Source organism: Rhinatrema bivittatum, chromosome 3 (assembly GCF_901001135.1).
Source record: "Rhinatrema bivittatum chromosome 3, aRhiBiv1.1, whole genome shotgun sequence".
NCBI classification, from domain to species: domain Eukaryota; kingdom Metazoa; phylum Chordata; class Amphibia; order Gymnophiona; family Rhinatrematidae; genus Rhinatrema; species Rhinatrema bivittatum.
The window spans coordinates 319,288,374-320,174,439 of NC_042617.1; the positions used below are offsets into that span (position 1 = coordinate 319,288,374).

The following is an 886,066-nucleotide window of genomic DNA, read 5'->3' on the forward strand; positions in this document are numbered from 1 at the left end:
ACCTTCGGAGAGGTGGAAGGAGGTCTGCCTTTTGCTTGGAGAACACATCCTCAAAGGCTGCATACGGAGCATGTATGCCAGAGGATGTAGTAGCCAGAGGGACCACAGGTGGCAGTATCACTTTCTGGAGACAGGACTGGTGGCAGGTGGGACCCCACTCCACCAGTTGCAACGAACCCCAGTTGAATTGGGGAGAATGCTTCTGTAGCCAAGGGAGTCCAAGAACTATGGGATGGTTGGATTTCTCCAACACTAGTAATTCGAGTTCCTCAGTGTGTAAGGCTCCAGTGCGTAACTGGACAGGTTCTGTAGTCAAGGAAATTTGGCCAGGCAACTGTTCTCAGTAGATGGAAGCTATTCATAGCGACATTTCAAGCGAGCGGGTCTTTATGCCCAAAAGCTGAACAAGATCCTTGAGAATGAAATTCTGTCCTGCTCTGGAGTCTACCAGAGCAAGAACCAGAAAGGACTGGGAATCCCAGATCAGGGTAACTGGTACAGATAACTGAGGGCCGGAGAAGTTGCACCCAAGTTCAGGACCCCTACTGAACTTGGGCCAAGGAGTTTCCCGGACGGATTGGACAAGTCTGTAGATAGTGGCCAGGTGCTCCGCAATACAGACACAGACTGGTTTGTCTCCACCGGAGGCACTCTTCCAGTGTCAGCCGCCCACGAACCAACTGCATAGGCTCTTCAGTCTTGACCACCTTGGTGTCACTGCTGAGAGCAGGGTTGGAAATAGGTGGTGAACGAGAACGGACCCGCAAAGGCTTCTTGGGCATCTGACTCTCCCGGTGGCACTCTTGAAGACGATGGTTGATTCGGCCTGCCAAGTCTATAAGGTCTTCCAGAGAGGAAAGGAGCTCCCGTGCAGCCAGCTCATCTTTCAGCTGCGGGGAGAGTCCATTCAGGTAGATAGCTTGGAGGCAGTCTTCCTGCCAAGCGAGCTTAGTAGCCAAAGTTCGAAACTCAATGGTATAGTCGAAAAGACTTCTTTGACCTTGACGAAGATGTAGTAAGCTGGAGCTTGCCATGGCATGTCGCCCAGGATCATCGAAAGTCCATCTGAATAAAGCCACAAACTGAGCCAGTTCGTTCAACAAGGAATCTGAGCGTTCCCACAGGAGGGAAGCCCAGGCCAGCGCTTTTCCTTCAAGGCGGGATAAGATAAAGGTGACGTTCATCAACTCGTCCTGGAAGACTTAAGGATGTAGAGCGAATTGCATATAACATTGGTTAATAAACCCTCTACAGAGTCTGGAGTCACCATTGAAACGTGGAGGCACTGGAAGTGAAAAAGGCTCAAGGCATCGATGGAATTGGCTGTAGATGAGGAGGAGCCGGAAGAGGAACCAGATTATTAGTAAGGGCATCAAGCCAGGCATGAAGACGATCCATGGAGGAGGCCAGTGCCGCAAGAAACTGCTGCTGTTCTTGTACCTTGGAGGCCAGGCCTGGGTTGGCCTGGAGGGCACGCAGTTCCACAGAGTCCATGGTCTTTGCAACCTTTTGCATCGGAGGTGGACCCTTGGGCCGAGGTGGGGTTGACGCAACCCGTAGGTGAGGACCTACGGGTCCCCACCATTGGCAGGTGGAGTGGGCTGAAGGTAGAGGCCGCTGGAGCTTCATCTATACCAGCCCTCGTTCCCCGCGGGTTGAGCCTTTGGGTGCCGGGGCCGGCAGGACTTAGGTGGGCCTCGAGATAGGTTTGTAAGAGAAGTTGGTTCAGCCCAGAGACAGCAGTCAATAGTTGGTGTAGTCCTACCCTGGACTGGGTATGGTAGTGGAACTCGGGTGCCAATGGAATGGAGAGTAGCTGGAGGCGCTCGAGCAATGATAGGCTGAAGCCTGATAAGTGCACGTCCAGGGAGTAGGCTAGGAGAGGCATCAATGACAGGCTTGGATCAGGGCCGGCGGGAAGTGGAGGTCTTGGCAAGCAATGTAGAATTCTGAACACGGAGAAGTCTATAGCGTAGTCATCAAGGTGATGGTCTGATCATGGAGAAGTCAAGCGTAGTCGAACGTAGCAGAGGTCTGGGTCTGGAGATAGGCAGTAGAGTATTCAGGTGTAGCAGAGGTCCAGGTCTGGAGATAGGCTGAAGCGTATTCAAACAAAGCAAAGTTGATATCTGTAGAGTCCGTCCAACACATAGACAGGGCAGGAACGATGAAGACAGGAATCGGGAACAATGAAGGTCAGGAACACGGAATAGAGAGGATTCTCTATCAGCAAAGAGTACTTGGAGTACAAGGAGACCTGTTGCAAAGGCAACGCTATGGAGCGAGGCCTGAGCTTAAATACACTGGAGAGTCTGACGTCATCATCCGGGGCTGCGGCCAGGTTCCCGCCGCAGACCCTTCAAAAAGATTAGCGATGTGCGCCGCGTGCCTAGGGAGAGGTGCGGCGTGAGTGGCGGCGTCTCTCCGCGGACCACGCGGAGAGGCCCGACGAGCAATGGCATCTTGACTGGCAACACTGGGGACTATGGCAGAGCCAGAGGTACCGGGGGCGGCCCAAGGTCGGAGTCGACAGCCTACCGCCGCTAGCGAGGAGGAAGCAGGAGCTGGAGTTCGTGTAAGAAGGTGAGGGGGCCGTGCCGCGGGTCTGTTGTGGACGGCACGTGTAACACCTGTATTGAATTCCAGCTGCCATTCAGATGTCCACATCTCAAAAAAGGCATCGCAGAACTAGAAAAAGTGCAGGGTAACAAAAGCAACTGTGGAACAGCTTCCCTATGAGGAAAGGCTACAGAAGTTAGGGCTGTTCAGGTTGGAGAAGAGACGGCTGAGGGGGGATATGAGAGAGGTCTATAAAACTTTGGGGGGGGGGGTGATAAAACTTGGGGGGGGGGGCAAATAGGGAACGGTTATTTACCCTTTCCAATAATACCAGGACTAGGCAGCACTCCATAAAACTTACTGGTATTCTTTCAGTCAGCACACAGTTAAGCCTTGGAATTTGCTTCCTCAGGATGTGGGCAAGGTTAGTAGAATAATTGGTTAACAAAAAGGTTTGCACACATTTCTGGAGTACAGGTCCATTAACAAGTTTGAGTCAGAGAGACTTGGGTTCCTTTGTTCCTTACTTCTGGGAGCAAGCAGTAGAAACTGGGGTCTGCTGGATGTGTCAAGTGAGCTGGACTGGTCACTGTCAGAGAGAGGAGGCTGGGCTCGCTGGATCCCCAGTCTGACCCAGCATTGACACCTTTTTTGTTCATAAGCACTAGTGAGGGCATTACAGATATTTGTTAGGAAATGCGTACATGGTGGTGCAGGCACCTGCTAGTCTTGCGTTCTTCTCTTGCAGATCGACATGTTTGAGGACACCGTGCGGGGCATTGACATCATCAAATGGATGGAACACTACCTGAGTGACGTGAGTACAGCACAGCACCTTCATACCCTGGGGAAATGTTTAATGTTTTTATGGTGCTGTGCCCTGGGCATTATGGTAAGGGCAAGACAAATGATGAATTAGAGATCCCTCAGGCCAGCCACAGAGGACTCAGAACTTCAGAGTTAACAGATGAGCCTCATAAGAACATAAGAAGTGCCATGCTGGGTCACCCCACAATATCCTCTCTCCAATCCAGGTCAAATGTCCCGGTGGATCCTAATAAGTGGAGCTATTTCTTGTTGCTCTCTCCCAAGGTTAACAATGGCCCTTCCTAGCCTCTGTGGATCTCTGCTGATATGTTTATAGCAAGAGTGAGAAGTTTCCCTGAAAAGATGAATTACCAGGATGAGAAACCATGCTGTGCTTTAACGGGGTATGGAGTAGTGTGAAGCACGTCCCCCATGTTCTCACTAATGGGTGAAATGTGACCGAAAAGAATGCTTCAAATGCGCGAGTTCCAATCCCAGTCTGGTCACAGTCTCTGGGAAAGCCCTTTCTTTCCCTCTGCCCTATGGTCTTCTGTTGTGCACTGTCCTGTGACTCTTTGCATCTCTTAACCCAGTAACATAGGGGTCGATTTCCAAAGAGTTTGGTTGGGCTCCTAACTTTCGGAGTTAGGCTCCTAAATTGGCCCTTTTGAAAATTTACTAGGGCTGAGTGCCTAACTTTAGGCTCCTAGTTTCATTAGACTCCCAAATTTAGGAGCCTAAAACGTAGATGGCTACGGGGGTGGAGTTAAGGCGGGAAGCACAGTTAGGAGCTTAGAACTGATTTTCAGAACTGGATGCCTAATGTAGGAGCCTAAATCTAGGCAAAGGAATAGCAGGCCTGAATGCAGGAGCCTAACATGGTCTGAAATTTCAGCCGAAAACAGACACCTAATTTAGGGGCTTAAATGTAGGGGATCAGATTTTGTTAAATATCGGCCCCAGTGTGGTTGTTCCATGTCCTGTTTGGGCTTCCTCTGAACACCGAGCGGCAAACCTGTCTCCTCACACAGGGTTAACCTGTGTGCTTGCATTCTGAAATTTCAGAGAATAAACAACATAAGTTTAGTGTAATAAGCTCAATATAAACCTATTATGTATCTGGGGCCAGAGGAATTCTTAGCTGGTGTCCTTTTCCCAGGTTCTCGTATATCTGAGTTTCTTTTATTCAGCGGTTTCCCTCATCCTCTTGGACACTTGAAGAGTCCTCTCGCATAACATTTCAAAGGCTGTCAACTTTCTGCTCTGCAGCTCCGCTAGTTTTTTCCTGCTAGAATATCCTTTAAGCTGAATAAGCTTGCACATGGTGACAGAAGTCTTATTCCATCAATTCTATGCATAACTCAACAGACACATGCATAAGTTGGCGCAGCTCAGGCTACTCCTGGATTTTATAAACTGTGCAGCGAGAGCCACCAATCACTGCCGCGAAAGTGCACGTGTAGATTTCAGTACAAGTATACTTTTTAATGCAGGGATCCGCTTAACTTGTGCACCAGTTCTAGAAAAATGCTTGCATATATTTTACACATCATTCTATTTATTTATTGAAAAATCTTTTATGTACCACTTACACAATGGAGATGGATCTAAGCGGTAATTGTAATATGTGCCTATAACCTTCAGTTTATGTGTGAAGAGTAGATATTTTCTAAAGTTGGCTGATGTATAAAATACAGGAGATCACAGAAAGGGGAAGACAGGCGACAATATCTGGAAAAGCTAAGAGAAGCTGGGAAGGTAGTCAGGAATGCAAAAATTAAAATAGAAGAAAAATAACAAACACAGTAAAACGGGGGACAAGACTTATTTTAGATTTGTTAGGGATAGAAGGAAGTGCAAAAGTGGCATTGTGAGACTCAGAGGTGAAAGGGAGGAATATGTAGAGGTTAATGAGGAAAAAAACATTGCTTAACAAATATTTCTGTTGGGTTTCACTGTGGAAGTGCCTGGAGCAAGACCACATAAAATGAGCCCAAATAAGATTGGCGATGAGGTAAACCTCCATCGATTCTCAGAGCAGTGTGTTCATGAGGAGCTAACTAAATTTAAAGTAGATAAGGCGATGGGGGCCGGATAGGACATACCCGTGGGTACTAAAGGAGCTCAGAGATGTCCTGGCAGCTCCGCTGATAACATAGTAACATAGTAATGACGGCAGAAAAAGACCAAAATGGTCTATCTAGTCTGCCCAGCAAGCTTCCCAAGGTAGTAACCGCCGCTCCGTGCAGGTTATCCCCATGTTTCTCTTAAGGATAGTAACTGTTGCTCCATGCTGGTTAAGCTTTTTTATTTATTCCCATCCTCTAGCCTTTTAGGGATCCACAGTAGGGATGTGAATCGTTTTTCTGACAGATGAAAATATTGTACGATATTTTCTCATCCGTCAGATATCGGGGGTCCCCGAAAGCGATAGGAAAACCCCACGAAATTTTCGTGTGGTTTTCTTATCGTTTTGGGGGGGCAGAAGAAAGGGCACACAGAAAAACAACCCCCAAACCCACCCCAACCCTTTAAATCGAATTATTTAGAATCCCCCACCCTCCTGACCCCCCCTCCAAAACCTTTACAAAGTACCTGGTAGTCTAGCGGGGGTCCCGGGAGCAATCTCCTGCTCTCAGGCCGTCGGCTGCTACTAATCAAAATGGCGCCGATGGCCCTTTGCCCTTACCATGTGACAGGGGCTATCAGTGCCATTGGCTGTCCCCTGTCACATGGTGGTAGCAATGGATGGCCCGTGCCATTTTTTAAGATGGCCGTCCATTGCTCCTATCATGTGACAGGGGCCGGCCAATGGCACCGATAGCCCCTGTCACATGGTAAGGGCAAAGGGCTACCGGCGCCATTTTGTTTACTGGCAGCCGATGGCCCGAGAACAGGAGATCGCTCCCAGGACCCCCGCTGGACCACCAGGTAATATAGAAAAGATTTTGGGGGGTCGGGAGGGTGGGGGATTCTAAATAATTAAATTTAAAGGGTCGGGATGGGGTTTTTCTTCTTTGGCTCGGGACAGCCGAACAAAAGCGCTCAGAACCGCGGGCAACGAAGGTTTCCCGCCTTGGTTCTACGAACACGATACCAGAAACAAGTCCAGTACCGATTCACATCCCTAATCCACAGTGTTTATTCCATGCCCTTTTGAAATCCTTCACAGTTTTAATTTTCACTACTTCCTCCAGAAGGGCAGTCGTGGTGACCTTTGCAATGCTTTTCTAGAGTCTGGAGTAGTTCCAGAGGACTGGAAAAGGGCGGATATGGTTCCTATTCATAAAAGGGGAAGTGAGGAGGAGGCTGGGACCTACAGGCCAGTTAGTCTGACCTCTGTGGTGAGCAAACTAATGGAGTCGCTGATAAAACAAAGGATAGTGCAGCTTCTGGAATCCAGTGGATTGCAAGATCCGAGGCAGCAGGGTTTTACCAGAGGTAAATCTTGTCAGACGAATCTGATCAATTTCTTTGATTGGGTAACCAAGGAGTTAGATCAGTGGAGAGCGCCAGATGTCGTGTACTTGGATTTCAGCAAAGCCATTGACACAGATCCGCACAGGAGACATAAATAAATTGTGTGCCCTTGGTATAGATCCTAGAGTGACTGACTGGGTTAGAAACTGGCTGAGTGGGAGGCCACAAAGGGTAGTGGTAAATGGAGTTTTCTCTGAGGAAGGGGGTTGTTACTAGCGGTGTGCCTCAAGGATCGGCCCTTGATCCTGTTCTTTTCAAATTTTTGTGAGTGACATAACGGAAGGATTGTCGGGAAAGATTTGTTTTTTGTTGATCATACCAAAATCTGTAACAGGATGGATAGCAAGGTGTTGCACTGTAGGTGGACCCTTGGCCTGGTGCAGGATTGGTACGGTCCTCTGGTCAGACCCAGAGAGCGCCTGCCATCAGGAGGCAGAGCACACAAGGAGACAGAGGCTAGCTGGAGCTTTGCCAGTAACAGTCCGGGGTTTCTGCAGGTTGAGCCCTTGGGTACCCGGACCGCCTGGACTTAGGTGGGCCTCAGATGGTCTCCCGGAGAGGTAGTGGAGGGGTATGTCCACCATGAGCAAGGGTGCACGGCTGATGCAGAGAGAATGGGCCAGACCTGAACTGGAAGCTCCGGAGACCTCAGGGAGGTAACAGTTCAGGAAGGTTCTCCGGGCAAGGCAGGCAGCACCTGCGGGTCTAGTCAGGTGAAGGCCGCAGGTGGATTCCAAGCAGGTTGGTCTGGTAGCCACAGTAGGCCAGAAGAGAGTGTCCGAGTGAAGCACAAGGGTCAGAGCCAGAGTATCAGTCCAGAAGTGGTCAGCCAAAGCAGGGGTCGAATACCAAGGTCAGTCCGAGCATAGTCAAGGCAAGTGAGGGTTGGTTCCAGGCAGCAGATGAAGAGAATGGTCAGGCAGGCAGAGGTCAGTTCCAGGCAGCAGATAAGAGAATGGTCAGGCAGGCAGAGGTCAGTACCAGAGATCAGTCCGAGGAGGTAGTACCTGAGTAAGGATACAGGAACACACGGAGACTTAGGAACAAGGGAACGCTGGAACGAGGAGACACTTGGAACACAGGCAAGATTACTATACCAGGTGTCGACCTGATTGCCAAGGCGGGGTCCTGGGGGACAGGGCCTCACTTTTATACTAAAGTCAGGTGACATCATCAGGCTGCGCCGCTGAGCTGGTTCCCGCCCTTGGCCCTTTAAAGCGTGGAGCTAGGCCTGATGTGGAGGGCTTAGGAGACGCCAACACAGAATGCCATGGACGGGAGGTGCTGGCGGCGGAAGAGGATGGCCCAGGACCCGCTAGTGCAGGAGCAAGGTGAGCAGACCTGGGCACAGGCCTAGTGCGGACAGGACGCTCAACACGAGGAAGGAGTGGAAAATATGAGAAGGGATGTAGCAAAGCTTGAGGAATGATCTAAGGTCTGGCAGCTAAGATTTAATGCAATAAAATGCAGAGTAATGCATTTAGGGTGCAAAACCCAAGGGAGAGGTACAGATTTGGAAGTGAAATTCTTCTAAGCACAAAGGAAGAGTGCGATTAGGGGTGACCATATCTGATGATCTTAAGATGACCAAACAGGTGGATAAAGCGATGGTAAAAGCCAGAAAAATGCCTGGCTGCATAAGGAGAGGAATAGTCAGCAGAAGAAGGGAGGTGATATTGTCCCTGTATAGGTCCCTGGTGAGACCTCACTTGGAATACTGTGTTCAGTTCTGGAGACTGCACCTTCAAAAGGATATAAACAGGATAGAGTAAGGTCCAGAGGGAGGCTAATAAAGTGGTCAGTGGTCTTCATTCTAAAGCATATGGGGACAGACTTAAAGATCTAAACATGTATACCCCAGAGGAAAGGCGAGATAGGGGAAATAGGATAGAGATATTCAAATATCTCAAAGGTTTCCATGCACAGGAAGCAAGCCTCTTTTAATAGAAAGGATGCTCTAGAATAAGAGATCAAGGGATGAGGTTGAAAAGGGGGTAGACTCAGGAGTAATCTTAGGAAATAGTTCTCTACAGAGAGGGTGGTGGATGTGTGGAACAGCTTCCCAGTGGAGGTGATAGAGACAAGGACAGCATCTGAATTCAAGAAATGCATGGCATAAGCACAGGAGATCTCTAAGAAAATGATGAGAATTATAATGCTAAATGAATTGGATGGTTGGGCAGACTGGATGGGCCACACATTCTTTTTCAACCGCCATGTTTCTGTGCGCATATCTCACTTATGGAAATACTTGTTTGAGCACGTCCCTGCACCAGTCAAGGCCTTCACCAGTCGGCCCACACCTTCCACCACTTCCTGTAGACTCCCCACCCAAAACCTGTAAGCAAAGGAGATTTCTGCAACTTGATGAGCACCTGTAAAAGGATGCACGCTTATTTGATGATCTATGCGCGTACTCCGTTTATAAAATAGTTCCAAACCACACACCAAATCGCCTTCAAAACACCATCTTTGAAGATGCAGATTTTTGAAAATTCACTTACCACACACAGAGGCCACTGGGTTTCCATGCACAAAACCCCACACACGTGTTTGAAAATGAATCCCCGAAAGTCTTCCACCCTGAGGAATGCTCCCTGATCAGAGAGCTGCACCCTCCAAGCATTAAAATTTTTTATAACTACTACTTAACATAAGGTTTCAAAGCAGCAAAAGAAAATAACAGAGAGAAAAAAATTCAGAATCCACATCAAGGGTTGCCATACGACATTAAGAAAGAAACTATATAAGCCGATAAATGTATAGATACTCCAACAAGCCCTCCAGAAGGAAAGAGCCAAGTCATAAAAAAAAAGAAAAATCAGTGCACCAAGCAACACAATTATACTTAAGCTGGTTTCTTATCCAGCTGAGACCGCTCTCCGGGGTCAAGCTCCTCACGTGGTATTTCTTCTTCTCTACTAGTTCCAGACTGACAGACGGCTGCAATCTGCTGCTCACTCACAACTCCCAGGCTTCTCTCCTTTCTCCGCTGCACGTCTCAGGGAGCTGTTCCACTTCTTCAACTCGCTCTCCACCCGCTGGAGCATTCCCCTGATCACACTCGCAAGGCTATGAAAGCGCGCCTGCAATGAGCAGCCTGTGACCAGGGGCGGCTCCACCGACATGCAGAGGGACCTGGGTCTCATGCTCAGCTCAGGCTGGCCAGGGAAGGGGATGCTATAGAGGAAAAAGCATTCACGGCACCTTGGAGGGAGGGAGGGAGTCATGGTCATCGTGCAATGGCCACACCCGTTGACTGAATTTAAAGCCAGTATTACTTCCTCTTTAATGTTTGCATTCTCATAATTATGTATATGTGTGTGTGTGTGTGTGTGCACGCAGATAGATAGATATAGGTTCAAACATGTGAAAAGAAAAAAATAAAATGTTCTAGGGAATCCCATATATCTCGAAGAACACCATCCAATCTCTCGTGTATAAAAATATTAATTATAGCTCAACCAGCAGGCATTTTCTTGGACCTCTCACCTCCGCAAATCCAACAAGTCACGTCTTACCTCACTCCAGCTTATCTTTGATACCTGTGCTGACAGAAAAGAAAGGAAGAGAAGCAAATACAAAGAGGCCCCACATACAATAAAGGGTGCTCTGGGTCCCACATCTTCCCTGATTAGAGTAGGGCTGAGTCAAATCTTGGGATATCTATTCAGCTGTTCCCAGCCATTAACTGTCTATGTTCATCCCACCATGCAGAATCTTCCCATTCCAGCTGTTTGCTGAAAAGCGTCGTCCGATTCTCTCCTTGCCACTTTCTGCATCCTGGAGAGTCCACGCACTTGCGATCTGCACTGGGCTAGCTCTTCTTGAGCTCTGTCAGAAGAAATGTCCGTGGGGATAGCTTCCCACACTTTCCATGCCTGAGCATGTAGTACTGTAGAACAGCCACTGGAGGGCTTTCAGCAGAGTGCTAGGAATTGGATTGGATTGTTTGTCGGGATGTTTAGCCTGAAGTTAACAAAGGGGATGTGGTGAGGATTTCTGCTTAAGAGAGATAGGGGAGATAGTTTTGAGGAGTGGCCTAGGACAGTATAAAACCTGGGTCCTTTTTTGGCAGGATGGGTCCTCTCTACTGAGTTTTGGATTTGAGAAGTGGGACCTCCAGGATGTAGGGGGGTCTTGAGAGGCCGGCCTGTGGGCTGGTGGGCCCAGGGACCCCTCCACTTTGGAGTGGGTCCTATAGGGGCTGTTCCCCCTCAAAGGGAGAGGTCTTGAAGCCAGGGAAAGGAAGAGGTATTTCCTCCTTCTGAGGAAATGAGCAGGAGTTGAAAACGATGAGGTTTTTCCGATCGGAGGGATGCCTTGAGGAAGTCCAGGTATCCTGCATACTGCTGGAAGGAGGGACACAGTAACTGGTTGATTTTAAAACCCCTACACGCATGACTTGGCCCAGTGTGCTCTGCGCAGATTTTAAAACCTGTGTGGGTAGGCGCGTATCTCCCACTATGCACACATATCCATTCATGTTTATTCTCCAGTTTTTTCCTGTCCTTTATTTCCTGGCTATTCTAGCCTCCAAGTTCATTCCCCCTGTTATTTGTACCTGCGCTTCGGCCTTCTTGTTATATGGTTTTTTGTTAAGTTAACCCCCAAGTTTGATGTAAACCGGCCTGATATGAAGCTTGTCATGAAGTTCGGTATAGAAAAATGTTAAATAAATAAACAAATAAATAAATAAATAAATAACTATCCAAAGTAGGGTGTGGGCGGATCATGAGCGGGCCGAGTCTGTAAAATGAAGTCAGCACGTAAGTATTTATGTGCATGAGGGCGCACCGTGGTCCCCTACTGCGTAATTTTACTTCTGCTATGGACACCATGGGTAATAAAAAAAAAAAACTAGGCAAGTCAGTGGTGTTTTAAGGGTCTGGGCTAATAGGGTAAAAGGGAGGCAAGTTAGCTGGGGGGTTTAGGAAACCCTCTCCTTTACTGAGGCAAACTGGGAATGGCGTGCATGTCTACTAAAACTCCCCCCACTTACACCCATGAGCTTCCATTTGTGCGCAGATGCGCACATCAATGTAAAATCGTGTTCACATGTATGCGCGCATAGCCGATTTTATAACACACGCACATATACATGTGTGTGTTATAAAATTGCCGCATCCACGTGCACGCGCCTGTGTCTTAAAATTTACCTCTAACTGCGAGGAAAGGTGCCTCGATGTGGGGGAGCTGTGAGTGGAAGATGGAGATGGAATTTGAAAGGAGTGTAGGTCTCTCTTTATGCGTATCTGTGTGATGCCTGCATGGGGCTTGGATGAAGATCCGCTCGTCAGCTGTCCGTGCTATGTTATCGCTTTCCATGCATCAGTGTGACACCTGCCTGGGGCTCTCACGAGGACGGGAACAGCTGCTGCACCAGTTTTCTTAGCTTCATAATAGTGAGTGAGGCTAGGAAGGAGGAGCCTTCAGAATCTTTAAGCACTAATACCTGCAATGACGAAGCTCCTAGTGATTTCGTTTGTTATAATTACCGGCTTTTTCTCAGTGGTGACCACTTTTTTCCCTAACCAATGCTCTTCTCTCTGTTACGAACAGAAGACAGTGATGATCATCATAGCCATCAGCCCAAAATACCTGCAGGATGTTGACGGGGACGACTCCCTCCTGATGAAGGACAAGCATGGTCTGCACACCAAGTACATTCACAGAATGGTGAGGGAGGGGTGGCAGCGACTTTCTATTCACTCTGCTTGGAGGAACGGGCTACTGGGTAGAGCAGTGGACTAAGAAGCAAGGCAACCATTGTTCAAATCCGGTTTCTCCCACTGACACTCTTTGTGACTTTCACACATTGCATCAGATGCTCACTTAGACTGCCAGCTCTGTGGGGCAGGTACATATCACCATTGTATAGTGCTGCACAAATGCAGGAGCACTGTATGTTTCTTGATGAATCACAGCTTATTACATTAGTAGAACTTTTTAAAAACGCAGAAAGTGTAACCTTCTAGATAACCTTGGTTGAACCCCCAGACATTTCTCATGCTCTCAGATTGACAATTTTGCCCTCCGTTCTACACCTTCATCCCCCCCCCCCCCACACACACACACACACACAAATCAGTCAACACCTTTCCAAACTGGAAAAGTGTCCTGTCTTCCCAAGCATCTAACTCCACGCAACGTATGGTGCCGATAGGTCTACCCATTTTAAACTTAGAAGTGTGGGGATTGGGATGGGGAACGCGCAGATTTCTTATTTGAAAAACAATTGCTAATTTCACCCATTTCCCACACCTCCCCAGAGCACTCACCAACTTTCAAAGCTGCACAGGTCTGTCTCTTCCCTTCCCCCACCCTAGAGCCTGACTTCCTATGCAGTCTGGTGGGGTTAGGCACAGCGGTTTCAAAGTTATGAGCGCAGAAACCCACATGCACCACGCAAACCTTCGCTGGGATTTCATAAGCCTCTTTTTCCTAAGCAACCAGTCGGTGTCACAGAATAATATTTCTTGCCCTCTCTGTCTTGCAGCTGAAGATTTTAGTGGAAGTGATAACATTGTTTTTTTCACTCACGTCCTGGTGTCACTAAGGCACGATGATTCCAGTTTTGAGGGGGAAGCTGTGTAGGATTGCAGGACAATGCTTGATTTTCCAAGCCGGTATAATACATGTAAAAGAGGCTGGGGCCATGTGTGCATAGAAGTACATGTGTACCTTTACGTAAATTGCAGGGAGGCATTCCGGGGGGGGGGGCAGGACCAGAGCTGGAACTCACGTGCATACGTTTTTATTTTAACAGGTTTGCCTGTAAATTAATCTGCATAAATTACAGCCACTGAAGAGGAAGAGTAGCTTTATGCAAGTTAATGTTACCTGAATGTATGCACAGAACTTTGCTCTGAAATGCTGGCTAACTCCGTGTGTATAAGTTACATGCAGAATTTTTTCCTATGATTCCCTGCTGTGTGGGAGGGGGTGTGGGGAGGTGAGGTTACATGGGATGTACATATGGGGGGGCTGTAGGTAGATGTGTGGTGTGTGTTTGTGAGCTTGGAGAGGGTTCTATGTGGGTAGGTGAAGTCCTCCCTGTCTTCGCTCCCCATCACCTCATCCTGTCTTACTCCCAGAATCCTTTCTTTCCCTTGCCAGGCTGCTCCTGCAGTTGAATAGGCTCGGCCAGACCACTCCTTCAGCAGTCGGTTTGCTGAGCGCTGCTGGGTTGCTCTGGTGCCAGTCTTCAGTGGCATGGCAGAAGAGGATTCAGTGACAGACTGGGGGCTGGAGGGCTGCGCTCCATCGGGCCACTCTGCGGGCAGTGTTCAGCTATGCCATGTGAATCTTCTGAATTAAATAAACTCCATTGTTTGTGGTTGTAGATGCAGATTGAGTTCATTGAGCAAGGAAGCATGAACTTCAGATTCATCCCGGTGCTCTTCCCCAACGCAAAACAGGTGGGTATCAGCTCCGCTGAGATGGGAGAGCTGCAGCCACCTGCCTCTCGCACCAGACATGACTTACTGCTTCAGAAGCACCCACTGAATGCAGACAGGTGACCTGACTGGGACTAGCAGAAAGGATCTGGTGGAAGAATCCCGATGCAGCCAGGCATCGGGATCTGAACCCCTGGGTATTACGTGCATGTAGGATGTCTGTGTAAACCATGCAGGAGACTCCCCTAGGCCTTCCACACAGATGCAGTGTCATAACATAACCTATCTGGGCTATTAAATTGCATTCCTCTTCCCGTTCAGTGCTCTCTGCTCCTGCCATTCAGAGCCATTCTGGTGAACACTTATCTCAACGTCCTGCTTCTCTTCAGTAGAGCCCCATGGCTGCCCTTCAGATGAGATTGATAACCCCCAAGGGGGAAGAGAAAGGAAGCCACATCCCCCTGCATGTGTGGCAGAAGTGACACCAGGGAGTGGCCTGCCCAGAGATTTTCTCCTGCTCAGCTTTTTTTTTCCCATATTGTCCTCTCGTTTTCCTGACGAGCTGTTTTACATATTGTGCTGCTTTTTCTAAATCGTACATTTCTTTTTTTATTCAGTTTATTCTGTTGTGGCTTGATAGATCTGCTGTTTGGAAACTGAACTTTAGTTTTTACTTGGCCCCTGCTTAGTAGGAGCTTCTCCCCACAGGGAAACGCAGAACATTTTCAGCAGTGACACAGCAGAAGGGTTGTCAGGAAAGGTTTGCCTTCTCGCGGATGATATCAAAATCTGCAACAGGGTGGACACTCAGAAAGGGGTGGAAAACATGAGGGAGGGATATAGCAAAGCTCGAGGAATGGTCGAGGGTCTGGCAGCTAAGGTTTAATGCTAAAAAATACAGAGTAATGCATTTAGGATGCCAAAAACCCAAGGGAAAGGAACAGTATTGGAGGAGAAATTCTTCTAAGCACAAAGGAAGAGTGGGATCTGGGGGTGACTGTATCTGATGATCTTAAGGTGGCCAAATAGGTGCATAAAGTGATAGTAAAAGCCAGAAAAATGCTTGGCTGCATAGGGAGAGGAATGGTCAGCAGAAAAAGGGAGGTGATATTGCCCCTGTATAGGACACTGGTGAGACCTCACTTGGAATACTGTGTTCAGTTCTGGAGACCGCACCTTCAAAAGGATATAAACAGGATAGAGTAAGGTCCAGAGGGAGGCTACTAAAATGGTCAGTGGTCTTTGTTCTAAAGCATGTGGGGACAGACTTGAAGATCTAAACATGAAAACTGATGGAGATTCTTCTGAAGGAAAGGATAGTGGACTCTCTACAATCCATTGGATTGCAGGATCTGAGGCAGCATAGTTTTACCATTGATTTCTTTGATTGTGTGACTAGAGAATTAGATTAAAGACATGCGCTGGATTTGGTTTACTTGGATTTCAGCAAAGTTTAAGAGGCTCATTAATAAATTAAGTAGCCTGGATTAGAAACTGGGTGAATTATCGCTCTGAGGTGAGAGGGGTAATTAGTGGAGTGCCTCAGGGATCGGTCCTAGGGCCAGTTCTGTTCAATATCTTTGTTAGTGATATTGTGGAGACATTGAGGGGAAAGTTTGCTTTTTTGCGGATGACACTAAGATCTGCAACAGAGTGGAACTCCTGAAGGAGTTTAAGAAAGCTTGAGGAGTGGTCTAACACTTGGCAGTTAAGATTCGATCTTGCTATTCTTCGTTCTTAATAAACAATATATCACAACAATTCCTGAAAAAAGGACCACCATCCTGTGCACATATGTGTCAGTCCTATTTCTATTCACTGGTTCAGAAATATCATTAGTACTTACAAAAAAAGAAAGACTTTTGCCAGCATATCAATAGCTCATTATTTAAATGAAGATAACAATGAAAAAAAGAAAGATAATTGGGAACAATGATTAGAAATAGGACTGGCATATATGTGTGCAGTGCTTAGATGAAGGCCAGTGTAATGGTTCTTTCTTCAGATATTGCTGTGAAACAGTGTTTGTTAAGAATGAGGAATAGCAGGATTGACTTATTTATTTAGATTTTTTTTTTATATTCCACTTTTTGCACTTTTTTCAGCACTTCAAAGTGGATTACAATGTGTTGATTGAAAATCTTTGCTTGAGAGACTTAATTTTTTTTAAAGATTCGGTGCCAAAAAGGGCAGAATCCCGGACTTGGGTGAGCAGAAATCACTGGGAGCAGTATGGGATAGGTGGTGAAGAGCTGAGGTGCACCAGCCAGGGGAGGGAGCTTAAGATGATAGTCTCAGAAGATGTCAAGGAGGTGAAACCGTGTGATAACGTGGTGGCCATAGCCAGGAGGCTACTAGCATGCATAGAGAGAGGCATTACCAGCAGAAAAAGAGGCCATTGGTGAAGCCTCTCCTGGAGTACTGCTTCAGTTCTGGAGGCCGTATCTCAGAAAGGATATAGAGAGGCTAGAGAGACGGTCCAGAGAGAAGCAAACAAAAGGGTGCAGGGTTTGCAGCAAAAGCCCTAGGAGATGAGACTTAAGGACTCTAAAGGAGAGGAGAGACAGGGAGGATACGATACCGACATCTGAAAACATGAAAGGGATTAATAAACAGGAGGGCAAGCTTTTCCAATGGAAAGGAAGCTGCAGAACTAGGGACCACAATATGAAGCTCCAAGGGCATAGATTCAGAAACAATGAGGCATTTTTTCACAAAGGGTGGTGGACGCCTGGAACACCCTCCCGGAGGAGGTGGTGACAACTGGGACAGCAATGAACTTCAAATAAATTCATGAGATAAACACATGGGAACCCTAGTAGCACGAGAATAGTAATGCAGCCCAAGGCAGTGGTGATATAGGACAGAGTACAGCAGCCCCACCTCATCTGGCAGCCTCTGTGCTGCTTTGGAGGATCAAGGACACCAGGAAGCAGAGCATCACCTTTGAGAGGCAGATTTTTATATTACGCTTTTCGGCACTTCAAAGTGTACATCAAAGCAGATTACATTCAGGTACTGTAGGTATTTCCCTTTCCCCACAGGGCTTACAATCTAATTTTGTACCAGTGATGTGTTGTTCTCTCGCACTCACTACGTATCACCAAGGCTGTATGCGCAGGAGAGTAGGGATAGAAATGCTATTGATATTGGTGAATCGTTTTCTAGGAATATAGATAGCTGGGTGGCATGTGGCTGTGAGGCTCGCTTGGTAACTTGCCTGCCTGGTGCAAAGGTGGCGGAACTCACCCATCACCTTTGTCACAAGGGCTGGGGTCAGGAAATACTCTCTCAAGAGCAAGGCAGGACCATAGGGCCGGAGCTGGATCTGTCTTCTGCCTAGCCAGCCCCCTTCCCCCAGGTTGAGCCCTTGGGTTCTGAGGGCCAGCAGGACTTAACTGATCAGCCTGGATAAGTTGGCCAGGAAAGGGCAGACATAGGCTGGAGGTTGTAAGCAGAGACAAACTGGAACAGGTAAAGAACTATGGACTGGATACTAAAACAGTCAGCGAGCTGTGGACTGGAGACTGGAACAGGCAAGGACTAGATACTGGTGACTGGACTGTGCAGTACATGACAAGACCAGACAAGGACAGGACCAAGGCAGACTAGGGTAGGCCCAGACAAGGGCAACAGAGAACACAGAAGCCTGAGGGCACAATGCTGGAGGCCCAAAGGCTGGTAAGCAAGGTAAGGCCTAAATAGGCCATAGAGCAAGGTCTAGGGTAATACCAGGTCAGAAGGCCACAAGGCAAGGTAAGGTCTTGATAGGCCACAGAGTAGGGTATAAGGGATCAGAAGACCTAGAGGCCACAAGGCAAATTAAGGCCTAGATAGACCACCCAGCAAGGAACTATGAACAGGAGGGACTGGAAGCCACAAGGCATAAAGCAAAGCAAGAGAGGCCAGGTCAGAGAGCTAAGGGTGACTCAATGAAACAGCAGCTGGGTTCTGGCAAGGCAGGATTAAATGGGGCTGGAACTTGGGTGTCGTGCAGACAGTAAGGCAGAGCTTGGCAAGGCTGAAGATGAAGCTTGCTGAGGACCCCTGGTGGAGAGGAGGCTGCGTCAGGTGGCCAGTGAGTAGATAGCTCAGAACAGAGCTCACTGGAGGCATCTGCTGGTGAGGAGGAGTAACAGCAGGCTGTATCAGGATATAATGAGGCTGCAAGACAGGCAAAACCATGACAGCCTAGATATGATTTTACAGAGTGTTGGGGAGAAGCCAGCTGTTGTGGTCTATTTGGGTACCAATGACATAGGAGAGTGCAAGAGGGAAGGTCCAGAGGCTACATTTAGGCTTCTAGATAGTAAACTAAAATCCAGAATCAGCAGGGTGCTCCCAGTTTGACTTGCAAGACCCCAAGAACAGGTAGAGCACTGAGGTCTCCATGCAGTTAATGGCCTAACGCAGGGATAACGCGAGGTATTTCAAACACATTGTGTTTTTCAGCTGCTGGCACAGTGCTTATTAATAAATATTTATTTATTTATTTATTTATTTATTTAAAATTTTTATATACCGACATTCATCCAGGATATCATATCGGTTCACATTGTAACGCAAAAACAAACGCACGGCATGGCGCTTTACATTGAACAGTAAAAAACATGATAACAAGGCATTAACGAGAGGGGGGAACAATAATATGGGAAGTTTTGCAATAAAATTATATACAAGAATTGCAAATATGGGCTGACTAGAATGCAAATGCATGCTAATCAGCTCATTAATAGCCTAAACCAGGGGTTCTCAACCCAGTCCTCAAACACATCTAGCCAGTCAGGTTTTCAAGATATCCACAATGTATATGCATGAGATAGATTTGCGTACACAGTCTCCATTATATGCAGGTCTATCTCATGCATATTCATTGTGGCTATCCTGAAACCTGACTGGCTAGTGTGTCTTGAGGATTGGGTTGAGAATCCCTGGCCTATATAATGCAAATCAAATAATGCGGTTTGCCTCAAAAGGGGCAAGGCCTGTTATTTGATTTGAAGTTAACAACAACTCAAGAATTTTAGCTATCTTCCTCCAGGAGCATCAGGAAGCTAACACATGTCCCTATGCTCCCGGGTGCCTAAGCTTAAGGGGGGGCCGCATGGGCCCAAGTAAGCTCCCACCCCCCAGAAACTAAGAAACATCTCTCAGGTCTCCATAGAGACACTGTCCCATCACCTCTCGCTGCCCCTGGAGGTGCCCATAGTAAAAAATATAAGTAATAAAAAGTTTTAAGATCCCCAATCCCTCTCCATCAAGTACAAACTCTGGCCCCTGAAGGCCAGGCTGCCCACCCTCTGGACGCCTCCAGAATTGATCATTGTAGCCCTGGTGATGTAGTGAGGTCCCAGAGCACCCCCTAAGCTCTGGGCCTAGTGGCAGCCATTTTTCAATATGGCGTCGGCTGGCCCTATCACGTAAAGGGGCAAAGGCTGGATTCGGCCGGCACCAATTTTGAAAAATAGGCGACATCAGGCCAAGAGCCTAGGAAGCACTGCAAGCCCCCGCTACCCCACCAGGACTCAAATTGTACGTTATGGTCGGGTAGCGGGACGGTGGATTAGGATGGGAGGTAAGGGTCCCAGCTTCTGGGTTCAGAATTTGTGCTTGAAGGGAAAGGGATTGGGGGTGGGGGCTGACCAGGATCTTTATAAAATGTTTTAACTTTTTTTTCTTACTGTGCCCACTTCCAGGGGCAGCGGTGGGGGGTGGGACAGGTGCTATATGGAGATCCCCAGAGGTTTTTTCTTAACTTTCGGTGGGGGGGGGGGGGGGATTATTCGGGACTGAGCAGTGGTGGCCTCACAGTCCCAGGGCTGTTATTGGGTGTATTTTGGAGGGCCATTTACTACCACAAGGGAAAATACAGCAGGATTCACAAAACGGCAGTGCCAGGTACCACCAGTTTGTGAATCCCACAGTATTATTCCCTCTGGGATCAGTACTGTGGCTTAGTAAATGAGCCACTTGGACTGAAAGTCCTCTAGGATAGGGAAATACCTATTATGCCTGAAATAATTTATCCTGGGTTCTGGTTTGGAAAGGCGAGTAATCAAATCCAAAATCAACAAAGTCGTCCCACTCGACATGGTCCATATTTTCACTGTTAGTCTGCTTTAGGGTGAGAAATTCAAAACGTTGTCATCATCCCTGGAAAACAAACCATACAAAATTTTGGTTGCCGAGAGCATGGACAAAGCTACACGAGGCAGGACTACTTTTGGAGAGTGAACCTTCCCAAAAACTTCCCAATGTGGATAGAGGTTGGGGCAATGTTGGCCACCACTCCGACCCAAGAGCCCTACGGCCCTCCCCACTCCAACCTCCTGCTGCCACCACAAGCAGCTTGGCCTAGAGCCAGGAGGGCAGAGAGGGACAGAACAAGCTGACAAAGGATGGGGCACAGACGCTCCACAATCTGCACCCTGCATCCCCCCCCCCCCCCCGCTCCATCTTCCAAAACACCTTATGAACATGGGTGATGTTATGGGGAGGTTTGCCTCTCTGAAGATGACAATATCAGTATAGAGGTATGACCCAGACAGAGTTATCGAGTGTGCGTTGTTTCCCTGTTTACAGGAACATGTGCCGACCTGGCTCCGGAACACTCACATTTACAGGTGGCCGATTAACAAAAAACAGATCCTGCTGCGCTTACTGAGAGAGGAAGAATATATCGCACCTCGCATTGGACCTCCACCTACCATCCAGGTGATGCCCCTCTGAGCAGGACCTGCTGTACTAGGATGAAACTTCTGCTTCTGGGCAGCGGGAACACTTTCTGACGGGACTTCATTTGTATTGTGTTGGAAAACCTGTGTGTTGCCATGCAGGGAACTCGCACCCGTCAAAGCTTCCCCTCAACGTCAGAGACACCTCAGTCTGCAGTGAAGCTCCCAGCTTTCTTCACTTTTGTGACCAGCAAGAACCTCCACTCACTATGACCTCTGTACCCTCCTTTCATGAGCTTTTTACTGACCAAGTTCAGCATGAATATTAAGATATTTTACTGTTCCTGGTTTTAATGTCTCTATTGTTCAGTTAAGTTCTAGAGCAAAATTTAATTATATGTGGTTAGATAAGAGATGGGTGGGGTGTTGGGGGATCAACTAAATCGGGCATCTGGTATGCTGACCTGCCTAATGGGCCGATACAGAAAAACCCGCGGGAGAGCCGGCAAGCTCCCGATCTCCCGACGCACGCCCAGGCCACATTCCTGGGTGCGCGATTCAGTAAAAAAAAAAATATGCTAATGAGGGCCCGCGGTAAAATGAGGTGCTAGGGACACTAGCTCATCTCTAGCACCTCCTTTTTGACAGAAGCAACGGCTGTCAGCGGGTTTGACAGCCGACGCTCAATTTTACCGGTGTCAGTTCTCAAACCCGCTGACAGCCATGAGTTCGGAAAACGGACGCCGGCAGATTTTTTATTACTTTTTTTTAATTTTTTACTTTTTTTTATTTTTGGGGCCTCCGACTTAATATCGCTACGATATTAAGACGGAGGGTGTACAGAAAAGCAGTTTTCTCTGCTTTTCTATACACTTTCCCGGTGCCGGCCACACATTTTACTTTCTGTATCGCGCGGGAATGACTAATAGGCCCATCAACATGAGTTTGCATGTTGCGGGCGCTATTAGTTTCGGGGGGGGGGGGGTTGGCCGCATGTTTTCCACGCACTATTACCCCTTACTGTATAAGGGGTAAAAATAGCGCATCATAAACACGTGGCCAAACGGGGGCTAACAGTGCGCTCAGCCTGAGCACACTTTACTGCATCTGCCTGTAAGATGGTAGCATAATGAGGAGGAGGGTGGTAAAAACTCTTCTGCACAAGGAGAGATACCTCACAAGTGGTCAGGCTGTATGGCTGGCAGCTGGGATGTAGCCTTGCAGTGTTGACAGGGCCGGCAGAAGCACTGGGCCTAGGGTGCCAACCATTAGGAGGCACAAGCAGTGGCATACTGAGGGGGGGGGCCCAATGTCCACAGGCGCAGGGCCATAGGGGAGCACTGATGGCCAACATGTAGGCCCATGCAGCCACCGGTGGACCTCATCCCACCGGCGGCTGAGCAGGGAACTACTGCTGTGTTGTGTGCTGGACACACACAGCAGGAAGTTCGGTGGGACCGAGGTGGAGCTCATCTCACCACGGCCCGAAGAAAAAGGTCACGCCCAAACCTGCGGGTGCTCCTCCTCCTTCCTGCCTGTGCGGCCCCAGAAGAAAAATGTTGCCATAGCCTCACAGGCAGGAAGGAGGAGGAGCAGAAGCCGCGTGCAGAAGATGAGCAACATTTATGGGCCGCCGTGAATCCCAGGTCGTGGCAGCTCAAGAAGAAGAGGAGGCCCTGTAGCGGGTCTGCTGCGGATCCTTCGTCATGGGTGGCCCGAGAAGATCGGGGCGCTGCAGAGCCCATCCTGCAGTGACCTGCAAAGAGGAGGCCCAAAAGCAAGAGAGAGGCTGAGGGCCTGTAGAGTGTGTGAGTGTATGAGATGAGTTGAGAGTTTGTGTGTGTGTGAAAGTTACTTGAGAGACTGTGTGTGGGAGTGAGAGTTTGAGTGTTTGGAGAGACAGCGTGTGAGAGAGAGACAGCATGTGACAGTGAGAGCCTGTGTTTGAGCAAGACAGCATGTGGGAGTGAGAGAGCCTGTGTGTGTGAGAGTGAGAAAGCATGTGCAAGAGAGAGACATAGAAATGACAGCAAAACTTAGTGAATTTGGGTGATGGGGTATGTAGAGATGCTAGGTATTGTTTTCTGGTGGGTCTGTCAGTGTTACGGAAGGTGAGATGTTCTTTAAACCAGTACATGTTTTGGTTATGAAGAGATTTGTGGATGAGAGTGAGGGTTTTGTAAGTGATTCTTGATTTAACGGGTAACCAGTGCAGGTGTTTGAGGACAGGGGTAATGTGGTCATTTTTGTGGGTGTTGGTGAGGATACGAGCTGCTGCATTTTGGAGTAATTGTTAGGGGTTGGATCGAGCTTTTGGGTAAGCCCAAGAGTAAAGCATTGCAGTAATCAATTTTCAATAGATTAAAGGCTTGGAGTATTGTACGAAAGTCATTAAGGTGTAGAAGGGGTTTAAGTTTTTTTTAGGGTGTGCAATTTGAAGAAACAGTCTTTTAGTGTGGCGCTTATGAATTTTTTGAGGTTAAAATGATTATCAAGGGAAATGCCGAGGCTGTGCATGTGTTGGGGGAAGGTAATGCTGGAAGGGGGTGTGTTGACCAACAGTAGGGGTGTTTTGATGTTGTGGGGTGAGATCAGGAGGAGCTCTGTTTTTGCGGTATTGAGCGCGAGGAAGTTGTTTGCTAGCAGGGTGCTGATGCTAGCGAGGGCGGATTTCCAGGTCTCGATGGCTTTGTGCAGTGTGTCAGTTACAGGTGTCAGGATCTGAACATCATCCACATATATAAAATGCGGAAGGCCTAGCTTGGAGAGGAGATGGAGGAGGGGAAGGAGGTATATATTGAAAAGTGTAGAGGAGAGGGAGGAGCCTAGTGGGACACCTTGGGTTAGTGTGGTAGGTTTAGATATAGTTTCCAATTTGGACGCTATATTGCCTATTGTGCAGGTAAGATTGGAACCATTGTAGTGCAGAACCTGAAATGCTGATGTCGGTGAGGCGTTCTATTAACAAGTTGTGGGAATAAAATTGATGGGAACAGGTGATATATGATCTCGAATTTGAGAACCAGTCAGTATACGTGCTGTGGCATTTTGCACCAGTTAGAGAGGGTGCAAAAAACAGGTTGGCAATCCGACATAAAGTGCATTACAGTAGCCCAGTCCAGATACTAACGAAGCCTGTGCCACAGTCCTAAAATCATAAGGTGTCAGGAACAGGCGCAGGTACCTCAGCATTCGTAGTTTAAAGAATGAAGATTTTACTATAGCTTTTATAGGTGGAACCAGGGAGCAGCTAGAGTTAATAATCACTCCCCCAACTGCAAACTTGCAAAAATGGGAGACTGGGCATGCAAATGAAAATTGAAATTTAATGTGGGCAAGTGCAAGGTGATGCACTTAGGGAAGAGTAACCCACATTATAGCTACACAATGCAAGCCTCCACATTAGGAGTCACCACTCAGGAAAAGGATCTTGGTGTCATCGTTGAAAATACATTGAAAGTTTCTGCTCAGTGTGCAGCAGCAGCCAAGACAGCAAATACAATGCTAGGGATTATTAGGAAGGAATGGAGAATAAAACAGAGAATATCATCATGCCTCTGCATTGCTCCATGGTGCGACCTCATCTTGAGTATTGTGTGCAGTTCTGGTCACCACATCTCAAGAAAGATATAGAGAATTAAAAAAAGGTACAGAGAAGGGCAACCAAAATGATAAAGGAGATGGAACAATTCCCAATGAGGAAAGGCTAAAGCTTCAGCTTGGAGAAGGGATGGCTGAGGGGGGATATGATAGAGGTCTATAAAATAATGAATGGAATGGAACGAGGAAATGTTAATCAGTTGTTTACTCTTTCAAAAAGTACAAAGACCAGGAGACACACAATGAAGTTACTGGGTAACACATTTAAAACTCATAAGAGAAAATAGTTTTCTACTCAATGCACAATTAAGCTCTGGAATTTGTTGCCAGAGGATATGGTTAAAGCTATTAGTGCAGCTGCGTTTAAAAATGGTGTGGACAAGTTCCTGGAGGAAAGGTCCATTAACTATTATGAAAGCAGAGTTGCAGAAATCCCCTGCTTATTCTTGGAATAAGCACCTTGGAATCTATTTATCCCTTGGGATCCTGCCAGGTACCTCTGACCTGGCTTGGCCACTGTTGGAAACAGGATACTAGGCTTGATGGACCTTTGGTCTGACCCAGTATGGCGAGTCCTTTGTTCTTATGATAGGAATGATGTGATTCTGGAAATGAAAAGAAAGGGGAACATCACAGAAAGAACATTTACTAAGAATGGTTACTCGTGCATTTTTTCCATACCTGTTGTCTCTCAGCAAAATATTAATATGAAATAAGAGGCGACAGGCTGCAGTATCACCTTCCAGACTAATGTGTTTCTATGGCAACAGCTGGAAATGTGAGTGGTTGCTGCTTTGTGTCTTCCGTGGTTATCAGGTAATCAGCACAGAGCTAGTGAGAGGCCAGCTCTGCTTTGTCTTTATAGAATAAGCCTGTTATCATTCTCGACTTATGGCGGAAATAGAGCAGAGGTACAGGGTATCAAAACAGAGAACAGGAACACCCCCCCCCCGTGCTCCCTCTGTTCTATTACACTAATCCTACCTCCCCACTTTTTCCTTTCCCACTATGCCCTACGTCTCTTCCATGTGTAGGAATGCATCTGTGCCAGTGATGCTGCAACTCATACGGGAGAGATTTGTCATGTCCAAGCTGTCCTTTCACTGTTCATTGTCACCTTGGTTCTGCTAGACATCTCCTTAGCTCCACTTCTTCTCCACTGTTGAGGTCCTTCCCCCTCTTGGGGCTACAAAAGCCCCACCGCCACTCCACTGCTGGGTCCATACCCTTCCTGGGAAGACTAGAACACCACTTCCTTACCACTGGGTCTGCACCTGTCCTGGGGGGACCAGACTCTGCCTCTGATCTGCTGCTAACTCTACATCCTCTTGAGGGACCAAACTCCACTTCCAATCAGTCACTGGGTCTACCCCTCCTGGGGGACCAAACTCCACCTCAGATGCTGGATCCATGACTCGGACCCAAGTGCCATTGCCCTAGCAATAATGTGGTGCTTCTTCCTCATTGGCAAGGGTTTGTATTGCCAGGGATTATAGCTTTGCCAAAGAAGGCAGTACAGGGGAGACAGGGGTAGGTGCAAGAGCAAGACAACACAGAGACAAACTGGGATCAAGCAAGATCACGCAGTAAAATGAGAGGGAACAAGGCAGGAACACTGAAGCAACTAGCACTGCTGGAATGCAGGAGACCCATTGCAAAGGCATCTGTGAGATGAGCAGCTGGTGATCACATGCCAAGCTAGGGTAATGTCATCATGTGGTGCCATGGCAAGATTTCCCATCACAGAGCCTTTAAGATGCTGTAGTGCTTGCGCAAATGCACCTAAGGAGGTCATGGCCACGTTGGCTGCGTCCGGAGGGTGAGTGAGGCTGGCAGGGCTGGTGCTAGCTATTGTGCTGCCCCATGCAAACAATTTCCGTGCTGCCCCACTCTCCCCTGCGCCCCCAGTTCAAGGCCGATGCAAAGAACTCAGCCGCCCTAGGCAAGCCATCATGCTGAGCGTCCTTCTCCTGCCCCCCTCCCCCCTTTCTCTCACGGGCCTTCCTGATTGGGGGGAGAGTGGAAGCTGGCGCACTCGCATGCACACACAAACGGAAACAGACCTCTCCGACAGCCGCTGGCAGCTTGAGTGCCAGTGGCTTACACCTTTCTCCTTCTTTGGCTGCCAGTAGTCCCGCGGCCTCTTCTGCTGCCGCTGGCTCGCTGCCTCCCCCGTGTGTGCCGCCCAGTGCAAATGCACGGTATGCACACCCGGTTGCGCCGGGCCTGGAGGCTAGCTGCATCTTGGCTTCCGTGACCGGTCCATCGTTACACAGTTAATGAAGTTAAAATATCAAGGCTGTCTTCTTCTTCTGTGTGTGTTTCCTACCCAGGTGACTATGATCACAGCCACCCTCCACTATGTTAACTGATCAAGTGCAGTTTTCTTGTTTGAGCCGCAGACCTCAATATCCTATTCAACAGTATTGATCCACTATGCACCAAGATTGTGGTGACTGAAAAGTTAGGGAGGCAGTCCAGAAGACCCATAGCAGAATTGTAGAGTAGTTGTACCAGACAGAGGAGGACAGAATTGCTGTAATCCAGACATCAGAAGAGCAGATCCTACAGGAGTATGTACTAGGCTAGAAGGAAGAGATTAAGGAGATAAAACAGGATCTACAGAACAGGTCAAAGTGATGGTCTGCTGAATGAGTGGTAGGAGTCTGAAGTAGCATAAAATAATAACAGGGATGGCAGAGATAAGTGTGAATTGGCAAAGTTGGAAACGTCGATGTGGATATTAAAGGCACAGAGGCTAAGAGCAGGGAGAGAGAAGTCAGAAACTGAGGCAAGGCCGTAGTAAATTTATCAAACAGTAGATGAGTGGGACTTTGCAAGCTCATTTTCAAAAGGAAACTCCTTGCAGCATGTGGAACAAAGGTATGTTGTGCCTGCACTGAAGCAGTGTGCACCGGAATTCACACGCACACACGGATTGCCGAATTTCCCTCCCCTAACCTAATGCCGCCTCTTTCTTGGCAGGTAAACGGGATGCAATAATTAGGCCATGTTTTTATGTGGTAAATTTAAGTTTGCCCACATTAAAACATCAGATTCTAGCCCTCCCTTGAAACTTGCTCCAAAAACAGAGAGAGAAACCCAAAATGTGTGTAACCTCCACCTTCTTCCCATCCCTGGAGAGCACTGGACTGCTCAACCAGGGTGGGGGAAAAGTTCTTGGGTGGGGGCAGGACACTGAGAGAAAGTTACCTCCAGAAAAAGCACAGTCCACACACACAGTTACACTCCAAACAGAAGGAAAGTTTACTAAAAAGAAAAAAAATTTGCCAACTTAGAGTAAGTACCAATAGAACACAATCCAGAGACAAATGGAGAAATTACTTACCTGAACCTTTTGTTTTCCTTAGTGTAGACAGATGGACTCAGGACCAATCGGTATAGTGTACTGCTGATAGCAGTTGGAGACGGTTCAGATTTCAATCTGACGTCAGCCCTAGTACATATACCCCTGCAGGAAGTGCAGCTCTTCAGTATTCTCCTCAAAAAGCATTGTGGATATATGTGTGACTGACTAATTTGAATAACTTGATTAACTTTATAACTTGGTTAACTTGATTAATTTGAACTGGTTGAATTGGCTACAGCTGGAGACCGCCAGTGCCCTCAACTGAGAAACGTCGACACCCGGTAGGATGGGTGTCCTAGATGAAGAAAAGCATGGCTTACCCTTGAATCACTCGCTCCCGGGGAGGTCCCCCGAGAATTCCATGAGTAACAGCAGCTGTGGGTGGGATGCTGAGTCCATCTGTCTACACTAAGGAAAACAAAATTATCAGGTAAGTAATTTCTCCATTTCCTAGTATGTAGCAGATGGACTCAGGACCAATCGGATGTATAAAAGCTACTCCCAAACCGGGTGGGAGGCTGCCCGTTACCCACTTAGTACTGCCCTTGCAAATGCTGTGTCCTCCCGAGCCTGAACATCCAGGCTGTAAAACCTGGAGAAGGTGTGGATGGAGGACCATGTCGCCGCCCTGCAGATCTCGGCGGGTGACAGCATCTTGGTTTCCGCCCAGGACACTACCTGGGCTCTAGTAGAATGGGCCTTGACTTGTAAAGGCGGTGGCTTGCCTGCTTCCACGTAGGCTGCCTTGATGACTTCTTTGATCCAGTGGGCTATGGTTGCTCGCGAGGCCGCTTCCCCCTGCTTCTTCCCGCTGTGAAGGACGAATAGATGGTCCGATTTCGTACGGATTCCGACCTTTCCAGGTATCGGACTAGGAGCCTGCCGACGTTGAGATGTCATAGACTTCAAGCCTCTTCCAAATTCTTATGCTCATCTGGTGATGGTAGAGAGATGGTTTGGTTGAGTTGGAAGTGAGACACCACTTTGAGGAGGAACGACAGAACTGTGTATAACTGGATGGTTCCCGGGGTGAGTCTGAGGAATGGCTCCCGGCAGGACAGTGCTTGTAGCTCGGATATACGACAAGCTGAACAGACTGCCAGCAGGAAGGCTGTCTTCAATGTTAATAGGCGGAGAGACAGGTCGCGGAGAGGTATGAAGGAGGTTCCTGCTTGGAAATCTAGGACCAGATTGAGGTTCCAAAGAGGCACCGGCCACTTTAGGGGTGGTCGGATGTGCTTGACTCCATTCAGGAAGCGGAAGACATCCGGGTGAGAGGCTAGGCTGCCGCTCTCGCTCTTGGTTCCGTAGCATGACAAGGCCGCCACCTGTACCTTGATGGAGTTGAGGAACAATCCCTTCTGTAGTCCATTCTGTGGGAATTCCAAAATCGCAGGAATTTTGACTGAGTGTGGTATGATGCCGTGGTTCTCACACCAGGATTCGAATACTCTCCAAATCCTTATGTATGTTAGGGATGTGGAGAACTTGCGTGCTCGGAGTAGGGTGTCAATTACTGCCCCCAAGTATCCTCTCCTCCTTAGGCGGGTCCTCTCAATGGCCAGACCGTAAGAGAGAATCGAGCTGGGTCCTCATGGAGGATTGGTCCCTGTTGGAGCAGGTCTCTGTGTGGAGGTAGTGGCAGGGGGTTCCCTGCCAGCAGTCTTCACATGTCTGTGTACCATGGTATTTTTGGCCAGTCCGGGGCCACTAGAAGTACTGGCCCCCTGTGGTGTTCTATCTTGTGGATGATCGCGCCCAATAGGGACCACGGCGGGAAGACGTATAACAGAGTCTCCTGTGGCCAGGTCTGTACCAGGGCATCAATTCCCTGGGACTGGGGTTCCCGCCTGCAACTGAAGAAACTTGGGTACCTGGGCGTTGGACCGGCTTGCCAGGAGGTCCATGGTTGGTGTTCCCCAGCGGTTTACTATCAATTGGAATGCTGTGGTTGAAAGTTTCCATTCTCCTGGATCTAGACTCTCTCTGCTGAGGTAGTCCGCTGCGACATTGTCTTTCCCGGCAATGTGGACGGCCAAGATCTCGTGAAGATTCACTTCCGCCCATGACATTAGGGGGTCTATTTCCAGAGACACCTGTTGGCTTATGGTTCCTCCCTGACGGTTGATGTAGGCCACTGTTATGGTGTTGTCCGACATTGCTCTGACCGCTTTGCCCCGGAGTCTGTGACCAAACCTTAGGCAGGCTAGTCTGACTGCCTGGGCTTCTAGGCGATTGATATTCCATCCCGACTCTTCTTTGTTCCATTGCCCTTGGGCGGTTAGGATGTGCTCCCCATCCTCATAGGCTGGCATCTGTGGTGAGTAGGATCCAGGTTGGGGAGGATAGTCTCGTTCCCTGGCTCAGATGGGCTTCTTGTAGCCACCATCTGAGCCCGAACTCTGTCCAGGAGCTGAAGCTGTACGGTGTAGTTCTGGGACAGTGGATTCCATCGTGATAGTAGTGAGTGTTGTAGGGGTCTCATGTGAACCCGTGCCCATGGGACTACTTCCAGTGTGGATGCCATGAGGCCAAGAACTTGTAGGTAAGCCCATGCTGTGGGGCGAAGTTCGCTCAACAAGGTTCGTAACTGGGTCATCAGTTTTAATCTCCTTGTCAGTGTCAGAATGACCTTGTCTTGTTTGGTGTCGAACCGGACTCCCAGGTATTCTAGAGATTGGGAAGGTTGCAGGCAGCTCTTGATTGTGTTGACCACCCACCCGAGGCTCTCCAGTAGAGTTTTGATTCTGTTGGTTGCCTGGTGGCTTTCCTCTGGGGATTTCGCTCTGATCAGCCAATCATCTAGATAAGGGTGCACGCAGATTCCTTCCTTCCTCAGTGTTGCTGCCACCACCACTATGATCTTGGTGAACATCCTGGGTACAGTGGTTAACCCGAAAGGTAATGCCCGGAACTGGTAGTGACGGTCCAGGATTGAGAAGCGTAGACGCTGATGCTCTTGATGGATCAGAATGTGTAGGTAGGCTTCCGACAGATCCAGGGAGGTAAGGAACTCTCCCAGTTGTATCGCCCTTATTACCGAGCATAGGGTTTCCATGTGGAAGCGGGGAATCTTCAGGTAACAGTTGACCACCTTGAGGTCCAGGATAGGTCTGATCGTTCCTTCCTTCTTGGGAACGATAAAATAGAAGGAATAATGGCCAGTATTTATTTGTTGTGGAGACACCGGTGTTATAGCCTCTAAGGCTAGTAATCTGGTGAGTGTAGCTTCCACTGCCATTCTCTTGGAAGGGTCGTAGCAGGGAGATTCCTCAAACTTGTCCGGAGGGAGGTGGTGGAAATCCAGGTAATATCCCTCTTGCATGATGGATAGGACCCACTTGTCCGAAGTTATCTCGACCCATCTTTGGTAGAATAGGGCCAGTCTGCACCCTATGGCTTCTTCCTTTGGATGGGTCGGTTGATCTTCATTGTGGGGTGCGGCTTGTTCCTGGGCCTGAGCTGGCTCCCCTTTTATTGTGCTTGTTCCGAAAGGACTGGCTCCGGCCTGCGGGGTAGGCCGCTTGATATGAGCTTCTATATGGGTTGAAGCGCTGTGAACCTCTGACCCTGGAGGATCATTGGTTTCTCTTATTCCTGCCCTCCGGTAGCCGGGGCAGTGGGGACTCACCTCACTTGTTGGCTAGTTTCTCTAGTTCGCTTCCGAACAGGAGTATTCCCTTGAAAGGCATCCTTGTGAGTCTCGTTTTGGAGGATGCGTCGGCCGACCAGTTTCGGAGCCAGATTTGTCTTCTGGCTGCCACGGCGGATGAGACTCGTCTAGCTGCTGTGCGTACCAGATCCGAAGCGGCGTCCGTGAGGAATGATACGGTTGGTTCCAGGGCTTCCCCAGGAGTGTTGTTCCTGGTCTGTGCTAAGCAGGCATGTGTCACCATGGCATAGCAGGCCGCGATCTGTAAAGACATAGCGGAGACGTCAAAGGACTGTTTGAGGATAGATTCCAGACGTCTGTCTTGAGCATCCTTGAGTGCTGCTCCTCCCTCCACTGGGATAGTAGTGTGCTTCGAGACCGCGCAGACCATGGCATCCACTTTCAGACATGCTAGGAGATCTTTGGCGGCAGGGTCCAGAGGGTACATGGCTGTCAGAGCCCGGCCCCCTTTGAACGTGGTTTCTGGGGCATCCCATTCCAGGTCAATTAATTGCTGGACGGCTTGTAATAGAGGGAAATGGCGGGAGGTCTGATGGAGTCCCTCTAGTAGTGGGTTCGTCTTAGGTTCCCCGGAGGCACTAGTGCCTGGGATGGCAAACTCTTTTAAGCTGTGCGTGACTAGGTCTGGAAGTTCGTCCTTGGTGAAGAAACGTCTCATGGTTTGATGGGGTTCTGTCCCCGGAGGGAGTTCCCCTTCCTCCAGGGGTTCTGACTCCACATCTGAGATGTCTGTGTCCCCGTAGGTGGGGCTTCTGGGCAGTGGGATCACTTCCCTGGGCATAGAGGGTCTGGCATGTTGAGGTCCTCTGGTGGTGCCTGTGACCACATTGTAGGAGGCACTGGTTGCAGATGGTATGCAGACCTTTGAAGAATTCCACCCAGGAGATAGAAGCTGGGTCTAGGCTAGGGGGCGCTGTGTCCCTGGGGAGCCCCGTTTGAGGGGGTCCCCGCTGAGTGATGCTAGGTCCGGCGTACCGTTCAAGGGACTGGGGTCCGGTAACGGCTGGGGAGGGCCATGGGTTGGGTCCCCTAAGGCCTCTTTGCACTGTATACACAGGGCCGTGGCCCCCTCATGCTGTGCAGCTCTAATGTGGCATGGTGGGCAAAGGCCCTGAGCTTTGAGCTTATTTTCAGGTGGTGCCATAGTTTGTGCGCTCCGAGGTGTGTCTAAGATGCGCGCATAGGTATGGTGCGCGTGTGTAGAGCGATGTGCGCACAGGTCGAAGTTATGCGCCCAGCACAGTGAGCGCATGGCTATGCGCTTCGTTTATGCACCCAGCACTTGTGCGCTCAACGTTGTGCGCACAAGATATTTGTGCGCACGGCTCGCCTCTCTGCGCACGGATCGAGACGGCGGCAGAGCCAAAATGGTGAAGGCGACCACGCGGACAATATGGCGACCTCCTCGGAGGGTCTCCATGTGGGAGGACCCCTCGGATCTGACCGGGGTCTAGCCCTGCTAGGGCCGATCAACCCGATCAACCCGGCTGCGGGGGGAGAGGGAAAATACCTTCACCGCTGCGCTCGAGGTTGCACCCGCTGCCTGTCAGCCTCACCCGATGTCGGGGGTTAGGTCCCTGCCGAGGGTCGGCCACCGGTCCGAGGCTCACCTCCGAGGGATCACGGAAATCACCTCGGGAATCTCGACTGGGGAGGGACCCAACGGGTGTCACCGCAGGAGAGCGGGGCTCATCTGTAGAGGTAAGATTTCTTCTTAATTTGGTTTTTTTTGGTAAAATTACTCTAACGCTGTGCTAGCGTGCATAGAATCCCTAACTGTTATGGAGTCGGAAAATACTGAAGAGCTGCTCTTCCTGCAGGTGTATATGTACTAGGGCTGATGTCAGATTGAAATCTGATCCGTCTCCAACTGCTATCAGGAGTACACTATACCCATTGGTCCTGAGTCCATCTGCTACACGCTAGGAAAGTACAGATATTCAAAAACTTAAAAAAGATTACTTCCTTACTCAGTTTTAGGAAAAATAAGTCTTTTCCAGAACTGAAACCCTGCTCCTTCTTCTACAGGCATTACTGTTGCATTCATAGGGAAAAGTTACAGAATTCCTCTTGAAATTGCTCACAGTATTCACATGCAGTAAGTGGCTCAGAGAAAATCTTTCCACTGGCTTCTAGTGGATGGACCTTCCTGGTACAACTTCTTGACCATACACAGAAGTATCTTCTTCCTTCCACAGAAAAATCCCAGAAATGGAAAGTGTCACGAGGTGCCAGGCTGGAGTCAGGATACATCTCCACAGGGGCAGTGTAGGTCTGCAGGGCTGGCAAGGGCTGGTCTTCTGCCTAGCCAGCCCCCTCCCCTGCAGGTTGAACCCTTGGGTTCTGGAGGCTGGTAGGTCTTGGCATCGGTGGCTGGAAAACATGATGTGAGTCTGGGCAGGTTGAACAAGGCTAAGCAGGCTTGACAAGGCTTGGACAAACTGAATGAGGCTGGAAGAGGCAGCACAGTCTGAGCAAGGGAAGACAGACACAAGCTGAAACTGAGGTCAGGCACAGATTGGACATTGTGGGTAGAGACAGACTGAAAGCAAAGATCTGGGTACTGGAACAGGCCGGACAAGGTGGGACAGACTGAACAGGATACAGACACAAGCTGGGCAGGATACAGACACAGTCTGGGGCAAGGCAAGGCAAGAAATTAATACCAGGAACTGGACTAGGCAGGACAGGACAAGACAAGACAAGGACAGAGCTAGACAAAACAGTCCAGGACTGGATCAGATAAAGATTAGGAAAGACAACACAGAACAAAGAACACTGAGGCTGAAGGCAGCAATACAGAAGGCCTGTAGGCCACTAAGCAAGAAGAAGCCTAGATAGGCCGCAAGGCAAGGCACAAGGTAAGAGGAGGCCGGAAGCCATAAGGCAAGGTAAGGCCTGAGTAGGCCACAGAGCAAGTACAAGGTAATGGAAGGCCTGGAGACCACAAGGCAAGGAGAGGCCTAGATAGGCCGCAAAGCAGGGTGCTAGGCATGAGCAGGCCTGGAGGCCACAAGGCATGGAAAAAGACAAGAATGCCCAGGTCAGAGACTCCATGAAAAGGCATCAAGGTACTGGTAAGGCTGGCTTAAGTAGTTCAGGAACTGCTGAGGAGGTGGTTCAGGTAACTGGGAGCAGAGCTTGCTGGAGGCCTCTGCTGATGGGGAGGTGTCATAGCAGGCAGAATAAGGGCATGGTGAGGCTGCATGGCAGGCAAAACCTTAACAGGAGGTCAAGGAAGCACAACTTCACCTTGTTGTTCCTCTCTGCCTTTCAACTCTTTCAACACTTAAAACAAACAGCTTCTCTCTCACAGCACAACTACCTACAAACTTTTCAGTCACACCAGCTCCAACTCCAGCTCCGACTCTAAATCCCAATAACTCTCCAGCAACTCTGCCCTGTGCTGCGTGTGAGGCATTTTTATAGACCTCCCACTTATCCATCACTGATGGATCTTCACTGGCTACCTATACAATCCCAAATCCATTACAAAGTCTTAACTTTAATACATTCCTTCCTCCATTCTGACATCACTGGGCTGGTAGGGGTAGCACACAAGCATACAAGCCACAGAGATCATTAAGATTTCAAAACAAAGGATTACTAGCTGTGCCATCACTATAGAATACTCATCTAACAACAGTAAGAGACCGTGTGTTCTCCATAGCAGGCCCTATACTATGGAACTCTCTACCGGAGACTCTATGACTGACTCCAGAAACAAAGAAACTCAAATGTAACCTAAACACATCGTTATTTCAAAATGCCTATAATCTAACTTAGACTTTTCTGAACTCAGTGCTTCCCCCTACATGGACAAATTTCATTAAGAATGTAACTTTTGATCTCAATCCCTCTTCACTTTCCATCCCTCCCAAATAAATAAAACTGAAACATGTTCTTTCTATCACCAATATAATATCCCTCTGCTACCTTACATTAAAAGTGATACCTCTTTCCTGCATATCTTTTCACCCCTTATCACATTAGTGATCATCTCCAAAATGTATGCTTTATGAACACATCAAGTGGAAGTATTTGTCAATCTATAATATGTATGTCATGTTGTAAACCGTTGTGATCTTCATTTGGATCTATGGTATAGAACAGGGGTCAGGAACCTATGGCTCGGGAGCCAGATATGGCTCTTTTGATGGCTGCATCTGGCTCGCAGACAAATCTTTAATAAAAATGTAAAAATCTAACAAAATCCCCCACCCTCCTGACGCCCCCCAAGACCTCCAAAATTAATTTACTACAACCCCCACCCTCCTGACCCCTCCCCCCCAAGACCTGCCAAAAGTCCCTGGTGGTTCAGCGGGGGTCCAGGAGCGGTCCGGGAGCGATCTCCTGGACTTGGGCTGTCGGCTGCCAGTAGTCAAAATGGCGCCGATGGCCCTTTGCCCTCACTATGTCACTGGGGTTGACCAATGGCGGCGGTAGCCCCTGTGACATAGTAAGGGCAAAGGGCAGCTGACGGCCCTTTGCCCTTACTATGTCACAGGGGCTACCGCCACCATTGGTCGACCCCAGTGACATAGTGAGGGCAAAGGGCCATCGGCGCCATTTTGACTACTGGCAGCCGACAGCCCAAGTCCAGGAGATCGCTCCCGGACCCCCGCTGGACCACCAGGGACTTTTGGCAGGTCTTGGGGGGGGGGTCAGGAGGGTGGGAGTTGTAGTAAATTAATTTTGGAGGTCTTGGGGGGGGGGCGTCAGAAGGGTGGGGGGTTTTGTTAGATTTTTACTTTTTTATTAAAGATTTGTCTGCGAGCCCTGGACCCCCGCTGGATCACCAGGGACTTTTGGCAGGTCTTGGGGGGGGGGGTTAGGAGGATGGGGAGTTGTAGTAAATTAATTTGGCAGGTCTTGGGGGCATCAGGAGAGTAGGGGGTTGTAGTAAATTAATTTGGTAGGTCTTGGGGGAGTCAGGAGGGTGGGGGGTTGTAGTTAGTATGGCTCTCACGGAATTACATTTTAAAATATGTGGCGTTCATGGCTCTCTCAGCCAAAAAGGTTCCCGACCCCTGGTATAGAAAATGGCTAAATACATAAATCCCCTTGGGGGGAAAAAACTATCACATTACTCACCAAAATTCACTCATCCTCTACACTCCTGGTGAACTCTCCAGTGCTAGAAGATTCTCGCTACTACTCTTTATACACCATTAAACCTCCCTTGTAACAAACTGATTCCATCAGCAAAGGTTAATCCTCTCAAGTTTGTTACCAAGAAGGAGAGCAGAGGAACAGCATCGTTCCAAACACCAACTCCCCAATTGCTGGAGTGCTCTCAGTTACCCAGCAGATAGATTACTCGCCACCAGACGATTAACTGCAACACATACCTCTATATCCCAAGTACACTCAGTGCACGTGGGGGGAGGGGGGAGTTAGAATATTTACCACAACTGTTCCCAATCAGGGAAAGATAGCACCTGTACAGGAATGGGCATGAAGCAACATGAACAGCCGCAGAGCCACTCCTAACAGGGAATAGAATCACAGCTGAACCTCCAACATTGCATTAATGCGCCCCCCCCCCCCCCCACCCCAAGACTCCGAAACGTCCGGTATAGAGGTATTCAAGAGCTGAAAACCACAGCACAGCCTCCATCAACATGGCACCAGAGACCCAGCAATGCCCAGCACAGTGGGTACTGGGAAAACAGGTGGACAAGGACTGGACCCAGAGCCCATGAACTGAACAACATAAAAGCAATGCCAAATATTCTGTGTCAGACAATCAGAAAAACTGAACTAAAAAAAAAAAAAATTCAATTCATAAACATCTCACCAGCTGGTTACTATCACCAACGCTTGAAAATAAGCTGCTTGCATTTCATGGCCTAAGACGCTGGAAATGTGGCACACTTTACCTTATCAGTGGCAGGTACTTTATTTCCCTTTGAAAATCCCATGCCACAGGGATTATTCACCTGAATAACCTTGCAGGTGCAAAGTGAAGAGCAGGGATTTGAAAAGGAAATTCTCGTGCTTGCTTTTCCTGGCCTGCCCTGGCCTCAAACTCAGCATCGCCTCTTTCCCCCGCTGAGGGCCAAGGGCAAATTTTAGAGGGTCTTTTTCTGTGAGTGAACACCCATTTACCCGTGAAAATCCCTGTGAAAACTGAACCCATTAAATGCTATTTTATACAGAGCAGCTCATCACAAAGCTGGGAATAAAATGCCCGATCAAACAGATAAAAACCAATCATGTGAAAACCTAAGACTGAATGTGAGAAAATTCCCTAGGATGAAGTACAGAGAGCTGCTCAGGGAAGACTGGTGAAGCGGCAACTTCGAAATGGAACAAAAACCTAAATACGTGAAATAAAGGGGGCATGTGGAAGGGACTTAAACCCCCAAACCAAGCCTGATTTAGAAATCCAGATTGATAACAATTGCATCAAGCACTGCCAGCAGATCTACAAAGAAATCAAACCTGCCGATCTCACTCAAGAGAAAGCAAACCTGTTGGAAAATGTAATACAAGGCTATTAAACCACCATCAGACATTATACCTATAAAGAAAGCAGGAACCTGAGGAGCGCCTATCAGCCTGCATGGAGGGACCATGGTTAAAATTCATATTTCAGTGAGCACAGGGAAACAGGTTTTGGTTTTTTTTGGACAACAGCCTCTGTAATTTTGATGGTTGTGAGGATTACTACCTAGCTTAGTAATAAGTTATGGGCTACCCCTGGCTGAGGTCCATACTGGGGTTGAAGCTATCCCCTTTACTGTGCAGACTATTATCCTAGGTCCTGGTCGCTTATACCATCTCTGTAGCAAATAGCAATAATCAAACTGTTCTCATGAGGAGGTTCCCACATAACTTTACTAACTGGTGGTTTCTAAAGTGAAATATCTAACTGCCTATCAGTCCTTTCTGAATACAGGACATTACACCAACTCATTCCTGGCAAATCCGTGACTCTGCAGTTCCTCTCCACAATGGAATTTCCCAAACAGATCCCTTCCTGCTTAGGGGAAGTTTTATGAATTAAAATAGAAGATGGCAAGGCCTGAAATGACCTGCCAGCAGAGGGTGGTGGAGGCTAGCATAGGTTTAGGGCATGCTTGGGAAAGATATGGGAGATAACAATAGCTAAAGGGTTGAGAGTTGACATAAAATCAAGATGGGAATGCAGGCAGAACGCATTGATGTATTACACATATCCAGGAAAGTGGCTAAAGACTATGGCAAGCTTGGAAAAGCTTTTATTTTTCTCTGCCTTTTAGGATGAGAGAAAGATTGTAAGGTCTGCATTACTCCATCAAGTGGACTGAACAGTTAAGCCATTACTTCTGTGTGCAGCCTTGATTAGCGTGTACGGTAGAGTGAGCCAGTGTCTTTGTGTTTATCTGTGGTTACTTTGGTTTATTGCCTCAGTGTCTGCCATACTTATTGTACCATGTATTGGACATGAACTGCTATTGAATTGGTTATGCAATATGCCATTTCCATAAATGTGGCAGGCTCTCCCAGTCTGGCCACCAGATGTCACTGTCCCTGCATTAGAACGCACTTTGCAAGAAGCCATCCGTCCCCTCAGTCTCTCCCACCTGGAGGGTCTACATTGGATGCCTCAGTACTATTTAGCCCAGGCAGGTTAATACACCGTGGGGATCAGTTTGAGGGAGCAGTCAGAGTAAAGATGTATTTTTTTCCACACACTGGTGGGGCTTCCCAGCTTCAACAAAGCAGTTTATTTTAGAAGGGTCAACTCCCAGGGCACTCCCTGCTTGAGGGTCCTTCTAATTTACAGACAGGCCGATACAGTAAGGAGTGGTAGGAAGAGCTGCGTTAGTGCCGGGCGCACCCGCAGTTGCCGCACGCACAGTCCGGCTCACCTACCGCTCGATACTGTATTTAAATTGCTTGCAAATGCAAGCCGCGTCCAAGAAGCGTCCGTGAAGCATTAGGCCCGCACAACCCATTTTACTGTATAAAGCGCTATACAGTATCCTGGGTGCGCTGGCCTAACGCTTCACGGACACGCTGCTATCTGTCATTTCAAATGACATTTGAAATGACAGGTACCAGGAAGTGGACGGTTCTCCTACGCTCAAGATTGCCAGTCCTCTCTCCCCTCCTCCCGAAGCAAGGTGCAAAAAGCAGCCTTGCTTCGGGAGGAGGGGAGAGAGGACTGGCAGTGTAAAGCAATGACTTACTTTTTTCGCAGCCCTCCTCTGGAGACGGACATCGGCGGAGACGGACCGCGGCTCCCCTGCCTCCCGGCGAAGATGGAAGCCTGCACGGCGAAAGCGGCCCCTGTGCATGCAATTGGGCCGCTCAATACGTGATGTCACATGTCGTGACGCCAAACGTCGTGATGTCACACCTTGAGCGGCCCAATTGCATGCACAGGGGCCGCTTTCGCCGTGCAGGCTTCCATCTTCGCCTCCGGGAGGCAGGGGAGCCGCGGTCCATCTCTGCCGATGTCCGTCTCCGGAGGAGGGCTGCGAAAAAAGTAAGTCGTTGCTTTACACTGCCAGTCCTCTCTCCCCTCCTCCCGAAGCAAGCTGCTTTATGCGCCTTGCTTCGGGAGGAGGGGAGAGAGGACTGGCAATCCCGAGCATAGGAGAACCGTCCACTTCGTTGCTACTTTTTTTTTTTTTTCTCTTTTTTTTGGATTTTTTCCACTTTCGTTGTTTTTGGAGGAGGGGGGAGAGGACTGGGGCTGCCCCGGAGACCAGCACCCATTGACGCGGCCAGGGCAGGTGAGCGGGGGCTGGGGGAAAGTTTGCTGCCTACCCTTACCCCTGCCTCTAACGCAGGGGTAAGGGTAGGCGGTAAGTTAGCAGGTTAAAAGCACGGCAAAACAGCAGGGTAAAAAAGCGATAGTCGGGGCACACATTACTGTATGGGAGGGAATAGCTAATTCGATCGTTTACATCTAATATACATGCCGCGGGCGGAAGGGGTTACCCGGTGATTTAAAGAGGCGGTAAGAATCGGTTAAAGGGGATTGTGTATCGCAGGAAGGGCTAATGCGGCCGGAAAGTGAGTAGAAAGCGGGTTAGGAGCAGGGTAACCGCGGCCGCACTTTACTGTATTGACCTGAGAGAGAGAGAGAGAGAGCGAGAGATCTTCAAGCCTGATACCCTTTAGGGACAAAAGGGCTCTCAGCAGGGGACGAAAGACCTGTGAGCCTCTCTACTCCCTAGGTAGGAAAGCACCAGTGATGGATCCTGCCGCGAAAGGCATTGAGGGCAGATGAGATATCCAGTTTAGTTAAACATGTGGGGAGGTTTTTGGATCACCTTTCCCTACTGGATTTCAGTGCAGGGGTAAAAGCCTGACCCACAGACTTTTCCTCAAGAAAAGTGTCCCCAGAAATATCAGTAAAAGCAGAATTAAAAATCATTAAGGAAGGAAGAGTAAAAGCAGAAGATCCCATCCGGATCTCTACAACCAAAGGAGCAGGACGGGCTGGGTGTCTGAGGAGAAGATGACTAAAGGTAGGATTTTTCAGTAAAGTTGGGGAACCCCTCCACTAGGATTCCCCCACAGATGCTGGGAGAGTTTGCACATATAAAATCACCATGGGCTCTACCCAGAGGTCTGGTAAAAGCACACCTACCTACATAAGAAACCCCCCCAATGTACTACCAGTCAGATATAAACTCACACTTCTGGATAATGGGCTTTAAACACCCAGACCTGATATAGGCCTAGCACTCAGCTGAGCAGCCTTAGGAGAGCCAAAGTGCTGCAACGAAACCTGAGAGCCCCTTCCCCCACCACATACTGCTGGATGCATCCTTTGCTTTAACTTTCCCACTGGCATAAAACACCATAACAGGCCAAGGGGAGAAAGGATCTGTGACAGCCAGGGTAAGTATATCCCAAGAGTCTCCTCTTAAGGCCACATGAGAGCAATCCTGGCATTTCCTCCTGATTTTTTCTACTTTGTCTCCCGTGGCAGTCATCCTCCCTTCGGAGTAGCTGGAAGCCAGCGGAAGCAATGCTCCAATCCTCCTAGATGACACAGCCGTCCAAGCACATGCATGGTCAGACCCAGAATCAGGAGAAGATTTTCTCTACATCTTCTAATAATGGTCCTGCAAACCAGATCCCAGTCCCCAACAGAGGATGAAAATTATCTGGATTCCTACAGTAGCAAGTACATTGGGGGGGGGGGGGGGGGGGGTGTTTGGAGAAAAAGTGGTGTGAGGGCCAGCAGCTGAAACAAAATCTGCACCGGGAAAAGAATGGCCCCTGGCTGAGGAGTCTTCCCGTTTCCAGGCTACAAGCTAGTCAGCATCCAAGAGAAAACAGCATACTGCTTGGCAGGCGCTGAATGATGGAGAGCTTCCAGCACAGGGTTCAGGCAGTCTGGGAAAGCAGACAGCAGCATAGTAGCAGTGGAAATACCAGAAGAGGAGTGGAGGGCAGCCCAGGCACTTCACCCAGCAACCTCTGAGCAAGAAACCCAAGAGGGAGAAGTGGTGAATGACCTATTCTGTAGGACTCTTTCAAGGTCCGAGAGGGTTAATTGCAATTCAAGAGAAAGATAGGTGAAATGCAGAAGATGGAATAGGCAGCGTGTAAACTATTCTGATAGGGAAAACTGTCATGGACTTGCTCTATGAGATTGGGATGAGTTACCACACCTGGACAAGAAGCATGCTGGAGCAGGCAGTCTTCACCGATCCCTGGGGGCTGCAAGCAGCCTCCAGGGCTTAGCAGCCTAGAAGCAGAAGTCAGCACAATGCAGGGACCAAGCAGGAAGCAGGAATGAAATGCAGAGCAGAAATCAAGCAGCATGAACAGACAGAGATCAGAAAAGCCCCATCTACACTCTCAGTGGTTGACTCTCAAAGCCTCCTAAGAGACTTAATCTGTAGGACATTATACAGGGTGGCCCATGGAAAAGTAGCCTGCCTCCGGCACTGGTATTGGAGGCGGGCTACTTTTCCATGGACCACCCTGTACAATAAAACTTGTGCATATTTTGAACAAAGAAAGGCAGATGTTACTGATGTTAACCTACAAGCTTGATGCTACCTTGTGGCTGATTGTTATATTTCTCTATTTCCTGTCTTTGTTTTTACTATAACCTTGTGTGCTGCTTGCTGGGTAAAACAGCATGGCAGCCCTTCACTAGCAGCTGTAAATTGTCTACTTATGAAACATGAGGCATTTCCAGGGCTGCAGCTTGCACTGTGTGTTTTTCTTGGGAAAACTACGTACACAATATGTGTGCGAAGATTCCCTGAGATAATCTGCAGTGTTAAAGTATGCTTAATATCACTTTAAAGATTGGGGCAAAGTCTGCAGACTTTGCACTAATAAGGACAGTTCCAAATTTACTCTCAAAGTAGTTAAAGGAAAAATAGAAAAAAATATGCGATGGCGATGATAACAGTAAGATCAAATTACAGGGTTCAGGAAGGAAAATAATGAGAACCATTGTGGTGTGGGTCCGTATTGTCTCTGGCCAGATCAGGTTGTCCGGTCTGGTGGCAAGATACAACATAATTTAGCTGTTTCTCCTCTTTCCCTCAGGATTATCCAATGTTTTTCCTGCTCATTCTTTTGTGGGAAGCCTTGGATTTCCTCTGCTAGTTTTGAGAAATGTGCATCTCTGATATCTTTGTGCTGTGGAATTTTCTTCCGAGATAAGACTGACTAGCATCTGCTTTCCTTCACTTTAGGAAATCAATCAAAACTTGGTTATTTACATTAGCTTTTAACAGAGGGCTTTTTGTTGGCTGTTTGCATGAAGGTCTGTCTGTTTCTTTCTCATTTTCTTCTCAATGTTGTTGTTGTGTTTTAACTGTTTAGAGGACCCCTGGGCCGGCCTACCGGAGACTAGGGTAAGGTGGACTATTGTCTCTGTATGAGAGGGAGCAGGCCAGGAGGCGGACACCAGGCCGGGTGAAGGAGCTGGCCTTCACACAGGGAGCCCGTACTCCCCAGGAGGAGCCTGTGGGAGTCGAGGGATAGGGCTAGGAGAACAGAAGAGGTGTCTTCACCCTGGAAGCCGAGACTCCCCCGGGAGGAGCCCGTAGGAGCCCGGCCACTGGGACTTAGGCGAGTGAGGACACTGTGAAGATGAACCAGGATCAAGCAGGTATCTTGGCTGGAACTGAGGCAAGGCACAGAAGCAGGAACCAGGCTGGGATTGAAGCAAGACACAGAAGCAGGAACCAGGCTGGGACTGAAGCAAGACACGGCAGCAGGAACCAGGCTGGAACGGAAGCAGGCTACAAGCGAGAAGTTAGCAAACTCCGGGGCACACAGCAACTAGGAACCGCAAGATAACCTCGTTGCAAGGCATCTGATAGAGGCAGGTGCCGACCTTACATACCCGCCAGCGTCTGACATCACAGGAGCGGGTGGAGCATTGAGTGGCGGGAAAGGGCCTATATCTTCAGCCTCTTTGCGCGCACGCCTAGGAGGAGGGCGGCTGGCTTGGGCGTCCCGATGGCGTCGCCTCCACGGGGACGCCTCCGACAGGCCCGGAACCCAGCGAAGCCCTCCAACGAGATTGGACCCGATGCCAGGAGCCAAGAGGTAAGGCCCCGGTCGCGAGTGCCGCGACCGGGACCTCAGCAGTTGTATCAGGATTTTTAGTCTTAGCTGTTTTGTCTCAGTGAATATTGAGTTTGGAAGGCAAATGTAGTGGTATGCATTTTGGGATTTTGGACAAGGGCTTTAGATGTTTAAGGAGAGTTTTGATTTGCTTCCTTTTAAATGCTCTTAATGTTTTATTGTAAATACTCATATTTTCTCCTTAGGGTTTGATAATAGAATTTTATGTGTTTTGTTTTAGGTGATTTTCTAATTGATTTTTATCATTGTAACATTTTGAATAAGGGTAATTTATGAGGTTATTCTTGTTGTAATCTGCCTTCAGCTCATTCTGGAAAGGTGGACAGTACATTTCCAATGAGATTTTATTTATATTTATATTGTGCCTTTCAGCTAATGCAAAGCAGATCACATTTAGGTATTCTAGATAACCTGTAGATTTTGAAGGTAAAACTGTATTTCTTGTGCAGATGTGGCCATACCTGGGAACTCTTTGGATGTGGCCGAGACTCCAGAATTCTGAAAGAATTGCCAGGTACCCGGGTCAACATCAGAAAACTCCAGCAGAGCCCAATAAAAAGTCACCTGAGCTGGGCTGGAAGGAAGAGCAGCTTTGGGCCTGCACAAAGAAGAAGAAATAGTTGCATGCTGCAGGAAAAGAAAAAGGCCCGGAGAAAGAGGAGGCTGCTGGGTTTAGGGTGAGAAGAAAGAATGAGTGAACATGAGTTTGAAAGTTATATAAGAACATAAGATATGCCATACTGGGTCAGACCAAGGGTCCATCAAGCCCAGTATCCTGTTTCCAACAGTGGCCAATTTAGGTCACAAGTACCTGGCAAGTAACCAAACATTAAATAGATCCCAAGTGATTATTCCTTATTGATTAATAGCAGTTTATGGCTTCTCCTCTAGGAACTTATCCAAACCTTTTTAAAACCCAGCTACACTAACCGCTGTAAACACATCCTCTGGCAATTAATTCCATAGCTTTACTATGACCTGAATGAATAAGAATTTTCTTAGATTTGTTTTAAATGTGCTACTTGCTAACTTCATGGAGTGCCCCTAGTCCTTCTTTTATCTGAGAGAGTAAATTATATGTGAGTGTATATATGTGAGTGAATGAGAGGCAAGAGAGAGAGCATGCATGTGTAGGAGTGTGAAAGAGAGTATGAGAGCTAACATGGAAGTGAAATAATTTGTGTGTGTGGGACAGAAAGTTTGTACGCATGCTGTTGCACTGTTTCTCCCCTCCATCCACCCCCTGCTAATCTGCAACAAACTCAAGAGTGAGTGGAAATCAAAGTTCCCAGATATGGAAGTGGCTTTTAACAAAATCAACTATCCGACCTGGGGATGTGGGAAAGGGGTAAGTGGTGGTGGGTCTATGGAATGCGCACTCTCTCGGGACCGGTGCAAGGGTAGTAGATGCTCTAGGTGAACCATATAGCTATGTTTCCCTGCCCCAGGCCCTTCCCACCCACAATTAAAAATTATACATTTATAAAAACAGATTTTACATTAGAAAATAAATGCCATGCTGACTGAAGGCTCTCTGCTAATTAAACCCATCTTGAAAAAAACTGTCTCTGACTCAAAAATGGTTGACAACTAATGTCCAGTCTCCAGCCTGTCCTGTCTGAAAGTAGAAAAAGTGGTCTACTTCCAAGTCCTGGACTTCCTGTTCCCTCCAGCTACTTTTATCTCATTACCTCATGGTGTCTTCACTGCATCCTTTTACCATATTCTCTTCTGCTCTTTTGTGTGTTTTCATTGATGGACCCTGGACTTCTGAACAAGTTTCCCCAACATCTGAACTGTTTCATCTATTTAAATGAAAAATAAAACCTCTATTCTCTAATTTCATCTTCTTCTCTTTCTCCATTTCAAGCTGTACTATTACTATGGGCCAAATGTAGTGAAGAGTTTTTCCTATTTTGTTTATGTAAGAAAAATGCTTAGTACATATATCCTTATATCCTTATATCCATATTTTTAACCTTATCATTTGAGTGACTTTGTCATAAAAGTGTCTGCCAAGAATTGCAATAATTATAATAATACTTTTCTGTTCAGAGCAGGTTGGGGAGATGGTTTAGGGCATCCATTAGAGACCTGAAACCTGCAGTAATTTGTGTTTCCACGCCAGGCTGGATTTAGGCATGGGTAACATAGGCATGTGCCTCTGTGCAATACAGGATTTAAAGCTCTGAGGCAGGATTTATTTAGGTGCAGGCTAATCTGAAACTGAGATAGCCATGCCTGGGGAACTACATTTCCCAGGATTCTGAAGGCCAGCCTGTAGGATGAAGTTGCCAGTGAACATCTGATCAGGGAGGAGCCAGCACCCCCCCCCCCCCCCCCCCCTCCCAGCTATAGGCTGCTAGGTTCCATAAAGAGGCAGCAAAGCCATGAAGCAGCTCTCACAGGATGAGGAGTCTGAGCCAGATGAACTTTTCAACTGTTGGGATAAGCTATCTTTGACTTTATTAAGTAACAAACCTGTAGCTGTACTAGAGCAGTGCTCCTGTGAAAAGGAAAGCATGGAGCCTGGAGTGTTTGTTAATTGCAGCAGGGCTCCTGTATGAACTAAAGCATTAAACCCAATATGTTAATTGAATGGAAACTGAGTTTAACTGGGGAAAAATGCAGCAATGCTTCTGTAGAAACTAAGAAATTAAACCACTGTGCTTGCTAATTGAAGCTGGGTTTGGCTGGGTAAAATGCAGCAGTGCTAAAGAATTAAACCCAGGGTGTTTAAGTGAAGCTCAGTTTTGCTGTGTAAAAATGCAACCATGTTCCTGCAAAAGCTAAAGAATTAAACTGTGGGTGTTTGAACCTAAGCTGGGCTGGGTAGCAGTAGCAAATCCATTCCCAAGGCACTTTAAAATGCTAGATTTCAAATATTCTTATAGTATGATTTGTATGGTAGGGACCAATCAAGGTCTTTGATTATAAGTCTAATGGCTGGTGCAGAGATTTACTGGGGCTAAGGTTATGCATTCTAATAAGCAGAGTATTCTAGTATACAGATGACACTGCTGGTGAAACAGAAGCTAGCCCTAAGTGCTGTGCTGTCAACTGTGAGCTGTTAAAGGGAAAAGGTTATGTTATAGTCTTCTGGAAAGTACCCTGTATGATTTATGTCTAGGGAAAACTGGTGATTTTGGAGTTCCTGCAAAGCTGCCTAGAATAATGTAATAAAAAGGTGTTTAAAACTCTTAACTTGTGAGTCAGTGAGACTTATTGGAGCTGAAGGGAACAAGGAAGGTATCCCATGGGTCCAGGCCTCATATATATATATATGGTCAGGCAGTTGATCCGAAAGCCAGAGACAGAGCTAAAGTATTCCATTTCCCACACCATAGCGGTCAGAATTGGTGAGTGTAAAAGGAACATCGACCGCAAATAAAGATAATTTGGATGAAAAAGCCCCAATCATGTTGCCCAAGATGTCAGGATTGGCACGTATCTTGGAGGCAAACAGCTCTAAAAAAAACCAGCAAAAGATGAGGGGATAAAAGACAACCTTGACGCGCGCCTCTTCCCACTGAAAAAAAATCCGAGTAGTCCCCGTTAATCTTAATGCAGGCTTTAGAGTTAGCATACAACTGCCTAAGCCAATTAAGAAAAAACCCCCCCAACCCTAGAGTTTTAAATTAAAAAAGGCCAATGAACTAAATCAAATGCTTTCCCTGCATCTACAGGGAGAAATAGCAAAGGGATGTTCTGAGATTTTACCCACCACATTATGTTCACTATCTTGAGGACATTATCAACCACCATACAACCCACTATAAAACTGGCTTGGTTTTAGTGGACAATATTAGCAATAAAACCATTCAACCAGTTGGCTAAAATCTTCGCCAATATCTTCAGTTTAAGGTTTAGGCTTCCAAATGGCAGATGAAATTTAACGTGGACAAGTGCAAAATGATGCATATAGGGAAAAATAACCCTTGCTGTAGTTACACAATGTTAGGTTCTATTTTAGGAGTTACTACCCAGGAAAGAGATCTAGGCATCATAGTGGATAATGCACTGAAATTGTCGGCCCAGTGTGCTGTGGAGATCAAAAAAGCAAACAGAATGTTAGGAATTATTAGGAACATAAGAACATGCCATACTGGGTCAGACCAAGGGTCCATCAAGCCCAGCATCCTGTTTCCAACAGTGGCCAATCCAGGTCATAAGAACCTGGCAAGTACCCAAAAACTAAGTCTATTCCATGTTACCGTTGCTAGTAATAGCAGTGGCAATTTTCTAAGTCAACTTAATTAATAGCAGGTAATGGACTTCTCCTCCAAGAACTTATCCAATCCTTTTTTAAACATAGCTATACTAACTGCACTAACCACATCCTCTGGCAACAAATTCCAGAGTTTAATTGTGCATTGAGTAAAAAAGAACTTTCTCCAATTAGTTTTAAATGTGCCACATGCTAACTTCATGGAGTGCCCCCTAGTCTTTCTGTTATCGGGAATGGTGAATAAAATGGAGGATGTCATAATGCCTCTGTATCACTCCATGATGAGACTGCACCTTGAATACTGTGTGCAGTTCTGGTTGCCGCATCTCAAAAAGGATATAATTGCGATGGAGAAGGTACAGAGAAGGACGACCACAATGATAAGGGGCATGGAGCGGCTGCCCTTTGAGGAAAGACTAAAGAAGTTAGAGCTGTTCAGTTTGGAGAAGAGAAGACTGAGGGAGGATATGATAGAAGTCTACGAAATCATGAAAGGACTTGAACAAGTTAATGTAAATAGGTTATTTACTCTCTCAAATAATAGAAGGACCAGGGGACACGCCATGAAGTTTGTAAGTAGCTCATTTAAAACAAATCGTAGAAAATTATTTTTTACTCAGTGCACGGTTAAGCTCTGGAATTAATTGCAAGAGGATGTGGTTACAGCAATTAGTGTAAATGAGTTTAAAAAAGGTTTGGATAAGTTCCTAGAGGAATCCTGCCGGGTACTTGTGACTTGGTTGGCCAGTGTTGAAAATAGGATACTGGGCTTCATGGATCCTTGGACTGGCCCAGTATGGCATATCTTAGATTCTTATGTTCTGTAAGTGTGTCAGTTGTTTGTCTCTCAGGCAGTGTGTCTGTCAGTCTGTTGGTTGGGGTCTCTCTGGCAGTGTGTCTGTCAGTCTGTTTATTAGGCTGTGTGTTAATTCTCTCTGGCAGTGTCTGTCTGTCTGTTGTTTATTGGGCTTTTGTGTGTCAGTTGTCTATTGGTTATCGGACTGTCTGGTTGGCAGTTGTTGTCTCTCTGACATTGTCAGTTGTTTATCAGGATGTGTGTGTGTTGGTTGTTTGTCTCTCTGGCAGTGTCTGTCAGTCTGTTGGTTGTTTATTGGGCAGCGTGTTAGTGTGTCGGTTGGCAGTGTGTCTGTTGGTTGTTTATCGGGCTGTGTGTGTCAGTTGTCTCTCTGGCAGTGTGTCTGTATGTCAGTCTGTCTCTCTGGCAATTTGTCTGTCAGTTGTTTATCGGGCTATAAGTGTTGGTTGTTTGTCTCTCTGGCAGTGTGTAAGTATGTCAGTTGTTTGTCTCTCTGGCAGTGTGTGTATCAGTCTGTCAGTGTGTCTGTAGGGTGTTTGTCGGGCTGTGTCGTCTCTCTGGCAGTGTGTGTGTATGTTAGTCTGTCTCTCATGGCATTGTGTAAGTGGGTTGGTTGGTTGTCTCTCTAGCAGTGTGTGTGTATGTCAGTCTGTCTCTCTGGTAGTGTGTCTGTTGGGTGTTTATCGGGCTGTGTGTGTGTGTCTCTCTGGCAGTGAGTCTGTCAGGTGTTTATCGGGCAGTGTGTAAGTGTGTCGGTTATTTGTCTTTCTGGCAGTGTGTGTGTATATGTCAGACTGTCTCTCTGTCAGTTTGTCGGTTGTTTATCGGGCTATAAGTGTTGGTTGTTTGGCTCTCTGGCAGTGTGTATGTCAGTCTGTCTCTCTAGCAGTTTGTCTGTCAGTTGTTTAGCGGGCTATAAGTGTTGGTTGTTTGGCTCTCTGGCAGTGTGTAAGTGTGTTGGTTGTTTGGCTCTCTGGCAGTGTGACTGTCAGGTGTTTATCGGGCAGTGTGTAAGTGTGTCAGTTGTTTGTCTCTCTGGTAATGTGTGTGTATGTCAGTCTGTCTGTCTGGCAATGTGTAAGTGTATCGGTTGTTTGTCTCTCTGGCAGTGTGTGTGTAATGTCAGACTGTCTCTCTGGCAGTGTGTCTGTCTGTTGTTTATTGGGCTGTGTCGGTTGTTTGTCTCTCTGGCAGTATGTGTGTACGTCAGTCTGTCTCTCTGGCAGGTTGTCTTTCAGTTGTTTATCGGCCTGGGTGTAAGTGTGTCAGTTATTTGTCTCTGGCAGTTTATAAGTGTGTAGGACTGTCTCTCTAGCAGTGTGTCTGTCAGGTGTTTATCGGGCTGTGTGTGTGTGTGTCGGTTGTTTGTCTCTCTGGCAGTGTGTCTGTCGGGTGTTTCTCAGGCTGTATGTGTGTCAGTTGTTTGTCTCTCTGGCAGTGTGTGTGTATGTCAGTCTGTCTGGCAGTGTGTGTGTATGTTATTCTGTCTCTGGCAGTGTGTTTCTCGGGCTGTAAGTGTGCCGGTTGTTTGTCTCTCTGGCAGTTTGTGTGTATGTCAGTCTGTCTCTTTGGCAGTGTGTCTGTCGGGTGTTTATCAGGCAGTGTGTAAGTGTGTCAGTTATTTGTCTCTCTGGCAGTGTGTTTGTCAGGTGTTTCTCAGGCTGTATGTGTGTCAGTTGTTTGTCTCTCTGGCAGTGTGTGTATACCAGTCTGTCTCTCTGGCTGTGTGTATGTCAATCTTGTTGCGTGCCCTGTTCATGGTAGGCCCGCGACTGGGCCTACTCACCCTTGCAGTGCTGTTCCCAGATCCGAACCATCCTCGCTTGCGGCTGTGGGCAGCTGCCTACGCCGAGCATTTACTGCCTCCTCGGCTGTTCCTGATTCCTCCGTGGACCTCCTCAGCTGTGGGGAGACACCATTGTACAGCCTCCTGCAGGCCTTGGCTTAAAAGGGGCCATGGAGGGAAACTAGCCCACGGCCCTGGATGATGACATCATCGGGTCCTGGTATATAAAGCAGGGCCCCGCCACTAGTTCCTTGCCTTGGCAATAGGTCTCCACATTTGTTCATGTGCTAGTTGCCCATCGTTCCTGGTTCCTGATCCTTACCCGTAACTTGGTCCCTTCTTTGTCTCTTTGGATTGACTCTCTGGCTTTGACCTTTGCTACGTTGGACCACGCTCAGGATTGCTTCTTTGGCTTTGACACTTGCTACGTTGGACCACGTTCAGGACTTATTCTCTGGCTTTGACCTTTGCTATGTTGGACTACGCTCTAGACTGTCTCTCTGGCTTTGACCCTTGCTCTGCACGGTCTCAGTACCTTGTCTTCCTCAGCTGCCTGCCCTGACCTCAGCTTGCCTTGACTACGTCTTTGGTATCTACTTGGACTTGGCCTCTAGGCTTCGGCCTCTTTTCCTTGGGCGCTTTCTATCAATGCCCTGTTCCTGTTGGCACCCAGGTGCCTCGTCCGGACCTACATCTGTCCCATGATACCTCTGCTGGTTCCCGGCAACCCTTGCACCACTACTACTGGGAGTCATCACACGGAGGCCGCATAAGACCAGCCGGCCCCGGCACCCAAAGGCTCAACCTGCAGGGAACAAGGGCTGGTATTGGCAAAGCTCCAGTTGGCCTCCGTTTCATAGTCAGCTCTGCCTCCCAATGGTGGGGACCCTACGGGTCCCCACCATTGGGAGGCATCTGGCAGTGTGTTTGTATGTCAGTCTGTCTCTCTGGCAGTGTGTGTGTGTTAGTCAGTGTGTAAGTATGTCAGTTGTTTGTATCTCTGCAGTGTGTAAGTATGTCAGTTGTTTGACTCTGCAGTGTGCATGTATGTCAGTCTGTCTCTCTGGCAGTGTGTAAGTGTGTTGGTCTGTCTCTCTGCAGTGTGTATGTATATGGGGCTGCTCTCTGGCAGTGCGAAAGTGTGTCGTCCTGTCTCTCTTGCAGTATGTGTTTATGTCAGTCTGTCTCTCTGGCAGTGTGTGTGTATGTCAGTCTGTCTCTCTGGTAGTTTGTAAGTGTGTCGGTTGTTTGCCTCTCTGGCAGTGTGTAAATGTGTGTCAGTCTGTCTCTCTGGCAGTGTGTGTGTCGGTTGTCTCTCTATCAGTGTGTGTGTATATGTCTGTCTGTCTCTCTGGCAGGGTGTGTGTGTATATGGGTCTGTCTCTCTGGCAGTGTGTCACTGTGTCGGTCATTTGTCTCTCTGGCAGTGTGTGTGTATGTCAGTCTGTCTCTCTGGCAGTGTGTCACTGTGTCGGTCGTTTGTCTCTCTGGCAGTGTGTGTGTGTATGTCAGTCTGTCTCTCTGGCAGTGTGTCACTGTGTTGGTCGTTTGTCTCTCTGGCAGTGTGTGTGTGTATGTCGGTCTGTCTCTCTGGCAGTATGTATGTCGGTCTGTCTCTTTGGCAGTGTGTAAGCGTGTCGGTCTGTCTCTCTGGCAGTCTGTTAGTGTGTCAGTCTGTCTCTCTGGCAGTGCGTAAGTATGTCAGTCTATCTCCCTGGCATTGTGTGTGTATGTCAGTCAGATCTCTGGCACTGTGTGTGTCAGTCTGCCTCCCTGGCATTGTCTGTGTATGTCAGTCTGTCTCTCTGGCAGTGCGTAAGTGTGTAGGTCTGTCTCTCATTCAGTGTGTGTGTCAGTCTGTCTCTCTTGCAGTGTGTGTATGTCAGCTGTCTCTCTGGAAGTGCATAATGTGTCAGTCTTTCTCTCTGGCAGTGCGTATATATGTCAGTTTGTCTCTCTGGCAGTGCGTAAATGTGTCGGTCTGTCTTTCTGGCAGTGCGTGTGTATGTCAGTTTGTCTCTCTGGCAGTGCGTAAATGTGTCGGTCTGTCTTTCTGGCAGTGTGTGTGTTTGTCAGTCTGTCTCTCTGGCAATGCGTGTGATTGTCAGTCTGTTTCTCTGGCAGTGTGTAAGTGTGTCGGTCTGTCTCTCTGCAGTGTTTGTGTATATGGGTCTGTCTCTCTGGCAGTGCGTGTGTGTGTGTCAGTCAGTTGTTTGTCTCTCTGGAAGTGTGTGTGTGTGTGTGTGTGTATGTCAGTCTGTCTCTCTGGCAAGCGTGTGTCGGTTGTTTATGTGTCGCGCGCCAGTCGCGCGGACGCTCTGTCTGCTCCGTGTCCCAGCCTCACCTCCCCCCCCCTCTTCCCCCCTTTCCTCGCGCGGTGGAACGTTCCCCTCCCCCTGGCCCCGCCCCTCGCTGGAAGCGCCCGTGACATCAGCATCATGGCAACAGCAGCTGCGGCGGCCGGAGCGGGTGCGCGAGCCGGGGACGGGCGGGAGCGGCTCAGCGCTGGCCCGAGGCTGCGGGGGCCGCGCCGCTGACGGGCCCGCCGGAGTGAGGAGGCCGCGCGCGCCGCAGAGAGGGCCCCCTGGGGCCCCGCCCTGTCTCAACTCGTTGGTGTGGCGGCCCGGACATGTTTTCCCTGCGTATCGTGACTGCGGATTATTATTTGGCCGCCCCGCTGCCGGGGCTCGATGTCTGCCATGCGCCCTTCCGAGACGCCGAGGTCAAGAGGGTGCCCGTGGTGCGGATCTTCGGGGCCACCCCGGCAGGTAGGGAGAGAAGTGTGAGGGGGAGTCCCGGCAGGAAGGAAACAAGAGAAAGAGGGGCGACGGGGGGGAGGGTGGAACAGCGGCAAGAGCCTCCAGAGATAAGGGAAGGGAGGGTAGAGCAGAGCCGGGGAGGGGGGTAAGAGAGCGGGGAAAGACGGGAGGTGAGAGAAGAAGGAAGAGCGGGGGTGGTGGGGAAAGATAGGAGGTGAGAAAAATAGAAGAGCGAGGGACGGGGCTAGATTGGAGTAGAGAAAATATGCAAAAATGGAGCTGAAGGGAGAGATGGGAGGTGAGAAAAGAGGGCAGGGAAAAATGGGAGGTGGGAATTGGGAGGTGAGAAAAGAGGGAAATGCAGGAGTGGAGGCAGGGATAGATGGGAGGTGAGAAAAGAGAGACAAATGAGGGTTTAGGGAGAGGTGGAGAGAAATGGGAGGTGAGAAAAGAGGGGAGTTGGAATGGGAGGTGAGAAAAGGGGAGAGATGGGAGGTAAGAAAAGAGGGAAGAATGATGGTGTGGGGAGGGAGATGGAGAGATAGAGTGAGCAGGTGTTGGCAGAAATGGGTGAGATGGGGCAGTCAGGGTAGAGTGGGGGGGCAGGGAGAGATGGGAGGTGAGAGAACAGGGTGAGGTGGGTAGAGAGATGGGAGGTGACAGGACAGAGCAGGGAGAGATGGGAGGTTAGAAAAGAGGGAAGAATGGTGGTGTGGGGGGAGAGGAGAGGTAAGGAGAGAGCAGGGGTGGGGGAAGATGGGGAGGGGAGGGAAGAGTAAGACCCAGGCAAAGATGGGAGGGCATAAAAAAGGGAAGAATGGGGGCATGGGGAGAGATGAGAGTTGAGGTAAGTGGGGTAGGGAGGGAAAGTTGAGGGAAGATCTGGGCGGGGGCAGGGAGGGTTTTGGGAGAATTAGTGTCTGGCAGTGGTTGAAGAGAACCGCCTGGGGAGGGGAGGAAAGGAAATGCATTTAGGGAAGGGGGAGCAGCTTTGGGAGGTAAAAAAAGATGGGACAAGAAAGGTGAACTATGTGAGGTGGGATGGGAAATCTCAGGAGATGAAAGAATGGAGGGAAGGGGATAAATCTCTTGGAGGGGAGGATAGTGGCTTGGGGAGTGGGAAGGAGGAGAGCAGCCCCAAGCAGTAAGGAAACAGCGGGAGGGGAAGAAACATTTTCAGGACAGGAAGGGTGAGCAGCTCCAGGAGGTAAGGAAAAAGTAGAGGATAGGGGAAGTTTGCAGGAGAGCAGCTTGGGGAGGAGAGAAAAATGAAACTCGGGAAAAGAGAGAAGGAAAAGAAATGGAGGAGCAGAGAGAGCAGCCTGGGGAAGAGCAGAGAAACAAGGAATTTGGATTGTGAATGGGGGCTGTGAGACAGAGCAGCTGGTGGTGGGAAGGAAAGGAAGTATATTAGGGTGGGTGGAAGAGCAGCCTGTGATGGAAAGGAAGGGGTGTGTGTGTGTAGAAACAGAGAGCAGTCCAGGATGGTAGGATGTGGAGGGAGAAGGAAAGAGCAGAAGAGAGCAGCCTTCTGAAGTTCTTTTGGGAGTTCTGTGGGTGGTAATAGGTATTGATGTGGAGGGAGGATTGGGGACGGTAAAGAGATTTGGGGAGATGGAGAGGGAGACCTATTCTGCCTCTTCCAACCCCCAGTCTTCATTCCCTCTCTCCCAAGTGCCCAGACACCCCCCCCTTCACCCCCACATGCTGCTGCTTCTTTCACACAAATCACCAAACTCCTTTCACATTCATCCTATCCTTCCCCTTGTTTCACCTGCCCCCACGCCCAGCTGTAGCTCTTCTTTGACATACTATCCCCTCTTTAGTCTCCAATCCTCCTCTCTCTGTTGCTGATCCAGGTTGCAGGAGTTAAGCATCAGCAAACCAGCCCACAGCCATTTGGGGCCCAGTTGCGGAGGGGGAGGCCACAGCCCGAATTGCTGCTGCTACCCTCCTCCTCCTGCAAGCCAGACCAGCGTGTTGGCTGAGAGAATGTACGGCAAAGAGGTTAATATGAAATGTTAGAAATCCTAGCACACGGGTGTCTGACACTGGTCCTCCAGAGCTGCAAACAGGCCAGGTTTTCAGGAAATCCGCAATGAATATATATGAGATTTGCATGCACTGCCGCTATTGTATGCAAATCTTTCTCATGTATATTCATTGCGGATATCCTGTGAACCTGGTTGGTTTGTGGCTCTCGAAGACTGGAGTTAGCCATCCCCTGGATTAGCAGTACCAAGGCATCCTTATAGCCAGGTTATCTGACAGGCTACAATGGTAGAATGGATTAATGACTGGGTCTGTCTGGCAGGCTACATGTTCTGATGGAAACGCAGACGTTCATGTAGCCAGGTCAGTCTGGCAGGCTGTGTAGGGGACCTATGTCTGAGCAAGAACCACACACGTATTGCTGGCTACTGAGATTATTATAGAGCTTTGTGGTTAGGCATGGGAAAGGAGGGAGCTGGAGGGAACTAAGTGGGATTTTGTATGCTCTTCTAATCAAGATGTAGAGTACAAAGGAGGAAGACAACACTATCCTGGAAAAAAGAGAAATCTTGCAAGAGGTCCCATTTGGGTTAGAATTTAGATGGTCTTTCTGCCATTATTTACTATGTATAAACAAATGCAAACAATACAATACAAAGTAATAACTTTTTTATTGTACTAACTTGATAGTAACTATTTATTAACTTTCGGGAATTACACTGTCTTCATTAGGACTAAACAAAAGCTTGGAAAATCCCAGAGCATCAACACTTTGGGATTTGGAGGTTTCATTTTTACAGGCACACATTTGGATTTATAAAATGTGTAACTTCTTTTTTCAGTTTTTGGTGTTTGTTTCTTCTTTCTGTTCTTTGGGATCCAAAATCTGGCCCTTACGAATCCATGAGCCTCATTTGCAATTACCCAGCTCTTTTCATAGTACCATAAATTAGTTTTTTTTTGCTTGGTTTTTTTTTTTTTTTTTTTACAGAGTCTGCCTGGCAGTCTCCATTTTAGATAAGCATATCGGCCAGCTCTGTTAATGTCCAGTAGTGTTCTAGAAATGTTAACAGGCCGAATCAGTACAGTGCGCGATTAGACGCGCGTTTTGGACACGCTAGCTTTACCCCTTATTCAGTAAGGGGTAATAGCGCATCCAAAACGCGCTTCCAACCCCCCCCCCGAACCTAATAGCGCCCGCAACATGCAAATGCATGTTGATGGCCCTATTAGGTATTCCTGCGCGATACAGAAAGTAAAATGTGCAACCAAGCCGCACATTTTTACTTTTCAGAAATTAGCGCCTACCCAAAAGTAGGCGCTGATTTCTCCGGGCACTGGGAACATGCACAGAAAAGCAGTAAAAACTGCTTTTCTGTGCACCCTCCGACTTAATTTCATGGCGATATTAAGTCGGAGGTCCTGAAAGTTAAAAAAAAAAGTAAAAAAAATAGAGAAAAAAAATTTGAAATAGGCTCGCGGGTCGAAAACCAGACGCTCAGTTTTGCTGCATCTGGTTTCTGAACCCGTGGCTGTCAGTGGGCTCGAGAACCGATGCCGGCAAAATTGAGCGTCAGCTGTCAAACCCGCTGACAGCCGCCACTCCTGTCAAAAAAGAGGCGCTAGGGACACACTAGTGTCCCTAGCGCCTCTTTTTACCGCCGGCCCTAATTTTAATAAATTAAAAATACTATATCGCGCGCACAGGAGAGCGGGCACTCGCTCTCCTGTGCGCGCGATTGCACTCGCCCGCTCTCCCGCGATTTTACTGTATCGGCCCGTAAGTAATTGTCCCATGTTACTATTCATAGAAACATAGAAATGACGGCAGAAAAGGACCAAACGGTCCATCCAGTCTGCCCAGCAAGCTTATGGCCGTATCTGCCATGCAGTACAGGTCACCCCCCATATTATTTATCAGTTTCCCAGACCGTTACAAGTCAGAGCCCTTGTTGGTTGCTGTTTGAGTTCAGTTCCCCATCACCTTTTGGCATTGAAGCAGAGAGCAATGTTGGCGTTGCATCAGAAGTTTGACTTATTGGTTAAGAGTAGTAACAGCCGCATCAGCAAGTTATCCCCATGCTTATTTGTTTTCCCAGACCATAAAATTGTGTCTTTGTTGGTTGTTGTCTGAATCCTTAGCACAATTTAATTTAACGTAATTTTGTATTTTTATTCCGCCATTTGTAGCTGGATAGCCACTTCAAAACAGATTACATGAGAGGTTATAAGGGGCCCCTTCCAAGAGTCAACCCTCCTAGCTTGAATGCCTGCATGATATTGCACCTCTCAGGTTTTTGGGTGTCTCCTCTGATCCTCTACCATTCTGGTAGATGAGATACCTGAATTGTCACACCTGTGTGTTTTCTCCTCTTTCTGAGATCCCAGAGAGACCTCTTCCTCTGTAATCTGAGACAAGTGTGCCCTTGAGTCAGCCCACAGGTGAGATGGTTAGGCCTCCCTGTCTCAGTATCTCCAGGTGACTGACTGGTGCCTCAGGTCTGGGCCTGGAACCACCATTTCCTGATAAGCCATAGTATTTTTCTATATCACTTTTTCTTTTTTATGCTTCATCATGGATTGTACAGTATGTCTTCTTTGTTTCTTCATTGACTTTCTCCAGTTGTTAGCCTAGGAGATTTCCTTAGAAGCAGAAAGCAATGGGTGGGTTGCATTCATTCAGACACCAATGATATTTTCACCTGTTCAGAATAGATAGGGAGAATGTTTTAATATTTTCTTCTGCTGAAAAATACAGTGAGAAAACATCAGAACACATTTGTGCATTATCCCAAGAAATGAAGCTTGACACCAAAGACCCTATCAGTTGGTATTTAAGTCAGAGCACTGGCAGATGTAGTTTTTCTTTTGAATTGCATAATGCATTGGCTTAATGACATGCAGTTTTAGCTAAATCTATTTTAAAATGGTACTGAAAAAATGTTTAATGTGTATGGTGTTGATAGAATTTTTTTTAACAGTTCCTTTACCCCCAGTTCACTATTTAGGCAGCTGTGGATTCAGAGGAAATGTTAAGAGCAAGCAATGCCCTTATCTGGTTAGCAAAGAAAGAAGTAAAAAATATAAAACATTGAATTTTATTTGTATCATAATTAATATTTATATTTCAACATTTTATTTATTTCAGCTTGACTTCTGCTTACCCAAACACCACTCATAAGAACTTCTATGCTGGGTCAGACCAAGAGTCCCTCAAGCCCAGTATCCTGTTTCCTAACAGTGGCCAATCCATGACACAGTGGTTAAGTAAAAAATATTTACGCAGGATGAAAACTATAATCCTAATTTTGTTTAGTTTGGGATCTGCAGAGTATTTTTAATGTGAACTGGCCACTGTCGGAGACAGGATGCTGAGCTTGATGGACCATTGATTTTACCTAGCATGGCATATATCTTATGCTCTTATATTCTTAAAATATGCTGTAGTACTGTACATTTTCTGAAGAACAATCTGTTAGCTGTAAAATGCTTTGGAGAATGTGAGCCTGATTAGCTTAGCACAGGCTCTGCCCTGCTCTTCGATTACTGCTTTCTATACTGTGTTTTACCTTGTTTAAGCAAAAGGTAATTGTGCACCTCTATGGGACAGGCAGTGTGGGTTCCCTGGCCACCTCTAGTCCTTTGGAGACCCCTTCCTAGCACTCTATTCTGATCAGCACAAGCCCTAGTGATTACTTGTTTTTGTTTCATGGACTCCAGTATTCATCTTTTGCTCCCTGGTTAGAATTTTTACCTTTTGTGGCTCCCCCAGTAGATAACTGGCAAATTGCCTTGTAACAGCAGCCAGGGATGTCCCGGTAGATGCAGGTGTTCGGAAATGGGATAAAAATGTGTACAGAAGTGTCCTGCCATTCAGCACTTTTGTTAGGAAGCTTTCTGAATGTGTTACAGTCTGGATTATAATGCGCTTGAAGTGTGGAGCCTGAGACTCGTCACTAAGAAGAGTGTTTGTGTTTGGATGATAGGTCAGGCTTCTTTCTCTTCTGATTTTCTGATCCCAGTCTTCACACTACTGCTACAGCTCAGCATATTATGTATGTAATGAATTCTCTGCAGTCAGATTTTTGATCATTTTTTATGCCTTCCAAAGAATTATGTAAAAGGGATCCTTGTTTCTAGGAACAGAACCTCTCTGAAAAGGGACAGAGGTTACCAGATTTGGTATACAGAAAAAAATTGGGAATGTCTTGGATGAGGTTGAAAACTAGAAACACTGGGTCAGTATTTTTTGAGAACTGAGCCTTCCACACCCAGCACCCCATTACTTTATATGAGAAATTGTAAGAGCTGTCAGAATGTGGACCAGCATCCCGTTCCAAAAGCCGCACCCCCTCCCAGACTCTCCCAGCACTTTAACGCAACGCAACACAGACAGAGAGACTGGCAAGAGAACAGAAGCACCCGGCTAAGGATGGCTCCAAAAGGCAGCTTCAAAACTGCTTATTTGCCCACACATCGAAACACTCCATCCCCTTATTACCCAAAATGCGCTCCTCACAAATCTCAGTTCTCCCAACACAGTTGAGGGCTTGAGGCAAATGTCCAAGACAATGAATTTGATCTTCAGTAAAATGTATTATTTTGAAACGGCCATCTCCCTTTACCACTGCCTTATTTATTCTGTTTTTAAGACATTAAAGATTAAACCTGTTGAAATAACTAGAAAAAGCATAATGAGGTATAACATGTACAAAATAATGTGAGAAACCCAGCACTCTAATACAATTGTATGTTCTGAAATAAAGGTCAACGAAAACAAAAATATATATTTATTTGAAGAATTTACCTACCTTTTTGAATAAACCACCCAAAGCAAGATACAATAAATTAGAATAGCAGCCGGAAGTCATCAGGATATAAGATAGGATTACAGCAAAAAATGTTAGCTTTTTATTTGATGAACTTATTTTAAATCTGTGTTATTGCATTTTAATACATAACATCTCAGTGACAGTGAGCTCTTATCCATCGCCAAGTGAACACAAAATAACCCATTGACAACTATTAAAACCCCAAAACCTTAGCTACTTTTACAAGATGGCCTTTTTTGCTAATAGTATCTTAAGAACATAAGAGCAAAAGATATGACATAGTGAGTCAGGTCAAGGGTCCATCAAGCCCAGTACCTTCTCAGGTACTTGTCACTTGGTTAAGTGACAAGTACCTGAGAAGAACCCAAATATTAAGTGAATATATCCCAGGCTACTAATCTTTGTTGATTAATAGCTCTAGGAATTTATCCAAACCTTTTTTTAAACCCGGCTACACTAACTGCTGTAACCATATCCTCTAGAAGTGAATTCCAGAGCTTAATTATGCGCTGAGTGATTATTATGATTTTTTTATATTCTGCTTTTCAGTATTCTACTGTACTTATTTCTCTGTCCCCAGAGGGCTCACAATCTAAGTTTATACCTGAGGCAATGGAGGGTAAAGTGACTTGCCCAAGGTCAGAAGGAGAAGCAATGGGATTTGAACCCTGGTCTCCCTGGTTCAAAGCCTGCTGCTCTAACCACTAAGCTACTCCTCCACTCTCTATCATATTCCTCCCCCAGCTGTCTCGTCTCCAAGCTGAACAGCCCTAATCTCTTTAGCCTTTCCTCGGAGCCATTCTATGCCCTTTATCATTTTGGTTGCCTTTCTCTGTACGTTCTCACTTTCTCTAGTGCAACTATATCTTTATTTGAGATGTGGCAACCAGAATTGAACACAGTATTCAAGGTGTGGTCTCACCATAGAGCGATACAGAGGCATTATGACATCCACCATTTTATTCGCCATTCCTTTCCTAATAATTCCTAACATTGTTTGCTTTTTTGACCGCCACAGCACATGACGATTTCAATGTGTTATCCACTATGACACCTAAATCTCTTTCCTGGGTGGTTCCTGGGTGGTTATTTTTCCTATATGCATCCTATATGCATCACCTTGCACTTTTCCATATTAAATTTCTTCTGCATTTGGACACCCAGTCTTCCAGTCTCACAAGATCCTCCTGCAATTTATCACAATCCGCTTGAGATTTAACTACTCTGCATAATTTTGTGTTATCTGCAAATTTAAGCACCTCACTCATTGTGCTCCTTTCCAGATCATTTATAAATATATTAAAAAGCACCAGTCCTAGTACAGATCCTTGAGGCACTCCACTGTTTACTTTCCATTGTGAAAACAGGCCATTTAATCCTGCTCTGTTTCCTGTCTTTTCACCAGTTTGTATACCTATCCCATGACTCTTTAGTTTTCTTAGAAGCCTCTCATGAGATTTATTTATTTATTTATTTAACAACTTTTAATATACCGACGTTCGTATGGCACATCACGCCGGTTTACAAGTAACTTAAAATAAGGAGGAATTACAATGAACAGGGGGAAGGGGATGGGAGCAGGCCAGAAAGAGGAGAGGGGTAAGGGAGACAGGAGAAGAGAGGGAAAAAATAGGTAGCATGAAATAGAGGATAAAAAACAACCGTCAAGATAGAAATACCGTCAAGATAACCGTCAAGATAGAGATACTTTGTCGAATGCCTTCTGAAAATCCAAATACACCATTTCTACCAGTTCCTTTGTCCATATGCTTATTTACCCCTTCTTAAAAATGTAGGAGATTAAGAACATAAGAACATGCCATACTGGGTCAGACCAAGGGTCCATCAAGCCCAGTATCCTGTTTCCAACAGTGGCAAGACTTCCCTTGGGTAAATCCATGCTGGCTGTGTTCCATTAAACCATGTCTATCTGAAGTCTATAGTTTCCTGGATCTCCCCTGGAGCTCTTTTTAAATATTAGGGTTACACTGGCCAACTTCCAGTCTTCAGGTATAATGGACGATTTAATGATATGTTACAAATTTTTACTAATAGGGCTGAAATTTCATTTTTTTTTAGTTCTTTCACAACCCTGGGGTGTATACTATCAGGTCCAGGCGATTTACTACTCTTCAGTTTGTCAATCTGACCTACTACATCTTCCAGGTTCACCATAATTTCGTTCAGTTCATCTGAAATATCACCCTTGAAAACCATCTCCTGAACAGGTATCTCCTCAACATCCTCTTCTGTAAATACTGAAGCAAAGAACTCATTTAGTCTTTCCACAAAGACCTTATCTTCTCTAAGTGCCCCTTTAACCCCTTGATCATCTAATGGTCCATCCGACTCCCTCACAGGCTTTCTGCTTTGGATATATTCTAAAAAGTTTTTATTATGAATTTTTGCCTCTATAGCCATCTTCTTTTCAAATTCTCTCTTAGCCTGTCTTATCAATGCCTTAGATTGATCCTATTTTCCTCTGATGGATCCTTCTTCCAATTTTGGAATGACAATCTTTTCGCTAAAATAGCCTCTTTCACCTCACTTTTTAACCATGCTGGCAATAGTTTGGCCTTCCTTCCACCTTTCCTAATGCGTGGAATACATCTGGACCGCACTTCTAAGATGGTATTTTTAAACAATGTCCAACAACGTGCCTGTTGCTCACTTTTTACCTTTGCATTTGCATCATTTTGACAAAGTTTCCCTTTTGAAAGTTTAGTGCTAGAGCCATGGACTTACTGTCCCCCCCTTCCTGTCATTAATTCAAACTTGATCTTATGATCACTATTGCCAAGTGGCCCCACCACTATTATCTCTCTCACCAGATCCTGGTCTCCATTGAGATTTAGATCTAAAATTGCTCCCTCTCTTGTCTGTTCCTGAACCAATTGCTCCATAAAATTGTCATTTATTTCCTCCAGGAACTTTATCTTCAAGTATGTTCTGATGTTACATTTACCCAGTCAATATTGGGGTAATTGAAATCTCCCATTATTACTGCACTACCAATTTGGTTAGCTTCCCTAATTTGTCTTAGCATTTCACTGTCCGTTCATCGTTTTGTTCAGGTGGACAGTAGTATACGCCTGTTGCTATACTCTTCCCCAACACACAAGGGATTTCTACCCACATAGATTTGAATGTGCCTTTAGTCTCTTGCAGGATCTTTATCCTGTTGGACTCTATGCCATCCCAGATATAAAGCACCACCCTGCCTGCCACCAAGTTGCTCCTTTCTATCATTGCGATATAATTTGTACCCCGGTATAGCACTATCCCATTGGTTATCCTCCTTCCACCATGTCTCTGAGATGCCAATTAAGTCTGTCATCATTCACTGCATACATTCTAACTCTCCCATCTTACTTCTTAGACTTCTGGCATTAGCATACAAACATTTTAAAGTGTGTTTTTTGTTTGTATTAACATTCTGCTTTTCAGTTGTCAGGCATTGCCTGCCTCTGGGGACCTGCATATGGAACAGGGAGTATTTCAGAGAATGCTACCGTGGAGGTTCTGGTTTTCAGCTTTCTACCTAAGAGCCTAAATTTGGCTTCCAGAAGCTCCCTCCCCATTTTCCCATGTCGTTGGTGCCCACACATGCCACGACAGCTGGTTCCTTCCCAGCACTGTTTAAAATCCTATCTAGGTGATGTGTGAGGTCTGCCACCTTTGCACCAGGCAGGCAAGTTACCAGGCAGTCTTCACATCCACCAGCCACCCTGTTATCTACATTCCTAATAACCAAATCACTAACTATGATGGCCGATAACCCTTCCATCGTGGTCAGTAGCCCTGGGAGACACATCCTCAGTGCGAGAAGACAGTGCATCACCTGGAGAGCAGTTCCTTGTTATACGATCATTTCCTGCTGCACCAGTTTGATGCTCTCTGATCAGGAAACCTTCCTCCAAGGCCAGCACCAGGGCTGCCAGACTGGAGTTGGGACTTGGCTATCTCCCTTGATGGTCTCATCTATATTCCTTTCTGTCTACCTCAGCTCCTCCAGGTCTTCCATTCTAGCCACCAGAGATCAGACTCATTCTCTGAGAGACAGGAGCTATTTGCACTGTGTGCATGCATGCAACCTCTCACCGGTGGGTGCAAAAGATTGGGAGGCCTCCCTTTTGCTGCTGGACTACTGCCTTCATCTTAATTTGGTTCAGTTCCTAGTTAAGTTTTAAGTTGTGGTGGGAGTAGGGATGCATACAATTTGAGTCCTTTAAATTTATTAGTGTATTCACTATATTTATCTAGTAGTGACCTACAAGGGGATGATTAAACACCTGGGGCAATCCTGTGTTTAAGTTAAAAGGCTGATTATTTTTTATTTATGTGAAAATGTCTTGGAGGGAGGGAAATCAAAACACCCAAACTCCTGACTTCTACCTGCCTTCTGACTAGCTATTTAATACAGACACACAAACACATTAAAGAATATGCCCCAGTAGTTTACTTCTCCCCAAAACTTTTTAAGTTCTAAAATTTTCCAAAGTAGTACGTACCGATTTTCTTCAGCCACCAGCAAGATGATCCTCTCCTCTCAGTGCTCCTATAAGATCTAATATGATGCTATCAATCAGCTCACGGGAAATGTACTTAATTTGTTCTATTTGCAGAAAACATAGAACGAGGTAATTCACTTGTTCTCACTCCTTTTTCTGGTACCAACCAGTATTTTTCTCTTAGCCTGAAAATTAATTACCTGAAATATTACTAATCTCTGCCTGAAACTTAACTTGATTCCAAGATAATTAGTTATCTAATTTGCTTCCTTGTGATACTCTGCCAACCATTGTCCACCGCCCAAATTAGTGGGTTAGTCTATAAATTAGAAGTGAAGTTAAGAGTCGGTGGGAGTTTGGGGGGAGGGTGCTCTTTCCTTCTACTCTTTCCTTTCTAAAACTAAGTAGAAAGAATACCTCAGAAACAAAAAAAAGCAATGCAAAACAGAACAAAAATTTATTAAAAATTATCCCCTTTCAAAGTAAGGTCTCCACAATTTAATTTAGCCAGAAAAACTTACCTGTTGTAGTTTAACTCCTCCTTCCTTCACCATAGACGAACATATTTCCTATGGAAGGATGTATTCGTTTAATCATCAAAAGGTATTATTTTCCCATGAAGTGGTATTTGTGTCCTGGTGACAGAAAATAAAATAAATCCCAAAACCTTATGCCAGAAAGTTACAAGTTTACTGCAGGATCAGAATTGGTGTCCAAAGGTGCCTATCACCGTTCCATGTTTCTTACATAAATCTCAGGTAGTTAATCTGAGAGCATACTCTTGTTTCTATGGGATGTAAAAACTTAGCAAAAATTTATACCAGGTTTTTCGCAGATCCATATTGCTCATGAGTTGCCAAAATATATTCCAGCTGTTTATGCATTGATTTAAAGTATTTTTAAAATTTAGATGAACTTAATACATTTTTTGGCTAGCTTTTGGAGGCAGATATTCCCTTCCTTAGATTAGAATAGAATGAGGAGAAGGTGACATTACCAGAAATGTCTGTTCCTCCTCTGTGTAGTGTATGTTATTCAGTGCAGAAAGTGGGACGAGGCATGCTACAGTGGTGAGACAGGCCAGACATTAGAGGCAAGAGTCAATTCAAACCGACCCAGGAACAAACGCCACAGAAAAGACCAAGGCAACCCCTCCAGACCACCGTATCAATGACCTTATGATCAGGATAATTAGAGGAAAATTTAAAACATGCTTTTTACATTAAATTGATCAGAGGCTTCAGATCTGACGAGAGGATTCAATAAAGAGCTGGATTTCTTAAAATGCAAGTGCCTGTCACCTTATGATCAGACATCAAACCCTGCACTCCCCGCCATCTTCTGTGTTGCCCTATCATTGGAATGCCTTAATGATTCAATTGTGTTTCCTGGTAATGTCATCCATTACTCATTACTCCTGGGGTAAGTCTGCACCAAAAACTAAGCATTCTGCACATTGCTAATCATCGTCCTCCATTTTAGTACAATTCACTATATTCAGTCCAGAGGGTGCCTACTGAAATGGTCAGTGATCTTTGTTGTAAAGCATACGCAGACAGACTTAGATCTAAACATGTATATTCCAGAGGAAAGACAGGAGAGGGGAGATGATATACAGACAATTTTATATGTTTTGCATTTAACTTTTTATTTCTGTGCATTCAAGTGGACTAACATACGATAGCAGCCAAACGATCCACAAATCTGTTGTAGGGCATTCCCACAGCCATCCTTTTGCATGCTTTCTCTTGTTTTTATATTTTCATCCCTCAGATTTAACAAGTGAATTGCTATCAGAACATTTAATAGCAGTGTTTTGAGAGAAGTACATTTACAGATTATTGGCTGCTGTTTTATGTAGGTTTAGAGGATGACCACATACTAGTAACGGACTCACCATGTTTATATGGCTATTTAGGGCGCTTCTTGATGCACTTCACATGTTGCTGAGCTGTCTCTTTTGAAAGAGTAAAAGCCAAAAAAGTGTTCTCAAACTCTTTGACCCCCACGTTTTCCCTGTGGCAGTAGTTACAGCAGCTGCTTAGGAGTGCAGACAGGTTGCTGTTGCATACAGTGAGAGTGCAGAATCAGGATTCCCCCTCCAGTCCCAGGAGAAGCGAGCTGTCTGTGCAGGCCCAGGGATCTCTTGTGCAGTCTTTCACAGGTTATCACTTGTCTACATATACTAAAAGCCCATGCATCCCTTTTTTCTCCCAGCACTTCTTATTGCCCTAGGGAGGAGGTTCAGGTGTACTTTTCAAGAATAAATACCATTAGTTTTCAGAAGAATGATGGTATTCCCTTTAAAAAAAAAAATGGCAGTTCTTGCTATTGCTGCTGTGAAAATGGCTACCATAGTTAATGGCATCTGATCTGCAGGAGACCCAGTGGAGGCTGCGACTGCCTGACTGAGGGTAGAGGGAGGTGGGTGGGTGGATGCCTGTGCAGTTCCATTACTCTTCTTTATTTGTGTGGCTTAACTCCCCAGGTTTCCCCCATGTCTCAAAGGGTGGTCTGATGTGGAGACAAGGTATCTCAATTCATGAAAGCACGGCACAAGCACAGGGGATCTTTGAGGGAGATTGTAAAACTGAGCACTTGGTGTGGATGGGCAGACTGGATAGCTTGCATGGTCTTTTTCCACCATTCGTTTTCTGTGTTTCTCTGATGCCCCAGGCTGAAGCACATGAACTACTCTACTGCACAAGTTTGTGTCATCAGTTTGAGCATGCCATGCAATGGAGAGGAGTTGGCATGGTTTCAGTAGTGCTGCTTTTTCCCACCAGCAAATTTAGTGGATCAGGCCACATGGCTGGAGGTTAGTGAGGAATGGACTATGAGGGAAGAAAGAGGGATCTTGCCATGGAGGCAGGATGCAGGGTGGATTCCGTGGGGGAAAGGAAGAAACAAGCCATAGGGAAAAGGGTCAGGAACTCTGCACATTTCCCCCCCAACTGTGATAGTGTTCATAGGCTTCAGCTTCCAATTACATATTAAGAGGGCAGTAAACAAAGCAGTTTCAGTGGATAAAACAGTGTTAGGTTGGGGGAGGCAACATTTGTACATAGTTTCTGTGGGAACATTTTCCGGATGAAAGAGGCACAAATCTCTGCGGGTACTTTCCCACAACAATAATCAAAGCAAAACTATGCACATACTTTCGATTAGTGGCGCAAACCCTATGTGCAAAAACTTCCATGGCATTTGCACCAGTGTGAGCAGTTTAATTATTTCCCTGCTTTGTGCACACAGTGCTGAGGAAGATGGTTACTCCCCACCCGACACCTAACACACACCACACAAAACAGTTGAGCATTGTTATGTGAGTGGTGGATGTAGGAACTAAACTGGTGTCTTCAGGGTTGCACTGTAGCCATTTTAATATCCTGCCCTGCAAGACTTTTGAAGGAGACATCCTAGTGTTTCTCTTTCCTAGCACTGGTCTGACCCTGCTGTTTTTTTTTTTTTTCAGACAGGACTATGTAATTGTAAATAGTAGAATAGAAACATGATGGCAGAAAAAGATCATATGGCCTGTCTTGTCTGCCCATCCCCAACAACTGCTTGGTTCTACAGTCCGTACCACTCCTTCAGAGATGCCCTGTGCTCGTGTGCTTGTCCCATGCTTTCTTGAATTCAGATGCTATTCTTGCCTCCGCTACCTCCACTAGGAAGCTGTTCCATGTATCTTCCACTTTTTCTGTGAAAAAAAAAAAAAATCCTCATCCCATGACCCTTCATTGCAGAACCTTCTTTCTGTTGAAACCCACTTCCTGTGTATTGATACCGCTGAGGTATTTACATGTCATTGTCAGATCTCCCCTATCCTGCCTTTCCTCTAGGGCAGTGTTTCCCAACCAGTGTGCCCTCACACCTAATAGGTGTGCCCCAGAAAAAAATGTCACCACGATCTGATATTCAGATCCAGATCAGCGTGTGTTCCTTTCTGAGAACATGTGTAATCGTGCATGCCTTTTCTTCCTAGCTATAGCATTTGCACTGAAATGTGGGAATTATTGGGCAGCATGCAGGGCACGGATAGCTGGCCTACACTCTGTTCAGCTCATACATTGCACTCAACAACTTATTCTCCCCCCCCCCCCCCCGAGCCTTCACCTTTCAGTGCTTCCAGCCTCTTTCTTAACTCCAGGCTGAGTGAGACAGGGAGAGCATGCATTGAGCACTGAATGTGATTCATTCTGAGTACTGGGTGCAATATAGTGGAGGAGATCTGGTAGTCACAGCAGTCAAGATAACTAACCGATGTCACCAGGGGCAGCTCCGACCGTTGAAAGGGCCCTCCCCTTTGTGCAACCTGTAGTGCAAATGCCAGTTAATATCTTTGCAATTGAATATCTCTCCTTTGTTTACTTCCTGTTATCCCTTTTGCTCAATTGTTAAAAATCCTGCATTTTGAGCTTTTGTAAACCGTTATGATGGCTTTACCGAATGACGGTATATAAAACTCATTAAATAAATAAATAAATAATGACTTATGCCGTCTCCTGCACTTGTATATAGCGGGACATGTGTGTTTCTGCCCCCTTTCTCCCTTTGTTTTAAAATTTGGAAGAGACTGGCAAGGCTTTCAGTATTTCCCAACTCTGTACTGGAGGCTCACCATCCTTTTTGGGTTTTCAGGATATCTATAATGAGTATGCATGAGATAGATTTACATACACTGGAGACCCAGTATATGCAAATCTATCTCATGCATATTCATTGTGGCATTCCTGAAAACCAGACTGGTTAGGTGTGCCTGCAGGAGAGGGCTGGGGAAATTCTGCCCTAGTTCTTCTTTTGGCCATATGAATCCTTGCCTAGTCCACATTGCCTGCAAGGTGGAGTTTTGTGTGCCACATACATTTTTATATACATTTTGTGTTTGGAAGTTGTGGATTATAAGTCATTTAAATAAATAAAATGTAGCTGTGCCCTAGGCATGAAGAAGTTGGGAAATGCTACCCTAGGTCAGGGGTTGGCGAGGCACGCAAGAACATTTTTATTGGCACGCTGCAGCATAATAACAGCAGCACAATGATGATGTTCCCATGGGGTTTCCAACGGAAGAATCTGGGGACTCTCAAAATAAAAATATTATTGGTGGCTGTGGTCCTTAAACAAAAAGCATTGCTGGCAGTAGGACAGCTCCCCCCTTCTATGGATTCCTTAACTCACCCGCTTCTATTCTAATATAGGAAGAGGGGAACGGGGTCTTGCAGCTGCTCAGGTGCTTCCTTCTTCCTCCCCTGCCAGGATCTGATTGGTTCAAAGCTCGTTATTGGAACCCTGCAGGGGAGGAGGGAGGAGGAACCAGCTGCAAGGCCCTGTTCTCCTTTTTGTTTTAGGATGGCAGTGGGCAAGTGAATGAATCGGGGTTCATCAGAGAGGGGGAGCAAATAAACCAGTGAACGCAGTGGGGGGAGAGTTAATGAGCAGCGGATCACCTTTGGGGGAAGGAGTGAATGGACCGGGGATCACTGGGGAGAGGAGTGAATGGACCGGGAATCACTGGGGGGAGGGGGGAAGAATGAATGGACTGGGGATTGCTGGAAAGGAAGGAGTGAATGAATTGGGCTTTGCGTAGGGGGGGAGGGGGACACTTGGTGTCTCTATCAATCTCAAGTCCACTTCGCCTCACATGAGACCAGTGTTCTCCTCGCCTGAGCTGTACAGCACCTGCTGTTGTGCGCACGTGTGAATGCATGTGAAAGAGAGAGAGAATGTGTGTGTATGATTGCATATGAGAGAGCATGTGTGTGATTGCATGTAAAAGAGAGTATGTATGTGATTTCATATGGGAGAGAGAGATAGCAGGAGAACACTTGTGTGCATGTGTGATTGCACGTGGAAGAGAGAGTGCATCTGTGATTGTATGTGGGGGAGAGAGAGAGAGAGTGTGTGTGTATGTATATGAGTGAGCGATAAGAGAGTTTGTGTGCACCCTCTCCCACCCCAACTAATTTGACAATCTCAGGGTGACTGGAAATCAAAATTTACCAGGTATGGAGAGTAGATTTTTTTTTTTTAGCATTATAAGTTTTAATTATTAGGGGGCCAAAGCAATAAATGAGCGCAGAAAATGGGTGCTCAGTGTTGAGCACCCGCTTTCCTAATGCGCACCAGTCACCTCTCCTGGGTGTGCGATTCAGTGTTTAAATGAGGGGTCGCGCTGCTAAGGAGGCTCTAGGGACAAATGTGCACCCCTAGCACCTCCTTGGCAGCAGGTACCCAGGAGATCTGGCTGTCAGCGGGTTAGGAAAACGGACGCTTAATTTTACGTGTCTGTTTTCCTAACCTGTGCACATCCATGGGTTAGGAATATGGACGCTCATTAATTGAGCGTCCATTTCCTTAACCTGACTGCCAGCACTTTAAAAAAAAAAATAATTTTTTTTTTTAACCTTTTTGTTCCTCCGACTTAATGCACCCGACCTTTTTGTTCCTCCGACTTAATGCACCAGACCCACACTTTTTTGGGCTACTCTGAAATAACGCCTGCTCTGGGTAGGCATTAATTTCTGAGCGTAAAAATGTGTCGGGTGCATTTTTGTTTGTTTTTTTTGATCTGGGGAGAATGACTAATAGTCCTCTCAACATGCATTTGCATATGAGTGCTATTAGTTTTGCGGGGGGTTGGACATGCTAATCCCCTTATAGCATAAGGAGCTGTGGATGCGCGTCCAAATCTCGCGTCCAACCACGGTTTAAAACAGTGTACTCGGCTGTGTAGGGATCTATAGTAACCTGGCCTGTTCTGTTTTCCTAATAGGGTTGTATTTAGCAAGGAGGGGGAAGAGAGTGAGAGACATTTTTCTGTGCTCCATTTTATAATTGTTTTTATGTGAGGAAGCAAAATTGTTTCAATTGTATTTTTTATATAATTCTCTTGAATAATTTTAACTAAAAATGTCAAATTTAATATTCAAGAATTGTGTGAGAGCAATCTGGAGGATCAGGGTGCCAACCAGCTTGTGGCACTTGAGGACCACTGTTACCTCCTCCCAATTTACATCTTAGCACAACACTTCAAAAAGGTTGCTCTAGGTTTTACCTATAATAGATCTTTAAAATCTGTCCCCATATTCTTATTCTTATTCTTTTCTTCTTCTTTTTCTTTTCTTTTTTTCTTTCTTCTTTTTCTTCTTCCATATAATAAAGCCATAGTTAAAAATCAGTTAAGGAGACTAAGAGCAGACAAGGCTTAAGTTTTAAAAGCTGCCTCAGAAAGGTGGGTTTTTACATGGGGTTTAAGCTTGGTCACAGAGGGAGCATGGCACAGCAGCTCATGAAGACTATTCCGAACACACACTGCAGCCAAGTGGAAAGCACAGAGTCTGGAAGTGATGGTAGAGAAGGGCACAGATAGGAAGGATTTGACTGATGGGCAAAGTGCAAGAGGAGAGGTGATGAGGAGCTGCAGAGTGGTAGATTCATCAAAATGTGTTACTAACGCATTGATATCGCCCGCAATAAGAAAAAGGGGCTTGCTTAGGGAAATTTTAGAATTACCGCACCATGCAATAATATACTGCTTCGCATCGGTAGTATTGTGTGGTGTGGTAAACTTATCACACCCTGTGGTAATTCCTATTTTTGCATCTTGGGGGGAGAGAGAGAGCGAGCGAGCCCATCTACCAGAGGACTTCATAGTAGTGAAGTACCGTATTTTTCGCTCCATAAGACGCACTTTTTTTCCCCCAAAGGTGGGGGGAAAATGTATGTGCGTCTTATGGAGCGAATATAAAAAAAAAACCAAACAAAAATCTAACAAACACCCCCCCCCCCCGACTCCCCCAAGACCTGCCGACTTAATTTCCTACAACCCCCCCCCCCAAGACCTGACAAATTAATTTCCTGCAACCCCCACCCTCCTGACCCCCCCAAGACCTGCCAAACGTCCCTGGTGGTCCAGCGGGGGTCCGGGAATGATCTCCTGGGCGTGGGCCGTCGGCTGCCAGTAAACAAAATGGCGCCGACGGCCCTATGCCCTCACTATGTCACTGAGACCGACCGCTGCTATTGGTCGGTCTCAGTGACATAGTGAGGGCATAGGGCCGTTGGCGCCATTTTGTTTACTGGCAGCCGACGGCCCTATGCCCTCACTATGTCACTGAGACCGACCGCTGCTATTGGTCGGTCTCAGTGACATAGTGAGGGCATAGGGCCGTTGGCGCCATTTTGTTTACTGGCAGCCGACGGCCCTATGCCCTCACTATGTCACTGAGACCGATCGCTGCTATTGGTCGGTCTCAGTGACATAGTGAGGGCATAGGGCCGTCGGCTGCCAGTAAACAAAATGGCGCCGACGGCCCTATGCCCTCACTATGTCACTGAGACCGACCAATAGCAGCGGTCGGTCTCAGTGACATAGTGAGGGCATAGGGCCGTCGGCGCCATTTTGTTTACTGGCAGCCGACGGCTCACGCCCAGGAGATCGTTCCCGGACCGCTCCTGGACCCCCGCTGGACCACCAGGGACGTTTGGCAGGTCTTGGGGGGGTCAGGAGGGTGGGGGGTTGCAGGAAATTAATTCGGCAGGTCTTGGGGGGGTCAGGGGGGTAGAGGTTGTTAATTTAAAGGGTTGGGATGGGGGGGGGGGTTTTGGGGGTTCCCACAGAAAGAAACATTTTCTGATCTGGGGAGTGGACCGAAATGGCCCTCCCCAGACCCAAAAACAAAATGGGGAGAAAAAAAAAACTATGCACTCCCCTAATTTGCTCCATAAGACGCCCAGACGCAGAGCCGGTTTAGCACAATTTTTTTTTTTTTTAATTTTCCCCCTCTGAATCCTAGGTGCGTCTTATGGTCAGGTGCGTCTTATGGAGCGAAAAATACGGTATTTATATCTGTATAGGAGGGCCATCTAATAGCTTGAGGTGAGGTGTTGGTGGTGGTTTAGGGGCCATTTCTACTATGTTCTCTCACCCTAGCCATCTGATGGACTCTATAACAGGCTCCCATCAAGCTAGGGCGAGAACATGGTACAAAATTTAATCTTTGTGAGACTTTCCTCACTCCAAATGATGTCAGATCTTCACCAAGGTGTACTGTGCTGTTTGTACATCTCACTCTACATGAGAAACTGGCCCCTAAACCCTAAAGCACCATCAACACCTCACCTCAACCTATTGCATGGCCCTCTTTTTGAGATATATAACGCCATAATGCATTTTGATGAATGGTCCAGTAAATGATGTCTCAACAGAGACATTCAGAGCAATATCGCCTCCTTTTTTCCTGCTGATCATACCTATCTCTGTGCAATCGGGCATTCTTTTTGTTTTTGCTGTTGCCTTATCCACCTTGAAATCAATAGATGCAATCACCCCAGATCCTGCTCTTGTTTTGTGCATAGATGAATTTTACTCTGTATACTGTACTGCTGCCTTGGGTTTTTGCAGCCCAAATGCATGACCCTGCATTTTTTAAAATTAAATCTTAGCTGCTAGACTCTAGACCAGTGTTGTCAAACCTTTTGGTTCGGGAGGGCTACATGAGCAATTGTTGAACAGCTCGCGGGCTGGATTAACAATTTCGCTATTATTAAAAACACAAAATTAAGGACAACTAAGACTCAGCCCACGGTTAACCCATTCACACAGGTGACACTGCGGCTATGGCAGAAGTCTAGAGTGCGCCTAACTGGGTCGTTCCTGGTCTCCCCTCTGTTGCCAATTGGTTTATACAAGTCTAATCATTGGGTACCTGGTGCGGGTGGACCGGTTGATCGCTGGGGGAAATGGGGACTCTGGTATTTTGGACAATTGATAAAGGACAAACAACTGAGACCTTTTCGGGACTTACAAATCCAATATGGACTACCTGAGACAGAGTCTTATTATTATTTACAATTAAGGCATAGTATGTTGGCCTTACCCCAGTTGGACGACGTGCTTAGAGAAAAAACGTCCTTTGAAGCTATGTGCTGTGCATCTGCGGGCCTGAAGGGGAATATTTCCAATATCTACATTTGGTTGGGGTCTTCCGAGGGCTCGACAGCTCGCTATCAGCGGGAATGGGAAGGGGAGTTGCAACTCAATTGGTCTGCTACGCAATGGAAGCAATGTTTTGGATTTTTGCTACAACATTCCATTTCGGCGAATATACTGGAAACCAATTATAAAGTGCTGACCAGATGGTATCTCACACCGGTTAAGTTACATAAAATATACCCCACTCAAGGGGCGCAGTGCTGGAGGCAATGTGGACATGAGGGGACTTTTATTCATGTATGGTGGAGCTGTCCCAAGCTTGTGCCTTTTTGGAGACAGGTACAGGCTATGATACATCAGATGCTGAATATACGCTTGGTACTGCTACCAGCAGTATGTCTGCTGTCCGCATACCCGGACTCATGGACTGTGTTGAAACGGACTTTAATTCATCATATCCTTTGTGCGGCACGACAGGAGGTGGCGGCTTGGTGGCGGTCCACTGGGGTACCGACGGTGAACACTATGTCATATAGACTTTGGCAGATGCACTGCTGGCATTATCTTCGGGCACAACAACTCGATAAGATGGAGAAACATGTGTTGATTTGGGAACCCTATCTCCGTTGGTATAAAGACTTGTGAGTGTGATGTATCACTGGGACTGAGGAGATGTACCTTACAGCTAATGGAGGACTGACCCAGGTCTGGTGTTGTCTGAGGTAGTTCTGAGTAGATCTCAGGGGACTAGGGGATAAAAGATAGGTTGTGCTGAGTATTGGGTTTGGTAGTGTCGATCCGCACTGTAAATGTAGCGATCTTATTTAGCAGGGGAGGGAGGGGATGGGAGTACTAGGGAATAAGGGGGGGAGGAATGGGGGTATAAGAAAATTGCGGCACTCAGGTATTCTCTTTATAGTTTATTGTTCAGTGTTTAATTGTTTCAACACCAATTGCTGATACTGTATTGTTTATTATACAATGTGCCAATAAAAATTAAAAAAAAAAAAAAACAAAAAAAAAAAAAAAACTCGGACTGTGTTGGGGAACCAAAATTTTCCTGTATGCTATGAATACAAATTTGGAAATGCTTGAAAAAAAAAAAAAAACCCACAAAATTAAAACTTGAGAGAGTTTTTAGACCAGTGTAGTCCATCAGTCTACTCTAAAATTTAGATCTAAAAAGTTAACCAAAGTGTCTCATAACATAAGGACGCAACGTCAGAAGATAATCACGTTCAGTGGAAAATCTGACACTGCTTTTGTTTACACAAGTCTGTCAGCTCCAACTGTAGAGCCTGCAATGCGCAATATTGTTGTTAAATGTTCATCTGTAAGCAGAGACCGTGACTTTGTTTTTGCGTTTTTCATTCTTGAAAACAACTGTTCGCAGCAGTAGGTGCTACCAAACAAAGCAATTAACTTCTTGGCATCTTGTGACAGATTGGGGAACCTGTGCGGTGAAACATAAGAACTGTAGAATCTCAGAAGATCATGTTCAGTAAAAGTTCTCTTCAAGTCACTGTCATTCTTAATGTCAATGAGTTCCATTTGGTATTTATCAGCACAGTCTTTTTTTTGATCAGTTTGAAACAGATTACTCAGTAGCTTCATCGTGAACCTATCCCTCACAGAAGGAAACTACCCCAACTGCCTAAAATCAGCAATTATCAAACCCATACTGAAAAAGACCAACCTTGATCCAGACAACCCACTAAACTACCGACCCATATCAAACCTACCATTCATTGCCAAAATTATTGAAAAAATCGTCCACTCCCAACTCAGTGACCACCTGGAAAGGAACAACATCCTACTTCCCACGCAATTCGGCTTCAGGAAACAACTAAACACCGAATCACTACTCCTATCATTAAACGACACCGTGCTCAAAGGATTTGACAACGGCCACAGCTACTTTCTAGTCCTACTAGACCTATCAGCAGCCTTCGACACGGTAAACCATTCAATACCGATTGACCGTCTCTCCGAAATTGGTGTAAATGAAAAAACCCTACAATGGTTCTCTTCCTATCTATCACAAAGGACCTACAAGGTGTCAATCAATGACACCCTCTCAAAGAAAATAAACCTTGACACTGGAGTTCCCCAAGGCTCCGCACTATCGGCGACACTCTTCAACATTTATCTTCTCTCGATATGCCCCTTCCTCTCAAACCTTAAATTGACTCACTTCATATATGCTGATGACATCCAAACACTTATCCCAATACACAACTCTCTGGAAGACACCTACAAAAAAACAGCCAACTACCACACCTACAAAAAAACAGCCAACTACCTCACCAAAATAAAGCAACTACTAACCAATATGAGACTTATCATAAACATTGATAAGACAGAAATAATCATACTAGATAGAAAGAACAACCACTCAACATAATGAATCAAAAGACGGCAATCTCCCTCGTCACCCATGCCTGCAACCTAGGAGTCATAATTGACAAGGAATTATCCTTCAAGAACCACATCTCCACAAAAATCAAAGACTGATATCACAAACTCCTAACCCTATGACACCTAAAACCTTTCCTTTCCCCCAACGACTTCAGAACGGTCCTCCAACTACTCATCTTCTCCATCCTGGATTACTGCAACTCCCTGCTATTCAATTTACCTCTCACCACCATCCGACCTCTCCAAATCCTTCAAAATACAGCCGCCAGAATACTCACAGAAACGAAAAAATATGATAACATTACTCCAACTCTCATCTCATTACAGTGGCTCCCAATAAAATACAGGATAGACTACAAAATACTATCCATAATACACAAAATAATATATGAAAAACAAATTGGCTAAGTGCATCCAAAACTCACTCTCCAAACCGAAATCTCCGCTCAGCTAACAAATGTCTATTAAAAATTCCACGTGCTCGTCGCAAACTTACCTCAGCTCGGAAGAGAGCCATATCCCTAGGAAGCCCTGAACTTTGGAACTTCCTCCCAACCGAACTGAGAACACAACAAAATCTAAAAGCCTTCAAAAAAGAACTATAAACTTGGATGTTCACCAAAGCCTACCAAAACACCCTGTTAACTCTGTGCTACAACTTCCCTCCCTACCGGCCCATATAAACATGCAAAACAATCCAAAGCACGTAATTTAACCTGTACAATTTAACAACCAAACTATGTTTATAACGAATAAGACAAATATGTTAACAAGCATATGAATTTTTGAACACTCTGTTAAACATCGAAACTTTGTAAACTGTTGTGATGGCGAAACCGAATGTCGGTATATAAAACTCGATAAATAAATAAATGTCGTCAGTATGTTTTCTGAAATCCTCGAACCTTTGTTTGAAGTCATCAATCAGTAAGACAACTAATAGAGTACTTCTCATGGTGCACTGTGTCAGTAGGTCTCGTGGAAAGGACTGTCAAGTGTACAACTTTCTTCAGAATCAACTGTGAATGAATAAGCTCCAATTTCTCAATGAATGTAATGACATGTTCGTACAATTTGTGTGCCACCTGATTCTTTCCTTGAAGTTTCATATTCAAGTCTGCCATATATTTGGTCATATCGACGAGAAATGCCAAGTCACTCACCCACGAAGTATCATCTAGGAAACTTATATCCTTCCCTTTGTTGGCCATGAATGTCTTTATTTCATCACATAAACTCCAGAATCTGGATAGTGTGCTTGACCTGCTGAGCCATTGAACTTGGCTGAATTAAATCACATCATCCTAATCGGAGCCCACTTCTCCAGAAAAGATTTAAACTCCCTGTGATTCAGACCTCTGGATCATATGAAGCTGACACTTGATACAACTTTTTCCATCACATTCTTCATTTCTAGTTTGGCACACAAGTTTTCCTGGTGAATGATGCAGTGGTGTATGATGACTTCCTGTGGCACAGATTTCTCTAACAAGGTCGCAAATCTGTTCCACTTCCCTGCCATGGCTGGCGCTCCATCTGTTATGTCAATCCACTTGTTCTCACACAGATTGAACTTATTTATTGATTTTCTCTACCGTCAATCTGTAAAAATATACAATCTTAATGGTTTACAATACAATAAATATGCAATAAAACAAAATACAAAGTAAAAAGTAAAAATAAGATAAAATAAGATACATTCAATTATATATCTAAAATGTTGATCAAATGAAAATAAAAATTTAAAACTTAGATTGTCCATTTGTGAAGCTGTTCTCTATTCATAATTACCATTTAATTCTCACTTATTATAAGCTCTTTTAAAAGCCAGGTTTTAAGGTCTTTTTTAAACTTTGGGTATTCTTTTTGTAATCTCAATTCTGCTGGGTTTATATTCCATAGTTTTGGACCTGCTATCGATAAAACTCTTTCCCTTACCTCAGATATGTGTGCAGTTCGACTTGACGGGACATTAAGAAGGCCTTCTCCATTACCTGCTTGACTTTATCAAAGATCTCCTTTATTGTTGTGGTGCCCTTCATAGGACAGATTTCAAGCAGTTCCTTGACAAAGGAAAACATTTCTGTAACTCCTCTTACAAATATTGCCAGTTGAACTGTCACTTATGTCTGTGTTCTCAATAACTGCTAAGCTGTAAAACTCGCAAGCATCAAGACTCTTGATCAAAGTCCCTTGAATGTTTGTTGCCAGGTCATCAACTCTTCTAGCAATAGTCTAAGGCTGAGATTTTGCACCACAGACTTGTTATCTGGGCAAATCACATCCGTAAACAGTTCCAAGCATTCCTTTACCAAATTCCCGTCTGCAAACGGTTTTCCTCTCTTGGCTATGGTTGCTGCTATTAAAAAGCTGACCTTTTTTTCTGCTTCAGAACTCTGGCTACTTTAAACAAAGACTGTTGGCTGACGATGCTTTATTTTTTCAACAAGTTGATGCAATCGGTTTGTGGTTGACCAACGAGGCTATCGAATTTACTTGCATGCTTTGTAGTGTAATGTCGCTTTATGTTGTACTCCTTTTGAACAGCAATTGATTTTTGACAAATCAAGCACAAACCTTTACCTACATGTTCCACCACAAAAAAGTCACCTGTCCACGAACTTTTGAATACGTGGTTTTCAACATCAACTTTACGTTTTTTACTCATCCTTCTTCCACTCGCAGATGGCGCCGTTTTTGCTGTCAATATTTATAACGGGAGTCTGTAAAAGCTGGAATGGACCGAAACAGACTTTAACTCGCTCCCTCTGCCCTCCTCTTCAGGCAACTTCTGTGTCCCCTCCTTATGCAGCTCTCCCACACCCCATCGTCAGGTCCAATACATCTCCAGCTCTCCCACACCCCCCCCCTCAGATCCAGCACATCAGCTCGCTCACACCCACATTGTCCTCTCCCCTCGTACTCCACACCCTCAGATCCCTGATTCTACCCCCTCACCTGGGTCTTGGGTCGATCGGCTGCAAAGGCGATTAAAGGTTTCTTTCACAACCTTCTGCCGGCGTCTGGGCCTTTTCTGCTACATAGCGTCTTGTCCGCGCGACAACAGGAAGTTGCATCAGAGAGGGGCGGGACACAGTGTAGTAGAAAGGCCCTGACGCCGGCAGAGGAAGGCAAAGAAAACCTTTAATCGTCTTTGTTGCTGGCGCCGATGGACCCGGCGGGCAGGATGTGAGGGGGTAGTATGGGACATGGGAGGACGAGATGTTGCCTGAGTGCTCCGTCCGCCCCTGTTGCAGCACGTGGCTCAGAATGCGCGGGCTTGTTTTCCCGGAAGTGGGTTTTTTTTTTTTTTCCCCAATCAGAAGGCAGCCATGACCCCAAATGAGAATTCTGTGACCCCATTTGGGGTCGCGACCCACCATTTGGGAACTGTTGCTTTAATGGCTGCTAGATATGAAAGGGAATTTTCCCTCGCATATGATCCAAGTGCCAGATAGGCTTGTGGGCTGTGCATTGGACAACCCTGCTCTAGACCATTTCTCAAGTTTCAGTAGATCCCTCCTCATGTTTTCCATACTTTCCTGGGTTGTCTGCCCTGTTGCAGATTTTAGTATCAGCTGCAACAGGGCAAACCTTTCCTAATTAGTCCTGCAATATCACTTAAGAAAATGTCGAAAAGAACCAGTCCAAGGACTGATCCCTATGGCACACCATTAGTAATGCCCTTTCCTCAGAGTGATCTCCATTCTATACTGCCCTTTTGTCATTCTCACTCAACCAGTTTCTAACTCAGTCAACCACTTTAGGGCTCAGTTTATTTATAAATTACCTATGCGGATCTGTGTCAAAGGACTTACTGAAATCCAAGTACACTACATCTGGCGCTCTCCTCTGATCTAACCCCTTGGTTACCCAATCAAAGAAATGGATCATATTTGTCTGATAAGATTTACCTTTGGTAAAACCCTGCTGCCTCAGATCTTGCAACCCATTGGATTCCAGAAGCTGCACTATACTCTTTTTAGTAGCGATTTCATAAGTTTGCTCACTACAGAGGTCAGACTAACTGGCCTGTAGTTCCCAGCCTTCTCCTTACTTCCACTCTTATGAATAGGAACCACATCCATCCTTTTCCAGACCTCTGGGACTATACCAGACTCTAAGGAAACATTGAAAATGTCAGCCAGCGGAGCTGCCAGGACATCTCGAAGTTCCCTTAGTACCCTCCGATGTGTCCCATCCAGCCCTATCACTTAGGTACTTTGAGTTTAGCTAATTCCTCATAAACAGAGGGTTTAGTTTGTGCTACTTGGTTGGGATGTGCATTTGTTTTTTTTTTTTTACTTTCATTTAGTGTGCACAAAAAAACAAAATGAAAACAAATAATGAAAATGGAAAACAAAACAAAAATACCCCCAGGTTTTTGGTTGCACATTCTTACTGCATGGAGGCAGAGCTGTACTGCATACTCTCCTTCCATTGCTGGTTGCCATGTGTACCTTATGCTGGAAATATTGCCATGTCGTTTGCATGTTCCACTCCCCCAGGACCTGATATAATAAAGTACCCTGGGCCATGTGCACACTTTATCCTGCAGTTGTGTGTGTGTTGTTTTTTTTTGCACAGACTTTTTACTTCGTTACAGCAAGAGTTTTACATGCAAAAAAATGTGTACACAAAGCAATATAAAATGTTGCGCAGAAATGAACACATCTCCATTTAAATCCCATGTTAATGAAGGCATTAATCTATTACTCTCCAGTGCAGGGAGGCATGCATGCTTATCGCAGGTATACCTAATGCTGGAAATGTAAATCCTGATCAGAGCTGGAGTAAGGATACTTAGGCTTGGGCCAGAGTTCATGATATGGGGGTCCTGTACTCTGAATTTATGTGCACTAAATACAATTTGTGCTTTATGCCCAGTGAAAATTCCTTGTGCATGCATTTTATTTTATGAGCATACATTTTGTGTGCATAAAATAGTCTTTAGAACAAGAGTGGTGCAGGATCAAAAGAAAAAAATATGTAGTTGCTCACTAGCAGCACCCAAACAGCTTGCTTGTGGAGGATGCAGAGCTCAGTTTTTTCTTATGCTGTGAAGGCTGAGAGCTTTCCCTACAGGGCCTCCAAGTCTAGAACTTGCATAACTAAGAAGTTGTGTAGGTCTTTTTCAGATTTTAAATAATTACTAGAACTGAAGCTCATAACTAATTTTATTTTTTGTTCTTTCTTAGACAATCATCATATTGGGGTCATCTTACAATACTTTCTCTCTCTCTTCCTCTACACACATTCAAAATGGTGTTATAATGTGTCATTTCTTTCTTTATAACATAACCAAAATTCATCCTTTCTTTTCTGAACGCACTGCCAAAATCCTTATCTTCTCTCATCACCTCCCACTTGGACTACTGTCTCACTATAGCCTATTTAGAATTCAGCTGCATGACTTATTGTTATGTTTTAACTTGGTTTGTAGGCCCTTGGGTCATGGAGAGAGCTGACTCCACCCATGAGGAGGAGCCCTGTGGGAACTCTTCACGACAGGTGGGGTCTCAGCAGTGATGGACAGGAGTCAGAGAATATTTATTATACCGCAAGAGAAAACCCGAGGAGCGGGTTTGTAACTCAGTCCAGAAATAAGAAGACCTGGGATGGATTCTCTGGTAGTGGTCCGCAAGGCGGGGTAACCCGGGGAATCCTTGCTTCTTTGATGAGCCTCGTGCATGGTAGCTCTGGTAGTGGTCCGCAGCGCGGGGTAGGCCAGAGGCAGATGTGGGTAACTGGTACAAGACAGCGTGAATCTTGTAGTGGTCTGCAGAGTGGGGTAACGTGGAAAGTACTTGCTTCTGGTAGACCTTGTGTGTGGTAGCTCTGGTAGTGGGCCTCAGTGCGGGGTAGGCCGGAGTAGGTGTTGGCAACTGGCACCAGACAGTGTGGATCCAGTAGTGGTCCACAGAGTGGGGATAACCCGAGGATCCACACAGCAAGTCAGACGTTGTAATGTAGAGTAGGTCTTGTACTCACTGTGCAGTAGAGAAATCGTAGTAGCAGCAGCGGAGATCCGATGCAGGAGAACTCACTTAGCTGGAGAAGGTGAGACAGGCAGAAGAGGCTCTCCGAGGAGCGGATAGCCCTGAGTGCAGCAAGGCCCTTGAGGAGCGGGTAAGAGTCACTCAGCCTGGAACGCAGGAACAGCGATGCGAAGTGTCTCAGAGCAAAGGAATAAGTAAGATGGAATCCTTGCTAACTCGTAGGTAGGAAAGTCTGGTAGGTTTAAATACACGTCAGCAGTGATGTCATGCGGAGGGTCGCCCTCTAGGTTCCCGCCATAACGTGCATAAGGAGGAGGCAAGCGCGCGTGCCCTAGGTCACAGCAGTATCAAGATGGCGACCGGGATCGCCCTCGCCGTCCCGGGAATGCCAGGGAGGTTGGCCTGCAGAGGCGGCCATCTTATCCAGGATCGGAGCAAGTGGGCAAAATGAGGTGAGCAGCAAAGGTTGCAGCAGTCTGCGACCAATGAGCGCAACACTTATCTTCTGTCAGTATTACTATGACCACGTAAACTCTTAGGTTCACTATGTTGGCTCCCCAGTTGCTTCCACCATTCAGACTTCTCTCTAACTCACCTCCTCTCTTTTGATATCTCCAAATACCCCTTTTTATGAATGCCACTCATTGGACAAGTCTCTTATCTATGCCTTTCTTCTCTGATGCCAACTCCTGACTCTGCGGTTTCCACCTGGCCACGCCATATACTTGGAATAGATTCCTGAGCTGGTGCGTTATGCTTCCTTTCTAGCAATATTTAAATCTAGCCTAAAATCCCATCTTTTTCAGGCCTCTTTTAAATCGTAGCCACTGGTTATAGCTTTGTAGATTTTTTTTTTCAACATATCTTTATTCAGTTTTTCACATAGAGCTCAACATTACATGCACTATTACTGACATATGTAATATATAGTATAATCCCTCCAACTCTCTTCCCTTCCCATTTCTTAAAAAAAAAAAAGAAAAGAAATAGTCAACATCATATTTGCTATGATCAAACTCCTATAGAGGAGTAAGTTGGACGATATCCAAATAAAGTGAAATTTTAGATGTTAAATGTTTTTGTGTGGCTTATTTTTTTTTTCCACAAATCCTAATAAATGGTACAACCAGTAAATCTAGAACTAGTATCCAAATCTTTCACCAGATATTTGTAGGCCCCTTATTCCAAGGGTCTGTATAATGTCACAGACTCTGTTTCGGTCCAGGGTCACCTTGCTTTAATTTATAACATCATTTTTTTGTTTTTGTGTTTATAATAAAATCTCCAAAGTCTCAATGTACTCTTATTAATTTTCTCACGCTTATTTTTTCAAAACATGCACACTATCCACAGATATAAGAGGAGCTCTAATACTCCTCCATTAGTTGGTCATCCGACATGATCATGTTTCGGACAAAAAAGTCCTGCTTCAGGGGTTGCCCTTCAAAATTCCCATTGTACGAGAATCGTCCCGTATTCACTACTCCAACTCGAGCCTTCTTATCTTCTGTTTCAATAGATGCAAGAATAAACCGGTGCGAAATGAGCCTTATTTTCTTCCATGTTGACTAATGCAACTTGAGCCTGGCTTACGTATCCGTCTTTTATTCACAGCAGCCCTAGAGCTGCGTGTCCTCCTGACAATGGGAATTTTGAAGGGCAACCCCTGAAGCAGGACTTTTTTGTCCGAAACATGATCATGTCGGGTGACCAACTAATGGATGAGTATTAGAGCTCCTCTTATATCTGTGGATAGTGTGCATGTTTTGAAAAAATAAGCGTGAGAAAATTAATAAGAGTACATTGAGACTTTGGAGATTTTATTATAAACACAAAAACAAAAAAATGTTATAAATTAAAGCAAGGTGACCCTGGACCGAAACAGAGTCTGTGACATTATACAGACCCTTGGAATAAGGGGCCTACAAATATCTGGTGAAAGATTTGGATACTAGTTCTAGATTTACTGGTTGTACCATTTATTTGGATTTGTGGACACACATTACGGTACACTAGAATACAGTGGTTCTTGTGGGGAAGAGGTTGTGATTGTTATTTTTTTTTTCTTCATTTTCATTGTTGCTCTCTTATGAACTGAAAACAAAGTTCCCTGCAGAGCCGGAAAGAGATACCATATAAAGCATTCCAAATGCTTAAAATTTCTCCGTATACTTTTCTGGCTTATTTTTTACTGTCATATATTCAAATACCAAATGTTTATGAAGTCTTAATTGCCATTGCATTTTAGTCTGTCTATCAGGTATAATCCAATTTGTCAAAATAGATTGAATAGCCAGAATATATGATTTCCTGAGAAATAGTTTCTGGTTATCCAGCATAAAATCCATAGAATTGTCAAGCTTAAAAGGCATAGGAAAGGTTGTTTAGGTTTATTTCTGCATAACAACTTGCTAAGGACCGCTAATATTTCTAACTAAAGCTCAGCAATCTTATAGCAATTCCTAAAGCAATGTCTTTTTCTAAGACATTTAATGCATTTGTCATTGTCACATAACTTAGCAGAAAAAAGCCAAGAATGTGACGCATACACACAATGCATAAATTTATAACTAGTTTTCTTATAACAGTATTTTCTGAAATACTAGTAAAGTTATGTAGTATTAATTTGACTTCCAAACTATCTAATGTAATTTCCGCATGTGCTTTCCATTTACTGTATTTATAATACTATCTATTATCATTTTGTTGCTAAATGTTTTGAATTGCCTTATTCAAGGAAGCACAAGAATTGGTCTTACCCCCTTTCCATAAGAATATTTGTTTGACATCTTTATAACTGTCAAATGAAGTATTATTTTGACACACAGAATGTATATAGTGTTTTGCCTGTAAATAAGCATAAACATCTCTTTTCTCTATTCCCTCTTTATCTTGGAACCTTCGTACGATATTTCTATCTCTAATAAAGAATTGTTGTATACAGTCTGGGCTCTTCTCTCTCCATTTTTTTAAATAAGATATTTAAGCCTGATGAGAATTGAGGGTTCCCACATTATGTAAGAAAAGGAGTAAAACAGTGTGATTTTATTAAATTTCTGCCTACATAAAAAGTACCAAGCCCTTCTGCAAGATGCAATCACTAGTCTGTTCCTATATTGTGAAGAGATCTCTTCTTTTTTACTTGCAGAATAATTTTCAAAAGATATGGAGAGATCCATTCTTGCAGGAAGGTATCCGGAGTTAAATGACTAGATTCAAATATCCAATCTTTCACATGTCTTAATAGATATGCCAAGTTATAATCTCACCAATTTGGACAAGCAAATCCCCCTTGAGTTTTTTGTAGCCACTAACATATTTAAATGTACCCTAGTTTTATGTTTACCCCATAAGAATTTTCTAAAAATTTGGTGTATCAATACAAATTCTTTCTTAACCAAATTGGAATCAGGTGTAATATGTATAACCGCTTTGGTAATTCCATCATCTTTACCAAATTAATTTTTCCCATCAAAGACAAAGGCAAGGAAGTCCAATCCCCAAGTTTTCATCTCATATATTTTTTAGCATTGGTTTAATATTTGGCCTCATGAAGCTGGTCAGTGTTTGTAGGGATCATAATCCCTAAATATCTCATTTCTCGCTCTACCAGTTTTAGTGGGAAATGGCCAATCCAATCGTGTCTCATATTCTCTGATATAACAAATGTCTCCAATTTGTCTTCATTTATTTTTAGCCCCAAGGGGGGATATGATAGAGGTCTTTAAAATCATGAGCGGTCTTGAACGAGTAGATGTGAATCTGTTATTTACACTTTTGGATAATAGAAGGACTAGGGGGTACTCCTTGAAGTTAGCAAGTAGCACATTTAAGACTAATCAGATAAAATTCTTTTTCATTCAGTGCACAATTAAGCTCTGGAATTTGTTGCCAGAGGATGTGGTTAGTGCAGTTAGTGTAGCTGGATTTAAAAAAAGGTTTGGATAAGTTCTTGGTGGAGAAGTCTGTTAACTGCTATTAATCAAGTTGACTGAGGGAATGGCCTCTACTACTACTGGCATCAGTAGCATGGGATCTTCTTAGTGTTTGGGTACTTGTCAGGTTCTTGTAGCCTGGTTTGGCAACTGTTGGAAACAGGGTGCTGGGCTTGATGGATCCTTGGTCTGACCCAGCATGGCATAAACTCTGAAATATTCTACGTATAAGCAAAACAATAAAGACATTTGCCTTTCTTTTACTTTCTTTCCATTTCCATCAACTTGAATGTCATTCTAACATATCCTTTTTATAATGCATAAAGAATTTTAAACTTTGAACATGTTAACCCTGAAAGTCTGAAATTAATTTAGATATAAAAGACTCTTAAATTAATCCAATAAACCCTAACTTTTGATAGTGCTTTATCCTGATATTTCACCGTTGCTTGTAAACTTTGACATCCGAAAAAGAAAGCAATCTGCAGACATCCTTAATGGTTTTTGAAGAAAAATTACTGTTTGAACATGGCAGTATAATGCAAGACAAATTTAAACTTATGCTTTTTCTTTTTCCAAAGCACTTGGAATGTGCAGCCAACTGAATTGAAAACCAACTTCATCATCCTTTGTCTAAAAAAAAAAAAAGTTAGTGATATAAAGAAATAACAGCTTATCTTTTTGAACTTTCCATCTTTAACCTTGTAAAATGAACAAGTTAACTCAGTCAAGATCATGGCAGCTCGCTTATATTGGCTTCTCCAATCTTTCTTCAGCCTGCTAGCATTTTCTTAACTTGTGTAGGCAAGTCAAAAGACATAACTTTTCCATATTTTCACACTCTTAATTTTGCTAGGAATATCATAGAGCTCCCAAGCCCCAGTCAGCTTTTCTGTTAATGAGGGGGATGGGGTTTTGACGGAGCCATAGAGAGCATAAGTCAGTTGCCCATACCCAGGGTGATGGACCCCCTGGGTGGGGACAGGCTGCGATTCTTTGCAGACCAGTGGCCCAGTGTAATCTTGGATCAGTGGGTTCTATCCATCGTCCGCCGGGGTACCAATTGTATGTATTCGGTGTCCTGCTAAATTGCCCTCTGTGTCTGTTTTGGGGGCTGGTAGTGCATCAGGAAGAACTACAAATGGAGCTCTCCTCTCTCTTAATGGCCAAAGCAGTCGAACCTGTACCACCAGGGCAAAGAGGGCAGGGATTCTACTCCAGGGACTTGCTGATTCCAAAGAGAACATGAGGACTCTGTACCATCCTAAAACTGAGGTCCTTGAACAAGTTTCTAAAAAAAGAAAAGTTCAAGATGGTTTCCTTGGGCATCTTGATCCCCCTTCTGCAAAAAAGAAGACTGGCTATGATCCCTTGACATAAAAGATGCTTACACCTATATCGAGATCTTCCCTAGTCACAGGAAGTATCTCCGATTTGTGGTGAGAACACAGCACTTCCAGTAATGGGTGTTGCAGTTCAGGCTCGCATCTGCCCCATGGGTCTTCAGAAAATGCCTGGCCATGGTGGCAGCTTACCTCTGCAGACTAGGAGTGCTTGTTTTCCTGGATCTTGATGATTGGCTGGTCAAGAGCACATCTCAAGCAGTGGCCACCAGGTCCATGCACTTGACCATTCGGGGGTTGGATTCATTAGTATTTGTTCTCAACTACTCAAAGTCCCATCTCAGTCTGTCACCTCAGTTGAACGTCATCGGAGTCCTGCTAGACACGGCTCAGGCCCTGGCCTTTCTGTCATGCCAGAGGACTGTTGCTTTAGTGTCCATTGCAGTGGAAGTTCAACAGAGCCAACAGGGATCAGTCTGACATGGTGAGGCTGTTGGGCCACTTGGCTGTGACTGTCCATGTCACTCCCTTGGCACGTTTACATATGCGTAGAGCCCAATGGACCCTGAGGTCACAGTGGTGCCAAGCCACTCAGAACCTCCAGGATTGCATCCGGGTCACTCTATCTCTCAGGGATTCTTTGTCCTTGTGGCAGGTACTTTCCAATCTGGAACGGAGGATTTCCTTTTTAGAGTCTCCCTGCTCCAATTGTATTAAGCATGGATGTGTCCACCCTGGGGTGGGGAGCTCATGTGGATGGGCTCAGCACCTAGGGTCTGTGGTCTGCTCAGGAATGTTCTTGTCAAATCAACTTCCTGGAGCTCTGGGCAATCAGGTGCGCGCTATGGGCTTTCAAAGATCGGCTGTCCAACAAAGTTGTCCTGATCCTGATTGATAACCAAGTAGCCATGTGGTATGTTGACAAGCAGGGAGCTACGGGTTCATACCTCATGTGTCAGGAAGCAGTCCAGATTTAATCACGGGCCCTGACTCATGGGATGGTGCTGAGGTCCATGTACCTGGCCGGGACAGAGAATGTGGTAGCGGACAGGTTGAGTTGAACCTTCAGACCCCACAAGCGATTTGCTACTTCCTGGTCCAGAGACCAGATATTCTGCCTCTGGAGGAGCCCAGATGTATATCTCTTTGCGTCCCCCCTGCAACAGAAAAGTATGTCTGTTATACTCCCTGTCCAGGTCAGACGGGCCTCAAGATGCCCTGACCCATCATTGGGGCAAGGGATCTTCTCTACACATATCCACCGATTCCCTTAGTGGTGAAGCTTCGTGAGGACAGAGGGACTATGATCCTCATAGCCACTCATTGGCCAAGACAGGTCTAGTTTCTGCTCCTGCAGGAGTTGTCCATCCGGAAACCAATCAGCTTGGAGACTTCCCCAGATCTCATCATGTAAGATCAGGGCAGGGTGTGGCATCCTAACCTTCAGACCCTGTCACTCACAGCCTGGATGTTGAGAGGTTAATTCTGCAGCCTCTTGATATTTCTGAGGATGTGTTTCGGGTCCTGGTGGCTTCTAGAAAGCCTTCCACTAGAAAGTCCTTTGGACCAAAGTGGAGAAGGTTATCCTGTGTTGTTTGCAGAAGGTCCTAGATCCATTCTCCTGCTCCACACAAATACTGCTTGATTGCATTCTACAACTTTCGGAGGCTGGCTTAAAAACCAACTTTGTCAGAGTTCATCTTACACTCAAAATAAAGACCCAAAAAAACCGCAAGTGAAAAAACACAAGTATATATAAGACTTGCTAAATGGAATTTCTCTATAAGTAAGTTAGTCAACCTTCATACGATACCAAGTGTGAATGGTTATCGTGCAGATAAGCTCTTATAATTCGAGAGCTTTGTAAATCATTAGGTGACTGAATATTGTGCTGATTTCAGTCCAGGAAATTTAATCCTTGGATGTGGTGCTGATGGTACTTATCTTTAAATCCACTTTCAATGATGGTGAATACCATCATCCGGAAACCAATCAGCTTGGGGACTGATGGCGAATACCATCATTGAAAGTGGATTTAAAGATAAGTACCATCAGCACCACATCCAAGGATTAAATTTCCTGGACTGAAATCAGCACAATATCCAGTCACCTAATGATTTACAAAGCTCTCGAATTATAAGAGCTTATCTGCACGATAACCATTCACACTTGGTATCGTATGAAGGTTGACTAACTTACTTATAGAAAAATTCCATTTAGCAAGTCTTGTATATACTAGAGTTCATCTTAGTGCAGTTGGCACATACCACCATGGTGTAGATGATACACTTGTCTTTGTACAATCTATAGTTGTACGTTTCATGTGGGGCCTGCTTCAATTGAAGCCTCCCTTAAGGTTGTGCCTTAAGACCTCAACGTGGTTTTACCTCTGCTGATGAAAGCTCCTTTTGACATCCAGCAGCTTGCATTAAAGTCAGTGGTGGTTATTCAACACCCTTTCCAGTTCAGAGAGGCACTAGACAGGGTTGTCCGCTGTCACCACTACTCTTTGCCTTGGCGATGGAACCATTTTCTGCTAGGATTTGCGCTTATGGTACAGGACACACTGTACAGAATATCCATGTTTGCTGATATTCCTTTCACCATAAGTAATCCTTTGTATTCATTGCAAGCATTACTGTCAGAGCTGAAAACATATGGGCAGGTTTCTGGATTTAAAATAAATGTTCATAAATCGGAACTCATTTCTAAATTGTTGCCAGAAGACTAACAAGTACAATTACTATAGGATACTTTTCCGTTTAAATGGGCTCATACTTCAATCAAATATTTGGGAGTCAAAATGAGCAGTGAACATGCAGATTTATTTTCTTTAAACTACAAACTTCAGACTGACAGGGTATTTCATGATTTAGGTATGTGGGAAAGACATAATCTTTCATGTTTTGGTAGGATAGCTTCTATAAAGATGAATGTATTTCCCAGGTTTTTATATCTGTTTCAGACCTTACCTATAGGCGTTATCTGAGGCCTTTTTAAAAACTGTCCAGGCTCGGATATTTAGTTTTATCTGGAAAAGAAGACCACCGTGAGTAGCATGTCAGGTTTTATATCAACCAAAGGCACTGGAGAGTCTTGGAGTCCCTATCATTAAGAATCATTATGTTGCAGCACAATTAAGGATGGTTGTGGATTGGATCAGGATGGAAAACAAACTATGGGCTGTTATTAAACAAGTACAAGCTCGTAATGTGCCTATCTGGGGTCAACTTTGGTTACCTAGACATTGTAGAACATTGCCTGCTCAACTGTCACCTTACACTACACACACTATATAATTATGGGATTGGTAGAAAGGGCATTTTATAGTCTATTTCTTTTCCGTAGGAATGCAGATTTGTGGCGATAATGGTTTTTCACCAGGGTTAACATTTAGTATATATCAAAGGTGGAGGCGATTAGGGTTTCAGACTATTGGTCAAGTTTGGGATGCAAGTGGGCAGTGAATTTCGTAAAAATTTGCGCAAGGTTTCTTTTGTCTAGAAAGGATTACTATGCATACATGCAGTTAATCCATTGTGATTTCAAGTCCCATTACACAACATCTTCAAGGGCGGCAATCTCTCTTTGAAGGCTTGTGTTTTTCCTCCCAGCCTGGTACTAAATTGATATCTAAAATATATGTGCAATTGCTGGGAGATTTAAGGTCTAAACCCACACATTCAGGCATGGGAGACTGATATGAGTAGGTCTTTTGAAGAGGGGGAATGGGACATTTGTTACAGCTCATTCAAGCGAAGCTCCACTTCAGCCCTCTTGGTTGAAAATGGTTATAAATTGCTTTACCGTTGGTACCTGACTCTAAGGTTAAAAAAGATTTTCCCAAATATGTCTGGTAAACGTTGGATGGATTGTGGACAGGTAGGCACCATGTTACATGTTTGGAGCTGTATGTAAATATCTCTCTTTTGGGATACAAAGGGGAAAGCCGACAGTCGCTCAGCAGCGCATGGTTCGGAGAGAGGTATCTTCAAAGGATACTAATGATGCATTAGAATTAGGGCATCCCGACAGTGAGGTTCCAATAATTTAGAAAAGTAGTCCAAGTGCCTGTAACTAAAAACTCACCTGAGCTAAAAAATTCTAACTTATCCCTATCAATTAAAAAGCAGAATGAAAATACAAACAAAAAACAAACTTTGAAATGTTTGTATGCTAATGCCAGAAGTCTAAAAAGTAAGATGGGAGAATTAGAATGTATAGCAGTGAATGATGACATAGACTTAATTGGCATCTCAGAGACATAGTGGAAAGAGGATAACCAGTGGGACAGTGCTATACCAGGGTACAAATTATATCGCAATGACAGAGAGGAGCACTCGGGAGGAGGTGTGGCGCTTTATGTCCGGGTTGGCATAGAGTCCAACAGGATAAACATCCTGCATGAGACTAAATACAAAATTGAATCGTTATGGGTAGAAATCCCTTGTGTGTCGGGGAAGACTATAGTGATAGGGGCATATTACCGTCCACCTGGTCAAGATGGTGAGACGGACAGTGAAATGCTAAGAGAAATTAGGGAAGCTAACCAAATTGGTAGTGCAGTAATAATGGGAGACTTCAATTACCCCAATATTGACTGGGTAAATGTATCATCTGGTCACGCTAGAGAGATAACATTTCTGGATGGAATAAATGATAGCTTTATGGAGCAATTGGTTCAGGAACCAACGAGAGAGGGAGCAATTTTAGATCTAATTCTCAGTGGAGCACAGGACTTGGTGAGAGAGGTAACGGTGGTGGGGCCGCTTGGCAATAGTGATCATAATATGATCAAATTTGATTTAATGACTGGAAGAGGAACAGTGTGCAAATCCAAGGCTCTCGTGCTAAACTTTCAAAAGGGAAACTTTGATAAAATGAGAAAAATTGTTAGAAAACAACTGAAAGGAGCAGCTACAAAAGTAAAAAATGTCCAAGAGGAATGGTCATTGTTAAATACCATTCTAGAAGCACAGTCCAGATGTATTCCACACATTAAGAAAGGTGGAAAGAAGGCAAAACAATTACCGGCATGGTTAAAAGGGGAGGTGAAAGAAGCTATTTTAGCCAAAAGATCTTCATTCAAAAATTGGAAGAAGGATCCAACAGAAGAAAATAGGATAAAGCATAAACATTGGCAAGCTAAATGTAAGACATTGATAAGACAGGCTAAGAGAGAATTTGAAAAGAAGTTGGCTGTAGAGGCAAAAACTCACAGTAAAAATGTTTTAAAATATATCCGAAGCAGCCTGTGAGGGAGTCAGTTGGACTGTTAGATGATCGAGGGGTTAAAGGGGCACTTAGAGAAGATAAGGCCATCGTGGAAAGATTAAATGATTTCTTTGCTTCGGTGTTTACTGAAGAGGATGTTGGGGAGGTACCCGTAATGGAGAAGGTTTTCATGGGTAATGATTCAGATGGACTGAATCAAATCACGGTGAACCTAGAAGATGTGGTAGGCCTGATTGACAAACTGAAGAGTAGTATATCACCCAGATTGGATGGTATACACCCCAGAGTTCTGAAGGAACTAAAAAATTAAATTTCAGACCTATTAGTAAAAATTTGTAACTTATCATTAAAATCATCCATTGTACCTGAAGACTGGAGGGTGGCCAATGTAACCCCAATATTTAAAAAGGGCCCTTTTAAATATTGGGGTTACATTGGCCACCCTCCAGTCTTCAGGTACAATGGATGATTTTAATGATAAGTTACAAATTTTTACTAATAGGTCTGAAATTTAATTTTTTAGTTCCTTCAGAACTCTGGGGTGTATACCATCCAATCTGGGTGATATACTACTCTTCAGTTTGTCAATCAGGCCTACCACATCTTCTAGGTTCACCGTGATTTGATTCAGTCCATCTGAATCATTACCCATGAAAACCTTCTCCATTACGGGTACCTCCCCAACATCCTCTTCAGTAAACACCGAAGCAAAGAAATCATTTAATCTTTCCGGGAAACTACAGACCGGTTAGCCTGACTTCAGTGCCAGGAAAAATAGTGGAAAGTGTTCTAAACATCAAAATCACAGAACATATAGAAAGACATGGTTTAATGGAACAAAGTCAGCATGGCTTTACCCAAGGCAAGTCTTGCCTCACAAATCTGCTTCACTTTTTTGAAGGAGTTAATAAACATGTGGATAAAGGTGAACCAGTAGATGTAGTGTACTTGGATTTTCAGAAGGCGTTTGACAAAGTTCCTCATGAGAGGCTTCTAGGAAAAGTAAAAAGTGATAGGATAGGTGGCGATGTCCTTTCATGGATTGCAAACTGGCTAAAAGACAGGAAACAGAGAGTAGGATTAAATGGACAATTTTCTCAATGGAAGGGAGTGGACAGTGGAGTGCCTCAGGGATCTGTATTGGGACCCTTACTTTTCAATATATTTATAAATGATCTGGAAAGAAATAGGACGAGTGAGATAATCAAATGTGTAGATGACACAAAATTGTTCAGAGTAGTTAAATCACAAGCAGATTGTGATAAATTGCAGGAAGACCTTGTGAGACTGGAAAATTGGGCATCCAAATGGCAGATGAAATTCAATGTGGATAAGTGCAAGGTGATGCATATAGGGAAAAATAACCCATGCTATAATTACACAATGTTGGGTTCCATATTAGGTGCTATAACCCAAGAAAGAGATCTAGGTGTCATAGTGGATAACACATTGAAATCGTTGGTTCAATGTGTGCTGCGGCAGTCAAAAAAGCAAACAGAATGTTGGGAATTATTAGAAAGGGAATGGTGAATAAAACGGAAAATGTCATAATGCCTCTGTATCGCTCCATGGTGAGACCGCACCTTGAATACTGTGTACAATTCTGGTCGCCGCATCTCAAAAAAGATATAATTGTGATGGAGAAGGTACAGAGAAGGGCTACCATAATGATAAGGGGAATGGAACAACTCCCCTATGAGGAAAGACTAAAGAGGTTAGGACTTTTCAGCTTGGCGAAGAGACGACTGAGGGGGGATATGATAGAGATGTTTAAAATCATGAGAGGTCTAGAACGGGTAGATGTGAGTCGGTTATTTACTCTTTCGGATAGTAGAAAGACTAGGGGACACTCCATGAAGTTAGCATGGGGCACATTTAAAACTAATCGGAGAAAGTTCTTTTTTACTCAACGCACAATTAAACTCTGGAATTTGTTGCCAGAGGATGTGGTTAGTGCAGTTAGTACAGCTGTGTTTAAAAAAGGATTGGATAAGTTCTTGGAGGAGAAGTCCATTACCTGCTATTAAGTTCACCTAGAGAATAGCCACTGCCATTAGCAATGGTAACATGGAATAGACTTAGTTTTTGGGTACTTGCCAGGTTCTTGTGGCCTGGATTGGCCACTATTGGAAACAGGATGCTGGGCTTGATGGACCGTTGGTCTGACCCAGTATGGCATTTTCTTATTTTCTTATGTTCTTATAGAGTTTGGCATTTGTTATAATATTACAATGTCATGTGCCTAAAGATTTGCGATATTAATTGTTGTCTTTGCTCCCTTTGGAACTGAATAAATATCAACAAGTACTGTTTTTGCAAGTAATATTAGCTGCACGTTTGGTAATCACTGCATAATGGAGGCAGGTGGATTACCCATCTGTTTCCATGGTGGAGCGAAAGTTATTTTCAATATACTACCTTAGCAAACTGACTGCAACTTGTATGGGTACTCGGGATAATTTTTTTTACAGTTTGGCATCCTTATGTTATATGGTTGCAAACAGATGGTTTGGCACATAATTAATGTGATTGCTAGAGAAGAAACTAGTTTTTATTTTTTTTCTTTGTACTACAAAATGTTCGAGTCTAGGGGGTGGGAGAATTCACAGGGAGGGAAAAACTGTATTGCTTTCTTAACCACTTTATTGTCTTATGAATGCTGTATTGTTTCTATTGCTGTTGCTTTTGGAATCAATAAAATATTGAATTATAAAAAAAAAAAAAAAGAAAGCTCCTTTTGAGCCACTGTGCACCTGTGACTTGAAGTACCTAACCTGGAAGGTCATATTTTTAGTGGCGGTCACTTCTGCGCTAGGGTCAGCGAGCTCCAGGCCTTAGTGACTTATCCATCTTACACTAAGTTTTTATCATGACAGGATGGTCTTGCATACGCACCCTAAGTTCCTGCCTAAGGTGGTGATGGATTTCCATTTTGACCAATTTTTTTCCCAGGCCCCATTCGCACTAAGGCGAACAAGCACTGTACAGTTCGGACTACAAGCGAGCCTTAGCCTTCTGTCTGGAGTGGACAGAAGCCCAAAGACAGTTTACTCAACCTTTTGTTTCGTTTAATAAAGATAGGTTGGGTTTTGCTGTTGCCAAGCACTATCCAGTTGGCTAGCAGATTGCATCTCCTTCAGTTATACCCAGGCAGGATTGCATCTTGGGGGTCATGTCAAAGCTCATTCTGTCAGAGCCATGGCAGTGTTGGCGGCCCACTTGCAAGCAGTTCCCATGGAGATCTGGAAGGTTGCCAAGTGGACTTCTCTCCACCCATTTGCATCATATTACTGTCTGGATAGGGATGGCCAATGTGACAGTAGGTTCAGTCAGTCCTCTACAGTGTATTTGAGGTGTAGAACCTAACTCTCCCAATCTAGGGCCCGTTGTTTGGGTTCAGGCTGTCTTCCCCTCTGTTACCAACAGCACTGTTGTTGTGTCTGTTGGCACCTGGTTAGGTGTCTATTTGTCCCCTTTTTTGTGTTGGGGAGCAGCCTGTAGCTAGGGATTTTTCTATGTGTGAGGACTACCATCCTACTTGCCCTCTGAGAAAGCAGAGTTGCTTACCTGTAACAGGTGTTCTCCAAAGTTAGCAGGATGTTAGTCCTCACAAAACCTGCCTGCCACCCCATGGAGTTGGGTTTCTCCTATTTTTTATTTTATCGTAATTCTATGTTTCGAAATTGGAGAAGGGACCCCGCCTGGACGCGTGGTATAGGGCATGCTGGGCATGAAGGGGGGTTCCTGATACAGAAGGCAGAGAAAGCAAATAGGTCGCACACTGGTCAAATGCAAATACTGAAGCAGGGGCTTTGGTCTGTCCACGATCTGCTTCAGTATTTACATTTGACCAGTGTGCGACCTTATTCAGTCCTTCAACACTGAATGCCACCTATTTGCGGATGATAGCTTTGCATCAGGATAGTATCTGACCAAGCCTCTTCCATTGCTAATCTTAATAACTGTCTTACTGCTGTAGCCCATTGGATCAGTAATCACAAACTCAACCTAAATCAGAACTCCTATGGCTAAGCCCTCATTATCCCCTGCTTTCTCTGCCTCAGGAGCCCCCCTTCATTCCAAGGAATCAGTATGAAGTCTCAGGGTTTAACATAACCAAAATCTAATGCCTCTGTATTGCTCCATGGTGAGACCGCACCTTGAATACTGTGTAGAATTCTGGTCGCTGCATCTCAAAAAAGATATAATTGCAATGGAGAAGGTACAGAAAAGGGCGACCAAAATGATAAAGGGGATGGAACAGCTCCCCTGTGAGGAAAGGTTGAAGAGGTTAGGGCTGTTCAGCTTGGAGAAGAGACGGCTGAGGGGGGGGATATGATAGAGGTCTTTAAAATCATGAGAGATATTGAACAAAGTCAGCATGGCTTTACCCAGGGCAAGTCTTGCCTCATAAATCTGCTTCACTTTTGGATAATAGAAGGACTAGGGGGCACTCCATGAAATTAGCAAGTAGCACATTTAAGACTAATCAGAGAAAATTCTTTTTCACTCAATGCACAAGTAAGCTCTGGAATTTGTTGCCAGAGGATGTGGTTAGTGCAGTTATTGTAGATGGGTTTAAAAAGGTTTGGATAAGTTCTTGGAGGAGAAGTCCATTAACTGCTATTAACCAAGCTGACTTAGGGAATGGCCTCTGCTATTACTGGCATCAGTAACTTGGGGTCTTCTTGGTGTTTGGGTACTTGCCAGGTTCTTGTGGCCTGGTTTTGCCTCTGTTGGAAACAGGATGCTGGGCTTGATGGTCCCTTGGTCTGACCCAGCATGGCAATTTCTTATGTTCTTATCTACACCAGATCTACCAATTATACAACTACCTTTATCAACACAACCTAGCTACTGTAGTTCATGCACTAATCAGCCGGATTGAGTATTTTAACTTTCAGCTGAATGGCATTTCCCAAATCAGTATGATACTCTTCAACCGTTGCAAAATACTGTGGCCAGAATCTTAGTAGCAGCCAGTGCAACAGACCACATAAGACGTATTTTACCTAAACTGCACTGGCTCCAGATAAAAACAGGATTAAACTAAAAAAAAACCCTTTGCTTCATCTTTAAATGTGTGAATAAACAGGTCCCAGAGAACTTCTTCCTTCTTGCCTCTACTCCTCTGCCAGAGAACACTGATCCTCCCAAAAAGCCCTTCTTTCCTCTCCCCCTCCCACACAACTTCCATGAAACTGGCCTGCACAAGACTGTGAGCTTTCAGCTGCTATGCATCCAAAATCTGGACTGAGGTACCCCTCCCCCTTCATCTTGAACGTACCTCACTTTCAAGAATAAGAAAAGGCTTACCAGTTCATTAGCCAAAAAGAAATATCCAGTATGTCTGGAAATTGATTCAATGATAACTGCCCATGACCCTTCAACTAATGTTATCACTTGTGTGCCTGTTAGTCTGTTCTTATTTGTTTGTAATCTGCTTTGAGGTCATATTGGAAAAAGACAGAATATCAAATGTTTGGAAATAAATTGCAGTTGTTTGGCTTTTTTCAGTTGGCAGCCAATTGTTTCCTCTACTGTGAAATGGGCAGTAAGGATGAGGAGCTAGCTAGCCATGCTGCAGAGAAGAAAGCCTTGCAGCAATTAGTGGAAAAAAGGACAGAAAACTTTTTTTGGTGGATGTTTGCTGGAGATGCTGCAGCTTTGTAGCATTCCTTGATGTATGTGTGGTAATAGAAACAAGGATTTTTTGATTAGTTCATGCACATCCCTACTATCTCATGCCTCACGATCACCAACTATGTAGCAGACACTGTTAACCCCCCCATCACAAAAACAACAAAAAATGTTTCACATCAGAACTAATGATACAATGCCAACATCAGATCCACCAAACGAGAGCTCAGAAAGAAAAGACATGGCGTAAAAAATAAATCAGACTCATCTCTAACCGCCTACCGTAACTACCTATCTTACTACAAGAACCTCATAAATAACACAAAAAAGAATTCTTCACGATCAAAATCAATAAATTCCAACACAACCCCAGAATGTTATTCACCATCGTACAAAACCTTACCAAAGCACCCAACGAGCACAAACTAACACCACCCAAAAACAAAAGCAATGAATTTGCAGAATTTTTCAAAGACAAAATAAAGAACCTAATGAAAAACAACCTCACTGACAACATTCAAAGCATCAAGATGCAAATCAAAGAATGCCCAAACTGGTTAAACTTCGATCCAGCCTCTACACTTTGAAATCAAAACAATCATAAAAAAAATGAACCCAGCAAAACACCCTCTAAACAGCATCCCCATACATATGATCAAAGCCATAGAAAACACCATAACAGAAGACATAACAACATCATAAACCTATCACTCACAGAAGGACACTACCCAAACTGCCTAAAGTCTGCCATGATTAAACCCATTCTAAAAAAGAATAACCTGGATCCAGACAACTTACAAAACTACAGACCTATCTCAAACATACTGTTCATCACCAAAATCATTGAAAAAGTCGTGCACACCCAACTAACAGACCACCTCAAAATCAACAACTTACTATATACCGCACAGTTTGGGTTCAGGAAACATCTCAACACTGAAACCCTACTTCTGTCCCTAAATGACACTGTTCTCCGAGGCTTCGATAACGGCCAAAGCTACTTACTAATCCTATTAGACCTGTCTGCTGCTTTAGACATGGTAAACCACACAATTGTCATTGAACGCCTAACTGAAATAAGGTTAACCGACAAAAGCCTACTCTGGTTCTCATCCTACTTATCCAACAGAACCTACCAAGTTACAACCAACAACGACCTCTCTGAAAAAATACAACTAAACACAGGAGTCCCCCAAGGCTCTGCCCTTTTCGCAACCCTCTTCAACATCTACCTACTCCTAATCTGTCAGCATCTAGCCAGCCTTAACATAACACACTTTCTGTATGCAGATGACATCCAAATACTCATCCCGATTCAAAACTCCCTGGACGAAACATACAAGAAAACAGTGACCTATCTCACGACAATCAAACAATTGTTAACCGAATTGAAACTCGTAATAAACATCGAAAAAAGAGATAATTCTTGACAGAAAAACCAAACCAACACCCCTACCACCCCTAATAACAGAGAATCAAATAACTGCAATCTCCCCGATCTCACATGCACGCAATCTTGGAGTCATCATAGATAGCGAATTCTCATTCAAAAATCACATCACATCAAAAATAAAAGGATACCTAAAACTACTAACCCTGAGACGTATAAAAACCCCTCCTATCCCAAGAGGACTTCAGAACAGTATTACAACTTCTCATTCTCTCCATCCTCGACTACTGCAACGCTCTACTACTCGGTCTACCTCTATCCACAATCCGCCCCTTCCAAATTCTACAAAATTCAGCAGCCAGACTATTCACCAGAACCAAAAAACACGAGCACATAACCCCAATTCTTACATCCCTACACTGGCTTCCAATCAAATACCGAATTGACTACAAAATATTAACCATTGTACACAAACACATACATGAAGAACGAAATGACTGGCTAAGCGAAGCGATTGAACCACACAAAAACCTCCACTCTGCCGACAAAGGACTCCTGGCAACCCCCCCGCAGAGCCACACAACTGATATCAGTATATGAACGCGCTATCTCCCTCGCAAGCCCCCAACTATGGAATACACTACCGACTGAACTAAGATTACAACCTAGCCAAAAAACCTTAAAAAAAACAAACAAACCCCTGAAAACATGGCTGTTCACCAAAGCCTACCAAAACGCACACGACCACTAACCTATCCCACATCACTCTGAAAGATCACAAACACCCATGCTACTTGTCTAAACTCATAATAGATACCTTGCTCTATCCTGATAACTTGGTTACCCTTGACTATTTAACGTTGTACTGTATTTCCTACTATTCCCTACTAATTGTTCTATATTTAGACCTTTGTTACCTTTTAAAAAAAAAAATTAGCATTAGAATGTACGTCCTATGAAAAATTGCTAAACATGTTAACAAAATATTAGAATTGTAAACTGTTGTGATGGCAATACCGAACGACGGTATATAAAATAAATAAATACATCTTGTGGTCTCTTCCCCTCAGTTTTAAATGTACTGGGTAGCTAAAACTCACTATTTAGAAACATCGCTTTATTGAAGCAAAAATAAAGGTCCGAGACTTCTATTGGTGCTTCTGGTAAGGAATTATTTCCTGATTTTTCTCCCTTTGTCATGTCAGTATTACTGCTTAATAATAATACTATAATAATATAGGGCTGGTGCACATCACAATCAGTGCACTTTTTGTACTGGTACTGGTACCCAGGCTTTGTAGTGCTCCAAGCCTCTGCAGCTTAGGAAATTAGATTCACGTTTTCTGTGGGTGAACTCCACACTACTGCACTGTCAACACAACATGAGCAAAATGATTTGGTCCATATAACCCCAAATAGAGATTTTAGTCCAAAAGCTGTTGTCATACAGGAAGGACTTCAGGTGCACAGGCTTTCAGTGCGCATAAAAAGAACACCTGCATCCTTGCCTTCATGCACCGTTCTTTCTTGATTGGATTTCCTTGATTCTCTCCATACTCAAATGCTGGCATAGCTGACAGAAGGATGGTAGCAAACTGGCCTCCTGGTTTTTTGTTTTTTTTGCTTGTGTTAGGAAGCTGTCACAAGGAAATTGCAGTCACTCTCCATCTGTCCCCATCAGCTAACCTGGCTGGCAGAAATTGCCATTAGCCAACTGCAAAAGGCTTGTGCCATCACCTCCCAATTAAATAGGCACCTTAACCTTGACATACTCAAAATGTTTAGTATGGGGCTTCTCTGGTTTTCATAACATGCAGGGAAAATGCATGACCCTATTTTTGAGAATAACTATAGGAGGGAATGGAGGTGTGTAGGGGTCGCGTGAGATGGCTCTTTCAGGGTTTCTTTACCACAGATTTCTTGCCTTTGGGTGCATGTTCTGGCCAAAGATAAAGGACAATCACACATGCTTAAAGGTTTTGCTTGTTTTCTTTCCCAGCTGCAGCTGCAGTTGACCTGCCTCAAGATCAGCATTCCCACGCTGTCCTGCCAATTACTGCCTGCTTACCCCTATGGGAGCCCCTTCTCCACAGGGCAGATTTTAGCTCTGTCTCTCTGCCACCTCTGATCTAAGTTTCCCCAGAGCACAGACTGCCAATTGTATTTAATTAGGCCAAATTATGTGTGTGATGTGCACTCCTGTCCAGCGGGGATTGAGTAGGAGGCTCATTACAGATTTACTTTCCTTTTGTGTAAACTAAATGATGCAGAGATGCTTTGCTTACAGTCAAAATTTAAGATCCTGTACTGATATTACAAAAGTCAACAGCAGCCATCAAATCACATTCATTTAGCTTTTTAATTTATAGTTCTCATAAAACTGCAAGAAACCATCTTGAAGAAATAGAAATATACAGAATTAGAATAAAAAGAAAGAGAAACACATTATTCATCATTTAAAAAAATATAAAGTACAGGAAAACAAAAAAAAAACTCTTGGTCTTTATCTCATATTCATAAGTCCACAGGAAAAATATAAGGGGTGCATTTAAAAACCAAAATATTACTATTATCATATTAACAAATGCTAAGTATGACTGATTTAATCTAGGGGCACTCCATGAAGTTAGCGTGGGGCACATTTAAAACTAATCGGAGAAAGTTATTTTTTACTCAACGCACAATTAAACTCTGGAATTTGTTGCCAGAGGATGTGGTTAGTACAGTTATTATAGCTGTGTTTAAAAAAGGATTGGATAAGTTCTTGGAGGAGAAGTCCATTACCTGCTATTAAGTTCACTTAGAGAATAGCCACTGCCATTAGCAATGGTAACATGGAATAGACTTAGTTTTTGGATACTTGCCAGGTTCTTATGGCCTGGATTGGCCACTATTGGAAACAGGATGCTGGGCTTGATGGACCCTTGGTCTGACCCAGTATGGCATTTTCTTATGTTTTTATGTTCTTATTGCCTAATGTATGGAAAATTAAGTATTGAAGCTTAACTTAACATCAAGTTTCTTAAAAAAAAAAATTTGCAATTTTGGTCATAAGACATACTAGTTACCCCTATATTTTTAAAACAAATTCTGCTCCTGGTCTTGGGTGAGGGCCCATAAACCTTTGCCTAACTTGATTTGTATGCCCTAGGAATATGACATCTTTATGTGAAAAAACAACCTTAATATCCAGTTACGTTCTAACTCATTAAAACACCAGTAAAGTAGCCACCTCCATTATGTTCTTTGGCTTGATCAATCTCTTGGGTCATGTTCAGACTATATGACTATTGTTGCCTGGAAACTAGTAAATTGTTGATAGGAAGGGGGGATAGCCTCTTGTGGAACTTAGTTTTTCGGTTAAATACTGCTTGAACAAATCATTTGAGAATGCATTATAAACTTCAAGAACATTGATAAAATCCAGATTCTTCCCCTGAGAATCATTCTGAATTTTTGTTGAAGAGAAATTTTCTTTAATAATGGCAACATTCACTTCTCCAGGGAAGAAACCTTCCCATTAGAGTTCAAACTTCTTTCATGAACCAATTTATTCTCTTGACCTCAGTTACAGTTGTGGAAAATTAACAGAAAATAAATATGGGGGGGGGGGGGGGGGAATCATGGAAATTCCAATTTTCTATTAGCTTTCAAATGTCCTCTCAAGTAATCACTTAAGGAGTATTCAGTACCCTTTTCTCATTTTTTCCTGTGGCCAAAACTGTACTCGTAATTGGTTTGAAAGTCCCTGAAGACACTGGAATAGGAGACAGCATGAAGGATCTACCATCAGCAGTTCTCAAGCCTACAACTCCACTTTGCTTTGATCCTTCAAGGGGACACTAAGTAGCCTCTGAAGGTAGGAGGAAGCAATAACTGTTTCCTACCTCCAACAATGAAGGAGCAACCGAATTTGGTAGTTCCATGGGGGCCTAAAGAGGAAAAAAGCGAACCTTCAAGCAAGACAACGGATGGTGATGCTGGTGGTGTATCAGTTGATGGTGATGGTAAAAAATGCACCTCTGGCTTAGTGAGATCTTTCAGCAAGATAGATGCTGACATAGAGCTCTCTGCCTGCAAGGGCTGCCCAAAGTCTGCTGTTGAGCTCACTGTAAACGATCCAAGGGTCAGGTGAAACAGTAGGATAAGTCCTTGGCTTCCCCTTTCTTTTACCTCTCAGAAGAAGAAAAAAAGTACAAGCAAAATATCAGCAACGAAAGCCTTCAGAGAGAGTTCACATGGAGTGTCTCCGGGTGCAGTGGCTTCTGACTTCTGGTTCCCATCATTCAGTCTAATTCTATAATATTTAATTTTAGATTGCAGGTTTAGTCAAATTTCTACTGCATGATTGCTTTTGAGGGGGTTAGGAGTTGTATGCACCTGTTGAGAGAGTGTGAGGGAGAAAACACATATCCTTCTTTATTTGTAAGGTTGCTCCTTTGGCATTTCCTGTCTTTGCAAGCTGTGGTCTTTCAGTGTTACTCTTTCTATAGTTTTTAATGAATATTTATAGCGGATAGGCTGTGAGGTGCAGAGGCTTATTTACAATAGTGGCTTTATAAGCTCAGAAAACACATACATCCCGTGCTGTCTGTAGTCGGAAAGCAAAGGGGGTTATTTCCTGAAGCTGAGCTTCATGAATATGTAATATATTTCTTCTTCAAACTTCTCAGCTGCCACAGTGCCAGAGATAAACTAAGAACCATCCAGCACAATGTAAGGACAGCACTGTAGTGTTCTATGATTTTAAGATGGAAGGTTAGCTTTGTAGAAACAGAGAACATGATCGTAGATTTGCCCATTTTCCTTTCCTGTTGTAATACTACAGACCCTATTTCCTCTCAGCTTTACCTTTACTTCCTGACAGCTTAAAATCCTGTTATTCACAGGCTTTCTTCAATTCTCTTACTGGGTTTGCCACCATCACCTCATCAGAAGACTGTTCCATACATTAATTACCTCTCATGAAGATACATGAGCCTCATATCCTGGGATGCAGGCATCCAAGGAAACAGTACATGATGGGGGAGGAGGGGCGGTGAGATACCGCTGAGCACCAAACAAAAAAGATTTCAGGGTGGTTATATCTGATGAAACCAAGGTTGCAAAACAGTGTGACAAGGTAATGGCCAGAGCCAGAAGAATGTTAGTTTATATAAGGAGAGGCATAACCAGCAGAGGAGGTGATAATGCCTCTGTACAAGTTATTGGTGAGATCTTACCTGGAGTATTGTCTATTTCTAGATGAAGACAAGAATGGAGCAACATTTCTCAAATGTGGTCGTCAAATTTTTTTTTTCTTTTTAATTTGTATTTATTTATTTTGAGGCCTAAAAGGAGAGGGGAAATAGGATAGATATTTAAATACCTCATAGGTATAAATGCACAAGAAGCAAACCTTTTTCAGTGGAAAGGAATTTCTAGAATAAAGGGGTCATAATAGGAGGCTCCTTTAGCCAGTTACCAAGCCACAGTAAGACAATGTCTCTTCTCCCATGATGCTTTAATTTCTTGATGCACCTCTCATGAGGGACTTCGTCAAATGTCTTTTGAAAATCCAGATATCAACCAGCCATGTTCCAGTTTTCAGGTACTATAGTTGATTTGAATGAAAAGAGATTTTCTGAGGACAAATAGGATGTCAGTCCTCTCCTAAAGGTGACATCATCCGATGGATCCCAGCACAGATTTAAAAAACTTCTAGAAGCTTTTTGAGCATGTGCAGCTATAGCCATCTCCTTGCTTCCTCAGTCTCCTTTTTTTTCCACTGAGCCTGCAAGTTATGGTGGTTCTCTCTCTCTCTCCCCCACATTGAAAGTTTCTGAAGCTGCAGAAGTTCTTTTTTTCTTGTAGGACCCTGCTGGTTTTGTTTTCTCCTTTACATACCTTTAATTTTTGTTTGTTTCGGTTTTTCTTCTTAATATTTTCTCTCTGCCTGCCGCATGGTGAGTGGGCCTAGTGCCCAGTGGAGCCTGGTTGGAGGTTTGTTTTACATGAATAAATAATGCTGCCCCGGCAGCTCATGAGGTTTATTTTTAACCTCCGTCTTTGTCTGGTTTTTTTTTGCCTTTGTCTATGCTTGCAGTCTGCAGGATCCTGTGTGGTCAGGGTAGGTCTCTAGCCTGGGGACTTGTGTTCTCATCCAGGCAGAAGTTCCATGAAATTTCATCTGACTTCTGGACATTGACAGAGGCTCAGACAGTGAAGGATTCTAGAACAGGAGCATTCCCATGGGGAAGAGATCTCATCCTTCACATGCACCTGGGAGCCTCACTAGTCTCCATGGACCCAAGTTAATCTTCACCTCTGATGCCCTGGATGACATAGCCTCCCCTCCTGTCTGTTAGCATGCTCTGGCAGTGCTCACTCCAAGAAAGAGAGGGTAAGTATGAGCATGGGCAATCAGCTCTGCTGAGGCACTGATAGTCGCCCATGCAGATCCATGTGGAGACCAGTGATAGTAGGTACTGTCCAGCATTGGCACTGCGCACCATCCAGCACCGAGTGCCATAGGGCTGTGTTGGTGCCATTGACACCATAGGCGTCAGTGCCAGGAGTGCTGTGAACGATATTGACTGTAGTAAGCGCCGTTGGATGCCACTGAATGCTGTCAAAACACCATGGATGCGGTCACCGCTGTTGAGTGCCATTGACATCAGGGGTGCCATCGACCTTGAGCTCCATGGGCTCTGGAAATGTCGTAGCGTGCCTCAGACACTGCAGATCATGGGTGCATTGGATACTGTTGATGCAGTCAAGTGCCATGGGTGTGGTCATCAAAATCAAGCTCAGTAGGGTGCCTTTGCTCAATGTTGGGCCATCAAGGCCACTTATGGTTGGGTTCCATAGAGCAACACCAGTCCTAGAGGCCACAGAGTGGTGCCGCATGCCATCAAGTGCCATTGACTGGGGGTGCCACCATGCACTATTCAGTAACGCTGAGTGCCTGAAACCGTTGGGTGCCAGGAAGCACTGAGCGCCAATGGGATTAATGCAGTTGAACTCTGCAGTGGGCACTGGGTGATGACAGTTTCTTTGCAGAGCACTGTCGCAGGCACCAGCAGAATTGTTTGATGGCTAATGCCATGGTATGGAGCACGACACAGCATGGACATATGTGGCAGTACTAATGCTGAACCAGTGTATGGTGCTGTGATGTCAGGCACATCTCTGTCAACAACAGCAAGTTCGAGCACAGCTGCACTAATGCAAGGTGATGCAGACACTATGCTGCTGATGTACACTGCTGTGCCACTGTCGCTCACTGTCATATGCTGTATGTTACTGGATGACAGGGGGTGTTGCATGCTGATACACTGAAATCGCTGGTGTTTAGAGGTGTCTCTGGTCCTTACATGCATAAGTGAGTTCTTTACTCACGCATGGTTGGACCACCCAGTTGGGGGGGGGAAGGTATCTGGAGAGTAGAAATGCTTTAGCAGTTTCTTGGTGTTGCCTGCCATGTCAAACAACTTACATCACTGGTAGGGGAAAGAAGTCTAGTCGCATATATGCTGCTTAATCTGTAAAAGTTGGGAACTTAGTCCCATCCTGGAAATAAGTGCATAGCTTTAGGTTCGGTAAGGGAAAATTTAGTATGTATTCTTTTTAGCGCCTTGCTTCTTTCTTAGGGAAGGGGAGGTCTTTATTCTCCCGTCTTCTGGAGGTTTTGCTTCCCGGTAGCTGCTTTATTCCTCAACCATCCTCAGTATCCTACTGGATTCAGGGACCTTTCTGGGGAGGAGAACTCACACCGCCACTTGGCACTGCCATGCAGCCTAGACATGCTGGAGGGGAGGGGGGACGGGGCTGTGGACCATTGTAAAGTGTGGTATCTCATAGGATTGGCAACATATTTCCTCTAGTAGGAATCTGCTCCCCAGCAGTACGTAAAGATTTTCTCCTACGTAAGGGGAGTGGTTTTCAAATACCTGCTGTGCAGAACATGCATGTGTCACTTTGTAGCTGTTCCAGACAAGTCGTCCTGTTTGAGTTGTTCCATGACCGGGGGTGGGGTGGGGGTGGATAGCATTGAGCCATGAGAGAGTCACTGTCTTGGTGGCTGATTTATTCTGAAGTTGTCTAGCACAGCTTACCCTAACCATGGCTGTGTGCATCCTGGGTTTGGAGTCTTACATAAGAGGCTCTGCACCCAAAGTGAGGTTGCTTTGGGAATTTTACCTTCTTTCCATGTAAAGCAGTAAGTGTAAAGTAGTGAGGGTAAATTGGCCGACATGATTGTTCTTGTCCATAAGATATTAATTTTATCTTATATAATAAGAAGTTGTTCTATTCAAGGACGAGGCTTTCTTTAGCATTAGGATTTAAAGTCCTTTGCAGAGTGGGCAAGGGGTCTGTCCTGATGTTCAACCTGGTCTAGAACCCTCATTTTTCCTTGGTCAGGGCGGAGACCAGATTCCCACAAGTGCAAATTCCTGTGGTATTCCTGTTTCCATCTCCTTCCTAAGGATATTCTTTCCCTAGACTGGAGTCTAGGGTTTGTTTTAAATTTTCTTTGAATCTCTTAGTTTACATGAACATATGTCTACTGAGAAGATGGACTCTTTATCAGTCAAGGCATTCTGTAGAAGCTTCCTCTTGCTGGAACTCTTGGCCTTATATGTATTTTATATGGGACAGGCCTCATCCTAAGCTCACATTTGAACCTTCCACTGTGTTGCAGGATTTCAACTTTGTGCTTCCAATGGTTGGTAACTCTCTTTCGTGCCTTGGCAGTTTTGTTACCATAATATCTCTCCTGAGTGGTCAGGTTTTTATTAGTGTTCACTCAGGTGAGGGTCTGCCACAGACCCTGGTGCCTTTCTCAACCTCTTCAAAGTTTTTCCCATGTACTTTGGTTCTATGCATGTTGCTTGTCACTGACTAACATCATGCATAAGTCTGTACAGGCAATCTGTTGCAAATCTTTGGATACTAGTAATCTGTAGCTTTCTTCTGGGGGGCTCTATACTCTATATAGTCTACTTGCGTTTCTTCTCAACATCAAAAAGCCTGTAAGGTCTTTTGCCAAGAACTCTTTCCTTCACCTAGGAGGTCTGGTGGGGCAGGTCTGTGCTGGAGCTCTGATTGGATTTGTTTCGAAGCAGCAAAGTAGGCTTTTTGCCACGCATTCACAGTACACCCCTGTTTTGGATAGGGGCTCCTGCTGCAAAACTATATTTTAAATCACTGTCCTATGGAGAATCTTTGAGATCTAGAATCCAACTCCTTTCCTTCCAGAGCCCATTATTGGTCAGACTGCCTAAACAAACCAGGGGAAAAAGTTTATATAAGGTTGGCCTATTGCCAACCCAAACATTTGATGCTGTTATGTTTTTCCCCTTTTTTAAATCTGAGGCAACTTGTAGCTTGGAAAACTCCCCATAAGTGAGGACTGCCATTTTGCTTGTCCTCAGAGAAAACATGTTTCATCAGTGGACAGCAGGATGTCAGTCCTCACAATTCCCTCCTACCTCCCCTGGGTGTTGGTTTCTCCATGCCTTAACTTTATCATGGACTAAGGGGCTCTGCCTGGGATGCAGAGAGGTAGCTACAGCTGCAAATGTTCAGTAGAGCTTGCTAAAAGCTTCTAGTTATCTTTGAAATCAAAATTCCATACAGGGCTCTGTTGGATGGCATCACCCATATGTGAGGACTAACATCCTGCTGTCCATCAGAGAACTGTTTACAGGTAAGCAACTTCATTTTACTAGTAATAAGTCTGCAATTTCATTTGAGTTCTTTTAGAACTCTGGTGTATATTCTATTAGGTTCTGGCGACAATCTTTAATTTATTAGTTTGCTGTTTTCATCTTCATGGATCACCATGATTTGCTTAATCTTCTCTTAATCATCAGCCTCAAAGAATGTTTCAGGCATAGATATCTCCCTTATACCCTTCTCAGTAAAGATGAAAGCAAAGAACTCATTTATTTTTTCTGCTATGGCCTTGTCTTTCTTGAGTGCCCCTTTTAGCCTTTGGTCGTCTAGCAATCTGACAACTCCCTTGCAGGCTTCTTTGAATATAATTGAAAGTTTTTTATTTTTATTTTGGGTTTTTGCCTTTTTTGGGGGGGTTTGCAAGCTTTTGCAAGCTTTTTTTTTTCAAATTCTCTTTTGATTGGCATTATTAATGCTTTACATGGGACATTCATTCCATGTCAAGTGGACCAATTTAGAAAATCATCCATGCTCAACTTCCTTAAAACTGAATACAAATTTGTGTAGATGTTTGCTAGGGCCTCAAACAAAACTATGCACAATTTTTTGGCTGGATCTCTATTGGTTCAGGAGCCTAAAGGCAGCTGAATGAAGGTCACTCTTAGAGTACTGTGCTCCATGCAACACAAAATGACCACATTGTTAGGGCACTGCAGCCAAACAACCCCTATTAAGGGCCTGAAATTTTGTAGAAAAAAAGATGCTCTTTCAAATGACATAAAAAAAGAAAAGAATTGAAAACTACACAGTAGAGATTTGTACCTGAGAATTGGCAAGACTTTGCATAAAAAAGTGACTTTGTGTGTCTGTCTAATTATATCTTTGTTTCCAGTTGCCTGTAAAGCCTCTTAGTGCAAATCTTATATGTATATAGCATGGGCCATAACTACTGGTCCAGTCAAGGCCTGAATCAAAGTATAGGTCAGGAGCAATGAGAGGAGTTAAAGGAGGCCTTATATTTCTTTTGTAACATTTTTCACCTACTTTGCTGGCCCATAAAAAGGGAGACAAGATCACGTTATGTTTCAAACTTTGCACTGGTACTTATCACAAGGGGTTGTATTAATCCACAAAATTTCAGGCCCCTGAGAGGTGTTATCGGACTGTAGCAACTGGACAAAATGGCCATTTTAGGTTGCGCAGAGCATGGTATTCGGAAGTAACCTGTATTCAACTGACTCTAGCTCTCCAACCAACGCAGATCCAGGTGAAACATTTAGTACAGTTTTGTTAGAGACACTAGTGAACATCTGTGCAAAGTTTTGTTTGATTTGGAGGAGGTTGAGCGTGGACCTCTGGTCCACTTGATATGGAATGATCCACATCTAACTTGCAAGTGTTATGTGCTTTCCTATTTTCTTCATTTGGATCCACTTTCCAGTTTTTGAAAGAGGTCCTTTTGGTTTTGATAGCCTCTTTCACCTCACCATTTAACCATGCTGATAGTTGCTTGTTCTTTCTCTCTTTTCTAATGCATGGGATACATCTGTTCTGGGCTTCCAAGATGATATTTTTTAAACAGCATCCATGCCTTATGTAAACTTTTAACCTTTGCAACCATTTCTATTAGTGTTTTTCTAACTAATTTGCTCATTTTATCATAGTCTTCTGTTTTAAATTAAATGTTACTGCAGTAGTTTTCCTTGATGCCCCCTTCAGTGATCATATTAAATTTTGAATTTTATGATCACTATTGTCAAGTGAGCCCATCATTATCTCATGGGGTAGATCCTGCATCATAGTGAGGATTAAGTCTAGGGTATTCTCCCCTCTCGTCTATTCCTGGACCATCTACTACAAGAAGCAGTCAATTATAGTAAGCAGAAAATTTACTTCCCTAGCATATCCCGATGACATAGTTACCCATTCAGTTTTGTTAATTTAAATCTTCTATTATTGTGTTGCCTAATTTTAGTTTTTCTTGTCTTTTTGGGATTTTGTCTGTCTCTTCATCCGGCCAGGATGGTATTATGCCTCCATAGATGTGCTTTTTCCAATTACGCAGGGGATTTCAATCTATAGAGAACCTAGAGTGCATTTTGTTTCCTGCAGGATTTTGACACTCTGGCATGCCATCATTAATGTATAGTTCCACCCCTCCACCAATTTGACCTGCCTACTGTTTCGATATAATTAGTACATTGATATCACAATGTCCCATTGGTTATCTTCTTTCTACTTGTTCTCTGAGATGCCCATTTTATTTACATCTTCATTCAGTGCCATACATTTTAACTCTCCATTCTTAATTTTTTAGACTACTGGTATTTACATACAGACAATTCAAAGTATGATTTTTAATTCACAGCGTGCTTAGCAGTTGAGTTGAGTAGTTTGGAATCATTTATCTCTCTCTCCTCGTTACTTAGATGCACTTGGGATACATCCTGGGATACATCTGCCTTTAACGCAACTTCTCTATTGGGATATTCCCATTATACCAGTATCCTTTGAAGATACCTCACTCTGAATCATGTGCTCCTGAGTGACTATCAACTGCCAAAATTGTTGCATCATGCTGAGAGACAGAGTAGGCTTGGAGGGTTGCAGCTGCCTTGGCTTGGATGTCTAAGGATCCTGTAACTTAGCTGGGGCTTTGTCTTGCCACCCAAGTGGGCTGGGTACTGGGGAGGTTGCAGCTCATCTGTGTACTTCTCCCAGCTAGTGGACACTTGAGGCACCACAAACCATAGTGCCATAGTAAATGATGGCAGAAAGAATAAATTGGCCTATTCTTCACTTTGGGTAGGTAAGTATGTAAATTCCCATGCTCAACCCAACACTAGTGCCCTATACCCCCATGTCTTTTATCTGAACTTTCAACCCCTTTTCCTCACTTCTCTTCATCTTTGTCTCCAGCATGCTCAAAAATGATATAATAGAATTAGAAAAAGCACAGATAAGGGCAACAAAAATGATAATGTGGATGAATGGCTCCCTTATGAAGCACGGCTAAACAGGTTAGGGCTCTTCATCTAAGAGAAGAGACAAATTAGGGCAGTATGTTAGAGGTTTATTAAATTGAATGGTGTGGAACAGGTACATAGGGAATTGTTATTTACCCTTTCAAGTTGTAGAAGGACTAGGGGACAAGCCATAAAACTAACTGGTAGCACAATTAAAAAAAAAAAAAAAAGTAGAATATTTTTTCAGTCAAAGCCCAAACTGGAATTTGTTGCTGAGGATATGGTCAAAGCTAGAAGAGCTGATTTAAAAAAAAAAAGTTTGAACAAGTTTCTGGAGAAATAGTCCATTAACATTTATTAGCTAGGAAACAGAAACAAAAAAATAAGTTGGTATCTTCTTATTGGACTAACTTAATACATTTATTGACTAGCTTTCAAAATCTATTAAGCTAGTTAAACAAAAAAAAATGTATCTTTTTATTTGTTTATTTAACTTTTATTTCCATGCAATCAAGTGGACTAACATGGCAACAACACTACTTTATCCTTTTATTAGTTAGGCACTATGGGTATCACCGGATTGGCCACTGATGGAGAGAGGATGATCAATGGATCATTGGTCTGACCCAGCATAGCACGCCTTATGTTTTAGAATGTGTGCAAATACATATCTGGCCTTGTCTTCCTCTATGATTCTTACATTAAATCCAACATGCTTCCATTTATTTATGTATTTATTTATTAGAAATTACTTGTTTCACAACATATATAAATAAGACAAACAATAGCATAAAATAATATGACAGCAGGACCATAGAACAATGATGGAATAATGACGCAGATAAATGATTTAAGATTTAGAGGCTTCAGTGAAAAGACCCTCTTAAATTCCTTTTTGTAATGGATGTTACGTATCTGCAATGGAAGCAAATTCCAAAGGCTTGAGCCGGCAATGGAGAATGCGCTTTCTCTGGTGGTTGCAAGGCACACTTGTCTTAGAGAGGGTATTTCAAGAAAGTGCTGAGTAGATGATTGTAGTTTACAGTGCCGTGGGGATGTGATGTTTAAGAGATTGTATATTACTACTGTAGTTTTGTTCTAGATCCGCCATCGTGTTGGTAAATCAGTGTAGGGAGTGAAGGACCGAAGTGATTTGTTTGTGAAGAAACAAGCCTTGGAGTTTTGCACAGGTTGGAGAAATCTAATAGTATTTTGTGGAATACCTATCTATAAGGAATTACAGTAGTCTAATGATGAGAATACTAATGATTGTAGAAAGTGTCAAGGAAAGGCTTGAGGTGGTTGAGCATTTTGAGTTTGGCAAAGGACTGTGACTGCATGGATAATGTTGGGTTGACTATGACACCCAAATTGCATACTTTGAAATGTTCAGAGTCTGATTTTCAAAATTGAAGGAAGTTGGAACAGGATCAGTAAAGGAGAGGCCTAGTAATATGATGTCTGTTTTCCTAATAAACCCACTCAGCTACCAAAACTATCAAAGCCATTCTAAGCATCTGGTTTCCCCATAGTCAAGCACCCTTGCTGCTGCTGTGGAGGTCATAACCACTGATCTGTGCACACTACTCTGATTCAGTCTTAGAAGCCTGATGTAGTCTTGCAGCTGCTGTTCAGGTGATAATCTGTGCATGTTACCTCAGTGCTACCTTGTAAGCATAAATTTAGGTTTATTTTGACTTGTGCTAACCCATACTCCTGTGACCAGCTGGCAACTAGTTGCATGCAATAAGACCATATAAACTCATCAACAAGAGTATGATATGATTTGTCATTCTAGTTGTATCTTGTTCATAGCAGGAATTTGTTTCTCTTCCATCTTTTTTTTTTTTTGTCTGTTTCTTTGGATTGACACTTTATTTACCCTTTTGGTTCTGTTGGTAACCTAGACATTTCCCTATCCATCAGGAAATATATTTCGTAGATAGTTTTCCCCCTCACTCCCCAAGTTTGTGAGGGTGGAGGTTCTCAGCCCAGTCTTTGGGATACATGCAGCCAGTTGGATTTTCTAGAGTGGTGTGAGGAGTGGCCTAGTAGTTAGAGCAGCAGGCTGTGAACCAGGGTTTGAATTCTGCTTCTTCCACTGATGCTCCTTGTTACCTTGGGCAAGCAGGGGCGGATTGGCCTATTGGGGCTTCGGGCATGCCCTGGTGGGCTGGTCACCCCAATCACGTGATAGGTGTTGGTCGCGGCAACCTGTGCCTGGGCGCCTAGACTTAGGGGGCGCCGCGGCAGAATTTTGAAAGGGCAAAAAGTGGTTCGGCGGAGGGCTCGGGAGTGATCTGACGCTCCCGGGGCCTCGGCTGCCACTAAGTAAAATGGCGCCGGTGACCTTTAGCCCCACCATGTGACAGGGGCCAACCAATGGCACCGGTAGCTCCTGTCACATGGTAGGGGCTGAAGGCCACCGGTGCCATGTTGGTTAGTGGCAGCCGAGGCTCCAGGAGCGGCAGATCGGTCCCTCTGCTGGACCACCAGGGGGGCATCGGGAGGGTGGCATTGAGGGAGGGGGAGGCAGGGTGAGTCGAGGGCTGGCTGCCTGCCGCGGCGCCCCCTAAGTCTCTGTGCCTGGTCTCCAGCTGCGCCGATCTTCCTTTCTTCAGCCACGTGATCAGTTAGACCGGCTGCGCTGATCTTCTTTCTGTGTGTATGTGAGATGTGGTGAGTATGTGAGAAAGGAATGGTGCTTCTGTGTGTGTGTATGTGATATGTATGTGAGAGAGGAATCTGCCAGTTTAAAAAAAAAAGAAATGTGATAATACATATACCTCAACTTTTGTACTGGTAGCGCAACTTTTGAAAAGTTGGATGAAAGATGAAATTACTGAATTTTAAGCATCCCTCTTCTGGAAAATAAAATTTAACAAAGTAGGTAGAGACAAATACTAAAGCAAAAAAATAATTAAAGTATTTAAAATGTTCATCTCAGCAAAATCACAAATTTAAGATACTGATGCCAGGTGGGGTTTTTTTTTTTTAAAGCATAATTTAAGCATGAAGACTAGAATAGCTCCAATCTGAAACGGTTTTGCTTTTTTTTTTTTTTTAAGCCTTTAGAAAATGTATATTTTTAAATGACTAAGATTGGAATCTTCCCATTTAAAAGGGAAGCTGACTAAGGATGTCTTTCTGTTCCATATCTCCCATATGAATAATCATACAACTGATAGTTTGAAGAAAGATACTTGCTTTATTGCCTGAAAGTGTAAAACAAGAGAAGCTATACAGTGTGGGTGGCTGTCCCTTGGGAGGACAGAACCTGAAGGAAGGGTGTCATTTCGCCTTCTGATAGGAATGTGGTTTTCTTATTTAATGGTTGGGAGCATCACTTTCACTTTTAGTAAAAGTGAAAAATACTGCAAGTCTGAAAGCAAGGTGCTTCTGTGAAAGTGTAATGTGTATGTGAGACAGGGAGGATGCTTCTGTATGTGTGTGGTGTGTATGTGAGACAGGGAGGATGCTTGTGTGTGTCAGTGTGTGTGCGTGAGAGAGATAGAACATGTTTTTGGCTGGCTTGTGGCTGTGAGAGAGGGCATGTGTGTGATTGAGAGCTTGTGTGTAAGAGAGAGCGAGAGCATTGTGTGATTGAGAAAGACTGGCCAGAGAGGTGACGTGTGTATGTGTGTGAGAGACTGATCAGGGAGATGATTGGTATGTATGTGTTTGTGTGTGTGTGAGAGAAAGAGACTGGTTGGGGAGATGATTGGTGTGTGAGAGACAGAAAAGTGGTCCTGAGGGTGTGACTGGTGTGTGTGTGAGAGAGAAGAGACTGGTTGTGGTCCCTAAGGAAGAGGACTGTGAGGACAGCTTTAGCAGCTACTGCTTCTAGTGTGGCCTGCAAGGGAAAGGAGTAGGAGAACTGCTGGAGAAGGTAAGTAAAGGTGGCTTTTTACGTTCATTTTTCTTGATTGACTACCATTTTAATTATTGGGTAGTATGTGATGTGTCTGCTGTTTGAAATATTTTATTGGTGTTTAGAGAATTTTAAATACATTTTATGAGTTTTTAATTGTTGGATATTATTCTGTTCATAGTTGTTGCGAAACATTTATTCTGCTTATTAGTATAGTTATACATCTATTTCTGTGTTGGGATCTATAGCTGCTTGGCTAGTTCTGTTTTCCTAATAGGAGGTGTATTGGTGTTTAGGGCCTGATTTAATATTTGTAGTGTTGCCTTTTCATAGGTAGGGTTGTTACTGTTTGGGTGCATTCCATAATGCAAGTGTAACTGTGTGCGGATTAGTTTATGTGCATTACTGCAGATCCTGGTAGTATGTTAGGTCAGTTCTGTGTATGTGACCGAGGTGAGGTATTTTACTGTATCAGTCTTATTTGTTGTATTTTCTCAAGAGGACATGCAATAGTGATAAACTGCTGTCTTTTCATAAGTAGGGCTATTGAGCCCTGGTAGTTGGAGTTTGTGTTGCTATTACTGAGATGACACTAGAACCAGAATATATTTTTTGTAAGGTGAGTTGTACGGGGCATGTCATAATTCTGCTTTACATCCATAATTGTGGGTAGGGGGGTTCCTGTGGATACAAACTGTACTTTTACTTTTAGCCCTATGATGGTCATGTGTTCAGTGTGTCACGTATGTAAGAGCCATCAGTCAGGTGTGTCCCGACAGAAAAAAGATTGAAAACCACTGTGCTAGAGAACAACTAATTCATGACCATCTCAAGGTGACTGGAATTAAAAGTTCCCAGGTATGGAGAACTGGGGATTTTTTTCTATCCTTATTAATTGTAATTATTGATTATTATTTGATGTCTGCCGTTTTTGAAATATTTTATTGGTGTTAGGGAAATTTTCAAAAATTTGTATATGAGTTAAATTACTGGAGGTTCTATTCATCAGCAGTTTTGAAATATATATATTTAGTATGATTTTCCTATTGTGATTGATGTTTTATAGCTCTTGATTTTATAGTTTGATGTTTTATGAGGAATGATGGTATTTTTTCTGTTTTTCCATTGCTGCATTACATACAGTCTAACTTTGTCTGTGCATTTCTGTATTTATTTTATGGTCCCTTTATTCTGTATTTGGTGACTCACCAAATTGTATGTGTAATTGGGTACCCATGGGCCAGTATGGAGAAAAATCCCCCGGGCCACTATTTTCCCACAATCCGCCCCTGTGGGCAAGTCATGTCATCTTCCATTGCCTCAGGTAAGTGTAAGTGCACTTGGGCAGGGAAATAACTACAGTACCTGAAATAACGTGCCTTGAGCTCAGATTTGAAAAGGTGAATAAATCAAAATTAGAAGTATACATGAGATAGATTGGCATGCATCCTTTGTTTCATTCTGTACACTTCATATGTATCCCTCAGAAAGCTTTTTGTATTTATTACATAGCTATTCAGTTCATATTAGTAATCCTGACAAAACACAACTTGGGGTGGTGATGGTGGTGCTGATACTCTAACTTCCCTTTTATCTGTATATTGAATATTCCTTCCCCCCACCACCACATTCATTTGATTAACATAGAAAGGCCAGTATCTTATACATCTAGTAGCCTTATAGAAATGATAATAGCGGTGTTTACAAGAGAAAAAAAAGACCTTGGAGCAAACTGGTATCAACCAGTTTTGAGCCTTTATTGTGAACTATATAAATGTTTATCATAGCCAAGATTAAATGCTTTTATATTTCATTTCTTCATCACAGTTATGTTTGGTTTAAGATTTTCTTCTGGTTTTGCAACATTTTATTAAAAAAGAAGAATGGTTAATGACCCATAACTTTCCCACTCCCTGAAAAGCTGCCTTTTCTAGTTGGTAAAAGTATTCATTTTTAACTGTAAACAGTTACATTCTGTCACAGTTCTTACAGAAACAGAGAAAATGACCGCAAGGTCAATCTAGTCTGAACATTTCTGATTTACGATTGCAGAGCTGAAACTACATGTGCCGCAGCCATAGCTAGAGGTCTGTGTTCAGCTGGGTTTGCTAATTGCATTGTTTTTTTCCATGGCTGTGCGGAAGGATGCCACTTGGATGAAATGTGATCTTTGGGGGTTTTCCCAGGTGAGGTGTCTGAGGTAATTGCCTCCTTACAGATGCTCAAGCATAAGCACTTGCCCAGGTTTAGCTTATATTCAGCTAGTTTCCCAGCACAGAAAGTGAGATCTGGTGCCTGTGCTTACTTTTTGAGAGCAATTTTTCTTATGAGGTGGTAAGTCCTTTCTGAATGGACAGTTTAAAATTAGAATAAATAAAGTCTTCTGTTCCTCTTTATGCTGTGCTTTAAAAAAAAAAAAATCAGTGACTGAGGAGGGCTAATATGCAGCTTATTCTGTGAAGCCTTGGTTCTTTTCCTTCTCCTCCCGAGGGCGAGTGTCTGTCTGAGTGAGCCTAGCTCCTTCGCTGAGAGGTAACCCTGCCCTGCCCTTTGTGGACATGTAGAAGTCTCATCTGCCTCTTATTGGGTCTGACTGTATTGTGTATAATACATCAGTGTTTCCTAACCAGTGTACCATTGCACCTGAAGATATGCCACGGAAAAGTCACCATCACCTGGTGCTCAGTTCCAGGCTGGCACATGGGCTCTGCTCTCAGCATCTCACTGCAACAAGAGGCACCAGCATCGTCTCTTCAACATGCAGGAGCTCCTTTCTGAGCAAATGTGTACTCATGTATGTCTCCCCTTTCTACTTATAGCATGAGCCCTGGACTGTGGGAATTAACAGGTAGCATGCAGGGCATGGATAGCTGGGTCTTGCTTTGTGCAGAACACACATTGCATGCACCACTGCCTCCTTGGTCCTTCCAGCCTCTGTCTTTTTATCAGACTGAGTGAGAAGGGAAGTGTGCACTGAACACTGGATGCGACTCTTGAGTTTTAGAAGAAGCAGCAGTTGAGGAGCTGTGGCAGCCATATTGCATGGATTTCTGCTTTCTCCTGCAAGTAGAGGGAGCTAGAATTAGGGAGTGGGGAGGTCTGTTTGCAGAAAGGATCTGAGAAGATGGCGTGTAAAGGAATCCATGCATGGTGAGGAGTTGAGGGTAGGGAAGGAGCAGGAGTCCATAGACGATGAAGAGTAGATGAAGGAGATGCATCTGCAGGCAGAGCTGCTGTGGCAGGCGGATGATGTGCCCATTCTAAAACAGTTGAGAGTGGAGATAGTGAAGTGCAGATCAGCAGAAGAAGAGGGGGCCCCAGAGCAAGAGTCCTCTATGAACAGCAGGGCCAATTGTGATTATAGCTCCAGGAAGTGTTAATGAAAATCATGCTAAAACTGTGGCTAATCCACAAATGCAACTTGTACATTATCTTCTGGAGCCATGGAGATGGTGGGAGAGATTCACGGTGTGAAGGTTTATACCATCATCGGTCTAGAAAAACCAGGAAATAAATAGTGATTGGGGGAACTAAACCAGCAGCAGTTATCTGCCCGCTGTGTGTGTGAGAGAGGAAAATTTGTGTGCAACAATCCCTCTCTCCTTGCTAATCCATGATAATCTTGGGCATCTGGAAATCAAGAATTCCTGGTAAGGAGTGCAGGATATTAAAAAAACAAAAAACAACCCCCCCCCCCAAAAAAACAAAACAACTTACTAGTTTTAATTTTTGGGTGTTACTTGATGTGGCTGCTGTTTTGAAATACTTTATTGGTGTTTGAAAATTTGTGTGTATTTAATTATTGGATTTTAATTTATTTTATTTATATTCTGCCTTTCACGTACTTCAAAGCAGATTACATGCAGGTACTGTAATTATTTCTCTGTCCCCAGAGGGCTCTCAAAAGTTTGTACCTGTTGGCAATGGAGGGTGAGGTGACTGGCACAAGGTCACAAGGAGCAGCAGTGGAATTTGAAACCTGGCTTCTGGATATTCTATTTGTCAGCTGTTTCGAAATATTTATTGTTTTTATTAGTATGGTTTTACTATTATTGATTTATATTTTTTTATTTTTGGAATTAAAACTTTGATTTATAAAATTCAAAGAATAACCATTACAATAGTAATACTCCAAGAAGATTACAATGAAGAAAATAGGATTCAAGTCGCCATAACACTAAAGGAGGGATATATATATATATATATACTGTCTTCCAAAGGAAGAAAATACATTTAAACTTAAAATTTGCTCATTAATAAATAAGAAAAATTTTAAAGAAAAAAAAATGATCCTGTTACTTATCTCTCAGGAACACTTCCAGTTAGAGAGTGTCATTAATCACAAATTTGTTCTTCTGGTACATGGAAATCTGATCATCCTTCCTTTCCTCTTCTTCCCTCTTCTTCCCTATTGGAAATGAAGCAATGCAGCATGTAGAAAGAATAGAGAAAAAGAGAAGAGAAAAAAAAATTCCATAAGGTGTGCCCCTTAGACGCACCACAAGACCGCTGTTTAAGAAGGTCCTGCTAGCCCCAGATGATAAAGTGAGTCTGGTTGCTGAATGTGTTGCTGCTGCTTACAGGCACCACAGTGTTTCTCCTGGCAGTGCAGGAAGAAGAGCTATGAGTTCCAACCCCACTTCCCTTTATGTAATACCTGTTTACCAGCGACTCTCCTGTTCGTTGCATAGCAAAATTGCCCAACTAACTGAATAAAAACAAAACTCCTTTATAAGTTTTACCAGGCTAAACTTCACTTAGTCAGGCAACACACAAGCAGTTAGGAACACAGATTATAATAAAAGCAATAGTTACAAAAGTATATTTGACATTTAGTGCCTATCAGATTTAAATTAATCAATTAATGCCAGTCCCTCCTCTTTCTAGTCGTGTCTTGCAAATTTAGAATGCTAATGTGCACTAGCTTCCTGCCCCATAGACTAGGGGGATCTGCAGCTGAACCCTGTCTCTGGATCTTCAGCAGGCTGGTCTCTCCATGAGACCAGCGGCAGGCGCCTATTCCCTAGACTAGGATGTCCCAAGCTGAGAAGGGCTTCACGTTTTCCACTTTTTAGCAGCAAGGTGTGCTCAGCTCGTCTACTCGGAGACATCTGGGAGGAGACTGGTGTTTTCTCTTTTTGCGGTTGGTGCAAGAAGCTCGGCCAGGGTGGAGGCAACAGCACTTGGATGGACCGCCTCCTTCTCTTTGATGGGTAACAGTTGGATAACGGATGGCCAAGAGTGCTGTTAGCTGAATCTTTTTCAAGGGCTCACCTATGCATAATTCAGCAGCTTATGTATAGTCAGGTGAATGCATAAGTAAGGCTTTTAACTAGCAGATTTTCCCACTCTTTTGCCAGTTCTTTGTTTGCTGGCACAGTTCAACAGGCATTCAATTCTGATGAGTGACAGTTGCTCAGGATTGACAGGGTTCTGATAAACTCTGATTCCAGATGGGGAATGAGGATCATAAAGAGAGGCCCCAATGTTGTTTCAGAACCGATTCACAGCACTAGATGGTCTTAATGTTGCTTTTGGCCTCTTAGGTGCCACCTAGGCTAGAAAGGGGCAATAAATCAATCAGCTTAGTCACGTATATAGTACTGAAGAATCCCTTGTTTTCTCTGCATAGCTGTACATAGCCCACATAGGCCAATGTCCATTTTTGCTGACAGTGGGTCATTTTAGCTTGTTAACAAGAAGTGGGATTTTTCCTATAGCAGGATTCCTCGATTTATATTTCTTGATTTTATTTGGTGTTTTTCAAGGAATGGTAAAACTTCTGTTTTTCATATCCAAAAGATCTTCTATTATTTCATATTGATTATCTTAAATAGAGCCATCATAATAGGCTTGTGAGACCAAAATTTTAATTATAGGTCCTAATAATATCCCTTTCTGACCAAAGTATTTATATGTATTTTTTATGCATTTAAAATGGCACTCATCTTGATATGGGACCATGTTTCGAATGATTCTAATTCAGGGAGGAAGGCACTTAATGTTGTATATGTGCAACATTAAGTACCTTTCTTCTGTATAGGTCCCTGGTGAGATCTCACTTGGAATACTGTGTATAATTCTAGAGACCACACCTTCAAAAGGATATAAGCAGGATAGAGTTGGTCCAGAGGGTGACTACTAAAATGGTCAGTAGTCTTCATTCTAATGCATATGGAGATAGACTTAAAGATCTAAACATGTATACTCTAGAGTGAAGGCTAGATAGGGGAGATATGATAGAGACATTCAAATATCTCAAAGGGTTCCATGCACAGGAGGGTGAGCCTTTTTCCAATGGAAAGGAAGCTCTAGAACGAGGGGGTCATGTGATGAGGTTGAAAGGGGATAGACTCAGGAGTAATCTTAGGAAATAGTTCTTTATAGAGAGGGTGATGGATGTGTGGAACAGCTTCCAGTGGAAATAATGGATACAAAACCAGTATCTGAATTCAAGAAAGCATGGGATAAATACAGGGGATCTCTAAGAAAATTATGAGAATTATGATAAATTAATTGGACTGATGGGCAGACTGGATGGGCCATATGGTCTTTTTCTGCCATCATGTTTCTATGATTCTATTAAAGTGTCTTCAACATCTTTAAATTTAGATATCTAAAAAATAAAAACACAATGTAAGTGTTGATGGAAGAAATATCTTGAGGCTAATATTGAAACGCTTCTTAGCCGGATAAGTAAGACTTATCTGGCTATGTTCAGTGGCTGTCAGTTATCCAGCTAAGTAGATAGCCGAATAGTCAGTCAGCAGGGAATGAGCTGATTGGGGTGGCACTACTTATCCGATTAACTTAACTGGTTAAGTGCCAATATTTAGATGTATCCAATTTAAGTTAATTGGGTATGTTAGACCTGCTCTAGCAGATCTAACTTACCCCTAGATTTATCAAGCCACGATATTTTTTTCACAGGAGAGGTCCCACTATTGTGGGGGATTTGTTGTCATGATAGTGGTGCCCCTCCCTTAAAAACCCAACACGGCTGTATGGCATGTTCTTTTGTATTGTGGGCAAACGCCTGTCGGGGGCATACTATAAAAAATTAGCCTCTACTTTGGCGGAGCCCTTAGCTCATTTTTTTAATAGCCTTTGAAATGAAGGCTGTATAGGACCCCAAGCTAATGTTGTAATCACGGTACTAGCTAAACCAGGACAAGACCCAACACAATGTGGCTCATATAGGCCCACATCACTCATTAATGTCTATCTCAAGATCTTAGCGAGGGCCTTAGCCTTAAGGCTCAATAAATTGCTCCTGGGCTAGAACACTCTGACCAAGTGGGGTTTGTCCCACAATGTATGGCGGCTGATAACATCCGGAAAGTGATTGACCTTATGTGGTGGGTACGTAAAGAGCAGATTCCGGCAGTTCTTTTATCAGTTGACGCAGAAAAAGCGTTTGACCTGGTTCACTGGCCCTTTTTATTTTCCACACTACAGAAAATGGAGTTTGGACCCTACTTCCTTCAATGGGTTCGGAAACTGTATGATAAACCCAAAGCATGGGTCAAAGCCAATAATGGCTACGGGCAGGTTTTTGATATAAAAAGGGGCATCCGGCAGGAGTGCCCATTAACCCCACTGCTGTTTGCCTTTTATTTGGAGCCCTTTACAACTGGTATACGACGGTCGCAGGATATTACGGGTGTCACTATCGGACCCAATGCCTATAAAATCTCACTTTTTGCAGACTACATTCTTTTGACTCTAACAGATATCCTGTTCATTCCTTAGAGGGTGTGATGCGTCAAAGATGCTCATCTAACAACAAGAGAGAGAGCCTTCTCCATCGCCTCCCCTAATCTTTGGAACACTCTACCTGAAGACCTAAGATCTCAACACAATATAAAAACCTTCAAAAAAGACCTAAAAACTTTACTGTTTTGTAAATTCTTCATGGATTCACAATCATCTACACAGACCAACTCTCAAATGAACTCATAACCTTAATTCTCAACCTAACTAACCTCCCTCCACATTCAACCTTATATCTTCAGAGACTTACTTGGTTATGCTTATTATTGTAATTACAACATGTTATGATATCTCAAAACCTTTTTGTTAAAATTTATTCACTTTGTAAACAGTTATGATGGCTTTCCGAATAACGGTATATAAAACTCTTCAAATAAATAAATACATAAATAAATTGACTAGATTTTGTACCGTGGCTGGGCTTAACCTTAATCTTGAGAAGTCAGAACTGCTCAATATTAATCTGAACCAAAGCGATATTCTGACAATTGGGGGGAAATTTCCATTTAAATGGACTAAATCCTCACATCAAGTATCTGGGCATTTTATTATCAGCTAGGCAAACTGATTTATATAGATTGTAGATTGTAAAGCTTGTTGCTGATTTATTGTTTATTGTAAACCGAGGTGATGTGCTTAATGTGCCGCGCTATATAAAAATCTCTAAATAAATAAATATAACCTTATCAACCATTAATTCACAAACTTACATTAGATATGAGCAGATGGAACCAGGGTACCTTCTCCTGGCTTGGAAGAATTGCAATTGTCAAAATGAATGTTTTGCTGAAACTTTTGTACTTCTTTGCCTCCCTGCCTGTATATATCCAAGCGCCAATCCTTCGCAGCTGGCAAAAAAAAGATTTTTGAATTCATTTGGCAGAGGCGCCCACCAAGACTGGCACGCACAGTACTGTACTTGTCCTGATTACAAGGGGGATTGGGAATGCCCCAAATAGCGTGGTATTATATCTCATCTCAACTGCGAGCTCTAATAGATTTTAATCGACAGAGGGAACCCAAACAGTGGGTACAAATTGAACAAGCCTTATTGGGTCCCATGGCGATAACAGCTCTGCCGTGGCAGCCACCAATACATGGCGACCCGGCAAGGATATTTCCTGGTCCTTGGAAGTCACCTTGCGAATTTGGCAGCAGAACCAGAAGCGATTGGTGGGGGATCACAAGTATTATTACCAAACTTCCCTTTTGCATAATGTACAATTGCCTGTTGGCTTCCAAACTCAGCAACTCCGGTCATGGCCGGAGAAGGGGATTACAACTATTGGCCACATGATGTCTCAGGGTAATCTTCTTTCCCTGGCAGGGATGTCCGACATTTATCATTTTGATGATTGAGATTTTTTAGCCTATGGGCTGGTAGCTCATTTTATACGCTCCATACAGAGACCTAGCTTTATCCCAGGACAAGCAGGATGCTAGTCCTCACATATGGGTGACGTCACCGAACGGAGCCCAGGCGGGAAAGCTTTCTGTCAAAGTTTCTAGAAACTTTTGACTGGCCCTGTGAGGCCACTGAGCATGCCCAGCATGCTATGATATTCTCTGCCACAGGTGTCTCTCTTCAGTCTTCACTTTTCTGCGCTGCCGTTCACACCGCGGACCGATAGCCCTACCGTTGGGAATCTCTCTTTTTGACTGAAAAGTCATTTTTTCTAAATATTCTCTGTCATGGGAAGGTCTCTGCCTTGCCGGCTGGTGAGTACTGTCTGTTTAACAATTTTCGGCTGAAAATTTTTCACACACACACACACACACACACATGTTCGTTTCATCGACGGCCGTCGATCGAAAATGGCGACCGGTTTTAAAAAATGCCCAGTCTGCAACCGAAATATGTCCATTACTGATCCCATTCGGAGTGTGTAATGTGCCTCGGGGAACAACATGATGTCAATTCCTGCGAAAAATGTGCAGAAATGACAGTCAAGGGACGAAAGGCCAGGCAAGAGAAGATGGAACACCTTTTTTCTCTTCAGCTAATTCTTTCTCCCTCAAAACCGAGGTCGTCTCCGGTTGGAGCAACAAAGAAAGTGTTACTTAAAAAACCGCGTCCGAATGGATCAGGAGACCGTTCATCCTCACCATCTTCTGTACTCTCTACAAAGTCAACAGAACGATCCAAAACTAAACATCGCCATTGACATCGGTCATCCTCCGAAACGGTGTCCCAGGACGAGTCGATGCCGAAGCGGTCTAAAAACCAAGACATGCCGGTGATTGGGCCTTCGCTGTCACCGACACCGACAACGTCATCGATGGTCATTGCACTACCATCGCATACGCCATCTGAGCCCTCGTTCACACCACAGCTTGAATTGTCTACAATTATTAGACAAGCTGATTTCCAAGCTCTACAAGAGCAGCAACTTCCGACAGGCCTGTCGATGCCGACCTCCAGGTCGATGCCGATACCCTCGATATCGATGCAGATACCCTCAGTATCGATGCCGATGTCTTCAACATCGATGCCGATGGCTATGCCATCGATGCCGATACCTTCACCGTCAGTATCGATGCCGATGCTTCTGCCTACAACATCGATGCCGGTGATAACAGTGATGACAACAACGTCTTTTCCTTCAAGATCCTCGGCGGATACTATAACCACTACTCCGAGGCTACTGACTCAATCTACATCGATGATTTTTCAAATTCCATCAACAACTCAAACCACTGCATCCCTGCAGCAACCTATTCCATCGGAGGAGGTACACGATGAGGCATTTTATCATCGCCTCCTACAAAGATACCAAAAAGTCATCGACAAATTACCACCTATTACAAAAAGGCAGGTATCTGCTGATTTTTTTCCTCGATGATCCACAACCTGGACCTTCCGGGCTGCAAGCCCCTCCAGTTCCCACAACTCAAACAACTTATAGAGAAGAATCAGAAGACTCCTGGGATGATGAACCCTCTCAATTTTCCTCAGAGGAGTTCATGTCCAATCCTTCTTCTCCTGACCGAAGAAAGAAGTCACCTCCAGAAGATCTTTCCTTCTCATCCTTCATACAAACTATGTCTGATTCCATTCCATTTAAATTGGCTGCTGAGGAGGATACCAGAGCACAAACTCTCGAAGTATTAGAGTTTGTGGATCCACCCAAACAGGTACTAGCAATACCTGTACATGAGGTGTTATTGGAACTTCAAAAAAGAATCTGGGAACACCCAGCTTCCATACCTGCAGTGAACAAAAGAGTAGAAACTACTTACATTGTTCAACCAGCTCCTGGGTACCATAAACAACAATTGCCCCATCAATCTGTCGTTGTGGAATCAGCACAGAAGAAATCTAAACGTGTGCGCCCACACTCCTCCATCCCACCAGGCAGGGAGCACAGGTTCCTGGACACATTGGGTAAGAAGATTTACCAGAGTTCCATGCTGAGTACTAAAATCTCTGCATATCAACTCTATATAACTCAACATCAAAGAAATCTCTGGAAAGAGATTGAACAATTCATCACTTCCTTACCAACTCAATTCCAAGAGCCTGCTCAAGCAATTATATCAAAAGGTCTTGAAGCAGGAAAACATGAAGTGAGAGCAGTTTATGACAACTTCGAAACTGCTTCAAGAACAGCAGCAGCAGGAATCACTGCTTGCCGGTGGGCCTGGCTAAAGGCATCTGACCTCAGGCTTGAGGTTCAAGATAAGCTTGTTGACCTTCCCTGTCTTGGTGACAATCTCTTTGGAGATAAAATTCAAGAAGCGGTTCAACAGCTCAAGGATCACACGGAGACACTAAAACAACTGTCTCAGACCCCACAAGAACCTGTTGGTCAACTTCTCGTCGTCCTCCACGAAGAGATGTGAGACGCTCTTACTACAGGCCACGCAAGTACTACCAAACAACAAATAGGGGTAGATCCACCAGGCCAACTCAGCGTTCTCAAGCCAGACAACCCAGGCCTACCCGTCCACAACCGCCTGCCCAAACTGGGCCTGCAACAGGCTTTTGAGGATTACACCAGAGAACAGATTCAACCTTGCAATCCCAAACCAAACATTCCAGCTGGAGGCAGAATATCCCTTTTTCACGAAAATTGGCAAGACATAACCTCAGATCAATGGGTTCTTTCAATAGTTGCCCGAGGTTACAAACTAAATTTCACTTCAATTCCTCCAGAATTTCCACCAACATCATGCCAACAACAAAAATCTCAACTTCATCAATTACAAACAGAATTATCCACCCTTCTGAGATCCAAGGCCATTCAATCAGTGCCTCGGACGCAGAAGGGCAGGGGATTCTACTCCAAATATTTCCTCATTCCAAAGAAAACCGGAGGCCTACATCCCATCCTAGACCTCAGAAATCTCAACAAATTTCTAAAGAAAGAAAAGTTCAGGATGGTTTCTCTAGGCACCATGCTTCCACTTCTTCAGGCAAAGGATTGGCTTTGTTCTCTGGATCTTCAAGATGCTTATGCTCACATTCCAATATACCCTCCTCATCGCAAATACCTGCGCTTCACAGTGGGCCTTCGACATTACCAATATAGAGTTCTCCCATTTGGACTGGCATCTGCTCCCAGAGTCTTCACCAAATGTCTAGCAGTAATAGCAGGACACCTACACAAAGAAGGTGTCCATGTCTTCCCATATCTAGACGACTGGCTCATAAAGAGTCCATCTCAACAAGGAGCAATAACTTCTCTCAACCGAACAATTGCTCTGCTTCACTCCCTGGGATTTCTCATCAATTATCAAAAATCCCATCTCACTCCAACTCATCTACTTCAATTCATAGGAGCAGATTTGAACACAAACCAAGCAAAGGCCATTCTACCTATGGAACGGGCAGAAACCCTCATTCAGTTAGCAAAGTCCATTTCCTTACGGACACAAACCACAGCTCATCAGTTTCTGATTCTGCTAGGTCACATGGCATCAACAGTTCATGTTACTCCTATGGCAAGGCTAGCCATGAGAGTAACTCAATGGACTCTAAGGTCACAATGGATCCAAGCAATTCAACCATTACACTATCCAATTCAAGTGACCCACCAACTAAGATCATCTCTACTTTGGTGGACCAACATGGACAATTTGTGCAAGGGCCTACCTTTCCAACACCCAGTACCACAGATTACTTTAACTACAGATGCATCCACCTTGGGATGGGGAGCTCATATAGACAATCTCCACACACAAGGGACTTGGACAAAACTCGAAGCAACATATCAAATCAATTTTCTGGAGCTCCGAGCTATACGTTATGCACTACATGCGTTCCAGGACTGCCTTTCACACAAGACTGTTCTCATTCAGACAGACAACACAGTAGCCATGTGGTACATCAACAAACAAGGAGGTACGGGCTCCTATCTCCTTTGTCAAGAAGCAGCACAGATTTGGGGCTGGGCCTTGCATCACTCAATGTCCCTACGAGCCACTTATCTGGCAGGCATTCACAATGTAGTGGCGGACCGACTCAGCCGTCAATTCCAACCACACGAATGGTCCCTGGATCCTGCAATAGCAACCAGGATATTTCAACGCTGGGGTCAACCAACCATAGACCTCTTTGCATCACATCTGAATCACAAAGTGGACAACTTCTATTCTTTACACATACAGAAGAACCAGCCAGCCAAGGACGCCTTTGCTCGCCCTTGGAACTCAGGCCTGCTATATGCGTATCCTCCAATACCGCTCATAACCAAAACTCTAGTGAAGCTACAACAGGACAGGGGGGCCATGATTCTCATAGCCCCGTATTGGCCTCGACAAGTATGGTTTCCCACACTGCTGGACCTCTCAGTCAGAGATCCAATTCGTCTAGGAGTAGCTCCCACTCTCATTGCTCAAGATCAGGGTCGGTTGAGACATCCCAACCTTCAGTCCCTGTCCCTGACAGCATGGATGTTGAAAGCTTGATTTTACAACCATTCAATCTTTCATCTCATATATCTCAAGTGCTTATAGCTTCACGTAAACCTTCCACACGAAAAAACTATTCTTCTAAATGGAAGAGATTCACTTTGTGGTGCTCAGCAAAGGATATAAATCCTTTCACTTGCCCCACAACTTCTCTACTAGAATACTTATACCATCTTTCGGAATCTGGTCTCCAGACTTCATCTGTAAGAGTACATTTAAGTGCAATCTCTGCTTACCATAACAAGATAGCAGATACACCTATATCTACACAACCTCTCATAAGTAGATTTATGAGAGGTTTAACTCACCTTAAACCACCAATTCGAAAACCCGTCCCAAGCTGGGACCTGAATTTGGTACTAACAAGACTCATGCGCTCCCCTTTCGAACCCATCGACTCTTGTAATCTAAAATTTCTCACATGGAAGACTATCTTCCTCATAGCCATTACTTCAGCTAGAAGGGTTAGTGAGTTACAAGCACTTGTCACATACGAACCTTATACAAAGTTTTTACATGACAGAGTGGTTCTCCGTACACATCCAAAATTCCTTCCCAAAGTAGTTACGGAATTCCACTTGAACCAATCCATAAATTTACCCACATTCTTTCCAAGGCCTCATTCCCATCCAGGGGAAACAGCATTGCACACCCTGGACTGTAAGCGTACACTTGCCTTCTATCTAAACTGTACTGCAGTCCATAGGAAATCCACTCAACTTTTTGTTTCTTATGATCCAAATAAGCCAGGTAAGGCAGTGGGTAAACATACCTTATCCAATTGGATAGCAAACTGCATAGAGTTCTGCTATGAACAAGTAGGCCTTCCTCTTCAAGGGCGAGTAAAGGCACATTCAGTAAGAGCAATGTCAACTTCAGTAGCACATTTTCGTTCAGTGCCAATCTTAGACATATGCAAAGCAGCAACATGGAGTTCTCTTCACACCTTTGCAGCTCACTACTGCTTGGACAAAGAAGGAAGACAAGATTCAGCCTACGGACAATCTGTCTTAAAGAACTTGTTTCCTGTTTAATCCCAACTCCTCCTACATCCAATGTTCTGGGATCTTCAGCTGACTCATTCAACAACAATCCTTCACTGTTGCTTCAATACAACATGACTCAGCCTCTAGCTTGCTATTCACCCATATGTGAGGACTAGCATCCTGCTTGTCCTGGGATAAAGCAAAATTGCTTACCTTGTAATAGGTGTTATCCCAGGACAGCAGGATGTAGTCCTCACAGAACCCACCCGCAACCCCGCGGAGTTGGGTCTCATACCTTTTATTATTTTATTTTTTGCTATCGCTTTATGCTATATACCAGACTGAAGAGAGACACCTGTGGCAGAGAATATCATAGCATGCTGGGCATGCTCAGTGGCCTCACAGGGCCAGTCAAAATTTCTAGAAACTTTGACAGAAAGCTTTCCCGCCTGGGCTCCGTTCGGTGACGTCACCCATATGTGAGGACTACATCCTGCTGTCCTGGGATAACACCTATTACAAGGTAAGCAATTTTGCTTTTGTTAAAAACCTTGAAACTTACACCGCCTGGTTTCCTCCCCAGAGATAGCCAGTGATGAAACAGACTTTCAGTTTGAAAACATAACATTTATTAAGTAGGTTAGCGATCTTATAAGAGCTGGCAGGATTTGTTTATTTCATGCATGCATACAAAGTTAAGACAGCGGAAACGATAAGGAATCAAGATTGTGTTTCCTTATGGGAGTAGAGGAGCTAAGTATCACAGAATTTAACTGTTCACCTAGCCATGCCAATCTACTCGTCGTTTTAAATTTGTCTTTGTCTTTTAAGCACTGGTAACAAGGCTTGCACGTCCCTCCCCTTTCTCATCTCTACATTTGCTGGTAATTTTCCTTCATGTGCCCCTCAGATGTTACATATCATGCTTATTCAGTAGTTCATTGTTCTTGTAGTTTCTCAGGCACTTTAGACACTTTCTTATCGCAGACTCATTCTTTTCCACACTATTGCACAGCTTCTGCTTCTCTGTCTCTGGGCTGGCCATGACCTTGTATTTCAGTTACTAGTCAACATGGGGCAGTTTTTCTTAAAGCAGCAATTAACAACTAACTTAAATCCTCATTTCTTTTTTCGGCCAGGTAGGTTTCTATTGGAATCCTTTTTCTTAAACAGCGACACAATAAAGGGGTCTATATCCAAAATTTACCAAATATTCTTCCAGGAAGAGCTGGAAACTTGCAACTTTATTGTCCAGTGGGAGACTGATCTGGGTAAACCTCTTTGTGCAAAAACATGGGGAGAGATTATGTGCAATGCCAGATGGCGCTCGATATCTGCTCGGCTACAAGAGAACTGTTACAAAATGATCTATAGATGGTATCTTACTCCGGATAAATTGTAAAGGATCTACCCCCAGGTACCCGACACGTGCTGGCGTAACTGTGGGGCCCGGGGTACATATTTCCATATTTGGTGGGATTGCCCTAAACTTATACCCTTCTGGAGGACACTTTTTACGTGGCTTAGCGAGCTCCTAGACATTGCATTGTTACCCAATGCTGATATAGCGCTGCTGCAGGCTTATCCTGACACTATAAATCCTGCGCGGCAGCAATTTTGCTCCCAGTTTTTTATTGCTGCTTGTCGTTTCATAGCATGTCGCTGGAAATCAGATGAATTGCCCCGGTTATCGGAAGATAAGGAAAAATTACATTCTTATTATCGGTTGGCCTCTTTAACCGCTACCAAATATAATCAAGTCTTCTTTTTTGAAAACCTGGAAACCTTTCGCAGATTATATAACACAACTATAAAATGTGAATGATGTTGCTTCTCTGTACTACTGGCCTGGAATTTGGAGGAATTTCTATACACTATTATGTATCTCGGTGGGTAACTTTTGTTCAGGTTTTTTGATTATGTGACTTGGAATTCGAGACATGGGATATGTGCTTTGTTTTGTATATTGGCTATTATTTTTAATCTTCAAGTGTAATTTAGACAGACTGCAAGCAATTTAGCTGAGACTCCACATGAGGGATTTTTTTTGGGGGGGGGGGGGGGTATTTATATCCAGTTTGTTTCATGTTTGGTTTACATAAGGAAACTTTCTGTATACTTATTACAAAATTTAATAAAAAACTTAAATTAAAAAAAAAGAAAAGCATTGGTTAAAGGTAGTAATCCTATTCCTTCTGTTAAGGGTAGTAACTGCTGCTCTCTGCAGGTTACCCCCATGCTTAGCAGTTCCCCATAACATTAAAGTTGGAACCCTCAGTTGTTGTCTGAATCCAGTTCCCCTTTTCCCCTTGCTGTTGAGGTGGAGAGCAATGTTGCAGTTGCATCAAAAGCATCAAGACTTATTGGTTAAGGGTAGTAATCCCCAAGCCTTCTGTTAACTTGATGCTATGATTATTTCTTCCAGGACAAGCAGGATGGTAGTCCTCACATATGGGTGACGTCATTAGGCGGATCCCTATTATGGACCACTTTTGTCAAAGTTTCTAGAAACTTTGACTGGCACACTGAGCATGCCCAGCATGCCATGATCCCTGTGTCCACAGGGATCTCCCTCCAGTCTCTTTTTTTTCCACGCTTCAGTTTGTCTCGCGTGAGATTTTTTCTCATAACTTTTCCTCACGGGAAAAACTTGAAGTTTTACTTCACAAATAATTTCCTTACACGGGTCTCCCTTCACGTACATTTTCATCGACGCTCAGTGAGTACTATTCTGTGTTCTCAGGTCGGTTCCTGTCACCTCACTGTCTGTTCCCCCAGGTTACCTACCGTTTGTGGCCCTCTTTTTTTTTTTTTTTTCTCTCCCTATGTCTATCACACTCTGTCTGCCCCACGATGCCCGCAGGTGTCTTTGCTGCGATCTTCCACCGGGTCCATCTGGGCTTAGAGGGATCGGGGCGTCCACGGTTCCCATCGATGCCGTGGAGGCCACCATCGATGCCTTCGAGATCGCCTTTAATTCCATCGAGGCCCCCATCGATCCATTGGGGCTGCCGTCAATACCTCCATCGATGCCTCAGTGCCCTCGACTAACAAAAACGCTCCATATTTCGGGATCTCAACCAGAGCCCCCGTGTAATCCTTAGCCGAAAAACAACGCCAAGAGTAGTAGAGGCACGGTGATCATCCGACACCGATGCCATCCAGGACAGCGGTAGCATCTTCCTCTGTGCTGGAGAATGACCGGACCGAGCACCGAGGGAAACATAGTCACCTCCATGGTAACCGTCAGTCACAGACACCATCCTGGACATCAGTGGCAGCTTCCTCTGTGCTGGAGAATGACCGGGCCGAGCACCAAGGGAAACATCGGCACCGACAGGGTTCCGCATTTGGTGCTGGCACAGATACCGCATCGGCATCAATGTCCATCGAGCCAGTTGCGAAGCGGGCCCGGGTACAAGAGTCTCCTTGCTCCTCTGCACCCGAGGTGCTCCCCACAGACACCGGTGCTGCGTACTGAGCCACCACAGATCCATGTGGAAGTGCCAGTAATGCCTAGCCTGCCTCCCCCTGTAGTTGTGTTACCTGTACCAACTTCCAGGGAGGAGCTGGACGTCCTCGTCCACCAGGCTGTCCTCTATGCCTTCCGGGAGTCTACAACCTCAATTGATGCCGGCCCCATACCGGCACCAACAACGGAGCCATCGATATTCGCACCTTTGTGACACCGCCTCGCTGCCCTTATCGGTACCCTACCAACGACAGCCTAAGTCATCGACGCCGACTCGTCCTTTTGAGCCTCCACGGGCCCCTATACCTATCCTGGGATCCTCAAAGGGCAATGGGGATGCTAATCCCGCTTCGGCACTGATCCCATCGAGACCTAAACTAACCTCCTTTCTGAGCCTTCTCCACCAGAAGAATGGAAACGATCCCTCCAAATGACATCTCCTTTGCCACTTTTGTAAAGGAAATGTCTGAAACCAACCCTTTCGACCTGGTCACTAAAGAGGACCAGAAGTTTTCGGGAGGGTCTAGGTTGTAAAATCTTCTGGGGATCCATGTTGGTGTCACATATTGCTGTTTACCAGCTATGTTTGACAACACAGAGGGAACCTCACTGCCATCCACATGAAGTTCGAACAACATGTGATTGCTTCGAAATGTCCTCCCGTTGCCAGCAACAGGACTCAGTGCTAGATGGTGAACCTGGCTTACAGCCCCTGATTTACGGCCTGAAGTCCAAGATAAACTAGCTGATCTGCCATGCACCACAGATCATCTTTGTGCACAAGGTCCAGCAGACAGTGGCTCAATTGCAAGACCCTGCAAGAGCTTTCTACGTTTCTTGCAAATCTTCCCTCCTCAGCTAGAAAACCAACGAAGAGGAATGCTAGAAGGACCTTTTACTGCTCACAGGAGTATTATCCAGCTCTCGCGAGAGACCAACCAGTCCACTTCAAAAAGCACGTACACGTCATCAACTGATACCCAGATCACACCAGCTCCGCCAGTCGGGCAGGCTTCTGGATTTTGAAACCTTGTCAGAGAACAGAACGGTCCATCCTACTGAGGACCAGGGCTTGAGACACCGTTCCCCGGACACAGCAAGGCAGAGGATCTTAATCCCGCTATTTCCTACTTCCAAGGAAAACAGACGACATCCACCCATCCTGGACCTCAGAAATCTCAACAAATTTCTTCAGAAAGAAAAGTATGGTGTCTCTCGGCACCATGCTTCCCTTACTACAACAAGGAGGTTGACTCTATTCTCTGGACCTTCAATACACTTCATAGTGAGTCAACAGCATTTTCAATACCAAGTTCTGCCTTTCGAACTAGCTTCGACACCTCGTGTATTACACCAAATGCCTAGTAGTGATTGCCGCTCATCTATGAAAAAACAGCATTCACTTGTTTCCTTACCTGGATGACAGCCTGATAAGGAGTCAATCCAAACAAGGAGCTCTAAATTCTCTAAGACTCACTATAAATCTACTAAATTTGCTGGGATTTCTGATCAACTACCATAAATCCCATATGAATCTGTCTCATCTCCTTGCTTCCATCGGACCAGATCTGGGCACTACAATCCAAAAGGCCTTTCTGCCCAACAACCACGCAGACATCCTATCAAACTGTCCACATCTCTGCGCGCATGCAACATAGCCTCAGCCCATCAATTCTTCCCATTGCTGGGCTATATGGCTTCCATGGTCCACGTCACTCTTATGGCCAGACTAGCCATGGAAGAAACTCAGTGGACTTTAAATTTTCAGTGGCTCTAAGCCGTTTAACTGCTTTTGTCCCTGATCCATGTCACCGATCCAGTAACCAATTCCTCAGATGACCTTGGTCACGGTCGCATCCATCTTGGGTTGGGGAGCTCGTATTAACAAACTCCAAATCCAAGATGTGTAGACTCTGCTCGATGAACAGTTTCAGATCAACTTCCTGGAGCTTAGAGCCATACGATATGCCCTTTTTCCTTCAAACACTGCCTCTCACACAAAACTGTGTGGATATAAACAGACAACATAGTGGCAATGTGGTACTCGAACAAGCAGGGATGCACAGGCTCTTATCGGCTCTACTAGCAAGCTGCGCAGATCTGGGCCTGGGCCCTTGCACACTCCTTGCATCTCCGGGCCAGTTATCCAACAGGCATGCCGAACGTACTAGCAAACCATCTCATTTGATGTCTCCATACCCACGAGTGGTCTCTGAACCCATGTGTAGCGAGCAAAATCTTCTAGCGCTGAGGTTAACAAACCATTGACCTCTTTGCGTCCGAATTGAACCACAAAGTGGACAGATTCTGCTCCCTACACAAGCAATGAAACGCATTAGCCATGGATGCCTTTGCTCTCCCCTGGAACAATGGCCTCCTATATATGTCTCCTCCGATACCGCTCATAGCCAAAACACTCTCGTGAAGCTACAGCAGGACAGGGGTTTAATGATTCTCATACCCCCGTACTGGCCTCGACAAGTATGCTTCCCCATACTTCTCAACCTATCACTCCAGGAACCAATTCGCCTGCCCACAGCTCAATCTCGTAACACAGACTCACTGATATTCTCAGGTACTTGTAGCTTCACGACAGCCTTTCACATGTAAATCTTACCATTCGAAATGGGCAAGATTTACCAAATGACGTGCACAAGAAGGTATTGGCCCCTTTTTCCTGCCCCACTCCATCTCTATTAGGCTATCTAGGATACTTTTCGGATTCTGGTCCCCAGACATCCTCTGCACAGGTACACCTCAGTTCCATCTCAGCGTACCACCAGGGAGTAGGGGATACCATATTAACGGCTCAACCCTTTATGAGTTTGCTTATCGTGGGTTTTCTACAACTTAAGCCTCCTCTACGGTCACCAGTTACAGAATGGGGCCTAAATGTAGTGCTTACAAGACTCAGGCGTTCCCCGTTTAAGCTTTTGCATTCCTATAACATTAAAATTCTAACTTGGAAAATTATTTTCCTCGTATCCATCATCTCTGTTAAAAGGGTCAGTCAGTTACAAGCCCTTGTTGCATACTCACTCGACTCTAGGTTCCTCCGTGACTGACTGGTCCTCCATACTCATCCTAAATTTCTTCTTAAGGTGGACACAGCCTCTCACCTTACTCAGTCTATAGTCTGCCCAGCCTTTCCCAATGCCTCACTCTCACCAGGATGAGAAGGTGTTGCACACCTTGGACTGTAAGCGTGCACTTGCATTCTACCCAGACCGCACTGCACTCCATAGGAAATCCACCCAACTCTTTTTGCTTCTTTGACAAAGACAAGCTACAAGTTCCAGTGGGCAAACAAACTCTTTCCAACTAGCTAGCAGACTGTATCCAATTCTGCTATGAGAAAGCAGGCCTTCCTCACCAGGGGTGAGTGCAGGCACATTTTGTAAGGGCCATGGCAACATCGGTAGCACACTATCGTTCAGTACCAATTGCCGACATCTGCTAGGCTGCGACATGGAGCTCTCTTCACACATTTGCAGCCCTCTACTGCTTAGATAAGGAAGTCTGTCAAGAATCTGCCTTTGGCTAATCTGTCTTGCAAAGCTTTGTTCCAGTATAATCCCCAACTCCTTCCACAACCACCTGCTGTGATTTCAGGCTGCCTCATCATTGCCAATAACACCCCAATTATTGTGCCTGCTGCACAAGTTATCTGCTATTGACCTGTTGTAATATGAGTCAGCCTGTAGCTTGCTAATCACCCATATGTGAGGACTACCATCCTGCTTGTCCTGGGAGAAAGCAGAGTTGCTTACCTGTAACAGGTGTTCTCCCCGGACAGCAGGATGTAGTCCTCACGAAACCCACCCGCCACCCCGCGGGAGTTGGGTCCGCTTATATTTTATTTTATTTTTCGCTTGCACTTTTTTGCTACAGACGAGACTGAAGGGAGACCCCTGTGGACACAGGGATCTGTGTGCCAGTCAAAGTTTTTCGTGATGGGGCTTCGTCCAGTGACATCATCCATATGTGAGGACTACATCCTGCTGTTCTGGGAGAACACCTGTTACAGGTAAGCAACTCTGATTTGTCTCCCTCAGTTTTAACAGATATTTTATCCTGTGTTCCCTTTTTTGGGATCCTTTTTACTTCTTGAACGCTGTTAGTTTTGCCTTTATTTTTCAGCCACCTCCTTTGAGAACCAGATTGGTTTCTTTTTCCTCTTACTCTAGTTTCTTTTTCTACTATATAGATTTGTTGCCTTTGCAATAGCTCTTTTTAATTTGGCTGACCGTTGTTCCACCTCACCTAGTTTCTCCCAGTCTTCCAGTTCTTCCTCCAGGTACATTTCCACTTTGACAAAGTCCTTATTTGCGAAATTCAAAACTTGGGTCTTTGTGTGACTTCTCAGTATCCTATTCGATACTCTTTCATCAACATGCCTCTTTTCTCACATATGCTGTTTTACACACCCCATCTCCCAACCCCCCTCACTCACCTACCTTCTCTTTCATTCACTCACTGCTGCTACCAGCTGTGGCTCGGGGTCTTCCCTTGTCTCCTTGGAGAGGGCAGTCTAACCTCTGACCCCATTCCCTTGACTCTGCTTACTGAGTATTTGCTGTTATTCACAAGGCTCTTTGCTGTAGCTGCACTATACCTGGCTCCTCTCCTGAGAATCGCATTTGAAGTTTCTGAGCCTGGCTTGCCTCCTTTCCCTGAGATACTCTCCACCTCTTCTCTCCAGCCTAAATCTGCATTCCAGCACTTCATGACAATAGGGCAAAAGGTTGGTGGCAGTTCCTGCTTTCTGGCCAAGGGCATTTTTTTTTTTTATATTGTCATTAAAGAGGAAACATCTCCATAATATACAAGAAAAATGAAAGTAAAAGAACAATAACAAAACAAGCGCTTGGTGCCAACAATAGGTTTACAGATTATAACCCCCTCCCCCCAGTCTTTCTGCCCATCTACAACATACAAGATCCTATTTAGCAATACATAGTAAATATAAACAATAAAGTGTAGGATTGATCTAGCAGATAAACTAATGTTAAACATGTTTCTTCCACGACATACAAGGACCTCAAAATAAATCAAATTCCTGAAGATTATGCTGTTTAGCTGTAATTTAGCTCAGTGTACACACTGTATTTAACCTGGATAATGCCCCTTTCAAAGATGGAGCAGTCCTCTGTTTCCAGTACCTCGCGATTTGAATCCTGGCCACTATATAAAACTGTTGATTCAGAAACAAGAAAACAGGACACATTTTCAACAGAACAGAACAGTTCAGGAGTGCAATTTCCGCTGACAAGTTAACTGTGTCAAAGAGAATCTCTGAAAGAAGAGTCACTCCAAAACAAATGAAGAACAGGACAATCCTACCAAATGTGAAAAAAGGAACCGCAGAAACACAATCCCTCCAGCAAAGATTTTTTTTAACAGTGGGGGTAAAACCTGTGCAATTTATCAGGAGTATAATACCATCAGTACAACAGTTTATAACTATTTTCCAGAATTAGAGAAGAAATGGAAGATTTGCTGATTCTAAGGAAAATAAGATCCCATGCCGCCTCCTCTGAAAGTGATTGACCCAAATCCTTCTCCCAAGCATGAATATGTAATGGTTTAACATTCTGTTTAGAATTCAGCAACATCTAAATTTTAGAGATCAATCTCTTCATTGTGCCCCCCCCTGTGTAAGGAAGCCTTCAAACAGAGACTTCCCAGGCAGTAAATGAAAATTGATTTTGACACTGCTTAAGAAATAAGACAATTGTTGGGCCAAGGACATTCTGTCTGGCACAGGACCCAGGAACAGAGAACACCAATGGGCCCCTCCCAATTGTGCTGTGATTTGTTCACCTGAAGCTGCCAAATAGATGATCACTTCTTGCTCAATTGCTGGTGGGATAGGCTCTACTGGCAGTCTCAGGATCGGATCTTGGAGTGGGCTGGATCCTATGGTAAATGCATGTGTAACTGGGCTGGAAGGATGGGGGGAGACAGGCCAGTCCTGGCCCTCTGGCTGTAGTTTGCCCATTCCTGGGTTAAAGGCTAGGAAATAAAGGACTAAATAATAAGTTTTCTCAGTGGAGAGAGAGAAATAAATGGAGTACTCCAGGGATCTATGCTAGGACCAATGATCTGGAAAAGAGAGCAATGAGTGTGGTGATCATATTTGAAAATGGCACAAAATTATTCAAAGTAATAAAAACATGAAGAGACTGAGTAATTGCATGGAAATGGCAGATTAAATTTAATGTGGACAAGTGCAAACCAATGTACATAGAGAAAAATAAACCTAAGTTTACAGTGTTGGACCCCACATTAGGGCTCACCACCCAGGATAACGATCTTGGTGTCATTATGGACAATACGTTGAAATCCTCAACTCAGTGTGTGGCGGTGGTTAAAAAACAAAACAAAACTAAAAAAACAAAACACATAGAAATATTGGGAATTTCTCAAAAAGAAACATAGAATAGAACTGAGAATATCATCATTCTTTTGTATTAATCCATGATGCAATTGCACCTTGAGCTTTGTGTGCAGTTCTGTTTGCCAAATCTCAAATGATAGCTACAGTAGAACTAGAGAAGGTACAGAGAAGGACAGCAAAATTGATAAAAGGCTCCCCTATGCTGAGAGGCTAAACAGGTTAGGGCTCTTCAGTTTGCAGAAGAGATGACTGAGAAGGAATATGGTAGTGTTTTATAAAATGTATGGTGTGGGTCAAGTTAATATAAACTAGTATTCACCCTTTCAAACAGTATAGGACAAGAGGACATTCCATGAAGCCAACTGGTAGCACAATTACATTTTGAAATTTTGTTTCTGGAGGATGTGGTCAAGATTAGTAGTATAGATGGTTTTGTAAATAGTTTGGACAAGTTTCTGGAGGATGAATCAATTAACAACTAATAGCTAAATAGACTTTGGGATTGCCATTTCTCACTCTGGGAGTGAATAACAGGGAATGCAGTAGGATCTTTTGGTTATTTTCCATTAACCTGAACTGGGCACTGTTGGAGACAGGATGCTGGGCTCATGGATCATTGGTCTGACCTAGCATGGCACTTCTTATGTTTAGACTTAGGAGTAAAATCAGCAAATTTGTCTTCATAGAAAGATAGGTGAATAGAATGGCCGTCAGTGGGGATGATGGAGGAGAACACTATCAGGCCAATGCAATATTGGTGCGCGTTAAATGGATGCTCATGATTGAGCACTGATCCACTTCTCCCGGGCGCCCGATTTAAAATTTAAATCTGCTGCTGTGGTAAAAAGGAGGTGCTAGGGAAAATGTTGTGTCCCTAGCGCTGCCTTGGTATCTGGGCGCCCAGGAGAGGTGGCTGTCAACGGGCTAGGAAAATGGATGCTCATTAATTAAGCATCCCTTTCTCTAACCTGTCTGCACACTTTTTTATTTTTTTTTTTTTTAGGGTTCTCCTTTTTCAGTTCCTCTGCCTTAATATCGCCATGATATTAAGTCTGAGGAACTACAGAAAAGCAGTGTTTTCTGCTTTTCTGTAAACTTTTTGGGCTCCTCAAGGCAAGTGTTAATTTTTGAGGGTAAAAATGTGTGTGTTGGGCGCACATTTTTTTTTTTTTTCATCAGGGGAAAGCAGCTCATAGCCTTATCAACATGAATTTACATGTGATGAGCATTATTTGCTATGTGCTCGGTTGGATGCCCTGACCCCCATTTTGTTTCAGTGGTTATGGACATGTGTCCAGTCGCGTGTTGAGCCATGTGCTGCAGCCAGCACACGGTATTACATTGACCTGAATGACCATGTCAAGAAAAACGGGAATAAGCACAAAAGATTTCTAATTGCCAAGAAACCAGGGATCCCACTGCAAGTGGAAGGAAGCTGGGCTGAATAGATGAGACTTAAGGTCTTTACCTGGCACTGCTTTCTGTTTCTGTGTAGGCTCCAGGATGAAACTGGGTTGCTCAGGGATACGCTTTTATTTAATTGAATGAAAAGGGCTAAAATAGAGAGCATTAGTATAGTACTTGCATGAAAGTTGTGACTTGGACTGAAATGTGTAAGACTTGCAGAATGGAATGTTTTGCATAACAATAACTTTCATCTAATACTATACAATAATTTCCAGATTTGAACAAAGCATGTGTTCTGCATAAAACAGATTTTGTCAGATAATTGATTCCATCTCAGATTTCTTACATAAGAGCTCTATGATACCATATTTTCCAGATGCGTTATAATGCAGGCCCTTGCTGAAATGGCCCCCAGATTCATTGAAATCTCTAGTTCTGCATTGTTCTCATGCTATATTGTACAGTGCAATGATCGTTTTGTAATTTTATGCAAATTAGGTCTTCACTTCTAGGTTCTGCATCCAGGAGCTTGCCTTTTTCTGTCTTTACTAAGAAAGACAGAAACTCTGCAAACGCAGATGTCAGCACTGTACAATCTGCACATCTGTAGCCAGCGGTCATGCCTTTGTGTCTGTGCCAAGATTTGAAAGTCAGTATACCAGTTATGGCACTTTTCATCCATCTTCCCCTAATGACAATATAATGTGCTGATTGGATTGAAACAGGAGATTGAAAAACTATCCATTCCTTACAGTGTCCCCAAATGGTAATGTGTGACCCCATTCTGTACTTTCTCTTGTTCTTCCAAAATGAGGTGCAAAGCAGTTGAATATGGCTAAACATAGGACCTTGATGCAATAAATTCGATCCCCCCCCCTTGCCTGTTGTGACCGTTTTATTTTGATTACTTATAGACCAGCATTCCAAAAGTGTCCCTTCGCCTTCCAGTTAGGCTATGATAAGAGTACAACCAAAGTAATAGAAAATCAAGAAAAATATGCAGACAACACACACACAGCCAACATAAAGGACAACTCCCTTCTGCCCCACAGAACAAGCACTAATATATTTCTGTGTGGCTGCTGGAACTTGCTCGTTGAGTATTGTGGGGCTGCCTATACACTGCTTGTGACCCTGGCATTCCCTGCTGTCTGTGTTCTCTCTCCTCCATAAAGTCATTTTTGGAATTGGAGAAAATGTTGGCCCTTTTTTAAAACAACTGTGGAAGGAAAAATATCTTTGGTATACAGAAAATGTCTTTTATGAAGTGAAAATTAATGCTTTCTTTCCCTGGTAAATGCATTTCCAACGTTGAAAGAAATATATATCAGAATGCCAGGGCAGTAAAAGAAGGCCTGGGGGCTCTGAGCTGTGATGCTTTGCTCTGTTTTGACCAAACACAAAAGAAATATGAAGGTGTAAGGCCAAGGGGCGGCTTGATACTCTTTGCTGAGCTGCATATTGGCTTCCTGTCACCTTGCTATTCCTTGGAAATAGCTGTGTGCACTGCTATCCTTCCACCACAGTCTGTCTGCCTCTACAGCTTTATTTTTATTTGGATTTAGGACTTGCCTAACAGAATACTATACATGTTAATACTTTGAAAGGAGGCGTATACTTTGTCTATTTACATAAACTTGTCAAGCCTAGAATCATAGCTTATGTTTTTTCCTGTTGCACAACAGTCTAAAGCAACATTGCTTAAAAATGTAGAACTAAGGAGGTTTCTGCTCATAATCCATACCACAATTTGCATTTTTGCTAATTATGATTATTATTTGTAGATTGTGATTTTTGTTTATTTTATCCCTTCACATGGATACTTCATCTAGAATTTCATTATTCCAGTTGTCAGTAGTTTTGAAATATTTATTCTTTTATTAGTATGGTTTTACTGTTATAATTGATGTTTTATGTTTCTTGATTTTATTTGTTTTATGAGGAATGGTGGTTCTGTTTTTCCATTGTTACACACAGAAACTGGCTTCTTGAGGTTTCCATTTCAGTTTTTGTCTAACTTGTGATCCTTTATTTTGTATTTGGTGAGGGTCTATCTCTGTTCTGTGCGTGTGATCAAGGTGAGAGATTCTGCTAGCGTATAGTGTCTGTATAGAGATCTTTAACAATCAGATTTGTTTTGTTTCCCCAGTATGTAATGTATTGGTATTCTGGGACCCAGTGTAATATTTACAGTGCTGCTTTTTGACAGGTAGGGTTTTTGTTTCAGTTCTTGATGTTACTACCGTTATGTTATGATAGGTTTGCTGTATAGATTGTGTGTCTTTTTTGTGGGGTTTTGTATTCACAATGTGGAAGGAGTTTGTGCTACGATTACTGTGAGGTGCCTGTCTGGATGTGGTGTGGTTATCTCTCTTTGGGTGTGTGTGTATCTGATTGCTCCTATCAGCAACCTGATGAGAATCAAAACTGGAATTTTGAGTTTCTGGCTGGCAGTGGTTCAACAGCTGATTGGTTGGTAAGAGACTTTAACACCAGGCCAGGAATCCAGGATACCAGGATACCATTTTGTGTGTGTGTGTCTCTATCTATATCTATCTATATCATAATATATATGAATTCATATTTATGTATGAAATTCACATTTATGTATGAAATTCATATTTATATATATCTGTGATTATAAACAAACTTTGGTAGGTGAGGTAGGGAGCCCAACAAATTGTATGGATGGAAGGGGGAGCCGTGGCTCAAAACATTTGCTCAGCCCTGCTCTAGTCTACAGCTGATCTCAAGCTCTTCCCTTTCCAACTAAGGGTTTTATGTGCTTATTCCAGGGCTTCTGTTACTGTATTTACCTTCACCTCCCTCTGGAGGTTGTTCCCTGCATCCACCATCTTTTCCATGAAGAAATATTATGGAATATTAATGTTTTTATATTATCTGTTCACCGCCTCGAGCTTGAATTTGGATAGCTGGCTAAAAATATGAATAAATAGTCTGTTCCCTTTGAACTTTATCTGACTGCTTATTCTAGAATTTCGATGAAAAGGTTCAATCATTGGGCTATATTTACTAAGCTGCGATGAGGGAACAATGTTTATCACATGATATATCCTTATCGCAGCAATGTTGCCTGATAGTAGCGATAATGCACGATATTTTGGCCAAAAATCTGCCTCATATTGAAATGAGCTGCATCGCAAGCATAACATTTTCAAATGCATGCAAAGCAGCTCATCCATACCTAATTTTATGCAAATCAAATAACGTGGCTTGCCAAAAAGTTACATACAACTCTGAAGTTGTATATAACGTTTTGCAGAGGCATCTGGACAGGCACCACCACTGGATCACAAGGGTGACTTTTTAATGTAAGAGGAGGTCTTGGGTGAGGGATCCACTAGACCACCAGGGAATCTCTATGTAAGGGGGTCCAGGGAGTGGAGGCTGCTACTAGGAGAGTGGGGGGTTTACTTTGGTTGAAAGGGGAGGAGTTTGGGAAGGGAGGATGAGGTGTTACATGACGATAAAATTTTTTTTTTTTTTTTTTTTTTTTTACTAACTTTTTCCCCTGTTGGGTAGCCTTGACAGATAATTGGAGTGGGTGAGACCCAGGGGGGATTTATCACAGTGGGAGGGGGGTAATGTTTGACTGTTGGTGACCCTTTAAGATGATGGTGGCCCCTTGTAAAGGGGGCTACCATTGTGCTTTTTTTCCTGTTTCCCTGCAATATTTTTTTTTCTTGCGGAGTGTTTTTGCGAGAGAAAATATCACAGGGAAGCAGCTGCAATATGTTTTCATGGGAAGGGAAAAATACTGCAGGGATATCCCTCCCTGTGGTATTTGTCCCCTCCCACAATAAAATATCATGGTATAGTAAACAACCCTACATCTGCGCTGTTTATACCTTGAGTCCCATCTCACAGGACTTTTAGTATAAGAACATAAGATCCACCATACTGGGTCAGACCAAGTGTCCATCAATCCCAATATCCTGTTCCCAACAGTGGCCAATCCAAGTCGCAAGTACCTGGCAAGTACCCAAACATTAAATACATTTCAAGCTACTATTGTTTATTAATTAATAGCAGTTTATGGATTTTTCCTCTAGGAACTTATCCAAACCTTTCTTAAACCCAGTTACACTAACTACCGTATCCAACATTTTGGTATCTCTTTCTCTGCACCGTCTTTAGTCGCTTTGTATTCTTTTAGAGGTATGGACTCCAGAATTGGGCACACTACTTCGTTAAGTTTCATCAGTGACCTGCACAGAGGTATTATCACCTCTTCTTTTTTTACATTTTTTAAAAATTTGTTATATTTCTGCCTGTGCATCCCTTTGGTTTTCACCACTGCCCCATCACACTGTTTCACCAGTTTGAGAGCATCAGTTTGATAACTCAAGGTCTTTCTCTTGCTAGGCGCACATTAGTATCTCACTCTCCATTGCATACTTTGCTTCTTTCCCTTCCTATTCCTGACTTCAGCATGTGTCCATTTCCCTTAGAGAGACGCACTGGTTCAGATAAATTTGTGGCTTTTGTTCCATACTGAAAGGTTTTATTGGAAAACCACAATTATGTGGTGAGGCTTCAGGGAAAGTTTTGAATAGATATATTTTATATGATTATTAAATAGTGTCTTAGAAAGTTTTATTTGATATTGCATGTGCATCGATTTATGTTTTTAATTGCAAACTGCTGTGAATTTTTTCTTAATGAATGGCAGCATATGAAATATCTTTAAACTTAAATTTATGAGAGGTGCAGAGATCTCACCTTGCCCTTTAGAACCACATCACTTTCAGAAATCAAAGTGGAGGATGGGCCTCAGAGGATCCCACATTATTTTTCTATAAAACCTTTGGCATTCTCAGAGGGAGTATCTGATTCTTCTGTCCCTCATTAGAAAGTGTAATAGCACCAGAAAAGACAAAAACTAAGGGAAGGTAAATTAATAGCAACCCATGTAATTTTATGCCTTGCCAAATGGCCAAAACGTATGCTTGTAAGGTCACTTTGAAAATTATCCAAAGTAACTCTCTCAAACTAACCTGCACATTCACACCTGCTTTTTGCAGCATGTGTCTGTTGAAGGTTAATTTATACACATTTCTTAAAACAAAAAGTGTGCATGCAAATCCCAGATCTGCTCCAGGAAGGCCTAATTTGTTTGTGCACGTTAAAGTATGTGTAAATTTGGAATACGCACACATCTTTATATAGACAGAAATCCTAAGCAATTTTGTAACAAGCCATTTGCCACATAAACCCGCGTTTATGCTTGTAAGTCACTTTGAAAATTACCCTCTTCAGTGTATATAATGGTTGGAGCACAGATCTACATCGTGAGAAAATCACGTATTTTCCTGTAGATAAGCAGCATGAATTAGCCATGCTGTTTGGGACATCCTCCGTACCACTAGGTGACAGAGCTCTCAAAGATCACTGAATTTTGTCAGTGAGGCGTTCCTGCTTGTATCTTCCCATGTTTCCCCGAGTCTCCTCATTCCATTTTTTTCCGCACGACTGAGTGCATGCGGAGCTCTTCTTCTCTCTGAGAGAAAGTGTTTCTGTGAGGGAAAAAAAAAAAAGCTAGAAACACCGACTAACTTAGGATGCCTCGACCACCAGGCTTCAAGTTCTGTGAATGTGGCAAGATCATGTCTGCCACCGATGGGCACAATTGATGTTATATTTGTCTTGGTCCAGATCATGACCAGTCAAATTGTAGGGACTGTGGCTGCATGTCCCCTCAGGCCCAGCAACAGAGGGCTGCCCAACTCTGAGGAGCGGTGTCTGATTCTTATGCCCCCTCAGAGGTGTCCACCAGAATCCTCTCCAGGTCCACACTGAAAATCAAAAGCGCCCTCACATCATAGGGCCACCTCCGTGGACTCTCCTGGCCCATCGGAACTGGCGCCGAAGCAAACCCTCGTCTGATCGAAGCACAGCGCGGGAGATGTGCTATCGGCATCGGTGAAACAATCAGCGTCAAAAGTATCGATGCACAGACATGTCAAAGGAGCACCGATGCTTCGAAAGCACACCGACACCGGCATCAAAAACAAGGCTCACAGATGCCCAGAAGACTTCAGCACGTCCCCCTGTGACTCATCACGTCCCGGCAGCCTCAACACCGATGAAGACAACTTCCAGGCCACCGAAAAAGCACATCTCGGGGCACAAGCAACCCTGGGAGACTTCACCACTTCTAGTGGTCAATTTGGAAGGAGACCTCTTCTCCCAGGATCTCCGACAGTCCCTCGTCTGACTTGTTTTCTGGCCTCTCTATGGCCTCATGCCACCGAAGTGGATCAGGCTTGCAAGATCCACTATTTAAGGACAGACACCCCCCCCAGTGGACATCTCTCAACCCAGGGGCCTTAAAGAGATATCCTGAGGGCAGCAATACCTCCCAGAGGAGTCCCAGCTCTACCACGGCCACACCCTTTGGCAGGATTAACCTCCCAGGCCATGTCACAAATCACCTTGATCCTTAATTCCTCACTTCAATTGAACACCAAGGTCAGCAGCCACCGGAGATGCCTGTTGAAACTCCACTTTCACAAAGGGGCAGCCCAGACCTGGGAACTTCTCCCGTTGACGAACCTCAGCAGCCATCTCCTAATGCAGAGGGCTCCCCTCAGCCATTCTCCTCTCCGGGCTTCTCTACAGGATACCCTTCAGATCCTGCGGAAATTCCACCTGAGCCATTTCTCCCCCAGAGGATCTCTCCTATTCAAAATTCTTTGAGAAAGTGGGCCAACACCTGAATATAGACACCAGAAAAGTACTGGGCCGTAGGCAAGAGATGATGGGAATATTGAAGATCTTTGACACTCCTGCCAAACCTACGGCGCTGCCATCCTACGCGGTCTTAGATTCCGTGATGACAAAAGCATTGGAATCCCCCTTCTCGGGGCAACCAACTTCCAGAAAAATGGATCTAAAATACCGCATGCGGGAGTCATCTTTTTATTCAATGGCTCAGCTCCCTCATGCGTCCGTGGTCATGGAATCTGCAGTACAGCGGGTGAAAAAATCTGGGCTGCACTCAAATATCCCCCTGGGTAAGGACTGTATATACCTAGACAACTTCGACAAGAAAACATTTCAGTCTGGAATGTTAAACGCGAAGATACAACACCATCAGTTTTACGTGTCGCAGTACCTAGACAGTCTTCGGACCCGCATCCCCCCAAAACCTTCGCAAGATTTTTAGGAGCTATGTCCCCACTGCTACCACCACCTGTAGTAGGGGGCAGACTGTCCCAGTTTCTGCCAGCCTGGGACAGCATCACGTCCGACCACTGAGTCCTTAACACAATATGGAATGGATATTCCCTCAACTTCCTCTCTATCCCAACCCTACGGCACCTGGTCTGCCAGAAACACCACCATACACACCGCAGACCTCTGCTCCAGGAGATAAGCCACCTTCTCCAACAATGGTGCATTCTGGAGCTGCCCCCCTCGCAGCTCCAACAGGGTTTCTATTCTCAATACTTCCTCATTCCCAAGAAATACGGCGGCCTCCGGCCCATTCTAGACCTCCACTCTCTCAACAGACACCTACAGAGGGAAAACTTCAAGATGACATCCCTCAAATCCATCCTTCCCTTTCTTCGACCCAGAGATTGAATGTGCTCACTGGCTCTGAAGGATGCATATGCTCACATACCAATGCACCCTACATCCTGGCAATTCCTCTGTTTCATCGCAGACGGCCAACACTTCCAGTACAAGGTTCTCCCATTCGGCCTCTCCTCTGCCCCCAGAGTATTCACAAAGTGCCTAGCAGTAGCGATGGTGTACCTCCGTCGACGGGGCATCCAGATATTTTCTTACCTAGACAACTGGCTGATTGTGGCCCCCAACCAGTCCACTCTCTGAGACAGCCTTATCCAAACAATATCAAGCCTGGACAATCTAGGCCTCCTCGTAAACTACGAAAAATCAAGTCTGCAACCTACTCAAATCTTGCAGTTCATAGGGGCTCATAGCGACACAATTCAGGACAAAGCCTTCCTTCCAAAGCCCTGGGCGTTTGCTCAGACAACAATTGCTGCTCTCCTCCACAAAAGCACAACTGCCCCAGCCCACCAAATCCTCAACATCCTAGGACACATGGCAGCATCCATCTATGTCTTACCTTACTCGTGACTCCAAACCCTGAATAAAACCTTCACGCAACAGCACAACTGGATCTAAATTCTGTGTTATATTTATTCATATTCTCTGTCATACTTAGCCTTCTAGATACATAGGTTCCATCTCACTGTGATATACCGCCACATTTATTCGCATAGTCTTATTTACTCATCTTGTTACTCTTCTACATTAATTGGCTGAAATGTAAATATTGCTCTGTTCCTTTATCTCCCCTCTTCCAGTTCCAAGTTAATTTTCCCTGTTTTTTGTAACTTTCTCACATCCTTTTCTGATTCCCTGTATTTAAAGTTCAAGGTTTTATTGAGAATATTGTTATTACGCTACGCTATGCCTTTCACACTTTGTTAATTGTAAACCGGGTTGATGTGATGCCTATCATGAAACTCGGTATAACAAAAACAATAAATAAATAAATAAATAAAATAAATATGTGACGATTGCAATGGGGCCTGAAAACCCAATAGAATCAATTCTTCAGCCCCCTCTCCACCCTGATCATACTGACATCCAGCATGAAAAGAGACCTACAGTGGTGGCTGACACCATCAGCGCTAGAGCAGGATTGCCTCTTTGCCCCCTATGTCATCATACGGTCCTCACCACGGATGCTTCTACCACAGGTTGGGGAGCCTATCTTACCCACCTTCAGACCCAAGGGCTGTGGTCCAGTGGGAACGATCGCAACAAATAAATCTCCTGGAACTCCAAGCCATCCGAAATGCCCTCCGGTTTTTCAAACAGACCCTCCGTGGACAGACTGTCATGATCCACACAGACAACAAAGTCGCCATGTTATACATAAACAAGGAAGGAGGGTCAGGTTCATTGAGGCTCTGCAGGGAAGCTGCACAAATACTGGAATGGGCGAACAGCAGAGCAATCGCCCTACAGGCCACCTGCCTGCCTGGCATCCACAACTCCAGAGCAGACAAATTAAGCAGAATATTTCGCCCCCACGAGTGGTAACTTCATGAGGATGTGGCCAATCAATCTTTCTCCATGTGGAGTCTTCCCCAGATCGACCTCTTCGCAATGGAACTCAACACGAAGGTCGATCTTTTTTGCTTGGTGTACCCCAGTGCACACAGACTAGCACAGGACGTGTCCCACATGTCGGGTGAAGGGCTTGCTTTACGCTTCCTCCCCATACCTCTCATCTCCTGCACAATCCAGAGGTGTATAGCAGATGACGCGGACTTGATACTCATCGCCCCAGTGTGGGGACGGCAGCCGTGGTACAGCTTTCTAGTCCAACTGTCTGTACACAAACCGATTCCCCTGGGCAACAGCCCACATCTGCTCACCCAAGAAGGGGATCTCTTCTATACCTGCTTCATTCATCTCTGAATCTCACTTTGTGGAGTTTGAAAGGTTACGCTGCAAACGCATCACAACTTCCTACCAAAGGTGGTTTCTGCTTTTCACATAAACCAAACCATCTCTCTCCCGACCTTCTACCCAAAACCTCATGCAAACGAGCTAAGACTCCACATATTAGATTGCAATCGAGCACTCGCTTATTATAAGCAGCGCACTCATGCTGAGCACAGAGCCTCTCAGCTTTTTATCTTTTTCAACCCGAATGCCCCATAACTCCCTGTATCCAAGAGAACATTATCGTTCTGGATTTCCAACTGCATTCAGTTTTGCTACCAAAAACGTTCAGAGACCCTGTCCGCCACACCCAAGGCGCACCAGGTCCGTGTTATGGCTGCTTCAATAGCCTATCTCCACAAAGTACCTCTTCTGGACATTTGTAAGGCAGCCACCTGGTCCTCACTGCATACCTTCATGTCCCACTACTGCTTAGACAGACAAACTCTGGACGATATCACATGGGGCGGACTATCCTCAAGTCGGACATGTTTTGACCACGAAGACAATAAACCATAATAACTGTTCGCCCTCTGTTTTACCATATTGAGCACACTTCCTTATGTACCTCATGGACACATGATAGCGAACTGTGCGCTCAGTACTCAGCTGGGGACTCCCAGACAGCATGGCTAATTCATGCTACTTATCAATGGGAAAAGAGCAAGTTTGCTTACCGTAAATGGTGTTTTCCGTAGATAGCAGATGAATTAGCCATGCCGACCCACCCGCCTCCCTAGACAGTTCCAGAATTGCATCTCGTCTTGCTTGGTTATGGCCTGAGGAGACTCGGGAAGATACAAGCAGGAACGCCTCACTGACAAAGTTCAGTGATCTTTGAGAGCTCTGCCATCTAGTGACATGGAGGACGTCCCAGACAGCATGGCTAATTCATCTGCTATCTACGGAAAACACAATTTATGGTAAGCAAATTTGCTCGTATTTCTCTTTGGAGCCTGGGATATTGTGTCCCTGTAAATATGTTGATGTATGTTACTGTTTGGGTGTGGCACCCATGTTTACTAAGATGTGTGTGTGACCACTCTTATTTAGACATATGATGGAACACTGACTCCTTTCCATGCTGGACTGCTTTACATGGTCAAGGGCTTTGAGGAGTGGCATTGGAAGGTTCCCTTGACTTGTGCAACACTGCACAGTTTGATCTGAGATTTTTCTGAGGCTGAAACGAACTGCACAGTTGTTGTATGTTAAGTTTGGGAATATTTAATTCAGAAAATTTTATTTATTTATTTAGTGTTTTTATTATACCGGCATTCATGACAGGTATCACATCATGCCGGTTTACATTTAACAGTGTGATATATATAGAGAATTAAAAAACTATAACAAGTGCATGGTTAGAAATTGCAGTTACAATTTTTGTTAATTGGACAGTGAGATGGTTCTACGGCTGTTTCTAACTTCATTGAATTTCCGTAGAATGTTATGTTGTTTTGGCACAGAATTGGCTTGAGGATTAGTACAGAGTATAGAATTTATCTTCCCAAACAAACCCCTAGATTTATAATTTTGCATACAAAATTACAAAAAATAGTGCCCCTAAAAAAAAAAAAAAAAGGCATGGTTAGGGTAATTTCCTGATGGTGCATCGCATAGCTATTTTACCACAAGGCACATTAAATTTATTGCACCTGTGATATTTTTACAGCACAAGCTGGGAAGTTCCTAGACAAGCTTTTATTGCATTTGGGCTGACGAGAGAGAGAGAGACTGACTCTCTCTATGAGGCTCTCATATAAGTAAACTATCTATACCAATGTAAGAGGCTCAACTAGTAACTCTTGGTGAGGTTATGGTGGTGGGGGGAAGTTTTACATACACAGTAAGAGGTACGAACAGCACCTCTGTGCTTGTAAAACTGCCCCCCAAATCCTAGGCTACCACCAAAACTCACCCTGAGTTCAGAATAGCCCCTCTTACAGTGGTATAAAAAGTTTGACTTCTATGTGTGCCTCCCCAGAGGCGCTCTCTTTCTGCCCGAAACAGGATTTGCGATATTTATTGCAAATCCCGTTTCAGCCGTAACACACAGCATATAACGCCAGATAAAAAGGTATAGTTAGTTCTGGCATTAAATTCCACGATAGAGTGCATTACGCTATCGTATGTAATGTTAAGCACCTCTCATTTTCATTTACTCTGCCCAAACTTCTCCCACTTGACTAAATTTTTAAAGTTTGCATACGCATCTCATGATGCGTATTGGCGTTATCGTGGGCGTTGGGGCCCTAATGTGATTTGAGAAATGACCACCTTTGTGCAGTAACATTCTTTATATGAACAGCTTCTTGAAAATATAAGAACTGCACTTCTGTGCATGGAAAATGAATGTATCTGGTGTACCTATCTGGATATGTATCAAAGCTATCAAATTAATTTCAATAAAGATGGGTTTTGAAAAATGCTAAATTAGATTTATGTAGTATCTGTCATCCAGACAGGATCCCTGTGTGCACATGCAGTCATCTCTTGAGCAGATGACCTGGACTGCTGCAGTATATGGGGAGAAGGAATAATGTTATTACCTGGTTTATAATTCAACTGATATATGATTATTGTAGTTGGTGAAAATACTTTTACATGTGTCTTGAACTGTAAAGACCGAGATGACTCTGTGCTATTTTAAACCCAGTAAACAAGTATCACCTACAACTTATATGTTGACTTTAAATTCCATGTAGCTAAATTGACTAACACAGCAAGCACAATTCTTCGTTCTCTCTTGAAATTTCTGCATGCATGTTTTGGTGTGCTCCCTTTTGCCATCCATTTGTATATGGTAGAACATTATTATAAACTTCCAATGGATCATTGCTCGTTTTGTTTGTAGGAGTCTGCTGTGATGTTTTCTCGTTTAGTTGCTGCTGCCACTTTAGTTAATTCTGCTGATTAGCATTCAGCCTTTCAAGAGCTACAGATGAAGAAAGATGTTTTTCCTACTCTGACAAGAGAGAGTTAATATATCATGAAGAGAAGCACTGGTTCCTGACCTACATGGAGGAAAAGGAATGTTAGGGACGCATGCGGAACTTCCCTCCCCCATTGACAGTATGACTTTGGGCAAGTCCAGCAGTCTCCCTGTCTCATTACTTCTGCAGCTTTAACTGAATAAGAGCAATATTTTTATATTTCTTAGTGTCCAGTCAGATGAATCCAGAACAGATGGAGACTGAGCATGCTGACATTACAGTACATATACCCCTGCAGTGACACCAGCCTGCTAGTATTCTCCATCTCCAGCAGATGGTGGACGTGCATCTCTCCTCTGGGGATTGCTTCATTTTAAAGAGAGGAGAATACAGGAATTAAATTTGCCCCACTCTTCTGTGGCGATATCACTTGGTCCCTCCCACAATTGAGAATTCCTGAGGTGATTTCCATGGTCCCTCAGATGAATGCCTTGGTCTGGTAGTTAGTTTTCAGCCTGCGGGACTTAGCTGCTTTAGCAGCTGAAAGGCAGCGGGTGCAGGAAGCCGAACGTAGTGGTGATGACTTTTGCCCTCTCCCCCCACAGCCGGAGACCATCTCTGTGCTCAGCCAGGTATGGCTGAGTTCCGGTAAGTTTAAAAAAAAAACCCAAAACATATAAACTTACAGGGACTTGGAAGGAGGTTTTTGGTTGTTTAGGGCTTTCTCCTACCTCTGTCTCCGGGCTCAGTGCACAGGTCTGACCTTCGTCCTGCTCCAAGGAAGGATGAGGGACATGGGCAGCCTGGCGGATTAAGCAGTCTCCTTAGGCTAGGCCCCGCTCCGAAACTTTTTGCTGCGCACGGTGTGGTAGGCCGCAAAGACTTTTCGTGCACTTACTAAAGCTGCCCTCTACGGGATTGTCTGTCTGATGTGTGCATCTAGCTGTGTGTCCAGCTTGTGCGCTCTGTTTTTGGGAGCATGGTTGGGCCTTGCAGTCTGTGCGCCCATGTTAAGCGCATTTTCCTTGGTGCACAAGTGATATTGTGTATTTAACTTTTTTGTGTGCTTAACTTTTTGGCCACCTAGGTAAGCGCCTAGATATGTGCACCTAAGTGTTTTGGGCGCATGCATTTTTTGAGCGCCTAGTTGAGCGCGTAAAACAAAACAAAACAAAAAAAAACAGACGCATGCCTCTGGCTGCCGCTCAGTACACCGTTGGCCATATTTGCGCCTGTGACTAAGAAGACTTAAACGTCTTTCTCTTTGCAGATTTGTGCCGGCACTGTTTGGAGACTCAGGGAGAATTGACGTCTTCTGATTTCACTGAGCCTGGTTCTTCCCAGCTGGCTATGGGTTTGGGTAAAGACATCTCAGGTGGGGCACCTGAGTTTTGACCTCCCCTATCTGGTTCCTCAGCAGGGGAAGGTGGCTAAGTGAGTATTCCTCTACACCTTCATGAGTAGAATTTTCCAGGGGCTGCAATCCTTTTCTTCAGGTGCAGTCCTCGGCCTTGTTCAATGCTCCTTGGGTAGAGACTTGATATGAACCTTGCCTGGACTTTCTGTTCAGTGCCGGTTTACTCCAGAGCGGCAGCAGAACCTCTGGATTTAGATCTGGATGACATGGATGATAACACTGATCCTGCCTCTCTTGTGGATGTTGAGGTTTCTCCTGGATTAGAGCTGTCTAGAATCCGTTATGGTTCTTTCATAGATTTGAACTGCCAGCTCTGATTTCCCAGTCCTTGAAAGTGCTTGGAGTTCCTAGGTCTTTTTCAGTGCTTGAGCTAAAGAGCAATTACATTTTGGTTTCTTTGCATAAAGCCTCTTGTTTTTTCCCCGTGATGGAGGCCATTCAAGCATTGATTGATTGAGTGGGGTGCCCCAGAGGCTAATTTCAAAGGGAGTTGGATTTTGGAAGGCCTGTACCCTCTGGATCCAGAGGTAAGAGAGCACTTGCATTTTCCAAAGGTAGATGCTCTTATGTGTTCAGTCTTCAAGCGGACTGATATTCCTGTGGAAAGCAGAGTGGCCTTGAAAGATGGTCATGATTAAAAGAGTGAGACTATCCTTATGCAAGCCTTTGAAGCTGTAGCAATGACCTTGCAGATCGCTTCTTCTTGTTCCTTCTTGGCTCACTCCCAGGAGGTCGATGACTCTGGGGTAAATTCCAGGGCGGTTATGGAACCAGCTGCTGCCTTCTTGGCAGATGCAGGCTGTGTTTTGGTCTGCACTTCAGCCAGAAGGTTGGCTTCGATAGTAACGGCCAGGAGTCAGTTATGGTTGAGAAATTGGTCAGCCAATGTAACCTCCACAACTACTTTCACCAAATTGCCCTTCATGACTCGTTTTAGTTTGGCAGCGAGTTGGAGAAACAGGTCAGTATGTGAGGCGAATCTCTGGTTTCTTGTTTACCGGAAGATAAGAAGCAGGTGCAATGCTCCCTTATCAGGAGAAGTCTCAGTCTTTTCGTTCCCGACAACCCACAAGAAATCCAGGCTTGGGTAGTGGAACCTTCTGAACCTCCCAATGAAGTTTTTCCGACTTACCCCCGGGAACAGGAGATAGGGGGATGCCTGTCTTTTTTATTATTTTTTTTTATCAGAGGTAGGTCGAAATCACATCAGATCACTGGGTCCTAGAGGTGATAAGAGAAGGATATGTGATGGAGTCTCGCAGTGTTCTTAGGGACATATTCATGGAGTCTCCCTGACGCTTCCTGCAGAAGAAGCAGGCAGTGGAGAGTGCATTGGCAGGGCACCTCAGTCTGAGGTCTGTGGTTCCAGTGCCCACGTCTCAAGAAAATACGGGACGATATTCCATTTATTTTGTTGTGCCAAAGAAGGAGGACTCTTTTCGTCCCATCCTGGACCTCAAAGGTGTCAACCATCATATGCAAGTGGAGCATTTTCGCATGGAAACTTTGTACTTGGTGAAAATGGCCATGCAGTCGGGGGAGTTTCTGACCTCTCTGGATCTGTCTGAGGCGTATCTTCTCATTCTCATCCGACCAGAACATCAATGTTTCCTGTGAGTCGCAGTTCTGGGATGCCACTTTCAGTTTTGGCGCTGCCCTTTGGTCTGGCCACCGCTCCCAGAATCTTTTCCAAGGTAGTATTTGTTTATTTAGACATTTTATATACCATCGTTCCAAATGAAGATCACAACGGCTTTCAAAAGTTACATTCATACTATAGATCAACACAATAGGTACTTATCTAAATCTACTTTGATGTTCTGATACATATTAACTAAAGGTCTAGGGCATCAGGCTAGTAGGACAGAAATTCTATTTCAACAATTTTCACATAAACATCAGTAAGTTGTCTTAATATACTTATAACCTGTCATTACTTATTATCTTTGCCCTTTTATTGTAGTCTCCGCATTCATGTTTTTTAGGTTAGGATATTTGCATTTTTGAATAACCAATTTTTCCACTCGCATATGAATCTCATTCTGGTATTAAATGTGTGGTATTAAATGTATCTCAGGTAGAGAATTCCACAGTTTTGGGCCCGCTCTAGAAAACACATGATCTCTTATTTGCGTCAGATATGTACTCCGTATTGTAGGCACAGTCAATAGTCCTTTATTTTTAGATCTTAGTGTTTGCTGTGGTGTGCATGGTTGTAATGTCACGCTTATCAGACCAAGGTTATCGGTGTGGCTGATTTTAAATATTAATGTTAATACTTTATAATAGATTTGGGATCGTACTGGAAGCCGGTGGTGGTTGCAGCAGAGTTGGCAGAGGATGGAATCCTAGTACACCTGTATTTGGATGTCTGGCTGATTTGCACAAGTCGCTGGAGGAGAGCCGCCTGCTGCCTCTCAAGGTGATTTCCCTGTTGCGGGAGCTCAGCTGGGTGAAGCACCTAGTCAAGAGCAGTCTTCATCCTACTCAGTCGCTGGCATACCTGGGGGTTCGGTTTGACACAAAGTAGGACAAAGTGTTCTTGCTGGAAGCTCTAATTCAGAAGTCACTAGCTCAACTCTGTCTGTTGTTGAACACTCCCTACTGTATGGTCTTACTTGCAGGCCCTTGGCTTATGGCGGCGACTCTGGAAGTAGTACTGTGGGCGAGGGCACAGATGCTTCTTCTTCAGCACTCCCTGCTTTCTTGGTGGAATCCGCAGTTTCAGGACTGTTCGATTTGGCTCCACCTGCCGATTGAGGTCTCCTCCCACCTGCAGTGGTGGCTGCAGGCCGATCATCTTTGGATGGGAGTTTCCCTATCCCCACCAGACTGGCTAGCACTGACAAGAGATGCGAGTCTCCTTGGTTGGAGAGCTCACTGTTAGGAGTTGTAGCGCAAGGGTACTGGAGTGCAGGACAGTCTCTCTGGAACATTAATCGCCCGGAAGCCAGAACGGTCCGGTTGGCAAGTTTACAGTTCGGTGATAGGCTGCAGGGTTGATTGGTCCGAATAATGTCGAACAACGCAATGACTGTGGCTTACATCAATTAGCAGGGAGGTACCAAGTACCAACAAGTGTCGCAGGAAATAGGTCAACTTATACAAGGGGCAGAGGTGCATAGCAAGATGTTCTCAGCTTCACTCACTGCAGGCAAAGCAACGTAAGAGCAGACCTTCTCGGCAGGGGGAGTCTGGACCCAGGAGAGTGGGCGTTGTCAGACGAGGTGTTTCAGCTGATTCAGATCGCTGGGGTCTCCTGTTCCTAGACCTGTTGGCGCCTTTGTGCATTGCGAACATCTTGAGTTTCTTCAACTGCAGAAAGGGTCTGAAGGCATTGAGGTTTGATGCCCTAGTGTAGGAGTGGCCAGAAGACAAGTTGCTGTATACCTATCCTCCATAGCCCAGGTTGGGCAGATTGATTCGGCGGATCGAATGCTCTTGGTCGCTCCAGATTAGCCCAGGAGTCCGTGGTATGCAGATCTGCGTAGACTCCTGGTGTATTAGCCTCTTTGACTTCTAGCGCACAGGAACTTGTTCCAGCAGGGATCTGTTCTTCATGAAAATTTGACTCGATTTTGAAAGGGCTTGCTTGCTGAACTGTGGATACCCTGTGGCAGTGATCTCCTCCTTGTTAAAAGCTAGAAAGTTCTCCACTTCCTTGGCCTATGTGTGGGTTTGCAGAATGTTTGAGGCCTGGTGTGCAGATCAAGGTACTCTTCCTTCTTTGGTCAAGATTTCACTCATTTAGGGATTTTTGCAGGATGGCTAGAATAAAGGCTTGGCTCTTAATTCCTTAAAGGTACAAGTAGCAGTTCTCTCCTTTTTCGGTGGTCCGGTAATTGATGTACCCTTGTCGGTTCATCCTGATGTGGCCCGTTTTCTGACAGGAGTGAAACCTTCTCAACATTCATTGCGGTTTTCCCTGTGGAGTCTTAATTTGGTTTTGGAGTTTTTGGCAGACCTATATTTTGACTGTTGTGTACTCTGTGCTTGCAGTTGCTGACCTTGAAAACATTTTCCTTGTGGCAATTTGTTCGGTGCATGGGGTTCCAAACTTCAGGCCTTGTCTTGCCAGGAGCCAGGTGACTCCAGGGGTGGTAAAGCTGCGTACTGTTCCTTCCTTTTTACCGAAGGTGGTCTCTGAGTTTCACTTGCTTCAGTGCATTTTTCTGCTGTCTCTGAAAAGAGAGAGAGATGTAGAGGAGTGTCATTTGTTGCGACCCTTGGATATCAAGAGGCATATGATCAGGTATCTGGAAGTTACAGAGCCTTTGCGGAAGTCAGATCGCCTGTTAGTCCTTCATGGCAGTACTAGACAAGGAGAGCCAGTCTCGTGAGCTATGATAGCTCGCTGGATTAAGGAGTTAGTCACAGCTGCATTCGTGGATGCTGGGAAGCTGTTATCTGTTCAGGTTAGGGCTCATTCCACTAGGACTCAGACAGTTTCTGAAGTTAGATTGTTGTCTCCTGTCGAATTTGCTGAGCTGCAAAGTGGTCCCCCTTACACACCTTTTCCAGGTATTGTTGTCTGGATGTTCAGGCCCGGGAGGATGCGGCAAGTGCGTGTGGTTTTGACTGGACCGTGGGCAGCCTCCTGCCCTATTTGGGAGTAGTTTGGGTACATCTCACTTGTTATGAATTCATCTGACTGGACACTAAGAAATGAGAAATTATTACTTGCCTGATAATTTCCTTTTCTTTAGGACAGTCAGATGAATCCAGCTTCTCTCCCTTGGCTGCCGAATGACTGCATAATGATCCTCCTGTGTGCCTACGTGTTTCAGGGATTACTGGTAAGTGTTACTCTAGTCCCTGGATTAGTGTTGTTGCCTTCTTATCTGAGCTCAGTTTTGCCTGTTGGCTGAATATTGAAATACTTATCTGTTTTTAATCAAGTTTTTCGCTAGTCTTTCCACAGTTGCTTTTGAAGAGAATACTGGCGGGCTGGTGTCATTACAGGTGTATATGTACTGTGACATCAGCTTGCGCCATTTCCATCTGTTGGTAGAGGTCCATAACCTACCTTTTTTTTGGATTCATTTGACTGTCCTAAAGAAAAGGAAATTATCAGGTAAGTAGTAATTTCTCATTCTGCCTTTCATGACACGTTAGAGAGGATCATCTTCAGGTATTTCCCTGCTCCAGATGGTTTACAGTCTAAGGGCCTCATATACTAAGCATTTTTCACGTAGATACAGAATGGGAGAAAATCCTTAGTAAATCAGGCCCTTGGTTTTGTATCTAATGCAATGGAGGGTGAGGTGACTTGTTCAAGGTCACAAGGAGTGTGAGTAGGATTTGAACCCTGGCTTTCCTGGTTCTTAGCCTGGTGCTCTAACCATTAGGCTACTCCTCCACTCTATCCTATAACAATATTTTACTTCTCCTGCCATTCTATCCCAGAACTTTTCTGACAGGTCATTCTCTCGAGCGGTTTCAAAAAATACAAAGACTAGGGGATAATCCATGACGTGAGTAAGTATCACATTTAAAATACATTGGAAAAAAAATCTTTTTCATTCAACGCACAATTAAGTTTGGAATTAATTGCCAGAGGATGTGGTAAAAGCAGTTATTGTAGCTGAATTTAAAAAAGGTTTGGACAAGTTCCTGGAAGAGAAGTCCATAAACTGTTATTAACCAGGTAGACTTGGGGAAAGTCACTACTTATCTCTGGACATTAGCAGCATGGGATCTATTTCCTGTCTGGGATCTTGCCAGGTACTTGTGACTTGGATTGGCCATAGGTTATTGGGCTTGATGGATCCTTGCTCTGACTCAGTGTGGTAATTCTTGTGTTTATGTATGTCTGTGCTATAAGCCATCTTGAGATTCTTTTGTGACTAAAAGGTGCTATTTAGATCTGCATGCATTTGGTATTATAGATTTATTGACTGATCAGCCCTTGCATTTGAAAGGAGCTGAGGGAAAAATTGCATCTATAGATGACTGTAACCTGCCGAACCCTCTGGTCATAATACATTACATTCTTGCATACAGTGAAGTATTATGTAGTAATCGATTTCATGTTTTCAGGAGCTGCCAGCATTTTGAGACGGGAAATCTCAAAGTTGATATTGGAGAGTAGCCAGATGAGAGGAAAAGGAGCCAACAGCATGAAGTGTTTGGTTTTTCTGGCAGCAGGCCCTTATCTCAACTTTGTAACAACAGTAACTAAATTGGAGCTGGGGTGGTATATTGTACACCAGATCCTTGGCGGAAGCCCAGACTTGTACCAGCGGCTGGAAGGTAGTAAGAGCCACAGGGGAAACTAGATTCTAGATGTGCATCTTGCGGTTTTATGGAGGAGGGAGGGAAGGAAGAAGACCTGTAGTAAACTGAGACTGACTGGATAGTACTGTCCAGTACTCCAGCAACTAAAAGAAATGTGGAGTTTGAATTCTCATCTCTACTAGAATTTTCTTTATCATTTCTATCAGTTTTTAATATCATGACCAGATACAGTGAGTGGAACCAAATGTCTGTCCATGATAAAAGCATGCTCTTTATAACATTCAGTATTTAATGCTTGTGAGAGATACTGGGCTGAGAGCACTGTATTTACAGTATCTAGCAGTAGCAGCATATTTCAGACCCCTCTAGTCGGACCACCTATAAGAGGGTGAGAAGGTAATTGTTTCAATGCCAGTTTAATTTGTGTTCTGAGTCCTTCAGTTATGATGTCTGCTGGTAACTGGAGCAAGGCCAGTAACTAACTTCTCATGGGTCACTGAAGATCTGAGTACAAATGTGAGCCTGACTTCAGTGCTGGGAAAAATAATGGAAACTATTCTAAACATCAAAATCACAGAGCATATAGAAACACATGGTTTAATGGAACAAAGTCAGCATGGCTTTACCCAAGGGGAAGTCTTGCCTCCCAAATCTGCTTCATTTTTTTGAAGGGGTTAATAAACATGTGAACAAAGGTGAACCAGTAGATGTAGTGTATTTGGCTATTCAGAAGGCGTTTGACAAAGTCCCTCATGAGAGGCTTCTAAGGAAACTAAAAAGTCATGGGATAAGAGGCAGTATCCTTTCATGGATTACAAATTGGTTAAAAGTCAGGAAATAGAGTAGGATTAAATGGCCAATTTTCTCAGTGGAAAAGGGTAAACAGTGGAATGCCTCAGGGATTTGTACTTGGACCGGTGCTTTTCAATATATATATAAATGATCTGGAAAGAAATACGATGAGTGAGGTAATCAAATTTGCAGATGATACAAAATTATTCAGAGTAGTTAAATCACAAGCGGATTGTGATAAATTGTGAGATTGGAAGATTGGACATCCAAATGGCAGATGAAATGTATTGTGGACATGTGCAAGGTGTGTTGTGTGTGTATATAGGGAAAAATAACCCATGCTGTAGTTACACGATGTTAGGTTCCATATTAGGAGTTACCACCCAGGAAAAAGATCTAGGCCGCATAGTGTATATTACATTGAACTTGTCAGCTCAGTGTGCTCCGGCAGTCAAAAAAACAAACAGAATATTACAAATTATTGGGAAGGGAAAGGTGAATAAAACATAAAATGTCATAATGCCTCTGTATCGCACCATGATGGGACCACACCTTGAGTACTGTGTACAATTCTGGTTGCCGCATCTCAAAAAAGATATAGTTGCGATGGAGATGGTTTAGAGAAGGGCGACCAAAATGATAAAGGGGATGGAACATCTCCCCTATGAAGAAAGGCTAAAGAGGTTAGGGGTGTTCAGTTTGGAGAAGAGACGGCTGAGGGGGTATATGATAGTCTTTAAAATCATGAGAGGTCTAGAATGGGTATATCTGAATCTGTTATTTACTTTTTCGGATAATAGAAGAACTAGGGGGCACTCCATGAAGTTAGCAAGTAGAACATTTAAAACTAATCAGAGAAATTTATTTTTCACTTTGTGCACAATTAAGCTCTGGAATTCGTTGCGGGAGGATGTGGTTAGTGCAGTTAGTATAACTGGATTTAGAGGAGAAGTCCATTAACTGTTGTTAATCAAATTGACATAGGGATTAGCCATGGTTATTACTGGCATCAGTGGCATGGGATCTTGTGTTTGGGTACTTGTAGCCTGGATTGACCACTGTTGGAAACAGGATGCTGAGCTTGATGGACCCTTGGTCTGACCCAGTATGGCAATTTCTTATGTTCTTATGTGTATGTTAAAGGGTCAATAATACTGTAAAACTTTTGCTGAGAATGTCTATTGTATCCTTCATAATAAAGAGGTGTCCTTAAAACACTATTTGAGTTCAAAATCCAGTCGTCCTCTGCAGCTCAGAACAGGGCTGAATTCAGTCTGTTTCATGTGAACATGTCATTTCTATTGTGCTGTTAGATGTACAGAGAGCTATGCAAATACTCATAAGAGACAGTCCCCTCCACCCTAGAGCTTACAATCTATTCAAGGGAGACAAAGACAAATAACAGACTTGAGGAGTTTACTTCATTATGGAAAATGATTCAGACTAGCATGGATATGGTCAGCAGAACCAGAGGTTAAGATTTAAAAACAGTGTCAATAAGGTGGGTTTTTAGGCTGGATTTGAATAAAGCCAGAGAGGGAGCATGTCACTTCGGACTCGGGAAGTCTCTTTCAGGCATACAGAGCTACAAGATGGAAACCATGTACAAGGTGAAAGGATCCTACTGTACTCCAGTATGAAGAAAACACGAGTGGGGTCTCACTTTTGTGCAAAATACTGAGATCCTAGCTTGCGTACTGTATTCAGTTCTGGTGGTCACATCTTCATAAGAACATTTCTTTTCTTTTATTATTTATATATCATCTTCCCAGAGACGAGCCTGCCCAGAAAGAGTTAAAAAAAAAAAAATTCTGAAGGGAGTGGGGGAGGAGTCAAGATGTCTGCCTGAGCGGCCATTTTCTCGTTTTCCTTTGCTGTTTTTCTGTTTCTTTAATCTGCAAGACTTCATGCTGTCCAAACAGAAGGGTCGAGTCCTGGACTTTCCGCCAGACCCTAGCTTCCCCTTGAGGCAAATGACCTTTGTAGAGTGTGTCTCTTCTAACCCTGAAGCTTTGCAGGTTAACAACCCCATTGCAGTGGAAGGAGCAGGTGATCCCTCGGTCGGGGAAGAAGCATCTCTCAGCCCACTGGATTGCCATCTGCCCCCCTGGTGAGCGGGTTCGCAGCTGCACCGATGTCTTCGAGGCTCCCACTGACGATCTTGCTGGAAGCGCTTCGATGGAGGAAATTGCTGGTGTGGGAAATCTTGATGCAAACGGAGAGAGCCATGAAGGAGACTCTCAATTTTTCAGTTCAGTGGAGCAGGCACTCTCAAGTCTTGGATCCTCTCCGGGGATGGAAAGCTTCAATGTAGAGCTGGTTTCTAGTGGTTTAACAGCTTTTGATGAGTCAGCTAGGGGTAAGAAGTTTCTTACCACCTAAACCAGCCGTTGTTACCTTGGGCGCTTTGTGGGATTTGATTGTTAGTTTTTCTTCCCTTTCCTCTGAATGCAATGCTAAGGTGTACTCCTTGTCTCAGGAATTGGAGTCCCTTGTTCAAATTCAGCAGAGAACAGCCTCAGAACATTCAGAGAAAATTGATGTCCTGGATCAGAGTTATGGAACCCTCTTACGGTAAACAGAAGTTCTTGCTTCTGACCTTGGAGGAACCTGAAATAAAGCCCTCTAGGCTGAATCAAAGGTGTGTTTTGTCCACTCTGGGCCTTTGTCTCATATCACCCAAAATATTATAGTCATGATCTTAAATTTGTTGCCAGAGGATATGGTTAGTGCAGTTAGTGTAGCTGGGTTCAAAAAAGGTTTGGATAAGTTCTTGGAGGAGAAGTCCATTAACTACTATTAATCAAGTTTACTTAGGGAGTTGCCACTGCTATTAATTGCATCAGTAGCATGGGATCTTCTTGGTGTTTGGGTACTTGCCAGGTTCTTGTGGCCTGGTTTGGCCTCTGTTGGAAACAGGATACTGGGCTTGACGGACCCTTGGTCTGACCCAGCATGGCAATTTCTTATATTCTTATGGTCTTAAATTTCATGTGCACTTTCACAGGTAATCAGTGAAGGGAATATAATAATGGGACAAGAAATTATTAAGCACTAAAACCCTTATGGTATCCTTGATTGACAAACTTAGGAGGGGTCTTGATAATGGTATTAGATATGTCTTCATTTCCCTTCACATTTCCTCAGCCTTCGACACAGTGGACAATAACATTTTTTTACATTGTCTTAGAGAAAATGGTATTTCTGGGGTTATTCAGGCATGGTTCACATCCTATTTATCAGAGTGTTCCCAACAGATTAATATTGTTGACAAACTATCATAATGAGCTTCCATGAGCACAGGGGTTCCCCAAAGCTCTGCATTGTTATGTGTTATTTAATATTTACCTTACAGCCATCTGTAGGGTTTTAGCTTCTCTTTCCAATGGTTACAAAATTTATCCCAGGACAAGCAGGATGCTAGTCCTCACATATGGGTGACATCGGTAATGGAGCCCAGAGTGCCTACTGAGCATGCCCAGCATGCCATGATATTCCTGGCCACAGGGGTCTCCCTTCAGTCTTCTTTTTTCCACGGAGCCGTTAGCCTCGCGGTTAATTTGGAGTCCTGTGGTAATTTTCTCCACACCTCAAAACTTTTCAAAAAGTTGGGAAAAACTTTTAGCCGCAAGGGTCTCCCTTTATATTACCATCGCGGTAAGTTTTTTTTCCTTTACTTCGCCGGTTCCATACCGATTTTTGATCTTTTTTTCCCGTTTCATGGTCGTCGATGGCTGTCCGACCTAAAATGGCTTCGGGATTCAAAAAGTGCCCTAAGTGCACCAGAAATATGTCCATAACGGACCCCCACCAAGACTGTGTTCTCTGCCTTGGTGAGAACCACGACATCAGATCCTGCCCTCAGTGTGCCGGCATGACATCGAAGGGACGTAGACTCTGGATGGAGAAGATGGAACAGCTCTTCAAAATTCAGCTGTTACCCGCAGCATCGTCCTCCACGCAATCGTCTCCGGCTGGATCGATTCGCAAGGTGGTGCTGAAGAAACGAGTCCCAGGTGAGTCGGGAGACGCTTTTATTTCCTCCCCCTCTCCATCGTCAAAGGCATCGACGTCGGGCAGCGAAAAGTCCAAAGAAAAAGAGAAGCATCGACATTGCCATCGAAGGCCGCACACATTGACCATCGATCCGATACCCGCAGTGCCATCGATGGATACGGAATCGAAGGCTAAGAAACCTTGGTTGGACGTGCAGGCTCCGGAGCCTTCGATACCAGGGCGATCCCCACCGGCACCGGTGCAGGGAACCGTACCTCCTCAGGGCTCTGAGGAGGTACCGGCATCGCCACTACCGCCTCCCCCCATGGCTGCTCTGATCTCATCATCCATGTGGGCGGAACTTGACGTTTATATTCGTCAAGTGGTACAAGATGCACTCCTCGATGTGATACCGAGGCCACAACCATCGACACCAGCGATGCCATTGACGCCGATTCCGGTACCGATGGATATTTTGCCCTCGATACCGATGTCACTGGCCATTCCGGCACCGATGCCATCCATGCCGATTCCGACGCCAGCACCGATTCCTCTCAGGAAACCATCGATGCCGATTCCAGAGGTTTCTATTTTTCAACCTCTGATGGAAAAGTTGGATACCTTAATCGAGGCTGTGTCCAAGAAGCCTCAAGACACCGATGAAGGCACCATTCCAGAACCAATTCCTGGACCCTCAGGTATTACTCAACCTCTACACCCACAATCTCCGAGGTTTCCTTCCATGACATCGATGCCTTTCAGACCATCAGGTCATCTAAGAGACACTGGAACTGATTCAGATACAGATGTCTCTACAGATGAGGAGATGCTTTCTGAGCCTTCACCTCCAGAAGATAGGCGAAAGTCATCTCCAGAGGATCTCTCTTTCTCCAATTTTGTAAAAGACATGTCAGAGACTATACCATTTCAACTTCTCTCTGAACTTGATTCCAGACAGAAGACACTAGAGGTCCTACAATTTGTAGATCCACCCAAAGAAATACTGGCCGTACCAGTACATGAGGTGCTTCAAGAACTCATGTACAGATTGTGGGAGCATCCTGGTTCAGTAGCATCAGTTAATAAAAGATCAGATGCTACATACCTGGTCCAACCAATCCCTGGATTTCAAAAGGCTCAACTACCTCACCAGTCGGTGGTAGTTGAGTCAGCTCAGAAAAAGGCAAAAAGAGTCAAGATTCATTCTTCCACACCACCAGGGAAAGATAATCGGTTCCTTGATAATTTAGGACAGAAAATCTTTCAAGGAGCTATGTTGGTTTCAAGAATTGCTGCTTATCAGCTATTCATGAATCAATATCAACGCAACCTATGGAAGCAGGTCGAAGGCCTTACCCCCACACTCTTCCTGAGCAATTCCAGGAAGTATTCTTACAACTGGTGCATAAGGACCTAGATGCAGGCAAGCACGAGGTCAGGGCGACATACGACAGCTTTGAAACCGCGTCTCGACTGTCAGCCTCAGGGATTACAGCTCGTAGGTGGGCTTGGCTTAAGGCATCAGACTTAAGACCAGAGGTGCAAGAGAGATTGGCCGACCTTACTTGTTTGGGAGATAACCTGTTTGGAGACAAGGTTAAGGAAGCAGTAGCCACCTTAAAGGAACACACTGAGACTCTCAAACAACTCTCATTAATACCTCAAGAGTCACAACCTCCTTCTAGGAGACTCCCTAGACGGGATACACGGCGTCCTTACTACCGTCAATGACGCTACTATCCCCCAACAAGCCGTGCAAGACCATCTCGCCCAACTCAGCGTCCTCAGTCTCGGCAAAGGCCTGCTAGGCCTCAACCCCCTGCTCAGACTGCATCAACATCAGGTTTTTGAAACAGACTCAGAGAGCAGCAGCCCATTCAACAATCCACTCCCACACTTACCAGTGTCGCATAACCTTTTTTTCATCACAACTGGATCTCCATAACCACAGACCAATGGGTACTTTCCAATTTAGCTCAAGGGTACCGATTGGATTTTCTCACTGTACCAGAAGAAACTCCATCAACCTCCTCTTGGACAGTGAACTACCATTCCCATCTTCTAAAAACAGAATTATCCACCCTTCTGAGAGCCAGGGCCATAGAACCAGTTCCCGGGCCTCAGCAGGGCAGAGGATTCTACTCCCGCTATTTCCTCATGCCAAAGAAAACAGGAGGCCTACGTCCTATCCTGGATCTCAGAAATCTAAACAAATTTCTCAGAAAAGAAAAATTCAGGATGATATCATTAGGCACCATGCTACCTCTTCTTCAAAAAGGAGATTGGCTCTGCTCTCTGGATCTTCAAGACGCATACGCTCACATACCCATCTTTCCTCCTCATCACCAATACTTGCAATTTCTGGTCGAAGGGCAACATTTTCAATACAGAGTGCTCCCCTTCGGCCTAGCCTCAGTACCTCGAGTATTCCAAAGTGTCTAGTGGTGGCTGTGGCGCACCTCCACAAGCAAAAGGTGCATGTATTCCCTTATCTAGACGATTGGCTCATCAGGAGTTAGACGAAAGAAGGAGCTCTCAATTCCCTCAAGCTCACAGTCAACCTGCTTCACTCCTTGGGGTTTCTAATCAATTATCAGAAATCCCATTTCACACCATCTCACCTTCTACAATTCATCGGTGCAGATTTAAACACAATCATAGCAAGAGCATTTCTTCCAAAAGACCGTGCCCATACACTCATTCTCCTGGCACAATCTCTCCGAAGCCAATCTCAAGGCACAGCTCACCAGTGCCTCACACTACTCTGTCACATGGCCTCCACAGTTCATGTCACTCCCATGGCCAGATTGACCATGAGACTAATGCAATGGACACTCAAAACACAATGGATTCAGGCCATTCAACCGTTGTCCTCTCACATCCAAATAACTCAGGAACTGTGTTCTTCCCTCCTCTGGTGGACAACAATGAACAATTTGCTCAAAGGTCTACCTTTCCAGCAACCAGTTCAACAAATAACATTAACTACAGATGCGTCCACTTTAGGTTGGGGAGCGCACATTGATAATCTGAAGACCCAGGGGACATGGACAAAAACCGAAGCCTCTTTTCAGATAAACTTCCTAGAGCTTCGAGCTATACGTTATGCACTACATGCGTTCAAGGACTGCCTTTCACACAAGACTGTTCTGATACAAACAGACAACACAGTAGCCATGTGGTACATCAACAAACAAGGGGGAACAGGTTCCTACCTCCTTTGCCAAGAAGCAGCTCAGATTTGGGACTGGGCCCTAGCACATTCAATTCTTCTATGGGCCACTTACCTAGCAGGCATCCACAACATAATAGCTGATCGCCGCAGTCGTCAGTTCCAACCACACGAGTGGTCCTTGAATCCAACGATAGCAACCAAGATCTTTCAACGTTGGGGTCAACCTTATACCTCCTCTAGACCTATTAGGAGTGCATTCCAAGACACACTATTCGCTCCCCAAGCCAAAACTTCTATCAGAAAACGTGCCATCTCTACAGCTGGCCCACACCACTGGAACGCTCTGCCACACGATCTAAGGCGAGAATCCTGCCCGACTGTCTTCAAAAAGAGACTAAAAACATGGCTATTTAGCCAAGCCTTTCAGGACAATTAACTTGTCTTCCTTTCAACATTCTCTCTACTTGCTTTTCTTCAGACTATCCCTCTCACCCATCCCTCTCTCTGCCTCTTACCCCCTACACTTTCCTCATCATTTTCTTCATTTATTTAACCTTACTCTCATTCCTCTAAGATGAATATCTCAATTCCTCTGATTCTTTGATGTGCTTGTTTATGTATAAATAATTTCCAATGATCTTATAAGGCAATGTTCAGATCAGAATGTTACATCTCTTTTTACTGTTAAAATTGTTGAAACTTGTTTTACTGTATCGCTTTAAGGCGAAATTGAAGTTAAATGTAAACCGGTATGATTTGTATCTCTACAAGAATATCGGTATAGAAAAAATAAAAATAAATAAATCTCTTTGCCTCCCATCTGAACTACAAAGTGAACAATGATTGCTCCCTATTAAGACAGGAGAACAGCCTGCCAAAGGACGCCTTTGCTCGCCATTGGAACTCAGGCCTGTTATACGAGTATCCACCGATACCGCTCATAACCAAAACTCTAGTGAAGCTGCAACAGGACAAAGGGACCATGATACTCATAGCCCCATACTGGCCTCGACAAGTATGGTTTCCCACACTGCTAGACCTCTCAATCAGGAATCCCATTCACCTGGGAGTAGCTCCCAATCTCATAACTCAGGAACAGGGTCGGTTGCGGCATCCCAACCTTCAATCCCTATCCCTGACAGCATGGATGTTGAAAGCTTGATTTTACAACCACTCAACCTTCCAACCACTATATCTCAAGTACTTATAGCGTCACGTAAACCTTCCACTAGACAGAATTATTCCTACAAATGGAAATGGTTTACTCTGTGGTGCACTCAGAAATCTATTGATCCTTTCACTTGCCCCACTACTTCACTACTAGATTACCTATGCCATCTTTCAGACTCTGGTCTTCAGACTTCATCTGTAAGAGTACATTTGAGTGCAATCTCAGCTTACCATAACAAGCTGGGAGACGCACCTATCTCTACACAGCCTCTCGTCAGTAGATTTATGAAAGGTTTAACTCACCTTAAACCATTTCATCCCCCAAGCATACAATGGGACTTAAACGTAGTATTAACCAGGGTCATGCGTTCCCCATTCGAACCCATAGACACCTGTGACCTTAAATTTCTTACATGGAAAACTGTCTTCCTCGTAGCCAATACATCAGCTAGAAGAATCAGTGAACTACTTGTCACATACGAACCTTTTACAAAGTTCCTACGTGACGGGTGGTCCTCTGTACTCATCCCAAATTCCTTCCTAAGGTAGTCACGGAATTCCACTTGAACCAATCTATAGTTTTACCAACATTCTTTCCAAGGCCTCATTCCCACCAGGGAGAAAGAGCCTTACATACCTTGGACTGTAAGCGTGCACTGTCTTTCTACTTAAACCGCACTGCAGTCCACAGGAAATCCACTCAACTCTTTGTTTCTTATGATCCAAACAAACCTGGTAAAGCAGTGGGTAAACATACTTTGTCAAACTGGATAGCAGATTGCATACAGTTTTGTTATGAGAAGGCAGGCCTTACTCTCCAAGGGCGAGTAAAGGCACATTCAGTCAGAGCAATGTCAACCTCAGTAGCACACCTTCGCTCTGTACCTATTCTTGACATATGTAAAGCAGCAACATGGAGTTCTCTTCACACCTTTGCAGCTCACTACTGTTTAGACAAAGAAGGAAGACAAGATTCAGCCTATGGACAATCTGTCTTAAAGAACTTGTTTCCAGTTTAAACCCAACTCCTTCTACATCCATCCTGCTGTGATCTTCGGCTGACTCATTTCCATCAACAAGACTGCAAGTTTGCTTCACTACAAAATGACTCAGCCTCTAGCTTGCTAATCACCCATATGTGAGGACTAGCATCCTGCTTGTCCTGGGATTAAGCAAAATTGCTTACCTTGTAATAGGTGTTATCCCAGGACAGCAGGATGTAGTCCTCACGAAACCCACCCGCCTCCCCGCGGAGTTGGGTATGATACGTTTTATTATTTTATTTTTTTGCTAACGCTAATTGCTACAAAACAGACTGAAGGGAGACCCCTGTGGCCAGGAATATCATGGCATGCTGGGCATGCTCAGTAGGCACTCTGGGTGCCAGTCAAAAGTTTCATAGAAACTTTGACAGAAGTTTTTCCGTATAGGGCTCCATTACCGATGTCACCCATATGTGAGGACTACATCCTGCTGCCTGGGATAACACCTATTACAAGGTAAGCAATTTTGCTTTATGTTCAATGACATCCAGCTTCTCATTCGTGTCCAACCTAAGCAGTCTGAAACAAATGAGATGATTGGTATCTGTCTAGCCACCATTAAATAACGGCTGTGTCATAATAAATTGTCTTAGAATTTGGATATAACTGTATTCATTCTTATTCAGCAACTATACACAAAAATCATCTCATCTGTTACCATTGATGATTCATTTTCTCCCCCACATAAGGAGTCTTGGAGTTTGGATTGACTCCAATTTAACTTTCAAACACCATATCAAGTGTGAGGTTCACATTGGTTGCGTGTTATCTATGGTCTTAAGCATTTCCTTGAATATTATAATGTTTGTCTTGTTATCCAGGCCTCAGTTTTACCATTGCTGGATTATTGTAATGTCATCTATGTTGGTCTCCCTGATTGTTCCCTGAAACCCTTGCAATTGCTACAAAACTCGGCTGCACATCTGATTGCTGGCATATGTCATTGTGAAGGTATTACTCTAGTATTTCTCGATCTGCATTGGCTAATGATGCACTGTAGAATCGAGTTCACAGTCTGCATGATGGTGTATAAACTGATTAACTGATTCTTCTTGGGTGAACACACTTTTAAGACTGTATTAACCCACGCAGTCTCTGAGGGCATCTCAGAGGCATTTGTTGGGCATTCCATCCATGAAGTAGGCACATCATATAGAGACTCAGGACTGGGCTTTTTCAAGATCTATTCCTACATTCTGGAACTCGTTGCCTGAAGCTCGGTGCTATCTAAATATTAGACTTTCATAAGACGCTTGTCAGCACTTTTTTAAACAAAGATATGACTCAGAATTTTAGTTAGAACAAGTATAAATTTAATGTTTCATATCTTTGGAAGCACAGGAGCCATCCTTCAAGATGGGCATAGCAACACTGTGCTCACAGAGTGCCTGAAGACATTTAAATGCAGCTCAAAATAGTATTGTTCAAATTAACTTTTGATCTGTAATTTGAACTTGTTTCCTGCGTGCAGTAGCTTTGGTTATGTTTGTTTAGTGTCACTGTATTTTTATGTTTTTGAATTATGAATGTTGAAATTGTACATCACCTAGTGCTTTGGCTGTAGGTGATTATAAAGTTATAATAATAATAGATGATGGAGGCTTGCAACACAGACCTTACGCTGAGGCTTAAGGAGCTTAAAACGGAGCGGGGTGGATAAAAATCAACTTTTTTTTTTTAAATAAAAAAAATGTGAATCCAATTTTTAAATTTAAATCAGATTTTTATTTTTTTCAAATCATTAGTAAATTACTATATTTCTCACTTTGTAAAAATAGATGCAATTAAATTTCATTGCAAACATGCAAAACCTGCCCTTACAATCTCATAAAAATGAATTAATGACCTAAATCCTTTCATCTTTTTACAGCTGACCAGCTGACTCCGGATATCTGTATGTAGACATTTTGATTGCATTTTCTATACACTAATATTGTCTGGCAGCCTTTCATTTTCATGCAGTTAGCTCTTTCATACCAAGGACAGAATGAGATGCCGAAAACTCCCAGGATTCTGCTCTGCACCATGATCTAGTTCTGTGCTCGATGTGTACGAAGACTGGATTGGTCAAATGCAAATATAAATGTCTGTCTTTCTCTCTCTCTCCCTCTTTATCTAGCTATATTTCTTTTGTATTCTTATCGATACATAAACCAAACTGCAGATGTACGCGTCACTGTATTGCTCATATATCAGGTTTGGTTTTTATATTGGGAGAATGTTTTGTATACCATCTTGTTTTCCTTTATGATGTACTTTGCTTTATCTTGCCTAATGTTCTTTGATTCTTTTGATATTTTATTCTTTGTTGTATTTTATTATGTACTGCGCATTACCTTGAATGCACAACAGAAAAGGCAGTTTATAATATGACTAAATAGTATGAGATACAGAGATGGGCTTTCAATTTTTGTTTACAGTCTTCAGATTTAAAGAGATATTTCATATTAAAATGCTATAAGAATACTACCCTTAGAAGAATTAAAAGTATAAATGAAGAAAAAAAATAGGAAAGGTGGTACATGGTGGCTAAAGAGCTTGCCTGTCTCTCCTGCTCAGTGTATATCTTTGTGCCTTGTTCGCTGCTGGAGCAGTCTCTCTCACAACCCTGTCTGCCTCTACTGCTCAGAGTGTGTCTTTGCGCCTTGTTCTGCTGCTGGAGCAGTCTCATTCATGGCCCTGCCTGACTTGCCACATTTTGGGGCCGATGCAATACAAGGCATTTATTAATTTATTCACGCCTTCACTTATTGCCGATTGGTCCATTTACTGTCACATGTCAGTGAAAGGACCAATCACCTTTCAGAAGGCTGTCCTGAAAGGGGATCGATCCTATCACTGACAAATGTCACTGAAAAGGACCAATCGGGGACACCTCTGCTGGAGGAGGTTCTCCGGCAGGGGTTCCCGGTCCTCGGGAGGGAGAAGATTTGAAGTTTTCAAAGGGCTTTCCTAAGGACCTCCATTCAGGGACTGACCCCCCCGGATCTGACCCGGACCTCTTGGCCTTTTGGGCCAGACATGGGGGAGAGAGCTTAGGGCAGGTCAGACATGGTTACCCAGCCATGTCTCCTAGGCACCTGATGTCACTGATGTACTAGGGGCACACAGTTTTCCCTAGCGCATCCTTTTTAGCATGGCAGATCATTTAAATATGACATTGTGTCCTCAGGAGAGATGGTTGAGCACGTGTTAAGAAAGCAGACGCTAAGCATTGAGCGCCCGCTTTGTACCTGCCGATATTGCATTGGCCTCTTTATTGTCAAATGCCATGTTTGCAAGTGGGTCCCAAAGGCATAGGAAGATAGTGACTACCCAAAGCTCAGTGGCAAAAGTGAACCTTTAACTCTCATCCCAGGACTTCTAAATGATAAAGAAAGCATATATAAGGGGCTATTCTTTTATTGGACTGACTGAAAACATCTCGGTGAGAATTTTCAGAGCCCGTTCCAGAGTAAATAGCTGTTTACTTGTGTGTATTGCCTCTTTCAGTTGGGTGTCCACAATGCACATACCTTTAGCCACATATGAGAGGAAGCATTTCCAGAGGTGGGAGTGTGGGGGCCTATAATGTGTAGATTTTATTTCCAATTCTACATGCGTTAGAAATACAAAAAGAACTGCACTGGCTTCTCACGATCTATCGGATGCAGTTCTAAATACTGCTTCTGATTTATAAACGTCTGAATGTATTTGAAAAGTTCGGTAGCATATTATGTGGTACAATAGATCACAAGTATACAAAATTCAAAGAAATAATAAACCCAAATAAATCCCACATAAGCCACCTAAATGTTGCACCATTCATCAGAAAAAATGCATACAATGTCATATTAATATTATTAATTTATACAAATATCTAAACAGTTTAAAACCACCTGAAAACAAGTAAGCCTTATCTTAAATGACTCCCTCTAACTCCTGAAGCATGCCTTACAATATACCACAGCGAAGCCAACTTTATCTTTAATTTTAAAAAAATCAGCTACCAAAGGCTTGAATAAACACTTTTCGAATTTTAAAAGATTTAGTTGGAGTCTAATTTTCCTAGCTAGGGAATGCCATAATTTTGGAGCTGCTATGGAACATGCCCCGTCCCTAGCACTCACCTGAAATATACCGAAGTATAATTCGGAGTTGCTGGCACACAGTACCTGAGGGCAGATAAAGACCCAAATGGTCCATCCAGTCTGCCCAGCAAATTCTTTAAGGTGGTAACTGCTGCTTCGTGCAAGTTGCTCCAGTACATGAATGTTGCACCTTGTCTCATTTCCATCCTCTGTGTTTATCCCATGCCCTTTTGAATTCTAATATCCTTCTTGTCTTCACCTCCTCTGTATGAGCATTCCATGCATCCATGCCCTTTCTGTGAAGAAATATTTCCCAATATTGCTCTCAAGTCTGCTTTCCCTGGAGTCTCATATCATGACAACCTAGTGCTATAGCTTCCTTTCCATCATAAGAGGCTTAATTCATGTGCATATGAACAGAAGAAGTTGGGGTCCATTAAGCCCAATCCTGACTGCAAACACCCAAACATTAAATAGATCTCATTCTACTAATGCTAGTAATAAGCAGTGGCTGATCCCTAAGTCCACTTGACTTGAATTACCAGCACCGCAGGAATCAAACTTCTTCACAGCTCCAAAATGATGACACCTGAGGAGAATCTTTAACTTAGGGAGGCAAGACATATGCTTAGCTCTTTCTTCTCCCTCTTTCAATAAAACACACACTTTATGGCATTACAAAAAGGCCGCAGTTTATTCCTCATAACCCGAGCCCGCACAACTACATTTTTTACGATTGTAACAATTATAACAATGCCCCTCCCCCCCTCCTCCTTCCTTCCGCGCCTCTACCACCATGTCCCAGTGGTAAGGCATACAATCCATCCCCTTCCTTTTTTACCCCGCCTCGTCCCAGCGAGGGTAATCTGTGGCCTTGAGCTTCAGCCCCCTTGCTCGCTGGCCGTCTCGTGTAACAGCCCCCCAACTACATGAGATTCCCCCCCCCCCCCAAGGCCCTTTTAACAATGCATTATTGACAAATACAACTTGGGCTCGGATTTCCGCCACCCACAAGGACGACCCAGATCTCCTTGTTCCCCCACTGCGGCCCTTTATTGTCCTACAATCACTTTTTCCAATCCTTCCTGCAAGGCATTGTTGAACAGATCCATGTGTACCTCTGACAGGTGCATTCAGTCTCCCTAACAGCCCTTCCTCCACATCCCACGCCCACATCGTGCCTAACCCAAAACCCCCCTTGCGTAAGCACCAACCTACCTATCTGTCTGCTTAATTTCTTTACACCCCTCCTCCACAAGGGCTCTTCCCTGCATTTCAAGCGAACAATTATGTCCGACCAGCCAACCCTGATGCTAGGCCACTTAATCATGACCCTCGCTAAGTCCTTCCTAATACATGCTACTAATTCTCTGCATGAGCCCCTCCCTATATCATTGCCCCCCTAAATGTATTAATATAATTTTTGGCATCCCCCAAACTTCCACCAGCTCCTGCAGGAGGGATAACAACTTGGCCCATCTCATTTCCCATTTGCCAAACCATAAAATCCTCCAATTCAACCGATCCAGGTGCAGATGCTCCCCGTAAGGTCTTTGCACTGCCCGTCGTGCCCAGTGGATAAAGGAGTGAACCACGACCCAAGCACAGTCCTGCACTCTAAGAACTCCCCTCCGCTCTGTAAAAGAAGAAAATCCAATTAGTAACCCGAATAGCCCAATCGTACCCCCACACCTGGTTGCTTATTTCCTAACGTAGGATATGAAAGCTTTTGATTTCCATCTACCTATAGCTTTGATCGCCGCCTCTGATGTACCGCTTTCCGCCACCATAGTCGCCACCCCTATATGAAAGGAATGAGAACTGGTAACATTCCACATCCCAACCCAGTCTGCCCACTACCACTTTCAAAACTTTTGCAAATTGAAAGCTGGTTAACGGAGCACCATCTTCATGTACTAGGAAGGAGCCCGACACTCTGGGGCGCGCCTTTGCATAATCGTATATGGTCCGCACCGGGCACACCAATGTATTCTTAGCCGGGATTAACTTGATAAATTGCCCTTTTCCTCTTTGGTCAGTCTTCGATTTTTGCACATAAACAGTAACCATGCCCTCCTGTACCCGCACCTGATTGACTTTTAGCCCTGCTCCTGCTGCATTGGTCTTGGAGCTGACCATCAACTCACTGTTTCTTGTTGCCCCAAAGAAGGCCAATGAAAAGGCCACCCTGAATAACAAAGCCTCATAACTCGACCAACATACCAAGGCCAGCTGTTCTGCAATGCGAATTAAGTCTGGATACCTGATGGGTCGTCTCTTATCCCCATCTCCTCCCCGATCCCGCTGCCATCCCCATAGTACCTGCTTAACAATGAAGCTTACAGCCGGGTTCCCCCAACCTCTTAGCTTCTGGAAAAATGAAAAACCCGCCACTTGCGATTTGATCAAAGACAAAGAATAAATTGCACCACCAACTCCTTTCTAACCTGTCGTCCTCTCCATCCTGTCGACTATAGGAAACGAGCCACCACGCCTCTTCCCGCCACATATGCCGCCCAAGTGGCTGGGGCCACGGACTTCCTTATTAATCTCCAGTCTTTTTCCGACCTAGCCTCCAGAGGTGCTCCAGAAAATGCTCTGCCTTCAATTTTGCTTGTGGGGCCAAGACCTTCCATTTGAAATGAGAGGGCATCAGCGATCACATTTTGAACTCCTGGGACATGCCTAGCTTTAATGCTAACATTCCCCTGCAAACACATACTTACTAACTCCCGTAACAGTGCAGAAACCTTCAAGCACTTTGCTGACAAACGGTTAATCACTTGTACCACCCCTAGATTATCGTACCAGAAGACAACTCGCTTGTTACTTAGCTTGTCTCCCCAAATCGCTAATGCCGCTACAATGGGGAATAACTCCAAAAACGTAATATTCTTGGTAATACCCTCTGACACCCAGTCCTCTGGCCACTGCTCGGCACACCACTGTCCCTGAAAATACACTCCGAAACAGGTGGACCCTGCTGCATCAGAGAACAGCTCAATATCCTGATTCGATATCTTGCTTTCCGGTATCATACAGACCTCGTTGAAAGACTGCAAGAATACCTCCCAAACCCCTAGTTCGTCCTTAATCTTGCACGTCACCCTTATAAAATGATGCACTGCATGAATTCCCACTGTAGACGCTGATAACCTCCTTATGAAAGCCCTCCCCATTGGAATGACCCGGCAGGCAAAATTTAGTGACCCGATTGAGGACTGCATCCATCGCAAGGTTACCTTGGTTGCCCTTCTCGCCTCCTGCACTAGTTCCCTCAACTTTTGCACTTTATCCCCCGGCAATCGCGACACCATTGCCTCCGGGTTCAACTCTATGCCTGAAAAGGTAATTTGCGTGATAGCCCTTCCGTTTTGTCTGGCGCAGTCGGCACACCTAACCATCTTGCCACCTCCATAAAATCTTTTAACTGCTCCCGGCACTGATTAGACTGACTGGCCCCCACAAACAAAAAATCATCCAGTTAATGCAACATGCGGTCACAGTGTGTATATTGCTCTGTGACCCATTGCAAAAAGGAGCTGAAGGCTTTGAAGTAAGCACACGATACTGCGCAACCCATGGGTAAACAGCGATCTAGGAAGTACTGCCCTTCGAAGGAAAACCCCACTAACGGCATGCTCGCCGGATGTATGGGCAACAGCCGAAATGCGGACTCAATATCCACCTTTACCATCAGTGCACCCCGTCCCGCCTTTCGGACCAGGTCTAGCGTGGCATCGAATGAGGCATTCAGCACCGAACATTTGCTCTTGGGAATTAAATGGTTAACCGACACACCTCGCGGGTAAGAAAGATTAAGGATTAGCCTGTATTTACCCGGTGTCTTCTTTGGGATGAAAGCTAATGGAGAGAGATGCATCCTGCGAAATGGTGGCTCATCGAACGGCCCCGCTATTCGTCCTAAGCTCAGCTCCTCCTGTAATTTTGCCCTTGCTACGTCCGCTAGCCTTACCACTGACCTTGCATTTTTTACACTACCCCCCCCCCGGCCCCATGTACGGGATCCTGAAGCCCTCCCAAAAACCGTAATACAGTAAAATTGCTGCCCTCTTAACCGGATAATGCATTAACTACGCCCGCAACTCCGATGCCACCACTGGGGAATCTGCCTTCGTCAACCAAACCTCACTGCTTGCCCCCTCTATGGGGGCCTGCACTCTTGACTTTGGATGTACTTGGATGGTGGATGGGCTCCGCCACATGTGGCGCACGCGTGTTGGAACTTGCAATCTGGGAACAAGCAAGTGGCCATGTTAAATCTCCAGCATACATCCAACCCTCCAACCTCCTCTTTGTCCCCCATCCCTGCTTTAATGTTACTCCCTGCAGCCCGAAAGGAGCTTGTCCTTTTTCCCCCACTCCCCGCATTTGTCACCCCGATGAGACCTCCACCGCCGCTCCCTACACCCTTTATGCTACTTGTGCTCTTGTTGGTCATCTGAGTAAGCCACAGATGAATGTCTTGGGGTAGGCACGACATATGGCGATTACCCGCCATTTTATCCCTGAACTTCTCATCATAGTTGAGCCAAGCACAACCTTCATAGTCCTTAAATGCTCCCAGTATGCTATCAGCGTATGCCAATAACTGCCCATACTGTGCTGGCTCAGTGACCTTACGCAAGAACCCCCTGATCCAATTCAGAATATTCTTTTCCCCTTTTCTTACCTTTCTTTTTCTTTCCTTCCTCCCAGTCTACCCTGCAATAATTTGAAAATTTTAACGTACTTGCGCTTTTGAATACACCTCCGCATCTTCCTAGATACTTCCTCCCATAGTTCCATCAACGATGCTAGCACAGGATGCCCCATGTCCTGCCTAGGGCCTTTTCCTAACCCTACTCGCCTATCTACCTCTGATTCGCTTGAGGTGGATGATGATGACTGTACTGAGCTGGTATCAGTCTCCGAACTAGGCCGACGTGCTTTTTCTCTTTTTCTCCTTACCCGCCCTCCTCTGCTCCCCAGTAAGCTCCCACTCACCAGCTCCTGCTTCCGAAAAGCTACTGCCTGCCGTCTCTGGTGCTCTGTCCAAAGCTGGCAAACCTCTATGTCCCATTTTTCTGCGGGGCGCAAGAACGCCCTTACTCTCCAGGCCTCCTGCTGGGATGTGCCGGGATAAACTATACCCGCCGGATCTGTAGAAAAAGAAACACAGCCTGCAGAACTACCTCTGGACCTGTATTCTGGGTGTCCTCTCGCACCCCGCCCTCTGACACCGGCCGCTGAAACCCCAGCTGGGGCCTCTGCACCTTACACCTCTCCGCCCCACCAGCCCTGGCAGTGTGCGCCTGGTCGAGCACTGCTCTCATAGAAACCATCTCCGTGCTACGTTGGCCAACCTCCAAAACCTCCCCATCCCCAGTAACCCCTGCCCGCCATCGGGAAAGGAGGGCTACCTCCTGGCTGCGTACCTGGAAAACCGAAAGAATCCCCTATTGGCAGTGCAGGGAATCCTCTCAACCTTCTCTGTGGCGCCCTGCTGTGTGTAGCGCTATCTCCCTCTCCACCGCCTCCTGCTGAGTGGCTGGGCACACTACCTGCCGGCCCCGACGTCCGCCTTTTGCTTTTTTTGGGCAGCACTACGTGCACCGTTTCCTAGGTAAGGAGTGTTACCACGAGGGGGGATGTGTCCTGGTTTATAACCTGGGGCCTGCCCTTCAGCTGCAGAGGCAGCCTGTCCTCTAATGCTTTTTCTGGGCACTGGAGCTTTTCCCTTGCTCCTATCCCGGCTAGGCACCACAGAGGCCTAGCCGGGATAGGAACGGGGGAGGACGGGGGCGCAGGAAAGCAAAGATCCACCCCCAGAGGCATCCAGGGAAAAGTCTGGATAGTCGTCTTCCCCCAGGCCGAGGGATGGGGGTGGGAGGGGGTCGACTTCTGGGCCGATCTCCCCCGAACTGGAAGGAGGGGGGGGAGGGGTGGTACTATAATTGCCTTCGCTAAGGAGAGGTCTGCTGTGGCTGGAGGGGGCAGGTACCTGCCCAGAGCTACGGGCTTGCAGCTGCCTGAGGGAGGTTGAGACGAGCGGGCTGGGTCGGAAGTGGCCTCCGCGGTCACGTCCGCGCCGCTGCATCCTCCAGGTGAGCTTAATTATAATTTAGCTGCTTCTTTTTTTTTTTTTTTTAAATTGGCCTAACCCACGGGAGGGACAGAAATCGTGAGTGCAGCCTGCTACTGCAGTTAGCTGGATCCATTTGGCAGAGAACCTGCCACGTCACCGGCTAGCTGCCTGAATCAACCAATAGCGGCGCATCGATTCGAATCGCTGCACTCGCTGGCCGTTACAGGCCTCCCCTTCGCTCCCTCACTCCTCACCCCCTCTATGCCGCCACGCGCTTTTCCCTAGTTATATTTGGTGGCGCAAGACGAGCCTGTTCTGCCGTTCGTTTAATATTTAGAAAGAGCTTACAAGCCTGGAGTTTTAGTGAAGTTTTTGCCACCTGTTTTATGTTTTAATGAAGGATAAGGTTGGTTCTGCTGTGGCTTATTGTAAAGAATATTTTAGAAGTTAGGAGTCATTTAGGATAAGCTTACTACTAATTTTCAGGTGGTTTTAATCTTTTTAGATACTTCTATAAATTAATATTGATTTAGAATGAAATCAAGGTGCATTTTTTCCTATGAATAATGCAACATTTAGGTGTATTTTATATAACTTTGGTCTATTGGTTTATATATCTAAATTGTTTAATGGCTTCTTTGGGGTTATTTATATATTTAAATGATTACCTGTGTTCTGTCAAAATACTCTTTTTATACCTCACTTTGAACAATATTTTTTGAAAAAAGTGGGTAATAGGTTAATAAAAATAAGGTATTTTCAGTGAGAAGAAACACCTTCCTAAAAAGCAGGTGCAAATGTATGCAGGTCCTTTGTGTGGCTGTGGCAGGTTTTAAAGCGTGTGTGTGTGTGTGTTTGTGGAGAGTTGTAAGATTGTTCTGATCCTACATAAAATGATTTGACAGACTTGAATTGTGCAAGAGTCATCTGTCATGTTCTTATCACTCTTAACACAGCAGTCCCCTGTCTCTCCCTTCCTACTCACTCTAAATTCCGGGTTAGTTTTCTGAAAATACAGTATGAGGCTTGGTGCTGTAATCAATTCCCCCCCCCCCCCCCCCCCAATATATAATAACATTGTTCTTATGAGACAATCTGTTTTGAGTTACATTTTAAAATAAGCTGCAGTCTTCAGAACCAGTTGGCTTTAGTCTGGGAACTGCCTGTACGAAACAGATATTTTTAGATGAATAAACAGTGTGGGATTTTATTCGAGGTAAAGAGCTTTCTAAGATTCAAACTTTTGTATGTTGAGATTAATATTTAAAAATGAGGAGCTGGAGACTACTACCCATCCCTTTCAAATTCCTGATTGTTTGCGATCTCAAAAGAGATCATTTGAGATCTCCAGGTGTGGTTTGTTGGTAGATTCAGATAACTTGATTGGCATGATAATTTTTACACTCACCAAAGTATGATTGGTATACAAAAGTGTGATAACAGTAACACATAGGGTAGAAAAGGGACAATAATGAGGAATCTCAGGTTCTGGTGCTAGTCCATATTGTCCCTGGTCAGGTTTTATTTCTGGCCTGGTGGCAGGATCCCACATATTTAGCTGCTCTGGCTGTTGTTTCTCCTCCTCCTTTCAGGATTATATAGAATTTTTCCTGCTCATTCTTTTGTGGGAAGTTTATTTTCCCTGTCAACTTTGGGAAACATGCATCTACCTCTTCTGGCTTACTCCTTGCTGGATTTCTTCTTCAGATTCTGTGTGTCTGTGTATTACATCACAGCTTCCAGTAGTTCCAGGGCTGTGCTGCTGATCCTCCTTTTCTATATTAGTACTTCCCAACCTTGTTAAGCCCAGGGCATGCCTACTTTAACAAAAATGTTGTGTGGCACCCCAGCCTCCATGCAAGAGTAGAACCTGGTGTGATGCTGGCAGCTGGCTCAGTTACCTTGGCTGCCACATGTCGCATGCTCTCCTGTTGCACTCAACTTGGGGAGAAGACAGAAGCTGGAAAGACTTAGAAGAGGAGGAGGCTTGGAAGGAGAGGAAGAAGAGGAGGTGGTACATGTAATGTATGTGCTGCACAAAGTGGAGCCCTGTTATCTGTGTTCTGCTTGCTGTTCATTAATTCCCGCACTTCAGAGCTCATGCTGTAGCTAATAAGAGACATGCATGATTGCACATGTTCTCAGAAAGGAGCTCCTACATGTTTAAGAGTCACTGGTGATGCTTATTGTCGCTGTGAGTTGCTAAGAGAAGAGCCCAGCTGCTGGTTTGGTTCAAATTGTCAGGCAGTGGTGACTTTTCTGTAGCACATCTGATCAGGTCTAAAGGCACTGCACTATTTCAGCCATCACTGAACCAGTTTATGCTCCCAGGCTGTCAGACTGAGACAGTCCTCTGTGCATAGGGATGTTAAAGGGATTATGCAAATCTAACTCTGCCTCTTCCTGGTTTTTCCCTTTCCCTCCTTCTCTCAATCCCACACCTGCACTTCTTACATCTGATGTAAGTGAGGCAGGGGGCAGCCAGGAAGGTATGTGCTGAAGAGAAGTGGTCTGGCCCGCTCTGTGGTGAGGACATGAAGATGGAAATGACTAGTTGGATTGATTCTAGCAGGAACAGCGCTGCTTTCTGTATTGGTCTTTCATTTTTATGGTTTTTATTGCTGTACCTTAGACTGACTTATTGTGCATTTTGAGAATTATTCTAAATTAATTGGGCAAATTGGGCAGACTAGATGGGCTCTACGATCTTTTGGTGCCATCACGTTTCTGGTTTTTTTTTTTTTTTTATGGGTTATCATATGGCTTGGGGATAACTGCACGTATGGCAGTTACTACCATAAGAAACTTTCTGGGCAGACTTGATGGAGCATTTGGTCCTTTTCTGCTGTCATTACCATATGTTATGTAAACTGCCTAGGTCTGAGTGGCATATCAATACAAATAAAATAAATGTGAGCAAAAACCATATTTGATCAGTCTTTGGCTAGAGGATTAATAGTTGCATTTGGCATGATCCCCTGTGCTTGTGGAAGCGTGAAGAAGTTGTATAAAAGTGAAAAAGACGAGGCATGGGTTGGAATATGAGTAGAGTCTCCTTATATAGTCCTGTTTCCAGCACGTAGTCTGTATGCTATAAATAGAAAATGTATTAGAAATGGGTTTGTTCCATCTGGGAAGCACTGCCAGACGTACCAATGTCCAGAGAGTTCAGAATGTGAAACCTGAGAAAGCAACAAGGAAAGGAAATGCTAATTGTATTGATTCTGTGTCCTCTCATGTAATTCTCCTCCTCAATGAGGAAACGTAAAGTCATTAAATCCTCTTTGGTCTCTTCTGAGTGGCCTGGGGGTAGAAAAACAAACATTCCCTCTATTATTTAGTAAAATATGCACTAGGTGAATTACATCAAAACAGAAATCATGGCACTGGAAGTCCGTTTCAGCGCAGGTGTGAGCAGGCTAAGTACCAGGAAGATCTGATATTAACAGTGCATAAATGGTAGGAAACCCATGCAGCAAGCAGTCCACAGAGGCTTCTTATCTGAAGGTGGACTCTACTTTAGGTGTCCTCAGGCAATCATTATCTTAATTAATTCTCTCCAGTGATGACAACAGGAACACACAGACAGCCAGCGTCTGTAATCACCAGCAGAGCACAGTGTAAGGCTGTCTGTTGGAACTCTTGGTGTCCTTTCAGAAATTCATAGGTGTAAACCTCCCTGGCCTCAGAAAACCATATCTGGCTTCATTACCTTGACCTGATTGTCACTGTATTGATAGCATCCCAAAGCGTCTTCAGCCACTTTCAGTTCCTGACAGCTTGATTTAAAGTGTCAAGATTCAAGTTTTGCAAAATTGCCAGGGCCATCTGCAGAGAACATACAGTATTGGGTGTGCAGGGCAGGCCATTTGATGGATGGTCATGCTTCAGAAATCCTGTGTTTCTTCCATAAATAGTTAAAAGCCGCTTAGGCAAGCTCTGCTTTGATCAATAAATTGCTGCCAGCTTGCTGGTGGTGGGAGATGTGGGTTTGTTTCCTGGATTCAGCTTCTGTGCCCTGACTTGGGGATGGTTCAGGAAGGGGGTCCAGGCCATTGCTCAGAAGCAGCGTCTTCTGGCAGATTAAGGGTACAGGTCTACCTGTTCTAGGAGGAGGTGTAGTTTGTGGCCCTTGGCCAAAGGCTGTTGCTGCCATGGCAGGACTAGATTGGAGAATGTTGGGGGAGGGGAGAATTATGAAATGGGGAGATGTGATGCAGTACAAATGCAGGCTTATGCTCATGTAGCCTAGTTCCAAGTTGAGCTGAAAGTCCAAAGGAGTTGGAGGAAAATTTCCATTCAAAAATGTAAAAAATGGTCACTGCACAAGGAGGAGGCAATGAGAGAGGGGTTTGGAAAGGAGCCAAAAGACAATTAGGTTTTGCATTTTAAAAGCCTTTTCCTTCTGCTCATGTGCCCTCAATACAAAGAATATCTGTAGGACCAAGGAAAGACTTCTGTAGCTTGTCTCCATTCCTCCCTTTCTTGGGGTTAATTTTAGTCCTCTTCTCTGCATTTGGGTGTAGAATTACTACATTATTGTGTTTGTATTTGTATAGCTTTTTAAAATAAATGATGCTTAGGCCTTTGCTTCTTTTTTTTTTTTTTTTTAAATGTTCCTGTAGAAGATCTTTCTCTTTAAATTTTTGGTATCTCCTGTATTTCCCTCCCTCTTTTTCTAAGGGTTGAAAGGTCTAAATTTAGTTTCTGTTAAACTCTCACAGTTTTCTTTTTTTTTTTTTTTAATTTATATTTTATTATGTTGAAATAAAGACAAGCAAATGTGAACAACAGAACAGCAAATGGCAAACCTAATGTCCTTCAACAGTTTCAAACGTAATAAACATCCTTCATCCCCATTCCCCGCCCAACCCCCCACCCCGTTCCCAAAGCCGTCCACCCCCCCACCATGAGTTCCAGTATAATGGCATATACGGTAAGTAATTTCCACATGAAGCATACCGCTGCTGATGAATGTACAAATACTCTATTAGATCTCTGATGTCTGAGAGGGAAGACATCACAAGTTGACAAGATTAATCAGTAGCCAATTTTTCCCAGTCCAAAAAGGGTGTCCAAATATCCCGAAATAGGGGTAAAGTTCTATGCAGTTCCGCTGTGATTGCCGCCATCCGGCATAGATAATGAACCTTTTGCTGTACACGTGTAAGTTCAGGAAGCACTGGCTGCTTCCAATGTTGTGCGATAACCATCCGTGTAGCAATAAAAACCTGTTGATATAATAAAGCCTGGTGCTTGGTCAATTCTTTGTGCTGTAAACTAATTAGCATGAACCCGGCATTTAAGTGATCAGGGACTTGTAGAACCTGTTCCAACCAATGTGCCACCTGGGACCACAGAGAATGCACCAGGGGACAGGACCACCACATATGCATATACGTGCCAGAGCTGCCACAATTTCGCCAACACATGTCACTGAGGGTGGGGTAGCGTTTATGGAGGATATGAGGAGTCAAATACCACCTGGTAAGCATCTTGTAACAATTCTCCTGCATATTCACTGAAACAGAGCACTTTTTTACTACAGTGTACAATTGTAACCATTCCTCATCTGTAATGGCCCGCTCCAAATCCTGCTCCCAAGCTTTAGTATGGGGGAAGCTCTCACCTGCACCCTCGGACAAGAGGACATATAATTTAGAAACCATTCCCCGCTTCTTGTCTGCATCATCACAGTAGTGTTCAAATAATGTTTTACCCTGTGCTATGGAAGAATATACAGATGCACTTTTGAGAAAGTGGGAAATTTGACATCCTGTAAGAAAGTCTGTGGCAGGCAGCTGGTATGCACTCTGAAGTTGAGGCCAAGTCATAGCGGAGCCGCCCCCCAAGAATTGCTCAATTTTGAGTAGACCTCTAGCTTGCCAACCCCTGAAAGAGGGATTATGATGCCCGGCAGAGAAATTGTTTAAATGGGTAATGTGAGTAGAATAGAAATACAGGCGGGTGCCTATAATTTGCTTCTTCCACTTATCCCATAATCGCATAGTAGTGTTAATGGATGGAGATAAGGCATCCACAGAAACCCAAGTATCACGTGGCTGCCAGGCCAATGCTGCTAGTGGCATATTCCCCAATATACGGTCGGCAAAGGCAACCCATTGTTTGGCTGTAGTTACCCTATGGCAATCTGTAATCACCAGTAACTCAGCCGCCACATAGTATTTTGCTAGATGAGGCACTCCGAGACCTCCCCTGTCCCTTGGTAAATACAACAAACGACGTGATATTCTTGGGGGTCGCCTGTGCCAAATGAAGTCAAATAAAATCTTCTGCCATGACTTCAGCAGGGCAGAGCTGAGATGAATAGACAGTGTAATAAACAGATATAAAAATCGGGGTAAGATGTTCATTTTTACAATGGCTATGCGCCCCATCCACGAATGCTGACCCCGATCCCAATTCTGTAAGTCTTTCCTTATTTTACCTAGAAGAGGCGTGTAATTGAGGTTGTATAAATCATCAATGTCAGCCCCAATATGCACCCCAAGATATTTAATAGCGCTTTTTGCTATCTTAAATGGGTATAGCCGTTGCAAGTCCTGGAGAGTGCTAAGGTCAACTGATACATTAAGGATCTCGGATTTATCTAGGTTAATTTTAAAACCAGAAACTGCACTAAAAGATGCGATCTCCGAAGTAATTTCCCGTAGGGAGGTGTTAGGATTGGTGATAGTCATGAGAATATCATCCGCAAAGAGAGACAATTTCATGTGCAGATCCCCTAGTCTGACACCTGTAATTTTAGCAGAGTTACGGACCCGCGTTGTAAAAGGCTCCAAAAAGAGAGCAAACAATAAGGGCGATAGCGGGCACCCCTGTCGAGTCCCGCGCTGTACCAGGAACTCATTCCCATATCCCCCATTAACCTTTATGCGCGCTGTGGGAAGATGGTAGAGTACACGAAGCCACTGCAGATAAATGGGCAAAAAATTCATTTTTTCCAGAGTGGCAAACAAGAACTCCCAGTGCACAAGATCAAATGCCTTTTCTGCGTCAATTGCCAGAAGCAACAATGGCATGTTCTGCTTCTTGGCCCACCACAGGATATCAGTGACCTTGCGCACATTATCTGCCGCCATTCTTTGAGGTATAAACCCTACTTGATCCCGGTGGACCATCCCTGGGAGGACTAAATTAAGACGTGCTGCTAGCACCCTCGCCAGTATCTTCAGGTCAAGGTTAATGAGGGATATCGGTCTATAGGAACTGCATTGATTGGGGTCCCTGCCAGGTTTTGCTAGCACAGTTATACCGGCTGTGTTCGTGTGCGGGGGTAGGAAATCCCCCTCCCGCAGACTATTAAAGTAAGTCACTAAGGGCGTCAGGAGGGATGCGCTGCACTTCTTATAATACGCACTAGAGAAGCCGTCGAGACCCGGGGCTTTGCCAGCCTTCAGGTCTCGAATGGCCGCCTGAATCTCCGCCAAGTTGATCGGCTCGTCAAGAGCACCCTGCTGTGCTAATGTAAGGCCTGGTAATAGTAAGTCCTTAAGATACTGCCCAATGGACTGTGCAGAGATAGTGTCATCTTTTTTATAGAGGGTCTCGTAAAATTTGGTGAAACACTCCCTAATCTCTGCGGAAGAAGTGACATACCTCCCCTCTGGATTCTTTATCTTGGCAATATTATTCTGTATAGTACGCTGTTTCAGCTGGCGGGCCAAGATGCAACCTGCTTTATTGGATCCCTCAAAGAATTTTTGATTAGTGCGCTCCAGGGCGTGTGCAACCCAGGCTGCATCCAGCATATGCAGTTCTGTGCGTACTGCACTCAACTGTCTTAACAAATCAGGATTTAGGGAGCATGCATGCTGACGAGCCAGCTCACTCAGCTTACCGAGGAGTTCTGTTCTGCGCTGCTCTCTTTTTTTTTTCCCCGCAGTGGCAAGTGCTATGAGCTTCCCTCGGATAACTAATTTAGAGCATTCCCACAGAGACCCCGCCGCTGTTACGGAGCCCGTGTTATGCTGAAAATACTCTTGAAGGTATTCATTAACTACCCGCCACTGTTCCTCATCCCCCAGTAGCTCCTCTCTCAACCTCCAATAGCGGATGCCCATATCCACCGTTGATAGTGTCAGCGTCACCCAGACCGGGGCGTGGTCTGACCACGTGATGTCTCCAATCCCCACATCCAGGACCTGGTTTTGCAACCCCTTATCTACTAGAAAAAAGTCACTCTCACAGTTTTCTGTGCAAAGATTTTTCTTTGTAATTTTGGAAAATTATAAATAAGTTTAAAAAAATATTTTTTTTCCTGTTCAGTTCTCTATTCTTGTAGTATTCATACTTTGAGTGTATCAGGGTACTGTCAGCTCCAACCCGGAAGTCTCTGTATTTTATTTCTTTTCGTCCTCCATCCTCCCTATGCCTGGGTGACTGGGTGACTCATGTCTTTGCTGGCCAAGAGGCTTGGATGGAAATTTACTCAGACACTTAACATCCAGGCCGCTCATTGGACTGGCAGTGGTCCCGCAACCCGCTTGGACCCTTCTGGTCCTGTCAGGTAGGACGCTCAAACAGAAGGCTTCTGTTCTACCACACAGGGCACTGCTGCCTGGATAGAAGGGCTTGTCCCTTGAAGTCACTGGTTAGGACAAATGGTTATGTATTCTGAAGGTGCTGCTAACACAGTTTGATAACAAAAATATAAACAGTACTTCCAGTATTACGTTTGAAATGGTAGAAGTTGCTATATAGGAAGAGATTTTCAAATTAGCAAGTGCTTATTTGTACATTTGATTACAATAAAAGCAGAAATGCAAGAGGGAAGTTTCAGGGTTTTTTTTTTTTTGTTTGTTTATATTCTGCTTTTTGGCACTTCAAAGTGTATTACTTTCAGGTACTATAGGTATGTCTCTATTCCCAAAGGGCTTACAGTCTAAACTTGTTTTGCTTTAATTGCCAAGTGAATCCTAGTGAAAACTTTGGTACAGTAGTGTTTATTGTTTTCTGCCCGTTCATTCTTTGGAATAGCTTCTCAGTCTGCTGCAACCTGTAAAAATGCATGCAGCACATGCTCTGAAGAGGCCTCACCTGCTATAATTGCAGATCTTTCTCCCCAGTATGTGTTCTGACTGATAGACTTGCTTGGTTTTCACAAATCCCTCTGCATGCTCTATTACCATTTCCTCTTTTCTCTTGTCTTTAAGAGACCTCCATTCAGTAGAAAGTATTCTGAATAAAATAGATTCCTGTCATAAGCCCAGGTGGACTAAATTTTTTTTTTTTTTTTTTTATAGAAAGAGAATCTGACAGTAGAAAAGATCATGAGGTCCATCCAGTCTACCTGCTTTCATTCATTTTGCGATGCCCATAGACCTCAGTTGACAGGAAATATTTGTTGGGTGCTGGAAAGTTGTTGTGCATGTTTTCAAATGAAATTATATTTATAAGCAATGCATATGAAGCTATTCAGACTATTGTACACATTTTTTCTCAGTTCAAGGCATTTAAGGGAATTCAAAATAAATTTTGATACATTGGAGGCTATGGCATAAGCAAGTTAGAGGGATCACTTTCCTTTTAGATGGTCAACGTGTGTGGATCCCAAGGGACTTGGCTGACTTGTATAATATAAATTTAAAAAAATTGCAGACACAGTCATAGAAACATAGAAATGATGGCAGAAAAGGACCAAATTGTCCTTCTAGTCTGCCCAGTAAGCTTCTTAAGGTAGTAAATGCTACTCTGTGCAGGTTACTCCCATATTTTTCTTAAGGGTAGTAACTGTCGCTCTGTGCAGTTATCCCCAAGCCTAATGATACCCATAAAAATTTCTGCTAGCAACATTTTTTTACTGGCTGATGACCTTTCTTGAAAATTTAGTGCTGCTTGACCTGCTTTGCTTATTGACTTGTCTGTAGAAGCAATTCTGTTCTTTTTCCATCATGTCTGCTTATCAGTACCTCAGACTGTAGTAGTCAGGCCCTCTTGGTTATTGTCTGTATCCTATTCCCCTTTTCCCCTGCCATTGAAATGGGGAGTAGTGTTGCAGTTGCATTAGAATCATCAAGGTATATTGATTAAGGGTAGGCATCTCCATGCCTTCTGTTAAGGGTAGTAACCGCCACACCAGCAAGTTACCCCTCTGCATGCTTTTCTCATTTTGGTCCTCTAGCCTTTAGATATCCATAGTGGTTATCCATGCCCCTTTGAATTCTTTGACTGTTTTCATCTTCACCACCTCTGGAGGAAGGGCATGCTAGGTATCCACCACCCTCTCTGTGAAGAAATATTTCCTAACGTTGGTTATGAGTCATCCCAACTGGCGTTTCAATTCATGACCCTTAGTTCTATTGTTTTCTTTCCAACTGAAAAGGTTTGAAGTCTGTGCATCATTAAAACCTTTCAGGTATCTGAAGGTCTGTATCATATCACCCATGTACCCCCCCTCTTCCATGGTGTACATATTTAAATCCTTTAGCTTCTCCTCATAGGTCTTCCAATACAGACCTCACACCATTTTGGTCGCCCTCTGCCTCCAGATATCTTATTTAGATGTGAATTGAGTGTGCCTTCATACAATGCGAGCTTAATAAGTTCCGCTATCGTGTATATGAGCCTTATTATGGCTTCTAAATCATTAGGCACCTCAATGTTGGTTGTTGATTTATGTTAATGTCCACGAGTTTGTGTACTCTTCAAAATAATTTTTATAACTTTGAATGTTATAACGCATTGGCCTTAGCCGCCACTTATCTTGTGCTTGCTCGGGTAGTCAGTCTTGTGCCGCCGACACCGGGGTGTTTCGGAGCGAGGCTCCTTCTTCACTCGCTCCGAAACACCCCGGTGTCGGCGGCACAAGACTGACTACCCGAGCAAGCACAAGATAAGTGGCGGCTAAGGCCAATGCGTTATAACATTCAAAGTTATAAAAATTATTTTGAAGAGTACGCAAACTCGTGGACATTAACATAAATCAACAACCAACATTGAGGTGCCTAATGATTTAGAAGCCATAATAAGGCTCATATACACGATAGCGGAACTTATTAAGCTCGCATCGTATGAAGGCACACTCAATTCACATCTAAATATAACAGGTCTTTATTTAATGTATTTAGTTACATGTTATGAGAGATTGGGTCTAGTATTACTGTTCCAGATATCTTATAGCATAGTCCAGTATGACAAGAATGTATTTATGCAACCAAGTGACCTTGTTTTCTCCCTTGTTGCATGTGCAGGACTAGGCTAGATGCCTGGTCCACCTTAAAAACCACAGAGGGGAGAGAGCTCTGTGGGTAGGACCCTGCTGGGGCAGGGAGAGGCCTGAGGGCGAGACCAGCTGAGGAGCATAAGATTGTAAGCCCAGCTGGATTTAGGAGGCCCCTGTGTCTCCAGAAGAGGCAGCTCTTGTAACTCTACCCTACCCAAAACAGAGGGAGTGAGTGTACAGTGTCCAGAGGGAAGGCAGTCTATAAATCCTGTATGTGTTTAACCTGAATACTGCTAAGGTAGGCAATCCACTGTCAAAGTGCTGTGTTTGATAAATAAAGTGAAAATTGCATTAGAAAAAGCTGATGTCCATGTGGCTTTGTGCCTCCAGCCTGGGAAACACCGCTCGGTTTCCCACAACTTTATTTCCTTGAGTCGATCTCTCTATTGGCCCCACAAGATCCATGCCCACTCTTTTAAAAGGAGTTTCGATTATAGGCATTGGTATGAGATGTGCCACCCTTACTCCGGCAGGCTTTGTGAGCTGGTAGGTAGGGCAGGACCAGCAATACAACTGAACCTATTTATGAAGACCCGGCCAATAGAATTGTGCCAGTATCTTTTTCCGGGTCTTTTCCTCCCCTAGGTAACCCCATAGAAGGTGACTGTGTGCTAACTGTATGACCTCAAGATAGGGTTCGAGAACCAGGAGGAGTTCTGTCACTCCCCTTCCACATTTCCATTTGTAATTCAGTAACTTAAATCACTTTGCAACTTAAAATAGGGAGGAACAGAGTCTGTAAGTTTCATCCCAGGGACTATCTTTCTAGCCACCCATTGTATATGCTCCTGGGCCCTCTTGAAGGATTCAATCTCCCTCTGAGCTTGCCTAAAGTTTCCCAGACCACCCTGTGTGTCCCACTCCAAGGGGCCAGGTAAGACATAAAAACATAAGAAATTGCCATTCTGGGTCAGACCAAGGGTCCATCAAGCCCAGTACCCTGTTTCCAACAGTGGCCAATCCAAGTCACAAGTACCTGGCAAGTACCCAAACATTAGATAAATCACAAGTTACTATTGCTTATTAATTACCGTAATAGCAATTTGGGGATTTTACCTCTAGGAACTTATCCAAATCTTTTTTAAACCCAGTTACACTAACTGCTGTAACCACATCCTCTGGCAATGAATTCCAGGGCTTATCTATGCGCTGAATGAAAGAAATGTCTTCGATTTGTTTTAAATTAGCTACTTACATAGAAACATAGAAATGATGGCAGAAAAAGACCAATTGGCCCATCCAGTCTGCCCAGCAAGCTTCCACACTTATTTTCCCATACTTATCTGTTTCACCAACCACCAACTTCAGGGCTCTTGTTGGTAACTGATTCAAATTTCCTGCCATCCCCTGTCATTGATGCAAAGAGTAATGTTGGAGTTGCATCAAAGTTGAGCATAAGGCTTATGGTTGAGGGTTGTAACCGCCGCATCAAGCAAGTTACCCCGATGCTTGTTTACCCAGATTGCACAGATCGATGCCTTGTTGGATGATGTCTGAATGTAAATCCTGTTTTCCTCACTTCCCCCTACCGTTGAAGCAGATAGAAACACTGTATATGCTGGTGGTCCTATTATCTGAGAGATTAAATAACTGATTTACATTAACTTGTTCAAGTCCTTTAATGATTTTGTAGACTTCTATCATATCCCCTCCTCAGTCATCTCTTTTCCAAACTGAATAGCCCTAACTTCTTTAACCTTTTCTCATAGGGCAGCTGTTCTATGCCCCTTGTCATTTGGTCGCCCTTCTCTGCACTTTCTCCAGTACAGCTATATCCTTTTTGAGATGCGGTGACCAGAACTGCACACAGTATTTCTGGTCACCCACCTATTCTGGGTGGGTGGTGGTTCTCCCTCCAACTCTGACCCCTCCTTCCCGGCTGCCTGTAAATCAGTAGCGAGGTGTATTTGTCCTGTCGGCGTTGTCTTCGGGACTTAGGAGTCTTAGAGTCTTTATGGAAAAGATCAGAGTCATCCAGTGGAAAGATTCTAGAAACTCCAGTTCTTCCTGGTGGTAGCTGAATGAACCTGTTGTAAACTGGTTCCAGAGACACTTGAACTTTGGACAGCCCCATCCAATGATCATGGAGTATGGTGACTAAGGCAGTACTCCCACCTCAACCATATCTTGACTGGCCAGAGTCTTCAGTTGTACCTAGCTTGTGGGATATTGTCGATTACTTTTATTTATTTATTTATTTGTCGAGTTTGCGAAACCGAACGACGGTATATAAATCACAACGGTTTACAAAGTTTCAAAGTTTAACAGAGTTTTTTCAAAAAGGTTCATTTAAATGGTTAACATAGAATTATAATTTTACAGAGTTATTAAAGTTTTATGAACTTAATTTGTAGGATAGATTTACATTTCAGTTAATTGTTATGTTGTTTTTCCCTCATTGGTTCCAATATTTTTGCATATTGTCAATGGGAGGGTGTGGTGATTTAGAGTCCATTGGGTGAATTGGTAGGCTTTAGTAAACATCCAGGTTTTCAGATCTTTTTTGAAATGTTTTAAATTATCTTGTGTTCATAGTTCAGTTGGGAGTGTGTTCCAGAGTTTTGGGCTTCCTAATGAGATTGCTCTCTTTTGAGTTGAGGAGTGTTGTTTAGAGCGAGCAGGAGGAATCTTTAGTAGTCCTTTATTTGCTGATCTGAGGTTTCTGTTTGGAGAATGTAGAATCTTTATAGAAAAGATCTGAGTTATCCAGTGGAAAGATTCTAGAAACTCCAGTTCTTCCTGGTGGTAGCTGAATGAATCTATCGTAAACTGGTTCCAGAGACACTTAAACTTTGGACAGCCCCCTCCAATGATCATGGAGTATGGTGACTAAGGCAGTACTCCCACCTCAACCATATCTTGACTGGCCAGAGTCTTCAGTTGTACCTGGCTTGTGGGATATTGTCAATTAGTCTCCATAAACGCTTGCCAGGTTCATTACCTTGTAGTTAATTTGGACACGCTTCACCAAGTCTCTCCAAATAAGTGTTTTCACATTCCCAGAGACCACTAATACTTGTGTTGGGATACCATCTAGCTCAAGCAATATCATGAATGTAGAAATTCCCGACTAGAGACATCCACAAAGTTACAAAAGTGTGGGATTGCAGCATGTCCATCGCTTCATCTTCCCTGAGGGGACAGTCCTTGGTGAAATGGCCCCTTTCTCCACAACTGAAACATTGCGGTCCAACTGAGGATTGCAGGTGCAGTAAAATGTCTGGTTGGACCTGCCCTGCTGACAGTCAAGCCCTCTGAGTCTTAGGACTCTGCTGTCCTCTATCTGCATTGAGGATTTTCTCTTGGAAATGTGCAATTTGGACATGGTCTGGGCCTGATGATAGGTCTCCGCTACTTCTAGGGATTTTTTAACTGCAAGGTTTGGGTGCCTGCAAACTCACTGCCACATGGGCAGGTTGAGGCTGACTTGGAATTGTTCCAGCAGAATTGCCTTGGCTACCTGTACTCCAATTTTCCCTTTTGGGTGCAGCCATTTCCAGGCGGCAACTTTAAGCCTGTGTAATAGGTTCCTCCAGCCTGTAGAATTTCCCACTGAAATTGCTGTCGGTAGGCTTCTCGGGCTTGAGCCCCACTCTCCCTAGAATTGTTGCCTTGACTTTCGGGTAGGTGGCCTTCCCTTCCTGATTAGCTGTTTGGTAGACATCTTGACTATCCCCGGTGAGTAGATTCTCCACATAGGTAGCCCATCTGTCCTCTGGCCACCCTGCCAGTTGTGCTGTGTGCTCACAGTTTTTCAACAAGCCATCTGGATCTTCTCCTGGATTCATCTTAAGGAGTGTCTGTGATGCTAAAGGTGGACTGGTTATGGCAGTTTGCACAGCTTGGGCTATCTGCATTAGAACCGTATTCTGCTATGTTACTTGCCCTCACAATGCCTGCTGCTGGTTAATTAATTAGCATTTGCAGGGCTTTTTGTAAATGCTGCTGGCTGGTAGCAAGGACCTGAATCACCTGCTCCATCTTCCTTGCTTACTGAGCTACCTCCAAGTTACGTACCTCTCTGAGGATAGGGAACGGGAAAACAAACAAACAAAAAAAAAACAAAGCAAAATGCTGGCCTATCCGGCCTTTACTTACTTCTTAACCCCTGAATATGCAAGTGGGTATATCCCCTTGGCCTGTGGTGCAAAAGCTAGGTGAGTGGAATTGGGAGGCCCCAGGAAAAAGAAAAAAAAACATTTTTTTTCTTGTTGCTGCAGCTGTGGACTCTTGTCTGTGCTTCCTGCTTAGGCAAGGGATCCCACTACTAATACCATATGTGGCTTGAGTGGTAGGCGGATTGATAACAACCAGAGGAAACAGGATGCAGACTCTGACTGTTACTTAAATGCACCTTATTTCAGTCCTGTCTTCAGATGTTCCAGTCTCCAGAGATCCTTGATGTCCTCGTCTTTGGAGGTCCCAGATGTCCAGATGCCCTGGTGTCCAGTGCTCCCAGTGTCCTGATGTTCCTGATGTCCAATGTTCCAGTCCTAATCCTGATGTCTTCTTTGCCAGCTCTTCATCCAGGTTCCTCTCATCCATCTTTCCTGGCGTGCCTCTGTCGTGATTCGTGACCAGCCCATGGGGTGCTTCGTGGCACAAGGCCTACCTTCACTCTGCAGCACAAACCTCCGGAAGACTCTTGTTTTTAATGTTCCTGAATCCGAGTTCCAAGTTACGAGTCTTGAATCCTGAGTCTTGTATCCTGTTCCCGGTCTTTGGAGTACCACGTGCTTGCTTCTGTCCATGACCTAGACTCAAGCCGGAACTGCTTCGCCTCAGCGTGGTCCGTGACCAGCCATGGGCGGCTGTGTAGGGCACGTCTCAGTGCAGGCTTCTCCTGAATCTCTGCCATGTTTCCAGATCCAAGTCTTCACTTCCTCGCTGGAGTCTGCTTCGTTTCCGGCATGATCCGCGACCAGCCATGGGTGGCTGTGTAGGGCGCGCTGCGGTGCAGTACTCAACCCATACTACTACCAGTAACCTGAGTCCTTGTCTTCGCCTGAGTATCCTGAGTCTTTATCCACAACTGCGCATCCTGTACCTTAATTTACATCTGAGCATCCTAAATCCTTATCCAAATATCCTCGTCTCGTCCAAGTCTCCTTGTCTTGTCCAAGTCTCCAAGTACTCATGTTTTGTTCCTGTTCCAGTACCATCGCCTGTCCTCGACCTCTGTCCATCCTGTCGCATCTGCTGTTTCCAGGCGGCAGGTCCAAAAGGGCTATCAAGTGGCCGGAGGGCTACCCCAGAGACCAGCATTGCTTTGTTGGGTCTCTTCCGGTGCGTTCAAGTTCGGCAGAGGTCAGGGCCCCTGGCCTCAGTCTGTCCGCCCATGCTTGCACACGTCTTGCCTGCCTCGATGCTTCCTTGGAGCTCCTCTGCAGTCGCGCTGTGGTCCAAAGGCACACCAATCTCCCCGGAATCGGGACTGATACCTACTGCTCCCGCAGCATTGCCAACTTATGTTAGACTAAAGGGAGCCTCCCTGGACCCAGAATCCCTTGCAGGGCTGATCCTTAAGGAAGACCTGGTTAGATCTCTGTAGCTGGTCCCTTAAGGTAGTTTGAGGGAGTTTCCAGTATACTCTCTCATAAGTCCATATGAGAGATTTGTATGATATTTGTCCATTTGAGAAGTCTATATGGTAAGACAATATAGAACATCATGCCAGGAGTTTCCCCTAATTCCCTAACTTATCCTAATTATATTTATTTCTACACCCCAGCTCTCATTGTAACAACCATATTTGTAATTTTTTCTACCATTTGCATCTTTACTCTCCTGAGTGCTTTTCCAGCTTCTTTTAGGTCCTATTGATTATACATGACCCGGTTTGCAGTAAAAATGCTGATGTTCTAAGACAACTGCTTGGGAGTTATGATGATCCAAATTTAAAAAAGAAAATTATGTTCTCATTGATTTAAATGTGATGCCTTTCAACATATCTCAAAGGGAGTATTAAGAAAAGTTAAAACATTTATCAGATGTTTTTTCATTAGTTGCTATTACTATCCACTATTTGTGGATATTGGACTTTTTTTGGTAACCATTAATAAGCACCATGGTAATCCAAGATTGCCTGCCTTTCTCAGTTAAAAAGAGTTTGATCAAACCCATCTTGAAGAAACCAAGCTCTGATCCCAGTATAGTTTATTTATTTATTTATTTATTAAGGCTTTTATATACCGAATTTCTTGATACAAATCAAATCAATTCCGTTTACAATGAACTAAGTAGAATATACAATTAACCAATCAACAAGAGATACAGAGCATACAGTTACATTATAACAAGGAAGCCTTAACTTGGAGTAGGAAAATAAAGAAGGGGTGAACGGAGCAATAAATATATAAAGTGCAATAAAATAGAATAAATACTATATACAGTGGAGGGGGCTAGGAGCCAACCTCCACTGTATAGTTGAGGCAAAGAGTATGTAAACGTTTGAACAGGACCATTTTATTTCATTTATTGCTATGGTTTGTTTGATTGTGCTATTTTGAGATGCATAAAATATTTTTAATTTTTATATTACACATTTCACACTTTTTTCAGCACTTCAGAGTGGATTACATTCAGGTACTGTAGGTATTTCCCTATCCCCAGAGGGCTTACAATCTAAGGCCTAGATTTATCAAAATATCACATGCGATAGGAAAAGGGGCGTGTTTTTATGGTAACGCACATTGCGATAAATAGGCTATCTTAGCGTTTCACATAGGTATTACCACAGAATGAGAGAGAGAGAGAGAGATATTTATAGATATAGATATATATACAGTCTCCAGAGCTGAACACAGTACTCCAGGTGAGGCCTCACCAATGACCTGTACAAGGTCATCATCTCCTCTCTCAATGCAGCCCAGCATCCTTCTGTCCTTAGTCACTGCCTTGTCACTTTGCTATGCTGCTTTCACATCAGACACTATCACCCCAAGGTCTCTTTCCCAGTCCATGCACATCAGTCTCTCGCCCCCCCCATCACATAGAGTTCCCTTAGATTTCTGCACTCCAAATGCATGACTCTGCACTTCTTGGCATTGACCACCAGCTGCCAAACCTTCGGCCACTCCTCAACCTTTCTTAGATCACTTTTCAGTCTCTCTACTCCTTCAGGCGTGTCCACTCTGTTTCAGATCTTAGTGTCATCCCCAAAATGACAAACTTTTCTTTCTAGCCCTTCTGCTATATTGCTCACAAAGATATTGAACAGAGCCGATCCATGAGGCACTCATTATCATTCTTCTCTCCTCAGATTAGGTTCCATTTACCACTACTACCTGTTGCCTCTTAGTCAACTAATTTGTAATCCATTCCACCACCTTGGAACCCACTCTCATGCTTATCATTTTGTTTATAACCTTCAATGCAGGACAGTATCAGCTTCGCTGAAATCCAGGTAAATCACATTGAGTGCTCTTCCTTTGATCTAATTTTCTTTTCACCCAATCAAAAAAATCTATGATTCGTTTGAATCAACATTTCTGTGGTAAAAACCATGTTGCCTCGGATCCTGCAATCCATTAGATTGTAGATTGTTGACTATCATTTCCTTTAGCAGTGTTTCCATTAATTTTTCCCACTACCAAGATAAGATTAACTGGCCTGTAATTTCCATAAGAACATAAGAAATTGCCATGCTGGGTCAGACCAAGGGTCCATCAAGCCCAGCATCTTGTTTCCAACAGAGGCCAAACCGGCCACAAGAACCTGGCAATTACCCAAACACTAAGAAAGATCCCATGCTACTGATGCAATTAATAGCAGTGGCTATTCCCTAGGTAAACTTGATTAATAGCCGTTAATGGACTTCTCCTCTAAGAACTTATCCAAACATTTTTTGAACCCAGCTACACTAACTGCACTAACCACATCCTCTGGCAACAAATTCCAGAGCTTTTTGAGTGAAAAAGAATTTTCTCCGATTAGTCTTAAATGTGCTAATTGCTAGTTCTTCTATTATTCGAAAGTGTAAATAACTGAGTCACATCTACTCGTTCAAGACCTCTCATGATCTTAAAGATCTCTATCATATCCCCCCTCAGCCGTCTCTTCTCCAAGCTGAACAGCCCCAACCTCTTCAGCCTTTCCTCATAGGGATGCTGTTCCATCCCCTTTATCATTTTGGTTGCCCTTCTCTGTACCTTTTCCATCGCAACTATATCTTTTCTGAGATGCGGCGACCAGAATTGTACACAGTATTCAAGGTGCGGTCGCACCATGGAGCGATATAGAGGCATTATGACATTTTCTGTTTTATTAACCATTCCCTTCCTAATAATTCCTAACATTCTGTTTGCTTTTTTTTGACTGCTGCAGCACACTGAGCTGACGATTTTCAAGTTTTATCCACTATGATGCCTAGATCTTTTTCCTGGGTGGTAGTTCCTAATATGGAACCTAACATCGTGTAACTATATCAAGGGTTATTTTTCCCTATATGCAACACCTTGCACTTGTCTACATTAAATTTCATCTGCCATTTGGATGCCCAATCTTCTAGTCTTGCAAGGTCCTCCTGTAATGTATCACAGTCCGCTTGCGATTTAACTACTCTGAATAATTTTGTATCATCCGCAAATTTGATAACCTCACTCGTCGTATTCCTTTCCAGATCATTTATATATATGTATTGAAAAGCATCGGTCTTAAGTACAGATCCCTGAGGCACTCCACTGTTTATCCTTTCCTACTGTGAAAGTTGACCATTTAATCATACTGTTTCCTGTCTATTAACCAGTTTGTACTCCACGAAAGGACATCGCCTCCTATCCCATGACTTTTTAGTTTTCGTAGAAGCCTCTCATGAGCGACTTTGTCAAATGCCTTCTGAAAATCCAAATACACTACATCTACCGGTTCACCTTTATCCACACGTTTATTACCCTTTAAAAAAAAAGAAAAAAAAGAAACATATTTGTTAGGCAAGACTTCCCTTGGGTAAATCCATGCTGACTGTGTTCCATTAAACCATGTCTTTCTATATGCTGTCTGCTCCCACCTTTGTGAAGTTGGACCACTTCCACTCTTCTCCAGTCTTGGAGCACCATTCCCATTTCCAAGGATCTATTAAACAGGTCTTTCAGCAGACAAGCCAGCACCTCTCTGAGCTTCCTTAGTATCCTGGTATGTAGTTCATCTAGTGCCATGGCCTTGTCCACTTGCCTGTTCCACCCAAACACCCTCTTCTGCAAATGGGATTGTATCTATTCTATTCTTATCCTTAGTCTTGTCTGCCGGCAATGGTTCTTCTCCAGGGTCATCTTTAGTGAACACTGAACTGAAATATTTGTTTCATATTTCTGCTTTTTCCAAATACTGACCCTTGCTTCCTTTCAGTCTTTAAATACCACCTCTGGTCTTTCTCCTTTCTCTGATAGACCTGAAAAATGCTTTGTCACCTGGCTTTACCTCTTTGGCGATCCTTTTTTCCACTTAAGCTTTTGCTATCCTGAATTCTTTCTTTGTCTCTCTCAGCTTCACCAGATATTCTTCCCTGTCTTCTTTTTAGTTTCTTTGTACTTTGAATGCTGATCTTTTTGCCTTTATTTTTTCAGCCACCTTTTTGGAGAACAGTAATAGTCCTTTTCATCTTCCTTTTATTTACTTAGTGGCTTGCCTTATGTAGAACAGTGTAGATTGGAGCTGCTGTCTGTATGTTACTTTGGTCCTTGTATAGGGGATATACTGTGCATTAGCTGGAAGAAGTGTGTTTTTGATTCAAAAGTATGAGTAGAACTGAGCTGGAAGGCACAGAGCAGCCATGTACTGGTATTTCTGAACAATATTATTTCTACACAGTGACTTTAAGTACTGGGGGATGTTTTAGGTAACCCTTGGCAGCCTGGTATTTAATCCTAGACGAGGCTGCGGATTAATGCAGTTGGGTGTTGCCTGGTGATTAATGCCAGCCGCATGGCGTGTTGGAGTAGCGTGCTTGGCCACTTTGTATTCATGGCAGCATTAATGCGCTGCGCTGTACTTCAGCTCTGTCTGCGTTGTACTTGCTGTGAATGTTTTATTACATTTCGGCTCCATTCTCTGATGTCTGTGATTTGAGTTTCGAAATCTCCTTGGCACATAGCTGTTCTAGAAAGAGCCTGTCAGTATTAATAATTCTATTACCGAGCACTGATTATACCAGTGTGAGTGTTTGTTCAAATGAAATTTACATTCAGCTGGAAGTAGGTAAATCCCATGGATGGCTGCTCTCCCTTTTTTTAACCAGTGAAGATTATTATAAGGTTTGAATAGGGAGGATGCAGCATTCAGGAAAGTGTAAATTGCTTTCTTCCCCATTTGAGAGAAAAATTTAGGAATCTGCTTTTCTCCATTAATAGGGAACCAGAGCTTATAACTTGCCTAACTTTGCAGTATCTGGTTGCTCCAAAGTGGTGATGCGTGTATTACACCAAAATCCCGCTAACGACATCTCAGGCTTTACTAGCAGGTGAGGTCCTCCCCTTCACAGCACTCTCTGACCCGCTCTTCTTTTCCTTTTGTGTACATGTATATTTTTTTTATCCCTTTCCTTCCTTTTTCCAGCCTCTTCTTACATCTCCCTCTTTCCCCTCTTCCCAGAGCCAGTACAAAAGTATTAGGTGCCCTATCTGTACCTTCAGTAGCCCTGCCTTCACAATTAACTTTCAGGCTCATACCCTTATTTCCTCCCCATCCCCCAATTTGAATAATTCAAATCAACAATCATGATACCACCCCTGCCCCCCCCCCCCCCCAGAACAATCCATAAAAGTGCATATATACAAATGTTACAGTGTCTGATGAATGTGACATCTGAATTTTAGGGGTCGACTGTAAACAAAATCATAATTACATATTATATATAATTGTTTTATTTGCACACCCTTCTGAGTCTGACTGGGCAGTATAAAAATGTAAGACCAAATTAATTTAGAAATTAAAAGAAACCCATTCCCTGAAGACAATTTCTGAAATGTATTGTCTGAGCTATACTTCTAACTATACAAAAAAATTCAAAATCTGTTATCACCTCAGTAATAGTGACTCCCTTCATTACCAGGCACTTTGTGAAGTATACAAATTATACAAAAAAAGACACTCAGAAGCTATATAGCAACTATGCCATTCCAAAACAGCACTATCTGAACTCAAACAGCAACAAATCTATCTATGATAAGGCAGCATTGCATATATTACACCAGACTCTAGAACACCAACACATCCTCCTATTGAGTGGTGCAGACTGGAAAACAGAACAAGATTGACTGATACAGACCCCTATAAAGAAACTATACATAAGCAGAATACTTCATCTTAGTCACATAAGGAGAATAAAACTTGAAATCTTCTTTGCTGTCCACTCTACTCTTCCCTTCATGGTTCCTGTATACAGGAGAGGAATGGTAGGAGGGAAGTTGGATTAGAGAGTAGAGTGGTTCTTTACTTGTTCTGTGTATTTCAGACTAACACCTTCCCCTTCTGTTTCCTGCATAGGAGATGGAGTAGGTGGTGAACAACAGGAAGGAAGGGGCTGTATTAGGGAACAGAATAGTTCTCCTTGGCTGTACTAAATTCACTTAAGCCTCACCCCCTCCCCTCTTATTTTTTAATTTTATTTTTATTTGATTTATATTCCACTTTTTCCTAGTGTTTTAGACAGATGGACTCAGGACCAATGGGTTTATGCTCCCCTGCCAGCAGATGGAGATGGAGCAAGCTGATGTCACAATATACACATAACCTTGCAGTGACCCCAGCCTGCCAGTATTCTCTGTCTCTAGCAGATGGTGGACGTGCATCTCCCTGTGGGGATTGCTTTGAACTTTTTGAAAGGAGAAATTTGAAATTCTAAATTCAGGAAAAGAAAGCCCCGCTCTCCTGCGGTGATACCTAAAAGTCCCTTCCCCAGCTTAGAATTCCTGAGGTGAGTTCCGTGGTCCCTCAGAAGTGTGCCTTGGTCCAGTAGCTGGGTTTCACGTCGTGGACTTAGTTGCTAGTTCAGTTGAAAGGCAGTGGGTGCAGGAGGCAGAGTACGGTGGTGATAGCAGATGCCCTCTCCCCTGGCAGCCGGAGACCATTTCTATACATAGCCGGTAAGCGCTGAGCTCAGGTAAGGTTTAAAAAAAAAAAAAAAAAGTTTTACCTGAATCAGAGACCAGAGGGGTTTTAGGACTTCCTCTTGTCTCCATTCTCAGTACACCATTCTAACGTTCGTTCCCGCTTCTGTTGGGGTCGGGAAAACTGGGTAGCCCGGTGGGTTGAGCGGCCCCTGGTGGGCTAGGCCCCATACTTAGGCTTTTTTCTTGCACGCCGTGTGGCAGGCTGCGGTGGCAGCAGCTGCTTTTGCTTGCTCTTGTGCGTGTTCTGCTGCCCACTATAGACTGTCAGTTTGTGCAGTGTGTTGGCTCTGTGCACGCATTGTGCGCTTGGTTTTTGGGCGTGCTTTTTACCACACAAACTTTATGCGCTGTGCGTGTACCTTGCCGCGCTTTCTTCTAGGCACTTATTTTTTGGACGTGTTTCATTTTTGAGCGCGAGCCATTCCAATGCATGTTTACCGCGGCGATGGTGCCGGTAAGCAAGAAGCCTAAGCGTCTTCCTATTTGTGTTGCCTGTCATAGTAGGGCTTCTCGGCCTGAGCTTCTAACCTGTGTCAGCGCTGCTCAGACGCTCAGTTATCTTCCTTGGATTTTGCTAAGCCTGGCTCTTCCCATTCTGATGATGGGTTGGTCACGGCCTTGACTGGGGGGGACGCCAGATCTTGGTTCTCCCTTGACTAGCTCCTCTGCTGGCGAGGGCAGTTCTGTGGGACCAATTCCTTCTGAGCTTGGTTTGGATCCGGCTGTTTTTCTTGAGTGGAATTTTGGCTTACAAGCCTTTCTTCAGGCGCAGCCCTCCGCTTCCCTCATTTCTTTCCGGTCAGACCCTTAACCAGTGGCTCCTCCCTCTTCCAGTCCTATGCTTAAGCGCCGGGGCTCACCCTGGCTCCCTGCAGGTATTCCCGACAGGAATCCGGATGGCACTGATGACTAGGTTGATCCAGATTCCCTGAAAGATGGGGAAATTCCTGCAGGGCTGGAACTGTATCGAGCCATGTTATGGTTCTGCCGGCCTTCATTTCCCAGACCTTGAAACAGCTGGGTGTTCCTGGTTTGGATGCTGTGTCAGAGCTGAGGAAGAATCCCATTTTGGTTTCCTTATGTAAAGCCTCTTGTTTTTTTCCCCAGTGATGGATGCCATCCAGGAATTGATTGATCTATAATTGAAGGCAAATTTTAAAGGGGGTTGGACATTAGAAAGTCTTTACCCCCTGGATCCAGTTGTGAGAGAATGCTTGGGTTTTCCCAAAGTGGATTCTCTGGTATGTGCCATGTCTAAGCAGACGACTATCCCCGTAGAGGGAGGAACAGCCTTACAGTGAGGCTATTCTTAAGCAAACCTTTGAGGCAGTGGCGATGGATTTCCAGATTTCCTCCTGTTGTGCCCTAGTGGTGAGATCTTGTCTGCTTCTTTCTCAGGAAGTTGATGAGTCTGAAGGGAATTCCAGAGCGGTTATGGAGCCTGCTGCTGCCTTTTTAGCAGACACAGGCTGTGATTTGGTCCGGACCTCGGCCAGAGGAGTGGCTTCGGTGATAGCAGCCAGGCGTCAAATCTGGTTGCAAAATTGGTCAGCTGACACAGCTTCTAAAGCCAATCTTATCAAGATGCCCTTTAAAGGCTTGCTCTTGTTTGGGAGCGAATTTGAGAAACTGTCCAGTAAGTGGGGCGAGTCTCCAGTGCCTCGGTTGCCGGAGGAGAAGAAACAGTTACAGCGCCCCCTCTGATATAAGGGATCGTTTCTGAGGTTCCAGGCATTTTCGTCCCTACACAGGGACAACCTTTCTGCAAACTCGGCCTTTCGGTAGGTCTCAGTCCTTTCATCCCCGGCAGCCCAAGAGAGGAGCGAGCTCGAGTGACGGACATTCCCGAGTTTCCCAATGAAGGTGTGCTGATCCACCTTCCGGAACAGGAAATAGGGAGACGTGCCTCTTTTATCTGAGGTAGGTCGAGATCACGTCAGACCAGTGAGTCCTGGAGGTGATATGCGAAGAGTATGCACTGGAATTTCGTAGTATTCCTCGGGATGTGTTCATGGTGTCCCCTTGCCACTCCCCATAGAAGAAGCAGGCAGTGGAGTTCACGTTTCAAAGGCTCCTCAGACTGAGGGCTGTGGTTCCGGTGCCCACGTCTCCAGAAAGTATGGGGCGATATTCCATTAACTTTGTTGTGCCCAAGAAGGAGAGCTCCTTTCATCCCATCTTGGATCTCAAGAGGGTCAACCATCACTTGAAGGTAACTCATTTTTGAAGGAAACCTTATGCTCTGTAATAATGGTGGTGAAGTCAGGGGAATTTCTGACCTCCTTGGATCTGTCCGAGGCTTACCTTCATATTCCCATCCGATTGGAACACCAACACTTACTACGCTTTGCAGTGTTGGGGCGCCATTATCGGTTTCGGGCGCTGCCTTTTGGTCTAGCCACCGTTCCCAGAACATTTTCCAAAATTATGGTGGTGGTAGCGGCAGCCTTGTGAAAAGAAGGAATCCTGGTGCACCCGTATTTGGGCAACTGACTGATTGAGCCAAGTCTCAGGAAGAGAGCCGTCTGGTGACACACAAGGTGATCTCCTTATTGCAGGAGCTTGGTTGGGTGGTGAACCTGACCAAGATCAATCTTCAACCAATCCCATTCATTGGAGTATCTGGGGATCTGGTTCGACATGGGACAAGACAGAATTTTTCTACCGGAAGTTCGGATCCAGAGATTGATGACTCAAGTGTGTCAGTTGATGAACACCATATGCCCGATTAGTGTGGTCCTACCTACAGGTACTCAGCTTGATGGCAGCTACCCTGGAAGTAGTGCTGCGGGCAAGGGAGCATATGCGTTGTGTTCAGCGCTATCTATCATCTCGTTGGAACCTGCAGTCTCAGGATTATGCGGTTTGGCTCCACTTACCGATGGAAATCTGCTCCCGCCTCCAGTGGTGGTTTCAGGAGGATCATCGGAGAAAGGGAGTCCCCTTGTCCTCTCTGGCCTGGTTAGTACTCATGACAGATGCGAGTCTCCATGATTGGGGGGGCTCACTGTCTGGAGTTAATGGCCCAGGGGTGCTGGAAAGCCGAAGAGTCCCGCCGGGACATTAATTTCCTGGAGGCCCAGGCAGTACAGCTAGCATGCTTGCAATTCAGCCACAGGCTGCAGGATGTCTGACAATGCGACGACGGTGGCCTATATTAATCACCAGGAAGGAGACGAGCCAGCAAGGTCACAGGAAATAGACCAGCTGATGGAATGGATGGAAGGTCATCTGCAGATGATCTCAGCATCTCACATTGCAGGAAAAGAGAACATAAAAGGTGGACATTCTCAGCAGGGAGAGTCTGGACCCAGGAGAGTAGGCGTTGTCAGCCGAGGCATTTCAGCTGATTGTAGATTGCTGGGTCCTTCCGTTCCTAGATCTGCTGGTGACTTCTCGAAATGTGAAGGTTCCTTGCTTCTACAGTCACAGGAGAGATCTGTAGTCCCTGGGAATAGACGCTCTCATATAGATCTGGCTGGAAGACAGATTGCTTTATTCCTTTCCTCTGTCAACCTTGCTAGGCAGGATAATTCACAAGATTGAAGGCCACAGGGGGCTAGTACTCCTGGTGGCACCGGACTGGCCCATGCATTTGTGGTATGCGGATTTGTGATGACTCCTGGTGGAAGCCCCCTTTGTCTTCCGCCGCACATGGATCTGCTTCATCAGGGACCGGTTCTTCACGAGAATCCAACTTGATTCTGTCTTACGGTGGAGTGAAGCACCTTAGGCTTCTCTTGAGGTTACCAGTTCCATTGTGGAGTCTTAATTTGGTGCTGGACTTTTTGGCGGGCCTGTGTTCAGACTACTGCGTAGATTTTCCTTATGTTGACTTTGAAGACTATGCTCCTGGTGGCTATATGTTCTGCGCGTTGGATTTCTGAGCTGCAGGCATTGTCTTGCCAGGAGCCATTCCCTCGGGTGGCTCTGGGGGTGTTACAGCTGTGTACTGTTCCATCCTTCTTGCCCAAGGTAATTTCGGGCTTTCATTTGAATCAGTCCATCTCCTTGCCATCCCTGGATAAGGTCAGGGATGCAGAGGAGTTTTGTATTTTGCGTTCCTTGTTTGTTAGGCATCTTGTCGTGCGGTATCTGGAGGTCTCTGAGTCTTTTCGAAAGATGATGTTCTCCATGGCGGGAGTAAGCAGGGTGCTCCGGCGTCGTGGGCTGCCATAGCTCATTGGATTAAGGTGGTGGTCACGGCTGCATATGTGGATGCTAGAAAGTTGTTGCCTACTCAGGTTAGGACTCATTCCACTAAGGCTCAGGCAGTGTCATGGGCGGAGGTTAGTCTGTTGTCTCCTGTTGATATCTGCCGAGCTGCGACGTGATCCTTCTTACACATTTTTTTTCTAGGTTTTATCGTCTGGATGTGTAGGCCAGGGAGGATGCAGCCTTTGCATGTGTGGTGTTGAGTGGACCTCGAGCAGCCTTTGACTCTGTTGGAGACTAGCTTTGGTACATCCCACTGGTCCTGAGTCCATCTGCCTACACACTAGGAAATAGAGAAATTACGTACCTGATAATTTTGTTTTTGTTAGTGTAGACAAATGGACTCAGCTTCCCGCCCTCGGCTGCCACATGAATGTGTCAATAGTCTTCCTGTGGGGCTCTGTGTCCCAGGGGATTACAGGTAAGTGTTCATCCAGGCCCTAGCTTGGGGTACCTAGAATCTTATGCGAGTTCAGTGTTTATGGTTGGTTGAGTACAGTTCTGGTTACCTGTTTTTAATCATGTTTTTATTTTAAGTTTCCACAGTTGCTTTTGAAGAGACTACTGCAGGCTGGGGTCACTGCAGGGTTATATATACTGTAACATCAGCTTGCTTCATCTCCATCCACTGGCAGGGGAGCATAAACCCACTGGTCCTGAGTCCATCTATCTACACTAAGGAAAATGAAATGTAACAGGTAAGTAATTTCTAAGTTCTCTTCAAAGCAGATTACATTCAGGTACTGTAGGTATTTCCCTATCTCCAAAGGGCTTACAATCTAACAGGGTCATTCTTTATTTTGTGATGTGCTGGTATTGCGGCGGTATTATTCTAATTAGGGGAAGGGGAGGAGTGTGGGCGGAGTTATCTCCCGGCAGCGCTGCAGGCGATAATGTTTTTCACATTATTGCTGAATCAAACAGTCACCAACAAGAGCCCTGAAGTTGGTGGTTGGTGAAACACATACGTATGGGAAAATATGTGTGGAAGCTTGCTGGGCAGACTGGATGAGCCGATTGGTCTTTTTCTGCCGTCATTTCAATGTTTCTATGGGAAATAACTATACCCTTTCTCGTGGCACTACGGGGGCAATAGTGTGCATGGTGAAACCGCCCCACCGCGATGCGGCCGGCTGCCCACTATCTCCCCCCTGCCCCCTTTTTTTTTTACGCCTCATCATTCTGCTATAAATGCTATATAAATATAGCAGAATGATGAATCTAGGGGTAAGTTTCTATCTGAGGCAATGGAGGGTGAAGTGACTTGTCCAAGGTCATGAGGAGCAGCAGTAGGATTTGAACCCTGGTTTCCACTGTTCTGATTACTAGGCTACTCCTCCACTCCTGTTCCCTGCATGCTGCCTGGGGAACGGGAGCAGTAAATACAATGTGTTCTGCTCCTCCTAATGCTTTCAGAATTGTAGAGCAGTATGTGGTTGCCTAGTTTGCCTGATGGAAGAACTGACCCTGCCTTTTCCCCTTTCTCGTCATCTGACCTATTTCTTTTCTTTCCCTTTCCCTTTCCTTTTCCTTCTTCCAGCCTCTTCACCGTTTTCTCTTTGCCCTTCTTTTTACTGTCTCCCTCCTCGTCCTTTCCTTTTCACTATAGCCTGGTGGCAGGGGCCAACCCAAGACTACTGCAGCAGCTCTCACAGTGGCCTGATAGCAAGGCAAACCTCAGGCCACAGCAGCGGTTCTCTCCACCATGACCTGATTGTAAAGGCATTTTAATATTTCACCTTTATTTTGTGCTGAAATTGTTTACGCTGAAGTCCATAAGTAGTGCCAGCTCCTTACCTTATCCTGAGGCTCCTCTCATTATAAGGTACGCTTTTTACTGGTCTCCAGTGATTGAACACAGCTGCTTTTTACCAGCTAACATCCTTGGATCCATAGCAGAGTTAGTTTGTCCTGGACTGTATCACCTGTCATGTTACATTCTTGGTTTGCAGCAGCTCCAGTAGACTTGTAGAAATACAAATGCTTCTCTGCAGGCAATACAGATATATCATTTCTGACTTGAGGGTTTTTCCTTAAGGCCATGCAATGGTCGGGGCTAGATTTAGGAATAGGCAATGTAGGCATTTGCCAAGGGTGCCAAATTCTGAAGGTGTCCAAAAGCTGGAACATCTCCTGTTGCTCTCAAATTTCTAGAAACAAAACCCCCTGTCCTCAATTTTCTGCCTGTTTGGCATAATTTTAAATCTAGCCCTGCTAATGGTTGGAAGGGAGGTAGAAGCTGCAGGCAAAGCTTCTGGAAAAGTACTAGTTTCAGGCACCAGTAAGCTTGTCCTGAGCTTGGAAGGGAGCTATCATCTGTACTCTTGAGTGGAGGAATGATGCAGGGGAGCATGAACTGGCAAGTGGAGATGTGGATGTAGTAAAGACACAAAAATCCTAGCGGGCATTGACTGTATTTGTACATCTCCTTGTGCTGTATTGGAAAGATTCATAAATCTAATAAACAGAATAAACACAGGGAGTCTGGTACCTTTTGAGCTTAGTAGTATATAAAACATTAGAACAGGAGAAAGAGGGAGGATGCTTTCCAATTTCCACAACCCAAACCTCTTTAAAGGTTGTTAGACAAAAAAAAATTAAGGCCTATGATTAAAAAATCAAGAAGAAATAGCAGTCTGGCAGCCTCCCCTCCCCCAGAGAACAACTGAACCCTCCTGGCCCTGATCAGAACCGGGCAGGTGCCAAGAGTATTAGGTCTCCTAGGCAAACCTTCAGCCTTGTGCCCCCTCTTTCCTTCCTCTGTCACTCCCTAGACATTCACTCATTTATCTCTTATTTCCCCCAAGGAAAATGTGCATACCAAAAATACATAACAGTTTTAATTATTTAGTAGTAGCAGAGAACAGGCAGTTTATAGAGAGACCAGAGAAAAATGTGCAATATACTCTCAAAATAGGCTTTTCCTGATACCTATAAAACACATTTTGTTAGGACCCAGTGCACACTCAGGAATGAGGATTAATTGTGTGCCAGACAGAGCCAAATCAACCAATTCATCAGTTTCCTACTTGTAAATTCTGTCTGTGTAGGTGATTCATCCAGGTTCTGACACTTTGAATTGGATCCCAGAATGTTTTACATTGATTAGTTAGATTCTCGTTCAAGTAACAAGCAAAGAATCGTGGTTGCCGTGTTAGTCCACATGGAATTCAGGGTCAACAAACAAGTTTTACATCAGAAGTAGGTAGGCAACTCCAGTCCTCAAGCACCACAATCTGGTCAGGTTTTCAGGATATCCACAATAAATATGCTTGAGATGTATTTGCATACAGTGGAGGCAGTGCATGAAAATCTCTCTTTCATATTCATCTTGAAAACTAGACTGGCTTGTGGCACTCAAGGACTGGTGTTACCCAGTTACACTGTGTTTAAATACTACAGACTCTGTACTGTTTAAACCCAATGTAACTGCTGTTTCTTCAGTGATCTTATGGAGAGGATATCATCACATATGTATTAAGTTAGTCCAATAACTACAACTGTTAATTCCATGTTTTCAAATGGTAGAAAGTTTCCAGTCTTTGCATACCCTGGCTTGAATTTCTGGCTCTGCATGCCTCTGTCCCTTTTTCAGTTTTTTTTTTTTAGTGTTCTCCTTGCATTTTCTTTTTTTGTTTTGTGTTTCTACCTGTCTGCAGGTGGCTACAGTGGTGTGGAGAGGGGGAGGAATTGGGACGGTGCAGGAGACAGCATTTCGGGTGGTGGGCATGTGACTGGATTAGAAGGGAGTGAGAAAAAGGGAGCGTGGAAAAGTATCAGCAGTTAAGAGGTTTGAGGGAGGCTAGTTTTAGCGAGTCCGGTACTAATTCTTGCGTTAGTGAGCAATTGATGATCTCTGCTAATGGCTTAGCGATGGTGTTTGGGATGGTGAGCAGTAGTTTAGATGGAATGGAGTCCAATGGATGCGTGGAGGATTTCATCTTTTTGAGAATAGATTCAATTTCGAACGAGGTGGTGGGTTCGAAGGATTCTAGGTTTCCTTTCTGGCTGAAGGGGGGAATATATTGTGATGAAGGTTCTATGTTTGAGGCTGCCAGTGGAGCTATTAGTTTGTGGATTTTGTTTTCAAAAAACTGTGCAAGTTCTAAGCATCTGGATTGAGCTTGATCGTCAGGGATGACTGAAGAAGTGGGTTTCGTGAGCTCTGAGACATACGAGAACAGAGCTTTGACATCGAAGGAGAAGTTGTGAATTTTGTGGGCATAGAAATCTTTTTGTGCGAAGGATGATGTTTCTGTAACTGTGCATGAGGGTTTTGTACTCAGTTAATGTAGCATTGGAGGGTCTCTTTCGCCATGTGTGTTCTTTGTGTCTCAATTCAAGTTTGAGGACTCTTTAGCTTAGAAAAGAGACCACTGAGGGGATCTGACTGAGACTTATAAAATCATGAGTGGTGTGGAATGGGTAAATAATGAATGGTTATTTACTCCTTCAAACAACACTAGGACTGGGACACTCCAGAAAACTAAGAAAAGACAAAGAAATGAAAACTGAAGAAAATAAATGAATCAGACTTGCTCAATAGATTGGAAAAAGTTTATCTTAAAACATTTTAAAAACTGGATTGATTTTTAAAGAAACATATGCAAATATATTGAAATGTGCCCTGGAATTGCTGTTGAATTTTCTAATTCTTGCTGCAGATTTGTTCCTGAGATGATGCAGAAGGACAGGAGCCTTGGGGAGTCTGCATGAGGGAAATTGGGGCTGCAGCTATGTCTGAAAGAGAGAGTGTGGAAAATAAAATAAACATTGAACGTGACTGAAATGTGGAGATGACATGTAGAAAAAATATGAAGCAAAGAGAGAAGGTTGTTGCAGTATGGTGGAAATATGATAAATGAAGTCAGAAAACTGTTTAGGAGCAGGTGGATTTATTAAATAAATCCACGTTGAAAATTCATGGTTGTGCATGGAACCCTGAACAATATGCATATGCAAAATCATAGCTCTTCATGAGCAGGTGAATTTATTGCATAAATCCACTTTGAAAATGCATGGGTGTGCGCGGAACCTTGAACAGTATACATAAGCTAAATCACAGTTGTTCAGGAGCAGGTGGATTTATGTGCATACTTCGAAAACCGAAGGTCTGTGCATAAATTTTGAATCTGCCCCAACTCTGTCCCCCGAGAACACCTATCTAGTATGTGTGAAATCATATTCTCCGTGTACTCACTGGGTTCGTTTTCAAAGAGCCACTTACACACATGAAACTAGGTTTTATACATATAAGTGATTCTGAAAATTACCCCCATACTGCTAAGAGATGCTTCTCAGTCGATGAGGAGGGCTGAATTAGCTATGATATGTGGGTGACATGATCTGGTGGCACTGAATGGACTCATTTCTTCTAACTTGTAGAGCTTTTAGTTCTCTGAGCATATGCGGGATTTCCTGCGCAGGCATTGCCTTGTGAGCCTACTCGGTCTTTTTTTCGTCTGAGCACAGCAGACATACTCTCTGTGTTTTTTTTTTCAGTTCTCTTCATTTTTTTGTACACTTTGTGTGTTTTTCACTATAAAAGTTGTCTCGGTGCCTCAGCAGTATGCCCAACAACACTTTTTAGTGCTACCAAAGAAAAAGTAAAAGTACTTGCCACTTCAAGCTCAATGTTCCTTCTAAGGATTGGCTTGCTGTGTGCAAAAATTTTTGCTCGTGTAAAACTTTTTGGTTTCATTACCCTGTGAGCACTACTTTCTTTGGTGCAAAAAGATACAATTTTATGCCCACAGAAATCCAGTCCTTAGAGGGAACTTTGAAAGCAGCATCCACACAAACTTTCTCAAGTGTACACACACACACACACTAACACACTTGTATATTGACTCTCATATTTTTTCTCACATATACATGTACACACTCTCTCATTCCTTTCATTCATTCCCCAGACTCGAATGCACATGCACACTCAGTTCTTCTATTTTACACTCACACTTATCTTAGTAACTGCAAACCTTTCAATGCCAAACACTTTGAGAAGTTACACAAAACCCTGCAAAAAAAAAGACGCCATACCAGCACTATCTCAGGACTCAAACAGCAGCAGCCTTATCTATGACACGACAGAAATGCAAATATTATACCATGCCCAAGAATACTAATACACCACCTACTGGGATTAATAGAACAAGCCATACTGCCACAAAGCCCTACAGAAAAACTACCTGCCAGCAGAAATAGTGCACCACAGTTACGCATGCAAAACACAGACCCTTACTTGATCCAAAATAAGGTATTACAAATTAGAAACAGAAACATGCAGACAAAAATAATATAGAAATCCCGAGAAACTAGACTCAACGTTGGAATATTGAAGAAAGAACAAAATATAAATATGTAATGCAAATTCCCAAAGATAACACATCCAATCACTAAAAATTCAAAATCCATTTTTTTTACCTTTGTTGTTTGATCTTATTTTTCTAATTGTTTGGTCCCACCCATGCTTTTTTTTCCCATGTTCCCTTTCTTGGACTTTTCCCAACTCCTTTTACAGGGTCTCTCTTTTTTTTCCCCTGTTTCTTCTCTCTCCACCTGTCCTCTTCCCTTCCTCCCTCAAATACACACTCAGGATGTCATTCTCACATGCTGTCTCTCTCTCTCACATACACAAACAAATGCTCTCACTATCATATGCACTCTTTCACACACAGGCTCTTGCATGCTCTCTCTCACACACATACCCTGGTTCCCTCTCTCACATGCTGAATCTCTGATACACATGGCTCTCACTTTCATATGCTGTCTCACACACATAGCTCTGTTTCACATTGACTCTCACTCACACACACACACACACACTCACACACACACACAGGCTTTCATTCTCACATGCTGTGTCTCTCATACACACACACAGAATCTCTCAACTCACACTCACTCTCTCTCTCTGTCTGTACAGGGCCTCAGCCTCCCTCTCCCCTCTGAGCCTCCTTTTCTTGGGGTACTGTGAGATGTGATCTGTGGTGGCCCTGCCACAGACACTGCTCCTTTTCTGCATGTGGGCCGACGCTTCTCTTCCTCCCTTCCTGTGTACCTCTGGCAACTTTTTTCTTCCAGGCCGCACAGGCAGGAAGAAGGAGGAGCACCTGAAGTTTTAGGGCCTCCTCTTTTCTTTGTGCCATAGTGGGATGGATTCCACTATGGCCCTGCCAGCCTCCTCACTTTGGGCTGTGGTGAAATGGGCTCCATCTTGGCCCCGACTGTCATCCTGCATGGAGGGGGAGGTTGTAAAAGCTGTGTGCAGCTGCGAGAAAAGTTGTGCGTGGTTGCACCCTGCTAAGCTTAGAGGGAACAGTGCTCAAGATGTCTGGCAAAAAGAAGACCACAGTAAGTGAATTCAAGAACTGTATTTGTGATAAAGAAATGTCCATTACAGATGGACACAAACTCTGCTACCGTTGCCTGGGACTGGAGCATGATGTAAGGGTCGGAATATAAAAAAACCACAACTCTGTGGCCATGTTGTTCGCTGAGATTACATGAGAGAGACAAAAAGTCCAAAACATAACGTGTTCCCTGGCTTACAACTGCAGGAGAAAGCAATCAGTATTAATCAAGATGTAATTCCCCTTACCAAGGAAAGAGATCCAACACAGATTAATATGGTCCAGCACAGCCCTGTATAAACTCCAGCTCTACATTTGAAAAAAAATTGTGCCAGTAGAGAACTCCTTGCTGGCTAGCATTTAAAAACAGCTGAATAACCAGGATGGATCTACCTTTGACCAATGAGTACCTGGGAAGATAAGTGTTAGCTGTTTCCCTAGCTCTCCACAGACAGAATAGCTCTACATGCAGACCTTCCACCCACCATGGCCAGCGGTTCAAATCCTCAGCCGCCTCACACATGACCAGGCCAACTGCTATAATTATGGACAGATGTCTCTGCATACATAACAGGCCAGAGCTTATAAAATGAGGAACTGCATAAGTCTCTTAGAAGTTGCAGTTGCTCCTCCTCCCATGGTGCAGCATTGTCTGCCTCAACAAGAAAAGAGTTGAGCTGAAGCTCCTCAAAAACACCCCCTTCAGCAAGATAGGCTAAAACCTTGAGGTTGAATAGTGCTGACCAACCTGCATCGAAGAAAAAGCAGTGTCACCCGAGACCAGCTAACTGAACCCTTGACTACCAAAGTACAAATCTCAAAGAATATGAAGACCCTAGTGTTCTTCAAGAAGGAGCTCCACATCATCTGTTCCCTCATCAAATAACCTTAGTGATGGACTCCCTCACAAAACGTTGGGGCACCCGCAATGGACCTTTTTGAATCCAGGGGTCTTGGTCTCTCATAGAAAAACATTTTCAGATCAACCTATTAGAAGTGAGAGTGATCAGGTACACACTGTATCCTTTCACTCATTCTCTCCAACGGAGAAGCATTCTAATTCAAACTGACAACCAAGTGGCCATGTTTTATGTGAACAAGCAGGGAGGCACAGCTTCATGGACTTTCTGCCAAGCCAAGGCTCTCCAACACGTTAGTGGATCATTTCAGCGGAGTTTTCTGTTCTCATGAGTGGTTTCTGCAACAATCAACAGCTGACAAACTATTCAGCTTATGGGATCTTCCAGCAGTTGCTCTGTTTGCATCAGAACAGAAGACTGGAGAAGTTTTGCTCCATTCTACCTAGCAAATTCAAATCAGCTCAGGACACTTTCCTCTTCAACTGGAATGCAGATCTCATGTGCACTTTTTCAGCAATTCCACTGATAGCCAGAACAGTTCAAAAAGTACCAAATGATGAAGCTCAGCTGATCCTTAGCTCTTGTGTGGCCCAGGCAGATTTGGTTTGCATATTTCATTCAGCCTTTCAGCAGTCTTCCAGTTCTTCTGGGAACAGACCCAACCTTATTAAATCAAGAAGCAGGAAGTCTATTCTATTCAGATTTCTCTTCCCTCAACCTGATGATTTGGATGTGCAATACTCGGTAATTGCAGATATCTCTTTACCTAGATAGACTGAAGACATAATATTGTCTGCCAGTAAGCCATTGACTAGAAGAGTCGGTGGCTTTAAATGGAACAGTTTCTCTATATGGTGTCTGCCTAATGCCTTGGACCCATTCTCATGTGATCCCAAACATTTACGAATCTACTTTTCTCTCTCGTTCAGAGTTAGAGTACATCATAGTGCCATATCATATTTAAGTTGATAGTAAGTCTCTATCATCTCATCTGCTGGTATGAAGATTTATGAAAGGCTTATGGCAAATTAAACCTCTGGTTCAGAAACCACCTGTTCCTTGGGATTTGAATGTTTTATCTCAATGAAGTCGCCCTTTGACCCATTAGTTGGCTTCTTTTAAGATTTTAAGGTGGACAGTAGTGTTTCATGTAGCAGTATCAGAGAGTTGGCAAATACTGAACTATATAACTCTTAAAAGAGCAAGAAACACAAATGCATAATTGCCAATTATACCTCTAAGTGGACATGCTGCCTCCATTGGCCATTTAGGTATAAAGAAATGCATCTCAAAACGGCTCAGTGAAAAATCTTTTCCAAAACCCTGCCCAGTGTCAAATGATAAATGCAACAAATTGCAACAAAGGGCTTTAACTTTTCAATGCTTGGTCCATAAATCTAGTCAATCAAGAAACTAGATCTCTGTTTCATGTCATAGATAAGTTGGTTTTTTTTTTGTTTTTTTTAAATCAGAAAAAAGTTAAGAAAAATGAATCAAAAGCATTTGAAAAAAATGTTCTATTGAATTGCTAAATTTAATCCAAAAGGATGCAGAGTTTAAAATGAAAAATCTCTTTTCAATTTTTGCCAACATCTTTACAATAGAATGGAATGCAGCCAGAGAATCCTGCCTGAAGACAGGGGGATGGATTTGATGGCCTCTTGAGATCTTCCCCCCTGTCTTTCTTGCTTTCTTTGGTTAGGTTGTGATTCAGTGCTCAGGTGTACGCTCTACTAAGATGGTTTAAATGTTATACAAGTATTGTGGTTGTATAACACTGGTATAACTTTGTGGTTGTAGTTGAACAAATCCCACTGTTGCTTCTTGTGATCTTAGGCCATTCACTTTACTCTCCATTGACTCAGTTACAAACTTAGATTGTGAGCCCTCTGGGGACAGGGAAATACCTGCAGTACCTGAATGTAACTTGCCTTGAGCTACCAATGAAAAGGTATGAGCTAAATAATAATTAAAAAAAATACTTCTTATTGCAGGGAAATGTTTTAAGAACCCAATTTGTAGTCAATTTGTAACAGATACTCTGCAGAGCAAAAGTCTTCATTAATGGTGCATCATCAGTGATGGGCAATGTCGGTCAGATCAAAATAAATGGTGATATGAGGTTGCAAGCAGGCAGTCTAAGAAATAATGAAATATGTCTTCACAGAAAGGGTGGTGGATGCATGGAACACCATTGCTGGTGAGGTGGTGGAGGCACAGACTATATCAGAATTTAAGAGAGCATGAAATAAGCATACTAGATCTTTAGTTGTTGGAAAGTAAAGATAAACTTGCAGATCAAGTAGACTATAGTGGAGAGACCAGCAGGCTGAAAACCAGGGAAGTCAGGGTTCAAATCTGCTGCTGTTCTTGTACTCTCCATTCCCTCAGGTACAAACTAATCTAAGCCTTCAGGGAATGGGGAAAGACCTATATCACTTGAATGTAATCCGTTTGAAATGGCTGACCAGTCATGAAAAGCAGAATATAAATCTAAAAATTAAATTAAAATCAGTATTCGATAGCAAGGGAAATAGGCAGACTAGATGTTCCTTACAAGTTTTATCAGCCATTACATTATGTTTTTATGCTGCATATCACAGGAATGCATCTTTATAGTGCTAGAAAGTTGAATTGCCTAAACCCATAAAATTTGTTTATTGTAAATTGCATTCTGATTTAATTTTAGTTATTAAACTGTCTCCTTTTTTTCTAATAAGAGGATTTTCTGTATTGCACTACATCTCAGGTAAAGCTGCCTGTGGAACATAGTACATTCTATTACATTTCCCAGCGGTTACAATCTGGTGATAAAGGAAGGGCTGTCCCATGTGCAGACTTCCTTTAGTGCAGTCCCATGGGTGCTATTGGAGCTGAGTAAAGTCCACAGAGGCCTAGGATTATTAATGGGAATCTAGAGGAGGGGTGGGCTAGTGCCAATGGACTGGGAACCAGGCAATCCAGGATTTGAATCCTGTTTCTCCCAGTGATGCTCACTGTGAACTTTATTTATTTATATATTTAGCATTTTTATATACCGACTTTCCAATAACAGAATTACTGATCAATTCGGTTTACATTCTAAACAATAACATTGACAAGTAAATGTCTTACAATGAACAGGTCGATATAACTTGGATTAGTACATATGGGGTTAATAACATAAGTAAAAGATACGGTGCCTAATGTAGGCTAAATGAACAGTTGATAGTTATAAGACTGGTTTTGATATTAGACTGCCAAAGTTCAAGTGAGTTCTAGAGGTGATCTAAATAGTTCTCTAGTGGATTACCACCGAAGGGATCATTGGCAGGGATATTCCGCAGGTTGATGTTATGGGAAAGCTTGGTTGAATAACCAAGTCTTGAGTCTTTTTTTAAAAGTAGTGGAGCATTGCACTGATCTGAGTTCTGGCGGGAGAGTGTTCCAGAGTTTGGGACCAGCTGTGGAGAAAGCTCTTTTGCTTAATGCTGACTTCATCGGTGGGATATGAAGGTAGTTTCTATAGGCTTGTCTCACTGGTCTGGTAGAGGTGTGGAATTGGAGAGGGATTTTGAGCTCGAGTGGTGCCAAGTTGTGTAGTGCCTTGTGGGTTACTGAGAGCACTTTGAAAAGTATTCTGAATTTGACGGGAAGCCAGTGTAGGCTTTTTAAGATGGGTGAGATGTGGTCTCTTTTGTTGGACTTGGTTAAGATCCTTGCTGCAGCGTTTTGTACAATCAACCTTATCTCCCATAACCTCAGGTACCCACTTAAATGGTAAGTCAGGGGTAGGCAACTCCTGTCCTCACATGCCGCAAACAAGTTGAGTTTTCAAGTTAGCAACAATCCCATATCTTGGGCGACTTCCCCTCATGTAATAATAGTATTATCAAATTGCAAACAAAAAGGGAGCTTAAAATTTTCTGCACGGACAATAGGTAAAAATTCAGTTTTAGCCACATTAAGTAATAAACCATTCTGTTTCGTCCATGTCCTCATCTTTTCAATGGATTGGGAGACATATTGTAGCAATGCTTCCAGGGAATTAATAACCAGAAATAATACCTGTAGATCATCTGCATACATTCGGAATTCAGTTACGTCTTTAACTAACAATGTGCAAAGGGTACACACATATAAATTGAACAGCACTGCTGATAGACAGGAAACCTTGAACTCCAGAGCGCAAAGGCGTCCAATCTGAACTATCACCTATCTTTACTTTTTATACATGCTCAGTTAAAAATGATCGAAATAAAGACCTAAAAATATCGCAAGTGAAAAAACACAAATATATATAAGACTTGTTAAATGGAATTTCTCTATAAATAAGTTAGTCAACCTTACGATGGTTATCGTGCAGATAAGCTCTTATAGTTCAAGGGCTTTGTAAATCATTAGGTGACTAAATATTGTGCAATTTCAGTCCAGGAAAACTAATCCTTGGATGTGGTACTCGTGGTACTTATCTTTAAATCCACTTTCAGTGATGGTTATCGCCGTCCGACATCGTGAGGTTTCAGGGGTGAATAACCCCTTCTTCAAGGACACAGCGTTAGATAAAGTGGTCAGTGGATGTAAAGTTTAAAGTAGTCATGGTGTCCGGAGTGAGACCGTTTGCTGACAGCCACGAAGAGGCGATGCAAAAAGCTATCGCTTTTGGATTTGCAGGAGTGGTGGTGTCCGGGCACCATGACTCCTGCAAGTACTTGAAATCCAAAAGCGATAGCTTTTTGCATCGCCTCTTTATGGCTGTCAGCAAACGGTCTCACTCCGGACACCATGACTACTTTAAACTTTACATCAACTGACCACTTTATCTAACGCTGTGTCCTTGAAGGGGTTATTCACCCCCGAAACCTCACGATGTCGGACGGCGATAACCATCACTGAAAGTGGATTTAAAGATAAGTACCACGAGTACCACATCCAAGGATTAGTTTTCCTGGACTGAAATTGCACAGTATTTAGTCATCTAATGATTTACAAAGCCCTTGAACTATAAGAGCTTATCTGCACGATAACCATTTGGTATCGTATGAAGGTTGACTAACTTATTTATAGAGAAATTCCATTTAGCAAGTCTTATATATATTTCAGTTAAAAATGATGACACCCACTTCCCCACTACATCACCAATCCCGATATCAGAAAGTCACTGAAGCAAAATAGAATGGGATAAGGAATTAAATGCCGCAGAGTCATCTAAAAAAAACATTACCGAATGTTTCTGATCCAATTCACAAAGGATGCGATCTGACATTGACAATAGTAATAACTAGTACTATGCCCAATGCGGAATCTGCTCTGAAAATCACTAAGAATATTATTTTCATCTAAGAACAATGTTAGTTGTTCTAAGACTGTTTTTCAGTGACTTTACCAATCAATGGTAAGATCGACCAGGCCGATAATTCGATGGATCCAAGCATGGCTTAGAGGGTGACTTCTGGATTTTGCAAACTGTAGCCCTCTTAAACTGATGAGGAAAAATACCTTCTCACATCGAAAGATTCACTAATTTAGTCAAAAGGTCTATAAACTTGTCAATCAGATTATAAATTAGCCAAAAAGTACAAGCATCTAACTGACTGCGTGATGCTTTTAATTTTGCAATTGTCACTTTAACCTCTATAGTAGCTGCAAAATCAAACAAATACCGTTTAGCATCAGCAGTATTTTCAAAATTAGGAGCTGATTGAATATACAATTATGTTGCAGTAGGGGACACAATTTTTTAAATTTTGTCTTCACAGTGTTGGGCAAAATCATTGGAATCAACCATTTCTTGGTTCTGATTTGATGGGAGTGATGTCTGAGTAACTAATTCAAACAATTTCCCAGGGTAATTTAAAGACCTTTTAAGTTGTGCGGTAAAATACTGATCGAGCAAACACCTGTCTATAATTCATTCTAGATTAATCAAAAGTGCCCTGGCCAGAAGAGTGGAATACTTCCTCCAAGCCCTTTCAGCCTGTTTCATTTTTTAGATGCTGCAATGTTTCACGCTACCAAGACTGGATCTTGTCTGCTGTATGTGAAAAATATTTAGGATGGGAAGTATTGAGAAGCACTTCCAGGACATCAAAGGTGTAGAAGCAGAGCTTGAGACCCTGGGACCTTCCAGAGTACTTGAACTGATGCTACTGAATCAGAAAGTGATGTGATTGCTCAATGTGTAATGCATAAGAACAATACTAAAAATAAGAGGTGCTAGGTTGGTTGAGAATGATTCATTGTGTAGTATTCTGTCTCTAGCAGTGGCCAACAAACAAGGTGGACGTACCCAGCAGATCTTCATAGGGGGATTCATTCCTTGATGCCCTGATCCCAAAGTCTGCTTGGCTAATAGTTGCTAATGGATGTGTCTTCTAGATACAAACCTTTTTAAAATCTATCTGTACTAATGACCCTGACCACATCCTCTGGCAACAAATTCCACACCTTAATTGTATGAAAAAAGCCTTCCTTTAATTTGTTTTAAATCTGCTACCAGTAAGTTCCATGGAGTGCCTCCTAGCACAATTTGAAAGGGTTAATAACTGTTCCTTATTTACCCTTCCACCCCACTCATGATTTTATAGACCTCTATCATATCTCCCCTCAGCTGTATCTTCTCCAGGCTGAAGAGCCCTGACCTGTTAAGCCTTTCTCCGTAGGAGAGCAGTTCCATACTGTTTATAATTTTTCCCCCTTCTTTGTACCTTTTATGTATTTTATTAGTTTTCTTCCTTGTACAGTAACCAAGGAAGCTGACTGACAGGCTGATGCAGAAAAGGTGCGTTCTGGCCAACACACAGGTCTGGGTGGTGAGGGGTGTGTGTGTGCAGTGATTTGATTATTAGAAGTGTAGATAGCTGGGTGGCTGGTGGGCATGAGGATCTCTTGGTAACATGCCTACCTGGTGCGAAGGTGGCGGACCTCACGCATCACCTAGATAGGATTTTAGGCAGCGCTGGGGAAGAGCTGGCTGTCGTGATACATGTGGGCACCAACAACATAGGAAAATATGGGAAGGAGGTTCTAGAAGCCAAATTTAGGCTCTTAAGTAGAAAGCTGAAAACCAGAATCTCCAGGGTAGCATTCTCTGAAATGCTTCCTGTTCTATGCACAGGTCCCCAGAGGCAGGCAGAGCAATGGAGTCTTAATGCGTGGATGAGTCTATGGTGCAAGGAAGAGGGATTCAGTTTTGTAAGGAACTAGGGAACCTTTTGGGGAAGGGGGGAGTCTTTTCCAAAGAAATGGGCTCCACCTTAACCAGGGTGGAACCAGACTGCTGGCACTAACCTTTAAAAAGGAGACAGAGCAGCTTTTAAACTAGAACAAAGGGGAAAACGGACAGTTGTCCTGCAGTGCATGGTTTGCAGGGAGATATCTTTTAAAGATACTATTGAAGCATTAAAGTTAGGGCATCCCACCAGGTAGGTTCCAATAATAAGAAAAGTAGTCCATTTTCCTATAAGTAAAGAACCACCTGAGCTAAAATATTCAAAATTATCCCTGACAACTGAAAAGCAGAATGTTAATACAAACAAAAAACACACTTTGAAATGTTTGTATGCTAATACCAGAAGTCTAAGAAGTAAGATGGGAGAGTTAGAGTGTATAGCAATGAATGATGACATAGACTTGGCATCTGAGACATGGTGGAAGGAAGATAATCAAGGGGATAGTGCTATACCAAGGTACAAATTTATATCGCAGTGATAGAGAGGAGCAATTTGCTGGCGAGGTGGCGCTTTATATCTGGGATGGCATAGAGTCCAACAGGATAAAGATCATGCAAGAGACTAAATGCACAATCAAATCTTTATAGGTAGGAATCCCTTGTGTGCTGGCCAAAATGATGAAATGGACAGTGAAATGCTAAGAGAAGGAAGCTAACCAAAGTGGTAGTACAGTAATGATGGGAGAATTCAATTACCAAAAAATAGTGGAAACCAAAAAGTAATTTTATAATATAGCCTAGAAGGTGTCAGCAAGCCAGGCATTGTGAAACTTAAAAAGTAACCAACCAGTCTGCTAATCATCCACCTTCAAAAAAATCTTTTCAATGAAAACGTATTTTTTTAGGGTATTTTAAATTTTCTTAAAATGTCCTCAATTTTTCAAGACAAGAATACAGTGAGAGGGTGAATATACATTGTGTGGTTTACCACTGACTCTTTTTGATTTAGCAGAATTCAATTACCCTAATATTGACTGGGTAAATATAACATCAGGCCATGCTAGAGAGATAAAGTTCCTGAATGGAATAAATGACAGTTTTATGGAGCAATTGGTTCAGGAACCAACAAGAGAGAGGGAGCAATTTTAGATCTAATTCTCAATGGAGGGACAGGATTTGGTGAGAGATACTGTGGTGGGGCTGCTTGGCAATAGTGATCATAACAAGATCAAATTTGAATTAATGACAAGAAGGGGGGGCAGTAAGTAAATCTATGGCTCTAGCACTAAACTTTCGAAAGGGAAACTTTGACAAAATGAGGAAAATAGTTTAAAAAACAAAACAAAACCCCAAAACAAAAACAAAAAACTGAAAAGTACAGCTATAACGGTAAAGAGTGTGTAACAGACATGGACATTGTGCTTCTAAGATAGCATTTTTAAACAGTCCAGATGTATTCCATGCAGTAAGAAAGGTGAAAGGGAAGTCCAAATGATTGCTGGCAAGGTTAAAAAGTGAGGTGAAAGAAGCTATTTTAGCCAAAAGATCTTCATTCAAAAATTGGAAGAAGGATCCATCAGAGGAAAATAGGATAAAGCATAAGCATTGGCAAGTTAAATGTAAGACACTGATAAGACAGGCTAAGAGAGAATTTGAAAATAAGTTGGCCGTAGAAACAAAAACTCATAATAACATTTTTTAAATATATCCAAAGCAGAAAGCATGCGAGGGCTTCGGTTGGACCATTAGATGATTGAGGGGTTAAAGGGGTAAGAACATAAGAAAATGCCATACTGGGTCAGACCAAGGGTCCATCAAGCCCAGCATCCTGTTTCCAACAGTGGCCAATCCAGGCCATAAGAACCTGGCAAGTACCCAAAAACTAAGTCTATTCCATGTTACCATTGCTAATGGCAGTGGCTATTCTCTAAGTGAACTTAATAGCAGGTAATGGACTTCTCCTCCAAGAACTTATCCAATCCTTTTTTAAATACAGCTATACTAACTGCACTAACCACATCCTCTGGCAACAAATTCCAGAGTTTAATTGTGTGTTGAGTAAAAAAGAACTTTCTCCGGTATTTAGGGAAGATAAGGCCATTGAGGAAAGACTAAAATTCTTTGCTTCGGTGTTTACTGAAAAGGATATTGGGGAAATACCCATTTTGGAGATGGTTTTCAAGGGTGATGATTCAGATGAACTGAACCAAATTACGATGAATCTGGAAGATGTAGTAGGCCAGATTGACAAACTGAAGAGTAGTAAATTGCCTGGACCTCATGGCCTACACCCCAGGGCTCTGAAAGAACTCAAAAATGAAATTTCAGACCTATTAGTAAAATTGGTAACCTATCATTAAAATCGTTCATTATACCTGAAGACTGGAGGATGGCCAATGTAACCCAGATATTTAAGAAGGGCTCCAGGGTAGATCTGGGAAACTATAGACTGGTGAACCTTACTTTAGTGCCGGGAAAAATTGTGGAAACTGTTATAAAAAATAAAATTACAGAACATTTAGATAGACATGGTTTAATGGGACATAGCCAGCATCGATTTACCCAAGGGAAGTCGTATCTCACAAATCTCCACCATTTTTAAGAAGGGGTGAATAAACGTGGACAAAGGTGAACCGGTTGATGCGATGTATTTGGATTTTCAGAAGGCATTTGACAACATCCTGCATGAGGCTTCTAAGAAAATTAAAAAGTCATGGGATAGGAGGTGATGTCCTTTTGTGAACTGCAAGTTGATTAAAAGACAGGAAACAGAGAGTAGGATTAAATGATCAATTTTCTCAGTGGAAAAAGGTAAACAGTGGAGTGCCTCAGGGATCTGTCCTAGGGCCAGAGCTTTTTAATCTACCATATAAATGGGCTTGGACCGACGTGCTGTAAATGCACAGTAGAGCAGCTCTACTGCGCATGCGCAAGAGCACGGCGGTCAGAGGGCAGCAACATGGTGCTGGGAAGAAATGGAGCAGCGGAGGGCTGCTTGGAAGCGGTGGGGAGGAGCAGCGATGGCAGCAGCACAGAAGGTCTCCGTGGGAGAAGCAGCGACACAGAAATGGGAGGTCTCCGGGAGTGTCTCTCGCGCGTGCCTCATCACAGAGCGTCGGGCAGGCCAGCAACGAGCCCGGTGGAGAGGCGCGTGCGAGAGAGAGACCCCCGGAGATCTTCCATGGAGCAGCGGAGGCGGTATCTAAGAGTCAGGTGGGCCAGCAACGAGCCCGGTGGTGAGGCATGCGTTCTGGATAAGAGAAGAAGAGGGAGTGGAGGAGGGCTGAGGGAGAGGGAAGGGGTTGAGGTGGGAGGAGAAGGAAAGGGAAGATGAGAAGGGATGGAAGGAAGAGGATGTGAGTAAGTGGGAAGGGTGGAGTGGAGGAGGGCTGAGGGAGAAGGGGAAGGAAAGGGAAGGTGAGAGGGGAAGGAAAAGGGAAGAGGATATGATTGAATAAGTGGGAAGGGTAAGAAGTTTTGGAGAAGAGAAAAAAGAGTGGAGGAGGGCTGGGAGAGGGAAGGGGTTGTAGATGAGGTGAGAGGGGATGGAAGGAAAAGGGAAGTTGTGGAGAACAGAGCGGCTCCAACCGTGCCGGTCTGACCGATGGAATCTCGTCCGTTTTAATGGGCTTAACGGCTAGTATATTTATAAATGATCTAGAAAGGGGTACAATGAGTGAGGTGATCAAAATTTGTAGATTACACAAAATTATGCAGAGTAGTTAAATCTCAAGTAGATTGTGATAAATTGCAGGAGGACCTTGTGAGACTGGAAGATTGGGCATCCAAATGGCATTTAATGTGGACAAGTGCACGGTGACACACATAAGGAAAAATAACCCTTGCTGTGGTTACACGATGTTAGGTTCCACATTAGGAGTTACTACCCAAGAAAGAGATCTAGGTGTTATAGTGGATAACACATTGAAATTGTTGGCTCAGTGTTCTGTGGTGGTCAAAAAAGCAAATAGAATGTTAGAAATTATTAGGAAGGGAATAGCGAATAAAATGATAGGTGTCATATTGCCTGTATCGCTCCATGGTGACACCGCACCTTGAATACTCTGTGCAGTTCTGGTCGCAGCATCTCAAAAAAGATATAGTTGCAGTAGAGAAAGTACAGAGAAGGGTGACAAAAATGATAAAGGGGATGGAATGGCTCCCCTTTGAGGAAAGGCGAAAGAGGTCAGGACTGTTCAGCTTGGAGAAGAGATATGATAGAAGTCTACAAAATCATGAGAGGCTTAGAACGCGTAAATGTGAATCTGTTATTTACTCTTTCGGATAATAGAAGGACTAAGGGACACTTTATGAAGTTAGCATGTAACACATTTAAAACTAATCAAAGAAAGTTCTTTTTTACTCAACACACAATTAAACTCTGGAATTTTTGTCAGGGGATGTGGTTAGTGCAGTTTGTGTAGCTGAGTTTAAAAAAGGTTTGGATAAGTTCTTGGAGGAGAAGTCCATTACCTGCTATTAATCAAATTGTCTTAGAAAATAGCCACTGCTATTACTAGCATCAGTAGCATGGGATAGACTTAGTTTTTGGGTACTTGCCAGGTACTTATAACCTGGATTGGCCACTGTTGGAAACAGGATGCTAGGCTTGATGGACCTTTGGTCTGATCCAGTATGGCATGTCCTTATGGATAATGCAAGGACCAGGGGGCACTCCATGAAGTTAGCAGGTAACTCATTTAAAAGAAATCGGAGAAAAATATTTTTCATTCAGTGCATAATTATGCTCTGCAATTCGTTGCCAGAGGGTGTGGTTACGGCAGTTAGTGTACCTGGGTTTAAAAAAGGTTTGTATTAGTTCCTAGAGCAGAAGTCCATAAACTGCTATTAATCAATAAGGATTATTAATAGCCTGGGATCTATTCATTTAATGTTTGGGTACTTGCCAAGTATTTATAACTTGTTTGGCCACTGTTGGACACAGGAGGGCTTAATGGACCTTTGGTCTGACCCAGTATGGCATATTTTATGTTCTTATGTAACCTAGTATCGTGTACCTGTTGTTGGGATTATTTTTCACTATGTGCATCACATACTACTACCCTTAACAGAAACATGGAGGTAACTAACATGGAGTAGCAGTTACTAAACTTAAGAACATAAGAAATTGCCATGCTGGGTCAGACCAAAGGTCCATCAAGCCCAGCATCCTGTTTCAAACAGAGACCAAACCAGGCCACAAGAGTCTGGCAAGTACCCAAACACTAAGAAGATCCCATGCTACTGATGCCTGGAATAGTAGAGGCCATTCCCTAAGACAACTTGATTAATAGCAGTTAATGGACTTCTCCAAGAACTTATCCAAACCTTTTTTAAGCCCAGCTACACTAACCGCACTAACCACATCCTCTATCAACAAATTCAGAGCTTAACTGTGCATTGAGTGAAAAAGAATTTTCTCTGATTAATCTTAAATGTGCCACTTCCTAACCTCCTGGAGTGCCCCATAGTCCTTTTATTATCTGAAAGTGTAAATAACAGATTCACATCTACTCATTCAAGAACTCTTATTATTTTAAAGACCCATCGTATCCCCCCTCAACCTTCTCTTCTCCAAGCTGAACAACCCTAACCTCTTCAGCCTTTCCTCAGAGGAGCTGTTCCATCCCCTTTATCATTTTGGTTGCCCTTCTCTGTACCATCTCCATCGCAACTATATCTTTTTTGAGATGCAGCAACCAGAATTGTACACAGTATTCAAGGTGCGGTCTCACCATGGAACTATACAGAGACATTGACATTTTCTATTTTGTTAACCATTCCCTTCTTAATAATTCCTAACATTCTGTTTGCTTTTTTGACTGCTGCAGCAACCGAGCCGACAATTTCAAAGTATTATCCACTATGATGCTTAGATCTTTTTCCTGGGTGGTAGCTCCTAATATGGAACCTAACATCGTGTAACTATAGCATGGGTTATTTTTCCCTATATGCAACACCTTGCACTTGTCCACATTAAATTTCATCTGCCATTTGGATGCCTAAAAGTATGAAAAGTGGAATATAAATCTAAATAAAATAAATCTTCCAGTCTCGCATGGTCCTTCTGCAATGTACCACAATCCGCTTGTGATTTAACTACTGTGAATAATTTTGTATCATCTGCAAATTTGATATAACCTCACTCATCATATTCCTTTCCAGATTATTTATAAATATATTGAAAAACACTGGTCCAAGTATAGATCACTGAGGTACTCCATTGTTTACCCTTTTCCACTGAGAAAATTGACCATTTAATCCTGCTCTGTTTCCTGTCTTTTAACCAGTTTGTAATCCATGAAAGGACACAACCTCCTATCCCCTGACTTTTAGTTTTCTTAAAAGCCTCTCATGAGGGACTTTGTCAAACACCTTCTGAAAATCCAAATACACTACATCTACCGGTTCACCTTATCCACATGTTTATTAACCCCTTCAAAAAAAAATTAAGCAGATTTGTGAGGCAAGACTTCCCTTGGGTACATCCATATTGACTGTGTTACATGAAACCACATCTTTCTGTATTCTCTGTGATTTTGAACTCTAGAATAGTTTCCACTATTTATCCCGGCACTGAAGTCAGGTTCACTGGTCTATAGTTTCCTGGATCGCCCCTGGAATCCTTTTTAAATATTGGTGTTACATTGGCCACGCTCCAGTCTTCAGATACAATGGATGATTTTAATGAAAGGTTACAAATTTCAACTAATAGATCTGAAATTTCATTTTTGAGTTCCTTCAGAACCCTAGGATGCATACCATCCGGTCTAGGTGATTTGCTACTCTTTAGTTTGTCAATCTAGCCTACTATATCTTCTAGGTTCACAGTGATTTGGTTCAGTTCATTTGACTCATCACCCTTGAAAACCATCTCCGGAAATGGTATCTCCCCAACATCCTTATTAGTAAACACAGAAGCAAAGAATTCATTTATTCTGCAATGGCCTTATCTTCCCTAAGAGCCCCTTTAACCCCTCGGTCGTCTAACTTTCCAACAGACTCCCTCTCAGGTTGCTTGCTTTGGATATGTTTTAAAAAGTTTTTATTATGAGTTTTTGCCTCTACAGCCAACTTCATTTCAAATTCTCTCTTCGCCTGTCTTATCAATGTTTTACACTTAACTTGACAATGCTTATGTTTTATCCTATTTTCTTCAGATGATCCTTCTTCCAAATTTTGTAGGATGTTTTTTGTGCTAAAATAGCCTCTTTCACCTCACCTTTTAACCATGCCGGTAATCATTTTGCCTTCCTTCCACCTTTCTTAATGCAAAAGGTGGAAAGAAGGCATGTGGATAGCCTACACAGAGCGGCAGTTACTAACCTTAACAGAAACATGGGGGTAACCTGTATGGGAGCGGCAGTTACTACCATAAGCAAATTGCTAGGCAGACTGGATGGACCATTTGTTCTTTTTCTGCCATCAATATTATGTTACTTTGTTAGTTTGCACTTGACAGCACTGAATTTCATCTGACATTTAGATGCTCAGTTTACCAGTCTTGCAAAGTCTTTCTGCAATTGTTCACTTCTGCTCATGTTTTAACCCTTTGAATAATTATTTTGCAGATTTATCGCATTCATTGCTCACTTTTCCAGATCATTAATGAATGTAAAATGGCACAGGTCCCAGTACAGATCCTTGTGCGACTCCACTATTCACTTATCTCTATTGGGAAAACTGTCCATTTAGTCTTCTTCTGTTTTCTATCCTTTAATCAGTTACAAATGCACAATAGGACTTTGCCTGCTTTCCTATGACTTCTTTAGAAATGCAAGAACAGAATAAAGTCCATATAGCCTATCTGAGGCACTTAGGAGGCATTTCACAAAAAATCCAGATACATTATATAGACTGGCTCACCTTTATCCACACCTTTAATTCATAGTATTTTCAGGAAGCAAGAGTCCCAAGTGAGAAGCTGTTGCTGGTCCTTCCTGAGCTCTGGCATCAGAGGCGTTGAGGAGCAGGCCTGCTTCTTTTTATGGGAATATACTATAGACTCACATACAGGCCTATCCTGTAAAGTGCGGCCGCGTTTACCCTGCTCCTAAGCCGCTTTTAACTCACGTTCCGGCCGCGTTAGCCCTTCCTGCGATCCCGAATCCCCTTTAACCTACTCCTACCGCGTCCTAAATTCCCCGGGTAACCCCTTCCGCCCGCGGCATGTATATTGCATGCAAACGAGCGAATTAGCTCGATATTGCATGCAAACGAGCCAATTAGCTATTCCCCTAGCATCCCGTAACCCGCGGCCCGACTAACGCTACCTTTCCCTGCCGTTTTGTCACGCGTTTAACCTGCAAACTTACCGCCTACCCTGACCCAGGCGGTAGAGGCATGGGTAAGGGTAGGTGGTAAGCTTTCCCCCAGCCCCCGCTCACCTGCCCCGGCCGCGATCATGGGTGCCGGTCTCCGTGGCAGCCCCAGTCCTCTCCCCTCCTCCCGAAGCCAAAAAAAAAAAAGCTTTTTTTTTTTTTTTGGCTTCGGGAGGAGGGGAGAGGACTGGGGCTGCCACGGAGACTGCTTTCCCCCGTGCAAGTAAGTTGTTTCGCCGCTTGTCTCTTCTCCCCCCTCCCGGAGCAGGGCGCGAAAAGCTGCCTTGCTCCGGGAGGGGAGGGGGGGGGGAGAGATGACAGCGGCGAATCCAAAAAATAAGCGAAAAAAAACTTAAAAGCTAAAAGTAAGTTGCTTCGCCACTGTCATCTCTTCTCCCCCCCTCCCGGAGCAGGGCGCGAAAAGCAGCCTTGCTCCGGGAGGGGGGGAGAGAGATGACAGCGGCGAAGCTTTCCCCCAGCCCGGACGCCGGCAAAAAACTTACTTTTTTGCAGCCAGCCATGAGCAGGAACACGATCTGGCCTGCCTTAGCTCCTCCCGACAAGATGGCCACCTGCATGGGGAAAGCGTGCAATTGGCCGCTGAAGACGTGACGTCACGACATCACGTCTTGAGCGGCCAATTGCACGCTTTCCCCGTGCAGGCGGCCATCTTGTCGGGAGGAGCTAAGGCAGGCCAGATCGTGTTCCTGCTCATGGCTGGCTGCAAAAAAGTAAGTTTTTTGCCGGCGTCTGGGCTGGGGGAAAGCTTCACCCGTTGCTAGTGTCCCCCCTCCTCCCGGAGCAAGGAGGCTTTTCCGCCCTGCTCCGAGAGGAGGGGGGACACTGAAAAGTCGTTTCACCGCTGTCTTCGCCGTTGCTTCGCCGCTGTCAGTGTCCCTCCTCCTCCCGGAGCAAGGCGGCTTTTCGCGCCCTGCTCCGAGAGGAGGGGGGACACTGACAAGTCGTTTCGCCGTTGCTTCTGCGCTGTCGCCGCCGTTGCTTCCTGGTATCTGTCATTTCAAATGACATTTGAAATGACAGATACCAGCGTGGAGTGAAGCCTTAGGCCCGCGCACCCAGGATCCTGTATAGGCGCTCTATCCAGTATCCTGGGTTGCGCGGGCCTAAGGCTTTTCGGACGCGGCTTACATTTACATATAATTAGGCTTCAGGATCGAGCGGTAGGTGAGCTGCACTGTGCGGGCGGTAACCGCGGGTGCCGTAGGCACTAACGCAGCTCTTCCTACCGCTCGGTACTGGATAGGCCTGATAATGAATTGGTGTAGCCATACACAGCAAGGGCTTGCCTATTTATTTAAAATATTTATATTTCGCCTGTATTAACTCTTGTCATACTAAGCAGATTGATTTTTCATTGCTGTGCATGAGATCTCAGAGAATATGTTGTCAGCTAATGGCTACAAGGCTAATATAGCATGCTAATTTCCTTTCCTGATGCAATTTCCGAGCATACCCAACATCTAGCTTTAACATCATTTCCTCACAACCAAGAATGCTTGGTGCTATGCCTTCTTGCATTCCAATAGATTTTGCTCCCACTTAAGGTCTGTTCAAACATTGTTGCATTACTGCACTCGCTCACCACCGTTTGCTCTTTCAAGGAAAGTCACTGTTTTCCTGGAGATTAGAGATGGGGACTTGGTACCAAGGAGCCTTTGCTTAGAACATAAGTGAAGGGCAACAAAGTATTGCCAGCAAAACCCATCTGTAAAAGGATTCATTAAGAAAGATTGGGCTGGATTGACTGCATGCTGTAATGGGGAGGCCTAGGCTTGGTTTCCAAGCCGGGGTTCTGTTTTTTCAGACTGGCTGATGATGCTGCAGATGTCATTTACAGCCCTCTTAGTGAAGGCAGTCCCATTCATCACACACATATCCAGTGGTAAGATTCAGAGTGCATGCTTGCTTATTTCCAGACAGTCCTTGACAGTCCCTGACCCCAGGGATGGTCTCAGAGAGCTGCATTAGAGGGGAGTGGATTAAAAATGGGGGCAAACCCTGCATAGTTAGGAATGAAGGTAAGGCTTATAGTAGAGGCGAGTTTGAATTTGAGCCGGAAGCTTGATGGAGCAGGCAGAAACTGGCAAAAATATGAAAAAGGTTGGGTCTGACTGGATATTAAGACTGCTGTTCCCAAAGCCATAGACCAAGGTGAACAGGCTACCTAAGAATGAGATGGACTTGGGGATTAAGATTGGTGCTGCTGAAATAGCTCATACAGTTCTTGTAGAATACGCCAGAAAGAGAGTGGAGATAGTCCCAGAAAGTGTCTGCGAGACTAATGGCCTCTCTTTGCAGTCTACTCTAGGTTCCTTGCATATGTGGATTGGGAGCCCGCTGGGGAGAGGGAAATAACTACAGTACCTGAATGTAATCCACTTTGAAGTGCCAAAAAGGGCACTATAAATAAATGTCTATTCTAGGGCCATCATCAAGTGGAACATCCAAAGGCCATTAGTAAAGTTAGGCTGGCTATAGCTGGCCTACTGCTGGCAGATGTAGTCTGTGACATACACTTTTCCATGGCTGTTGTGTATGAAGTAGCTGCTAGCAGAAACTTGTGGCTGAAAAGTTGATCAGCTGGGTCCAGCATATGTGGCAATTAATACTTCTTGCTAACAGAGCTCCTGCTAGGGAACAGAAAGCAAGTTAAAGAATGTGATTAAATCAATTTATCCAGAGTATTACTACTTTCCCTGTGTGCCTCTTGAAGTATTGTATAGTACACGGTAAGTACCAGCTTTATTTTCATGTTTACATAGTGCTGCCTTAGTAACATAGTAAATGGTGGCAGAAAAAAGAACCAAGTGGCCCATCCAAACTGCCCAGCAAGCTTCTTATGATAGTAACTCCCACTCCGTGAGGGTTACCCCCATGTTTCTGTTAACGGTAGTAACTGCCGCTCTGTGCAGGTTACCCTATTGTTTCTGTTAAGGGTACTGTCTGCCGCTCCATGCAGGTTATCCCATGTTTCTTTTAAGGGTAGTAACTGCTGCTCTGTGCAGGTTTCTCTTCGTTTCTGTTAAGGGTAGTAATGGCCACTTCCTGCAGGTTACTCACATGTTTCTGTTAACGGTAGTAGCTGCCGCTCTGTGCAGGTTACCCCCATGTTTCTGTTAAGGGTAGTAACTGCCGCTCCGTGCAGGTTACCCCCATGTTTCTGTTAAGGGTAGTAACTGCCGCTCCTTGCAGGTTACCCCCCATGTTTCTGTTAAGGGTTGTAACTGCCGCTCCTTGCAGGTTACCCCCCATGTTTCTGTTAAGGGTAGTAACTGCCGCTCTGTGCAGGTTACCCCCCATGTTTCTGTTAAGGGTAGTAACTGCCGCTCTGTGCAGGTTACCCCCCATATTTCTGTTAAGGGTAGTAACTGCCGCTCCTTGCAGGTTACCCCCCATGTTTCTGTTAAGGGTAGTAACTGCCGCTCTGTGCAGGTTACCCCCCATGTTTCTGTTAAGGGTAGCAACTGCCGCTCCTTGCAGGTTACCCCCCATATTTCTGTTAAGGGTTACAAATGCTGCTCAGTTCAGTTAATCCAGTTAACACAGGTTACCCTGTTTTTCAATCCTATTCTTTAGCCACTAGGGATCCTTTGTGTTTGTCTCATGTCTTTCTTGATGGAAGTGTATCTTTACTGTGTCTGTTCTAGTTATAGCATGATATGGAAGAGTGGCACTGTCCTTAAAGAGCTGAGTCTGGCTCCTGGGGGCAGAGTACAGTCATGGAGTAGTATTGATCTACTTTTCTTACTAAGAGAAAGGAATGGTCTCGTTTCCTGGCAGACAGCCGCTCCAGGCCAGCTCCCAAGGCCTATTAACAAAAGAAGTTTGGCTGCCTACCCAGTTTTTTTCCCTAGCTTTCAGCGCCTTTCATGCTGGAATTTTTCCTTAGGAGGAGACTTTGTGTACAGAAGAAATTGTTCTGAATCTGGCTGCTGCCTTTTATTGTGTTTGGATTCTTTCATCTTCCCTGTCATATTAGTGCATGTCACAGCTATATAATACCCGCATGCTGATAACTTTGTCCTCTCTGCCTCCTCTCCCTGTTTTGAAGCTTTTGTGCAGAGTAGATGCCAGATACAATATGTGCTGTCAGACATCCATCCTGGAGGTGGCTGCATGAATGTTTCTGAAATTGTAAACAGATTGATATTGAATGAAAGGCACCCTGTAAATCCAAATTACCATTAATTTTTTCCATGGTCTGATTTATCCATGAAAAAAAAGGAAAATAATTCAATTGCGTCATAACTGTAGAGTCTAATATAGCCATGTGTTGTTCTCTGCAGCTTGCATTGATTACAGGAGTTAGTGGGGGAACTGTTCTTTCTCTTGCTTGCTGACTTGTGCATGAAATGCCATGCACTATGTGCCGGCCACTTGTGCCCTTATCCATCCAAAATTTGAATTGATTTTACCCTTTTAGACCCTAGTGGGTGCTGTAAGGGCAGCCAGCAATACAGGACCCAGACAAGGCTAGAAAATGTGAAGGAAATAACTTTTCAAATGGCTCTCTTCTCATCTGAAGGAACTTTTTTGTTGCATAAGAGCTCTGTATGCCTGTAGCTGAGTTTTTCATCAGGTGGACTAAAAAGCCTCTTTAAAGTGCTGCTTGGGGAATAAATAGAAATAAGGGTCAACAACCAAGCTGTAGATAAAACCTTTTTATTGGACTAAATGAATATATTTGTGAGTAGCTTTCAAGGCCTATGTTCCCTTTATCAGGTCAGTGCAGAATGAGTTCAAGATGTTTTCCAAATATAGAAGAGAATTACAGATTGCATTACAGTGATGGTGTTTCTTGGAACAAGTTACTGATCTTTAGCTGGCCTGTGAATTCTGTTCATGTATGTATGGCTCTCTCTCTTTATCTGAGATGTAGGTGGAAGGATATTGAGAAGATAATAAAAGAAAATCTTTTACAGTATGTTTAATGTGAGCCTGGGATAGGCAAACTATGGACCATGGGCCAGAACTGGCCTGTCTCCCCCATATTTCCAGCCCACCTACTTCCTATGCATTAGTATAGGATATGGCCTGCCGCCATCCTCCAGCACCCTGCCCAGGTATTGTCATATCAGCAGCAATGGCCTGTAATGAAGTGTTGATGCATGTCACATGGGCCATTGCTGATGACAGGCTGCGCCACTGGCAGGCTGTTTGAGGAAGGTGGCATGGGAGCTCGCCTGATGAAAAGAGCCAGCGAAACCTAGAGCAGGCCTTGTGGTATGGGAGCAAATCTTTGGTGGTGCAGAAGCTTTCTGCCACTGATGCAGAGAACTGTTTGTGGTCTGAGCCATCCCCAACATCACTGTCCACTACCTCAGCACTCTCTTCACAGCACAAAGCTGAGGATGTCCAGGGATGAAGAGTGGGGGGACTGGCAAAGTCCTGAAGAAACTGCAGCCAAATTGGAACAATGCCAGAAATGTTGTCATGCCCTGAACGAGACTGCCAGAGCCAGTGCAGGGGATGAGTCCTTACTGGTGAAAATCCCAGTGAGCCCCAGAGCTAGAGGTGAAGGGGCCCTATGATGTTTAGCTATTGAGGAACTGGGAAGCTTGCTGGTGAGAAAGCTGGGTAGTCTCCACAGAAAGGAAGGAAAAAAGAGATGGGGCCATATGGCACCTATTTTATTCAGAGAAATCTTTGCCAGGGTTTGAAGCCTCAACAGCAATTTACCAAGAACAATTAGAGCTCAACGGAGAAAACTGACACAGGCCCAACCACGGCTGGAGGTGGGAAGGGCCCAGCCTGCTCTGATGAAGAGTGAGCCTATGAGTGAGAGCGAGAACTTTAGGGGGGCCCAAAGAAATTCAAAGGTAACCTCCTGATAGAAATGGGAGCCAGTAATGTGGCCCCGGTCAAAAAGAGTTTGCCCACCCCTGGGTCTAAACAGTCATGTACAAGTCCGAGCAGAAGGGTTTGTGGTGCATTCTTCATGTACATACTGGGACCTAGCTTACTCAACACTAAAGAACATATATATTCCTAGACTTCCCCCAGCAGTTACATCAGAAAGCAGATAACACCACACGTCAGCAGTGGCTTTCTAATGCTAAAATATAGTACTGTCTTTAAAAGAAAAGCCCTTTTTTTGCCTGTTGACTGGAAGCTACTTCCTGGTCCTTTGTAGTACCAGTTCAACCAGAACCAGGGCTGAGATCTGGCGCTGCCAGCCTACATTCACAACTGCTTTGGGATAGTTCCCTTGGTTTTGTATTCTCTGCTCCCTAACATTAGTCTTAGTGCAGTAATGGGCCAGGGGCTATAACCCAGGGCTCCTTCTGGAACCCTGCAATTGTTTATTTATTTACTTTATATTCTGCTTTTTTCAGGTACTTCAAAGCAAATAGCCTTTATTTTATTTATTTATTTTTATATCTGCCTTTCGGCACTTCCAAGCCAATTACGTTTGGGTACTGTAGATATTTCCCTGTCCCCAGAGGACTTACAATCCAAACTTGCACCTGAGGCAATGGAGAATAAAGTGACTTGCCCAAGGTCACAAGGAATGGCAACGGGATTTGAACTCTGGCTTCTCTGGTTCATAGCCCAGTCCTCTAAACTAGCGCTTCTCAACCGGTGTGTCGCATCTCCCAGTGTCCCATTGCCCCGTTGTACTTTCCTTCTCCCTTTTCCAGCCCCCGCAGGCCAATTGGAAGCCTCCTTTCTTCCTACCTCCACTGCCCAATGGGAAGCCTCCTTCCTTCTGCCTCCCCCCGCACAGGCCAATCGGAAGCCTTCTCCCTTCTACCTGCCAGAGAGAGTAGGAAAAAGGGAGGCATCGCCTAGCCCGGGGGTGGGAGGAATAGCGGTGTCGAACTCTGATGAAGCAAGGCCGCCACGAGAGCCCATTCCCCATGGCGGTGAAGAGGAAAACCCAACCCTGACGAAGCAAGGAGGCCACAGGACCGTGGCAGCGAAGAGGAAACCCGACCCCGATCGAGGCCATCACGGGAGCCCATTCCCGTAGCGGTGAAAAAAGCAGGCCCGCTGGAGTAAAGCCGCGGCGGAACTGGAAATCATCCCTGCAGTGAAAAAAGAAGTTGTTTTTGGTGACAGCTGGTGAGTCTGTGTGTGAATGAGTGCCTGGGTGAGAGCTGGTGTGAATGGGTGCGAGAGCATTTGTGTGTGATTGAGAGAGAGACTGGTCAGGGAGGTGATGTGTTTCTGTGTGAGAGAGAGAGACTGGTCAGGAAGATGACTGGTGTGAGAGAGACCGAGACTGGTTGTGGGGTCTAATTGGGGGTGTGTGTGTGTGAGTGACTGGTTGTGGGCGCTAAGGAAGAGGACTGTGAGGACAGAGCTTCAGCAGCCCTTGCTGCTTCTGGTGAGTGCTATTGACCTGGAAGGGGAAAGGAGTAGGAGAGTTGCTGGGGAGGGTAAGAAAAGGTGGCTTTTTAAATTTATTTTTCTTGATTGACTGCCATTTTAATTATTGGGTATTATGCAATGTCTGCTGTTTTGAAATATTTTATTGATATTTGGACTTTTTAATAATTATGAGTTTTTAATTGTTGGATATTATTCTGTTCAGCAGCTGTTATGTAACATTTTTAGTATAGCTTTACAATTATTTGTGTGTGAGGCTCTATAGCAGCTTGGCTTATTCTGTTTTCCCAATAGGAAATGTATTAGTGTTTAGGGCCTGGTTTAATAGTTGTATTTCTTAGATAGGGTTGTTACTGTTTGAGTGTGTTCCATAATACAGATGTAACTTTGTGCGGGTTAGTTTCTGTGCATTATAGCAGATCCTGGGACTGTGTTAGGTGCTATATTTCTCTTTCCATTTCTCCGGGTTCGCATTATATGCAGAGTGGCTTTTTTGGTTTTCCATTCCAGTTTGTCTCCATATTTATAATTTGAGTTTTTTCTGTACTTGGTGAAGGGTGTGTGACCGAGGTGAGGTATTTTACTAGCATGTAGGCATTTATATCAATCTTATTTGTTGTGTTTTCTCAATAGGATATGCATTAGTGGTAAATTACTGTCTTTTCATAAGGAAGGCCATTGTGCCTGGTAGTAAAGGGAGTTTGTTTTGCTTTTACTGAGATATGATCAGAACCAGAATATCTTTTTCATATGGCGAGTTGTACAGGGTAATGCCCTAGATCTGCTCTGCGCTCATTGCTGGGGGTGAGGGGATTCCTGTGGATGCAGAGTGCATGGTTTACATTTAGCCCCGTGATGGTCACATGTTCAGTGTGTCACGCATGTGAGAACCATCTGAAAGGTATGTCCCGGCCAAAAAAAGGTTGAGAACCACTGCTGTAAACCACTAGGTTACTCCTCCACTCCACTAGGTGTCACCCTTAAAAAATGACCATGACACCCCCACTACTTCCAGGGACTGTAAACACTGCCTCAGCAGCTTCCCAAGCCAAACCAAGGAGTGGCAGACCCAATTCTGAGATCAAACTGGGGATCTTCACCATGGCAGTGCATAGCTGGCCTGCCACTGAACCACCACACTAGCTCAAAACTTTTAAAAATGGAGTTATATTTTGTGATTTGGAGTAAACGTCTTTAGAGTTGGGAGTAGTTTCAGAGGACTGAGGAGGCTGTGAACCTCAAGCCGGTTAGTTTAACCTCAGTCATGAATAAGTTAATGCAGTTGCTGCTGGCAGAGAATGGTGTAATTCCTGGAATCCAATGGATTATAAGATTCGAGGCAGCCATGGTTTTACCAGATATAGTTCTTGTCAAATGAGTCTGATAAATTTCTTTGATTGGGTTTCTAGATAGTTGGACTGAGGAGTGTGTTAGATGTAGTGTAGTTGGATTTCAGTAAGGCCTTTGACACGGTTCCACATAGGCAATTTTTAAATAGGGACCTTCAGTTTTTCCTGGGAATTTTAATGTTATAACAAAAGATCAGTGGAAAAATCATTTTTCCATTGATTTTTTTTATTACAGGCAATGAAACAGAAACTGAAGGACACCAACAAGGTGGACCCCTTCCCATCTCTTTCAGCGGAGGCCCCTATCTGTTGTATACCCCAGAAAATGTCAGGTGACTGTCCTTCCCCCATCCCCATTGCTACTATGCTAATCTTGGGGTGAGGAGGCCTGGTGCATGTACATTCTGTATTGACATGCAGTTGGAAATTTTGTGCCCCTAATCACTCGAGTAGGAGACTAGGAATTAACGACTATTTGTGGCGTGAGAAAAGCCTGCAAGACTGCTGCTGAGGGATAAGGATTGATGATGATGACTTTCTGAATTCTTTTCCTATCACCTTTGCTTGGTGCCTGCTTTTTGGTTTTGGTTGTGCTGTGATTTCAGAGGAAGCTGCAGTCTGCTGAAACTACTTTTCCTCTTTGAGAGTGGTACATAATTCATTAAATGAAACAAGAAATCTCTCTTTCCTGAAGCATTCCTCACTGCCTGTCTCTCTCCCTAGCCCTTCCTCTTTAAGTTCATTCATCGGGCATACCACTCCTTATCTATGTCCTCCTCCTGCTCTGGCAACTCCAGATGGTCACATTCAGATCCAGTCTAAAAACTCACCTTTTTCAGGCTGCTTTTAAAGCCTGGGCACTTCTCTACACTAAAGTACACCTCCCACACACTCTTGTTTGCCCTGTATTTTTGTCCCTACTAGATTGCAAGCTCCAGGGAGCCGGGGCTGTCTCCTGTGTATCTGTGCAGTGCTGCATATGCTTAGAGTGAATTGGAAATTATAAATAGTAATAATAGAAATGTGATAAATCAAAATAATCAAACTAACTAACAAGTTACAAGAACTCAGAGGCACCCCAGGTAACCTTTCTCCCTCAGGGTCTCTGGTTTTCTGTGTTATATGTATTACGTTCCACATTGGGCTTTTATTTATTTTATCTTTAATTTATATTCTGCCTTTCAGAGTGCATTACATTCAGGTACGAAAAAAACAAAACCAGACCTTTGTTTGTTTTTTTTCACACTTGTGGCTATGCTTGTCCGATTTCCGCTTTGTTTCTTTGGACCTTACATTCAGGTACGGCAGGTATTTCCCTGCCCCCAGAGGGCTCACATTCTAAGGTTGTACCTGAGCCAATGGAGGATAAAGTTACTTGCCCAAGGTCAAACGGAGCGGCAGTGGGTTTTGTGCTCAATTTTCTCTGATCTAACCACTAGGCTACTACTCATAAATGTAATAAATAAATATAAAATAGTAAACTACCCCATGTCAGGTTTTTGTACAACCTATTTCTAAAAATGTTTCAGCATGCTTGTGGTTCTGTGAAGGTCCTTGTGTTAGTGTTTATTTTTAAAACTGTTTCCTTAAGAAATATTCAGGAGGAGAAAACCGATTAGAAACCAGCAATTAGTTAAATTCTAGAGGGAGTTTTAGTATAGAGAAACAAATTGCATTGAGGTATTAGAGCGAGTGACTTTGTGGCCTTTGCTTTCCCCTGTGGTTCTGCTGCTGCTGTACGATCTGCCAGCTTGATGGCAGACATTACAGATAGACATATGTCTAGATAGCACGTTCTGCAGAATGCAGTGGGAACATGCGATAGATGTACTGCTTTCACCTAACAGCATTCTGAAAACCCTTTTTCTTTTCCATCCTCTGTTGCTGCTGCTTCTTTTCCTTTTTCTTTCTATTGGGAAGCAGGGCAGAATGCACGTGGAGGAAAACTCCTAAATAAAGCAGCACATTCAAATGCTAACAGTGTAGTGAGGATAGAAATAGAGTTGACAGGAAGTTGCAGATTGAGATGTGCCCTCTTTGATGGACCACATGATTTCGAATAGATGACTTAAACCTTTGTGTACTTGTTTTTGGATCAAGGCTCTGGAGGGATTATAACCAGCGAGCAGGTGTATTGCCAGCTAACTACGACAAAAGAGAGGGGAACTCCTGGTCAGACTGCAGTTGCTCCAGACATAAGAAGTGCCAGGCTGAATAAGACCAAGGTCCTGTCTCCGACAGTGGCCAATCCGGGTCACAGGCACCTGGCAGATCCCAAAAAGAGTACATCCCTTTATTATTGATTACTTCTAGATTTAAACAATAGCTTCACAAATGTTCCTGACTAGTAATGGGTTACAGTCATTTCCTCTTTTAAAGCCTGCAAGGCTGGTCACTTTGACCATATCCTTTGGCAGTAAATTGCACAGCTTGATTGTGCCTTGAGTGATTTGTTTTAAATGTGCTACCCATTGGTTTTATGGAGTACCCCCTAGTCTTATTACTATTTGAAAACTAAATAACCATTCCATTTTAACCTGTTCTACCCTACCCATGATTTTATAAACCTCTGTCGTATTCCCTTTCAGCCTCTTCAGACTGAAGAGCCCTGACCTGTTTAACCTTTCTTGCCGTTCCATCCCCTTTATCATTTTTGTTGCCCCCTCCTGCATCTTTTCAGCATTCGCACCATGACTCAAACCAGAGGTATTATGATATTCTCTGTTTTATTTTCCATTCCTTTATGAATCATTCTTCACATTCTATTTGCTTTTTTACTTCTCTGCCCATTGAGCCTGAGGATTTCGATATATACAGTGCCTTGTAAAAGTTTTCACACCTTTGTACATTTTTCACATTCTGTTGCCTAAAAAAATACAAATTAAAATGCAGTTAAGGAGTTTTTCACTGATCTGCACAACATATTCTCCCCTTTTCATCATAAAAAAAATAGAAATATCCCAAAAGTAATTAAGAATAAAAAAACCCCCAAAAGTCTGGACTACATAAGTTTTCACATCCTTTGCCATAGCAAACCCTAATTTAAAAAAAAATGCCTTACAAGTCCCATAACAAGATAGCTAGAGCAGACCTGTGTCCAGTCAAGGTAGTTTAGTTGATTTGAATACTCCTGGATGAAGTTTTGAACTGTTTATTTTGTATGAAGTGAATTTGAAGCAAAGATAAAAAACATGCTGAACAAGGAGCTTCCAAAAGAACATTACTCAAAGGTACAGATTGGGTTATGGCCACAAAAAAATTTCAATGTGTGAATATTCCTCGGGGCATTGTCAGACTCATATTTATAAAATGGAAACTGTTTAGTATTACTGAGCACTGGTGTAATAAAGCCATCTGTTCAAAGTCATTAGCCATGGGCTTAAGAAACTGCTGCGGAAGTTACTTTAAAAGAACTACAGAGGTTCCTGGCTGAGATTGGGGAAAATGTTGACTGTTCAACAGTTTCAAAATTGCTCCACAAATATAGCCTGTAAGGGAAGGTGGCAAGAAGAAAGTCACAGCTGAAGAAAGGCCATATCATGTGCTGCAAAGAAACACTTAGGGGACACTGCATGCATGGGGAGGTGGTTTTGTGCTCTGAAACCAGAGTGGAACTTTCTGGGCTCAATGTTAAATGATATGTGTGACATAACTCACCCTGCTAACACCAACCCTACAGTAAAGCATGGTACTGGCAGCATTGTGTTGTACGGATGCTTTGCAACAGCAGGGACAGGGAGATTTGTGAAGATTAAGGAAAGGATGGATGGACTTACAATATGGGTGTGTTGACAACTCATGGCTTCCGAGCCTTCACACCATCAGCGATGTTCACAAGCTAAGTTATATGAATTGCACGAATTATACGCATTGCAAATAAAAATATTATAAAAAATTGATCCACTACTTGGGGCTTTGACCGATTGATTAAAAATAAGGCAAATCATCTAGCAATTGTGCTCATACGATGAAGCCTATTATGATTGGTCAATATTCACAATAAGCGTCTATCCCATAATCTTACAGTACTTTTGGTATTCTATTCTGTCTTACAATATGATATACATGTTGTAAATTATAGTTTTTACCTCAGAAGATTGTACTTTGAATGTCCTTTTTCATGTAAAAACTATTATAAATGCATAATTTGTATTTGTGCATAGGGAGGGCATGCCTGGGGGAGGGGGACAAAAGGCTGTAAAATTCACCTAGAGAGCTGCTCTGCTCCTGAGCAACTGTGTGCTTCCCCCATGAATTAGTTCTGGCCCTGTTAACTAGGATGGAACTCAACTGTTAACACTTAAAAAGGACATAGAACAGTTTGTTTTTTATTTATTTTGATTTGACTCGCACCGTTTCATTGGTAGCTCAAGACAAGCTACTGTATCTGAATATAATTCATCTTGTGCTACCAATGTAAAGGTGTAAACGAAATCAGAATAGAACAGTTTTTAAACCCATATTTTAAGCCTATGGTGCCTATGGTAAGGTATGTTGGTATATGGACTTGACCTTTAAAGCCATGAGTAAATTGAAATTACAATTACAATATAGTAAATCTCCCATAACAAAATAACATTAACTAACAGTACTCAAACAGTAACAACTCTACCCATGAAAAGACAAGATTGCAAATAATACACCAGGCCCTAAAACATCAATACACTTCTTATTAGGAGACAAGCCAGGCTGCTATAGATTCTTACACAGAAAACTACATGGCAGAATAGCTCACCTTGGTCACACATGCAGAACACAGAGATCCTCACCAAATTCAGAGTAAAGAGACCATAACATATAAATAGAAATGTGTAGGGAAAAACAGAATTGGAAACTGCAACAAACCAGACTCTGTATATAGTGCAACAGTGGAAAAACAGAAACATCACCATTTCACATAAAACATCAAGAAAATTAGAACATCAATCATAATAGTAAAGCCATACTAATAAATATATATCAAAAGAGCTGACGAATGGACATCCAATAATTTAAAACCTATATAAAATTTTTTTTAACATTTCCTAAATACCAGTAAAATATTTCAAAATAGTACATACCAAATAATTAAAATTAAGGATTTTAAAAAATCCCCACACTTTATATGTGAAAAAAAACTTTTTTGAAATCTTTATTTATAACATTATTGTTATACAGGAAAACCAACTTGACATGGCAGTTATCAACATTGCACAGTTACAGCAAATACAAGAAACAGGTTTCCCTCACCTCCCCTAATCCTGTAATGGCTAAACCTAAACCTTCACGCTAGATTTTGTCCATTTCCATTGTGGTATATCCTTCCGTGGGTTATTTACTGGTATCCTCTAACTGCTTGGTCCAAGCTCTTCGAGGGGAGTATGGCTGTTGTTTCAGGTCTCCCTTGGATGGTCAGCGCGTTGCCGGCCTGCATCGTGGTGGGCTACTCATCCTGCCTCCAGTAGGGTGCTGCGGGCTTTGGCATTTAAGGACATGATGTAAGGTTTCCAAATGGTGAGAAACATATTATACTTCTGGGTTGACTAGGACTGTTTGGCGGACATGTGCTCAAACACTGCTAGTTTGTGGAGATTTAGCCGCCAGAGAGTGAAAGAAGGTTTTATGTGTGTCGTCCATTGGGCCAGAATTGCTTGTTTGGCAAGTAGTAATGCTTTCATCAGGAACATGCGTTGGGGCCATGCTGCCCAGGATATCTTGTCCTTGGGAAAGTCAAATATACACAGTGATGACAGAGTTACCCATTAGCTTCTGCAGGCTATTCTCAATAATCATCCAGAACCGCTGTATGATTGCACAGGACCAGAAGCAGTGAATGTATGAGGCCCTACTTGCCGCACACTTCTGACATATGTCAGTTGGTACCAGTTTATATCGGAAGGTTATGACTTGAGGAATGTAGAGACGATGCAAGAATTTAAATTGAATTTCACGAAGTTGAACGGTCTCTGTAACTTTGGCCAAGGTCTTATAGCAGGCCAGCAGGGAAGGTGCAGTCAGTTGAAAATAGAGATCCTTGTTCCAGCATCCGGCCACGTAGTCAGTGACATCTAGTAACAGCAGCTTTTTTCTCATGCTAGCACAAGTCACTCGTTGTTTATATCCCGTAAAAAAATTGGAAAACTCTGGAACTCTCTGTGAGCAGTGGGTCCTTAGGTAGATCCTTAGTGATGAAGTGTCGTACGTGAGGTAGGCGTAGAAATCTTTGTTGGATAGCGGATATTCCTCTTGCAGCTCTGTATAAGATCGTATATGGCCACTGTCAGTGAAAAAAAACTGCCGGAAGATAGTCAGCCCTTTTTGATGCCATGTTAGGAAAATTGGGTTGTCAAGTCCAGGCTGAAAATTGGGGTGACCATTGATGGACATAAAGGGCGATATATCCCATGGCATTTGCAATTTGCCACACACGTGCCTCCAAGACTTGTGACAAGTTTCAAAGAAGGGGAAAGTCCGCATGTGGTTGGGTAGGACCGGCGCTCGAGCATGCAAAAGATTCACTAATTTATATGGCTTGCACCAACCTTGCAGGATGTCCACTGGTGAGTAAATTGCAGCCCCAGTTATCCAGTCAAATACATGTCTGAGAAGATAAGCAATATTGTATTCCTGTACATTCAGGCAGGCTAAGCCTCCTTTAAACAGTGGCAGCATCAGTTTACGCAAACTTAATTGCACTCTTTTGTGTCCCCAAAGAAATCCCCCCAAAGCCCTATTCAACTCATTAATATGCTTCTTTTAAAGCCATATTGGCAACACTTGCAAAATATACAACCATCGGGATAGTTCCATCATCTTAAACAACTGTACTCTGCCCGCGAGAATGAGAGGTAAAGCATTCCATTTCTTTAACTTTTGTTTTGTTTGGCCAACTGGGGGAGGATATTGGAATTATAAATATTGTATATGTCAACTGGTATCTCAATACCGAGATATTTCATTTCTGTTTGTGCCCACCGTAGTGGGAAAGTGCCCAGCCACATCGTTCTAAGGGTCCCTGTGACATCTATCGCTTCCGATTTAGCTCTATTTATTTTGAGCCCTGAGAAAGTTCCAAATTGCGCTTGCAAATCTAATACAAGAGGCAATGATCGAACTGGGTCTGAGAGAAAAACGAGTTCATCATCGGCAAAGGCCGCCGACGGGAACTGGGTATGGCCGAACCGGATCCCAGTAATAGCTGGGTGGCTTTCATAGGCCTGTTGTAAAGGGTCTAGAGATAAGATGTATAAGAGTCGAGAGAGCGGGCATCCCTGCCTCACCCCCCTCTGGAGCTCTAACCTTTCTGACATAAATCCATTGGCCAAAACAATGGAACTTGGCTGCTGATATAGCAGTGCAATATTCTCCAGAATCGCTCCCCCAAACCCAAATCTGGTCATTACGGAAAAGAGGTATTCCAATGACACGCAGTCGAGCGCCTTCTCCGCATCGAACCCCACCTCTATTGCAGGTATCTTGACAGTCTTGCAATGGAACATCGCTAGCCACAGGCGAACTATGTGCTTGCTGGCAGTTCTACCTTTTACGAAGCCTACTTGGCTCTCTGAAATCAATGAGGGGAGAATAGTACTTATCCAATTAGCTAAAACTTTTGCAAACAGCTTCAAATCAAAATTTAATAAGGAAATTGGTCTATGGGACGCTGGTGACAGCGGGTCTTTGCCACCTTTCGGAAGGACGGTGAGAATCCTTCTTGAGATGCCCCCTGAAAAGCCAATAGTGTATCCCCCAGCTCGGCCTCTAGAATTTTATAGAAATTTGCATGTAGCCTGTCGGGTCCGGGCGCCTTATGCAGTGGACTTGAGTTAATGCCCTCTAGGACCTCCCACGTCTGCAAGAGCGCGTTCAGCCACTGAAGTGGGGCTGAAGTTAGTCTGGGGATTTTAAGATTTTGGAAAAAGGTATTTCCCACAGCCACAGCGGAGGTCGAGCCATCTTTGGAATATAACTTGGCATAAAAGTCTCGTAAGATTTTACAGATTTCTATAGCTGCCTTTGTCTTTTCCCTGTGTGATCCTTTAGCGCTTCTATAAAAGTGTTTCCCCGGCTAACTTTAGCTAAGTTGGCCAATAGTTTGCCCACTTTGTTACCGAATTTGTATAGTTTATGTGCTGAAGACAGCAAACTTTGTTGAGTTTTCCGATGAATATGGCTATTTAAGGAATAGAGAATATCCTTGTAATTTTTTGTTGTTACAGAGGGGTGAGCTATTAACTGGGTCTTAGCTCTTTGCAAAGCTTTCTCAAGCTCCAGGATCTGTTGATTGGTCAGTTTTTGTTGGCGGATAAGATAGGAAGTGATCTCGTCCTGCATAGTAGCTTTCCCTGCCTCCCAAAACAGGATGGGATTATGTTTATGCTGGCCATTATGCATTGCATATTCTTTCCATTTAATTTTTAAAAACTTTTGAAAATCAATATTTTGGGACAGGTGAGAAGGGAACCGCCAGCGTCTTGAGTTCTGTTTTGGGGCCCCCCAGTTTTATATCTACCCATACCATAGAGAGGTCTGAGAACTCTGAGGGTCCTATTTCTGCTGCTGCTATTTTAGGGAAACAATCACTGGAGGTAAGGATATAATTGATGCGTAATATCGATAAATGAGCCCTGGCTATGTGGGTATAGTCTCGTAATTCCAGATGTAAGATCTGCCACGGGTCCACGAGCTGAAGCTGTTTGCACAGTAGGGAATTCCTTTGCATTTTCTCAATCCAGGAATTAGTCCTGGGGATGTTCTATCCACCTTTGGATCTGCCACACAGTTCAAATCTCCTGCCAGTATTTTCGGTCCCTGAGCATATAGGAGTATCGCCTGTACTAGATTCTCAAAAAAATTGTGACTGTATGTGTTGGGGGCATATACATTACATAGTTATTAGGACGCCAAATAATTTCCCCCGCATAATGATATATCTACCTTCCACATCCGCAAAGGTCTGCTCCATTGCAAAAGCTACTTGTTTCTCTAACAGGATTGCCACCCCTGCTTTCCAGTTCACCGCTTGTGAGTAAAAAGTTTGTCCCACCTAATCCTTATTCAGTTTCCCCGTCTCTGAGGCAGATTGGTGTGTTTCTTGCAGGAAGGCTATTTTGGCCTTCTGCCGGCATAGTGATTGCAACATTTTAGCTCGCTTGACCAGAGAGCCTAGGCCAACGATGTTCCACGATACAATACATATTGTTTGTCATATTTTTGCCAAAAGTACCAAACATTTAGCATTGCATGCATAGTCATCATCACATATTCACCGCCCCTCTCCCAGCCTAGAGCCGCCGCGATACCAACCCCATTGTCCACCTTCAGTGCCCCTCGAGTGACCATCAGAAGTACCTGATAAATATACCCAACGTGGAAATGGTTGAAACTACTACATATGTTGGAAGTCCCCGTCCCCTCCCCCAATCCCCCCGTGCCCCTTGGCTGAACCAGCCTGATGTTAGGCCTCCTAGGAGACATAGAGACCACTTGATTCATCTGTGTCTGTTCCCCTTCCCCACTCCTAAGTAATTCTCACTAATATTTCACAAAGGCAAACATGAGGTTAATGCATAGAAAATATTATGTCCAGTTACTTGTCCATGCGCCTGGTTCGGCCCATGAGTGACCTGCAGAGTTGAATTGAGCCCGCGGCTTTAACGACAGTCATGTCTCTGACAAGTCTGTTAGGAATTGTTTTGCGTCCTCCGTGGTTTCAGAGATTTTCCAACTCCCTTGATCTTCTATGCGCAATCGAGCGGGGTATTGTAGCGTGAATCTTAATTTGTGATTAAACAGCTCGGCACAGATTGGTGAAAAGGTTTTTGTTTCTGTGATATTGCAGCCAAGTAGTCTTGGAAGATTCTGATTTTGCTTCCCTCATAATCTAGGCTCGTGGCTTTCCTGTATGTCTGCAGTATGGCAGTTTTGTGGGTCGAATTTAAGAATCGCGCTATTGCCAAGCGTAGTCGGGTGGTTCCAAGGCCCCTTGCACCCAGTCTGTGCGCCCGCTCTATCATGTTTCATCTAGGCCCAGTGTCGTTGGTAACCAATTCTCTAGTACGTCCATTTAAATCTTTATCCGACAGCGATTCTGGGAAACCCATGAACTTTAAATTATTTCTGCGCGACCTATTTTCCAGGTCATCAACTTTGGCTTCTAGCGTTAGAATCTGTTTGGTGAAATTATCTTTGGCAAGTAGAAGGACCTGGGTTTCCATTTCAATATCTGCTATCCGCAGTTGAGTATCCTCAACCTGTGTCTTGATAGCATTTAAGGTCTCATTACCTGTTGTTGTTTGTCGAGAGAGTTCCTGAAAACAGGCATCCAGGGCCTGCACAACCGCCTTTGTTACCTCTTCCACGAGCGGTGCATTTGTTGATATGGAACGTGTCCATATGAAAAAAATGATCTATGTGTGGTTGAAGTGATCCGGTGATAGTTTGAGCCACCACGATGATTAATGCTGCCTCAAGTTTGCCTTTAATGGAGATGGGGAACCGGGGGCGAGAGCCGCTGCTGCTTACCTGCTCATCGGATTACGTGGTCTCCTATGTGAGAATTTTGATTTCCAGTTACTCTGTGCAGTGCTGGTGCCAGCCTTTGGGTAGAGTGCACTGGATGGTTGCCCAGGATGCCATTTGCTGAAGGGTACACTGGGTGCTGCTGGCATTACCTATTATGCTGGTATAAAAATTGTAAAGGCTGTCCGCTGGCGTTGCACCAGTTTTCCGCTCCTTCTGGTCTCAGGATGCCTCTCCTGTAAGTCACTCCTCTTTCTCTAGACAGGCCTGCAGTCAGCAAAGCTTCTTAGTCCTTGGCTCTGACCGGCACTGCCCTATCTGGGCTTGAGGGTTCTCTTAGTGAGAGCAGGGGGCCCAGCCCCTTCACTCCCAAGTAGTACAAAACAAAGTTTTATAAAAGTTTGTAATGCAGTTCCAACAGTGCTGCTCCTTTATCCTCACATTAACATCCAGCAGTTCCCAAGAACAATGGTCACAAGCAGTCTAGCCAGCAAGCAGTCTAGCCAGCTACTACCGCTCCCACTTGGGGAAAACACAACACTCCCCAACTCCCCTCTTGTTGTGAAACTGTTAGGGCCTTCCCACGCCAAACAGCTAGTGCTTAACTAGTTTCACAGTGTAAGCCCAAAACATTCTTTTAAACTAATATTCCCTTACCATTCCCCATTCTGGTTACTCACTCTGTATCCATAGCAGAACTGGAGGAGCTCTCCGTCTGCCAGTCAATCTCCATCTCATCCTCCTCTCGCTCTGAGGAGCTAGATTTTTCTGGCCACTGCCACCAAGCCGGGACGCCCTCCTCTTCTATTTCCATTGATTCATCTGTATCGGAATCGTTACCCCTTGATTCCGACACCTGTTCCAGCTCTGGCTCAGCCCACAGGTCAGGTGGTGGTTCTAAAAACCTGGGAGTTGTAGTCCTCTCTATCTTCCGTATCGCCCTCTGCTGTTTACCCCGGGTACTGCTTGGCTTTCTCTTACCATGCCCAGGCTTTTTCCGTCCCTGGCTGGGTTGTGCTGCATCACACAATGAAGAGCCGGCGGGGAGAAATTATCTCCCAAAGTGCCATTTGCCCTAGAGCCATCCCTGACCTTGAGATCATCATGGACTAGTGGTTGGAGGGGTGTTTTTTGCACACAAACTTTGTCCTCTCTCTCATCTGCATATACTTACTCATATTCTCTCTCTCTCTCCAACTCACACACAAGTTCTCCCCTGTCTCCTTTGCACATGCTTACACAGACCTGCCTCACTCATCTATGTGCTCTCCCTCTCTCATGCACAAATGTGCACACTGTCACTCACATCCTTGCTCTCATCTCTCTCACATACACACTTTCACTCTGTCACTTGTGTATGTTCTCTCTGTCACACACATGGACTCTTTCTTTTCACATAGACACATACAGAATATGCTAGAGACATAAAGTTTTGGGATGGAATAAATGACTGCTTTATGGAGCAATGGGTTCAGGAACCAACAGGAGAGGAAGCTATTTTAGATTTAATTCTTAGTGGAACGCAGGATTTGGTGAGATAGGTAATGGTGGTGGGGCCACTTGGCAATAGTGATCATAACATGAACAAATTTTAACTAATGACTGGAAGGGGGGACAATATGTAAATCTATAGCTCTAACACTAAATTTTCAAAAGGGAAACTTTGATAAAAAGAGAAAAATAGTTAGAAAAAAACTGAAAGATGCAGCTGCAAAGGTTACAACAGGCGTGGATATTGTTTAAAAATACAATCTTAGAAGCGCAGTCCAGATGTATTCCACGCATTAAGAAAGGTGGAAGGAAGGCAAAATGATTACTGGCATGGTTAAAAGGTGAGGTGAAAGAGCCTATTTTAGACAAAAGAAAAATCCTTCAAAAATTGGAAGAAGGATCTATCTGAAGAAAATAGGAAAAAGCATAAGCATTGTCAAGTTAAATGTAAAATATTGATAAGCCAGGCTAAGAAATGAAGTTGTCTATAGAGGCAACAACTCATAATAAAAACTTTTAAAAATAAATCCAAAGCAAGAAACCTGTGAGGGAGTCGGTTGGAAGGTTAGATGACAGAGTGGTTAAAGGGGCTCTTAGGGAAGATAAGGCCATTGCAGAAAGACTAAATTAATTCTTTGCTTCTATGTTTACTAATGAGGATGTTGGAGAGATACCGGTTCTGGATATGGTTTTCAAGGGTGATGAGTCAGATGAACTGAACCAAATCACTGTGAACCTGGAAGATATAGTAGGCCATATTAACAAATTAAAGAGTAGCAAATCACCTGGAACGGATGATATGCAAATGGATGGTATGCAAATGGAACGGATGGTATGAAAATGAAATTTCAGATCTATTAGTTAAAATTTGTAACCTATCATTAAAATCATCCATTGTACCTGAAGACTGGAGGGTGGCCAATATAACCCCAATATTTAAAAAGGGCTCCAGGAACGATCCGTGAAACTATAGACCAGTGAGCCTGACTTCAGTGCCGGGAAAAATAGTGGAAACTATTCTAAAGATCAAAATCACAGAACATATAGAAAGACATGATTTAATGGAACACAGTCAGCATAGATTTACCCAAGGGGCGTTTTGCATCACAAATCTGCTTCATTTTTTGAAGGGATTAATAAATGTGGATAAAGGTCACCGGTGGATGCAGTGTATTTGGATTTTCTGAAGGCATCTGACAAAGTCCCTCATGAGAGGCTTTTAAGAAAACTAAAAGTCATGGGATAGGAGGTGATGTCCTTTCGTGGATTACAAACTGGTTAAAAGACAGGAAACAGAGCAGGATTAAATGGTCAATTTTCTCAGTGGAAAAGGGTAAACAATGGAGTACTTCAGTGATCTATACTTGGCCCGGTGTTTTTCAATGTATTTATAAATGATCTGGAAAGGAATATGATGAGTGAGGTAATCAGATTTTCAGATGATTCAAAATTATTCAGAGTAGTTAAATCACAAGCAGATTGTGATGCATTGCAGGAGGACCTTGTGAGAATGGAAGATTGGGCATCCAAATGGCAGATGAAATTTAATGTGGACAAGTGCAAGGTGTTGCATATAGGGAAAAGTAACCCTTGCTGTAGTTACACAAAGTTAGGTTCCATATTAGGATCTACCACCCAGGAAAAAGATCTAGGCATCATAGTGGATAATACATTGAAATCGGCAGCTCAGTATACTTCTGCAGTCAAAAAAGCAAACACATTATTAGGAAGGGCATGATAAATAAAACGGAAAATGTTATAATGCTCCATGGTGAGACTGTACCTTGAGTACTGTATACAATTCTGGTTGCCACATCTCAAAAAAGATATAGTTGCAGTAGAGAAGGTGCAGATAAAGGTGACAAAAATGATAAAGGGGATGGAACAGCTCCCCTTTGAGGAAAGACTAAAGAGGTTAGGGCTGTTCAGCTTAGAGGAAGGATATGATAGAAGTCTTTAAAATCATGAGAGGTCTAGAATGGGTAAATGTGAATCTATTATTTACTCTTTCGGATAATAGGGTGACTAGGAGGCACTCCATGACGTTAGCATGTAGCACATTTAAATCTAATTGAAGAAAATTCTTTTTCATTCAGTGCCCAATTAAGCTCTGGAATTTATTGCCAGATGATGTGGTTAGTGCAGTTAGTGTAGCTGGGTTTAAAAAAAGTTTGGATAAGTTCTTGGAGAAGTCCATTAATTGCTATTAATCAAAATGACTTAGGGAATAGCTACTGCTATTACTGGCATTAGTAGCATGGGATCTACTTAGTGTTTGTGTACTTGTCAGGTACTCGCGGCCTGGATTGGCCACTGTTGGAAACAGGATGCTGGGCTTGATGGACCCTTGGTCTGACCCTGTATGGCATGATCGTATGTTCTCTCTCTCAAACGTTTTCTCTCACTTTCTCTCACACACATGGGCTCTGTTTCTTTCACTCATTCTCACTCACTGGACCTCTAGTCTCTTCTTTGGTGCCAGCTGGGGGGACCCTCTGATCACTAGACGGATAGGATCTACAGTGGCTCTGTAGCCCTCTTCACTTTGGCTGCAGGCAGAATGGGCTCCCCTGGTGGCCCCGAGAAGCCCTTTTTCTTCTCTTTTGTCTCTGCCTGGAAGATTTCTGCTATTCCATCAACTTAACTTGGGGAAATCATGGACAAAGTAAACAGACTGGGGAACTTCATAGAACTACAGTGCTTGTGTTTTAGGAAGCAAAAAAAATGATCCTTTCAAATATGCTTACCAATTTATTGAATGCTCCTAGTTTTGTTTTCTTTTTCCTTATTTTTGGTTTGCAGTGTTTTTGCTTGTGTTTTTGCTTTTTCTTCCTACCCTGTAGCATCTTGTGTGAGGGGGAAGAAGGCAGGGAGCATACTCAGCAGTGCAGCCCCTTCTGTAAAGCTGGGCCAGAAGCAGGCATCAGATGTCACATTTCCACACTCAGGAATTTTCCAGCTCTGGAGTACATTATTGGAAGCAGAGTTAGGCTAATAAACTTTGTCTCATGTCTTGTTAGAAACTGAAGTCAGAGAGTGCAGCAGAATTCACTGGTTTGACAGACGCTGCAGTGTGAACATTTCTGCTGTTGCCCCTGAAACCAGACAGGGATCACCAACTCATTTCACCTAGTCCACCTATGTAGGTCTCTTTCAGCCTGAGCGTAATTTGAATCCATGGTTTAGCAGTGAAAGGCACTCTAAAACGAACAATTTCCTAGAGCCGTCTAGTCCCCATAGCTAATAAACTGAGCTATTTTTTTAAATGAAGAAAAAATTGGGGGTTAATGTGCATGTCAAAAGCATCCCTCCAGAGCCTGTGACATGTTGACTCATGAATCTGTGGTCTCTGGGGCTGAAGAGACTGAAAACATATTTAAGCTGTTTGGGGATAGGAGCAGTGCATATATAATCTTGTCCTTTGCTTATCTCTCTATTTTGTGCCTAAAATGTGATGCATATTATTTAACAGAATATCTAGCTAGGAATTGGTAATGGTTGCCCTTGTTGAAAGGTCAAGAACTGAAAAAAGATTATAAAGTAGTTCCCCTCCTTACAATATATTTGTAGCTTATCACAAATGGAGATCTCCCAGATCTCGCCAGAATTGGGGATAAGTGGCATATTAATCCAACCCAAAGCTCTGAACATTAACATACTACTTTTAAGAGATGAATAAAGCCTAGAGCACTGTTTCCCAACCCTCTCCTGGAGGCATACCTAACCAGTTGGGTTTTCAGGATATTCATAATGACTATGCATGAGATAGATATGCATACATTTTGGAGGCCCTGGATTAGGTGCGCCTCCAAGATAGGGCTGGGAAACATTGATCTAGAGGGTGCATTGTATCATGTGAGTGTGGGTGAGTGCATATCTAGGGATTTCACATTTGGCAGATCAACTGGACCTTATGGAATACACCCCAAGGTTCTGAAAGAACCCAAAAATAAAATTTCAGATCTGTTAGTAAAAATCTGTAACCCATCATTAAAATTGTCCATTGTACTTGAAGATTGGAGGGTGGCAAATGTAACCTCGATATTTAAAAAGGGCTCCAGGGGTGATCCAGGAAACTGTAGACTGGTGAGCTTGAATTCAATCCTGGGAAAAATAGTGGAAACAATTCTAAAGAACAAAATCACAGCACTTATAGATAGACATGGATTAATGGGAAACAACCATCATGAATTTACCCAGGGGAAGTCTTGCCTTACAAATCTGCTACATTTTTTTATAAGAGGTGAATAAATGTGGTCAAAAGTGAACCTGTGGTATATTTGGATTTTCAAAAGGCGTTTGACAAAGCCCCTCACGAGACGCTACTAAGAAAACTAAAAAGTCATGGGATAGTAGACAAGATGTAATTTTGTGGATTGCAAACTGGTTAAAAGATAGTAAAAGGAGAGTAGAATTAAATGGTTGGTTTTCTCGGTGGAAAAAGGTAAACAGTGGAGTGCCTCAGAGATCTTGGACTGTGCTTTTCAATATATTTATAAATGATCTGGAAAAAGTTATGACAAATGAGGTAATCAAATTTGCAGATGACACAAAATTATTCAGAGTAGTTAAATCACAAGTGGATTGTGATAAATGGCAGGAGGACCTTGCAAGACTGAAAGATTGGGCGACCAAATGGCAGATGAAATTTAATGTGGACAAGTGCAAGGTGTTGCATATAAGGAAAAATAACCCTTGCTGTAGTTAGACAATGTTAGGTTCCATATTAGGAGCTATCACCCAGGAAAGAGATCTAGGCATCATAGTGGATAATACATAGAAATCATCGGCTCAGTGTGCTGCGGCAGTCAAAAAAGCAAACAGAATCAGGCTGATACAGTACAGTGTGCTCCGACGGAGCGCACTGTTAGCCGGCATTTGGACGCGTGTTTTGGACGCTCTAGCTTTATCCCTTATTCAGTAAGGGGTAATAGCGTGTCCAAAACACGCGTCCAACCCCCCAGAACCTAATAGCGCCCGCAACATGCAAATGCATGTTGATGGCCCTATTAGGTATTCCCGCGTGATTCAGTAAGTAAAATGTGCAGCCAAGCCGCACATTTTACTTTCAGAAATTAGCGCCTACCCAAAGGTAGGCGCTAATTTCTGCGGGCACCGGGAAAGTGCACAGAAAAGCACTGATGTTTTGTGCACCCTCTGACTTAATATCATGGTGATATCAAGTCGGAGGTCCCGAAAGTTTAAAAAAGAAAAAAAAAAAAAAATTTTAAATAGGCCCGTGGCTCGCGGGTTGAAAACCGGACGCTCAATTTTGCTGGCGTCTGGTTTCCGAAGCCGTGGCTGTCAGCGGGCTCGAGAACCGACGCCAGCAAAATTGAGCGTCGGCTGTCAAACCCGCTGACAGCCACCGCTCCTGTCCGAAAAGAGGTGTTAGGGACGCGCTAGTGTCCCTAGCGCCTCTTTTTTTACCGCTGGGCCTAATTTAAATAAATCGTTTTACTGTATCGCGCGCACAGGAGAGTGGGCACTCTCCCGCGTTTTTTTTACTGTATTGGCCCGAATGTTAGGAATTATTAGGAAGGGAATGGTTAATAAAATGGAAAATGTCATAATGCTTCTTTATAGCTCCATGGTGAGATCGCACCTAGGAGGACTATGTGCAATTCTGGTCACCGCATCTCAAAAAAGATAGAGAGTGACGAAAATGATAAAGAGGATGGAACAGCTCCCCTATGAGGAAAGACTAAAGAGGTTAGGACTGTTCTGTTTGGGGAAGAGACAACTGAGGGGAGGATATGATAGAGGTTAAAATCCTGAGAGGACTAGAATGGGTAAATGTGAATCAGTTATTTACTCTTTCAGATAACAGAAGGACTAGAAGGCACTCCATGAATTAGCAAGTAGCACATTTAAAACAAATTGAAGAAAATTCTTTTTTACCTAATGCACAGTTAAGCTGTGGAATTTGTTGCTGGAGGATGTGGTTAGGGCAGTTAGTGTAGCTGGTTTTAAAAAAGGTTTGGATAAGTTCCTGGAGAAGTCCATTAACTGCTATTAATAGCATGGGATGTATTTAATGTTTGGGTACTTGCCAGGCAGTGACGGATTAAGGATTTTGCCACCCCTAGGCACTGTTGGTGCTGTCATGACACCTCCCCACTCCCCACTCCCCCCCCCCCCCCCCCAAACAAGGGACAACAGAGCAGAAGGCTTATGGCACAGGGTTCTTTGCCCTGTCTGCTCCCGCTCACCTACTCCCCTCATGTCCCTGAATGACAAGAGGAGAGGGGGCTGGAATAGGGAGCAGGACTTTTCTTTTGCTCTGTGCTGTGTTCCAGCCTTAACCCTCTCCTTCTGCTCCCAGCACAGGATGGTGGAGGATGTGTGGTGGGGGGTGGGGGTGTGTGCTGTAATAGGGAACAGAGCTGTTTTTCTTTGCTCTGTCCATTTTAACCTCACCCCTCCCCCTCTTGTTCTTTGCACTAGGAGGGGAAAGGCTGGAGAAGGAAGCAGAGGGCTGTTCTCTGCTGAATGAGATTCAGCACAGCTGAGAAGCAGCGATTCTTCAGCTGGCCCTACAGTACCCGAATGTAATCCACTTTGAAGTGCTTAAAAAGCGGAATATAAAAATTTAAATAAAAATAAAAATAAATAAATATTGCTCCCCCCCCCCCCACTGAATTTTGCCGCCCTGGGCATAGACCTAGTGTGCATATTGCAAATCCAGGTCTGTTGCCAGGTACTTTTAGCCTGGATTGGCCACTGTTGGAAACAGGATGCTGGACTTGATGGACCCTTGGTCTGACCCAGTATGGCAATTTCTTATGTTCTTATTTTCTTATAAGCCTTCTCCAATTCATACCTTATTTAATGAGTTGTCTAATTTTTATTTATTTTGGCTTATGACTCACCTTTCTAAAGTCTGCCTAATAAGCAGTCTCAGCCTCATGCATTGGAACATATTTGGATAATTCTTTGTGGATTCAGTGGGCTAATGTAATAAGACCTGTAGCGAAATAGGTGCTAGTTGTGAGTGTGGATTTTGATCACTGTGCGCGGCTGAAGCTGGCACCTCCGTGGGATGTAAAAACAAATATGCAAATGATTTGCACGCACAAATCCACACATTCATGAAGAAATGCGCATACAGATGCGTGGTAAGGCGCTGTGTAATCGGCTACATCTGCGCTGAGCATCTGTGCACACTTGGGAATAAAAGCAAATGTGGTGAAATTATTTTTATTGACATTATGACCCTGGAATAGGAATGCATATATTTCTAATAAATGTGGGCTGCAGAAAACAAGGCAAATATAATAATGGGTGATAATTCACGCTGCAGTGCTCGACCTCTGTCACCTGCCAACACTTGTGCTGCTGTCATCCTTTCGGGAAGTTTTAGGATATAACACAGCATCAGGAGCAGTTGGACATAATCAGAAATCTCCATACTAGTAACACCAAAGCTGCATGGACACACAACCTCACTGCACCAATGCAAGTAATGGAATAAAATGGCTCCTGAGTCAGCGCTGTCACTTAATTTGTGCCCTGACTGTGACGCCAAAAAACCCTCACAAGCATTTCTGTCCTCCAGCGTGGCTCCCTGCATTGCCCGTGAATAGATAATCACCTCCGTTGCATGCCATTAGCATACACTTGCACAGAAAAATCCACGGGTTAGTAATCTCATTTGTATGCTTTTACCCCATGCTCAAAACCCTTATTACATACTCCTATAGGGCTTTGCGTGGGTAAACGCGCATAAACCCGCAGCAGCTTCAGTGCACCTTATTACATTGGCCCCTAATAAAAGGTGTCTTAGCCTGTATAGAATCATTCTGTGCAGGACCCATGCCACTACTGGAATGGTGCAGTGTCGTGGATGAAAGACTACACAAAATAAAAGGTAATATGTATGTCAGGCAATTAATTGCTCGGCTTGGGATATAGTCTCTTGATTCTTTATTGGAAAGCATCCAGGTTGCTGCCTTTTATTGAGTTTACCATTGTGTGAGGGGGAATTAGTGATAACTGTGCTAACAATGACAAAAGAAGTAAGACTTTCTAGAAGAATGGCAGTTTAGGGGAAATATGGTGGAGACATTGAACTACCTCCAAGGTATCAGTGCACAGGAGGCTCTGGAGCATGGGGTCATCGGATGAGGGTGGAAGTGGGAGTAGACTGGAATGGAGGAGAAATCTAGTCGTTAGAGCAGCAGGTTGAGAACACAGGAAGCCAGGATTCAAATACCTCCTTGTTTATTTTTACTTTTTATTTATTGTATTAATTTGTATTTTGCGTTTCAGGCACTTCAAAGTTGATTACATTCAGGTACTATAGGTATTTCCCTGTCCCCAGAGGGCTCACAATCCAGCAGGCCAATGCAGTAATCTGCACATTAGGAACCCATGTGCCAAATTTCAGCACACTTTCAATGTTCAGATTAAAACTTTTTTTTTTTTAACTCTCGATGTAGTAGGCTAATCTTATGCTAATGCATCGGGCATTAAAAAAAACAAACAAAAAACCAGTCAAGTGTAAAATGTGTATTTGGCACAGGCCGAATGCATACTTTAACTTAGCGGGAGCGTCCCTGACAAGTCGATGCAGTACCATTAGCCGCTGCTGCCACTTATCTGGATAAGCCAACATTTATCTAGCTAAGTGGCGGCAGTGGTAAGCCTGATAAGTTCAGACCTTTTTTGTTTACTTTTTCTTTTTTTTTACATTTTTCCGCTTTTAGAAGGTTTTAAGTGCCAGCGCAGTAGCATTTGATCAGCATATCTCTTTGCATCGGAGAATACTGCTATATATCCTCATTTGCATGAGATTTCCATGCGAGGGTGCTAAGCAGTACTTCCATTTAGGAATGCACATTTTTTGTGCGAAAAACTCCTTGCTGCATTGGCAGAAAGTCTTGTGCACAGAAAATGTGCGTTGAAGTGCAGACAGAAAGGTGCATTCAGCTGAACGTACCTTTCTGCATCGGCCTGTAAATTTTTACCTGAGGCAGTGGATTGTGAACTTACCTGCCCAAGGTCACAAAAAGCAACAATGGGATTTGAACCTTGTTTTCCCTTGTTCATAGCCCATTGCTCTAAATAGTATGTTACTCCTCCACTTGGCTTGGACAAGTCACTTCACCCTCCACTACCTCAGGTACAAACTTAGGAGGTAATTTTCAAAGGAGATATGCACATAAATGTAACTGTTATCAAAGCAATTTTCAAAAGCCCATTTATGCGCTTAAAGCACATATACACATGTAATATCTATTGACAATTCAATGACATATAGCAATTTTTAAAAGCCCATTTATAGGGGTAAAGTGCATTTACACGTGTAAAATCCAGTTTTAAGCGTGCAAATCCTTTTGAAAATTACCCCTTAAGACTGTAAGCCCACTGGGGACAGCAAAAATACCTATAGTACCCGAATGTAACTGAGCTACCAGTGGAAAAAGTGGTGAGCCAAATGGGGGGGGGGGGGGCCTCAACAGTCCTGAAGGGGAGCACACTGGCTGCCCAGGCAAGGAAGTAAAAAATGGCTATACTGTCAGGTCTTGATGTCATAGAGGCACTGCAAGCTCAGGAGGGAGGGAACTGCCAGAACATAGAGATGACATTGTAAGCATGCCACGGCTTAGCCATTCATTTCTTTCAGTGAGCAAGGTACAGGAGCTGCTTACTCTGTGGCAGAACTGGACATTGAAAGAGCCACTGTGATTTCACAACCTGTTAAGAGCTACTACCCTCAGGTCTCAGCCCAGGAAGAGTTCCAACCCAAGGAGAGAGATCACAACTGTTGCTTGTCCGGCAGAAAAGAAGTGAGGTAGAGGAAGAGAACGGTCAGACACCCATGAGAATGAGGCAGAGGGGAGAGAGGGAGGAGTTGGGGAAGGGAGAATAAAGGCAAAAAGTATATTAAAAAGTTAAATAAGCAAATCAAAGCATGAGAAATTAAAACAGATGAGCAAGTTAAGAAAATATAAAACTAGAGTGAAAAATTAGTGAAAAAAGGAAAACAAAAGTTGGGCAGGGTGAAATGGAGTTTTTCTCAGCTTCTAAAAAATTTAGACTGGCAGTTAAGTTTTTTTCAAAAATTTTCTAGCCCTTGCCATTGTGGTAAGTAGCCTTTGTGACTGGGTGTGATACATCTGTCTGGGTCTGTCTGGTTGTGGAATGTGTGCCTCTGTTGGTGTGTGTGGTCTGTCTGCCTGAGTGTCTGGGTGTGCTGTGTCTGCCTTTGTTTGTCTGGGTGTGCTGTGTCTGTCAGTCTGGACTTTTCTGGCTAGGGTATAGTATGCCTGTCTGGATCTTGTGTTTCTGTCTCTGTGGGATGTCTGAGTGTGGGGTATGTTTGTGTCTGTATCTGCCTGTGATTGGGTTAACCGTGTCTGGATGTTTCTCGCTCTATTGGTCTGGGTGTGGGATGTCTGCCTCTTTGTGCTCGAGTGAGCTTATTTTTTTCAGGCAACTTGAAGAGAAACAAAATGGGACTTTGAACCACTGGCTGGCAGTGTGGTTGCCTGGTGGGTACCCTTTAAATATATATATATTTAAAATGGGAAATAGCCCATCTTTGGGGGCCCCCAACCTATTGCATGAATGGAAGAGGAGCCATGCTCGAAATGTTTGCTTACCTTAGCATTAAATAAATAAAATGAATGACTAAAAATAGATAAACTCGAGTAATTTAAGGAAATATTTCTTTACAGAAAAGATGATGGATGCATGTAACAGCCTCCCAGTGGAGGTGGTGGAGACTAGGACAGTGACTGACTTCATGAAAGCATGGGACAAACCCAGGGGATCTCTGAGGGAGTGGTAGGGATTGTAGAGATGGGCAGACTAGATAGGCCATGTGGTCGTTTTCTGTGGTCATGTTTCTATGTAAATAAAACCAAATAATTCTTGGTGACCAGAAAGATGCCCAAATAAACTACTAATAACTTATGACTACAATTCCAAAATCAATCAGATTATAGCATATATGTATTGTGATGCAAGAATTCTCTAGATTTCCTCCAATAGGAGCCTTTGAAAGAATTAGAAACAGTATGTCTGAGTTATGGGTGATGCCACTCTGGACAGAGTCACTGTGACTTTCTACTTAAAAGTTATGTCTTCACCGGCAAACATATCTCCTGTTTTGGTAAAGCAGGAGAGTAGATTTGCAGTGTCTGCATGCACACTGGAGCTATAGATAGTTCTCAGCAGTTTCAGCAAATATGTTGGTCTTGGCTTTTTTGCTAGCATCATTTTTTTATATTCCATCTTGATTAGCATGAGTTGTGTCAGAAATTACCATGAGTTTTGTCTTTGGCCTGTAGAATTGTACTTGGAATCTTGCCTAATGTATTAGGTAATTTAGCAGAATCAAGACTGCTACAAATTCACCATCAGGGCTCACATAACAGAAATGGATTTGTGAAAAGGGGGGATTCTTGGTATCTTCATCATTTTATTGATGCTTCATAGCTTTTTTTCCTTAATTTTGTTAATTGATTTTGATGTAAAATTTAGAAAGGAGCAAGAATGCCATTAGCCTGTCAAGAATTAAATTAACTAAAAGAAAATCAACAGAATTGTTGGGTACAAAAGATGCAGCTTTCAGGACTTTTAAAGACCCTGCCTTAGGCAGTGACATTTCTTGAGAAGAAAGACCTCAGCAGTCCCAGAAGTTAAATTATGTTAAATACATCAGATTAAATCTGTAGTAATTGTTTCTTAAAGAGAGTTATTCAAGCTTTCCCAATGCTACATGAGTTGTCTTTTTTTTTTTTTTTTGGCTGTATGTTCTGCTACATCCATTCATTTATTTGCACCTGAGGGAATCTGCTGCTGTTTTTTGTCAGATTATTGTCAACAGGGCTCAGTTACTTTTCCTTGTATGAGCCTGAGATGCCTGGTTGCCATACTGGATCAGACCAAAGGTCAATCAAGCCCAGTATTCTGTTTCCAGCATGGCCAATCCAGGTCACAAGTACCTGACAGAATCCCAAATAGTAGATAGATTCCATATTGCTTTCACCCAGAGATAAGCAGTAGTTTTGCTCAAGTCTGGTTAATATTGGTTTATGGACTTTTCCTTTAAGAACTTGTCCAAACCTTTTTTAAACCCAGCTACATTAACAGCCTTTACCACATTTTCTGGAAATTAATTCCAGAGCTTACACACAAATATCCAATTGCTATCTTACCTCTGGAACTTTACAACAACTTTGGGAATCACTTCAGTTCTAAAATTACCAACATTGTCAAATCTTTCCCTTCTTATACCTTCCCCATCCCATAAGTATCTGATGTGACATCTACTTCTATTTGGGACACCACTGAAAATGTTTTCATAACCAAAACTCTCCAAATCTAAAATAATGAAGTCTTCCATGTGCCCATTAAGTCCCTGTTCCACTACCCTGTTAAAACTGATCAGGGATTATATCTCTGAACCTATCACACATGCTGTAAATGCTTCTTTTTCTTCTGGAATCCTTTCCTTCCCCTTAAAAATTGCCTCAGTTTTGCTGATATTAAATCTGCCGACAGTACTAACTTCAATAATTTCCATCCAATATCCTCCCTCTTGTTTCTCTCTAAAATAATTGAATCAGTGATTCTCAAACAGTTAACACAACATCTCAATGACCATTCAATATTGGATCAATTTCAATTTTGCTTCAGACCTCATGGCACAGAAACATTACTCCTATCCAGCACTGATACACTCCATCGCAGATTTGATTCTGGAACCTCTTACACCTTAATTTTCCTAGATCTCACTGCTGCGTTTGACACCATTAACCATGATGTATTTCACTTATTTCTTGCCGAGATCGGCCTGGCTGGAACAGTATGTCTGGTTTAAATCATACCTTCAAGTTCGCTTCCAACAGATCAACCTGCATTCATCCACTTCACATTGGTTTCCTGTTAGCACTAGTGTCCCCCAAGGTTCCGCATTATCTGAGGCCTTATTTAATATTTAAATTGCCCCCATCTGCACTTCTTTTCATTTTAGGTCTTTCGTACCATTTACATTTATTAAATTTATAGATCGCCTAACACAAAATAAGTCTAGGCAGTTATCAAAAGAAACAAGCATAAAATCAACTTTATGCTGATGACATTCAGTTCTTCTTTCCAATCAAACATAACTGTCAATGTACTGCTCAATGTATAACTCTTTCTATCATCCATCAATGTATGGCTATCTCATAATCTTTATTTAAACCTGTCAAAAACAGAGATCATGGTATTGGGCAATTCTGCCCCCCTCAGATATGCCACGTACATTTTCCTTCTATAATACTACTCTCCAAATCTCTCACACTGTTCGGAACCTGGGAGTTATCTTTGACACCAGGTTAGACATGAAATTCCATATTGTCTATTCTCCAAACATTTTATAATCTGTCTCCTCCGACATATTAAACCTCTTCTCAAGCCATACAATTTTCATACAGATCTTCAAGCCTTAGTACTCACAGGAATTGATTACTGTAATTCTTTATATGTTGGCCTTCCCTAGAACACTGTGAGACCACTTCACTCCATCCAAAACTGTGCAGCTTGATTACTTACAAACGCTAAGCCAGGGGAACACATCACCCCAGTTTTGCACTCATTGCATTGGCTATCAGTCTAATGGCGAATCACATATAAAATACTGTCAATCACTTTTAACCTAGTGTACAATATCACTAGTCCTTGTTTCCTCTCAACACTACATTTTCATGTCCCTTCCCGAAATTTAAGATCATTAGGGCAATGCTTGCTTGAAGTACCATCTCCAAGACATAACAGATTGGCAGTCACACAAGACTGAACTTTCTTGATTGCAGGCCTGACTATCTGGAATTCGATCCCTCTGTCCATTAGACTAATGTCCAGTGCTATGGACGTCATGAAAGCTTTGAAAAGCTATCTGTTCAGACAGGCATATCAAGATATCTCTAGCACATGACATCAGTTATGCCCTGCCAGTTCCCTGGTCCTGTCCAGTAATTGTTTATTACAATGTGCAGCAGATAGAAATGAGTTTTCTATGTCTCTTTTTAGTTTGCCTTTTCACGATTAATATGTTTCTCTTTTATTATGAAGGTTTTATTGTAACCCGCCCTGAACATTGGAGGGTGCAGGCAACAAGTTCTTTTAATTAAATAAATAAACAAATAAACAAATAAATAAATAAAACAAATTGTGCACTGAGTGAAAAAATATTTTATCCAATTTGTTTTAAATGTGCTACTTAGTAATTTCATGGAGTGTGACCTAGTCTTTTTAATTTTTGAGAGAGTAAACAACTGATTTGCTCCACTCCTCATGATTTTATAGATCTCTATCATATTTCACCTCAGCTGTCTCTTCTCCAAGCTGAATAGCCTTAACTTCTCTAGCTTTTTCTCATAGGGAAACTATTCCATTCCCTTTATCTTGGTTGCAATTCCCTTTATCATTTTGGTTGCCTTTTTCCAGATATGCTGTATCTTTTTTGAGAAGTGGCAATAAGAATTGCATATGGTACTCTTATTTATATATTTATTTTAAACTTCTATTCCACTTAGATGCAGTTGTACCATGGAGCAATGCAAAGGTATTATGATAGTTTATTTTATTCTCCATTCCTTTTGCTAATAATTGTTTGACCATTGCCATACGCTGAGCCAAGGATGTCAATGTATTGTCCACAATGATATCTAGATCCTTTTCTTGGGTGGTGACTCTTAGTATGGAACCTAACACCATTCAACTTCAGTTTAGATTATTTTTCCATGTGTCCACATTAAATATCTGCCATTTTTATGCCCGGTCTTGTAAGATCCTCCTGCAATGTCTTATAATCCACTTGTGATTTAGCAACTCAACATAATTCTGTGTCCTCTGCAAATTGATAACCTCACTTGTTGCCTTTTCCAAATCATTTCTAAATATATTAAAAAGCTCCAGTCCCAGTACGGATCCCTGGGGCACTCCACTATTTACATTCCTCTACTGAGAAAACTGACCCATTTTGTCCTACTTTCTGCTTTCTTTCTTTTAACCAATTTGCAGTCCGCAAATTGTTGCCTTCTATCCCATGAATTTCATTTTCTCAGGAATCTCTCATGAGAGACTTGGTCAAATGCCTTTTGAAAATCCAAATACACTATATATTAACTGGCTCACCATCGTCCACATGTTTATTAACCAGTTCATAAAGTGTAGCAACTTGGTGAGGCAAGACTTCCCTTGGGTAAATTCATATCGGCTATGTCCCATGAATCATGTTTGTCTATATGTTCTGTAATTTTGTACTTTCTAAGAGTTTCTATGACTTAACCCGGCACTACTGGTCTGTAGTTTCCTGGATCACTCCAGAACCCTTTTTAGAAATTGGCGTTACATTGGCTATCCTCCAGTCTTTAGGGACAATAGATGATTTTAATGATAGATTGAGAGATCACTTGATGCCTTGAGCGAGGTGAGATGTGATTCCCATCGCTCCGAACACCTTTCTGCCAAATCCGTCTCCACCCTCCTCCCCAAGCCTTTTCTTAGCTGAGGGGCTGAGCTTATTAAAAGCATCGTTGGCAATACTGAGTGGTGTTCATGGTGTGTTAGATTGCCTAGCTAACAAGGAAAAGGAAAAAGAAAATTCCAAGCTGGGAAAATGGCAGAAGTCCAGCAGAATTTGAAAAAGTCGGCACTGCATGAAACTGCGATAGCAGAGCTAAAAGTGGTGGTCGTTGCTATTTTTGAATTGGAATTTAAGAAAATTGTGGATAAATTGGAGGAGGTGAACGCACATCTAGATCCTTTTCCCTAGGTGGTGACTCTTATTATGGAACCTAACACCATTCAACTTCAGTTTAGATTATTTTCCATGTGTCCATATCAAATGGAACTCGCCGCCCTCCTTGTAGCGGGTGCAGTGGAACCTGTCTCATGCAAGCCAAGGGTTCTACTCAAGGTAGTTCCTCATCTTGAAAAGGAATAGCGGCTTGCACTCCATTCTTGACTTCAGGGCACTGAACAAATTTCTCGTAAAGGAAAAGTTCAAGATGGTCTCTCTGGGTATGCTGATCCCCCCCTCCTCTGAAGAGGAAACTGGCTTTGCTCTCTAGACCTGAAGGAGGCATACGCACACATTGCGATTGTCCCCAACCACAGGAAGTACCTCTGCTTTGAGGTGGGGAATGCACATTTTCGATACAAAGTGCTCACCAAATGCTTGGCAGAGGTGGCTGCCTACCTCAGGCATCGCTCAGTCCATGTGTTCCCATACCTGGATGACTGGCTGGTCAGGAGCGACTCCCACTCCGGGGCCTTGCAAGCTCTGGCCCTGACTGTTCAGACCCTGCAGACTGTGGGGTTTGTTATCACATTTTCCAAGTCGCACCTCTGTCCATCCCTGCAACTAGACTTCATAGGCGCCAGGTTGGACACGGCACAAGTGAAAGCTTTCCTGCCCAAGGACCGAGCGATTGCTCTCGCCTCGCTGGACACCCTCATCTGCAATAGCAGGAGGGTGTCAGCCCTTCTCCTACTCCGCCTGCTGGGCCACATGGCGGCCTCCATCCATGTGACTCCCTTAGCTCACCCCTCCGCATGAGGAGCCCTCAGTGGGCCTTGCGGTTCCAGTGTCATCAGGATCCTAGGATCTAGAGACTCCGGTCACGGACCCTCTCAAGCTATCCTTGACCTGGTGGGAAGCCCTCCCCAATCTAGAACGCAGACTTCCCTTCCAGCCTGCGCTGCCCCAGGTGACCCTCACCACCGATGCTTCTCCTCAGGGGTGGGGAGCCCATATGAACAGCCTACAAACTCAAGGCCTTTGGACCGCCGCTGAATCACATTGCTTGATAAACTTTCACTCCAGGTGATATGGTATGCCTTGTGGGCATTCCGGGATCAGTTGTCATCCAAGGAAATTCTGATCAGGGTGGACAACCAGATTGCAATGTGGTACATCAACAAGCTGGGCGGCACGGGCTTGTTCCTTCTCTGCCAAGAGGCAGTGCAGGTCTGGAACTGGGCCTTCTCCCAAGGTATGTATCTATGGGCGACCTACCTGTCAGGTCACCTCAACATGCTGGCAGATTGCCTCAGCTGGTCCTTCACACGAGTGGTCCCTCAATCCTGTGGTAGCGGCTAAATTATTCCACTGCTGGGGTACACCAGATGTGGACCTGTTCACCTCCCCTCTCAATCACAAGTTGAGCAGATTCTGCTCCCTAGTAGCAGGGAACGGCCATCCGGCCTGCGATGCCTTCTCCCTTTACTGGGGGCAGGGCCTCCTGTATGCGTATCTACCTCTCCCGCTCCTCTCGAAGACTCTGTCAAAGCTTCAGGAGGACAGAGGGACCAATGATTCTCATGGCACCCTCCTGGCCTCAGCAGGTTTGGTTTCCACTTCTCCAGGACCTGTTGGTGCATGCGCCCATCCCGCTGGGGATAGTGCTCAACCTCATATCAGAGAACCAGGGCACTCTGCGCCACCCCGAACCTCCGGGCATTGGCCCTCATGGCTTGGATGTTGAGTGCAAGAGCTGTAAGGGCGGGAGGATTATGAACAGTGTTTCTCGAGTCCTGATTGAATCCTGGAAACATTCGATTAGGAAGTCCTACAGCTCAAAATGGAAACACTTTTCCAACTGGTGTGGAGGGCATGGGTTGGACCCTTTCTCGTGCCCTCTCACCCGGCTGCTGGACTACCTGTGGCCCTTGTCAGAGTCTGGCCTCCAGACCAGTTCCGTCAGAGTGCATCTCAGCGCTATCAGTGCATATCACCGAGGTGTTGCTGGTGTGCCCGTTTCAGTCCAGCCCCTCGTTGGCTGTTTCATGCGGGATCTCCTCCAACTGATGCCCCCCTCATCGGGCTCCGGCAGCGTCCTGGGACCTTAACGTTGTCCTGGCAAGACTGATGCAGCCTCCCTTTGAGCCCCTGCAGTCCTGTGACCTGATGTTCCTCACCTGGAAAGTTATATTCCTGGTGGAGATCACTTCCGCTCGCAGGGTCAGTGAGCTTCAGGCCCTGGTTACATATGCACCATACACGAAGTACTTTCACGACCATGTGGTCCTGTGTACGCATCCTAAGTTCCTGCCCAAGGTGGTGATCGATTTCCACATCAATCAGTCAGTTGTTTTATCCACCTTCTTTCCGAGGCCACATTCCCACCTGGGGGAACGAGCTCCCCACACCCTGGTCTGTAAACGGGCGTTGGCCTTCTACCTAGGTCGCACATCCTCCCATCTCTTCATTTTACATAACTATTGTATATATATCCATTGTATACTGCCTTAATATAGAATCCATTGTATATAAGCCATAGTTTAGGAACCACTGGATTCCAGTGGTCACACTTCCAACTTCCCAGTTAGTCAAATTATGCTCTATCTAGTTACCACTTTAATTTCTAAGTTTTCTTTCCCCTTCTAGGTTAGGCCCCCCCCCCCCCCCCCCCCCGTTCATTGTAACTTTGGCTCTTTGTTGTGTTAACCAAGTTCTTTGTAAACCGATGTGATATTGTATATGAATGTCGGTATAGAAAAGTTCTTAAATAAAATAAAATAAAATAAATGTCTTTTTTTTTTTTTTATTATACTTTATTCAATTTTCATTTAAATCTTAAACAAAATTAAAGAAGTAAGACAGATGTACATCACTTCACAATATATCCAAATGTTACTATATTAATTTCCATCTTCATTACTAAAACTATAACATGGGGGAGACTATTTCAAAATTATATTAACATAATTGGCTTCACAGTCTATTAAAGGAGAGAGAGACTAATTGGCTTTATGGAACTTCGCTACTTCTCCCTACTATATCTTTATCCAATATAAATGTCTCCAAATGTAAGGGGTCAGAAAAGCTGTATTTCTTTCCCTGATAGGTTACTAAACATATGCTAGGATATTTTAAAAAGAAACTTGCTCCTATAGCAAGTAATTTCACCTTTAGGGATAGAAAATGTTTCCTCTTTGCCTGCGTAACCCGCGAGACATCAGGGAACATTAAGATTTTCTGACCACAGAAATTAAGGTCTTTGTGTTTTAGGAAGTCCTTAAACACCTTGTCCTTGTCTGCCTCTACCTGCATAGAGACAAATAAGGTAGCCCTCTTATGGATTATGTCTATTGATTCTTCAAGAAAGGTCGAAACTCCAATACTTGAAGTTTCTACAATTTCTTCTACTTTTTCCCCAATTTTACTTGAAAAATAGAAAATTTTTGACACCTCCGGGATTTCTTTATCTTCATAGAGTAAAACCTCCTTCAAATATTTCTTAAACATTTCCCGGGGTGACAAAAGCCTCGTTAATGGGAAATTAATTAGTCGTAAGTTTTTATATCTAATTATATTCTCCATATTTTCTATCTCTCTATGGATAGATATACTATCCTTAATATGGGCAGATTCGGTGTTTTCTAATAATCTGATCTTATTTGTTATTTTCCCCACATCTTCCTTTAAGCTGGTCACCTCCTTTGTAAGTTCCTCTATTTTTACTTTATTTGCATTCACTATGGCAGTCAAGGACTCTTTCATTTGAGATACATTATTATTAAGAGCAGACATCAAATTCCAAATATCCTTCAGGGAAATGTTATCAGGAGGATCACCAGGCCATTGTTGTGGCCTATTAGATTCCTCCTTACCTTGCCCTGAACTCGAATCTAATGAAACATTAGCTATCTTAGTTTCTCCTGAAACAGCACCTACTTCCTCTTTTGGAGAGGTTTCTGGTTCTAGAGTCAAAAAGTCCCTTGATAATAATGTCTGCGGTTGTGGAGGATGCGCTGGTCCTTCACCAGGACTAAAGGAGGCCGAAAAATGGTCTCCTATATTGTCCTCATTTGGTGACTCAATCCGTCTGAAAACGTGATTGTCCATTGGTCCCCTCGATGGTATAGGGGAAATTGGGAAGCTCTTTACTTTTCTTTTCCTCCCCATATAGCCTGGGGATGAGTAGATAGTACAGCTTCACAAATTTCTTACCTCGAATGACTTGTGGTCCTGCCTTCCCGTCCTTCTCCGGACTAAGCCGGACAAAGCCGCGCGCCCCTTACGGAGTGCGCGGCTTAGGTAGTGCGCCGGCGGCGGTGGTGCGCCGCTTGCCGTTTGATTTTATGCAGCAGGCGCCGGGTGATGATGTCACAGTCCTGCCTCTCTCTCTCTCGGTTCGTCGGTCGTTCCTCCGAGGCTCCAGGCAAGGCACAGGTACCACAGGTGTCACGGGGCAGTCTGGGGACGTCTCTCTCACCTCCAACGCTCCCCAAATTATCCCACGCCTGCCGCTCGATTTTATGCAGCAGGCGCCGGGTGATGATGTCACAGTCCCGCCTCTCTCTCTCTCGGGTTCGTCGGCGTTCCTCCGAGGCTCCAGGCAAGGCACAGGTACCACAGGTGTCACGGGCAGTCTGGGGACGTCTCTCTCACCTCCCAACGCTCCCCAAATTATCCCACGCCTGCCGCTCGATTTTATGCAGCAGGCGCCGGGTGATGATGTCACAGTCCCGCCTCTCTCTCTCTCGGGTTCGTCGGCGTTCCTCCGAGGCTCCAGGCAAGGCACAGGTACCACAGGTGTCATGGGCAGTCTGGGGACGTCTCTCTCACCTCCCAGCGCTCCCCCAAAATAAATGTCTTTTGACCCCAACAGGCTGGGTGCAGCAGTAGGTAAACAAACCCTATCGAACTGGCTGACGGATTGCATTGCCTTCTGCAATGCGCAAGCAGGCCTTCAGCTAGCTGGTAGAGTGAAGGCTCACCCTGTGCGGGCCATGGCAGCGTCAGTGGCTAATCTGCGTGCAGTCCCTATTGCAGGGACTTGACGGGCTGCAACCTGGAGTTCTCTCCACACGTTCGCAGCTCACTACTGCCTTGACAGGGATAGCTGTCAGGACAGTGCCTTTGATCAGTCTGTCCTGCGCAACCTGTTCCAGACCTGAACCCAACTCTTTCTACTCATTCTCCTTGTGGGACCAAAGTGCTCCCTGTTTTTCCCACAGCGCCGCAGTTGTGTTGTGCCCGTTGGCACTTTGTTGGGCTGATGATGGATTGGTGGTGTTGGAGCCAAGGTAGTCCCAGGATGATGGGACTGCCCTGGGTATTATATGGAAGGAGGGAGTCTGCTTATGGGAGAAGACCTGTCTGAAATGTGAGTGGCAAAGTGACCTCAGTGAGTTGGCTGGGAAGAAGATCCCCGTAGACAGAGGAGATGGTGACTGCATTATCCAGGCAGATTGTGGGTATGCCATGCTGGTGGACCAGTGATTTCTCTTTAAAGTTTCCACCTGCCTCTTGAGTTGAGGAAAGCTTCAGTGTAGATCTTCGAGTTCTCCATGAACAGGCACTCTGGTATCAGCATTTGCAGCGAGGAGGATATCCGATCTGGGGTTGCCTCTCCAACACTGCCAAATACAAAGGAGCTCTGCTGCCTGGCATGGCCCCCACCCAAAATTAGGGCTTACATAGGAAATACTATTTATTTATTTAACATTTTTATATACCGGGCTTCATGCAGGATTGCATATCAGCTCGGTTTACATTGTAACTGAAAAAAGACATGCATAAAGAACGCAATTTACATAGAACAGGGACTAAAAAACTTGGAACGAATACATGGGTAAAATTAACTTAACATAGTATAAAAAATGTGAAAACTGGAAATTATGTGCAGCTAGTTATCATAGCCAAGCTGTGATAACTAGCTATCACCTGAAACTGGGTCAGAACTGTGATTTTCCTCAGCTGCTTCCCATTGAAACAATTACACCACAAAGATTTTGTGGAATAGATGAAGGTACACACACCCAATAGAAACTGTGTGCCTGATATATTGAAATACACAGGGCAATACAATTTCTTAAGAAATAGTGTGTTGCTGAAATAAGGTTCTGTTTCTTATGGGAAAAAAAACAGGTATAAATAAAAGCGAAAGTCAAAATATAAAACATACAGGCTTATATTAGACAGGCATAGACAACTGAAAAATCTCGGTGTCATCGGACAGGGCTAGCTAGGCCCTTGAAGAATTGAACCACCGACTGAGCTGTATAAATAATGACTATATACATTCAGGATTTGTTAATCCTTTGGTTTCTCTTTTTTGCTAAATTCTCTATCTTCTCTGAAAAGTAAACCACTGAATTGTGTGTACTAGTGGTGCATCTCTGAGGCCCTCAGGAAACCTATAGGTCACATTCTGTTGACCTTTTTGAGCCACAATATGAGAATTCAGCTGTGAAAAGAGACTCTTTGAAAAGTGTATGGCACAATCATCATAAATAGCCTCAGAATGCTTGTGGCTTATATTATGAAGCCCATGATGCTCGGGGCTTGTCTAATCATAGGTTGCGAGAACACTTGTTGTGCATCAAATGGGGCTACGTGTAGTGCAGACACTGTAAAAATTTAGTGTGTGCACTTATCTTGATCCACGTGAAGTTAGATGGCAAACAGTCCTGAAGTGCTTCCTCCCGACACCACAGTGTTTCGGAGTCTATTACTCCTTCTTCAGGGACCTTCAGGGGAAAATGAGCCGTCTGTATAATTTCGATGTTATTCGGTCAGTCCTTTGATTAGATGAACAGCATTTGCTTGTGCGGTGCACTGTCAAAAATGCAGCCTGCCAGCGTTCTGTTTACCAACTGACCTTTTTGAGCCAGCACCCGGCAGGACCCCTCTTCCCTAGGTCTAGAATGCATGAGAGAGGAAAAGGGTATGCAGCATGATTTATGACTGAGTATTGGCTGGAAAAATCAGACAAAGAACAAGATACTCTATATAAACCACCTCACAAGATAAATGCCTTTGTATTGGTGGTAATGAACATGCCATGTTCAGCACGGAGTCCTTAGAATTGCTGACTGTTCTACAGCTGAGATTTATGGGACGATCTCAGGGAAGTGAGCAGATTTGGTTTCATGTTCTAACTATATGAATATATTCTCTGATTTAGATTTACTTGTTCCATGCATATACTTTTTTGTATCTTATCTTCAATTACATTTGTATTTTTCCTTTGTTTACATTATGCCTTATTCTTATGTGTATTGTAGTTTTTATTAGTTCTAGATTATTATATATATACTCAATTTACTGGGACAATAAATATGAAACTCAGCTAAGTACATTGTGAAGATATTTTCTGTTTGCATCTAAGGGAATGCAGAAAGAGCGACCTAGTGACCTTAGCCACTTTCCGGCCATTACAGGGCTTCTGATGATGAGTTCATCATCCACACATGCCTTGCTTTCCTAATACCTATGATAAACCTTCTGGTTATGGGATAGCTGCAGACTCCATGTCATCAGGGAAAGTCAGTTCTGGTCCAGGTGTTAGCCATATCGAAATCTATAGGGATAAACACTGGACAGGATCTAAAAATCGATGAAGACTAGGAACCTGCTGCCGTCCTATTAATAGACCAACTCTGCACACATCTAAGTGGAAAAAGTATGCATGTACTACATTATTACACTAGTTGTATGCGCAAAATATAACATAAATGCGTACATTTGCTCTGTTTTTAAAATTATACGTGTGTAAATTTCATATGTATTAAACAACATAACTTGCTTGCATATAACCTCCAGTTATGTGTGGAAGGTGGTATATTTTCAAATGTATGTAAATGAAAGTACCAGTTTTTGGATTCCTCCACTAGTTTGCCCAGTCTTTCTCCAGGCCATCGATACCCTACTGGTTCTTTAACCTGAACTCCCCCAATTCACCCACACCTATAACCAACCAAATTCTAGAAAATAAACCAGATTTATATCACTTACACAAAATAATTACCAGGTGTAAAATTACGTGAATAAGTTGCCTAATGTACATGCATAGATCATTTTTAAAATAGCAACCTCCACATGTGGATATAAGCCCGTAACACACCCACTTTTTTCACACGTGCAAAGCTGCATATATGCATGAATGTAACCAGTTTATAAAATATGGAATGCACGTGGATGCTTCATATACGTGCATGTTTGCTCATTTTTCTGTGTATAGCTTTTTGAAAATTCACCCCTAAGAATTTACCTGGCTTTCTTTATTAAATCTAACATTCAAAATATCAATTTACTCCACAATATCTTTTCTGCCCCAAGCTTTAAGTCACAAATTTTCTCACAGGACAAGCAGGATGGTTGTCCTCACAAATGGGTGACATCGAGGATGGAGCCCACCACGGAAAACTTCTGTCAAAGTTTAAACAGAACTTTGACTGGCCCCTACTGGGCATGCCCAGCAAGGCACTGACCCTGCAGCCAGCAGGGGTCTCCCTTCAGTCTTCTTTTTTCCGCGCAGCAGTTGCCACGCGGTGAAAGGAGCTCTCTAACCACGTTCCTGACAGGAATTTGGAAATTAATTTCCTAAGAAAATTTGCCCCTCAGGGGTCTCCCTTCGACAAATGTTTTAGTCATCTTACGCAACCCGGTAAGTTTTTTGCCTTCTTCCATCGACTGCCGTCGATTTTGGCCCTCGAGGCCTGTGGGCACTTACCGATCCCCAGCCTAAATTTTGGCTTTCAGCCATGGCAACGGGGGTTCCGTCGTTGTCCGGATTGTACCCGGACTATGTCCATCACAGACCCCCACAGGGTTTGTGTAATGTGTTTGGGTAGTGGGCATGATGTCCTGACTTGCACCAAATGTGCCTTAATGACACCCAAGGGTCGCAAAGCCAGGATGGAGAAGATGGGGCTCCTCTTCCATGCACCAACCCCAACGCCATCGATAGCATCGACGTCATCGGAACCGGCACCGTCGAAGTTGTACCATCATCGTCAACCCTCCGGTGACCGTCCGCCATCGATCGCTTCTCGGCCGTCGACTCCCGTCCCTTCCCCGGATGGGCGAGGGGATCGGAAAGAAAAGCACCGCCATCGACGGCATAAGTCTCGGCCTGTCGAGGATCCACAGCCATCGACCTCTGCTCAAGCCGAGCCACCGACAAAGAAGCCGCGAACAGACCGGATGCCCTCCACGTCTCGTTCGCTGGCATCGAGGAAACCCTCACCCTCTCGGGGTGTGGGGGCCGTGATCCCACCGGTTACGGTGGTCCCTCCGGCCCTGCCTCAGCCTCCCTCTCCCGTCGAGCTGGGTATGGTTACCCCTGGTCTCCGGGCAGAACTGGACCGGCTGGTCCAGGAGGGCCATCGAGAAAGCGATGAAGAAATTACAACCTCCATCGGCACCGTCTCCGGCACCGGTTCCAGTGCCGCCCCCGGCACCGACACCGGCACCGGCTTCGCCACCGAGGAGGGAACCGACCACCGAGCCGTTGATACAAGCACTAGCACCGCTACTGAGCCGCATGGAGGCACTTGTGACGGCCCTTCCATCGGTGATTCCAGTGCCATCGACAACACCACCGTCTCCGACTGGTTTCTCATCGGCAGGAGAAACACCGTTTCGAATTCCCCCTTCCGGGGTAGTTCCATCGGTACCTTCTGGTATATCTCCACCGATTTATCCTTCGGCTCCATCGATTCCGCGCCAGGCACCGATTCCATCGGCAGCACCGAAGCCATCGATGCCATTTCTGGTTCCACCTACTGCACCGATTCCACCTCGGTTTCCATCGATGCCTTCAGAGCCTCAGCCAGGTCCATCAGGGCTACAAGCCACACATGATCCCTACGATACCTGGGGTGATGATGATGATACCTCTTCTGACACAGATCTGCCTTCGCCACCATCTCCTACAGAGAGTAGAAAAAGATCTCCTCCTGAGGATCTATCTTTCATTAATTTTGTGAAAGAAATGTCAGAAGTTGTACCTTTTCAACTACAATCTGAAGCTGATGATAGACACCAGATGATGGAACTACTTCAATTTCTGGATGCTTCAAAAATCATCGCTTCCATCCCTATACACCAGGTGTTTTTGGATCTGCTCAAGAAAAACTGGGAATCTCCTTCATCGGTGTCACCAGTTAACAAGAAAGCTGACTCCACATACCTTGTCCAGTCAGCACCAGGTTTCCAAAAGCCTCAACTGGATCATCGCTCTGTTGTGGTTGAGTCTGCGCAGAAGAAGGCCAAGCGTCTTAAGCCGCACTCTTCTACCCCACCTACCAGGGACAACAAGTTCCTGGATAGTGTAGGACGGAAAGTGTATCATGGAGCTACGTTGATTTCACGCATAGCTTCATATCAACTTTACATGACTCAATACAACAGAGCCATCTTTAAGCAGATGCAAGACTATGCTGACAAGTTGCCGGACCAATACCAACCACAGCTTCAAGCCCTTCTTCACAAGGGATTTGAGGCTGGGAAGCACGAGATTAGGACTGCCTATGACATATTCGATGCTTCCACGAAGGTTTCAGCCACAGCCATCTCAGCCAGACGTTGGGCTTGGTTAAAGTCATCCAACCTTCGCCCAGAAGTCCAAGATCGTCTTGCTGATTTGCCCTGCTTAGGCGACAATTTGTTTGGAGAGCAAATTCAACAGATTGTGGCGGAGTTAAAAGACCACCATGAGACGTTGAAACAACTCTCATCTGTCCCACCTGAGGTGACCTCCAAGCAACCGCAAAAGAAGGACTCTAAGAAGTCATTCTTTCGACCACGTCGCTACTACCCTCCGTCAACTAGGGCTCGTCCTGCACGGTCCTCTAACAGGCCTCAGCCTCGTCAGCCAAGAAAGCAAAGACCTACTGTAGCCCCACCTCCTGGGCCTATGGCGGGCCTTTGACTTCCCTGTATTGAGCACATGCCATCTCCCTCTTCCACACATCCCTGTGGGGGGTCGACTGTTCCACTTCTTACACCGTTGGAAACAGATCACCTCAGATCAGTGGGTGCTAGCAATTATCGCACAGGGTTACCACCTCAACTTCATAACACTTCCGCCAGACTCCCCGCCCCTTCAGGCATGGAGTCTAACCAGCCATTTCACTCAATTACATCAAGAAGTATCCCTTCTTCTACAATCAAATGCTATAGAACCCGTCCCTCCTTGTCAACAAGGGAAAGGATTCTATTCCAGATACTTCCTAATACCAAAGAAATCAGGGGAGCTACGTCCAATTCTGGACCTTCGGGCCCTCAACAAGTATCTGCAAAAAGAAAAGTTCAAGATGGTAACCCTGGGCGCCTTGCTCCCTCTGTTGCAAAAGGGGGATTGGCTGTGCTCTCTCGACCTCAAGGACGCTTATACCCACATTGCGATCACACAATCCCATCGCAAATATCTGCGGTTTCTTGTAGGCCACGACCATTATCAATACCGTGTCCTACCTTTCGGTCTGGCTTCTGCCCCACGAGTCTTTACCAAATGTCTCGTAGTGGTAGCAGCATTCCTAAGGAAGGAAGGTGTCCACGTCTACCCCTACCTGGACGATTGGCTAATCAGGGCCTCCTCCCAACACATAGCTCAATCCTCCCTAAAATTGACAATTCAAACACTCCTTTCCTTAGGGTTTCTTGTCAATTACGAGAAATCTTGCTTAGTCCCGTCTCAAACCTTATCCTTCATTGGAGCAGACTTGGACACCTTGCAGGCAAAGGCTTACCTTCCTCTTCAGAGGGTTCATACCCTAATATCCCTGGCTCGCCAGCTCCAGTCTCAAAACACTGCCACGGCTCGCCAGTTCCTCATTCTCCTAGGACACATGGCATCCTCGGTTCAAGTCACTCCCATGACCCGACTAGCCATGAGAGTAACACAATGGACTCTACGACACCAATGGATTCAAGCTTTTCAGCCTCTGTCCTCCATAGTCACAGTCACACAGGCCCTGCGCCTATCCTTAACCTGGTGGACAACTCAGGTCAACCTCCTTCAGGGCTTACCTTTTCTTCCACTGGATCCGCAAGTAATCCTAACCACCGACGCTTCTCACATCGGTTGGGGAGCCCATGTGGACGAATTACAAACCCAAGGGTTATGGTCCAAAGAGGAAGCCGAACACCAGATAAATTTCCTGGAACTTCGCGCAATCCGCTATGCACTCCGAACTTTCAAAGATCATCTATTCCATCAGATAATCTTAATCCAGACGGACAACCAAGTGGCCATGTGGTACATAAACAAGCAGGGAGGCACAGGCTCCTTCCTTCTGTGTCAGGAAGCTGCGCAGATCTGGGCGGAAGCCCTCTCCCACTCTATGTACCTCAGGGCCACTTACCTGCCGGGAGTAGACAATGTATTGGCAGACCAGCTGAGCCGTGTCTTCAAGCCACACGAGTGGTCACTCGATCCTCTGGTAGTGACCTCTCTGTTTCACAAGTGGGGTTTTCCCCGCATAGACCTCTTTGTGTCCCCTCAGAACCACAAAGTGGACGATTACTGCTCTCTCATTCGGAGCCAACACTTTCAGCCGAGAGATGCCTTCTCCCTCAAGTGGACGACAGGTCTGCTTTATGCATTCCCTCCACTTCCTCTTCTGTCAAGGACTCTCGTGAAGCTACGCCAGGACGGAGGAACCATGATCCTGATAGCACCCCACTGGCCACGCCAAGTGTGGTTTCCCATACTCCAGGATCTCTCCATCCGCAGGCACATCCCTCTGGGAACGGATCCGCATCTGCTCACTCAAAACGACGGATGCCTCCTCCATCCCAACCTCCAAGCCTTGTCCCTGACGGCATGGATGTTGAAAGGTTAGTCCTTCAGCCTTTTAACCTTTCGGATTCGGTTTCTCGTGTCCTGATAGCTTCACGAAAGCCCTCTACCAGAAAATCCTATTCATATAAATGGAAAAGGTACACATCATGGTGCACTTCTCAGTCCCTTGATCCCCTTTCCTGTCCAATCTCTAAGTTCTTGGACTATTTATGGCACCTATCAGAATCCGGTCTAAAGACCTCTTCCATTAGGATGCATGTCAGTGCGGTAGCCGCCTTCCATAAAGGTGTACAGGGTGTCCCTATTTCAGTACAACCCCTGGTAACACGTTTTCTTAAAGGCTTGCTCCATCTGAAGCCACCCTTACGTCCTCCGGCCCCATCTTGGGACCTTAACCTGGTTCTTGGTCGTCTAATGAAACCTCCTTTCGAACCTCTGCACTCCTGTGAATTAAAGTATCTCACATGGAAAGTGTTATTCCTTTTGGCTATCACTTCAGCTCGCAGGGTAGTGAATTGCAGGCCCTAGTTACCTATCCGCCTTACACTAAGCTCCTGCAGGACCGGGCGGTACTCCGCACTCACCCTAAATTTTTACCTAAGGTAGTTTCTGAGTTTCATATTAATCAATCCATCATACTACCTATCTTTTTTCCCAGGCCCCACTCCAACTCCGGGGAACAGACTCTGCATACCCTAGACTGCAAACGAGCTCTAGCTTTTTATCTAGACCGTACAGTTGCTCACAGGAAGAGCACTCAATTATTTGTCTCTTTCCATCCTAACAAGTTAGGACATCCTGTGGGTAAGCAGGCTCTTTCCTCCTGGTTGGCGGACTGCATTTCTTTTTGCTATCAGCAAGCTGGCATTCCTTTTCAAGACCGTGTGAAAGCACACTCTGTGAGGGCCATGGCGACGTCAGTGGCACACCTTCGATCGGTGCCGCTTCCTGACATCTGCAAAGCTGCAACCTGGAGTTCTCTCCATACCTTTGCAGCCCACTATTGTTTGGACAAAGCTGGAAGACAGGACTCCATCTTCGGCCAATCTGTCTTGCGTAACCTTTTTCCAACGTGATGTACCAACACCCTTTCCACCTTCCTGGTAGGGTGCGGATGCCCTTTACCAAATTCCACCCCAGTTGTTGTGCCTGTTGCACGTCATTGGGTGCATTTGGTGCAAGTCAGGACATCCTCAGCTCGGTACTCACCCATTTGTGAGGACAACCATCCTGCTTGTCCTGTGAGAAAGCAATGTTGCTTACCTGATGTAACAGGTGTTCTCACAGGACAGCAGGATGTTAGTCCTCACGAAACCCGCCCGCCACCCCGCGGTGTTGGGTTTGTTTTGTTTTTACTTTTTAGGCACTGCCTGTAGCTTTGAAAATCAGACTGAAGGGAGACCCCTGCTGGCTGCAGGGTCAGTGCCTTGCTGGGCATGCCCAGTAGGGGCCAGTCAAAGTTCTGTTTAAACTTTGACAGAAGTTTTCCGTGGTGGGCTCCATCCTCGATGTCACCCATTTGTGAGGACTAACATCCTGCTGTCCTGTGAGAACACCTGTTACATCAGGTAAGCAACATTTGCTATCCCTGCAAACCAATACAAATCCTCTTAAGTCACCAGCAAAATCACCTTTTGCTCTCACTTCATTTGTCTTTCTTTGTTGGGCAACCCTGCAAACTATGTTGTACAGACTATTATGGCAAATATGTGGCATTCATTTATTGGTGCTTCAGTGTATACTCTAAGCAAGCTAGGTATTGCTATCAGGTTGTGTGAGCTGTTTCCGCTCTCTTGGAGCAATGCTTCCCTGCTGTTATTTTATCAACAAGATTCCTGTCTGATATAATAAATTCATTGTTAGTATGTCAGTGGAGTATGATTTGGGAAGTGAAAAGAAGAGCTCTGTGAAAGGGAAAGTTGCTTTTGTAGGTCAGTGGTAAAGTTTCTGGCTTTGAATATGAGCAATGGAATCTCAGATCCTGAGATCGCTGTTAAAAAGAGGCCATATCACCACTTTTGCTATGATGCGTGGGGAACCTCTGTTAGCTTTGTTGACTTAAGAGTTTGAGATGTTAACCTCCTGTAAATAAAGGCATTTGTCTTTGAATTACAGCAGTAACTTGCCTTTGCTCTTACTAGTTCTCAGAACCTAATGCCAGTATCTCCTCTCTTAACCTATAAGCTAAGCATTCAGTATTTATCTCAAGCTCTTATCTGTGCCATTGTTTTCCCACTGGGCTGAACTTGCAAAATGATGTGACTGTGAAACAGAGCCAATGGACCAAGTGCAAAGAAGCTTTTTGCAACCACTTACTTCTTCAACCCAATAGCCCAGCAAACAAAAGATGAAGGTGAAAAATAGAGATGAATCAGTAATAGTCTAGTGCTCAGCTTGAATCATGTTGGACCAGAACATTATTATTATTATTATTTATTTCTTTTATATACCGACATTCAATCGAGATATCACATCGGTTTCCAGATAACCAAGGGAATAGGGCGTGGTCCGCCCTATTTTACAAAAAACAATTATAACATATTATAACAGTGGTACATGGAACAAAAGGTTATAGGATATAACAAAAGGTTATAGAAAATAACATATGTACATGAATGTGTTGTTGATAAAATAAAAATGGGATAAGGGGCTTGTTGGGTAGGTAATTAAGGAATAGAGGTGGGGGGGATGAGGGGAGGGGGGAAGGTGGGGTGGGAGGAAGTAGCGGAGTGAGGGATTCAGGGGGGTGAGAAGACTTGAGTATGGGATGAAGTGGGTTGCGTTCGGGCAGGTTAAGGGTCGGGTGGGAAGGCTTTTAAAAACAGCCATGTTTTTAGGTGTTTTTTGAAGGTTTGCAGTGATGGTTCATTTCTGAGACAGGTGGGGAGGGTGTTCCATAGGGTGGGTCCCGCTATTGTTATGGCTCGTTTGCGGGTTGCGTTGAGGTGTGCAGATTTGAGATTGGGGATGGCTAGGAGGCCAGTGTTGGTGGATCTGAGGGTTCTTTGTGTGGGGTGTGGATGTATTGCGTTGTTTAGCCAGTTCATTTTGTTGTTGTGTATTTTTTTGTGCATGAGGGTGAGTGTTTTGTAATGGATTCTTTGTGTGATGGGTAGCCAGTGGAGTTCTTTGAGGGTAGGTGTGATGTGGGAGGATTTTTTGTTGTTGGTGATGATTCTGGCGGCGGCATTTTGTAGAACTTGGAGGGGTCTGATGTGGATTTCTGGTAGGCCGATGAGAAGGGAGTTGCAGTAGTCGAGTTTTGAGAGGATAATTGATTGAAGGACTGTTCGGAAGTCGTGCGCTTGGAGAAGGGGTTTAAGTTTTTTCAGGGTTTGGAGTTTGAAGAATCCATCCTTAATTGTATTGGAGATGTGTCGTTGAAAGTTGAGTTGGCTGTCAATTGTTACTCCTAGGTTTCTTGTGGATGGAGTGAGTGAGATTTGTGAGATCTGTGGCACTCCCGTGTTGATTGAGGTTCCTGGGTGGTTGGAGGGGGTGCACTTGAGGGGATAAGAGGGACGGTCATCGTGGATGTGAAGAATTTCTGTTTTGGCTTGGTTGAGGCATAGTGATAGTTGGGATAGTAATTGGGACAGATTTGAGCTGAGGTTGTTCCATTTTTCCATGGTGAGTTGGATGGACTTGTTTATGGGGAGAAGTATTTGTATGTCGTCTGCATAGACGAAGTAGGTGAGGTTTGCATCTGAAAGGTATTTGCATAGTGGGAGGAGGTAAATGTTAAAGAGGGTTGAGGAAAGGGAAGAACCCTGTGGGACCCCATGTGTGAGGGGCACTTGAGAGGATTCGGATGAGTTTATCTTGACGATGTAGGATCTGTTTGAGAGGTAGGATTTGAACCATTTGATTGTGGTGTCTTGAAGACCAATTTCTTTAAGTCTGGCGAGGAGTGTTCTGTGATTGATGGTGTCAAAGGCGGCTGATATGTCAAGGAGTATCAGGAGGAACGATTTGCCTTTGTCACGGCCTCTGAGGATGGTATCAGTAAGGGAGAGGAGGAGGGTTTCAGTGCTGAGGAATTTTCTGAAACCGTGCTGTGCTGGCTGAAGAACATTATGGGTTTCAAGGTGGTCTGTGAGTTGGTTGTTGACTGTTTTTTCTATGATTTTTGCTAGGAATGGGAGGTTAGAGACTGGTCTGTAGTTTGCTGGGTCTGATTTGTCGAGTTGAGGTTTTTTGATGATTGGTTTGATGATGGCATTTTTGAGTTTTTCTGGGAAGATTCCTTGTTCGAGGGATAAGTTTGCTTTAGCAAAAACCTCTGCAACACAATGTGAGGGTCTGAGAGTCAATTCAAGTTTAGAAATACAGGTACCTATGAATGCAGTATAGAAGTCAGACCATCAATTCATGTTTACGAGAGAACCTACAAATTTTAAGTCGGACCTCAAAGTTGAGATTGATACTAAGCTTGTCATTCTGCTTCTGTATAAGTGAAGCAGAAGTATTGGACCCAGACTTGGTATCAAGTAGATTTCAGTAAAAAAAAATAAAAAAAAAATAAAAAAATTTTTGGAACCTTCCTGGGGCTAGCAAGCAAACAACATCATTGGGTTACTTAGAGACCATTCCCTATCAATCAGTCAATCAAAGGCCCTGTGTGTCTGTGAACAAAGAAAGTGTGTACTAAATTAAGCAAGATCAAATTTCTTTCCAAACATTTTGAAGGATTATATGGAAGTGTCACATCAAAGCTGCCAGAGAACCCCAAAACACATTTTCACCAGGCCCTCTTTGATGTAAAAAATGTACATGACAAAATAAACAAGGCTGGAGCTGAGAGCTGCAATAGATGATATATCTTTATGAGAACCCAGAAATCTATGCATGAATCCCAAATCGTGTGTGCTAGAATTGGGCTGACTCTGCACAGCTGCTGGCACTGAATGAAAGGGAAAGAAAGGAAAGCAATGTCAATAGGTCCGTGTCTCCAGCCTAGAAAGATTCCAAGGTTAAGCCAAACCATCCAGTGCAACCAACCAATCTGGCTGGTCAAAAATAAATCCTGTCCTATCCCCCCACCACCTGTTTGTTTCATGTAGTAATGTAGCCTTTCATGGTTGGTTTGCCCACATCAGGGAGGATTACATAATCAATGGTTGTTTTATCTATCTATTTATTTATTTATTTGATCGCTCTTATATTCTGCTTCTTCCATAAAATGTCTTCAGTACATACTCCATACAAACATGCATAAAACACAATAAAACATGAACAAAACAATCAATTCCTAGTCATTTATATGCCTGCATAAAGAAACCATGCCGTTACCCTTTTTCTGAACAGCTTAATATCCCTTTCAGCTCTCAGATCTGCTGGTAATGCATTCCATAATTTGGAACCAAAATAATAAAATGCTCAGGCTTTTGTGCTTTGCAATTTATAATTTGTGGCAGTGGGCAACTGTAATAAATTTGTGCCAGAAGACGGGAAGGTTTATACCAATGTAAGTTATCAGCTAAAATGCAATTATTCTCTGTCTATAACAATTTATGTATTATAACCACTATTCTAAATGTATACCTCCATCTTACTGGCAAGCAATGCAAAGGATACAATGTTGGTGTAATATGGTCATTTTTCTGGATACCGCTGATCAATCTTGCTGTAGCATGTTGCACCAATTGGCACGCAACAATGTAGTGGGATGTCCTACTAACAAACTGTTACAATAATCCAAATTACTCAACACCAAAGCTTGTGTAAGTGTTCTAAATACATTTGGCTTAAGAAAATATTCAAGTGGTCTTCTGATCTTAAGTTTAAAAAAATAGACCTTAACTAAATGATGAATATGATACTTAAATCCAATTGAGTATCCAAATATATGGCCAGATTCTGTACCTGAGTAAGTAGTGGAAGCAAAGCCCCTTTATAACACACACTTATCAGCCACTGGAGATCATTTATCCACTAATAAAACCTTAGTTTTTAAAACATTCAGATAAAGGCCATTAACAGCAAGCCAGATTCTGATCGCATCCAAACTGTGACAAATCTCTACTAATGGCAAAACTCCATCCTCTACTCTGGGGATATACAATTGTATGTCATTGATGTATATAAAATATACTGCTCCTATTGATTTAATTAGTGCTCCCAGTGGAGGCAAATAAATGTTAAACACTGACGAGAGTGTTGAACCCTGCGGAACAGCCACTGGAAAAGTTTCTAAGTCGCATGAACTGCTACCCATCTGTATTGCTGTTGCCTATCTTATATAAATGATTGAACCCAATCAAAAACTGTGCCTTCTAGGCCAACATTTATTTATTTATTTAGAATTTTTCTATACCCGGCGTTCATGTGGCAGACATATCACGTTGGTTTACATTGAAACAGTTGTTGGATAATAGCATTACATGGAACAAGGGATTTGCAACTGGGGTAATAACTGGGGGTGCAAGCATCTGAAACATTAACATTCACGAAACGCAACAAACATTAACTTGAGTTGAGATTACATAAAACTAAAAATAAAGATCATATCTCCTCAGGAATTAAATAGGACAACAAAAATGGAGGCTCTTAATTCTTTTCTTATTTTATTTGAAAACTGAAATATCTAGAAACAAAGTTTACTAATATAACAACTATGAACAAAACTTATGTTACTATTGTTTTTAATCTATTGACATTCCATCATGAACTGCTTTCTGGAAAGGCAGTAAATATTTTAAACAATTAAATTAAACTTAAGATACCATGCTATAATTGCACTAAAGAGCTTTTACATTCCTGCATGTATTTGCATTAAAAATCTATGCAACGACCTTTTCTCTCCCAGTCTCCATAACGAGTAGGTTCAAGGTCTCTGGGTCCACCTCTCTCCTTGGTCACAGGATTGATGTCATCTGGAAACCTCTGCAGAGGGTCTGTCTCTGTACTCGGCTGCTCCACTTCATCAAAACGTCCTTGAGGTGTCTTAGGTTTCTTAAGAGGCTGCTTATCAGGTTTCAATTTTTCTTCTGAACTAGAACTAACCTCTCTCCCAGCGCTATACAGTCTACCACACACTGACGCCTTCCGAAAGCATGCAAAGGAAGCCCCGAGCCACAGTCCCGAGCCAGGGCCGCCATGATCAGCCGCAAAAATATCAAGCAGTCAAGTAAATAAGATCTTATGATTTAAAATATTGAAGGCAGATACAGCATTTAGATGTATTAAAACACCAGACTGACCTCGATCTAACTGCCACTATAATGCATCTGTTAGAGAAAGTAATTGTAAATCAGTATTGTGATAAAATCTAAACTGATTTTCATCCAATACATTATTCTCCTCAAGATAATCTTCCAACTGGCGCAATACTCAATAACCTTTGCAAGGGTTGGGAGATTTGAAATGGGCCTATAGGTTTAGGTGCGAATAGAAACATTACATTTAATTATATTACAGGCAAGTCTGCATATTTTGTGGTGTGTTGATACAATAGATGAGAACATAAACTGCCAATCATAAAGTGTTAAGCTTGATTGTAGGGGCCTTCTTTTTGGCAACTAACTAGAAACGAGCTCCTGCAATTCAGAAAAAGTTTACCAAGGACATGTTGGGAAAAATATGAAGAACTATGGTAAGATATTCATCTTTAACACATTCACTCTGGCTATACCTCCCCATCCCCTTCAGGAAATGTGCAGATCATTAGCCCCAATCATGTGGCTTAATCTTGTGTATAATTGGTCTTGTGTATAATTGGTAAATGTCTCTAAAGTTCAGAACAATCCTGATCCCTAAATATCGAAGGCCATCATTCACTTTATTAAATTGCAACATACATCTTGGGACAGCGCACCTCTGTTTAATAGACAAAAAGGAAGACTTGGTAAAATGAACTTGGTAAGTGGAAATGATATTGTAACTAGCCAAAAGATCCAACAGCACCAAAACTTACTTGTGGCCATCTCCTAAAAAGAAAATCAAAATGTTTTTGGAATAAGGAGAAATCTTGTGGTCCCTCCTGTGTAAATCCTCAAACTGCTTCAGAATTCTGGACAACATAAACCAGAGACTCAATGTGAGAACAAATAAGGAAGGTAAAAGGTAATGAAACCATTACTGAGGTAATATAAAGTGTCCTTACCCAAGCAGTGTACCTGTCAGGGAACCAGAAGTATCTCGACACTCAAGACCAGCAGGCCAATTCTTTAGAAACATCTCCATATCTGTCTGCTGTGAGTTTCCTGTTAGCCAAATGCACTATATGGAATAATGTTCTGGTATTGCCTGTGGGACTGATGAAACCCATTTGGGCTGGAGACGGGCAGTGGCATTTTGGCCAAGTTGTAAAGGACATACGGAGGATTTGGGGAGGCTTAAGAATAAGGCATTGCAGTAATCAAAATCAGTGAATATTAAGGACTGAAGAAACATTCTGAAATCATTCTGAAATAATGGTGTTAAGTTTTTCAAGTGGCACAGTTTATAGAAAGAGGACTTTACTACATTGGCGATATGACTAGACATGGATAATTCATGCACTTCATGTATACTTGAGGAGGGTCCTGCCAGTTTGTGCACCACTGGCCTAATGGACTGCCACCATCTAGTACAAGTATTTTGCTTTTCACAGATGTATCAGTGAGTTTGGAAAGCCAGTGTAAATAAAAGTGGGTTTGCTGTTTTATGACACTTCATGTTACTAATTCACTGTTCTGCTCTGCTGTTTTTCTCTGAATTAGAAATCTGCCCCTTTCTAAGGAGAGATTTTACTCCAACAACATCTTTTGTGTACTTTTTCTGTGTTTTGGAAAAAGGGTAACTGTTTTTCGAGGATGGTGACAGACATCTGCCTGATGCAGTAGTTTTCATTCTTTCCATTTCAGATGGACTTGAAACCTGCTCGGTGTTTTTTTTTTAATCCCTTGTTTTTCATCATTGAGGATGATTTTCAAAGGATTTAGGTGTTTAACTTGGGAATTGGATCCCAGTCTGGCTCTTTTGAAAATATACTAGGGCAGAGTGCCTAAATTTCCTTAGACTGTGGGGCAATGGGAGCATGGAAAGAAAGTTAGGGGTTTAGCGCTGATTTTCAGTGCCAGGCATCTAATTCTTGCCCTGCTTGACATCTCATTGGCCTTTGACACTGTCAGCCATCAAATCCTCCTTACTCGCCTAACAGACAGGCCGATACAGTAAAGCGTGGCCGCGGTTACCCTGTTTCTAACCCGCTTTGTACACACAATTTGGCCGTGTAAGTCTAACCCGCGATTCACTATCCGTTTTTACCAATCCTTACCGCTTCTTGAAATTGAGTATCCCTTTCCACCCGCAGCATGTATATGATATGTAAACGATCGGATTAGCTATTCCCTCTAATACAGTAACGTACGCCCCGATTATCGCCTTTTTAACCAGCTGTTTTGCTGCGTCTTTAACCTGCTAATTTAACGCCTACTCTGACCCTGGCGTTAGTGTGGTGAACTTAGCCGCCCAGTCCCAAACCAACCCAATCCACAAAAAAAAAATGCTTCTCTCACAAGGGGGAAAAATTTTTACAAAAAATAAAGCAAGGCGCAGGGCGAAAATCATTTCTGGATTATGCTTGGGCATCGGGAATTGCCAGCTTGAAAAGCGTCAGGCAAGCCCCAGCATTTCACGGGCAAACTTTCCCCCAGCCCCCGCTCACCTGCCCTGGCCGCGGCCACACAAGCCCCCAGCAGCAGCAGCAGAAGGGCGTCCATGGGTGCCGGTCTCCCGTGCGGGCGCGCTGACAGCTCCGGAGCAGCCCCAGTCCTCTCTCCCCTCCTCCCGAGGCGCGCACCGCGGCTCCCCTGCCTCCCGGGGGCAGCCGGCGGCGAGAGCGGCTTCAGCAGCCCAAGGCGGATCAGGCGCTCCCTATGCAAGGCAGCTCCCAGCAGCTCCCGCCGGCGAAAGTGCATGAACACACGCCTGTACACCCAATTTGGGCGCTCAAGGCAGCAGGCGCATGAACGTGCGCCGTGACTTCGGACGTCCAGCCGGGCGCTCAGGTCACGGTGCGCGTTCATGCGCCTGCTGCCTTGAGCGCCCAAATTGGGCGTACAGGCATGCGTTCATGCACTTTCACCGGCGGAGGCTGCTGGGAGCTGCCTTGCGTAGGGAGCGCCTGATCCGCCCCGGGCAGCTGAAGCCGCTCTCGCCGCCGGCTGCCCCCGGGAGGCAGGGGAGCCGCGGTGCGCACCTCGGGAGGAGGGGAGAGAGGACTGGGGCTGCTCCGGAGCTGTCAGCGCGCCCGCACGGGAGACCGGCACCCATGGACGCCCTTCTGCTGCTGCTGCTGGGGGCTTGCGTGGCCACGGCCAGAGCGGGTGAGCGGGGGCTGGGGGAAAGTTTGCCCGTGAAATTTCGTCTCTTGCCCATCCGAAGGAGAGTGCTTTGTTGCGCTCCCTGCCTCTGATCGCCGGCTGCTGGGGCTTGCTGGTGCCTTGGGCTCAAGGCAGCGGGGTCTGTAGGAGAACCATCCACTTCCTGGTACCTGTCATTTCAAATGTCATTTGAAATGACAGGTACCAGCGCACCCAGGATACTGTATAGGCTCTGTATAGTGCTCTATGTAGTAAAAGGGATTGCGCACGCCTACCGCTTCATGGACGCGCTTTGGACGTGGCTTGCATTTGCGTCTCATTTAAATACTGTATCTAGCGGTATGTGATCCAAACTGTGCATGCAGCAAACGAGGGTGCGCCCTGCACTGCCGCACTCTTTCTTACGCGTCCTTACTGTATCGGCCTGAGAGATAGGTATCTCAGGCACAGCCCTCCTCTGGTTCTCCTCCTATCTCAATGATAGAGAGTTCACTGTAAGAATTGCTAACTCTGAATCCTCTCACATTCCCCTTACTCAAGGCGTTCCTCAGGGATCTTCCCTCTCCTCCACACTCTTTAATATCTACCTATTGCCACTTTGCCGCCTTCTCTCTGACCTTGGCCTAAATTTCTTCTTATATGCAGATGACGTCCAAATCCTCATCCCTATTCAAGAATCACTCACCAAATCCCTCCAGTTCTGGGAATCATGCCTTGCATCCATCAACACCCTCTCCAACCTCCACCTTGCTTTAAATGCCTCCAAAACAGAACTCCTCTTAATCTCAAATCACCCAGACAGTACACTCCATTCATCTTCTGACAACACCCCCTTCACAAATGCCTTCCCCCAAACCGTGAGAGATCTTGGTGTTTCCTTAGACCAACAACTAAATTCCAAACACCACATCAACACAATGATAAAGGGGAGGTTTCTTCAAACTCCATATCCTTAAAAAAACTCAAACCCCTTCTCCATATTCAAGACTTCCGCACAGTTTTTCAGACGACCATATTATCAAAATTGGATTATTGCAACTCCTTATTTCTTGGCCTCCCCTTTTCCACCATTAAACCCCTTCAAATGTTGCAGAACGCCATGGCCAGGATTATAACAAATACCCGTAAAGGTGACCACTTCACCCCATCCTAAAGGACCTTCATTGGTTACCCATCTCCTCCCGCATAAAATACAAAACTTTCACCATCCTTCATATCTCCCTGTACAAGCACAATAACTCTTGGCTCGAGGAATCGCCATGCCTCCGCTCATCCAATCGTCCCACTAGAACCACCCTCGCAGGAACTCTCTATACCCCCACCCTTAAAACCTCACACCATGCTTTCACCAGAGAAAGAGCCCTCACTACTGCCGGCCCCTCCCTCTGGAACCCCCTGCTCACAGATCTCCGATTAGATCCATGTCTGCGCAAATTCAAAAAAAGGAGTTAAGACCTGGCTCTTCAAACTGACTTACCCAGACCCAGACCAAACTTCGCCTGTTCTCCTAAATCTGTACTCTTCTGCAACGTCGTTCATCTTTTATAATGTATAATTTCTCACCTCCTTTCCTATCCCCTAGTCTATACCTCGCTTTTTTGTCCTTGCTCTTACTATCCCCATCCCCCCCTTTTCACTCTTTTTCCCCCTGCAATTTTTTTAAACTTGTTTGTATAATCCTCAGCTTATGATCCCCTAGCGCCCTCAGAGTGTACAGTCTGTAAAGTTTTTTTTTATTGTATTATTGTGAAACTTATTCTACTTATAATACGGTCCTCTATTGTTTATATTATTAGGATATCCCTAGCTGTACCTCCTCCTAGGTATTCCCCCTAGCTATAGTCTGTAAAGTTGTTATTGTACATTTTATACAGTCTGCTATTGCTTATATAATAGGGTTATCACTACCTGTACCTCCCCCCAGGTACTGTTCCTATCTCGCCTTCCTCCTTACTGCTTTCCTCTCTGTTGCCGCTTTTTCTCCTCTCTTCTCGCCTGCTCCCCCTCCCTGTTTTTTGTATTTTCCATCCTGTCAATTATTTTGTAAACCAGCGTGATGTTTCCCACGAATGTCGGTATAAAAAAGTTCATAAATAAATAAAATCTAGTCAAAGGCATGTCAATTCTAAGTTTGACTTCTAAAGTTAGGTGAATTTTCAGAAGGAAAGTAATGCTCCCAATATTGGCTGTGGGGCTGGGCGAGAGGGCATTAACCCCCCAATATTGTACAGGTTTTCAGTCTCTGCCAAAAGGCCACAAAGGGGCCCATCTTCAGCACCTAAAAGCGATTCTCACCTTTCAGATTCCATGAGGTCATATTCAGAAGCATTTATCCACATAAACGAATATTTGGGCATTTATCTGGCTAAATTCTAGGTGGATAACTTATTATCTGACTGAAATTTGGCCAGATAAATTAGAGGCATTCTGAGGGTGTAACTGGGAACAGTTACACCCTCAGATGTTATCTTGTTCATATGCCATTTAATTCAAACAATCCCCCAAATCCGCTCCCCATAATAGGACACAAATCATAATACCACCCTAATCCCATTAAAATAACTTTTAAAAATGAAAAAAGTAAGTTCTGTAAGGGCTGTGTCTCCATGATACAGGTATCAGCTTCATTTTGCTTCTGTCTGAGCCCTGAGCTGAAGATGGTCCCTCCTTGACCCTTTAGCTGAGATTAAGAACCTGTGCAATATGGAGGAGGAGGGGTAGCACCATGCCACGTGATCCCCATAGGGAACACAAGACTGTTAAGATCCTGCACAAGCCAAACCCTAGTACTGACCTGCAGCACCCCACATAGAGTTTTCACTCTTTGCTCCCTCACCAGTTCCTCAGATGTCTGGATCTTAGAAACCTGCCAGCACACTTCCTTCCAGCCTGAGATCCTTCCCCATCCCCAGCTTTCCTTTGCTGTGTTGAACACGCTTCCCAAAGAAGGGTCCTTTCACTGCAGCTTGTAACTGCGCCATTAAGGAAGTGCCGTGGGAAGCTTTCCAATTACTGGTACTTTTTGTGACACTTAAGCATTGAAAACGCTGTTGAATAGAATTAAAAGATTTGTTAATGACTGGGAGAGTGATTCTTTGTCCCAGTTAGAATGCGTTAGGCACAAACTTCATCCTGTACTAAGAATAGCATTGAAGTCGTTCCAAGAGTAGGAGCAGCTGCATTTCTGCATGTCTGGATGGAGAGTTCATGTCAGGACACTGCAGAGGAGAGAGAGCACACAAGCTCTTTGCCTTGTTTCCTGAGAAACTGCTGCACTGCATAGCTGATCTGTTGGCAGAATACTTAACTCCCCTTGGTGTCTGTGCTTGTAATATTCGACTCTCTTTCCCCCTTAGTAACAGGGAGTTGTCAAGGCTTTTTCTGTAAAGTACATACTGTGTGCTGGAACATACAGTGTACCACAAGTTTCAGGCTATGCACATGCATCTATATTGTATCTTGCCATAAATCATTTTGTGAGCTGAGGCAGACTTCGTTCTGAGTCACAAGATGAAGCTCCTGTGACAGGTTCTTAGAGGGATGGACCACGGGAAGTCATATCTTCTGATTTTATTAGATTTATCCGTGGCTTTTGATAGCGTTAATCATCAATTTTTATTACAGAGGCTATCCGAGATTGGAATAACAGGGACGATGTTAAATTGGTTTAAATCTTTTTTTATCAAACTTGCTTTTTTTTTTTTAAGTGAATAATACCTGTTCTAACAAAATTGATCTTACTACTGGAGTTCCGCAGGGTTCTTCACTTTCCGCGTCCCTGTTCAACATTTACATGTTGCCATTATGTCATCTGCTGCCGAGTCTTGGGTTAACCTAATTTTTATATGCAGATGACATCCAGATTTTGTTGCCAATAGAAGATTCAGTCGATAACGCATATAAGCTGTTGTCAATATATTTGAAGGCCATAAAACAAGTACTTACTTAGATGAGACTAGTGTTGAACATCGAAAAAACTGAGGGAATCTTTCTTGAGAGGAAATCTTCCCTTAAAAGCTCTAATCAAATAGTCTTGCAAGATCAAACTACTCTAAAACTTGCTGAAAATATTAGAGATTTGGGAGTGATTATTGATCCGGAATTCAATTTTAAAAAACACATTGCCTTTAAAGTAAGAGATGGGTATGCAAAGTTACTTGTGTTAAGACTGCTGAAACCCTTATTGGATCAGAATGATTTTCGTACAGTTCTCCAGGCACTTTTATTTGGTAATTTGGACTACTGTAATTCACTCCTATTAGGTTTACCCGCTTCCACCACTCGACCACTGCAAGTTTTGCAGAATATGGCTGCAAGAATTTTAACTGGTGTAAAGAAAACTGAACATATTACCTCCATATTAATTAACCTACACTGGCTACCAATTGAATACCGGGTTAAATTTAAATCAATCTGTATTTTGCATAAATTAATTTATAGTAAACAGGTTGATTGGCTGAATGCTGCCATTAAACTACACGTGCCCCAAAGAAATTTGCGATCTGCGAACAAAGGTTTATTGACCTTACCATCAGTGCAATCAGCCTACTTGAATCAGGTGAGAGACAGAGCTCTGTCTTTGGCAGGGCCCAAAATTTGGAATTTGTTACTGACAGCAATTAGGCTAGAGTCCAACTATAAGCAGTTTAAGAGAGACCTCAAAACTTGGCTCTTTAGTGAGGCTTACACAAGCCAATCTTAGAGTGATTTTTGTTTTAATTCCCTGTCCCTGCCAATTTGATAACAGCGTCCTTGTTTGAGGCTAAAGTGATGAAATTAACTGTTTTAGCTTGTCTTAAACCATTACTTTCTGTTGAGTAGTTGCTAATAGTTTTAAGATCATGTATGTTTTAGATCTGATCTTAACTAAATGCTTTTAGATTAACTATACTATACTTTTAGTCATTTTAGTTTTTATTATGAAAGTATTTTTAGGATTATTTAAGATGTATTTTAGCTTAATTATGATATTTTTTAGATTTATTAATGATGTATTTTAGGTTGTATTTTGATAATGATATTTTATTTTGTTGTGAACCGTTACGATGGGTCCTTAGTGACGGTATATAAAACCTAATAAATCTAAATCTGTAAATTGCATCCTTTCAGGATGACACTTGCTGCTTTTTGAATCCTTGCTGAGTTAAAGTAACTTTGTGTTTATAGATTCATTTACTGTTCTGTGAAGGTCTAAAAGTGCAGCAATAATTGACTGATGTAACTACACAATGACTATCCTGAGCACATACTGAGCTTTTCAGACCCCTTTCACTGTGCAGGAAAGCAACTGTATCCGATGAGCTGAACATTGCAGAATAGCCACATAGAAAATATTTTATACAGTGATTTACTTCTTTCACCTAGGGTGTGCTACTGTGCACTGAACAACTTTTGGGAATGTTTTAAAATCTCATCATGTTCAGAGGTCATCTGAAAATGCAACACACACTTCAAGCTGCCTGCTGAGAGTGTTCTCCATGTGTAGGAGTTATGTGGGTGAGCAACTGGAAGCCTCATTCAGAACTTGTTCTTTCCTCCTCAGGTCAGAAGACTTGCCTGCACTTGCATGGGATCTTTCCTTACCTCTTCGTGCCATGTGATGGATACGGGCAGGAAGCAGAAAGATATCTGCACCAGGTGGCATTCAGCATCGACAGAGCACTTAACGTGGCTTTAGGCAGTCCGTCTTCTGCTGTCCAGCACGTCTTTAAAATATCGTTGGTTTCTGGAATGTAAGTATTTACTGCATTTCTCTTTGTGTTAGAGAGGAGGCGGTTTTTATTCTGCTACAAGCTATTGTCATTCATACCAACTACAGACACTTTCTGCCTTCTTGGCATTGTGCAGGCATTAGAGTCCCAACTTCTTCCCATTAATCTACAATTTGTAAAGAGTTCTTTCTGGACCTTTGCCACAATGGAATTGTTTCTCAGGAAAGCACACTGCTTTTCTTCTGTAGAGTTTATATTTGAGGGGGGAGTGTGAGCTGATGCTCTGTACAGTGCTGAGAACCTTCCTACCTCTAATCTGAGTGGCAGGATCGATTTTCTATCGATAAGCAGGCTGAATTAGTCGTCATGTGGGTGACATCATCCGGCAACACCAAATGGATTTGTCTCTCCAAGCTAGTAGAGCCTTTATTAACAAAAAGACTAGGAAAGGTAGGTAATTTTGTTTAATTTGGGTCTATGCCTTGATTAAAAAAAATAAATTATGACCAGGAAAGATGGATAATTTCTTTTAGTGTCTTTCTTTCCCTCCCACCCACCTCTAAGCTCATTCTTTGATTCATAAACTTTTATTTCTTGGCGTGTAGCCAGATGGACTCAGAACAAATGGGTATAGTGTGCTCGTGCTAGCAGTTGGAGACGGATCTGACGTCAGCACGGGTACATATACCCCCACAGGAAGTGTAGCAACTCAGTAATTTCCGTCTCCAAAGCAGTTTGGAGTGCCTGCAAGCTCGCAGAGCATGTTTTCCAATACTACTTTCTATTTTCTACTTTCTATATTCTACTTACTAAATTTCTACAGGAACATCGAGCCCCGCACTCCTGCGGTGATACCCTCGGGTCCCTCCCCCAGTTGAGTTTCCTGGGGTGATTTCCGCGATCCCTCGGAGGTCTAGGCCTCGGTCCGGTGGCCGAAACTCGGCAGGGATCTAGCCCCCGAGTGAGAAGGGCTCGGGTCGAGCTGAGAGACGCCTCGGTCCCGGCGTGGACTTAGCCCCGAGCGAGATGAGTTTGGCGGCTTAGAGGCAGCGGGTGCATTTCCTCAAACGCGGCGATGAAGGTATTTCCCCTCTCCCCCCCCGCAGCTGGAGACCGCCCGGGTTCCAACCGGGAAGCGCTGAGGATCAGGTAAGATGTATATCTCTTACTTTTGGTCTCCGAGGGACGAGGATCGGAGGCGTTGCCTGTATGCGGCACGCCGTGGAGGTCGCCATTTTGTCGGCCTTGTTCAGGTATTGAGCGCCCATGATAGGCGCCTGTATATCACATACTGTTGAGCGCATATTGTACGTCATTGAGCGTATATTGCTAACTGCATATTATTGAGCGCATATTGGATATCATTGAGCATATATTGCTGACCGCATATTATTGAGCGCATATTGGATATCATTGAGCGTATATTGCTGACCGCATATTATTGAGCGCATATTGGATATCATTGAGCGTATATTGCTGACCGAATATTATTGAGCGCATATTGTATTGAGCGCATATTGCTGCCGCATATTATTGAGCGACTGTTGTATTAAGCGCATATTGCTGTTGCATATTCTTGAGCGCATATTGTATTAAGCACATATTCTTCAACGCTACATTCGCAAGCCGCGATGGAACATCCGAACGCCTCCTGATTCCGGCATTAAAGCTCTCGGCCTCTGCTCAGCATGCCAGCTTAGGGCCACGCACAGCGAGGAGCCAGACTCCCTTTGTGCCCAATGTGAGGAGGCAGTGGGAGCATCAGGCCAGGACCAGTCTCAACCAAGGTTTGCTGACAGTTCCCCAGGAGCCACCCCGGATCTAGCGGGCAGTCTTGAACAACCTGGAATCCCGGGGGACCTGGTACCCCGATGACTAGAGACCGCTTCCATTTCCTGGGTAGATCTCTTTAAGGGGATCCATGCCTTTGTACAGATGCAATCAGCTTCCCGTCCAGGCCCTGCTGCTGCTGCTTCAGCTGATCCTGCCCCTGGACCTTCGCGCCCTTATTGTGGGCACCCGCCTCCGAGCAGTCCGGTTCAGGCGGACCCTGATGTCTCTGAGGACAAGTCCGAACCCCCCGAGGAGGGGGAACTTCCCTCGGGGATTGAGCCATATTGAACCATGAGGCGGTTCTTTCCCAAGGAGGATCTCTCCGACCTGGTATCTCAGTGCCTGGCGGAGTTGGCTATTACAGGTTCCAGCACTACGGTGCTCTCTACGCAGAACCCTCTGCTGGAAGGTCTTCGTCCTACAGCCCGCCATTTTCCCTTCTTGCAAGCAGCACAGCAACCGATAGATTTGGAATGGGCTGCACCAGCGGCCTCATTCAAAGGGGGTCGGGCCCTGACGGGCATGTACCCCCTGGAACCGGCAATCAAGGAGATGCTGGCGTGCCCTCAGGTGGACGCCTTTGTTAGCGCTGTGGTCAAGCGCACTACCATTCCAGTTGAAGGGGGGGCGGCCCTCAAGGAGCCTCATGACCGGCGACTGGACGCCATTCTGAAACAGACCTTTGAGGTGGCAGCTCTATCTTTGCGGATCGCAACCTGCTGCACAGTGATGACGCGTTCCTGTTTGTCACAGGTCAGGAACAATGCTCCGGCAGCAGACATGGAGTCAGCTCTCTCGTTCCTCACGGATGCCGCATCCGACCTAGTCCATACGACAGCAACGAGGTCTCATCCTCCGTAGCTGCCAGGAGGCAGCTCTGGATACGGAATTGGTCAGCCGATGCTCCTTTGAAGACGCGCCTCACCAGAATGCCCTTTAGGGGTTCTTTCCTGTTCGGCAGCGACCTTGATAAACTGGCCAGCACATGGGGCGCCTCTCCAGTACCTCGACTGCCGGAAGATAGGTTCAAAAGGAACCAGCGCGCCTTTCCGAGGCCCTCCAGAGGTAGGAGCTCCCAGCGCTTCACTTCCTATAGGAGTCGCTACCAGGCACCTCGTCCTCAGGCCAGGAACCAGTCCTTTCGGACCACGCAGCATAAGAGGGGAGCCGGCTTGGGTTCACGGCCCGGCCGCGCCTCCCAATGAGAATCAGCCGATCCATCCGGGGGACGGAGCCATAGGGGGCAGGTTAACCCTCTTCTACCCCAGATGGGTCGAGATTATGTCGGATCAGTGGGTCCTCGCCATCATCCGAGAGGGGTATTATCTGGACTTCCATCACCTCCCTCCGGACAGGTTTGTGGAATCTTCGTGTCCAATACACAAGAAGGCAGCATTGGAAACTACCCTGCCGCGGCTCCTGTCCTTGAAAGCCATAATCCCAGTACCTGCATGGGAAATGGATTCTGGGCACTATTCCATTTATTTTATGGTACCCAAGAAAGAGGGCACGTTCCGGCCCGTACTGGACCTCAAGTCAGTCAATCGATACTTAAGGGTCCCAAGGTTTCGCATGGAAACTCTGCGCTCAGTCAAGACCACAGTACAGCCAGGAGAATTCCTCACGGCCTTAGACTTGTCAGAAGCCTACCTGCATATCCCGATCCATCCGGATCATCAGCGCTATCTACGCTTCAAGGTTCTGGGACGCCACTTCCAATTCCGGGCTTTGCCCTTCGGGTTAGCCACGGCGCCGCGGACCTTCACCAAGGTGGTCGTAGTGGTAGCAGCGGCGCTCAGACGGCAAGGAATCCTTGTCCATCCCTACCTAGACGATTGGCTGATCAGGGCGAAATCACAAGTGGAAAGCCATCGGGCAACCAACAGAGTGATCGCCCTTCTGGAAAGCCTGGGATGGGTAGTCAACCTCAACAAGAGTTGGCTACAGCCTTCCCAATCACTGGAATACCTGGGAGTCCAGTTCGACACCCAGGCAGACAAAGTCAGTCTCACTACCAAGAGAAGGTTAAAACTTCAGACGCGTCTACGGTCCTTGATGGGAGCCAGCCGGCCCATAGCTTGGGACTATCTGCAGGTTCTCAGCCTCATGGCATCCACCCTGGAAGTGGTACCCTGGGCAAGGGCCCATATGAGACCTCTACAACGCTCCCTGCTCTCTCGCTGGAGCCCCCGCTTCCGGAATTATTCCGTGCATCTACCTCTGCCAGCCAGAGTGCGGACCCAGTTACGGTGGTGGTTGCAGTCCAACCACACGAGCAGGGGGTCGAAGATGTCTTCCCCCACGTGGATTCTGCTCACCACAGATGCCAGCCTGAGCGGATGGGGAGCACGCTGCGAAGAACTCACCGCACAAGGGCGGTGGGACAGAGAAGAGTCAGGGTGGAACATCAACCGTCTAGAGGCACGGGCAGTCCGGTTGGCCTGCCTGCAATTTGCTCACAGACTGCGGAACCGGGCAGTCAGAGTGATGTCCGACAACGCCACCAGGGTGGCATACATCAACCGTCAGGGCGGAACCAGAAGCCGACAGGTATCCCTAGAGATAGCCCCGCTGATGGCTTGGGCAGAGGCGAATCTTCAGGACATCTCCGCCGTCCACATTGCCGGGAAGGACAACACCACGGCAGACTTCCTCAGCAGAGAAAGCCTAAATCTGGGGGAATGGCAGCTGTCGCCCACAGCCTTCCAGATGATTGTGGATCAGTGGGGGATTCCGGACATGGACTTACTAGCGGACAGGTCCAATGCTCAAGTACTCAGATACTTCAGCCGCAAACGAGATCAGTTCGCTCACGGGATCGACGCCCTGGTTCAGCCATGGCCTCCCGGGACCCTGCTATACGCTTTTCCTCCGTGGCCTCTGCTGGGTGCCCTTATCCACAAGATTCAGAAGCACCGGGGCCTAGTTCTTCTAGTGGCACCAGACTGGCCAAGAAGACCCTGGTACGCGGACATGAGAAGACTACTGGCAGGGGAGCCCCTTCCCCTGCCTCCTCTCAGGGACCTGCTTCGTCAAGGTCCCATCCTCCACGAGGATCCGGCTCAATTCTCTCTTACAGTCTGGTCATTGAGAGGGCTAGACTAAAGAAAAGAGGTTACTCGGAGCCGGTGATAAATACACTCCTCCGAGCGCGCAAGTTTTCCACATCCCTCACCTACATAAGGATCTGGAGGGTATTTGAAGCCTGGTGCGACACTCATGGCACCAATCCACATGCGACTACTATCCCTATTGTCCTGGATTTCCTGCAGGATGGGCTTCAGAAGGGTCTCTCCCTAAGCTCCATCAAGATGTTCAGGTGGCTGCGCTGTCTTGCTACGGTCCCCGGAGGGAAGGCAAGACTATTGCCACGCACCCAGATGTTTCCCGCTTCTTGAAAGGAGTCAAGCACATTCGTCCGCCACTGAAGTGGCCAGTGCCCTTGTGGAACCTCAACCTTGTTTTGGATTTCCTCGCGGGATCCACCTTCAGACCCCTTCGGGGCCTGTCTCTCCGTTCGCTAACTTTGAAGATGGTGTTCCTGCTGGCAGTGTGTTCAGCACGCCGCATCTCAGAGCTACAAGCACTGTCCTGCCATGATCCCTTTCTCAGAATCACTCCTGAGGCTATCCATCTTCGCACAGTTCCCTCCTTTCTACCTAAAGTAGTCTCACAATTTCACCTCAACCAAACCATATCCTTGCCTACCACGGCGGGTTTGAAGAAATCAGAAGAAGGGCGTTTACTACGCCATCTCGACATCGGCAGATTGCTGCCCAGATATCTGGAAATGACAGAAGAAGTACGAAAGACGGACCATCTGTTCGTCCTGCACAGCGGGAAGAAACAAGGAGAAGCGGCCTCTCGGCCCACCATCGCCCGCTGGATTAAAGACGTTATCAGAGCGGCCTACGTAGAGGCCGGGAAGTCACCGCCTCTACAAGTCAAGGCTCATTCTACCAGAGCCCAAGCAGCATCTTGGGCAGAATCTAGGATGCTGTCGCCTGCAGAAATATGTAGAGCGGCAACATGGTCCCCTCCATACCTTTTTCAGATTTTACCGTCTGGATGTCCAGGCCAGTGAGGACACAGCGTTTGCGAGGGCGGTCCTACGCGGTCCTAAGGCAGCCTCCCGCCCAGGCTGGGAGTAAAGCTTTTGTACATCCCATTTGTTCTGAGTCCATCTGGCTACATGCTAGGAAATGTTGAGGTTACTTACCTGATAATCTCCTTTTCCTTAGTGTAGACAGATGGACTCAGCATCCCGCCCGGCTGCCGGTATACATGGGTTTCACCAATTCAAGGTAGGCCATGTCATTTTCTTACATACGAGCGTCCCCTTTGCCAGGTGTCGACGCCTTCCGGTTGTGAATGCTGGTGGTCTCCAGCTACTATCAATCGGTCAGGGGAATCCTGTTTCACTATTTCATTGATCGTCAGTACACATATATCCATAACAGCTTTTGCAAGGAAGATTACTGATTTGCTACACTTCCTGTGGGGGTATATGTACCCGTGCTGACGTCAGATCCGTCCCCAACTGCTAGCACGAGCACACTATACCCATTTGTTCTGAGTCCATCTGTCTACACTAAGGAAAAGGAGATTATCAGGTAAGTAATCTCAACATTCTTGCACATTCACAAAGATTACATGTGCCAATCACTAAAGTAATTTTTTTTTTTTTTGCCTTTGCTGTCTGATCTTGGTTTTCTAATTGGTTGGTCACAGGCTTTTTTTTTACCATCTTCCCTTTCTTATTTTTTTTTTTGCCAATTCCTTTTATATTGTCTTTTTTTCTGTTTCTTTTCTCTCCATCTTCTTCCCTCAAACACACAGTCAGGTTCTCATTCTCACATGCATTTCTCTCTCTCACACACACACACAGGCTCTCACTGTCACATGCTGTCTGACTCTCACACACACAGACTCTCTCTCACTCTCACATGTTGTCTTGCTGAAGCACATGCTGTCTCTGCAAACATTCAGGTCCTCACTCTCAAACACAATCTCTCAACTCATCTCATACACGCATACACACACACCCTCTACAGACACTCAGCCTCTCTCTCACCTCTGGGCCTCCTCTTCGCGGGTCGCCGCAGATGGGCTCTGCAGCGGCCCTGATCTTCTCGGGCCATGGCGGCCCTGCTACCGGGCCTCTTCCTCTTCTCGGGCCGCTGCAACTTGGAATTCGCGGCGGCCCATAAGCGCAAGTGCTGCTCCTCTTCTGCACGCGCTGATGCTTCTCCTCCTTCCTGCCCATGCGGCTCCGGCAACGTTTACTTCCGGGGCCGCACAGGCAGGAAGAAGGAGGAGCATCAGCGTGTTTAAATGCGATCTTTTTCTTCGGGCCGTGGTGACGTGAGCCTCACCACGGCCCTGCCTATCGCTGCGCCGCGTGAGCCTCCCTGCGCCCGGGGGCATTGGGGTGGGGGGGGGGAGGGGTCCGGAGGGTGGGGGAATACTAAAAAATAAATTTTAAAGGCTCTGCGCAGCCAATTGGGGGAAAAAAAAAATTCCCGATAGTCCATGAAAAGCTGCACGTGTCACCTCTGACACGCGTGTCATAGGTTAGCCATCACTGACTTAGATAATAACCACTGCTATTACTAGCAACGGTAACATGGAATAGACTTAGTTTTTGGGTATTTGCCAGGTTCTTATGGCCTGGATTGGCCACTGTTGGAAACAGGATGCTGGGCTTGATGGACCCTTGGTCTGACCCAGTATGGCATGTTCTTATGTTCCAGCGGAATGGGATCTGTTTCTTCCCTTCCTTTCTCTCTGACCCACTCCCAGCTACCCATCCATTCCCCCTACTACTGCTCTTCTGAGTAGTCTCCCCGGCCGCACTCTCTATTTTGTCTAGCAATCGCTTGCCTTCCTCCACCCTTCTCAGTTTCCTACCTTCCCCTCACCACCTCCTTCCTCCCACTAACCCTTAAACTCTACCTCTACTCTCAGCCTTCCAGACTCACTATCACTATGGTGCTTCTCATCCTCCCCAGCCTGCTTTCGGTCCACCCTCCTTTCCTGTCCTCCCTATCTGCACTCAACCCGCTCATATGCCTTTCACGCCCACTTGCTCCCCTGCCACTCACCATCCTCACTTCTAGCACATACACATAGGTAGTCCTTTCACACACTAAAGAAAAAAGACACACACGCTTCTTTCACTCACAGATAAACGTTTCAAGACAGTGGAAAAGGCAGTAACAATTGGAACACAAAAAGACAAGAGACAGCACTCAGATAATAGTAAGAACATAAGAAATTGCCATGCTGGTCAGACCAAGGGTCCATCAAGCCCAGCATCCTGTTTGCAGCAGAGGCCAAACCAGGCCACAAGAACCTGGCAAGTAAGTACCCAAACACTAAGAAGATCCCATGCTACTGATGCCAGTAGTAGCAGAGGCCATTCCCTAAGTCAACTTGATTAATAGCAGTTAATAAACTTATCCAAACCTTTTCTAAACGCAGCTACACTAACTGTACTAACCACATCCTCTGGCAACAAATTCCAGAGCTTAATTGTGTGTTGAGGGAAAAATAATTTTCTACGATTAGTTTTAAATGTGCCACATGCTAACTTCATGGAGTGCCAGAGAAAGTTCATTTTTGTAATCTGAAAGGTGAACAATATTTATTTATTTTATTTATATTCCCTTTTTCAGGTATTTCAGAGTGGACTAAATTCAGGTACTAGGTATTTCCCTATCTCCAGAGGGTTTATAATCTAAATCTGTACCCAGTGAAGTGACTTGCCCAAGATCACAAAGAGCAACAGCAGTGGGATTTGAACCATGGCTTCCCTGATTTTGCAGCCTGCTGCTCTAATTATTAGGCCACTCTTCCTCTCTACATATTACTACCTACCATCACTTTTCCATAGCCTCCCCTCATACTTCTCCAAGGCTTACCAGCCTCTTCATCTTGTTCTGTGTCCAGATCTTGTGCCCCTCCTGCGAAATGATCTGGCTTCAATCAGTTTCTTAGCCGCCATTCCACTGCTGTGAGGATTAAGGTGCACTGGATCCATGCTTCCTCTAGTACCACCTAACTATCTTGGTCACCCTCACTTTTAGGTTAGCGTTGAGGTCTCAGACGTGGTGGGACAACTAGTCACTGGTACTTCTTCCTCCACCCTCCCTGGCAAGCCTGTTGGCAGTCCTGCTCCAAATGAGGGTCGTCTTGGATGTTTTTGCTGTCTGATGAGCTGGTCATAGTTGCCAGGACTCCTTAGATGAGCAGATCATTCTCCTCTGCAGAGAAATTGCGAGCACGAATTGCTGCCTACCCTCACTGCTGTTGCTACCAGATTGGGTTGGTGAAATCACACTAAGAAACAAAGCGATAACTTAAGAAAATCACTTTTATTTATTTTTTAAAAGCTGAATAAAATGTCCCTGCTGTATGAGAGGGGAGTAAGAAAGGCAGAGGAAATGAGCACAATTGTGGTTACCCAAAGAAGGTTGGACAATCGTGGAGGAGGGGGGGCCTGGGAGCGATCTCCAGCTCCGGGTCCATCGGCTGCCAGTAGTCAAAATGGTGCCAGCAGCACTTTTTCCTTACCATGTGTTAGGGCTACCAGTACCATTGGCCAGCCTCTGTCACGTGGTAGGGGCCGGCCAATGGCACCGGTAGCCCCTGTCACATGGTAAGGGCAAAGGGTCACTGGTATCATTTTGATTACTGGCAGCCGACTGCCCCGGAACTGGAGATCGTTCTCGCCGCCCCCTGCCGCTGGACCACCAGGGACTTCCGGTGAGTCTGGGGGGTTCAGGCGGGAAGGATTGATTGAACAGGGAGGGCAGCCATGGGGGGAGGGAGGGATTTACTGGCAGCCGATGGCCCAGGAGCAGGAGATTGCTCCTGGGCACCCCGCTGGACCACCACAGACTTTCAGTGAGTCGGGGGGGGGGGGGTGTGTTCGGGATGGAGGGAGGGTTTGAACAGACAGGGCTACCATGGGGGGAGGGAGGGATTTACTGGAAGCAGAAGGCCCAGGAGTGGGAAATCACTCCCGGGCCCCCCCGCTGGATCACGACGTACTTCTGGTGAATTTTGGGAGGGTTGGGAAGGTGGGGGGGACTGTGCACAACATACATTATAGCACGCATGTATAAGTCAAGCCAGCTAATTTATGCCATTTTTTGGCATAAATTTCTCGACTTATACACAAGTATATATGGTATGTCAAAGTTTCTAGAACTTTGACTTGGCACACTGAGCATGCCCAGCATTCCCTAAACCACACGTCTATGTGGGCTCCCTCTACAGTCTTATAAATAGAATTATATATAACTGAAAATTAGGAGAAACTCATCTCTGCGGGGTGGCGTGCGGGTTTCTTGAGGACTAACATCCTACTGTCCTCGGAGAACACCTGTTACAAGTAAGCAACTCTGCTTTCTCTGAGGACAAGCAGGATGGCTTTCCTCACACATGGTTGAATCCCTAGCTACAGGCTGCTCCCCAACACGAAAGGGGACCAACAGACACCCAACCAGGTGCCAACAGGCACAACAAACAGTGCTGTTGGTAACAGAGGGGGAAGACAGCCTGAACTCAAACAGGCCTTAAGCGAGGAGAATTGAGTTCTAAAACCTCAAACAGGTTCCGAAGGATAGACTGGCTGAACCTACTATCTCATCTGCCATCCCTACTGAGACAATAGTAAAATATTAATGTGTGGAGAGAACTCTACGTCGCAGATCTTCTCCATGGGCACTGCTTGCAGTTGGGCCATCGATGCTGCCATGCTCTGACAGAATGAGCCTGCCTGCCTTTATTTATTTATTTATCTATTTGTTTGTTTGTTTGTTTATCTATTATTTTTATATACCGACATTCGATCTGAGATATCACATCGGTTTACATTCAAGATGCAGTCTCACCTGGGCATAACAGAAGGAGATGCAATCTGCTAGCCAATTGGATAGTGTCTGTTTGGCAATGGCCACACCCAATCTATTCGTATCAAAAGTTGAGTGCACTCTCTATGGGCTTCTGCCTGCTCCAGATAGAAGGCTAAGACTCGTTTGCATTCCAAACTGTTCAGTGCCTGTTCACCTTGGTACAAATGGGCCTGGGAAAGAATGTTGGCAGGATGATGGACTGGTTAAGATGGAAGTCCGTCACTACCTTAGGCAGAGACTTAGGGTACATATGCAAGACTACCCTATCTTGATAAAACTTGGTGTAAGGTGGGTAAGTCACTGAGGCATGGAGCTCGCTGACCCTGCGTGCTGAGGTGACCGCCACCAAAAGTAAGACCTTCTAGGTAAGACCACTTCAGATGCTGCAAAATGCCGCAGCAAGGATCCTTACTAACTCTCGGCGCAAAGACCACATCACACCAATCCTAAAAAACCTACATTGGCTACCTATCAACCACAGAATAATGTTCAAGACCTTATCATCATCCACAAAAACATATATCACCGATCCACTCTACAACTCAAAATTCCTCTCAAACTTCATGTTTCCTCAAGACCGATCAGATCAACTTACAAAGGATCGCTCCATGCCCAACCAAATAAATCCACCACTCATACTTCCATCCTGAAACGAACCTTGTCCACGGCCGGACCGTATTATTGGAATCTTCTTCCCCCGGAACTTCGACAGGAACAATGCCCGCTTTCTTTCAGAAAGAAATTAAAAACGTGGCTGTTCACCCAAGCCTTCCCTTAATGGACACCATACGAACAGCACAGCTATGCAATCCATTCTCACAGATCCCCCTCCCTCCCCCTCCCTCACTCGCACCGGCAACTTTATAGACCTAAAGACTAATCTATTGTCTAAGCCTGCTACATTCGTTTATATGTTAAACTCCGTTATTTTAAACTTAGTTATGTATAACTTATTATACTAATTGTTTGCTTTCGCTCTCTACTCTCCCATCCTGTAAACCCCTTGTTCTTTGTAACTTTATTTTCATAGTTAATTGGTTACCCCTTGTTTCAATGTAAACCGGTACGATAAGACACCAGTCTTGAGTATCGGTATATCAAAAAGTATTTAAATAAATAAATAAAATAAATAAATAGGTCAGGTACTTCAGGACACAGGTGGCAGCAGCTCAAAAGTAGCTTTCATCAGCTGAGCTAACACCACATTGAGGTCCCAAAACAACGGGAAGCCTTAGGGTAGGTTTCAATTGAAGCAGGCCTCGCCCAAAATGTACAACTATAGGCTGTACAGAGATGGGCATACCCTTTACACCAGAGCTTCCCAAACTATGGGTCGGGACCCCACATGGGGTCACAAAACCGCCAGCCGGGGTCACAAATGCCTCAAAGGGCAGTCCTCTCCAGACATCACCTGCAGCAAAAGTAGTGGAAATCAGCATGGGATCTTTGAGCTAGCATGTACTCTCAGGTCCTGCAGTGGTCCCACCCTCACTTGAGTTTCCATGTTAACAAGAAGCCATGTGTGAGGAGGAACTGGGGCCACTACAGGGCATGTGAGCTTTTACTGGCTCACATATCCTGTGCTGACTTTCATTACTAATGCTGCTGCCAGTTGCAGATCAACATCAGGCATTGGACTAGCCATTGGGGAAGAATGGGCAGAGCATGCACAGGTCTGTGCAGGTTGTCACTTCTTCTCTATTCTCTCCCATCACTGAACTTACCTAAGAGAAAAACGTTGCCCCTGTTATCAGCCTGCCCTCTTTTCCTACTACCTGTCATCCACTTATCGCCTGAGGCCAAAAGGAAAATGTTGCTGCTGATCCTAATCAAGGGGTTATTTGGATGGGGGCTGTTTGAAGGGAGGGATCAGATACAGGAAGGGTTTGAGGGTTGGATCAGTGGGAGAGGGATTGGGGGGGATGCAAGAGAGGAACTAGGGGTCAGAGTATCAACTGGGGGAGGGGATGTGAGAGAGGAAGAGGATGACAGATGATCAATTGGGGTTACAAAAATGGCTTGGAGGTGAAAGAGGTTCAGTGGGGAGGATGTAAAAAGCTGGAGTGGGTGAGCGAGATGCTAGGTTGGGAAGGGGAGAGGAACTGGGGGATGTAAGAGGGGATCGAGGGGCAGAGGTTGAGAGGCCCTCTGGAGGAGGATGGAGGTTGAGAGAGGGTATCAGTTGGAGTGCAGGAATTGACTGGAGGGATTGTTGGTGGCAAACTACACCCCCGCTACTTAGGTTTGGTTGTCCTCTGGGGTCGTGTGAATTTTCAAGTGCTAAAATTGGGGTCACATTGGCTAAAAATTTGGGAAGCCCAGCTTTACAGCTTGGTTGTAGATGCAGTTGCACTGAGATGAACTCTTAACGAGTTGGTTTTTAAGCCAGCTTCTGATAGGTGTAGAAGGTAATCAAGCAGTATTTTTGTGGGGCAGGAGAATGGATCTAGGGCAATCTGCTCACACCACACGGAAAACCTACTCACTTAAGTCCATAGGACTTTCTAGTGGAAGGCTTCCCAGAAACCACCAGGGCCTGAGATACATCCTCTGAGAGCTCGAGCGTTTGCAGAATTAACCTCTCAACATATAGGCTGTGAGTGACCGGGCCTGGAGGTTAGGATGCCACAACCTGCCTTGATCTTGCGTGATGAGATCTGGGGAAGTGATAAGACTGATCGGTCTCCAGATGGACAACTCCCGTAGGAGTGAAACCAGACATGTCTCGGCCAATAAGGGGCTGCGAGGATCATAGTCCCTCTGTTCTCGCGAAGCTTCAAGAGAGTCTTCGCCACTAAGGGAATCGAAAGATATATGTACAGAAGACCCTTGCCCAGTGATGGGCAAGGGCATCCAAGGCTGATTTACTGCCTAACCTCTACAGGGAGCAGAAAAGAGACACCTTACTGTTGCAGTGGGACGTGAATAGATTTACATCTAGGTTTCCCCAGAGGCAGAATATCCAATTTCCCGTCCTCTGGTCAGGAATCACTCTTGGGGTCTGAAGGCTTGATTCAGCCTGTCCGCTACCACATTCTCTGTCCTAGCCAGATACATGGCCCTGAGCACCATCCTGTGGGACAGGGCCCATGACCAGATCTGGACCGCTTCCTAACACAGGAGTACAAACCTGTGCCTCCCTGCTTGTTTGACATACCGCATAGCTACCTGTTTGGATCAGGAAAACTTTGTTTGACAGCCTATCTCTGAAAGCCCATAGTGTGTTCCTGATCTCCCGGAATTCCAGGAAATTGATTTGGCAACAGCTTTCCTGGGCAGACTAGAGACCCTGGGTACTAAACGCATCTACATGAGCTCCCCAGCCCAGGGTGGACGCATCCGTATTTAGGACAATTTGGGTAGGAAGACTTTGAAAAGAGATTCCCCCCCTCCCCCATTCCAGATTTGATAGTACCTGCCACCAGGACAACGAGTCCTGGAGAGGCGGGGTGACTTGGATGCCATCCTTGGAGGTTCTGCGTCACCTGGCACCACTGTGACCTCAGGGTCCATTGGGATCTGCGAATGTGTAATCGTGCCAAGGGAGTGACATGGATGGTTGCGGCTATGTGGCCCAACAGCCTCAATATGTGCTGGCTCTGCTGAATCTCTGTCACAATGGTCATCAAAGTGATGGCCCTTTGACGAGGCAGGAAGGCCTTGTCCTGAGCCGTGTCTAGCAGGGTTCCTATGAAGTCAAATTGAGGTGACAGGCCGAGATGGGACTTTGGGTTGATGATGACTAACCCTAGCGACTCCAACACTCAAATGGTCAAGCGCATATATCTGACTGCTCCTGCCTGAGATGTGCTCTTGACCAGCCAACTGTCCAGATAGTGCAAAACATGCACCCTCAGCTTGCGGAACATAAGAACATAAGAAATGCCATACTGGGTCAAACCAAGGGTCCATCAAGCCCAGTATCCTGTTTCCAACAGTGGCCAATCCAAGTCACATGTACCTGGCAAGTACCCAAACACAAGCTACTATTGCTTATTAATTACTGTAATAAGCAGTTTATGGATTTAACCTCTAGGAACTTATCCAAACCTTTTTTAAACCCAGTAACACTAACTGCTGAAACCACATTCCCTGGCAATGAATTCCAGAGTTTGTGCTGAGTGAAAAAGAATTTTCTTCGATTTGTTTTAAATGAACTACTAGCTAACTTCATGGAATGTCCCCTGGTCCTTCTATTATCTGAGAGTAAGTAACCGATTTACATTAACTTGTTCAAGTCCTTTCATGATTTTGTAGACTTCTAATATATGCGCCCCCCCCCCCCCCCCACCATGGCCAGGCATTTTGTGACAACTCGTGGGGATGATGCTAGCCTGAACAGCAACACCCGGTGCTGTTTTCCCACCACAAATCTGAGATACTTCCTTTGATTGGGGAAGATCTCAGTGTGAGTGTATACGTGCTTTAGCTCGAGGGAGCATAGCCAGTCCTCTTTTTGCAAGAGTGGGGATCAACGTGGCCAGGGAAATCTTGAACTTTTCTTTTTTTAGAAATTTGTTCAAGGCCCTTAGGTCTAGGATGGGACGAAGTCCTCCTGTTCTCTTTGGAATCAGGAGGTACCTGGAGTAGAATCCCCGCCCTCTTTGCCCTGGTGGGACAGGCTCAAATGCTCTGGCCGTTAAGAGGGAGGAGAGCTATGCTAGCTCTCACGATGCACCTTCAGCCCCCAAAACGGGCTCAGAGGCCAATTTGGCAGGACAACCAATAGATTCAATTGGTACTCTTGATGGACAATGGAAAGAACCCACTAGTCAGAGGTTATACTCGGCCCCTGGTTTGCGAAGAACCATAGCCTGCCCCCTACCGGGGTCCAACATCCTGGGTACTGACTGGCCAACATTCCCTATGATCCAGTCAAAACCCTGTCCCAGAAATTGACTGAGGTGCCAGCTGGGGCTTGGTGGCTCTCTGCTGCCTGGGACGACCCCAGGAACCCTGATGGTGTTAACGGGAGCGAGGGGGCAGGTAATAGTACTTCCTCTGGTGAAAGAGAGACTTCCTCTGTCCTGTTCTCACCAGCCTTCTAGAAGAGGACGATGGGTCCGGAGTGCTGGTTGGAGAGATGTAGGGTTTCATGGTGGTTCTGGAGCAGGGCCACCATGCCCCTCACCCCCTATCTCTGAAGAGATTCTCCCCAGTACACATCAGCGAGTCATTCCTGTATGGTTGGAAATCCGAGGCCCGCAGCCATTCATTCTGCGGGCACCGATTCCCAATGCCATCTCTAAAACATCGTAGATCGCTAAGGCCTCGTGTTTTCCGCACTCCAGGCCCTTGTGCACCAGCGACATGAGGGTATTCTGCTGCTGTTGAGGCAGCTGCTCAGCCACTTCCTGCACCTACTTCCAGATGTCACTCAAGTAACCCCCCGTCAGCTTTCTTGTTAAGGAGGGGCATTGTGAGGGGGTGTACCCATATCTCAGCAGCAGCTCCTTAAGGATCTCATGTATCAGGGCTGCCATAATTTTGCTAGGAGACTCCACAAACTGGAGGATCTCATGCATTTTGTGCCTGGCATCCTCCTCAGTCAGCAACTGAAATGGGATGGCTTCTGTCATCACCTTCACAAACCTTGCAAAGGCTAAGTCCTCAGGCGGAGGCTTCCTTCGCTCTTCTGGAGGAAATGGGTCTGAGGGGAAGAACCTCAGAGCCCTCTGAGGAGGACTCTTAGGTATCCTCCCCCCCAGGAGTCATAGGGACCATTATCCTCACTGTAAGCTACAGGGGTGGAGCGCTGGATGCTCAGCCTTCTTCCAGAGGTGCAGGCTTCAGAAAAGCTGGACATAGGGTCTGTCGGCCTAGGTGGAGCTTCCTCAGAAGAGGAACTGGCAGTGACCACCATATCAGCTGAGTCAGTAATGTACCGATGAGCACATTGAGCTTCTCCAGCAGCGGTTCCAGGATGGACAGTGCCAGCTCCGGTGCCGATGGTGCCACAAGACCGATGCCCTGCAGCACCCATTCCACTGCCAACTGGACTTGATGCCCTAGCTCCTCCTCGAACACTGCTGATGCCAACACTGACTGGGAGGAAGGAGGGGTGGCCAGATTTTCTTCAGACCTGTGAGATGGATTGGTGACTGACAGGACTGGTGGAGACTGTCGTGGGCCCCTGGCATCGATGGAGGACTGGTGCTCCTTGCCACAGGGTCGCTTCAGGGGAATTGCTGCATGAGCCGATGCATCTCTGTGCCCAGCATCGTGCATCGATGGGTACCAATTTCGATGCTTTGGCATCCCTTGATGCTCAAGCCCAGTCCTTCCCTGGTGCTGATGCCGATGACAAGGAACCAGACATCCTCTGCCTGGAGAAGATCGCTGGTGGTTGGTCTCAGGTGCCCATATCCTCTGATGGCAATGACGGTCCCACTGATGTTGATGGTGCGGTTCTGAGATCCATCAATGCCAATGGCTCAGTCTTCTTCAGCCAGAAGAGCTACTCCATCTTGTTGAGCCGAAGACTACGTCACTTCAGGGTCATTTGTGCGCATAAGCAGCAACCCTGAACATCATGTGATGCCCCCAACAGAGGAAACATATCCCATGTGGGTCCATAGTGGACACGGTCCTCTGGCACCAGGGGCATCAACGAAAATCAGTCCTGGCCATGAGGGGACAAAATAAAAGGGCCACAAAATCAAAATCAATGGCGGTCGCCGATGGCTAGCGGGCATTGAAGCACCGCCGCTGCAGGGGAATCGGCTGCGAAAGGAAATTTATCAGAAATGTCAAAAACTCTGACTAGGAACTCTATGGAGAATATACCGAGAGGGACCCTGGCGTTTTATACTGCAAATAAATACCCACGGAAAGTGAGAAATATTAAGAAAAAGATATTTTCCAAAAAGGACAAAAAGCCACATTTATCTCACACACCGCAATGCTTATAGCTCCATGGAAAAAGAGAGACTGGAGAGGGACTCGTGCGTGGACGTGTGGTTTAGGGCATGCTCAGTGTGCCAAGTCAAAGTTCTAGAAACTTTGACATAAGTTTCTCCTGTCGGGGCTCCATCTGATGATGTTACCCATGTGTGAGGACTAACATCCTGCATGTCCTCAGAGAATTAAGACCCCAGCAATGTGTACTTGTACTTTGGATTAGTCTTCCCTACATACATCATTTTGCACTTCTCCATATTTCACCCAATCCCCCAGTCTTGCAAGATCCTCTTGTAGTTTCTCACAATCGACTCTTGAACTAACAACGGAATAATTTTGTGTCATGTGAAAATGCGATCACCTTACTTATCGCTCCAGATCATTTATAAATATATTAAAAAGCACTGGGCCCAGTATCGATCTCTGGGTATTCCATTGCTTACTTTTCTCCATTGAGAGAAATTGCCATTCAGTCCCACTCTGTCTCCTATCCTTCAGCCAGTTGCCAATCCACAATAGATCACTGTCTCTTATCCCATGACTTTTTAATTTCCTGATGAGTCTCTTAGGAGGGACTTTATCAGATGCCTTTTTGAAAATCTGGAGACACTATATCAACTGACTCACCTTTATCTACATGTTTGTTAACTCCTTCAAGAAAATCTAAAAGATTTGTTAGGTAAGACTTTTCTTAGCTGGTAATATTTTTACAGGTCACCTTTCTAAAGTAGAAGATACTGTCTTAGCAAACCTTCCATTTATTTATTTTTTTTTACTTTAATTCATTGTTTATAAAGGCAATTCAACTTTACTGAATGTTTTGAGTTCCCCAGCTTCTGAATTCATCTGTTCGTGCTAAGATCAGGAGTGAGACTGAAGGAACTCAAAAATGAAATTTCAGATCTAATAGTAAAAATTTGTAAGCTATCATTAAAATCATCCATTGTATCTGAAGACAGGAGGGTAGCTAATGTAACCCCAATATTTAAAAAGGGCTCCAGGGGTGATCCGGGAAACTACAGACCAGTTAGCCTGACTTCAGTGCCAGGAAAAATAGTGGAAAGTGTTCTAAAGATCAAAATTACCAATTAAATACCGGATTCATTATAAGGTACTAAATATTATACGTGCGCTAATCTACAATACAAACTCAACATGGCTTTGTTCAAATTTACGTATTTATAAACCTGCTAGACAGCTTAGGTCTCTCTCAAAAAATTTACTAGACATACTCACTATTAAATCGGCTAGACTGGAACTAACCAGGAAAAGGGCCTTTTCAGTTGCCGGCCCTAATCTTTGGAATGGTCTCCCTGATTCTCTTCATCTCACATCCTCTGTTCCACAATTCAAAAAAAAAAAAATGTTAAAAATGTATCTATTTCAGAAAGCTTATAGTTCATTAACCAGTTCATAACCCTGGTATCATCTCATTTTGTTGTACTCCTTACCATTATAAAATTAGTTTTTTTTTCACCTTTTCACATTTCAATATTTTACTGATTTGATGCATTTTTATAGTTTTTATTATTTGTTTTAAGTGTTTATGTCGTATATTAATTTTTATCGAATGTTTTGGCAGCTTAATTTATGGAAATTTGTGTATGTTTTCTGTAAACCGTTTTGATTAATTCTTTGAATTGTAAAGGCGGTATATAACACATTAAAACATAAAACATAAACATAAAACATCACAGAACATATAGAAAGACATGGTTTAATGGAACAAAGTCAGCATGGCTTTACCCAAGGCAAGTCTTGCTTCACAAATCTGCTTCACTTTTTTTAAGGGGTTAATAAAGATGTAAATAAAGGTGAACCAATAGATATAGTGTATTTGGATTTTCAGAAGGCATTTGACAAAGTTCCTCATGAGAGACTTCTAAGAAATGTAAAAAGTCATGGGATAGGTGATGTCCTTTTGTGGATTACAAACTTGTTAAAAGGCAGGAAACAGAGAGTAGGATTAAATGGTCAATTTTCTCAGTGGAAAAGGGTAAACAGTGGAGTGCCTCAAGGATCTGTACTAGGACCCGTGCTTTTCAATATATTTATAAATGATCTGGAAAAGAATATGATGAATGAGGTTATCAAATTTGCAGATGATACAAAATTATTCAGAGTAGTTAAATCACAAGCAGATTGTGATAATTGCAGGAGGACCTTGTGAGACTGGAAAATTGGGCAACCAAAAGGCAGATGAAATTTAATGTGAATAAGTACAAGGTGATGCATATAGGGAAAAATAACCAGTGCAATAGTTACATGATGTTATGTTCCATATTAGGAGCTGCCACCCAGGAAAGAGATCTAGGCGTCATAGTGGATAATACATTGAAATCGTCAGCTCAGTGTGCTGCGGCAGTCAAAAAAGCAAACAATATTAGGAATTATTAGGAAGGGAATGGTGAATAAAATGGAAAATGTCATAATGCCTCTGTATCCCTCCATGGTGAGACCACACCTTGAATACTGTGTAGAATTCTGGTCGCCGCATCTCAAAAAAGATATATTGCAATGGAGAAGGTACAGAGAAGGGCGACCAAAAGGATAAAGGGGATGGAACAGCTCCCCTGTGAGGAAAGACTAAAGAGGTTAGGACTATTCAACTTGGAGAAGAGACTGCTGAGGGGGGATATGATAGAGGTGTTTAAAATCATGAAAGGTCTAGAACAGGTAAATGTGAATCAGTTATTTAGTCTTTCGGATAATAGAAGGGCTAGGGGGCACTCCATTAAGTTAGTATGTAGCACATTTAAAACTAATTGGAGAAAGTTCTTTTTCACTCAGTGCAAAATTAAACTCTGGAATTTGTTGCCAGGGAATGTGGTTAGTGCAGCTGGGTTAAAAAAAAAAAAAGTTTGGATAAATTCTTGGAGGAGAAGTCCATTACCTGCTATTAATCAAGTTGACTTAGAATATAGCCACTGCTATTACTAGCATCAGTAGCATGGGAAAGACTTAGTTTTTGGATACCTGCCAGGTACTTGTAGCCTGGATTGGCCACTGTTGGAAACAGGATGCTGGGCTTGATGGACCCTTGGTCTGACCCAGTATGGCAATTTCTTAGGTTCTTATGTTATGTTCTTATGTCTCTCTGCTGAAAGTTTTCTCCTTGATGACTTTCTGCAAGATAGAGACCCTTGGTGAGGTTTTATCGTGTTGAGCCATTATCTTTCTTCCTTTGCATTTTAAATGCTAGCTTGTATTCTGCTCTGCACGGAGAGCTCTGGGGAGCCACAATTGACTTCCCAAAAAGGCCATTAGTAGCTCTGGCTTCCACATTTATGGAGCACTGTGAGTAGGGTGAGGAGAAAGAATTGTGTATTTATTTCTGCTTGTGTCTCTGGTGCAATTTTTACATTGTTACCTGCCTATCTGCTTTTTACTGTACAGGATAGACATGAAAGGCTGTATAAGCTGTGCATGGAAATGATTAAATTTATGACCTGTGAGGATGGACAGACTCCTGTCTGGTGCCCATTTGGTAACCAAGAGGTCCATAGTCAGAGGCATTTAACCAAATAACTCACAAGTTATCTGGCTAAATGTCTATTTTTTAATATCTTAGGTACTTATCCTGCTAAACCTTAGCTAGATATCTCATTATCTGGCTAAAATTTAGGGGCATTGTGGAAGCATTTCTGGGAGAAGTTAGGTTAGCCAAGTAGGTTATCTATCAGATGTGTTATTCAGAGCTGAATAACACATCTGGCTAACTCTGATCATGCCGCTCAGCTGTCCTAAATTTAGCCAAATAAACGTATCTTGCTATTGGTAAGATAGCCAACTATATTCACTAGTGCATCTGCACTATAAAGTTAGCTGGCAGAATATACACTGTGTAAAGATTTAGAAGGCTTTCAGTGCATTACAGAATGTAAACCTGCTTAGATGCTTTTGTTTCCTGTTACAGGCCTTTCTATGGGTATCATGAGAAGGAGAAGCAGTTTATGAAGATCTACCTTTACAACCCCTCCATGGTCAAAAGGTATGGCGGTAGCACATGGCGAGTTTAGCTCTGCATAGACCCTGCATGACACCTTAAATAGAAGGGGTAGGGCTGTCCCAGTGCATCACACTACCATGCAGAGACTTGGGTTCCTGTGCTTGGCTGCTCCACTGGGCATTGGCAGCCCCAGTGGTGGGAGGGGCTGGGCTGGTTCCCATCGGGGAGTGACAGGTGTTTAATTCAAAGGAGGGAAGCAGATGTAATAAGGATTCAGTTTCCACAAAATTCAAAATAATTACCGTGTAGAGGCACTTTGATTGGACAGATTCAGAAGTTAACCAGCTTGAGAGTTCCCCCTCCTTCCGTGGAGGTGTTTAATAACTAATGTAAAATTATAAAGAAGGTAGTGCCTGTGACTGCTCTCTAATTTGCTACTAAGCAGCCAGCTCCATGGCATGTGCCCCAGATCACCCTGAAAAGAACATTGGAAGAAATAGTTTTTGAGAGTGTGTAGCACTATAGTTTTATTCTGTATGTTTGTGGGGTTTGGGGGAAGACGTTTCAGTTTGGCACATTTAAAGTTGGTTATGTTGAAATGCTTTTATAGATCTCCATGTTTTGTGTGTGATTTTTTAAAAAATACTTTTAAATTCACTAACTGTATGTGAAATATGTGCAGGAAAAATAAAGTAAACACATGATAGTAAACAGTGCCATGTAAAAAGAAAATTTTTTGTGAGCTGATACTGTTGTATTGGAAGCTGTTTTATGCACACGGGCCTTAAGGTTTTTCCTTTTAGATTTTGGACAGAAAACTGAAATTAGTCAATAGTAGGAATTGCTAAGAAGGTATCCATGCTTTGAAGCTCTTGGTATTCATAAGAAAGCAAATGCTTAATTTTGTCTCTTATTTTTGAAAGAGTATGTGAACTGCTGCAGGGAGGAGCCATAATGAATAAGTCTTACCAGCCGCACGAAGGCCATGTGCCCTACCTCCTCCAGCTCTTCATGGACTACAACCTCTATGGGATGAATTTAATAAACCTGGCTGCAGTGAAGTTTAGAAAGACTCGGAGAAAAGGTAAGGCATGCCATCATGAACTCAAATGCTAGAGTCCCACTGTGCATTTCTTACAGAGCACCATCTAGGTATACTGCACTGTCTGAGGTAGTGAGGGAGAGAGTACACCACATACACACACATCATGCACAAAACGTGGACATTACCGAACATTTATAGACATTTATTTATTTATAACATTTATATACTGCATAATCAGTAAAAGCAACAAAAGCAGTGTACAATCATACATCATAATTAAAATACACATAAGACAAAACTTAGACACCATTGCTGCTGCCCCTTTGATCTTAATTCTTCAGAAATATACCCCTAGACCTTAATCAGCTTCAAGATCTTAAACCCAGGTTGTTTTTAATACATAGGACCCTCCCTTTCCACCCATATTGCCAAACCTCACCAAGAAACAAATGGGCCTTAACCAGCTTCTGGAACTTCAAATAGTTCAACTGTGCTGCTGCAAATACAAACATTAATAGTTTCATGCGATCTAAAGGATTTTTTGAAGTATAGTGTAGGGCAGGGTTGCTCGGACCTCCTGTGTTTGCAAATATTTCTCATGCATATTTCATCCTGAAAACCTGACTAGCTGGAGGGGACCCGTAGGACTGTTTTGAACACCCCTGATGTAGGGAATGAATAACCTACATTTCCTAGCGTGTAGCAGATGGACTTAGGACCAATGGGTATAATGTACTCCTGATAGCAGTTGGAGACAGATCAGATTTCAATCTGACGTCAGTCCTAGTATATGTGGATAAAGGTGAACCGGTAGATGTAGTATACTTGGATTTTCAGAAGGCGTTTGACAAAGTTCCTCGTGAGAGGCTTCTAGGAAAAGTAAAAAGTCATGGGATAGGTGGCGATGTCCTTTTGTGGATTGCAAACTGGCTAAAAGACAGGAAACAGAGAGTAGAATTAAATGGACAATTTTCTCAGTGGAAGGGAGTGGGCAGTGGAGTGTCTCAGGGATCTGTATCGGGACCCTTACTTTTCAATATATTTATAAATGATCTGGAAAGAAATAAGACGAGTGAGATAATCAAATTTGCAGATGACACAAAATTGTTCAGAGTAGTTAAATCACAAGCAGATTGTGATAAATTGCAGGAAGACCTTGTGAGACTGGAAAATTGGGCATCCAAATGGCAGATGAAATTTAATGTGGATACGTGCAAGGTGATGCATATAGGCAAAAATAACCCATGCTATAATTACACAATGTTGGGTTCCATATTAGGTGCTATAACCCAAGAAAGAGATCTAGGTTTCATAGTGGATAACACATTGAAATCGTCAGTTCAGTGTGCTGCGGCAGTCAAAAAAAGCAAACAGAATGTTGGGAATTATTAGAAAGGGAATGGTGAATAAAACGGAAAATGTCATAATGCCTCTGTATCGCTCCATGATGAGACCGCACCTTGAATACTGTGTACAATTCTGGTTGCTGCATCTCAAAAAATATATAATTGCGATGGAGAAGGTACAGAGAAGGGCTACCAAATGATAAGGGGACTGGAACAGCTCTCCTATGAGGAAAGACTAAAGAGGTTAGGACTTTTCAGCTTGGAGAAGAGACAGCTGAGGGGGATATGATAGAGATGTTTAAAATCATGAGAGGTCTAGAACGGGTAGATGTGAATCGGTTATTTACTCTTTTGGATAGTAGAAAGACTAGGGGGCACTCCATGAAGTTAGCATGGGGCACATTTAAAACTAATCTGAGAAAGTTCTTTTTTTACTCAACGCACAATTAAACTCTGGAATTCGTTGCCAGAGGATGTGGTTACTGCAGTTAGTATAGCTGTGTTTAAAAAAGGATTGGATAGGACGAGTCAAGATGGCGCCATAAGGAGAGGTCGGTGTAAGACGGCTCTCTGATATACTCTTATTACCTCGATTTTTCATGCCGTATATGAAAAGGAAGGCATGGATTCGTCTGGAATCCACTGCACCAGCCTTACCTGTGCCTATCCAGACAACAATCGAGGGCTTCTTTTCACCGACTCATGTATCGACCCCGGAGGGGAAGTCCGCTGAGCAGCCGAATAGAGAACATACTTTGGCAACTCTGGACACGCAGACATCGTTGAGCCCCGGCGCTCCTGAGACCCCTCCCCCACTGACCCACACTAACTTTCCGACACAAGGGTGGCCTCCAAGCCAGGAAAGGACTGTAGGAGGTGTCCATCCTGTCGAATGGTCTTCGACATGTGTAGCGAGGAAAATCTTTTAGCGCGCAGGTCAACCAAACCTGTCCTTTGCTTCCGAATCAAACCATAGGTGCACAGATTCTACTACCTACACATGTTTCCAGTGCGTTCCCATAGACGCCTTTCTTCCATCAAGGGCCTCCTAAATGTGTATCTTCCACTACCTCTCATAGCCAGCATTCTTATAATGCTGAACCGTGACTGAGATCACTGTTCCTCAGGCCCACGTCCTGCCCGACACCAGTATGCTTCCCATGCTTCATACCCAAAACTCTTGTGAACCTACAACGGGACAGAGGAACAATAGTCCTCTTAGCCCTATACTGGCCTTGACAAGTATGGTTTCCCATATTCTTCGACCTCTCAATCACAGACCAATTCGTCTGGGCACAGCGCCCACTCTCGTAACTCCGAATCAGGACAAGTTGTGTCATCCCAAACTGACAGCTTGAATGTTGCAATTCTACAAACACTTAATCTTTCAACACAAGTCTTAAAGTTCTCGTAGCTTCCTGAAAGCCTTCCGCACGTAAACCTTACCACTTTAAGTGGTCTAGATTTACCAAGTGGTGCACACAAACAGGTTTTCACCTTTTTTCTTGCCCCACTCCTCCTGTACTAGATTACCTATATCACCTTTCGGATTCTGGTCTCCAGTCATCCTCTGTAGGGGTACACCTAAATGCCATAGTGACATACCACAAGGAAAAAGGGTATACGCCAATAACAGCGTAACCCCTAGTATGTCGGGTTATGAGAGGCTTACTTCACCTTAAGCCTCCCATTTGACCACTAGCCATTAAATGGGACCTAAGTGTAATACATTCCTGCGACAAGAAATTTCTTACATAAAAAGTATTTTTCTTAGTAGCCATGACATCGACTAGGAGGGTCACTGAGTTGCAACTTCTCATCACATACTCACCCCACATAAGGTTCCTGCATGACAGAGTAGTCATTTGCACTCACCCCAATTCCTTCCAAAAGTGGTCACAGATTTTCACTTAATCAGTCAATACTCTTGCTTACTTTCTTTTCAAGACCTCTCTCTAGCCAAGGAGAGAGAGTCTTATACACCGTAGACTGAGAGCGTGCACTAGCTTTTATCTGAACCGCACGGCGGTCCATAGGACATCCAACCAACTCTTTTTTGTTTCTTTTCACAAAAAATGAACCAAGAGTCGTGGTAGTACAACGGACTCTCTCCGACTGACTAACAGACTGTATCGAAATCTGTTGTGAAAAAGCAAATGTTCCTACAGAAGCATATATCAAGTGGCTCGCCCTGCAGGCAGGAGCCAGTCCTTTCAGAACAAGCACAACAAAAGGGGAGCCGGCTCGGGCCCAGGCCCCCAGCCGCACCCCACAATGAAAATCAGCTGACCCGTTCAAAGGAAGAAGCCATAGGGAGCAGACTTGCCCTATTCTACCAAAGATGGGTCGAAATAACTTCGGATAAGTGGGTCCTATCCATCATTCAAGAGGGATATTACCTGGATTTCCACCACCTCCCTCCGGACAAGTTTGTGGAATCCCTCTACCACGACCCTTCCAAGAGGATGGCATTGGAAGCTACACTGTCCAGATTGCTAGCCTTAGAGGCTATAACACCGGTACCCACACAACAAATAAATACTGGACATTATTCCATCTATTTTATCGTTCCCAAGAAAGAAGGAACGTTCCGGCCCATCCTGGACCTCAAGTCGGTCAACCGCATGGAAACCCTATGCTTGGTAATAAGGGCGATACAACCGGGAGAAATCCTTACATCCCTGGATCTGTCAGAAGCCTACCTAGACATCCCGATCCATCAAGAGCATCAGCGTTTCCTACGCTTCACGATCCTGGACCGGCATTACCATTCGGGTTAGCCACTGCACCCCAAACTTTCACCAAGATCATGGCGGTAGTAGCAGCAACACTGAGGAAGGAAGGAATCCTCGGACACCCGTATCTAGAAGATTGGCTGATCAGGGCGAAATCCCCAGAGGAAAGCGACCAACAGAGTCAAAACTCCACTGGAGAGCCTCGGATGGGTGGTCAACACAAACCAGAGCTGTCTACAACCCTCCCAATCGCTAGAATACTTGGGAGTCCGGTTCGACACCAGACAAGACAAGGTCATCCTGACACAGACAAGGAGATCAAAACTGATGATCCAGTTGCGAACCCTGTTGAGCGAGCTTCACCCCACGGCATGGGACTACATCCAAGTCCTCGGCCTCATGGGATCCACACTGGAAGTAGTGCCATGGGCAAGAGCTCATATGAGACCCCTACAGCGCTCACTCCTATCACAATGGAATCCGCTATCCCAGAACTACACCGTACGTCTTCAGCTCCCGGACAAAGTTTGGACCCAACTACGATGGTGGCTACAAGAAGGCCATCTGAGCCAGGGAGTAAGACTATCCTCACCAACCTGGATCCTGCTCACCACGGACGCCAGCCTACGAGGATGGGGAGCACACTGCCAGGAGCTAACCGCCCAGGGGCAATGGAACAAAGAAGAGTCGGCATGGAACATCAATCGCCTAGAAGCCCGGGCAGTCAGACTAGCCTGCCTAGGGTTCGGACACAGACTCTGAGACAAATCAGTCAGAGTAATGTCAGACAACGCCACAACAGCGGCATACATCAACCGTCAGGGAGGAACCAGAAGCCAACAGGTATCTCTGGAAATAGATCCCCTAATGTCATGGGCGGAAGCGAACCTTCAAGAGATCTCGGCCGTCCACATCGTGGGGAAAGACAATGTCGCTGCAGATTACCTCAGCAGAGAAAGTCTAGATCCAGGAGAATGGAGGCTGTCGACAACAGCGTTCCAATTGATAGTAAACCATTGGGGAACACCAACCATGGACCTCCTGGCAAACCGGTCCAACGCCGAAGTGCCTGACTTCTTCAGCCGCAGGCAGGAATCTCAGTCCCAGGGAATCGATGCCCTGGTACAGACCTGGCCACAGGAAACTCTATTATACGTATTCCCACCGTGGCCCCTATTGGGCGCAACCATCCAAAAGATAGACCACCACAGGGACAGTACTTCTAGTGGCTCCGGAGTGGCCAAGAAGACCGTGGTACGCAGACATGCGAAGGCTGCTGACAGGGAGCCCCCTCCCGCTACCTCCACACAGAGACCTGCTCCAACAAGGACTGATCCTCCACGAGGATCCAGCTCAATTCTCTCTTACAGCTTGGCCATTGAGAGGACTCGCCTGAGGAAGAGCAGATACTCGGGGGCAGTAATTGACACCCTACTCCGAGCACGCAAGTTCTCCACATCCCTGACATATATAAGGATTTGGAGAGTATTCGAAGCCTGGTGTGAGGACCGCGACATCGTTCCATGCTCAGTCAAAATTCCTGCAATTCTGGAATTCCTGCATAACGGACTACAGAAGGGGTTGTCTCTCAACTCCATCAAGGTACAGGTGGCCGCATTGTCATGCTAAGGAACCAAGAGCGAGAGCGGCAGCCTAGCCTCTCACCTGGATGTCTCCCGCTTTCTGAAAGGAGTCAAGCAGATCCGACCACCCCTAAGGTGGCCGGTGCCTCTTTGGAACCTCAACCCGGTCCTAGATTTTTTAGCAGGAGCCTCCTTCAGACCTCTTCGCAGCCTGTTGCTCTGGCTATTAACATTGAAGACAGCCTTCCTGATGGCAGTCTGTTCGGCCCGTCGTATCTCCGAGCTACAAGCACTGTCCTGCCGGGAACCGTTCCTCAGACTCACCCCGGGAACCATCCAGTTACGCACGGTCCCGTCCTTCCTCCCCAAAGTGGTTTCTCACTTCCATCTCAACCAAACCATCTCGCTACCATCGCCAGTTGAGCATAAGGATTCGGAAGAGTCTCGCAGTCTACGCTACTTCAATATTGGCAGACTCCTAGTCTGGTACCTGGAAAGGTCAGAACCCGTACGAAAGATGGACCATCTATTCGTCCTTCACAGCGGGAAGAAGCAAGGGGAAGTGGCCTCTCGAGCAACCATAGCCCGCTGGATCAAAGAAGTCATCAAGGCGGCCTACTTAGAAGCAGGCAAGCCACCGCCTTTACAAGTCAAGGCCCATTCCACTAGAGCCCAGGCAGTGTCCTGGGCGGAAATCAAGATGCTGTCACCCGCCGAGATCTGTCGGGCGGTGACATGGTCTTTCATCCACACCTTCTCCAGGTTTTACCTCTTGGATGTTCAGGCTCGAGAGGACACAGCATTTGCAAGGGCATTACTAAGTGGGCCACGGGCAGCCTCCCACCCGGTTTGGAGTAGCTTTTATACATCCCATTGGTCCTGAGTCCATCTGCTACACTTTAGGAAATGGAGAAATTACTTATCTCATAATTTCGTTTTCCTTAGTGTAGACAGATGGACTCAGCATCCCACCCACGGCTGCCGTTATTCATGCAACTCTCGAGAGAAATCCCAGAGAGTGAGTGATTCATGGGTAAGCCATGCTTTCCTCCAACTAGGACACCCATCCTACCGGGTGTCGACGTTTCTCGGTTGAGTGCACTGGCGGTCTCCAGCTATAACCAATTTAACCAGTTCAAATTAATCAAGTTATCCAAGTTATAAAGTTAATCAAGTTATCCAAGTTATTCAAATTATTCAGTCACACATATATCCACAATTGCTTTTCGAGGAGAATACTGAAGAGCTGCACTTCCTGCAGGGGTATATGTACTAGGACTGACGTCAGATTGAAATCTGATCCGTCTCCAATTGCTATCAGGAGTACACTATACCCATTGGTCCTGAGTCCATCTGTCTACACTAAGGAAAACAAAATTATCAAGTAAGTATTTTCTCCATTGAGTTCTGCCACAGAAGTAAGAAGTAAAGTAAGATGGGAGAGTGTATAGCAGTAAATGATGATTGACATAATTGGCATCACGGAGACCTGGTGGAAGGAGGATAACCAATGGGACAGTGCTATATCAGGGTACAAATTACATCACAATGATAGGGAGGATCAACTTGGTGTGGGTGTGGCCTGGTTCAGATCATATCTAAGCAACAGATATTATCAAGTTCAAATAAAAAACACATTGTCAGAGAAAATAAATCTAGTAACTGGAGTACCACAAGGATCAGCACTATCCGCCACACTCTTTAATATATCTACCTACTGCCACTGTGCCATCTTCTAGGAGGCCTGGGTATCATACACTACATATACGCCGATGATATTCAAATATTACTACCAATCGAAGACTCACTGGAAAAAACACTAAACCTAGCAATCATGTACCTTGACATCATTAAACTACTACTAAACCAAATGGAGCTAGTCATTAACATAGAAAAAACCGAATTCCTCCATCTTGAACGAAAAAACATGACAGTCATCCAATCTCCTATACTACTAAAAAAACAATCAGAAAATTGAAATAGCCGAGAAAGTACGGAACCTCGGTGTAATATTAGACACAGAACTCAGCCTCAAACAACACATATCATTAAAAGTCAAAGAAGGATATGCCAAACTAATGGTCCTCCGAAAACTTAAACCATTACTAAATCAAACGAACTTCCGAACTGTCCTACAAGCCCTAATATTTGCTAGCACTGACTACTGTAATGCCCTACTATTAGGATTACCATACACGACAATAAGACCACTCCAAATACTCCAAAACTCGGTCGCAAGAATCTTTACAGGCAAAGGAAAAAGAGATCATATCACTGAAACGCTAGCTGAACTACACTGGCTGCCAATTGAATACAGAGTAAAATATAAAACTCTTTGCACTATACATAAACTAATCCATGACGAAAAAGCTGAATGGCTAAACACAGCACTCCGCGTCCATGTCCCACACAGAAACCTGAGATCTGCCAACAAAGCCCTACTAACCATCCCCTCAGTCAAAACTAACACAAGTCAGAGAAAGAGCACTATCATTGGCCGGACCGATACTATGGAACACCATGCCCACAGAGGTAAGACTACAGAGAGATTTCAAAACTTTCAAAAAGAGCTTAAAGACATGGCTCTTTAGAGAAGCTTTTTTTACAAAGAGAGTGAGAAAGAGAAAAACGCTGAAAGCTGTACAAACAAAATCTATACACAGCACTAGCACTGTATATGTATGTACGTCATGGTTTTGTTTACTACACCTCTTAATTGAATATATAATCTATTAGTCTGTATTGTAATCACAGGTCAGATTAGACATCACTGAACATATAGCCATTATTATGAAACTATGTAACCGAGCTTATCAGGCACCTCCATTAACAACAATATCAACAGATACATGTACAATTTTCTATATATGCCCCTATGTCAACCGTTGTGACGGTAATATACTGAACGACGGTATAGAAAAGATTTTAAATAAATAATGTCTGGGATGGCATAGAGTCCAACAGGATAAAGATTATACAAGAGACTAAATGCTCAGTAGAATTTATATGGGTAGAAATCCCAAGTGTGTTGGGCAGGAGTATAGTGATAGATGTATACTACCGTCCACCTGGAAAAAATGCTTCCATCCGCGGGCCTTTAAAAATGGCCTCCCTGTTAGCCAGTTTTTCAGGGTCCGTAGGCTTTGCTCAACCGATAATGAATTTAAAATACAAGCACTCTCATTAGCAAAGAGATTCTTCGATCGCGGTTATCCTTATTCAGCAGTGTACAAAGCCTACAAACGAGCTTATTATTCTCCACGCACGGCATTGTTACAGTATCAATCAAAACAACCTGTCACTGCGAGTATTTGTGTACCTCAACATACAGATAAATCGTACTTGATTGCCCAAAGTATCAAAAAACATTGGCACATACTACAACTACATCCTACATTTGCAGAGTTACCTTGATTTCTTACCAAGGAAGTAAGAATATTCTTGACCATGTTGAACACGCATCTCTTTCTCATGTAGGTCAATCTCTGTTTGAAGGCACACAAAAGCAGTGCGGCAAATGTGACGTGCACTTTCACCATTGAAGGCAACTCTTGTCATCACCCGGCCACTGGAAGAATATATAGAAAGAAACACAACACGATATGGGAATCAACACAAGTAGTTTATTTAATTCAATGTCCTTGCCCATTGTTATATGTTGGCCGCACTAGTAGGCAAATTTAAACGCGTCTACGTGAACACAGGAGCCGTTTAAATACAGGTAATATCGAGGCTCCAGTTGTCAAACATTGTATTCAGGCTCAACACGTGTTTGAAAATCTCAAAAAGACCGTTTTAGAGAAAGTGTTAAAGAGTGATTGCGGCGGAGATCTCAGCTGTCAACTGAACTATCGCAAGCAGTGGTGGATTTTCACCCTCGCGTCACAATCCCTGGATGGTTTAAATAACAGTGTTGAATGGACTACATTACTCTAAATTCTCATTGGTTGCTAGACCCTGTTTCAGTTTTTGATTGACTAGTTTTGAAGCTGTCAGTTTAAAAAGTCTGTTGGAAAAAATGTGGGATCCCAGTTAAGTTAAAGCTGTGACCGAGTAGCACATAGACCACACGGCAGTAATAGCTATCAGCTTGTGGGTATGATGTTTTCTTAATAGATCATACTTAATATGGAACATATGCTGTAAATCAGGGTTTTGTAAATCTTTGCCAGGTTGGATTTTTATCAGCTACTGAATATATGGACTAGCTTTACTGTGTTTTGGTCTTATAGGCCTGTGAGGGCTATCTCTAGATCAGGAGTGAGCAAACCACAGCCTGAAGCTGTAACTAGCCCATGTGACCATTTTAGCTGGCTCGCTCTTCATTTTGTTAAAAATAATGCTTCTTAATTGTTTTACTGGCTCACCAGTGTGGTAGCATTCTTTTGTTTACCAGATGTGTTTTTTTTTTTTTATGGCATAGAGAGCAAGGAATGGATGCCATAGCTGCTTGTTTATTTTATTTTTTTATTTTGATTTATATTCCACTTTTTGCACTTTTTTCAGTGCTTCAAAGTGGATTACATTCAGGTACTGTGTAGGTATTTCCCTATCCCCAGGCAATGGAGGGTAAAGTGACTTGCCCAAGGTGACTTGCCCAAGATCGACAGCAGGGCTTGAACCCTGGTCTCCTGGTTTGTAGCCCACTGCTTCTAACCACTAGGCTACTCCTCCACTCCAATATTGTGTGTGCAAGGGCACTGTATTGTGTATGCTGTTAAGGCTTTTGACAATTTATTTTATTTATTTATTTTGGTTTTTTATATATCGGTCTTCTTGCATTAGATGCAAATCAAATCGGTTTACATTGAACAATTAAACTTGCTTGAAAGCATTACATGTAACAGAGAACATCTAACATAAAAACCTTTAGGAACAATAATAAAAACATGGAGTTTGAAGTATTCATCTTAAACAGATGCCTTGCAGAAAACCAATGAGGAATTAAAAGTTAAAAATTAAATAAAAGATGGATGTATCGAGAGAAATAGGGCTTGGGAGCAATGAGCAGATAATTATAAGGGAGGATGTGGGGATGAGAGGGAAGGGGGAAAAAGAAAAACAGAGGGACTAGAAAGGTGGATAAAAAAGGAGGGATTAGAGGGAGGAATTATACAAAAAGAACAAACAAATCATATTTGCCATGGTAAGTCTACTGTAAGTAATCAAGGAAATGCTAGACTAAATAGCCAAGTTTTCAGTTTTTTCTTGAAGGATTGCTGGCAGGGATCCTGTCTAAGGTCTGGTGGAAGTGAGTTCCAATGAGAAGGACCTGCCGTGGAAAGAGCCCTATTTCTTAGTGGAGTTTTGGCTTGAGGGACAAAAAGGGAGCCTTGATAAGCTTTTCTTATTGGTCTCTTTGATTTGTTGTGCGAAACTGAAAGGTAAGATCAATTGGAGCTAAGTTGTTTAAGGATTTGTGTATGATGGTCATGGCTTTGTAGAGGACTCTGTATTTAATCGGAAGCCAGTGAAGCTTGTAGGGAATGGGTGTGATGTGATCTCTCTTATTCAAGTTGGTCAGGATCCTGGCTGCTGAATAACATTTGTAACATTTGTAGAGGCTTGATGGAGTTGGCTGGAAGACCAAGTAGCAAAGCGTTACAATAGTCAACTTTGGAGAGGATGATTGATTGAAGGACAAGGCGGAAATCGTGTGAGTGCAAAAGGGGTTTTAGCCTTTTCAGAACTTGTAATTTGAAAAAGCATTCTTTAGTTGTGTTATTTACAAATCTTTTGAGGTTCAGATGATTGTCCAAAAGCACGCCTAGATCTCTTACGTGGGAAGTGTTTTTGAGGTTGTCCAGGATAGTTGCAAAAGGATTAAGATTAGAGGAAATGTCTTTTTGTGTTTGACCAATTATAATGGTAGATGTCTCTCTAGGAATGAAGTTGTCATCCTGGGAGATGATGAGGTATTCTGTTTTTTGCTTGTTGATGACAAGGTTAAGTTTGTTAAGGAGCGAGCTGATTTCCTGAAAGCAATATTCCCAGAAAATTAAAGTGTTTTGAAGGGACTTCCTTATAGGGATGAGGATTTGTATGTCATCCGCATATACAAAATGTTTGATTTTTAGCTTAGATAGCAGGAAGCAGAGGGGTAGAAGATAAATGTTGAAGAGGGTTGGGGAGAGGGAGGAACCTTGTGGAACTCCCAGGTTTGAATTGATTGGCTTAGATTCTTTGTTATTAATTTTGACCTTGAATGATCTGTTGCTGAGAAATGAACGAAACCAATCTAGGGCAGTGCCTGAAATACCAATGTCGGCTAGTCGGTCTAGAAGGATTGAATGATTGACCATATCAAAGGCCGCCGAGAGGTCGAGGAGAATGAGCAGGTGAGGTTGTCTTTTATCTGAACTAAGGAAGACTGAATCCAAGAGAGAGATCAGAAGGGATTCTGTGTTGAGGGATTTCCGAAAACCATATTGAGATGGAGCCAGAATCTTGAAATCTTCCAAGTAGTCTGTAAGCTGTTTATTGACTATTTTCTCCATGACCTTAGCAATGAAGGGTAGGTTAGCAATGGGGCGAAAATTAGCTGGTTCATCTGTTGAAAGGTTAGGTTTTTTTAGGAGAGGTTTCAAGATGGCTTGCTTGAGAGAATCTGGAACTTTACCTTGAGTTAATGAACAGTTAATGATTTCTGCGATGGGTTCGCAATGGTGTTTGGTATTGACATGAGAAGGTTTGAAGGGATGGTATCTAAAGGATGTGAAGAGGGTTTGAGTTTTTTTAGAATATTCATAATTTCAAGTGATGAGGTGGTTTCGAATGATTCGAATGATGAGGTGGTCTTGAAGGATTCTAACCTGGCGTTTTGATGTGATGCTGAGGTCTGTGAGAGGTGGGTAGTAGGAGTAGAGGTGTGAAAAAGATTGGTGAGCTTGATAATTTTCTCTTCAAAAAAGGAGGTGAGTTCAGTAGCTTTGGCGAACGCTTGATCATCTGGAATGGATGGAGGGGGGGGGTTTGGTTAGAGCTGAGACGTATGAAAAAAGAGCTTTGGAGTCAAATATGAAATGATGGATTTTTTTCGCGTAGAAATCTTTCTTTGTTTTAAAGATAGTGTTCCTATACTTATTGAGTGTGGCTTTGTAGATTGCTTGATTCGTGGTAGAGGGATTTCTGCGCCAGGTATGTTCTTTGTTTCTAAGGTCTACTTTGATAGCCTTCAGTTCGGGTGTAAACCAGGGTTTCCTGTTATCTTATGCTTTGTGAATCACCTTGGTTAGTGACAATGATGTTAGCGGGGACCCATGTGGTGATGTGGCAGGCTCTCTATGCTACAGAAAAATTTGCTGGCAAAGAAATGCTGCTGTTGCCAGTTCACCTGGTCTTTTTGCTGTAGCTGAGACTGTGTTACCCCTGCAGGTCTGTTTTGTAGAAGGGGGTGGTGAGGGGCAGGTTCTGCAGTAAAAAGACTATTTTCTCCCTTCTCCTTTGGTCTCCCTCACTACTCAGTTTGCCAGACTTCTGGTCCTGCATAATTAAATTTGATTTTAAGTTAATATTTTTCCTTTCTGCATATTGTTTTTTAACTTAAGGCATGTGATGGTTTTATTTTTTCAGTTGGCTTAGAATGTTTTTTGCTCAAAAAACATTTCAAGAATCCCCACCAGTGCCTCCGAGTGGGACTAATGCCGCCTGCTCCTCAACTGGAGCTTCAAAGGATAACTCCTTCCTCTCCTTGCCTCTGCCCTAAACACATGGGATGAGCAGGTTTAAGGAGTATTACCATAGGTGCCAGCTCTGTGGATTCTCTGCGGTTTTGAGTCTCCCATGTCTGGAGACTAAAGAGCAGACATGGGATGTAGAATCGATATTGGAGATGGCGCTTAGGAGTATGGCTAAATTAACCACTTTTCTCCTGTTTTCTCTTTGCAGATGATGTAGTATGTACAACTCAAAGTAATAAAGATCAGCTTCTAGAGAATTCGTTTGCCTGCACCTTTTTTCGATGGGAAGAGAATGAAATACCAAGGTTAGTGTGGTGCTGGGGATGTGAAGAGCTCCTGCGGCTTGAAACAATCTTCTCTACCAAACTAATTTGTTGTATTTTTTAACTTTTGTAGCACTTATGTTTATTTTAGTGGTATTTAATCAATTTCTTTCCTAGTTTAATATCTTTAACTTCCATATTGGTCCGTGGACTTTGATAATTGGCACATAGCAAACTCTGTTTGATTGCTAATAAATCCATCTATAGCATTGGTGACTCCTGCCAGAAGTGAGAGAATGTGTCATGTGTTCTTTCCTGCTCATTACTCATTAAATCCAAAGATAAGTTGCTCTGTCTGTAGACAGATTAATAATAGCTGGAGTGAATTTGCCCTATGTGTTTGGCTCTGGAATTATTCCGAGGGAGTGCCAGTGCCTCTTGCTTTATTCATTGGGAGTTTGGATTCCCCGGCCTTAGGCAGGAGAAGTGAAAAGGAGAGCTTGGAAATGTTTACATTACTCCTGAGCCCCATGCAGTGACCTTCAGAAGAAAATCAGCATTTTGAAGGGCATCACCTGCCCTTCTGGCAGAGATTGGACTGTGCTTTCTGATTATTGCCAAGGCCTCCAATTTCCCGCAGCTGCTTCTGAGAACATTCTGCAGCAAGAGTTACTAAATTGTGGCATAATTGCATACATTTTGCATACATGTATTTAAAGATTTTCATTTAAAACAGAAAACATAGTTTTTAAAACTGTGTGTGCATAGATTATTCTTTTTCCATGTATTTGTTCTTTCCTCTCCTCCTTCTATACCTTCCCTCATTGCACTTGTTCCCATTTCTCCATCTCTTCTTTTGGGCTGGCTCATCATTGCAGACTCTTCCTGTATTCCTCGTCCTGACACATTCTCTCCTTCCCTTGAGTCTCTACTCCTCTGTTCCCCACTTTCTTCTACCCAAATCCTCTGTTTCCTCTCATCTCTGACCCATTTTCTCTGTCTTCATTCTACCTTTTCCCTTCCAGTCCTATGCTGTTTTCCTCTAGCCCTCCCTCTCTACTGGCAGTGCTTTGTGGCACTGCTTGCTAAGTCAGCCACATAGCTCTGTTGTACTATAAGCAGCCAGGGGACCAGGCTGTCATAGTGACTGTGGTGGAGAGAAGGCAGCTGTGTGGGAAGGGGTTCAGGAGAGAGAGGCAGGGCGAATAGATGGTGGCAGCTATGGGGAGCAGAAAAGAGTGCACAACAGCAACTGTTGTACATTAGTGGTGGTGATGGAGGGAACATGCAAGACAGCTGTCAGATATGCTGGAGCGGAGCAGGATAGAACAGGATGGTTGTGAAGGGAGACCGAAAGGAAGTTTTGTCATAACTGCAGGAAAGAAGCAAGAAGCAGTCTGGGAGAGGTGCAGCTCCTGAAATCTTGCCTTGATTCTGTGACCAAAGATACATTCCACAGCAACTGGCCCATCCTTGGAATTACAGCAAATGGGGGGCCCTAATTAATAGTGGTAGATGGGAGGGAGAATTGTAAATTCATTTAGAAGTTATGCTTAAATTCCAGATGAGTTTATAACTGCAGACCAGGCAATGTCCTAGTCCATATTTAAAAGTTTCATATTAATTTTATTGGCCACCATCTTCAACTCCCTTCTGCTAGGTCTACCCACCAACACCATCAAACCATTACAGATGGTACAGAATTCCGCTGCCAGAATCCTCACAAGTTCTAACAGAAAAGACCATATCACCCCTATCCTTCGTAACTTACATTGGCTTCCTATCAAACACAGGATACTCTATAAGATACTCACAATTGTCCACAAAGCAACATACAAACTGGCTCCTATCATGCTAAGCTCTCAACTTCAACCGCATACATCTTCCAGACCAATTAGAAGCGCATACAAAGGAACACTGCATGTCCCACAAGTAAAATCAGCATTGAGCAAGCGAGCACTATCTTCAGCAGGCCCCCACCAGTGGAACGCGCTCCCCCCAGATCTAAGACTAGAACCCAGTCATCAAGAGTTCAAAAAAAGACTGAAGACCTGGCTTTTCCAACAAGCCTTCCCAGACTCTCAATGCTACTTAGACGGGAGGACTTTCTAAATATTAGGTATCCCCAAATTATGGACACCTCACCAAGTCCTACTATCAGGACTCTGCAACTGTTCTATCAATCTTTTAGTCCAAAAGTTCACCATATTTTTATTGTATTTATATTATAGCTTTAACATGTCACTATTTCTATGTTAAATAGTTTAATTGTATATATTAAATTATATTTATTTATTACTATGTTAAGTTGACATCCGGTTATATTGTTCCATCTGTTCTATGGTTCCATGTAAAGCCCCCTTTCTCGGTTGGGCAGTTCATCGTTTTTATGTAAACCGGAGTGATTTGTAATTCTCACAAGAACTTCGGTATATAAAAATTAAAAATAAATAAATAAATAAAAGACTTTCACATTGCGTGAGCCCAAATGTTGAACTGGGAAAAATTGGAATATTCTTTCTCTTATTGAGTCTTCTCATCTTTCTTACCCCCTTCCCTTTTCACTTTTCCTCTATTTTCTCTTCACCTCTCATCACCTGTTCATGTCTTTTCTTCCATATCCTCCCTCTCTACACTTGTTCCCCCCTGCAGTAGCCAGTGGAGACAGTGCGCGAGTGTGTGTGCTCAGTCCTCCTAACAGCTTTTCCTCCCTTGTACCCTTCTGTTTAGAAAGAGAAGTATTCAGGGGAGGAGCCACAAGGTCTGAGAGCATGTGCTGTGTCTTGTAGACTTTCTGTCCTAATATGTAAATATATTCAACAAAGCTTTTTATTACAAATTTACAATATTTAAATATATATTTCAAAAAGGTGTATTAATGCATGCTTTTATATACAATTGAACCCTGAGACGTGCTCCAAAAACACTTTTTTGCTCAATCACATCAAAAGAGGGAAGCAGCAAACCATATCAGTTTGGGGGCTGTCTTTTTGGTGACTAGCCAGAAGAAATCTGCTGACCTCATTTGTCTATTTTCATCTGCTCATGCCAAAGTAGGGTAGAAACATGTTGGTGAAAATTGCTCCATGGTGGGCTCTGTTTGAGCCCACTGAATGGTTAACATTATATATCGTTTCTTACTTTGCTGTACATCTTACATTTATAGCTTCTTGCTGTGCTCACTCTCCTGTTTTTTTTTTCACCTGCTGTTTTAGTGAGCTTATATAGAGATTTAATGTTTGTCATTATCAACATTACCTTCTAAAATTAAAAATTGATTAAATAGGTCTCTCCAGGTGTAGTGAATTAGAAAGTAGATTACTGTGAAAACATGAGAAAAGATGGTAAATTGATTGCCTACTTCTGTTACTTTTGTATTACACTAAGATCGGTATAAGATGAGGGGTTGAGACAAGCTATTCTATTATACTAGGAGAACTATTATCCTATTTTAACCATCTTGTAATATACTGACTTCTGCTTTCTATTCAGCTCTTTAGTGCTGGAGGGGGTTGAGCGCCAGAGTACCTGTGAGCTGGAAGTAGATGCTGTAGCAGCCGACGTTTTGAATCGTCAGGAAGTAGAAGGTAATCTGTTATTTCCCTTCCCACCTTCAGTTTTACAATCCCTCCCAATCTGCTTTAGACCTAAGCCAAGGACTCTACACTAGGTCTCCTTACAGAACCCTTAATCTGGCCACAAGGTATTCACAATGCACGATGACTGCTTCCACCCCAGGAGTTGTAAATGCGGCCTTTACAGTATCCCCAGCTCTGGACAGCCTAATCTGGGACTGGAACCATCTTTAGTCCTGTGCATTGCCATTAAACACCTGGCTGGCTCTGCAGGTAACTTGGTAGCTAAGACCTGAGGATGGTCCATGCTTGGCCAGTTGAGAACTTGTACATTATGGCTTCTTAATGCCCTATCATTTGACCTCATTAGGTACTTGCATCCTGGCCAAAGTAAAAGAATTAAATCTCACATAAAAATGTAAAGAAACAAAAAAAGCCTAGCAGCAGTAATATCTGGAAAAGTAAAGTGATTGCAAATGTTTGCTTGAAAATGCAAATGATAAACAAATTTAAGAGACTTGAAAGGGTATGGAGCTGTGGTGTAAAAAGGACATCACTGCAGCAGATTTTGGGCATTGAGATGTCAGGTAGAAGACACGGGGATGGTGGGAGTTGGTGTTGGGTTGCATATGGGATTCAGTGAGCATTTACCCAGCATGGATGAATCTCCGTGGGCAGAGATTGTTGTCATTACTTTCTTACTATGGAAAGAGCAAACAGCAATCATTGTACTTTTTACCAAAAATATTTTGTACTCCCACCCACCTCAAGGGTCTTTTCTTTCTCTCTGTCCCTACCCCTGGTCCTTTTTTCCTCACACCTCTTTTTCTCTTCCTACCCTCAACACCCACCAAGGATCATTTCCTCCTTTTTCTTTTTCTCTTTCTCCACAGGGTCCTCTTCTCTTCTTTGTCTCTTTCCTCTCCCTCTCTCTTCTCTTCTCTTTCCAACCCTAACAGCCTGCCCTTACTCCTTCCTCTTTTCTGTTCCCTCCTCCCTGCAGAGAACAAGACCTGTTTTACCACGTGCAGTCTCTATTCCCACCACAAGTACATTGGACATTCAGGACAAATGCAGTCACACAAGTAGGTGATGTCATCTGATGGCACCAATCTGGACATGCTCTCTGAGTTCAGAAAGGGCATGCAGCCTCCTAAGGAGTCCCAATGCATGAGATCCTTATGGAGTTACTGTTGAGAATGTGGGAGAATTCCCTTTTAGTGGCTCCCATGAATAGGAAGGCGGATGTGATCTATCTTGTCCAGAAGGCTCCCGGATTTGACAGGCTTCAGCTGCCACACCTATCAGTTGTGGTCAAATCCACTCTCGAGAAGGTCAAGTGCCTTTGGATCCATTCCTCTCTGCCCCTGGAGAATGCTTTTGGGATGAAAGTGTTTCAGGGAGCTATGCCAATATATGTGGGACATCCTGAAACAGGTGTAGAAGTTGACCAAGCAGCTGCCTAAGCAGCAGCAAGACACCCTCCAATTGCTGCTACAGAATGTTTTGGAGGGCAAAAACACAGGGTCTGTTCCACCTACAAAGTTTTTGAGGCGGCATTGAGAGTCTCTGCTGCAGGGATCAGTGCCCACAGGCTCGCCTGACTGGGGCGTTGGATCTCTGTCAAAAATTGCAGGAGAGACTCGCTGATGTGGCATGTGCCCAAGAGAATCTCTTCAGAGTTAAGGTGAAGGACGCAGTGGCCCAGATTAGGGACCACAGTTTGACACTTCATCAGCTCTCTGCAAGTGTTCGGATCCTGTCCTTCTCATCCAGGAAGCCTTCAAGATCAGGCCCCAGGAAGTCTTTCTTCCTACTGCGGAGACACGATCTTTCGCCACCTCAGTATCAGCAGCAATAGCAAGCCCCTCATAGTTGTTCCAGGCAACAGAGGGCCCCAAATCCCTAGCCAGCATCTCAGTCAACTCCGGGGTCACAGAGAATATAACCAAGTCCATAGTACCCATGGCGATGGACCTTCTGGTCAGTTGCAGACTGTGGTTCTACACGAACAAGTGGCCTAGTATAATCTTGGATCAGTGGGTCCGTGCCATCATTCATAGAGGATAAAAATTAAATCTAATGAATGCCACCAAATTACCCAACAAGTCCATTTTGAGGACCGATAGCATATGAGAACGTTCTTCAGGTGGAGCTTTCCTCCCTCTTAACGGTCAGAGCGGTTGAGCCCATTCCACCAGGGCAGAAAGGCTGGAGATTCTACTCTCATAATTTCCTTATTCCAAAGAAATCAGGGGGCTTTGTCCCATCCTAGGCCTAAGGTCCTTGAGCAAGTTTCTAAAAAGAGAAAAGTTCAAGATGGTTTCCCTGGAGACCTTGATCCCTTTCCTGCAAAATGGGGATTGTTTACTCTTTCTCAATCTGAAAGATGCATTTACTCACATCGAGATCTTCCCCAGTCACCAGAAGTATCTCCAATTCATGATGGGAAAGTAGCACTTCCAGTAACCGTTTGGGCTAGCATCTTCACTTTGGGTCTTTACAATATGCCTGGCCATGGTGGCAGCACATCTTCGCAGACTGGGAGTTCGTTTTCCTATATCTGGACGATTGGCTGGCCAACAGCACCTCTTGGTCAGGGGCTAAGGAGTCCGTGCACTCAACCATCGGTGTGTTGGAGTCACTAGAGTTCGTCATCAACTACCCCAAGTCCATCTCAGCCCATCACCTCAATTAGACTTCTTCAGAGCCCTGCCTGACACACAGCTCCAGCGAAGGCATTCTTGGGCTATCGCACTGATGACTATTACAATGGAGATTCAGCAGAGCCAGCAGGTATCAAAATATGCATGTTGAGACTGATGGGCCACATGGCCACTACAGTGCATATTACTCCCTTGGCATGGGCAAAGAGCCCCATGGACCTTACGATCTCAGTGACTTCAGACCACTCAGCATCTGTGGGACTGCATCTCTGGGACTCCTTGTCCTGGTGGCAGGAAATTTTCAACCTGAAATGGGGGGTACCTTTCCAAATTCCTCAGGTTCAAATTGTCTTCTTCATGGATACATCCACTCTGGGCTGCAGAGCCCATGTAGCTAGGCTCAGCACCCAGGGGCAGTGATTCATCCAGGAATGTCTTTGTCAGGTCAGTTTCCTGGAGCTCTGAGTGAAGGCTTTGTTGAAGCTCAGGGAGGACAGAGGGACTATGATATTCTTGGACCAGAAGGGCTACCAAAATGATAAGGGGAATGGAACAGCTCCCCTATGAGGAAAGACTAAAGAGGTTAAGACTTTTCAGCTTGGAGAAGAGACGGCTGAGGGGGGATATGATAGAGGTGTTTAAAATCAGGAGAGGTCTAGAACGGGTAGATGTGAATCGGTTATTTACTCTTTCGGATAATAGAAAGACTAGGGGGCACTCCATGAAGTTAGCATGTGGTACATTTAAAACTAATCGGAGAAAGTTCTTTTTTACTCAACACAATTAAACTCTTGAATTCGTTGCCAGAGGATGTGGTTAGTGCAGTTAGTATAGGTGTGTTTAAAAAAGGATTGGATAAGTTCTTGGAGGAGAAGTCCATTACCTGCTATTAATTAAGTTGACCTAGAAAATAGCCACTGCTATTACTAGCAACGGTAATATGGAATAGACTTAGTTTTTGGGTTCTTGCCAGGTTCTTATGGCCTGGATTGGCCACTATTGGAAACAGGATGCTGGGCTTGATGGACCCTTGGTCTGACCCTGTATGGCATGTTCTTATGTTCTTGTTGGCTGAGTCAGATCACTCCTTTAGGAGATGTCCATTCAGAAACCGATCAGACTGGGGACTTTCCCAGATCTTATCACCCAGGATCTGGGCAGGTTGTGACATCTGAACCTTCAAACCCTGTTGGTCATTAATCCTTTCTCCTGCTCAACACAAATCTGCTTGACTACATTCTAAACCTCTCTGATGCTGGTCTCAAGTCCAAATCAGGGTTCATCTGAGTGTGATTGGTGCATATCACCATGGTGTAGAGGTTAAGCCTATAGTTGAACGTTTCATGCAGGATTTGCTTCAGTTGAAGCCTCTCTAAGGCCTCTCGTTATGTCATGGGACCTCAGTGTGGTTTTAGCTCAGCTGATAAAAGCTCCTTTTGAGCGACTGCACTCCTCTGTGGCCTGAAGTACCTGACCTGGAAGATTGTATTTTTAGTGGTGGTCACTTCAGCGTGCAGGGTCAGTGAGCTCCAGGCCTTAGTGACTTATCCACCTTACACTAAGTTTTTCATGATAAGGTGGTCTTGCGCACCCACCCTAATTTCCTGCCTAAGGTGATATCACGTCGGACTTCTATCTTAATCAGTCCAACATCCTGCCAACATTTTTCCACTAGGCCCCATTCGCACCAAAGCGAACAAACAAGCGTTAAGTCTTCTATATGGAGCGAACAGAAGCTCATAGACAGTCCACCCAGCTTTTTGTTTGTTTTGGTCAGAATAGGCTGCGGATCATCGTTTCCAAGCAAATGCGTTCCAATTGGCTAGCAGACTGCATCTCCCTCTGTTATGCCCAGGCAGGATTGCATCTTGGGGGGGCCATTTCAAGTCTCACTCTGTCAGTCATGGCAGCATTAGTGGCCCACTTGCAAGCAGTTCCCACGGAGGAGATCTGCAAGGCTGTGATGTGGAGTTCCATACACTAAGTCACATCAAATTACTGTTTGGATAGGGATGGCCAATGCGACAGCAAGTTTGATCAATCTGTCATTCAGAACTTGTTTGAGATTTAGAACGCAACTCTGTTCCCACCTAGGACCTGTTATTTCTGTTCAGGCTGCCCCACCTCCTGTTACCAACAAAATGTTGTTGTGCTCATTGGCACTGTTTTGTTGGTCCCTGTTTTTATTGGGGGGGGGCTGCCTATAGCTAATGATTCCTCCATGTGCGAGAACTGCCATCATGATTGTCCTTGGAGAAAGCAGAATTGCTTACCTGTAACAGGTATTCTCTGAGGACAGCAGGATGTTAGGCCTCACGAGACCTGTTTGCCTCCACATGGAGCTGGGTCTCCACATTGTGGGTTTTGTTTCTTTATTATTTCTTCTTAATTCTCACTTATAAGACTGAGGGGACACCACATGGATGCTTGGTATAATGCATGTCACCCATGTGTGAAGACTGACTACTTGCTGTCCTCTGAGAACACCTGTTATAGGTTGGTAACTCTGCTTTGGCAATTTATTTAAAATACGTTACTTAGTAACTCCATGGAGTGTCTCCCTATTCTTTTTATTTTTTGAAAGAGTAAACAACTGATGTGCATTTACTCATCTCATGCCATCCATTCTTGTAGCATTAATAGTTAATCTTCTTTTCTTACAAATATTTAAAAACAAAGTGATGTTATAAACTCACCTGTAATTTATGTCAAAAGTGGGTTCTCAATTCTGTTTAAATTAATCTATAGCGCCAATTTCTCAAAACCTCACTCCTGCAAAGCACAACAAATGCTCCATATATTAGACTGTAGGAGAGTTTTACTTTTTTTTCTGGAAACAAAATCACTCAAGGAAACTCAGTTATTCATCTCACATGATTCAAATAAACAAGGCCAACCTGTAGGAAGGCAAAACTATCCTGGTTGTGGTACCATATACCATTCTGCTATGAATCAATTGGAGTACAGCTCTCAAAAATAGTTAAGGCTTATCAGATGTGAGCATATGTCGCTTCAGTGACTTTTCTCCAATCAGTTTGTTCAAGGTATCTGTAAAGCAACAGTGTGATCTTCATTTCACACCGTTATCAAATATTGTCTTGAACAAGAATCCCAAAGAAATGGTATCTTTGACCAGGCAGTTTTAAAAATCTATTTAAATAAATACTTCAGTTCTCCCACCTTCGATTATTTCCTGAGTTGCTGACATCTCTCTCTATATTATTATATGTATATATAATTCAACATGTCAATGGTAAGCAACCCTCACTAGGATTCCCTATTTGTCTGGCTGCTTTTTGACCTGCTTGACCATGGAGAAAGTGAAGTTGCTTACTTGTAAGTAACAGATGTTCTCTGTAAACAGCAGACTAATTGGCCATACAATCCCACCCTCCTTCCCGTAGCTTTGAAGCTTAGCTAGTGAAGAGACTGAGGAGACTCACACGGGGCTGGTGTGTGGAAATTCCCACACATGCTCAGAAAGGTTTTTTTTTTCTGAGCTCTGAGAGACCACATCTGGACTGACTCCGTGAAATGACATCTGTGTGGCTGATCTGTTCTGCTGTCTATGGAGAACATTTGTTTCAGGTAAACAACTTTGCTTTTCCTCCCATCCCTCTGTGCTCTAACCTCTTCTCTTCTCTTCCTACCCTTACCTCAGCTTCCTAACCCAGAGATCAGTGATTGAAAGATGTAAGAAGAGGTTTGCTGCTTGGTTCATTTGCTATCTATAGAATTGCTGAGATGAAACTGAGTTCTTTCTCTTATCACTGGTTGTAAGGTTTCTGATTTATAACCTGGCATAGAAACATAGATGTCATCAGCAGGAAAACACCAGTTGGTCCACCCGTATACCCATTTGTGCTGTCACAAGTCTTACTTGGACTGTGGACTTCTCTCTTCCTCTATCTGTAACAGCTTGTTGAGCTGCAGGGCATTAATGTCAAGAGTATTCAAAATTTTCTCCTATTTGCTAATAAAATTTTATAAAATGCAAGGTGCATAAGAGAAGAAGAGCATATTTTTAAGTCCAGTGCGTGTCAGATGATGATTGACCAGCAGTGAGATATAAAGACATGTTGTGCAAATTAAATGAGTGAGATGTATTGATAAATGGATAATCAACAGGAATTAGAATTTGGATTAATGTAGCTATTTTTTCTAAAGAAATATTCTGACTTGCTTTACAATTTAATGCTAACTCCCTGCTGGCACCTTTGGGGAGATGGCTTAGTGATATTTTGTCTCCCAGACTGCATGACAGTTTCTAAAGGAGAAACATAATTTATAGGCATTACCTGATTACAAATGAGTGAAGTGAGGCACAGGGAAATGAATGCGGACCCAGTTCAAACAGAGTTAGTGACAGAACTGGAGTTAAAACCCTGGCACAGGGAGATAAATGCACCCCTAGTTTACACACATACATGCATAGTCCATGACAGAGCAGGGATTAGAGTTGAGAATAAAATGGTAGTAACTTTTCTAGGGTCACATAGTCTAGGGTAGAGCAGGGCCCAAGAGTTCTCCTGGTATGAAAATGTGCTTTGATTACTAGACTGCACCACCTCCCACAATTTCCAAATATAATAAATAGCTCTAGCATTGTCTTTTGCAGCTTTATTATTGCCCTGCTGTAGTGGGAAGCGTTATGCAAACCTGAAAATGTGATAAAGAAAAGCATTTCATCACTGAGAAATGTTTGGGTAGATATTCAAAAGACATTTAGATGGGTAACCCAGAAGCTATCTGTCTAAATGGCTTAAATGGCAAATTAAGCCTCTTATCCAGCTAAATTATAGCTGGATATGTTGTTATCCAGCTATAATTTAGCTGGATAAAAAAGGGGCGTTTTGGGGGCATTCTGGGGAGAGGTCCCGTTATCTGACTAACTTGGCCGAATATCTGGTATATCCGGCTAAGTTAGCTGCATAATTTTAGATGTGCTTGGAAACAGTTCCAAAGTTATCCGGCCTCGTGGGACCGTATAACTTTAGACTTGACCGGATATATTAAAAAAAAAAAAAAAGAATATAGCAGGTTAAGTTAAAAAAAAACAAAACAAACACTGCGACCTGTTCCCCCACCTCCCTCCCATCCCAGTTACAAAGACCCTACTGGGCCGAACTGTCACCTCCCCAAAACGGCCCATTTAAAGTAAATAAAAATGTATGTGTTCCGGGAGTCCCTCCTTCCCTTCCCCCACGCCTGTACCTTTATTTCCAGTTGGGTCTCCAGGGTTGTGACAGCCTGCTACCATGATCTGGGACCAGCGCTTCTGCCATTGCTAGGCTACTATAATGGAAGCATACGCTGTGAATTTTACCATTTCCACATATAAGGGGAAGTTGGAGCAGGGGGTTGGGGAGAACAGGGGGGACTCCCAGCACAAATAAAATTTTATTTACATTAAATGGGCCATTTTGGGGAGGTGGCTAGTTTGGCCCCGTAGGGCCTTTGCAACTGGGATGGGAGGGAGGAGAGGGACAAGCCATGATAGTTTGTTTTATTTATTTATTTATTTTTTTATTTTTTTATTTTTTTAAAGGAAACTAACTTAACTGGATATATTCTTTTTGGAATATATCTGGTTGTCTAAAGTTATATGGCTAACCATAGCCAAATAACTTTAGACATAATCGGGGATATTCAGAAGAATATCCTGTTATGTTTAAAGTTATCCGGCTATAGTTAGTTGGAGATCCAAGGTATACTACGGAAAATGAAACCATCTTCTCACCCTTCGGACCACATCCCCTCGAAATTGCTTCTATCAATTCCTGACTCCATCTCCAAATCCCTGTCAGACATCATAAATTGCTCATTAACGCAAGGATCTTTCCCAGATGACCTAAAATTGGCCTCTCTCAAACCACTACTCAAGAAACCTAATCTAGATCCTAATGACCCAAACAACTACCGTCCGATCGCCAACCTCCCCTTCATAGCCAAGATTATGGAGAAATTGGTGAACACCCGACTCTCAAACTACATTGAAGAAAACAACCTCCTTCTCCCATCACAATACGGTTTCCGCAAAACACTAAGCACGGAGTCCCTCCTCATTTCCTTAACAGATCACCTCATCCTGGGCCTCGATAAAGGTCAAGCCTTCTTACTGATCCTACTGGACCTTTCTTCAGCCTTTGACACCGTTAATCATTCATTACTCATTAACCAGTTAGCCTCCATAGGTATCTCAGGCACAGCTCTATCTTGGTTCATATCATTTCTCAGCAATAGAGGATACAAGGTCAAGATACAGAACAAAGAATCCTCTCAACACCCGTCGTCAGTAGGAGTCCCACAGGGGTCCTCCCTGTCTCCTACTTTATTTAACATTTACCTTATACCGTTATGCCAACTTCTCACCGACCTCAACCTCAAACACTTCCTTTACGCGGACGATATCCAGGTCCTGATACCCATTAAGGATTCCTTCGCAAAAACTCTGGCTTACTGGGATAAATGCCTTCAAAAAATTAAACTCCTCCTCACCAGCCTGAACCTGGTATTAAATTCCGGCAAAACTGAACTCCTGCTCATCGCCTCAGAAAACAGCACCATCACCTCTGCACAACAAGCCACGCCAACAATCACACAAGTGAGAGACCTAGGAGTCTTAATTGATAATCGCCTGAATTTCAAAGCCACTATTAACAAAACCACCAAAGACTGTTTCTACCAACTACAAGTGCTGAAAAGAATTAGACCACTTTTCCATGCCCAAGATTTCAGAACCATTCTACAAGCAATCATTTTTTCAAAATTAGACTATTGTAACACCATCCTACTTGGCCTTCCCGCTTCATACACCAAACCGCTTCAGATGGTGCAAAATGCAGCTGCACGAATTCTGACAAATACCAGGAGAAGGGACCACATAACCCCCATTCTAAAGAGCCTCCATTGGCTACCTATACACTTTAGAATAATATACAAGGCCATTCTTACCACATACAAAAACATCAACCAACTGGCTCCCATTGACCTACAGATCCCTCTCCAACTACACAATTCGTCAAGACCGACAAGAGATGCATACAGGGGATCGCTACAGGTACCACCGTCCAAATCCACTAGACACTGCACACTAAGAGACCGGGCTTTCTCTACTGCCATTCCACCGTTATGGAACTCCATCCCCTCAAATCTAAGAATAGAACCATGCATCTCAACTTTCAAAAAAAGACTAAAGACCTGGATATTCACACAAGCTTTCCCGGACACCAATTGATAGAACACCGCCAAGCTACCCCTAATCTCCAACTATACCATGGTTAACTAATCTCCAACATGGTTAACTAATCTCCAACTCGGTTAACTAATCTCCAAATACACCATGGTCATCCTTATCTTCTATCGTTTACCTGTGTGAATTTTAATAACCTTTCCTTTCTCTTCCTTCTCAGCCAAGTTCTTATCACCCTGTTATATGTAACTGCCTTTTCAACACCATTGTTATAGTTATGTTTACTATGCACCCCTGTTTTATGTGAACCAGCACGATGTGACTGCTGTCTCGAATGCCGGTATATAAAAATCTGAAATAAATAAAATAAATAAATAAATATCTTTAATTTCCTAGCGTGTAGTAGATGGACTCAGGACCAATGAGTATAGTGTACTCCTGATAGCAGTTGGAGACGGATCAGATTTCAATCTGACGTCAGCCCTAGTACATATTACCCTGCAGGAAGTGCAACTCTCCAGTATTTTCCGTCTCCATAGCAGTTAGGGACTCTATGCACGCTCACACAGCGTTAGAGTAATTTTACCAAAGAAAACCAAAATAAGAAGAAATATTACCTCTACAGACTAGCCCCGCTCTCCTGCGGTGAAACCCATTGGGTCCCTCCCCCAGTTGAGAATTCCCGAGGTGATTTCCGCGATCCCTCGGAGGTAAGCCTCGGTCCAGCGGCCAACCCTAGCCCCCGACATCGGGTGAGGCTGAGAGGCAGCGGGTGCAACTTCGAGCGTGGCAGTGAAGGTATTTTCCCTCTCCCCTCGCAGCCAGAGACCACCCGGAACGAGACCGGGAAGCGCCGAGACAAGGTAGAAATCTATTTAAAAGTCTCTGGTCTCTGAAGCTTGAGGAGTCGCACAGGTCGCAGCTGGCACCAGTGCCACTGGGTTGATCTGCCCTGGCAGGGCTAGACCCCGGTCAGATCCGAGGGGCCTCCCACGTGGAGACCTTCCGAGGTGGTCGCCTTATTGTCCGCGTGGTCACAGTTACCATTTTGATCTGTTCGCCGCCGATCCGATCCGTGCGCACAACGTTGCACGCCCAAGTACCGTGAGTACAAGCGGCGCGCATAGCCACACACTTACCATGCCGGGCGCATATCTTCGATCTGTGCGCACAACAGCGTGCGCCAAACCTACGCGCACAACTTCGCACCGGAGCGCACAACTATATTTTATCCCAGGACAAGCAGAATGCTAGTCCTCACATATGGGTGACGTCACTGATGAGCCCTATCACGGAAAACTTTCTATCAAAGTTTCTAGAAACTTTTGACATGCATCCTGAGCCCACTGAGCATGCCCAGCATGCCATGATCCCTCGGGCTACAGGGGTCTCCCTTCAGTCTTCTTTTTTCCGCGCTGCTGTTAGCCTTGCGGATAAGGAGCCCTGTGTGGTGAATATTCACTACAAAAAAATAATTTCAAAAATTTCGGAAAAAAGTTATCCCACTGTAGGGGTCTCCCTCTTTTTCACCATCGGTGAGTGATTTCAGTTTTTCGGTCGATTCCTTTATAGTTAAACCTAGTCAGAAGGTCTTCGGCTACCGGTTTTAAAAAGTGCCCGAAATGCTCTTGCACTATGTCCATAACGGACCCACACATTGAGTGTGTACTCTGTCTCGGCGAGAGACATGATGTGTCGACATGCCCGAGATGCGCCAAAATGATGCTGAAAGGCAGGCGAGCTCACATGGAAAAGATGGAACATCTTTTTCATCTTCAACTGATGCCGTCAACTTCAACTTCGACACAATCGTCTCCGGCTGGAGCGATTAGAAAGGTTGTTCTGAAAACTCGATGTCGCCCGGATGAAGCAGGTGATGGGCCTTCACCGACCCCTTCCCGGTCATCAATAAAGTCTACATCCATAATCAAAAAGGGTGTTGAACATCAACAGAAGCACCAACATCGACATCGGAGGCCTCAGGATCCGGAATTGGACCCGATAACCGGAGTTCCCTCGATAATCATAGAACCAACTCCTAAGAAACCTCAGAGAGAGGAGTCTCTACTGCCCTCGAGGCTTTCGACTCCTAGGCGATCCCCACCGATATCTGTGCCAGGAACCGTACCTCCACAGGGACCTGTGGAAATACCGGTTTCGCCTTCACTGCCTCCCCCTATAGCTGCTCTGACTTCACCAGCTATGAGGGCAGAACTGGATGGTTATATCCGCCAGAAAGTTCGAGACGCTCTCTGAGACATGCCTTCAATGCCAGCACCGACAACGATTCCATCCTCTATGCCACTTCCATCGCCAGCATCGATTCCAACCCCGTCACCGGTGTCGATTCCGATACCGTCACCAAGTCCATCGCCGGCCCTGGCTCAACCACTGAGACCGACACCCTCACCGGCACCAATGCCTATACCAACGCCGGTGCCAGATATGTCCTTCTTAGCACCAATACTAGTGAAGTTGGACACTTATCGGTGCCATTCCGGTGCAACCACCCGATGCTCCGACGCCAAGATCGAAAGGAGAAGAGATAAAAGATTGACCGATGCCTGAGCCTATGCCAGGTCCATTGGGAATCTCTCGTCCAAGACCATCTTTTTCTCCATTGTTTCCATCGAGACCACCGATGAAACCCTCGATGCCTTTGATGCCATCCTTTCCTCTTCCATCGACGACTCCTCGTCCACATTCCCCGGATACTTGGGATGATCCAGATACCGACTCTTCCTCGGAGGAAGTCCTCTCAGATCCTTCTCCTCCGGAGTAAAGAAGGAAGTCCCTTCCAGAGGACCTCTTTCTCTACTTTCATTAAAGAGATGGCTGACACTATCCCTTTTCAGCTAGTATCTGAAGAAGATACTAGACAGAAAACACTGGAGGTATTGCAGTTTGTGGATCCATCTAAAGAAGTCCTGGCAATACCAGTTCATGAAGTTCTTGTGGAATTACAACACAGGTTATAGGAGCGACACACCGGAGCGCACAATTGTATTTTACGCGCACAAGCCATGGCACCACCGGAAAAGAAACTCAAGGCTCAGGGCCTTTGCCCAGCATGCCACATTAGAGCTACACAGCATGAGGAGACCACGGCCCTGTGTACACAGTGCGAAGAGGCTCTAGGGGATCCAACTCATGGCCCTCCCCAGCCGGTACCGGGTTCCAGCCTCTCGAGCAGTACGCCGGACCTAGCATTGCACAGTGGGACCCCCCCTCAAACGGGGCTCTCCAGGGGCATGGCGCCCCTTAGTCTAGACCCAGAATCTATCTCCTGGGTGGAATTCTTCAAAGGTCTGCATACCTTCGTCCACATGCAACCGGGGCCTCCTTTAATATGGCCACTGGCTCCACCAGATGACCTCAACATCCCGGGACCCTCTACGCCAAGGGAAGTGATCCCACCGCCCAGAAGCCCCACCTTCTGGGACACGGACAACTCGGATAAGGATTCAGAACCCTTGGAGGAAGGGGAACTCCTGGGTACAGAGCCCCACCGAACCATGAGACGCTTCTTCACTAAGGACGAGTTTCCAGACCTGGTCACACACAGCTTAAAAGAGCTTGCTATCCCGGGCACAAGTACCCTCAGGGGAATCTAAGACGAATCCCCTTCTAGAGGGACTCCGTCAGACCTCCCTCCATTTCCCACTATTACAAGCCGTCCAGCAACTAATTGACCTGGAATGGGATGCCCCGGAAACTGCATTCAAAGGGGGGCGGGCTCTGGCAGCCATGCACCCACTGGTTCCAGCCGCCAAAGATCTCCTGGCATGTCCGAAAGTGGATGCCATGGTCTGCACGGTCTCGAAGCGCACTACTATCCCGGTGGAGGGAGGAGCAGCACTCAAGGATGCTCAAGACAGACGTCTGGAATCTATCCTCAAACAGTCCTTTGACGTCTCCGCTGTGTCTTTACAAATCGCGGCCTGCTGTGCCGTGTTGTCACGCGCCTGCTTATCACAGACCAGGAACAACACTCCTGGGGAGGCCCTGGAACCAGCAGTATCATTCCTCGCTGACACCGCCTCTGATCTGGTGCGCACCGCAGCTAGAGGAGCGTCATCCACCGTGGCAGCCAGAAGACAACTCTGGCTCCGAAACTAGTCGGCCGACGCATCCTCCAAAACGAGACTCACAAGGATGCCTTTCAAAGGAACACTCCCGTTCGGAAGCGAACTAGAGAAACTAGCCAACAAATGGGGCGAGTCCCCACTGCCGCGGCTACTGGAGGACAGGAATAAGATAAACCAGCGATCCTTTCCCCGAACCTCCAGGGGCAGAGGATCACAGCGCTTCAACCCATATAGAAGCACATATCAAGCGGGCTGCCCCGCAGGCCGGAGCAGGACCTTTCGGAACAAGCACAACAAAAGGGGAGCCAGCTCGGGCTCAGGCCCCAGCCGTACCCCACAATGAAAATCAGCCGACCCGTCCAAAGGAAAAAGCCATAGGGGGCAGACTTGCTCTATTCTACTAAAGATGGGTCGAGATAACTTCGGACAAGTGGGTCCTATCCATCATTTGAAAGGGATATTACCTGGATTTCCACCACCTCCCTCCGGACAAGTTTGTGGAATCCCCCTGCCATGACCCTTCCAAGAGGAAGGCAGTGGAAGCTACACTGACCAGATTGCTAGCCTTAGAGGCTATAACACTGGTGCCTCCACAACAAATAAATACTGGACATTATTCCATCTATTTTATCGTCCCCAAGAAGGAAGGAAGGAACATTCAGGCCCATCCTGGACCTGAAAGCGGTCAACCATCACCTGAAGATTCCTCGCTTCCGCATGGAAACCCTACGCTCTGTAATAAAGGCGATGCAACCAGGAGAGTTCCTTACATCCCTGGATCTGTTGGAAGCCTACCTACACATTCCGATCCATCAAGAGCATCGGCATTTTCTATGCTTCTCGATCCTGGACCGTCACTACCAGTTCCGGGCACTACCATTCGGGTTAGCCACTGCACCCCGGACATTCACCAAGATCATAGTGGTGGTTGCGGCAGCAACACTGAGGAAGGAAGGAATCTGCGTGCACCCTTATCTAGACGATTGGCTGATCAGGGCGAAATCCCCAGAGGAAAGCAACCAGCAACCAACAGAGTCAAAACTCTACTGGAGAGCCTTGCTTGGGTGGTCAACACAAACAAGAGAGGCCTGCAGCCCTCCCAATCTCTAGAATACTTGGGAGTCCGGTTCGACACCAAACAGGACAAGGTCATCCTGACACCGACAAGGAGATCAAAACTGAATACCCAGTTACGAACCCTGTTGAGCGAACTTCGCCCCACAGCATGGGATTACCTACAAGTCCTCGGCCTCATGGTATCCACACTGGAAGTAGTGCTATGGGCACGAGCTCACATGAGACCACTACAACGCTCACTCCTATCACGATGGAATCCACTGTCCCAGAACTACACTGTATGTCTTCAGCTCCCGGACAGAGTTCAGGCCCAACTATGATGATGGCTACAAGAAGGCCATCTGAGCCAGGGAATGAGACTGTCCTCACCAACCTGGATCCTGCTCACCACGGATTCCAGCCTACGAGGATGGGGAGCACACTGCCAGGAGCTAACCGCCCAAGGACAATGGAACAAAGAAGAGTCGGGATGGAACATCAATCGCCTAGAAGCCCAGGCAGTCAGACTAGCCTGCCTACGGTTCAGTCACAGACTCCGAGACAAAGCGGTCAGAGTAATGTCGGACAATGCCACAACAGTGGCCTTTATCAACAGTCAGGGAGGAACCAGAAGCCAACAGGTGTCTCTGGAAATAGACCTTCTAATCTCATGGGCGGAAGCGAACCTTCAAGAGATTTCGGCCGTCCACATCGCCGGGAAAGACAACGTTGATGCGGATTACCTCAGCAGAGAAAGTCTAGCCCCAGGAGAATGGAAGCTGTCGACCACAGCATTCCAATTGATAGTAAACCGTTGGGGAACACCAACCATAGACCTCCTGGCAAACCGGTCCAACGCCCAAGTGCCTAGTTTCTTCAGCCGCAGGCGGAAACCCCAGTCCCAGGGAATCGATACCCTGGTACAGACCTGGCCACAGGAGACTCTTATACGCCTTCCCACCGTGGCCTCTATTGGGCGCAATCATCCACAAGATAGAACACCACAGGGGACCAGTACTTCTAGTGGCCCCGGACTGGCCAAGAAGACCATGGTACGCAGACATGCGAAGATTGCTGACAGGGAGCCCCCTTCCGCTGCCTCCACACAGGGACCGATCCTCCATGAGGATCCAGATCGATTCTGTCTTATGGTCTGGCACACAAGTTCTCCACATCCCTAACATAATAAAGATTTGGAGAGTATTCAAAGCCTGGTGCGAGGACCGGGACATCATACGACGCTCAGTCAAAATTCCTGCGATTTTGGAATTCCTGCAGAACGACCTACAGAAGGGATTGTCTCTCAACTCCATTAAGGTACAGGTGGCTGCATTGGCATGCTACGGAACCAAGAGCGAGAGCGGCAGCATAGCCTCTCACCCGGATGTCTCCCGCTTTCTGAAAGGAGTCAAGCAGATCCGACCACCCCTAAAGTGGCCGGTGCCTCTTTGGAACCTCAACCTGGTCCTAGATTTCCTAGCAGGAATCTTCTTCAGACCTCTCCGTGGCCTGTCTCTTCGACTATTAACATTGAAGACAGCCTTCCTGCTGGCAGTCTGTTCGGCCCATCGTATATCCAAGCTACAAGCACTGTCCTGCTGAGAGCTGTTCCGCAGACTCACCCCGGGAACCATCCAGTTACGCACAGTTCCGTCGTTCCTTCCCAAAGTGGTGTCTCACTTCCATCTCAACCAAACCATCTCGCTACCATCGCCAAATGAGCATAAAAATTCGGAAGAGGCTCGAAGTCTATGCCATCTCAATGTCGGCAGACTCCTAGTCCGATACCTGGAAAGGTCGGAATCCGTACGAAAGACGGACCGTCTATTCATCCTTCACAGCGGGAAGAAGCAAGGGGAAGCAGCCTCGCGAGCAACTGTAGCCCACTGGATCAAAGAAGTCATCAAGGCGGCTTACGTAGAAGCAGGCAAGCCACCGCCTTTACAAGTCAAGGCCCATTCTACTAGAGCCCAGGTAGTGTCCTGGGCGGAAACCAAGATGCTGTCACCCGCCGAGATCTGCAGGGTGGCGACATGGTCCTCCATCCACACCTTCTGCAGGTTTTACCTCCTGGATGTTCAGGCTCGGGAGGACACAGCATTTGCAAGGGCAGTACTAAGTGGGTCACGGGCAGCCTCCCACCCGGTTCGGGAGTAGCTTTTATACATCCCACTGGTCCTGAGTCCATCTGCTACACGCTAGGAAATGGAGAAATTACTTACCTGCTAATTTCGTTTTCCTTAGTGTAGACAGATGGACTCAGCATCCCACCCACGGCTGTCGTTACTCATGGAATTCTCGGGTGACATCCCCTAGAGCGAGTGATTCACGGGTAAGCCATGCTTCCTTCATCTAGGACACTCATCCTACCGGGTATCGACGTTTCTCGGTTGAGGGCACTGGCGGTCTCCAGCTATAACCAATTCAATCGGTTCAAATTAATGAAGTTAACCAAATTATTAAGTTAATCAAGTTTATCCACGTTATAAAGTTAATCAAGTTATTGAAATTATTCAGTCATACATATATCCACAATGCTTTTCGAGGAGAATACTGAAGAGCTGCACTTCCTGCAGGGGTATATATACCCCTGCAAGATGTGCTGACGTCAGATTGAAATCTGTTCCGTTTCCAACTGCTATCAGGAGTACACTATACCCATTGGTCCTGAGTCCATCTGTCTACACTAAGGAAAACGAAATTATCAGGTAAGTAATTTCTCCATTGGGGATATTCAGTGAGTCCTTTATCCTACTGAATATCCAGGACAAGTTATCAGGCTAATGTTAGCCAGATAACTTTTCCATTAAATGTCCTACTGAATATGGACCCCATTATCCCTACTACATTATTCTCTTCATTTGCAGCTCAGATAGGAAGGAATCCTGGCTTACAAGCTATATGGGAGGATGAGAAGCAACGGCGTCGAGAGAAGAATGAATCTTCTCAGATCAGCCCACTTAATTCCCAAGGTGCGTATAGAATATACTGTATACCTGGGACAGAGACTTACCAACAGTATTACTTCTGGGAGGATTTCCTTTCATGCACTGATAATATAGTGCCCTGCTGCAGTGCTTCAATCTGGTATTGTAAATTTTGAGCAGCATGAGTGACTCGTGCAGCACTGAGATTTTCCCCATAGGACTCCACCTTGCAAGAACCTTTGTAGTCTTATTTTAGTTTTACAAGTTATAGATTGTATGCACTCTGAGCCAAGCCAGTAGGTGGTGGTGTACAATGGCTAGGACTCCCCTCCATCCTGGAAGCTGTGAATGCTACTGCTCTAATCCTTCCATCTTCTGCCAAGGGCAGTGTTTAAGATTTAGATCTGAGTGCCCTATATAGCCATGCGCAGCCCTACCAGGGCCATCAGGTTGGCCTTTGTTCAGCTTTCTTTTAACACTTTACTTTTTCTTGCCATGTTTTCAGCCAGAATATTTTTTGTATGCCTGCTCTTCATGGTCTAAAATCACTTTCATAATGCAGTGTTACTTAGATTACTCACAGCTTTTAGATTTCTCTATTTTAGGATAAATCTAAATCTGCTTCCTGCATTTGAACATTTTTTTAACTGTTTTTACTGCAGTGCTTCAATCTGGTATTGTATTGGTTGTGTTTATATGCATATTTTTATATGCTTTTTTTGTCTTTAAAGATCGTGGTTTTGTGCCAGTGACAGAGAGTGAAAAGGCCTTTCAGAAGAGACTTAAAGAAATTCTGAATCAGAATGATTTCTCTGTGTAAGTGCCTCCTGCTGTATGAGAATGTGTAGAGAAACTTGGGAAAGAACTATGTATAAGTATTTCTCCTTTCCTTTGGCAGAACACTCTCGGGCTCTGTGGATTACAGCGTCACCTCAGAGGAGTTCTCTGCAGAATTGACATTACATTCATCGGTGCCGACCCCTGAAGCTGTTCCTTGCACACCAGCCAACATGCTGGAAGTGCACAAAGACCAGGAGCCCAATAGAGGTGAGCTTATTAGAACATAAGATGTCATGCTGGTCCATTGAGTCCAGAATCCTGTCTCCAGAAGTGGCAAGTCTGCATCTCTTGAAAGTAGCCAACAGATCCTAATGGGGAGATTGATTCCCTATTGCTCACTCCCAGACTAATAATTGTTAATGGACCTGTCCTCAAGAAGTTTGTCCAAACCTTTTTTTAAAACAAGTTGTAATACTAGCTTTGACCACATCTTGCAGCAAACAAACTGTATAGCACAGCAGTCTTTCTCAGAGGAGAACCAGGATGTTACTTTCTCACCAGTGGGTGACATCATCTGACAGAGCCTAATGAAGAAAGGAAGATTTTCTCAAAAGCTTCTATTTTATTTATTTATTTATTTATTTATTAAAATAGCTTCGATTCCACCTTGTCCAAAAAAAGATTCTGTTCAGTGCGGATAACAATCTTACATAAAACAAATACAACACAATAAAATCAACAAAATTTATCAAATTCTAAAAGGTTGTCTGAATAACATTGCCTTAATCTGTTGTCTGAATTCATTTTTATCACTTTATTTTCTCAGCTTTCTAGAAGCATATTCCATAACATGGGGGGCAACGAATGGAAAGGCCCTAGCCCTTCTTTGCTCGTACCTATAACATTGTCAGTTAGGTACTTGCAATAAACAAGCTCCTAAATATCGCTGTCCTTTTTGAAACATACCAATGCAAACTTTTTTTTCTAGAAGCTTTTGGCATGCTGGATTGAACATGTTCAGCACAATTCGCATAATCATGTCTCATGGGGCCACCCCAATCTTTATTTTTCATGGAGCCTTTGTCATGATTTTTCTTTCTCATTACTTTCTTGAGGAAAAGTGGTTTTTTTTTAATCTTTATTCTCACATAGGGCCTCGTGGTTCTCTCGATTTCATCTCTCGGACTCAATAGATAGGTTTTGTCAACCACACGGTGTGCTGGTATCTGTGTATTAAACAGTATCAGTCACTGTTTGTTTTTGGGTTGTTTTTTTTTGTTAAAATTCAGTTTTTTGATTGTTTGTTTTTCGGCCTATGTCCCAGAATGTGAGGAAGGTCAGAGGCTTCAGTAAGTGTCCCTGGTGCAAACACATCATTTCTATCACATGTGGTGCATTGATATTTGGATGGCATCGAGTTGCCATAGGATTTAGGGAGATAGGCCATCATCCAGTTTCTCCCACCTGAAAAAAACAAAGGGTTCCACTTCTTCAGTTCTGGTATTGATGAGCTTCGATGACATGCATCAAGTGAAGGCCAAGAAATATCAGCATCTGTCTCTGTTGGTGCAGAGTGATGGTAGAGTGGGAATTCTGGCTGCTGTCTTGAATCCTCTGAAGAATTCCTGTAGAGAAGACAGTTCATCTTCACACCATTCTCTGGAATTGCAGCAGCTTCCAAGAGTCCAAATGCCTGCTACTGATCTTTTTCAAGTGACATAGGAGGATGTAGTCTTTTCTCTTTCTTCCCATGCAGTATTGGCATGGGAAGAAAGTATCAGCCTATTAGATGTTTCATCTCCCTGAGCCGCATGTTTACACACCAGTCAAGAATGTTCCTTCTCTTCGTTTACAGATTTGCCAGTATGACTCAGTCAAGACCTTCAAGGGGCTTGTTTAAAATGTATTATTAACTTAATGCTTTATTTTAACTTTATTTTATTTCTATATTTTATTTGTTTTGTTTTGTTTTATTTTTGCATTCATCTTGTTTTTAATTTTGTGGTTTTAGTTTGCTTTTATAATTGTTATTCATTTTAATATGTATGTTTTATCATGTTCATCGCCCAGGACTGTTTTGAGTTTGGTGATTCACAAATTTAATAAATGTAAATGTCTGTTTTTGAGAAGGAACTTGACAGAAGAATCCAGAAGGCGCTGGACTGAAAGATGGCAGCATTCAATGCATTGGCATCTACAGCATTAGTAGCCTTATAGACTGAAGTCCAGCCATGAGCTGGAGACTCTAAGAACCACACTAATATTAATTTCCAGTACATAAGGTGAGGAAGCTGCTCCGATGCACAGAAATTCATCAGAGTCTAGCCCCCTACAGACAAGTGCTGCCTTGGCTGTCCACACCACCGACCTACCATTCTGGTTCAGTCTGAGGATCTGGGGTCTTGGTATGAATCTGGGAATGTCTCTTATCAAGAGGGGTCAACAGGTCCCCTTGAGCCCTCTCTTCCACAGAAAAGGAGACGGTATCTCCAGAGGACCTCTACTTCATTGACTTTGTAAAGAGAATGGTAGAGGCCATTCTATTTAATTTGTAGAAGAAGAGTCCAGGCCAAGATTCTTGATATCTTTCAGTTCATGTATCCCCCCAAAGATGTTATGGCAATGCCCCTCCATGAGATCCTTCAGAAGACTCACAGATAAAGGGAAAACCCCTTCTCTGTGTGTCCAGTGAATAAGAAGGTGGACGCAATATATTGCATCCAAAAGACTCCCAGATTCAAGAAGCAGGAACTGCCTCATCAGTCTATTGTGGTCTAATCTAGTGTTCATAAGGCCTAAAGATCTAGAACTCATTCTTCATTACCCCCTGGGAAGGATTCCCATACTCTTGACCTTATTGAGAGAGAGGTTTACCAGAGAGCTAGCTCCCTACCATCACTTTATGAGCTAGTAGGGAGCATGCCAAACATTCTGAAAGATATGAGGAGTTGGTCAAAGCATCTTGCACAGAAGCAGCTTGACAGACTGGAGTGTGAAAAACACATGGTCCAGCTGACCTGTTTGTCCTTAGAGAAAGTGAAAGTTGCTTACCTGTAACAAGTGTTCTTTGAAGATAGGATGCAACCCAATTACCGGCCAATCTCTTTCTTACCATTCATGACTAAACCACTTGAGCAGGTGGTTCTACAGCAACTGAGCATATTCCTTGATGACCATCAGATTTTGGACCCTTATCAATTTGGGTTTAGGAAGTCCTTGAGTCCAGAAATACTTTGTTTCTTTACTAGATACCTTTAGAAGGAGCCTTGACAGTGGTAAGAGTTTAGTTCTTGCTTGATTAGATATATTGTCAGCTTTTAACATGTTGGATCACCACATTCTCTTATACTGTGGTGATCTGAATTGGTTTCATTCATTTCTTTGAGTGCTGTCATCTGATTAGGATTGGCAGTAGATAATCTTAATGGTTCTTGTTTCCACCAGAGTCCCTCATGGCTTTGTCCTCTCTGCCTTATTTTTCAATATTATTTTGGCATCGATTTGTAAGATTTTGGCTTGGCAGGGCTTTGTGAGGGATATTGGATGTATGCAGAGGATATACAATTTTTCATTTGTGTTCAATCTAATTGGGCCAATACGGTAAAGCTAATTGAGCTTTGTCTGTTCACTGTTAAGTGATGGCTATTTTACAACAAATTAGTACCAAACATTGCTAAATCAGTTAATTGTTATACAATGTCTGCATACCAGTCTTCCTTCATCATCAGTTACTATTGAGAATGCCACTATCAGAATCATTCCCTATGTAAAGAGTCTGAGAGTATGAATTGACTGAATTTGGCATTTCATCATCATATTAAATCTGTTCAGTTTGGATTTTTAAAATTTCATGTTCTCTATGGTTTGTGACAGTTATTAGATCATTCTGATTTTTGGATGGTGGTGCAATCCTCAATTCTCCCTTTAATTGATTATTACACTGCTATCTATATTGGATTTCCAGCATCTTCTTTGAAGGCTTTGCAACTACTAACCTCATACCTAATTTCCTAAAATCCCTTTACTTTCCAGCTCTGTTTAACTCAGCTCAGTTAATCCTAAATGATAGTTCTGTTTTAAAAGATTCTATTTGTTTTATGTTCAAATATATATATTCTTACTTTTGTTAAATGTATAATGCTTATTTAATCCTGTTAAATGTATAACGCTCCGGCGTAAGTTCCTATTCATTGTACACCGACGTGATATCTTTGATGAGCGGCGGTATATAAAAAACTATAAATAAAATAAAATAAATAAATAAATACTACAGAACTTGGCTGCATAACTGATTTCAGGGAGAAATCTCAGAGATCATATACTGTAACTCTAGTCTTGGTTGATTTTCATTGGCATCTGGTTGAATATTGTGTTCAATACAAAATTGCAATGATTGTCTTTAGGCAGGTAAACTCCTTATCATTGCCTTGGGCAAATCACTTTTACAGTTGTGTAATCCCACTAAGACCTTTAGGTTGACGCAGAAATGTTTTGCAGAGCAAGATAAGAGAGGGGGCTTTCTTCATCACCATCCCTGAGCCTCTCCCAGAATCTTTGCATCTTTTGGAATGTTTAAAAATCTTTAAGACCATGTTAAAAACATTTTTTTTCTGTAAGCTTGGCCTATATGTAATTATTTCTTGGTGGTTCAGAAGGTTGAAGCATTGTGGCATATTTTGTTACTTTGGCAGAAAACTTTTCTTTATGGCTAAAAGATTGACGTAGCTGTATTATATGTGTGTATTTTGGGGCAGAACATTTGTGCTGATTGTCACATTATACTTGTATGTTTTATTGTTATGTATATGTTCGTTTTTAGATCTGCATATTGCTTAGTTGCCTCAGCTTTAACGATTAATAAATCCCAATGAAGATAAATTTCTCACAAGACCCACCCTTCACCTCTTAGATCTTCATATTAGTGCATAAATAGCTGTGGACGAACTGAGGTGGCCCTACGCAACTTGGTGATGCAGGTCGGGTTGCATATGCTCAGTTGAGCATGTTGAAATTTTTAGAAGCTTTTGAGGAAATCTTTTGCACCAGGTTCTGTCATATGGCATCACTCCACTGGTGAGCTTTTATATTCTGCTGACCTTGGAGAACACCTATTACAGATAAGCAACTTTGGTTTTCTCTCACTACTCCTGAGTTCAATCCGGGCTTTGATACCTTTATTATTGTATCAACATAAGAATCTTCCAAAGATGGTATAGTAAATGAACTTTTGATATCACTCAAGGTTCATTCTTTAGAAAGCTAATGTCATCATTTTTGGATAAATCTTATTGATCTAAGAAAAGATATCACTAGCTGCAAGGACTCCAGTTTTTTTCAGGAGCAGTATATGACTGCCAGACCTCTGCACCACAGAATGGAGGATACCACTGGCTGTAAATGTCACAGAGATGCTGTTTTGTCTCTGTGTGCTTTCTATATTAGATGAACACAAGATTTTAGCCTTCCTAGCTGTAAACTTTTGGATGTTTGTTGCAGAAGTTGTTAGTAGTCCCAGGGTTTTTGTGTTCAATTTTAGAGACCGAATTTCGACACTCAGCCTGCTGACTCTCAGGGCTTTTATGTCCATCTCAGTTGGGAGGAAAGGATTCTGGCAGGCTACAGTAGTGTGGGAGACTACCCATGTCCATGTGTCCTTCCAACAGAATTTACTATTCCCTGTGAAACTAGCAACCCCACTGCTTCCGCCGCCTGAAGTTATATTATAGGGGGAACCCATGTTAGCAGAAATGGAGCACAGGGAGATGGCGGGCATCACATATAGGAATAGTCAGTAATCTACCCATGAATGAGTCCCAGCACTTTTCTTTCTAAAACTCTAGATCTTGCCTAATTCTATTTGCATTTTAGATCATCCAGTATCTGTTAAAATACATTTTTGATTACTCACAGCCAAGTGAGTAGCCCATTCTTTGATCTATTCAGAGAGTTTGTTTAGTAAATATTCTAAATATGCCAGCTATGATTACATAGACAAGTGTACTGTTTATTGCCAAACATCTGATATTCCACCTTTTTCCAAAAGAGCCTCAAAGTGGATTGCAAAAATGGTACAGATAGCTCAGGTTTGACAAGCACAGGGGTGTTACTTTTTGCTAATTCATTTCTGTATGAATGGATGGTATATACAGAAGTTGAGAGGCAGAAAGGACTATTTAAGAGGGTAAAGAGGCTCTTTGTGAGCCTGTATGACTGCAGTTAGGTTGAAAATTAGTGCTTAATGATTTAGCATATGCCCCTCTCTGTTACTTGGAATGCTTTATCTTCCTCATCACAATATGTGAAAGGCCCATCATTTATTTTTGGATATGCAAAGTCACCCTGAAGACATGAGTCCCCTATAGAAAAGGGTGAAAGAAACCTACTAAGCACCATCTAAGGGCAAGCAGCCAGAAATGCTTGCCTATGTTTTAATTGCAGCTTTACTTTTAACACACTGCAGTCTCGTATGTCATAGTGGGGAAGAAAACAGCAACAAGACACTTGGAAAATGCCTGAGTGTCTACAAAAATATGCATAAAAACATAGTAAAGTGTAAAGTATGAAAAACTGCAGTCTTGAATTAACATATATCCAACACTCTAAAATATAAACCTTTTTCTTATCTACACTTTACCACCTTCTAAATTAAATACTCTCTCTCCTGTCTATAAAGCAGAGGCCAAAGCACACCTTTCTTTTACTCCAGAGAAGCAGATTGCCACACTTCCAATGTTAGACTCACCTGTCAGCTCAGGTAAAAGCAATGTAAATGTATTTATTTATTTTATTTACATATTTTATATACCATCATTCTAAAAAGATCACAACAGTTAACAAAATAACATATCTAATATAAAATAAAATTGATACAATAGATATGCTAAAAAGTAACAAAATAAAACAAAATCATATAATTAATCATAACATAAATCTTTCAAAAATCAAAGATAAATATAATCAAGATAAATATAATCAAAGATAAAAATAAAAGGCCAGTGTTGCCCCTTTGATCTGCACCAGCCACTAACACGCCTTACGCCCCAATTTTGAAGCCACGTCCAACTGACGCCATGGAGGCGGACCCTTAGCACCTTTGTTCCTTAACACCACCACAAGCAACTACAATACAACGGAGGCATCTAATGCAAGCATCGCCACCCAAACCATCCTCACCGATTCTACTCAACAACTCTTGTCACAATCAAGAACAAGGATCACTACAACAGCTCTACAACCTTGCGAAACACTCCACTCGCCCCCAACAATCTCGTCAATATATGTAATTAACCCACCGGTCTCTAATTTTTCCACTTTAAATTTTCTGTTTCCCATTACCCAGCCTCTACCACCTTTTATAACAACTACATAAGCTGAATTTTTTACCCACTTGTGCTACTGTGACTCCCTATCCTTCCTTGCTACAGAACCCCCCCTACTAAAACACACATGTGTCTATTCACCATACCCAGGCGTCACTGCCCTGCACTACGCAAACCCCACTCAACACACCTTCACTCCTCTAACCAACGCAAATCCCTAGTCCCCATCATGATATCTCCACTCACTCAATTCCTGGACCTAACAACAATAGCTATCACCCTTTTCAACTCGCAATCTATTAAAAAAAAAAAAGGGCCACATACTATTTGACCTGCTCACGCAAACCAACCCCGACATATGTGCAATCACGGAAACATGGTTAAAAAACACAGACCATGTCTTTCTAAACCAGCTTCCAACAAAAACCTACGACATCCTATCTATACCAAGGCCAAAGAAGAGAGGTGGAGGTCTACTCCTTGCAGCCAAGAAAAGCCTCAGCCTCAAACTTCTACCTCTACAATCCCCCCCCCCAAATTAGAAATAGCACTTTTTAAATCCAAATCACTACAGATCTGCCTAGTCTATGCCTCCCCAGGTATAATTGATCACGACCCTTCCCCCATCATTGAATATCTCACGGACAACATCAAAACCAAACTCCCCACAATCATATTAGGAGATTTCAATCTCCACGTAGACGACTACCCTACCAACTCAGCCTGCGAAGTCCTGCTGGATACCCTCAAAGCCCTAGGTTTCAGTCAGATCATCAATGAACCCACACACAAAGCAGGTCACACGCTTGACCTCATTTTTGTTAATTCACAACTCTCTATACTCAACCCACCTGTAATCACACCGGTACCATGGTCTGACCACTCCTTGATCATTGTCAGTCTCACGTCCAACACCCCAACTCCCTCCCCGCAGAATCACAGCAAGACCATCTCTTTCCACAAACCTTGTAACACAGAAGATATTGCTCTAGCATTTGACAAAACAACCAACAATCTCGACCTTAAAGACCCTGACTCTGCATTGCTCTCCTGGAACAATCTCACCACCACCATTGCTAATGAGCTATGCCCTATCATCCACAAGGAAATTCCCCTTATGCAAAGTGAAAAAAGAAAACCATGGTACACGAAGGATTTAAAGATGATCAAAAACAACCTATGATCCAAAGAACGTGCATGGCGTAAACAACCATCTGCTACTCTCAAAGCCGCATACATCAACGCTTCTCATAACTACCGACAAGCCATCACTCAAGCCAAACGGGACTACTACGCCAAAAAAGTCCATGCCTATCAATTCAATGCAAACGCACTGTTCACTTTTGTCACAGACCTCACTAACCCCGCTACAACCCCTCTTTACGAGGACAATTCGAGTAACAGATGCCAGGAACTAGCAGCGTTCTTCAAGAATAAAATTGACAACATCCTCACTCGCTTACCCACCAAGCCCTCCCCTGTATCACCGCCATGCTTTGACAACAAGAGCAAACTCAGAAACTTCGACCCCATAACAAATGCCGAAATTGAAACCATTCTAAAGAAGATGAAACCAGCATACCACTTCCTAGACACCATTCCCTAAAAAACTCTCCTCGCTATCCCATCCACTATTGCAAAACTCATTGCTGAACTCAACTGCTCCATCACACATGGTAGCATCCCAGACCCATTCAAACTTGCTGTAGTAAGACCCCTCCTTAAAAAACCAAACCGTGACCCTTCAGACCTATCTAACTACAGACCCATTTCCAACCTGCCTTTCATCTCAAAAATTTTGGAAAGAGTTGTTAACAAACAACTCTCCGATTTCCTAGAAGACTACAACATCCTCCACCCCTCACAATTTGGATTCCGTAAAGCCCGCAATACAGAAACCCTACTACTATCAATGACAGATACCATCCTCAAAGGTATGGACCATGGAACCTCATACTTGCTCGCCCTCCTAGATATCTCGGCAGCGTTCGACACTGTCAATCATCAAATCCTATTGACCCGCCTGGCTGAAATAGGCATTGCTGACACTGCACTATCATGGTTCTCCTCTTAACCACAGAGAATACGTAGTAAAAATGGACAGACACCAATCCTCACACATCCCAATCACACAAGGTGTCCCCCAAGGTTCATCTTTATCTTCAACCCTATTTAATATATACCTCTTACCCCTCTGCCAATTACTATCTGACTTAGGCCTCAAATTTTTCCTTTACGCAGACGATGTGCAGATTCTTATCCCAATCCAAAAATCCATTGAAGAATCCATGCACTTCTGGGAATCTTGCCTCACCTCAATAACATCAATGCTATCCAACCTACACCTAGCTCTAAACTCAGCAAAAACAGAACTACTCATCATCTCCACCATTCTTGACTGCTCTCCACACAACACACCACAGAACACAACTGCTCCACAATACAAATTACAGGCTGTAAGAGACCTAGGTGTCCTTATCGACCATCAACTGAACTTTAAACCTTACATCAAATTCCTCATAAAAGGAGGTTTCTACAAATTAAATGTCCTCAGGAAACTCAAACCTCTGCTCCACACCAACGACTTCCGAACTGTAGTCCAGACTACTATGCTTTCAAAACTGGACTACTGTAACGCTCTACTACTCTGCCTCCCTGCTACCACAATCAAGCCACTCCAGATTCTCCAAAACTCCATGGCCAGAATCATAACTAACACCCCGCAAAACAGAACACATTACTCCAATTTTAAAAGACCTGCACTGGCTGCCTATCTCCTTCCGCTCACAATACAAAACACTGACCATTATTCACAGCTCATTATACAAACTCAATCACACCTGGCTGGAAGAAATGCCTCGCTTCCGCACTTTCAACCGCCCCACAAGAAGTGCTCATGCAGGTACCCTACACATTCCTTCCCTGAAGGCTGCGCAACTCTCCCTCACCAGAGAAAGGGCCTTCTCCATAGCTAGCACCTACCTCTGGAACTCCCTCCCCCCCTCCCTCTGAATAGAGCCGTCACTCAACAAATTTAAAAAAGGAGTCAAAACATGGCTCTTTAAGCAGGCATACCCCGAGTCAATTGCTACGTAGACCTCTCCTAAATGGACCTCCCTAAGACTTTCACTGCCAGCCCTTCCCCGCCGCCCCTCTCCTCATGTGCCCTCATGTGCCCTCACCCCCTCCGCTTTTCCCCTCATTTGTGCCCCTTACCCTCGCCCCCTGAAATTCTCTACACCTTTGTAACCCCTGTTTTACGTATTCAATGATGAAGATTAAGTTGTTTTAGTTTTGTACAAAGTTTTCCTCTTTCTTTCTACCTCACCACCCTCTCTATTCAGTTCTCTTGATGTTACTATATAATCATATTGTTGATTTTGCTCTTAATTTGCACCATTTGCTTTAAATATGATGTTATTCTGTTCATTGTATTTCCTCCTTTTTTCAGTTCTATGTAAGCCGGCATGATGTGCCTTACGAATGTCGGCAAAGAAAAGCCTATAAATAAATAAATAAATAACATAAGCATCCTATAAGAACTTACTCATTTAAAATCATAAACATTCTTAAATAGCCAAGTTTTAAGTTCACATTTGAATTTTTTTCCTTCAGTTAAAATATGCAAGGCTTGCTATAGAAAAGGCATAGTCTCTCACTTGGCATAAGTGAGCACATTGAATTGAGGGAGATTTTAGTCCCTTTATTTTCTGATCCGTGTGATGATTGAGGGGTGTAAAAATGTAAAGCAGCCCAATCCAAACAGAATCTTTAGAATGTATAATTTTGAAAATTAATGTAAGAATTTTATAGTGATTAAAGCTTATTGGCAGGCAATGTAATGCTATCGATATTGGGGTAATATGGTCAAATTTTTTTTACAACCAGTTAAAAGTCTAGCCATTGCATTCTCTAACATTTGAAATGATCTTAAAGTGGAAATGGGGAGACCAAACTGAAGAGAATTGCAATAATCTAAATTTGAAAAGATTAAGGTCTGTAGCATGGTGCGAAAATCATCTAAAGTTAATAATGGTTTCAACCATTGTAATAATCGCGATATATCACAGCTTGATTTAATCATACTTTTGACATGTTTACTCAGAGAGAGCTTTTCATCTATCAGTACTCCAAGATCATGCCCATGATCTGATAGAGCAATTTTACTGGAACCTATATTAATAAAGGCTTATTAGAAGAAGTATTTCTATTTAGTCAAATAATTTCAGTCTTGACAGAATTTCATATTAATCTGATATGAAATAACACTTGTTAGATCACATCCATGTAAATGTTTAAAGCGTTGATAGTATGGTCAATTGAATTAGATATGGGAATATAAAATTGAACATCATCAGCATACAGATAAAAAGGACGTCCAAGACTTGCTAATAGCTTGCACAAAGGAAGCCAGTATATATTGAATAAGGGTGGTCAATAGTGCAGAGCCCTGTGGCACAACTGTTTCAATATTGAAAACATCGGAAAAGTGATTACCAATTTTCACTTAGAATGATCTATCATAAAAAAAAGGGTAATCATTTAAGGACATTGTCTACTAATCTGTGGAGGAGAATTGCATGATCACTGTATCAAACGTTGCAGTTAGATCAGTTAAGACAAGTATATATGTTGATTCACCAGAGTTGAACCCATACAAAACAGAATATATAATAGACATAAGCAAAATTTCAGTAGAATGTTTTCTAAATCCAAATTGGTCTAAATGTCTAGCTAGCTGATAGAAAAGATAAATTGGAGATAGGCCTATAATTATTCCAATCATTATTAATTTCGGAATTGGCTTTTAAGATCGGTTTAATCATTACTTTTTAAGTTAGCAGGAAGAATGCTTTTTTTTTTTTTATTTAAAGGAAGAATGCTTTTAGAGAGAGAAAGAGATTAACCAGTTTAGAAATATTAAGCATTATAAAATTCTGAACCTCTTTCAAGGATTTCAGCAGTATTGGATCTAGCGGATGAGCAGCAGGTTTTATCGTAGCCAAGATTTGTTCTATTTCTAAAGAAGAAATGAGTTCAAAGATGTCCCAGACTAATGAACCATACAAATGTTCAGGAGTATTTGATAAAGTAGTCTGAGAGAAGTTTCTAGTCAGATTGTTAATTTTAAGAAAGAAGTTGGCACATTAATTACAGTGAAGAGGCGAAGACAAAGCATCATAGAAAGAGATAAAGATTGATCTCTTATTAAATGCTTGACAGTTACATAAAGTAGTTTAGGATTGAATTTTATATCATGAATCTCTTTTGCATAGTATTCTTTTTTGGCATTATTAAAGATCTATATTTGCATGGTAGTGATCTATATTTACCTGAAGTTTGAGAGATGAACGTTTCTTCCACTGCTTTTCAAATTTTCTGTGATTCCTCTTAGTTTAATAACATCACTAAACTAGGGAGAATTTTTTTTAATTTAGTTTATGATCATTAATTACAGTCTTTGTTATAGCAGGGCTAAGGTCATTTGCCACAGACGTGACAATCTGATCCCAGGAGGAACAAGCAGTATGGATATTAGCCAAGTTTAAATCATCAAGTTCTACTATTAATTTTCTTTTAGATTATCAGGATTTATATTTATACGATATGTGAAAGAGGATTTAATTGGGTAAACAGCAGCTTTGTTTAGAAAAGAAATATTAGCACTAATCAGTTTGTGATCAGACCAAAGTATTGCAGATGGAGAAACATTTGGTGAAAAAACATCCTTATTAGCAAATACTATAATAAGTCTAGGGTGTGACCTGCTTTATGAGTTGGTTCAAAAATGTTCCCATCCAAGAGCACTCATGGATTCTAAAAAAATTTACAAGCATTTAATCTAGGCTCTCTAGCCACGTGCAAATTAAAATCGCCAACAATCGTGATTCAGGAAATAATGACTGATTAGCAAAAAGTTCAATCAAAGATGAAGTATTGTGTTCTAGCAACCCAGGAGGACAATAAACAAGGCCTAAACTCAAAAGGGGGGAACAGTATTAAACTTCATAGGTATCAGATTATGTTTAAATATCTTTATTGATTTTCACAACATAATACAATCAAAGACTGAAATGCTAAAGACAAATTGATAAACATAGGCACTAAACCCCCAACTGGTCCCCAACCCCCCTCAACCCTGGAGCATGGGCAATGTATAATTATACATCACACACACAGAGCAGCTGGTGGAACCTTCACAGTCACCCTCTGAAAAAGGCGCCCGATGCTTCCCCCCCACAGTCACCCTCTGAAAAAGGCGCCCGATGCTTCCCCTCCCCCACCTCCCCCAGGGCCTAACAAAACACAGAGGGCTTAGAAACATAGCAACAGGAGAAATTAAACCGGGTTAGTGGGCATAGGACAAGGAGAAATTATTAAGAATGGAGCTACGAGCTCTATGGGGCAAGGATTGGATATAAATATCCCAAATAAGCAAGAACGATCGGGACCTCTCTTTTTTCATGCTGGTTATTCCTCTCTCTATGCAGCCCAGCAATCTTCTGGCTTTAGCTATTGCCTTGTCACATTGCTTCGCCACCTTCAGATCATCAGACACTATCACACCAAGGTCCTCTCCCAGTCTGTGCATTAGTCTTTCACCACCCATCACATGAAGCTCTTCTGGATTGCCGCACCCCAGATGCATGATTCTACACTTCTTGGCATTGAATCCCAGCTGCCAAATCTTCGACCACTCTTCAAGCTTTCTTAAATCACTTTTCATTCTCTCTACTCCTTCAGGCATGTCCACTCTGTTGCAGATCTTAGTATCATCCACAAATAGATGAACTTTATCTTCTATCCTTTCCGCCAGGTTGCTCACAAAGATAGTGAACAGAACTGGTTTTTCCATCTCGTGGGGAGAAGTAATTTGCCCTTCTATATCCACCATTTGTGTAATATGACTTAACCCTTTCCATACCTAGTCCAGAAAAGCTTTAGTGTGTGAACTCGGCAAAAAATCCCCATAACCCTGTATGGGCATGTAAATAGATTCCCTGTCTATCTCAAAGAAATCGCCATGCATGCTTGAGAGCCGAAATAATACAATGCATCTTAAGATAAGCTGGTGAGGCTGTGTTATTTGCGTGCAGAACAAAACAAAGCGCAAAAGGTGATATCCAGCTCTATTGCCACGTGCGAGGAGTATTTATTTTATTTATTTTTATTTATTTAAAATCTTTTCTATACCGTCGTTAAGCAGGTGCCATCACAACGGTTCACAATAGGGCACAAAAACTATATGTTGTATAAAGTGTCTGGAATTCTAACTCTTAAACAGGTGCCATCAATATACTGTAACATAATTTCACAATAAATATTATTTGGTGGGTGTTATAAGCCATGTCCAGTTTTTTTCTTACTCCGCTATAAGATATAGTACTACTTAATTCTAGTTCTTTGTTTGAAAATAAAAAGGAAGAATTTAGAATATAAAAAATGAGAAACACACGCTTTAAGAAAAAAGGGGTGTGTGTGTGAGTTTGACTGACCGCTACCAACATTTCCCTGGGTTCTCCTCTCAATTCTCTTTGTGGTATGCTTGCTTAAATAGCCATGTTTTTAAACTTTTTCTGAAGGTTTTGATGTTTCTTTGCAGTCTGATTTCTAAAGGCATATTGTTCCATATTGGGGGTCCTGCTAGGGATAGGGCCCTATCCCTTACTTGGGTTAGTCTGGCTGTTTTGACTGAGGGAATAGTTTGCAGTGCTTTGCTGATCTCAGGTTTCTGTGGGGGGTATGTACGTGGAGGGCTGTGTTCAGCCACTCTGCTTTTTCGTCGTGTATTAATTTGTGTATGGTACATAAAGTCTTGTATTGTATTCTTTGTTCAATGGGTAACCAGTGTAATTCTATTAAGGTTTCGGTGATATGGTCTCTTTTACTTTTCCCAGTTAAAATTCTTGCCACTGTGTTTTGTAGTATCTGTAGTGGTCTTATTGTGGTGTATGGTAGGCCCAGTAGGAGGGCATTACAGTAGTCAGTACTGGAAAAAATTAGGGCTTGTAAGACTGAGCGGAAGTTGTTGGGTGTTAGTAGTGGTTTTAGTCTTCTAAGAGTCATAAGTTTGGCATATCCTTCTCTTACTTTTTGAGATATGTGTTGTTTCATACTTAGTTCTGAATCGATTATCACTCCCAGGTTTCGTACTTTCTCAGCTAGTTGTATTTTTTGGTTGTTGTTGAGTGTAATTGGGTTCTGAATGATCGCTATGTTTTTTCGTTCGAGGTGTAAGAATTCAGTTTTCTCTATATTGGTCACTAGTTCCATTTGGTTTAGAAGTTGTTTTATTATATCTAGGTACATGTTTGCTAAGTTTAATGTTTTCTCAGTTGTGTCGTCAATTGGGAGTATTAACTGAATGTCATCGGCGTAGATATAGTGCGAAATTCCTAAACCTGCTAACAGGAGACATAAAGGGCAGCATGTATATGTTTGAATAGTATGGCAGATAGGGCAGATCCCTGTGGAACTCCTGTTTGCAGGTTTATTTTCTCTGACATTACTTCTTTGATTTGCACTTGGAAGTATCTGTTATTTAGGTACGATTTAAACCACTTGATTGTCATGTTGCTTAATCCTATTTCTTCTAATCTATTTATCAATATGTCATGGTTTACTGTGTCGAATGCCGCTGATAGGTCAAGCATTACTAAAATGTACTGTTTACTGTGTCAAACCCTCTCATGATGTTGTCTGTTAGTGCAAGTAGTAGTGTTTCAGTGCTGAAGTTTTTGCGGAAGCCATGTTGTGATGGGTACAGTATATTATTGCTCTCTAAGTGTTCTGCTAATTGTTTTTGTATGGTTTTTTCTATTAATTTTGCAATTAAGGGCAGGTTTGATACTAGTCTATAATTGCTCAGGATTAGATGGTTGCTGTTTTTTTTCTTTAGGATTGGTTTGACTATTGCTCCTTTTAGTGAGTCTGGCATGCTTCCTTCTTTTAGTAAGAACATAAGAAATTGCCATGCTGGGTCAGACCAAGGGTCCATCAAGCCCAGCATCCTGTTTCCAACAGAGGCCAAAAACCAGGCCACAAGAACCTGGCAATTACCCAAACACTAAGAAGAACCCATGCTACTGATGCAATTAATAGCAGTGGCTATTCCCCAAGTATAATTGATTAATAGCCATTAATGGACTTCTCCTCCAAGAACTTATCCAAACCTTTTTTGAACCCAGCTACACTAACTGCACTAACTACCTTCTCTGGCAACAAATTCCAGAGCTTTATTCTGCGTTGAGTGAAAAAGAATTTTCTCCGATTAGTCTTAAATGTGTTACTTGCTAACTTCATGGAATGCCCCCTAGTCCTTCTATTATTCGAAAGTGTAAATAACCGAGTCACATCTACTCGTCCAAGACCTCTCATGATCTTAAAGACCTCTATCATATCCCCCCTCAGCCGTCTCTTCTCCAAGCTGAACAGCCCTAACCTCTTCAGCCTTTCCTCATAGGGGAGCTGTTCCATATTGGACCCCCAATATGGAACAATATGCCTTTAGAAATCAGACTGCAAAGAAACATCAAAACCTTCAGAAAAAGTTTAAAAACATGGCTATTTAGTGATAGGTTAATGATTTTTGTTAGAGTTGGAGAGACTATGTTGGCTACTTTTTTTAAGTCTATGGTTGGAATTGTGTCTTGTGCATGTGGGGACTGGGTTTAGTTTTTTTTTAGCATCGATTCAACTTCTATTTCGGATATTTCGTTGAATGTTTCCCATTGTTTAACATCGCTTTTTTGCATGTTGATTTTTTGTTTGTTTATTTTAGGAATCTTTGCTTTTAGATTCATGATTTTGTCTTTAAAAAAGGTAGCTATTTCATTACATTTAGTTATTGATAGGCTCTGTGATTTGTCAGTTTTGTCAGTTGTGAGATTTTTTACTATGGTTAACAGGGCTCTTGGATTATTTGCGAATTTCTCTATCTTAGTGCTGTAATATTGTTTCTTTGCGTTGAGAATTACTTATTTATAGTAGGCTAGCTGTTTCCTGTATTTAGTCAGGTTGTCCGTTGTTTTATTATTTTTCCATTCCTTCTCTTTTTTCCTTAGGTTTCTTTTGACTACCTTTATCTTTTCATTATGCCAGGGGTTTGTTTCTTTAGGTTCTTTTATGCTGATCTGTTTTATTGGGTTTATCTCGTTGGCTAAGTTTTTGGTTGTTTGTGTCCACGTTGTCGTGGCAGAGTCAGTCTGTGCAGTCTATTTCGGTTAGTTTCTCTTCTAGTTTGTCTTTCAGGGAGTCTATGTTATATGGAGGGCGGTATTTAAATTCGATGGGTTCTCTGTTTTGTATCGTTTGTTTTTCCGTAAATTTGATTGAGGATTCTATTAGGAAGTGGTCTGACCAGGGTATCTGTGTATATTCCAATTTGATTTGTTCTAAGTGGCCGTGATTGATAAATGTTAAATCAAGGGAGTGTCCTGCTTTGAGAGTGGGTTTATCAGTGGTTAGGATGAAGCCTAGTGCTGTCATGAAATCTATTAGTGTTTGTCATGTGTTAGATAAGGGGTGCGTGGCCATGTGTAGGTTGAAGTCACCTAGTACAATTGTGGGTTTGGAGTGTTTAGGTGTGTTGTTAGGAATTCAATTATTGGGGAGATGTTTAGTTCTAGTAGGGTGGGGGGGGCAGTATATAAGGCAAATTTGTAAGTTATTAGTTTCAAACAGAACGATTTCATGTTTTTTTGGAGGTATTGTCGGTATTAGTTTACATTTTAGACTTTTCTCGATTATTAGTAGTAGTCCCCTCCTCTCTTATTTGATCTTGGGATTGAGAAGACATCATAGTTTTTATGTGCGATTTGGTTCTTTAAAACAGTGTCTGATTTTTTTTTTTTTTATCCATGATTCGGTAATTGCTATGAAGCTTGGTTTTTTGTCATATAACATGTCAGTGATTATAGGGAATTTCTTTGTAATAGATTGCGCGTTTACTAGTAAGAAGGTTATCATTAGTAGTTTGTTTGTGATGGTGTTGTTAGTTATTTTGGCCCTTCTTATTTGTATGAGGTTGGTTGATGGGGTTTTCTTGGTATTGTTTGTTTTGTATCTATTTTTGTTTTTGTGTGAGAGAGTATTTCCATAAATACCTCTGTTTAGGCAAGTTTTGATGTTCTGTATTCCTGGTCCTGTTCTTTCGTTGTCCATGATTGGTGTTGTCCGTTGTGGGTTTTCTCAGGGGTGAACAAAGGGGCGTGCCCCTTTGTTGCGCCTCTTTGTTGTGCGACGCCGGCGCGCAACACTTCTGGGTCCGGCTCTGTTTAAATCCCCTCCTCTTGGCGCGCTTTTGCCGACGTCTGTGACGTCAGCAGCAGCGTCGACCAAGAGAGATGGGCACGGGTCGGACGTCCAGGGTCCCGTGCAGCAGCGTCTGTGAAGAGAGGAAGAGAAAAAAAATCAGGACTTGGGCAGTGCCTGTGAAGAAAGAAAGGGAGAGAAACAAAAAAGCAGGGAACTCAAGCAGCGCCTGTGGAGAGAGAGAGGGAGAGAAAAACCAGATTAGTGTGAGCCTTTGATGTCTTTTAGGCAGGGTGTAGTCGTGCTTCCTCCTCTAGGTCCGGCTCCATTTAAAAATCCAATCTCTCACATGCCATAATATGCAAGTCACATTATTTTGCTCAATTCTAGGAACCCCCAAATGCCTTCCCACCAGCCCCCAATAAATGACTAATTGAACTTCGAGCCTATCTTCCTCCCGAAAAACTTGAAGTCATGGCATAGCCCAGTTGCTGATCCCTTTTTTGCAAATAAATTGGTAATACCTGCAACATGTAGAACCATTATGGCCACACCATGATTCTAAAAAGATTAATACACCCAGTTTATGACAACGACAGAGAATTCCGCAATAAATATTTCTTTAATATTTTTCAGCAGAGATAGAGCATTAAGATCATACATTTGAGACAATCCAAAGTAAGCACTATAACCAAATACTGAAAAGAACCATCTGCCCAACTCAGAGGGAAATCTATCCTCCACATAGACTTCACCTGCTGGGAGGTTGCTGATGCCTCCGACTTATCCATATTAAGCTTAAAACCCGAAAATGATCCATAGAAAGAAATCACTCTAAGCAGGTCCGTCAAAGACTCTCACGGCCTAGAAAGATGGACTAAGAAATCATCAGCAAAGGCTACAATTTTGAATACCTGCTGTCCAAAAGGAATTTTTGCTATCTTCTCGTTCACCTGAATTGACCTCAATAGAAGTTCCAAAGTCAGGAGAAAGAGCAGTGGGGATAGAGGGCAGCCTTGTCATGTTCCACATTGTATCTTGAATTTCTTCATCAGGTGCCTATTAAGCAAAATTTGCGCTCTTGGAGTAGAATATAGTAGCTTCATAACATCACAGAAAAACCCTGAGAACTCAAATTTCTCCAACTCAAAAAGCAAATATTCCCAATCCACCCTGTCGAACACTTTTTCAGTGTCAAAACTGACCAGGAGAGGAGGGACATTCGCCTATATTCCCTGGGATATGGCGACCAGCACTTTCCGAACATTATGGGCTGAATATTGCCCCTTTACAAAACCCACTTGAATTTCTGCTATAAAAGTAGGCAAATGAATAGCTAAGTGATCTGCAGAAATCTTAGCCAATAATTTAATATCGTAATTAAGCAATAAGATTGGGTGATAGGATTCTGGGAGCAGTATATCCTTCCCCTTTTTGGGAAGAATCATAATCAGTGGCGTATTTGTTAAAAGGAAATCATTTTGCCATAATCAACTGAGTAAACATGGCTTGCAGGTGTCACGCAACCATATCTTTCAAGATCTTATAAAATCCCCCCCCCCCCCAAATCCCCCCCTGACCCCAGTGCTTTATAAAGAGCAGTTTGGTCTATTTGCACCTGTATTTCCATAACTGATATCGGCACGTTTAATGTTTCCAATTGAGAGGTAGTTAACTGGGGTAAAGAAATGTTAGCAGAAAAATCCGCTCTTTTCCCTACTTCTACTTTATCTTTAGCATACAAAGAGTGAAAGAATTTCCAAAAAATTTTGCAAACTTATTCAGTAGAATTTACCACCTTATCCCGTTTATCCTTAATAGCAGAATGTCGAGCCCCCTCCCTACGCTTGACTAACAATGCTAACATTTTACCAGACTTATTGCAAACTTAAACAATTGATATTGGGCTGGATTTTAAGACGTACGCGCGGGCGTACATTTGTGCATGCAACCCAGAGCACACGCATGTTATAAAATCTGGGGTCGGCGCGCACAAGGAGGTGCACTCTAGTGCACCTTGCGTGCGCCGAGCCCTAGGGGAGCCCTGATGGCTTCCCCGATTTCGGAGCAGCCTTGGAAGGAACTTTCCTTCCCCCCCCCCCCCCCCCCCACCTTCCCCTACCTAACCCGCCCCCCAGCCCTACCAAAAACTCCCCATACCTTTATATTATAAGTTGCGCCTGCCTCCAGGCAGGCGTAGGTTGCGCACACCGGCCAATGGCCGGCCCGCGATCCTGGGCCCCACCCCTAGACTGCCCCGCCCACACCCCACCCTTTTTCAAGCCCCAGGACTTACACGCATCCCGGGGCTTTACGCTCGCTGCTGGGCCTTTTGAAAATAGGTGTGCGTAACCCCCCTACGGGCGTAAGGCTTTGACAATCTGCCCCATTTATAATAAAACATCAATTTTTGAGCCCTTTGACGAGGTAGAGAATTTAGAGCTGCTTTGGAAGATTATATAAGCTGATCTGTTTTTGGGGGTGGGAGAAGCAGCAAATAACTTATCTCACTTCGTCAACTTCTCCAATGCAAGGATTCTTTTATCTATCATTTTCTGTCTCCAGCTCAGATAAATAATGATATCCCCCTCTATCACATTGCAATAGAGAACAGGATTATTAACATGCCCTTTGTTATTATATTCATGAAACTCTTTCCATTTCTGTTGCAGGAACACTTGAAAACCCTGATCCTCATATAGCTGCGCGGGAAACTGCCATTTCCCCGTTCCTCTCGACTGTTTCCCCCAATGCAAGTCCACCCAAATAATGGCATGGTCAGAAATTTCTAGAGGCCCAATAATGGCCTGCATGACCTGAGAAAACAATGATGCCGAGGTCAACAGATAGTCAATCCGAGATTGCGTAGCATATGCATGAGAAACATGCGTGCAATCTCGTTCAATAGGATGTAAAATCCTCCATGCAGCTAAAAGGTCTAATCATTCGCACAGCCACGGGACCCCTTTGTGTTTTACCAATCGTTCCCCAGCAGGGCACTGAGACTTGTCAAGGGTAGGATTGAAAACCATACTCAAATCTCCCCCCAATAGAATAGGACCCCCACCCAGTTTCTGTAATTTTTGGAAGACTTCATTGGAGAAATTTTTATCATAAACATTTGGTGCATACATGTTACATAGCACTATAGACTCCCCATTCAAAAACCCATGAAGTATTAAATATCTGCCTCCCAGGTCTTTGATTTGCTCCTGGACTTGAAATGTCAATGTTTTGTGGATCAGGATAACCACTCCCGCTTTCTTTGAACCTAAGGAAACCCAATAAGCGTTCCCCACTCACCATCTAGCCAATTTGCCATACTCCTTGTCATTTAAATGTGTTTCTTGCATCATTGCGATATCTGATTTATGTTTTAATAGAGCTTTCAATATCTTGTGTGTCTTAATCATGGAGCCGACTCCCGCTACATTCCAGGATACCACTCGAACTCTCTCTTTAGTCATTCATCAATGAAAACCAATTCTTGCTTACAGAACTACATCCCAAGTATTCTGAACTCCTTCAGGAAGAAACCTATAGAATCCCTTCACTTCTGCCAATTCACATCTGTCTTTCTCCATTTCCCACCTCCCTTCCCCATCCCCCACTCCGCTGCTCACTCATCCTCTACCCCTCCATAACCCACACATCTCCAAAGAGAAGGAAACCACTTGAAAAAATGCCATGGAGCTCATCCACCATCCACCCTAAGCCTAGGCTATTACTATACAGTGAGAAAACACATGTAACAATAGATAAAAAAATAAACATTTGTGTGTTTCAAAGACTCTTCTGTCCTTGTCTCTTCAAGGAAAGTAAACCAGATCTTTATTTATTTATTTAGAACTTTTCTATACCGACGTTCATGAATAGACATATCACATTGGTTTACTTCGAACCAAGGTTAAAAATATTATTACATCGAACAAGGATAACATCAAACAGGGATATAGTTAACATCCATCACCTATTGCATAACTGGGAACAAATAATAGCAGATAGCAAGGAGACAATGTATGCGGGTCAGTTAAATTACCCGGTCAGTGAATATATACACACCAGGGGCACCTTATGGCATGAGGCTGAGGGTGATTAACATGAGAGAGTTAACAGGGTAGAACCATGCTAAAGATCAATTAGAACATGAAGCTTAGGATCAAAAGACATAATGCTTAATATCCAGAACAAGCTGGCCTGAGTCTGGCCGAAAAATAGAGTCAGCGAGAGGGTGTCTGTTCTTTAGGTGAATGCTTGTTTGAACAACCACGTCTTTAGTCTTTTCCTGAAGGTCAGTGGGCAAGGTTCCTGATGGCAGAGCATTCCATTGGGAGGGACCAGCTATGGAGAAGGCCCGTTTCCTTAGAGAGGAGTTGGCGGGCGGAGCATACAGAGTGCCTTTGTAGGCTGTTCTGATTGGTCTGGAGGAAGTATGGTGGCATAGGGGGATATTGAGCTGTAGAGAGGTCTGGTTGGAGGAACAGTAGTGATCGGTGTAAACAGGGATACTTTATTGGTATTAGCCCGACTCTGGCCGAGTTTCGCTTGAGGTCTGGTTGTGAATGGTCTTGTGTATCATGGTGAGGACTTTGTGAAGGATTCTGAATTTGATGGGGAGCCAGTGTAGGGTCTTAAGAATGGGTGTAATATGCTCTCCTCTGCTGGTATTGGTCAGGATCCTTGCGGCGGTGTTCTGTAGCATCTGTAACGGTCTAGTGGTGTTTACGGGGAGGCCGAGGAGGAGGGAGTTGCAGTAATCGATTTTAGAGAACATGGTGGCTTGGAGCACCGTCCGGAAGTTATGTATGTGTAGTAGGGGTCTCAGCTTTTTTAGGATTTGTAGTTTGTAGAAACATTCTTTTGTGGTGGTGTTGACAAATTTTTTTAGGTTCAGTCGGTTGTCCAGAATTACACCAAGGTCTCTCGCGTGGGTGATGGGGGACATTAGGATCGTGGGGAGATGGTTGATTGCTAGGTTGTTCTCATCCTGAGTGATGAGCAGGAGCTCAGTTTTGGCAGTGTTGAGAATTAATTTGAGGCTGAAAAGAAGGAGGTTGATGGACTGGAGGCAATTGTTCCAGAAGGTGAGGGATTTGGAGATAGATTCCGTGACCGGAATGAGAATCAGCACATCGTCTGCGTAAATGAAATGGGTTATCTTTAGATTTACGAGAAGTTGGCAAAGGGGGAGGAGATAAATGTTGAATAGCGTAGGGGAGAGTGAAGATCCTTGTGGGACGCCAAGTATTGATCTGAATGGGTGAGATTCTTTGTTGTTTGTTTTTACCTTGGAGTTCCTGTTGCATAGGAATGACTTGAACCAACTGCGAGCTGTTCCAGAGATGCCAATGTCAGACAGCCGGTTGATTAGAATGGAGCGATTCACGGTGTTGAACTCTGCTGAGATATCAAGCAGTGCCAGAAGATATGGTTGTCTTTTTTCAAGGCCAATGAGGATGTTATCCATGAGCGAAATTAGGAGGGATTCTGCGTTGAGCGATTTACGGAATCCAAACTGATTTATGCATTGTCAGAATACTTGGCAGTGCAAGTGAGTCATCAAAACAAGAAAAGGGTGCCTGAACTTCTTCACGCATCCTGTGCATTCAAAACAATGTGAACATAGAAATCAGACTGCTTATCATTTTTAAACTCCTATTGTTATATCCCTCTCTCTCACTTAGGTCTGCCATCGTAATGATGGTACTCAGTGGGGTACATATCCCCCTGGCTGTCTAGAGCATGGGTGTCCAACTCCAGTCCTGGTTTGTGGCCCTTGTTGACCGGAGTTGGACAACCCTGATCTAGAGCGTGTAACCTTGATTCCTTTCTCTAGCCACTAGTTATCAGTGTTGAGTAATTGTTGAGGCTTCCTTCCATCAGGAGGTTGGGAATGCTACCTTCACATCATCCTCAGCCTTGGTCTACACAAGTTGCAGAGTTCTGGCTTAGAAATTGATCCCAAATCCTCTGCATGTTTGTGCATTGCACTGCCACTGAGCCACTGGGTCAGCCCTATTTTCTGCTTCTTTCATAATCGCCACTGGTAATTCTGAAAAAATTAGAATAGATAGTATTTTAGGTGTTTCAAATAAGAAAAACATAATTCATTTTAATTAGGTCTGATGTGCTGCTCTTGTGGTAGTCCTGCACTGTATAAAACTGTTAGGCTCAGGTGCTCCTGCTCATTACCTGACTGAGAGAGGGCCCCCATCAGATAATCTTCTGCCTACTCCTTCTAGCTGGTCCTGCTGGACCAAGATGGGAGAAATGCTGCAGGAAAAGTGCTTGTCGTTGTCCTAATCAGGTGTGCCAGTTCTCTCTGTACTCAGCTTTCTTTTTGTTTTGCCTCTGTTTCATTGTTTTTAATGTTAAGTAAAAACATAATTTCTTAGCATCCAGTCAGATGAATTCAGAACAAGAGGGTTGTACACCTCTACTAGCAGATGGAGATGGAGCAAACTGACGTCACAGTATATATACCCCTGCAGTGACATTAGCCTGCAAGTATTCTCTGTCTCCAGCAGTTGGTGGACGTGCATCTCCCTTTTGGGGTTTGCTTCATTTTGAAAAAGGAGAATTAAGGATATTACATTTGCTCCGCTCTCCTGTGGTGATACCAAAATGTCCCTCCCCCAGTTGAAAATTCCTGAGGTGATTTCCATGGTCCCTCAGATGAGTGCCTTGGTCCGGTAGCTGTTTATTTTTTAGCTGGCGTGGACTTAGCTGCTTAAGCGGCTGAAAGGCAGCAGGTGCAGGAAGCGAGCACGGCGGTGACTGCATATATCCTCTCCTCCCCGCAGCCGGAGACTGTCTCTGTGCTCAGCCAGATAAGGATGAGCTCTGGTTAGTGTTAAGAAAAATTAAATTTCCTAGCTTGTAGCCAGATGGACTCAGAACAAGTGGGTATAGTGTGCTCGTGCTAGCAGTTGGAGACTGATCTGACGTCAGCACGGGTACATATACCCCCACAGGAAGTGAGGCAATTCAGTAATTTCTGTCTCCAAAGCAGTTTGGAGAGCCTGCACCCTCGCTGAGCGTGTTTTCCAATACTACTTTCTACTTTCTATATTCTACTTACCAAATTTCTACAGACGAGCCCCGCACTCCTGCGGTGATACCCTCGGGTCCCTCCCCCAGTTGAGTTTCCCGGGGTGATTTCCGCGATCCCTCGGAGGTCTACGCCTCGGTCCGGTGGCCGAATCACGGCAGGGATCTAGCCCCCGAGCGAGAAGGGCTTGGGCCTGGCTGAGAGGCGCCTCGGTCCCGGCGTGGACCTAGAGGCAGCGGGTGCATTTCCTCAAGCGCGGCGGTGAAGGTATTTCCCCTCTCCCCCCGCAGCCGGAGACCGCCCGGGTTCCAGCCGGGAAGCGCCGAGGATCAGGTAAGGCGTAATCTCTTACTTTTGGTCTCCAAGGTACGAGGATCGGCGGCGTTGCCTGTATGCGGCACGCCGCAGGGGTCGTCATTTTGTCGGCCTTGTTCAGGTATTGAGCGCCCATGATAGGCGCCTGTATATCATATTGCTGACCGCATATTATTGAGCGCGTATTATATATCATTGAGCGTATATTGCTGACCGCATATTATTGAGCGCGTATTGTATATCATTGAGCGCATATTGCTGACCGCATATTATTGAGCGCGTATTGTATATTATTAAGCGTATATTGCTGACCGCATATTATTGAGCGCATATTGTATATCATTGAGCGTATATTGCTGACCGCATATTATTGAGCGCATATGGTATATTATTGAGCGCATATTGCTGACCACATATTATTGAGCGCGTATTGTATATTATTGAGCGCATATTGCTGCTCGCATATTATTGGGCGCATATTGTATATTAAGCGCATATTGTTCAGCGCATATTATCATTGAGCGTATATTGCTGACCGCATATTATTGAGCGCATATTGTATATCATTGAGCGCATATTGCTGACCGCATATTATTGAGCGCGTATTGTATATCATTGAGCGCATATTGCTGACCGCATATTATTGAGCGCGTATTGTATATTATTAAGCGTATATTGCTGACCGCATATTATTGAGTGCATATCGTATATCATTGAGCGCGTATTGCTGACCGCATATTATTGAGCGCGTATTGTATATTGCTGACCGCATATTATTGAGCGCATATTGTATATCATTGAGCGTATATTGCTGACCGCATATTATTGAGCGCATATGGTATATTATTGAGCGCATATTGCTGACCGCATATTATTGAGCGCGTATTGTATATTATTGAGTGTATATTGCTGACCGCATATTGTTGAGCGCGTATTGTATATTATTGAGCACATATTGCTGCTCGCATATTATTGGGCGCATATTGTATATTAAGCGCATAATGTTCAGCGCATATTATTATTGAGTGATATTATTGGCGGCATAAGCACCGGCGCCCTGCATTTGCAAGCCGCGATGGAACATTTGAACGCCCTGGCGTCTCCTGCGGCGGCGCCTCCTGAATCCGGCGTGAAAGCTCTCGGCCTCTGCTCAGCATGCCAGCTTAGAGCCACGCAGAGCGAGGAGCCAGACTCACTTTGTGCCCAATGTGAGGAGGGAGTGGGAGCCTCGGGCCAGGACCAGTCTCAACGAGGTTTGCCGACAGTTCCCCAGGGGCCACCCCGGATCTAGTGGGCAGTCTCGAACAACCTGGGATCCCGGGGGACCTGGTACCCCGACGGCTAGAGACCGCTTCCATTTCCTGGGTGGATCTCTTTAAGGGGATCCATGCCTTTGTACAGATGCAGTCAGCTTCTCATCCAGGCCCTGCTGCTGCTCCAGCTGATCTGCCCCTGGACCTTCGCGCCCTTATTGTGGGCACCCGCCTCCGGGCAGTCCGGCTCATGCGGACCCTGATGTCTCGGAGGACGAGTCCGAACCCCCCGAGGAGGGGGAACTTCCCTCGGGGATCGAGCCATATCGAACCATGAGGCGGTTCTTTCCCAAGGAAGATCTCTCCGACCTGGTTTCTCAGTGCCTCTCGGAGTTGGCTATTACAGGCCCCAGCGCTACGGTGCCATCCACGCAGAATCCCCTGCTGGAAGGTCTTCGTCCTACTGCCCGCCATTTTCCCTTCCTGCAAGCAGCACAACAACTGATAGATTTGGAGTGGAATGCGCCAGCGGCCTTATTCAAAGGGGGTCAGGCCCTGATGGGCATGTACCCCCTGGACCCGGCAATCAAGGATATGCTGGCGTGCCCTCAGGTGGACGCCTTGGTTGGTGCTGTGGTCAAGCGCACTACCATTCCAGTTGAGGGGGGGGGGGGCGGCCCTCAAGGAGCCTCATGACCGGCGACTGGACGCCATCCTGAAACAGACCTTTGAGGTGGCAGCTCTATCTTTGCTGATTGCAACCTGCTGCACAGTGGTGACGCGTTCCTGTTTGTCACAGGTCAGGAACAATGCTCCGGCAGCGGACATGGAGTCAGCTCTCTCGTTCCTTACGGATGCCGCATCCGACCTAGTCCGTACGACAGCCTAGGGGGTCTCATCCTCCGTAGCAGCCAGGAGGCAGCTCTGGATACGGAATTGGTCAGCCGATGCTCCTTCTAAGACACGCCTCACCAGAATGCCCTTTAGGGGTTCTCTCCTGTTCGGCAGTGACCTTGATAAACTGGCCAGCACATGGGGCGCCTCTCCAGTACCTCGACTGCCGGAAGACAGGTTCAAAAGGAACCAGCGCGCCTTTCCGAGGCCCTCCAGAGGCAGAAGCTCCCAACGCTTCACTCCCTATAGGAGTCGCTACCAGGCACCTCGTCCTCAGGCCAGGAACCAGTCCTTTCGGACCAAGCAGCACAAAAGGGGAGCCGGCTCGGGTTCAGGGCCCGGCCGTGCCTCCCAATGAGAATCAGGGACGGAGCCATAGGGGGCAGGTTAACCCTCTTCTACCCCAGATGGGTCGAGATTACGTCTGACCAGTGGGTCCTCGCCATCATCCGAGAGGGGTATTATCTGGACTTCCATCATATCCCTCAGGACAGGTTTGTGGAATCATTGTGTCCAATACACAAGAAGGCAGCATTGGAAGCTACCCTGGCGAGGCTCCTGTCTTTGAAAGCCATAATCCCAGTACCTGCATGGGAAATGGATTCTGGGCATTATTCCATTTATTTCATGGTACCCAAGAAAGAGGGCACTTTCCGGCCCGTATTGGACCTCAAGTCAGTCAACCGATACTTAAGGGTCCCGAGGTTTCGTATGGAAACTCTGTGCTCAGTCAAGACCGCAGTACAGCCAGGGGAATTCCTCACGGCTTTAGACTTGTCAGAAGCATACCTGCATATCCCGATCCATCGGGATCATCAGCTCTACCTACGCTTCAAGGTTCTGGGACGACACTTTCAATTCCGGGTTTTGCCCTTCGGGTTAGCCACAGCGCCGTGGACCTTCACCAAGGTGATCGTAGTGGTAGTAGCGCCGCTCAGACGGGAAGGAATCCTTGTCCATCCTTACCTAGACGATTGGCTGATCAGGGCGAAATCACGAGAGGAGAGCCATCGGGCAGCCAACAGAGTGATCGCCCTTCTGGAAAGCCTGGGATGGGTAGTCAACCTAAACAAGAGTTGCCTACAGCCTTCCCAATCACTGGAATACCTGGAAGTCCAGTTCGACACCCAGTCAGTCTCACCGCCAAGAGAAGGTTAAAACTTCAGACGCGTCTACGGTCCTTGATGGGAGCCAGCCGGCCCATAGCTTGGGATTATCTGCAGGTTCTCGGCCTCATGGCATCCACCCTGGAAGTGGTACCCTGGGCAAGGGCCCATATGAGACCTCTACAAAGCTCCCTGCTCTCTCGCTGGAGCCCCCACTTCCGGAATTACTCCGTGCATCTACCTCTACCAGCCAGAGTGCGGACCCAGTTACGGTGGTGGTTGCAGTCCAACCACACGAGCAGGGGGTCGAAGATGTCCTCCCCCACGTGGATTCTGCTCACCACAGATGCCAGCCTGAGCGGATGGGGAGCACACTGCGAAGAACTCACCGCCCAAGGGCAGTGGAACAGAGAAAAATCAGGGTGGAACATCAACCGTCTAGAAGCACGGGCAGTCCGGTTAGCCTGCCTGCAATTTGCTCACAGACTGCGGAACAGGGCAGGCAGAGTGATGTCCGACAATGTCACCACGGTGGCATACATCAACCGTCAGGGCGGAACCAGAAGCCGACAGGTGTCCCTAGAGATAGCCCCGCTGATGGCTTGGGCAGAGGCGAATCTCCAGGACATCTCCGCCGTCCACATTGCCGGAAGGGACAACACCGTGGCAGACTTCCTCAGCAGGGAAAGCCTAAATCCGGGAGAATGGCAGCTGTCCCCCACAGCCTTCCAGATGATTGTGGATCAGTGGGGGACTCCGGACATGGACCTACTAGCGGACAGGTCCAATGCTCAAGTACCCAGATACTTCAGCCGCAAGCGAGATCCGTTCTTTCACGGGATCGATGCCCTGGTTCAGCTATGTCCTCCAGGGACTCTGCTATCTGCCTTTCCGCCGTGGCCCCTGCTGGGCGTCCTTATACACAAGATTCAGAAGCACAAGGGCCTAGTTCTTCTAGTGGCACCAGACTGGCCAAGAAGACCCTGGTACGCGGACATGAGAAGACTACTGGCAGGGGAGCCCCTTCCCCGGCCTCCTCTCAGGGACCTGCTACCAGGGTCCCATCCTCCATGAGGATCCGGCTCAATTCTCTCTTACGGTCTGGCCATTGAGAGGGCTAGACTGAAGAAAAGAGGTTACTCGGAGCCGGTGATAGATACACTCCTCCGAGCTCGCAAGTTTTCCACATCCCTTACCTACGTAAGAATCTGGAGAGTATTTGAAGCTTGGTGCGACACTGATGGCACCAACCCACAGGCGACCACAATCCCTATTGTTCTGGATTTCCTGCAGGATGGGCTTCAGAAGGGTCTCTCCCTCAGCTCCATCAAGGTTCAGGTGGCTGCGCTGTCTTGCTACGGTCCCAGGAGGGACGGCAAGACCATTGCCACGCACCCAGATGTTTCCCGCTTCCTGAAAGGAGTCAAGCACATCCGTCCGCCACTGAAGTGGCCAGTGCCTCTGTGGAACCTCAACATAGTTTTGGATTTCCTCGCGGGATCCACCTTCAGACCCCTCCGGGGCCTGTCACTCCGTTCTCTAACTTTGAAGATGGTGTTCTTGCTGGCAGTGCGTTCCGCACGCCGCATTTCGGAACTACTAGCATTGTCCTGCCGTGATCCCTTTCTTAGAATCACTCCAGAGGCTATCCATCTTCGCACGGTTCCATCCTTCTTGCCTAAGGTAGTCTCACAATTTCACCTCAACCAGACCATATCCTTGCCAACCACGGCGGGTCTGAGGAAATCAGAAGAAGGGCGTTTGCTACGCCATCTCGACATCGGCAGATTGCTGCCCAGATATCTGGAAATGACAGAAGCCCTACGAAAGACAGACCATCTGTTCGTCCTGCACAGCGGGAAGAAACAAGGAGAAGCGGCCTCTCGGCCCACCATCGCCCGCTGGATTAAAGAAGTTATCAGAGTGGCCTACGTAGAGGCCGGGAAGTCACCGCCTCTACAAGTCAAGGCTCATTCTACCAGAGCCCAAGCAGCATCTTGGGCAGAATCTAGGATGCTGTCGCCTGCAGAAATATGTAAAGCGGCGACATGGTCCTCCCTCCATACCTTCTCCAGGTTTTACCGTCTGGATGTCCAGGCCAGGGAGGACACAGCATTTGCGAGGGCGGTCCTACGCGGTCCTCAGGCAGCCTCCCACCCAGTCCGGGAGTAACGTTTGTACATCCCACTTGTTCTGAGTCCATCTGGCTACACGCTAGGAAATGTTGAGATTACTTACCTGATAATCTCGTTTTCCTTAGTGTAGACAGATGGACTTGGCATCCCGCCCGGCTGCCGGTATACATGGGTTTCACCGATTCAAGGTAAGCCATGTCATTTTCTTACATAAGAGCGTCCCCTTTGCCAGGTGTTGACGCCTTCCGGTTGGGAACGCTGGCGGTCTCCAGCTACTATCAATCGGTCAGGGGAATCCTGTTTCACTATTTCATTGATCGTCAGTATACATATATCCATAACAGCTTTTGCAAGGAAGATTACTGAATTGCCTCACTTCCTGTGGGGGTATATGTACCCGTGCTGACTTCAGATCCGTCTCCAACTGCTAGCACGAGCACACTATACCCACTTGTTCTGAGTCCATCTGTCTACACTAAGGAAAATGAGATTATCAGGTAAGTAATCTCAACATTAAATTAAAAAAAAAAAGTATATATATCTATATATATATTCAAAGAGAGAAAAAAGGAGGTTTTTGTAGCATAGGGCTTCCTCCTTCTGGTTTCCATGCTCGGCTCGCTGTTCCAACATTTTTCCTGCTCCGTGGGAGGTTGAGGGACATGGGCAGCCTGGCGGGTTGAGCAGACTCTCTAGGATTGGCCCCACTCTAAGGCTTTTCACTAGTGAGCCACTTGGTAGGCCGCAATGGCGTTTCACGTGCTTTCTAAGGCTGCCCTCTACAGGCTTGTCGGTTCGGCGTGTGAGTCTAGCTGTGCATCCAGTTTTTGGATGCTTGGTCGGGCCTTGTATTTGGTATGCCTAAGTTAAGCGGCACCTTAAGTGGCCACATGCTTACCTGTGCACACAAGTTTTCTTGTGCATTTTTGGGATGCTTAAGTTTTTACACCTAGGCGTTGTACACCTAAATTTTTGGACACCTAGGTTTTTTCAATATAAAAAAAAAATTAGATGCACATCTCTAGCTGCTGCTTAGGCGCTTTGTCAGCCATAATAGTACCTATGCCTAAGAAACCTAAGCGCCTTTCTGTTTGCAGTGCCTGTCATATTCAGGCATCTCAGCCAGGAGTGTCTGCTAACTTGTGTCAGCGCTGTTTGGAGGCTCAGGGAGAATTGTCCTCTGATTTCACTAAGCCTGATTCTTCCAAGCCGGATATAGGCCTGGGTCAAGATTGCTCAGGTGGGGTGCCTGAATTTGGAACTCCCCTAACTGGTTCCTGAGCAGGGGATGGTTGCTCAGTGAGTATGCATCCAGTGCCTCTGGGATTGGATGCTCCTATTTTTTCACGGGTAGAGCTATTCCAGGGTTTGCAATCCTTTATTCAGGTGCGATCTTCAGCCCTTTCTAACTCTCCTAGAGCAGATTTGCAAGTAGGATCCTTGCTGGGACCTATTGTTAAGTGCCGGAGTACTCCTAGAGCAGCAGTGGGACTTCCCGATGAAGGTCCGGATGGCACAGATGACGCCGATCCTGACTTTCTTGAGGCTGTTGAAATTCCATCAGGATTAGAACAATATGGAACTATGTTACAGTTCTTTCATAGAGATGAACTGCCAGCTCTGATTTTCCAGACCATGAAAATGCTTGAAGTTACCTGGGGCAGATGCTATGTCTGAGCCGAAGAGAGGAGGCTATTCAGGAATTGATTGATGTTGAGTGGGGTGTCCCAGAGGCTAAATTCAAAAGAGGTCGGGTTTTGGAAGGGCTGTACCCAATGGCAACAGAATGTTTGTTTTCCGAAGGTAGCTGCACTTGTGTGTGCAGACTCCAAGTACACCGTTATTCCTGTAGAAGGAGAAGCAGCCTTGAAAGATGCACATGATAGAAGGATTGAGACTATCCTCAAGCAAGCATTGATGCAGTGGCAATGACCTTGCAGATTGCTTCTTGTTGTTCCCTGGTGGCTCGCTCTTGTTTGCTTTCCTCCTAGGAAGTCAATGGCTCTGGGGTGAACTCCAGGGCAGTTATGGAGCCGGCGACAGCCTGTTTGGCAGATGTGACCTGTGATTTGGTCTGATCTTCAGTCAGAGTGGGTTCCATAGTAGCAGCCAGGAGTCAGTTATGTCTGAGGAATTGATCGGCTGATGCAACCTCCAAGGCTAATTTCACCAAATTGCCCTTTAAAGGCTCATTCTTATTTGGAAGTGAGTTAGAGAAACTGGCCAGAAAGTGGAGCAGATCTCCAGTTCCTTGTTTGCCATAGGATAAGAAGCAGATGCCATGCTCTTTTATCATGAGAGGTCATACTAGAGCAGTGATGGCGAACTCCAGTCCTCGAGTGCCACAAACAGGGCAGGTTTTCAGGATATCCGCAATGAATATCATGAGATAGATTTGAACACAATGGAGGCAGTGCATGCAAATCTTTCTCATGCATATTCATTGTGGATATCCTGAAAACCTGGCCTGTTTGTGGCACTCGAGGACTGGAGTTTGCCTCACTGTACTAGAAGACCCAGGCGTTTTCTTGCCTATAGATTAATGAACCTTCAGAGGACTCAGTCTTTTGTAGGTCTCAGTCCTTTCATCCCCAACAGTTAAGAAGGGGCACAGGTTCAGGTAGTAGAACCTCTTGACCCTCCTAATGAAGGTTTGCCGACCCACCTCTGGAAACAGGAGATAGGGTGACACCTATCTCTCTTCTATCAGAGGTGGGTTGAGATCACATCATGTCAATGGGTCCTGGAAGTGATACGAGAAGGATATGAGTTGGAGTTTCACAGTGTTCCTCGGGATGTGATCATGGTATCTCCCTGCCGCTCACCACAGAAGAAGCAGGCAGTGGAAACTGCTCTGGTAAGGCTTTTTAGTCTGAGGGCTGTTGATCCAGTGCCCTCGTTTCAAGAGAATACGGGTCGATATTCCATTTATTTCATTGTGCCCAAGAAGGAGGGCTCCTTTCGTCCCATCCTGGATCTCAAAGGTGTCAACACTCATCTGAGAGTGAAGTATTTTCGCATGGAATCTTTGCAATTAGTAATAATGGTTGTACAATCAGGGGAATTTTTTACCTCTTTGGATCTGTCTGTGGCATATCTTCATATTCCCATCCGACTAGAGCAGAGCTTCCAAACTTTTCATGTTGGTGACACACTTTTTAGACAAACATAATTTCACGACACAGTAATTCAGTCTTTTAACAAACCAGAGGTTAAAGGTTAAATGAACAAAACGTATTTCGACAATTTATGTAGGTTTCCTTAAATATATACATAAACTTTTGTGGATTACATAATGCTACACCCACACTGACCACCAGGCAGCTCCCATTCATTTTCACACCACTCCCTCTCCACCCCCCAGGCATGCACACATTCATTCTCACACACACCACACACAGACAGGCACCTATTCTCACACAGACAAACCCCAGGAAGATACCCATTCGTTCTCATACACAGATACAGCCTCAGGCAGGCACCCATGCATTCACACATATACACACCCCCAGGCAGACTCCTATTCATACACTTGCACACACTGAAGCAGACCCCCCTCTCTTTCTTTTGCCAGCAACCTCAGAGCCTCTCTCATTCCTCTGCTATTGCTGTCACTGCTGCCATGTGGATATTTGGGGAGGTGCTGATTGCTGCTACTGGCACTGAAGCCCGTTCTGCTGCCTCCTATTAGGAAAACAGAAAAAGCCAAGCTGCCACAGATCCCTACACAGAACCTCCACACTAGCAGAATATGTAAACACAGTCACAGATGCAAAATACAAACAGACCCTCACAAAAATGCAGAATAAAGTAACCATAAAGTATTATTACAAACATTCAGACAAAAATTGAACTGTTAACCGCAACAGGTCAGACTATTATGCAGTGCAACAACAGAAAAACCGAAATATTACAATACTTGAAAAACATCAAAATCAGTAAATATAAAGGATAAATAGAAGTAACACCATATTAATAAAAATAATATTTTGAAATAGCTGACAAATAGAACATCATCTAATAATTGAAAACTCGTATACATTTTCCAGACCAATAAAATATTTCAAACACTATGCAATACTTAAAACTTTAAAAGGATAAAAAATCCCTGGTTGTTTATACCTGGAATCTTTTGATTTCCAGATGCCCTGAGATTGTTGTGGATTAGCAGGGGAGAGGTGAGGGGTTGTTCCTCCCAATCTCTCTCTCATAAACACACATGCTCTCACACACACAGACACAAACATGCTCTCAGACACTGCAACACACACACATATAATCTCACAGACACACACACACATATAATCTCACAGACACACACACAGACATGCTGTCTCAGACATGCAGTCATACACAGTCATGCATGCTCTCACACACACACACATGCACAAACACATGCACATGCTCTCACAGACAGGTATGCTCTTTCACCCACACATACCCTCACCAAGACATACACACACACACACACACACACATGCTCTCACTCATTCACTTCCTCCCCCCTCCCCAGTAGAAGTACAGCAGCAGCCTCTCTTTCAGCCCCCATGGCAGAGGACCTCTTTGTTTTTCTTGAGGCCGTGGGGGCTGATACTGCACTGTTTTCTGCAGGGGGGGAGGGAGGTGACACTGTTGATTTTCCTCTGGCCCTTGATGCCTCTTCCTGCGATAGTCCGAGGAATTGCATTTGCGTGGAGGCTGAGGCGGGAGAGGTGTTACTGATGCTTCTTGGAAGCTGCGCAAATTTGGAGCCAATGCCTGCAACGGCCAGTGCTCTTCTTTTTCCTGCATGGCCGCCTCTTCTTCCCATCCATGCAGACCCTCCACTTCCTCTTCCGGGCCGTGTGGACAGGAAGGAGAAGTCATGCCATCGCCGCCCCCAGACTGGTGGCGCACCGGCCCTGCACGCAGGTCCTCTTCAGCAGCCCCGCAGATCTCTCTTCACGCCGCGGCAGGATGGGCTCTGCTGCAGTTCGCAGGTCCTCTTCAGGCACAGCAGAATGAGCTTTGATGCAGCCCACAGGCCTCACTTCAAGCGCGGCCTCATCGGTTCTACTGCGACCTTGTAGGTCTTTTTTTGGGCCGCAGCAACCCTTCTCATTTTCTTTGGTGGGAATCCTTGTTAAAAAAAAAAAAAAAAAAAATGACGTGATGGGAGTGACCGGCTCACTGGGGGAAGCCCGATCCCCCGATAGGCCAATCCGCCCCTGTCCTCCTCCTTCCTGGAAGGAGGAGGAGGAGTGAACGTGACCCTCGAATTCAGAAGTTGATGACAGAGCTGCATCTGCTGTTGAACACTCTGTGCCTGACCATATGGTCTTAAACTGCAAGTACTTGGCTTAATAGTGGCAACCCTGGAAGTGTTTCCATGGGTGAGGGCACATATGCGTCCTCTTCAGCGCTCCCTACTTTCTCAGTGGAAACTGCAATATCTGGACTATTCAATTCGGCTCCTCCTGCCAGTGGAAGTCTCCTCACAACTGCAGTGGTAGTGCAGGTGAATCATCTAAGGAAAGGAGTTTCCCTAGTGCTACTGGACTGGCTAGTACTGACCACAGATGTGAGCCTCCTTTGGTTGGGGTGCACTCTGTCAGGAGCTGATGGTGCAAGGGCGCTGGAATGGAGAGGAGTCTCTCTGGAATATCAATCGGCTGGAAGCTAGGGCAGTCTGATTGGCATGTTTGCAGTTTAGACTGAAGGTTCAGTTGGTCTGGATAATATTGGACAATGCAACGACTGTGGCTTACATCAATCGGCAGGGAGATACCAAGAGCCAACAAGTGTCACTGGAAATAGATCAACTTATGGAATGGGTGGAAGTACATCTCCAGATGATCTCAGCCTCACACATAGCAGGAAGAGACAACATAAGGGCAGACTTTCTCTGCAGGGAGAGTCTGGACTCAGGAGAATAGGCATTGTTAGTTAATACATTTCAGCTAATTCTGGATTGCTGAGGTCTCCCATTTCTAGACCTGCTGGTGACTTCTCGCAGAGTGAAAGTTCTGCAATTCTTCAATTGTAGGAGAGATCCAAAGTCATTGAGGATCGAAGCTCTGGTGCAGGAGTAGCTGGAAGACAAGTTGCTGCTCAGGCAGAGACATGGACGGAAGTTAGTTTTTGTCTCCTGTCGACATTTGCCAAGTTGCGAGGTGGTCCTCCTCCTTACACACCTTTTCCAGATGTTATCATCTGGATGTGCAGGCCCGGGAGTACGCAGCCTTTGCATGTGCGGTTTTGACAGGACAATGGGTAGCCTCCTGCCCTATTTGGGAATAGCTTAGGTACATCCCACTTGTTCTGGATTTATCTGACTGGACGCTAAGAAATGAGAAATTACTACTTACCTGATAATTTCCTTTTCTTTAGGATAGTGAGATGAATCCAGCTTCCCTCCCTTGGCTGCTGCATGATTGTACCATGGTCCTCTTGTGTGACTGTGTTACAGGTATTACTAGTAAGTGTCAATCCAGTCCCTAGACATGTTTCTGCATTCTTGTCTGTTGGCTAAGTATTGAACTGTTTAATCAAGTTTTGCTAGTCTGTCCACAGTTGCTTTTGAAGAAAATCCTGGCAGACTGTCACTGCATGGAGTATATATACTGTGATGTCAGTTTGCTTCATCTCCATCTGCTGGTAGAGATGCATGACCCACTTGTTCTGGATTCATCTGACTGTCCTAAAGGAAAGGAAATTATCTGGTAAGTAGTAATTTCTCAATCAAACGCTGGGTCAGATTAAGGTCTGTTGAGCTGAGCATTCCATCTCCAATGGTGGCCACTTCTGCTCCCAAGTACATGGTAGATCTGTTTCTTGTTGCTCACTCTTAACGGATGAGCGATGGATAATGCCTGGCTTACAAATGTTTGTCCTTTCCTTCAGGAACTTGTCCAAACCTCATTTAAATTCCACTATGCTCATCATCTTGATCACATCCTCTAACAGAATTCACAGCTTGATCGTGCGTGGAGTGGAAAAGTACTGTCTATGATTTGTTTTAAATTTCCTGGTTATTGGTTTCATGTATAACTATTTGAAAGGATAAATGAGCATTTCCTAGCGTGTAGCAGATGGACTCAAAACAAATGGGTATAGTGTGCTCGTGCTAGCAGTTGGAGACGGATCTGACATTAGCACGGGTATATATACCCCCACAGGAAGTGAAGCAATTCAGTAATTTCCGTCTCCAAAGCAGTTTGGAGCTACCCACGCTCGCTGAGCATGTTTTCCAAATTCTATCGACTAAATTCCATTTATTTCATAGTACCCAAGAAGGAGGGCACCTTCAGGCCCGTCCTGGACCTCAAGTCAGTCAATCGACACCTACGGGTCCCCAGCTTTCGCATGGAAACTCTACGGTCGGTCAAGAATTCGGTACAGCCATGGGAGTTTCTCACCTCCCTAGATCTGCCGGAAGCCAGAAGCGCTGGTGATCCCAATCCATCGGGATCACCAGCGCTATTTACGCTTCAAAGTCCTAAATCAGCACTTCCAGTTCCGGGCTTTACCCTTCGGGCTAGCCACCGCGCCGCGGATCTTTACCAAGGTAATAGTAGTTGCAGTGGCACTCAGGAAGGAAGGAATCCTCGTCCATCCCTACCTGGACGATTGGCTGATCAGGGCAAAGTCACCGGAGGAGAGTCACCAGGCAACCAACAGAGTTATAGCTCTTCTGGAAAGCCTAGGATGGGTAGTCAACATAAAGAAGAGTTCCCTACAGCCGTCCCAGTTGCTGGAATACCTAGGGGTCCAATTTGACACCCAAGCAGACAAGGTCAGCCTGACCTCCAAGAACAGGCTAGCGTGCCTGCGATTTGCCCACAGACTTCGCAACAGAGCGGTCAGAGTGATGTCATACAACGCCACCACAGTGGCATACATCAGTCGACAGGGCGGCACCAGAAGCCAACAAGTGTCCCTGGAAATAACTCCCCTGATGATTTGGGCAGAAGCCAATCTTCAGGACATCTCCGCCGTACACATCGCCGGGAAGGACAACACTGCGGCAGACTTCCTCAGCAGAGAAAGCCTAAACCCGGGAGAATGGCAGCTGTCACCCACAGCCTTTCAGATGATTGTGGATCACTGGGGGACGCCAGCCATGGACCTATTAGCAGACAGGTCCAATGCTCAAGTTCCCAGATATTTCAGCCGCAGGCGGGGGATCCTCGAGCTCAGGGGATCGATGCCCTGGTACAGCCGTGGCCTCAGGGGATCCTGCTATATGCATTTCCTCCATGGCCCCTGTTGGGCGCCATTGTTCACAGGATTCAGCAACACAGAGGTCTAGTTCTTCTAGTGGCCCCGGACTGGCCAAGAAGACCCTGGTACGCAGACATGAGAAGACTACTGGCAGGGAATCTTCTACCTCTGCCTCCATACCGGGACCTGCTACGGCAGGGCCCCATTCTCCACGAGGATCCAGCTCAATTCTCTCTTACGGTCTGGCCATTGAGAGGGCTAGACTGAAGAAAAGAGGATACTCTGAGCCGGTGATAGATACACTCCTCCGGGCACGCAAGTTCTCCACATCACTAACTTATATCAGGATCTGGAGGATTTTTGAAGACTGGTGTGATTCTCACAGCACCAATTCACATACCGCAACAATTCCTATCATTTTGGACTTCCTGCAGGATGGACTTCAGAAGGGTTTGTCCCTCAGCTCCATCAAGGTTCAGGTAGCAGCACTGTCTTGCTACGGTCCCAGGAGTGATGGCACTACCATTGCCAAGCACCCAGACGTTTCACGTTTCCTGAAAGGAGTCAAGCACATTCGCCCGCCACTGAAATGGCCAGTGCCCTTGTGGGACCTCAACCTAGTGTTGGAATTTCTAGCAGGATCAGCCTTCAGGCCCCTTCGAGGCCTGTCTCTCTGTCTATTGACCTTGAAGATGGTGTTCTTGCTGGCTGTGTGTTCAGCACACCGCATCTCAGAGCTACAAGCACTATCCTGTCGTGATCCATTCCTCAGAATTACTCCAGAGGCCATCCATCTTCGTACAGTTCCTTCCTTTTTACCCAAAGTGGTCTCACACTTTCACCTCAACCAAACCATATCCTTGCCTACCACGGAAGGTTTGAAGAAATCGGAAGAAGGTCGAATACTTTGTCATCTCGACATCGGCAGACTACTGTCCAGATACCTGGAAATGTCAGAAGCAGTACGAAAGACGGACCACCTGTTCATCCTGCGCAAGGGGAAGCGGCCTCACGGCCGACCATCGCCCGCTGAATTAAAGAAGTTATCAAGGCAGCCTACGTAGAGGCAGGAAAACCACCAACTCTACAGGTCAAAGCTCATTCTACCAGAGCACAATCAGCCTCTTGGGCAGAAGCTAAGCTGCTGTCGCCTGCAGAGATATGCAAAGCGGCGACGTGGTCCTCCCTCCATACCTTCTCCAGATTCTACCGTCTGGACGTTCAGGCCAGGGAGGACACCACATTTGCGAGGGCGATCCTACACGGTCCTCGGGCAGCCTCCCGCCCAGTCCGGGAGTAGCTTTTGTACATCCCATTTGTTTTGAGTCCATCTGCTACACGCTAGGAAATGTTAAGATTACTTACCTGGTAATCTCCTTTTCCTTAGTGTATGCAGATGGACACAGCATCCCGCCCGGCTGCCGGTATACATGGGGATTCGCTGACTCACGGTAAGCCATGTTTTGCTTATGATAGGGCTTCCACCCTGCCGGGTGTCGATGCCTTCCGGTTGAGAACACTGGCGGTCTCCAGCTACCATCAATTGGTCAGGGTAATCCTGTTGATTAATCAATCGGTCAGTACACATATGGCTATAACAGCTTTGCAAGGAAGATTACTGAATTGCTTCACTTCCTGTGGGGGTATATGTACCCGTGCTGACGTCAGATCCGTCTCCAACTGCTAGCACGAGCACACTATACCCATTTGTTTTGAGTCCATCTGCATACACTAAGGAGAAAAGAAGATTACCAGGTAAGTAATCTTAACATTTCTTCCCTATGTATCCATTCCCCCTCACTCATGATTTTATAGACCTCTGTCATATCCCCTCTCAATTGTCCTTTAACAGCACAGATCTTGACACTGATCCCTGTGGTGCTCCACTAATGATCTTTCTCCATTTGGAAAACTGTTGACCAGTTCCCAGTCCACAATAGGATACTGTCTCTTATCCCATGACTTCGTAATTTCCTGAGGAGTCTCTCATGGGGGACTTTGTCAAATGCCTTCTGAAAATCCAAGTTACACAATAAGGGTCATTTTGAACAGCCCGTGTAAGGGTAACGTCTCTGGGGACTTGTGTGCTTTGAACATGTGCAGGTGCCACTTTGTACATGTGCATAAATCCTTCCCTTCCCCCAAAACACCTGCTTACTATGCGCATAAAAGTGTCCATCAAATTGCCTTTCCTTTGTATATTTACAGGGGTATATCCTGAATTGATTCTGAAATGGCGATTTATTCTGAGAAAATTGCTTTTGAAAATCAGGCCATGTATGAAATAGCTCACTTGGTCAGAGTGCTCTGCCTTCTTTTCTTGTTCTTGAATACTAGATAGAGCCTGTGAATATGGGACCAGCAAACCTCACCCTCTTCTGGCAGGGGTCTTCCATCTCCCATTACTCATGCACTCTTCCATTTGTGATTGTGTTCTAACTAATCTCAAATGACTTAATTTTCTTTATGATCTCTTCCTATCCTACCACTGAGAAAAGATGTACATACCCAGTAGCCCTTAAAAACACTGAGAGGAATGCGGAGTGTGAGGTTCGGCTGTTTAGCAAAATACAAATTTCACTAGTGCCAGGCCTGGGGCTGTTGGGCTACCAGCAAGATGTGAAGGCAAACGTAAATGGTCAGGACAGAGCACTGATTAAGCACTGTATATATGTAGCACAACACACTATGACATTGGTGTGGAAAGGTATTCCCAACATTTATCAGTGGTAGGCACAGTGACCGAGATTGCACTGATAGAAAAGATTACACATTCATTACTGGGAAATTTGGATAAATATAATACAATTTGGAGAAAATACTGGGACTATTTGAAGCAATAATTGTCAGCCCTGGGGGGGAGGTTTAGGATTAAGGGGACGAGTTAAAGTACTGATTGATTGGGATTGCCCCATAGGTTTTGAAATGTGAACTATTGGCTGTCTAGTTGACATTAATTGTATTGATTATTCTGGTGTGTACTGTCTGTTAAAGAGTTTAAGAAAAAAAACCATAGAGAGAGTACTGAATCTCTCTTCTGATGCTACATTTACCTGGAATTCAAAAGAATAAAAGGACAGGAGGGTCTAGCCTGGCTTGCATGATTTTCCATTACAAGAAAAGAAAAGAAAATGAATTTGACCGGCTTCCTCCCTTAGATGGTAACAGGAACTGCACAGAAGAAAAGGAAGCCCAGCCAGATTGACCTCGGAGGGGAACTGCCAGGAGGCAAAAACAAGCTGCAGAGGTGTATATAGGCAAATAACCTTTTGGGGGCAGGTTCCAGAATGGAGTGGAGATTTTGTAATGGCTTCTCCTCCTGTTTGCCCCAAATACCGGTTTTTGGTTTTTGTTTTTTTTTAATAAGCGGTGGTGAATGTGTTTCTCTATCGCAACTATCTGAAAATCCAACTATCTGGTATTCGTTAATGGTGGAGCTGAATTCACCCAATAGTGAACTGAAATGCACAACTGAAATCATATGTGATGGGTTTTGAAAAAGAGCATAGAAAATGTTGGATGTGTTTTATTATGTTTAAGGATTGCACTACGGTTGTTTTTTAAACTATGGGGGAAATTAAGGTATAGGGTGCGAGCGTACCGCAGTTAAAGCAGTACTATAGTACATAGGTGGATAAGTGTTTCACCTGTTCTCCACAGTAGGTCAAATCTAGTAGTAATACGTGAGGGTGGTACTGGAAAATGTCTGTATCAAATGGATTTTTTTGTTTTCTCTTTTTTGGAATGTACACAAATTTTGAGTCCTGGTGTGTGATTTTCTTGTGTTTTTGTATACAATTGTATTTTGGTTCAATCAAATCTAAATTGGAAAAAAAGAAAATATTGGAAGTGATGGTGCTGAAACAAAGCCCCACAGGGGCCAGTGGAGTTGTACTTAAAATTATTGGTGTTTTTGTTCAGGGAACACCCGGAGGAATCCCATGGAACAGGAGGAAGCAGTAATCAATGAAGAAGCAATTTTGAGCATCATGGAAAGCAGCCAGAATTTCCAGCCTTTATCTCAGAAACTGAGTCAGTCTCCAGTTTTCAGTAAGTGATGTGGTTTTGCACCTTCAGCGGATGTGCACGTTAATTTAAATACTGCTTTCAATGCTAAGAGTCTGGGAGAAATTGTCATGTAGCGTACCACAGTGCATTCCTACTGCAAGTCCATGTGTGTGATGGCCAACGACTGTCACTGTGTAAATATCTTTGTGTAGTAATAGTCTGAGCTAGTAAGTGTCACTGGCATTAACATGTATTATCTTTTAGGTGTTTTCTAATACATGCTTTAAATACCACAAGCATCAATTCCCATGTGGGCTTATTCAGCTGTCATTCCTCTGCACAGCATTTGAGGCAGGTGGGAGTGTCAGCTGATTGAGTGGTCTGCTTTGGGTTATGAACTAATCACAGAGAGAGAGCCTTGAACCCCACAGCATGGTGATCATGTGTTGATGTGTTGATCATGTGAAGGATTTGTTAGTGAACTGTATATGTGCTTTACATTAGAGGGTCAGTGATTTGCAAAATATAAAGATTCAATAATATGACCACTGAGGAAATGAACTAATCACAACTGAGGGTTATGAACTAATCACAGAGAGAGAGAGGAGCCTTGAACCCCACAGCATGGTGATCATGTGTTGATGTGTTGATCATGTGAAGGATTTGTTAGTGAACTGTATATGTGCTTTACATTAGAGGGTCAGTGATTTGCAAAATATAAAGATTCAATAATATGACCACTGAGGAAATACTGAAGTATTTAGCTTTGTTGATCCTAAAGATTACACTGAAGATTTTGCACTTATGTCCGATCATAAGCAGTTTGGTATTACAGACACTCCCATGGTGTTCATTTTTACTCTTGCTGCTTAGGTGCTTGAAGAAAGGACTGTTTTTACTGTTTAGAATTCTTAGATATTTATATTGAGACAGTGAAAGTGGTGGATTGTTGTTAGGAGATTTCTATGTAGTTATAAAATGTATAGCCCGCTGATCCACAGAGCTCAGAGATGTGATATTGGCTAGGATTTAGGCCTGTATGTTGGCTCTGCTGTCACATGGAGGAAGCAGTGAGAATACTGAACATCAAACAGCAGTTTGACGCCCAGGATGGTGAAGGTTCAGACATGAAGTATGCAGAGCAGTAACAGGTGCATAGTGAAGATGTTCTTTGGAAGACAAAGCCTTTAGCAAAGTGCAGTCAGCAGAATATTGCCCTGGGATGCAAACAAAAATGTACCTGCTTTTAAAGTAAATGTTAAGCTTGTGTATAGATTTGTGACCTTAGAGCTGGATTTCCCTCTCATATACACCTAGCTGCAGAATTCTCAGCACCTTCTTCCCCCAATCCCCCATAGCTTACTTTTATGCTTTTTATGGAAAAAAAATGGTGGATTCTATCCCCCCTCCTTCCTGCTGGCAGGAGGAAAGCATTTCTTCTTAGGACAGCCTCCTCTGCCAGCTTCACTCTGAAATGTAAATATGGTGTAGAAAAGGAAGGGGGGGGGGGGTCCTTTGTGGTTCAGACTTTCAGATCTGACTTAAACTGGCAGAGGAGGCAGATGTAGGTAAGAAGCACTACAGGAAGGAGAGGAGGTGGGTAAAGATCATGTCTGCCCCCTTCCCTCACCACCAGATTTAGCACAGATTCCTGTTTAATATGTTTATAATTTTAAAAATTTTACTTCTCCACTTTAAACCTACAACCCCCCTGCATTGTGTGAATGCCCCTAGGTATGAGTTTACAAATGAGAAATCAGCTCTGTGTGCCACTTACAGAGCTTTCAGTGGTGTTTTTCTTAGCATTTGGATAGGTGGATCCACGACCAGTGGTTTATGTTCCTCTACCAGCAGATGGAGACAAAGCAAACTGACATCACAGTTATATACTCCTGCAGTGACAGCCCGATAGTATTCTTTGTCTCCAGCAGATGGTGGACGTGCATCTCTCTACTGGGGATTGTGTTAAACATTTTTTCTAGAAGGAGAAAAGAAGAAAGGTTTATTGCCCCGCTCTTCTGTGGTGTTACCTTATGATCCCTCCCTCAGTCGAGTTTCCTGAGGTGATTTCTTCAGATCCTTCCCTCAGATGAGTGCCTTGGTCTGGTAGCTGTTTTTTTTGCCTGTTTGGACTTAGCTGTAAAAAAAAACAACCCCCAAACAAACAGCTGAAAGGCAAGTGGGTGCAAGAAGCCGAGCGCAGCGGTGAAGGTATATACCCTCTCCTCCCACACCCGGAGACCGACTCTGTACTCAACCGGGATGGGCTGAGCTCAGGTAAAGAGTATTTTAAAAAAAAAATTTAAATAAAAAAAAAGAGGAGTTGATTTTAGGGGTTTCTCTTCCCTCCAGTCTCCGTGCTCAGCATGCCAATCCGACATCTGTTCCCACCAACGGAGGAGCTTGGTGGACTCGGGCAATTTGGAGGTTTGAGCAGTCTTCTGGGCTAGACTCTACTATCAGGCTTAGATTTTTTGCCATGTGGTAGGCTGTTGCAGCGTTCACGCGCTTTTTCTCTGCACATAAGGCTGCCCTCTTCAAATACATTGGTTCACGCTTGCACGCCTGGCTATGCGCCTAACTGGGCGCATAGGAGCGCCTACCTGGGGGCTCTGTTGTGCATGTAAGGGTGTTTAGTTGAATGCACAGTGGTGTGCTTCAGGGCACCTAAACGGGCGCTCAAGTTGGGTGTTTACCGTCTAATTTTTGGGCGCCTATTTTTTTTTTTTTTTTTACAAGCGCCTATTGCAAGCACAGCTAGGCACACACATCTCAGACACCTTTTTAGAGCATCTTGTCAAATGACTATTGTGCCAATAGCAAAGAAGCCTTAGCGCCTTACAATTTGTGCTGCTTGCCATATTCGGGCATCTCAGCCTGGCATTCCCTCTAACTTGTGTCAGCACTGTTTGGAGGCTCAGGGAGACTTGTCTCTGTCTGATTTTGCTAAGCCCAGTCTTTCCTAGCATGATGTGGGAATGGAAAAAGAGTTGCCAGAGGTTTAACCTGGAATTGGGGCTCCCCTAACTGGTTCGTCAGCAGAGGAAGGTAGTTCAGTGGGATTAGGACTGATGCAGCCTGGTTTTGGCATGGACCTCTCTGCCTTTTCTTAGGTAGAATGTTTTCAAGGGCTGCAGTCCTTTCTTCAGGCACAGTTGTTAGCCCTGGCCAATCTTAACAATTCAGTATCACAGGCTGTGGATTCCCTCGCACCTGGTGCTGTGGGTAAACGTCTGAGTATGTCTAGACCCGCTGCGGGTCACGCCAATAGGAACCTGGAAAGTACGGATAATGGAGCTAATCCTTACTCCTTGGATAATGGGGAAATTCCTCTGGGGCTGGAGCCATTTAGAATTCTGTTGCGTTTCTCTCATAGAGATGAGTTACCGGCTCCGATTTCCCAGACATTGAAGCTGCTGGGGGTACCGGGGGCTGATTCCATATCTGAACCAAAGAAAGATCCCATTTTGATTGTTTTGTAAAAAACCTCGTATTTCTTCCCTATTGTGGAGGCTATTCAAGAATTGATTAATCTTGAATGGAGCACCCCGGAAGCTAACTTTAAAGGGGGACGAACCTCGGAAGGACTATACCCTCTGGATTCGGCTGCGAGAGAGTAATTGCACTTTCCGAAAGTGGATGCGCTTGTGTGTGCAGTCACCAAGTGGATGACTATCCCCATAGAAGGGGGAGCGGCAATCTTTAAGCAGATCTTTGAAGCGATGGCAATGAATTTACAGATAGCTTCTTGTTGCTTTCTGATGGCTCGCTCGTATTTAGTTCTCTCTCAGGAAATTGATGCATCTGGTGCAAATTTCAGAACAGTGATGAACAGTGTGATAGTTCATGGCCCTCTACTGCTTAGGCAAAGATGGTCGACAGGACAGTGTCTTTGCCTAGTCCGTCCTCTGCAATCTCTTCCAGACCTGAACCCAACTCTTCCTGCCTAGAACCCCTGGTTGGAGCCAGGCAGTCCCCTGCTGACCAACAGCACCGCAGTTGTTGTTGTGTCCATTGGCACTTTGTTCAGTAACTGTTGGTCTCACCTGCTAAAGGGGACAGCCTGCAGCTTGGTATTCATTAGAGATGTGAATCGGAACCAGAATCGGTTCACATCTCTAGTATTCATCCACATGTGAGGACTACCATCCTGCTTGTTCTAGGAGAAAGCGCAGTTGCTTACCTGTAACAGGTGTTCTCCTAGGACAGCAGGATGTTAGTCCTCAGGAATCCCGCCCACCTCCCCATGAGCTTGGGTTCACCTCCGGCTTCTTGTTTTCATTTTTCGCTAGTATTTTTGCTATGTTATGAGACTGAAGGGGGACCTCGTGTGGATGCACGGATAGTGAGTAGCATGCTGGGCATGCTCCGTGTACCGGTCAAAGCTTTTAGAAATTTTGACAAAAGTTTTCCATGCCAGGCTCCATCGGATGATGTCACCTCACATGAAGACTAACATCCTACTGTCCTAGGAGAACACCTGTAACAGGTAAGCAACTATGCTTTCTCCTTATACTACCCAAGTTGAAATCCTTATGGAGTTACTGTACATTGTGATGTCAACAAGTTGTGATTATTAAAGCTGTCTTGTTATCGGTTAATCTTTAAGTGATGCTTAAATTTGTGCTAAAGGGTTTATGATGCATGATTGCATGATTCATTTGACCAATTTCAGTGCTTGAGTTTTCTCTGCCATTTTACAAATTGTTCCTACTCCAATGCCTCCTGTGGCCAGGCAGTTATTGAACTATTTTGGCTGGGAAAGGTAAGATTGAAAGCAAGGTCAAAAGTCCTGGCTTTTTCCTCAGGTTGGAAAAATACGGCTCGGTAAATCTAGGAAATGTAGGCAGAGTTTTCTTAGCTTTTCGCTAGGTGTGCAGTGCTTCTAGAAGACTGATGAATTTGTGGGTCTGTTGGGATAGGCTTTTTGAAAGTGTGATGGTGTGGTGAAATCGGATTATTCTTTTTGACATTTATTGTCTTGATTTGTGTTAGTTTTGTAATTTTTATATTGTATACCATGTGGGCATTTTTTTTTCACATTAGGAAGGTGGTTTTGTCATTTGTCATTCTGTAAATGCATTGTCATTCTGTAAATGCTAAGTCTTTTAAAGATAGATTCTGTTTCTGTTTGTCTTTACTCAGTGGTAAACAGTCAGGATCAGGCCATGATAAACCTGCTGGCTGGTCTGGAGGAGGAGGGGTATGGGCGGGAAGGACCCAGGCTGTTGTCGCAACATGGTTTCTCTGTGAACTGCAGTAATTTGCAGAACAGTGATGACGAGGAGAATGAGCCACAGATTGAGAAGGAAGAGATGGAGCTCAGCCTACTCATGTCCCAGAGGTGGGATGCCAATCCTGAGGAGCATGAAGCCAAAAGAAGGTATGTTTCAAGCCTTTTCCAAGTTTAATTTTATTTATCAGCTATTTTTGATACCTCAAAACTTGCATTTCCTGTTCAGAAACCTGAAGTATGGCAGATCAGGTTAGTCTCACTGGGTGAACGTGTCCTTTTTTTCCCTTCAGTTTGAATGCCAATCTAGAGCCCAGAGTGTGCAGTAAGAGTCTGTGAACCCAATGCATTTTTTCAGAGCAAGAGATTTAATCCTCCTGCTTTGGCAATGATCATAAAGTACCCATGTCCCTTAGGTGAAGGGGAATCAAGAGCTCCTATGTTTGGACTCTTAAAGTACTTTAATGTTTCTAAAGATACCATGGCAGTTTCAGTTTATCAAATTCTACAAGGAGAATTAGCTCAAATGGTAGAATGCTCGATTTGCAAGCAAGAGGCTGTGGGATCGATGCCTACATTCTCATGTGGATAAAAGTGAACCAGTAGATGTAGTGTATTTGGATTTTCAGAAGGCGTTTGACAAAGTCCCTTATGAGAGGCTTCTAAGAAAACTAAAAAGTCATGGGATAGGAGGCGATGTCCTTTTGTGGATTACAAACTGGTTAAAAGACAGGAAACAGAGAGTAGGATTAAATGGTCAGTTTTCTCCATGGAAAAGGGTAAACAGTGGAGTGCCTCAGAGATCTGTACTTGGACAGGTGCTTTCCAATATATTTATAAATGTTCTGGAAAGGAATACGACGAGTGAGGTAATCAAATTTGCAGATAATACAAAATTATTCAGAGTAATTAAATGAGGTGGATTGTGATAAATTGCAGGAGGACCTTGCGAGACTGGAAGATTGGGCTTCCAAATTGCAGATGAAACTTAATGAGGACAACTGCAAAGTGATGCATATAGTGAAAAATACCCCTTGCTGCAGTTACACAATGTTAGGTTCTATTTTAGGAGTTACCACCCAGGAAAGAGATGAAGGTGTCATAGTGGATAAAGCAGAGTTGCTTACATTAACAGGTGTTATCCCAGGACAGCAGGAAGTTAGTCCTCACATGTGGGTGACATCATCAAGATGGAGCCCAATCATGGAACACTTTTGTCAAAGTTTCTAGAACTTTGACTGGTACACTGAGCATGCCCAGCATGCCACCAACCCTGCATCCAGCAGGGGTCCCCCTTCAGTCTCGTTTGTAGCAAACGTACGAGCGAAAAATAAAATAAAACGTAAGCGAACCTAACTCCACAGGTTGGCGGTCGGGTTTCGTGAGGACTACCATCCTGCTGTCCTGGGAGAACACCTGTTACAGGTAAGCAACTCTGCTTTCTCCAAGGACAAGCAGGATGGTAGTCCTCACATGTGGGTGATTAGCAAGCTACAGGATGTCCTGATAGAATGAGCCAAAAACACCCAACGACGTGCAACAGGCACAACAACTGGGGTGGTTTTGGGTAGGAGGGCAGCCTGAATTTCACAGTGGGTCATAGGAAGGAAGTTAGGTTATTAAACTGGAAACAAATTACATAGGACAGACTGGCCATTGATAGAATCTTGCCTGCCAGCCTTGTCGAGACAATAATGAGCTGCAAATGTGTGGAGGGAGCTCCATGTGGCAGCTTTGCAGATTGTCAGTAAGAGGTACTGAATGGAGGTGTGCCACCAACGTTGCCATAGTCCTTACTAAATGCGCTTTTACGCGTTCCTGTAGTGGAAGGCCTGCCTGCTGGTAGCAGAAAGAAATGCAGTCCGCCAGACAGGTGATAGGGTCTGCTTGTCCACTGGAACTCCTAATTTGTTTTTATCGAAGGAGACAAACAGTTGGGTGGACTTCCTATGGGCTGCAATGCGGTCTAAATAGAAGGCAAGCACATGTTTACAGTCCAAAGAATGCAGAGCCCGCTCACCTGGTTGTGAGTGAGGCCTTGGAAAAAAGTTTGGAAGTATTATGGTCTGAAATAAGTGGAAATCAGAGACTACCTTTGGTAGGAATTTAGGGTGAGTGTGGAGTACCACACGATAATGAAGAAATTTGGTATATGATGGGTTTGTTACCAGTGCATGTAGCTCACTGACTCTGCAAGCTGATGTTATGGCAACTAGAAAAATCACTTTCCAAGTGAGATATCAAAGCTCGCAGGAGTGCAGGTGCTCGAACGGATGTTTCATGAGCCGTGCTAGGACAACGTTAAGGTCCCATGCTGGAATCAGAGGATGCTGTGGAGGCTTCAGTTGTAGCAAGCCTCTCATAAAGCGAGCTACAAGAGGTTACGCCGAGATCGGGCATCTCCTACACCTTTGTGGTAAGGAGCTATGGCGCTGATATGTACTCGGATGGAGGAAGTTTGTAGGCCAGATTCTGAGAGGTGCCAGAGATAGTCCAGGAACCTTGTTGTGGGACAGGAAAAAGGATCTATTTCTTTTGTGGTGGACCACAAGGAGAATCGTTTCCATTTGGAACGATACGATCTCCTAGTAGAAGGCTTTTTTGAAGCTACGAGGACCTGGGACACACTGTCAGAGAGGTCAAATGATTGCAGTATTAACCTTTCAACATCCAAGCTGTCAGAGACAGGGGAGTGAGGGTTCGGATGACACAATAGCCCGTTGTTCTGCGTTATCAGAGTTGGATCTGTGCCCAGGCGAATTGGTTGCTGGATTGAGAGGTCGCGTAGGATGGGAAACCAAGCTTGACATGGCCAGTGAGGGGCTATGAGAATCATTGTGCCCCTATCTTGTCTTAACTTCACGAGAGTCTTGCTGATGAGTGGAAGTGGAGGATAGGCATAGAGAAGACCCGTTGACCACGAGTGGGCAAAGGCATCTCGTGGAGGTATGCTGTAGCTGCGGTGTAGAGAGTAGAAATTGTTCACTTTGCAGTTGTGAATTGATGCAAAGAGGTCTATGTACAGGTGGCTCTACTGGTGAAAAACTTGGGTTGCTACAGTGGTTTCTAGGGACCATTCGTGGGGATGAAAGGTCTGACTGAGTTTGTCCGCCATCACATTGTCCACGCCTGCCAGATAGGTTGCTCTCAGTAGCATGGAATGGGAGAGAGCCCAGGCCCATATCTGTGCTGCCTCCTGGCATAGCAGGTAAGAGCCTGTGCCCCCTTGCTTGTTGAGGTAACACATCGCTACCTGGTTGTCTGTTTGAATCAGGATTACCTTGTTGGCGAAGCAATCCCGAAATGCGAAGAAGGCATATCGAATTGCCCAGAGCTCCAGAAAATTTATCTGGTGCTTTGCTTCCGCAGTTATCCAGGTTCCCTGGGTTTGGAAGTTGTTGACATGGCGCCCCCCCCTCCCCAACCCAGGTTGGATGCATCTGTTGTCAAAGTAATTTGAGGCTGTGGAGGTTGGAAGGGTAGTCCTATTTGTAAATTGGACTCCTGTATCCACCAAGCCAGGGAGAGATGAAGCTGGTTGGTGACATGGACAATGTGGGACATGTGTTGAGTTGATTGGGACCACTGGGACCTTGAAGTCCATTTTGTTACTCTCATGCCTAGTTGCACCATTGGAATTGCATGAACCATGGACGCCATGTGACCTAGTAAGGTTAATAGATGACGAGCTGTAGTGGTTCGGTGAGTCTGTACTGCCTTGGCTAAGGTTGATAGCGTGCGTGCCCGGTCCTTTGGGAGAAAGGCTTTGGCGGGGACTGTGTTTAGATTTGCCCCGATGAATGAGAGGGTATGTGATGGAGTCAGATGTGACTTGGGATAGTTTATTAGAAATCCCAAGGACTGTAGCAGGCTGATGGTAAAATGGAGGGAGTGAAGCACTACTTTCTGGGATGGACCTCTTAGGAGCCAATCGTCTAGATACGGATAGACGTGGATGTTGTTTTGTCGCAAGTGAGCTGCGACTACTGCCAGGCATTTGGTAAATCCCCGAGGTGCTGATGCCAGACCGAATGGAAGCACTCGGTATTAAAAATGATTGTGGCCGACTATAAATCCGAGGTATTTTCGATGAGGAGGGTATATGGCAATGTGTGCATAAGCCTCCTGAAGAGATAGAGAGCAGAGCCAATCTCCCTATTGTAGGAGAGGGATCATGGTGCCCAGGGTTACCATTCTGAACTTTTCATTGCGAAGATTTTCAGCGCGCGCAAGTCCAATATAGGACGAATGCCGTCTGACTTTTTTGGAATTAGAAAATACTGAGAGTAGAATCCTTGACCCCACTGCAATCGAGGTACCGGTTCCACGGTGCTGGACTGCAGAAGGATCGAGAACTCTGCCTCGAGAAGCGGACAGCGGTCGACTAGACCCCACGCCAGACATGGTGAAGTGTTCGGTGGTAGCGTGAGGACGTTTAGATGGTAACCCTGTTTGACCACAGACAAGACCCATTGGTCTGTAGTAATTGTGTGCCATATGTTGGCAAAATGGTACAAGCGGCCTCCAATGGGTGTGGCAGGCGGGGGTTGACGTCTGCTCTCTAGAAAGGAGTCAAAACCCCGATGCTGGACCAGTCTGCGGAGTTGGTTGGGCTTTTGGGGCCCTGGGTTGTCAAGGCTGGCGTCTTTAGGGAGGTCTTGGTTGCCGAGTACAGGATGGAGGTGGATAATACCTACGTGGCTTATAGGAAAACCTCCTAGGATCCCGTCTAAAAGACCTCAGCAGTAGTTGGGAAGTCCGAGGGGAAAGAGGACAGCTGACGCAAGGTGTCATGATGATCTTTTAATTGCGCAACTGTTCCTGAATTTTGTCACCAAATAAAGTATTCCCTATACATGGAAGATCTGCTAGTCTTTCTTGGACTTCCTGGCATAGGTCAGAAGACTTGAGCCATGCCCAGCGTCTGGCGCTTATGCCTGCTCATGATACTCTTGAGGCAGTTTCAAAGATAGCATATGCTGCTCTCACTTCGTGCTTTCCAGCATCGAGTTCTTTTTAACGGATTGTATTAAGCTCTTCTTGATATTCATCTGGTAGGGTCTCGGAGAACTCTTGGACTTTCTTCCAAAGATTCTTTGAGTACTGAGTTATGTATAGTTGATCAGCTGCTATACATGCCATCAGCATAGAGCCATGGAAGACCCTCTGTCCAAAGGCATCCAAGGATTTTTGTTCTTTACTTGGAGGGGCAGAAGAATGAAGCCGGGATCTTTTGGCCTCCTTCTGAGCAGACTCAACGACCACAGATTGATGGGGCAGTTGGCTTTTATGAAACCCAGGAGCTGACTGGACCAGGTAGGTAGCATCGATTTTTCTGTTCACTGGTGGAACTGTGCCAGGGTGCTCCCAGGTGAGTTGTAGCAAATCAAGGAGCACCTCATGAACTGGAACTGCCATCACTTCCTTAGGAACAAATTGTAATACCTGAAGCATCTTGTGCCTGGCATCCTCCTCCGTTTGTAAATTGAATGGGATGGTTTCAGACATCACTTTAATGAAGTTGGCAAATGTGAGGCCTTCAGGAGGGGAGCATCGGCGTTCTTCTGGAGGTGAAGGCTCTGAGAAGTTCATCCGAGTCTTGAGTGTCAGAAGAATCATCACCCCAGGGATCATATGGTGCATCCCCAGGACCTTGAGGATGTTCAGATCAAGGTATGGTTCCAAATCCGGCCGGATCTGGAGGTGACACCGATGGGAAGGATGGAGGCACCGATTGAGGCATGAGGACAGTAATATGACATCCATGGAATAGGTGCTTTTGATGGACGTCTGGGTGGCATTAGACCCGATGGTCCTGGAACCGGCTCCGGCATCGGTAAATTTTGTTCCTCATCCAAGGACAATGGGATAGGTATCTGTCTTGGCGGTGCCGATGGCAATGCACTGATTAAGGTATCCAGGCACTCGAGAAGTGGAGCCAGCATGGTAAGCATCAGGTTGGGCGACGGCATGGGAGCCAGTGCCAGTGGACATTGGAATCCCCGAAGTGTCTGGAGTACTGCCTCTTGGACCATCAGGTCCAATTCCTCCCAGAAGGCTGGCATTGGTAGCACAGCCACCGGGGGGTGGAGGCTCGGAGGGTGTTGCCGGAGGATCCACATGTATTAGTGGAGTCTCGGCTCCCAGTACTGTTGCCGGTGGGGAATGCCTCGGTGTCCCGGGTCCAGAGGGGGATGGGGCCACTTCTCCCCAGGACTTCTTGGCCGGTGGTTCTGCGATGTCGATGGCTTGCCGATGGCGACATCGGAAGAAGTATCCCATCGATGGCGATGACTGTGTTTTTCCTGATGCTCGGTCCGGTCCTTCTCCGGCACCGAGAAAGAAGATGTCGTTGCCTTTGAATGTGAAGAGGCTGGTGAAGGACGGTCACCGGTGCTTCGATGGTGCTGTGACTTCGGTGGCAACGGAATCGTTGAAGAGGAAGGCTTTCGACTGTGTCGCCTTGGCTGGAGTAAATGGAGACACTCATTTAAAGAGGTGTTCCATCTTTTGCAAGCGGGCCCTGCGGCCTTTCGGCATCATTTGGGCACAGCTAGTGCACTGTTGGATGTCGTGAGCGGGGCCCAAGCACAGGATACACACTTCGAGAGGGTCCGTAATGGACATGGTCCTCGGGCACTCGGGGCACTTACGGAACTCAGTCGCCATCTTTCTAGAAAAAAATAAAGGCCGCATGTGGTCGGTGGCCATCTGGCACTGATGGAAAAACACCGCCGGGAACTGAATGCGAAGGACGAGGTAAACTTACTGGCATCAATGAAGGTCGGTGGTCAATGGGGGACCCCAGGATGGGGGAAAATTTTGTTTTTGAAATAAATTTCCGTGAGGAAAAAGTTGTGAGGAATTCTCACAGAGCTCCAGAAATCCGCGAGGCTTCTGCTGCGCAGAAAAAAAGATACTGAAGGGGGGACCCCTGCTGGATGCAGGGTTGGTGGCATGCTGGGCATGCTCATTATGCCAGTCAGAGTTCTAGAAACTTTGACAAAAGTGTTCCATGATTGGGCTCCATCCTGATGTCACCCACATGTGAGGACTACCATCCTGCTTGTCCTGGGAGAATATATTGAAATCATTGGCTCTGTGTGCTGCAGCAGTCAAAAAAGCAAACAGAATGTTGGGAATTATTAGAAAGTGAATGGTGAATAAAACGATGGATGTCAAAATGCTTCTGTATTGCTCCATGGTGAGACTGCACCTTGAGTACTGTGTACAATTCTGGTCGCCGCATCTCAAAAAAGATAGCTGCACTGGAGAAGGTATAGAGAAGGGTCACCAAAATGATAAAGGGGATGGAATGGCTCCCCTGTGAGGAAAGACTAAAGAGGTTAGGGCTGTTCAGCTTGGAGAAGAGACGCTGAGGGTGGATATGATAGAGGTCTACAAAATCATGAGAGGTCTTGAACAGGTAAATATGAATCAGTTATTTACTCATTCGGATAATAGGACGACTAGAGGGCACTCCCTGAAGTTAACAAGTAGCATATATAAAACTAATCGGAGAAAATTCTTTTCCACTCAACGCACAATTAAGCTCTGGAATTCATTGCCAGAGGATGTGGTTAGTGCAGTTAGTGTAGCTGGGTTTAAAAAAGGTTTGGACAAGAACATAAGAACATGCCATACTGGGTCAGACCAAGGGTCCATCAAGCCCAGCATCCTGTTTCCAACAGTGGCCAATCCAGGCCATAAGAACCTGGCAAGTACCCAAAAACTAAGTCTATTCCATGTTACTGTTGCTAGTATTAGCAGTGGCTATTTTCTAAGTCAACTTAATTAATAGCAGGTAATGGACTTCTCCTCCAAGAACTTATCCAACCCTTTTTTAAACACAGCTATACTAACTGCACTAACCACATCCTCTGGCAACAAATTCCAGAGTTTAATTGTGCGTTGAGTGAAAAAGAATTGTCTCAGATTAGTTTTAAATGTGCCACATTCTAACTTCATGGAGTGTCCCATAGTCTTTCTATTATCTGAAAGAGTAAAAAACCGATTCACATCTACCCATTCTAGACCTCTCATGATTTTAAACACCTTTATCATATCCCCCCCTCAGCCGTCTCTTCTCCAAGCTGAAAAGTCCTGACCGCCTTAGTCTTTCCTCATAGGGGAGCTGTTCCATTCCCCTTATCATTTTGGTCGCCCTTCTCTGTACCATCTCCATCACAACTATATCTTTTTTGAGATGCGGCGACCAGAATTGTACACAGTATTCAAGGTGCGGTCTCACCATGGAGTGATACAGAGGCATTATGACATTTTCCATTTTATTCATCATTCCCTTTCTAATAATTTCTAACATTCTGTTTGCTTTTTTGACTGCCGCAGCACACTGAACCGACTATTTCAATGTGTTATCCACTATGACACCTAGATCTCTTTCTTGGGTGGGAGCACCTAATATGGAACCTAACATTGTGTAACTATAGCATGGGTTATTTTTCCCTATATGCATCACCTTGCACTTATTCACATTAAATTTCATCTGCCATTTTGATGCCCAATTTTCCAGTCTCACAAGGTCTTCCTGCAATTTATCACAATCTGCTTGTGATTTAACTACTCTGAACAGTTTTGTATCATCTGCAAATTTGATTACCTCACTCGTATTTCTTTCCAGATCATTTATAAATATATTGAAAAGTAAGGGTCCCAATACAGATCCCTGAGGCACTCCACTGCCCACTCCCTTCCACTGAGAAAATTGTCCATTTAATCCTACTCTCTGTTTCCGGTCTTTTAGCCAGTTTGTAATCCATGTAACATGATCTTAACCTTCTTGTTTATTTGAAAAACCCAAAACAAATATTTAAAAAAAAAGAGTTGTTCAAAGCGGAAAGTATGTTTTGTATACATAAATCATGTTTTGCTGCTTGCTAAGCCTTTTCCTTGTGCGCATTTTCCAGTTTGTGGGCATTTTTAAACTCCTGAATCATTAGCATATTATCAGTTTATTGCATCGGGAGTTAAAAAAAAAATTAGCTTGTGCACTGAATATTATTGCACAGTTTTATTTCTCAGCTTTTTGCATTGGTCCCCATGTTTGCAGGAGTTTCTACTGTGCTCTGTGAATTTGTGCACTGAGAATGAGAGATTGAAAAGCTGTGCACTCTCCAGAATAGCCAACTCTTTTTGGACTGTGATGATAGACTTAATTAGGTGCTGGTTCTGTCTAGCAGGCTTGCAGATACAGTAATAACTAGAAGTCCTAGTGGAAATGCAGGCATTCATGTAGCTGAACTGGTCTGGCAAACTACACATTGCTCAACTTGACTGGATCAGTGCAACAGGTTGGTGGGGCAGAGTACTACATGGAAAGACTACTTGGGCCTAGGAAACCCAATATTTGGGCATCTGCTACACTAGTGTTGGTAGTTGTTTAGATTATTACTACTTCTCAGTATTTTTATAGGACTACTCAACGTAGTACAAAAAATATGTAAGAGAGAGAGTGTCTGCTCTATGCAAAGCTTTGTGGTTAGAAAGATGTAAGGAGGCATGCTGGGTGTGAATTAAACAGATGATCTTGTATGTTCAGCTACCCAAGAGAATGCAGTGCAAAGGAGGAAGACGACAAAAGCTGTCTTTGGTAAAGAGTGATTGATATTCTACAAGCATCATACTGTATAGCAGGCAGGTGTAACTGTGGACTCTGACATCCAGGGGACTTGGGTCTGATCAGCAATTTCTTACTTTTGCCTAGTCTGCCAGGAAACAATCCAAATGAAACTTGGAGTGAGGAAGATGATGAGTCTTCAGAAGATGAGATGGAGTGGAGTGATGCAAATTTGCATTTGGCTAATCTCTCCATACCACAGTTAGACGGCACTGCCGATGAAAATAGTGGTAAGTCAAATAGATGTTTGCTTTGCTAGCCTGTGACCCTGTGTAAGAATGGACAATCATTCATTTATTTAGTACACAATCTTACAGCAGATGAGATCAAATTGTGTTACAAAGCTGCAGAAGAGGGTTTGCATTGCTAACAGCAAACTAAAGCATTACACACAAAATGTGGAAATTACCATAGATTCAATAGATACACACCTAGATGTGTAATGCATAGGGATAGTAGCTAGTGCCCTATGTAAAATGGATGCTTTCAATTAATATATATATATGAATCTGCTATGCTTAAAAGAGAATAGTATAATTGCATGCATGAGAACATTTCTTAGTATATAGTGAAGAAAATGATAGCCATAATAAAGCTTAGACATACAATAAAAGAAATAATTATAATTACATATACAAAACTGCTTTTACTTAAATACATAGCAGAGAGACAGTTGAAGTGCTGAATATTGTTCTTAGAAACAATTGCAGTATGCAAAGCTAGTTTTTGCCTAGGTAAACTGAAGAGACAGTATGATGGGCAGATAAGGAAATCTTACTAGCAAGCAGCAATAATGCCAATGTATGTAAGTGCCTTCTAACAGGATGCTACTGTGCACCCTTTGCATAGTCCCTGCAGCATACAGATAAGAAAATGCCTTGAACTCTCTTAGTTAAATAACAGAAAACGTCTTTTAAGTATTACTTTGAAACACTTGTGTAGAAATGCTTTCTTTTAGTATGTCGAAACTTTGTAATCCAGAAAATAAGTAACTAGCAGGAACTGCATTTTGCTTTAGTAAAAGCAAAGACTCTTACATACAGCCCCTGGGCCCCTTGTACTTCCGGATTGGGGTGCTTTCTGAGTTGCAGTGGATAAAGAAGAAAGGACTGTGCCTGAGCCAGTAAGATCACTTTTACACATTATAAAGGGAAGCCAACAACATAGGAAAATGGAACAGATTACAAAGATCCCAGTGCTGAGTCCTCATCTTCCCAGAGGAGCTGATGCCCTATTTCCAGCAGGGACTACCGGAATTGTTGTATTTGCTTGAAGGGGACCAAGTGGTAGAAGCAATCAACAAAGATAGATCCTTATAAATACTTTCTTTTTGTTTTGTTTTTCTCTTTGCGTCTACTCATAAGTGGTCCTGTATAGACCAAATGCTTATCAGAATATTGCTGTAGCATATATTGCATTTATTATAACCATTGCTTTTACAAGAATATGTGTGTGTGTATGTATATATATATGTATGTATATACACACTATTGTATGAGTCTTATTTCTGCTGAGCAACAAGCAGCACCAACACTTACCCGTCCCCATGAAAATTTAAAATGTATGTTAGACTATAAAGGGATCTCTGCTTCTGCATGTCCTTGTCTGCAGCAGCAATCTTGGTATTTGCAGAGATGATTGCTGGACATGACTCTGATGTCATCCATTTGAGGCAGTGGCTTCAAAAATCAAGTGCAACAGCATTCTAGAATTCTTGTTGTGATGTTGCTGTTCTCTGTGGACAAGTAGGATGGCAGTCATTATGCATGGGTGACATCGTCAGATGGAGCCTGCCACAGAAATTTGATTTGATTCTGCCACATATCCAAGCAGGGACCCCTTCAGTCTCATCTTTTCTGCAGGGCCCAAGGTCACGGTTCTTTGTGTCTCCTGCTGTTACGGAACCTTCTTCTTGAACATGCAGGATTTGCCTTTCGTGGGGCCCTCGAACTTGGTCTGTTTCCCTTTAGTCACCTAAGTAGGTTTTTCATTAAATTTTCTTAATTTATTTGTTGGCAGCTGCTTGGTGCACTGGCATCAGTGCATAGAGGTGGCACTGGTTGAGTTTTTGTCTGTCACTGAGTCATTTGATTTCAATGCATTGATTTTTTTTTTGTCTGATGCCCTTTGAAGAGATGGTCAGAGGCTTCAACAAGTGACTCTTTTATAAGAGATTCATGTCTATCATGGATCCCCTCTCTGTGTGACTGACTCCTAGGGCATGTCTTTCACAGCTTGTCTTCATGGAAAATCTCTTCTAGATTCGTAAGTATGGCCTATCAGCCTCAGTGGCATCCGCATCGAGGGACCTGCAATGATCGTTAGCTGTGAATCATCATTGGGAGGACATCGAATGCCATGCAGGACTATATGGATGGACCATCATCTATCTCCTCCCAATCAAAGAGAGCGAAGAGTTCAGTCTCTTGGGTTGCAGCATCACAGAGATCTGATGACATGCATTGGGTTAGGGCCAAGAAGCATCTGCATCTGTATCCATTGATGCAAGATGTTGGGAACGGGGATGTTTTGGCAGCAGCCTTGAAGCTCTTGAAATGTTCCCATGGTGAGGAGAGTTCATCCTCACTGCAGTCTGGGAAATGTCAGTTCCCTGTACGTACAAGGATCAGTCCAGACGGTGGGGTTATGTCCCCTGTCCAGCAGATGGAGTCAGAACAAAAGCTCGAGGGGGGAGGTCCTATATGACCTCACAGCTGAAGCTAGAATCCTCAGTATCTTCTGACTCCAGCAGATGTGAGCAGGGGACTGGCTAGTCCCCAGCACAGGTTATTAGGTTTTAGGCCTTCCTGTTTTCTGAGGAATCAAGAAAAAAAATTTAAAAAAAAAAAAAAAAGGTTATATATTATTTAAAGAATAATTAGAGAAATTTTTTCTCTGGCAAGATAAGTGACTGCTACTTTGTAATGGTCCTTTAAGGGGAGGGACTTGCTTTCGGTCTTTACTCTCCTTTTTTGTGTTTCTCTTCTCGAAGGTCCGTTTTTGGGGGTAAGTGTTCTTTTCTCCTCAATTTTTTTATTTCAGGACCTCACCTCTTGCCGTTTCTGACTGGCACTGGAGGGCAGCATTTTTGTTTCTGTCAGGGGTAACCATCAGTGACACTGATAGAGTTTCTCCCCCCCCCCCCCCCCCCCCCCCCCCCCCCCCCCCCCCCGCTCCTGGTTAGCTTCGACGACTTACAGCCCCGCGAAGACATTTCCCCGGGGCTGCTAGCTGCCGGGAGGTTCATTCCCCGGCGGCTCTTTCGTTTTTTTACAGGGAGCGGGGAAGTATTCAAGGCGCCTTTCAGGGGGTTTTGTTTTTATTTTTGGCGCGCCGCTCGTTCCTGCCTCCCCTCACAGCTATGCCGCGCGCGTCGGCTTGTGCCTCCTGCAGTCGGCAGACGAGTCGGCTCTCCTCTGAGGGACTTTGTTCATCCTGTATTCCGGCTGAGGGAATCGCAGAGCAAGCTGGGGACGGCACAGGAACTCTCTCTGAGGAGAGCGCTTTTCAGAAGCGGCAAGCCCCGTTCCCGTTGAGCGCGGGAACGGCGGCCATTTTATTTTCTGACGAGGAAGCCGACGGTTCAGAAGAGGATGCAGGGGGATCGCGTTTGCCGCCTCCCTCCGTTTTGGCTCCCATGACTGAGAGAATTGACAGTCAGTCGGCAACTAATGTTCCAGGAGGTTTTCCTCCGGGACTCCCCGGTTTTTCTCCGGAGTTTGTGGTACTTATGCACCGGGCTTTCCTGCAAAGCAGTCAGCCTCTGGGACCCTTTTTGCAACCTACCCCAGCTAAACTTCCACGTTTGGATGTTTCCTTAGGGGGACCTTCGACCCTAGGACCGCCTCAGCAGTTAGGAGTGTCACAGGCACCCTCCAAGGTTCCCGCGGGACCGACAAGCGGTGCTCCTTTAAGTCCACAGGTGGACCCCTCTCAGGATCCAACTGGGATTGATCCCAGTGTGTCTGTTCAAATGGAGGGCGACGATCCACGGGTCCTTAGGATATTTCAGGCGGAAGAGTTGGAAGGACTCATTCCTCATATTCTTCAAGAGATGGACATTGATCCTCCCCCGGAACCGTCTGCTCCGGATCCTAAGGTGAAACAGGGGGATCCCCTCCTTGCAGGTCTTCGGCCGCTTGCCAAGGCTTTTCCCACCCATCCCAGTTTCCTGCAGTTGATTTCTAGGGAATGGGATGCTCCGGAGGCATCTCTCAAGGTCAGCAGAGCTATGAATAAGCTCTATCCTCTACCTATGGAGTTTCTTGAATTGCTTAAGGTCCCAGCGGTGGATTCCGCGGTTTCAGCAGTAACTAAGAGTACTACCATTCCAGTTACTGGTGGTACTGCCTTGAAGGATCTTCAAGATAGGAAGCTGGAGGTCTATCTAAAAAGAATCTTTGAAGTTTCCGCACTTGGGGTCCGAGCGTCTATTTGCACTGCCTTGGCTCAGAGAGCAGGACTGCGTTGGGTACAACAACTGCTCACCTCGCAGGATCTCCCGGATTCCGAGGCTCAGCAGGCGGACAGGTTAGAATCGGTGCTGGCTTATGGGGCAGATGCCCTATATGACCTTCTCCGGGTCTTGTCTCGCTCTATGGTAGCAGCGGTCTCGGCCCGTCGTCTTCTCTGGCTCCGCAACTGGTCGGCTGATTCTTCTTCCAAAGCACGACTGGGATCCCTGCCTTTCAAAGGCAAGTTCCTTTTTGGGGAAGATTTGGACCAAATTATTAAGTCTCTCAATGAGAATGCGGTACATAAACTTCCAGAGGACAGACCCCGCTCTACCAGGTCTTTCAGCTTCTCTAGAAATCGAACTCGTAACCAGCGTCGAGCAAGAACTACCAGACAGCAACAAGCTCCTCGGTATCCCTCCTCGCGCTCTCAGACTTGGAACCGGTCCTTTCGTGGGCGTAGATCTGGTAAGGAACCAGCTGGATCTCGCTCTGCCACCAAACCAGCCCAATGATGCCAGATGGACCCACGAGCCGATCCCAAGGGTAGGGGGTCGTCTCGCTCTTTTCTACAAGGAGTGGGTCCGCATCACATCGGATCAGTGGGTCCTGGACATTCTAAAGAACGGTTACGCATTGGATTTTGTCCGCGTTCCCAGGGACAGGTTCCTCTTCTCCCCTTGCGGGTCGTTCCACAAACAAGAAGTTGTTCGGCAGACCCTCGATCGACTACTAACCTTAGGAGCAATAAAGCCAGTATCCGCCTCCAATCTGGGACGAGGTCATTACTCAATATATTTTGTAGTGCCCAAGAAGGAGGGCAATTTCCGTCCCATTTTGGACCTCAAGACCATCAACAGAGCTCTACGGGTCCCGCGTTTTCGTATGGAAACCCTACGCTCGGTCTTAGCTGCGGTTCATCAAGGGGAATTCCTTGCATCTCTAGATCTGATGGAGGCATATCTTCATATTCCTATTCATCCAGATTTCCAGAAGTATCTTCGCTTCAAGATTCTAGGTCAGCACTTTCAGTTCCAGGCTTTACCTTTCGGCCTCTCCACGGCACCACGTGTCTTCACGAAGGTAATGGTGGTAGTCGCGGCTGCTCTTCGCAGAGAAGGAATCTTAGTTCACCCATATCTGGACGACTGGCTCATTCGGTCAAAGTCTCAACTGCAGGGTGTACAAGCCGTGAACCGTGTGGTTTCTCTTCTACGATCACTAGGCTGGATCATCAATCTCGACAAGAGTCATCTCACACCCTCACAGACGCTGAACTTTCTGGGAGCTCACTTCAACACAAAGGTGGGCAAGGTGTTTCTGAAACCGGAACGGGCACAGTCGTTGCGTGCGCTGATTCGGCGATTCTCATCCCTCCCAGAACCCACAGCCTGGGATTATCTTCAGGTGCTAGGGACTATGGCGTCCACAATCGACCTAGTTCCATGGGCCTTCGCTCATCTTCGGCCTCTTCAGTGGGCTTTGCTGTCTCGTTGGAAACCGGCTTCAGGGGATTACCGAACAGTACTTCCACTCCCAGCGGTGACTCGTCTCAGTTTCCATTGGTGGTTAGACCCTCGACACTTAGCTCGGGGAGTGTCCCTGGAAACTCCGGACTGGGTAGTAATAACCACGGACGCCAGCCTCACCGGTTGGGGGGCGGTCTGCCACTTAAGTTCCATCCAAGGAATTTGGACAGAAGAACAAAGGAAGTGGTCCATCAATCGTCTGGAGACCAGGGCAGTTCGTCTTGCTCTCCAGGGTTTCTTCCCGATGGTTCGTCAAAGGGCGGTCCGGATTCTATCCGACAATGCAACAACAGTGTCTTACATCAATCGCCAGGGAGGCACAAAGAGTCGCCTTGTAGCTTGGGAAGCGGAGAAGTTGATGCGTTGGGCAGAGCTCAACTTACTCCGCCTATCAGCCTCTCACATAGCAGGCGTCGACAACGTACAGGCGGACTTTCTCAGCCGTCAGCGACTGGATCCCGGGGAGTGGGAACTCTCCATGGCTGCGATGTCCCTGATAGAACATCGTTGGGGCAAGCCTCGCTTGGATCTCATGGCCACAGCGGCAAACGCAAAGGCACCACGCTTCTTCAGTCGCAGAAGGGAACACGGCGCAGAAGGGGTCGATGCGCTAGTCCTGCCATGGCCACACCGGATTCTTCTTTATGTCTTCCCACCGTGGCCTCTGGTGGGGAAGGTGTTAAGGCGGATCGAGACCCATCCGGGTCCGGTGATCCTGGTAGCTCCGGAATGGCCTCGTCGTCCGTGGTTCGGGGATCTTCTACACCTCGCTCACGACGGTCCGATCCGGCTCGGTCATCTCCCACGGCTTCTCAGGCAGGGGCCCATATTTTTCGAAGCGGCGGATCGCTTCTGTCTTGCGGCCTGGCTTTTGAGAGGCGTAGATTCAGGCGTCGGGGATACCCGGAGGCTGTGATTTCCACTCTTCTACGAGCTCGTAAGTCTTCTACTTCGGTTACTTATGTAAGAGTCTGGAAGGTTTTTGAGGATTGGTGCGTTTCACGCTCTCTTATTCCGAGTAAAGCTTCGGTCGCACAGATTCTTGACTTTTTGCAGTCAGGTTTGGAGATGGGTCTCGCCTACAACTCCATTAGGGTACAGGTGGCTGCCTTGGGAGCGCTTCTCCATAATGGAAAGGACTCGCTTCTCTCGGCGCATCCGGATGTTGTACGCTTCCTTCGGGGAGTACGACAGTTGAAACCTCCGATCAGACCACTCTGTCCTTCATGGAGTCTCAACTTGGTACTCAAGGTACTGGGTGATCCACCATTCGAGCCTCTACGGTCGTCCACCATAAAGGATCTTACGCTTAAGTCTATTTTCCTGGTGGCTATTACTTCAGCGCGTCGCATTTCAGAACTCCAGGCGCTGTCCTGTAGGGAACCGTATCTCCGTTTCACGGACTGCGGAGTATCCTTACGCACGGTGCCTTCCTTTCTTCCAAAGGTAGTCTCTCCTTTTCATCTCAACCAGTCGGTCGAATTGCCTTCTTTCTCGTCGGAGGATTCTAGACAACTGCGTTCTTTGGATGTCAAGAGGTGTCTTTTGCAGTATCTGGCATCTACAAATGAGTTTCGGCTCTCAGACCACTTGTTTGTCCTTTGGTCAGGGCCTAGGAAAGGTTGTATGGCTTCCAAGGCTACTATCGCCCGTTGGTTGAAGGGTGCGATAGTCTCAGCGTACATTACGGCTGGAAGACATCCACCGTTGGCTGTTAAGGCTCATTCTGTAAGGGCTCAAGCTGCCTCTTGGGCGGAGAGTATGTCAGTATCTGCGCAAGAGATTTGTAGAGCGGCCACCTGGAAGTCACTGCATACCTTTTCCAAGCACTATCGTCTGGATGTACGGGCTCCCGTGTTCGGATCTTTCGGAGATAGTGTCATTCGAGCAGGGCTTTCCAAGGCCCACCCGTAGTAGGGAAGCTTTGGTACATCCCACCGTCTGGACTGATCCTTGTACGTACAGGGAAAAGAAAATTATTCCTCACCTGCTAATTTTCGTTCCTGTAGTACAAAGGATCAGTCCAGACACCCTCCCTAATGTCTGGGGGGAATTCTTTTTTGGGGAATGCCTCTGCTCGTCCTTACTACTCTTTTCTGTCTCTAACTCTGACATTCCCTGGTTCTCTAGGGAATGGTCGAGTTTTTGTGTGTTTGTTTTTGCAAGTTCCATGTTTGTAATGGGTTTAAAACAGTTCAATTGTTAATTACACTTTTTTGAACAGTTGTGTTTCTTGATTCCTCCAATGTTTTTTCCTCTTTTTGGCTCTGAAAGTATTGTTACTGAGGATTCTAGCTTCAGCTGTGAGGTCATATAGGACCTCCCCCCTCGAGCTTTTGTTCTGACTCCATCTGCTGGACAGGGGACATAACCCCACCGTCTGGACTGATCCTTTGTACTACAGGAACGAAAATTAGCAGGTGAGGAATAATTTTCTTTTTTCAGGTTTCAGCCACTGATAGACCTCTCCTGCCTTCTAGGCTGTGTTGGCATGGGAATCTTTTGAGGAGGATCTGGATAGGAAAGTCCAGGAGGCCTTGTATCATAAGATGCAGAGCATTGGTGCCCTGGCATTAATAGCTTTGTGTCCCTGCGGTTGTTTGTCTAGCCAATGCCGGAATCCCAGTTGGTACCTGGTAGATTGCCACTGACGCTGGTTCCCAGAGAAGATTCAACATCAATTGCCACCACACCAATTGTGATTTCCAGGCCATCAGGGAAGGAAATTTCCTCAAGGTACAGGAGCTCAATGGGGTCTAGGATGCAGTACCCAAGTGCTCTCTTCTCTGAGGCCTTATCTTCTAGCTGGGCGAGATCCAGGTCCGTGCCCCTGAACTGCCAGTCAGGCTCAGATTCAGAATATTCCTGGGGATATGGCTATGGATTTGAGGACTTCTCTGATCAGGAGAGATCAATAGGACTTCCCTCCAACTTCCTTCCTTCACAGGAAAAGTTTTCTCCCAAGAACTGCTCCTTTACTGGCATTGTTCAGAGAATGGTGAATACCAAATAATTGGAATGATTTGTCAGGCATAGTAGGATTGATTAGTTGTGTATATAAATGGATTTAAAGGCCCATTATGTTGGTAACTTTTAAACAGCTGCGCAGGCATACATGTATGCACGTATGGCGGTTCGCACAATTGGATGTGGCCATTTAATAATATTCGTGCATAGATGCAAGTATATTAAATTGGCTAATGTGCAATTTTGTATAGATATATGCTTTTGTGCGCAAATGCCGGCTCTGCCGCATAAATGGGGGCATTTTATTAGATATGTGCACCAACACAATTACCAGTTTCCCCAGATTGTTCCCAGTTCGCCCAGATAAAGGCTTCCGACTTCCTAACCCCAATAGCTAGATAGCCTCCTTTTAACCTATTAGCTCCAACCCTTCAAACCCTGCTGACTAGCCCTGACTTTTTAATTTTAAAATGTACACACCATCCATAGCAGAAGTAAAGTTATGGAGTAGGAGACCTCTGGGTGTGCTTGTGCGTGTAAATATTTATGCACATACTTCAGGTTATAGACCCGGAACACCCAAGTCCCCTTCATTCCCCGCCCAGACTCCATCCACAACCCCAACCCTTTTTTGACTTCCTGATTTGTGCGCATACCGGGAGATACGCACATACTTGCACACCTTTGAAAATCTGCGCGGAATCTTCTGGCTTGGTGCATAGGGCTTGTAAAATCTACCTGTATGTGTGCTATGACTTATTAAAGGGATAAGCAATATGTGATGTGTACTAGCCTATATTAGTTAAGGGATTGACTTGTTTGTGCCATATGGCCTTGCTGTTTGAATGCTGACTGAGGTTAGCTTTCCATGTTTTAAAGTATTTGTATAGAAGCAAGATGGCATCCTAGAGACAGTCATGCATGGGAGGAATTCTGCTGGCCCAACTATTGTTGTTTGAATTTGACACGTTTTCCTAATCCTTTATGGGTAAAAATAAGGGAAGACTTTGGACCTACCTTGCAGTCCCTGTACATCCCGGATCAGGCACTATGGATTCCTTCAACTTGCACTCTTCATCATAGTCTGAGAGCCTCTGGTGCGTGTGGTTGCTGGAAGCTGCGGAGGGTGGGGATGGGGAGAGAGATGTGCCTTCACTCTTCTTTGTCCCAAACAACACTCTCCGCCCTGACGCGAGATAGCCCCCTGGTGATCCAGTGGAGGGGATAGTGTTTCCTTCTCCCTTACCTTTGGTGCCATCTGATGATGCAAGTTCAGAGATGCCGGCAGGGAAAGTACAGGAAAGAGGCCCTGCGACTGTTGCAGCATTGACTCTGGAAGAGGGCAGAAGTTCTTGGGACATGGCTTTTTCCATCTTCAGCACCTGCAATGATTTTAACAGGTACCTGAGTCTCCAGTTGGGCAACATATTCCTGGGTTTGGCTTCCAATTAGCGCAACCCTCTCAATTTATGCTTGAGGAGATGTGGAAGGGCCATTATGTGGTTAGTAAAGACCCTGACTACACAGATGTTTATGATAGTGGACAGAAGTAAATTATTGGAGGCAAGTATTAATGCACAAAAGGATTGGATTGTTAATTTTCAAAATTGCTTGGAAATTGCAGATCACGTTAAACAATATTCTGAAAATAAGAACCTTATTATTAAAGATTCTGTTTTTCTCCAAGCTTGAAAATATGGAAAATCTGTTAAGATGCCAGAACTTGCATTTGATTAATTTTCCCAAGATCCAATCTATTTCTGCTGTAGAGACTTTTAAATGTTATTTAGCAGAGTATTGAAGATTCCATCTCATACAATGCCTCCGGTTATAAGACATTATTTACTTCTGTCTGATTAAAAAAAAAAAAGTTCAAGTTGAGTAGTTGGAATTGTCATCTGTATCAGAAAATAATATGAATGTGATCTAATTTTCTCATTAGAAGACTCTAGTATGAGTCTTCTAATGAGAAAATTACACCAGCATGTTTGTTTCTTTAGTTCTAGAAGCTAAGGAATGGATTTTCTTTTCTTTAAGCATCATGAAGAGCTTTTCCTAAATCTTAAAATTAGGATTTTTCCAGACGTTGCAAAAGTTTCCCAGAAAAAAAAACGTAGGCAGTTTCTTTCATTGAGCCCTAAAGTACTTCAACTAAGTTCATTGTTTGTACTGAAATTTCTTTATAAATGTTGTATTAAGTTTCAAAATTCTTATTTGTTTTTTGAGCCTGGTCAATTAAACCTCCTCTTTAGTGACAAGATTGTGCAGCCATTGGTCGCCGGGTCTTCCAGGGCTCAATGCTCATCTCGCGAATCGACTCTTATCAGCTCTATATGACCCAATATAACAGGGTCTTATTTAAGCAGATACAAGACTTGACAGACTCCCTGCCTCAGCAATTTCAAGATAAGCTCCAAACCCTAGTAAACAAGGGTTTTGAGGTGGGCAAGCATATGAGATAAGATCATCTTACGATATCTTTGACACTGCTACCAGGATATCTGCAGCTGCTATCTCCGCAAGAAGATGGGCCTGGCTCAAGTCTTCGGACCTTCGCCCTGAAGTGCAAGACAGATTATCCGACCTGCCCTGTGTAGGAGACAATCTGTTCGGCTAGCAGATTCAATGAACGGTGGCAGAACTCAAGGACCATCATGAGACCCTGAGACAGCTCTCTCTGATGCTTTCTAAGTACTCCTCAAAACAGCCTTTCCGAAAAGACACTAAGAAGTCCTTCTTCCGTCCAAAAAAATCCTACCCGCCACGGCTAGAACTCGCTCTACGAGACCATTTCAAAAAACCCAGTCTCGTCAGATACGAAAACAAAAGCCGCAAGCAGCTCCTCAGCCGGGCCCTGCTTCCGGTTTTTGACTCCTGCATAGAGAGCAGCAGCCAGCTTCCACTGCCTCACATACCAGTGGGAGGTCAATTGTGCCATTTCAACGACAGGTGGCACTCTCAATGACCTCAGACCAGTGGGTCCTAGTGATAATCGCTCAAGGTTATCATCTCAACTTTCTCTCCATCCCACTGGACTCCCCACCTCTACTGACGTGGAGAACATCCGATCACTCCATCTTTCTGGAACAGGAGGTCTCCCTCCTTCTCCAGTCCAAGGCAATAGAACCAGTACCCTACTCTCAGAACAGCCTAGGGTTCTATTCCCAGTACTTCCTAATCCCCAAAAAATCGGGAGGCGTTCGTCCAATTCTGGATCTACGTGCCCTCAACAAGTACCTCCATCAAGAAAAGTTCAAAATGGTAACCTTGGGTTCTCTTCTTCCTCTTCTACAAAGAGGAGACTGGCTCTGCTCTCTAGACCTCCAGGACGCATACACTCATATTGCAATAACGCCATCTCATCGCAAATACCTGAGATTTCTGGTAGGCCCCAAGCACTATCAGTACCGAGTGCTTCCATTCGGCCTCGTGTCTGCACCACGAGTCTTCGCAGAATGTCTAGTAGTAGATGCAGCCTTCCTCAGGACTCAAGGTGTTCATGTCTACCCCTATCTAGACGATTGGTTGATCAGGGCTCCCCACTCAGCAAACTGCTCTGTTGTCCCTACATCTTACCTTACACACTCTGATTTTGCTAGGATTTCTCGTCAACTACGACAAATCCTATTTAGTCCCATCTCAAACCTTATCATTCATAGGGGCAGACTTGGACACCTTGCAGGCAAAAGCTTTTCTACCTTGACAACAAGCTCTCACTCTCGTCTCTCTCGCACACCAGCTGCAGTCTCAGCGCTACACGACCGCATGCTGCTTTCTCATCCTACTGGGACACATGGCGTCCTCAGTTCAGGTCACCCCAATGGCCTGCCTAGCCATGAGAGTCATGCAGTGGACTCTAAGGTCACAATGGACTCAATGCATTCAGCCCCTGTCGACCATTGTCCACATCACAGACTCACTCCATCAGTCTCTCGCCTGGTGGAAAAATCAGATCAATCTCCTCCAAGGCTTGCCCTTCCAGGCTCCAGACCCTCAAATAACTCTCACCACTGATGCTTCCAACCTCGGCTGGGGAGCCTATGTGGCCAATCTGCTGACACAAGGAACTTGGTCTCTAGAGGAAGCCAAACATCAAATCAATTTCCTGGAGCTTTGTGCAATCAGATATGCTCTCAGAATATTTCAGGATTGCCTCTCCAACCAAGTCATCCTGATTCAGACGGACAACCAGGTGGCCATGTGGTACATCAACAAACAGGGAGGCACGGGCTCCTACCTCCTGTGTCAGGAAGCTGCGCAGATATGGGCGGAGATCCTCTCCCACTCAATATACCTCAGGGCCACCTACTTGCCGGGAGTGGACAATGTGTTGGCAGAATAGCTAAGTCGCACCTTTCAACTGCACGAGTGGTCTCTCAACCCCTCAATAGCGGACTCAATCTTCCAGCAATGGGGTTACCCTCAAATAGACCTCTTTGCATCACCTCAAAACCGCAAAGTAGAGAACTTCTGCTCTCTCAATCGCAGCCAACACTATCAGCCAAGAGATGTGTTCTCCCTCTCATAGGCAACCGGTCTCCTATATGCATTTTCTCTACTTCCACTTCTCTCAAAGACTCTCATGAAGTTACGTCAAGACAAGGGAACCATGATCCTTATAGCACCTCACTGGCCACGCCAAGTGTGGTTTCCAATACTTCAGGATCTCGCCATTCGCAGACACATTCCCTTGGGAAAGGATCCGCTTCTGATTACGCAAAATGACGGGTGCCTGTGCCATCCCAATCTTCAAGCCTTGTCCCTGAAGGCATGGATGTTGAAAGGTTAATCCTTCAGCCACTTAACCTTTCTGAATCAGTTTCTCATGTCCTGATTGCTTCACGGAAACCTTCCACAAGAAAATCTTATTCTTACAAATGGAACAGGTTTCAGTCATAGTGCTCTTCTCAATCCCTTGACCCCTTTACCTGTCCAATCATGAAGTTTCTGGACTATCTCTGGCACTTGTAGGAGTCAGGTCCAAACATTTCCTCCATCAGAATGCATGTTAGTGCGGTGGCCGCCTTCCATAAAGGTGTCGGATGTTCCCATATCATTACAACCCCTTGTAACATGTTTTCTGAAGGGCTTGCTTCACCTCAAGCCTCCACTGCATCCTCCGGCCCTTTCTTGGGACCTCAACCTGGTTTTGGGTCGGCTCATGAAACCACCATTCGAGCCTCTCCAATCCTGTGAACCTCGCTATCTCACATGGAAAGTGATTTTCCTTTTGGCAATCACTTCGGCTCACAGAGTTAGTGAGTTACAGGCCCTAGTTACCTATCCGCCTTACACTAAACTTCTGCAGGACCCGGCAGTACTCCGCACTCACCCTAAGTTCCTACCTAAGGTAGTATCGGAGTTTCACATTAATCAATCCATTATACTGCCTACCTTCTTTCCCAGGCCTCACTCCAATCCAGGAGATCAGGCTCTGCATACCCTTGACTGTAAACGGGCTCTAGCATTCTACCTAGACCGTATAGCTGCTCACAGGAAAAGCACTCAATTGTTTGTCTCTTTCCATTCCATCAAATTGGAGCAGCCTGTGGGTAAGCAGACTCTCTCCTCCTGGTTAGCGGACTGCATATCCTTTTGCTATCAGCAAGCAGGCATTCCACTTCAAGACCGTGTTAAAGCACACTCTGTGAGGGCCATGGCGACTTCGGTAGCACACCTACGCTCGATGCCGCTTCTTGACATTTGCAGGGCTGCCACCTATTTTATTTATTTATTTATTTATTTATTTATTTAAAGTCTCTTCTATACCGATAACCGTTCGCACATCGTATCGGTTTACATCAAACAATTAACTTTGGGCGTGGCCCTTACAAGTAACCTAGAGTTCTCTCCTTACCTTTACAGCCCACTATTGCTTGGACAAGGCCGGAAGACAAGATTCCATCTTCGGACAATCTGTCCTGCGTAACCTATTCACAACTTGACGTACCATCACCCTTCCGCCTGCCTGGTAGTGTTCAGGATGCTCTCGGCCAAATTTCACCCCAGTCCTAGTGCCTTGCACACCTGGGTACATTTGGTGCATACATGGATATCCTCAACTCGGTACTCACCCATATGTGAGGACTACCATCCTGCTTGTCCTATGAGAAAGCAAATGTTGCTTACCTGTAACAGGTGTTCTCACAGGACAGCAGGATGTTAGTCCTCATGAAACCCGCCCGCCACCTCGCGGTGTTGGGTTCCTTACGTTTCTTATTTTATTTTTCGGCACTTCCTGTAGCTTTTTAAACAAGACTGAAGTGGGACCCCTGCTGGCTGCAGGGTTGGTGCCATGCTGCGCATGCCCAGTAGGGGCCAGTCAAAGTTCTAGAAACTTTGACAAAAGTGTTTGGTGATTGGGCTCCATCCTATGATGTCACCCATATGTGAGGACTAACATCCTGCTGTCCTGTGAGAACACCTGTTACAGGTAAGCAACATTTGCTATCTGGTAGAGAGAGAGGAGAGGGAATGTGTATCTGGGAGAGAGAGAAGAGAGGGAATGTGTGTCTGGGAGAGAGAGAGAGAAGAGATGGAATGTGTATCTGGGAGAGAGAGAGAGAAGAGAGGGAATGTGTATCTGGGAGAGAGAATGTGTATCTGGGAGAGAGAGAGGAGAGGAAATGTGTATCTGGGAGAGAGAGAGGAGAAGAAGAGGAAATGTGTATCTGGGGGAGAGAGAAAGAGGAGAAGAAGAGGAAATGTGTATCTGGGGGAGAGAGAGAGGGAATGTGTATCTGGGAGAGAGGAGGAGAGCGGGAATGTGTATCTGGGAGAGAGAGGAGGAGAGCGGGAATGTGTATCTGGGAGGGAGAAGAAGGGAGGGTTTTTGTGTTTGAAAGATAGAGGATAGAGGGAAGGATTAAGTATCTGGGAGAGAGGCACGGGGTATCTGAGTCTGTATTTCTGCCTGGGAGAGAGATAGTTGGTCTTTTCTTTCAAAACAAAAGGGGTCTGCCCCCAAAACACAGGCCTACCAAATTTTCGGGTATATACCTAATTTATGATTTTTGGGAGACTGGTGCAACCACTCCTCGTCGTATACTGATGGGGATTTGATTGTCAATATTTGTGCTCATCTTGATCCTTGTCTCATACTTCATGTCCCAACACGGGATTTATTACCGCAGCACATGCAATATACTTTAATACACTCTGTGCGAAAAGTGTGGGCCATTACTAGAAAAACTATGCTGCTTCCGGTTCACATATCGATGTATTACCCTTTACAGGGAGCGTCTCCAGCTTCCCTGGCAGTACTACCCAAACACCATGTTTTAAATGTCTCTCCCAACTGGAGGCTGAAAGATGTTGTAAATTGGCAGACTAACAAGGTCTATACTTTTGCACAGTGTCAAACGTTCCTGGGACTTACCCCATCTCAATTTCTTTTATATGGGCATATACGTGAAAGCTGTAATACTATGTTTAAAACGATCAATGGGCCTATTGATAATTGTACCAGTCGAGCCTTGTTTACTGTTTTGGAGGCCAACAAAGGTACCCTGTCCTCCTTATATAAATTTTATATGACAGTGATTCCGCAATTTATATATCTCAAAGTGGGGATTAAATGGTCTAGGGATTGCAGGGAGGACCTTACTGACCGTATGCTTGCTTCTTGTTATTTAGCCATTCCAACTTTGATGAATAATGTTATCTATCGGGAATTACAAGAACATATTTTTCACCAAACCATTATTTCCTCGGCCAGGGCGCATCTTTTGCGTATAGTATCCACGGATACATGCTTGAAATGTGGCAGGGCTGGTGCCAATTTTATGCACTGTCTTTGGGAATGTTCTTTTATTCAAGGGTTCTGGGAGGAAGTACGACACTGGTTATCGATCCTGTTTGATGTCGAAATTCACTGGTCTGTCTCCTTTTGCTTATTACACAATGATGTGGGGGATTTGAATTTGAATCATGATAATGTGCTCTTTTTTTCTAAGGCTTGTTTAGTAGTGAAAAAATGTATTATGGCACGCTGGCTTGAGCGAACTCCCCCAACACTCGAGATGTGGAAGGCCGTGCTGCTGGAACTTTATCAATTGGAATATGGTTCTCTTTACAAATGCTTTTCTGTGAAAAAGAAGTTGTTCAAAGATATTTGGTATACCTTTTATGGTACTCTTTCCCAGGGAATGCGGGGTCTTTCCCCATTAGATGTTCCCTAATTCCCATCGTACTTTTATACGACAAACGTACCTGGAGGAGGAGAGTGACAATTTTCACCCTTGTACTGCACACCAGGAGGACATACTAAGAAACCTTTACAGTTGGCGGGGGATGGATAGAGGGAGTGTTGGGAGGTGGGGGGGGGGGGGGGGGGGGACGGACTGATGGAAAAGCAAAAATTATGGAACTCCGCCTCATTTTCAGTTGTCTTTGATTGTTAATGTTGCTCCTTGATTGGATGGTTCCTAATAAAACAATATTGGGGGAAAAAAACAAAAGGAGTCTGCTCCAAGCTTCCCCCCCGCTCCCCCCACTCGTGAAAGGTATGGCAGCCGTCTTCTACTGTGAATTCTCATTTTGTGGCTCTTGATACATGAAAGGTTGACCACCCCTCGTGTAGTTACGAAGTGAAAATATACTTTCTACAGTTTTTTAATCTGCTGGTTGTTAGTTTCATGGAGTATTCCATTGTTTTAGTATTATTTGAAAGGATAAATTAACATCCTTTATTTACCCATCCCATTCATAATGTTATAACTTCTATCCTGTTCCCTCTCAGCCATCTCTTTTCTGAGCTGAAGAGCCCAAACCTACTCAGCCTCTCATCATAGGACAGATGTTCCATCCCTTTTATCATTTTTGTCACACCACTGCACCTTTTCTAGTTCTGCTGTGGCTTTCTTGAAATGGGTGACCAGAACCACACACACTACTCCAGTTATGGTTGCACCATGGCTTAATAAAGAGACAATATGATATTTTCTGTTTTATTTTCCATTCCTTATCTGATCATTCCTAAGATTCTAGTAGCTTTTTTGATCACTGCCACACACTGAGCCTTAGATTTCATGTTCTCAAGGACTCTATGGTCCTTTTCCTGGGTGGTGACTCTCAAAACAGACCCCAGCATCGTGTACCTGTAGTTGGGATTGTTTTTCCCTGTGTTCATCACGTTGCACTTTTCCACATTAAATTTCATCTGCCCTTCAGATTTTCTCCTCTTGTTTCCTTTTCCAGATCATTTATGAATATGTTAAAGAACACAGGTCCCAGTGCCGTTCCCTGTGGTACTTCACGAATGACCTTTCTCCATTTGGAAAACTGACCATTTCCTGGCGTGTAGCCAGATGGACTCAGAACGAATGGGATAGTATCCGCGTGCTAGCAGTTGGAGACGGATCTGACGTCAGCACGGGGTATATATATCCCCACAGGAAGCGTAGCAACTCAGTAATTTCCGTCTCCAAAGCAGTTTGGAGTGCCTGCACGCTGAGCGTGCTTTCCAAGACTACTTTAATTTTTCTTATCATTCTAGATTCTACTTTGTGTTTCCGGTCTATTCAACTTTAGAGCCCCGCGCTCCTGCGGTAGATACCCCAGGGTTCCTTCCCCAGTTGAGCTCCCGGGGTGATTGCCGTGCTCCCCCGGCGGTGGAAGTCCTCGGTCCTGCCGAAGCGCGGCAGTGACACAGCCCCCGGGCGAGTTCGGGTGAGGCATACGAGGCCCTCGGTCCCGGCGTGGACGAGGTAGCGGGTGCATATCCTCAATTGCGGTGGTGAGGTGGTCCCTTCCCCCGCAGCCGGAGACCGCCTGTGTTCCAGCCGGGAAGCACCGAAGCTGGTAAGGAGTACATCTCTTCCTACGGGTCTCCGAAGCACGGAGGATCGGCGGCGTGGCACGCCGTGGAGGACGCCATTTTGAGGCCTTGCTCAGGTACTCCGCGCCCGTAATAGGTGTGGCTTTCTTCCTCCTTGTGCGTATATGGCTTTGTTTCTGTGAATTGCTGAGCGCCTATTGAATGCCACTGAGCGTCTATCGCTAGCCGCATATTGCTGACGGCCTATTGAATGCAAATTGTGCGTATATGGCTAACTGCTTATTACTGAAAGCCTATTGAATGCAAATTGTGCGTTTATTGCTGCCCGCTTATTACTGACAGCCTATTGAAGGCCGTAGAGCGTCTATTGCTAACTGCATATTGATGAGTGCCTATTGCATACCATTGAGCTGATTTTTTGGCCGCCTATTGCTGTGCACACGTTGAGCGCCGGTTGTGTTAAGCACCTATTGCTGCCGCATATTGTTGCTGTGCGCCTATTGTCTTCAGCGCCTTTTGCTGCCGCATACTATTATTGAGCGCCTATTGTCTTCAGCGCCTTTTGCTGCCGCATACTATTATTGAGCGCCTGTTGTATTAAGCACCTCTTGCTGCCGCATACTATTATTGAGCGCCTGTTGTGTTAAGCGCCTCTTGCTGCCGCATACTATTATTGAGCGCCTGTTGTGTTAAGCGCCTCTTGCTGCCGCATATTATTATTGAGCGCCTGTTGTATCGAGCGCCTCTTGCTGCCGCATACTATTCTTGAGCGCCTGTTGTCTTAAGCGTCTCTTGCTGCCGCATACTATTCTTGAGCGCCTGTTGTCTTAAGCGCCTCTTGCTGCCGCATACTATTATTGAGCGCCTGTTGTATTAAGCGCCTTTTGCTGCCGCATACTATTATTGAGTGCCTGTTGTATTAAGCGCCTCTTGCTGCCGCATTCTATTATTGAGCGCCTGTTGTCTTCAGCGCCTCTTGCTACCGCATATTCTTATTGAGCGCCTGTTGTATTACGCGCCTCTTGTTGCCGCATACTATTATTCAGCGCATATTGTTCAATGGATCAGAAAACAGCAGAGTCTTCAGTGATGGCGCCGCCTGCTTCAGACATTGCAGCCCTTGGCCTCTGCTCTGCTTGCCAACTTAGGGCCACGTGCAGTGATGAGCCAGACTCTCTATGTGCCCAATGTGAGGGGGCCGTGCGACCCTCGGGCCAGGACCGGTCTCAGCCACGATTTGTGGACAGTTCCCCAGGGGCTACCCCGGAGTTAGGGGGCAGTCTCGACCAATCAGGAATCCCGGGGGAGCTTGTACCCCGGCGATTAGAGGCTGCTTCAATTTCCTGGGTGGATCTCTTTAAGGGGATTCATGCCATCGTACAGATGCAAACGGCTTCCCGTCCAGGCCCTGCTGTTCCTGTGGTTCCTGCGGTCTCTGCGCCTGCGGCGGCTGCTGCGACTGCTGCTGCGGTGGCGGCTCCTACGGATCCGATTCCTGGACCCTCACGCCCTTATCGCGAGCGGGACTTCCCACCGCTGGACAGTCCGGATCAGTCAGACCAGGAGGTCTCACAGGACGAGTCCAAACTCCCGGACGAGGGGGACCTTCCCCCAGGGACTGAGCCATATAGAACCATGAGGCGGTTCTTCCCTAAAGAGGATCTCTCCGACCTGATGTCTCAGTGCTTGGCGGAATTGGATATTACAGGTCCCAGCGCTTCGGTACCCTCTGCGCAGAACCCCCTGCTGGAAGGTCTTCGTCCTACAGCCCGCCATTTTCCATTCTTACAAGCGGCACAACAACTGATAGATTTAGAATGGGCGGCACCAGCGGCTTCCTTCAAAGGGGGTCGGGCTCTGAAGAGCATGTACCCATTGGCACCGGCTATCCAGGACCTGCTGGCATGCCCTCAGGTGGATGCCTTGATTAGCGCTGTGGTCAAGCGCACTACCATTCCAGTTGAAGGGGGGGACGGCCCTCAGGGAGCCTCATGACCGGCGACTGGACGCCATTCTGAGACAGGCCTTTGAGGTAGCAGCTTTATCTTTGCGGATCGCCACCTGCTGCACGGTGGTGACGCGTGCCTGTTTGTCACAGGTTAGAAACAACGCTCCAGCGGCGGACATGGAATCCGCGCTTTCGTTCCTTACAGATGTGGCATCTGACCTGGTCCGGACAACAGCTAAAGGGATTTCATCCTCCGTAGCTGCCAGGAGGCAGCTCTGGATCCGGAGATGGTCAGCTGATGCGCCTTCTAAGACACGCCTCACCAGATTGCCCTTCAAGGGCTCTTTTCTATTTGGCAGCGACCTTGATAAACTGGCCAGTGCATGGGGTGCCTCTCCAGTGCCCAGATTGCCGGAAGATCGGTTCAGAAGGGGCCAGCGCGCCTTTCCAAGGCCCTCCAGGGGCAGGAGTTCCCAGCGTTTCGTTCCTTACAGGGGTCGCTACCAGGCACCACGTCCTCCGGCCAGGATTCAGTCCTTTCGGACCAAGCAGCGTAAGAGGGGAGCGGGCCCGGGCTCGGGTCCCGGCCGCGCCTCCCAATGAGAATCCGCCGACTCATCTGGGGGACGGAGCCATAGGGGGCAGGTTAACCCTCTTCTACCCCAGGTGGGTCGAGATTACGTCGGACCAGTGGGTCCTCGCTGTTATCCGGGAGGGATATTATCTGGACTTTCATCATCTCCCTCCGGACAGGTTTGTGGAATCTTCATGTCCCATACACAAGACGGCAGCATTGGAAGCTACCCTGGCGAGGCTCCTGTCCTTGAAAGCCATCATCCCAGTACCTGCTTGGGAAGTGAATTCTGGACACTATTCCATTTATTTCATGGTACCCAAGAAAGGGGGTACTTTTCGGCCTGTCCTGGACCTCAAGTCAGTCAATCAATACTTACGGGTACCGAGGTTTCGCATGGAAACTCTACGCTCCGTCAAGGCCGCAGTACAGCCCGGAGAATTCCTCACGGCATTAGACCTGTCAGAGGCATACCTGCATATCCCGATCCATCCGGATCATCAGCGCTACCTACGCTTCAAGGTTCTAGGCTGCCACTTCCAGTTTCGGGCTCCGCCCTTCGGGTTGGCAACGTCACCACGGACATTTACCAAGGTGGTAGTAGTGGTAGCGGCGGCACTCAGGCGGGAAGGAATTCTGGTCCATCCCTACCTAGATGACTGGCTGATCAGGGCGAAATCTCGAGAGGAGAGCCTTCGGACGACCGACAGAGTAATCGCCCTTCTGGAAAGCTTGGGCTGGGTAATCAACCTCAGCAAGAGCTGCCTACAGCCTTCCCAGTCACTGGAATACCTGGGAGTACAGTTCGACACCCGGGCAGACACAGTCAGTCTCACAACCAAGAGAAAGATGAAACTTCAGCAGTGTATCCAGTATTTGATGGCAGCCAGTCGGCCCATAGCCTGGGATTATCTGCAGTTCTTGGTCTCATGGCATCCACCCTGGAAGTGGTACCTTGGGCGAGGGCCCATATGAGACCTCTACAACACGCCCTGCTCTCTCGCTGGAGCCCCCGTCTACGGAAATATTCTACGCACCTACCTCTGCCAGCCAGAGTGCGGACCCAGTTGCGGTGGTGGTTGCAGTCCAACCACATGAGCAGGGGTCGAAGATGTCCTCACCCACGTGGATCTTGCTCACCACAGATGCCAGCCTGAGCGGCTGGGGAGCATACTGCGAAGAACTCACCGCACAAGGGCGGTGGAACAGAGAAGAGTCAGCGTGGAACATCAACCGTCTGGAGGCCCGGGCAGTCCAATTGGCATGCCTTCAATTTGCTCACAGACTGAAGAACAGAGCAGTCAGAGTGATGTCTGACAACGCTACCACGGTGGCATACATCAACCGTCAGGGCGGAACCAGAAGCCGACAGGTATCTCTGGAGATCGCCCCTCTGATGACTTGGGCAGAGGTGAATCTTCAGGACATCTCCGCCATCCACATTGCCGGGAAGGACAATACCACAGCGGACTTCCTCAGCAGAGAAAGCCTAAATCCGGGAGAGTGGCAGCTCTCACCCACAGCCTTCCAGATGATTGTGGATCATTGGGGGATTCCGGACATGGATTTACTGGCGGACAAGTCCAACGCTCAAGTACCCAGATACTTCAGTCGCAAGCGCGACCCGTTCTCACACGGAAAACGATGCCCTGGTTCAGCCATGGCCTCCAGGGACTCTACTGTACGCCTTTCCTCCATGGCCTCTGCTGGGCGCTGTCATCCGCAAGATTCAGAGACACCGGGGCCTAGTTCTTCTAGTGGCGCCAGACTGGCCAAGAAGACCCTGGTACGCGGACATGAGAAGACTACTGGCAGGGGAGCCTCTTCCCCTGCCTCCTCTCCGGGACCTTCTACATCAAGGTCCCATTCTTCACGAGGATCCGGCTCAATTCTCTCTTACAGTATGGCCCTTGAGAGGGCTAGATTGAAGAAGAGGGGTTACTCGGAGCCCGTGATTGATACCCTCCTCCGAGCTCGCAAGTTTTCCACATCCCTCACATACATCCGGATCTGGAGAGTATTTGAAGCATGGTGCGACGCTCACGGCACCAATCCACATGCACCCACAATCCCTATTGTGTTGGATTTCCTGCAGGATGGACTTCAGAAGGGTCTGTCCCTCAGCTCCATCAAGGTTCAGGTGGCTGCACTGTCTTGCTATGGTCCCAGGAGGGATGGCAAGACCATCGCCAAGCACCCAGATGTTTCTCGCTTCCTGCAAGGAGTCAAGCATATTCGTCCGCCACTGAAATGGCCTGTGCCTTTGTGGAACCTCAACCTTGTTTTGGATTTCCTCGCAGGATCCACCTTCAGACCCCTTCGGGGCCTGTCTCTTCGTTCTCTAACCTTGAAGATGGTGTTCTTGCTGGCTGTATGTTCAGCCTGCCGCATCTCAGAGCTACAAGCATTGTCCTGCCGTGATCCCTTTCTCAGAATCACTCCGGAGGCTATCCATCTTCGTACGGTTCCCTCCTTTCTACCTAAGGTGGTTTCACAGTTTCATCTTAACCAAACCATATCCTTGCCTACCACGGCGGGTTTGAAGAAATCTGAAGAAGGGCGTTTCTTACGCCATCTCGACATTGGCAGAATGCTGGCCAGATATTTGGAAGTGACACAACAACTACGAAAGACGGACCATCTGTTCGTCTTGCACAGCGGGAAGAAGCAAGGTGAAGCGGCCTACCATCGCCCGCTGGATTAAAGAAGTTGTCAGAGCAGCTTACGTAGAAGCCGGGAAGTCTCCGCCTCTACAAGTCAAGGCTCATTCTACCAGAGCACAAGCGACATCCTGGGCTGAATCCCGGATGCTGTCGTCTGCAGAAATCTGTAAAGCGGCGACATGGTCCTCCCTCCATACCTTCTCCAGGTTCTACCGTCTGGATGTCCAGGCCAGGGAGGACTCAGCATTTGCGAGGGCGGTACTACATGGTCCTCAGGCAGCCTCCCGCCCAGGCTGGGAGTAAAGCTTTTGTACATCCCATTCGTTCTGAGTCCATCTGGCTGCACACCAGGAAATGTTGAGATTACTACCTGATAATCTCCTTTTCCTTAGTGTAGACAGATGGACTCAGCATCCCACCCAGCTGCCTGTGTACATGGGTTTCACCGATTCAAGGTAAGCCATGTCATCTATTTCCATAAGAGCGTATACTCTACCAGGTGTCAACGCCTTCCGGTTGTGAATGCTGGTGGTCTCCAGCTACTATCAATCGGTCAGGGGAATCCTGTTTCACTTTTCACTGAGCGTCAGTACACACATCCATAACAGCGTTTGCAAGGAAGATTACTGAGTTGCTACACTTCCTGTGGGGATATATATACCCCGTGCTGACGTCAGATCCGTCTCCAACTGCTAGCACGCGGATACTATCCCATTCGTTCTGAGTCCATCTGTCTACACTAAGGAAAAGGAGTTTATCAGGTAGTAATCTCAACATTTAGACCTATCCTCTGTTTCCAGCTTTCAACCAGTTACCAGTCTGCAATAGAACACTACCGCCTTCCCTATGACTGTAAAATTGTGAGGAGTCTCTCATGGGGAACTTTAACAAATGCCTTCTAAAATTCCAAATACACGATATCAACTGGTTCATCTCTATTAACTTCTTTATTTACACCCTTGGAAAATTCTTAAAATTGGTAAGACAAGACTTCCATTTGTTAAAACAATGCTGACTTTTCCTCATTAAGCCATGTCATTCTCTATGGCCAGTGTTTTTGTTTTTAAAAATAGCTACTAACATTTTGCCTGGCACTGACATCAGGCTCGCTGATCTGTAGATTCCTGAATTACCTTTGGAGCCCCTTTTAAAAATCCGTGTTACATTCATAATTCGGTCATCTTAAAAATGCAAGAGAGTTTCTCTAACATGAGCAGGACTGGTGCAAGCATATTTGGTGCATCTGGTTGAGTTGGCCTTGCCTCACTTAGATGTGGGGCTACTGTGTTGCTAATTTTATTGGACCTGTCGAGTTCATTTGATTTGGGTGGACCATGAAATCGTACTCGCTGTCAGTCATTGGGAATTGGGGGGGGGGGGGGGGTGCAGGGGCGGATTGTGGGAAAATAGTGGCCCGGGGGATTTTTCTCCATACTGGCCCATGGGTAACCAATTACATATACAATATAATTTACATATAATTTACATATATATGTACACACCCCTATATTTCGGTATGGTCCTCTCATATCAACACAGTACTATTTGCCAACACTCAAAGAATAACAACCCCACCTATGAAAAAGAATACCACAAATATTACACCAGAATCTAAAATATCAATACACCTCCTATCAGGAAAACAGAACAGGCCAAGCTACTACAGATCCCTACAGAGAAACCACATGTTAAAAGAATGCTTCATCTCAGTCTTTGCATGCAGAACACAAACTCTCACCAAATACAGAATACAAAAGGAAGGAGCACAAATGACAAAAACTGAAATGGAAACTCCAAGAAGTCAGACTCCATATTTTAACAATAGAAAAATAGAACCACCATTCCTCATAAAACAAATAAAATCAAGAAACATAAAGCATCAGTTATAATAGTAAAACCAAAATAAAATAATATTTTAAAACTACTGATAAATAGAATTTCTATTAATTAAAATCATATACATTTTTTACAATGTCCCAAACACTAATAAAATATTTCAAAACAGCACATATATCAAATAACATTCAATAATTAAAACTAATAAGGATTTTTAAAAGCCCCTGCTGCCCCCTTCTGTGGGAGCTCTTTATTTCCAGTCACCCTGATATTGTCGAGGATTAGGAGGTTATCCTCTCTCTTTCACACATACTCACATGTCCATTCTCTCTCACACATATACTGTCACATACATACACATTCATGCTCTTATACCCACCATAACCTCTCGCTCTTACTGACAGTGACACACTTTCAGGCTCTAAGACACTCTCCCTCCACAAACACACACACACACACACACACACACACAAAAACTCTTACTCCCTTGGATTTTCTCATACACACTCATGCTCTCACACACACACACACACACACACACACACACACTGACCCCCAGGCAGGCTCCCATTCATTTTCACACCACTCCCTCCCCATCCCCCAGGCATGCACACATTCATTCTCACACACATAGACCCCCAGGCAGGCACCTATGCATTCACACACATACACAGGCAGAGTCCCATTCAAAGACATGCACACACTAAAGGCAGACCCCCCTCTCTTTCTTTTGCCAACAACCTTGGAACCTCTCTCATTCCTCTGCTGCCACTGTCACTGCTGCCGCATGGCTATTGGGGAGGCGCCGATTGCTGCTACTGACACTGAAGCCCATTCTGCTGCCTCCTCTGTGCAGGCCCCGTGGTCTTCCACTTTCTCCATGCTGATCTCGTACATTGTGAGATCTGCATAGAGAAAGTGCTATTCTTGCACATTCCCAAAGATTACATGTGCCAATCACTAAAAAGTAATTTATTTTTTTTTTACCTTTGCTGGCTGATCTTAGTTTTCTAATCGGTTGGTCACAGGCTTTTTTTTTCCAGCTTCCCTTTCTAATTTTTTTGCTAATTCCTTTTATATTGTCTTTTGTTCTATTTCTTTTCTCTCCATCTTCTTCCCTCAAACACACACTCAGGTTCTCATTCTCACATGCTTTCTCTCTCTTCTCACACACACACACACACACAGCCTCTCACTGTCACATGCTGTCTCTCATACAATCATTCATACACACAGGCTCTCACTGTCACATGCTCTCTCTCATACAATCATTCATACACACAGGCTCTCACTGGCACATGCTGTCTGACTCAAGCACAGGCTCTCACTCTCACATGCTGTCTCTCTCACACACACACAGAGGCTCTCACATGCTGTCTCTGCAAACATTCAGGTCCTCACTCCCACACACAATTTCTCAACTCATCTCATACACGCACACACACACTCTACAGACCCTCAGCCTCTCTCTCACCTCTGGGCCTCCTCTTCGCGGGTCGCCGCAGGATGGGCTCTGCAGCGGCCCTGCTACCGGGCCTCTTCCTCTTCTCGGGCTGCGGCAGCCCTGCTACCGGGCCTCTTCCTCTTCTCTGGCCGCTGCGATGATTCGCGGCAGCCCGTAAGCGCTGCTCTTCTGCACGTGCTGATGCCCCTCCTCCTTCCTACCCACACGGCTCCAGCAACGTTTACTTTCGGGGCCGCACAGGCAGGAAGGAGGAGGAGCATCAGCACGTTTAAACGCGATCTTTTTCTTCGGGCCGTGGTGACATGATCCTCACCATGGCCCTGCCGATCTGCCTGCTATATACGTGTTGCTGCTCAGCGGTCGCATGAGCCTCCCTGCGCCCGCGGGCATTGGCTCCCCTCGGGATACCACTGCTCGCAGCGCCCCTAATACTTTGTTTGGAAATTTTATAATACAAAAAAAAAATCACGTGACAGGAGTGACCGGCCCACCGGGGGAAGCCCGATCCCCCGATAGGTCAATCCGCCCCTGGGGGGGGTCAGTTTTGAAGTGGATTAGTAGTTTTTTTAGTGGATAGGAGTCAAGTGTTGTATTTTCAGGGCCACTATTCTTCCCCATGTCCAGTAAAGTGGGGAGTTCCTCAGGATTCTTCTTTATTCCCCCTTCTGTTCAACATTTATTTATCTCTGTTAGGTGCACTCATCCGCTCCTTTGGGTTTATCCCGTTTATCTATACTGATGACGTTGAAATTGTGGCCCCGTTAGGAAAGAACCCACAACAGACTTTCTCTATGCTCAGTGATTGTTTGAAAACAGTGAGCAAATGGTTGGGTGATAATTTTTTAGTATTGAATGCTAGTAAGACCGAGATACTACAGGGTGCTAGGCAGTATAAACTTCAAGTGGAGTTTGAAGGGCAGTTAATTTCCACCATTACTGATGTAAAATCGCTTAGGGTTATGTTGAATTCAGATTGGTCCATGGAAAGCCAAATCAATGTAGTATTCCATTCTGCATATAGTAGTTTGAGATTGGTACTGCAATTGAAAATTTTTTTTAAATGTAAAGGCATTGAAGTCTATAGTTTATGCACTAGTGATAGCGGTAATTGATTATTGTAATCTTATATATTGGGGGCTACCAGGCAGCTTAATTCAGAAGCTGCAGGTAATCCAGAATATGACGGTTAGGCTGATGTTGGGATGGTCCAGGCGAGAATCAGTGGCTCCACTACTTGTCAAAGTGAGATGCAAGTTTAAAGTCTTGATCCTAACATTTAAGATCTTGCAAGGACAGGGCCCCCCCCCCCCCCCCCATTTGCGGAATAAGATCTTTTGGAAATGTACACTGAGAGTTACTCGCTCTCAGTATGGTGCACTGCTGCAACTTCCCCTGGCTAAGAGTTTCTGTCATGTAAGACTCCAAAATCAGTCTTTTTCTATGTCGGTTCCCAAATTATGGAATAGTCTTCCATTGGACATCAGGGAAGAAATGGACCTAATGAGATTTTGGTGTAAAATAAAAACATGATTGATGTCAGAACTTCCAAATTAAATCTGGGAATGCTCCTTAGGTTTAAAGGGGTTAGGGATGAGGGCTGAGTCGGCAGGTATATTTACGGTGGCTACAGAAAGTTGGTAACATGATAGGTTATTTTATTTGTTTTAATAGATGTATATTTTTTTATTATTTGTATGATTTAATGTGATAATTAAACAAGTACATCGCTTTGGAAATTTTTATCATAAAATTAGAAAGCGATTAATAAATTTAAAAAATAAATAGATTTGGCGTCCTAAATGAACCTTTGGTCATTTGCCCCATCCACACCCCCCCCCCCCCCCAAACTTAATTATTGGCAGCAGCTCCACTACTCCTACTGGTAGCAGTGGTTATAGCACAATGCTCCTTTCTTTAATTGGTATTGGCTCTGGTGCAGTACCCCTCTGGACCTCATACAGGCAGGATTTTGCTGTCCCCAAAATTTTGGCTCTCTAGGCGATTGCCTAGTTTGCCTAATGGAAGCACTGGCCCTGAACGTGAGGGTACATGTCATATTCACTTCTCATGTTTGGATCTGAAAGACATATTATTTTGGTTGTGAATTTTGATAGTTATGTAACTATCAATGGGAGAAGAGATTTGTAGGAATTTATTTATTTATTTAGCGTTTTTCTATACCGGCATTCAAGATTAGAATCACATCATGCTGGTTTACATTAAACAAGGGGGTGTAAATTAAAATAAATAACTGAACAGAACTGTAACAAGTGTAATGAAAAAACTCTGAAGTTACAATAAAACAGGATGCTAAAACTGGGTGGAGGAAAGTCTGAAGGAACTTAACAGGAAGTTCTGTTAAGTTCTAAAGTAAGAACTTAACAGGAATGTGTGGTTGTCTAGCAAGGGGACAGAGTATGAGGGCTAGGAGAGAGGAAATTTTTTTAAGTGGCTGGGGCACGGACTTGTGAAAGTGAAAATCACAGAAAATAGCAAGAATCATACATTGCAACCGATCCGATCACAGTTCTCACCCTCTTCCTGTATATGTTCCAAAGCTTTTCCAATTCTATATATGCTTTTAGACTGTCCAGTTAGATTAAAAAGCACATTTCCTGGTATTCTCACAGCCAGTGGCAGTGTTTAGCAGATATTAGTTAGGAAAAGTCCAACAAATACATGACTGCTGTTTGATAGATTCTCAAATTATCTCGTGGTGAACTTTTCAAGTTTGTCTTTTTCATAATTTTTTTTTAAGTCAGTGCTATCTTTTTTTTTTTTTTTTGCAGCTGCTGAAAGTAAGGGTGAAACATGATATATCTATCTAGAAAAGACATGCAAAAAGGCAGATGACCGTAGTGTTTTATCAGTCGTATGTTGCCAGTGGCCACTCTAGTATCACTGTGTTCAGTGTGAATGACTGGTTGGACCATCTGCAATAAAAATAATCTTTGTTTTCTTCTATTTTAGACAATCCTTTGAACAATGAAGGGTCTCGAACTCACTCCTCTGCAATTGCAACAAGCAAAACATCAGTGAAGACCTCAATTTTGCACAAAGATGCTGCTACCTTGGAACCCCAGTCCTCTGCAAAAACTGCCTTGCAGTGTCAACACATCACAACAGCCCTTTCCTCCCAGGTTTTAGATAAGGAGGACTTAATGAAAGAGCCAAATTTAGAGAAAGGGTCCAAACACATTGTCCATTCTCTTTCAAACGAAAGCACGTACAACTTAAAATACCCTGCACCTTTCAACAACACTGCTCATTTGGAGAACTCCCATTTAGAAAGCAGCCAGAAAGACACCTTGCCAGTTCCAGCGGCTGACGAGAAGCTTTTTGACTTTGAAGAAGAGATCTTGTCAGTCACTAGGCACGTTCAGTGCCGTAAGTACACCAGCATCAGAAAAACTGAAAAGGACACCTTGCGTATTCACCTTAATCAGCATGTTGGCGACAGCCCCTGCAACATTCCAGATTTAAGCACCAAAAATAAACTGCCCTCTGAAGGAAATGAAAATGGCAGTAGCATGTCAAAAAATAGTTTTTTTTCTGCAAATGAAAGTTGTGACTCTTTGTCTTGCTCAGTGGGGAACAGAAGTATGGTGCATTCTGTTGCAGCTGGCACCAGTGAAGGGGGCATCAACAAACTGAAAATTAGGTATGAAGAGTTTCAGGAACATAAAGCAGAAATTGCAAGCATTACCCATCAGGCAGCACATTACATGTTTTTCCCTAGTGTGGTACTTTCTAATTGTCTTAACCGACCCCAAAAATTAGCCCCAGTAACTTATAAGTTACAGCAGGATACAAAACCATCCAGATTAAAGCTGAGTAGAAAGAAGCTTGGGATTGTCAATCACCAGGAGCCTGCAAATATCAGCAACCAGCAGAATCTAAGCAGTTTGGAGCCCATAAATGTAAATGACAAGCATAGTCTCACCACTTGGGAGCATACAGAAGTTAGTAAGAAGCTAGAGCAAGCTAATCAAGAGCATGCAAGTGTAAACAAGCTGGATCCAGCTAATTGGGGGCCTAAATATGTGCCCGAAAAGCAGGAGCCCACTAATGGGGAGCCTAGGACTATGCCCAGAGAACAAGACCCTGTTAATGGGGGGCCTACGGATGTGCCCAACAAGATGGATCCTGCTAATTTGGGGCCTAGACGTATGCCAGATAAGCTGGATTCTACTAATGGAAGGCCTGGGAGTATGCACGACAAGGTGGATTCTACTAATGGAAGGCCTGGGAGTGTGCACGACAAGGTGGATTCTACCAATGGGAGGTCTGGAGGTATGCACAACAAGCTGGGTCCCACTAATGGGAGGCCTGCGGATCTGCCTGACAAATTGGGTCCCACTAATGGGAGGCCTGGGTGTGTATTCAACAAACTGGGTCCCACTAATGGGAGGCCTGGGGATCTGCCTGACAAGCTAGGTCCCACTAATGGGAGGCCTGAGTGTGTTCTCGACAAGCTGGGTCCCACTAATGGGAGGCCCGAGGATCTGCCTGATAAGCTGGGTTCCACTAATGGGATGTCTGGGTGTATACTTGACAAGCTGGGTCCCACCAATAGGAAGCATGGGGATCTGCCTGACAAGCTTGGTCCCACTATTGGGAGGCCTGGGTGTGTACTTGACAAGCTGGGTCCCACTAATGGGAGGTCTGGGGATCTGCCTGACAAGCTGGGTTCCACTAATGGGAGGCCTGGGGATCTGCCTGACAAGATGGGTCCGTCTAATTGGAGGCCTGGGGATCTGCCTGACAAGCTGGGTCCCACTAATGGGAGGCCTGGGGGTGTGCCCGATAAGCTAGGTCCAACTAATGGGAAGCCTGGGGATCTGCCTGACAAGCTGGGTCTCACTAATTGGGGGCCAAGGAGTGTTCCAAATGATCTGGATCCCATTGATTGGGGGCTTAGGGCTGTGCCTAGTAAGCTGGATCCCACTAAGAGGTCTATGACTGTGACAAGCAAGCTAAATCCTGTTAATCGGGGATCTGTGGTTTTACCTGGCAAGCTGGATCCCACACGTTGGGGACCTGTGTGTGTGAGCAACAAACTGGAATCTGTTAAATTTGGACCTGTGGCTATTACAGATGAGATGGATCCCACCAGTTGTAGGCCCACGGGTTTGATCAGCAAGCCAGATCATGCCAGTTGGGGATCTGTGGATATGATTGATAAGATGGACCCCTCTAATCGAGGCTCTGCGCATGTGCAAGACCAGCTGCAGTCTGCAAATCAGGACACTCTGAGTGTGACTGACAAGGTGGATCTCGCCATTCGGGGGTTTCTGGATGTGACTGAGAAGGTAAATTCTGCCAGTTGGGGCCTTATGGATTTGACCAGCAAGGTGGATCCAGCCACTCAGTCTCTGGATTCTTCCATTCAAGGCTCTGTAGATGTTAAAGACAAACTGGACTCCCCATTCAGGGACCTGAAGGTAGACGGAAAAAAAATGGGTCCAACTAATCGAGGGCTTGCAGTTCGAAACAAGAAGCTGGGGCTTGCTAATAGGGGACCTACAAGTCGACGTAAGAAGCTGAATCTTGCCAGTTGGGAACCTGTAATTGTAAACAAGCTGGATCTTTCCAGTCAGGATCTTGAAAATATAAAGAACACATTTACAAAGGAAATCTCCTATGCATCAGGCAGCATTTTCAGCAATAGGTCTCTAGACCTAGACCATGATGTAGCTCAAATTGAGAGTGGCATTATTGATAGTAAATTGCCTGACAGCAATAGCTATGACTTTCCTATTGATGAGGGTTTCTTAGAATCAGAGCAGTCTTTTGGGTTATGTGGAAATAAATATGCACTTAGAGTCAAACGTAAAATAAATTATGAGAATGAAGACGGTGAGTCAAATTTAGGTATGCAAACCTCAAAAATAAGCCTACCTCAGACTACAGACATAGGTGAAAGTTTAGATGGCTCTCAGAAGTCTCGGAAACGCAGGAAACTTTCTAACAAACTGCCACCAATCATTATCAAATATATCATAATTAATAGATTTAAAGGTAGAAAAAATATGCTTATTAAAATAGGTAAAGTAGACTCAAGTGAAGAGCAAGTAAGACTTACAGAGGATAAAATGAAACTATACAAAAAGCTTGCACCTTTAAAGGAGTTTTGGCCCAAAGTTCCCGATTCCCCTGCAACCAAATATCCTGTGTATCCATTAATGCCAAAGAAGATCCAGAAAAGGAAAGTGAAACACAGGTCAGTAAAGAAAAAAACTGGAAAGCTGCCAAAGGCAGAATGTAAAATCATTAAAAGAACAATACCTGTCCGCAGGAAAAGAACACATGCTTTTCTTTCTCCCCCTTCGCCATCCTATAATGCAGAAGCAGGAGACTGTGACTTGGAGTATACCGATGTCATGTCAAAACTTGGTTTTCTTTCTGAGAGAAGCCAGAGTCCAGTACATGCATCTCCTCCTCGCTGCTGGTCTCCCACTGGCCCAAGAACGGAAGAAACTGAGGTGAATCCACATGAGCAGGCTTCACTTTTTAGAGGCTTAAATGTCTATAACAGAACAATCAAGTCGAAAATCAGTAGTAGTACAGTGACACCTAGAAAGAAACCGCTCAATCCCACACTAGCAACAAGGAAAAGAAGCAAAGTCTACACAGCTGATGCAACAAAAGAGAGAGAGAAAAATACAGGCATAAAACAAAGGCAAAAACCAAATGGGAAAGGAACAAAAAGAAAGTATGTTACAGTTAAAGGCAAGAAAGGAAATGATCACTGTGGTGGTGAAATCCAGGCTATGTCAGAACAGCAGGATCTGCCTGTAGCTTCCATAGGCGGTACAAGTTTACAGCCACCTGTTACCCAGATGGGTATTGATCTAACAGGATATTCAACAGGCCACCTACCATCAACACAACCTCCATTTACAACAAATACACAAGAGGCACTTGGCTATTTTCGTTCTTTACTGGGAACAGATATTTCTACAGATTTCCAACACACGTCTGTTCTAGTAAAAGACATTACTCCTCCAACAGTTTCATCTGTGATGGGGTGCGAAAGAGAAACTCCCCAAAAAAATAATTCACAAAGGCCTTACAGTCAAAGCATTATGTTTAAGATGAAGGGGTCAAGTTTGTTTCCAAATAACACCTGTCACTTCTCTAACTTCTCATCTCAGGTAATGCAGGGTGTACAATTATCTGTAGGTAACAGCAGCATCAAGTCAGAAGATATCCCAGACTTGAAAAGTAGGTGCTTGTCCTCTTTTGGAAGGTTTAATGACTTTCATGGTTCTTTAAACACAAATCCTGATCACATATGCAAAGCTAATGCATTGCTCTGTAATGACAGTAGTCAGCAACAAGTTGTGTGTTTACAGAAATCATCAAAACCATGTGATCTTTATTCTTCTATCCCTGTGTCATCTGAGGAAAAGCATGGGTCATGTCATTTATCTAAAAACTCCTTTGTGAAATCTTTGAAAAGTCCAGTGAAACTTGTAGGATGGGAGCAAAAACAAACTGGAGATATTGATATGTCAAATTTCCCCCCTCAAAGAATTAAACAGACATGTATATCAGAAATCACCTCATGTTCAAAAATAATTTCCGATCCTACAAACAAAATTGTGGGAACTTCACCAGCAGCTGTTGAAGGACAGTCAGGAATAGCTGTTCTAAAAGAATTGCTCCACAAAAGACAGCAAAAAGTACATACAAGTGCTGTGCAGGAACTATTGGATAGACCTCAAGTGAACAGAAATATTTGTTGTCTTCCTGAACAGAATACTGCAAACAAGAGGACTCGATGTGTTACATCACCAAGAAGACCAAGGACTCCTCGAAAACCTAAAGAAAAAATGGCTAAAGGTTTGCAAGCAGACTTACTGAGTCAACAGAACGCTAATAGTCAGGTGCGCAACTCTATATCTGATGGTAGTCCTGTTATTTTTTCAGACCCAGGTTTTGAAAGTTGTTATTCTCTTGAAGACAGCTTATCGCCAGAGCATAACTACAATTTTGATATCAATGCCATAGGGCAGACTGGATTTTGCAGTTTGTACTCAGGGAGTCAGTTTGTCCCAGCAGATCAGAATTTACCACAAAAGTTTTTGAGTGATGCAGTTCATGATCATTTTCCTGCACAAATATCTGAGAAACATGAGCATTTGAGCCATGATGGCCAAAAAGCTGCAGAAGAAAGAGCCCATCCCTCAGATCAAACTGGATGGACAAGATCCATTTCCATTAGTCCTGACCTTTTTGACAAATCAGCTGTAGATATCAAAACAAATACCTGTGGTCTGTGGAAAACCAGTGGACATCTTCAGAGTTCTCAACTGGCTTTATCAGTTGATGGTTTTGGTGTCTCAAAACCTGAGAACTGCGTGAATATGTTAAAGTTATGTAGAAAATCAGTAAATAAGGAACAATCCAGTAGCCTTCCTCCAGCAAATATGTCAGACTGGATGCAGATAGGAGTGGATTATAACAGGAAGGAAGCTGCATTTGCAGCAAGTCAGCCCTTGGGTTCAATAAGTGCTTCCTTTACTGGACTGTCATCTTCTCCAGAGGGAGAGCTTATGGATATGGCTGCTGACGACTTAGAGTTATATATTTCCAGAACTACTGAAGGATTAACTCCTACTCCTGACAGCTCCCCAAGATCTATTAGTTCTCCCTCACAGTCAAAAAATGGCAGCCTTACACCTCGCACAACTTACATTTTGAAACCGCTGATGTCTCCACCAAGCCGTGATGAAATCATGGCAACTTTGCTTGATCATGAACTTATGGAGACAATTTATCAAGAACCATTCTTCAGCAATCCTTCGGATGCCCCTGAGAAACCAAGGTAATTGGAATCTATTTCAGTTTTATGTTTCAAAGCTAGGCATTGTGATTTGTTTTTTTTAATCATGATAAACACCACATTTGTATATTTAGCAAATGCAGATCTGCAAAGGCAACCAATAGCTCCTCATTAAGAATTCAAAGTTATTAACTCACCTCTTGGTTTGTAGAAGGAACACATCTCTACAGTGCGCATCATAGCTTGCATCTCTCCACAATAGGTTGAATCTGAGCGGTGAAATTTGGCTGTGAATTGGCTTTTGCCTGTTCTATTTAGTAAAGACCATTCTCAGCATGTTAATTCAAAGCCTCTTGATTGTGATTTTCTGTGATTCCCACTCCTTGATCCAAAGGATCTGCTGGTAAAGGAGTTTGCTCCAATAGGGGCTTCGTAAAGAAAGGCGAAGTAAACAGGTCATTGTAGAATGGTAGATAAGGTATTGCATGAATGGTTTTAACTAGCTTGTGGGTCCTTAGCTGATGATTGTGTGGTGGAGTGATATTTTTATGAATAGAAGACCAGGGGAGGATAGTTTCATGAAGTGTTCTAGTTTGGAAAGGCATGGTTGCGTTTAGCTTGGTGTCAGCATGATGTGTATGTGATGACTTTGTTCTTGAGTACAATAGAGCAGGAGCTGAGGTCCAAAGTGTTATGTTTATTATGTATTTATTTGATTTATATTCTGCCTATATTGATAATTATCATGTTAAGCGATTACCAAAGTAAAAAACACACATCACCACATAAAATATAGGTGTTACAGCTACAGCTTCTCATGTTGCTCTAGCACGCTAGGCTAGCAGGTTGTTTTGGGATTTGATCTTTGCTGCTGTTTGCTTTGAATGTTCCCAGAAGGTCAGAGTTCCATCTGAAAACATTCACAGGTATTTTGGGAAAGGACCTCAGGCCCAATGTGCCACTTCTGTAAAGCTCTGATGCCTAGACTTAGTTCTGGCCCCAGTTTGTTGGTAAGACATGGCGAGGGCTGGATGTTGGATTAAGCATGGAAATTTACCACCAGTGCTTTTTAAATTCCTTTTATTTTTATGATATTTTTCTTTTCTTCTTCTGCTAGAGTACACAATAAATTACAGATAGACTTGTTTAGTCAATATCCCAAAGATGTGCTAGAGCCAGAGGAATGCTAGGGAGAGACATAACCAGCTGAAAAAAGGTGATGTGTTTGTACAACTCATTGGTGAGACTTCAGCTAGAATATTGTATCCAATTCTGTAGGCTTTACCTCTTGAAAAGATATAGACAGACTGGAGGCATTTGAGAGAGAGGCCAAACTGGAGTAGGGTCTAAACCAAAAGCCATATGACATGAGAGTTAAGGACCTAAATATGTATAGCGTAGGCAAGAGGAGAGGTGGGAGTTATGATAGTGACATTTAAAGATCTCACAAGTATAAATCAGACATAGGAAGCTAATCTTTTACAAAGGAAATTATGATGTAAAACAACAGATCACAATATCACAATCCAAGGGAGTAAAATGCCTTCATGAAAATGAGTGTGACACAGTGGACATAAAAATGTTATCAGAATTTGAAAACTATGGTATAAACACAAAGGACCCCTAGTGGGTAAAGAAGTGTGAAGAAATCCAGAGATCAACTTGAACCAACCAGGAATTAAATTTATCAAATGAGATGGTGTTAGTGGTTATATTCTCTGCAAGGAGCAGGGATGTGGGGAGGGGAGGTAGTGGTATTTGGATTTTAGAGTATTCCAAATCCAAGCTCAAGACAATTAAGAAAATGTAGTTAGAATATATAAGAATATAAGAACATGCCATACTGGGTCAGACCAAGGGTCCATCAAGCCCAGCATCCTGTTTCCAATAGTAGCCACTCCAGGCCATAAGAACCTGGCAAGTACCCAAAAACTAAGTCTATCCCATGCTACTGTTGCTAGTAATAGCAGTGGCTATTTTCTAAGTCAACTTAATTAATAGCAGGCAATGGACTTCTCTTCCAAGAACTTATCTAATCCTTTTTTAAACCCAGCTACACTAACTGCACTAATCAGTTAGTTCCTTGTCTTAAGGGTCTCACAACCTGAATTGTACCTGCGGCAGTGGAGGGTGATGTGACTTGCCCACAGTTACGAGAAACAGGATTCAAACCCTGGCTTCCTTGGTTCTCAGCCTATGCTCTAACCACTAGACTACTACTCAACTCTATTTGCAGGCAAACTATCTTTATTCTCTCAAGAGCAGAGGTGAACATAAGAAATGCCATGCAAGATCAGACCAAGGTCTATCGAGCCCAACATCCTGTCTCTGACAGTGGGCAGTCTAGGTCACAAGTACCCGGAAGATCACAAATAGTTAATCTATTTTACTCCCAGGTATAAGCGCTGGCTTTGCCAAGTCTGCCTGGCTAATAACTGTTTATGGACTTTTCCTTCAGGAACTTATCCAACCCTCTTTTGAACCCTAATATGTTAGTTGCCTTGACCAAATCCTCTGGCAACAGATTCCATAGCTTGATTGTGCACTAAGTGAATAAAATACTTCCTGTGATTTGTTTTAAATCTGCCATTGCTAATTTCATGGAGTGCCCCCTGGTCCTAGTGTTTGAAAAAGTAAATAACTGTTCCCTATTTACCAGGTTTACCCCACTCATGTTTTTATAAATCTCAATCATATCTTCTCTGCCATCTCTTCCCCATGCTAAAGAGCCCTAATCTGTTTAGCATTTCTCCATTATTGAGCTTTTCCATCTCCTTTATCATTTTTGTCACCCTTCTCTGTACCTTTTCTATGTCTGCTATGTCTTTTATGAGTTAGGGCTACTAGAAATGCACACAGTACTCAAGGTGCGGTTGCACCATGGAACTATTCAAAGGCATTGGGATATTCTCATTTTTGTTCTGTATTCCTTTACAAATAATTCCTAACACTTTATTTTCTTTTTTGACTGCTGCCGCCGCTCACGGAACCAAAGATTTCAAGATGATATCCGTAAAGTCTCTAAGATTCTTTTCCTGTGTGGTGACTCCTATGGAATCAAGCATCGTATACCTATAGTTGGGATTATCTCCCCTTATGTGCATTACTTTGCAGTTGTCAATGTTAAATTATATCTGCAGTAGGACCAGGAGACTGGGCATAAGTCTGTTAGGACTAGGAGACTTTCTGCAGTTACTCACAATCTGCTGCTGATTTAATGACCTGCCATCCGCAATTTGGTCACTTCACTCTCTGTTCCTTTTTCCAGATCATTTATGAATATGCCAAATAGCATAGGTTCCAGTACAGACCCCTGGAAATTGACCATTTAGTCCTACCCTTTGTTACCAATCCACAATAGGACATTGCTTCATATCCCATTATCTCCCAATTTCCTTAGGAGTCTTTCATGAGGGATTTTGTCACATGCCTTCTGAAAATCCAAATACACCATATCAATCAGCTCACCTTTATCTACATATTTATTTACACCTTCAAAAAAAGTCTAGTAAATTAGTAAGTTGAGGGGAAAAGATAAGGACAGAACAAAGGATAGAAAAAGAAAGCACAACTTAGTGATACTGCAGGCCATAGATTGGCCTGGTTCAATAAAAGCTACAATGCTTCAGAGGCCAATAGAGAGATGGTGTTGGCAGGTTGGTGGTGCTCAGATCCTGCCAAGCAAGGTTTAAAGGGACCTAAAAGGCCAGATGTGGCAGCAGCCTCTCTAGTTGTTTAGATTATTACAAAGCTTTGTGGTAAGACATGGCAGGGACTGAATGTTAGATTAAGCATAGGATCTGGTATATTCATCTACTCTGGATGGTAGATAACCAATAAGGAAGAAAAAAAAGGTCTTGGATAAGCAGTTACATCCTATCAGTGATCAAGCCACTATGGATGTCAGCTTGGATATATCTGTGCAGCATGGACAGGAATAACGGAGTGGAAGCAATAGGCCAATTGATCTATTTCTGCCATCTACTATTCAAGAGGAATTCACTCTATATGTAAGAGGTGTTAAGGTTTGTGGGTATGTGGACCCTTGGCCCGAGGTGTGAGTTGTCACCACCTGTGGGGAGGAGCCCCACAGGCCTACACCGTCGGGAGGCGAGGTCAGGTACAGCAGGGTGCTCTGGGTGAGGCTGTGGAGAGGTCCCGAGGAGTCAGGAGGAATTCCCTAGTAGACAAGCAGGCTGAAGATAATACCTGGACTGAGACCTCCAAGGGGGAAGGCGCCAGGCAGGCCGCAGAGCGGGAAGGCTTGAGACTGATGTGCAGGAGGTATAGCAGAGAGACACCCCCAAGAGGCAGAGCTGCGGAGCGAAGGAGGCACAGCTGTAGTGACGTAGGCCAACTCGCGGAGCAGGGAAGCCCGAGTCAGGTCTCCGAAGATAGCGTATGTTGAAACATGAGGAGCGGGAGCACAGACAGTCTCTGTATGATAGAGAAGCACAGCTCCGAGGAGCGGGGAAGTGCAGGCAGTCTTAGTAGCATGTAAGCGCGACCCAGAGAAGCAGGGAGACGCGGACAGTTGCAGTGTAGCAGGAGAGCACTGCCCCAAGGAACGGGACGGTGCTGAGAGTCTCTTGTATAGTACGAAGAGACAGCCCTGAGGAGTGGGGAAGCGCAGACAGTCCAACACAGCACGTAAGCACAACCCCAAGGAGCAGGGAAGCACTAGAGTAAACTCCTGAGTGGTAAAGGTGTTCCAGGGGGCAGCCCCGAGGAGCGGGGAGCCTTACAGAGTAGGACTTAGGAAGCGCAGGGCCAGCCCGAGGAGCGGGGAAGGCCAGGAGGCAAGGTCCCCGAGAGAGCGCCCACTGGCCCCCGAGGAGTGGGTACCAAAGTCCAACGGAGTCCAATAGTGTAGCCACAGGAACACGGAGCAGGAGCTAGAAGAGACGTACATAACTTGTTGCCAAGGGCGAAGATGGAGCTTATGTACCTTGATCCGATGACATCATCAAACAGGGACGCCCCCGAGATTCCCGCCGAGGCTTCAAAAGAGGGCCCGGTGGCGCGCGCGCCTAGGAAGGCCCAGAGACGATGTGGGTGGCGGTGGCATCTCGGCCACCACGAGGAGCCACAGAGAACACAGCAGTGGAGATTGGCCTGGGCCGTGAGCAGGCTCAGGGACGGCTGGAGAATGGTGCAGGATGTAAGTAAGCGCGGTCACAGCCGCCTGCGACCAACGGGCATAACATAAGAGGAATTCACTCTATTTACTGTAAGCTCAAAATAAATAAAATGTATATCACAATACTAGAGTTACAGGGGTCAATATTCAAATCATATTAGTCAGCCAGATAAGTCACTTACCCAGCTACCTCTTAGCTAGAGAACATTGTGGCCAGATCAGAGCAGCACTACTCTGATCTGAAGCGGCTACTACTCAGACAGATAAGTCACTTATCCAGCTACCTCTTAGCCAGAGAACTTTGTGAGCGGATCAGAGCAGCTCTACTTAGCCAGATCACTTATCTGGCTAAATAGCAATGTTGATTCTTAGCCGGATAAGTTGTTCATTGAAGTTAGACCTCCTCAGTAGCAAATATATACACATGGATATTCAGCAGCATAGCCATGTTGCTGAATATCCTTGTAACTTAGCTGGATAAGTGTTATCTGGCTAAGTTACTTAGCCAGCCAGAATTTGAATATTGACCCCTGTAATTCTAGTATTGTGATATACTACACTATTTTATTTATTTTGAGGTTACTTGAGATCATAATATTTAATGTTCTCTGAAGACGAGGTTCACTGTCACACAGGTGGGTCATATGACCAAGCGTGATGCCAAGCAATGAAATTTCCAGAGCTTTATGGTAAAGACTTTCTCCATTGAAACACAGGATGAAATCAGCCACGCTAGCAAAGGTATTATCATTCAATGGTGCTGAGATAGACCAGCTTTCTCAGTTTAGAGAAACCTAGAAGTTCTGTCTGAGCATGTTGGGTCCCTCTTAGCTGCTCCCGCGCAAATCTCCTCAGTTTGTTTTCAGTCTACATTTTGTTCAGAGGCATTGTAAGCTATCCTGTGTTTTCAGTAATACCCATAGGACTTTGTGTTTCTTTTTGTTATTCATTTATTTTTCTAACTTGTTTACCCCCATGAGTCTCCTCTCTCTCACTGAGAGTGTAAAACAAATCTTTTAGAGTATTTCTTTCCCTTATTCCTTTCAGTTAACATAAGAACATAAGGCTTGCCATACTGGGTCCAGACCAAGGATCCATCAAACCCAATATCCTGTTTCCAACAGTGGCCACGCTAGGTCACAAGTACCTGGCATGATCCCAAGGAGTAGAGAGATTCCAAACTACTTACCCTAAGAATAAGCAGTGGATTTCTGAAACTCATTGTTAATGGAATGCAAAAAACCGTGAAGAAAACAGGGGAAAAGTGTTTTTCTTGTTGATAGCAGGACTGAATTAGCCATGCTGTCATGGGAACTGTCCATCAGGGCCTAGGGAGGCGGAGCTTTCTAGTAGAAACAAAGCTTTGTTCTGTGCGGCTGCGCGAGCCTTCCCGCGCAGAAAAACAGTCTCTCCTCAGTCTGTTTTTCGGTGCGCGGGAGCGCATGCGGGGCTGGACTTCTCCTCAGCAAAAAATTAAAAACAGAAAAAAAATTTCTAAAAAGCCAAATCCAAGGCCCTCCGGGTTCAAGCCCTGCACTTGTGGCAAGATCATGTCCATCACAGATGGACATTTATTTATTTAATTATTTTTAATTTATTTATTTAGAACTTTTCTATACCGTCGTTTAGTAGTGCACCATCACAACGGTTTACAGGTAGGCACAAATATGTGGTTTCTAAATTATCCACAGGGTGCCATTATTACACGGTTACATAGTTCAATAATATACTCTAAATGGGGAATGGGTGTGGTTACCATTTATGATTAAACTGTCTTTCTAATTTAATACTTAAATGTGAGAAAATAAAAATAAGCAATTCTGCTTTTTCTTGGTGACTTTCTGCTTTGTGTATGTGTTGTTATTCCGCTACCTCACTGTGAAATGCTTTTTTGAAAAGCCATGTTTTTAAGCCTTTTTTGAAGAGTTTTAATTCTTTCATTAGTCTTAATTCCAGTGGTAGTGTGTTCCACAATAATGGTCCTGCCAAAGATAGTGCTCTCTCTCTAACTTGGGTCAACTTTGCTGTTTTGACTGAGGGTATGGTTAGCAGAGCTTTATTGACCGATCTGAGACTTCTTTGAGGGACATGTAATCGTATTGCGGTGTTTAGCCAGTCAGAATTTTCATCATTTATTAGTTTATGAACTGTGCATAGTGTTTTAAATTGAACTCTCTGTTCTGTTGGGAGCCAGTGTAAATCTGCCATTGTTTGGGTGATATGATCTCTTCTGTCTTTACCAGTAAGTATTCTGGCAGCCGAGTTCTGTAGTATTTGCAGTGGTCTGATAGTAGTGTATGGTAATCCTAGGAAAAGTGTGTTACAGTAGTCCGTGCTGGCAAATATTAATGCTTGTAGTACTGTACGAAAGTGTTCCTGATTTAATAAGGGTTTTAGTCTTCTAAGGACCATTAGTTTGGCGTAGCCTTCTCTTGCTTTTATTGATATGTGTTGCTTAAGGCTCAGTTCCGTGTCTATAATTACTCCTAGGTTTCTAGCTTTATCAGTTAACTCGACTGATTTGTCATTTTTAAGTCGGATGCGATTTTGAATTCTTTCAATGTTTTTACGTTCAAGATGTATAAATTCTGTTTTTTCAATGTTGATTACTAGTTCCATTTGGTTTAATAGTTGTTTAAAAATGTCTAGGTATAACATTGCAAAATTCAGTGTTTTTTCAATTGATTCTTCAACTGGTAGAATTAATTGAATGTCGTCAGCATATATGTAGTGTATGATACCTAGCCTAGCCAGTAGGTGGCAGAGGGGGAGCATGTAAATGTTAGAGTTGCTGAGAGTGCTGAACCCTGGCGGACTCCTGTCTTTAGTTTGATTTTGTCTGATATTGAGTTTTTTATCTGTACCTGATAAGATCTATTGTTAAGGTAGGATATGAACCATTTAATTGTTTTGTAATCCAATTTCTTCCAGTCTTTTCAATAGTATGTCATGGTTTACTGTGTCAAATGCTGCGGACAGATCTAGCAGTATCATGATGTAGTGTTTTCCACTGTCAAATCCGCGAAGTACGGTATCTGTTAGAGAGATTAGTAATGTTTCAGTGCTATAGTGTTTTCTGAAGCCATGTTGTGATGGGAAGAGTATGTTATTGTTGTCTAGATGTAGTCTACAGTCCATAAACTCACTCCTCTCCAGCCTTAACCTAATACTTAACACCTCAAAAACGGAACTTCTGCTAATCACTCCAGATGAGAACCTTCAGCCTACCAACAACCTAACCACACATCCAATGATCAGCTCCACTCAAGTAAGAGACCTTGGAGTTACCTTAGACAATAGACTTAACCTCAAAGAATTTGTCAAGAACACCACGAAAGAATGCTATTACAAACTACACATTCTGAAAACGTTGAAACCGCTCCTACATTTTCAGGACTTTAGAACAGTCCTCCAAACAATTCTATTTTCTAAAATCGATTACTGCAACTCTCTGCTTATAGGCCTCCCTGCCATCACCACCAAACCTCTACAAATGTTGCAGTACTCCGCGGCCAGGATTCTTACTAACACCAGCAAAGGTGAACACATAACACCCATACTAAAAAACTTACACTGGCTCCCTATCAGATCCAGAATCATTTTCAAAGTGCTAACTATAACACACAAGACCATCCATTCCCAAACATCGCTACATCTAAGCTGTCCACTCCGTCCACATGTATCATCAAGACCAATCAGAACCAGTTACTTAGGCACCTTATACGTACCTTCAGCCAAGTCCTCACTCATGAAACGTGCATTCTCGACTGCCAGCCCCTTCCATTGGAATGCCCTCCCCACGGACATTAGTCTTGAAACCTGTACTCAAACATTCAAAAAGAAACTCAAAACCTGGCTCTTTACAAAAGCCTTCACTTGAAGTTCTCGCTCAGAGCCGCGTCCCAGAACTAGTCTCTTTCATGCAATTCATAACCACATTAACCAGATGTCTTATGCTGCAACTCGTAATGTTTCTTGGTCTCATATTCCTAATCGTTAAATTTACAGCATGCTACACCAATACCTTTTAAGACAGATATAACCTCAGATTTGAAGTATACAACCCTTGAAAATGTAACCGTTAGTTCTTGTAGACTTAAACCTTTATTCTGAAGATGTAAACTTAGATTTTGAAAACTTTAAAACTTTAATCTGTAAGCATTTGTATTTATTGTAAGAATTTGTATTTATTTTTACATTGATCTGTTACCACTTGGGCCTGTGCGCTTCTTTACCTCTAATTCTAAGTTCCTTCAAAGTTAGCCTTGTTATTTTTACCCACTTGTTATTTATACCCTCTTGTTATTTATACCCACTTGTTCGATGTAATTCATACCCTCTTGTTATTTATACCCACTTGTTCGATGTAATTTTCCAATTTTGGTTCTGTGTAAACCGAAGTGGTATGTACTAGTACATGAACTCCGGTATATAAAAGCCTTTAAATAAATAAATAAATAGATGTTCTGCTAGTTGCTTTTGTACTGCTTTTTCTATTAATTTTGCGATCATGGGCAAGTTTGAAACTGGTCTATAGTTACTTAAGACGGTTGGGTCACTGTTTTTATTTTTCAGAATCTGTTTTATTATTGCATTTTTTAGTGAGACTGGCATAATTCCTTCACTGAGTGATAGGTTAATTATTTTGGTTAATGTGTATGAGGTTAAATCAGTTAGCTTTTTTATATCTGTGGTGGGAATTTTATGTGGTGCGGGATTCAGTTTTTTTTATCATGCATTCAACTTCGGTCTGGGATACCTCGTCGAATGTGGAGAATTGTCACATCTCTTTTTTTGCATCTTGATTTCCTGTTTTGTTAGGAATGGAATCTTTGCTTTAAGGTTTGTGATTTTGTCTGAGAAATAGTGTGCTAGGTCAATGCATTTGTTCTCTTGTGGGGCTTGGGGCATATCTGCTTTATCATTAGTCAGATTTTTAACTATGTTGAATAGTGTTTGTGGGTTGTTTGAAAATTTTTCAATTTTTGAATTAAAGAATTGTTTTTTTGCTTCAAGAATTATTTTTTTATAAAAGGCTAGTTGTTTCCTAAATTTGGTTAAATTTTCTGCTGATTTGTCTTTTTTCCACCTTTTTTCTTTTTTTCTCAGATTTTGTTTAATTTCCTTTAATTTTTCATTAAACCAAGGGTTTTTCTGTTTTGGTTCATGGATTTGTATTGTTCTAGTGGGGTTAATGTCGTCTGCCAATTTACTTGTTTTCGTTATCCATTCTGTTGTTGCGTCTATACAGTTTTGGTGGTTGAGGTTTATTAAAGTTTCTTCTAATTTATTTTTTAGAATGTCATGGTTAAAGGGGGGACAATATTTAAATTCTAAGGGCTCATTTTTCTGTATTTCTTTTGGTTTTATGAATTTGATGGCGGATTGGATTAAGAAGTGATCCGACCATGGAATTTGATTATAGCTAGTATTTCAGTGTTCTGTGAAGTTATGATTAATGTATGTCAGGCCGAGGGAGTGGCCAGCTTTGTGTGTGGGTTTATCTGTAATTAATGTGAACCCCAGTGCTTCCATCGTATTGTTTAGTGTCTGGCATGTATTTGATAGTGGAAACACGTCCATGTGAAGGTTAAAATCACCCATTATGATGGTAGGTTTTGATGTGTTTAGGTTAATTGTTAAATATTCTATTAAAGGAGATAGGTTTAGGTCAAGCAAGCTGGATGGGCAGTATATAATGCATATTTGTGTGTGTTTTGTATCAAATACTGCAATTTCGTGGTTGGGGGGGGTGTTGGAATCAGTTTACATTTAAATTTTTTTTCAATAATTTTATTTAGACTTAGTTCGGTTGGACTTTTGGTTTTCTTTACTTTGATGAGATTGTCGGATGGTATTTTTGTGATCATGTGATTTGTAACTTTCTTTTTGTGTTTGTACATATTTGTGTTTGTTGCTGTACTTACCTTTGTTGGTGCATGTTTCTATGGGATGTGTTGTCGATCCACCTCCTCCTTTTAGTAATTCCATCAAGTTTTGATTTTGGTGTGTGTTTCGATGTTCAGTTTCCTTGGGTTTTACTTTAGGCGTACAAAGGGGCATGCCCCTTTGCCACGGCGCCTCGGGTCCCGGGCCCATTTTTAAATCCCTCCTGGGGAGCTTCCGGTGTCGTCAGTGTCAGCAGGGGGAGGGGTCTTGATGCTTCTTCCGGGTCCAGCGGCAGCGTCTGTGAGAAGAGAGAGAGAGTGAAAACCTGGGAAAAGAAAAAAACAATTTTTTATTATTTAGACAGCGATTTGCCAGTGAGTGAGCTGCTACAGGTGCCTGGGGCCGGATCACCAGGAAGGCCGCCTGTAAACACTGCAGCAGGATGTTGCCGCGGGCCCGCCGACAGAGGGCCCAGAAGATTCATGCACTCCGTCTGGGAAACTAGGGTTATGCCCCACCATTGGAGGCACACACCTCGCCCGGGCCGGAACATCAGAGGGCCCCAATGGTAAAGAGAGCGGCCTCAGTCGAGCCCTCCACCTCCAGGACTGGAGGCCTGGAAGGAAGCCATCGTGCCTGGAGTCAGAGCCGGGAATGGCGTGACTCACAGCGGCAGCGTCGGGCATGGAAACCACAGCAGACGGCGAAGGAGACTCGCACCGGCCTGTGCTGAAAAGCTACGCAAGTGCGTCGACAGTGTCGACACCGAAGCACAAAGCGAAGGCGCCAAGTCGCAGTGCTTCGGTGCCAGAATCGGCGCAGATTACGGCGCATACGCCAAGGACCAACGCATAAGGGGGGCGGACGCTTCCAGCGGCGCCGGAAGAGCAAATTATGATGCAAGTAGTGCCGCTACCGATGCAAACTGTGTCGAAGGAATCGCACGAAGCTCCTCGACCAAAGCCCGCGACGCAAGTTTTGGTGCCGGACCTACATAGGTCGACGCATTCGAAGCAGAAACGAAGAATTACTGGGACAGAGCACCCGAAACGACCTACTGTCTCGGCATAAATGCTCGGGCTAAGACCAGCAACAACTGCCCCACCGTCATTGCGACGAAGCTCCTCTCCACATAACCCCGGACGTCCAAGGAGGAAAGTGGAAACACAAAAGGCAAGATACACCAAAACAGAAGGAAAGTCATCGACATGGGGCTAAGTCCTTACCGGGCAGATCCGACGAAGCCTTTCCACGTCAGTCTCACCCTAGTCCTAGGGCAGGGGTGGGCAATTAATTTTCCCATGGGGCCGCATGAGAAATTGGGATGGTTTTAGAGGGCCGGACTAATATAATTAACTCAGTTCTACCCAATACTGTATATAGTATATATACTATCCCTTCATAAACAAACAGTAAGTTAAATACAAAGATTCAATGAAAATATGGAGGACCTAATTACATCATTATTTAATGATGAGATGATGAACTTTAATGAACTTGTGATTGTTCACTTTAGAAAATTGTCAACTTTTACAGTGTTTAAAAAACTAACATCACATCTTGAATGTTTCCCTTACAGCTCATCCTACTAAAAGATATTTTCAAATTCTGGTGTCACCTCACAGTAATAGCAGCACAAACACCTTTCATTGTCAGATACATTGTGAACTAACACAAAACCCCGCAAAAAAGACACTCAAAATCTATACTGCAATCCCATCATAACATAACAGTAATAACACCAAGGACTCAAACAACAATAACCCTACCAGTGAATAAGCAAGGGTAAATATTACACTGGGTCCTAGAATACCAATACACCACCTACTGAGGAAACAAACAAACCCGATTGCTATAGATCCCTATGCTAGCAGAATCTCTCATCATGGTCACACACACAGAGCAGAAACAGACTCTCACCAAATACAGAATACAAAATAAAGGAGCACAAATTAGAAAAAACTGAAATGGAAACCCCAAGAAGCCAGACTCTGTGTATTAATAATGGAAAAACAGAGCCACCATTCCTCATAAAACAATAAAATCAAGAAACATAAAGCATCAGTTATAATAGTAAAACCATACTAATAAAAGAATATTTTAAAACTACTGATAAATAGAATTTCTATTAATTAAAATCATATACATTTTTTACAATTTCCCAAACACCAATAAAATATTTCAAAACAGCACATATATCAAATAACACCCAATAATTAAAACTAATAAGGATTTTAAAAAAGGCATGGAAGCTCTTGATTTCCAGTCACCCTGATATTGTTGAGGATTAGGAGGTTATCCTCTCTCTCTCACACATACTCACATGTCCATTCTCTCTCACACATACACTGTCACATACATACACATTCATGCTCTTATACCCACCATAACCTCTCGCTCTCACAGACACTGACACACTCTCAAGTGTAAGACACTCTTTCCCCCAACACACACTCCCCCCCACACACTCTTACTCCCCTGGATTTTCTCATACACACTCATGCTCTCACTCTCACTGGCTCCCTCACATACACACAAACACATACACCCAGGCAAGCTCCCAATCATTCTCACACTGACCCTCAGGCAGGCTCCCATTCATTTTCACACCACTCCTTCACCATCCCCCAGGCATGCACACATTCATTCTCACACACACAGACCCCCAGGCAGGCACCAATTCATTTACACACACACATGCATCACACACAGGCAGGCACCTATTCTCACACATACAAACCCCAGGAAGACACCCATTCATTCTCATACACAGACAAACCCTCAGGCAGGCACACATGCATTCACAGACGTACACCCCCAGGCAGAATCCCATTCATACACATGCACACACTAAAGGCAGACCCCCTCTCTTTCTTTTGCCAGCAACCTCGGAACCTCTCTCATTCCTCTGCTGCCACTGTCACTGATGCCGCATGGCTATTGGGGAGGCACTGATTGCTGCTACTGGCACTGAAGCCCATTCTGCTGCCTCCTCTCTGCAGGCCCCGTGGGCTTCCACTTCCTCCATGCTGATCTCCTACATTGTGAGATCTGCATAGAGAAGGTGCTACTCTTGCACATTCCCAAAGATTACATGTGCCAATCAGTAAAAAGTAATTTTTTTTTTTTTTACTTTGCTGTCTGATCTTAGTTTTCTAATCGGTTGGTCACAGGATTTTTTTTTTCCACCTTTCCTTTCTTATTTTTTTTGCCAATTTCTTTTATATTGTCTTTTTTTCTATTTCTTTTCTCTCCATCTATCTTCTTCCCTCAAAATCACAGTCAGGTTCTCATTCTCACATGCCTTCTCTCTCTCTCACACAGACACACAGGCTCTCACTCTCACATGTTCTCTCTCATACAATCATTCATACACACAGTCTCTCACTGGCACATGCTGTCTGACTCACACACACAGGCTTTCTCTCACTCCCACATGCTGTCTGTCTCTCACACACACACAGAGGCTCTCACATGCTGTCTCTGCAAACATTCAGGTCCTCACTCCCACACACAGTCTCTCAACTCATCTCATACACGCGCACACACACACCCTCAGCCTCTCTCTCACCTCTGGGCCTCTTCACGGGTCGCCGCAGGATGGGCTCTGCAGTGGCCCTGGTCTTCTCGGGCCGGCGGCCTGTAAGCGCTGCTCCTCTTCTGCACGTGGCGATGCTCCTCCTCCTTCCGGCACGTGGCTGATGCTCCTCTTCCTTCCGGCACGCGGCTGATGCTCCTCTTCCTTCCGGCACGCGGCTGATGCTCCTCTTCCTTCCGGCACGCGGCTGATGCTCCGCCCCCTTCCTGCCCGCGCGGCTCCGGCAACATTTTTCTTCTGGGGCGCGGGGGCAGGAAGGAGGAGGAGTATTTGCAGGCTTAGAGCGACCTTTTTTTTCTGGCCGTGGCCGATCTTCGGCAGCTGTATGAGCCTTCTTATCGGCCACCAGCGGCTCGGCGCCCCCTAATGCTAGGCGCCAGTGCTTCCACCGGCCCTGGTCTCAGCTCCTGTCCGATTGGCCTGTGCTGGGCAAGCCTTGCCCAGCACCGGCCAATCGGGCAGCGTGCCTTCGCTCGAGTCGCTCCCTTCCCCCCACCTCGATTGGCTGTTGCTGGCCAATCGGGGAGCGAGAGAGCGGAGAATGAACTTTTTTTTTTACAGTCTCCGGTGGGGGGGAGGGCGTGTCTCGAGCGAAGGCATGCTGTCCGATTGGCCGGTGCTGGCCCAGCACCGGCCAATCAGACAGCGTGCCTTCGCTCGAGTCACGCCCTCCCCCCCACCGGACGCTCGCTCTGCAAGGGAAGGCAGCGTGCCTCATTCTCCGTCTGCTCTCAGCAGTGGGCGGGCCGGTCACAGACAGTAGGCGGGCCGGATTTGGCCCGCGGGCCGCCCCTTGCCCAGGTCTGGTCTATAGGAACCATGGTTATAAGCAACTCATTTCAACTATAGCAGAAGCAAACTGTCCTTCCTACATCGCCTCCATGAACCCTCACCCACCTCTCTGACTATCTCCCTTAGACTTTAAAAGGTAAAGATCTCAGACCCACTATTGTATCCTGACCTAAGAGTATGCTTGTCCTCAATGTCTATCAATTAGATTGCAAGTATCATGGTGCAGGGATTGTCTTTTCTATGTGTTTGTACAATGCTGCATACATATTATAGCACAATATAAATCTTTAATCCTAGTACAGGCCAACCATCCATTTCAGATATTACATTTAGGCAAGGAGTTATGGATTTCTTTTAAACTATCCATTTCTTAATTATTTTTTTTTGTAGTCTACCCTCAAAAATCAAATGACATGATTTCTTAAATATATATAAAGCAAAAGTTAGTGTTTAAAAGAAGGATGCCCAATTATATGTTATTTTTAGAGGATTGTTCTGGATGGGAAAGTGACAGTGTCATCATGATTGTTGATCAAAATCTCGTATCCCCAATCCACGGTAATCCGCTTCTTTTTAGGTTTTCCTTTCTCACCAGTATTTAGGGACTGGAAGGAGAAGGGGGTTAGTGAGTATATTGCAACTTTTGGAGGATGGATCTTTTCGCACCTTTGCCTCTCTGAAGGAAGAATTTGAACTGACTCCTATTACACATGACCAATACTTACAGTTGTGTAATGCAGTGGTTGATAGGTATTCCCTCTCTATTATAAGGCAGCCTTCTAGTGGGTTTGAAGCCTATATTGGCGATCCTGAAACTCACGCGAAAGGAATCACTGCCTGGTATTGGGGAATCCTGCTAGGGAGATTTGGATCTGACACATCACATCTATCTTCTATATAAATTAAAATGTTAAATAGTTTGGACAAAATCGCTAATCTCAGAAACCACTGAACCGATTGCTTTCAAATTTGGACACAACCTTCATTTCGCATACAGGAAATCTGTACTTACATTACAGATATGTCACACCTGTGACAGGTAAAATAGGTTTAAAGATTTTTTCCAGAAAACAGCGACATCTGCTGGACGTAAGCGCCATCTGTTACACCTTACACTAACACACGCTACACTAATCATTTCGCCAGCCCAGGTCCACGTTTCACTTCCATTTTAACACATTCGCGCACTTTTTTTGCCGGAAGATAACTATTTCCTTTACAGATAAAATACACCCACCACACTCCTCACACCCCCCAAACACATGCCAAATTGATTTACTTCCCACAGCCTCCCAACACACACAAAACCACCCTCCTCACACTCCCCACACACATGCCAAATTTATTTACTTCCCAGGCCCTCACAACACACACAAAACCTGACAGACGTCCGGGAGGCTTCAGCGGGGGGCCAGGACCGGTCCGGGACACATCTCCTGCTCTACGGCCGTTGGCTGCCAGCAATCAACATGGCGCCGACGGCCCTTTCCCTTACTATGCCACTCGGGGACACCAATGGCGGCAGTAGCCCATGTGACATAGTAAGGGCGAGGGCCCCTCTGCGCCATTTTCACGACTGGCAACCGGCGGTCCTTTGCCCTTACTATGTCAGAAGACCTACCGCTGCCATTGCTCCACCCCATTGACATAGTAAGGGCAAAGGGCCGTCGGAACCCGTTTCAGTGCTCGCAGCCAACGGACCAACGCCAATACTTCGCTCCCGGACCGCTCCTGAATGCCCGCTCCACCGACTGACATTTTTATCAGGTCTCGGGGGGGTCTGGAGGGTGGGGGGTGGTAATGAATTTATTGCAAACATCTTGGGGAGGTGTCATGGGGGCACAGGTTTCATTCATTCGGCAACTCTGGGGGGGGCAGAGGGGGCTACTGTTTTTCGCAGGGCTGGGGGAGGGGGGGCAGGAGAGTGTGGGGTGGTTAGTTTAAGAGAACGTTTCTCATGCGGTTGTTTTTTGGGGGAAGGGGGAGGTTCACACAGAAATACATACACTAAACTTGCACGATCTCAGGAACGCACCAAAATAGCCCTCCCCAGACCACAAAACAAATTTGGGAGTGCAAATTTGGTTAGGCACTCCCCTATTTGGCTACATAACGCGCACAGAAGCCCAGGGACAGACCACACTTAGCACCAACAATTTTAATTTCCCAGGTCTTTGGGGGGGGGGCAGGAGGGGTGGGGGGTTATTTGATTTAAAGGGTTGGGATTGGGGGGGGTTTGGGGGGGGGGAGTTCCCACAGAAATAGAAAGACAAAAGTTTTTTGATCTGAAGGGTAGGCAGTAGGCGGGGGGAGGTGACAGTGAGGGGAGGGAGAATGAGGGGGGAGGTGAGTGTCAGGGGAGGGAGCGTGAGGGGAGAGAGTTGGAATGGGGACAGGGAAGGGGGGGTGAGTGACCAAGGGGGAGGAGGATGAGTGACTGAGGTAAATGAGCAAGGGGAAGGGGAGGGAGGGAAAAGAACCTGACTCTGCCACTGCAACGTGTGGCCGGGTACCACTAGTAATAGATAAATGGAATGATGATCTTAGCTTGTCTCTTAATGCAAAGGATTGGTGGAAAATTTGGAAGGCGGCGCACTGCAGTTCTGTTTGTCTTAGATGAGTAGAGCTAATGGTTAAGTTGCTGTATAGGACCTATTATACCCCAATTTATTCACGAATTTTCCCTGGGGCTGACGATACCTGTTGGAGGGGATGTGAGGAGACAGGCACTTATCTACATATGGGCTGTCTGTGCCCAGGGTTGTGATAGCAAATATATTTGGATCTCCTATTCATATTTCTGTACAGGTTGGGTTATTGGGCAGATGTCTGGGTCTGGTATACCTGGAAAATATCATGAGTTACTGAGTCAACTTCTGCTTGCTGCTTGACTCATGATAGCCACCTTCTGAAAAAGGCAACCCTGTCTGGATTATTGGAGGGCTCAGGTACGGGAGCTGGCTCTTAGGGAGCAGTTACGATATGCTTTAAAGCAGTGGTTCTCATCCCTGTCCTGGGGACCCCCCCAGCCAGTCGGGTTTTCAGGATATCCACAATGAATATGCATGAGAGAAAATTTGCATGTTATGGAGGCCGTGTAGGCAAATTTTCTCTCATGCATATTCATTGTGGATATCCTGAAAACCCGACTGGCTAGGGGGGTCCCCAGGACAGGGTTGAGAACCACTGCTTTAAAGCATGAACAGTTCAAATATGATCATGTTTGGGGTATGTTCCTTGATTATTGTTGGTCTCAGAGGAATGCTTGAAGTTATTATTTTTGATTGTCTGCCAAGAGTCCATATTATCTATGTCCACTCAGTGATGTTTTGCCTACTGAAATATATTGTATTTAATGGAGAACTCTGTGCCTGATGTTTCGTGTATTTTGTTTCATGTATGCTTTGAAAAGTTACAAATAGAGTTTAAAAAAAAATCTCAGACAGGGGCAGCCTGTGGGTGGCATGAAGGTGTGCAGTGGGGGAGGCTGAAGGTTCACCTTGGATGCCTAATACCTTTGTCTATATCTGTTTTTCCCACTGTTTGACACATTATCTTTATAATCCCATGTTGAGATGTGTATAGTGCTTTTTTTCTGGGGAAAAAGGTGCTGGTACTCATGCATGGCCCTTCTTGGGGTGGGATGGGAAAAAGCAGCCACCCAGGGCCCCACCTCCACCATCTGGCCACAGAGGCTATGAAATGACAGCATTGTCACTATTGCATGGAACTCTAGAATACACCTCAAAAATTCCTTCCACATTTTATATAGCTAACATTAAGGGGGTCATTGTGTAACATTCTACATAGTTACCTAGCAAATATGTACATAAATTACACCCATTTTCAAAGGCAAAGTTTGTGCATATTTTCCCTTTGAAAATTATCCCACTGCAATTACACTTCCTAAAACATCCACAAAATCATCTGAGAAAATTTACACACCTACTTTTCAAAATATGTGCGTAAATGCAAACATCTCCCTAACTCTGTCCACGGGAATACTTCCACTCAGTCCTAGAGAACTCACACATGAACAGGACATTCTCATGTACATTTACCTGTATATTGGATAGCCATTACTTTGAGTAAACCACTGGATTTACCCTCACAAATGTCTTTGAAAATGACCCTCCCTTATCAGTAACTTTAGGCTTGGATTACAAATGTAAGCTTTGAAAATTTAGCCCTGTATAGATGTTTCCCCATTTTGGCAGTGAAATCTTTCTAGATTTTTGAATCCTGCTTGGAAGAAAAGTCTCTCCTTTATGGGCTATCGTGCAAACTGGTAGGGTCTATTGCATATGGGCTTTAAATCTTGTGGTTTGAGCTTGGGGATATTTTTAAGTCGTCTTTGGTTTTTGGGTTTATTTGGATTACAATTTCAGCACCATATATTTTTTCACGGAGTATGACATTTCTGTTTCTTGCTGGGTTCACGTCCAGATAATTTTCTGAGTTTTTCAGAACTTTCTGTAAGTTTTCTGATCTCTAATTAGTCTGATTTCATGGAAAATACTTATCTTTGAAGAAAATGTACTATCTTTGAAGACCAAGAAATTATGGTCATGGATTCATTCAAACTTGTTGATTGATTACCTGAAGATTGGAGGGTGGCCAATGTAACCCCAATATTTAAAAAAGGCTCCAGGAGCGATCCGGGTAACTATAGACCAGTGAGTCTGACTTCAGTGCTGGGAAAAATAGTGGAAACGATTCTCAAGATAAAAATCGTAGAGCATATAGAAAGACATGATTTAATGGAACACAGTCAACATGGATTTACCCAAGGGAAGTCTTGCCTAACACATCTGCTTCATTTTTTGAAGGGGTTAATAAACGTGGATAAAGGTGAACCAGTAGATGTAGTGTATTTGAATTTTCAGAAGGCGTTTGACAAAGTCCCTCATGAGAGGCTTCTACGAAAACTAAAAAGTCATGGGATAGGAGGCGATGTCCTTTCATGGATTACAAACTAGTTTAAAGATAGGAAACAGAGAGTAGGATTAAAGGGTCAATTTTCTCAGTGGAAAAGAGTAAACAGTGGAGTGCCTCAGGGATCTGTACTTTTACCGATGCTTTTCAATATATATATAAATGATCTGGAAAGGAATACGATGAGTGAGGTTATCAAATTTGCGGATGATACAAAATTATTCAGAGTAGTTAAATCACAAGCAGACTGTGATACATTACAGGAGGACCTTGCAAGACTGGAAGATTGGGCATCCAAATGGCAGATGAAATTTAATGTGGACAAGTGCAAGGTGTTACATATAGGGAAAAATAACCCTTGCTGTAGTTACACGATGTTAGGTTCCTTATTAGGAGCTATCACCCAGGAAAAAGATCTAGACGACATAGTGGATAATACTTTAAAATCGTCTGCTCAGTGTGCTGCAGCAGTCAAAAAAGCAAACAGAATGTTAGGAATTATTAGGAAGGGAATGGTTAATAGAACGGAAAATGTCATAATGCCTCTATATCGATCTATGGTGAGACCGCACCTTGAATACTGTGTACAATTCTGGTCGCCGCATCTCAAAAAAGATATAGTTGGGATGGAGAAGGTACAGAGAAGGCAACCAAAATGATAAAAGGGATGGAACAGCTCCCCTTTGAGGAAAGGCTGAAGAGGTTAGGGCTGTTCAGCTTGGAGAAGAGACGGCTGAGGGGGGATATGATAGAGGTCTTTAACATCATGAGAGGTCTTGAACAAGTAGATGTGACTTGGTTATTTACACTTTCGAATAATAGGACTAGGGGGCATTCCAAGAAGTTAGCAAGTAGCACATTTAAGACTAATCGGAGAAAATTATTTTTCACTCAACACACAATAAAGCTCTGGAATTTGTTGCCAGAGGATGTTGTTAGTGCAGTTAGTGTAGCTGGGTTCAAAAAAAGTTTGGATAAGTTCTTGGAGGAGAAGTCCATTAACGGCTATTAATCAAGTTTACTTGGGGATAGCCACCGCTATTAATTGCATCAGTAGCATAGGATCTTCTTAGTGTTTGGGTAATTGCCAGGTTCTTGTGGCCTGGTTTGGCCTCTGTTCGAAACAGGATGCTGGGCTTAATGGACCCTTGGTCTCGCCCAGCATGGCAATTTCTTATGTTCGTTTGATACAGTGGGCAGTTACACATTTAGGGATAGATTTACTATGCCTCAGTATTTTTTATGGAGAGAAAAAATACCAAGGGGGAGAGGCTTCCCCTTGGTGTTTTTCCACAGCCCATGGTATTTTTCCCGTCTGTGGAGAAAAATAGCATGGGAGCTTCCTCGCGATATTTATTTCTGCAGGGAAAAAGTGTAAAAAAAATTCTTACAATGGCGGCCAGTTTGCCTAGAGCTGCCATCTTCTTAAAAGGCCCATGCTTGCATTAAAGCACACCTCTCAATGGGTAAAAGACTCCCCCAAGAGTCTGGAGAGACTCTCACCCTCCCCCTTCCGCCTTCTGCCTCTCAAAGTGAACCAAAAGTAAAAAAAAAAAAAAATTTGAGAAATTAATTTTCAAGTCACATGGCAACACTACATCCCCTACCCAAACACCACCCTTTTCCAAAAATGTCACCTTCTCCCTCTCCTCCCTTGATCCAAATACCCTCCCCCCATTAGAAGCCATTCAATCCTCCTAAAACCCTACCCACATAGCCCCCCCCCCCCACCTCCCCCCAGCCAGATTTGGTAGACTAGAGGGGCCTGGAGTGTCTCCTAGACTCCAGGCAGCCACCACTATTTTCCAAAATGGCCTTCCTCAGCCTTTGCTCCTATTACATAGATTTGGGAAACCCTGTTCTAAACCTCTTAAGCATGGAAAGATCAGGCAGTTACAGGTCACATAGACTTCTGGTCTGAATCTATGAAAGTATCACCTTTAGAGAACAATTATAGCTAAGTAGTTATTCTTTCTTACATTCATGAAGAACCACTCAAACAAAACTTATTCTATTGTCTTCCTAAAAAAACATCTTTAGTAGGGAGCAGATCAAACCTTAGAAATCTTGATTTTGAGTCCTTTGACAATGTAGTAGTAGTCTTTATCTACAGCAAGCCATGTAAACCAACCTGTGCATAATGATTTCTTCCTTAGTTAAATGACCCAAGTATTAAAAAATTTCAGATTTCTTGGCATATCTTATTTTTGTATATTGAGATGCATGATGTGTGGCTATATTGTAGAGTGGACATTGTCGTATCCTGAATTAGTTATAAAACTAAGATTAAACAAAATTATTGTAGTGACTTGCATCATCCAGTCACTGTAAGCCTAGAAGTATTTTTATTTATTGATAAAACTTATTAACCGCAATATATCAAATAAATAGTGCTATTCTATGTCATGGATAAATTAATATTTGTATTTTAAAACTAAGCCCACTTTCTCCTCTTCTACACACAAATATGAGAAATCTACCTTGTAATGTGAAAGGAACACTTCTTAAACTCTTTCTTTACAGAGAGATTGGAGGACGGCTTCTCACAGTGGAAACACGCCTGCCAAAGGACCTGCCGGAGTTTGAAGGGGATTTCTCATTGGAAGGATTGCGGCTCTGGAAGACCGCTTTCTCTGCAATGACACAAAATCCACGACTACCATCACCTATTCCTATCGGCCAGTTCACTGCTGAACGAGGGAAATATAGCAATCATAAAATCACCGATGATAAAAAATTAGTGATCATGCCTTGCAAGAATGCACCAACTTGTCAACGGATTCAATTATGGCTTCAAGCTAAAGAAGAGTATGAACGTGGTAAAGTACAAGATAAAGAGCCATCCATTCAGACAGCAAAAGCAAGCCTTCCCATCCTAGCAGTGCTTCCCAAAGAGATTAGAGTTTCTCCTAAACAACCTTCTAAAGCACCTATGAGAGAATGTGGCATTAAGCCCCTCATCACTCTACAGCCCGTAACCTCTAAGTCTGAGTCTAGTCAAATGTTTGTAGAAGACAAGCCATCAGAACTAGTTGGTGATGTTGACAGTGAAAATTATGATTATCAAAATTATAGTTCACCAGATTCCCCAGTGCTTCCTCCATGGCAAAAGGCAGTATCCCCAGAGTCTCAACACTGTAATCAAAGTGGGGAAGACTGGAGACATCAGCACTTGATCTCATCACCTGCCAAAGAATTCAAGTCAGCAGTCAGCAGGGGCACCCAGGTGTATGTCAAGGATGAAGTGCTAGAAGCCTTGGATTCATCTCCCCCTTCATCTAGGACTGGCAGTGGGAAATCTGAACCTCTTTGCTTGCACAGTACACCCATCACGCAAAAGCAGTGTCATGAAAGAAAACCAGAGGTGCTGGGCTTCACTCCCATATCAGGTAGGATCATGAAAGTACTTGCAAACTACTTAATAACTACCGCAGAGAAAAAAAAACACAAGCAGAGCTCAATGGTGTGTGCAATAGAACAGAAATATAAATTCTAAAGTACCGTATTTTTCGCTCCATAAGACGCACCTGACCATAAGACGCACCTAGGATTCAGAGGGGGAAAATTAAAAAAAAAAAAAATTGTGCTAAACCGGCTCTGCGTCTGGGCGTCTTATGGAGCAAATTAGGGGAGTGCATAGTTTTTTTTTTTCTCCCCATTTTGTTTTCGGGTCTGGGGAGGGCCATTTCGGTCCACTCCCCAGATCAGAAAATTTTTCTTTCTGTGGGAACCCCCAAAACCCCCCCCCCCATCCCAACCCTTTAAATTAACAACCTCCACCCCCCTGACCCCCCCAAGACCTGCCGAATTAATTTCCTGCAACCCCCCACCCTCCTGACCCCCCCAAGACCTGCCAAACGTCCCTGGTGGTCCAGCGGGGGTCCAGGAGCGGTCCGGGAACGATCTCCTGGGCGTGAGCCGTCGGCTGCCAGTAAACAAAATGGCGCCGACGGCCCTATGCCCTCACTATGTCACTGAGACCGACCGCTGCTATTGGTCGGGCTCGGTGACAGAGTGAGGGCATAGGGCTGTCGGCGCCATTTTGTTTACTGGCAGCCGACGGCCCTATGCCCTCTCTATGTCACTGAGACCGACCAATAGCAGCGATCGGTCTCAGTGACATAGTGAGGGCATAGGGCCGTCGGCTGCCAGTAAACAAAATGGCGCCGACGGCCCTATGCCCTCACTATGTCACTGAGACCGACCAATAGCAGCGGTCGGTCTCAGTGACATAGTGAGGGCATAGGGCCGTCGGCGCCATTTTGTTTACTGGCAGCCGACGGCCCACGCCCAGGAGATCATTCCCGGACCCCCGCTGGACCACCAGGGACGTTTGGCAGGTCTTGGGGGGGTCAGGAGGGTGGGGGGTTGCAGGAAATTAATTTGTCAGGTCTTGGGGGGGGGGGGGGGTGTAGGAAATTAAGTCGGCAGGTCTTGGGGGAGTCGGGGGGGGGGGGGGGGTGTTTGTTAGATTTTTGTTTGGTTTTTTTTTTATATTCGCTCCATAAGACGCACATACATTTTCCCCCCACCTTTGGGGGAAAAAAAGTGCGTCTTATGGAGCGAAAAATACGGTAAGTTATCGGAAACCAGCTGAAAAAGTCTTTAGTTTTTATTTTATAAAAGCAATAGTACTGTCTAGATTGCTGAAAATTATGTCCTCATTTGATTATACTCCTAGGTCTGCTTTTGTTTTTGACCTAATCTACTGTATTTAATTTTCTTTTGAGTTTGGAAGAGTAAAACCTTTACTTTGCCCACACTTGAGGGGTTTGAAAATCTCCTGCTTTCACTCATAGGGCAGTTCCTTCCATTTGTAATTTCAATAGTTTTATGGTGCTTGCACTTAGTTTTCATCATGACCAACATAACAGCACAGCCATTTACCTATCAGTAGTGCCTAGCAAATATACATTACTGATACTGAAATCTCTATAAGGCTGGAACTAAAACAACACACTCAAATTTACTGTGACAATCTGCCATCCTAAAAGAGGACAGTAAATTTCACACCAAGGTTCTGTGTCTGCCCTCCAAGTAGATACATCTCGCTTATACACAGGATCTCTTTTTTTTCTGTTTTTAAACATTTCAAAACTTAGGAAATTGATGAGAAGGAGCAATGGAAAGACTCCAAAGAAGGTACTGCATAGGAGCCTACTAGAAAGCATGATAATTCTTCATTTTTACTGAGTGTTTAGGATGTCCAGTCTGCATGTAATGGAACTTCCATGGTCACCACAGGACTGCTTCTTGGCTAGCTGCATTTCCAGATCTTTACTTTCTTACCTTTCAAAAGTGACCTTCCATGATCAGCTGTATTTTCAACCATACTTCACTGTTGCTTGCTGGGTCCATAGTTTTCCCTTATCTGTAACCCTGGCCTAAAAAAGATGTGGATGAAGGTTGTCAGTGGAGTGATTATAACTGTGGAGGATTGTAATGAGAATTTTTAAATATAACACAGTTCCACCTGCATATATATATAGGAAGCAGAGTTACAGTGTTTATAAATTGACACCCGTTATCCAACTTACAACACTTGCCTAAGCATCTCTCAACAGGTGCATATTGGTGTGCTGAAGACCATTGCTGAGGAGATGCCAGGAAGAACACCAAGGACTTCTTCTCCTCAAAGCAGTATTGGTGCAGTGTCCTGTAGGCATGCCTTGACTATTTCCAATTCGGATAAACAAAAGTAATGTTTTAAAATATCTGTGCTTTTTACAGTACAATATATTAAAATTCAGATCATTTTGGTATTTTGTTGGAAACAATCCCCCATTTATAACATTGCTCTTATGAGGCAATCTGTTTCAACTTACATTTTGACTTAAAACACGGTTTTCAGGAACCAATTGTGTCTTAAGTCTTCCTGTTTTGATTGACTGAAGTGTGCTTAGTTAAGGGAAGAAGTATTGTTTTGAGGTGAAAAAGTCTCCACTAAGTAAGTACTTGAAATAATCAACTTCAAGAAAGTGCAGTGTACAGGTCAGTAGCTTCCATTATATTCGTCATCTACTCTTCTTTTGTCCCCAGAACCTAGATGCCAGAAAATCAGTCAAAGGCGAGAAAATAAAGCTGACACTCTTCGGAAAGTTCTTTTAACAACTCAAATAAAGGTAAATGTTCAGCTGTTAAATCTTAACCTTGATTGTCCTGCTTACAACCTCATTAAATTTTAACCAGTATCTTAATAAATAAAATTAGCAAAATCTCTTTTGCCCTATATGTTTGTCTTGATTAGATTGTACACTCTACTGAGAAGGGACTGCAACACTCCTTACTTCCAGACACTCTCAAGCTTCCTGCAGTGTGCTGCAACCTAGGGCCTGGTTGAAGCCACCTGCACTTCCTGTAGCCCTTTTATAAACCATACAGCCAGCATTTTCTTGGGTGCTGATTGATGATGTCATCTCAGCTCTGATATATAAGGAAGCTCAGTTCCACCACCCACTGCCTCAGCAATAGGTCCCCTGCCATGCTTGCAGTACATGTTCATTGTTCTCCTCGTGCCTTGTTTCTTCATGGCCTGCCTTTAATCCAGTTCCTACTTGCCCTGCCTTTTGCCTCGTTCCTGCTTCTCCAGCCTTTGCCTTGCTCAAGCCCTTCCTGCCTTCACCTCGTTCTAGCTCGCCCTGCCTTTGCTCCATTCCTATTCCTGTCTGCCCTCCAGATTGCTTTCTTGTGCTTGAACATAGCCTGAATGCTGATGCCGCTTGATTTCCGCCTGCCCTAATCTCTGCCTGGACCTCTGACCACTTGCTCTTCTTGGAACTGTCGCCTAAGTCCTGCTGGCCTCAGAAGCCAAATTGTGGAGGAGGCTGATACAGATGAAGGCTAAGACCTTGTCCCAGTCAGAGCAAGTCTGCCTGCTGTCGATGTGGGCTTAATGGGTTCGCCTGCTAGGGTGTGTCAACCATGCCATAGTCAAGGGCTCGAACTCCATGTCAGATTGCTGAGGCCATGAGCTTGGTGGATTCACCCTTAGCTCAGGCCATATCCAGATTGGCTCATCGAGTCCAGCAGCAGCAAGAGCAGCTAAATGGGATAGCTGATTTGCTTCAAAGTCTTGCCGTTCACATGGACACCATGCAGGCCCAACAACCATCACTTCCACCTGCCGTACCAGTCCATGTTCTCTGTACAAACCAGGATCAGTCCAGACCGTGGGTTATGTCCCCCTTCCAGCAGATGGAGTCAGAGCAAAAACTGAGAAGGCGGTCCCTCATAACTGGGGCGCCCTCTGTAAACCTTCAGTATTTCTCTGACTCTAGCAGTTGGCAGTTGCACCTTTGGTTCCCCAGTTCATTGAGAGGATATTTTACAGAATTTCTTTATTCTTTGTTTTCCTCTAATTCTTTTCTTGGATGGATCATAGTTATAAAGTTTAAAAAAAAAAAAAAAAGCCTGTGTTCAGCTTCTCTGGAGATTTGCAGGCAGAACTTTGTTTTCAGTGACAGATCCGTCTTGTACATTCCGTCTTATGTTATTCTGTTGTTTTTGGGATAAGTGTTTACTTATTTCTTACAGCCATATTTCAGCTGCCTTATGGGTGAATGTTGGTGGTCCAACCTCTCCCCCATGACCTCATGCTGCCCTGAGATGCCGTTTCTTACTCGGGGCAGCCTAACAGTTGCAGAGATGCGCCATTCCTCTGACTGAACGAGAGAGCGGGTCATTTCTGACAGGTAGCAGCGCTGAATTTCTTGTTCCTGTGAGGAGCTGGGTGCAGGGGGAGGGATGGTCCAGTCCCTTCCCCATGGAGACCCCTGAGAAGCTTCATACCTCAGGTCTCTCATCAGAGAAGTAAAATCCCTCTGTCACTTTAACATTCCTGAGAAGCCTCATACCTCAGGGGTCTCGTCAGAGAAGTAAAATCCCTCTGTCACTTTAACATCCCTGAGAAGTCTCTGGTCTCTTGTTGTCAGAGAAGTAAAATTCCTCTGTCACTTTAGGCTGTCTGGAGGGGAAAAGATATGGCAGCTAGGATTCAATGCCAAGAATTACAGAGTATTGCATCTGGGGTGTGGTAATCCAAAAGAGCTATATGTGATGAGGGGTGAAGGGCTGTTGTTCACGGAACAAAAGAGGGACCTTGGGGTGATAATGATCTGAAGACAGTGAAGCAAAAGCCATAAGAATGCTGGGCTGCATAGAGAGAGGAATAACTAGTAAGAAAAAGATGATAATCCCCTTGTACAGGTCCTTGGTCAGGCCTCACCTGGAGTACTGTGTTCAGTTCTGGAGACCGTATCTCAAAAGGGATAGAGACAGAATGGAGGCTGTCCAGAGAAGGGCATCCAAAATGGTGGGTGGTCTCTGTCAAATAACTTATGAGGAGATGTTGAAGGATCTAAATATGGATACCCTGGAAGAAAGGAGGTGCAGGGGAGATATGATACAGACCTTCAGATATCTGAAAGGTTTTAATGATGCACAATCAGCAAGAAACCTTTTCTGTTGGAAAAAAAATCAGTAGAACTAGGGGTCCTGCAATGAAACTCCAGGGAGGAAGACTTAGATCCAACAACAGGAAATATTCCTTCACGGAGAGCATGGTGAATTCCTGGAATGCCCTTTCCGAGGAGTGGTGAACACAAAAACAGCGAAAGATTCCAAAGGACATGGGATAAACACTGTGGATCCCTAAAGGCTAGAGGACAGAAATGAAGAAATGAATACAAGGGGTAACTTGCTTGCTCCAATAAGCCTTCATACTGTTGATGCAACTCCATCATTGCTCTCCTCTTCAACAGCAGGGGGGAAAAAAGGGAAAGAGGAGTTAGATTCAGACAGCAACCAACAAGGACATTGAATTTTGCGGTCTGGGAAAGCAAATAAGAATAGAAGTAACTTGCTGATGTGGCGGTTACTACCCTTAACCAATAAGCTTGTAACTCTTGATGGAACTTCAGCATTGCTCTCTGCTTCACAACAAGAGGTAATGGGGAATTTGGACTCAAACAGCAAGGCAAAAGGTATCTGGGAATTTGAGATCAAACAGCAACCAACAAGGGCCCTGACTTTGACAGTCTGTGAAACTTGTATGGCGTGGCAGAAAGTAACCTAGACTTGCTGGGCAGTCTGGATGGGCTGTTGGTCCTTTTCTGCCATCATTTCTATGTTTCTATTTTTCTATATATGTGTATTAGTACCCTGGACCATAAAAGTCAGGGCCCTGACTTTTTCCTCTGACATTGAAGCAGAGAGCAATGTTGCATCAAAATCATGAAAGCTAATTGGTTAAGGGTAGTAATCCCCATACCTCTGTTAGGGGTAGTCACTGCCACTCCATGCAGGTTACCCCCATGCACCCTTTTCTTCATTTCCACCTTTAGCCTTTAAGGATCTGCAGTACTTATCCCAGCAGATAACAAACATGAGGATGCTCTCTCCCGATCTTTTGAGGTCTTAAATTCTCAAGAACCACCTCATCACATTATTGATTCAGCCCAGATCGTGGCAGCTGCTGCAACGCTCTTACCACCCAGCAAGAAAGTTAGTCCCAAGCAATTTAGGTAGAAAGTTCTCCTGCCTAGCCAGTCGTCCTGGTGCCAAGAAGACTTTGGAAATGCTTACTCGCCACTGCTGGTGACCCCACATATCTCAGTTCATCTGCTAATATGTCAGATCCTGCCCTAACTGCACATTTAATAAACCTTCTCACATCTGCCCATGGGGACTTTTACAGCCATTACCAATCTCCGACAAACCCTAAACCCACATTGCCATGGATTTCATTACTGACCTCCATCTTTCCAACGGTTGAAAAATTATCTGGGTAGTCGTGGACCAGTTCTCTAAAATGGATCGCTTTGAGATTCTTGCTGGACTACCGCCGGCTGCAGAGTTGGCCTTACCTCTTTTTTTCACCATGTGTTCTGCCTCTGAGGCCTACCGGAGCACATACTCTCAGAACGTGGAGTCCAGGTCACTGCCAAGTTTTGGAGAAACCTCTGCCAGAAATTTAAGATCTCCCTAGACCAATGGACAAATAGAGGACTAATCAAATTCTCAAAGCCTTCTTAAAGGCACATGTCACCGAATGACAAGATGACTGGGCCTCATTACTGCCATGGGACGAATTTTACCACTATAACCACGCTGATGAATCCACAGGTTCATCACCATTTTACATAGTCTGTGGGCGGCACCCAAGAATTCCACTCCCAACGCCCCCCCTGTTCCTTATCCGTCAGCCAACTCTCTATCCCAAGATGTCGAGGAGCTTTGACAGAAGACCAGGCAGCATCTTGTTTCTGCTAAGAAGAGGTACAAAAAACATGCAGATAAGAAATGCCATCTGGCATCATGCTTCAAACCAGGTGACAAGGTGTGGCTCAATACATGGCATCTCCATCTGAAGATGCTAGCCATGAAGTTCTCTCCCAGATTCATTAGATCTTTTTCAGTCATCTGCCAAGTTGGGCCGCTCAATTACCGTCTACAGTTGCCTCTCATTCTGAGTCCATGATGTCTTCTACATTTCCTTATTGAAGCCACAACTACTGTCCTGGCCATCACATTCGGTACCTAAACACACCGAGGCAGTCTCTGAGACGGACACCAAATATGAAGTATAGGACATTCTGCATTCTAAACACATCAGAGGGAAGCTTTTCTATCTCATTTCATAGAAGAACTTTGAACTTGAGAATGGCTGGGAACCTGCTTCACACATTCAAGCCTCCCACCTCACTGCAAATTTTCACTGACTCTTCCCCCACAAGCCCAGAACCTAGGGGCCTGAGAAGGGGGCTTAGATTTATTTATTTATTTATTTAACATTTTTTATATACCGAGGTTCTAGAGATAAAATCACTAAGCACTTCGGTTTACAGACAACAGATGAAATGACTGACGAGAGTCTTACAAAGAACAGGAGATAAGAACTGGGATATAAACAATAAATTTGTAATGACTTAAAATCCTTAAGTAACAGAGTTAGTATAAATTGGTAGTCAATACATGTAACAGGCGATTAAATGAGACTAGAATATTATGAGTTTAAGTCTATGGTTGTGCAACAGGTATGTAGGAATGATTACGTCTGTATTAGGCATAGGCTAGGGTGAAGAGCCAAGTCTTTAGTCTTTTTTTGAAAGTAATTGGACAATGCTCAAGTCTAAGTTCTGAAGGGAGAGAGTTCCAATGATTCGGGCCGACTGTAGAGAAGGCTCTTTTATTTGAGAATGCTTTGATTGGAGGTGTTTTAAGAGAGCCTTTTTGGGCAGCTCTCATCGGACGGGAAGATGAAAATAATTGTAAAGGGAATCTGAGGTCGAGGGGGGAGGATTTGTAGATGGATTTGTGTATGATAGAACAAGATTTATAGATGAGGAGATACTCTAACTCCCCTTACTTCCAGACACTCCCAGCATAGCTTCCTGCAGCATGCTGCATCTTAGTCTGGTTGAAACCACCTGCACTTCCTGTAGAACGTTTATAGACTATGCAGCCAGCATTTCCTGTGGGCACTTACTGATGATGTCATCACAGCTCTGGTATATAAGGAAGCTCAGTTCGACCACCCAGCGCCTCAGCAACAAGTCTCCTTCATGCTTGCAGTACATGTGTATTGTCCTGGTGCCTTGCTCCTGTGCTTGTCCTGGCTTAGTCCTGTTCCTTCTTTTCCTGCCTTTTGCCTCATTCCTGCTTCTCCGGCCTCTGCCTTCCTACAGCCCTTCCTACTTTCACTTTGTTCCAGCCCGCTCTGTCTTTGCTCCATTCCTGTTCCTGTCTGTCCTTCAGATTGCCCTCTTGTGCCTGACCATAGCCTGGATACTGACATTATCTATTCTCCGCCAGCCCTGACCATTGCTTGTACACCAACACCACTTGATCTCCACCTGCCCTCACCTCTGCCTGAACCATGACTTTGACTACTTGCTCTTCTTGGGACTGTCTCCTAAGTCCTACCGGCCTTAGAACACAAGAGCTCAAACTGCAGGGGAAGAGACTGGTACAGGTGAAGCCTAATACCTTGTCCCAATCAGTGCAAGTCCACCTGCTGTCTGTGTGGGTTTAGTGGATTCGCCTGCTAGGCTGTGTCAACCATGCCACAGTGAAGAGCTCACACTCCATGACATGGACTGTCTCTTATGTGTTTTTGGACAATAGTGTGTATGTCAAGTAATTGAATGGAAGTGTTAAGTACTAGTACTAGAAATAAATGTTAGTCTGTCTGTATTGTGCCCAATAAGGGTCTTTTGTCTTAATTGTACTTTCTCTTTCTATCTGCTTTGGTGCTGGGTATGATTCTGGCCAACAACAGACTTGCTTTTCCTGGGAGTGCATAACAAGAATTAAATCTACTTTATGGGATTTGCCAGGTACTTTAAACCTGGAGTGGCCACTGTTGAAGACAGGATGCTGGGTTCGATGGACCTTGGTCTAACCCAGGAAAGCATTTCTTATGTTCTTATGCCAAAGAAAAGGACAACGTAAGCAATGTTTAAAGTAACAGTAATTTCAAAATGAAATTAGTTTATATTTATTCCTTACCTTTCATGCAGAGAATCAGTGAGCTCTGCAGCTTTATGGAATGAAATCTTTTAAGAAGTAAAAAATCCATCATTGTCTCTGGCTGTGGCCCAGTAAACAGCTGTGTTTGTATGTTCTATGGACAATCCACTGATGTATCAAAATGTTATCAAGGATGGTTTATAAGTAATGCTTAAGAAAAATGACTTGAGTCTTATTTAATCTAGAGCCACCTTTTCTTCATGAAGCTGCTAAGTTCACTGTTCTTTCCTCTGCCAATTTATCAAGGAAAGTGAAATGTCATCCCCAAGCAATAAAAGCTATAAAAGATGTAGAAGGAGATAAAGTCAATCAGCTAAAAAAAATGGAACAGGTTTCTAAGAAGCAAAACAAATCAAGGGGAAGAAAGTGGAAAGCTATGACTACAAATGCTCATAGTTTGGACAACAAAATCCCTGACCTGCAGGCTCTAATGGTGGAGGTGGACTTGGACATTGGTGCTGTCACAGAGATATGGTTTACAGAGTTTCACGATTGGGATGTGGCCATCCCAGGCTATAACTTAAGAAAGGACAGAGAGGAGAGAAAAGGGGGCAGAGTAGCTCTTTATATCAAAAACAATATCCAAGCAACTGAACTGCAAGGAATGAGGGGTAGAGAAGAAGCATTATGGTCCATCCTAAAAAAAAAGATGATGGTGCATCTTTTTTTCCTGGAGTGGTATACAGGCCTCCAATTCAATCGGAAGAACTTGACAGAAGACATCCAGAAGGTGGGAAAAAAAAGGGATTGTTTGAAATTTTAATCTGCTGGACGTAGACTGGAGAATCCTTTCTGCGGAATCTACCAGAAATAGAGAGATAGTGGATGCCCTGCAAGGGGCTTTGTTCAAACAAATGGTAATAGAACCCATGAGGGAAAATGCATTGCTCGACTTGGTGCTCACTAATGGGGAAAATGTCTCTGAGATGGGAGCCTACCTCAGCACTAGTGATCATCAAACTGTATGGTTTGATATCACAAACAGGATGCAAAGAAGTCACACAAAAGCCCAGGTTTTGAATTTAAAAAATACGGACTTTGTCGAAATGGGGACGTACCTGGATATGGAATTAGAAGATTGAGAAAAAAATGGTTGAGGTGGAACAACAGTGGACCAAACTAAAAGGAGCAATTACAAAGGCAACAAATCTATATGTTAGAAGAGTAACAAAAGTAAGAGAAATAAGAAACCAATCTGGTTCTCAAAGGAGGTGGCTGATAAAATAAAAGCAAAAAGAGCAGCGTTCAAGAAATATAAAGTATCCCAAAATGAGGAACACAGGGAAGAATATCGCTTGAAACTGAGGAAGACAAAGAAGGAAATCAAGAAAGCTAAAAGTCAGGTGAAAGAAAGGATTGCCAAAGAGGTAAAGAGAGTAGACAAAACATTTTTCAGATATATCAGAGAAAGGTCCAAAGTGGTATGAAATTGAAAGGTGACAATGATCAATGTGTGGAGAGAGATGAAGAAAGGGCAAAAATATTAATCAAATTCTTCAGTTTGGTGTTCACAAAAGAAGACCCTGGAGAAGGTTCTTTGCTGGTTGACAAAAGAGAATGTATGGGAAGAGTTAGGAAAACTGAAAGTGGACAAGGCCATGGGGCCAAATGAGGTTCATCCCAGGATACTGAGGGAGCTCAGAGATGTGCTGGTAGGTCCACTGCGTGACCTGTTCAATAGATCTCTGGAAACGGAAGTGGTACCAAGTGATTGGAGAAGAGCCGGTGATGGTCCTATTCCACGAGAGTGGGAGCAGAGAGGAAGCAGGAAACTATAGGCTGGTTAGCCTCACCTCGGTGGTGGGAAAATTAATGGAGAATCTGCTGAAGGAAAGGATAGTGAACTATCTACAGTCAGGAGGGTTGCTGGACCCCAGGCAGCATGGATTCACTAGGGGAAGGTCCTGTCAGACAAATCTGATTGATTTTTTTGATTGGGTGACTAAAGAACTGGATCAAGGAAGAGTGTTCAATGTGGTGTACCTGGATTTCTGCAAAGCTTTTGATACAGTCCCCCATAGGAGGCTTGTAAATAAGCTTGGGAATGAGCGCCAAGGTGGTGGCCTGGATTACAAACTGGTTATCGGACAGGAGCAGGAGCGGCGGCGGCGGCAGCAGCAACGAGCAGGAGTGGGAGGAGCAGTACCCGCGGCGGCGGCCGCAACAAGCAGGAGCAGCGGCGGCAACGCGTGGGAGGGAGGGAGGAGCAGCGGCGGCGGCGGCGCACGCGCGAGGGACACCCCCCTGTCTGCCGGGTGTGGATGAGCTGAAAGGGGAGGGGATTGAGAGAGGGGGAGTGAGTGAGGGGGAGGAAGGAGAGAGTGGGGAAGGGGAGGGAGGGAGGTGAGTGAGGTGGAGGGAGGGAGGTATAAGAGGTGAGGTGGGAGGGAGGGAGGTGTGAGGTGGGGGGAGGAGAGGTGGGGAGGGAGGTGAGTGTGAGGTGGGAGGAGAAGTGGGGAGGGAGGTGAGAGTGAGGTGGGGGGAGGAGAGGGAGGTGAGAGTGAGGTGGGGGGAGGAGAGGGGGAGGCAGGTGAGAGTGAGGTGGGAGGAGAGGGAGGCAGGTGAGAGTGAGGTGGGAGGAGAGGGAGGCAGGTGAGGGAGGAGAGTGTGGGGGGAGGGGGAGGAGGGGGAGGGAGGAGAGAGGGAAGTGGGGGGAGGGAGGGAGGAGAGAGTGAGGGGAGGGGGGGAGGGAGACTAGAGGGGGGAGGAAATGGGAAGGAAATGGACCGAAAAAAATTTTAAATGTAGCCCGTTGTTACGGGCTTAACGGCTAGTTTATTTATAAATGATCTGGAAAGGAATACGACGAGTGAGGTAATCAAAGTTGGAGATGATACAAAATTATTCAGATTAGTTAAATCACAGGCAGATTGTGATAAATTGCAGTAAGACCTTGGTAGACTGGAAAATTGGGCATCCAAAAGGCAGATGAAATTTAATGTGGATAAGTGCAAGGTGATGCATATAGGGAAAAATAACCTATGCTATAGTTACCCAATGTTAGGTTCCATATTAGGAGCTACCACCCAAGAAAGAGATCTAGGTGTCATAGTGGATAACACATTGAAATCGTCGGTTCAGTGTGCTGCGGCAATCAAAAAAGCAAACAGAATGTTGGGAATTGTTAGAAAGGGAACGGTGAATAAAACGGAAAATGTCATAATGCCTCTGTATCGCTCCATGGTGAGACCGCACCTTGAATACTGTGTACAATTCTGGTCGCCGCATCTCACAAAAGATATAGTTGCGATGGAGAAGGTATAGAGAAGGGCGACCAAAATGATAAAGGGGATGGAACAGCTCCCCTTTGAGGAAAGACTAAAGAGGTTAGGACTGTTCAGCTTGGAGAAGAGACGACTGAGGGGTGGGGGGGGGGGGGGGGATATGATAGAGGTGTTTATAAACATGAGAGGTCTAGAAGGGGTAAATGAATCGGATATTTACTCTTTCAGATAATAGGATGACTAGGGGGCACTCCATGAAGTTAGCATGTGGCACATTTAAAACTAATTGGAGAAAGATCTTTTTCACTCAACGCACAATTAAACTCTGGAATTTGTTGCCAGGGGATGTGGTTAGTGCAGTTAGTGTAGCTGGGTTTAAAAAGGTTGGGATAGACTTAGTTTTTGGGTACTTGCCAAGTTCTTGTGGCCTGGATTGTGGCCACTGTTGGAAACAGGATGCTGGGCTTGATGGACCCTTGGTTTGATCCAGTGTGGCATGTTCTTATATTCTTATGTATGAGTGCTAATACTGGAGTATCAGTTCCTTGAGAACCATAGAAATTGGGTCTGCTACAGACACACCTGTTGCTCTTATTCCTACATCCATACTGGGAAACATGACTCTCCCTCAAAATACGTCCTCCTGGGTGCTGTCTTATACCATGATAGGAATGAATCTCCCACTTACAGCAAGCCACATTTCTGTGAGACAGGATCTCGTTCTGTACTTCATGACCATCCTTGATAATGAACTTACTTAGAATCAACTAAGCAAAGTAGCATTTTTCCTTTATTACTCTTTCAGATTTTCTTTGCTTTTTGAGAGTCTGTTGCAGGCAATGTTTGACTGAAGCCATTTTCTACCTTTTAATCACATTGAGGCCCATACTCAAAGATATTTAGCTGGATAATTTAGCACTTTCGGGATAGATTTTAAGCAGATAAGTTATCATATGGCTAAAAGAGGCATTCCAGGTGCATTTTGGGACAGAGCAAACGTAACTAACATTTAAGTGCATCCAGGTAAGTGAGCCAGATAACACTAGGGCTGCCTCAGGACAGTCATGAATTTATCCAGTTGTGTGTGGCTGGATAACTTAAGGCTTAACTGGCTGTATTCAAGATCATATAGCTAGTTAAGTGGTGATAGTGTTAAAAATAAATAGATAGATTGCTGTGTGGGTCTGGTGGCCCAATTCCCAACCCGTACCCAGTAATTGAAAAATGAGCCCTGTCATGCTGACAGTGCAACATCCCCCATTTCTAACCATTCCAAGTAAACTTTCAAATTGAAACGGTCTGGGTCTGCTTGCTGGCCCCCCCCCCCCCCCCCTGCCTTTCTTTTCATTTTGGCAAAATAAGATAGCAAAAATCTCTCCTCCTCCCTCCCCGCCACCATAACGTTTACTCTGCCACCTGACCAGTGCCTTACCAAAGCCCTTTTTGGAGCAGTTAAGCCTCAAGTTATCTGGTTGCAATTACCTGGATCACTTTAAACCTAATCAGGGACATTCATGGATAACCAGTTAGGTTTAAAGAATTGCTATATTAATAAAAGAAATGCCATAATGGGTCAGATCAAAGATTCATGAAGCCCAGTATCTTTTCGCTGACAGTGGCCAGTCCAAGTCACAAGTACCCAGTAAGATCCAAAGAGTAGATCCAATCCTTTTTATTCATAACCAGGGATAAGCTGTGGCTTTTTCAGGTCTACCTGGCTACTAATGCTTTATTTATTTATTTATTTATTTGTTTATTTATTTATTTAAAATAATTTATATATCACCTAACAAAGTATCTTCCTAAGCGATTTACAACATAATTCAAAATATTATATATAGAATTAAAAAGCACATAAAACCAAAACACGTAACAGCATCCTCAATACTTCTGGGCAAAATGTTTTATGGACTTTTCCTCCAGGAACTTGTCCAAACCACTAGAGGTAGCCAGATAACTTTATTCAGCAGAACGTTTATCTCTCTGAATATCCAGGATAACTTATCTAACTTTAGCCAGATGGCTTAGCTGTTTTAGATGTGTTTAAATATTGGCCCGACTGTCTCTAGCACTCTCTCTCTCATGGACCAGTTATTTATCTGACTGGTAAGTTCAACGCTTCAACTTTCCAGTAAAATAAAGCTTTGCTTTTGTGTAATAAATGAGTTCAGAGACATTGGCCAGGTCATGCCTGTCTGTAAAAGCCACTTTTATGTTGCAGGCGCTGTGTGTTCTTCATTTTCTCATGTTTTGAGTGCTTTCCTGAGAACAGGAAAGTGGTGTTTTTACCACTTTCCTGGAACTAATGTTTTCTAAAAATGACTCTGTTACACTGTATATATATATATATGTCCATTTTTTGTACCAAGGTCCACATAACATTTACTATTTTATCTAAAATATCACAGTTTAGGTGTGCTATTATTGCCAAGACACATACAAGGTAAACAATCTCAAGAAGCATCCGGCTGTATTTTTACAGCTGTGCTCTGCTAGTGATTCACTGAACTGTGTGTTACACTCCTTCTTTTTACTGTTTAAGCCAGGAGCTGTACACACGGCAGAGTGCTCTTGGACTTCACACTAATCAAAAAAACATGTTTTACTCTGTTCCTGCGGTGCACAGACTGTTCATTTTATCTGTCCTCGAGTGTGGGGGTCTAAGGATTGTGTTCCTTCCATGGTCGGTAAGGTGAACAGGGACCTGTTAGTCCTTGATCAGAGCTGGCCCAAAGTTTCAATGGGAAACCTCGAAGCACATCTGCTAAAACCATGTGCTGCTTTTGTGCATGCGACTGAGATGGGGAAAATAGTTTGTGCCCTCCCCTGACCTAAATACGTCCAAACAACTGTCAGGTGGTTAAAAGGGCACATGTTGTGAAGCCTACACATCCTTCAAGCTGCAGTGAAAGAGGGCAAGTTTAAGACAAGCCAGTTTACCTGGAGAAATCATTCTTTACCCTCAAATCTGCCCTGGGGTCTCAGGGCTCTGCTGAAAGTAGCAGCATTAATCCCAGTGTCTGTACGTGCTTCAGTCTCCAGCATGTATGTCTTCAGAAGAAAGTGACATACAAATCATCTGGGTCGCTATATTTATAGAAAATAGTGGGAAATGTGATTGCTGCAGCACCGTCATGAAATAGTGAACCTAAAGACATTTTAAACTCATGCATCTCCCAGCATAACTTCCAGAGGTGGGGGGATAATCTAGCAAGCAAATTGGTATCTAAATACCGTATTCTGCATGGCTTGTCTTTAAACAGAATCAGTTTGCTGCCATAAACTGCGTAAAGAAGGAAACATCTCAGATTGAAGGATCATCTCTAAACAACACCTATGGGTTCAAAGTCAGTGTCCAGAACCTGCAGGAGGCCAAAGCGCTGCATGAGGTAATGTGCATAGCTGAATCAAACACTGCATCACTAGGATGAAATAGAAAGCTCATTTATTTCATGTATTTCTGGTCTCACCATCTTTGCCTGCTGCTCGCCTTCCTTTTAGAGATTATTTTATATATTTTTTGTTGGAGTACCTCAGGATGAATAATTCATTCTTCATTTGTGTGGTTGGGCCTTACTCAGAGAGAGACTATATAGTACTGTAGAGACAAAGGGGACGCTTCATCCCCCTTCATAAATTTATAGGTTCCCCCTGTCCTCCCTTCTCAATCCCCATAACCCAACCTTGACCTTCAATCAATTTGTTCCCAACAAAAAGTGACCCAGACCACAATTAATCTCTTTCTCCAAGATATGCTACAGTATTAATATAGTGACCCAATCTCAGCCAGCCTATCCATCCTAGGCATGTTACCATACAGACACAGTGACCCAAGTCCCAACCAGCTTGTTCCTGCCAGGTATTCACTTCTAGTCCTCAAAGGCCACAAAGGGGTCAGGTTTTCAGGACATCTAATGAATATGCATGATTTATAGTCCTTGAAGACCGGAAGTGAATACCACTGGACTAAAGATGCAGTGTTGCAGATCCCAACCAGCCTATTCCTTCCAAGCATGTTACTATACCGATGAAATGATTGAGGCCCCAATTTTTCAACTATATTCAAAAATAAGAAACCTGTGAGGTAGTCTGTAGGACCATTAGATGACCGGGTGTGAAAAAGGCACTCAGAGAGGATAAAAACCATTGTAGCAAAACTAAATTAATTCTTTGTTTCTGGTCATTTTCAAAGGAACATCTGCAAGTGAAGTAGTGCTTTACTCACAGAAATGGTCCATCACAAAATTGCACAACCACTACTAGTATGCGCATACTTTTACGCACATAGGAGTGAATTTTCAAAGGAGTTAGATGCATTAAATTACCTCCACAGGAGAGAGGCATTCCAGGGGGTGGAGTCTAGGAAGGGTAGGGACTTGTGTGGGAGCCTCTGCTCTCAGAAACATTTTTTGGGGGTGTCGAGAATGGCCCAACAGGGCCTTCATGTGCACAGTTTTGCCAGGATATTTTTCAAAACAGACTTATGCGTAAGTCAACTTAAAAAATTGGTGCAACTTATGCTCATATTTGCCAGCTAACTTATGTGCAATGTTATACAATTAGCTCTATAGTAGACCCATGGTTACAAATGCTAAAAGGGGCTGAATTAACAAAAGTTTGAAACTCTATACAAACAAGAAACTGCACATCAGAAGCAGAACAACTGTGACACAATGGACTCTGAGACTAACTGCTACTGCTGACCCTGCCACGAGACTCAAAAGCTTCTAACTTTAGGTGGAATAGGGAGATGAGAGAGAGAGCAAGGAGGCAGTGAAGGTCAAATTAACCCTTAGTGGTCCCCTACCCAGCTCGTGCCTCCTGCACAAAAATAGCTTGAAGACATAACAATAATCCCTCAAGTGGCAAAACTCTTTAAAAATAAATAAATAAATAAATTGGAGGAAAAGATCTCATAAACAAATTCCATGTAAAGATGATGCAAGCTCACAGACTTAAGAGCAGATTTTAAATGCCCTGCATGCGTGGCCAGGCCTTATGTGCGCTGGGCAAATCTACCAAGAGGCTTAAGTGCCGGGCCTCTTGGAAGGGGCGTGCCGGAGGGCGTGTTTTGGGCAGGGTGGGGGCGGACCGGGACAGCGCCATTTTTCGGTGGGTCCTGAAGTAACTTGAAAAAAAAAGGGTAAAAAAAATCTAAATTTGATTTTTAGAGGGTGGAGAGGAGAGGGGAAGGAGAAGGGAGGTTAGGGTAGGGGGTAGGAAAGCTCCCTCCCTGTCCACTCTTAAATTGGAGTGGACTGGGAAGGACCTGGGGAAGGCCCTGATGTGTCGCCGCGTGAATGTGTACATAACGACCCCCCCTTGCGTGCAGTGCTGCCAATTTTATAGCATGTGTGCACCAGCGCGTGCACATTATAAAATTGCACGTCCATGTGTGCGCTGTGGGTAGCGCACGCACATGGACGCGCGTGCTTAGATTTAAAAAATCTACCCCTTAGTGAGGTTGATATTCAAAAGCCATATAGATGGATTATTCAAATGGGCTACGCTGAAAGCGTTAGCTTACAGAAGTGGGACAGATGGTCCCTTGCTCCAGGCAAAGAAAAAGAAGATGGGGAGGGTTGGGGAAGGGGAGGTATGCATGGCTATTTCTCGTTAGCAGGAGGGTGGGATGGAAGGGAGGGGGCAGGCTATTCATAATAATAGGGGAAAAAAACAGCACAGGGAGCCTCTGCTCTCAGAAACATTTTTTGGGGGTGACGAGAATGACCCAACAGAGCCTTCATAAGATATTGCGGGGGGAGGAAGGAGATTGCCCTAGATCCCCCTAGATTTAAAAGTTTTTCCATTTTCCTTGTTATGATAGCACTACTGGTTGGGGGGGGGGGGGGGGGGGCTCTTGAGCAGTGACCAAGATGGCTGCTTGATTCAACTGCTCTTCAAATTCCACGCTATTTTTTATCTTTTTCCCCGCCCTGCTCGCGAGTCTGTCTTCTGACCTTTGTTGTCTTAAGTTCAGGGATGTCCAGCACAAAGACTGGCAAGATTGAAGCCGCTTTTGCAGCAATTACTGGCGCTAAATGATCAAAGCAGGACCCCCCCCTTCTGACAAAGCGACACAAGCTAAACCTTGACATCTGCTGATCTGGTCCTCGTGGAGCTGAAGCAACTTAAGAATATGCTTCAAGTAAATATGGACAACATGGTGGTGATTCGATCTGATCTCTCAATGATGGGTCAGCAACTTTCTTCTTTTCAAATACAGCTGGAAGCTGTTGAATCCCAAACTGAGTCACTCTTGTTGACGACGTCCCCACTCAAAAAGTGGACCGTTTGCAAAAGGATCTCAAGGATCTCGCAAACCGCAGTAATGTGCAAATTCTGGGCGTACTGGAAGGTATGAAAGGATCTGATATGATTATATTCCTAACTACAATGGTTCCGGAGTGTCTCCTGCTGAATTTTCACTCACCCTTTGAAATAGAGCGGGCCCATCAGAGTCCCTTCAGGCCCTTAAAGAACTCCTGGTTTCCGCGGCCCATAATTTTCAAGTTGTTGCGATATATCCCCAATTTCTGGAGGTGCCGCATTTCAAAAAGGATATAGTTGTGACGGAGAAGGTACAGAGAAGGGCAACCAAAATGATAAAGGGGATGGAACAGCTCCCCTATGAGGAAAGGCTGAAGAGGTTAGGGCTGTTCAGCAAGGAGAAGACGGCTGAGGGGGGATATGATAGAGGTCTTTAAGATCATGAGAGGTCTTGAATGAGTAGATGTGACTCGGTTATTTACACTTTCGAATAATAGAAGGACTAGGGGGCATTCCATGAAGTTAGCAAGTAACACTTTTTTTTTTTTTTTAATATTTTTCAAATTATAACATTCACAATAAATGATATAATCAAGTATAACATATTTTTTACATCTCTCATTAGTACAAGAAAAAACAAATTTATTCTAGCCCACATAATTTGGAGGGGGAAAGAGTCATTAACACTGCGACATTGACAATTTTCTTGTACAATCATAAATCCCCTTCACTACCCTTTCATAAAGGTTGGGATTTATCTAAAATAAAGCGTTGCAGGTGGGATGGATCTATAAAAATAAACTTGTTGTTTTGAAACAATACTTGGCATTTACACGGAAATTAAAAAAAAAAAACTAGCCCCAATATTTAACACAGATTGTTTCATTGATAGGAAAAGTTTCCTCCGTGCTTGCGTTGCACGGGAAACGTCCGGGAAGACCTGTATTTTCTGTCCACAAAAGACTCGGTCTTTATTCTGAAAGTATTTTTGAAAAAACAGGTCTTTATCCCGTCTCAAGGAAAAAGAAATGAGCAAAGTTGCTCTAGAATTTATCAAGTCCAGGGAGTCTTCCAGAAAGGTAGAAACCCCTGGACTTTCTAAATTATCTACTCCACCCTCCTGATTCTGCTCTATCTTTCTAATAGGTAAATAATACAATCTAGAGAGCATCGGTATTTTCTCTATTTCAAACTGCAATATTTCTATTACATATTTTTTATATAACTCCTCTGCTGACATCAGTCTAGAAATAGGAAAGTTTAGCAATCTTAGATTGCCAGATCTTAATTCGTTCTCTAGACTCTCTACTCTACTATGTAACATCATGTTATCTTTAATAGAGGCAACATTTACAGCCTGCAACTTATTTACCGCAGGGTTCAATTTTGCAACTTCCTGTTCTAGTCTCTCAGTTCTTTTATCCAAATCAACAAATTTTTCCTTCGCCTCTACTGAAAAAGATTGTACATTGGACATAAATCCTGACATTTTCTTTTCAATCTTGGCAGACAATTTCCAAACATCTAACAATGTTACCTTATCTGGTACATCAATATTGTCTTCTCCTTCACTTCTTAATACAGAAATGATAGAGGGACATTTGACCTTGACACAAACATCAGTTGCCTCGCCACCCAAAATTAAATCAGTATGTATGGTCCGTTCAGCTGGTGATCCCCTACCACTTTGGGTTTGTATCACTCCTCCCGTGTGGGCCATATCTTCATTGCCTGCATTTGTTGTCTCTCGTGCGGGGGATGGGGAAGATTGTAAGGCCGAGGGGGCATGAGAGGTTCCTGGAAGGGATTCCTTCTCATATATTCCCCCAACAGCAGACTCACCAGCAAACACCACATGGGAGTCCATTGGGCCTGCTCTTTTCGTCATGGGCGTGATGGTAGGAGAGGAGGCGTATGTCTTCGATTTTCTCTTTCTCCCCATAATTTCCTCCAGGGGCGCGCCCCTTTGGCGCGCGGCTTCGGCAGCACGCCGCTGTGCCCTTCTTTTGTAGCTGTCCCGGGGCACCAATGACGTCAAAAGGGGCGGGGTTCCGCCTCCCTCTCGTCCAGGGAAAAAGTTCTTTTTTTTTTCTCCTCCGTTTCTCCGGATCTCAAATAGACCGGGCGAGGTCCCGGCACGCAGGTCTCACTCTTTCCGCCTCACCTGCGCGCCGCTGTGCCCTTCTTTTGTAGCTGTCCCGGGGCACCAATGACGTCAAAAGGGGCGGGGTTCCGCCTCCCTCTCGTCCGGGGAAAAAGTTCTTTTTTTTTCTCCTCCGGATCTCAAATAGACCGGGCGAGGTCCCGGCACGCAGGTCTCACTCTTTCCGCCTCCCAAGTAACACATTTAAGACTAATCGGAGAAAATTATTTTTCACTCAACGCACAATAAAGCTCTGGAATTTGTTGCCAGAGGATGTGGTTAGTGCAGTTAGTGTAGCTGGGTTCAAAAAAGGTTTGTATAAGTTCTTGGAGGAGAAGTCCATTAATGGCTATTAATCAATTTTACTTAGGGAATAGCCACTGCTATTAATTGCATCAGTAGCATGGGATCATCTTAGTGTTTGGGTAATTGCCAGGTTCTTGTGGCTTGGTTTTGGCCTCTGTTGGAAACAGGATGCTGGGCTTGATGGACCCTTGGTCTGACCCAGCATGGCAATTTCTTATGTTCTTATGTTTCTTATGCTTTCAGCTGCTCGCACCAAGTTGCCCATTCTGTTTCAGGGGTATACACTTCTTTTCGTGCCGGATTTAGCCAAAACAACTGCAGCAAAGCGTAAAACTTTTGGCTCTTCATCTCTGCCTGCAGGCCCTGGGGGGTTGATATGGCCTCCTGTACCAGCACGGATGAGAGTGATGTGCCATAACCACACAAAGACCTTTGAGGCCCCCGATAACTTGGTCTCCTTCCTCTCAACTATGGAATCGGCGCAGGAAATGGCGACCTGAAGATTGCTACACTTTTCAGCTGTTCCCTGTATTTCTTTGTCCCTTTTCACTATAGCACTCTTGGACTTTTTCTCTACTCTCTTTTGAACTGAGTTTGCTAGCTTTCGGAATGCATGCATTTTTGTGATCTACTTTTTCCACCAAGTTGCGCAGGAACAGATTAGTGCCTTCATCGATGGACTCTTTTTACAGCACTTTTTATGTGCTTTCTCGTTTCTCAAGATATACTTGGGTGAGGTTTTTTCTCATTCTTTTTCAAGTTGGATCTTGTTCAGCCACTGGTTCTGCCCTGAGGCTCATTTTGTATATTTTGTCAGGTTTTTTGTCTATGGTTTAACTCCATAATTTTGTTTTTGTGTCCATTATGGCTTCTACTTCCACCCTGCAGGTAGTTGCTTTAAATGTTAATGGTCTCTCACACCCTATTAAATGGAAGTAGATATTGTCATATCTTCACTCACTGCAATCTGATGTAGCCATGCTCCAGGAGACTCATATCTTCTCTTTGGAATCTCTCAAGTTAAAGCAGTCATGGGTTGGGGAGGTTTTCTTTGGTCCTGCTATTCACAAGAAGCGAGGGGTTGCTCTTTTGTTCCATAAAAGGTTGGGAATCCAGGTCTTTCATCAGTCAGCTGACCCTGATGGTCAGTGGGTAGGAATTGGGCCAGAGCAATTTACATTTTTTAACCTGTATGCTCCTAAATGGATGATCTAGCTTTCTTCCAAGATGTTTTTTCTCAGCTGCTAAACACTAGATCATCCCAATTGATCCTTGAGGGTGATTTTAACCAACCTTTTGATCTGGTTCTGGACAAACAATCCCATGACACGATGTTCTGTGCTAAGGCGCATAAGGTTTTGCTGAATTTCATAGACTCCTCTGGCCTTGTAGATCCTTGGCGGTTATCACACCCTACGGATAAAGATTTTACCTTATTTTCTCCCCCTCACTCCACTTACTCCTGGATAGATTAATTTTTTATCTCTAGCCCACTGGTCCCCAATGTTCATTCTGCTACTATTCACCCCATACTAGTTTCTGATCACTCTTTCAATTTCTCTGACATCTCCTCCTCAGGAAGACTGCCTATGGAGGTTTAATTCGGCTCTCTTGGAGGATTCTGCTTTTCTTGAATTTCTCTGCACTAAAATTGATGACTCTCTTTCTCATAATGACACCCCATATGTTTCCTCACCCATGGTTTGGGCAGCATTTAAAGCCACCATCAGGAGGGATATCATTAGTTACCGTATTCGGTCTCATAAGAATCAGAAAGTAGAGCTTTCTCTTCTGCAAGCTGAGGTAGCTCAATTAAAATAGGAACATATTTCTCGCCCATTCCCTACTACTCTGCTTGCTTTGCACAAAGCACGCTATGCTTACAATAAGCTTTTAAGCTTGCATGCTGAGAAATCCTTCTTCATACAAAGCACAGTACTATGCAGAAAACAACAAGTGTGGCCATCTTTTAACAAACTACCTTATAAAGCAAAGGGAGAAAAATGTATTCATGCCCTTAAATCTCGATATGGCACCATGCTGTTATCACATAGCGATATTTTACAAGAGTTTTGTGACTTTTATCATAATTTATCTAGCTCTGAGTTGTTTTCTTCTACTTCTGCTATTAATCAGTTTCTCAGTTGTCATATCCCATCCTTAGTGCAGAACAACAAACAGGATTGGATCGTCCTATTTCTCCTAGGACAAACAGTATGGTAGTCCTCACGTGTGGGTGACATCATCTGATGGAGCCCAGCACGAAAAACTTTTGTCACGGTTTCTAGAAACTTTGACCAACGCACTGAGCATGCCCAGCATGCTGCTAGCCGCATGTCCACATGAGATCCCCCTTCACTCTCTTTTCCGCAGTGCCATTGCCTCACAGTTCATGGAGTTCCTCTATTTTCTTATTTTTTCTTGACAGTATTGGTCTTTTTCCCAGTTTTTCCTTGTTGGACCCCTTCACGGTCAGTGTTTCCTTGGTGTAGTAGGTTTTTATTGCCTTTTTCAACTTTGCAGTCGATTTCCGACTCCTCACCTCACAGTGACCACCAGTCATCGACCGCACGCTGGGTGTTTTTACATGGCGTCGACCGGTTTTCAGCGGTGCCCCTAGTGCCTGCGGACCATGTCCATCATGGATCCGCATAAGGTTTGCATCCTCTGCTTGAGGGCCTTGCACAACGTCCGTGGATGTCGTCTGTGTGACCAGATGACTACAAAAGGCTGTTGGGCACGCCTTGATAAGATGGATAAACTTTATGGTTCTTCAAAGTCTGCTCCTTCCACTTCTGCGTCGGAACCCTCGATGCCGAGAGGTCGTGGGGAGCCTCTCTCGCTAGCTCTTCAAAGGATTGCAGGAATGGTGACAGATCCTTGGTGATTTCACCACTCTCCCGGACAATCGGGGTCCTCCACCTCCTCGGCACCAGGGAAAGACCAGGCCGAGCACTGTGGGAGATCCTGCAAGCATTGCAACTATCTTCCGATGCTCCTGGGAGTCCCAGGCATTCCCCATCGATATCAGTGCCAGGCATCATGCCACCTCGGAGACCTGAGAAAGAGCCGGTGACGCCTCGTCCCCCTCTCTCAGTCCTGGCCATACTGAACTTTCAGGAGGAGTTGGGCTGCAGGGTGCAGTCCGCGGTGCTCAAGGCACTTCAGAGCCTTGAACTGCCAGTGCCACCAGCCCCCATACTGGTGCCTGAGGCTCTGCCGTTGATTTTAGTACCTCTGCTAGAGCATCTAGACATTCTTTTAGGTGCCCTGCCGACATCCAGTTCCCGAGGGGCCTTCGGTTCCCCAATGGCCACCGATGCCCTCCACCGTAGCGATCCTAATCCTCGGCTCCTCCGAGGAGAAAGATATGGCTGGTACCATGTTTCCCAGACCTCGGTTCCCCTAGCCCCTGCTGGGTCCTTCTGGCCTCCAGTCCCCTCGATGCCAGGGGAACTGTTGATTCCCGCGGTACCCTCGAGGCCTCTGAAGCCATCGCAGCCCAGGGCTGATGCCTCTCATGGGCCTCACCCGCATCAAGCTGGCCCTAGTGAGAAGGAAGGGTCTTTTGACCCTTGGGGAGATGATTCCACGGAGTTGTCCTCTGATTATTCGGACTACCCCCTCTCGGAGCCCTTCCCGCCGGAGGAACAGCGCCGGTCACCTCCCGAGGATCTGTCCTTTGTGGGGTTTGTCAGGGTCATGACTGAAGCCGTTCCCTTTCAGTTGCTCACACTGGAAGTACTCCAGTTTGTCTACGCACCTAAGGAGATCGTGGCGGTTCCCATCCATAACATCTTCAAGGACCTCTTCCTCCGGATGTGGGAGCACCCTATTTCTATCTCCCCTGTCAACAGAAAGGCTGATGCCATCTATTGGTGCAGCAAGCCATGGGTTTTGAGAAACGGCACCTCCCCCACCAGTTGGTGGCCATGCAGTCTGCTCTGAAGAAGGCCCGGCGCTCCTGCTCACACGCCTCTACCCCCATGGGGCAAGAGATTAAGGAGCATGATGCTTTGGGCATGAAGTTCTTTCAGGGGGCTATGCTGGTCGCCTGTATTGCCGCCTACCAGCTATACATGACCCAGTACAACTGAAACCTCTGGAAACGAGTCCAGGACCTCGCAGAGGGCTTGCCTCCACAGCAACAAGAGGCACTCTGCCATTGTCCTACTGGGTCCAGAAGCTGGCAAGCATGAGGTACGTTCCACCTATGATGTCTTTGAGACAGTGGCCCGCGTGGTCGTAGTAGGTGTCGGCGCCCGGAGAGTGGCCTGGCTCAGAGCTTCTGACCTCCGTCCGGAGGTGCAGGAAAGGCTAGCTGACCTCTCCTGCACAGGTGTGAAAACCTCTTTGGGGATAAGCTTTGGGATGCAGTAGCGCAATTGAAGGACCACCATGACACCCTTCAACAGCTTTCTACCAGCACCTCCGACGACCCATCCTCGACCAGGAAATCCTCTAGGCCGGGATCCAGGAAGCCCTTCTACAGGCAGAGAAAGTATTAGCCCCCCACCTCCTGGGCTCGTCCGCCATGCACCAGCTCCAGGGTCCGCCCTCGCCAGCAGCGAATGCCTAGACCTCAGTCTGTGTCCCAGCAAGCCCTGGCTATGGGCTTTTAACTGGCAGTGAGAGAGCGAAAGTCAGTCGAGCATACCCCGATGCTGGATACCCCAATGGGAGGCAAGCTCCTAAGCTTTGCCCATCGCCGGGAAGATGTTACGTCGGACCATCGGGTACTTACCATCATTCGTCGGGTATCGTCTCAACTTCAGTTGGCTCCCAGAGACCTCTCTCCCATGTCCATCATGGGGTTCATGTGCCCAGCAGGTCATACTTCAAACAGAACTCTCTGCTCTTGTAGCAGGCGCGGTAGAGCCGGTCCCTCACCTCCAGCAGGGCCGAGAGTTCTATTCGAGGTACTTCCTCATTCCGGAAAGGAATGGTGGCTTGCGCCCCATCCTCGACCTCGGGGCATTGATCAAGTTTCTCGCAAGAGAAAACTTTGATGGCCTCTCTGGGCACTCTGATTCCCCTCCTCAAAAGAGGAGACTGGCTTTGCTCCCTCAACATCGAGGCTTACATAGCCATTTTCCCTGACCACAGAAAGTAACTCCGCTTTGTGGTGGGGAACGCTCATTACCAGTACAGGGTGCTGCCTTTTGGGTTGGCCTCAGCCCCCCAAGTCTTCACCAAATGCCTGGCGGTGGTGGCGGCCTATCTCAGACGTCGGGTGATGCATGTTTTCCCATACCTATTTTGCTGATGGGGTATGCCGGATGTGGACCTTTTTGCCTCCCCACACAACTACAAGGTGAGCAGTTTCTGCTCCCTGTGGTCGGGGGGAAGGACATCTGGCCTGCGATGCCTTCTACCTCCACTGGGGGAGAGCCTGCTGTATGCGTACCCTCCTCCACCACTCCTCTTGAAGACACTGCTGAAAATTCAACAGGACAGTGGGACCATGATCCTTGTGGCGCCCTTTTGGCTCCAACAGGTCTGGTTTCCGTTTCTGCAGGACCTGTCTGTGTAGCCCCCATCTGGCTGGGGACAGTGCCTGATCTCATCTCACAGAATCAGGGTGCCCTGCTCCATTCGAACCTCCGAGCGTTGGCTGTAACGGCTTGGATGTTGAGCACTTAGTCTTTCAGCACTTAGCGCTCTCGGACTGTCTCTCCCAGGTACAGGTGGCGTCTCGGAAGCCGGAAAAGATTTTCCATCTGGTGTGCGGGGCGTGACCTGGATCCTTTCTCATGTCCCCTTCCCCAGTTGTTGGACTACCTGTGGCACCTCTTCAAGTCTAGGCTTCAGCACTTCTTCACAGCACAGCAAATAATATTTAACTAAAATCCATTCAAAACTGAAACAGTAAATATCAGTATTAGATTGTTAACTTTGAATGTGTTGATTATTCAATAGTATTAAAATAGATACAATTACTTTAAATAAGAACCTGTTAATACAATATTATACAATATAATTGAATGCAATTTATGTGAACTGTTGAGATCTTCTGTTGGAACGACAGTATATAAAAAGCATAAATTTAAAATTAAATTTAAAAAAAAAAGCTCAGTCAGGGTTCACCTTAGCACTGTCAGTGCATACCATCTGGGTGTCGCTGGCACTCCCGTTTTGGTGCAGCCTTTAGTAGGCCATTTCATGCGGGGCCTCCTCTACCTAATGCCCCCTCTTCGACCTCCTTTGCATCCTGGGACCTCAACATTGTCCTGGCATGGCACGGCTCATGTGACCTCCCTTTGAGCCGCTGCAATCCTGCGACCTGAAATTCCTCACCTGGAAAGTTATATTCCTGGTGGTGATTACTTCGGCTCGTAGAATCAGTGAGCTTCAGGTTCTGGTTATGTACCCACCGTACTCGAGGTTCTTCCAAGATCGTGTGGTCTTGCATATAGGCATCCTAAGTTTCTACCCAAGGTTGTGACTGATTTCCACCTCAATCATTTATTTGCATATAGAAAAATAAGATTTCTAGAGGTCTTTTCCTCCAATATTTTGAGAATTTTGCCACTTGAGGGATTATTGTCATATGTGAATACTTCTCAAGGGATTTTTGTGCATTATCTTTAAGATTTTCTCGTGTTGTCTTATGTTTTTGATTATGTGAATTGGCCCTATAGGGCCATTTTTAAACTAGCTCAGTGTGTCTGCTATAGGGCCTGGAACAATCTAGTGCTCAAAAGCTCATTACATATTAAGGAGGTTATTTACTAAAGCTTTTCTCCCATTTTGTGTCTATGGGAAAAATGTTTAATAAATAGAGCCCTAAGTTAGTCCTATAAAAAGGTATCATCTACAACTTGTTTCTTGACATTTATTTTTATGAATTTCTAAAAAAATATATATTTTTGGCATACTTTCTGCTGTTTAGAAAATATTTATTTGAAAATATAGAGGTCGGTATTCAAAAGCTATTTAGACGGATAACTGGTGATATTAAAAGCTGTATGCAGCTAGAATTTAGCTGCATAAGTCGGGGCATTCTGAGGGTGGGCGGGAGGAGGAACGACTAACTCTGGTCATGCCGTAGGGCTGCCCTAAAGTTAGCGACGTAAACTTTAAGGTAGCAGGTATGTTCAGTGGCACGACCGATATGTTTATCCGGCTAACTAGCCGAGCCGCTTAGCAGCTGAATATTGCCCTCTACACGTGCAAATTACAAATGTATTTTTCATCTGTGCTCAAAGTTAGGAATTTAAATATCAGTTGCCCTGGCTGATTTGAGTGGCACATGGTCTGTAGCTGTTTCCAGAGCTTGCTGATTGTTTTGTCTGTGTTTGGATGTAGGTCCAGCACCTAACGCTCATTAGCATGGAGCTACATGCTCGGACTAGACGAGATCTGCAGCCAGACCCAGAGTTTGACCCTATCTGTGCTCTTTTCTACTGCATCTCCTCTGACACCGTACTGCCAAACTCTGAGAAAACCCAGAGCACTGGTGCCATAGTGATTGATAAAGAGCGTCTGAGCACCAACCAAGGTTTTTCTTACTTTTCATTCATAGCTACTAAGCTTAAGCTATTACTTATCATCTAGCAATGCTATACCTGTGAATTTGGATTTATTCAGTTTGTCAATATGGATTTATTCCAGTCACTTTTTTGAAATCAGAATGGATTTTTTTTTGTTACCTGGAAAACAACTGACTGAAGTTGCCTTCCTCTCTGCCATACCAGCACCTAATAATTGCCAAAAAGTCATTTGAAGAAGGTAAAATTTGATGGACTACATTATCGCCACAAAAATCTGTAACTATTTAGAGATGCTGCATGGGTAAATGGTCTCTTTTTTTTTTTTTTCCAAGTCTGCCAATAACTGAAATGTCAAGCATTATTCTTGGATGCTGGGCTCCTTTCCAGATGAAGTGAATTATAAACTGGTTGAGTGACAGATAACAGAAAGTGGTGGTGGTGTTCACTCCAGGAAGAGGAGTAGAGTGCCACATGGATCTGTCATGTGGCCAGTTTTATTATTATTTTTATTTATTTTATTTATATTCTGCTTTTCTTCAATACAAAGTGGAGTACACTCAGATACTGTAGCATTAAGGCATGCATGTGGCTCTGGAAAAAAGAACTATAGAAAAAATGATCACTATATGAGAGCAGGAGAAATATAAAAATGAGTTTCTTCACTGAAAGGTATGGTGGATGCATGAAACCGCATTCAGTTATGGGGTGATCCGGGTAAAACCATTATGAGAATGCAGGAAAAACTATCCTTAGTGACGGGAAAGCAAAGGTAAACCCAGAGATCAAATAAGCTATGTGGATTTCAATAGGTAGAGAAATCAAGCAGGACTTTATCTGTCATCATGTTCTGTGCTTCTCTGCAATACACTTAAGGGATCTTTTTTGTGGTCCAGAATTTCAGAGATTGTAAACATGAGCATCGCATCCATAGTGCATAGTGGTTCACATGCACCACCAACTCAAAAAGATGTGTGACGTGTGCCATCAACCAGGGGCGTTGTTACTAGGGCCTGGGCAGCTTCAAATTAATAGTTTGTAGCTCTCATGGTAATCCTCTGTCGGCTCAGCTCACCCACAAATGTATTTGCTCTCCCTCCACAGTGGCAGCCTTGCCTTTGGCCTTCCTACCTGTGGAAAGATAATTTTAGACAGTTAACTTGATCCCCGGAAGACTTTGTATTGCGAATAGACAGCTATGGATCAGAACAGGCTCTAATGATTGATGAGTATAAGTCAATATATTGCATGTGATTTGAGTGCAGAGATTATATCCATTAGTTATCCCACGACAAGCAGGATGCTAGTTCTCACATATGGGTGACGTCACTGACGGAGCCCTATTGCGGGAAACCTTTCTGTCAAAGTTTCTAGAAACTTTTGACTGGCCCTGTGAGGCCACTGAGCATGCCCAGCATGCCATGATATTCTCTGCCACAGGGGTCTCTCTTCAGTCTTCGTTTTTCCGCGCTGCTGTAAGTATCGCGGAGCAAGGAGCCTTGTGAGTTTTCCTCACATTATTGTCTGACTGAAAAAGTCAATTATTTCTTCAGAAATTTTCTCCCATAAGGGATCTCGCTCAGATTTCCACCAGCCGGTGAGTAATCGCAGTCTTGTTTTTACTTTTAGTAAAAACTTTTCTCATTTTCTTTTCCCCCTTTTTCATCGACGGCTGTCGGCAGAAAATGGCATCGGGTTTTAAAAAATGTCCGGTTTGTAATAGGACAATGTCCATAACAGATCCACACCTTGAGTGTGTTCTCTGTTTGGGAGATAAACACGATGTCTTATCCTGCCCTCAATGTGCAGAGATGACTCCCAAAGGAAGAAAACTTAGACAGGAGAAGATGGAACATCTCTTTCACCTTCAGCTTCTTCCTTCTCCTTCAACATCAACAAAATCGTCTCCGGTAGGGGTGTCAAAGCGAATTTTGTTGAAAAAACGTCATCTGGAGGGATCGGGAGATCACACATCGACGGCATCGACAAGGTTGGTAGTCGAACATCGACCAAAACATCGCCACCGACATCGACATGCACTGACTTTAGCGACGCCCCTCTCTCCGGAGGAACCAACCGCTAAATGACCAAAACCTCAGGAAACTCTGCTACCCTCGGCGCCGGGGCCTATACTTCCATCGATCGAACCTCCACAGGGATCTGCGAAGGTAATATCGACGCCTACACCGCTGTTTCGCAGGAATTGTCAGAATTTATCAGACAAGCGTTGCTCCAGGCCCTTAAAGAACAGACACCTACTCCGGCGACTTCACCGATGCCGGTGCCGTCACCGATGCCAGTTCTTGAACCGATGCCGGTACCATTGCCGATGCCGGTGATTCCACCGAGATCGGTGACCATACCGATGCCAAAGACCCCATCGATGCCGGTACTGATACCGATACCAACTGTTCCATCGATGCTGGTACTTACGTCGATTCCAACTAAGTTGACGTCGATGTGACCACCGAAGGTGCCAATGCCATCTTTGATTCCGGCACCGTCACCATCAATGCCAATCTCACCTGGGGACCCAGGACGTCCAGAATTGGCACTTTACCAACTTTTAATGAAGAAATTTGAGGAGGTGGTCGGTACTCTTCCTTCCAAACCCCAGAAAGAACACCCTGAGGAGTCACCCATAGATGACCCACTACCAGGACCTTCAGGGATTCCTTGACCACCTAGAACTTCCACAATTTCTCTGCCTGAGCAAGATCCATATGATACTTGGAGTGATACACACTCAGATATCTCATCTGAAACTTTCATGTCGGATCCTTCCCCACCGGATCCAAGGAAGAAATCTTCACCAGAAGATTTCTCATTCACAACCTTTATCCAGGAAATGGCTGACACTATACCATTCACCTTGGTCACAGAGCATGATGTACGACAGCAAACATTGGAGATTCTGCAATTTGTAGACCCTCCGAAGCAGTGGTAGCTATACCAATCTATGATGTTCTGCTAGAATTACAACATCGGATTTGGGAACATCCATTCTCAGTGCCAGCTGTTAACAAAAGAATGGACACTACATATTTGGTGCAGTCTGCTCCTGGCTACCAAAAATTGCAGCTTCCTCACCAGTCAGTAGTGGTAGAGTCTGCGCAAAAGAAGTCCAAGATGATTAGACCACATTCCTCAAATCCCCCAGGTAAAGATCACAGATTTTTAGATTCCCTGGGTAAGTTAAATTCTAGGATATCTTCGTATAGATTATATATGACCCAGTAACCAAAGAAATTTGTGGAAGCAAATACAGGACTTTATTCCATCACTTCCATCACAATATCAGGAAGCAGCCCAAGTGATCATCCACAAAGGGCTAGAGGCAGGCAAAAGCGAGGTCCTTGCGGCCTATGATGGTTTCGAGACAGCTTCCAGTGTGGCTGCATCGGGTATAAGTGCCAGATGTTGGGCATGGCTTAAAGCCTCGGACCTCAGGCCTGAAGTCCAGGACAAGTTAGTAGACCTCCCTCCCATGTCTTGGAGATAACCTCTTCGGGTCCAAAGTACAAGATGCAGTTGCTCAATTAAAAGAGCATACAGAGACCCTGAGACAGCTTTCATCGCTCCCGCAGGATCCACCTACGCAGCCAACTCGTAGGTCTCAAAGAAAGGATCCCAGAAGACCCTTCTATAGACAGAGGTGATATTACCCCCCTACATCTAGGAGCAGGTCTTCTAGGCCACAACAAAGACCTCAGCCCAGACAACCTAGGGTGACTAGGCCTCAACCTCCACCACAGACGGGACCGGCTGCTGGATTTTGAGGCCATTCCCAGAGAACACAGCCTTCTCTCCAATCCTCATCCACAGCTTCCGGTAGGAGGTCGGGTATCCTCCTTTTACAACCATTGGGTTCAAATAACAACAGACCAATGGGTACTTACAATAATATCTCGAGGTTACCAACTCAATTTCCTCTCAATTCCAACAGATTCCGAGACCCCTTTCTCTCAGCGAAAATCACATAATCCAATTGCAAGTAGAATTATCCACCCTTCTGAGAGCCAGGGCTATAGAGCCGGTGCCCCGGACTCAGCAGGGCAAAGGATTCTATTCCCGTTATTTCCTCATTCCAAAGAAAACCAGAGGCCTACGTCCCATCCTAGACCTCAGAAATCTCAACAAATTTCTGAAAAAAGAAAAATTCAGGATGGTGTCTCTAGGCACCATGCTTCCACTTCTTCAAGCAGGAGATTGGCTTTGTTCTCTGGATCTTCAAGACGCTTACGCTCACATTCCAATATTCCCTCCTCATCGCAAGTTTCTGCGCTTCATGGTGGGTCATCAACATTTCCAATACAGAGTACTACCATTCGGGCTTGCCTCTGCTCCCAGAGTATTCACCAAATGTCTGGCAGTAATAGCAGCACACTTGCACAAGGAAAGTGTCTGTTTTTCCCTATTTAAATGACTGGCTCATCAGAAGTCAACCTCAACAGGGAGCTCTGGCTTCTCTCAGTCGAACAATTACTCTACTTCACTCCATGGGCTTTCTCATCAGTTATCAAAAGTCCCATCTCACTCCGTCTCACCTGCTTCAATTTATAGGAGCAGAATTGAACACCATCCTCTCAATGGCCTTTCTACCCGGGGATCGGGCGGAGACACTTTCCCTTTTGGTGAACTCGATTCACTCAAAGAAACAAGCAACAGCTCATCAGCTTCTAACCTTACTAGGCCACATGGCCTCCACAGTTCATGTCACTCCTATGGCACGGCTCGCCATGAAAGTTAACCCAATGGACATTAAGATCACAATGGATCCAAGCCATTCAACCACTGTATTCTCCAATTCAAGTAACCCACCAGCCACGTACATCCCTACTTTGGTGGGCAAACAAGGACAATTTGCGCAAGGGCCTACCCTTCCGACAACCAGTCCCACAGATAACATTAACTACAGATGCATCCACCTTGGGTTGGGGAGCTCACATAAACAATCTCCAAACCCAAGGTATTTGGACAAAACTCGAAGCAACATTTCAAATCAATTTCCTGGAACTTCGAGCTATACATTATGCGCTGCATGCATTCAAGGACTGCCTTTCACACAAGACTGTTCTCATCCAAACGGACAATACAGTAGCCATGTGGTACATCAACAAACAGGAAGGTACGGGCTCGTTTCTCCTTTGTCAAGAAGCTGCACAGATGTGGGACTGGGCCCTGACACACTCGATGTTCTTCCGGGCCACTTATCTGGCAGGCATTCACAATGTAGTAGCGGATCGACTCAGTCGTCAGTTCCAACCACACGAGTGGTCCCTGGATCCCTCAGTAGCGACCAAGATATTTCAGTGTTGGGGACAACCAACAATAGACCTCTTTGCGTCACACCTGAATCACAAAGTGGACAAATTCTGTTCTCTACACAAACAGAAAAACCAGCCAGCCAAGGACGCATTTGCTCGCCCTTGGAACTCAGGCCTTCTATACGCGTATCCTCCGATACCGCTCATAACCAAAACTCTAGTGAAGCTACAACAGGACAAGGGGTCCATGATACTAATAGCCCCATATTGGCCTCGACAAGTATGGTTTCCCACACTTCTAGACCTCTCGATCAGGGATCCCATTCTCCTGGGTGTAGCTCCTACTCTCATAACTCAGGATCAGGGTCGGTTGCGCCATCCCAACCTTCAATCCCTATCCCAGACAGCATGGATGTTGAAAGCTTGATTTTACAACCACTCAATCTTTCAACCAATGTATCTCAAGTGCTTATAGCTTCACGTAAACCTTCCACACGGAAGAACTATTCTTCAAAATGGAAAAGATTTACTTTGTGGTGCAGTCAAGAGTATTGACCCTTTCTTCTGCCCCACAATTTCTCTACTAGACTACTTATGTCATCTTTCAGACTCTGGCCTCCAGACTTCATCTGTAAGAGTACATTTAAGTGCAATCTCAGCATACCATAACAAGATGGGAGATGCACCAATATCCATACAACCTCTTGTCAGCAGGTTTATGAGAGGTTTAACTCAACTTAAACCACCAATTTGGCTGCCAGTCACAGAATGGGACCTGAATCTGGTCTTAACAAGACTCATGCGTTCTCCTTTTGAACCCATGAATTCCTGTGATCTTAAATTTCTCACATGGAAGACTATGTTCCTCATAGCCATTATATTGGCTAGAAGGGTTAGTGAGTTACAAGCACTTGTCACGTACTCACCATATACCAAATTCCTACATGACAGAGTGGTTCTCCGTACACATCCAAAATTCCTTCCCAAGGTAGTTACGGAATTCCACATGAACCAATCCATAGTTTTACCCACATTCTTTCCAAGGCCTCATTCTCACTAAGGAGAACGGGCCTTACATACCTTGGACTGTAAACGTGCGCTAGCTTTTTACATAAACCGCACTGCAATCCACAGGAAATCCAATCAACTCTTTGTGTCTTATGATCCAAACAAACCGGGGAAAGCAGTGGGTAAACATACTCTGTCCAACTGGTTAGCAGATTGCATACAATTTTGCTATGAAAAACCGGGCCTTTCTCTCCAAGGGCAAGTAAAGGCGCATTCAGTAAGAGCGATGTCAACCTCAGTAGCACACTTTCGTTCAGTGCCAATCCTTGACATATGTAAAGCAGCAACATGGAGTTCTCTTCACACCTTTGCAGCTCATTACTGTTTGGACAAAAAAGGACGACAAGATGCAGCCTACGGACAATCTGTCTTAAAGAACTTGTTTCCAGTTTAATCCCAACTCCTTCTACATCCAACCTGCTGTGATCTTCTGCTGCCTCATTTTCACCAGCAATACTTCAGTGTTGCTTCACTACAAAATAACTCAGCCTTTAGCTAGCTAATCACCCATATGTGAGGACTAGCATCCTGCTTGTCCTGGGATAAAGCAAAATTGCTTACCTTGTAATAGGTGTTATCCCAGGACAGCAGGATGTAGTCCTCACGAAACCCACCCGCCACCCCGCGGAGTTGGGTATCATATATTTTATTATTTTATTTTTGCTAAAGCTTATTGCTACATACAAGACTGAAGGGAGACCCCTGTGGCTGAGAATATCATAGCATACTGGGCATGCTCAGTGGCCTCATTGGGCCAGTCAAAAGTTTCTAGAAACTTTGACAGAGAGGTTTCCTGCAATAGGGCTCAGTCAGTGACGTCACCCATATGTGAGGACTATATCCTGCTATCCTGGGATAACACCTATTACAGGTAAGCAATTTTGCTTTCCCTGCATTCCTGAGCATTCTGGCAACAATGAACTGATAAATAGCTGGGATGGCCCCACGGAACATCTGGTATCTTGGGGGGGGGCGGCAGCCTCAAAGACTAAGACATTTGGTATTTCTTATCACCTGGGAAGATCAAATGCTAAAGACTAGTACCCTTACCAGTGAGCTGATAATAAGTTAAACAACTGATGTCTTTTACCAAATGGGAGATCAAAGGACTGGCACCTAAATTGCTTATTTTAGTTGGATGAGCTGAACAAACCAGAGGTGTCTTCTTCAGAGTCCCCAGGCCCGTAAAAGTCCTCCGGATTTCCTAAGAATGCTGGCTTATATGAGGAGGGCATATAAGGGAGGTGTTCTGTTCTTATGTTCTTTATTATTGTTTGATTAATGTTCTCTCTTTATTTCTGTCTGTCTCCTATTTACTTGTATTGATTTATGTACAGCTTACTGTGATACTGTATTCAATGTTATCACTTTGCTGATTTATTATCCATATGTTTACAACCTTTAGTAAACTAAGTTTTGTTTTTGCAATATTTGTTTCTACGTGTTCTATGACATAATATATCTCTCATGCCCACTGTGCACCCTACCTCCAGGATAAGCACAGGGCCTTGGCGACGTTGATCTGCGTCACTGCATCTTAGGCAGAAGTACCTTCTGCAAGTGGAAACAGCATGCACACTGTAGCACAGGAGCCAGTCACTGCAGCACAGTCCATCCCACTAAAGGAGGAACAAGAGCAGCTCTGTCAAAGGACTCGCTATCATTGAAGGGGGGGGGGGGGGGCCAGCTGCAGAAGGCAGAAACCATAGCAATGAGAGAAAAAGCTCTTATGGCCAGAGTATCTACAGCATCAAGAGGGGAGAAAGTTGTGCAGGAGGCACTAATATCAGGGGTGTTGTTAGGTCTGGGCTCACGGAGCCCGTGCCCCGAATCTGAGAGTCAGTGCTCTGAGTCTCAGGAGCCGGTAAAAAAAATAAATAAAAAGTTTCTATGATATCACAATGGCAAAATCCCACCCCCCACCCCCCCAATTCCAAATCATGGCTTGTCACCTCAAACTCCCATGTGGGGCGATTGACCCGACAGGCACTAGTCACTGCTCTCTGTGCTGCCGGCTTCTTGGCTATCTTGGCAGGAAAACATTGTGCCGTGGGGATTCAGAGCATGTGCAGTGCTGTCTGTCCCTCTGCCCCTCCTCCTCCTCACGCGTTTCAAGGGGGCAAAGAGAGTAGAGCAATAGGAGGGAGGGGAAAGTGGTAGAAAGAGATCGGAATGGGAGGAAAGAAATGCAAAGAAGATGGTAGTGTGGGGGATGAAAGAGGAAGTGTGATGAGAAAGACGGTGAGAGGAGAGAGGGAGGATGAGAAAGGGATTGGGTGGGAGAGCCTGTGTCTTAGTTACTCTCAGTGGTGTGCAGTCAGGGCTTTCAAGGGATTCAGCGAATCCCCAGTCCATAGGCGTTGCAGCAAGGTGGCAAATGCCATCTGATCAGTGGCAATTCACCTCCCTACCTCCCATCCCCCCCCCCCTCTCAAAAGCTGGCAGCAAGAGTCATGTTTAACTGAACGTCATCTCCTACTGCTGCAGGAACAGTCTCCAGCTCTTACCACGAGATTGGCCCCACAGCAGCAGAAGATGGCATTCAGTTAAATGTGACTCCTGCTGCCATCCACCTCATGACCTGGTAGGCCACCTTGGAGCCTATCCCATAATGGCTGATGAGAGGTGGACCCAATGCCCGCTAGCAGACCTGCATCCCTCTGGCAGTTGAAGATTGAGAGGCTCAGCATGCCACTGCAGAGCTCATCCCACAGCAGTGGACCCCATCCCACTGGAGGCTGAAGAATAGATTCAGGCCCTGAGAACCTATGCGTGTGTCTGTGTGTGGGAGCCTGAGAGAATGAGTCTGTGAGTGTGTGCGTGTGAGAGCCAATGTGTGTGCAGAGTGAGAGAGAGAACCTATGTGTGTGTGCTTGCGTATGAGAGAGAGAGAATAATGTGTGTGTGTGAAAGAATAAAGTTTGTGCAACCCGCCCACTACAATCCACAATAATCTGAGTGTGGCTGGAAATCCCAAAATCCCAAGTATGGAGAGTGGGAGATTTTTTAAATTCTTATTAGGTTCATTGTTGGATGTTACAGTTGTGCTCATAAGTTTACATATCCCTGGTATAATTTATAAGATGTGTAGCATTTTAAGAAACATGAGAGATCAGACAAAACACGTCTTATTTTTAATGTTTCAAATTAAAACTAGATTCCTGATCTGGCTCTTGAACCAGTTGCAATTAATGACACTGCCAGCCAATATCAGACACACACACACACTCAAACAGATTTTTAGATTGCAGAAACGTTATTGGTACATACACACTGAAACACACAGAGAGACACCCACAAAGTGTGTCTGGGTCTGTCTCTGTCACTCTGACACACATACACACACACACACACACACACACACACACACACATAGATATATATATAGATATATATATATATACAGATATGTTACTGTCATGCTGCTGCTTATGTGCTCACACAGTGAGTGCCCCCAGTCCAGCACTGCTGCATCTTGGTGTAAAGTGCTTGCTGCCAGCCCTTCCTCATTCTTCAAAATACAACCAAACGGGGAATTATGTTAATGTAATGTGTACTAGTGTCCGGTAGCACTCGTGAAAGTAATAACCATATTTCAGTTATAACAGTTGTGATAGTGTGTACCATTTTTAATTTCAAAATACAAAATGTGGTGTGTCTCAAAAAAAATCTTTTTTTTTAAATTTATTTTTCTATTTTATTATAATCCATAGTCTTTGACTTGTGTATTACTTTGTTTAGAAAAAAAAAATATTGTAAATACTCTTCTCGTTGCTGCTCTCCTTAACGATCAACCCAACTCACTTGTATAAAAATTTATGAAAGTCTCTGTACTATGTAATTAATTAATTTAATTGTTATTGACTAAATCGTTTCAGCTACTCCTCTTCTTCTCCAAGTTCTAATTTCCCTTGTTTTATTGTAACTTTCTTATCTACCTATCAACACCAGTTTTCGTTCAATGTTATCACTCCCCTGTTTCCTGTAAACCGGCATGATATGATTTTATCATGAATGCCGGTATAAAAAAAGCTTTAAATAAATAAATAAATACTTATCTTGGTAAGATGCAGTAGAAAACTGTCTCTCATAGTGGGGCAGATTTTATAAAACTACGCACGCGCGTACTTTTGTTCACGCACCAGGCAAATCTGCCATTTGAAAACAACTCGCAGGATTAAAAAAGCAACAAACTTGTCCAGGAAAGAGCAGCATGGCAAATATTACAACAAGCCCTACAACCTCAATACACCTCCTATTGAAAGCAGAGCAAAACGGACCTATAGACCAATATATTGAAACTATACACCAGCAGGATCCTTCATCTCAGTCATACATACAGAATACAGACAGACCCTTATCAAAGACAGAATAAGGGACCAACAAACAATAAAATAAAAAAATTTAAAACATCAATCATAACAGTAAAACCATACTAATAAAAATAAACATTTCAAAACATATATAGAACATTTATATATTCTGCGCCGAGCCTATCTTGCATAGGCTGCCGGCGCACGCAAAGCCCCGGGACGTGCATAAGTCCCAGGGCTTTCCTGGGGGGGGGGGTCGTGGCTGGCGTGTCATTGGGGGGGTGTCGGGGGGGGAGGTTGTCGGAGGGCGTGTCGCGGCCGGCGCGTAATCGGGGGCGTGGCCGAGGTCCCCGGACCTTGGTGCGCCGGCGGCCGGCCTGGTGCGTGCAAGTTATGCCTGCCTTGGGCAGGTGTAACTTGGGCAACAAAGGTAGGGAGGGTTTAGATAGGGCTGGGGGGGTGGGTTAGGTAGGGGAAGGGAGGGGAAGCTGCGGGGGGGGGGGGAGGTGGAAGGAAAGTTCAGTCCAAGGCCGCTCCGATTTCGGAGCAGCCTTGAAGGGAGCGGAGGCAGGCTGCATGGCTCGGCGCGCGCAGGCTGCCGATTTTGGGCAGTCTTGCGTGCGCCAGCCCGGATTTTAACAGATACGCGCGGCTACGCCCGTATCTTGGGGCAAACTGTATGCTTGGTAGGTTGTGATTAGCTTTTATTGGATTTATATAAGTATTATTCAAACATACTGTACATTAGTTATTGAAACAATATAGGACCTGTTTTTAAATGTGAATGTCTCTCATTTATCCAGGCATCAAGGGAAATGCAGAAATGTGAAATCAGTCCGAAACTTCAAGTTTCATAAGAGAGATTTTTTTTAATTCATTATCACGGCAAACTCCATAGCTCAGAAGACACAAATGTTCATAAACCAAGGAGACCCCCGACACGGACCCGTGTTTTGCCAAACGCGGCTGCGTCGGGAGGGACAGTAATTTTTAGCGGTATTCAAAGCTTTAAATCTTAGCATCTTGATAAAATGTTTAGCAAGGAGAGCTTAGCAAGGAGAGCTAAGATTTAAAGCTTTGAATACCGCTAAAAATTACTGTCCCTCCCGATGCAGCCGCGTTTGGCGAAACACGGGTCCGTGTCGGGGGACTCCTTGGTTTATGAACATTTGTGTCTTCTGAGCAATGGAGTTTGCCGTGATAATGAATTAAAAAAAATCTCTCTTATGAAACTTGAAGTTTGGGACTGATTTCACATTTCTGCATTTCCCTTGATGCTTGGATAATTTAATTGGAGTGCAGCACTTGCTCGTTTACTGTGCTTGTGAATGTCTCTGATTTGACATCTGAAGAAATTACTTATTTGGTTTTGAAAACTTTTATACAATATTTTTAGGTACATGTATTTTTAGGAATCCTGGTTTGTTGTTTTCCAAATAGGAGGTGTATTGGTGTTTTAGAGCCTGTTGTAATATTTGTAGTGTTGCCTTTTCATAAGTAGTCATGGTTACTGTTTGAGTGCTGGCAATTAGTGTTGTTTTGGTATGAGCGATTTACTTATATTGTTTATTCATGGCTTTCTGAATAGCCCACACCCACTACTTGTTACAATAGGCCTAATGCCATATATATTCCAAATGTCTTTTTTGTCTTACGGAGAGGGGGGCTGAGGAAGTGAGACTACTGGGGAGGAGAGAGGGAACTGAGGGAGCAAGACTAAATCCCCTGCTATAAATGTCAACCCATGCTTCTGGTTACCTTTTTATCTTCAGGCTAATTATCACTATCTGGCGGGAGGGAGAGTGATATTGGTGGAAAGGACCTAGCAATGCCCCTGACTAAAACATCTTGGGCTGTTCAGAAAACTTAAAACCTGGCTGTTCACACAAGCCTACCGTTGAAGGAATCCATTTTAACCAACTCTCTCACCCTTCAACCCACCCTTTATCCCTCCCCTCACTCCCAACCTTTTTCCCTTTCCCCTCTCTACCTCAACCCACCTTTTTTCCCACCCCCCCGCCACCCCCCATCTGACATACCAAGTATATATCCGCTGATTATAATCCATGTTTCTGTATTACTAATTTATTGTTTTATGTTAATTTATAGTTTGTAATTTTGTTAACTTATTGGTTGATTCTTGATCTCCCATTTCTGTTATTGTTTAATTCTGTCCTATCTTCCGACATCCATGTTATTACTCTCCCTGTTTTAATGTAACTTCTCATTTCTACTTATACGTTAATTGGTTTCCCCATGTTTTAATGTAAACCGGTACGATAAGACCTGGTCTTGAGTGTCGGTATAGTAAAAGAAGTTAAATAAATAAATAAAATAAATAAATAAATTCCCCCCCCTAGAGGAAGTGTAGGATTGGTATGTGGAGGAAGACATTTAAATGGCACAAATATTAAACAAAACTTTCAGTTCAGTGTTCACCAAAGAAAACCCAAGAGATGGACCACCGCTGGTTAACAAGGACGTAGATGGAAGTGTATTAGACAAGCCATTTACTGAAGAAAATGTTTGGGAAGAGCTAGGAACAATAAAAGTGGAGAAAGCCATGGGGCCGGCCGAAATTCACCCCAAGGTGATGAAGGAGCTCAGAGATTTGCTGGCGAGTCCACTAAGTGTCCTATTCAATAGATCACTAGATACAGGTGTGGTGCCAGGTGACTGGAGAAGAGCCGTGGTTGTACCGCTACACAAGAGTAAGAGCAGAGAGGAGGCTGGAAACTACAGCCGGTTAGCCTCATCTTGATGGTGGGAAAATTAATGGAGAAGCTATTGAAGGAAAGGATAGTAAACTATCTAGATTCCATGAGGTTGCTTGATCCAAGACAGCATGGATTCACCAGGAGGAGGTCCTGTCTGAAATATTTGATAGATTTCTTTGACTGTGTGACAAGAGAATTGAACCAGGGAAGCATGCTGGATGTTATCTACTTGGACTTTAGCAAAGCCTTTGATACAGTCCCACACAGAAGACTTGTAAACAAAATGAGAAGTTTAGAGCTGAGTGATAAGGTGGTGACGTGGATTGCAAACTGGCTGACGGATAGAAGACAGAGTGTGATGGTAAATGAAACCTACTCTGAAGAGAGAAAAGTGTTATGGCGTGCTGCAGGGATTGGTGTTGGGACCGGTGCTATTCAATATCTTTGTGAGCAATATAACAGAAGAGATGGAGGGTGAGGTCTGTCTGTTTGCAGTTGTACTAAAATCTGCAACGGGATAGACACTCCGGAAGGGGTGGAGAGAATGAGACTAGATTTAAGAAAGCTCGATGAGTGGTCCGAAACTTGGCAGCTGAAATTCAATACCAAAAGGTTCAGTCATGCATCTGGGTTGCGGCAACCCAAAGGAACTGTATGTGCTGGGGGGTGGGGGAGGGGGGCCTGATGTGTACGGAGCAGGAGAGGGACCTTGGGGTCATGGTGTCTAGTGATATGAATATCGGAAAACAGTGTGACAAGGTGATAGCTAAAGCCAGACGAGTGCCTGGGCTGCAAAGAAAAAGGAATATCTAGCAGGAAAAAAGAGGTGATCATTCCCTTGTGCAGGTCCATAGTGAGGTCCAACCTAGAGTACTGTGTTCAGTTCTAGAGTCCGTATCTCAAGGAAGACAGAGATAGGATGGAGGCGGTTCAGAAAAAGGCAACCAGAATGGTGGGAGGTCTCCATCAATTGACCTACGAGGACAATCTGAAGGCCCTAAATATGTATACCATGGAAGAGAGGAGGTACAGAGGGGGCATGATACAGACCTTCAGATACATGAAAGATATAAACAATGTACAATTAAAAATAAACCTCTTCTACTTGAAAGATATAAGGAGAATGAGGAGTCATGATATGAAACTTCAGGGAGTAAAACTCAAATTGATTGTCAGGAAACATTTCTTCATAGAGCGGGTGGTAGATGTGTGGAATGCACTACTGGAGGAATTGGTGAAGAAGAAGACAGTGAAGGACTTTAGTAGGGCATGGGATAGACTCTATGGATCCCTAATGTGCTAAATCTAAAAGTCTTGGGGGTTAATAGTAACAATTGAGAGCTAAATATAAGAGTCAAGGGGGTTAGCAGTAACAATTACAGTCTGGGAAAACATAAAACACAAACTGCTGAATAACATACAACCCTAAGGGGCAGTCTTGGTATTCACACACACATGATGGAGTCTTGCTGATGCTAGGCTTACCATTGAAGTAATTTCATTGAGAAATTCCTAGCAATACTATCTGCTTCAACAAAGTAGGGAGACAGGAATTGAAACCCTAATGACAAAGAAAGAGCCCAGACTATGGTCTGTGAATCAAATTCAAAATTAAGATTGCTAGGCAGACTGGATGGGCCATTTGGGCTTTTTCTGCCGTCAGTTCTATATTTCTATGTAAGTTGTCACTAAGCCCTAGTATCAAGTGTGCTGCCTGCTTCCAGCTATATCTAGAAAGGGGCTACATAATTCTGTTGAACCATTTCAAAATTCTTGTTTTTGTCACATGTCAGCAGCAAATTTTCTGGTGCACCACCAAATTAAGCAGTCACCCTACACCCCTGATTGTATGTTTAAACGTTTTTATTGGTTTTTATGACGCAAACAGTACTATACAGGAGAGAGTAGACTCAGATCTCCCAACATGGTACAACTGTTTCCCCCCCCCTGCACAGAACTCCCACTCCCCCCCTCCCCCCGAGGGCGTTACAGTAACAATAATAGTAATGGGAAGTCGTATAAGAAGGCCTCAGTTGTACGGTCCACAACAGAGGGGTGATCAGTCATTCAGCACCATGCTCCTGGCTCGGTGTGGTAATTGTTGAAGATACGGACCCCAAATACTAGCAAAGCGACGTCGACGGCCAGGGGAACCTCGGGCCTCCAAGCTTTCCATGGTCATCATAGCATGAAGTTGATTTCTCCAAGTCCAAAAAGAGGGAGCTGCCGGAGATCGCCATGTCAGTAGAATTGTCTTCTTTCCCACCAAGCTCGCCTTTTGTAGCAACATGCGATAGCCAGGATCTCTAACCCTAATAGGTGAGACGCAACCAAATAAAAACCACAAGGGGGATATAGGCAGTGCCACATCTATCAGATCTGCTAAATAGTCCGCAATCCGGCGCCAAAACTCTCGTATCCCAGGACACGTCCAAAAACCATGAGACAAGTTGCCCACCACTCCGTGACAACGGACACAAAACGGTGTGGAAGCTACGGTCAGTTGATGGGCTCTCTGGGGAGATATATAGGCCCGAGTTAAAAACTTGTATTGCATCTCCCTATAATACATGTTGGTAGAGATCCTGGCTATGCGCCGAAAACAAACACGTAAAATAAAACCAGTGAGTTGAAACTCACCATCAGCATGCCAGCGCGTAACCAGGGTAGAGCAGACATCTACCTGGGCCCGTTGTTGAAGGGCCCTATAGTAGCGTGACAGGGAGGGTGTAGCTGTTACCCCAAAATGAAATATATCATCGAGAGACTTATAAGTGGCTATGTCCTTTGTAGCCTGAGGTAAGGACTTAAGATAGTGATGGGCTTGTAAAAAGGGAAACACATGAGAGGGGCCCAAATCATAAAGAATTTGAAAATCATGAAACTGCATTAACGCCTCCTCTGGTGTCCATAAGTGGCCCAAATAGGTCACCCCCTTGGCTTCCCATATCCGGAACATGGTAGACTGGGAACCCGGCTGAAACTCAACATTGCCCCTAAGGGGCAGGAAATAAGCACAAATGTTGGGAATCTTCAAAAGCCGAGTGAGACGGCTCCAAGATTGTCGGAGCGGCCGAGCGGTCGCCAAATGCTTTATAACAAAAGGGAGACAACACGCTCTGGCCTGCAACACGTAAGCAGGAGTCAGTGGATATAGCAGGGTCCGATCCAAGGACAGGGGAGCATAATGGGAGGTGCCCTGTAACCAATTGCGTAGAATCCGCATATTACAGGCAAGATTATAATGGGCGAGGTCAGGCACCCCCAGCCCACCACCCCCCCAAGCATTTTGTAGCCACCGGAGGGGAAGCCTAGACCGGCCACCCCTCCACAGGAAACGGCGCAGGACTCCCTCTATACGGGCAATGTCTCGTTTATGCAAAAATAACGGTAAGTTCTGCAATAAGTAAAGCCACTTGGGGAGCAGTACCATTTTAAACAAGGCAACTCGTCCCGTTAATGAGAGAGGGAGAGACCTCCATGTGGTAAGCGTGGTTTGTGTGAGATGAAGGAGTCGGGGTACATTAGCATGGTAGACTAAGTCTGGGTTCGAGGGAAGGTATACCCCCAGATAACGAATAGTATCTCCAGCCCATTGGAACGGAAACCCAGCCCCCCAAGTGTCTCTCAATGTGGGCAGATAGGCCAAGGCAAAGGATTTGGCCTCATTAAGCCGAAACCCAGAAAAGGTCCCGAAGGTCCCTAACAACTGTAAGAGTGGCGGCAGGGATGTGCGGGGATGGGTGAGGAAAATAAGTAAGTCGTCTGCAAAGGCCACATATTTAAAAATCCCAGATTCCATATAAAGACCCCGGACCTCCCGAGTGTCATCGATCTTGTGTAGCAGGGGCTCCAATTGCAGCAGGAAGAGGAGAGGAGAAAGCGGGCATCCCTGTCTGGTCCCCCTTTCTACCACAAACTCCTCCGATTGCGAGCCATTAGCCACGATGCGAGCTCGAGGGGCTGTATATAAAAGCTGAATGGCCCGCAAAAAGAAACCCTCAAAACCCATGTGTTGCAAAACATAAAACAAATACCTCCATTCCACCCTGTCGAACGCTTTTTCAGCGTCAAAACTGATAGCAAGGGTAAGGGCAGGACATTCGTTGGCTCAGAGTCATAGCCGCTAGGATCTTACGGATGTTAGACAAGGCATATCTTTGGCGTACAAAACCCGCCTGATTTTCCCCAACTAAAGAAGACATGCAGGTAGCCAATCTCTCCGCCAAAATCCTAGCCAGTAATTTATGATCATAATTTAACAGGGATATGGGGCGATACGAGGCAGTCAGTAAGGGGTCCCCTCCAGGCTTGGGTATCAGGATAATATGGGCCAAGTTATCATGGGCATGAAAGGAGCCCCGACCCACCAACTCTGTAAAAGCCAGCGCTAATGATTGGGACACAGACTCCCGTAATAATTTAAAGAATTCCGCGGAGAACCCATCGGGGCCTGGGGCCTTGAAAGCCTTAGAACTGTGGATGGCCGCGGAAACTTCTATCTGGGAAATAGGAGCGTTAAGCATCTCCTTCCGTGCAAGGGTCAGCTGGGGGAGGGACAAGCCCTCACAAAACCTTTGACAATCACCCGGGTCCCCCCCCTCAGAGGAATACAGCGAGGAGTAAAAATCCCTAAAACTCTTTAAAATAGTGGGGGTATCCCGAACCACCGTCCCAGATGATGTGCGGAGTGCCGGAATATAGCGGCTGCGCCTGGTGGATTTTATTAGATTAGACATCAGTTTTCCTGCCTTATTACTGTACTGATATAATTTGTATTGATAATATAGATAACTTTTCTTCGCACGTTGATGTAGCAGAGCATTGAGAGCGTGCTGGCTAGTCAGATATATAGCCTTGTCTGCCGCCAAATGGGAACGGATCCAAGTGACCCTGGCCCGCCGCGCCTGTGCGCTCAGGTCCAGAATGCGGCGGTCCAGGACCCTACGCCGCTGGGCAGTATAAGATATAATTTTGCCGCGTAAAACCGCTTTAGCGGTATTCCAAAATAAAATGGGTTGAGTTTCATGAATATGGTTATTGGCCACATTTTTTTTATTTTATTTTATTTTATTTAAAGGAATTTATATACCACTTTATAAAATTAGATTTTGTCAAAGTGGTTTACATTGGAGAAAAATAATAAAATAAAAGAATAAAAAGAAAAAGGTAATAATTAAATAAAATTAAAAATACATAAAATTGCTTAATAGCCGGAACGAATTCCGGCTAAAAATAAACACGTGTTTAATAAAATAAATAAAAATATAAAAACTGTTGCCGAGGGACTTTTCTAATAATATAGGGGGGGGGGGGAAGGGAAGGGGGTAGAGAAATGACAGAGTGTGTCCAAAAAGTAGGGAACGGTTGGGAAGCAAAGGAAGGGAGGGGAAATGAAATGAAAACGAGTTGAGAAGTATGATGGTGACTGTAAATGAAGGGGTGAATGCGACTTTATGTTTATTCTGGAGTGGGTGTTTTAAATGCTAATTGAAAAAGATAAGTTTTGAGTGATTTTTTGAAATGGGAAGGATTTGAAATTGAACGAAGAGGGTTGGGAAGGGAATTCCATAAAATGGGTCCTGCAACTGAGAAGGCTCGTTTTCGGGTGACTTCTAGCCTTGCCACTTAAGTATGAGAAATTCCTTGAACTTCTCATCCCGGGCTAGGTAATAGGGATAGCGCCAGTGTCGTTGCGACGCGGCGGGTGGCTGAAACCTCACCTCCATCCACACCGGGGCATGGTCTGAAACAACTATGCTCTCAATGCCCGCCTCCTGTATACGATGGAAAGCGTGCGTACTCATAAGGAAATAGTCAAGTCTAGCAAAGGAACCATGTGCCCTCGAGAGATGCGTAAAGTCACGCTCCATCGGGTGCAACGTCCTCCAAACATCAAGGAGTTGTAATTGGGATTCCAACAATGTGGGACCCCTCCCGGCACCCGAATCCCATCCCCGGCTCCGGGAGGCATCCACCTGAGGGTCTCGGACTGTGTTAAAGTCCCCTCCAACAATCAAGATGTCTGATAGGTAGGGTAATAGATGCGTAAACAGACCCCTATAAAAACGGGGATCATAGGTATTGGGCGCATAAACATTACAAAATACCACCGTGCAGTTAAACAGGTCTGTGACCAAAATGATATAACGCCCTAGGGGGTCCTTAATTTCCGTGCGGATGGTAATGGGGAGCTGTTTGTGGAATAGAATAGCCACCCCCGCTGATTTGGAGGAGGCCGAGGCATACCGTACCTCTCCCACCCAGGTCCTACGAAGCTTTGCATGCTCGTCATCCGTTAAGTGGGTCTCCTGTAAGAAAGCCACCTCCGCGGATTGTCTTTTAAGCAAGGAGAGCACTTTCATGCGCTTGATGGGCGAGTGAAGACCGCACACATTCCAAGAGAGTAACTTTGTGGGTTTACTCATGATAGACAACTACAGGTATAGAAACCATAAAGTGTGATATAATTAGAACGGAGAGGGCCCTCCCAGCCGAGGCCCCCCCGTACTGCAACTGGGCGCTCAAGAGCAAGCCAGACACCCTCCCCATCCATAGGCCTCCCTGAGTCAATACAAAAAATACATTCACCTCCATTACACAAAACCCCCACATTTGTACATGGTCGCCCCGTCCCTCCCCTTCCAAACCCCCCACCCCACTACGACCCTTCCCCGCACCCTCCTCCCTTCCGCCCCCCTACCCTTCCCCCCCCCTGACACCTGTGGTGCCCCAGTTCCCTGTCCCCACGTTCCCACCACCCGTGCCTTCATAAAGAAGGCTAGAGATCCGTAGAGATGTGTACAGGTCCACCCCAGTTGGAAATTAACATGAACAACTCTTAATTGCAAACAACATACAATAAAAGCTAACTCTGCGTCAACTGGACGCCCACTCACAGGTCCACAACCAAAGGAATTGTACACTGTAGGCCTGTAGGACCACAGCCAGCAGTCAGGTGCAGTGTAACCAGACCCCAGAAAAACGCACAAACATACTGCAGCCCAGGCCTGGTACAGCAAAAAGTCAGTTTAAAAAAAAAAAAACTCCTCGATTGTGGACAGTAGAAGCACCACCACTCCATGGGTGTGTTGGATAGCACACGGCCTGCTCCGGGCTCTCTCAAGGCAGCTTGTCAACAAATTGCTGAGCTTGATCCGGAGAGTCAAAGGTGTGAGCAGCGTTGTCGTGCCACAGCCGAAGGCGAGCCGGGTACAGGAGGGAAAACTTTACCCCTCGGTTGTGAAGCGCAGTGCAGAGAGGCGAGAAACGCCGCCGGGCCTCAGAGACTGCAGAGGAGAAGTCCTGGAAAATCCGTATAGTTTTGCCTTGATATGTGAGCGGCGATTTATTACGGGACGCCCGCCAGATCTCAGCTTTATGGGCTGAGTTTAAGATTTTAGCGATAATTAAGCGTGGCTGGCCCGGAGCAGCAGGACGGGAGCCTAGCCGGTGTGCTCTCTCTACCACCAATTTCCCGCTGAGCGCAGGCAGCTCTAGGGCCTCCGGTAACCAGGCCTCAAGTAAGGGGCAAAGTGTTGTTTCAGCAATATCTTCTGCAAAGCCCAGGAACCTCAAATTGTCCCGACGGGCACGGTTCTCCAAGTCCTCCACCTTTTGTGTGAGCGCCGTAAGTAGTTTCGCGTGATTCGCCACGTTGCTCGACACTGCCCCGGCGCCATCTTCCACCCCCGACACCCGCGCCTCAAGCTGATCAAGACGGGGCTGCAGTGCCGCAATAGAGTCCCGGACCTCCCCCAGCTCCGCGTGTAGCAAGGACCATTTTTCATCGAGTGCCTCTTTGATAGCGGCCTTAATGTCCATGAGAGTTAGGGCCGGGGGGGTCCGGGGCCGACTCACCCGCGCCGTTGTTCGCCATTTTAGCTTCGGGAGCCCGCAGTTTGTCTTTTTCTCTCCTCCCTCCTTTGGTGGTCATTACCGGCGAGTGCTTGCACCAGGTGCGGATGGAGGACATGCAATTAGGACCGGGTAAAGCTCAAAAGAAGGACGAAAAGCAATTTTCGCGCTGCGATGGGCCGCGATGGGTGGGGGGGCCTGAGAGCCTGAGGTCCGCACGTCCTCACGGCTCAGCACATCACGTGATCCCCTGATTGTAAAATAGAAGAAATTCATAATAGAGCGTTATCTGATGCAGGGGCAGCGATGTGGAATGTTTGTATCAAATGAAATGCAAAATGGCATGCATTACCTAAAATTCAGAAAGAAATTAAAAGCAGGGATGGTAACTTTCAAATTGGCACGCGGGTGCACATGTGCGCACGTTCTTCGACCCATGACCAGGAACTCAGCCATTTTATAACATACATGCATATATGCACGCATGTTATAAAAGAGCCTGACAGTGCACACACTGTCAGGATTTTAAAAGGCACGTACCGCCGCATTGCTGGTTTTCCCAGTTCATTCCCAGTTCACCCAGTTGAGGGATAGTTTATTTAATACCCTTCTTTCCCCCCCAGTAGGACTTGACCCTTACAACCCCTCTGAGCTGTCTAGATTTTTTTGTTTTATAAGTTACACATCATCCATAGCAGAAGTAAAGTTACATGGCAGAGGACCTCGTGCACACCAGTTCACGTGAGTAGTTACGTGCTAATTTCAGTTTTAAATCCAGGGACATTCATACCCTGCCCAGATCATGCCCTGCTCTTTTTTTTCGAACTTTTCATTTGTGCATGCAGCGACAAGTACGTGCGTATCCAGCCAGCTTTTAAAATCTGCTTGGTGCGCATACCCTAGTTTCGGCACACAGCTTTTAAAATTCACCTTTAAGTTCTTCCAGCAAGCGTATGGTTAGATTGGATTTTAATTGTTCTCTACAAGTTTTTTAAAAGTTTTAGTTTAATTGATGTCCTATTTTTGTAAGCCATTTTGTTGGGTTGCATAGATTGAATGCTTGTTATACATGTATATTATCCACATTGAACTGCGCTGCTGGAAATTACAGAATTCACGTTTTTGAAATAAATGCTGCTCAAATGGATGGAAAGAAGTAGGGGAAGATACTGGGATGGGAGGAAAGTCTGGAAGCTGGGGCAGAAGGAAGAGAGATTTGGAGAGATGGGAAAAGGCATTTTAAAGATAAAAATTGATGTGGAATAAGAAAAGATGGTGGAGGAATGGGAAGAAAAAAGAATGGAAGGGTAGGAGAGAAGAAAATGGAGTGAAAAGATTAGGTGAGACCTGAAAGAAGTGTGAAAAAACTACAGAGGAGTGAGAAGGAATGGTAATGAAGAGAAAGATGGAAAAAATAGGGAGAAGGCCGGAGTGTGGGTACCAGGTGGCAGCACTAAAATAGAAACAGCATGCTGACGGCGGGGTATAGACACATGATGGTCGATCCCCCTCTCCTTACGTGTACTTACATGTACAATAGTAGGGTACCCCACACTTACACCCCATCCCACCTAGGAGATACAGTATGTAAATTAGAGTGAACATTGGCTATAGGTCATATTGGTACTTTCATCTAGACCAGAGTAATCTACAGATCTCTGGCACTGGTGGAAGAGCTGGCTAGAGATCTAATCAATGACATATATAAGATTTGCAGTGAAAGGAGTGATGTTGCTGGTGGGGTTTTTAATCTTCAAATGTGGATTGGAGTATCCCATTTGTGAACTTGGCTAGAAGTAGAAAGATCTGGAGTCCCTTCAAGTGTACTCTTTAGACAAATGGTAACAGAAGCTACAAGGAAGATGGCAATATTAGACCCTGGTATCTATGAGTGGGGAACGTGTCCAGATAGGTGTTCATCTGAGCTCCAGCGATTACCAGAAAAGAATCAAAGTGGAACAGAGTTGCACAAAAGACAGTGGCCTGGACTTCCAGAATACTGACTTTGTTAAAATTTGGGATTACCTTGAGGAAATGCTGGCAAAGAGGAAAATCTTTCTATAATAGTAGAACAGTGGGATAAATTGGGAGGAGTTATATTTAGGGCTACAAATCTTTGGATCTCATTTACAATGCATTTTTCCTGCACATTGGGAGAAAAGCCTTAGGAAATCAGGCTCAATGTTAGGAAAATAAATAAAACTAAGAGGAAAAGGAAACTGGAATTGCAGAGATGGGCTTGTAAGACTGACAGGAGAAAAAGAGAAATGTGTGGAGAACAACAAGAAAAAAGTAGAAACACTAAAATACTTTTGTATAGTGTTCATTGTAGGGAGACAAAGCGGACCACATGGCTTACAGTAAAGGGTTTGTACAGAGCTGAAAGCAGACATACCTTTGGAGGAAATTGGGATACATTTGAGGATATTAAGATAGCTCATCATTGTTCTGTTGTGTCTATTGATGGATCTGTTCAATGGAGACTGGAATAGGTTTCTGGGACTTTAGGGCAAATGGTGTCCGTCTTCATAAGATTGATAATGAGGAGGTGGTGGAAAATGACATGCCGGTTAGCCAGTGGTGGGTAAATTGGTAGAATCTCTACTAAATGAAAAGATTGTGAAGTGTGTTGAATCCCAACAGGATGGGAGGATCCAGAGGCACTATGGTTTTGTCAAAGGGAGATGGTCAGACCAATCAGATTTTATATTTTGGCATATATTCTAGATATTATAGGCCAGATCTTGGTCATTGATTTTATCATTTTGATCTTATGTATTTTTGGAGTGGCTTTTTATGCTTGTGCTAAGTCAGGACATTATTATATACTTACAAGTAAATTTTCAAAGGGCTACACACACAAAAACTGGTTGTGCGCAATGAACCGCGCGGACTTTTTAAAATCGACCCCTTAGTTCTTTAGCACATTTTGTTTTATATTGTATTTATATTTTCTGTTTTTATTGTACATTTCCTTGAGCAACCTTTGGAAGAGTGATTATAGAATAAATACAGTTTTTTGATATGGTGTACTTATATTTTAGCAAGGCTTTGATACTGTTCCACAAAGGAGGCTAATGAATAAACTGAGCAGCCTCAGGGTGGGGTCAAAGGTGGTTGGCTAGATTAGAAACTGAGTAATAATCAATATAAGATGCTGGGAAATGACTTCACTCTGACACACTTAGGAAAGAATGGTGATTAGTGGAGGACCTCAAGGATCTCTCTTGGAGCTGGTTCTGTTTCATTTCTTTAGAGTAACATTGCGGAGGAGTTAGAAAGAAAAGTTTGCCCTTCTGCTGGACAGCCTGGACACCTCTGAGGGAATAGATAGAATGAGACATGATCTGACAAAACCTGAGGACTGATTGAGAACTTGACAGTTAAGATTACGTGCAAAAAAGTGTAGAGTCCTGCATTTGGGAAGCAGGAATCTCAGGGAGAAAAGTACGTGATTGGGAGTAGGACACTGATGTACACCAACCAGGAGAGACACTTCAATGTGATCATATCTGTTGACCTCAAATTAGCGAAACTGAATGATAAGCTGATGGCTAGAGCATGCTTGGGTGCATAATTAGCAGAAATAAAGGGAGGCGTTAATGCCTCTATATAGATCTTTGGTGAGACTTCATCTAGAGTATTGTGGCCAGTTCTGGAGGCCATACTTCCAAACAGATCTAAAAGCATAGAGTTAGTTCAAAGCGGCTACTAGAAAAGTGCAGGTCTAAACAAAATCCCTATGAAAAGAGACCTAAGTACCTTATCTATTATTACCCTGGAGAGGAGAAGAGATGGAGGGAAATGGTAGACATTCAGATGCATGAAAGGTAGAGACAGTGTACATGAAACATTGGAAAGTACTCTCTAGAGTAAGAGCTCATGGTATGAAGCTCCAAGATGCTAAGACTTGAGAGCAACTTCAGAAAATACTTCTTTGGAAGGGTGTGAAATCATTTCTCAGTGGAGCTGTTGGAGGCAAAAATGGTAACAGGATTCAAAAAAACCTGGAATAACCATGTTTGTGATTTTATGAGGGTCTATTTGTAAGCCACTCTGGTCAATTTTATATTGGATTTGTGAATTTTAAAAATACATAAATACATAAAATAGTCATGGTGACGCAAGAGATGAACCAAAGATCAACCAATAATGAAATTGGGCAGACAAGATGGGTCTTAAAGTCCTTATCTGCTGTCATATTCTCTGTTTCTGTTACAACAGTAGCAATAGATTAAGCCCTAGCTGTGTTCTTTTTACGCATAACATTAGGCACTGAGCTGGTAAAGGTTCGATCCGAAACAAGGAAACCAAGTCTGAGCTAAGCAAACAAGAAATCACAAATCTTAAAGTGATCTGCACAAAATAAAATACTTTCAGAATGCAAAGCAGTTCACAGCTTTAAATGCACTTTGCAAGCTGCTGTTCTGTTTCACTGCTTGAGTGATCAGGTTGGAGCTTTGTCATAACCCATCAGTATCTTCCAGGAACCAGCTATGCAGTTTGGGAGCCCCTAAGAGTTTTACTCTTTTATTTTTTGTATTTATCTCCTAGGCAGCAGAGAGCAGGCTCCATTACTGGTTAGATCCGGGCTTACAGGGCTGGACATCACCTACGCTGCTGACGAGAAGCACTTCTTCAAAGAACTGGCAAATATTGTGAAAAGGTAAGATCTTTTTTGTTGTTTGGGATGAGCAGTCCTCAGAGTCTCTATTGATTTCTTCCCACTTCCCTGCGCTCGTTGGTTCTGCTGCTATACATGTCTCTTGCATTCAGAGGACACCATTAGGACCATTTTCAAACCTTTTTACATGGGAAAACAGCTGTATACCTGCATTAAAAGGGCTGCAGTGCAGGGGGGGGAGGGGCAGTCCTGGAGAAGGACTGGGCAAACTGCAGAACTAATTTGTAAACTACTTAATTTTCTCAAAGCTGGCACATTTTAAAATTGGCCGACTTATGCGTGTAAGCCCTGGTTTACTTGCACGCATATATCTCAAATAGGTAGCAAAAGTATGAGTTCAGTCCATTGATATGTGTGGCTTCAGTGCATTGCATGTATTTGTGTGGAGTCCTACGTGCAGGTGAATGTTTTGTGGTAGAATTACGCACATATAGCATATGCGTGTATTATAAAATACTATAGCAAATATACACCTGGCCACAAACATGCATATATGCCGCCATGCACAGTTGTTTGAAAGTTATCCTACTTAAGTGGAACTTGAGAATACATTCTTCCAGTTTGTTTCAGAGTTGTACATTGGAAGATTCAATCAGATCTGTAGGGATTCAAAGCAGCACTCTCTCATATTAGTACAAATTTCAGCTATTGACATGCTCCATAGACTTGCTTGCATCTCTGAAAAGCTTTCGGTCTGCAGAAATACCAAATTGCCATGACTGTCTACAAACTCCTTAGTCCCAATTCTCCTCCCTGGACTAATGCCCTACTAAGAATATATCAGCCAACCCGTCAATTAAGGTCATCTCAGCTTGGTTTACTTGATATACCTTCTGTTCGTTATACCCATCTTTCTTCAACACGAGAAACTGCTTTTTCTGTAGCTGCTCCCTCTACCTGTAACTCCTTACCCTATGAGGTTCATGTACAGGAAAATCTGAAGAAATTTAGGTGTTCACTCAAAAGCTTCCTCCTACACCATGCCTATAGCTAATTCTGAATATGCGATGATGGTAATGTTACTCTATATTATGTTCTTGATATTTTCTGTTTAATACAGACTCCCTTTTTGTATTTTTTTTCTCTTATTATTATTTTATTGTTCTTGAAGAATTTGTCATTATTTTGTTTGTATCTGATGTAATTATATTATTTTATGTATGTTTTATTGTAAATCACTTAGACCAATTTTTTTGTGTTAAGCGATTAATATATTTTAATAAATGAAAATGAAATGACAGTTTTTTGACAGTGCTTTCAAAGGTTGAACTGATTCTAAATTTCAAGAGCTGCATTTTACACCACTGTTATAGATTAAGTGAAAGCATATAAATGGAGAATAATGGTTATGTTTATTTTTACTAGAAATTATGATTGTCTTTTTTATTGTAAGGCCTCTTGGATAACGCATTTATCCAGCAGGTTATTAAGTTTTAATACATGAAATGAAACAGCTTTATGTGCTAAATGTCATATGGAAAATGGCCCATTGTGCATAAAACAAAATTACATACCAAAGTTACTCAGTTTCCTGGAAAACATTCTATCCTTTTTTGAAAGAATGGTTTTGGTCTTGGTTGAACCACCATTTAGTGGTGAGCTTTTATTTTTATCCTTTCTTTATTGGATGACTGTTATCACAGGATATATGAAGCTTGTTGAAATTGCTATTTTAGTGGCTAAATTTTGTATTTTTAAGTTTTGGATCAAAGATTCTCCTTCTCCTATGTTGACTTGGTATCAAGAAATGATTGACTGCTTTCAAGATGAGTGATTAGATGTTCCGTATGAGAAGAGGAAAGCAGCCAAGGATTAGTTAAGAACCTGTCAGAGTTTTATAAAATACTGGTTTTGATCTATAATTGGTGGGTTCCAGGGCCGGTGGAATCACTAGGCCTGGGCCTAGGGCACCGACCATTAGGGGGTGCAAGCCTTGGGGGGGGCCACGAGCAACAGCAAGGAGGAGGAGTAGAGTTTCAGCGGCCGTGAGCAGCAGCCAACCTGCTCGCGACCCAGCTCAATCAGGGCCGAGATCGGGTAGCAGCGTGGCGGGGAGAGCAGGTGCAAGGCAGAAGGCGCTTGGGATGCCTAATCCCCTTGCACCGGCCCTGGTGGGTTCTGGAAACAAGTAATTGTGTATGATGAGTAGGTGAGATGTTCTGTGTTTGTTGCTGTCATGGCAATATTTATGTGTAACTATAAAACCTAATATGGTATATCTTTTGGCAATTGTTTAAGATTATATTCTCAAGCCATATTTGCTAGTTGTAATTGTGATATTGTTTTGTGGTTATATGATATGTTTGCTTATGGGCACTTAATTGATAAACTTATGGAAAAGAAACAAGAGACTCAAGATAGTTCCTGAACTTGTTTCCTATTTGGATATAATGGTGAGTTCTGTTCCATCATGGTTGCCAAGATCATCTCTGGGCTTTCCTCAAGATTCCTTCCCCTTAGCCACAAAGTTGCCGCTCTGTTTGCAGTTCCATTTTTGTAAAACCCTTTGCCAATGGCAACCTGATTAGAAACTGATTTTCTTCTGATCAGGAAACTGTTAAACCATAGCTTTTATCAGTAGATTCACTGCATTCTTACTGATTTTAAAGTTAGTATAGTTTGTTTAATTTATCCAAATTAGTTAATTATGTTTCAGGGTTTTTAGTCTAGGAGTATCATCTCTGGCCCTAACTGGTGCCAAGGCTTTGGTTTTATTTGGTTCTCTGATTGTAGCTCCTCTTCTCACAGGACAAGCAGGATGGTAGTCCTCACATATGGGTGACATCACAGGATGGAGCCCAATCACCGAACACTTCTGTCAGAGTTTCCAGAACTTTGACTGGCCCCTACTGGGCATGCCCAGCATGACACTAACCCTGCAGGCAGCAGGGGCCCCCCCCTTCAGTCTTTTTTTTTCCGCGCAGCAGTAGCCACGGGGTTAAGGAGCTCTGCAGAGATTCCTGACAGGAATTTTCCTCACAGAATTACTAAAATTTAATTTACCCCACAGGGGTCCCTCCTTCAACTTTTTCAAGCCGCGGTACTCCGGTAAGTTTTTTACCTATTTTCCGTCTATTACCGTCGAGTTTGGCCCTCGCGGCCTACTGGCCGTCGACCGTACCGCAGCTCAATTTTTTCATGGCCATGGCGTCGGGGTTCCACCGGTGCCCGGACTGTTATCGCACCATGTCCATCACAGACCCCCACAAAGTCTGTGTAATGTGTCTCGAATGTGAGCACGATGTCCTAACCTGCACCAAATGTGCCCTAATGACACCAAAAGGTCGCAAGGCCAGAATGGAGAAGATGGAACTTCTCTTCCGTTTTCAAACCCCGACACCATCTATTGCATCGACGTCGTCAGAACCGGCACAGTCAACTTCGTGCCAGTATCGACCTCCGGCCGGTGACCATCTGGCATCAACATATTCTCGGCCTTTAACACCCTCTACTCCCCCTCAGGACCGTGGGGATCGTAGAGATAAACATCGCCACCGGCATCGAAATCTCGGACCATGGAGGGAGCAAAATCATCGACCTCGCCATCATCCGAGCCACCGTCGAAGAAATCCCGTCCAGAAAAGGCACCGATCTTTTCGGCGACTGGGTCACCGAGGCAACCCTCATCCGATAGGGTATCGGGAGCCGCGACTCCGCTTTTAATGGTGGTCTCTCTGGCTATGCCTCTGCCTCCTCCTTCTGTTCCGGAGCCGGGGCTGCGCGCTCCAGGTCTCTGAGAAGAACTGGACCGGATGGTTCAGGAGGCCATCGACTCCAAGTTCCTCTGGCACCAACACCGGTACCAATTGCGGAACCGCGATTCCAGCAGCGTTGGCACCGCTGCTCTCGAGGATGGAAGCGCTCATGGCCGCTTTTCCACCGATGGACCCTAGGTCACTGATGGCTCCGGTGCCCTCCCCACTTACTTTGTCATCGGGAGGAGAAACACCGTTCCGCATCCCTCCATCGGGAGTTCTGCCGATGCCTCAGCCATCGATGCCGATAAGTCCGTCGGAGCCACCGATCCATCCATCGATGCCTGCACCGGTGCCTTCGATGCCTTCATCGGTGCCTCCGGTTATTCCTTCGAGTCCTTTGGAGCCTAGACCAGGACCTTCAGGGATCCCACCGCCCCGTCCTCCTCTAGTACCTAGAGGAGCAGATGCTGATCCCTATGATACCTGGACTGATGATTCTTCACTAGACACTGATGATTTGCCTTCACCACCTTCACCTACGGAAGGCAGAAAGCGTTCTCCTCCAGAGGACCTTTCCTTTATAAATTTTGTGAAGGAGATATCTGAATTGGTTCCCTTCCAATTACAGATAGACAGGATGATAGGCATCAAATGATGGAGTTGCTACAATTCCTGGATGCTCCCAAGGAAATAACCTCCAACCCTATCCACCAGGTTCTTCTGGATCTCCTCAAAAAGAACTGGGAATATCCTGGCTCTGTTGCTCCAGTCAAGAAAGCTGACACCACCTATCTCGTACAGTCTGCTTCAGGCTTTCACAAACCTCAATTGGATCACCAATCTGTGGTTGTAGAATCTGCCCAGAAAAGAGCAAGGAGATGAAAACCTCACACTTCCTTTCCCCCAGGCAAGGAACAGAAATTTCTAGATGTCATTGGTCGCCGTGTCTTCCAGGGATAAATGCTCATCTCCAGAATTGCCTCTTATCAGCTCTGTAAGACCCAATATAATAGGGTCTTATTTAAGCAGATACAAGCCTTGACAGACTCCCTGCCTCAGCAATTTCAAGATCAACTCCAAACCCTAGTAAACAAGGGTTTTGAGGCAGGCAAGCATGAGATCAGATCATCTTACGATATCTTTGACACTGCTGCCAGGGTATCTGCAGCTGCTTTCTCAGCAAGACGATGGGCCTGGCTCAAGCCTTCGGACCTTCGCCCTAAAGTACAAGACAGAATATCCGACCTGCCTTGTGTAGGAGATAATCTGTTTGGCGAGCAGATTCAACGAATGTTGGCGGAACTCAAGGACCATCATGATACCCTAAGACAGCTCTCTCTGATGCCTTCTGAGTACTCTTCAAAACAGCCCTTTCGAAAGGATTCTAAGAAGTCATTCTTCTGCCCAAAGAAATCTTACCCACCACCAGCTAGAAACCCGTTCTACGAGACCATTTCAAAAAACCCAGTCTCGTCAGACACAAAAACAAAAACCGCAAACAGCTCCTCAACCAGGTCCTGCTTCCTGTTTTTGACTCCTGCATAGAGAGCAGCAGCCAGCTTCCATTGCCCCACATACCAGTGGGAGGTCGATAGTGCCATTTCAACAACAGGTAGCACTCGATCACCTCAGACCAGTGGGTCCTGGCGATAATTGCTCAGGGTTATCATCCAAATTTTCTCTCCATTCCACCGGACTGCCCACCTCTACCGACGTGGAGAACATCCGATCACTCCATCCTTCTGGAACAGGAGGTCTCCCTCCTCCTCCAGTCTAAGGCAATAGAACCAGTACCCTACTCTCAGCACGGCCTAGGGTTCTATTCCCGGTACTTTCTAATCCCAAAAAAATCGGGGGGGTGCCCTCAACAAGTACCTCCAGCGAGAGAAGTTCAAAATGGTAACCTTGGGCTCTCTTCTTCCTCTTCTACAAAGAGGAGACTGGCTCTGCTCTCTAGACCTCCAGGAAGCGTACACTCATATCGCGATAATTCCATACCATCGCAAATACCTGAGGTTTCTAGTAGGCCCCAAGCACTATCAGTACCGAATGCTTTCATTTGGCCTTGCGTCTGCATCACGAGTCTTCACAAAATGCCTCATCGTAGTTGCAGCCTTCCTCAGGACTCAAGGTGTTCACGTCTACCCCTATCTAGACGATTGGTTAATCAGGGCTCCCACTCAGCAAGCTGCTCTGTCGTCCCTACATCTTACCTTACACACTCTAATTTCGCTCGGATTTCTCGTCAACTACAACAAATCCTACTTAGTCCCATCTCAAACCTTATCGTTCATTGGGGCAGACTTGGACGCCTTGCAGGCAAAGGCTTTTCTGCCTCGACAGCGAGCTCTCACTCTCGTGTCTCTTGCACACCAGCTGCAGTCTCAGCACTCCACGACTGCACACCACTTTCTCATCCTCCTGGGACACATGGCGTCCTCAGTTCAGGTCACCCCAATGGCTCGCTTGGCCATGAGAGTCATGCAGTGGACTCTAAGGTCACAGTGGACTCAATCCATTCAGCCCCTGTCGACCATTGTCCACGTAACTGACTCACTCCGTCAGTCTCTCGCCTGGTGAAGAAATCAGGTCAATCTCCTCCAAGGCTTGCCCTTCCAGGCTCCAGACCCTCAAATAACTCTCACCACTGATGCTTCCAACCTCGGCTAGGGAGCCCACGTGGCCGATCTGCAGACACAGGATCTTGGTCTCCAGAGGAAACCAAACACCAAATAAATTTCCTGGAGCTTCGAGCAATCAGATATGCTCTCAGGGTATTTCAGGATCGCCTCTCCAATCAAGTCATCCTGATCCAGGTGGACAACCAGGTGGCCATTTGGTACATCAACAAACAGGGAGGGACGGGCTCCTACCTTCTGTGTCAGGAAGCTGCGCAAATATGGGCGGAGGCCCTCTCCCACTCAATGTACCTCAGGGCCACCTACTTGCCGGGAGTGGACAATGTGTTGGCAGACAAGCTGAGTCGCACCTTTCAACCACACGAGTGGTCTCTCAACCCCTCAGTAGCGAACTCGATCTTCCAATAATGGGGTTATCTCAAATAGACCTCTTTGCATCACCTCAAAATCGCAAAGTAGACAATGTCTGCTCTCTCACTCGCAGCCAACACTATCAGCTAAGAGATGCGTCCTCCCTCTCATGGACAACCAGTTTCCTATATGCATTCCCTCCACTTCCACTTCTCTCGAAGACTCTCGTGAAATTACGACAGGACAAGGGAACCATGATTTTTTATTTTTTTTTTCCCCATACTGGGTCAGACCAAGGGTCCATCAAGCCCAGTATCCTGTTTCCAACAGTGGCCAATCCAGACCATAAGAACCTGGCAAGTACCCAAAAACTAAGTCTATTCCATGTTACCGTTGCTAGTAATAGCGGTGGTTATTATCTAAGACACCTCACTGGCCGCGCCAAGTGTGGTTTCCAATACTTCATGATCTCTCCATTCGCAGGCACATTCCCTTGGGAAAGGACCCGCTTCTAATCACTCAAAACGGCGGGTGCCCATGCCACCCCAGTCTTCAAGCCTTGTCCCTGACGGCATGGATGTTGAAAGGTTAATCCTTCAGCCACTTAACCTTTCTGAACCAGTTTCCCATGTCCTGATTGCTTCATGGAAGCCTTCCATGAGAAAATCGTATTCTTACAAATGGACCAGGTTTACATCATGGTGCTCTTCTCAGTCCCTTGACCCCTTTACCTGTCCAATCACGAAGTTTCTGGACTATCTCTGGCACTTGTCAGAGTCAGGTCTAAAAGCTTCCTCCATCAGTATGCATGTCAGTGCAGTAGCCACCTTCCATAAAGGTGTCAGGGGTTTTCCTATTTCAGTACAACCCCTTGTAACACGTTTTCTGAAGAGCTTGCTTCACCTCAAGCCTCCACTGCGCCCTCCAGCCCCTTCTTGGGACCTCAACCTGGTTTTGGGTCGGCTCATGAAACCACCATTCAAGCCTCTTTAATCCTGTGAACTTTGCTATCTCACATGGAAAGTGATATTCCTTTTGGCAATCACTTCAGCTTGCAGAGTTAGTGAATTACAGGCTCTAGTTACCTATCCGCCTTACATTAAACTTCTGAAAGACCGGGCAGTACTCCGCACTCACCCTAAATTCTTGCCTAAGGTAGTTTCGGAGTTTAATCTCAGTCAATCCATTATACTACCTACCTTTTCTCCCAGGCCCCATTCCTATCCAGGAGAGCAGGCTCTGCATACCCTTGACTGCAAACTGGCTCTAGCATTCTACCTAGACCGTACAGCTGCCCACAGGAAAAGCACTCAATTGTTTGTCTCTTTTCATCCTATCAAATTGGGGCAGCCTGTGGGTAAACAGACTCTCTCCTCCTGGTTGGCGGACTGCATATCCTTTTGCTATCAGCAAGCGGACATTCCACTTCAAGACCGTGTTAAAGCACATTCTGTGAGGGCCATGGCGACTTCAGTAGCACACCTACGCTTGGTGTCCTTCCTGACATTTGCAGGGCTACCACCTGGAGTTCTCTCCATACCTTTACAGCCCATTATTGCTTAGACAAAGCCGGAAGACAAGATTCCATCTTTGGCCAGTCTGTCTTGCGCAACCTATTTACAACATGACATAGCAACACCCTTCCGCCTGCCCGGTGGGGTTCAGGATGCCCTCGGCCAAATTTCATCCCAGGCCTAGTGCCTTGCACGCCTGAGTACATTTGGTGCATACTCGGACATCCTCAGCTCGGTACTCACCCATATGTGAGGACTACCATCCTGCTTGTCCTGTGAGAAAGCAAATGTTGCTTACCTGTAACAGGTGTTCTCACAGGACAGCAGGATGTTAGTCCTCTCGAAACCCGCCCGCCGCCCCGCGGTGTTGGGTTCGTAACGTTTTCTTATTTTATTTTCGGCACTACCTATAGCTTTTTAACAAGACTGAAGGGGGATCCCTGCTGGGTGCAGGGTTAGTGCCATGCTGGGCATGCCCAATAGGGGCCAGTCAAAGTTCTGGAAACTTTGACAGAAGTGTTCCGTGATTGGGCTCCATCCTGTGATGTCACCCATATGTGAGAACTAACATCCTGCTGTCCTGTGAGAACACCTGTTACAGGTAAGCAACATTTGCTATCCTCAGGATTGTAATGAGCTGTTCTAGATTTCAGATTCTGTAAGAAGTTTGTTTGTTTTCTCTGGTTATCTCTATTACAAGATTGTGAGTTTGCTTTTGGAAGATAATTTTCAAAGTCATTTGCACACATAAAATACAGGTTTATGCACTGGAGTTGTGCATATTAAAGCATGTCTTTAGTCTGATTTTGCATATTTATTTATTTAGATTTTTATATTCTACTTTTCACACTTTTTTCAGCACTTCAAAGCGGATTACATTCAGGTACTGTAGGTATTTCCCTATCCCAAGAGGGTTACAATCTAGGTTTGTATCTGAAGCAATACTTTTATGTGCACAGAACATAGGAGTTGCCAGGGGAGAACTGGGATTTATATGCACACTTTTGGTTTTAAATAGGATGCACATAAATTAACATATACATGTTCCACTCTGCCAAAAGGAGTTTTAACTTTTTGTGTGAGTTGGTGTATATTCTGGATAATTTTCAAAGCAAGCTTAAGTGCATAAGGTCATTTTGAAGTTTGGCAAAACTGATGCATTTTTGAAATGTGTAAGTTAAGTGAGTTGTTATTAAATGAGCTTCTTGATGTTTGGATGCTTTCTTTTAATTCTCTGCTTTAGACTGTGAGTTGGTCATGAGGAGGGTAATTTTCAATAAATCAGTGCACCTAAGGTTAAGGCTACATTTTATAACCTGTATGGCGGAAGTCACACAGCTTATTAAATATCGGGTATTTCTGCTCTGAAAGCGTACAAGTTTTTAAATGTAGGCACCTGTTTTATAAAAGTCCACACATATGTTTTATGTGGGAAATAATTTTGCCCTGTGCATGTAATTACCCTCAGATTATGTGTGGACACAGAAATTTATAAAATGTGCACATACGCCACATCTGAAAGAACTTACAGTACTTGTTTCATCAGTTTGCTGACAATTCCCCCAGTTCACATAGACTCTCCACTTAACCTAGACCTCTCACCCAAAAGCTGCAGATGGAAGACAAGTGCAATTTCATTTTTGTGACTCAGTAGATGCAAAAGCCTGAATGTAAGTTTTGTAATGTATGTGTGCATACCGCTTACAAAATATCAACCTGTGCGTGAACTTACAAACCTTGTCCTGTGCCGTTTGCTTCCGACTTTCTGAAAACTTGCTTACCACACACAAAGGCTCATATGTATGTAGATCCCGATTTTACACATACGACCCCTTTATGATGATGCCATGAAATGTAATAAAAATAAACAGCACGAACCAGTGAACATTATGACAAATCCCATCCCGATGAAAGGGAGTAGTCTGGAAGCTTTCTATGACACCACAGTGTGGCTGCTCTCAGAAGAGAGTGGGGAAATCAGACCAGATGCTGTAGAACTATCTTCCCTTCATTTCTGAATAAATGGCAGGAATTCTCTTTTGGGCTTAGGTACCCAAAAGAGACCACCTCCTCTTCCGGAACAGATGGTGAAGATGAAAAAGGTAAACAAATTCAGATAGGCATGGGATAAACATTGTGGATCCCTAAAGGCTAGAGGTGGAAATGAAGAAAATGATGCATGGGGTAACCTGCATTGAGCGGCAGCTGTTATCCCTAATTGGCCTTAAATTATCTTTCATGATTTTGACACAACTGCAACATCACTCTCCACTTCAATGGTTGGGGGAGGGGGAAAAGTCAGGGCCCTGACTTTTACAGTCTGGGGTACTGATAACGCAGATGTTGAGGAAAAAGTGCAGGAATGTTTCTACAGCCAAGTCCAAAAGCAAAGCACATTCAAACAGCAATATCTGAATTATCAAGAAGGCTGCTCACCCTTTAAAAAGGTTGATAGCAGTAATTTTGATATGGGCTAAACCACTGGTTCTCAACCTTTTTTTCTGTCGGGACACACATGACACTCACAAGGCTAAATGTAAATGTACACTTTGTATTCCCAGGAACCCCACCCCTCAACAATGGGTATAAAGCAGAACTAGAACATTCCCCGTACAACTCACCATACAAGAAAGATATTCTGGTGTTATCGCCAGTAACAGCAACACAAACTCCCTCTACTTCCAGGCACAATAGCCCTGCTTACAAAAAGACATCAGTTCACCACCTATTGTGAAAACACAGCAAATAAGCGGGCCGATACAGTACAGTGCGCTCCGACGGAGTGCACTGTTAACCCGCAATTGGACGCGCGTTTTTGACGCGCTAGCATTACCCCTTATTCAGTAAGGGGCTGAAAACACGCGTCCAACCCCCTCGAACCTAATAGCGCCCGCAACATGCAAATGCATGTTGATGACCCTATTAGGTATTCCCGCGCGATTCAGAAAGGAAAATGTGCAGTCAAGCCGCACATTTTACTTTCAGAAATTAGCGCCTACCTTTGGGCACCGGGAAAGTGCACAGAAAAGCAGTAAAAACTGCTTTTCTGTGCACCCTCCGACTTAATATCATGGCGATATTAAGTCGGAGGTCCCGAAAGTTACCAAAAGTGAAAAAAAAAATTTGAAATCGGCTTGCGGGTCGAAAACCGGATGCTCAATTTTGCCGGCGTCCAGTTTCCGAACCCATGGCTGTCAGCGGGCTCGAGAACCGACACCGGCAAAATTGAGCATCGGCTGTCAAACCCGCTGACAGCTGCTGCTCCGGTCCAAAAGCAGGCGCTAGGGACGCGCTAGTGTCCCTAGCGCCTCCTTTTACCTGTTTTTACCGCTGGGCCTAATTTGCATGCTGAATCGCGCGCACAGGAGAGCGGGCGTTTGCCCGCTCTCCCGCGGACTTTACTGTATCGGCCCGAAGGTGAGGTATTTTACTAGTCCAAATGCTAGTTACATACCTCATCTCGGTCATACACACAAAAATCGACCTTCACCAAGTACAGAAAGACCACAAATTACAACTATGGAGACAGAAATTGGAATGGAAACCCAAAAAAGCCCCTCTGCGTGCAGTGCAAACCTGGAGAAATGGAAACAGAGAGATAGCACCTAACATAGTACCAGGATCTGCAATAATGCACACAAACTAATCCACACAAAGTTACACCTACATTATGCATACACTCAAATAGAACAAACACTATCATTTTCTGCAAGCCTTCCATGACTTATGTTCGTCTTGACTTGTTTTATTCTTTTACATTTTTATGTTGATAATTTTTAACTTTATTTAAATCTGTTTGTTATTTTAAGACTTATTTTTATGTTATAAACATTATGTATGTGTTGTTATAACCCGCCTCGAACTTTGGAGGGTGCAGGATATAAATACTTTCAAATAAATAAATAAAATAGAAACTCTGCCTATAAAAAGGCAACACTACAAATATTAAACCAGGCCCTAAACACTAATACACCACCAATTAGGAAAACAGAAAAAGCCAAGTTGCCATATATAGATCCCCACACAGAAATAATTGTAAAACTATATGAATAAATGTTCTCACAGGACAAGCAGGATGGTAGTCCTCACATATGGGTGACATCATCAGGATGGAGCCCTATCACGGAACACTTTTGTCAAGTTTCTAGAACTGTGACTTGGCACACTGAGCAGCCCTGCATGCCACCAACCCTTCATCCAGCAGGGGTCCCCCTTCAGTCTCTCTTTTTCCACGCAGCAGTTGCCACGCAGATTCAGGAGCTCTTACTTATATTCCTGACAGGAAATTTTTCCTCACGGAATTTCAAAAAGTTAAAAAAAAATTTCCCCATCCAGGGTCCCCCTTTCGTCCGTCGATACCCATGACCGCAAGGTAAGCTTACCTCGTCGTTTTCGGTCAGTTACCGATGGTTCTCTTTCTAAGGCCAAACAGTCACCAACCGCACCGCGGCCTAAATCTTTCTCTCTCACAATGGCGACGGGTTTTCGGAGGTGCCCCGACTGTCCTCGGACAATGTCCATCACCAACCCTCATCAGGTCTTTGTGTTATATTTGGGGCCTTGCCACGATGTCGAGGCATGTACCGAGTGTGCCCAAATGACCCCTAAGGGCCGCCGGGCCCGTTTGGAGAAGATGGTTCTTCTTTTTCACTCCAAACAGCTTTTGCCATCTAAGGCCTCCACGCCTTCGGCACCGATGCCTTCCAAGTCTCAACACTGTTCGGACACCGATGACTCTCTGTCAGAGTCGAAGACATCTGCCTCTTCGTCCTCGGCACAGGACAAGGAGCTCCACCGAGCTAAACTTGCCCCTCCTTATCTTAAACACATCAAACACATTGCCACAAGAGACCGCTCTTTCACCATAGCCGGAACCAACATCTGGAACAAAATGCCCACGGACCTGTGTCTCGAACCCTGCCATAAGAAATTCAAACAAAACCTCAAAACCTGGCTGTTTGAACAAGCTTATACGTTATGAACACCTCTTATTCTGAAATGCCGTTTACATGTTCCCTGTCTACCTGGACCTATTCCTCTCCCCAATTTATTTTTCTCTCTGCTAATTTCTCTCTGCTTATTTCGCCTCTTCACCCTCCCACCCCCCGTTTATGATTTTTGACTTGCCATTAACTAATGGAATATGACTCTCAACAATTCAATTGCTTATTGTTCTTAACTGGTTTCGTTCTTGATTTATATTATGTTTTTTGTTCTTAAATTGTTCTTAATTGATTCTTATTATGTCCACCTTATGTCATATTGTCTGTAAAGCCTGTTGCTAATTTATTGTTTATTGTAAACCGAGGTGATGTTTTTTTACGTGCCGCGGTATATAAAAAAATCACTAAATAAATAAATAAGGACAAGGCAGACCACCGAGAAAAGCATCGTCATCGCCATCGGAAGACTCTGCCCTCCAATCCAGGCGCACTGGTGGCCTCAACTTCAGCATCGACGGAGCCACTGAGGAAGAAATCCCACATGGTGGAGCCTCCCCACCTTCCATGGCGTTCCCCCACCTTCCATCGTGCTTGGAGCCAAGACTCCACATATTACAGCCTCCAACTCCGGAACTGGTCTTCCAAACACCAGCTTTCCATGAGGAATTGAACCGGATGGTTCAAGAGGCAGTGGTACAAGCCCTCCAAGGAGTTCCAGTTCCATCGGCACCGAGCGCTGATCTGGAACCGATGCCCGCAATGCTCGCTCCATTGCTGGATAGATTAGATGTACTCATCGGTGCACTTCCGCCAGTGCCGGGGAAAACACAGATTCGTCACATCCATCGACACCGATCCATCTCTCCTCGGAGGAGGAGGATTCAAAGAGGCCTGACCCAATTCCAGGACCATCAGGGGTTTTTCCACCGAGGTGTCCACCGCGGTCACCGATCCCATCGGTGCCTTCACTGCCTTCGATGCAGCATCGGCCCTCGTCGGTACCGCCTTTGATGCCACTGGTGCCTCGACCTGCTCCGGCCGGACTAGGCCCATCCGATGCAGGTGATCAACATTACCAGCCCTGGACCGATGATTCTTCAGACACTCAAGACACTGATGATATACCATTGGAACCAAGTCCTCTGGAAGAGAGGAGAAGATCCCCTCCAGAAGATCTCTCTTTCATCAGTTTTATAAAGGAAATGGCAAATACCATCCTCTTTAAACTTCAAACTGAAGAGGACTCCAGACATAAAATGCTAGAAATCCTCCAATTTGTCGATGCACATAAGGTGGTTTTGTCCATCCCAGTACATGATGTTCTCCTTGTGCTTCTCCAGTGCACTTGGGAGCATCCTGGTGCGGTTCCCCCTGTAAACCAGAAAACTGTTGCAACTTACTTAGTGCAGTCAGCACCAGGGTTCCAGAAGACTCAGCTATCTTACCACTCTGTGGTAGTCGAATCTGGCCAGAAAAAGGCAAGAAGACCACTGCCCCATTCTTCCACGCCTCCTGGGAAGGACCAGAAATTCCTGGACGCTTTTGGATGCCGGGTCTACCATGGCTCCATGCTCATTTCCTGTATTGCAGCCTACCAATTATATATGATGCAATAATCTAGGAATATCTGTAAACAGCTGGTGTATAATAATGATTTAATTTAGTAATGACTGCATCGAGCTATATATTTTTTTGTTTGTAGAGGAAAAGACCTCAGCACTGGTATTGTATCTGAATAATCATATCAGAATATGAACCAGTTGGTGCAATCATGGGTCTAAAAACCTCTTTCAATTGTATCCTTTTATTGAAAATCTATTTATTGATTTTTAATTTTTCTTTTTATAAAATAATTATGTTGAACAAACATTATGCAAGCTCTAATATTATATTTAGCATGTGAAATTATATGTTTTGAGCTCACTCCATAGGCTCTGATGTTTTATTGAGCAATTCCAAAAAAATTCTTATCTGGCAATTAAGCCAAGCTGGCACTTGGTAAAGCTGCCTAAAGACGCCAAAAGAGACAAGAAACGCCAACGTTGTCAACGTTTTGCAGATTGCTGCATCAGGGCAGTGTCGTGTCAAGATAAAGATTTAATTTATCTCATGCCATGCTTTCTGCTCATCGGGCTTTGTATCAATCCGGTGTACTTTTGTTCGCGCGCGCGTACATTTATAAAATCTACCCCTATGTGTTCAACATAAGGAGGTAGATTTTATAAACTTACGCGCGTGCGTACTTTTGTTCGCGCAAGTACGCCGGATTTTATAAGATACGCGCGTAGCCGCGCGTATCTTATAAAATCTGGGGTCGGCGCGCGCAAGGGGGTGCACATTTGTGCAACCTGCGCGCGCCAGGCCCGGCACACGCTGCCCGTTCCCTCCGCCTCCCCTCACCTTCCCCTCCCTTCCCCTACCTAACCCACCCCCCCGGCCCTATCTAAACCCCCCCTACTGTTGTCGGCAGATTTACGCCTACCCGAGGCAGGCGTAAATCTGCGTGCGCCAGCGGACTGCTGGCGCGCCATCTCCCGACCCGGGGGCTGGTCCGGAGGCCTCGGCCACGCCCCCGGACCCGCCCTGACCTGCCCCCGGACACGCCCCTCCCGCCCCTTTTACGAAGCCCCGGGGCTTCGTAAAAGGCTATGCGCACGCCGGCGGCCTATGCAAAATAGGCGCCCTGCGCGCGTAAATCCGGCCGGATTTACGCGTGCAGGGCTTCTAAAATCCGGCCCATTTATTTTATAAAAAAAAAAATTTAAAAATCAAAAAATAGATTTTCAATAAAAGGATACAATTGAGAGGTTTTTAGACCCATGATTGCACCAACTGGTTCATATTCTGATACGATTATTCAGATACAATACCAGTGCTGAGGTCTTTTCCTCTACAAACAAAAAAATATATATCTTGATGCATTCATTACTAAATTAAAACAGAATTATTATACACCAGCTATTTTTTGTTTTTTCAGTTTGAATATATACTGGTGGATCCTTGAGTAATTTTTTTGAATATCTTTAAGCAGCTACAGGATTTTTCTGAATCCCTTCCAGATCAGTTCCAGGACCAGCTAAACTCCATTCTCAAGAAAGGCCTTGATGCTGGCAAATTTGAAGTCAGAGCTGCTTATGAAATATTCGACATGGCCTCCAGAGTTTCAGCCACTGGTATAAGTGCCAGGAGGTGGGCAGGCTGAAGTCGTCTGATCTCCATCCCGAGGTGCAGGAGAGATTAGCTGACCTCCCCTGTACAGGGGATAACATATTTGGTGATAAGATACAGGAGACTGTTGCACAACTCAAGGATCACCATGAGACATTGCGACAACCCTCTTCTGTACCCTCGGATTTTCCCTCAACTTCTAAATGGCCGTTCAGAAGAGAGGCAAAGAGGACCACATTAAAAACCCATAAATATTAACCTCCTCCATCCTGGGCTCGTCCAACCAGACCGTATCAAAAAAGTCAAGCCCGCCAAGCCAGACCTAAAAAAGCACAGCCAGCTCTGCAGCCTGGCCCTGCCTCTGGTTTTTGATTCCCCAGTAGAGAGCAATTCTCATCTTCCGCTTCTACCATCACTACCAGTAGGCGGCCGCCTCTGCCACTTTATAAACATGTGGCGCACCATCACCACGGATCAGTGGGTCTTATCGGTGGTGGCTCAAGGTTACCATCTAAACTTCCTTTCAATATCATTGGACTCTCCACCTTGGCCGGGGTGGAGTTTCTCTGACCTCGGCCGGGGTGGAGTAAAATCCCTCCTTTGAGCCAATGCCATAGAACCAGTTCCCACTCTACAAAGGGGAAAGGGATTCTACTCCCGATATTTCCTGATACCAAAAAAATCAGGAGGCGTTCAGCCAATCTTAGGTATTCGGGCACTGAACAAGCATCTAAGAAAGGAAAAGTTCAGGATGGTAACCTTAGGCTCCCTACCCCCTCTATTCCAGCAGAGAGATTGGCTTTGCTCTGTAGATCTGCAAGACGCGTATACGCACATAGCGATAACTCCATCCCACAGAAACTACCTTCGGTTCCCGGTCAGACACCGGCACTTCCAGTACTGGATGCTTCCGTTCGGGCTAGCTTCGGCGCCCCGTGCCTTCACAAAATGCCTGGCAGTAGTAGCAGCATACTTAAGGCGCCTCGGCAATCACGTCTGCCCTTATCTAGACGATTGGTTGCTTCGTGCCCCATCGGCGGAGACAGTTTCTCACTCCCTCCGTGTAACTCTGCGGCTACTACTGTCATTCAGATTTCTGGTCAATTATCCCAAATCCAATCTCACTCCATCCCAGATCCTCTCCTTCATCGGAGCAGACCTCAACATTATCCAGGAAAAAGCTTGTCTTCCAAGGGATAGTGCTCACACTCTCGCAGTCCTTGCAAGCGCTGTCCAGACGCAGCAAGTTACAATGGCTCGTCATCTTCTCACTTTGTTGGGTCACATGGCGGTCTCTGTCCATGTTATGCCAATGGCTCACCTCGCCATGAGAGTAACATAGTGGACGTTGAGATCCCATTGGTCTCAAGCCCACCATCTGATGTCCAACATTGTCCACATCACCAGACAGCTTCATCTCTCACTGGCTTGGTGGGTTCAGGAGTCCAATCTCATTAGAGGACTATCCTTTCAACTTCCGGAACCGCAGGTCACGCTGACAACCGATGCCTCCACTCTCAGTTGGGGAGCCCACATCAATAGCCAGCAAACTCGGGGAACCTGGTCTGCAACAGAATCACAACACCAGATACATTTTCTGGAGCTCAGGGCGATCAGATATCCCCTTATAGCCTTCCAAGATTGCCTATTCAACAAGTCATTCCTAATCCAGACAGACAACCAGGTAGCGATGTTATACATCAACAAGCAGGAAGGGGACCGGCTCTTACCTGCTGTGTCAGGAAGTAGTGCAAATCTGGGCTTGGGTTCTCTCGCACTCCATGCTACTGAGAGTAACCTACCTGGCTGGCGTGGACAATGTGATTGTGGACAAACTCAGTCGCACCTTTCATCCCCACGAGTGGCCCCTAAACCCCACTGTAGCAAACAAAATATTCCATCAGTGGGGGTATCCACGCATAGATCTCTTTGCGTCAATTCACAATCTCAAAATAAACAACTCTTCTGCTCACTACACCACAGTTACAGGACACCACCAACAGATGCCTTCAACCTCTCATGGTCAAGGGGTCTCCTGTATGCGTACCCTCCACTTCCACTCATCAGCAAGACTCTCGTGAAGTTGCGGCAGGACAAGGGCCACATGATTCTCATAGCCCCTTACTGGCTGCGCCAGGTGTAGTTCCCCATCCTTCGCAACCTCTCAGTCTGTCTGCAGATTCGCCAGGGTGTAAATCCGTCTCTGACATCTCAGAACAACGGCCAGCTGCATCATCCGAACCTCCAGACCCTGTCCCTGACAGCTTGGATGTTGAAAGGTTAATTCTGCAATCATTAAACCTCTCGGACGATGTCTTCAAAGTCCTTGTAGCTTCATGAAAGCCTTCCACCAGGAAATCTTATTGTTCCAAATGGAAAAGGTTTTCCTTGTGGTGCATGTCAAAGGAAATAGATCCTTTTACCTGCCCTACAACGAAGTTCCTCGACTACCTCTTCTCCTTGTCGGAGTCTGGTCTACAAACCATCCATTCGAGTCCATATTAGCGCCATAGCCGCTTACCATAAAGACACAGGGGAGGCTTCGATTTCGACACAACCCCTCTTAGCACGCTTTATGAGAGGCTTACTACACCTAAAGCCCCCACTGTGTCCTCTGGCCCCTAGTTGGGACCTCAATGTAGTGTTAGCTCGGCTCATGAAACCTCCGTTTGAGCCTCTACATTCCTGCGAGCTGCGTCATCTTACTTGGAAAGAACTCTTTCTCCTTGCTATAACGTCAGCTCGCAGAGTAAGTGAGCTACAGGCGCTTGAACATACCCACCTTACATGAAATTTCTCCATGACCGTGTGGTGCTTCGCACTCATCCAAAATTTTTACCAAAGGTATTATCTGAGTTTCATTTAAATCAATCCATTATACTACCTACTTTATTTCCAAGACACCCCACCTTTACTTACCCTCTCCAGCAGTTCTCCTATTCCTTTCCCTTGCAGGCCACACCAGAAGCAGCAGGGGCTGCTGAAACTGTCCTCACGGTCCTCTTCCTTAGGGACCACAACCAATCTGTATCTCTATCTCTCTCTCACACACACACGTCACATACACACACACACACATCACTCACACACATCACACACACATGTCATACAAACAGGACCAGTTTCTGTCTCTCATACACCATCTCCCCGACCAGACTCTCTCTCTCTCTCTCACATATACCAATCACCTCCCTGATCACTTTCTCACACATACATATGTCACCTCTCTAACTAGTCTCTGTCACACAACATTTTTTCTCTCTTACTTACACACAAGCTCTCAATCACATACATATGCTCTCAATCACACATATATGCCCCCTCACTATCAGCCACAGTCAACCAGAAAGTTATATATATACTGTGATGTCAGTTTACTCTGTCTCCATCTGCTGGTAGAGGTACATAACACACTTGTTCTGGATTCATCTGATTGTCCTAAAGTAAAGGCATTTATCAGGTAAGTAGTAATTTCTCATTAAAAAGCACCAGTCCAAGTACAGATCCCTGAGGCACTCCACCGTATACCTTTTTCCACTATGAAAACAGACCATTTAATCCTACTCTCTATTTTCTGTCTTTTAACCAATTTGTAATCCAGAAAAAGACATTGCCTCCTATCCCATAACTTTTTAGTTTTCTTAGAAGCCTCTCATGAGGGACTTTGTCAAATGCCTTCTGAAATTTCAAATACACCACATCTACCGGTTCACCTTTGCCCACATGTTTATTGACCCCCTTTAAAAAAAAAATGTAGATTTGTGAGGCAAGACTTTCCTTGGGTAAATCCATACTAGCTGTGTTCCATTAAACCATGTCTTTCTATATGCTCTGGGATTTTATTCTTTATAACAGTTTTCACCATTTTTCCCGGCACTGAAGTCAGGCTCACTGGTCTATAGTTTTCTGGATCACCCTTGGGGCCCTTTTTAAATGTCGGGGTTACATTGGCTATCTTCCAGTCGTTAGGTACAACGGATGATTTTAATGATAGGTTACAGATTAATTGTAATAGGTCTGAAATTTCATTTTTGAGTTCTTTCAGAACCCTGAGGTGTATTCCATTTGGTCCAGGTGATTTATTACTCTTCAGTTTGTCAGTCTGGCCTACTACATCTTCCAGGCTGACTGTGACTTGGTTCAGTTTATCTGAATCGTCACCCTTGAAAACCAGCTCCGGAACTGGTATCACCTCAACATCCTCTTCAGTAAACACAGAAGCAAAGAATTCTTTCAGCCTTTCTGCGATGGCCTTATCTTCCTTAAGTGTCCCTTTAACCCCTCTATCATCTGACAGTCCAACTGGCTCCCTTACAGGCTTTCTGCTTCGGATATATTTTTTAAAGTTTTTATTATGAGTTTTTGCCTGTATGGCCAACTTATTTTCAAATTCTCTCTTAGCCTGTCTTATCAGTGTCTTACATTTAACTTGCCAATGTTATCCTTTATCTTATTTTCTTGTGATGGATCCTTCCTTCAATTTTTGAATGAAGATCTTTTGGCTAAAATAGCCTCTTTCACCTCACTTTTTAACCATGCCGGCAATCGTTTGGCCTGCCTTCCACCTTTTTTAATGCATGGAATACATCTGGACTGCGCTTCTAAAATGGTATTTTTTAACCATGTCCATGCCTATTGCATACTTAACCTTTTTAGCTGCACCTTTCTTTCTTCTTTTTTTTAAACTATTTTTCTCATTTTATCAAAGTTTCCCTTTTGAAAGATTAGTGCTAGAGCCGTGATTTACTTACTGTCTCCCTGCCAGTCAGTAATTCAAATTCAATCATATTATGATCACTATTGCTAAGCAGACTCACCACCGTTACTTCTGTCACCAAATCCTGTGCTCCACTGAGAAATAGTTCTAAAATTGCTCCCTCTGTTGTCAGTTCCTGAACCAATGGCTGCATAAAACTTTCATTTATTCCATCCAGAAACTTTATCTCTCTAACATGCCCCAATGTTACATTTACCCAGTCAATATTGGGGTAATTGAAATCTCCCATTATTACTACACTACCAATTTGATTAGCTTCCCTAATTTCTCTTACCATTTCACTGTCCGTCTCATCATTTTGGCCAGGTGGATGGTAGTATACTCCTATCGCTATCCTCTTCCCCAACATACAAGGGAATTCTACCCATAAAGATTCAATTGTACATTTAGTCTCTTGCAGGATCTTTATCCTGTTAGACTCTTTGCCATCCCGGACATAAAGTGCCAACCCGCCACTAAGTTGCTCCTCTCTATCATTGCGATATAATTTGTACCCACTTATAGCACTGTCCCATTGTTAATACTCCTTCCACCAGGTCTCTGAGATGCCAGTTAAGTGTATCTCATCATTCACTGCTATACATTCTAACTCTCCCATCTTACTACTTAGACTTCTGGCATTAGCATACAGACATTTCAAAATGTGTGTTTTGTTTGTTTTAACATTCTGCTTTTCAGTTGTGGGATAATTTGGAATCTTTTAGCTCAGGTGATTCTTTTCTTATATTTTATTTATTTATTTTATTTAGTGATTTTTATATACCGCGGCACGTAAAGATATACATCACCTCGGTTTACAGTAAACAATAAATTAGCAACAGGCTTTACATACAACAGTCTTTACAGGAAGTAAACAAATGACAGCAACAGGCTTTACATAAATAACGGAATTCAGGAGTGCCTAATAAAACTACTTTAACTATTAAGAACAAATGCATATTCTAATTCAATGACGATGCAGGGGAGCAATATATGCAATTAACCTGCTACAGGCCTATTCCAATAGTTAATGTCAAGTCACAAATATTGCAGATAGGGATAGCAGGCGTAAAAGGAGAACAGATAAATTAGCAGATTGAATCAAACATAAGGGAGAGAATAGGAACAGGAAACTAGTGAAACGTAAACAAGTAAACGACATTTCAGATTAATCGATGATCATAGTGTGAAAGCTTGTTCGAACAACCAAGTTTTGAGGTTTTTTTTGAATGTTTTATGGCAGGATTCGAGACGCAAGTCCATGGGCATTTTATTCCAGATGTTGATACCAGCTATGGAGAAAGAACGGTCTCTTGTGGTCACGTGTTTGATGTGTTTAAGAGGAAGAGAGGCAAGTTTAGCTTGGTGGATATTTCTTATAGGTCTATTAGATGTACGGAATATAAACTGATCAGAAAACCATTGCATCTCTTGGTTATGTATTGATTTATGAATGAGGGAGAGAACTTTAAATGTAATCCTGTATGCTACAGGAAGCCAGTGCAGGAACATGAGAGCTGGAGTGATGTGTTCGTGTCGGCGAATATTGGTGAGTAAACGAGCAGCAGAGTTTTGTAGCATCTGCAATGGTTGAATAGCGTTTTTCGGGAGACCTAGTAGTAAGGCGTTACAGTAGTCTAGTTTCGGCAGAATTGTGGCTTGTAACACAGTCCGGAAGTCCTGTGGGTGTAAGAGAGGTTTAATTCTTTTTAGCGTATGTAGCTTGAAGAAACCATTTTTGATTGTGGCCGAGATGAAATTCTTTAAGGAAAAGTGATTATCAATCATAACGCCAAGGCTGCGGACTTGCTGCAAATAGGGACGGTCTGATGTTGATATAGGTGTGGTGATAGCGGAGGTGTTCTTGTGTGGCGTGATGATGAGTAGTTCTGTCTTGGTAGTGTTTATAGCAAGACAGTTTTCTGTGAGTAGATGTTTTATTTCAGCAAGGGCCGAATCCCAGGTTTTCATGGCATTAGCGAGTGAATCATAGATGGGGATGAGGATCTGTACATCATCGGCGTATATGAAATGACGGAGATCCAGTTTCACCAGAAGTCGACAAAGAGGAGATAGGTAAACGTTGAATAGAGTTGATGATAGAGAGGAACCTTGCGGGACACCTTGAGATAGATTTCTGGGTTTCGAGGTTTGGTGTCCCATCTTGACACTGTATGTCCTGTCTTTCAGGAAAGATTGGATCCAGCATAAGGCGGTGCCAGTGATGCCAATTTGTGAGAGGAGAGAAAGCAGGGTATTGTGGTTGACAGTGTCAAACGCAGAAGAAATATCAAGTAGCGCCAGTAAACAAGAGTGACCAGTATCTAGGGTTTTTAGTATAGAGTCTGAGAGGGACACAAGCAGAGTTTCAGTGCTATGGTTCTTCCGGAAACCATATTGTGAAGGGAAGAGTAATCGGTTTTCGTCTAGAAAGTCTGTGAGTTGTTTGTTAATGACTTTCTCTAATATTTTAGACAATAACTGGAGGTTCGAGACTGGCCGATAGTTGGCAGGTTTGGAAGGATCCAGGTCAGATTTTTTGAGTGTGGGCTTTATTATTGCGTGTTTGAGTTGTGTAGGAAAAACACCATCCGTTATGGATTTGTTGATGATGTTAGAGATAGAAGGGGCAATCCTAGTAGGAATGGCAAGGAGTGTTTTTGTTGGCATGATATCAATGGGGTGCAATGCAGGTTTGATTTTTTTTAGAATTGCTTCAATTTCTGATGCCATTGAGGTTTCAAAATTTGAGAGTGTGGGTGATGAGCTCATGGAGCTTGTGGGCAATAAGGATACCGGCTGAGAAGGAGAGGTAAAGCGAGCCATGATATTAGCAATCTTGTGGAAATAGGAGGCTAGTTTCTCACATTTATTTTTATCTTCATTATCAGGGTTGATGTTTATTGGAGGGGAAATTATGTTAGAAACATATTGGAAGAGTGCGCGCGGATTGAACTGGTATTGATGAATTTTTGCTGTGTAGAAGTTTTTTTTGGCTTCATCAGTTGTTTTCCGATACTTGTGGAGTAGGGATTTGTATTTTTGTGGATGTGTTGAGTCTTGGTTTCTACGCCACCTCTTTTCCAGTTTACGGAGTTCGCATTTCATATTTCTAAGGTCCGTGGTGTACCATGGTTTTTTATCTTTCTTATCTGTGCTGATCTCTTTTGTTAGTAGAGGGCAGAGTCTATTTGCAATGCAGCTGGTGAGTTGATGCCAAGTGAGACAGACTGAGTTGGCATCAGTGAGATCTAATTTCTGGAGATCTTCTGTGAGCGCCTCAATGATGTCTTCCATTTGGCATTTTTTTCTGAATTCTATAATTCTTTTTTTAGGGTGTGTCGCATGGTGATTACAGTTGAATGTGCAGCGAGTGTCTACTCGGTAGTGGTCTGACCATGGTATGGGGGTGCATTGGAGGTGGTCAGAGAGGATTAGAGAGTTCGTGAAAATCACATCCAGGGTATGGCCTGCATTGTGAGTTGGGCCTGAAACAATGGGGCGGATTTTCAGAGCCCTGCTCGCCGGGAAGCCTATTTTACATAGGCCTCCCGGCGCGCGCACGTCCCGGGGTTCTCGGAGGGGGGCGTGTCGGGGGGCGGGGCCGGAGCGCGCGGCGTTGCGGGGGCGTGTCGGCAGCGTTTTGGGGGCGGGTACGGGGCGTGGCCACGGCCCGGGGGCGTGGCCGCGCCCTCCGTACCCGCCCCCAGGTCGCGGCCCGGCGCGCAGCAGGCCCGCTGGCGCGCGGGGATTTACGTCTCCCTCCGGGAGGCGTAAATCCCCCGACAAAGGTAAGGGGGGGGTGTAGACAGGGCCGGGTGGGTGGGTTAGGTAGGGGAAGGGAGGGTAAGGTGAGGGGAGGGCAAAGGAAAGTTCCCTCCGAGGCCGCTCCGATTTCGGAGCGGCCTTGGAGGGAACGGGGGGAGGCAGCGCGGCTCGGCGCGCGCAGGCTATACAAAATCGATAGCCTTGCGCGCGCCGATCCAGGATTTTAGTGGATACGCGCGCCTCCGCGCGTATCTACTAAAATCCAGCGTACTTTTGCTTGAGTCTGATGCGCAAGCAAAAGTAGGCTGTTCGCGCGCCTCTTAAAATCTACCCCAATTTGTTTAAATCCGATGGCATTAAGAGTAGAGCGTATGGCTTCACATGCTGGTGTTAGAGGGGAGCAGTCAAAATGGAGGTTTAGATCTCCTAGGATGATGGCGGGTATGTTGATGTCAATGTGTTTTGTAATATAGGCACATGGACTACTTTTCTTATTATTGGAACCTCTCTGTTGGGATGCCTAACTATGCTTCATTAGTATCCTTCAAAGATACTTTTCTTCAAACCATGTGCTGCTGAGCAACTGTCTGCTTTCCCCTTTGATTTAGTTTAAAAGCTGCTGTGTCTCTTTTCTAAAGGTTAGCACCAGCAGCCTGGTTCCACCCTGGTTAAGGTGGAGCCCGTCCTTTCAGAAAAGACTCCCCTTTTCCGAAAAGGTTCCCCAGTTACTTACAAATCTGAATTTCTCTTCCCAGGGAGTGGTCAGGCAAGCTAAGGTCAGGGCAGGTGGCAAACAGTAGTGACAAATCCAGGCATGGGTCAGAGCTAGCAGAGAACAAGCAGCATCAAGGTCTAGGCAATGGTCAGGGCAGGCGAAGATCAAGCAACATCAAAGTCCAGGCAATGGTCAGAGCACAAGAAATCAGTCCAAGAAGAGGCAGGGCAGAAGAGAGAAAAGACAGAGAAACACAGGAAAAGGGCAAGGCAGAGGCAGGAATGAGTCAAGGAAGAGCAAGGCACTGGACTAGAGAGAAGGTAAGCTAAGGAACAAGTTAGGAGGGCAAGGGAAGACAACCAGTACTACGGCTAGGAAGCATGGCAGGAACACCCAGTGTGAAGGCTGGGAGCGAGGCAGGGGTTTAAATACCCTTTTGCGTTAAAGTCATCCAGAGGTGCCGCTTTGGTTTCCTTCTGCAGGGCCCTCATAGGACGACGCACTCCCTGGGAGAATGCAGGGAGTAGCATTAGGGTAGTGTCTGTACCACTAGAATTGAGCTTGGTATCCCGGGGTGAGTAAGGTGGTCACGGGGCTGTCCCGCAACCGTCTCGTCATTACATTGTGATTTACAGTTTAAGAGAACTCACTACCCGGTAACCCCAGATTGTGGATAGAGTTGTAGATTGCTGTCACTGTTTGGTCTCACGAACCATAGTCTACGAGACATGTAGCAAAGCACATCCTTGGTCTTATTGGTTGAGTAAAGTAAGCATTTTGAAGGAGAATTTTGAATTATTGCCATGATTTAGAATGCCTGTAATTCTCTAGAACAGAACTTTGATTAGTAGCTCTGTAATCTATTCAGATAAGTGCAATGAAGATATGGAGCTACATAGTTACTGGGAAGTTTCAAATTTATTTATTTGAATTCTTTAGGTACGATCCAGATATTTTATTGGGCTATGAGGTCCAAATGCATTCCTGGGGATACCTGTTAGAGAGGGCAGCTGCTCTGGATGTTGATCTGTGCCAGATGATCTCTCGCATACCAGGTAGGTTTGTATTTGTTGTGGATTAGCATAAATGCCTGTCAAAATGATGGGTTTTAATTAATTCATTGAAACGTCAGTTAATATTTTTATTCTAATTTATAATATATTCCATAATTCAATTATTAAAATTGTACAATCACAGCAATATATCATCACATTTATTTTATCCTACAAATATTTCATGTTAGGCAACATTTCTCATGAACACATTTTCACCATTCAGTAAGCTTCCTTGATTCTCATTCTTGGAAGCTAACATTTTCGTATTATCTTCTGATCTTGTTTTTGTCCATGCAACTTAATATGCTTACATTATGCAAAGTCTGTTCATATGATGGAGGAAGGAAGGAGGGCACCAGGAATACTTCTCCAGCCATGTAATGGGATGGAAGCAGTGCTGGCTCAGCCTGTCCTCCTCCCTATCTGTTTGGCTCCTGTGATGCTGATTTGAATTGTCTCTTTTGGTTAGATCTGGTACTGGCCGTTACAGATAAAAAGACTAAAGACAGGAACTGACTTTTATTATGAGTAAAATCCTTGTGACAGCTTAAGAGTTCTTGTATATTTATTAAAGAACAGGCTCAGTGGTAGTGTTACGTTCTGCTATTCAGGGTACCTGAGTTTAATTCATGAGTCTGGCTAGGGCTGAGATGCTGTAGAGGTAGCATTCACAGCCCTGGTCGGAGTGGGAGGGATGGGTCTCAGCCCTGGAAGTGATACGAGAAGGATATGCTATGGAGTTTCACGGTGTTCCTCGGGACATGTTTATGGAGTCTCCCTGCAGAAGAAGCAGGCAGTGGAGAGTACATTGGCAAGGCTCTTCAGTCTGAAGGCTGTGGTGCCAATGCCCATGTCTCAACAAAATATGGTACAACTATTTTGGCTACTCAAATATATATCACAAAATTATTAATACCAAACCACAAATAGTGACATATGTAAGATTACAATCTTTATTTATTTCAAACAAGAAGTTCCCAAGGACTCAATGCTTAAATCTTCACATCACCCCCCCCCCCTCAAGGAATATTCATCTAAAAATCCCAACCTATAATCCCTCATTACTCACACACATTCATACTACACACACTCATTTTTTATCTATTATCTCCCAACATTAAAAATTCCTCCATATTCAAAACAAATTGTTTACATACAAATGAAAATCCTCATTACAATACAGTACTAATCTTTCAAAATCAATTTGTTCATAAGCAGAAAGAATACTGTTGCACGATTTTTTCCTCATTCCTAGAACGAAATTCTTTTATTGCCTCTTCATCCTCGCAACATGTTTCGCCTTGCCACAGGCTTCTTCAGGAGAGCTTCAAAGAATATCCTACTGCTTAGACATTTCCAACATATTCTCGTACAGGTTTCTTCTATAAGAATTCCAATTAATTTTGATTAAAAATACTTTACATCAAATCTTTTAAATAAACGATTTTTCTTTCAAACCACATAGTTTTTTCTGGACGCATAGGTAAAAAATGATAATGTGGTTATCCTCAAAGGTGTCAACCTTCAGCTGTGGGTGAAACATTTCCACATGGAAACCTTGCGCTTGGTGATAATGGCCGTGCAGCCGGGGGAATTTCTGACATCCCTGGATCTGGCCAGAGCGTATCTTCACATTCCCAACTGACTAGAACAACAGTGCTTTTTGCAGTTCGCAATTCTGGGGTGCCACTTTTAGTTTGGGGTGATGCGCTTTGATGTGGCCACTACTCCCCAGTACCTTTTCCAAGATAATGGTAGTAGATGCGGCAGAGTTGAGAGAGGAATGGAATCCTAGTACACCCGTACGTGGATGACTGGCTGATTCAAGCCAAGTCACCAGAAGAGAGCTTCCTGGTGACTCACAAGGTGATTTCCCTGTTGCAGGAGCTTGGCTGGGTGGTTAACCTAGCCAAGAGCAGTCTTCAGCCTATTCAGTTGTTGGAATACCTCAGGGTTTGGTTTGACACAAAGCAGGACAAAGTGTTCCTGCCAGAAGCTCTAATTCAGAAGTTTATTTATTTATTTATTTAAAAATGTTTATATACCGCAAACAATAAGACATTTGCATGTCCGTCTAGGCGGTTTACAAATATACATACATAAGTTAAAAAGTAAAGCACAGCAAGCTCAACTCCATCTGTTGTTGAACACTCTGTGCCCGACCGTATTGTCTTACCTGCAGGTACTTAGCTTACTGGTGGTGACCTCTTCAGCACTCCCTGCAGTCTCGGTGGAACCCGTGGTCTCAGGACTATTTGATTTGGCTCCACCTGCCAATAGAGGTCTCCTCCAACTGGAGTGGTGGCTGTAGGCGAATCATCTTCAGAAGGAAGTTTCCCTAACCCCACCGGACTGGCTAGTACTGACGATAGATGCAAGTCTCCTTGTTTGGGGAGCTCACTGTCAGGAGCTGACAGCGCAGGGGCGCTGGAGTGCAGAAGAGTCTCACTGGAACGTCAATCGGCTGGAAGCCAGGGCGATCTGGTTGGCATGTTCACGGTTTGGCGACAGGCTGCAGAGTCAATTGGTCTAAATAATGTCGGACAATGCAATGACTGTGGTTTACATCAGTCGGCAGGGAGGTACCAAGAGCCAGCAAGTGTCGCAGGAAATAGATCAGCTTATGGAATGGGCAGAATTACATCTCCAGATGATCTTGGCCTCGCACGTTGCAGCCAAAGACAACATAAGAGCAGACTTTCTCAGCAGGGAGAGTCTGGACCCAGGAGACTGGGTGTTGTCAGATGAAGTGTTTCAGCTGATTCGGGATCGCTGGGGTCTCCCATTTCTAGACCTGTTGGCGACTTTGCGCAGTGCAAAAGTTACATGATTCTTCAACCGCAGGAGAGATCTGAAGTTACTGGGGGATCGATGCTCTAGTGCAAGACTGGCCAGAAGACAAATTGCTGTATGCCTTTCCTCTATGGCCCATGTTGGGCAGATTGATTCAAAGGATAGAACACCACAGAGGGATGGTGCTCTTGGTTGCTCCAGATTGGTCCAGAAGACCGTGGTTTGCAGATCTGCGGAGGCTCCTGGTGGATTTGCCTCTGACTTCCAGCACACAGGAACCTGTTGCAGCAGGGACCTGTTTTTCTCAAAGATCCAACTTGATTTTGTGTTACAATATGGCCCTTGAAAGGGCTCGCTTGCTGAAAGGTGGATACTCTGCGGCACTGATTTCCACCTTGCTAAGAGCTAGAAAGTTCTCCTCTTCCTTGACGTATGTGTGGGTTTGGAAATTGTTTAAGGCCTGATGTGCAGATTGAGGTACTCTTCCTTCCTTGGTCAAGATTCCTCTCATTTTGGAATTTTTGCAGGATGGCTTGAATAAAGACTTGGCTCTCAGTTTCTTAAGGTTTAAGGTGGATCCTTATTGGCTCATCCTGTTGTGGCCCGTTTTCTGAAAGGACTGAAACATCTTTGTCCTCCTTTGCGGTTTTCCGTGCCCCTATGGAGTCTTAATTTGGTTTTGGATTTTTTGGCAGGCCATACGTTTAGACCACTAAGTAGTCTGTCCTTGCTGTTGCTGACCTTGAAAACTGTATTCCTTGTGGCAATTTGTTCTGAGCATAGGGTTTCCGAACTGCAGGCCTTGTCTTGCTGGAGCCATTTCTCCAGGTGACTCCAGGGGCAATACAGCTGCATACTGTTCTTTCCTTTTTACCAAAGATGGTCACTGAGTTTCACTTGAATCAGTCCATCACCCTGCCATTTCTGGACAGAGAAGAGAGATGTAGAGGAGTATCGTCTGTTACGTCTTGGATGTCAAGAGACATATTGTCAGGTATCTAGAGGTTACTGAACCTTTGGGGAAGTCGGATCACCTGTTTGTCCTTCACAGTGGTACTAGACAGGGAGAGCAATCCTCGCGGGTTACCATAGCTCGCTGGATTAAGGACGTAGTCATGGCTGCATACTTGGATGCTGGGAAGCCGTTACCTAGTCAGGTTAGGGCTCATTCCACTAGGGCTCAGGCAGTGTCATGGGAAGAAGTTAGATTGTTGTCTCCTGTCTACATTTGCCAAGCTGTGACATGGTCCTCCTTACACACCTTTTCCAGGTATTATCATCTGGATGTGCAGGCCCGGGGGCAACATGGCCTATACACGTTTTGACTGGACCACAGGCAGCCCTCCCATTCCACATGTTCTGGATTCATCTGACTGGACACTAAGAAATGGGAAATTACTATTTACCTGATAATTTCCTTTTCTTTAGGGCAGTTAGATGTATCCAACTTCTCTTCCTTGGCTGCCGAAAGATTGCATAATGATCCTCCTGTGAGCCTATATGTTACAGGGATTACTGGTAAGTGCTACTCCAGTCCCTAGACTAGTGTTATTACATTCTTGGCTGAGCTCAGTGTTGTCTGTTAGCTGAGTATTGCAGTGGTTATCTGTTTTTTTAATCAAGTTTTTTGCTAGTCTGTCCACAATTGCTTTTGAAGAGAATACTGGCAGATTGTCACTGCATGGGGTGTATATATACTGTGACGTCAGTTTGCTCCGTCTCCATCTGCTAGTAAAGGTGCATAACCCACTTGTTCTGGATTCATCTTACTGTCCTAATGGAAAGGAAATTATCAGGCAAGTAGTAATTTCTCAGTAATCAGGTAAAAGATGAAACATGCTTAAATATAATCTAATGTTTAGAACCATAAATAAACAGCAAGACATTTCTACATAAGAAAAAAACTTAGAACAGCAAAATATAAAGCATTAATATTAATATCATAATAATGCTTAAAGTCAAAGTGCATTTTAATAAATTGAATAACTATATAAAGACTTAAACTCCTGCCGGTAGGACTAAGAAGAAGAGGAGAAAGAAAGGACAATGGTAGTTTGCTTGCCCGCCAAGCTTTTTCTGTTTCGTGTGTTGGACTGTGGAGTTCATTCTCACTTCACTGCGACTTATCCTCCCAACTCATCCCATGCTTTTCTCTTGTAGAAGGCACTACCTGCTGGGCATGGGCTAGTTTTCAGCTTTTAATCCTTACACACCTTTGCATTGCAGTTAGTAGTGGTGCTGGAGTTCAGCTGAGGATGTAATGTTTTCTTCTGTGCTAGTGAACTGATGTGCGCTGTCTTGTTCCATGTTGCAGATGATAAGAAGGAGAATAGGTTTGCCACTGAGAGAGATGAGTATGGAGCAGACACAATGAGTGAGATCAATATAGTCGGACGAATAGTGCTAAACGTTTGGCGAATGATGAGAAGTGAGGTAAAGTAACATGCTTTGACTGTATGATGCAGAAAGGTAATGTGCTGTACATAAGAGCATTATTAACATTGTGGGGCTCAGTTCCTCTGATACGCAGAACAGCCATGAGATCAGTAGTTTTCAGACATCTCGGTTCCTTGTCGGCTGTGATGCCTGTTATTGAATTGCAATAAGACTTATCCAAAGATTTTGCAAATGAGCTGTTAAGACCATGTAGGTCCTTTCTTCAAAGTGTCATAGACTTGGATGCAGCCTTATCCAGACACGGCTTTCATAGAAAAACAGATAGTGGGTACTAGATTGCCTGGGGCCCTGTGAAAACCGTGTCTGCCTCAAATTATATTTCCTGAAAGTAGACAAAATGATGGTTTCAAGAATGGGTCCCAGTTCTAACTGCCTGCAGCTTTTTTTTGTTGTTTTAAGCAATACAACCACTTCATTCTCTGAAGGCAAGCAGTTCACCCATCACAACTGGCTGATGCCATCCTGATGGCACAGAGCTGGATATTCTTTTCCAGAGCTGTCTAAGAGATTCTTAAGCTCCTTTCGGCATGCACAGCTTCAGTCTTGTGTTTTGTATGGTTTCTGCCAGATAGGGTTCTTTCTCACAGAGCAGCCCCCTCAGAGAAAGTCAGCAGTGTTATGGCTGCCGGCCGCAGCCGCCCATGGCCAGCTCAACTCACGTCACGTCATGCTTGGCTCTCTACTCCCGGTACACTCGCAGCTGTGGTCAGTCGCTGCCGCCTCGTTCCTCCTGGCTCCCTGTGCTCCACATGTCCTCCCTTTAAAGGGCCAATGGCGGGAACTTCAAGCTCGCCCATGGCTGATGACATCACTGGCCCGGGACTACCTCCAGCCGGGACTACCTCCAGCCACCACTAACCGACTTGACAACGAGTTCCCTGGTTCTTTTCTGGTGCTTGCTCCAGTAGTCCGGACCTGTTGTTCCTGCTCTTCAAATACCTGCGCTTCTCATCAGTATCCTGTCTTGGCGCTTCCCGCTCCTTGGGGTCTGGCTCAGCGCTTTCACACCTGGGACCCTGTCTCTGTGCTTCCCGCTCCTCAGGGCCTGGCTCAGCACCTCTATACTTGGGACCCTGCCGTGGCGCTTCCCGCTCCGCGGGACCAGCCTCAGCGCTTTTACATCGGAGATCCTGCTTCAGTGCTTTCACTCTTCAAGACCTGGCTCAGCGCTGCTACATCAAGAGATCCTGTCACAGGGCTTCCGCCCCTCGGGGTCTGGGTCAGAGCTTCTACGTCACAAGACGCTTCCTCTATGCTTCTGCTCTAGACCCGTCTCAGCGCTTCGACAATACCGAACTGTCTCTGTGCCCCCACTCCTCGGGGCACCTCTCCGCGCTTCTGCATCACAAGGCACTGTTAACTGCACTGTTGTTTCCCAGGCAGTCTCTCTGCGCTACTACTCTACTCGTACCGGCTACAGCGGATCCCCTGCTCTAGCCCTGCTTCAGCATACCACTATACAAGCCTCAGCTTCTGCACTTCTTCTCCTCAGGGCCTCTCCCACATGGCCCTGCTCTATTGTCTTCGGAACTGTGGTGGCCTTTCACCCCCTTGAGGCTTTCTCTCCCTCTCACTCCGAGAGTACCTCGGTCTTGGTCTGTACCTAACCTCACTGACACTCTCTGCTTTCAGCTGCTTACTCTCTTCTGGACCAGCCACACAGAGGTGCTAAGACCAGCCGGCCCCAGCACCCAAGAGGGCAACCTGCAGGGAACGAGGGCCAGTACTGGCGAAATTCCTGTTTGCCTCTGTTCCCGGCCAGCCTCACCTCCCAACGGTGGGGATCTGCGGGGCCCAACCCCTCAGGTAGCGTCAACCCCACCTCTGGCCAAGGGTCCACAAATCCTAACAGATTGCCAAGTCCATGGACCCGGGGAGGCCTCAGCAATACAGGCCATTCCTGGCCTGGCACAAAAGATCATCGAACAAAAGATCCTGGAAACTCTGGCGGCTGCAGTAGAGAATTTGAGCACCTGATTGGACGCCGCCATAGCGGTAACCACATCGTCTCCCAGGCCCAAACCTCGGCTTCCATGCTAGTCTCACAGCTGACCGTTCCATTGCCTGCACTTCCACGTTTCTCTGAGAACTCCCTGTTGTGCAGGGGTTTTCTGAACCAATGTAACTTCTGCCTGCAACCAGCTTATTTCCCCAGACGTGATTACTAAAACCACCTACATCCTTTCTCTCCTGGATGGCAAGGCCTTGGCCTGGGCCTCACCTCTCTGGAAGTGTGCGGACCCGGTCCTCCGAGACCTGCCCGGGTTTCTTGCCTTGTTCCGCTCTGTCTTCGATTTCCCAGGCAGACAATCCGCATCCGGATCCACGCTCCTTCACCTCTGGTAGGACACCAGGTCCCTGGCAGACTATGTCATAGAGTTTCAGACCCTGGCTTCAGAGCTACACTGAGACCTTGATTGTCTTCGATCCATCTTTCTCGAGGGAATGAGCTCTCGATTCAAAGACGAGTTGGTGGCCCGCAAACTGCCTGCATCCCTGGACTCTCTTATTGATCTCACTGGGCAGATTGATCGGCATCTCCAGGAGCGTTCGCAGGAATTACAGGCTTCCAAGAAATTTATGGCGAGCTTGCGCCGCATCCAAGGCTCTTCTTCTCCCAAGGTGGACTCTGCCCCCAATGCAAGACTGGAGATGAGCGCATGCAAATGGGTTGAGGTAAGCTCTCTCCCGAAGAATGATGCCAACGTCAGCTATCTGGTAAATCCGGACATGCTCTGGCCGCCTGCCCTGGGCGTCCAGGAAACTCCCGGGCCTAGGTTCGGCAGGAGGACTGCTCCTAGGCCTGACTTCTCCATCTCCTCCATTAACAGTTCCGGTTTCGGTCAAGGTGGACAATCAAGAGTTCCATACCTTGGCTCTTGTGGACTCAGGAGCTGGTGGTAACTTTATTTTGAAGCAGTTGACAGAGCACCTTCGGATTCCCACCATCCGCACCCCAGTGCCTCTGCTCCTTTCGTCTATCCACAGTGAATACTTGCCTGGATGGGTCACCCATACTACGACTCCACTTCATCTCCGTACTGGGTCCCTGCATGTGCAGTCCATCACTTTTCATGTTCTGGATAAGACCATACACCCGGTGGTCTTGGGCTTGCCGTGGCTACTACAGCATAACCCCCAGTTTGACTGGGCCATCTTGCAACTCTCCCGCTGGGAACCCTCCTGCCATTCCAACTATTTGGAGCCTGTCTCGCCCTGGCTTTGTCTTAGTACTGCGCTCCTTCTTCCTGGCCTTCCTCCTCAATATTTGGCCTTTGCAGATGTGTTCTCCAAAAAGGCCGCTGACATTCTGCCTCCGCATCGAGCCTACGATTGTGCTATCAACTTGCTGCCCAATACTGAATCCCCTCGGGGCAGAATTTACCCGCTGTCGCTCACCGAAATTCAGGCCATGTCGGAGTACATCCGTGAGAACCTGGCCAAAGGGTTCATCCGACCCTCCAAGTCTCCCGCCGAAGCAGGTTTTTTCTTTGTGGGGAAAAAAGGTGGTTCCCTCTGTCCCTCCATTGACTACTGAGGTTTGAATGAGATCACCCAGAAGGACCGTTATCCTCTTCCCTTCATTGCCGAACTTTTAGATAGGCTCCAAGAGGCCAAAACTTTTTCCAAACTGGATCTCAGGGGAGACTATAACCTGGTTCGCATCCGTGAGGGAGATGAATGGAAGACAGCTTTTAATACTAGGGACGTCCACTATGAATATCTCGTGATGCCATTTGGCCTTTGCAACGCCCTGGCTGTGTTCCAGAACTTAATGAATGAGGTCTTCAGGAATATGATACACCACGACACATTGGTATATCTCGACGACATTTTAGTGTTTTCCAAAGATCTACAAAGCCACCGCCAAGACGTCTCCCGCGTCCTCCAGTGCCTCCGAGACAATCAACTATACGTTAAATTGGAAAAATGTTCATTTGAGCAGGAGACTGTCCCTTTTCTTGGATACATCGTCTCGAGTCAAGGCTTCAGAATGGACCCTAAGAAGCTAAAAAGCAATCGAGACTGGCCTCAGCCCACGGGCCTTCGGTCTCTACAAAGATTTCTTGGCTTTGCCAATTATTATCAGTTCTTCATCCATCACTACTCTACTCTGACTGCACCCCTTATGGCCATGACCCGCAAGGGGGCTAATCCATCTCACTGGTCACCAGAGGCCGTGACTGCTTTCCAGGACCTCAAAGCCGCCTTTCTCCGTGAGCCTTGTCTCCGACATCTTGATCCCAGATGCCCATTTATTGTCGAGGTCGACGCCTCTGCCAAGGGAATTGGGGCGGTTTTAAGCCAGTACTCTGCTAATCACACCTTACATCCATGCTCCTTTTTTTCCAAATGCTTTTCTCCAGCTGAGCGGAACTATGCTATAGGAGATAAGGAGCTCCTGGTGATTGTTAGCCTTCGAGGAGTGGCGCCCCTGGCTCGAGGGAGCTCAGCATCAAATCACTGTATACACCGGCCACAATAACCTTGAGTACCTGCACCGGACCCAGCCCTTGAATCACTGTCAGGCCCGCTGAGCCCTTTTTTTCACCCGATTTAATTTCCTGCTGCGCTACCAACCAGCCGACAAGAACCGCCGGGCTGATGCCCTCTCAAGGTCCTTTGTCCCGGAGGATGTTCCAGACCCTCCACGGCACATTATTGACCCTGCTAAGGTCATCTTGGCAGCCACATACCCGGTCCAAGCTGGGAAGACGGTGGTCCCGCACCAGCTGCGCCGGAGGGTTCTCCACTGGGCTCATAATTCCCTTATCACAGAGCACCCCGGGCAGTCCAGGACCTTGGCCACCCTCCAGTGGTTTTATTGGTGGCCGACCATGAGGAAGGATGCACAGGCCTATGTGGAGTCTTGCCCTACTTGCGCTCGCCACAAGCCTCCGGTGGAACGCCCGTGGGGTCTTTTGCAACCTCTGCCTATCCCTAGTGAGCCGTGGACCCACATTGCGATGGATTTTATTGTTGACCTTCCACCTTCCGGTGGCAACAACACCATCTGGGTCATTGTGGACCGCTTTTCTAAAATGGCCCACTTTGTTGCTCTGCCTGGCCTTCCATCAGCTCCGCAACTCATTCAGTTATTTATTCGTCATGTGTTCCGGCTCCATGGACTCCCTAAGCACATTCTTTCTGACCGCGGAGTTCAGTTTACAGCCCGATTCTGGAGGTCTCTCTGTAAAAAAAAATTCAACGTCTCCCCGGATTTCACTCTGCATATCACCCCCAAGCCAATGGGCAAGTGGAGAGAACCAACAGGACACTCAAGCAATTTCTTCGTGCTTATGTTAACCTCTGGCAAAACAACTGGGCAGATCTCCTTCTTTGGGTGGAGTTGGCTTTAAGCTCTCATCCATTTTCATCCACCAGCTCCTCACCTTTTCAGGTAGTCTATGGATGTCAACCTCTTGCTCAGTTACTGCTTCCCTTGTCTGTTCCATCACCAGCGGCTCAGTCAACCACCCAGGAATTACATCAGCTCTGGAACAGTACAAAGCAGTTACTACATAAAGCAGCCCAAAAGGCCAAGAAGTTCTTCCATGCTCATCACCGTGTAGGCCCTCAGTTCAAACCGGGTGACAAGTTGTGGCTCAGCACCCGATTTATCCATCTCAAGCTCCCATTTTCATGCTTCGCACCCCAATACATCGGCCCCTTCTCAGTGTCCACTGTTTGGTTTTGGTTACCTACAAGTTCTGGCTTCCACCTTCACTTAAGATCCACAACGCCTTCCATGTATCTTTGCTAAAACCCTTGGTATTATCCAGATTCTCCAAGAAGCTGCCCGAGCCACAACCACTGTCATCTGAAGCAGATGTGATATACCAAGTACAGGATGTTCTTGATGTACGGAAACGCAGCAAGAAATGGGAATACCTTCTTTCATGGGAAGGCTTCAGACCGGAGGAAAATAATTGGGAACCAGCCACCAATATTCTAGATAAGAATCTCATCAAGCAATTCCATGCCACCCATCCTTTGAAACCGAAACCCCCGGGAGAAGGGTTTAGGAGGGGGGGTACTGTTATGGCCACTGGCCGCATCCACCCACAGCCGGCTCAACTCACATCATGTCATGCTTGGCTCTCTACTCCCGGGACACTCACGGCTGTGGCCAGTTGCTGCCGCGCGCATTCCTCCTGGCTCCCTGTGCTCCACGTGGCGGCAGGAATGCTGCTGACCAGCGTTCCGACCCTGGGCCTCCCTAGGCGCGCACGCACCAACTGTCCTCCCTTTAAAGGGCCAATGGTGGGGAACTTCAGGCTCGTCTCTGGCTGATGACATCACTGGCCCGGGATATTTAAGGACTACCTCCAGCCACCACTAACCGACTTGGCAACGAGTTCCCTGGTTATCTTCTGGTGCTTGCTCCAATACTCCGGACCTGTTGTTCCAACTCTTCGGATACCTGCGCTTCTCGTCCGTATCCTGTCTCAGCACATCCCACTCCCCGGGGTCTGGCTCAGTGCTTCCAAACCTGGGACCCTGTCTCGGTGCTTCCCGCTCCTCAGGGCCTGGCTCAGCGCCTCTACACTTCAGTCCCTGCCACGGCGCTTCCCGCTCCGCGGGACCAGCTTCACCACTTTTACATCGGAGATCCTGCTTCAGTGCTTTCACTCTTCAAGACCTGGCTCAGCGCTGCTACATCAAGAGATCCTATCACGGCGCTTCTGCCCCTCGGGGCCTGGGTCAGAGCTTCTATGTCACAAGAAGCTGCCTCTACACTTCTGCTCTAGACCCGTCTCAGCACTTCAACATTACTGAACTGTGTCTCTCTGCCCCCGCTCATTGGGGCACCTCTCAGCGCTTCTACATCACAAGGCACTGTTACTGTACTGCTGTTTCCCAGGCAGTCCCTCTGCACTACTACTCTACTCGTACAGGCTACAGCATATCTCCCGCTCTAGCAGTGCTTCAGCATACCACTATACAAGCCTCGGCTTCTGCACTTCCTCTCCTCAGGGTCTCTCCCACGTGGTCCTGCTCTACGGTCTTCGGAACTATGGTGGCCTTTCACCCCTTGAGGCTTTCTCTCACTCTCCCTCTGAGAGTACCTTGGTCTTGGACTATACCTAACCTCATTGACACTCTCTGCTTCCAGCCGCCTACTCTCTCCGAGACCAGCCACACAGAGGTGCTCCTAAGACCAGCCGGCCCCAGCGCCCAAGGGCTCAACCTGCGGGGAACGAGGGCTAGTACTGGCAAAGTTCCTGTTTGCCTCTGTTCCTGGCCAGCCTTGTCTCCCGAGGGTGGGACCTGCGGGGCCCAACCCCTCAGGTAGCATCAACCCCACCTCGGGCCAAGGGTCCACAAATCCTAAGAAGCAGTTTTCTCCATTTGCATGAAAGAGAAGTTCAAGATGATTTCCTTAGACACCTTACTGCTCCTAATAAACAAAGGGAACTGGCTGTGTTCTCTGGAGATGAAGGAAGCATAAATTCAATCACAGGAAGTATCTCAATATATTGCTCTGCCATTTGGCTTAGCATCAGCTCCCCAAGTATTCATGGCATAAGGCCAGGACCCCTATCAATTAAGTATCAGTTATGATAAAGTAGCTGCAAAACAAGAGTTCCTCGAAAGGAAATTAAAACAAGCTGACATACATTCTCATCAACTTTTTAGGGTTATGGTCTGAATAGGCCAGATTTTCCTAATGATATGGGACTCCCTACTGCAGAGACCTTTGCTGTCTATTTTACTCAAAAGATTGATGATAGGCCATCTTGTAAAATTCCTTTTGGATATCATTTGAACCTGTTCTTGAGAGCATTGAGACTGCTAGTAATAGTACTAAGGCCCTTAGTAGCTCATTTACGCAGTTTAATAAGATTTCTCAGGTTGGTTTATAATGCTTGCCTTGATCAAGGCAAAGTTCCTCCCATGTTAAAGTAGGCGCTAATTAGGCCTGTTCTAAAGGATGGTAGACTTGATCATAGTTATTTACAAAACTATAGACCTATCTCCAAATTACCTTTTCTTTCTAAGATCATAGAAAAAGTTGTGCATAACCAGTTATCTAATTTTCTGACCAAGGTGAATGCTCTTCAACCCATATAATCTGGCTTTAGGCTGCTGAATAACCCAGCTATCTAAAAGCCGGATAAGTTTATCTAGTTAACTTTAGGGCAGGTCTCCAGCACAACCTGGCCTAAAGATTTCCCATGTTCAGTACATGGGAGAATAGAAGCACAAAGGAACAGGAAGTAAAACTTATCTTGGCAGCTTCCCCCTGCTCTCTTTGGCTGCTGGCTCAATAATAATCGACCTCTACATAAGAACATAAGATGTGCCATACTGGGTCAGACCAAGGGTCATAAGCCCAGTATCCTGTGTCCAGCAGTGGTCAATCCAAGTCGCAAGTACCCAAAACATTAGATCGCAAGCTACTAATCCTTATTGATTAATAGCAGTTTAGGAACTTATCCAAAAGTTTTTTAAACCCAGTTACACTAATTGCCATAACCACATCCTCTGGCAATGAATTCCAAAGCTTAATTATGCGTTGAGTAAAAAAGATTTTTCTCCAGTTTGTTTTAAATGAGCTACTTGCTAACTTCATGGATGGCCCCCTAATCCTTATATTATCCAACAGAGTAAATAACAGATTCACATTTACCTGTTCAAGACCTTTAATGATTTTTAGACCTCCTATCATATTCCTCTTCAGCAGTCTCTTCTCCAAGCTGAACAGCCCTAACTTCTTCAGCCTTTCCTCTTAGGGGAGCTCATTCCATCCCTTTGATCATTTTGGTCGCCCTTCTCTGTACTTTCTCCAGTGCAACTATATATTTTTTTAAGATGTGGCGACCAGAACTGCACACAGTATTCAAGGTGCGGTCTCACCATGGAGTGACACAGAGGCATTATGACAAACACCATTTTATTCACCATTCCCTTCCTAATAATTTCTAACATTGTTTGCTTTTTTGAATGCCACAGTACACTGAGCTGACGATTTCAATGTATTATCCACTATGACACCTAGATCTCTTTCCTGGGTGGTAACTCCTAATGTGGAACCTAACATCATGTAACTGCAGCAAGGGTTATTTTTCCCTATATGCATCACCTTGCATTTATCCACATTAAATTTCATCTGCCATTTGGACGTTCAGTCTTCCAATCTCACAGGGTCCTCCTGTAATTTATCACAATCCACTTGAGATTTAACTAATCTGCATACTTTTGTGTCATTCGCAAATTTAAGTACCTCACTCATCATGCCCCTTTCCAGATCATTTATACATATATTAAAAAGCACCGGTCCTAGTTCAGATCCCTGAGGCACTCCACCGTTTAGGTTTTTCCACTCTGAAAACTGATCATTTAACCCTACTCTCTGTTTCCTGTCTTTTAACCAGTTTGCAGTCCACAAATGGATATCGCCTCCTATCCCATGACTTTTTAGTTTTCTTAGAAGACTCTCATGAGGGACTTTGTCGAACGCCTTCTGAAATTCCAAATACACCACATCTACTGGTTCACCTTTGACCACATGTTTATTCACCTCTTCATAAAAATGTAGGAGATTTGTGAGGCAAGACTTCCCTTGGGTAAATCCATGCTGGTTGTGTCCCATTAAACCATGTCTGTCTAAACGTTTTGTGATTTTTTTCTTTATAATAGTTTCCACAATTTTTCCCGGCACTGAAGTCAGTCTCACCAGTCTATGGATTACCCCTGGAGCCCTTTTTAAATAGCAGGGGTTTCACTGGCTACTCTTCAGTCTTCAGGTACAATGGATGATTTTAATTATAGGTTACAAATTTTTACTAATAGATCTGGAATTTCATTTTTGAGTTCTTTCAGAGCCCCGGCGTGTCAACCATCCGGTCCAGGTGATTTACTACTCTTCAGTTTGGTCTACTACATCTTCCAGGTTCACCATAATTTGGTTCAGTTCATCTGAATCATCACCCTTGAAAACCATCTCTAGAACCGGTATCTCCCCAACATCCTCTTAAGTAAACACCGAAGCAAAGAACTTGTTTAATCTTTCTGCGATGGCCTTATCTTTCTTAAGTGCCCCTTTAACCCCTCGATCATCCAACAGTCCAACAGACTCCCTCACAGGCTTTCTGCTTCAGATATATTTTTAAAAGATTTTATGATGAATTTTTGCCTCTCCTGCTAACTTCTTTTCAAATTCTTTCTTAATCTGTCTTATCAATGTCTTAGATTGAACTTGCCATTGCTTATACTTTATCCTATTTTCTTCTGATGGATCCTTCTTCTGATTTTTGAAGGAAGATCTTTTGGCTAAAATAGCCTCTTTCACCTCACACTTTAACCATGCTGGCAATCATTTGACCTGCCTTCCACCTTTCTTAATATGTGGAATACATCTGGACTGTGCTTCTGCCTGATTCGTGGTGCCATGAACCTTCATTTGCAACTTCCCAGGTTTCCCCTTCACCCATTCATCTAGTGATAATCTTCAGCCACATTCCCTCCAAAATCTAGTAAGCAAAGTTGCTTACCTGTAAAAGTTGCTCTCTGTAGACAACAGGACAAATCAGCCACACAATTGGGGATGTCATCGGATGATGCTGAAATGGAAAAATTCTCTCAGAGCATGCATGGGGTTTCCTGTCCTACCACCGCTGTGCAAGTCTAATTTTCAGCTTCACAGGGAGAAGGGTGGGATTGTGCAGCTGATTTGTCCTGCTGTCTACGGAGAACACCTGTTACAGGTAAATAACTTTGCTTACTAGATTTTGGAGGGAATGTGGCTGAAGATTATCACTGGCTGAATGGGTGAAGGGAGATCCCTGGGAAGTTGCAAATGAAGGCTCATGGCAGCACAGCTCAGGTAGAGGTCGGGTATTATTGAGCCAGCAGGCAAAGAGAGCAGGGGAACGCTGCCAAGAAAAGTTTTACTTCCCTGTACGTACCAGGATCAGTCCAGACTGCTGGGTTATGCCTCCCCTCCAGCAGATGGAGTCAGAGAGAAAACTGAAACACCCCCTAGATATACTAGTGTACCACCTGCGATCCGTCAGTATTTTCTCTGACTCTAGCAGATTGAGAGGCATAACCTGCGGTCCTTTCCTGGTCAGGTTGTTTGTAATGGGAATTGCTCTTTTGACTGGAACAAATAGTTACTTACCTCCAGGTCTCTGTTGGTCAGGTTTGTCTGTTTAGTTTGGCGCAGCGCAAAGCTCAGTTGCGGGGCAGGCACAGAGGGCATTGCCCTCCTTGAATTTCCTGGATTAGTGCGTCCCAGTAGGTTGGGGGAGAGTTTACCGGTGGGCCGGACACCCTCCCCCCCAATGTCCCAGGGTCCATTACCCTGAAGGGGGTTTTAAAAAATAAATAAATAAAAAAAATAAAAGATTAAAGTTTTTGCTTTTAGTGCTCCAGAGCCACTTAAGACCTGTTGGTGACAGGCAGTGAGCTCTCCTTTTACAGCCCCGGCCTGCCGTGCCTCTGTGGACTCCGGAGGGGGTGGCTGTGTCACCCGGCGCGTGTTAGGAGGCAGACTTACCTGCCTGCTGCGTTTTGGCGCACTTTCATTGACTGCTCCGTTTTCAGCCCGGGATGCCGCGATCTTCGGCCTGCATTGCCTGCGGGGGGGCGGGGGCGCGACTCTCCCGAGAGGGTCTCTGTTCCCAATGTCTCCCCGGGGGCGAGGGACCCTCTCGGGGGCCGAGTGCTGCCCGCAGCGGCTCCTCTCCGACTTCTTCATCGCGGCAGGGCAGGCCACCGAGCACTTGATCTTCGGCCCCTCCTTCCTCGGGGAGGAGGGCGGCGGCCATCTTGGCCACGCGGCAGTCGGAGCTATCAGCGTCGGAGGAGGGTTCCTCCCCTCCACCTTCTCCTCCCGACTTAAGCCCGCGAACTCCGTCCGTTTCGGAGGACCCTCAATCCCCTCCCCCTTCTGGTGCAATTAAGCAAAATTTAAAGAAGTCGGTGCCTTTTTCGTCTGAATTTGTGCTTTTAATGCACAAAGCTTTCTTGCAGGCAGAGGCAGGATGGGAGGCTGAAGGCCCTCCCCGCCCCAAGATTCCCAGGATCGTGGTGGATCAGGGGAGCACGGGGGCTAGTGACCCTCGCCCGCCAGATCAGGGAAGCGCAGGGGGTTGTGGCCCTGCCTGCGGGGGGGGGGGGCTACCGGTCAAGGGGACCAAGATTTCATGACGGATCCTCCAGGGGCACCGGATTCGTTAGTAGGGGGCGATCAGGGATCAGTTGAGGGGGACGACCCCCAGGTACTCCGGTTATTCGGAAAGGAGGAGTTGAGCTTCTTGATTCTTCATGTCCTGAAGGAGTTGGAGCTTACGGCCCCGCATCAGGAAGGCAGACACTTCTACGGGGGATGTGGCTATGGCGGGCCTGAAGGCCCCCCCTCAATCTTTTCCCTTCCATCCTAAGGTTTTACAGCTTGTATCCAAGGAATGGGAGCTCCCAGAAGCCTCGTTGCGAGTGAGCAGGGCCATGGAGAAGCTGTATCCCCTACCAGCGGAATCCCTGGATCTCCTGAAGACCCCCTCGGTGGATTCGGCGGTTACGGCCGTAGTTAAGCATACAACCATCCCCGTCACGGGGGGGATAGTCCTCAAAGATCTCCAGGATCGCAAGTTGGAGATATTGTTAAAGCGCATTTTTGAGGTGGCAGCCTTAGGTGTCTGGGCGGCGGCGTGCAGCAGTCTTGTGCAGAGGGCCAACCTGCGCTGGGTTCAGCAACTACTTACTACGCAGGAGCTTCCACTGGCCGAGGCGGAGCAGGCCAACTGTGTGGAGGCTGCAGTCGCATATATGGCGGATGCCTTATATGATTTGTTGCGGACTTCGGCTCGTATTATGTCCTCTGCAGTTTCCGCGAGACGGTTACTGTGGCTACGTCGTTGGTCGGCGGACGCTTCCTCCATGGCACGGCTAGGTTCTTTTCCCTTTAAGGGTAAGCTGTTGTTCGGCGACGAGTTAGATCAGCTCATTAAGGACCTGGGAGATAATAAGGTTTACAAGTTGCCGGAGGATAAGCCGCGTCAATCTCGGTCTTTCGGGAATGCCAGAGCTCGTTTTCGGGGTCAACAGCGGTTCCGTATGGGAAGGGGTGGCTCCTTTTCCCAGAAGCAGCAGGCGACGAGGTCCCAGTCTTGGTCTCCTTCCTTTCATGCAGGAGGCCTCCGCGCGTGGGATCCTTGCAGAGTTTCGCTTCCAACAAGCCAGCTCTATGAAGGCGCGCAGGCCCATTCCTCCGTCCAGTTCATCGGGGGTCGGCTGTCCCGGTTTTGGGAGGAGTGGGTCAAGATAACTTTGGATCAATGGGTCCTCGACGTTGTTCGGCACGGTTACGAGTTGGATTTTGCGCGTCCCCTCCGGGATCTTTTTATGATATCGCCATGCGGTCCTCCGGAAAAGCGGCTGGCTGTCGCTCAAACCGTTGACCGTTTGCGAACTCTGGGGGCGGTAGTGCCGGTTCCGCCGGCCCAGCACAGGACTGGTCGGTATTCCATATACTTCCTGGTTCCGAAAAAGGAGGGCACGTTCCGACCAATCCTGGATCTCAAGGGAGTGAACAAGGCGTTACGTGTTCCTCTATTCCGTATGGAGACGCTAAGGTCTGTTATTGCGGCCGTCCACAAGGGAGAGTATTTGGCTTCTTTGGATCAGACCGAGGCGTATCTTCACATTGGAATCCGAGAACGTCATCAGAAATACTGTGGTTCATGGTGTTGGGAAACCATTACCAGTTTTGTGCCCTTCCGTTCAGATTGGCGACCGCTCCACGAGTGTTCACCAAGGTTCTCGTAGTGGTGGCAGCTTCTCTACGTCGTCAAGGAATCCTGGTACATCCCTATCTCGACGACTGGCTCATTCGGGCAAAGTCGGAAGCATCGTGCATACGGGCGGTTTGCTTGGTAGTGCAGCAACTCCAGTCGTTGGGTTGGGTAGTCAACTTTGCGAAGAGCCGACTGGAACCGACCCATCAGTTGGAATTTTTGGGCGCCCGCTTCGATACCTTGACGGGCAGGGTTTTTCTGCCACATCAGCGCATGGTCAATCTAATGACACAAGTGCGGAACCTGATGGATCTTCAGAAGATATCTACGGCATGGGATTATTTACAGGTCATTGGTCATGTGGTGTCTACTCTAGAGATGGTACCGTGGGCTTTTGTGCATATGCGACCATTACAAAGAGCTCTTCTTTCTCGCTGGGATCCCAGATCCGAGGATTACGGGCTGGAGTTACCTTTGCTGGAACCGTCCCGTTCCAGTCTCTCTTGGTGGCTAACCCTGGATCATCTTCTGCAAGGAGTGGACCTGGAGCCTCCGTCTTGGATAGTGGTGACGACGGACGCCAGCCTCTCCGGCTAGGGGGCAGTGTGCCAGTCCCAAGCGGTTCAAGGGACATGGTCTGCGCTCCAGTCCTCCTGGTCCATCAATCGCTTGGAGACCAGAGTGGTACGTGTGGCCTTGCGTCTCCTCCTCCCGATTTTGCGCGGTCGAGCAGTACGCATTGTGTCAGACAACGCGACCACAGTGGCGCACATAAATCGGCAAGGCGGAACAAAAAGTCGGGCGGTGGCGACAGAGGCAGCGTTGCTGATGGCCTGGGCGGAACGTCATTTATCACGCATCGCGGCCACCCACATAGCAGGAGTGGACAATGTTCAGGCAGATTACCTCAGTCGGCAGCATCTAGATCCAGGAGAGTGGGAGCTGTCGGCAGAGGCGATGGATCTCATCACCCAGCGTTGGGGGGTTCCGCGATTGGACTTGATGGCGACTCGGCTAAATGCAAAAGCGGCATGTTTCTTCAGCCGCAGGCGGGAACACGGCTCGGAAGGCGTAGATGCATTGGTGCTTCCGTGGCCTCGTCGCATACTTCTTTATGTGTTCCCTTCGTGGCCCCTAGTGGGGAAGATGTTACGGCGCATAGAGTACCATCGAGGTCTGGTGATTCTCGTGGCACCGGAGTGGCTGCGTCGCCCGTGGTTTGCGGATCTCGTCAATATGGCAGTGGACGGTCCACTGCGGCTGGGCCATCTTCCAAATCTCCTCCGTCAGGGTCTGGTATTTTTCGATCTGGCGTATCGCTTTTGTCTGGCGGCTTGGCTTATGAGCGGAGGCAGCTAAGGAAGAAAGGTTATTCGGACGCGGTGATTGCCACTCTCCTGCGGGCGCGCAGATCTTCCACTACGCTTACTTATGCTAGGGTTTGGAAAGTTTTTCACTCCTGGTGTGGTGCTCTAGCTATTTCATCCCAACATTCGTCAGTGGGGCATATCCTTACGTTCCTCCAAGACGGCCTGAAGAAAGGTTTGGCATACAACTCGCTTAGGGTTCAAGTGGCAGCTCTGGGGTGCTTCAGAGGTAAGGTCGAGGGGTTCTCCCTTGCATGTCATCCAGATGTTGCCTGGTTTTTAAGTGGTGTTCAGAACTTGCGTCGTCCGGTGAGGATTCCCTGTCCTTTCTGGAACTTGAACCTGGTTCTCCGTGGTCTGTGCGCGGCTCCTTTTGAGCCTATTAAGACGGCCTCACTGAAGGACCTAACTCTTAAGACGGTATTCCTGGTGGCCATTACGTCAGCTCTTCGTGTTTCGGAACTGCAGGCTCTTTCTTGCAGGGAACCGTTCTTGCGTATTTCGGCATTAGGAGTCTCCTTACGCACCGTTCCATCCTTCTTGCCAAAGATGGTTTCGGTGTTTCATGTTAATCAGACAGTGGAATTACCTTCCTTTTTGGAGGAGGAGCTGCAGTCTTCTCAAGGTTGGGAATTGAGGCGTTTGGATGTCTGTCGGGTTCTCCTGCGGTATTTGGAGATTACCAACGAGTTTCGGAGGTCAGATCATCTCTTTGTGTTGTGGAATGGTCCCAAGAAGGGTCTTCAGGCATCCAAGACTACTATCGCACGCTGGTTGAAGGGCGCAATAGCGTCCACGTATATTGGCTGTGGTAAGCCTGTTCCTGATGGGCTTAAGGCTCATTCGTTGCGTTCCCAAGCGGCTTCGTGGGCAGAAAACCAGTTGGTGTCTTGCCAAGAGATATGCAGGGCGGCCACTTGGAAATCCTGGCATACGTTTGCCAGGCATTATCGCTTGGATGTTCATGGTCCACCTGCGGAGTCTTTTGGGAGCAGCGTGATTCGAGCAGGACTCTCAGGGTCCCACCCCAGTTAAGGCGGCTTGGGTACATCCCAGCAGTCTGGACTGATCCTGGTACGTACAGGGAAAGGAAAATTAGTTTCTTACCTGATAATGTTCGTTCCTGTAGTACCAAGGATCAGTCCAGACGCCCGCCCACGTTTTCTGGGAGTCCGCTCGTGTTCAAGAATTCTCAATGATAGATTATATTTACAGCTGTTTCGACGGTAAGTTCTCGTTGTGTTGTGTGGTACTGCACATTTTATGTTGTCTTTGTTGTTTCTTGTTTGTCAAGGAAGTTACTGCTTGATCTGGTCAATGAGTATAAAGAAAATTTAAAAAGATTGGGGGCAGTGGCTACAGTGGTCCTGTCGTTACTTCTGCTTTGATATCACATATACTGAGGGATCGCAGGTGGTACACTAGTATATCTAGGGGGTGTTTCAGTTTTCTCTCTGACTCCATCTGCTGGAGGGGAGGCATAACCCAGCAGTCTGGACTGATCCTTGGTACTACAGGAACGAAAATTATCAGGTAAGAAACTAATTTTCCTTTCCTGTTCTCCCAGGTACTGAACAGCAAGTCTCAACTCAGGAAAAGCCTTCAGTAACTCTTCATTAAAAGAAATCGCAGGACTTGTGTGTTTGTATAGTTTGTAAAGGGTGTGACATAACTATTCTTTCTGCAGAAGAGGTTGCAGTACTGCTGTGTTGTAAGTTATTGCTACTTTGCTATTTTGTAGGTTGCTCTGACTAACTATTCCTTTGAGAACGTGGCCTTTCATATTCTTCACCAGCGCTTCCCTCTCTTCTCCTACCGCACCTTGTCAGATTGGTTTGATAACAGGACAGATCTCTACAGGTAATGCTTCAGCCCTATATCCACACTGCTGTACTTTCTACTTAGAAATTATTGTAAATGGAGCTGCCCACAGAATGCTGCAAAAATGTAGCATGTACGGGCCTTTCTCTCCCCCAACCTCAGTTGTAGTATGCAGTGCAGCCCTGCATTTCCTAGAGGGACTAAAAATCCATACATAAAATCAGGGCCGTTTTAGCCTGTCCCTTATAGCATGGACTTCGATGGTAATGCATCATCTGTTGTTGGGCACAGAAAATTTGGGGCTAAGACTGGATAAGTTTTTCACAGTCTGTTGTACATTCATCTGCAGAGCCTGAAGGTGTTCCTAGCAGATAGATAGAGCAAAGGAAATGTCCATAATGAAATTTACTCTGAGGAAAGAAGGCTGATTACTAGAATATCTCAGATGTGTTATGGAGCCAATATCTTTGTGAGAGATATTGTGGAGGGGTTAGAATGAAAAGCTTGTCTTTTTGTAGATAACACTAAGATCTGTACCACAGTGGACATGCTTGAGCGAGTAAATAGAATGGGAAAATGATGGATGAGTGCTTGAGGAGTGGCTGAGTATTGACAGTTAAGACAGAATCCTGCATTTGGGTTACAGAAATCTGAGGAAGCAGTACATGATGGAGGATGAGATGCCGAAGGCACTCAACAGGACAGAGACCTTAGAGTGATCGCATCTGATGAGCTTCAGTTAGGGAAAGTGTGTGATACGGAAGTGGTCAGTGCCAGAGGTATGTTAGGGTACATAAGGAGAAGTATAGCCAGCGGAATAAAGCAGGTAATAATGCCTCTGTACAGGTCATTGGTGAGACCTTCCTTAAGATATTGTGTTCATTTCTGGAGCTATAGACAAGAGTGAGGCAATCCAGAAGCTATCAAAGTGATGAGCTATATGAAATGAGACTTTAAAGACCTAAATATGTATAAACTTATAGTGAAGAGGAGAAGAGTTGGGGGATATGATTGAGACATTCAAAAACAGTGACAGAATTCAGGAAAGCCTAGGACAAGCCCAGAGGATCCCTAACTGTGAAAAAAGCGAGGACAAAGCCAGAGATCAACTGGGGTCAGTAGCATTGCATCAGGAATGACTTTGGGCAGATGGACTAGCACCCTTATTTGTTTCTCTGGTGTCCTATGATCCGCAGCCATTTAAAGATCGAAAAATACTAAATCAGTAACCATTAACAGCTATTCCTTGAGTGCAAATCTTGGCTTTCGAGGGTTCATCACTGTGCTTTTTGGCTGCAGAAGAGATTCCTAGAAATGTATTGCGCATGAAAGCTCTGCACTTCATGTTTCTGCAAGCAAGACACACTGGGTTTTTAGTAGCCACAGAGATAACACATTCTGCCATTGCTAAGCATTGTGTTCTGCTTTGTGCAGATGGAAAATGGTGGATTATTACGTCAGCCGCGTGCGTGGGACTCTCCAGATCTTAGAGCACCTGGACCTTATTGGCAGAACCAGTGAACTGGCACGGCTCTTTGGCATTCAGTTTTTACACGTCCTCACAAGAGGCTCCCAGGTAAGGATGAGGTTCAGCTGATCACCTGTATCTTAAAAATTGGTTGTTGCAGGTTTTCTACGTTTTCACATGATTTTGGTGAATTTGTTTTGATATCTTTCAGCTGTGCATCCAGGCTTTAACTTCCCTGAAAATGTTTACTGTGTTCTGGGTTATTAACTCGCTGCATCCTAAGGATATCAGGATGGCATCGGACAACTTGTCTGGGCCCAGTTCTTCCAGCTCTCTTTTCAGCTCAGTATCCTGAATCAAACTGCCATCTTTTATTTAATTGTAATGATTTCTTTCCTTTTTATGACCTTTGCCAGCCCCAAGGCTGGAGGAGTGCCTGCTCCAAGGTGTACACCATGTTCCTTTCCTCCCCAGGCCTGTGTGTACCATTGCTTTTGCAGCACGCCTATACATGACCTAGCCAGTGCCATCAGATAGGGAATTTGAACTGAGGCATGCGGTATTCTTATTTTTGCCATTAACTTTTTCCTATATCAAGGCCACCGTTTTCTGCTAAATCTCTGCTGCAGGCCAAAAATCACTCACTATATTCATCATCCAAAGTAGAGACAAAGACTTGGAATTTAAATTGACCAGAAATTGAATAGCAAGATATGGGGGGTGGGTAGGTTTGGTGTTTGGATTAAGCCTGGCAATTTATATGTTCATCCACTCAGGATGGGAAAGAGATGCCAAAAATTGACATGACTAAGAAGTGAGAACCAACAAGCAGTCGAGCTTCTAAGGCTGGCAGTGTGAGAGGAATATCTGGGCAGACTGGATGGACCCATTGTCTGCTATTATCTGCTGCTATTACTGAATAGTCTCTGTTTAGAGGGATGGAGGTTGTATGTTGGAAAGCTCCTTCACGGCATTACATAGGGACAATAAAGGTCCCCGCTTAAGAACTCCACTGAGCAGTATGATGTTACCGTATGATCTATGGCAAATATAGACCACTAATGAGGGCAGGAAGGAAACTGTTGATCCTGTAGGAGGGAATAGTGACAAGACAAGATTATATTACTCAAAGATGTTGCCTCTGAGGAATCTCTCATACTTCCCAAAAAGGCAACATTCTTCCCTTGAATAAATTGTGGTATCATAAATTGTGGTATATTGCTGTGGTTGCTTTCCTATTAACATGACTTTTCACTCGTCATCGTAATTTGAGTTATTTTTTTGTTGGATAGTACCGCGTGGAGTCGATGATGCTGCGTGTTGCTAAACCAATGAATTACATCGCGGTGACACCGAGCGTCCAGCAGCGAGCTCAGATGAGAACCTCTCAGTGTATACCTCTGGTGATGGAGCCCGAGTCCCGCTTCTACAGTAACTCCATTCTCGTTCTGGATTTCCAGTCCTTGTACCCTTCCATCATCATTGCTTACAACTACTGTTTCTCCACCTGTTTGGGACATGTGGAAAACTTGGGAAAGTAAGACTCCAGTGCATAGTTAGTAACTGTATGATTCCAAGCTCCTTAAAACTGCTTCCACTAATTCCCAAACCTTGGCCATTAGTGAGTCGTAGAAGACTAATAGCTCACAAACACACTGTAAGCCATGCAGCTGATGAGAGCAACTCCTCGTACTGTGTCAGAGCTGTTGTGTAGGCCAGCCTGAGGACTGTTAGAGGAATGCTGGTGGATGGAGGAGCGCTCTTGCTTGTTAGGAGAATGCACTCTGACTGTTGGGGGGTTGCTGTCAAATTTGTGGCGGACAAAAAGCCCATTAACTACTATTACCAGGTAGACCTGGAGCTCACCATTTCTGGGATGAACAGGATCTCTCCCCACTACTTCCTAGTGTCTTGACCTGGCCACAGTTAGATGCAGGGTGTTGGGCTTGATGGATTATGCTCTAATTCAGCATGGCATTTGTGTGCATATGCTGTCATACTGTTGGGGATATGTTGTCAGACTATGAGGAGCGAATGTTCTGACTTTTGGGGGTGCTGTGAGCCTATTCAGGGAGCACTATTGGGTTTTTGGGGGGATGCTGTGGAACTCAGAAGGATCACTGTTGAGTGGTTTGGGATATGCCATGAGACGCAGTGATGCGGTCTTGGGTTGTTGGGGGCATGCTGTGTAACTATTGAGAGAACACTCTTGGGTTCTATCGGGATGGGGGGGTGCTGCTGTGGGTCTGTCATAGGAGCACATTCTGCTTGTTGGAGGGATAAGGGAAAGTGTTCTTGGGTTATTTGGTTGATGCTGTGGAACTTCTGGGGGAGTGTCCTTGTGTGGTTAGGGGAATGCTTGTTGAGCTATCAGGGAAGTGCTCTCAAATAGCTAGGAAGGGTGATATGGGACTGCCAGAGCACACAATGATTGTTGGGGGGGGGGGGGGGATGACATTTGGGGGAATACTCTGTAATTGTTGGTGGGACACTCATTGAGTACCCTGTGATGGTTGGTGGGCTGCTGTGGGACTCTCAGGAGTGCTCTTGCTTTGTAAGGAAGATGCTGTCCCATGATTGGCATGCACCATTGGGTAGTTAGTCAGGGGAGCACACCCAACTGGTTAGAGGGATGCTGTGGGACTGTCAAGGGAGCGCTCTCTGATAATTTCACAGCATCTGCTCAACACCAGGGTGTTTCTCCCCCATAGAAACATGACAGCATGTCTGCCCATCCATCCAATTAATTTAGCATTATAATTCTCATCACTTCCTTAGAGATCCCTGTGTTTATCCCATGCTTTCTTGAATTCAATTACAGTTTTTATCTCCACCACCTCCACTGGGAGGCCATTCCTCATATCCACCACCCTCTCTGTAAAGAAATATTTCCTAAGATTACTCCTGTGTCTACCCCTTTTCACCCTCTTCACATAACCCCTCGTTCTAGAGCCTCCTTTCCATTGGAGAAGGCTCACCTCCTGTGCATGGAAACCTTTGAGATATTTGAATATCTCTATCATATCTCCCCTATCTTGCCTTTCCTCTAGGGCATTTGTGTTTAGATTTTTGTCTATCCCCAGATGCTTTAGAATGAAGACCACTGACCATTTTATTAGCCTCCCTATGGACCGACTCCATCCAGTTTATATCCTTCTGAAGGTGCAGTCTCCAGACGTGTACACAGTATTCCAAGTGAGGTCTCACCAGTGTCCTATATAGGGGCAATATCACCTCCCTTTTTCTGCTGACCATGCAGCCAAGCATCTTTCTGGCTTTTACCATTGCTTTATCCACCTGTTTGGCCACCTTAAGATCATCAGATACAGTCACCCCCCAGATCCCATTCTTCCTTTGTGCTTAGAAGAATTTCACCTCTAATACTGTACTTTTCCCTTGGGTTTTTACATCCTAAATACATTACTCTGCATTGTTTTAGCATTAAATCTTAGCTGCCAGACCTTAGACCATTCACCAAGCTTCATTAGATCCCTCTTCATGTTTTCCACTCCTTCCTGGCTGTCCACCTTATTACAGATTTTGGTATCATCAGCAAAAAAGAGAAAACTTTCCCGAAAACATGTTATGTTGCTCACAAAAATATTGAAAAGAACCAGTCCAAGGATTGATCCCTGAGGCACATTACTAGTAACAACCCCTTCCTCAGAGAAAACTCCATTTCTCCAAGGACAAGCAGGATGTTAGTCCTCAAACATGGGTGACATCATCGGTTGGAGCCTGGCACGGAACTTTGATCTCAAATATTCTAGAGCTTTCAGCATGCCCTACTGAGCATGTGCAGCTGTAGTCATCACCCTGCCCCCTAGGCGGAGTCCCCAGTCTTTTTTTTTTTTTTTTCCACGGAGCCATGTGCTCACGGTATTCAGCTTTGCTCTCTTTCTCAGTCTTGTATGTGAATTTTTCTAGAGCTGCAACTGTTTTCTTTCCTTTACCTTATGATAGTTTTCTTTTCTTTCTCTTTTTCCTCTTTCCACTGTCTGCCAGCCGCATGGAAGACGTTAGTCACTGTGCATCCTGGCAGTCTATTTCTTCCTTTTTAAAAAAATAAATAAATACAATATACTGCACCTGCAGTTTAGTTTCTGTGTACTCTTCTTGCTACTGTTTGTTTTTATACCTTTTGTCCAGTGCTGGCAGGACTGACTAAATGCAGTCGATGGATGATCCGTGTAGACCACTGAACCTGGGGACTCGCCTGTGTTCTACCCGGGCAGGAGTTCCATGTCGTTTCACCAATCGATTGGCATTGTTGGAGGTCAGACAGTGAAGAGATCGAGGACCATACCATTTCTGTGGGGAGGAGAGCTCATCCCCCCCACACTCAAAGGAACTAGTCTCCACAGGTAGGAGCCCTGGACAATGTAGCCTCCCCTTCTGCTTGCCAGTGATGGCAGTGCAGTCTCCCTTGGAGTGAGGGTGAGCAGGAGCCTGGGCAAGTAGCTTGCTGCCACACCTCTGGTGCCATGCCCAGTCACGGTTGTCCATGCACATCTGTGACTAGCGTACCATTGATTTAACGCAAGAACAGTGGCAAAAGTTTCAGGGGATGAACGACAACCCCTGAATAGACGCTAGCCCGACGCTAGCCCGACGCTAGCCCAACTCCTGAGCAGGGAGAAAAGTTAGGCCCGAAATTCATCCACACTGCACCCTGTCAAGGGCAGGGCCATCCATCCTGTCTACATGAACACTGAGGTGGGCAGGAAGGCACTTTGGGCGACCTAGTGAAGAGAGAAAGCTAAAGGCAGTATTGGCCAGAGCCTGGCAAAAATATATAGGGAAAAACAAGGTGTATCTTTCCCTGCAGGTATACACTAAAATATAGCATGAATGCCTTAGCCTTTCCTCCCCTCCCCTCGACATTCCAACTGGAAGTCGGAGGGAGCGAGAACACAAAGAGGCAGACCGCTGGACTGCCAGGGTAAGTACAAGTTGCCAATTCCAATAGGGAGATACCCACCGAGACAGAGCCCTCAGCCTGCTCGGAATTGCTGAAACTGACAGCGAATTCCTCTGGAAAGAAATCCAGAAATACCCCACTAAGAGAAAGGAAGCCAGGTTACTGCAAGTGCAACCCCTGTCGAATAGGATTTTTTCACCAGCCCGGAAACCCGAAGGGCGCAGGGCAGGGCCAGGGCGATCTCAGACCAGATTGCCAAGCACCTAGCAAAGGTATTAATACCCCAGCCATGAGTGCAAATACTTCCCCTAAAGAAGCATGCGGTTCAGTAATGGAGCATTCCCTATACGTACAAGGATCAGTCCAGAGAAATGGGTTGTGTATCCCTACCAGCAGGTGGAGTCAGAGAACAATTAGAACTTTGGGCACTGCTATATAACGAGAGTGCCACCTGCAGTCCCTCAGTATTTATCTGACTCCAGCAGCTGGAAGACAGGCACCTGCAGTCTTAGTTAATTTTTCAGTTTAGTTAGATTTTTTTCTCCTGTTTTTTTTCTTCAGGATAGCTTCCTGAGGTGTTAGGCACTTTCGTGGGCCATCCCTCAGTCGAAGCCGGACGTCCTGGGGGTTGGTTACCTCAGTCTGGGTTTCGTCCGTCACCACTCGGAGTGTGAAGACCAGGGGCTCCTGGTTACTCACCTCCGTGGCTGCTCCCCCAAAGCTGCTCCTTCGACAGGACTCAGTAAAGTTTTTTTTAAAAAAAGTTAAACTGAGTGAGACTTCCTCTGTGGTTTTGAGCTGAGGTAAGGAGTCTGGTTGGGACAGCCAGCCTTGCAGGCACTCCGGGGTGTTTGGCAGCCCTTCGGCCCCCTTTCCCTTTACTCCCGGGGCTCCGGGTTGCTCTGAAGGGACGGGGTAAGTGTTTTCTTCACCGGCCAGTTTTTGGCGTGGCTCACCACGCTCGGCAGCGCAACCCGTTGCACTGTGCAGCCACATGGCTCCTTGGCCGTGTGGCTGCACAGTTTTTTTCAAGGGGCCCTCGCTTTCTCTCCATGCTCCAGGCGTGTGGGCGCGAAGGCAGAATTTAGTTTTGTTTTTTCCCTCCCTTATCCTTCCTAGGGATGGAGAGTTCGTCGGTCCCTGAGCCCTTCCCCCGGGACGGGGGGGGGGTCTTCATGCCAAGGCTCAAGGGAGGAAGGATCCCCTCCAGTCTTAGCACTTGTGGCGGAGGACAGCGCTGGGGACTGGGTGAACCAGCTCCTCAGGATCCCATTCCGGCGGATGGAGACCCGGAGGGGTTTTCGCTGGAGTTTTGTCTTGTTAATGCACCAGGCTTTCCTGGCCAGAAAGCAGGCGGGCTTCAGGAGGCAAATTCAGTCAATGGGTCTTTCCAAGCCGCTGTTCAAGAAGGGTCGACTCGAGGAACAGCAGGCCCGCGGGGGAAGTGATGGTTCCCAGGGGCGGCAGACCCCTCCCCCACCCTCTGGAGTTCCAGATCCGGGTTCGGCTCAGGTTCCGGATTTGGTTCCTGATCTTGGGAACCCTGATCAAGATGCTGCAGATGATGATGATTTGCCACCAACAGAAGGGGATGATCCTAGCGTGGTCCGCCTTTTTAAGCGGGAGGAACTACGACCCCTTATTCCCCAGGTGTTGGAAGTTCTGGGGCTTAAGATCTCTCAGGAAGAATCAGATAGTGACGGAATACAGGGGCCCACTTCGTCCTTTCCACTGCCTAAAAAGGTTCGCAAGCTGGTGTCCGAGTGGGACGCACCGGACACGGGGCTCAAGGTGGGCAGAGCTATGGCCAAGCTCTATCCTCTTTCAACAGATGTCTTGGATCTTCTGAAAATTCCAAAGGTGGATGCGGCGGTTTCGGCTGTGACAAAGAAGACCACTATTCCGGTAGCGGGTGCTGCCGCTTTAAAAGATATCCAGGACCGTGAGCTGGAGATCCAGTTGAAGCGAGTCTTTGAAGTGGCTGCATTGAGTCTTTGGGCCACAATCTGCGCCAGCCTCATGCAGAGGGCATGTTTGTGCTGGGTTCAGGCCTCCAACACCGCTACAGGAGGTGGCAGTGGTGCTGCCTTGGAGGGCGCTCGTTTGGAGACGGGCATCGCATATGTAGCAGATGCGCTTTACGACCTAGTGCGAACTTCAGCATGCAGCATGGTTTCTGTAGTTGCTGCGCCGACTGCTGTGGCTGTGCAATTGGTCAGCGGGTTTGTCTTCAAAATCTCAGCTGTGTAACCTCCCGTTTAAGGGTAAGCTCCTGTTCGGTGAGGAACTGGAGCAGTTGGTAAAGCTACTCGGAGAATCTAAGGGGCATAAGTTGCCGGAAAATAAAAGGCCCACCAGAAAGGTGTTTCCTTCACGGCCGTGTTTTCAGGATTCACGCCGATTTCGTTCCGGCAGGTATTTCTCGCCTTCCACGTCTAAGCAGACCTCAGGACGGCAACAGTCCTTTCGAGGGGGTCGTCTTCCCGGCCGGGATTCTGGACACCTCGGGACAGGAGGTAGTAAACCCTCCCAATGAGGCCACGAGTCCCCATTCCATTGTCGAAGCTGTCGGGGGCAGATTGTCCAGCTTTTACATGGAATGGGCAAGGATCACCTCAGACCGTTGGGTCCTGGAAGCGATCAGAGAAGGCTATGCTCTAGAGTTTTCACGTCCCATGCAGGAGGTGTTCGTGGAGTCCCGTGTGGCCTCGTGCAGCAAGCAGGAAGTGGTACGGGAGACCCTGAAGCGCCTAATCCAGCTACAGGCCATTGTCCCAGTTCCAGAGGCAGAAGAGGGTCGGGGACGTTACTCAGTTTACTTTGTGGTTCCCAAAAAGGAGGGCATGTTTCGTCCCATCCTAGACCTACAGAAGGAGAACCGTTGTCTCCGAATCTCTCGTTTTCGCATGGAAACCCTGCGGACGGTACTGGCTGCTGTTCGGATGGGGGAGTTCCTTGCATCCCTGGATCTTATGGAGGCTTATCTGCATATTCCGATACAGCTATGTCACTAGAGGTTTCTACGCTTCAAGGTCTTGGGACAACACTTCCAGTTTCAGGCCCTTCCATTTGGTCTGGCGACGGCTCCTCAAACTTTCACCAAAGTCATGGTGGTGGTAGCAGCCTTCCTTTGCAAGCAGGGGATCCTGGTCCATCCATACTTGGACGACTGGCTGATTCGCGCCAAGACCAGGGAAGACTGCGAAAGATCGTTTCGCATGGTAATGTTCACCTTGAGATTGCTCAGATGGGTCATCAATCTTCAGAAGAGTCACCTGGAACCCACCCAAGAGCTGACCTATTTGGGAGCCCGTTTCGTACCTTGTGAGGCAGAGTCTATCTGGCGTCAGACCGGGTAGCCAGGTTGCAGAGCCAGATACAGGCGCTTCTTCTCAGACAAACACCCACTGTGTGGCATCATCTGCAAGTGCTGGGATCCATGGTGTCCACCTTAGACTTGGTTCCATGGGCGTTCGCCCACTTACATCCGCTACAGTGTGCGCTGTTGTCATGGTGGAGTCCGGTGTCGGAGCAGTTCCACCTACCTTTGTCTCTACTTCCAGAGTCCAAAGCCAGTCTGTCATGGTGGCTTTTGCGGGACAATCTGGAGAAGGGGGTGGATTTGAACCCACTGAATTAGCTGATAGTCTCCATCGATGCGAGTCTGTCAGGTTGGGGAGCTGTGTGCGACACCAGATCCGCCCAAGGGCTTTGGTCTCCAACAGAGGGCTCGTGGTCCATCAATCGTCTCAAGACAAGAGCGGTATGTCTTGCCCTACAAGCGTTTCTACCCTGGATTCAGGGATGCATGGTTCGAGTGTTCTCCAACAATGCAACAACGGGGCCTACATCAACTGACAGGGCGGGATGAGAAGTCCCGCGGTGGTGCTCGAAGCACGTCTTCTGTTCGCTTGGGCGGAGTGTCATCTCGGGGGAATTGCCGCGTTGCATGGCGCAGGCGTGGACAACGTGCAGGCGGATTTTCTCAGCAGGCGACAACTCGACCCGGGAGAGTGGGAACTGTCTCCCGAAGCATGGAACCGCATTTGTGCCAGATGGGGGGGGGGGGGGTGTCCCACAGTTGGATCTGATGGCAACGCGGGAGAATGCAAAGACAGAACGCTTATTCAGCCGTCGAAAAGAACAAGGCTCAGTCAGTCTCGACGCTCTGGTGTGCTCCAGGCCAACGGGGATTCTGTTGTATGCCTTTCCCCCCTGGTCTCTCATCGGTCTGCTTCTCCGTCGCATAGAACTCCACCCCAGAAGGGTGGTGCTGGTGGCTCCAGAGTGGCCACGCCGCCCATGGTTCGCGGATCTGATGCGCTTGACCCTATAGGGTCCTTTGCAGCTGGCTCATCTACCACATCTACTTCGTCAAGGTCCCATCTTTTCGGATCGGGAGGATCGCTTCTCTCACGCGGCTTGGCTTTTGAGAGGCGACGTTTACGATTGAGTGGTTATTCTGAACAAGTTATTTCCACTCTATTGCAGGCAAGACGTCCGTCCACTTCCCTGGCCTATGTGAGGGTATGGAGGCTCTTTGAGACCTGGTGTCATCAGCGCTCTTGCGATCCTTTAATGGTTGAGGTCTCTCTGGTACTGGATTTTCTGCAACAGGGGCTCAAGAAGGGTTTGGCATTCAATTCTCTTCAGGTCCAGGTAGCAGCCTTGGGAGCCTTGCGGGGAAAGTTTGCCGGTGGTTCGCTTGCAGCACACCCTGACATTGTTCGATTTCTCAAGGGGGTCAAACATTTACGACCTCCCGTCCGTGCGGTGTGTCCAGATTGGAGTTTAAATCTTGTATTGCGTGTGCTCTGTGGCGCTCCTTTCAAACCTCTACGCACCACTTCCTTGAAAGATCTAACCTTGAAGACGGTGTTCTTGGTGGCCATTTGCTCGGCGTGTCGAATTTCTGAATTGCAGGCCCTGTCGTGCCGTGACCCTTTTTTGCGGATTCACGATGATAGGGTGACGTTACGCACGGTTCCTTCCTTTGTTCCTAAGGTGATTTCGGCCTTTCATGTTAATCAGACAGTGGAGCTTCCAGGGTTCCCGCAGGGTTCCAGGAGGTCGCCTCAGGACAAGGATCTTCTTCTTTTGGATGTGCGTCGGGTCTTATTGCGTTATCTAAAGCAGCGATTCTCAACTGGTGTGTCGCGACACAGTGTATCGCCAAGCACCGGCTGGTGTGTGGCGTGCTCCCGGTTTCTCCCGCTGCTCTTTCTTCCCTGCTGCCGTTGCCGCCGGGCTATCAGCACGTTCAAGCCCAGTGGGAATGGCAGCGGCGCTAGAAGTAGCTCTGGCACCCGTGGCTGACCTTTTTTCTTCCCGCGCCCCCCCCCCCCCCCCCCCCCCCCGTGACCCGGAACAGGAAGTGATACGCGGTGCGTGGGAAGGAGAGCGAGCCAGCCCGTGCCGCATGGAAAAGTAGCAGCGGCAGCAGCAGCATTGGCCCCCGAGCAATTGAAGCAGCCGGAAAGGAGACAGCAGCATGAGCCTCCCGCGGCCGATGGAATTCTTCTTTCTTGGCCTGCGGGGGCTGGAGGAGGAGGCTGCTGCAGCTACTATTTGTGCTCGGGGGGGGGGGGGGAGGAGGAGGAAGTGAATGAGAGAAAGAGAGAGAAGCAGCCAGCCAGCTTGTGTGTAAGTGAGAGAATGTATTTGATTGAGAGCATGTGTGTGATTGAGAGAAACTGGTCAGAGAGCTGATGTGTGTGTATATGTGAGAGACAATGAAAGTGACTGCTCAAGGAGATGACTGATGTGTATGTGAGAGTGTGAGACAGTCAGGGATGTGACTGATGTGTGTGTGTGAGAGAAAAAGCATGGAAGTGAGAAATCTGGGTACGTGAGAAAGCGTGGGAGTAAGAAGCCTGGTGTTGTGGGGGTGTGTGTGAAAGAGCATGGGAGTGAGAAGCCTAATTATGTGAGAGAGAGCATGGGAGAGGGAAGCCTGTGTGTGTGTGTGTGTGTGTGTGTGCATGCATGAGCGAGAGACTGGTTGGTAAGGTGACTGTGTGTGTGAGAGAAAGAGACTGGTGTGTGTGTCAATATGAGAGAAAGAATGTGATTCAGGGAATGAGAAGCCTGTGCACATGGAGAGCGAGCATGGAAATGAGAGAGAGATGTGTGTGTGTGTGTAACAGAGAGAAAGTGATTATGGGAATGAGAAGCCTGTGCATGTGAAGAGAGTGAACATGGGAGTGAGAAGCCTGATTATGTGAGAGAGAGCATGGGAGAGGGAAGCTTGTGTGTGTGTGTGTGCATGCATGAGTGAGAGACTGGTTGGTAAGGTGACTGTGTGTGTGAGAGAAAGAGACTGGTGTGTGTGAATGTGAGAGAAAGAATGTGATTCAGGGAATGAGAAGCCTGTGCAGTGGAGAGCGAGCATGGAAATGAGAGAGAGACTGGTGTGTGTGTGTGTGTGTATGTGTGTGTAACAGAGAGAAAGTGATTATGGGAATTAGAAGCGTGAGCATGGGAGTGAGAAACCTGGGTGTGTGTGAGACACAGCATGGGAGGGAGAAGCCTGTATATGTAAGACAGAACATGGAAATGGGGAAGCCTGTGTGTGTATGCATGAGAGAGATCAGGTGACTGGTGTGTGTGTGTGTGTGTGTGAGAGAGAGAAAGAAAGTGATTATGGGAATGAGAAGCCTGTGCATGTGAAGAGTGAGCATGGGAGTGAGAAACCTGGGTGTGTGTGAGACACAGCATGGGAGTGAGAAGCCTGTATATCTGAAAGAGAACATGGGAGTGGGAAGCCTGTGTGTGTGTGTATGCATGAGAGATCAGGTGACTGGTGTGTGTTTGTGTGTGTCTGTGAGAGAAAGAAAGTGATTATGGGAATGAGAAGCCTGTGCATGTGGAGAGAATAAGCATGGGAGTGAGAGACAGGTGAGTGTGTGTGTGTGTGTGAGACAGAGAAAGTGATTATGAGAGTGATAAGCTCGTATATGTAAGTAGAACACAGGAGTGGGAAGCCTGTGTGTGTGTATATGGCATGAGAGAAACTGTTCAGGAAGGTGACTGGTGTGTGTGTCAAAGACTGTTTGGGAGATGATTGGTGTGTGAGAGACAGAAACTGGTCATGGGGGCATGACTAGTATGGTGTGTGTGTGAGAGACATGGGACTAAGGAAGAGGACCATGAGTATAGAGCTTAGCCTCTACTGCTGCTTCTGCTATGTGCTATGGCCTGCATGGAAGAGGAGTAGGAGAGCTGCTGGAGGGGGTAAGTAAAGGTGGCTTTTTAAGTTTATTTTTCTTGATTGACTGCCATTTTAATTATTTAATATTATGTGATGTGTCTGCTTTTTTTGAAATATTTTATTGGTGTTTGGAGAATTTTTAATAGTTTTTATGAGTTTTTAATTGTTGGATGTTATTCTGTTCATAGCTGTTTTGAAACATTTATTCTGCTTATTAGTATAGTTTTACAATTATTTCTGTGTGGGGATCTATAGCTGCTTGCTAGTTCTGTTTTCCTAATAAGAGGTGTATTGGTTTTTAGGGCCTGATTTAATATTTGTAGTGTTGCCTTTTCATAGATAGGGTTGCTCCTGTTTGAGTGTATTCTATAATACAGGTGTAACTGTGTGCGGATTAGTTTATGTGCATTACTACAGATCCTAGGAGTATGTTAGGTCGGTTCTGTGTGTGTTACCGAGATGAGATATTTTACTAGCATGTAAGCGTTTGTATCAGTCTTATTTGTTGTGTTTTCTCAAGAGGACATGCATTGGTGGTAAACTGCTGTCTTTTCATAAGTAGGGCTATTGAGCCTGGAAGTAGAAGGAGTTTGAGTTGCTGTTACTGCGATGACACCAGAACCAGAATATCTTTTTTGTAGGGTGAGTTGTATGAGGAATGTCATAATTTTGCTTTACATCCATTATTGTGGGTCAGGGGGGTTCCCGTGGATGCAAACTGTACTTTTACATCTAGCCCCGTGACGATCATGGGTCAGTGTGTCATGCATGTGAGAACCATCTGTCAGGTGTGTCCCGACAGAAAAAAGGTTGAGAACCACTGATCTAAAGGTTACCAATGACTTCAGACACTCCGATCATTTGTTCATTCTTTTCGGGGGTGCAAAGAAAGGGGACAAGGCGTCTAAAGCGACCATTTCTCGATGAATTAAAGAGACTATTACTTCAGTATACTTGGTCCGTGGCCGCCAAGTGCCTTTGGGTCTCCGAGCTCATTCCACCAGGGCTCAAGCTACTTCCTGGGCGGAGTGTCAGTTGCTATCACCTCAGGAGATCTGCCAGGCGGCGGTGTGGTCCTCTTTGCACACATTTACTAAGCATTATCGCTTGGACGTTAAGTCCTTTGATGAGGCGTCCTTCGGTGCAAATGTTCTACGTGCGGGTCTTTCGGGTTTCCACCCAGTGTAAGGTGGCTTGGGTAAATCCCACTTCTCTGGACTGATCCTTGTACGTATAGGGAAAAGACAATTGGTTCTTGCCTGCTAATTTTCGTTCCTATAGTACCAAGGCTCAGTCCAGAGGCCCACCCCTTACTTCAGTTACCGAAAGACCGTGTTGGCTACAATTTGCCTAGTTTTTCATAGAGCTCCTTTTTTCCAGATTACGATTGTTGGAGCAGTTTTTTTTCTAACAGTTTATTTACTCATGTTGTTTCCTTGGGGCGAAGTGGGGGACAGTGGTTTTTGGTCGCCCCTTCGCCCATTAGTTTTGGTTGTTTGGCTTGGGTACAGGTCAATACTGAGGGACTGCAGGTGGCACTCTCGTTATGTAGCAGTGCCCAAAGTTCTAATTGTTCTCTGACTCCACCTGCTGGTAGGGATACACAACCCACTTCTCTGGACTGATCCTTGGTACTATAGGAACGAAAATTATTTATTTATTTATTTAAGGCTTTTTTTTTTTTTTTATACCGACTTTCTTGATACAAATCAAATCAACTCGGTTTACATCGAACTGAGCGGTTAACCGTAACCAATTAACAAGAAACAAAATTAGATGAAGCATAAAGTTACGTTATAACAAGGGCGCAAAAACTGGGGAAAGGAAAATAAAGGGGGGAGAACAGAGATAGTATACTATATACAGGTAAGGGTGAGGGAGGGAGGCAGAGGACCCAACCTCATTATGAAGTATTTGTGTTTCTTAGTGCTTGTTTAAGTACAGTGGAGATGAGAACCATTCTGAGTCAAGCTATTGGATTAGGAACAGGGAAAGGCTCGACCGAAAAGCCATGTCTTGAGTTTCTTTTTAAAAGTTAGGAGACAGGTTTCCTGCCTGAGGTCCGGGGGCATAGCGTTTCCCGTTGAGAAAGCCCGGTCTCTGATGTTTGAGTGGTGCACCGCTTTGACTGGAGGAACGTGTAAGGATCCTTTGTAGGCTTCCCTTAAGGGTCTGGCTGTAGAGTGAAGTTTGAGAGGGTGTAGCAGTTCAAGAGGCGTCTGATGGTGAATGTTTTTGTGAATAATTGTAAGTGATTTATGGAGAATCCTAAAGTTTACTGGGAGCCAATGAAGATCTTTTAATATAGGAGAGATGTGCTCTCTCCGATTAGTATTCGTCAGGATTCTTGCAGCCGCGTTTTGAAGCAGCTGGAGGGGTTTTATTGTGGTAGCAGGAAGACCTTGCAAGATGGAGTTGCAGGAGTTGCAGGTAAGAACCAATTTTCTTATCGTTGCATGAACCAGGACTCCCTATCCGCAGACAGGTTATCTCCAAAATGGGGAAGTATGGCTTCCAAGCCACTGCAACAAAGAGTAGTACCTCTGTTGTGGAGTCTCTCATTCCCCAACTCCCTTAGCCATGGATATGGGGAGAGGATGGAAGGCATACTCACCAATTAGACAGACTAGTATCCTCCTAACTGAGGCAGGGTCCTGCCAGCGAGAATGACTGTCCATAACAGCCCATTGAGCTCAACAGGCATCAAGGTAACTCCTGATCAGCAGAAACCCTTAAGGTGCACCTGGAAGCTACTCTGGAGAGGCTCCCTCGCGAAATAGACCTGCTATACCTTAGAATGACCTAAGGAGAGTGTTACCGCTCTACCAGCTCTTGGCATTTGCGAGGAACCGAAGCAACCGCCAGTAGAAGCGGTGACATCCCTTCTTCAGGAATAGCGAATGAGGGACACTCCTTGTATGGGTGGACAATCGGGTGTCCAGAGGGGAACACACAAGGGTTGCCCTGGAATCAGATAGAATCTCTTCTCCGTGAAGGGAGAGGAGTAATGGGAATCGGGGCCTCCCGAGCCCAAAAACCTTTCACTCTCCCGAGGAGAGTTGAGGTACAATCACTGATTGCTGAGGTTCAGACGTGACCAATCCATTACTGGCAACTACCCTCAGAAGGCTGGATCAAAATAATAAATGGAGGAGCCCCAGCAAAAATGGTCCAATGCCTACCTCTGCTGTTCTCCAGCCCTGGCCCCTAGGAGATGCACTGATTCAAGAATTGAGACTCCAGCTCAGAGATAAACATGCCAGGAATGAAACCTAGGGGGCTTCCCCATAAAAGGGGTTGATGACACGGAAGAGCTCGAGAGACATATTCCTCTTCTGAGGGAGAATTCCCTGACACTACCCTTCTAGTGGCCATGCCCCTTAGGGTTCGATCAGGAATGCAGTCCTAGATCAGTCCTGTGACTGTGGCACCAACCTGTTGTGCTCGCCATGAGGAAAACACACGTGTACACAGATACACCCATTCAGCAGAAGGCAACTGGAAAAAAGAGCCCTTCGCTGTAAAAACACACTGACCAGTACCCTTACAGTGGTATCCACCAGCTGGATTAGGTGGCAATGCACTGCCAAAAGGCAAATAACAGTGTGTAATGACGCCTTTTCCACCAGTGCTTCCCAGCACTTCATGCTGCAGAACAGACAAGGAGGCTGAGACAATGATGGGACAATGGCAGAACCCTGACTTGGCAAAAACTGCACAGACAGGGAGAAAGCTGCCTGTCACTGCCTGAGGCGCTCAGAATAGATACTATCTGACTGCACATGCTGTGCTGCACAGTCATAGTAACTCAAGGTGGAGTGAACAGAAATAATGTGAGAATGGTGTCCCCAGGACCACTGGTGCTCTGGGCATGGCATGGTGGTGAGTGCATTCCATGGCGTCGCCCTCTGAGAACGCTCCAAGAGGCTGGACACAACCCTTGAAACTGTGTCAGAAATGGCTCACCTTCGTTTCTCTCAAGCAACGATATTAGCGAAGTCCATGGCAACCGACTGTGCTCATGGAGCCCTGTGGTTATGTCCCACAGCATCCGACTGCATCCACTGGTGCCCACAGTTGTGACTGTACCCCATAGGGCCCATAGCGCTATCGTGCATACCAACGAAGGGTCACATCAAGGGCACCGAATGACGCAGCACCCAGGGCTTCGAAGGCGCTTGACCAAATCAGGATCAGATCGACTGAATATAGCTCCATCCCTGGCACTTTGTCCACCCGACGGCACCTGATAGAGCACCCGGTGCCTGAAGGCATCAAAGGACCAACAGTACCAAGGATGCCAGGGGCATCTTCAAGCAGAGGCTCTGGAGCCCCCAGCACAGCACATCAATCCCCAAAGAAACCAATGAACGCCAGCGCCATCGACTGTCCCTCTCTGCTCATCAGATTTGTCTAAGGGAGTCAATGCAGCAAGCTTGATGGTGTCTCGTCAGTGGCTATAGCTGACAATAGCCCCACTAGGGCATAAAACAAGGCAGGGCCTCTGATGCCCCCCCCCCCCCCCCCCCCGTGGACCATAGCTGTAGCCTGTTATGGGACAGCACGATGCCCCTCAGAGCCCTGTTGGGACACCACCAAGGAGCCCCCAGAGCACTGGACTGCTGCGCCTGAATGCCTTGGAGTACCAGGGTGCCCTCAGTAGATAGCGACCCTGGCGCTTGATATGTCTAAGGCGGAGACCCCTGTTGCCCAAGGGCATCAGTGGCACTGAAGGGTCCTCAAGAGCCCCAGTGGATGATGCCTCAAGGACAATTTGGGTGCCCAGTGGCAATCCCAGTGCCCAGTTGGTGGTGCTCGATATAGTCAAGAACAGCAATGAAAGGTATCAGTGGCCAATGTGCTCTATGGCCTCCACTGCAGCGCCAAAGGTATCGGGGCAGCTCCGCATCGCAATGGAAATATTGAGGCCACACCTTGCAGTGGCATCGCAGCCACTCGCCATGACGGCCTTGAGGGCAGCAGCGGCATTGAGGCCACATCTCGAGGGATGCCACATCATTGAGGCCAATCACCTCGACTGTATCGAGGGCTACCGCGGCATCGAGGACACATAACCCTGACAGCATCGAGGGTGGCCATGCACACACCTCAATGGAATCAAGGGCATTAATGGTATTGATGGCACCGCAAGCATCAAGTGTACTGAGGGCATCAAGGACATTGCGGCACCAAGGGCATCGCAGCCATCATGGCATCGATGACACAGAGGCTTCAAGGGCATCGGGGCATTGATTGCGTCGACACTGAGGGGGAACCACGGTGCTCAATAGCAGACCTGGTCTCCGACGCCAGAGGTCGGTGTTGCTACACTGCCAGCTAGATCTAGTGCTTCGGCACATAAGGTCTGTCTCAGGCCCTGCCATTGTTGCTCATTATTCTCCAAGAGTTGCTTGGGTTTTTCTGCCCATTGTACCTATCAGTCACACATGGGCACACTTCTGCAGAGACATTTTGTTCTTCAGAATCAGTGGACCGCAGTTTCTTTCTGGGGAGTTCTCAGGCCCCAGTTGGTTTTTCAGTTGTCTTCTCACACCAAAGGAAACTGTGCGGCTTTGTCCAAGAGTTGTCCTCTTGACATCTTTTTCCTGTACCCAAGAGGTTCTATGCCTACTTTATTGTGAGGGTTATTGATCTGAAACCCTGCTTGTAATGTTTCTGTGATGCGTAGTATGCTTCTGCTCGCACTCGCATCACTCCTCTGCCTTAGGCGCCCCTACTACGCATGTGGATTTTGTGTCTGTCATTCTATGGTTCTTCTTTGTAGAACCCAACTCTTCTCCAGCCTGGACCCCTTGTGGGCCGGCTGCCTCACAGGCAAAAGGGAGATGGGTAGTGCTTCTGCACTGTGTGGTTTCCCGCTTTGTCCTGCTCAAGCAACCTATATCTAGGGATTCTCTCGTGTGAGGACTACCATCCTGCTTGTCTTCGGAAAAAGTACAGTTGCTTACCTGTACCAGGTGTTCTCCAGGGACAGCAGGATGTTAGTCCTCATAAAACCTGCCCATCTCCCCTGGGAGTTGGTTTTTCCATATATTAGCTATATTTTGTACTGAGGAACTCTGCTTAGAGGCAGTGTAATATCTACAGCTGCACATGCTCAGTAGGGTATGTTTGAAAGTTCTAGATTCTTTGAGATCAAAGTTCCATGCTGGGCTCCATCCGATGATGTCATCCATGTGTGAGTACTAACATCCTGCTGTCCTCAGAGAACACCTGTTACAGGTAAGTAAATCTGCTTTACCACTACTCTTTGTCACCTCCCACTCAGCCAGTTTCTAATCCATTCAGTCACTCTAGGATTCATACCAAGGGCGCACAATTTATTTATAACTCTTCTGGGCAGAACTGTGTCAAAGGCCTTGCTGAAATCCAAGTATTCTACATCTAGTGCTCTCCCTTGATCCAACTCTGTGGTCACTCAATCAAAGAAATTGATCAGATTCATCTGACAAGATTTACCTCTGGTAGAACCCTGCTGCCTCGGATCTTGCAATCCATTGGATTCCAGAAACTGCACTATCTTCTCTTCCCTGTACGTGCCCAGATCAGCCCAGACTCCTGGGTTTTGCCTCCCCTCCAGCAGATGGAGACAAAGTTTTACTGACACTGCTACATAACACGAGATGCCACCTGCAGTCCCTCAGTATTTCTCTGTCTCCCACAGATGGTGGAGGTGCAAAGCCTGCAGTTTGAAACTAAGAAAATTTAAAAAAAAAAAAAAAATAGGATTCTTGGAGATTGCCTCCCAGGGTGTTGTTATGTCCTGGTGGGGCTATCCCCCCTGGTTTTGAGGTAGGCGGGTAGGAGGTTGGGAACTCTTTTTTTGCTCAGTCCAGTGAGGGCAGTTCCCTAGTCCTGGGGGATGGATGGAGCCTGAGACCATTCTTCTGTGAAGGGAAGTGGTCAGTTTTTATTTATTGTGCAGCTGAGCCTGATTAAAAAAAAAAAAAGTTTAAGTTGCTCAGGCAGTGAGCCGCTATAGTCGGTGCATTGTTTCACATGCCCTTCGTTATTGTGGCTTTTTCTGTCTGCAGTGCAGGCAGCTCCTTTCCCTGTTCCTCCAACGGCGATCGTCTCATCTGGTGCACCGCTGCAATGCTGTGCAGATTGAGTTGCTGTGATTATGGAGACACACGCGCACGACTTTCCCAGGATGGTAAATGTTCTAAGTGCCTCTTTGGAGGGGAGGGCACTTTGCTGGCCGTACCAACTTCATCAGGCGGCTGCCTCGAGCCTGGAAGGCTCTCTCGTGTGCGACAGCCAGTGGATGATCCATTCCTGCTAAGTGCAGGAACGGCAGCCATTTTGTCCTCCGCAGCTACTTCGTGGTCTGGGGAGGGGGATTTTCCTCTTCCTTTGTCCCTGGTGCTGGGGGCCTCCAGTGGAAGTCATAACCCTGAGGAACTTCATTCAGACAGTGAGGAAGACCAGCTGGGGGAGTCGGCTAGTTCCCCTGCAGGAGCAGGGGACAGGCCGCTATTCGTTTACTTCATTGTCCTCAAGAAAGAGGGCATGTTCTACCCAATTCTGGATTTAAAAAGGGTGAATGTGGCTCTAAAGGTGCTTCGGTTTCGAATGGAAACCCTTCGGTGATTGCGTCGGTGCACAGGAGGAGTACCTGGCGTCTCTGGACTTGACCGAAGTATACTTGCACATAGGAATCCGGCCCAATCATCAAAGATAACTGATATTCATGGTTATGGGGAACGTTTTCAATTTCTCACCGAGGAGCAGATTTCCAAATTACAAGCTCAAGTTCACAGATTATTGGAGAAGCAGGTGCCTAAGGTTTGGGATTACTTGCAGGTTCTTGGGGCTATGGCTTCCACTTTGGAATTGGTCCCATGGGCATTTGCTCATAGTAGGCCTCTACAGTCAGCTTTACTATCCCACTGGAACCTGTTGTCAAAGCAGTTTCACCTGCCCTTCTTCCTACGGAGTTTGCCAGGTTCAGTCTTTCGTGGTGGCTAGTTCTGGACAAGTTGAGACAAGGTGTGGATCTGGAATTCCAGGTCTGGACAATCGTTACCACTGATGCCAGTCTCTCCGGTTGGGGAGTGGTGTGCCAGGACCAGTCAGTACATGGGCAATGGTCGATAGAAGAGGCCTCGTGGTCCATCGATCGCTTAGAGACGAGAGCGGTGCGTTTGGCACTACAGGCATTCCTGCCCCTTTGAGGGGGAAGTCTGAGAATCTTGTTGGATAATGCAATGACGGTGACTTACATCAACCGCCAGGGTGGCACCAAAAGTCGAGTGGTAGCTTAGGAAGCCCGGGAACTAATCGGCTGGGCAGAGCAGCATCTTGTGCTGTTAGCAGCCTCTCATGTAGCGGGCAAGGACAAAATGCAAGCGGATTATCTGAGCCGACAACTGGACCCTGGAGAGTGGGAGCTGTCAGAGGAAGCAGTGCACCTCATCAATTGCAGATGGGGCAAGGCCACACATGGATTTGATGGCAACTTTCCATAATGCCAAGGCCCTGCAGTTCTTCAGTCGAAGAAGAGAGCGAGGAGCAGAAGGGGTAGATGCCTTAGTTCTGCCTTGGCCGAAGGATGACCTTCTGTATGTGTTTCCGCTGTGGCCTCTACTGTGAAGCATAGAGGTCCATCCATGCGATGTGATTCTCGTAGCGCCGGAGTGGCCGAGGCGTCAAGTTTGCCGACTTGATCAACCTAGTATTGGATGGTCCATTGCGGTTAGCTCATCTGCCGAATCTTCTACATCAAGGCCCCATATTTTCAGATCAGGTGACTCACTTCTGTCTAGCAGCTTGGCTTTTGAGAGGGAGCGATTAAGGAATAAGTTATTCTGAAAGAGTCCTCGCTACTCTTTTGCAGACTAGGAAGACTTCCACCTCCTTGGCTTATGTGAGGGTATGGGGAGTTTTCGAGGCCCGGTGTGCGGAGCAAGGTGTTGATCCTATGCGGGACTCTGGCACATATTCTGGCTTTTCTGCAAAATGGTCTGATCAAGGGTTTATCCTTTAGTTCTCTGAGGGTTCAAGTAGCAGCTTTGGGCTATCTTCGAGGGAAAGTTCAAGGAGCGTCTCTAGCAGCTCATCCAGACGTGGTGCATTTTCTCTGGGGAGCAAAGCATTTGTGTCCTCTGGTTAGGAAACCTTGCCCTTCCTGTAGTCCTTAAAAGCATGTGTGTTGCGCCGTTTGAACCATTAAAACGGGCTACTTTGAAAGATCTCACTTTGAAGGTAGTTTTATGGTGGCGTTTTATTTGACTCGTCGAATTTTGGAGCTTTAGGCCTTGTCATGCAGAGAGCCTTTTTTGAGATTTTCAGATAACGGGGCCTCCTTAAGGATGGTTCCTTCTTTTCTGTCGAAGGTGGTGTCATCATTCCACTTAAACCAGTCAGTGGAGCTACCATCCTTTCCTTTCTACACCTCAGGCTGAAAGTTGCAACGTTTGGACATGAAGCATGCGTTGTTGTGGTACCTCAAGGTTATTAACAGCTTCCGATTATCGGATCATCTTTTTGTGCTATGGAGTGGTGCAAAAAAGGATCAAAAGGCATCAAAAGCCACAATTGTTCAGGGTTGAAAGAGGCTATTAGTTCCACATACATCTGTCAGGGTTGCCCTGTGCCAGAGGGGATAAAAGCTCATTCTACCTGTTCTCAGATGGCCTCTTAGGCAGAGTGTCAGCAAGTTTCACCGCAAGAAATCTGTAGAGCGGCTGCTTGGAAATCTTTGCACACTTTCGCCAGGCATTACCATTTGGATGTCCAGGCCCCAGAGGCCATGGCTTTTGGTGGGAGTGAACTTCGAGCGGGACTCTCAAGGTCCCACCCCATTTAGGGAAGCTTTGGTACCTCCCAAGATTCTGGACTGATCTGGTCACATACAGAGAAAGGAAAATTGGTTCTTACCTGCTAATTTTCATTCCTGTAGTGCCACAGATCAGCCAGAGACCTGCCCACTGGAGGAAAGGGGAAGCTTGGAGAGTCCACTCGATTTGTTATGATTATGCAGAAGAATGGCACAGGTTTTCTTAGTTTTACATGGGTTTTGGTGTGAGCACAGTTGTCTTCCAGTTTTCCACTTCCCACTGCTCGTTCAGGCGGGTGGAAGTTAGTTATTGTATTGGTATTTGTTCTTTAATTAGGCTTGGGTACAGATCAATACTGAGAAAACCAGTAGGTGGCACCTCGTGTTATGTAGCAGTGTCAGTAAAACTTTCTATGTATCCATCTGCTAGAGGGGAGGCAAAACCCAGGAGTCTGGACTGATCTGTGGCACTACAGGAACGAAAATGAACAGGTAAGTACCAATTTTCCTTTTTAGCAGCGATTTCATTAGTTTGCTCACCACAGAGGTCAGACTAACTGGCCTGTAGTTCCCAACCTCCTCTTTACTTCCACTTTTATGAATAGGAACAACATCTGCCCTTTTCCAGTTCTCTGGAATTACTCCAGACTCTAAAAAATAAAAAGCATTGAAAAGGTCACCAGCGGCGCTTCCAGGACATCTCTTAAGTTTCTTAGTACCCTCGGATGTATCCCTTCTGGCCCCATCGCCTTATCTATCTACTTTAAGTTTAGTTAGCGCCTCACAAACACACTGTTTTGTAAATTGATCGAGGTTTACTTCACTTTCAATCTTATTTGTATTTGTTTTATGTGGTCCTGCCCCAGGCCCTTCCACAGTGAACACTAAACAAATATTTAAGGAATTTTGCTCTTTCTTCATCAGCCTCTTCATATTCCTACCCTTCACCTCTGAGTCTCCCAATGCCACTTTTGCACTTCCTTCTATCTGACAGGATCCTCCCAAGCACTCCCCTGATAGTTCGATAGTATCTCCCCAACAGTCAGGAGGGGTGCTGTTGTGGGGTTTGTGTCAGCCTATTAGCAGAGCATCCTCGGGTGGTTAGGGGGATGCTGGAAGATTATTTGGGTGCACCTTGTTGTGTGATTAGGAAGATGCTGTGAGACGTAAAGGGGAGCAATATCTGTCAGTGGGATACTTTGGGACTATTAAGGGAGCACTCTTGGGTTAAGAGGATATTATTGCTCAAGCACAAATACAGAAACATCAAGAAATTTAGTTTTAGATATAAATTCCATAATTCAGCAGTTTTGCACTGTTTTTCCATCACTAGTTGGATCACACATGGTTTTCTATGACATTGCAATGTAATGTTAATTACAGAAGACTAAATTTTTGCCATTTGGAAATATACAATACATTGGAGGCTTCCAGAGCCCTGGCTAATACTACATGCCACTGATAGCACATCATCACAAGTGTGTATGTACAGAAAGCACTTTTAAGTTCACATGAAGTGTGTGTACATGGATACCGTGATTAGATTGGATTGCTTTGTATTTAATTATTCACCTTTCTAAACCTGTGTTGAAGGCAAGTTACAAGTCAAGTTACAAGTCAAGTATAATAGGCAGGTCCCCGCCCTCAGAGAATTTAAAATCAAATTGCACCTGAGGCAATGGAGGATGAAGTGAGTTGTCCAAGGTCACAAGGTGCACCAGTGTGATATGAAACCTGGCTCAGTGGGTACTCAGCCCATTGCATTAACTACTAGGCTTCTCCTCTACTCTATAAGTTAAACAGCAAAATAATTTTCAGCTTTTGATATTGCATAGTCGATGCATTTCCTGTTATAGCATTACACATGAAGGAGAAAAGTCTAGCCTTTATTTCACATGTAAAATGTTATATAAGCCATTTGTGATAGAATGACAGTGCAAGCTAGTTTGGGGAAGAATATGTAAAGATTTATTCCACAATGCAGAAGGGGTTGGTGGTGTGGATATCTAAAGTTACCAACATGCGTGGAAAAACCAAAGCCTTCCTCTAACAGGAGCTTTTGAATGTACTAGTGCTATAAATAAATGAAATTATTTCTGAGTTGTGTTACCAACAGGAGTTAGCCATCTGAGGAAGGGAGGGTTGTATGTGGGCTTGAGCTCCTGTGCAGTAACACCTCTCTCATTCTATGCACATACCCAATAACTTTTTTTTCTTTTTCTTAGGTATGAGGCATTCCCCTTTGGCTGCACATCTCTGCGAGTACCTCCAGACTTATTATACCAGATCCGACATGATATCACGGTATCGCCCAATGGGGTGGCTTTCGTCAAGGTAGTGAATCCTAGCAATCCCCATTCATACATACCAATGGCATTTGTTCAGCAGCCTATAAGCAAACTAGGAATCCATTGTCTTCAATACCTGAAATATCTCCTCTTGCGATATAGCTATAGTTTTTGAAACACAGAATTAAGTTGGTTGTTCAAATATATAATTTAAGTATAATGCAAGTGTGTTACAGCAGCTGCTTTTGTGTAACCCAGTGAAAGAGCCTCAGGAAGGCTTTTTCAGAAGCGCTTGTGTGTGTGCGCGCAGCAGGCTTCAGAAGCATGTCTCTCATCTGTGTGTGCTGCAGGCCTGGATTTTTCTAAGGAAGAAAACTAAAAGGAGCAGTTGCAAGGATTAAAAGTCTGCATGACACATGGAGGCTAATTTAAACAAATCAATGTGAAACAAACCACACTGGTGTAACACTTTTTTATATATTTTTATATACTATTCATGAATATGCCTACTGCTCATTAAAAGAATACCATTTCTTAAAAATAAAAGGGAAAATCTGACAGCCCTTTTGAAATCCAATTTCTTTGTGTAAATGAATGTGGGCTTCAGCTGCCATCATTGGACAAAAAACCCTTTTCACATATTCATCTTCATTTGTGCTCATAATTTAAAAAAATGATGCTATTTAAACAGTCTTATTCCAAAAATTCACAATATAAATGAGCAGTACTTATCTCTCAATAAAAACGCCAAACACTTATTAAAAATACCATCTTGGAAGCTCAGATAAAATGTATTCCACAAATTAAGAAAGGTCCAAAGAAGAACAAGCACCTGCCAGCATGACTCTATGATGCTGTAAAAAAGACAAGCAAAAACACATCTTTTAAAAAATGGAAAGCAAGGCTTAATGAGAACAATAGGAAGGCACATAAGCACTTGTAAAGCAGGCCAAGAGAGAATTTGAGGAGAAACTTGCAATAGAGGCAAAAACTAATAATTAAAACCTAGTCAAGTACATTAGAAACAAAAAGCCTGCCAGGGAGTTTGTTGGTTCCAGAAAGCAAAGAGGTAGGCGATCTATAATGGCCATCAGGTAAACACAAAAGGATAGATGCCTTGATCTTTTTCAAATATTTATTAAAGTAGAGATGTATTTATAAAACAAAGATACCAGTAGAGACTGTATTCTGAACGGTGAATCGCAAGTTGTTTTTGCATTGCTGACATACAGTTACTTGTTGCTTGATGATACTACACCACTGTATTTCACTCAAGACTTTGGATTGTTTAAGCCCCTGAGGCAGCAGCTGTTGAGCTGCGAAACTCGGCCTGAGTCGGGTGGTTTTATGAATACGTCTCTACTTTAATAAATATTTGAAAAAGATCAAGGGAGTTTGTTGGGCCATTAAATAACTGTGGTGGAGGGTACTTCGGTATATAAAAGAATCTAAATAAATAAATAATAAAAGGGGGAGCTTAGGGATGATAAAGCCATAGCAGAAAAAATAAATTGTCAGTCTTTAGAGAGCAGAATGGTGGGTAGATATCTGCACCTGAACTGTTTTTTTTTTTCTAGATAATGACTCAAGAACTGAATCAAATCAGTATAAATCTAGAAGAAGAGCCAGAACATATTGAAAAATTAAATAGTAACAAATCACGTAATCTGCTGGTATTCAATCCAGAGCTCTAAAGGAACTCAAATAATGAATAGACCTATTACTATTAATCTGTAACTTAGTCAAATCTGTCTCTATATCTGAGGACTAAAGGGTAGCAAATGTAAATTTTCAAAAAGGGCTCCATGAGTGACCAGAACAACATCATACCGATGAACCTGATGTCAGGGGTGATGAGTCAGAGGAACTGAACGAAATCACTGTGAACCTGGAAGATGTAGTAGAGCCAGATTGACAAACTAAAGAGTAGCAAATCACCTTGACCAGATGGTATGCATCCTAGGGTACTGAAGGAACTCAAAAATGAAATTTCTGATCAGTTAGTTAAAATTTGTAACCTATCATTAAAATCATCCTTTCTACCTGAAGACTGGAGGGGTGGCCAATGTAACCCCAATATTTAAAAAAGGCTCCAGGGGCGATCTGGGTACCTATAGACCAGTGAGCCTGACTTCAGTGCCGGGAAAAATAGTGGAAACTATTCTCAAGATCAAAATCGTAGAACATATAGAAAGACATGGTTTAATGCAACACAGTCAACATGGATTTACCCAAGGGAAGTCTTGCCTAACAAATCTGCTTCATTTTTTTGAAGGGGTTAATAAACATGTGGATAAAGGTGAACCGGTAGATGTAGTGTATTTGGATTTTCAGAAGGCTTTTGACAAAGTCCCTCATGAGAGGTTTCTAAGAAAACTAAAAAGTCATAGGATAGGAGGCGATGTCCTTTCGTGGATTACAAACTGGTTAAAGGACAGGAAACAGAGTAGGATTAAATGGTCAATTTTCTCAGTGGAAAAGGGTAAACAGTGGAGTGCCTCAGGGATCTGTACTTGGACCGACCGGTGCTTTTCAATCTAACTAGATAAATGAAGCCTGACCGACGTGCCGCAAATGCGCAGTAGAGAGCAGCTCTACTGCGCATGTGCGGGCGAGCACGTCGGTCTTAGGCAGGGTAAGGAAAAAAAAACATGGCGGCGGCAGTAGCGGCGGTGGCGGTGGCAGCGGGCGGCGGTAGTGGCGGCGGCGGCAGCGGCCAGTAGCGAGGGAGGGAGGAGAGAGAGAGAGGGAGGGACGGACTGAGGGAGTGGGAGGGACGGACTGAGGGAGTGGGAGGGACGGACTGAGGGAGTGGGAGGGAGTGACTTAGTGGGAGGGAGGGACTGAGGGAGGGAGGGAGGGACTGAGGGAGGTGGAGGGACTGAGAAGGGGAGGGAGGGAGAGGGAGGGACTGAGAGGGGGAGGGACTGGGGGAGAGGGAGGGAGGGAGTGAGAGGGAGGGACTGAGTGTGTGGGAGGGAGGTAGGGGGTGGGGAAGAGTGAGGGGAGAGGTGAGAGACAGGGATGTGAGTAAGTGGAAGGGGGAGAGGGAGAATGAGGGAGAGGTGAGAGACAGGGATGTGAGTAAGTGGAAGGGTAAGAAGTTGTGGAGCAGAGAAAAAGGGAGTGGAGGAGGGCTGAGGGGGAGGGGATGGGATTGAAAGAGGGTGGGGAGTGACTGAGGGAAGGGGAGAGAGGTGGGAGTGACTGAGGGAAGGGGAGGGAGGTGAGAGTGAGGGGAAGAAGGCAGTGGGAGACAGAGAGTGAGTAAGACTGAGTGGAGGAAAGGGGAGGAGTGAACGAGGGGAAGGGGGAGAGAGGGAGAAAAAGTGTAGAAGGGTGCTGTGTTAGAAAATGGACTGAAAACAAAATGTAATGTAGCCCGTTTTAACGGGCTTAACGGCTTGTATATATATAAATGATCTGGAAAGGAATATGACGAGTGAGGTTATCAAATTTGCAGATGATACAAAATTATTCAGAGTAGTTAAATCACAAGCGGATTGTGATACATTACAGGAGGACCTTGCAAGACTGGAAGATTGGGCATCCAAATGGCAGATGAAATTTAATGTGGATAAGTGCAAGGTGTTGCATATAGGGATGTTAGGTTCCATATTAGGAGCTACCACCCAGGAAAAAGATCTAGGCATCATAGTGGATAATACTTTAAAATCGTTGGCTCAGTGTGCTGCAGCAGTCAAAAAAGAAAACAGAATGTTAGGAATTATTAGAAAGGGAATGGTTGGGGGGCGCTCTCGACGCAGAGCAAGATGGCCATGTGACCAAGAGCTCCCGATTGTCCCAAGCCCAGCACCCGCCGAAACCCCGCTCAAAAATAATAATATAGACAGCAAACCACCTGATTTCGACAGCGGAACCTCTCGAGATGGCCCAGAGGAAAAAAGGACCCAATTTCAAACAATTCGCCAAACAAATCTCCAAATTTGCCAAAACGGAAGAAGGGACAGACAGCGCGCCTGCAGCCTCGGACTCGCGTGAGCAGACTCCCGAGGGAGACCACGAGGCGGAGGGAATGGCAGTGCAGGCACTCGACCTTCCAATGCGGGACAAATTTCGACGATGGTTTGGAGACCTAAGGAAAGAGATGAAGGACAATAAAAAAAAAGAACTCTTGTCCTCCATAGAACAACTAAAAGAAGATATGGCTGACATTGGGAGGAGAGTAGATGATTGTGATATGCGCTTAGATGCACAATCAGAAAAGCTGGAAACTTTACAAAAAAAAGTTAAATCTGTGTCGCATGATTCAGAAGACCTGCTTGCAAAACTTGAAGACCTGGAAAACAGGGGCAGGCGCAACAATTTAAGGTTTAGAGGCATACCAGACACGGAGGTCTATGCAGACTGTGGGACAACAATTCAAAGGCTCTGTGCTTTTTTTCTTACAAAAGGACAATAACAATGAACCACCATCCATTCCAGATATTGAATTGGAGCGAGCACACAGATCTTTGGGACCTTGGATCAACGGCAAACCCAGGGATATCGTAGTGTGCTTCACGAGATATCCCATAAAAGAAAAAATCTACCAAATTGCACGACAGAAATTGTCGTGGGAATGGGAGTCTCATAATATACAAGTCTACACGGATCTCACCACCTAACCTTAAAAAAGAGGCTGGAATTCAAGGAGATCACAATGGTGCTCAGAAAAGAGAACTTTAGATATCGTTGGCTGTTCCCTTTTGGCATCGCGGTCATTATTGATGGCACTACCACTAAAGCCACAAGTGTAGCGGAAGCGGCGGCCATCTTGAAATCAGCAGGTCACCACGTGAAAACGGCACCGTCAGGCGGCCCAACATCTTCAGCTCCTATGTATACTCCAAGATGGCAGAGGGTCCACAACAGAGGAAAATATCTCCGCAGGAACTCTGGGGACAGTGCGTCTGACCAGATAAACGAAAAGGTTGACACCATCAGGGAGTGCCGCAAGACGATTCGCACACTATAGAATATGGACAAGATTCCTAAATGGATGGTTCCACTTTTATGACTTGGTTCCTGTTTTTATTTTAACCGAGGTTTGCTATATGATTACTGTTGTATGTGGCGGGCGGTTGGGGGTGGGTTCGGGATGAGAGGGGGCGGGCTCCGTGTTTGATTTCGACCCCATAGCCGACACAGAAATGTTACCGGCACAATTCTGTGAAGCATATTGGAATCACTAGGGGAGAGGAGAGGAACAGTTCAATGTGTAATGTATGTATGCAGGATGACGTCAAGTATACAGCTTTGCTATAGTTCAACAAATGGAAAGCGTATTGGAATAGGAGCTCTTTCTGTAGTGGTTGGGGAACAAAGGGGAGTAGGCCCTCGTAGGCGGGCCCCTTCCCGGGGATGCATTTGGGGGCCTGCCTGGACCGATAACATGATGCCTATTAAATTATGGTCCTTAAATGTAAAGGGCCTAAACAGTCTGCAAAAACGGCAGTGTCTCCAAACTGAAGCACTTCACTCAAGGGCAGATATTATACTTCTTCAGGGAACGCATTTGCAAAAAAGATATGAACTCTTGCTGCAGTGGCCACTCTACCCCACACAGTTTCATGCAGCGGCTACTAAGCTGGGGAAGTACACAGGAGTTAGCATACTTTTATGCAAGGATTTTCAGGGTACAGTCCTCAAAACTGTAGCTGACCCAATGGGGTGGTATCTGTTACTACAAATAGATATAGATAAAGAAACTTATACCATACTAAATGTCTGTGCTCCTAATAGTGTCCAACAGGACTTCTTGGACACCGTAGACCGGGTACTGAATGCAACAGAGGAGGGCCATCTGCTAATTGCAGGGGATTTCAATATCACCATACAGCCCCGTCTAGATAATTCATCGGGTGGTGGGTTAGGAGCCGCCGAGGGACGCAAGCATCTTAAAAAAACTCATGGGGGACAGGGATGTCCTGGATATTTGGCGTCAAACACCACTAGGGATTACACCTTCTCACACTCTCACAACTCTTTCTCCCGTATCGATTACTTTCTGGTAGATAAATTGCTCAGCCTTCAAATTAGAGACTCAAAGATTGGCTCTATTACATGATTGGACCATGCTCCGATTTGGTTAACTATACAGACAAGCAAGTCCCAGACAGGATTAAAGTTTTGGAAATTAAATGACTCGCTCCTGGAAGATGATGCATTCTGTCAGAAATTGCGCTTGGCGATAGAGGAATACCAACTATTCAATGTAACACAATCACATCCAAAACCTCTGCTTTGGGAATGTCTGAAGGTAGTGCTTCGGGGAAAACTCATATCCCAAGCCTCCTACCACAAGAAGGGGACCCAAGCGAAGGTTCATGCGTTGCTTTCGGACATTTCTGAACTAGAGAAGCAGCATAGGGCATCTCTGTCTCCCAAAGTATATATTAAGCTCCAGAGCGCCCGTAGTGCTTTAAAAGCAATTCAAGCGAGTGACATAGCATATAAATTACAATTGGTGAGGCAAGATTATTTTGAATGGGGCAATAAAGCGGGTAGATTACTGGCCCGCAAATTGAAGAAACAGCGCAAAATCAAATACTTAAGATCAAGGCGGCAGATGGATCAGTGTTGGACTCTGCAGAGGAAATACAGAGAAGATTCCAGCAGTTTTATGGGGCATTATACACTGCAGATTCCTCCATATCTCAGGAGGATATTGGAGCCTATCTTGATAAAATCACTCTACCCACACTCACAGAAACGGAAAAACAATATTTTGAGGGCATTATAACCCCCAGTGAGCTCCACCAAGCTGTTAAAGCTCTCAAAATAAACAAAGCACCAGGACTAGATGGGTACACGGGTATGTTTCATAAAAAATTCACGGACCACCTATCACCTTATTTACTGGAAGCTTTTAATGCACTTAGGATGGGGGTACACTTCCAGCTGAAGCTAATGTCGCAGGTATCACCATACTGGCGAAACCGGGGAGGGACCCCTTGGAGTGCGGGTCTTATCGACCCATCTCCCTAATAAATATAGATCTAAAGCTTTTGGCCAAAATTTTAGCAACACGCCTCAACAGAGTGATGGCTAAATTAACACACCCTGACCAAGCCGGATTTATCCCAGGTCAGAAAGCAGCGGACAATGTCCGGAGAATTATAGATCTTTTATGGCGGACACAGCAGACTCAAGAACCAGCCATATTATTTGCTGTCGATGCTGAAAAAGCATTTGACATGGTTCATTGGCAATTTTTGTTTAAGTCCCTGGAAAAGATGAATTTTGGCCCTAGATTCTTAAACTGGCTGCAAACACTTTATGACAACCCGAGAGCTAGGGTTAAGATAAATGGGGTGTATTCAAATCCCTTCCCTATTTCCAGAGGAACACGGCAGGGATGTCCCTTATCCCATCTGCTTTTTGCACTGTTTTTGGAGCCACTTACCATGAAAATCCGTGAGGAAAGGTCCATTACGGGTATACAGGTGGGGACAGAAGATTACAAACTATCACTCTTCGCAGACGATGTGGTGTTCACCTTAACGAACCCCCAACAATCTTTACCAGGAGTAGTAGGCAAACCGATGGAATTCAGCTCCATGTCCAGTTTTCGCTTAAACCTTGATAAGTCAGAGGTCTTAAATATCTCCTTACCTCCAGCACAAGCTGCACACTTACAACAGCAGTTCCCCCTGAAATGGGCAGGGACAAAAATAAAATATTTGGGAATTATGATAGGCACTAAATTGGACGATTTATTTAAACTCAATTACATCCCTCTCACGGCCAAAGTCTTCCAAGACTTAGAAAACTGGGCAGCTTTGCCTATCTCTTGGACTGGGAGAGTAGCGATATTAAAGATGACTGTGCTCCCCAAATTTAATTATTTATTCCAATCGCTACCAGTCCATATTCCCACTGCAATGTTGAAAACATGGCAAAAACGCTTGTTCGCATTCATATTTATTTATTTATATTTAGTGCTTTTCTATACCGACATTCATGATACAGATCATATCATATCGGTTTACATGGAACAGGGGGAAAATAACATTAACATAACCACGGAGAAAGCAAAAGTTACAATGAAACAGGGGTACTCAAACTGGGAAGAAGAGGAGCCAGTAGCAGAGGAAACTTGGAACTATAACAATATCAATACGACAATATTTACAGTAGCGGTAAAGGAGGTGCGAAGACTAGAGGGCCTTGGCGTGTGTCTGTATCTGGGGAGGTCCCAGATTAAGGGAAGGTTTGTTGGAATAGCCATATTCATATTCGCGGAGACCCCCTAGAGTAGCGCAATCCATACGCCACAGACATAAGCTCCGGGGAGGGTTGGGAGTGCCCAAACTCCAGTGGTACTATGCAGCGGCTCAGCTCACTGCTGTCCTGCCATGGCATAGGCGAGGAGAAACTCCAAGATGGGTGGCTATAGAACAGGATCTCTTGGGATCTTTTCCTCTTAAAGCCCTCACCTGGCAACCCAAAGGGACATGGAAAATAGTAGGAGACATTCCTCTCCCACTCAAAATTACACTACAGAGCTGGGATCAGTGGAAATCTCTTCTTGTGGGCACGAGAAAATATTTCTCTAGCACATATCTATTTCATAACACTAAATTCTCCCCGGGATGGGATTCTCTGCTGTTTAGTGAATGGAAAAGCAAGGGCGTAATAACAATGGGTCAGATTAGGGATAAGGATGGTATAATGTCATTTGATCTACTCCAGGAGTTATACCAGTTATCCCCATCTGCTGTCTTCTCATATTTGCAAATTAGACAATTTGACCGGCGGGAGGTTGAACAGGGAGAGTAATTAAAGGAAAGTCTCAATTTGAGCACTGGTGTGACCATGCAGATCGCGTAAAGGAAGGCTTATCTAAAATCTATAACATGCTGCAGGGCTCTTTAGTGGGACGGCAGAAATATACTCACAAATGGGAGGAGGAATTGGGTATTTCTCTTACTGATGAAGAACGGGATCAAATATTTCTCCACACTAAGAGGTGTTCTGTTTCTTCCTCTCTTACTGAAAATGGATATAAAATTTTATTTCGTTGGCACCTCACTCCAAGCAGGCTGTTTAAAGCCAAACTGTGCAGCGATGCCTTATGCTGGAAAGGTTGTGGTCAAACTGGGTCTTACCTGCACATGTGGTGGGAATGCCCCAAAGTAAGGAGATTGTGGTCTGATGTAAATGATATCATACAATGCACTTTACAAAGACAGGTGGAGTTAATTCCCGCCCAAGGTCTCTTGAATGTACCCACTGGTGACTCCAGATTTGAAAGTGTGTTGATTAATCAGTTTTGCTTGGGAGCACGTTGCATTCTGGCAGCCACCTGGAAACAGCTCTAGTGCCTACAAAGGACTCACTGCTACGGAAATTGGACACAATGTGCATGTAGTATAAGATAACTGCTCAAAAACATCGACATCTCCCCAAATTTCTCCGGACGTGGTCACCATATATATCATGGAGAGACTAGAAACTGTCTGCAGACTTCTGAGTCTACTGCATCTTAAGTATTGCCATACTCCAATGAACAGACCGACACGATTGGCAAAGACCTTTCAGTTTTCCACTTCATTTATTCTCATCCTTTCATTTCCATACAATTGACATTTGATAGCATGCGTTATGTTACACATAGTACATTACATTCTCTGTACAATTTTCATCAGACAGAGCATGTGCTTATACTTTATTGATTTGTGTACTGGAATATCATGCGTACATATATATACATTGTATGTGTTGTTCCTATATTTGCAAACACCTTAATAAAAATTACATTACAAAAAAAAAAAAGAAAGGGAATGGTTAATAAAACGGAAAATGTCATAATGCCTCTATATCGCTCCATGTCGAGACCGCACCTTGAATACTGTGTCAATTCTGGTCGCCGCATCTCAAAAAAGATATAGTTGCGATGGAGAAGGTACAGAGAAGGGCAACCAAAATGATAAAGAGAATGGAACAGCTCCCCTATGAGGAAAGGCTGAAGAGGTTAGGGCTGTTCAGCTTGGAGAAGAGACAGCTGAGGGGGATATGATATAGGTCTATAAGATCATGAGAAGTCTTGAACGAGTAGATGTGAATCTGTTATTTACAATTTTGAATAATAGAAGGACTAGGGAGCATTCCATGAAGTTAGCAAGTAGCACATTTAAGACTAATCGGAGAAAATTCTTTTTCACTCAACGCACAATAAAGCTCTGGAATTTGTTGCCAGAGGATTTGGTTAGTGCAGTTAGTGTAGCTGGGTTCAAAAAAGGTTTGAAGTTCTTGGAGGAGAAGTCCATTAACGGCTATTAATCAAGTTTACTTAGGGAATAGCCACTGCTATTAATTGCTTCAGTAGCACAGGATCTTCTTAGTGTTTGGGTAATTGCCAGGTTCTTGTGGTCTGGTTTGGCCGCTGTCGGAAACAGGATGCTTGGCTTGATGGACCCTTGATCTGACCCAGCATGGCAATTTCTTATGTTCTTATGTTCTTTATCTGGTAAAATGGTGGAAGCTTTAATTAAGAACAACATTACTGGTCGTATGGATAAACATGGCTTAATAGGAAAGAACCAGCATGGATTTTGGAAAAGGAAGTCATGCCTTACTAGCCTATTAGAATTCTTTTAAGATATAAGCAAACACGTAGATAAGAGTGGCAGCTGACACAGTATATTTGGCTTTCCAGAAGGCACTTGATAAAGTCGTTTATGAGAGCCTCCTCAAAAAACAAGACATGGGTTAGGAGGCATTGTCTCACTGTGGATTGCAACTGGTTAAAAAACATGAAACAAAGAGTAGGGTTTAATGATAGGTTTTCCCAGTGACAGTAGTGCTGTTCTTTATTCATTAATGATCTAGAAAGGGGAGCAATAAGTAAAGTGATTGAATTTGCAGATGACACACAAATATTCAGGTAACATAGTTACATAGTAATGACAACAGAAAAAGACCAAAATGGTCCATCTAGTCTGCCCAGCAAGCCTCCCAAGGCAGCAACTGCCGCTCTGTGCAGTTAAAACACAGGCAGATTGTGAGGATCAGAGCAAAAAATGCAGATTCACAGGAGAAAAACGCCTCCGACTTTTGTAGCACTGATCACATCTTTTGATTGGACATCCACTTATAGGGCATTAGACTATAAGCTAAGATTTCTTTGTTTCTTAAGAAACAAAAATGGTTCCTGGATATATTGTTCCTGGATATATTGTTCCTGGATATATTGTGACATTACCATTTCTTCATACAAATCCACTCTATATCAGTACAAAGCCCTCACCTCAAAATCAAAAAAAGATTATTTTGCATCTAAGATTCACAACCTGGTCTTTGATGCAAAAGCTCTTTTCGCTTATGTCTCCAGCCTCACTCAAACCATACCGCGAGAAATCCCCGGCGACATGGCACAGTCTAAAGCTGATGAACTCGCTCAGTTTTTCCAAGATAAAATCAACAATCTTTTAACTCAACTGCCTTCCAATACTGCTGAGGCCCTTCCAACATGTCAACATTCGACCTTCAAAAACTCCAGCCTAAACACTTTTGAACCCGTCTCTTCCACCGAGATACAATCCATCTTGAGAAGAATGAAACCTTCGTCTCATCCTGCAGACCACATCCCTACCAAACTTCTTCTATCTATTCCAGACACAATAACCACATCATTGACTAACATCATCAACTGCTCTCTAGCCCAAGGATCCTTCCCAGATGATCTCAAAATGGCTTCAATCTCACCCCTCCTAAAGAAGCCTAACCTTGATCCGAAAGACCCCAACAATTTCCGCCCCATAGCTAACCTTCCATTCATCGCCAAGATCATGGAAAAACTAGTCAACACTCAACTCTCAAACTACATCGAAGACAACAATCTCCTCTTCACCCCACAACACGGATTCCGAAAAAATCGAGGCACAGAATCCCTCCTTATCTCTTTGACAGACCATATCTTACTGGGCCTTGACAAAGGAAATTCATACCTGTTGATCTTGCTAGACCTCTCCGCAGCGTTCGACACGGTCAACCACGCCATCCTCCTAAACCAGTTGTCTTCCATAGGAATCAGCGGCACCGTCCTTTCCTGGTTTAAAACCTTTCTCAACAATAGAGGTTACAAAGTTAAACTCCAAAATAAGGAATCCTCTAGATTTAACTCTACCTTAGGAGTCCCACAAGGTTCGTCTTTATCTCCGACTCTTTTCAATATTTACCTTCTTCCTCTCTGCCAACTTCTCACCGACCTCAATCTAAAGTTTTTCCTATACGCAGATGACATTCAAATCATCATCCCTATCAAAGACACATACTCTAACACTCTTGACTACTGGGAATCATGCCACAAAAAAATCAAACAACTACTCAACAGTCTACATCTCATCTTAAACTCCTCTAAGACTGAAATCCTACTCATCTCTCCGGAGAACACCTCCAACAGTACTCTTCCCACAAATCTGCCTACCACTCAAGCTAGAGACCTAGGAGTAATAATTGACAACCGGCTTAACTTCAAGGCACACATTAACAAAACAACCAAAGACTGCTTCTTTAAACTCCAGGTTTTGAAAAGGATAAGACCTCTGTTCCACGCTCAAGACTTCAGAACGATCATCCAAGCAGTTATCTTTTCGAAACTGGACTACTGCAATTCCCTATTGCTAGGTCTACCTTCATCATACTCCAAACCCCTACAGATGGTTCAAAATTCTGCAGCCCGAATTTTGTCAGGCGCAAGGAAAAGAGACCACATATCCCCCGTCCTGAAAGAGCTTCACTGGTTACCCGTATACTTCCGCATCATGTATAAAGCCATAACTACCACCTACAAAACTATACATCAACTCACCACTCTCGATCTTCAATTCCCCCTCCTAGTACATAATTCTACTAGACCTACTAGAGATGCTTATAGAGGCTCCCTCCAAGTTCCCCCAGCGAAAACGACCAGACACATTACCACAAGAGATCGCGCCACCTCCACAGCTGGCCCTCTTCTGTGGAATTCCATTCCCACAGACCTCAGACAGGAGCCCTGCCTCCTAACTTTTAGGAAAAAACTCAAGACTTGGTTATTCAAGCAAGCTTTTCCGGACACAACCCAATGACACAATCCAATGACTCCAAAAACACCATTCTCTTGTATTTAACATCTATTTTGTATATTAGTTTGTACACTATATTTAATTTGTATATTGTTTAACTATTTCTCTTCTCTCCTTTCTCTTCCTTCTCCAAGTTCGGCTTCCCTTGTTAAATGTAACTGTACCTTCCGTCACCACAGTTCTAGTTTTTGTATATAATGCACTCCTGTTCTATGTAAACCAGCAAGATATGTCTTCATGATTGCCGGTATATAAAAATCCTAAATAAATAAAATAAAATAAATATTTCATGATTTATGTGCAGTTAAAATATACAAAAAAGTGCCCCCTTTTTTTTTTTTTAATAGTTTTTATTGTGGGGTTGCCGTAATGATTAGGGATGTGAATCTGGCTTCGGACGATTGAAAATATCGTACGATATTTTCAAAATCGTCAGAAATCGGGGGCTCCCCCAAAACGATAGGAAAACCCCACGATATTGTTCGTGGGGGTTCTCTTATCGTTTTGGGGGAGGGCGGGAAAAACGGCACACAAAAATAACTCCTAAACCCACCCCGACCCTTTAAAACTAATCCCTTAGCTTCCCCCACCCTCCCGCCCCCCCCCCCCCCCAAAACATTTTACAGGTACCTGGTGGTCCAGTGGGGGTCCCGGGAGCGATCTCCCGCTCCCAGGCCATTGGCTGCCACTAATGAAAATGGCACCGATGGCCCTTTGCCTTTACCATGTGACAGGGTATCCGTGCCATTGGCCGGCCCCTGTCACATGGTAGGAGCACTGGATGGCCCACGCCATTTTTAAAGATGGCGCCGGCCATCCAGTGCTCCCTCCATGTGACAGGGGCCGGCCAATGGCACGGATACCCTGTCATATGGTAAGGGCAAAGGCCATCGGCGCCATTTTTATTAGTGGCAGCCGACTGCCCGAGAGCGGAAGATTGCTCCCGGGACCCCCACTGGACCACCAGGTACCTGTAAAATGTTTTTGGGGGGGTCGGGAAGGTGGGGGAAGCTAAGGGATTAGTTTTAAAGGGTCGGGGTAGGTTTTTTGTTTATCGGCTCGGACGCAGCTGATAAACAAAACCGTGATCGGGCCGGACGAAAAAAAAAAACACGATGTGAATCCGAACCGGAATCCGAACCGATTCCGGTTCTGATTCACATCTCTAGTAATGATACAGGAAAGCAATAGAAACAGCACAAAAAAGTGCCTTTTTTAACAAATGTGGTACATGCCTGGATCAGTTATTACAGTTATTTCCTGGTGCAATAACATACAGGATTGTCCATTTTTGACCAAAAACTTAGGCACATTTTCTGATATCAATTCTGCCTTTGTTGCCAGTTTTTTCTTGTTCCTCCACTTTTTTTTTTTTTTTTTACTCTTATTTATCTTTTGGTGGTTGTTTTTTCTGGCTGTCCTTGCTGTGCGATTGTAAGGAACTACAGAAGGACCTTGTGAGACTGGAGAACTGGGCATCTAAATGGCAGATGAATTTTAATGTGCACAATGCACAGAGAAAAATAACCCTAATTTTCGATGTACAATGATGAGTTGTACATTAGGAGAAATCACCCAGAAAAAAGATCTTGGAGTCATTGTAGACAGTACTTTGAGACTCTGTGTGCAGTGCTGGCCAAAAAAGCAAACAGAATACTAGTTCATGCTTATCTGGATGACTGACTTATCTGAGGTAAATCAGAGGAGGTACGTTGGCAGTCTGTACGCACGGTGATGGATATGTTGCAGTCCTTGAGCTGGGTGGTGAATTTGGCGAAGAGTCACCTGAGCCCTACCCAGATGCTGGAATACTTGGGGGCGAAGTTCAATACTCAGCTCGGCAGTCTCACCTTGGAGAGGATTCGGAAGTTACAATCCCAGGTGGTGTGGATTTTGTGGGTGCCAGTGCCCAGGACTTGGGATTATCTTCAGGTCCTAGGTTCAATGGCATCTACATTGAATTTGGTGCCATAGGCTTTTGCCAACATGCGCCCTCTGCAGGGGTCATTGCTGTTGCAATGGAATCTGTTTTCAGAGGAGTTTCATCGGCCTTTACTCTTGGGGTACTTCCAGTCTTTTGTGGTGGCTGTGTCAGCCCAATTTGGAGAAAGGGATGGGTCTAGAGGTTCTGGACTGGGTTATAGGGATCACAGATGCCAGCTTCAAGGGTTGGGGGGCAATCTATCAAGAGCGGATTGGCACAAGGACTGTAGTCATCAGTGGAAGCATCCTGATCTATCGATTGCTTGGAAATAAGAGCAGTGTGCAGGGTGTTGGTGGAATTCCTTCCTTTTAATCTTTCCTTTTTACTTCTCTTCAAAAGCCTTGTTGTACATTCCCTGTTGTAATGTAACTTTTTCGCTCTCAATGTTTTTACTGGTTTAAATGGTTTACCCCCTAGTTTTTTGTAAACCGGTACGATAAGACCTGGTCTTGAGCATCGGTATATTAAAAGAATTTAAATAAATAAATAAAATAAATAAGTCCAAAGTCAAATCGACAGAGTGTTTTCGGACAATGCGACAATGGTGGCTTATATCAATCGGCAAGGGGGAATGAAGAGTCGTGCAGTTGCGCAAGGAGCCCAGGACCTTTTTGCCTGGGCGGAGCAACATTTGCAGGGGATAGCCGCTTCACATGTTGTGGGAGTGGTCAATGTGCAAGCACACTATCTCAGCAGGCAACAGTTGGATCCAGGAGAATGGGAGCTGTTAAAGGAGGCCTTTGGCCTTATCCAGTCATGTTGGGGCAGCCCCATCTGGATCTGATGGTGTCAAGGAGCAACGCCAAGGCAGCAAGTTTCTTCAGCCGCAGTCAATAGGCCCACAAAGCACCAGCAAGACCAAGTTTAAACTCCATGCCGGACCCAATCTATGCACCGGTGGCCGCAGATGCTTGACATCCTTCAAAAACCTCATAACATCTGGATGTGAGGCCAATCAGTTTTTTCCTGGAGTATACCTCTGAAACACCCCATGGCTGCCACCTGAACCTGCAAGGAATTGTAAACTAAGCCCTTGAAAATCATGGGCTCAGAGTATCCTTTTTGTCACAAGCGCTTACTCTCAAAAATCAAATCACGAGACAAAAGTGATCCACCCGATCCGAGAAAATAGGACTCGGGTTCTTCCATGGCCGACAAGGATCCTGCTGTATGTGTTCCCTCTGATCGTTAGGCGCATTGAGAGGTATCCGGGCAAAGTGGTACTGGGAGTGCCAGATAGGCTGCGTCAGCCGTAGTTCGTGGATCTGGTTCAGTGTGCAATTGACGGGTCCCTGAGATTGGCTCATTTGAAGGGGCTGTTAAAGCAAAGTCCTATTTTCTTGGATCGGGTGGATCACTTTTGTCTCGTGATTTGACTTTTGAGAGCAAGCGCTTGTGACAAAAAGGATATTCTGAGCCCATGATTTTCAAGGGCTTAGTTTTACAATTCCTTGCAGGTTCAGGTGGCAGCCATGGGGTGTCTCAGAGGGATACTCCAGGAAAAAAGTCATTGGCCTCACATCCAGATGTTGTGAGGTTTTTGAAGGATGTCAAGCATCTGCGGCCACCGGTGCATAGATTGGGTCCGGCATGGAGTTTAAACTTGGTCTTGCTGGTGCTTTGTGGGCCTTCATTTTGAGCAGTTGAGGAAGGCAATTTTAAAGGACCTCACACTGAAAGTGGTATTTTTGGTGGCGATTTGTTCATTCAGAAGGATCTTTGAGCTGCAGGCTTTGACCCCGGGAACCATTTCTGAAGATTTCGAATAAGGGGGTGTCTTTGTGCATGGTACTCTTGTTTCTGTCTAAGGTGGTATCTTCGTTTCACCTGAATCAGACTGTGGAGCTCCTGTCTTCCTGAATTGGTCTGCTGAGTCACTGGAGGCAAAGGTCACAAACAGTTTTCGGCGGTCAGATCATTTGTTTGTATTGTTTGGAGGTGCCAGAAATGGAAGCAAGGCCTCCAAGGGCACGATAGGGTGTTGGCTGAATGAAGCTATTGTTTCGGCCTACCTTTGTAAGGGGAGAAGAATTCCAGAGGGGTTGTGTGCGCACTCTACTAGAGCGCAAGCAGTGTTGTGGGCCGAGTATCAGTGTCACCGTAGAAGATTTGTAGAGCAGTGACGTGGTCTTCTCTTCACACTTTATCTTGCCAGTTGTTCAGGCTCCAGGAGAGCCAACCTTTGGCGAAAGTGTATTGAGAGGGGTTCTTTCGCGGGCCCACCCAGTGTAGGGGTGGTTTGGTACATCCCACTTGTCTGGACTGATATGGGGTACAAACAGGAAAGGAAAATCTGTTCTTACCTACTAATTTTCATTCTTGAAGTACCACAGATCAGTCCAGAGACTAAATGTTCTCATGACCGTTACAGCAAGTCTGTGTTCTGGCATGCTTACTGGGAAGAACCGTCAGAATGTATATATACAGAACCTAAAGAAGTTTGCCAGGTTGTAGTTAGCCCTTGGGTTGATTTGTGGTTTTTCTGTTTGAGGGGCTCCAACCTTTGGGTTTGGCATTCGTCATTTAGCGGGTTGTTGAGGAGTTGTTACTTTATAGTTGGCTTGGGTACAGGTCAAAACTGAGGGACTGCAGGTGGCACTTTTGGTTATGTAGCAGTGCCTCAAACTTTTTAGTTCTCTGCCTCCATCTGCTGCAACTACAACTACTACAAAATGCAGTGGCAAGACTCTTAATTGAAACCAGGAAATTTGATCACATCACACAATTGCTTATAGCACTGCACTAGCTGCCGATACAATACCGAATCTATTTCAAAGTTTTAACCTTAATCTTTAATATCATCCACAATGATAACCCAGGACTAATTGGTGTGAGGCTTCAAACATATGCATTGCAACAAACCCTCATCTTCATCCCAGAGTGCACACCTAAAATAAATAAGTGATTGCAGGTTTTCCATAGCAGGACTTAAACTATGGAACTCACTACTGGAGACAATTCGACTGATCCCAGAAAAAGACATTCAAATGTGAATTAAAAACATGGCTGTTTAAAAACGCTTAAATTTAACTTAAATGCTAACTGAATGAAGAAGCAACAGTCCAACTTTTCCAGAATTAAGTTGGATCCCTCACAGATACTGGAATATTTTGATGCCGATTTGAGACAAGAGTGGGATGGTTTATATGTCAGGAATACAACTGTTAAAATTTCAGAACTAGATGTGCTGATTGCTGTAGATGGTGCTTCTCAGGGCCTGGAATTATCTTTTGGTCTTCAATTTGGGCAGTGTTCCATATGAAACCATTGCAATGGAGTCATCTTGCACTCCATTGCACTCTGTCTTGCCTGTTTAATGTTATAATGTAAACCGAATTGATATGTAACTTTTGCTACATGAATTTCGGTATATAAAAATGTTAAATAAATAAATCTTGCAATGGCTCTTGCAATGGAGACATCAGACGCAGAATTATAAGGTGAAATTGCCCTTTCTAAAAGAGCCCAGGTTCAGTCTGACCCAATGGTTCTTGACAGCCAGTTTATCCCAAGGAGGTGGAATTGGAGATTCTGAATTGACTAATAGTGACAATGGATATCAGTCTGAGTGGCTGGAGGACCATCTGTCAGGAGCAGGTGCCTCAGGATGACTGGATGGTGGCAGAGGCTTCATGGTTCATCAGATGTTTAGAGATGAGGGCAATCAGGAGAGCTCCACTGTCCTTTCTGCCTTTAGTAAGGTGCAGGGCAGTCAGGATGTTATTAGATATTGAGATAGTGGTGGTGTACATAAACAGATAAGGAGGCACCAAGAGTCCAGCGGGGTCCCTGAAAGTGGGCATGCTGGTCCTATTGAGGAAGTTCCATTTAAAGGACCTTTTGACTTCTCACATCACTGGGGTCAAGATTTTGCAGCCATAATTTCTTGAATAAGTCCAGGCTGGAATCTAGGAAGGAGATTTGATAGAGAAGGCGCTCTCATGATATCCAGGTGGGGCAATCAGCGGTTGGACTTAATGGCAACAAGCTGGAATGCCAATGTGCCAAGATTCTTCAGTCGCAGAAAGGGTCATAGGTAGTTCAACTGTGGTCTCAGGATGTTCTTCTGTATGTGTTACTGCCATGGCCCTTGATCGACAGGGTGATGATGGATAGAATGACTCTCAAGATAAATGGTCCCTTAAGACTTGTCCATGTGTATGAGATGTTGCATCAGGGTCTGATTTTCTTGGAACAGGTGGCTAGCCTTTGTTTCATGGCTTGGCTTGCGAGAGGAGGCAATTAAAACTCAAGGGTTAATCTGAAAAGATGATTATCACTCTCCTGCAGGTCGAAAAAGTCCTCAATGTCTATGGCTTATGTTGGTGTCTTTAAGATTTTTGAGACGTAGTGTCAGGAGGCAGATTTGTCTCCCTTTCAGGCTTCTGTTCCTGTGATTCTTGTCTTCCTACAGACTTGCCTTCAGATGAGTTTTGACCTGAATTCTGTTGAAGTGCAAGTGGTGGTACTACAGCCTTTGCCCCTAGGCCTACACATTCATATTTTCAAAGGTGGAATGTAATGGGGTTAAGGTATCTGGGTCAATTTTTTCAGAATAAAAAGGTTCTCAATTTTGCAGACCTAAGGTTACTGTATGGGTTAACAGAGACTGATCATTTTGGCTACCTACAAATAGGGCATTTCTTTCTTGATGAGATAATCCTCTAGAATCCCCACTGCATTTTAGATCCTATGCTCTAAAGTTGGTGGAGATAAATGATTGACATCTAAAATATATTCATATCTCTTCCCTAAAACTGAGGATAAGGCTAAACATATTATAGTTTGGGATAGAGATTTGGGGGGTGCATTGGATAAAATGTTATGGGATAAGTGTTTGCAATCGACAGCAAAAAGTTCTATCTCTTTATCTATTGTCGTATTTGACACCAGCTAGATTGCACAAAATATATCCAACAGTTCCTGATGCATGTTTGCATCAGTGTGGTCAGGTTGACACTTTTACCATTTCTGGTGGGACTGTACACATGCTCAGTCACTCTGGGGAGAATAACAAAGGTTATTCCAGGAGGTATTGTCTGAGAATGTGGTAAAAGACCCAAGAATCTTTCTTTTATTTGTTTTTCTGGTTTATCTGCCATACAGAAAAGTGAAGCTGATGGCCCAGATTGTATCTGCTGCCAAATGTGAACTTGCAGCTCATTGTACCCTCAATTCAGATGTTGGTCAAATGCCTCAGAAATGTGTATTACTTGCGGAAATTGACAGTTTTGCGTAAAGATATGCTCAATGTCTTTTTAAGCTTATGGGACCCATTTATTGAATGGTGTTAAAAACAAAAAAACAAAAACTGCATAATCCTCAACTGTTCTTGGTATTTGTGCCTTCCATGTCTTATTAACATGCTCTTAAAACAATTTTGTGCAGGAGCATGCATGTACCAGTAGGTGGGGAAGGGGGGGATGGGTTAAGGGTGGCTGAGGCTGGGAGTGTAGGAGGGTAGATATATGGTAAGCTCTATTGAGCAGGGACTGTCTTTTTGTTTGTTTGTACAGCACTGCATATGTCGTGTAGCACTATAGAAATGTTAAGTAATAGCAGTAGTGGTATTTTGTTGAACCACATTTCTGTCTGTTGTTGGATTACTATGCTTTGAATTATGTTTTTCATACTTGCTGGTGGATCAATAAAGATATAATTTTAAAAAAAGAGCAAGTGACGGCTTTATCCTGTTTCCTGGGGAAGGTGCAGAGGTCTTTCCTGGTTTCGCATCCAGATGTGGTATGGTTTTTGAAAGCTATGACACATTTGAGGCTACCAGTCAGGGTTTTGGTGCCTTCATGGAATTTCAGTCTTATGCTAAGAGCCTTTTGTAAGTCTCCCTTTGAGCCTCTGACGAGAGCATCTCTGAAAGATATCACTTTGAAGTTGATATTTTGGATAGCCATTTGTTCGGCTAGGTGTATTTTGAGATTGCAGGCTCTGTCATGCAGAGATCCATTCCTCTAATTTTCAGAGGATGGGCTTTCCTTCCATACAGTCCAATCTTTTTTGCAAAAATGGTATCTTCCTTTCATCTCGTTAGAGGAAGGAATCATGCCAGATAATCTAAAAGGGGCAATTGTTAAACCAATTTTAAAGAAAAAGAACAGCGACCCGCTTAATCTGAACAATTACAGACCTGTATCTAACTTACCCCTAATTGCCAAATTAATCGAAAAAACTATACAAGAGCAACTAGCAGAGTACCTAGAGAATAATAACATCTTGTATCCATCACAACATGGCTTCAGAAAACACTATAGTACTGAAACACTACTGCTAGCACTAACAGACAACATCATGAGAGGTTTTGACAATGGCAAACACTATATTTTAGTGATGCTGGACCTATCAGCAGCATTTGACACCGTAAATCACGAAATACTTTTAAACAGATTAGAGGAAATAGGATTGAGTAACATAACTATCAAATGGTTCAGATCATATCTAAGTAACTGATACTTCCAAGTTCAAATCGAAGACGTAATGTCAGAAAAGATACACCTACAAACAGGAGTACCACAGGGGTCAGCTCTATCTGCCACACTCTTTAACATATACCTGTTGCCTTTATGCCACCTACTAGCTGGGCTGGTATATATATTTACGCTGACGATATACAGCTAATACTTCCCATAGACGAAACTATTGAAAAAACATTAAATATCGCTAACATGTACCTTGACATCATAAAACAATTACTAAATCAAATGGAGCTAGTAATCAACATAGAGAAAACAGAATTCTTACATCTAGAACGCAAAAGGACAGAGATCATTCAAAACACTATCACACTCAAAAACAACCAAAAGATAGAACTAGCAGAGAAAGTACGGAACCTAGGAGTTATAATTGACACCGAACTAAGCTTAAAACAACATATATCCTTAAAAGTTAGAGAAGGATACGCCAAACTTATGGTACTCAGAAGACTCAAACCACTGCTAACGTCAAAGAACTTTCGATCAATCCTACAAGCATTGATTTTTGCAAGCACCGACTACTGTAACGCGCTACTACTAGGATTACCATACACCTCACTCAGACCACTACAAATTTTACAAAACACAGCTGCAAGAATTTTGACCGGTAAAAGTAAGAGAGACCACATCACCGAAACCCTAGCTGAGTTACACTGGTTACCTGTTGAGCAGAGAATACAATACAAAACACTTTGCATCATACATAAATTAATACATAACAAAAAAGCAGAATGGCTTAACACAGCCCTCCGCGTACACGTACCAAACAGAAACCTTAGATCAGCGAATAAAGCACTCCTTACTATCCCATCAATTAAGACAGCAAGACTAATTCAGGTAAGAGAGAGAGCACTGTCCTTAGCAGGACCCACACTGTGGAACACCATACCACTTGAGTTAAGGTTGCAAAAAGACAACAAAACATTCAGAAAAGGCTTAAAAACCTGGCTTTTCAAGCAAGCCTACCAAACAGAGAAGGGGAAACAGTGAGGCAGGCAAAGTGAGAGGTGTGAACAAATAAAGTATGTAGCCATATTTCTATCTGTTTCTACTCTACCTTCTCGTTCTTCACCAGAAGAGAAGTTGACACTTATAAAGTTAGAATTGTTTTTAAACTGATAACTCCTGGACAGTATTACATCACAAATCAAGTATTTTCATTTAGAAACTATGTACCGAAACAAAATTATGGCACGTGGGTAAATTATTAAATCTCAGAATCCTTATTTTGTGCCCTATTGTAAACCGTTGTGACGGACCCCTTCTTAACGACGGTATAGAAAAGATTTAAATAAAATAAATAAATAAATCTCAGTCGATAGAGATGCCTGTGTTTAAGCGTTCACAGTTGGAAGCTGCTGCTCGGTTTCAGGAGCTACATGTGCTGGATATGCATAGGGTGTTGCTCAGATATTTGGAGGTGAAATGGCATCTAAAGCTTCTATTGCTTGGTGAATTAAGGAGATGATTATGTCTGCTTATATTTGCAAAGCTCTGGAGGTTCCCAGGGATCTTAGGGCTCATTCCACTAGAGCTCAAGTAGCTTCATGGGCAGAGTATCAGTTGGTATCAGCACAAGATATCTGTACAGTGGCATCCTGGTCAGCTTTACACACTTTTTGACAAGCATTACTGACTAGATATCCATACCTCCAACTCCAAAGTCTTTGGGGAGGGCATGTTGCAAGCTGGTCTTTCAGAGACTCAGTTAAGAAGGAAAAATGTGGTTATTACCTGGTAATTTTCTTTCCTTTAGTCCTCCCAGACCAGTCCAGAGTCCCACCTTCTGTGTCTAAAGACTGCTGTACTGTATTTCTACTTTACTATGAAGAGGAATGTATATTCGTTGTGTTGTCTTGATATGTTTTTCATACCCTTTGAATTGAAAGGGGTTCTTGCATGTTTGAGTTTCACCCGAAGATTGGAATTCCCCTGCTCATGTGAGGGGTTGGTTTAGCTTTGTTATAGGTATATTGGCTGGCTGCAGTTGGCACAATAACTTAAGTAACAAGAGTACAGAAAACACTTTTCTTCTCTGTCTCCATCTGCTGGTAGGGGAGACAAACCTATGCATCTGGACTGATCTGGTAAAGGAAAGAAAATTAGCAGGTAAGAAACCTAATTTTTCCTTAGGACCCCATGTATTAAGCATTTTACCCGTAGACACAAAATGGGAGAAAACTTTCAGTGCATTGGCCACTTAGTTTCAAAATTGTGAATACTGGATAGAAAAATTCAAGGATAAGTGGCTTGACCTGAAGTTTCAGAGGAAACGGAGGTGATGAAGTCTGATACGGTAACAGAATTTAAGACTGCTTGGGACAGATACAGAAGGCAGTGATAGGAACAGGGTTGAGATGTTCCATAGAAGACATGGGTGGAAGGGTCTGGATGGTGGTTTAAGTATGGGAACTAAACTGACTTGGCTAGGAAGAGAGATCTTGCAGGCAGTCAAACTGACAGCTAGGATATATCCTTAGCTTAAGCAGTGTGAACAGGAAGATTGCATGGGTCATTTGGTCCATACCTGCCATCAAGTACTATGTAACTCTGGTTTACATATCTGTTAGTTATAACTCACCTGTAATGCAATAAATGAGTATGTGCTTGCTCCATACTCACTGCTGTTTGTGGCTGCATTAAAGATGGGGAAAGCATGTTTCACTGCTATAGAAAATGCTTTAGGAGTAATGGATACTAGGTTGTATGATTTACATTTTGAACATTCAGCCCTTTCTATGCCTGGATCAGTTTCTCCAGTATTCGGTTAATCTTGCTTTTTCTCCCTGTTCTGTTTACTCTGGGGAAATGCCCCCGGATTAAATGTGTTCACACCTGGTGTTAGAGTTGACTTCCAAACTCCGTTCATACACAGTAATTCAGTATTAGTTACCCCTGATGTAATTTGATCCAAGAGCAAAACTAACTGTCTGGGTGGGATTCGTTACTACAGGATTAAAGTAGAACTTTTTCTGTAAAATCCAGCAAGTGTGAAACCAGCAGCACTAGGTTGGCATGAATGTATGTTCGCTACCTTATTGTAACATATATATGATAGAACATTATCTGACTGCAGCGGTGAACACAACAGTAAGGAAAAGCAGTGTTTATTTCTGGAGCATAACTGATGCAGGTGTGGAAAGGACACTGTGTAAAAACAGCAATTCATGAATCAGATTAAAGGAAAGGGAGATGAGCCCAGGTAGTAATGTGGTATCCGCCCAGCTAGCTCTCTGTGATAATTCTCAATATATCTCCCCTTTTTGTAGGCCTCTGTAAGGAAGGGCGTGCTGCCACGCATGCTGGAGGAAATCTTACAGACCCGGCTAATGGTGAAGCAGTCTATGAAGGCATACAAACATGACAAGGCGCTCACACGCATGCTGGAGGCTCGTCAGCTGGGTCTTAAATTGATAGCCAATGTTACGTTTGGCTACACTGCTGCTAACTTTTCTGGAAGAATGCCGTGCATTGAGGTAAGGGCTGCAGATTTTATTTTATTGAGTTTGTAAAGAGAGAATCGAAGCTTGCTAAATCAAGAAGGACTTATATGACAATTGCTCTGCCAGTGGGTGGCATGCCTCAGACCTAACACCAAGTGCACCATTCCCACTGATCTTCACTTTCTTTTCATGGTCTTTCTATCAGAAGATAGTGAGTGCATGCTTTTAATGCCTGAGAAGACAGTGTCAAGGTCAGTCTGATATCTGGTGAAGATATCCTGTGATGGTCACGAGGTGTTTGCACAAAAAGAAAGGTAAAGGATTACAATTCCCTGGTCAAGGTTCCTTTAATTTGGAAAAGAGTGAGGTTAAGCTAAGACTTCTGCTCCTAGGACTCTAAACTTTCAAAAGGGAAATTTTGATAAAATGAGAAAAATAGTTTGAAAAAAACTAAAAGGAGCAGCTACAAAGGTAAAAAGTGTGCAAGAGGCATGGACATTGTTAAAAAAAAAAACATCCTAGAAGCACAGTCCAGATGTATTCCACACATTGAGAAATGTGGAAGGAAGGCAAAACTATTACTGGCATGGTTAAAAGGTGAGGTGAACGAGGCTATTTTAGTCAAAAGATTTTCATTCAAAAATTGGAACAAGGATCCAACAGAAGAAAATAGGATAAAGCATAAGCGTTAGCAAGTTAAATGTAAGACATCGATAAGACAGGCTAAGAGAGAATTTGAAAAGAAGTTGGCCGTAGAGGCAAAAACTCACAGTGAAAACTTTAAAAAATATATCCAAAGCAGAAAGCCTGTGAGGGAAGTCAGTTGGACCGTTAGATGATCGAGGGGTTAAAGGGGCACTTAGAGAAGATAAGGCCATCTCGGAAAGATTAAATGATTTCTTTGCTTGGTGTTTACTGAAGAGGATGTTGGGGTGATACCCATTCTGGAGAAGGTTTTCATGGGTAATGATTCAGATGGACTGAACCAAATCACGGTGAACCTAGAAGATATGGTAGGCCTGAATGTTAAACTGAAGAGTAGTAAATTACCTGGACCGGATGGTATACACCCCAGGGTTCTGAAGGAATTAAAAAATGAAATTTCAGATCTATTAGTTAAAATATGTTCTAAATATCAATATCGTAGAGCATATAGAAAGACATGGTTTAATGGAACAAAGTCAGCATGGCTTTACCCAAGGCAATTCTTGCCTCACAAATCTGCTTCACTTTTTTGAAGGAGTTAATAAACATGTGGCTAAAGGTGAACCGGTAGATGTAGTGTATTTGGATTTTCAGAAGGCATTTGACAAAGTTTCTTATGAGAGGCTTCCAGGAAAAGTAAAAAGTCATGGGATAGGTGGCGATGTCCTTTCGTGGATTATAAACTGGCTAAAAGACAGGAAACAGAGAGAAGGATTAAATGGTCAATTTTCTCAGTCGCTAAATAGTGTGTTTTGGCAGTAAGGGTAGGATTCCATTGAAATAATTGTCTCTTATGTAATTACCTTTCCAATTTCAAAATCTCTCTGATTGTCACTTGCTTTTTATGGGCTGTATATGCCATAATATCTCCCCTTAACACTGCTTTGGCTTGTTTCCCCAAAATAAAAGTGGTTCCGATTGATCATGTGCATTAAAAGTGCTATAGGCTGTCCATTTTTCTTTAAGATTTATCCTGAAGTTATTATCTTCATATAAATAAAGTGAGAATCTCCATGATCTCATTTGATTACATGGAATTATGACTTCCAATTCCATCCATACAGGGGCATGGTCTGAAATTTCCAATAATCCAATTTCTACTTTAAAGACCTAAAAAATATTCACCTCTTTATATAACAAATAATCTGTTCTAGAGTGGGTATTATGTGCTCTTGAGACATGAATAAAAAGTTTTTCCTCTGGGTGTAAACATCTCCAAACATCTATTAAATTAAGGGATTCATAGATATGGCAACCCCCCCCCCCCCCCCCCAGTTATGTGAAATATATGCTCTTAAATTGGCAGGTGTTTTGTCAATAGCAGGATCAAAAATATAATTAAAACTTCCTCCAAGTATAAGAGGTATCTGAGAATATTGCACAAGGAGATTAATGAAAGTTACAAAAAACTTATGTTAAGTGTTAGGAGCATACACAGACCTCAATACTACTGACTTCCCAAACAGCAAACCCTCCACTATGAGATATCTACCCTCTGGGTCTTGTATTAATTTCTGCTTTTGAAAAGAGATTGAGCGATTGATAAGAATGGCAACCCCCACCTTGTGAGCTGCTGAAGAAGCAGAAAATACTTATCTCACCCATTGTTCCTGTTCTGTTAATCTAATCTCTTGAAGGAAAAAAATGTCTGTCTTGAACCACTTCATTGCATATAATAATTTGTTTCTCTTTACCACAGAACCTACCCCCCATACATTCCATGTTAAAAGTTTAATTGGCAATATCATTTATTATTATATAGATGAACAATAAACACAGATCTTTCCAAGTTTGCCTGAAGATGATGATCTCCATCCTGAACATCCCCTTCTCCCCAATTCAAATCAACAATGTGAGATAGTTGCACTGCATAGGAGAATCGCTATGGGTTACTGGGTGCAGGTTCTTGTTGAGGGTAGGGAGGAGGGAGGGAAGGGGAAAGTACAGGTCTGATAATCAATACCATATTCAAATGCAGGAGGAGGCAGCTAAGTGGGAAAGGTTCGTGCTATGCCCATTTCCAACTTAGCTGACTCCTCCTGCATTTGAATATGGTATTGATTATCAGACCTTACTTTCCCCTTCCCTCCCTCTCTCTCTCCTCCCTACCCTCAATAAGTACCTGCACCCAGTAACCCATAGCGATTCTCCTATCCACCCTCCCCTGATCTCAATGCCATCCCCCTTCCTTCCCCTTTTACAAGCTGCTCTTCTGTTTCAGAGCTGGAAGTCAATTCAATGTGTTCGAGCATCACCCTTTCCCTTGCCCAAAAAGAGAACCTCACAATGTAAATCCGCTCAAAACATCTAAACTTCATCAAAAAATATAACTTAAGCAAAAGTGCTATGTTCTAGCTATGTCAAGATTTAACCATCTCATCTGGTCCAATATACAACATCCTAATTTGAACATCCACCTCGAGTCTCCCCTGAGTAGTTGAAAGGTTACATTCCCCAGAATGTTTTCACGATATGTAGAGATTGATCAAACCTATACCCAAACCTGTCTCCAAAGGAGACCATTCCAGGTGATCTCTCCCAGAGTCCATTCTATCATGTAACCCTATGGCAGTTGAAAAGTGTGTAATGAATGTCCATCAACTTAAAATTATCTAATTAGACTTCGCCCGCTGTAGATTAGCACAATTAATACTGTCAGTCAAAGCATAGATATTTCGCATTCAAATTTAATGATCCAAAATTGCCGAAAATGTTTATGCAAAATATAATATCTAGTGACATCTAAATAATCATCATCTTGTCTGCAGAATTGAAGATCAATGTCTTCATGACTGAAGCAGTGTTCCATAGCAAGTAACATTGGAATCCCAACTTAACAGAGAAGGAAAGACCATTGTTCCCTGTGATCTCCCCTTAAGTCTTTTGTTATTTCTCTAATAGCAAAACTATAAGACAAGTCCCTTTCCGTAATCTTGTATGGGCTTGTCACTGTCCTCTTCCAAACTGGATAGGGGAGAAGCCACGACCCAGGATGATGTTCCCCTCTAAGTTTGCAATTCTCAGCTTCCCGCCATTACTTACATCCTCACATCTGACTTCTTAAATTGTCAACTAAAATTGTTTTGCAGATATAGCAGTGTCAAAAATCTTAGAAGTACCCTCATACCATATGAAGAGGTGTTCTGGGAACTGTAGAACAAAACACATTTGTTCTGAAATTAGAGAGGAGTAGACATGTGCAGACTCCTTTCTCTGTTGAGTTACTTTCAGAGAATAGTCCTGAAAAATCCTGATATGTTGCGATTCGTAAGCGATGACTAGCCGCTTGCGGTATACCTGCATAATACTCTGCTTGTGCACAAAATTTAGAAATTTCATGATCACAACTCTAGGTCCTGTGTCTCCATCTCACCACTTCCCAAGCCAGTGTGCCCTCTCGATTATAATTTGACCTTTGAGAGCTGGTAAGCCTAAGGCCTCCGGGAGCCACATGACCAGCAAATCTGGCAAAATCCTTTCCTCCAGAGTTTTACAGAATCTCATGAATCGCAGATTATTTCTGCAAGAACGATTTTCTAGATTGTCCAGTTTGCTGTCATAAGCTAACATTTTTGTTTCTATTTTCTTTAATCTCGATTCAGTTGCCACTGACTCATCCTCTGAAAGTGAAATACGGCCTTCTGCTGTGTTGAGGGCCTAATTCCGAAAGCAAATTTTTAAGGTCTGCAATCTCAGCAGAAATCTTCATTAACTGCCCCGATAAAGCTGCGATCACGGCATTCGTTACCTCCTCTATTACTGTATCTCAGCCGATAGATGAAGGTCCTGCTTCCTTTGTCATTGCCGCCATTTTGGCCGGTCCCACCCAAGATGGCTCCTTATCTTTTTTTTTTTTTTTTTTTTTTTACACCTTTTATCGCTGCAAGTAGCGATCTATCAACATGTAGGAGATCTACAGTGAATAAAATTTGCTGAAAGAATACCCAATAGCAACAATAAATGCAGATTTTGCGGGAGTGATGCTCGGAGCCCCGAGTTCAGTATCTTTCCAGGCTCACCAGCATGTGACCTCCAGGAGGCATATGTGCGCATATGATTTAAAATGAAAGTGAATCTCCACTCATACGCCAATACGTGCATGTATGGGCACATGCGTGCTTGTTTTAAAATTAGCTTGTGCATGAGCACAATAGCAGTAGTACAACAGCAAATATCTTTGTGTGTGTGTATCTTTATCTGATTGTGAGTGTCTGAGCAACTGACTGGCAATATGATTGGCTCATTTGGCAACTGGTTCAAGAACTGATTGGTTGGGAAACGACTTTAACACCAAACCAGGCATCCAGTATATATGAGAGATGTAACCAAACCTGTGGGTGGGGCTGACTAATTGCATAGATGGAAGAGAGACTGCAGTTCAATTTGCTCACTCCTGGTGTAGGATGTGCTCTACTTAATTGTTTAGGAAAAACATGAAATTGTATGTTTCATGACTGCACACTGACAGCTATTGATATCAAAAGATACAAAAGATAGATGGACTTTCTGTGGGCTCCATCTGCTTCAGGTAAAAGATGACCACTCTCTTGCCAACAAGGAAAAAGATCCTTTTACATTTATGAACATGTGGCCTACTTTTGTGGCCTAGGGAAAAATTGGCAAGATGCAGGGGTGGATTTTTTCAGAACCAGCCCACAGGGTTTCTGACTCACTCATGCACTTTCTGTGCAGCACATGCTTCAGCAGCTCCAAGAAAGAACACCAAGCCAAACATTAAGGGGCACCAGCAGCTGAATTGAGACAAAAAAAATCACCAGCATAAATTTCTAATTGAGTAGCAGTGTGCCTCTCCTTGGGCATGTTAAAGGCCATGGTAACGTGGGTCACCCTTCTAAGGTCTGCCTCCAATGAGTCTACACATTCACATCCCAAAACTGTATGGACATGGCCTCCTGACTGGATAGTAGGTTGGGACTCTCCATTCTCATTGGCATCTTTGAGATGTTGAAACCCAGCTACCATCCCTCCAAGGGCCCATTTTTGTAGTATTGGGTTGTTTTTTTATTGATAAAAAAAAACAAAAATAGAAAAAGTGATTTTCTCAAAAAAAAAAAAATTTCCCTGTACGTACCAGGATCAGTCCAGGACACCTGGGGTTGTGACTCCGCACCAGTAGATGGAGACAGAGCAAGACTTGTCGGACTCAGTGATATATGACAACGTGCCAGTCACAGCCCCTCAGTCTTACTCTGTCTCCAGTAGATGGTGCAGGTGCAGTCACAGCCCCTGCCTGCCCTGAGTACTAGTTGTCAGTCAGGGTAGATTTGATTAAGTTTTGCTTCAGTTTTTGTTTTTTATCTAAAATTGTAGTTAGTTGCTGAGCAGAAGTCCCGTCCGCCCTGCCTCCCAGGGGGGTTGGGAGGTTCTGAGGGGACCATCCCCCCCCTGGTCGAGGCCACTGCTAGGGTCTAGGACCCGGCTGAGGGAGTAGCAGCGTCAGGGGTGACACCAGGGAGCCCGGTTCACTCACCCCTGCTGGAACAGGGCTCCAGGACCGTGGACAGCGGCAAGTGTTTCAAAAAAAAAAAAAAGTTTTTTTTTCTGTTTGTTTCTGCAGGCTCTCTTTTCCTTCACGCCGCCACTCGGGTTCTCTCGGGGGGGGGGCGCCGTTCGCCGGAGGTTCGAGTTCTTTAAAGAATTTGAATTTTAATTATAGATTTGGGATTTAGTCGCGATCGGAGTTATGCCGCGGGGGGCGAGTTGCCGGGCCTGCGGTTCCGCGCGCGTCTTTCCCGTGAAGGCCTCTGTGCGGCCTGCATCCCGGGCAGCGAGGGTTCGTCCGGGGCGCATCGGGGAGGTCGTTCCCAGGCAGCGCGATCGCCGCCGCGCGGCAGTTCTCCTCCACATGGGCCCCAGGATCTCTTCCCGCTAAGCGCAGGAGTGGCGGCCATTTTTTCTTCGGGCCGCGAAATCGCGCGGGAAACGGCTGGGGATCCCGGCTTACCTCCTGCGCTTTCCCCGCAGCCGGGCCCGGCGGGGGGGGGGTCGCCCCGGGGGGAGATAGGTCCCCGGGGGATTCCAGCGAGGACTCGTCGGGTTCTGGGTCGTTTTGAGCGGATTTTGCGCTCCTTTTGCGCAAGGTGCTTAAATATAAGCACCGCAGGCACAGCGGGGGGAAACTCTCCAGGGAGGGAGCTTCCAGGACCGCTCCAAAGAAAAGGAAAGCTAGGGATCCTCGGGGCACTCCCAGGAGAAGCGGCCCCCACGGAGCGCCCCGCAGGAGCCTTCCCGAGGGAAGCGGGCCCTACGGGGCGCCCCGCAGGAATCGGACACAGAGTCATCATCGGAGGACGATACGGATTCCCCTGAGGAGCCCCCGAGGGGGGCCGACGGGGCGACAGCGGACGGTTCCGGCCAGCCTAGCGCAGGCAAATACGCACAAGCTGTCGAGGGGGATGACCCCAAGGTGGTCTGGCTGTTTCGCCGGGAGGAGCTGTCCCCACTTATTCCGGCGATTCTCCAGGAACTGGGAATAGAGGCTCCTCCAGTGGTGGTTCGCAAGGACGCCAACATGGACCCGGTCCTGTTGGGCCTCACGGGGCCCGCAGTTGCCTTTCCCTTTCACTTTTCTTCAATGGATATCTTATTCAGGGAATGGGATACTCCGGAACTAGGGCTGAAGGTCAGTAAGGCCATGGACAAGCTCTACCCACTGCCAGAGGATGCTTTGGAGCTTCTCCGGCTCCCTAAGGTGGATGCGGCGGTGTCAGCCATGACGAAGAGGTCCACGATCCCGGTCACAGGAGCTACGGCTCTTAGGGACATACAGGACAGGAAGTTGGAGATGCAACTTAAGAAGATTTTCGAAGTGTCTGCTCTGGGGGTCCGGGCTGCCATCTGCACCAACTTCGCAATGCGAGCTAGCCTGCGCTGGGCCCAGGTCCTTCAGGCGAATGCGGATCTGTCAGCGGAGGAGGCATCGCAGGCAGACCGATTGGAGGCGGCAATAGCGTATGGAGCTGATGCTCTCCACGATCTTCTGCGTACATCGGCTAGATCCATGGTAGCAGCCGTCTCAGCTCGTCGCCTCCTGTGGCTACGCAACTGGGCGGCGGATGGCTCTTCTAAGGCTCATCTCGGGGCGCTGCCCTTTAAGGGAAAGCTGTTGTTCGGCAAGGAGTTGGATGACTTAATGATTTCTCTGGGAGAGAACAGGGCTTTTAAGCTGCCCGAGGACAGATACAGGTCGCGATCCTCCTTTCCTGGTAGGTCTCGTTTTCGTGGTCCCAGGAAATCGTGTCCCCAGAGGTCTGTCGGCTCCTCCTATAGGTCGTCTGCCTCCCGGCCCGCTCAGGGGCAGCACTCCTTTCGTGGGAAGCGTTTCGGTAGGCAAGGAGGAACTCCGTCAGGCACGGGGTCCAAGGCTACGCAATGAGATGTGGTCAGCCCATCCCTCGCGACAGCTCCAGTCCGTCGTTCCAAACATCGGGGCGCGATTGACGTTGTTCTTCGAGGAATGGGCCAGAGTAACGTCGGACCAGTGGGTCCTTACCGTGATAAGACACGGCTACGCATTAGATTTTGCTTACACCCCATCCGACAAGTTTCTGGTGTCGCCATGCAAGACTCCCGAGAAGAGGGCGGTGGTCCTAGAAACCATCCGGCGTCTGGAAAGCTTGGGGGCTATTGCCCCCGTTCCGGCCAATCAGCAAGGCAAAGGCCGTTACTCCATTTACTTAATCGTTCCCAAAAAAGACGGCACATCAAGGCCAATTTTGGAACTGAAAGGGGTAAACAGATGCCTTTGCGTCCCTCACTTCAAAATGGAGACAATTCGGTCGGTAATTGTCTCGGTACGTCCCGGCGAATTCCTGGCCTCCCTGGATCTGACAGAGGCGTACCTACACGTGGGCATTCAGCCATCGTTTCAACGGTTCCTCAGGTTCTGCATTCTGGGGAGGCATTACCAGTTCCGGGCGCTCCCTTTCGGTCTTGCAACAGCACCTCGTACATTCACGAAGGTAATGGTAGTGGTGGCGGCGCAACTCCGCCGAGAAGGTTTCCTGGTTCACCCGTACCTGGACGATTGGTTGATTCGAGCAAAGTCCGAAAGTCAGTGTCGGCTGGTGGTGGCCAGGGTCCTGCAGCTCTTGCAGTCTCTAGGCTGGGTCGTCAACTTCACCAAGATTCACCTGGTTCCCACCCAGTCCTTGGAATACCTTGGAGCCTTATTCGATACGAAACGGGGCAAGGTGTTCCTATCCCAGGAACGGGTGTGCAAGCTGCAGTCGCAAGTGAGGCGGTTATTGTCTCTTCGACTACCGCGGGTCTGCGATTATCTGATGGTTCTGGGGTCTATGGCGTCGACGCTCGCGCTGGTTCCCTGGGCGTTCGCCCATTTACGACCATTACAGTCGTCCTTGCTATCCCGCTGGAAGCCGGTATCGGAAGAGTTCCACCTGCCGCTTCTGCTCACGGTCCAGGCGAGATCCAGCCTGGACTGGTGGCTGGATCCGAATCATCTGACCTGTGGTGTGTCCCTGCTAGTACCCGACTGGACGGTGGTGACCACGGACGCCAGTCTCTCCGGCTGGGGTGCAGTTTGCCTAGGCAAGTCGGTACAAGGCTTATGGTCCGCGACTCAAGCACAGTGGTCTATCAACCGGCTAGAGACCAGAGCAGCCCGCCTGGCACTGCAGTCCTTCCTGCCGCTGGTGAAGGGGAAGGCGGTCCGAGTGTTGTCGGACAACGCGACCACCGTGGCCTACATCAATCGGCAAGGCGGGACAAGAAGTCCGCTGGTAGCGGAGGAAGCGCGGCTCTTGATGGCCTGGTCAGAACAACATCTCAGCAACCTTGCAGCGTCTCACATTGCCGGGGTCGACAATGTCCAGGCGGATTTTCTCAGCCGTCATCACCTGGACCCCGGGGAGTGGGAGCTGGCGGACGAGGCGTTTCTCCTCATCTGCGAAAGGTGGGGAGTGCCTCACATGGATCTGATGGCCACATGGCACAACGCGAAGGCTCCGCGGTTTTACAGTCGGCGCCGAGAGAGAGGAGCCGAGGGAGTCGACGCGCTGGTGTTTCCCTGGCCGACGGACGTGTTGCTGTACGTGTTTCCCCCGTGGCCGATGATAGGCAAGATTCTTCGGCGCATAGAGTTGCACCCATCCACCGTGATTCTGGTGGCACCCGAATGGCCACGGCGTCCGTGGTTTGCAGACCTCATCCAGTTGTCGGTGGATGCTCCCCTTCGGCTTCAGGGGTTCACGGGGCTCCTTCGTCAGGGCCCCGTCTGTTTGGAGGATGCGGATCACTTTTGTCTCACGGCATGGCTTTTGAGAGGAATCGTTTGAAGAGAAAAGGTTACTCAGACGCGGTGATTGCCACGCTGTTGAGGTCCAGGAAGCAGTCTACGTCCCTGGCGTACGTCAGGGTCTGGGTGATATTTGAGGAATGGTGCATGAAGCGGGGGTTAGATCCCACTTCCGCCTCTGTTCCCGATATCCTCGCGTTTCTCCAGGCCGGGCTTGCCAAAGGGCTGGCATGTAGTTCCCTGCGGGTCCAGGTAGCGGCGCTCGGTTGCTTGCGAGGTAAGGTCCGGGGATCCTCCCTGGCTCTACACCCGGATATCTCTCGTTTCCTCCAGGGGGCGAAACATCTCCATCCTCCCTTGCGTCATCCTTGCCCATCTTGGAACCTCAATTGGGTTCTCTCTTCTTTATGCTCGGCGCCGTTTGAGCCCTTAAAGCGATCGACTGTTAAGGATCTCACACTCAAGACCGCATTCCTCGTGGCGATTGCCTCGGCGCGACGAATTTCCGAGTTGCAGTCTCTGTCCTGTCGGGAGCCGTTCTTGCGCATTTCCGACTCAGGAGTTTCATTGCGGACAGTCCCTTCCTTCCTTCCTAAAGTCGTGTCGGCTTTTCATTTGAACCAGTCGGTTGAGCTTCCCGCTTTCACTGTCGGGGAGTCCTCTGACCCGAAGACGAGGGAGTTAAGGAAGCTTGATGTACGGAGGTCCCTCCTTCACTATCTAGAGGTCACTAATCCCTTTCGGGTGACAGATCATCTATTTGTTCTGTTCTCTAGTCCAAAGAAAGGGGCTGCAGCGTCCCGCACGACAATTGCCCGTTGGATAAAGGAGGTGATTGGTTCGGCGTACCTAGTGCGGGGAAAGCCGGTACTGGTGGGTCTCAGGGCTCACTCTACACGTTCTCATGCGGCGTCTTGGGCAGAGACTTCTCAGGTGTCGCCTCAAGAGATTTGCAGGGCGGCTACCTGGAAGTCGTTACATACCTTCATTAGGCATTACCGGTTGGATGTTCAGGATGCTGAGGCTGGGGGTTTTGGAGAGAGGGTACTCCGAGTGGGACTCTCTGCTTCCCACCCTCGGTAAGTTGGCTCTGGTACATCCCAAGTGTCCTGGACTGATCCTGGTACGTACAGGGAAAGGAAAATTAGTTTCTTACCTGATAATTTTCGTTCCTGTAGTACCAAGGATCAGTCCAGGATCCCGCCCGCAGTGCTGCGCTGAAGTAACGGAGAGTCCGCTCATAGTTTGTTTACTTAACCTGATTACTCGTTTTTTGCGCTCCCGGTTGGGGAGTTCTGTTCCAGGAGGGGTTTGTATTGTTCCCTCTTCATGTCAGTTTTGCCAAGCTAGTTTCCTGATTAGGGTTTTCTACTTTGACATTGCGTAAGACTGAGGGGCTGTGACTGGCACGTTGTCATATATCACTGAGTCCGACAAGTCTTGCTCTGTCTCCATCTACTGGTGCGGAGTCACAACCCCAGGTGTCCTGGACTGATCCTTGGTACTACAGGAACGAAAATTATCAGGTAAGAAACTAATTTTCCTCTACCATCCCTCCAAGGGCCCATTTTTGTAGTATTGGGTTGTTTTTTTATTGATTAAAAAAAAAAACTAGAAAAAGTGATTTTCTCAAAAAAAAAAAAAAATGTCCTACCCATTCATAGTTTCTTGTTCTATGCTGAAGACAGAATTTAGCCAGGCATTCCCACACATGATTTGGTGAACTTGCTTGACTTTCAGAGCAAGTAAAGTTGCTTACCTGTAACATGAGTTCTCAGAAGACAGCAATTCAGCAGTCTGTCTCCCCTTTGGAGTTGCTTTTATATAGAACTGAGGGGAGCCACAGGATGTGCTGCACATTGATATTGAAAGACTTTGGCTACTTCCAAAGAGCTCTGGAAAACTATCTCCATTCAGCATTGAGCATGGTCATGTGACCCACTTGTATCTGAGTTGCTGTTTTCAGAAAACACCTGTTACAGGTAAGAAATTTCTCTTTTCTGGTTCAGAATAATATAACATGGAGCCTGGTACCATATTACATTCCCATAATCTGAGTGGGTGAAATGTGTAATGAAGGGAATAATATCATGCAGTCTTACTGCTAGATCTAGCCTCTTCTCTTCCCCATGCAAAACAATAAGGTGCCCCACTCTTTGATACAAAGATCATAAGAGTTTTTCTGTCAGTCACCCTCAAAAATCAGTGTTCCAAAGACTTTTGCTATATTCAGTTTGCGGCAAAACTGATGCATTTTCTATTCTGCTGCCTTTCTTTTTCTCTATCTGATCTTCCTTTCATCTTGTTTGTTCTTTCTGTTTTTCCTCCTCTTTCTCAGTTACTGTGGGCCCTATTTTATGTCATGGCTCTTCCTTCCCCCCCCCCCCCCCCCCCCCACCCCCTTGTGATCTTTCCCTAGCAGCTTTCTTACCCCTCTATCTCTGCTTTCCCAATGGTACTCTCTCCCCCTTCCACTTCTTGGTATATCCCTCTCTGGAACTGCCCCAGTGCTCCTGAATCTTCCCAGCCTTCCTTCTTACTTTTCTACCCATAAGTCTTCCTATCACATAAGAACATGCCATACTGGGTCAGACCAAGGGTCCATCAAGCCCAGCATCCTGTTTCCAACAGTGGCCAATCCAGGCCATAACAACCTGGCAGGTACCCAAAAGCTAAGTCTATTCCATGTTACCGTTGTTAATGGCAGTGGCTATTTTCTAGGTCAACTTAATTAATAGCAGGTAATGGACTTCTCCTCCAAGAACTTATCCAATCCTTTTTTAAACACAGCTATACTTGTCTCTTCCCCATAGTCCTCCCTGTCCCTGGTATCACACTTCTATTCCCATCCTCTGATTTACTTTTTTCTTCTTGTTTTCCCCTGTCATGGATCCTCCTTCCATCCCCCAACTCTTTTTTAAAATAAGGATATTTCCTTGATTAACAATACACAGCAACACAAAGCATGTGAAAACTCTTTTTTCTCTGTTGCTATAGGCTGTTCTGCAGGGAATGATGGAATGATTTATGTTGTCCTGTGCTGAGGGATGAGAAATTGTCATTGTGTTTCTGTTTGTAGATTGGAGACAGCATTGTTCACAAGTCCCGAGAAACCCTGGAGCGAGCAATAAAACTGGTGAATGATACAAAGAAATGGGGAGCTCGAGTGGTGTATGGTGATACTGACAGGTAACAGCCTTACCCCTGCAGGATGGCATCAGATGAGTATACAATGAAATGAGAAAGTAAAGAAAACCTAATGCATGCTGTTTCATGAAGATGTAGCATGATCTTACAAACCAACACATTTTGTAGATTTTTTTTTTCACCAAGCTCACCATCTGAGCTTTCTGGTCATTTATAACAGAAGTTCCAAACCGAGGGTACTGTGAGCCGCCATTCACCCATTTTATCTTTGATCTCTCAAGTTAATGAGTTTGTTAGACTACCTATAGAAAGCTGTGTGTAATAGCACAGCTGAAACTTTTCTAACTATCCCTGACTTGGCAGTGATGCAGGTGCTGGTTATCTGAAAGCTGGATTATTGTAATGTATTTTTTGTAGGTTTTCCACAAAATACTTTGCAGAAACTGCAGCTAGTCCAGCCTATAGCTGCAAAGGACTTAACAAATATTAGGACCATGGACCATATTTCTCCCGTTTTACAGTATTTACGTTGGCTACCCATTCTATCTAGGTTAAAATTTTAAAATGTTAGTACTTGCTTTTCTCCAAGGATAAGCAGGATGGCAGTCCTCACAGATGGGTAACATCATCGAATGGAGCCAGGCACGGAAAAACTATGCCAAAGTTTCCAGAATTATGACTGAGCCTCATTGGGCATGCCCACATCATGCCATTATACCACACATCCAAGCAGGGTCCCTTCAGTCTCTCTCTTTCTGTGAAGCCTGTCGAATACAGTTTGAGCCTCCTCTTCTTTTATTCCTGAAGTTTTGTGCATTTTTCATACAATTTTCTCTTTAGCTCAAGCTGTCTACTGCAGAGGTCCCATGGTCTCATACCTTGTAGTTCCCCAGGTAAGTTGTTCTGCATTTTTCTGTTTCCATTTGCTGTCATTTCCCATGGTGGTGGGGCCTTCAGTACCTACCAGGCCATCAACCTGCCACCATCAGGTTTGATCTTGCATCCCTTTTGTTTCACTTCATCATGTTCAGTGGGTTCCAGCGGTGCTCTCAACATGGCAGTACCATGTCTATCATGGACCACCACTATAAATGTGTCCTGTGCTTGGGGGCATTGCATAATATCCATGGGTATAGCTATGACTCTGCAGACATCTCTGAAGAGAGGAGATATCTACTGGTCTCCACTCAGACTCCTCTCCTCCACCAAACGGAAGGAACTACCCACCTGAGGACCTCTTCTTCACCAAGTGTGTAAGGGCAATAGTGGAGGTCATTCCATTTACATTCAGAAGAGAAAGAGTCAAAGAACAATATGCTGGACATTTCACCTATTTCATGAAGCCCCTTAGGAGATTGTGGCAGTTCCAGTTCATGAGATCCTTCAGGAGGTGGTGATGAGGATGTAGGGGAATCCCCCTGTAAATAGAAAGATGGACATGGTAATGGAACCCACGAGAGAAGGAGCTATACTTGACTTAGTGCTCACTAATGGAGATAATGTCTCAGACGTCCAGGTGGGTGCCCACCTCAGCACCAGTGATCATCAAACGGTATGGTTTAATATCACAAAAAGGACACAGAAAAGAAGCACAAAAACCCAAGTTTTGATGTTCAAAAACACAGACTTTGATGAAATGGGGAAGTACCTGGAGGAAGAACTAAAAGGCTGGGAAAACGAGAGAGATGTGGATCAACAGTGGACCAATCTAAAAGGAGCAATTACCAAGGCAACTAATCTATATGTTAGAAAAGTAAAGAAAATGAAAAGAAAAATGAAACCTATCTGGTTCTCATAGGAGGTGGCTGACAAAATAAAGGCTAAAAGAACAGCGTTCAAGAAATATAAAAGATCCCAAAAGGAGGAGCACAAAGAAGAATATCTGGTAGAACTGAGGGAGACGAAGAAATTACTCAAGATGGCAAAAAGTCAAACGGAAGAGAGGATTGCCAAAGAGGTAAAGAGTGGTAACAAAACATTTTTCAGATACATCAGTGAAAAGAGAAAAGTTCAAAGTGGTATAGTGAAATTGAAAGGTGGAAAGGATCAATGTGTGGAGAAAGACGAAGAAATGGCAGAAATATTAAATGAATACTTCAGTTCTGTGTTCACTAAAGAGGACCCTGGAGAAGGACCGTCACTAGTTAACAAGAAACTGGAGGGGAATGGAGTTAGATGTAACTCCATTTACAGTAGAAAATGTATGGGAAGAGCTGGTGAAACTGAAAGTGGACAAAGCCATGGGGCCTGATGAAGTTCATCCCAGAATACTGAGGGAGCTCAGAGATGTGCTGGCGGGTCCGCTGTGTGACCTGTTCAATAGATCCCTAGAAACGGGAGTGGTGCCGAATGATTGGAGGAGAGCGGTGGTGGTCCCGCTTCACAAGAGTGGGAACAGAGAAGAGGCTGGTAACTACAGACCGGTTAGCCTCACTTCGGTGGTGGGAAAAGTAATGGAGTCACTGTTGAAAGAGAGAATAGTGAACTATCTACAGTCGGGAGAATTGCTGGACCAGAGGCAGCATGGATTCACCATTGGAAGATCCTGTCAGACAAATCTGATTGACTTTTTTGACTGGGTAACCAAGGAATTGGATCAAGGAAGAGCACTCGATGTCATCTACTTGGACTTCAGCAAAGCTTTTGACACTGTCCCGCACAGGAGACTGGTGAATAAAATGAGAAGCTTAGGAGTGAGTGCCGAGGTGGTGGCCTGGATTGCAAACTGGTTGACGGACAGAAGACAATGTGTGATGGTAAATGGAACTCTCTCTGAAGAGAGAGCGGTTTTAAGCGGTGTACCGCAGGGATCGGTGTTGGGACCGGTCCTTTTCAATATGTTTGTGAGCGACATTGCGGAAGGGATAGAAGGTAAGGTATGTCTTTTTGCGGATGACACTAAGATCTGCAACAGAGTGGACACGCCGGAAGGAGTGGAGAAAATGAGACGGGATTTAAGGAAGATGGAAGAGTGGTCGAAGATATGGCAGCTGACATTCAATGCCAAGAAGTGCAGAGTCATGCATATGGGGAGTGGAAATCCGAATGAACTGTATTTGATGGGGGGAGAAAGGCTGATGTGCATGGAGCAGGAGAGAGACCTTGGGGTGATGGTGTCTAATGATGTGAAGTCGGCGAAACAATGTGACAAGGCGATAGCTAAAGCCAGAAGAATGCTGGGCTGCATAGAGAGAAGAATATCGAGTAAGAAAAGGGAAGTGATTATCCCCTTATACAGGTCCTTGGTGAGACCTCACCTGGAGTATTGTGTTCAGTTCTGGAGACCGTATCTCCTAAGAGACAGAGACAAGGTGGAAGGTCTTCATCAAATGACTTATGAGGAGAGATTGAAGAATCTAAATATGTACACCCTGGAGGAAAGGAGCAGCAGAGGTGATATGATACAGACTTTCAGATACTTGAAAGGTTTTAATGATCCAAAGACAACGACAAACCTTTTCCGTAGGAAAAAAATCAGCAGAACCAGGGGTCACGATTTGAAGCTCCAGGGAGGAAGATTCAGAACCAATGTCAGGAAGTATTTCTTCACGGAGAGGGTGGTGGATGCCTGGAATGCCCTTCCGGAGGAAGTGGTGAAGACCAGAACTGTGAAGGACTTCTAAAGGGGCGTGGGATAAACACTGTGGATCCATAAAATCAAGAGGCCGTCAATAAAGAGTGGGTGGCTCGCCAGAATGACGGCTACTGCCTGGAGATAATACCCTTATTCATTAAACATACACATGGTTACTGTGACTCCAACATCGCTCTAAGCTACAACAGCAAGAGGAAATGTGGAAAAAAGGATTCGCACTCACAAAGCGGGGAGTAGCTGGCTTGTTACGGCGGTTACTACCCCAAACCAAATAAGCCTGATACTTCACTTTCAACTCATATCCAGCAATAGCTCTCTGCTTCAACGGCAGGGGAGAAGAAAAGCTGATACTTCACGCGTATCCAGCATAGCGCTCTGCTTCAACGGCAGGGGAGAAGAAAAACTGATACTTCACGCGTATCCAGCATAGCTCCCTGCTTCAACGGCAGGGGAGAAGAAAAACTGATACTTCACGCATATCCAGCATAGCTCTCTGCTTCAACGGCAGGGGAGAAGAAAAACTGATACTTCACGCATATCCAGCATAGCTCTCTGCTTCAACGGCAGGGGAGAAGAAAAACTGATACTTCACGCATATCCAGCATAGCTCTCTGCTTCAACGGCAGGGGAGAAGAAAAACTGATACTTCACGCATATCCAGCATAGCTCTCTGCTTCAACGGCAGGGGAGAAGAAAAACTGATACTTCACGCATATCCAGCATAGCTCCCTGCTTCAACGGCAGGGGAGAAGAAAAACTGATACTTCACGCATATCCAGCATAGCTCTCTGCTTCAACGGCAGGGGAGAAGAAAAACTGATACTACACGCATATCCAGCATAGCTCCCTGCTTCAGCGGCAGGGGAGAAGAAAAACAACCAATAAGGGCTGAATAACATAGTCTGGGTAAAACAAATAAGCATGGGTGTAGCTTGCTTAATGCGGCGGTTACTTCCCCTACTACCCCTAACTAATCAAGCTTGATATTTCACTTGGATGCAGCTCCATCACTGCTCTCTACATTAATGGTGGGGGTGGAAGGGAAATAGAACCAAAGAGTTAAGAGAAACAGATAAGTATGAGAGAAAATGTGTGAAGCTTGCTGGGCAGACTGGATGGGCCGTTTGGTCTTCTTCTGCCGTCATTTCTATGTTTCTATGTTTCTATATCTCATCCAGAAGATTCCCAGATTTGACAAGTGAAAGCTGTTACACAAACTGTGGTCATTGAATCCACTCTCAAAAGGCCAAGATATCTAGAATCCACTCTGTGCTACTGAGGAGGGATTCTAGAGCTAAGTTTCTACTAGGAGAAAGGTTTTCAAGATTCTATGCTCATTTTTCGCATAGCAGCCCACCAGCTCTTCATCTGAGTTGTACATGCAGAGCATTCTGAAGAAAAGTGCATGAGAGAGCCAAGCAGCTTCTTCAAAAGCAGAAAGATGCCCTCCAATCACTGGTGGACAAAGCACTGGAGTGTGGAAAACATACGGTCTATTCAACCTAAAGAGCAAAAAGATTCCATTTTACCCCTGTCAACTGATAAGCAGGTTGTTAATACAAGCAAAAAACATACTTTGAAATGTCTGTATTCAAATGCTAGAAGTCTAAAAAATAAGATGGGAGAGTTAGAGTGTATAACACTGGATAAAGAGGTAGATATAATTGGCATCTCAGAGACCTGGTGGAAGGAGGATAACAAATGGGACACTGTGATACCAGGGTACAAATTATATTGAAATGATACTTTTGTATCAAATTGGTGGAAGGTTAGCACTATATATTAAAGGGAGCATTGAGTCAAACAGGATAAAAGTTCTGCAGGAAGCAAAATGCATTGTTGAATCTTTATGGATAGAAATTCCAGATGAAAAGGGGAATAAAATAGCAATGGGGGTGTTTTACCATACATCTGTCCAGAATAAACAGACAATGAAATGCTAAAATAAATTAGGATAACAAAATCAGCAGCACAGTAATAATGGATGATTTTAATTACCCCAGTATTAACTGGGTGAATATCACCGGACATGTTAGAGAGGTAAAGATTTTAGATGAAATAAATGACTGCTTCACAGAGCAGCTGGTACAAGAACCAAGAAGGGAAATATTTTAGACCAAGTCCTTAGTGGAACACAGGATTTGGTGCAAGAGGTGTAACAGTGTAGGAGCCACTTAACAACAGTGATCATAACATTATCAAATCTGACTTAATAATTGGAGGGAGGACACTAAAGAAATCTACTGCAAGAGCATTTAACTTTCAGTCGGATCATTAGGTGATCAAGGGGTAAAATGGGCACTTAGGGATGACAGTCATAGCAGAGATGTTAAATGAATTATTTGCTTTGGACTTTACTGAGGAAGATGAAAGAGAGATGCCCATGCCAGAAATGATATTCAAAGGTGATGATTCAGAGGAACTGAAGCAAATCTCAGTGAACCTGAAAGATATACTAGGGCAAATTGACAAACTAAAGAAATGTAAATCACCTGGATGAGATGCAATACATCACAGAGTGCAGAAAGAACTTAAAACTGAAATTGAGGACATGCTATTGGAAATTTGTAAACCATCATTAAAATCGTCTATGGTACCTGAAGATTGGAGGGTTGCCTATGTAATACCAATTTTAAAAAGGGATCAAAGGGTGATCCAGGAAACTACAGACCAGCGATGTCTGTGCCAGGCAAAATGGTAGAAACTATAATAAAGAACAAAATTGCTGAGCATATAGATAAGCATAGTTCAATGGGACAAAGCCAACATGGATTTAACAAAGGTAAGTCTTGCCTCACCAATCTGCTATGCTTTCTTGAAGGCATAAATAAATATGGATAAAGCTGAGCCAGTTGATTATAGTGAATGTGGATTTCCAGAAATCATTTGACAAAATCCCTCATGAGAGACAACTTAGGAAATAAAAAAAATCCTGGGATGGGGGCAGTGTCCTATTATGGCTTGGGATCTGGTTAAAAGTTGGAAAACAGAGAGTAGGGCTAAATGGTACATTTTCTCAGTGGAGAAAGGTAAATAGTTAAGTGCCCCAGGGATCAGCTCTGGGACTTCTGCTCTTTATTATATTTATAAATGACTTGGAAATAGGAATAATGAGTGATGTGATCAATTTTGCTGATGACACAAAATTATGCAAAGTTGTTAAATCACAAGAGGATTGTGAGAAATTGCAAGAGGACCGTGCAAAACTGGGAGACTGGGCATGCAAATGGCAAATAAAATTTAATGTGGACAAGTGCAAAGTGATGCACTTAGAGAAGAGAAACCCAAATTATAGCTTCAAAATGCAAGGTTCTGCATTAGGAGTCACTACTTAGGAAAAGGAACTAGGTGTCATCGTTGAAAATACAGTGAAATCTTCTGCATAGTGTGCAGCAGCTGCAGCCAAGAAAGCAAATAAAATGCTAGGAATTATTAGGAAAGGAATGGAGAATAAAACAGAGAATATCATAATGCCTTTGTATCGCTCCATGGTGCGACCTCATCTTGAGTATTGTGTGCAGTTCTGGTCACCACATCTTAAAAAAAAATAGCTGAATTTTAAAAAAAGGTACAGAGAAGGGCAACCAAAATGATAAAGGGGATGGAACAATTCCCCTATGAGGAAAGAATAAAGATGTTAGGACTCTTCAGCTTAGAGAAGAGATGGCTGAGGGGAGATAAGATAGAGGTTTATAAATTAATGAGCGAACTGGAATGAGTAAACAATCAGTTGTTTACTCTTTTGGAAAGTACAAAGATTAGGGGACACACAATAAAGTTAAATCTAATAAGAGAAATATTTTTTTGATCAATGCTGTGGTGAAAGCTATTAGTGTAGCTGCGTTTAAAAAAAAATGTTGGACAAGTTCTTGGAGGAAAAGTGCCTAAACCATTATTAAGATGGAGTTGCAGAAATCCACTGCTTATTCCTGGGATAAGCAGCAAGGAATCTATCCACCCCTTGGGATCCTGCCAGGTGCTTGTGACCTGGATTGGCCACTGTGAGAAACATGATACTGGGCTTGATGAATCTTTGGTCTGACCCAGTATGGCAAGTCTTATGTTTTTATGATCTAACGTAAATAAACATGTAGATAAAGGTTAGCCGGTTGATACAGGTTATTTGCATTTTCTGAAAGCATTTGACAAATTCCAACATAGAACTCCTCTGGAAAATTACAAAGTCATAGGGTAGGAGGCAGTGTTCTGTTGTGGCTTGGTAACTTGCTAAAAACCTGAAAACAAAGGGTAGGATTAAATGGTCAGTTTTCCAAAGGGAGAAAAGTCGTTAGTGAAGTTCCACAGGGATTTGTACAGGGACCTGTGCTGTTTAACATATTCATAAATGATCTGGAAAAGGGAACAAAAAGTGAGTTGATCAAATTTGCAGATGAGACAAAATTATTATTTTTCTTAAAATATTTATAATCTTTTGTCATAATACAAAGAAAAAGACAGGAACGGAAGAAACATTACAGGAAAAGGAAAAACAAATTACATTTTAATATCATATGCCCACATCAATAATAAGGCAAATAATGGGGGAACTATCAGGAAATATAACAAAGGAAAAAAAAATTAAGTGCAGATGAAGGCCTGGAGGTACCACCTAACATAAATCTCAACTAACCTGCTCTTTGTCCACTAAGAATATTAAAAAGGTAGGGAAGGGTCCATAAAAATTAGTTTGTTTATAAAGTTGAGTTGATAGAAAATAAATCAAGGTCTAAGAACTTTAGACGTATTAATTTTCCTAAAACTCTCACTGGTTATCTGGTTTTCAGCTATTTAAGAGATATGCTGTAGAAATATTGCAATTTTTAACTGAAAAGGTTTTCCTGATTTCCAATTGTTATATTCCTGATAGGAAAAAAGTTAATCAAGTTACCAGTGCTGTAGTGGTTCCCCCTGCTACGTCTCTTCTTCAAATAGTCATGATCTTACACAGTTTCTTCAGGACTCACAAGATCTGATCTTGTGAAACCAGAAGGACTTTAATTTTTTCCTTTGTTCTTGAGTCAGATAAGGAATCTGTGCTTTATCAGTATTTTAAATTTAAAAATATTTCCTTTTGTGGGCAGAAAATCCAGATGTATCTGGACATTTCAAAGGATACCCAGGAAAGAAGAAAATCCTTTCTCCATCTCAAACCTTGTGATTTAGGGATTGGGGCTGCCTTCTTCCTGCAGTTTCCCTGCAAGTATGAAGTGGTCCACAGTAAGACAAAATTATTAAAAATTGTTAAAATGGCAGCAGATTGTGAGGAACTGCAGAAGGACCTTGTGAGACTAGGACAGTGGCATACCCACAGGTGGGCCATGGCCCACCCACTTTGGGCTCAAGAGGGCCGGAGTAGCAATGCCATCGCAGGATCTCATCCCTGTGACGGTGAAGAAGAGGGCTGGAGCTGTAGTGCTGTCACGGGATCCCATCCCCACAATGGCGAAGAAGAGGATGAGAGCTGCAATGCCGTCATAGAATCCCATCCCTGCGACAGTGAAGAGGAGGGTTGGAGCTGCAATGCTGTCACGGGATCCCATCCCCACAATGGCGAAGATGATCAGAGCTGCAATGTTGTCACAGAATCCCATCCCTGCGACAGCGAAGAGATTGGCTGGAGCAGGAAGGCCATCGCAGGATCCCATCCCCATGGTGGCAGAAGTTGGAGTAAGGCTGTGCCTAATGAAAAGGCCCCATGTGTGTTTGGGTGAGAATGGGAGCTTGAATATGTGTGTGTGGGGGGTGAGATTGGGAGCCTGGTGGTATGTGTGGATTAGAATGGGAGCAGTCCAGTCCAGTGGCTACACCACTGGACTGCCTCCGGGCCGGAAGCAGCCAATCGGCACAGACACCAGCCGCCAATAGCAGCAGGGCCAGGAGCCCTTTAAATCCACCGCGGCGACGAGAAATCGGCCTCTTACCTGCTCCAGCAGCTCCGATCGTTGCGAGGCCTGCGCAGCCGGCGCCGAGACCCACCGGGGTAAGGCCTGATCGCACCCTTGCCCCCGGCAGCCCCCAGCGCCGACCACGAGGCACCGAGCCGCGACCCGAGGTGCCTCCCTCAGCCCTCCTCCGGGCCGGAAGCAGCCAATCGGCACAGACATGTGCCGATTGGCTGCTTCCGGCCCGGAGGAGATTGCTGATTGAGATTGCTGATTGAGATTGCTGATCTCAAGAGTGATGGAAAGATTCGTCAACAAGCAATTGTCGGAATACCTGGAGGATAACAACATTCTCTCCTCTTTCCAGTTCGGCTTCAGGAAATCACAAAACACTGAAGCACTCCTAACATCATTATCTGACACCATCCTTCTTAATCTCGAAAAAAAACAACCTTACCTCCTCGCTCTTCTTGACCTATCCGCCGCATTTGACACAGTCAACCATACCATCCTACTCGAGCAGCTATCCGATATAGGAATCCAAGGAGAAGCTCATAGCTGGTTCCAATCGTTCCTGGAGAACAGATTCTACAAAGTAAAAATCAATAATGAAGAATCGCATCCTATCAAATCAACTCGAGGAGTACCACAAGGATCATCTCTCTCCCCTACGCTATTTAATATTAACCTGCTTCCACTCTGCCACTTACTTTCTAACCTCAAGCTAAAACATATTTTCGCTGATGACATTCAGATTCTCATGCCCATCACCGAATCACTGCAAAAAACCTGGGCACATTGGAATAACTGCTTACAAGCTATCAACACTCTGCTATCCAGCTTGAACCTCATACTCAATCCAAACAAAACAGAAATCCTCATCATCTCACCAGACGAAAACCATATCCTAACCAACTCCCAAAGCGCAACACAATTCTCAAAACTAACTACTAACCTCTCCACCTCCGTCAGAGATCTGGGGGTGCGTCTCGACAACAAATTCAACCTCAAATCCTTCATTACCAACACAACTAAAGAATGCTATTTCAAACACCAAGTGCTAAAAAATCTTAAACCTCTTCTGGACTATTAGCCGGAAGTCACTGAAGTGACAGTGACTTCCGGCTAGTAGTCCAGTCTATAATTCTGTCTAAGCTGGACTACAGCAACTTTCTACTGCTAGGTCTTCCAGCCTTATCCACAAGACCATTACAGATGGTGCAGAATGCCGCAGTGAGGCTACTCACCAACACAAATAAAAGAGCCCACATAACACCTATTCTTCACAGCCTTCACTGGCTTCCTATAAAAGCTAGAATCACCTACAAGACATTATCAATGATCCACAAGGATATCATGGGCATCGCCCACCTAAATCTAAACTCACAACTCCGCCCTCACACATCACAAAGACCCATCAGGTACAACTACAAAGGTTCCTTATATGCTCCCCCGATCAAAACTACACTAACAAAACGAGCACTCTCCACAGCCGGGCCCACCCTTTGGAACTCATTACCGCCGGATCTACGCCAAGAGACTTGCCATCTAACTTTTAAGAAAAACCTAAAAACGTGGCTTTTCAGGCAAGCCTATACAGAATCACAAGATCACTCAGACACCGGTCAAAGAGAAAAATATTCCAACATCAGATCCTCGATCACCCATACTCCCCTCAAGAACCAACCACGCCAGATCTGAACAACACACCTGTTTAAGACTTCTTCTCTGACTCATCAGTCTTCTTTAACTCATACATAACTCGGATTTTTGCACATCAACAAGGTCTATGTACCCACATATCACAATTTAGACTACCCCTTTAATTATTCAAGATATTTATTAACGCTTTAATCATTCCTTACATTTATCCACGTCCTGTTGACGAGTTATTATTATTATTGTCTATGTAATATTTAATTTGTATCATTTATATTTATGTTATATGTTATATGTTACTCATATGTTAAGAAACGCTGTTTAATGTAACGCCTTTATTGCGACAGTTCTGTTCTATGTAAACCGACCTGATTTGATACTTGTATTGAGAATGTCGGTATATAAAAATCCGAAATAAATAAATAAATTATATTGCATCTGCATCGAGCTATGGTGAGACCTCACCTTGAGATTGCGTGCAGTTCTGGTCACCCTATCTCAAAGAAGACACAGTGGAACTAGAGAAGATGCAGAGGAGGGCGACAAAAATGATAAAGGGGAAGGAACATCTCTCCTATGATGAGAGGCTATGCAGGCTAGGACTCTTCAGTTTGGAAAAGAGACGGCTAAGAGGGAACACGATAGAAGTTTATAAAGTCATGAGTGGGATGGGATGGGCAAATAAAGGACGGTTATTTATCCTTTCAAATACTACTAAAACAAGGGGACCCTCCGTAAAACTAACAACCAGCAGATTCAAAACAGATTGTCGAAAGTACTTTTTCACTCAGCACACTATCAAGCTGTTGGAATCTGTTGCCAGAGGACGTGGTCAAGGTGATGAGCATAGCAGGGTTTAAAAGAAGTTTAAATTAGTTCTTGGAGAAAAAGTCCATAATAATTATCCAGGTAGACAGCTATTGCTATCCCTAAGAGTGAATAAGAGGAATTAGACTACTTTATGGGATCTTCCAAGTACTTGTGACCTGGATTGGCCACTGTCTGAGACAGGATACTGGTTTCGAAGGACCTTGGCCTGACCCAGCATGGCAGTTGTTATGTTCTTATAATCTTCATAGCCCCCTTATAGCCGAGCTAGGTCTTGAGGGAGATGTCCATCAAAGCACCAATCAAGTTTGAGTTTTCTCCAGCTCTCATCACTCAGGATCAAGGCAGGTTGTACAATCCCAACCTCAAGCCCTATTGCTCACCACTTGGATGTTGAGAGGTTGATTCTGTAACCTCTTGCTCTGTCTGAGGGGTGGGTCTTGTGTTCTTTTGGCTTCAAGGAAGGATTACACTAGAAAGTCCTATGAACAGAAATGGAGGAGGTTTGCCATGTGCTTTGAGCAAAAGGCCCTATATCACTTCTGCTCCACACAAAAACTGCTTGATTACTTTTGACATGTGTGAAGCTGATCTCAAGACAAACTCTGTCAGGTTCCATCTTAGTGCAATTGATGCCAACCATCACCATGTAGAAGGTAAGCCCATTGATGCGGAGCTGTTAGTTGTATGTTTCATGCAGGGTCTGCTTCATTTGAAGTCTCCCATCAGACCTCCTGCTGTGTCCTGAGACCTCAGTGTGGTGGTGTCCCAGCTGAAGAAATCTTCCTTTAATCCAGTTCACTCCTGTGACCTGCAGTACCTGACCTGGAAGGTCATATTTTTGGTGGTGGTCACTTCAGCATGCAGGGGTCAATGAGCTTCAGACTCTAGTAACTTTTTGTTTCCTTTGATGCAAACATGCTGGGGACTGCTGTTACCAAGCAGACTATTTCTGACTGGCTAGCAGATTGTCAGAGCCATGGCAGCATCCATGGCTATCCTGCGTTTAATTCCCAAGGTGGAGATCTGCAAGGCTGCAGCATGTAGTTCTGTCCGTTTATTCAATGTCATTACTGTTTGTATAGGGATGGCTGATATGACAGTATGTTTGGCTAATCTGTCGTTTGGAATTTGAGGTGTAAAACCCAACTCTTCCCACCTAGGGCCTGTTGTTTTTGTTCCAAGTTGCCCCCCCCCCCCAATAGGTTAGAAATAAAATACAAAAAAGCCTTGTTACCAATTCTTGGGCCGATTGGCATTGTTTAATTCTTGCTCCTTTTTTTCATTGGGGGCTTATCTATGTGTAAGGACTGCCATCCTGCTTGACCTTAGAGAATCAGAGTTGCTTACTTATAACAAATGTTCTCCAAGGACAGCAGGATGTCAGTCCTCATGAAACCCACCTACATCCCTATGAAGTTGGTTTCTCCAAGATTTATTTTCATTCTTTCTAAAGAGAGACTGAAGGGACCCTGCATGGCCACATGCTGTGGGCATGCCCAGCGAGACTCAGTGAAAGTTCTGGAAATGTTTACAGTTTTTCCATGCCGGGCTTCATCATATGATGTCACTTATGGGTGCAGATTGACATCATGGTGTCTTCGGTGAACACATCTTACAGTTAAGCAACTCTACTTTAAATATATCCATGATATGGTCAGGTAGGCAAGTTTGTTCTTCAGTTGAGATCTTCCCAAGAAACATTGTTATATTGTCCATCTATATCAGAGGCTAAATTAGTGGGAATTAAGAAACGGAAGTTCTCTGCTCCCATTGATGGAATTCATGACCAGAGGAGATTCAGTGTTGTCAGAATGTTATGGATTTTAGAAAAGAACTAGACTTGGATTTTTAAGGAAGTTTTGGGGTATGATTAGAGCCTTATCAGATATTGTTTATTTTATTACTTTTTAGATTGTAGCTGAAAGTAATTGAAGTGTGTTAGACTTTGAGGTCCATATTCAGTAAAGCAGACGGACAGTCAAGTTATCCAGCTAACTTGTTACAGATAATCAGCAGGGCAAGTCTCCCGCTGAAGATACTCAGCTAACATTATCCAGGTCTAAATTCCCAGATAATTTATAAACCTATCCAGTTGTATTTGAATATAACTGGTTAGGTTTCAAGTTATGCCGGTAGGCATACCTGGATAATTTAAATCTTAACCGTCTAGATTCAAAATATAGCTGGTTTAAGTACCCCCTGAAAAAAAACCAAACAAAAACAGCTTTCAGGCCAGATTTCACACCCACCTCTTCGAAGCCCAGAAAAAAATCCAGTATGTTACCAACTTTCCTTGCTGACCACAGTGAAGTGGAAACAAATAGGGGTGTGCCTGCTGTATGTAGATTGCTAGGAGTTAAGTGCATTATTTCAGAGGGAGTGCATGAGAATCTCTCCCTATCCATGTCAGAATCTCTCACATAGCACAGCCCTTCCCAGCAAACCAACTAGTGTCTCAAGTGCTGAAAAGAGGCACACCAGTAATAAGTATTGATTTAGATCTTATATTTTTGTTTTCCTTAGTATGTTTGTGCTGCTAAAAGGAGCCACTAAGGAGCAGTCTTTTAAGATTGGTCAGGAGATTGCAGAGGCTGTAACTGCTACCAACCCTAAACCAGTGAAGCTGAGGTTTGAGAAGGTAAGCATGAGCATCACAATGCAGTAACTTTCCTTTCATGTTCCACAGCCCTCGCTCCCAGGCTGTAGGGCTGTCTTGTGGTATCAAGGAAGAGCATTTGATATGCTTTAATTGGATTTCAGCAATTGAATTTTTGATACGGTTCCACATAGGAAGCAGTTTAGGAATGAGTCCCAAGGTGGTGGAATGGATTACAGCAAGAAATAAGAGTGGAGTTCCTCAATGATCACTTCTAGGATGGTTCTATTCAATAACTTTTTAAAAAAAAATTATTGAATTTTAACAAAAAAAATACAAAGCATGAAACATAATAAGAATTACATCAAAACAAAGGCATCAAACTTTGTGAGTGATAGTGCAGAGGTTTTCTTTATTTTATTTATTTAAACATTTTTATATTCTGCCTATACCGATAAAACATGTTAGGTAGATCACAATTAAAATAATCACAACAAATATACATATATTAATTATAATACAAACATTAGAATAAAACAAAATAAAAGCAATAAAAATGTATCACATTCCAGAAAAAAATTTAAAAATCTAAATTTCAGCATAACACCGATGAGCAATATCTATCCTCACAGTTTAAAAGGCTGCTTAAACATGCTTTCAGCTGCTTTCTGAATACACTGATGATATTGGTAGTATGTAAAGCTATAGGCAAAGAGTTCCACAATTTGGGCCCTACCACTAATAAATATCTCGAGTGTCTCTCTTGCAATCGTGCTGTCTTAATTGTAGGACTTGATAATAAGTTTTTGTCACCTGATCTCAACACAGGACTGAGAGCATGGTAGTTTCAGAATATTTGCCAGGTAACTGGGGCCCTATAATTTAAGAGTCTTATAAACCCAAACTAATATTTTTAATTTGATCCAGTATTCTACGGGAAGCAATGAAGCTCCCTCAACTTTGGAGATATATGCTCCCAGCGCTGACCGCTGAATACTAAATGGGCTGCAGAATTTTGCAGGACTTGGATTGCTCTGAACCAAGGCAATCCTACAAATAGAGAATTACAACAGCCAGCAGTGCACAGCACCAATGCATGGACCACAGTCTGGAAATCATTCGACTCCACTATATATTTAAATGTCTCAGCAATCTAACTCTTAGGTTCATCAAAATGCTATAAATTTTGCATGAATAACTACCGCAATAAAAAAAAGGGGTGGGGGAGGGCATGTGTGCTATTTTAACGCTTCACATAGATATTTTACCACAGGGTGCGATACATTTATCGCATCCACTATATTTTCACTTCGCAGCTTGCAAAGTACCAAACAGGCATTTTGGTCTGCTGCTCCTGGCTTTCTCTACCTGGGTGCTATCAAGCTAGGGCGAGAGTACATTGTAGAAATCTCATCATTGTGCACCTTTCCTCATTCCAAATCACATCAGATCTTCACTGATGTGTACTGTGCTTGTTTGTAAGTCTGCCTGTGCATGTAAAACTGGCCCCAAAACCCTAGACCACCACCAAAACCTCACCTCGACTTACTAGATGACCCTCCAATAGTGGTATAAATAGATGACTAATATGTGTGCCATCCCAGAATCTGTCTATTCCCCCCATCCCTCCTTCCCTCCCTAATGCATTTTGATCAATGGCCCTGTAAGTTTGAAAAAAACAGATTTTGAAACATGTAGGATGTGATCCTTAAAAGTTAACCTTGTATCAAATAAAAACCAAGGTTACGAACTGTATATTTAAACGGATTCACAGTTCCCAGTACAGAAAGCATACTTATATTTAGTCAGAAAATCAAGTTCCCACGAGAAGAAAATTGCTTCAGTTTTTTGCACATTCAGTCTGAAATTGTTTTGTTTCATCCAGTCATTAGTCACTTAGACATCTGTACAATATAATTAAGAGCAGCTCCAAGATCACCATTTACTACAAAAAACAACTGTAACTCATCTGTATACATTCTAAATTGAATTCCCTGCTTATCCAAAACAGTGCAGAGAGGTCTTAAATAAATGTTAAATAATGCTGCTGCTAACCCCACAGGGAACATTGAACCAGTTAGAAGTTAAAGCTTGTCTTTTTGCGGTGACACGAAGATCTGCAACAGAGTGAACACACGGGAGAGAGAGTTCGAGGAGTTGTCAAAGGTTTGGCATCTAGGATTCAGAGTCATGCATTTGTTATAACAGCAATCCAAAGGAGATGTATATGATGGGGGTTGGGGCGAAAGACTGATGTGCATGGAGTAGGAGAGAGATCGCAGAATGATAGTGTCTGATGACATGAAGACAGCCAAGCAATGTGACAAGGCAGTGGCTAAAGCCAGTGGGATTCTGGGCTGCATAGATAGAGGAATAACCAGTAAGAAAAAGGAGGTGATATGCCCTTGTACAGGTCCTTGGTGAGGCCTCACCTGGAGTACTGTGTTCAGTTTTGGAGCTCATATCGCAAAAGGGTCAGAGACAGGATGGAGGCGGTCCAGAGAAGAGTTATCAAAATGGTGTTAGGAAGATATTTGTGAAGGAACGGAGATTAAAACTATGAATATCATAATGTCTTTTTATAAACCTATGGTGGTAACCACGTTTTGAGTACTCCTGGTGCAATTCTGGTCATCCCCCATATCAAAAAGGATATAGCATAACTAGAAAAGGTACAGAGAAGGACAACCAAAATTATCAAAGGGATGGATGGCTCGCTTAACTAACCAGGTTAAGACTCTTCAGCTTGGTGAATAGACTAAGAGGGGATATGATAGAGGTTTACAAAATCATGAAAGGTGACTAAAGTTAATAGGGCTTTCAGGCAATACTAAGACTTAAGAAAACTCCATGAAACTAACTAGTAGCAGATTTACTATAAATTAAGAGTATTTTTTCAGTCAACTTACAACTGAGCTGTGGGATTTGTTACCAGAGAATGTGGTTAGCGCTAGTAATACTTTGGACAAGTTCTGGAGGGCAGATCCATTAGAAACATATATATAGAAACATAGAAATGACGGCAGAAGAAGACCAAATGGTCCATCCAGTCTGCCCAGCAAGCTTTCACACTTATTTTTTTTTTCATACCTTTCTGTTACTCTTGTCCCTTTAAATAACTTTTTTGGTTCTATTTCCCTTCCACCCCCGCCATCGTAGATAGCAGTGTTGGAGCTGCATCTAAGTGAATTAGCAGTTATTAGCCAGGCAGGTACAGGGATCTCCACTTCTGAGAATGAGCAACAGGGAATGGATGTACGAATTAGGATCTGCTGGGTACTTCAAGTGACCTGGACTGTCCTCTTTCGGTGACAGAAGGCTATGCTCGTTGGATCATTGGTCTGACCCAGCTTGGAACTTCTTATGTCCCTAAGTCTAATTTCATAGGGCTTCTCGTGCAGAACATCACTCTGTCTATATCTTTCTGGAGTAAGTCTCCAAAACTGGACACACTACTCCAGATAAGGTCTCTTCAGTAACAGTGGTGTAATTTATTTATTTTCTATTCCTTCTTGTGGCTTCCCATTTTACCACTTGAAATTGTCACGTGACCCCAGAGGATAACCAAAACAAATTAGCAGAGGTGCAGTCCCCCTCCAAAAATGACTTCACTCTCAGCATCACCAGCTAATCCTCCATGCTCTCTAGTTGATTCTGCCTCTCAACTGGACCCCTCTCTCAATCTCTGCCCCTTCCAGGTGTGATCCCCTTTTCCATTCTCCAGCTCTTCTCACCTCCCTAGCCCAATCCCCTCTCTCACTTCCTTCAACCCTTTTCACATCCCCCAGTGATCCTCTCACCCTCAAGCCTTTCTAATAATAATAATTATTATTATTATTTATTATTTTTATATACCGACATTCGATCTCAATTGAGATATCACACCGATTTACATTCAGGTACTGTAGGTATTTTTCTATCCCCAGAGGGCTTACAATCTAAGTTTGTACCTGAGGCAATGGAGGGTAAAGTGACTTGCCCAAGGTCACAAGGAGCGACAGCAGGACTTGAACCCTGGTCTCCTGGTTCATAGTCCACTGCTCTAACCACTAAGTTATTCCTCCTCCCTAATAATCCCTAACTGATCTTTTGTCATCCCCTCCCTCTCACCCCATCCCCTCTTTCACATGTGTTTATTGTCCATGGTCCGGTTTCATTTCCAGCGTGGTGGCAGGATACCACATATTTTGCTGCTAGATTATGTACCGCTGTCTCAGATTTCTTCTTCCAAAATGTATAACTCTGCATTCCTTATCCTGCTGTACCAGTCCAGATGCGTGGCTTTACTCCCCCTATTTTTGAGACATCACTGGTAATTACCATGGTGCAGCTCTGTCACAAAGTCAGTATTCTCTGTCTCCAACAGATGGCAGGATATACTTTTTTTGGTGCAGCAGTATATTTGTCTCCCTGGCTTGGTTTTATTCTCTTCTTGGTCATGTATTTAGAGCCTTTTTTACTATTCTGTGGGCCAGGCTGCTGGCTTTTGTTACCAATTCGACGAGCCCTTCCAGGAGACTCCTAGCCCCACAGAGTGTTTTATACCTTTGAAGGATCCTGAGCAGGAAAAAAATTCCCCCTTCATCTCCTTGTCTCTCTAATTTTTGCCGTTCTCTTAAAAGATTAAAAAGAGAGGTTTGGCAACTACTGACTTAACCCACTAGAAAGGGATAAGTTTTTCATGGGGAGTGGATGCAATTTCAGGCTGTGAGATGCTCTCCAGCGTTTGTTTTTCTGTTCTGCTGTTCAGCTTGTGAGAGCCAGTGTTCTAGCACTGCTGCCAACCTCTCCTGTTCATTTTGTGAGAAGGCTAAATCTTCTTAAAAAAAATATCCATTTGGCGGAGCCAAGATGGCGGCGGAGTAGCAGCACGGCTCTAGACGCTCTCCGTGTTTTGCTAGTTCTTGCTTGAATTTTTGCCTTATTGTTGCTTTCAAAATGCCTCCGAAGCGAAAAGGCAGTGTAAGGGTATACCCTGCAGCCCCGACTCTACCTCCAGGACAGCGTACATTAATAGAGCTGGCTGCTGGCTTTTCTACACAGGGGGAGCAGTTCTCCGCTGAACGGACCGCGGGAGGAGCCGCGAACGATTCTGGAGAAACCACCCTTAGCCCCCCAGACTCAAGGATTCCTCCGGTGCCGATTCCCCAAAACTTCTCAAGTCTGGTGAGTGCAGAAGCGACCCAGATGGGATTGGAAGATGCAATTGCGGGTGCCACCGTGGGAAGTGGGAGTAATGTTCAAGGCCCGGAAGAGGGAAGCATGGCTGAATTGCAAACGGCAAGCCCCAAAATTGAGGCAGTTTTTTCTATCAATACTCTAACGGGTGAAGTTTTGGAATCTGAAGTTGCAAAGACCATGTTTCCTAAACCTCCGACAGTTACTATGGATTCCTTATGGGTGCTATTGGCTCAGATGGGGGTTGCACTACAAACTGTTTCTATACAGCAAAAAACTGTTTCTTTAAAACTGGAAGCCGTTACCCGAGACTTCAATTCAGGGACTGAGAATCAAATACAAAGGATCCAAGCCTTGGAAGAACAGACTAAGAAGATCCAAGATATCCAGGTGGCACTAATCCAGGATCGAGTTATCCTAAATAGGAAAATGGAACAACGGGAAAATAAAACCAGGAACTTGAACCTTAGGTTTATTAACTTTCCTAAGGTTCTTGGGGAACCACCAAGGATAACTCTAAGGAAATATCTGATAGAGGTACTAAAGATTGCACCTGAAAATATACCGGTATTTAATAAAGTATATTTTCTTCCTCATATAAGAACAAGAGAAGAAGCAGTGACACCTACTATTGACATGGCAAATTTAACTGCCTTCTTAAAGACTTCTACGTCTGAAATAATAGAGAGGGCAACCCTCCTTGTGTCCTTTATATACTCACAGGATCTTAGTTTAATCATGAGAAATTATTTTCAAAATATGAGAATGGAGTTTATGGGTAAGGTAGTGCAAGTTTTCCCCGATCTGGCTAAGGTAACCCAGGAGAGGAGGAGAGGGTTCCTTGCCATGCGGCAGGAGGCCCGCTCCATGGGAGCTGTATTTATTCTAAGGTATCCGTGCCATTGTATTTTAAAAATGGATAATACTACCTATGTGTTTTTGTTCCTGAACAATTGAAGGCACTGCTAGAAAATAAGAAAAAAGTGTTACCTAGTCCCAATATCCAGAGTAACAGTGAGTCATAGGTAATAATGGAAAAGTCAACCACTAAGCTTATACTTTAACACACTATTTCCTTTTGTTTAATCTCCTCTTAATCTAGGCATAAGCCCCCCTTAACTTGAGGACAATGTAATTGAAATGTTTTCTTTATTCAAAATGTTAAACAGTATGTACTGTGTATTAATATATGATTTGTTTCCTTGTTTCTGTGCAAAGAGGATATTCTTTGTAAAATTTGAAATAATTTAATTAAAAAAAAAAAAAATATCCATTTCAGCCAGCACTGAGGATAACATTGATAAGTCCTCAGTTTTAGCCCTTAAGTGAATTTACCTCAGCTCAGGCTACCATGTCAGCAGGAACAGCCGCCATTTTGAAATATAGCGTTTCTTGTCCATTACAGTCTTCTCCTGTAATCCTCTGGTTTTTTTTAACTCCTATGAGTCAAAATAATGTGGTATTGCCTGCGGGCACCACCGCCTCAAGTTTTGGTGATTTGTCTCCTGAATGTTTGATTTTCACATCATGTCTTCTGTGCTATACAGAGGCCTGGTGAAGGGGGGAATCCCTCTTCCCCTGTGAGCTGGTGACAAGTCCCAGTTGTTTCAGTGGTAGCACCTGGGACAGCAAAACAATTCAGGTTTTCTTCTGACTTTTATTTTTTTTTACTTCAGGGGGCTCTAATTTTGTGGCACCTCTGTTTCTGATGTAGAAGACAGCTTGGAAATTGATAATTGGTTCCTTAGAAAATGGTGAAATAACTGTATCACCATTACCCTCTAAAGATATTTGTCTGTTTTACAAGGATAAAATTGCCTTCCTTATTTCTCAAGTAGTCATTTCTCATAGGATGTCTGACTCTAAAGTGGAGGAAGCTCCTCGGTGCCCTCTTATGCTCCAAGGTGTTCAAAAGTCTACCAAGACCTTTCCACTGCATTCTGAGGTGGAAAGTATGCTCCTTTCAGAATGGAAATCCACAGAGACTAGTATCAAAGGTATTAAAGCTTTAAATACATTTTACCCTCTGCCGCTGGGTGTATTCCAGAGACTTTTTCAAATGCCACGCATTAGTTTCTGAATATCCTAAAAGACAACTATCCCAACAGAGGGAGCTGCTGCACTCAAAGATCCTCAGGATTGTAAAACTGAACTTTTATTAAAGCACACCTTTACTTCCATGTGTTGATAGTACAGATTGCGATCTGTGGAGGCTGTGTTGCTCAGGCTCTTTTGTGTTGGGTGTAGAAACTCCCTGAAGGGCAGGAAGTGGCCTATTTGGGGTTGGGGACCACATTCCCTGGTCTGTACTTCCCGATGTCCCTAATTTGGCCATAGCCTCCATTAGCCCTATAATAAGGTTGAATCTTATCCTCTGGGAGCCTTTGTGCTTTAACTTCACCAAGCTTCTCAACCAGCTTGACTAGATCATCACTGATGTTCTTTTAAAGGAAAGTTTGCTCACAGAAATGTTGGATGATGCATCAGCTGACCAATGTCAAAGCCACTAAAGAGTCCTGGCAGCCACATAAGAAGCAACAGAACTGGAAGAAATTCTAATAACTTCATACAGATCATCACTTCCATAGGACTGGAAAAGGGCAGATGATGGCCCTCTTTATAAAAGAGGTAATAGAGAAGTGGTTGGAAATTATAGGTCAGTTAGTCTGACTGCTGGTAGAAAAATTAATTGAGCCTCTTCTGAAGAGAAGGATAGTGATGTATCTTGAATCCAGTGGATTGCAGGTTCGGAGGCATTATGATTTTTATCAAAGGGAGATTGTGTCAGATGAATTTAATCTGCCAATCACCTTTCTTTCTTCAGGGTGCATTCCAGTTACTACCATGGTCTGCTGTCTGTTTCCTCATACACTTTCTAATCCACCCCATACTGCTCAGTTTATTTATGAACCTCCATTTGGGACCGTATCCGAGTGTACCCCATCTAGCACCCACCTCTGATCTGGTTCTCTGGTCAGCCAATAGAAGAAATTGATTAGATCTGCCCTTCTCCAGTCCCATGGAACCACTCCTGTTAGGAAAGATCAATTGAACTGGTCTTTTAGCAGACCTGCCAGAACCTGTCCTAGGTGGTATCCTATCTAATGCCATCCCTTTGTTCACTTACAGATTATCTAGTTCCACACACAAACTCTGAGCTCTGTAAAGGGCGTAGCCATTATCTCATTTCCGTATGTTGTCCTCCAATCCTTTCTTTGACAGTCGTCTTCCTTCCTTTCTTCACTGAATACTGATGAGTATTCATTTAGCTTTTCTGCTTTTTCCTTGCCCCTCTACACATTTCTCTTAGTCTTACAACCCTTTCTCCTTTTAGTGAAATACCTGAAAAAGATAATCTCTTCACCTTTCTTTTGTAGCTCTCTTTATCCCAGGACAAGCAGGATGCTAGTCCTCACATATGGATGACGTCACTGACTGAGCCCTAGTGCGGGAAAACTTTGTCAAAGTTTCTAGAAACTTTTGACTGGCCCTGTGAGGCCACTGAGCATGCCCAGCATGCCATGATATTCTCTGCCACAGGGGTCTCTCTTCAGTCTTCGTTTTTCCGCGCTGCTATAGGCATCGCGGGACAGGAGCCGTTGTGAATCTTTCACAACAATTTCTGACTGAAAAGTCACAAAAATTTCTCTATATTCTCTCTCATTGGAGTCTCTCGGGTTTTTTCCGCCGGCTGGTGAGTACCTCAGTCTCATGTTTTGCTCTTTGAGTAAAATAATATTTTCTCACGATCTCTCATATTTTCATCGACGGCCGTCGACTTAAAAATGGCTACGGGATTCAAAAAATGCCCTGTATGTAACAGAACAATGTCTATCACCGACCCACACTTAGTGTGTCATGTGTCTCGGTGAGAAGCATGATGTTAATACTTGTCCAAAATGTGCTGAGAAGGGAAGGAAAGTGAGGCAAGAGAAAATGGAACATTTGTTCCACCTACAACTTATACCATCTCCCTCGACGTCTTCAAAGTCGTCTCTGGCCGGAGCTACTAAGCACATCTTGCTTAAAAAACCTCGCCCGGAAGGATCGGGGGATCATTCGTCCCCACCATCGTCCACGGCATTGACAAAGTCTGCCGATCAACCTAAAATGAAACATAGACATAGACGTCCATCGATGTCCGGATCCATTCCCCAGGAGGAATCGATGGTGAAGCGGCCACGGACCCAAGAAACATCGGTCCCTTCAGCGCCTGGGCCTCTTCCTCCACCACCATCGATGCCTGATCCTCCATAGGGCTCTGTGCAGGATCTGATCTCTCAGCCTCCGCCACCACTTACAACTGCTCTGGTTCCATCAGTTGTAACGCCGGAATTGTCTGATCTCATCAGACAAGCGGTCATACAGGCTTTAAAGGATCAACAACAAATTCTGGCAGTTCCGCCGATGCCGATGCACATAGCATCGATGCCGGTAAATATGCCGATGCCGGTGTCTATATTGACACCGACAACCATGGAATCGATGCCTGCACCGAGATTCATCACGGCATCGACATCCGTCTATGCGCAAATACCATCGACCTCCTCGAGGCCGATCTTGATGCCAACACAGTCGATGTCTTCGACACCATTACGGACACTTCTAACACCGCCTGCATCGATACCAACTACTATTCCATCGATGCAACCACCATCTGAAGATCCTGAACCCCATGATTTGGCATTTTTTCAGCGTCTTCTACAGAGATATCAAGTTGTCATCGACAAACTTCCACCAAATACGCTGGAGGGAGTTTCTCCATTAATCCCCTCTGATGATCCCTTCAGGCCTTCATCACCCACCCAGGTCTTCCCCAAGATCTCCATATAGAGATGATCCAGATGACTCCTGGGATGATCAGCAGACTGATACATCTTCTGAGGACTTCATGTCTGAGCCTTCACCTCCAGTCCAGAGGAAAAAGTCCCCACCAGAAGATTTGTCTTTTTCCAACTTCATACAGGACATGGCAGACACCATTCCCTTTAAGCTGACTGCAGAACAAGATACAAGGCAACAAACTTTAGAAGTCCTTCAGTTTGTTGACCCACCAAAGCAAGTATTGGCTATTCCAATACATGAAGTACTCTTGGATCTCCAACACCGCATCTGGGAACACCCATGTTCTGTCTCAGCAGTAAACAAACGTGAAGACACTACATATTTGGTACAGGCAGCTCCAGGATACCAAAAACAACTACCACATCAATCTGTGGTAGTGGAATTTGCCCATAAAAAATCTAAGCGTGTCCACCCACACTCATCAACCCCACCAGGTAAAGAGCACCGGTTTCTAGATTCCCTGGGAAGAAAGGTGTATTAGGGTGCCATCCTAAATTCCAGAATCTCTTCTTATCAACTGTATATGACACAGTATCAGAGAAATCTCTGGAAGCAGATGGAAGACTTTGTCACCTCTTTACCAACACAATTTCAAGAAGCAGCACAGGCCATAGTCCATAAAGGCCTAGAAGGTGAGGGCGGCCTACGACAGTTTTGAGACGGCTTCCAGGACAGCAGCTGCTGGAATCACCGCTCGTAGATGGGCATGGCTCAAGGCTTCGAACCTCAGGCCTGAGGTCCAAGATAAACTTGTTGACTTGCCGTGTGTGGGAGACAACTTGTTTGGCGAAAAGGTCCAAGAGGCAGTACAACAGCTTAAGGACCATAAGGAAACCTTACGACAGTTGTCTCAGGCTCCACAAGAACCCTCTACACAACCTCCTCGTCGACAACCTAGGAGAGAAATCAGACGCCCATACTACAGGCCAAGGAGATACTACCCCCAAGCCTCTAGGGGTAGGTCAACCAGGCCACAACAGCGTTCCCAAGCTAGACAGCCAAGAACTGCTCGCCCGCAACCCCCTTCACAGACTGGCCCAGTTGCGGGCTTTTGAAATACAGGCCAGAGAACAAGTCCATCTCCTGAATCCTTGACCAGACCTGCCAGTAGGAGGAAGAGTATCCTATTTTCACACACATTGGCTAAGAATTACATCAGACCAATGGGTACTCTCCATAGTCTCTCGAGGTTACAAACTCAATTTCCTCACAATTCCACCAGAATCTCCACCGAGTTTCTTTCCACAACAAGAATCTCAACTAATTCATCTACAAACAGAATTATCCATCCTTCTGAGAACCAGGGCTGTACAGTTAGTGCCCCGGACTCAGCAGGGCAGAGGATTCTATTCCCGTTATTTCCTCATTCCAAAGAAAACCGGAGGCCTACATCCCATCCTATACCTCAGAAATCTCAACAAATTTCTGAAGAAGGAAAAGTTCAGGATGGTTTCTCTAGGCACCATGCTTCCACTTCTTCAAACAGGAGAATGGCTTTGTTCTCTGGATCTTCAAGATGCTTACGCTCACATTCCAATATTCCCTCCTCATCGCAAGTACCTGCACTTCATGGTGGGCCATCAACATTTCCAGTACAGAGTTCTGCCATTTGGCCTAGCCTCTGCCCCCAGAGTATTCACAAAATGTCTGGCAGTAATAGCAGGACACTTGCACAAACAAAGTGTCCATGTTTTTCCATATCTAGACGACTGGCTCATCAGAAGTCAATCTCAACAAGGAGCTCTCACTTCTCTCAGTCGAATGATTTCTCTACTTCACTCCATGGGTTTTCTTATCAACTATCAAAAATCCCATCTCACTCCGACTCACCTACTTCAATTCATAGGTGCAGACTTGAACACTATCCTTTCTAGAGCCTTTCTACCCGTAGATCGGGCAAAGACACTTTCACTCCTGGCAAAATCCATTTACTCACAGAAACAAGCGACAGCTCATCAGTTTCTAACCTTACTAGGCCACATGGCCTCCACAGTTCATGTCACTCCTATGGCATGGCTTGCCATGAGAGTTACCCAATGGACTCTAAAATCACAATGGATCCAAGCTATTCAACCGCTTCATTATCCAATTCAAGTGACCCACCAACTAAGAATATCTACTTTGGTGGGCGAACATGGACAACTTGCGCAAAGGCCTACCTTTTCAGCAACCAGTCCCACAGATAACTTTAACTACAGATGCATCCACCTTGGGTTGGAGAGCTCACATAGACAATCTCCAAACCCAGGGGACTTGGACAAAGCTCGAAGCAACTTTTCAAATAAATTTCCTAGAGCTTCGAGCTATACGTTATGTGCTGCATGCGTTCAAGGACTGTCTTTCACACAAGACTGTTCTGATCCAAATTGACAACACAGTAGCCATGTTATACATCAACAAACAGGGAGTACGGGCTCATATCTCCTTTGTCAAGAAGCTGCACAGATTTGGGTCTGGGCCCTAACACACTCAATGTTTCTCCGGGCCACTTATCTGGCAGGCATTCAAAATGTACTAGCGGATCGACTCAGTCGTCACTTCCACCCACACGAATGGTCCCTGGATCCCTCAGTAGAGACCAGGATTTTTCAACGGTGGGGTCAACCAACAATAGACCTCTTTGCATCACACCTGAATCACAAAGTGGACAGCTTCTGTGCTCTACACAAACAGAAAAACCAGCCAGCCAAGGACGCCTTTGCTTGCCCTTGGAACTCAGGCCTACTATACGCGTATCCTCCGATACTGCTCATAACCAAAACTCTAGTGAAGCTACAACAGGACAAGGGGTCCATGATACTCATAGCCCCGTATTGGCCTCGACAAGTATGGTTTCCCACACTTCTAGACCTCTCAATCAGAGATCCCATTCGCTTGGGAGTAGCTCCCACTCTCATAACTCAGGATCAGGGTCGGTTGCGCCACCCCAACCTTCATTCCCTATCCCTGACAGCATGGATGTTGAAAGCTTGATTTTACAACCACTCAATCTTTCCACCAATGTATCTCAAGTGCTTCTAGCTTCACGTAAACCTTCAGCACGTAAGAACTATTCTTCGAAATGGAAAAGGTTTACTTTGTGGTGCAGGCAAAAGACTATTGATCCTTTCTCCTGCTCCACAACTTCTCTGCTAGAATACTTATACCATCTTTCAGACTCTGGTCTCCAGACTTCATCTGTAAGGGTACATTTAAGTGCAATCTCAGCTTACCATAACAAGATGGGAGATGCACCAATTTCCACGCAACCTCTCATCATTAGATTTATGAGAGGTTTAACGCACCTAAAACCACCAATGGGACCTGAATCTGGTTTTAACAAGGCTCATGCGTTCTCCTTTTGAACCCATAGATTCCTGTGATCTTAAATTTCTCACATGGAAGACTATCTTCCTCATAGCCATTACATCAGCTAGAAGGGTTAGTGAGTTACAAGCACTTGTCACGTACTCACCCTATACAAAATTCCTACATGACAGAGTGGTTCTCCGTACACATCGAAAATTCCTTCCCAAGGTAGTTACAGAATTCCACTTGAACCAATCCATAGTTTTACCCACATTCTTTCCAAGGCCTCATTCTCACCAAGGAGAAACAGCCTTACATACCTTGGACTGTAAGCGTGCATTAGCATTTTACATAAACCGCACTGCAGTCCACAGGAAATCTACTCAACTATTTGTTTCTTATGATCCAAACAAACCAGGTAAAGCAGTGGGTAAGCATACTCTATCCAGTTGGCTAGCAGATTGCATACAGTTTTGCTATGAAAAAGCAGGCCTTCCTCTCCAAGGACGAGTAGAGGCACATTCAGTAAGAGCAATGTCAACCTCAGTAGCACACTATCGTTCAGTGCCAATCCTTGACATATGTAAAGCAGCAACATGGAGTTCTCTTCACACCTTTGCAGCTCATTACTGTTTGGACAAGCAGGGACGACAAGATTCAGCCTATGGACAATCTGTCTTAAAGAACTTGTTTCCAGTTTAATCCCAACTCCATCTACATCCAATCTGCTGTGATCTTCGGTTGACTCATTTTCAACAACAATTCTTCAATGTTGCCTCCATTCAGGACGATTCAGCCTCTAGCTTGCTAATCACCCACATGTGAGGACTAGCATCCTGCTTGTCCTAGGATTAAAGCAAAATTGCTTACCTTGTAATAGGTGTTATCCCAGGACAGCAGGATGTAGTCCTCACGAAACCCACCTGCCACCCCGCGGAGTTGGGTCTTATACCTTTTATTATTTTATTTTTGCTAAAGCTTATTGCTACATACGAGACTGAAGAGAGACCCCTGTGGCAGAGAATATCATGGCATGCTGGGCATGCTCAGTGGCCTCACAGGGCCAGTCAAAAGTTTCTAGAAACTTTGACAGAAAGTTTTCCCGCACTAGGGCTCCGTCAGTGACGTCACCCATATGTGAGGACTACATCCTGCTGTCCTGGGATAACACCTATTACAAGGTAAGCAATTTTGCTTTTCTTTCACTGGTCTTTGCCATCCCGATTCCCAGCAGGAGGTTTTTGTTCTTCTGTAGCAAGGGTGTTTGTCTTTAAGTCTGTTATTACTACGTAGTAATGCCATAAAGGCAAGGTACTTCAGATCTTTTGTACAGGAACCCACCAGAATCCATCTATTTATTGTTGTTTTGTGGATGAATGTGCACACATGCATTTAGGCAAAGTAAAATGGAATGTAAAGTAAGGTGCATATTAGCATGCTGGTATTAATAGCTATTTAGGACTATTACAAAGCTTTACAGTTAGGCATGGGAAGAGAGGGTTGCTAGGTGAACTAAGTGGGAAATTTTGTTTGCTGAGCTACCAAAGATGGGAGAATACAAAAGAGGGCAAGAACAAAAATGATAGCCTTGCAAGTGGTCACACCCATGGCTGGGAGATATCCTGAGCAGTGTGGACAAGGGTACATGGGCAGACTGAATGGGCCAGATCGTCTTTTCTGTTGTCATGTACTATGCTGTCCGTGTGCACCTTTTGAATATATTGAGTTTTTGCATATATCTAATATAAGACCCCAGAATGCCTCCTGTTTTACTGCATACAGGTTTGTGTGAGTTTATGAAATCCCGTGTGTAGTTTTGGATGGGATGAAAATCTGATGTAGGCAGGATAACTCTATTTCTCACAGGACAAGCAGGATGGTAGTCCTCACATTTATTTATTTATTTATGTATTTATTTCGAGTCTTTTATATACCGAAGTATAGCAATCAGCCTTCACTCCGGTTTACATGAGAACAACTTAATACATTGTAAGAACATTGGAACAATTTATTACAGTAAGAAAACATTTGAACAGGGGCTTATAAATTGAACGGCTATTAGATACTAGGAACGAACATTTCTAACAACCTATGGGTGACATCACAGGATGGAGCCCAATCATGGAATACTTTTGTCAAAGTTTCTAGAACTTTGGCACCTACTGGGCATGCCCAGCATGGCACTAAACCTGCAGCCAGCAGGGGTCCCTCTTCAGTCTTCTTTTTTCCGCGCAGCAGTAGCCATGTGGGTTAAGGAGCTCTACAGAGATTCCTGACAGGAATTTTCCTCACAGAATTACTAAAAACTTTCATACCCCACAGGGGTCCCTCCTTCAAATTTTTGACTCCAAAGTACTCCGGTATGTTTTTTACCCAGTTTTGATCGATTCCCATCGAGTTTGGCCCTTGCGGCCTACTGGCCGTCAACCGAACCGCGGCTAAATTTTTCAAAGGCCATGGCGTCGGGGTTCCATCGGTGCCTGGACTGTACTTGCACCATGTCCATTACAGACCCGCATAAAATCTGTGTAATGTGTCTCAGGTGCGAGCATGATGTCCTGACTTGCACCGAATGTGCCTTAATGACACCAAAAGGTCGCAAGGCCAGAATGGAGAAAATGGAACTTCTCTTCCGTTCTCAATCTCCGACGCCGTCTATTGCATCGACAACGTCTGAACCGGCCCCGTCCACTTTGCGCCAGTATCGGTGACCGGCCGGCGTCGACAATTTCTCGGCCTTCAACTACCTCTACTCCCCCTCAGGACCTAGGGGATCGTAGAGAGAAACATCGTAGAGAGAAACCGCAAGTCTCTGACCATCGAGGAAGGAAAATCTTCGACCTCGCCATTATCCGAGCCGCCATCGAAAAAGCCCCGTCCAGAAAAGGCACCGACCCTTTCTGCGACGGGGTAACCAAGGCAACCCTCACCTGGACGGGTATCGGGAGCCGCAACTCCGCCTTTAACGGTGGTCCCTCTGGCTATGCCTCTGCTTCCTTTTTCCCTTCTGGAGCCGGGGCTGCTTGCTCCAGGTCTCCATGAAGAACTGGACCGGATGGTTCAGGAGGCCATTGATAAGGCAATGCACAGACTCCAAGTTCCTCCGAAACCGGTGCCGATTGTGGAACCGACCACCGATCCGATTCAGGCAGCACTGGCACCACTGCTCTCGAAGATGGAAGTGCTTATAGCCGCTTTTCCACCAATGGATCCTGGGTTCCCGATAGCTCCGGTGCCCTCCCCGCTTACTCTGTCATTGGGAGGGGAAACACCGTTCCGCATTCCTCCATCGGGAGTTCTTCCGATGCCTCTACCATTGATGACGATGCTCCCATCAGCGCCACTGATCCATCCATCGATGTCGTCAATGCCTTCATCGGTGCCTCCAGTACTTCCCTCGATGCCTTCGGAACCTAGTCCGGGACCTTCAGGAATATCATCGTCCCGTCCTTCTCAGGCTCCTAGAGGGGCAGGTCCTGATCCCTATGACACCTGGACCGATGATTCTTCTCAAGACACCGATGACTTGCCATCGCCACCTTCTCCTACTGAAAGCAGGAAGCGTTCTCCTCCAGAGGACCTATCTTTCATAAATTTTGTGAAAGAAATGTCTGAATTGGTTCCCTTCCAATTGCAGACTGAACAAGATGACAGACATCAAATGATGGAGCTGTTACAATTCCTGGATGCTCCCAAGGAAATAGCCTCCATCCCTATTCACCAGGTTCTTTTGGATCTACTCAAAAAGAACTGGGAACACCCTGGTTCTGTTGCTCCAGTCAACAGAAAAGCTGATACCACTTATTTAGTCCAGTCAGCCCCAGGTTTCCAGAAACCTCAACTGGATCACCAGTCTGTAGTTGTAGAATCTGCCCAAAAAAGGCAAAAAGATCAAAACCCCACTCTTCCTTTCCCCCAGGTAAGGAACAGAAATTCCTGGATGCCATTGGCCGGCGTATCTTCCAGGGACATAAGAACATGCCGTGCTGGGTCAGACCAAGGGTCCATCAAACCCAGCATCCTGTTTCCAACAGAGGCCAAAACCAGGCCACAAGAACCTGGCAATTACCCAAACACTAAGAAGATCCCATGCTACTGATGCAATTAATAGCAGTGGCTATTCCCTAAGTAAAATTGATTAATAGCCATTAATGGACTTCTCCTCCAAGAACTTATCCAAACCTTTTTTGAACCCAGCTACACTAACTGCACTAACCACATCCTAACCAATGCTTATCTCTCAGACTGCCTCCTACCAGCTGTATTTGACCCAGTACAACAGATACAAGCAGATACAGGACTTGGCAGAGTCCCTGCCTCAACAATTCCAGGAACAACTTCTAACCCTAGTACACAAGAGTTTTGAGGCAGGGAAGCATGAAATAAGATCTTCGTATGATATCTTTGACACTGCTTCCAGGGTATCTGCAACTGCTATTTCAGCAAGAAGATGGACCTGGCTTAAGTCTTTGGACTTGCGCCCTGAAGTACAGGACAGATTATCTGATCTGCCCTGCATAGGAGACAATCTGTTTGGGGAACAGATTCAGCGGACGGTGGCAGAACTCAAGGACCATCATGACACCCTTTGCCAGCTCTCTCTGATGCCCTCTGAGTATTCCTCCAAACAGTCTTTCAGGAAGGATACTAAAAAGTCATTCTTCCTTCCAAAGAAGTCCTATCCACCACAGTCTAGGACTCGTTCCACGAGACCTTTCCATAAAGCCCAGTATCGTCAACCTCGTAAACAAAAGCCACAAGCAGCTCCTCAGCCGGGCCCTGCTTCCGGTTTTTGACTCCTGCATAGAGAGCAGCAGCCAGTTTCCACTGCCTCAGATACCAGTGGGAGATCGATTATGCCATTTCAACAACAGGTGGCACACAATCACCTCGGACCAGTGGGTCCTCACCATAATCTCTCAAGGTTATTGCCTGAACTTGCTCTCTATTCCACCAGACTCCCCACCTCTACAGGCGTGGACAACATCCGACCACTCACTACACCTGGAGCAGGAGATGTCCCTCCTCCTCCAGTCCAGAGCATTAGAACCAGTATCTTTCTCTCAACAAAGCCTAGGATTCTATTCCTGGTACTTTCTAATCCCCAAAAAATCGGGAGGCGTTCGTCCAATTCTGGACCTACGTGCCCTCAACAAGTACCTCCAACGAGAAAAGTTCAAGATGGTAACCTTGGGTTCCCGGGCTCTGCTCTCTCGATCTCCAAGATGCGTACACGCACATTGCGATAAATTCATCTCATCGCAGTTTCCTGAGATTTCTAGTTGGCCCCAAGCACTATCAATACTGAGTGCTCCCATTCGGCCTGGCATCTGCACCACGAGTCTTCACCAAGTGCCTCGGGTAGTAGCAGCCTTCCTCAGGGCTCAAGGTGTTCACGTCTACCCCTGTCTAGACAATTGGTTGATCAGGGCTCCCACTCAGCAAGCTGCTCTGTCGTCCCTACGTCTTACTTTACATACTCTGACTTCGCTAGGTTTTCTCGTCAACTACGCAAAATCCTGCTTAGTCCCATCTCAGACTTTATCATTCATAGGGGGCAGACTTGGACACCTTGCAGGCAAAGGCATGTCTGTCTCGACAGCAAGCTCTCACTCTCATCTCCCTCGCACACCAACTACAGTCTCAGCGCCGCACGACTGCACGCCACTTCCTCATCCTACTGGGACACATGGCGTCCTCAGTACAGGTTACCCCAATGACCCGCTTGGCCATGAGAGTCATGCAGTGGACTCTAAGGTCACAATGGACTCAGTCTGTCCAACCTCTATCAACCACTCTCCACATCACCGACTCACTCAGTCAGTCTCTAGCCTGGTGGAAAAATCAGATCAATCTCCTCCAAGACCTGCCCTTCCACGCTCCAGACCCTCAAATAATTCTCACCACCGATGCTTCCAACCTCGGCTGGGGAGCCCATGTTGCCAATTTACAAACACAAGGAACTTGGTCTCCAGAGGAAGCCAAACACCAAATCAATTTCCTCGAGCTGCGAGCAATCAGATATGCTCTCAGGGTGTTTCAGGATTGCCTTTCCAATCAGGTCATCCTGATTCAGACTGACAACCAGGTGGCCATGTGGTACATCAACAAACAGGGAGGGACAGGCTCTTACCTACTGTGTCAGGAAGCTGTGCAGATATGGGCGGAGTCCCTCTCCCACTCGATGTACCTCAGGGCCACCTATTTGCCGGGAGTGGACAATGTGTTGGCAGACAACCTAAGTCGCGCTTTCCATCCGCACGAGTAATCCCTCAACTCCACAGTAGCGGACTCAATATTCCAACATTGGGGTCATCTTCGCAGAGACCTCTGTGTCACCTCAAAACCGCAAAGTAGAGGACTTTTGCTCTCTCACTCTCAGCCAAGAGATGCGTTCTCCCTCTCATGGGCAACCGGTCTCCTATATGCATTCCCTCCACTTCCACTTCTCTCAAAGACTCTCGTGAGGTTACATCAGGACAAGGGATGCATGATCCTGATAGCACCTCACTGACCTCGCCAAGTGTGGTATCCAATACTTCAGGATCTCTCCATTCGCAGGCACATTCCCTTGGGAAAGGACCCGCTTCTGATCACTCAGAACGACAGGTGCCTACGCCACCCCAATCTTCAAGCTTTGTCCCTGACGACCTGGATGTTGAAAGGTTAATTCTTCAGCCATTTAACCTTTCGGAGCCAATTTCCCATGTCCTGATCGCTTCATGGAAGCCTTCCACGAGAAAGTCTTACCTCTACAAATGGAACAGGTTTAAGTCATGGTGTTCTTCTCAATCCCTTTACCTGTTCCACCTCAAAGTTTCTAGACTATTTCTGGCACTTGTCAGAGTCGGGTCTAAAAACTTCCTCCATTAGAATGCTTGTCAGTGGGGTAGCCGCCTTCCATAAAGGTGTCGGGGACGTTCCTATTTCGGTACAACCCTTCATAACACGTTTTCTGAAAGGCTTGCTTCACCTCAAGCCTCCACTGCGTCCTCCAGCCCCTTCTTGGGACCTTAATTTGGTCTTAGGTCAGCTCATGAAACCACCATTCGAGCCTCTCCAATCCTGTGATCTTTGCTTTCTCACATGGAAAGTGATATTCCTATTGGCAATAACATCTGCTCATAGAGTTAGTGAGTTACAGGCCCTAGTTACCTATCCCGCCTTACACTAAACTTCTGCAGGACCGGGCAGTACTCCGCACTCACCCTAAGTTCTTACCTAAGGTAGTATCAGAGTTTCACATTAATCAATCCATTATACTACCTACTTTCTTTCCCAGACCCCACTCCAATCCAGGAGAACAGGCTCTGCATACCCTTGACTGCAAACGAGCTCTAGCCTTCTATCTAGACCATATAGCTGCCCACAGGAAAAGCACTCAATTGTTTGTCTCTTTCCATTCCATCAAATTGGGGCAGTCTGTGGGTAAGCAGACTCTCTCCTCCTGGCTAGCGGACTGCATATCCTTTTGCTATCAGCAAGCAGGCATTCCGTTTCAAGACCGTGTTAAAGCACACTCTGTGAGGGCATTGGCGACTTCAGTAGCGCATCTACGCTCAGTGCCGCTTCCTGACATTTGCAAGGCTGCTACCTGGAGTTCTCTCCATATCTTTACAGCCCATTATTGCTTAGACAAGGCCGGAAGACAAGATTCCATCTTCGGCCAGTCTGTCTTGCACAACCTTTTTACAACTTGATGTATCAACACCCTTCCGCCTGCCTGTTAGGGTTCAGGATGACCTCTACCAAATTCCACCCCAGTCCTTGTGCCTATTGCACATCTTGGGTACATTTGGTGCATTTCTCGGACATCCTCAGCTCGGTACTCACCCATATGTGAGGACTACCATCCTGCTTGTCCTGTGAGAAAGCAAATGTTGCTTACCTGTAGCAGGTGTTCTCACAGGACAGCAGGATGTAGTCCTCATGAAACCCACTCGCCGCCCCGCGGTGTTGGGTTCTTTAGGTTTTCTTATTTTATTTTTCGGCTCTTCCTGTAGCTTTAAAAAAGACTGAAGAGGGACCCCTGCTGGCTGCAGGTTTAGTGTTCCGTGATTGGGCTCCATCCTGTGATGTCACCCATATGTGAGGACTAACATCCTGCTATCCTGTGAGAACACCTGTTACAGGTAAGCAACATTTGCTTTCTAATAAACAACCAGTACTCACCAATACTTTTATAAATGTTTTTCAAACTCAAACTGAAGCCACAAGCTTGTTTTTGAAATGTCAAAAAATATTTATATATAGTGGGAGGACTATTCATATAACACATGCTTTCACTTAATTGTTGTATGCTTCTGGAAAATTATAATCATCACAGTCCACCCCACATCACCGTCTCCTTTTTTTGATTTCTTTTTGAAAAAATGCAATTAAAATAGAATCTTACTCCCCTTTATAATTGCCCTTAGATGACCATATTTGTCGCATTTACATCATGGGAAGAACCAGCCCGACATAGTGCTATATTTCGCCCGTTGCTGCATCAGGGGCCTCTGACAAAACTTGTTACTGCGATTCTTCAGTGAAAAAGCTGTAAGATGTAAATATATATTGTTTGAGAGAACACAGATAATACATACAGGTACAAACATACTTAATTGTGGACTACCTTTAAACGTGGTCAGCTCCTGCCTTCTCATCGTTTGTCTAAATGAATGAGCACGTTGCTCAAAGAGACTTATTTCTATACAAGTGTGTATAATGTCATACTCTTATCCATAACTTCATTAATCAATCACAGCATCATTAGTAAATCTGTCAAAAGTCCAGGTGTTCCTGCAGGATTATTCATGGAAATACATGCCATTCAATTTCCAAATTTAACCCACCCAGGTGTACTGTATTGAGCTTGGAAAATTCACAATTGTTCCCTTTGGCTCAAAATTTTCACCCTATCCCCTCCCTGCCAGTCAGCGTTAATATGGTCCAATAAGGACCATTTGAGTTCCTCAAAAGTATGCTTTTTCTCTAAACAATGCTGAACAATTGGAGCATTTACGTGCTGCATTTTAAGACAACTTCTATGTTCAATCAATCGGGTTCAGATTTTTCTCTTTGTTTTTCCAGTGTACCACAAGTTTCAGGGACATGCAAGCAAATAGATCACAAATATGGCTTGATATGACCAGTTATGCAGAACTTGAATTTTTGACCTGATGGAGTTGTCATGTAATCAGTGCCTCATTTCTGCAACCAAATTGACATGAGACACTACATTTCAGAGGATATATAGGATTTTTACCCTAATTCCAGCGAAGATTGAATAGCCCTCTCTTTAATTTTATGTCCTCTGGAAAAGGCAAACAGCGGAGCTTCTCCCAATAGGCCAGTATTTCTTGATGATGGAGCATATTGTAGGGATTAGTGTGGAATGCCTTACTACACAGACCTTCTGTTTGTGCCGGTAGCATTAGTAGATCTCAATTGCTGTATAAGGTCCAGCGATATGCTTGTTTGATGCATTGCCTGGGATAACTCTGTTCCAAAAATCTTTGCGGCATGTTCTTTGCCTGGATTTTAAAATCCTGAATATTAGAACATATTCTTCTTAGGCGGAAGAACTGGCCAACTGGTAAGTTCCTTTTTAGATGACTTGGATGAAAATTTGAAAATAAATTATTTCTTTCATTGGGTTTCCTGTACAAAGATGTTAACTGTTGTTGATACTTCTGAATCCATATTTCCAAAAATGCAATAGCTTCTAAATGATACAACAGGGTAAATCTCAATGGTGTATCAAGTTGGTTGAGCCATTGATGGAATTCCTTCAGTGCTCATTCTGGACCCTTTCATATTAAGTGAGATTACTCATGGTCGGCCCGTGAGTAGCCTGCCCCTGACACCGTCTCCACGGTCAGGAGACCACCCTCATGCTGCTACTGCATGGTGAGCTTTGCTGCCGTGCTTCCACGCCACCATCACTGCCACTGCCTGTGGCATGGAGCCACCACCGCTTCCTCTTCTGTGTGGCCTGGAGGCTGCCGTCACTGCCATCTTTGCAGCTAGGCTGCTGCCGAAGCTCCTCTTCGTGGCCCAGAGGCCACCGACGCTGTCTCCTCCCCTGTGTGGGGAGTTCCCACGTCCAGACGTCCTCCTCCGCGGCAGGGAGCCACCAACGCTTCGGGCCTACTCCTGCTCTGCAGTATGGCTGTCACTGTCCCTGGTCCTGCCTCCTTAGGCGTGGGACCGTATCTCTCTTTAGGATTTAAAGGGCTAGTCCTCCTGGCTCCTCCTCGTGATGTCATCCTGTTTTGTCATTCTCAGCCCTACAAAAGGGCTCAGCTTTCAGTTCCTCTTAGCCTTCGCAAGGAGTCAGTCATGGAGCTGGCTGCTCCTGGATCTTCCGTTCCAGCTCTTCGGTCCAGGAGTCTCTGATGATGTCCTCCTCCGCTTCTTCAAGGCGCTCTGTTCTTCGTGGGAATTCCCTTGTCTTCCTTTGTGGTTCCTGATCCTCGTCTTCATCTTCATTCCATGTCTTGGTCTCTCGTCGGATCTTGTGTTCCTGTCCACTGAAGTCTCCGTCCGATGTCTTAATCCACAGATGTCTTCGTCTTCAGACAACTTGCTTCCAGATGTCCTGTCTTCCCTGACGTCCGTCTCAGATGCCCTGTTTGCAGAAGTCTTTCTCTGAAGTAGTCCTTGCCAGTAGACGTCCAGATGTTCTGTCCGTGGGGGCCTTCGTGATGCTCTTGGTTGAGTGTCCGACAGGTCCGAAGTCCAGAAGGCCTGGTGTTCAGATGTCCTTTCTTCCTGTGCCTCCTCGTTGCTCTTGATTGAGTGTCTTTGGGGGTCCAAACTCCTGATGTCCTTGCCTTGGACACCCCAGTTGAACCTGCCTTCAGATGGCATGCATCCTAGGGTACTGAAGGAACTAAAAAATTAAATTTCTGATCTATTAGTTAAAATTTGTAACTTATCATTAAAATCATCCATTGTACATGAAGACTGGAGGGTGCCAATGTAACCCCAATATTTAAAAAGGGCTCCAGGGGTGATCCGGGTAACTATAGACCAGTGAACCTGACTTCAGTGCTGGGAAAAATAGTGGAAACTATTCTCAAGATCAAAATCGTAGAGCATATAAAAAGACATGGTTTAATGGAACACAGTCAACATGGATTTACTCAAGGGAAGTCTTGTCTAACAAATCTGCTTCATTTTTTTGAAGGGGTTAATAAACATGGATAAAGGTGAACTTGTAGATGTAGTGTTTTGGGATTTTCAGAGGGCGTTTGACAAAGTCCCTCATGAGAGGCTTCTAAGAAAACTAAAAAGTCATGGGATAGGAGGCGATGGCCTTTCGTGGATTACAAACTTGTTAAAAGACAGGAAACAGAGAGTAGGATTAAATGGTCAATTTTAACAGTGGAGTGCCTCAGGGATCTGTACTTAGACCGGTGCTTTTCAATATATTTATCAATGATCTGGAAAGGAATACGACAAGTGAGGTTATCAAATTTGCGGATGATACAAAATTATTCAGAGTAGCTAAATCACAAGCGGATTGTGATACATTTCAGGAGGACCTTGCAAGACTGGAAGATTGGGCATCCAAATGGCAGATGAAATTTAATGTGGACAAGTGCAAGGTGTTGCATATAGGGAAAAATAACCCTTGCTGTAATTACACGATGTTAGGTTCCATATTAGGAGCTACCACGCAGGAAAAAGATCTAGGCATCATAGTGGATAATACTTTAAAATCATCAGCTCAGTGTGCTGCCGCAGTCAAAAAAGCAAACAAAATGTTAGGAATTATTAGGAAGGGAATGGTTAATAAAACAGAAAATGTCATAATGCCTCTGTATCGCTCCATGGTGAGACCGCACCTTGAATACTGTGTACAATTCTGGTCACCGCATCTCAAAAATGATGTAGTTGCGATGGAGAAGGTACAGAGAAAGGGCAACCAAAATGATAAAGGGGATGGAACAGCTCCCCTATGAGGAAAGACTGAAGAGGTTAGGGCTGTTCAGCTTGGAGAAGAGACGGCTGAGAGGGGGGATATGATAGAGGTCTTTAAGATCATGAGAGGTCTTGAACAAGTAGATGTGAATCGGTTATTTACACTTTCAAATAATAGAAGGACTAGGGGGCATTCCATGAAGTTAGCTCATTTAAGACTAATCGGAGAAAATTCTTTTTCACTCAACGCACAGTTAAGCTCTGGAATTTGTTGCCAGAGGATGTGGTTAGTGCAGTTAGTGTAGCTGGGTTCAAAAAAGGTTTGGATAAGTTCTTGGAGGAGAAGTCCATTAACTGCTATTAATCAAGTTTACTTAAGGAATAGCCACTGCTATTAATTGCATCAGTAGCATGGGATCTTCTTAGTGTTTGGGTAATTGCCAGGTTCTTGTGGCCTGGTTTGGCTTCTGTTAGAAACAGGATGCTGGGCTTGATGGACCCTTGATCTGACCCAGCATGGCAATTTCTTATGTTCACAAGATGTCCTTGTGTCCAGATGACCACACAGTCCAGTCTCCAGGTTTTTCCGCCGCTTGGTGTCCACCATCTTTGGCTTTGCCTTGCTGTTGTCCTTGTCTTGCCTTGACCCTGCGTAGCCTTGCCTTAACCTTGATGTAGTCCTGCCTGAACCTTGACATAGCCATGTCAGAATCTTGACGTAGTCTTGTTTGAACTCTGATGCAGCCATGTCTGAGCCTTGGTGTAGTTATGTTTTGAACCCTGACTTAGCCATGTCTTATCCTTGATATATCCTTGCCTGAACCTTGAAGTAACCATGCCTTGTAACCATGCCTTGACCTTGATGAAACTATGACCTAGCCTTGCCCTTTTGCCTCGTCTCGCCCGACCATGTCTCCAAGTATCATCTGATCGTGTCTTCAAGCATCCTCATCTGACCATGTCTTCAGTAATCTCGTCTGACCATATCTTGAGTCTTCGTCTTGTTCCAGTATCATCGCCTGTCCTGACGCATTTGCCTTTCCCGTACGGCAGGTCCGAAAGGGCTATCGAGTGGCCGGAGGGCTACCCCAGAGACCAGTATTGTGTTGATGGATCTCTACTGATGCGTCAGGTTCGGCGGAGGTCAGAGTCCCTGGTCTTCTGCCTGTCTACCTGTGCTGGGATACATCTCACCTGCCTCGGCGCTTCCACGGAGCTCCTCTCTGCGGTCGCGTCGTGGTCCAAGGGCACACCACTCTCCCCAGAATCAGGATCACCCCCTAGCGCTCCCTCAACATTAAGAAGATATCATCTATGTATCTCTTCCAACAGAAGATGGGTGACCACCATTTACTCAAATAGTTATGTTGCTCTTCCAAGGCTGAGATGTAGATGTTGGCTCTGTCCAGTGCCATAACTGCACCTTTTGCAGTACCTTGTACCTGTAAAAAGTACTCATTCTGAAGCGCAAAAATTGTTTTTATTCAGTGCCAATTCTAGAATGAACAGTGTAGGTGCTTGCTGCAAATGAGGACGAGTGATAAGGACGTTCTGTATGGCTTCCAAAGCTTCTTGTTTGGGTATTATCGTAAATAGTGACTCAGTGTCCATTGTTATGAAGTTGTCATCCTCTGAAACTTGTATTTGACTCAGTATCTGTAACATATGTTGTGTCCTTGATATACAACGTTGCTAATAGCACGAATGATTTTAAAATATAATCCAAGAAAATGCCGGTGAGTTCTAGGACTGATTCCTTTGCTGAAACAACTGGCGTCCTGGAGGGGAAAATAAAGATTTATGTATTTTGGGCACCAAATACAGGATGGGCATCTTAGAACCTTCTTGAATTAAAAATCATTTTTCCCTTTCTGTCAAAAAGCCTTGTTCGAATCCTGCTGTTACACTTGTTTGACCTCCTTCTGTATTTCCTTAGTCTGATCATTTTGCAAGGGTAGATACACAAATGAACTATACAGTTGTCTGTGTGCCTTCTTAATGTATTGTTCACGACTCCAGATTACTATCTTCCCCCCCCCCCCCCCCCCCCGCCTTTATTGGCAGGCTTGATAATGATGTCCTCCCTCTTTGACAGATCTTTAATGGCTTGTGTTCCTTTCTGGTATTAAAATATTTCCTACTTGGAGTTTCCTCTAGATGTTCTATTTCTTTAATAACCATTTACTGAAATGTATAAATAAATGGGTCCATAGGGCCAGAGGACACCAATTGGTTTTGTTTCTGACCTTGGAAATGTCAACAATCTATGGTGGAGTATTGCTCAAAAAAAAAACAAAAAACCACTGTACATTGCGATTTGCGAATAAATCTAAAGAAATCACACCAAAACTGAAAGAGATCATGAACTTGTGTCGGTATAAATGATAATCCCTTATTTAAAACAGACTCCTGAGCTGCTGTCAGATTTATACCCAAAATATTGGATACAGCTGATCGTTGATTATATTTAGAAATGATGGCAGGTTGACATAAAAATCGATTTAAACAGGACGTTGTTCTCATTAAAAACCTTTCCCTGTGTTCTTCTGGTAAGAGCACCCCCCCCCCCCCCCCCCCCACGAAAAGAATTAACAATATTGAGTATTATGGTGGAATTTGACTCATCACCTAAAGCATTTGTTGTTGCAATCTCATGCATGGCCTCTCCCACTCTGTGTTGGAACTGCGATTTATATAGCAGCATCCTATTCCCACTCGCCCCTAATAAGGGCAATGGTCTAAAACAAATCCTGTTTCTAATTTTTCATCGTTCCCCAAGAAATTAGCAGATGCAAGACCAAAGAAACATTTTTTACCCTGCTGGGTTTATCAAGCCAAGAATAAATGGGACCTTTTTAATAATCTAATTCATCATGGAAATTGCTGATCTTGAAAGCTTTAAGCTCCGCTTTAAACTTAACCATGTTTCTTTGTCTGATAGCGTGGTGTCAAACATCCGCTGATGTTTCAATCTTCAAAGATTCCATCATTTGGTCAATCTGTTACTGAAGTGTTTCTCAAGATTTGTTGGTGGGTACACCTGGATTTTTGATAGATTTACTTAGTGACGCTCTGATAAATTGATTAATGACATTATGGATACGAGTATGACATTGCACGCATTTGTATAGAAATAAGCAGTCTCTTTGAGCAATGTGCTCATTCATTCAGACAAGCGATGAGAAAGCACATGCATGATCAAGAACTGACCGCATTTAAAGGTAGTCCACAATTAAGTATGTTTATACCTGTATGTATTATCTGTGTTCTCTCAAACAGTATATATTTACATCTTACAGCTTTCTCACTGAAGAATCGAAGTAACAAGTTTTGTTAGAAGCCCCTGATGCAGCACCAGGTGAAACATAGCGCTATGTGGGGCTGGTTCGTCCCATGACGTAAATGCGACGACAAATACAGTCATCTAAGGACAATTATAAAGGGGAGTAAGATTCTCTCTATTTTAATTGCATTTTTCAAAAAGAAATCAAAAAAAGGGGACGGTGATGTGGGGTGGACTGTGATGATTATAATTTTCCCGAGGCATACCACAATTAAGTGAAAGCATGGGTTTTTTGAATAGTCCTCCCACTAAATATAAATATTTTTTGACATTTCAAAAACAACCATGTGGCTTCAGTTTGATTTTAAAAAACATTAAAATTATTTGTGAATGCTGGTTGTTTATTGGTTTGTTTGCATCTTACAGTATTGTGACTCAAAGTTTTGGGGTAACTCTATTTTTACCCATGAAAGAGGTGACTAAGTCTTTGAAAATGTGCCCCCATATATCTATACCAGACCATGTAAGGAGGTCTTTGTGCTTTCCCATACAGTGCTTAAGAGGTGTAAAGAGAATATTTTTCTTTTGTATAGGTTTATTTGCCTTGCGTCTTGCAAACAAAGAAAAGGTACGTGGGTTATATGTATGAAACAGTTGATCAGAAGGACCCAGTATTCGATGCGAAAGGAATAGAGACTGTCCGAAGAGATTCTTGTCCTGCTGTTAGCAAGGTCAGTGCATGTGATTGTACCCTCACCACTTACACATGCTCTTTCTCCTATCCCCCTAGGCCTATGTGTGCGTATTCTCCTCATACAATTTCTAGACCATACATACAATGTAAGGAATCTGTCATTCTTTTAGAGCAGTGGTTCCCAAACCTGTCCTTGGGGACACCAAGCCAGTCAGGTTTTGAGGATATCCACAATTAATGTACATGAGATAAATTTGTATTCAATGGAGGCAGTATATGCAGATCTATCTCATGCTTACTCATTGTGGATATCCTGAAAACCTGACTGGTTTGGGGTCCCCCAAGACAGGGTTGGGTACCACTGTTCCAGAACTTTCCCATTTTTTCCTGCCAAAGTTCTCTGAAAGCTTTCTTAAACTCACAAGAAGGCCATTAGTGGAGTTTGGTGCCATAGATTCCTCTGAGATAAGGAGACATTAGAGGATCTGATGATAGGCAGGTTTTAGGGATCTGTAGAAAGAGACAGGTATTTCCATCACTAGTTTTTTATTGTAGGGTAGCCAGAGCATGATCACCACATTAGCTTATGAGCCTCTGTTTCTTAACTCATCTACCATCATCTCTTGCTTAAGAGAATGGCACTGAATGGTTCCTCTGCATGAGATCAGCAAGTTTTTACCCCAAGTCGATTTTTAGTTTTAAAAAGACAACACTACTGCTCATATATGCATGTAGAATAAATTGATTTTGCATTATCACAAATGTTCTCTTAATGCCTATTGAAGATGACATCTCATGAGAACTAGGACTGACTAAAAACACTTTATTTTATTTCCTTTCACTTGACTAGTACAATAGGGCATCTAGCACACCATTCCTAGCCCCTTTTACATAGTAACATAATGACGGCAGAAAAGGACCAAAATGGTCCATCCAGTCTGCCCAGCAAGCTTCTTATGTTGGTATCTGCTGTGCTGTGCAGGTTACTCCCATATTTCTCTTTTATTGGGTGATAAGCAGCCTTGAAAATTCAGACAGTGCTGCTTGACATGCTTTGCTTATGAACGGCCGTAGAAGCAGTCCTGTGCTTTTTTCCCTTCTGTTTGTGTATTAGTACCTCAGACAGTAAAAGTCAGGACCCATGTTGGTTGTTGTCTGAATCCAATACCTCTTTCCACCCCAACCCCCACCAACAAAGCGGAGAGCGATGTTGCAGTTGCATCAAGGGAATTCCTGTTTTACAATGTAAGAGACCTCGTTCATAGCTCCTATCTCTTACATACCATAATGCATCCCTTGCAGTGCCTATTATACACCATATCACAAATCTAATCTAAGGAAAAACTGGTTCTTACCCGCTAATTCTCTTTCCTTGAGTCCTATCCGACCAGACCAGTCCAGATGGATGGGTTTTTCTCCCCTACTAGCAGATGGAGATAGAGAACAAAAGTTTTACTGTACTCTAGGTACTTAAGTTACTGTGCCACCTGCAGTCACTCAGTAAATCTGTAACAAAGTTAATAGAAGCCCCCACTTTGAGCAGGGGAATTCCTGCAACTCAGATTATGCCTCACCAAACAATAGCCACCAAATACTCAACTTTCACAGTAAAACCCTGATTGGTCAAAGGGAAGCTTGTCCAAGGCCTTTAAGACCAAACTGAGATTCCAAGGTGGGACCAAACAGCTGAATGGAGGACAGAAATACTGCATCTCACCAACTTCAGGTGTGAAGCTAAAGAAGATCTTTGTACCTTCCTTCTATAACAGGACAACACTGCCACTGTACCTTAAGCGAATTCAAGGCCATTCCTTTCTGCAAACCCACTTGGAAGAATGGGAGAATCTTTTTAACATGGAAATCCTTGACTCCTGAAACCAGACTTCATAAACCTTCCAGACATGAACATATGCCAAGGAAATCAAAGTTTTCCTAGCTTGCATCAAAATTGTAATGACTTCCTTCGAGTAGCTTTTAACTCTCAACCCTCTCCTCTCAAAAGGCAAGCTGCAAGACAAAAGTGGTCTGCTTGTTCCAAGAAAATCAGATCCTTCCACAGTAGGCTGAGAACATGGCTGAGCCACAAGGGTCCCTCTACCTTGAGACTTATCAGATTGACAAACCACAGATATCTGGGCCACTTCGGAGCCACTAGAATTGCTAGCCTTTGATGCCTCTCTAGCTGACTTATGACCCTTCCTATTAGAGGCCAAAGAGGAAACATGTAAAGCAGGACCCTCTTAGACCATGGCTGAGACAGGACATCCAAGTCTTCTGATCCTGATTCCCGCCTTTGACTGAAAAACTGTGGTACTTCGGCATTCTAATTTGTCACCATCAAATCCACCAAAGGATTTCCTCACCTGAACCTAAAGAGAGAACACTGACATTATTTATTTGACTTGATTAATCATCATTTCTTACTACATTAAAAGCAATTTACAATAAAAAAAAAAAGAGAGGAAAAAACCCCATAAACTAAAATAACTTAATGGTAACTAAAGAAAATTAACAATCATTAAACCATGAAATATAGATCATAGTAATGGTGAATACATTATATAAACTAACTGACATAAACTAAAAAGAAATTAGAAAATGAAAGAAATAAAAAAATGTAAAATGGTAAAGCAATAAAACATAAATTAAAAGTTAGTAGAGACCCTATGAACGATAGTGCAAATAAAAATATTTTTGAGTGATTTCCTAAATATCAAGAACTTATTCTCAGGCCATAGGCTGAGAGGTTGAGTGTTTCAGATACTAGGAGCTAAATATATAAAATAACTTTCTCTAGTAGATTCTAACCAGATTTCTTTATGTGAACATGTATAAGTAATTCTTGATGAATAAAATGAAGAGTTCTATTGGGATAGTATAGTTTGATGAGATTTGAAAGATAGGTAGGTGTGCCATGACTTTGCCAACTCCTATTCCCTGGGATCCAGGCTGTGCCTGCTCATAAAATCTGCCTGCACATTCTCCACTCTGGTGATGTGAGAAACTGATAAAGTCTTTAAATGCCGCTCCGCCCACCGGAACAATCTTTCTGCTGTGCTCCTGGTACCTCCTTGCTTGTTTATGTAAACTTCTACTGTCATGTTGTCTGACAGAACTCACACTGCTCCGTTCCTGACGAGAGGCAAAAATGGATAACAAGGCATTCTTGTCCTGATCTCTGATAGACCAAGAAGATTCTGTCACTATCTATTGACCCTGTGCCGTCCACTCTTGGAAGATGGCACCCCAGCCTCACAGACTGGCATTTGTTGTTACTATTATTCAATCTGGGATTTCCAGCTCTACTCGTTTCGATAAATTGCCCTGCGAACACCACCAGGAAAGACTCAACCTGGCTTTCCCCTGAAGGGGGCAACCTGAGCTCAAAATCCTATGACTAAGGATTCCATCACAAGAGAAGAGCCCTCTGCAACTGCCTAATATGAGCCATTGCCCAAGAGACCAGGTCTAGCATGAATGCCATAGAGTCCAGTGCCTGAAGATAATCCCAAACCTTGGGAATCTTTATCTGCAACAACTGTCTGACTTGATTCTGCAGTTTCAAACACCTTTCCATTGTAAGAAACACCTTTGCTGTATGGTTTCAAAGCAAGGAACCAGGTATTCCAGGTTCTGGGAGGGAACCTGCTTACTTTTGGCAAAACTGACCACCCAACAGGAGAACCACCCAACAGGAGAACCACTTTGAAAACTGAGCGATGACAATCCTCTTCTGATTTTGCTTGAATTAGCAAATCACCCAAGAATGGATGTACCATAATTCCTTCCCTGCAAAGAGTTGCTGCCACAACTACCATTTCCCTGGAGAACATGTCAGGAGCTGTCACTAGCCAATAAAGAAGAGCTTGAAACTGGAAATGCCTCCACTAGCACAGCAAACCTGAAAAACCTTTGATTGTCTCTCTGAATAGGAATGTGCAAATATCTTCCAAAAGATCCAATGACACTCTTTCTGACCACTGCATCTACTGACCGGTGAGTCTCCATATGGAAATGAGGCACCCTCAAAGATGCATTCATCATCTTTAGATCCAAAATGGATTGAAACTTTCCCTCCTTTTTTTGTACCATAAGAACATAAGAAATTGCCATGCTGGGTCAGACCATCGAGCCCAGCATCCTGTTTCCAACAGAGGCCAAAACCAGGCAACAAGAACCTGGCAATTACCCAAAAACTAAGTAGAACCCATGCTACTGATGCAATTAATAGCAGTGGCTATTCCCTATTTGATTAATAGCCATTAATGGACTTCTCCTCCAAGAACTTATCCAAACCTTTTTTGAACCCAGCTACACTAACTGCACTAACCACATCCTCTGGCAACAAATTCCAGAGCTTTATTGTGCGTTGAGTGAAAGAGAATTTTCTCCGATTAGTCTTAAATGTGCTACTTGCTAACTTCATGGAATGCCCCCTAGTCCTTCTATTATTCGAAAGTGTAAATAACAGAGTCACATCTACTCGTTCAAGACCTCTCATGATCTTAAAGGCTTCTATCATATCCCCCCTCAGCCGTCTCTTCTCCAAGCTGAACAGCCCTAACCTCTTCAGCCTTTCCTCATAGGGGAGCTGTTCCATCCCCTTTATCATTTTGGTTGCCCTTCTCTGTACCTTCTCCATTGCAACTATATCTTTTTTGAGATGTGGCGACCAGAATTGTACACTGTATTCAAGGTGCGGTCTCATCATGGAGTGATACAGAGGCATTATGACATTTTCCGTTTTATTAACCATTCCCTTCCATATAATTACTAACATTCTGTTTGCTTTTTTGACTGCTGCAGCACACTGAGCCGACGATTTTAAAGTATTATCCACTATGATGCCTAGATCTTTTTCCTGGTTGGTGGCTCCTAATATGGAACCTAACATCGTGTAACTACAGCAAGGGTTACCTTTCCCTATATGCAACACCTTGCACTTGTCCACATTAAATTTCATCTGCCATTTGGATGCCCAATCTTCCAGTCTTGCAAGGTCCTCCTGTAATGTATCACAGTCTGCTTGTGATTTAACTACTCTGAGTAATTTTGTATCATCCGCAAATTTGATAACCTCACTCGTCGTATGCCTTTCCAGATCATTTATATATATATTGAAAAGCACCGGTCCAAGTACAGATCCCTGAGGCACTCCACTGTTTACCCTTTTCCACTGAGAAAATTGACCATTTAATCCTACTCTCTGTTTCCTGTCTTTTAACCAGTTTGTAATCCACGAAAGGACATTGCCTCCTATCCCATGACTTTTTAGTTTTCAGAGAAGCCTCTCATGAGGGACTTTGTCAAACGCCTTCTGAAAATCCAAATACACTACATCTACCGGTTCACCTTTATCCACATGTTTATTAACCCCTTCAAAAAAATGAAGCAGATTTGTTAGGCAAGACTTCCCTTGGGTAAATCCATGTTGACTGTGTCCCATTAAATCATGTCTTTCTATATGCTCTACGATTTTGATCTTGAGAATAGTTTCCACTATTTTTCCTGGCACTGAAGTCAGGCTCACTGGTCTATAGTTACCCAGATCACACCTGGAGCCTTTTTTAAATATTTGGATTACATTGGCCACCCTCCAGTCTTCAGGTACAATGGATGATTTTAATGATAGGTTACAAATTTTAACTAATAGATCAGAAATAAGTGGAGTAATGACCCAGACCTCTTTTCTCCTCCAGAACCGGAACTACAGCAACCAGAAGACAATGTTCTAGTGGGGACCACACCGCTTCCCTCTTTAATCAATCCGTGAAAGCCTTGACACCTAGGCGAGAAAAATCCTTACAACAGAAAGGACCCATTGGTCTGATGTTACTTTGGTCCACTCCTTGTAAAACAGAGACAACTGACCCTCTATGTGGACGACTGAAAAGTCTCATTGGGAACCATTAAGCCCACCTGAGCTGGACCCAGCACTGTCGCAAGTATTCCTACAGTTTCCCCAAAAGGACTGAGACTTTATAGGATACTGTTGCTGAGAAGCACAACTTTTCTCTGGATGATAATGCCTGGCCTCTCGAAACTTCTGTCTACTAGGAAGACTTGCAGCACCCCTTAGGCATATCCTCTGGCAACTTGTGAACCTGAAATTCCCAAAGATGCTTCACCAACTTCTCCAGATCCTCCCCAAACAGTAGCTTTACTCTGAAGGGAAGGTTACTCAACTGGGTCTTGGAACATACATTCAATGTTCTATGTAAATAACCCCGGTCTAACCTCCCAGACCAGGGCAACCTTTTTTGTTACTTGTAAACCGGATTGATTTGTATTGCATACAGGAATTCCGGTATATAAAAATTAAAAATAAATAAAATAAATAAATACATCCTCTGCCTAATTGCTTAACCAATGGAGGCGCCTAGCCAATACCATAGATACCATGTTTCTAGCCACCATATGCAGCAGATCATACAAAGCATCAGTAATAAAAGCTACAGCAGCCTCCAGGCATTCCACCTCCTCTTCCTCTGAGAGAGCTTTCTCAGAATCAGCTAACATAATCTGTAATACCCAGTATAAACATGCTCGGGCCATAAAACCGCTACACACAGATGCTTGAAGGAATAGAGCCAAAACTTCAAAAATCTTTTTGAAATGAATTTCCATCATCCTATCCTGAGAGTCTTTAAAACAGTGCAGAATTGTGGTTTTCTTAGTAACTGCCAATGCCAAAGCATCCACATTCTGTACCTTGAATAGCTCCAAAGCATCTTATGAAAGAGGATACAACTTACCCATGGCTCTGCCTACCTTCAGGCTAGCCTCAAGTGCAATAAAATGGAAGGACCTTAGCAGGACCCCCAAGTCCCTCCAAGATAGGATCCTCAATGATGGAGTTCTCGCCCTCCTGCAGATTATTCCTATCCCCTTCACCATCCTATGGAAGATCTACAGAGAGACCCCTCATGCAAATCTTCCTCAGAGAGCATGATTCCAAATCAAAATCCGGGTCAGCTTCCAGCCTGCTCTTCTTGGGACGGGACAGAAGTAGAGGATTCTCCGAAAGAGCCTCTTAGGACCAGACCTGTTGAAACCAGCACCTTTCTTAGTTAACTATGCCTTGTACATAAGAAGCAGAAATTCAGGGGAAAAAGGATCTGCAGTATCCTCTACCCTGAAATCCTGCATAGCACGCTGACCCCTCCAGCCACAGAGCTCAAAATTGGAGGGCCAGTAGTAACCTTTACCAAATCTCCCTAAACCACATGGGAAGAGATCAAAATGGCTGCTGTTCCCGCTCTTCTAATCTCCTCAGCAGAGCACAATAGAATCAAGCAACTGCTGCTTCTTTGTGAACCTCAGTGACTGTGAAAGGAGCACCCGAGCAGCCTTCCCCTCTACCCACATAAGCCCTGCACATGCCCAAGAGTGAGATTTTGGCCTTACGGCCTCTATGTGCTGACTATTGCTTCCCACTTGTTGCACAGCTAGAACAGCACAAATTTCCCTGTACGTACCCGGATCAGTCCAGACTGTGGGTTGAGCCTCCTTTCCAGCAGGTGGAGACAGACAAAAACTGAAAGGATGCCCTATATCAGGACAGAGCCTATCCTCTAACCCTTCAGTATTCGTCTGTCTCCAGCAGGTGTTAGCAGCTCATCCTTCGTTCTCTGCTTTAGGCTAGTCAACCTTTCTTTCTTCTCTCCTTACGGATCAAGCAAGTACTTCTTTTTCTTTAAGTATTGAAGGAATTTTTCTTAGTGATTTTTTTCTTTCTCCTGTGGAAGACTGTTCCGTCTCCAAGCTCTTGCCGGTCTCAGGGGGGCTTTGCCCCTTGTGCACTGCATAGCCTGATTCCGTGTCCGCTTCCAGGTGTGGGGACCGAGTCTCTCGGGGTCTCGTCTCCCCCCCTCTGGCTGCCGAGAGGGTTTAGAAACCAGACTGCTGCGCTCAGTATAAAAAAAAAAAAATCAGCTGAATAAATGGAAGAAAAAATTTCAGCTTCGATTCTAAGTTACAGGTATTCCCCTACCTCCAACTTGGTTGCAGCAGTAGACCCATATTTTTTTATTTTTATTTTTCCTTTTTTCTTCTTTGGGTCTCAGGAGGCTTGAACCGGCAGCCAGACAGGCAGGAGATAGCAGGTTTCCCCCCTGCTTCACTCCTGGCCTCCAAGCTGCCAATCAAATTTTTTTCTCTGCAGCTTTTTCTCTTCAGAGCGGCTCTCTCTTTGCCGCGGCAGGCAGCCTGCCTTCCTTTTGGCAGCCCCCCTGCGAGTTTTTGGCAAAGGGGCTTCTTCTATGCCTCCCTGCCGGGTGGGGAAGGTCCCTCCTCGACAGGAAAGGCAAATTTAGCACGGGGATCAGTTCCCCACAGCTTGGCCAGGCCGTTCTTGGGTCGAAATGCCCGGGAACGGCGGCCATTTTGAATTTTTTATCGGCTCCGTTTTCGGAGCTCCCTGGGGCTGGGGAGCCGATTTTTTGACTGCTACCTCCCGATTTGAGCCCCCCAGCCCCCCAGGAAGGTTTTTTTTATCACCCGCTCGCCTCCCCATCCCGGGATATTTTTGGCCTCCCTTTGATTTGCTGCTCCCTCCCCCTGCGTAAATCCTTTAACCTGCAGGCAGGAGGAGGTGGAATGCCCCCCCGGACCCCCACCGGGACAAAATAGTATTTTATTTAAAAAAAAAAAACAAAAAAAAACACCGCTGAGTAAATAAGAATAAAATTCAATTTTCCTACTCCATGCCATTGATAGACCAGCAGGCTACGGAGCCCCCGGGTTCCCCTGGGGCGCAGGGGGTTGCGGATACTCCCAGAGGTGCCTTCCTAACTTCCCAGCGGATCCGGTATTCCCGAATCCGACCGCCAATCCGGTTGCATCAGTTACCCTTCCACTCCTGGTACCACCTCGTTGCCCATGGATATGGCCCCGGTCCTGGCGGGATTCAGGGATCCGGCGCACGCCTTCCCTCCTCCCACGCACACATAATTGCGCCTGCCGTAATAGCAGGCTCCCCGGATGGGCCGTGCCCTGAGTGGTATGCTTCGTTTAAAAAAAAAAAAAAAACACCCAGTAACTGTAATCCCTCCGTGGACTGTTCCTGCGGTCGTGTTTCCGGAGGTTTTCCTGGCTTTCAAGCGGCCCCAGTACGCCCACTCGAGGCTCATGTGAAGCGGACTTTGCTGACATAGCGCTGGGGGTTGGTACCAATATGTGCAGCAGGCTCTTGCTGGGGGCAGGTCTCAGGTGGGGTCCATGTTAACTTTGCCCTGCATCCGGGACCCCCCGTGGCCAGAGCTATGCATACGACCCTTCTCCGCCCCCAGACATGGCAATAGCCTCGGCGATGCCCGTCGCTCAGCCCCTCTAGCTGCGCCACTGGTCGGCCGATCTGCCCGCCACAGCCCGATGGGGTACGTTGCAGCCCGAAGGTAAGCTGTTCCCTGTTAAGGACCTTGCGCCACTCTCGGCTCTCTCCTGGGTCGGGTGAACGGTCATCACTGAGCGGTCACCCGTCTGCGTTTTGGTGTTTCAGGGGCGTCAGGCATCTACGTCCATCTTCTTGCCCACTTTCCCGTCGTAGTATTTTAATCTGGTTTTTCTGGCGCTCTATGCAGGTCTGTCCAAACCCCTGCGTCGCGTTCCCTTGCAGGCTCTTACGCTTCCGATTATCCCGGTCCTTTATACCCTCTCATTCACGTTTTAGGGGCCAGCGACGGCATACCCCACGCGGGCACGGTGACTCCTTAGGAGGTTTGGTTCTTTCTTGATCGCAGTTTTCGTCGCAGCCTTCTCATGGGCGCCATTTCTTCGCAAGGATGGCCCACGCGCTCAATTCTCCCACCTGCACACACACTGGAGTTTTCCATGCCTCATTCCTCTGTCTCCTTCCTAGGCGATCACTTCCCTGTTTTCCGTACACTGCGGCCATATCCTGCCGGACCTATGATCCCCGACTTCCTCACAGATGGGTACGTCCTCGCTGTGCTCGCAGTTATCGGGATCTTTTCTGTGTTCCCCGTGCAGTCGATCCCTGTGGCGCTCGGTGGAGCAATCACCGCCAAGCTCTTGTGTCTGGGCACGGAAGCCCCGGTTCCAGGCAGTGTATTAGCCACGGGCCAGAATCCTATTTTCTTCTTTGGCTCTTTGCCTCTCCGCAGTCATCCGGACTCTCCAGATCCCGCTTCTTTGCATGGACACCCTGCGAGCGGTCCTCGTTCCGTTTTGTCCCAGACCGTTCCTCGGCTCACTCGTTTTTGACGAGGGCATATGCCATTTTTTGATTAATCATGGTTGCCATAGTCTCTTCGAGATAATGTCCTCCGCTGTGATTTCTAGGTCCGGGTGCTTCCCTTTGCTCTTGCGCAGCACCTTGCACTTCCCCCAAGGCCTGGCTGTTGGTGGCGGCAGTTCTCCGCCGGGAAGGACTCCGTGTCTTTCTTATCTAGACGTCTGGCGCATCAAGACCAAGGCGGAAGTTCTTTGCCGGCGGGCGGTGTCTCGCGTGCTAGCTCTCCTCGCGTATCCTCGGTGGATACTGATTTCCTTCAGAGCAGTCTTTAGCCCTTCCAGGACTTAGAGTACATGGGAGCCCGCTTTGTCGCCCAGGTGGGCAAGGTCTTCTTGCCTCGACCGTGTGCCCTAAGGTACTGACCGGTTTCAGAGTCTGCTCTTGCTGCCTTCTTCGACGACTTGTGCATGCTTGCAGTCCTCTGGCTCCTTGGCTCCTACTATCGACCTAGTCCCTTGGGTTTTTGCGCATATACGTCCATTCCAGGTAACTTGCTGTCCCATTTGCTGCCACTGGCGGCGTAGTTTCACATGGTTCTCCCGTTTTTTGGGCTCTGCCATTGCCAACTTCCAGGGGTGGCTTCCCACCCCTCCTTTGCTCCCGGGAATGCCTCCCAGTCCCTCAGTGGACATTAGTAACCACGGACGCCAGTCCCTTGGGCTGGGATGTGGCCTGCCTCTTCCAGCATGCCCAGGGGATCTGGCCAGCGGCTCTGTCTCGCTGGCACATCAAGCGGTTGGAGGCTCGGACGTGTTCCTAATCCTTCTGGAGTTTCTTTCCTTCTCCGCGGCAAGGCGCTATGGGCCTTGCCAGACAACTCCACCTTCGTGGCCTGCATCACTCGCCCAGGTGGCGCTCGCAGCCGCAGGTAGCCCTGGACATCAGCATTCCCTTCGCCCGGGCACAGCGACATCTACAGTGCCCGGTGTCCTCCGTTCCGTGGGCTGGGGGAATGTTCAGGCTGAATTTTCAGTCGTCGATCGCTCGATCCCGGGGAGTGGGAATTTCCTGACACAGCCACGGCTCTCTCTCATAGACAGGTGGTCCCCTCCCACCTGGGCTTTATGGCGCCTGTTCGCAATACCATGGCCTATTGGTCTTTCCGCTGGAGGTTCCTTGGCTCGGCAGGTGTAGATGCTCTGGCTCTTCCTTCTCTCTCCCCCCCCCCCCCCCCCCCCCCCCCCGTGGTCTCTGGTCGGGAAAGCCTCAGAACGATAGATCTCCTCCGGGGTCCCGTGATCCTGGTAGCACCCGAGTGGTCGCGCCGTCTCGTGTTCTGCTAGCTCCCGAGTGGCCGCGCAGGCTTTGGTTCGCGGTTTTCTCAACCTAGCAACGGACTGACCTCTGCGGCCCAGAAACCGGCAATCTTCGGCCAGGCCGATTGCGCTTGTCTAGCCCCATGATTTTGAGGACGGCAACGTCTCTGGCGCGAGGACTATTAGAAGTAGGTCTTCTCCGCCTTGCTGCGGTCCCGGTATCGGTCGACTTCCCTGGCGACGGGTGTATCTGACTGTTTGAGTCTGTTTGTGCGGCGTTGGTTGTCTCGACGTCCTCCACTCCGATCTTGTTAGTCCTTTCTTCTCCAAGCCAGTCTTTCTAGGGTTTTTCCTTTCGGTTTTGACGCGTACCGGTCTATCCTTCTGGCCTGTAGCTCCTAGTCTTGTCGGAGTTCGGAGACCCAAGCGCTGTCCTGTCGGGAACTTTCTGCGTCCTCCCGACTCCGGGGTATCCCTCGTACGGGCTCTTCCTTCTTGGTGACTGTTCTTCTACCTTCCCTGTCCACCAGTCGGCTGAACTTCTTGCATTCCCCTGCGTCTGGTGGCGGTCTCCATTTTCTTGATGCCATACTTGCTCCACTTCCTTCCTCCTGGTTACCTATGGCCTTCGTGAATCGGTCCATCCTTTCTCCTATTGAGTGGGTCCACTTGGAGTATGCTGGCTTCTGTATCCAATTTAGCACACTGGTTGACGGAAGCGTTCTCCTCGGTTTATCTTTGTTGTGGTCGGGCAGTTCCCAAGGGTCTGACAACTCATTTACTGCGTTTTCGAGCTACTTCCTGGGCGAACAGTCTCTGGATCTGTCTGTAGGGGATTTGCAGTGCGGACACTTGGACGTCCTTCCTTATTTTTGATCAACGCTATCGCCCAGATGTACAAGCTCCGCTTTGGTTCTTTTGGGCTACAAGTGCTTCGAGCAGGCCTGTCGGGGTCCCAGTGGCTCTGTCTCGTTTTTAGGGAAGCTTTGGTACAGTCTGGACTGATCCGGGTACGTACAGGGAAAGAAAAATTAGTTCTTACCTATTAATTTTCGTTCTTACCTATTAATTTTCGTTCCTGTAGTACCACGGATCAGTCCAGACGCCCTTCCCTGTATGTAGTCTTTGTCTGTCCTCTCGAAGCTTGTTTCTCTTACAGATTCCTCGAATTCCACGTCTCTTTTTTGGGCATAAATACTGAGCAAATACACCGGAAGCTTTGGTTGCCCAAGCGCCAAGTATATGCAAGAGCGGTTAGTCATTCCATATACCTTACATTGTTCTACTTCTGCTCCATTGAGCTTTCTGGTTACTTGCTTGATTCTACTTGGTTTTGTTGTTTTCTGCTTTGACATACGTTATACTGAAGGGTTAGAGGATAGGCTCTATCCTGATAAAGGGCATCCTTTCAGTTTTTGTCTGTCTCCACCTGCTGGAAAGGAGGCTCAACCCACAGTCTGGACTGATCCGTGGTACTACAGGAATGAAAATTACCAGGTAAGAACTAATTTTCCTTTGCCTGCTAAAGGTTGCTCCATTTCTGCAGCAAAGAACGGATTTTGAACAGCTGCACCGCAGTTACGCTTGCCAGTAACCTTCTCCTGTACAGTTCACAGGGAAACCACTGCAACTTGACACCTCTTTTTTTTTTTTGTTTCTAAAACTTCTTAAAGGGACCCACATCCCACAAAGCAACACAGATAGCCATAAAAGAAAAGGAATACTCTCCTGATGAATGCTTCTTCCAGAGGACAGGAGGGATCCATGACAGAGAGGGAGATGAGGTCAGGGAATGACAGAGCCAGTACCACTGGCTATCAAGCCCTCCTTAGGCCAGGGTACAAAAACATAAGAAGTTGCCATATTGGGTCAGACCAAGGATCCATCAAGCCGAGTATCCTGTTTCCAACAGTAGCCAGTCCAGGTTATAAGTACTTGGCAAGTACCCAAGCATAAATGGATCCCATACTACTAAGGCCAGTAATAGCAGTGGCTATTCCCCAACGCAACTTGATTAATAGCAGTTTATGGACTTCTCCAGGACCTTATCCCAACTACACTAACTGCCCTAACCACATCATCCGGCAGCGAATTCCAGAACTTAATTATTTGTTGAATGAAAGAATTTTTTTCGATTTATTTTAAATGTGCTACTTGCTAACTTCATGGAGTGCCCCCTAGTCCTATACTCTTACCCAGCACACATGGGATTTCTACCCATAAAGATTGTACTGTGCATTTAGTCTCTTGAATGATCTTCATCCATTTGGACTCTATGCCCGCCTGGACATAAAGGTCACCCCCACCACCACTACCAAATTCACCCTCCCTATCATTACAATATAATTTGTACCCTGGTATAGCACTATCCCTTGTACCAGGTCTCTGAGATGCCAGTTAAGTCTGTCATCATTCACTGCTATACACGCTGTCTCCCATCTTACTACTTCTGTCATTGGCATACTGATATTTAAAAGTGTGTTTTTTGTTTGTATTAACAACATGCTTTTCAATTGATGGGGATAATTTGGAATCCTTTAGCTCAGGTGATTCTTTACTTAAAGGCACTTGGACTACTTTTCCTTTTATTGGAACCTCTCTGTTGGGATGCTCTAACTCTTCTGTTTCATTAGTATCCTTCAAAGATACCTCCTTCCAAACCATGCACTGTTGAGTGACAGCTTTCCCCCTTATTCTGCTTAAAAAGCTGCTCTATCTCCTTTTTAAAAGTCAGAGCCAGCAGCCTGGTTCCACTCTGGTTAAGGTGTAGCCTGTCCTTTCGGAAAAGTCTCCCCCTTCCCCAAAAGGTTCCCCAGTTGCTTACAAAACTGAAACCTTCTTCTCTTCATCGTCGTCTCATCCACTCATTGATATTCCTTAACTCTGCCTGCCTCTGGGGACCTGCGTATGGAACAGGGAGCATTTCAGAGAATGCTACCCTGGAGGTTCTGGATTTTAGCTTTCTACCTAAAAGTCTAAATTTGGCTTCCAGAATGTTATGATTTCACCTGTTACGCATCGTCATTGTATCCTGACTATGACACCTACCCACCAGCAGAGGTCTCCTCGTAGCGCCATTCCATTCTGTCCCGTGCTGTCCCCATCAGCTCCACTCTGCTCATCAATCTCAGCCTGTCGTGCAGCCTCCTAGCCTTCAGGAGTCCTCAGCAAACCATGTCTCCAGCTTTGCCAAGTTCCTCATCCTTGCCTGCACTACACCCAAGCCTCAGCTCTACATAATCCAGACTTGCCAAACATTCCTTGCTTTCACATAGTCTTCCTTGGCTCCTTGCCCTAGTCACTGTTGCCTTGCGGCCTACTCAGGCCTATCTTTGTTTTTGCCCTGTGGCCTCCAGGCCTTCTCGCTCCTAGCATTGCCTTATGACCTGCAGCCCTTCTCGCTCCTAGCCTTGCTTTGTGGCTTCTGGGCCTTCTCGCTCCTAGCCTTGCCTTGTGGCATAAGGGCCTTCTTGTTCCTTGCCTTGCCTTTCAGCCTAAGGGCCTTATTACTCCTTGCCTTGCTTTTCGGCCTATGTAGGATTTCTCCTTACCTGTGGCCTATCTAGGCCTTTCCATTGTTTCGCCCCTAGGGGCTTTCCCTGCCTAATGCCTTCAGGCCTTTATGTTCCATGTTTTGTGTTGTCCTTGTCACGCCCTGTCCTGTCCTATCTTAGTCCAGTTCTAGTCCTTGCTTGCATTTAAGCTCCAGCCCTTGCCTGCACTTTGCTCCAACTCCAGTCCCTGCCTGCGCTTAAGCTCCAGTTCCAGTTCCTTGCCTGAACTTAAGCTACAGTTCCAGCCCTTACCTGCATGCTATTCCTGTCCAAGCCTTGCTCCAGCCTTACCAGTCTGTCCAAGTCTCACTTCAACTTTACCAGCCTGTCCAAGCCTTCCTCCAGACTCATCATGATAGCCGGCCGCTGCAGAGACCTGCTGGCCCCCAGAATCCAAAGGCTCAACCCGCAGGGGAGGGAGTTGGTTAGGAAGACGACCATCCATATCCTTGTCCTGCATTCCTGCGCTACTCCGAGTGTGGTGTTCCCTACATCCAGCCAGGACCTGAGCCATAACATAGAACCTCCCTCCCACATTTTCCTATGTCGTTGGTGCCCAGATGTAGCATGGGAGCCAGCAACTCCCCAGCACTGTGTAAAATCCTATCTAGGTGACAATTGAGGTCTACTTGGTGCGAAGGTGGCAGACAGGTTACTAGGCCATCCTCACGTCACCAGCCACCCAGCTATCTACATTTCTAATAACTGAATCACCAACTGTGATGGGTGACCTAACCCTTCCCTCCTGGACAGTAGCCCTGGGAGACATCCTCGGTACGAGAGGAGAATGCATCACCTGGAGAGCAGGTCCTTGCTACAGGATCACATCCTGGTACACCAGGATTATGCTCTCTGACCAGGATCATGACCTCCTACTCAACCCTACTCTAACAGAGGGTTGGCCCCTTATTGGACCTAATACCTCTTGGAGCAATTTCTTCCAACAAAAGTCTGACTGCAAGATGGAACAGTCCTATCATCTACTGGGGACAGAGAATACTGAAAGACCCCAGGTGGCACAGTAACTTAGGTACCAGGAAGACAGTAAAGCTTTTGTTCTCGGTCTCCATCTGCTGGTAAGGAAGAAAAACCCATCCATCTGGACTGGTCTGGGGGACGATAAGGAATCTGATATTTATATGCCACCTTTCTGGACCAGCAAAGTTCCACCCAATGCAGTTTTCAGCAATGCAAAATACAGAATGAAATATGAATGCATATTAAGTACATAAAAATATTCATTAAAAATACATAATACTTAATCAGAAATAAAAATATGAGATCCATATTCAACTACTGGCTGGCTAGGAAAAATTAGCTGTTCAAACTTATGCAGTTAACGGGATATTCAGAAGTACACTCACACTGCTGAATGTAGCTGGCTATCTTAAAGTTAGCCAGCTAGGACTGCTCTTTGGCTGTCCTAAACTTATCTGGTTATGTTAGCCTGATAATGCTGAAAATCAGCATTTATCCAGCTACCTTAGGCCTAGAGCCACTAAACCGTGATGTTATTTTTGTGGGAGGGGTCCCACTATTCCGGGGGGGGGGTCGCTGTGATAGTGAAGCTCCTCCCCCCAAAACACATCGCACCTATGTGGCGCATTCTTTTGTCTTGTGGCCAAAAGGACAAAAGAGTGCAGCAAGCAGCCCTTTACTGCGATGGACCCTCAAGGGACCACCATGGCCTTAAATGGCCGCTGGCACCCCCAAAAAAATGTGCAGCCAAAATTGTAAAGTTTAATGAAAGTCAGTGCTGACCCCCTTCCTCAACTCAAGGCCGCTGTTCGAGATGGCCCTGACTCCCCAAAAGTTTAAAAATAGAAAATTGTAGCCATGCAGCGAAGGCTCCAACCCCTCCCCCAAAGACTTACAATAAAAATTAGGGCCCCTGACCCCAACCCCCCCCCCCCCCCCCCACCCCCAAAGATGAAAACCACAATTAGAGCACCCACCCTGGACTCTCACCCTCCAAAGGTGAAAAATATAAATATGGTCGCAACCTTCTCATCCCCCAAAGACCCAAATTATGTAGTAGCCCCTGGCCCCCCACCTCTCCCCCAATTCCATCATTAAATAGGATCCAGGCCACGACCCTTCCCCACCCCCCCCAAAGGTGAAAATCCAAGAAAGGATCCAGGCCCCCTGTACCCCCAGAAATTTTAAAATTAGTAGAGGGTCCTACATCGGGGCTGGAGACACACTCTTGCACCCGGCCTGGTCGGTGGCGCCAGCCTGACCTTGCCCCAGCCATGTGACTGGGGCAAGGTCCTGGGACTGGACCTCGGTCACTTCTATTAGCAATGCCATTCAGCATGGGATCTATTTACTGTTTGGGATCTTGCCAGGTAATTGTGATCTGGATTGACCAGTATTGGAAATAGGATACTGGGCTTCATGGACCAGATCCCATGATGATTGGTATTGCTGATAGAAGTGTCTGTATAATGCATGGAGAGAGAAAAGATCCTCTGCAGTCAGAAACAAGGAAACTGACAGAAAGATACAGAAATTTTCTAACTGTACTGGAAAGGACATTAAGGCACATCTGGATATATTGCCTTTTGGTATAATACCTTATGAACTTCAGAAGGAAGCTCTCGTTAGTATGATGCAAGTATTGAGTAGATCAGCCTGATACGTTTGATGCAAGTCAGTATTGCTCTCTGCTTCAACAGCAAGGGGTAATGGGGAATTGGATTCAAATTGCAACCAACGATGGCTCGACTTTTATCATCTGGGAATCTGTTAAGAATGGGGGTAACCTGCACAGCTTAGCAGATACTACCATAAGAAGCTTGCTGGGCAGACTGGCTGGACCATTTGGTCCTTTTCTGCCGTCATTTCTATGTTTCAATACCAGTAAATTTGAGAGACTGAGGTCAATCCTAGCATAGCACAATTATAATTTAGATTCCTTCCTGTCAAGGTGTGCACACAACTAATCCATTTGGAGACATTACCCTGGGGAAACTGTTGCTGTCCTTTCAATCTAAAGTAACATCAGTACCTTTCCTCCCAATACAGTACTACCATGCCGGTCTGTAATGTTTTTATATGGTACCCTTACAGATATGAGTATTTATTTATTTAACATTTTTTATATACCGACGGCCGTTTGCACATTGTATCGGTGTACATTTAACTCAGAACTAACAGGCGGTGCCTTTACATGGAACAGAAACTAAAAATTAAACGTTAAACAGGTATTACAACAGATAAAGTAATCAAATTAATAATTGAGAAATAATGTACAATATATTTACAAGCGAGACAACAGTCATATGGACAAATGGCTTTCATACATCAAGTGGAGGGAGTAGAGGGAAGGTAGGCTTGTTGAAAAAGCAATGTTTTTAGTTTCTTTTTGAATTTTGGGGTGGATGTTTCTGTGCGGAGATCTGGAGGGAGGGAGTTCCAAAGAGTGGGGGCGGCGAGGGAGAATGCTCTATTCATTGTATATTTTAGCTTGTAGGGTTTGATAGAAGGGGAGCGGAGTGTTCCTTGGAGGGCAGGACGTGTAGATCTAGTGGAGAAGCGAGGAAGGAGGGAGGGGCAGAGCCAATTGAAGTTTTCATTAGTGATACTTTTGTGAATGAGGGATAGAGTTTTGAACAGGATACGTGATTGGATTGGTAGCCAGTGGAGTTCAATGAGGGTAGGAGTGATGTGATCTCTTTTTCTAGTGTTAGTAAGGATACGTGCAGCAGCGTTCTATAAGAGCTGTAGAGGTTTGGGTGGTTGGAGGGGAGGCCGAGGAGGAGAGCATTACAGTAATGTATGTTATACAAATCCACAAAACCTCACAACTAGGCCTCCCACAAAAAAATATATATATATATCACATCCAAACTTTCTACATGCTTTTCTCCTATTTAACTTAACTCTCTCACCTCACCAAAGGCAGTTCAGCCTAATAGTAATGCCATAACTAAGCCCATTCCTTCCCCAGTTTGCTCCTGAAAGGGCAGCCTATCCCTATTCCACCCCCAAAGCAGGCTGGCGTTTGAGTCAGCCTGCAGTGACGTCATTGGGAAGGATAGAATCGAGGTGGGCAAAGAGTCCCTGATGGAGGAGGAGGCAGAGTCCTGGTCAGAGCCTTGCTCTTGAGTGTCTCATCCCTTCTGCAGTGGACTGACTCTTTGAGGTCAGCCAATGATGATATTAGTTGGGAGAGGGTAAAATTGGGGCAGGCTAAAGCTGGCCTGAGCAGCAGCCAATGAAGAAGTTCATGTACATCAATCTCCTGATGGCTTCCCATCTGCTCTCAGATATTCTTTCCCTGCTCTGCCAGTTGTCATCTTGCTGGGCTGTGATTAACGTTAGCAGGCCGATGCAATATCGGAGCAGGGAAAACGAGCACTCATGATTGCGTGCCCGCTGTCCTACTGTGTGCCGATTGACCGCTCCGGGGCGACCATTTAATATTTAAAACAGCTGCCATGGTAAAAAGGAGATACTAATGTCATCCAAGCGATTACATAAATTGAATAGCAGGGTCAGCCCACTGTGCTGGAGGCAGTGTGGGTAGAAGGGAACATTCTTTCATATGTGGTGGACTTGGCCAAAAATGGTGAAAACATGGGAACTGGTATTAGAGCACCTTTTCGAAGTACTAGGTGTCCGCATAACCCTGGTTCCCAAAATTTGTTTGTCTGCTGGAGGACACCATAGGAGAACCACTAAATTCTTTAACGCTCCAGTATATGATAACAACTCGGTGTGAAATAGCCTATATGTGGAAGGGTGTAAACACACCCAATCTCTCGTACATAATGAGCCGAGTAGATAGAGTATATCAGATGGGGTATCTCACTGCCATTCGGAATCAAAGAGTTCAGAAATTCCATAAGATATGGAAACCTTACTGCACCTGGAAAAAACGCACTTTGCAACCGTAGTAGAAGCTATCTTGTAGGCATATAGGGTTAGGGTTTGGGATGAGTTGGGGGTGGGGGAGAAGGGAGAAAGTGGGAAGGGAGAGTGACAGGGGACTGCTCTAAGGGGAAAATTGTAAAGTAATCAGACAATGGAGACATGTTATGGTACACCAAAAGTGTTTAATTTCTTCACAGATGTGCTGGCAGATTCAGGATTAATCCATGTTCTGGTTATGTTCTTGCACTTTCAAGACTTATAATTTGGTTGATGTGTATACAATGATGACGATGCATATCTGTACATTTCTGATATTATGTACATTGTTGGTTATACTGGAAAATAAACAATTACAAAAAAAAAAGATACTAGAGGAAAATGTGTGCCCCTAGCACCTCCTCGGCAGCAGGCACCCAGGATAGGTGGCTGCCAGCGGGTTAGGAAAAAAGACACTCAATTTCACGAGCTCCCCTTTAGCTAACCTGTGCCCAGCCACACATTAGGGAAAGGATGCTCGTTAATTGTCTCCCTTTTACTAACCTGACCACCGGCACTTTAAAAAAAAATTATTTTTTTTTTATTGTAATACATATATTGTATAAAACATAGCATGAAATACATACAAGTCATTAAGAGATATTAAATGTACAAATAGTGTGAAGAACTTTCCAATGATAACAAGCATAGTAAACATGAATCTAGCACATCAGGTCCTCACAACTTAAAGGTTGTCCTCCTTTTTTGTTCCTCCGACTTAATATAGCCACGATATTAAGTCTGAGGAAGTACAGAAAAGCAGTATTTTCTGCTTTTCTGTACATTTTTTTGGGCTGCTCAAAAATGAATGCCTGCTCTGGGCAGATGTTAATTTCTGAGGGTAAAAATGTGTTTGTCGGGTGCACTTTTTTTTTTTTTTTTTTTAATCGTGGCAGAATAGAATAGCCTCATCAACATGCATTTACATGTGATGAGCGCTATTAGCTTTGTAGGGGTTTGCACGTGCTAATCCCATTATAGCATAAGTGATTGTGGGTGCGCATCCAAAACCCGCTTCCAACCACGGGTTAAACAGTGCACTCGGCTGAGCACACTGTATTGCATCAGCCTGTAGGTATTGTATGAGAGATGTCACTTGCTGAATTAGTTATTTCATATAGTCTCTGGTAAGTCTCATACTGGAAATATTTAGCAGATATGTACCTCAAGTGGTTACACTTTTTTACAAATTCTAAATTATCTCCCTAGAAATAAAATGCTTTGTAAAAGTGTGATCTGTTTCCAGGACAGATCTGCTCAGTTTACTGGTTACAGTCGCAGTGTCCTATTGCTATCCCTGCAGGGACACACTACCTCTGGGCAGCCAGAGATCTTATCTTGATGCCTGCAGGGATCTCATTGTGCCAGGGCAGCCTCAGGTCTCATCTGTATCCCTGCAGGGATTCTCTGCTCTCCAGGGCAGCTAGAAGAGAATTTCTTTTACCATATGCTAGTTTTTGTTTTGTTTTAAAGATCCTGGAGCGTTCTATCAAGCTGCTGTTTGAAACGCGAGATATAAGTCAGATCAAGCAGTATGTGCAGGCACAGTGCTCCAAGCTGCTGGAAAGCAAGGCCAGCCTGCAGGACCTTATCTTTGCCAAGGAATACCGAGGGAGGGGCTCCTACAGACCTGCCGCCTGTGTGCCAGCGCTGGAAATTGCAAGGTAATTGATAGATTTCTCCAGAATCTAGAAGTGTCTGCCTTGACGTTTTATTTTGGTTGTGTTACTCCATGACCTTGTGCTTTATAGCCAGTCCCTGGAACCTGTATACATCAGCTTTACTAAAATGCCACAGCTGCCACCCTTTGATTCTGTGGTGGACAAAAGCTCAGTTACTTCACTTGAATGCCATGTGTTGGCCTTGTCACTGTAAATTGTTCATCATGAAAATCTCACTCGAGACAGATTACAAAAAACCCTACAGAGCTGCCTTCACGAAGAAACCATCCAGACTAGGGGGAGCACTGTAGAAAGCTAAGGTCATATAGAAATATTGTAGAACAAGCCAGATAATAAGTAAAGAAGCAGTAAGAACAGCCAGTAGTAATGCCTCTGCTTAATGCATGCTAGCATGCTGCAATTTGTTACAGCACAGGACCAAGAAGATGATAATGGACCAGTCACAAGGTAAAGTGCAGAGCCCAAAGAACTCCTGGAATTGCAAGGGAGCAGGATGTATCAGAGGAGAAAGCACAGTGCCCCATGTGATTCCCAAAAACCATAAGGGATCAGGATGTGTCACAGGTGAGGGTGCAGAGCCCCCTGGGAATCCTGGTACCTTGAGAGCAAAGTTGTGTAATAGGATAGGGTTCAGCTCCTTGTGTGACTCAGTGTTACTGCAAGAGAGCAAGGCAGTGCACAAAGCCCAGGAGGACTCTCAGGTACTGTAACATGGAAACAGAATCTGACAGCAGATGAAGACCTTGAAGCCCATCTAGTCTGCCCAATTTCATTCCTAGTGCAGTACCATAGACATCAGTTGATCTCTGGCTTTCCTTTAGATTTTTGCATTTCTGGGTTCTCTATGCTTAACCCAGGTTTTCTTGAAATCAGTTACTTCTTGTGCATTATTTGTACCTTTTCAGGTATGTGACTATCTCTATCATATCCCCCATCTCTCCTGTAAGGGAGCAGGATGTGTCACAGGACAGAGCACAGTACCCCATGTGACTCCTTATACTGTAGGAATTGGGATGTGTTAAGGAGAGCACACAGCATCCCTTGTGATGTGAGTACCATAACAGAAGCAGAATGTGTCACTGGAGAGGGCACAACATCCCATGTGACTGAGATCTAATACAAGATCTAATACAATCATCAGAGAGTATCCCAGCCACACCCAAACGAAACACAAAGTCAAGTCAACTCCCCAAACATGGGCTTATTCTACAACATCCCAATCCTCCCCTACAACAGGAGCAACACAAGAATAGAAAAACACAACCCCACCAGGCCACGTGCCCTGACCGTAATCCCAACCCACACCTCACAGCTCTTACCATCCTAACACTGACCTTAATCAATGCGCAATCCATCACAAAAAAGATACCTCTGATCCACAACTTCTTCCTAGATAACCACCCCGACCTTCTCTGTATCACCGAATCATGGCTCAAAAGCTCCAACACAGTTCTCATCAATCAACTACCAAAAAAAATGTACAACATATTCTCCCTTCCCAGACCCCCAAAAAAAGGCGGACTGCTATTCATAGCATCAAAGAAACTCAAATTTAAAATCCATCCCATCAGCCCCCCCCCCCACTCCTCACTGACTCCATGAATGCAATCGGCTTTAAACAAATAATAGAAACCCCCACTCACAAAGCGGGCCACACATTTGACCTCATATTCACCAATAATAAGATACCAAACAGCACACCACCAACAGCAACCGCAATATCCTGGACAGACCATAAACTTATTCAAACCAAGATACACCTTGAAAACCCAATCCTGGAACAGAAGAAACCCAATACAATCATCGAGTTCAATAAAGCATGCACCAGCGAAGACTTAATAGAAACACTCCCAGATTCACTGAAAGCTCTAAACATAACCGACACAAATTCCGTCATAGAATCATGGCTCAACATCAACACTGAAGTCGCTAAAATCAAATGCCCACTCATCAAAAAAGAACTCAAACCAACATCCAAACAAAAAGCACCATGGTACACCGCCGAACTGAAGAAGATCAAACACCTATTAAGACAAGCCAAAAAGAATTGGAGACGAAACCCCACCCCCCAGCTAAAAGACCGATTCAGAACCATTCTTTACATATACAAGACCAATATTGACAAAGCTAAACGCACCTTCCACGCTATGAAGATTCATAACTACAATTCAACCCCAAAACCCTATTTACATATGTTAATAACCTCACCCAACCAATTCAAAATACACCCAGTTCAGCCAATCAGACAAGCACCTATGACGAGCTAGCACAATTCTTTAACAACTTATAGGTCATAAATACTCCACATGTCATGTATTACCGGCAAATAGATACTCCAGCCCAAGTGGATTGTGCAGATACCTCCGCGATCTCTAGTGTAGACCATACCCCTTTCCCAAGTGATTCATACCCTGGCCGATGTAATAGCTAACTTCTCTGGTCCTCCTAATAAGACCAAAATGGTGCCCAAATCTTATCACAAAGAGACAGTACCCTGTACGTACCAGGATCAGTTCAGACTCCTGGGTTTTGTCTCCCCTCCAGCAGATGGAGACAGAGAAGTTTTGACAAACTCTGCCTTATATACCAAGGTGCCACCCACAGTCTGCCAGTATTACTCAGTGTCAAAGCAGAAAGGTTCAAAATCAAACTATCTACAGGAACCGTAAACGTGAACAGGATCACTAACCACCCACAGTCCGTCAGTATTTCTCTGTTTCCAGCAGATGGTGGAGGTGCAAAACTCACAGTCTGTATGGTGTGCTTAGTTGAAAAGGAAAAGGTCTTAGACAGGTAGCAGGTTTAAAACAAAGGACAAAGAGGAAAAGAGAATTTATGAGAAGGAAAGAACCTTCATTCCCCCTGGTGCTTGAGGCAGCTGCGGCTAGGGGTCGAGGGCCCTATTAGCCACCGTGTAGCAGCGCCTGGGGTGATACCAGGGAGCCTGGATCACTCACCTCAGAGGGACCAGAACCCATAGGAGACCGAGCAAGTTTAAAAAAAAAAAAAAAAGTTAAATTAAAAGTAATTTTTGCTGAACTGTTCGAGGGGGGGGGGGGGCTCTCTCTCTTCCCTCACTGCCGGGCCGTCGTTGGTTTTTTGTTTTTTTTGCGGCGTTTTGAGCTCCTTGGTGCCTTTATTTTTTTTCTGCTGCTGGAACTATGCAGCGACGGTCAGTCTGCCACATGTGCAGCTGTCTAGGGATGGCCTCTGCTCGTCCTGTCTCCCCAGGGGCGAAGGAACGTCCGCGGCCGCTGGGGGGGGGGGGTGGTTCGTGTCAGCTCAACATTGCAGGCTTTCGGAGACCTGCAGCCTCTTTTCCTCTCCCGTTCCCGCTGAGCGCGGAAACGGGCGCAATTTTGGGGCCCATCTCTTCTGTGCCGCGAGTGGCAGCGGGGAGGAGATTCTCCCGCCCTCATTGTCTCCACAGCACGTGGCCCCGGCAGACAAAACGCCACTATTTCATGACTTGGTAGGGCTCTCTGATCCTGATGCTCACGGTGCTGTCCCCAATGTTGATTCAGACGGCTCTTCTTCCTCCTCCTCCTTCTCATTGGATTTTGTTTTATTATTACACAAGGCCTTCAAGGCAAGAAAAGCCAGCAAGAAACATTCTGTAGGCAAATCAACTTTCACGGAGCAGTCTGCTAAGGCTAAGAAGTGTTCCAGGCCGGAGGAGAGCGTGGGGGCGCCCAGTGCAAAGCATCCCTTGAGGTCAGTGACCCCTTGGGGCGATCCAGTAACTTCCTCAGACACTTCTGATCCAAATGAGGTTCAGAACTTAACATTCCAGCCCCCGAGGGGGGTGGAGGGGGATGGGAACCAGCAGCTGGGTGCTGTAGAGTGGGATGATCCTAAGGTGGTCCGACTCTTCAGGAAAGAGGAACTCGGGCCACTAATTCCTGCTATTTTAGGGGAATTAGGTATCGAGGCTCCACAAGAAGAATCCAGGTTAGGATCTACGGATCCGGTGTTGTTGGGCCTGAGGGGTCCACCTACTACTTTTCCATTCCATTTTTCAGTGAAGGACTTGCTGTTCCGAGAAAATGGGACACCCCTGACCTGGGGTTGAAGGTCACTAAGGCGATGGACAGGCTATATCCTCTGCCGGAGGATGCTTTGGATATTCTTCGAGCTCCCAAGGTGGATGCAGCGGTGTCAGCTGTCACGAAGAAGACCACTATCCCAGTTACTGGTTCTTCAGCTCTCAAGGATCTCTACAGGACCATAAACTGGAGATTCAGCTCAAGAAGATTTTCGAGGTGTCAGCGCTGTGAGTTCGAGCGGCGATGTGCAGTAATTTTGCCTTGAGAGCTGGCCTTCGCTGGGTGCAACAGCTACAGGCCAATTAATCCCTGTCGGAAGGAGAAGCTCTTCAGGCGGGGCGCCTTGAGGAGGTGATCGCTTATAGCGTGGATGCCCTTTACGATCTGTTGCGGACAGCCCGGTCCATGGTGTCCGCTGTCTCTGCACGGCGGTTGCATTGGTTAAGAAACTGGTCAGCAAACGTTTCTTCCAAAGCCCAGCTGGGCTCTCTGCCATTCAAGGGCAAATTACTGTTTGGCAAGGACCTGGAGGATATGATTCAATCTCTGGGGGAAAATAAGGTTTACCGGCTGCCGGAAGATAGACCCAGGTCAAGGGGTTCTTTTTCTTCTAGATCACGCTATCGTGGGAGTTGAAGGTCACGGGCCTCCCAGTCTTCCACTTCCTCTTTTAGGCAAAATCCTAACCGACAGCAGTCATGGTCCCAGTCCTTTCTGCACAGGGAAATAAGCCTTCACAATGATGTGAGACCGGTCCACTCCTCTATTCCAGTCGTAGGGGGCAGATTGTCTCTGTTTTACAAGGAGTGGGCCAAACTCCCATCGGACCAGTGGGTGCTTTCCGTGACTACACAAGGTTACACTTTAGATTTTACATGGCACCTATGGCACCGGTTCCTGGTCTCCCCATGCAGTTATGCGGCAAAGTGTCGAGCATAAAAGAGACATTGCAGCATCTTCTCGAGCTCGGCACAATTACCCCTGTTCCTCTGGAGGAGCAGCGGAAGGGCCGGTACTCCATTTATTTTGTGGTATCAAAGAAAGAGGGAACGTTCCAGCCCATTCTGGACCTCAAGCGGATCCCCCGCTTCCGCATGTAAACTTTACGGTCCGTCATAGCTTCGGTTCGGAAGGGAGAGTTTCTAGCGTCTCTGGATCTGACGGAGGCGTATTTACACATCGGGATCCGGGCCGCCCACCAGAAGTTCCTGAGGTTTTCTATCCTAGGACATCATTATCAGTTTCAAGCTCTACCTTTCGGACTGGCAACTGCACCCAGGATGTTCACCAAGATAATGGAGGTGGTGGCGGCGCAGCTGCTCAGGGAAGGATTCTTGGTACATCCATACTTGGACGATTGGCTGATTCGGGCAAAATCGGAGTCAAGTTGCTGGTCCGCTGTCCACCCTGTGCTTCAATTGTTGCAAGCACTAGGCTGGGTGGTGAACTTTGCCAAGAGTCGTCTGGTCCCATTGGAGTTCCTGGGGGCTCTCTTCAACACGCAGCGGGGCAGAGTGTTCCTCAGTACAGAACGCATTGTCAAGCTTCAAGGACAGATTTGAGTCTTGTTGTCCAAACATCCTCCGCGAGTCTGGGATTACTCGCGGAGCCCAGTATCCAAACAATTTCATCTACCCCTACTGCTGACCGATTCAGCGAGGGCCAGTCTGGATTGATGGCTTCTACTAGACAACCTGAGCTGAGGAGTTCCCCTGGTGGACCCCAGGGGACAGTGGTTACCACGGATGCCAGCCATTCCGGTTGGGGAGCAGTGTGTCTGGGGGAAGTCAGTGCAGGGGCAGTGGTCCAGAGAGGAAGCACGGTGGTCGATCAGTTGCCTGGAGACCAGAGCGGTGTGCCTAGCTTTACAATCCTTCCTTCCACTCCTCCGCGGGACGTTGGTCAGCATCCTGTTAGACAACACAACTACCGTTGCTTACATCAATCGCCAGGGAGGGACAAAGAGTCAACCCATGGCGGCAGAGGCTCATCAGTTAATCAGCTGGGCGGAGCAGTACCTGGTCAACATAGCAGCATCTCACATAGCCAGGGTAGACAACGTTCACGCAGACTTTCTCGGTCGTCACCATCTCGACCCAGGAGAGTGGGAGTTAGCCAACGAGGCTTTTCAGCTCATCTGAGACAGGTGGGGCATGCCCAGCATGGACCTAATGGCGACGTTCAAGAACGCCAAGGCACCCCGCTTCTTCGGTCGCCGGCGAGAGACAAGAGCGGAGGGGGTAGATGCTCTAGTCCTTCCCTGGCCAACAACCATATTGCTTTGTATTTCCACCTTGGCCTCTGATAGGCAAAGTGCTTAGGTGAATAGAATTACATCCGGCAGAAGTGATTCTCGTGGCACCGGAGTGGCCGCACCGTCCATGGTTCGCGGATCTGATCAACCTGACGGTAGCAGGCCCCCTGCGGTTTCGGGACTTCCCGAACCTTCTCCATCAAGGACCCGTTTGTTTCGACCAGGCCGGTCACTTTTGTCTAGCGGCATGGCTTTTGAGAGGCAGCGTCTGAAGGGAAAAGGTTATTCTGACGTGGTGGTGGCTACGGTGTTGAGATCTCATAAGACATCCACTTCCCTGTCTTATGCCCGGGTATGGAAAATCTTCGAATCCTGGTGTGTGGAGCGAGAGGTTGTACCTACCCGGGCATCCATGTCGGATATTTTATGTTTTCTGCAAGCCGGTCTGGCCAAAGGTTTGTTATGTAGTTCCTTACGAGTACAAGTAGCAGCCCTCGGTTGTTTGCGCGGTACCATACAGGGGGTAGCATTGTCGGCGCATCCGGACGTGGCTCGGTTCCTTCAGGGAGCAAAGCACTTACGCCCGCTGGTAAGACGGCCTTGTCCTTCTTGGAGTCTAAATTTGGTCCTCACAGCTTTGTGTGCGGCACTTTTTAAGCCTTTGAAAAGGGCAACATTGAAAGATCTTACGCTAAAAGTGGTGTGTTTGGTAGCTATTTCCTCTGCTCGTAGGTTTCCGAGCATCAAGCGTTATCCTGCAGGGAGCCCTTCTTGAGAATTTCAGATTCTGGGGTATCTTTGCGGATGGTTCCTTCCTTTCTACTGAAGGTAGTTTCTTCCTTCCATTTGAGTCAATCAGTGGAACTCCCATCCTTTTTGGAGTTGAACCGGTTAGATCCTCTTTCTAGGGACTTGAAGTTAGATGTTCGCAGGGTATTGCTGCGTTATCTGTTTAAGCTGTTTAAGCAAGCCTTAAACAGGCTTAAAGCCTTAAGGCTGTTTAAGCAAGCCTTCCCAGATTCTGTTTGAATGACAACAACATCCTCTAAGAGACTTCACAATATATTGTAAATATTTATTCCTTAACTGATCAGTTTTCCTGCTCTAATTCTTTCCCACAGTTAGACTTTACCCTGTTTTAATGTAACTTTACGACCTTCGCACTTGTTAACGTTCTGTTATTTGACTAACTACCCCTGTTATCTGTAAACCAGCATGATGTGATTTTTAATCACAAATGTCGGTATAGAAAAACTCGAAATAAATAAATAAATAAATAAATAAAATCTGGAGGTGACTAACAATTTCCGAGCCTCGGATCATCTTTTTGTACTCTGGAGTGGTCCAAAAAGAGGTAAAATGGCTTCAAAGACGACAATAGCCTGCTAACTGAAAGAGGCTATAATTTCCACATATCTACTGCATGGGGGAGGCCTTTGCCGGTTGGTCTTCGGGCACATTCCACCAGTTCACAGGCAACTTCCTGGGCAGAATGTCAACAGATTTCACCACAAGAGATTTGCAGAGCAGCTACATGGAAGTCTTTGCGAGGCATTACAGGTTGGATGTCCAGGATCCGGGTGCTGGAGGATTTGGAGAAGGTGTGCTCAGAGCAGGCCTCTCCGGATCCCATCCCAGGTAAGAAAAGCTCTGGTACGTCCCAGGAGTCTGGACTGATCCTGGTACATACAGGGAAAGGAAAATTGGTTCTTAACTGATAATTTTCATTCCTGTAATACCAAGGATCAGTCCAGAGTCCCACCCACTTAGCGCATAGAGGTAACGGAGAGTCCACTCGTTCAGCATTTGATTAGTTCTGGTCTGAGATCATCCTTATTTACAGAATTCAATGAATTCTGTTCCCACTTGGGGTTAGTGATCCAGTTCAAGTTTCCTGTTAGTATATATAGGTAGTTTGGTTTTGAACCATTCTGCTTTGTGACTGAGTAATACTGACGGGCTGTGGGTGGCACCTCAGGGTATAGGGCAGAGTCTGTCAAAACTTCTCTGACTCCATCTGCTGGAGGGGAGGCAAAACCCAGGAGTCTGGACTGATCCTTGGTATTACAGGAATGAAAATTATCAGGTAAGAACCAATTTTCCTTTGTCTGCAACTTACATAAGGGAGACTTGCTTCTGGCTCTGGTACTTGCCGGGCTATCTGGGTTTGCTCTCACCGCTCATTGACCCAGACTCCATGTCACTCTCCGCACCTGAGCAGGATGTCTACTCTCTCTGATCTCCTGCCCCGGTCTCTTGGCCCCACTTAGTCTTCTCCCTTCTTGATGGCAAGGCTACTGGTCTGCTTCAGGTTCCCCTTTTTTTTCTTTCAGGGGTCCCTTCTCTGGTTTCAGGGTTTTTCTTAGGATTCCCTCTCAGGGTTCGCTGCCCCAGAGGGTCCTTCACTTTTTCAGATCTCACTCCTTTCTTCTTCTTTGCCCCTCTCTTATAATTTCTATCTGATAAATATGAATAAGCTCATGCATAATCATGTGGTGGGTGGAGGGTCTTTGCCACCTTGCAGGTCTTTTCACCCTTCCCCATTTCTTCGGGGGGGGGGGGGGGGCTGCCATGTTGCAGGTCTTCTTCCTCCTCCACATTTCTTCATGGGGAGAACTGCCACGTCTGTATGCCAAATTGTGTGCCAGAGTGTTTTTCTCCGTCTCAGACTGCCCTCCCTCTCTTTCAAGGGTGGGGGTCTTTGTGACCCATGGACTTGCCTTGGCTCATCCATGACTCCTGCTTATGGGCTTAAATTGTTGCATTGTTTCTGGCTTCTTTATATTCCCACAGGATCTGACAAACAGGCAGATCTCATAAGGTATCCTTCAGTTCTGTTTTAAAGTTCATCTGTTTTCCATTGAGACAGTACTGTTTTGCTAGGAACATAGGTTCTTTCTCTTGCTGTGACAGTGTTTGGGGCCTGTTAGTACACTGGCCTTTGTTTCTTGGCTATTATGATTCATTTTTGGTGATTGAGTGGTAAAACATGAGATATCTCCCTACACATCTCTAGCTCGATCTGTGTCCAAAACTCCACTACAAAGGGGTAGTCCCACAGACATGCATATACATGCCCATCAGCCCACATCCTCTCCAGCAGAGGTCTGAATCATCTGCTGTAAATTTAGTTAATAGGCTGGGAACTTATACACACTATGTAGAAGCATAATCATTGGAATGAGAAAATATTTCTAGAATATTTTTCTTCTTTCCAAAATTGGGACCAGTTCTATTGCATGTTCTTACAACAAGGAAGTTAGCTCCTCCTTGAGAATTTTGAGCTGCTCTGATGACAGAAGATGCACATCATGGAGTCATGCAGGCTGGAGTCAGGGAGAAGGCCCACAGAAGCAGTGGATAGGACTGGAGCTGGTCTTGTGCCTAACCCCTCCCTTGCCCCTGCAGATTGAGCCCTTGGGTTCGGGGGGGGGGGGGCTGGTACAGTTTGTCTTCTTTGGAACATCATGTACAGGCTGGGAACTGAAGTCAGGCATAGGCTGGACCAGGCAAGGCAGGCTGATGGCAGGCACAGGCTGGAAGCTGGATACAGGTACTAGCTGAGGACTAGATACAGGGCACAGATTAAGGCTGGATACAGGACACAGACTATACCAGGGACAAAGGCAATAACTGGGAAACAGGCAAGGGACTGGACAGAATAAGGACAAGACTGAACAGGCAATAATAAACAGGAAACCCCACAAGGCAGGCTAGGAGAACCTAGCAGGCCTGGAAGCCACAGAGCAAGACAAGGAGGTGAAAGAGGCCACGGAGCAAGCCAAGGAGGCCCAAGAGGCCATAGATCAAGTTTCCTTGTTATATTGTAAAGCGCAATGCTGAATTACTGTTTGAATGTAAACCGAGGTGATGTTATTTACGTACCCCGGTATAGAAAAATCTATAAATAATAATAAATAAATAGATCAAGGCAAGAGGCCTGGGTAGGCCACAAAGAAAGATAGGAGGCCTGAAGGCCACAAGGTAAGGTAGAACAGCAAGATGGAAGAGGTCAGAGAACTGAGGTGACTCAATGAAGCGGCACTGAGGCATTGAGCAGACTGGGTTAAGTAGGGCTGCGACTGAGGCTTGGTGTGACCAGTAAGAATGTGAATGGCAGAACTGTGAGCGAAGCTTGCTGGCAGCCTCTGCTAGTGGGGAGAACTTACGAAATTGCCATACTGGGTAAGACCAAGGGTCCATCAAGCCCAGCATCCTGTTTCCAACAGTGGCCAATCCAGGCTGCAAGTATCCAAACACTAAGTAGATCCCATGCTACTGATGTCAGTAATAGCAGTTGTTCCCTGTACGTACCAGGATCAGTCCAGACGGTGGGTTATGTCTCCCATCCAGCAGATGGAGTCAGATAAGAACTTCTGAGGGCGCTGCCTTATAAGACAGCATGCCAAGCGTTCCTCTTCAGTATCTTTCTGACTCCAGCAGATAGGAACAGGGGAACAGTGGTTCCCCAGTACACTGATCTTAGTGTAGTTGATCTTAGTGTAGTTTTCTTTCAGTCTCTTCATTTCTTGCTTTGTTATTGTTTTAGTGAGGAATCAAGTTTAAAAAAAAAAAAAAAAAAAAAGCAAGCAGTGTTCTCATTATTTTGTGAGGGAGAGCATCCAGTCCAACTCTCCACAGAGCCTTGCCAGCAGAGTTTGCTGCCTCCTTTGTTTCTCTTTCTCTCTTCCTGCTTCTGTAACAGGGGTAAGTGAGCTGTTTGTTTTAATTTGCAGGGCTCTCTGTCTTTTTCATCGCACCGGGCCGCGGGGGGGTGCAAGTTGGAGGGCTCCATCCTCTCCCCCCCTCACACACGATCCGACCCATGGCCCCATGACGCTCATTCCCCGGGGCCGCTGCCAGCCGGGAGGTCGCATTCTCCGGTGGGGCTTTTTGTAATCGGGTTGGTGGGGTGATAGCGGCGGCCTCTCCTTTTGTCGGAGCACCTCGGCGCAACAGGACTCAGACTTCCCCCGCTCTCCCTCCCCCTCCTTCCCCCCCCCTCTCGGCGGCATGCCGAGAGCAGCGGCATGTACCGCATGTGGGCGGCCCGGTTCCCGGCTATCCCGGGATGGCATTTGTACTGCCTGTCTCCCCGGCGGGGAGGGCAGCTCTGAGGGGACGACCGCTTCAGCGTCGAGCGGTCAGGACCGGGTTGAGGGACAGCAACAGCATGCTTTGGATTCAGGATCCTCGGAGGACGAGCCAAAGCCACCTTTTCCAGTTTTTCCGCCGCCCCTGGTCCCTGTGCAGCCCCTGGGGGAGGAACCCCGATCAGGGGACTCTGCATCTCGGGCCCCTCCAGGGCCACCACCATTTTCTTTGGATTTGGTTTTATTGATGCATAATGCGTACCTGGCCAGGATGTCCAACCCTCTGGATCTCTCCCCTGGACCCCCCCCCCCCCCAAGTTTGCCAGATCGAATCCGCTTCCTGGGGGAACCCCTCGGGAACCAGGGGGGCCAGGGGGCGCAACGCCCGCTTCACAAAGGCCGGCATGATGCGGATCCCCCCGAGAACGCGGGGGACCAGAGGCCAGACTCGCCCACGGCCGATCCTCTACTAGCAGCTCAGTTGGAGGGGGATGACCCCAGGGTCCTCCACATTTTCCAACGGGAGGAGCTGGAGCACCTGATACCTTACATTTTGCAGGAACTTGATCTCTACCCTCCTCCAGATCCCCAGGAGCCAGCACCCCTGGCGAAGAAGGGGGATTCCTTGCTGGCTGGGCTTCGGCCGCCGGCTAAGGCTTTTCCCACCCATCCATCTTTTCTCCAGTTGTTATCCAGGGAATGGGATTCGCCGGAGGCAACCCTTAGGGTCACTAGAGCCATGGAGAAGCTGTATCCGCTCCCTGAAGAATTCTTGGAGATACTTCGGGTGCCAACAGTTGATTCCGCCGTCTCGGCGGTCACCAAACGCACCACCATACCAGTTACAGGAGGTATGGTGCTACGGGATCTGCAGGACAGGAAATTAGAGGTGTACCTCAAGCGGGTGTTCGAAGTCTCGGCACTAGGCGTTCGGGTCGCCATCTGTAGTTTGCTAGCACAACGCGCGGGTCTCCGCTGGGTGCAACAACTCCTTACCTCTCAGGACCTGCCCCCCGAGGAGACTCGTCAAGCAGACCGCTTGGAGGCCGTCATTGCATATGGGGTGAACGCCCTGTATGATCTCATGAGAGTCCTAGCCAGGTCAATGGTGGCGGTGGTGTCAGCTCGGCGACTGCTCTGGCTCCGTAACTGGTCGGTGGACTCCTCCTCCAAGACTCGTCTGGGATTCCTTCCCTTCAAGGGCAAATTCTTATTTGGTGAGGATCTGGATCAGATCATTAAGTTGCTCGGGGAAAATGCGGTCCACAGGCTACCGGAGGACCACCCACATTCCACCAGATCGTTCAATTCCTCCAGAGGTCGTTTTCCCAATCAACGAAGCCGCTTTCGGACTACGAGGCAACAGACACCACGGCCGCCCTTGTCCCGCTCGCATTCCTGGACTTGGCCATTTCGGGGCCTCAGATCCGCCAAAGACAGGATGCCCCAGGGGACCTCTTCCAAGTCTCCCCAATGATGCCAGGCCGACCCACTCTCCGATTCCCAGGATCGGGGGCTGGATCTCCCTCTTCTACGAGCAGTGGGTCCGGATTACATCAGATCAGTGGGTCCTAGATGTTCTAAAGCACGGCATTGGATTTTGCTCGGGTTCCAGGTTTCTCTTCTCCCCCTGTGGGTCCCCACAAAAACAAGTCATCGTTCGCCAGACTCTAGACCATCTCCTCGCGCTGGGGGTGATTGTTCCAGTACCCCCCTTGGAAGTAGGCCGAGGCCACTATTCCATCTACTTCGTGGTACCCAAGAAGGACGGCACCTTTCGCCCAATTCTGTACCTCAAATCAGTCAACCAGGCTCTCAAGGTCCCACGCTTCCAGATGGAGACCCTGCGTTCGGTCATTGCGGCTGTTCACCGAGGAGAGTTCCTGGCCTCCCTGGATCTCACGGAGGCATACCTTCATATCCCTATCTTCAAGGCCCACCAACGCTTTCTCCGGTTCAAGATATTGGGACAGCACTTTCAGTTTCAGGCCCTCCCCTTCGGCCTGGCGACCGCCCCACAAGTCTTCACCAAAGGTTGGTAGTTGTGGCGGCTGCCCTCCAGCGGGAGGGAATTTTGGTCCACCCCTACCTGGACGACTGGCTCATTCAAGCGAAATCCTTGACACAAGGCTACCAGACGGTTGACAGGGTGGTGCAGCTGCTCCAGTCACTTGGCTGGGTTGTCAACTATACCAAGAGCAAGCTTACTCCATCCCAATCGTTGGATTTCTTGGGAGCACGTTTTGACATGGAGGAAGGCAAGGTTTTTCTACAGCCGGACCGAGCCCAGGCGTTACGGGACCAAATCCTGAACTTCTCTAGCCTCCCCTTGCCAACAGCCTGGGATTATCTCCAGGTCCTGGGCTCCATGGCGTCCACTATCGATCTCGTACCATGGGCGTTCGCGCACATGCGACCATTCCAGAGAGCATTGCTATCCCGCTGGAAACCAGTGTCGCGGGACTACCAGGCCATCCTCCCGCTACCGCGCTCGGCAGAGGCCAGCTTCCGTTGGTGGTTGGACCCCACCCATTTGGCCCAGGGTATGCCGTTGGACGTTCCAGACTGGATAATAGTCACCACCAATGCCAGTCTCTCCGGATGGGGTGCAGTATGCCAGACGAGGTCCCTGCAGGGGCAGTGGACGAAATCTCAAGCGCAGTGGCCGATCAACCGCCTGGAGACCAGAGCGGTCCAGCTAGCGCTGAAAGCTTTCCTCCCTCTGGTCCACCATCGGGCGGTCAGGATACTCTCGGACAACGTGTCCACGGTGGCGTACATAAATCGCCAGGGGGGTACAAGAAGTTGACACGTCTAGCTGGAAACTGACAAACTCATGCAGTGGTCGGAACTCCATCTAGCTCGCCTGGCGGCATCACACATCGCAGGAGTGGACAAATTTCAAGCGGACTTCTTAAGCCAACAACATCTAGATCCGGGGAGAGTGGGAGCTCTCCGAAGATGCGATGCACCTCCTGATTCAACGTTGGGGGACTCCCCACTTAGACCTCATGGCAACAGCTCTCAACGCAAAGGCTCCTCGATTTTTCAGCTGCAGAAGGGAAAGGGGCGTGGAGGGTGTAGGTGCCCTAGTGCTGCCGTGGCCCTGCCGGATTCTCCTTTACGCATTTTCACCGTGGCCACTGGTGGGAAAGGTCCTATGAAGAATCGAGCATCATCAGGGCTCCGTCATTCTGGTGGCGCCGGAGTGGCCCCGAAGACCATGGTTCGCGGATCTACTCAATCTAGCGGTGGACGGACCCCTACGCCTTGGTCACCTGCCCCACTTGCTTTAGCAGGGTCCAATTTTTTCAACCAGGCAGATCGCTTCTGTCTTGCGGATTGGCTTTTGAGAGGCGCAAACTGAGGCGCCATGGTTATCCGGAGGCGGTGATCTCAACCTTCCTCCGGGCACGCAAGACTTCTATTTTGGTTGCCTACGTTCGGGTCTGGAAGGTCTTCGAATCCTGGTGTTCGACATATGTAACACTATCCGGACATGCTTCCGTATCTCAGATTCTCTGTTTCTTACAGGCGGTCCTAGAGAAGGGCCTAGCCTATAACTCTCTCCGGTTACAGATAGCAGTGCTGGGAGCTCTGCTCCGACCAGAGGAGAAAATTCTGCTTTCTTCCCATCCGGATGTGGTTCGTTTCCTCAGGGGAGTAAAACACTTGAAACCGCTACTTCAAGCGCCTTGTCCACCTTGGAGGCTCAACTTGGTTCTTCAGATCCTGGGGGGCCGCCCTTCGAACCGTTACGTACCTCCTCCCTCAAGAATCTGACTCTCAAGACAGTGTTTCTGGTGGCCATTTGTTCAGCCCGGCATGTCTCCGAGCTCCAGGCACTCTCCTGCAGGGAACCTTATCTACGGTTCACGGACTCGGGGGTCACCTTGCGCACAGTTCCCTCGTTCCTTCCCAAGGTGGTCTCCGCTTTCAATCTGAATCAGATGGTAGAGCTTCCACCCTTTGCCACGAGCGACCCTTCGGAGTTACGCAAGCTAGACGCCAAGTGTTGCCTGATGAAGTACTTGGAGGTCACCAATGACTTTCGCTGTCGGACCACCTATTTGTTCTCTGGTCGGGGCCCAAGAAGGGGTCTAAGGCTTCCAAGACGACGATTGCCCGCTGGTTGAAGGCAGCAATCGAAACGGCGTACATCGGCGCAGGACAGGCGCCGCTGGTGGGCATCAAGGCACGCTCTCAAGTGACCTCCTGGGTGGAGAGTCACTCCATTTCCTCTCAGGAGATATGCAGAGCGGCCACCTGGAAGTCGCTACATACTTTTGCACGTCACTATCGCCTGGACGTACAGTCTCCGACTTTCGGGTCTTTTGGTCAAAATGTCATTCGAGCAGGGCTATCTAAGGCCCACCCTCAGTGGGGAAGCTTTGATACATCCCACCGTCTGGACTGATCCTGGTATGTACAGGGAAAAGAAAATTATTCCTCACCTGCTAATTTTCGTTCCTGTAGTACCAAGGATCAGTCCAGATGCCCTCCCTCTGTTTTGTGTGGATTTACACTGAGGGTTGCTCCTGCTCGAGGTACTGTCATTTATCTTTTCTGCGTCTGCAGTTTCTAGTTCTCTTGGCAGGTTGTCTTTGGTTTTATTCTAGTTCATGGTTTTTGACACATGTTTGTCGTTTTGATTCCTCATGTTTTCCTTCTTTGATGGCTTTGATAGTCTAGTTACTGAAGAGGAACGCTTGGCATGCTGTCTTATATGGCAGCGCCCTCAGAAGTTCTTGTCTGACTCCATCTGCTGGACGGGGGACATAACCCACCGTCTGGACTCATCCTTGGTACTACAGGAGCGAAAATTAGCAGGTGAGGAATAATTTTCTTCTATTATCTAAGTCAACTTGATTAATAGTTAATGGACTTCTCCTACTAATATGGGACATAACATCATGCAACTACAGCATGGGTTATTTTTCACTATAAGCAACACCTTGCACTTGTCCACATTAAATTTCATATGCCATGTGGATACCCAATCTTCCATTCTTGCAAGGTCCTCCTGCAATTTATCATAATCCGCTTGTGATTTAACTACTCTGAATAATTTTGTATCATATGCAAATTTGATTACCTCACTCCTCCTCGAATTCCTTTCTAGATCACTTATAAATAGATTGAAAAGCACCGGTCCAAGTACAGATCCCTGAGGCACTCCACTGTTTACCCTTTTCCACTGAGAAAATTGACTGTTTAATCCTACTCTCTGTTTCCTGTCTTTTAACCAGTTTGTAATCCACGAAAGGACATCGCATCCTATCCCATGACTTTTTAGTTTTCTTAGAAGCCTCTCATGAGGGACTTTGTCAAATGCCTTCTGAAAATCCAAATACACTACATCTACCGGTTCACCTTTATCCACATGTTTATTAACCCCTTCATAAAAAAATGAAGCAGATTTGTTAGGAAGACTTCCCTTGGGTAAATCCATGTTGACTGTGTTCCATTAAACCATGTCTTTCTATATGCTCTGTGATTTTGATCTTTAGAATAGTTTCCACTATTTTTCCTGGCATTGAAGTCAGGCTCACTGGTCTATAGTTTCCCAGATCGCCCCTGGAGCCCTTTTTAAATATTGGGGTTACAATGGCCACCTTCCAGTCTTTAGGTACATTGGTTGATTTTAATGATAGGTTACAAATTTACAGATCTGAAATTTCATTTTTTAGTTCCTTCAGAACACTGAGATGCATACCATCCAGTCCAGGTAATTTTTCTTCTTTTTAGTTTATCAATCTGGCCTACTACATCTTCCAGGTTCACAGTGATTTGGTTCAGTTCATCTGAATCATTTCCCTTTAAAACCATCTCTGGAACCAGTATCTCCCCAACATCCTCATTAGTAAACACAGAAGCAAAGAATTCATGTAGTCTTTCTGCAATGGCCTTATCTTCCCTAAGAGCCCCTTTAACTCCTCAGTCATCTAGCGGTCCATCTGACTCCCTCACAGGTTTCTTGGTTCAGATATATTTTTAAAAGTTTTTATTATGAGTTTTTGCCTCTACAGCCAATTTCATTTCAAATTGTCTCTTAGCTTGCCTTATCAATGTTTTACACTTAACTTGACAATGCTTATGCGTTTTCCTATTTTCTTTAGATGAATCCTTCTTCTAAGTTTTGAAGGATATTTTTTTGTCTAAATAGCTTCTTTCACCTCACCTTTTAACCATGCTGGTAATCGTTTTGCCCTCCTTCCATGTTTCTTGATGCATGGAATACATCTGGACTGTGCTTCCAAGATTGTATTTTTAAACAATGCCCACGCCTGTTGTATACTTTTTGTAAAATGTATTTATACATTATACACTTTACATTCAAGAAAATATAACTTGAATATGTAACTGTTGTACACTTTTAACTTCTGCAGCTGCACCTTTCAGTTTTTTCCTATTTTCCTCATTTTATCAATGTTTCCCTTTTGAAAATTTAGTGTTAGAGCTGTAGATTTACATATTGTCCCCCTTCCTGTCATTAGTTCAAATTTGATCAGGTTATGATCACTTTTGCCAAGTAGCCCCACCACTGTTACCTCTCTCACCAAATCCTGCATTCCACTAAGAATTAAATCTAAAATAGCTCCCTCTCTCATTGGTTCCTGAATCAATTGCTCCATGAAGCAGTCGTTTATTCCATCCAGGAACTTTGTCTCTAGTATGTCCTGATGTTACATTTACCCAGTCATCATCTTAGAAGCATAGTCCAGATGTATTCCACACATTAAAAAGGTGGAAGAAAGGCCAAACAATCACCAGCATGGTTAAAAGGTGAGGTAAAAAATGATATTTTAGCCAAAAAACTTCCTTCAAAAATTGGAAGAAGGATCCATGTGAAGTAAATAGGAAAAAGTATAAGCACTGTCAAATTAAATGTAAAACACTGATTGATAAAATAGGCTAAGAGAGAATTTGAAATTAAGTTGGCCGTAGAGGAAAAACTCATAATAAAAACTTTTTAAAATATATCTGAAGAGGAAACCTGCGAGGCAGTCAGTTGGACCATTAGATGATCGAGGGATTAAAAGGGCACTTAGGGAAAATATTACCATCGCGGAAAGACTAAATGAATTCTTTGCTTCCGTGTTTACTAATGAGGATGTAGGGGAGATAGCAATTCTGGAGACAGTTTTCAAGGATGATGATTCAGATGAACTGAACCAAATCACAGTGAACCTGGAAGGTATAGTAGGGCAGATTGACAAACTAAAGAGTAACAAGCAATTTAGTTTGGAGAAGATATGGATGAGGTGGTATATGATAGAGGTGTATAGAATCATGAGAGGACTAGAACGAGTAAATGTGAATCAGATATTTACTCTTTCAGATAATAAAGAACTAGGGGGCACTCCGTGAAGTTAGCAAGTAGCACATTTAAAATAAATTGGAGAAAATTATTTTTCATGCAACGCACAATTAAGCCCTGGAATTCATTGCTGGAGGATGTGGTTAGGACAGTTAGTGTATCTGGGTTTAAAAAAGGTTTAGAATAAGTTCCTGAAGGAGAAGTCCATAAACTGCTATTAATAAAGTTGACTTAGGGAATAACCACTGCTTATTACCGGCATTAGTAGCATGAGATCTATTTAATGTTTGGGTACTTCTATTTAATGTTTGCTGCTTCTCTTCGCTATGTGAATTTTTGAGGTTCATTGTACCCCTGTTCTATGTAAACCAGCATGATATGATTGTATCATGAATGCCGGTATAGAAAAGCACCAAATAAATAAAATAAATAAATACTTGCCAGGTACTTGTAATCTGGATTGACCACTATTGGAAACATGATGTTGGGCTTGATGGGTCCTTTGTCTGACCCAGTATGGCAGCTTCTTATGTTCTTAACCCTCACCTGCTAGTCAAGTGCTGACTCAGATAATGGCTTCTCATCATTCTGAGTCAGAGACTGAGAGTTCCTGGGGGTATAATTATTATGAATCAGGAGAAGTCATGAGGTCTCCCTCAAACTCCTCTCCTTCACAGGAGTGGAGTAAATCTCCATCAGAAGGGCTGCAACCATTCTGTTTCGGTTAGAGGAGGAGACTGAACTCAGGATACAATTATTGGACTTCCTCCAATTTCTTAATGTCCCTAAAGTCAATGTGTTAGTGCGTGTCCATGTTTTCCTGAATGATGTAGAGATGAGAATGTAGGGAAGCACCCCCCTCCCTCTCTACAATAAAAGCAGACCAGGGTTCTCTCGCTAGAATTCAGAAGGATGGCCAATGTAACCCCAATATTTTAAAAGGGCTCCAGGGGTGATCCGGGTAACTTTAGACCAGTGAGCCTGACTTCAGTTCCAGGAAAAATAGTGGAAACTATTCTAAAGATCAAAATCGTAGAGTACATAGAAAGACATGGTTTAATGGAACACAGTCACTATGGATTTACCCAAGGGAAGTCTTCCTAACAAATGTGCTTCATTTTTTTTGAAGGGGTTAATAAACATGTGGATAAAGATGAACCAGTAGATGTAGTGTATTTGGATTTTCAGAAGGCGTTTGACAAAGTCCCTCATGACAGGCTTCTAAGAAAACTAAAAAGTCATGGGATAGGAGGCGATGTCCTTTCGTGGATTACAAACGGGTTAAAAGACAGGAAACAGAGAGTAGGATGAAATGGTCAATTTTCTCAGTGGAAAAGGGTAAACAGTGGAGTGCCTCAGGGATCTGTACTTGGTCCGGTGCTTTTCAATCTACTAGATAAGGGAGCCCGGACTGACGTGCCGCAAATGCGCAGTAGAGAGCAGCTCTACCGCGCATGCGAGCACGTCGGCCAGGGCAGAGCGTGCCCGGAAAAAAAAAATGGCGCCTGCTCCTTAGGAGCAGGAGCGGCGGCAGCAGCAGCAACCATCAGGAGTGGCGGCGGCGAGCAGCAGGAGCGGCGGCGGCGACAAGCAGGAGCAGCAGGAGTAGTAGCGGCGGCGGCATGCGCACGAGGGAGGGAGGGAGGAGCAGTAGCAGCGGCGCGCGAGGCAGGGAGGGACTCCCCCTGTCTGTCGGTTGTGAGTGAGGGGAGGGAGGAGAGAGTGAGGGGTGAGAGAGGGAGGGGAGGGGTGAGGGAGGAGAGAGTGGGGAGGGAGGAGAGGGAGAATAGAGGAGGGAGGGAGAAGAGGGAGAATAGAGGGGGGAGGTGGGAGGGAGGAGAGAGTGAGGGGAGGGAGGGAGAATAGAGGGAGGAGAGAGTGGGGGGAGGTGAGGGGGGGAGGTGGGAAGGAAATGGAACGAAAATTTTTTTTTAAATGTAGCCCGTTGTTACGGGCTTAACGGCTAGTATATATATAAATGATCTGGAAAGGAATGCGATGAGTGAGGTAATCAAATTTGCAGATGATACAAAATTATTCACAGTAGTTAAATTACAAGCGGATTATGATACATTACAGGAGTACCTTGCGAGACTGGAAGATTGGGCATCCAAATGGCAGATGAAATTTAATGTGGACAAGTGCAAGGTTTTGCATATAGGGAAAAATTACCCTTATTGTAGTTACACGATGTTAGGTTCCATATTAGGAACTACCACCCAGGAAAAAGATCTAGGCATCATAGTGGATAATACTTTAAAATTGTCGGCTCAATATGCTGCAGCAGTCAAAAAGCAAACAATGTTAGGAATTATTAGGAAGGGAATGGTTAATAAAACGGAAAATGTCATAATGCCTCAGTATCACTCCATGGTGAGACCGCACCTTGAATAATGTGTACAATTCTGGTTGCTGCATCTCAAAAAAGATATGGTTGCAATGGAGAAGGTACAGAGAAGGGCGCAACCAAAATGATAGAGGGGATGGAACTGTTCCCCTATGAGGAAAGGCTGAAGAGGTTAAGGCTGTTCAGCTTGGAGAAGAGACGGCTGAGGGGAGATATGATAGAGGTCTTTAAGATCATGAGAGGTCTTGAATAGATGTGAATCTGTTATTTACACTTTCGGATAATAGAAGGACTAGGGGGCATTCCATGAAGTTAGCAAGTAGGACATTTAAGACTAATTGGAGAAAATTCTTTTTCACTCAACGCACAATTAAGCTCTGGAATTTGTTGCCAGAAGATGTGGTTAGTGCATTTAGTGTAGCTGAATTCAAAAAAGGTTTGGATAAGTTCTTGGAGGAGAAGTCCATTTACTGCTATTAATCAAGTTTACTTAGGGAATAGTCACTGCTATTAATTGCATCAGTAGCATGGGATCTTCTTGGTGTTTGGGTAATTGCCAGGTTCTTGTGGCCTGGCTTGGCCTCTGTTGGAAACAGGATGCTGGGCTTGATGGACCCTTGGTCTTGACCCAGCATGGCAATTTCTTATGTTCTTATGTTCTTAAGGATCTCAGATTGAATAAACAGCAACTTCCTCACCTGTCTGTTGTTGAATCTGCTGTTTAAAAAAAAACCCAAAACTGTTGAGAATTCGCTCCTCAGTACTTCTGTGTCATGATTCTCTTACCCTTGACTTAGTTCGGAGAAAGATTTTTCAGAATGCTATGCTCTGTTACCTCATAGTGTTCTGCCAGCTCTTCATGGGCCAATGCATCTATTAAGGACCTACCAATTTTTTCCCTCAGGATATACAGGACAAGTTGGAGTCACTTGTCAACTTGTGTCAGAAGTATGGAAAACATTTGGTCAGGCTGATTTATGTTGTTTTTGAGATCCTAGCCATTGGGGTGGTGCCTGCAGACTTTCATGGCTGTAAGTTTCAGATATCCATACAGTTGTGCAGGAAAGGTTTGTGAAGGTGCCTTACAATAGAGAGAATCTCTTTGGAGATAAGGTCAAGGAAGCGGTGGATTGAATTAAAGACCACTGTGCCACCCTTTCAGAACTCTGCAATCATAACTGAGTTGCCCTCCACATATCTGGGACGTTCTTGAGGGGGAAGAAGTCCTTCCCTCAACAGGCATTGTGCTCCACCCACTTGTCCCTGTCAACAATAGGGACGTCACTGTCGCCCCAGTCGCCTAAGTCACAACTCTTTCTCCAGTAAAAACCTGGGATGGGGTTTTACTGGATCCAGGAAAACATAGCCAATATTCCATGATCCTTAAACATAGAAGTGATGGCAGAAAAGGACCTAATGGCCCATCCAGCTCCCATAGTTATCAGTTTCCCATACTTATCAGTTACTCGATCATCAAGGTCAGGGTGCTTGTTGGTTACTGTTTCAATCCAATTTCTTTTCACCCCTGCCATTGAAGCAGAGAGCAATGTTGGAGTTGCATCAGAAGTGTAGTATCAGGCTTTTTGGTTAAGGTTAGTAACCGCCGCATCAAGCAAGTTATCCCCATGCTTATTTGTTTTCCCAGACTATACAGTTCAATGTCCTTGTTGGTTGTTGTCTGAATCCAATTCCTATTTTCCCCTTTTCCCCCTGCCATTGAAGCAGCAAGCAATGATGGAGTTGCATCAACAGTATGAAGGCTTATTTGTTAAGGGTATTCTCCCAGGACAAGCAGGATGGTAGTCCTCACATGTGGGTGACGTCACCAGACAGAGCCCTATCACGGAAAACTTTTCTGTCAAAGTTTCTAGAACTTTTGACTGGCACACTTAGCATGCCCAGCATGTCATAATCCCTGTAGCCACAGGGGTCTCCCTTCAGTCTCTTTTTTTTCCACGCTGCAGTTTACCTTGAGGTTAGGAGCTCTGTGAGAATTTTCTCACCACTTTTCCTCACAGAAAACCTTGAAGTTTTCTTCACAAAAAGTTCCCTCATAGGGGTCTCCCATCACGACACCATTTTCTCGATGCTCTGTGAGTAATTTCCACCGTCTTCGGTCGGTTCCTGCTACCTTGTCCTCTGTTCCCGCAGGCCACCAACCGTTTTCGTGGACCTCTTTTTTTTGCCATAGCGACGGGCTTTAGAAAATGCCCAGAGTGTCCGCGTACAATGTCTGTTATGACCTGCACAATGTTTGTGTGCTTTGCCTTGGCCCAGCACACGATGTACATCAGTGCCCTAGCTGCACTCAAATGACCCCAAAGGGCAGGCGTGCCCGCCTGGACAAAATGGAGTCTCTTTTCAAGATAAAACTAACTCCATCGACGTCCACCCAGTCATCACCAGCAGGAACATCTTCGAAATCCAGCAATAAACCTTGCCGGGAGCAGCAAGGCAGCGGTGACAGTCTGTCACCGACACTATCCAGGGCATTGGTAGCGTCTTCCTCGGTGCCAGAGAAGGACTGGACTGAGCACCGAGGGGAAACATAGTTACCTGCACTGACGTGAATCCACATCCGGTGCCGGCAACGACACCGCATCAGCCTCGATGGCTATTGAGCCGGTTGCGAAGAGGGCACGGGGAGAGGAGTTTCCATCCTACTGCACCCGACACCCAAAGGCGATCCCCACCGATATCTGTGCCGGGTACTGAGTCCCCACAGATTCCTGTGGAGGTGCCAGTAGCGCCTAGCAGGCCTCCCCCTGTAGCTGCGTTACCTATACCAGCTTCCAGAGAGGAGCTGGACATCTTTGTCCGCCAGGCGGTCCTCGATGCCTTCCGGAACCTTCATCCACCATCGATGCCGGCCCCCATACCAACACCGGAGCCATCGTTCTTCACACCATTGCTCGACCGCCTGGATACACTCATCGATGCCCTTCCGACCCAGCCTGGGTCATTGGTACCAAGCCGACCTACTGAATCTCTGAAACCCCCAATACCCATTCCGGGGTCCTCAGAGGACGAAGTCATGGACTCTAGTCCTATTACAGCTCCGTGTCCATCGATGCCGGAACTGGTTCCTGGTCCATCAGGGCTCTCTGCATCGAAGCACCCACGGTTCCCCTCGATGCCATCGATGTCGTCTAAGTCTCTATCGGTGCCTGTATGTCCTGGAGCATCAGGCTTTTTCCCTCCTTCGGGATCTCAGCCAGAGACCCCGTATGATCCATGGAAGGATGTTGACACTGACACTTCTACAGAGGACATACTCTCAGAGCCCTCTCCTCCTGAGGAACGGAAACGGTCCCCTCCAGAAGACCTCTCCTTTGCTAAGTTTATAAAGGAAATGTCCGAGACCATCCCCTTTGACCTGTTCACCGAAGAGGACACCCGTCACAAGACGCTAGAAGTCCTTCCATTTGTAGATGCCCCCAAAGAAATTATGGCCATTCAAGTCCACAAAGTGCTCTTGGATCTTCAACATCGCCTATGGGAGCACCCTTGCACAGTCCAACCAGTTAATAGAAAGACAGATGCAACATATCTGGTCCAGCACACTCCAGGGTTTCAGAAGCCACAACTACCCCACCAATCAGTGGTAGTGGAATCTGCGCAGAAGAAGGCAAGGAGACTGTGCCCTCCTTCTTCAGCTCCCCCTGGAAAGGACTAAAGATTCTTGGATGGTTTGGGCCGAAAGGTCTTTCAGGGCTCTATGTTAGTGTCACGCATAGCTGCCTATCAATTATACATGACACAATACCAGAGGAATCTGTGGAAGGGATAGCAGACTCTCTCCCCCAACAACAACAAGAAAACCTCACTGCCATTCTCCAAAAAGGCCTTGAGGCAGGGAAACATTGAGGTCAGAGCTGCATATGATTCCTTTAAGACAGCGTCTCGTTTATCTGCAACAGGAATCAGTGCCAGAAGATGGGCTTGGCTTAAGGCATCTGACTTGCAAAAAGAAGTCCAGGACAAGCTCACTGATCTCCCATGTACCGGAGATAATCTCTTTGGCGACAAGATACAAGACACAGTGACTCAACTAAAAGATCATCACGAGACCCTGCGTCAGCTTTCCACAGTCACTCTGGAGGTTTCCTCCTGTGCTCGAAAGACCACGAGAAGGGACCCCAGAAGACCCTTTTATCACTCACGCAAGTACTATCCACCAACATCTCGCGTGAGACCAGCCAAACCACCTCAGAGAGGACATCCACGGCATGCCAAGACGTCCAGATCTCAGCCAGCCCACAAATGGGCCCAGCCTCTGGATTTGGAAATCTGTCCAGAGAACAGCTGCCACTGTATAAATAAAGACCAGACTTGCCTTAGGAGGTCGGCTACACCATTTCATAATCAACTGGCGCAGCATTACAACAGACCAATGGGTAATATCCATCATAACCCAGGGATACCATCTAAACTTCCTCATGGTACTCCCAGATTCACCACCCAATCCACTGTGGATCCAAAAAGATCACACAACCCTATGAGAGTCAGAACTGTCCACCCTACTGGCACCGGGGCTGTGGAAGCCGTTCCCCTGGCACAGCAGGCCAGAGGGTTCTACTCCTACTATTTTCTTTTTTTTTCTTTATAATTTTAAAGAACAGTGTACAATTAGAAATATTATGTTCACAGTGTAGGACATATTGATATCTCATTATACATCACAATATACAACATTGTAAACAACCGCACATAAAAGTGAAACATTACAATGTACAATAAAGCATGCTCCTCATTAAGACCAGAACACAAGTTTGTCATTATTTCCGTGGACCCCACTCCCAACCCCCCTTCCCTCCCTCCCCTAACCGAATGCTGATGTGTGAGTGAGATGTTGAGTTTGCCAAGCTTCCCACGGTTCCCAGTGGTATATAAATTTCTTCACCTGTTGATTTCTAATGGCAGTGAGTTTATTCAAGTAACAAATCTTAGACAATCTCCTGTGTACCTGCTGTATGTGTGGTGGCTCTACCTGTTTCCAAAGGAACACAATTTTCATTCTAGCAGCCAGTATTGAACAGAACCGGTCCAACACCAATCCCTGCGGCACTCCTCTTAACACCATTCTTTCTTCAGACAAGGTTCCATTTAGCATCACACACTGTCTTCCATCCATCAACCAGTTTGTACTCCATGCCACCACTTGGCGCTCACTCCCAAGCTTCTCATTCTGTTCATGAATCTTCTATGCGGGACTGTATCAAAGGCTTTACTAAAATCCAAGTAAATCACATCAAGCTCTCTTCCCTGATCCAATTCTCTAGTCACCCAATCAAAGAAATCAATCAGATTCGTCTGACAGGACCTTCCCCTGGTGAATCCATGCTGTTTCCTTTCTTTCAGCAGAGTCTGCATTAAGTTTCCCACCACCGAGAGGTGAGGCTAACTGGCCTGTAATTTCCAGCCTCCTCTCTACTCCCACTCTTGTGAAGCGGTGCCACCACCACTCTTCTCCAGTCACTCGGCACCACTCCCAGTTCAGACACTCGGCACCACTCCCAGTTCAGACACTCGGCACCACTCCCAGTTCAGACACTCGGCACCACTCCCAGTTCAGACACTCAGCAGACCCGCCAGCACATTTCTGAGCTCCCTCAGTATCCTAGGATGAATCTCAAGCCCTATGGCTTTGTCCACTTTCAGTTTTCCTAGCTCTTCCCATACATTCTCTTCCTTAAACGGGGTTTCGTTAAATCCACTCCCATCCACTGCCTTGTTAACTAGTGACGGTCCTTCTCCAGGGTCTTCCTTAGTGAGCACTGAAGTATTTGTTTAATATTTCTGCCATTTCTTTGTCTCTTTCCACACATTGATCCTTTTCACCTTTCAGTTCACTATACCACTTTAGACCATTCTCCTTTCTCTGATGTATCTGAAAAATGTTTTGTCACCTCTCTTTACCTCTTTGGCAATCCTTTCTTCCATCAGACTTTTTGCTTTCCTGATTACTTTCTTCGTCTCTCTCAATTTAACCAGGTATTATTCTCTGTGTTCCTTTTTCTGGGATTCTTTATATTTCTTGAACGCTGTTCTTTTTATTTTTATTTTATCAGCCACCTCTTTTGAGAACCAGATCGGTTTCTTATTTCTCTTGCTGTTTTGTTTTGTTTTTTTAACTTTTCTAATGTAAAGATTAGTTACCTTTGTAATTGCTCCTTTTAGTATGGCCCACAGTTGTTCCACCTCTCCCATTTTCTCCCAGTCTTGGGAGAGGTGGAACAACTGCGGGCCAACTGTGTGGCTTTCCAGAGAACCTACCTGTGGGGGGAAGGCTAAGATTTTATGCTAACCATAGGACCAATATAACTTCAGACAGCAGGATTCTCAATATAGTTTGGAATGGTTACAGATTACATTTATTGGAAACCTTACCAGACTGCCCATCAGGAACTGCTACTAAAGGAATTCTTCTCCCTTTTAGAGGCTAAAGCACTCAAATCTATTCTACTATGGAAAAGAGGGGAGGGATTTTATTCCAAGTATTTTCTGATCCCAGAGAAGATGGGAGGACTACATCCCGAGCTCCATATTACAAAGCATTTAGTGGCTAATTCAGAAGTTATATGGCTACAAGAGGCATGAATATTAGAGATAAAGTGGTACATTCTCAATTGGAACATCATATTCAACCAGTGGAATCTTATGGCCATTCAGTGTGTGGGCATTATAATTGGTGTGAACATTCTATATTTGGGAAAGAGTGGAGTGAGCAGGTGACAGGTTATACAATTTGGAGGAAGATAAATACAGATTGCAATTCTATGAATGTGATCTATGCAATATGTCCATGCTCTAAGATTTATGTAGGGCGCACCACACGACCAGTGAGAGTCAGGTTGGGGGAACATAGATCACACTTTAAAACGGCAAGAATGACCGCACCGATGGTACAACATTTAATGGAAGCAGGACATGATTTTGTCCATATGAAGTGGACTATAATAGAACAACTTAGTACTTCAGTCCACGGTGGAGATCTCAATGTTAAACGTAATTATCGTGAAGCCTTCTGGATTTACACCTTAAATACCTCTTGTCCAAATGGAATGAATGAGGAACTTAATCTTGCTATGCTAACTTAATACTGTGGAAGTGTGGCAAACAGTTATAGTAAATGGAGTGTCTCTGATAAGTTGGAAAGCAATGGTGCGATAGCGGATAGGTTCATCAGAGAAGAAGCTCCGGTGACGTATAAATTACGTCTTACACGAGGATCAGCTGATTTCGAATGGTGTCTTTTTGAAGAGCAAAGGTGTGGTTATAGAGGACACTCTAAATAAAGAAGACGCATAGAGAGGACCCGTTATACATTTAGCAGACCAACACCCCCTGAGGAAGGACGGTTTGTTTGAAATGTGGACATGGGATTGTTTACAATTATTCGGGACTTGTAGCAAGGTTCATGTTTTATGTTGAAATGTGTGAAATAAGACAACATAAAAATAGTTTAAAATATTTTTTAAAATATATATATAAAAAAGGTGGATGCCATTCATTTTGAAAGAATTTGAGACTTTAGCAAATTAAGAAAAATATGGAGGTGGTTGGAAGTTAATGATTATACAGGTAGCACAGTGCTGGGGCACTAATAATTATATGAAACTTTCAATCCCTTCTAATAAAATTTTCATAAATATATTAAAACTTTCTTCAATATAAAATGTATAAAAAAAAGATAACAAAGAATATGAGAGCCAGAGGTTGCTGGTGAGGTAAAAATACTTTTTTTGAAATCATGTTTAAATTAATTATTGACTTAACATAGCAGTGACAGGACGTTTAGGTCCAATTTGATTGATTGTATGTGAAAATCACTGCCAGTGGTGGAGTGAATTAAATGAATATTTGACACATCCGGTTAAATTCTAGCCAGCTAATGAGTTAGGTGACTAAAATTTAGCCAGATAAGTTAGGGGCATTCCAGCTGCATAACTGGGAGGAATTGTTAGCCAGATGACTTAGCTGGCTGTGTATGATTGGGCCAAAGAGCTGTCCTAAAGCTCATCAGCTGTAGTTATTCTTCTAATTTTAAGATAGCTGGCTATATTCAGCAGTGTGGCTGCACTATTGAATATACTTCCAAAGTTAACCAGATAAGTTTAGCTAGCTAATTTTGCTATCTGTACTGTATCTAAATGTGGTCCTCCCCATTCCTAGATCTAAGGGCCTTGAACAAATTTCTAGTAAAGAAAAGTTCAAGATGGTTTCCCTAGGCAACGTAATTCCTTTCTGGAAAAAGACTGGCTATGTTCCCAGGAGTTAAAGGATGCCTTCATCCATGTAGGGATATTTCCAGCTCACAGGGTGATTCTTTACACACACCCTAAGTTCCTACCCCTGCGGAGTTCTACTTGAGGTTGAGAATTCAACGTTGTCCCTCCTAAGTCCCATTTTTTAAATTATTTCCAGATTACCTTTGGAAAACATATTTAGAAAATGGCTGCTCGTGGGCTAAAAATGTTAACTATTTTTCCTTATGCACACTGTTGCGTAATTTTGATTTACAGTTTCTTAATTTCTGTACAAAATTTTTTTTTCTTGGAATTATTGTAAAAGCAATAAATATCTAAAAAAAGAATGGCTGTTTGCCAACTAAAACATTGGTTGCCCATTGCCATGTTAGTTTCTGCCATTTTTGTTTGAAGGCATCCTGTAGCCAGGGATTCTCAGATGTGAGGACATAGTTGCTTACCCTGTTAACAGGTGTTGTCTAAGGACAGCAGGATATGTATTCCTCGAAACTTACCCATCTTTCCATGGAGTTTGAAGCTAAATACCAAACTAGGAGGGTCCCATGCAAAGCTCCCGTACATATTTAGAGCACATTCAAAGGACCTTGAAGAGGTCTGATAATGGGATTCATCAGTGACGTCACCCAGATGTGAGAGCTATGAATCCTGCTGTCCTCAGAGAACACCTGTTTCAGGTAAGTAACTCTGCTTTATCTGCGTAAATATTCTTCCCATTCTTTATGCACCATCCTATCCTCTGTTTCTGTGTTTGAAATTTATTTAGAAACTAACTGATATCTAGTGAAATTCCCTGGAGGCCCCTATTCACACTCCACAACCACCCTCCACAGCATACTCCTATATCCCTTTCCATCACCTTCATCCCAGATATTTTCCATTCCCCGCCCCCCACTCCCTCCCCAAATACAACACTTTTATCCCCCAGCCTCTGCTTCTTTAATCTGACCAGATCAGAGCAATCTTACTATTTTCCCCCTCATACTCTTCTCTCTATGTCTGTCCATTCTGCAGTCCTCATTTCTAGGCTGCCTGTCACTGTGGCTCTCTGCTTTCTGTGGCCCTGTTGACAACTCCCATGTCTGCTGTGCATGTAGATTCCTTAGTGGCAGATGGGCTATGCACAAGGGCAGCCCTCCAGTCCCCATTTTGGCTAGTCTCGAGCAGAGTTTGCACATGTAGCTTGGAATTTAGGCATATATGTGTACACATGTAACTTGGAATACATGTGCAAAACTTTATACTTACATACATACTCTCTAAGCTATAGGCCTAGCTCATTGAGTATGCGTGTAAGTTTGAAGCTGTGCATGTAGGTTCCTCTGTGGACAGTGGGATTGCCAATAGAACAACAGCATCTGATGGGCTAAGTATATTACAGATTTGTATATATTTAAATGTTCTGACTTTGTCACCAGGAGAATGGTCTCTTATGACATCCGCTCTGAGCCACGTGTTGGAGAGCGTGTCCCATATGTAATTGTGTATGGCACACCGGGAGTGCCTCTCATTCAGCTGGTGAGGAGACCCATCGAGGTGCTGCAGGATTCCAGCATCAGGATCAATGCTGCCTACTACATTACCAAGCAGATCCTGCCACCCTTGAGTCGCATCTTCTCTCTTATCGGTGTGGATGTCTTCAATTGGTATGACGAGCTGCCAAAGGTAAGCCTCTAATAGCACAGGTGCTATAGTCCATGGGCGGAGTACAACATACTCTAAGCATTTTCCCACTTCTGCTACAAACATAGGATTGCCAAATTGCCAACCTGAACAAAGCTAACCTAGGTTTGCAGTTGTGGTGCAAAACCAAGCACAGGCTTCTTCTATTGCTACTAATAGCTTCTGTTGCTGAGGCTGTGCTGTGTTGGCTCTGGACTGCAGGGGGCTCTCAGCTGCTATCGTTAATCATTTTGGAGGGATTGCCCCACAACAATGGATGATACATTTAGTACTGGAGATGCATTACAGAGCTGTGAAGACTCCAGCCGGTAAATAAAGATCACACTTTTATTCTCCGAGGACAAGCAGGATGGTAGACCTCACACATGGGTGCCCGGCACAGAACTTTGATCTCAAAGATTCTAGAACGTTCAGCATGCCCCACTGAGCACGTGTAGCTGTAGTCATCACGCTGCCACCTAAGCAGAGTCCTCCAGTCTCTCTTTTTCTCTTCGTCTCACAGTTCTGGAGTTCATGCTCTTTTTTTTATCAGAAAACGTTTTTCACGGTATTCAGCTTTTCTCTTTTCTTACAGTTTTGTAAGTGATTTTTTATAGAGCTGCAGCTTTTCTTTCTGGAAGTTTTATTCTTTTTTCCAACTGTCTGCTGGCTGAATGGTGTGTTCTCCCCTGTGCACCTTTGTAGAGTCTGTTATTCAAAAACAAAAGAAAAAAAAATACTGCTCCTGCAGGTTTTGCATTTGTGATCTTTCTGCTTCGTCTGTTTTTTCTCTTTTTCCACAGTGCTGACAGGACTGGACTATGCAGTCCATGGGTGATCCATATAGGCTGCTGAGCCTGGGCACTTGCCTGAGTTCTACCCACACTGGCATTCCATGGCAGTTCACTGATCGCTCAGCATCGATGGATTCAGACGGTGGAAGGATCGAGGACCATGCCATTCCTGTGGGAGGGAAAGCTCATATTCCCCACATCTCAAGGAACTAGTCTCCATGGGCAGGAGCTCTGGATGATGTCGCCTCCCCTCCTGCTTGCCAGCCTTGGCAATGCAATCTCCCTGGGTGATAGAGTGAGCAGAGACTAGGCTAGCAACTTGCTGTCGCACCTCAGTGCCATGCCATGAATGGTTGCCCATGCACTACTGTGACCAGCGCACCTTTTGTCCAGCGCCTTGATGTCAGGACCACATCGGGGACAGGGCCTGTCTTCGGGTATCATGGTCCCCTTGACGCTGTTGAGGTCCAGGTTCACCCTCGCTGCCATCGAGGTGTGTGCCCACCCACGATGCCATAGTGGTCTTCTGTGCTGTCGGTGTCGATAGAACTGGAGTCTCATTGCACCAGTTTGTGCATCGAGGCCGTGGTGCCCTCGGAGCTGCGGTGCCGTGATGCGGCACACTTGATGTCATGGTGCCCTTGATGCACGCAATGCCACAGTGCTTTTGATGCACTCGATGTCACATTGCCTTCGGTGCACTCGATCCCTCGGCACGGTGCCCTCTGTGCACTTGCCACGGACAGTGCCCTGATGGCTTGATGCCTTGGGACCCTTGCTGCACTCAGTGCTGTGGTGACCACGGTACCATCAATACCACTGTGTTCTCGATGCCCGTGGGGGCCTCAATGCCATTGATGCCCTTTTTCCATCAAGGGCGTACATGGCCATCCTAGGGGCTGGCAAGGTTGAAGCAGTGGCAGGCCCTCGCCGCCATCGAGGTGCATAACCTGGATGCCGCGGCCTCCCAACTAGTTTGTCAAGGTGCGCGGCCTCGGTGCCTGCATGACCTCAGTGCCATTGCAATGTGGTGCTGCCACAATAATATTAACACCCTCGAGGCTATAGAAGTGTGGGACCACCAGAGAGGCCTTCGGTCCACCGACTCCTGTCATTACCGCTTCGACTACGTTAAGCCCCACCGACCAGGCACCGGATTCACCATTGAGCATCCTTGTTGTCCCTGTGGCCATCGACCGCCGGGTCTTTCTGAAGCCCCCGCATGACCCTGCAGCCCTCAGGGGGGTAAGGGTTCTTGGCCTATTACGGATCAAACGCAGGGGTAGCCATCTAGTCGAGGCACACTGGTGCATCTGTACGCAGTGGCCTGGTGCCCTCAGGGCTCCTGGGTGGTGTCCACTACAGAGCACCGGAAAGATCAGAACTGTCCCTTCAGCCGATGATCCCAGTGTTGGGGGCCCCGCCAAGATGCACACACTGTCAATATTAATGAGCACTAGCGATAGTCTTGTAAGCTGTAATGCTTGTGAGGCTATCAAGCTTGCAACATCGACAACACAGGACGAATTGGTGAGCTGATGGGAATTGCCGTCCGCACTGGAGGTCATCTGTTCCCTTTGATATTGATGACCTGTCGGGAGGCTGCAGGGTCTCTCCCTGCAGATGCCCATGGCTTCTTTGGTCCATACCTTTGGGCATCGGGGCCCTCAGGCTATCAACGTCTGTGGGCACCTGTGATGCCAGGAATGGTGCTAAATACTGTCAAACTGCTTATAGATCACAGGGCATGTCTGCAGTCCTCCATAAACACCTGTGCTTGCCAGGGACTTCGCTACAGTCATTCCCTGTGGGACTAGCAGGTGAGCCATTTCCGGCGCAGTTTTAATGGCCTGCCTTTTGGAGCGTTCTCGGGTACTGAAGGGTGCAACGCCATAGATCGCCACCCTTACACAGAGCACCAGTGGTCACCCTAGAGTTACTGTGGTGGTAATGCGCAGCTTGCATGGTTGGGACAGATAAGGCATCTCTTTCAAGGGCCTCGGATGCTGGCAGGCGGCATTCTCCCTGACTGGAAACCTCAGCCACACTAGAGTTCTTCCATCTTTCGGCATGTTCTCAGCCTCCGCGTCATTCCGTACTGCATAGCGCTGAGGAGCACAGGTAGAGGAGGTGTCATTACACACTCTGTGCTTGGTCATGGGGCAGCTTGTAGCCATCGACTTTGGCACGTGGTTCTCTATCCTCGCTGGGGCGTGGGATTTCTCCCACAAGCACGGCGCTCAGGATCATGGGTGTGCGACCATCCATGGATGGGTTACCACTGCATGAGTCCGCCCAGCATGCTTTTGCAGCGGAGGGGTTCTAGTTGCCCTCAGTCGCCTGGGCGGTGGTTATGTGTGTGTGCATTGTTCCCTCCGGGGGGTCACAACAGGTTGTGTTCCATGGCCACAGGACTGACCTAGGACTGCACTCCTGGATGGATCCTGAGGTGAGATGACATTGCAAGAGTGGCTCGAGCGTCCTCTCCTTTCTCAGCAGAGGAATATGTCTTTCGCCCTCTACCATATTTTTGTCAAGCAGTCCCTGGGGCTCTGTTCCTGAGGAATGTTTTTCTATGATCTGGAACCCCGATCCTCTGAATCGGCGCATCTCTTCAGAGGCCGGGGCTGGGGAGCGGCAGCGGCAGTCCCTGGACCGTCTTCAGCTGGGGACCCTCTGGGGATTGCAGTGGCGACCTCCCCTATCTGAGGCTGGCTGTATGTGATCAGTTGGTTGTGTCGGCGCCTCAGCAATCAGTGATTGTGCCTCAGCTCTCCTTCAGGGAGTTGCTAGGTCTTTGGGGTTTGGGAGGCCCTGATCCTCCTACTTCCCACTCCCCTCTGGAGGGGAGACTTGACTAGGTTCCAGGAGAAGCCTTTCGGGTTCCTCTCTGGACCCCTTCGAGGGGTGTACCTCATTTCCGTTCCTGGAAAAAGGATGCCACTGCTCTTATTGGCACCAGTCCCAAGAATAGTCGAGAGTAGCACTCTCCCTTGGATGCTTTGAGGCGTAGCATGTCTAACCTCGAGTGAGCCTGTCCAGTGTTGCTCCCGGGTGGCTCTCCAGGTTTCTCCCCTGTTCAGGAGTTACCTTGGAATCTTCTGGGCTCTGTAGGCATGCGTCTTAAGGTTCGCTATTGTCAGTCATCCTTGCCTGTGGGATCCTCCACTGTGAGGAGTGTTTCAGTGCCTTTCACCATTTTGCCATGTCCATGGCTGAGGTTGTTGGGGGCCAAGTACCCCACATGAGAGGCACTGCCCTCTGCTCGCAGTAGCATGCAATCTATTCTTTCCCCTTTTTCAGGATCACCCTGACTGTGGGCAGAGCAGTCCTGGATCATGCAACTTTGTCCATTGCTGGGCCATGTGCTCCCTAAGGAGGGGAAGTGGCTTGGTACTCTGTCCCAAGATCGCCCTGGGCTTGCCCTGATGCCCTTTGGGTTTCTAGGCTGGTAATAAAATCAGATTCTACCGGGATTTGGGCATGCAACTCCCCGGCCTCCCGTCTCTTAGTGGAGCCTTCGGGACTTCTCCCCTGGGGCAATCGCTCTCAATTCCCGCTGTTTCAAGAAGACTGAGGGCCCCATCTCAGTGGGATACTCCCTGCTGTCTTCGGCAGTAAGTTTTTGCTTGGGGTTGATAGACAACGAAGTTGCTTGTACTTGCCCCGCGATCTGCTGGGGTGACTCCTGTGTTCTTCGCTCCTTCCGACTTCCAATTAGTTTGTCATGGGGAGTGGAGATGAAGCTAAGATGCCCGTGGTAGCTCTCCTTATACCTGCAGGGAGAGATACTGCCTTAGTTTTTTTCTCATTCTCTGGGTTGCCCAAAGGGCCTTCCTGCTCCCCTTGCTATCCTGTGACATGATAGATGAACTGTTCTGGCAGGTGCTCTTGAGTAAGCTTCAGACCTGTATATCTCCCTGCCGGGAGCTTTGGGCTACAGGTCTGTTTCGGTAATTGTCCTCATTCCCTGAAATCCTTGATGCTTTCCTGTGCGGTCAGCTAGGTCTGAGGCTTCGGCTTATAGCGACTGTCCCAGACCCTGCCGTAGTTTGCTGCTTGTTCTTTCAAGCGAGGCAAGGGTTTCTTCTGCCCATTTGGCCTACCAGCCATACCTGGGCACTCTTCTCCAGACCTTTGGCTGTCAGTAGTTGACAGTCTCTTTCTGGAGAGCTCTCAGACCCCAGTTTGTTTTTTGATTCTTTTTCACGCTGAAGGAAACTGTACGTGTTTCATCCTAGAGCCTCTCTTGTTTACACCTCTGGGTCCTTCCTGATTCCAGGAGGATCTAAATCCACTGTTTTTGTCAGAAACCCTGCTTGTACTGTCTTCTGTGATGTGCAGTTACTTTTGATTTCACTCGTATTACACCTCTGCCCCAGGCATCCCTGCTATGCATGAGGGTTTGTGTCTCAGTCTTTTCTTGGCTTTCTTTGTAGAACCCAACTCTTCTCCAGCCTGTACCCCTGGTGGATCAGCTGCCTCTCAAGCATAGGAAGGAGGGAGGTAGAGCTCCAGCACTGTGCGGTTTCCCGCTATGTCCTGCTCGGACATCCTAGAGCTAGGGATTCACCCATGTGTGAGGACTACCATCCTGCTTGTCCTCGGAGAAAGCAGAGTTGCTTACTTGTAACAGGTGTTCTCCAAGGACAGCAGGATGTTAATCCTCATGAAACCCGCCTCCCCTGGGAGTTGGTTTCTCCATATATTAGCTATATCGTGGACTGAGGGACTCTGCCTAGGGGGCAGGGTGATGACGACAGCTGCACATGCTCAGTAGGGCATGCTTAAAGCTCTAGAATCTTTGAGATCAAAGTTCTGTGCTGGGCTCCATCCGATTATGTCACCCATATGTGAGGACTTACCATCCTGCTGTCCTAGAAGAACACCTGTTACAGGTAAGCAACTCTGCTTTCCAAAGGTGTGATAAGACCTGAGCTGGAGCACACACTTGCCAGCTTCATGCCTTGGTTCGATCCTCTGGAACCTAAGCAGAGCCTGATTTACCTTTTAGGTAAATCAGGCTCTGATTTACCTAAAAGGCTCTGATTTACCTTTAGGTGCAGGGGTTCTGATGGTCGCCTCTTCCATCTGGGAAATGCTTTCCCTCCCCCAAGCACCACTCAGACTGAGTGGCAGCTTTACATTAGAGTTCAATCATTATATTAGTATTAACACACAAACACAAGCAAATACAAATAATAACAAGAAACACAGGAAGAAGCAATTCAGCCAGAAGCAAAAAAAAAAATAAATCATACAATGCAATATTACTACATTATTAGAATCAAGTACAGCAATTACAGAGGCAAGAATCCACAAACTGGTTTCCAAATAGCAAGGAGTTTAGCCCTACAGTTAAGTCTGTTGATAGCCACCGTTTCATATCTGTAAATCATACATACAGTATTCCACCAGTATTCCAATTACTTAAAACAGCTTGTAACGCTTAAGACAAGGAGAATATGCAACTCTTTACAGGAGTGAGATGAAAAAGTCCATTGAACCATTTGAGATCTTAGGATGACACATAATTGAAGACTTTTACAAATATATTCCTAGATTTGCAACCAAAAAGCATGTGTTCAGAGTCTGCTCCTGATTTTCACAATGCCAGCAAATCCCAGTAGGTCTTAATCCTACTTTGTGCAGCTTCATATAATACGATGCATAAAGAAATCCAGCGATTGGGTAAGACTAGCTGACCAGGAAGTTTTTATTATACTTGACCAATAACAATTCCAATTGAATGTGAGTGGGTCAATGGAAAGGTCCTTCCAGACCCTTTCCAAGCCCCTATGTCTGGAGCAGGAGGAGAAAGACAGCTCCTCATGACCAAGAGAGTGAAATTTACAATTAAAAAGATAGAATATCTAGAGTTTCCAGCAAGGTTCCCAACTGAATCTTACTATGATCCAAGCAATGTTTCAGCTGAAGCCATTTATAGTACTGAGATTGAGGCAAATCATATGTCTGGGCCAAAACATCAAATGAAAGCAGTAGACCTATATCCATAGAAAGCCACAATGTCCAATTAATCACTGTTTTATTAATAGTGCATAATTAGCTGCAGTGAGCTCGCAGACTAGAATTCTTTTTACCCTTCAATGCACTATCAAAAGCATAAAGAGCTACTATTGTAGGGCTTGAATAGAGAAATTTAAGGAGTTTCATACCAGGTAGCAAGTTCAGCGACAGAGGAAAGACTAAATCTCATTCAAAAAGTAGCCTCCACGGAGTAAAGCTTAACTCTTCAGCAAAAACCCACTGGATACCATAGTAAATAAGAAATGCTGTATGATAAGTGAAAAAAAATCACTCCTTAACTAATCTCAGCTTCCACAATACAATACAGAGTCTTTCCTCTCCATAAAAAGGTAACTAATATCCTATCATGTTAATCATGAAAAAAAAGAGGAGATATACTTAATATATAATTAATCTGCGGGGCAAGGACCATTTTGATGGACTCAAGTCTCCCTTACCAGGAAAGTAAGAGAGGGGACCACCTCCTTGTGGTATCATCTACTGACTTCATAATTTCAAACATAATGTCTTAAGACATTAAATCAGCATTAGGAAGAAATCAAATTCCAAATATTGAAATCTCTTGGAGACCATTTACACTCAAACCCTTTAATCGTAGATTGCTACACAATTTTTCAGTAACATAATCTCCACCTTATTCTAATTAACTCTGAAGCCAATGGGAAAAAAAAAGAAAAGTCTGCAATCAAATCCAAAAGACTAGGGATGGAAACCTCCGGGTGGAATAAGACAAGTAACAAATCATCAGCATGAGCAACTACTTTAGATCCCTGTTGTCCATTTAAAATCCTAGAGATACCATCTCTCTGCTGTAGATCCAACAAGAGGGGCCCCAAAGACAAAATAAAAAGTGAGAGAGGGGACAACACTATCGTGTACCCCAGTGAAGATCAAAACTACCAAAAGGCACAGAGAAGGGCGACCAAAATGATAAAGGGGATGGAACTGCTTCCCTATGAGGAAAGGCTGAAGAGATTAGGGCTGTTCAGCTTGGAGAAGAGACGGCTGAGGGGAATGTGATAGAGGTCTTTAAAATCATGAGAGGTCTAGAATGGGTAAATGTGAATCGGTTATTTACTCTTTCGGATAATAGAAGGATTAGGGGGCACTCATGAAGTTAGCATGTGGCACATTTAAAACTAATCAGAGAAAATTCTTTTTCACTCAACGCACAATTAAACTCTGGGATTTGTTGCCAGGGGATGTGGTTAGTGTAGCTGGGTTTAAAAGAGGTTTGGATAAGTTCTTGGAGGAGAGGTTCATTAACTTCTATTAATATAAGTGGACTTATAAAATAGCCACTGCTATTACTAGCATCAGTAGCATGGGATAGACTTCGTTTTTGGGTACTTTCCAGGTACTTGAACCCTGGATTGGCCACGGTTGGAAACAGAATGCCGGGCTTGATGGACCCTTGTCTGACCCAATGGCAATTTCTTATGTTCTTATATTCTTAAAAGCACGTTATTACCTAAAGGTCACGACCTTGGGCAACTATAAAGTACTCTAATATATCTAATAAAATCATCACCAAACCCAAATCAAGCTAAAATCTTAAACATATAATCCCATTCAACACAATCAAATGCTTTTTCAGCATTGATTGACAGCGTTAGAATGAGGAATTTCAAACCTTAGGCAACTTGGACAAGATTATAAAACAACCGTGAGTTATCAAAGATGCACCGCTCCTTCATGAATCCTGTTCAATTCGGATGAATCAGATCACCCAACAGAGAGTTTAGTTGTGAGGCTAGGACCTTAGAGTAAATCTTATAATCCACATTCTACAGTGAAATTGGATTATAATTCTGTATTATTAGAAGGTCCCTACCTGGTTTTTCTAATAATACAATAAGGGCCTCCAAAAAACTTCTAGCAGCTAGGCCTGTAGCATGAAAAGATTGATGGGAGAGGAGTCTTCCTGACTTATTTTCAGAATAATATCTGGCCTTTTTCATAAAAATACTTTTCCCAACCCTGTGCCTAAGCAGTGTACTGTAGCAGTATTTCAATTTATTAAATTGCATAAGGGTCTTAGATTAACTGCTCTGAATATGTATAGATTCCAGCACGGCTGTCTCTCTCTCCAACTGTGCAATTTCTGTGGTGCACTCTTTATTATATGCTCAATAATGTCTTCCTGTACACTAGCTTTAAATGCATCCCAGATAATAGATTTAGACAAAGAATCTGATTCATTAAATACAAAATATTCACAGATAAGACCAGATAGCTTATCTAAACAGCTCTGATCATCTAGTAACAACTAATTAAATCTCCAAACTGGAGACTGTTATTGAGATTGCAACAAAGAAAGAGAGAGTTTCAGCAGCATGATCTGCAATCAAAATAGGAAAAATCTCATCCTTATTAATCCTAGGCATTAAAGATTTAGATGTTAGAAAATAATCACTCTGAGAATAAGAATTGCGAGAAGTGTCAAAAAAAAGTGTCAAAAAAAAGGTAAAGTTCTTCCCAGTGGGATGCAAAGTTCTCCAGCGATCCACTAAGCCGAGTTCCATCTGCAAGTCCATTAAAACACTTCCAGTAAATTTTTATAATGTTATTTGTTAAATGTAAGCCCCCGAGGCGACAGTTTTGTTTCATTGTACACCGGTGCGATGTGTATATTATACAGGAGCGTCGGTTTATAAAAACTAAAAATAAATAAATAAATAAATAAATAAATTTTAAATGGAGCACGCGTGCACCCATAAACATGCGTATTGGGCACGTGAGCAAATATTCGCTCAATTTTATATCGTGCGTGCAAGTATACGTGCATAATTTAAAATATCCCTGCCTTACATATGTGTGCAGCTTTTTCGCAGGTATTCGCACAAGTGACCATGGGGTAGGGAGGGGGGAGAGAGAAAATCTTTCACTCTGAGGGGACACTTTCAACTCGGGGTGGGTTTTGGGGGTGGGGGGGCAGTGTTACAAGGATCTACAGACCCTTGCGCCCTATGCAGACCAATGTAACACCGCTTCATCAGGACCACTAGTAGAGTTACGTAGGTAGCATGGTGCACGTGCCTACTTATTCTAGACGAGTGCACAGATATTTATGCATGTACTTCCCAGCTTCTTAAAATTCGCATTGCTCGTGGGCGGCCCACATACATGTATATGGGGCTGTTTTTGCACGAACAACTCTTAAGAACATAAGATAAGATATGCCATACTGGGTCAGACCAAGGGTCCATCAAGCCCAGTATGTTGTTTCCAACAGTGGTCAATCCAAGTCACAAATACCTAGCAAGTACCCAAACATTAGATAAATCACAAGCTACTGTTGCTTATTAATTACCGTAATAGAAGTTTATGGATTTTTCCTCTGGGAACTTATCCAAACCTTTTTTAAACCCAGTTACACTAACTGTTGTAACCACATCCTCTGGCAATGAATTCCAGAGCTTAACTATGTGCTGAGTGAAAAAGAATTTTCTCCTAAGACAAGCAGAATGGTAGTCCTCACATGTGAGTGATATCATCCGATGGAGCCCGACACGGAAAACCTTTGTCAAAGTTTCTAGAAGCTTTGACCAGCAGACTGAGCATGAACAGCCTGCTTCTATCCACACATCCATGCGAGATCCCCCTTCAGTCTCTTGTTTTCCGCGGTGCAGTTGCCTTGGGGTCCATGACGCTCTCCCTTTTTTCCACTTTTGCCTCGATAATCTCGAGTTTTTTTGTCTATTCCTCATCTGGTCCCCCTTTGCGGTCGATACCGCCTCGGTACGGTAGGTCTTTTCTACCGTTTTTCCATCTTTGTGCTCAATTCCCGACTCCTCGCCTCACAGTGTCGGTCATCAACTGCATGCCAGGTGTTTTTCAAGGCGTCGACCGGTTTTCGTCTGTGCCCGCAGACAATGTCCATCACGGATCCGCATGAGGTTTGTATCCTCTGCCTGTGGACCTCGCACGACATCCGGGGGGTGTCATCTATGCGACCAGATGACACCCAAAGGGCGTCGGGCACGCCTCGATAAAATGGAGAAACGTTTTGGGACTCAAGTCCTCCATGCCTGCATCGGTCCTTTCGACGACTCGAGATCGCGGGGAGCCGTCCAACCCGCTTCCCCTTGCGGTCCCTCTAGTTAGTACTTCTAAGGATCGGGGAGAAGGGGGACTGATTCTCGATGATCTCCCCGCTCTCCCAGACTTCAGGGTCATCAGTTTCCTCGGCGCCAGGGAAAGACCAGGAAAGCACCAGAAATGATCCCGCAAGAATCGACACTGGTCACCGTTGGTGCACCAGTGATGCCTCATCCCCCTCCATCAGTCCTGGCCACCATGGACTTCCAGGAGGAGTTGGACTGCAGAGTGCAGTAGGTGCTGAAAGCGCTGCAAAGCGTTGAGCTGCCGGTGCCACTGGCCCCCATACTGATGCCCGAACCTCTGCCATCTATGTTGGCACCACTGCTGGAGCGTCTGGACGTCCTTCTAGGTGACATACCTATTCAACCGGTGCCCAAGGGACCCTCAGTGCCCCATCGATCACCGATGCCCTCCACCAGAGCGATCCCAATCCTTGGGTTCTCAGAGGAGGAAGATACAACCGGTATTGTGTTCCCTCGCCCACAGTTCCCTGAGCTCTTGACGGATCCCTCTGGCTTGCCACAGCCTCTGATCCCCTCCATACCAGGGGAACAGCCAGTGCCCTCACGGCCTCCAAAGCTCTTGGAGCTCAGGGCTGATGCCCCTCACGGACCTCACCCAAGGCATCCTGGTCACAGTGAGGAAGATGGGGCCCTATGACCCCTGGGTTGACGACTCCACAGACTCGTCCTCGGATTACTCCGAAGTCCCTTTTTCTGAGTCCTCTCCTCCAGAGGAGCGGCGCCGGTCACCACCTGTGGACTTGTCTTTTACAGGATTTGTCAGGGTGATGGCCAAGGCCATTTCCCTTTCAGCTTCTTATGGAGGAGATGCGCGCCATAAGATGCTGGATGTTCTCCAGTTCATCAACGCCCCTAAGGAAATCATGACTGTTCCGATCTATGATATTTTCAAAGAACTCCTCCTCCACATGTGGGAGCACCCCATTTCTGTCTCCCCCGTTAACAGGAAGGCCGATGCCACCTACTTGGTGCTACAGGCCATGGGGTTTGATAAGAGACAGCTCCCCCACCAGTCGGTGGTCATAGAGTCCGCCTTAAAAAAAGGCCTGGCGTTCCCGTACCCATGCCTCTGCTTTTCCTGGACTCAAGCATAGGGAGCTGGATGCCCTGGGAAGAAAGATCTTCCAAGGTGCCATGCTGGTTGCCCGCATCACCACCTACCAACTTTATATGACCCAGTTCAACCGCAATCTTTGGAAACGAGTCCAAGATTTCACGGAGGGTCTTCCCCAGCAACAGCAGGAAGCCCTTGCCACCATTGCCTTGCTGGGTCTGGAGGCGGGAAAACACGAGGTGCACTCCACTTACGATGGTTTTGAGATGGCAGCCCGCTTAGCTACCTTGGGCATTGGTGCCAGAAGAATGGCTTGGCTCTGGGCCTCTGATTTCCGGCTGGACATCCAGGCAGGCTTGCCAACCTCCCCTGTACAGGTGAGAACCTGTTCGGGGATAAGATCAGGGATGCAGTGGCGCAACTGAAGGACCATCATGATACCCTTCAGCAGCTGTCTGCTAGTGCCTTGGAAGGGCTGTCCTCAGCCAGGAAATCCTCCAGGCTGGGTTCTCAAAAATCATTTTATAGATAGAGGAAATATTATCCTCCAGCCGCTCAGATTCATCCGCTTCGCGCTGGTTCCAGGGGTTGTCCCCACTAACAGCGTGCACCTAGGCACCAACCGGCTCCTCAGCAAGCCCCAGCTACAGGCTTTTGACTGGCGGTGAGGGAGCGCAAGTCAGCTGGCCATACCCCTAACGTTTCATCCCCCAGTCGGCGGCAGGCTCCTCAGCTTTTCCTGTCACTGGGAAGAGATAGCATCGGACCTCTCCGTCATTTGCCAGGGATACCGTCTGCACTTCAGCTGGCCCCCAGAGACCTCTCCCCCATGTCCATCGTGGGATTAGTCCGCCCATCTGGTCATCCTTCAAACAGATCTCTCCACCCTCCTTGCAGTGGGTTCATTGGAACCAGTCCCTTGCCATCAACAGGGCCAAGAGTTCGACTTGGTATTTCCTCATTCCAAAAAGGAATGGCGGCTTGCGCCCCGTTCTCAACCTCAGGGCATTGAACAAGTTTCTCGTAAGAGAAAAATTCAGGATGGTCTCTCAGGGCACGTTGATCCCGCTCCTCCAAAGAGGAGACTGGCTTTGCTCCCTCGATCTCAAGGAGGCGTACGCCACAGGAAGTACCTCCGCTTTATGGTGGGGAGTGCACATTACCAGTACAAAGTGCTGCCCTTTGGGCTGACATCGCCCCCCCCCGCATCTTCACCAAATGCTTAGCAATGGTAGCTACCTACCTCAGGCATCGCTCGGTCCATGTGTTTCCAAACCTGGATGACTGACTGGACAGGAGCGACTCTCGCTCTGGTGCCTTGCAAGCTGTGGCCTTGACGGTGCAGACCCTGCAGACAGTGGGGTTCGTTATAAACTTCCCCAAGTCGCACCTCTGTGCATCCCCTCAGCTGGACTTCATAGTCATCAGGTTGGACATGGCACAAACGAAGGCTTTTCTGCCAAGGGACCGAGCGATCACCCTTGCCTCGCTGGCTACCCTTGTCCATGACAGCAGCCACTTTCTGCTCTGCCTACTGGGCCATATGGCGGCCTCCATCCATGTGACTCCCTTGGCCCACTTCTACATGAAGGAGCCCCAGTAGGGCTTGCAGTCCCAGTGGCGGCAGGCATCTCGGGATCTAGAGGCTCCAATCACTGTCATGGACCCTCTGAGGATATCCCTGGCTTGGTGGGAAGATCTTTGTGACCTAGAACGAGGACTTCCCTTCCAGCCTGCTCTGCCCAGGTGACTCTTACCAATGATGCTTCCCCCCAAGGGTGGGGAGCCCACACGAACGGCCTTCATATGCAAGGCCTCTGGACCGCTGTCAGATAAACTTTCTATTGTTTGGGGCCATATGGTACACCTTGTGGCCGTTCAGAGATCAGTTGTCATCCAAGGAAGTTCTGATCCTGACAGACAACCAGGTCGCGATGTGGTACATCAACAAACAGGGCAGCACTGGTTCATTCTTCCTCTGCCAAGAAGTGGTGCAAGGTCTGGAACTGGGCCCTCTCTCGTGATGTATCTGCATACAACCTACTTGCCAGGTCATCTCAATGTGCTAGCAGACCGTCCCAGCCGGTCCTTCCTCCCACACGAGTGGTCTTTCAACCCAGTGGTGGCGGCTGATCTATTCCGCCGATAGGGTACCCTGGATGTGGACCTGTTCGCCTCCCCTCACAACCACAAGGTGAGCAGATTCTGCTCCCTAGTGGTGGGGAACGACCATCCAGCCTCTGTGATGCCTTCTCCCTTCACTGGGGGCAGAGCCTCCTGTATGCACATGCCCCCTCTATCGCTCCTCTCGAAGACTCTGTCGAAACTTCAACAGGACAGGGAGACCATGATACTCATGGCACCTTTTTGGCCTCAGCAGATTTGGTTCCCACTTATGCAGGACCTGTCGGTGCAAGCACCCATCCGGCTGGGGACGGCACCCAAACCTATATCGCAGAATCAGGGCACCCTACACAATCCAAACCTCTGGGCACTGGCCCTCACAGTTTAGATGTGTTGAGCTCGTAGTCCTCCAGCCATTACAGCTCTCAGGTTGTGTTTCCCGGGTTCTGGTGGAGTCCCAGAAACCTTCAACCAGGAAGTCCTACAGCTCGAAGTGGAAGCATTTTTCCATCTGGTGTGGAGGGCATGGGTTAGACCCTTTTTCATGCCCTCTCCCCGGCTGCTGGACTACCTGTGGTACCTGTTCGAGTCCGGGCTCCAGACCAGTTCCATCAGGGTGCACCTCAGCGGTGTCAGCGTATATCATCGAGGTGTTGCTGGCACGCCTGTTTCGGTCCAGCCCCTAATGGGCCGTTTCATGCGGGGTCTCCTCCAGCTGAAGCCCCCTCTTTGACCTCCGGTAGTGTCTTGGGACCTCAACGTTGTCCTGGCAAGACTGATGCGGCCTCCTTTCGAGCCACTGCAGTCCTGTGACCTGAAGTTCCTCTCCTGGAAAGTCATATTCCTGGTAGTGATCACTTCTGCTCGTAGGGTCAGTGAGCTTCAGCCTCTGGTTATGTATGTACCATACACGAAGTTCTTCCATGACCGTGTGGTATTGAGTACGCATCTAAGTTTCTGCCCAAGGTCGTGACTGATTTCCACCTCCGCAAACCCATCTTTTTTCCGAGGGTGGGATTGGGGAGGGGTTTGGTGGGATCAATTAAAATGAGGGGCATTATCACATTGTGCGGTAGTGTAATGCACACTATTGCACATGTTTAACGCCAAAAATAACTACACCTTTTTTCCTGGCATTAAGCTGTGCAATAGGCCTGAAATGCAATTTGCGATAAATATCACAAATTCTGTTTCTGGCATTTTTGGCCATGGGGAGAGTGAAGAGGGAGAGCAGATAGAGGGGGGAGGGGAGAGAGAGAGAGCGCGGGCCTCTGGGGTGGCGCACACATAGTCAACTATTTATACCACTATAGGAGGGCCAGCTAGTAACTCGAGGTGAGGATTTGGTGGTGGTCTAGGGTTCTGGGGCCAATTTTACATGCAGAGTGAGATGTACGAACAGCACGGTTGACCTCGGTGAAGATTTGAATAAATTTGTAAAATTTGCGTTGTGATAACTATCGCATGCATTACGGCGTTATTGTGTGCGTTAAGGTCATAATGCATTTTGATGAATGACCCTGTAAGTTAGGAGCATTCCGGAAGTGTAACTGGAAGAAGTTGAGTTAGCCGGCTAAGTTAGGGGCATTCCGGGGGCATAACTGGAAAGAGTTGAGTTAGCTGGATAAGTTAGAGATGTTCTGGGGCGTAACTGGGAGAAGTTGAGTTAGCCGGCAAGGGCCTCATTTACTAAGCATTTTTGTCATAGACTCAGAATGAGAGAAAAGCCTAGGTAAATTAGGCCTGAAGTTAGTGTGGTTCTGTGGTCATAACTGAGATGAGTTGTTAGCCAGCTAAGTTAGGGGTGTTCTAGAGGCGTAACTGGGTGGAGTTCAGTTAGCCAGCTAAGTTAGGGGTAATCTGGTGGTGTAACTGGGATGAATTCAGTTAGCCAGCTAAGTTAGGGGTGTTCTGGGGGCGTAAGTAGGAGGAGTTGTTAGCCAGCCAAGTTAGGGGTGTTCTCTGGGCATAACTAGGAGGAGTTGAGGTAGCCAGCTAAGTTAGGGGTGTTCTCTGGGCATAACTGGAAGGAGATGAGTTAGCTGGCTAAGTTAGGGGTGTTCCAGGAGCGTAGCTGGGATGAGTTGAGTTAGCCAGCTAACCGTAGGATTTATCATTCCATTATAAATATAGCGGAATGATGAGCCGCAGCTAGAAAAGGGGCGGGGGGCGATAGTGTGCACCTGGCCACATCGCGGCAATGCGACATACACTATCGCCCCCACAGCGCCACCATAAAAGGTGTAGTTATTTCCAGCGCTGTGTTAAACATTATCGCCTGCAGTGATACTGGAGAAAATTATTTTCCTAACCTCGCCCAAACCCCTCCCCTTTCCCTCATTTAAATGATATCATTGTGATGAGGTCATTATCGCATGTGTTAAGGTGTTATCGCACGCAATAAGGCCGTAATGCACATGATAACGGCCCATCGCGTTTAGAAAAATGACCCTGTCAGTTAGGGGTATTCTGGGGGTATAACTGGGAGGAGTTGTTAGCTGGCTAAGTTAGGGGCATTCTGGGGCGTAGCTGGAAGTTGAGTTAGCTGGCTAAGTTATCCAACTAATTCCAATGTTTAAAGTTAGCCAGCTGAGTCTGGTCAGGCCAAAGAGCTGCCCTAAAGTTATCCAGATAAAGTTAGCCAGCTAACTTTAAGATAGTCAGCTATATTCAATAGTGCGGCTGCACCTTTGAATATCACTCCAAAGTTAGCTGGAGAAGTTTATCCGCCTAACTGCTAGCTGGACAGTTAGGGGCGGATTTTAAGAGCCCTGCTCGCCTAAATCCGCCCAAATCCGGGCGGATTTAGGCGAGCAGGGCCCTGCGCGCCGGTAAGCCTATTTTACATAGGCCTACCGGCGCGCGCAGAGCCCCGGGACTCGTGTAAGTCCCGGGGTTTTCGGAGGGGCCGTGTCGGGGGCGGGCCCGAACCGCGCGGCGTTTTCGGGGCGTGCCGGGAGCGTTCCGGGGGCGGGCCTGGGGGCGTGGCTACGGCCCGGGGGCGTGGCCGCGCCCTCCGGACCCGCCCCCAGATCGCGTCCCGGCGCGCTAGTGGCCCGCTGGCGCGCGGGGATTTACTTCTCCCTCCGGGAGGCGTAAATCCCCCAACAAAGGTAAGGGGGGGGTTTAGACAGGGGCGGGTGGGTTAGGTAGGGGAAGGTGAGGGGAGGGCAAAAGAAAGTTCCCTCCGAGGCCGCTCCGATTTCGGAGCTGCCTCGGAGGGAACGGGGGTTGGCTGCGCGGCTCGGCGCGCGCCGGCTATACGAAATCGATAGCCTTGCGCGCGCCGATCCCGGATTTCAGCGGATACGCGCGGCTAAGCGCCTATCTACTGAAATCCAGCTTACTTTTGTTTGCGCCTGGAGCACCAACAAAAGTACGCCTATTCGCGGTTTTTGAAAATCTACCCCTTACTGAATATGGACCTCATAATTTATGTAATACTTAACCACAGGGAAGGCACAAAGTTTTTCCTAGCTTCCCAAGCCCATCCTGGAGACCCCACAGGCAGGATATGTGCAATAAATATTGCATGCTTTTATGTCATGCATATTCATTGTGTATATCCTGAGAACCTGTCTGACTGGGAAGCCCTGCCCTGAGACTTTGTTTTGCTTTCCTCTGGTAATAAGAGGTGAGATTTGCAGCTGATTTGCAGCTGATAGGTAACTGCTTCCACCAGGCCCAGCTGCACTTTAGCAGATCTTTCATATGGGACATTGAAAAATATCAGCACACCTGAGATGTTTTAGAGAGGTGAGGGAGGAAAATCAATCTAGTTTTCTCCTGGGACCCAATACTGACCGGTAGGTGCCAGCAACAAGGTGAAATGAAGACACCAACCTTTAGTGGCACCAACCTTCACATAAGGCACATCAGTGCAAAACTGACAATTTTCTGGTCCCATCATGCAACATTAACTCCCCACAAGACTAGATAGGCTGTAATGATATTTTTCTGTTCTCTGTTTCACTTACTCTTCCTATCTCTTTCCCCCTTTTGGCTTTCTACTACCCCCTCTACAACTTCTCATATTTACCTGAGATCTGCTTGTACTCCTCTGCATGAGGCCCCATCTTCTCCTTCCCTGTGCTCTCCCTCCTCCTTTACCTTGTTCTTAGTGCTGTTCCCCCGCTTCTGTTCTCTCGTTCTCCTGTCACCTTCCCCTCTTATACTGTACTAATAGTGTGAGCCTGCAGCAGCATGGGGCTGAGCTAGCCAGAAAGCTCTTCTCCTCTGCTGCCTCCTGTGACCTGTGATTGGTCATTGCAATCATTCTGAAAACCAAAACACTCCGAAGAGAGAGTGTGGGAGAAAAACCGATCAGGGATTGCACACATTACTGAACATAGGAGACTCCTGTTATTGATGGAGGGTGTTCTACAGTGGGTCTGCTGCTCCCAGCTGCCCATTAAGCTCCTGTTGAGCACAAAAACATACATAAGAACCACCATACTTGGTCAGACCAAGGATCCATCAAGCCCAGTATTTTGTTTCCACAGTGTCCAAGCCAGGTCACAAGTACCTGGCAGGATCCCAAATAGTAAATAGATTAATAAGGTTAATGGACTTTTCCTTCAGGAACTTGTCCAAACAAACCCACCTAATTAACTGCCTTTACCATATCCTCTGACAATGAATTCCAGAGCTTAATTGTACATTGAGTGAAAAAATATTTTCTCCAATTTATTTCAAATGTGCTATATAGTAATTTCATGGAGTGTCCCCTAGTCTTTCTATTGTTTGAAAGAGTAAATAACCAATTCACATTTACCCCTTCTAGACCTCTCATGATTTTAAAGACCTCTGTCATATCAGCCGTCTCTTCTCCAAGCTGAAGAGCTTTAACCTGTTTAGCCTTTCCTCATAGGGGAGCTGTTCCATCCCCTTTATCATCCTGTACCTTTTCTAGTTCTTCACTGTTGTCAGGCTCCACTGGAACTGGAGCTGCAGGGTTATGGGCAGAGCAGGCATATATGGTGTGCACAATCCTGAACATGCATTAGGAACAGCTTTCTACTGGAAAGTTATTTCTGCTATGTCCCAGTTCTGTATATTCCCGAGGAAGCTTTCTGCTGCACTAAAACTCTCCTAAAGATCATGACAGTAAGTGCCAGGCTCCTCCATACAAAGATCACACTGTATGTATGATCTTTACTTGTAGGTGCAGAGAGTGTGTACCGTGGGCCGCAGTGAACAGGATGCTCGGAAAGGCACGATCTCTCAGTATTTCACCACCTTGCACTGTCCCGTGTGTGATGGGCTCACCCAGCACGGTATCTGCAGTAAGTGCAGGAGCCAGCCCCAGGAAGTGGCGATTATTCTTAACCAAGAAATACGGCAGCTGGAACGCCAGCAGGACCAGCTAGGAAAGGTAAGGCACAATCCTTCCAGCCATATTCCGACTGATTTAATCATTGGAGGAAGCTTAGTGATGGTGAAAGAAGGTAAGGGAAAGAACGTGAGCCTAACAAGGTTATATGTTATAAAGTTTAATTTGGGGAAGGGTGTATGACTTTTTATTAGCCACATTGATGGATATGGGATTGAGTCTGGAAAATTTGGGTGAGACGTAGATATGGAATGAGGAAACTATACAGGGATTGTATTGACTATTTCCATACTAAATCATGTTGATTATGGTACATGGGATGTACATTGAGTTATCAATTTTTGTACTCTGCTTTGTTTGGGTTGTTTGGCCTATAAAGGTGGTCTAAATGAAAATTGGTCCTTACCTGCTAGTTTTTGTTCCTGTAGTACCACGGATCAGTCCAGACAGCTGGGTTTTGCCTCCCTTCCAGCAGATGGAGACAGAGAAGAACTTCGAGAGAGCCCTCTCTTATCCCGGTGTGCCACCTACTGCTCCTCCGTATTTGTTCATACCCAAGCAGAAATATTTTAAAGAATAACCATTTTTAACCTAACGCCATCCCTCCTGAACGAGCAGAGGATGAAGAATAAAACTTTTACAACAAGAAAAAGGTCTTAGACAAAAAAACCTGTACATTTCTTCAGAAAAAAAGCTACAATTAAACAGGACAGTACAGAGCGAGCAGACTCTCCACCCATAACCTGGAAACACCCACAATGGGCGGGCATCTGGACTGCTCCGTGGTACTACAGGAACGAAAATTAGCAGGTAAGGACCAATTTTCCTTTCCCTGTACGTACCCAGATCAGTCCAGACAACTGGGATGTACCCAAGCTCTCCTAAATAGGGTGGGTCTGCGAGAGCCCTTCTCGGATGACTCTGGCCCTGAAACTGGCGGGGTCCAAATCCTGGACAATCTGTAGTGTCTGGTAAAGGTATGTAAATACCTCCAGGTAGCTGCCCTGCAGATTTCCTGTGGAGAAACAAGCTGACACTCTGCCCATGAAGCCGCCTGCGCTAGGGTAGAATGAGCCTTCAAGCCCTCTGGGACTGGGCGACCAGACCCGATATAAGCAGACGCTATAGACTCCTTTCACCAACGAGCAATAGTCACTTTAGACGCCGATTGTCCCTTCTTCGCCCCATGCTACAGAATGAAAAGGTGATCCGACAGATGGAACCCGTTGGTAGCCTCAAGATAGAGCAGCAAAGCACGCCTGACATCTAGCTGTCTAAGTTGTCTCGCACGAGGACCTGTCAGCTCCACAGCCAGGAAAACCGGAAGCCCCACCAGTTGATTCACGTGAAAAGCAGAAACCACTTCCGGCAAAAAAGGTGGGACAGTATGCAGTGATACTCCCGAATCCGAAATGTGGAGAAAAGGCTCCCTACAGGACAAGGCCTGGAGCTCTGAGACCCTCCTGGATGAACAAATGGCCACCAAAAACACCACCTTCAATGCAAGATCCTTTAAGGTAGCCTTCCTGAGCGGCTCAAAAGGGGCCTCGCACAAACTCTGGAGAATCAGATTCAAACTCCAGAAGGGGCATAGCCTGCAAGTTGGGGGGCACACATGCTTCTCACCCTGGAGAAAATGCACCACGTCTAGATGAGTTGCCAAATGAGCACCCCGATTATGGCTCCGCAAACATCCTAGGGAATAAATCTGAGCCTTCAGCGAATTATAAGACAATCCTTTGTCTAAGCCACTCTGCAGAAAGGAGAGAACTAGAGCCACCAAAGCCTTACGAGGATCCTTCACTTGAGGCTGACACCAGGCCTCAAAGACCTTTAATACACATACATAGGCCAGCAACGTGGAGGTTTTCCGGGCCTGCAACAGGGTGGAAATAAACACCTCTGGGTAACCCTTCTTCCTCAATTGCTGCCTCTCAAAAGCCAGGCTGCAAGACAAAAGCGATCCCCGCCTGATCGAAAAATATAGGCCCCTGACGAAGGAGATTCAGAATGTGACCGAGTCTGCGAGGGCCCTCCAAGGCCAGATTCACCAGGTCCGCGAACCAAGGCCTGCATGGCCATTCCGGTGCTACGAGAATCACCCGACCCAGGTGAAGTTCTATCCTCTGAAGAATTTTTCCCACCAGCAGCCACGGGGGAACACGTAAAGGAGGACATCGTGTGGCCAAGGGACTACTAGGGCATCGACGCCCTCCGCGTTGTAATCCCTTCTGTGACTGAAAAAACGCATCGCCTTGGTATTTATGAGTCACCATCAAATTCATGTGAGGTTCGCCCCACTTGCAACAAATCAGACGCATAGCGGCATCTGACAGCTCCCACTCTCCTGGGTCTAGCTGTTGTTGACTCAAGAAGTCCGCCTGCATGTTGATCGATCCCACGATGTGAGATGCTACCAACATCGCTAGATGCTGTTCCGCCCAGGACATGAGCCTCTCCGCTTTGAATACTACGGGACAACTCTTGGTTCCTCCCTGCCAATTGATGTAGGCTACGGTCGTCGCATTGTAGGACAGAACTCTGAATGCCTGATTGCGCAGGAGGGGGAGAAAACTCTGCAGGGCCAGCCGAACTGCCCTTTACGCAAGACGATTGATCGACCAGGACGCTTCCACTGGAGACCACCGGCCCTGAACTGACCGAGTCTGGCATACCGCTCCTCAACTGGAGAGACTGGCATCTGTTGTCACCACCATCCACTGGGGTAACTCCAGATTCAAACCGCGCTCCAGGTTGTCCTGGGCGAGCCACCACACAAGACTGGATCTAGCAATGCTGGTAAGCAGATGCAGTACATGGAATTGCTCAGACAGCAGGTTCCAGCGTGATAGCAAAGCAGCTTCAAGCAGCCTCATATGTGCAAAGGCCCATGGGACCAGTTCCAAGGTTGATACCATGGAACCAAGAACCTGCATGTAATTCCAGACCCTGGCCACCGAGGCTTGCAAGAGACGTTGGACTTGGCAGCGCAATTTAAGGATTCTGTCCTTTGAGAGGAACACCTTGCCCACACAGGTATCGAAACGCGCTCCCAAAAAATTTAGGACCTGGGATGGGGTTAGATTGCTCTTGGCGAGGTTGACCACCCAGCCCAGAGATCTCAGGCTGTGGAGGATGACATCCACTGCCAGCGTGCACTGGTTGGCCGACTTCGCTCGGATGAACCAATCGTCCAGATAGGGATGCACCAGGGACCCCCCCCCCTCTTTCCGTAGGGCTGCCACCACCACCACCATAACTTTGATAAAGGTCATGGCAAGGCCAAACAGTAGAGCGCAAAATTGAAAATGTTGTCCAAGAACCATAAACCTATCTCTGATGATCCTTACGAATCCCGATGTGAAGATAGGCTTCTGTCAGATCCAGTGATGCCATAAATTCGCCCTTCCATATGACTGAAAGGCGGTACCTTGAGGGCCACGTTCAACTTTTTTAAGTCTAGGATGGGCCAAAAGGTTCCCTCCTTCGGGACCACGAAGTAAATGAAGTAACATCCTGTTCTGATCTCTGATGGGGGAACCGGCACGATGGCCCCTAGGCTTTGGAGATGCTCCAGGGTCTGACGAACGACAGACACTTTTTCTGGGGACCCACAAGGGGACACCAGAAACAGGCTGCGTAACGGGTGAGCAAACTCTAATGTTAGGAGTGTTCTATCACGCTGAGCACCCACTGGTCTGGTGTGATTTTGACCCACTCCTTTTAACAGAGTCAGCCGACCCCCTATAACCTGGTCCGAGGAATGGGCCGGCCAGAACTCATTGGGCAGCTTTAGCTCTGCTGGGCCCTTGCCCTGAAAAATCACAGGCTGATCAACACCCTCGATAAGCCTGCGACCAAGACTGGAACCTCCCCGAGGCCTGTCTTTGGCCCATGCCCTGCGCTCTGCTCTGCCGAAAACATCTTTGGCCTCAAAAATGAGAGTGAGCTGTGGGGAAGCCTTTTGTCCCTTCAGCCTTTCTTCAGGCAGCTTATGCACTTTACTATCACCCAGCTGCTTTATTAGTTGCTCCAAGTCCTGTCTGAAGAGCAGCCTGCCCTTAAAAGGAAGAGCACCAAGCTGGGCTTTTGAGGATACATCCGCAGCCCAATTACGGAGCCACAGGAGCCTCCTGGCAGAGACTGCAGACACCATGGTCCGCAACAAGGTGCGAAGGTGGTCACACAAAGCGTCCGTGCCATACGCGACGGCAACTTCCAGACGTTCCGCCTGCTTCGCCTCTTGGGGCTCTAACTCCTTAGCGCTGATCAACTGCTGCACCCAGCGGAGGCCCGCCCTGAGCATGTAACTACTGCAGACCGCAGCTCGAATACCAAGGGCAGAAACCTCGAAAATCCTCTTGAGGTGACCTTCCAGCTTGTGATCCTGGAGATCTTTCAATGCTGCCGCCGCTCCGGCCACTAGGATGGTAGTTCGCTTTGTGACCATTGAAACAGATGCGTCCACTTTCAGAACCCATAACAGGTCCAAAGTGTCTTCCGGAAGAGAGTAGAGTTTGTCCATGGCTCTGCCAACCTTGAGTCCAGTTGGAGTATCCCACTCCCGAGCCATTATTTGCTACAACATGGAGTGGAGAGAAAAAGTTTGAGTGGAGCCCCACTAAGACTGGATCCACCGTATCCGGACTGGGGACCACGGGAGCTGCCACAATCCCCAACTCCTGCAGAACATGTGGAATTAGGGGGGGTCAGCTCCTCCCGACGGCATAGGCGGATCACTTTAGGGTCGTCACCCTCAACCGAGGAAGTAATGCCAGACTCACGTCCGAGGTCCGAGCCATTGGAGGGTGGAGGAGGATCCTCCTGACCCTGCTCCTGGTTGGACTGATCCGTCTCTACCTCCCATGAAACTCCACGCTCTGCGGGAGCCTGAATCGTCCGGATGTGTGTCGCCACTGGCGGATCCTCCTTCCTGGCCACCTTCCCAGGTGGGCCTTCAGGAACTTGATCCACGGGAAGACCCCTCTTCTGAGCACCACTTGCCAAAAAAGCCTGGTGCATTAAGAGGATGAACTCAAGGGAAAAAACAGTCTGGCCCCCTAGAGACCCTCCCAGGGTACCGGGGCCCCCTTCAGAGCATCCCCCGGGCCTCATCGGGGCAAAAATCGGCGGGAGAAAGTGCTGGAGGAAAATCCCCTCCCCCTAAGGCTCTTGCCTCTGCTACGCAAAAAGTCTCCAAGATGATCGCCGTTTCCACACTGACAAGGAACGTGTCAGCCTGCACCTCAGAGGCAGCAACGGCTCTACCAGAGCCCAGCTGCTGCGAAGAGACCAGCGCAGACGAACTCGGGGAAGGCTCCCCAACAGGGAGACATTGAGTGCAGCAATCGGCCAAATCGCGGCCTGAAAAACACTCCCTGCGGCACGGGCAACGGTTCGAGCGGGGCATAGCGCCAGAGAAGCCACGTGAAGAAAATAAAACCGGCCCCCAAAGAGTGGAGAGAGAACACCTGGCAAAACTCATCGCTGACCGGACGATCGGAGCCGTCCTGCTGCCCGCTCTGACTGCCTGTACGCTAAGCTGTTGTGTTTTGTTTTTTTCCTTCAGGCAGGCACAAATCTTAAAGCCACAGATCTCTCTCTCTCTATATATATATATATATATTTTTTTTTTTTTTTAAAGCAGAGGCTGTGAAGAGGGGGAAGGGAATTGGACCATCAGTTATCATCCCCTACACCCCAAGGAGCTAAGGAGGGGCTTCCCAACCCCTGCTCATTCCTTGCCTGCACCCAGGGAGGATGGTCCCACCAGGACCTAACTACTCCCCGGGAGGTCGCTGCATCCTTAGGACATCCGCTGTCCTTATCCTTGTCTTCTCTTTTGTTTTTATTTTATTTTTATTTTTTTTAAGCTTGGGTCAGAACCACCGGTTTTGCACCACCTTCATCTGCTGGAGACAGAGAAATACTGATGAGCACTAGGTGGTACACCGGGATAAGAGAGGGCTCTCTTGAAGTTTTTCTCTGTCTCCATCTGCTGAAAGGGAGGCAAAACACAGCTGTCTGGACTGATCCAAATATGTACAGGGAAAAATAATTACATTAAATTAAATATGTATACAGTGCAGCTGGTGAGTGTTTGACGACCACCACTACTACTACTACTACCGTTTACCATTTCTAAACTGCTACTAGATATTACTATGTAGTCAAGACAAACATACATGACAGAAGTCTATGGCAGTGATGGCTAACCTATGACACGCATGTCAAAGGTGACACGCCGAGATGTTTTTGCTGACACGCGCAGCGTTTCGTGGACTATCGGGAAATTTTATTTATTTTTTTTATCGGCTGCACTGAGCCGATAACCCAAAAATACAGCCCGACCCTTTAAAATTAGTTTTTTAGTATCCCCCCACCCTCCGGACCTCTCCAACCCCACCCCTCCTCCATGCCCCTGGGCGCAGGGAGGCTCATGCGGCGCAGGGCCTTGGTGAGGCACACGTTACCATGGCCCGAAGAAAAAGATCGCGTTTAAACGTGCTGATGCTCCTCCTCCTTCCTGCCTGTGCGGCCCCGGAAGTAAACGTTGCCGGAGCCGCGTGGGCAGGAAGGAGGAGGAGCATCAGCGCGTGCAGAAGAGGAGCAGCGCTTACGGGCCACCGCGAATCCCAAGTCGCAGCGGCCCGAGAAGAGGAAGAGGCCCGGTAGCAGGGCCGCCATGGCCCGAGAAGATCAGGGCCGCTGCAGAGCCCATCCTGTGGTGACCCACAAAGAGGAGGCCCAGAGGTGAGAGAGAGACTGAGGGTTTGTAGAGGGTGTGTGTGTGCGCGTGTATGAGATGAGTTGAGAGATTGTGTGTGAGAGTGAGGACCTGAATGTTTGCAGAGACAGCATGTGAGAGCCTCTGTGTGTGTGAGAGAGACAGCATGTGACAGTGAGAGCCTGTGCTTGAGCAAGACAGCATGTGGGAGTGAGAGAGAGCCTGTGTGTGTGAGAGTCAGACAGCATGTGCCAGTGAGAGATTGTATGAGAGAGAGCATGTGACAGTGAAGAGCCTGTGTGTGTGTGAGAGAGAGAAATGCATGTGAGAATGAGAACCTGACTGTGTGTTTGAGGAAAGAAGATGGAGAGAAAAGAAACAGAAAAAAAGACAATATAAAAGGAATTGGCAAAAAAAATAAGAAAGGGAAGGTGGGAAAAAAAAAGCCTGTGACCAACCAATTAGAAAACTAAGATCAGACAGCAAAGGTTAAAAAAAAATAAAAATTACTTTTTAGTGATTGGCACATGTAATCTTTGGGAATGTGCAAGAATAGCACTTTCTCTATGCGGATCTCACAATGTATGAGATCAGCATGGAGAAAGTGGAAGCCCACGGGGCCTGCACAGAGGAGGCAGCAGAACGGGCTTCAGTGTCAGTAGCAGCAATCGGCACCTCCCCAATAGCCATGCGGCATCAGTGACAGTGGCAGCAGAGGAATGAGAGAGGCTCCAAGGTTGCTGGCAAAAGAAAGAGATGGGGTCTGCCTTTAGTGTGTGCATGTGTATGAATGGGACTCTGCCTGGGGGTGTATGTGTGTGAATGCATGGGTGCCTGCCTGGGGCTCAGTGTGTGTGTGTTTGAATGACTGGGAGCTTGCCTGGGTGTGTGTGTTTGTGTGAATGTGAGGGAGCCAGTGAGTGTGAGAGCATGAGAAAATCCAGGGGAGTAAGAGTTTGTGGGGGGGGGGGGGTGGAGGGGGAGAGAGTGTCTTACAGCCTGAGAGTGTGTCAGTGTCAGTGAGAGCGAGAGGTTATGGTGGATATAAGAGCATGAATGTGTATGTATGTGACAGTGTATGTGTGAGAGAGAATGGACATGTGAGTATGTGTGAGAGAGAGAGGATAACCTCCTAATCCTCGACAATATCAGGGTGACTGGAAATCAAGAGCTCCCACAGAAGGGGACAGCAGGGGTTCTTTAAAATCCTTATTAGTTTTAATTGAAGATTTAGCCAATGAAAGTCAGCAACAAAAAAGTCACTAAGCAGGTAAGGTAAAGAATTATTTGTTTTTGCTTTATTAATAAATACAGTACATATATTAAAATTATCACTTTTTGTTATTAATTAGAGCTACAAATATCACAAAAGTATGGATTTTTCTAGAAGTGACACACCACCCGAGTTATGCTTGGTGTTTTTTTTATGAATTTTGACACACTGAGCTCAAAAGGTTGGCCATCACTGGTCTATGGGAAGTGTATTTCTCTGAGCACAAGCAGGATGGCAGTCCACACGCATGCCTGTCATCAGATGGAGCCCAGCACAGAAACTTTCAACATACTTCAGCAGCTTTTCTGCACAGCCCACCCACCACTTGTGGATTTTGTGTCTTTCCTGCTGTTAGGGAAAAATTTGCTTCCCAGGGGTGCAAAAATGTTCTCATAGGGGCCGCAGATTTCTCTCATCCCTTTTGTCATCCTTAGTTAGATTATCAGGCATTTTTCAAGTTTTCTTTATTTTTAGCGACCGCATGGTGCACCAGAACTGGTACACAGAGACACACCAGTCAGGTTTTTTCTGTCATTGACTCATTTGATTTTGCTGCTTTAACTTTTCATGTGATGCCCCAGGAGGAGAAGAAAGCCAGTGGCTTCGACAGGTGTCCACTATGTGAAAGGTTCATGTCTATCATTGACCCCCATGATAAAGGAGCAAAATGTTTTCTTTCCTTTTAGATTTATTTCAACTGTGCAACTCTGATTGGATAAATTTATTTATGGTGCAATATGTACATTTTATTATGAATGTTCATCTATTAGCTGCCTAGAGCAGATGGGCAGTTCAGAGAAATTATGTGTGGCTAAGGATGTGATTAATTTGCAACTGCTTGTGGGCGGGGATTTAAACATCCATGCAGATGTCTGCACTTCACTGTGTGCTAATTTAAATGTTGGGCTCTTAATTCAGACACAGAGCAGGTCACATTTTAGACCTGATGTTCTGCCAATAAAAAATGGCTTAAGGAGATTACATTTCAAAAGTGCTTAAAATTGTACGGTCTGATCATAATTTGATTTTCCTTCAAATGAAGTGCACAGCATCTAGAGATATTTGTTCCCATAAGATGAAAAAAAAGTATACGCCCCCTTGTAGATCTGGAATGTTTTCAACAGGATTGGTCTTCTAAATTACTACAGTTTCCGATCCCAGAGAATCTCATATTTTAAATGTGGAAAATTTAGTGACAATATGATTGTCTTCCTTAAAGTCTGTAAGCTGTACACATTAGAAGTCTCCGCAGACAAACTATTTGGTTTACTAGAAATTCAGTGCTTCAGTGAAGAGAGCTGACAGGGTGGAAGAGGAAGAGACAAGATAGTAACACAGAGCAACTGAAAGTGTATAAAACTAAAGAGGTGTAGCTATTTCACTGCTTAAACCGTCCTTGGGAAGATGTTTCAGTGGTAAAAGGCTTGATGGCTAATCCTAGTGAGCATATGCATCACGTTACACTCCTGGATCTGACATCTATCATGTTTTCAGAATGATACAAAAGCTGCTGTGTAAAATGGTCTGTTTATGCTTACTAATGTAACAAGAAGGTGAGATTCAATCAGTAATAGAGAATTTAAAATCCACCTTTTCCTTTCGTTGTTGTGGCATTCTTAAAGGAGTTGCCATGTGAGTTTATAAGTTATTGTGAGGGCTTTGTGCCCAGTCCACTTAAAGAGGCTGTGGCCAGACTCATTCAAACGGATCTGTCCGTTCCATCAGACCAGGGGTCGGGAACCTTTTTGGCTGAGAGAGCCATGAATGCCACATATTTTAAAATGTAATTCCGTGAGAGCCATACAACTACAACCCCCCACCCTCCTGACCTCCCCAAGACCTACCAAATTAATTTACTACAACCCCTACTCTCCTGACGCCCCCCAAGACCTGCCAAAAGTCCCTGGTGGTCCAGCGGGGGTCCAGGGCTCGCAGACAAATCTTTAATAAAAAAGTAAAAATGTAACAAACCCCCCCACCCTCCTGATGCCCCCCAAGACCTCCAAAATTAATTTACTACAACCCCCCACCCTCCTGATGCCCCCAAGACCTGCCAAAAGTCCCTGGTGGTCCAGCGGGGGTCCAGGGCTCGCAGACAAATCTTTAATAAAAAAGTAAAAATCTAACAAAAACCCCCACCCTCCTGACGCCCCCCAAGACCTCCAAAATTAATTTACTACAAACCCCCACCCTCCTGACCCCCCCAAGACCTGCCAAAAGTCCCTGGTGGTCCAGCGGGGGTCCAGGAGCAGTCCGGGAGCGATCTCCTGGACTTGGGCTGTCGGCTGCCAGTAGTCAAAATGGCGCCGACGGCCCTTTGCCCTTACTATGTCACTGGGGTCGACCAATGGCGGCGGTAGCCCCTGTGACATAGTAAGGGCAAAGGGCCGTCGACGCCATTTTGATTACTGGCAGCCGACAGCCCTTTGCCCTTACTATGTCACAGGGGCTACCGCTGCCATTGGTCGAGCCCCTGTGACATAGTAAGGGCAAAGGGCCGTCGGCGCCATTTTGACTATTGGCAGTTGACAGCCCAAGTCCAGGAGATCGCTCCCGGACCACCAGGGACTTTTGGCAGGTCTTGGGGGGGTCAGCAGGGTGGGGGGTTGTAGTAAATTAATTTTGGAAGTCTTGGGGGGCGTCAGGAGGGTGGGGGGTTTGTTAGATTTTTACTTTTTTATTAAAGATTTGTCTGTGAGCCAGATGCAGCCATCAAAAGAGCCACATCTGGCTCGCGAGCCATAGGTTCCCGACCCCTGCATCAGACCAATTGTCTAATTACCAGCATGTTTCAAACTTACCAACTTTGGCAAAAATCTTCAAAAAAAGTGTGCTTTATAATTGGATGTTTTTTTGAAAGAGCACAATGTGTTAGACAAGCAACAATTTGGTTTTCATAAACATCATAGCACCGAGCTGCTGTTGCTCTCTCTGCTACTACTTAAGCTTTCTATAGCAGTGCTGTACAAACATACAAAAAGACAGTCCCTGCTAAATAGAGCTTACAGTCTAATAAGACAAACATAAAGGTACTGAAGGAACTCAAAAATTAAATTTCTGATCTATTAGTTTAGATATTTAACCTGTCATTAAAATCGTCCATTGTACCTGAAGTTTGGAGGGTGGCCAATGTAACCCCAATATTTAAAAAGGGCTCCAGGGCTGATCCAGGAAACTACAGACCAGTTAGCCTGACTTCAGTGCCAGGAAAAATAGTGGAAAGTGTTCTAAAGATCAAAATCACAGAACATATAGAAAGAAATTGTTTAATTGAACACAGTCAGCATGGCTTTACCCAAGGCAAGTCTTGCCTCACAAATCTGCTTCACTTTTTTGAAAGGGTTAATAAACATGTAGATAAAGGTGAACTGGTAGATGTAGTGTATTTGGATTTTCAGAAGGCATTTGACAAAGTTCCTCATGAGAGGCTTCTAGGAAAAGTAAAAAGTCATGGGATAGGTGGTGATGTCCTTTTGTGGATTACAAACTGGCTAAAAGACAGGAAACAGAGAGTAGGATTAAATGGGCAATTTTCTCAGTGGAAAAGGGTAAACAGTGGAGTGACTCAGGGATCTGTACCTGGACCAGTGCTTTTCAATATATTTATAAATGATCTGGAAAGGAATATGACGAGTGAGGTTATCAAATTTGCGGATGTTACAAAATTATTCAGAGTAGTTAAATCACAAGCGGATTGTGATAAATTACAGGAGGATCTTGTGAGACTGGAAAATTGGGCATCGAAATGGCAGATGAAATTTAATGGGGGTAAGTGCAAGGTGATACATATAGGGAAAAATAACTCTTGTTGTAGTTACACGATGTTGGGTTCCATATTAGGAGCTACTACCCAGGAAAGAGATCTAGGCATCATAGTGGATAACACATTGAAATCTTGATCAAAAAAGCAAACAATGTTGGGAATTATTAGGAAGGGAATGGTTAATAAAACAGAAAGTGTCATAATGCCTCTGTTATCCCTCCATGGTGAGATCGCACCTTGAATACTGTGTACAATTCTGGTCACTGCATCTCAATGGAGAAGGTACAGAGAAGGGCAACCAAATGATAAAGGGAATGGAACAGCTCCCCTATGAGGAAAGGCTAAAGAGGTTAGGACTTTTCAGCTTGGAGAAGAGACTGCTGAGAAGGGGATATGATAGAGGTGTTTAAAATCATGAGAGGTCAGGGATCTGTGGAGGTGAACTGCCCCCCCCCCTCCCCCCCCCCCCCCACACACACACAGTTTCAGGGGACTAAGGCGCAAGGATCTCTGGAGGTGATTGATTGGAGGGCTGTAGGGTTCAGCACTCACCCTTGCTTTGTTCCTCTCTAGATCTGCAGGAGCTGTACAGGATACTCTGATCGGCAGATCCATTGTGTGTCTCTGAACTGCCCGGTGCTCTTCAAGCTGTCCAGAGTCCATCGAGACCTGTGTAAGGCGCCCTATCTCCGCCAGCTCTTAGAACAGTTTTAAATTATGTACGGTAACAGATAACAGGTGCTATTTTTTGTCGGAGGGGAGGGTATTATTTATCACACTAAAACTATTGTGCATGGTGCTGTTTCCACTTTTCTTGGTTCTGCATTCTGAATTTTAAATGTTTACTGCCCTACGAATACAAAGCATTTATGCCAAGTATGGAGAAGAGAACTCATTGACCTGTGAATCCCTACCGTCCTATCTTGTGCAAAGTCTGTTTTCTTTTGCCTTTAGCCGACTATGATTTAGAAAATGGATGTTGTACCATCTTGTAAATTCATTTCTACCTGTAGAATTCATGTTTACATCCCTGGGGGTTGCTGTCTGAGGGACATCAAGGACTCCTCGCCAATACAAAAATCATTGTGTGTCTGTCTTGAACTGTCAGTATCCAAACCACGTGGTTCCTATTGCTAGATTTAACTGTTTACTTTAGAAGTTTGACTGCAAAATATTTTGTAAATACACTTTTTTACTTTTAAATCAACTGAGTAAAACTATGTGCAATGACTTTTATACCGATAATTTGGAAACTGTTTGTTCTATTTCCTCTAAGTTTTGCTTGGCTGAGAGTAAACCTTTGGTTATTTTGATTATACTGTGCAGACGATAGTATTATGTGTAGCATTTTCAGAGATTATTTTCTAAAACAAATGAAAGAAGAAATTGCGGTGTTGCTTTAGCTTTTACTGGGGCGCTGTGAGGCCGTGTGCAGATACCTTTTTGTTATAAAACTGGGGCACTGTTGCAATACTTTAAATATAAGAATTGACTCCATTTTATGCTTGTTTTGTATAGACACTTCTATGCTTCTGTTTCTTTTCTTATGTACAGTTACATCTGATTTGCCATCCCCATTGGACACTGTATTTAAGATAATTTGTAAAACTGTATAAAAGGAAAAAAGGAATTGCGTGGTCCGTGTATTGTTTTCTAAACTGGAAATCATTTGTTTGAAAGAATAATGGAAACCATATTAAAACTGAATAAAATATTGCTTGTTGTCTTTTTAGTTAGGAAAAATAATTTGTATTTTAAAATCTGCCAAAATTAAGATTTGCTTTTTTAACATATATACTTGATTAATTAGTGGAGGAGTAAGCTAGTGGTTAGAGCAGCGGGCTACAAACCAGGGAAGCCAGGGTTCAAATCCCATTGCCACTCCTTGTGACCTTGGGAAAAGTCAGTCTACCCTCCATTGCTTCAGGTACCAACTTAGAGTGAATTTTCAAAGGAGTTAACTATGTAAATGTAACATATCTTCATAACCTCGGGTACCAACTCACAGTGAATTTTCGAAGGAGTTAACTATGTAAATGTAACGTACCTTCATAGCCTCAAGTACCAATAAATGTAACGTACCTTCATAGCCTCAGGTACTGTTGCGCCCGTCAGTCGCAGACGGCTGCGCCCTCTGTTGCTTACCTCTTTTTTCCCAGCTCCATCTATCCTGGCAAAGATGGCTACCTCCGCCTCTACACGCCGACCTCCCTGGCATCCCCAGGATAGCGTGAGCGATTGCGTTCGCCATTTTGAATCTGGGATAACCTAGGGCACGCGCGTGCGCGCCAACCCCTCTCTTATGCACGTCATGGCGGGAACCTCGGGGGCGTCCCCTCTGCATGACATCACTTGCCTATGTGTATTTAACTCTCTCAACCTTCCTTCCTACAAGTTAGCAAGGACTTCCTTCCTGCTGAATTCCTCTACACTGCTGTCATTTGTTGTTCCAGTGTTCCTGCTCGAACGCCTCGGGTACCCGCTCCTCGGGGGCCCTGCCGCGTTTCGGTCATTCGCTGTTCGGAGGGCCGTTCCAGTTCCAGGCTCCACTACTTCAGACTGAGTGCCTATACCACCCAGCCTGCCTCTCTTCTTTGCTTGTCTACTTCAGTGTGGATTCTTGGCGTTCCTCGTGCTGCGGACCACTACTGGATCTACCTTCCAAGCCTGCCATCCTAAGTGTGGATTCTTGGCATACCCCACTCTGCGGACCACTACTGGATCTACATTCCAAGTCTACCACCTACAGTGTGGATTCTCAGTGTACCCCGCTTTGCGGACTGCTACCGGACCTACTGTGCAACCAACACTTGGAGAGAGCAAGTTTCAGCGCTCCCCGCTCTATGGGCTGCTTCCAGATATCGCTACTCTGAACTGAGCCTTTCTGTCCACCCCACGGACAGCTCTTCTCATTGCAGTATACTAAATACCTCTTTCTCTCTATGTGCATTACTACAGGGAACTAGCCTATCGTGGCAAGTCCCCACAGCGCTCCTCACTGTGGGTAGAGACAACTCTTGCCATGATCCAGGGTTCACTATCACGCCAAATTATAGCAGGTACTAACTCAGTGAATTTTCAAAGGAGATAACTATGTAAATGTAACGTACCTTCATAGCCTCAGGTGCCAATAAATGTAATGTCCCTTCATAGCCTCAGGGACCAATAAATGTAGCTCACCTTCATAGCCTGAAGTACCAATAAATGTAACATAGCCTCAGGTACCAATTCACAGTGAATTTTCAAAGGAGTTAACTATGTAAATGTAACATACCTTCATGGTATCAAGTACCAGTCAATGTAACGTACCTTCATAGCTTCAGGTACCAACTCAAAGTGAATTTTCAAAGACGTTAACTATGTAAATGTAACGTCCCTTCATAGCTTCAGGTATCAATAAATGTAATGCATCTTCATAGCTACAGGTACCAATTCAGTGAATTTTCAAAGCAGTTAACAATGTAAATCTACCGTATCTTCATAACATCAAGTACTAATAAATGTAACGTACCTTCATAGCCTCAGGAACCAACTCACACTGAATTTTCTAAGTAGTTAACTATGTAAATGTAACGTACCTTCATAGCTTCAGGTATCAATAAATGTAACGCACTTTCATAGCCTCAAGAACCAATAAATGTAACGTACCTTCATAGCCTCAGCTACCAACTCTCGGTAAATTTTCAAAGGAGTTAACTATGTAAATGTAACCTACCTTCATAGCCTCAGGTACCAACTCACAGAAAATTTCCAAAGGCATTAACTATGAAAATGTAATGTACTTTCATAGCCTCAAGTACCAATAAATGTACCATGCCTTCATAAGCTCAGGTACCAAATCACAGTGAATTTTCAAAGACGTTAACAATGTAAATGTAACGCACCTTCATAGCCTCAAGTACCAATAAATGTAGCCTACCTTCATAGCATCAGGTACCAACTTACAGTGAATTTTCAAAGGAGTTACCTATGCAAATGTAACGTACCTTCATAGCCTCAACTACCAATAAATGTAACATACCTTTCATAGCCTCAAGTACCAATAAATGTACAATACCTTCAAAGCTTCAGGTACCAACTCACAGTGAATTTTCAAAGGAGTTAACTAAGTAAATGTAACATACCTTCATAGCCTCATCTACCTACTTTCAGTGAATTTTCAAAGGAGTTAACCATGTAAATGTAACGTACCTTATCCCAGGACAAGCAGGATGCTAGTCCTCACATATGGGTGACGTCACTGAACGGAGCCCAGGCGGGAAAACTTTCCCTGGTGGTCCGGGAGCGATCTCCTGGACTTGGGCTGTCAACTGCCAATAGTCAAAATGGCGCCGACGGCCCTTTGCCCTTACTATGTCACTGGGGTCGACCAATGGCGGCGGTAGCCCCTGTGACATAGTAAGGGCAAAGGGCTGTCGGCTGCCAGTAATCAAAATGGCGTCGACGGCCACCCAGGCCAACCTGGCTGCCTCCATCCGCCACCAGCGGACTACCTCTGCCCACCTGTTTTTCAGGTTGCTGGGTCACATGGTATCGTCGGTCCACATCACCCCAATGGTCCGCCTAGCCATGAGAGTCACCCATTGGACCCTCCATTCCCAGTGGCGACAAGCCTCTGAGGAACTCTTGGCACAAGTCCACATAACCTCTCCACTCCAGCTCTCCCTAGCCTGGTGATGCAGAAGTCCAATTTAAGCAAACTGCTTCCTTTTCAGCCCCCAGCTGCTCAAATAACTTTTGACCACCGATGCCTCCAACCTAGGCTGGGGCGCTCATGTCAATGACCAGCACAAACAAGGGATGTGGTCGAGAGCCGAGGCGGCCTGCCAGATCAACTTCCTGGAACTCCGGGCGATGCGGTATGCCCTCTACGCATTTCAGGATTGCCTGTCCAACAAAGTCATCCTGATCTAGACGGACAACCAGGTAGCCATGTTGTACCTGAACAAGCAGGGGGGCACGGGCTCTTACCTGCTCTGCCAAGAGGCTGTGCAGATTTGGGCCTGGGCAATGTCGTGTTCCATGCTCCTGCGAGCCACCTACCTGGCAGGCACACAGAATGTAGTGGTGGACCACCTCAGCCAGACATTCCAGCCCCACGAGTGGTCCCTGAACTCCTTTGTAGTGACCAGGATCTTCCGCCGGTGGGGTCAGCTGGACATTGATCTCTTTGCGTCCCCACAAAACCACAAGGTGGATCGATTTTGTTCCCTACAGGGGGGGGGGACCAAGGGAGAACAGTCGTGGATGCCTTTACCCACTCCTGGAGTGTGGGTCTGCTATTTGCGTACCCTCTGATTCCGCTAATAACCAAGACTCTTGTGAAGCTACAGCAGAACCGAGGCTCCATGATCCTCATAGCCCCGCATTGGCCGCGTCAAGTCTGGTTCCTCATCCTCTGGAACCTCTCTGTCTAGGAACCCATTCGCCTGGGCACCTCGCCTGACCTTATCACACAGGATCAGGGCAGGCTACGCCACCCAAAACTCCAGTCCCTGTCTCTGGCAGCCTGGATGTTGAAAGCCTGATGCTCCGGTCCCTCAACCTTTCTGCCAACATCTCACAGGTCCTAGTAGCTTCGCGAAAGCCTTCAACACGGAAGTCATATTGGGTGAAGTGGAACAGGTTTCCTCATGGTGCACACAAGAAGGCCTCAACCCCTTCTCTTGCCTCACGCCGAGGCTTTTGGACTACCTCTGGTGCCTTTCGGAGTCCAGTCTACAGACCAGCTCAATTCGTGTACATCTGAGTGCCATTAGCGCATATGACCAAGGGGTGGGCGATATCCCAATCTCGGTGCAACCCTTAGTGGGGCGCTTCATGAGACGCTTATTACAACTAAAGCCTCCACTATGTCCTCCTGTTGTGGCCTGGGTCCTCAACATAGTGCTTGTGTGACTCATGCGGTCTCCGTTTGAGCCCCTGTACTCCTGCGAGTTAAAGCACCTCACTTGGAAAGTCCTCTTCCTCGTGGCTGTTACTTCTGCTCACAGAGTCAGTGAGTTACAGGCCCTAGTGTCTTTACCGCCTTACACAAGGTTCTTCCACGACAGGGTGGTACTGTGCACTCACCCTAAGTTCCTGCCTAAGGTAGTGACTGACTTTCACTTAAATCAGTACATTGTGTTGCCCACCTTTTTTCCGAGGCCACAGGCAGCACCATAGCCCACAGGCAGTCCACCCAATTCTGTCTCCTTTGACAAGAATAGCCTAGGAGTCGCGGTGGGCAAGCAGACCCTCTCTAATTGGTTAGCATACTGCATTGCTTTCTGCTACCAGCAAGCAGGACTTCCGCTTGAGGGCCAAGCGAAAGCGCACTTAGTGAGGGCCATGGCAGCGTCAGTGGTGCACTTCCGGTCAGTTCCTATTGCCGAAATCTGCAAGGCTGCGACGTGGAGTTTTCTTCACACTTTCACAGCCCATTACTGTCTGGATAAGGATGGTCAACAGGCAGTGCCTTTGGCCAATCTGTCCTCCTTAATCTGTTTCCAGTATAACAACCCAACTCTTCCTACCTGGGGCCCCATCAGGTGTTCAGGCTGTACCGTTGTTGCCAACAGCACCCCTGTTGTTGTGCTTGTTGCACGTTATTGGGTGTCTGTTGGCCCAGGGTGTTCTGGAAGCAGCCTGCAGCTTGCTATTCACCCATCTGTGAGGACTATCATCCTGATTTTCCTGGGAGAAAGCAGAGTTGCTTACCTGTAACAGGTGTTCTCCCAGGACAGCAGGATGTTAGTCCTCACAAAACCCACCCGCCACCCCGCAGAGTTTGGTTCGCTTTTGTTTTATTTTTCGTTTGTACTTTTGCTATAAAACGAGACTGAAGGGGGACCTCGTGTGGCCACGGGGTTAGTGGCATGCTGGACTTGCTGAGTGTGCCAGTCAAAGTTCTAGAAACTTTGACAAAAGTGTTCCGTGACAGGGCTCCATCTGATGATGTCACCCATATGTGAGGACTAACATCCTGCTGTCCTGGGAGAACACCTGTTACATGTAAGCAACTCTGCTTTCTAAATATCTTCAGGGAAATCAATTTAAGGTAAGGAAAGTTCAAAATCCTCAAGTTCAAAATTCTCAGGGAATTTTCCATATTTTCAAATTTCTTGGAATAAATAACATTGGATTGTACCAACTTGTTCTGAACTGATTCAATAAATGAAACTCGTGAATCCAACTCTCTCAGCCGAGGAGAGGCACCCAATCGGCCATACAGCGTTTTTGGGATTTTTTTTTTTTAATTTTATATTTGCTGCTTCAGGCTCTGGCTGTCCACCCGAAGTAGGGGGGGAGAGAGAACTGGCTCCACCAGATATCTCCCCCCTCAGCGGGTAAAGGCACCGGGCACGCTCAAATGTTTCCAACCCCTCCTGCACATGAGCTCCTCCACCTGAAAGGATGGCCCCACCAGGACCTCCCCTTCAGGGAGGGCTAAGAAACAAATCACCTCTAATCTTTTTTTTTTTTTTTTTTTTTTTTTTAATTCCTTCAGACTACAGGATTTGCACCACCTGCCATCTGCTGGAGACAGAGAAATACTGACAGACTGCAAATAAGCTGGCACACCAGGTTATGCTACAATCAGGCCGATACAGAACAGTGCGCTCAGCCAAGCACACTATTTAGCCCCCCTTTGGTAAGAGGTAATAGCGCGTGGGAAATGCGCGGCCAACCCTCCCCAAAACTAATAGCGCTTGTCACATGCAATTGCATGTTGATGAACCTATAAGTTACTCACCCGAAATACAGAAAGTAAAATGCGTGGTCAAGCCACACATTTTACTCTCAGAAATTAATGCCTGCCCAAAGAAAAAATGCCAGCAGCCCAGAAAACGGACGCTCAGTTTTGCCGTGGCTGCCAGCGGATTCGACAACAGACGTTTGTAAAATTAAGCGTCGGTTGTCAGACCCACTGACAGCTGCCGCTACCGCCAATAAGGAGGTGCTAGGGACGCGCCAGTGTCCCTAGTGCCTCCTTATTAGCGCAGGCCCTAATTTAAAGACTGAATCGCTCGCCCAGGAGAACGGGTACATGCCTTGGAGCACCGTCTCTCCTGCAGAGCTTATTGAATCGGCCTGAATGTCAGTAAAACTTTCTCTGTCTCCATCTGCTGGTAGGGAGGCAAAACCCAGGAGTCTGGACTGATCTGGGTACATACAGGGAAAGGGGAGATATGATAGAGACTGTTAAATACCTCCAAGTATCAATGTACAGGGGCCAGGCCTCTTTCAATGGAAAGGAGACTCTAGAATGAGAGGTCATGGGATGAGGGTGGACTGAGTAATCTAATGGAGAAATTACTTACCTGATAATTTTGTTTTCCTTAGTGTAGACAGATGGACTCAGGGCCAATGGGTATTGTGCTGTTCTGCTAGCAGATGGGAAACGGAGTCAGATTTCAAAGCTGATGTCACTCTAGATATACCCCTGCAGTAACCTAGCTCTTCAGTATTCTCTTCGAAAAGCCATTGTGGATATATCTTTGCTTAAACTTGAGTAAAACTTGAACTGGTTCAACTAATTTCCAAACTGGAGACCGCCAGTGCACTCAACTAATTAACGCCGACACCGGACAAACTGTGGGAGTCTTGAATTAGGGGTAGGCCGCGGCTTACCTGTATTTGCTTAGTCTCGAGGTTTGCTATCCGAGGTTCTCCTTTTCCGGGGGAGGAGAGACAGCCCCTTCTTCATACCGTCCTGTAGGAACTCCAGAATCATGGGAATCTTGGCTGTCCACGGGAGAATCCCGCGGTCCTCACACCAGGGTTTGAATACTCTCCAGATCCGTATGTAAGACAGTAATGTGGAGAACTTGCGCACTTGGAGCAGGGTGTCAATCACAGCCTTTGAGTAACCACGCTTCTTCAGGCGAGTCCTCTCAAGGGCCAGACCGTAAAAGAGAATCGGGCCCTGCCGGAGGAGGTCCCTGTGTGGAGGTAGGCACAGAGGGTTCCCCGCAAGGAGTCTTTGCATGTCTGCATACCATGGTCGCCTTGGCCAATCCGGGGCCACTAGTAGAACTAGTCCCCTGTGATGTTCTATCTTGCGGATGACCCTGCCCAGTAGTGGCCATGGGGGGAAAGCGTACAGTAAGTCTTCCTCTGGCCAAGTCTGGACGAGAGCGTTGATTCCTTGGGATTGTGGCTCTTGTCTGCGGCTGAAGAACCTGGGGACTTGGGCACTGAGATGGGTGGCCAGTAGATCCATGGCTGGGAGGCCCCAGCAATTTACTATCAGTTGGAAGGCTGTGGTCGACAGCCGTCCATTCCCCTAGGTCCAGGCTCTCTCTGCTGAGGAAGTCTGTTGAGACATTGTCTTTTCCTGCGATGTGGGAGGCCAAGATCCCTTGTAGGTTTATCTCCGCCCATGCCATGAGAGGGTCTATCTCCAGAGACACCTGCTGGTTCTTGGTTCCTCCCTGGCGGTCAATGTAAGCAACCGTTGTAGCGTTATCCGACATTACTCAAATTGTTTTGCCTCGGAGTCTGTGGCTGAATCGCAGGCACGCTAGTCTGACTGCTCGAGCTTCCAGGTGGTTTATGTTCCATTCCACCTCTTCCTTGTTCCATTGTCCCTGGGCCGTCAGTTCCTGACAGTAGGCTCCCCACCCTCTCAGGCTCACATCCGTGGTGAGCAAGATCCAGTTTGGTGGGGATAGGATTACTCCTCTACTTAGGAGGTCTTCCTGTAGCTATCACTGGAGCTGAGAACGTACTTCTGCTGGTAGTTGGAGGCGAATTGAGTAGTCCTGGGACAGTGGGTTCCATCGTGACAGTAATGAGCGCTGGAGCAGTCGCATATGGGCCCTTGCCCACGGGACGACCTCCAGGATTTGACGCCATGAGGCCAAGGACTTGAAGATAGTCCCATACCTTGGGGCATGCATTGGTCATCAACCGTCGTAATTGTTCCATCAGTTTCCTTCTCCTCGGAGGAGGGAGGAAGACTTTGTTCTGTTTGGTGTCGAAACAGGCCCCCAGGTACTCTAGCGATTGAGAGGGCTGCAGACTGCTCTTGCCCGTGTTCACGACCCAACCAAGTTCCTGCAGTAGGCTCTTGACTCTGCTAGTCACCTGCCGGCTCTCTTCTGAAGACTTTGCCCTGATTAGCCAATTGCCAGGTAAGGGTGTACCAGAATCCCTTCCTTCCACAGTGTTGCCACCATGACCACCATGATTTTGGTGAAAGTTCTGGGGGCGGTTGCTAGGCTGAAGGGTAGCGCTCGGAACTGGTAATGGTGACCCAGTATTGCAAAGTGCAGGAAGCGCTGGTGATCCTGATGGACTGGGGTGTGAAGGTAGGCTTCGGAAAGGTCCAGGGAGGTTAGAAACTCTCCCGGTTGTACTGTCATTATTACGGAGCGAAGAGTTTCCATGCAGAAGGGTAGAACTCGCAGATGATGGTTGACGTTCTTGAGGTCCAAGATGGGCCCCTGACCCTTTAAATTAAATCCCCCACCCTCCCGAACCCCCCCCCCCAAATGCTTTAAATAACCTGGGGATCCAGCGGTGGTCCAGAACGGCGGCGGTCCGGAACGGCCCCCTCAATTGAATCCTGTTGTCTTCAGCCGGCGCCATTTTGCAAAATGGCCGCCGAAAAATGGCGGCGGCCATAGACAAAAACGATTCGACGCAGGAGGTCGTTCCGGACCCCCGCTGGACTTTTGGCAAGTCTTGTGGGGGTCAGGAGGCCCCCCCAAGCTGGCCAAAAGTTCCTGGGAGTCCAGCGGGGTTCAGGAAGCGATTTCTTGCCGCGAATCGTTTTCCGTACGGAAAACGACCTCCTGCAGTCGATCTCCTGCCGGCGCCATTTTTCGTACGGAAAACGATTCGCGGCAAGAAATCGCTTCCTGAACCCCGCTGGACTCCCAGGAACTTTTGGCCAGCTTGGGGGGGCCTCCTGACCCCCACAAGACTTGCCAAAAGTCCAGCGGGGGTCCGGAACGACCTCCTGCGTCGAATCGTTTTTGTCTATGGCCGCCGCCATTTTGCGGCGGCCATTTTGCAAAATGGCGCCGGCTGAAGACAACAGGATTCAATTGAGGGGGCCGTTCCGGACCGCCGCCGTTCTGGACCACCGCTGGATCCCCAGGTTATTTAAAGCATTTGGGGGGGGTTCGGGAGGGTGGGGGATTTAATTTAAAGGGTCAGGGGTGGATTTTAGGGGGTTTTAGTGTGTCGGCTCACAATTTTAACGATTTTCACGATAGTTTACACACCCAAACGGCAACAATACGATTCCCTCCCCCTCCCAGCCGAAATCGATCGTTAAGACGATCGAGGACACGATTCACATCTCTATTGGAAAGTAGCATGAGGCCTTACGAAGGGACACCAAGATGGGGTTCTTCTTTGGTTCCGCCATAGGGTCCGTGCCAAGAATACCCAGCGTCTTCAGAGTCTGGGAAACAAGGGCTGGTAATTCGTCCTTGTGGAAGAAGCGAAGCATGGTTTGGTATGGTTCCATTCCTGGAGGGATTTCTCCTTCTTCCAGGGAGTCACTCTCATCATCTGAAGTGTCTGGGTCGCTGTTAGGGAAGTTCTTGGTTAGACGAGGCATGTCTCGAGGCATCTGAGCCGGGCCGGGAGGATCTTGTGCTTCCAGCAGGGGTTGAACCTGGGGCGCAGCTGGGGCTGATTGTGCCTGAATGAAGGCTTGCAGCCCTTGGAAAAATTCCAACCAGAAGAAGGACCCTGGGTCCATGTTAATCCCAGGGGGAGTCAGAGTAGGGGCCCCAGAGGTGCCCTCCTGTGGGGAAGCCATCTCAGAGATGCAAAGGTCCGGGGAGCTATCGTCAGTAGTTCTGGAACCATCTCCCGACAGTAAGGGACCAGGCTTTGGTTCCCCCTGAGCTTCTTCGCAATGTTGACACAGGCAGGACTCCAATTCAGGCTGCGCACACGGCTCTTATATGGCAGGCTGTGCAAAGAGTGCCTTTTGGCCTTCTTGGGTGCCGGTGCCATTGTCTCTATGTGTTTGCACGCATGCAGTTGTAAACACAGCTGTGCATGTAGTTATGCACACGGGGTGCACTCAGTTGTGTGCGCCGCTATGCGCATCGCTGTGTGCGTAGCTGTGCGTTCAGGTATATCGGACACGCGCAAGTTAAGAGCCTCGGCCGCCCGGCCTGCCCCGCTCATACCGCTGGTCGAACAGGGAAGATGGTGTTGACAACCCCCGCGAGTAAGATGGCAGCCCCCCCCCCCGAGGGTCTCCACGTGTGTGGACCCTTGCTCCGGATCGAGGCCTAGCCCAAGCAAGGCTGTTCAACCCGATCGGTGCTCCCTTCTAACCTGCCAGGGATGGATTCGGTACGGCAATCCGAGCTCTGGAGACCGGAGACCTGAATTTAAAGATTTTTCCTTACCTGTCTCGGTGCTTTCCAATGGTGTGCCAGACGGTCTCCAGGTGCGGGAGGAGAGGGAATTACCTTCACCGCCGCGCTCGTTTCTGCACCTGCTGCCTTTCAGCCACACAGGGGGCTAAGTCCACTCCGGGAACCGGCTGCCGGACCAAGGCACACCTCTGAGGGATATCGGAGATCACCTCAGGAATTCTCAACTGGGGGAGGGACCCTTAAGTATCACCGTGGGAGAGTGGGCCTCGATCTTCCTTAAGGTAAATTTTGTTTCTTCTTTGCTGTAATTCTTAACACTATTCTAGTGTATGGGGATAGTGTCCGCATCTGCTAGGAGTCGGAGAGATACTGAAGAGCTGAGGTTACTGCAGGGGTCTATCTAGAGTGACGCCCGCTTTGAAATCTGACTCTGTCTACCATCTGCTAGCAGAAGAGCACATAACCCACTGGTCCTGAGTCCAGCTGGCTACACGCTGGGAAAGGAAATATTTCTTTACAGAGAGATGGTGGATGCATGAAACAGGCTCCCAGGGAAGGTTGTGGAGCCAAGGACAGAATCTGAATTCAAGAAAACATGAGCCCAAAGCACTCTGAGGGAGAGGTAGGGCTTGTAAAGCTGAGCAGTTGTGTGCCAAGGCGTCTATATATGTATATATATGTATGATCTGTATCTTCCATCATGTTTCTATGTTATAATTACTTATCTGCTTTTGAATATATTACTAAAAATATTTAGAAAATGTAGATCCTAGCCAAAATGTTTTTGGATGCTGGCAATTTTTATTTTTTCTATTTTACCGTTTCTGTTTTGTCTTCTATATTTTGATTTCTTTTTCTTTCTGTCCCCCCTGCCATTCTCTCCTCAAACCCACCAATAGGTGCCTGCTGGCAGCAGCCACTGCGCCTTGCTCTGCCAGGCCCCGTGAATTTTCCAGTCCCCTCCATCCAGCAGCAGCAATATGGGGTTGGATCGTTTACACTTGAACATGCTTCTTACTGTGGCTTAGTAAAGAAATTCCTTAAGGCAAGCTTTGTAAAGAAAAGATTTTATTCCAAAACAGTCACAGTTTAGGAAATAATTTTTAACACAAGCAGTAGTCCTCCATCCCAAAAGGACCAATTCTGCTATCAGACACACCAACAGAATATTTACACAAGACAATCCCAGTGCTGTAGTGCATTATAAATTATGATCAACAATGTGTACAATTCTGTCATATTACATTAGATTCAAGGGGAGGGAAAAAGGCACATAGAATTTCTCAACAATTATAAACCTCAACCCCTTACTTTTAGCTGCCTAGAGACCCTGCCTTCACCAGGCATAACCACTCTGTAAATACTTACAACTACCTTCTGCCCAAATCCAGAACAACAAATCCATTTCCATGTCCACGGACATAGTTTAGGGCAAATGTAAATCCTCTCTTTAGGCCTAATGCTTTAATTAATGAGCAAAGTGACAGAACTGCCCCCTTACCAGTGTTCTCAAAACCCATTACAAACAAAAAGCCATGCCCGTGGGCTCAGGCTGTGCAAGGCGGCATGAAGTCTTGGTGCATAATGAACAGAATCTCAGCATAGGAAGTCTAGCTGTGCAGAAAACAGCAACAGTAATACCTGTGTCTGAAATAAAGTTAGGGTGCCAGTAAAAATCTGGCAGCCTGTCAATACAAAAACATTTTCATGAATTGGCAACCTGTCCCCTTACCCCACCAAATCCCTGAAACAGCACTTCTCAGCTTGCAGCAGCACCCAGAGGTGGGTCAGGAAGCGCTGAAGCCTTGAGCAGGGAGGGTGTAAGGCAAGCTATCAGCTTTCATCTTAATTTAGTATTAAACATTCAAAAGCTGAACCAGTGGGGTAAACATCAAATCTATAGCTGGGAATAGACTTTGGAAACTGCTGGACTGTGGGCCCTGAACATCCAAAACTTTATATCATTCATAGTTTGTTCTTTTACACTTGTGGTTTATGCATTGGGAGCCACCAGTTACCTCCCCCTGATGGATTCTTATTCCTACACCACTGCCTCCAACCAATATAAGGAACATGATGCAGGGCCAGGTCGGCAAAATTCACCACTGGGTCTGGCCTGCCAGTTAGAGAACATCGTGGAAGGCAGGCAGTGATGGGCCTGGTGCAGCTGAAGCCCTCACACTCCAAATTAGCACCAGCTTCAAACCTACTCCAACTTTACAACCCAAGAGGTAGGGGGGAGGGGGCACAGGTAGAGACAGTGTGAGAAAAGAAGTAGGAGCGTTCACTTTTCCACTCCCATCTACCCAAGCTCTGTCTGGAATGGATCCATTATCAAAATAGAAGCTGTAGAACTGGTTTGGAAACCCTGCTAAAGGTTTGGTAATTCTGGCGTATGTATTAAAATCTATCACAATCTGAATTTTTGGCATGATTGGTATTTTTTTTACACATTCCTGTGAGGTCATTTTTTGAGTTTCATTACCATAGCCACATACTCCCCAATGTAGACTTTAGATTTTGCCATGCTATAAACCCCTCCTTTGGAAAAGAAAACAGATTATCGATGGGATTACTGAGTCTGCTCCTTTATACTAAAGTCACAATTTAACATTGGATTGCACTCTTTACATTCTGTCAGAGAAGCAGGTAGCACATGATCACACCTGAAACTTTTGTGCTGAAGCTGCATATTTGTTTATTTATAGGTATCTGATATTCTGCCTTTTACCATGGCCCCCTCATGGCAGATTACAAGAACTTTAGTAAACAGACAAGGACCAGTTTAGGTTGTTATACAGTTAGAATAAATTTACAGCAGGCTTCTGCTAGTTTGTAAAGAGGTAGCATCCAAATATATGAGCAAAGGCCTTCCTCATTGGGATGGTTGAGTGGAAGAGAGTTTTCAGAAGGGACTGAAGCAATCCTCTTAGCCCAGATGTCATCATCTGGCCAGCAATCCTCAACATACCATTAATTTATCTGCATATTTTCTGGAGTTACTCATCCCAGCCATACACTATTAGAGCTAGTAAAGGAAGTTACAAACACTGAGGCTGGTGGAAACTTATAAATATCCCCGGGCAGAATTCCCCTAAAACCCGCCAAGTACTAATTAAAAATAAAATCTTAAATTGTTGCATCTCCACCTCAACTCTAACTCTCCCATCCACCCAATACCTTTGCAAACCACTTTGTGCCCCACAGACTAACACTAGCCCCAGAAACTTTACTCCACCTGTGACCAGGAGTTAAAAGATCCAGTGTAAAGACACCATGTGTGAAGCTTTCTTGCTTCTCTATATCAAGGATAATGCCATAATTAACATGGGATTTAAATGACAGGTGTTAATTTGTGCACACTTTTACATGCAAGTTGTTGCTGTATCAAGGTGCACCAAATATCCACATATTCACCAGTAAAACTGCACACAACCTAGTGCACCTTATTACCTAGGCGCCACCAGCTACAAACTAACACTGCTACCCTTCTGGAAGTTTATCACTCAGTTGCAAACTTGCATTAAAAGTTCACTTCGTCTGCTTCAGTATCCGGTCCATCAAGGACCAGTGGCCATGGGGTTAATTCACATATGGGCTGAGTGCGGCTCACTCTGCTTTCAGAGCCTCTGGTTAGAGTTATCTTTACAAACTTTCAGGCTCAGGGTGTTAGCTGCTTCCAGCATGCCCTCGCTTGGAGAAGACACTTTTTTAGCTCTTGCTTATCTTTACTTTTGGTTTTTGCTGTTTTGTCCCTTTCACCCTCAGTCCCCCATTTTTCCTCCTCCTTCCTCTTGGGGCGGGGCTACAGGAAGCACACAGCAGCAGTGCAGGGAGCCTCCCATTCTTGGTTATTTTCCCCCTTCACTTGCACAATTCCTGGCTGAGGCTGTGGGAAGCAGAGGCAAGACCCTGGCTGCATGCACTCCCTCCCATACCTGTACTGCTAGCCTACAAGTGGTGGTTACAGGTCCAGTCAGTGCCAGGACCCAGCTCTTCCCCCTCCTCCTTTGCAACGTATCAGTTCAGGAGCCTGAGAGATTTTTCACTGCTACATGCTAGCATTTTACAATTACAACTTCAGTGCATGTAGCTTGAACTGGAGGATTTTGTTGTTTTGTTTTGAAACATGTTATATTAATGCAAGGGTAGGTTTATAATAAAAATCAACACGGAGCATTTCTCTGCTAAAGCCAACTAAGTCTTATCCCAGTAGCTAGAATTGAGGTCAAATTAAGCAAGCATTTAATTAGCACACCTATGGTCCATGCGATCCTGTTTTTAAGAGCAGTCCCATGTGCTACTTTTTTTGGTTTCTATCATCACCTTTTTCCACAGGATTTCTGCAAGCTCTCCATGAGAGTGACTCCTTCAGCTCTACTCCCTGCAGCATCTAATATCGCTCGCAGACATCTTTACTTCTTAGCATTCAGGCCTTGGTTCTCTGGCACAGAACCGGCAGGACCCCAGGCACTCCTGTCAGCTTTCCAGAGCGAGCCGAGAGGGGCAGATCACTGTACTCTGGAGTGTAAAGTATTTCTAGGTTCTGTCTAAAAGCAGCTGTTTACAGGTGAGCAGCACTCAACCCTGGTTAACTGGCTTCTTATACAGCAGATAATGTCTAATTCCACTTCTATTTTTTAATTAAAGTTACACTTGGTAGAATTAAGCTTGGGAGATTTCAGAAGTGCTAACACAGAAGTGGCATGCTTTAGAACACTGGTGTAAGCCCCGCAGACAAAAGGGGTGATACGAGCTAGAAAAACTTCCCAAGACACAGCAAGGAGGCATTTCCCAATGCACATATATAACCTGGAAACGTGCACTCATAGGCATACAGCCACATCTCCTGCTGAGCACAAAATTGAAAATCCCACAACAACCCCCAGTCACACAGCAGCAGCTCCCACTGAACACATAACTAAAAAAAAAAACCTACAGTCACAATCACAGGGCAGCATCTCTTGCTAAACACATAACTGAACAACCCACAATCACAGCACGTATCTCCCAGTCGCAGTCATGAGGCATCTCCTGCTGAATGTGTAACTGAACAAACCACAGTCATAGTTAGGTGGCAGCATCTCCCACTGAACACGTAACTGAAAATCCTGCAGTCACAGCAAGCCACTAGCATCTCCCACGGCACGTGCATCTGAAAAATTCCTAATCAGATTGTTAAATTTAATGTCACAGCAAAATGGCAGCATCTTCTGCTCCACATATAATGCTAAAAAACCTGCAATCGGCCAGACGGCAGCAGCTTTCACTGCATGTTACTGAAAAACCTACTGCCACGGTGAGGTAGCAGCTTCTCCCATTGCACGAATAACTGAGAAACCTATAGTCAGTGCCACATTCTCCAGTTTTACTATGAAAAAATCCTGAAAGAATAAATATAAGCATCTTTCCAGGTTGAGCAGACCTCCCATCCTGCAAAGTATCAAAAAGTCGCCCAACTGCAAAGTAAACCCATTCAGACTAAACCAAAGTCAAGTAACTGAGCACCAGTTTCAAATCATGACAGCTGAGCAATAGTGTAACTCCCACTGTGAAAGCCCTGCCCAGGGTTACAGAACTGGTGACTTCTTTCCAGCATTTGTTCCCTACTTTATACATTCAAGGAGCATTGCACTGCCAGCAGAGGTCACTTCTCTTTTTTCATGAGAGACCTCCAGCGAGCGAGACTCTGGCAATGCAATGAACAGAGAAAGGAAAGAATCTCTTTAAGCTACCATTTCTTGTGAAGCCAAATTCCACCAAGTGCTGAAGATCTATATTAAACCCACAAAACAACAGGTGCCAGCAGACAGATGGCTTAAGCCAGAAAGGAAAAAAAATACCCATTTCTTAGATTTTTCAGTAAATCAAGCACAACTTCATAAAATTCTTTCTATCCTTACTGCTCATGCCATTGAGCAAATGCAGGTTTCAGTTTCCATTTTATGCAGATCCGATTTTAAACTAACAAAAGTAGAGCAGCGCTGAATCCTGCATAGGCCAAGCAGTCAGTCCTTCTTCTCTCTGGCCAGGTTTAAAAGTTTTCTCCTTGGCGAGAGGTTGGAGGTTGGACTCTTTAAGGGCAGCTGCTTAGAGTTCTTTGTGGAAGGCTCTTCAGGGCTGTTTCTGGAAGTTTCTACCTCAGAGTTTCTGATCGTATCGCTCATCTCAATTACTTCAAAATCTGCTTCATTCCAGTGCCGTGCATCCTCCTCCTCCTCCTCCTGTCCTGAATTAGATAACAAGGCTTTTCGGTCTTCACTCTCTGCACCATCCGTCAGGGAAGTAGCACAATGTGAGGTGGCTAACTTGTACATGACAGGAAACAACGCAGCTGTCATTAGAGAAGACCCCAGTGCCAGGTACATGAGTACAGGGAGCTCAGGAAACTTTCCCTGCAGAAATCCCACCATGGCAGGAATTACCATCTCTCCCAAGGCTGCTCCCACCACAAACAACGAAGCTGATTTGCCCCCAATGGTGGTGTACTGCTTCACCCAAGAAATGCCACTGGGGAATGTGGTGGCCATGGAAGCCCCATACAGAGCAGTCCCCAGCCACAGCAAGAATTCTTGTTTGCTGAAAAGTACCAGGGCCAGAGAAGAGACTATGCAACCTATTCCACTGAGGATAATCATGGTGCCAGGATACAAGCAGGTGGCAAAGCAGATGGCGAGGCCCCTGACTGCCGCAAAGGTCCCCCAGAAGACGGAATTCAGGCCTGCGGCTGGGCTTTCCTCCATCTGTGCATAGGTGTGTGCATATGTAAAGATATAAGAACCATAGGCCACCTCTGCTCCAACATACCAGAAAAAGAACAGAAAGAGCAGGAAAAGGATGGCATTGTGGTATTTTGCAGCCTGAAATTTCTCTGCAGAAGCCTTGAGTTTCCCTTGATTTGGGCTGCAGCTTGAGTACAGAATGAGCAAAAGAACAGACACAAGTAAAATGTAGGTGCCAATAACAACATAGGACAGCATGGAGCCCGAGTTTATCAGTTCAGACAGCTTCATCATTATGCGATTCTGAAAATCTGGATGCGGGATAGCCGCTGTATCCTTTGCTGTAGTCTCTATGGGTAAGAACTCCAGCGCCAACTTAGCTAGTACAGGAGCAACAAAGGCACCCAAGGCAAAGCTGAAGTGTAGAGCCTGAATATGCGGTCCAGCCTGCTCTGCCCAAGTGTTCAGTATAACCACGTTGCCACCTGCAAAATAATACATTCAGTTAACATTAGCCCAACAAAATACCTCATCATAATCTGCATGCAGGCTATCATCAGTCTATCCTAAAACCCCACACACCAAACACAAAGACTAATATACAGCAGATACTTAGTACCACCATGCCCGGGTCCATGATGAGGTCACCACAATTACTGATTTAAACACAGAATATGAGGATAGATAAGGACCATAAGGTCCACCTGTCTGCCCAATTTACTTCTCTGTGCATGTCACAGATCCCAGTGCATCTCTGGTTTTCTCTAGGCTCCTCTGCTTGAATTCTGTTATAATTCTGGCTTCCACCATCGCTTCCGAAGGACACTTCCATTTATCCTCCCCACCCTTTCTGTGAAGAAGCATTTGCCAGTGTTACCCTTGGAGACTCATATAGTTTATTTTATTTATTTAAAATAATTTTTATCCCATGCCCATCAAGGTTTTATCCCATGCCCAATCAATATTTGAACATAAATAAGACAAACTAAAAAGGGATACACAAATGTAAAAGTAATATAAAACATCAAAGCTTGGAACTAATGTATAATTGTATAAAAGAAACCAGGTGCTATTGCATAGTTCTGGGAATGCTTGATTAAATAAATAGTATTTTAAAGCTTTTTTGAATTCTTTCAAGTCTGACAGAATTCTAAGATTGGAGGGTACTGAATGCCTGAGGAATTCATAAGTTAACATACCCCTGGAGAAATTTGTAAGATGTGAGTGATCAGACAAAACACGTCTTATTGTTGATGTGCTCCAAATTAAACTATTTTATGTATCACAGAATAGCACAATCATTAAACAAACCATAGCAATAAAGGAAATAATAAAATGGTGCTGTTCAAACGTTTGCATACCATTAGTTCTTAATATCATGTATCGCCTCATTTTGCATCAATGACGGCTTGCAGTCTTTTGTGATAGTTGTGAATGTGGCCCTTTATTTTCTTGTGTGGTAAAGCTGCCCATTCCTCTTGGCACAAAGCCTCCAGATCCTGTACTTTCTTTGGTAGTCTAGCATGAACTGCATGCTTGATGTCTCCCCAAAGTGGCTCACTGCAAATTCTCCTCCAGTATTTTCTGATAAGATGCTGCCATCAGCTTTGACTAAATTCCCTGTGCCGCTGTAGAGATCCACCTCCATGCTTCACGGTAGGGTTGGTGTGCTCTTTTCAGAGTGTTTCTGGGTGGGACCATAAAGTTCAATTTGTCTCATCACCAAATTATTTTGTTCCAGAAGTTTTGAGGCTTCTCTAGGTGCTGTTTGGCGTATTATAAGTGGACTGTTTTCTGGCACTGGTACAGCAATGGCTTTTTTCTAGCAACTCTAGCATGCAGCCCAGTTTTGTTCAAGTATCTCCTTATTGTGCAAGCTGAAACACCCATACCACTTTGTTTCAGAGAAAGGAAAATTGGTTCTTACCTGCTAATTTTCGTTCCTGTAATATCACAGATCAGTCCAGACCAGTGGGGTTATGCACTCCCACCAGCAGATGGAGGCAGAGAACAAAACTTTGAGGCACTGCTATATCCAAGTATGCTACCTCAGTATTTATCCATACCCAAGCCAAGAAACACCGGACAAAAAAACATTTAACTCCCCAAAAAAGGGCGAACATGAAAGAAATACCTTCAATGGCCAAAACAAAAAAAGGCCTTGGACCTAAAAACCCCAGGTTCGAATCTCGGTTCCTATCACCAAATTGGCATAAATGCTTTCTGATAGACTTCCTATGCACAGCGGCTTAAGTCCAGGTAAATCAGTCTTTCGGCAGTAGCACCCGGGTGGGTCCCTGGACTGATCTGTGGTATTACAGGAACGAAAATTAGCAGGTAAAAACCAATTTTCCTTTCCTGTACATACCCAGACCAGTGGGATGTACCAAAGCCACATTACACCGGGCGGGAACCCAAAAGACCCGTTTGCAAGAAGCTCTCCCCAAAAAGCGCTTGATCCGGAGCCCTAACATCCAAGCGGTAATGTCTTGTAAAGGTATGCAGGGAGGACCAGCCTGCAGCCCTACAAATCTCTGCAGGTGACAACAGCTGACACTCAGCCCAAGAAGCCGCTTGCGCCATCATCGAGAAAGCTTTTAATCCAGCTGGAACAGAATGCCCTTTGCCGATGTAGGCCAAGCAAATAGTTTCCTTCAGCCAGCGAGCCAAGGCGGCCTTGGATGCCTTCTCACCCTTCTTCAGACCCCCAAACAAAACAAAAAGGTGGTCCGACTTCTGAAAGGAGTTAGTGACCTTCAAATAACGAAGGAGAATCCGGCGAACATCGAGAAGATGCAGATCTCTTCCCGGAGCCGAGTCACAAGACCATGCGAGAAAACCAGGCAACTCCACGGTCTGATTAACATGGAAGGCAGACACCACTTTCGGCAAAAAGGAGGGCACCATACGCAGGGACACCCTATCCACCAAAATGCGCAGGAAGGGATCCCTACAGGACAGGGCCTACAATTCTGAAATATGTCTAGCGGAGCAAATGGCCACCAAAAACACAACCTTCAAAGTGAGGTCCTTCAGAGAGGCGTGCCCCAAACGCACAAAGGGGGAAATCACGGAGCGCCCATAGGACTAGGTTGAGATTCCACTCCAGGCATGTCTTACGAATCGAAGGACGAAGATGCTTTACCCCTTTCAGAAAATGGGCTACATTCGGGTGACTGGCCAGGGGTCTGCCACCTATCCGACCTCGGAGACATCCTAGGGCCGAAACCTGGACCCGCAGGGAGTTATAAGCCAAGCCTTTTGACAACCCCTGCTGCAGAAAAGCCAAAACCTGAGGAATTGTCACCGACAATGGTACTAAACCTTGTTGATCACGCCAGGCTTCAAACACCTTCCACACCCGGATGTAAGCCATAGACGTCGAGGGCCACCTGGCCTACAGTAGGGAGGAAATCACCTGTTCTGAATACCCCTTCATTCATAACCTCCGCCTCTCAAAAGCCAGGCTGCGAGAGAGAAGCGAGCCTCCAGATCTGAAAAGATGGGACCTTGACGTAAGAGGTCCGGAAGATGAGCCAGGCGCAATGGACCTTCGGTTGCCAGAAGGACCAGATCCGCAAACCGTGGCCACCAGGATTACTGGAACGGGATGAGCTTCTATGCACTGCAGGAGTCGTCCGATCAGCGGCCAAGGCGGGAAGACATACAGGAGGATTCCGGTTGGCCACTTGCAAACTAGGGCGTCTATGCCCACCGCCCTGACTTCCTTCTTTCGGCTGAAGAACCGATCCGTCTGTGAGTTGATGCAGGAATCCATGAGGTCCAGCTGGGGGGCTCCCCATCTGGCACAAATATGATTCCAAGCCTCCCAAGATAGCTCCCATTCCCCGGGGTCCAGCTGCTGATAGCTGAGGAAGTCCACCTGCACGTTGTCCACGCCTGCCACGTGAGAGGCTGCGATTCCTTCCAGATGAAGTTCGGCCCACGCAAACAAGAAATGAGCCTCCTGCGCCATGGCCAGACTTTGGGTTCCTCCCTAGCGATTGAGATAAGCCACCGTGGTGGCGTTGTCCGAGAAGATGCGAACCATCCTCCCCTGAACCAAGGACTGGAAGGCCACCAACACCTTGCGGACTGCTCTCGTCTCTAGGCGATTGATGGACCATGACTGTTCGGGCAGGGACCAGAGACCCTGGGGCGCATGACCCAGGCACAACACTCCCCAGCCCTGAAGACTTGCATCCGTTGACACGATCATCCAATCTGGGACTTTGAGGACCTTTCCCTTTTGCAAGTTGGCTTCCAACAGCCACCACTCCAGGCTGGACCGGCCTGTGGTGACAACGTTAACTGGTACTGTTCCGACACCAGATTCCACTGTGACAGGAGTTCCATCTGCAATGGTCTCAGGTGAGCGAAGGCCCAAGGGACCAACTCCAACGTCAATGCCACGGACCCTAGGACTTGTAGATAGTCAAACACTCTGGGGATTGGGAAATGCAGTAGAAGATGCACCTGCTGCTGCAATTTGCACATCCTGTCCGTTGTCAGGAACACCCTGCCCAGCAAGGTGTCGAAGCGGGCTCCCAAATATTCCAGGGACTGGGAAGGGATCAGATGAATCTTCGCCTCATTGATCACCCAACCAAGGGACTGAAGGCAATGGGTCACCCGGCGTACCGCCGCACGCAGTCCTCTTCCGACTTGGCTCAAATTAGCCAATCGTCGAGATACGGGTGAACCATCACCCCCCTTCCTGCCGGAGGGCTGCTGCCACCATAACCATCACCTTGGTAAAGGTGCGTGGGGCCAATGCCAAGCCGAATGGAAGCGCTCAGAACTGGAAATGACGACCCAGAATCTTGAAGAGCAAGAACTTCCAGTGATCGCTGCGAATTGGGATGTGCAGGTAAGCCTTGGTGAGATCCAGAGAGGCGAGGAATTCCCCCTTCCGGACCGCCACAATAACAGTTCGGAGAGTCTCCATCCGAAAGCAGGGGGACCTTCAGTCTGCAATTCATCTTCTGCAGGTCCTGAATCGGGCGGAAAGTCCTCTCTTTCCTGGGAACCATGAAATAAATGGAATACCGCCCCCGTCCCTGCTCTTCTGGTGGTACGGAGATGATAGCCTGCAGGTCCAACAATCTTTGCAGGGTGCCTTCCACCGCGGCCAGCTTGTTGAGGAAAATGCAGCGCGAATCCAGGAAAACCTCCCTGAGAGGCCAAGAAAATTCTAAGGCGGAGCCGTCCTTTCCCACCTCCAGCACCCAGCGATCTGAAGTGATCTTGGCCCACTCCTCATAAAAATGGGACAACCTGCCCCTGATTGTCCCGCACGAGAGGTGGGCGGGCCTGACTTCATTGGGCAGGTTTACTGGCTCCAGCCCCCTGCCTGAAGCCTCCTCTTGCAGGCTGGCTGGCACCACGAAAGGTCTATGGGCGAGAAGTGGACTGCCTGGCACCAGCGGAGGGAGCACCCCTCCCCGATCTGGTTCTTCGGGAGTCCCAAAACCAGGTCCATGGACCAAAGGACTTCTTAAAGGGCTTCCTATCTTCCGGCAACGTATTGCCCTTGGATTCATCAGCTAGTCCAAATCCTCTCCAAATAGTAATTCCCCCGAAAGGGAAGATTACACAATTGCGACTTAGAGGAAGCATCTGCTACCCAATTGCGGAGCCACTATCGAAGACACCATGGTCTGGTACCTAGCACGTACCAGGTCATATAAGGCATCCGCCACATAAGCGACCAACGCCTCCAGGCGGGCCGCCTGAGACCTGGACAGGACACCCGATGACGTCGCTTATTGCGGTTTCTGAATCCAACATAAACACGCCCGCTGCGTCATGCTTGCGCACAGCGCCGCCCGAAGGCCCAATGAGGAGACTTCAAACAAGTGTTTCAGCTGCAATTCCAGCTTGCAGTCTTGCACATCTCGAAGCACTGCAGCCCCCCCCCCCCCACTGGGATGGTAGTTTTCCTAGTGACTGCTGATACCGCAGCATCCACCTTAGGGACCTTAAGGCATTCCATGTGCTCATCAAGTAGCAGATATAACTTTTGCATTACCCGGCCGACCTTAAGACCTGATCCGGGGACTCCCACTCACGACTGATGAGCTTCTGAATTTTCTTCAGGATGGGGAAAGCACTAGGAGGCCCCCAGAGGCCATCCAGATCCAGGTTCATGCCGTCACTGTCTGATTCTTCCAGAGAGAGTTTCACTCCCAGTTCTTCAAGCACCTGGGGAATAAGAGGCCGCAGCTCCTCCTCCTTGAACAACCAGACCACATGGGGATCATCGCCTTCCAAGCCAAGATCCAACTGACACTGGTCACCATGGCCCGCATCCAAGTCCAGGGGGATCACCCCTTGATCGTCAGCGGTGTCACCCAGGGAAGGGGGAACGTCTTCCCCCAACAGATCATCCGAGCCATTGAAATCTTCCCGTGCCAAGGCAGCACAGGAAGTACGATTGTCCGCTTGGAGATGAGGACGCTTCTGGGCCCCCACACTCCCCTCCAGGAATCTGCGCTTCGCAAACTTCCATGCCAGGAATGCCTTATGCATTAGGAGCACAAATTCTGTTGAAAAACTGCCCGGGCCAGCATCATTACCGCTGGAATCTGACTCCGCAGTCCTCAAGTCCTCTGGCCTTGGTTCCCGTATCACGGGAGACAGCGGAGGAGGGTCATCTTGGGAATCTTTTCCTACAGGGGGAGCAGCGGATGCCAAAGCCCTACCTTCGGACCCAGTGCCGGTGCCCGATCCATGTGCGGCCTTCCAAGGCTTAGACCCCTTAACTGAGGACCCCTCCCCTCCCATAGCACAAGCAGTGCAAAGTGAGAGGCAGACCATACCCCACAAGCCTTGCAGGGTTCCACCAGTGGCTTCTCTGCCATTGCAGTGCTCCAAAAGTGACCCAAGGGCACTCCCCCAGGAGGAATTACATGCGCCTTAGAGAACTGATGTTGCCCAAAAACGTCGCTGGCAAAAATCAGTCCCAGCACCTTCAGGGAGCCTTATGGAAGCTGAAAAAGAAAAAACAAAATGGCTGCTGCACCAAAAATAGACCTGGGACCGCTGTGGAGACACTGCCTAGGAGGCCCTACACCACCCGGGGAAGGCTCCACTAAAGGCTGCAAGCTCTCCCCTCTTCAGGAAATTGAAATCGGGGCCTGTCTGGCCCAGCCCTGCTGAGCAGACCAATTCACCCGGGGAGCCGCGGGACAGAAGAAAAAAAGGAGCTTTTTTTTCCCCAACAAAACTTAAAGAAAGCAGAAAAAATTAACTTTCCCCAATGGGGATACTTCCCTGAACCCACGATCACGGAGAGGGAGCTAGCACTGCCGGGGGGTATCTAACACCCCTTTCACCCAAGGGATGGTCCAGAAAACTGAACCTGGCACACCGAGGAGCAAGAAATCCAAACTCAGCTCAGAGCTACAGGTGTGCATCACCATCTGCTGGAGACAGAGAAATACTGAGGTGCTGCAGATGGCACACTGCCTCCATCTGCTGGTGGAAATGCATAACCCCACTGTCTGGATTGATCTGGGTATGTACAGGAAGCCTGTATTTCAGTAGAAGTTGCTTGTGGGTTTTTCTTTGCATCCTGACAAATTTTCCTGGAAGTTGTGTCTGAAATCATTTTTGGTCTCCCTTGATATCAACAGAACACAATTTTCCACTTCTTGATCAGAGTTAGAACAGTACTGATTGGCATATTCAAATCTTTGGATAACTTTTTGTATTCGTTTCCTGATTTATAAAGTTGGACTACTTTTGCTCACAGATCCTTTGACAGTTCTTTTGCTTTTCCCATGCTTCAATAACCACCAAAGTCATTGCAGCCCTGGATGAAATGCACAAAGGTTTCTCAAGAGCTAAGAAACTCACTATTTATACACAGACACTAATTATCATCAAACAAGGCATAGGTATGGATACCTACCCTTCACTGCCATCTCAACCTGTGTGTGTCAACTTGAGTGTATATTATCAGCCCAAACATTCAAGGATATGCAATCCTTTGAACAGGACCATTTTATTATGTCTCTTATTGCTATGGTTTGCTTAATGATTGCGCTATTTATTCTGTGATGCATAATACTTTAATTTGAAACACATTAAAAATAGATGTGTTTTGACTAATCACTCATGTTTTCTTAAAATACTACACATCTTACAAATTCTGCCAGGGGGTATGTAAACGTTTGAGCATAACTGTATCATGACCTCTAATTCTAGAACCTCCTTTCCACTGAAAAAGGTTTTCTTCTTGTGCATTATTTTTACTTTTGAGGTACCTGAATGTCTATCATATTCCCCTCCCGTTTTTCCCCTCTCATGGGGCTTTTGGTAAAGACCCCACAACCCTTCTCTGGACCATCTGTATTCTGTCAATATCTATTTTTAGATGTAGTGCCTCTAGAAATGGACACAGTAATCCAAATGAGATTTCATTAAAAACCTATTCAGTAGAAAAAAAGTCAATTATGTCCCTGATTATGCTTCTTTTCTTGGCTCACATGCAACACTTTGCTACTTGGAGATCAACAGATAAAATCACCCCAAGATGTCTTCTGTTTAGTGGACATCAGTATCTCACCCCCACCACAAACTGCTTCCTTGGACTTCTGCAGCCCATGCTCAACACTGCAGTTTTTATACTACAATTTAGATGGCAAGTACGCAACCTCTCTTCGAGCTTTTTTAGATCACTTCTTATTTTGGCTACTCCCTCAGCAATATCCATTCTGTTTTGTATTTAAACATTTTTTATTAAGTGATACTATGTTATAAGCAGTTACCTCAATTGCCACGGAAACAGAAAATTAGTGTAGCATCAACAGTATGCTATACATGGCAACTAATTACATAAGATCACTTCAACAATTTCTTTACAAATGAGCTCCCTCTCTCACCCACCCCCGGACAACAGAATACAAACACATGGTCAGTAATAGGCATCAAGGCAAAGTACAAGACAAAACTAGTCAAGTCAATTGGGAGTGCTTAATCGATACTAAACAAGAGTTGGGAAAGAACTGCCTAAATTAGCGATAGAGCAGTATAGTATGTTCTCCAGCGAGAGATGTTTATGGTTACCAGTCCAAAAAAACAAACAAACCAGGAATAAAAGTCAAGTTTGCTCTTCTATCCACTTAAAGTATGGTCCCCATGTCAGTTGGATGGGTTTCATACAATCTTGATGGACTGCTATAAGATGTTCTAGCTGATAATAACCATAGATTCTATGTAATACTTTAGCGAAGCTGGGAATGTAACATTTTTTCCAGCGTGCTGCAATCTCAATCCTGGCTGCAATAAACACCTGTTGCACAAAACGGTGTGTTGTTTTATTCCGGAATTCTATCGGTAACGACAATAGAGCATTCCAAGGTTTCATGTCTAGAAGTTGATTAAGAATTAAGGAGATCCATTTAAATAAGTCAGACCAATAACTGTGCAACGTTTCGCATTGCCACCACATATGATAAGAGCCAACAACTCCACATTGTCTGCAGTAGTCTTTGGGTATAGTGGTTATAAAACGGTGGAGTGAGATGGGTGTATAATGCCACCGATACAGCATCTTGTAGCAATTTTCCTGTAAGCTTGCCAAGACAGAGCATTTGTAGGCAGATGTAAAAATTTGAACCCATTATGTTTAGGCCAATGTTTGATCAACGTCGGCAGACCAGATTCGCTGCTGTCAGAACTGACCTGAAGACCTCCCCAGCAGTAGAATATAAATTTTAGATATGAGGCCCCTCATTGAATGTGCATTCATACAATAATTTTCAAACAATGACCCAGTAAGTCGTAAAGTACCTTTCCTTATAGCTGTTCTTACAAAGTGATAAAGTTTAGCATACATCAAAAAATCCACCTTCCCCAGTTGATAATGGAAGCGTAAGTCTTCTGGAGACATCAGCGAACCCTGAACTTGTATATGATCAAGACGCTTAATTCCAGCAGCTACCCAATTCTGGAATGCTCTAGACCTCGAGGTCTGTGGGGAAAAATCCATTCTGTTTTGGATCTTAATGTCATCTGAAAAAAGATTAATTTTTCCTGCTAACTTCTTCACAATATTGTTCATGAAGATACTGGGTAGAACAGGCTTGTAGACAGATGTCCAAGGCATTCCATTCATCACCGTTCTTGCTGCAAAGCAGCATCTCAGCACAGATGCCAGGGGACACCATACAACAGGCTCCACTAGCTGTGTGCTTCCCCAGGAAGAGGTGAAGGGCAGACTCCACAGCGTCCCTGCAGCTTGCAGTCTATGCCAATAAACTATTCTTTTCCTTGCACCTGCTGCTAGTGCTCCTGCACTATGAAACAAGAAAATTAAAAGAAAAACAGCTATAGGATTCCTTTGAACACTGTTCAATTGACCCCTGTTACAAATCATCTATGGAAACACAGCCTATTGGGCCGATACAGAAAACTTCGCAGGACAGCGGGCGAGCAATCCAGTAAATAAATTTATGTAAATGAGGGCTCACGGTAAAAGGAGGCGCTAGGGACACTAGCACGTCCCTAGCGCCTCCTTTTTGACAGAAGCAGCGGCTGTCAGCGGGTTTGACAGTCAATGCTCAATTTTTCCAGCGTCTGTTCTCGAGCCCACTGACAGCCACGGGTTTGGAAAACGGATGCCGGCAAAATTGAGCATCCGTCTTTCAACCCGCAGGCTGTGGGCAGATTTAAAATTTTTATTTTTTAAATATTTTTTTACTTTTAGGGCCTCCGACTTAATATCGCTATGATATTAAGTCGGAGCGTGTACAGAAAAGCAGTTTATTGGCATAGACTGCCTTTGGGCAGGTGTTAATTTTTGAAAGAAAAAAGTACTGTATCATGCCGTTAAGTGGCATGATACAGTACTCACCTGTAAGTTTATCTATTCACCAGACTGTCCAGTTAACTTGCTGGGCAGAGATTTATTTATTGACTGAATTTAAAGTTTAACTGTCCTGCGATGCCCAGCCTTCACTGTTATTAGCGATAGCCAGTGCTTCTACCGCTAAACGAGAACAGTTTATACATAGCTTACCTCGGGACCTTTGGACAGAGGCAGATACCAATGCCTTTGGTTTGGCAAAAACTGCTGTGCCCATCACATCAAATTGAAAGATCCGTCCTATGGCCCTAAGCAGGATCAATACCCATTGCCACCTGATTCTCTTGATTCCATTCAGGCCAAAATTGCACATTTCGTACAGGCTAATATTCTTGAATATAGCAATTCCCCCTACAATACTCCCTTGTACCCAGTCCAAAAGAAAAGTGGCTGTTGGAGGTTAGTTCAGGATTTGAGACTTCTAAATGATCTAACTGTTCCCATATACCCAAATGTGCCCAATCCAGTGACATTATTACATTCTTCCCCCATTTATTTGTACAAAACTTGAATTGATTTGTCCAATGCTTTTTACTGTGTGCCCCTCGCAGATACCTCCAGGCCCCTTACTTCTTTTCCATTTGGCCCTAATAGTTATCAATGAACTAGGCTCCCTCAAGGTTTCCGAGACAGCCCCACAGGTTTTAGTACACAACTTAGGAGGGATCTAGAAACATTTGAAGCAGCATTGCCTCCAGGTGTGAGTTTGTGTCACTATGTTGATGATTTATTGCTGTCCGCTGTAGATGAGGATAGCTATATCAAATGGTCACGAGTTGTTATCCAGATTACATGGTTTGGGGTACAAAGTTAATAAGGCCAAATTCAAACTAGCTCAGACTACAGTCTCTATTTTAGAAATATGTTTGGGCAATGGGGTGCATTCCATTAGCGATGATTTAGTCAGGGCCCTTTCTAATTTACTTATGCCTCCCACCACGGTAACTGAAGTACGTGCTGCTTTAGGACTTCTGAATTTTTGCAGGCTTTGGATACCTGCCTTTAGTGAGAAAGCTTGTTTTTTGTATACTTATACAAAAGGAAGTGGAAAAGATAGGGTGACTTTATCTGAGCAGGAAGTAAACGAACTGAAAGGACTATTATCTGAAGCATTGCAGGCGCATACACTACAGATATACGATGACACCCAGCCTGTCCATTTATGGGTAACCTCAGGTAAACGTACTTGGTCCGCAGTAGGTATACAGAATTCCATGGAACCTTTAATCTACTTGTCGGGGAAATTCACCCCTATTGAGAAGGGGATGACAACCTGCGAGAGGGGAGTAGTAGCGTGTGCTTCAGCTAGAGAAAAGTTAACTCACTATATTCCTTATGCGACAGTGACCATACACACCACTCATGATGTAGAATACTTGTTAGCCCCAATGAACATGTCTCTCATTGCATCCCGTACTGGAAAATATATAGCTAAGCTTCATCAGCTACTGAATTGAAACCATGGGGAAAGACAGTACCTGCAATTGCCACCACTTTACAACAAATTTTAGAGGTTACTGATCACATACTTTGCCCTCATAAATGTACCCAGAAGTTGCCACCAGAAGATGATCTCTGGTTGCAAGCCAGCCCTCTGGAGGAAGGAGAACACTGGTTCACAGATGCAGGGGGTCATTCCACCATTGCCCTAGGTTTTGCTGCTTTGCAGATACGGCAACATTCTACTCAGATTTTAGAAGAACACATATTCACATTGCCTCCTCACTGTACAGCTCAGGTAGGAGAGCTGACTGCTGTAACATGGGTACTGACCCACTTACTCAAGGATAGATCGCCCCTGACCTCAGTAACCATTTACACTGACTCTCATTATGTTTTTATCTTCAGTACACCAACATAGACACAAATGGAAACAGAGAGGTATGGTTTCAGGTACTGGTATGACTTTGAGCAGTGTGAGTATTTGGCAGAAGTTATTTGAATCGTTCGAAGAATTCACTGCTAGAAAATAGTCTGTTGCCATTGTCTGGGTCAAAGGTCATTGGGACCCAAGTGTGTCTTGGGAAGCTTATGGGAATGATGCTGTAGAGAAGAAGCTGGAACAGTTTAAACTCCAACCAGGATTTCCAGTTTTAGTGGTTACTAGAGCACAGGCGAAGCGAATGGGCACAGATGTAAAATTAGGGGGTGATCATGAAAAGAATCCCTTGAAGGAAGAGGAGACGCCCCTACTCTAACCTGAAGATCTTGTCCCTAGTCCTATTCAGACAGCTTACCAATTACAACAAATGGGTACTGCTGCAGAAATTGAAGAGTGGCTCTTAGCTGGAGCTTCTCCTGTAAGTTATCCTTCAGAGGATTGTTTCTTATATGTACACCCTTCAGGGAAGCCATGTTTGCCTTTAGCTGCTTTACATAGAATGATACCTCAATTACATTTACCAGCACATTGGCCTGCAATCCAAATTATTGAGGAAATTACTCTGACCTGGTGGAGCCCCAAAATTCGTTCTTTGTGTCACGAAATTATCCATAATTGTAACAACTGTATGGCCAATACATCAAAAAAGGGTTTCTCAGTAGCCTCAGGGCACATCCCTAAACCACAGGGCCCTGGTATAGAATGGCACTGTGCCTTCACGGACATGGGTAGCCGAGAAGAAGCAGGCAAACGCTTTTTACTGGTTTGTGTAGACAGGTATTCACACTGGATAGAGGCTTATCCTTGTAAGCGTGAAACAGGGGATTTTATGGCAAAGGTGTTATGTACTGAAATCATTCCAAGACATGGGTTTCCGCATTGTATAGTCACTGATAATGGACCCCATTTTGCAAACAGGTTAGTGGATCAAATTACCACTCTTTTAAAGTGTTATCACAGACGCGTAGCCATTTATCGCCCTCAGAGCAATGGACTTGTGGAAAGGTATAATGGCCTACTGAAAACTAGGCTCTGGCTGTTAATGGAACATACAGAACAATCATGGGAAAAGTGCTTACCATGGGCTCTGTTATATCTAAGGAATGCTCCTCTTACTAAACTAAAGCTTTCTCCTTTTCAACTGACTACAGGACGCTGCATGCCATGGGTAACCGCTAGCACTGCCACGTTGGACCAACTGCCCATCTATTGGAAAAACCTTTGCTCTGCTTTAACATATATGCAGTCAGTTACAGGCAATCATCAGAATACAGATCTGCAACTGTCGGGAAAAGTGGAATTAGGAGACACAGTGTGGAGAAAGAACTTCACCCATAAAACTTGGAAGGATCCTGTGTATGTTGGACCCTTCACTGTTAGGCTATAGCTCCAACCGCAGTGAAACTTGGACAAGACACTGTGTGGACTCATCTTAAAGATATTAGCCTTCAACATAAAGTAGCCGATTCTGATAACATTGAATAGGACGTGATTTATCATGTCCCCTCTGATTTGTGACTTTTATTGCTGGATCAGAGTTTTTGCTATTATTTTTGTTATTGTTTCCAGCATTGCTCTTATTTTGAATTTTGGTTTTGATATTAAGTTGCTGTAGGTTAGGTTTGAGGTTAACCATTAGTTTTATATCAGTCTTATAATTGGTTTAAGAATTTGACAGATAAAAATTAGGTTTGTTTAGTATAGTAGATAACTTTAGGTAGGATTACTAATGTGTGTGAAATATATATGTTACATCAAGTTTAGAGAAAGAACTGACCAGATTACATAAGGTACATACACTAGTATAGACACATATAGACATGGTAGATACATAAGACAGAGTAGAATAGGAAAAGGTTGCAGTTATTTTTTAATATTCTTGCCTCTCTTTTCCATTTTTATTGCCTCTCTCCTTTAACTTGTTGTTTCCCTCTTTATAAAGGTGATCACCATGTGCAGGTGTCTACTTATGTTTCTCTTCTCTTTTTCTCTTTGTTTCTTCCCTAGTTATTTCTCTCTTCCTATACCTTCTTTACAAGGAAATTCATGGGTATATGGTGTTATTCAATTAGTACAGCCTCTAAACGACACAGATGTTTGTTTAGTATGCATACCTCATCGTTTTGCCCTGGGTCAGGTGGATGGGATTATAGTGGGTGTTGGAAGAACAGACTTATTTGTTCCCGACTATGCTCAACTCACTACTAATGAAACTTGGGTCAAAAAATACCCAACAGTAGTGTTTCCCCCATTGATGGGTAATGCCCCAGGGGTGTCTTATCTATGTGTGACAAACACAAGTAATAATGGATCCCTGATGGGCTCTGAAATTTCCTGCAATTTTACATATAATATTTTTACACTGCACTGGTACATTGGAGAGAACACTGAGCATTTCTGGTATAACTTTACGAATGGTTTTGTCTACCGACGTTCTTTTACGACACCCAAATCATGTGTTGCTTTTACCATACAGTTTACGGCTGATCATACCACTGGTAGGATAGCATCTTATGGTGGGTGTAATACCAACCCCCTTTGTAGTTATCGAAGGTCTGTGCTACCCTGTGGTACTACAGGTTCAAATGCTAGTAATTGTTACTTTCTCTGCACACCTTCTAATGTGTCTTAGTTTCCCTATACCCTTCATACCTGAGATTTCCTTGTATGGATCAAAGGCTTTTTATATTCCAGGAGCCTCAGCCTATGTAGGCCAGTATTGATAGTGCAATGATATGCTGTACACTCATCTTCCAAAATGATTTACCTTCTGTGATCTCGTTAGGGTTTCCCCCCTTCCAAGAGTCATACCTCTTCTTCCCCTTAATAATACACAGGCACTTCACCGCTCTAAGAGAAGTATTAGGGCAGCTTCTCCAGTTGCGCCCAAAGATGACGCACTTCAACGAGCACTTGATTACATTAATAGTACTTATCCTTTGACCAAAACTCGTTTAGATGCCTTATCTACTTCCTGGTTGCCCTTCGGTCAGGTAGCTGCCACAGCATAATTTGGCATGGCCACACGCCGATTACAATTGCTATTACATGTGATTGTAATAGAACTTAATAGTGCTATTAATGCCTTACAAGAACAATTGAATGAGGTAATCTTAATGGCTCAATATAACAGACAGGGCTTAGATTACATTCTCGCAGCCCAAGGGGGTCTGTGCACTGTTTTAAACAGCTCTGAATGTTGTACACTTATAGTGAATCGATCTCACATAGTTAAGAACGCCATGGATAAGTTTGTTAATCTTGCTAAGCTTAATGTTGCTATCAAAGTAGATTATGAGCTTTGTCTTGGTTTAATGGAATCGTCAATGGTTTGGACCCTCGTTTTCGAAACTAGGAGTTAGTTTTCATCTGCTTTCACATGCTGTTCCTATGCATTGGACTTTTGCTATGCCTTTGCCTACCATGCATATGTATCTTGCCTTCGACGATGTGGATCTTCCATCGCGGCAGCCATGCCCAGGATGCCCGAACTGAAAATTATGGTCAACTTTTCATCTGCAGTGCAAGATCAAGTAACTACTATCTGTCCGTGCTTAATGATGAACATGCATGGCGTTTCCCCATGAATCAGATGGGTAGGGAAAAACAGTGGGCTTAGCAGAGGTTCGGTAAGATTTTTTCACCTAAGGCTAGCTTAGGATGTAAGGGACAACCTAAGACAGGCACCCATGACCCTGTCCATATGTGAAGGGTTTCTAGGTGTAACCCTTCAAGAGGGGGGTGTATGTAGTATTATGCGATGAGTGAGGTTATCAAATTTGCAGATGATACAAAATTATTCAGAGTAGTTAAATCACAAGCAGACTGTGATACATTACAGGAGGACCTTGCAAGACTGGAAGACTGGGCATCCAAATGGAAGATGAAATTTAATGTGGACAAGTGCAAGGTGTTGCATATAGGGAAAAATAACCCTTGCTGTAGTTACATGATGTTAGGTTCCATATTAGGAGCTACCACCTAGGAAAAAGATCTAGGCATCATAGTGGATAATACTTTAAAATCATTGGCTCAGTGTGCTGCAGCAGTCAAAAAAGCAAATAGAATGTTAGGAATTATTAAGAAGGGAATGGTTAATAGAATGGAAAATGTCATAATGCCTCTGTATCACTCCATGGTGAGACCACACCTTGAATACTGTGTACAATTCTGGTCGCCGCATCTCAAAAAAGATATAGTTGCGATGGAGAAGGTATAGAGAAGGGCAACCAAAATGAAAAAGGGGATGGAACAGCTCCCCCATGAGGAAAGGCTGAAGAGGTTAGGGCTGTTCAGCTTGGAGAAGAGACAGCTGAGGGGGGATATGATAGAGGTCTTTAAGATCATGAGAGGTCTTGAACGAGTAGATGTGACTCGGTTATTTACACTTTCGAATAATAGAAGGACTAGGGGGCATTCCATGAAGTTAGCAAGTAGCACATTTAAGACTAATTGGAGAAAATTCTTTTTCACTCAATGCACAATAAAGTTCTGGAATTTGTTGCCAGAGGATGTGGTTAGTGCAGTTAGTGTAGCTGGGTTCAAAAAAGGTTTGGACAAGTTCTTGGAGGAGAAGTCCATTAATGACTATTAATCAATTTTACTTAGGGAATAGCCACTGCTATTAATTGCATCAGTAGCATGGGATCTTCTTAGTGTTTGGGTAATTGCCAGGTTCTTGTGGCCTGGTTTTGGCCTCTGTTGGAAACAGGATGCTGGGCTTGATGGACCCTTGGTCTGACCCAGCATGGCAATTTCTTATGTTCTTATGCACTGACTTTATGAGGCACCTCATCTCTGCTGTATACCTGAACTAGTTTTTAGAAAAAGAAAGAAGAGTACCCTGAATACGTGCTGGAATGCAATGAGCTGACACCCCAGACCCTTTAGCTGATTGGTCTAATACATACTCAAATCAAATGTACTGCACTTATCTAAAATCAACACACTGAATATGCTTTGTTTGGTCAGTATGAAAGGTTTATAATGCTATGCACACTGCTGAAGGAGCTGAGTAGCTGGGTGTTAACACGATTGTTGTAAAAACTTGTGTTACTCTGAGGAACAAATAATTTGTTCCTCCCCCTCCCTTTTTGTCTTTCTTTTTCTCTATTAAACTCTGATTTCAGATTACAAGCTGTCTGCCGTCTCATTACTCGAAATGAACAATTGGCTATTACCGCTTCCAAGTGTTCTGCCTGCTACGCATCCTCTGGAGGTAGCGCTTGAGTACTGATCAGCTGTTGTACCCATCTGAGGCCTGCTCTTTGCATAAGAGAGCTGCAGACAGCCACCCTGACCCCCAAAGTGGACACCTCAAAGACTCTCTTTAGGTATACCTCGAGCTTGCGATCCTGTATATCTCGCAAAGCTGCACCCCCAGTGACTGGATTGGTCGTTCTTTTCGTGTGACCGCCGACACTGACGCATCCACCTTGGGTACCCTGAGGAAATCCAAGGAGTCTTCAGGGAGTATGTACAACTTGTCCATTGCTCTGTCAACCCTCAGAGAGGCCTCTGGCGCATCCCACTCCCTGGACAACAACTGAAGTAGCATGGGGTGAAAAGGAAATGTCTTAGCTGGTGGGCGGAGGCCCGCCAGGACAGGATCCCCCTTCTTTGCCATCATACTATGCCCTGTAGCATCTTGTGGGGCCTCAATATCCAATTCGTCCAGTACATGGGGGATAAGAGGGTCTAACTCGTCCCTCTGAAACAGTCGCAACACCCGGGGATCATCTCCTTCTAATTGCACCGCAGGTGTCTGATCATCCAGGCCGGGGTCGACAGTAGGGTCCTGATGAGATGGATTGGGAATGAGAGGGTGAGAAACCATCCGTACCCGGGAGGACTCTTGTGGTACCCCTGGCACTTGAGAGTACCCCACCTCATATAGACCCCAGGGGGATTCCTGGTGTTGAGTCTTCTAGGGGTTCTGGTGCTTGAGGAATAGGTGCGTTCCCAGACTCATCCAGCCTAATTACCTTGGCAGAAGAGGGGGGGCTGAAGCTGGGTCCATCCTTGCTAAGTAGGCATTATGAAGTAAAAGAATAAATTCAGCAGAGAAAGGCTGTGGAGTAGGAGCAGGGGGGGGGGGCTACCGGAAATTGTCCCAATGGTGCTTCTGCATCTGGGGGGGATCATGGGAGTCAGAATTGGCGGTGAGGGAAAAAATCCACTGTCTGCCGCTGAATCAGGCTGCGTCTGAGCAGTCAGTGCAAGAGACAAAATGGCTACCGTTCCAGTGTTGCCCGGGAACGGGGCTGACACCCCTGAGAGCATGCGCGCTCAAGCGCACGAAGCAGACCGCCCTGCAGGCCTCAAGGTACCCTCCCCACTGGGGAGGCACCTTGCACATAGGCCTTCCCGGGAGAGCCAATATCCAGGCTCTCCACAGGTACATCGCGACAGACACAGCATCGGAGGGGAACAGAGCCGGCACAGAAATCACCCCCCAGAGGCTGTCAGCAGCAACCAGAAAACCTGTGCTGGAAAGGTAACCAATGACCAAATTAGGAAAATATAAGCTAAAACAGAGGAATAGTGCCTCTCTGTTAGGGCTGCCCTGAGGAAAACGGCTGCTCAGGGCAGCTGGTCGTTGTAAGTGGGGAGGAGAGGTTGGACCACCTGTGAAAAGAAAACTACAGAACTTACCCCAAAGTGAGGAAAAGTCCCAGACAAATTTATGAAGTGTATTAGTGCCAAAAGTTCTGTCTGCAAGTTTCAGGAACACTAAGACAAACAGATAAATCTTTCACAGATCCTCCTATTATATATTTTTTTAATTTTTAAATTTGATCCATCCAAAGAAATCTATAAAGATTATGGGGGAACCGCCGGTGCCACTGTCATCTGCTGGAGTCAGAGTAATACTGAAGGGATGCAGAGGGCGCTCCAACCTATTAGGGGCCATCCTTACAGTTTTTGCTCTGACTTCATCTGCCGGAAGGGGGACATAACCCACTGTCTGGACTGATCCGGGTACGTACGTGGAACTTGCCATTAAAGATCAACTTCCCCAGGCAGGTTTTATTCCAAGAATCAGCTGCCCAACTGCAAAGCCACAGCAACCGATGCACCGCGACTGAAAGGGCCACTGACTGGGAGGAGCTTTGTGACAAGTCATACAAAGCATCCACCAGAAAAGCTGCTGTGTACTCCATCCTGGCCACCTCCTCGCTCTCCAGCAGCTATTGGATCCAACAATGGAGAGCCTGGACCACCACAGCCGAAGGAAAATCTGGACCAACATCACCAACAAAATAAATTTCTCAACTGCAGCTCCATCTTCCTGTCCTGTGGATCCGTCAGGGACCTGCTCCCCCCACCTCCACAGGAATGGTGGTAGGCCTGGTGCCAGCCGTAACCAGAGAATCCAAAACAGGGACCTGAAAAACGTCTGCACCTAAACTGGTGGAAGAGGATACAACCACTGCAGGAGATTAACACTCTGAAGGCCCAACTCCAGGTATTTCCACTCCACCAACATCATTTCCTCTACCTCCGGGGGGAGTGAGAAGGCAGTAGTGGTCTTCCACTTTCCCTTTCTATACTGAAGTCTCCTAAGGCTTTGACTCCTCCAAGCGGAGACCAGAAATAACTGCTCAGCCAAATAACCTCTCTCTTCACTGTGAAAGAAACAGATCACAGAATCAATCTCAAGCAAAAAGAGGAGTTCCCCCTCCTCCGAAGATGCTGATCTATCGGCATCCCCGGACTTCTCAGGTCCTCCCAAGAAGGCCCTGGCACCTCATTTACATTTATTAAAATTTATGAATCGCCTAACATTTAAAAGGACTAGGCAATGAACAAAGGAACAGTCATTAAAAAACCCCATATATATAAACATTCATTTTAAAAAATACATTCAAAGTAAAATCATGAGATCAAATAAAAATAAATAATGCATCATACATTCAAAATAATACATTAAAATAAAATCATGAAATCAAATAAGAGTTACTGCCCTCTTGGCAGAAATCTGTGGGGAGGGAATTGTCAAGCAATCACCCACCGCCTTAGCCATGCTCCTGCATAGCAGCAACCCAGTTTAGAGAATGCACAGAAGGCTTGGTGAAGGAAGTGAAAAAATTCTGGGGAAAATTCACCACTAGACCACAGGGTCAACCCAGATGTACCTTCCTAACTAGTGCCCCCTGCAACCACAGCCGGCACCAAAATGGGAGGAGAATCAAATTCTACCCTGAGCCCTGCCTTCTTAGAGACATGTAGGCCTGAGAATGTAGCAGCATTCAAAATGGCCACCACCTCTGCAGCCCACATGGTAGACCACATATCAGGGCCTTCCAGGGTCAGCACACCAAAAATTCTAACAGGCAGTGAAGGGGGATCCAAGCCCTCCTGCAAGCAACAGCTGGGTTCTTCCCCTGACTGGAGGCATGCCAGACACACAAGGCCTCTCTCTCCTGTGGCCCAGAGTACCCCACAGATCTCGAAGGGATGGAAACTGCAACATAGATTCTCCATCAGGCCAGCTGTGCCGCTACATTGATTGCCGCACGACAGCCCCAGCCGTGACTGCTCTCCCCCTCCATAGTCTCAGCAAACCAGCAGTGCTCCCTCCAGACGACAAGTACACCGCTCCACTGCTGCTGTCCCTATACAGCCGCTCCCGTCTAAATCCTCTGTGTCTGTCTTTTTTTCTTAAAAATGGCAAAGAAAGGGAGGGAAGGAGACAGGAAGGGATGAAGTAGGGGAGCTCAGTGAAGGGAGTAAAGACTCACAAAAAGCATGGGAGCATGAAGAACTCCTCTCAGCAGGAGAAAGACAGAAAGCAAATCTATCTGTTCTTTCTTTTTTCTATTATATATTTTATGCTCCCTGGCCCCTCAGGGGATGGGAGCAGAGCAAGGGCTTGCACTTCTGGCCATAACCAGTAACCTGGCCCAGGGGTCCGACCTCGTCTCAAATGATGAGCTGCTGCATCATTCCAGTCCTACCATCTGCTGAAGGCAGAAAATATTGGATCTCTGCTGCTGGTGCCACCTCCTAATTAGTAGCTGTGATGTGTTGTCTGCATCCATCTGCTGGCAGGGGGAAATAACCCACTTGTCAGGGCTGGGCTGGTATAGCAGGGCGAGATGGAAAGTCATTTTTCCTCTTATATTTTTTCGTTATAGCATTGAAATCCTCATAAAAAATAAAAACTGAAAACAAAAGTCCCTTGTAAAGCATATAAGAGGTAGACTTAAAGATCTAAACGTGTACACCCGAGAGGGAAAGCGAGATAGGGACAATACGATAGACATTTAAATATCTCCAAGGTGTCCATGCAGAAGAGGCGAGCCACTTTCAACAGAAAAGAGGCTGTGAAATGAGGAGTCATGGGATGAGGGCGAAAGGGAATAGACTCAATACTTACATTACCTAAATGTAATCTGCTTTGAAGTGTTGAAAGGCAGAATATAAATGAAATGAATAATTAATGAATCAGTAAGTAATCAAAGGAAATATTTCTTTAGAAAAATGGTGGTGGAACAGCCTCCCCATGGAGGTGGTGGAGATGAGACAGCATGTGAATTCAAGAAATCATGGGGCAAGCATGAGGGATCTCTAAGAGAGTGGCAGGGATTGTTGACCTGAACAATTGCGGTGAACAGGCAAACGAGATAGGCCATATGGTCGTTTTCTGCCTTCATGTTCTATTTTTTGACTTATTCGTGTTTCAGGAAGGAAGCATACTATCTTTGAATCTGTCATCAGTTCATTGAAGTATGTTTTGATGCATGATTTTTGCTTATCTCAGTTATAAGCAGTGGATTCCTGCAACTCCACATTAGCAATGGTGTATGGACTTTTCCTCCAGGAACTTGTCCAAACTGTTTTTAACCCCACTACACTAGTAGCTTATAGCACATTCTCCGGCAACGATTTCCAGAGTTTAATTATGCATTGAGTAAAAAAATATTCTCATTAGTAACTTCATTGTGTGTCCCCCTGGTCTTTGTACTTTTTGAAAGAGTAAACAACTGATTAACATTTACTCGTTCCAGTCCACTCGTTATTTTATAGACCTCTATCATATCTCCCCTTGACCGTCTCTTCCCCAAGCTGAAGAGTCCTAATCTCTTCAGCCTTTCTTCATAGGGGAATCACTCCATCCCCTTTTTCATTGTGGTCGCCTTTCTCTGTACCTTTTCTAATTCTGCTATATCTTTCTTGAGATGTGGTGACCAAAACTGAACACAATACTCAAGATGAGGTTGCGCCATGCCGCGATATAGAGCTATTGAGATATTCTCTGTTTTATTCTACATTCCTTATTTTTCAATTATTTAACTTGCTGAACACATTTTTCGCTCTTTGATATTTGGCAATTTGTTATTTACTGCTTCAGAATATTTGAAACATTTTTAGGAGCTAGGAATATTTTTTTTTCCTTACTTTATTGCTCACTCTTTCACTCACTGCTTGTTCTTGCTATTTTGCTTGGCGATTTTTTTTTTTTTTTTAAGTTTTTTAATTTTTTTTTTTTTTTTTTTTGCTTCTTTTCCTTTATTTTTATTCTGTGATTTACTGAATTTTGCCCACCAGTTCACTTGGGACCTGGTTACTGGGATTTTTCCTGTCATCTAATATTTTCACCATTTCTTTTGGCTGCAATAGTGTCCCTTAATTTGAATCTTATTATATTACATTTCTTTTTTAGCCTCTCTCTCCCCCAGTTTAGAGGTCTAATATGTAATGGCCCCAATTTACTTCTTATTTTTGTTTTTTGAAACAAGCTTTGATTGGATTATATGCAAAAATACTCTTTTAATGTATCATGAGGTGACTGTATATTTTAGATTACTGCTATGGGCCATGCTATTTCTTAACAAATATATTATTGTTGTTATTTAGGAGAGTTGTGGGTGGATCATTGGACCAGTGGCAAGATGGCCATGCCCCCGGGGGAAGATCCCGAGAGGGACCACTAGTCAGGGTCAGAGTTAGGAGACAGACACACACTAGTTCTTTTATTAGACAGTATACTGAACCACCAGAGGTGGCAGTTGTGAGCTAAAATGCCCGGATGGGCTGTAGTCCCTCAGATACTGGAACAGTGATCCCTGGAGGCTGAGCTGAAGAGAGACTGAGATATAGTGAGTAGGCAGGGTATGCAGATGGTAACACTCACACAATGTCTCATAGAAGCCCAGGGCTGGAATGTATGGGCCCTCGAGGAGCGAGTACCTGGTTCCAGGGAAAGCTCTAAGAGAGCGATGGTAACTCACTGCTGTAGTTGGCAGTGATGACTTCCAGGCCGAAGAGAATACGGAGCAAGTCTGGGAAAGAGGGCCCTCAAGGAGCGAGTACCGGTTCCAGACTGCAATCTACAAAGTAAGGGAGAGTGAGGCCCCCGAGGAGCGGGTACCCCTGGTTAGTCCAAGGAGGCAGAGTAGCTTAGGTAGAGTAACTCTTGCTAACTCGATGTGTTAGCAAAATTCTAAGACCTTATATATCCGTCGCGGGTGACGTCATTTCAGGGGGACGCCCCTGAGGTTCACGCCATCGCCAGTACATCAATCGGGGCCACGTGCGCACCCCTAGGCCTCCAGGAAACATGGAAGGTTGCAGCGCCTAGCCGGTCCGGGGACGCCGGAGGACTTCAGCAGAAGGACACCGCGGCAGCCAATCTTCCCGTGGTCGAAGAGGGAGGTGCCAAAGAGGTAAGGAGGGCGGAGAGAGGGCGCCGGGAACCAGACGGACACAACAATTATTCTTGTATCCTGAAAGTTTTAATAGAAAAAGAAAAACATGTTGTTCTGCCTTCCCCATTTTTCCAGCCCAGTATGGCTATTTCTCAAGCTCTGTGCTTACTAAGACCTGCTTCAGTGATAGCAGGAGTTTCCAGCTCTGCCTCGTTGACTGTGGCCTGGGCTGTGAGTACTGCCTTCAGCTATCAGAGCAATCCAAAGGGCCAGATTCAGCAAACAGAATGGGACATTTCATTTTTCACTTACTATCTAGAACAAGTTGAAGATTTTATTCACTTTTTTTTTTCTTTCAAAACAGCAGCTAATATGAATGTAGCAAATGTTGAAAAGTGGAATATAAAAGAAAGAAATGGCTGAGTCTGCAGAACAGAAGCATTTCTAACAGATTAGTGCCCCAAATCCTAGAGCATGGAGCCCATCAACAATAAAGCATGAAGGCACAAGAGAGTTGTATTCTGGCACGCAGATATTCCACTGTAATGTGCACCTCAATGTGTGTAAATTGCCCATCCTGTACATGAGTAAAACTGTGTAGGTTGTTCCACAATGCGACATGCTTTTACCCACATTCTTGTGGAGGCTTTCTTGGAGTACACTGTTTTTTGCCAGAAAAAAAACAAGCTTACTTACTGTAAACAGTATTCTCTGTAGACAGCAGGATGAATTAACCATGACACATGGGTGACATCATCCAATGCCACAAAAAGGCTCATCTCTCTAAGCTCATAGAGCTTTTTGCCTCATCAGCCTTCCCAGCCTCCCCAGTCAATTTCAGAGCTAAGTCTAGCTAGGTAGTCGACTCTCCAGGGAGACGGGCAGGTATTTAGCATGGCTTATTCATCCTTTCAACAGAGAAGCTTATGGTAAGCAAACTTGCTTTCTCCATTGACAAGCAGGGCTGAATTTGCCATAACACATGGGGAATCCCAAGCTGAGGGTTGCAGCAGAGCATTTATTGAACAAGCAAGTCAGACCCCACCATGTAGATTAGACTACTGGATGAAAAGGCTACGCAAAACTACTTGTCTGAATTTACTGTCAATCTTTGAAATACTGTCAAGACAGTCATGGGATGTGAAAGTGGGCATAAAGGACCAAGCTGCAGCACTGTAGAGGTCTTCAATTGGTACTGCTCTCAGATGAACCACTGATGCGGCCAAGGCTCTCACTTGCCGAGCCTTGTTAAGAGTCTGTAAACTGGATGCCTGGTAGGGCATAATGTGCAATACAGTCTGCTAGCCCACTGGACAATGTTCATTTGGTACTGCTACGCCTATTCAGTTAGGATTGTAAGAAACAATCAGCTGCGAGGTCTGATGATATGGCTAAATTCTTTTCCTGTAGTAAGCCAAGACTCTTTTATAGTCTAAGGAATGAAGGGCTTTTCCCCCTTCATATGCATATAGTCACAGAAAGAACATAGGTAACATGATGGCTTAATATGGAAAGCCAATACCACCTTTCATAGAAACTCTGGGTTGGTGTGTGGAGCACTACGCTCCTGTGAAAGAACTGTATAAAGGAAAAGTAATGAACTAAAGCCTAGAGCTAATTGAATCTTCTGACTGATGTAACTGCAACTAGGAATAATACTTGCCATGTGATAATTTTGAGAAAAGCCGACACCAATGGTTCAAACAGTGATTTCATTAGTTGTGCCAGAGGCACATTCAGGTCACATGAAAAAAATGGTTTGACAAAGTCATAGCAGAGAGACTAAATTAATTATTTGCTTTGGTCTTCACTGAAGAAGATCTAAGAGTGATATCCATGCCACAAAAGATGATATTCAAAGGTAATGACTCAGCAGAACTAAAACAAATAGTGTACCTGGAAGACGTAATAGGGCAAATTGATAAACTAGAGTAGCAAATCACCTAGACCAGATGGTATACATCCCAGAATGTTGAAAGAACTGAAAAATGAAATTGCAGACTTGCTATTTGTAAACTATCATTAAAATTGTCTAAGATACCTGAAGACTGAAAGTTTTCCAAAATAATGCTAATTTTTAAAAAGGGATCAAGGGGTGATCCAAGAAACTAGAGACCAATGAGTTTGATGTCTGTCCCAAGTAAAATGGTAGAAACTATCATAAAGAACAAAATTACTGAACTTATAGATAGGTATAGTTTAATGGAATAAAGCCAACATGGATTTAGCCAAGGGAAGTCTTGCCTCACCTATCTGCTACATTTTTTTGAGGGCGGAAATAAACATATGAATAAAAGTGAGCCAGTTGATATAGTGTATCTGGATTTCCAGAAAGTATCTGCAAAGTTCCTCATGAGAGACTGCTTAGGAAATTAAAAACCATGGGACAGGAGGCAATGTCCTATTATGGAATGAGAACTGAATAAAAGAGAGAAAACAGAGTCGAGCTAAATGGTAAATTTTCCCAATGGAGAAAAGTGAATAATGGAGTGTCCCAGGGATCTGTTTTGGCACCACTGCTTTTTAACATGTTTATAAATGATCTGGAAATAGGAACGACAAATAAGCTTATCAAATTTGATGATGACACCAAATTATTCAAAGCTCTTAAAACACATAAGGATTATGAGAAATTGCCAGAAGAACTTACAAAATTGAGAGACTGGGCATGCAAATGACAAATGAAATTTAACGTGGGCACGTGCAAAATGATGCACTTAGGGGCGGATTTTAAGAGCCCTGCGAGCCGGTGCGCCTATTTTACATAGGCCTACCGGCGCGCGCAGAGCCCCGGGACTCGCGTAAGTCCCGGGGTTTTCAGAGGGGGGCGTGTCGGGGGGGCGGGCCCGATCCGCGCGGTGTTTTCGGGGCGGGACGTAGCGTTTCGGGGGCGGGTCTGGGGGCGTGGCCACGCCCTCCGGACCCGCCCCCAGGTTGTGTCCCGGCGCGCTAGCGGCCCGCTGGCGCGCGGGGATTTATGTCTCCCTCCGGGAGGCGTAAATCCCCCGACAAAGGTAAGGGGGGGGTTTAGACAGGGCCGGGGGGTGGGTTAGGTTGGGGAAGGTGAGGGGAGGGCAAAAGAAAGTTCCCTCCGAGGCCGCTCCGATTTCGGAGCGGCCTCAGAGGGAACAGAGGTAGGCTGCGCGGCTCGGCAGGCGCCGGCTATACGGAATCAGTAGCCTTGCGCCCGCCGATCCAGGATTTTAGCGGCTACGCGCGTATCTACTAAAATCCAGCGTACTTTTGTTTGCGCCTGATGCGCCAACAAAAGTACGCCAAATCGCGCTTTTTGAAAATCTACCCGTTAGGGAAGAGTAACTCACATTACAGCTATACGATGAAAGGTTCCATATTAGGAGTCAGCTACTCAGGAAAAGATCTAGGTGTCATTGTTGAAAATACATTAAAATCTTCGGCTTAGTGTGCAGCAGCAGCCAAGAAAGCAAACAGAATGCCTGGGATTATTAGGAAAGGAATGGAGAATAAAACAGAGATATCATAATGCCTCTGTATCACTCCATGGTGTGACCTCATCTTGAGTATTGTGTGCAGTTCTGGTCATCACATCTCAAGAAAGATATAGCAGAATTAGAAAAGTACAGAGAAGGGTGACCAAAATGATAAAGGGGATGGAACAGCTCCCCTATGAGGAAAGGCTAAAGAGGTTAGGACTCTTCAGCCTGGAGAAGAGATGACCGAGGGGCAATATGACAGAGGTCTATAAAATAATGAGTGGAGTGGAATGAGTAAATGTTAATCAGTTGTTTACTCTTTCAAAAAAGTACAAAGACCAGGGGGACAAACAATGAAGTTACAAGATGATACACTTAAAACAATTATTAAGACAAAATACTTTTTTTTTTTTTTTTACTGAACATGTAATTAAGCTCTGGAATTTGTTGCCAGAGGATGTGAAGGTGAGATGACAATGTTCCTGGCGTAAGTCTGGCGGGAGAGAGTTCCAGTGGTGCGGTCCGGCAGTTGATAGTGCTCGTTTTTTGATGGAGTTGTGTATAACGGACTTGCTAGGGGGAGCCTGGAGGGAGCCTCTGTATGCAGATCTGGTTGGCCTTGATGAGGAGTGTAATTTGAGGGGTATGGTAAGTTGCAGAGGGGATTGCTGATATATGGATTTGTGAATGATGGTCAGAGTCTTGAAGAGTATTCTGTAGTGCATGGGTAGCCAATGTAATATTTTTAGTATCGGTGTGATGTGGTCCATACGGCGAGCGTTTGTGAGGATCCTGGCTGCTGCGTTTTGCAGCATCTGAAGAGGTTTGACACTGAGATGTACATTTGACACTGAGATGTACTCTCTCTGACAATGTACTAAGACCTGGGGAAGAAAGAGAGAGTAAGTAGCTATTTTGGTCTGCATGGGTCTAAGGAAGTCTGACCAGGATGAGAACAGTTTCCATTTAAATCCATAAACTCTCCTATTAGATGGCTTTCTGGCAAACACTACTGTTTCCTCAACCTCTTTGGATAAGGAAAATTGGGCTATCAGGAAGTGTCCAACATCCATGCTGTTAGGCTGAGGGAGGGAAGGTTTGGATGATATAGACGTCCCTCTTCTTGAGTTAATAAGTATGGATCTATACTGAGGTGGATTGGAGAGTTGCTAGATTGTTGTACCAGGTATGCAAACCAAATCTCTGGGTCATGCTAGAGAAGTACAAATTACATGGGCCCAATCCTTGAGTACTCTTTGGACTGTCCTGGCTATGAGTGGAAATGGTGGAAAAGCCTACACGAGATCTCCATTCCAGTTGAGCAGGAAGAGCATCCTGAACAGATCTGATCTCATTGGGAAGAATGGAGCAAAATCTTTCCAATTTTCTATTTTCCTCTGAGGCAAATTGGTCAATTGTTGGAAGTCCCCATAGAATGAACAGTCTGTCAGTAATCGATTATTGCAGGGAACATTCATGTGGATAAAATACTCTGCTGAGGTGATCTGCTAACATGTTGGATATCCCTAGAAGGTAAGTTACTTGCAGGACAGCTTAATGGTTTTGTTTGGTGTTATGGTCTGTTATTTTTAACATGTTATTTTCTTTTATGAAAATTTGTTCTTATGATTTTACATATTTATTATGAACATATGGCTGTAAGTCACCTAAAGTTCATCACCAGGCGACTAATAAAATAAATATCTTTATTGACTCTTGGCAATAACACTGTACCACCTTTTTGTTCATGTAGAACATGGCTACCTGATTGTCTGTTTAGATGTGAAAGCTCTTCCCCTGCAGAAGATGCGTGAAAGTTGTCAAAGCGTATCTGATTGCTCACAGTTCATTCAAGGAGGCTGATCTGAAATTGTCTTTATGTTAATGACTAAGTCCCTTGAGTTCAGAAAGGGCCTGTGCAGGCCTCCCATCCTTTTGTGGAGGGATCTTGCCACCAATGCTACTTGGTGATAAAGCAGACAGGATGGTGCCCTCTTCTTGATGGATGAAGGGTTGTAGCCACTAGCGAAGCTCCCATTTCATTTCCTGTGAGACAACCACTGAGATCATTAAGGGCTGAGTTAATTGGTCCCAGTGGGAACAGAGACCCCCACTGTTGAAGTCACACGTAAAGGCAGGTTAGTGAAACTATATGTCCCAGAACAATAAGAATTTCCCTGGCTGTTGTCGGATTGGTGTTCAGCAGTCGGTCCCAAGAGTATTCGCCAATTCTGATTAGAGGAAAGTTCTTACTTATAAGGAATCCATCCATGCTCCTCTGAATTTGATTTTCTGGGTGGGAATTAAAATTGATTTTTCAAAATTCACCAGGAATCCTGTAAGAACTGAACTGATTTCTGAAGGAAGGTGACAACATTTTCCCAGAAAGTCATAGTCGACAGCCAATCATATAGATAAGGGAAGGTGTGCTACTACTACAGCAAGGCATTTGGAAAAGACCCTCGGTATGGGATAAGAAAATTGGTTCTTACCTGATAATCTTCGTTCCTGTAGTACCACGCATCAGTCCAGACTCCTGGGTTTTGCCTCCCCTCCAGCAGATGGAGACAGAGAAAATTTTGACAGACTCTGCCTTATATACCAAGGTGCCACCCACAGTCTGCCAGTATTACTCAGTGTCAAAGCAGAAAGGTTCAAAATCAAACTATCTACAGGAACCGTAAACGGGATCACTAACCCCAACTGTGAACCAAACCATAACTAAGATCAATCTGCAGACCATAAAGAACCAATGCTGAATGAGCGGACTCTCCCTTACCTGTATGTGTGCAATGGGTGGGACTCTGGACTGATCCATGGTACTACAGGAACGAAAATTATCAGGTAAGAACCAATTTTCTTTTCCCTGTACATATCCGGATCAGTCCAGACTCCTGTGATGTACCAGAGCTGTCTTTACCCGGGATGGGATCTGGAGAGGCCCACTCTCAGCACATCTCTCCAAAATTTCCCAAACCTGGCGCCTGGACATCCAGCCTGTAATGTCTTGCAAAGGTATGCAAGGATTTCCATGTGGCCGCTCTGCAAATCTCCTGCAGAGAGATTTGTTGACATTCCGCCCAGGAAGCCGCTTGAGAACGTGTAGAATGAGCCCGAAGCCCCACTGGTAAGTGCCTACCACGTAGCAAATACGCGGAATTTATCACCTCCTTCAGCCACCAGGCTATCGTGGTCTTAGATACCATATTACCCCATTTTGGATCGCTCCAAAGGACAAAGAGGTGATCCAAGACCCGAAAATTGTTGGTAACTTCCAAACAGCGCAGCAGAGCCCTGCAAACATCCAACTTCCTTAAGTCTTTAGAGAAGGGATCCGACCTATCCAGATCTGAAAAGGACGGAAGCTCCACCGATTGATTCAAATGAAAAGAGTAAACTACTTTTGGAAGAAAGGACGGACCCATTCGCAAGGATACATCAGAATCTGAAATCCTTAAGAAGGGCTCCCTGCACGACAATGCCTGAAGCTCAGACATTCTACGAGCCGAGGAAATCGCCACTAGAAACACCACCTTCAACGTGAGGTCTTTCAACATTGCTCGTTTCAAAGGGCGCCGCACACAAAGCCGTAAGAACTAATTTGAGATTCCAGGATGGACAAGGCTGACTCACCGGTGGATGCAAATGCTTTGCCCCCCTAAGGAAGTAAGAGACATCCGGATGTGCAGCCAACGCTACCCAGTTTATGGTACCACGCAAAGAACCAAGAGCTGCCACCTGCACCCGCAAGGAACTACAGGACAATCCCTTAGCTAAACAAGCCTGAAGGAAAGCTAAGATATCCGATACGGATGCCCGAGTGGGCACCACCTCTTGGGCTAAGCACCAAGAGTCAAAGGCCTTCCATACATGCACATAAGACAGGGAAGTCGAAGTTTTACGTGATCTCAACAGCGTAGTCACCACCGCATCGGAATACCCTTTGTCCTTCAAACGCTGCCTCTCAAAAGCCATGCCGCTAGACAGAAGCGATAGACCTGGTCGAAACAGAGGAGCCCCTGATGAAGAAGGTTCAGAAGACACGGGAACCGCAGAGGACTCTCCATCGCAAGATTGACCAGATCAGCAAACCACGGCTGATGCGGCCACTTGGGAGTCACCAAGATCACATCTGCCGGGTGCTTCTCTATTCGCTGGAGCACTTTCCGATTAGCAGCCAAGGAGGGAACTCGTAAAGCAGGACAGTCGTTGGCCAGGGTAGAACCAGAGCATCTACTCCTTCCGCTCCTGTGTCTCTGCGGCGAGCAAAGAAGCGCGGAGCCTTGGAATTCTTGAACGTCGCCATCAGATCCATGCAAGGTGTGCCCCATCTGTCGCAGATGAGTTGAAAAGCTTTGTTCGCCAGCTCCTACTCTCCTGGATTGAGATGATGTCAACTTAGAAAATTTGCGTGAACGTTGTTGACGCCACTATGCTGACCAGGTTCTGCTCCGCCCAGCTAATAGGCGAGCTTCCAACGCCACTGGCTGACTCTTGGTGCCTCCCTGGCGATTGATGTAAGCCACCGTGGTCGCATTGTTGGACAGCACTCTGACTTCTCCTTGATAAGCGTGAGGAAGGCCTGCAACGCCAGCCGTACTGCTCTGGTCTCCAGATGATTGATTGACCATCGCGACTCCTCCGGAGACCATTGCCCCTGCACTGATTTCCGCAGACAAACCACTCCCCAACCGGAAAGGCTGGCATTCATGGTGACCACCGTCCACTCCGGATCAACCAAGGGAACGCCACGGCTCAAACTGTCCGAGAGCAGCCACCAATCCAGACTGGACTGAGCGGACTCTGGCAGCGGCCGATGGAATTGTTCGGAAACTGGACTCCAACGGGAAAGTAATGCTGATTGCAAAGGCCGCAAGTGAGCGAACACCCATGGGACCAGTTCCAGAGTCGAAGTCATGGAACCCAGAACCTGCAAGTAATCCCAGATCTTCGGAGGATGCTTGGACAAGAACATCCTCACTTGCCCTTGCAATCTGACAATGCGGTCAGATGTTAGGAAAACTCTCCCCTGTCGGGTGTTGAACAAAGCTCCCAAAAATTCCAATGATTGGGAAGGGATCAGGTGACTTTTGGCCCTGTTGACCACCCAGCCAAGCGCATTCAACAATTGCAGTACTTCGCCCGAATCAGCCAATCATCCAGTACGGGTGCACCAACAAGCCTTATCTGTGCAGTTGTGCTGCCACCACTATCATTATCTTGGTGAATGTCCTGGGGGCTGTAGCAAGGCCAAAGTGCAGAGCTTGGAACTGGTAGTGCTGTCCCAGTATGGAAAATCTCAGGAATCTCTGATGATCCGTCCGGATCCCAATGTGCAAATACGCTTCCGTCAGATCCAAAGATGCTAGGAACTCCCCCGGCCAAAGTGAAGCAATGACGGACCGTAACGTCTCCATGCGGAAGCGGGGTATCCGAAGACATCTGTTGGCCCGGAAGGACCCTTCCTTTTTTGGCACGACGAAGTAAATGGAGTAACAGCCCCTTCATTGTGCTGACGGAGAAACTGTAACAATGGCGCCGAGATCGAGAAGGCATCGCAATGTCTGCTTTACTGCTCGACGGTATACCAGCATGGTGAGATCAGAAACAGAGGGCGGGGGTTGGTGTACAAAATCTAAAGCGTAACCGTGTTTTATCACAGACAGAACCCCACTGGTCCGATGTGATTTTGGTCCATTCCTCGTAAAACAGAGACAGTCTGCCCCCTACCACTGGAACAGAGGAATGGACCGGCCGCCCATCATTGTGAAGATTTTCCGCCTGGAGCAGACTGGGAGGTACCAGGTCTACTGAAACATCTCCCACGAAAGGGCTGAGACCATGACTGCTGTCTGCCAGCATTCTGTTGAAAAGAAGAAGTGGGCGTTCGGGGTGCTTGAGATCTTCGAACCCCATGAAAGCGGGACCGCGAAGAAAAGGATCCCCTCGACTTTGGTCTGTCTTCCAGCAGTCGATGAACCTTATTCTCACCCAAGGACTGAATCATTTCTTCCAGCTCCTTTCCAAACAGCAGCTTGCCCTTAAAAGGCAGTGGACCCCAACTGGGATTTAGAAGAAACATCCGCAGACCAGTTTCGCAACCACAAAAATCTACGGGCCGAGACAGAGGAGACCATGGACAATGCGGATGTCCATAAATGGTCATAAAGGGCATCCGCACTATAAACCACCACTGCCTCGAGGTGTCCTGCCTGAAGAGCTTCTTCGTCAGACAGAGATTCGTTGGCTTGTAGCTGCTGCACCCAGCGGAGTCCTGCTCACAAAGCAAAATTGCTACACATAGCTGCTAGGACCCCCAGCGCAGAGACCTCAGAGATCTTCTTAAGCTGCAGCTCAAGCTTTCGATCCTGCAGATCCTTGAGTGCCGTGGACCTCGTGACTGGGATAGTAGTCTTTTTCGTGACCGTAGATACTGCTGCATCAACCTTCGGGACCCATATAATTTCAAAAGCCTCCTCCGGCAGAGGATAAAGCTTGTCCATAGCTTACATGACCTTTAACCCCAAATCTGGGGTGTCCCATTCTCTGAATAACAGATCCGTGGCCGAGAAATAGAAAGGGAAAGACATAGGAGGACCCCTCAGGCTCAACAACACGGGGTCCATAGACCCTAAGCGAGACTCTTCCTGGGGCGCCTCAATCCCCAACTCCCCCAAGATGGTGGGAATGAGGGGTCCGAGCTCCTCCCTGCGGAACAGGCGGACCTCTTTCGGGTCATCTCCTTCAACTACATGGGACGCCCGAGCAGCACTCTGCTGCTGGTCCCCCTCGCCCTCTACCCCCCTTGGGGGGCTGGGCTGGTAGGTCCAGACCATCTGGATCAGCCACCTTTGAGGATGAGTCCAAGTCGGTTTGTAATGCCATAGTACGCAAGGGGCGCTTTGCTTTTGCGGGCCCCCTGGTGCCTCAGACCGGGGCTGCTCCCTGGGCTTAGGAAGAGGAGAGAAAAGGACTGACTGAGCAGCAGACTGCTTCTTGCATGCTTTTCTAGCCTTAAAGGCCTTTGGGAGCAATAAAATAATGATGAAAAGGAGGAGGAAGAATCCTCAGAATCTGTCTACACCCCCGCTTCCTGCGCATTTGTGTTAATCAGCGCAGGAGATTTAGGCTGCGGAGACAGCGCCAACGGGAGATTCCCCTCCCCCACCGTGAACTGAGCCGCCGACGAAAAGGAGCTCAAAATGGCGCTGGTTCCCGCACTCAGTGGGAACTGACTGGGGGAAGGCGCCGGCAAACTCCCGAACGCGAGCGCCACTGACTGGCCCCCCGGCAGCGTCGGGAGGTTCCCTCGCCCCCCAGGATGCAGGAGGAACATAACCCATCACGGGAGAGGGGCGCATGCCCGGAGCCACACGCACAGTATTAGGAGCAAGAAAAAAAAGAAACTTTTTTTTTTTTTTTAAACTGCGAGAGACTGGCCAAATTCAGTACCAAAAACAGCACCAGCACTGCCTGCAGTCGCGACCGCGAAGGAAAGAAGAGCCCCAACTTTTTTTTTTCCCCAAACCTGAACCGCAGATCTTGGATCCTGTGCTGGTGGGGTCCCACTGGGGTGAGTGATCCGGGCTCCCCGGTATCACCCCAAGCACTGCTGCACCTTGGCACAAAAGGGCCCTCACCCCCTGGCCGCAGCCGCCTCAATCACCAGAGGGGATGGTCCCCTCAGGACCTGGCAAACCCCTGGGAAGGCCACAGGACACTGTCCGTCCGACATCGTCTCTCATTTCTTTTTTTTCTTTTTTTAAAGAAATAGAACCCTAAGTTCTAGCTGACTAGCTCTATTATTTATTTATTTATTTTTACCAAGTAACCAGTACAGACTGAGTTTTGCACCTCCACCATCTGCTGGAGACAAAGTAGTACGGGCAGACTGTGGGTGGCACCTTGGTATATAAGGCAGAGTCTGTCAAAACATTCTCTGTCTCCATCTGCTGGAGGGGAGGCAAAACCCAGGAGTCTGGACTGATCCGGGTACGTACAGGGAAACAGAGGGTATTCCCATCAAACCTTCATCCAATTCGAGAGAGGAGAGAACATTAATCCAGGTCCCCAGTGATGGATTAGGCATCTGAGGAGGGGTCCTTGGACACCTCAGAGGAGTGTATTCCTGATGTACATCCTCTGACTGGTTGGACTCCACTACAAGTGAATGCATGGGACTAGAATCTCCTCGTGAGGGTTCTGATGGACTACTCGCTTGGTCTAGGGAAACTGACTCCTCCTTACAGGAGCAAATCTGATATTTTGGAAAGGAGAAGTTGAAGAGTATTCTCCTTATCTTTAGCTGCCAGAGAAGTAAAGAAAGTCTTCACCAACTCCATCACTTGGACCATGGGCTGACGTACCCTCTAGCCATCCTCTTCAGATACTAGGACAGAATCTCATTGCACATCTTCTGTACTTTGCAATGAAGGCTGATATGAAATCAAGAGTACCATGGAAGAAGTGTGATCTGGTGTTATCTAGTTCTGGAGATTGCTGGGGGTAAGTGAATCATAACTCCTCCTGCCCCTGACAACTTTCCCATATGCCTGGTAAGTTAGTGAACAGTTGCATCAGAAGATCTGTGGCCCAGTGTGTTGATGACAGTGAAACCTGTTTCAATGCACGAAACATTAACGATATTGAGGTCTTCTGTGTCGACAGCACCATGGCTTGATGCTCTGGAGAACAGTACATTGGTTGCTTGATGCTTTTTATGCGTTGGATATGCCACTGATTCTTCTTAGAAGTGCCCTGCTTCTGTTTGTTAAACCCAGAAGGCTCAAAGGGTGAGACTTTTTCAAGATGTTTCTGCTCAACTCTGTACCCAGGGAACAAGAAGAGGCTCCACTCCAGGATGAGGATCAGCCAATGCTCTTCAGAGCTTATGTAGTTCCTCCATTTTCCAGGCCATAGACTTTTGGGATCATGGAGACATCCAATCACAGTGGTGGTAATTTGCCAGGTTGTGGTTCAATCCAAAATGGCAGTAACAGAGGTCAAGTCCATCCATAATGGATATCTTCCTATTGCATATACAATCTTTGAAGCTATTTCAGTAGGTTTCTTAGATCTGGACATCCTGTTAAGAAAAATATCTTTTTTCCCCCAAATTGCACTGAAAATTGCTATTTGGGGGGCAGCCAAGGCAGCTTAATAATTGAAAAGTCTATTAAAAAAAAAAAAAGCATTGAAGATATCAAGAAAAAGTTTTCAGAGAAATAGAATACATGTCCATGCTGATGCTTGGATGAAAAAAAGACTGAAGAGGCTTGCGAGGCAACTGCAGAATTCCTACACATGCTCAGTATAGCAAGAGCTCTATGAGCTTAGGAAGAAGGGTCCGTTCAGCATCATCAGATGACACCACCCACCTCATGGCTAATTGCAACCTGCTGGTCGACTGAGAAAAAAACAGGTGCAAATTTCTGGTACTTTTTCCTTCAACAATTTTCAAAGGGAAAGCACGCACGTACCTTCCCTTTGAGAACCAGTGCAAAATCCACAAATAAAAAAAGTACTGGACTTTGCACCTGCCCGCAGTTTTGAAAATTATCCCATAAAAAAAAAACTATTTACAGTCCTTAGCTCTAAGGGATTCCTCTGACCACAATGTAATTTTAAGTATAGCAAACCATTCCTGTATCCTCAGCACAAAGATAGTTTAAGCTAGCAGTTAAGAGCAGTGTCCTGCAAAACCTGCAGAACTTCCTTAAGTTCTGAGTTGAAAGTTAACTTTACCACCTACACTGTGACCTTAGGCAAAGCATTTTATCTGCCAATGTAGATAAAAATGCAATGGGACAGTTGCCTTTGCTGCCATGTACATCAGGTAGAACAGATGATAGCCAGATCCTACACTCCAAAGAGGGCCGTATGTATATTTCTGAAGTATAACTGTTTAGATGATAAATAATTCTCATTATTATTGCTGTCACATTTACTTATCGCATGTGACAATAATAATTCTAATACGTCCTTCCTTCAGGATTAACTAGTGTACCAACCTGTATCTAGGAAGCCCATGGAAATTCCAATGATGGACATCATCACAGTCAGTGATATTGCATGTGTACACCAGGGAATGGCATACAGCCCAACAGCAGTCCATAGCATCGAAAATCCTACGGCAAGAAAAGCAAAATATAAGTCACACAATATGCAAAGAGAAATGTACATCTATGGAAATCTTTCAGACAATCATTAATAACCATGAGATTCACACAGCTGAATCCTGGGCCCAGCATAAGTCAAGAATAAAGGGAACTCCATCTACCATCACACACTCTGGTCTTGCCAGCCTACCAGTTCCTTACTCAGGTTACAGCTTTCTGGTCTACTCCCATATCATCTGGCTTGCTTACCAGTGCAGCAGTGTCAAAAGCCTTACTAAGATCTAAAGAGACACCTCCCTCATTCGCCACTTTTGTCGCCTAATTAAAATACTCAATCAAGTTTATCTGATAAGATGTTCCCTTTGTGAAACCATTTATCTGGTGTCCTGTAAACTAAACTACTTGTTCCAAGGTGCTGCACTATCTTTTTCTTAGGAAAACAAAGTAGATTAGACACCACGGAATAGTCCAATCTCTGAGCTTTATTGAAATGGAGAAGCGATCTTTTAAATATATGCCCGACTCAGACCGGGTTTCGCCTCACACAGGGGCTGCCTCAGGGGCTAAAACAAATAAATAACAATTATAACGTTTTCCAAAATTATGGTGATCATAGTGGCGACACTGAGGAAAGAAGGGATCCTGGTGCATCCTTACTTAGACGACTGGCTGATGCAGGCGAAGATTCTAAAAAAAAATTGGTCAGTTCTACAGTTGTTACCATGTTTCAAAGAAAAAGAACTTATGATAGCCAACAAAAGAGAGGAAAATATTAAAGAATTAGTGGCCTCTTCAGCATTACCGATTAATAAAATCATGGATAAGAGACCCCCAGGACACCGACCCAGTGGTAGCTGCTCTGTCTGTTCAGTTAATATGAAAGTCAAGAGCTTGTTAATTCCAGGAACGAATAGAGAATTCAAGTTAAGTTCATTTACTAATTGGAAAACCAAAGGCGTAGTTTAACTGGTAATCTGCACTTGCAACAAAGCTTATGTTGGAAAAACCATAAGACAATTTAACAAACAAATTATAGAACATAAGAGTAGTATTAAAAGAATAGAATCCAAACCACTGTTCCAACACACAATACAGATGAACCACAATTTTAATGATTACAAATTCTGTGAACTTCAACAAGTGGTTCCACACTGGCGTGGTGGCGATATGGACAATCTTTTACTACAATTAGAACAGAAATTCATTTTTGATTTTAAAACTATGGAACCCAATGGTTTAAATTTAGAGGTAGATTATTCTGTTTTTTTATAATTTTTTTATATTTTGCGCATACATTAATTTTATATGATTTTACCTGTTTACTGTATTAATTTTACCTGGGTTTCTCATCATCTATATGCTTTTAGTTTTTATGTGCTTCTAATATTTTTATGTGCCTTCAATCCATATTTCATAATTTTACTTTTTATTTTTTAATTTATTTGGTTGTCTATTTACATCTTTCATCAGTGTTAACAATTGTCTGTGTGGTCTTATTTTTATGTGCTTTTAATGTTCTGTATTTTTTAATTTTTATCACCTTCATATCAGCAGAACCATATTGCCTAACATTTATCAATCAGTTCAGTATCCTTGGTATTGGTCAGGTTTTGCGCATATTTTACAAACAGTTTTTATTTGTTGCCATTAATACATACACTCTATATAGCTGTTTTACAGACCACACCCCTGTGGTTGACAGACAGCGTTCCTTTGGCGTGGTTTTCATTTGATTGACAGCGCTACTTGGCGCGTTTTTGAAAAGTTAAAAGGCTTCACTAACTATTCACAGTCAATGCTGTTTTTCGATTGGAGACGACACTGTTCGCTGTATCTATTCTAAGTAAGTTTCTCTCACTTAGTGCTGTTATTCTTTACTTAATATCTTTAAAGCTGGCTTTTAAATTTGAACTTTTTTTTTTTTTTTTTTTTAAGAGGTACTGCTGTTTCGGCAAGAATTCAGCGTCTAGCTGACTTTCAAATTTCATTTTGTCACATTTTAGATTTAGTGCTGTTTCGGCAAGGATTCAGCGTCAAAACTTTTATCGTGACTGCCGCTCGAAGTAAAGATAAAGCCGGTCTGTTCTAAGGTATTTTTTTAGAACCAGTAAAGTCATGCTCCCGCAGCGCTAAGCTTTTCAGTTTCTCTTATGGAGCTTTTTTAAGGTTTCGTCACTGCATGTTAAGATGGTAATCATTTCCGGTTTTGTTTACTAGATACTGTTTGTACTTTTAAAGTAGTTTCCGGCATTGTTAGTATGGGTGCAGTATATCCAAAAATTTCTTTTGATTTCTTTTATGGCATGCACAGTCACGTGCGTGCTTTAAGTATTTGGTTTATTTATTCTGAAGTGATATTTAAAGGAGTGGTTAGACAATTGCCATAGTCACTCTTGTAGTTACATTCCATCATTTTTTATTTAATTTCTAAATCAATATTTTTGCTCAAACATGATTTAATTACGATTTTTCTAACGCACATATTAATAGACCACTAGACTTTCGATCATTCATGCTTGCACATTTATACTTAATAAGACTAATTAGATACAGGTAAATCATATATTGTACAGAGTTTCTTGGTTACATTTTTTTAAAAGAAAACTTTTTATAGTTTTTTTTCTCCCAATTTCCCCTAAGGCAGCCCCTGTGTGGGGTGAAACTCAGCCTGAGTCGGGCATATATTTAAAAGATCGCGTCTCTATTTCAATAAAGCTCAGAGATTGGACTATTCCCTGGCATCTAATCTACTTTGTTTTCTTAACGGCTTTCTTAGACGGCCTACCCTCCTGCTTTGTCGGCCTATCTTTTTCTTTATACACTTTTTTACCTACTGAAGTTAGTCTAATAGGTCTGCAGTTGCCTCCTCCTTGTCCCCGCTTTACATTCAAAGAAAGTAAGTTTGCTTACTTGGAAACAGAGCTCTCCATAGACATCTGCATGAATCAGCCATAATGTATGGGCGACATCATGCAATAGTGCCAACACAGACCCAGCTCTCAGAGCTCAGTAAAAGTCGCTCAGTCTCCTCCAGAGCTTAAGCTTTTCTGAGGTAACGGACTCGTGAATGATGCAGGTGGGTATTAAGTATGGTTGATTCATCCTGCTGTCTACAGAGAACCCAATTTACAGGTAAAGCAAACTTGCTTTCTCCATCGACTAGCAGGCATGAGTCAATCATAACATGTGGGGAATCCCAAGTTGAAGGTTGCAGTGCAGAAGCCCTTTCTTAAAGACAACTCGATCCCACCAGCTGGAGTGTGGATTAGTGAGCGAACAGGTTGCACAGAACAATTTTCCAAAGTTTCTGTCTATTCGGGACATGATGTCCAGAGAGCAGTGGGATGTGAAGGCGAGAACTGGCAAACCATGTAGCAGCTTTGCAAATGTATTTAATGGAAGTGACTCGGAGATAAGCCCTGACATAAGCCTTGACAGACTCTACTCTGTAAACCAGCCAGCACATAACAGTATGTTATACAGTCCGCTAGCCAGTCATTTATTCATTTTAAAAAAGATTTGTATCCCCGCTCTTTCCACCATTAAAAGGTGGGGAACATATCACATTCATAAAAGCAACTAATAAGTATGGATGTAGTAAAACACATTTACTGAACAAACAAAACAACGAAAAATAGCCCGCATTTAAGTTCTTTGTGCTGTTTAACTTGCTGAAGATGATACAAGATTAAGAATGATCTAAGACTCAGATTCAAATGCTTGCCTAAACAGAGAAATCTTTAGCTGTTGTCTAAAAGCAGAAATCCATCGATTCTCAGGTAATGTGTTCCAGTAAGCATCTCCAGCCAGTTTCAGACAGGAGTGCCAGTCTGGGTGGAAGAATCATCAGGAGACTAAGCTGAGCCGAATCCGGCTCCCAAGCAGGTTTACAGATCCGCAATGTGGCACAAATCCATGGTGATGAATTGTTCTCTAGCAGTTTTAGGAATCAACAACGTTTTGGTTCTTTAAGGTTGAAGAAGAGATTCAAATAGTATCATGACCCAGGAGTTTAAGAATGGAGAGGAAATCTACCTGTAAAAAGCTTCCGTCAGGCTAAATTATAAGAGGCTCTTTTGGTGGAGGCATTTCAACTTTGTGCAATAAGCTCCCCCTTGAACTGAGGGAGGAACTGGATTTGAAAAAAAAATGTACAAAATGTTAAAAACATGGTTTATGACCCAATTTTCTAAGAGCTTGTGATATTACCCTAGATACACCCCTGCAGTGACCTCAGCCCTTCAGTATCCTCGTCAAAAGCCATTGTGGAAATACCAATGAAAAAACTTGAATAAAATTTAATAACTGTTCTCAACCAAACATAAGCGCTGAATCCCAGCAATATTATAGATGCCCCAATCTAGGGATAGAGTGATGGCTTACCCATAACCTCTTTGGGATTGAGATTCATGTGCGATTCTTGGCACTATTCATGGGCAGCCGTGGGCGGGATGCTGAGTCGATCTGTCTGCACTAAGGAAAATAAAATCATCAGGTAAATAAGTTTCCTTTTCCTAGCGTGTAGCAGATGGACTCAGGACCAATGGGATGTAAAAAAGCTACTCCCGAACGGGGCAGGAGGCTGCCTGTGGTCTGGTTAGCACTGCCCTCGCAAATGCTGTGTCTTCTTGGGCTTGAATGTCCAGGCAATAGAAGCTGGAGGTGGTGTACAAGGAAGACCACGTTACTGTTCGGCAGATGACAATGGGAGTCAGTAGCTTAGCTTCCGCCCAGGATACTGCCTGGGCCATAATGGAATGAGCTTTAACCTGAAGGGGTAAAGGCTTCCCTATCTCTACATAAGCTCCCGTGATCACTTCCTTGATCCAGCAAGCTATGGTAGCTCGCAAAGCTGCTTCGCCTTGTTTCCTTCCACCGTGAAGAACAAACAAGCGGTCCCGTCTTGCGCACTGGTTCTGTACGTTCTAGATATCATACTAACAGCCTACTGACGTTTAGGTGGCGTAGGAGGCGGTAGTCTTCAGAGTCCTTGCATCTATCTAGGGACGGTAAGGAAATGGACTGGTTCAGGTGAAACTCCGAGACTACCTTTGGCAAGGAAGGGACAGTGCGAAGCTGCAATGTTCCTGGAGTCAAACGGAGGAACAGCTTCTGACATGACAGCGCCTGTAGTTCAGAGATGGGACGAGCCAAGCATATTGCCACCAAGAATATAGTCTTCAGCATTAACTGGTGTAAAAACAGAGCGCACAGTGGCCAAAAAGAAGGCCCTGCTAAGAAGTCCAATACGAGATTGAGGTTCCATAGGGGGACCTGCCACTTTAAGGGTGGTTGGAGGTGTTTAACTCCTTTTAGGAAACGAGCCAAGTCCGGATGTGTCAACAGGTGGGATCTGTTCACCTCGCCTCTGAAAAACAGGAAAGAGCCACCACTTGGACCTTCAAGGAGTTGAGGGACAATCCTTTGTTCAGGCCATCCTGTAAGAATTCCACAATCATGGGAATCTTGGTCGTCTGAGGGAGCACCCCGCATTCCTCGCACCAGCCTCAAATATTCTCCAGATCCATACGTACGCCAGGGACATCGAGAACTGCCACACGCTGAGCAAGGTGGCGATTACAGCTGCTGAACATCCACGCATCATCAGGCAAGCCCTCTCAAGGGCCAGACCATAAGACAAGACAGAGTTTGGTCCTCATGAAGGATTGGACCTTGTTGGAGAAGGTCACTGTGCAGGGGGAGGAGGCATAGGGGGCTTTCCTTCAGAAGCCTCTGCATGTCTGCATACCACAGGCGCCTGGGCCAATCTGGGGCCACCAGAAGGACTAATCCTCTGTGGCAATCTATCTTGCGAATGACATTGCCCAGTAGAAGCCACAGAGGGAAGGCATACAGGTAAGTCCTCCTCTAGCTAGGTCTGGACAAGAACGTCGATCCCTTGGGAGCACTGATCTCTTCTGTGACTGAAGAATCGGGAGGACCTTCACATTGTGAGATGTGGCCAGTAGGTCAATGGATGGGAGGCCCCGCGATCTACTAGGAGCTAGAAGGCTCTGGTCGACAACGACCATTCCCCTGGATCCAGACTCTGTTTGCTGAGAAAATCTGCTCTGACGACGTCTTTTCCCACAATGTGGGAGGCCAAGATCCCTTGTAAATTTAACTCTGCCCATTCCATAAGGGGATCTATCTTCAGAGACACTTGGTGGCTTTTGGCTCCTCCCTGGAGGTTGATATATGCTATCATTGTTGTCTTGACCAACATCACACGGACTGCTTGTCCCTGGAGCCTGTGGCTGAATTGCAGACATGCTGATCTGACAGCTCGGGCTTCCAGGCGGTTTATGTTCGAGCGCACCTCTTCCTTGATCCATCGCCCCTAGGTTGTCAATTACTGACAGTGGGCTCCTCACCCTTGGAGGCTTGCATCCGTTGTAAGGACTAGCCAGTTTAGTGAGGACAGGCTTACACCCTTGCTTAGTGCAATTACTATAGCTACCACTGGAACCAAGAGCATACTTCCATCGGTAGGTGGAGGAGAATCAAGTAGTCTTGAGACAGTGGGTTCCAATGTGACAGCAGGGAGAGTTGGAGTGGCCGCATGTGTGCCCTCGCCCATAGTACTACCTCCAGGGTTGACGCCATCAGGCCGAGGACATGGAGATAGCTCCACACCCTGGGGCAAATCAGTTTCCTTATCCTCGAGGGAGGAAGACCTTGTCCTACTTGGTATGGAACCAGATTCCCAGGCTCTCTAAGGACTGGGAGGGCTTGAGACTGCTCTTGTCCATGTTCACGACCCAACCAAGTTCCTGAAGCAGGGTCCTGACCCTGCTGGTCACCCGGCGGCTCTCTTCCAAAAACTTCGCCTGGATCAGCCAGTTGTCTAAGTAAGGATGCACCAGGAGTCCTCACAACGGGGGCGGTTGCCAGGCCGAAGTGCAACGCCTGGAACTGATAATGCTGGCCGAGTACCGCAAAGTGTACAAAACGCTGGTGGTCTTGGCTGATAGGGATATGAAGGTCGGCCTCCGAGAGGTCCAGTTATGTTAAGAACTCTGAGGAGCCTTATCAACGTGGATTCCACTGCCAGTTTTTTGTGCTGGGAGTGGCAAGGTCATGAACATGTCCCAAGGGATGCTGTGAAATTCTAGAGCTTATTCTTCTCGTAGGATGTCCAGTACCCATTTGTCCGACGTGATCTCAACCCACCTCTGATAGAAGAGGGATAGTCGGCCCCCTATCTCCTCGTCCCGTGGATGGGTCGGCCAAACTTCATTGGGAAGTTTGGGTCAAACCTGAGCATGAATCAGTTCTTCTTTTTGGATGTCAGCTCCGAAAGGCCTGAGACCTTCCCGAGGGCAGAGATGACTGAAATGACAAGTTTCTGTAGGGCCAGAAGTGCTGGGCACACCTGGCCTGTCCCCTTATAGTTGAGGGGTGCTATGACCTCTTTTTCTTATCTTCCGGTAGCCAAGGCACTGGAGATTCACCCCACTTACTGGCTAGCTTTTCCAATTCGCTTCCAAAAAGAAGGGATCCCTTACAGGGCATCTTTGTGAGATTTGCCTTAGAGGTCGCATCCACTGACCAATTTCACAGCCTAGCTGTCTTCTGGCCACCACCACTGAGGCTACTCCTCTGGCTGAGGTATACTTTAGTTGAGAGCTTGCATCCACTAGGAAGGCCATAGCCGGCTCCATCGCCTCTCTGGGATGTGCCCCTGAGCTATCTGCCTCTCTTGAGAGAAGCAGACACGAATGAGCCACCAGGCACAACAGGAAGCAATCTGCAGTGTCACTGCTGTTGCGTCAAAGGCTTGCTTAAGGATGGATCCAACCACTTATGTGCATCTTTCAAGGCCGCTCCTCCTTCTTCTGGCATAGTTCACTTCCAGACGGTGCAGACTAGGGCGTCCACTTTAGGGAAAGGCAGGCATTCTTTGGGGGTATAGGGCCTCCAAGGCCCAACCTCCTTTAAAACTGGCTTCCGGGGCATCCCACTCCAGGTCAATCAACTCCTGGATGGCTTCCAGCATCAGGAAACAGCAAGAGGCTTTCCGTAGAGACACCAGAATAGGATTCCTCTTTGGTTCCGACATAGGGTCCATGCCAGGAACTCCCAGAGATTACAGGGTCTGGGAAACCAGGGCAGGCAATTCATCTCTGTGGAAAAACTGTAGCAAGGTCCAGTATGGCTCCAGGTCTAGAGGGATTTCCACATCCTCCAATGAGTCTGCATCCCCATCGTCGTCAGTGGTGTTTGGGATACCTTTGGTGAGACGAGGCATGTCCCGAGGCATGCTAATAGGGCTGGGAGGATGAGGCCTTCCCAGTTGGGGCTCAGACAAGGCAGGGGCAGCAGCTGACTGTGCCTAAACAAAGGCCTGAAGGCCCTGAAAGAATTCCACCCAAGAAAAATTCACCAGGTCCAGACCTAGCCCAGGAGGAACAGGGGAAGGGGCCACTGAACTGCCCTCTCCCGGGGAGGACGTAGCCCCAGGATTCCTCAGATCCAGGGTGCTACCAGATAAGGTCATGGCTGTCCCATCCTCCAACTGCCGAGCTTGGAGAAGTTCTGAGAGTCCAACCATCCCTGGGCTTCCTCACAGTGCTAACACAGGAAGGATTCTAGGTCAGACTGTGCAGCCCTAATATGGCAGGAAGTACAAAGGGATTGTCACTTGTGCTTCTTTGTTGCTGGAGCCATAGTTAACTGTAGCTTGTGCGTTCAGCGGTTGGCACTTGAGCGTGAGCGTGCACATGTTAAAAAATCCAGGGTCGGCCCGATGGCTTTTCCCATTCCCTCCGAGGCCGCTCCGAAATCGGAGCGGCCTTGGAGGGAACTTTCCTTTCGCTCCCACCCACCTTCCCCTCCCTTCCCCTATCTAACCCACCCCCCTGCCCTATCTAAATCCCCCCTACCTTTATTGCAGGAGTTACGCCTACCTCTGGCAGGCGTAACTTGAGCATGCCGGTCAGCTGCCGGCGCGCCAACCCCCGGCACAGCACTGAAAAGTGCTGCTGAGGGGCTGCCGAGACACTAGGAAAATGAGTCCGTTCAGCACATCAGATAACGTCATTCATGTGTCCTGCCTAATTTAGCTCTGCTTGTTGACGGAGACTTTCAGTACCATGCGCATTACTACATTTCCCAGGACAACACAGCCGTGTAAGACAGCTCAACCATCTTGCTTGTCTGACACCTTGTAGTAGTGCAATGTGTAACCCGGACACTGTGTACTAAAGATTTAATTGCTGGTTCCAGGCATGCCTTTTATACATGCTGATGTGTTTATGGCAACAGAAAACCAGAGGTCCCCAAACTCGGTCAGGTTTTCAGGGTTGTCAGAATGAATAAGCATGAGACCTCTCTGCATGCACTGCCTCCATCGCATGCAAATATGTGTCATGAATATTCATTATGAAAATCCTGAAAACCTGACAGGGTTGCGGCCCTTGAGGACTGAGTTTGGAAACCACTGCTGTAAACAAAGGAAAGCACAAAGCACGCACAATTTTAGAGCCATCTTCACTTACCCAACAAAAGATGATGGTTCATGCAGTCAAAAAGAATTCCTCCAATCATTGATCCCCCGAGATACCCCAACGATCGGCCTACAAAAATGTAGGAAATATTTCCAACATTGTTATGCACATTTTTAGCCAAATCTTGAAAAGTGGGGCCCAGTACTGCAATAGCCATTCCCTGAAAAATAAGATTTTTATTGTTAAAATCTCAACACTGACAACAGTTGCGAACAGAATGCTCACTGTGCACATCTACAAAATATCCTACACAAAAACGGTTGCAGCTTTTAGCTCCTTTCCAGTTATTGGAAAGCACATGCTTTGCCTGATAACTTCAACTCCCTTCCCCTACCTCCATAATATGACGCACTAAGGGGGTAGACTGAGAACCAATATCAGGAAATATTTCTTCATGGAGAGGGTGGTGGATGTCTAGAATGCCCTCCCAGCAGCAGAAGTTAAGACAAGAACAGTAAAGGATGCAAATGAAGAAAAGGAATAACATGTGTTAACTCCTACTGCTACTACTAAATATTTCTATAGCACTACATGACATACCATAAGAACATAAGAAAATGCCATACTGGGTCAGACCAAGGGTCCATCAAGCCCAGCATCTTGTTTCCAACAGTGGCCAATCCAGGCCATAAGAACCTGGCAAGTACCAAAACACTAAGTCTATTCCATGTTACCACTGCTAATGGCAGTGGCTATTTTCTAAGTGAACTTAATAGCACTACAAACACACAAAAAGACAGTCCCTGCTCAATAGAGCTAACAATCTAATAAGACAAACATACAGGACAAGAGATTTGGGGTATTTTATAAAGTAAGACTGGTTAAAAGAAAAAGAAAGTTAGTTAATGAGGCTAAAAGCAGACAATCTGGCCTAAGATTTAAAAGCAGCCTCAGAAAGGTGAGTCTTTAGATGAAGTTTAAACTTGGTGAGAGAGGAAGCATGACAAGGCAGCTCAGGAAAACTATTCTAAGCACACAGCACAGCCAGGTGGAAAGCATGGAATTGGGTACTGGTGGGAGAGGAGAAGGGCACGGATAGGAGGGACTTATCCAACGAGCCAAGTGCACAAGGAAAGATGAAGAGAGAAATAGGAAAGGAGAGGGAGTGAGGAGCTGCAGGTGAGTAAGAGGAGCTTGAACTATATGCTGCAGCACATAGGAAACCAATGTAGTGACTTGAGAAGAGGGGTAGCATGGATGTAGAGGATTTGGTGAAAGGTAAGTCGTACAGCTGCATTTAAGATATTTTGTAGAGAAGAGAAATAACTTGCGGGAGACCTATGAGGTGCAGGTTGCAATACTTTAAGTGGGAGAAGATGCGAGAGTGGACAAGAGTTCTGATAGTCTGCTCAGAAAGGAAAGCACAGATTTTGGCAATGTTAAATATAGAGAAACAAATGGCGCGTTTTAGCAGAGATTTGGATATGTGTAGAGGAGAGAGAGAAATGGAAGATGACTCCTAGATTAACTAGGGTAACCTGCACAGAGCGGTAGTTACTACCCTTAACAGAAGGCACGGGGTAACCTGCATGGAGCAGCAATTATTACCCTTAGCAAAAGGAATGAGGGTAACCTGTATAGAGCTGCACTTACTACCCTTAACAGAAACAGGGGGGTAACCTGCACGGAGCAGCAGTTACTACCCTTAGCAGAAACAGGGGGGTAACCTGCACGGAGCAGTAGTTACTACCCTTAACAGAAGGTATAGGGGTAACCTGCACAGAGTGGTAGTTACTACCCTTAACAGAAGGTATAGGGGTAACCTGCACAGAACGGTAGTTACTGCCCTTAACAGAAGGTATAGGGGTAACCTGCACAGAACGGTAGTTACTGCCCTTAACAGAAGGTATAGGGGTAACCTGCACAGAACGGTAGTTACTATCCTTAACAGAAGCAAGGGGCAACCTGCATGGAGCAGCAGTTACTACCCTTAGCGGAAACAGGGGAGTAACCTGCATGGAGCGGCAGTTACTGCCCTTAACAGAAACATAGGGGTAACCTGCATGGAGCAGTAGTTACTATTCTTAACAGAAGGCATGGGGCTAACCTGCACAGAGTGCTAGTTACTACCCTTAACACAAGGCAAGTGGGCATCCTGCATGGTGTGGCAGATACTATCCTAAATAACCTGCTAGGCAGACTTGATGAACCACTTGTGTCTTTTCTGACATCATTTACTATGTTACAGGAGCTCAGAGATTTGCTGGTGGGTCCACTGAAAGACCTGTTCAATAGATACCTGGAAACAGGAATGGGGCCCGTTTGATTGGAGAAGAGTGGTGGTGGTCCCTCTTCAAAGGATGTTAGCAGACAGGAGGCTGGAAATTACAGGCTGGTTAGCCTTACCTCGGTGGTGGGAAAATTAATGGAGACTCTACTGAGGGAAAGGATAGAAATCTATCTACAATCTGGTGGGTTGCTAGATCCGAGACCGCATGGATTCACCAGGGAAAGATCCTATTGATTTTTCTGATTGTGTGGCTAGAGAACTGGATCGAGGAAGGGCAATCGATGTGATCTACTTGGATTTCAGCTAAGCTTCTTATATGGCCCCGCAAAGGAGACTTGTGAATAAAATGAGATGCTTAGAAGTGAGCGCCAAGGTAGTGGCGTGGATTAAAAACTGGTTGACTGATAGGAGACAATGTGTAATGGTAAATAGATCCTACTCTAAAGAGAGAACGGTGTTAAGTGGAGTGCCACAGGGATCGGTGTTGGGACCGGCTCTGTTCAATATCTTTGTGAGTGACACTGCGGAAGGGATAGAATGTAAAGTCTATTTGTGGATGATACTAAGATCTGTAACAGAGTGGACATGCCTGAAGGAGTAGAGAGAATGAAAAGTGACTTAAGACAGCTTGAAAAGTTGAAGAGCTGGTAGCTGGGATTCAATGACAAGAAGTGCAGAGTCATCCATCTAGGGTGCAGTAATCCAAAAGAGCTGTAAGTGATGGGGGGGTGCAGGGCTGTTGTGCACAGAGCAAGAACGGGATGTTGGGGTGATAGTGTCTGATGATATGAAGGCGGCAAAGCAAAGTGTCAAGGCGATAGCTAAAGCCAGAAGAATGCTGGGCTGCATAGAGAGGAATAACCAGTAAGAAAAAGAAGGTGATAATCCCCTTGTACAGGTCATTGGTGAGGCCTCGCCTGTGTACTGCATTCAGTACTGGAGACCATATCTTAAGAAGAATAGAGACAGGATGGAGGTGGTCCAGAGAAGAGCAACCAAAATGGTGTGGAGTCAGTATCAGAAGATTTATGAGGAGATGCTGAAGGATCTGAATATATAAACCCTTGAAGAAAGGAGGTGCAGGAGAAATAGGATACAAACTTTCAGATACCGGAAAGGTTTTCAGGAGGCACAAAAACCTTTCCGTTGGAAAGAAATTAATAGAACTAACAGTCATGAAATGAAACTCCAGGGAGGACGACTCAGAACCAACATCAGGAAATATTTCCTTACAGAGAGGGTGGTGGATGTCTGGAATGCCCTTTCGGAATAGGAGGTGAGGACAAAAGCAGTAGAAGAATTCAAAGGAGCACTGGATAAACACTGTGGATCCCTAAAGGCTAGAGAATGGAAATGAGAAAAGCATACAGAGAGGCAACTTGCTGGTGTGGTGGTTATTACCCTTAACCAATAAACTTTGATACTTTTGATGCAACTCCAACATCGCTCTCCACTTCAACAGCAGAGGAAAAGGAGAATTGTATTCAGACAACAACCAATGATGGCCCTGACTTTTGCAGTCTGGGGAACCTGCACGGAGCAGCAATTACTATCCTTAACAGAGGGCAAGGGATTACTACCTTTAACCAATAAGCCTTGATGCTTTTGAGGCAACTGCAACATTGCTCTCCACTTTGAAGGTGGTGGGGGGGCGGGAGGGAGGGGTGTGGAAGAGGAATTGGATTCAGACAACATGGGCCCTGACTTTTAGGATCTTGGGTACTGATACACAAACATAAGTCAAAAAGTACAGGATGGCTGCTAAGGCCAAGTCCATAAGCAATACATATCAGCAATGTCTGAGTTTTCAAGAAGGCTTATCAAATAACTGCACGGAGTGGCAGTTGCTACCCTTAACAGAAATAGGGGAGGGGGGGTAATCTGCATGGAGTGGCAGTTACTGCCCATAGCAGAAACAGGGGGGTAACCTGCACAGTGCAGCAGATACTACCCTAAGAAGTTTGCTGGGCAGACTGGATAGATCATTTGGTCCTTTTCCACCATCATTTCTATGTTCTATGCTTTTTTTTTTTACCTGCACCCCCCCCCCCCACCCTATTACCTTCCCTTTCCCTACTGATGTTTACATTTCCTGAGGCAGTCTTTAAAAGCCTGAAGTTAACATCCCCAAGGGTTCATTTTAAGCACAAAATATATATATATATAGGATATGAGATGACTGAACTGAGTATTTATGAAAAATGCACAAACAGTGGACAGCAAAGGGTTGAAACTTTGACAATTGCTTCATAAGTTACAACTTCTGCTAATTCAACCATTTTTTAATATGTGTTACCATGTTTGCCCCCAGTCCCTGAGTGAGAGGTTTTATGACTGGTGAAAGGTCTCTGAAAAGACGCATTTTTAGGGGATATTTGCAGATGGAGCCAGTTGCAAAGATTAAAATAGGAAATATGCAGAGGTAAGAATGAGCTCAGGCAAAGGGGGCTGTGAGGAAAGAGTCCTTTGCTGACCAAAGAATATAGGAGAGGGATACAGTTTTATAATAAGACATTAATGCTGTCCACTTTTATTTTGGAACATAAAACATGTCATGCTGAATCAAGATAATGGGCAATCAAGCCCAGCATACCACTTCTGACAGTGGCCTATCAGTCACCTGAGAGTACCCAGCAGATCCTAATGAGGAGATTCACTCCCTGTTGCTCATTCCCAGAAAAGGTGGCCATGGCAGGACTGGTGCAAGAGTATTTTGTGCCCCGGGCAAACCTTTAGTCATGCATCCTATCTCCCAAACTTACTGACAGAAGCTCCAGCATTAAGCTCCCTCTTACAAGTGGGCAGTGGCTCCTTTCTTTGACACAATTGGGTCTGACACAGCATCCCTCTGGGCTTTGCACTGTGAGGATTTTTGCCACCCCAAAAATCTTGACATTCTAAGCAACCACCTAACTTTTCTAATGAAGCACTGTCTCTGGGCCATCCCCATGTCTACCTGACTAACAGCTGCTAATGGACCTGCCCTCCAGAAACTTGTCCAAAACATGTTTAAACCCAACTACATTACTAGAGTTGGCAACATTTTCTCAGATAATATTCCACAATTTAGCTGTGCACTCACAGAAAAACAAAACCCTCCTTTCTTTAAAATTTGCCTCTAGTTAGTTTCATGGACTGTCCCCCTAGTCCTATATGAAGGGGTAACTCCTTCAAGTTTTGGATTTCTAGTCCACCTTTGGTGAAGGGCTGAACCACTTCAAAGCTAGTGCAGAGGTCTTCCCACGCCCATGCGGTACTCGCTCAAGACTGTCCCTATACAGTGATGCAGCAGCGCGGGGGCGGGGCTCTGCATTGCCACCTGCAGCAGCGCGGGGGTGGGGCGGAGCTCTGTGGGAGCTACATTACCAGGCCTAGGAAGGAGGCGCACATCACCACTGTCAGACACCACTTCAGGTCCCTGGCGGAGGCCTGGCTCGGCCCCAAGAGCTGCACCTCGGCCCCAGCCGTCCTCCGTTTCTCAAACAACGCTTCCTCCTCCTCCTCCTCCTCCTCCTCCTCCTCCTCGTCATCCTCATCCTCCTGGTTGAGCGGGGCCCGCGCGAAGCGGACCTGCTTCTTCCTCCCGGGGGCACCTCCGCCTCCGTCTTCCGCCATCCTGGCTCCGGCAGGAGGGCAGTCACGCGCGGCCGCCGCCAGGGAAGGCGCGCGCAGTGTCTGTACACGTCACGCTCGGGCTAGACGGTACCACCACCCCCCGGCCCGGCATCGGGGTGGCAGAAAGAAGGGAGCGCGGAAAGATGACGCGGCTCTCCTGCGGGACGCTCCCGTTTCTATCCCACAGCCCAGGCCATTCTCACAACGAAAGAGCGTATTCCCCCCGCCATCCACGCAATGCAGCGCGCAGACGCACGTACGTGCAGTCAGCTGCGGAGCGCGTGACCAATGCGTCACCGACAGGGTAGCGTGAGGCCCCGTCCGTGTTCATTTGCTTATTGGCTGATACAGTAAAAAAAAAAAAAAAAAGGGGAGCGCCAGCTCTCCCGCCGCACGGCCAGTTGCAACTTAAACGGTGCCTGTTAGCATGCAAGAAGTCTGTCAGCGCCTAGGGGTTTAAGATTAATAGAGAGATAAAAATATGTATATATATATATATATATCATAATGCTACAAGCTGCCTTGAGCATCAGTCGAAATATCTTCTACCACCGTAGCAGAAACGTGATAAGACAGTGACCAGAAGATGGGACCTGACCTTTTTATTGCAATAAGATATGAGAGTATAGGAAGGCCAGTTCTCAGCAGTACTTTCTCTTATCACGTTCACATATCCGCCCTTCGGGCCGATACAGTACAGTGTTAACGTTTTGGACGCGCTGTTACCCCTCAGGTCGATACTGTAACGTGCGGTTGAAGATTTCCCGTCTGTAATGTGCTGGGAGCGCACAATTCGGACGCGTAAGGCGATCCAGCAATACAGTCTCCAGTTTCACGCGTCCTTAGCGCTTCTTAAAACAGACGCATAACCCTTTCCGCACGCAGCATGTATATATGTAAATGAACGAATTAGCTGGAATTGGCTATTCCCCTCCGATACTGTGACGCGCGCTCAAATTATCTCCTTTGTAACCCGCTATTTTGCCGCGTCCTTAACGTGTTAGTTTACCGCCTACCCTCTACTTGGTGTTAGTGTGGTGTTCGAAAATTAAAAAGGGAATAAAGTGTAAAAAATGGGGGCGATTTCGGCGCTCAAGGCCCCGTCCGGTCTCCGGTGCAACCCCAGTCCTGTCCCCTCCTCCCGAAGCAAAAAAAAAAAAACCCGAAAAAGTAGCAAGGCTCGGGCCTGCTACGGTAGTCCCTTCTCCCGATTTCGGTGCTCAAGGCGGCCGGGTGGGCGTGCATTCATCCAGGCAGAGGGAGCCGCCGGCGCTACCTTTGCCCTCACTATGTCATACGGGACCGTATGACATAGTGAGGGCAAAGGTAGCGCCGGCGCCATTTTGAAGATTGGCAATACGACCCGCGTGCAGGAGGTCGCTCCCGGACCCCCGCTGGACTTTTGGCAAGTCTTGTGGGGGTCAGGAGGCCCCCCCCCAAGCTGGCCAAAAGTCCCTGGGGGTCCAGCGGGGGTCCGGGACGATCTCCCGCACACGTGACGTCGGGAGCCAGGAAACAAAATGGTGCCGGTGCTACCTTTGCCCTGTCACATGATAAGGGCAAAGGGCCACCGGCGCCATTTCTCAACGCAGCGGTGGCCAGAGAGCGGGAGGAGATCGCGTCGGGACCTCCCCACTGGACCCCAGGTAATTTAAAACATTTTGGGGGGGGTTCGGGAGGGTGGGGGATTTGTTTTAAAGGTTCGGGTGGGTTTTAGGGTTTTTTTGGTGTGCCGGTTTTTCCGCCCTCCCCCAATTTACGATTTTTAACGATTTTTAGAAAAAAAAAACTCGACGATCAGATTTCCCTCCCCCCCAGCCAAAATCGATCGTTAAGACGATCGATTACACGATTCGCACCTCTAGTAATTAATAAGCAGTAGTAGCTTGTGATCTGTCTAATGTTTGGGTACTTGCCAGGTACCTGTGACTTGGATTGGCCACTGTTGGAAACAGGATACTGGGCTTGATGGACTCTTGGTCTGACCCAGTATGGCAATTCTTATGTAGAATAATGAGGAGTAATTTTGATAGCCATCAGTGTCTGAGGCACTTGTATGACAATTAAATCAATTGAGCCACAGACATAAATATCAGTAACAAAATCTTTGTACTGGTATGAGAATCTTTTTGCTGAGCTTTCTCAGCTTCATCTGAGGCTTTTGCTTCTGAAAGCTGGTTGTTTATCAGTTTCTCCAGTCCAGGGAAGGGTTGGTTCTGGGGAATCCCCACTTCATTCTCCATCTCTTCTGAGATATCTGTGACAGCTTTGTGGGAATCATCTGTTTCAACAGGTGGAATCTGTTTTGTCAAGCTCCCTTGACAATAACAGATAGACCTTTCCTGTTTGCACTTTGGAAAATTTATCATCAAGAGGCCCAATGTTCTGTAAAGCAACAAGGCCTTTAGGAGAAGTTCTGACCACTTTAGGCATCTTCTAATCTGGAGGAGTGTCAGACTTCATAGGACACAAGTCTATGACAGGCAAATTCAACTCCAGGTCAGGGAATGAGTCTATGAGTCTTCAATCAAAAACCCAAGAAATTCATTTCTGGTTATTATCTCTTCTGGTTGTGTTTTGCAACAGATGCAAATCTGTGCCAGTTTCTTCCATGCAGGGCATGCACATACAGACAAGCCTAACTCTTCAAAATGAGAGTTGGGCACAAAGAATGCCAAAGGGTCTAACATATATTGCCCTTTTGCAGTTTGTACTCTAAGAGGTAGATTTTTAAAAAGTTGCTTGCGCAAAAACAGCCACATACGCGGGTATGCGGGCCGTGTGCAAGCAATGTGAATTTTAAGAATCCACAAAGTAGGCATGTATTGTACATACCTATGAGCGCGTCAAGAATAAGGGGGTGGAAAAGGGATGGGGCATGTGCATTCTGGGGCAGGGCTAAGACTTGCGCGCATAACTCTGAATTTTAAAAAAGCTGACCATGGCCCGCGTCCATGTGTTATCCACGGATCTTTGCTGCATGTCCTGATGAAGAGCAAGTCTAGAGATCTCAAGTTATAGGGCTTTCAGCACAGCATGAAGGTTTGGGGTCATGTGGGGGACTTACAGAATGAAGAACCAGAAGATTCTTGAAGACCTCACTATCAACTGGCAAACTGGTGGACTAAATGGAAAACCTGTTTTTTCCGTAGTGCGAGCATGTTTTAAAATCCTCCTGCATACGTTGGAAAAAGCCACTAAAGCCCTAGCGGAAATACATGCGGGACATTAACTTCAGTCGCCTCTTAGGATTATATGCACCCATGTGCGGTAGGGGGATTTTAAACGATACGCACATACTTGCGTGCACGATATAAAATTGCAGTGTAGCTGGATTTAAAAAAGGATTGGATAAGCTCTTGAAAAAGAAGTCCATTATCTGCTATTAATTAAGTTGACTTAGTTGACTGCTATTACTAGCAACAGTAACATGGGATAGACTTAGTTTTTAGGTACTTGCCAGGTTGTTATGGCCTGGATTGGCCACTGTTGGAAACAGGATGCTGGGCTTGATGGACCCTTGGTCTGACCTAGTATGGCATGTTCTTATGCAGAGTATCTCTGCTCACACCGATACATGCGTTTATGGGCACACGCACGTTCCTTTTAAAATTAGCCAATAAGGGAGTAATGCTGCACTTTTACAGGTACACAGACATCAGTGGGACTTATTACCTCACAAACGGCTCGATACTGTAAGGCCACGGTAGAAACAGTGCGGCAGTGTCAGGCGCACCCTTCCTCCCCGCACGCACAGTTCTCTTGACCTAGCGCCTGATACTCTCTTCTAATTGCATGCAAATGCATGCTGCGGCTGTAAAGCGTTAGGAAAGGGTTATGCCCGCCCAACCCATTTTACTGTATAGGCGCTTAATACAGCGCCTATACAGTAACCTGGGTGCGCTGGTGCCTGTCATTTCAAATGACATTTGAAATGACAGGCACCAGGAAGTGTAAAAAACAAAATTTTTTAATACCTGTCGGAGGGCCGCGTGGGTCCAGGCGGGCGGCGGGATCCGGGGGGCGGGTGGTCGCGTGTTAAATCTAGGCCACGGGCGGGTGGGCGCCTGTTCCAGGCAGCGGCGGCGGGGGGGGGCGGGTGGACGCGCGTTACTTTCAGACGACCGGCGGTGGGAGCCGGGGGGCGGGTGGTCGCGTGTTAAATCTAGGCCGGGTCGCACAGACGCGCATTCATCCGCCTGGATGAATGAATGCGCGCCTGTGCGACCCCTGCGATTCGGCGCTCAAGGCGTGACGTCACGGCATGTGACTGCCTTGAGCACCGAATCGCAGGGGTCGCACAGGCGCGCATTCATTCACTGCCGGTGGGCGCTCCTCCGCCTGGATGAATGCGCGTCTGTGCGACCCGGCCTACATTTAACACGCGACCACCCGCCCCCCGGCTCCCGCCGCCGGTCGTCTGAAACTAACGCGCATCCACCCGCCGCCGCCTGGACCCACGCGGCCCTCCGACAGGTATTTAAACATTTTTATTTTTTTTTCTGACAGGTTTTATGTGTCCCACAGCATTACATTTTCTCGATCATCTCTGTATCGCTTTTTTTTTTATTGTGTTTTATTGTTTTTGAGTATCTTAAGCGGTGTCGATGGATTTGTTACTAGACTCACAGTCCTAACACCTACTAGGGGGAGGCGGTAAACTAACACGTTAAGGCCGCGGCAAAACAGCGGGTTACTAAGGAGATAATCTGAGCGCGTGTTACGGTATCGAAGGGGAATAGCTAATTCCTTCATTATACAGCTAATTCGTTCATTTACATGCCGCGTGCAGAAAGGGTTATGCGTCTGTTTTAAGAAGCGCTAAGGACGCGTGAAACTGGAGACTGTATCGCTGGATCGCCTTACGCGCCCGAATTGTGCGCTCCGAGCACGTTACAGACGGGCAATCTTCGACCGAACGATACTGTATCGACCCGAAACTTGTGGAACAGTTTATCCCAACTTCAGTGACTTATGAATGTCAGGGAAGCTCTCAGGGATACCTTCCATATGATTCCAAAGTTGTCATTTACTAAATTCATATAGGCTCCTAGTCTAATAAGACAATCTGAGCCAAGACACAGTGATAATTTCAGGTTTCTCAAAACTTTTATTACCTAATTTTAATGTAATGCTACAAGTTCCAACTCGTAACTTTGCATTTTGTCCTGGTATCTTTATCCAGGTATTGGTCCATTTAATGGATTCCAATGCCATTTTGCTCTTAAGCTGGTGAAAATAGGATTCACTTGAGTGGTCACTGTCCAATAACAAGTAGGCTGGGATTTCCGGACTGGATTCTGTGTGTTTTCTCTTCCAGTGTATGTCAGTGAGTTTTCTGGGGTGTGACCTTAGGCTTAGGTACTTTTACCTAGCGGACCTCCCGTGTCTCTTCCCTCTGGTCACGCTTTGCAGGTGGCTCCTTCAAAAGGTTTTTCAGGCTTTCATCACAAAGAAAAATATCACATATTGGTTGGTTGTTTATTAAGATAAAATTCTCACTTTCTCTTATTTTTCTCCAGCCCTTTTGCAATGGCACTCTAGGAGATTAAGATCAGCTGACTTCTGAAAATTACTTGTGATAGAGGAATCTTTGTTCTTCAGAACAAAAACTTTTATCCTTCCCCACTTGCAGAACCTTAACATAAGGAATCAGGTGTTTGACCAGAGTCCAAATGACTTCTTGGACGTAGTCCAGGATAGGAGACAACCTTTTCAGAAATTCATTTCCCAGTAAAATCTCTTCTTCTAAGCTCTGGGTGATGATTGCTGGAAGTCTGTGTCATTTTTCCTATCTGGATGGTGAGCCACATCTTTCTAGAAGTCTTAATAGACTGTTCCCCATAACTGGTTAAAGATTGATCACAGGGAGTTACCTTACTGGCAACTTTTCCCTCTACCACAACATTCAATTTCTGAAAGAGGCTGTAGGTAATTAGTGTGACTTCTGAAGCTGATTCCATAAGGACCTCACAGGAGAATAAACCCTGCAGTTTTTCGTCTGTAATATATCGCTGTCCCTTGGGCTGAAGTCTACATAAGAAATATTTATGCTTCCTAATAGTGTCTGAATCTGGAACTGTAATCTCACTCTAATGTGTTTCATTTAGGACTGCTGACGTAGTCAGTTCAGGTTTACCAGACTCTGATGTACTGGCACTGAATGCCTGTGAAGAAAATAAAAAATCAGTTAGACATTTCTTCTCAATGGGCCGATACAGTAAAAATCGTGGGCGAGCTCCCACTCTCCCGGCACATGCACAGGACACTCTCCTGTGCGCGCGATACAGTAATTTATTTAAATTAGGGTCCGCAGCAAAAAGAGGCACTAGGGACACTAGCGCGTCCCTAGCGCCTCTTTTTGGACAGGAGCGGCGGCTGTCAGCGAGTTTGACAGCCAACGCTCAATTTTGCCGGCATTGGTTCTCGAGCCCGCTGACAGCCACGGGTTCAGAAACCGGATGCCGGCAAAATTGAGCGTCCGGTTTTCGAGCCGCGGGCCCATTTTAAATTTTTTTATTTTTTACTTTTTTTTAACTTTTGGGCCCTCCGACTTAATGTCGCCATGATATTAAGTCGGAGGGTGCACAGAAAAGCAGTTTTTACTGCTTTTCTGTGCACTTCCCCGGCGCCGGCAGAAATTAACTCCTACCTTTGGGTAGGCGCTAATTTCTTAAAGTAAAATGTGTGGTTTGGCTGCACATTTTACTTACTGTATCGCGCGGGAATACCTAATAGGGCCATCAACATGCATTTGCATGTTGCAGGCGCTATTAGGTTCAGGAGGGTTGGACGCGCGTTTTCAACGGTCTATTACCCCCTTACTGAATAAGGGGTAAAGCTAGCGTGTCGAAAACGCGCGTCCAATCGTGGGATAACAGTGCGCTCCACCGGAGCGCACTGTACTGTATCGGCCTGAATATGAGGTGAAGGGGATCTGGAGCTTCCCCCCTGGGAAGTACTAGGTACTAGGCTACACCCAGTCTTAGCCACTTTGGCTGGACCTTTCTGGGATTCTTTCAGTGTCAGTAGATCAGATAGCAATTTCTGCATATAAAATGTGGCTGACAGCTTTCTCCCATCAGTTCTTCAAAAGACCTGATTCTGCTTTTAGCAAAAAGAGTTTCATCCGAGCTCTGGGCTGCAGAACAGCTCATTCCAACCTGTTTGTCACATATGGAATTAACATATTGACTGTAAAATCCTTTTAGGATTTGTTCTGGAGTTCTCAAACTCTGCTGAGTACTTTTTCTAGAATTACTCATAAATTTTTGGTGAAAATCAGGATTTCTTTGTTCTTGAGCTCCCTCCTGTGGTGATGGGTGGTACACCTTATCAGGCTCAGGGTGGACATTTCCCCTCCCATCTTCTTTTTGGCCAGGCATCCAGATTTGGATGTAGCCAGTACAGGGATGGGCATATCATGCTCTGTCTTCAGAGTGTCTGAGAACTCCGAACTGGACTCTATATTGGAGGATCCACATGGTCAGGGGTGTGAACACCCTCTGTCTTCAGAGCATCTGGGAACTCTGGACTAGACTTTGGATTGGAGGATCCACAGCCAGCTGACAATTCCAGAATCTCTGTATTTTTAGCTGGGTCTCTTTTCAGATCTACATGCAACACTGCATTGCTTTACTTTATAAACTGAATATTCTCTTTATGCAACTCATTTACATGAATAGCATTATGTAAAATTGCATTTTGATACAGGTTCACTTGAGCTCCAACATCAGTTAACTCTGGATCTCTCTCACTCTCCAGCAAATGGTGCGATGTCAGTTGTACATTTAAAGTTTCAACTTTCGCTGACAGATTCTAACTGTGTAATCTGTGAAGTTTGGATTTGAGCTAACTTTTCAAGCTCCAAACATTCACAGCATTAATTTATGCACAGCATGTCTGGATCTGAAACTGCAGCAGTCTGTTGACTTATCATATGGACATGTGACAGGCACTGATCTGGCCGTGCAGTGTCTCTTATTTTCTGTCCAGTACTGGATTGGAACTCCAATCCCTGGATTGCACATTTTTCTAGTCCAGAAAGCATGAAACACCTAGTGGAGCTTTTTTAAGTGTTCACGAAGGTCACTTTCACTTTTCTAGAGAGGCATTTTCAGAACGTTTAAGAGTTTGAACAAACCCACAAAATCAAGAACATGTTTACATTCCTTCTCTGCCTGTGTTTAAGAAGAGAATTCAAAATGCCTTTCATCCTTTGCGCTCCTTGGTTGCAACAGGTGGCATGCACTCTCTGACCATGGTGAGTCTCCCCTGTATCAGGCTCTGTGGATTTTACAAGGGGGGGGGGGCATTCTCCCATTTGGAGCAAGATGTAAAATCGGCACTGAACTTGGAAGGTTCACTTTGCAAGCCAGCAGCGAATAACTCTGGACAGATGATTCTACCTAGAGAATCCTCCATCTCACTTTTGGAATGCATTAAAGCCTTTCCAGACAAAAACACAAACTGCTTTTGGGCTGCATCACTTTCTTGGACCTTAGCCAGCAAACATAAATCTCCCATTTTTTCTTTAACAAAGATAGATCATCCATTTGTTGTGCTATCAAGCTCTCAAAATGTGCAAGCTTGTTAATCAAAGTCTTAATTACTTCAGTATTGGCGTGATACTGTTTAGTCACCAAAGCAAGTTCATGTAAAATGCTTTGTAACTCATATTATGAGTCCTGGTTTGGCTTGCCAGGTAATAAATTTAGTATCAACACGGAACTAATTCCAAAAACCATTTTCAGAATCAATTATATACAAATCATAAGAATAATATCTCTTTTACCAATCTGTATGGCAAGGATCAAACTTTAATTAGAACACTGTGTAAACTTACTTTCGCTTTGACAAAGCTCAGCCTTGATTTTCCAGGCTAAAGTAATACATTTTTTTCTTATCTGAAACTGCCAGTAACTCAAGATTGTTGATTAATCCGTTTCAGGCAAAAATAGAAAGACTCCAACTGCACATCGTAAGTAAGGAAGCAGCAGATACTGTAACAAACAAGTACCATTACTTGTTGCTTTAACAAGAACTTGTTTTAAAAACAAAGCCTCCCTATGGCATTGAGTTCCTATGCTCACATCCTGGAGGAGCAGAGGCATGGGTGTGGGAACGTCGGGCCGTTTTTAAGGCGGACTCCACTACCACCGCCTGGTGGGGGAGCTGCCTCCTCTCGAACCCAAGGGCCTGTTGCATCAAGTAGGTGGCATCGGCCTTTCTGTTACCTGGGGAGACTAAGATGGTGTGCTCCCACATATGAAGGAGAAGTTCCTTAAAAATATCATGGATCAGAACTGCCACAATCTCCTTAGGAGTGTCAATGAACTGGAGGACTTCCAGCATCTTGTGACATGCATCCTCCTCCATGAGGAGCTGAAAGGGGATGGCCAAAGCCCTGACAAACCCCGCAAATGACAGGTCCTCAGTTGGTGACCAGCACTGCTCCTCTGGGGGCGAAGGCTCCAAGAGGGGGTCATCGGAGGACTCTGAGGACAAGTCTGTGGAGTCATCACCTCAAGGGTCATAGGGACCCTCCTCACTCGGGCCAGAGGGCCGAGCGCGAGGGCAGTGAAGGGCATCAATCCCAGGCTCTGAGGGCTTCGGAGGGCACAGGGGCACTGATGGATCCCCTGGCATCGAGGGGTGTCATTGGCCGTGGCAAGCCGGAGGGGTCCAGCAGTGGCTTGGAGAACCATGGGTGAGGGTGCCTGGTCCTGGTGGTCTCATCTTCCTCGGAGGTCCCGAGGATCGGGATTGCTCCGGTGGAGAGCATTGGTGGCCGAGGCATCAAAGGCCCCTTGGGCATTGGCTGCGTCGGTAGGGCGCCAAGAAGGACGTCCAGATGCTCTAGCAGGGGTGCCAACATCGATGGTGGAGGCTCAGGCACAGGTATGGGGCCAGTGGCACCGGCAGCTCAAAGCTCTGCAGCGCTTTGAGCACCGCTGATTGCATCCTGCAGTCCAACTCCTCCTGGAAGTCCTGAGTGGTCAGGACTGATGAAGGGAGACGAGGCGTTGCTGGCTCATCCTCAGGTCCCTGGAGGTGGTACGGCGCCCTGCACCGCTATCGGTGGTGAATGTCTTGGGCTACCAGGGGCACCGGAGGATGGGGCCTCCGATGGCTGGTGCTGCTTCGACGGCGGCTCAGCAGCCTCCGATGCCACTCCAGAACCAGCACCAGGTCGGGATGGTGATTGGTGCCAGTGCTTCCGGGATCGCTTCCTGTGCTCGGCCTGGTCTTTCCCTGGCACCGAGGAGGTCGATGACCCCAAGGTTTGGGGGAGGGGAGAGACCACTGAGGATCGATCTCCCTAGGGGGATCGCAAGAGATAGTGACAGACAATTCCCTGCGATCCTTGGGCATCAAAGAGACTGATGCAGGTGTGGAGGATTTCGGGGTCCCGGAAAGTTTCTCCATTTTGTCTAGGCGCGCCCAACACCCTTTAGGTGTCATCTGATCGCACAGACGGCACCCACGGACATCATGCGAAGCCCCCAAGCAGAGGATGCAAACTTCATGCGGATCAGTGATGGACATGGTCCAAGGGAACTGGGGGCACCGACGAAAACCGGTTGACAGTGAAAAAAGGCCCAGCGTGCGGTTGATGGCCGATGGACACCGCAGGGTGGAGAGTCGGGAATCAACCAAAAGTTTGAGGAGAGAGGCCGAAAAAGGACCTACTGTACCAGGGGGGCACCAACCGCAAAGGGGGACCTGACGAGGAAATGCAAGGCAACTCAAAAAATCAAGGAAAAAATTTAAAAAGTTGGAGCTCCACGGACTGTGAAAAAGAAGAGACTGAAGGGGGACCTCGCGTAGATAGTTGCAGACTGGGCATGCTCAAGTCTGCTGGCCAAAGTTTGTAGAAACTTTGACAAAAGCTTTCCGTGCCGGGCTGCATGGGATGATGTCACCCACATGTGAGGACTACCATCCTGCTTGTCCTAGGAGAACACAGTCTCCTTAGTCCTGAAGTAGGAGAACAGTACCTGCAAAAATCATCCTGAATTTTATCTTCATCAAGTAAGTGTTCATGTCCATTATGTCTAAGAGGGTCTGAATCCCTTGATTGTTCAGAGATCAGGAATTACTTAGAGTAAAATCCCTGCCCTCTCTCTTGCAGTGGCCCAGGGTTGACTGTTCAAGCCTGCACAAGGAGATTTCTGACCTGGATAAATCCTAGTGTTGAGAGGACCTAAAGGCCTTTTTTTTTTTTTTTTGGGAAGAGTAGTAATTTGGAGGGATTTCCAAAAGACAATTTGTAACCATCTTTTGACATTCTGAAGTTCCTAGGTTTTGAGAGGTGTCAAGTTACCAACAGTTTATGAAAAATTTCAGCCTCTCTCCTATAGGGAAATCTTTCAAAACACAGATTGAAAGGTTATCTCCTGAGGACCTATTCAAAAACTCAACCCTGGATTTGACTGGCTGGCACTCTAGGGTTTAGATCTTCCCTGCTCACATGGCAGGGCCTTAAGCACTGGGATCTTTTTTTTTTTTATCTGCAATTTTTATTGTATACCTTGAAACAGGTATAGAACCAAACATATAACATGGCCCAAAGGCTAATACAACATAGAGTAACAAGGTTAACATTATAAAGCTATGGACTAAAACCCCTCCCCCTCCCTCCCCCCTACATGATGTTGACCATGTGTCATCCAATAGCGCAGTTTACAGGCATTAAATAATCATAAGTAAGAACAACAGAGTCAGGAGTACAAGCATGAGCGACCTACCATAACATCATTGAAATATACAAATAAGATCATTGAATGCATTATGATAGTAATTGTCTAGAGGAGTCAGACCCAGGGGCGCAGAACATTGTATGTGTGCGCCTCCAAGTTAAGTATGGTGACCAGACTTTATTAAACTTATCCATCCTAAGGTGTTTGGCTGCAGTAATTTTATACATTGTACAGTTTTTTCCCAATCTCACTAATACCTCACTGAGTGTCGGGGCATAAGCCCTCTTCCATGACTAAGCAATCTCCATTCTTAATGCAATACAGCAATGTTGGATAAGTGTGTGTGAGTGGGGTTCAGAGTTCTCCTCATGTAAATAAAGAAGTGCACGGGATATGGTTAAGTGAACGGGAGTGTTGAGTATTTCAAGAAGAAAACCCTCTAATAATGACCAAGTGTGCTGAATGAAGGGACAATCCCACCACATGTGCTGGTATGAACTGGGTTCTAAGCAATTGCGCCACCATAAGCCATTGCATTGAGGGTTAAACTTACTCAGGTGGGCGGGCATAATATGCCATCGAAACAAAACTTTATAACTATGCTCTATAATTGAGGAGGCAATTAAGACAGATTTAGTCTGCGTGAATATCTGAGACCATTGTTCTTCAGTGAGTGGGGCTCCCATTTCTCGCTCCCAGGCATTGATATGTGTGGGTTTGTGCCTTAACCATGTGTTCAGTAATTTGTACAGTTTAGATATCAGGCCCTTTAACGACTGCGGGTGCATGCAATAACCTTCAAAGAGAGATCTATTAGGTGCCAGATGGGATCTCGTCTGTAAATTAGCTATAAAATGAGTTATCTGGAGATATGTTAAAAAGCTAGCTGACGGTAAGCCGTGTATGGCTTGCATTGTAATAAAGGGAATTATTTTATCGCTAGACAGAAAATGAGCAATTTGCATAAGTCCTCTATCTTTCCATGCAATGAAGGATAAAGAGGATGTGCATGGGGCAAAAGTAGTATTATGAAAAAGGTGAGAAGAGTAGAAATATGAGGTCGAGCCCACCAGTCTATCCTTCCACGTTGACCATACATTCATGGTGTGTATAGTAGTCAGAGCCAACTTGGGGCATGGACGCCAAGTGTGCCTGGGTTGCCAGACTAGTGCTGGAAGTGGCATATCCCCTGCCCAGGTTTGTTCAATTTGCTCCCAATGTTTGACCTCTGGTGTACTATGCCAATCAATGATAGGTCGGAGCTGCGAAGCAGCATAATACCAGGACAGGTTTGGAATTCCCAGTCCCCCTTTGAGCTTATTTTGGAAGAGTACATGTCTGGCTACCCTGGGAGGGCAATGCCTCCAAACAAAGCGCATTAATTTCTTTTGCCAGCGCTTGAGGGTTGTGGACGCTAATGGGATAGGAAGTGTCTAGAATAAATATAATAATCTCGGCAGTATATTCATCTTAACGACGGCCACCCTTCCCAGCCAGGAAATGGTAAGGCGGGACCAATGATCCAAGTCCCTCTCAATTGCTTGAAGAAGTGGTGTATAGTTGAAGTGGAAGAGGTCCGATATGTTTTGTCCCAATTGGATACCTAAATATTTAAATTTAGATTGGGTCCACTTAAAAGGGGTGGTTAGATTTCAGATACATCGTAGTTTGGGAATCACATGTTACATTCAGGATTTCGGACTTATCCCAATTGATTTTAAAGCCTGAAACAGCACTGAAGGATGCCAGATTAGTTTCAGTGGCCTGCAATGAAACATGTGGATCAGTAATTGTAAATAGGATGTCATCAACGAATAGCGAGAGTTTGTAAGTCTCAGATCCCAGGGGAAAACCATTAATGGGGTTGTTACGGATGGTGATGGCCAATGGTTCTAAAAAGATGGCAAAAAGGATGGGGGATAGTGGACATCCTTGTCTTGTGCCCTGTTGTACTGTGAAGGTATCTGAGTATCCACCATTTATTTTCAAACAGGCCTTCGGATTATCATAGAAAGCCTTAATCCAATTATGGAATGCATCGCCAAAATTCATAACCTTCAGGGTCTCAAAGAGGAATGGCCGATGGACCATGTCAAAGGCTTTTTCAGCATCTATGGCCAGAAGGAGTGTAGGTATCTGCTGAGTATGCGCCCCCAAATTAAATTTATAATTTTCCGTACATTATCACTGGCCATCCTTCCAGGGATGAACACAGCTTGGTCCGGGTGAATGATATGGGCGATAAAACTATTTAGGAGAGCTGCTAAAACTTTGGCCAATATTTTTAAGTCAAGATTAATCAGAGATATTGGGCGATATGAACCACAGAGAGTAGGATCACGGCCTGGTTTAGCTATAATTGTGATACCAACCAGGTTCGAGTTTGGGTGCAATGAACCTCCAGTCCGTAAGTGGTTAAAAAATGTTTTGCATGGGCACAACCAGTTGGGAAGCAAAGGATTTATAAAACCTTGCTGTAAGGCCATCGGGACCAGGAGCCTTACCTGCCTTGAGACCTTTTATTGCCAATAGCAGTTCCAGAGTAGAAATATCTGCATTGAAAATATTATAATTGATTATAATTGATTTTCAGAATTTACCCTACCCTGTTTATTCAGATCAACCTTCTGTACATAATTGGAGTTCCTTTGATAAAATTACTATAGAGACAGCACAAAGATTAATTAGTAAGCATAAGCCATCTAACTCCCACCTAAACCCCTGTTCCGGTAGTTTGTTTAAAGACTTGGGGGCTCATTATCCAGAATTGATATGTTCAATCATAAATCAATCTTTAGAAACGGGAATTTTCCCACGTTATCTGAAGCAAGCCTCCATTACCCCTATCCAAAAGAAAAAATCTTCCTCTATGTCGGATCTCTCAAATCTTAGGCCAATTGTGGCATTGACATCTTTATCAAAAATTATCAAATCCTCGGTTTTGTATCAGTTAAGAGAATACTTATCAGATCATGACATCTTACACCCAAATCAACACGGGTTCAGAAAGGGTTATTCAACAGAGACCCTTCTCCTTTCTACATTTGATACATATATAAGAGGATTCGATTCCAATATAGACTATTTGTTAGTTTTATTGGACATATCTGCAGCGTTCGATACGCTTGATCATAGAATTCTTCTATCCAGACTTCAAAGTATAGGGCTACAAAGTACAGTATTAAACTGGTTTGAAAGCTACTTTTCAGATCGTTGTTGGCAAGTAAATTTTAAAGGTAAATCATCACAAATGTACACCCAAAAAACAGGGGTGCCACAGGGGTCATCTTTATCACCAGTGTTGTTTAACATATATCTCCTCCCACTGTGCCAGATACTGTCAGCCTTGGATGTTCAATTTAGAATTTATGCTGATGACATACAACTTTACGTCCCTTATAAAACATCTTGGACCGAGACCATCTCATTATGTAATTTGTATGTAAAGACAATTGAGCAATGGCTAAGCCACAGTAGGCTTAAACTTAATTCAAAAAAACGGAGCTCCTTCTGTTAAGTGTGATCGAAAATCCCATCAATTGTCCACCTTCTTCAGTCACACTAGGCACAGAGGTGATTGAGATAAAAAGAGTAGTTCACAATTTGGGAATACAATTAGACACCAATTTGTCTTTAACACATCACATCTCCCATCTGATTAAGACCTCATTCTTCAAATTACAGACAATAAAAAGATTAAAGCCACTTCTACTTAAATCAGATTTTCAAATGGTTATTCAATCTATCATTTTCTCAGGTCTAGACTACTGTAATAGCCTTTTTTTGGGTCTGTCGGATTCCACCTTAAAACCGTTGCAACAGATTCAGAATACTGCTGCTCGTTTATTAACAGGAGCACCTATGAGACATCACATCACCCCCATCCTGTATGGGTTACATTGGCTGCCCATCAAGTTTAGAGTGAATACAAAATCTTGTCATTAATTCACACACTAATACATGATCCGGAATCAACTTGGCTCTGCACCTCACTACGGTTATATAAGCCTACTAGAAATCTCAGATCTACCTCTAAATATCTACTTGATGTGCCTACAGTCAGACTGGCCAGACTAAATATAACCAGGGAGAGAGCATTCTCTGTGGCGGGACCCATTCTTTGGAATTCGATTCCAAATAGCTTGAGATCAATCACGGATCATAAGGAATTTAAGAAGGTTTTAAAAACCTACTTATTCAAGATAGCCTATGCAGGAATCGAGGAAATGAATACCTCTCCTCAAAGTTCCTCATAATATCAGTACTGGTTTATGATATATATTTGGAGCTTAATAGCTTGTTTGTCGCTAACCACATGATAATTATGGCCTCTGGTTTCTTAACTTTTTTTTTTTTTTTTAATATATTTCTGACGTTTCTTGTTTTGTTATAAATTTTTAGTTAAGTTATGTAAAGAGTTAGGGATTATAATTACATGATGTATTTTTTTTTCCAACCTTTTACTATATTTTATTTAATAATTTTTGTTTATTTTTATTAATTTTGTTATTATTATTTTGTCTTGTTATAAATTGAACTTGTGAACCGTTTTGGTCGGACGCTCTCCGTGAAAATCGGTATATAAAAGGTTTTAAATAAATAAATAAATAAATTTAAGAATTCCCTCATTTCTGAGGTAAGACTGGAAATGGATATAGAACCCAAAAAGGATTGTATTGCCTCTGGTGAGATCTGACACTTGGCAGCATACAACTTTTGATAACATTTCAAAAATTGCTGACTGATCGCCGACAAGGTTGATAGGAACTCGTCGCTATCATTTTTAATTTTTAAAATATAATTTTGAAAGGTGATTTGCTTCAGTTTGTTGGCCAGAGTTTCCCTGCTTTCTCGCGTGAAAGCACCAAGGAATGGGCAATATGATCAGCCTCCTGCCGGAAGAGATCCTCTCTGGCTTTAATAAGGCGATCTAAGACAGCAGATGCTCTAGTCTGAGTATGCTACTTTGTGAGTCGACAGATCTCATTACACAGCTGAGAGCATGCCTTATGCTTTTGTTTCTTAAGGAAGGATGTGCGGGAGATAAAGAGGCCTCTGATGTATGCCTTGACACAATCCCAGACCACTACAGGGGAGGCAACGGAGCCATCGTTGATGCTGAAGAAATCGTTAATGTCTTGAGCCGTATCTTGAATATAGAACTGTTCAGTTAAAATAGTCATTAAGCCTCCAGAATCGCCTACCCGTATCGGCCCCACTCATAGAAAGGTCCAAACTGACAGGGGCATAATCAGACCATGTGATAATACCAACCTTGGGATGTTGCACAAATTGAAAAAGGGACTCAGGATATAATCTGTGCGGGAATAGGAATCGTGGTTGGGAATAGTAGCTATAGGATCGAGAGTGGGGATACTGTAATCTCCTAGGGTCCACAAGCTGCAATCATTCATAAGGTTTCTAATGGCACTTTGGTGGATTTTAGCAGTCTGTGCGTGTCCCTTGGAGGTATCTAATTGGTGAGAAAGTGCTACATTAAAGTCATCCCCCAGTATTAATTGGCCTGAGCTGTGTTGTAGCAAAATTTGATGCAGCTCTTGAAAGAAAAGAGCCTGATCTCAGTTAGGGGCATACACATTTACAATGGTATATGGAGACCCATTAATTTTAATGCAGAGTAAGAGATATCAGGACCTTGGGGTCGGAGAGACAAAGCGTGCATTCAAATATAAAGTTTTGTAGGAATAATATCCCAACTCCAGTATATTTAGCAAGTTTATTATTGGGCAAGTTGTACTATCTATTATATTTTGATGATCTCATTGGGTATTCATAACCCTTGGATAAATTAGTCTCCGGTAGGAGCACTATCTCAGGGGTTCTTAAGTCTTGTTCTCGAAAAAGGAGACTCCACTTCTGCGGTGAGTTCAACCCTTTAACATTTAAGGACAAAACATTTAATTTAGCCATTTGAATATGTTATTGGAAAAACATCAGAAACCAGCATCACGTCCCTCGCAGATCGAGAGAAGGAACCTATCCCCACCTGGTATACACAACACAGTATGCCTGTCCACTCATAGATAGCAGAACTAATAAAAGAGGGCGCTTGACATGTATAGTATGTTGGAAAGAGGATAGTGACTCCTGGTGCACTAGGTGATGTGCCTGCGATATGACAATGTAATAGTCAATGAACAGCATGAATCCCATGGGGATGTAAAGTATCCCCTGTGAACAAATCCTTGCCTGCCTTACCTCCGTGCAGGCAGTATACTCTCCTATCTTGGGGAGTGCTAAAGTCAGAAATGGGATGAGGTCCCTCTGCCGCCGAAACGTCAGATGCTTAAAACATACGGAAATAATCACGGCGATCCACACGGGGTAAGAGACCCCTTACCTCCATCTCCACTTTGCCGCCGCCCAGCTCCCGCCTCGAGGCCACCGGAAAATCCCGCCCACTTGGCCCGCCGGCCAATCGGAAGCCCCGAACCCCGGGGTGAAGCTGCCCTTTAAATTAGGGCTATCTCCTCGGCGCCATCCTTTCTAGCGGCCGGGAGAAAGAAGAAGCGGCCGGGAGAAAGAAGAAGCCGCCGGAAAATCCCGCCCACGGCCCGCCGCCCAATCGGAAGCCCTGAACCCCGGGGTGAAGCTGCCCTTTAAATTAGGGCTATCTCCTCGGCGCCATTCTTTCTAGCAGCCGGGAGAGAAGCCGCCGGCAGAAAATCCTGCCCACTTGGCCCGCCGCCCAATCAGAAGCCCCGAACCCCGGGGTGAAGCTGCCCTTTAAATTAGGGCTATCTCCTGCGCCAAAGGAGCGCGACAAAAGGGCCTCCTCCTTTGTGCGCCCCAACACATGATCCTGTAACCACCTCCACCAGTAGTTACATTCTCTCACCTCAAACCTCCTAAGCAATCGGATCAAAGACGGATGGATTAACTCTTCTGTCCTCCATACCAGCCTTCCATTAGTCCTTTCCTCATCACTTCACACTAATTAGCTGCTACGGGACCATCCAAGACTTCCATGACACAAGGATACTCTATACCCATCTTACACTACAATTCCTCCACCAGGGAGAAATCAACCACACAGCACCAAATCAGTCCCCACAGAACTCTTATTCCAATCATGATCTCCCCCTTTACCCAACTCCTTGGCCTGGCCCTATTCACTCTGACTCTATTCAATGCTCAATCAATCACTAAGAAAATGCATATCCTCCATGACTATCTACTTGACTCCAAGCCAGACAGACATCTGTGCTATTACAGAAACATGGCTTAAACCGACGGATACCGCCGTGATTAACCAGCTCCCCACCCACCTATATGATGTCTTCTCACTTCCTAGACTAAAGAAAAGGGGTGGAGGCCTCCTCTTAGCTGCTAAAAAAAGACCTTAATCTAACTCTACAACCCACTAAGACGATACCTAAGCTAGAAGTGGCCCTGTTTAAATCCAATTCGCTCCAAATCCTCCTCACATATGCTCCTCCAGGATTTCTAGACTCTGACGCCTCGCCTTTGGTAGAAATCATAGCCAAATACTTAAACTTGGATGCCCCAGCCTTAATCTTAGGGGACTTCAATCTGCACATTGATTCGACCCCTCTTTCATCCAATTGCGAAGCTCTCCTAACCTCCCTCATGGCCATGGGCTTCAAGCAAATTGTTAACAAGCCTACACATAAAGCCGGACATACGCTCGACCTCATTTTCATCAACTCCAGCATCACACACCACTCACCCCCTACATGTCTCCCAGTTCCTTGGTCTAACCATTCTCTAATCGCCGCCACCCTCAAGGTGAAAGGAAGATCCTTACCGCCTCCCCCCCATACCACATTACACTACAGGAAGACCTGCACCTCAGAGATCCTCAGCAATTCCTTGGCCAATGAACTCCCCAACATTGACCTATCAAACCCTAACTCAGCCTTACTCTCCTGGCACAATATCACGGAAGCAGTAGCTAACAGATTATGCCCCCTCCTGACAAAAAACATTTACCCAGCTCAAAAAAACAAACAACCATGGTTCTCAAAGGAGCTCCGATTATTAAAACAAGACCTCAGACAGAAAGAAAATAAATGGCGGAAGACCCCAAACCCTTGTACCCTAGCCACATATAAAACGGCTCTCCACTACTACAGAAACGCAACATTACGAACAAAAAGGGATTTCTATGCCATTAGAATCCACGATCTGGTATTCGATGCAAAAGTACTCTTCTCTTATGTATCGGAACTTATTAAAACCACCACTCCACCCATTCCGGATGACCAAGCACAAGTGACAGCCAACGAACTCGCACTCTTCTTCCAGAATAAAATTTCTAACCTTCTAACACGGCTACCATCCAACCCTAATATGCCCCCCAGCTCCTTATCCCCCTTGGCAAACTCTAAAGTTTCGCTGGAATCCTTCGAACCCACCTCTTCCATGGAGATTGAAATCATCCTAAAGAAAATGAAACCCTCTACTCACCCATTCGACCAAATCCCGGCCAAACTACTACTACTAGTGCTGGACTCTATTTCCAAATATCTCGCCGATATTATTAACTGTTCACTTTCCGGACGCTCTAAAATTGGCCACGTTCAAACCTATCCTCAAGGAACCGAACCTGGACCCAGGTGACCCTAACAATTTTTGCCCTATCTCCAACCTGCCGTTTCTGGCCAAGATCATGGAAAAGGTGGTTAACAATCAATTATCGGAGTATCTTGATGAACATAAAATTCTCCACGCTACACAATTTGGTTTCCGTAAATCACATAGCACTGAAACCCTCCTCATCTCCCTCACTGACCACCTCAGCATGGGCCTAGACAAAGGGCATTCTTTCCTGTTAGTGCTGCTAGACACAGTAAACCATTCCATCTTATTGAATCGTCTATCAGACATAGGGATAACAGGATCAGTCCTTAGATGGTTTGACTCATTTCTCAGCGATAGAGGCTATAGAGTCAAAGTCAATTAATAAGGAATCCCCAAGCATCAATTCACCACTAGGGGGTTCCCCAGGGATCCTCTATCTCCCACCCTGTTCAATATCTACCTCCTCCTCTCTACCAATTACTCACGACTTTAAAACTGAAATATTACATCTACGCAGATGATGTACAAATCTTGATCCCCATAACCGAATCCCTCACAAAATCTCTCAAGCAATGGGACAATTATCTGCAAACGATTAACCTTCTCCTCACTGGCCTTAACCTGGTGCTTAATTCAGCCAAGACGGAACTCATTATTTCTCCAGATAATGGCGACATCCACCAGCAGTCACTTCCTAACACGCTTATTACACAAGCAAGAGATCTGGGAGTTATAATCGATAGTCACCTGAGTTTAAAGAAGTTCATAAACCACACTACCAAGAATTGCTTCTATAAACTACAGGTGCTGAAAAGACAAACCTCTACTACACCACTATGACTTCAGATCTGTTCTCCAGCCCATTCTGTTCTCTAAACTAGATTACTGCAACGCCATTCTGCTAGGCCTCCCAGCATCAACCACGAAACCCCTTCAGATGCTACAAAATGCAGCCGCGAGAATCCTGACAAACACAAATCGGAAAGATCACATTACGCCTATCCTCAAAGATCTGCACTGGCTCCCAGTTAGCTTCAGAATCCTTCACAAATCCTTCACGATTATCCACAAAACCATTCACCACCAGGTCCCCCTTGACCTACAATTCCCACTCAAACTTCACACCTCTGCCAGACCCATAAGGGAAGCTTATAAAGGATCTCTACATGCCCCTCCTAACAAAGCGGCACACTGGTCTTCTACCAGAGAACGGGCCTTTTCTACAGTGGGACCCTCCATCTGAAACGCCATACCCCCGGACCTCAGACAGGAATCCTGTCTTCTGACTTTCAAAAAAAAACTTAAGACATGGTTATTCAGACAAGCCTTCCCATAATCAAAGCCGGCTTTCTGCTATGCCACAGATCAGATGTAGGCCTCAAATACCTGCCTTCGTTATAGTTGTAATTATTTACTGAGTTTCTCCCCCCTTCTGCTTTCTTCTTCCCAGTTACTTCCCCCTGTTTTATTGTAACTTTCGCTCCTGCCAGTTATGGTTAACGTTGTTTTCCTTTCTATTCTTTGTAAACCGATTTGATATGATCTTTATCATGAAAGTCGGTATAGAAAAGCTTTAAATAAATAAAAAATAAGTAATCATAACCATATACAAGATCAGAAAACAACCTCCAGAAAGCGCATTGGCAACCCGATCAAACAAATATAATACCAAAGGGCATTGAGATACTCGTGACTCTCTCTGAGTGTAGAATCAAGTAATGGCTTGGCTGGATGAGGGGCCTCCTGAGTGTCTTCGCAAGCGGCTATTCCTTTTTCCAACCCTCTACCATGCCAGAGTGAGTAGGCCTGCAGATGGTGCTGTTGAAGAACTGGCCTGAGGCAGGATGGTGGTGAAGCCACGTGGTTACAATATTGGGAGAGCCTACGCTGGCGTGAAAATCCTGTGTGATATTCCCTCCAATGAGAATGAAAGTCCAAAGGGATGTAGCCAGCGATACTTAATGCTGTCCTTTCTGAGAAAAGATGTAACATCACGGAGTAAGTATCGATTCTGTAGTGTGGCTTGAGACAGATCAGCGTATATAGAGATATCTGGTCTTCCCACCTCCACGTGTTTTGGGCTTTGGCTGCCTGGAAAACCTGCTCCTTTAAGGAATAATCATTAAAGCAGGCCACGATGTCACGCCCCTTGTTAGGCATGGGGGTGCGGAGAGCCCTATGTGCTCTATCAAATTTAATTTCTGGCTCTGTGAAGTCCCATGCCGCATGAGAAAGGCAGAGAATATGATTGCAAAACCTTTTGACTTCAGCACAGTTTTCGTTGGCAGTAGTTTCCAGGAAACCCCGGAAACGCAGATTACTGTGCAGGGCTCTATTTTCCAGGTCAGCAAGTTTTGCCTTTATTTGCTAGTTGTCTGGCTGGAGCTCCTTGCAGGATGTGGTAGTGTGTTTGAGAATTTCAGACTGCCAGTCTATCCGGGTATCCAGGTCGTCTATCCTGTGCCCCATCGTGGACATTTTGTCTTTTAGCTCCTCCATATGGGTGGCCATTTCTTGGCAATATGTTTTGAGGTCTGCTCTATGACTCGCAAACTACTTGCGGAATTTAGCTCGGGTGGGGTGATTGGAGGACGCCTGGGCTGTGCAATGGCCAGTGCAGCATCAGCGTTTGTATGAGGGGAGAGGAGGTCGGTGCCGTCTTGGAGAACGTCTGCGCTTGCCTTGCTCTCCTCCGCCTCAGACAGGCTGCCTTTAGTATAGAAAAAAAGGCTGGAAATCAACTTTTTTTTTTTTTGGGCGGTTATGGAGAAACTATGAGGAACACCAAGCTACAATTTTGGAGGGGTTCCGAGGTATTACCGTGCAGATGGTTAGTGATTAGATTTGGCGGCGGTAGGAGCTCCTACTTCAGGCTGCCGAGCCCATCCGTGATGTCACTTCCCCCCTAAGCACTGGGATCTATGGCAAAATGGTCATCTAAATCACCTCTAAAATATCAAAAGCAGATCAAAGGTGGAAGTGGCAAGGGTATGAAGAGTGGCCTGGTTGTCATGTGGGTGCAGGCTGGACTCCAGATACACCCCCACAGGAGCAGTGAAGGACCACAGGACTGGTCTGGGGTTTGTCTTCTGCCTAGCCAGACCCTTTCCCCATAGGTCGATCCCTTGGGTTCTGTGGGCCAGAAGGCTTGGCTTCTATGGCTGAACATTATGGTTGCAAGGCAGGCTGGACTAGGCTAGGCAAGTATTAGCTGGAACTGAGGACTACATACTGGAGTAGATTGGCAGCAGGATACCGGGCAAGGACTAGGGTTGTCTACCAACACACTGGACATGATACTGAACATGGCCTGAACATGGGCACAGGTTGTTCAGGATACTGAGCAGGGTATGGGGCTGGACACAGGCACAGGCTGGGCAGGATACTGAGCAAGAACTGGGGCTGGAAATAGGCACAGGCTGGGACAAGGTAAGGCAATGACAAAGCAGGGAATGAATACAAGAAACTGAACTGGGCAGGGCATGACGAAGACCAGACAAGAAAGACAAGGACAGGGCTGGACAAGGACTAGGCAAGGACAACACAGAACAAAGAACACCGAGGCCTGAAAGCAGTGAGACAAGGCCACAAGGAATAAAAAGGCCTGAGTAGGCCACAAGACAAAGTACAAGGTAAGAGCAGGGCCGGAAGCCGCAAGACAAAGAACATGGTAAGAGTGGCCAGGTCAGAAAACCAAGGGTGACTTCATGAAGAGACACTGATGTACTGACAAGGCAGAGTTAATTAAGGCTAGAGCTTGGGTGTAATATGACCAGCGAGGAGGTACTTGGCAAGGCTATAGGTGAGGCTCGCTGAGGACCCCTGGTGGAAGGAAGATCGTGCAGCAGGCTGAGCCTTGGCACGGAGACACTTTGTAACAAGCAAAACTGTGACACTGGTGACCTTAATGAGGCGCACTGCCTTTCACCTTTCCTCCAAATAGTTCTATTTTGAGCATGACATGTCAGTAAGCTACTCCTGCATTTCCTCTCTGAAGCCTGATGCCCACAGCAATGGGAATTCACAGGTATCAATGACTATAGAACAGGCTCTCAATACTGTCTTGAATGCATCATAAACCAACTGGACTAGATGCATTTCACATGCCTTCTCTTTAAAAAAGGGCATGGAATTGCTCCTGTTTCTTTTGGGGAAGAAACTTGTTAAAATGCTGCACATCTTTCTGAAGGGTGTGCAAGTAATTGACCATGTAGATCTAGTAGTCAGCTTTGCAGGAAAAATGCATTGTACTATAGAGTCTTAGGTTTCTTAGACCTCTTGAGAGTGGATTTGACTAACATGCTCTGGGTAAGGGAGTTTGATCCTATTGAACCCTAGAGTTGTCTATACACAATACTACTCACCTGCCTTCTTGTTCAGGGAAAGTATCAAGGGTAGGTTCTTCCATGTCCTAGAGGAAAGAGTAAAAATGGCACTACCACCAACTCCTTTGGTGCATCCAGATACTTCAGGAGGCCAAACAGGAGCTCTGGGCTTCTCGACCTCCAAATTAAATGGAATGAATTTCACCATTTTTCTGAATAAAAACGGAGAAGGAAATGTCTTCTGGTGAGGGAATGATTTCCTGTCAGTTGTAGACAACTTTCCAAAGGGAAGGCTGGTGAGTATCACAATTAGAGAACTCAGAATTTACTACTATTATCATTTGTATACCACTACTAGACATATACAGCATTGTAAAGATATACATACATAAGACATAATACTTGCTCTTTAGAGCTTACAATCTAGCCAAGACACAAGACAAATGGCAGACTTCAGGAAATGTATTTATTATAGAAAATATGATTAAAATAAACAAGGATATGATTAGAGCAAGGGTTTAAGATTTAAAAGCAAATTCAAAAAAGTTGGGTTTTTTTAGGGGGGATTTCAGTATATAGAAACATAGAAATGTCGGCAGAAGAAGACCAAATGGCCCATCTAGTCTGCCCAGCAAGCTTCACACATATTTTCTCTCATACTTATCTGTTTCTCTTAGCTCTTGGTTCTATTTCCCTTCCACCCCCACCTTTAATGTAGAGAGCAGTGATGGAGCTGCATCCAAGTGAAATATCTAGCTTGATTCGTTAGGGGTAGTAGCCGCCGCAATAAGCAAGCTGCACCCATGCTTATTTGTTTTACCCAGACTATGTTATTAGCCCTTATTGGTTGTTTTTCTTCTCCCCTGCCGTTGAAGCAGGGAGCTATGCTGGATATGCGTGACGTATAAGTCTTCTCCCATGCCGTTGAAGCAGAGAGCCATGCTGGATGTGCATCGAAAGTGAAGTATCAGGCACATTTGGTTTGGGGTAGTAACCGCCGTAACAAGCCAGCTACTCCCCGCTTTGTGAGTGCGAACCCTCTTTTCTTCTCCCCTGCCGTTGAAGCAGAGAGCTCTGCTGGATGTGTGAAGTATCAGTTTTTCTTCTCCCCTGCCGTTGAATCAGAGAACTTTGCTGTATATGCATTGAAAGTGAAGTATCAGGCTTATTTGATTTGGGGTAGTAACCGCCGTAACAAGCCAGCTACTCCCCTCTTTGTGAGTGTGAATCCTTTTTTCCACATTTCCTCTTGCTGTTGAAGCTTAGAGCGATGTTGGAGTCACCGTAAGCCTGTGTATGTTTATTTAATAAGGGTATTGACTCCAGGCAGTAGCCATCATTCTGGCGAGTCACCCACTCTTCATTGGCAGCCTCTTGACTTTATGGATCCACAGTGTTTATCCCACGCCCCTTTGAAGTCCTTCACAGTTCTGGTCTTCACCACATCCTCCGGAAGGGCATTCCAGGCATCCACCACCCTCTCCGTGAAGAAATACTTCCTGACATTGGTTCTGAATCTTCCTCCCTGGAGCTTCAAATCGTGACCCCTGGTTCTGCTGATTTTTTTCCTTTGGAAAAGGTTTGTCGTTGTCTTTTGATCATTAACACCTTTCAAGTATCTGAAAGTCTGTATCATATCACCTCTGCTCCTCCTTTCCTCCAGGGTGTACATATTTAGATTCTTCAATCTCTCCTCGTACGTCATCCGATGAAGATCCTCCACCTTCCTGGTCGCCCTTCTCTGTACCGCCTCCATCTTGTCTTTGTCTTTTTGAAGGTACGGTCTCCAGAACTGAACACAGTACTCCAGGTGAGGCCTCACCAAGGACCTGTACAAGGGAATAATCACTTCCCTTTTCTTACTCGATATTCCTCTCTCTATGCAGCCCAGCATTCTTCTGGCTTTAGCTATCGCCTTGTCGCATTGTTTCGCCGACTTCAGATCATTAGACACCATCACCCCAAGGTCCCTCTCCTGCTCCGTGCACATCAGCCTTTCCCCCCCCATCGAATACAGTTCATTCGGATTTCCACTCCCCATATGCATGACTTTGCACTTCTTGGCATTGAATCTCAGCTGCCATATCTTCGACCACTCTTCCAGTTTCCTTAGATCCCGTCTCATTCTCTCCACTCCTTCCGGCGTGTCCACTCTGTTGCAGATCTTAGTGTCATCCGCAAAAAAACAAACCTTACCTTCTATCCCGTCCGCAATGTCGCTCACAAAGATATTGAACAGGACCGGTCCCAACACCGATCCTTGCGGTACACCACTTAAAACCGCTCTCTCTTCAGAGAAGGTTCCATTTACCATCACACGTTGTCTTCTGTCCGTCAACCAATTTGCAATCCAGGTCACCACCTCGGCACTCACTCCCAAGCTTCTCGTTTTATTCACCAGTCTCCTGTGCGGAACCGTATCAAAAGCTTTGCTGAAATCCAAGTATATGATATCGAGTGCTCTTCCTCTATCCAATTCCTTGGTTACCCAGTCAAAAAAGTCAATCAGATTTGTCTGACAGGATCTTCCTCTGGTGAATCCATGCTGCCTCTGGTCCATCAATTCTCCGGACTGTAGATAGTTCACTATTCTCTCTTTCAACAGTGACTCCATTACTTTTCCCACCACTGAAGTGAGGCTAACTGGTCTGTAGTTACCAGCCTCCTCTCTGTTCCCACTCTTGTGAAGAGGGACCACCACCGCTCTTCTCCAATCACTCGGCACCACTCCCGTTTCTAGGGATCTATTGAACAGGTCGCACAGCGGTCCCGCCAGCACATCTCTGAGCTCCCTCAGTATCCTTGGATGAATCCCATCAGGCCCCATGGCTTTGTCCACTTTCAGATTCTTTAGCTCTTCCCATACATTATCTACTGTAAATGGATTTTCCTCTGTTCCGCTTCCCTCCAGTTTCTTGTTGTGTAGAGATGGTCCTTCTCCAGGGTCTTCTTTAGTGAACACAGAGCTGAAGTATTCATTTAATATTTCTGCCATTTCTTCGTCTCCCTCCACACATTGATCATTTCCACCTTTCAATTTCACTATACCACTTTGGACTTTTCTCTTTTCGCTGATGTATCTGAAAAATGTTTTGTCACCATATTTTATCTCCTTGGCAATCCTCTCTTCTGCTTGACTTTTTGCCAACTTGATTAATTTCTTATTCATCTCTGGATTATATCCATCTCTGGATTATAACCCATCTCTGGATTATAACCCATCTCTGGATTATAATCCAGAGATTATAATCTCTGGATTATAACCCATCTCTGGATTATATCCAGAGATGGGTATGATATACTAACTCAGGAAATTGATTTTAGGAAACGTGGAAAGTGCAGAGACCGGAACTGATAATAGAGAAGGATACAGATAAGAGTAGATGCCTGATGAACAAAGTTCATGAATAGGGATGCAGTGGGAAATGAGAGGGATAATGAGAAGCTATAGGGTGAATGCACTTGTAGGAGAAGAAGCTTGAACAGTATGCAGAAGAGGATGGGAAGCTAATGCATTGATTTGAGAAGAGGAATTACACGGTCATAACATTGGAGGAAGATAAGTCATGTAGGTGAATTTTTAATAGCCAGTTCAGAGAGTATGAGAAACTTCCTCAGACTATGACTCCTCCATGAAATGAAAAGGGAGTCTGACAATAAGCCAACCTGGGCACAGAGCATACTGAAGGGCCAAGGTTATTAGTAAACTTCCTTGGTTGAAGATGGTTCCAATATGAAGAACTGATCTGGCTTTGATGCACCTCACAGCCATGGTGATGACACCTAAGAAGGATTGATCCAGATACCTTCATCATCAAAGGCTGCTACCCAGGAGAGTTGGCATGTAGAGGCATAGATCCAATGCCTCGGAGGTCATCTTGTCTATCTACACCCTATATGCAGCAAGATCAGGGTAGGCCTTAAAAGGGAATGCACATCCTTGAAAGCTGTGCTGATGTGCTGTGTGAATATCCCTAGAGAGAATATTTTTTCATAAATAGGGTGATGGATACTTCAAACTGTCTTCAAGGAAAGTGGTGGAGGCAAAAACAGGCGCACAGAATTCAAACACACCTGGGATAAGCACAGAGAATCTTTTATTTATTTATTTATAAAATTTCGATCCCGCTGATTCACAAATCTCAGCAGGTAAAAGAAAATACAAACATAAAATACAATCAAACAGCAATAAACAACCAAACAAATCAGCATACAATACAGTAAAACAAAGCCAAAATGAAGCAAAATGGCTGCATAAGCAAGCTTCGAGGGTCCTAGACTGCAGTCAATGTCTTTCAGCAAAAGTCATGTCAACAGATGAGTTTAAAGTTGTTTCCTAAAGCAAAACAGGTTCTTTTCAGCTCTAAGATCCTCAGGCAGTTTATTCCATAGGATCAGACCAGCTATACTAAACATACATTATTTGGTAAAGCCAGATGATCATGTTTTATTGTAGGCACTTCAAGGAGGTGCTGAGACAAGGAGCGGAGGATGCACATGGACAGCATATCGGCAGATGGCAAGTTAGTGACAAGGGAAAGTTAAGTAGTTCAAGGCCTTATGAACAGTAGAGAGAACCTTAAATCTATTCCTCCTCTCCACAGGAAGCCAGTGTAAGGACATCAGCACAGGTGAGATATATTCATGTCAGGGAGTGTCAGAGATAGCAAATGTTGCTTACATGTAACAGGTGTTCTCACAGGACAGCAGGATGTTAGTCCTCACATATGGGTGACATCAGTGGACGGAGCCCTGTTACGGAAAACTTTTCTGTCAAAGTTTCTATAAAGCTTTGACTGACACTGGCACACTGAGTGCACTGAGCATGCTCAGCCTGCAATTATCCCTTTGACTACAGGTGTCTCTCCTCAGTCTCGTCTTATAGCAAAAAGCGCAAGCGAAACTAAAATAATAAAACGTATGTAGACCCAACTCCGCAGGGTGGCGGGTGGGTTTCGTGAGGACTAACATCCTGCTGTCCTGTGAGAACACCTGTTACAGGTAAGAAACATTTGCTTTCTTACAGGACAAGCAGGATGGTAGTCCTCACATATGGGTGAGTACCAAGCTGAGGATGCCCGAGAGTGCACCAAATGCACCCAAAGACGTGCAAAAGGCGCAACGACGGGGGTGGAATTTGGTAAGGAGGGCATCCTAAAACCCTTAACGGGTTGGTGGAAGGATGTTGGGTAGTTAAACCGAAAAGAAGATGAGAAGACGGACTGGCCAAACATGGAAGCATGCCGGCCAGTCTTATCTAAGCAATAATGGGCTGCGAAGGTATGGAGAGAGCTCCAGGTCTCAGCCTTACAAATATGTACAAGCGGCACCGGCCGAAGGTGAGCTATTGAGGCTGGTACGGCCCTAACAGAGTGTGGTTACACACGGTGTTGTAGTGAAATGCCTGCTTGTTGGTAGGAAAAAGAGATACAGACCGTCAATTAGGAGGAAACGTTCTGTTTGCCCATTGGAACTCGCAGCTTGGCTTTTGCCAAGGAAGGAAAGAGTTAGGTGTAATTCCTATGGAGTGTAGTGCGGTCTAGATAGAATGCAAGTGCACTTTTACAGTCCAAGGAGTGGAAAACCCTCTCGCTTTGGTGAGAGAGAGGTGTTGGGAAAAAGTGGGCAGAGTATATTCTGAGTAAGGTGAGATGCTGCATCTACCTTAAGAAGGATATGAAGTTGAATACGTAAGACCACTCGGTCACGGAGGAACGCAGGGTCGGGTGAGTATGTAACAAGGGGTGGAACTCACTGACCCTGTTGGCAGAAGTGATGACTACGAGGGAAAGAATTTCCCATGCCAGACTGTTAAGTGAGAGGAATGGCAAAGCTCGAACGAGGAATGTATGAGTCTTGTAAGCACTAAATATAGGCCCCATTCCGTAACCAGTAAACATAGAGGCAGCTTAATCAGTGGATAACCCATGGTAAGCTGACTCAGAAGGGGTCGAACCATTAATCGGGTATCCCCACTCCCAAGTGGTACGCCAATTGGAACCGAGGTGTACCCATGTGGAGGATGTCTGGGGAGCAGAATCCAAGGGAGTAAGAGAAAAGAGTGGTGTAGAAAAAAAGGGGGTAATACCCTTTTGTATGCGCCATGTGGTAAATCATGCCATTTTGAATGGTAAGATTTATGTGTGGAAGGTTTTTGTGATGCTACCAGTACCTGAGAACATCAGTGAGTCCATGATATGAGACTGACCTGTGAGAAGGTGAATTGGTTACTGGTGTGATAGATTGAGAAGTATGGGAAAGCATACTGGTCTCGGCCAGGAAGTGGGTCTGTGAAACAGTGAACCCCGTCCCGGTGCAGCATAATAAGAGTGCTGGCTATGAAAGGCATCGAAAGAGACACATATAAGAGGCCTTTGTTGCAGCAAAGGCGTCCATGGGAACGCATTCGAGACATGTGTAGGGAGTAGAATCTGTCCACTGTATGGTTCGGTCCAGAAGCAGAGGGCAAGGTCTCTTGCCCTCTGCTTCTGGACCGAATGCTTCTGGACCAAATGTGTAGCTAGAAGATTTTTCTCGCTACACATGTAGTCCGAAACCATCCGAGAGGATGGAAACCTATATGGAGAAGGTCTGCTAGTGCGTTCAGTAAGTCTGTTAGATAAGTGGCCCGGGGATGCATGGAGTGAGCAAGGGCCAAGGGTAGAGCTGCGCAGCTTCCTAGCAGAGCAGCTAAGAGGTTGTGCATGCTTGTGTGTTGGAAATTCCACATTGTCACTATGCTGTCTGTCTGTATACACAAAGGTTTGTTGTAGAGGCAGTATTGTAAGGCATAAAGGCATAACTCATGGCTCGAAGCTCCAGGAAGTTGATGTGAAACTGTACATCGAGCGGAATAGATGCATAATGGGTTGAGAAGATGTTAGTTCGAACTCTGCAACCCCGAGTAAATGCGAGCATGAGCAGGACCAGCCTAAGTTTTGGTTCTAGATCTGCAATATGGATCAGGGAAAAAAGTGGATGAACAGCTTAGATCCACTGATAATTGAAATTTCACTGAATCTTACTCATAGCAAATCTGGACCTATGAGTAAAGTGCATGGTGAAAAAATCCCGTGGCCCAGGATTGAAAGAATTGAGGGGCTGAGGTTATGTTGTATGCACGCAGAGACATATAGGAATTTGTCAGAATGTCTGGGCGGTTGTTGGACAGGAAGTTCGTTGTGACTGTGGTGTCCAGAAGTGTTCTATATGGGATTTATGGTAGTTAACAGCAATCCCAGGTAGTAGATTTAAAGTGAGTCGTAAAGAAAATAGAGCTCCTTGCTTGGATTGACTGTTGTTATGCAGCTGTCCATGCAAGGAAAAGTGTGAATGATGTTTTACTCCGTAGAGGTGCCTACAATAGGCTATTTTGGTGCCTATGTGGCTACTGCAACTCCAACCCCACCACTGTGGATGTCAGACTAGTTTATAATCATTGGTTGCCCCAGATGGGATGATGCTTTACTTATTGTTTATAAAGCTATCTTTTGAGTCCAGTATGAGTCCACTACTGTGGATGAAAGTGCTGATATACAAAAGTCTCGTTATACCAGACTGTATTATGCGCACTGTTTTGGCGCCAAGATTATAATTGGAAATCTTCATGCAGCAAGTTACCCTGTAACACACCGGTATTGGTGGGGAACGCCTCGGGTACAGGGGAGTCATTATGACTCATGAACCCGACCCTCTTTGCAGCGGCTTGATGTATCGTGACGCCAGTGCAGAATTCCTTGGAACTTGGTCCGGTCATTCTGGAGCACCGAGGACTGCCAGCACTGTGTGGAACAGTGGCAGTGGCAGTAGCGATGTTGCTCGGCCCAGGCATTCTCCAGCACCAAGTAGGATAGCACCGATGTCTTGGATGGCGTCAGTGGTGGACGGTCACCGTGCTGGTGACAATGAGTGCCACGGTGCTCGGCCCGGTCTTTCCCCAGTGCCGAGGTGAATGCCCTCACTGTCTTGGATGGCGAATGATGACGGACTGTCAGCATGCCTGCACTGCTCCTGGCACTATGTAGTGTCGTAGGCTGATACGGGGCTTTAGTTAAGAACCCAAAGCATGGAGCACTGTGTTTAGGCGAGGGCATTGCGTGTAGGTGCTACGTCAGTATTGACGGTATCAACGGCGGCATAGAAGCGGCCTCAAGGGTATAGTCAAAAATATATATGAAAAAACGTCGATGGCCCAAGCAGAGCAACGATAACAGTGACGGAGGCACCGACGGCATCGGTGTAGGTATCGATGGAAACGACGTGGCATCGAAGAATCGAATAGACATCGATGGCATCGGGAAATTGATACCGGCATCGACGGAATCAATGGCCACATCGATAGGAACGACGAGGACACCGATGGAAATGACATGGGCGCCGACGGCATCAATGGATGGAGATGGGCGCCGACGGCATCGATGGCATGGCCATGGGCGTCGACGGCACCGACACGGGCATCGACCCGGGCATTAACGGCACCAACACGGGCATCGACCCAGGCATCGATGGCATCGACCCAGGCATCGATGACACCAATGTGTGCATCGATGGCATCCACCCGGGCATCGATCACATCGATGGAAACATCAGCGCCATGGATGAAAACATTGATGGCACTGAAAGAATCGATGTGGGGATTGATGGCATCGATGGACCTTGGGGGAGGGGTGTGGATGGCATCGAAAAATGCAGGATGGCCTGGATGGGGGTACCCTTGGTAGCGATGGAGGCATTGACTACACGAAGGTACTGAGGTATGAATTCAACAGAGGCCCTGGCGGCAACGGTAGCCATGGAAGTCCCTATCCCACTAGTGCTAATAACCAGGCAGAGGGTCACAGGAGGACACTCGCAGGCTATGTGGGGCTAACTGCGAAAACATAGGGAGAGGGAAGGCCGCAATTCGGTTGGTAGGCCGGGGAAACTGTAGTGAGGTGACAGGAACCGACTGAAAAACAGGGCATAGTACTCACCGAGGTCGATTAAATGTACGCGAAGGGAGACCCATGCAGGGAAAAAGCGTTTGTGAAGTAAAAGTTTAAGTGTTTCTGTGGGGAAAAATTGTGAGAATTTCTCACAGAGCTCCTAACCGCTATGCTTACTGCAGAGCGGAAAAAAGAAGACTGAGGGGAGACACCTGTGGTTACAGGTATAATTGCAGGCTGAGCATGCTCAGTGCACTTAGTGTGCCAGTGTCAGTCAAAGCTTTATAGAAACTTTGATAGAAACGTTTTCCGTAACAGGGCTCCGTCCACTGATGTCACCCATATGTGAGGACTACCATCCTGCTTGTCCTGTGAGAACAGACATGCAGCAGAGTTCTGAATTAGTTGAAGAACATTCAGATATGAAAGTGGGAGGCCTAGAAGCAGGGCATTACAGTAATCCAGTGTAGGAAGATGATCCTGGAAAATACAGACCAGTGAATCTGATATCTGTGCCCAGCAAAATGATAGAAACTCTCATAAAGAATAAAATTGACAAACTGAAGAGTAGTAAATCACCTGGGCCGGATGGTATACACTCTAGGGTTCTGAAAGAACTAAAAAATGAAATTTCAGACCTAATTCAATTAATTTGTAACCTATTATTAAAATCTTCCGATGTATCTGAAGATTGGAAGTTGGCCAATATAACACTTATATTTAAAAAGGGATCCAGGGGTGATCCGGGAAATTATAAACCGGTGAGCCTGACTTCAGATCTGGGAAAAATCGTGGAATCTGTTAAAGAATAAAATCACAAAACATTTAGGTAGACATGATTTGATGGGACACAACCAACATGGATTTTACCCAAGGGAAGTCTTGCCTCAAAAATCTACATTTTTTGGAAGGGATGAATAAACATGTGGACAAAGGTGAACTAGTAGATGTGGTATATTTGGATTTTCAGAAGGCGTTTGACAAATGCCCCGCATGAGAGATTTCTAAGAAAACTAAAAAGTCATGGGATAGGAGGTGATGTCCTTTTGTGGACTGCAAGTTGGTTAAAAGACAGGAAACAGAGAATAGGATTAAGTGGTCAGTTTTCACACTGGAAAAAGGTAAACAGTGAAGTGAGTCAGGGATCTGTACTTGGACCAGTACTTTTTAATATATTTATAAATGATCTGGAAAGGGGAGTGAGGTGATCTAATTTGCAGATAACACTAAATTATGCAGAATAGTTAATTCTCAAGCAGATTGTGATGAATTGCAGGAGGACTTTGTGAGACTGGGAGATTGGGCTTTCAAATGGCAGATGAAATTTAACATGGAAACGTGCAAAGTGATGCATATAGGGAAAAATAACCATTGCTGTAGTTACACAATATTAGTTTCTATCTTATGAGTTACCATCCATGAAAGAGATATAGGCATCATAGTGGATAATACAATGAAATCGTCGGCTCAGTGTGCCGTGGCAATCAAAAAAGCAAACAACGTTAGGAATTATTTGGAAGGGAATGGCAAATAAAATGGAGGATGTCAAATTGCACTATGGTGAGACTGCACCTTGAATACTGTGTGTAATTCTGGTCACCGCATCTCAAAAAGTATATAGCTGCACTAGAGAAGGTGCAGAGAAGGGCGACCAAAACGATAAGGGGCATGGAACGGTTGCCCTATTAGGAAAGGCTAAAGAAGTTAGGGCTGTTCACTTTGGAGAAGAGAAGACTGAGGGGGGATATGACAGAAGCAGGGCCGGAGGAACCACTAGGCAAGCTAGGCCTGTGCCTAGGGCGCTGCGATTTAGGGGGCGCCGCAGCAGGCAGCAGAATTTTGAAAGGGCAAAAAGTGCCCTTTCAAAATTCTGCCAGCCCCCGCCTCACTGTGCCACCCTCCCGATGCCCCCCTTGTGGTGCAGTGGAGGGCCCGGGAGTAATCTGCTGCTCCCAGGGCCTCAGCTACCACTAAGCAAAATGGCGCCGGTGGCCTTTAGCCCCTACCATGTGACAGGCCACCGGTGCCATTTTGCCTAGTGGCAGCCGAGGCCCCGGGAGCAGCAGATCGCTCCCAGGCTCCCACCTGGACCACCAGATATTTTGTAAGTTTTCTTTTGGGGGTGAGGAGTCGGGGCTGCGACCGGTGGAGGGGCTGCGACCGGTGGCGGGGCTGGGGGCGGCACGACAGGGGGGGCAGCACAAGGCTGAAGGTGCCTAGGGCGCCCAATCCCCTTGCACCGGCCCTGGACAGAAGTCTACAAAATCATGAAAGGACTTGAACAAGTTAATGTAAATCGGCAGAGGATGTGGTTATAGTGCAGAGGATTTGGTTAGTGCAGAGGTGTAGTTGAGTTCAAAAAAGGTTTGGATAAGTTCTTGGAGAAGTCCATTAACTGCTATTAATCAAGTTTACTTAGGGAATAGCCACTGCTATTGATTGCATCAGTAGCATGGGTTCTTCTTAGTGTTTGGGTAATTGTCAGGTTCTTGTGGCCTGGTTTGGCCTTTGTTGGAAACAGAATGCTGGGCTTGATGGACCCTTGGTCTGACCCAGCCATGGCAATTTCTTATGTTCTTATGGTTATTTACTCTCTCAGATAATAGAAGGACCGGGGGGGGCACTCCATGGAAGATCCCATGCTACTGATGGTTAACCATTGACTCTCCTTGATTTAGCTAGATTTCAATTACCCCAATATGGACTGGGTAAATGTAACATCAGGGCTAGCTAGAGACTAAGTTCCTGGACGTAATAAATGACTGCTTCATGGAGAATTGGTTCAGGAACAGACGAGAGAGGGAGCTATTTTAGATTTAATTCTTAGTGGAACGCAGGATTTGGTGAGAGAGGAACTGTGGTGGGGCCACTTGGCAATAGTGATCAAAACATAATTATTAGTTTAAATTTGAAGGGGGGCAATAAGTAAATCTACAGCTCTAACACTACATTTTCAAAAGGGAAGCTTTGATAAAATGAGGAAAATAAGGTGCAGCTACAAAGGTTAAAAGTGTTCAACAGCATGGACATTGTTTAAAAATACAATCCTAGACTCACAGTCCAAATATATTCCACGCATTAAGAAAGAAGGAAGGAAGGCAAAACGATTACCAGCATGGTTAAAACGTGAGGTGAAAGGCTATTTTAGCCAAAAAAAAATCCTTCAAAAATTGGAAGAAGTATCCATCTGAAGAAAATAGGATAAAGCATAAGCATTGTTAAGTTAAGTGTAAAACATTGATAAGACAGGTGAAGAGAGAATTTGAAATGAAGATGGCCGTAGAGGCAAAAATTAATAATAAAAAGTTTTAAAAATATATCCGAAGCAAGAAACCTGTGAGGGAGTCGGTTGGACCGTTACATGATGGAGGGGTTAAAGGGGCTCTTAGAGAAGATAATGCCATTGCAGAAAGACTAAATGAATTCCTTGCTTCCATGTTTACTAATGAGGATGTTGGGGAGATACCAGTTCCGGAGATGGTTTTTAAGGGTGATGAGTCAGACGAACTGAACCAAATCACTGTGAACCTGGAAGATGTAGTAGGCCACATTGACAAACTAAAGCGTTGCAAATCACCTGGGCCAGATGGTATGCATCCTAGGGTACTAAAAGAACTAAAAAATGAAATTTTTGATCTATTGGTTAAAATTTGTAACCTATCATTAAAATCATCCATTGTACCTGAAGACTGGAGGGTGGCCAATGTAACTCCAATATTTAAAAAGGGCTCCAGGGGTGATCTGGGAAACTATAGACCAGTGAGCCTGACTTTAGTGCCAGGAAAAATAGTGGAAACTATTCTAAAGATCAAAATCGTAGAGCATATAGAAAGACATGGTTTAATGGAACACAGTCAACATGGATTTACCCAAGGGAAGTCTTGTCTAACAACTCTGCTTCATTTTTTTGAAGGTGTTAAAAAACATATGGATAAAGGTGAACCGGTAGATGTAGTGCATTTGGATTTTCAGAAGGAATTTGACAAAGTCCCTCATGAGAGGCTTCTAAGAAAACTAAAAAGTCATGGGATAGGAGGCGATGTCCTTTCGTGGATTACAAACTGGTTAAAAGACAGGAAACAGAGAGTAGGATTAAATGGTCAATTTTCTCAGAGGAAAAGGGTAAACAATGGAGTGCCTCAGTGATCTGTACTTGGACCGGTGCTTTTCAATATATTTATAAATGATCTGGAAAGGAATACGACAAGTCATATCAAATTTGCGGATGATACAAAATTATTCAGAGTAGTTAAATCACAAGCGAATTGTGATACATTATAGGAGGACTTTGCGAGACTGGAAGATTGGGCATCCAATGTGGAGAAGCGCAAGGAAGATTGGGCATTCAATGTGGAGAAGCGCAAGGTGTTGCATATAGGGAAAAATAACCCTTGCTGTAGTTACACAATGTTAGGTTCCATATTAGGAGTTACCACCCAAGAAAAAGATCGAGGTATCATAGTGGATAATACTTTGAAATCGTCGGCTCCGTGTGCTGCAGCAGTCAAAAAAGCAAACAGAATGTTAGGAATTATTAGGAAGGAAATGGTTAATGAAACAGAAAATGTCATAATGCCTCTTTATCGCTCCATGGTGAGACCACACCTTGAATACTGTGTACAACTCTGGTCGCTGCATCTCAAAAAGATATAGTTGCAATGGAGAAGGTACAGAGAAGGGCAACCAAAATGATAAAGGGGATGGAACAGCTCCCCTATGAGGAAAGGCTGAAGATGTTAGGGCTGTTCAGCTTGGAGAATAGAAGGCTGAGGGGGGACATGATAGAGGTCTTTAAAATCATGAGAGGTCTTGAATGAATAGTTGTGAATCGGTTATTTACACTTTCGGATAATAGAAGGACCAAGGGGCACTCCATGAAGTTAGCAAATAGCACATTTCGCACTAATCAGAGAAAATTATTTTTCCCTCAACGCACAATTAAGCTCTGGAATTTGTTGCCAGAGGATGTGGTTAGTGCAGTTAGTGTAGCTGGGTTAAAAAAAGGTTTGGATAAGTTCTTGGAGGACAAGTCCATTAACTGCTATTAATCAAATTGACTTAGGGAATGGCCTCTGTCATTACTGGCATCAGTAGCATGGGATCTTCTTGGTGTTTGGGTACTTGCCAGGTACTTGTGACTGGTTTGGCCTCTGTTGGAAACAGGATGCTGGGCTTGTTGGATCTTGGTCTGATCCAGCATGGCAATTTCTTATGTTCTTAAAGACTGGGTGACTAACTGGAAATCAGAAAATTCAAGGAAAGGTTTATTAAAGTGTAGCAGCCACAGTTTGAAATAGGAGAACTGAACCAGAGAATTCTGTGGGTTGTTAAACATGAAAGTAGGAGGAAATGTGTCTGGAAACACCCTTGCCAAAAACACCACTTCAGTCTTGTTCATGTTTAAAGCAAGCCTAGTTTGCTTAGTTGCAAAGAAGTGAGGGAAAGTAGATCAGCTGAGAGAGCACAGTATTGTAGCAGGCAGTAAATTGAGTAGACTGGATGGGCTTTTGGTCCTTATCTGCCACAAAATTCCATGCACTTTTGCTTTGATGAAAGATGTATGCCTTCTATTAATATACTGAAATAAGTAATCTGCATTTTATAACACCTTTCATCCAAATTGGATCTCAGTGTGCTTCACCACTTTAATACTTCAAAAGTTAACATACAGCCACCGATAAAGTTACAAAGCCTGGTTACCAGGTTTGGGGCCTGAGCTGTAAGACAGTTCCCAAAGGGAGATGTGAGAAAGCAGAGTTGCTTACCTGTAACATGTTTTCTCCGAGGACAAAAGGATGTTAGTCCTCACAGATGTGTGACAACATCGGATGGAGCCCGGCACGGAGAAAACTTCTGTCAAATTTTCTAAAACTTTGACTGGCACACTGAGCATGCCCAGCATGCCACTATCTGGGCATCCACACGGGGTCCCTCTTCAGTCTCGTAATATAGAATTCACGAGCAAAAAAAATAAAAACAACAAAAATGAGAGGAGAACCCAACTCCGCAGGGTGATGGGCAGGTTTCCTGAGGACTAATTTCCTGCTGTCCTAGGAGAACACCTGTTACAGGTAAGCAACTCTGCTTTCTCCTAGAACAAGCAGGATGGTAGTCCTCACTGATGAGTAAATACCAAGCTACAGGCTGCTCTCGGATACAACAATGACCAACTGTCTCTAACTGGGTGCCAACAGGCACAAGAAACTACAGTGCTGTTGGTAACAGAGGGAGACTCCCTGCCTAGGGTCTGTTGTTTGGTTTCAGGCTGAGTTGGTTTTAAAGCTGAAAAAGTTTGCAAAGGACAGATTGGCCGAAGCTACTATCTTGATGATCATCTTTGTCCAGGCAGTAATGGGTGGCGAACATGCATAGAAAACTCCAGGTCACAGCCCTGCAGATTTCGGCGATGGGAACTGCCCATATTTGAGCCACCGATGCCGCCATAGCCCTCACAGATTGAGCTTTGACTCGGCCTCCCAGCTGAAGGCCTGCCTGTGCGTAGCAGAAGGAAATAGAATCTGGATAGAGAGTTTGTTTACCCACTGTAATTCCCAATCTATTCTTATCGAAAGATATGAAGAGTTGTGTGGACTGTCTGTGGTCTGCTATGCATTCTAAGTAGAAGGCTAGGGCCCTCTTACAATCCAAGGTGTGTAAGGCCCATTCGCCCTGGTGAGAATGGGGCCTCAGGAAAAAAGGTGGGCAGAATGATGGATTGATTGAGGTGAAAATCAGTCACCAGCTTAGGTAGGAAGTTAAGGTGGTGCTCCGCACACATCCTATCATGAAAGAATTTCGTGTAGGGCGGATGCATAACCAATGCCTGAAGCTCATTAACGCTGCGTGCCAAAGTGATTGCCACCAGGAATATAACGTTCCAGGTGAGGAACTTCAGATCGCAGGAACGCACAAGCTCAAAGGGATGACGCATGAGCCTTGCTAACACAAGGCTGAGGTCCCAGGACACAACAGGAGGCCGGAGGGGGTGGCTTCAATTGAAGCAAGCCCCGCATAAAACAGCATACTATGGGCTTAGAAAAGATGGGTATGCCTGCATCACCTTGATGTTAAGCACTAACCACACTCAGGTGGACCGTGACCAATGTGGTTTTAAGTCCCAACTCGGAAAGGTGTCACAAATAGTCCAAGAACCTCGGTGTGGGGCAGATGAATGGATCTAAGCTTTGTACCTTGCACCAGACAGAAAACCTCCTCCACTTCAGTTGGTAAGACTTCCTGGAAGCTACAAGCACCTGACACACGGCATAAGAGAGGTCCAGGGTCTGGAGGACTAGGTGCTTAACATTCAGGTCATCAGGGCTAATGCCCGGAAGTTTGGATGGCGCAGTCTGCCCTGATCTTGTGTTATCAGATTGGGGGCGGTTCCTGGGCGGTTCCCAGACGGATAGGCTCCCTGACTGATAGGTCCTGAAGGAGCAGAAACCAGACCTGTCTGGGCCAATATGGGGCCACGAGAATCAAGGTCCCCTGGTCCTGTTGGAGCATCAAGGGAGTCTTCATGACCAGTGGAAGAGGAAGATATGCATACAGGAGACCTGTGCCCCAATGTTGGGCAAAGGTGTCTGAGGCTGGATGCTTGTTCATCTTATATGGGAAGCAGAAGTTGCTCACCTTATGGTTGCAGGGGGAGGCAAAATAATTCACATCCGGAGTTCCCCACTGGTGGAATATTTGGGCGACCACTACTGGATTCAGGGACCATTCGTGTGGCCAAAATGGTTGCCAGTACATTCATTTCTCCGGCTAGGTATGTCAATCTCAGGGACATACCCTATGACAGAGCCCAGGACCAAATTTGTTCTATCTCATGACAGAGGAGAAACGAACCGTGCCTCCCTGTTTGTTGATGTACCACATTGCTTCCTGGTTGTCTGTCCAAATCAGGATAGTTTTGTGAGACAGGCAGTCCCAAAACACCCAGAAAGCATAATGAATCACCCGAAGCTCCAGGAGGTTTATCTGGTAGAGATTCCTGAGCCATCCATCGATCCTGCGTGGGCAAATTGCCCACATGGGCCCCCCAATCGTGGGGGGAGGCATTGGTGGTAAGTACTACCTGAGGTGGGGCAGCCTGAAAAGGTGTCCCCCACTCCAGGTTGGAGAGATTCTCCCACCAGGACAGGGAGACCCACAGAGGTACTGTGACAGTCACAGGCCCTGAGGCCCTGAGGTCCCTGTAGCCATTGCGACCGTAATGTCCACAGTACTCTGCACATGCAGAGCCAGGGCAACGGCGTGACATGGAAAGAGGCAGCCATGTGGCCCAAGAGTCGAAGCAGATGGGAACCTGATGACTGCTGCGCACCAAGCCAGCCAGAGATGAGAGGACAAAATATGATCTCGGGGCAGAAATGCTTTTGCCTGGACTGTGTCCAGTCTGGCC

At 45.2% G+C, this 886,066-nt stretch overlaps 3 protein-coding genes across 4 annotated transcripts in view; 2 read left to right on the forward strand and 1 right to left on the reverse strand.

Moving 5' to 3' along the window:
- The window catches only part of TRAF3IP2 (TRAF3 interacting protein 2), a 58,908-nt gene extending 37,645 nt beyond the window's left edge, over positions 1-21,263 (forward strand). Inside the window, exons 6-9 of the mRNA XM_029595252.1 lie at positions 3,308-3,376; positions 12,409-12,525; positions 14,193-14,267; positions 20,829-21,263. Coding sequence (XP_029451112.1) covers positions 3,308-3,376; positions 12,409-12,525; positions 14,193-14,267; positions 20,829-20,975 — 408 coding nt within the window. The 3' untranslated portion in view covers positions 20,976-21,263. The remainder of the gene's footprint in view (positions 1-3,307; positions 3,377-12,408; positions 12,526-14,192; positions 14,268-20,828) is intronic.
- Positions 21,264-53,368: 32,105 nt separating this feature from the next.
- REV3L (REV3 like, DNA directed polymerase zeta catalytic subunit) lies at positions 53,369-773,472 on the forward strand. 2 transcript variants are annotated; one of them, XM_029595253.1, is made up of 32 exons: positions 53,369-53,732; positions 300,168-300,357; positions 321,907-321,981; positions 322,863-323,023; positions 336,536-336,632; positions 340,083-340,177; positions 358,035-358,139; positions 358,826-358,910; positions 358,993-359,141; positions 402,324-402,452; positions 407,556-407,793; positions 417,368-417,510; positions 447,465-453,327; positions 476,163-477,028; positions 479,679-479,761; positions 492,655-492,780; positions 505,419-505,611; positions 531,377-531,488; positions 557,998-558,113; positions 563,221-563,339; positions 580,217-580,335; positions 581,731-581,872; positions 583,057-583,301; positions 605,923-606,031; positions 630,797-631,003; positions 644,032-644,141; positions 658,590-658,704; positions 687,763-687,900; positions 709,316-709,506; positions 740,271-740,517; positions 759,826-760,035; positions 772,330-773,472. In XM_029595253.1, the coding sequence occupies exons 1-32, from the start codon at positions 53,594-53,596 to the stop codon at positions 772,468-772,470; spliced, it is 11,058 nt and encodes a 3,685-aa protein (XP_029451113.1). In that variant the 5' UTR covers positions 53,369-53,593; the 3' UTR covers positions 772,471-773,472. The 2 variants fall into 2 exon arrangements, with proteins under 2 accessions (XP_029451113.1, XP_029451114.1); XM_029595254.1 differs by lacking the exons at positions 687,763-687,900; positions 709,316-709,506; positions 740,271-740,517; positions 759,826-760,035; positions 772,330-773,472 and adding an exon at positions 687,186-687,755.
- An 11,670-nt stretch (positions 773,473-785,142) lies between these two features.
- MFSD4B (major facilitator superfamily domain containing 4B) lies at positions 785,143-844,405 on the reverse strand. The gene is made up of 4 exons (XM_029595255.1): positions 843,898-844,405; positions 838,293-838,461; positions 828,685-828,801; positions 785,143-791,298 (listed from the first exon to the last, which is right to left on the reverse strand). The coding sequence occupies exons 1-4, from the start codon at positions 844,144-844,146 to the stop codon at positions 790,100-790,102; spliced, it is 1,734 nt and encodes a 577-aa protein (XP_029451115.1). The 5' UTR covers positions 844,147-844,405; the 3' UTR covers positions 785,143-790,099.
- Positions 844,406-886,066: the final 41,661 nt, after the last annotated feature.

Coding starts and splice junctions, on each gene's coding strand:
- MFSD4B (XM_029595255.1), bottom strand. CDS start 844,146: ATGGCGGAAGACGGAGGCGGAGGTGCCCCCGGGAGGAAGAAGCAGGTC. Junction 828,802..838,292: donor GAACCATCATCTTTTGTTGG/GTAAGTGAAGAT, acceptor TTCTTGCCGTAG/GATTTTCGATGCTATGGACT. Junction 791,299..828,684: donor CATGGGCTTCCTAGATACAG/GTTGGTACACTA, acceptor ATTATTTTGCAG/GTGGCAACGTGGTTATACTG.
- REV3L (XM_029595253.1), top strand. CDS start 53,594: ATGTTTTCCCTGCGTATCGTGACTGCGGATTATTATTTGGCCGCCCCG. Junction 581,873..583,056: donor TCCTCACAAGAGGCTCCCAG/GTAAGGATGAGG, acceptor TTTGTTGGATAG/TACCGCGTGGAGTCGATGAT. Junction 631,004..644,031: donor GAAGAATGCCGTGCATTGAG/GTAAGGGCTGCA, acceptor TTCTGTTTGTAG/ATTGGAGACAGCATTGTTCA.